Source organism: Lygodium microphyllum, chromosome 8 (genome assembly GCF_053477565.2).
Source record: "Lygodium microphyllum isolate KBCC chromosome 8, Lygodium_microphyllum_v1.1.10, whole genome shotgun sequence".
NCBI classification, from domain to species: domain Eukaryota; kingdom Viridiplantae; phylum Streptophyta; class Polypodiopsida; order Schizaeales; family Lygodiaceae; genus Lygodium; species Lygodium microphyllum.
The window spans coordinates 30,235,167-31,388,599 of NC_141142.1; the positions used below are offsets into that span (position 1 = coordinate 30,235,167).

The 1,153,433-nt window shown below is 40.1% G+C and overlaps 3 protein-coding genes and 4 pseudogenes across 5 annotated transcripts; 2 read left to right on the top strand and 5 right to left on the bottom strand.

Moving 5' to 3' along the window:
* The first annotated feature begins 52,870 nt into the window (after positions 1-52,870).
* On the top strand, positions 52,871-53,961 carry LOC148032106 (tubulin beta-1 chain pseudogene; annotated as a pseudogene).
* Positions 53,962-250,768: 196,807 nt separating this feature from the next.
* On the bottom strand, positions 250,769-258,037 carry LOC148032107 (gibberellic acid methyltransferase 1-like). Of its 2 annotated transcripts, XM_087682736.1 has the most exons (4): positions 257,487-258,026; positions 252,205-252,540; positions 251,634-251,927; positions 250,769-251,244 (listed from the first exon to the last, which is right to left on the bottom strand). In XM_087682736.1, the coding sequence occupies exons 1-4, from the start codon at positions 257,853-257,855 to the stop codon at positions 250,882-250,884; spliced, it is 1,362 nt and encodes a 453-aa protein (XP_087538862.1). In that variant the 5' UTR covers positions 257,856-258,026; the 3' UTR covers positions 250,769-250,881. The 2 variants fall into 2 exon arrangements, with proteins under 2 accessions (XP_087538862.1, XP_087538863.1); XM_087682737.1 differs by lacking the exon at positions 250,769-251,244 and having other exon boundaries at positions 251,806-252,107; positions 257,487-258,037.
* A 97,849-nt stretch (positions 258,038-355,886) lies between these two features.
* LOC148032108 (S-adenosylmethionine synthase-like) lies at positions 355,887-356,417 on the bottom strand (annotated as a pseudogene).
* A 1-nt stretch (position 356,418) lies between these two features.
* Positions 356,419-365,525, bottom strand: LOC148032109 (S-adenosylmethionine synthase-like; annotated as a pseudogene).
* A 154,943-nt stretch (positions 365,526-520,468) lies between these two features.
* LOC148032110 (uncharacterized) lies at positions 520,469-521,239 on the bottom strand (annotated as a pseudogene).
* Positions 521,240-852,537: 331,298 nt separating this feature from the next.
* Positions 852,538-858,724, top strand: LOC148032111 (uncharacterized). Of its 2 annotated transcripts, none has more exons than XR_015691570.1 (2): positions 852,538-853,168; positions 857,913-858,724. XR_015691570.1 is itself a non-coding variant. In XM_087682738.1 (2 exons), exons 1-2 carry the CDS (start codon positions 853,087-853,089, stop codon positions 858,243-858,245), a joined length of 408 nt encoding a protein of 135 aa, XP_087538864.1. In that variant the 5' UTR covers positions 852,538-853,086; the 3' UTR covers positions 858,246-858,724. The 2 variants fall into 2 exon arrangements, 1 of the variants encoding a protein (XP_087538864.1); XM_087682738.1 differs by having other exon boundaries at positions 857,920-858,724.
* Positions 858,725-945,043: 86,319 nt separating this feature from the next.
* On the bottom strand, positions 945,044-945,550 carry LOC148032112 (pentatricopeptide repeat-containing protein At3g29230-like). Its single transcript, XM_087683882.1, has one exon. It carries the CDS (start codon positions 945,548-945,550, stop codon positions 945,044-945,046), a length of 507 nt encoding a protein of 168 aa, XP_087540008.1.
* Positions 945,551-1,153,433: the final 207,883 nt, after the last annotated feature.

The following is a 1,153,433-nucleotide window of genomic DNA, read 5'->3' on the forward strand; positions in this document are numbered from 1 at the left end:
CCAACTATAAAGAAACCTGTGGGCATATCTGTGTGCCGATTTCCTCTTCACCATTGGCCACTTGAACTCTGATGGGCTATTGTAAATCTGTGGGAATACAATTCAGCTTGTCCATGATGGACTTATTCAATTTTAGCTTGCATTGGAGAGTAGAGATTGAGACTACAATGAAGACTCCACTTGGTTTGGGTCGTATGTGTACATTGCCATAGGGAGCTACAAACTCTATGGGTCATATGATCAATTTCATGAACAATGTACTCATGGATTACATTCCAAGTCTAACTATTCCATTCTTACACTCTATCAGAATGAATAGTGGCTTTCCACGTATGCTTCCCTTCATACGGAGTGTATTAGGGCTCTTAGATCGTGTCCAAGCATCCATAGAAATAGAAAAATTAGTGGCAGCAAGTGGCTCATAACAAGTCCCACTTGGATCAAACAGAATACTTCCACCTGGATCATAGAAATACTCTTGCCCAACGTCTTCCTCAAGATCTTGATTTTTAGCATTAAGTGCGATTGCATTAGCTTCATCCATGTCATCTTCAAAATCCTCAAAAACTAACATACTTTGAAGCTTGGGTTTGACATTTTTGTATACACACTTTGAGGCATGATCAGGTGTATACTTTTCCCCATACTTGAAACATAAGCCTTTCTCCGTTGAAATGGATTTAGGCTTACTGTCCCCTTGTTTGAAGTCAACTCTTGGACTGTTTGCTCTCTTGAAATTACTTTGAGGTCTAGAAGCATTGAATGGAGAATAAGTTGGTACCCGTAAGCTCCCATCTGGCACATGATTGCTGCCACAAGTGTTACCAACGTGCTCCTGCTTAAAAATAGTCCTTGGCTATCCAAAACCAGGTTGAAATGAAGATTCTCTTCTATACTTTCTTCCATGCGCTCCACAAGCTCAATAGCCTTAAAGAGGGAAGTAGGATTTTGTGCCATGACATCAGCTAATAAAGATGGCTCTAAACCATACATATACTTGTGTAGCTTAGCCTCATCATTGATGCTTTCCACATACATGGTTAGGTTGAGGAATTGGTTAGTGTACTCTCTTACACTTAGGCCTCTTTGTTCCAAACCATACCATCTCCGTGCCAATTTCTCTTTTTCAAGAGGGGAGACATATACTTCAGCCATAAGTGCCTTGAAAGCTTCCCAATTCTCTACAACTATGTTTTCTTTTTTTATATACCTCCACCAAGTATGGGAAAATCCCTCCAAATGCAAGGAAGAAAAATGAATCTTCATGTCATCAATTTTAGGGAATATGTCAAAGTAGGATTCCATCTTCGAGGTCCACTCCTCTAAATTAGATTGTGAAGATGACTGACCATTAAATTTAGCTAGAACAATCTTGTCCTTTAGCTCTCTTTCATGAAATGGTTGTTGTCCCAAAACAGGATGACCATGAATACCATGTATGAAACCCCCAAATTGAGATGGAAATCTCCCAACAGGTGGCTGAGAACCACTATGTAATTTTCTTGTTGGTAGAGGACCCCTAGGAATTTGAGTATTCAGCCCAAAATCTTGAGAGTAAGCTCCATTCAAACCGCCCAAATAGTCATCATGCCATTGTGAAGCCTCTCCTACTTCATACTGGCTATTTGGGATGCCTCTTCTTCCAATAATCCCATGTCCATGACCATTTTGGTTAGATGGCTGAAGTGGGACTGAAGGCTCACTATTTGAATAAGCTTTCTTCTTAGATTCTTTTGATCCCATTTGCATTTGCATCCATTGGGAGAATTGTGCTATAAGTTGAGAATTAGATTCCACCAAATTATCAATATAATCCTTTGTTTGACTCATTGAATCCACCAACTTCTCAATGGAAGACTTCGATTGATTAGTAGACAAAACCATTTGCTTCATTCTTGATAATATGGCCTCATGTCGTTCCCTATGTCTTTGTTCATGGACGCACAAGGTATTATTGAGTATACTAACTTTCCCTTGTTTTTGAGGCTCTTCAGGGCTCTCTTGAGGTGTATTATCCAACATGGAATCCTTGGTTTATTGAGCATAATCTTCCCGGACCTTATTTTTACCCTTATGTCCTGCCATAATAGTGCAGTCTTGCAGTACCCCCTGTCAGAAACATGGCTATAACTTTTTCTAGGGAACTCCGATTTCAAAATTTTTTAGTTCAAATCGAAGCCAAGAACGCCCTCTTCGAGATGAGCTATAGCACGCTATAATAAATTTAGGATAAAAAATTCTGTAGCTCAATTTCTGAGTTTGAATTGTCCAGGCCGACACCCTGTCTAAACCTGTAAGTGCCCTGTTTTGACCCTATAAGGCAAGATAGTAATCCAAAATGGTTACCAAACCTTGTAGAAGGCTGAATAGGACCTGTGGGTACCCTGTTATACTTGCACCTATACTTTATTAATGAAGGGTGTACTTGTAACCACTTGTAAATGCCCTGTAGTGCCCTATAAATTCCCTGTTTTACCCTGTTTTGAACCTGTAGGTACATGAGCCTTTGGAAAGTCTTTATTCTTCAATTCTCCACTCACTTTACCTATGTGAGGGATAAAACGGCATGATAGGCTCCCTACACAGGCTCCGAATCACCAAGAGGTGGGCAAAGTTCCCCCTGGGTCGGTTGGTTGCACCCCTTCGGGATCTTTGATAGTGAGGGAGGGTCACCTCTCTTTTGTCCCACTATCTCCCCCGGCATCCACCTTTTTCCTTGGTGGGTATATCAACATGGTAGTAGCTTGCTAATCTAATCAATCAATATGAGATGCATTTCTAAAATATTCATTCAGCGTTTCATGAGATGCAATTGAATGGAATCTTGAACGTTTGGATAGGGGAAGGGTCTTACCAATGCAATTTAGTGACTCACTGATTGCTTTAGTACTCACCCTTGTACAATATTTCAGCTTGGGCAAAAGAATTCAACCAAAACAAATCAAGGTTATGCATCAAGATTGACAAATGATATCTATGATGAAGCAATGATTGAATCAAGACTGAAATTCAATGAAATAGGTTGATATCAATGAAAATTAACACTAATCTATGATCTATTGATGAATTCAGTGAATTAATTGATCAATAATCTCCCATCAACAAGTGGAAAAGCAATAGCAAGTGGATTATTGAGAGATTTCAGAGATTGGTAAAAGAAATACCTCAATTAAGCTTGAAGAAAATGGTAGATGTCAGTTCCAATCCCATTGATGGAAGAATTCTTCAAATTCCACCATAAATCCATCATAAAGCTTGAAATCTCCATAGAATTAGTCCATACAAGCTCCAATATGATTAAATCTGTGAAGAATCAATGCCTTGGCCTTGCTTGAACACTTGAATATCAAAGATTCAATCCTCTTCAAGAATAGCCCCAAAATAATCCTTCCATCTGAGCACCAATGTCCTCCACGGGCTGAAATCTCCTCAATGTCTTCAATATTGAAGTCTATCCGACTTGTACATAGCACTGAGAAGCCTTAGAGGTCATAGAAGTCCGAAATTTGAAGAAATTTGAGCTTTAGATCTGTGGCTATGGTTGCCCTGCTATGTTTTAGGGTTTTGAACAAAGAAGTTGATGATTAGAGTTCTCCTCTAGGTGAGAGTTGCTAAAATAGAGGCTGATGAAGTGCTTCAAGGCAAGTGATCAATCAGTGGGAGATCTGGAGCAGATCAGGAAGAGATTGAGAGCAGGAAATTTAGCACAAATTTTAGTGCAATTTTCGGGTTGCATACCGCTCCATTTCCTGCATCACTACTTGACGAGGATACTCCTCTTGAAGCTCAGGTGACAAGGAATCATTGCCCCATGGTTTGGCTATGAGGGATGATCAGTAGAGAGAGATCTTTGAAGATTTCTTGGAAGCCACCATTGAAGCTTCAGCCAAAAGCTTGAAAGAGAGAGAAGAGAAGCTCCCTTTTGAAAAGTAACTGGAGTTTAACCTCTAACTAAGCCTAGTTAAACTTCCTTTACCCTAGTTACTTCCAGTTTTGCATGAAGTTTGATGACGACCTGCCACTTAAGCCATCCTCCTCCATATCTGACCTTGGATATCTCCAGATGTAGTCTCTTACTAACTGTAGATGATCTGTAGCACTCCACTAGTCATTGTCTTGTACAATTTTTATCTGAAATTGATTTTGATGGAGGAAAATAGGACTGAAAATAGAAGAAAAAGAGTGGATCAAAGACCAATGCTCTAATACTACTTGTCAAAGAGTGAACTAGGGAGAGAGAAGACTGCAGAAGAGAGAGAAAGACTGCAGGAAGAGAGAGAAGAAGAGTGACGAGGAGAGAGAAAGGCTAGATTTGGACAGAGAAAGTTAGGAAAGAGGGAGAAACCATAGAAGCTGTAAGCAAGATGGGAGAGAAGGACTGTATTTGTATTAATGTGTCAAAAAGATATGAAAAATTACATGTCCTCTCCTTTTATACCAATTTCAGTGTGACATGGTGTTAGTGTGACATGGTATAATATCAATATTATTTACACTAAATCCTTATTTCCAGCTTCTTACATCAAGCACTTAACTTTCAAGATTGTTTCTATTTCAACAACTTCCTTGAAAGATTTAAAGTGCTCAAATACATCACTATTTTCCTTCATAAAATATACCCATAGCTTCCTTGAACAATCATCATTAAACTTGACAAAGTATTTGTTACCACCAAGAGATACATTCTGTATAGGGCCCCGAATATCTGTACGCACAATATCAAGTATATTTTTGCTCACATCTCTATCATGAAAAAAGGGTTGTCTTGCTTGCTTACTAAATTGGCATGCTTCACACACTTTATGATATTCTGCAACTCTAAAAGTAGGAAACCTTGTAACCAATCCTTTGGACTATATTAATTTCAGCCTTTGCACATTTGCATGTCTAATATGTTTATGCCATATGTTAATATCTGTAGCCACTTCTTTTCCTTTGGCATACATATAACAACATTTATTATAGAAATTCCAACATCTAATTTAATGAACATGCATCCAACTCTACTTCCTTTTGTGACCAACCTACACTTATCATTAAACTCTTCTACATAATAACCTTTTGCATTAAATTGAACTTGCAACCCTTGCTCTACTATTTGGCCAACAGATACTAAACTCTACTTCCTTTGGCCAACAGATGCAAGGGGGGAAAGGGGCTTAAAGAGACTCATGCAAGTTAAATGGTACACGACATATCATGAGTCTCTACCAGCCAAACGGACCGAGGTTTTAAAAAAACCCGAATATCTACATGTGAACCTCCTTCTGCAAAAAAATATTATATTACCCCTTATTTCCCCCCAGCCGAAGGCCACGCTAGAGGAGAGGGAGTGAAGTGCAGATGATTAAGCACTAGTGCTGGAGGTCAAGGGGGGGCATATGGCCATGCAACATGCCGTGTGGGGGAGAGAGGTCTCCTCTCCCTTCACCTATAAAAACCCCCTGTGGGGGGGGGGGGGGGGGAGTAAGGGGAGAGGGTCCTGAGGCTTACTGAGGATACCAGGCATGGAGAAGGAAGAAGCCGTCGTGACACTGCCAGGCCGTTGTCGTGAGAGGAGGGGCTGAGAAGGCACTGTGTGCCATGCTGCCGCCACTTGTAGACTGAGCCGCCGCCAGCACCATCTGGATTCGCCTCGCAGCCTGGCCATGTTGGCCGCCATCATCAAAATCCCATCTCTTTGCCACGTGCAGTAGCTAGAAGCCTTAGAAGCTTCTAAGGGGGGTCTCTTTAAGCCCCTTTCCCCCCTTGCATTCCACAAAGCCATTTAAACCCCCTTCCCGTGGCTTTTCCCCCCCACACAAGTTCTCTAAAGCCATTCAAACCCCCTCTTACCGTGGATTCACACTAGCCGGGTTTTTAAACCCCTTTCTTCCCACTGAATCTCCTTAAGTCCACTTTACCTTCCCCGGTTTTCTTTAAAACCCTTTTCCATTGCAATTCCCACAAGCACACAAGTCCTTTAAAGCCATTTTACCCTTCTCGTGGGTTTCCAACCAAGTCCCTATAAAGGCCAGCTTACCCCGGGGTTTCCCTTAAACCCCCTTCCCATTGCGACTCCCATAAGTCCTCATTAGATCCTCAATTAAGCACTCACGGCTTTGAAGAAGAGGGGTTTTCTCTAAGGCCTATTCCACTTGAATCTCCCCATAAACCCATCCCAAATTTTCCCCACACCCCTTCTCCATAAAGATCCTTGACCCCGGAACTTCCATGAAAGGAAGGAGAAGTTCATAAGTTCCCATTTCCAAAGCCCAAATTCCGCAAGAAGGTGCTTCAGTCAAGGAAGCCGTACCGCAAAGGAAATTTGCACATACAAGAGAGAACGGGCCAAGATCATAAGTCTGCGGCCAAGGCAAGAAGGTCGAATTTACGATGGCCCCTAAAAAGGCACAAGGCGCAACCGCAGGAGGATCATCTCCTAACATTCATGTGGACATTTCACCGAATCCACAAGTCCTGATTTTCTTCCTATTTTTGATTTACGTCGTAATATTGCAATTATGCATGGTTAATTCACGGAAGCAAGATGCGCTTTTACGATTGAAAAACATTGGCTATCTTAAGGCAAATAACTCACAATTGAAGAATCGGTCATTTGTATTTCTCAAAGAAACGAACGAAAGAAGAACATAAGACGTCTATGCATTCTTAGCAAATTATTTTTATGCATTGCAAAGTAACGAATTTAGATCAACTAAAGACCATCATTTCAAAGTCGAAATTATTGTAGTACACTTCGATTATGCATGGAAAGATTAAATCGCATGCCGCATTATTAGACGTCTCTTTTTTCACAATGATTCATTAAAGAAGATTGCTAACAACCGTGGGAATTTGCAAGGCATGGAAATGATTCTAGGGCTGCATGAAGTAGATTAAACTCTAGTCAATTAGATAAATCTCAATCAACTACGTAAGTAGTTATGAAAGGTTGTGTAATGCTCATTCAGTGTATGAATAATTCATTCAGAAATGAAATTAGGAAAAGGCTGCATGGTTTGTTTTAACATAAACCCTAAAAGCTTAGCAGCATGAATCGTAAATGCATCAATGGAAATTATGCCATAACTTAACATACGCTTTGATCTTAACCAGAAAAGTTAAGGTTTGTAAATCTAATCATACATGGGCAATGAGTCATGTGCTTGTGAGAATAGTATTGTAATGCAACTAGCTATTCCCCTCTTTGATCAAGACAATATCTTCATGAATAGACAAGTAAATCGGTTTACCCTAAACACCTAAACCGCAAAGGACTCGCTTAAGAATGGTTAAATCAATGCAACATATCCGAAGTGCTAACTAGGGTTTAGCTCATTGAAGACGTAACCTAGTCACACTATTGCCAAGTTGAAACTCTCATACCCTAAGGACCTGCCAACATTCACGGAATGTAGGGACAATAGGACATACTTGCAAGAAACGATCTAGGGTTTCTACCCTAAGGTTCGCTCGTTAAAAAGATGAAACTCGGATTGAGTTGGAACCTTAGGACCGACAATGTCGGCCTAGTGCAATCAGGAACAGATTGGATATGAAGACACCCTAACCCTGTTCTTATCTAATCATGATTCCATGATTAGAGGACGTCGTTCAATGGGTAAAATAGTCCCATGGATTAGGTGCGACACTTGTGCAACAAGTTGCAGAGTCGCATGATCTTGTGGTTTGATCATACGAGAATGGCCAATTCCTCGGAATGAGATTGGCAGATTCTTGCGCAACTTTATCTTGCAAAGAGGATGAGTAGTCATCCTGATATAGTACCTTTCTTGGGAAAAGTGACCAAGATAAGGGAATTAGATATTTGCTTGGAAGCAAAGGACCAATCAATAGTTTAGAGCAATATACTTACTGCTAATAGAACTTAAGTTATTGGTTAAGTTGGGTTAATAGGGTACGGGCCTAACCCAAGGACATAAGGGTTAACAAACAAACCCTTGGGGATCTTGCCAAGTTGCAATTGATCTCAGATCGAATGCTGGATGCATTCGGAGAGAAGGATTCACTCCTCCTTAGTAGTTCGCCAAATAACGACCACTGGAAATGATTGTGCTTGTAACAGTTTAGAGAGCACTGTTTTTTTGCTTTGTTTGTTCAAAGAATTAAAGGATGAAAAGATATCTAATGCTTTAGGTTGAAGGCCTGAAGGGAGAGGCAGCCTCAGCTACCCCCGACTGTCTGCTTGACCCTAACCAAGGGGGTTGTTAGCCGTGCCGGGAAGGTGGACCGAACCCACCGCTGTCAAAGGATTTGCGAAAGTAGAGTCGTGTCTACAGAAGACCTTGATAAATTTCAAGATGGAAGATCAATCAAGTGAATAATCCAATATTAGAATCATCATCAAACTGGCCTTCAACTCTGAATCATGTAATTTCTAATAGCCATAAGGCAATTTCAGAATACATTCAATAAAGTCTGTCTGAGCAAAAACAGTTATAAATTTTGTTATCTAGTTTATAAGGTTTAAAATGGTAACTAAGCCACTCTTGAAGATATACAAGGCTTTAGCTTGAACAATACACCCTCGGTTGCTACAGTGTGGAGGACAACCAAAGGAAGGCAGTGATCACTGGCTGTTGAAAATGAAGAGACTCACAAGCCATGCTGGGGTATAAGGCAATGATTGAAACAAGCGTCAACCTCAAGATCATCTCTCTAAAAGAAGGGCTTCAAAGTGGCTTCATGCTCTCTCCATTGTGGCCACCAAAACACCTACTGAAGCAGGTTGAAACTACAGCATGCCAGGATTTTGAATCCAAGCAGTGTGACTGCTGTACACTCCCAACCATACCTCATAACAGAGTCAAATTTGTTGTCACCCCAATCTTCATGATGCTCCAGGCTCGTGTTATATAATGGTTGCATTGTAAACGGTCAAGTAGCTTCCATCAATTTGTTGTGAGCTCTAGATTTTGCCACAACTGTTGGTATGAACTAAAGCTTATGCTTAATCTGGCCATAAGACTGTGGTATCTGTATCTCCAGCCTTACTATCAGTGCAAAATTGGTTGCTCTTACAGGAACACCAAGAAGAATATCCTGACCATTGTGATTATAATGATGATTCAGTTCTGATTATTATGATGATAAAGATGATTCAGTTACAGAGATCTTCACCCAGTTGGAGTCTGTGTCCTGTAGGCCTGTAAATGCATCATGAAAATTAAAAGATCGTGCTGCTGTCCAACCATAGCACTGGTAAACATATGCACGACCGCCAAGTCCAAACGGTGCAGTTCGAACGGTAATGCCAAATCTTCCATGACAAGCTGAATCATTAAGTCGGTAAGTTTCAACCTTTCCTGGTCTTGTAAGTAGCACTAGCTTTTCTGAAACCAGTTGTCTTTGTGCTTGGATTGTCTCTAGGCCTGAGACTGGTGCACAAGATCGTATCAGTACTGCTTCTTTCACGGGCTCACAGTAAGCTCATGCTTTCTTGCCTCTTCGTTCCTCCTCTTCTGTAGCATAAATTGGTTATGCATCTTGCTGGTCAAATCTAGGAGTTTAATGCGATCAGTCTCAGAATCAGAGTCTGCTACTATAGAGCCAGAGGAGCCACTAGCCTCATGCTGCTCATTTCCATCTTCTTGCTCCTCTTCGTCATCTTCGTCATCTTCATCCTCATCGTTATCATCCTGTGCAACACCTTGTTCACATCTCTCATTAAACACAAAAGCCTCGACGTCATCGGTGTCGACATCCTCATCACTGGTATCACTGTCATCGGAAAGTGACTGTTGGGCAGCTTTCTTTTCCCCTGTCGAGCTTCCTTGGTGACAAAATTTTCAAATTCATCAAGCAAGCTTCACAGGCGATCACATCTCAGGAGAACACGCTGCTAGCACAGATTCATATGTGATGGGATCACAGTATGACCTCTGATAGATGTTTCTTGTCAAAATTGGCCGCCCATGCGTGCAACACAGGATTTTTGCATCTCCGACCACTCAATTATCCATCAGCAGGAAGAGTTGCTCCTCGAGTGAATTCTACAGTAGGTTGCGGTAAGAAAGATAGCGCGACTCGATGAAAAAGCCTCCCTGATTGAACCAGCAAAGCTGCGTTCCGACTCTTCTCCCCTTGAATCATGCAATATCCACCAAAGCGTGATCCTAGATCAATCCAGTGGCGGTTTTTTTATGTTGTGCCCGTCTTTTCCTTTTCTCCACGCTCACAGGGCGCCATCCTTCCCGTTTTTTTTCTTCCCTCCAAAAAGCCCCCATTTTAAAATAGCCATACATTTCAAAATAGCCTTCCCAACAATAACGTGCATCAAATGAAAAAAAGGTATAGGGGCCCAAACATTCCCCAAAACATAAGCCGCACAAAGTGAAGCAGTCGACAGATCTGATTGTATACCCTGCCTTTGGGTTTCCACCACTTGTAAACATGGGTCTGCCCAAATATAAAACAAGACACTGAAGGAACTCCTGTGTCTCATGCTACACGTATGAAACCAACTCTCTGCTTCAGATAAGCTACCTCATGGTCATGTTCCATAAAGAGCATCTCTCTAACACCTCCAGGAATCAGAACACAGCTACAACCATCTTTTAATAAATCAAAAAGAACCTTTCTTGAAGTAGAAACTAGTCCCAACCAAGTCCATATGTATCAAAAACCGCACTGCTTGCCAGACCCTTAACATTTCAACTGTAGAAACCTCCATTGCAAAATCCAAGGTAGATGGTAATTGATCTTCTAGTGCTTCTGAAACTGATCCAAACTTCCCAAACATTTCCATTACTATGCTTCCAAAATTCTCTCCACTATATTCACATGCAGAAAATAAATGTAAACACAACGACTAAGTATGTACAAAGTAACAAATGTCACACACACAACATTTTGGTGGATTCCACACCTCGAATGCGCATGTCCGTCCTCAAATTCGAAAGTTCGATGGTAAGGATTTCCATCCATGGCAAGTACTTATAAAATACAAAATGATGGAGAGAGGGTATTGGCCTCTTATTCAAGGCAATAGAGTTGTAAACTCTGCAAATATGATTGATATAGAGGATGACCAATGGGCTCAAGCAATCATAATGCTACACTTAGATGAATCCCTGATTCATCATGTTGATCAACTAAGCACTGCTAAAGAAAAATGGGATGAGCTTGAAAAGCTCTATGGAGCCACTGGGAAGAATACTAAAATCTTCCTTAAAATTGAATTCTTCAGCCTGGAATACCGTTCAGGAGAAGATTTGGGAAAATTCATTTCTCATATGAAGGGACTTATGGCACAACTTGCTTCTGTACAAGCTCCAATACTTGAAGAAGATGCTATTGCTATTCTCCTAAAAGCTGTAAAACAGGTGTTCCCTACTCTTGTAACCACTCTCACAAACATTCCAGATCCTACTTTGGCAAGTACCATTCAATCCTGTCTGGATGAAGAAAAGAGGAACCACAAAGAAAGCAGCAACAGTTAGGCAACTTCAAATTCCCGTGAACAAGTATTGGTTCATACAGTTCTCACTAAATGTTCTTTCTGCAAGAAAAAAGGACATCTTGTAAACAACTGCTGGAAGAAGTATCCTGAGAAGATGAAATGTAACAAATGTAAGAAGACAGGGCATATAACAAGTAAATGCCCCAACACTCCTGAAATACCTAAAGAATTGGTGGCCAACTATGTCTCCAATTCATCTGAAGATCGACTGTTTTGACTATTTAAATCATCTACCTAGAACAACCTTGTAAGACTGATTTATAAAGGCATCCAAAAAGGGGGGGATCTTTTACATGTCTTGTAATCCAATGCCACCCTGGCATTGAGGGGGGGTGTTAGAAGATGGGCATAGAAACCCACTGTAAGCAAGGGAGTATAAGGGTAGATGGGTGTGAATAGCCCTAAGGGCAGGGGAAACCCTAACCCTAGCTGGCAAAGGGCTATATAAACAGCCTATGGGTCACTATCACTTGTGAGAGAGTGTACCCAAGTTGTACTCTAAGCAACTTAGTAAGCAAGATTTCATTCTTGTACTTTGAGCTCTTCTCTCCCTCTTGTGCACACATTCTACTGCTGCAAACTCTGATTCTCAACAATACTTACTCCAGCTAGAACTCCAAAAAACCCCATCTTGATCTCATATGTCTTCAAATATGCTGAAACATTATGGCCATCAAATAGCTTCTTCTCATTCTCAACTGCTTCAATCGCCTTAGTCGCGCTGTTTGCATTCTCCTGCTCCGAATATAGTTGCCTTTGCTGAGACAACTGTTGTTGATGCAATTGCTGCTACTGCTGCATATACAATTGTGTCTGCTGATTTTGAAGCTGCATATAAATGGACATATTCTGCAAAATCTGCTTTAGATCATCTGTTGAAGTACTTGACGCATCAGTCATTGATGGAGCTGAAGTAGAGGACGCAGCTGGAATTGTAGAAGAGGCTGAAATAGATGCTGAAGTATCTCGCATCCTGAAATTTTTGCGACGCTTTCATGTCGGGTTCACCAAAGATGTTAAAGGATTTGCGAAAGCAGAGTCGTGTCTACAGAAGAAGACCTTGATAAATTTCAAGATGGAAGATCAATCAAGTGAATAATCCAATATTAGAGTCATCATCAAACTGGCCTTCAACTCTGAATCATGTAATTTCTAATAGCCACAAGGCAATTTCAGAATACATTCAATAAAGTCTGTCTGAGCAAAAACAGTTATAAATTTTGCTATCCAGTTTATAAGGTTTAAAATGGTAACTAAGCCACTCTTGAAGATATACAAGGCTTCAGCTTGAACAATACACCCTCAGTTGCTACAGTGTGGAGGACAACCAGAGGAAGGTAGTGATCACTGGCTGTTGAAAATGAAGAGACTCACAAGCCATGCTGGGGTATAAGGCAATGATTGAAACAAGCGTCAACCTCAAGATCATCTCTCTAAAAGAAGGGCTTCAAAGTGGCTTCATGCTCTCTCCATTGTGGCCACCAAAACAGCTACTGAAGCAGGTTGAAACTACAGCATGCCAGGATTTTGAATCCAAGCAGTGTGACTGCTGTACACTCCCAACCATACCTTAGAACAGAGTCAAATTTGTTGTCACCCCAATCTTCATGATGCTCCAGGCTCGTGTTATATAATGGTTGCATTGTAAACGGTCAAGTAGCTTCCATCAATTTGTTGTGAGCTCTAGATTTTGCCACAACTATTGGTTTGAACTAAATCTTATGCTTAATCTGGCCATAAGACTGTGGTATCTGTATCTCCAGCCTTACTATCAGTGCCAAATTGGTTGCTCTTACAGGAACACCAAGAAGAATATCCTGACCATTGTGATTATAATGATGATTCAATTCTGATCATTATGATGATAAAGATGATTCAGTTACAGAGATCTTCACCCAGTTGGAGTCTGTCCTATAGGCCTATAAATGCATCATGAAAATTAGAAGATCCTGCTACTGTCCAACCATAGCACTGGTAAACATATGCATGACCGCCAGGTCCAAACGGTGCAGTTCGAGCAGTAATGCCAAATCTTCCATGACAAGCTGAATCATTAAGTTGGTAAGTTTCAACCTTTCCTGGTCCTGTAAGTAGCACTAGCTTTTCTAAAACCAGCTGTCTTCGTGCTTGGATTGTCTCTAGGCCTGAGACTGGTGCACAAGATCGTATCAGTACTGCCTCTTTGACGGGCTCACAGTAAGCTCATGCTTGCTTGCCTCTTCGTTCCTCCTCTTGTGTAGCATAAATTGGTTATGCATCTTGCCGGTCAAATCTGGGAGTTTCATGCGATCAGTCTCAGAATCAGAGTCTGCTACAGAGCCAGAGGAGCCACTGGCCTCATGCTGCTCATTTCCATCTTCTTGCTCCTCTTCGTCGTCTTCGTCATCTTCGTCCTCATCGTTATCATCCTGTGCAACACCTTGTTCACGTCTGTCATTAAACACAAAAGCCTCGACGTCATCGGTGTCGACATCCTCATCGCTGGTATCACTGTCACCAGAAAGTGACTGTTGGGCAGTTTTCTGTTCCCCTGTTGAGCTTCCTTGGTGACGAATTTTTCAAATTCATCAAGCAAGCTTCACAGGCGATCACATCTCAGGAGAACACGCTGCCAACACAGATTCATATGCGATGGGATCACAGTATGACCTCTGATAGATGTTTCTCGTCAAAATTGGCCGCCCATGCATGCAACACAGGATTTTTGCATCTGCGACCACTCAATTGTCCATCAGCAGGAAGAGTTGCTCCTCGAGTGAATTCTACAGTAGGTTGCGGCAAGAAAGATAGTGCGACTCGATCAAAAAGCCTCCCTGATTGAACCAGCAAAGCTGCGTTCCGGCTCTTCTCCCCTTGAATCATGCAATATCCACCAAAGCGTGATCCCAGATCAATCCAGTGGCATTTTTTTTATGTTGTGCCCGTCTTTTCCTTTTCTCCACGCTCACAGGTCGCCATCCTTCTCGTTTTTTTTTCTCCCTCCAAAAAGCCCCCATTTTAAAATAGCCATACATTTTAAAATAGCCTTCCCAACAAAAACGTGCATCAAATGACAAAAAGGTATAGGGGCCCAAACATTTCCCAAAACATAAGTGGCACAAAGTGAAGCAGTCGACAGATCTGATTGTATACCCTGCCTTTGGGTTTCCACCACTTGTAAACATGGGTCTGCCCAATTATAAAACAAGGCACTGAAGGAGCTCTTGTGTCTCATGCTACACGTATGAAACCAACTCTCTGCTTCAGATAAGCTACCTCATGGTCATGTTCCATAAAGAGCATCTCTCTAACACCTCCAGGAATCAGAACACAGCTACAACCATCTTTTAATAAATCACAAAGAACCTTTCTTGAAGCAGAAACTAGTCCCAACCAAGTCCATATGTATCAAAAACCGCACTGCTTGCCAGACCCTTAACATTTCAACTGCAAAAACCTCCATTGCAAAATCCAAGGTAGATGGTAATTGATCTTCTAGTGCTTCTGAAACTGATCCAAACTTCCCATTCATTTCCATTACTATGCTTCCAAACTTCTCTCCACTATACTCACATGCAGAAAATAAATGTAAACACAACGACTAAGTATGTACGAAGTAACAAATGTCACACACACAACATTTTGGTGGATTCCACACCTCGAATGCGCAGCAGTACAACACCGCATGAGGTCTCTTCGTTGAGTGCTACTTGGAGCAGGAGGACGCTTGGGTGCCAGGGGGGCTCTGGCTATAAATCCCTCGCCTTCCGGGCCCTGGACAAGAGGCCAACGTGACTCGAGATTGGATCTCGAGGCCCACATACTAGTCTAGGGGCGGAATCTTGGATTAGTAATCCCTGTGGATTGCTGGATAGCCTTCGGGTGGATTATGGATAAGCCTAAAGGCTGGACTTTGTAAATGTATTCCAAAGATAAATATGATAAACTGTTGAAAAGGAACTTGTGTTGACACTGCTTTTCTATGTCAAGTGCTAAGATTATGTGAAGGAATCGGTGCCTAACGGGCTAATTAATAAAGCTGCTTGATGCATATTCAACTAAATGTGGTAGGTAATTAGACAACTAAAACAACTTGAGGATAGTGCGGTGGATGTGGCCATGGGTCCGTCCTACGGATGGGTGGCCCCGGTTGGCCGGGAACTTTTCTCAATCATAATGGATAGCAAGGGACCGTTTCAAAGGAAATGAATAGCAAGGGCACTGACAAAGAGTCTAGGAGATAATAATCCGAGATTTATGCTATTTTAGGGGAACCGAATGGGACTATGCCTTATGGCAGAGAGGTCAAGCCTTGCATCCCTCTCGTTTCCCATTCTCCTTGAACCAAGTGTAGCATGAATCTGCTTCAGCCCTCACGTTTCTGCGTAAAGTAGTTCGCTTGGGGTTTGATGCTAGTTGCCATTTAGGAAATGACCATTAGGGAAAACCCTGATTCAGGTCAGTGCTAAAATTGGGAATGGCCAGAATACTTCCGCTATGTGGCAGACGCGGGAAGTCCTAGATCGCAAACCCCGTAGTAGCATTCCATGGGAGTGCTGGGCAGAGCTTTCTAGATCTCCTTGCCGATGGACTCCTAAGACATGTCCTGAAGGGAATAGGTGATCACGTTACAGTTGGTATCAGAGCAAACCAACGAAGGATTTGTTTTTTTTTTAAAGAAATCTTAGTAAGAAGAAGTAAAGCAAATGTTGCTGTTCAGAACATTTCCTTACTTTCGATGCTGTCTTGCAGAATTATGAAGCATGGAACAGGTTCTTAGTGTTCCGAGTCATGTTTATGACCGTGATGCATTACCCGGATTATCAACAAAGGGTCGATATGATTATCATCCTAGATCATATTTATAATCCATCGCCTTTGTACGTGGAACCAAGATGGACGGGTGACTCAGTAATCTACTACATAGCTGCCCACCGGTTTGCATACCTTCAAACTAACCTAAAGAGGATCAAGTGGTTGGAAGACCTAAAGATCGTGAAGCTGTTCATTTTTGTGGAGGCTCACGTAAACTCAACTTTACATATTCGAGGTCGGAGGGTTGAGCTGAACTCATATGTATATGAGGAAGTGACCCATGTAATCCATGCTGACACGATCAAGGTGTTGGGGCGCTATGAGAAGAATGGGTTCCAAAGGAAAGGATACCCTAATCTTCCGATGACTTACCAATTCCTGAAGATTCATTACTCGAAACCATAGTATTATCAAGTTCCCATAGATAAATGTAATACAACATTATTCTCCCCAAACTAAATGTAATAGTTGCTCTATCATCTCAGGAAATGTTGTACTCCAAAAGGGCTATGCCCATAAAAATGCAATAAGACTTCTTTTTATCAATTCCTGTCTTGTCTATGAGAATTGACAAAAAGTTAAGTGGCTAGGATTCTTGGTTGATAGCTGAATTGTGTATGAAATATAAATCATAACGATTAGCGAGTAATAATATTAAGAAACCTCTATTCAGGCACAACCCCAGGTACAGATTCCCAGTTCGCCTCCTACATCAAGTACTGCCGTGATCTAGCAGAAGAAGTTTCTTCTCAAACATATTAAGCCACCTAAATTTGATGGGAAAGGCAGGTCTGTCCAAGCGGATGCTGAGATTTGGATAGAATCCATTGAGGATTACTTTGAAGCAACCGGTGTACTGCACCTGCCAACCAGGCTATGCTCGCCAAGCTGAAGCTCACCGGCGAAGCCAGTCTTTGGTGGAAGTAATGGTGCAGAGATCAAGGGATCGCAGAAGGATCCATTACCTGGGAAAAACTGAAGAAAGCTGTGCAAGAAAGATACTTACCACCTGCATATTGCACGTAGAAAATGAATGAGTTCTACGAGCTGAAGCAGTTGGGACTCACTCTTGATGCATACTACTCTAAATTCGTCTCACTTCTTAAGTATGCGCCACAGATGGACATGACATACCAAGTGTCAAAATTTTTTGCTGGTTTAAACCCACCAGTAATACCTGTCTCGAATCTATGTGCCCATCAGATCTGCAGGACGCACTCATTCGAGCTACGCCTATAATTCAGGAGGTGCAGGCTAGGCCAAGAGCTAACAAAACTTGGTCTTATAATGACTCGAATAGAGGAGCATATAGGCCTCAAATGAAGAGAGTTCCAGGTCAGAATCAGGGAAAAAGAAAGAAAGAAAGGACTAATATTGCCAATAGCTTTGTCCCTACCCAAAGCAATGGCCGAAATCTCTATTGTTTCCACTGCAACGAGCCCGATCATTTCAGGAGGCAATGTCCCAAGCTTGGAGGAGGACATTGCCAAGCACCTTTCCAAGGAATTGGCCGTGGCTAGGGAGCCGCTACCCGAGGCAGAGGAAGAACCGCCTGTGTTGCCAACAGAGAAATGTGTGAAGAAGAAGATTCGACCATGGAAGCAGAGTTTAAAAGGGCGACAGTCCATGCCGCTCTTCACAAGAAAGGGCTGAATCGCCAGTTCTCGATGATTCAAACACCGTCGGACTATCAAGGTAAAGGTTTCAAGACCTTGATTGATTGTGGCAGTACACATTCCTTTATCTCACTAGCTTGTGCAAGAAGATTAGGAATTGCCACAGTAGAAGCACCTACCTTGCTTGTGGAATTAGCAAATGGTCATGAGGTCACTTATACCAGGCAAACTGCTAAGGTGGAATTCTTTCTGGGAGAAAAGACGACTTTGGTCAAATTCAAAGTCATGAACCTAGGTATCCATGAGTTTCTACTCGGAATGGATTGGCTTAAACCTAATGACGCCCACATTCATTGTGGAAAGGGCCAAGTTTCCTTTCAAAAATCTGAAGGGGAATTGGTCACAACTCAAGGTGAGGCTGGAAAGCCAAAAATTCAATTGGCCAAAGCATCTCAGATTATAAAGGGAGTCAGAAAAGGACTACCCGTCTACTTGATTAAGCTCAATAAGTTAGATCAGAAGCAGGAGTATAGTGAAGGACCTTCATGGCTAAAGGAGTACGCGAACGTATTTCCTGAAGAGTTGACATAACTCCCGCCTCAAAGACAAGTGGATCATGAGATCAAGCTAGTGCGAGGAGTTGCGCCAATTGCAAAGAGACCTTATAGAATGTCCATCCCGGAAGCAATGGAGCTGAAGGAACAACTCAAGCAACTACTAGATCAGGGCTACATCCGTCCTAGCGATTCACCCTGGGGAGCTCTAGTACTGTTCCAGAAAAAGAAAGATGGAACACTTCGACTGTGTATTGCTTACAGAGGGTTGAATCAATCAACTGTCAAGAACAAGTACCCTATTCCTAGAATAGATTAGCTTCTTGATCGTCTTCAGGGTGCAAAGATCTTCTCCAAGATTGATCTCAAGTCTGGTTACTATCAGATAAGGATCAAGGAAGAAGATGTCCCAAAGAAGGCCTTCAACACAAGATATGGACACTTTGAGTTTCTAGTTATGTCATTCGGGCTTACAAATACACCTACCACCTTCAATAGGTTAATGCAGGATATCTTTAGGCTATATCTTGATAACTTCGTACTCGTCTTCTTCGACGACACTTTAGTCTATTCCAAACAGGAAGAAGATCATGAACCACAACTTCGGATTCTCCTTGAGACAATGAGAGCACATAAGCTCTATGCTAAGATGAAGAAGTGTGCATTCTTCAAGCGTCAGATTGAATATCTGGGACTCATCATATCAGCGGAACGAATCTCAATGGATCCGGACAAAGTCAAAGATGTTCTAGAATGGCCAATACCAATAACTGTCAAAGAAATACGCAGTTTTCTTGGATTGACAGGATTGTATAGGGTCTTCACCAAAAACTATGCTTTGATTGCAGCACCTCTGATGGACTTACTGAAGAAGCAAACATCCATTGCATGGTCAACTGCTGAACAAACTAGCTTTGATAGATTGGAGCAAAATTTGGTATCAACACCTATCTTAAAACTTCCTAACCTCAGTAAGGAGTTTGAAGTTGTAACTGATGCTAGCACGCTTGCCTTAGGATGTGTGCTCATGCAGGAAGGTCATCCTGTGGCTTACTCTTCAAGGAAACTGAAGAACCATGAGAAGAATTAAGCTACTCATGATCTAGAAGTATTAGCTGTCATCCATGCTCTAAAGCTTTGGAGACACTACCTGTTGGGTAATAAGTTTACTCTAGTGACTGATCATAAAATTCTCAAGTGGATCTTTACCTAGAACGAGCTCAACATGAGGCAACGTTGGTGGATTAAAGTGCTGGAGGAGTATGATTTTGAAATCAAGTATCGACTGGGAAAGGAGAATGTAGTTGCCGATGCACTCAATCGCAAGGCATTCCTTAATTCTCTAATCTTGCAAAATCCATCAACAGCTAGATCTCTAGCCACAAAGGTGTCCATGCCAAACAACCCAATACTTGAGCTAGCTAGAGAGGAAGCATGCCATGATCCAGACTATCAAAAGATGCTAAGGGAGATCCCTATCAAGGACCAGGACCAAAAGCTACAGGCTAAGTATCATGAATTCTCTATCAATCGTGGACTTATCTACTATAGAACAAGATTATGTATATCCACAAGCCAGTCACTTAAGCAGAAGATATTATGGGAAGCTCATGATTCCCCTTTCTTAGGACATCCTGGCTATGCCAAGACTCTCAATGCAGTTAGGAAGAGCTACTATTGGGAGAGGCTTAAAGGTGACATTCTCAAATATGTCACTGAGTGTTTGTCTTGTCAACGTATCAAAGCTGAACATGTCAAAATGCCAGGACAGTTACAACCACTTGACATTCCCCAAATGAAATGGGAATTCATGAGTATGGACTTTGTTGTTGGCCTACCCCAAGTTCAGGGAGGATAAAAATCCATCATGGTTGTGGTTGACATGCTTACTAAGGTTGCACACTTTATTCCAATAAAGACAAACTATAAGGCCTCAGACATTGCAAGGTTGTTTATCAAGGAGATATTCAAGCTACATGGGTTACCCAGAAGAATCATTAGTGATCGTGATTCTTTCTTCACATCACATTTCTGGAGAGCTATCTTTGAAGCCATTGGGACTCAACTCTATTTTAGTACAGCTTACCATCCCCAAATTGATGGCCAAATGGAGCGAGTCAATCAAGTCATCGAGGATATGATAAGGGCACACTACTGCCGTGAACCAAAAAGGTGGATTCAATACTTGCCTTTGGTTGAATTTGCCTACAATGCTTCTTACCAACAAAGCATTCAGATGACCCCTTTTCAAGCATTGTATGGTCATGACTGTCGAAGTCCCCTAAACTTCTCAGATCCAACCTTGAGGGTTGAAGCTTCAAGGCAGATGCTAGAAGACATGGATGACCAAGTAAAGTCAATAAGACATGACATCCAAGCCGCCAAGGATAGACAGAAGGCATACACGGATTTGAAGCATCTAGATAGAACCTTCGAGGAAGGAGACATGGTCTTCATTCGCGTACGCCCAAAGAAGAGTTCCCTATCCTTAGGAGACTGCAAGAAGCTAAGTCCAAGGTATTGTGGACCATACAAGATCCTCATGTGCCTAGGACCTAATGCTTATAGACTGCAACTCCCTGAGAACCTAAAGGTTCATAATATATTCCATATCAATCTATTGAAGAAGTATGTATCTAATCCTAGCCATGTACTTGATGACCAACAAGTTGTAATGCCTAGCGAAGGAGTCCTTGAGCTACGGCCTAACAAGATCTTAGATGTTAGGGAGAGACAAGTAAGATCTAGAACCTTGAGAGAATGCCTCATCCAGTGGAAAGATTATCCTGAGGAGGATGCCACGTGGATGGATGAAAGCATTATCAACCATCAATATCCCCAGTTTATCTCGAGATGAGGACATCTTGATTCCTCCAAGGGAGAGAGAATGTAATATTTCTGTTGAAAAATATTACAAGCCCACGTGAGTCTCATGCAAGGAAAATTTCGTCATCAAAATTAAGGGCGGTGCAAACTTTAAACGGTACACGACATATCATGAGTCTCCACCGGCCAAACGGACCGAGGTTTTAAAAAAACCCACATATCTACATGTGAACCTCCTCTTGGGAGGAGGTCAAGAGGGTAATTGATAGATTTATTGCTAAAAAATATTATATTACCCCTTCTTTCCCCCCAGCGGAAGGCTGTGTTGAAGGAGAGGGAGTGAAGCACGGATGAGTAAGTGCTAGTGCTGGAGGTCGGGGGGGGGGGGGGGGGTGTAAGGGGAGACGGTCGTGAGGCTGATTGAGGATGACCAGGTGTGAGGAGGAAGAAGCCGTCGTGACGCTGCTAGGCCATTATCGTGAGAGGAGGGGCTGAGAAGGCACCGTGTGCCGTGCTGCTGCCGCCTGTAGCCTGAGCCACCGCCAGCACCGTCTTGAATGGCCGCCGCCTAGCCATGTTGGCCGCCGTCATCAAAATCCTATCTCTCTGCCACGTGTTCCACAAATCCATTTAAACCCCCTTCCCGTGGATTTTCCCCCCCACACAAGTTCTCTAAAGCCATTTAAACCCCCCCTTCCCGTGGATTCACACTAGCCGAGTTTTTAAACCCCTTTGTTCCCACTGGATCTCCTCAAGTCCACTTTACCCTCCCCGGTTTTCTTTAAAACCCTTTTCCATTGCAATTCCCACAAGCACAGAAGTCCTTTAAAGCCATTTTACCCTTCCTGTGGGTTTCCACCCAAGTCCCTATAAAGGCCACCTTACCCCGGGGTTTCCCTTAAACCCCCTTCCCATTGCGACTCCCATAAGTCCCCATTAGATCCTCAATTAAGCACTCACAGCTTTGAAGAAGAGAGGTTTTCTCTAAGGCCTATTCCACTCGAATTCCCCCATAAACCCATGCTAAAATTTCCCCACAACCCTTCTCCACAAAGATCCTTGACCCCGGAACTTCCATGAAAGGAAGGAGAAGTTCATAAGTTCCCATTTCTAAAGCTCAAATTCCACAAGAAGGTTCTTCGGTCAAGGAAGCCGTACTGCAAAGGGAATTCGTGCGTATAAGGGAGAACGGGCCAAGATCATAAGTCTGTAGCCAAGGCAAGAAGTTCAAATTCATGATGGCCCGTAAAAAGGCACAAGGCACAACCACAGGAGGATCATCTTCTAACATTCATGTGGACATTTCACCGAATCCACAAGTCCAGGTTTTCTTCCTATTTTTGATTTACGTTGTAATATTGAAATTATGCATGGGTAATTCACGGAAGCAAGATGCGCTTTTACGATTGAAAAACATTGGCTATCTTAAGGCAAATAACTCACAATTGAAGAATCGGTCATTTGTATTTCTCAAAGAAACGAACAAAAGAAGAACATAAGACGTCTATGCATTCTTAGCAAATTGTTTTTATGCATTGCAAAGTAACAAATTTAGATCAACTAAAGACCATCATTTCAAAGTCGAAATTATTGTAGTACACTTCGATTATGCATGGAAAGATTAAATCGCATGCCGCATTATTAGACGTCTCTTTTTTCGCAATGATTCATTAAAGAAGATTGCTAACAACCGTGGGAATTTGCAAGGCATGGAAATGATTCTAGGGCTGCATGAAGTAGATTAAACTCTAGTCAATTGGCATAAATCTCAATCAACTACGTAAGTAGTTACAAAAGGTTATGTAATGCTCATTCAATGTACGAATAATTCATTTAGAAATGAAATTAGGAAAAGACTGCATGGTTTGTTTTAACATAAACCCTAAAATCTTAACAGGATGAATCGTAAATGCATCAATGGAAATTATGCCATAACTTAACATACACTTTGATCTTAACCATAAAAGTTACAGCTTATAAGCTTAAAAAGAAGCTTATTACTTCAAATTTTCAATCGTGAGGTCTCTGAGGACCTCCGATTTTTCCGCGTGGCGGAAAAAAACGGCCCCCCCCACGAAATTTGACGACGACTGAAGATTAAGCTATTAAGCTTAATCACTTAAGTTAAGCCAAGCTACTCTCAAGTCAAACAAGGCAATTAAGTCCACAAACTTCAGGTCCTGTACCTCTGAAGTTAAGTTCTGCAAGTCGACAGTAATCAAGTTCTGCAAGTTCCCTAAGTTCTGCAAGTCTGCAACTCTGTAAGTCGGCTAAGTCTGCAACTCTGCAAGTCAGACTAGTCAACTGGAGTCAGAACTGACTAGTGCTTAAAACTCCTAGAAGGCTTATTCCTATGCAAAAACTCTGAACTGGAAAGTTGTTCGTGGCAAGGTGTTCTACCTATCTACAGGTCCGCTGAAGTATTTTCAGCAAATGAAGACGGAAATATTGCAGATTTTTTGAAAATTGAGAAACAAATACCCAAAAATACATAGCCTTGTAACCCGAATTTGAGCTACGCTCATCCTGCTAACCTGATTCTGAGTAAGAAAGGTTTATTGAGTTTTACAGGATGACTACCCCATATATGGATGATCCTATGGCTGAAGACGACTTACCTGAGCCTACCATGGAACAAAAGCTGGATCTAATCATGCTACAATTGGAAGAAGAGCGAAGGGCTAGGCAAGCATTGCAAGCGCAATTGACAAAACTGCGAAGAGCGTCCATCGATAAAGAAGAACCTCAAGGTGAAGATTTGATTCGACGTACCATCAACGCCACTCTTGAAGCACAAACCATTCGCAAGGAATCCAAGATAAGTAAACGAAGTTTCAAATTTCGTACTTTCAATGGCATACGAGAAGGAAAGACTGTTTTATCATTCATTAGCCAGTTTGATGACTATTTCCATGAGGAAACTTATCCAGAAAAAGATAAAATCAAGTGTGTTACTAATCATCTAATAGACAGAGCATCACTATGGTGGACTGTAGTACGCAAGAGCATAGAATGTCCTGCTACTTGGGAAGATTTCAAGAAGAAGTTCATGCAGAATTTCGTTCCACCGTAATTTCATGAGAAGGCTATCAAGCAATGGGATTTACTTCAACAACGGGATCGTGAGCCTATTTCACAGTATACAGAGCGTTTTTGGAATGCACTCCTACAGCTACGCATGCTTGAAGACGTACTAGAGACGACACATAAGCAGAAGTATATGTCTGGACTTCTTGGACATTACTATGCTGAAGTGAACATGTTCAAGCCTGCTACCCTTGAAGATGCCATCTCACTAGCTCACGACACTGAAGATAAGTTACGCGGAAGAGACAGACGACCACAGCAATTCCAAGCCAACGGTAGTTATGGATCTAAACAATTCAATTCCAATTTTAAAAGGTTTAATACAGGTCGTTTCTCATCACCATCTTTCCGCAAGAATTGGGCTAAACCACCTGCATTACCATCCACTGTCAATCAAAATCCAAAGCCTATTCCACAAGCAAATCCAAATGTACCCACACTTCCAGCCATTGCAAATAATGTAACCAAAGCCAAGCCAATAGTATGCTATAAGTGTCACCAGCCGGGGCATCTCGCAGCAAATTGTCATTCAAAGAAGCCACCAGCACATATCAACTATCTTGGAGCCATGGATGAAGACGAACATGAGGACATGCCAGATTTCACTGAAGATGAGGATGATCCTACTACTACTTGCGACACTTTACCAGGTATGCCTACTCCACATTCATTGTTGACTATGAAATGTTTGGTGCATGGAAAGGAAAGAACTATCTTGCATGATGACGGTAGTACTCATGACTTTATTTCAGCAAAATTGGTAAAGGAATTGAAATTACATACAGTACCTACGCATTATCGCATAAAAGCTACATTTTTAGGCACTAGGTACAATGGCACACAAGAAGTACAAGATTTAGAAATTAAAATTGGTTCATATATTGAAAGAAGAAATTTCTTAGTTGTTCCATTACAGTCAAGCGACATTATTTTAGGAATGCCTTGGAGACACCAGCATAATCCAAATATAGATTATTCCACACACACAATGAATATTAATTTTCAAGGAAAACCTATTACATTATATGGTATCCATGCATCTAATATTTTTCCACTGCTTTCGCATACTCAAGAAAAACGTGCATTACGCAAGAGTACTAAATCATATCTCATTTGGATGAATGAATTGCACGCAAAGGAAAATCATATGCATCCTAGCCATAAGGAATTTCTTGCATATTTTAAGGACTATTTTGCACAAGACCTACCACCAGGTTTACCACCTTCACGTCCAGAAGACCATAAGATTGATTTAATTCCTGGCACACAACCACCTTGCAAAGCACCATATAGGCACAATCAAATAGAGCCAAAAGAAATCCAAAGTCAAGTTGAAGAATTACTAAATAGAGGCTTAATTCGACCTAGCAGTTCTCCATTTGGTGCACCTGTACTCTTAGTCAAGAAAAAGAATAATACCTATCGTATGTGTATTGACTACCGAGCATTAAATAAGATCACTGTAAAGAATAGGTATCCTATACCTAGAGTTGATGACCTTATGGACAAACTGCAAGGATCTTCTATATTTAGTAAAATTGACCTTAAGTCTGGATATCATCAGGTGAGGCTAGACAGATCCGACATATTTAAGACTGCATTCAGAACACAGTTTGGCCATTACGAATTCTTAGTCATGCCATTCGGATTGACTAATGCACCTGCTACTTTCAGTAGAATGATGAACCGTATCTTTTTGAAATATCAGTATTGTGTGATTGTTTTCTTTGATGATATTCTGGTGTTTAGTCAAAGTGAAAAAGAGCATTATGAGCATTTATCATTAGTTTTTCAATTACTGAAAGAAAATCAATTGTTTGCAAATCCTGAAAAGAGTGAATTCTTTAAGACAGAAATAGAATATTTAGGTCATATTGTATCAAAAGAAGGAATTAAAGTTGATCCTAAGAAAATTGATGCAATATTGCATTGGCCTGTTCCTAAAAATGTGCATGAATTACGCTCATTCCTTGGTCTTGCTAGTTTCTATAGGAAGTTTGTATGTTATTTTTCATTACTTGCTTTACCATTAACAAAACTTCTTAAGAAAGGAATTGTTTATCAATGGACTGAAACTCAGCAGAAATCCTTTGACTTACTGAAGCGTGCATTAACTAATGCCCCTGTTCTACAATTGGCTGACTTTAATAGACCATTCTTTCTAGTTGTGACCGATGCTAGCGGATCAGGAATAGGAGCCGTACTAATGCAAGACAATCATCCAATAGCATATTCTAGTTCTAAGCTGAAACCCTCTGAGCTGAAATATTCCACTTATGACAAAGAACTATTAGCAGTTGTACAAGCATTAAAACAGTGGAAGCACTATTTAATGGGTTCAGAATTCATGATAAAGACCGACCAGCAAAGCATTAGACATCTACTTAGCCAACCCCAAATTTCTGACCGTCATATCAAATGGGCTTCCTTCATTCAAAGTTTTCATCCTATCATTCAATACCAACCTGGGAAAGAAAATGTAGTTGCTGATGCATTGAGTAGAAGACCTGCAATTCATAATATTTCTATCATATCTTTTGATTCTTTGATTGCTATGAAAGATACATATCACCAGGATATTACTTTTCATTCTGATTGGCAAAAATTAGTTCAAAATAATTTCATTCCTGTTGATTCATTGTCATACAATGATGGATTTATGTTTTTTGAAAAGAGACTGTGTGTTACTATTCCATTCCGATCTTTTGTTTTGAATGAAATTCATTGTCCCCCATATCAAGGTCATAGAGGTATCATATCTACATTACGCATGTTAATTGAAGATTTTTATTGGCCGCATATGGATGCAGATGTATCTAATTTTGTTTCTGAATGTTTGATTTGTCAAAGAATAAAGAGACATCATGGTAAACAGTATGGATTATTAATGCCTTTGTCTATTCCATCTAAACCTTGGGAACATATTTCTATGGATTTCATTACTGGTTTACCAAATACTAAATCTAACCATGACATGATTTGGACAATTGTAGATAGATTTAGTAAGCAAGCATATTTCATTGCATGTAAGAAAACTTTAACAGCATCACAAGGAGCACAGTTATTTTTGAAAACTGTTTTTACTAACCATGGATTGCCAAAAGTGATTATTTCAGATCGAGATTCTAGATTTTGTAACAATTTTTGGATTACACTGTTTGCAAATCTAGGCACAAAGATTGATTTCTCATCTGCATTTCATCCAGAAACAAATGGAAAAACAGAAGCCACAAACAGCACAATTTTAGATCTTTTACGTGCATATACTATCTCTAAACCTCACACATGGGACACTCATTTGGATTTATTACAGTTTGCATATAACAATACACCGCACACATCTACAAAGAAAGCACCTTTTGAAGTCATTTATGGATATAGATTATCTACCCCTGTTGCATCTTTGTCTAATAGAATTCAGAGTGCTGATGATATTGCTACTATGCACAACAATATTTTTGATGAGGTTAAGGATATGATTGCTAAAGCCCAACAATCATATACCAAACAAGCCAACAAGAAAAGACAAGCCATGAATTTCAAAGTTGATGATTATGTTTGGCTTAGAATAGAAAAGCGTAGACTGCAAAGTGTAGATAGACATCCAGTTGTCAAATTAGCTCCTAGATTTTATGGACCATTTAGAATCATTCATAAGATTAATGATAATGCATTCAAGTTAGAATTACCATCTCATTGGAAAATTCATAATACATTTCACATTAGTTTATTGAGACCATTTAGAGGCCAATTACCTATCCACCCTGTTTATGAAAACCCACCTTTATTAGAGGAAGAGACTGAAATACTTGAGCCAGAAGCCATCATAGACACTGACTACATGACCACTAGAACTGGCCGAAGGTATTCTAGATATCTAGTAAAATTTAAGAATCATCCTGTAGAGGAAGAACAATGGATGCACGCTAGAGACTTAAATGCTTTCCCCACTCTGTTAGCTCCACATTGAGCTAATAGCAATTGAGGTCAATTGCTATCCACCCCCGGGGGTATGATGCCAGGAGGCATATTCCACGGTGGATTCCGTGAGGTTTTACGGTGGATTCCGTAAACTTAGATGACCGGGGCTCATACACAAAGAGGATTCTTTGTGCGAGAAGTAGATGGGGACGCCTGTCCTTTTCGGGCGTTTCATTAATTTAGTGTGTACATGGGTGATTCCATAGCGGGTGATTCCGTAAAATGCATATTAAATTAATAAACGTTTATGAGTTTAGAGTGCGCACTCGTAATAAATTAAGGTTAGGATTTATTTCTAACCAGTTGATTTATTTATGTAGTTGAAGACTGCTAGGTATTCACTTTTGTCGGTTTAATTGTATTATTTTACTAACGATTGTGAATGCTTCAGTTGATGTGTAGAGATAGCAGCAGTGGCGGAGGAAAGCATTGGAGTTTAGCGGGTATTCGACCTTTGGATTATATTTTGATAGGCGCCACGCCTATAGCCTATATTTTGTTATGTCTATTGAGACATTGATTATTGATTATTATTTTGTATGCGCCTATGCGCACAGATATGTTATTTCTATTTGGACATTGAGATTGGGCGTGCCAGACTCTATGGGCACCGTCCATTAGCTTTATTTTCCTATTTTTGTAGAAAGCAAACTCAAAAGCTAAAAGCTTGTCATATTTTTGTAAATTGGGCTATTATTGAGCATGAAGATGGAAATATACATAAAATACATGCTTTGTGAAGCGCTCACACAAGGCATGGGGGGAGATTGAACCCAATTTGTCTCTTGCTTCTTGTCTTGCATGCTTTTACATGGTTTTTTGTGCAAAAAGGTTGAGTTCATTGTTCTTGGGGACCTTCCGGGATTCACTACGTGAGCATTCTGCGTCCGATCTGCGCACCAGCTATCTCTACACATCAACTGAAGCATTCACAATCGTTAGTAAAATAATACAATTAAACCGACAAAAGTGAATACCTAGCAGTCTTCAGCTACATAAATAAATCAATTGGTTAGAAATAAATCCTAACCTTAATTTATTACGAGTGCGCACTCTAAACTCATAAACGTTTATTAATTTAATATGTATTTTGTGGAATCACCCGCTATGGAATCACCCATGTACACACTAAATTAATGAAACGCCCGAAAAGGAGAGGCGTCCCCATCAACTTCTCGCACAAAGAATCCTCTTTGTGTATGAGCCCCGGTCATCTAAGTTTACGGAATCCACCGTAAAACCTCACGGAATCCACCGTGGCACAGAATCCACCGTGGAATATGCCTCCTGGCATCAAGTCGTGTGCTTGCGAGAATAGTATTGTAATGCAACTAGCTATTCCCCTCTTTGATCAAGACAATATCTTCATGAAGAGACAAGTAAATCAGTTTACCCTAAACACCTAAACCGCAAAGGACTCGCTTAAGAATGGTTAAATCAATGCAACATATCCGAAGTGCTAACTAGGGTTTAGCACGTTGAAGACATAACCTAGTCACACTATTGCCAAGTTGAAACTCTCATACACTAAAGACCTAGGCCTATTCCACTCGAATTCCCCCATAAACCCATCCCAAATTTTCCCCACACCCCTTCTCCACAAAGATCCTTGACCCGGAACTTCCTTGAAAGGAAGGAGAAGTTCATAAGTTTCCATTTCCAAAGCCCAAATTCAGCAAGAAGGTGCTTCGGTCAAGGAAGCCGTACTGCAAAGGGAATTCGCACGTACAAGGGAGAATGGGCCAAGATCATAAGTTTGCGGCCAAGGCAAGAAGGTCAAATTCACGATGGCTCCTAAAAAGGCACAAGGTGCAACTGCTGGAGGATCATCTACTAACATTCATGTGGACATTTCATCGAATCCATAAGTCCCAGGTTTTCTTCCTATTTTTGATTTATGTCGTAATATTGCAATTATGCATGGTTAATTCACGGAAGCAAGATGTGCTTTTACGATTGAAAAACATTGTCTATCTTAAGGCAAATAACTCACAATTGAAGAATGGGTCATTTGTATTTCTCAAAGAAACGAACGAAAGAAGAATATAAGATGTCTATGCATTCTTAGCAAACTGCTTTTATGCATTGCAAAGTAACGAATTTAGATCAACTAAAGACCATCATTTCAAAGTCGAAATTATTGTAGTACACTTCGATTATGCATGGAAAGATTAAATCGCATGCCGCATTATTAGACATCTCTTTCTTCGCAATGATTCATTAAAGAAGATTGCTAACAACCGTAGGAATTCGCAAGGCAAGGAAATGATTCTAGGGCTGCATGAAGAAGATTAAACTCTAGTCAATTGGCATAAATCTCAATCAACTACGTAAGTAGTTACGAAAGGTTGTGTAATGCTCATTCAATGTACGAATAATTCATTTAGAAATGAAATTAGGAAAATACTGCATGGTTTGTTTTAACATAAACCCTAAGAGCTTAGCAGGATGAATCATAAATGCATAAATGGAAATTATGCCATAACTTAACATACGCTTTGATCTTAACCAGAAAAGTTAAGGTTTGTAAATCTAATCATACGTGGGCAATGAGTCCTGTGCTTGCGAGAATAGTATTGTAATGCAACTAGCTTTTCCCCTCTTTGATCAAGACAATATCTTCATGAATAGACAAGTAAATCGGTTTACCCTAAACACCTAAACTGCAAAGACTCGCTTAAGAATGGTTAAATCAATGAAACGTATCCCAAGTGCTAACTAGGGTTTAGCACGTTGAAGACGTAACCTAGTCACACTATTGCCAAGTTGAAAATCTCATACCTTAAGGACCTGCCCACATTCACGGAATGTAGGGACAATAGGACATACTTGCAAGAAAGGATCTAGGGTTTCTACCCTAAGGATCGCTCGTTAAAAAGATGAAACTTGGATTGAGTTGGAACCCTAGGACCGACAATGTCGGCCTGGTGCAATCAAGAACGGATTAGATATGAAGACACCCTAACCCTGTTCTTATCTAATCATTATTTCGTGATTAGAGGACGCCGTTCGATGGGTAAAATAGTCCCATGGATTAGGTGCGACACTTGTGCAATAAGTTGCAGAGTCGCATGATGTTGTGGTTTGATCGTACGAGAATGGCCAATTCCTCGGAATGAGATTGGCAGATTCTTGCACAAGTTTATCTTGCAAGAGGATGAGTAGTCGTCCTGATATAGTACCTTTCTTGGGGAAAGTGACCAAGATAAGGGAATTAGATATTTTCTTCAAAGCAAAGGACCAATCAATAGTTTGGAGCACCATATTTACTGTTAATAGAACTTAAGGTATTGGTTAAGTTGGGTTAATAGGATACGGCCCTAACCCAAGGACATAAGGGTTAACAAACAAACCCTTGGAGATCTTGCCAAGTCGCAATTGATCCCGGATCGAATGATGGATGCATTCGGAGAGAATGATTCACTCCTTAGCAGTTGGCCAAATAACAACCATTGGAAATGATTGTGCTTGTAACAGTTTAGAGAGCACTGTTTTCTTTGTTTGCTCAAAGATTTAAAGGATAAAAATATATCTAATGCTTCAGGTTGAAGGCCTGAAGGGAGAGGCAGCCTCAGTTACCCCCGAATATCGGCCTGACCCTAACCAAGGGGGTTATTAGCCGCATCGGGAAGGTGGACCGAACCTGCCACGTGAGGTCTCTCGGTTGAGCGCTACTTGGAGCAAGAGGACGCTTGGGTGCCAGGGGGCTCTCGCTATAAATCCCTTGCCTTCTGAGCCCTGCACAAGAGGCCAACGTGACTCGAGATTGGATCTCGAGGCCTGCATACCAGTTGACGGGGGCGGAATCTTGGATGAGTAATCCCTGTGGATTATTGGATAGCCTTCGGGTGGATTATGGACAAGCCTACAGGGTGGACTTTATAAATGTATTCCAAAGATAAATATGATAAACTGTTGAAAAGAAACTTGTGTTGACACTACTTTTCTATGTTAAGTGCTAAGATTACGTGAAGGAACCGGTGCCTAACGGGCTAATTAAGGAAGCTGCTTGATGCATGTTCAACTAAATGTGGTAGGTAATTAGACAACTAAAACAACCTGAGGAAAGTGCGGTGGATGTGGCCATGGGTCTTGGTCATGGGTCCATCCTACGGATGGGTGGTCCCGGTTGGCCGCGAACTTTTCTCAATCATAATGGATAGCAAGGGATCGTTTCAAAGGAAATGAATAGCAAGGGAACTGACAAAGAGTCTAGGAGATAATAATCCCAGATTTATGCTGTTTTAGGGGAACGGAATTGGACTATGCCTTATAGCAAAGAGGTCAAGCTTTGCATCCCTCTCGTTTCCCATTCTCCTTGAACCAAGTGCAGCCTGAATCCGCTTCGGCCCTGGCGTTTCTGCGTAAAGTAGTTTCCTTGGGGTTCGACGCTAGTTGTCGTTTAGGAAATGACCATTAGGGGAAACCGTGATTCAGGTCAATCCTAAGTGGGAATGGCCAGAATACTTCCGCTACGTGGCAGATGTGAGAAGTCCTAGATCGCAAACCCCGTAGCATTCCATGGGAGTGTCGGGCAGAGCTTTCTAGATCTCCTTTCCGATGGACTGCTAAGACGTGTCCTGAAGGGAACAGGTGGTCAGGTTACAATCACCGTGCATATTGATCTCTTCGGTAATCATGAGAGAGACCAACTCATCAAAATCTGGAGATAGCTTTGATACATATACAGAAGTGACAAATGATTTCTAATCCTTCTCATTGTTAAGGCCACCCAAAGTAGATAAAACTAAATCATTATCATCAGGCATTGCATTAATCATTGCTAAAACATCTGCAATGCTCCTCATATTCAAAATATACTTATTGATAGACATTTTTCGTTTCTTCAAGATATTCAACTCTTATTTAAGTTGAATCTTTTGTGCCTTTGTATTTATTGAAAATATATTCTTAAAATTTGTCCAAGTTGCATGTGAAGTTTCAACATTTGTAATATGTCCCAAAATAGTATTATCAATGATAGCCAATACATTATCTTCTTGTCTTTTGCATTCCATGCTTTCCACACCTTTAATTTATCTGCAATCGCAGGGATGCTCAACCTTAGCTCCTTTTCTTCACATGAAACGAACTCATAAAGGCCCTTTCTAATGAGGAAGTTCATCACATGGAACTTCCATGAGGGATAGTTGTTCTTGTTCAGCTTCTCAATGATCAGATTCTCAATGTTCTCTCCCATTATCACAAAATTATATAGAACAATAAGAAATTCTTCTGTAACCTTTCACAACAAGTGCACAACAATACACCAAGAAACCTTTTCATTGATTACTCAATAGTACATGTCATCTTTGACATATTTTTAGATAAAAATAATATTTTATTCCTTTCAAATGCCTCAAAAATTATAGATTCAAAATTTACAACATGTGCACCTGCTTTCAATTGATACAACTGAAATCACAGTATACCTTGAAATTGTTGTATGCAACCTTGCAGCTGTACAACAAGGCCTGAAAGAGCCTCAAATGCCCAAAAAATTAGTGAGATGATCTAAAATTGGGCTTAATTATAGAATATGCAATGCTATGCTCACACACCAAATCTCATAGCAATATGAGATTTTCACTCTCCCCTACTTCTAGTGCCTCCACATGCACTATCCAAGAGAAAGAGTGGAAGAATGGGAGAGCTTCTTACTTGTTACTTGCTTTCTCATATCCTTGCTTCTTTTCCTTAACTTAAGAATTTAAAACTACCCTCTCTCAATTGCACTACTCTAATAGCATGTCAAGAATCACATGAGGGGGGGACTTGCTTGAGTTGCCGTACCAAACACACACCATACACATAAGAGGAAGCTCACTCAATGGCATAAGAAGAGAGATGGAAACCAAAAATTTTTCTTGCTATTTTATTCTTCTTCTTTCATACACAATACAATGTAAACAAAGTATAGATAAGATATAACATAAAGAAAAGTGGCCTACTAAGTCAAATAGTGCATAATTGGCTATACTAAAATCGACTAGTGTTATAAGTATGCCAACTCTAGGTAGGTGAAAAAACCTAAATATAAAAAGTAATAAGTCAATGACCATGTGAGAATCATAATGTCCACTGACATGATAAGTGTAGTTGCGTAGATCCATCTAGCCATGTAGTCTATCATCAATGTCCACATGTGTTGAGCTTGCCATCTCAACACATGTAACATATTATCATAGTGTCAAGTGTAATGGATAATTCAAATATCATCATAACCACTTCCACAAGGATATTAGAGGACCAAGCACCACTCCATCCTTCCTTTATAGGATACAAATCCATAGTGGACAACTATTTCAACCAATACATCTGAGAAATAAGACTCTACTTGTCATAAAGATTCTTAATTTGTGTCCAAAATCATATGCAATATGATTTTTAATTGGAATATTATAGTGAACCTACTTAGAGAGTGATAAAATTATTTTGGACTTGCATAGTTCATCTAGTTCATCCCAATCCTTAGTTGCAATGTTTTTGGTTTTAGTACCTCTATTTTTGAGTGGTGTAACGTGTAATTTTGATACTAAAACCTGCCATACCTGAGCTTTTCAATAGTTGTAATTTATCCTATCCATTTTCTTAATATTGAAGATAGTATTGTTACGAGAACCACTACCCATAATGAGATCCATCAAGTACAAAACAAGGCAAGATGGGCTACTATAACATCCTATAAATCATCCCCAAAACCACTACTAAATTGAGTGGGAGACTAGAGATACTGTTAAAGTAATGAGCTATCCACAACATGTAAGCAAAATAATGTGACGTCTAGGTGATTGCTCTCAAATAGAATGCATAGAATTGAAGTGATAGATTACTGTAATAAATTGCAATAATATGCCAGCAATCAATTGTGAGCAACCAAGAAGGAAGAAGCTAGAAACAATTAGCATTGAAGACTATCACAACTGCAATGTATCAGAAACCATACATGCAATAGGTATAGACATCATGCACAAGGTAGGTTTCAAAGGTAAATAAAGAGAATTTCTAGATGCATAATCCACTAAAAGCAAAGTTCAATACGTAACCTAGAAGCACATAAATACCACTAATAGTACCCTGATAGATATAATTACTAGGTCTAAGCCAAGAGATCAAATAACCCAATGATTGGATAACTACATCCAATAAGTATCAAGAGAACATGTATATGTCATGATGAGTGTTAGTATCTCACTGTAATATGCTCAAGCTTAATTGCATAAATCAAATGCTATGTAGTACATCCAAGTGCCAATGTGGCTTAGTAAAAAAGGTCAAGTAGCTCCCACTGAAGCAAAAGTCAAATTCCAAATGAGCAAGAAAATCTCAAAATATATTGTGAATAATATCTTAGTATCCAAGATACATAGAGCATACATTTGGAAGCATTGAACCCAAGTAGTCCACAAGACTCTGATTATAGCATGTAAGTAGCACCCAAGGATAAGAATGACAACGAATGTCAAAGCATCCAAGATCCAGTCTCAGCTTAAGAGCATGCCATAAACTTATCCATAGGTATACATGACCATCAAAGTATCGATACATCCAATATGTAGTATCCCAGTAGCTTCAAAGCATAATGAGCATAATCTTCATCAAACAGCTAACTACTATCCACTATGAACAATAGGGATATGGCAATCAAAACTAAGTAAATGCAATCTCAATCAAATCCCAAAATCATTCTAAGTATGTATCAAGAATCCGTAAGTGTCAAGCGAATATTCAGGTTTCACTACTAAGCCCCAAAATCATCATGACAAGAGGCATATACTTTTTTTAGATAATTAATGATATTCAAGCTTGTTATTACAACAATGAAATATTTGAGAAACCTAAGCCAAATATGTGCTCAAATCAGCCCAAAATTAGCATAACCATACCATCCAACCACCAAAATAGCATACTCGAAGTATCAAACATGCATTATAGAATCTACTATTTGTTGTCCAAACCAGAACTATTATGTTCTTTGTAAAATAGAGAATTAAAAGCTACACAAAAATAACTTTGTGAATACCCAAATTTGTAGATCTTGTCATGCCCTTTGTTTTTAGCTATAGAATGTTTAAATTTGATATCGTATGCAAAAGTCATGGCCAAAATAAGAAAATGCTATCAACCTATCATAGTTGTCTATGACTTCTACAACATGTTCTGCATCCACTCAAAAATGGATAAAATGGCTACTTCTAAGCTCAATAAGCACTCAAAAAGGCTTAGTTGAGCCTTTGAAAGCTTCTCAACAAGCATGAAGCAAGCTAGAATAAGTTGAGGGAAGAAAAGACTCAATGCATATCGAGAGAAAGAAATAATGGCTACCATGAATCCTTGAGTTGAAGCTTTGAATTTGGGCTAAATTAAAGGATGAAGAAGCTCCTTAAATGGTTGGCTCTAATACGAGTTGTTGAAGGGAGTGATCTTGGAGTGGAAACAAGCAAGTGAAAGTAAGAGTTATGGTAAAGAGAGAGAGAGAGAGAGAGAGAGAGAGAGAGAGAGAGAAAGAGAGATGTGGGAACTACAATAATCACAATGTGTGATTGACCTTCCATTTATTCAAATGTCACTAAAAGAATAAAGAATGAAGTGACACTGATGGACACCCACCGCCTCTAGTATATAGGTGTGCGAGTACTATCAACATACTAATACACAAACAACTAGATACAAGTGCCTTTCCCCCAATAATCCCCATCGGTTGGACATATTGTATTTTCATGCTCTTTGTCTTCTAAGAAAATATCGTGTACTTGTGGAGATAATGTGCTATTTGCAATTCTTTCAAAATCCTCCCAAGATATTTGTGGATGAGTCCCTCACCATAGATAGATTTAGAAAATTCCAAGCTTTTACGGGTGATACACTCCATTGATTGAGGAGAGAGAGAGAGAGAGAGAGAGGAAAAGAGAGGTAGAGAGAGAGAGAGAGAGAGGAAAAGAGAGAGAGAGAGAGAGAGAGAGAGAGAAGAAAAAGAGAAGAAGAAGAAGAAGACGAAGAAGAGGGAGGGAGGGAGGAGAGGGAGGAGAGAGAGAGAGAGAGAGAGAGAGAGAGAGAGAGAGAGAGAGACATGAGAAGAAGAAGAGAAGAAGAAGAAGGAAAAGAAGAAGAGGGAGAGAGAGAGGAGAAGAAGAAGAGAAGAAGAAGAAGGAGAGAGAGAGAGAGAGAGAGAGAGAGAGAGAGAGAGAGAGAGAGAGAGAGAGAGAGTCTCTCAAGGATCCCATTCCCCTTCCCCTCCTTAGAGGGTGACCACATGCGATTACCCGTAGCCTCATCTCTGCGAGTTATTTCTGCCCCCTTTTTTGCAATAGAAGAGAGTCCCCCCGACACGCTATTCTCTCCAACGAGGGAGAGGAAGAGAGAAATTTATAGGTTGAAGGCATAGCTCCCAAACAGAGGGAGATGCACATCAATGGCAATCCTGTGTCAAACAATAGAGCCACCGGTCACAGTGTTAACGCTAATGCGAATACAATGTTGGGTACGAATAATTCATCTCTGAATACCCAGCTATTAATTGCCATCTTCTCTATTCGTGAGTCATAGATTATATCGGTTTGTTATGCGCATGAATTCATGTAAGGGAGTAGCTTGAATTTAACCCTATTGTTATGATTTTGCATTTTGATTGTTCCTTTTAATCCAACTTAGTTGCATACTCCTTATCTGATGATAGGGAAACTACGAGGAAGAATTAGTCAAGGGATACAAGTTTCATAATTGCAAAAAAAAGTCATTAAGAATCATGAATATAAAAGTCCTAGTTTAAAGTTTGGATACTTCAAAAGTACTTAGCCTAAGAGCCCAAATAACAAGGAACCCTAGATTCTAATTCAATGCAAGGCCTATTAGAGTCCAACTACCTGAGATTATCTAGCACTTATCTTATCAAGTGTTTACATGTTATGCCTATAACATGTTGATATATGGGAATAATTTCTTGTTGCTTTATGGCTTGACTAGGGGCTAGTACAGGAAATTAATCATAAGGATTGAAACTGAGGTGTCTTAAGACCCATCTACTAACTACGACTTCCGTCAATCCAATTCAGGGTTGGATTATCGATCAATGTAAGTGACCTATAGAATTTATGTCGGGTACAATGTTTGAACCCTTAACCTATGCCTTAGCCGAGGGAAAGAAGCGTTAAGACACATTTTGCATAGTATCTCCCTTTGATCCCAAGGGGGAGAGCAAATGTGCTAAGGAAATGTTATCACATCTACTCTTGCAATGTTTGGAAAGGAATACCATTTCTCCATTGGTTAATCAAACAACACGCTAAATGCTTTTACTATCAATTGATTCTTGGATTGTGGTTTGGATGATTACTCCAGTTACTTGTGTTTGATGGTAAATGCATGGCAAGGGTTAGTAATGACAAGTTTCCATGGGGAATAAATGAATGTTTTCTTGGAAGATGATATTAAGCTAATTTCCCTGATTGTGCTTGATTCATAATTGGATTAATTAAGGAAGGATATTTTGCGTGGGTGAATCATCTCCAAGGTCACACTGCATTTCAACCCGAGAGGGCATTGCTCGATTCACAGGCCGAAGGTCGAGTGGTGAAAAGGTCAATCACAAAAGTTGTGTCTCACTCCTAGGTTGCTTGGGGTTAGTGAAGCTCTGGACACCCCTTGCCTAGTCTAGAAGAGAGTTGTAGAATACGATGAGCCCACAACGTCTAGGGCATTGGAAGATCCTATTCTAGATACTGGACACTGGATGAAAATTATGGTGCCATGTGATTTGGACTGGGTACTTCTGTTGGACAGAAGTGATACCTAACTTCTCTTATATGGGCAAGAGACAAAGATTAACTGGTAACTTGTTTGTCAAAAGGACTGCTTGCACTGTTTTTGTGTCAGTGTCATAAATTGTGCAAATGAACCTTGTTCCTAAAAGGCTTAATTAAGGAAGCTAACTTTGAATGTCACACATAAATGTGATAGGACCTAACTAGAAAACTAAAGCTACCAAGGGAAGCGGGTGGGCGGAACCCTCGACAGGTCCGTCCTACAGCAGGGTGGTCGTAGAGAACTACGAGGCTTCTTACAAGGTCTTAGTGTCATTCAACCTTTAGGTATTGCTAGGGTAGAATCTGATTCATGTTGTTTTAGGGGACCATAATGGGACTATGCCCTACGGGCAAAGAGATTGAGTGGTGCATCCCTCTCATTTCCCATTCTCTTTGAACCAAGTGTGGCATGGGTCTTCTTTGGCTTGGGTATCTCTACGTAAAGTAGGATGACCAGATCTTGATGCTAGAATGTTGACAGAAGACTTTGGCCACTAGGAACCCAGATTTCAAGTCGATCCTAGTGGGTTTGGCAGTGCACATTTAATTGCAAGGCGGACTCAAGAAAACCTAGGCAACAAACCCCGAAACATTCCATGGGAGTGCTGGGCAGTGACTCTTAGATTGGTTTCTCAATGGACCGCTAAAGCGTGCTTGGATAGCCGTTAGGTGGGCACATTATAGATCACTTGAATCTTCAATCCTCCATGTGTGATACCTATGTGAGAAATAGGATGGGCTTGTTGAGGGCTAAATTAACTTTTTTAAAGTTGATTTTTGTTACTTTTGTGAGCTGAATGGTTGATTTTTTAATGGATTGATTGGTCTTTATTGAGTTTAAAAGTGTTTTGGAATGTTTTGGGATGGTTTAAGTAGGTTTGAGAAGGTCATGATGGTTTTTGATTGAGATATAATATTCTGATATATTGTGTGATATGTTTATTTGGTCTTGATAGTGTCTTTTTTGCCACTACTTTGGTATGTTTTTTTTTTGTGAGATTGAGATTCTGAATGAGTCTATTGAGAAAATTTGAGAGTGTGTTGAATGGTTTTTGATGGTTTGAAGTGGTTTTGCTTTGAGTTTTATGGTTTTTATACCTCTTGTAGGCCTTTTGTGTAGTGTTCTATAGAGTGTCTGTTGAGATGGCAAGCTCAACACATGTGGACATGGATGATGGACCGCCTGGTTAGATGGGTCCACACGTCTACACTTAGCACGTCGATGATCATTACGACTCTCACATGGCCACTGACTCATTACTTATTATATTCAGGTCGTTACACCTATTTACAACTAGCATAGTTATAGCGCCAGTCGACTAGTGTAGCCGGTTATGCATTGTTTGACTTAGTAGGCCACTTTCCTTTTATGTTGTATCTTATCTATACTTTGAGTACATTGTAAAGAGTGTGGAAGAAGAAGAAGAAATCAGCAAGAAAACGTTTTGGCCTCCATCTCTCTTCTTGTCTCTTGAGTGAGCTTCTCCTTGTGCATTCTGTGTGTGTTCGGCGCAGCATCTTCAGCAACCCCCTCCACCATGCGATTCTTGGCATGGTATCAGAGCCGCGCCATTGAGAGAGGCTGATTTTGAAGGTTGAAGCAAAGGAGAAGAAGCAAGGTTCGAGCAAGTAAGCATAGTGCCTGTGGAGGTACCGGAAGCAAGGCAGAGCAAAAATCTCAGATTGCAGTGAGATTTGGTGTGCGCGAAAAGTGCTGTGTATTCTGCAGATAACCCCTTTAGGGATTTCCCGCAGTTATTTTGGGCATCTAAGGCCGTTTCAGGGCCTGTTTTAGAGTCGCAAGGTTGCAGACAGCAGTTTCAGGGTACGTTGTGACTCCGACTGTATTGACCTAACGTGGGTGCGCAGGTTACAGATTTCAGATCTGTAAGTTCAAAGGTGTTTACCAGTGAGTAAACACAAGGTTTATCTGCAAACTGGTTGCAGATTGCATGTATTGTTGAGCAGACAGTGAAAAAGGCTGTCTGGTGTATTGCTATGCACTACAGGTCAAGGGTTGCAGAAGATTTGGTTGCTGTTTGGTATTAATTTTGTGATAATGGCAGAGAACAGTGGAAGCCCCATCATTGAGAAGCTCGACAAGAACAACTACCCTTCATGGAAGTTCCATGTCACGAACTTCCTTATTGGAAAAGGCCTCTACGAGTTCGTTTCAGGTGAAGAAAAGGAGCCGGAGATGAGTGATCCTCCAACTGCAGAAGAGACAAAGGCACGGAAAGAATGGAATGCAAAGGATAAAAAGGTCATGTATTGGTTGTCTGCAGTAATTGACAATAATATGCTGGGACACATTAGAAATGCAGAGAACTCATATGCAGCTTGGACCATACTTGAAAGTATGTTTTCTGTAAATACAAAGGCATGAAAGATTCAACTCAAGCAAGAGTTGAATACATTAAAGAAAGGGAAGATGTCTATCAATGAGTTTAGTGATTTTCTGAGGTCTCATGGGATAAAGAGACAGTTCACATGCAGGTATACCCCACAGCAAAATGGGGTTGCAGAAAGGAAAAACAGGCATATTGCAGAAGTTGCACGCGCCTTGATGGCTGAAAAGAATATGCCTAAGCATTTTTGGTCTGAGGCTGTTCATACTGCTGTTTATATTATGAACAGAACTCCCACAGCTGCAGTTCATGGTATGACCCCCGAAGAATGTTTTACAGGTAAGAAGCCTGATGTTTCACACTTGAAAGTATTTGGCTGCATTGCGTATGTTCATGTGCCAGATGAGTTGCGGAAGAAACTAGATCCAAAGGCTGAAAAGTGTGTCTTTATTGGATACTCTTTAGAGCAGAAAGGGTATCGCTGTTACAACCCTGTCACATGTAAGTTCAGAGTGAGCAGGGATGTCATCTTTGATGAAATGAGCAGTTGGTATGCATCTAGTGGTGATGCATTGGATGATGATGATGATCATGACACTCATGTGCAGGCTGAAAAGCAAAAATCACGGACTCTTAGTGGACCAGAGACATCATCTGGTAGTCCTTGGTCTGGGAGACTAAGGAGTATCTCTACATCTTCGAGTGCATCTAGTAGCACTACAGGTAAAGACAAAGGAAAGAATAAGGTGTCAGAAGGCATTGATGCAGTTCTTGATGGAGACTCCAGTGGCTCAGAGAGCTTGGATGATGAGCTTGGCATTCCTTCAGTGAGGACTCCAGGTGTGCAGAGAGCACGCGTTAATGCAAAGACTCCATTGAGTGATCCAGTGGTACGCAGGTCTAGCAGGGTGAGATACCCTGTTAAAAGATTTGGTTTTGAAGGTTATGCAGCTCACCATTATGCTTATATGGTGAAACTAGTTGAGGATGCTGAGCCCACATGTTTTGAGGAGGCTGTTGGTCATGCTCATTGGGATGCAGCAATGGATGAGGAGATGGCTGCATTAGAGGCCAATAAGACTTGGGATCTAGTATCATTGCCGAAGGGAAAGAAAGCTATTGGATGTAAGTGGGTTTATAAGATTAAGCACAATGCAGATGGTTCTATTAGCAGGTACAAAGCTAGGCTGGTTGCAAAAGGCTATGCCCAGATATATGGCATAGATTATGATGAAACCTTCAGTCCAGTTGCTAGGATGGCAACTGTCAGATGTGTGATTGCTTTGGCAGCAGCCAAAGGTTGGAGGTTGCAGCAAATGGATGTAAAGAATGCCTTCTTGCATGGTGATTTGCAAGAAGAAGTGTATATGAATCATCCAGCAGGCTATGAAGATTTAGAGCATCCCACGTATGTGTGCAGGTTGAAGAAGGCACTCTATGGGCTCAAGCAAGCACCTAGAGCATGGTCTGACAAGATTAGAGAGTATCTTGTCAATATTGGCTTTTATGTTTCTGATGCTGATCACTCACTTTATGTGAGAAAGGGAGATGCAGGTTTGGTCATCATAGTCATCTATGTGGATGACTTGATTATTACAGGTGATAGTGATAGTGGAATTGCTGAAGTCAAGGGCTGTTTGAAGATGAAGTTTGAGATGAAGGATTTAGGTGAGCTAAGATAACTTCCTTGGCATTGAGGTGATCAGATGTGATGATGGTATATGGCTGTCCCAAAGACAGTATGGCTTGGATATGTTGTCCAAGTATGGTATGACTGCATGCAAACCACTTTCAGTCCCGTTGGAGCAGAATGTAAAGCTGAGTGCTGACGTTGGGGATGAGATAGAAGACCCTACTATGTTCAGGAGGATAGTGGGGAGTTTGATCTACATGACCATTACAAGGCCAGACTTGAGCTACGCTGTTGGTCTTGTGAGTCAGTTTATGCAAGTACCTAGAAAGCCACATTTGGATGCAGTCAGACGCATATTGAGATATGTGAAGTCCACATTACATTATGGACTTTTCTATGAGGCAGGTACAGATGTACAGGTATTTGGATACACAGATGCAGATTGGGCTGGTAGTATGTTTGATAGAAGATCTACCAGCGGATACATGTTCTCTCTTGGTAGTGCAGCAGTTGCTTGGAGCAGCAAAAAGCAATCTACAGTTGCTTTGTCGAGTACAGAGGCTGAGTATAGAGGTGCTGCTATTGCAGCATGTGAGGTAGTATGGCTGCAAAAGTTACTGGCTGATTTGGATGTGCAGGTGGAAGGTCCAGTTGTCATTTATTGTGACAACATGAGCAGTATACAGTTGGCTAGGAACCCTGTGTTCCATGCCAGGACAAAACATATTGAGGTACACTACCACTTTGTGAGAGAGAAGGTACTAGCAGGTGAGATTGACTTGATGTATGTCAGCACACAGGATTAGATAGCTGACATCTTCACGAAGGCATTGGGTACAGAGAAGCTTCAAAAGTTTCGAAGCTTAGTTGGAGTTGCAGAGATGCAGTTGAGCTTGAGGGGGAGTGTTGAGATGGCAAGCTCAACACATGTGGACATGGATGATGGACCGCCTGGTTAGATGGGTCCACACATCTATACTTAGCACGTCGATGGTCATTATGACTCTCACATGGCCATTGACTCATTACTTATTATATTCAGGTCGTTACACCTATTTACAGCTGGCATAGTTATAGCGCCAGTCGACTAGTGTAGTCGGTTATGCATTGTTTGACTTAGTAGGCCACTTTCCTTTTATGTTGTATCTTATCTATACTTTGAGTACATTGTAAAGAGTGTGGAAGAAGAAGAAGAAACCAGCAAGAAAACGTTTTGGCCTCCATCTCTCTTCTTGTCTCTTGAGTGAGCTTCTCCTTGTGCATTCTGTGTGTGTTCGGCGCAGCATCTTGAGCAACCCCCTCCACCATGCGATTCTTGACAGCGTCTATATTTGGTCTTTGTAAGCCTCTGTTACTTTTCTAAGTGTTTTGATGGATAAATGTTTAGCTTGGGGAATGTTTTACAACATTGAAAGAGGAATAATAGAAGTTTGAAATATCTTGGAGAAGTAGTTGAAGAAGACTTCAATTGAAGACTGAAGTAACATTGATAGTAATGAACTTCTAAGGGATAGTATAGTGGCTCTGGTAACCCTTCATATCAGGCATACCTCTTGGTAGGGGTATCTATGACCAAGAGAGGATTATTGAGAGTTATTGTTGGTTATTCAATGTATTATTGAGAAAGAGCATATGTGAGAGAGATAGAATGAGAGATAGCCAATTTTCTATGAGAAACATTATATCTACATGAGAGAATGACTATGAAGACTATGAAGATGATGAAAGATGAATACTATGTGATGAATTCTATTCAAAGTTGAACTTTTCTTTGTGTCATTTTGGTTCTTTTATAGTTTCTACATTGTATCTACATGAGAGAAAGACTATTAAGATGATGAAAGATTAATACTTTGTGATTAATTCCATTCAAAGTTGATCTTTCCTTTATGTCATTTTGGTTCTTCGATGGTCTCTATGAAGAATATGAAGGATATATTGAAGTTTTGTTGTGATTAATCCATGGGAGATTTGCTATTTGATGTTGCATGAAGATTTGTGAAGTTTGGTTTTCATTTTCTTATTCTGGTTGATTAAAGTATGGAAAACATACTTGTTAGTGTGACAAGATAGATTTTCTTGTTACAGTAGTTTTTCCATTTTCCTGGTGTTTCTCTTAGGGATCCATGTTTTTGGTGTCCAACAAGGGAAGACTTCTATCAAAAATCATCGATAGATGCTAAAAGGGAAGAAATAGAATTGTTGGAGGAAGAAAGCAATGGAAGATTGTAGAATCCTTGCTATAGTTGAAGAATTAGAGATCTTCATTACCAAAGCCACTTTCTATAAGAAGTATATTCCTCAATGGTGAAAACATGTAGCCATCATGATGGCACACTCTCTATGAGAGAGAAAAATCTCATTGTCTTTTGAAGCTATAGAAACTTGTATCACTATAGCCAATTGTTTTCCACAATACTAAAGAGAAAACTAGATAGAATAAGCATCAATGGAAGATTTTGCTTTCATTGAAGAATTTTCAAATATCATCAAGTGGGAGATTGCAAAGAAGCTTCAAGAGTTGTGGTCAGTGGTGGAGGCTCACAAGATTAAGAAGGAAAAGAGTTGGAATTTCTTCATCGATGCTCAATAGTAAGATATGTGGGATGCTTGGTGCATAGATACCTTCTAATTGTCCAACTAGTAACCCATTGGAAGCTAGTAGAAAAAGTGTTCTTCACAACCTATACTATTGAAATCCTCTCAAGTTGTTATTATCAGGACAATGCCACTATGGAAATCCTCAAAAGAATGAGTTTTGATACCTTCAAAACCAAATATATTCCCCTCTGTAGTGGGATAACATCTAAATTCAAAGACATTGAAAAGAAGGATGTAGAAGAAATGTTAGCGAGAGAGTCCTAGAGATTAAAGCCCTTAATAGATGAAGCAACATAAGATTTACTTTAGTAGTGGCTCTTGTTATCCTAATTACCCTTTTTAAGAAAGGAAGATGGTGATGCACCTTGCCAACAAGCACTAGTTCTTCAACCCAAATAGAACTCACATGGTTCCTATTATGTGACATTCCTAGATGCATCCTTAGAAGATGAGTTCTTGATCAAGAGGTAGCTAATTCTCAAAAAAAAAAGAAACAACCATGATACCATTTTAGCATCCCAAAGAGCTAGGTGGGCCACCATTGAAGGAAGAAGGTTCGAGTGGAGCATTAGATGAGGAGACCAGTCCCTTGAAGAAGTCAGATCTATATCCTCAAGCAATCCACATAACCTTCTTCTAGAAACTAGAAGGTGAAAAGCAATTAACTTTTGTGAATGTAGATGGCACTCAATGTCACCTGAAGGTGTGTAGCAATCTCTCAGAGGAGGATTTGTTGGTCCTCTTTGATCTACTAAAGGAGAGCTTGGAATTGTTTGCATGGTCATATAAAGATATAAAGGGGATTGATCCCCCTGTATATCAACATCAAATGACCTTGAGCCCAATGCCAAGCCTGTAAGGAAAAAACAAATGTGCATGAATCCAAATTAATTAGCCCCTAATGAAAGCAGAATTAGTGAAGCTCTTAGAAGCTAAGTTCAAGTATCCAATGGCCAATAGTGAATGGATTTCACCCATTTTGGTAGTACCCAAGAAAAATGGAAAGTTGCGGATATGTGTGGACTTTTGTAGGTTGAATTCCAAGACAAAGAAGGATCATTTTCCTGTCCCTTCCATAGACCAACTATTGGATACAGTGGCCCGACATGAGCTCTATTCCCTATTGGATGGATTTAGTGTATATATTCAAGTCTAGATAGTAGAAGAGAACTAATTTAAGATAGCCTTTACAACAAAATGGAAAAACTATGCTTACCCAGTGATACCATTTGGGCTCTCCCCCGTTATCTTTAAAAGAGTAATGATGGATGTGTTTCAAAATCAACTGCATGATTTCATTGAGGTATATCTAGATGACTTCTATGTTTATAGCCTAATATTGGAGTAGTTTGTTGATCAATGCTGGGAGTATGGGATCTCCCTCAACCCCAAAAAATGCATCTTTGGAGTCTCTTCAAGAGTTTTATTGGGTCATATTGTCTCTACACAAGGAATAGCAATAGAGCTTATAAAGATTGAGAAGATTGTAGCTCTAACCACACCAACTAGCCTCAAAAAGTTGAGGGAATTTCTTGGCCATATGGGCTATTATAGGAGGTTTATCACCCATTTTGCAACAAATTCAATTCCCCTTCATAAGATCCTGAGGAAAGATGCAGAGTTCATTTGGACAGATGATTCTGAAGACATTTTCAACACTCTAAAGCAGTATCTAGTTGAAGCACCCATCCTACAACCTCCTAATTGAACAAACAAGTTTTATCCACATACTAATCTATCTCTAGAGGGCTTGGTCATAGTCCTTTACTAGAAAGACTCCTCAAAGCTCGATTAGCCCATCTATTATGCAAGCCAAAAAGTCACTGACCGAGAAAGAAATTGTACAATGATGAAGTTAGAGTTCCTTTTTGCAATGGTATTTGCCTTGAAGAAGTTTTGACACTACCTATTGTTGACACACTTATAGTTTTATGTGGATCATGAGGCATTTCCCTTTCTTATGAATAAGGTAGATGTGAAAGGAAGAATGATGAGATGGCTCCTCTTGTTCCAAGAGTTTGACTTTGAAGTGGTTGTAAAGCTAGTTGCTTCCATATTTTGGCTGATCATCTATCACAAATCCGTCAAACTGAAGAGGAGGAGCAAGATGATCTAGACCTTCTTGATGCTTCTCTATTTTTGTTCAAAATAGTAAACCCATAGTATGCAAACATTTCCAACCTCTTGGCCATACAACAATATCCCTTGCCCTCTCTAGTAGAGAAGAATAAGCTTCTGTTGGAATCAACCCCCTACACTCTGCTTGTGGCACTCTGTACAAGAGAGGCAAGGATGAAGTATTATGTAGATGTGTTATAGGATATGAGATCGGGATAGTACTAAAATCATTCTATGACGATCCCTACGGTGGACACTCTACATGAAAAGCAATAGCCACAAAGGCTTGCTCTGCTCACAGATTATTGGTGGCCTGCATCGCATAAAGATGCCTATGATTACTACAAATGTTGTGATACTTATCAACGGATGGGAAAGCCCACCAAATCTAATGCCATGCCATTACAACCCATCCTTTCCCTAAAGCTAGTTTTGAAGTGGGGCATCAATTTCATGGGCCCCATTGATCCTCAAACTAGAAGGAAGCAGAACTGATACATCTTGGTATGTATAGATTATGTGACAAAGATGTGTGAAGTCAAAGCTCTCAAGTGGGATAATGGTAATAGTGTGGCTCTATTCTTGTATGAAAATATCATCACCTACTTTGGCACTCAGAGCTGGTAAGTGATAGAGGCATTCATTTTCTAAATAAAATCATAGAAGAGTTGATAAATCTTTACAAGATCTTCCATTGCAAGTCCACACCCTACTACCTTAGAGAAAATGGCCAAGTCAAAGTTACAAACCACATCATGTATTCAATCTTGATAAGAACAATTGCTAGACATTGACATGATTGGGATGATCCACTTTAAGATACCCTTTGGGCATACGAGCCTCCCATAATGCTACTACAGGACAATCATCTTTCCAGCTGGTGTACACATCATAGAAGCCATCTTCCCTATCGAGCTAGAACTACCCCCTTTGCGAGTGGCTATTACAAAGTGCTCGAGAGATTATAAGTCCCTATAGCACCACCTTCTACATTTGAAATGTTTGGAAGAGATTCACAAGATGGCCTTATAGTGTATGGAATCCATATAGACTCAACAAAAGGCTGACCATGATAGCTTCATCAAGCATAAAGAATTCAAGAAAGGTGATCTAGTCCTCACCTATGATTCATACTTTAATAGTTTTTAGAAAAGCTCCAACAATGTTCAATGGACCCATATAAGATCCTTGCTATCAACCCTTAATAATGAATCAGTTCAAGTGCAAGTTGTTGATGCCTCTAATGATCTCTTCTTGATTAATGGTTACTATCTATAATGAAGCTTACCTAACTAGCCTAAACTGGTCTAGCTTCATGTCCAACCATGGATAAAGAAATAGGAAATCAACAAGACAAACTGAAAATGGAAAAAGACTAAACTTCATTAACATGGCAAACTACAATATCTAAAAAATGGAATACAAGAAATAAAGTTTCCTAGAACAAGATTTCTTCCAACGATCAAGTGATATTACTACATTTGTCTAGTTGTCCTTTTATAGATAAGTCCTAGCTAATCCCTAGCTAACCCTAATTAGGGTTTCTTTACACATATATGCCCTAATTCATAAAGGTATTTACAATGGAAAAATAGGGGGGAAATTTTCCTATTGATAAACCATCCCCTCTCGAAGAAGCTTTGTCCTCAAAGCTAAAAGTACATTGAATACAAGGATGGAAACATGTAAGGTAGAGTAGAGGCTGCATAATCCATGATAAACTCCAAAAGTGGATCTTCAATAAATGGTCTTCATAGGATAGGAGTAACTGTCATGAAACAGATAGCAGGACTGAATAAGGTAGCTGAAGTAATATGCCCATAACTTCTGATTGAAGTGTCCAAATTTAGTGTTTGAGGTGTAGATACGAAATACGTAACCCAAAACATCAACCTATATCCTCAAAACCCATATTTTGATTATGTTAGGGCAATCTAACTCATCATAGAATTTCTATACAGCAAGTTGTCTCCTGTTCCAAGACACATGAAATCCTCCCAAAATCAACCTGGATCATAAGGAATCCCTAGAAAATGGTTTTCATCCATCAACACATTGCTAACCTCACCCAAATATAATGAAAAACCATCATCAAAGCTTTCATAAGTGAGGTATTCTGCATAAAAGTTATTATCACCTCTAGGATCAAAAGGATGTGATAAATCCTGTCCATAATCCATAGATGCATTCATGTAAATCCCTCAATCATATGGGAATGAAAGATCATCAACATTATTGTCAACACCTCCATAATGCAAGGTATCATCCTCACAATCATGAAGAAAGCCTGCTGAATCATTATCATAATCAATAGGCTACTAAAAGTCATCATCTACATGAGGTATGAGCTGATGAATATCATCATGTAATGATTCCATATCATCAATGCTTGTTTGGTCAATTGAAGCTTCTTCAACCCTTTCATATTCAGCATTAGATTCATTGTCATATGCATCATCTTGGTTGACTGCATAGTCCTCTTGATCCTCACTGACATATACATGCTCTTGTTCTTCATTTACAGCTACATCTCTTGGTTCTTCATCTTGGTCACTAAAAACATTTTCTTCTTCTTGTTCTTTTATACATGATTGCTCATCAACTACATGTGTTACATGTATGGCATTTAGAGCGATTTGTCCTTGCTACCCATGACTGTCATATCCTTGCCCAACATATACATCTTCCATTGGGTCTTCCAAGCCAAGGGCTGTAGCAAAATGTTTATTCCTACAATAACCCTCATGATGAAGTGACCAATACTCACTAGACTTGTAGCATATGAGCTGCCTTTGCATTTCCATTAGTTGTTGATGAGGAATAAGCTTTCTTCCAATGCCATGAGGAGTATAGAACTCAAGAACAACTGCTACATTAATATGCTTTGCCTTGCATACATTGTCACGCCCAAGAGTGTTATTCTCATTGCATTTATAACATAGGCCCTTGGAAGTTATGCTGTCCAAGATACGACTTGACAAGTAGATGCCATGTACCCCATTGAAAGAAAACTGATAGACATTTTCCCCATCTATCAAATGATAACCATAACCATGAGCTTGTTGTCCATGGTTTACTGCATAAGGATGCACATAAGCATTTCCCATCCTTTGTGGCAGATGATAAAACACTTGTGACTGAGAAGAAGAAGTATCCATAACATAGGCATGATCATATACATATTGTCTATGCATAGGGAACTGAATTTTTGTAGGAGCATTTGATTGCAGCTGCTACCCACTCATTGGATGAAGGCAAGATTGATTTGAATGGAGACTTTCCCCAAATGGTTGATCATAAACATGACTATGATTAACATGCTGTCTCTGCGCAAAAGAATTAGGGTCTGAATTGGCATAATCATCATGATCATAACCATAAAAGAAATGTTGCTTATAAGAGCTATGCCCATACATTCCATCTTGTACTACATATTCATGTCTAATCATGCCACCATAATTGAATCCATAACCATTCATTGGAGTAGCAATTGATCCCAGCATATTTTGTCCATAGACATTACTTTTACTTGCATTAAAGTCTCCACATGCATGATTTTCCATGGAACCATCAAAATTTTCATGTTTGTTACCCTTGTGGTACATGTTGTCCATAGTGATCTACTGGTACAAAATCAACTCTATCTTGAAAAATATGAGTTCAAATAAGGTGTATGATAGCTTGACCTAGAGCTTAGGATGTCTAACATCAAGTAGAAACCATTGTTTGAATTTAGGAGTAGCAATATCTCTCTCTATTTAAGAATTTCCAGAACTGTCCCTATTTGGACTACACCTTGTTTATGCCCTGTTGCAAATGTTTTTGGAACTTCATATCCAATTTGAGCTAATACCCAATACCAAGTCACTTCATGAGTAGGAGGGAGCTGCAGAATGTTGAAACAGGTGGAACAACCCCTGCAATATCCAAGATTGAAGCTATTCTTGCTTATGTGAAAACCAAAGAGATAGGCAATATGAAACCAAGTCAAGATTCACTGCTAATAATACCCATTGTCCATAAAAATGCCAATGAATATTTATAATAACTTTTATTGACAATTGGCCGTCAAAATTCCTGTCAACCCCACTGCATTACACCTTTGACCATTCATTCATGTTCCAAGATACATACATTTGTACTAGTATCCAAAGTCATATACATGGCTTAGCATTCCATAAGCATACAAGTGACCAATATGTTGTTGCCAAGATGATACATTGTCTTCCAACTGCATTGTCAAGTACCCATGTAACATTTGCTTCAAGAAACATGTGCATTACTGATCCAAGTCATCTGAGTCATAAACCAAGTCAATAGATCATATATTCATGATCCCCAATCATATTCGAAGTCATATATGATTCCCATAACCGGCATAGCAATAACTCACAAGCAGAAGTACCCAGAGCAAAACACATTGTTCATGAAATCTATTGCATAAATCCACATTGCAGTTGCCTTAAGTACTTCTTCAAATAGCTTCTATAAAGTGGAATGAATATCCGCTTCTTCTTAGGTGCTTAAGGGTATTCAATTCCTTGATATCTAACTAATGAAAGAAGTCATCAAGAGTATGTAGAATATTTTACTAATGAAAACAGTCTGCCTATTGATCAACAGCCTCTAAACCAAGGATCAATGTGCTGGAATGGTTTGTTTTGAATGTTGTTCTTTGATTATTTTGACATCTCCAAGTTTCAAACAGCTTGCCACAAGCTAACACAAAGACCACTCCCAAATACGCCAAGCTTTTTCTGTATCTTTCAATTTATCAACCATAAGCTACAATTCATTTTGCACAAGACTACACTCATGTTGTGATGCATCAGAAGAGGAAGGTAGATGTAGCATAAATGGATCTTCTCCTACTACTTTGGTGAATCTTGTTCTTTGCAAGTTTTCTTCTCCCAGGTGTGTAACACCAGCAGCTGCTTTCACTTCAAAAATGCCTTTGTCTCTAATGCTATCTCGTTCTCATGTTCGTTGCTCTCCTTCTTCATGCCAAACAAGTTGGCCTTGATGATGGGAGTTCTTCCACAAACAATGGCACTCAGCCGCATGAAGATTGTAGCATACTTGCTTTCCTTGGGAACAATTTTGTTGGAACTTATGCCTGCACAAAGTAGGCCGGCCGCAAAAGCAATGTCTGGTGGAGGAATCCTAAACATCCAAAATACTGTAGAGCAAGCTATCTAGATCTCTCCATCTATTAAACAGCAGCCTGAATTTGCAAAATCTACCACTCCTTGTGGGATTTGCACCTCTCACTTCAAGAGGTTCACAGTAGTATAGAGCTCTTACTATCCCAGAACTTACTCAATAGATGTGGGATGCCAAGAACATGATGTGTGCAGCTCATCCTCGTCATGGGCGTTACTTGACTGCTTCTGCTATGTTTTGAGGTTGTATGAGTAGAAGGAAGTCGATGAGCATATGATTGATGTCCAAAACAAAAACCCCTCTTACTTTGTAGAATGGATACCAAACAATGTGAAGTCCAATGTTTGTGACATTCCACCGAAAGGTTTGAAGATGGCTTCCACATTCATTGGACACGAATTAAATTTCCTATCTAGATACATCAGAAAATAGCACAATCAGGATTCCCCTTCCAGTGCTGCCTAGTTATATAGTGCAAGTGAAGGCTCATAGACAGTAAACTGTACACCAGAGCCAGATGCAAAGTTAAGGGTTCAGCTCTTCTTTGTGAGGTGAGGACTCATCAGGATAAACACTTCACTGAGTGTAAATTTGTCCTATCCAAAAGCAACTTTCATCTTCTCATCGCATAGCACTTCTTTCTTGTCCAATTGATTCTGAAGGTTTTTCTATTTGATGTAAATCCATAGTCCCTTTTACAACATTGTTGCGTAAGGCCTCAGACCCCTTAGAATGCTGGAGAGAGTAGAAGAGACGTTGCAGATAGGGCTCACTATTTTCCTTTTCGGGGCCATGTCACCTGAGGCAACCTTAGAAAGGCTTTCTTGCATTGGTATACGGGTGAAGGAATGGATGAGATGGAGTTCACTGAAGCTGAGAGTGACATGAATGATATGGTATCTAAGTATCAGCAATACCAAGATGCTACTACTGAGGATGAGGTAGATTATGAAGATGAGGAGCTGATGCCATGAGGAGAAGAAGATCTGGAACAATGTTCTTCATTCATCATTGCCAAACTCTGAAGGCAAGAACCTCTTCACAGTACCAACTTCTTTGATGGCAACAATGATCTTCTCTTGCTCGAGGATATCTAGCTCTTCGACAGTCGAGATAACAATATCTGCCTCTTTAATGGTAGCAAACGAGGAAGGCATGGCCATCGAGGGAGCCCTCGATAATCTTGATGCCTAGGGATTTGAGATCGAAAGCCCCATAAAATGAATTATTGAATCTTGAAATTTTCACTATTGCAAATGACTGTCATGTCTAGGGTTTTCAGGAAGAAGATGAGAGCTCAAAATAGCACGCTTTGACTGAGCCTCATCACCAACATACACATCTTTCTGCCCCATCCCAACCATTACACCAGTATGTCGAGGCCGACCAACAATGCTTGGAAATACTACTCAAGGCGCATCATCTCCCCCAAAATGAGCCTTAACCATACCCAATCCATTATCACATACAAGACGTTGCACATTATGAACATCACCCATTTTTCACTGGTACAAGAAACCTTAGGAAAGAGGCGAGCCTTGGCAGAGAGCACGGCCGATATCTGCTCCTACTATCCGAGAAGAAACCCTAGCATAAGGGAGAAGGGATCTTCAGGCACAAACAATGCAAAATCAGCTTGCCTTACAGCTGAAGAAAAATGAGATCAATCATGGTTAAAATGGGGCTCTATGTAAAGAGCTTATAAGCTATAGATTCAAGCACAAGGTACCATGGAAACCATTGGAGCCAAGCAAGGAGCCAAGATAGTGAGATGGAAGAAGATTTCTTGCACAAGAGCTTCAATGCAAGCTTGAAGAGAGAGAAAGAAACATGTCTCTCCAAAAAGTAGTTAATGTTTTACCCTTTTTCCAAATGCCTGTAGCCTTCTTTTTGCCAAAAGACCTCCAAAAAGGCCTCAAAATGGACCATGACCTGACAAAGTTAGCTAGAGTCTGCCATTATCCACTGGATCATGCCAAGAACCTCCATCTTGACCAAGATCATGCCAAGAACCACCTTCTTAACCAAGATTAATGAGAGTTACTTCAATTCCAACCACGGTTTACTGTGCAAGTCACCCCCAATCAACTAGACATAGAAATCCATGGTTCTAACCAAACCAAACTGTACTGTAGTCAAATTGTACATGTTGTAGCCAAATTGTAGATGGACAATGACCTCCCTAGCAAGGTCATAATCATGAAAATGATGGAATCAAAGCCTGCCTTGGATCAAAGCAAGGCTCTAATACCAATGTAATGAAGCTTACCTAACTAGCCTAAACTAGTCTAGCTCCATGTCCAACCATGGATAAAGAAATAGGAAATCAACAAGACAAACTGAAAATGGAAAAAGACTAATCTTCATTAACATGGCAAATTTCCATAGCTAAAAAATGGAATACAAGAAAGAAAGTTTCCCAGAACAAGATGTCTTCCAATGATCAAGTGATATTGCTACATTTGACTGGCTATCCTTTTATAGGTAAGTCCTAGCTAATCCCTAGCTAACCCTAACTAGGGTTTCTTTACACATGTATGCCCTAATTCATAGAGGTATTTAGAAAGGAAAAATAGGGGGGGAAATTTCCTACATGACACTATCTAAAGAAGTATTACCCTTCCTAGTGATCTTAATAATCATAGTCAATAGCGTGTCTCCCTCTTGGGTGTCGCTCCTTACTACTTCTCATACTATTGCTGATATCCATCATTCTCATCTTGATGGAGCAATATCATTCTTTTAGCGCCTTGCCTCCATCTCTTGCCTCTATTCACTTACCCTCCTATTCAATCCAACCTACATGGTGAGGTTTGTTTTGATCTATGGGTTTCTACCATTTACCTACAAAAAGAAAAAAAAAGATCATGAGAAAAAAGAACTTTAGTCCCTATCATGTTGACCTACTCTTTGAGAAAAGATGGAAACACCCTTGGGAGTAGAGTAGAGTAGAGAAAAGAAAAGAAACACGAAAATGATAAATAAAAATAATAAGAACTATTATTGAAGAAACATTAGGAAAAAAACGAACTCACAAATGGGCCTTTTAGCCCCCCCCTCTCCTCCTTAAGAAAAGGAAAAGAGGAGAGAAGAATAGTAAAATAATCCTCCTCTCTCTCCACTTTTGCAATCTCGTTTTTCCTATTTTATATTATCTACAAAGATATACTCAGATTCCTTCTCTTTCCTCATTGAAGAAGTCTTTTTCAACCAAATTTTATATTCAAAAAGGAGTTAGTTATGGGAGTGTGGTGCTTCATTTTCAATGCAAAATGATTAGTAGATACAAGGCAATTCATTTTTTAATCGAGAATAAGGAAAATGAAATTTCGAAAGTTCCCTTTAAGATATTTTGGGGGTTTTTTATATCCTAGCTTTTGGTTAAAAAACAAACCAATTGGTAAAATTTCGTGTTTTTTGGAGATGTTTTTGGAGGCAAAATAGAAATATCTAAAATACGAAAAGTCTTGGACATCCCTACCCTCTAAGCTATTTCCCCCCATATTTATACTCTCTCATGGCTCTATTGTGACCTCTTCTCTGTGTTTATGCAACCTTCATTAACAGAGTGAATTACTTACACCCTCCTTTCCCTTGGCACCTTAATGTGCCTCTCTGTGTATCTCCACTCTACCTCTTGTGACAACCAAGTAGGCTTCCCATTTCTATTAATAGTAAAATGAATACAGGAAAGAAGGAGCTGCATATTGAGGTAGAGATTGAATATGCCCCATTATTCAAAATAACCCAGCGTACCAGTGTCAACCCTCAGGTTTTGTAGAGTTATAGGCAAATGGGATTGAAACATGTGGATTTGTGGGTTGATGGGGGAATCTACCCAATTGACCCCTTAAACAATAGACCTCCAACTTTCTCAGGAATCACAAATTTGCTGAAGTATGTGTGCGAGGGTGAAAATGGGTTACTTGGTTATACTAGACGACTCAATGATTAGGCATTCAAAGTATTTACAACTTGCCAAGCAACCATAAGAAATTGCCATGATGTGATAGCTGCACATCAACTTCATATACAACAGCTCATAGGACAAGTGGTACAACTGAATGACACTGTAATTCAACAAAAAAATCAAATTATTTCAATGCAGGACACTATCCATGACATTGGTATCTCATATGAGGAGACAAAGGCACAATTGGAAGACTTGAGAAAGATCAACAGTAAGCTAACACAGGAGCGCAAATGAAAGAAGAATCCAATCAATGAGTTAATTGTGAATAGTAGCAAGTGGAAGCGATGTATCAAACCATGTAAGGTACCTCAGAAAGAGAACCTAGGTGAGAGTGGGGTTGGATCGTGTATTAGTAGATTGCTAAAGGCAAGTACATTGGAAAACGCTTTGAGGAATCGTAAGTTTAAGGCTATGAATGAAAAGGTGATTGAGTGCACATTAAAAGATGTGTCAAATGAGTTCTCAACTATGGATGCACAATCTATTTGTGATAGGGTAGACATTAGCACAACAACTTACTCAAAGATATTCAAAGGTGTGAAGGCTGGGTTTGGTCGTGTGCTGAAGAGAAATAGAATCGTGCCTCTTCTTCAACCTTCAAAGTTAATAGAGGCCTAACGGCAACTTAATACAAAGGTTTTGGAGTTGATAGGAGATCCCATGCATGTTCAATGTGTGGAAACACTAAAGGTTGGGACCAAAAATGCATATGAGGTGAAGTTCACCGAACTCAATAATTACTATTTAGATTTGAACAAGGTGCAATCGGCAATGGTAATGTACTAGAATATGTCTGTTGAGGAATGTAATGGTAAATTGTAGTTTGTTATAAAATTAGATGAAAGTGAGGTCGTCAAAGGAGTAAAGCTTGAAAGAGTTAGTGTAACTCTGATAAATAGAGCTTTACAATTCGACAAGAACAACCCAGGGAACTTTAGTGTTCAATCTAAGTGCCATGTTTGGTGGCGCGTTGCATTTGAAGTTCCTAAGGAAACATTTGAGGTGTTGCAGCTATTCTTTATGCACACAAGCATTCCAAGTATCATCGATCATTAGGAACATGGTGAGATGCTCTCGGTTGAAGGATATGATCAATACTTGGTTGAATGGCATCTTGCAGGAGACTTGAAAAATATATGTGTGGAATCTCCAATGGTGCAAATACAAAGAATCCATGCCTATATTGCTTGACAGAGAGGGTGGAAGGAAAGGACGGAAAGAAGAACTAGCGAAAGGTGAAAAATGTTGCATCGAAGCGCAATACAGAAGATGCCACTTGGAAGCCCATCTTCAACATTCCCTTGGATCGTATTCACATTTTTTCATTGTATGCTTTTGTCAGAATCATGGAGAAACTTGTATATGAATACATTTTCTTTGCTTATAGGATGCAACCAGAATAAGAAGCCATTGCAACGTGTAGGAATGTGGAGTGAGTGCTATCAGAAATTGGGCTACATAAGCATCAAGTGACGATTGAAAAATATAAGAAGAGATCATGAAAATATGGTAACTTGCCAAAAAAGCCTTGCTATGGAGGAGCAAAGGCTAGGAAGTTTCTCTTAGTACCCATCAATGAGGAAGGGAATGTCATGGTTTGTAGGCCGTAGGACTACGATGGGTGGAAAAAGTTACATTTTGCAGTTCCTGATCGAAGTAATGGAGGAAAAATAAGATTGGACAAAGCTAAGGTTTGGAAAAGTCTTAACAAATTGGCTCCCTTACTTGGCAAGATGGTGTTTAACAATGAAGATAAGCAAGAATTTATCAATGCTGTGCATAACTTCTACGAAAACATGGTGGAAGCATGGGGCAAAAGCTCTATCACACATTACATGGTGCATACTAAGTTAATATTTTAAAATTGTATGAATTGTATAAACTATTGAGCATAGTTTTACTCATGTGTGATATGTGTCTTTGTAGCATATCCTTGAGGCACATGGTCCATACTTTGCAAAAAAGGGAAGCATTGGAATTTTGTCCACACAAGGGACGGAAAATTCACATTGGATAGCACGTGGTGCATACCAAAGAAAAACTGATCATGGTGGAGGGGTGAATGGTAGCAATCCAATGATCCAATTGCTATCTTGGTGGTATAGGATTATAGTAGCAGATGAAGCTAAACTCTCGCAAAAGAGAGCAAGTGAAAGTGCTGATGAATCGGTTGTAGACATGATGGAATCACGTCATGTCACTAAAAGAGTGCGTTATGAAGCCTCAAGTGCCAAAGAAAACCATGCCAAGTGGCTAGAAACAAGGCTTCAACAAGGCAGAAAATGGGTTCGAAAAGAGCTAAGATAGTAAGATGAACAATGTGAGTCAGTGTGAATGCAATTCATAGTTTAAGAGAGAAAGAGAGAGTGTGCATCTTTGTGAATGAGTCTCACAGTTTAGGGTTATATAAAAGAGGGTTTCACTTTCTATCTTATTCATTGAGTTCTCACATCTCTTGTGCAGGAAAGATGGCTAGGTCTAAGGCAGTTGCAAATTAGCTTCTTCTTAGAGCCCCTTATCGTGTTCAGCCCCTTGGAGCATCTACTAGCTCAGATGCACCCCCTTCTCAACCTAATCCACCTTCCTCAAGTCGCCCACACAAGGGTCCTCCTCAGCATCCCCACAAGAAATGGAAGTGGAAGCCATGTACAGTGGCCTTGAGAGAAATTAGAAGGTATCAACACTCTTTTGATCTCATCATTCCGAAAGCAAGCTTCTCGAGACTTGTTTGCAAGATTGTGCAAGACCTCTACCACACAAAAAGCAGGAGGTAGTTTTTGGTACAAGGTCAGGATAGACCTAATCATTTCACAAAAGAATATCTTCATGCTCTACAGTGTGCTGCAGAGGCCTTTTTAGTTGACTTGATGACTGATGCTCAACATTGTGCAATACATGCGAAGTGCATCACTGTAACTCCCAAGAACTTCCAACTTGTAAGAAATCTTCAAGCAGTGAAGGATGCATTCGTTCCAATGGAATGAACACAGTTTGCAATGTTATCTTTTTTGGCATAGTGTTATCCTCATGCATTGGACATATGACTATGTCCTAATGCAAAACTATTGTATGTACCCTTAAAATATGAATTAAAATTTTACACTTGTCCTTCGCTCTCAACTTTGATTGTGCATCTTCGATGTATTTTCAATTCTTACTTACAGTTTTTGTTAGCACTGTCAATTTCAATAGGAATAACATGCAAAAATTTTCCATTTCTTGTTGTAGACTTTACTCCTAATGCCTCTGTATAGTTTATGTGGTGCGAAGTTTCTAAGGGCCAATAGTCGCGATGTTGATTTCTCAATTATCAATCCATCCATAATTTTGGTTTGGGATAATTTTTAAAATACTAAACTGTATTGGAATGCGACGAAACTTCACACGTGCACTCGTTGGGTGGCCAAGAGCCCAAATATTATTTTTTTGAAAAAAAGTGTCTGCAAACCCCTGGTGCGAAGTGTGGCATGTGTTTGGAGCCACTTTCATGGACCAGGGATCTACAGACAGTTTTTTTTCACAAAAAAAAGGGCTCTTGGCCACCCAACGAGTGCACGTGTGAAGGTTCATTGCATTCCGATACAAGGTTATGGATTTACCATCACATGATGGACAGTGCGTATGAAGCTCCATTAACCCAGTTTTGGGGTTTACATGGGTTAAAAGTTCATTCTTCTTCTCATTTTCACATCTTGATTTCTTTGCTTCCTCCATTTTCACATCCCCAACCTCTGTCTCTTCTCCGTCTTGCCCTCCTTGCATGGCACGGACCAAGCAAGCATGTCGCCATTTTGGCCCCGAGAAGACATCATGCCAAGGCCCGCCACCTAGAGCACAAGGTGGAGCCTCCTCAAGTGCAGCAACAGGTGCTCCGCGTAGAGCACAAGGACCACCACAGAAGAAGAGGAGATGGAAACCACGCACTGTCGCTCTTCGAGAGATAATGAGAATCCTATGCGGATACGAGCTTCTCATCCCAAAAAGTTCTTTTCATAAAGTTGTTTGAGAAGTCATGCAAGACTTGGAGCTGAAAGGGATGGGAAGATTTTGGGCATGAGTGCGGGATGGCGCACCAACAAGAAGGTGGACTGCTGTAGCCATGGAGGCCCTACAAACCACTGTAGAGGGGTTTCTCATCGACTTGTTCGATGATACACAGCTTGCAGCAATCCATGCAAAGCATATTACAATCACAGACAAAGACATGAATTTTATCATTCGGCTTCGACACAACAAGGGGACCCCGCCATAGTTTACTAGATTAATGATGCAAGGTTTGTAATGGGTGTTACAGCACCATAACATCTTGGAAGCCCAAAAATTTTTGTACTTTGCCACTTTTAAATATTTATTTATATATACATAATATCTCGTGCGATGTGTACTAAATTCAAATAATTGAGTAAAGTTGTTTTGGTTTGTTTCTTGAAACACATGACTCTTAATTTTTGTTTAACATACGAACGCATCAAAAGTAGTAATATGCGCTGAATTATGTTAATATATGTGGATGCGTCATTCACGTACCACACATTATTGTCACACTTACACAATCTCAAGTGTAGTACTACGCGTTGAATTATGTTAATGTATGCGAATGCGTCATTCACGTACCACACATTATCGTCACACTTATACAAACCACACATTTATTTAATAAATATTTATTTATAGGGACAAAGTAAAGTATCTTATATTCATCAAGAAAAATATGTGCGATGGTTGTTAGTGATGGTAGATACAAAAAGTCGATAGCCAACAAGAACTCTCAATTCTTCCTTGGCTTTTTCTTCGGTGGAGAGGAGGGGCCAGCTTTCGATGAAAATATAAGTTCCTTCTTTGCTTCAAAAATGATGCACTCCCCCTTCAGTTCTTTCTCCAGGAGAAGCTAATCTGACACTTTAGCAAGGTCGCCTAATGTCTCAAGCACACACATAGCTCCACCCCATGTTTGATCAAACAAATAAAGAAGCTTTGACGTCTTGATTTAGCACCACCTTCTTTAAGCTAGATGTCACAGGTATCGCTCGAAAAGCTCCAAACTTGATCAAAGTTTGAATTTTAATAATTATTTCTTGCCCTCCTGGTGAGCACTTCTTATGGAAAACCACCAATTTTGTAACAAGGTTACCGATATACTCCTTAAGAGCTGAATCCTTGTGTCAGTCCACACGTCAAGATCCTCCTTGCCTTGATGCAAAGTCATATATATACAATATGTCCTAAATGATAAAGTCAAATCAAAAAATATATTTAGCGACTAACCTAGAGTTATCAAAAAGTGATGAAACTTGATGGTAGGGTGCGTCGGGTCCGCAGGAGTCCACCGGTGAAATCTTGGAAAAAATGATGCTTCCAGCTGCCCTTTCCGAAGTCTGGCGTATGGGGACTCTGGGGGACCCGATGCACCCTACCATCAAGTTTCATTCCATAAAAATATATGGTAGTTAGAAATCTCACCTTCTCCAGATCATCTTATATCTTCATTTCCTCGTGTGTTAGGGAGGCACCTCTTTGGGCAGAGGGATCTACAAACTCCTTGGTAGGAAGCTGGGGCATTGGTCCAAACAAATCATGATGTAGTGATTCAAATTTAGCATCGGGCACAAGGTAATCTTCTGCAACCAAGGGTATATGCTCCTGTGCTGCTATGATCGCACTCACAGTATCTAAGCTTGTGCCATCATATCTTCCAATCTCTGCCATTGTTGGATGCACATCCGTGTAATCATAATCGATCAGGTCTTCCATTCAATCCCTGACTAGGATAGAAAACAAATCTTCTTCCTTCATTTCCAAGTATTGCAGTACATTTGATAGAAGTAACTATTGTACACCATCTACTTCAATGGGTGTCAAGGAGGTAAGGTTGGGTTTGTCGACTTGTGGCTGTTCTGAAGAAGATGGCACCATGAGAGCCAACCCTTGCTTTGTCACCACTCGATGTTCCTCTTCAACATTTATGAGCTCTTCAATCGGTTCTTCTCCTGTGTATGTGATAGAAACAACCTGTGGAGTTGTATCTTCATCGCTCTCCTCCTCTAGGGGTGTATCCAATGTAAGGAGGTAAATTGGCAATGCGCAATCACACTCCACGAGATCCAAAGGTGATGTACCTGGTGCACTTCCCATGGGAACAATGCATACTCTATGTGAAGGATCCACATGGGCCAAACACCTACTCACCACTTTTTGGTGATTCTTCCGTACCTGAAATACCATGAGCTATTCTAGAGGCACCCAAGTCATGTCGGATCCCTCGATGGAGTATGTGCATGTTGTAGCAATGGTGCGCACAAAGTCTTCCAAAACCTGAAGGGGGGGATCCAGCGATGAGAGCATGCTTTCAAGGTTAAAGTTCTTAGAGAAAACTTGGAATATCTCATCACCCTGGTTGGCAAAGATAGTCCGTGGATCTCTATTGTTCCTCCTATTCCAAGGCTACCTCTTGTCTCAAATTTTCTATTCTTTGGTGCAATCTGAGGGGCTTCTCTTGTATGTATGCTTCCAGTGTTGTAGTAGCATCCCTAAGATTCACCATTTTAGCATGTAGTCCCTTATACAACTCTCCTATATCCACATCATTTTGCTGAATCCTCATGAAGCTCTGCTCTTGCTCGGCCAGCCTTGCCTTCCACCGTTTGTTGTCTCCTTCCTTTGTTTTGAGCATTTCTCTCAACTCATGTATTTCTTTTTGGTGCATGGCCACCTATCTAGTCTTTTCCAGCTAGAAGGCCGCCACGAACTCCTTCTCAGCTTCCAACTCAACCACCGCTATTCTTTTTTCCTCCTTGACTTTCTCCAGTTGGGAGAGTAGCTCTGTGGATCCACTCATCAAAGTGTGCACAAGCATCCATCGTAGCAGGTAGGAGGGATGTGGTGGATATAAAGAGATGAAGAGAGAAAGTGTGAAATGAAACAATGAAACAAGAACTAAACTAGTTCTACCTTAAAAACCTTAAGTTTTAAACCATTAAGGGTTGTTTGCATACGATATTTAGTTATGGCTTTACTTACATTTTTGTAAAGTTTACATGCATATGTAAATGTGTTGATGTGGAAAGTGTATAACAATTGTATGATTTTGCATAAATACCAAAATTTTTAAATATTGCAAGTTTGTAAGGGACAATATTCTATTGGCCAAAAAAATAAAAAAATTTACAAGTGTTGGATATTACAACTTTTGGTGTTGGGATTTTTAGGGAGACTCTACAATTTCTAAAATATGTGGAGCCACACACTTTCTGTTGGTAATAGTATCCTCAGCTCGGCTTTGAATTTTCCTACCATCTAGTTTAAAATAGAAGCTAACAGGTGGATTTTGCATTAACATTGTAATTTCCTGGCGCATTATACTCAAGGGCCAATCATCCTCCATTTGCAACACTTGGGGCTCACGGCCCTCACAAATGATAGTAACATCCACAGCTGCACTTTCACACATGTCTTGATCAAGACACAACCATTTACCCTTGAGCATCCTCCATCTACGATACTTGAACACTAGGCATAAAGTTTGTCATGCGACAAAGTACCTATAATTGGAAAGGAAAGTTAGTCAATTCATCCCAAAGTAAGATAATAGTCAACTAAGAGAGAAATTTTTTACCTGAAAGCCATGTCCCTTGTTGTGACTCGACACTCCATTGTGTCAGGACTGTGAGTTATTTTTTATGTCCAAGTTTTGCCTAGAATCCTTGTTATATAGTCCTCTGATGTATTTTTTATGACATACGTGGTTTTGGTATGTCTCAAACCCTTACATTCCTTGAACATGTGTGCAAAAATTGCAATTGGTATGAACTAGCTTAGATATACATTCTTTGAGGTGGTGCTTGGCTTCATAAAATTCAATATATTTGCGGAATTTTTTGTGCTACACATGTGCAAAATGTCGCTACTACACAAGGGCCATTCTATGCTATTGAGATTCGATATGTGCATATACTCAAGGGTTCCATATTCTCGACTCCCCTTGGGTAATATGTACTTGGAGTCATAGAAAAAAACAAGGCCCTCTGCGAGTTGCTTAGCTGTACGCCCCTCAAAGAGCAATCTACCAATTTCGAGGTGGTAACACTTAAAAGAACCAGTGAAACTCTCAACATTTTGCCACTCACAGCAATCCGAAGGGTATACTTCTGTAAATACAAGACAAGTTGTTACATAGGTATCATGAAATTTCTCATTCTCAATGAGTTGCAAATACTTACTGTTTGCAATGTTTCGTTGAAAGGGCACGCAATGTGTATTTGTTTTTGCATGAATACATGTAGTACAAATGCCTCTGTTACAAGGTGAGAATCAACTTTCCTTTGTCTAAGAGCTAAAATTTTACCCTTCCAGTGCTTTGATACATCTGCAATTGTAGATGCTTTCAACCTGAAAGCTCCCTTCATACTTGGATGCATATGTACCCAAGACGAGCAATGATACGTATCAGTGATCCAATTCCCTTCTTCATCTTTTTTGTTATGTACTTCTATCAAGAAAATGCTTGTTCTTCTCTCAAGCATTATAATCTATGCATTAGATGTAAAGAAGTATGTATCAATCCCTAAATAATAAGCATTTTAAGTCTATCCAGTAATCACCAATATGCCATACAATTCAACATGGCATTAAGAGATGTTTACACTTTTGTAAACAAACACAAACATCGATATCGAAATGCATGTGGATATATACATCAACACAAAGTATAGATTTAATTTCAAGACATCACTTTAATCATACCATTTACATGAAATATAATGAAAAGAATAGCACAAGAATACTCAGAGAATTTCGCCAAAATAAATTTTATTATAACGAAGAGGAGTCTGATTTGACTCAATACATTGTATGAAATGTGGGTATTATAGAGTAGTTGTTACAAGGATAGCAACCACATGGCATGCAAATCTTAATAGGCACATTGGATTGACACTTGAGATATTCTAAGACTCAACACATTGTGTGTTATATGGATGATATGATACAAGAGTTTCATGGATCATTGCCAATTGGTATGGAGATCCAAATGGACACATAGGACCAATGAAGCAGAGGATTTTTGAACCATTGACTTCCAATAGATCCATATCATCCAACATAAAGGAATCACTCACCACATCAAAATAGTTGATGGAGAATTATACGCTTCACCTAAACCTTGTACAATACCTGCATGTAGAAAAAAACACCTACATGAATCCCTTTTAACAAAAATACTTGCATGAATCCCTTTTAGAAAAAAATATCTAGATAACTGCATGAATAGTGCAATACAAAACAGGGCCAATTTACCTATAAGCTAATTTGCTGAAGATAAGATTAAATCATTGCTAATCAAAACCCATTGCAAATGATGGACATAAGAAAACATCAATCCCATCAAATATAAAAGTCACTAATTAAATGAATAAATTTTGGCACCACATAATATGGTAGATTTACCTGTAAATTGAGCTACAGAATCTCTACTCTACCTTGTGTTAAGTGCTGCAACAACAATTGATCCTTAAGTTAGAACTAGCATCAAACCTTATTGTAAAGATAGTAGAAAACGGATAATGTAGAGAGGAAGAAAGAGAGAGTTTTTGTGAGTACACGAGAGAGAGAAAGAAATGACCACCTATCCAATCTTGCCCAAATTGATCTCTGCAAAAGACAATTTTGTAAGAGTTAGTATTTACATGAAGGTATACTGAAAAAACAGTAGAAAAGAGGAAATATACACAGAGAAAGAGAGAGGGAGAGAGAGAAAAGCACTTATGCAATGTCACCCGAAATGGTCTCTGCAACAAAACAACAACAAGGGTTAGAACTAACATTGTGTTATATTGAAAAGATATTAGCAAAAAAAGAAAAACCAAACAGAGAGAGAGATTAACACCTTTGCCTTTTGCTCCAAATAAACTTTGCAAGAAAACAACAATTAGAACCAACATCCAATTCTATTGAAAACACAACATAAAAGAGAAACAAAACATAGAGAGAGGGGGGAAAGAAAGGAGAGAGAGACGAGCACCTCTATCTCCTGCCCCAAACAACCTCTACAATAAAACAACAACAACAGTAAGAAATAACATCAAACCCTATTGAAAAAATAGAAAACAAGAGAAAATGCAAAGAGAGATGGGCACCTATGTTTTGCCCAAAATCTAGAGCTGCGTGGAGAAGAAAATGTAGAGGTAAGCAAAACGCTCAAAACCCTAATTGCTCTCAGCAGGGAGCTTCAATGGAGACAAAAATTCACAAGTATAGAGAAGAAAGGGAAAGTGGTCTGTTGCTCAAATTTTGGGTCAAACTGATTTCGTGAGAGGGAAAAAAACTTAAATTGAAAATTCTCCAAAAAAAGGGAGAAATACGAGGTGAGAGAAACTCAAATTTTGTGTACTATTCATTCTCCCTTTTTTTAATCCCCCACTACCCCTTTTTTTAATGGAAAACCCAAGATTTGGAGAGAGAAGATTCACCCTCCATGGATGTCAACATCTAGCCTTCGTATTGGACAATCCAAAAGGCCCACATCTTAAACTATATTATTTTTAAGGCCCATTTGTGAGTTTATTTTTTTCCTAATGAGGAAGAAATTCTATGTTATAATAAGTCTCGTTCCAAGAAAAGGTAGCAAACACCCTTAGACATGAAGCTAATTGCGAAAAAGGTGGCAGCACCCCATAGTTCAGAATAGTTGACTCCTCAATTGAAATCCTTAGGATGCGGTTCTGAAGATGCCTCCCTTAGTGCACTATGTCCTATGCTCCATCAGTGCATCTAATCCCCATAGCAAACGACCTCTCCTACATTCAATGCAAGTTTCTGATCCATTGGGGCTATCTCTCTTGTATGCCTCTTCATTATTAGCAGATCATATTTGACATCATCCACAAGATGGAACAACTCTTCACTGATAAACCTTGAGTGATGCGAGGTTTCATCCTAATCAGATGGGGATGTGATTATGGGCTTCCCTCCTGTATTGATCAATAGAGCGTAATATTGAGGGGAGGCTAAGTGTGACTAATTTTTGGTGCCCCAAGAGAAACATCAAGAAAAACAGAAAAATTATTGTAAGAAAATATATCTTGGCACACCAACAAGCATGCTGTTCATATTTTAGTCAACCATAAGAAGAAAAACAACACCAATCTTCGCAAATCTTCACGCAACATCATATAACAATTCTCCCACAAATTTATCACAACAAATCTTTAACATATTCTTCATATTCTTCATAAAAACCATTAAAGAACCGCAATGACACAAAAGAAAGGTCAACTTTGAATGGAATTCATCACATAGTATTCATTTTTCATCATATTCATACTCTTCATAGTCTCTCTCATGTAGATACAATGTTTCTCACATAAAATTTGCTCTCTCCTATACTCTCTCCATCACACATGCTCTCTCTCAATAATACATTGGAATTACAATGAATAGTCCTCAATAACCCTCTAACACAATTTTAGTGAAATTGGGAATCTTTCAAGTCATGTTCTTCATTATTTAGAATATTGGAACTCCAAAAAGACATATTGAAGTTTTTCAAAGCTATTATGTGACACATCATTGGAAACCTTATGAAAAATAGAATCTATTGAGCTATTGAACAATACATTTGGAGCAATGGTGTGAGATTTATAGCAAAGAGAAAGTTTTGACCATGAGTCCTAAACTTATGGAAAATCTCCAAATTCACTATTAATGTGTTCTCTCTTGGTCGTGGATGCCTGTCCCAATTGGTATGCCATATATGAAGAGTCACCAGAGCCACTACAATGTCCATTGAGAGTTTACTATTGTCATTGTTACTAAAACCTTCACTTCAAGTATTCTTTAGCTACTTCTTTTGCTTCTTTGAGCTATTTTGAGCTTGTATTATTACTCTTTCAAGATTGAAAACACTCATCAAGATAAGCATCCATCCATCAAAACACATATAGAAGAAAATAGAGGCCTACAAAAAACACAAAAGGATGCTCTATAGAACACTACTACAGAGGGTCGACAGAAGGCATAAAAACCATTCATCTTACATCAAAACTTCTTCAAGTCATCCAAAACCATTCAACACACTCTCAATAATTCCTCAAAATACTTATTCACAATCCCAACCTCACGAACAAAAAGGAAATAGATCAAAACAGAGGCAAAATAGACCCTATCAGATTCAAATAGACACATTACAAAACCTATGACAACATCGTATCTTCAACCAAAAACCATCATGAGCTTCTCAAACATACTAAACCCATTCCAAAACACTATAAAATCATCCAAAATCAGTCAATAAACCGTCATCGTGACCTTGAAATAAGGAAGAATACTAAGCCCAAAAAATAACTCAAAATTACTTTCTTGAACAATGATCAATTAGTATCCACAAACCAACCTCGACCCCAACACTCTTCAAAATAACTTGGATTGATGAAAGGAAAACACCTTAAAGCATAAACTAATTCTTAGTTTTAAAAATAGAACCAAAAAAATTAGTAAAGGATCCATAAATCAACATCTTCAAATATTTTCCATTTTCTCGAATCATAGCTCCAAATAAACACAAATCACACACACACACACACACGTAATACAAAAAATATGAATGACATTCCCATAAGGGAGCATGTAAAAAAGAGATTTCTCATTAAAGCGCAATCCATCAAGTACATCCATAAAGAAATCATCAATGAAGATGTTTCCTTTTAGAGGCATGATGATTTTGAAACCTATCCATAGAAAAAGTTTCATCTACAAACCAGCAAGTGTAGGAACTCATCATTTGAGAGGGGGTGTTGAGAAATGACAAATAATGTATGCTCCAGTAAGAGATGTCCGAATCCCATATGCACAGAGAGGAGAGTGGAATAACCCAACTACTATAAAGCATTTTACTTTCACAATGAGTAATGCAAAATCATGATGCTTTCCTTTTTTAGTTAGTGTCATTGTCATTGTTAGTTCATTACATAAGATTGTGTTTATGAGTCCAAGATTTCATCTTGGAACCTAATTCACTTGTGTAACATTTGGTCTGGTCATTATCCATGTCATTGTGAACTTAGTCTTCATCTTCCAACCTCCATAGTTGCCATGCTCTAGATCCATGTTTTCAACACCTTCCACACAACATTATCTATGGCCTTAGGTATTTTCATGAAAAATGGACAATGCAATGATTTTGATGCCTTAGTGTCACAATTGAACATACACTTTGGAGTCTTGAGATCGCTACCGTAGTACCAATTAACATTGAGTTCTCTGATTCCTTCCACTAAGACCTTCTCCCTACTTGTTTGCTTGGAAATTATATCCGGATATAGAGTGTATTGAAAGATCCAAGAGAGAACATTATGGGTCTCCTTGGGCACTTCAGCTGATAGCCACCAAATTTTCTTTTCGGACTGCACACTAAATAGTTGGACAAGTGTGCTATCTTTTTCATAGGTCATGGTGTAATTCATCAATGTAAGGCCCACCCTCTCTAACTTGCATCTCTTTATGATTTGGCATTCGCTAAGCATGATAACAAACTTCATGGTTGAAACCAGACCTAGCAATCATAGTTGGTATAAACTTAGGAGAAACAACTATACTATATTAAATCCATAATGTTAGATTAGGACAAGTCAATATGTTCTAAGCATTGCACCTTGTAGAAACGAGCCATGGCACATTGCAACTTCACTAGGTTAACAAAAATATTGTTGAAGTTATCATAGTTCTAAGAAAACTTTCTAGCTTTAGCTTCCTCCACTTCCATTTTGTTAATGATAATAAAATACTTTCCTATTGAATTAGCAATGGATATATTTTGTGCTTGTCTTTATAGCTTTAAGTCAAAACGGATGAGGCAAAATCATGTGTTTTATTTTGCTACAAGCCGATGTAGTTGCTATCATACCATATATGGCCTCATAGCCTTGTCAAGTATCACATGCTATTTGAAATTTTTCTATGGATAAACTATTAGGAACATCTATAAAAACCTCATTCAAAGCAACAAGTTGGAGGGCTCGATGTGGAGGATCTCTCAAAATTCTAATAAGATACTTGCATTTTACGAATGCCTTTAGAAGCTCAATTTTTTTACTCTCACCTTGGTCTCTAGTATCATTTAAAATTTTCCTTTTTAAAAATAGATTTTTTAAGGGAATAAAGTAGATTCAAATTGTCCTTCAATAGAAAATGATGAATCTTAATGCTTGCACACATCTTTTTCATGCTCCACCATTCAAGGATTGTGATAGCATTGGAAGTAATCAAATTTTTCTTTTCTTATAACCTATGGGAGTTTGCTTGTATCTTTGCAACTTTGCTTCTACAATGTTCTTATCCTTCTCCATTTTCTCCAAAAGTGATTTTAATGAAGCATTCTTCTACAAGGTTTAATTTATTTGTGTGTCAGTTGCCATGTCTTATTCCTTGTCTTTATAGTACAAGTATTTGATATAAAAAATCAAACAACATCATACTAAATTATAGAATTTGGAAGAAAGTTGTGCCTTCTATGCATTAATTTTTTAAAGATATGTGCAATATAATGAAAGTTCACAAGATGAATTTGTAGATTACGGTCATTTTTACCATGTTATTACTCATCACCAAAATAAGAAATATAAAAGAACTCTTAATTATTTGATTATACTATCAGTTAAGATTTTTAACTAAAATGAGTCCTACTTTTGGTACCCCTTGCTCTCGCCATGGGTTATGGTGAGCATTGCACCCATTTGACACTACACATGCAATGGATAAGTGTTTTCTTTCCCTCTAAACAATATTGGGAAGCAATTGTTGCATCTAGCCCATGCTTGCCTATAAGGAAACTTTGAAAGAGTATACTTGTCATCTATACGAACATGCAAATCCACCTTTCTCTTACAATTGCGTATGTCCCTAAGTGGTTCCATTAGAGCATGAGAGAAATTGGACTACATTAATTTTTCATGGGATAATACTGATTTGGAATGGCTAGAGGGAAAAATGTATAATATGGTTAGGCACCACTAGAGATGGAAAAGACCACGTTTTGAAAACGGAGGAAAGAAGTTACTTTTAGGGGTCAAAATTAGATTGTCCTACTGATGCAACAATTAGGAGGATTAGTGGAGCATAAAGTAGGTGTGTAACTACCTTGGCCAGGTCCCAAGTATCACATGTATGGATATTTAAAAATATGAGCTAATTTTGAAGGTCTTCTATGTAAAAATGTCTACACAAAATAAATATTTCAACTTACAATATGATTGGATATCTTTTGAGAATAAAAAACTTACTCTTTGTGAAATTTTTTAAAAAGTTATTTTTTGGGACAAAAAGAAATCCAAGTTACTTGATGTTGTACTTTTGGAAGAGTGGTGGTTCCTTCTTGAAGGATGAGCTAATATAGAGGTCCTTTAATGCAAAAAAGTATATAGAAAATGAGTATTTCAACTTGCAATATGATGGGTACCTTTTAATAAAAAAATCAAATTTTATAAAAATGTATAAAAAGTCATTTTTAGAACAAAAATAAATCAGAGTTTCTGATGTGGCACTTTTGGAAGAGTGGTGGTCCCAACTTGGATGATGAAAATGACTAGTTACTATGGTGAAAATAAAGGGAGAACTCCCCTTTCTAAGTAGGGTCCACCACAAAAAGTGGATAAAGCTTATGAATATATGGGGGTCAATGGACAAAAAATTAGCATGTAATGATGACTATTGAAGAGAGACTAATCTAAGATTAAAGATTCATAATCAATTTCTTACAAGGCCCTTTTTGAGTCCATATTCCCCCTAAAGAAAGAAAAAAAGAAAGAGGGGGAGAGTGAGAGATAAAGATCCGAAGAAAGAGGGGAAAGAGAGAGAGAGAGAGAGAAATAGAGAGAGAGAGGGGGGGAAAGAGACTAAATTAGGGAGGGGAAGAGAAACACAGAGGAAAAGAGGGAATACTATATTAGATAATTTGAAATTTTTTTATATTTTTTGAAAATCTTGAATATAGTTAATATTTGGCCATATGGTCAAATCTTGTTTCCTTACTTTAATGTGGAGTCTACCTTAGGTAATACATAGATAGCCTTTCCAAGTCCGACTTTCAAATTAGTTAAGATTTGTCACATTGTCAAATCTTTCCCTTTTATTGAAAAATGGAACTTAGGAGATTCCCAAATTCTCTAATATGATGTTAAGAGAGAGGGATAGAGGAACAAAGAGATAGAGGGAAGAGAGAAATCAAGAAGCAAAGGGAGAGAAGTGAGAGAAAAGGAGAGGGGAGGGATGGAGAGGGAGGCTTAGAGAGTGTGATGATTTGAGAGAGAGAAGTGTATCATCTACCATAACATAGAGAAAATGGACAATGGGAACGTTTGTGACATTCAAGATTGAGAGGTATATCTCAATCAGTGTGTCCCTTGTCTGTGCACTCAATACAAACTTGCAATTTGACAAAAATGTCACTTGTCTATAGACCATGTTTCAATTGGAAATCATTGATCAATCAGTCTTAGACTTTGAGTTAACAGTGAGCAAAGTATGTATCACTCATTCTTTGCAATCAAACTCTAGTTGAAATAAACTTTAATAATATTAAATATACCCTACAAATGTCCATGGAGAGGTGTCAATCCATCTCAAACAATGCACATATTATGGCTCGTAAAACAAGAGTTTGTGGTTGTATAGTGGAAGGAGCACCTGAGCCAATAAACCCATTAAGGGCACTCTGCTAACTGCAGCCTCAACACTAGAAGAAATTAGGGACTCTTTGGACCTTCCTCAAATATTGGAGCATGAGATATGGGGTCATCATATCCATTAAGAGAGGAGGCATCCATACCATTATATGATGGGTGCTAGGTATCTCGCTTAAGAACACTCCTTGTGATCCTAAGTATACAAACAAAGTACAGGTGGAGCGATACAAGTGTGACAGAGTTGTTTAGATACATATTATACTCATTTGTCTTGATGTATAAATAAGAATATTTTTTTATTTCTTTAAAGATATTTGGATTTTTTTCAAGCTACTAATATATCACATAGTGCCATTTGAAAGTAGAATGTCTAAGTCTCATGATGATATGCAACAAATGTTGCACAAGTTTAGTATGGATTATAATAGCATTCATACATTTAGCAAGGATTGTATGCTCTTTCAAGAAGAATACAAGTCCACAAAAACATGTCTGAAGTGTGATATAGATATAGATATTATGATAGGTCTGCTCACATCGGGTTATCATGCATATACATTGTATGGATCAAAGTTGAACTCCTAAACATCTTGGACCATAAAGAAGATGGTCTATCAGAGGCATGATATATTCTTGCCAAAGGGCCATGATTTAATAGTGGGATTTCTTGGAGGACCTCCCATATAAATGAATGCCTAAAGCTGGTATGAGGGAAAGTTGGTCCATGAGGAGTCACTTCCAAGTGGAATGCAATGGTTTTTATTTTTGCAGAGTTTCCATATTGGACCCATTTATAGATCAACCATTTGCTAATCATATTCACATTTTCAAGAATGCTAGCAGCTTGCTGCCAAACCATATTTGGAGGAGATGCCATGGTTTATGCCTACAAGATGGTTATATGATGCCTACAAGATGGTTTATGCCTACAAGATGGTTACATGATGCCTTAACCATAGCTTCATAGGGGCAGGAGTCTCTAGAGAGAAGTAGGAGTTCTTGAGGGGATGCAGTTTAAAGACAACCACATGTTGTCTTTGTTGTTGTATTTAACAATTGTATGCAATAGCTAACCTAGGCATTTCAATTTATAATACAAAATTTACAATGCAACGTAGTTACATAGACAACATTTTTGAGTTGAACGCATTGAAAAAATGTGCTCTTGTGGGGTCATGGCAAAATCTGAGCAAGAAAGTCAATGACGGGCCAAGTATTTAAATATTGTACTAGATTATATGTATTATTTTGGTACTACGAAAAGTGTTCTTTTAGTAGGTTATTGTAGCTTCTCCATGATCATATTCAATGTGCAATAGTTTAAAGTGGTATTTGAAGGGGTAGGGGCAAGTTTTGCGAGGACTCTCTGGATTCTTAGAGGTAGACTCTGAGAAAATATGGAATGATTTGCATGACATGTTGGTCTTGTTGGGTCACTTTGAGAACAGGTGCGTGACTTTTTTTGTTAATTTTATCACAACACATAACAATCACTATTGCTTATTTTTTCTTTGCAACAAGGTCTCATTTGATATTATTGAGTAGATAATCTTCTACCCAAACCCATGACAATCTTGTGGGTGGTATGTTATGATATCAACACCTTGGAGCACTCGAGTATATAATGAAAGAGATTTTCCTAGTGTACATGAGGAGAGTACATAGATAGAGGAGTCACTATTGTAGGGGGTGGAGGATGAGAAGGGCTTGCAATGTGCAGATGAGGCAATCATAGGAAATATAGGCAAAGAGTTTAGAGTATCTATACATAGACCTTCTAGTGTATGCCAAGCTATGCCAAGAACTTGCCATGGAGTTGTAGGACCAGTTGTATTTGTGTTCGCTTGTCAAATTCATTGAGTATTTACTTTTATTACTATCTCATCACATGTTTTGAGACTAATATCCTTCTTTGCAAATATATATTATCATGCTTCAATTTCACCCTTATATTGATTGTGCTGTCTCCAAATTAGATAGCATGCTTTAGAGATATGGAAGACCGAGATGAAGGTGGTGTTTATGGTGGATGCCTCAGAGAGACGTAAACTTTCCAGGGTGGTTGTGGAGATACAGATATTGTGACCTCATAATCAATTATTCCTGCTTACTGTCGCACCGATTCTAGAGAGGGTGGGTTAGGTGCATGCTGTGCAGAACTAATGCAGTGTCCCATCTAGTTGGTCGAGTGGATGCTTATCACCTCGAGGATTTGCTACACTTATAGGGATGTCTACTTCCTTGACTCTAGGTTTCTCTGACCCATCCATAGGTGGCACCCCTATGGGTGCTACTTCAAGAGATGCCACCCCTATAGGTACGGATGGATAATGGTCTCATAGTTATACCCAAGAGCGTGGTCTTGCATATGGGAAAGGGCACATCTTAGACACATCCCACAAGGGTATGGATATTTGATGGATGAGAAAAGCAGTGTTGTGATCATGAATGTTGAGGGAAGAAGGGTGATAGCATGCATAAGGTGCTCTAAACCCTAAGTGGTTGGATGCAGGGGAATTGGCAAAGACTTAGAAAGGAGGTTGCAAAATTTTTAGGAGGTTGGGTGGTGACAATAGTGGGAGGAAACAAGGGCATGGTTGGAGGTAAGTGTTGTGAGTCATCTTGGGGGTGGGTGGGCATAGAAATTATTTTGAGGATTTCAAAAATTTTCTTTTGGTTATGTTCACTTTCATATTTGGTATAGTACTTGTACTAATAACCTTATTTCTAACAATGCTACTTTGTTTTTCTTGCACTACTACTCGATCACCAATCGCGATCCTATAGGGTTGGAGATTTGGTATGTAGATGAGCACTTTCTCACTTCTCTTATTGATAGATTGTATGTGCATGGCGGTCTAATAAGTTATGCCTCTTCTTTGTTTTCAGTTTCTAGTTCTTTTGCAATACATTATGTTATGTAAATTAATATTTGGTTATTTTATATTGTAGAGTCCATTTAATGCTCCCTTCTATCAAGATGAGATTTTAAATAGTGAGGAGTTGTAGCAATCCCTTGGATTCGTGGAGCATGCATCCCTTCATTTTTTGGCCCTATAGTCAATGAAGGCTCTTTCTATGGAGACTTTCTTTGATATATTGTTTATATTTTGTATAGACTTGCATTTTGTAATATTTATTGATAGATTTTTCTATTTTGGATTCTTCTCCCTAATAGTCCATATAATTTTATGAGACATCATTTGTTGATATTGTCCTTATTTGGAAATTGAATCAACAAATACTTTTCTTCTAGTATCTCACGATACATGTGTTTTAATAAGATGTATGCTTAACTTATAAATGATTTATGGAACATTTTTCAGTACATTTGGTTGGAGGGGTTGTAGGATTATATGCCCTACCACCCAAAATGTTTTCCCTTTTGTAAGAGTCTCTATTAGCGTCTCAAATAAACGTGTATGCATTGCTATGTGTGACACATATTGTGACGATTTCATAGAGATATGTATACCGACGATTTTAGTGACAATAGGGGTAATTTTTTCAATGGATAATTCCATCACTTTAAATGTTAGTATATGGCTCAAATCTTGTAGTATAATTATTCCCTCCTCTACCCCCCTCCCCCTCCCCCACTTTCCCAACCCGCCCCCCAAAAAAAAGAAACACCAACAATGAGAATAATGTGGGGATTGCATACATAGCCAGTATAGTTAGGGGCCAAGAAGGACCAAAGTGTTGAGTGCTAACCTTTAAAACAATGATTTTCTAAGATAGATCCAATGTAAAACCTTTTGAAGATACTGGTTTCTAAGTTTTAAGTGGAAATTTTGACCTAAGTTTGGATAGTAGGGTCTCCAAACTTAGGTTCAAAAAATAACTTCAACTTTCTCAATGTGGACAAGTTGGTCTAAAAGTTTGGGGGTAACATGAAACTTTCAATATTGAAAAAGTGTGAGAAAATTTTTGGAAAGGCTTAACTTGAAAAATATTCCTCTCTCTCTCTCTCTCTTTGTGGATTATCGGTGAGATTTTTGGCTATCATTTTTGCTAGTTCCTGGAGATTTAACCATAAAGGTTGAAGGAAATGCTTTTGCACTATTATAGAAGTATGATCACTTCCCCTCTACTTGGGAAATAAAAATGATAACTTTGAAGCAATAAAATTATCCCTCTCTACTACTACTTTTCTTCAAGTTTTGAGTAGTGGAGGCAATTGCTTGGCAATTTTCTCATTAAGAAAGTGAGATGTGGATAGTTTTATCACAAAAGAAGGCATTGAGAAATGAATCATGGACAAATTGTTAGTGGAAATACCTTGGAAAATAACTAGATTGTAAGGCAAAGTTAAGAAAAAAAACAGTAGACATTGGATCATTTTTCCCTTTGTAGCTAGCATCAATTTGCTATAAATTATTACCATTTTTAGGGTTTGAAGGCTAACCTAAGATTTTGGTAAGCTTTTTGAGTGCCTCAGACCATACTGAAATTGGGGCATAGATCTTTAACACTCACAAATTACAAGCTTCAAACCAAGACCCTTTGTGCCTGATCTCATTGTACTTCTTAAACAACAAGTATCTATCACATTTCCAAAATACCAAAAAGGGGTCCTAAGATATGGTGCCACTCCTTTGGGGTGCATTCACTCGAGGCGGGTGTTCACGGGTGGGCTTAATCCGGCACAAAACTTTGACACCTGTTGTGTCATATCCATTTGTGGTGCATACTTCAAAAGAGAGACGAACTTTGAGTAGTATGCGTCAAGAGATAAACCAAGCTGTTTCAACTCTTAGAACTCATTCATCTTCTGCGTGCGGTAGGCAGGTGGTAAGTATCTTCCTTACACAGCTCTTTTCAGCTTCTCCCAAGTAACAGACCCTTCCAAGATTCCTTGGTCTCTGCACCATTGCTTCCACCAAAGCCTTGCTTCACCGATAAGCTTTAGCTTGGCAAGCATAGCCTGGTTCGCGGGTGCAGTACCTGCCGCTTCGAAGTAATCCTCCTTGGATTCGATCTAGATATGGGCATCAGTTTGGACGGACCTTCCTTTACCATCAAATTCTGGTGGCTTGATCTGCTTGAGAAGAAACTTCTTCTCCTGAATCACGGCTGTACTTTGTGTAGGGGTCGGACTAGGGATCTACAACTGAGGTTGTGCCTGGGCATTGAGATTCTTAACGTTAACAACTCGCTAAATATTTCTCACGTTACATTTCATGCCCAATTTCAGCTTTCAGCCAAGAGACCTAATCACTTAACTTTTTTATCAATACTCACAGTCAAGACAATCATTGATAAAAAGAGTCTTATTTCATTCATATGGGCATAGCCCTTTCGGAGTACAATTATTCTTCGAAAAATGGAACAAGATGATACATTAGTTTGAGGAGAATAAGATTGTGTTACATTCAGCTACGGGAACTGAGTAATAGTATGGATTGGGGTCATGGATTTTCAGGAATCAATAGGTCATTGGAAGATTAGGGAATCTTTTCCTTTGGTACTCGTTCTTCTCGTAATGTCCCAACACCTTGATTCTGTCGACAGGGATTATTCAGGTCACTTCCTCGTACACATACGTGTTCTGCTTGACCTTTTGGCCTCCAACATGTAGGGTTGCGTTTGCGTGAGACTCAACAACGATGAACAACTTCACAATCTTCAGGTCCTCCAACCACTTGATTCTCTTTAGGTTGGTTTGAAGGTGCGCAAATCAGTGGGGGCAACTATGTAATAGATTCCTAAATCACCCGTCCATCTCCGTTCCATGTACAGGGTTGATGGATTGTAGATGCAATCTAGGATATTCATCATATCGATCCTCCGTCGATAATCTGAAGCACGCATCACGGTCATAAACATAACTTGGAACACCAAGAATCTGTTCCATGCTTCATGACTCTACAAGTCAGCATTGATAAGTAAGTAATGAAATGTTCTTAACAGCAACATTTGCTCTACTTCTCCTTATTAAGTTTCCTTGGAAAAGACAGATCCTTCATTGGTTCGCTCTGATACCAACTGTAACGTGTCCACCTGTTCAGTTGTAGGACACGTCTTTGTAGCCCATCGGGAAGAGATTCTAGAAAGCGCCGCCCGGCACTCTGACGGAATGTCATGGGGTTTGCAATCTAGGTCCTGCTGAGTCTGCCACGAAGGAAGCATTCCAACCATTCCCACTTAGGCAGGGTTCTTCTAGTGGTCAAATTCCTAGAATGACAGCTAGCATCGGAACATCAGGGTCAAAATGGATTTATGCTGCACTTGGTTCAAGGAGAATGGGAAACGAGAGGGACCCAAAGCTTGACCTCTCTGCCCATAAGGCATATTCCCATTCTGTTCCCCTAAAATAGCATAAATCAGGGTTCTAGTAACCTAGACTCTAGGTCAACGTTCCTTGGTGCTCATTTCCTTCGAGAAAAGTTCCTGGCCAACTGGGACCACCCATCTGTAGGACGGACCCATGGCCACATCCACCGCACTTTCCTCAAGGTTTCTTTAGTTGTCTAATTACCTACCACATTTAGTTGGATACGCATAAAATAGCTTCCTTAATTAGCCAATTAGTCATCGGTTCCTTTACGTAATCTTAGCACTGACATAGAAAACAATGTCAAACAAGTTCCTTTACATCAATTAATATTATTTATCTTTGGAATACATCATATAATCCAGCCCGTAGGCTAATCCATAATCCGCCCGAAGGCAATCTAGCAATCCTCAAGGATTACTAATCCAAGTTTCCGTCCATAGACTAGTATGCGGGCCTCGAGATCCAATCCCGAGTTACATCGGCCTCTTGTGCAGGACGCGAAAGGCAAGGGATTTACAGCTAGAGCCGCCCTAGCATCCAAGCGTCCTCCTGCTCCAAGTAGTGCTCAACGAAGAGACCTCTCGCAGCGAGTTCGGTCCACATTCCCGGCGCGGTTAACAACCCCCTTGGTTAGGGTCAGGCAGACAGTGGGGGGTAACTGGCGCCTCTCCCTCCACGCCTTCAACCTGAGCATTAATTATTTTTCCATCTTTTAGTTCCTTGAGCAAAGCAGTACAAACAGTGCTCCTAAACTGTACAAACACAATCAATCCAGTGGTCGTTTATTTGGTCAACTGCTAAGGAGTGAATCCTTTTCTCCGAATGCATCCAACATCAGATCCGGGATCAATTGCGACTTGGCAAGATCCCCAGGGTTTTCATTACTTGTTTGAGTACCCTTGTATCCTTGGATTACGGTTATACCCTGTTAACCCAAATTAATCAACACCTTAGGTTTCTTAAATTAAGACAGGAAATTCTGGGCAATCCTCGTCGCCCTAACTTGATTTGTCAATTGCTCATTACCCTAACTTGGCAACTCAATAGCAGGATTACTCACCCTCTTACAAATTATCTTGTACTTAGATCTTGCCATCCCTTGTTCGAAAGAGTGGCAAATCCATCTTGTGACTTAAACACAAGGCCATGCGACGTTGCAACTTGTTGCACAAGTGTCGCACCTAACTCGTGGGATCATTCTCCCATCAATGACGTTCCTTGGTCAAGAAGTATGTTTAGTCAAGGGGTGTCCTCTTACCCAACCCAATCCCTAACCTTATTAGGTCACAACGCTTAGTCCTAGGGATTCTAAACTCAGTCAGAAGTTTAGTATTGGGTCGACCAATCCTTAAGGTAAAACCCTAGATCATTATTGTATGGGCGTCCAATTAACCCAACATTCCGTGAATGTGGGTAAGACCTTCAAGTTTGAAAGTCTCGACTTGGCGTCCCAAGTGCGATACTAGGCAGAATTTTCAACTTGTTAAACCCCACCTAGCACTTTGAAGTGTTTATCGTACCAACAAGTTATGCTTTTATGAATCCCTTGAGGGTTATAACATTACAAGTGATTTAGCTAAATTGGTCTACTTGTCTTGCGACAAGAAACGATCTTCTCTTAGAGATGCTAAATTTATTCTAAATGTGTAAATAGTTGCAAGACATCACATTACGGGTAAATAGGCGATTCATTATTTCTATGCAACTATAAGGTTTGCAATAACTATTTCTTTTCCTTGCTAAAATCATTATGATTGACAATTTTGGGGAATAACTTGCATAAAACCTACATAGATTTACATGAAGGTGCTACGCCTACAACCTTTTGTTTAATGCAATTGAATTTCAGGCTTTAATATGACGTGCAACCTTTTCTAGGTACAACTTCGATGAATGAAGTTCATGCATGACGAATATGTGACATGCAACCTTTTCTAGATACAACTTTGTTAAATGAAGTTCATGCATGACGAATGTCATAAGACTATGCTGACTTAATCCATTCTATGGCAATTAATCCAACTTTAAATGCATGCATCTTTGCATGTAACGGGCAAGTTCATGGTTTCATTACCATGCAATGCAACTACTTGGACAATAGTGGCAATGATTACATCATATGAATCTACAAGTGGAAAATTACTACCTAAATGCCTTATGCGCATTTCTTTTCCGCGGCCAATCAAAGATGCATTAAAACAATTTCATCTTTTAAACCTAAGCAATATGCGCTTGGGATTTGCAACTTGGAAATGCAAGCAACCCAATTGCACGACATGCACTAACTCTTGTGAATCTTTCAAGGAGATGATTTCCCAAATGTATTTTAACTAGACTACGTGAATTAGAAACATGCGTAAATGCATTCTTCCCATGAAAATTTAACATGCCTAATGCATTGTTTTAATGCGGAATCATTCTTTTAAGAACCTGGGCTTGAGGGCTCGTAGGGATGTCCAAGCGTATGCTCAGATTGGAGACTTTCACGCGTGCGCCTTGCATCTTTTGTTTTGGAGCCATCATTGATGTTGTGGAATTTGGACTCCGCGGTTTGTCCTTGCCTCTATGTGATCTCTACACTTCTCCAAGATTTGGCAAATCAGCCTCAAAATCTGCCTATTTTCCCCTTGCGCAAGAATTCCCTTTACAGATGTGGGTTTTAAGAAACGGGGAAAAGGCCGCGTGCACAAGGCTTATGGGAGCCTTATCTTAAGAAGCTTCTAGCTCTTACAGAATGACGTGGAGGGGGGGTAATGATTGGAGGAGAGAATTATGACGAGGATGGTGGTGGAATGGGCGGCGGCAGCAGGTGGCAGCCTAGCGGTCTTCACGGTGGCGGCGATGGCATGTTGTGTGGTGTTGTAAGGCGGCAACGGCGACTGGAGCATGGCGTCTCACGACTGTCCTCCCCTCCTTTTCAAGATCAAGGGGAGGGTGGTTCATATAGGCTAAAGGGGGGGGAGAGGTAGTCACACACATGGCTTGTGCATGCCTCCCCTCTCATGCTTCCCCACACCACTCATGGACTACTCACCCTCCCTCTCACACTCCTCTCCCCCGCCATGCATCAGCTGAGGGGGGGGAGTAAATAATAAAAATATTTGCCATAATCTTAACCATTATCCATTTGGCCTTCCGGAAAAGGGTGTTTTTGTGCGGCTTGTGGGTTTCAAGCCTCGGCCTCTTTTGCATGACACGGAGCCGAAATTTAACATTGTGCACAGAGGGAACAATTAGCCACCGTCATTATTCGACGCAAGAGATTATTTCGAGCGTAAGATGTGTGGGTTTTAAAGTCGACTTAATATTTCAAGCACAAATATTGCATTCTCTCCCCCTTAGAGAAATCGATATGTCCTCATCTCGAGAAGAACTAGGGGTATTGTTTGTTGAGAGAACTTTCATCCATCCAAGTGGCATCCTCCTTGAGATAATCTTTCCACTGGACGAGGTATTGTCTCAAGGTTCTGGATCTCAAATGTCTCTCCCTAACATCTAAGATCCTGTCAGGCTGTAGCTCAACTCCTTGGCTAGGCATTACAACTTGTTGATCATCAAGCACATGACTAGGGTTAGGTACATACTTCTTCAATAGACTGATATGGAATACATTATGAACTTTTAGATTCTGGGGAGATGAAGTCTGTAAGCATTAGGTCCTAGACACTTGAGGATCTTGTAGGGTCACAATACCTTGGACTTAGCTTCTTGCATTCACCCAAGGATAGGAAACTCTTCTTTGGGTGTATGCGAATGAAGACCATATCTCCTTCTCAGCGAAGGATCTATCTGGATGTTTCAAATCCACGTATTCCTTCTGTCTATCCTTGGCGACTTGGATGTCCTGTCTTATTGACTTCATTTGGTCGTCCATATAAACATCTCCGGATCCATTGAGATTCCTTCCGCTGATACGATGAATCCTAGATATTCAATCTGTCGTTTGAAGAATGCACAGTTCTTCTTTTTGGCATAAAGCGTGTGTGCCCTCATTATCTCAAGGACAATGCGAAGCTGGGGTTCATGATCTTCTTCTTGTTTGGAGTAGACTAAGGTATCTTCAAAGAAGATGAGTACGAAGTCATCAAGATATGGCCTAAAGATATCGTGCATTAACCTGTTGAAGGTGGCAGGAGCATTTGTCAGCCCGAATGACATCACTAGGAACTCAAAGTGTCCATATCTTGTGCTAACTGCCATCTTTGGGATATCTTCTTCCTTGATCCTTATCTGATAATATCCAGACCTGAGATCAATCCTAGAGAAGATCTTCGCACCTTGAAGACGGTTAAGAAGTTCATCTATTCTTGGAATAGGATATTTGCTCTTAATGGTTGATTGATTCAACCCTCTGTAATCAATACATAATCGAAGCGTTCCATCTTTCTCCTTCTGGAATAGCAATGGAGCTCCCCATGGCAAACTGCTAGGATGGATGTAGCCTTGATCTAAGAGTTATTTGAGTTGCTCGTTTAGCTCAATCGCTTCTAGGATGGGCATTCTATATGGCCTCTTTGCAATTGGTGTAGCTCCTGGCACTAGCTTGATTCCATGATCTACTTCCCTTTGAGGCAGAAGTTTTGTCAGCTCTTTAGGAAATACGTCTGCGTACTCTTTTAGCCATGAAGGTTCTTCACTAGACTCCTGATTCTGATCTAGCTTATTAAGCTTAATCAAATAGACAGGTAGCCGCTTTCTAACTCTCTTTATTATCTGAGTCTTGACCAATTCCCCTTCAGAATTTTGAAAGGAAACTTGGCCCTTTCCACAATGAATGTGGGCATCATTAGGTTTAAGCCAATCCATTCCGAGAAAACACTCATGGATACCTAGATTCATAACCCTGAATCTGATATCGAAGTCGACTTTCCTTCCAGTAGAAATTCCACCTTAGCAGTTTGCCTGGTAGAAGTGACCTCATGACCATTCGCTAATTCCACAAGTAAGGTAGGTGCATCTATTGTGGCTATTCCTAATCTTCTTGCACAAGATGGTGAAATAAAGGAATGTGTACTGCCACAATCAATCAAGGTTTTGAAGCCTTTACCTTGATAATCCAATGGTGTCTGAATCACCGAAAACTGGCAATTCGGGCCTTTCTTGTGAAGGGCAGCATGGACTGTTGCCCTCTCAAATTCTGCTTCCATGGTCGAGTCTTCTTTATCGCACATTTCCCTATTGGCAACACAGGCGGTTCTTCCTCTGCCCCAGGTGGCGGCTCCTTGGCCATGGTTGGTTCCTTGAAATGGCCCTTGACATTGTCCTCTGCCAAGTTTGGGACATTGCCTTTTGAAATGACCGGACTCATTGCAATGGAAGCAACGGAGGATGTAGCCATTACCTTGGGTAGCAACAAAATTATTGACATTGTTGGTCATGGCTTTCTTCCTTTGTCCCTGGTTTTGACCTTGAACTCTCTTCGCCTGGGACCTATACACTCCTTTGTTTGGATCCTTGTAAGACCAAGTCTTGTTATTTCTTGGCCTGGTTTGCACTTCTGTATGATGGGTGCAGCTCAAATGAGTGCGTCCTGAAGATCTATTGGGCGCATTGACTCGAGGCGGGTGTTCACGGGTGGGTTTAATCCGGCACAAAACTTTGACACCTGTTGTGTCATACCCATTTGTGGCGCATACTTCAAAAGAGAGACGAACTTTGAGTAGTATGCGTCAAGAGATAAACCAAGCTATTTGCGCTCATAGAACTCATTCATCTTTTGTGTGCAGTAGGCAGGTGGTAAGTATCTTCCTCTTGAGATCCAGATCTTGGCATCAGTTTGGACGGACCTTCCTTTACCATCAAATTCTAGTGGATTGATCTGCTTGAGAAGAAACTTCTTCTCATATCAATACTCACAGTCAAGACAATCATTGATAAAAAGAGTCTTATTTCATTCATATGGGCATAGCCCTTTCGGAGTACAATTATTCTTCGAAAAATGGAACAAGTTGATACATTAATTTGAGGAGAATAAGATTGTGTTACATTCAACTACGGGAACTGAGTAATAGTATAGATTGGGGTCATGGATTTTCAAGAATCGATAGGTCATTGGAAGATTAGGGTATCCTTTCCTTTGGTACCCGTTCTTCTCATAACGTCCCAACACCTTGATTCTATCGGCAGGGATTATTCTAGTCACTTCCTCGTACACATATGTGTTCTGCTTGACCTTTTGGCCTCCAACATGTAGGATTGCGTTTGCGTGAGTCTCAACAAAGATCAACAGCTTCACAATCTTCAGGTCCTCCAACCACTTGATTCTCTTTAGATTGGTTCGAAGGAATGCAAATCGATGGGCAGCTATGTAATAGATTCCTAAATCACCCGTCCATCTCCGTTTCATGTACAGGGTCGATGGATTGTAGATGCAGTCTAGGATATTCATCATATCGATCCTCTGTCGATAATCTGAAGTATGCATCACGGTCATAAACATAACTTAGAACACCAAGAATCAGTTCCATGCTTCATGACTCTACAAGTCAACATTGATAAGTAAGTAAGAAAATGTTCTTAACAGCAACATTTTCTGTACTTCTCCTTATTAAGTTTCCTTGGAAAAGACAGATCCTTCATTGGTTCGCTCTAATACCAACTGTAACGTGTCCACCTATTCACTTGCAGGACACGTCTTAAGAGCCCATCGGGAAGAGAGTCTAGAAAGTGCCGTCCGGCACTCCGACGGAATGTCACGGGGTTTGCAATCTAGGTCCTCCTAAGTCTTCCACAAAGTGGAAGCATTCTGGCCATTCCCACTTAGGATTGACCTGAATCAGGGTTCTTCTAGTGGTCAAATTCCTAGACGGCAGCTAGCCTCGAACCCCAGGTGAACTACTTTACGCAGAAACCTCAGGGTTGAAGCGGATTCATGCTGCACTTGATTCAAGGAGAATGGGAAATGAGAGGGATGAAAAGCTCGACCTCTCTGCCCATAAGGCATAGTCCCATTCCGTTCCCCTAAAATAGCATAAATTGGGGTTCTAGTAACCTAGACTCTAGGTCAATGTTCCTTTGTGCTCATTTCCTTCGAGAAAAGTTCCCGGCCAACCAGGTCCACCCATCCCTAGGACGGACCCATGGCCACATCCACCACACTCTCCTCAAGTTTTCTTTAGTTGTCTAATTACCTATCACATTTAGTTGGACATGCATAAAAAGCTTCCTTTATTAGCAAATTAGTCACCCGTTCCTTCACGTAATCTTAGCATTGACATAGAAAATAATGTCAAACAAGTTCCTTTACATCAGTTGATCTGATTTATCTTTGGAATACATCATATAATCTAGCCCGTAGGATAATCCATAATCCGCCCGAAGTCAATCCATAATCTGCCCGAAGGCAATCCAGCAATCCTCAGGGATTACTAATCCAAGTTTTCACCCATAGACTAGTATGCGGGCCTCGAGCTCCAATCCCGAGTCATGTCAGCCTCTTGTATAGGACCCGGAAGGCAAGGGATTTACGGCTAGAGCCCCTTGGCACCCAAGCATCCTCTTGCTCCAAGTAGCGCCCAACGGAGAGACCTCTCCCAGAGGGTTCGGTCCACATTCCCAACGCGGTTAACAACCCCCTTAGGTAGGGTCACACAGACAATCGGGGGTAATTGATGCTGCCTCTCCCTTGAGGCCTTCAACATGAAGCATTAATAAATTTTCCATCTTTTAGTTCCTTGAGCAAAGCAATACAAACGGTGCTCCTAAACTGTACAAACACAATCAATCTAGTGGTCGTTTATTTGGCCAACTGCTAAGGAGTAAATGCTTTTCTCCGAATGCGTCCATCATCCGATTCGGGATCAATTGCGACTTGGCAAGATCCCCAAGGGTTTCATTGCTTATTTGAGTATCCTTGTATCCTTGGATTAGGGTTATACCATGTTAACCAAAATTACCCAACACCTTAGGTTTCTTAAAGTAAGACAGTAAATCCTGGGCAATCCTCATCGCCCTAACTTGATTTGTCAATTTCTCATTACCCTAACTCGGCAACTCAATAGCAGGATTACTCACCCTCTTGCAAATTATCTTGTACTTCGATCCTACCATACCTTGTTCTAAAGAGTGGCAAATCCATCTTGTGACTTAAACACAAGGCCATGCGACGTTGCAACTTGTTGCACAAGTGTCTCACCTAACTCGTGGGATCATTCTCCCATCAATGACGTTCCTTGGTCAAGAAGTATGTTTAGTCAAGGGGCGTCCTCTTACCCAACCCAATCCCTAACCTTACTAGGTCACAACGCTTGGTCCTAGGGATTCTAAACTCAGTCGGAAGTTTAGTATTGGGTCGACCGATCCTTAAGGTAAAACCCTAGATTGTTATTGTATGGGCGTCCAATTAACCCAACATTCCGTGAATGTGGGTAAGACCTTTAGGTTTGAAAGTCTCGACTTGGCGTCCCAAGTGCAATACTAGGCAGAATTTTCAACTTGCTAAACCCCACCTAGCACTTTGAAGTGTTTGTCATACCAACAAGTTATGCTTTTACGAATCCCTTGAGGGTTATAACATTACAAGTGATTTAGCTAAATTGGTCTACTTGTCTTGCGACAAGAAACGATCTTTTCTTAGAGATTCTAAATTTATTCTAAAGGTGTAAATAGTTGCAAGACATCACATTACAGGTAAATAGGCGATTCATTATTTCTATGCAGCTATAAGGTTTGCAATAACTATTTCTTTTCCTTGCTAAAATCATGATGATTGACAATTTTGGGAAATAACTTGCATAAAACCTACGTAGATTTACATCAAGGTGCTATGCCTACAACCTTTTGTTTAATGCAATTGAATTTCAGGCTTTAATATGACATGCAACCTTTTCTAGGTACAACTTCGATGAATGAAGTTCATGCATGACAAATATGTGACACGCAACCTTTTCTAGATACAACTTCGTTAAATGAAGTTCATGCATGACAAATGTCATAAGACTATGCTGACTTAATCCATTCTACGGCAATTAATCCGACTTAAAATGCACACATCTTCGCATGTAACGGGCAAGTTCATGGTTTCATTACCATGCAATGCAACTACTTGGACAATAGCGGCAATGATTACGTCATATGAATCTACAAGTGGAAAATTACTACCTAAATGCCTTATGCGCATTTCTTTTCCGCGGCCAATAAAAGATGCATTAAAACAATTTCATCTTTTAAACCTAAGCAATGCCCTTGGGATTTGCAACTTGGAAATGCAAGCAACCCAAGTGCATGACATGCACTAACTCTTGTGAATTGTTCAAGGAGATGATTTTCCAAATGTATTTGATCTAGACTACGTTGTCGTATTGCTGCGCATTTGAGGTGTGTAAACCACCCAAAAGTTGTGCATGGGATTTGGTACTTTGTACATACTTAGTTGTTGTGATTACATTTATTTTCTGCGTATGAGTATAGTAGCAAGTATGAAGGGTTGATTTCAGTCTATGTTGAATAAGACATTACAACTATACAAACAGATGCAAGAGGAGGATATTTTCTCAAATCAGTAGACATTTAAGATCACATTTCAAGCATGTGATGCCCTCATTGAGGAGGAAGAGGGCTCTGGTTCTGACGATGGTTATGTTGATGTCATACATATGCATTGCAACATTAAGAAAGGTGAAACAAAACCTGCTGTGGAAATACATGGTAGCTTCATCAGTGGAGCCACAGAGATTATGGTCGAGTCTGTTGTATATGTTAATGAAGATGAGACCGAGAAGTCTGAAAAACCCTTGGCACAATATGAGGGCCTTCTTTTGAGGAGCTTGATGAGAACCTTCAATGGGCATTCCTGGATATCATAAAAGCCAAAGGGCTTACTGTAAAACTTGCAGCAAATATGCTGGATTATCTAAGGTCAAAGGAGCAACGAGAGTACATGCGATGGTTACACAACATGGAAACTTTCTTCAGCTGATGTGTTTGCTATTTGGGCAACCACCAATTTTGGGTGGATTTGGATAATTTGAATGCTATAGAAAACCCCTTGGCAGGTTTTTTTAAACTGCGAAAGGAGAAGCTTTTGAGCTATTTTTAAAAGGAGGCATTTTGGGGGGAAAGCGTAGGCAACTGCGGCAGAAACAGGGGAGGAGAGTGCGGGACGAACAGGGAGAAAAGGGGAGTATTACGTGGAATCGAAAGAAAATAGGGAGAAACAGAGCTTTGGGAGGACAGGGACGGAGAACAAAGGAGGTGAAGGAGAAACCGAAGCTATGCAGCAAGTCGACGTAGACTATGAGAATATGAATTAATGAAGATGAAGGAGGAACAGAGCATTGAGGATCAACGGGAGATGGAGGGAAAAAGACAATTCTCAGAGATTCACAAGGGATGCTGAAGCTCTAACGAGAAGAAAACATACGACGTTTGTTTCATGAGGAGAACTGGAGGTCGTCAAATTCGGAGGATAGAAAGATGGTGGCCTGAACGACGCAGAAAGAGAGGAATCACGATCAAGCAGAGCCGGCCTTCTGCGTTCTCATTTGAAACCTGATTGCCATCACATGAAAAGGACAAGCCCTTGCCATACTTTTGGACTCCAGAAACAGACACTACTTCATCCAGATTTGTTATCATTCGCCAAAGTTACATGCCGCTGGGCCGAATTCCCTAGCAAGAATTTGATTCCCCTTTCAATGGAGAGCCAAAGGAAGGTTCTCGAGGATAGGCCGGAGCCGCCGGCTGCAAAACAGGTCGAAATTTCTGGACTCTGCTGCTCCACTTGGACAAAACAAAAGGAGGAACAGAGCGTTCGACGTGAAGGAGTTTCTGACGATTGATCCATCTCGCAGGCAGAAGCTGGGTGTTCTTGACGCTGCTTTCAAGCTTATCACAAGAAAAAGGAACTCAATTTACATCTCATTTATCTTCATCAGCGTTCTTGTCGGCTAACGATTTGAACCAGACTGGCACCAACCAGTTATGAAACACAAACTGTGGGAAATTTTATGAGGATATTCCTGTATTAGGCCAAGATGCATCATATATAATGTGTCGATGAGTTCATATCTTCTTAACCTGCAAATCAGCGCCAGAAGTTTGCTTTTTAAGCTCCAAATTACATATATAGGCAATTTGACAGCCTGACTTGGTTGTTGCTTACGTTGAAACACTATACGAAGGCATTACGAGGGAGGAGGCTGCAGCAATTGCAGGTTGCAAAAATGATAATTCTTGACTTGTTTTTGTTTAAAAGGTGGAAGAAGAAAGGAGCATTTGCACTATAAAGCCCATTGATCCAAGTCTGCCATGTCAGGTGATAAACCCACTATTAAGACCTTGAAGCTAGATATGATGTTGATACAAAAGGGATGCTGTTAATCGCTCTGAAAATTATAGCAAAGCAGAAAAATTGAGAGATGAGATACGAGCTTTACATGAGGACAATAGATCTAGAGTTCTTGCAGCAAATGAAAATTTTTGTAAGGCGTTTGCTTTTGGAAATATGAAGATGATGCAATAGTACTTACTGCACATGATTACAGTTATTGTTCATATGTTAAAAATACTATCATGAAAGAGAAAAATGTGCTTTACATTGCCACAAATCAGTTTGTCGGCTTATGAAGAATGTAAAAGAATATATGGTTCTTGATCATTCCGTGTCCAACCTTCTTGACCTTGGAAAGGAGCCACCTCTGAAAGGATAATGCTAATTCTTCTGTCTGAAGCTGATAACCAGATTTGTATTAAATGTTTCAATATTGAAGGATGAATTCTATGCTCAGCTGAAAACTTGCTTTTAGTCTTATCATTGCTGTAAAGACGAGGTCTCGTTGAAAGCTTAGTGGACACAAATCCTTACATCTTGCTTATTCATTTGTCTGATCTTTTATCCTGAAATTTATCAAGGTCTTCTGAAGACGCGACTTTGCTTTCATAAATCCTTCGACAATATGAATTAGAAACATGTGTAAATGCATTCTTCCCATGAAAATTTAACGTACCTAATGCATTGCTTTAATGCGGAATCATTCTGTTAAGAACCTGGGCTTGAGGGATGGTAGGGATGTCCATGCGTATGCTCGGGTTGGAGACTTTCGTGCATGCGCCTTGCATCTTTTGTCCTGGAGCCATTGTTGATGTTGTGGAATTTGGACTTTGTGGTTTGTCCTTGCCTCTATGCGATCTCTGCACTTCTCCAAGCTTTGGCAAATAAGCCTCAAAATTTGCCTATTTTCCCCTTGCACAAGAATTCCCTTTACAGATGTGGGTTTTAAGAAACGGGGAAAAGACCATGTGCACAAGGCTTATGGGAGCCTTATCTTAAGATGTTTCTAAAGAAGCTTCTGCTTCTTACAGAATGACGTGGAGGGGGGGTAATGATTGGAGAAGAGAATTATGACGAGGATAGTCGTGGGATGAGCGGCGACAGTAGGCAGCAGCCTGGCAGTCTTCACGGCGGCGACGATGGCAGGCTTCGTGGTGTTGTAAGGCGGCAACAGTGGCTGCAGGGCATCTCACGACTATCCTGCCCTCCTTTTCAAGCTCAAGGGGAGAGTGGTTCATATAGGCTAAAGGGGGGGGGAGAGGTAGCCACACACGTGGCTTCTGCATACCTCCCCCCTCATGCTTCCCCACATCACTCATGGACTACTCACCCTCCCTCTCACACTCCTCTCCCCCGCCATGCATCAGCTGAGGGGGGGGGGAGTAAATAATAAAAAAATTTCCCTTAATCTTAACCATTATCCATTTGGCCTTCTCAAAAAGGGTGTTTTTGTGTGGCTTGCGGGTTTCAAGCCCCGACCTCTTTTGCATGACACGGAGCTAGAATTTAACATTGTGCACGGAGGGAACACTTAGCCACCGTCATTATTCAATGCAAGAGATTATTTTGCACTGGTTTTGCGCAAGATGTGCGGGTTTTAAAGTCGACTGAATATTTCAAGCAGAAATATTACATTCTCTCCCACTTAGAGGAATCGAGATATCCTCATCTCGAGAAGAACTAGGGGTATTGTTGGTTGAGAGCACTTTCATCCATCTAAGTGGCATCCTCCTCAGAATAATATTTTCACTGGACGAGGTATTCTCTCAGGGTTCTGGATCTCAAATGTCTCTCCCTAACATCTAAGTTCATGTTAGGCCGTAGCTCAAGGAATCCTTGGCTAGGCATTACAACTTGTTGATCATCAAGCACATGACTAGGGTTAGGTACATACTTCTTCGATAGACTGATATGGAATACATTATGAGCTTTTAGATTCTTGGGGAGTTGAAGTCTGTAAGCATTAGGTCCTAGGCACTTGAGGATCTTGTAGGGTCCACAATACCTTGGACTAAGCTTCTTGGCAGCTTGGATGTCCTGTCTATCCTTGGCGGCTTGGATGTCCTACCTTTTTGACTTCATTTGGTCGTCCATATCTTCCAGCATCTGCTTTGAAGCTTCAACCCTGAAGGTTGGATCCGAGAAGTTTAAAGGACTTCAATAATCGTGTTTGTACAATGCTTGGAAAGGGGTTATCTGAATGCTTTGTTGGTAGGAAGCATTGTAGGCAAACTCAACTAGTGGCAAGTATTGAATCCACTTTTTGGGTTCGCGACAACAATGTGCTCTTAGCGTATCCTCAATGACTTGGTTGACTCACTCCGTTTGTCCATCGGTTTGGGGATGGTAAGCTGTACTGAAACATAGTTGAGTCCCAATGGCTTCGAAGATAGCTCTCCAGAAGTGTGATGTGAAGAGAGAATCACGATCACTAATGATTCTTTTGGGAAACCCATGCAGTTTGAATATCTCCTTGATGAAAAACCTTGCAATATTTGAGGCTTTATAGTTTGTCTTAACAGGAAGAAGATGTGTAATCTTGGTGAGCATATCAACCGCAACCATAATGGAGTTGTAACCTCCCCTAACCTAAGGTAGTCCAACAACGAAATCCATACTAATGAATTCCCATTTCATTTGGGGAATGTCAAGTGGTTGCAATTTCCCTGGCATTTTGACATGTTCAGCCTTAATGCGTTGGCAAGACAAACACTCAGTGACATATGTGAGAATGTCACCTTTAATCCTTTCCCAATAATAGCTCTTTTTGACTACATTGAGGGTATTGGCATAGCCAGGATGTCTTGAAAAAGGGGAGTCATGAGCTTCCCAAAGTATTTTCTGTTTGAGTGATTGGCTTGCCGGCATACATAATCTCGTTCTATAGTAGACAAGTCCACCATTGCTAGAGAATTCTAGGTACTTAGCTTGTAGCTTCGGGTCTTGATCCTTGATAGGGATTTCCCTTAGCAACTTCTGATAGGTTGGATCATGGCATGCCTCTTCTCTAGCTAGCTCAAGTATTGGGTTTTTTGGCATGGATACCTTTGTGGCTAGAGATCTAGCTGTTGATGGATCTTGCAGGATCAAAGAATCTAGAAATCCCTTGCGACTAAGTGCATCGGCAACTACATTCTCCTTTCCAGGCTGGTATTTGATTTCAAAGTCATATTCCTCTAGCACTTCAACCCACCGATGTTGCCTCACGTTGAGCTCATTCTGGGTAAATATCCACTTAAGACTTTTATGATCCCTCACTAGGGTAAACTTGTTACCCAACAGGTAGTGTCTCCAAAGCTTGAGAGCATAGATGACAACTAATAGCTCAAGATCATGGGTAGCATAGTTCCTCTCATGGCTCTTCAGTTTCCTTGAGGAGTATGCTACAGGATGACCTTCTTACATAAGCACACATCCTAAGGCAAGTGTGCTAGCATGAGTTATTACTTTGAACTCCTTACTAAGGTCTGGAAGTTTGAGGATAGGTGCTGATACCAAACTTTGCTTTAGTCTATTAAAGCTAGATTGTTCAGCAATTGACCATACAATTGATGTTTGCTTCTTCAAATCGGTCAGTGGCGCTGTAATCAAAGCATAGTCTTTGATAAAGACCCTGTACCATCTTGTCAATCCAAGAAAATTGTGTATTTCTTTGACAGTTGTTGGTGTTGGCCACTCTAGAACATCTCTGACCTTAGTCGGATCCACTGAGATTCCTTCTGCTGATATGATGAATCCCAAATATTCAATCTGTCGTTTGAAGAATGGACACTTCTTCTTTTTGGCATAAAGCTTGTGTGCCCTCATTGTCTCAAGGACAATGCAAAGCTAGGGTTCATGATCTTCTTCCTATTTCGAGTAGACTAAGGTATCTTCAAAGAAGATGAGTATGAAGTCATCATGATATGGCATAAAGATATCCTGCATTAACGTGTTGAAGGTGGCAGAGTATTTGTCCGCTCGAATGACATCACTAGGAACTCAAAGTGTCCATATCTTGTGCTGAATGCTGTCTTTGGGATAACTTCTTCCTTGATCCTTATCTGATAATATCCAGACTTGAGATCAATCTTGGAGAAGATCTTCACACCTTGAAGATGGTCAAGAAGTTCATCTATTCTTGGAATAGGATATTTGTTCTTAATGGTTGATTGATTCAACCTTTTGTAATCAATACATAACCAAAGCGTTCCATCTTTCTTCTTCTGGGAGCTCCCCATGGCGAACTGCTAGGATGGATGTAGCCTTGATCTAGCAGTTATTTGAGTTGCTCCTTCAGCTCAATCACTTCTGAGATGGACATTCTATATGGCCTCTTTGCAATTGGTGCAGTTCCTGGCATTATCTTGATTTCATGATCTAGTTCCCTTTGAGGCGGAAGTTTTGTCAGCTCTTTGGGAAATACGTCTACGTACTCCTTTAGCCACTCACTAGACTCCTGATTTTGATCTAGCTTATTAATCTTAATCAAATAGACAGGTAGCCCCTTTCTAACTCCCTTTATTATCTGAGATGCTTTGGCCAATTGAATTTTTGACTTTCCAGCCTCTCCTTGAGTTGTGACCAATTCCCCTTCAGAATTTTGAAAGGAAACTTGGCCCTTTCCACAATGAATGTGTGCATCATTAGGTTTAAGCCAATCCATTCCGAGCAAACACTCATGGATACCTAGATTCATAACCCTGAATATCTGATCGAAGTCAACTTTCCTCCCAGTAGGAATTCCACCTTAGCAGCTTGCTTGGTACAAGTGAACTCATGACCATTTGCTAATTCCACAAGTAAGGTAGGTGCATCTATTGTGGTTATTCCTAATCTTCTTGCACAAGCTGGAAGGATTTACCTTGATAATCCGATGGTGTCTGAATCACCGAAAACTAGCAATTTGGGCCTTTCTTGTGAATGGCGGCATGGACTGTTGCCCTCTCAAAGTCTGCTTCCATGGTCGGGTCTTCTTCATTGCACATTTCCCTGTTGGCAACACAGGCGGTTCTTCCTCTGCCCCGGGTGGCGGCTCCTTGGCCATGGTTGGTTCCTTGAAATGACCCTTGACGTTGTCCCCCACCAAGCTTGGGACATTGCCTTTTGAAATGACCGGGCTCATTGCAATGAAAGAAACGAAGGTTGTAGCCATTACCTTGGGTAAGAACAAAATTATTGACATTGTTGGTCCTGGCTTTCTTCCTTTGTCCTTGGTTTTGACCTTGAACTCTCTTCGCCTGGGACCTATACACTCCTTTGTTTTGATCCTTGTAAGACCAAGTCTTGTTATTTCTTGGCCTGGTTTGCACTTCTTGTATTATGAGGTTCTGGATCTCAGTTGTCTCTCCCTAACATCTAAGATCCTGTCAGGCCTTAGTTCAAGGACTCCTTGACTAGGCATTACAACTTGTTGGTCATCAAGTACATGGTTAGGATTAGGTACATACTTCTTCAATAGGCTTATATGGAATACATTATGAATCTTTAGGTTCTCAAGAAGTTGCAATCTATAAGCATTAGGTCCTAGGCACTTGAGGATCTTGTACGGTCCACAATACCTTGGACTTAGCTTTTGCAATCACCTAAGGACAGGGAACTCTTCTTAGGGTGTACACGAATGAAGACCATGTCTCCTTCTTCGAAGACTCTATCTTGATGCTTCAAATCCGCATAGGCCTTCTGTCTATCCTTGGCAGCTTGGATGTCCTGTCTTATTAACTTTATTTGGTCATCCATCTCTTCCAACATCTGCCTTCAAGCTTCAACCCTCAAGGTTGGATCTGAGAAGTTGAGGGGACTTCGACAGTCATGAGAATACAATGCTTGGAAAGGGGTCATCTGAATGCTTTGTTGGTAAGAATCATTATAGGCAAATTCAACCAAAGACAAGTATTCAATCCACCTTTTTGGCTCACGACAATAGTATTCCCTAAGCATATCCTCGATGATTTGATTGACTCGCTCTGTTTGGCCATCCGTTTGGGGATGGTAAGCTGTGCTAAAACAGAGTTGAGTTCCAATGGCTTCAAAGATGGCTCTCCAAAAGTGTGATGTGAAGAGAGAATCATGATCACTAACGATTCTTCTTGGTAGCCCATGTATCTTGAATATCTCCTTGATAAACAACCTTGCAATGTCCAAGGCTTTATAGTTTGTCTTCACTGGAATAAAGTGTGCAACCTTAGTAAGCATGTCAACCACAACCATGATGGAGTTGTATTCTCCCTGAACTTGGGGTAGGCCAACAACAAAATCCATACTGATGAATTCCCATTTCATTTGGGGAATATCAAGCGGTTGCAACTTCCCTGGCATCTTGACATGTTTGGCTTTGATATGCTGACAAGACAAACACTCGGTGACATGTTTGAGAACATCACCTTTAAGCCTCTCCCAATGGTAGCTCTTCCTAACTGCATTGAGAGTCTTGGCATGGCCAGGATGTCCTGAGAAAGGGGAATCATGAGCTTCCCACAATATCTTCTGCTTAAGTGACTGACTTGCTGGTATACACAGCCTCATTCTATAGTAGACAAGTCCACTATTGATAGAGAATTCATGATACTTAGCCTGCAGCTTTTGGTTCTAATCTTTGATAGAGATCTCCCTTAGCAATGTTTGGTAGGCCGGATCATGGCATGCATCCTCCTTAGCTAACTCAAGTATTGGGTTGTTTGGCATAGATACTTTTGTAGCTAGAGATCTAGATGTTCATGGATTCTGCAAGATTAGGGAATTAAGGAATGCCTTACGACTAAGTGCATCGGCAACTACATTCTCTTTTCCTAGTCGGTACTTGATTTCAAAGTCATACTCCTCCAGTACTTCAATCCACTGACGTTGCCTCATGTTGAGCTCGTTGTGGGTAAAGATCCACTTGAGACTCTTATGGTCAGTTACTAGTGTAAACTTGTTACCCAATACGTAGTGTCTCCAAAGCTTTAGAGCATGGATGACAGCTAGCAATTCCAGATCATGGGTAGCATAATTATTCTCATGACTCTTCAATTTCCTTGAAGAGTATGCTACAGGATGACCTTCCTGCATGAGCACACATCCCAAGGCAAGTGTGCTAGCATCAGTTACTACCTCGAACTCCTTATTGAGGTCTAGAAGTTTTAGGATAGGTGTTGATACCAAACTCTGCTTCAATCTGTCGAAGCTAGTTTGTTTGAGAGTTGACCATGCAATGGATGTTTGCTTCTTTAGTAAGTCCGTCAGAGGTGCTACAATCAAAGCATAGTTTTTTATGAAGACCCTATACCATCCTATCAATCCAAGAAAGCTGCGTATTTCTTTGACAGATGTTAGTATTGGCCATTCTAGCACATCTCTGACATTGGCTAGGTCCATTGAGATTCCTTCTACTGATACTATGAATCCCAGATATTCAGTCTGACGTTTGAAGAATGCACACTTCTTCATCTTAGCATACAGTTTATGTGTCCTCATTGTCTCAAGGACAAATCCGAAGTTGGGGTTCATGATCTTCCTCTTGTTTGGAATAGACTAAAGTTTCGTCAAAGTAAACAAGCATGAAATCATCAAGATATGGACTAAAAATATCCTGCATTAACCTATTGAAGGTGGCAGGGGCATTCATAAGCCCGAATGACATAACTAAAAACTCAAAGTGCCCATATCTTGTGTTGAAGGCCATCTTTGGGATATCTCCTTCCTTGATCTTTATCTGATAATAACCTGACCTAAGGTCAATCTTGGAGAAGATCTTTGCACCCTGAAGACGATCAAGAAGCTCATCTATTCCAGGAATAGGGTACTTGTTCTTGACAGTTGATTGATTCAACCCTCGGTAATCAATACATAGTCAAAGTGTCCCATCTTTCTTTTTCTGGAATAGTACAGGAGCTCCCCATGGTGAACTACTGGGACAAATGTAGCCCTGATCCAGCAGTTGCTTGAGTTGCTCCTTCATCTCAATTGCTTCTGGTATGGACATTTTATAAGGTCTCTTTGCAATTGGCGTAGCTCCTGGTACTAGATTAATCTCATGATCCACTTCTCTTTGAGGCGGGAGTTCTGTCAACTCTTCAGGGAATACGTCCGCGTATTCCTTTAGCTAAGAAGATCCTCCACTAGACTCTTGCTTCTGATCTAACTTGTTGAGCTTAATTAAGTAGACAGGTAATCCTTTCCTGACTCCTTTTATGATCCGAGATGCTTTGGCCAGTTGGATTTTTGGCACTCTAGCCTCACCTTGAGTTGTGACTAATTCCTTTTCAGAGTTTCGAAAGGAAACTTGGCCCTTCCCACAATGAATGTGGGCGTCGTTAGGCTTAAGCCAATCCATTCCAAGTAGACACTCATGGATACCTAAACTCATGACTCTGAATTTGACTGAAGTCTTCTTTCCTCCCAGAAAGAATTCCACCTTAGCAGTTTTCCTGGTACAAGTAACCTCACGATCATTTGCCAATTTCACAAGCAAGGTAGGTGCTTCTACTGTGGCTATTCCTAATCTTTTTGCACAAGCTAGTGTACTGCCACAATCAATCAAGGTCTTGAAACTTTTACCTTGATAGTCTGATGGTGTTTGAATCACCGAGAACTGGCGATTCGGGCCCTTCTTGTGTAGAGCAGCATGGACTGTTGCCCTTTCAAACTCTGCTTCCATGGTCAAATCTTCTTCTTTTTCTTCCTCGCATATTTGCCTATTGGCAACGCAAGCAGTTCTTCCTCTACCTCGGGTAGCGGCTCCTTGACCACGGCCCATTCCTTGGAAAGGTGCTTGGCGATGTCCTCTTCCAAGTTTGGGACATTGCCTCTTGAAGTGACCGGGCTCATTGCAGTGGAAATAACGGAGGCTCATTCCAGTGGAAACAACGGAGGTTTCAGCCATTGCTTTGAGTTGTTGATGTTATTAGTTCTTGTTTTCTTTCTTTGTCCCTGATTGTGACCTTGAACTCTCTTCATCTGAGGTCTGAATGCTCCTCTGTTCAGGACATTATAAGACCAAGTTTTGTTACCCCTTGGTCTAGACTGCACCTCCTGAATTATAGGCGTAGCTCGAATGAGTGCATCTTGAAGATCTGATGGACGCATAGATTCGAGACGGGTATTTACTGGGGGATTTAAACCAGTGCAAAATTTCGACACCTGCTGTGTCATGTCCATTTGTGGCGCATACTTTAAAAGTGAGACACATTTAGAGTACTATGCGTCAAGAGTGAGCCCCAACTGTTTTAGCTCGTAGAATTCATTCATTTTCTGCGTGCGATGTGCAGATGGTAAGTATCTTCCCTGCATGGCTTTCTTCAGTTTCTCCCAGGTAACGGATCCTTCTGCAATCCCTTGATCTCTGCACCATTGCTTCCACCAAAGCCTAGCTTCGCCGGTGAGCTTCAGTTTGGCGAGCATAGCCTGATTGGCGGGTGCAGTATCGGCTGCTTCGAAGTAACCCTCCATGGATTCAATCCAAATTTCAACATCTTCTTGGATGGACCTGCCTCTCCCGTCAAATTCGGGCAGCTTAATCTACTTGAGAAGAAACTTCTTCTCCTGGATTACAGCAGTACTTGATGTAGGAGGCGAACTAGGAACCTATACTGGGGTTGTGCCTGGATAGAGGTTTCTTAACGTTATTATACGATAAACGTTATTGATTTATATTACATCTTCAATTCCGCTATCACCCAAGCAATCTAACCACTTAACTTTTTATCAATTCTCATGCACAATCAGACATTGATAAAAAGAAGTCTTATTTGTATTTATATGGGCATAGCCCTTTCGGAATACAACATTTCTTGCGATGATAAGCTAACTGTTACATTTAGTTTGGGGAGAAAAACATTGTATTACATTTATCTACAGGAACTGTATAATAGTATGGTTTGGGGTCATGGATCTTTAGGAATCGGTAAGTCATTGGAAGTTCAGGGTATCCTTTCCTTTGCAACCCATTCTTCTCATGGTGCCCTAACACTTTAATCCTGTCGGCGGGGATTACACGGGTTACTTCCTCATATACATATAAGTTCATCTCAACCCTTCGACCTCGAATATGTAAAGTTGAGTTTACGTGAGCTTCCACAAAAATGAACAGCTTCACGACTTTCAGGTCTTCCAACCACTTGATCCTCTTTAGGTTGGTTTGTTGATAACCAAACCAGTGGGCGGCTATATAGTAGATTCTTGAGGCACCTGTCCATCTTTGTTCCATGTACAAAGGCGATGGATTATAGATTCGCTCTAGGATGTTCATCATCTCAACCCTTTGTTGATAATCAGGGGAATGCATCGCATTCATAAACATGACTCGGAACACCAAGAACCTGTTCCATGCTTCATAGTTCTGCAAGACAGCATTGGAAGTAAGGAAATGTGTGGACAGCAACATTTGCTTTACTTTATCTTATTAAGATTTTATAGAAACAGATCCTTCATTGGTTGGCTCTGATACCAACTGTAACATGTCCACCTATTATCTTCAGGACACGTCTTAGCAGTCCATCGGAAAGGATGTCTAGAAAGCTTCGCCCAGCACTCCCATGGAATGTACGGGGTTGGCGATCTAGGACTTTTCACATCTGCCTCGTAGCGGAAGTATTCCGGCCGTTCCCACTTAGGACCAACCTGAATTAGGGTTTTTGCTTATTGGTCATTTCTTGATGGCAACTAGTATCGAACCCAAGCGAACTACTTTACACAGAAACGCCAGGTTCAAAGCAGATTCATACTGCACTTGGTTCAAGGAGAATGGGAAATGAGAGGGATGTGAAGCTCAACCTCTCTGCCATAAGGCATAGTCCCATTCCGTTCCCCTAAAACAGCGTAAATCGGGATCAATTATAACTCTAGGTCAATGCTTTTGTTGTTCGTGTTCTTTGACGATCTTCTGGCTGTCCATCGTGATTTGAGAAAAGTTCCCGGCCAACCGGGACCACCCATCCGTAGGACGGACCTATGGCCACATCCTCCACACTTTCCTCGGGTTGTTTTAGTTATTTAATTACCTAACAGATTTAGTTGGACATGTATCAATCAGCTTCTTTAATTAGCCTGTTAGGCACTGGTTCTTTCACGTAATCATATCACTTGATATAGAAAAACAATGTCAAACAAGTTCCTTGTTAACATGCTATCATATTTATCTTTGAAATACATAAAGTCCAGCCCGTAGGCTTATCCACAATCCGCCCGAAGGCTATCCAGCAATCCACAGGGATTACTAATCCAAGTTTCCGCCTGTAGACTAGTATGCGGGCCTCGAGATCCAATCCCGAATCACATTAGCCTCTTGTGCAGGGCCCGGAAGGCGAGGGATTTATGGCCAGAGCCCCCTCTGGCACCCAAGCGTCCTCCTGCTCCAAGTAGCGCTCAACGGAGAGACCTCTCGCGGCGGGTTTGGTCCACTTTCCCGACGCGGTTAACAACCCCCTTGGTTAGGGTCAGGCAGGCAGTCGGGGGTAACTGAACACCTGAAGTATTAGATATCCATTTATCTTTTAATTCATTGATCAAACAAAACCAAACATAGCTCTTAAATCTGTAACAAGCATAAATATTTCCATTGGTTGTTTTTGTTAGCAAATTGCTAAGGAATACATCCTTTCTCTCGAATGCGTTCAGTACTCAATCCAGGATGACTTGTGACTTGGCAAGATCCCCTATATGCTGGGTTAGGGCGTACCCTACTAACCCAACTTGGTCAAACCTTAAGTTCATAGATTATTTCCACTTTATTGGTTTGTCCTTTGCTTCCAAACAATTATCTTTACTCAAGAAAGATACTATATTAGGATGATTATTCATCCTCTTACAAGATAACTTGCGTAAGGATCTGCCAACCTTATTGCAAGAATTGGCCATTTCCTTGTGATCCAAACACAAGATCTTACGACTCTGCACTTGTTGCATAAGTGTCGCATCAGACTATGGGACTATTCTACCCATCAAATGGAGTCACGAAACAATCTATTCTTAATTACATTAGGCTGATGTTGTCAGTCCTAGGGTTCCAAGTTCCATCTTTTTATAGTAAGATTCTTAGGGACAAACCCTAGATCACTTCTCAAGTATATTCAGTTGTCCCTACATGCGGTGAATGTGGGCAAGTATTTAGGGTATAGGAGTTTTGGTTTCAGCAATACGTGCGACTAGGTCACGTATTAAATCCTAGCGGGTTCTTTGGAATTGAATTAACTCTTTCTAAAACGAGTACTCCACGGGGTTTGGTGTTTAGGTTTATGCCGATTTAATCTATCTGTTTTTTGCGATAATTACGCTATCGTTTCCATAACCATATGACTCATTGTCTATGCGTAAGTTGATTTTCAATCCTAACTTATCGATTTAAGATTAAGCATAGGTTAGGTTAATTCCAACTAATCATTCTATAACTTGTGAACAAAATTCATGCTAAACAAGAAACTTTTTACTAATAATTTATGCAGTTGACAAACGATAATTTCCTAGAGTTGTGCATCGTAAGAATCATTTCATGTCTTGCACTTTCCTATGGACTCTTAGCACTTCCCATGATGACTTATTGTGAAGAAGATATGGCCTAATAATGTGACATGCAATTTTATATTTCCATGCCTAAATGGAGTGCACTATATTAATTTCCTTTTTGTAAATATGGACTAAATGCAACTCAATTTTCTAAAGCATTTAAGACGAAGAATGCATCCTATTTCCAACAATTATCCTCGCACGATTATAATAATACCAAATAAAAATTAGGAAGGAAAACCTGGACTTGTTGTGAGATGTCCACGTGGATGCTAGGAGACGATCCTCCTGCAGTTGCGCCTTGGGCTTTCTTAGGAGGCATTGTGAATGCAGCCTTTCCGTCGTGGATGCAGCTTTGCAACTTTTTTTTGAAATTCCACCGTAGCTCCCTTTGCGATAACTTGCACCGTCCGTCAGAAGCGGTTTTAGAAGGCTTCCTCCTTGAAGTAGGGATTTCGAAAAGGGGGTGTTTCAAAATATTTCGCGAATAAGGCCCATTAAAGCCATGGGAAAGGCTTAATGGCCTTTTTAAAGACTCACAAGAATGGGAAATAAAAGGTGCAGAACCCTTACGAGGGCTTTTGTATGGGGAAAGAAGGTGTCACAAAAACCCTTAACACCCTCTTCTCTTTTAGGTGTGGGGGGAAAAAAACAAGGTATGACAAGGCTAAACAGGGTATTTTTGCATGGGGAAAAAAAAAACTAAGGGGGCCCTTAGGGGGATTTGAGATACGGGGGGGGGGGGGGAGAATAAGGGCTTTTAGGGTAAAAGCTTTGGGGGGAAAAGGGCCTAAGACCTCATAAAGGCCCTCCAAGGATATTTTGGGGGGAAAGGGGCTTATAGAGCCCTAAGGGGGAATTTCCAGGGGGGAAAAGGTAGCCTTAAAGGCTATGGGAAAGGGGGCCTAAGGGGGTCCTTATGGGGGGTTTAAAAACACGGGGATAACAAGGACCTTTAAGGTCAAACCTTTTTTTGGGGGGAGGGGGGGGAAAGGGGGCTTATGAAGCCCCCTTAGAAGCTTCTAGAAGCTTCAGTGGGCTTTTACACGTGGGGGGGTTGGAGGCCATTGACAGACGGTGGCGACGATCAGGTAGCTGGGTGACAGACGGAAACCAGCGCCCTCCTGGCGGAAAGTTGCAGCGCCTCCTCTCCACTCCTCCTCTCCCTCCCACGGCAGTGGCAGCGCGTCATTACCGTCCTAAATCTCTCTCTCCCTCCCAATGCTCACAGAGTCTCGGCTCCCTCCCCTTATGGCATTAATGGAGCGCCTCTCTCCTACACAGCAACAGCAGATGGTGCCCCCCCTTCAGCCTGCGCCCCCTCAATATATATAGGGGAGGGGATAACATTCTCCCTCCCCCCCGCGCATCGATGGGCATGTACCGTAGCTCAAGCAAGCTCCAGCAAGGAGCTTGCTTCCACATACTATTCCCCTCCTCTTCCAGCTCGACAGTTGGCTGGAGGAGAGGGGAAATAATTTTAAAAAATTTTCCTTAAAGAAATTATCCTTATGGCTATAAAGAGAGTTCACATGTGTTAACTCAGAATGTTACATCTTAGTAGCCCATCGGGAAGAGAGTCTAGAAAGCACCGCTTGGCATTCCCACGGAATGTCACAGGGTTTGCGATCTAGGTCCTCCTGATTCTGCCACGAAGCGGAAGTATTCCGGCCGTTCCGACGACCTGAATCAAGGTTCTTATAGTGATCAAATTCCTAGAACGGCAGCTATAGCGTCGAACCCCACGCGAACTACTTTACGCAGAAATGTCAGGGTCGAATCAGATTCATGTTGCACTTGGTTCAAGGAGAATGGGAAATGAGAGGGATAAAAAGTTCGACCTCTCTGCCCATAAGGCATAGTCCCATTCCGTTCCCCTAAAATAGAATAAATCGGGGTTCTAGTAACCTAGACTCTAGGTCAACATTCCTTGTTGCTCATTTTCTTCGGGAAAAGTTCTTGGCCAACCGGGACCACCCATCTGTAGGATGGACCCATGGCCACATCCACTGCACTTTCCTCAAGGTTGGTTTAGTTTTCTAATTACCTACCACATTTAGTTGGACATGCATAAAACAACTTCCTTAATTAGCCAATTAGTCATCGGTTCCTTCACGTAATCTTAGCACTGACATAGAAAACAATGTTAAACAAGTTCCTTTACATCAATTGATCTTATTTATCTTTGGAATACATCATATAATCTAGCCCATAGGCTAATCCATAATCCGCCCAAAGGCAATCCAACAATCCTCAGGGATTATTAATCCAAGCTTTTGCCCATAGACTAGTATGCGGGCCTCGAGATCCAATCCTGAGTCACGTCGGCCTCTTGTAAAGGACCCGGAAGGCAAGGGATTTACGGCTAGATCCCCCCTGGAACCCAAGCGTCCTCCTGCTCCAAGTAGCACCTAACGGAGAGACCTCTTGCAACGGGTTCGGTCCACGTTCCTGATGCGGCTAACAACCCCCTTGGTTAGGGTCAGGCAGACAGTCGGGGGTAACTGATGCTGCCTCTCCCTCCAGGCTTTCGACCTGAAGCATTAATTATTTTTCCATCTTTTAGTTCCTTGAGTAAAGCAATACAAACAGTGCTCCTAAACTGTACAAACACAATCAATCCAGTGGTCATTTATTTGGCCAACTACTAAGAAGTGAATCCTTTTCTCCGAATGCATCCAGCATTCGATCCAAGATCAATTGCGACTTGGCAAGATCGTCAAGGGTTTCATTGCTTGTTAGAGTATCCTTGTATCCTTGGATTAGGGTTATACCCTGTTAACCCAAATTAACCAACACCTTAGGTTTCTTAAATTAAGACAGTAAATCCTCGGCAATCCTCGTCGCCGTAACTTGATTTGTCAATTGCTTGTTACCCTAACTTGGCAACTCAATAGCAGGATTACTCACCCTCTTGCAAATTATCTTGTACTTAGATCCTACCATCCCTTGTTCTAAAGAGTGGCAAATCCATCTTGTGACTTAAATACAAGGCCATGCGATGTTGCAACTTGTTGCACAAGTGTCACACCTAACTCGTGCGATCATTCTCCCATCAATGATGTTCCTTGGTGAAGAAGTATGTTTAGTCAAGGGGTGACCTCTTACCCAACCCAATCCCTAACCTTACTAGGTCACAATGCTTGGTCCTAGGGATTCTAAACTCAATCAGAAGTTTAGTATTAGGTCAATTGATCCTTAAGGTAAAACCCTAGATTGTTATTGTATGGGCATCCAATTAACCCAACATTCCGTGAATGTGGGTAGGATCTTTAGGTTTGAAAGTCTCGACTTGGCATCCTAAGTGTGATACTAGGCAGAATTTTCAACGTGCTAAACCCCACCTAGCACTTCAAAGTGCTAAACCCCACCTAGTACTTTGAAGTGTTTATCGTACCAACAAGTTATGATTTTACGAATCCCTTGAGGGTTATAACATTACAAGTGATTTAGCTAAATTGGTCTACTTGTCTTGCGACAAGAAACGATCTTTTCTTAGAGATACTAAACTTATTGTAAAGGTGTAAATAGTTGCAAGACATCACATTACGGGTAAATAGGCGATTCATTACTTCTATGCAACTATAAGGTTTGCAATAACTATTTCTTTTCCTTGCTAAAATCATGATGATTGACAATTTTGGGAAATAACTTGCATAAAACCTACATAGATTTACATCAAGGTGATATGCCTACAACCTTTTGTTTAATGCAATTGAATTTCAGGCTTTCATATGACATGCAACCTTTTCTAGGTACAACTTCGATGAATGAAGTTCATGCATGACGAATATGTGACACACAACCTTTTCTAGATACAACTTTGTTAAATGAAGTTCATGCATGACGAATGTCATAAGACTATGCTGACTTAATCCGTTCTATGGCAATTAATCCGACTTAAAATGCATGCATCTTCGCATGTAATGGGCAAGTTCATGGTTTCATTACCATGCAATGCAACTACTTGGACAATAGCGGCAATGATTACGTCATATGAATCTACAAGTGGAAAATTACTACCTAAATGCCTTATGCGCTTTTCTTTTCCGTGGCCAATCAAAGATGCATTAAAACAATTTCATCTTTTAAACCTAAGCAATATGCGCTTGGGATTTGCAACTTGGAAATGCAAGCAACCCAAGTGCGTGACGTGCACTAACTCTTGTGAATTGTTCAAGGAGATGATTTCCCAAATGTATTTTAACTAGACTACGTGAATTAGAAACATGCGTAAATGCATTCTTCCCATGAAAATTTAACGTGCCTAATGCATTGCTTTAATGTGGAATCATTCTTTTAAGAACCTGGGCTTGAGGACTCGTAGAGATGTCCACACATATGCTCGGGTTGGAGACTTTCGCGTGTGTGCCTTGCATCTTTTGTTTTGGAGCCATCGTTGATGTTGTGGAATTTGGACTCCGCGGTTTGTCCTTGCCTCTATGTGATCTCTGTACTTCTCCAAGATTTGGCAAATCAGCCTCAAAATCTGCCTATTTTCCCCTTGCACAGGAATTCCCTTTACAGATGTGGGTTTTAAGAAATAGGGAGCACAAGGCTTATGGGAGCCTTATCTTAAGAAGCTTCTGCTTCTTACAGAATGACGTGGAGGGGGGGAGTAATGATTGGAGGAGAGAATTATGACGAGGATGGCGGTGGAATGGGCGGTGGTAGCAGGTGGCAGCCTAGCGGTCTTCACGGTGGCGGCGATGGCGTGTTGTGTGGTGTTGTAAGGTGGCAACGACGACTGGAGCACGGCGTCTCACAACTGTCCTCCCCTCCTTTTCAAGCTCAAGGGGAGAGTGGTTCATATAGGCTAAAGGGGGGGAAAGGTAGCCACACACGTGGCTTGTGCATGCCTCCCCCCTCATGCTTCCCCACACCACTCATGGACTACTCACCCTCCCTCTCACACTCCTCTCCCCTGCCATGCATTGGCTGAGGGGGGAGCTAAGTACCTAGAATTCTCTATCAATGGTGGACTTGTCTACTGTAGAACGAGATTATGTATACCGACAAGCCAGTCACTCAAACAGAAAATACTTTGGGAAGTTTTAACCCCAAGTCGAGATGGCGGAAAAAGGAAGGAAAAAGCAAAAGGAAGATGAAACAAGAGCAAAGACACGTAGGGGGCCTCTAAAGATGAACCAGGGCAAAAAGCGCAACTTTAAATGAAAAGGCACCTCAAAAAACTCTTGTAAAAGAGCGCTAGGCTCCCTCCTATGCCAATTGTAAAATACTAGAGGGGTGTAGGCTAGAGGCATAAGGCTAGAAGAGGGAAATGGCAAAAAGGACCTTGCCACAATGGCTGGTCATGTAAAAAAGGGATGGGTGGCCATGGGATTTTAGGGTTTGTATATAAAAAGTTCAAAACTTTGGTGTGTGGGAACAAGAGTCTTCATCTTCTTCTCTCCTTCTCATCTTCTTGCTTGTGTGTGCTCTTGAAAGAGGGAGTGTGAGAGTGTGAGGGAGTGAGTGTGTGAGAGTGAGGGATCAAGAGGGTGAAGCTCTTCACCATTTCCTCTTCTCTTCTTCTCTTCTCTTCTCTCTTCTTGCGCACTCGGCTATGGAGGATGGAGCTTGGAGGTGGATGAGGCTTGAGGATGCTTGAGCTTGCATCTAGGATCGTGGAGCTACTGGCATGTGTGAGAGAGGAGGCAACTCATATCGACACTAAGGTAAGCTCATTACACTCGTAGGATCGACGGCGCGTCGGCTAGGTGAGAGATAGCCATTAGAGCTCGCTTGGAACGCTTGAAACCATAAGCAGTCTGTGGGTCTTGGCGGTTGAGCGAAAGCTCCCACATTTTGGTTCCATTGCGGGGACCAATGGATTCAAGCTTGAGCACTTGCGTGCCTCATATCGAGCATCGAAGTAAGGGATTCATCCCCGAAATGGAGCTTGAGATAGGTAGGAAGTTTGGGTGTTTTAGATCTTCAAAACAAGTATTTTGGGTTATTTTGTTTGTTTGATGATTTGGAAACATGGAGAAATCATTTCAGTGTTTTGCTTTCGATTCTTGTTGCATTTAGAGTAGGCTAGGATTAGGAAATTGCACCGGAGAAGGGTAGGGTTTACTGTTGCAAAACAGGGCAGAAATGTTAGAAATCAAGCTCCACCCGTCAGTTTGTCTTGGTGTGTAACCGACATCTGTGACAACTACTATGTACAGCTGTCTCCATTTGACTACATTGAATAAGTCGGGTTTGTGTTAGTAGGTGATCTGACTACAATTAGTCAGTCTAGTCAACACTAAGACTAGGTTACTTTACATAGTATTGTGTGCTTCTTAGTTAGTGTGGATGAATTAAGAAAAGACTTTGAGAGCCTGAAGGCTCATGGATATGGTGTTTCCCTATCTCTCTCTCTCTCTCATCTTTGAACATGGTATCAGAGCATCCACAAGACTGGGCTCTGTGGAGTAGAGCGTTGCAGAAGAAGACTTTAAGACTAACCTGAAGGGCTGGAAAAAGAAGAGGACTGACTGTCATTTTCACTATTTTGGTCACACAGAGGTATGCATTGTTGAAGGAGAGTAGCCATTGGTCAAGAGGTTGTTGGAGACCCTGCTGGAGCATCTGAAAAGCTCTATTGAGCCTATGCAAGCCTTGTATAGGCTCAGATTAGCCATTGTATATAGCAGCAACTCAGCGTGAACTGCGCCTGTTGAGCTGGATGGACTGCAACCTGTCAAACATCAATGGGGCACTTGGACAAGATTCATAAGGAATGTGTGCTCACTCTTGAAGGTATCTGAAGAGTACAAGAGGTAAATGCTTGTGTGGGAGCTCTGTTATGAGCTGGAGTAACAGACATAGATTTGTAATCAGTTCTGAACTGCTGTGAACATGAATGGACAGCATGCATTCAGTCATTATTGACATACAGGAGCCTTATACTACACTCAGAAGGCATCTTTGAAGCATAAGAATGTATCAAAGCATGTATACATTGGATCAAATGTCTTGGAGCTGAGATTTCTTGCTCAGAACACTCAGATTTGAAAATCATTGACAGGTTGAAAACTATCATACACAGTGAATAGCAAGCATTGTATCTTGCTGAAGCAATACACGTCATCTTGGAGTTTCTATCACCTATATGAACTGACATATGCATGCTGAATGTATGGAGGATTGTGGAAAGCACTGGATGTTGCTGAATACTGAGATCTGGACCTGAAATAATTGCTTTGACAATGCTTGGACTGGTTACGAACAGTCATGTATTTCTTGACAGTGATTAATGAAGACAGGTTGTCTATGCCTACCCAAATGCTCATGTACTGAACCCATCACTTCAAAGTGAATGTATGACATGATTCAGAGATTTTTTGGAGCTACTTAAAGCTTGTTATGCTGATTTTTGGTTGAGTTCAACCTGCAACCAAACTAGTTGACATTTGTACTTGCTGGTTATGCACTGCTTTGTGCTTCTATGCCTATGTATGGCTTGATACATGTACTAGCAGTCATTTGGGAAGTCTTGGGACATGTATGACATGTATGCATGTTGTTTTTGGACTTAAAATTGCTATTGGTTACTCACAATTTATAGTTTTCAGACTGCATGTATTCACCCTGGCAGTGAGGTTGCAGAAGCTTAAGCTGAAGCAAGTACATATCTTATGTATTGACAGTTGTACCTACAGCTGAGACCACTTGTTTGTGGGCTGTTTTGGGTTATCAATGGGCTGAAATACCCTGGTTTTTTACTGTAATTAATTGCAGAAAACTGTCACAAACTATTGTGGACTGAACTTGGTCAGTGATACTTATCGACTTGCAGGGAGTCAGGCACTTGATAGACAGTCTATTGCATCATGGCTAATGCACATGGGACTGACAATATCACTTAGATAGTTGGAGAAAAGTTAGACAACAAGAACTTTGCATTATGGAAATTCAGAATGAAGAACTTTTTAGTTGGCAGGGGTTATTGGGATCTATGTACAGGAGATGAGGCTACTCCTAAATTGCCTGCAATGAATCCAACTAACGAACAGAAAAGAGCTCATGGGCTATGGAATGAGAGAGCATGCAAGGTGCTGCATTGGTTTTCTCTATGTATATTTGATGCTATGGTAATTCAAATAACTGGATGTGAGACTCCGAAGGATGCTTGGGACATACTGATGAAAAATTATGGAACCATGACACATGCACGAAAGATCCAGTTGAAACAGCAGTTCAACAACATGTCTAGGAATGTCAAGAGCATCCAGGTGTATACCACGGAGATTAAGACCATAGCTGATCAACTTGCTACCATTGGCTCAAGTGTATCAGAAGATGATATGATTGTTGTTGCCTTGAATGGATTAGGGAAAGAGTACAAAGCTTTTGACACATCCATTTCTGTTAGAGAAGAGTCCCCTACCTAGGAGGAGCTAGTTGCTTTGTTGCTGCATGAGGAGGTCAAGCTTGATTTGAATACAGGTTCCAGTGCATCTCAGAGTAGAGACACTATGTTATACTCTAGCCAGCGTGGCAGAGGATTTAGAGGTCGTGGTTCATTTCAAGGTCGTGGCGACCCTCGTAATGCTTATGGACAGCAGCAGTAGCAGGGTAATTGGCATGGTGCAAATACACAAGGCCAGCGTGGATCTGGAGGGTTTAGAGGCAGAGGGAGATCACCCCGAGGTAGAGGTGGTGGATCTGGTTCATGGCAGTCATCTGATCAGTCCAACAGGGACAAGGATTGCCATTATTGTGGCAAGTATGGGCACATTGCAAAGGATTGCTACAAGAAGCAAGGAGATATGAAAGCAAAGGGCAAATAGCATGGGAACTATGCATCTTCCAGTGGTGGTCATGATGAGCAAGTTGATAGACTGTTTGCCATGCAGCATGTATCCAAAAATGCATCGAGACATAATAGAGATGATAGATGGTACATTGACTCTGGAGCGTCAAAGCACATGACACCGCATGGAGAGTGGTTTGATGAGATGGTTGCAGGTACACATGGTCATGTATGTACTAGGGATGACACCCAACATGACATAAAGCATAAAGGGATTGTTCATCTCATGATGCCTGATGGTGAGAGCGGAATTTAGGAGACGGGAAGTGCTTAAAAATAGCTAAAAATTATGAAGATCAAGGGAAAAATATTCACTGTCAAAGGCGGCGGCTCGATCTAGGACGATTTTAAGCGCCAAAGTGCTTTAACGGCGCCCGAGCGACACTTGGTGATTTTTCATAATTTTTCAGACAGTCGTAGGGTTGACACAAGCTACTGGCCAATGCGGGATGCTAAGCCAGACGCCCAGGATTTTTCAGAGCTCGATTCCGAGTCCGGACGGGGAAATGGCCAACAAACCGGTCAAGATTTGAAGAGGTGGACAAAATTGGGCCAAAATGGGCAAGTGACCCTTGGGGCCCAAATTTAAATGTCACATGAAAAGTTTGGGAGAGATGGCATGACAAAAAAAACGTGGAGGAAGCGTGGAGAAACTGCGCCCGAAATTTGCGCCATCATGTTGATCTTGCAATCTTCAGCCTGCAAACAACCCCCCTGTTTGACAATGGCCCCTCATTCCCCTCCGTATCCTGACTCTATCGCCGCCCTTCGCCCGTGGAATGGTGGCCTGGTTTGAAATTTCTGATTCTAGTCTTTCTCTCTCCTCCCTCTCTCTCTTCTAAAGGCAAGATCATGTGGGAGGAAGGAGCAATGAAGAAAGAATGATGGAGGCTTGTCCGGCATGGACCGGATTGCTACACGGGCTGAGAATGGTGATTTGTGATGTTGTTGGACATGAAGTGTTGCTGTTTTCCAAATCTACAGCCATGGACACAAAACCCGAAACACGCGTTTAAGCGGTAAACTAAAAAAATTACAAAGAAAATTTAGTGTTTTATGCTTTTGATTGATGGAATGCCGTTCATATGGACTAAGATTTGATTATGTTGCTGATTCTTCTGAGTTCTTACTGTTTATAACCAGAAATTATGAAAAACATGCATTTCATGGCTCGAAATAATGTCAAGAAACCCGAAAACCATGGAAAATGGGGAAAAACAAGGGTTTTGGGCGTATAAATGGGAAAAACCGTCGATACACATCAACTAATATTTCAATTTTGTTGCAAATGAACTAAGGGCCACAGCCCATAAACTGGTTTTCATTTTCAGCAATTTAAAAAATACAAGAAAATGAAGAAAATGGGGGAAAATGATAAAAAAACCATGAAAAATAGGGGAAAAATACATTTGGGGCTACGAAAAATATAGAAAAAATAGGATTTATGTTTGTTGATGTATAGCAAGGCTGGGGCATGAAGTTATGCTTCAGTTCAGCCTTGTTTATATGTTTTAGTGCGTGTTTCCTTCCTTTCTCCATATAAAATGACAAGGAAACCCTAAAAGAAATGAATGTAATGATGCACTATCAGCGGGGGAGGGTAGAGTTGTGGAAAAAATGGTTAAATGCCGCTGAGCATGATGAATAATTTGCTGATTTTATATGCATTGCATCTAGGACGGAATAATAATGATAAAAATTAAAACCTAGTAGCACGAAGATCACTTCGGTGCTAGGTGTTGCAGCGAAGCACAAAGCGGTTAGAAAGAAAAGCATGAAAGAGATGTTTTGCACTTACACGCTGCTGGTTTTTTAAAATGTTTGAGCACTAGGCATCCACCTCTTTGCATGATCATTTAGAGGAAATTAAAAGTATCAGAGTCAGCTCCTGGATATGCATAGCAATTGTTTTCAGTAGGCCTGTGACCCACCGTTGAGAGCGTGAGGTTCCTATGCTGTAGGATAGACGAGGGTTATAGGGGACAGCAAGTGAGGGAAATGGTACATTCCTGGATACGTTTATTTGGTACCTTGAGCGACGTTTGTGCGAAATGTTTAAATGTTGAGCGACGCATCGAGGGGCCAATCCCCAAGGTGTAGGAGAGTTGCAGAGGGTTGACGGCATTCAGCCGTAGGAGGAACCCCATGTGTATGTGATTCGAGCCTTTTGGCTATGTGAAAGGGACTCCCTTTGAGGAGCAATATTGGGTTAGGATCAGTTGGACTACAACGTATTACAAACGCAATGTTTAGGAAGGCAGAGATTTTGATAGACGCTCCTGGCCGCGAGGCCGAGGGGTTGTCTTGCGCATAGTGACGAGGTCCGGCTAGTGCATGAGCCAGTGCCGGCCCGTTTTTAGGTCCATCAGATGGCAAGAAGAAAGGCCTGCATGATGTATTACGTGTACCAACCATAACAAAGAATCTTTTGTCTGTGGGTCAAATGGCAAAACAGAATTTGCAAGTGAGATTTAACAAAGATGGGTGTTTCATTAAGGAGTATGGAAATGGCTGCAAGCTAATTTCCAAGAGCAAAAGGGATGGCAGGATGTTTACTTTGGATGCAACCATTCCGGGACTTAAAGCAGCCATGTTTTCTCATGATGAGAGTGCCATTCGGGATGTGGAGATTCGGCACAAGCGGATTGGACATGTCAATGTACAAAAGCTGAAATCTATGCAGCAGAAGGAAGTAGTACTTGGATTACCTAAATTCAAGTATAATGACTTTGGTCATGTATGCCCTACATGTCAGTTTGGGAAGCAGGCACGGTTTTCATTCATGAGACATGTAAAAAATAGCACTAGGCCTTTATAGTTGGTGCACTCTGATGTCTAGGGTCCTTCACATAATGCTTCATTTGGAGGTGCACGGTATTATGTCTCATTTATCGATGATTTCAGCAGGTACACTTGGCTTTATATTTTGAAGCATAAAGATGATGTGTTTGATGCATTCAAAGATTTCAAGAAGCATGCAGAGAATGAGTTGGGCTGCTATATATCATGTTTGAGATCAGATGGAGGAGGTGAATATGTCTCTAATTACTTTGACAGGTATCTTGCTAAATATGGGATTAGAAGACAACTTACTTGCAGCTATACATCATAGCAAAACAGTGTTGTAGAGAGAAAAACAGGGTCCTGATGGAATCAACTAGAGCTATGCTGAATGAGAAATGTCTGCCAAATGGTTATTGGGCTGAAGCAGTGATGACTGCTGTCTATGTGCTGAATCGAACCCCTACAGTAGGGATTCATGATGTCACTCCACATGAGAGGCTGTATGGTCATAAACCTGATATTTTGCACTTGAAGGTATTTGGTAGCATTGCATATGTGCATATACCAGATGAAAAGAGGAAGAAATTGGATCCTAAGGCAGTGAAGAGTGTGTTTGTGGGATATGCACAGGAACGGAAAGCTTATAAGTGTTATGTACCTTCTACGCATGAGACACTCATAAGCAGAGTTGTGGTATTTGATGAGTTAGCATCCTGGTATGGGAATCCTATTGCAGTGCCTACTGATGGCTCACCCAGTATGAGTCGTGCTGAAAATACTCCTGCAGAGAATACTTCCATGAGTGGTCAAACAGGTGATGTATCATCTACAATGAGTCCTTGGACAGGACGATTGCGTAGTCACACTACTGCATCCACTGACACGGATATGTTAGTGAGGGGGAGAACAGATAAGGGAAAAGAAAAGGTTTTTGAAGATGTAATAGGTCCACTCACTACAAGTTATGAGTCATCTAGTAGCGACAGCTTAGACAGTGAATTGGGAATTCCGTCTGTTATGACGCCAGGTGCTAGACAGAGTCGTTATGTGCCGCCTCATGAGAGGCAAGCTCACAGTGAGCCACAGCTCAGGAGATCAAAGAGGGTCAGACGACCTATTGATAGGTATACTTACACTGGATATTCAGTCTGTCATTATGCTTATATGACAAAAGTAACAGGTTTTAGAGAACCAAGTAAGTTTGATGAGGCAGTTGCAGATGAGGATTGGCGTGCTGCTATGGATGAGGAATATTCAGCTTTGGCTGAAAATGGCACATGGGATTTAGTACAGTTGCATGAGGGCAAAATACCTATTGGCTGCAAGTGGGTGTATAAGGTAAAATGTAAATCAGATGGATCATTGGAAAGATACAAGGCCAGGCTTGTTGCAAAAGGGTATGCGCAGTAGTATGGTCTTGATTATGAAGAGACTTTCAGCCCTGTAGCAAAAGATGGCTACAGTTAGAACTGTGATTTCTTTGGCAGCCAGCTAGAGGTTGGAAACTATGGCAGATGGACGTAAAGAATGCTTTTTTGAATGGAGAGTTACAGGAAGAAGTTTACATGGAACAGCTTGAAGGCTATGTGCATCCAGAATTTCCAGCACATGTATGCCGGCTGAAAAAGGCATTATATAGGCTGAAATAGGCACCCAGAGCATGGAATGCTTGCATCAGCAGTTATTTGCAGCAACATGGTTTCCAATTGGGTGATGCTAATCATAGTTTGTTTGTGAAGAAGACAGATCGTGGCTGTGTATTCCTAGTTGTCTATGTTGATGACTTGATCATTACAGGAGATGATGAAAGCGGGATTGCTGAGGTAAAGACATGTTTATAGGCTGAGTTTAAAGTCAAGGACCTAGGAGAGCTGAAATATTTTTTGGGGATTGAGGTTGTCTCTACACCTCAAGGCATATGGCTGCTACAGAAGCAGTATGCTCAGGATATGTTACAGAAATATGGTATGGCTGATTGCAAGCCTATGGATATGCCTTTAGAGCAGAATGTCAAGCTGCAGATTGATGTTGGGACAGAGATTGAGAATGTTACCATGTACAGACAGATGGTAGGCACCTTGATCTATCTCACGATCACTAGACCTGACTTGAGTTATGCTGTGGGGCTGATCAGTCAGTTCATGCAGAAGCCTCGCAAACCACACTTGGATGAAGTCAAGAGAATTCTGAGATATGTAAAGACTACCACAGATCATGGACTGTTTTATGCATATGGGAAACCCCTTGACTTGATGGGGTATATTGATGCTGACTGGGCTGGTTGCACTTATGACAGGAGGTCAACCAGTGGCTATGCATTTGGATTGGGTAGTAGCATGATCAGTTGCCAGAGTAAAAAACAACCTACAGTTGCACTGTCCAGTACAGAAGCAGAGTATCATGGTGCGGCCTTAGCGGCATGTGAAGCTATGTGGTTACAGAAGTTGATGAATGACTTGGGGATACACTTGGACAACAAAGTAAGGCTGTACTGTGACAATTTAAGCAATGTCATGTTAGCAAGCAATCATGTTTATCATGCAAGATCGAAACACATTGAGGTCCACTACCATTTCATCAGGGAAATGGTTTTAGCAGATCAGATTGACTTGAAGCATGTGAAGACTGAAGACCAGGTAGCAGACATCTTTACCAAATCACTTGGTAAAGATAAGTTCACTCACTTTAGACAGCTACTTGGAGTGATGCAGATGACTTGAGTTTTGTTTTTGAGCTTGAGGGGGAGTGTTAGAAATCAAGCTCCACCCGTCAGTTTGTCTTGGTGTGTAACCGACATCTGTGACAGCTACTGTGTATAGCTATCTCCATGTGACTACATTGAATAAGTCAGGTTTGTGTTAGTAGGTGACCTGACTAGAGTTAGTCAGTCTAGTCAACACTAAGACTAGGTTACTTTACATTGTATTGTGTGCTTCTCAGTTAGTGTGGATGAATTAAGAAAAGACTTTGAGAGCCTGAAGGCTCATGGATATGGTGTTTCCCTATCTCTCTCTCTCTCATTTTTGAACAAGAAATCATGCAAAAAATGGCAAAAAGCTCGCCTGTGATGCCTAAGATCGGCAAGTGAGTGATTGGGGGCACCAACACCATACCCAGGAAGGGGTATAAGAGCCAAGAGGCCAAGGGAGAGCTCATTTGCAACCATTTCAGTATGTGAGAGAGAGAGAGAGAGCTATTGCCTGATTCCATTCGATCACACCAACGACGAGCCCACCACTCTATCTAGGTATATGAATCCCTTTCCTTACCCCCTTAGGTAGGATGTGGAGGTTTGTGCCTGATCCGATTGAGTAAATCACAAGGAACGATCGAAATCAAACTCGCGATGTTGACGTGCGCCGTGCTCGGCCTGTCCGAACGGTCACTTCTGGGCCGAGTCCCAGAATCAGCCCTTGGCCCCTTACCATTCGGCCCACTCGGCCCAAACCCTAATCGGCCTGTCCGAGTCTACCATTCGGACCGTGGGCCAATTCGGCCCTCTGCCACGTGGCAAACTTGGCCCTCAGCCCACTTCCCTCGGCCCGATTGCCTGGGCCTGTCCGAGCCCACCCTGTCCAAGTCCCAGATTCGGCCCTCGGCCCATGTGTCTCGGCCTGTCCGAGTGACCCACTCGGACCTTGCAATTCGGACCAGTTGGGCCAAGTGTAGATGTTTATCAAATTTTGAAAAATTTGACCTGACCCGGCTAGAACTCAGCAGTGCAGACTGTTGAAGTCCTTAGGATGCTCAGAACTTGGTTCTGGCACACGGAATAGGCAAAATCGTAGGGCGAAGCCGCTTAGCAGCTAGAAGTAGGAAGTTGCAAGACCTAGAGACTTAGACGCAAACCGCCGAGTTGTAAAGCCTGATTGGACCAAAAACGAATGAGGCAACATATTAGAGGAACCCTAAACCCTGCCAAGACGGCCAAAAAATTGACCAACAAGCCTATTAGGCCCGAAACAACGCGAGAGTGCGTAAGACGTCTAGAAATTGGTGGCTGCACTCACCCTGAATATCCGCACTTGAAGTACACTTAAGAAAAATGAAAGCCTGATTGAGCATAAGTGCACAGGAAAAGACACACACATCGAGTGGCCATAAATTGAGGATTGTATTCAATAATTGAAGAAACTCACCCAGATAAACCACTCAAGAAACCCACCAGTAGGAGAGGACCCAAGACATAGACAAACCATCGACGCGCAAAGTAGGACCAAGCAAGGGGCACCGATGAAGTGGATTTGACAAGTCTACTGAACCTAATCGATAGCTTAGTGGAGCACGAGAATTCGACAATGGCAGAAGAAAGTTCAGACCGTAGACCTAATGAGGAATTCAACTTAGGAGTCTTTCCAGAGGCTATTCAGCCTGGTCAGCAATTACGATGCTCATGCCCGGTATGAGCACCGCAACAGGACAACAGACGCTATCATCGCAGATCTAGAAGAGGAGAGAAAGCTGACCCACAAAGAATTGCAAAGCATGGCTGAATACAATAGGGATCAGCAGGCTAGAAGCCAAAGGCAAGGCATGGAGTTGCGAGAGGTGCAGCAGGTGCTGAACTTGGCTGGTAGAAATCAAATGGACCACGAGAGAGCGCTAGAAGGAGACTTAACACTGAGTGAGCTTCTCATGAAGTGGCTGCTCGATAACACGGCTGCAGAGCAAAGTGCCATGGCACTAAGACAACACTGCTTGCAGGATTAGAAGCAAACCAGGGCTCAAAGAGCCAGTCAAAAATCCCGATTGTTGCCAAGCAACTTGATAAGTACCAACCCCATGATGATCCATTTAGCTTTGTTGAGCAGTTCGAGTAAGTCTGCAAAGCCAATGGCCTCAATGACCTAACTCAACGTTCTCAAGCATTCGGGCTTTGCTTGGGCGACAAGGGTAGGACATGGTATATGAGCTTAGATGCCGCAGAGCGAGCCAACTTCGATGGCCTCAAGGATCTCTTCATTAAGAGATTTGCCGAGCTCCGATAATCTACTAGTATGCTTGATAAACGTCAAGCAGAAAGAGAAGGATGACATTCGCAATTACGTGACCCATGTGAGGAGTCTCTTTAAGAGAATCCCTATAGGCGCGAGCGACCGATTGAAAGAGCAGTTTCGACTGTATTCGTCAGCGGAATCCAAGATGAGGAGTTGTATAAGGCCTTGGAAAGCAACTCGAGCTTGCAACGAGACGCGCTAGCTAGGTTCTTTGAGGAAGTCATCCGAGTTGACGACAGCTGAAGGAGCAGACCTCCAGAAGCATGAACCTAGAAGAGACCAACTCGGGAAGCCCAGAGAGAGCGTCAGCCTCGAGTGAGCGATCAGTCCCATCATCCCAGGATAAGGGGAAAACCACCGAGACAAACCAAGACTTGGCCGACGTTAAGATGGAACTAGCCAAATTGCAAGACATGTTGAGACGACCAATGCGCCCACACGTGCAATGCGTGTACTGTGGCGGAAAACACTTGCCAGTCGAGTGTCAAGACCCTAGGTCAAGACCTTGCACTAATTGCGGTAGGTTTGGTCATGACATCGCACATTGTAGATTTCCAAGAAGACTTCCATACTCACAAACATACAACCAGCCTTACCTAGGGAATAGGCCGCAGCCATTTTTCGGAAGGGGAGCCCCATTGGCCCTCCCTATGCCTAACGACGTTAACCGGTTGTTCCTAGGATGGAAATAAATCCTACATGCATTCCTAGACCGCTTAGTCCTTACATAACCTATCCACCGAGTGACACTCCTGTCCACTATGTGGAAGAACCAAACGAGGAAGAAGCTTACATATGCCCTTACGTCTCGCATGACAATGAGGGAAATGCTGTCCTCATGGATTATCGCCCCATACCAGTGACGGCGTTAGGAAGAGGACGAGGTAAAGGCCTAGGAGGGCAGACGTAGGATCCAATCACTTGTTGGACTTGTGGTCACCCAGATCATGTCTCATCACATTGCCCTGAAAGGGAGCAGCAAAACAGAGACAAGGCTGACCAAAGATGTGCAGAGTGCGGAATGACTCGTCTCTTCGTTGATTGCCCAAGGCAGAAGCCATCTTCGAGTTTAGCCAACGTGCCATCTGTCCCATTGGGACTGTTTGTTGTCGAGAACCTTGATGGGGAGGCCACGCCTATCCCATTGCGGGTCATGACCCGTGCCCAAACGAAGCACACCGGCATCTCTCTGCCAGGACCTAGCAATCTCAATGCAGCCTCGATAGGGAAGAAGAGCCATAGACGGAGGAGGGAGAGGTCAGAAGCTAAAATCGCACTAAAAACGGAGAGTGCTACAACTCTACCTGCTGGAAAGAAGGTCTCTGACGCAAAGGCAGAGACGTCAGCCTCTAAGACGTCTGAAAAGGGAAGCGCCAAGGTAGGGGAATACCCGTATCCGAAGCGACAGTTAGAGGCCATAGAAAAGGTGAAGGAATGGGTGAAGGAAGCCCAAGAGCATCTAAAAGACGCTGAGCCCATCATAGAGGATGAGATCGATGATCTTTCTAGCATAAGTATGCCAACCTCACCTCCACAACCAAAGTTGGGAGAAGTAACTGCACCACAAGCAGTGCCACTAAGGCCAAGCCTCGATGCTACAGGGCCGCGGTTCAGTCATGGCTACTGGCCAGGATGATCCAGGTTAGGAGAGAGACAAACACCCAACGATCTCCTGACCATGTTGGTGACTACCCCTGTAACACTTAGCCTGGGAGATCTGCTTAGGCAGCACCCCACCCTATGGCAAGATCTTAAGTAGTGGGTTGAAGGGTCACAAGAGCAGGTCACGGCAGACCCTCATGACCATGAAGTAGAGATCCAAATACCGAGTTTGACGCTGCACTCTATGCCTAAATTCTTGCACGTCAATGCCTTCTGGGAAGATTCCAAGATACATGCAGTCTTATCGGTTTTAGCCCTAGGAAATACAACGAGAAAGGGAATCGTGGACACGGGAGCTGGGATTAGTGTGCTTAGCCACGCAGTGCTTCAGACTTGGGGAAACCCACCTGTTGAGACTGCTAGGTTTAATGTCACACTAGCAAACGGTATGAGAGTCAAGCCATTCAGGGTGCTTCAAAATTGACCAGTGCAGATCGTAGGTGTCCAGTTCTCCGTTGACTTTATAGTCATGAAGGAAGTGGACTACGACATCCTATTAGGCCGACCCTGGATGCGCAACGCTAGAGTAATCGAAGATTGGGGTAACGGCTTGATCTTCCTTGGCAACAGGACGGACACCGTGAGAGTAGAGATGGACACCTGGAAGACCTCACTAGTCGACTTAGATGCCATCTCTGCTATGCTCAAGGGTAATGCTCAGGTCAAGAAGTCCTATGGGCCCTTGACCAAGTATATCCCATGTCCAAAGGACGAGCGCGATTGGATGCATGTCCTTGCTTCAATTGACTTGCCGTTCTCTGATCATGAGGCGTATGAGCAAGCCATCAAAACAATCGGCAAGGCTAATGACACACCCTCCGTACTAGTCTGCATGATGGCAGGAAGCCTTCGTGGAAAATGGAAGCTTGTCAACTTCTAGGTCCCAACCAACAAAAGGGAACTCCATGAGATACTGGAATACCTAATGGATAGGCTAACTAGCAATCCAGCTGCAAATTTCAAACCACTCCAGGATCTCTTAGATGAATCCAAGTGGCAATGGACCAGAGTGCATGACTTAAACCTCATGTATAACTGGGCCCTAGTTCCTAACTATCAAAGATGATCATATATGGCTTGCTTAAATGAGCATGCTCCAAAGGTAGAATTGTCTTTGCATAGCACATATGATGTCCTAGTTGGTTTTTTAAAAGTGTATTATCATATTTTATTTGTCTTTTTGATATAAAACTATCTTGCACAACATCAAATTTATGCTTTGTATCATTTTGACTATCAATGTATGAATGTTTGCATATATTTTTTTGTAGTCACTATATTTTATTTCACTAAATAGTTATTTTTCTATCTCAAAGTAAGTCCGTATAGGTGCTACCTTTTGGAATTAGTACTTACAAGATTTATTCCACTTATAATTTAAGTGATTATGTTAGTCCTCATCCTTATCTTTGTAGCAAATTTGAGTTACCTTAGAGAGAGAGAGAGAGAGAGAGAGAGAGAGAGAGAGAGAGAGAGAGAGAGTATGTGATAGGGGATGATAGAATGTGTGTGTGTGCATATCGTAATTGTGTTTGTGAGAGGATGAGAGGGTACGAGTCTTGGTTTGTAAGCAGGTATATATGCAAGAGACGATGACATTGTTGGAGGGGTTTTAGTCGAAAGGTCATATCCATGGGGATTAGAGATAGAAGGAAGTAGAGGATATGAGATGGAAGAGAAGAAAAAGAAAAGAGAATAGATACACGCGATAAAACACAAAGCACAATGAATTAAATCACTATGTATTGATAGAACTTGAAATCTCTTGTCTGGCACTACTAAGAAGAAATCTCCAAGCATTAGATCTCCTAGAGCTCCCTCATAGACTAAAAATGTGCATAAAAAACAATAGCCTCCTCTCTATTACTTGAAACCCAAATCTGATGGTTCCGTTGGCTCTGAAAGGGGGGAAAAACCTCAAGACACCTACTTAGAAATCTCACAGATCACTCCTTCTTCTCCTAGTTCAAAGTGTTGTTTTCGGCCTACCAACTGTAATCGCGATGCCCCTGATTTCACCCATCTTTTCCATTTATGAAAAATCCCAAAACTGGATGAAAAAACCACTTGCTTTTTGTACACCACCCTATTCTGGAAGTTTCCCTAGCTTTTCAAAAAATTTACAAGAAATAATATCCAAAATATCAATAATAAGCTAAAATTATCCAAAAATCTAGTATTTTTGAACCATCCATGCCACGTACACTAGCACCAGTGACACAGATGACATTGACTCTCTAGATCAATAAGAAAGTCAGATGATGATGCACTCTATAGTTTTTCACACTGTGTCCGCATAGTGGCATGACATCCACCCCCCTCTAATTCTGCATTATCCTCCAATATGTGCTAAAATCCTAGTTGTCACCAGCTTTTGAGTCCTCCTCATCCTCTACATCCATATCCTTTACTTCTTCATCTTCCATATCTTCCTGGCCAGCCCCTATCTCATGGCCACTATTTTCTTCCAATTCTGGCAACGCATAGACAGTAGATTCCTGCCTCTTGAATAATTTTATTATTTTCCCTACTACCAAAAGTTTTATGGCTATCCCATCCAGCTCATTTAATGCATAAGTAGCATTATCAAACACATGTCTTACAACATAGGGTCCAAACCATCTTTTGGACAATTTATGCATGGCACTATGCTGATTGTCTAAACTACTATCATAAACCAATACCCAATCCCCATGTTATGTGGCCTCAATCTATGTCTTTTGTCAAATCGTTTCTTGTTCTGTATCCTTACTGTCCTTAACTTTGCAAATGCTGCCTCTATGTCTTCTGACTTTCTTTCCAATTGTCTAATGTGTAAAGCCAACAACTCCTCTCAATTCAACTCCTCTTCCCAAGGTAGCACACTCCATGTGACTATCATATCTTCTATTGGCATGATAGGTGTTTGACCATACATCAATTCTGCAGGCATATATCATGTAACAACACTATGAGTTGTTCTATTAGCCCACAAAGCATAAGGGAGTAATCGTGGCCACTCACTTACCTTCTCTCCATATGCTTTTGCCAATACATTCACAATAGGTGAATGACCTCATTCACTTTTTCCATTTCCTTCAAGGTTATAAGCTGAAGTTAAAGAAAGCTTTATCCCCAACTGTGCAAAGAAATCATGAGCTTCATCTGCATCTAGCTCACCCCTATCTGTTGTAAATTTTCCCACATAGCCATACTGACAAAAGATCTCTTCTAAGAGAAAAGTACACACTACATTTGTTGTGTTAGTACATAGAGCTCTCCCTTCCACTTGATTAGTCAAGTCTTCACGGGCAAGTACAAGATACCTCATTTTCCAAAGACTTGTAGGCATCGTGACTAAATCCACCACCCACTTAAAATGAAGAAACAAGGGATATGTGGGTTACAATCCATCTCAATGTCTCACAACTGAATACATTTGACATGTCATACATGTTTCCACAAAGTGAGCAACATCCTTATACATACTCTGACACCAATATCTTTCTTTGATCTTTGCAAAGTACCCCAAACACCTCTATGGTCAGGCCATAAGCTTTCATGAGATTATTTCATAATATTTACTTGTGAAGCTTTGTCATCCAAAACTTACAATGGCATACCCTATTTCTTTTTAGCATGTTTCCATAAGCATCCATCTTTTAAGAAAAACCCATAGGCTTTCCTCTTGATCTTCTTAAACTACTCATTTTACCATTCATCTCTCTTTGTTAATGTAATGAGGTATTGACCAATTCTCAGCCACTCTCCTGCATATTTGTCTTTCAAAAGCACTTCTACACAAGATACAAAACATCTAAAGTGTCTTCTCCTTGTTGTCCAAGCTTCTATTAATGCTGTAGCAAATCCTTGCATTGCTAAATTCACTCTTACAACATCATTTTCAACTACAAGTCATCTTCTTTCTCCTCATCCATCATTCCATCTTCATTCTCATAGCATGCCCGAGATAACATGTTTGCTACTAGGTTATCTCTTCATGTAATATGCTGAAATTCAGGGCTCAAAGATTTTATGTATGCAATCCATCGAAGCATAGCAATGTTCGGGGTAGCACAACTAGAAATCATACCCAATACTGGCAAACAATCACTCTCAAAGAACCCATAAAATACTCCTTATCACATTTAAGGGCTATCACAAATCCCCATAATTCTCATTTTACCTGTGGATATCTTCTTTGTCGCTCAATCAATACTTGAGCACCAAATCAAATAGCATATCTTTGCCCTTCCTCATCATCTTTCCCAATTGCCCATCCAATCCCGATTGGGCTTGTATCAAGAGTAATAATGATAGTTTTTCCATGTGAATAATCCGCTTTTCTCAATGTAGGAGCAGATTTTAAGAGCTGCTTCAATTTCTTCATTGCTTTCTAATGCTTCCTTTCCCAATGAAATCTTTGACCTTTCCTTAGAAGCTCATATAGAGCATCAGCTACATGTGCGAAGTGAGGAATCCATATCAAATAGAACACACATGCACCCAAGAATCTACACAACTCTGATACATTCATGCATATATCTTGCATTCTATCAATCCCATCTATTTTTGCTGGTGATGGTCTTCGCCCATAGGACCCACACATATGCCCAACAATCAAAACCTCTTCAACTCCTAAGACATAATTTTGTCCAAAAAGAATTAAATGCACCTCTTCTAGATGCATCAAAATCCTTTCACAATCCATAATATGGTCTACAACAAATTGTCTGCACCCATGAGCATCCATCTCTTCATTTTTCTCATCCATTGCACACCCTTTGATTGGAACATCATCCAAGAAGGGCATTGTCAGTTGTGGTATAAAATCCTTGAGAACCCTATTCATAGAATTTGTCATGTGTGCCACTAAGTTTGTTGCACCTTGCGCGAGAGTACACATCCATACTAACCCCAAGCAAGTTTTCATGGTTGCGATATCTCTAATTTCAACTGCAAGCTGAATCTAATCATAGCCCGAGTAAACATCACCCAAAGAATAGATTGTTCTACTTGCAAAAGCCTCTGTAAATTCATTAACCATAGGACTTTCACCCACATTTCTTATGGTCACTTTATTGACCGATTACATGTCTTGAATAAATCTCAAACCCCCATTTTTTTTGGGCATAGTAAACCAACAATTTGAATACGAGGCTGAAGAGGGCTACAAGATCTTCATGTGAATTTTTTCATTTAGCAAATCCATTAGCTTTAGTAAGTAAGCTTTAGGAACTGGAATAGTCCTCAAGTTCCATTATATATGTGGCACAGTAAATATTACCATACGAGAGACAACATTTGGATCCATACAGCCTATTTCAGTTGGCTGAAATGCAAATGCCTTTCCATGCCTAGCCAACATCTGCATAAAATAGTCTCTTTCAGTAGGCAAAAAAAACTATTCTGCACCAACTTTCAATTCTTGTAATGTTTTAGATATAAACTAATGACCTATATCTTTAGGATCCCATAAGCTTGGTTGCCTTGACACTTTTTCATAGAGATCCTCACTTTTTGGTGGAAGCGGAAAAGCAATTGGTTTTACCTTTTTGTCAACTCTTTTATACTTTGTCTCCACAAGTGCTTCAACCCATTGTAATCCTTCTTGTTGAGTAAACAATGTATAACATTATACATGTCCAAAGAACATATTGACAATACTATGTTTTCAACCTCATTTTCTACATGTATAGTTGTTGAAATTTCAGCCATAATGTCATTTATATTCAGTCGGTAAAAGATGTCTGAAATGCCTTCATTTTTAGCTAATAGTCCCAATGCTCTCAGTTCTTTAGTAGCCCATTTCATAAATATGTGTTCAACCTTGCACATAACTTCCATAGGCTTTAAAAACCGTGAACAATTTTCTGTAAATTGAGAATAACCAATAGTAAATACATGCTTCATTCCATCAAGAGGCGAGTATATCCTTTGAACAACACTACTATAGCCTTGCATTACAGTAGTGCTTAATGAAAATCCAAGTCTTTGAATTCCCTTGTATTTGGAGGCAAAGGAGACGCTTGAAGAATATCCCGATTTCTATGATGATTAACACAAAAAGTAAGAAATTGGACTACTTTCCTCCCATCCTTGCTCCTAACTCTTGCATAAGTAGAACCATCATAAAGCATCTTTGTTTCCATATGCACTCCTTTAATATAGGGCTATCCCAAAATCAGTGCATATGAGGAATTATCTTGCACAAAGAAGTGTTGCTCTTCTTGCACATCACAAATGGTCACTTTTACATTAGGGCATGCAACATAGAGCTCCCCTGAAGAAATATTCGTAGCCCTCATTGTTGAGTGTTGAAATGACTTGTTTTTTGGCTGATTTTTGTTGTTTTTGAGAGCTGAATGGTTGATTTTATGAGATGATTGATTGATTTGGAAGTGGTTTGAGAGTGTTTTGGATGATAATGATTGTGTTTTGGAAGTTCATGATGTTTGTTGGTGGTTCTATGATGTTCTGATAGGTTCTGATTGGTTCTGTATACCTTCTGTTTTGCTCTGTTTTGGTCTGTTTTGTTCTGATTGTCTTCTGTAAGGAGGGATGGAGTATTGATTGATGAAGATTGAGATATTGTGAAAGTTTATTGAATGGTTTGTGAGAGTTTGGAATGATTTGAGAATGAGTTATGTGGTTTTGATAATCTTCTGTAACCTTCTGTAGAGCTTCTGGCTCTGTTCTGTTCTGTTCTGTACTGTAGCTGTTCTGGTACTGTTCTGTGACTGTTCTGTATGCTTCTGTATGTGTTCTAATGGATGAGAGTGTAGCTTGGGAAAGTTTTCTAGCCTTGGAAAGAGGTGAATACAAGTGCAAAAGAGCTGAAAGAAGTGGAAGAAGTAGCTGCTGAAGACTCAAGTGAAGACTAGAGTGAAGTGATAGTAGTGAGCTATGAAAGGACACTGTAGTGGCTCTGGTGACCCTTCATATCAGACATACCTCTTGGGAGGGGTATCCACGACCTAAGAAGGATTATTGAGAGTGATTTTGAGAGATTGTAGTGAGGACATAATGTATTATTGATGGAGAGAGAGAGAGAGAGTCAGAGATAGCCAATTCTACTCAAACAGAGTGATTCTATATGAGAGATTGAGAGAGAAGACTATGAAGATATTGAAGATGAATACTATGTGATGTATTTCCATTCAAAGATGGTGTACTCCTTTTCTTTCTTTGTTCTCTTGATGGATTTTGTGAAGATATTGAAGAATATGGTTGATTCTATTAAAAACCGTGGGAGATCTACATGATGCTGTATGAAGATTTGTTGTGCCTGGTGTTCTTTTCTTCATTGTGATCATATGAAACATGATAAACAAGCTTGTTGATGTTACAAGATAGATTTTCTTGCAAGAGAATTCCCTTTTCCTTGGTGTTCCTCTTGGGGCTCCATGTTTTTGGTGCGCAGCCGGGGAACTTTTCCATCAACAAGCACCAGAAGAGGCTGAAAATGAAGGAATTGGCATTGCCAAGAAGAGAAGAATTCAATGGATGTTTGTAAAGTTTCTTCTTCCACTGAGGAGTTGGAATTTCTCATAATGAAAGCCACTTTCCACAAGAAGTTCATCCCACAATGGCGGAAACACATCAGCATCATGATGCATGCTCTATGTGGTGGACAGTTTCCTCTTCCTATTGAAGCAACAGAAACTTGCATCTTGGTGGCAAACTGTTTGGGAACAAACTGAAGACCAGAAATAGAGAGAATGACCATCCATGGAAGATTTGGCATTTATTGAAAAGTTTCCAAACAACATCAAGTGGGAGATTGTGAAGAAGCTTCAGGAGTCTTGGTCTGTAGAGGTTCACAAAGACAAGAAGGAAAAAAGTTGGAATTTGTTCGTGGACGCTCAACAGCAAGATACATGGGATGCTTGGTGTGCTGCTAATCTTCTGTTTGTTCAATTAGCAACCCACTGGAAGTTGGTAGACAGAGTGTTTTTCACAACATACACTGTTGAAACCATCAGAAGCTGGCATTACTATGATGATGGCACCACCACAATGCTCAGACGTATGCATTTTGACACCTTCCGAACCGAATACCTTCCTCTGTGCAGTGGCATGAAAGCAGAATTCAGGGACGTTGAAAGGAAAGAAGTAGAAGAAATGTTGGCAAGAGAGTCCTCCAGAGACTGAAGTCTTCTGTTAACCCTCTGTGGAGCACTAACAACATAGTGGAGCCACACCCCTGATGAATGACGCAATAAAAAGGCAAGCGTTAGAACGAGTCCAGAGGTACATGAGAAGAGAGAAAGCAAAAATCAAGGCTGAGAATGAGCTAGCAGCAGAAGCCGCTTTTGACGCCCTTGCGAAACTCTTTACAGAAATCCCAATGGCACATCAAGCCCTTCCTCCTCCTGCTGGAGGTCCACTTCCAAGCCAGATCCGTCCTGGAAATATTGATGACAGGCCAGCGAATGTAGTCCCATTGCCAGTTTTTAAGGGAGAGTACAATGAAGACCCTGATCTTCATGTAGCAGAGTTTATGGTAGCGTGTGTGGCTAACAATGCCAGAACCCCTGAGCATTGGTTGGCAATATTCCCTGCCACTTTCAAGGGCGCGGCATTTCAGTGGTATGAGAGACAAGCAGCAGGAACTTTTGGCACATGGGACGACCTGAAGTTGGCCTTCCTCACTAAATTCAGGCGTGAAAGTTTTGAAGAGCGGATGCGAGAGGAATTTATGAACCTAAGTCAGTCTTCTGGAGAAAGAGTGGAAGCTTATGTCTCACGAATGGAATCCATCCTGAAGAGATGGACTAACCATAATCTAGATGATGGCATTCAAAAGGGGGTGTTTCTCAGAGGATTACAACCAGAAGTCCGTAAGTTTGTGGAGCTGCAAAGACCAGCCACCCTGCAAGCTGCAACAGAAGGTACAAGACTGTACGATGAAGTGGAAGCTAGATTAGCGATGAATACAGGAAGAGGAGTCCTACCTCCTCTGATGCCAGGAATGATGTATTCACCAAATGCAGTCCCAGGGACTGTTCCCTACCCCTACCAACAGATGTCCCCGGTATCACAGTACAGTGCACCAAATCCACAGTGGCCACAATCCATGCCTCAAATGGTGGTTCACCCACAACAACAATGGTTCCAATCAATTTCCTCAATGTCAAATCAGCAGCAACAGTGGAATCCTACCAACTGGAGCCAACAGCCAACAGTTCAAACAGGAGCACTGAATCAGAACCAGAATAGAGACCCCTCTGTACCAGCCCAACCAGTTTATGCAGTGATTACAGAAACTCCTCAAAACCCTCCTGCCAGTACGTCAGGAGAAGAAAGCTTGAAGGATTATTTATCCAACTCAGTTGCAAACATCAAAAAGGAGTTGATGGATGTGATTACAGAGCAGCTACAGACGTTGAAAGTGAACACAGCGAGCATATCCAACGTTGCAGGAGCAGGAAGAGATGTGATGCGGTCAAATACTTGGTGTGGTAAGTGTCATCAAGCAGGCCATTTAGCCACTGAATGTACACGAAAACCAACCATCCCTGGAGCCTTCTGTTCCTACTGTTTGCGGAAGAACCATATAGAGGACATTTGCTATCTGAAGGAGATGCATGATAGGAGAAGAAAGGAAGAAGACGCAAGATTTAACTTGCTGGAATCCAAAATGACAACACAGGATATTGGACCCAAGCCTAGAGAGTTTGGTCCTAATTTCGGACCCAGAAGATTTCCCTCCCAAAGTTACAGAGGAAGACAGTCTGGCGGTGGTCAGAGATCAGAAGTGGAATGTTACAGATGCGGAGAAAAGGGACACATATCATCAAATTGTCCAAATCCTCGAAGGTCAGTGGATTACAAGCCCTTATGCAGTCGATGCAAAGGAGAAGGCCACACTGCAAAAGACTGTCCAAGCCCAGCCCCAGTGAAAAACAGTGCTACTGATAGTCCGTCCAAGGCCCAAGAGCCTACCTCCAATTTAGTGGAATTGGAAGTTGCTGCCATCACTCGTGCAAAGCAAAAGAAACCACCTGTCTAGAAAGAAAATAACCCTCCTGTCAGAACAGTGAAGTTCAATCTTCCACCAGAAGAACAGAACGGAACAGAGCCTAACAGTGCCGTACAGAGCACTACAGTGCCACAGAGAGTTACAGAGACAGTTACGGAGACAGGACCAGAGGTCCAGGAGATGGAAGAGGAGGAAGTGCCACAAGTGGCAGAAGAAGTCCCTGTAATTTCTCTGTTGGAAGAAAGAGGGAAAATGAAAATGGGTGTTGCCCCATTCCTTAATCGGTTAGAGAAGCCAGTGGATCCTATTAAGGAATACGATCTGGTCAGAGATCTAGATACCTTTAAACCAAACCTTACATTCCGACAATTATTGATGTTGTCTCCCAGTTGCCGGAAAAGGTTCAAAAGTATACTGACAAGAAGACGTGGTTTAAGGATTGCTCCCTCAACAGTAACAAAGCCCAACAAGGCTCCAGAGCCTGTAAAAGAAGTGGATGTGGCTAACGCTTTCCTAGATCCGGGTACTCCAGAGACTGGCGTGTGGATAGAAGGCTGTTTCATTGCAAATGCACTGATTGATGGTGGTTCATCAGTGAACATTATGACGGATGTGACAATGAAGGATCTAGGCTTACAAGGTGTGCAACCAACCCAATGGCTCATCAGACTGGCAGATCAGAGTAGGATCAAGCCTTTGGGCATTCTCCCATATGTGAAGACTACAGTGGCTGGAAAAGATTATTGGCTAACCTATCTGGCGGTGAAGCCAAACTCTTATGGTACATCCTACCCTCTGTTACTGGGCAGACCATGGCTTTTTGAAGCCCGAGCAAGGACGGATTGGTTCAAAGGAACTTTGACCTTGGGTAGAGGACCCAACAAAGTGGTGCTGAAACTGTATGGTTCTCAAAAAGGACATGGATCCACCTCCTTGGAATTATCTTCTGACTCCCCTAATGAGGCTACGGATGGAACATCAGCAGATGAAGATGCTGTTAAACAGATCCTTCCCAAGAAAACAGTGGCACATTCCTTAACAGTGGATACTGTAAGCCGACTTCCAAAAGATGCAAAGCCATTATCAATGGGTGAATACTTCCTGCCTGAACCGGGCATGACTTCTGAAATCACTTCTGACAGTGAGATAGAAGCATGGATGTACTGCTCTCCCTGTTACATGGCCATAGCAGAAACAGAGACAGAGACAGGAGAGGAAACAGAGAATCTATTCTTCTGTTACAGAGCTCCTACAGAGACAGAAGCAGAAGCAGAAGCAGAGATAGAGACAGAAGAGGATGGATATGATATGGACGAAGAAGATTATGAAAGTGAAACGGAAGAGTCTATCCCACCTGAAGAGAATACATTTGAAGAAGAAGTTCCAGAAGCATCAGAAGCAGATGAGCTTATGCTATGGGACAGAATGGTGATGGTACCATTTGGTCTGGTAAATGGATCTTCTCATATACAAAATTGTTATAAGAAATGGATTAAGAAGAACAAGCCGTCTTTCCGCAGTGGCTCATGCCGTCCTAACCCATCCTTGCCAAAGAAAGATGATGATGATGCACCATGCCAACAAGCACCAGTCCCACAAACCCAACAGAAATCAGAGGGTCCCTGTTATGTGATGTTCTTGGATGTGTCATCATCAGAAGATGAGTCTTCAAGCCAAGAGGTAATTAGTTTTGAAACCAAACCCGAAACAGCTCTAATCCCATTTCAACATCTCAAGGAGCAACCTAAGTCTCCACCAAAAGAAGAAGTTGGTTCTAGTGGGACATCAGAAGAGGATACCACTCCCTTGAAGGAGTCGGATCTCTACCCTGAAGCAGTCCGCGGGACCTTCATCCGTGAAGTAGAAGGTGAAAGGCAGTTAACCTTTGTGGATGCAGAAGGCACTGAACGCCACTTGAAGGTGGGTAGCAGTCTCCCAGAAGAGGAGTTGTTAACCTTGTACAACTTGTTGAAAGAAAATTTGGACGTGTTTGCGTGGTCCTACAAAGACCTAAAGGGGATTGATCCCACAATATGTCAATATCATATTGACTTGGAGCCTGATGCTAAGCCAGTACGGCAACGACAGAGGCGAATGAACCCAAATTATTCCACATTGGTGAAAGCGGAGCTGCTGAAGCTTCTGGAAGCCGAGTTCATCTATCCAGTGGCAAATAGTGAATGGGTTTCACCCATCGTGGTTGTACCCAAGAAGAATGGAAAATTGCGAATATGTGTGGATTTCCGAAAGCCTAATTCCAAGACGAAGAAGGATCACTTTCCTATCCCTTTCACATACCAACTGTTGGACACAGTGGCAGGACATGAGCTTTATTCTCTTCTGGATGGATTCAGCGGATACAACCAAGTCCAAATCGCAGAAGAAGACCAATCCAAAACAACCTTCACCACAGAATGGGGGACCTACGCTTACCGAGTGATGCCGTTTGAGCTCTGCAATGCCCCTGCTACTTTCCAGCGAGTCATGATGGCTGCATTTCAGAATCATCTGCACGACTTCATTGAGGTATATTTGGATGACTTTTGTGTCTATAGTTTGATCCGTGAACACTGGGAGCACCTGGAACAATGCTTTGACCGATGCCGGGATTATGGGATTTCCCTCAACCCCGACAAATGCATCTTTGGGGTCTCTTCTGGAGTTTTGTTGGGCCACATTGTCTCTGCACAAGGGATATCAACAGACCCTGCAAAGATTGAAAAGATCGCAGCTCTGACAGCACCCACCAACCTCAAACAGTTGAGGGGATTCCTAGGCCATGTGGGTTACTACAGAAGGTTCATAGCCCATTTTGCGACAGGCAACTTCCTTGCACAAGCTTTTGAGGAAAGATGCAGAGTTTACTTGGACAGAAGAATGTGACAAAGCCTTCCACACTCTGAAGCAGTGTCTGATTGAGGCACCCATTCTGCAACCTCCTGATTGGAAGAAAGAGTTCCATGTGCACACGGATGCATCAATTGAAGGCTTAGGTGCTGTCCTCTGTGAAAAGGGCTCCCCAAAGTTGGATCAACCGATCTATTACGCAAGCCGAAAAGTCACTGATAGGGAACGGAACTACACAATGACAGAGCTGGAGTGCTTGGCAATGGTGTTTGCCCTGGAAAAGTTTTGCCATTACCTCCTATCTACCCACTTTAAATTTTATGTGGATCATGAGGCCCTATCCTTCCTTATGAACAAAGCAGATGTGAAAGGACGAATGATGAGGGCTCCTTCTATTTCAGGAGTTCGACTTTGAGGTGATTACTAAGCCTGGTCGTTCCCATGTTCTGGCTGATCATCTGTCGCGTATCCCACAAACTGCAGACGAGGAGCAAGATGATCCAGACCTCCCTGATGCTTCCCTATTTTTGGTAGAAACTGTAACTCCCTGGTATGCAGACATTGCCAATCTATTAGCAACCCAACAGTATCCTCCTGGCATTTCTAGTCGGGAAAGGAAGAAGCTCATGCTCGAATCAGCCCCCTATACCTTGCTAGGCGGTGTCGAAGGGTTTCAAAAGCAAAGTCGCAACTTCAGAAGTCCTTGTTAAATTTCAGGATAGAAGATCAATCAAGCGTGACATTTACATCCTTAATCAACATCAACAGTTTCAATTTCATAAAGGAATCAAATTCAATCTCTAAATTGGTTGTTCAAAAATTGAAGTCCACAAACGCGTCTAGAAACCCTTTTTGTTGTAGTGATGTAACATATGAGCCAACCGTAATGTCCTAGAGCCAAGCAAGTCTCCTTCAAAGTAAGGTTTCCCTTCTACAAAATCTGTCAAGAAACATGTACTTACTCATGCGTAAGGGTCTTTAGGGAGAAGCGGGTTAGGAAAAGGTGAGGAGACATCAATGTTTTCGATGATGGAGGTGGACTAAATAGATGACAAAATTGACGCTTGTTGAAACATGTTCTGAAGCTTGTCTTTGTTGCAATCATGCAAAGAAGTGAAATCTCTGTGACACATTCTTTTCAGCCATCAACCTTTGAAGTTTTTGTCGTCTTTTGGCTCTTCTACTTCAGCGTTAGTTTTCCTGTTTTCAGTCCTCCTTCTTCAGCCTTTATCTTCATTCTGAGCTCTCCAAAGTTTTTCCTTCTACTCTGTCCCAACAACCTTTTCCCTACTGCTTTGACCAGATAATTCAACAGGATAGATAGAGCTTCTGAAGTCTATGGATGAATTTCTATTTGAGTATAAGTGTTCCCTAAAAGAGCCTTGATTGAATGGTGCATCTCTGTTGTTTGGAACAAACTTGTTCTCCCCAAAATTATCGTGCCCATAGCTCTTTGTTTTCTGGAATCTACTTGATTTTCCATTAGTATCTGAAGAAAGGGATACAAGCAGTCCATGCAGATCTCGCTTTTCCTTATTCAATCTATCATTTTCAATAGTAAGATCTTGTACTTTGATTGTAGCACTCCTAGCTCTTCAAGCAGCAGTTGATGTGCCCATCAAGGACGGTCAAGAAAGGAACATGCAAATTCCGAATACCCTCAAGTTTTGCTTTTCGGTTGCAATGAGGACACATTCTTCTTTCCTGCTTGTTTGAGCCATCGTCTAATACATGATCTACCAAACAGATGACCACATGCAAGACAACATATTCTATGGATGCCATTCCCTATCCAAGGTTCCATACAGATGGGACATGTTGCAAATTTGGCAGGACATCCACGGCGGCAGCACTACCTTCTAATCCTGCAGACCTCTCTCCGCCTTGACTCTCTCTCCCTTCTATGTTGGCCTAGGGCTATTCTCAATTCCCACATCGACGTCAGCATCTATGACCACTGACTCTGTTACTGTTGCACCTGCAATTACATCTACTGCACTTCCAGGTACGGGTAGGGTATTCGGCCGTCGACGGTGGTGGCAAAGGAGAACGCTCTCTCTCACTGTTTTCAAGCTCCAAGTTACCAGACTCCAGCTGTGCAGCTATCTGCTCCGCCCGAGTCAGCTCAAAATTCGTATCACCAGATAGGCAGCAACGTCACTTAATGCACTTTTTGTTTTCTTCTTTCACAGCTCCCTCCTGTTCCGCCATCTTCCCTGTTTCACTTCCAATCCTTTCTCTTCAGCAAGACTTCAGCACTCAGTTTCCCTTTCGAACTTTCTTCCCCTTGCGTGTCGACTCCTTCTCCCCTCGATCAGCTTTGTCGATCTCTGATCCGCTGAGTCACCAATCAGCACGACCTTGAACACGTAATCGATCTTCTGATTTTAATCGCCATACCCAGCCATCCTCCTTTTTACTTGGATTGCGCTACGATGAAGAGGAAAAACACACCCCAGAAAATCACTGGTGATTCCGCCCGACAGCAATGCTGAGAATCTCGCTTAAACGAGCCCATGGAAAACTCGGAGGTGTCAGATCAGGCTCTCCCTGAACTTCTGCTTCCTCTCTCCCTGTCCACTCCTTCTCTTCCCTCATCATCCCCTATCTTCTTCATCCTGAACTCCTCTTCTTCCCTCGTCCAGTGCAGAGTACCGGCCTCCTTTCTTCCCCTGTTTTCATCCCCCAATTCTCTCTCGTGCCAGGCTTTTTCACTCAGTCCGCGCTCCCCTGTTTTCAATCCTTCAATCTTTTCTCTTCCATACGACTCTGCCTCTCCTCAGAATTCTGTTCCTTTTGATTCTCATAATTCTCCCTTTTTTTTCCCCCCAAAAGCCTTCTTTTTCAAAAATAGCCATCCGTGGCAAAGCCTCCTTTTAAAAATAGCCCAAAAGCTTCTCTTTTTCCCCTCAAAGCACGGCTCCTTTTCCCTTTCAGCATCCGAGTATATATTAGACATACAGACATAAGCCACTGGATTCTTCTTATTCAATTACAATGCATGTTCGAAGGCCTGCATTCCGAGTTCCACATTGCCCCACTTCTGACAAGCACCCAAAATAGTAAGCCACAACACAAGGTTAGCTGAATATGGCATCTTCTTTATAACTGCTACTGCCTCGCCTAATAGGCCCAGTTGACCTGTGTGACTGCATGCTTTAAGCACACTACTGAATGTTATCAAGTTTGGTTTTATGCCTTGTGCCCTCATTTTGACGAATATATAAAATACATCTTCAGCCTTTCCAAGTTGTGCATATCCTGTGATTAGGACATTCCATGTGCCTAGATCTCGATAAGGAAGCATATCAAACACTGCTTGTGCCTCTGCCAGCCACATTTAGCATACATATCAACTAATGCAATGCCCACATCCACATTTGTCTTCAATAGCCCTATCCTATCAATCTCAGCATGTATTTCTTGGCCCTTGTTTATAGCTCCAGCCATGCTACAAGCTTTTAAGGTGCAGACAAGTGTGATACTATCCAAAGAGATATCCTCCTCATGCATTTGTTTGAATAATTGTAATGTCTTGTCTCCTTGATCCTATTCAACATAGACTGAAAGCAACCCTTCATACTCCCTACTATACTCATACGCAGAGAATAAATGTAATCACAACAACTAAGTGTGCATAAAGTATTAAATCGCACACACAACTTTCGGGTGGTTTTCACATCTCGAATGCGCAGCAATACGACATCCACCCCCTCTAATCCTGCGCATCCTCCGGATGGGCCAACTACCCATGATCATTATAATCAAGATCCACAAACAAATCAATCTCTTCGTTATGCATTTCCGGTAGATCAACAAGATTTTCAGCCATATCATCTGTCTCTTCCATTGGAGTTTCTTGTCGTTGCTCTTCTCTTGAAAATTCTTCCAATGCATAATCCTCATCATCTCTTTTCTTGAAAATCTTGATTCTTTTTCCAGCAATAGGCACTCTAAGCACTGTCCCATCCAATTCAGTCAGCTCATATGTTGCATTATCAAAAACATGTCTAACTATGTATGGCCCAAACCATCTTTTCACCATCTTCCGAAGTGCAGTATGTTGATTTTCAAGGCTGCTATCAAAGACCAATACCCAATCTCCCTCTTCTATTGCTCTAGGCCGCAAGCGATGCCTGCTATCAAACCTGTCCTTGTTCCTTAGTCTAGCAACTTTCAACCTGTCAATAGCTAGCTGAATATCCTCAGGTCTCCTCTCCAACTGTCGAATCCGAAGAGCTAAGAGCTCCTCTCTCGTCAAATCCTCCTGCCAAGGTAAAACTGACCAAGTCAAAGCACAAGTCTCAATCGGCATAACAGGTTTCTGACCATACATCAACTCTGCAGGCATATATCCTGTGGTAACACTATGAGTCGTATGATCAGCCCATAAAGCAAATGGTAAAAGTCTTGGCCATTCTCCAATCCGTCCTCTGCATGCTTTGGCTAATGCTTTCACTATCGGTGGATGCCCTCTTTCACTCTTCCCATTTCCCTCTGGATTGTATGCTGTGGTTAGAGCCAATTTGATTCCTAGCTGAGAGAAAAACTCCCTAGCTTCATCTGCATCCAATTCACCACGATCCGCAGTGATCTTACCCACACAACCATACCTGCAAAAAATTTCCTCCAATAAGAACTTACACACTGCACTAGTGGTCTTCGTTCTCAAAGATCTGCCCTCAACATGATTAGTAAGATCCTCTCTAGCCAAAACAATGTATCTCATCTGCCATAAACCCATAGGCATGGTAACCAAATTAACTACCCACTTATAATGAATGCATAGTGGATAGGTCGGATGAAGCTCATCTCTATGGCGCACTACTGAATACATCTGGCAGTCTCTGCAAGTCACAACAAAGTGAGAAACATCTCTATACATGCCTTTCCACCAATATTTCTCCCTGATTTTCTCATAAGTAGCCCATACTCCTCTATGACCAGCCCAAGGACTCTCATGAAACTCCCTCATCACCTGTAACTGTGTCTCTCTATCGCAGACAACCCGCAAAGGTAATCCGCCTCTTTTCTTCGGATGCTTCCAAAGAAATCCGTCCTTGAGAAAATAACCATAAGCTTTCCTTCTGATCTTCTTAAACTCTTCATCCATCCATTCATCTCTTTTGTTTAATGTACTAAGGTACCTGCCAATCTGCAACCAATCTCCAACATAGAGTTCTTCTATGAAAGCCACAATATCATAGACATGACAAACATGATCAACCATAGTGGCTGAAATTTCTGCATCATCCTCTTCTGCAAGTAGAGTCTCCTCATCATCATACCTGGCTCTAGACAACATATCAGCCACTGGATTATCCTTCCCTGTTATGTGTTTAAATTCCGGATTTAATGACTTGATGTATGCAATCCATCTCAACATAGCTATATCCGGAGTAGAGCAACTCGTGATCATACCAATCAATGGCAAGCAATCTGTCTCTACCACAACTGAAGCTCCAATAAAGTACTCCTTGTCACATTTGAGAGCCGTGACAATCCCCAATAACTCCCTCTTGATTTGCAGATATCTCCTCTGTCTCTCGTTTAGGACTTTCGCCCCAAACCGAATAGCATACCTATTTCCATCTGCATCATCTTGACCCACAGCCCAACCTATGCCAATTGGACTAGTGTCAACTGTCAATACAATAGGCCTATCACAATTATAATCCGCTTTCCTGAGAGTAGGAGCATTTTGCAATAACTTCTTCAATTTCCGCATGGCTCTAGTGTGGCTCTCATCCCAATAAAATTTCTGCCCCTTTCGAAGCAACTGATACAAACAATCTGCAATGTGTGCAAAATGAGGTATCCAAATCATATAAAACACGCAAGCACCAATGAATCTCCGTACCTCAGAAGTGGTAGAACAATACTCTGCAATCTTGCCTATAGCATTCACCTTATCAGGTGAGGGTTTCCTGCCATAATATCCACACATATGCCCAACAATAACAACCTCATTCACTCCAAAAATAGATTTTTGCCCTGAAAGTGTCAAGTTCACTTCTTCTAACCTGGCCAAAATCTTCTCACATGCTGAAATATGATCAGCCACAAAGTATCTGCATCCCTGCTCATTTAGGCTCTCATTCTTCTCTTCTTCTGCACACCCCTTAATGGGCACATCATCCAAGAAAGGCATAGTAAGCTGAGGTATGTAATCACAAAGGACCTTATGCATGGCATTCATCATATGCGCAACAGAATTAGTGGCACCTTGAGGCAAGGTACACATCCTCACAAGCCCAATAGGAGTTCTCATGGTGGTTATGTCCCTGCTTTCCAAAGCCAGCTGAAACTGATCATAACCTGAATACAAATCACCCAAAGAATAGATGGCACATCCAGCAAATGCCTCTGCAAACTCATCCACAACTGGACCTATACCAACATTCCTGATAGTAACTCTGTTCACTGGCTGCATGTCCTGAATAAATCGAAGAGTACCATTCTTCTTTGGAACTGTAAACCACCTGTTTGAGTATGGTGCAGATGAAGGCTCAAGGATTCCCATCCTGATTTTGTCATTCAATAAATCAATCAGCTTTGGCAAGTGTGCTTTAGGCACTGGAATAGGTCGGAGATTCCATGGAATATGAGGAATAGTAAAAATGACCATAGGAGCAACAACATCAGGATTCACACATCCAATCTCATGTGGCAAAAAAGCAAATCCCCTTCCATGACGCTCAAGCATCTCCTGAAAGCATTGCTTCTCCATGGGTAACAAGAAATCACCATTTCCAATTTTCAATTCAGCAAGTGTCTCTGCTGAAAATTTATGACCAATATGCTCCGGATTCCTCAAAATTTGCTGTTTAGCAGCCCTCTCTATTTGCTGATCACTGTCAGATGGAAGCGGTACAGCAACCGGCTTCACCTTCTTATCCACAGTTTTGTATTTCGTGTCAACCCTGGCTTCATTATGCTCTTCTGCATTACATAAACCTTGCTGTAAATCAGCAATTCTGCACTCCAATGACTGAATATTCTCAGCCCTCTGCTCTATGGACTGCATAGAAACAGCCCCAAACTCTGAATGCTGAAATATTTCAGCAGTAAACTCTGTTGGCTGAAAATTTTCAGCCCTCTGTCTCTCTGAAAGCTGATCATAACCAGCTGGAAACTCTGTTTGCTGAATTTCTTCAGCACTCAATACTCTTTGCTGAGTTACCTCAACCTCTGACTCAATCTGTGACACAAAATCTGCAATCTCATGAAACATGTCCAGGGATTGCACTAATACATTACCATGACAATTCAGCATATCAGTTTTCAGCATATCTTCCATCTCTGTCATCGTATCTGCACAAATCACACTGTCATACATACCATCTATGTGCTCATCATCCTCCAAAATTCCTGCATTTTTCAAATTTTTCTCCTTCCTGCATATATACTGCCTGGCAGCTCTAGACAATCTAGAAGTCTTCTGATAGCTCATCGAACTGTTTGCTGAAATCCCAACATAACCGGAGGAGGAAACACCGCTGCCAGGAGGCGAGAACTCCAATCTCCTCTCCTCTGTACCACCGTCGTCTCGCAAAACGGCGGTACCTAATGAAAACCCGAATCCCTCACAGTGGGTAAGGGTGCATCTCTGAGAGTATCCCTGTTTCTAACATGATTCACACATATAGTCATAAACTGAACTGCTCTCATACCATCTTTACTGCGAATCCGTGCATAAGCAGATCCATCATCCATGACCTTTGTCTCCATGCGCATCTCTGTAATGAATGGCTGACCAAGAATTATGGGATAAGAGCATGAATCCTGCACAAAGAAATGAAAATCCTCCTCTACATCACCAATAGAAACCCTGACACTAGGGCAAGCAGCATATAAATCACCTGCAGTGTTATTGGCGGCTCTCATACGCCACCCATGCTCTACATCCATAGGCCATCTGTTACTCTCATAAACCCCACGTACTATGAGATTAATCTCTGAACCATGATCAACCAATGCAACATAAGGCACCTGTTTTTCTCCAATCTTTACCATCGTCTCTGTAGTTGCCCTAGCCCAATGGCTCCGCGAAAAGTGACTACGCGGTATCAAAACAGGCTCATCAATTTCAGCATAATGCATAGGCTGAACCCTCTTCTCTACCTGCGGCAAAACAGAAGCATTATCAACCATAACCTAATCATCATCCTCATCCAACTCTCCAATCAAAACTCCCTGTGTTTCAGTGGTAGCCAATGCATGTCTTTTCCTCTTCAGGACCTCCTGAAACTGATCCTGAAACTCTCTTTTTGAGATGCCCAAAATCTTAGAAATAGTGAAAGTCACCTCACTGCCAAGTATCTTATCATTAAAGATTTTCTTCATGTCTGTAGATGTCTCAATATCGGACATCAATCTGAATCCTGGCTGCTTTCTCTCTCTAGGCTCTTGCCTCTTTTCCCTCTTTTGAGCATCCTCCATCTGTCGATCTGGCCCTGATCGTGAAGACGGTCCTGCAGTAGGTGGAGTAACAAACTCACCCCCTCTAGTCTTCTTAGCTGCACTTGGATTTTCTTCATCCCTCTTACGTTTCTCCTCAACAAATACATCTGCACCATGAGATTTAGCCAAATAAGCATAAATAGAATACCTGTCAACAGGCGAGTCCCAACCTGTCTCTGATCTGATGCTAGAGCCTGCGCTAGTCAAAACAGTTTGCTGAATTTTCCCCTTGTTTGCAGTCTCCATAGCATAAGTCCATAGTGCGGACTGAGTCTCCGATCCCTTCTCAATCTGTACTCCATATGCAGAAGCATCACCTCTAGCCGTCACATAAGAAGTACGCGCAGCCATGTCCTCCACTAACTTCTTCATTCCACCTTTACCAAAGTTGGTAGCAAGTGAAGCTCCTGTCTCAGTCAACCAAATCTTACCATCTTGCCCCCAATACATCTCCGATCTCTCCTAGGTGCACTAGGAGCACTCCTAGGAGCAGTAGGAGCACTAGAAGAAGTAGCAGGCGCAGTCGAAGCAAACTGCTCCTTCAACTTACCCACCAACTCCGCTTTGACTGACTCAAGTGTCAAATCTGTGATTCCTTTGATTATGTCATCAAGAGAAGTAGGCACCGATGGAGCGGATGGTTTTGGAGCAGAAGGTGTAGGCATCGGTCGTGGAACAGGAGGAATAGGTGGAGTGGAAATAGTAGGCACTGGCATAGGCCAAGAAACTGGCTGAGGAGGAGAAGAAATAACAAGGATAGAAGTAGGCATAAGAGCAGATGATGGTGTAGGTGTCATGGAACCATTCTGTAGGCGAGTCTTCCATATCCTCCTCTTGGTCAATGTCGAGACTGCATCCTGAGCATCCTGCCAATCAGTTTTAAGACCCATAGGCTTCGTGCGATCTTCAAGAAGCTCACCCAATTCTTCTTGAAGAGCAGGATCTGCAGCTTGCAAGAAAAGTTCAACTTTTTCAACATCCAATGCTCTTTGTTCAATGGCATCAAGCTGACTATACCTCTCTTCGAATTCTCGAATCAACTCTGAAGCAGCAAGACCTTTGTTTGGCATGTAGACCCACTCTCGGAATGACCGCCGAGTAGCCATACCAAAGTCCTCAAGGAAGTATTCTTCTTTTAGAGCCTTCTTAAAATCTTGCCAATGTGTATTTTGAATAAATAGATCAGTCACTTTTGTCCTCAAAGCAGGTGTGACAAGACGAAGGAAGTACTTACTCATAAGTCCAGCAGGAACTCCAAAAAACCCCATCTTGATCTCATATGTCTTCAAATATGCTGAAACATTACGCCCGTCAAATAGCTTCTTCTCACTCTCAACTGCTTCAATAGCCTTAGTCGCGCTGTTTGCATTCTCCTGCTCCGAATAGAGTTGTCTTTGCTGAGACAACTGCTGTTGATGCAATTGTTGTTGCTACTGCATATACATTTGCGTTTGCTGATTTTGGAGCTGCATATACATGGACATATTCTGTAAAATCTGTTTTAGATCCTCCGTTGAAGTACTTGACGCAGCAGTCATAGATGGAGCTGAAGTAGAGGCAGCTGGAATTGTAGAAGAAGCTGAAATAGAGGCTGAAGTGTCTCCCATCCTGAAATTTCTGCGACGCTTTCACGTCGGGTTCACCAAAGATGTCGAAGGGTTTCAAAAGCAAAGTCGCAACTTCAGAAGTCCTTGTTAAATTTCAGGATAGAAGATCAATCAAGCGTGACATTTACATCCTTAATCAACATCAACAGTTTCAATTTCATAAAGGAATCAAATTCAATCTCTAAATTGGTTGTTCAAAAATTGAAGTCCACAAACGCGTCTAGAAACCCTTTTTGTTGTAGTGATGTAACATATGAGCCAACCGTAATGTCCTAGAGCCAAGCAAGTCTCCTTCAAAGTAAGGTTTCCCTTCTACAAAATCTGTCAAGAAACATGTACTTACTCATGCGTAAGGGTCTTTAGGGAGAAGCGGGTTAGGAAAAGGTGAGGAGACGTCAATGTTTTCGATGATGGAGGTGGACTAAATAGATGACAAAATTGACGCTTGTTGAAACATGTTCTGAAGCTTGTCTTTGTTGCAATCATGCAAAGAAGTGAAATCTCTGTGACACATTCTTTTCAGCCATCAACCTTTGAAGTTTTTGTCGTCTTTTGGCTCTTCTACTTCAGCGTTAGTTTTCCTGTTTTCAGTCCTCCTTCTTCAGCCTTTATCTTCATTCTGAGCTCTCCAAAGTTTTTCCTTCTACTCTGTCCCAACAACCTTTTCCCTACTGCTTTGACCAGATAATTCAACAGGATAGATAGAGCTTCTGAAGTCTATGGATGAATTTCTATTTGAGTATAAGTGTTCCCTAAAAGAGCCTTGATTGAATGGTGCATCTCTGTTGTTTGGAACAAACTTGTTCTCCCCAAAATTATCGTGCCCATAGCTCTTTGTTTTCTGGAATCTACTTGATTTGCCATTAGTATCTGAAGAAAGGGATACAAGCAGTCCATGCAGATCTCGCTTTTCCTTATTCAATCTGTCATTTTCAATAATAAGATCTTGGTACTTTGATTGTAGCACTCCTAGCTCTTCAAGCAGTAGTTGATGTGCCCATCAAGGACGGTCAAGAAAGGAACATACAAATTCCAAATACCCTCAAGTTTTGCTTTTCGGTTGCAATGAGGACACATTCTTCTTTCCTGCTTGTTTGAGCCATCGTCTAATACATGATCTACCAAACAGATGACCACATGCAAGACAACATATTCTATGGATGCCATTCCCTATCCAAGGTTCCATACAGATGGGACATGTTGCAAATTCGACAGGACATCCACGGCGGCAGCACTACCTTCTAATCCTGCAGACCTCTCTCCGCCTTGACTCTCTCTCCCTTCTGTGTTGGCCCAGGGCTATTCTCAATTCCCACATCGACGTCAGCATCTATGACCACTGACTCTGTTACTGTTGCACCTGCAATTACATCTATTGCACTTCCAGGTATGGGTAGGGTATTCGGCCGTCGACGGTGGTGGCAAAGGAGAACGCTCTCTCTCACTGTTTTCAAGCTCCAAGTTACCAGACTCCAGCTGTGCAGCTATCTGCTCCGCCCGAGTCAGCTCAAAATTCGTATCACCAGATAGGCAGCAACGTCACTTAATGCACTTTTTGTTTTCTTCTTTCACAGCTCCCTCCTGTTCCGCCATCTTCCCTGTTTCACTTCCAATCCTTTCTCTTCAGCAAGACTTCAGCACTCAGTTTCCCTTTCGAACTTTCTTCCCCTTGCGTGTCGACTCCTTCTCCCCTCGATCAGCTTTGTCGATCTCCGATCCGCTGAGTCACCAATCAGCATGACCTTGAACACGTAATCAATCTTCTGATTTTAATCGCCATACCCAGCCATCCTCCTTTTTACTTGGATTGCGCTACGATGAAGAGGAAAAACACACCCCAGAAAATCACTGGTGATTCCGCCCGACAGCAATGCTGAGAATCTCGCTTAAACGAGCCCATGGAAAACTCAGAGGTGTCAGATCAGGCTCTCCCTGAACTTCTACTTCCTCTCTCCCTGTCCACTCCTTCTCTTCCCTCATCATCCCCTATCTTCTTCATCCTGAACTCCTCTTCTTCCCTCGTCCAGTGCAGAGTACCGTCCTCCTTTCTTCCCCTGTTTTCATCCCCCAATTCTCTCTCGTGCCAGGCTTTTTCACTCAGTCCGCGCTCCCCTGTTTTCAATCCTTCAATCTTTTCTCTTCCATACGACTCTGCCTCTCCTCAGAATTCTGTTCCTTTTGATTCTCATAATTCTCCCTTTTTTTTCCCCCCAAAAGCCTTCTTTTTCAAAAATAGCCATCCGTGGCAAAGCCTCCTTTTAAAAATAGCCCAAAAGCTTCTCTTTTTCCCCTCAAAGCACGGCTCCTTTTCCCTTTCAGCATCCGAGTATATATTAGACATACAGACATAAGCCACTGGATTCTTCTTATTCAATTACAATGCATGTTTGAAGGCCTGCATTCCGAGTTCCACATTGCCCCACTTCTGACAAGCACCCAAAACAGTAAGCCACAACACAAGGTTAGCTGAATATGGCATCTTCTTTATAACTGCTACTGCCTCGCCTAATAGGCCCAGTTGACCTGTGTGACTGCATGCTTTAAGCACACTACTGAATGTTATCAAGTTTGGTTTTATGCCTTGTGCCCTCATTTTGACGAATATATAAAATACATCTTTAGCCTTTCCAAGTTGTGCATATCCTGTGATTAGGACATTCCATGTGCCTAGATCTCGATAAGGAAGCATATCAAACACTGCTTGTGCCTCTGCCAGCCACATTTAGCATACATATCAACTAATGCAATGCCCACATCCACATTTGTCTTCAATAGCCCTATCCTATCAATCTCAGCATGTATTTCTTGGCCCTTGTTTATAGCTCCAGCCATGCTACAAGCTTTTAAGGTGCAGACAAGTGTGATACTATCCAAAGAGATATCCTCCTCATGCATTTGTTTGAATAATTGTAATGTCTTGTCTCCTTGATCCTGTTCAACATAGACTGAAAGCAACCCTTCATACTCCCTACTATACTCATACGCAGAGAATAAATGTAATCACAACAACTAAGTGTGCATAAAGTATTAAATCACACACACAACTTTCGGGTGGTTTTCACATCTCGAATGCGCAGCAATACGACAGCGGTGCACTGTACAAGAAAGGCAAAGATGAAGTGCTTAGAAGATGTGTTGCAGGAGATGAGATTGGGATTGTTCTGAAGGCTTGCCATGACGAGCCATGTGGAGGTCACTTTGCAGGAGAAGCTACAGCTAGGAAGGCTCTGCTAGCAGGTTATTGGTGGCCTACCATTCACAAGGATGCCTATGATTACTGTAAAAGATGTGATGCTTGTCAAAGAATGGGGAAACCCACGAAGACAAGTGCCATGCCACTACAACCTATCCTTCCTTTGAAGCCGTTTGAGAAGTGGGGCATCGACTTCGTAGGTCCAATCAATCCTCCCACCAGAAGGAAACAGAACCGATACATCCTCGTATGTACGGATTATGTCACAAAGTGGTGTGAAGCTAAAGCCCTAAAGCGGGACGATGGTAACAGCGTGGCCCTGTTCATGTATGAGAATATCATCACCCGTTTTGGCAGTCCCTTAGAGCTGGTAAGTGACAGAGGCACTCATTTCCTCAACAAAGTCATGGAAGAGTTGACAGAGTTGTATAAGATCCGCCATCGCAAGTCCACTCCTTATTACCCCAGAGCCAACGGCCAAGTCGAAGTCACGAATCGCATCCTCTGCTCGATTTTGACAAGAACGATTGCCGCACATCGTCGTGATTGGGACGATCGACTTACAGAGGCCCTCTGGGCGTATAGAACCTCCCATAAAGCAGCAACAGGATAGACACCCTTCCAGCTGGTGTATGGTACAGAAGCTGTTTTTCTTGTTGAATTGGAACTACCCTCTTTGAGAGTGGCCATCAAAGAGCGTTTGGGGGATGATGATTCACTGCAACGCCGTCTCCTGCACTTGGAATGTTTGGACGAAATTCGTAGGATGGCTCTACAGTGCATGGAAGCCACGCAAGCTTGACGCAAGGCTTACCATGACAGCTTCATCAAGCACAAGGCATTCAAAGAAGGTGATTTGGTCCTAGCCTATGATTCACGCTTTGGCAAGTTTCCTGGCAAGCTCCAACAGCGGTGGATGGGCCCCTATAAGGTACTTGCCATCAACCCTAATGGTTCTGTCCAAGTGCAGACCGTTGATGCCTCTGATGATCCCTTTCTGATCAATGGATATCGCCTGAAGAAGTTCTTCCCTCTTTGGGAATCTTGACAATTACGGACACTTGATCTTTTCCCTCATTGGCACGGCATTGTACTTCTTATGATGCTACTTCTGATAGCCGTTCTTCACTCATTCCTGATGAAGTGGACGCAACCCTCTATCCCCTCAAACCCCCCTTCCAGCCTTGATCTCTTATCCTCTATTTTCCACCAGCGACAGTGGCGAGGTTGGTCTTGACACATGGTTTTTCTACCATTCCCTTGCTCAATTTGAAGAAAAAAAAAAGAAAAAAAAAACATATCGGTCATGGGAGAAAATGACTTCGGTCCCTGTCGTGCTGACCTATTCTTCGAGAAAAGGTGGAAACACCCTCGGGAATAGGGGAAAACAAGAAAAAGAAAAAAGAAAAAGAAGAAAAAAAAAACAAACAAACAAATCTGTTATGAGAGAAAAGGAAGCAATTCCCTGTCATAGCAGGCCTCGTGCCAAGAAAAGATGGTAAACACCCTTGGGCGAGAAGTTGGCTGTGGAAAAGGTGGTAACACCCAGCAGTCCAGAAAGTGGATTCATTAATTGATATCCCTAGGATCCAATTCTGAAGCTGCCTCCCTTGGTACGCTGTGTCCTGGGTCTCTCTGCAGAGCGTCTACCTGTCCTCTAGCAGATGACATGTCTTATTCAATACAACGTTCGATTTGATGGCTACCTCCCTGGGTACGCCTCTTCAACAACTGACGACGCGATCTTCATCGACATCCTAACCGGATGGGGAAGTGAGTATGGGTTGCCCTCCTGTATCTATCAACAGAGCGTGAGACAGAGGGTGGGGCGAGAGACCAGTCTTTTCCCTTCAAATCAAATGAGAGGAGAGAAGTGTGAATGAAGTGTTGCACGCACAAGATGGGCCTCTCAATGCACAAAGCACAATTTGTTTCTGTGCACTGCACTATAAGGCTCCCTGGCCTTCCTTCTCGCACCGTATGCCGGCACAAGGTGGGATGCACAGTTGCACCATCAAATGCACACAATGCATACAATCTTTGCACAAGTGGTTGTGAGGATTACATCAACGGGTTTCAGGCAAAGGCTGCCCTCCTGTATCTATCAACAGAGAGTGAGACAGAGGGTGGGCTGAGTGTGACTGGAGTTTCTTCAATCAATTACTGAGAGGTGAGATTGAGGGACGTTACGACACTTGGAGTCAGGTATGTTCCCGTTTCCCTGTGCACCTACGGGATGGGTCTTTGCCGTCATCACAAGCCACACCACCCTGTTCTGTACACTGCACTGTAAGGCTCCCTTGCCTTCCTTCTTGCACTTATGTCAGCCGGGTTGGACGCACTAATGCACCATCAACTGTGCACCCTGGCATACTCCTTCTGCACCATTCCCCCCTTGTCGATTCCTCAATCGGGTACGAGATATGGGTTTCAATCATTATTCCTCGAGTGATATTAGTCATGGGGCGAGTGACTGTTCTTTCATTCCAATTGAGTGACTGTGAGTTGAGTGTAGTATCCCTCATCATCATCGGCGAATTTCCTGCGATTCCTTCAACCAGCTACCTCCCTGGGTGCTGCCGCGTGGCCCCTGCCATGACGAACGTGTGCCGAGAAGATGCCTTGGTCCCTCCAGCGCCAACAACCACACTGGACGTGCCATCGACACTCAACCTTGATTCTTGACGAAACGGGCCAAGTTTTTCTAACCCTACACCTTCTGTTTCTTTGTGACAGTCATGTTTTAAGTGTGGGGACGTTAGTGGATGATCTGTGGCGTGGTCCTAGGTCCCTGTTGCTCGGTTAACCCTATCCGTTAAGGTCTTAAGTGTGGGGACGCGTCCCTGCGCGTCTACGTTGCATACCCTTCTGCATATGCCTTAACCTGCTCATGCATGAATGCCATGACTTGCTTTTACCCTGCTGGGGATCCCTTTCCATCTACCTAGTTATGTTCCACCCACCCTTGGGGCTGTTCCCTTATAGTTTTCCTTCATTCCTTGATTTTGAGGTCCTACTATGTGAATGCACCCTACGTTCACCGAAGTCCAAATCCAACCTTATAGCCCTGTTCCTTCCATTGAACTGACCATTTTTCCTTTTTAGCTACCCCTATTCCGGTGCACGGTTTTCGAGTTATTAATTTTTGAAGCATTTTGTGTAATTTAGTCGGTTTCCCATGTGAACGTGCTTTGCTTGCTCCGGAAGCATGCTCTGACATCATAGCCCTGACCACCACTTTTCCCCTGACATTTTTCCTTTTTATTCTGTGTCATTCCGATACACGGTTTGTCCATTTTTAATTTTCCGGGTTTTTTACACATTTTTCGTGCGTATTTTTGCCAATTTTTCATGTACACCTGCCCTGTTTGCATCGGAATTCCAATTTGATTTGACTACCGTGACCCCCGTGTCTTCCCCCACCCTTTTCCTTTTTCCTCCTCCCTCTTTCGACTTCCGGATTTTTACTTCTTAATTTTTAAATGAGTTTTTGGGAGTATTTTTTGTGTTTTTTGCATGTGAACCCCTCCTATTTCCACCGGAACTGCGGTTTAACATGATAACCCTGTGCCACCCCTTCCTGCGGACATTTTTCCTTCTTACTGCATGTCATTCCGGTGAACGGTTCGTCCGATATTAATTTCCGATCCCATTTTTGGGTCTATTTTTTGGGTTTTTTCCACATGAACGCATCTTATCTCAGTCGGACCTATGTTTTGATGTGATAGGATTGTCGAGCACGTCTTTTTGCACCATTTTCCTTTTTTCCGCACCTCATTCCGATGCACGGATTTTTTGATATTAATTTTTAATTGCGTTTTTTGATATGTTTTTTGTGTTTTTTTGCACGTGACCGCCCTTTACCCCTCCCGGCATCTCCGTCATATATTTTCCTTGTTTTCGCCCTGTCGTCTCGTCCACTTTTTGTTTTTACGCTATTTCGTTTTGACGTCTGGATTGGGAGTTATTCATTTTTCTTTATTTTTACGTGTATTCGCGCACCCGTTTTGCGCGTGCACGCGCCCTTTTTCGATTTTACGAGTTTCCACGTGCCGAGGTCGTGTCCGCATGACCCGTCCCGTCATCCCAGCGCCATTTCAATCCCGTCACGGCAAATTTTTTTTACCCCGCCCCGCGCTCGTGCGCGGGACGGGGATACGTACCCCCTTTTTTGACCCTGCCCACCCCCCATGGGCACCTACCACCCTATGACCCTACCCAACCCCTGGACACCCTCCCCCCATGGGCACCCATGGGCCCCCTCCTCTATTCCCCCGCCCATTGCCCCTGCCCACCCCTTCCCCCCCAACCACCCGACCCCCAACCACCTCCTTCCCCATCTCCCTTCTCCCTGCGTACCTTCCTCCTCCCCTCCTCCTCCATTTCCTCCCATCCTCCTCCTCTATTCCTTCCCTCTTCTCCTCCTCCCTCCCCTTCTTCCTCCCTGCTTTCTCCTTCTTCCTCCCTCTCCCCTCCTCCTCCTGCATTCCCCTCCCCCTCCTGCATTCCCTCCTCCTCCTCCTTCCTTTCTTCTCCTCTCCTCCTACAGGTCGCCGCCACGCTCCCAGAGGTCGCCGCCGTTCCCTCCTGCAGGTCGCCGTCGTCTCCTGCCCGCTCCACGCTTGCCGCCTGAGAACCGCGCCCCGCCGCCTGCGGAACGCCCGACGCCGCAAGGAGCCGCCGCGTGGGTCAGTGCCGACGCCGCTAGGAGCCGCCGCGTGGATCAGTGTCGACGCCGCCTGGACCGACTCGCCGCCATCGCCGCCGGAAGCGCCAGCTACCGCCTGACCAGAGTCGCCGCCGCACAGGATCGCCGCCCGTGCCGCCGCTCCCCGGCCGTGCCGCCACCCTCCACGCCCACTCCTCTTGCACCTCCTCCTACTCCACCACCTACCTCCCCCTCCCCTACACCCAGGTTAGTTACTAACCTTGGTGTAGTTAACACTAACCTAAGCTTAGTTAATCACTAACCTACGTTAAGTTAAAACTAACCTAGGTTAGGTTAACAATTAACTTAACATTAGTTAACCTCTAACTTAACTCCAGTTAACAACTAACCAACTAACCCTAGTTAGTTGTCACTAACCCTAACCCCACCCCCTAACCAACTAACCCTAGTTAGTTGTCACTAACCCTAACCCTAATCCTAGCTAGGACCCCTAACCAACTAACCCACCTTAGGTTACTTAACCTACCTTAGGTTACTTAACCCCCTTTAGGTTAGTTTCTACTAACTTGACTAATCTGACTTATCCAACCTGACTAACCTAACCTGACTTGACTTCCTGTGACTTACATGACTTACCCAGACTAACCAGACTTAACTGACTTACTTCTAACTGACTTATCTGATTACCATGATTTATGTGATTTAATTAATTTCTAAATTAATTTTTCCATCAAAATAATTCAGAAAAATTTCTAAAATTTCCCTTTGCTTTTTGCCAGTTTTTGGGAGTTTGTCCGCTGGAAATTACCCACCTTACAATTTTTGAAAATTAAATATTTCTTAATTAATCCCCTAAATTGCCAATAAATGTAGAAAATTCATTTAAAAATAGTAAAAAATTCTTAAAAAATTTCTCAAAAATTCCCCTCTCCTCCCTTGCTCATTTTCCATTTATTCAACCATAAATAATCACAACTTAACACCAACAAAATAAATAAAAATAAAAACAAAATAAAAAAATAAAAATAAAAAACCAACACAAACCCAATCCACACATCCGCTAAGGTGTTGTGTTTGTTGTTTCGTCAGTGGTCTTTACTTTTCCTTTACTGGATTCACTTCTTTTGGGGGTCTCTTCCGTGCGCATTTCTGCATTACATACACACCCCTTCCAGGTATTTCTTTTATGTGCTTTCTTTATTTTCATTTCCCCCTTAATCACAAATTAATTGTTAAAATGAACTCTTTATTCACCCACAGTTTCTACGCGTATTCGCGCTATACACACACATTCTTTTTAATTAAAATAAACCCGCCGTTCACTTAGCACGCACTACGTGCACTACAGAGGCACTTTAATTTTTAATTTAAAATGAACCAGCCGTCACATAAGCACGCGCTGGCAAAAAAGCGCTCCACATCACCTTAATTTGTAATCAATGAACTTGCATTTAGAGATCCAGTCGGGTATCGAAGTCCGGGATTCGAATAAAAGCACCGTTTTAACCTAATAATTAGTAATTTAATTTATTAAAAGGAACCGCCGTTTTCTTGCTAAGGTTTATCACCTAAAAATTCACCCCTTCTTAATAATTTATTAAAATAAACCCTTCATTAAATTACTCCTCCCTCACTGCACTTAATTCCCCTTTTTAATGAACCGTTTCGTGGGATGGGTATGCGCAGTCATTAGAGTTGTTTTCCTGGTCCAGTCTTGGTTTATCACCGATGTAGTATTGATATGTGTCGGATATGGTATTGTTTTGGTTTACTGTCTTTGTTACGGTTACGGGTACGGTATGCAGTTTTTTTCTTTTCTTAATGATTCCAAGCCTATTCCAAAGTTGTGCATGAATGTCAATGTGAGCATTGATTCCCAGCAGCTGGATATATTGTATTTTCATGCCCTCTGTTTGCCTAGCAGATACCTGGTCCTGTTGGAAAGGATGTGTTGTCTCCAATTTTTTCAAAATCCTCCCAAAAACTTTGTAGATGAATCGTTATCTATGGATCGTTTCCGACAACATCAATCTTTTAAGAGGGATCATCTTCATTGATACCTTTCCAATGTATGGTGGAAGCTTTCTAATGAAAAACTCTCTTTTTGAAGGAGTCATTCAGATGGTTGTGTTGTGTGTAGTGTTTGTGTTGTGAGTTTATTTATGTAATACGAACGTGGTGGTTTCCTATTGGATTGGATTTCGTGTACGAGCTACGTTTTGGAGAATTGTGGTGATGGGTTCGTGGATGCAGAATTGAAACAGATGCAGATGAAGAAGAAGCAAACTTTTATATCCTTTACAAATTTGTTGTGATTTTTAGTTTGATAAGAGGTATTAATGTATAAAGGATTTTCCTTTCTTTGTATTTTTATATCAGAAACAGGTTATAAGTTGGGGTCGTGGTGGATGGATTCTTTGTGAGGAGATATTGAAGATCAAATTGAGCTTTTTCCTGAACTTGTATTCCCTTTTTCCTGGGTCGCAAGGACGCTTCCTTATTAAGTATGGGGATATGTTGAGTGTTGAAATGACTTGTTTTTTGGCTGATTTTTGTTGTTTTTGAGAGCTGAATGGTTGATTTTATGAGATGATTGATTGATTTGGAAGTGGTTTGAGAGTGTTTTGGATGATAATGATTGTGTTTTGGAAGTTCATGATGTTTGTTGGTGGTTCTATGATGTTCTGATAGGTTCTGATTGGTTCTGTATACCTTCTGTTTTGGTCTGTTTTGTTCTGATTGTCTTCTGTAAGGAGGGATGGAGTATTGATTGATGAAGATTGAGATATTGTGAAAGTTTATTGAATGGTTTGTGAGAGTTTGGAATGATTTGAGAATGAGTTATGTGGTTTTGATGATCTTCTGTAACCTTCTGTAGAGCTTCTGGCTCTGTTCTGTTCTGTTCTGTACTGTAGCTGTTCTGGTACTGTTCTGTGACTGTTCTGTATGCTTCTGTATGTGTTCTGATGGATGAGAGTGTAGCTTGGAAAAGTTTTCTAGCCTTGGAAAGAGGTGAATACAAGTGCAAAAGAGCTGAAAGAAGTGGAAGAAGTAGCTGCTGAAGACTCAAGTGAAGACTAGAGTGAAGTGACAGTAGTGAGCTATGAAAGGACACTGTAGTGGCTCTGGTGACCCTTCATATCAGACATACCTCTTGGGAGGGGTATCCACGACCTAAGAAGGATTATTGAGAGTGATTTTGAGAGATTGTAGTGAGGACATGATGTATTATTGATGGAGAGAGAGAGAGAGAGTCAGAGATAGCCAATTCTACTCAAACAGAGTGATTCTATATGAGAGATTGAGAGAGAAGACTATGAAGATATTGAAGATGAATACTATGTGATGTATTTCCATTCAAAGATGGTGTACTCCTTTGCTTTCTTTGTTCTCTTGATGGATTTTGTGAAGATATTGAAGAATATGGTTGATTCTATTAAAAACCGTGGGAGATCTACATGATGCTGTATGAAGATTTGTTGTGCCTAGTGTTCTTTTCTTCATTGTGATCATATGAAACATGATAAACAAGCTTGTTGATGTTACAAGATAGATTTTCTTGCAAGAGAATTCCCTTTTCCTTGGTGTTCCTCTTGGGGCTCCACTCATACACCAACCATTATCAATGTCCACAAACCATGCACCATTTTCATACAATCCATGCTCAATGACATTAATCTCTGACCCATTGTCAAGCAAAGCAACATAAGGAGTTTTACGCTCCCCTATTTTCATTACCGTTTCAGTGGTAGCCTTGGCCGAGTGATTTCTTGTGCAATAACTTCGAGGAATAATCCTAAAATCTCTTCCCCATATTGTTGCATCTGTATTACTCCACCATGCTTATTGCTACAAGATAATGCATTTTCAGCCACTTTCTTCTCTTTTCCACATGTTTTTCACTAATTAGTAGCATCCTGCATAGATAATCCAGTACTCACTTCATGCTCATATTCAGCCTAAATGCCCAACAAACCAGTTTCCTCTTCAAATTGCAGTAATGCACTAGTGGTATCACCAAGAAATTGATGCTTCCTCTTAATTATGTCAATCATCTCATCATGAAATTCCCACTTGGTGATGCCAAGCACCTCTCCCAATGTGAATTCCACTCGACTATTTAAGATATGTTCTTCAAGAACCTTCTTAAGATTTGTGGCTATCTCAATATCAGATTGCAACTTATATCTTGGCTGCTTGGCCTTCTTTTTTCCCTCTTGTTTGCTATCTTGTTTTTGCTTATGACTAACCTCTTCCATAACATGCTCGGGAGGTGGTTGATTTGTAGCTTTAGGCTGATCCACACTTCTTCTTGTCACTCTTTTAGATGTCCTTGCATTATCTTCATCTCCCTTTCATTTCTCTTTCACAAGCACATCCGTATTTTGTACCTTTGCTAAATATGCATACACTGAATATGCATCTACCGATTATTTCCAACTAGTTATGCCATAAATGTCTTATCCTGCATGAGACATTTCATTATCAGTAACTTTTCTCTTTTCAGTTGTATGCAAAGCATGTGTCCATATTGCAGTCTTTGGACCACAACCATCACTTGGTTGTGCATTCTATCCAAATGAAGACCAAAAGTAGAAGCATGTACAGCCGCATAAGCATTTCGGACAGCCAAGTCTTCCAACAACTTCTGCATACCTCCCTTTCCAAAATGCAAAGAAAGAGGCAATCCCGTCTCTTGTGCAAGGATCTTTCCATCTTTCCAAAAGATGAGCTATCGTGCCAAGGCCTCTTGGTAAGCAGCACAATCTTTTCTCTTATGTTGCAAACTGTCACACCACATACATCTTTTTCCTAGTTTAGGGACTATTGCTCGTCCCCTTTCCTCTTGTCCTTTTTCATCCAATTCTGTGACCTTCAATTGTACATCCCACATACCTTTAACCAATTCATCTAATACATCTTCCCTAATAGTGGGAAAAACAGGTACAACCATAGGTTTAGCTAGAGAAGTGGGTGGCTTACTGGATACATAAACTATTTTACTCGTAATAGTGGGCAAACTAGAGACATCCAATCTTTCTCTTCATCCATGCTTTTTCATAAGTGCAATAACAACTTCTGACATGCCTTCACTCTATTTTAAGACATGTCTCTGTAGTCTGATCCTCTAGCAAATCATTAAGCTTCTCTTGAAGCTCAGGATCTGCTACTTGTAGAAACAATTCAATTTTCGGACTTGCAAGAGCTTGTTGTTATGCAAGATCCAACGATTTAAATCGAATTTAAAATTCTCTCAATAATTCCATAGCCACAAGACCCTTGTTGGGTTGTAAAAACCACTCCTGAAAAGTCTTGCGCATAATCAAACGGGTGTCTTCAATGTAAAATTCTTCCCTAAGTGTCTTCTTGAAAGCTATCCACTCAGCATCCTTTGTACAATTCAGTAATTTATGCTTTCAATTCATGTACAATAGATACATTCTTGCCATTGAACAACTTCATCTCATACTCAACTGCTTGCAAAGCATTCATCACAACAATTTCTGTTTGAGCAGAAGCCTGCATCACTTGTTGTTGTTGTTGTACTTGCATAAGCATATTCATATTCTGCACTAACTACTACAAAACATCACTGGAAATTGTGCTCGAAGGTTCTCCCATCCTGTCTTTCCTTCCGACGACCTTTCACGTCGGGTTCACCAATGTCGGAGGGGTTTTTGTCGAAAGGTTGTATCCACAGAGGATTAGAGATAGAAGGAAGTAGAGGATAGGAGATGGAAGAGAAAAAAAAGAATAGACAAGATATAAACTCGATAAAACGCAAAGCACAATGAATTGAATCATTATGTATTGATAGAACATAAAATCTCTTGTCTGACACTACTCAAAAGAAATCTCCAAGCATTAGATCTCCTGGAGCTCCCTCGTAGACCAAAAACGTGCATTGAAAACAACAACCTCCTCTCCACTGCTCAGAACCCAAATCTGATGGTTCCATTGGCTTCGAAATAGGGTAAAACCTTAGGACACTTGTTTAGAAATCTCACAGATTACTCCTTCTCCTAGTTCAAAGTGTTGTTTTTTGCATGTCAATTGTGATCGCGACGCCCCCAATTTCACCCATCTTTTACTTTTATGAAAAATCCCAAAACTGGTTGAAAAAACCACTTGCTTTTTGCATGCCACCCTATTCTAGAAGTTTCCCTAGCTTTTTAGGATATTTACAAGAACTAATATCTAAAATATCAATAATAGCTAAAATTGTCAAAAAATCTATTATTTTTTAACCATCCATGCCACGGACACTAGCACTAGTGACACAAATGGCATTGACTCTCTAGATTAGTAAGAAAGCCAGATGATGATGCACTCCTGAGTTTTTCACACTGTGTCCGCGTAGTGGCATGACAACGCGCTCATAAAATCTATGGCCTAATGCACTTTTTTCCTTGGCTACAATTGAAGTTGATTAGGGGACCATAAAATTTCTTTCATCATGTAGAAGACACAATAGTCCATGTGACATATTCACCCAACAAACCCTCAAGTTATTATTATCATATTGGTAGAGTAGCGCTACTTCAAACTTTATTATGCCACTATTCTATGCCATGTGTAGAAACACAAACCCTATATAATATGTGTTGAGTTCTCGAATTTGCTTTATGAAGCTAATTGAATCCTTTCAAAGCTAATCCTATCATCTCCAGGGGCTCATTTGGTCACGAATCTCAATGTGTGGTGTTTGTGCTAATCTTAAGGTTTATCATTCATGCTTGTACTTTTGCATTTCATGCTATAACAATTAATGTTCACACCACTACTTTCGATACCTTTTGCTCTTCCATTCGATTTATGGAATTTTTTTCATAGCAAATTTTTTGTTGATCAAATAGTCCATTCATGGCAACATGGCTTACTTGGATATCATTGTAGTCGAAAACTCCTTTAGGCTTTCCAACTTAAGGAGATCACTATAGGAATGAACTTTATAGATCGAGCTAGGTTTGTAAGGATGTTCTCCTTGTGGAATGAAGAGGAAGTAGTGAAGCATAGGAAAAATGCTAGAATCCTACAAATGAAGTGTCAAATATGTATGGTACCACTAGAAAAATGCTAGAGTTACTAGTACCCTAGAAATGAAGTGTCGAATACGTACGGTACCAGAAGAAAAAGATAATATTGACAACTCGTTCGAACATGGCCATGGCTGTAGATAAGCTCATAGTTCGGAGTTAGGTGTTGAGTAAATGGTAGTGATGCTGATGATCCAGCAATCAGTAAATGGTAGTGATGCTGATGATCCAGCAATCAGTCGTTGGAATTTCCCAATCACGTCAGTACTCCATCTCTTGAATGAACGTCCCTCCGTCTCCTCCTCGTGGGTATTGTGTCGTAGGAAAAACCTCGACAGTGTTTCACAAATCTTGAATGAAAAGATTTCCTGCTGTGCTTTCTAACTCGTAGCAATACTTAAATTGCAGATGTTCGGGCCCCAAGCGAACATCAGAGTAATTTGGCTGTCGCGATCGATGGCGCCGGACTGTTAATTGGTAGATTAATGTTACTCCCATCGATAGTTTAGAATTCCTAGTTGAATGATACACCTGAGATTCTTTTTTTAAAAATGCCTGATTGTGATTGTGCCTGCGAGATAAGATCATTGTCTTGCCGACCTTCCTTTTGCTGATTGTTGCTCATCTGCACAACAGCACAGATAGCCGCAATCAGGGCATGCAGTAGTAAGTTAGCTAACACTAATGGCCGCCATATCCTCTCTTCTTCTTCTCCAAATCCAGAAGCGTCTTATCGTATTAGTCCTCTTCCTACTCTTCTTTCTTCTCCCCTTCTGCTTCTTCTCCTCGACTCGACGTCTGGTGGCCAGTATACCTGCGCCGTCCGACGGCAGCAGCCAGTCCATCGCCTGGATCCACGACCCAGAATGGTTCAACGAGGATCCTACGTCTATCGATCCTCCAGCTGCCCGGGATGATGGTCTGAATCTTCTGTCCTTGGTCTCCCTGGGCACACACGCCGTCGCCACTTATCTGCACGACAGGACCGCCATGCCCTTCCATGTTAATTTTCGAAGGTCGATCATCCACACGGCCAGCGAGGAGTTATTAGCCTCAAACAAAGAAGAGTTCGATAATAGTTTTAACAGTGGGCCTACTCATGATGCATCTCACGAGACCTCAGACCAATGGCTCTTACTCAATGACCCCGAAGTCTTCAACAATCAAGATCATCAAAGAACTGTCGCGAGACGCCTTCTAAGGCTCATTAATTTACCTTGAAGGTAGTTATTTTGCCATGTCATGCTTTTTCACTCGCTTGCAAGCTTATAATCTCCTATCACCCGGCCTACAAGCCTTTTCACCAACGAAGGCTTCTTGAACATGTCAACAACTGTGGAACATCAATTAAGTGCATCAATACGTGTTTGTGTTATTGCACTAGTTGAGCTTGATTTATTTGAATATTTTTATGATCTAGCTTTACTTAAATGATGTTCACAACTCTTGTTCTCATGTAAAATTCTCATGCAACTATATGCTCTTGAAATTAGAGCACCAAGTAGACATATGCTTACATGGTTACTATATAGAGAGTCAATGATCATTAAACTTGTCATCAATGTGTTTGTTCTTTTCTCATTTCAAATTAAACTTTTTGAGAAAAAGCCTTTAAGATCATCTAGTTAGCAATCCAGGGGAAAAGGAAAATTGACTAAACTTTTAACTAGAAAAAACCATGCACATCCAAATGGAAGGGATAATTAAACATGTGTAAGGGACTCATAAGAAAATACATAAATTAAGAATGCAACAAGGCACATATGAGAGCCTTAAGGATACATTGTTCATTCAAGGGGAAGTAGATTCAAGTTTGATATGAGTACATAAACTTAGAACATATCTAAGTGTACCATAGAAAAATATAAACACATTATGATTTTTCTAAAAGTTCTTGAAGGAACATAGAGCATGTTGCATGATGTTGTGCTGAAAGGGTAGGACTCTTTCCATGGTTCTCAAATTCTATGTTCCCAAAAATATCTAAGCACTTTGACAAGGCAGGAAGGGTGGTCAGAGCAAAAGTTCAAGAGGATTCGAAGAAAAGCATATGAATATCTCTTAAAGAATTGATCTTTATGGAAACATCAAAAGTAGAGGGATGGTACACCATTGCCAGTAGTATACGACAAAGGCACTTAGTGCCACATTATGGAATAATTTCATGAGAGTTTATGACTGGTGATCAAAGTGTTTGGGCCACTTTAAAAAAGGCAAAATAAAGGTACTGGTGAGAAGGCATGTACAAAAATGTCTTGCAATTTGTTGAGGCTTGTGCTACTTGCTAGATTTACTCTTCTATATGGCATCGTGGTGGTCTACATTTGATGTATCCACTAGCTATGCATTTAAAGTGGATGGTTGACTTAGTCACAATGCCTATAGGTTTATGGAAAATGAGGTGCATTGCGCTTGCAAGAGAAGATCTCACAAACCACATGGAAGGTCGAGCTTTAAGAATGAAGAATATTAGTGTTGTCTACATATTTCATTTAGAAGATGTCATATGTCATTATGGATGTGTTGGGAAAGTGACTACAAATAGAGGATAATTGGATGCGGATCAAGCAAGAGAAATCTTATCAAGAATGTTGATTAAGATTGCTCTCACTATATTTTATAATCTAGAAAAAAATGGAAAGATCGAGGGAGAACACCTACCTACCATTAAGGCTTTGGCTAAAGCATGCATGAGAAAGATTTGGGAGTGGCCTAGACTGCTTCCTTATGCATTATGAGCTGATCATACAATAGATAGTGTGACCACCACGTGTATGCATGGCTAAACTCATGTATAGTCAAAAGTCTATCATGTCTATTGAAGAAATTACTACTATTTGGTATGTATTTCCTTGGGAGGAAAATATGAGTAGGGAAGACATTCTTACTCTAGAAATATGAGAGCTAGAAATAAGACACTACAAGGGATTAGGCCCATAGGCACTCGTGTTGATGTATTTTTTGAACTATGAAGAAAAACTTATGAGTGTGTTTAACACCATGCAAAAAATTGTGTCAAAGGACCCACAAAGCGTGTGTAAAAAAATATTCATGATATTTTAAATGTGAATATTTACATGTTTTTTTTGCAATCTTCACACCTACCATGCATGATATAAATGCACCCTAGTGTAAGGACCCATAAAAAACCTTGGGGGTTGGTGATTGTAGAACTGAGCTTGGAGCCATAATTATATAATCAGCAACTCCTTGGGTTTTCTTTTTCTTGGACCTTCATTTTGTGCTTGTTGAATATTTTTTATACAAATATAATCGATATCATATGAAGATTTTCATTGAATGTTATTATTTGAAATAATAAAATTTTAAAAATACTTTAAGTTAAAAATATGAAATAGAGTAGAAATATTTTTTGCATTACATCTCAAAATATCTTTACATAGAGTTTGGCTTGCATACACAATGAAAGAGCCCAAGCTAGCAAATCTTGGAGATCATTATAAAACACAAGTCAACTCCAACTAAATTTACTTATGAGACATTCCTATCATGCATGTCTTGCTAATAAATGTGCAACTCACATCTTGAGATTGCCAAGTTATGGAGGATTCAAATCACCTTGTGATGATTTACATGTAGTATGTGGTGTGAGAGTAACGGATTTCTCTTAATCATGACGCTTGACCTTATCTTGTAAATAATTATTTAAAATGCAAGCTAGTATTGCACAAATCAATATAGATATAGCCACAATGTAAGCAACTATAATCTCATCCATCTATAAGAAAAAACTTAAAATTAAATCTAGAAAATTGACCAAGTGAGAATCCTTTAAAAAACTTGATTATGTGTTTATTCTAACATGAAAAAATGCATGAGTTTGAAAATTATCTATATGCATATATACACAAGTCCATAAACATGAAATCTATGATCTATTCTAAAATTACAAGGAGAGTGGATGCACACATTAGCTAAAAGTATTTAAAGATGTGTGACATTGAGTATTAAAACTTGCAAATCATACACACAATTTTATGTTTTAGTAAATGTGGAAAGAGAACAAAAGTGAGATATTCACAAAGGGATCAAATCAAAACCTAAATGTAAAATATAAATTTAAAAATCCTTAAAAATGTTATGGAGAGGAAGAATGCTAAGAGTATAACAAAACGAAAGAAGAAAAGGGAAAAAATACATCAAAAGAACTTTCAGGCTATGAAAATTCTCTATTTTCTTCAACCTTGAAGAAAAAGAGATGAAGAAGAGAAAAGATGAAGAGCAAAAGAGGAAGAATAGTAGAATGAACTTATTTTTGTTGGGAGAAGAAGAGTGGGTAAGTGTAAAAATATGCTCCCTCCATGGTGGCTCTTCTCCATGCATATCCCACATGGAAGCTTTGCTCTTGCCTAGTGTCATGTCAATCTCAATCAAAATCCTCAACCCATTTGTTGTAATGAATAGCTCAAAAGAAGATTAAAATTTGACATGAAGTGATGGTGGGTTCAAATATTTGTGCCTATGGTGGTGATACATTTCTGAGTCCATTAGTTTGCAAGTAAAGCAGTGCATCAGATTAAGCATGTGTATATTCGTGAAATAAAAGTTTTTTCTTGCTTGACCTTTTATAGACCCTACACCTTAATCCCTAAATTATATACATCATATATACACATATACATATCATAATATATGTTAAACACATGACCTATCATAATCAATGTAAAATATAGTATATATAGAATATTACATCAATAAAATACCTTTTACACAATATGTAAAGTATATTATATAATAATAATAATTTTTAAGGAACATGTTTTTTTTGTTGGAATATGAATCATATAATATACCACTAAAATTATTACCATTCATCCAATTATATCAATTTTCCTATATTAAAAACAATCAAACCTTATTAAAAAGATTTGGTAAGTAATTTTTTAAAGAAGGGAACATGTTGGATCCTAACAAAGGTGCCACTAGATCTTTTAATTTGTCATCCCTAATCTTGGATGGAAACTTTGAAACTTGGTGAGCAAGATTGATAAGATTCATGCGACATGTTCTAAAAATCTCACTTATTAGCTAGGTTGGTATGTGTCTCTACACCCTATATTATGAACCCTAAATCTCAAATCTGAAGCCCTAGACCGTGAAAACAAACTGCTAGATCATACATTTGAGATTTTAAATTCCAAATCTTGAACCCTAAACCATAATCTCCATGCTACAAACTCTAAATCCTCTAGTCTAGACTCCAAACCGTAAAATCTAATATCCAAATGTGAATCTCTAAATCATCAACTCTAGACTCTAAACCACAATACTTAATTTTAAATCCTAAACCATAAACCTTAGACTTCAAACTCTAAAGTTCTAACCTTGGACCCTAGATCCTGAAAACCAATATCTAGATCACAAAATATAAACCCTAAACCCCAAATCTGAAATCCTAAACCCTAAACCATAAAACATAAAGTACAAACTCTAAACTCTAGACTCCAAACCCTAAACTCTAGGTTCCAAACTATAGTTCCTTAATCTTGGATGCCAATCTCTAAATCACAAATTCTAAACCTTGAATCCCAAATCTAAAATTCTAAACCCTAAAAGCGTGACATACCTTTTGAGCTTTAGTATCCATTATGCTTCAAATCCTCACATGATAATGTTAGCTCCCCATATTAGCACTAATAATACCCAACTTTCAAATCTTCTTTCGACCACATGTCTATAAAGAGCTGTGGCAAATCAAACAGAGCAAATGTTGTGTCCATATATGTATAAATTGTGGACACAAACAGGGTTGTAAGACTTTTTAAAAAGGAAAACGAGGAAAATACATAGAGTTATTGTTTAGAAACATGTGTAAAGTTTTGTTTATGAAGGTATAAGTGAACTGTTTAGCACCATTGTTAACCCTTAAACAACAAGGTGGAAAAGCCCAGAAATCTAAAGCAGAAGACAAGGCCAAGGAAAAAGTGAAACAGAAGAAGACAAAGGAACGCCAAGAAGAATCTGGAAACACAAGAAGTGCAGAAAAGTCCTAAATCAAGGAAAAAGGCACACGAGAAAAAGTGCGAGTCTATACTTTTGTAAAAAAGTGCAAGGTGCACCATGAGTAGTTGCAATTGCAACAACAACGGAGACAAGAAGAAGAACGGATTGATGTTGCTGCCATTAAGGCCTTAGAAGCAGTTGGGCATGAGCTCAAGCAATTTAATGGGCAAAATGTGTCCTCTTTTATCCATCTCTACACTCACAAGATGGTCTTCTTTGGAGTTCCTCAACATGCCTGGAGTCGTTACTTTGCCCGCCCGGCTGTGCATGGCCTCCAGGACCGAATTCATGGTCTTTCCCAAAGATGCTGGATGGACTATGTTCAAAAAGGCTCTTCGAGAAGAATTTTTCCTTGAAGATTCTGGCCTTATGACAAATAAAATCTTCACTGAATGGGTCGAAAGGCCCAATAAGGGTCTAACTGCTACTGCTCTTCATCGAGAGTTTGAAAGCAAATTTGCCCAACTAGATCCCAATGACCAACAAGGTATGGAAAGTCAAAAGATTGAGTTATTTTTAAAAGCTGCAGATTCTTCTCTTTAGGAGAAATTGACTGACCGACTTGAAGACCCTGACTCTAAGTCGGGATTAAAGACTGCTTGGAGTGATGTCACTGAAGCAGTTAATATGATTGCTCGAAGAGAGCAAATGCGCCTAAGATGGGGATCAACCCCTGTAACAACTAATTCTATGAAAGATGCAGTTCCAGCTTCTCGACCTCCTATCTCTATGGCCGAGCAAAAGATGAATTTCATTTATTTGTTTAAGATTTCTGCAGTTATCCAATCATTCTTGGACAACCATTTATTTCCGAGTCTCGTTTAGAGACAAAGGCTCTTGATGATGGTTCATCATATGCTCGGATAAGAAGCAAGGATAATGATAAAGCTGTTCAATTCCTAACTGTCTGTGTTAATCACCATCGAAATAGGGATCGATTAAGAGATCATCCTATTCCTCCTAATGCCCGAGAATTTAAGGGTTTTCAGGTAGCGCTGCTATAAGTGGAGGCTATGGCAGTGCATCATGTCACAAAAAAATGCCTCCACATATAAAGGAGGCAAGGCCAAAAGCTGATTTGCAAGTTTTTTCAGCCACTGGAGTGGGCTGTTATAAACAGTTTTCAGCCATGAATAGGGCTGAAAGAAAGTATTTGAGTCATATGGAGCGAGAGCTGAAGCAAATTGATGTTTTACCTAAAGAAGAAGAAATTTCAGGACTATTTTATGGGCTGAATTATAATGATACAATGGGTGAAATTTATACAGCCGTTCATGCTGAAAATCAAGCTGAAAATCAGTCCATACAGGTATGTACATTGGATATCTATGATATAATTCAAGAATTTGCAGATTATGAAGCCTTTGGACAGTTAAACAAGGATGAAGCAAGAGTAGAAACAAAATATTAAACAGTTGATAAGAAGGTCAAGCCGGTAGCTACTCCTCTACCACCTGAAAGCGAAGGATTGGCAGAAAGGGTATCCAAACAACCAAGCCTTCGTGATCCTAAAGATATTGGTAATCAATTTACAGTTGAAAGTTTACAAAAGCTGAAAATTGGTGAAGATTCTTTCCTCTTGCCGGCTGAAAAACAAATCTTCATGCAGATGTTAAAGAACCATCATAAAGCCTTTTCATTGCAGCCGCATGAAATCGGCTATGTGGATCCAAGCATTGTGGCACCAATGGCAATTTTTATGGTCCCACATGTGCCTTGGAATCTTAAACCAATTCCGGTTCCAAGGGCTCATTTTCCTAAGTTATTGGAACTTTTAAATGAAAAGATAAAAATGCGAATATTGGAGCCATCTTCAGCTCCATATTCCAACCAATGGTTTACCATACCTAAGAAGAATGGATCATTACGATTCATTCAAGATTTGCAACCCGTTAATAAAGTCACTATTAGATCAGGACCACTTGTGGATGAGTTTGCTGAAGCTTTTGCAGGAAGAGCAATCTATTCCATGGGAGACTTATATTCAGGCTACGACCAATTTTAGCTTGCTTTGGAAAGCCGTGACATTACTACAATGAAGACGCCACTTGGCCTAGTCCGCATGTGTACTCTACCTCAAGGGGCTACAAATTCAGTAGCTCACATGATGAATGCCATGCATAAAGTATTGAGGGATTATATTCCTCAATTGACTCTTCCTTTTCTTGATGATGTTCCAATCAAAGGATGTGAAGTTCATGAGAAAAATGAAGAACTCAATGAACTTGGACGTCGAAAGTTTGTTTTTGATCATATTAATGATTGTGTTCAAATCCTGTCTAAATTAAAAGAAGTTCGTCTTACTCTTTCAGGAGCTAAATTTGTTTTTGGAGTTGAAGAAGTCCTTGTGGTTGGTCATATGTGTGGACCATATGGCCAAAGCCTTCTCCATCTAAAATAAATGCAATCAGCAAAATGCAAGAAGAATGTACAAATGTTTCAGAAGTGAGAAGATTTCTTGGTGCATGTGTCTTCTACCTTATTTGGATACCACATTTTGCTCATGTTGTTGAAAGTCTTTATCAGCTAAGAAAGGGCCAAAGGTTTCTATGGACAAAAGAACACACTCAGGCTATTCGAAAACTCAAGAAAATGCTGACTTCAGCTCCCACTTTAAAGAGGGCTAACTACTCTAATGGACAGCCCATTATACTCACAGTGGACACAAGTTCTATTGGAATAGGATGGGCAGTTGGTCAAGACGACCTTGAAGGCAATAGATATGTGATCTGCTTTGGAGCAAAGGTTCTTAATGAACAACAAAGGAGGTATGCTCAAATTAAAAGAGAGCTTTGGGGAGTAGTAACTGCATTAAAATGTGATAGGGAGTACTTCATGGGCGTACATGTTATAGTTGAGACAGATTGCCTTCCACTCTTGGGCATGATAGCCAACTGTTCCACTCCTGACATAGCCATGCTAAGATGGTTAGCCTATATTAAATCCTTAAATCCTGATTTGAAACATATTGCAGGTAAAGATAATCCAGTTGCTGACATGCTTTCACGTGCCAGATATATGGATGAAGAAGAAATGATGGATGAAGAAGAATCAGAGTTTATAAATGAAGCTGTTAATGCAGGTACAACAAAAATTACAGCAAGAACAATAGGCTCAGCTGATAATACAACTTTTACATCAGCAAGGATGGATGAATTAACTAAAGAAGGACAATGGACAGCTAGTAAACAGCATATTCCATGTTTTGTTATGGTTTGTTCACACTTTAAAGAAGAATATTACGCAGATGATTGGCTAAAAATTGGCCAATTTTTGAGCACTATGACAAAGAAGGAAGAATGGACTCATGAAGAGTTCAAGAGAATTAAGAGAAAATCCTATGGTTTTTTCTTAAAGATGGCTACCTTTGGAGGCATGTAAAAATGACAGGAAGAGCACCTATTCCTGTCTTAGGTAACAAAAAGACACAAAGACAAGTCATGCAAGAATTCCATGAAAGCCTATTGGCTGGTCATAGAGGCATATGGGGTACTTTTGCCAAAATAAAAGAAAAATTTTGGTGGCAAAACATGTATAAAGATATTGAGCATTTTGTTGAGTCTTGTCATGCTTGTCAAATGTATTCTATGGAAAAGCATAGAGATGGGCTTCAGCCTACCTATCCTTTATCTATTCACTATAGATGGGTTATGGATTTAGTAACCATGCCTACAGGAATTTGGAACATGAAATATCTAGTACTCGCTAGAGAAGATCTCACAAATCGTGGAAGGAAAGGCCTTGACAACAAAGTCCACTCATGCTGTTTGTAGATTTTTACTTGAAGAAGTATTTTGCAGGTATGGATGTGTTGCTAAAGTAACTACTGATAGAGGAGAATTGGATGCCAATGAAGCTCGCCATTTCTTTGCTCAATTGGGAATTAAGCTATCCCTTACTTCAGCCTACAATCCTGAAGGCAATGGTAAGAGTGAAAGAGGCCATCAACCAATTCTTAAAGCTTTAGCAAAATCATGCAAAGGGAAGTTGAGGGAATGGCCTAAAATGCTACCATTCGCATTATGGGCTGATAGAACAACCCATAGTGTAGTAACAGGATATATGCCAGCTGAACTCATATATGGACAGCCACCTATTATGCCTATTGAGGAATCCATTGTTACATGGAGTATCTTGCCTTGGGAAGAAGGCATGAACAGGGAAGAATTGTTGTCTTTACGCATAAGGCAACTTGAAAGAAGACCAGAAGATGTTAAAATAGCCATTGAAAGGCTAAAAACAACAAGATTAAAGAATAAGAAGAGGTTTGATAAGCACCATCGACTCCGTCCAAGAGCTATTCAAGAAAATGACTGGGTTCTTGTCTATGATAGCAACCTGGACAATCAATATAGTGCTCAAAGGAAGTTAGCCAAGCGATGGTTTGGACCATATGTTGTAAAAGTAGTACATAATAATGCTACTTACTCTTTGGTTGAAATGGATGGGACCATGATTAAGATTCCAATAGCTGGGAAACGAATCAAACTCTTCAAACGAAGAGAATCTTCAAGTTATGAACTTGATGACTTAGATATGAGTCCTCTACTTGAAGACATACAGGAAGAAAAAGACTTAGAGAAAGAAGATTAAGAAGAAGACCCTCCTTGACCTGTAATCTTATGAAATGGCACATGCCGGAGGATGTGCAGGTTAGGAGGGGGTGAATGTCAAAGAGTTTACTGTCCATGATATAAATCATGGGATTCTTATGAACTCAGAAGAGTTTCACTGGAAATTATATAAGATATTTGCATACAAAATTCAGACATTATTATACAATATCCACCTTAGTTATACAAGTTCTTTTGTATTTAGCATATAATTTGCAGTTATACCATGAATATTTATGAAAAATAAGTCTATGGGAACCTATAACTTGGACATCTGGAAGTAATTGACAGTCAGCTGGATAAATCACATTAATTCAGGTACAAAAATATGGATAAAACCGAAAAAATGTTGCCAAAAACTATCAAAAGTCCACTAGGTCCACATGGGACCAAAAATAACTCACTTAGGTGACCAGGAAGTGACCTAGGCTGGTCAAAAAGTGACCAGGGATAGAGCAGAGAGCAGCCCGCAATTTTCGACGCAAAATGTGGGCTGCTCTGTCTGAGGGAAACTGGAAGAAAAGATGGAGCTCAAATGCATGGAATGGAGCATGCAAACTGAAGATTAACAGGCCAACAACTGAAGATGTTAACTTGGTGAGAGCTCCACTTCTCTGCCTCTTTGGTCTGACGAAAATGCATGCTGAAACTGTCTATAAAAGAGGGCAAAACTGAGAGAAAAGTATTCAGCCTGCTCTTATGCACGACTTCTCTCATCTTCTCTACCTTATTCTTGGTCCAATGAAGCCCGACTTGTGTCCAAGTACTTGAGTGACTTTGGGTCAAGCAAAGGGTGAGGATATTGAAGACTTATGGACTGTTATGGGCTGAAATAACCAGTCATAAATAGGGCAGCCCACTATTTTGATCTATTTTAATGAGCAAACATGGGTTTTTTCTGGCTATAATGGAGGAAAATGACCTCTTTTCTTCAGGACATTGTTCATAGATGATCAAGAGTGCTTCCTCTTGAGTTTATGCACTCAATTTGATCTTAATTAAGGGCTGGAATTTTCTGTTTTAAAACAGGGCTGAAGCTAAAATTATTCTTTTTAAATCCATTTCATGCATCTGTGGCCCAAATCTTGGATGTATTTGATTCTAGCATCAATATACTTGACCCAAAGTATTGAAATCCATCTTTGTACATGAAATAAATGCCATTAGAGCTTGCATTTGACATTCATAAATGAATTGGAAATCTGAAAATATCCTTTATGAAATGACATATGTATCGTGAAGCATTTGATGTATTCAAGTTAGTCTTAATCCTTCTGCTCAAGTATGCTAAAAACAAAGTGAATAAGCTTGTATTCCCCTTCCATATCTAAATCATTTCTAAACCCCGAATCTTATTAAAACCCAATCCATTTCTCCTTTCTGAATCTTGAATCCTAAACTCTTCTTCTGCACTAAAAGCCCCGGTGGTAGACCTTCAACTCTTAACGCAACCACAACGCAATGCGCACTATGATTTATTTTAAGAGTGCCGGACTCTCACTCGTGCAATTTGTAAAGGTTGTTGGGCGATAGAAAGGAAGCTAGGAAGATAGAAGAAAAATGGGACAAAGGGCCTAGGCAACGACTAGCCATGTAAAAAAGGGGATAAGGGGATGACCGCCCAAAAAGGATTTAGGGTTTTGTATATAAAGTTGAAAAGTGAATGAGAAGCTCATTCTTGTGTGTGGCAAAAAGCTTCTTCTTCTTCTTCTCTTCTTCGTGCCTTCTTGCTTGTGCTTGCGAGTGGGAGTGAGTGAGTGGGAGTGAGTGAGTGTGAGGGAGTGAGTGTGTGAGAGTGAGGGATCAAGGACATGAAGCTCCCCATCTCCTCTCTTCATCTTCTTCTCTTCTCTATTCTTCTCTTGTCTCGTGCGGCTATGGAGGATGGAGCTTGTTGGAGAGGGATTGAGGTTGCTTGAGCTTGCCTCAAGGATCATGGAGCTATCGGCGTGTAGGGGAGAGGAGGGTACTCGATCGAGCATCAAGGTAAGCTCACTACACCCCATAGGTAGGGAGGGTGCGTCGACTATGTGAGAGGTAGCCATGGCTGCTCGGCTTGAAACGCTTGACCAATAAGCGGTCCATAGGTCTCGGGGGTTGAGCTTGTAGCTCCATCCAGTCATGCATATTTAAGCAATCATAACCACACATAACATTTGAGAAATATAACATACATTAAGTCATATCCTATCGTTATATTAAAATGGAAATGAGTATATGTGTAAAGTTTCCTAAAGTCAAAGTATCTATCCACTTTGGGAGATACTCATTGTGTGTGTATTGTAAGAAGAGACGAATGAAGATAAAGAAGAAAAAGATAGAGTGAGCCTCCATATCTTATATAATGTCCCTTCCCTTGCCTTGCATATCGAAATCTAATATTTTCAATTGGTATCAAAGTGAGAGTGTGGGATTCAAGAATCAGATTGAGGAGCATGACAAATTTTAGTCAATATTCAATTCAAAGCTTGTTGTTCACCATAATATTAGTTACAAATCCTTATCTAATCAACTTAAAACAAGTACACATATTTGATAAAGCTATTGGAGCTCGTTTTGAGGCATTAATGCTTGCTTTGAATGCTTTTGAAAGCCATTTAAGGCTGTCAAGATTACAACAATGGTTTGGTTTGCTATTTGTGTCAAACGGGTTCATGTATTAGATGCCAAAAGTTTCGGGGAGTGCTTAATCTCATAGCTTGCTCGAGCAAGGGATCTACTTGTGTGATATATGATGGTTCTACTTCTCGCCATTTTGCATATTTTGCGAAGGGTATAAAATTACTTGAGTCCACTTGTTTTGTGAAAGCTATTGGGCATGTGCAGTGGATAAAGACACAAATGAAGAAATGGTTGCATTGGATACAAATCGAACTTGCAATTTGGTACCATTGCTTGAGGGAAAGAAAGATATAGCTTGTAAGTGGGTTTACAAAGTAAAACATAATGAGATGGAAGTGTGAGAAGTTGTAAAGAAAGTGAGAGAAACATTGAATGACTCGAGAAGTGTCAAAATAGAGTGGAGGAATACAAATTTTAGGCCGAAGTTTAAAGTCAATGGAAGCAGAACCTGATGACACGACAATTTCAAAGACCAAGAAAGACAAAAATACAAAACTTTGGCCATCCTTGTGGTTGAAGATTTTTAGTAATTTTTTTGATAGTCATATTTAAGAGAGAGATCTTCCCAATCATTCAAGATGTCAACTCGGATATGCAGGATTTTGCGGATTCAGATTCGGGTGTCGGACGGACGAGATAGGGGAAGGTAGACATTGCCAAAGTTGAATGGAAAAAAGATTTAAAACCAATTGGGCATGGCCCTTTACGGGGACCAATTGGCCCCCAAAAAAAAAAAATTCATGATAGGGGGCATTTTTTCAAACAGCGGCAGCATGTAGCAAACACGCCCATCCATGGCGATGTTATTTTTCGAGAGGGGGTGTGGGGGATGTAAACAACCCATACAACAAAGCAAGGCATTGTTCTCTTGAAATTCCTTGCTTCTCTTTGCCACTTGTAGATTGAGGAATGGTTGCCTGATGAAGAAGCTACAAATCGTCTTTCTCTCTCCTCCCCTCCTCTCTCCTCTTGATGGCTGTCCATACACATGATTCTATGGAAGAATGAGAAGGAGTTGGATGCAAGATGCTGATGGAATAATGGTATCAGAGTGGAGAAGATCATAGATCAGAGTTGGAGAGAGCATTAGCGCCCTCCCAACCATTAAATACATGCCTCCAAAATTGAGTTTCTACCCATAAGCACTCATTTCATTCGTTTCATGAAAGATGTTTCATGGAACTGTTTGTAAATGGATGCCTCTCATTGAAAATTCTGAAATTTATCATAAATCTTGAAGAAAATTAAAAAATTTAGTCGTTTAACAATTTACATCAAAACACACAAAACTCGCAATTATGCGATTTTCATGAAAATGATAAATTTTAGGGGTTTTGTTGTGATTTTGGGGTTCATATGGAGTAGAAATGAATATTAAATCGATGTTTAGTAATTGTGATAAGTCCAAATCCATAAATCAAAAGTATCATATTTTTTATCTAAATAAATGAAGAAAAATAGTGAAATTTTGAAAAATTTTAGTTTTTTGTGTTAGAAAATTAAGAAAAAATATGCTTTATGTCCGTGAATGGATGGCATGGTTGTAACATGAGGGATAATCCTCAGTTTAGCTGTGTCTTCATGTGAAAGTCCGTTTTTACTATTTTTTACAAGAAAAACACATGAAAAACCCGCTCTTTACACCTATCAACGATGCATTACCTAAACGGTAGGGGGGAAGAGGGGTTTTGATGCCGGTTAGTTACTGAGAACATATGAAATTCTAATCTATTTGTTTGTGCACACCATATAGGACATTTATAAGTTAAGTTAAAAGGGGTCAAGCAACACGAGGATGCTGGTGTGCTAACCCTTAACACAACAAAGCACAACGTATAGGCTATAATCATGGAAAGAAATGTTCATTGCACTTCACTACACTGATTTATAAATCATAAAATGTTTGAGAATTATGGCATTCATAGTCGCATTACGCATATAATCACATGGTATAATTCCTAGATGCATTGCAATTGGTTTCTTATACATATGACCCACGTTGAGTTGTGAGATACCTAAGCTATAGGTTTAGGTATTCGGGTTCCTTGGGAAACCGTTAAGTGAGAAAATATCTTGTCTCTTGGATTGGTTTAAAATAAGACTAGAATTTGTGATGCCTTTGTTCTTTGTGTTAGCGGTGCATCAACCCGAGGAGTCCACCTTATAGAACATGTAAGATACCACGTGAGTTCAAAAGAAAGGGTATTATATTTAGTAAAATTTACAAGATTATAGTTACAAAAGGGGTCTTTTAATTACAATTTGAAAAAAAAATCGAAATAGAGCTCCCCACTATGCATTTTTCTCTTAATCATTCATTACCAGAGGGGGAAGCATTATAGGAACCATATACTTCTTTGGCACATCTTGATGAGATTCAGTTGCATTCTTTACTACATCAAGAAGTAGGAAAGAGGATAATGAAATCCCTTCATGATCTTTGGGCTAAGAAGTACAAATTTGTTAAAGGTCAGTTAGTGTTGTATTATGATACTCGTCAAGAGCTCTTTCTAGGAAAATTAGAACCCAAATGGGATGGACCATACAAGATTGTACGTTTAGGAAAGAATGGCTCTACGACCCTTCTAGCAGATTTATAGAGGGTAGAGTTTAAGACTAAAGTTAACTTTAATAAGTTGAAGCCGTACTTTGTGTAAGAGCTGATGTTAGGCTCGGTGCCTATGCAAGTCCTTCAAGATTCAACTTTAACACACAATAGGTACTAAAACGAGTGGATGGGAACATCATTCCCTATCTGGAGCATCCATACCTTGAGCAACATTACCACCAAGGTCGAGTGATCTGGTGGAGCAAAGGGTATCAGGTTACTGAGTGGCAAGTCAGATCCTTTACATGGGAAATTAAGGTCTACTGCCACCATTGTCAATGACTTCTGACTAGCATTCCTATTGAGTTCAATGAGGAAGGAGGGATTGTGCCCATTATACATCCTCTCTCTTGGCTTGATTTTTATTATCATAAGTACAAGTGAGTTGATTATTATGGCATGGCCTATCAATGAAACCTAGGTTTATACTTTGTACTTTGACATAGCTTCTAGAGGGCCCACTAAACACATGAGCATTGGTGTGGTCATTAAAGATCCCTGGCATAGGATTGTCATGAAGATGGGAGTCTACTTAGGACCCTCTTTTACTAATAATATGGCAGAAAACAAGGCCTTGATCATAGAGCTTAATGTAACTTGATGTGGTGGTATCCATCGATTATTGGTTAAAGGGGACTTGCATTTAGTAATCAATCAGCTAAATGGGACCTATAGTGTGTGGGATCCCATCTTACAAATGTACCATCATGCAACCTTGGATATGTTTCATATCTTTGAGATGGTGACTTGTCAGTTATTTCCTCAACAATGGATTCGCTTTTTGCAGATTCCTTGGCTAACTATGCTTTCGTGGAAGATATCTTTTTCAATGGTCGTCCAGGGGAGCCCTTACAATTACCTCCTAACATTATCCCTGGACTACTTTGGGGTATTCTTGTTGACATGTCATATTTTGGACGCCGATGGTTAGTTTGAGTATTGAGTTAGGTAGCAAGTGAGCACATTCCTACTCTGTCATGGACGCATAGGATTGTGTATCGTCATATTCGAGGGACACCCCTTGCTATTTATGTAGCGGATTAGCTAATAACCCAATGCACTTAGTGTAGGGCCTAAGAGGCCTTATCGTTGGTTGGTTTTGTGCTTCAGTAGAGAAACGTTAGGACCAAGGAATTGTTTCAATAGTATGTTATGCTGAATGGTAGTAGAATGTTTTATTTCATAAGGCCAAGAGGGTCGTCTCTGCCGAGTTTTAATGTTTTATTTCATAAGGCCAAGAGGGCCATATGCTTGTTTGGTGTAGGTACATTTAATGGTTTTTTGTTTTAGTGATTGCATCACATAGGATGGATGAAGTTCCTGGAGGGAGCCTTTGCTACGTGGAAGCTTCTTGTGGCCATTCTAGATGGTATCGTCACCTTTTCAAGTTTTCCCCTTAAGCTAATAGTGTTATATGTGTATGTGGGGGTTATTTTCTTTTCGATTGTGGGGACTGGCAATCAAGGTATGAAGTCCTAGGATTTGGTTAGGTATATCTGGGGGAGATTTGAGTAGTCGTCTACCTCCTGTTAGGACATTCTCAAGCATTAAAGATCTGTGATAAAGGGTAGTCCTTGTGATCCTATTCTTCCTGCTTGCTAGGTAGTTGTCCTAGTAGTCCTTGCTAGTGTGAGGCCATTAGAGAAGCCTGCAAAAATATCAAAGAAAAGTAGCTTTTGAATATATCTAAAGTAAAAATTATAGGGGTGTGTAAAAGGGGTTCTAACTTCTCAATAAGAAAAGGAAAAGGAAAAAGAAAGAAAATTCATGCAAGCAATTGATTATTGCCTTGCGGATGCCTGGTAGGTTCCTAGGGACGAGTCAAACCCAGGGCTAATGCCTTGTCTTATTAGGGGTAGCAGCTAGCCGAAGAAAAAAATAAGAAAAGTTGGAGCAAAAATAAAAATGAGCGATAGAAAAGGATTAAGTGTCGTCTCATGAGAGCTTGGTAGGTTCTTGGGTACGGACTTAGGACTTAAGGTTGATTCCCACTTCTCCTTGGGTCACTCTATGTTGAGCACCCTCCTTTCTACACACTTGAGTATGGAAACCTTGGGAGAAAACTGTGTTAAGAAAATATAATGACCAAGCTATAGGAGTCCTCACCTGGTAGAAGGTCATGGTCTAGTTGTCCTAAGTTAGGTAGGTAGTTCAGACCACCACTAAGATTGCCTCTTTGATAGGCTTTTTAGCCAGTTGTGTTAGAGTAGTTAGTTAGCGACTCGCTTTGGATTTCTATCAGATTATGCTAGGCCTATCCCTTGTGGATTCTCACGCCTTGATTTTGTCAGGGGGTAGGGCGAGAGCTGTTTTTGTGCTTTGTTGAGTATATTTTTTGTGGCAGCTTGATGCTTTCTTTGGTGGTTGCTTGTGCAAATCAGTTTGTGGGATTCGATGAGCTAAGTCACCCTATTCCGTAGTCACCAATGAGAGGAGAATTTAACAACCCAAGAAGTGTCAAAACATAGTGGATTAATACAAATTTTTGTTAAAATATTGAGGATGCATGCTAAGGAGGATCACTGATGAGAAAATAGACAATCATAATGAGACATAAGCATTGACAAAGAAGAACAATTGATATTATTCAAGCATAATGCAAGTACAACTGATGAGAATGACTGATGGAATGAGTGTAGGGATGAGTGCCTTTTATATGCTTACAGTAGGTGGTATTATTAGGTGAGGAAAAGTGGAAAGTGACTATGGTATTCACCAACTATGGTTTTAATAAACCATGCATACATGACCTAGTCTAAGGCTTAATTTGCAATGTGTTTCTTTTCCTTGTTTGTTCCTTACACAGAGGCTATGGTGGATGTGATTGCACATTTCTCAACACCCCTCCTCAATCACAACCAAGAAAGACACTAAGTATATAGAGGTTGTCATGAATAGAACCTTGCTAAGTGTAGACATGGAAAGAACCAACCATACAAAGCTAGAGGCTGTTACAAGGCCTCACTAAGTGTGTAGAGGTTGTAGTGTGCAGAGGTTACATGAGTATAGGAGCTTATGGTGGAAACACTAGGCAAGTTCACATTTTAAACTTAAAAAAGTCTATCAGAAAATGAGCTACAAAAGAGGGACTTGTGAGTCCTATCCTTTTGATCTTGGGTGTCTTCTTCTTCATTGTTGTCTTCATCTTCTTTGACTGTAGCAAGATATGCTCATTGAGACCTTTTCTTAGCATGGAAAAACTTCTCAATATGCCTAGTTTTCTTAGAAAAATCACAGAGTATCCTCTCCTTCCCTTTCACATAGAGGAGTTGTTGGTCTCCTCTTGGAATTCTTGTTTCTCCCTTGTTCTTGATCTTCTAATTTTCCTCTTCGAGAAGAGAGGCTTTGATATCCACACACTTTGGCTTTGGCATGTTGATTAATGTGGTAGACACAAGATGCAAATGCCTTCATCCATCTTTAAGTTGATCCTTGCAAGTTGTGTCAACAAGCTTTCCATATAATTCAAATGAGTTACAAGTGAGGTATTACTTTTTATGTCAAGTCTAAAAAAGTCAATAAGCCATATTTGAGGATTTTGAATGAGCTCCAAACAAGGTTTCTAATCGATCCCATGTTGCTTGAGAGGTTTCACAATCATCAACATGATGAATATAGATGTCATCAAGTTCAAGCTTAATAAGAGCTTGAGCCTATCATAATTTTTATCCCATATGACTGAAAGTGCAACTTCCCTTGGTTTCTTCTCTTGACCAAGTTGCACAAGCCTTTCTTCATCAAGATAAGTTTTATCCTAGTTTGTCATGTATGGAATCCAACACCATTGAATTGATCTGTCTCAGTGAGTCCTTGCCCATGTTGAGGTTACAAGATTAGCAACAAAGAAGGTCCAAGAATTTCAAATTTTAGTTGAGCACAAGTGCCAAGAAGCACTAGGTGATTAGTATCAAGAGATACTAGGTGATTAGGTGACTAGTATGCCTTTTGAACTTGAGATCTTCAAGGTCTTGCAAGTCCGAGTCTTCCCTTCCTTGATTTGATACTGGAGTAGCACAAAAAACTCAGATTTGATTAGAGGCAAAGCTGATTGTGTTAGATAACATAAGTGCTAAAAGCACTAAATGAGTGTCAATGGACATTGTGATTGTATCTTCTTGGATTGAACTTGAATCTTCCAAAATATCCCCTTCTTGCTAGTTTGATGCCTCAAGTGTTACTGAAAACTGAGTGAGAATTCTAGCCCAAGTGGCCAAAACCCTAATTGAATGAAATGAGTGAGAAGATGAAGTAAAATAGAAGCTTAAAATTTGATGGCTATGGAGTCTACATTCGGGTTTCTAGGGGCAACGTAGTTTTTCAGCTCGTGTTTTGGCAATGTCCAGCCTCCCCTATCTTGTTTGTACCGATGTCCGAATCTGAATCCCTAAAATCATGCATGTCCAACTCGACATCTTAAATGGTCGAGAATCTCTCTCTCTTCAATCAAATCATCAAAAAAATTACTAAAAATTTGCAACCACCGCAATGGTTGAATTTCTGCATTTGCATCTTCCTTGGTCTCTAAAATTATCTGATCTTCATGTTACACTTCCATCGGCTTTAAATTCCCACCTAAAATTGTTGAGAAATGTGCAATCACATCCCCTATAGCCTTTGTGTAAGGAACAAACAAGGCAAAGAAACACGTTGCAAATTAAGTCTTAGAATAGGTCATGTATGCATGGTTTGTTAGAACCACAGTTGGTGAATACCACAGTCACTTTCCACCTTTTCTCACCTACCAATACCACCTACTGTAAGCCTATAAAAGGCACTCATCCCCACACTCATTCCGTCAGTCATTCTCATCAGTTGTACTTGCATTATGCTTGGATAATATCAGTTGTTATTCTTTGTCAATGCTTATGTCTCATTATGATTGTCTATTTGCTCATCACTAATCCTCCTTAGCATGCATCCTCAATATTTTAACATGGAATCAGAGCAGGTTTCAAGGTAATGAGTCATTAGGACACTGATTGGGTCACTTCAGTTTGAAATTTTGGCTCCCTCCACTTTCCCATGAATCTCTCACCTTCCTCCATAGCTACCCACCTTCAGTGGAGGACTTGAATCTCTCTTCCTAGACCATTTCAGCTCATGCTTCCCTCTGGGAAAATCTTCATTACTCTAGGCGCTCCTCCCTGTCACTTCAAAGCTCAACATTATTTATTCTATGCTCTAGCATTGCGTAGTTTCTCAGTCGGCTGCCCAGATCTACGCCTTTTTTTTTTGTACTACTCAATTCACTTGCACACGCTGCAATGCTAAGGATCATCATGGGGCTTTGGTAGCCTATCTACCAAGCTTCATTTCTATAAAAAAGTCTTGAAAATGATCAACTATTTTAAATGGACAAACAATTTAAAACCAATTGGGCATGGCCCTTTAGGGGGGACCAATTAGACCCCCACAATAATTTTTTTTCGTGATATGGGGGGGACATTTTTTCAAACGGTGGTAGCATGCAGCAAACACGCCCCTCCATGGCAATGTTTTTTTTAGAGAAAGGGTGTGGGGGCTATAAAAAACCCATACAACAAAGCAATGTACTTATTTCCTGCACTTCTTTGATTCTCTTTTCCGCTTGCAAATCGAGAAATGGCTACCTGATGAAGAAGCTGCAAATCTACTATTTCTCTCTCCTCCCTCCTCTCTCCTCTTGATGGCTCTCCACGCACATGATTCTATGGAAGAAGGGGAAGGAATTGGATGCGAGAAGCTGATGGAATAATTGTATTGGAGTGGAGGAGATTGTAGTTCAGAGTTGAAGAGAGCATCAGCAGCAATAAATAAGCATTAGCAGCCTCCCAACCATTAAATATATGCCTCCAAAACCAAGTTTCTATGTGTAAGCACTCATTTCATTTGTTTCATGAAAGATGTTTGATGGAATTGTTTGTAAATGGATGCAATCATTTCAACCCTCAACAAGTAGAACTAGTAAACTCTGAGAGAGATGGGGAGAGACAAAAGAGTCAAGACTATCTAGTTTGCTCTAATGGTGAGAGAAAAAGTAATGAACTTGAGCATTTGAGAGATGAAGAGAAAGTTGAGAATGACTTTTTATGATATTTAGAGAACCATGAGGGGGAGGTCTTGGAAATTTGAAGATTTAAAAATGAAGTTGAGTATTTAGATTTGTTACATGATGTGATAGATATGGTTGAGTGTGCAAGTAAAATTTTAGAGGTTGATTGAGAGAGTATAGATGTTATGTATTTTGACTCTCATTTTGATGATGTTGTTGTTTGTGACTCAGTCAAGTCTTATTCAATTTCTTATGAGTTGGTTGATGATGGTTAGAGTAGCCCTAAAGAGGCTATTATTTGTGATGTAATTGATGTTGTTTTGAGTAGACCTAACGTCATACTTCTTCATGTTTTTTCAAATGATTGTATAGTTGATTTGGGCAATAATGAAGAAGAAAAAACTTTGTCTAATAGTCTTCTAATCTCTTAAATTTCTCTTAGAGTTTTTGATGATTTTGTTTGGATTTTGAGAATATAGAGAGTGACACCGATGAGAATGTGAGAGAAAACTTGAGTAACACTGTTGAAAGAACCAAAATATTGAGGGAACAAGGATATAAAACTAGGAAAGAGGAGTTGGAAGGTAATTGTGAAATGGAAGCTATGGATTGGGGAGTTGAGTGTTTGGATAAGGTTTATGACCCGAATTTTTTGCTTTGTGATGATGTTGTTTGTGTTATTTTTGATATGGAAGCTTCTTCAATTTCTTGTGAGGTTTCTCCTAAACTTGGTTGTGAGGATGCTATGAAAGGTGCTTACCATTCTATATGTGTGGTAGATGAGTTGGAGTCATGTGTTGTTGAAGAATTGTGTAGTGAGAATGGGTGTTCTAGAGTGACCCCATGTCTTGATATATTTGGTTCTTGTCGTGCTGAGAGTCAAGAGGTGACTCAATTTGATTGGTGTGATAATGTGATTGGTTGCTTTGTTGTAATAGGATACATTTTCTAACATCTTGTCATGAATTTTTTGGTTGTTTGAATGTGTGGATTAAGTCACATAAACAAAAAACCCCTAGAGTTGTGTCTTGTTGATGGGATTTTTTTGTGCTTGATTGTTTGTGTGACTAGTTATCTTAATGTTTTTTTAGTTGAACTTTTTATGTTTGTCTAGAGTAGGAATAGAGTAGGAATTGATTGTGTCATCATTTTGGATTTGTTGTGCATGAGAACTTGATTGTATTGGTCAAGATTTGTATAGACATATTAAAGTTGGATTTTGATTTAAGTTACTAGACATCCTAATTTAGGTGTACTTTGTTACTGATATCTTTGCACATCATGGGAATTATAGGTTCACAAGCACTTCACATTGCACTTGCTGAATACAATGCAGTCAAGGTTGTGTCCTTAAAATTTTCAATTATTTCCATACCATGGGTTGCATCAATGCACTTATTGAACCATTGTTAAGCACTAGCATGGCATGATGCCTCCTGTAATAGCATCTATATGCAATAGATCTTAGAGGCATGAGCACTTCACAGATCAACTTTTATTGGGCATGCACTATTCTTTGCACACACAAGAGTTGGGATATGCATCACAGAATTAGAAACCTTAGCATGAGTAGGAAAGGTGGTTGGGAGAGTTTGAAGGTCGTGAAGGACGCCTTTAGTTATGAGATGGGTTGTTTACTTTGTCAACATCATGAGGACAATTGTTTCTTGAGTGTTTGTGAGATTTGGGTGGGCGGAGTGGAGTGAAACATTTTGTTTCTTTCACATTGAAGAGCTGAGAGATAAGGTTAAGGATTTAAACAAGTCAAGAAACTAGGTTTGCATTTTGTATGATGCACGGGCACTCGTAGATAGGCTAGGCACTAATCCTTCAGTGCATTCTTCTTTCCATATGTTGCATCAATTGTGAATGTATGGCATAGATTTTGGTTTGTACTTCTTCAAAATCATGTGTGATTGAGTAAAAATTTTATCTTTTAAATCATCTTTTTCCTAGGACATATTGCACTAAAAAAAAAACATGTATATTAGAAAAAATATCACTTATTGAAGACTTAAGGAAGATAGTGGGTTTTCTTAGACAAGTAGTCACCAAACTGCAACCATACAAGAAGCAACAAGAAATCCACTGAATGAGAAACCTAGATTTAATCAAACCCATCCTATTTATCTTGAGATACTAGATTAAAATCATTCATCCTGGATTTTTGAAACATTAGTGGAACATGTGAATAATACACAAAATGCAAATCTAGAAGGCTTGATATTAACATTGAACAAGAGTTCTTTTAAAAGGAACAGGTGTGCACATATGGGACTTGTATGAGTCTTTCTGTGCTCTTCCCAATCACAAGAAGTCAACATTGATAGTGAAGAATTCATTCAACAATTTGTAGAGTGCTTTAAGACTAGCACAATGATGTTGAGGAAGGATGTTGTTGTATTTACACAAAGAAAGGAACACTAGTTGAAACCCATAGCTTGCACAAATCTCTTACAAAAACCAAGGTCTTTAAATATAATCTACTTAGAAAGAAAGAAAGTGAAACATTTTGTAGGATTTAGTCAATCCAAGAGAGAGTGCGGAAACTATGGAATTTTCATTTATCGACATTGACAATTGATTGAGGCACATAAACATGTTGGAGCAATGATTTACACAGCAGATATGGACCATTGTTATCAAGTAGAAAAGTTGCCAGTATTACCTTGTGGGAGTAGAAATTGATGGATCAAGGGCGTATGATAATGAAGGGACTATAGAGATTATATTAGGATCCATTTGTTGTGGCCAGGTCACTAAAAATGTTGATACTAGAGAATCAATTTTTAGGAGGATGGTAAGGTTACATATCCCAAGTAGGTAAAACCACAAATCCTTCTATACAATCTAGGGAAAGTAGCTACCCATCCACCATTAGTATTTTCCACTTACCAGTCTATTTTTCAGGAGGATGGGATTTCAATATTGATTCAACAGTTGGAAGCTTCACCAAGAACAATGAGAGACACGCTTTATCAAATTTGTAAGATCATAATGAGTGCTTGGATATGATCAATGCATCCTATAGTGAGTGAAGTGACAAAATCAAGGATGATGTTGAAAGTTCCTCCTTATCTTGGGCATGGCCATATTTCTTAGTAGGGGATGGTAGTCTTTGGCTATAGAGAGTGTAGAGGTTGCTATTTGCTTTTTTATTTTGAAGGCTCCTAAAGAATAAAGGGTGTTGGCTATGACTAATGTTGAAAAGACTTACTTGCATGCTTCTCAAAAACTATTGTGTTGATACCAAAGTATCTAGTCATGTTTACTAAAAGGAGTAGGCAATGAGATGGGGGGTCGTTCAGACAAACCCATTGCTTGAAGGAAAAACACCCATTGGTTGTAAAAAATTTTACAAAGAAAAATGAAAAGAAGATGGGTCTTTGGAGAGACACAAAGCACTGCATTGGTTGGTAAAGGGTATGCACATCAATATGGTCTTAATTATGAGAAGGCTTTCAATACAACTGCAAAAATGGCAATTGTGAGAGGTGTCATTGCTTTAGTAGCATCTAAGAAATGGAAGCTTTGGCAAATGGATGTCAAAAATGTATTTTAAATGGATATTTGGTTGAAGAAATATCGAGAGCTAATTTTAAGATGGAATTTAAAACAAAAAGTGGCTTGGGAGCTATAAAAGTGGCGGTTTTGGCGAAAAACATGTAGATCATAAATTAAGGAGCTCAAGTTCTTCTAGGTATATTTTGACGTTGGGAACCCAATGAAAGTGTCCATTCATCGATTGACCCCCCATTTAATGACCTCAACATTTGGCATCATAAAGCAACTACTTGATCTAGAAGTCAAAAAGAGAGTGATAGAGACCAAGGTAATAGTTTTCAATGCCAAGAAGCCTCCCACCATCTAGTCGGATTGCAAATCTGACATCATTTTCCCCTCTATTTGGCTTGAAACCACTTACTATTGACAATGAAAACATAAAGGAGATGAACCATATAGTTTGCAAGTTAGTGGTTAATGAGGATTAAGAATCCTCAAAATGCAAAAAACTCAAAGAGATGGGGGCCACATTTTTCATGGGTGAGAATTTGGCAATTTCTACCTAGTGAAATCATAAGGAATAACTGTGGCAATGGCTTCCTACAATCTTTTGCTTCTTTTTTCCGCAACAAGCAACAAAAATGATGTAATGGATGAAAAGTTCAAATTTTAGTCTTTCTCTTGCCATAATTGTTGTTTATATAAGTTGAGAGGATGAGGGGAATGGGTATCAAATCATAGCAAGATTCAAGAAATGGAGCAAGAAAATGTGAAGGCTAACATTAGTAGCACTGTGATGACATCAATAGCTCCATTTTTTTCAAATATGATGTGTCACGTCTACAAGATTCAGTGTAAGTATTGATTTATTACATATTATACTATATTGCTTGGGTTTATGAAGAAAAATAGTTGAAGATACTTGAGTTATGTTTAGCAATGTTTGAAATCATAAAAAACTCAATTAATTTTAGCCGTTTACATTAAAATTAAAAATTGCAAAACCCAAGATGCAAAATTTAATACAAAAATGGAGATTTGGTTGGATTTTGAGAGTTTAATGTTATGCACATGGAACAATAATTGATATGCTTATGGACCACATTCCCATACTATTCAAATAAATCAAAAAATTAGTAATTATGTTTAAATAAATAGAAAATATAGTGAAAAATAATATTTTCAAAGAAAAATTTAGTTTTAATATGCTAAAAATTATAAAAAATTAAGTGTGTGTATGTGTGTATGGATGTATAATGAGATTAGGGCATGAGGATATTCCTCAGCCTATATCTCTTTATGTGTAAAAATTACATATTTATTTTTATTCATACAAAAATGATGACAAATTTCTTTTACATATAATGCATGAGAGCAAAACTTAAGTGATGGGAAGAAAAATGATTGAAAAGAGATAAGATTTCAAAAAGTTCTAAATTCATTGCATATAATGGCATATACGCTTTGATTTATTTAAGTTTGAAGAGGGATAGTGGCAGGGTTAGCCCAGTACTATCCCTTTTCAATACAACATAACGTTAAAATAAATCTTGGAAAGACTATTTTTGTATAATACTTAGTTGATTTATAGTTAAATTTATTTGAGCACAATGAGTCATACATGTTGCAATTGCATTCATGATATCAAAAGAAAAACTCTTGGATATATAGCACATGTATGCCTAGTTGTGATCGTAAATGAGTATGTGAGGCCTCTTTGTTGTAGGGTAGCATGTAGATCTTTAGGGAGATGTTATGTGAGATTGAAATACTACTAGATTGTTATATACATCATGAGAGGACTTTGTCACATTTGTTCTTTGTGTTTGAGATGATGCATCTTTGGGCCAATCCTTGGGGTGTAGAAGAGCCATAGGAGCCATTACAATCAACTTGTATAACAAGGTGTTATTCACCTATATGTATGGGATACTCCCTCTGCTTGGAGTCAAGATAGCCAATATGTTGGAGTATATTTTGAAACTCATATCTACAAATTTATTCATATTATGTAGATGCTCCTAGGTGGGTGCGAGGTGAAGGGGTTGTTTGGTATGTGTAGGAGCTCAACTAGAGTCTTGGAGCTAGTGTCAGGCTCATTTTTTATATTGAGAGGTGGTGCATTTACCAAGAATTCCTTATAAGTAGTGATTTTCAAACCTTAGATGAAAAGGGATATCCTAAAAACTTATAATCTTGACCATTAGGGATGTGCTAAAATATTCACAAAATGGGGTTTTCCTAGGGAACAAAACACTTGGCTTGCCCTATACAAAACTTACTAATGGACCTAATTAATTATGTAGAGCATTAATTCTCTACTAGGGATAATTCATGTCATGCGGAAGGTAACCATTTAATGGCTTTTCCATCCTCTAGTATGATGGCATGGTTGGTTGCCTTGATGCGGTCTCTATCCAAGAGACATTATATGCAACCATCCATCAACCAAAAGGGTATGCAACAAGTATATTGAAGCCCATGACAATCAGAGCATTGACTAACAATCATGCTATGCCAAGAAGATGTGTATTGAATATATCAAACTGACCTATTCTCTGTAGGAAAAGAGGATCACTTCTTTTATAGAGATATAATTTATCTCATTAGGCCAAGAGGGCCATATGTATGTTTAGTGCAGGTGCATTTGATGGTTCTTTGTTTTAGTGCTATGCTAGATAGGTTTGAAGGAGCACTTGGAGGGAGTCAATCGTTGCGTGGAAACTTTTTGCCACAAGTCCAAGTGATATATTTGCTTTCAAAGTTATTTTGCCTTAAAAAGAATGTGTTATGTGTATTTTGGGGATTTGTATTTCTTTTATTAGGGACCAACAATCAAGGCATAAAGTCCATGGATTAGCTTAGGTATGTTTAGGGAGGTTTGAGGAGCAACATCATAGAGCGATTCTCCCATAGATTTATCACAAAAAGTCTTCAATATATTCTTCATAGCAACCATCAAAGAATCATAATGACACAAAATAAAGATCAACTTTAGATGAAATTCATCACATAGTATTCATATTTCATCATCTTCATGTTGGAGCTATATATAGCTCACCCTATCTCGACTAGATGTCACTTATATATATGTAAATTGTGATCAATATGAGGTAGTCTTTGGGAGTGTATATGGTGTGTCTCTTCTCTCCTCTCATATCTCTACATATCTTCTCTCTCTATATCTCAACATGGTATCAAAGCTATCACGATCGACTATAACCAATTCTTTGAAGAAGATAATCGAGAAGTATATCTATATAGTATCTCTTCAATTATTGATTCATCTTCTTTTTATGCTTAAATTTGATATATTGTGTATATTATGAGCATTGTAGATATGCCTTGCTTAGACACTCTAAAAGTTTCTATTTGGAAAACTCTTAAGAAAACGCATTTCTCAAGAAAACCAATTTTCTTCATATACTAGGACTCACAAGCTTTCTTCATATCAAATCAATGCTCAATTTCAAGTTTCTATCAAAAGTTATGTCAGTTTAGGTAAACTAGACCTAAAATAGGAAAACAAATAAGACAAAAGGTTTTCGTGGAAACTTCTACAACACAAGTTTCCTCATGATTACTCACTCTTGCATTTCTATGTTTCTGCCAAAATTAGGCATATCATCATCTATTCTTGGCCAAAAAGTAAAGTGATAACGTTTTGAGCATTGTTCATAATTCTCGTCTATGTTGGACCGAGTTCTTCTCTCACACATTTTGCCTATTTTGGATCGCTTTATACCTTCCCACGTTTTGTCTATCTTGGGTCTCTTTCCTTTGGACTATGATTTTTGAACTAAATGTATTTCCTTATAGCATAGCTTCTCCATACGATTTGTTGTGCTACACTTTCCTCTTGTCATTTTGTAGACGGTGTGCAAATTGTGTGATCTCATATTGTACGTATTCTCTCATCCAGCTATGTTGAATTTGATAATCATCAATGGATTTCCTTCTAGACAACATTCCATTCCTCACTTTCAAGGACAAGGATTCCTTGGGTGGAAAGTAAAGTTGTTGCTAATTCTTGAAGATGATGATCTGCATGATATTGCTCATGGTAATTATGAATATCCACCTCAACCAATTGATCAAGCTCATGATAATACCCTTGTAACCGAAGGACCTATCTTTGAAGAATGGCAAACTATTTATAATGAGTGGTCGGAAAGCAGCCCATTGGTATATTCTTTCTGCTCTTCAAGAATCTCTTATGCTTGATGTATGTAATCTTTCAACCTCACAAGCTATATGGGAGTATTTGATAGCAAATTTTGAGAAGAAATCTATTACAAAAATACTTTATTCTTTGTAGTAAGCTCACTGAGTTATAATACAACATCAGAACTTCTATGACAACGCATATCGAATCATTCAAGAACACTATCAATCAACTAGCTACTGCTGGGGTGATGCTATTCCATAAAAGAAATTGGTCTCCTCAATAGAATGGTATTGCTAAATGTAAAAACATGACTATTCTCAATGCGATGCGATGTATGCTCATTCATTCTGGCTTATCTTGATGTTTCTGGGCTAAAATCATCTTTCTACAATTGCTCCTTTTGGTAAAATACGGATTACTACTTGGATAGGTGAAACTCCTTCTATTTCATATTTTCAAATCTTTGCATGTATTGCTTATATTCATGTATCCAAAGAGATTGACAGAATACTTGATCCTCCCAGTTTGAAAGTTATTTTCATTGGATATTCAACTTTTTCTAAGGGATACAAGTTTTATTATCCATCTTCCAAGAAGGTAATCATAAGTCATGATGCTATTATCAATGAGCAACTTATGGGTATCACACACAAGGGACATGTCACTTGCGTTCAAGGAATTCTAAAAAAACCCCTATTTATGAAGCTTGTAGGACTAATATATCCCCCTATTTAAGCTTATAAGATATATACATGTATGACTTTTTAGGTATCCCCTTTCTTAAATGTAAGTCTTCATAGAACATATACTAAATTTCTTTTTAAAAGTTGGAATTATCCTAAGCAATTAAAAGTATCAAAATGGTCATATCACAAAATGATTTATGTAGTGGCACTTGGATACCATTGAAGTATGTGTTGCAATGTTTTTGAGTGGCCACCCCCCTTACCATATGAGGAGAGAGAGTAGGGTAATCGAACCCCTTTATACTTAAAGTGACTACACCAAGGGGACACCAAGCTCTCTTTGGAAGAAGGGGAGTTGAATCTCTCTAGAAAAACCGTGGGAGAGTGCCAACTCTCCCCCTCCCACACTATGATTAATTCAATAACCCTACTATGTGAGGGTGTAGGGTTTTAACCTTACTTGTCGTATGCCATGGAGAAACCAATCTATGGAGAGAGGTGATCAAATGCATCCCCCCCTTCTTTTTCCCCTCTATCCCCTCCATAAATTTAAGTTCAATAGAGGAAATTAAGAGGGGTCTACCTCTAATGTATACGCTTAAGTGTCCCCTTCCAAACCCCCCCTCCCCTTACACTCACCTGATACCATACAACATCTATAGTGAACCCCTCGGGGCATTACATGGTCTTAGGAGGATACTAGGTGAACATGGTCACTAGAGAACATTGATAATACAAAGTCATTACTCACTTATTTTCCTTTTCTATATGATGATGAACCACCTTCATAGGATAATATTGACTCTTCAAATCTGGATTCACAACCTGCCCCTATTATTTGGTGATGTCAAAACATCAAGATTCAGAGCACAAATTTTTTTGCAATAACTGTAGCATGTTACAGGATACCTCTTGACTCTTAAAACTCTATATTTTAATTGATATTTGTACTTTCTTTGTAATTATATGTAAGATATGTATGAAAATATCCATACAAAACTATAATATATAATTAAGGATGGCAAACCATGGCTTTTGCCATGGGGGAGGTTAGGCCTAATCGTACGTTTTTCTCTTGTATTTCTCAATCTATTGAGTTATTTAAATCCTCTTATGTATTATAATGTTGTTTGTATTTAATAGTTGGGATGTTTGATTTATTAGATTTTTTCACTAAATTCTTTGTTTATGATTGAGATTTGATTTGTTAGATTTGCCACATGTTCCGCTTCGCAGCACCTTAGGAAAGCTATGCTGAGGTTAGATAGTATAGATAAACAATTGAACAATCTAAAATATTGGTATTTAACTTTAAATTGAGTGTAGTAGGATCAAGCAAAGGTATAAATTGAGCTATTGTTTTCCATTTCAATACCAGATAGAAAAAAGGATGAAGAAATTTAGGAGTATGTGTTGAGGGCTGAATTGACTTGTTTTTTGGGCTGATTTCTGTTTTTTTTTAAAGCTAAATGGTTACTTTTGAGGGTTTATTGATTGATTTTTATCCATGTCTACCATGTCCAATGATGTTCTTGAAGCTAGTTGAGTACCCACTAACAATATGAATACATTCAATCAAGTTACCACAAATGAGATTAAACAATCACAATTAGGATATAATGCTTAAGCAACTAAGCATAATAACCATGATAGTTTAAAGTAAATGATTTGATATCACTTCGTATTGAGAAAGAATATTGAAATATATTCAATGGTATCCCAAAATTAAAGTTTCTCTAAGATATTATGGATCTTCTAAGATTTTTTATAAGATTATTTATAATACTTTTTTCTTAGGATTTCCACCTTATTGGAAAATCCATAACTCTTTCATATTACTTTATTGAAATCCTTCTTATTCCAGTGGCTAATGTTCCATCAATACTTGAGACAAAACATGATCTCCTCATATCTAACTTGGCTCAAATCATTCCTTGATGAAGCTCAATAAGAGGAGTATAATTGTGATGAACTTGTGAAGGCCATGGAGTTAAAATGACCAATGTAGAATCTACCACCAATTGCATTAAACTTATTGCTTTCCATTCTTTGCTTCTTTCTTGGTCATCTATCATTCATGCTCCAAATACTCAATGATCGTTGAGTTACAAAACTCTTCAACAAGGTCTATCAACATCTAATCTATATTTCTTCATCCTCTTTTGAATCAAAAACCCCAAACCACAAGAGGGAAGCCATAGTCAATAGCTTGAAGCCCTCATCTTCTTTAGCATTTATAATTTCTTGACCTTCAATACACGTCTACAATGGTTCTACCTCAAGAATGGGGCGAAGATTGCATACATTGAAGAGTATTCAAGCATCAAAGGACATAATGGGCAAACATTTCAGGGACTTCATGCATTAAGCTTAAATTTCATGGCATTGAGCTTTCAAAAGGACTGAAGACTTATCTCTTTTACGATTTTTACACTCTAAAAGCATTGGATTAAACCTATTAATGGACATTGAGGCTATGGAGAAATTTGGGGCTTTAATTCTATCTTAATGTGCAGGTTGAATCTTGATTCTTATTGACTCATCAACCTTCTTCAATATTTGAAAGGGACATTAGGGGAGTTTTGAGGTCTGAAAAACGCCTTTTAGGAGATAGAGAGAGAGTGCTCTAGACCAATAGGAAGCAAAGCCTACGTAACAAAATTTCTATTTTAAAATTTACAAAAAAAATCATTTTACAAAAATATATATATGTAATTATATTATGAAATTGTATTATCAATCTCTATTTTTAGCCTCTTATATTCGTGATTATGATATTATTTGCATTAATGATGATATACAATCCCAATCACTTTTGTTTAATGATATGTTTGGATTAATGATAAATACATGTTTTATCTAAAATCAAATTACTAAAGAGCTTGGCACTTTTTTTTTTCCTCCTTTCTTTTATCATTTTCATGTTTTTCCCTCCTTTGTGGTTGTTAGTCCTCTCTCTCTCTCTCTCTCTCTCTCTCTCTCTCTCTCTCTCTCTCTCTCTCTCTCTCTCTCTCTAATATATATATATATATATATATATATATATATATATGTATATATATATATATATATATATATATATATATGATATGGATACAGAAAGTCAACCTTCAACAAGGCATCCAAGCTCCCAAATCACATCCATATCAATATTTAACCCATTCGATAAAGATGGAAGATGGATTCCTACAATCATTAGCAAAGGCAGTTGGATCACCATGCAACATGCAAAACATTGTCGTAACGCTGTGTGTCCACCACTGTGAACTTGAGGATGGAGTTTCTCGCCAAGAATTTGAACACATTAGTCAACGTCATTAGAAATTTATTTTTTATTGTGTGTGTCTTTTTGTTTGCATTTCGCGTGACGCACGAGCATATGTAGTTAGGCTAGGCACATTTTTTTTCAGTGCATTCATAATTTTTGTGTGGAAGCATTGTTTGATTTATTGCATCACATGAATTTTAGTTTGCATTTTTCAAACCACATGAATCATTGGGCATGAAATTCTCTTCCAAAGTGTATTCTTGATAGGGCACATTGCATAGAAAAATAGGTTCATATGAAGGGAATATCCGTTTTGAAGACAAGGATCAAAGGAAAAGGTCGTAAGTTTTACATCCTCAGTGAGTATTCCTTGAAGAAAAATGTGAATTTTCACAGGTCTCATGAAGAAGGCTTGATAATGCTTACAAAGATGATGAGTTTTTTTTTTCAAGCACGGAGTGGATTGTGATGAAAGAGAATTCAAGTACACTTATTGGGAAGGAACTGCAACTTCTAGTACAATAGCCTATTCAAGCTTCCTATTGAGGCTCTACAAGCCATGGAAGATAAGGTCCTTTTGGTTATGATGAACATAGACAAGATCATGAATATGGCTATATGGGATGTGATGAAAGATGCTCAAAAGTTTGTCATTGTGACAGTAAGTTAAAAGCTTAATGAATGAAAGCATTTTCAAGAACAAATAAGGATATTCAAATATATACGGAATCAAGGAAAATCTCAAAATTTCCACATAGAATGACAAATTTTTGACATGGATTAGGTTGCTATTATTGATCATGAATATAAGCAAGTTGAAGCTGGCCCATGCAACACGATTTTGCCACCGACGAGTTATAAAAGAGGGATAAATGATACACACAAAACTCTTTTGAAAGAGCTAACAATTCCATCATGCTTGAGGCCTAAAGCCTGATGTAATGCGGGAAGTTTAGGCAAAGATGGCCTTATGATTGTGAAGGGAGTTCTTTTGCAAGTACTATACCACTCGTTGCTTTTGATAGTAACCCTCCACTCACAACCATATTTCAAGTCATTCACACAAGAGAGATGCCTCCAACCTACTTCAAAATGAACAAGTTTACTGGGGCTTTCCAGGAGATAGTAGATGCTTATGGAATAGCAAAGTACCAAGAAGTCAATCCAGCCGTGTTCACAATTATTTCGTGCAACACATTGTCAAAGAGTTTACTGTTCATGAAATAAATCATGGGATTCTTATGAACACAGAAGAGTTTCACTGGAAGTTGTATGAGATATTTGCATACAAAATTCAGGCATTGTTATCCAATAACCACCTTAGTTATACAAGTTCTTTTGTATTTAGCATATAATTTTCAAGTTATACCATGTACATTTATGAAAAATAAGTCTATGGGAACCTACAACTTGGACATCTGGAAGTAATTGGCAGTCTGCAGGATAAATCACATTAATTCAGGTAGAAAAATATGGTCAGAACCCAAGAATGATGCCAAAAACTATCAAAAGTCCACTAGGTCCACATGGGACCAGAAGTAACTGACTTAAGTGACCAGCAAGTGACCTAGGCTGGTCAAAAAGTGACCAGGGACTGAGCAGAGAGCAGTCCGCGTTTTTCGACGCAAAATGCGGGCTGCACTGTCTGAGGCAAACTGGAGAGAGCTGGAGCTATGGTGCATGAAATGGAGCATGCAAACTGAAGATTAACAGGCCCAACTACTGAAGATGTAAACATGGTGAGAGCTCCACTTCTCTGCCTCTTTGGTCTGATGAAAATGCATGCTGAAACAGTCTATAAAAGAGGGAAATCTGAGAGAAGAGTATTCAGCCTGCTCTTATGCACGACTTCTCTCATCTTGTTTACCTTATTCTTGGTCCAATGAAGCCCGACTTGTACCCAAGTACTTGAGTGACTTTGGGGCAAGCAAAGGATGAGGATATTGAAGACTTATGGACTGTGATGGGCTGTAATAACCAGTCATAAACAGGGCAACCCACTGTTATGATCCATTTTTATGAGCAAACATGGGTTTTTTATGGTTGTAATGGAGGGAAATGACCTCTTTTCTTCAGGACATTGTTCATAGATGATCAAAAGTGCTTCTTCTTGAGTTTATGCACTCATTTTGAACTTGATTATGGGCTGGAATTTTCTGTTTTAAAGCAGGGCTGAAGCTAAAATTATACTTTTTCAATTCATTTCATGTATCTTTGGCCCAAATCTTGGATGCATTTGAATTTATCAACAATATACTTGTTCCAAAGGGTTGAAATTCATCTATGTACATGAAATAAATGCCATTAGAGCTTGCATTTGACATTCATAAATGAATTGAGAATCTGAAAATATCCTTTATGATATGATGTATGTATCTTGAGGTATTTGATGTAATCAAGTTAGTCTTATTCCTTTTGTTCATGTATGCTAAGTACATAGTGAGAAAGCTTGAACTCTTCTTCCATACCTAAATCATTTCTAAATCCCGGATCTTATTAAACCTCAATCCATTTTTCCTTTCCGAATCTTGAATCCTAAACTCTTCTTCTGCACTAAAAGCCCCGGTGGTAGACCTTCAACTCTTAACGCGACGACAGTAGTGAACCCGACGTGAAGGTCCGCTGCGGAAGAAGAAGTCCAATGGGAGAATCATCAAGTTCGGGAGGAGATGCTTTGCAACAGTTGGTTCGTCTAATACAAGAGAGCCAACAACAACAGCTGCAATTTCAGCAACAGTTGCAATTGCAACAACAACGGAGACAAGAAGAAGAGCGGATTGATGCTGCTACCATTAAGGCCTTAGAAGTAGTTGGGCATGAGCTTGAGCTCAAGCAATTTAATGGGCAAAATGTGTCCTCTTTTATCCGCCTCTACACTAACAAGATGGTCTTCTTTGGAGTTCCTCAACATGCCTGGAGCCGTTACTTTGCCCGCCTAGCTGTGCATGGTCTCCAGGACCGAATTCATGGTCTTTCCCAAAAAGATGCAGGATGGACTGTGTTCAAGAAGGCTCTTCGAGAAGAATTTTTCCTTGAAGATTCTGGCCTTATGACAAAGAAAATCTTCACCAAATGGGTCGAAAGGCCCAATAAGGGTCTAACTGCTACTGCTCTTCATCGACAGTTTGAAAGCAAATTTGCCCAACTAGATCCCGATGACCAACAAGGTATGGAAAGTCAAAAGATTGAATTATTTTTAAAAGCTGCAGATTCTTCTCTTCAGGAGAAATTGACTGACTGACTTGAAGACCCTGACTCTGAGTCGGGATTGAAGACTGCTTGGAGTGATGTCACTGAAGCAGTTAATATGATTGCTCGAAGAGAGCGATTGCGCCTAAGATGGGGATCAACCCCTGTAATAACTGAATCTATGAAGGAGCCTATTCCAATTTCTCGACCTCCTGTCTCTATGGCCGAGCAATCAAGAAATTCTACTCTTCCTTCTCCAAAGAAGGATGTCATGGACGAGTTAATTAAAAGCATGCGGGATCTCCATTTTAATTTAATAGAAATTAATTCTAAAGTAGAAAGGCTTGATGTTAAAGTAGAAGAAAGGGGTCGGTCAACCACCCAAAGACCTGCACGAGAAGGCTTCAAAAGACGTTGCATTTGGTGTGATAGTCTTCAGCATGACAAGAGGGAGTGCGGTGCATTCCGTGAAGCTGAAGCACAAAAATTAGTCTTTTGGAAGGATGGAAAAATTCATGCAATCGAAACCGGGCTTCCTCTTGAGCCAAACTTCGGCAATGGTGGCATGAAGAAAAGATTGGAGGATTTGACAACAAGAACGGCCTATGCAGCTGTTGATGCTGCAACTTATGGGTTGCAAATTGAGCCAACTAATGAAATTGTTAAAACATGTAAAACTAATACAAAATCTAAAGTGTGGACGCAAGCCTTGGAACGCATGGAGTAAGGCAAGGCAACTAAGGATGATTTAGCCACTGCCAGCCAATGTATTCGAGGAAGAACCGGATGGTCCAAGCCCGTGGATTCATTTTCAGCTTTTGCCTGGTTAGCTGAAATTAATAATCAAGAAGCCATGATAGAAGAAAAGAGAAGAAGAGAAGAAGATGTTGCCGGTCCTTCCTCTTCAGGACCGACTAAACGCATAACAAGAAGCAAACCAGACCAACAGAAGGCTGCTGAAATTCCACCACCACCAGAATTTGACATGGGAGAAGCCCCCCAAGTAAAGAAAACAGAAGGAAAAAGAAAAAGCAAACATCCCAGTTACAAGTTGCAGTCTGACATAGAGATCGCAACGGATCTTAAACAGATCCTAGAAGAAAGGATTCTTGGAAGCAGAATTGAATTTACATTAGGTGAAATTCTCGGTATTGCAAAACGAGGATTTCATGATGTAATAATTGATGTAATTAAACAAAAAAGACAATATGTTGGAGAGGAAACTGAAGAATCTGTAGATGCTTTTTTGCAAGTACTTCATGTGTATTTGCAGGATGAAGAGAAGCTGAAAACCCAAGGGATTCGACTGGAGGCAATCAAAGAATTGATTGCAGCCATAGAAGCCAAAGAAGAAGACATTTATGAAGCAGAAGCTGAAGAAGCCGTAATGGTGGAAACTTCTGAATCTAAAGTGCAGCCCATGCATAAGAAAGAGACTCTTCTTCACAACATGCAAGAAGAAAGTGAAACTCACTTTATTCCAAGTAGTCACTATTCCCGTACCCATTGGGCAAGGGCGACTACTGAAACTGTTGTTAAAATCGGTGAGAAAGAAACTCCATGCATTGCCCTTATAGACCATGGTTCAGAAATTAATGTTATGTCAAGAAGTCTCTATGGAATGGTGGATGGCCCATTGATGTGGACCCAGGGTGGCGCATGAAGGCAGCCAATAACTCTTCTGGCGATCTTTATGTAGCATGTCCTTATGTACAAGTTACTATTGGTAATGTAAAAGATGAATTTCATTTCTTTGTTCAAGATTCCTGCACTTATCCAATCATTCTTGGACAACCATTTATTTCCGAGTCTCATTTAGAGACAAAGACTCTAGATGATGGTTCATCATATGCTCGGATAAGAAGCAAGGATAATGATAAAGCTGTTCAATTCCTAACTGTCTGTGTTAATCACCATCGGAATAGGGATCGATTGAGAGATCATCCTGTTCCTCCTAATGCCCGAGAATTTAAGGGTTTTTGGGTAGCGCTGCTATAAGTGGAGGCTATGGCAGTGCATCATGTCACAAAAAACTCTCCTCCTTCTCTACCAACCCCCCTCCACTATGGGGGGTTTTTATAGTCTAGGGGGGAGAGAGGACCTCCCCCCACATGGCCCGTTGCATGGCTCTCTCCCCCCATCTCCTCATGAAGCCCTTACTAGCCCATCCCCTTCCCTCAGCCACGCATCGGCTAGGGAAGATAAGTAAAAAAAATTTGCAATAATTCCACCTTTATCCACTTAACCTCCTTCCAAGAGGGAGTTTTCCCGCGGATGATGCGGTTTTGAACCTCGGTCCCGGTTTACCAATATGGAGTTCTCCATTTCTCGCGTGCGGCTATAGATTAACTGCTGGCACTATTTACGGTGAGAGCAGGAGGTCGAACTAGTAATATTTTTTTACGTGGAAATATTACAACTGGACAGACTTAAAATGCTTATTATTTAGGGGTTAATACATACTTCTTTACATCTAATGCGTAGGTTATAATGCCTGAGAGAAGAACAAGCATTCTCTCGATAGAAGTACATAACAAAAAAGATGAAGAAGGGAATTGGATCACTGATACATATCATTGCTCGTCTTGGGTACATATGCGTCCAAGTATGAAGGGAGCTTTCAAAGTGAAAGCATCTATAATTGCAGATGTATCAAAGCACTGGAAGGGTAAAATTTTAGCTCTCAGATAAAGGAATGCTGATTCTCACCTTATAACAGAGGCATTTGTACAACATGTACTCATGCAAATAAAAATACACATTGTGCCCACTGTGCCCTTCCAACAAAACATTGCAAACAGTAAGTATTTGTAACTCATTGAGAATGAGAACTTTCATGATACCTATGTAACAACTTGTCTTGTATTTATAGAAGTATACCCTTTCGATTATTGTGAGTGGCAAAATGTTGAGAGTTTCACTGGTTCTTTTAAGTGTTACCACCTCGAAATTGGTAAATTGCTCTTTGAGGGGTGTACAACTAAGCAACTTGCAGAGGACCTTGTTTTTTTCTATGACTCCAAGTACATATTACCCAAGGGGAGTCGAGAATATGAAACCCTTGAGTATATGCACATATCGAATCTTAATAGCATAGAATGGCCATTGTGTAGTTGCGCCATTTTGCACATGTATAGCACAAAAATTTCAGTAGACATATTGAATTCTATGAAGCCAAGCACCGGCTCAAAGAATGCACATCTAAGTTGGTTCATACCGATTGCAATTTTTGCATACATGTTCAAGGAATGTAAGGGTTTGAGACGTACCAAAAGCACGTACGTCATAAAAAATACATTAGAGGATTATGTAACAAGGATTCTAGGAAAAACTTGGACATAAAAAATAACTCACATTCCTGACACAGTGAAGTGTCGAGTCACAACAAGGGACATGGCTTTCAGGTAAAAAATTTCTCTCTTAGTTGACTATTATTTTACTTTGGGATGAATCGACTAACTTTCCTTTCCAATTATAGGTACTTTGTCGCATGACAAACTTTATGCCTAGTGTTCAAGTATCGTAGATGGAGGATGCTCAAGGGTAAATGGTTGTGCCTTGATCAAGACATGCGTGAAAGTGCAGCTATGGATGTTACTGTCATTTGTGAGGGCCGCGAGCCCCAAGTGTTGCAAATGGATGATGATTGGCCCTTGAGTATAATGCGCCAGGAAATTACAATGTTAATGCAAAATCCACCTATTAGCTTCTATTTTAAACTAGATGGTAGGAAAATTCGAAGCCGAGCTAAGGATACTGTTACCAGTGGAAAGTGTGTGGCTCCACATATTTTAGAAATTGTAGTCTCCCTAAAAATCCCAACACCACAAGTTGTAATATCCAACACTTGTAAATTTTTTGGCCAATAAAATATTGTCGCTTACAAACTTGCAATATTTAAAAATTATGGTATGTATATAAAATCATACACTTGTTATACACTTTCCACATCAATACATTTACATATGCATGTAAACTTTACAAAGATGTAAGTAAAGCCATAACTAAATATCGTATGCAAACAACCCTTAATGGTTTAAGACTTAAGGTTTTTAAGGTAGAACTAGTTTAGTTCTTGTTTCATTGCTTCATTTCACACTTTCTCTCTTCATCTCTTTATATCCACCACATCCCTCCTACATGCTACAATGGATGCTCGTGCATACTTTGATGAGTGGATCCATGAGACTATCTTTGCCAACCATGGTGATGAGATATTCCAGGTTTTCTCTAAGAACTTCAACCTTGAAAGCGTGCTCTTATCGCTGGATCCCACTCTTCAGGTTTTGGAAGACTTTGTGAGCACCATTGCTACATGCACATATCCATCGAGGGATCCGACATGACTTGGGTGCCTCTGGAACAGCTCATGGTATTTCAGGCAGGGAAGAATCACCAAAAAGTGGTGAGTAGGTGTCTGGCCCATGTGGATCCCTCACCTAGAATATGCACTGTTCCCATGGGAAGTGCACTAGGTACATCACCTTTGGATCTCGTGGAGTGTGATTGCACATTGGCAATTTATCTCCTTGCAGTGGATACACCCCTAGAGGAGGAGAGCGAGGTGTCTCCCTAACACACAAGGAAATGAAGATACAAGATGATCTGGAGAATGTGAGATTTCTAACTACCATATATTTTTATGCAATGAAACTTGATGGTAGGGTGCGTCGGGTCCCCCGGAGTCCACCGGTGAAATCTTGGCCAAAAATGATGCCTACAACTGCCCTGTTCGAAGTCTGGCATCTGGGGCCACTTGCTGGGCCCACCGGTGGACTCCGGGGTGTAAAATATTACAAGGCGCAGCGAACAGAATCTGAGAAAGAGATAGAGAGTACACAACAGATAAGAGGAGAATCAGTAAAATTCTTTAACTCCAAACAACTGATACAAAGATGGCTCTGTCCACCCGTGCGCTTCCACTGTGTGAAGCTTAGATGGCGATCTAGACAGAAGATAGGTGAAGAGCTTAAGGCTAGCTGGAACAACAACTCTGACTGGGTGAAAGATGAGAGTAAGATGGCTGCGAAGGGGTTTAGCTTTTATAGCCCGCGAAGGTCGTTAGGTCGGCCTGCTGACCGACCTACCATATGAGCCTCCACTAGTCGGCCAGGGAATATTCCAGGGAATATTCCCTTTACCATCGGGCCGGGGGCGCTGCCCCCGGACCCCCGCCAGGGGGGCCGCTGGCCCCCCTGGGACCCCCCAGCCAGGGGCCGCTTCCGCGGCCCCCGGACCCCACAATAGGGGCCCCTTTTAACTCCCTTACCACGCAACTCAATGCAATGTGCCTCGAGTTGCTACCAGCTTAACCACTCCGTCTAACTCAAAGATTAGACCCACAACAGTCACCTTTTTGCCATCCGGTCACATAGACCTCATCTGATATATAAGTCAGGACTCAACCAATGTCCGGGCTCACATTTGGCTTCTCCTCATAATGGGGGCCTTACAACTTTGAGCACCATGGATCATTGGTAGCACCTAATGAGGGTGGGGCATTGATCATATCTAACACCCCCCCTCAATGTCCACCCATAGGTGAACTATCTCCTCGGCCCAATGCCGAGTCTCTGAAGATGAACTTGAAGCAGATCCTTCGTAAGTGCTTTGGTGAAGATATCTGCTCCATTCTCCTCTGTTGGACAGTAGACCAATTCCACTATCCCATCCTCCATCAAATCACGCACATAGTGATACTGGATCTCTATATGTTTGGTGCGTGCATGAAACACTGGATTTTTGGCAATGGCGATGCAACTCTGATTGTCACATCTCAGCACAGTTGGTTCTTCATCCTGCACTCCCATATGCCATAGAATCCTTCTCAACCATACGGCCTCACATGCAGCAAAACAAGCTGCCTTGTACTCTGCTTCGGTAGAAGACAATGCCACTGTTGGTTGCTTCTTACTAATCCAAGAGAAAATTCCTGAACCCAAAGAGAAACAATAACCAGAAACTGACTTCCTGGAATCAATGTCTCCTGCCCAATCTGAGTCACAGTTCCCTACAAGATAAGTTCCGAAACTGTATGTGATACCATAGTCAAGAGTTTTCTTCAAGTATCTAAGCACCCGCATCCCAGCCTTCCAATGACTCTCATGAGGTTTGTTTGAGAACCTGCTCAAAACACCAACAGCAAAACTGATATCTGGTCTGGTGTTACACAAGTAGATTAGACTGCCGACCAACCTCCTATACCTCCCAATGTCTGCTAGTGCTGATGTATCCTCAACGGATAACTTTACATTCACCTCCATAGGTGTAGCTATCTCCTTGCACTCGGTCATGCCAAATGCCTTCAAGATCTCCCATGCATACTTCTTCTGAGAGATGAAGATCTTTCCTGGCTCTTGCCAGACTTCAATCCCCAAACAATAGTGCAGCAAGCCCAAGTCTGTCATTTCAAACTCAAAACTCAAAGCCTTTCGAGTTTGGTTGATCATATCTTCATAGTCACCTGTAATAAGAAGGTCGTCCACATATAGGACAATCACTACAGACTTTTTACCATCCCTGTAAACATACAAGTTAGCATCTGAGGCACATCTTTTGAAGTTTAGGTTTAAAAAGAACCTATCTATCCGCTGGTACCATGCTCTGGGGGCTTGTTTCAGCCCATACAATGCCTTCTTCAGTTTACACACTTTGTTCTCAGAATGGGGGGCCTCAAACCCTGGTGGCTGAGCCACGTACACCTCCTCCTTGAGGTCACCATTTAAGAACGCTGACTTAACATCCATTTGGTACACTGGCCACTTCTTGTGGGCAGCCACTGCAAGTACCGTGCGAATAGTGGTCATTCTGGCAGTTGGGGCAAATGACTCTTGAAAATCAAACCCTTCAACTTGTGAAAATCCTTGGGCAACCAGTCTAGCTTTGTACTTTTCTAAGGTACCATCAGCCTTGTACTTTACCTTCCAGATCCACTTGGTGCCAATAATCTTCCGCTTTGCTGGTCGATCCACTAGCTCCCAAGTGTCATTCTTCATTATGCTGTCATACTCCGCCTGCATAGCAGCCTTCCATGATGGATCTGCAAGTGCTTCTTCTAAGTCAGTTGGCTCCTTTACTTCTCTCATAATCTCAACCATCAAGGCCATGTTGACTATGTGAGCAGAAGCCCTCCTTTGCTCCTCTATTCTCTGAGACCTCCTTGGTCCGTCTGCCTTCTCCTCAACAGATGCAGGCATAGGATTATTGTGGTCATAGAGCTGCTTCACCCAGCGCGGCAATGGCTTTTCCGGTGGGGTGATGTCAGGTTGGTGAACTTTTTCCTCATCATCTGAAGATGATGCTTCCTCCTCCTTAAGGATAGGGATAGCTCTCGGGACAGGTTCATAGTGGACTACTTCTTCGCTTGATGATAAAGTGGAAGACCTTGCCTTCTCCTCCTCCACTGTATGCGGCTCCTCCTTGAACACCACATCACGGCTCGCGATGATCTTCTTTGCCTCTTGGTCATATAACTTGTAAGCCTTCTGCTCATCACTATAACCCAAGAAGATACATTTTCTGCTTTTTGGTTGTAACTTGTTTCTCTTCTCATCTGGAACATGTGCATAACATTCACATCCAAAAATTCTGAAATGTGAAACAGATGGTTTCTTACCAGTGTAAGCCTCATGAGGTGTTTTTCCCTTGAGAGCCTTTGTGTAGCTCCGATTTAGAATGTAGACTGCAGTATTAACAGCTTCAGCCCAAAAATGGTTAGGCAATCCCTTGCCCTTTAGCATGCATCTTGCCATCTCCACAATGGTACGATTCCTGCGTTCCACAACACCATTCTGCTGAGGTGTGTGAGGCGTCGTCAATTGACGCTTGATCCCTTTGCTCTTGCAAAAGCCTTCAAACTCCTTTGAGTTGAACTCACCACCACCATCTGTTCTAAATTTCTTCACACTTTTCCCTGTTTCATTCTCAACAAGTATTAGCCATTCTTTAAACTTACCAAAAGCTTGAGCCTTATCACGAAGGAAGTACACCCACATCTTCCTACTGTAGTCATCGACAATCAACATAAAATAAGAAGATCCCCCCAAGGCCTGTGTAGGCATCTTACCACACAAGTCAGCATGCACCAACTCTAGAGGAGCATGTGCTCTATTCTTGCTTTCTTGTGGAAATGCCTTTCTCTGTTGCTTGCCCATCATACAAGCTTCACATGGTTCCTTCAATTCAGTTATTGTAGGTAGGTGAGCAACCATACCTTGCTTTTGCATCTCCTTCAATACTGCAAATCCGATGTGTCCAAACCTTTCATGCCAAAGCTTACTTGTGCCCACTCCAGCGGTGGCTGTAAGAGCACTTAGCTCATACAGGTTGTTCCTTCTTTCTCCTTTGCCAACAATTGTGCCAGCACTATCAATAATTTCTGCACCTGTCTTCTTGAACCTCACTTCATGACCAAGATCAGTTATGGCAGCAACTGATAAGAGATTTCTCCTGATTTCGGGAACATACAACACATTTGAAAGCTTTTTGACTTCACCATTTGCAGCAACAAAAGAAATAGTACCTGTGCCCGCAGCAGGGCATTTAGCATCATTTCCAACCGTCACAGTGATGGATTCTTGTAGAGGCTGCATAGAACTGTATAGACCTTTCTTGTTGGTCATGTGACGGGAGGCCCCACTATCCAACACCCAAGAGTCAGTGGTAGATTCTTCTTGCGCCGAGGAGCACACTTCCTCAATGGTCGCCATGAATAATTCCAACTCTGCTTCAGCCGTATTGGCTGTCTCTTTCCCTTTAGTTTTAAGGGTACCATTCTTTTCATCTGCCTTCTTGACACGACAATCTGCAATCGCATGTCCTTTCTTCTTACAGTAGAAGCACTCTCCTTGAAACTTCTTCTTGCCGCCCTTTTTCTTTTTGTCACCATCATTTTTGGTGGAGGAAACACCTTTGCCTTTTGCATTGGCAGAGAATGCAGCATCTCCATTGTTGCTTCCTTCTCGGGCTTTCAGCCTCAACTCCTCCTCCATTAATAATGCACAAAACTCCTCAAAAGTCAAAGCTTGAGGTCTCACCTGAGTATTAAGGGCAGTTACTAGTCCATCAAACTTTTGTGGACAAATCCGAAGACACCTCCGAGCTAGCTCTTCGCTAGTCTTTTGTATCCCAGCGCCAGCCATCTGGTCGCGCAGATTCTTAATCCGAGTGATGAATGCTTCAACCGTCTCTCCTTCAGCAAACTTCTCCGCTGCTAGTTGATTCTCCAAGTTTTGAATCCTTGTTTGGTTTCGTGTTTCATACTGACTCCTTAGTACATTCCAAGCCTCTGACGCTTTGGTTGTATGCTGAATCAGAGTCAAAACACTGTCAGAACAGCTTGTAACTAAGGCACACAATGCATCTGCATTCCTTCGTTTCCAAGCTCGTAGAAGATCTGCATTCGGAGGAATCATCACACTAGGATTTGATGGGTCGGGGGTAGGCTGTGGTTCTGCGTCAGTCCCCAGCACAGTCTCCAGAAGCTCATAAGAATCAAGGATAGTTGTAATTTTGAACTTCCACAAGGTGTAGTTTGTACCATCTAACTTGCCTTCGCTGAAGGTTGGTGGACGAATCCTCAGTGTTTGAATAGCCGGTACAGCAGCACCACCTCCTGCACCGCTTCCTGATGCGCCAGAACTGCTTCCCGGAGTCGACATCGTTTCTCTTTGCTGTTGAAGCCTTTGCCTCTTGCACGCTCTCCGATCTCTAGAGCCCCCTGGGCTCTGATACCATGTAAAATATTACAAGGCGCAGCGAACAGAATCTGAGAAAGAGATAGAGAGTACACAACAGATAAGAGGAGAATCAGTAAAATTCTTTAACTCCAAACAACTGATACAAAGATGGCTCTGTCCACCCGTGCGCTTCCACTGTGTGAAGCTTAGATGGCGATCTAGACAGAAGATAGGTGAAGAGCTTAAGGCTAGCTGGAACAACAACTCTGACTGGGTGAAAGATGAGAGTAAGATGGCTGCGAAGGGGTTTAGCTTTTATAGCCCGCGAAGGTCGTTAGGTCGGCCTGCTGACCGACCTACCATATGAGCCTCCACTAGTCGGCCAGGGAATATTCCAGGGAATATTCCCTTTACCATCGCCAGGGGCCGCTTCCGCGGCCCCCGGACCCCACAATAGGGGCCCCTTTTAACTCCCTTACCACGCAACTCAATGCAATGTGCCTCGAGTTGCTACCAGCTTAACCACTCCGTCTAACCCAAAGATTAGACCCACAACAGTCACCTTTTTGCCATCCGGTCACATAGACCTCATCTGATATATAAGTCAGGACTCAACCAATGTCCGGGCTCACATTTGGCTTCTCCTCATAATGGGGGCCTTACAACTTTGAGCACCATGGATCATTGGTAGCACCTAATGAGGGTGGGGCATTGATCATATCTAACACGGGGGACCCGACGCACCCTACCATCAAGTTTCATCCCTTTTTTATAACTCTAGATTAGTCGCTAAATATATTGTTTGATTTGACTTTGTCATTCAAGACATACTGTATATAGATGACTTTGCATCAAGGCAAGGAGGAGCTCGACATGCGGACCGACGCAAGGATTTAGCTCTTAAGGAGTATATCGGTAACCTTGTTACAAATTTGGTGGTCTTCCATAAGAAGTGCTCACCAGGAGGGCAAGAAATAATTATGAAAATTAGAGATTTGACCAAGTTTGGACCTTTTCGAGCGAGATCTGTGACATCTAGCTTAGAGAAGGTGGTGCTAATCAAGTGGTCAAAGCTTCTTTATTTGTTTCATCAAACGCAGGGTGGAGCTATGTGTGTGCTTGCGACATTAGGCGACCTCACTAAAGTGTCGGATCTGCTTCTCCTGGAGAAAGAGCTGTAGGGGGAGCGCATCGTTTTTGAAGCAAAGAAGGAACTTATATTTTCATCGGAAGCTAGCCACTCCTCTCCACCAAAGAAAAAGCCAAGGAACAAATGAGAGTTCTTATTCGCTATCGGCTTTTTGTATCTACCATTACTAACAAACATCACACGTATTTTTCTTGATGAATATAAGATACTTTACTTTGTCCCTACAAATAAATATTTATTAAATAAATGTGTGGTTCGTATAAGTGTGATGATAATGTGTGGTACGTGAATGACACATTCGCATATGTTTACATAATTCAACGCATAGTACTGCACTTGCGATTGTGTTAGTGTGACGATAATGTGTGGTACGTGAATGACACATCTGCATATATTAACATAATTCATTGTGTAGTACTATACTTGCGATTGTGCATAAGCAATAACGTAACTTGTATCCATACGTATTACTACTTTTGATGCGTTTGTACGTTAAACAAAAATTAAGAGTCTTGCGTTTCAAGAAACAAAACAAAACAGCTTTACTCAATTATTTGAATTCAGTACACATCGCACGATGTCATATTGCTGCACATCCGAGGTGTGGAATCCACCAAAAAGTTGTGTGTGTAACATTTGTTACTTTGTACATACTTAGTCGTTGTGTTTGCATTTTGTTCTGCGTGGGCAGTATAGTGGAGAGGGGGTTGGAGCAAGAGGAATTTATCTGTAGTGCTCTAGTTGGCATGTATGCCAAGTATGGAAACCTACCAGATGCGCATGTTATTTTTGATACACTACCCAATTGAGATGTTGTGACATGGAGCTCTTTGATTGGAGGATATGCCCAACATATGTTGAAATAGGGTTGGATTAGCATTGCCTATCTAGGTTAATGACATTAATATAGCAAGGACTTTTGCCTCATTTTCAAACCTTTAGTGGAAGAGATCCCATGTTTTGGAGCTCTCATTTACTCTTTGAGGGAGCTTAAATCTTTTGATTTTGATTTGAAGGTCATTGGTCGCCATGTCAGCTCTCTTCCCATTGTGAACCTTGCCCAAGAAGAGAAAGATGATCTTGCAATGTTTTTGAGTGGATCTAGGGTGCATCCAAGGAGTGAAGTTGGGTCTCTATCAAAAAGTCCCTTTGCTTTAATAGACAGGGATGTTCCTTGCACTTCACCTGAGTCTGTTGAAAGTAAGATCGACATAACAGTGCTCTCTTCGATTTCTAAGAAAGCTCTCAACCATCCAATCAAGTGAGATATATCTCACCAGCCGATGTACTTTGAAAATATAGATGGTCAGCGTGCAGGTCGTTTTCATAGACCTAGCAGGATAGCTAATACATTTCTGGAAATAAGTGTTGATCAAACTAAGAAAGCATCTTCTGATCCTGCTCCTGAGCATTCCCACACAGATGACAATGATGGAATTGGAATTTCAACAAAATGAGTAAATGGACATCACTGGAGCGCCAGTGTTGGCAGTGGCTTGAACTTCTGGAAAAGTGGTACTGTCACTAGAAGTAATTAGAGGCATACATTATTTTTAATCGTCTTACGGGTAGAGAATTTGGGGAAGAAAAAGCAACGGAAAAAAAAGGGGAAAGATTTTGACATGTACAGAGGTGATCGTGCCTTCTACTCTCCGGAATGCTGTTATCATCAAATTGTGCTAGATGAGCGCAAGGACAGATGTACGTCTGCAGCCAATTGCTATGCCGAACCCTCCAGCCAGCACAACAGGCTACAGGTTGCCGCAGCCACTGCTGCTGTAGCATAGTTTTTGTACATGTGTACAAATGGACTATGGAATAAAACCTCAGGAATGAGTGACAACAAATTGTCTGGTCCTTCGAGCACTATAGTATGTAGTCATAAGCAGTACACTGCATACTCAGTTTTGGGCAAATACAGAACCGTTTAAATGCACGGATATTTCCTGCGGTCACCTTCCTTCTCTGTAAGATAAGGCATACTCGCAGTATCTACAGAGTCTTTGAGGATGGCTTAGGGGGAGGAGTTGAGCATCTCATATATGGGGATTCTGTGGACTGAATGTTTCTGGAGTCGAAGGATTGAATTAGGAGAGGACATAGATGTTTTTCAGTGGCAGTGAGTGCTATTGGTCTTCTCAAACATCTTCTAAGACTTCAATTACTGGGGAATCGAATGCTGAGGAAAAAGCGCAGTGGATCTGACAAGAGAGAGGGATGAACGTCAACGAGTAAGAACGTAGAGTTCTGATGCTCTAAGTTCCAGGACTACATGGTTGGGATTGCGATGTATGGAGATAAAGCCAAGCCTCAAACTATGGCAGTTCTTTTACTGGGATGTCTCTACAGGCGGTGCCAGACTTGAAGGACAAGATTGTATAAGCTACATGGTCTCAAAGGCAACACAAAGTAATAGTTGAGACCCTCAGATCCATCGCACCCAATGCAACTTACTCGTGCTACATACTATGCCACACATAATTGGACAATACCTCCATCTAATCAAGTTATATCAACTGAGGCAACCAATATCTTACTGCGACAATTTTATTAGCATGCAAAACAGAAACTGGGATCAAAAAGGCCAGCACAGGATACTCTCACATCAAAACATGTAAACAAGCAACTAAACTTGTGAGCGATTTTGGAGGGCCTGCAGAGGATGAACTATCAACAGAGGTGTCTAGTGGAGTCATGCAGAGTTGAACAAGTTGGCTGATTTGATCAGATCAAAGGAAAGAGTCGTTCTCCAATTCAAATGTGACTTTATTATGGCCTGCATGATTGTATTTTCTTCTTTGAGATTGTATCTTCACTATTTATCATTCTTTATAGTGTTCAGTATGTTGTTGAAAATGTATTGCAAGGTGCAAGCATATTGTGCCTGTATGCTTGTATTTTCGATGTAATCCTCTTACAAGGGATAGAACGAAAACAGGGAGTTGAAGGGAAGTTTTTGGGGGAAGTCACAGGCAGTGACAAGGTGATGTGTCACTTTTACCATCGAGAGTTTGTGCGTTGCAAGTAGGTTGGAACTACAAGTGTCAGAATCTAGAGCTGACATACCTGCTTACAGTTTGCTAGAAGCACTTTATGTATTTTGGCATATTCAACAGCAAAATGTCTTCACGTGGATTGCAATTATTTCAACTCATGTGCAGCTTGGACGAGAGAAGCAAGCTATGCGATTGTATTGGTGGCAGATGTATGAGTCTTGTGTAAAAGTAGACAAATATCTGTTTGTGAGTGTCCTTAAAGCATGCTCCAGTATAGCAGTCTTATCCCATGGGATGTTTATTCATAATCATATTCTTGAAAGTAGCTTGGAGTTGGATCTTTTCATTGGAGGTGCTCTTGTTGACATGTATGCTAGATGTGGGAGCCTAGAGAATAGACAGGTTGTTCTACATAGCCTGATCTCGCTTGATTGATCTTCTGTCTTGGAATTTCTCAAGAACCTCTGTGGTCGCGACTTTTCTTTCGAAAACCCTTCGACAACGAGATATTATGTATATATAAATAAATATTCCAATGTGGTAGAGTATAAAATTTTTTGGGCTTCCAAGATGTTATGGTGCTGTAACACTCATTACAAACCTTGCATCATTAATCTAGTAAACTATGGCAGGGTCCCCTTGCCATGTCAAAGATGAATGATAAAATTCATGTCTTTATCTGTGATTGTAATACGCTTTGCATGGATTGCTGCAAGCTGTGTATCATCGAACAAGTCGATGAGAAACCCCTCTGCAACGGTTTGTAGGGCCTCCATGGCTGCAGCAGTCCACCTTTCTGTTGGTGGGCCATCCCGCACTCGTGCCCAAAATCTTCCCATCCCTTTCAGCTCCAAGTTTTGTATGACTTCTTGAACAACTTTATGAAAAGAACTTTTTGGGATGAGAAGCTCGTATCCACGTTGGATTCTCCTTATCTCTCGAAGAGCGACAACACCGGTTTCCATCTCCTCTTCTTCTATGGTGGTCCTTGTGCTCTACAGGGAGCACCTGTTGCTGCATTAGAGGAGGCTCCACCTTGCGCTCCAGGTGTGGCGGGCCTTGGCGTGATGTCTTCTCGAGGCCAAAATGGCAACATGCTTGCTTGGTCCGTGCCATGCAAGGAGGGCAAGACGGAGAAGAGACAGAGGTTGGGGATGTGAAAATGGAGGAAGCAAAGAAATCAAGATGTGAAAATGAGAAGAAGAATGAACTTTTAACCCATTTAAACCCCAAAATCAGGTTAATAGAGCTTCATACGCATTGTCCATCGTGTGATTGTAAATCCATAACCTTATATCGGAATGCAATGAAACTTCACACGCGCACTCGTTGGGTGGCCAAGTGGTTGCTACATCAGTTGCTTCATGTATGTCATGCTCTTGGGAAGCGTATGACACATTGACTTGGTCACTTGTCACTGGTACTTTGTCTTGGGTTGCTTGAGCCCTTAACTCGATTGTACACCTTTTGTGCCAGTGGGAGCATCTTGCATGCTTACTTGACCTTGAGCAGGGATTACATGTTATTGGAGCAGTCTATGTCATTGAGCAGTTATGGATGTATTGAGACTTTGGGATTATACTCCGACAATTGGATGTTGCATTGAGTATATGTCTTGGTTCACAGGATGCTTATGAGCTGAGTCTCAATTTTGGATCCGCTTTCTTTTGAGCAGACACGTATTTGTGTCAGGTTTTGGTAGTTGGTTCTATATTTTACCTAGATTGTCTGGGGTGTGCCTCTTACTGGCAGATGCTATTTGACATCTCTCGGTGTTATGCTCATGTATTTTCACTGTCATTTGGCTTTTCTTTGTCCTCTTTATGCCGGCTTTGGACCTAGCATTGTTTAGTTGACATTAGATCCAGTTTTGGGACAGTTTGCTCTCATTATTGCAATTCTGAAATTTATTATAGCAAGCATTTATTGGTGGACTGAGCAGTATTTTTTATGCTGAAATATCCTAATTTGGTGTACCGCACCTAGTACTAAGTGGGCAGCATCTTTTGGCACACTTTTCTCGCCATTTGGAGCTCATTTCAGTGGATTTTGGACATTTTCTGCAGTAAAACAGCCAGCAGTTTTACATTGTCTGTGCATTTCCAGCCTGCATTATGGCATCCTCTTCGACTGATAATGCCATATTTAACATCACAAAGTTGGATGGTACCAACTACTCTTATTGGAAGAGTCAAATTTGGCAGGTCTTGGTGCAGAAATCTCAGATTAAGCCACTTCGGTTGAGTGGGGAGCAGCCTGAAACTATGGACAATGACGCGGCTGGCTTGAACAGACCGAGGATTCCGATGGTAGTGATGAGTTCATACTTGCAGCTAGTTCTTCTGATGCTTCACACTTGACTGAGACACCTAGTATGTATGCAGAGTGCTGGTTATTGGATTCAGGTGCGTCCTTCCATGTGACACCTTACCGTGAGTGGTTTCACTCTTACCGTACTGTATCTGGATCAGTCAGACTTGGAGATGACAGGTCTCTTGATATTGTGGGCTGTGGAGATATTCAGTTGCAGTTTTCCACTGGCAGTTCTTTTTTGCTCAGGGATGTACGTCATGTACCTGTGCTTACACACAGTCTTATGTCTGCAGGACAGTTGGATGATGCAAGGTTTCATGTCTGTTTTGGGGATTCTGCCTGGAAGATTACCAAAAGCAGACTTGTGCTTGCTAGAGGCACCAAGGCTGGCAGCCTCTATCCTCTTGTTGTATCTGGGTCTTCTGTAGACCATGTTTTGGCAGTGGGCTCTATCCCACATGTATCACTTTGGCATGCCTGTTTGGGGCATATGTCTTTGAAGGAAATGAAAATGTTATCTGGTTTGCAGTATCTTTCGCCTTTGGACTATGCACGTTTTGACTCATGTGATCATTGTCTTTATGGTAAGCAGAATAGGTCTACGCATAAGAAATCGGGTAGGCCATGCATGAGTGAGCCCTTGGCTTTGGTGCATTCATATGTTTGTGGGCCCATGCCGTGTATGTCTATGGGTGGCGCGAAGTACTTTGTTACCTTCATTGATGATTTTTCTAGGAAAGTGTGGGCTTATCCCATAAAGCAAAAGTCCGATGTCTTGGCAGTCTTTCAGCGTTGGCTTGCTCTTGTTGAGAACCAGACTGGGTATAGGCTGAAATGCCTTAGGACTGACAATGGGGGAGAATATGTCTCACATACTTTTGAGCAGTTTTGTGATGACAGGGGTATTAAGCGTCAGTTGACCGCCCCTTACACCCCCGCCCAGAATGGTTTGGCTGAGCGCATGAACAGGACTATTCAGGAGCGTGTCCGCTCTATGCTTAGCCATGCAGGCCTACCATAGATCTTTTGGGCTAAGGCAGTTAGTACGGCAGTGCATGTCATAAACTGATCGCCTTCTAGTGGATTGGATTTCCAAGTTGCAGAGGAAGTTTGGACTGATAAGCCACCCTCTTATACGCATCTCCGTGTCTTTGGATGTGAGGCATTCTGCCATGTGCCCAAGGACAAGAGGAGTAAGTTGGATCCAAAGAGCATTAAATGCATCTTTCTTGGTTACGGTGATTCAGGAGAGATGGGCTATCGCCTATGGGATCTGCACGCGCGGAAAATAGTACGCAGCCATGATGTAGTCTTCCATGAAGACAAGATGCACAGGCAGCTTGAGAAAGTGGTTGAGATCCGCAGAGTGATCTTTTAGGAGGAGCCTAGAGCTCCTGCACAGCCAGTTGGATAGCCTATAGCTGCAGCAGATGCTCATGGTTAGGGTGTTGGACAGGCAGCTGGGCAGGCAGCAGAGCCTGCAGTGAGACGGTCTGCTAGAGACAGACGTCCACCTGATAGATTTCAGCCCTCTATGCATTATATTTTGGTTACAGATGCAGGAGAGCCTTTCACTTATGATGAGGCTATGCGCAGGGGTGACAATCACTCCTGGAAGAGGGCTATGCAGTCTGAGATCGACTCCTTGCATAAGAATGAGACTTGGGATTTGGTTGCCTTGCCTAAGGGCAAGAAGGCTTTGCCATGCAAGTGGGTGTACAAGCTGAAAAGTACCCCTGGACACCCCAAGCCGGCATACAAGGCTAGATTGGTAGCAAAGGGTTTTAAGCAAGAGCATGGTGTAGACTTTGATAAAATCTTTTCTCCTGTGGTTAAGATGACCACCCTGCGCTTGGTCTTGGCTTTGGTTGCTCAGCTTGACTTAGATCTATATCAGATGGATGTCAAGACGGCTTTCTTACATGGGGACTTGCATGATGAGATCTATATGGAGCAACCTAAGGGCTTTGCAGAACCTGGCAGGGAGCACCTAGTGTGCAAGTTGAAGAAAAGTCTTTATGGCTTGAAGCAGGCACCTAGGGAATGGTATCATAAGTTTGATGCCTTTATGCAGTCACAGGGCTACAGCAGGACTGCTATGGATCCGTGTCTTTACACGAAGAAAGCCCGTGATGGTTCATTGCTTATTTTGGTACTCTATGTGGATGATATGTTGATAGCAGGGAAAGCTCATGATGAGCTAGATGCTCTTAAATCTCAGCTGAAGAAGAGCTTTGAGATGAAGGATTTGGGACAGGCCTCTCACATACTTGGTATGCGCATTAGACATGACAGGCATCAGGGACTCCTCTACTTGTCACAGAGGGAGTATATTCATAAAGTCCTTGAGCGCTTCCGCATGCAGGACGTAAAGCCTATTGGCTGTCCATTGCCTTCTTATGTGAAGGTATCACAGGCTGATTGTCCGCAGACAGATGAGCAGAGGACCGAGATGGCCTAGATCCCTTATGCTTCAGCCATGGGCAGTTTGATGTATGCCATGATAGCCACTCATCCAGATATTGCCTTTGCAGTTGGTGTTGTGGCACGCTATATGGCTACACCTGGTAGGAAACATTGGGATGCCATGAAGCGTATCATGAGGTACCTGAAGGGCATAACAGATATGTGTATTTGCTATGGCAGCCAGGATACAGGGATCGTGGGGTACACTGACTCCGATTATGCAGGACATCCAGATAGTAGGAAGTCCACTTCTGGCTATGTATTCACCTATGCTGGAGGTGCTGTCTCTTGGATGTCCAGGGTTCAGAAGTGTACGGCTTTGTCTACCACTGAGGCCGAGTATGTTGCAGCCACCACTGAGGCTTGCAAGGAGGCCATATGGCTAGGCCGTCTAGTTGCTGACCTTGGGATTGATGCTATACCTACACTGCATTCGGATTCTATGAATGCCATTCAGTTGGCTAAGAAGCCGATCTTCCATGCGAAGACAAAACACATTGAGGTGAGGTATCACTTCATACGTGGTGTCGTGGAGGACAAGTCTGTTGACCTTGTCAAGATCTCCACTGACGAGAATCCTGCAGATCTGCTCACAAAAATCCTCACTACTGAGTGCTTTGCCTTCCTCAGGAGATTGATAGGCGTTGGATGAGATGTTGTCTTTCCTCATCCCTTATACCTATGTACAGTTGTACTGTCTTTTTCTTTTCTTTCTCTCTCACTGGAGCAGATTCACCTTTAAGTGAGAGGTTGTTGGGGTAAAGGCGCCTCCGCCGTGCTGCCCCGTGTATTACTACACTGACAGTACCCGCCACTGCACACTGCAGGTGGCGGGTGCCCGTCACGTCACTTTATTCTTTAAATTCATTTTTTAGTGACTAGTAAATAAGGGAAGGCCCGGTCACACATTGTGACTGTTGGAGTTCCCATTTCTTGTCTCTCTCTTTCTTTCTCTTGCTCTCCCTCCATAGCTCGTGTGCAAGCTTCGATCCTTCTCACCTTTCACCACACTTGGAGGGTTTTCGGCCATCCTTCTGGATCTACGCTTCGGGGCCATACTCAAAGACGCGTGTACGAGTGATAGAATTATCGCACTCTCCTATGCAACTATAGGTAATTTTTTGCAGCCTCTCCTTGAGTGGAGAAAAGATAATGAAGGGGAGGGGTGTAATTTCGAAGATATTAGAGGGGGTGTATGACCTCTCTTTAAGGGGGGGAAGAAGAACCCTCTAAAAGCTTCCCTCTCTCTCTCTCTCTCTCTCTCTCTCTCTCTCTCTCTCTCTCTCTCTCTCTCTCTCTCTCTCTCTCTCTCTCTCTGCGATGATGATGATGATGAGGAGGGAGGGGTATGGCGGCGTTTGGCCCTGACGGAGCAGGGGGCATGGCACATGTATCAGGCGGAGGGGGCAGTGTTACTGATCACGGGGGGGGCCTATATCCATGAGGGAGGGGGGAGCGTTTCGTTTTAGCCCCACGGGGGGCATGATGTGTTAGGCAACAAGGGAGGGGGGCCTACTAAAGACGACGAGGGGGGCTGTCTGTCCACGAGAGAGGGCGGGCTCCCCTTTATAATGGGGGAGGGGGGTGGTATATGGGGGGGAGACGACCATTAACAATCGCCACCCCTCCATCTGGGGGGCTGCATGCCCCTCCTCTCCTTCCCTTTACTCCTCTCTTTCTCTCTCTCCCCGACATGCTATCGGCGGGGAGAGAGAGGGAGAGTAAAATTTTTTAAAAAAAATTTGAAAAAAAGAAGGGGTTCTCATGGGGGAGGCACGGGGAGGGCACGAGGGGGAGATATTACATCCTCTCCCCCTTAGAGGAATCGAGATGTCCTCATCTCGAGAAGACCTGGGGGTATTGTTGGTTGAGAGTATTTTCATCCATCCAGGTGACATCCTCTTCGAGATAATCTTTCCACTGGATGAGGTATTCTCTTAAGGTCCTTGATCTCAAATGCCTCTCCCTAACATCTAGGATTCTATCAGGCCGTAGCTCAAGGACTCCTTGGCTAGGCATTACAATTTGTTGATCATCAAGTACATGATTCAGATTAGGTAAATACTTTTTCAATAGGCTAATGTGGAAAACATTATGAATCTTTAGAGTTGCGGGCAGCTGTAGTCTGTAAGCATTAGGCCCTAGGAACTTGGTGATCTTATAAGGTCCACAATACCTCAAACTTAGCTTCTTGTACTCTCCCAAGGACAGTTAACTCTTTTTAGGGCGTACAAGGATGAAGACCATATCACCTTCGACGAAGGATCTGTCTTGCCATTTCAAGTCAGCGTAAGCCTTCTGTCTATCCTTGGCAGCTTGAATATCTTGTCTTATTGATTTGATTTGATCATCCATGTCTTCCAACATCTATCTTGAAGCTTCTACCCTCAAAGTTGGATCTGAGAAGTTCAAAGGGATACGACAATCATGCCCACACAATGCTTGGAAAGGGGTCATCTGAATACTTTGTTGGTAAGAAGCATTGTAGGCAAACTCAACCAGTGGTAAGTATTGAATCCACTTTTTGGGTTCACGACAGTAGTATTCCCTAAGCATATCTTCAATGACTTGATTGACTCGTTCTGTTTGAGAAGTGTGATGTGAAAAGAAAGTCACGATCACTAATGATTCTTCTGGGTAACCCATGAAGTTTGAATATTTCCTTGATGAATAATCTTGCGATGTCTGAGCCTTTATAGTTCGTCTTGATAGGGATGAGATGTGCGACCTTGGTGAGCATATCTACTACAACCATAATAGAGTTATAACTCCCCTGAACTTAGGGTAAGCCAACAATAAAATCCATACTAATGAACTCCCATTTCATTTGTGGAATGTCAAGTGGTTGCAATTTCCCAAGCATTTTAACATGCTCTGCCTTAATGCATTGACAAGATAAACATTCCGTGACATATTTGAGTACATCTCCCTTGAGCCTTTCCCAATAATAGCTCTTTCTGACCGCATTAAGGGTCTTGGCATAACCAGGATGCCCTAAGAAAGGGGAGTCATGGGCTTCCCAAAGTATCTTTTGCTTGAGAGTTTGGCTTGCAGGGATACATAATCTTGTCCTAAAGTAGACAAGCCCACTACTGATGGAGAATTCTTGATACTTCATCTTTAGCTTCGGGTCTTGATCCTTGATGGGGATCTCCCTTAGCATTTTCTGATAGATTGGGTCATGATATGACCCTTCTTTTGCTAGCTCAAGAATCGTGTTGTTTGGCATTAATACCTTTGTGGCTAGAGACCTTGTTGTTGATGGATCTTGCAAAATGAGAGAATTTAGAAATGCCTTGCGAGACTGAGTGCATCGGCAACTACATTCTCTTTTCTAGGCCTATATTTGATTTCAAAATCATATTCTTCCAGTACTTCGATCCATCGACGTTGCCTCATATTGAGCTCGTGCTGGGTGAAAATCCATTTAAGGCTCTTGTGGTCCGTTTACTAAGGAAAATTTGTTACCTAGCAAGTAATGTCTCCAAAGTTTGAGAGCATGGATGACAACCAATAGCTCCAAGTCGTGGGTAGCATAATTCCTTTTATGGCTCTTCAGTTTTCTTGAAGAATATGCTACGGGATGACCTTCTTGCATAAGTACACATCCTAAAGCAAGTGCGCTAGCAACAATCACCACTTCAAACTCCTTACTAAGATCAAGAAGTTTTAGGATGGGTGCTGATACTAAGCTTTACTTTAGTTTGTCAAAGATGGTCTGTTCAGCAGGTGACCATACAATTGCTACTTGCTTCTTTAGTACATCAGTCAGAGGTACTGCAATCAAAGCATAATCTTTGATGAAAATTCTGTACCATCCTGTCAACCCAAGAAAACTACGTATTTCTTTGACAAAAGTTGGTGTTGGCCATTCTAGAACGTCTCTGACCTTAGCTGGATCTATTGAAATTCCTTCTGCTGATACAATGAATCCCAGATATTCAATCTGTCGCTTGAAAAATGCGCACTTTTTCTTCTTGGCATAAAGCTTATGTGCTCTCATTGTTTCAAGAACAATGCGAAGCTGGGGTTAATGATCATTTTCCTATTTTGAGTAGACTAGGGTATTGTCAAAAAAGACGAGTACAAAGTCATCAAGATAGGGCCTAAAGATATCCTACATTAACCTGTTGAAGGTAGCAGGAGCATTCTCAGCCCGAATGATATCACTAGGAATTCGAAGTGTCCATACCTTGTACTGAATGCAGTCTTCGGAATATCTTTTTCCTTGATCCTTATTTGATAATATCTAGATCTTAGATCTATCTTTGAGAAGATCTTCGCTTCTTGAAGACGATCAAGTAATTCATCTATTCTTGGAATGGGGTACTTATTTTTTATGGTTGCTTGATTCAACCCTCTATAGTCAATGCATAGGCGAAGCGTTCTATCTTTCTTCTTTTGGAACAACACTGGAGCTCCCCATGGAGAACTGCTAGGTCGGATGTAGCCTTGATCTAATAGTTGCTTGAGTTTCTCTTTTAGTTCGATAGCTTCCGGAATGGACATCTTATACGGTCTCTTTGCGAGCTGATGCAGCTCCTGGCATAATTTTGATTTCGTGGTCGACTTCCCTTTGGGAAGGAAGTTCCGTCAGATCTTCAGGGAATACGTCTGCGTATTCCTTTAACCATGAAGGTTCTTCTCCAAATTCCTGATTCTAATCTAGCTTATTTAGTTTAATCAGATAGAAAAGTAGACCCTTTTGAATACCTTTTATTATCTGTGTTGCTTTTTCCGACTGTATTTTTGGCTTACCAGCCTCACCTTGAGTTGTGACTAGTTTCCCTTCAGAATTTCAGAAGGAGACTTGTCCCTTCCCATAATGGATGTGGGCATCATTGGGTATTAGCCAATCCATTCCGAGTAAACATTTGTGGACACCTAGGTTCATTACCCTGAATCTCACAGAAGTTGGCTTCCCACCTAGTAGGAATTTCACCTTAGCAGTTTGCCTAGTACAAGTGACCTCACAACCATTTGCTAATTCCATAAGTAAAGTAGGTGCATCTATTGTGACTATCCCTAATCTTTTTGCACAGATTGGTGAAATGAAGGAATGTGTACTGCCACAGTCAATCAAGGTTTTGAAGCTTCTACCTTGATATTCTGATGGAGTTTGAATCACCGAGAATTGGCGATTTGGACCCTTCTTGTGAAGAGTGGCGTGAACCATTTCATTCTCAATGTCAGCATTCATGGATGGATCTTCTTCATTGTCCCACGCCTTGTTGGAAACACTGGAGGTTCTCCCTTTGGCCATAACGATGGTTCCTTGGCCATGAGCAGTTCTATTTTGACCTTGGAATTGCCCTTGGCAATGCCCTTTGCCAAGCTTGGGGCACTCCCTCTTGAAGTGTTTGGGCTCGTTGCAATGGAAGCAACGTGGGTTGCGATCATTGCTTTGCATTGGAACAAAGTTGTTGACAGCATTGACCCTAGCTTTCTTTCTTTGGCCCTGATTCTGACCCTGTGCTCTCTTAGTCTGAGCCTTAGTCATGCCCTTATTTTGATCCTGGTAAGGCCAAATCTTGTTGTCCCTTGGTTTGGTCTGCAACTCCTGTATTATTGGAGCAGCTTGAATGAGTGCATCTTGTAGGTCCGTTGGGCGCATTGATTCCAATTAAGTATTTATGGGTGGATTCAGCCCAACACAGAATTTTGACACCTCTTATGTCATATCAATTGGAGGGGCATACTTTAGGAGTGAAACAAACTTCGAATAATATGCTTCCAGGGATAATCCTAGCTGCTTCAAGTCATAGAATTCATTCATCTTTTGTATGTGGTAGGCAGGTGGCAGATACCTCCCTCGCACAGCTTCCTTAAGCTTATTCCAAGTGACTTTCCCCTCTGAGATTGCTTGGTCTCTGCACCACTATTTCCACCAAAGTCTCGCTTAGCCTGTAAGCTTAAGTTTGGCGAGTATGGCTTGCTTAGCAGGTGTAGTTCCTACTGCCTCAAAGTAGTCCTCCATGGACTCAATCTAGATCTCGGTGTCATCTTGAACAGTCCTTTCCTTGCCATCAAACTCGGGTGGCTTAATTTGTTTGAGAATGAATTTCTTCTCTTGAGCCACAGCTGGACTTAGTGCAGGAGTCGGATTTGGAACCTGTGCTTGGGGTTGCGTCTGAACAATAAGATTCTTTATGTTAACATCTTGTCATACATTCCCATATTATGCTAATATAACTAGCACATCTTTTTAGCTAAGTGATTTAATCACTTAACACCTTAGTTAACATTTAAGATGAAGATAGACAATGGTAAAAGTCTTTTTATTCATGAGGACATAACCCTTTGAGTACATTTAATTGGATAAGTAGGACAGGATGATTGATACATCAGTTTGGGGAAAATAGGATTGTGTTACAATCGGCTACAGGGACGGAATAATAATATGGAGTGGGGTCATGGATTTTCAAGAAATGGTAAGTCATAGGAAGCTTGGGGTATCCCTTCCTTTGATACCTGCTCTTCTCATAGCACCCTAACACTTTGATTCTGTCAGCAAAGATCACCTGGGTCACTTCTTCATAGAGATACTTGTTCTGCTTGACTTGCCGACCGCTGACGTGTAAATTTGTGTTTACACGAGCTTCGACAAAGATAAACAGCTTCACGATCTTTAAATCCTCCATCTAGTTGATTCTCTTCAAGTTGGTTTGAAGGTACGCAAGTCGGTGGCCTGCTATGTAGTATATTCCTGAGTCTCCTGTCCATCTCCATTCTGCATACAAGGGCGAAGGATTATAGATGTGGTCCAAAAAAACCATCATGCCAAGCCTCTGACGATAATTCGAAGCATACATTGTAGTCATGAACATGACTTGGAACACCAAGAACTTGCTCCATGCTGCGTGACTCTACAATCCAGCATCCATAAGTGAGTAAAGAAATGTTTTCAATAGAAAACACTGCTCTATTCTACTCACCATCCCCTGTTTATCCCTTTATTCCCTTTATTTTCCTCCATTAAGTTCCCTTGTAATCCTTAGACCTCGTTGGTTCGCTCTGATACCAACTGTAGCATGTCCGCTCGTCCACTTGTGAAACACGTCTTAGCAGCCCATTGGGAAGAGAGTCTAGAAAGTGCCACCTGACACTCGCAAGGAATGTCACAAGGTTTGCGATCTAGGTCTTTCCGAGTCTGCCCCGAGTGAAAATATCCAATCGTTTCCACTTAGGACCGACTTGAAATCAGGGTTTCTTTCCTATCAGCAAAGTCTCTAGGAAGTAGCTAGCGTCGAGCTCCAGATGATCCACTTTGAGTAGGAACAATAGAGTTGAAGCAAATTTATGCTGCACTTGGTTCATGGAGAATGGGAAACGAGAGGGATGCGAAGCTCAACCTCTCTACCCATAAGGCATAGTCCCATTCCGCTCTCCTAAAACAGCATAAATCGGGATTCTAACTCTACTGACGCTAAGTCTTCTTAGTTTCGTTATCACGTCTTTTGATAAAAGTTCCTAGCTAATCGGGACCACCCTTCCATAGGATGGACCCAAGTCACATCCACCGCACTTTTCTTGGGTTGCTTAGTTATCTAATTACCTACCACATTATGTTTGACATGCAAAAGCAACTTCCTTAATTAATCAATTTAAACACAGGTTCCCTCACATAACTTAGGCACTGACACAAAAATAATGTCAAGCAAGCTCCTTTTACAAATATCTGATCTTTATTTAACATAGTCCTAGAATACATCAAGTATCATGCCTGAAGGCTATCCCAGCAATCAACAGGATTGCTGCTCTAAGTTTCGTCGCCCGTAGACTAGTACATGGGTCTCGAGATCCCATCTTGAGTCAGGTTGGCCTCTTGTGCGGGATCTGAAGGCAAGGAATTTATAGCCAGAGCCTCCCCTGGTACCCAAGCGTCCTCCCGCTCCAAGCAGCATCCTCAGAGAGACCTCTCGCAGCGAGTTCGGTCCATATACCCGGCGCAGCTAACAACCCCCTTCGATAGCGCCAGGCAGGCAGTCAGAGGTAACTGAACTTGCCTCTCCCTCTAAGATTTTAACTTGAAGCATTAAGTGTTTTTTCTTAAATTAGTTCCTTGAGCAAAGAAGTTCAAACAATGTACCTAAGTGTACAATCATGATCATTTCAGAGGTCGTTTGTACGACCAACTGCTAAGGTGTGATTCCTTCTTCCCAAATGCTCCCATCATTCGATTCTGGATTGTTCGTGACTTGGTGAGATTCCAGGGGCTTGGCAAGCTAGGTTGCTTGTTTTCCCTTTTTCTTCGGGTTAGGGTTTGTACCCTACCGACCCTAATTATCCTTACCTTAGGTATCCTTGTAAGATAGATCATGGACAACCCCGTCATCCTCGGTTGGTTAACTTTTTGGTTGTCTCCTAGATCCCTTGTAGTACCTATGTACCTTTATCTTTGATCTTAATTGATCAAGATTGTCTATCCCCTTGACCATGGTTGGTCAAGATGGTTCTGTTTAGAATAATTCCTACTCCGTCTTAAGTATAATCTTCTTAAGCCCTCAATAATTCTCACATGCGCTAAGCTTTTACCTATCCCTCTTGAAGTCACCAAGGACTTTGACATGGGACTCATGGATCTCAGTCCCATTTGATAGATTACAAACAATGTTGAATTTTCCCAACAACTTTAATGCACGCAACGTAATGCCATGCCTTCATTTCAATACTTACAATTTTGATATAATCCATATGATATTTTATGCCACACATGCGAAGATACTTTCTGTGCATGCAATCTTAACATTATCGTTAATTATTTACACGATCTATAACCTTCTTGAATGATCTGATCTTTATAACTTTATGCGATCATTGTATGAGTCTAGCTGCACTTTAATCTTTTCTGGAGTTTATTACATGTACCTTAGAATCCATCTTGCGATATGGAGATGCACTTTGCTTCTTTCGATGTTCTCTGAAATGTATTTTTACAAGAACTTGTGCAAAGAGCAATGCACCTTATGCAAGAACTTGTGCAAAGAGCAATGCACCTTATCCAAGAATTCATGCAAGAATTTTTTGGGTAATTTACGATGCAATTACCTAATCAATTTCACTTATTATGATGTCATCTTACAATGAAATTTATCTTGTTTGTTACAAACATCACAACTAAATTCATACCAAGGCAATTACCCATCAATCGCGTAATCAATGTGATGCATGTGAATATGATTTTCACCATGAAAATTATAATCTATGATTTAATAATAGAGCAACTTGGGTTTGGAGTGATGTCTTGATTTCAATGGTATTCACGCCTGATATACCGTTCGCGGTTGCAGTGCCATCTTGATTCGAACCACCATCCACACTTGCAGGGTTTCCGACCATCCTTATGGATCTATGCTTCGGGGCCATGCTCGAAGACGGGTGCACGAGTGATAGAATTCTCGTACTCTCCTATGCAACTATAGGTAATTTCTTGCAGCCTCTCCTTGAGTGGAGAAAAGATAATGAAGGGTAGGGGTTTAATTTCGCAGATATTAGAGGGGGCGTATGACCTCTCTTTAAGGGGGGAAGAAGAACTCTCTCAAAGCTTCCTCTCTCTCTCTCTCTCTCTCTCTCTCTCTCTCTCTCTCTCTCTCTCTCTCTCTCTCTCTCGCTCTCTGTGCGATGATGATGGGGGGTATGGCGGCGTTTGGCCCTAGCGGAGCAGGGGGGCATGGCACGTGTGTCAAGCGGAGGGGGTGGCGTTACTGATCATGGAGAGGGGGGGAAGGGGACTGTATCCACGAGGGAGGGAGGGGCATTTTGTTTCAGCCCCATGGGTGGGCGTGATATGTCAGGCGACGAGGGACGGGGGCCTGCTGAAGATGACGAGGGGGGGATGTATGTCCACGAGGGAGAGGGGCTCCCCTTTATAATGGGGGAGGGGGGTGGTATATGGGGGGAGAGAGCCGTTAACGGCCGCCACCCCTCCACCTGGGGAGCTGCATGCCCCCCTTCTCCTTCCCTTTACTCCTCTCTCTCTCTCTCTCTCTCACTCACTCTCTCTCTCTCTCCCCGACATGCTATCGACGGGGAGAGAGAGGGAGAGTAAAAAATTTTAAAAAATTTTGAAAAAAAGAGGGGGGTTCTCATGGGGGAGGCACAGGGGGGGCACAAGGGGGGAGATATTACACTGTCTTACCGCATAGGGTCCAAACCATCTTTTGGAGACTTTACGCATGGCACTATATTGGTTGTCTAAACTGCTATCATAAATCAATACCCAATCCCCATCTTGTATGGTTCTTGGTCTCAGTCTATGTCTTTTGTCAAACCGTTTCTTATTCTGTATCCTTGCTCCCTTAACTTTGCAATTGCTATCTCTATGTCTTCTGACTTTCTTTCCAACTGTCTAATGCACAAGGCCAACAACTCCTCTCGATTCAACTCCTCTTCCCAAGGTAGCACACTCCATGTGACTGTCATCTCTTCTATTAGCATGATAGGTTTTTGTCCATACATCAATTCTGCATACATATATCCTATAACAATACTATGAGTTGTTCTGTCAGCCCACAAAGCATAAGGGAGCAATTGTGGCCACTCTTTTACCTTCTCTCCACATGCTTTTGCCAATGCCTTCACAGTAGGTGGATGATCTCTTTCACTTTTGCAATTTCCTTTAGGGTTATAGGCTAAAGTTAAAGCAAGCTTTATCCCCAACCATACAAAGAAATCATGAGCTTCATCTGCATCCAACTCACCCCTATCTGCTGTAATTTTTCCCACACAGCCATACCGACAAAAGATCTCTTCTAAGAGAAAAGTACACACAGCATTTATTGTCTTAGTACGTAAAGCTTTTCCTTCCACTTGATTAGTCAAGTCTTCACGGGCAAGCTCAAGATACCTCATTTGCCAAAGACCTGTAGGCATTGTGACCAAATCCACCACCCACTTAAAATAAAGAGACAATGGATATGTGGGCTGCAATCCATCTCGATGTCTCACAGATGAATACATTTGACATGTCGCACATGTTTCCACAGAGTGAGCAACATCCATATACATACCTTGCCGCCAATATCTTTCTTTGATCTTTGCAAAAGTACCCCAAACACCTCTATGACCAGCCCATAAGCTTTCATGAAATTCTTGCATAACATTTACTTGTGAAGCTCTGTCACCCAAAACTCGCAATGGCATACCCTGTTTCTTTTTAGCATGTTTCCATAAGTATCCATCTTTTAAGAAAAACCTATACGCTTTCCTCTTGATTTTCTTAAACTCCTCATCTGACCATTCGTCTCTCTTTGTTAATATACTGAGGTATTGACCAATTCTCAACCACTCTCCTGCATATTTGTCTTCCAGAAACACTTCTACACAATATGCAAAACATCTAAAGTGTCTTCTCTTTGTTGTCCAAGATTCTGTTAATGTTGTAGCAACACCTTGCATTGCTAAATTTACTCTTGCAACATCATTTTCAGCTACGAGAAAGTTATCTCCTTCCTCCTCATCCATCATCCCATCTTCATTCTCATAACGTGCCTGAGATAACATGTATGCCCACTAGGTTATCTCTTCCTACAATATGCTGAAATTTAGGGTTCAAAGATTTGATGTATGCAATCCACCGGAGCATAGCAATGTCCAAGGTAGCACAACTAGTAATCATACCCAATACCAGCAAACAATCGGTCTCAGTGACTACATGAGCACCCATAAAATACTCTTTATCACATTTAAGGGCTTTCCCCATAATTCTCTTTTTATCTATGGATATATTCTCTGACGTTCAGTTAATACTTTAGCACTAAAGCATATTGCATATCTTTGCCCTTCCTCATCATCTTGCCCAATTTCCCATTGGAACATCATCCAAGAAGGGCATTGTCAATTGAGGTTTAAAATCCCTAAGTACCCTATTCATAGCATTTGTCATGTGTGCCACTGAGTTTGTTGCACCCTGTGGGAGAGTACACATCTGTACTAACCCCAAGGGAGTCTTCATGGTTGTGATATTCCTACTTTCAATTGCAAGTTAAAACTGATTATACCCCAAGTAAAGATCACCCAAAGAATAGATCACTCTGTCTGCAAAATCCTCTACAAATTCATCAACCACAGGACCTGCACCCACATTTCTTATAGTCACTTTATTGACCAGTTGCATGTCTTGAATAAATCTCAAAGCCCCATTCTTTTTGGGTTATACCGACCATGATTAGTATCTACAGGCCATGCACCATTTTCATACAATCCACACTCAATGATTTTTATCTCAGACCTATGGTCAAGTAAAGCAACACAAGAAGTTTCACGTTCCCCTATTTTCACTACCGTTTCAGTGGTAGCCCTAGCCCAATGATTTCTTGTGTAGTGACTTCAAGGAATAAATCCTAGAGTCTCTTCCCCATATTGTTGCATCTGCCTTACTCCACCATGCATATTGCTACAAGACAATACATTTTCAACCACTTTCTTCTCTTTTTCACATGGTGTTCACTTATTAGTAGCACCCTACATAGACAATCATGTACTTACTTCATGCTCATATTCAGCCTGAATACCCAACAAACTAGTTTCCTCTTCAAATTGCAGCAATGCACTAGTGGTATCACCAAGAAACTGATGCTTCCTCTTAATTATGTCAATGATCTCATCATGAAATTCTCACTTGTGATGCCAAGCACCTCTCCCAAGGTGAATTCCACCCGGCTATTTAAGATACATTCTTCAAGAACCTTCTTAAGATCTATGGCTGTCTCAATGTCAAACTACAACTTATATCCTGGCTGCTTGCCCTTCTTTTTGCCCTCTTGTTTGTTATCCTGTTTTTGCTCCTGCTTGACCTCTTCCATAACATGCTCGGGAGGTAGCTAATTTGCAGCTTTAGGTTGATTGACACTTCTTCTTGTCATTCTTTTAGATGTCCCTGCAATATCTTCATCTCTTTTTTGTTTTTCTTCCACAAGTACATCCGTGTTTTGTACCTTTGCTAAATATGCATACACTGAATATGCATCTACCGGTGATTCCCAACCAGTTATGTCATGAATGTCTTACCTTGCATGAGACATTTCACAATGAGTAACCTTTCTCTTTTCAACTGCATGTAAAGCATGTGTCCATATTTCAGCCTTTGGACCAACCATTACTTGGCCATGCATTCTATCCAACTGTAGACCAAAAGTAGAAGCATGTACCACTACATAAGCATTTTGAATTGCCAAGTCCTCCAACAACTTCTGCATGCCTCCCTTTCCGAAATTCAAAGCAAGAGGCAATCCCGTTTCATGTGCATGGATCTTGCCATCTTTCCAAAAGATGAGCTATCATGCCAAGGTCGCTTAATAGGCAACACAATCCTTTCTCTCATGTTGCAAACTGTCACACCACATATATCTTTTTCCTGGCTTAGGGGCTGCTATCCGTCCCCTTTCCTCTTGTCCTTTTTCATCCAATTTTGCAACCTTTAATTGAAGATCGTGCATGTCTTTGATCAATTCATCTAAGACATCTTCCCTAACAGAGGGAACAATAGCAAGTATAGCCATAGGGTTAGTCACAGAAGTAGGTGGCTTACTGGATACATCAACTATCGTGCCCGTAACAGTGGGCAAGCTAGAGACATGCATTCTTTCTCTTCTTTTATGCTTCTTCACAAGTGCAGTAACAACTTCCTTGACATGTCTCCACTATGTTTTCAAACATGTCTCTATAGTCAGATCCTCCAGCAAATCATCAAGCTTCTCTTGAAGCTCAGGATCAGGTGTCTATAGAAACAATTCAATTTTTTGACTTGCAATAGCTTGCTATTCTGCAAGATCCAACTGCTCAAATTGACTTTCGAATTCTCTTAGCAATTCTGTAGCCACAAGACCCTTATTGGATTGTAAAACCCACTCTTAAAAAGTCTTATGCGTAATCAAACTGGTGTACTTAATGTAAAATTCTTCTCTAAGTATCTTCTTGAAGGCTACCCAGTCAGCATCCTACAAGTATAATTCAGTAATCCGTGCTTTCAGCTCATGAACAGTAACACGTAAAAAATACCGGCACCATGCAAATTGAGCCACCCCAAAGAATTCCATCTTCTGAGCATAGGTATGTACATACGCAGATACAGTCTTGCCATTGAATAACTTCACCTCATGCTCAACTACTTGCAAAGCATTCATCACAACACTTTCTGTTCGAGCAAAAGCTTACATCACCTGTTGTTGTTGTTGTACCTGCATAAGCATATTCATATTTTATACCAACTGTTGCAAAACATCACTAGAGATTGTATTCAAAGATTCTTCCATCTTGTCTTTCCTTCTTTTGACGACCTTTCACGTCGGGTTCACCAATGTCGAAGGGGTTTTTATCAAAAGGTCGAATCCACCGAGGATGAGAGGTAGAAGAAAGTAGAGATAGGAGATGGAAGAGAAGAAAGAAAATAGACAAGAGGTAAACACGACAAAGACAAAGCACAATGAATTGAATCAATATGTATTGAAAGAACCTGGAATCTTCGCACTACTCAGAAGCAATCTCCAAGCATTAGATCTCCTGGAGCTTCTTCGTACAACAAAATGTGCATCAAAATTATAGCTCCTTCTCTGCTGCTCAGAACCCAAATCTGATGGCTCCGTTGGCTCCAAAAGGGGGGTAAAACTGCTGATCACGGATCTCCCAGATCACTCCTTCTTCTTTCAATTCAAAATGCAATTTTCAGCCTGTTTACAGCGATCGCGATGCGTGCGATTTCGTCAATGTGTCTTTTTTATGAAAAACCCATAATTGGTTGAAAAAGCAACTTGCTTTTTGCATGCCATCCTAATCTAGAAGCTTTTTTAAAATTTTTGACTTTTTTACAATAAATAATATAAAAAATATACTAAAATTATCCAAAAATCTAGTATTTTTAAATAATCCATGCAACTCACACTAATACTAATGACTCAGATCACATTGACTCTCTTGATTAATAAGAAGTCGGATGATGATGCATTCCATGCTTTTTCACACTGTGTCCGCATAGCATCACGATAGCGGAAGATCTGTTCTTCTCCTTTAGAGCCTCAACAGAAGCAGAGACAGAGCCTCCAGAGGAAGAGGATGAGAATGATGAGGAAGAAAACGAAGCAGGTTATGAAAGTGCAGATGAAGAAGTTTCTCTGATAGCGGATGATCTTGTTGATGTCCCTACAGAGACCTTAGAAGCCGAAGATCTCGAAGTGTTGGATGGAATGACCATGGTTTCATTCGGGTTGACCAATGGATCACAAAGTACGCAGAATCTGCATAAGCAATGGATCAAAGGTATAAAAAATAAGTTCACCAGTGGCTCTTGTCGCCCTGACCATTCATTTTGGAGAAAAGATGATGATGATGCACCTTGTCAAAAGAAGCCAAAGTCATCAGAGTCACGGCTTATAGAAGGTCCGTACTATGTGACATTCATGGATGCATTCTTTGAAGATGAATCTCTAAGTCTAGAAGAAATCACCACTCACACAGAAACAAACAAAGCTCTGATACCCTTCCAGCAATCTCAACAGACAAATGAGTCATCTGTTCAGAAAGGACACTACTTCTAGTGGAACATTAGACGATGACACTACTCCCTTGAAGGAGTCAGGCCAGAAGCAATCCGTGGGATATTCATCCGCGAAGTGGAAGGTGAAAGAAAAGTGACGTTATTGGATACTGACGGTACTGAACGCCACCTGAAAGTGGGTCTCAATCTTCTAGAGTAAGAACTAGTGGTCCTGCAAGACTTACTAAAGGAGAACTTAGATGTGTTTGCTTGGCCGTACAAAGACCTAAAGGGGATTGACCCTACAGTATGCCAACATCATAGTGATCTCGAGCCTGATGCCAAACCGGTGAGACAGAGACAACAACATATGAATCCCAATTATTCTGCTCTCGTAAAGGCTGAATTATTGAAGCTTCTAGAAGCCGAGTTCATTTATCCCATGGCTAACAGTGAATGGGTTTCGCCCATTGTGGTAGTATCCAAGAAGAATGGGAAACTTCGAATATGTGTGGACTTTCGAAAGCTCAACTTGAAGACAAAGAAGGATCATTTCCCTATCCCTTTCACAAACCAACTATTGGACACAATGGCAGGCTATGAGTTCTATTCCCTCTTGTATGGATTTAACAAATATAACCAAGTTCAAATCGCAGAAGAGGACCAATCCAAAACAACCTTCACCAGAGAACAAGGGACCTATGCCTATAAAGTGATGTCGTTTGGACTCTATAATGCTCCTGCCACCTTCCAATGAGTAATGATGGTTGCCTTCTAGAATTATCTATATGATTTCATTGAGGTGTATCTCGATGACTTCTGTGTCTATAGCCTAATCTGTGAGCATTGGGGACACCTAGAGCAATATATTTGACAGATGCCTAGAGTATGGGATTTCTCTAAACCCCGAAAAATGTGTCTTTAGCATCTCATCAGGATTTCTTTTGGGCCATATTGTCTCTACACAAGGGATTGCAACAGACCTGGTGAAGATTGAGAAGATTGCCGCCTTGACAGCACCAACAAACCTCAAGCAACTGAGAGGATTTCTTGGCCACGTGGGCTACTACAGAAGATTTATTACACATTTTGCAACCAAGGCCGCCCTCTACACAAGCTCGTAAGGAAAGATGCGGATTTCCTTTGGACCTGACTATGAAGAAGCCTTTAATACCCTAAAATAGTGCCTTATCCAAGCACCTATCTTGCAGCCTCCTGATTGGACGAAGGAGTTCCATGTGTACACAGATGCATCAGTTGAAGGGCTAGGTGATGTCCTATGTCAAAAGAGCCCTTCTAAATTAGATCAACCAATATATTATGCAAGCCGAAAGGTCACTGATAGCGAACAAAACTACACAATGACAAAGCTTGAGTGCTTGGCAATGGTGTTTGCACCGAAGAAGTTTTGACACTATTTACTGTCAACGCATTTCAAGTTCTACGTGGATCATGAAGCCCTGTCTTTCCTGATGAACAAAGCAGATGTTAAAGGACAATTGATGAGATGGTTGCTCTTGTTCCAAGAGTTTGATTTTTAAGTGATCACTAAGCCTAGCCGTTTCCATGTCCTAGCCATTCATCTGTCACGGATCCCTCAAACTGCAAAAGAGGAACAAGATGATCCAGACCTTCCTGATGCTTCCTTGTTTCTAGTTGAAACAGTTACTCCCTGGTATGCAGACATAGCCAACCTCCTATCCATTCAATATTATCCTCCTGGTATCTCAAGCCATGAGAAGAAAAAGCTTCTGTTAGGATTAGCCCCCTACACCTTGCTAGACGGTGCACTGTATAAGAGAGGCAAAGATGAAGTATTGGGAAGATGTGTTATAGGAGATGAAATCAGCGTAGTATTGAAAGCATGCCATGATGAACCATGTGGTGGACACTTTGCAAGAGAAGCAACAGCCAGAAAGGCTCTGCTTGCAGGTTACTGGTGGTTGGCTGACCCTCCACAAGGATGCATCTGGCTACTACAAGAGATGCGATGCTTGTTAGTGAATGGGAAAACCCACCAAAACAAGTGCCATGCCACTACAACCTATTCTTCCCCTAAATCCGTTCGAGAAGTGGAGAATTGATTTCGTGGGTCCCATTGATCCGCCCACCAAACGGAAGCAGAACAGATACATCTTGGTATGTACAGATTATGTCACAAAGTTATGTGAAGCTAAAGCTCTGAAGCGGGATGATGGTAATAGTGTAGCCCTGTTCATGTACGAGAATATTATCACCCATTTTGGCAGTCCTCTCAAGCTGGTAAGTGATAGAGGTACTCATTTACTTAACAAGATCATGGAAGAGCTGACAGAGCAATATAAGATCTATCATCGCAAGTCCACTCCTTACTATCCCAGAGCCAACGGCCAAGTTGAAGTCACCAACCACATCCTCTGCTTGATCTTGATAAGAACGATTGCCGTACACCGTCGTGATTGGGATGATCGACTTACAGAGGCCCTCTGGGTATACAAAACCTCCCATAAGGCTACTATAGGACAGAGACCCCTTTCCAGCTAGTGTATGGTACAGAAGTTGTCTTCCCTGTTGAATTGGAATTACCCTCTTTGTGAGTGGCAGTTAAAGAATGCTTGGGAGATGATGATTCACTTCAACGCCGCCTCCTATACTTGGAATGTTTAGATGAGATTCAGTGGATAGCCCTGCAGTGCATGGAAACCACTCAAGCGTGAGGTAAGGTCTATCATGATAGTTTCATCAAGCACAAGGAGTTCAAAGAAGGTGATCTTGTCCTGGCCTATGATTCGAGATTTGGCAGGTTTCCTGGCAAGCTTCAACAACGATGGATGGGCCCGTACACAAGGTACTTACTGTCAATCTTAATGGCTCTGTCCAAGTGCAGACCGTTGATGCCTCTGATTATCCCTTCTTGATTAATGGCTATCGCCTGAAGAAGTACTTCTCTCCCCATCATTTTTCCCATTGGCATGGCATTGTAATTCTTCTGATGCTACTTCTGATAGCCGTTCTTCTGCCACTCCTGAAGAGGTGCATGGAACCCTCTGTCCCCTCCAGCCCATCTCCTGCCCCTGATCTCTTATCCTCTATTTTTAATCAACCGCGGTGGAGAGGATGATGTTGACAAATGGTGTTTTTCTACCATTTCCCTTCTAGAAAAAAAAAGAGAGAGAGAAAAAGAAAAACTGTTCTGGGAGAAAAGTAAGAAATTCCCTATCATAGCAGGCCTCATTCCAAGAAAAGGTGGAAACACCCTTGGGTGGGAAGCTGACTGTGGAAAAGGTGGTAACGCCCCGTAGTTCATGATAGCTAATTCATCAGCAGAACCTTTCCGCAAGCAATTTGAAGCCATATCTTTTGGTGCACTGTCTCTGTAATATCAGTCCATCTGTTCTCCTTAACAAATGATCTTTCATATAAATCATTGAAGTACCACGCATGCACCATCAATTGTGCACACTGGTATACTCCCTCCCAATTACTTTCCCCTTGTTCAATTCTACACTGTCCGTGAGTTATGGGATTTCATGCTTATTCATTGAGCGATGTGCGTCATGGGGTGAGCGACTATTCTATCATCCTCTTGAGTGTCCATGAGCTGAGAGTTCTATTATTTGTCATCGACACTTGAATCGACGGACTTTATCGACAAAACTATCTCCCTGGGTATTGTTGCATGGTCCCTGCCGTACTGGACGTATTCTATGGCACGCCCTAGTCCCTTTTGCCGCCCGACGGCGGCTTCAATCTTTCTGTATCAACAATGGCCGTTCCCTTCAACCATCTACGAAATGGGCTAAGTGTTCATAACCCTACTTTTCTATTTGCACGTGTAGGCTATGTCTTAAGTGTGGGGATGCCAGTATCCAGTCGGTTGACAAGTCCGTGGCCGTGTCGATCAATCTACTCTAATCGGTAAGGCCTTAAGTGTGGAGACACGTCCCTATGCGTCTTATGTGCATACCCCTTGCATATGTCATTACCCAATCATGTGTGTCTACCACGCACTCGTTCTATTCTGATGGGGTCCCTTCCTCACCCATCCACCCTCGTACCCCCTGTCATCAAGGCCGTTTCCCTTGTGGTTGCTTTTATTGTGCAATTTTTCTCTTTTCTATGTGAACATATCCTACATTCACCAAACTCCCGATCCAAACCTTATAGCCCAGTTCATCCCTTCGAATGACACACTTTTCCTTTTTACATCTTTCTGTTCTGGTTTACCGTTTTTGAGTTATTCATTTTTAAATTTTTTTCGCACAATTGGATGTATTTCCATGCGAACGCACCATTATCGCTTCGGAATAGTGATCTAACATACCAGCCCTGTCCTATGCTTTCCTCGAGATATGTTTTCTTTTGATCACCTGTCATTTTGACGTACGGTTTATCCGTAATTAATTTTTGTGTGGTTTCGTACCTTTTTCGCGTATGTTTTTAACCTTTTTCCATGTGAACATGCCTTATTCTCCTCCGACTTCAATTCTAACTAGATTGCCTTGTCGAGAACCCTTTCTGCACAATTCTCCTTTTTCCTCCGTCCTGTTTCAACCTCTCGATTTTTTGTTATTAATTTTTATTGATATTTTCGAGCTCCATTTTCTGTTTTTTCCATGTAAACATCTCATAACCCTGTCTGAACTGCACTTTAATGTGACATCCCTAAAGATTCTATATGTCCTAAATTTTTTTTCCGCTCTCCCTTCCGATGCACTCATCATTCGCTATTAATTTCTGAATCCCGTTTCGGATACGATTTTTGGGTTTTTTCTATGCGAACAGGGTTTCTTTTGCACAAAACTATGTTTTGATGTGATAAACTTGTCGGGCACAATTTTTTGCACATTTTTCCTTCTTCCCTCACTTCGTTCCATTCGCTATTAATTCTTGTATGCGTTTTCGAGGTCGATTTCTGCCTTTTTCGCATGCAAACCCCTCCTAATTCCCCCGAAACTGCATGTTGATGTACTAGCCCTGTGAATCCCGTTCCCGCGGATATTTTTCATTTTTACTACCCTTCGTTCCAATGCCCAGATCTTTTTATATTTATTTCAGTATTCCGTTTCGGGGTTGCTTTTTGGGTTTTTTTCATGTGAATGGGTCTTATCTTCGTCGAAACTGTGTTCTGACATGATAGACCTGTCCGATATACCTTTTCTCATAAATTTCATTTTTCCTACGTTTCATTTTGGTGAATGGATTCTTTGATATTAATTATCGTATGGGTTTTCGTGCCTATTTTTTGTCTTTTTCCCATGGGAACACCCTGATTTGATCCCAAACACCCCGTTCTACTTTTTCCTAGTCTCCCCCTCACCTTTTGGCCCAGTTTTTCTTTTTACCGCATTGCGTTCCAATGTACGGTTTGTGCGTTATTAATTTTTCTTTGTTTTGTCGAGTTCTCACGTGCTTTGCCTCGCGTATGTTTTTGAATTTATGCGCTTTGAGACATCCGGTTGTCTTCGCGCTCTTTCATCCCGATGTCCCGACCGTGTTCGATCCCATCATTGCAAATCCCCCCTCCCCCCCTCGTACGTACGCACGGGACGGGGACGCGCTCCCCTTTTTCGAGCTTTTCTTTTCTTTTCTTTTCTTTTCCTTTTAAAAAAAAGAACCCAAAAAACAAAAACAAAACAAAACACAAAACAACAACAACACCAAACCAAAAATAAAATAAATTTTTAAAAAATAAATAAAACCATTAAAACAAAACCAACACAAACAACAAAACCACAAAACAACAAAACAAAACCAAAAACAAATAAACACAAACAAAAACAACACATCCATGAAAAAAAACAAACACTTTACACAACTATTTAAAAGAAAACAAAAAAATAGTACAATAAATTTTTTAATTAAAAAAACAACCCAAAAACACAAAAAAAAACCAACACACACCACACCACCATCCCACCTTCACAACATTAACACTAATCTTTACACATAAAAAACCAAAAAAAAAATCCCAAAAGAAAAAAAAAAGGTTGGCCTTCTTCTTCTTCTTCTTCTTTCCTTGCGTCCGCCTCCCTCCTCGTCGCGTCCTCCTCCTCCCTCCTCATCGCATATGTGTAGGGGTCATGCCGAATTTTTTCTAGGATGTGGATTGTTTGGGGTGGCCAGTCCATTAGTCACGTCTGTGTGTGCTTATTCTGGTCGATTTCTTTTTTATAGATATTCTGTTATTTTGTAGGCATTCACTGTGATTGTATGTATGTATGGTGTGTGTGTATATTCCATCTGAATAGCGCCTCAAGCTCCTCCTCCTATTCATTATGTCCCATTAATCAGTAGGGATTATTCTTTCCTACTGACTTTTGAGCCTATTGCGAAAGCTGGCCTTGCATCTTTTGTGGCTGCTCCACTCTCTCTGATTCCAAACAATCCAGCCCTTTGTGATGAGTTTCTCGCGTCATACAGTAAGAAATCAGGCTTGGTTTGTGGTACTTCTATGGTCTTGACACCTAAAGGGTTATTGTCTCTTCCCTACAAAGGAGAACCCTTTGTCATAGACAAACAGTTATTCTCAAATGAAGAGATCCTCAAGTTGTTTTACAGAAGCAAACTAAAGAGGTCTTTGATGTCAAGAAGGTGATTAACACTTCAAGAGTGTCTTTCTCAATGATCATTGATCCTCTTTAGAAGCTAGTCTGCCAATTTCTCTAGGACAGGTTCATGCCTGCCAAGACACCATCTCATTATTTGTCCAAGGAGCTCTCCACAACCTTCAGGATGGTTTTAAAAGGGGTTGCCATTGACTGGAGTACTTACCTTCTTACGAAGATGGACCAACATTTTGTCAAGGTGACTAGAGGAAATGTTACCAATGTAACCTATGGTTCATATTTATATGCTTTCTTGACATATTCAGGCCTTAAGAAGGGTGTTTTACCTCCTTCATCTGATCCAGTTCCTCCTCCTGCACCTTTAGAAGATTCAGAACCCATTGACATAGAGGATACTGACTCCCCTCCTTCGTTGGTCATTCAGCGGAAGCGCTTGAAGCGTATAGCAGAGACATTTCCACCAGTCATTTCTTTAGTGTCAGTTCCTGCTACCTCTAGAAGTGACCTCATTGCCTACCTCACATGTAACAACTTATTCAAGGCACATCGAGAGGGTTCTTTGGATATATCAGTTCCTTCGTTGAATAACTTAGTGACAGGGGGTGCCATTCCTTTCCTTTGTAACGACATCCAGAGTTCTATTAAACTCTCAGTGATAGCTTGTGTTCAACAATTATGTTCTTCTTTCTATGAAGAATTGATGCAATCCAAAGACTAGATGCATAAGGCAACCACAGAGCTAGCCTCTGCTAAAGACACTCTTTCCGATCTGTTTAAGCAGATGGAGCAGCAGACACAAATGATTGAGACCCAGAGAGAAGAAATATCTTATTTGAAAACTCAGTTAGCCAAAGCTCAGTCAGAGGTCACTAGAGTTTCGGAAGAGAAAGAGAAAATGTCCAAAGAAGCTCAAGAGTTTAAGACTCTTCAGGAAACGAAACTGTTAGCTTTACAGACTGCTCACAATACAGTGGAATCCCAAGCTTCCCAGATTAAACAGTTGAAGGACCAATTGGCGCAGTCACGGTCCATCCCTCCTAGTCCTAGCGTCCCCATGATTCCTTCTATATCTTAGCAAGACTTGGCAATTCTCCAAAGACAGGCCACATTACATCCGTTGTTTCAAGATAAAGTGGAAAGATTGCAGTCCAGGATGGATTTATTATGGTCTACATTTGAGTAATTTCAGGAGTATGTTCCTCCCGACCATTCCTTTTTTGTCCACTATCAGCTCTACAGAAGTTGGCCTTCTATATTAAGCTCTCAACGATGGATCTCCCTCTTCCAGAGGATGGTTGGAGTGGAGCCTGGTCTTCTGATTTGTTGACAGAAGTTGTCTGTATGGTCTTTGAAGATTCTGTGACAACGAATACCATGTTGCTGTCTTATATGTATCTACGAGGTGATTTGTTAATTCTAGATTATGTAGATCTGGCTTGGTATGTAGGGGATGTGGTCTTACAAGTTGCCTTGTATGTCAACCATTTGGAGTTGAGGATAGATGAAATGTTCCAGTGCTATTCTTCTAAAGTGGCTACTTGCCCTGACACTTTATGGCATTCAATGATTGAATCTATAGTCCTGAATCAATGACAGAATACAGCCTCTACTCATGTGCAGAACATTAACCAACTGAGGATGGATCTTTTAGCTTATCTTTCCAAGAACCATCCCTTTGATTCATCATTCTTTGATACCTACCATCGACGATCTGTTTTAGGTCCCTTTGTTCCTAGCTTATTGTATTATCAACAAATGGCCCATCACTATGATGCTTATTTTTCCCTTTATCAATCCAACTCAGTAGCCATCTTACCTCTCCTTTTCTAACCTCAGGGTTTTCCTCAAATTCCAATCTTTACCTATTTTTCTTTCATTGAAGATCGAGTCTTTTCCCCTTTTCCACCTTGTCCTTCCCCATCTATCCATATACCTTCTACTTTTCTTGCTTATCAATTAACACCTTTCTTAACTGATTCGTCTAAATTTTCAGTTAATCCTTCTTTAGCTTATTCCTCATTTTATGATTTTTCTTACCCATCTCTTCATCCTCTTTTACTCATTCCTCTTCCATCTCCTACCACTTCTATTTCTCAACCCCCTCAGTTGGTTAGTGGATATGAAGGATTTGATCAACAGATTCCAAGAATAATAGGATGGAGCTCAACTGATTCTCTCACAAGACCACAGATTAATTGGCCATTAATTCCAGGAGACTGGACAACTGCTAGTCAAGCATACCAAATTTATCTCCATTTTTTCCAACAATATTTACAATCTCTCAATCCTTCAGTGAGATTGACAGCCCATTTTGCTTGGTACCTAGCATATATACATAGGCATTCCCATAGCGATCAAAAGGCCATTCCCAAGCTTTGTATGAATGTCAATGTGAACATTGATTCCCAACAATTGGATGTCCTATATTTTCATACCCTCTGTTTACCTAACAGATACCTTGTTTTGCTAGAACGGATATGTTGCCTTTGTGATGTATTAATTTGTATGTGATGAGTTCGTGCTGGTTGAATAATGGATTTGTTCAAGAGCTCTCTTTTCAACTATTGACACTAATGGTGATGGTGGATGGCAAGCCTACGATGTAATAAGTCGCGAGGATGCTTCCTTTCTAAGTGTGGGGATATGTTGAGAGTGAAAAAATACTGAATTTTTGTTGTTTTTGAGGTCTGAATGGTTGATTTTTGATGGGTTTTGAGTGATGTTTAGTTGTTTTTTGAAGTGTTTGAGAGTGTTTTGGATTATATTGATTATGTTTTGGAAGCTCATGATGATTCTTAGTGGAAATATGAAGCTCTGTGATGTTTTGGTAGATTCTGTTCAGGTTCTGATTGGTTCTGATACCTTCTGTTTAGCTTCTGTTTTGTTATGATTTTCTTCTATATGAAGCATAGATTGAGGATTGATGATGGTTGAGGTCTTTTGAAAGCTTATTGAATAGTTTTTAATAGTTTGGAATGGTTTCAGTATGAGTTATGAGGATCTATTGTTCTCTAATGACCTTCTATAATCCTCTATAGACCTTCTGTAGAGCCTCTATCTCTACTATGTTCCTGTTCTATTTTGTTTTATAGATCTTCTGTAAGTGCTCTGTAGAATGTATGTGTGACTTTTGGGAAAGTTTTCTAACTTTTGTAAAGGATGAATCTAAGTTCAAAAGAGCTAAAACAAATGGAAGAAGGAGTTGCTGAAGACTGAAGAGAAGACTGATGTGATAGTGATAGTAGTGAGCTATGAAGAGACACTGTAGTGGCTCTGGTGCCCTTTCATACCTCCCATACCTTTTTGGAGGTGCATCCACGACCTAAGAAGGATTGGAGGTGCATCCATGACCTAAGAAGGATTATTAAGTATCATTCTTGAGTATTGTAGAGAGAGATGATGTACTATTGAGAGAGAGAGAGAGAGAGAGAGAGAGAGAGAGAGTCAGAGATAGCCAATTCTATTAAAACAATGTATCTTTCTATGAGAGATTGAGATGAGAGAACTATGAAGACAATGAATATGAATACTATGTGATTCATTTCCATTCAAAAGTGGTGTATTCCTTTGTGTTCTTGTTTGTTATGATGGATTCTGTGAAGATGTTAAAGATTATGGTTGATTCTATCAAATCCGTGGGAGCTATCTACTATGTGTTTGGTGTCTCTCTTGGGGCTCCACCAGTGTTGCATCATATACTAATCTTAAGGATCAAGGGAGTAATTCTCAATTGCTGGAGGTTGAGTTAGTATAAAATGACTTACTTTGTTTGGCTAAGAGGGCCATGTATCTGGTTGGTGTAGGTACATTCGATGGTTCTTTATTTTAGTATTATGCTAGACAGGTTTGGAGAAGCATCTAGATAGAGCTAATCGCTGCATGGAAGCTTCTTGTGGCTAGACCAAGTAGTGTCTTTTCTTTTTGAGTTCCCTCTCCTTTAAATAGAAAGTGTATGTGTATTTGATTTTTTTTTTCTTTGTTGGGAACTAACAATCAAGGCATGAGATCCCAAGATTAGATTGGGTATACCTAGGAATATTTAAGTAATTCTCTACCTCTTGTGAAGACATTCTTGGGCGTACGAAGATTTATCTTAGAGGTAGCCCTAATGACCCTCTCCCTCTAACCTGCTAGGAAGCTAGTTCTAGAAATTCTTATTAGTTGTGAGAGGCGACTAAAGAAGTCTGATAAATAAAAGAAAAAAATGACAAATATGTCTAAAATACATACAACAAGGAGACGTGTAAAAATGGATTTTAATCCTTGATATAAGAATATAAATAGAAAAATCAAAAGAGTGGATATTCATCACCTTGCAAAGACTTGGTAGGTTCCTAGGAATGAGTCAGACATGGGGATTAATGCCTTGTCTTCCTCGATGTAGCATCTAGCCAAAAGAAAATAAGGATGGTTGGAGTGGAAATAAAAGTGAGTAAGAAAAAAGAATTTAGTATCGCATCACGAGAGCTTGGTAGGTTCTTGGGTATTGAGATTAGACGTGAGGTTGATGCCCTATTCTCCTTAGGTCATAATACACTCAACTCCCTTCTTTTTACACATTACAGTACCAAATAATAAAAAATAGAGAATGAGAAATGAAAAAATATATGATTTAAAGTGGAGTAGGCTATAGGAGCACTCGCCTAGTAGAAATTCTTAGAACACTTGTCATAGGTTAAGTAAGCAGATCAAACCACTATATAGGATGACCTTTTTTATAGATTCTTTTCAAGCCAATCTATATTGGAGTAGTTGATTAGCAACTAGTCCTTGAACCCTTGCCAAATGATTGGCCTATCGCTTGTGGAATTCATACCTTGATCTTTATTAGGGGGCAGGGTGAGAGCTATGTTCTGTGTTCTATTATATACTTTATTTGAAGTAACTTGATGCTCATTATTTTATTTGTGTGCAATTTAATTCGTCGATTTGATGGCCTGAGTCACCCTATCCCGTAGCCACCAATGAGAGATACGACTAGGCGCCACAATTAAAGCAAAAAAATGAAGCATGTAGAAAGGATGGTGATTTTAGGAAAAGAAATCTATTAGTAGCAAACACAAGTTTTTCCTATTCTTGTTGAGATCATGGTCACCCTAGGAGAAGTGGGTTGAGACCTTGCTCCACTTGCCATGTTAACATGGGTACACAAATCAACTACAACTAATCAAAGATTTAAAACACATTCTTTACATCTTTAAATGAAGATTTTAAAAAGGAAACCAATGGTGATACTCCACAAGCATCTCAACTAGAGAATACATGGCACAATATGCACTGCTCTCCAACATATCTTGCACATAAAAGAAACACTCATTGCTCTCTCTCTCTCTCTCTCTCTCTCTCTCTCTCTCTCTCTCTCTCTCTCTCTCTCAACCTATAGGGCCAACTCCCCCCCTCTCTCTCTCTCTCTCTCTCTCTCACTAAATTGTTGAATGCATTTTTGAGATCTTGCTCTATGTGCATCAAAGAGGCCTTCTAAAGTACCACTTGAAATAGATGAAATTGCAACTAGCACATAGCATGTTTGTGCATTCAATGACTTTTATGCATGGACCACCATAGTTTTATTTATCCTATTGAGATTGAAGTCCCAATCACCTTGCATTGTCATTTGCATAATGTGAAAAAGAAAGATAAACAACCACTCAATATGCTGAGTTTTCACAAGATATACAAGTAAATATAGAAACAAATATATATATGTAGACTACCCTATTACATAGGATAGCATTGTATTGTGCATATTTTATGGCTTATAACGTTTCCTAAGAACAAATACTCTTGCCTCAAATAGCTCTGCATCTCCCTCCTTGCAAGGATACATTTTGCGAGATGACATGGACATATAGTAGATACTAGAATGGATTGCAAAGATTATCTACAATTGAGTGTGCTTTTATATTAGTACTTGGAACACATTGTATTGCAAACACAGCGTGGCCCCTGTAGCATTTAATGCCCTCATTGTACACTAATGCATGGCTAATCTATACCAAATTTTATTGAAGTTTCCACTCACCCTGCATTTTTTCTATGATCTTAACAAATGAAGAATCAAGCACCAAGCTTACATTTTCTCACAATTTAATATTGATTCAAAATAGTATGACACATTTATAGCATACTAATCAAGTGCACGTCCTTCGCAAAGAATGGACTATCCTTTGCTGCATTGCACTACAAGAGAAAGGCCCTATAGACGCGCACTGTACACGCAAAAAAGCGGGCGCGTGTATCAGCGCGTCTATTTACGCTAGTATACAGAGCGCGTCTATATATCCGCGTTTATAAACGCGCCTATAGATGCGAAAATAAACGCATATATTTTTCATTTCTCATAAAGTCCCTAAATATGACCAAACCTCTTACCAGCTAGTATTTGTTTGAATACATTACCAACTTTTCTTCTTTCTGAGTATTACAAATATACATCCAATCATTCAAAGCTAATTATATATGTGTGATTTCATGCCCTATATCCAATCATGCCCTATACAAATGTGATTGGATAGGGCATGATTGGATGTATATACGACATAATTACACCTGGATCATAAGGACATGATATACATGTATAGGATCATAAAGACATGCTATACATGTATATACGGCATGATATACATCTATAGGGCATATATGTATAGGACATGATATACATTACCAACTTTACTTCTTTCTGAGTATTACAAATATACATCCAGTCATTCAAAGCTAATTATATATATGCGATTTCATGCCCTATATACATCCAATCATGCCCTATACAAATGTGATTGGATAGGACATGATGATTGGATGTATATACGGCATAATTATGAGAGAAGTGATTGATACATGCACATGTTGCATCTATTTTGCACTTAACCTAGCCATGGCTAAAACTTATAGATCAAAGGTTGACTTGTGCATGTGCAATATATATATATATATATATATATATATATATATATATATATAGAGAGAGAGAGAGAGAGAGAGAGAGAGCTGATCAATCCACTTGTTGGTGACTAAAATAGATCACTGTAAGGATACTTTGCAATACCAACAAGCCAACTACAAATCTCTTATCTATGAAATGTATAAGTAAATTAACTTGGTTAATTTTATGAGGTCAAGTTTTCCTTCCATGGACAGTGTGGTTGGCTATCTACTTCAAGGTTATGGGAACTTGCAGAAGTCAATGGAGCATCCTAAAAATGACGATACTCTAATTACTATATCAAGTCACTTCATGTACATATATTTGATTGATTGATGGATAATATGCCTTTCTCTATCTCTTTCATATACACCTTCATTGCATTATCTCTCTCTAGCTAAAAACCATTCGTGTTTTATCCACCTATTGATACTTGCATGTAATTGCAAGTGGGATGGTCTAGTAAGTCACCACATATGTGCCAATTGACTTGCCAATGTGTTATCTCTTATCCTCAAGCTTTGTTATATATGTCACCACATAGGTCAATTGATTTGCTAGTGTACCATCTCTTATCTCAAGATTTTCTATATATTTCACTAGTATTCTCAATCAAAAACATCATATCAAGCATATCTTGCATTAATCAAGCAAATTGGCCAACCCAACATAAATGAAATTGTATGAATAGTAATATAGATCAAGATCTTAGCTTAAATCAATGACACCTTTTTGCACAATATAAACTGTTAGAGTTTAACTACAATATATAATGCCTGCAAATAAGAAAGAGGCTTGATTTATTGGACCACTATTGCACATACAATCTATATATGTCATATTCCCTAAATGCATGCATTGATACTTACAACATGGAGGCAAACATTTTGATATTGAAAGACTAGGAAAGTCATGTCATGTTGATCCAAAAACAACCAAAAGCTAGCATCTAATCAGTTTAATTGTTCTTGTGCATCTGTCAGCGCATGTAATAGGTATTATCTGCGCATATACACGCGTAATTACACGCGCTTATAGACGCGCTACGCAAATATTAAAAAAATTTTAAAAAAATTATGGCTTTCTTTTCAAACCTGTGCTTTCCTGCGTTTTTTGTGTGTTTTCTGCAGTTCGAGCTCGACATCACTACTCATGTCTATCTATCACTTCATGAAGACAATGAGGAAAGGAAATAAGAGTAAAAAGAGGACAGGAGGAAAGAAGAGCCAAAGAGTAAAGAACAAGAGCCAAACAGCAAGGAAGAGAAGAAGATTCAAGCAACTTACCAAGGAAAGGGAGAAGGAGGACAAGGAGCTTGCAACCTAGCCGCCACCCATCGGAACAAGCAAAAAAGGTGAGCTCTTCTTCTCTCTCTCAATCTTAATTGCTTTCTCTGTCTGTTTGTCTCTCTCTCTCTCTCTCTTTACATACTATGGACTGTCATCTATGGAGGTTTTTTTGCTCGTTTTTTAACCAAGTTTGAAAAAAATGGTCCGATTGTGCGTGTCTGTCAGCGCGTCTAGATGACAGTGTAGACGCAGGTATAGACGCGGAAATAGACACGCTGACAGACGCACACAGAGACGCAGATATAGACGTAGCATGTAATATGTTTTATCTGTACATGGTAATATGATTTTTCTTGTGTAGATGTGGAATCCTAGATCTTTCAGCACTGATCCTGAGTTGGAACGCATGAACAACACCTTAGCGGAGTTTTCTAAAGGTGTTAGTAGCTTTTTTGGAGGTTTTCCAAACAAGGAGCAATTCATGGGGGAGATGACCAATTATCTTGGTCGCCCTCCCACTGCAAGGGAGGTTTTCAGTGTGATGTCTAGGACACCTATCACATCTTTACCTAGCACTGCCGCACAAATACCAAACCTTGTCACACCTCTACTAACAGGTATTCTACGCACTATGCATACACACAGATCAGCTGATGCACAGGGATCAGCTGAAGTACATGGATCGGCTGAAGCACGTGCATCGAGTGAGGTAGAGGGTAGTGCCCGTCGAGGGAGGAGGGAGAGTCGTGCAGGAGGACGAGGAGGTCGAGGGCTTTGTGGGGGTTGCCTAGGAGGTGGCTCTCGATCACCCTCACCGGGAAATGAGAGAGGTGAGCCTCCACAAATGTACAACTCTGTCACTAATGTTGGTGGTATCTTGCATGACTCTGAGGGGAGGGAAGTGATAGCCTACTTGAGGAGTGTCGTGCATGCCACATACAAAGATTGCATGATTCCCTTCAAACACCAAAAAAATGGTTTGTGGCAAGAGGTGATGCTGGCAGTACATAGAAGGTACCCTAATCCCGAGAATTCACGATTCTCAGATGATTGGGGACGGTCAAAGGTGAGAGACGCACTTCATAACAAGAGGTCTCACCTTATGACGCGCGCCAAGGAGTCACTGCGGAGACAAGAGCAGGGGCAACCTGGATATGGCCAACCACCCAATTGCCACCGCAGGGAGTGGAAAGAGGCCAAGAAGAGAGCAGTAGAGAAAATGACAAGTCGCCAACATGTAGAGGCGCGACGTATCCAGATGGCAACCATGGGATCGTCGCATTATGGATCGAGTGGCAGGGAGTCATGGGAGGCTGAGTTTGTAAGTATTATTTGATTTTTTTTTAAAATTAAATTTTGTAATTTGTTTCACTTCATTATGTAGTGTGTTCTAATACATTGTATGTTCAAATTGCTTTGTAGTATTATATCGTTGGTAGGATGCCTACTCCTAGAGAGGTAGGCTACCATCGAGGTCATAACCGGCAGCATTTCTACGAGGAGGGACTCATCACAGAGGAGCAATATAATCGTGCCATGAGGATTCCACCACCAGAAGAGGTATATTTTATTTTTTACATGAAAAGTATAGGTAACACTAATTTATTGTTTGTAATGGTATTTATATACCTTAATCCTTTGTGTAGGCGAACCCTGATGCAGTTGAGAATAGTGAAGGGGAGACTAGCAGTAGCGGTGGCGGCAACGACAGCAGCACAGGCAGTGGTGGTGGGAGCGATGATGATGCCTCTTCTGAGGAGATGTAGAGGAGCCCCATGCATGCATGCCTCCCCTTGGCTTGTAATTTTCATTTTTGATATGTATTACTTTCACCTAGTGCTTGCGACCATGACCATGCTTGAGGTCACAAGCACTAGAATTCATCATGTAAAAACGTTTCATCTATATATATGAAATTTCGTGTTCTACATACATTGTTTTGTTTTCAGTACAAAAATCTTCGAAATAATATTTCTCTGTTTTTCCTAAGCATACAATTTGATGTTGATGGGGGGAAAAAAACCAGAGTGCAAGTGCAAAGCCACATGCTCTCTGGTTTTTTTTTCATATCTCTGTTTTGCGCGTCTATCAGCGCGTCTAAATTGCAGGATAAATGCGCGTCTATTCTTGTCAAAAACTTGCAGAGTAAACGCTTTTTTAGACACGTAGATACACGCATGTATAGATGCACAATATGAATATATCCACTTTTTTATAAATATGATTATATATTTACGTAGTACTCCAATACGCACGTCTATATGTGTGTCTATATGGGCATGTAACTCTGACTATAAGCGCGCTTTTAGATGTGAATTTGTAGACGTAGGAGTAGACGCGGTAATAAACGCGCCCGACATTTTTTATCACAGTTCAAATATTGCGTCTACAAGCGCGTCTATGGAGCCTTTTTGTTGTAGTATTGGTCTCTGCATCAACAAATTCTAGTAGTTATAGCATCGTTGAAGAAAAATCACTGGGTTGTTCATGCAACATATTGTATCAATAATCTAGTCCAATATTGTCAAAATTCTCATATCATGGGAAACCTTATAGGGGACGTCCTCATGAGTGTTAGTACAATAATGGAAAAATAAGGAAGATATTCTTCGAGAGCAATTCACTAGTCCAATATTGAACTTTCTTTTGGGATATAGTTGCTTCTATTCGACAACATCCAACAATGAACAGGTTCCATGCTAGTACGTAAGACCAAGATATTCAATTCATTAATGGAATCACCTCATGTTCTACACTCAAGAGGATGAAGAGCATTGAAGGAAGTTGTTCAGGCTTCCATATTCCCTTTTCACATCCCTCTACAACCTTCTTTGTGTAGGCTTGTAGTGAGGGAACATTCCTACATCGCTTCATAACATGCTAGGCCACATTTTTAGTGCAAAGAAGAAAGCTTCCATTGTAGTAATCATTCTACTCGCCTAATGGCATACCCATGTGAATGTAGCAAACACTTCTAGATGTGGCTATTCCATAGTGATTGAATTTCTACATGAGTTTGTAGATGCGATTATGTAGTGTGGCCATTAATTTATTCATTGTCATTCTATAGAAAATAAGCTTGCTAAAGTAAAAGGCAACTTCAAATCATTTCATGGCTTGCTCCATTGCTATGATGCAGTTGATTGTATGCACATCAACATGATTCTCTCCCCAAATGAGAATGGTGATCCTTTGTTTGATTGATACTATAACTATAGTATGATCATCCAAGGCATATGCAATCATGAAATTCTTAGATATAAACTTTGGATGGCTAGGCTTCGCAAATGACAGCATGTAATACAAAACTCTAGCTTCTATCGACTTTGTCAAGGGAACCAACATCGCTGAATGACACAGTGGACTATTTGGGACTTGTCATTCTACAATAGATAGTTGGTGACGGAGGCTTTATACTACTCCCATAAATAATACATATCACAAGGATAAACAATAACATATGTGGATTTTATCTAAAAGTATTATGAACACAATTTTTTATTGTATCAAGTAAGTCAATAACATCAAGACAACCCCAAACTAGGTGTGTTCGTTGTAGGATGAGCAACACCTCTAAATTTATAGAAATCCATGTTGGGATATATAAACATCATGCATAGCAAGACACATACCTGGATGAAGAGTGAAGGGAGGCACAACAACTACACATGATATGCTTAGCTATAAATATCTGCATACATGACCAGAAGTTAACTTTATGATGGCAATGCAAACTCGATAATACACAACAAAAGTGCAAATGATTTTTTCTGACAAACAATGGAGACATTTCCCAATATGCATTACAATTGCCCACCAAACATGGCAAATACATCATCATAATCAGCAAAGTTCACCCATTTTGGCAGATTTGACCCCTTTATTTTGGTGCTGTGCAATGAGAAGAGCATCGTGCATTTGAACCCAGGAATGAAGTAATGGTAAGAAGAGAAAAGACAATAGCAACCGAAAGCAGAATTATTATAAATGGGACAAATTTTTTTTCATATAAACCCCAAATCAGCAATAACAAGACTCAAAATGGCAAATACAAAACACATCAAGCGACATCCAGGCCATGCATGATTTCATGGAGCCACAGGACACAACACGGCAACCGATGTTGCTGCATGTCTGTGAGATTCTGCAAACCCAAATGGAAGACTGGACGACGCGAATGCTGAGCAGGTATCATGCATCTTACGATGACATAGTACTAAGGTATAGAGAGGGATGATTCCCAACTTGTACCTGACCAAGAAGCAACCGAAGAGGGCTGCCTTGCAGTCATGCTGTCGTCGTTGCCAATATTGTCAATTACTTTCAGAAATTCCAATGCAGCAGGCGGGGCCATGCAGGAAAAACACCTAAGCCAGATTTTGCTGCATGGAAACTTACTCAACATGCCGAGCAAGCTCATGATTTGGCAACAAATTTTATGGCATTCCAACAAATATCTCATAGGGCAGCCAGTGTGGTTATGAAACATAGCTTGCATGCATGTACAGCATTGCAGGCAACCCTGTACATGTGAAAACCCTGTTTCACCCACGATAACTTGGGTGAAACACATACTTTGCTTTGCATTCCAACACACATACTTGCTTTTCCTCATCTTCCCTTCACCAATTCAGTGCCCCTCATCACTTCCACACAGACACGAGGAGCTTGAACAAGGCTAATTGGCCATAGCTTACAAAGCTAAAGGTTAACTGGCGTAGTTTAATAGCACTATTGAAGCTAACGCTTCAGGACAAAACAAACTCCAAAGCACGTATGAATCCAAGCACTTAGGAGAGAATTAGTTGTTGAAGCACTGCATTAATAGTCTAAGAACTTCATAGTGCATCCACTATCCACTCTAAGATGAGTAAGCTCACAAATTTAATATTCTTTCCTCTTCATCTAGGAATATATAAGGCTTCACATAATGCCATGATTGGACGGTTTCTTCACTAGATACAAATCCACACGGCAACATTAACAACCACATGTAAAATAGCATTCAAAACACTTCAAATTGCATATCCATATTGTAATGTTGTTATAGACATACCCATAATTCCATGCCTAGCTACCACATTGATCCTTTCCTTTTGTTATAGTGGTTTATTAATGCAACTAAATTTTAGTAACTATAGCACACGTAAAAGTGAATTTATATTTGCACATGCTGAGCATATAATACACATGATTTCAGTTGCATGCCATTTGACATGTGAATGGGCACATTGATAAACGTGCCTTTAAGTTCTTTAGTAATTAATAAAAAATGGAAATTTTTGAAAGCCTATTCCCAAGTAATTGAGATTGGATGCATCTACTCCTATAACATTAGCCTCAAGAGCAACACCAAATAGTAGTAGTAGTAGTAGAGGAGCAAAGTTTGATTTCTTTTACTATAGATTTGGTTGCACTCAATCAATAGTAGCAACAAATGCCCATTTTGAACCTAGTACAGATAACTAGGGTTAACCAAAATGTTACAAACTTTTCAAAATAGAATGACCACATTAATACTCAATTTAAGATTGTTGAAAGGGAATATGAACAATCACTAATATAAATAACATGTGGTTAAGTGTGTCATGTCATTCCATTGTTTAAAGTTGTAGATAAGAAACTTAGATATGTACTAAAAAAAGGTAAGAAATTTACAACTATGGTATTTCTAAGATCGTTGACATATTGCAATTAGAAGATCATATGTCAAATTCGTGGCAAGATGAGGTTTTTCAGTTGCCATCCTCTGTAGCCTTTCAAAGAATATCTCTGTTCGTTGTAGGCCAATGTGAGCTTGAACCATGGGCTTTGCTACACTTTGGATAAAGTTTGCCCAAGCCTTTCCAAAGGCTCGTGGATCTTTGAGTAAAGATTCTTTTACTTCTTTAGGTAGGGTTTCTCGATTTTCCAATATTTCTAGCTTCAAAACCTTAAACTCACTAACCTCCTTCAATGCAGCCTCTAGTTCTTTGCGATGGAAACTATAATGTGGTATATTGAAAGTGTCTCTCTCCTCACAGCTTATTAAGCCCTGCATATTTCATAATAAGATCATCTATTTACAAGGATCGAACAATGACAAGGACATTGAGAAAAAACTATTTAAAGAATGTTGACAACAAAGTTAGCATCCATGGCATTAATATCAATTGTTATAAACACGAGCATTTGTTAGAAGTAGGCTAAAAGAGTTGCATTACTTATCATTGATCTTACCATGTCTAGCCTTACATGTTATTAAGGGAACCCTAAACTAGATCTAACATTACTAAATGCATATAATTATGCAGATTAATGCAAGGGAATCTAATTTGACAAGGAACACTCACTAAATCTATCTTATAGATGAAAACTTAATCCTATTGGGTGATTAATAGATTAACAATCAAATCATCAAAAGGTTATAATTGAGGCACCTACCTCATCGACCATCTCATTCCATGTGGACTCGAAATAGCCACACCACATGTAGTTGTGACGTTTACGATAGTCGCCGTGCGGCAACTCTTGCGTACGAGTAAAGGACAAGATGAAGAGGATAGCGTTGGAAGTCATCTCTTCGGCCCGACACTTGAGAAAGCGAACCAGATCCGCCATGGACTGTCTCGCGAAAGCTTGTGAGACCTGTGGGTTCTGGCTATGATCCTCGGACCAGATCCAGACGTGGTCACCATTCCATGAAGAGGATGACTTGTCCAGCACCTCGGGCGGTACCTAGCTACAAATTACTAGCAATCGGATGAGAGGAGAGATTCCATTATCAGCTGCGTATTAACTTAATTACATATCATTTTTAAAGCCACTACATCGGAGGAAAGAGAACCTTGAATTAGCAATTCGATCAGAGGGACACTCGTGATATGAGATCAGTAGAAGGAGAGATTCAGTCATCAGCTGCGTACAGTAATTACATATTGCCTTTGCATACACTCATTAAGCCTAATACGAAATTTGCGGGTGAACTGTATTTGATGATGGAGCGCTTCAGTACCTGAGAAAGCCAGTGCAGAGAGAATGCGGAGATAACGAAGTTGAGGCTTCTGCTCGGGAAGAGGCGGTTGTAGAAGGAGCCCGGCACGCCAGCGGCATAACACAGTCTGGAACAAGGAGCAGTCGCCAGATCAGATTGAAACAGCTGGTTAAAGTCATTGGATGGAAGGTCGGAGAAGAAATACTGGATCTCCAGGGATTGATCGTGAGCATCATCATCATCATCATCATCATCATGAGCAGTAACATGCCCAGCATCATTATTATTATCGTCCCTCTGGTCACCAATATCATCCGGACGTCTGTCGGCATTATTGTCAATATCATCACCATGGTCCTGATCATCAATAAATAAAGCCGTAAATCCGACAGTCAACTGTACTATCATTGTACTCATAATTCACGAGAACATGATACTGCAGGCTGTGGACAGCGATAAAATAAAACAATTTTAAAACTAAAACATAATTCTAATTTAAGCCGAATAGATATGTAAAAGAGGGTCGCACCCCTTGAAGATCGACCCATCCTCTAAAGATGTATTTATAGAATAATACGATTATCATTCCTGAATCCTTACTGCGTACAATCTCTGTATGAAAAGTTACATGAATAAGAGTGATTCAACACCACATGGTATCAGTAGAGGCGTTGTAACAGCCTGCTTTCGGTCTCTTTTGACAGTCTGATTCTCTGACGGACTGCTGAAGTCGTATCATGCAGATTGATCCGAGCCTTCTACAGGATTCATGGCAGCCACCGCGTCAACGAGTACTTCACTGTCAAAATTTTATCATACTGAGAAGCTTACTGGATCAAATTATTTGCCCAGGGCTGGCCTGGAGTTTGCACCTAAAGATAGTCCTTGAAAAAGCCAAAAATTGGGGTGCTGTTGATGGCATTGAAATTAATCCTGCCACTGTTCCACCTGCTACAGGCCAAACACCTCCTACCGCGAATGAAATAGCCGCGTTGAAGAAAAAAGACTTGGAGGCACGCACTGAAATAGTTCTTCATCTTGGTGATAGACAGCTCCAGTTGGTTCGCCAACTTACCACAAACAAATCAATGTGGGATTTCTTACAGTAGTAATACCAACGAACCAATGTCATCTCTTGCATGCTCCTGCACAAACAACTCGATGAAGTTGTCATGAAAAATTATCCAACAACAGAGGCATTTCTTGAAGCTTGGCAACAAGCAAATGATAATGTTTCTTTGGCAGGATTACTCTTACCTCCTGAAATACAAGTGACTACTCTTCTTGCTGCATTGCCAGATACCTGGCAATCTTTTATTAATACTCATTCTACTAATCCCACACTTACAATCAATGAGCTTTTTGCCTTGATTCGTCAAGAAGATCAATTGTGGGGTAAATCCACTACGGTGTCTCCAGGACAAGCGATGCTTGCAGGTGGATCCCGCTTTCCTCCTCAGGGTAGTCGGTCATCTTCATCTCGCCCCTTTACAAATTCAAGGCTTCAAACCAGTTTGGTAAATCACTGGCATAAATCCTCAATGAATGGTCAGCAATCTCAGCCTTATCAAACTTCTGCACATTTTGGAAATGCCACTCATACTTTCCAACAAGCACCCTTTGGTACTTTCTGCAAACGACACGGCCATGTTATGCAGGACTACCGTACTTGGCGTCGTACACAATGCCGTTCTTTTCGACCTTGCAATCAAGCAAATATTGCCACCAATGAAGCATTTCAGCAACACGCTGATGAGGAGGAACAAACCCTTCAGTTGTTCACAACATCGGCTTCTTCCAATCCTGATTCTGCAATGTGGTACCTTGATACAGGTGCCACTCATAATATGACAGGCACTCTTGACTGGTTACTCAACTACCAGCCTTTACAATCTCAGCTTCATGTTCGCCTAGGAGATAATGGTGTCTATCATGCTGAAGGCATTAGCAAGGTCCACTTGAAGCTTGCTACATGCAAAATTACTCCTATTCAGCGTGTCTATTACATTCCTTGCCTTGCAAAAAGATTATTGTCTGTTAGTGACCTCACACAAAATGGATCATCTATCAAGTTCTTCTCTGACCATTGTCTGATTAAAGCACTTACACAACGACAACTAGTTCAAGTTATTTGTTCGCAACATGGACGATTGTATCCTCTTGTTGTTGGTACTCTTCGAGTGCCACTGCAAATGCATGCTTCTATTGCTACTGAAGAAGCAGCTACAACGACATTACGGTGACACTATCACCTTGGTCATCCACATGTTCAAGCCATGCACACTCTTCAACAGTTCAGTATGTCCGAAGGGTTTAATCCCAACATGACAACAATTGATCTCTGTGAGGCTTGTGTTAATGGCAAATTAACAGGAATGAAGTTCCCACGTTCCAAGAGCAAAACGACAGCGCTTTTGCAATTAGTGCATTCAGACCTGTGTGGTCCTATGCTCGTGCACTCTCTTATCAATCATCTTTATTTTCTTACCTTTATAAATGACTATTCCAAGTATACAATTCTCTATTTCCTGAAGAATAAATCAGAGGTGCTTACCCATTTCAAACACTATCTACATCAGGTGCAAAGGAAAACTTCCCAAAAGATCAAATCCATCCGGAACGGATAATGGAGGAGAGTATGTTTCCAACGAATTATCTGCATACTGCCTTGATCTAGGCATCCTTCATCAATTTACAACTCCTTATACTCCGCAACAAAACGGTGTGGCAGAAAGGAAAAACCGCACCCTACCCGTGTAATGCTTCAAGTTGCCGGTGTTTCTCTTGCATACTGGGAGGAAGCTGTTGCTACGGCTAACTATCTCCAAAATTGCCTTCCCAACTGTACTCTGCCAAACATTACTCCCCATGAGCGCTGGTACCACTTGACTTATCTGAGCTACGAATCGTTGGTTCGCCATCCTATGCCCTGATCCCTTAAGAAAAGAGGCATAAGTTATCAGCCAAAGCAGAACAATGTTTATTTGTAGGATATGGTGACCGCTTTGGGTCAAAGCATACAGATTGTACAACCCTCAGACCAAGAATTTTCTTTGCAGCCGTGATGTTATTTTTCATGAAGATCCCCTTTTGAACCTTCCTGCTATGGCGGACAGTGCTTCACACAAATCAGATTCTGCACCCTCAGCACCTGAGCCTTGTCACTTCGAATGGTGGACACATACCTCGGCAACACCATCCCTTGGTCCTTTACCTGCTGCACATATTCCAGTGGCACCAATTTGCCCCTCCAGCCTCTTCTCCCAATGAACAAGATGCCATAGCCATGCTGCACATATTCCAGTGGCACCAAATTTGCACCCTCCAGCCTCTTCTCCCAATGAACAAGATGCCATAGCCACGCCTCAGCTTCTGCCTCGTGTGCCTTCTACCCGCAGAGTTTCTCCACGTGTTTGACGCTCCCTTCAAACCCCTCATCCCTATCATCCCTCTTTTACACGACTCCAGTATACTACCTCTTTGACAAACAGTGGGCGCCCCTCTTCTCGTGACGTTTCTAAGCAAACTGCTTTTACTCCACCTGTTTCACGTGTTGGCAGCTCTCCAACCACGTGTTTGATACCTAGCGAGCCTGTCGCGAGTGACTCCATGTCCCCTACTAGTTCGGTTACTTCTTCTTCAATGCAGCCTGATATTTCTTCCTCTGCTGCCATTGATAGTCCTGCTATCTTCACACGTTCTGCACGCTGGCTAGTGGCTGTTATTCTCATGCTTATCATGCTTCAGTCACCCCTACCAGTTTTGTATCTCCAGATGGTTCAATTTTTGTTGATGAAGCCTTGCCATCCTCCGAGTTTGAATTAGACCCCGACCAAAGGAAATTCCGCACTAGGTGGCGAAGCTGCCCTATGCACGATGAGGAGAAACACCAACACGAGGCGATGTACCAGGCTGTCACTAGGAGGACTTGGTTAACCACCAAGGCTCAACCGGCTAGTGAGAGGCGAGCCGTGCTCCAATAGGTCAATTTCCTCCTAATAGACTCTAGAACAGGAAGAAACTGCTGGGCAGGAGTGATATTAAGTCCCACCTAGAACCCTAGGTATCGGACAGTCTGCCCTCTGCTCACCCATCTAAATCCCAAGTAGACTCCCCACTCCGTGCTGGAGTCCAGGTCTGTTAGGAAGCCAACCGACTTTCGCCATTTGATTTTCGCACCTGCTGCAACACAGAACACCTCAAGAGCCAGCCTCATTCTTTCCAGCATCACCTCGTCGTCCTCTATGTAGAGTCCTATGTCATCTACTACTCTGAGTCTAACAACTCAGTCTCCTCTCTCACTGGAAGTCAGAGGCCGCGTAGTGTACTCACACGTGACCTGAGGATGTGGGACATCGCCTCTGCAAAGAGTAGGAACAGGTATGGGTCCAATGGGCAGCCCTGTCGGAATAAAATGGTTACTTAACTATGTATCTAGTACCAAGAAGGTTGGCACTACCTACGGAGGGAGATCAAATCATACGAGGTTATTGGATGCAAATTGGGCATGGGATCTTGAGACTAGGCTCTCGACAAAAGGATACATTTTTCTTACTGCAGGAGGAGCGGTTTCATGGAGAAGCAAGCATCAACCAACAGTCTCATTATCCAGTTGTGAAGCTGAATATAAACCAGCTTGTGATGCATCAAACGAAGTCATTTGGATCGGAAATCTCTTTAAAAATTTGGGAATTCTTTAAAGGCCTTATACAATTTGGTATGATAGTTCTGCAGCAAAGAAACCGAAGCAATCTGAGAAATTGAAGCATAAATAAAACAGTTTTAAAAATAAATCATTATTCTAATTTAAGCCAAATAGATATGTAAAGGAAAGTCGCACCCCTTCAAGAACGACCCATCCTCTTAAAATATGTATTTATAGAATAATACGATTATCATTCCTTACTGGATACAATCTCTGTATGAAAAGTTACATGAATAAGAGTGATTCAACGCTACACAGGCACGCGCCTATCCCTCAGCTCATGCAGAGTACCATCACGGCGGCATGGTACTGCACGCACGGGCCTATCAAATTAGTATCAGTCACAAAGTGGAGCCATAAATTTAACAATGCCATGAAACCGTAGTCAATTGAAAATTCCATCCTAAGGCCGAAGTACTGGAGGGACGGGCCTATCACCCAAATAAGTCGTAAATTACTATGATACAACAATCTGTATTACATAATCTAGAATCCGCTTACCTGCATGACGCGGTAGTTCTGCAAGCATGCGCCTATCAATCAGCTCATTGTTAGTAGATTTTAATTAAGCTTTACCCGTATGATATAGACTACTTACTGGCCGGCGCCTACTTCGCAAGCCCTTCGTCAAGGCATCGACTATAAAGTTAGCATAGGCGAGGGCATTTTGCCCGTGAGAGCACCCGAAATCCGCCACAGCGACACGACGAATAGCAGCCCGCCTCCTGCAGCTTCTCATTACTCCGTTTGCGGCCCGTGCTTCTTCTTCTTCTCCCTCTCCTTCTTGTTCTTCTTTCTCAGTACTGTGCATGAGAATGAAGCGCTGCAAGGCTTCCTCTAGATATGGCTTTGCATACGCATGAAAACCATAGTTCTGAGTCATAGAATTTGCTGCATAGCTGTCGGCGCCAGCTCCACCCTGCATACAAGGCAGAACACTGCTTCCGCCGTGAGTAGGTCTCTGCATCTCCGTCGTGTGATCCTCACTCAGTGTATGGACAAGATTTTCCTTACAGCAGCTGTGTTCACAGTCCTCAAGTCACACGAAAAGAAAGAAAGGAAGATACAATAATGTCAATTTGCTTGCCAGAAAGGATGAATATTGGCGGGACCCAAATTCCAATAATAACTCCTGTTTTGGGTATGCAGGACATTAGTCACAGAACTTATCGTAGCGCTCGCCTGCTTGCCTTGTAATGAGGGCGGTGTCGCACGAGGTCGCCATCACAAGGTCGTACGCCTTAGCTCAAGGTGGTTCCATAAGATTTTGAACCATTCAAAACCTCAAGGTCGTACGCCTTAGCTCAAGGTGGTTCCATAAGGTTTTGACCCATTCAAAACCTTTACATTCTAAATTGAACCGGTCTAATTCCCTTGATCTCACAAATTGAATTGGTCAAATTCTTTTTAAAATCTTTAATGAAAATATAATGGTTTTTCTTTCCCATTATTTGAAAGGATCTATATCTCAAAATTTTCCTTGGAATTTGTTCAATTACTTCTCTTATACTTTAGAAATGAAAACCCTTATTATCATTGGTAACTTGACTAAATTTTAAATAGATAAAAACAAATGTATACAAGTGGTTTCTATGTCTCTTACTAGGTCTATGGCTTTATAGAAGTATATACATTATAAGCGCAAAGATAAAGAGAATATATAAAATAGAAACTCAAAAGAAAAGAAGTTAAAAGCATAGAGAAACAAAAATTTAAAAAAACAAAACTAGCATAAAAGATAACATAATGAATTATAAGCAAAACAAAAAACAAAAAAGTTTAGAAAAAGACAAACACATTTTATTGAAAGCAACTATGATAAAAAAGAAAAATGAAAACTAACATAAAAAAGAACATAATGAAATACAATCAAAATTATAAACAATTTTTTTTAAAAGTTCAAGTACATTTTATTAAAAGAAAGCACCATCTAAAAAAAATGTGAAATTTTTTTATTCAAAAGATAGAAGCAACCAAGGGAAAAATAAGCTAAACATGGGGAAATGATTAAGAGTCAAAGAATCAAGACAACAAAAAGTGCAAATAATCCATAGTGACGTCAAGATCATCATAGGCCATAAAAAATCAATTGCTCTTATGAATATGCAAATTTATTACAAAATCAATGAGCAAATTCCTTGTGTTGTGTATAAATATCAATTTGTTTTTTCAACCCATAAGTCTGTACTACTCTCAATGAACTCCATATCAGTGAACTTAGAAGGCCCTTTAATAAAGGTTTTCATTAATGCATCTAAACTTTTAATCTCCAAATAATTATGAAGCTTACTCTTTATTATAGTTCGATTACTAAAACCTCTCTCACAAATAGCAATGCTTGAACATTTGACAAGAGCTACTTGACAAAGAGCAAGAATATTCGGATAAGCATTCCTCCATATACTATTGCAAGTAAGTATTGAAGCTATCTCTGGCAATGTGAATCATATCCAATCTCTAGAAGCCTGATGCTTAAAATTTTTAAAATCTTTCTTAAACTCATTCACTTCTATCATAGCAGGGAATTCTTCTATATTTAGCTTTTCAGGAGAACCATAATATGATGTTAATTGATCTATCTCTTCGGTTCCATAGTTCTTTAAGGCCTTGAAATCGAGAATTCAAGTTACTTACCACCACTGAATTGGCAAAAGTAACTTGAAATTCTAAGGCCATGTTAAAGTCTTCTCCATTAATGTTATGTTTTAAATAATGCTTATAAAATTTCTTTCCATGCAAACCACCTCTTAACGTATATATCATTTTTTAGGCCCATAATCTAGAAGGATATCATATCCATATACTCCAACAACTAATGCATTCACATCAGGAGGATGACAATCAATGTAATATTGTATTATGGATACAATTTCATTCTTCACAAGACTATCTATATTTGTGACATCTAGAAAGTCTTTTTGAAACATTTGGCTTTGTGTTATTAAACCTCTCAAAATGTCAGTTAAGAAATGTAAGCAATAAATGCACTCGAACTCAGCCAATTCTTCATAAATATGCAATGCTTCTCTTTTTGTGATCTCAAGTATTGCATCTAAAGACTTTCACACTCTACTAATAGCTCTATATCTACTTAATCATCTCACATCAAAAGTATGCTCAAGTAGAAGAATGGGACATGCCAAATCTTGTTGCATAGCTTGCAACCATTCTAATCTCTTCGTGCTAACATTAAAATGCGAAGCTATAGCATTAATAAGTTTTCATAGCTTTTTGCAATAAGGCATCTCTTTTGCTACACTAGATATTGCAAGGGCACTATGATAGGCAACACAATGAATTGATGTTAAATATGGATTAACGTATTTTTAAATAAGGCTTGGACACCATTCTCCTTTCCTACCATTGTGGAACATCCATCACACCCAAATGTAATGAATCTAGATAAATCTAGCTTACATTTCTTTAGCTCGCTAATAATAGCCTCGAGCAAAGATCTTGGAGTGCCATCACGCACATGTATGATACTATAAAAGCTTGTTTTAGGAACACAATCAGCCTAAAGATGTGATAAATAAATAACCATATGTCCATGTGAGGAGATATTGTTTGACTCATCAATTAAAACACCAAACCATGGACTAGCTGAAACTTCTATTGTACTTTTCATAAGAGACGATGCCATGTAAAAAATTATTTTAGCACATGCTTTATCATCATTATAAAGACTAGGAGTGTGTGGCGCATGGCAATCTTGCAATAAGCTTATCATTTCAGGAAACATAGAAAATGGCAAATTTTACTTTCCAATCAAATATGGATAAGTTCTAAATAATGAAAGTAATGCCTTATCTTTTACTTCTCTTATTTTTTTAACACTCTTTTCAATGAAGTATTTCCCTTCAAGTAAAATAGCTTGAATAGAAAACTTATGATATGATGTGCGAACATGGGATTTTAAGTTGCTAATTTTAAAATTTATAGATTCCCCTTTCGAATATACACTATGTAGATGAGGATATTTCAAACAAAATTTACAATACATTTTTACTTCATCTCTATCATAAACAAGCCATTTAAATTGGTCTAGCCAATTCTCTTGAAAAAGTAAGCATCCTTATTTTTTCCTTTCAAATTCAGCCCTTTCTTCAAGTGGCATGTTATTAAATGATTCATTTAAAGATAACACATTAACTAAAGTTGAGCTCCCAACATTATTTTTATTTTCTTTTATATTTTTAGAGGATGCTTGACTATGTTTTTAATCCCAACCCATGCAAGAAGGTTTCCTTGTCTCTTATCTTTCAATTTAGGTGCCATTTCTCAAAGTTAAAAAGAGTGGTTGTGATCTTACCCTATTTTTTATAACCATTGGAATTTGCTACCTTTTGTTATGCATTCGTTCCCTTTGAAAATTCAAGCTCCTCCAATGGCCAACTTCTATCTTCAAAATACAATGTCTCGCAAACCTTTAACCTATTAACAATCACATGGCAAAAAAAAAAGTACTAATATTTTGCCTTTAAGCTTTCACACACACACACACACTCTCGCTCTCTCTCTCTAAATAAGCCTTCAAAAATTAAAATAGATACATGTCACAAACTAAGACTTGACACTTGAGTCAAAGACTCAAATGACGCAGACAAAGACTCTCTCTCTCTCTCTCTCTCTCTCTCTCTCTCTCTCTCTCTCTCTCTCTCTCTCTCTCTTTGTGTTTGTGCCTATGGTTGACAAAGTAAGTGCTCCTATGAGCTTTGTTAGTCATACTTTCCATCAAGCTTTGGGATGAGGTGCCCTCATGTATCCACCTTAGCCTCGAATCTAGGTGACCAAAGCTCTCACTTGCAAAATGTCAAGTCACAATTTGTGAGTTCTAGCCTTAGGTAACTTACTCATGAATATATGTGTGCATCACGTGGGTCTCGGGGAGGTCACTCATGAATATATGTATATATAATGTGAGTTCAAAATAAAAGATTTTTAAAACACCAATTTTATACATTTTTTACATACAGAAGGGTGTCAGATAAAGGGGTTACTTACATATTGAATAGAAAAGGGTTGTGTTTTATTCAAGAAAATTTCATAGATTAGGATATTTATAAATAGGCCATGAACGCACGTTATATAGAGAATATATATATAGTGAACCCCCCGAGACGTGGGTTCAAAATAAGGTGTTTTTAAAATACTATCTTATACATTTTTTACATACAAAACAGTGTAATATTAAGGGATCATTTACAAATTGAATAGAAAAGGATTATGTTTATTTAGTAAAAATTCACAAATAATGGCATTTATAAATAGGCCTTGAATGCACATGTTGTAGAGGATATACATATAGTAACTTCCCCAAGATTCTAGCTCTACTCATGATGGTTCACATTGGCCTCTTATACCTTTGATGTCATGATTTCCATAACGTTACAACAAATAATTATAACATCACTTGATTTAATATCCCCTTATTTTGAAACGTTATATATAGATATATTCATGAGTGACACCCCCCCCCCCCCCCCCTCGTGAGGCTTAATTGCTTGGTAATGCTTTTTTTATTGGTCTGGTTCGTTTTTGTTTTGGGTTTCCTTTTCTCTATGCTTGCAATTTAGCTTATGGGCATGCCACATCCAATACTTAAGCATTTCTAGGAAAGTCTTTGCCAACAGTGCTATTCTAACTACCATGGGGATTCAATTTATTCTTTGTAGTTAACCTATTTCTTTTGATATGAGTTAAAATAGGATCTAAGGCTAGTCACACATTCTACTACACCGAGATGTAGAGGGTGCTGGTTATAATATCATCTTGTAAGGCACATGTATGTGTCTTTAGCAGACACTCCAACACCCACCGGTGTACACTGTCTTTACTTTAAAGAAACCTCGATGATTGGCTTGCATAATGAGCAAACAGAGCAAAGTTTCTTTTTGATGAGATTCTTAATATAGGTGACAAGGCCACCTTCATGACATTTTGATTTGGTTTCCCAAGGGTCTCACTTGAATCACTTGGCCTTTTCGGACGTAATACTTATACCACAAAAGTTATCTTTATGTGTCATCCATGCTAGGGGACAAACATGCTATCATTGACAATATAAAATATGTTGACTCAATACCAATGGCTTTGTGTCACATTGAAATAATCCAATACGAGGTTTTGCATGTTCTACTACTTCCCGATCCATTTTTGATATTGATCATAGGACACCATGAGTAGCAAGGTGTTAAGGTCTACGATTCAAAGTGAAATTTATTGATTTGTCTACTCAATGCCATATTGATTTCCTTTCAAGATTGAGAGGTATATCTCAATTAGTGTGTCCCTTGTCTATGCACTCAATACAAACTTGCAATTTGACAAAACTGTCACTTGTTTATAGACCATGTGTGATGCTTTGGCCAGTTTCAATTGGAAATCATTAATCAATCAGTCTTGGACTTTGAGTTAATAGTGAGTAAAGTATGTATCACTCATGCTTTGCAATCAAACTCTAGCTGAAATCTTGCGGAGGTCAATAATAAATCTATGTATGTATCACGTGGGTTCAACATAAGGGATTTTGAAAATACTATTTTTACACATTTTTACATACAAAAGGGTCCCATATAAAGGGGTTACTTACATATTGAATAGAAAAGGGTTATATTTTATTAAGGAAAATTTCACAAATAAGGATATTTATAAATAGGCCTCGAATGCACGTGATATAGAGGGTATACATATAGTGAATTCCCCGAGGTTGAAATAAACTTTAATATTATTAAATATACCCTAAAAATGTCCATAGAGAGGTGTCACAATCCATCTCAAGCAATGCACATATTACGACCCGTAAGAAGAGTTTGTGGTTGTATAGTGGAAGAAGCACGTGGGTTGATAAACCCATTAAAGGGCACTCTACTATAACTGCACCCTCAACATTAGAAGACATTAGGGACTATCTGGACCATCCTCAAATATTGGAGCTTGAGATGGGTGCCATGAACACATTACTATCCATATATATGGGATCATCTGATCCATTAAGAGAGGAGACCTACATACATTATACGATGGATACTAGATCAAATTATTTGCCCTGGAGTTTGTGCCTAAAGATAGTCCTTGAAAAATCCAAAAATTGGGGTGTTGTTGATGGCACTGAAATTAATCATGCCACTGTTCCACTTGCTATAGGCCAAACACCTCCTACTGCTGATGAAATAGCTGCGTGGAAGAAAAAAGACTTGGAGACACGCACTTAAATAGTTCTTCATCTCAGTGATAGACATCTCCAGTTGGTTCGCCAACTTACCATAGCCAAATCCATGTGTGATTTCTTACAACAGTAATACCAATGAACCAATGTCGTCTCTCGCATGCTCCTGCACAAACAACTTGATGAAGTTGTCATGAAAAATTATCCAATAACAGAGGCATTTCTTAAAGCTTGGCAACAAGAATGATAATGTTTCTTTGGCAAGATTACTCTTATCTCCTCAAATACTGGTGCACAGATCGGATGCTGTATACTCGCGTAGTGAGCGCCGGAAGGTCCCCAAGAACAAAATAACTCTACTTTTTACACAAAACTCAGGGTAGAAAGCATGCACAACATGAACAAGAGACCAATTGGGTGCAATCTCCCCCTATGCCTTGTGTGAGTGCTCCACGAAGCATGTATTTTATGTATTAATCATCTTCAAGCTCAAATAATAGCCCAAATTACAAAATAGCACGCTTTTGGCTTTTGAGTTTACTTTAGCACAAAATAGAAATAAAGCTAATGGGCGGGCGTCCAAAGAGTCAAGCATACCCAATACAATGTCCAACTACAAATATCATAATTGTGCGTCCATACGCATACAAAATAATAAATAAATATCCAACGCCTTAATAAATAGGTGCGACAAAATATAGGCGCCATGCCTAAGGTATGTGCCCATCAAAATATAAGTGATAACTCGAATACATGCTATCCTCCAATGCTTTTCTCCGCCACTGCTGCTATCTCTACACATCAACTGAAGCATTCACAATCGTTAGTAAAATAATACAATTAAACCGACAAAAGTGAATACCTAGCAGTCTTTAGCTACATAAATAAATCAACTGGTTAGAAATCAATCCTAACCTTAATTTATCATGAGTGCGCACTCTAAACTCATAAACGTTTATTAATTTAATATGTATTTTGTGGAATCACCTGCTATGGAATCACCCATGTACACACTAAATTAATGAAATGCCAGAAAAGGATAGGCGTCCCCATCAACTTCTCGCACAAATAATCCCTTTTGTGTATGAGTCTCGGTCAACAAAGTTTACGGAATCCACCATAAAACCTCACGGAATCCACCGTGGCATGGAATCCACCGTGAAATATGCCTCCTGGCATCAAATACAAGTGACTACTCTTCTTGTTGCATTCCCAGATACTGTTAACCGGTAGACAAACAAGGTGGAAAATCTGGGAAAGCTAAAGCAGAAGACAAAGACCAAGGCAAAGTGAAACGGAAGACAAAGGCGCAAGGAAAATCTAGAAACACAAGAAGCACAGAAAAGTCCTAAATAAGGGAGAAAGGCGCACAAGGAAAAGCACAAGTCAATACTTTTGTAAAAGAGCGCAAGCGCATCATGATTTAATTCAAGAAGCGATGGGATCTCACCCGTGCAATTTGTAAAGGTAGATGGGCAGTAGGAAGGAAGCTAGGAAGATAGGAGGACAATGGGAAAAAGGGCTTAGGCCACGGCCGGCCATGTAAAAAAGGGGATAAGGGGATGACCACCCAAAAGGGATTTAGAGTTTTGTATATAAAGTTGAAAAGTGAATGAGAAGCTCATTCTTGTGTGCGGCCAGAAGTGACTCTCTTCTTCTTCTTCTTCTTCTTCTTGCTTGCTTGCTTGAGCTTGTGCTTAAGAGAGGGAGTGTGAGAGTGTGAGGGAGTGAGTGTGTGAGGGTGAGGGACTGGGGAGAAGAAGCTCTCCATCTTCTCCTCTCTTCTTCTCTTTTATTCTCTTCTCTTCTCTTCTCTTCTCTTGCTCACCGCTATGGAGCTTGGAGCATGGAGCTTGAGGATGGAGCTTTCTTGAAGCTTTGCACTTGGATCGTGGAGCTATCGGAGTGCACGGGAGAGGAGGTAACTCGATCGGCATGGAGGTAAGCTCACTATACCTGTAGATATGGATGGCGCGTCGGCTATGTGAGAGGTAGCCATTAGTGCTCGACTTGGAATGCTTGAAACAATAAGTGGTTCGTAGGTCTTGGCGGTTGAGTGAAAGCTCTCACATTTTGGTTCCATTGCCGGGACCAACGGATTCAAGCCTTAAGCGCTTGCACGTTTCAAATCGAGCATCGAAGTAAGGGTTTTTTTCGAACCAGTGTTTGAGGTAGATAGGTAGGAAGTGAGGGAGTTTGAAGAGGTATTCAATCTCCTTAGCAAGTAGGTTTTTTATTTTTAGAATTTGGGAAATCATGTTGGAGTAGTGTAGGTATTTTTCTTGTGATTTGGATGCATTAGGGTAGGAAAAAACAAAGAAAAAGAAGAAAAACAAGAATTAGGGTTTCTGTTGTCATAATAGGATATGAGGGTTTGATTTGTTTGTCGATTTGCATTTTGGAGTTTATTGGCTATTCCAGGTATATACAACTCTTCCCCACCATCCATAGCTTTGATTTGGAGGTGTGTGTGATAGGCCGTGACCTGAATCATGTGATTCGAGCGATTTATTATTGTGCTGGCCAAAATCGTGCCGCGTTTGGACCGTTCGAGTGACGACGATTCTGGGTTGAGTCCCAGAATTGGCCCTTAGACCACTTGGCCATTCGGCCCTTGGATCGCTCAGCCCTCGACCCACTACCGCTCGGACCACCTGACTCGAACCACTCAACTCGGACACCCACCGCTTAGCACGTCTGAATCGACCATTCAGATCAACTTTGAAATTCGGCCCTCGGCCCTGCCGACTCGGCCCAACCCCACTCAGACAAGTTGACATTCGGCCCGGTCGAATTCACCACTCAGCCCTCGGCCTTATTGGCCCTTAATCCACTCGGACATTCAGCCCTCGGACCGGGCTGAATCAAGCGTTCAGCCCCTGCAATTCGGACCTGTTGGGCTGAATTTGGATTTTTTCAAATTTTAACATGTAGACCTTGAGACTGACCAAGAGACCATATAGGGCCGAAACCATATCATAGATCGATCACTGGGCTGAAACTTAGAGCAAGTCCCCTCGACCCTACAAATCATGGACCCTACTAGGCCAACCAAAGCTCGCACCAACTAATGCAACTCTTAGCCCTTATTACGGTGGACACCCACAAGCACTCATAGGGAAGTGCAAAATCCTTGCGACAATTGAAACTTAAAGCTTGCCCATCCTATTTCATGTTCCTCCAAATAGTGCTAATTACGGGAAGGAAACCCTCCTAGGAAGACCCTTCAAAAGGGTGACCAAGTGTGAGGCTGACTATATAGCATAGACGATACACCTGACACTATCGGGTGTGAGGATAGTCACAACCTTTAGCAAGGGTGACCTCATCGAACCTCGAGGGAAAGGCAAGGAAGGTGCTGACATAACAGTCAAGCCTACTAACAAGAGCAAGGACTTATTGGAAGAGTTAATACAAGCACAGGTCTGACAATGAGAACCAGTGTGTGAGGCCATGCCTGAAACACGAAGGTCAAGAGACAATGCCAAGGAGGATGGGCTTTGGACTTACAAATATCGTAGAAGACCCCAAAAGAAGCCCAAGCCTTACAGACGAAGGCATTGATGGAGGGTTAGCACAACGCCACGATGGATATCCAAAGCATTGCTATGTGCTCAAGGGTATTACGCAGGTAACCGATGGATTTGGGTGCCAAAACCCCTTGCTAAACCTCCTTTGTCGATTGAAGGCCAGATCGTATCAAGAGCAAAGAAGCGTAGGAGGAGATCTAAACGAAAAACCAAGTCTCGAGTCAAAAGCATTGGAGTGACCAAGCTCCTCACAATCGAAATCAAGAAACCAAATGGGACTAATTGGAGGGTAGATTCTCAGCCTAGCGTGCTTGACAAGCAGATATTAGATGTGATCGTTGAGGATACACAAAGGCTGCTAGTGCACAAGGAGCTTTTGACTTCCCAAGAGGATAATGAGCACCAGAGGCACAACACTACTTGTAAGAAGACTGATTGCTCAACAAAGCAAATGGCACAATCGTCTAACAACCTCGAGAAAATCGTTCAGCTAGTGCCAAGTCCACCTAAGATTCCCAGATCTCCTATACCCTCTTTTCCCGAACGGACATAGGAATCACAACAGTAGTCGTCAAGGGCAGCTGCTCAATCCCAATCTCTATCTCCATCTAAGCTTCCAAATGTCCAGGAGGTGGAACATAACACCATCCATAGCTCTCGGCCCAAGGATATGCCTGTGCAACCTAATGTGACTAGATCGACTCATGCTCGATCTACACAAGTGAATGCTCAAAGGGCAACAAAAGACACGACTGCTTCCAATCGCCCTAGGGACTTGACATCGCAACCCACCAAGATTAGCTAGCCCACTGGACTAGCCGCTACCACTTCCAATCACGGATCACAGCAGTCACAGCCCTTGGCCGTGACAACGACCCTTGCGGAACGTGTCCTTAGCAGTTCACCTAAGGAAGAGGTGTCGCAACCAACATCCTTGATAGCTCTAGCACTTCCAAAGCACCTAAAGCCTAGGCTTGAGGAGAAACCTCTCAAAGATGTGGCCAAGGAGATGGCCCATTTGACCAATCAACCTAGCAAGGCTGTCCAGCAGGGTGCAGCTACGTCCCATGAGGACACACCAGAGAAGGGGAAAGCTAAGGCCCAACCAAGCACATCAATGGCTATCCTAGTTCAGGGTCCTGAGTCGTTAAATTAAGCACCTTCACTGACCAAGAAAAAGAGGAGAAAACAACAACAATTTTACAGGTGGTTGTGGACCCCGAGAACATTGTGACCAAGAGTGCTGGAGAGCTGAGGAATAAAGCATCAAGTCCATCCACCAATGAACCCATTGATGTTTCTTCTAATAGCGGTGAAACCTCAGACACATCCGTGTGCTCTGAAAAATCAAAGCAATCGTTATCATCAACGGTTGCTTTGAATACTCAATCCACTGACAACAGAACTCACATTGACCAATCAAGAGTGGATACAACGCTATCACAACAGGGTGACAAATTTATACCAGTCACATCCAAGGAGAACCATGACGCAATAAAAAAGCCTCAGGAGAAACATGGAAATCTCGAGAGCATAAGCAATCCTAGTGTTGACCAATCTTGCTCATCTAGGCCTGAGGCCCCAGCTATGCTAAAGCCTAGGCAAACTGTTTACCGCAGCACAGAGGAGCAGGAAAATGGAGCAGAGGAGTGGAAAAATGAAAAAAGGAGATAACCAAAAGGGAACAGGAAAATGGAAGGAAAAGGTGCCCCCGATGGAAGTTAGACCCTAAAAATTTTGAATGACGACCTCTCTAGAAGGCCTCAATATTGCCTCGAGAAAAGAAAATAGTAAAAGTGTACCATTAATTGTGAAAGCGCTCCCGAATCCTTGTAAAAGAGTGCCAGAGGCTCACTCCTGTGCAAATTGTATGCACTAGTTGGGAATGGGATAAGTTAGAACGGTCGAAATTAGGAAAAGAGGGCCTAGGCTAATGGCCGGCCATGTAAAAAGTAGGGATGATCGCCCAAAAAGTAGAGAATGTATATAAAGTTCAAAAGTGAATGAGAAGATCATTCTTGTGTGTGGCCAAAGCTCTTCTTCTTCTTCTCTTGTTTCTTGCCTTCTTGCTTATGCTTGAGTGAGGGATTGAGGGAGTGTGAGGGAGTGAGTGTGTGAGAGTGAGGGATCATGGAGAAGAAGCTCCCCATCTTCTCTCTTCATCTTCTCTTCTTCTCTTCTCTTCTCTTTTCTCGCATGGCTATGGAGGATGGAGCTTGACGGAGAGGACTTCAGGTTGCTTGAGCTTGTCACAAGGATCTTGGAGCTACCAGAGTGCAAGAGAGAGGAGGGAACTCGATCGAGCATTAAGGTAAGCTCACTACACCCGTAAGTTAGGCATTGCGCATCGGCTATGTGAGAGGTAGCCATGGCTGCTCGGCTTGAAACCCTTGATCAATAAGCGGTCTGTAGGTCTCAGGGTAGAGCTCCGTAGCTCCCCTTTATTTTGGTTACATTACCCAGATCGACGGAATCGAGCCTCAAGCGCCACGCGCATCGAACCGAGCATAGAAGTAGGGTTTGCAGCTCGAACCGATGCTCGAGATAGTTAGGAGATTTAGGAGGTTTTAATCCTTGGAGCAAGTAAGTATTTTGATTTGTTGTTGAATATTAGAGTAGGACCATCCATCTCCATCTCTGTTTTTGGTTTTTGTTGCATTAGGTTAAGATTATGATAGGAAAAAGAAGGAAAACAGAAAGGATTTTGCAGCTGCTGGAAACAGGGAAATAGGGACACAAATTCTGGAGTGCCATTCGATTCGAGCACCACAGTGATTCCAGGTATGTCTGGCATTTTCTTGTAGTGTCTTGCACCTATCTGGAAGGCACTGGATGATTCCATGGAGTAGGCGCTAAGCTTGAGTCATCACGCGCAACCCGCGGGCTGTCGTTTGTGCAGTCGGACCAAGTTATCTGGATCTGATTTCTAGAATCGGACCACCCCATCCAACTGCGAGAATTGGACCACCCCACCTGACTACGAGAATCAGACCACTCCATCCGATCCAATTCCAGTAGTCGGTTCGGACCCAGTGCCAAAATTGGACCATCTTGTCCGAGTCTCACAATTAGACCAGCCTGTCCGATTCTCACAATTAGACCAGTCTGTTCAATTCCCAAAATCGGATGGTCCCATTCTAAGAATCAGAACCACTTCACCAGAACTTAAAATAGAGGGTTTTTGAACGTGCCTGACAGTCGTGGCCACCCTGTTCACCCCCCGGATAACCGAGGATTCATCCCAAATGGCTAGACACTGAGCGGACCGAATTTAGAACTTGACTTGACTTTTGGTAACCAACCAACCAACCCTAAAGTAGAATAGAGAACGTAGAATGGACTTTCAGTAAGACCTTAGATTAGGTAGAACCTGCGCTTAGAGCCATATCAGGCTACGAACGTGAGGGAAAGAGTGGAGTTTGCATTGAGCATTTCGTGCATCTGTACCTCACTTTTGATTTTATCACCAAAGGTGCACTACAAGAAAAGAAAAAGCTTGCTTTCGCGTTGAGTACTAGAAAGCACGAAGCACAACTTGTGAATAAGATTGACAACTGCTTTCAATAACAAGGAACTCATCAGGAGATATAATAACATCAAGGAACCCACTATTAGGAGAAGATCCCAAAACATAGTTGGGTGCTTGAGAGCCCCATCAGTAGGACCTTAAGAGGACACAAAGATCTAGAAGGCGACAACATAGAGGATCAGACACTGCTTTGTGCCGGAGCTACTCAAATTGATCGACGACCTTGTGGAGCTGGAAGTGGGAGTAATGTCAGGATCATGAGGCGGATAAGGAGAAGACCCCGACTGGACTTGGGAGAATTCCCAGTCTTAGTGCAGGAGTTAGTCAATGAGTACGACTTGTTGACTAGGACGGTAGTTCATGGCAGATCAGTAGAGGAAGTGGTAGCAAGCCTAGAAGAGGAAAGAAAGGCGATTAGAAAGGCGCTAGAGAGCATAATTGCCTATAACCATGAGCAGAAGGCTAGGAAACTCCAACAAGATGTAGACATGTACGAGGTCCGACGTGTGCTAGTCTTGGCTGGTGCAGCCAAAGCAGGGCCAAATACAGAGAGAGAACGAGCAACAGAGGCTGACTTATCATTGAGTGAACTCTAGCCAAGTAGCTCATGGACAATACGTCCGCTAAGCAGAGCGCAATAGCCTTAGCCACTGCATTACTCTCAGGATTAGGGATCATGCAAGGGGCAAAGGGGCAATCTAGAATCCCTATTGTAGCAAAGCAGCTAGACAAGTATGAACCTAGCAATGACCCATATAGCTTTGTAGAGCAATTTGAACAAGTTTGCAAAGCAAACGGTCTCACGGACCTTGCACAACGCTCCCAAGCTTTCGGTTTATGCTTAGGTGATAAGGGGAGAATTTGGTACACTAGACTAGATGCAGCTGAGTGCACAAACTTTGCTCATCTTAAGGACCTCTTTATCAAGAGATTCTCTTAGGCAGGGTACTCTGACAATCTCATCATCCAGTTAATGAATGTCAGTCAGAGAGGGAAAAGGAAGACATAAGGGACTATGTCACTCATGTGTGTAGCCTCTTCAAGAGGATCCCTGCAAATGAGCGACCTAATGAGAAGGTTGTGTCTACCGTATTTATAAATGAAATTCAAAGTGAGAAGCTCTACAAGGATTTGGCTAGTAACTCCACTCTACACCGAGATGTGTTAGCTAGAGTCTTTGAAGAGGCAATAAGGGTGGACGATCAGCTTAGGGAGCGAAGCATGAGGAACACCAGTTGGGACAGTACAAGTCAGAGAGCTCCAGAGCGGTCAACAGTTTCAGGAGAGAGAGAGAACTCTAGCATATAGGATAAGGGAAAGAGTGTTGACCAAGGGCAGGAGCTGGCTGAGGTGAGAATGGAGCTTGTACGATTGCAAGACCAAATGAGAAAACATGTGCGGTTGCATGTGCAGTGTATACACTGTGGCGATAACCGCCTCCCAGCCGAGTGCCAAGATCCTAGATCTAGGTTGTGCTCGAACTGTGGTAGGTTCGGTCGTGATGCATTACATTGCAGAATGCCAAGGAGATTCCCATATGCGCAACAATACAACCCTCCATACTTAGGCAACATGCCACCTAACCTCTTTGGTAGGGGAGTCCAATTGGCACTTCCAGCACCAAATGACACAAGATTGGCCATTTCTAGGCTAGAATAAACCCAACAGGCATACCCAGACCACCAGGGCCCTATGTAACCCATCCACCGAGTGACGCTCCTGTTCACTATGTGGAAGAACCTAGTGAAGAGGAGACCTACATGAACCCATACATATCCTATGATGAGGAAGGAAATCTAGTCCTAATGGACTATTGACCAGTACTGGTGATGGTGCTAGGTAGAGAAAGAGGCAAAGGCTTTGGAGGACTAAGCCAAGATCCAATCTCATGCTGGACTTGCGGTCATCCAGGCCATATTTCATCATGCTGCTCGGAAAGGGAACATGCAAACAAGGACAAAGTTGACCTTCGATGCACCGAGTGTGGAATCACATACCTATTTCCTGACTGTCCTAGACGAAATCCATCAACTAGTTCTGCCAACATGCGCTCAATACCCTTGGGGCTGTTCAGTGTGGAGACCTTTGACAGTGAGGATACGCCCATCCCACAACATGTCATGACACGAGCACGGACAAAACAGACAGGCATCTCATTGCCTGGGCCAAGTAACCTGGATGCAGCCTCATTGGAAAAGAAAAGGAGAAAGAGAACATATGCAAAGAGTACCCTTAAGACTGAGGAAGCTACAACGCTAGTGATAGGAAAGAGGGTCACTGATGTAGAGGCAAAGACCTCAGCTCCTAAGACAACAGAACTAGGGAGCGCCAAGGTAGGGGAATACCTCCACCCCAAACGGCAACTCAAGGCCGCAAGGGTCCTAAAGAGCTGGCTAGTGAAGATCGCAAGGGTACAATTTTCCGTGAACTTCATTGTCATGAAGGGAGTGGAGTATGACATACTGCTAGGCCGACCTTGGATGAGGAACGCTCAAGTTATTGAATATTGGGGTAACAATCTCATCTTCTTGGGGAATAGAACAGAAGCGATAAGGGTTGAGATGGATACCTAGAAGACTACCCTAGCCAACCTTGATGCTATCTCAACCATGCTAAAAGGTGATGCACAGGTAAGCAAACCCTATGGGTCATTGACCAAGTACATCCCTTGCCTTGAGGATGAGCGAGATTGGATGCACGTCTTGGTAACCATTGACCTACTGTTCTCAGATGAGGAAGAGCTATATAGGCAAGTTGCTGAATCCCCAAGAATGCCATCAAGGGAGCCCATCATGCCACTCTGCATGATGGCAGGAAGCTCACGTAACCCAGGGAAGTTGATCTCATTCCATATCCCCACCAACAAGCTCAAGCTTTAGGAAATCATAGAGTACCTGACCGATAAATTGAAGGGCAACATGGCTGCCAATCTAAAATCCCTAAGTGATCTTTTGGCTAATCCTGAGTGGAAATGGACCAAAATTCACGATCTAAACCTATTATATAATTGGGCTTTAGTCACTAACAAAAAGGAGATTGGAGAGGAAAGCCTGGGAGATGACGAGTAGTTAGAGGGGCAAGACTCTGATGACGAGGAGTAGGAGGACTGCCGCTCTATTGGAGACGAGAGTGAAGAAGAGTTAGACACGATAGAATATGACACTAAAGGGAGAACAATCGAACAAATCAAGGGAGACTCTAGGCCTAGAAGGGAAAGGGCAGGCTTGAATGAAAGAGGAGTCATGTGGATGGAGTGCGATAGATCCTGGTTGGAGCACATAGGAGCCATGGATTACGAGCAGGCAGGAGTGGCGCAACCATTGGTAGTTCCAGTGCTTAAGATGGATACACCTACTGAATTACGACCCCCTGGCGAAACTCCTTCATCAAGTGAGGGATGTGAGTTTAACTCGGAGTCAGAAGTCAGTACGGAGATTGATCCCGAAATATCCCAACCCTCTAAGGTCAGACGCACGAAAGGGGACTTGCCAGTCCACCTAAGGCGCACTAAGGACTTAGAAGCAAAGAGGCAAAAGAAGTGGCAGGATCTCCCCAAATGCTTCACAAAGTTTAAGAAGGGTGATAGAATGGTAATTCTCCTAGGAGTAAACAGAGAAGGGCAAACCAGTGAGCCAATTTAGGGACCCGCCAAAGTCAAGGAAGTCAACTTGGCAGGGGAAGGTGAGAAGCCTCGACCTGTGTTCATTGCTGACGACTTGACCAAGGATGAGGAGGCTAAACTTGTTGCTCTCCTACGAGAGTATGTCGACGTGTTTGCCAGGTCCTTGGAGGAACTTAAAGGAGTCGATCCTAGGATTGTGACCCATAATATCCCAATGGTTCCAGATGCGGTGCCAACAAAGCAATGACCTTACCCTATGAATCCCAAACACGTCTATGCAATGAAGGAGGAAATCGATAAGCTCATGAAGGTGGGATTTATATATGAGATTGAGCACACGGATTGGGTATCACCTATAGTGATCGTTATGAAAAAGAATGGTAAAATTTGAGTATGTGTGAATTATAAGAAAGTTAATGCCGCTACGAAGAGGGACAACTACCCCTTATCGTATACCGAGCACATGCTGGAGAGGGTAGCAGGCAAAGAAGTCTACAGCTTCCTAGATGGCTTCTCTGGCTATAATCAAGTGCAAGTGCACCCTGACGACAGGCACAAGATTTCCTTTGCCACGGAGTGGGGTGTATTCGCCTACATCGTTATGCCCTTTGGGCTAATGAATGCACCTACGACGTGCACCATCTTCAAGGATATGCTTAGACCAGAGCTAGAGGTGTTTGTAGACGACTTATTTGTACACTCTAGTTCGGCCAAACACTTAGAAAAGTTGAGAGTTGTCTTTGAACGGTGTCGGTTATACAACCTCTCGTTGAACCCCTTAAAGTGCCAGTTCTGGGTGAAGCACGAATGTATCCTAGGGCACGTAGTATCAAGGAACGGCATTGCCAGTGACTTCTCAAAAGTCAGGGTCATTGTCAACCTACCACCACCCATTAACTACAAGGGCGTTCAGTGTTTCTTAGGCCATACGGGATACTATCGATGCTTTATACTAAATTACACACTGATTGCTAGACCATTGTACAAGCTGGCTGCTAATCGTATTTGAGTGGACTGAGGAATGCCATCTTGCATATGAAGAGTTGAAGAAGGCTCTTACCACTGCACCAATCTTACAAGCCCCAGACTGGAACATAACGCTTCATGTACACATAGATGCCTCTAACTTTGCTATTGGAGCTGTTCTATGCGAGCCTGGTGAGCATAACCTAGATTACCCCGTGAGTTTTGCTAGCAGGCAGCTCACTGAAATAGAGATGAACTATTCCACTACAGAAAGGGAAGGGTTAGCCATGGTGTTTGCTGTAAGGAAATTTAGGCACTATCTGTTGGCCATCCCCTTCGCCTTTTTCGTTGACCATCAAGCTTTGCTTTATCTCGTGAACAAGCCATGCGCTATAGGTCGCATAGCTAGATGGTTACTTCTCTTGTTGGAATTTGATTTCTTGGTGGTTGTACGTAAGGGAAAGCAGCACTACATGGTTGATCACATGTCCCGCATACCCATAGGAGAAGCTGCTGGACAAGGCATACCTGACGACCTACCAGATGCTCATCTCTTTGGCTTGTCTAGCGAAAGAGACTTGTTTAGAGCCAATCTGATGCCATATTGGGCCAATGATGTAGTTCAAGTGCTAGCAAATGGTCTACCTAAGAGACCTATTGAGAAAGCTATGCTAAGGAGACTTATCTTAAAGATCCAGCCATACCAACTGATCGCCGGCCAACTCTATAGGCTAGGACAAGATAGTTTGTTGCGTAGATGTGTATGTGAGCACGAGATGCATGATATATTGAGAGAAGCACATGGTGGAATAGCTGGAGGACACTTTAGTGGGGATAGAAGAGCCCGTAAGGTGCTACAATCCCAACTATGGTGGCCCACCCTATTCCCTGATGCTGCTAAATTTATAAAACACTGCGATGAGTGCCAGAGGACTAAGGTGCCTGTGCGCAAGGATAAGATGGAGTTGACCCCCATAATAACGCAACAGCCCTTCGAAAAATGGGACATTGACTTCATTGGACCTATCAGTCCTGTGACACAATACTCCCACGCATGCTACATTGTTGTGGCAATTGATTACCTGATGAAATGGGTAGAGGCAAGAGCCACTAGGAAGAACGATGCTAGAACCACTACGAAGTTCTTGTGGGAGAAGGTTCTTTCACGTTTTGGTTGTCCAATTGAACTAGTAAGTGATCAAGGCACACACTTCATTAATGAAGTGATATCCAACCTGCTCTCGACCTTCCTAATCATTCATAGAAGGTCCTCGCCCTACTACCCTCAAGCAAATGGCCAAGCCGAATCCACAAATAAAATCCTAGTCAACGTGCTTACGAAGGTGGTATCCACATCATGAAGTGACTGGGATAACAAATTAATGGCGGCCTTGTGGGCCGATCGTACAGCTTATAAGACAGCTGTAGGAGAGACGCCCTTTAGGTTGACTTATGAAATGTAGGCCATTCTCCCCTCAGAGTTCTTTGTCCCTAGCTTAAGGATAGTAGCCCAGGAGCATTGGGAGGGAAGAGAGGCTTGGACCAACCACTTAGTGGAGTTAGAGCGTCTCACGGAGACTCGACTCTTAGCCACCCACGCTCTAATTTGTGAGAAGGCACGAAGAAAGATGTGGTTTGACAAGCATGTCAAACAGCGCAATTTTGATCAGGGGGACCTCGTTCTACTATACTCTATGAAGGGTCACAAACAGAAAATGAAATTTCGAGGACTAGGACCTTTCCAAGTACAAACAATTAGTAGAACATGCAATGTTGAATTGGAGATGCTCAAAGGTGAAGGAATAGGCTTTTTCAATGGGAGCTGCATGAAAAAGTACTATCCTCCTTCCCATCCATTGCACAAGCCACCTATGCTTGAAGCCCCTGTCAATGTCTGCGTGGCCACTATTACCGAACTATCTGATCAAACTAAAGAAGTAGTGGCACCTGCCTACCTACGAATCATGGTCACTGTAGAACGGACGTATTCTTTTGATGCCTTGATCAACGAAGGTGCCGACTATAATATCTTGATGCATGACCATTGGACACGCATTGATCAACCTAAATTACAGCCCACAAACGCTAAACTCAACCCATTTGGGGGAAACACTTACTCACTCTTAGGAAAATGCAAAGTGGCTGTCTTTATCGAGTCTGAAGGTATACCAGTCTTCTTTTATGTGTTGCCAAAGGCTAAAGGGGCCGTTAATAAGTCACTACTAGGTCGCACTTTTAAAAAGCAGACGAACTATAATGTGGACTATAACCTAGATCGCATCCATCTTGCTATAGGCAATGTGTGCATAGTGACTACTTTTAGCAAGGGTTATCCTGATCCTTCTACAATCGCAAAGCCACCAATAGAGACCCCTATGACCACGCCTATGACCAAGCCTAGGGAGAAGGGCTATGATATCTCACCCCATGCTCAAACTACTAGAACCAAGCCCACCAAGGCCATTCACAAGGCCAAGGAGTCCACGCTCAAATGGGTGCCAAAATGAGAAGGGCCACCTCCTTGCAAACCGCAAAAACGTGCTTCTAAACGCAAAAACTATCAGTCGCAGTCTAAGAGGCAGCTCAGACGCTATCACGTAGGATCCCCAAAGATCTCTTGCGAGCACAAGGATACCCCATGCTCAAACTACTAGATGCTCAACTCTAAGCAACCTCACTCTAGCTAGAGAGGCTTGCACATACGGAGCCTAGGTTGCAAAGCAAGCTGGACTAGCACCGGTTGTGATTAATGAATCCCAACTCATTTATCGTCCAAAGCTAAATGCCCTAGAATTATCCAAGTTAGAGGAGTTGAGCACAGAATGCAGCACACCTCCTATGCCACTAGAGCCCCCTACAGCATCTCAAAGTGCTTCTGAGTGCAAAGTCCCATCTGTGATGCCATCAATTGAGTCACCACTATCTAGCCCAATTGCATCATCAGCACGAGCAGGTCTTAGGCCTTCGTATGAAAGATGATCTTTCCTTTCAGTAGAGCCAAGGATCTTGCTGAGACCTCAAGAAATGACGTAGTGACATGCATCAAGGTGTTAGATAACACCTTCACCACATTCGCTAGGAGCTATGAGAGGCTTGACCTAGGACTTCTCGATGAACCCCTTGCTTCTGATGTTCGTGCGTTGCCATACACTTGGGAAGACTATGAATTTATGATCGTCGAAATCTCCAAAATTGCCACCGAATTAATCGCTAATGGAGAAGTCTCAAAGGAGCAAGCCATTCTCAGAAGACTAATTACTTGTACCGCAAGCCTGCTCACTCTGCACCTGAACAAGAACTGGAGGAGCTCACGCAACTTACGAGCTCTGATTCTTCGTTCTTAAAACTATGGTATGCTTTGTGACTTCGATGGGAGAAAAAAGACTGTCGCATCATGACCAATGCCGAGCAAAGAAGGGCAATCAAAACAATCGAACACGACCCTACTTATGTGGCACCTCTTTCGTTTAGGGTTTTGGCTATTACATGCAACATACACTTAGATGACCATGTGTTAGCCCACCCTTGCATTGACCAATTCCTTACGGAAGAGGAACTACACGTTGCTAGCTGCCTCAACTCCAAGGGCATCTTTCATGGTGTCTTGACCTATATCACCCAAGCTTCCATACGACCATGTGAACTTGATCGTCATGCCTAGATTGAATATAACCCTAACCTCTATACTTGGCTATTGGCCAAGTAACTCACCCCACAAAGTCCATGTGAGCCCTCCTTCTTCCCTTGCTAATCCTAGGAAGGATTCCTTTAAAACTTAAGGAAGGGGGGGGGGGGGGGAGGGGGAGCAAAGTGAGAGCCAAGTGATGTAGCAAGGTGTAGTGATGGATGAAAATGATCAATTGAATTTAAATAGGAAAGAATGCAATGAGGAAATAGATGTTGCTTTTGAATTATTTCCAAGTTTCATACCTCTGAAGTAGCACGGCAAATTGTCACTCGCATTCTTTCTTGGGTTTTTGTTAGTGATGAGTCAATTCATAACGCTAATATTGGCATGGTGTAATGACAGGCACCTACCATGGCAGGACAAGAAAAGGGGAGTAAACTTCCATTTACTGAAGAGGAGCTGACAAAGTATGGGATCAGTGTTGAGACACGTGGATTTAGCTAGTTTATGTTCAAACATACGCTGAATTTAGACGATGCCATCCTGGAAGAGCCGGCAGTGAAGGAGTTGGTGGATAAATGCAACCTCCGAAAGTATGTGGAAAAGGTCAGCGGAAAGGCTATAGATTATAGCATGTGCGCTAAATTTTTAAAGAGCTTTGATGAAGGTAGGAGCTGTGGCACGGTCACAGTAAGGACTGGTGACCAGGAAAGAAGGGTGCAAGTGCCCCTTAATGTATCTATCGTTGAGAAAGCCCTAGGGCTTGTGTCTAAGAAGGAGAGGCACCCAAGAAGATATGTATATACCATGATGGGAGTAAAAAAAGATGACGTGCACATAGTGGATGGAATCAGTTTGGCTGATATTCCAAACCTCGCAACAAAGATACAAGCTAAAATGGTCCACGCCCTTTTCTCAAGACAGAGATACAACGCTTGAATGAACAGAATCAGGGTGCCATTACTAGAGAGCATCACTGCAGGAGTTCCATAGGAGGTGGATTGGAACGGTTTTGTGTAGAAAACTATCAAGAGTTCAGCCATGCTCCTGGCTCCAGCCATAGCACTAGCTGGTGGGGAGTCTCTTGCTTCTACTGCATGATCCGCAAGGAAAAAGCCTGCCTCGAAAGCCTCCACAATCAGATATGGCGGTGTCCTGACGGCAATCATCCATGAGGCTATCAAGGATGATGGTGTAGATGAAGAGCAAGTTGTGCATCAAAGCTCACCTCACCGCGAGGAAGAAGGCTCGAGTGAAATGACAATAAGCGACAAAGGAGAGCCAAAGGTACCACTTACTCAAGTGGCTAAACCACGGGAGCAAAAGAAGAGTGACAAGAGCCAGAAGGAGAAGAAAGAAAGACTAAGCAAAGAAGATCGATCCGAGATGAAGAGGGCTCAAAGAGAGTCCAGAAGGGTGGAGGAGGAACGAAGGAAAAAAGAAGAGGAAGAACTCGAAAAAATTAGAGAAGAATCAAAGACGGCTGAAGAAGAGAGGCAAAGAAGGGCAGAGGAGGAAGCCAAGAATTAAGAATGAAAGAACTTGCTGAGTTGGTAGAGGCCACTCATAGATCTGTTGAAGAAACCCATGGGGGAAGAGAGATCGATCCTTTGAGTCCCCGCCATGAAGCTGAAGCAAGTGGCAGTGTGAAAACGGCCCCAGTAGTTGTAGGAAAGGGCAAGTCCCTGCTGCACCCCTTGCCTTCCTCCTTTGTGCCAGTACCAACCGACACCACAACCACAACCACCCTGCAACCCACGCCCTCTCTAGACATGGCCTAATTTATGAACATGATGCAGCTACTTGTCAGTAAAGTGGCTGAAATTGTACCAGAAGCCGGAGAAAAAGGCCCACTATCCCAAATGCCGAGTCTAGGTAAGATCTAAAACGATAGAAGCTAGGGGCATCAACCACTATAGCCCCTACTCCCATGCCGTCTGGTGCCAACTATGATGCTTATGTGGCTGAGCTTCTAGCACAATTGGACAAGGCAAAAGAAGAAAAGAAGATAGCCCTGGTGGAGTTAGAGAAAGAAAAGAAAACTTTGGCAGCCTTAAGACTGGAAGTTTCAAAGCAAGGAGCCGACCGAAGAAGGGAAGTGAAAAATCTACAAGATCAGCTGGAAGCAAAGACCAAGGAAGCCCTGGACAATGAGAGCCGCCTAAGACAAATGTTGGATGATGAAATGGTGGCAGAATAGCGAAGCTTGAAGTTACTAGAGCAGCAGTATGCTGACTTGCAATAGAGAACTGTTGAACTGGAAAGGTACAGACAGATAGAAGCTCAGGAGGGCGAGCCAAGTGAGCAACAAGAAGATGCCATAGCTTTCCGACTATGGTATGAACTTGAAGAACAAGAAAATATTGGAGAGGGAAATAGAGTTCCTAGAACAAGAAAGGCCGAGAGTTCTCGCAGTAGAAGCACAAAGGCTGTAGAATGAGGCACAATGACTGCAAGATGCATTGGAGATTAACAAGGAATATATAGAGGCCCTCATGGCCATGGCCTTCATCCAAAGAAGATTGCACTTCGCAGAGATCCAAAGTCACGAGTAGGTTGTGCAAGAAAAGTCAGAGCTATTTACTGAGGCAAAAAAAAGATTCAGCATTGCAAATCAGACAAAAGAAATTGCTAAAGAACTGTTGGCTCGAAAATCTAGGGAAAGGAACTAACTCTAGTTCTTAACGAATGAGCAGCAGCAGGTTGTGACAACCTTGGCAAGTGAGCTGGAGGAGGGAAGAAAGAAGATGGACGATAGAGCCAGTGAGTGGGAAAGAAACAATTTTGAAAGAGTTAAGAATTTAACAGAATGCTTTGCGATGGCTGAGTACGAGAGAGTGCTTGCGGAGTCCAGGGCAGAAGCTACTGATGTATGTGCCAACACACAAAGGCAAGCCTTCCTCAGCACAATACTACACATCACCCATGCGAAGGGCAATGATTGAGTGGAGAAGGTAAGAAGGAAGATAGAATTGACCACCTGAGTACTAAAGTAAAAATAGGAGCTTCCAACAGGCACAGGAATCACAAAAGAGCAACAATTTCACTACCTATGCCATGCTGGCCTCTCCACTATTGAGCTTAAGGAACTTGGGTTTGAAGAGCATGAGCAGCCACCACCACCACCACAAGCGGTTCCATCAGTTGTTGAGTAGAATGTCGAAGAGGGTCCAGACTTTGAGCAGGATGTTGAAGAATAGCAACAAAGAATGCCCAGTCCGCCTCTACTAGACCTCCCGCCTGAAGAGCCCGAAGATGCCCATATGCCCAAGCGCATTGTGACAGCTAGAAGAAGAAGACAAGAACTAGTAGAGGAACCCCAATGCAGAGCACGATCACTGCCAAGACAATTCCCTGAAGAGCGTGTGCCACTACGGGGGGATCCCCATTCTATTGATTGGCCTCAGGAATTGGTCATATGGCGTCAATGGGAGTTCCAAACGAGGCTGTTTGAACTTTCATTTGCTTATTCACGCCACTCTGGACCATGCTTTTCCTCTAGGTATTCTAGCCAAGATCAAGGATCTGGCTAATGATCTTACAAATAGGTGGATAGAGGAAAGAAGCCTCATAATAACCAGATGGAGACAAGAGCCTGAAGACTACTGGCAAGACAAGGTAAACAGGGTTCCCAAAACCGTCCAAGGCTATGAGGCACATACGAAGTGGGAAAAGAGGATTTGGGATACCAATTTTGATGCCCGGACCACCTTCTGTAGCTCGCTCCCTAAAGAATGCAACGACCCCATCTACATGCCCTACCCCTGTAGGCATGGAGTTGACTATGATCGAAATATTCATGGGGGTTTTGACTTTCCTAAGATATATAATGTTAATGCCCAGAGCCTCGAGGAATGCCTAGTCTTTATGTTAGAGGATCTCCTCCCATCTATCAACCGCTTCCTCGCAGATTTTTCTTCTTGCCTAGATCTAGCCTTCTTAACTACCTGTAATTATCTTAGGCTTATCAAGTTCCTACTAATGCAGAGACCCACAGTCGAGGAAGCCCACCTCCCTCCACTCTTTTTTGACATCAACCTAAGGATAGGTAGTTAGAACGGTGGGAAATAGGAAAAGAGGGCCTAGGCTAATGACCGGCCATGTAAAAAGTGGGGATGACCGCCCAAAAAGTAGGGGATGTATATAAAGTTCAAAAGTGAATGACAAGATCCTTCTTCTCAAAGTATTCCCACGTGTCTATGTCCTTGCGGACATGGCTGCATTCCCTAAGGAGCAGCTTGAAGAATACTTGCCATTTCCCCTATCCTGGGAAGAGCAAGAACATCTTGACGAGCACTATGATAGGCTCCTGCATGAAGGCATGCGACTCACCTTTGATGAGGAAGCCGACGAACTATGCTTAACTGTAACATTCAATGATGTGCTCTGCCAACCAAATCTCTTAGAGATAGAGAAACTAAAGCAACAATTAGAGGGTCAAAGTCAATTTGAAAAACGTTGGGTTGAAAATCGTGTTGCAATGGCCAAACTAGGAGCCCAAATTATGACAGTCTCAGAGGATCGATTGGCCAAATGGCGGTCTCAAAGAGACCCAACCTATATGGCACCAGCTTCCTTTCGAGTGCTGACTGCCGTTCGAGGTACGAACTTAGCTGGATCTAGCCAAGAAAACTCTTTGGCTGATAAGGTTCTCACTCAGGAAGAGTTACATGTTGCTAGTAGACTCAGACAAGGTACCATGCTACTCGATGTTGCAAAATATCTATTGTTATTGAGAATGCTGCCATGAGTATTGGATGCATGTGCCACACTCTAGTACAATCTGGAGTTCTACAATTGGTTTTTATCCTCACGAAGTGACTTGGATTCATAAATATGTACATAAATAAACAATGAATTTTGTGACTCTGTATAGATAATATCAACACACATAAGCAATGATAGTCAAGCACAGGGAGAAGAGTTGGGTTTGACAAGCTGAGCTCCTCAGGTCCTCCTCTCACCACACATTTAGAAGTCATGTGACCATTCCCACCTCCAGGTGGAGGTCATGCAACCCTCATTACCGCCATAAGAATCCCTAACCAACATCTCTGATGGTGTAGATGGGGCACCGTCCCTTTCTATGCACATTTTCCCTTTCTAGTCTATCTTTGCGAGGATGAGCCCTGTCCCACTCCATGACAACCAGTCCACGTAACTTAGAATAAGCCAAGATATGCTAATGGCTGGAAGCAAAACGAACATCAACAGGAGGGTTGTCCCTCTACAATAAATGTTGCATGCCTCACCTCTCCCCTCCTCATCATATACACTTGATAACCCAATATACAATCCCTTCCATGCGAATAGTCTTATCCTGCCTCAGGGCCTAATCCTTGGTTTACATTTTGCAGGTCCCCCTATGGTAGCAGCCATGGACCACATAGTGCAGCTGGCATACAAGGAAGCTCTCTGCCATCGGAAAGAGCATAAGGCACTAGCGCCCCCACCAGAATACTACATGCCTACTCTAAAGAGGTATGTGCTAAAAAGAGGCCCTAAACGACACTGCCCAAGACGCAGGCCAAAAACCCCCCAAGCCAAGAGGACAAAGGCTCAAGGAAGTACACAGGGTGTGGCAACACTAGCCATGCAGGCCCCCACCAGACGCTCGGGCACCAAGTGCTCGAAAGAGGAGAGGGCAGCTCGAGACAAGTAGGAATTTGACACATTGTTTAAAAGCATTCTGGAAGCAGTTACGGCTAAGGACTACACCATCCGAATCCCAGCCGACATCTTCCCCACCCAGCTTCACAGGAGCCCCTCACCGGCACAGCCTCAGTTGCCCAACTACCCGGACTCGACCCGCCTCATGCAAATAGAGTAGCCCCTATGATATATAAGCAGCTTAACAAAGGCCATCTTGCCATAACTTTTTGTCTTTAAAGGGTTAAAGGGGCAAGTTCCCCACCTGCATACACTTTCCTTACCTATTGCTAATATATGCCATGACTTCCTCTTTCTGGGTTACACTCTACGCCAAGCACTCATGGCAGTTGTTACCCTAGTTGTACCAATATCGCACATTCCAAAGAGGGTTGCGATATCTCAAGTGTATCTCCCCAGCTCAACAACTGCTTCTCTAACAACGAGGTTAGGACACAATCATCACTGTAATATCCATTTTCTGAGCCTTCGAAGCTTGACATTTCCCAACCCATTGAAAGGCTGATAGCCTCAACATATTGCAATGGTTGTACTTAGGCAAGTCCAAAAAAAAAAGGAGAAAAGAGAAGAGAAAGAAATAAATAAAGAAAGAAAGAAAAAAGCACAGCACCCACGATCACAACACAACACCTAGGGGTCCTCAAATTAGGTACGTCCAGTGACCTTGGTCGGTTGGCACATCAAGGGCAGGACATACCTAGGGAGCTTGTCTCGCCTATGGTTAGACCTATCACCTTAACCCATTTACACGATTCCCTCTTGCACTCTGCCTTAATACCATTGCAATCAATTGTGGTAAGCACTGCACGAATGACCATGAAAAGTACACGGTCCTCATCACGCAAGTCCAATAGCTCCCAGGTACCAAAAGTACAGTGTCATTGTGTTTAATTATGCTACTCGTGCAGTCACAATGCAAAGGATGTCTCATACACCTTCACGTGTACTTCTTCTCAACATGGACAACTTTGTTCCATCCACACATTGTTATGAGAAACCAACACGTGGTCTTCTAACTATGTAATATGTAAGTATGCAACACGAGCACTCATATAATATCTCCACCAAAATATATACACAGTTTGGGTCCTCAAGTACAGGATAATACTCTCAGCTTGCTTAGAGTTCGATCTGTCTCCCAAACTAATTAAACTATGTCTTGTGCACGATAGAGAAGACTAGCACTATCCCTAGGGAGAGACCACCTATGAGAGGTTCTCAATTGCAGGTATTGAAGACTCCAACAAAAGTGTCGTTCACTCTTTATCGACACCCAACTCTGAATTCTTATCCTTTAACATCCTGAAAGCCCACCGAGAATCGTCATGTGCAAAATTTCCAACAAACCAACACTTGTACTGGTCATCAGTGCAATCGCCAACAAAGAATAACCCTGCCACTAACTTCAACAATCCTACCACCAGCCACCTAGGCCACCAACGTGCCCCCAACGACCTTCCTCCACACCACCACCAACACTCCATGGCAACCACCGATGTCCCTTCCACCCACGTCTTCAGAGCAGGCCAAAGCTTGCTATCTACGACGGTGAGTGCCATGGGATTGGCACTCGTCTAGGAGGGAGGTAATGTTAACCAGTAGACGAACAAGGTAGAAAATCTAGAAAAGCTAAAGCAGAAGACAAAGGCCAAGGCAAAGTGAAACGAAAGACAAAGGCGCACAAGGAAAATCTAGAAACACAAGAAGCACAGAAAAGTCCTAAATAAGGGAGAAAGGCGCACAAGGAAAAGCGCAAGTCAATACTTTTGTAAAAGAGCACAAGTGCATCATGATTTAATTTAAGGAGTGCTGGGATCTCACCCGTGCAATTTGTAAAGATAGATGGGCGGTAGAAAGCAAGCTAGGAAGACAGGAGGACAATGGAAAAAAGGGCCTAGGCCACGGCCGGCCATGTAAAAAAGGGGATAAGGGGATGACTGCCCAAAAGGGATTTAGGGTTTTGTATATAAAGTTGAAAAGTAAATGAGAAGCTCATTCTTGTGTGTGGCCAAAAGTGGCTCTCTTATTCTTCTTTTTCTTCTTCTTCTTGCTTGCTTGAGCTTATGCTTGAGAGAGGGAGTGCGAGAGTGTGAGGGAGTGAGTGTGTGAGGGCGAGGGACTGGGGAGGAGAAGCTCTCCATCTTCTCCTCTCTTCTTCTCTTCTTTTCTCTTCTCTTCTCTTGCTCACGGCTATGGAGTTTGGAGCGTGCAGCTTGAGGATGGAGCTTTCTTGAATCTTGCACTTAGATTGTGGAGCTACCGGAGTGCGCGAGAGAGGAGGTAACTCAATTGGCATGGAGGTAAGCTTAAGCTCATTACACTTGTAGATATGGATGGCATGTCGGCTATTTGAGAGGTAGCCATTAGTGCTCGGGTTGGAACGCTTGAAACAATAAGCGGTCCGTGGATCTTGGTGGTTGAGCGAAAGCTCTCACAGATACCTAGCAATCTTTTATTAGTACTCATTCTACTAATCCCACACTTGCAATCAATAAGCTTTTTGCCTTGATTCATCAAGAAGATCAATTGCGGGGTAAATCCAATACGGTGTCTCTAGGATAAGAGATGCTTGCAGGTGGATCCCGCTTTCCTCCTCAGGGTAGCCGGTCATCTTCATCCCACGCCTTTACAAATTCAAGGCTTCAAACAGTTTGGTAAATCACTGGCATAAATCCTCAATGAATGGTCAGCAATCTCAGCCTTATCAAACTTCTGTGCATTTTGGAAATGCCACTCATACTTTCCAACAAGCACCCTTTTGTACTTTCTGCAAAACGACGTGGCCATGTTATGAGGGACTGCCATACTTGGCGTTGTATACAACGTGGTTCTTTTTAACCTCGCAATCAAGCAAATACTGCCACCATTAAAGCATTTTAGCAACATGCTAATGAGGAGGAGGAACAAACCCTTCAGTTGTTCACAACATCTTCTCCCAATCCTGATTCTAGAGTGTGGTACCTTGATACATGTGCCACTCATAATATGACTGGCACTCCTGACTAGTTACTCAACTACTAGCCTTAACAATCTCAGCTCCATGTTCACCTAGGAGATAATGGTGTCTATCATACTGAAGGCATTAGGGAGGTCAACTTGAATCTTGCTACATGCCAAATTACTCCTATTCAGCGTGTCTATTACATTCTTGGCCTTGCAAAAAATTTATTGTGTTAGTGACCTCACACAAAATGGATCATCTATCAAGTTCTTCTCTAACCATTGTGTGATTAAAGCACTTACACAACAACGACAACCAGTTCAAGTTATTTGTTTTTGCAGCATGGATGATTGTATCCTCTTGGTGTTGGTACTCTTTGAGCGGCACTGCAAATGCATTCTTCTATTGTGAAGAAGCAGCTACAACAACATCATGGTAGCACTATTGCCTTGGTCATCCACATGTTCAAGCCATGCACACTCTTCAACAGTTCAGTATGTCCGAAGGGTTTAATCCCAACATGACAACAATTGATCTCTATGAGGCTTGTGTTAATGGCAAATTAACAGGAATGAAGTTCCCATGTTCCAAGAGCAAAAATGACAGAGCTTTTGCAATTAGTGCATTCGGACCTGTGTGGTCCTATGCCCCTGCACTCTCTTACCAATCATCTTTATTTTCTTACCTTTATAGATGACTATTCCAAGTATACAATTCTCTGTTTCTTGAAGAATAAATCAGAGGTGCTTACCCATTTCAAACAGAATCTAAATCTGGTGGAAAGGTAAACTTCCCAAAAGATCAAGTCCATCCGAACGGAGAATGGAGGAGAGTATGCTTTCAATGAATTTTCTGCATACTGTCTTGATCTAGGCATCCTTCATCAGTTTACAACTCCTTATACTCCCCAAAAAAATGGCATGGTGGAAAGCAAAAACCGCACCCTACTCAATGATGCTCTTGTAATGCTTCAAGTCACCGGCGTTTCTCTTGCATACTGGAAGGAAGCTGTTGCTACGGCTAACGATCTCCAAAATTTCCTTCCCAACCGTACTCTGCCAAACATTACTCCCCATGAGTGTTGGTATCGGCTAAAGCTTGACTTATTTGAGCTACGAATCGTTGGTTTGCCACCCTACGCCCTAATCCCTTAAGAAAAGAGGCATAAGTTATCAGCCAAAACAGAATAATGTTTTTTTGCAGGATATGGTGACCACTTTGAGGTCAAAGCATACACATTGTACAACCCTCAGACCAAGAATTTTCATTGCAGCTGTGATGTTACTTTGCATGAAGATCCCCTTTTGAACCTTCCTCTTATGGTGGATCACAGTGCTTTACACAAACCAGATTCTGCACCGTCAGCGCCCAAGCCTTGTCACTTCGAATGGTGGATACATACCTCAGCAACACCATCTCTTGGTCCTTTACCTGCTGCGCGTATTCTAGTGGCACCAAATTTTCCCCCTCTAGCCTCTTCTCCCAATGGACAAGATGCCATAGCCACGCCTCAGTTGCTGCCTCATGTGCCTTCTACCTACAGTGTTTGACACTTCCTTCAGACCCCTCATCCCTATCATCCCTCTTCGACAAACAGTGGCCGCCCCTCTTCTCGTGATGTTTCTAAGCAGCCTCTTCCTCCTAAGCTGTGCCCTATGACCTGCAAATGGGTCCTGCGGAAAAAATACAACTCTGATGGTGACATGGATCGTTTCAAAGCGTATCTAGTGGCTCGTGGATTTTCTCAAGAGTATGGTGTGCAGGATTATACTTCGACTAGTAACTTTTCGCTCCCTTCTTGCCTATGGCCCTTCTGCAAGCATGGAAATTCATCAAATGGATGTTCAAACCGCTTTCCTCAATGGTTTTCTTGATGAAGAGATATGCATGGAGCAACCTTCATACTTTGCACAGAAGACTGCAAACCCTCAAGTAGGCCTACTCAAACGTTCCATATATGGCTTGAAGCAATCACCTCGGTTATGGAATACCTAATTTAATGCCTTCATGTGATGACCTCTGGTTTCATTCGACTTGAGACTGATGTGTCAGTCTATCATCATTCTTCTGAAGGCAAACTGATTATCTTGGCATTGTACTTGATGATATTATTCTTCTGGCTACCTCTCCTTTACATCTTGTTGTTGTTAAGAGGAAGTTAGTGCCACATTCCGTATGACCGATGGGGGGGAACTCAGCTATATTCTCAGCGTGCAAATGCAATGTCATCGACGCACAAAGACACTTCATATTTCACAAAAAAAGTATGCTGAAGATGTTTTAAATAAATATAACATCAGATACTTTAATGAATTAAGTACTCATTTACCATTGACACACAAACATCTTCATAAGACGGGATCCTTAGCACAACAATGGGTAAGAAGTGAAGAGGCTACCCAATATAGGAGGATACTTGGCAATATACGTTACTTGGTCTCGTGCAAGAGACCTAGTTTGGCCTTCTCCTCCAGATCGCTCTCTTAGTATATGCATGACCCTGCTGGTCAACACATGGCAACTATAAAACGATTACTTAACAATGTATCTAGTACCAAGAATGTTGGCATTACCTACGGAGGGAGATCAAGTGCTAAGCTAATCATACGAGGTTATTGGATGCAAATTGGGCATCAGATCTCGAGTCTAGGCTCTCGACAAGAGGATACATTTTTCTTATTGTAAGAGGAGCGGTTTCGTGGAGAAGCAAGCATCAACCAACAGTCTCATTATCTTGTTGTGAAGCTGAATATAAATCAGCTTGTGATGCATCAAAAGAAGTCATTTGGCTCGGAAATCTCTATGAAGAATTTAGAATTCATGTTGAAAGGCCTTATACAATTTGGTGTGATAGTTCTATAGCAATAGATGTAGCAAAGAAACCAAAGCAATCTTAGAAAGTGAAGAATTTTGATATCCAAGATCACTTCATTCGACAACAACTGGAGAATTGTATTATAAAGCTGGAATATGACATTTCAGCCTACAGAAAATCAAATTTCTTACGAAATCTCTCTCAAGAGAGAAACTAAATACATGCAGTGCATTGGTTGGCCTAGAATGGATTTAAACTCATTCACTTCTATCATTGTAGGGAATTCTTCTATATTTATCTTTTCAGGGGAACCATAATATGAAGTTAATTGATCTATCTCTTGGGTTCCATAGTTCTTTAACGCCTTGAAATCAAGAATTCAAGTTACTTACCACCATTGAATTGGCAAAAGCAACTTGAAATTCTAAGGCCCTGTTAAAGTCTTCTCCATTAATTTTATGTTTTAAATCATGCTCATAAAGTTTCTTCCCATGCAAAGCACCTCTTAATGTATATAAATATCATTTTTCAGGTCCATATTCTGGAAGGATATTATATCCATATACTCCAACAGTTAATGCATTCACATTAGGAGGAGGACAATCAATGTAATATTGTGTTATGGATACAATTTCATTCTTCACAAGACTATCTATAGTTGTGATATCTACAAAGTCTTTTTGAAACATTTGACTTTGCAATGTTAAACCTCTCAAAATGTTAGCTAAGAAATGTAAGTAATAAATACACTTGAACTCAGCCAATTCTTCATAAATATGCAATGCTTCTCTTTTTGTGATTTCAAGTATTGCATCTAAAGACTTGCACACTCTACTAGTAGCTCTATATCTACTTAATCATCTCACATCAAAAGTATGCTCAAGTCGAAGAATAGGACATGCCAAATCTTATTGCATAGCTTGCAACCCTTCTAATCTCTTCGTGCTAACATTAACCTACAAAGCTATAGCATTAATAAGTTCTTCTAGCTTTTTGCAATAATCATCTCTTTTGCTACACTAGATATTGCAAGGGCACTATGATGGGCAACACAATCAATTGATGTTACACATGGATTAACGTGTTTTTTAATAAGACCTGGACACCATTTTCTGTTTCTACCATTGTGGAATATCCATTAGACCCAAATGCAACGAATCTAGATAAAACTAGCTTACATTTCTTTAGCTCACTAATAATAGCCTTAAACAAAGATCTTGCAATGGAGTGCCATCATGCACATGTATGATACCATAAAAGCTCATTTTAGGAACACAATCAGCCTCAAAATGTGATAAATAAATAACCATATGTCCATGTGAGGAGATATTGTTTGACTCATCAATTAAAACACCAAACCATGGACTAGCTGAAACTTCCATTGTAGTTTTCATAGGAGACGATGCCATGTAAAAAATCATTTCAGCATATGCTTTATTATCATTATAAAGACTAGTAGTGTATAGTGCATGGCAATCTTGGAATAAGCTTTTCATTTCAAGAAACATAGAAAATGGAAAATTTTGCTTTGCAATCAAATATGCAGTTCTAAATAATTAAAGTAATGCCTTATCTTTTACTTTTCTTAAATTTTTAACACTCTTTTCAATGAAGTCTTTTCCTTTGAGTAAAATAGCTTGCATAGCAAACTTATGATATGATGTGAGAACATGGGATTTTAAGTTGCTAATTTTAAAATTTATAGATTCTCCTTTCGAATATACACTATATAGATGAGGATATTTCAAACAAAATTTACAATACATTTTTACTTCATCTCTATCATAAACAAGGCATTTAAATTGGTCTAGCCAATCCTCTTGAAAAAGTAAGCGTCCTTATTTTTTCCTTTCAAATTCAGCCCTTTTTTCAAGTGACATGTTATTGAATGATTCATTTAAAGATAACACATTACCTAAAGTTGAGTCCCCAACATTATTTGTATTTTCTTTTACATTTTTAGAAGGATGCTTGGCTATGTTTTTAATCCCAACCCATGCAAGAAGGTTTCCTTGTCTCTTATCTTTCAATTTAGGTGTCATTTCTCAAAGTTAAAAAGAGTGGTTGCAATCTTACTATGTTTTTCATAATCATTGGAAATGGCTACCTTTTGTTATGCATTTGTTTCCTTTGAAAATTCAAGCTCCTTCAACGGCCAGCCTCTATCTTCAAAATACAATGTCTCACAAACCTTTAACCTATTAACAATCACATAGAAAAAAAAACTAATATTTTACCTTCAAGCTTTCACACACACACACACACACACACACACACACACACACACACTCTCTCTCTCTCTCTCTCTCTCTCTCTCTCTCTCTCTCTCTCTCTCTCTCTCTCTCTCTCTCTCTCTCTCTCTCTCTCTTTAAATAAGCCTTCAAAAATTAAAATAGACACACATCACAAACTAAGACTTGACTCTTGAGTCAAAGACTCAAACGACAAAAGACAGAGACTCTCTCTCTCTCTCTCTAAGTGTTTGTGCCTATGGTTGACAAACAAAGTGCTCCCATGAGATTTGTTAGCCATACTTTCCATCAAGCTCTAGGGTGAGGTGCCTTTATGTATCCACTTTAGCCTCAAATCTAGGTGATAAAAGCTCTCACTTGCAAAATGCCAGGTCACAATTCATGAATTCTAGCCTAGGGTAAGTTACTCATGAATATATGTGTGCATCACGTGGGTTCAAAAGAAGGTGTTTTTAAAATACTATTTTATATATATTTTACATACAAAGCAGTGTAATATAAAGGGATAATCAACAAATTAAATAGAAAAGGGTTATGTTTTATTTTGGAAAAAATCACAGATAATGATATTTATAAATAAGCTTTAAACCCCGTGATGTAGAGGATATACATATAGTAACTTTCTCGAGATTCTAGCTCTACTCATGATGGTTCACATTGGCCTCTTATACCTTTGATGTCATGATTTCCATAACATTCTAACAAATAAATACATCACTTGTTAATTTAAAAGCCCCTTATTTTGAACTCACGTTATATATACATATATTCATGAGTGCCCCCCTCCCCCCCTCGAAGCTTAACTGCTTGGTCATGCCTTTTCGACTGGTCTGGTTGGTTTTTGTTTTGGGTTTCCTTTTCTCTATGCTTTCAATTCAGCCAATGGGCATGCGACATCTAATACTTAAGCTTTTCTAGCAAAGTCTTTGCCAATAGTGCCATTCTAACTACCATGGGGATTTAGTTTATTCTTTGTAGTTAACCTATTTCTTTTGATATAAGTTAAAATAGGATCCAAGGCTAGTCACACATTCTACTACACTGAGATGTAGAGGGTAGTGGTTATAAGATCATCCTCCGGGGCACATGTGTGTGTCTTTAGCAGACACTCCAACACCCACCGGTATACACTGCCTTTACTTTTAAGAAACCTCGATGATTGACTCGAATAACGAGCAATGAGAGTAAATTTTCTTTTTGATGAGATTCTTAATATAGGTGACAAGGCCACCTTCATGAAGTTTTAATTTGGTTTCCCAAGGGTCTCACTTGAATCACTTGGCCTTTTCAGACTTAATACTTATGCCACAAAAGGTACCTTTATGTGTCATCCGTTGTCAAAGGGGTTTTTGTCGAAAGGTCGAATCCACCAGGGATTAGAGGTAAAAGGAAGTAGAGATAGGAGATTGAAGAGAAGATAGAGAATAGACAAGAGGTAAACAGGACAAAGACAAAGCACAATGAACTGAATCAATATGTATTGAAAGAACCTAGAATCCTTGCACTACTCAGAAGCAATCTCCAGGCATTAGATCTCCTGGAGCTTCTTCGTAGAACAAAACGTGCATCCAAATTCCTTCTCTACTGCTCGGAACCCAAATCTGATGCCTCCGTTGGCTCCGAAAGGGGGGTAAAAGCCCAGGACACCTAATCACGGATCTCCCAGATCACTCCTTCTTCTTCTTTTAGTTCAAAGTGCAGTTTTTAGCCTATTTACAGTGATCGCGACGTGTGGGATTTCATCAATCTGTCTTTTTTATGAAAAACCCACGATTGGCATAAAAAGCAACTAGATTTTTGCATGCCATCCTAATCTAGAAGATTTTCTAACTTTTTTAGACTTTTTTACAATAAATAATATAAAAAATAGACTAAAATTATCCAAAAATCTAGTATTTTTGGATAATCCATGCAATTTACACTAATACTAATGACTCAAATCACATTGACTCTCTTGATCAATAAGAAGTTAGATGATGATGCATTCCAGAGTTTTTCACACCGTATTCGTGTAGTGGCATGACATCCACCCCCTTTGAACTTGCACATCCTTTGGTACGTGCCAAAATCCTAGTTGTCACCGGATTCTGAGTCCTCCTCATCCTCTGTAACCATATCCTTTGCTTCTTCATATTCCATATCTTCTTAGCTATCCCCTCTGTATCGTGGCCACCATTTTCTTCCAATTTTAGCAACTTATAGACAATAGATTCCAGCCTCTTGAACAATTTGATTCTTTTCCCTCTTATTGAAAGTTTTATGGCTGTCCCATCCAGTTCATTTAATGCATAAGTAGCATTATCAAACACCTGTCTTACCACATAGGGTCCAAACCATCTTTTGGAAAATTTACACATGGCACTATATTGGTTGTCTAAACTGCTATTATAAACCAATACCCAATCCCCATCTTGTATGGTTCTTGGTCTTAGTCTATGTCTTTTGTCAAACCATTTCTTGTTATGTATCCTTACTGCCCTTAACTTTGCAATTGCTGCCTCTATGTCTCTGACTTTCTTTCCAACTGTCTAATGCGCAAGGCCAACAACTCCTCTCGATTCAATTCCTCTTCCCAAGGTAGCACACTCCATGTGACTGTCATATTTTCTATCAACATGATAGGTTTTTGACCATACATCAATTCTGCAGGCATGTATCCTATAATAGCACTATGAGTTGTTCTGTCATCCTATAAAGCATAAGGGAGAAATCGTGGCCACTCTTTTACCTTCTCTCCACATGCTTTTGCCAATGACTTCACAATAGGTGGATGACCTCTTTCACTTTTTCCATTTCCTTTAGGGTTATAGGCTAAAGTTAAAGCAAGCTTTATCCCCAACCGTGCAAAGAAATCATGAGCTTCATCTGCTTCCAACTCACCCTTATCTGCTGTAATTTTGTCCACACAATTGTTGTCGACAAAAGATCTCTTTTAAGAGAAAAGTACACACAACATTTGTTGTCTTAGTACGTAAAGCTTTCCTTTCCACTTGATTAGTCAAGTCTTCATGGGCAAGCACAAGATACCTCATTTGCCAAAGACCTGTAGGCATTGTGACCAAATCCACCACCCACTTAAAATGAATAGACAATGGTTAAGTGGGCTACCATCCATCCCGATGTCTCACACATGAATACATTTAATATGTCGTACATGTTAGTGAGCAACATCCTTATACATACCCTCTCACCAATATCTTTCTTTGATCTTTACAAAAGTACCCCAAACACCTCTATGACCAGCCCACAAGCTTTCATGAAATTCTTGCATAACATTTACTTGTGAAGCTCTGTCACCCAAAACTCGCAATGGCATATCCTGTTTTCTTTTTAGCATGTTTCCATAAGTATCCATCTTTTAAGAAAAACCTATATGCTTTTCTCTTGATTTTCTTAAACTCCTCATCTGACCATTCATCTCTCTTTGTTAATGTACTGAGGTATTGACCAATTCTCAGCCACTCTCATGCATATTTGTATTCCAAAAACACTTCTACACAAGATGCAAAACATCTAAAGTGTCTTCTCTTTGTTGTCCAAGATTCTAGTAATGTTGTAGCAACACCTTGCATTGCTAAATTCACTCTTGCAACATCATTTTCAGCCGTGAGAAAGTCATTGCATTATATTGCGGCACTGTTTGCATCTGGGGATAGGGGTAGGGAACTATCCCTGGGTTTGCATTTGGTGGGTATACCATTCCTGGAATGAGAGGAGGTAAAACTCCTCTTCCTGGAGTCATTGACATCCTTGCTTCAACTTCGACATACAATCTTGCACCTTCCACTCTGCTACAGCTTGCAAATTGACTGGTCTTCTCAATTCCACGAACTTGCGAACTTCTGGTTGTAGGCCTTTGAGAAACACTCCTTTCTGAATACCTTCATCCAAATGATGGTTAGTCCATCTCTTCATGATGGATTCCATTCGCGAGACATAAGCTTCTACTCTTTCTCTAGAGGACTGACTTAGATTCATGAACTCCTCTCGCATCCGCTCTTCGAAACCTTCACGCCTGAATTTAGTGAGGAAGGCCAACTTCAGGTTGTCCCATGTGCCAAAAGTTCCTGCTGCTTGTCTCTCATACCACTGAAACGCCGCGTCTTTGAAAGTGGCGGGGAATATTGCTAACCAATGCTCAGGGGTTCTTGCATTGTTAGCCACACATGCTACCATAAATTCTGCTACATGAAGATCAAGGTCTTCATTGTACTCTCCCTTAAAAACTAGCAATGGGACTACATTTGCTAGCCTGTCATTAATATTTCCAGGACAAATTTGACTTGGAAGGGGACCTTGAGTTGCCATGGGGACTTCTGTAAAGAGTCCTTTTAGGGCATCAAAGGAGGCTTCTGTGCGAGCTCATTCTCGGCTTTGATTTTTGCCTTCTCTCTTCTCACGTAACTTTGGACTCATTGTAATGCTTGCCTCTTGATTGGGTCATTCATCAGGGGTTGGCTCCAACCAGTTGGTCTATACTCAATAGGATAGTATCAGAGAGGGCTTCAGTCTCTGGAGGATTCTCTGGCCAACATCTCTTCTACTTCCTTCTTTTCAACATCTCTGAATTCAGCTTTCAAACCACTATAGAGAGGGAAATGTTCCGTTTTGAAAGTATCAAAACTCATTCTTCTTAGGATGGTTGTTGTGTCATTATAATAATGCTAGCTTCTGAGGGTTTCAACAGTGTATGTTGTGAAAAACACTCTGTCTACCAACTTCCAGTAGGTTGCTAATTGGACAAACGTTGTCAGTCCACAAACAAATTTCAACTCTTTTCCTTCTTGTTTTCGTGAACCTCCACTGACCACGACTCCTGAAGCTTCTTTAGAATCTCACACTTGATGATGTCTGGAAACTTCCCAATGAATGCCAAATCTTCCATGGATGGTCATTCTCTCTGTTTCTGCTCTTCAGTTTGTTCCCAAACAGTTTGCCACCAAGATGCAAGTTTCTGCTGCTTCAATAGGAAGAGGAAATAGTCCACCACATAGAGCATGCATCATGATGGTGATATGTTTCCGCCATTGTGGGATTAAATTCTTGTGAAAAGTGGCTTTGATAATGAGAATTTTCAACTCTTCAGTGGGAGAAGGAACTTTGCAAACATCCATTGAATTCTTCTCTTCTTGGCAATGCCATTTCCTTCATTTTCAGTCTCCTCTGATGCTTGTCGATGGCAAGTTTCCTCGGCTGTGCACCAAAAACATGGAGCCCCAAGAGGAACTCCAAGGAAAAGGGGATTCCATTGCAAGAAAATCTATTTTGTAACATCAACAAGTTTTTATTTCATTCTTTTGATGACCAAAACAAAGAAAACAACAATTCTTCAGGCAGCATCATAGTAGATATCTCCCACGGATTTAATAGAATCAACCATAATCTTCAACTTCTTCATAGAATCCTTCAATAGAATAATGAACACAAAAGAATACACCATCTTTAAATGAAAATCAATCACATAGTATTCATCTTCAATGTCTTCATAGTTTTCTCTCTCAATCTCTCATATATAGTTACACTATTTTGATAGAATTGACTATCTCTGACTCTCTCTCTCTCTCCATCAATAGTACATCATCTCCTCACTACAATACTCTCATAATAACTCTCAATAATCCTTCTTATATCGTGGATGCACCTACCAAGAGGTATATCTGATATGAAGAGGCACCAGAGCCACTATAGTGTCTCTTCATAGCTCACTACTCTCATTGTCACTCCAGTCTTCTCTTTAGTCTTCAATAGCTACTTATTCTATTTTTTTTAGCTCTTTTGAACTTAGATTCATCCTTTCCAAAAGTTAGAAAACTTTCCCAAAGTAACACATACATTCTACAGAACACTTACAGAAGGTTTATAGAATAGTACAGTACAATATAGTAGCAGAGCAGCTACAGAACAATTACAGAGCAGATACAAGGCATAGACAGGGGCTCTACAGAAGGTCTATAGAGGGTTACAAAAGGTCATTAGAACCTCATAACTCATACTAAAACCATTCCAAACTATCAAAAACTATTCAATAAGCTTCCAAAAGATCTCAATCTTCATCAATCATCAATCCATGCTTCATACAGAAGAAAATCAAAACAAAACAGAAGCTATATAGAAGGTATACAGAACCAAACAGAACCTCAACAGAACGTATCAGGACATCACAGAGCTTCATATTTCTACTAAAAATCATCATGAAATCCCAAAACATAATCAATATCATCCAAAAAACTCTCAAACACTTTCTTTAACAACCATACATCACTCTAAATCCATAAAAAATCAATCATTCAGACCTCAAAATCAACAAAAATCACTCAAAAATTCAGTCTTTTTCCACTCTCAATAGGATCCCGTAAGCTTGGTTGCCTTGACACTTTTTCATACATACCCTCACTCTCTGGTGGAAGTGGTAAAGCTTGGAATAAAGAATTTCATTAGTAAAATAGCTTCGGTTTTGTAAGTTAATTTGAATGGAGTCTAACCTATGGCTATTTTGTAGGCTGTCTTAAATGCCCACAAAGCTACCATGAGCTTATTGTCCCAATCATTGCATGAGGTAGAGACAACTTTTGTTAGAATATCCACTAAGATCTTATTTGTGAATTCGTCTTGACCATTGGCCTCAGGATAAGATGGAGAGAACTTTCTATGGATTATTAAGAAGGTGGATAACAAGTGACTGATTACTTCATTGATGAAGTATGTGTCTTGGTCACTAACCAACTCTATGGGCAACCAAATCATGAGATTACTTGCTCCCAAAGAAACTTGGCCGTGGTCATAACATCATTCTTGCAAGTTTATGGAGCTTCTATCCGCTTGGTGAGGTAGAAGAGTCTGTGGCCATAATGATGTACTTGGCTTGGGAGTATTGAGTTGTAGGCTTGATTGGACTGATGAAGTCAATTTTCCACATCTCCAATGGTTGGTGAGTGATCACCAAGGTGAACTCCATTTTTTCCTTACAAGTAGGGACTCTGATCTGTTGGCACTCATCAAAATGCTTCACAAACTAAGCTGCTTCATGGAATAGGGTTGGCCACCACGATTGGGACTGGAGCACCTTGTGTACTATAGTGTCTCCATTGAAGTGCCCTCCAATTATTTTGCCATGTGCTTCCTTGAGCACATCATACATTTCATGTTTGTATACACATCTCCTTAAAAGTCCATCATATCCTACCCCAATACATTCGACCTGCAATCAACTGATAAGGTTAGAGCTTCAAGATTAGTCTTTTTAATGTAGCTTTCTCTATGGGTCATTCCAATATTCCATTCTTGAGTATGTGGACTATGTCATTTACCCAATATGGTGTGAGATCTACTCTAAAAAATTCTCATTCACACTGGACATTTAAAAAATGTGTGTATCTAGTAGGTCATCTTAGAGATTCCCTATCTAATGGCTTCTCTTGTGGGCATGCAATACATATGATCTCTACCATATAATGTTATTGGCCCTTGCGTACAACCATAGAGAAATTAATCAAAAGTAGAAGTAGCCATTGAGCAATATGTCCCATTACACACAGTTTATTCACAAGATAAAGCAATGTTGCTTAATGGTCCATAAAGAAAGTGAAGGGTGTTTCTAGAAGATAGTATCTAAACTTCTTTATGGTGAAAACCATGGCTAACCCTTCCCTCTCTGTTATGGAGTAGTTTATTTCTCTCTTAGTGAGTTGTCCGCTAGCAAAACTCACTGGATAGTCGAGGTTATATTCACCAGGTTGGCATAACATTGTCCCCACGAAAAATTTTGATGCATCAACGGGCACGTGAAAGATGATGGACCAATATGGGGCTCTTTAGATAAGAGCTGAAGTTAAAGAATGTTTAAGCCTTTCATAAGCTTGTTGACATTATTTGGTCCATTTGAATACTATTAGTAGCTTATACAAAGGTCTAACAATCAATGCATAGTTCAATACAAACCACTGGTAGTATTTTGTGTGGCCTAAGAAACATTAATCTCCCTTGAATTTGGTCAGAGGGGGAAAGTCTATAATAATCACCTTGACTTTAGAAAAATCTATGGCTATCCCATTCCTCAACACAACATGCTCTAAGATGCAACCATGCTTCATCCAAAACCAGCACTTTAAGAAGGGGTTCAGTGAGAGACCGTATTCCTAACATCGTTCAAGGACTATTCATAGCTTTTCCAAGTGCTAGAGACCGTATTCCTAACATCGTTCAAGGACTATTCATAGCTTTTCCAAGTGCTCTTCCTAGTTATTTGTAATGCATAGACCATCGATGAATACTTCCAATCCCTTTTTGAGCATATCCTAAAAAATGACACACATGAGGTGTTGGAAGGTAGTACGAGCATTAGTTAGTCCAAATAGCATGACTATGTGGGCAAACACCCTCCATTTGATGGCAAATATCATCTTATTCATATCGTTTAGATGGACTTGCACTTAGTTATAGCTTGAGAATCCATCCAAAAAGTTGTAGGCTTACTTTCCTGCCACTCTCTCCAGCATATGCTTCGTATATGGTAGCGGGTAATTACCTCTCTTGGTGGATGCATTGACCTTCTTATAGTTAATACACACTCAAATCTTTTCATTCTTTATCATGACTATGACTATGGGTGATACCCAGTCTATGTGCTCTATCTTGTAAATGAATCTTGCCTTGAATAGCTTATTAATGTCCTCCTTTATGGCATATGCATGCTTGGGATTCATTGCATATAGTTGTTGATTGGTATTTCTTCATGGATCATGGGGATATTGTGAGTCACGATACTCGCATATGTTCCCTTCAGCTCGTATAAAGACCATGCAAACACATTGTCAAATTTCCTTAAGAGATTTATGAGATTATATTTTTTCTCTTCAGTTAGATCATCCACTATGTACATGGGTCAACGCTTGTCCTTTACTCTTGCCAAACTGACCTTCTTAACGTTGCTAGTCCTTCGATGGGTTCACTTGCTTGCCCTTCCTGGTTGGCTCATATTAATACCACTATCACTACAAGGGGATGGGGCAATAGTGACGGCCCTTTGTGATGCAAAAAAGCTGTGTCGCTAAAAGCGTTGCTATTTGCATCGCTAATTCTATTAACGATACTAATAGCGACGCTCATAGAGACGCTAATAGCGATGCAAATAGCGACGCATATAGTGGCACTAATAGCGACACCGGTGTCTAAGAAAAAAGTTTCGAAAACCCGAGCGTGACATTTTCTGAGAAACATTTGTGAGAAAGGATGAAAGAGAGATCGAGAGAGCTAAAAGCTTTGAGAGGGAGAGAGAGAGAGGGGGGGGGAGCTCATCACCATCGTCACTGCCACCGCCACTATACACGAAGAAGAAATAGAATTGTGCAAAGGAGAAGGGGGGAAGGTGCGAAGAGAAGGTGCAAACGGTTTCATCTTCAGGCCTTTGAGGTAGGTATGTTGCCTCTTCTTGCTTTATTTTTGTGTTCTCTTCTTTTCTTTTTTTGTTTTTCTTTGCAAAGAGATACATGGAAAGAGAGGGAGGGAGGAAGGGAGGGAGAAGAAGGAAGGGTGAGGAAGAGAGAAAGGGGGAGAGAAAGGGGAGAAAGAAAATAAATAGAAAGAGGAAGAGAGAAATGAGATATGAAGGGAGGAAGAGATGAGGATGAGTGAGAGAAACAAAGAGAGAGAGAGAGGAGAAACAAAGAGAGAGGAAACAAAGAAAGGGAAATAGAGAGAATCAGAGAGGGGGAGAGAAATAGAGAGGAAGGAAGAGAGGAGGAGGAGGTAGAAAAGAAGGGTGAGGTAAAAAGAGGAAGGAGAGTGAAAAGAAGAGAGAGAGATGGAGAAAGGGAGATAGAAAGAAAAAAATAGAGAGCCAGAGAGAGGGAGAGAGAAATAGGAGAACAATGTGAGAATGTGAGAGAAGGTTAAGAAAGAAAAGTAAAGGGAGAGGGGGGAGAGAGAGATAAAGAGAGGTGGGGTGACATTTCTTTCAATATCTTTGTTTTTTAACCTTTTTATTTTCTATCTTTGATTGTCTTTGCAATGAGATGAGTTGAGTGAGAATGGGGAGGGAAGGAGGGAGAGAAATAGAGAGAAGAAGAGAGGAAAAGGAAGAGAGAGATGGAGAGATAAAAAATGGGAGAAAGAGGAGCTTCATAAAAAAGTGTCAAAACTCGAGCATGGCATTTTACAAGTTTGTAAACAAGCGAGAGAGAGAGAGAGAGAGAGAGAGAGAGAGAGAGAGAGAGAGAGAGAGAGAGAGAGAGAGAGAGAGAGAGAGAGAGAGAGAGAGAGGCCACCACCACCGCTGCCATCCACGAAGAGGGAAGAGATAAGTGTAAGGAGACGGAAGGAACTCGCAAAGGAGAAGAAAAAGGAGAGAAGTACGAAGGAATTCTTCTTCAAGCTTTGAGGTAATAGCATTATCTCTTCTCTCTTTGTTTTTCTCTTTTCTTTACTTCTGTCTTTCTTTTTGTTAATGAAGAGTGTGTAGAGAGAATAAGTGAGAGAGATCAACGTGTGCAAGGAGAGAGAGAGAGAGAGAGAGAGAGAGAGAGAGAGAGAGAGAGAGAGAGAGAGAGAGAGAGAGAGAGAGAGAGAGAGAGAGAGAGAGGCCACTGCCACCACCAATCCACCACAAAAAGAGAGGAAAAAACTGCAAAGAAGAAGGAGGGAACCCTTGAAGGAGAAGAAGAAGAAGGAGAGAAGTGCGAAAGGATTCATATTCAAGCTTTGAGGTAAGTGCATTCTCTCTTCTCTCTTTGTTTTTCTCTTTTCTATACATCTCTCTTTCTTTTTGTTGATGAAGAGATGTATAAAGAGAAGAAGGGAGACAAATCAACACAAGGGAGATTGAGATTTAGATAGATAGATAGATAGATAGAGAGAGAGAGAGAGAGGTTGCCGCTGCCACTGCCATTGCCACCGCATCCACTAAAAGAGAGGGGACAACTACAAAGGAGAAGGAGGGAACCCGTGAAGGAGAAGAAGGAGGAGAGAAGCGCGAAAGGATTCTTCAGATGCCAAACTTCAGACTAGGGATATGCATACCTTTTTTTCCCCAAATTTTTTGTTGGGCTCTTGGCCACCTAACGAGTGTGCGTGTGAAGTTTCATTGCATTCCAATAAAAGGTTATGGATTTACGATCACACACGATGGACAGTGCGTATCAAGCTGCATTAACCTAGTTTTGGGGTTTAAATGGGTTAAAAGTTCATTTTTCTTCTCATTTTCACATCTTTCTTTCTTTGCTTCCTTCATTCTCACACCCCCAACCTCTGTCTCTTCTCCATCTTGGCCTCCTCGAGCTTGCATGGTAGGCACCATGCAAGTATATCACTATTTCTCAGCTATGTTAAGGCCTCACGCCAAGGCTTCCCACTTGGAGCACAAGGTGGAGCCTCCTCTAGTGTAGAGCACATGCTCCCCATAGAGCACAACAAACACCACAGAAGAAGAGGAGATGGAAACCGGGCACTGTCACTCTTCGGGAGATAAGGAGAATCCAAGGCAAATACGAGCTTCTCATCTTGAAAAGATCTTTTCATAAGGTTGTTCGGGAAGTCATGCAAGGCTTGGAGCTGAAAGGGATGGAAAGATTTTGGGCGCGAGTGTGGGATGGCCCACTAGTAGGAAGGTAGACTGCTGCAGCTATGATGGCAAAAAGAAGAGCCTACATGATGTACTATATGTACCTTCTATTACCAAGAATCTATTGTCGGTTGGATAGATGGCAAAACAGAATTTGCAAGAATCTACTGTCAGTTGGATAGATGATTTCAACCGATACACATGGCTGTACATTCTGAAGTACAAGGATGAGGTGCTCGATGTCTTTAAGCAAATGGGTTTTTTAAAGACCCCATCTATCATGCTAGATCCAAACACATAGAAATTCATTACAATTTCAACAGGGAAATGGTACTTACAAGATAGATTAATCTACTTCATGCGAAGACAGAAGACCAGGTAGCAAATATCTTTACTAAATCACTTGGTAAAGAGAAATTCATTTGTTTTAGGGATCTACTTGGAGTACAGCAACTAGTCTGAGCTCAAGAAAGGAAGTTTGACAAGAGAAATTCATTTGTTTTAGGGATCTACTTGGAGTATAACAACTAGTCTGAGCTCAAGAAAGGGAGTTTGACAAGAGGGAGGATGAGCTTGATTCTTTTGATCTTAAAACACCTCCATCCATTGAGATTGAGGGGAAAGACAAGAAAGAAGAGATAGAAGATGACTTAGACGTAGGTCAAAACAAGAAAGAAGAAGTAGAGCTTAGAGACACTACCACTCCCTATATAAGTGTTTCTGGCTCCAACACCATGGTATAACTCTTACAAATGTCCAAATGCTCCCCCAAAAAGACTTGAACAAGTTTGGAATAAGTTGGAGTGAGCAGAAGATCAATGGGACTGATTCATACCTGAGGGTCCTAACTATAATGAAAGCTTGAAGTGAAGCTCTTCTTCTTGGGCCTAACAAGTGATAAAAAAGCTCCTTGAGTAATACTTTTTTGAATTGATTATATCTAGCTTTTGCAATCACAAGCTCTTTTTCTTCTTGGGCCTAAGCAAGTGATCAAAAAGCTCCTTGCGAAATACCTTTTCAAATTGATTATATCTAGCTTTTGCAATCAAAGGATTCAATTTTTTTTAAAAAATCTAATACATAATTTTTAGACATTAGGTGTAGGTGATATTGGCAAATGAATTATGCAAGAATATTTAGGGCATATAGCTAGAAGGGTGGCAGGGCTTCCCTACCACCTAATTTTTTTCCCCTCTGTAACCATCTCTATTTGTGTCAGAAATTTACTCTGAAACCATCGTTATTAGCGTCTCTATTAGCATCACTATTTGCATTGCTATTAGCATCTTTATTAGCATCTTTATTAGCGTCCCTATTTGCATCGCTATTAGCGTCTCTATTAGCGTCACTATTTGAATCGCTATTAGCATCGCTGATTGTTAGCGACGCTAATAATCACGCAAATAGAGACGCTAATAGCGAGAATTGATCACGTCGCTAATAGCGATGATGGGGGTAATTCTTTCCATGAATAATTCCGTCACTTTAAATGTCGCTATTGGGTCTATATGTTGTAGTGTATTCTATTACTCTTTTTGTACTTCGTGAAGTGCTTGGATAGGTCATGGCATTTCTTCTCTCATTTTGATGACTTTGACTGTTTCCTTTTCTCCTCCTTTAGCCTTTTTTGCCTCAGATGGATTGGAAGGTCCCCCTTGGTGCATTAGGTCATCCTAGGTGGTCGAGGTACTTCGAGGTCACTATCTGACCTCCCCTCTAACTCAAAATTGTAATGATTATCCTCACTAGAAGAGACTATCTCCCCTGGTACTTGCAACTTTGAAGCTAACTCTACTCCAAATAGTGATATGATGCAAGGATGAGCTAGTTTCACTTGCTCATAATCTACCACCTTGAGACATTCTAAACAAGCTAGATCACAATCTACCTTGGTAACTCCCTTGCTCACTCAAAATGTGTTGATCTCTCAAGGTTTGGTGTTCGCTCTGATTTGCTCAATTACTCTTCTCTCTGTATCATATTCCATGGTCTCTAGCTCGTCTTTACTCTCCTCAATGATGGAAGAATAGTCTTTTTACTCGTCGTCATAATCCTCATACTGGAAGTACAGGTCACTAGTAGGGTTTCTACTTCTGAGCTCTACCACACTTGTCATGAGAGTCCACTTATATGATAAATTTAGATCATGCACCTTAGTCCATTGCCACTCTCTACTTTCCGTAAGATCCTTGAGAGGCTCTAAACTGGTAGCTGGGTTACCCGCAAACTGACTTGATAAGTGCTTGAGGATTTTGTGAAGTTCTAATTAGTTGGCTGGAACACGATATGTGATTGGTGTTGGTTGACCAATGTAACTCCCAACTATCATGCACAAGGATACCACCAAGTAAGTTAGAAGTGATGGCAAGCTTGGGTTTGCTAGTTGAGTCTACAGATTGCCTGGATCCACCCTTATCCTCCAAGAATGGAAGATCATTGTTGCCAATATGTGCATCCAGTCTTGCTCATCCTTAGGGCAAGGAATATATCTTGTTAGAGGTCCATAATCTCTTCTAGACTTTGAGTCACCCTTTAGGAGAGTAGAGATGGCATCTAAGTCCACTAGTGAGGTTTTCCATGTGTCCATCTCTACTTGGACTACTTTTGATCTATTACCCAAGAATATCATGCCATTACCCTAGTCCTCTATTACTCTAGTGTTCCTCATCCAAGGTCTTCCGAGCATGATATCATAATCCACTCCCTTTATAACTATTTGAAGTTCACTGAGAATTGGATTGGATTAGTTTTGATTTGAGCTATATAAATTTTATGCTTTCTAATGACCTTTTTATAGTATTCTGATGATCTTTTGTATATATTCTATAAGCCTTTGTATGCTTCTATAAGTGTTGCAATGAATGAATGTTTAGATTGGGAATGTTTTCCAGTCTTGGAAAGGGATGAATACAATCTTAAAAACATCTATCTTGAGTAAAGATATAGCTAATAAAGACTTGAAGTAAAGATTGAAGTGACAATGACACATAACCTCTTGGAATATATGCTTCATTGTTTGACTTAGCTAGTAGGTTTTCATGAGGGAGTCTAGAAGTTTATTAGAGAACACCCATTTCACCTTCCAACAATGGATCTTGATTGATATTTAATGTTATGTTCATTTTCTTTACACAAAGTAGTTCACTAACTTGAAAGTGCATTTAGTTTTTTTTTTTGTAGTAAATTCATGCAGTACAATGTGAAATATATCACTATATTAAAACATTTGGTTGTTGAAGTTTGGAGTCTAGAATGAAGAATTTTTAGAAGGAATAATAACTACATGTGATAAGGCAATACAGAGCTATATTTTACAAGGATTGTGATGTAATTGCTTGCAAGTGTCTATTGTAAAAAAATGCATAACTTTAATCCATATGTGAGCCTAATGAAATGAGAAAGAGAGAGAGAAAGAGAAAGGGACAGAGAAATGTGTAAGTACAAGTGAATGTGTTTGTGGTTTTCTTGTGTGCATAATTGAAGTACTAACACATCAATATATAATTACAAAATACATGCAAATAAGGGAGAAAAGGGAGATGTGAATATATATGTAGTGTGGTATCTCATATATATATATATATATATATATATATATATATATATATATATATATATATATATATATATATATATATATATATATATATGATATAATACTATCAAAGATAAGTGCATAAGCTTACTCTATGATGTAAATAAGTTAAGGAGAGAGAACTACTAATGCATTGTTAGAGAGAGAGAGAGAGAGAGAGAGAGAGAGAGAGAGAGAGAGAGAGAGAGAGAGAGAGAGAGAGGTTTTTTAGGGGAGTGACATGCTAATGGTTCGTCCCCAATATGTGTGTGTGTGTGTGTGTGTGTGTGTGTGTGTGTGTGTGTGTGAGAGAGAGAGAGAGAGAGAGAGAGAGAGAGAGAGAGAGAGAGAGAGAGAGAGAGAGAGAGAGAGAGAGAGAGAGAGAGAGAGAGAGAGAGAGAGAGAGAGAGAGAGAGAGAGATGTGTAAGTGTATCCAGTTTTACTCATGTGTGCACAATTGAAGTACTAATACATCATAATGTAATTATAGCATTCATGTAAATAATTGAGAGAGGGGGGATATGAATGTTTACATGAGTGTGATATTGCTTGTGTATGTGTAATTCATCCATTAACATTGTGATAATATTATAGAAATTAATCATATAAGCTTAATGTAGTGATGTAAAGCAATGAAGGAGAGAGAATTACTATGTTATTAGAGAGAGAGAGAGAGAGAGAGAGAGAGAGAGAGAGAGAGAGGGAGATGAGAGAGTTAGGGGTAAAAAAGATAAAGAAAGAGAGGTAGAGAGAGGGTGTTATTCAAGGGGGAGGAGGAGAGGGAGATGCATGTTGTGGGTCAGAGAGAGAGAGAGAGAGAGAGAGAGAGAGAGAGAGAGAGAGAGAGAGAGAGAGAGAGAGAGAGAGAGAGAGAGAGAGAGAGAGAGAGAAGAATTGTTTGTGGTTCTGATGAGAATGGGGAGAGTAAGATGTGGACGTGGTAGTGGTGGTACTAGTAGTGGTAATGTTATTGAGAAGGGTGAGATGTCGATGGTTGGTCCCTAACATATGAGGAGAGAGAGAGAGGATAATTGGTTGTGGTTCTAATGACGAAAGAGAGAGCATAGGATGTGGGGTTGCTAGTGGTGGTGGTGGTGGCAATGGAGGACTAGCAATGGTGCTTGATATATGCCCAAAAGAAAAAGAAGATGAAGTAGACTATGTGGAATAAAATTGGAGGTTGCAAAAAAAAACTTTCTCAAAATCTCGCTCCAAAAACTCTCTTCTCACATGCACTCATCAATGTCCGCCTATGTTGGCTCTCAGTATGATTGCCCTTTACACTATGGCACTAGTTACTCAATGTTCTGTTGGTTATGCATTTCATGGGTAGAATTTACTATTTTTTTCTCTTCATTTGGACCTTGGATTGACAACCCAAAAAGTTCAACATCTCTAGAAAGTAAAATGGCTTCCCATTTTCTATCTTCTTATTATGCTAGAACTTTCTGAATCATTGGTCATGTCTCTTTCAACATGACTTTCATGTCCACCTTGAATGAGAAACTATGTTTTCATATCAAAAATCACTCTATGATGGAGTAGGTTTATCCAAATAAAGTTCCAATTAGCCTATATATCAATCTTATCTAAATCTCATACCAAAAAACCATACTCATCCCAAAATGAGAAGATATGCCTCTAGCTTCACAAGCATAACATGTAAGTCCAAGTATCCCCTCAGGCTTCCAATAATAATCCCCAAGTTTTCAATAACTCTCATGAATTATTACCTTTGAGTTGTTGGCCATTTTGAACTTAAGCATTGACTTCCTTGTCATTTTAAGATGCATTTGCAACATTGTCTCTTTAATTGTTACACAAACTTGTATACCACCATCTACGTAAACTTAATCAACTTTCCCTCTATATCCATGCATCCATAATAGTTATAATGTCCTACACATTGGAGAGGTATGCAATCCCCACACCCTTAGCTCTAGTCCTCCCTTTATTGATACTAAATAGCCCATGTCATTTTTCTCTCAAGGATGAACTCATTGTATTAGTTGTTTATATGTAACATCAGCCTTTTTACTTTTAATATCTTCAAGTAGGTTGTAAGAAACCTGATTGACTCCCAAGTGAAATTCCCTATTTGAAATTTCCTTCTTTCTCTAACCTTCTTCCTAGTCTCTCGCTCATTTGCAACCTATTTTCTTTTCTTAATTCTTGCTCTCCTTTGAGCTTCAATTTTAATATCCCTCTCTTTGGTTCTCTTGGTTAGCTAGAACATCTATATTTTGCCCATCATTAGACATGCTAGTTTCAATTACATTCATACTACATGGGCCTTCATCTAGTCTGCTTTAGAATTATTGTCTAGTAGGTTCAAGTTTTTTATGTTCTTACAGTGCATAGCATCTTGCCTAACATTCTATTGTGGCAATGTATGCATTTCCCCTTCTATTCTTCTTGGATGTGGGAAATTAGAGGCAATATGTCATCTTTCCCTGCAATTGAAACATGCAAAGCTCTCCACCTATTCTAGGACGTCCACTAAATTCGTGTGACTAGTGGAGGTTGCCTAGATTGTAACACATTCATGTTTAAATTCAAATTTGTTAACTATTTCTATAGTTTTTGAATTATATCATCATCAAGTTTTTGATAACCTTGTTGTATACCATCTTCAGGTTGTTCAAATATCTTGAGAAATTTATAGCTTATTGCCTTGTATTTCTTGTAGTAGTATCAACAATGTTGAGTGTTTGAATTGTAGATGCATGAATATTTTTAAACTATTCCAATCTTATTTGCAACTTTCTCTACTTTTTCTTATTTCTTTTAACCATATGCTCAAATAAATTAGGCTTTTTTAATCAAGATCTTTGCTTTGATTTTAGATCCGAGTAGAGAAATAAACTTATACTTTTTCAAGAAACATGTCTAAAGTTTACTCCATACCTTGTGTAACCTCTATTCATCTCTCTTCAAATCTGGTAGCAAATTTAAAAAATCTTTCATTCTCTTCCTAAAACATTCTTTTCAAATATTTCCATAGGCTCTCAGGAGCTTGGCTCACTCTAAACTTGGTAATAAACCTAATTCTAACTTCATTCCAATTTGCCTTTGTTTCCTCATTCAACAAATCCTACCATAGTCTTGTAGAATCTTCAAGCAACATGTTAGTCATTTGAAGCTTATCAGTATCACCATCTTTATGATCTTCTATGCTGGTTTCCAAACCTCCTACTTCTCAAACTGATATAATCAAGGAGATATACTTGATAGGGATACCAATCTATGGTAGGTGAATTCGATGGTCTGACTCAATTGACTCCCAAAAAAACACAACATGACAAAAGCTAAGAATTTCTCTTAACAAAAATACTTGAATCAACACCACAAAAAATAAAACAAGGTCCCTTGTGTCACTTTCTTTCCTTTGATGGCTCAATCTAGCCTTTAGATAGTTCAAATTTATAGATTTATAGATTTTTCTTATTTTTAGGAGCTATAAACCTATTTTGGAGATTGTCGTTGTTGTGGAGTTGTGAGCAACACCGCTACAAAAACAACAGGGTTGCGAGTAACAAATCATATCTTTTAATTCTAGATCTATATTAGAATGTGAAAATTTATATATTTCAACATAATCTTCTCTAATAGAGCAATATACATCTTAAGCTTTTAAGACTCAAGAACTTCAGGATCTACAGAACTTTAGAACATGCAAGTATTACATATAACCATGTGAGAGTCTTTCCATTCCCAAAGAAACTTGTAATTTTATTACTTCCAACTGCTATAAATTATTTGAATTCCCCACAAAATTGAGTCATACATTTAGCCATTGATAAACTACAAAGTCTTTGTAATACACCAGTCTCTCAATCACCAACATTTTTATTTTCCTTCTCACATTGATGAGAAACCTCTTACATGTGACATACACCATCAACAAGACAAAGCAAAATAATTTTCTCATTCTCTCTCTTGTTGACAATAATACCTGAAACACAAGTTTGTACTCACCATGTTTCTTGCACAAGAGAAAGGAAAAGAAAAACTAAAAGTGAACCTTCCCTATCATGGTCAAAGGACACAAAAATTGTAGCAATAGATTTTATTTCAAGACTCCACCTTCACTACATCGCCATTGAGCTCTAAATCAAGGAATGACTCTATCACATGTAGGTATTTTTCTCTCCACCTAGTGTTATCATGCTCCCAACAAACATCTCCCACATTTTTTCTTATTACTAAGATCCTCCTCCCTTGTCAAGTGGTAAATATGCTATTAAACACTTTAACAATCTGCTTGAGGTCACAAATACCATAGTGGGAGCACAAATCTTTCAACAAGATTTCTCTTCCTATACATAGAAATGCATATCAAAAACTAAATGGTAAAAATACATGGCAAACATGCAAGTTACCAATTAAGACTCCCCTCCAACATTAACACAACTCCTGCTGTGGATATGCATTGAAAGATCAAACAAATGACATTTACATTACTTGATTAGTTTTTCTACATGCAATGACATGTCCATGGGTAGGCATTTTTACACACCAATGTATCCTTGCTCATTTGTTCTAAAACTACTTTCAATGTAGCATTCTCCTTATGTATGGATAATTTTCTTTACACTTCCTCCATGGTTAGGCATTTTCACACACCAATGTATCCTTGTTCATTTGTTATAGAACTACTTTCAATGTATCATTCTCCTCCTGCATGGATAAATTTTCTTTACACTTCCTCTGCATTGCTTGCTCCTTGTCTTTATATTGTTTTAGTTCTTCTTTATTTTTTAAGCCTTGGAAGGCTTTTTGAAACATAGTCAAAAGGGCTTGTGATTGCAATAAAGATTAACTAGTGTTATATAATATTGATTGATAATATTAATATATCTGAATATTAATGTATGGTGAAAATGTTGAGATGGCAAGCTCAACATGTGCGGACATTGATGATGGATTGCCTAGCTAGATGGGTCCACATGTCTACACTTAGCATGTTGGTGGTCATTATGATACTCACATGGCCACTAACTTATCATGTATTATATTTAGTTTGTTACACCTACCTACCATGGAAAAGATATAGCACTAGTCGATTAGTGTAGTATGTTATGCACTTTTGCCTTAGTAGGCCACTTTCCTTTACGTTGTATCTTATCTATACTTTGTGTACATTGTATAGTGTGTGGAAGAAGAAGAAGAAAGAAACAAGAAAACATTTTGGTCTCCATCTCTCTTCTTGTGATCTTGAGTGAGCTTCCTCTTATGTATACAGTAGTGTGTGTTTAGCACAGTAGCTCAAGCAAGTCCCCCCACCATGCCATTCTTAACATGGTATTAGAGCCGCGCCACTAGGAGAGGCTAATTTTGAAGGCTAAAGTGAAAGAAAAGAAGCAATGTTCATGCAAGCAAGAAACGGGTAAGAAGCTCTCTCATTATTCCACTCTTTCTCTTGGATAGTGCCTGTGGAGGCACTTAAAGCTGGGTAGAGTGAAAATCTCATATTGATGTGAGTTTTTTTGGGCATCTGAGGCCATTTTAGGCCCCATTTTAGAGCCGCAAGGTTGAGGACATCAGTTTCAAGGTACATTGTGATTTTGACTATGTTGATTTAAAGTGGGTGTACAGATTACAAATTTCAAATCTGTAATTTTTGAGGTGTTTGCCAAGAAGCAAACATAAGGTTTATCTACAAACAGGTTGTTTGCAGATTACATGTACTATTGAGCAATCAATGAAAAAGATTACTTGGTGTATTGCTGTGCATTTGTTGTGAAAGGTTGTAGAAGAATTGCTTTTGCTGTGTTGTATCCCTTTTTGTGATAATGGTAGAGAACAATAGAAATCCCATTATTGGAAAGCTCGACAAGAACAACTACCCTTCATGGAAGTTCTGTGTAACGAACTTTCTCATTGGAAAGAGCCTTTATGAGTTTGTTTCACGTGAAGAAAAGGAGCTAGAGCTGGGTATCCCTTCGACTATAGATAAATTAAAGGCATGGAAAGAATGGAATGCAAAAGATAAAAAAGTGATGTACTGGCTATCTGATATCATTGATGATACTATGCTGGGACATATTAAGAATGCAGAAATTTCACATGCAGCTTGGACAATTTTTGAGAACATGTTTTTAGTAAATACAAAGACACAAAAGATTCAACTCAAGAAAGAGTTGAATACCTTGAAGAAAGGAAAAATGTCTATCAATGAGTATGTTTTGAAGGTGAGGAGCATTTCAGATACTTTAGCAGCATGCAATGCTTGATGATAATGATTTGGTTTCATCCACTTTGAGTGGCCTTAATAATGAGAAGGCATGAAAATCATTTGTTATTTCTGTATACGTACAAAAGCCATTTCTAGAATTTGATGAGCTTGTCTCTCTCACAATTATCAAAGAGATCAATATGCAGGGTGACTCATTTGAAAGAAATGGAGAACAGGTCCAAGCATTTTACTGAAGTTCAGGAAGGGGACATGGTAGATCCTCTTTGAGAAACCACGGTATGGGACATGCTAGTGATAACCAACAAAACATGTTCAATCAGCAATTTGGTAAAATGCAGGTTTCAGAAGGTTGAGGAAACTTTAGAGGCAAGGGGAGCTCTAAAGGAAGAAGTGAAAAGCAAAACAAAGGTTCTTGAAATTCTGCTATTATTTGCCATTATTCTAGCAAAACATGTCATATTGCAGCCCATTGTTATGTTAAGAAGGATGATATTCGCAGTAGTAAATTGCAACAAGGAAACTATGCATTGTCTTTACGACAAAATGAAGAAAAAAATGAGTGTTTGTTTATTATGCACCATATGATGAATATAGTTACAAGAAATGGGACACATGGTGATGTATGGTATGTTGGCATCTAATCATATGAGTAGTCACATTGAATGGTTTGGAGAGATGCAAGATGTACAACATCCAGGTTATGTGTAGATAGATGATGATTCATGCCACCCAATTTCACACATTGAAAAGGTTCCCTTGTCCTTGCATGATGACCAGACAAAGAGTCTGACATATCTATTACACATGTGCCATCGATCACAAAGAACCTAGTGTCTATTGGCTAAATGGTAGAGCAAGGGTTGCAGGTCCGATTCAATGCAAAAGATTGTTTTGTAGTAGACTTTAATAATAAGTGTAGGTTGGTCACAAAAGGAAGTAGAGTTGGCCGCATGTTCACTTTAGATGTTGGAATTCCTACAATGGATGCTGCTATGTATGCTAAAGAAAAAGGAGTGGTTGCAGACATTGAAATATGGCATAAACATATTGGACATACAAATGTGAAAAGGCTGAAATTAATGCAATCTAGAGGATTGGTTACAAGATTGCCTTCTTTTAGAGTTGCAGAATTACATAAAGCTTGTGAAGTATGCCAATTTGGTAAGCAGGCAAGACAACCCTTCTCGCATGACAGAGAAGTGAGCAATAATATACTTGATGTAGTGCATATAGATATTTGGGGGCCTACATAGAATGTATCTCTTGGTGGCAGCAAATACTTTCTCACATTTATTGACGACTATTCAAGGAAGCTATTGGGTATATTTCATGAAGGAAAAGAGTGATGTATTTGAGCACTTCAAATATTCAAGGTAGTTGTTGAAACAGAAGTAGGCTTGAAAGTGAAGTGCTTGAGATCAGATGTGTTAAATGATGTGGATCTAGGATGTAAACCAAGTTCATAATGACATGGACAAGTAGAGACAAACTGTTACACAAGTGAATTAGGTTCCAAGATAGATTAGCTTGGACTCATAAACACAATCTTGTGTAGAATCGACAATGACAGACACTTAACTGAAAGTACAAAGCATCATGATATTGTGTTTATTTCATAGTCAAGTAAAATGCTTTATAGGCTTTGAGTTGTTCCACTCTCCTCACTGTGCATATGGGATTTAGGACAGCTCCTCTTGGAGCATACATCATTTGTCTATTTCTCAACACCCCCCCTCAAATGATGAGTCCCTACACTTGTTGGCTTTTGCCCCCCCTTCATGATAACATGGCCCGGAAGACTAGCTCATAGGCAGCCTAGTCAAGTTAAAGCTTGAGACTTTACATCTTGGCAAGGGTTGTACAAATCAAATTCACTAAGGAAAATAAATATCCACTATGGGAAAAACATATGTAAGAGACAATGAAAGTTCTTCAAAACAATCTGTCAGAGTTGTTGATGGTAATGGAAGCATATTCTTCTTCTTCTCCTTCTTCCATGAATTGGTTCTGGTGATGATCACTTTGCAATTGTTGGGCTCTCTTCTTGTGGAAACATTCACTGGCTACATGGCTAGTCTTACCACAATAGTGACATGTAATCCGATCCTTGTTATTGTTGTTGATGAATCCTCGACCTCTTCCTTTAGGTCCAGCAGCTCCTTTGATGTACAAAAGATTTTCCCTAGATGATGAGACATTGTCTTTTGCATTCTTGGTTTTTACTTTGCCTTCTTCATCGAGTAGTGAGTGCTCAATATCTTTAAGTGCGAGGCTTGGAACATTACTCAAAGTGGACACAAGATTTTCGTATGGATCCTTGTTTACACTTGCAAGCAGTATGGCTATTGCTTCATCTTCCTCAATATTCTTTTTAAGAGATGCAAGTTGAGTTTTTAAGCTCTTAAACTTATTAATGTGTATGGTCATAGAAGCACTGTCTTTGATATCCAGTTTATAAAATTGCATGAGAAGTTTTACCTTTGAATTCTTTGCTTGAGTACCAAACATTTTATCAAGTTCCTCCCAAGCGGTTTTAGCATTTCTAATACCAGATATATGATGTAACACATCATCACTTAATCCCCAAGCAATGATGCCTAGTGCCTTATTATTCATCTTTTTCCATTCTTTGGATTTGAATTGGTCTTCTTCAACGAACCCGTCTTCATCATCTTCCTTCTTGTTATCTGCATCATCTTCAAACAAGTCCCATAAGTCCTTTCGCATCAGGTGGTACATGGTCTTTTCCTTCCAGGCATGGAAGCCTTCTCCATTGAACTTTGCTATTTGCTCAAGTTTTGCCATGTTAAGTAGCTCCAATTAACTGAGAAAAGACCAGCAAGGGGGATTTGTGAAGTGCCACAAGGAGGTTAGTGTCAACTGACACTAGTTGAGTATCAATAGATACTATTCTTGAGCTTAGTATTGAATGTCGGTGCTTGATCTTCTTCTTGCTTGTTGATTTGAAGCATTAATCTTGCTGGGAACTGAGTTCAAACTCAGATAAGAGTGGCAGTGTGTACCCTCAGTTGAAAGAAATGAGAAATTGAAGGAAAAATGAGCTTGCACCTTGATGGCTATGGCTTCCTGGATTAGGGTTTTGACCCAGGCCTGGTTTTTTTCAGATATCTAGAGCTAGAGTTGATCATTTTGGAAACTTTTTTTATGGAAATGTAGCTTGCTCCATGCTCTACAAGAGCCCCATGATAATCGTCAAGATCGGGTACTGTAGTCCGCGCGCAGATCAGCGAACGTAACCAGGCGCAGATATGGTAGCAACGTCGAATTTCAGCAATGCCAGGCTTGTAGGTATCCAATGTCAGGCTTAGATGTGATAGGCAGAAGATCCTTGAGTAGAAGAACAATCCTCTTGAAGAAAGCACACTGAAATATTGCCTGGTTTGAGAGATATGAGAGCTCAAAGTGAGGTATGTCCTGCACGCCACAAACTGGGGCTATGGCAGCAACTGAAAATAGTGACAATGCTGAGGTCCAGATAGACAAATCTCATGGATTGATGTGATATACGGAAGATTTGTGAGGTGAAGAACAACTTTCCATAAGGAAGCTCAGAGAGATTTGGTATGTGGAGTGAGATACAGGAGCTTCAAGATAACAGGGTACTGCTGGCTATGGCTGCCACAAGGTCCAACTGAGATTTGAAGTTGAAACTGAAGATATGAGCTGAATGTGGGCTAGTTAGAGATCACTAGAGATGAAGGGAGACTAGAGATTCAGAGTGTGAGCTGTGCCATGCCCAACTGGGGTCTGATACCATGTTAAATGATGTGGATCTAGGATGTAAACCAAGTTCAGAATGACATGGACAAGTAGAGACAAACTATTACACAAGTGAATTAGGTTCCAAGATAGATTAGCTTGGACTCATAAACACAATCTTGTGTAGAATCGACAATGACAGACACTTAACTGAAAGTACAAAGCATCATGATATTGTGTTTATTTCATAGTCAAGTACAATGCTTTATAGGCTTTGAGTTGTTCCACTCTCCTCACTGTGCATATGGGATTTAGGACAGCTCCTCTTGGAGCATACATCATTTGTCTATTTCTCAACAAGATGGAGGGGGAGAGTACCTCTCTAATGAGTTTAGTGGCTTCTTGAGGGCTCATGGGATAAAGAGGCAATTTACTTGCAAGTATACCCCACAGCAAAATGGGATTGTAGAAAGAAAAAATAGGCACATTGCAGAAGTTGCATGAGCATTAATGACTGAAAAGAATATGCCAAAACTTTTTCTGTTTAAAGCTGTCCATACTACTAACTATATTATGGACAGAACTCCCACAGCTACAGTTCATGGGATGACTCTTGAAGAATGATTTATTGGCAAGAATCCCAATGTATCACACTTGAAGGTATTTGGATGTGTTGTATATGTTCATGTGCCAAATGAGCTACGAAAGAAGCTTGATCCAAAGGCTAAAAAATGTATTTTTATTGGATACTCTTTAGAGTAGAAAGGGTATTATTGTTATAACCCTGTCACAAATGAGTTTAGAGTGAGTAAGGATGTTATTTTTTATAAGATGAGCAATCGGTATGCACCTCGTGGTGATGTATTAGATGATGACAATGATTATGATAGTTATGTGCAGATAGAAAAGCAAGAATCACGGAGTCTTAGTAGACCAAAAACATCATCTGGTACTACACCTATAGTGAGTCCTTGGTCTTGGAGACTAAGGAATAGCACCACATTTTTAGGTGGATCTATAAGTATTGTAGGCAAAGACAAAGGAAAGAAGAATGCGTTAGATAGTAATGATGCATCTACTAGTCATTTGGAATTTAATGGAGACTCTAGTGGTTCACAGAGTTTGGATGATGAGCTTGGTATTCCTTCAATGACGACACTAGGTATAAACAGAGCTCATAGTAATGTAAAGGCTCCATTGAGTGATCCAGTGGTACACAGGTCTAGCAAGGTTAGATACCCTATTAAAAGATTTAGATTTGAAGGTTATGAAGCTCACCATTATGCTTATCTAGTGAAACTAGTTGAGGATGTTAAACCCACTTGTTTTGAGGATGCTCTTGGTCATGCTCATTGGGATGCAGCAATGGATGAGGAGATGGCTGCATTAGAAGCCAATAAGACTCGGATTTAATACCCTTGCCTAAGGGTAAGAAATCTATTGACTGTAAGTGGGTTTACAAAGTCAAGCATAATGCAGATGGTTCCGTTAGTAGGTATAAGGCTAGACTGGTTGCAAAAGGCTATACTCAAATATATGGCACAAATTATGAAGAGACATTCAGTCTAGTTGCTAGGATGGCAACTATTAGATGCGTGATTGCCTTGGTAGTAGCCAAAGGTTAGAGTTTGTAGCAAATGGATGTTAAGAATGCCTTCTTTCATGGTGAATTGTAAGAAGTGTATATGGAGCAACCAGCAAGTTATGAGGATCTAGAGCATCCCACATATGTGTGCAAGTTAAAGAAGGTGCTCTATGGGCTGAAGCAAGCACCTACAGCATGGTCTGATAAGATTGGAGAGTATCTTGTCAATATTGGATTTTTTATTTCTGATGCTGATCACTCACTTTATGTGAGAAGGGGAGATGCAGGTTTGTTCATTTAGTCATTTATGTGGATGACTTGATTATTACAAGTGACAGTGACAATGGGATTGCTGAAGTTAAGGACTTCTTGAAGAAGAAGTTTGAGATGAAGGATTTGGATGATCTGAGATACTTTATTGGTATTGAGGTGATCAGATGTGATGATGGTATATGGCTATCCCAAAGGCAGTATGGCTTGGATATAACACCATATTGGGGAATATGGGAATTTCCCATAAGTTTGGGACACATAGTCAAATCTTTGTATTTGTCATAACTTGAACATTATAACTCTAAATGAAGCACTCTATAGCTCAATAGATTTCATTTTGCAAGTGCTTTCCAATGATAGGTCACATCATATAGTTTTGAGAAACTTATGGGCATGTTATCTGGGTGCCACCTTTTTAGTATTCGAAAAATGGGAATTGGGAGATTCCCAAACTCACTAATATTGTGTTATATGTTATCCAAGTATGGTATGATAGCATGTAAGTCTCTTTCAGTACCATTGGAGAAAAATGTGAAGTTGAGTGTTGACATTGGGGATGAGATAGAAGACCCTACTATGTTCAAGAGGATAGTAGGGAGCTTAATTTACATGACTATCACAAGGCTAGACTTGAGCTATGCTATTAGCCTTGTCAGTCTGTTTATGTAGATGCTTAGAAAGCCTCATTTGGATGCAGTTGAGGTATGTGAAGTCCACTTTACATTATGAAATTTTTTATGAGGCAAGTAAGGATGTACAAGTCTTTGGATACACAGATGTAGATTGGGCTGGTAGCATGTTAGATAGAAGATCTACTAGTGGATTCATGTTTTCCCTTGGTAGTGTAGTAGTTACATGGAGCAGCAAAAAGCAACCTACAGTTGCTTTATCGAGTATAAAGGCTGAGTGTAGATGTGCTGCAATGGCAACATATGAGGTGGTATGGCCACAACAATTATTAGGTGATTTGGATGTGCAGGGAGATGGTCCAGTTGTCATTCATTGTGACAACATGAGTAGCATATAGCTAGCTAGGAATCCAATGTTCCATGTTAAGACAAAACACATTGAGGTGCAGTACCACTTTGTGAGAGAGAAGGTATTTGCAAGAGAGATTGACTTGGTATATGCCAACACACATGATCGGATAGCCAACATTTTTACAAAGGCATTGGGTGTAGAGAAGCTTCGAAAGTTTTGAAGATTTCTTAGAGTTGTAGAGATAGAGTTGAACTTGAGGGGGAGTGTTGAGATGGCAAGCTCAACACGTGCGGACATTGATGATGGACCGCTTGGCTAGATGGGTCCACATGTCTACACTTAGCACGTTGGTGGTCATCATGATACTCACATGGCCACTGACTTATCACTTATTATATGTAATTTGTTACACCTACCTATAGCTGGCAAAGATATAGCACCAGTTGATTAGTGTAGTCTATTATGCTATATTTGACTTAGTAGGCCACTTTCTTTTATATTGTATCTTATCTACACTTTGTGTACATTGTATAGTGTGTGGAAGAAGAAGAAAAAATTAGCCACAAAATGTTTTGGTCTCCATCTCTCTTCTTGTGTTCTTGAGTGAGCTTCCTCTTGTGTATATAGTGTGTGTTTGGCATAGCAGCTCAAGCAAGTCCCCCCACCACTCCATTCTTGACAGAAAAGAAAAGGAGATCCCCTCTTTATAGATGGGATCCACCATAATAAGTAGGGTGGAGCACAAGAATATAGGGGGCAAGGGATGAAAAGGCATGTAATGATTACCATGGAAAAGATACTAATCCAAGTTTAAGGTTTCCTAATCAGTTCCTTACAAGGCCCTTTTAGAGTCCACATTTTTCCTAATTGATATGTAAAGGTCAAGGATCTTACCGAACTAGCCTCCAATATAACATCATATTATGCCTTTTGAAATATATAAATCACTTATTACGTGTTTGTAAAGGTGTGTATGTGAGCCCTAGAAAGTGTCTACACTCTAGCTTTACACTTTTATGATATCTTTTGTCCTATATATATATATATCTCCACGTTATAACCTCTTAGAAAATTTTAAAAGAAACTTCAAAATCTTGAAAATCTATGGCAACTTGATGAACTCTAAGGTAAAGAGTTGAAAATTATACTCTCTTTTTGGGCCCAAGTAATAATCTTTTAGAAATCTCAATTTTATTTCAAAAATCTATTTACTTTTGTAGGTTTGAAAAAACTGTACTCACCACTCCAAGAAGAATTGACTCTTGAAATTTCATGCCATGTCTAAATTTTGAATAACTACCAAAAACTACTAAACTTGTCTTTAATGGCATTGCATAGATCTTACTTCTCTTCAAATCATTTCGAGTGTATGTGAGGTATTGGGTGAGCATAGGTTTTTCTCAATCATGAGAAAAAGGATCCAATTCGAGAAATTGAAACAAATATTATTGGCCTCTTCACTTATTTATCCTTATCTCAATCATGATCATTGAAAGGAGAGATTGTTATTTGGATGCAAGATGGCAAGACAAATGAGAAATGGTAAAGGAGGAAAACCATGTCAATTAGGGGGGATCTAGTGCCAGTAATGCCCCCTCGATTGGTCATTGTGTAGCATTGTGGGTAGCTGGATTATGCAGGAAAAAGAGGGATAACATTGATGCAAAATGGATGCAATCTCTCCCATTAATCCTCCTACTTCAACTCTTTAAGTAACCCTTATTCTCTCTTTTTTTCTTTTTATAAAATTATCAATTTTATTTGAGTACTAACTAGCCAAACTCACCCAACTAATTTTACTAACCTAGGCTAACATGAGTTGGCTTCACTTAACTAGCTTGATTAGTTAGGTAGTTTAACTAACTTACTATCCTATTTACTAACCTTAATGAATTTTACTAACTATTCATGACTAACAAAAATAAGTCATTTTTTCTCTTCAAAATCAATGGGCTCACATGCAATGAAGCAATAAGAGGAAAATGTGTATGTTACATATGAGTTATATACATGTGCATGTGCAATTGGGACAAATATTATAGCCCTCTTCATTTATTTATCCTTGTTGTTTCTCAATCATGAACATTGAATGGAGAGATTGTTATTTGAAGGTAAGATGGCAAGAAAGTTGCAAAATGGTAAAGAAGGAAGCAAACCATGTCAAGCAAGGAGATAATATTTGTCATATTCATTTATTTATCCTTGTTGTTTCTCAATCGTGACCATTGAAAGGAGAGATTGTTATTTGAAGGTAAGATGGCAAGACAAATGCAAAATGTTCAAGAAGGAGGCAAACCATGTCAAGCAAGGGGTTGCATGTGCCATTAATGCCCCCCTCGATTAGTCATTGTGTGTAGCATTAGGAATAGGTGTAGAAATCTTTGTATAGAATTGTTAGTATTATTTGAGTACCAACTAGCCAAAATCATCCAACTAATTTTACGAACCTAGGCTAACATGACCTAGCTTTACTCAACTAGCTTAGATTGCTAGGTAGTTCAACTAACTTACTATCCTAATTCACTAGCCTAAATGAATTTTACTAACTCTTCATAACTAATCCAAATAAGTTATATTTTGGCTCTTCAAAACCAATGACTTCTCATACAATGGATCAATAAAAAAAATTTGGGTATGTTACTAAGGGGAAAAATGCACACTTGTGGCCTTTAAACAAATGGGATCAATCTCCTTATTAAGGAGTGTGAAAGGGACATAACCTAGCCAAATAAGAAGTGAGCTAGGGAAATTTTTACACACATGAATAAATAGATAATGATGATGATGGTATAGAAAGAGAAAGAGAGGACAAGGTATAGCGCAATATGAAGAAAATAAATGAAGACGCTAATATTTAGGATTACAACTAATACATTCCAAACCCTAAATGGAGAGGAAAATAACCACACATAAGTAAAGAGGTAATGATGATGGCAATGTATAAGGAGAAAGAGGAGGAGAGGATGAAGAGAGGGTAATGGTATAAAGGGGTTTGAGAGTAGTGGAATGGGGAGTATGGGAATACTGGAGGTATGGAGAATGTGTTTTCTAAGCAAAAGTGAATGGCTGAAATGTATTGGAAGTGTCCATTTGTCAATCATAGTTCGTTAGATAGCCTATTTATAGATATGCAACTTTGGTGTTACAAAGTCACTCCGGAGGCCAAAAATAGTGTCGAGGAGGCCAAATCAATAGAAAATGATGCCAGAAACACGATTGTACTTTCAAATCTTGAATCCAAGCTTGTTTGCACCTCCGATTTTAGCAAAACCACTTGTCCATAGTGCAAACGCAGAGGACAAAAACTAGTTATTTGCTAACTAAGTGATTAAAGATACCAAACTAATCAAAATTCTTTATGTGAGGGGGAGGTGCACTTCTCAACACATCTTCTCATTTTCCATAAATTTTCCACTCTAGAACTATGAGAGATTGAAGGAATGCTCTTGCCCATGGAATTTTGATTTTCTTCACATCTAACCACTACAAGAAGCATGTAAAACGATGCATTCTACTAAAAGATTAGTTTTTAGTGTCTCTCATTTTTCTCTCTTGCCATAGTGAATGTTCATGCAAACTGAGAGGGAGAGGAGAAATGGATGCTGGAATGTGATATGATATGAGCAATGGAGCAAAGAAGCATGAAGGTGGGTGCTAGTGGCTATGTGGAGCACTACCGAGTTGCCTAAGTGATCCCGATATAATAAAAAATAAAGCGATTTTATGAAATATTTTATGATAAGTCATATTTTATTCAAAAAATGATAACAAATGAATAGTGTATGTGCATATAAAGCATTGCTACTAAGGAAAAACCAGAAAAATATTTTCTACATGCTTGATTGGTGTACTTTTTATAATAATAATAATTTATTTTTAAAATATATTCATATGCATAAACTAAGAAAAATTACAAAAAATGAAATTTTGAGAGAAATTGGATGATTAGATGGATACCAATGTTGTGAAATAGTAAATTTATGTATATGTAATGTTTTTATGGATTCCATAGCATGGAGATTGCTTCAGTGTGGCCTCATATTGTGTGCTAAGATATGTTTCTATGTGGTTTTTCTCATTTCATTACATACCTAAGAATATGACAACGCTTGTAAAATTTGTCAATAGGGGGTGGTGAGAAGGGAAGAATGGGATTAAATGTGTTGTTTTTCTACTCTTTTTCATATGCATACAGGCTAGTTCTTTCGTTGTGTAAGGAAGCTAGTAGCATGGGTTTTCTCAATGCTACCTTCTACATCACAATAATATGTATGATGAAAATCATGAAAATATATGATTATGCACATGAAACATGATGATGTTTTTTTTTGTTTGTGCACTTTAGAGCATTTCACCTTGCACGAAAAGAGTATAAAAGTGTGGTATCGAAATAAACCTCATGGATACATGGCAATTGCTTGGAAAAAAATAATCATTGACTCATGTGGAGTGGAAGAGTATCCCTAGCCAAAGGTTAGCACATTTATTATTAGAAAAAAGATTATGTGGGATTATGAAAAGTCTCCTAGAATGATAAATATCAAGAGAGGAGTATGTTATGATATTCTATATGTTTCAGATAGCACATCCTCAAGTCAATCCTTGGGATGTAGGAGAGCTGTAGGGGCCACAACAATTGGTCGGAAGTACCCTTTATGTCTATGATTTAAGGTGATATAGTCACCTACGTGTGGAAATATCCTTTGGTTGAAGTCGAGAGGAGTAATTAGTTAGACTACAATCCAAAATTATATCTACAAATGTAGTACTTAGAATAATCATTTATAGTATCTAGATGCTCTTGTGACCACGAGAATGTGTGGGGTCATTTGGAATATTTAGGAGCCTCGGCTAAAGTTGTCAGATGTCAGGTATGTTTTAAGTCTTAATAGATCATGCATTTGGCAAGAGTTGCTAATAAGTAGCAATTTCCAAACCTTGATTATAAGAGATGTTTTTCTTTCATTTCTATATGGGAGTTGCCTTAAAGTGGTGGATTTTAAATTTGGGCTATTTAAATTCTTTGTTATTAGCATGACTATTAGTCTACAGAATTTCCATAATATAAAAGATAATCTGCAATCCTAAATGGTTTACTGTGATCTTTGGCTAGTCGTGTGGCTATTTATTTCTTCTTTTAATTTGTAAGTGAGACCATGCTTAAGTTTGGACTACTATGGAAAAGAACCCATGGAGCTATCTACAATATTAATAGCCCATGGAAGTTAGAGAAAAGAGAAAGTAAAAGTATTGTTAAGATGACACGGTCATCTATGATCACTAATGATGATAATTCCATAGAAGAAAAGACTGTGAAGATAGTGTTCAATATGCACACAACAAGATATGATTATCACCCAAGGATATATTCGATATTAGTATGTAACAGGTGTAGGTATCATAGTGAAATTGCTAAGATTCATAAAGCATTGGATGATATCTATGTATGTGAAAAACCATTGTTAGCAACGAAGGTTCTATTGGGACTTATCCTTGGCTCTAGTAAAGTGGTGGCACATGAGAATATACTTTCTAAAGCATCACTAGTAATTGATGGGTTAGATCTCCTTGTTCCATAGTATTGGACTCCCTAAATTGCTTTGTGAGTTGGAGGAAAGGGAAATCCATGGAACAAGTAACTTTCCCACACCATTAGAGGTAAAAATGAAAGAGAGTAGAGTCTCTAAGATGTTAAAACTAGGTCAAGATTAGTATGAAGAACTAGATCCCAAAAGAGAGGACTAAATGTCCTCCTCCTTATAGGGATCCTCCTTACATTTTCAATTATCTTGAAGAAAGATGCCAAGAAATGATATTGGAACCTCCTGGTGCGCAGATCGGACACTGTACGCTTGCGTAGTGAATGTCGGAAGGTCCCCAAGAACAAAAGAACTCTACTCTTTGCACAAAACTCAAGGTAAAAAGCATGCACGACATGAACAAGAGACCAATTGGGTGCAATCTCCCCCCATGCCTTGTGTGAGCGCTCCACAAAGCATGTATTTTATGTATTAATCATCTTCAAGCTCAAATAATAGCCCAAATTACAAAATAGCAAGCTTTTAGCTTTTGAGTTTGCTTTAGCACAAAATAGAAATAAAGCTAATGGGTGGTGTCCAAAGAGTCGGGCGTACCCAATACAATGTCCAAGTACAAATAACATAATCGTGCACCCATGCACATACAAAATAATAAACAAATATCCAACGCCTCAATAAATAGGCGCGACAAAATATAGGCGCCATGCCTAAGGTATGCGCCCATCAAAATATAAGTGATAACTCGAATACTCGTTATCCTCCAATGCTTTCCTCCGGCACTGCTGCTATCTCTACACATCAACTGAAGCATTCACAATCGTTAGTAAAATAATACAATTAAACTGACAAAAGTGAATACCTAGCAGTCTTCAGCTACATAAATAAATCAACTAGTTAGAAATCAATCCTAACCTTAATTTATTACGAGTGCGCACTCTAAACTCATAAACGTTTATTAATTTAATATGCATTTTGCGGAATCACCCGCTATGGAATCACCCATGTACACACTAAATTAATGAAATGTCCGAAAAGGATAGGCGTCCCCATCAACTTCTCGCACAAAGAATCCACTTTGTGTATGAGCCCCGGTCATCAAAGTTTATGGAATCCACCGTAAAACCTCACGGAATCCACCGTGGCACAGAATCGACCGTGAAATATGCCTCCTGGCATCATACCCCCGGGGTGAGATAGCAATTGACCTCAATTGCTATTAGCTCAATGTGGAGCTAACAGAGTGGGGAAAGCATTTAAGTCTCTAGCGTACATCCATTGGGCTTCCTCTACAAGATGGTTCTTAAATTTGACTAGATATCTAGAATAACTTCGGCCAGTTCTAGTGGTCATAAAGTCAGTATCTATGATAGCTTCAGGTTCAAGTATTTCAGTCTCTTCCTCTAACAAAGGTGGGTTTTCATAAACAGGGTGTACAGGTAGTTGGCCTCTAAAGGGTCGTAATAAACTAATGTGAAATGTGTTGTGAATTTTCCAGTGAGGTGGTAATTCTAACTTGAATGCATTGTCATTAATTTTATGAATGATCTTAAATGGTCCATAAAATCTAGGGGCTAATTTCACAACTGGGTGTCTATCTACACTTTGTAATCTACGTTTTTCTATTCTCAACCAAACATAGTCATCAACTTTGAAATTCATTGCTTGTCTTTTCTTATTGGCTTGTTTGGTATATGATTGCTGGGCTTTGGCAATCATGTTTTTAACCTCATCAAAAATAGTAGCGTGCATACTAGCAATATCATCAGCACTCTGAATTCTATTTGATAAAGATGCAACAGGTGTAGACAATCTATAACCATAAATCACTTCAAACGGTGCTTTCTTTGTAGATGTGTGTGGTGTATTATTATATGCAAACTGCAGTAAATGCAAATGTGTATCCCATGTCTGTGGTTTAGAAATAGTGTAAGCACGTAAAAGATCTAGAATAGTACTGTTAGTGGCTTCTGTTTGTCCATTAGTTTCAAGATGAAATGTAGATGAGAAATCAATCTTTGTGCCTAGGTTAGCAAACAAAGTAATCCAAAAGTTGTTACAAAATCTAGAATCATGATCAGAAATAATAACTTTTGGTAATCCATGGTTAGTGAAAACAGTTTTAAAAAACAATTGTGCTGCCTGTGATGCTGTTAAAGTTTTCTTACATGGAATGAAATATGCTTGTTTACTAAACCTGTCTACTACAGTCCAAATCATATCATGGTTAGTTTTAGTATTAGGTAAACCAGTAATAAAATCCATAGAAATCTGTTCCCATGGTCTTGATGGAATAGATAAAGGCATAAGTAATCCATACTGTTTACCATGATGTCTCTTAACTCTTTGACAAATCAAACATTCCGAAACAAAGTTAGATACATTAGTGTCCATATGTGGCCAATAAAAATCTTCAGTTAATGTACGTAAAGTAGATATGATACCTCTATGACCTTGATATGGAGGACAATGAATCTCATTCAAACAAAAGATCTGAATGGAACTGTAACACATAATCTCTTTTCATAAAACATGAATCCATCATTATAAGACAGTGAATCAATAAGAATCCAGTTATTTTGAACTAATTTATTCCAATTAGCATGAAAAGTAATGTTCTAATGATAAGTATCTTTCATAGGAGTTAAAGAATCAAATGATATAACAGAAATATTATGAATGGCAGGTCTTCTACTTAATGCATCAGGCACTACATTTTCTTTACCGGGTTGATATTGAATGATAGGATGAAAACTCTGAATAAAGGCTGCCCATTTGATATGTTGGTCAGATATTTGAGGTTGGCTAAGTAAATGTCTAATACTTTGTTGATCGGTCTTAATCATAAATTCAAAACCCATTAAGTATTGTTTCCACTGTCTTAAGGCTTGTACTACAGCTAATAATTCTTTGTCATATGTGGAATATTTAAGTTCGGAGGGTTTCAGTTTACAACTAGAATAGGCTATAGAATGATTGTCCTGCATAAGTACGGCTCCTATTCCAGATCCGCTAGCATCAGTCACTACTAAAAAGAATGGTCTATTAAAGTTCGGTAATTGTAATACAAGAGCATGGGTTAATGCATGTTTCAATAAGTCAAAGGATTTCTGTTGATTATTGGACCAATGATATACAATACCTTTCTTCAAAAGTTTGGTCAAAGGCAAAGCAAGTAATGAAAAATTACACAAACTTCTTGTAGAAACTAGCAAGACCTAGGAATGATCATAACTCATGTACATTTTTAGGTACAGGGCAGTTCAATATTGCTTCTATTTTCTTAGGGTCAACCTTAATACCATCTGATGATACAATATGACCTAAATATTCAATTTCTGTTTTAAAGAACTCACTCTTTTCCGGATTAGCATATAGTTGATTATCTTTTAATAACTTGAAAACCAAGGATAAATGTTCATAACATTCTTTCTCATTTTGACTAAACACCAAAATGTCATCAAAGAAGACAATAACACAATGATGATATTTCAAAAATATACAGTTCATCATTCTACTAAATGTAGCAGGTGCATTAGTCAATCCGAAAGGCATCACTAAAAATTCATAATGACCAAATTGTGTCCTAAATGCAGTCTTGAATATGCCAGACTTATCTAATCTTACCTGATGATAACTAGATTTAAGGTATATTTTACTAAATATGGTAGAACCTTGCAGTTTATCCATAAGGTCATCGATTCTAGGAATTGGATACCTATTCTTTACAGTGATCTTATTTAAAGCACGATAGTCAATGCACATACAATAGGTATTATTTTTCTTCTTTACAGAACAGGTGCACCAAATGGAGAACTGCTAGGTCTAATCAATCCTCTATTTAGTAATTCCTCAACTTGATTTTGAATTTCTTTTTGCTCTATCTGGTTATGCCTATATGGTGCTTTACAAGGTGGTTGTGTACCAGGAATCAAATCTATTTTATGGTCTTCTGGACATGAAGGAGGTAAACCAGGTGGTAGATCTTCTGCAAAACAGTCTTTAAAATGTGCAAGAAATTCTTTATGCCTAGGGTGCATATGATTTTCTTTAACTTGCAGTTCATTCACCCAAATGAGATAAGATTTACTACTTTTGCGTAATGCACGTTTAGCTTGAGTATGCGAAAGCAGTGGAAAAGCATTAGATGCATGCATACCATACAATGTAATATGTTTTCCTTGAAATTGAATATTAATTGAATGTGTGGAATAATCTATATGAGGGTTATGCTGATGACGCCAAGGTATACCTAAAATAATATCACTGGACTGTAATGGTACAACTAGAAAATTTCCTCTTTCAGTGTATTGACCAATTTGAATTTCTAAATCATGCACTTCCTGTGTTCCATTATACCTAGTGCCTAAGAATGCTGCTTTAATGCGATAATGCGTAGGAACACTCTGTAATTTCAATTCTTTCACTAGCTTTGCAGAAATAAAATCATGAGTACTACCATAATCATGCAAAATAATATTTTTCTTTTCATACACTAAACATTTCATTGTCAATAAAGAATGTGAGTTGGCATACCTGCTAAAGTATCCGAAGGAGTAGTAATGTCGTCTTCATCTTCCGTGAAATCAGGCATTTCTTCATGTTCGTCATCTTCCATTACTCCAAGGTAGTTGATATGGACAGGTGGCTTCTTCGAATGGAAATTGGTTGCTAGATGTCCAGGTTGGTGGCATTTATAACACACTATAGATTTAGCTTTGGTTATATTGCTTGCAATGGCAGGAAGTCTAGGAATATTAGGATTTGGCTGTGGAATAGGCTTGGGGTTTTGGTTGGTATTGGATGGTAAAGCATGTGGTTTTGCCCAAGTTTTACGGAAAGATGATGAAGGAAAACGACCTTGATTAAATCTTCTAAAATTTGAGTTGAATTGCTTAGATCCATAGTTACCATTGACTTGGAATTGCTGTGGACGCTTGTCTCTTCCTCGAAGCTTGTCTTCAATGTCATGAGCTAATGAAATTGCGTCTTCAAGAGTTGCATGCTTGAACATATTAACTTCAGCGTAGTAATGCCCAAGTAATCCAGACATATACTTGTGCTTGTGTGTCGCTTCAAGTACGTCTTCAAGCATGCGTAACTGGAGTAATGCATTCCAAAAGCGTTCGGTGTACTGAGGAATATGCTCACGATCTCGTTGCTGAAGAAGGTCCCATTGCTTTATGGCTTTTTCATGGAATTGTGGAGGAAGGAAATTCTGCATAAATTTCTTCTTGAAATTCTCCCAGGAAGTGGGACAATCTATACTCTTACGAACCACGGTCCACCAAAGAGATGCTCTATCCACTAAATGATTAGTGACACACTTGATTTTATCTTTTTCTACGTATGTTTCCTCATGAAAGTAGTCATCAAATTGACTAATGAATGCAAGAATAGTTTTTCCCTCTCGAGTGCCATTGAAAGTACGGAATTTGAAATTTCTTTTATTTATCTTTGTTTCCTTGCGGATGGATTGAGCTTCGAGAGTCGCATCGATGGTACGTCGAATAAGGTCTTCAGATTGAGGTTCCTCTTTGTCAGTAGTCGATCTTTGTAAATTAGTCAATTGAACTTGCAATGCTTACCTAGCTTGTCGTTCTTCATCCAACTGCATCATAATTAAGTCCAGCTTTTGCTCCATCGTAGGTTCAGGAAGATCACCTTCAGCCATTAAATAATCCATATGTGATTTCGTCATCCTGCAAAACTCAAAAGACCTCACACTCTCAAAATCAAATTAGCGGGATGAGCGTAGCTCAAGATCGGGTGTACAAGGCTTTTTTTTTTTTGTGGCTTTCACAATCTTCGTCTTTGGCTATTGCGGGATTTGTAATATTTGAAAAATTTGCGTTTTAATCTTCTGCGTGTGCTGAAAATGGTTCAGCAAACCTGCGTATACGAACAGTACCTTCCAATGAACAACTTTGCAGTTCGGAGTTTCTGCGCAAGAACATCCCTTCTATGAGTTTTGAACAGAAGTCAGTTTTGACTTCAGATGACTTGTCTGACTTGCAGAGTTGTAGACTTATGTGACTTGTAGAGTACCAAGACTTGCAAAACTTGGTTGATTTAGCAGACTTGCAAAACTTGAACTTTGTAGACTTGCAGAATTGATGAGACTTGTGTGATTGGAGCTTAAGTGATTAAGCTTTAGGCTTGTAGGAAGTAAAACGGCGAATTTTAGGGGGGGGCGTTTTTTCAGCCCTGCGAAAATCTCGCGGCCATATTCTGATACGCTGAGTTGAAATTTAGAAGCTTTTAAGCTTCTCTAAGCTTTGTAATATTTAGTTTTTAAGCTTTTAAGTCTATGAAAATTGAGACTTATCTCTGTAACTCCACGACTTGTATGTGAGGATGTAGGAGTGGTCCTCCATTGTTGCAGACCGGTCCTTTGCGATCAGAGGATGGAAACAGAGGTTCTTGACCACCAGGAATCCACCCGTATCGACCGTTTGCGATGAGATTGACCGTAGAGCTCGATCGTTCCAGGAGCTCCGCCTTCGCACAAGATGGTTAGCAATTGGAAGCTCTTGATCTCAGCTTCGCTCTGATACCACTGGTGCGCAGATCGAATGCTGTACGCTCGCGTAGTGAATGCCAGAAGGTCCCCAAGAACAAAAGAACTCTACTTTTTGCACAAAACTCAAGGTAAAAAGCATGCAGAAAATGAACAAGAGACCAATTGGGTGCAATCTCCCCCCATGCCTTGTGTGAGCGCTCGACAAAGCATGTATTTTATGTATTAATCATCTTCAAGCTCAAATAATAGCCCAAATTACAAAATAGCAAGCTTTTAGCTTTTGAGTTTACTTTAGCACAAAATAGAAATAAAGCTAATGGGCAACGAAAAAGTCAGGCGTACCCAATATAATGTCCAAGTACAAATAACATAATCGTGTGCCCATGCGCATACAAAATATAATAAACAAATATCCAATGCCTCAATAAATAGGCGCGACAAAATATAGGCGCCATGCCTAAGGTATGCGCCCATCAAAATATAAGTGATAACTCGAATACTCGCTATCCTCCAATGCTTTCCTCCAGCACTGCTGCTATCTCTACACATCAACTGAAGCATTCACAATCGTTAGTAAAATAATACAAGTAAACCGAAAAAAGTGAATACCTAGCAGTCTTCAGCTACATAAATAAATCAACTGGTTAGAAATCAATCCTAACCTTAATTTATTACGAGTGCGCACTCTAAACTCATAAACATTTATTAATATGGATTTTGTAGAATCACCCGCTATGGAATCACCCATGTACACACTAAATTAATGAAACGCCCGAAAAGGATAGGTGAATCCACTTTGTGTATGAGCCCCGGTCATCAAAGTTTACGGAATCCACCGTAAAACCTCACGGAATCCAACGTGGCACAAAATCCACCGTGAAATATGCCTCCTGGCATCACCTCCCAAGATAGTCAATTAGAATCTTTAAGGAGCTATGTGACAAATTCCTAGATAGGTATGAGAAGAAGGTTCCCATGACTCGGGTCTTGGGACAGCCTGCATAAATTTGATAAGAGTCATACATCTCAATCGAGGACACAAGAGCCTTTGATGACATTCTAAAGCTTCTAACAATGAAAGTCATTTAATTGCTAGAAGATATGCTTTATGACCTCTTTGTTAGTGGCTTGGAAATAAACACGTAGTTTTAAGTTAGGATGAGAAATCCTAAGTAACTAAAGGAGGCAAAGATTCAAGCAAATGATTATAAGAGCTACATTAAGAGGTGTTGGTAGAACTATTGGAGTTTTTCCCACACCCTTAATATTCATAAGGATTGGTAACATTTGCTGAATGTTAAAAAAAGTGTTGGTGCAAATGAGAGGCATACTAGGGAGAATCCTAGCATTACCTATGAAGGTCCCAAGGTCTAGGAATCCTTGTATCCTAGTGCAACCAATCATATGTTCCAAAGCTATGAGCTAAATGGAAAGCGGTTTAGACCTGATAAGGGAAGTGGAGTGGTCAAGCAATCCCTAAATGGTCCAAATTTGAAGAAAGATTACGACTCCTTGAAGCATAGATGATGCATGCTATCATGTGGATGTTATCTCATTTATTGGAAGCCCGGGTGATAAAAAACCTAGAGTTTATGAAGGTAAAGATCCACCTAGGGCTGCATCTAGTAAAAGGATCTGACTTAGAGAAAGTAATAGATAGCAACAAGTGAGCCAATTTATATCATCATGAAAGAATATAAAAATTGAAGAAGTCATGCCATCCAATCAAGCCATGCAAAGATTAAAAGGAGATGAATTTGAAAGCCCAAATCCTACAATGATGATAATAGTTCACTAGGTAAAGTACTAATGCTAGATAATGAGGGCCTTGGGCCAAATAAGTGAGATAAAGAGATTCATGACCTTGGGAAGATTTATGTCTAGAAATGAGATTCTGGAAGTGGTACTCTTATGGTGTTGAGGGATGGTAATAAAGATAAAGAAGAGATTTTTAGAAATGACATCCTCCTCGATGATGCCAATTCAATTTGTTGTGGCACTATCAAAGAATTAGTGGGGTAGATTAGCACTATGACAACAATAAGGCTAGGTTTAGTTAGTGTCCACAAGGTGGAAGAGATCATATTTGAAAGTACGGTTAGTTAGGGGCCTAAGTGACTTGACTCCTTGATCTAGTTGTTGAGAGTGGAAAAAGACTAAAATTTTGACTGATTTTTGTTGTTTTTTAGGTCTGAATGGTTGATTTTTTATGGGTTTTGAGTGATTTTGATTATTTTTGAAAGTGTTTGAGAGTATTTTGGATTATATTGATTATGTTTTAGAAGCTCATGATGATTCTTAGTGGAAATATGAAGCTCTATGATGTTCTAGTAGCTTCCATTGAGGTTCTGATTGGTTCTGATACCTTTGGTTTAGCTTTTGTTTTGTTCTGATTTTCTTCTGTATGAAGAATGGACTGAGGATTGATGAAGGTTGAGGTCTTTTGAAAGCTTATTGAATAGTTTTTTATAGTTTGGAATGGTTTTAGTATGAGTTATGAGGATCAGTTGTTTTTTGATGACCTTCTATAACCCTCTGTAGACCTTCGTAGAGCCTTTGTCTCTGCTCTGTTCCTATTCTATTATGTTCTGTAGATCTTTTGTAAGTGTTATGTAGAATGTATGTGTGACTTTGGGAAAGTTTTCTAACTTTTGTAAAGGATGAATATAAGTTCAAAAGAGCTAAAACAAATGGAAGAAGCAGTTGTTGAAGACTGAAGAGAAGACTGAAGTGATAATGATAGTAGTGAGCTATGAAGAGACACTGTAGTGGCTCGGTGCCCTTTCATATCAAACATAACTCTTGGGAGGTGCATCCACTACCTAATAAGTATTAATAAGTTCAATTCTTGAGTATTATAGAGAGGAGATTATGTACTCTATATATATATATATATATATATATATAGTCAGAGATAGCCAATTCTATTAAAATAATGTATCTTTCTATGAGAGATTGAGATAAGAGAACTATAAAGACAATGAAAATGAATACTATGTGATTTATTTCCATTCAAAAGTGGTGTATTCCTTTGTGTTCTTGTTTGTTATGATGGATTCTGTGAAGATGCTGAAGATTATGGTTGATTCTATCAAATCCGTGGGAGATATCTACTATATTGATGTGTGAAGATCTATTGTTTTCCTTGTTTTGGTCATCAAAAGAATGAAATAAAAACTTTTTGATGTTACAAGATAGATTTTCTTGCATTAGAGACCCCTTTTCCTTGGTGTCTCTCTTGGGGCTCCATGTTTTTGGTGCGCAGCCAGGGAAACTTGCCATCAACAAGTATCAGAAGAGGCTGAAAATGAAAGAAATGGCATTGTCAAGAAGAGAAGAATTCAATGGATGTTTGCAATGTTCTTTCTTCCACTGAAGAGTTGGATATTCTTATTCCCAAAGCCACTTTCTACAAGAATTTTATCCCACAATGGTGGAAACATATTACCATCATGATGTAAGCTCTATGTGGTGGACTATTTTCTCTTCTTCTTGAAGCAACAGAAACTCGCATCTTGGTGGCAAATTGTTTGGGAATAAAGTGAAGGGTAGAAATAAAGAGAATGACCATCCATTGAAGATTTGGCATTCATTGAGAAGTTTCCAAACATCATCAAGTGGAAGATTGTGAAGAATCTTCAGGAGTCATGGTCAGTGGAGGTTCATGAAAACAAGAAAGAAAAGAGTTGGAATTTGTTCGTGGATGCTCAACAGCAAGATACGTTGGATGCTTGGTTCACTGAGAACCTCTTGTTTGTTCAATTAACAACCCACTGGAAGTTGGTAGACAGAGTATTTTTCACAACATACACTATTGAAACCATCAGAAGCTAGCATTATTATAATGATGGCACAACAATGATCTTAAGAAGAATGAGTTTTGATACTTTCAGAATGGAATATTTCCCCCTCTATGTATGGTTTGAAAGCTGAATTCAAAAATGTTGAAAAGAAAGAAATAGAAGAGATATTGGCCAGAGAATCCTCCACAGATTGAAGTCTCCCTCTTATTCTATTCTGCTGAGTACAGACCAACTGGTTGGAGCCAACCCCTGATGAGAATGATGCAATCAAGAGGCAAGTGCTAGAACGAGTTCAGAGATACGTGAGAAGAGAAAAGGAAAGAATCAAGGCAGAGAACGAGCTTGCAATAGAAGCCTCCTTTGACGCCCTAAAAGCACTCTTTACAAAAGTCCCCATGGCAACTCAAGGTCCCTTTCCCAATCAAATTCATCCTGGAAATATTGATGATGACAGGCCAGTAAATGTAGTCCCATTCCCAATTTTTAAGGGAGAGTACAATGAAGACCCTGATCTTCATGTAGCAGAGTTTATGGTAGCATGTGTGGCTAACAATGAAAGGACCCCTGAGCATTGGTTAGAAATCTTCCCCGTCACTTTCAAAGGCGTGGCGTTTCAATGGTATGAGAGACAAGCAGTAGGAACTTTTGGCACATGGGATGACCTGAAGTTGGCCTTCCTCACTAAATTCAGGCATGAAGGTTTTGAAAAGTGGATGTGAGAGGAGTTCATGAACCTAAGTCAGTCCTCTGGAGAAAGAGTAGAACCTTATGTCTTGCGAATGGAATCCATCTTGAAGAGATGGATCAACCATCATTTGGATGAAGGCATCTAGAAAAGAGTGTTCCTCAGAGGCCTACAACCAGAAGTTTGCAAGTTCGTGGAATTAAGAAGTTTTACCTCCTCCCATGCTAGGAATGGTATCCCCACCAAATGCAGTCCCAGGGACAGTTTCCTATCCCTATTCCAAGATGCAAATAGTGCCATAGTACAATGCATCTAATCCACAGTGGCTGCAAACAACAATGCCTTAAATAATGGTTCAACCACAACATCAATGGCCTCAAACAATTACTTCAATGGTGACTCAATAACAGTGGAACCCTACCAATTGGAATCAACAATCCCAAGTCTCAATAGGAGCTCTGAATCAGAACCAAAATAGAGGACCCTATGGATCAACCCAACTTGTATATACAGTAATTATAGAAGCTTCCCAAAATCCTACTACAAGTACATCAGGAGGTGAAAATCTGAAGGACTACTTGTCTAATTCAGTTGCAAGTATCAAGAAAGAGATAGACTCTGAAGGTGAATACTGCCAATATATCCACTCCTGTGAGAGGTGGGAGAGATATGATGTGTTCTAATACATGGTGCGGAAAGTGCCATCAAGTGGGACATTTAGCCACTGAATGTACTCAAAAACCAACCATTCCTGGAGCCTTCTATTCCTACTATTTGTTATTGAAGAACCATAGAGAGAATATTTGCTCTCTAAAAGAGATGCACAAATGAAGAAAGAAAGTTGAAAACGCAAGATTAAACTTACTAGAATCTGAAATGACAACACAAGACATTGGACCAAAGCCTAGAGAGTTTGGTCCTAATTTTGGTCCAAGGAGGTTTCTCTCTCAAAGTTACAGAGGACGACAGTAGTCAGAGATTAGAGGTGGAATGTTACAAATGTGGAGAAAACGGTCATATCTCCCCGAATTGTCCAAACCCTAGAAGATATGTGGATTACAAGCCTTTATGCAGCCGATGCAAAGGAGAAGGCCACATTACAAAAGGACTGTCCAAGTCTAGCCCCTGTCAAGGCCAATGCCACTAATAGCCAACAGAAGGCACAAGAGCCTGCCTCCAATTTAGTAGAGTTAGAAGTTGCCGCTATCACGCTTGCCAAGAAGAAGGAACCAGCTTTTCAGAAAGAGAACAAATCCCCTACCAAGACTATGAAGTTCAACCTGCCAATAGAGGAACAGAGCAATATAGGACAGAACAGTGCAGTACCAGAGTGTTGCAGTGCCACAAAGAGTCATAAAGATAGTCCTAGGAACAGGACTAGAGGTCTAGGAGATAGATGATACAGAAGTACCTCTAGAAATAGAAGAAGTGCGGATGTTGCCATCGCGAGAAGAAAAAGGAGAGATGAAAATGGATGTAGCCCCATTTCCTAGCAAGTTGGAGAAGCCCTGGCTCCTATCAAAGAATTTGACTTGGTAAAAGACCTAGATACCTTTAAACCAAACCTAAACTTCCGATAGTTGCTGATACTATTTTCCAGTTGCCAAAAGATATTCAAAAGCATCTTGACAAGAAGATGTGGCCTAAGGATTGCTCCCCCAACAACAACAAAGTCTAATAGAGCCTCAGAACCTGTGAAGGAAGTGGATGTGGCTAATGCCTTCCTAGATCCTTGAACTCCAGAGATTAGTGTATGGATAGAAGAATGCTTTATTTCAGATGCATTGATGGAGGCTTATCAGTAAACATAATGATGGATGTGACAATGAAAGATCTAAGTTTGCAAGGAATTCAACCTACATAGCGGCTTATCAGATTGGAAGACCAAAGCAAAATTAAACCGTTGGGCATCCTCCCATACGTAAAAACAACCCTTGTAGGAAGAGACTATTGACTGTTGGGACCTCATACCCTTTGCTATTGGGAAGATCTTGGCTTTTTGAAGCAAGAGCTAGGATGGACTAGTTCAAAGGAACCCTAACCCTACGCAGAGGACCCCAGAAAGTGGTGTTGAAATTGTATGGATCGCAAAAAGGCAATGGATCCACATTCATCGAAGTCATAACAGACTCCTTCAATGAAGTAACAAATGGTACATCAGGAGATGAAGAGGCTGTTAAACAGATCTTTCCCAAGAAAATAGAGGCACAGTCCCTAACAGTGGGCACTATAAGCCAACTACCAAAGGAAGCAAAGTCTTTGTCCGTGGGAGAATACCTCCTGCCTCAATCCGAATTGACTTCTAAAATCACCTCTAACAGTGAGATAGAAGCATGGATGTACTGCTCTCCCTGTTACATGGCAATCGCAGAGACAGAGCCAGAGACAGAAGCAGATGCAGAGGCGATGTCGGAGGGGTTTTTGTGGAAACGTCAAATCCACCGGGGATTAGAGGTAGAAGGAAGTAGAGATAGGAGATGGAAGAGAAGAAAGAGAATAGACAAGAGGTAAACACGACAAAGACAAAGCACAATGAATTGAAACAATATGTATTGAAAGAACCTGGAATCTTTTGCACTACTCAGAAGCAATCTCCAGGGATTAGATCTCCTAGAGCTTTTTCCTAGAAAAAAATGTGCATCAAAATTACAGCTCCTATTCTGCTACTCGAAACACAGATCTGATGGCTCCGTTGGCTCCGAAAGGGGACTAAAACCCTAGGGCACTTGGTCACGGATCTCCTAGATCACTCCTTCTTCTTCTTTCAATTCAAAGTGCAGATTTCAGCCTACAACGATCACGACACACGCGATTTTTTCAATCTGTCTTTTTTATGAAAAACCCATAAAAAAGTAACTTGCTTTTTGCATGCCATCCTAATATAGAAGCTTTTTTAAAATTTTTGGATTTTTTACAATAAATAATATAAAAATAGACTAAAATTATCCAAAAATCTAGTATTTTTTGATAATCCATGCAACTCACACTAATACTAATGACTCAGATCACATTGACTCTCTTGATTAATAAGAAGTTAGATGATGATTCATTCCATGCTTTTTCACACTGTGTCTGCCATAGCATCACGACATCCACCCCCTCTGAACTTGCACATCCTCTAGTATGTGCTAAAATCCTAGTTGTCCGGATTCTGAGTCCTCATCCTCAGGAACCATATCCTTTTCTTCTTCATCTTCAATATCTTCCTAGCTATCCCCTGTATCATGGCCACCATTTTCTTCCAATTCTAGCAACTCGTAGGCAGTAGATTCCCGCCTCTTGAATAATTTGATTCTTTTGCCTACTATCGAAAGTTTTATGGTTGTCCCATCCTGTAATATATCAAATGCTAAAATTCACACATAAACCTCCTATTAAGGTTAATAGGAATTATTTTTTTTGTTGTCCCGTTGGCAACGGTTGTGTTGGAGGGGGAGAGGGGAATAGAAGGGCTAGCAAGCTTCTCGCTGGAGCTTGCTCAGCCTCACGGCCATGCGCATTCGCACGATGGAGAGGGAGGATCCCCCTCCCATCCTATTTAAACCTAGCAATGAGGGGACGAAGGGGGGAGTGAAAGGGCCGCCATTCTAAAACTGTGAGAGAGAGGAGACGGCACTCTGCAGCATCATGAGGGGAGAGAAAGATCAAGTACGGCTTTGCTGCTTCCGAGAATGGGGATGGGCCGCTGATGTCTGCCAAAGGCCAACGTCGCCTCTGCTGTGAAGCCGCGCCCAGCCATCCACCGCCGCCAATTAGGCATTGAAGATTCCCCCCTCTTGCCACGTAAGAAGCCATAGAAGCTTTTGAGGGGAAGCTTCTAAGGGGGCTAGATAAGCCCCCTTTCACCCCCTTCTTGTGCCTTTTAAAACTTTCCCCCCCCCGATTTTAACCCCTATAAGCCCCCTTTCTCTTGGGCCTTGGAATCCACCCCCCCTCCGTGTTTTATAAATCCTTAAGCCCCTTTTTTTTTGTGGATATTGGAATCACCCCCCACCCCCCCTCCCCCCCGCCCATGTTTGATCCATTAAGCCTTTCCCTTAGGCTTAAAAACCCTTTTTCTCCCCGGTTGTAACCCCCTATAAGCCCCTTTTCCTTGGGCTTCAAAACTACTCACCCCCCCGTGTTTAAAGCATTATATGCCACTTCCCATAGTTGGAACCCAACCCCCATGTTTTTTAATTTTCCTTTAGCCCTTCCTCATTGGCCTCAGAATCATTTCCCCCCTCCGTCTGTAAACTCTCATAAGCCCTTTTCTCCTAATTTGCCTAAGGGTTCTTAGACCCTTACTTATAACCTTTACAGTTATTATTTTCGCTTGGAGCTCTCCCACACCTTTTATCTTTTCCACACCTTTCTATTCCCATTTGTGCGAGTTTACAAAGGCCATTAAGCCTTCCCCATGGCTTCAATGGGTCTTAGTCATGAGAAATTTTGAAGCACCCCTACTTCAGGGAGGGAGCCTTCTAAAACTATTTTTGACGAACAGTGCAAGGGAGTGACGATGGAATTCCAAAGAAGAGTTGTAAAGCTGCTTCCACATCCGACAGACTACAACTGCGATGCCTCCTAAGAAAGTCCAAGGTTCAGTCGCGGGAGGGTCATCTCCGGGCATCCACGTGGATATCTCACCCCAAGCCTAGGTTTTCCTTCTTAATTTTTATTTGATATTGTTGTAATTCAAAATTGCAAGGTTAATTATTAGAAATAGGATATATTTTCGTCCTAGTTGTTCACAACGAAGGAACTTAGTCTCATCAATACTTTTTAATGAAACATGCAAATTAAGAAGTATAAATGCATTTCTAGCAAATAGATTATGCATTGAAATGAATTATAAGACTAAATTATTATCCATTAAAATAATATACTTCGATTAAGCCTAGAAGTATAAACTGCATCTCGCACTATTAACCCATATCGCAATGAATCATCATGGAAAGTGCAAAGCATGAAACGACTCTTACGATGCATAAACTCTATGAAATTATCATTGTCAACAAGTGCATAAATTAGCAAGAAAAAGGTTGCTTATTTAGCATGAATTTTGTTCGCAAAGAAAAGGGAAGATTAGTTGAAATTAACCTAACCTATGGCTTGACCTCAAACCGATAAGTTAGGGTTGAAAAAAAATCAATTTACGCATAATCAACGAATCATGTGGAAGTAATCTTGAAATTATCTTCTAGAATTAACCAAATTGGCATAAACCTAAAACACCTAAGCCACGGAGTACTCGTTCGGAATAAGTTAAATTCCAAGAAACGCCTATACCTTAAATACTTGTCCACATTCACTGAATGTAGGGATAGTGAAATGAAATCGTAAAGTGAGCTAGGGTTTGTCCTTGAGAATCTTACAAAGATGAAACTTGGAAACCCTAGGTCTAACGGCGTCAGCCCCTAAAGAACCTGAAACAGATTGTTTCGTAACTCCATTGTCGCATAGTACGATGCGACACTTGCGCAGCAAGTACGGAATCATATGGTCTTGTGATTGGATCACAAGAAAAATGCCAAATTCTCGCAACGAGGATGGCGGATCCTTATGCAAGTTATCTTGCAAGAGGATGAACACTTTAGTATCCTTCTTGAGTAAGGAAGATTAATTGGAAACTAAAGACGAGCCGATAAACTGAAGTACCCAATGAACTTAAGGTTTAACCAAGTTGGGTTAATAGGGTATGCCCTAACCCAGGATATAGGGGATCTTGCCAAGTTGCAAGTCATCCCGGATCGAGTGCTAGATGCATTCGAAAGGAAGGATTCATTCCTTAGCAGTTTGCCAACAACAAAAATGATCAATGGAAATGTTTGTGCTTGCTACAGATTTAGAGCACTTTTTGGCTTTGTTTGATCGATGAATTAAAAGATAAATGGATATCTATACTTCAAGTTGAAGTCTTGAAGGAAGAGGCAGCTTTAGTTACCCCCGACTGCCTGCCTCACCCTAACCAAGGGGGTTGTTAACCGTGCTGGGCAAGTGGACTGAACCCGCCATGAGAGGTCTCTCCGTTGAGCGCTACTTGGAGAAGGAGGACGCTTGGATGCCAGGGGGGTCTCTGGCTATAAATCCCTTGCCTTGCAGGCCTTGCACAAGAGGCTAACGTGACTCGGGATTGGATCTCGAGGCCCGCATACTAGTCTACAGGTGGAAACTTGGATTAGTGATCCCTGTGGATTGCTGGATAGCCTTTTGGCAGATTGTGGATAAGCCTACGGGCTGGACTCTTTGTATTTCAAATATAAATATGATAACCTATTAATAAGGAACTTGTCTGATATTGTTTTTCTATGTCAAGTGATAAGATTACGTGAAAGAACTAGTGCCTAACTAATGCCAGGAGGCATATGCCACGGTGGATTCCGTGAGGTTTTACGGTAGATTCCGTTATTAACCGGGGCTCATACACAAAGCGGATTCTTTGTGCGAGAAGTTGATGGGGACGCCTATCCTTTTTGGGTGTTTCATTAATTTAGTGTGTACATGGGTGATTCCATAGCGGGTGATTCCGCAAAATGCATATTAAATTAATAAACGTTTATGAGTTTAGAGTGTGCACTCGTAATAAATTAAGGTTAGGATTGATTTCTAACCAGTTGATTTATTTATGTAGCTGAAGACTACTAGGTATTCACTTTTGTCGGTTTAATTGTATTATTTTACTAATGATTGTGAATGCTTCAGTTGATGTGTAGAGATAGCTGTAGTGGCGGAGGAAAGCATTGGAGGATAGCGAGTATTCGATTTATCACTTATATTTTGATGGGTGCATACCTTAGGCATGGCGCCTATATTTTGTCGCGCCTATTTATTGAGGTGTTGGTTTATTTACTATTTTGTATGCGCATGGGCGCACGATTATATTATTTGTACTTGGACATTGTATTGGGTACGCCTAACTCTTTGGGCACCACCCATTAGCTTTATTTCTATTTTGTGCTAAAGCAAACTCAAAAGCTAAAAGCTTGTTGTTTTGTAATTTGGGCTATTACTTGAGCTTGAAGATGATTAATACATAAAATACATGCTTTGTGGAGTGCTCACACAAGGCATGGGGGGAGATTGCACCCAATTGGTCTCTTGTTCATGTCGTGCATGCTTTTTACCTTGAATTTTGTGCAAAAAGTAGTGTTCTTTTGTTCTTGGGGACCTTCCGGCATTCACTACGCAAGCATACGGCATCCGATCTACGCAGCACTAACGAGTTAATTAAAGAAGCTGGTTGTTACATGTCCAACTAATGTGTTAGGTAATTAAATAACTAAAACAACCCGAGAAAAGTGTGAAGGATGGGCCATAGGTCCGTCCTACGGATGGGTGGTCCCAGTTGGCTGGGAACTTGTCTCAAATCAAGATGGATAGGTGGAAGATCGTCAAAGAACACAAAAAACAAGAGCGTTGACCTAGAGTTATATTTGAACCTGATTTACGCTGTTTTAGGGGAACGGAATGGGACTATGCCTTATGGCAGAGAGGTTGAGCTTTGGATCCCTCTCGTTTTCCATTCTCCTTGAACCAAGTGCAACGTGAATCAACTTCGGACCTGGTGTTTCTGTGTAAAGTAGTTCGTTTGGGTCTGACGCTAGGTGCTGACCAATTCAGGTTGATCCTAAGTGGGAACGGCTGGAATGCTTGTGCTACGTGGCAGATGCAGAAAGCCCTAGATCGCAAACCCCGTAACATTCCATGGGAGTGTTGGGCGGAGCTTTCTAGACATCCTTTCCGATGGACTGCTAAGACGTGTCCTATAAATACAAGCGGACATGTTACACATCCAGTTCATTTAATGCATAAGTAGCATTATCAAACACTTGTCTTACCACATAGGGTCCAAACCATCTTTTGAAAACTTTACGCATTGCACTATATTAGTTGTCTAAACTGCTATCATAAACCAATACCCAATCCCCATCTTGTATGGTTCTTGGTCTCAATCTATGTATTTTGTCAAACCTTTTCTTGTTTTATATCCTTGTTGCCCTTAACTTTGCAATTGCTGCCTCTATGTCTTTTGACTTACTTTCCAATTGTCTAATGTGCAAGGCCAACAAATCCTCTTGATTCAACTCGTCTTCTCAAGGTAGCACACTCCATGTGACTATCATCTCTTCTATCGGCATGATAGGTTTTTTGCCATACATAATTCTACAGGCATATATCATGTAACATCACTATGAGTTGTTCTGTCAGCCCACAAAGCATAAGGGAGCAATCGTGGCCACTCTTTTATCTTCTTTCCACATGCTTTTGCCAATGCCTTCACAATAGGTGGATGACCTCTTTCACTTTTGCCATTTTGTTCAAGGTTATAGGCTGAAGTTAAAGCAAGCTTGATCCCCAACCATGCAAAGAAATCATGAGCTTCATTTGCATCGAACTCACCCCCATCTGCTGTAATTTTGCCCACACAGCCATATCGACAAAAGATCTCTTCTAAGAGAAAAGTACACACAGCATTTGTTGTCTTAGTACGTAAATCTTTCCCTTCCACTTGATTAGTTAAGTCTTCATGGGCAAGCACACGATACCTCATTTTCCAAAGACCTGTAGGCATTGTGACCAAATCCACCACGTACTTAAAATGAAGAGACAATGGATATATGGGCTGCAATCCATCCTGATGACTCATAGATGAATACATTTGACATGTTGTAGATATTTCCACAAAGTGAGCAACATCCTTATACATACCCTGCCACCAATATCTTTCTTTGATCTTTGCAAAAGTACCTCAAACACCTCTATGACCATCCCATAAGCTTTCATGAAATTCTTGCATAACATTTACTTGTGAAGCTCTGTCACCCAAAACTCGCAATGGCATACCCTGTTTCTTTTTAGCATGTTTCCATAAGTATCCATCTTTTAAGAAAAACCCATATTCTTTCCTCTTAATTTTCTTAAACTCCTCATCTGACCATTCATCTCTCTTTGTTAATGTACTAAGGTATTGACCAATTCACAATCACTCTCTTGCATATTTGTCTTCCAGAAACACTTCTACTACACAAGACGCAAAACCTCTAAAGTGTCTTCTCTTTGTTGTCCAAGCTTCTGTTAATGTTGTAGCAACACCTTGCATCGCTAAATTCACTCTTGCAACATCATTTTCAACCGCACAAAAGTCATCTTCTTCCTCCTCATCCATTATCCCATCTTCATTCTTATAATGTGCTCGAGATAACATGTCTGCCCACTGGGTTATCTCTTCCTGCAATATGTTGAAATTCAGGGTTCAAAGATTTGATGTATGCAATCCACTGGAGCATATCAATGTTCGGGGTAGCACAACAAGTAATCATACCCAATATCAGTAAACAATCAGTCTCAATGACTACATGAGCACCCATAAAATACTCCTTATTACATTCTTACCTATGGATATCTTCTCTGTCATTCAATCAATACTTTAGCACCAAAGCAAATTGCATATCTTTGCCCTTCATCATCATCTTGCCCAATTGCCCATCCAATCTCGATTGGGCTTGTATCAACAGTAATAATGATAGGCTTTCCATGTGAATAGTCAACCTTTCTCAATGTAGGAGCAGATTTTAAGACTTGCTTCAATTTCTTCATTGCTTTCTAATGCTTCCTTTCCCAATGAAATTTCTGACATTTCCTTAGAAGCTGATAAAGAGCATCGGCTACATGTGCAAAGTGAGGAATCCATATCAAATAGAACACACATGCACCTAAGAATCTACGCACCTCTGATACATTCGTGCATACATCTTGCATTCTATTAATCCCATCTACTTTTGCTGGTGATGGTCTTCGCCCATAAGGCCCACACATATGCCCAACAATCAAAACCTCTTCCACTCCAAAGAGAGACTTTTGTCCAGAAAGAGTTAAATGCACCTCTTCTAGATGCGTCAAAATCCTCTCACAATCCACAATATGATCTGCAACAAACTATCTGCATCCATGAGCATCCATCTCTTCATTCTTTTCATCCACTACACACCCTTTGATTGGAACATCATCCAGGAAGGGCATAGTCAATTGTGGTATAAAATCCCTGAGTACCCTATTCATAGCATTTGTCATGTGCGCCACTGAGTTTGTTGGGCCCTATGGAAGAGTACCCGTACTAACCCTAAGGGAGACTTCATGGTTGTGATATCCCTGCTTTCAATTGTAAGCTGAAACTGATCATACCCTGAGCAAAGTTCACCCAAAGAATAGATCGCTCTGCCTGCAAAAGCCTCTGCAAATTCATCAACCACAGGACTTGCACCCACATTTCTTATGGTCACTTTATTGACCGATTGCATGTCTTGAATAAATCTCAAAGCCCCATTCTTTTTGGGCACAATAAACTAATGATTTGAGTATGGGGCTGAAGAGGGCTCTAAGATCTTCATGCAAATCTTTTCATTTAGCAAATCCATCAGCTTTGAAAAGTAAGCTTTAGGCACTGGAATAGGTCTCAAGCTCCATGGTACATGTGGAATAGTAAATATTACCATAGGAGAGACAACATTTGGATCCACACAACATATTTCACTTGGCTGAAATGAAAATGCCTTTCCATGCCTAGCCAATATCCACATAAAATAGTCTCTCTCAGCAGGAAAAAGAAACACTTATACACCAACTTTCAATTCCTGTAATGTTTCAGATGTAAATTGATGACCTATATCTTTAGGATCTTGTAATCTTGACTGCCTTGACACTTTTTCATACAAACCCTTACTCTCTGGTGGAAGTGGCAAAGCAATTGGTTTCACCTTTTTGTCAACTATCTTATACTTTGTCTCCACAAGTGCTTCAGGCCATTGTAATCCAACATGCTGAGAAAACAATGCTATAACATCATACATATCCAAAGAACATAAGGACAACACTATGTTTTCAGTCTCATTTTCTACATGTATAGTTGCTGAAATTTCAGCCATAGTGTCATTAATATTCAGCCCATAAAAGATACATGAAATGCCTTTATTTTCAGCTAACAATCCCAATGCTCTCAGTTCCATAGTAGCCCATTTCATAGATATGCATTCAGCCTTGCACATAGCTTCCATAGGCTTAAACTAACATGAGCTGTTTGCTATAAACTGAGAATAACCAATAGGAAATACATGCTTCATTTCATCAAGAGGCGAGTACACCCTTTGAACAGCACTACTGTAGCCTCGCATTACAGTAGTGCTTGATGAAAATCCAGGTCTTTGAATTCCCTTGCATTTGGAGCCAAAGGAGATTCTCGAAGTGTATCCCGATTTCTAGGATGATTAACACAAATGGTAAGAAACATAATTGCTTTCCTCCCATCCTTGCTTCTGACTCTTGCATAAGCAGAACCATCATCAAGCACCTTTGTTTCCATACGCACTCCTACAATATAGGGCTATCCCAAAATCACTGCATATGAGGAATTATCTTGCACAAAGAATTGTTGCTCTTCTTGTACATCACCAATTGTCACTTTTACATTAGGACATGCAGCATAAAGCTCTCCCAAAGAATTATTTGCAGCCCTCATATGCCAACCATGATCAGTATCTACAGGCCATGCACCGTTTTCATACAATCCACACTCAATGACATTTATCTTAGACGCATGGTCAAGTAAAGCAACACAAGAAGTTTCACGTTTCCCTATTTTCACTATCGTTTCAGTGGTAGCCCTAGCCCAATGATTTCTTGTGTAGTGACTTGGAGGAATAAATCCTAGAGTCTCTTCCCCATATTGTTGCATCTGTCTTACTCCACCATGCATATTGCTACAAGACAATGCATTTTCAGCCACTTTCTTCTCTTTTCCACATGTTGTCCACTTATTAGTAGCATCTTGCATAGATAATCTATTACTTACTCCATTCTCATATTCATCCAGAATACCCAACAAGCCAGTTTCCTCTTCAAATTGTAGCAATGCACTAGCGGTATCGCTAAGAAACTGATGCTTCCTCTTAATTATGTCAATGATCTCATCATGAAATTCTCGCTTGACGATACCAAGCACCTCTCCCAGGGTGAATTTCACCTGACTGTTTAAGATCTGTTTTTCAAGAACCTTATTAAGATCTATGGCTATAGCAATGTCAGATTTCAACTTATATCTTGGCTACTTGCCCTGCTTTTCACCCTCTTGTTTGTTATCCTATTTTTGCTCCTGACTAACCTCTTCCATAACATACTCGAGAGGTGGCTGTTTTGCAGCATTAGGCTGATCCACACTTCTTCTTATCATTCTTTTAGATGTCCCTGCAATATCTTCATCTCTTTTTTGTTTTTCTTGCACAAGTATATCCGTGTTTTGTACCTTTGCTAAATATGCATACACTGAATATACATCTATCGGTGATTCCCAACCAGTTATGTCACGAATGTCTTGCCCTGCATGAGACATTTCACAATCAGTGACCTTTCTCTCTTTAGCTGCATGTAAAGCATGTGTCCATATTTTAGCCTTTGGACCAACCATCACTTGGCCATGCATTCTATCCAATTGTAGAGCAAAAGTAGAAGCATGCACCACCACATAAGCATTTCAGACAGCCAAGTCTTCCAACAACTTCTGCATACCTCCCTTTCCAAAATTCAAAAAAAGAGACAATCTTGTTTCTTGTGTATGGATCTTGACATATTTCCAAAAGATGAGTTGTCATGCCAAGGCCTCCTGATAGGCAGCATAATCCTTTCTCTCATGCTGCAAACTATCACACCACATACATCTTTTTCCTGACTTAGGGACTACTAACCGTCCCCTATCCTCTTGTCCTTTTTCATCCAATTTTTCAACCTTCAATTGAAGATCTTGTATGCCTTTGACCAATTATCTAAGACATCTTCCCTAACAGAGAAAACAATAGCAGGTACAGCCATAGGGTTGGCACTGTGGCAGCCAACCCTTTATAGGGCTTTTCAATACAATCTATAATTGTCTTTTTAGTTACCAATCCTGCATCTTCCAAGAAAAACTCTTCTCTCAAATCTTTCTTAAAAGCCACCCAATCAATATCTCTTCTATGCAACTCATCAATTCGATCATGCAAAGCATGCATGGACAAACAGGAAAAATACCAACTCCATGCATACTATGGTACCCCATGAAACAACATATTTTCTTCATACAGTTGGATGAAACATTTTGACATTTAAACTGCTTCAATTCTTGTCCCACTGCCTGCAATGCATTCACGGCTAAGGAATCAATTCTTTCTGCTTCCTGCTGAGTTTGCATATGTTGTTGTAACAACAATTGTTGTTGTTCTTGCTGCAACAAAGAAGTCATTTGTTGTAAAGCATCACCACCACTTGAAGTTGTAGAATCTCCCATCTTTACATACCTCTGCTCTGCCGACTTTCACATCGGCTTCACCACTGTCAGAGCATTTGCAGTCAAAATTCTACCGCAGGGGTAAGAGACAACAAGGTGAAGGGAGATTCAAGGAGTGGAGTAGACGGAAGATAAGGGGTTGAAAGAAAGAGAAGATATGAAAGAAAACTAGCAGAAAGAAATAGAAGACGTAGAATAATACTCACATAATTGAAGCCTGTTGGTTTATTTTTCCATTATGAGAAGACAAATCTCTTATACACAAAAATGTACACAAAATAATATCTTCCTCTATGTTGCTCAGACTGCCAATTTGATGCTTCCATTGGCTCCAAAAGGGGGGTAAAATACCAACACATCTGGCCAAAATTGTGCTTGATCAGTCCTTCTTCATCTCCCACTTCGGAGTGATGTTCACTGCCTTAAAATAGTGATCGCAACATGCGCAATTTGGTCCATCTCCCTTTTTACATAAAATCCTCACAGATGGCTGAAAGCTACATGCTTTCTTTTGCATGTCATCCTAATCTAGAAGTTGTCTACAGTTTTTGGATTTTTACAAGAGATAATATCTAAAATATCATAAATTGGCTACACTTGTCCAAAAAACTAATATGTTTGAACCATGGACACTAACACTAATGTCTAAAATGGCATTGGCTCTCTAGATCAATAAGAAAGACACACTTTAGAGTATTTCACATGGTGTGCGTGATCAATAAGAAAGCCACACTTTAGAGTTTTTCACATGGTGTGCGCATAGTGGCACGACAACATAGTCAAGGGGCGGTAAGTACTACAAACTAGAAAGCATTTTCATTCCCTTCAAGGACATATGGCCCAAACGGGCATGCCAAAGAGATACATGTTGGATGGAACCCACTAACAAAACATGGTCAACAAAGGACCCATCAACTACAAGAGGATAGAGGCTACCAGCTTTGGTACCTCTAGCAAGCACGTCTACCCAACTGGTGATCTTCCAGGAAAAATCCCCAAATGAAACATGAAAACCAGCATCATCAAGCTGCCCTGTAGACATAAGACTGCATGTATGCCCAAGCACATGACATACATCCTGTAACAAAAAAATACTACCATTAGAGAACTAGAGTCTTACATCCCCAATGCCAACAATCGCAAGTGACATGTCATCACCCAAGCGAACTGAACCAAAGACAGTGCGGTAGAAGTGGAATCACTCATGACATGGTCTAACATGAAATGAAGCACCAGAATCCAAAAGCTAGCACTGCCCATACATAGAGTGAACATCAATCAACAATGTAGCATCACAAGAACTAGCTACAAGTATGTACTCATCGGAGTCATTAGTCCGCATGACATTTATCGCCTCGATTTTTACACTGAATTTCGTCGGCATAATGCTGCGATCAGTGGAATTTTTCTATATTTTATCTTTTCCCTTCTCTTTGTACTTCTCATTGCGCAAATCATGACACTATGGGCGTATATGACCCTTTTTGCCGCAATGATCACATGCCACATTAGCATTTCTCCCATGAGGCTTGCTGCGTGACTTACCACATGACTTAGACCTAGACTTCTACAAGTCTCTGCCACCACAGACATTCCCACAGTCATTCTTGCCATTACCATCTCTGCCTCTAACAATCAAAGCATGTGACACACGAGAGGCATCTAAGTTCTTACGGTTGATCTCTTCCTGCAAAATAGCACTCTCTACATCATGCAAGTTTAGAATAGTAGCAGGAGCACATAAGGCAATGTGGAATACATCCCATGACTCGCTTAGAGTCCCAAGCAAAAACAATGGAGTAACCTCATCATTAAAGGTAATACCTTGCGAAGTCAAGTACTTGAGAATAGCATGGAACTGGATCAAATGAGTAGACATTGTCATATTCTCCTTCATTCGCAGGTCCATAAGCTGCTTCAGCCAATACATCTAACTTGTTGGACTTTTCTTGTCATAGATGTTCTTAATTTTATCCCAAGGCTGCCAAACACTCTATGCTTCCTCAACCACATTGTAATGCACCTATTCAGTGACAGACAAGATGAGGATGGACTTGCATAACTTGTCAAGCTCATCCCATTCGTCATTAATCATAGTTTCAGGTTGCTTGCCATGCATCCTTGGTGGCTTTATCTGTGATTTCTGCATCAATACCTGCCAAACTTGGCTCTTCCAATAGGCATTATTTGTACCATCAAGCTTGGTGATGTTAAATATAGCACTGTTAGTAGAAGAAGAACCCATAATGCAGTCCAAAAAAGTGCAAACAGTTCAAAATTGCTTGTTTTCTACTATAAACAGCCAAAAATACCACCAAAACCAATGAAAAATGACCACGAGAAATGATAGCTAATGATGTTGCCGACCAAGTACCATCAAAAGTACATAAAATCAGGATGATTTAGCATGAAAATTCCACATGAGTCCATATATAGTTGCTTACTGTAATAAATTATAGCCAAGTACAATGAGAGCAAACTGTAGGCAAAATCAATGCAGCAAGTCAACCACTGACTATCAAAGCATAACCAGCATCAAAGCAGGCATAAATCAGCATATGACAGTCATATGGACATCGAGCAAACACTCAAGCATGTCAAACGAATCCGTCAATAAGCCGGCACACCCCTTGTGTAATTGGGCAAAGTGTACACAACACTGGCAAGACCTAACACAAAGAGGTGTATACTCAGGGAGTACGAATCCCAAATCAGCCCAAGTACATGTATGCGGACCACGGCATATCAACCATGCAACATCCAAGTGAAGAAGATCCCAGTCTCAGAAGACTCAAAGCTCAATAGCATAAACCACCTTCTCAATGTTTGTCAAATATCCAATGATGCTCCCACTAGCACAAAAGCCGTATTGATCAAGCCAAGAAGCTCAAGAAGGGCATATGAGAGCACCAATGACGAAAGATCCAAGACTAGACTAAAGCATCCATAGACATCAAGTGTATTCCAAATACAACTCTTGCAAGACAAGAAATATCCCAAGTAAGTTCTTGAAAGCTAGATGCAAGCCAAGACAAGGCACTAGAAGCAATCGACTCCAAACAATGTAAGTAGCATGTAGTAGTGGCATAGGCCAAGCATGTTAAGACTGGTCAGACATAGGTAACATACATGCCATATGTACATCCAGGATGGAGCATCAAATGCATTCCAAAGCCGAGCTCAAGCTCAAATGAAGATTTGGAACCAAAGACAAGCTCGATGTCGTACCCCGAAGGTCAATACTTCATTGCATATCCTAAAGACATAGCCCGAAACCAATAGGCATAACCAAACTAGAGGTAAAATAACCTGTCAAGAAAAGTAGTATAAATCCCAACCAACAAAAAAGTGTCCACATCCAAATCAAGGCTCAATAGCTCTCAAATTGCATATCTAGGCATAAACCATGATGACCAAGCATCAATACATCCAATAGGACACCCAAATGTCAACAAAGAGCATTATGAATAAGCCATCCATGATAAAACCTTGCTGCCCAAACAATGTACAGTAGTAAATCCCTACATAAATCGAGCTATGAAAGCTCAAACCAAGTCCCAAAGCGTCTCAAAACATTGGGCAAACATCCCCAAAGTATCTAGGCACATCAAATACCAAACCTCGTGAGCATCACATAAGCTAAGAGCATGGCATTTTCTTGATGTAAATCAACTTAGATCTATTGCAGAAAATGCTATGATCAGAATTTGGCAGATTTGACATCGCCATCGCGTCTACGGCATGGTGAAACTCCAAGTTAGACTCTTACCTTACCTAAATCAGGTTCCGCATACCCGAGATATGAGAAATAATGGGATTTTTGAAACAGGCGCAAAAAAAAAGTGAGCTGACTGTGGGGCCTATTGGTTATGTTGAGGATGAGGGGGGAAATGGGGCCATAGAGGTGCCCAATGAAGCCAAGGAACACCTACAAAAAGCCTATGAGGGCCGAGGAGGGGCGGGAGATGAAATGTTACCTCGGGGGGAAGAAGGCATGGCTGGCATTGAAGCTCCAAGCTCTAGGTCTTCAATCCGAGCTGAAGTAATGCCAGGCCAAGCTCCATGATCAAGCTCTAATCCAGAGCTTTGATACCAATCGAAAGGTGAGAAGGATTGAAGCTTTCTTGGAAGTGAGCTATGGCGGAGAGCAAGAGCAAGAAGAGAGAGAGACGCAAATGGCAACTCTGACAGTCACAATGTGTGACCAGGCCTTCCTTTATTCAAACTGTCACTAAAAGAATAAAGAATAAATTGAAGGTGATGGGCATCCGCCACCTACAGTGTGTGGTGGTGGGTACTGTCAGTGTAGTAATACATGGGCGGCTAGGCAGAGGCGCCTTTACCCCCAAAATGCGAAAGTTGTAATCAGTACAATTCATCACAACACAACTTAGAAAATTTAAAGTATTTGAAAAAACACCACAAACCACACAAGACAAATCACAATGAAAGTATCAAAATTTTGACAACAAACCAAGTAAACTATATTCTCATACCTTAATAGCCTTGATCCGAAGCTTGACACCACAGAGTCTAACTTCTTCCACTTCGACAATAGCACATCCAGAAGTATTCTCTCGCATGCGACCCTCCTCTCACATCTCTCACAAGATGACAAGAAGATTCAAGGGAAGGGCCCCTAACTCTCTACTCTCCTCTCCTTTTATAGTTTTTTACATCGTCCCTTACGTTGGATATGCTTTTGCTTTCCCAAAAAGCCTTAGGCTTTTTATGCCTTTCAAACTTAAGGCAATTTAATATTTTTAACGTTCATGGTTTTAACGTTTAGGATATTAAAAGCTTAGAAAGCTTTTAAAGCCTTTAAGGCTTTTACTTCATGCGTTAAGTTAACGCTACCCTCTGCTGAACGGACTGCTTTGTTATCCTCCTTGTTCATCTTCTACTGCGTTCCAAAGTTCAGTTACTACTTCTGATGCCATCCGCTTCATTTAGCAATAGCTATGTCCACCATCTTTGTCCGGTCGTCTGTAAGCTCCATCATTTTTTTCTTCTTCATTCCTCTCCGGTCGTCACCTTCGATCTTCTACGTCTTCATAGTGCTCCAGTTTCAGCGTCACCTGTAGCCTTCCTCATCTTCATTGCCCCCTCTCCTTCTTGTTCTCTATCACCCTTCATCCTCTTTTTATGTCATCTGTCCTCGTCTTCGACTTCCGCACTTCTGCTCCTTGCATCGTTTCTGCATCTTCTTCTTTGGTCTTTCACCATCACTATAGGTCTTTTGTTTCGATCCGCTTCTATCTCGTTGTTTGCCCACCGTTTCATCATGTTGTGTGGAAATGAGCACAGTGTGCACCTGCATAGGAACCATGGCACCTCCATCATTCTTGTACTCCACCGTCATCAGCGTCTTCCTGTCAGGAGGAACATGTGCTGTTTTCCTCACCTCCTTAAGCTTGGCTCCCAATTTTGTAGCCAAGACATGGCTCAACGGCATCAGCTCCTCTGTCTCATCAGTAGCGTAACCAAACATGTGGCCTTAGTCACCAGCGCCAATTTCCTTGGACTTCTTGATGAAATAACTGTGGTCACCTTGTGCAGTGTCTAGCTCTGCTGCTCAATGTTCACCAGGACCTTACAGTTGTCGGCATCCAGACCGACAACATCAGACACAATGTCGATTTCTCTGCAAGTGTCTCTCACAATCCTCTCGTAGTCCATAGGTATTAATAATGATCTTCCTCCCTGTTAGCCCTGCATCCTCATGGGGCCCCCGATCACAAATCTCCCCAACGGATTCAAATGGAAGATTGTCTTCTCGTCTAGGTACTTCTCAAGAATCACTAGTTTGATCACATGCTCCTTCAGATCCGCCGCTATCCATCACCCTCAAAGTCAGCAGTGTCGATTTCCTCAGACTTTTACTGGCATGAGACTTTCTCACATGTTGTAGAACATCTAGTTCAGCATGTCCTGCTGATCCACGCTCATTCTGCCTGTCAAGGTCCATTTGTGAAGATGAATTGACTATACAGCTCACTAATGTAGACAAAGGATCCACTAAATCTTCACCTGCACAAACTCCCTCTTTCCCTGCATCCGAAAATGAACATTGAACGTCATCTTTAGAAATGGTACAATCAATAGGATCTGGCAATTCAGCAGATCTTGAGCAAGATTCAACGATAGCCATGCTTGGAAAACAAAGCAAGCCACATGCTGCACATGGAAGAGTGCCCCACTTGAATAGCACCTCTCTAGAAAAAGCTTCATTTTGACAATTAATTGGGTCCTCAGGCTTTTCCAAATCAGCATTCTTGACATTTATTGCAAACAAATTTTGCTCCTCTGATATAGCCACTGACACAGGAGGGATTTCTTTCTGTTCAGGCAACTTTGAGTCTAAAGAAGGTAAATCTACATCATCTCCAAGCAGAATGCAGCACAAAACCCCCATGTTCAACAAAAAGCCTAGGATCCTACAAACATAGTCTTCACCAAATTTTTCCTTGGCATCGTTTTTTTATCCTTAAGGCGTGAGCTGCGCGATTCATGTACCAAGGCCAAGACAAGGCCAACAAGTACAACAATTGTTGATGAGAAAGCATTGGGAGATAATTCATTGCTGCCCTCCTTATGGCAACCTCCTTTACTACTTCAAGCCAAGTAGGACTTGCAAAATTTGTAGCTTCTCCACAATTAAAACCGAGACTAAAACTAAGGTGGTAAGCCCTTGGAAATGTTACAACAAAATCTCTTGCATTTTGGACTAGCCCAAACACACGCACCACCTCTTCTAGAGCTGGAACTGTGTCTCCTGGAACAGTATACCAGGTCTTTGGGGCTCCTGTTGACATTCTTGGAATTTTCAAAATGAATCTGTATTTTCATACAATGTACCGTAGCAGGAATATGATTTGAAAGAGAACTCCATGCATAACCATACATGATTTGAGAAAACATGCAATTGATCCATGATATGCAATCAATCGATCCATGCTACACACAAAATAATGTATGCATTGAAGAATCATGCCTAGCCTATCTAGATGTGATTGTGTGGTATGCAAGATGCAAACAAAATCCTTAATTAATTAAAAATTCCTTATCCTCGGCTCTCAACTCTCATCAAAAGATATGACATACTCCGCTCCACCCATCCAAAATCTCACAATAACTCTAGAAAATTATGGTCCTCAAGATGTTGACCAAATATGAACAACCCTTATCACAATTGATGGCGCCTAGCTTTGTGATGAACATCCCAAATGTGCTCTCTCATGTGCGCGTGTATCTAAGATTTACTGCATATAGTTGGAGCGGACCTCATGCCGTGCTAGTGCTCAATGATGGTGCAAAGCGTGCATAATCCCAACCCATGGCATGGAAATATTTAATAAGAACAGGAGACGACCCTCGAGTGCAATGCCTCAACAAGTACAATGTGAAGTGCTCGTGAACCCATTATCCCTGTGATGTGCAAAAGTCTCGACAAGAAAACATACCTAGCTCCTCAATGTTTAGTAGCTATTGACAAACACAAGCTTCATCCTGTCCAAAAAAAATACCAAGCTCGGCCAAGGCTATCAAGTTTCACACTCAACAAATTAAACAAAATGACAGAAACAAATCCTATGCTAGTCAAACATAAGAAATCCAATTACAAAATAACAAAACAAACTTGTCACGCAAACAACTAAGCTAGCAAAAATCAAACCTAACTACAGTTTGACTAGGGCTTTTCAGTTTTCACAAAAACGCTTGACATATTTAGCCCTTTTCCTAGTCTACAAACATTCATGTGCAGCAATTTCTTTCATAAAACGATGCAACATCTATCATCCATTCAATTTCCTCATTCTTTTGTTGAAATTGTCATTCTAACCACTCCTCTATCTGTATTGTCATTAACCTTGATATGTACTTCTTTAATCTATATCCATTTATCCTTTGCTTATATGCCTTCCCATCCGAATTTTCTAATGCATAAGTTCCATTTTTAAAAACTTCAAAAACCCTGAATGGTCCTTCCCACTTTGTTTGGAATTTCATTTGAAAAGTATGATCCAATTTACTATTGAATCTCAAAACTACATCCCCTTTTTTTATATTTTTGTTTTTAAATTTTTTATTAATCTCTTGTAAAAAAATTTCTTGACTTTTCTCATATTGATCACACACTTCCTGTCTGTTTAATTGTGCTTCTTGTAATTGTATCAACTTTTCTGTGAAACAATTTTTTTCCTCTCCTTCAGTCAACTTTTCAAACATCCTTAAAGCCGATATTTCTACCTCTATAGGTATTAAGGCTTCCTTTCCATAAACTAGTTTAAAGGGAGAATAGCCTGTACTTTCTTTTCTTGCTAATCGATAAGCCCATAAAGCACTTGGCAATTCAATATCCCATGTTTGGGGATGATTCTTTGTCATTTTAGACACCATTCTTATTAACTCCCCGTTGAATCACTCGTTGAGACCATTACATTGAGGATAGTATGGTGAAGCAAATCTTTTTGTTATTTTCATTTTCTCACAAAGATAGTCTATTAATTATCCCTTAAAACCTGGTCCTCTGTCTGACAAAATCTCTAAAGGTGTTCCAAATTTACAGCATATATCTTCATAGACAAATTTTCCCACATATATGGCTCTAATGTTTTTTACAGCCTTAGCTTCTGCCCATCGAGAAAGATAATCAATTGTTGTCAAAATATATATTTTTCCTCGTAAAGTATGTGGTAATGGACCAATTGCATCAATTTCCCATTTTTCAAAAATGTCATATGCAAGAATTGTTTTTCTTGTTTCAGGTTTCAATATTCTCTTACTCATTCTTTCACATTCATGACAGGATTTGTACCAGTGATTAACATCTTTTTGAACACTTGGCCACATATATCCTTCAGTTAAAATCTTTTGTAAAGTTATTTTGAAAGAATAATGTCCCCCACATGCCCCCTCATGATTTGTTTCTAGAATGTGATATATTTCTTCTTTCCAGGGTACTCTTTTTAAAATTAAATCCACTCCTTTAGCATAAAGGACATCGGTCACTATTTTATATCTTCTAGCTCTTCTTAAAAACCCATATTTTTTGTTTTTTTGAATACTAGAAGGTACTTTCCCTGTTAACAAAAATTCTTCTTCCAAGTCAAGAGCTTCTCTTCCCCTATAAAGAGGAAGATTTGCTTTCATTACAAATACTTGACAAATTGCTAATTGGGCTGCATTGTGAGCTTCCTGATTTTCTTCCTTGGAAATATGTTTCAAACTCCAAGCTTCAAACTGTTTTAAATCTCTTCAAATTCTATTACACAACCTCTTCAATTTGGGATTTTTGATCTCCCAAACTCCGAGTATTTTCTTTACTAATAGTAAAGCATCACCTCTAATTCTCAACCTTCGAATTCCCATTCTTTGACAAAGCATAATGGCTACTTGTAAGGTTGCATACTCAGCTTCATTATTACTTGTTGCCTCAAGTTTAACTGTTTCTTTTTTTATTAACTTTCCTTGAGGATCATAAACCACTATTTCTCCTGAAGATGCTTGGTGTGCCTTACGATATGATCCATCAAAATACATCACGAATGAGTTTTCTATTTCGGGTTTTTCTTCTTCTTTTTCTCCAATTTTTCCTCTTAGTAAAAAAGAGCTTCCTCTATAGGTTAAAAGATCTGCTATTGTAGCCCTAGTTGAATCCTCAACCTGGAATTTATATTGAAATTCTTCAAGTTCAACAATCCATTTCACAACTCTTCTTGATAAGTTTAAGTTATTCACCAACTGTGGCAATAGTGTATAGCTTGTTAAAATAGTAAAGGATTTTGGTAGTAGATATCTCCTAAACTTTCTACAAGCAAATATTACACTTAACATTACCAGTTCTATTTCTATATATGTTTTTTCTATTTGCAACTTCACTCAACTTGCGAAATAGATAGGTCTTATATATCTAGAATTCCTTCCTTGTTGCATCAGAATTGCTCCAATAGCATCTTCCCCAATTGAAGGATTCACGAAAAATTCATTTTCCCAATCAGGTGCTTGAACTGATGATGCATGACTCACAGTTTCCTTCACCTGTTGAAATACTTCTTCAGCCTCTTTAGTCCACTCTAAAGGATCCTTCTTAGCTACCATCTGTAACGGATAGAGTAATTGAGATGCCAAAGGAATGAATCTTGATAGATATCTTATATTATAAATGAATGTCATAAGTTCTTTAGTATCTGCAGGTGATACTAAGGTTACTAGGGCTTCTACTTTTTCAGGATCAGGTTCTATTCCATTTTCTAAAACTACATGACCAAGAAGTTTCACTTTTGGTTGGGCTATTTTGCATTTTTTTGGATTTAGCTGACAACCATAACTATCCAATCTTTCATATACTTTTCCAAGTTTTTCACAATGTTCTAATCTTGTACTATGAACACAAATATCATCAATGAAATCTGTAACAAACTTCCCTAGGTAAGGGGCTAACACTCTATTTATCCTCCCGTGATACCAGGCTAGTCCATTACTAAGTCCAAAAGGTAAAACTCTATAGCAAAAACACTCTATTTATCCTCCCTTGATACCAGGCTGGTCCATTGCTAAGTCCGAAAGGTAAAAGTTGTTTTCTTTTGATCTTCAGAAGTAATGGGTAATTGAAAATATCCAGAATATCCATCACAAACACTATAGCTTTCAAAACCTGCAACTGAATCTAAGATTTCTTCTACAAATGGAAGCGGATAATGATCCCTTTTTGTGATGGAATTTAGAGGCTTATAATTAACACAAATTCTCCAACCTCCCATTTTCTTTGATGCTATAACTATTGTGCTTACCCATTCTGAATCTTCTACAAGATAAATAAATCCGGCTTGCAACAATTTATCTACTTCTTCTTTCAAGACTGATATTTGTTCTGAAGTCAGGGGTTTTAACTTTTGACATACTATCTTGGCATCTTCTTTCAGTTCTATTTTTAGCCCTTCCCCTTTCATTCCTCTGATTTCTAAGTATGAAGTTGCAAAAAGGTTGGTATATTTATTTATAAGTGAATGATATTTTTTTCTTTCTCCATCTGTCAAATCTTGACTTAACATTTTTTCTAGAAACTCTCTTTTTTTTGTTGAAACTTGAGGTAGTTCCATTAATTTTTCCAATTCCTCTAGTTTCCCTTCTTCATCATCTTTAAAAAACCCATCTTTTTGATTTCCTTTGGTTTTAGTATTTATAATTTGGACTTTTTGTGAATTTTCTTCTTCTGAAGTTGATTCTTCATCCTTTAACAGGAACAAAAGTCTTTTTTCTTTAGAAGGAAGATTTAAATTAGGACTTTTTTCGCTTTTTGATACCCTTGAAACTATTGATGGTTCTATATGAGTTATTGACCTCACTCTGTTTTCTAGGGATATTTCCTTCTTCTTTTTATTATTTTTTTCAATTATTATAGATGAAATTTCTAGATCTGAATCACTTTCTAAACTTCCCTCCTCAGTTTCATCTTCTTCTTCCATACTATCACTTTCATCTTCTTCTTCCTCGCTAGTATCCTCATTCACTAATTCCTTTCTCGAGGCCATATCAAACTTCTTTGCTACTGCTCTACGGTCATAAATTGTTAGAGTTCCTTTTCCCCAATCTTATATCGCTCCTGCTTTCCTAAGCCAAGGTCTACCTAGGATAAGCAAAAATGCTCCTAATCCTGCTGGCATAACATGACAAGTAATTTTCATAGCAACTCCATAAAACTTGATTTCAAGATTTTGAATTATTCCTATGCATTTCACTTTAGCATGATTTGCAAGCCTAATTCGAAAACTGGATCCTACCACTATTCGAAGTCCAAACTGTTCTACACATGCTTGGGTAATCACACTAACTTGTACTCCTCCATCTATGTATGCCTCTCCTATGTTTTGATTTTTGTACCAAGCATCAACTACAGGACAAATATCTGGTAACTCCTCTACACTCAAAACTCTTACAGTACCTTTTTTTCTTTCTCTCCCTTTTGGATTTACTAATTTCTTCCATTGTCGTCTCATCCTAGGGCACAGCTCCATCAACTGAGCAAAAGATATATATGCTTTCCTACCCATAATATCTTTCTTTAGATTATAGTTACTTTCTTCTTCTCCCAAAGGAATATCAGTAGCATGATAATGTTTTATAGGCACTCTCGTTCTATTTTCTTCTTTTTTCTCTTTCTTCTCTCCTCTCTTTGTTTTTCTCCCTCTTTTCTCACCAACCTTACTAGTTTCAGGTTCATCTCTCTCAGTATCTCTTTTTCTTTTAATTGTAGGCATAACATCAACAGTTTTAATTTCTTTTTTGATTTTCTAAAAGAATACAATTTATGGCACTTTTTCCTTTATCTTCCTCATTTAACTTTGATTCTTGAGAAGTAGAATCATTTTTTATTTCTATCCCAAAATCATTCTGTCTGTTAGGCAAATTTTGAGGTAAAGGATACATATCCCCCCTTGCTCTAGGTGGATATGGATAGTTTGTACTTATATGACCTATCTCTCCACATGAATAACAAGTTACCATTGGTCTATGAAAATATCCTCTATCATTTCCTCCTCTTCCCCCTCTTAAATTTTCTTGATTTGGTTGTCCCATTAGTCCTCCATTGCCTCTTCCTAAGGATCGACCTCTCAACGCTCCTACCCTCATGTTTTGCATTTGTCCAGATAATTGATCTTCAACTTCTGGTGCTAGTTGAGCATTTTGTCTTGCTAAAACTTGATAATTCTGTTCGTTTCTTTGCCAAGTTTGGTCTCTATTGTCTATAGGTATTCTAAATGACTCTCTTTTTTTAATTTTCTCAAATTTTCTCTCTTTTCCTATAGCAATCATTAGAGCTTCATCAAAAGTACTTGGTTCCTTGATTTCCAATTTTGTCCTCACCTCTCCTTGCAAATTTTCAATGAAATTTTTAATTTTTAACATTTCCAGGGCTCTCTCTCCTAGGCCCAAAGATACATTCCAATGATCCCAAAGTCTAGCATACTCTATGGCAAAAAATTCTATGGTCTGGTCTTCTCTCTTTTGGCAAGTTTCTATTTTTCTCGAAAGGTCATGGGAAGTCTCAGTTTCTTTGAAACAGTCAAGGAACGCCCGTTTAGTTGCTTCATATTCCATAGGAACATGAGGATTTCTTAGTCTAAGGGTCTTTTCATAATCTTCAAACCAATTGCGACCTTCATCTAACAATTGAAATTTCAGAATTTGGAGTTTCAGAGTTGAGTCATTTATTCGCTATATAATACATCCAAGCTCCAGTTTTTCGAGGAATCGCTGAGGATCCTCTCTCTTTTTACCATAAAATTCAAGAAAAGAACTAGCCATTAAAAAAAAAAGATTACAAATAAGAAATCAATCCACAAATCACAAACAAAGTCAAAAATTTTGGCACTCCTCAGCAGGGGCACCAAAAAAGAGATGTTACGCGAGCGGTGATCGAGACAAACCTCACTCACAACCCGATAACAAGACGTTAAGGAACGCCGGTTGGGGTAATCTACTTTGTCGAATGCACAACACAACTTGGAAAATTTAAAATATTTGACAAAACACCACAAACCACACAAGACAACTCACAATGAAAGTATCAAAATTTTGACAACAAACTAAGTAAACTATATTCTCATACCTTAATAGCCTTGATCCGAAGCTTGACACCACAAAGTCTAACTTCTTCCACTTCAACAATAGCATGTCCAAAAGTATTCTCTCGCATGCCACCCTCCTCTCACATCTCTCGCAAGATGACCAGAAGATTCAAGGGAAGGGCCCCTAACTCTCTACTCTCCTCTCCTTTTATAGTTTTTTACATCCTCCCTTACGTTGGATATGCTTTTGCTTTCCCAAAAAGCCTTAGGTTTTTTATGCCTTTCAAACTTGAGGCAATTTAATATTTTTAACGTTCACTGTTTTGACGCTCAGGATATTAAAAGTTAGAAAGATTTTAAAGCCTTTATGACTTTTACTTCATGCGTTAAGTTAATGCTACCCTCTGCTGATCGGACTGCTTTGTCATCCTCCCTGTTCATCTTCTGTTGCCTTCCAAAGTTCTTTTATTGCTTCTGATGCCGTCCGCTTCGTTTAGCAATAGCTTCGTCGCGCCGTCTGTAAGCTCCAGCATTTTGTTCTTCTTCATTCCTCTCTAGTCGTCACCTTCGATCTTCTACATCTTCAAAGTGCTCTAGTTTCAGCGTCATGTGCAGCCTTCCTCGTCTTCATTGCCCCCTCTCCTTCTCGTTCTCTATCACCCTTCGTCCTCTTTTTATGTCGTCTATCCTCGTCTTCGACTTCCGCACTTCCGCTCCTTGCGTCGTTCTGCACCTTCTTCTTCAATCTTTCACCATCACTATAGCTCTTTTGTTTCGATCTGCTTCTATCTCGTCGTTTGCTACCGTTTCATCGTGTTGTGTGGAAATGAGCACAGTGTGCACCCGCATAGGAACCATGGCACCTCCATCATTCTTGGACTCCACCGTCATCTACGTCTTCCCATCACGATGAAGCCAGGTGCATGTGCCATTTTCCTCACCTCCTTAAGCTTGGCTCCCAATTTTGTAGCCAAGACATGGCTCAACGGCATCAGCTCCTCTGTCTCATCAGTAGCGTAACCGAACATGTGGCCTTGGTCACCAGCGCCAATTTCCTTAGGCTTCTTGATGAAATGACTGTGGTCACCTTGTGCAGTGTCTAGCTCTGCTGCTCAATGTTCACCAGGACCTTACAGTTGTCGGCATCCAGACCGACAACATCAGACACAATGTCGATTTCTCTGCAAGTGTCTCTCACAATCCTCTCGTAGTCCATAGGTATTAATAATGATCTTCCTCCCTGTTAGCCCTGCATCCTCATGGGGCCCCCGATCACAAATCTTCCCAACGGATTCAAATGGAAGATTGTCTTCTCGTCTAGGTACTTCTCAAGAATCACTAGTTTGATCACATGCTCCTTCAGATCCGCCGCTATCCATCACCCTCAGAGTCAGCAGTGTCGATTTCCTTAGACTTTTACTGGCATGAGACTTTCTCACATGTTGTAGAACATCTAGTTCAGCATGTCCTGCTGATCCACGCTCATTCTGCCTGTCGAGGTCCATTTGTGAAGATGAATTGACTATACAGCTCACTAATGTAGACAAAGGATCCACTAAATCTTCACCTGCACAAACTCCCTCTTTCCCTGCATCCGAAAATGAACATTGAACGTCATCTTTAGAAATGGTACAATCAATAGGATCTGGCAATGCAGCAGATCTTGAGCAAGATTCAACGATAGCCATGCTTGGAAAACAAAGCAAGCCACATGCTGCACATGGAAGAGTGCCCCACTTAAATAGCACCTCTCTAGAAAAAGCTTCATTTTGACAATTAATTGGGTCCTCAGGCTTTTCCAAATCAGCATTCTTGACATTTATTGCAAACAAATTTTGCTCCTCTGATATAGCCACTGACACAGGAGGGATTTCTTTCTGTTCAGAAAACTTTGAGTCTAAAGAAGGTAAATCTACATCATCTCCAAGTAGAATACAGCATGAGACCCCCGTGTCCAACAAAAAGCATAGGCTCCTACAAACATAGTCTTCACCAAATTTTCCCTAGGCATTGTTTTTTTATCCTTAAGGCATGAGTTGCGCGATTCATGTGCCAAGGCCAAAGGAATTCTTGAGGGAAAAGACAAGGCCAACAAGTACAGCAATTGTTGATGAGGAAGCATTGGGAGATAATTCATTACTGCCCTCCTTATGGCAACCTCCTTTGCTACTTCAAGCCAAGCAGGACTTGCAAAATTCGCAACTTCTCCACAATTAAAACCAAGACTGAAACCGAGGTAGTAAGCCCTTGGAAATGTTACAATGAAATCTCCTACATTTTGGACTAGCCCAAACACACACACCACCTCTTCTAGAGCTGGAGCTACGTCTCCTGGAACAGCATACCAAGTCTTTGGGGCTCCTGTTGACATTCTTGGAATTTTCAAAATGAATCTGTATTTTCATGCAATGTGCCCTAGCAGGAATATGATCTGAAAGAGAACTCCGTGCACAACCATACATGATTTGAGAAAACATGCAATTGATCCATGATATGCAATCAATCGATCCATGCTACACACAAAATAATGTATGCATTGAAGAATCATGCCTAGCCTATCTTGAAGTGATTGTGTGGTATGCAAGATGCAAACAAAATCCTTAATTAATTAAAAATTCATTATCCTCAGCTCTCAACTCTCATCAAAAGATATGACATACTCCGCTCCACCCATCCAAAATCTCACAATAACTCTAGAAAATTATGGTCCTCAAGATGTTGACCAAATATGAACAACCCTTCTCACAATTGATGGCATCCTTCACAACCCTCAAACTCTCCCAACCACCTTACACTCTCAACCAAAGGTTCCTAGCTTTGTGATGAACATCCCAAATGGTGTGTGCGAGAATTGTGCGTGCTCAATGACAGGTGCTCTCTCATGTGCGCATGTATCTAAGATTTACTGCATATAGTTGCACTGGACCTCATGCTGTGCTAATGCTCAATGATGGTACAAAGCGTGCATAATCCCAACCCATGGCATGGAAGTATTTGATAAGAACAGGAGACGACCCTCGAGTGCAGTGCATCAATAAGTACAATGTCACTACAACATATAGACCCAATAGCGATGTTTAAAGCGACGAAATTAGTCATGGAAAAAATTATCCCTATCATCGCTATTCGTGTCGCTATTAGCGACACTCGATTCGTCGCTATATGCGTCGCTATTAGTGTCGCTATATGCGTCGCTATTTACGTCGCTATTTGCGTTGCTAACCCAATTAGCGACGCATATAGCGACGGTTGCAGAGTAAATTTGCAACGCAAATAGCGACGGTTACAGAGGAGGAAAAAATAGGTGGCAGGGCATATAGCCCTGCCACCCTTTTAGCTATATGTACTAAATATTCTTGCATAATTCATTTGCCAATGTCAGCTACATCTAATGTCTAAAAATTGTGTATCAGATTATTTAAAAAAATTTTGAATCCTTTGATTGCAAAAGCAAGATATAATTAATTCGAAAAGGTATTTCGCAAGGAGCTTTTTCATCACTTGCTTAGGCCTGAGAAGAAAAAGAGATTGTGATTACAAAAGCTAGATATAATCAATTCAAAAAAGTATTAATCAAGGAGCTTTTTAATCACTCGTTAGGCCTAAGAAAAAGAGCTTCATTTCAAGCTTTCATTATAGTCAGAACCCTGAGGTATGAATAAGTCCCATTGATCTTCCTTGTACTTCCGAATGTACAGCCATGTGTATCAGTTGAAATCATCTATCCAACTGACACTAGATTCTTGCGAATTTCGTTCTGCCATCTATCCAATCGACAATAGATTCTTGGTAATAGAAGGTACACGTAGTACATCATGTAGGCTCTTCTTTCTATCGTCATAGCTGTAGCAGTCTACCTTCCTATTGGTGGGCTGTCTCACACTTGTGCCTACTTGGTTTCCATCTCCTCTTCTTCTCTAGTGGTCATTGTGCTCTATGGGGAGTACCTGTTGCTGCACTAGAGGAGGCTCCACCTTGTACTCCAGGTGGCGGGCTTTGGCATGAGGCCTCTCCATGATCGAGAAACTGGGACATGCTTGCTTGGTGCCTGCCATGCAAGCTCGAGGAGGGCAAGATGGAGAAGAGACAGAGGTTGGCTTCTCCTTTGTAGTTGTCCCCTCTCTTTTAGTGGATGTGCTGGCAATGGTAGTGGCAATGGCAGCTTCTCTCTCTCTCTCCCTCTCTCTCAATCTCCCTTGTGTTGATTTGTCTCCCTTCTTCTCTCTATACATCTCTTCATCAACAAAAATAAAAAGAGAAGTAAATAAAAGAGAAAAACAAAGAGAGAAGATATAATACATTTACCTCAAAGCTTGAAGAAGAATTCTTTCACGCTTCTCTCCTTCTTCTTCTTCTCCTTCACGGGTTCCCTCATTCTTCTTTGCAGTTGTCCCCTCTATTTTTGTGGTGGATTGGCGGTGGCAATGACCTCTCTCTCTCTCTCTCTCTCTCTCTCTCTCTCTCTCTCTCTCTCTCTCTATCTCCCTTGCGCATGTTGATCTCTCTCACTTTTTCTCTCTATACCCTCTTCATCAACAAAAAGAAAGAGAGAAGTAAAGAAAAGAGAAAAACAAAGAGAGAATAGATAATGCACTTACCTCAAAGCTTGAAGAAGAATCCCTTCGCGCTACTCTCCTTCTTCTTCTCCTTCACGGGTTCCCTCCTTCTTCTTTGCAGTTGTCCCCTCTCTTTTTGTGGTGGATTGGTGGTGGCAGCGACCTCTCTCTCTCTCTCTCAATCTCCCTTGCGCATGTTGATCTCTCTCACTTCTTCTCTCTATACACTCTTCATCAACAAAACGAAAGAGAGAAGTAAAGAAAAGAGAAAAACAAAGAGAGAAGAGATAATGCACTTACCTCAAAGCTTGAAGAACAAAGAGAAAAACAAAGAGAGAATAGATAATGCACTTACCTCAAAGCTTGAAGAAGAATCCCTTCGCGCTACTCTCCTTCTTCTTCTTCTCCTTCACGGGTTCCCTCCTTCTTCTTTGCAATTGTCCCCTCTCTTTTTGTGGTGGATTGGTGGTGGCAGCGACCTCTCTCTCTCTCTCTCTCAATCTCCCTTGCGCATGTTGATCTCTCTCACTTCTTCTCTCTATATACTCTTCATCAACAAAAAGAAAGAGAGACGTAAAGAAAAGAGAAAAACAAAGAGAGAAGAGATAATGCACTTACCTCAAAGCTTGAAGAACAAAGAGAAAAACAAAGAGAGAATAGATAATGCACTTATCTCAAAGAGAAAAACAAAGAGAGAATAGATAATGCACTTACCTCAAAGCTTGAAGAAGAATCCCTTCGCGCTTCTCTCCTTCTTCTTCTTCTCCTTCATGGGCTCCCTCCTTCTTCTTTGCAGTTGTCCCCTCTCTTTTTGTGGTGGATTGGCGGTGGCAGCGACCTCTCTCTCTCTCTCTCTCTCTCTCTCTCTCTCAATCTCCCTTGTACATGTTGATCTATCTCACTTCTTCTCTCAATACACTCATCAACAAAAAGAAAGAGAGAACGAAAGAAAAGAGAAAAACAAAGAGAGAATAGATAATGCACTTACCTCAAAGCTTGAAGAAGAATCCCTTCGTACTTCTCTCATTTTTTTCTTATTCGGGAGTTCCTTCCTTCTCCTTTACACTTGTCTCCTCCCTCTTCATGGATGGTGATAGTGGGAACGGCCTCTCTCTCTCTCTCTCTCTCTCTCTCTCTTGCTTGTTTACAAACCTGTAAAATGCCATGCTCGGGTTTTGACAAATTTTTATGAAGCCCCTCTCTCTCCTGTTTTTTATTTCTCTCCATCTCTCTCTTCCTTCCCCTCCCTTCTTCTCTCTATTTCTCTCCCTCCTTCCCTCCCCACTCTCACTCAACTCATCTCATTGCAAAGACAATCAAAGATAGAAAATAAAAAGCTTAAGAAACAAAGATATTGAAAGAAATGTCACCCCACCTCTCTTTATCTCTCTCTCCCCCCTCTCCCTTTACTTTTCTTTATTAACCTTCTCTCTCATTCTCTCATTGTTTTCCTATTTCTCTCTCCCTCTCTCTCGCTCTCTATTTTTTCTCTCTATCTCTCTTTCTCCCTCTCTCTCTCTCTTCTTTTCACTCTCCTTTCTCTCTTTATCTCACCCTTCTTTTCTACGTCCTCCTCCTCTCTTCCTTCCCTCTCCCTCTCTCTATTTCTCTCCCCCTCCCCTCTCCCTCTCTATTTCTCTCCCCCTCCCCTCTCCCTCTCTCTATTTATCTCCCCCTCTCTCTATTTCCCTTTCTTTGTTTCCTCTCTCTTTGTTTTTTCCCCCTCTCTCTCTCGTTGTTTCTCTCACTCATCCTCTATCCCTCCCTTCATCTCTCATTTCTCTCTTCCTCTTTCTCTTTATTTCCTTTCTCTACCTTTTTCTCTCTTTCTCTCCCTTCATTCCTCCCTCGTCTCTTTCCATGTATCTCTTTGCAAAGAAAAACAAAAAAAGAAAACAAGATAACACAAAAATAAAGCAAGAAGAGGCAATGTACCTACCTCAAAGGCTTGAAGATGAAACCCTTTGTACCTTCTCTTTGCACCTTCCCTCCCTTCTCCATTGCACACTTCTCTTTCTTCTTCATATATAGCGGCGGTGGCATGGTGATGAGCTCCCTCTCTCTCTCTCTCTCTCTCCCTCGCAAAGCTTTAAACTCTCTCACTCTCTCTTTCATTCTTTCTCGTAAATATTCTCTCGACGAATGTTATGCTCGAGTTTTCAAAATTTTTTCCCCAGACCGGCGTTGCTATTAGCGTCGCTATTTGCGTCTCTATTTTCGCTGCTATTAGCGTCGCTATATGCGTCGGACGCATATAGCGACGCAAATAGAGACGCAAATAGCGACGTTAATAGCGACGCAAATAGCGATGAAAATAGAGACGCTTTTAGCGACACCGCCTTTTTGCATCGCAAATGGCCGTCGCTATTGCCCCATTTCCTTATAGTGTGTGAAGTGCTCGTGAATCCATTATTCCCGTGATATGCAAAGTCTCGACAAGAAAACATATCTAGCTCCTCAATGTTTAGTCGCTATTGACAAACACAAGCTTCATCCTGTCCAAAAAAATACCAAGCTCGGCTAAGGCTATCAAGTTTCACACTTAACAAATTAAATAAAATGACAGAAAAAAATCCTATGCTAGTCAAACATAAGAAATCCCATTACAAAATAACAAAACAAACTTGTCACGCAAACAACTAAGCTAGCAAAAATCAAACCTAATGGTACACTGATTGGATGCCGTAAGCGCGCGTAGTGAGCGTCAAAAGGTCCCCAAGAACAAAAGAACTCTAGTTTCTGTACACAAATCAATGTAGAAAGCTTGTAGGACATGAATAAGAGACCAATTGGGTGCAATCTCCCCCCATGCCTTGTGTGAGCCCTCCACAAAGCATGTATTTTATATATTAATCATCTTCAAGCTCAAATAATAGCTCAAATTACAAAATAGCACGCTTTAGCTTTTGAGTTTGCTTTTGTGCCAATAGAGAATTAAAGCTAATGGGCGCCCAAGAAGTCAGGCGTACCCAAATACAATGTCCAAATACAAATATCTAAATCGTGCGCCCATGCGCATACAAAAATAATAAATAAATAGCAAGCACCTTGATAAATAAGCGTGACAAAATATAGGCGCCATGCCTAAGGTATGCACCCATCAAAATATTGATAATAATTTGAATACACGCTATCCTCCAATGCTTTCCACTGCCACCGCTGCTATCTCTACACATCAACTAAAGCATTCACAATCGTTAGTAAAATAATACAATTAAATCGACAAAAGTGAATACCTAGCAGTCTTCAGCTACATAAATAAATTGGTTAGAAATCAATCCTAACCTTAATTTATCAGGAGTGCGCACTCTAAACTCATAAATGTTTATTAATTAAATATGTATTTTGCGGAATCACCTGCTATGGAATCACCCATGTACATATAAAATTAACAAAACGCCCAAAAAGGATAAACGTCCCTATCAACTTCTCACACAAAGAATCCACTTTGTGTATGAGCCCCGGTAATAAAATCTTACGGAATCCATCGTAAAACCTCATGGAATCCACCGTGTAATATGCCTCCTGGCATCATACCCCCGGGGTGGGATAGCAATTGACCTCAATTGCTATTAGCTCAATGTGGAGCTAATAGAGTGGGGAAAGCATTTAAGTCTCTAGTGTACATCCATTGGGCCTCTTCAACAGGATGATTTTTAAACTTGACCAAATATCTAGAATATTTACGGCCAGTTCTAGTGGTCATGAAGTCAGTATCTATAATAGTTTCAGGCTCAAGGATTTCAGTCTCATCATCTAGCAAAGGTGGGTTTTCATAGACAAGGTGTAGAGGTAATTGGCCTCTAAAGGGTCGTAATAAACTAATATGAAAGGTATTGTGAATTTTCCAATGTTGTGGTAGTTCCAGTTTAAATGCATTGTCATTGATTTTGTGTATGATCTTGAATGGTCCATAGAATCTAGGTGCTAATTTCACTACCGGGTGTTTATCTACACTTTGTAATCTACGTTTTTCTATTCATAACCAAACATAATCATCAACTTTAAAATTTATAGCTTGTCTTTTCTTATTTGCTTTTTTTGTATATGATTGTTGGGCTTTGGCAATCATATCTTTAACTTCATCAAAAATAGTAGCGTGCATGTTAGCAATATCATCAGCAGTCTAAATTTTGTTTGATAATGATGCAATAGGTGTATGCAATCTATATCCATAAATAACTTCAAATGGTGCTTTCTTTGTAGCTGTATGTGGTGTATTGTTATATGCAAACTGAAGTAAATGTAAATGTGTATCCCATGTGTGTGATTTTGAAATAGTGTAAGTACGCAAAAGATCTAAAATAGTACTGTTAGTAGCTTATGTTTGACCATTAGTTTCAGGATGAAATGCAGATGAAAAATCAATCTTTGTTCCTAAGTTAGCAAACAAAGTAATCCAAAAATTATTATAGAATCTAGAATCGATCAGAAATAATAACTTTTGGTAAACCATGATTAGTAAACACAGTTTTCAAAAACAAATGAGCTGCTTGAGATGCAATTAAAGTTTTCTTGCATGGAATAAAATATGCTTGTTTGCTAAACCTATCTACAACAATCCAAATCATATCATGGTTAGCTTTAGTGTTAGGTAAACCAGTGATAAAATCCATAGAAATTTGTTTCCATGGTCGTGATGGAATAGATAATGGCATCAGTAAACCATATTGTTTACCATGGTGTCTTTTAACTTGTTGACAAACTAAACATTCAGATATAAAGTTAGATACATCAGTGTCCATATGTGGCCAATAAAAATCTTCAGTCCATGTATGCAAAGTAGATATAATACCTCTATGACCTTGATATGGAGGACAATGAATCTCATGCAAAACAAATGATCTAAATGGAAATGTCACACATAATCTTTTTTCATAAAACATGAATCCATTATTGTAAGACAGTGAATTAATAGGAATCCAATTATTTGCAACTAATTTATTCCAATTAGATTGAAAAGTAATATCCTGATGATAAGTATCTTTCATAGGGATAAGGGAATCAAATGATATGACAGAAATATTATGAATTGTCGGTCTTCTACTTAAAGCGTCGGCTACAACATTCTCTTTTCCTGGTTGATATTGTATAAGGGGATGAAAACTTTGAATGAAAGCTACCCATTTAATATGTCGGTCAGATATTTGGGGTTGACTAAGGAGATGTCTAATGCTTTGTTGGTCAGTCTTGATCATAAATTTGGAACCCATTAAGTAATGTTTCCATTGACGTAAGGCTTGTACTACAGCTAGCAATTCTTTATCATATATAGAATATTTAAGTTCAAATGGTTTTAGTTTATAGCTAGAATAGGCTATGGGATGATTATCTTGCATAAGTACGGCTCCTATTCCAAATCCACTAGCATCAGTAACTACTAAAAAGAATGGTCTATCAAAATCAGATAGTTGTAATACAGGAGCGTGTGTTAATGCATGTTTCAATAAATCAAAAGATTTTTGTTGATTGTCAGACCAATTATACACAATACCTTTCTTTTAAAGTTTAGTCAAAGGTGCAAGTAATGAAAATTTTCGCACAAACTTTCTATAAAAACTAGCAAGACCTAGAAAAGAAAGTAATTCATGCACATTTTTGGATATGGGCCAATTCAAAATTGCTTCTATCTTTTTAGGGTCAACTTTAATACCTTCTGATGAAACAATATGTCCTAGATATTCAATTTCTGTTTGAAAGAATTCACTCTTTTCTGGATTAGCATACAATTGATTATCTTTTAACAACTTGAAAACTAAAGACAGATGTTCATAATGCTCATTCTCATTTTTACTGAATACCAATATATCATCAAAGAATACTATGACACAATGCTGATATTTTAGAAATATGCGATTCATTATACAACTAAATGTAGCTGGTGCATTAGTTAGACTGAAATGCATCACTAGAATTTCATAATGTTCAAATTGTGTTCTAAATGCAGTTTTGAATATATCAGATTTATCCAATCTTACTTGATGATAACTAGATTTAAGATCTATCTTACTGAATATGGGAGATCCTTGTAGTTTATCCATAATATCATCTACCCTAGGAATCGGATATCTATTCTTAACAGTAATTTTATTTAGGACACGATAATCAATGCATATGCGATAAGTATTATTCTTTTTCTTTACTAATAAGACAGGTGCGCCAAATGGAGAACTACTAGGTCTAATTAATCCTCTATTAAGAAATTCTTCTATTTGATTTTGAATTTCTTTCTGTTCAATTTGGTTATGTCTATATAGTGCTTTACATGGTGGTTGTGTACCAGGAATTAAATCTATTTTGTGATCTTCAAGTTGTGAAGGTGGTAGTCTAGGTGGTAAATCATCAGCAAAACAATCTTTAAAGTGAGCAAGAAATTATGTATGCCTAGGATGCATTTGGTTTTCTTTAGCTTGAAGTTCATTCACCCAAATTAAATAAGATTTGCTACTTTTATGTAGTATACGTTTAGCTTGAGTATGAGCAAGCGGTGGAAAATTATTAGAAGCGTACATACCATGCAATGTGATTTGTTTTCCTTGAAAATAAATGTTAATTGAATGCGTAGAATAATCTATGTCAGGATTATACTGATGACGCCACGGCATTCCTAAGATAATGTCACTAGACTGCAAAGGTACAACTAGGAAATTTCTTCGTTTAGTATATTCACCAATTTTAATTTCTAAGTTATGCACCTCTTGTGTTCCATTATATATTGTGCCTAGGAATGCTGCTTTAATGCGATAATGTGTAGAAACAGTTTGTAAATTCAATTCTTTTACTAACTTTGCAGAAATAAAATCATGTGTGCTACCATCGTCATGTAAAATAGTCTTTTCTTTACCATGCACAAAACATTTCATTGTTAACAAAGAATGGGGAGTTGGCATACCTGGTAAAGTATCCGAAGTAGTACCAACGTCGTCATCATCTTCCATAAAGTCAGGCATTTCTTCACGTTCTTCTTCTTCTATTGCTCCAAGATAATTGATATGGACAGGTGGCTTTTTGGTTTGGCAATTGGCTGCTAGATGTCCAGGTTGATGGCATTTGTAACAAATTATGGATTTGGCTTTAGATACATTATTGGTAATGGCAGGAAGTTTAGGAATGTTGGGATTTGGCTATGAGGATGGCTTAGGGTTTGGATTGATGTTTGATGGCAAAGCAGCTGGTCGTGTCCAAGACTTACGGAATGAAGATGGAAGAAAACAACTTTGATTGAATCTTCGAAAATTTGAATTGAATTGTTTGGAACCATAGTTACCATTAGTTTGAAATTGTTGTGGTTGCTTGTTTCTTCCGCGAATCTTGTCTTCAGTGTCATGAGCCAAGAAAATTACATCTTCAAGAGTTGTTGGCTTGAATATATTGACTTCAGTATAGTAATGTCCAAGTAGGCCAGACATAAACTTGCGTTTGTGAGTCGCTTCAGGTACATCTTCGACCATGCATAGTTGCAGTAGGGCATTCCAAAAACATTCAGTGTATTGGGAAATAGGTTCGCGATCTCTTTGCTATAGAAGATCCCATTGCTTTATGGATTTTTCATGGAACTAAGGAGGAAGGAAATTCTGCAAAAACTTCTTTTGAAAACTCTCCCAAGTAGTGGGATAATCAATACTCTTGCGAACCACAGTCCACCATAGAGATGCTCGATCGACTAAATGGTTAGTGACACATTTAATTTTGTCTTTCTCAGCATATGTCTCTTCATGAAAGTAATCATCAAATTGACTGATAAATGTAAGTACAGTCTTTCCATCTCCTGATCCATTGAAAGTACAAAATTTGAAGTTTCTTTTACTTATCTTTCTTTCGTTGCGGATGGATTGGGCTTCAAGTGTCGCATCGATGATATGTCATATAAGATCTTTGGGTTGCAGTCCATCTTTGTCGGTGGTAGATCGTTGCAAATTGGCTAATTGAACTTGCAAAGCTTGTCAGGCTTTTTGTTCTTCATCAAGCTGCATCATAATCAAATCCAACTTTTGCTCCATCGTTGGTTCGGGTAAGTCACCTTCAGCCATTAAATCGTCCATATTTTATTCTGTCATCCTGTAAAATCCAAAAGACCTCACACTCTCAAAATCTGATTAGCGGGATGAGCGTAGCTCAAAGTCAGGTATACAAGGCTTATATATTTTTGTTTGGCTTTTGTAATCTTTGTCCTTTGCGATTGCAGTATTCGTTGTCTTCGTAGAAACTGCATATGAACTGCATATGACCTCTGCGTTTGCTGAAACTGGTTTAGCAAGTCTGCAAATAGGAACAGGGTCTACCAGAGAGCAATACTGTGATTCTGTGCTTCTGCGTGTGAACTGTCCCTTTGAGAGTTATTGAGTAAGTCTGTAGTGACTTTTGTGACTTGCAAAACTTGGAGAAGTAAGTAAGCTTGGTGGACTTGGGAGATTAGGGAGCCTTAGTAATTGAAACTAAACCAAATTTTTGAGGACGTCAGTATACTGGCGACAGATTTGACGTCGTTCTGAACCCACTTTTGCTGTGCCGAATTCTTTATTTGAAGCTTTTATAAGCTTCTTATAAAGCTTATTACTAAGCTTAATAAACTTTTATATAAAGCTTTTAATCTTTGTAGCTATGGAAGCTTACTGTCTTTATTTGAAGACGACTTGTAGAAGGAGATGTCTACATGGTCCTCCGCCTCCTCAAGCCGGTCCTTCATGATCAGAGAGTGCAGAAGGGGGTTCTTGACAGCCAGGAAATCACAGGTATCGACCGTTCGCGACGAAACTGACTGTAGAGCTCAATCGTTCCAGGAGCTCCGCCTTCACGCAAGATGGTAAGCGATTGAAAGCTTTCGATCTCAGCTTCGCTCTGATACCACTGATGCACAGATCGGATGCCGTAAGCGCACGTAGTGAGCATCAGAAGGTCCCCAAGAACAAAAGAACTCTACTTTTTGCACACAAATCAATGTAGAAAGCTTGCACGACATGAATAAGAGACCAATTGGGTGCAATCTTCCCCCATGCCTTGTGTGAGCCCTCCACAAAGCATGTATTTCATATATTAATCATCTTCAAGCTCAAATAATAGCCCAAATTACAAAATAGCACGCTTTAGCTTTTGAGTTTGCTTTTATGCCAATAGAGAATTAAAGCTAATGGGTGTGCAAGAAGTCAGACGTACCCAAATACAATGTTGAAATACAAATATCTAAATCATGCACCCATGTGCATACAAAAATAATAAATAAATATCAAGGGCCTTCATAAATAAGCGCGACAAAATATAGGCGCCATGTCTAAGGTATGCGCCCATCAAAATATTGACGATAATTTGAATACACGCTATCCTCCAATGCTTTCCATTGCCACCCTGCTATCTCTACACATCAATTGAAGCATTCACAATCATTAGTAAAATAATACAATTAAATCGACAAAAGTGAATACCTAGCAGTCTTCAACTATATAAATAAATTGGTTAGAAATCAATCCTAACCTTAATTTATCACGAGTGCGCACTCTAAACTCATAAACGTTTATTAATTAAATATGTATTTTGCAGAATCACCCGCTATGGAATCACCCATGTATACATGAAATTAACAAAACGCTCGAAAAGGATAGGCATCCCCATTGACTTCTTGCACAAAGAATCCACTTTGTGTATGAACCCGGTAATAAAATCTTACGGAATCCACCGTAAAACCTCACGGAATCCACCGTGGCATGGAATCCATCGTGTAATATACCTCCTGGCATCACCTAACTACAGTTTGACTAGGGCTTTTTAGTTTTCACAAAAACGCTTGACAACGTGGAAGTGGGGGTGCCCGAGAGGCCAAGGGCCAAAGGCCAATTGCAAATGAGTTTAAGGGGGGGCCAAAGGGTGTGACTTTTGGGGGATCCCTTTTGGGGCCCCTTAATTTTTGATTTCGTGGGGGGGAATTGTTTTTTTCACCACCTGAGAGAAATTGAATGCCATGGATGGAGGAGGCGACGTGTGGGAGAGAGGGGCTATGGGGAGGCTACAAACAATCCCCCCTTCTGATCATATCCCTAATCTACATCTTGTCTTCGCTTCCTATCGCCACCTTTGGCCTCTCAAATGGCTGCCCGAATGAGGAGGTGCAAAACCAATCTCTCTCTCTCCTTCCTCTCTCTCCCCTTAAGCGGCAATTCATGCCCGTGAAGAAGAAGGAAGACTGATTGAAGAATGCTTGCTCGGCATGAATCAAATTGCTCCAAGATCAAGAGGAGGCTGAGAGGAGATGTTCAGCATTGAATATTTAATGTTGCTCGGTCCATTGGCAACCCAAAAAAATTAATTACAAAACCTACAACACATAAATAAGCGGTATGCCTCATTTTTACAAAGGAAATTTGCTTCTTGTTGATGTTTGATGGTCTAAATGAAATTCATATGGAACAAAAATTTGTTTAGATCTTGTTCACACTATGGTTGAGGTGTATTAAAAAAATTGTAGACCCGTAATGATAAATAGTCGTAATAATTAAATTATGGCCCGAAAAGCGCATTTTTAGTGTAAAAATGAAGTTTTTATTGGTTTCGGATGGGAAAAAGAGATGCGCATGGGATAAAATTATGAGACAAAATATCTTTCAGCTTTCATGATTAGTCACCAGTCATAAATAAGAAAATAATCTATTTTTATGCATAAATAAATAGAGAAAAATAGTTAAAAATGAGAAAAATAGGATTTTCGCGTTATAAAAATCTAAAAAATTATGATTTGTGGTCGTGGTTGTATAACAAATCTGAGGCATGAATTTTGACTTCATTTTGGCTATTTTTATGTGTTAGTTGATATTTTTTTTTGTTTTATGTAAAAAATACATACAAACTAATACCCTACACCTATGCAACACAACATAACCTAAACATTGGAGGGAAAGGGTGAGGTTAAGAGATTAAAAGGGATGAGAGGGTTTGAGTTTTTAAAAAATTTGACTATGCATTCCATTTAGAATTGCGATAATTGAGTCTAAGGGGCTAGTAGCATGAGAAATTAGTGCTAGTCTCCATACATCGAAGCATATGTGTAGTAAAAATCATGAAAGGGTTGTTTTGTCCACATCACAAAATGCTAATTTGAAAAATATTTTTTTTGCATGAGGATCATATGCACTATACATGATGCATGACATGGTATGGGTCCTGGATTGCATAGCAATTGTCTTCCTAGGATATGACTTATATGTTGAGTGGAAATGAGTCTTTGCTGTAGGTCAATTGTATGTTTTTCTTGGGACTGTTTGGTGAGGATTTATATATTCCTGGATTGTACAAAAAAAGAAAAGAGTGGAGTTTGTACATTATGTCTTGTATGTTGGAGCGACACGTCTTGGGGCCAATCCCCGAGGTGTAGGAGAGTCGTAGTGGAGCTACGGCAATCAGTCGAGGGGAGCTTCCTGATGTTTGTGTGATGAGGCACTATGCCTATATGTTATGGGATCTCCCTTTGAGGAGAAGGAAAGGTAAATGTTGGACTACATATCAGCTACAAATGCATAATTAAGTCTATCTAGTGTATATCGGTGTATTACAGACGCTCTTGGCCTGAGAGGCTGTGTGGTGGGGTTGTCTGTTTTGTGCATGAGGTCCAGCTAGTGCATAGCCAGTGCCGGCCCATTTTAGGTCCCATCAATACTATGTGAGAGCTTTATGTTGTATGTTCGAGAGTGAGAGTGAGTATAGAAGCTGTACAATATTATTGCCATTTTTTGTGTAGGATTCATGCTCTTATGATGTTATTTTGGAAAAGCCTTTTATCATTGAGGCAGAAATGGAGATGAAAGTCATTGATCATGGTTCTACTTATGTACGAGCTCACAACAAAGATGGGAGAAGAGCTTTGTAGTTTATGACATTTCGTGTTAATCACCCAAGAAACATGGATACCTTGTGGAATTTATATTTTCTTGCAAGAGAGTGGGATTATCATTAGGTACCATTGTCCTTTGGGATGAAAATGGTACAAGGAGAACAAATCTCTCACCTCATGGTAGCAATGATTTTTCTTTATTTGCTTTCATAACGTTGCAAAGTTACCTAGCTACTAGGCAGTATATATGCAAGAAAGAGTGGAAATTAACAAAGTAGATTTGATGTTACATAATGAGTGCATTAATGGATTGTATGATGGATTACCTTGTGTAAATATTATTATAGACATAGATTATGTGCTAAAAACTGATGCGTAGAGTAATTCCAATTTTGTACATGTGCATTCCTTGGACATGTATTATGAGATTACAGCCTTTATGCCAGTAAGAAGAGTTTGGTGTTGAGCATATTCAACAAAAAGTGTTATTGGATGTAGTTTAACATTTGCTCATCACTAAAGTTGAGTGCTATGTATTCGCAACAAGAGTTGGGCTTAGAAGAGGAAAAAAATGAAGTTAATGTGCAAACTAAGTACAAAACTATGGAACACTATATTAGGGAATTTGGGAATTTCCATGCACTTTGGGAACCCCTAGTACCTTTAATATTTGATAACATGGTCAAATCTTGTTGTCTTGCTTAAAGGTGGAGTCTACTCTAAATGCTATATAAGCTACCTTCCCAAATCTCACTTTCAAATATGGATCAAGATTTAGCCATATGGTCAACTATTTATCACTTATTGGAAATTGAAACTTGGGAAATTCCCAAGTTCTCTAATATAGTGTTATGGATAGAAAGTAAATCTAGTTTCCAGGATCATTGCCTTCATATAGTGATGAGTAGATGAAGAGGCCTATAAACAAAAGTAGCCAAAATTAAGGGATCTTGCAAATGTTGATCATAAGTTTTCAATAGAGACATTGGTAGAATTAAAATTAGGAATTCAAAGTTCCTACTCCCTACTAGTAGTGTTTTATGGATATGTTGGAGAGGCATGGTAGGGTGTTTGCATTTTACCCTCATGAGATTGGGTGTGTAGATCCTGAGGTTGTAGCACTAATGCTCATCTTCACTATTCCTCACATTCCTTGGGGTCTTTGACCTATTGCAATGTGTCTAAAGCATATCTTTTAAAATAGATTGAGCTACTAAATGAGAGGATTTAGATAGGGGTACTTGAGCCATCTTTAGTGTCCTATTTCGAATCAATGGTTCACGATTTTGATGAAAATGAATTTCTTAGGTTTGTTAGGGTTTATTTAGGATTTGTAGCCAGTAAACAAGATGACTATCATAAATGTAAGTGCAAATCTAGTTGTGGATGAGTTTACTAAGGCTTTTGCAGGGCGAGCTATCTATTCTCTTTGTGAACTTTATTCAAGATATGATTTGTATTAGCTTGCCTTGGAGAGTAGAGATTTTGTTGAGAAACATGGATCTAGAGCTATGCTAGCTATGGCAAATGGAGGTTATACACATAAAACATGACTGAGATGAAGGATTGTAACTCAAGTGAATTAGGTTCGAATATAGATTAACTTGGATTCATAAACACAATCTTGAGTGTCACAAAATGATAGTACCTTTTTTGAAAATAGAACCAAGTACATGCATATATAGCTTTTGGATGGTTCCACTCTTCCTCCCTGTGCTTATGAGATTTATGACCTCTCTTTCTAGAACATACATCTTTGTCTCTCTCTCATACAAAGCCTCTTATGGGCAGCCTCGTTTAGGCATACATCTAGTCTCTATGGGCATACATGCAAGCATCATTTGCTATTCTCAATACCCCCCCTCAAATGATGAGTCTCTACCATTGCTAGCTTTTGCCCCCCCTTTATGTGAACATGGACCACAAGACTAACACTTTGGCAGCCTAGTCAAGTTAAGGCTTGAAACTTTACATCTTGGTAGGGGTTTTTCTAGATCCACTAAGGGAGATATAAAATCCACTAAGAGAATTAAAGATCCACTAATGGGAAGTTCTTTTTTTGTCCTTGTTATTCTTTGTCTTCATGTTTTTGTTCTTTATTCTCAAGTTTGTGGATGCTTTTTCTTGCGCATCAATCTTCTTGATGTAATCCCTTTGTTCAGTGAGTTTAAGATAAATATAAATGGGTATGTTTCCTTGGCCTGTTGGAATTCATGGCTTGGTAGTACATCTTGAGTATAGTGCAAATAAGTCATCTCCCTTTTAAAGGTACGGGAAGGTCTTACCATTGAGCAAATGCTCAAGGTAGTGTCTAGTCCCTTACACATTAATTTAGCTCAAGAAGAAAGGTATATATGATGAACCTCTCAAGGTGCAAAAGTGAAGTAAAAACTAGTTTTAAAAATACAAGTGTGAAAGGGCTTTATGACGAGCTGGTGCAAGGGGTATAGGTGTAAATGGGGTTGAATCTGAAGATCCAATGTGAATGGCCTTTATGATCAATAGCAATTATGTACACTGTTCTGCGACATTTTGTTGTGCAATTGAGCTCGACTTTGTCTTCAAATTTCCAGGCCCATTTGATGCACCATCAGCATTAAGAAGAATAGCAAAGAAACGAAGAAGCTCCGGATCATCAAAGACATTGCCTGTACCACCAGGCAAAGGCTGGACGTGGTAGCCATAGATATACTCCAGCACATATTCTATGACCCCGTCATACACAAAGATGTGGCCCTGCCATTGCTTGCGATAAGTTTCAAGATCCCACACTAATGATTCTCCTTGCCCTCTGGGTTCTGAATCATCCCCGCAATTAGCTCCACTATCTCTATTGTGTAGCTTGGAGCCTTCCTATGGGGAAAGAGGCTGCTCTTGTCCATTGCCAGAGCCTTGAGAGCAGCTAACTAAAACCATTTGCTTAGGCTCACGCCTATTTCGCAAGAAGTCATTAGGCCACATGCTGTTGCAGGAGTCCAATAAATAGATAGGTGGTCGACTCTTTCTCGCAATAGAGCAGAGGCATCCATTCATCAAAGGGGCTTTGCTGAGATGGAAGGCTAAGCATTATATATGTACAGGAGAAGATGTGTCTATGCAGGCCGGCAGAAGAGGATGCACCGCACTCATACCTACTCCCTGAATAACTCGAGCATTCACTAGTAGAAAAAATATGGAGGTCCACGAGTCGCTGCAGAGGAACCTAATATTTTGGTGAACCACATGGACTTGAGCACCTCCAATAGATCCTGCCATCGCTCTTGCAACATTTTGTTGCTTTATCAAGTGTGCTATTGGGGCTAAGGAGTTCATCTTACTGTGCCTCGAGAGCTTCTACGCCCCGCAAGTAGACACATATGACCATTTTAGATCTAGATTCCTTCATGGCCATGATGGTAGGTGCTCGAGCATGAAAATAAAAATGGACTCATTTGGGTTAATCTGGGTGGGGGAACAACAAAAAATGTAAAGACAATGTCAAGGTACATTGATCTTTGCAAATTTGAGAAGATCTATGTGGTGGACATATGCGGGCCCCTTTGTGAAGACGAAGATGATGATGAGAGAAAAATCCCAATTCCTTCTCCCCTTGCCTCTTCCTAAGAGCATCAAGCTGCAAAACCCTAGCAAGAGAGCTCTAGCCTCTTTCTCTCCCTCCTACACCACCAAGCTGATTCTACTCCTTCCAAGCTCAACCACTATCATTATTGTGAGGACCAAACAACGAGGCAGTAGAAGTAGAAGAGAGAATGAGTGTGGCTAGACATAGCTCATCATGGCTCTGATACCATGTTTAGAAACATGGATCTAGAGGTATGCTAGCTATGGCAGATGGAGGTTATACACATAAAACATGACTGAGATAAAGGATTGTAACTCAAGTGAATTAGGTTCCAAGATAGATTAACTTGGACTCATAAACACAATCTTGATTGTCACAAAGTGATGGTACCTTTTTTGAAAATCGAGCCAAGTACATGCTTCTATAGCTTTTGGATGGTTCCACTCTTCCTCACTGTGCTTGTGGGATTTATGACCTCTCTTTCTAGAGCATACATCTTTGTCTATCTCTCATACAAAGCCTCTTATGGGCAGCCTCTTTTAGGCATACATCTAGCCTCTACGAGTGTACATGCAAGCATCATTTGCTATTCTCAAGAGATTTGACCGCCATGAAAACTCCACTAGGTCTTTTCAAGAAGTGCATTTTACCATAGGGGGATACAAATTTAGTAGCACATATGATGAATGCCATGAACAAGGTTCTATGTGATTATATCCCTCAACTTACAATGCTATTCCTAGATGATACGCCTATTAAGGGCTACAAAGAAGAGGAAAAGGATAAGACATTGGATGTGGATGGGTACATACGCTTTGTTGTAGACCATATGATAAGATTTCATCTAGGTTGGAAGAGGTGAACTTGACCTTATCGAGGTTGAAATTTGTTTTTGGGGGAAAATAAAGTGCATATTGTTGGGCATATGTCTGCTACTAGGCTACTATGGCAAGAAATCTTTGCTTGCTATCAAGATGGATGCTATCAAGAAGATTGTGGAGACTTGTACTCTAGTCTCAAAGGTGAGGACGTTTATTGAAGCATGTTTGTTTTACATTATATGGATTCCACAGTTTGCCCATGTTTCGGACGTGTTGTATCAGTTGCTTCACAAGGTCTATAAGTTCTTTTGGAATGAGAGGCATACTAGTGCTATGAGGAAGTTGAAGAAGTTATGGTAGATTGCTCCAACTCCTCGTCCAACTCTTAAGAAGGTAGATTATACTTGTGGGAGGCCTATTGTGGTCATAGTTGATACTAATCCTATTGGGATTGGTTGGGATGCTGGACAGGATGATGAGAAAGGACACATGTATGCTATTTGATTTGGGAAAAGGTTTTGAATGAGAGGCAAGGAGGACCAGTAACCAAAAGTTCATGATCTATTTCCAGTAATCTATAGTGTTGGACCTCGATGCAACCTTACCCTAAGGGAAGAAATATACCACACAATGGTGCTGACCTTTTTTCTTCAAAATTTCTACTTTATTCCAAATCATTGGTCCCAACATTGAGGATGGGGAATGGCATCCAAATATTTGTCTATCTATACTAATTTGGCATATGGTATTGAGTATGATTGATGGAACTTGTGCCTAGCTTGAGTTTATATGTTCCATAAGAGCCAGATAAACTCCATGGCGTATAGATATAGTGAGACAATGATCCTCAATAATTGGTCTATCGTAAAGTCACCAAAATTATCCAACCAAGTTGAGTTGTTGTAGCTCCTACATGATCTCAATCCAACAACAATGAAGTCCCAACTTACCTAGTGTATATTTAGGGCTTAATACCTTGAGTGAACCTCCTACTTATTTTAGAATCTCTCTACAAGAATTTCATGGTTGAGTGTTATATAGGTAACTTATGTATCACTATCTCCTAGAGGACACATAGACTCCCTTTTGATGCAAATATTAGTTACCCTTGTATAGCCAATATGTGAATATACAAATCTCTTTAAAATAATTTCTAGAATGGAAAATAAATAAAATAATTAACTTGTATGAAGGAGCTCTTGCTCCTAAAAGTGATAATCTTGAGAATAATCAAGTTATTTAAATGCATATTGAGATACTTAGCAGTTGTTTCAATTCTGACACGGACCTATTAGATAAGAAGGAGAGGAAACTTCTATTGAAACGGGTCAAACAACTTGAGTTCGATGGTGAATGATCACGATAGAGATAAGTGTCAAAACATGGATCAACCAAATAGAGGATTACTTTTTCATTGCTAGAACCAATTTAGCAAATCAAGCAATGGTCACACTATTGAGGCTCATAGAAAAGGTATGGCTTTGGTGGAAACAATAGTATTTTGATAAGGTTGTCTCTAAGTTCGTGTGACGTGAAGCCAAATCAAGACAAAAATCCAAAGTTGATATCTATCTCCCTCCTATCAAACTCTCAAAACTAATGAGTTCTTCAGCCTCAAGTTTATCCTTAGAAGAGGCCACCCCAAGTTCCTTTCAAGATGAGAACATCTTGATTTCTCTAAGGGGAAGAGGATGTAAGGGCCCCATCTTATTAATGAATAAAAGTTTTTTCTCTTGCATATTGTTTCTCCCCTAAAAAATTAACCCATGGTTACATCATCAAGATTTCTTCCTAGAGTATGCATTAGTTCTTTTGCCTCCATACATAATTATGAATGTTGAAAGTAAATGCCAAAAGGACCTCATATGAATTCCTGCAAGAACCACACATGAACAAGGAGTTAATATCACGAGGTCTTAAAAGGCTAGAGAAAATATAATAAGAAAGAATTAAGGGAGGGTGAGCAGCTTGCATAACCTATTACAAAAAATTAGAGGTGTTAAAAATGTCCTCTAAGGGAGTTTGACCAAAACATTCCCTAAAAAAATGTAGGCACACTAACATTTTTACAAATGAACTCTAAACTTGTCAAAGATTATATTTTTAGAACTTCCTCTTCAAAATCTTTCTTACAATATATAGCATGATGGGATTTCGAGATTGAATAATACTAGCTTCTTTAAAGATTCCTTTTTGTCTTAAAAGATTCTATTACAATAATATTCCATAGGTAAAAGGGAATCTTTGATGTAACTTTATTGTTTCACTTCCAAACCTTATCAACCCATATATCAATGAAATGCTCTTGAAGAAAAGGTTTTAAAAATGCAATTTCTCACAAGTTTCAAGTTTATTTGCAAAACAGTTGGAGTTAGTTTGAATTTTTTTTACCATGGCTCCATTTCTGGTCAAACAAAAGTTTCAAGAACTTAAAATTTCCCTAATGTACATTATCAATGGCAACAATCAAATAATCCATATACAAGGTAATCACAATAGTGCCCCTATCACTCTAATGGCTATAAAGTGAGTGATCTGCACTTCTAACATTAAAACCAATAGAGATAGGATATTGTGCTATCTTGTCATGCCATGATCTTGGTGCCTATTTCAACCCCTAGAAGGCTTTGCATAGCCTACACACATAATCGGGGTGAACCATGTTTTGATAACTATACTTATTCTTGCAACTCACCATGCAAGAATGTATTCTTTATATCCATTTGATGTAGAGTTGATGCAAAACAAACCTTTTTGCTATAACCACTATAATGATAGCTCTTGTAGTTTCCATCTTTGCCACTAGAGAAAATGTCTCCTCATAATCAATTGCATAAATCTATGCATAAACTTTCACAACCAAAAATTGTAAACCCACTTACAACCTATAGCTTTCTTTCCCTCATGCAACGGTACCAAATTCCAAGTCTGATTTGTATCCAATGCAACCATTTCTTCATCTATGGCTTTCTCCAATGCACATGACCAATAGCTTCCTCAAAACAAGTTGACTCAATTAATTTTATACCCTTCGCAAAATACACAAAATGGTGAGAAACATAACTATCATATATCACACAAGTAGGTCCCTTGCTCGAGCAAGCTATGAGCTTAAGCACTCCCCCAAACTTTTGGCATCTAATGCATGAACCGATTTGAGACCCCAATAGCAAACCAAACCATTGTTGTAATATTTACAGCCTTAAATGGCTTTCCAAATGCATTCAAAGTAGACATTAATGCACCAAAATGAGCTCCAATAGCTTTATCAAATTCGTGTACTTGTTTCTCACTTGTTTTAAGTTGATTAGATAAAGATTTGTACCTAATATAATGGTGACTCAACAAGACTTGTATTGGATATAGACCTAAATTTGTCATGCTCCTCAGTCTAATTCTTGACTCCCACACTCTTGCTCTAATACCAATTTAAAGGATTGGATTTAGATGTGTAAGGCAAGGCAAGGGATATTGTATAAGATATGGAGGCTCAATCTATCTTCTTCTTCTTTATCTTCATTAATCTCTTCTTACAATACACACACAATGAGTATCTCCCAAAGTGAATAGATACTTTGACTTTAGGAAAATTTACACATAGACTCATTTCCACTTTAACATAACCATAGGATATGACTTAATCTATGTTACATTTCTCAAAATGTTATGTGTGGCTATGATTTCTTAAATAGGCATGGCGTTGAACAATTCACTTGTACCTTCATAAACAAAACTTTACACATGCATCCAAACAACAACTCTTTGTATTTTCCTTGCTTTCCTTGTTAAAAAGCCTTACAAACCTATTTGTGTCCACAATTTGTACATATCATGGACACACCATTTGCTTAGATTGATTTGCCATAGCTCCTTATAGACATGTGGTTGAATGAAGATTTGAAAGTCGGGTATTCCTAGTGCGAAATGGGGAGCTAACATTATCATGTCAGGATTTGAATCATAATGGATACTAAAGTTCAAAAGGTATGTCAAACATTTACGGTTTAGGATTTTATATTTGGGATTCAAGGTTTAGAATTTGTGATTTAGAGATTGGTATCCAAGGTTAAGGATCTAGGGTTTGGAATCTAGAGTTTAGGTTTTGGAGCCAAGAGGTTAGAGTTTGTAATTTATGTTTTAGGGTTTAGGGTTTAGGATTTAAGATTTGGGGTTTAGGGTTTACATTTTGTGATTTGGATATTGGTTTTATGATTTAGGGTCCAAGGCTTGAACATTAGAGTTGGTCTAAGGTTTATGGTTTATGGTTTAGGATTTAGGATTTGTATTCTATAGTTTAGAGTTTAGGATTTAAAATTAAGCATTGTGGTTTAGAGTTTACAGTTTATAATTTAGAGATTCACCTTTGGATATTAGAGTCTAGGGTGTTTGGAGTCTAGAATAGAGGATTTAGAGTTTGTAGCATGGAGATTATGGTTTAGGGTTCAAGATTTGGAATTTAAAGTCTCAAATGTATGATCTAGAGGTTTTTTTAAGGGTCTAAGGCTTCAGATTTGAGATTTAAAGGTTTAGAGTCACATACCAAACTAGCTAATAAGTGATATTTTTGGAACATGTCACATGAATCTTATCAATCTTGCCCACCAAGTTTCAAAGTTTCCATCCAAGAGTAATTAATAGATCTAGTGGCACCTTTGTTAAGATCCATGGTGTCCCCTTCTTTAAAAAATTACTTACCAAATCTTTTTAAAACGGTTTGACTATTTTTAATTTAGAAAATTAATATAATTGGATAAATGGTAATAATTTTAGTGGTATATTATATGATGCATGTTCCAACTAAAAAATATATTCTCTAAAAAGTATTATTTTTATATGATATACCTTATGTATTGTGTAAAAGGTATTTTATTGATGTAATATCCTATATATACTATACTTCACATTGATTATGATAGGTCATGTGTTTAACATATATTATGATATGTATATGTGTATATATGATGTATATAATTTAGGGTTTAAGGTGTAGAGTCTATAAAAGGTCAAGCAAGAAAATGTTTTTATTTCGTGAATATACACATGCTCAATTTAACGCACCGCTTTACTCGCAAACTAATGGACTCAGAAATGTTTCACCACATGCACAAATATTTGATGCCACCATCACTTCATTTCAAATTTTAATCTTCTTTTGAGCTATTCATTGCAACGAATGGGCTGAGGATTTTGATTGAGAGATTGACATAACACTAGGCAAGAGCATAAGCTTCCATGTGGGATATGCCATGGAGAAGAGCCACCATGGAGGGAGCATATTTTTACTCTTACCCACTCTTCTTCTCCCCACACAAAAATAAGTTCATTCTATTATTCTTCCTCTTCCGCTTTTCATATTTTCTCCTCTTCCTCTCTTTTTCTTCAAGGTTGAAGAAAATAGAGAATTTTGATAGCCTAGAAGTTCTTCCAATGTATTTTTTCCATTTTCTTCTTTAGTTTTGTTATGCTCTTAACATTCCTAGCTAGCTTCCTCTCCATAACATTTTAAAGAAATTTTAAATTTATATTTTACATTTAGGGTTTGATTTTATCCCTTTGTGGATATCTCACTTTTGTTCTCTTTCCACTTTACTAAAACATAAAATTTTATGTATGATTTGTAGGTTTTAATACTCAATGTCACACATCTTAAAATACTTTCAGCTAATGTGTGCATCCACTGTCCCTACAATTTTAGAATAGATCATAGATTTCATGTTTATGGACTTGTGTATATATGCATATACATAAATTTTCAAACTCATGCATTTTTTCACATGATAATAACACATAATCAAGTTTTCTAAAGGATTCTCACTTGGTCAAATTTTTAGATTTAATTTTAAGTTTTTTCTTATGCTTTTTTGTTACAGATTGATGAGATTATAGTTGCTTACATTGTGGCTATAGGTATTTTGATTTGCGCAGTACTAGCTTGCATTTTCAATAATTATTTACAAGAAATTAAGGTCGAGCATCATAATAAAGAGAAAATCATTGCTCTCACATGGCATAGTACATGTATATCACCACAAGTTGATTCAAATCCTCCATAACTTGACCTTCTCAAGGTGTGAGCTGTGCATTTATTAGTGAGATATGCATGATAGCAATGTCTCATAAGTAAATTTAGTTGGAGCTAACTTATGTTTTATAATGAACTCCAAGATTTGTTAGCTTGGGCTCTTTCATTGTGTATGCAAGCTAAACTCTATGTAAAGATATTTTGAGATGTAATGCAAAAAATATTACTACTCTATTTCATATTTTTAACTTAAAGTATTTTTAAAATATTTTATTGTTTCTAATAATAACATTCGATGTAAATCTTCATAAGTTATCAAGTATATTTGTATAAACAATGTGCAACAAGCACGGAATGAAGGTCCAATAAAAAGAAAACTCAAGGAGTTGTTGATTATATAATTTTGGCTCCAAGCTCAATTCTACAATCACCAACCCCTTGGGTTTTTTATGGGTCTTTACACTAGGGTGCATTTATATCATGTGTAGTAGGTGTGAAGTTTGCAAAAAAAGCATGTAAATATTCACATTTAAAATATCATGAATATTTTTTAATGCATGCTCAATTGTGAGTCCTTTGACACAATATTTTGCATGGTGTTAAACACACTCATAAGTTTTTCTTCATAGTTCAAAAAATACATCAATACGAGTGCCTAGAGGCCTAATCCCTTGTAGTGTCTTATTTCTAACTCTCATATTTCTAGAGTAATAATGTCTTCCCTACTCATATTTTCCTCCTAAGGCAATACATACCAAACAGTAGCAATTTCTTCAATAGGGATGATAGACTTTTGACTATACATCAGTTCAACAGGCATACATCTGGTGGTCACACTATCTATTATATGATCAGCGCATAATGCATAATGAAGTAGTCTAGACCACTCCCAAATCTTTCTCATGCATGCTTTAGCCAATGCCTTAATGATAGGTAGGTATTCGCCCTCAATCTTTCCATTTTCTTCTGGATTATAAGCTATAGTGAGAGCAATCTTGATCAACATTCTTGATAAGATTTCTCTTGCTTGATCCACATCCAATTATCCTCTATTGGTAGTCACTTTTCCAACACATCCATAGAGACATATGACATCTTCTAAATGAAATATGTAGACAACACTAGTATTGTTCATCCTTAAATCTTGACCTTCCACATGCTTTGTGAGATCTTCTCTTGCAAGCACAATGCACCTCATTTTCCAAAAACCTATATGCATTGTCACTAAGTCAACCACCCACTTTAAATGCATAGCTAGTGAATACATCAAATGTAGACCACCATGATGCTATCCCGGGGAGGTCAGTAATAAATCTATGTATGTATCATATGGGTTCAAAATAAGAGATTTTTAAAATACCATTTCTACACATTTTTTACATACAAAAGGGTCCCATATAAATGGGTTACTTATAGATTGAATAGAAAATGGTTATTTTATTAAGGAAAAATTCAGAGATAAGGATATTTATAAATAGGCCTTGAACACACATGATATAGAGGGTATACATATAGTGAATTCCCCGTGGATGCCATATAGAAGAGTACATCTAGCAAGTAGCACAAGCCTCAACAAATTGCAAGACATCTTTGTACATGCCCTCCCACTAGTACCTTTATTTTGCCTTTGTTAAAGTGGCCCAAACACCTTGGTCACCAACCCATAAACTCTCATGAAATTCTTCCATAATATGGAACTGAGTGTCTTTGTCATATACTACTTGCAATGGAGTACCATTCCTCTACTTTTGATGTTTCCATAAAAATCCATTCTTTAAGAGATATCCATATGCTTTTCTTCATATCCTATTGAACTTTTGTTCTGACCAACTTTCTTGCCTTGTCAAAGTGCTTAAATATTTTTTTGAAACACAAAATTTGAGAACCATGGAAAGAGTCCTACCCTTTCACCACAACATCATGCGACATGCTCTATGTTCCTTCAAGAACTTTTAGAAAAATCCTTATATGTTTGTAGTTTTCTATGGTACACTGAGATTTGTTTTAAGTTTATGTACTTGAATCAAACTTGAATCTACTTTCCCTTGAATGAACAACATATCCTTAAGACTCTTGTATGTACCTTGCTACATTCTTAATTTATGTATTTTCTTATGAGTCCCTTACACACGTTTAATTATCCCTTCCGTTTAGATGTGCGTGGTTTTTTCTAGTTAAAAGTTCCATCAATTTTCATTTCCCCTGAATTGCTAACTAGATGATCTTGAAGGCTAATTTTTCACAACAAATTTTAATTTGAAATGAGAAAAGAACAAACACATTGATGACAAGTTTAATGATCATTGACTCTCTGTATAGTAACCATGTAGCATATGTCTACTTGGTGCTCTAATTTCAAGAGCATATAGTTGCATGAGAACTTTACATGAGAGCAAGAGTTGTGATCATCATTTAAGTAAAGCTAGATCATATAAATGCTCAAATAAATCAAGCTCAACTAGTGCAATAACACAAACACGTATTGATGCACTTAATTGATGTTCCACAGTTCAAGAAGCCTTCGTTGGTGAAAAGGCTTGTAGGCCGGGTGATAGGAGATTATAAGCTTGCAAGCTAGTGAATTAAAAAGCATGACATATTGGCAAAATAACTACCTTCAAGGTAAATTAATGAGCCTCTAATTTGTTTAGAAGGCGTCTCGCGACAGTTCTTTGGTGATCTTGATTGTTGAAGACTTCGGGGTCATTGAGTAAGAGCCATTGGCCTGAGGTCTCGTGAGATGCATCATGAGTAGGCCCACTGTTAAAACTATTATCGAACTCTTCTTTGTATGAGGCTAATAACTCCTCTCTGGCCGTGTGGATGATCGACCTTCGAAAATTAACATGGAAGGGCATGGCCGTCCTGTCGTGCAGATAAGTGGCGACGGCGTGTGCGCCCAGGGAGACCAAGGACAGAAGATTCAGACTATCATCCCGGGCAGCTGGAGGATGGATAGACGTAGGATCCTCGTTGAACCATTCTGGGTCGTCGATCCAGGAGATGGGCTGGCTGCTGCCGTCGGACGGCGCAGGGATACTCGCCACCAGACGATCAGTTGAGGAGAAGAAGCAGAAGGGGAGAAGAAAGAAGAGTAGGAAGAGGACTAATACGATAAGACGCTTCTGGATTTGGAGAAGAAGAAGAGAGGATATGGCGGCCATTAATGTAAGCTAACTTACTACTGCATGCCCTGATTGCGGCTATCTCTGTTGCTGTGCAGATGAGCAACAATCAGCAAAAGGAAGGTCGGCAAGACAATGATTTTATCTCGCAGGCACAATCACAATCAGGCATTTTTAAAAAAAGAATCTCGGGTGTATCATTCAACTAGGAATTCTAAACTGTCGATGGGAGTAACACCAATCTACCAATTAACAGACCGCCATCGATCGCGACAGCCAAATTACTCTGATGTTCACTTGGCTCCCGAACATCTGCAATTTAAGTATTGCTACGAATTAGAAAGCCCAACAGTAAATCTTTTCATTCAAGATTTGTGAAACACTGTCGAAGGTTTTCCTACGACACAATACTCACGAGGAGGAGACGGAGGGAGGTTCATTCAAGAGCTGGAGTACTGATGTGATTGGGAAATTCAAACGACTGATTGCTGGATCATCAGCATCACTACCATTTACTCAACACCTAACTCCGAACTATAAACTTATCTCCAGCCATGGTCATGGTCGAACGAGTTGTCGATATTATCTTTTCTTCGTACCCTACGTATTTGACGCTTTAGTTCTAGCGTAGTAGTAGGGTAAAGGGGCCAATAGATTGTCATCTAACAATCCTTCATTATTATTATTTTTCAAGTGAGTTGTATAAATGTTTTTTAATAGTCAAATTATTTATATTATATAGAGCTCAAAGAAAAATATTGGGATATTTTGATATTTTTATCAAGTAGCTTTAGTTACAAACGAAAGGTTCATAAAAGAGGGGCATTGAGGGCCAATAGAGTGACACTTGAGGATGTATTGCTTTAGGGTTTTACAAAATCTAAAATATAAAAAATTTTACTTGGCTCAATTGTTTGACTTAAGTTATAAGCTCATCTGCAATTTTAAAAAAATTCGTATTATATTGTGAAGTGACTAAAATAGCCACATCTTTCTTGTAAAATTGTCACTCAATTGGGGTGGGGTGTGTTTTCCTTTTGGAGGACGCTACTTTATTGGCCCCCATTACCCTAACTCTAGCATTTTTCTAGTGGTACCATACATATTCGACACTTCATTTGTAGGATCCTAGCACTTTTCTTATGCTTTACTTCTTCGGCTTCATTCCACAAGGAGAACATCACTACAAGATATAGGCCTTATACTGACATTAAAAACGACGAAAATGTAAATAACAAAATTTACCCCCGTCGTCGCAAAAAGCGTCGTTAGTGGCGATGCCATATAACACTCGATATTAGCGTCGTTGTCAGCGCCGCTATTTGTGTTGGTATCAAAGTCGCTAATATCGACGCAAATAACGACGCTCTGCAACGCAAATAACGATGCGTCTAGGTAAATTTGTGATGTTAATAGCGATAGTAATATGGGGAAAAAAAATTGTGGCTGCATATATAGCACTGTGTGCTTTATTTGGGCCATACAAAATAGTTGCTGTACTGTGTACAATGCTCGTGTAAACAAAAACAAAGTGTACTTAAATCAAAACACTGATACATGAAATAAATTCATGATCGCATAATGAAAGTGACTGGTACAATCATGACAAGATATCACTATTACATAGAAAATGTCTTCATAGATCAGGCAACCAAAAAAGAAGGGTGTGTGAGCTCTAAGGATCCAAGGGCGAGCTACATATCCTTACCATCTGGCGCAAAGGACCATCGAACGGACTTTGCAAAAAAATAAACAACTACACATCAGTCCACCATACAATAATGCATTCTAATTAAACATGGTAACTACGGACAAGAAATATAAGTGACTTATAGGGCCGCCATGTCTATATAATCGGTCGATCAGTGTAGTGAGACCGTGCCTCTCTGCATATCGAGTCTCAAGGCTGGTCGGATCACGATTTGTAATGGAGTGGTGCAAAGAAAATAAAATACTAACTATTAGAAACATGATTGTTAGTACAAAGGATATTGCAAAAAAATAAGCAAGCAAAACAATAGAAAAACTTACAAAGTCCTCTAGATATGTCCTATGGCTGCCACTTCCAAGATGATGGACCACTCCGACCTCTAGTTGTGCCCTCACGGCCTTGTGCTGCTGACTCCAACCTCTTGGAGAATTTGTAGCCTCCTTCCTTCGTCGGTGCCAGTCGTTTGTGTCTAGCCACTCGGGCTTTGCAGCCCCACTCTTGAGTGTCTTGCGTGCGTCCAATCGTCTGTGTGACATATATGCATGCATGCAGTCCATCATCCATCCCATTGAAAATCTATCTGCTATGACTAGAACCGGAAACTCCTCATGCAAGGATGCTACTATATAGTCCTTGCTCCCCTCTGGTATGTTTTTCCAATGATCTAAGACGTTATGCTGAAAAACTTGTTGGCACAACTTTCTCATGCGAGCCATCACCCTCCTCCCCTCATTATTCATGATGATGGCTCCTGACCTATCATCGACAAGATAGGCATATCGCTCTGGGGTATGCCTAAGATGGGTCCTCTCCCACTTGCATCCATGCTCTTGGGCATATCCAGGAGACCCCTGTACATCCGATGTACCGACCGGGGTAGTATCTATCGGTGTAGCACCCATAGAGGTGCCACCTGTAGACGGCTAAGCAAAAGCCGAAGTAATTGGAGTAGATGTCTCCACAAGTGTGACAAATCCTGGAGCTGACGCAACTCCAACAGAACGACGAGAGAGACACCGTGTTCGTGCCTCCACAGCAACCACCTGAGCCACGTTCCTTGGAACCGCCACAACAGCCAGGAGTCGCACCTGTATCCCGTGCCGACCGCTATAATAAAAAGGCCTCTTAGACGCGCTCTTAGACGTGATTTTTGAATTGAGAGAAAATCTTATGAGCACGTCTATAAGCTTTAGACGTGCATATACATGCTTAAATAAACGCACATATACACCCGAATATAGATGCTCATATAGATGCACTTACAGATGCGCATATACACACACACATAGATGCAATTTCATCTACAACTTAGACACATATATAGATGTGCAAAATAGTGTATGAAAAAAAACCAATCAAATTTTGTGTGTTTGGGAAAAACACAAGAACATTACTCAAGAATATTAGCCATACTTCTCATGCAATAACAAAACATACCTTATCTATGATGAGCCCCTTCTCGTAAAAGTCATTGCAAAGATCGTGTAGTACTAGTGTGAGAGATAAGTAATTTAACAAGGTAGCTAATACAACAAAAAAAAAGCAATTTTATAAGCTAGGATCCGTTGCAAGGATCATGTAGTCCCAATGTAAGCAGGCTGTATAGCTTATGATAGCACGCATGTAGGGATTTCTCAACTATTTTGTTAATACTAGAAATAGAGCACATGCTTATTTCAATGCAAAGACATCTTAAGATTAAGAGTAACATTGTTAGGCTATATAACACAATCAAAATATTGGTTATGGTGATTATCAGCTTGCTATCCACTCCCATGTTTACTCCTTTCCATCTCATGCTATCTGTACTATCCTTCACCTTCTCTTTTCTCTCCAATTTTGAATATATTATGTAGCCTTCCGATGTTACTCTTATACTTAAGGTGCCATTGCATTGTAGTAAGTATTTCTGTCTACATGTCTCTCTATATATTTGTCTGTGTGTCTGTCTGTCTATCTCTCCATCTCACTCTTTTTGCATATTTTGCAAAACAAATTTGTGCATCTATCAGTGCATGTACACTACACACTAGACGCCCTCCTACACGCGCCAGGTCCACAAAACTCAAAAAACCTCAAAGAAGGTGTAGTTGTTTAACACAAGTGCGTTTACAAGCCCATCTACTTTGTGGATCAGACACGCTCTTATACGCGCCATCTCCATAAAACTCAAAAAAACCTAGGAGGTTGCATGGATCTTCAACACTTACGCATCTACGAGCGCATCTACTCTATATATCACACACGCTTGTAGACATGAATTAGCAGTGAAGCACAAAATAAAACTAGGAAAAGCAAGCAACAATTAACATACCCAAAGCTAAGAAGGAACCAAAATACAACTCAAAGTAAACAGAGAGAGAGGGAGAGAGAGAGAGAGAGAGAGAGAAGACAATGACTCACCTTGAATATTTGTTGTGATGGGCAGTGGCACAACTACAAACTCCTTCTTCTGCTCCATCTCCTTGCTCTTTGGCTGTTCTCCTCATCACAAAAAATATACCAAAAGCTAAGAAGGTAGCAAAATACAACTCAAAGCAAAGATAGAGAGAGAAAGAGAGAGAGAGAAGGAGAGAGAGAGAGAGAGAGAGAGAGAGAGAGAGAGAGAGAGAGAGAGAGAGAGAGAGAGAGAGAGAGACAAGAAGGACTTGCCTTGAATCAGTGTTGTGATGGGCGGCGACAGGGCTACAAACTCCTTCTTCTCCTCTCTCTCCTTTCTCTTTGTCTCTTGCTTCCTCCTCTGTTTACCCTTTCTTCTTTGCCTCTTCCTTTCTCCTCTCTTTGTGTCGTGCGTCTGTTAGAAAAAACCCAAAAGAAACGCAAGACGGGACTACTTTGAAAAGAACGACACACCAGTAATATTTTTTATTTTTTTTAAATTTTAGTGCGCATCTGTGCGCGCATCTGAAAGCGTGTCTATAAGCGCGTGTATATAGAGCACGAATTGTGTCTATATACACGCGCTTATAGATGCGCTTATATACGCACAGTTAAATGCGCCCGGCTATGCGCGTGTACCAAGCACGTCTATAACTGTTGCTTGTTGTAGTACGCGGGCTCACTACCTCTGTATCTCTACAGCGTCCCCCTGACCCTGAAGCACTCCCTCCCTCTGGCCTAAGTCTAGAGCATCGACCTCGTGTGCTCGAAGCTCAAGCATCTGATCGTGCCGAAGTAGATCTAATAGAGTGGCCTGACGATGTCTGAGACAGCTCTTGGTCCGCCATATCTCTAAATCTCGCCATTTGATCTGGAGACATGTGCGTGAAGATATCTTGTAACTCCTCATCGCTCATCCCTCGACTCATCCTGAAAAGATCACCTGCACAGACAAAAAATGATGTTAGCATAATCGATTTAAATTATACAAAGCACGGTAATATAAATCCTGAAAAAATGATCTCACTTAAAATGCATATCTTATGTACCCTTATAAGTGATTAGTCAACGAATTGAGTAAGTGGATGCTCCAAGTATGAAGTATCATATGGTCCCATGTCAATCTCCTGACACAACTCTGCATACATTGGAAGGTCGATAAACATGTGACCACAAAAGGATAAGTCCACCTCATTCTCAAAGAAATTATGTTTTTTCTCCCTTTTTCTCTCTCCTCTTCCTCTCTCATTTTTTTCTCTTTCCTCTCTTCTCTCATTTCCTTTTCTCTCTTTCTCTCCCTCTCTCATTTCCTCTCCCTCCCTCACCCTCTTTCTCTCTTTTCCTATTAGGTTTAATGTTTTTTCTCTCTTTTTCTCTCTCCTCTCCCTCTCTCATTTCCTTTTCTCTCTTCCTCTCCCTCTCTCATTTCCTCTCCCTCCCTCACCCTCACCCTCACCCTCTCTTTCTCTCTTTCCCTATTATATTTAATATATTTTCTCTCTCCTCTCATTCTCTCATTTTTTCTCTCTCCTCTCCCTCTCTCATTTCCTTTTGCTCTCTTCCTCTCCCTCTCTCATTTCTTCTCCCTCCCTCACCCTCTCCCTCTCTTTCTCTCTTCCCCTATTATGTTTAATGCTTTTTCTCTCTTTTTCTCTCTCCTCTCCCTCTCTCATTTCCTATTCTCCCTTCCTCTCCCTCTCTCATTTCCTCACCCTCCCTCACCCTCACCCTCACCCTCTCTTTCTCTCTTTTCCTATTATGTTTAACTTCTTTTCTCTCTTTTTCTCTCTCCTCTCCTTCTCTCATTTTTTCCCTCTCCTCTCCCTCTCTCATTTCCTTTTGCTCTCTTCCTCTCCCTCTCTCATTTCTTCTCCCTCCCTCACCCTCACCCTCTCTTTCTCTCTTTCCCTATTATGTTTAATGTTTTTTCTCTCATTTCCTCTCCCTCCCCCTCTCTTTCTCTCTCCCTCCCCCTCCCCCTCCCCCTTCCTCTCCCTCTCTCATTTCCTCTCCCTCCCTCTCCCTCGCCCTCTCTTTCTCTCTCATTTTCTCTCCCTCTCTCAATACTCACAAATTATACCAAAAACAAGTAAAAGAGACAGAAAAAACTCCCCCTCTCTCTCTCTCTCTCTCATTTCCTCTTCCTCTCTCAATACACACGAATTATACCTCATTTCCTCTCCCTCCCTTTCCCTCTCCCTCTCTTTCTCTCTTATTTCCTCTCCTCTTTGAATACGCACAAATTATAACAAAAACAAGTAAAAGAGAGGGAGAAAACTCCCTCTCCCTCTCCCTCTCCCTCTCTTTCTCTCTCCCTCCCTCTCTCATTTCCTTCCTCTCCCTCTCCCTCCCTCTCCCTCTCCCTCTCTTTCTCTCTCATTTCCTCTCCCTCTCTCAATACACACGAGTTATACTAAAAACAAGTAAAAGAGAGAGAGAAAACACAAAAGCAAAGTAAGAATGGACAATACACTCACCGTAAAGGCTCGAAGAAGGGGACGGCAGCTCCTCTTTATCCTCTGTACACCTCGTCCTCTTCTTCGCGAATGGCCACGGCAATGGCGGTGAGAAGCCTTTTTCTCATTCTTTCTCTCTTTCTCTCCCTCTCAGCAAGATGCTCACTCTCCCTTTCACTCTCTCTTTCGTGAATGTGTGAAAAATGATGCGCTCGAGTTTCGGCCCGTGTTTTTTTCCTTTGGGTACCGTCGCTATTTGCATCGCAAACACGACGCTAATAGCAACGCCGCTATTTCTTGTCACTAATGGGCGTCGCTATACCCTCATATCCTTGTAGTGTATCTTTACAAACTTAGCTCGATCTATAAAGTCCATTCCTATGGTGATCTCCTTAAGTTGGCAATCCTAGAGGAGTTTTCTACTTCAATGATATCCAAATAAGCCATGTTGGCATGAATGGACTACTTGATCAATAAAAAATTTGCTATGACTAAAATTCCATAAACCGAATGGAAGAGAAAAAGGTGTTGAAAGCAATGGTCTGAATATTAAATCAAACATTACACATTGAGATTCATGACCAAATGAGCCCTTGGAGGTGATAGAATTAGCTTTGAAAGCATTCAATTAGCTTCATTAAGTGAATTCGAGAACTCAACACAAATTGCATAGGTTTTGTTCTTCTACACGTGACATGGAATAGTGGCATAATAAAGTTTGAAGTAGGAGGAAGTAGACTCTACATCCCCCTTTTTCACAATTGCTATGCTCATCTCAAACATGATCATGGATGGGTCTTAGATGTGCCAATAGTACACCATGATCGAGCAGCACTGCCTTGACTTACCATGTTATTCCCCCTTAGTGAAAAAATACACAAATCTTGAAACACATGCAATTGTCACTTCTACACGCCACTTAGCAACACCTTTAGTGGCATATACCATTGCTAGTTGTGTGATTGCAGTAATGCTGCATGGAAACATGGTTGCCTAGGTGACATAGTTAGATTGGGAATGGTGAGCCGATGTGATAACAATAACTTGAGGGTTTGTTGGGTGAATATGTCACATGGGCTATTGTGTCTTCTAGGTGATGAAAGAAATTTTGTAGGCCATAGATTTTATGAGCATGTCCTCCTATCTTGCATATATACATGCTTATACACACCAAGACTCATACCCTCTCATCCTCTCACAAACACAATTACCACATGCATGCACACACTTTCTATCATCCCCTATCACATATGTACTCTCTCTCTCTCTCTCTCTCTCTCTCTCTCTCTCTCTCTCTCTCTCTCTCATAAAGGTAACTCGATTTTTCTACAAAGATAAGGATGAGGACTAACATAAGCACTTAAATTATAAGTGGAATAAATCTTGTAAGTACTAGTTCCAAAATGTTGCACCTATAGAGCCTTAATTTATATATTTCAAGATAGGAAAAGAACTATTTAGTCAAATAAAATATAGTGATTACAAAAAAATTATGGAGACGTTCATACATTGATAGTCAAAATGATACAGAGCATAAATATGATGTTGTGCAAGATAGTTTTATTTCAAAAATACAAATAAGATATGATAATACACTTTTAAAGACTCAACTAGGCGACCACATATGTACTATGCAAAGAAAATTCTACCTTTGGAGCATGCTCACTTTAGCGAGCCATGTATGATCATCTTTGATAGTTTTGATTCAAATATATAAATAACATATAATAATACATATAAAAGAATAGAACTTGCCAATCATGTGAGCTATGCATGAAGAATCCTATCCATGGAGCATACTCATTCGTGCAAGTCATGTACGATCATATTTGACATGGTGATTACATCATAGCTATGTCGATCATCCTTAGTATGTGGTGCATTGGATGGTGATGCAATCATTGATATCATTACCAAGTTGCACCCCATCCTTTTTACAAAATCTACCCATGCAAAAAACACAAAAATAATAGCTTAATTAGTCAAAATATAAATGGTTACCATTGATTCTCACAAAGTTTCCATACTTGCATAGGTAACCAATCAACCAGTTACCTCAAGTGTTAGTTGAGGCATCTAAGACTAAAGTTACTTGTAGTCCCCATGGAGTGCCCTCATGTCCTTGTCACCAAAAGAAAACTTGAATGAAGATGGAGATCATGTATTACTAGAGCTATGTGAATGTTTCTTACAAAACTCAAGTTATCAATGCAACATATTTTTACTTGCATATATTATTGGAATATATACCACAAGATAAACATTAATTGAACACTCTTATTTTAATCAAAATTATTCCTAAGTGCTAGATCAATATCTATTTGATATTTTGTATCCATGTTTTAAAGCAATTAGAGTTGCATGAGAATCCCAAGTTAAAAGCTTCTCTACATCACCTTCTAGCATTATTACATCCTATCAAGTCTACATGTACATAAGCATTGTAGTCTATGCAAGAGTCTATAAAAGATGAAATCATCTATCTATGCACTTTGGTACTAAGCCATCTTACCATAACGACTTGTATCTTTCCACTCCATTCGAATTTCATATACACAACATAAAATCTACAAACATCATAAATATTTTAGATAATATTAACAAAATAAATAATTTATACTCACAATATTTATTAGATTGCTAAGCATGTATTTTTCAATATGAAAGGGGATCCTTGCATGGACCTCTCATGGTTCTCGAAACTAGACTTTGCAAAGGCTGATGAATCTTAATCTAGAAATAGTAATTTTAGCATTAAGAGTACATTCTACAAATATAGTACTAGCACAAAGCCTTTGAATGCATGTAATATGGATGGTTACTTATATGTGCACCCTAAAGGATTGGCACCATAGCTTAGGACCCCTTTTGGTATTTTAAAAATGTGATAGATACTTGTTGTTGAAGAAATACAATTGAGATCAGGCACTAATGGTCTTGGTTTGAAGCTTGTAGTTTGTGAGTGTTAGAGATCTATGCCCTAGTTTCAATATGGTCTGAGGAGGCACTCAAAAAGCTTATCAAAATCTTAGGTTAGCCTTCAAACCCTAAACAGAGCAATAACTTATAGCAAATTGATGCTAGCTACAAAGGGAAAAATGATCCAATCTCTCCTGATTTTTTTCTTAACTTTGCCTTACAATCCACTTATTTTCTAAGGTATTTCCACTAACAATTTGTCCTCAATTCATTACTTAATGGTTATCTTTAGATTGCATCCCCTCAAGAACTCCTACTTCTCTTTAGATACTTCCAGCCCTTGGTGTGAAGCTATGGTCAAGGCATCATGTAGCCATCTCATAGGCATAAACCACGACATCTCCTCCAAATATGGTTCCACATCAAGCTTTTAACATTCTTGAAAATGTTCATATGATCAGCAAATGGCTGATTTGTAAATGGATCCAATATGGCAACTCTACAAAACTGAAGACTGTTGCATTCCACTTAGAAACGACTCCTCATGAACCATCTTTCACATACGAACTTTAGGCATTCATTTATATGGGAGGTCCTCCAAGAAATCCTCATGTTAAATCATGGCCCTTTAGCAAGAGTATAGTGTGCCCCTAATAGATCATCTTCTTTATGGTCCACGACCTTCACAAGTTCAACTTTGTTCCATACAATGGATATGCATGATAACCCATTGTGAGCAAGCCTATCATAATATCTATATCTAGTCAATACAAATATAAATGATCCATGTGAGATACCAAAAATGAGAATGGAAGTTCATTTGTTTGAGTACTCGCCAAATCATGAAAAGTCATGCATGGTCCACATAAGAATGGCTTGTATGTTAACAGGTAGTCTCTAATATATTTGTTCATGTCTTTCATCGTAATCCCCTCCTCCCACAGAATCTTGAGCTCATCAATTGATGGATGAAGATAGACATCCATATTCTTGACTTTGAAGTGCCCAAAAAGGAGAAAGCTAAGGATCATGTATCCCTTCTTCGTAGAAAGCCATGGTGAGATATTGTAGTTCACACTATAAGAAGTCAAGCAGAGTCTGAATGGATTCACATCATCCATAACAAGATGGAGATGAAGATTTCTTGGCTCTTACACAAAGCTTGGAAAGATGGAGTCAATGTGACCTGATGTGTGCAAGTCTGTTGGTATCCATTGGATTCCATATCCCGACATATTTTGCACATGCCAATTTGTCAAACTCACCATGCCTAATATGGAAACATGTGATGGATACGTGGTATAAGTGGAAAGTGTCTAAGAACCTTCTAAGGGACGGATTGTCTTTGTAGGTCTTGGTGATACCTATGAGGATCACACTTCGGACATGTTTCTATTGACTTGTATTCTCCTTGAAAGAGCATACAATCCTTGACACATGCATGAATGCTATTATAATCCATACCAAGCTTTTGCACCACTTTGTTGCATATCATCATGAGACTTAGACATTGTGCTTTCAGATGAGAATATGTGATATATTAGTAGCTCAAAAAAAATCCAAATACCTTGAAAGAAATAAAAAATTATTATTATTTATACATCAAGACAAAGGAGTATAATATGTATCTAAACAACTTAGCCACAGTTGTATCGCTCCATCTGTACTTTCCTTGTATACTAAGGATCATAAAGAGTGTTCTTAAGCGGGATACCGAGCACCCATCATATAATGGTATGTAGGCCTCCTCTCTTAATGGATCAGATGACCCCATATCTATGGATAGTAATGTATTGATCATAGCCCCCATCTCAGGCTCCAATATTTGAGGATGGTCCAGATAGTTCCTAATGTCTTCTAATGTTAAGGGTGTAGTTATAGTAGAGTTCCCTTTAATGGGTTTATTAGCCCACGTGCTCCTTCCACTATACAACCACAAACTCTTCTTACCGGCTGTAATATGTGCATTGCTTGAGATGGATTGACACCTCGCTATGGACATTTTTAGGGTACATTTAATATTATTAAAGTTTATTTCAACCTCGCGGAATTCGCTATATGTATACCCTCTATATCACGTGCATTCGAGGCCTATTTATAAATATCCTTATCTGTGAATTTTTCCTTAATAAAATATAACCCTTTTTTATTCAATCTTTAAGTAACCCCTTTATATGGGACCCTTTTGTATGTAAAAAATGTGTAAAAATTGTATTTTAAAACTCCCTTATGTTGAACCCACGTGATACATACATAGATTTATTACTGACCTCCCCGTGATTTCAACTAGAGTTTGATTGCAAAGCATGAGTGATACATACATTGCTAACTATTAACTCAAAGTCCAAGATTGATTGATCGATGATTTCCAATTGAAACTGGCCAAAGCATCACACATGGTCTATAGACAAGTGACATTTCTGTCAAATTGCAAGTTTGTATTTAGTGCATAGACAAGGGACACACTAATTGAGATATACTTGTCAATCTTGAAAGGAAATCAATATGGCATTGAGTAGAAAAATCAAGACATTTCACTTTGAATCTTAGACCTTAACACCTTGCTACTCATGGTGTCCTATGATCAATATAAAAAATGGATGGGAAAGTAGTAGAACATGCAAAACCGCATATTGAATTATTTCAATGTGACACAAAGCTATTGGTACTGAGTCAACATATTTTATGTTGCCAATGATAGCATGTTTGTCCCCTAGCACGGCGTCATGCCACTACACGGACATGGTGTGAAAGACTCTGGAATGCATCATCATCCGACTTCTTATTGATCAAGAGAGTCAATGTGATCTGAGTCATTAGTATTAGTGTGAGTTGCGTGGATTATCCAAAAATACTAGATTTTGGATAATTTTAGCCTATTTTTTATATTATTTATTGTAAAAAAATCCGAAAAAGTTAGAAAAGCTTCTACATTAGGATGGCATGCAAAAAGCTAGTTGCTTTTTCAACCAATTGTGGGTTTTTCATAAAAAAGACAGATTGACGAAGTTGCGCCCCCGTTATGATTGCTATAAACAAGTCAAAAACTACACTTTGAACTATAAGAAGGAGTGATCTGGGAGATCCGTGCAGATCAGGTGTCCTAGGGTTTTACCCGCCTTTCAGAGCCAAGGAAGCCATTAGATTTGGGTTCCGAGCAGCAAAGAAGGAGCTGTAATTTGGATGCACGTTTTGTTATAGGAAGAAGCTCCAGGAGATCTAATGCTTGGAGATTGCTTCTGAGTACTATAAGGATTCTAGGTTCTTTCAATACATATTGATTCAGTTCATCGTGTTTTGTCTTTGTCGTGTTTACCTCTTGTCTATTCTCTATCTTCTCTTCCATCTCCTATCTCTACTTCCTTCTACCTCTGATCCTCGATGGATTCGACCTTTTGACAAGAACCCCTCTAACATTGGTGAACCCAACATGAAAGGTTATCAAAAGAAGGAAAGAAAAGATGGGAGAACCTTCAAATACAATCTCTAGTGATGTTTTGCAACAGTTGGTGCAAAGTATGAATATGCTTATGCAGGTACAACAACAACAACAGGTGATGCAAGCTTCTGCTCAAACAGAAAGTTTTGTGATGAATGCTTTGCAAGTAGTTGAGCATGAGGCGAAGTTATTCAATGGCAGGAATGTATGTGCATATGTACATACCTATGCTCAAAAGATGGAATTCTTTGGGGTTGCTCAATCTGCATGGAGCTGGTATTTTGTACATGTTATTGTTCATGAACTGAAAGCATAGATTGTTGAATTATACTTGTAGGATGCTAACTGGGTAGCCTTCAAGAAGATACTGAGGGAAGAAATTTACATTGAGGACAGCAGTTTGATTATGCACAAGACTTTTCAAGAGTGGGTTTTACAACCCAATAAGGGTCTTGTGGCTACAGAATTGCTAAGAGAATTTAAAAGTCGATTTGAGCAGTTGGATCTTGCAAAACAACAAGCTCTTACAAGTCAAAAAATTAAATTGTTTCTACATGCAACTGATCTTGAGCTTCAAGAGAAGCTTGATGATTTACTGGAGGATTAGACTACAAAGGCAGGTTTGAAAATAGAGTGGAGACATGTCAAGGAAGCTGTTACTGCACTTGTGAAGAAGCATAGAAGAAGAGAAAGATTGCATGTCTCTAGCTTGCCCACTGTTACGTGCAAGACAGTTCATGTATCCGGTAAGCCACCTACTTCTGTTGCTCCGTGAATTTGAAAGTCGGTATGCGCAATTGGATGCCGATGAGCAACAATCATTGGAGAGTCAAAAAATTGATTTGTTTCTGAAGGCTGCAAATCTTGTCTTGAAGGAGAAGCTGACTAATTGTTTAGAAGATACCTCTTCTAAAAGAGGGCTGAAATCAGATTGGGCTAATGTAACGGAAGCAGTGCATATGTTGGTAAAGAGAGAGCAGATGAAATTAAGATGGGGTATAGGCACCACAACTGCCAGTGCTCAAAAGGGGGTTGAAATTGCAACCAAGGCAATTGTGGCTATGGCGAAACAACTGGCTATACTTGTTGGTCCAACTCTTAAAGGTGATGCTATGGATGAGTTAATCAAAGGCATGTGTGATTTGAGGCTGAATTTGACAGAGATCTATACAAAGGTTGAAAAGTTGGATGTTAAGGTAGAAGAGAAGGCTTGAACAATAGCCCAAAGATCGTACAAAGAAGGATACAAGAGGAATGCATTTGATGTGATAGTTTACAACATGAAAAGTGAGATTGTACAGCTTACCATGAAGCAGAAGCAAAAAGGTTAATCTTTTGAAAAGATGGAAAAATACATGCAACAAAAACTAGTCTTCCAATAGAGCCAAATTTTGGAAACAGTGGCATGCAAAAGAAGTTGGAAGATATGGCTGTAAGGACAACATTTGCTGCCATAGATGCAGCCACATATGGGTTGAGAATTGAAAGGACTAATGAAGCTTATAAAGGAAGCATGGCTGAAGAAAAATCTCATATTTGGATGCAAGCATTATATTTCATGGGAAAGGGCAAAACAACAAAGTCTAAATTGGCTTATGCAAGTCAGAGTATACGAGGGAGAACAGGATGGAGTCCACCAATGGACTCATTTTTAGCCTATGCTTATTTGGCTAAGGTTCATAATCAAGAAGCTCTTGTGGAAGAAAAGAGAAGAAGCAATGAGGACACTGTTGGTCCTTCCTCTTCAAGCCCATCTAAATGCATAACGCAAAGTAAAATGGAGCAACAAAAATAGACTGAAAAAGCCATACCTGAGCATGTTATGGATGATGCATCTCAAGAGAAGAAACAAGAAGGGAAGAAATGGGGCAAGTAGTCCGGTTTCAGGTTATAATCAAATCTTGAGATTGCCACAAATCATAAAAAAGTCTTGGAAGATCTTGTACTTGGCAGTAGAGTGGAATTCACACTTGGCGAAGTTCTTGGAATCGCAAAGCGTGAATTTCCTAATGCAATCATTGATATGCTGAAACGAAAAAGACAGTTTGATGGTGAAGTTTTGCAAGCATTGATGTAGGTTGACAAAGACATAGAGAAATATCTTTAAAGGGAATATGATAATGTGTGTAATGTTGTTTTGGAACAGGCTGATGCTGAAAATGGGTTAGATGGAAGTATAAACATCAAGCTTGTGGCCGAAAATGGTATTATGGGTAGCACTAAGCATAGAGAAAAGGCTATGTATAATAGGATGTCCATCAAAAAGCACATGAAGAAGAAGATGCTCATTTTATTCCAAGCAGTCATTATTCATGAATGCATTGGGCTCGTGCTACAACAGAGACAATTATTAAAGTGGGAGAAAGAGAGATGCCTTGCATAGCTCTCTGGGATCATGGTTCTGAAATCAATGTTATGGCACACAGTTTGTATGAGAATGGAGGTTGGCCAATTGATGTAGATCCATGATGGTGCATGCGGGCGACAAACAATTCATTAGGGGATCTTTATGCAGCTTGTACGAATGTACCCTTGACTATTGGAGATGTTAGGGATGAATATCATTTTTTGGTGCAAGATTCATGTAGTTATCCAGTGATTTTGGGGTAGCCCTATATTTCAGAATCAAGGTTGGAAACAAAAGCATTGGATGATGGTTCTTCATATACTCAAGTTCGGAGTAAAGATAATACAAAGGCAGTACAGTTTCTCACTGTTTGTGTGAATCATCCTTGCAATCGGGATAAGCTACGAGATAATCCCATGCCACCTATTGCATGAGAGTGTAAGGGTTTTAGATAGCACTACTGTAAGGGGAGACTATGGCAATGTCTCTAGAAAGTTTGTGTCTAGATTGCAGGAATGGATAGCATGTAGTCTTGGCAATTTTAAGAATGTTTCAGACATGTCCAGGGCAAAAAAGAAATATGTAGGATGGGCTGAAAAAGAGCTGAAGACATATGGTTTGATGGCTACAAATGAAGGTATTTTAGGGTTGTTTTCAGGGCTAATTGATGTTGATACAGTGGCTGAAATTTCTGCAGCAATTAATGCTGAAAGCATGGCAAAAAAAGAGGTTATTTATGTTGACACTTTAGAAATGTATGAAGTCGTTCAAGAGTTTGCTGCTAAAGCATGAATGTTATGGGCTGCAAATTAGGGCTAAAGCAAGGGTGGATACAAAGTACAAAATGGTTGCAAAGAAGGTTAAGCCAGTGGCTTTTCCTTTACTACCTGAAAGTGATGGGTTGGCTGAAAAAGTGACTCAAGAACCTAGTTTACGGGATCCACATGGAGTGGGACATAAATTTACAACTGAAACTTTACAAAAGCTGAAAATTGGTGATACAAGCTTTCTTTTACTCTGCAGAAAGAGCTTGTTTCTTGCAAATGTTGAAAAGGCATGGGAAAGCCTTTGCATTTTAGCCAAATGAAATTGGATGTGTTGATCTGACCATAGTTGCACCTATGGTGATCTTTATAGTACCTCATGTGCCATGGAATTTAAAGCCTATTCCAGCACCTTGGGCATATTTGCCTAAGTTGCTGAAGCTTTTGAACGAGAAGATCAGGATGTGGGTTTTGGAGCCCTTTTTAGCTTCGTATTCGAATCAGTGGTTTACTCTTCCAAAGAAGAATGGTTCTTTGAGGTTTATATAGGATTTGCAACCAGTTAATAAAGTCACCAGAAGGAATGTTGGATCAGGCATAGTGGATGAATTTACAGAAGCATTCACAAGCGAGGAAATTTACTCTTTGGGAGATTTATATTCAAGATATGATCAGTTCCAGCTTGCATTAGAAAGTTGGGATATCACTACCATGAAGACACCACTTGGATTGGTTAGGATGTGCATGCTTCCACAGGGGGCAACCAATTCAGTGGCACATATGATGAATGCTATGGATAAAGTTTTGAGGGAGTATATTCCTTAGTTGACCTTACCCTTTCTTGATGATGTACCGATAAAAGGGTGCAATATCCATGAGAAGAATGAAGAGCTGAATGATCAAGAATGTAGAGGATTTGTGGCTGATTATATTGCTGATTGTGACAATATTTTGAGCCGTCTTGAAGAAGTGCATTTGACTTTGTTAGGAGAAAAATTAGTTTTTGGAGTAGAGGAAGTATTGGTTGTTGGACACATGTGTGGACCATATGGAAGAAAGCCCTCACCAGTAAAGATTGATGCCATAAGCAAGATGCAAGAGATATGTTCAACTGTATCTGAGGTAAGAAGATTTTTGGGTGCATGTGTCTTTTACTTGATATGGATTCCGCATTTTGCTCATGTGGCTGAAAGTCTATATTAGCTCTTAAGAAAAGGACAAAAGTTTTGGTGGGAAAAACAACATACGAAGGTAGTTTAGAAGTTAAAGAGCTTATTGATTTCAGCCCCAACACTAAAGAGAGCAAATTATGAGAATGGGCAACCTATTATTCTCACTATGGATACAAGCCCAATTGGCATTAGTTGGGCAATGGGTCAAGATGATGATCATGGGAATAGATATGCCATTTAGTTTGGAGCAAAGTCCTCAATGAATGCCAATGACGGTATTCTTGTTGAGTGTTGAAATGACTTGTTTTTTGGCTGATTTTTGTTGTTTTTGAGAGCTAAATGGTTGATTTTATGAGATGATTGATTGGTTTGGAAGTGGTTTGAGAGTGTTTTGGATGATATTGATTGTGTTTTGGAAGTTCATGATGTTTATTGGTGGTTCTGTGATGTTGTGATAGGTTCTGATTGGTTCTGTATACCTTCTGTTTTGCTCTATTTTGGTCTGTTTTGTTCTGATTTTCTTCTGTAAAGAGGGATGGAGTATTGATTGATGAATATTGAAATCTTGTGAAAGCTTATTGAATGGTTTGTGAGAGTATGGAATGGTTTGAGAATGAGTTATGTGGTTTTGATGACCTTCTGTAACCTTCTGTAGATCTTCTGTAGAGCTTCTGTCTCTATTTTGTTATGTTCTGTACTGTAGCTGTTCTGGTACTGTTTGTGACTGTTCTGTATGCTTCTGTATGTGTTTTGATGGATGAGAGTGTAGCTTGGGAAAGTTTTCTAGCCTTGGAAAGAGGTGAATAAAAGTGCAAAAGAGCTGAAAGAAGTGGAAGAAGTAGCTACTGAAGACTCAAGTGAAGACTAGAGTGAAGTGACAGTAGTGAGCTATGAAAGGACACTGTAGTGGCTTTGGTGACTCTTCATATCAGACATACCTCTTGGGAGGGGTATCCACGACCTAAGAGAGATTATTGAGAGTGATTTTGAGAGATTGTAGAGAGGATATGATGTATTATTGATGGAGAGAGAGAGAGAGAGTCAGAGATAGCCAATTCTACTAAAACAGAGTGATTGTATATGAGAGATTGAGAGAGAAGACTATGAAGATATTGAAGATGAATACTATGTGATGTATTCCATTCCAAGATGGTGTATTCCTTTTCTTTCTTTGTTCTATTGATGGATTTTGTGAAGATATTGAAGAATATGGTTGATTCTATCAAATTCGTGGGAGATCTACATGATACTGCATGAAGATTTGTTGTGCCTAGTGTTCTTTTCTTTATTGTGATCATATGAAACATGATAAACAAGCTTGTTGATGTTACAAGATAGATTTTCTTGCAAGAGAATTCCCTTTTCCTTGGTGTTCCTCTCGGGGCTCTATGTTTTTGGTGCGCAGCCGGGGAAGCTTGCCATCAACAAGCACCAGAAGAGGCTGAAAATGAAGGAAATGGCATTGCCAAGAAGAGAAGAATTCAATGGATGTTTGTAAAATTCATTCTTCCACTGAAGAGTTGGAATTTCTCATAATCAAAGCCACTTTCCACAAGAAGTTCATCCCACAATGGCGGAAACACATCACCATCATGATACATGCTCTATGTGGTGGACAGTTTCCTCTTCCTGTTGAAGCAGCAAAAACTTGCATCTTGGTGGCAAATTGTTTGGGAATAAACTGAAGAGTAGAAATAGAGAGAATGACCATCCATGGAAGATTTGTCATTCATTGAGAAGTTTCCAGACAACATCAAATGGGAGATTGTGAAGAAGCTTCAGGAGTCTTGGTCTGTAGAGGTTCACAGAGACAAGAAGGAAAAGAGTTGGAATTTGTTCGTGGATGCTCAACAGCAAGATACATGGGATGCTTGGTGTACTAATAATCTTATGTTTGTTCAATTAGCAACCCACTGGAAGTTGATAGACAGAGTGTTTTTCACAACATACACTGTTGAAACCATCAGAAGTTGACATTACTATGATGATGGCACCACCATAATGCTCAGACGTATGCATTTTGACACCTTCAGAACCGAATACCTTCCTCTGTGCAGTGGAATGAAAGTAGAATTCAGGGACGTTGAAAAGAAAGAAGTAGAAGAAATGTTGGCAAGAGAGTCCTCCAGAGACTGAAGCCTTCTATTAACCCTCTGTGGAGCACTAACAACATAGTGGAGCCAACCCCCTGATGAATGACGCAATAAAGAGGCAAGCGTTAGAACGAGTCCAGAGGTACGTGAAAAGAGAGAAAGTAAAAATCAAGGCTGAGAACGAGCTTGCACCAGAAGCCGCCTTTGACGCCCTTGCGGAACTCTTTACAGAAGTCCAAATGGCACATCAAGCCCTTCCTCCTCCTGTTGGAGGTCCACTTCCAAGCCAGATCCGTCTTGGAAATATTGATGACAGGCCAGCGAATGTAGTCCCATTGCCAGTTTTTAAGGGAGAGTACAATGAAGACCCCGATCTTCATGTAGTAGAGTTTATGGTAGCATGTGTGGCTAACAATGCCAGAACCCCTAAGCATTGGTTAGCAATATTCCCCGCCACTTTCAAGGGCACGGCGTTTTAGTGGTATGAGAGACAAGCAGGAGGAACTTTTGGCACATGGGACGACCTGAAGTTGGCCTTCCTTACTAAATTCAGGCGTGAAGGTTTTGAAGAGCGGATGAGAGAGGAATTCATGAACCTAAGTTAGTCCTCTAGAGAAAGAGTAGAAGCCTATGTCTCACGAATGGAATCCATCCTAAAGAGATGGACTAACCATAATCTAGATGATGGCATTCAGAAGGGGGTGTTTCTCAGAGGATTACAACCAGAAGTCCGTAAGTTTGTGGAGCTGCAAAGACCAGCCACCCTGCAAGCTGCAACGGAAGGTACAAGACTATATGATGAAGTGGAAGCTAGATTAGCGATGAATACAGGAAGAGGAGTCCTACCTCCTCTGATGCCAGGAATGATGTATCCACCAAATGCAGTTCCAGGGACTGTTCCCTATTTTGGTCTGGTAAATGGATCTTCTCATATGCAAAACCTTTATAAGAAATGGATTAAGAAGAACAAGCCGTCTTTCAATAGTGGCTCATGCCATCCTCACTCATCTCTGCCAAAGAAAGATGATGATGATGCACCATGCCAACGAGCATCAGTCCCACCAACCCAACAGGCATCAGAGGGTCCCTGTTATGTGACGTTCCTGGATGTGTCATCAGAAGATGAGCCTTCAAGCCAAGAGGTAATTAATCTTGAAACTAAACCCGAAATGGCTCTAATCTCATTTCAACGTCTTAAGGAGCAACCTAAGTCTCCACCAAAAGAAGAAGTTGGTTCTAGTGGGACATCAGAAGAGGACACCACTCCCTTCAAGGAGTCAGGGTGGGTAGCAGCCTCCCAGAGGAGGAGTTATCAACCTTGTACAACTTGTTGAAAGAGAATTTGGACGTGTTTGCATGGTCTTACAAAGACGTAAAGGAGATTGATCCCATAATATGTCAACATCATATTGACTTGGAGCCTGATGCCAAGCCAGTACGGCAATGACAGAGGCGAATGAACCCGAATTATTCCACATTGGTGAAAGCGGAGCTGCTGAAGCTTCTGGAAGCGGAGTTCATCTATCCAATGGAAAATAGTGAATGGGTTTCACCCATCGTGGTTGTACCCAAGAAGAATGGAAAATTGTGAATATGTGTGGATTTTCGAAAGCTTAATTCCAAGACAAAGAAGGATCACTTTCCTATCCCTTTCACAGACCAACTGTTGGACACAATGGCATGACATGAGCTTTATTCCCTTCTGGATGGATTCAACGGATACAACCAAGTGCAGATCGTAGAAGAAGACCAGTCCAAAACAACCTTCACCATAGAATGGGGAACCTACGCTTACCGAGTGATGCCGTTTGGGCTCTGCAATGCCCCTGCTACTTTCCAGCAAGTCATGATGGCCGCATTTCAAAATCATCTACACGATTTCATTGAAGTATATTTGGATGACTTCTGTGTCTATAGTTTGATCCATCAACATTGGGAACACTTGGAACAATGCTTTTGACCGATGCCGGGAGTATGGGATTTCCCTCAACCCCGACAAATGCATCTTTGGGGTCTCTTCTAGAGTTCTGTTGGGCCACATTGTCTCTGTACAAGGGATATCAACAGACCCTGCAAAGATCGAAAAGATTGCAGCTCTGGCAGCACCCACTAACCTCAAACAGTTGAGGGGATTCCTAGGCCATGTGGGTTACTACAGAAGGTTCATAGCTCATTTTGCAACAAAGGCAACCTCCTTGCACAAGCTTCTTAGGAAAGATGCAGAGTTTACTTGGATGGAAGAATGTAACAAAGCCTTCCACACTTTGAAGCAATGTCTGATTGAGGCACCCATTCTGCAACCTCTTGATTGGACGAAAGAGTTCCATGTACACACTGATGCATCAATTGAAGGCTTAGGTGCTGTCCTTTGCCAGAAGGGTTCCTCGAAGCTGGATCAACCGATCTAGTATGCAAGCCGAAAAGTCATTGATAGGGAATGGAACTACACAGTGACCGAGCTAGAGTGCTTGGCAATGGTGTTTGCCCTAGAGAAGTTTCGCCACTACCTCCTATCCATCCACTTTAAATTTTATGTGGATCATGAGGCCCTGTCCTTCCTGATGAACAAAGCAGATGTGAAAGGACGAATGGTGAGATGGCTCCTTCTATTCCAGGAGTTTGACTTTGAGGTGATTACTAAGCCTGGTTGTTCCCATGTTCATCTGTCGCGTATCCCACAAACTGCAGACGAGGAGCAGGATGATCCAGACCTCCCTGATGCTTCCCTATTCTTGGTAGAAACTGTAACTCCCTGGTATGCAGACATTGCCAATCTGCTAGCAACCCAACAGTATCCTCTTGGTATTTCTAGTCGGGAAAGGAAGAAGCTCATGTTAGAATTAGCCCCCTACACCCTGCTAGGTGGCGCACTGTACAAGAAAGGCAAAGATGAAGTGCTCAGAAGATGTGTTGCCTGAGATGAGATTGGAATTGTTCTGAAGGCTTGCCATGACGAGCCATGTGGGGGCCACTTTGCAGGAGAAGCTACAGCTAGAAAGGCTCTGCTAGCAGGATATTGGTGGCCTACCATTCATAAGGATGCCTATGATTACTGTAAAAGATGTGATGCTTGTCAAAGAATGGGGAAACCCACTAACACAAGTGCCATGCCATTGCAGCCTATTCTTCCCTTAAAGCTGTTTGAGAAGTGAGGCATCGACTTCCTAGGTCCGATCGATCCTCCTACCAGAAGGAAGCAGAACGGATACATCCTCGTATGTACGGATTATGTTACAAAGTGGTGTGAAGCTAAAGCTCTAAAGCGGGACGATGGTAACAGCGTGGCCCTGTTCATGTATGAGAATATCATCAACGGTTTTGGCAGTCCCTTAGAGCTGGTAAGTGATAGAAGCACTCATTTCCTTAATAAAGTCATGGAAGAATTGACAGAGTTGTATAAGATCCGCCATTGCAAGTCCATTCCTTATTACCCTAGAGCCAACGGCCAAGTCGAAGTCACCAATCGCATCCTCTACTCGATTCTGACAAGAACAATTGCCGCACATTGTCGTGATTGGGATGATCGACTTATAAAGGCCCTCTGGACGTTCAGAACCTCCCATAAAGCAGCAACAGGACATATACCCTTCCAGCTGGTGTATGGTACAGAAGCTGTTTTTCCTGTTGAACTGGAATTACCCTCTTTGAGAGTGGCTATCAAAGAGCGTTTGGGGGACGATGATTCACTGCAACGCCGTCTCCTGCACCTGGAATGTTTGGACGAAATTCGTCAGATGGCTCTATAGTGCATGGAAGCCACACAAGCTCGACGTAAGGCTTACCATGACAGCTTCATTAAGCACAAGGAGTTCCAAGAAGGTGATTTGGTCCTAGCCTATGATTCACGATTTGGCAAGTTTCCTGGCAAGCTCCAATAGCAGTGGATGGGCCCATATAAGGTACTTTCCGTCAACCCTAATGGCTCTGTCCAAGTGCAGACCGTTGATGCCTCTTATGATCCCTTTCTGATCAATGGATATCGCCTGAAGAAGTACTTCCCTCCTTGGGGATCTTGACAATTACGGACACTTGATCTTTTCCCTCATTGGCACAGCACTGTACTTCTTATGATGCTACTTTTGATAACCGTTCTTCAGTCACTCCTGATGAAGTGGATGCAACCCTCTGTCCTCTCAAATCCCCCCTCCCGCCTTGATCTCTTATCCTCTATTTTCCACCAGCGACAGTGGCGAGGTTGGTTTTAACAAATGGTTTTTTTTACCATTCCCTTGCTCAATTCGAAGAGAAAAAGAAGAAGAAGAAAATATACATATCGGTCATGGGAGAAAAGGACTTAGGTCCCTGTCATGCCGACCTATTCTTCGAGAAAAGGTGGAAACACCCTCGAGAATAGGGGAAAACAAGAAAGAAAAGAGAGAGAAAAAAAGAGAAAAACAAAATTGTTATGAGAGAAAAGGAAGTAATTCCCTGTCATAGCAGGCCTCGTTCCAAGAAAAGGTGGTAAACACCCTTGGGCGGGAAGCTGGCTGCGGAAAAGGTGGCAACACCTAGCAATCCAAAAAGTGGATTCATCAATTGATATCTCCAGGATCCAATTCTGAAGCTACCTCCCTTGGTACGCTGTGTCCTGGGTCTCTCTGGAAAGCGTCTAACTGTCCTCTGGCAGACGACATGTTCCTATCTAACACAACGTTCGATTTGAGGGCTACCTCCCTGGGTTAGCCTCTTCAACAACTGATGACGCGATCTTCATCGACAAACAATCAAGTGGCGTGAGCTTTCATCCTAACCGGATAGGGGACGTGAGTATGGTTGCCCTTTGTATCTATCAACAGAGCGTGAGACAGAGGGTGGGGCGAGAGACCAGTCTTTCCCCTTCAAATCAAATGAGAGGTGAGAAGAGTGAATGAAGTGTTGCACGCACGGGATGGGCCTCTCAATGCACAAAGCACAATTTGTTCTGCGCACTGCACTATAAGGCTCCCTGGCCTTTCTTCTCGCACCGTATGCCGGCAGAGGGCGGGATGCATAGTTGCACCATCAAATGCGCACAAGGCATGCAACCTTTGCACAAGTGACCATGAGGATTACCTCAATGGGTTTCAGGAAAAGGCTGCTCTCCTATATCTATCAACAGAGAGTGAGACAGAGGGTGGGTTGAGTGTGGCTGGAGTGTCTTCATTCAATTATAGAGAGGTGAGATTGAGGGACGTTACGACACTTGGAGTCAAGTATGTTCCCGTTTCCCTATGCACCCACGGGATGGGTCTTTGCCGTCAACACAAGACACGTCACCCTGTTCTGTACACTGCACTGTAAGGCTCCCTTGCCTTCCTCCTTGCACTTATGCTAGACGGGTTGGACGCACTAATGCACCATCAACTGTGCACCCTGGCATACTCCTTCTGCACTATTCCCCCCTCGTCGATTCCTCAACCGGGTACGAGATATGGGTTTCCATCCTTATTCCTTGAGTGATATTAGTCATGGGGCGAGTGACTGCTCTTTCATTCCAATTGAGTGACTGTGAGTTGAGTGCAATATCCCTCATCATCGATAAATTTCCTGCGATTCCTTCCGTCAGCTACCTCCCTGGCTTCTACCGCGTGGTCCCTTCCATGACGGACGTGTGCCGAGAAGATGCCTTGGTACCTCCAGACGCCGACAACAACACTGGACGTGCCATCGACACTCAACCTTGCTTCTTGACGAAATGGGCCAAGTTTTTCTAACCCTCCCACTTTGGTTTCTTCCTGACGGTCTTGTTTTAAGTGTGGGGACATTAGTGGATGGTCTGTGGCGTGGTCCTAGGTCCCTGTTGCTCGGTTAACCCTATCCATTGAGGTCTTAAGTGTGGGGACGCGTCCCTGCGTGTCTACATTGCATACCCTTCTGCATATGCCTCCACCTGCTCATGCATGTATGCCATGCCTTGCTGTTACCCTGATGGGGTCCCTTCCCACCACCCGTTCATTTTCCACCCACCCTTGGGGCTGTTCCCTTGCAGTTTTCCTTCATTCCTTGCTTTTGCGGTCCTGCCATGTGAATGCACCCTATGTTTACCGAAGTCCTAATCCGACCCTATAGCCTTGTTCCTCTCTTTGAATTGACCATTTTTCCTTTTTACCTACCCCTGTTCCGGTGCACGATTTTTGAGTTATTAATTTTTGAAGCATTTTGCACACATTAGCCGGTTTTCCATATGAACGCGTTTTTCTTGCTGCGGAACCATGATTTGATGTCATAGCCCTGACAACCACTTTTCCCCTGATATTTTTCCTTTTTCCTCCGAGTCATTCCGATACACGGTTTGTCCATTATTACTTTTCCGGTTTTTTATGACTTTTTCGTGCGTCTTTTTGACCTTTTTCCATGTGAACCTGCCCTATTTGCATCGGAATTCCAATTTGATTTGACAGCTATGTCCCCTGTGCCTTCCCCCACTTTTTTCTTTTTTCCTCCAGCCTCTTTCTCCTTTCGGATTTTTACTTCTAAATTTTTCAGTGAGTTTTCGGGCGTCTTTTTGGAGTTTTTCGCATGTGAACCCCTCCTACTTCCACCGGAACTGCGGTTTAACATGATAACCCTGTGCCACTCCTTCCTGCAGACATTTTTCCTTATTACTACATGACATTCTGGCGAATGGTTCGTCCGATATTAATTTCCGATTCCATTTTCGGGTTTTTCCCATGTGAACGCGTCTTATCTCAGTCGAAACTATTTTTTGATGTGATAGGATTGTCGGGCACCTCTTTTTGCACAGTTTTTCTTTTTTTAGCACCTCATTCCGATGCATGGATTTTTCAATATTAATTTTTAATTGCGTTTTTTGGTTCATTTTTTGTGTTTTTTGCACGCGACTGCCCTTTCCCCCTCTTGGAACCTCCGTCGTATATTTTCCCTGTCTTTCGCCTGCCGTCTTGCCCACTTTTTATTTTTACGCCCTTTCGTTTTGACGTCCGGATTGGGCGTTACTAATTTTTCTTTATTTTTTATGTGTTTTTACGCGCCCCGTCCCGTTCGTGAACGCGCTCGTTTTCACTTTTACACGTCTTAACGTGCCCCCGTCGCATCTGCTTGCCTCGCCCTCGTATCCGGGCGTCCATTCACTCCCGTCACGGCAAATTTTTTTACCCCGCCCCGCGCACGTGCGCGGGACGGGGGTACGCGTCCCTATGGACCCCTACCCACCCCAAACCTACCCCTACCGCAACCCTTCCCCTTGGGCACCCCCCTATGGGCCCCTTCCCACCCCCACCCTACCCCGACCCCTCCCTACCCTAACCGCCTCCCCCCCTTCCTCTCCCTCTCCCTGCGTGTAACCCCTCCCTCCCTCCTTCCTCCCTGCCATCTCCACTTCCCTCCCTACCTCTTTCCCTTCTTCCCCCTCCTCCTCTTCTTCTCCCTCCTCCTCCTCTCCTCCTTCCTCTCTCCTCCCCTTTGCCGCCGCCCGCCCGTCAGCCGCCTCGCCCGCTACCTCAAGAAGGGCCGCTATGCCAAGCACGTGGGCCCCGGAGCCCCCGTCTACCTCGCCGCCGTCCTGGAGTACCTGGCGGCTGAGGTCCTGCAGTTCCCCGTCAGCCGCCCGTCAGAGCCTCGCCATGGCCCGTCGCAGCTATCGCCCCCGGCGCCGTCAGTAACCCGCCCGCCCGTCAGGGCCTCGCTAGGGCCCGTCGTAGCCTCCTGCCTTGCCCGCCGTCATCGTCGCCAACGACGTTGCTGCCCGCTGTTGCTGCGGAATGTCCGCCCAACGCCGCCCGTCGTTGCCGCCGTCCGCCCGTCGTTGCCGCCGTCCGCCCGTCTTCCCCCTCCTCCTCCCTAACTGCCCTCTGAGGTTAGTTTACCTAACCTTAGGTTGGTTTCCCTAACCTTAGATTAGTTTACGTAACCTCACATTAGTTAACTAACATAACCTTAGTTAACTAACCTAACATTACTTAACTAACCTACCATTAGTTAACTAACCTCACCTTAGGTTAACTAACTTAACCTAACCCCCCCTTAATTAACCCTAGTTAGGTTAGTCTTAATTAACCCTAGTTAGGTTAGTCTTAATTAACCCTAGTTAAGTTAGTTCTAACTCCCCCTAGTTAGTACCCTAACCCTAACCCTAACCCTACTTAGGTTAACTAACCCCCTTTAGGTTAGTCTCCATTGACTTAGTCCCCCTAACTGACTTATCTGACTTCACCTAGACTAACCTAATTCCATCTGACTAACCTGACTAGACCAGATTTGACTTACCTGACTTATCTAGATTACATTGACTTAGCTGACTTACTTTCAACTTACTTACCAGACTAAGCTGATTTATCTGATTTATTTAATTTATAAATAAATTTCCACATCCTAAAAATTCAAAAAAATTTCTAAAAATTCCCTTCGCTTTTTGCCAATTTTTGGAAATTTTTCCGCTGGAAACTTCCACCCCCACAATTTTTGAAAATTAAATATTTCCTAATTTATCCCTCAAATTACCAACAAATATAGAAAATTCATTTAAAAATAGTGAAAATTTCTAAAAAAATTCTACAAAATTCCCCTCACCCCCCTTGACCATTTTTCATTTTTTTTCACTTTAAAATATTTTCATACATATAATCCCTATTATAAAAAAAATTAAAAATTAAAGTGACTCTTTAGCGCACGTATGAAAATATTTTAATACATGGAACCCCTATTATTTTCATGTGACTCTTATTTTTTGCCAGCGCGTGCTCATCACTTAATAAAAATTCACCCATTTCTTAATAATTTCTTAAAATCAACCCTTCATTAAATTAATTCCCCCTCACTGCACTTAATTCCCCTTTTTAATGAACCGTTTCGTGGGATGGGTATGCGTAGTCATTGGAGTTATTTCCATAGTCAAACACTAGTTTATCAACGATGTAGTCTTGATATGTGTCGGATGTGGTATTGTTTTGGTTTACTGTCTTTGTTACGGTTAAGGGTACGGTATGCAGTTTTTTTCTTTTCTTGCCTGATACGGGGTTCTGGGTGTTTGTCTGATGCATAGCATGAAGCTTTCGGTCGCATATGTCTCAAGGTCATGTCGAATTTTTTCTAGGCTGTGGTTTGCTTGGGGTTAGTTGGTCGAGTCACGTTTTATTGTTTTGGTTGTTCTCTTATCCTTGGTTTTTTTTGTATGTTGCTTTGCAGGCATTCTTCTTGATTGTCTGTGTTTGTGGTGTGTGTGTAACCATCTGAATGGCGCCTTCTCATGCTCCTCCCCCTATCCAGTACGTCCCATTAGTTAGTAGGGATTACTCTTCCCTACTCACTTTTGAGCCTCTCACGAAGGCGGGACTTGCTGCTTTTGTGGCTACTTCTTTTCCATTGCTTCCCGAGGATCCGTCGTTATGTGATGAGTTTCTGGCCTCTTACAGCAAGAAGACAGGACTAGTCCAGGGAATTTCTATGACTTTGACACCTCGCGGCCTAGGGAAGGCTCTGTCTCTTCCCTCCAAAGGTGAACCTTTTGTTACCACTCGTCAGCTTTTCTCTAATGAAGAGATTTTGAAGCTGTTGCAAAAGCAGACAAGGGAAATGCTGGATGTTAAGAAGGTGATCAACTCTTCAGGAGTTTCCTTTTCTATGATCACTGATCCCGTATGGAAGACGATCTGTCAGTTTCTCCAGGACAGGTTTATGCCTGCCAAAACGCCATCCCAGTACTTGTCCAAAGAGCTTTTTAGAGCTTCCCGGATGGTGTTGAAAGGAGTTGCTATTGATTGGAGCACTTACCTCCTCACTAAAATGGATGAACATTTCGTCAAAGTCACCAGGGGTAATGTTACCAATGTCACGTATGGATCATATTTGTCTGCCTTCTTGACCTATTCAGGTTTACAGAAGACTGTGCCTCCACCTCCTCCATCAGATCCAGTACCTCCTCCTCCACCTTCAGCTGAGTCCGAACCCATTGACATAGAGGATTATGATTCTCCGCCTCCCCTGGTCATCCAGCGCAAACGCTTGAAGCGGGTAGCGAATAAAGCTACTTCTATACTTCCTTCAGTGCCCATTCCTGCTACCTCTGGCAGTGATCTCCCTGGGTTTGTCACTTGTAATAACCTGTTCAGAGCACATTGAGAAGGATCATTGGACATATCAGTTCCCTCCCTAAACAGTCTAGTCTCAGGAGATGCGATTCCTTTCCTCTGTAAAGACATTCAAAGTTCCATTGAATTATCAGTGACTGCCTGTGTTCAATAGCTGTACGCGTCCTTTTATGAAGAACTCATGTAGTCTAAGGACCCGTTGCATAAGGCAACATCCGAGTTAGCTTCTCCTAAGGATACCCCAGCAGATTTATTTAAGCAAATGGAACAACAAACCCAACTGGTTGCCACCCAAAGTGATGAGATCTCTTCTTTGAAGATCTAGTTAGAGGCTCAATCCTAGGTTACTAGCCTTTCAGAGGAGAAGGAGAGGATGTCCATAGAAGCGCAGGAGTTCCAAGCTATCTTAGATGACAAACTTTCAGCTTTATAGATTGCTAATGACATAGTGGCATCCCAAGCCTCCCAAATCCAACAGTTGCAAGATCAACTCGCAAAATCCCGCTCTGTTCCTCCAAGCCCTAATGTTCCCTTGATTCCTTCTCTTTTACAATAGGACTTGGCTGCTCTTTAGAGATAGGCTACCTTGTGTCATCTATTCCAAGATAAAGTGGAAAGATTGCAATCCAGAATGGACTTGTTATGGTCTACATTTGAGCAATTTCAGGAATATGTTCTACCAGACCATTCTTTCTTTGTCCACTACAGAAGTTGGTTTTCTATATGAAGCTTTCCACGATGGATTTACCTCTTCTAGAGGATGGATGGAGTGGGGCTTGGTCTGCTGAGTTGTTGACAGAGGTAGTCAAGATGGTGTTTGAAGATTCTGTCATGCCAGATACCATGTTGATGTCATACATGTATCTACGAGGAGACTTGTTAATTCTAGATGAGGTGGATATGGCATGGTATGTGGGGGATGTGGTCTTACAGGCTGTTTTGTATGTCAACCATTTGGAGTTGCGCATAGCTGACATGTTCCAGAGTTATTCCTCCAAAGTGACTGATTGTCCTGATAATTCTTGGCATCCCATGATTGATTCTATGGTCCTGAATCAACGACAAAACACAGCTCCTACCTTTGCCCAGAGTACTAATCAACTGAGGATGGATCTCTTAGCCTATCTTTCAAAGCATAATCCGTTTGATGCTACCTTCTTTGATGCCTATCATAGACGATCTCTCTTAGGACCTTCTGTTCCTACCCTCCTCTATTACCAACAAATGGCTCACCGATATGCTATATATCTTTCCCTTTGTCAATGTAATCCCACAACTATTTTACCCCTTCTTTTCCAACCTTCATCTTTCCCTCAAATTCCAATTTTTACATACTGTTCCTTTATTGAGGATAGGGTATTTTCCCCTTCTCCACCTTGTCCTTCTCCATCCATTAATGTACCCTCCACATTTCCTATTTATCAGTTAACACCCTTCCTTAGTGATTCCCTCCAAATTTCTGCCCCTCCTTCTTTAACCTTTTCTTCCTTTTATGATTTTTCCTATCCCTCACTTCATCCACTTTTCCTTATTCCACTACCCTCTCCTAACACTTCTATATCTCAACCATCTCAGTTGGTTAGTGACTGTGACGAGTTTGATAATCAGATTTCCATAAGAAGGGGATGGAGTTCGGATGATTGCCTTACAGGACCTCAGATCAATTGGCTAGTAATTCCAGGAGAATGGACAGCTGCCAGTCAAGCTTATCAGAACTATGTTCATTTTGCTCAACAGTATTCACAGTCTGCAGATCCCTCAGTGAGATTAGCTGCTCACTTTGCTTGGTACCTGGCGTATATGCATAGGCACTCTCATAATGATTCCAAGCCTATTCCAAAGTTGTGCATGAATGTCAATGTGAGCATTGATTCCCAGCAGTTGGATATATTGTATTTTCATGCCCTTTGTTTGCCTAGCAGATACCTGGTCCTGTTGGAACGGATGTGCTGTCTTCAGTTTTTTCAAAATCCTCCCAAAAACTTTGTAGATGAATCCTTGTCTATGGATCGTTTCCGACAACATCAATCTTTCAAGAGAGATCATCTTCATTGATACCTTTCCAATGTATGGTGGATGCTTTCTAATGAAAATCTCTCTTTTTGGAGGAGTCATTCAGATGGTTGTGTTGTATTAGTGTTTGTGTTGTGAGTTCATTTATGTAATACAAACGTGGTGGTTTTCTATTGGATTGGATTTCATGTGCGAGCTACATTTTGGAGAATTGTGGTGATGGGGTCGTGGATGGAGAGTTGAAGCTGATGCAGATGAAGAAGAAGCAAACTCTTATATCCTTTACAAATTTGTTGTGATTTTTTTTAGTTTGATAACAAGTGTTACTGTAAAACGGGTTTTCCTTTCTTTGTATTTTTATATCAGAAACAGGTTATAAGTTGGGGTCGTGGTGGATGGATTCTTTTTTAGAAGATAATTGAAGATCAAAGTTGCGCTTTTAAATACACTTGTATTCCCTTTTTCCTGGGTCGTGAGGACGCTTCCTTATTAAGTGTGGGGATATGTTGAGTGTTGAAATGACTTGTTTTTTGGCTGATTTTTGTTGTTTTTGAGAGCTAAATGGTTGATTTTATGAGATGATTGATTGGTTTGGAAGTGGTTTGAGAGTGTTATGGATGATATTGATTGTGTTTTGGAAGTTCATGATGTTTATTGGTGGTTCTGTGATGTTCTGATAGGTTCTGATTGGTTCTGTATACCTTCTGTTTTGCTCTGTTTTAGTCTGTTTTGTTCTGATTGTCTTCTGTAAAGAGGGATGGAGTATTGATTGATGAAGATTGAAATCTTGTGAAAGCTTATTGAATGGTTTGTGAGAGTATGGAATGGTTTTAGAATGAGTTATGTGGTTTTGATGACCTTCTGTAACCTTCTGTAGGTCTTCTGTAGAGCTTCTATCTCTGTTCTGTTCTGTTCTGTACTGTAGCTGTTCTGGTACTGTTCTGTGACTGTTCTGTATGCTTCTGTATGTGTTTTGATGGATGAGAGTGTAGCTTGGGAAAGTTTTATAGCCTTGGAAAGAGGTGAATACAAGTGCAAAAGAGCTGAAAGAAGTGGAAGAAGTAGCTGCTGAAGACTCAAGTGAAGACTAGAGTGAAGTGACAGTAGTGAGCTATGAAAGGACACTGTAGTGGCTCTGGTGACTCTTCATATTAGACATACCTCCTGGGAGGGGTATCCACGACCTAAGAGGGATTATTGAGAGTGATTTTGAGAGATTGTAGAGAGGATATGATGTATTATTGATGGAGAGAGAGAGAGAGAGAGAGAGAGAGTCAGAGATAGCCAATTCTACTAAAACAGAGTGATTGTATATGAGAGATTGAGAGAGAAGACTATGAAGATATTAAAGATGAATACTATGTGATGTATTTCCATTCCAAGATGGTGTATTCCTTTGCTTTATTTGTTCTATTGATGGATTTTGTGAAGATATTGAAGAATATGGTCGATTCTATCAAATTCGTGGGAGATCTACATGATGCTGCATGAAGATTTGTTGTGCCTGGTGTTCTTTTCTTCATTGTGATTATATGAAACATGATAAACAAGCTTGTTGATGTTACAAGATAGATTTTCTTGCAAGAGAATTCCCTTTTCCTTGGTGTTCCTCTCGGGGCTCCAATTCTCAAGTCAAAAGAGAGCTTTGGGATGTAATGACAGGCCTTAAGTGTGACATGGAGTATTTTATGGGAGCTCATGTAGTGGTAGAGACTAATTGTCTACCTCTATTAGGCATGATAGCAAATTGCTCAACTCGTGATATTGCCATGTTACAATGGATTGGATATATAAAGTCACTTAACCCTGATTTTTAGCATATCGCAGGTAGAGAAAACCATATGGCTGACATGCTTTCATGAGTGAGGTTTGAAGATGAAGAGGATCATGTGATAGGTGCTAAAAATGATTTTATGACAATAGGAAATGAGTATACAACTGTTGTTACTACAGGTACAGCTGTTATAAGAGGGATTTCAACAGTAAGAAAATAGCTTATAGCCATGGAGAAGAAATGGACAGTAGAGAGAAAGCATCATCAGTGTATGAGTTGTATGAGGATGATTGTCTGAAAATAGGTCAATATCTTAGCCTCATGACAAAGAAGGCTAAATGATCTAAAGCTGAATTCAAAAGGATTAAAAGAAAAGCTTATGGGTTTTTCTTAAAAGACAGATGTTTATGGAAGCATGCAAAGAAAAGGAGAGGAGCTCCAGTATGTGCTTTGGAAGATAGGGCTTCTCAACAATAGGTGATGCAGGAGTTTCATGAAAGCTTATGGGCTGGACATAGAGGAGTTTGGGGCACATTTGCCAAGATCAAAGAGAAGTATTGGTGGCAAAACATGTATAAATATGTGGAACATTATGTGGAATCATCCAATATCTGTCACATGTATTCCATGGTAAAGCATATAGATGGGTTGCAACTGACCTATCCATGGTCTATGCATTACAAATGGGTAGTTGATTTGGTTACCATGCCTACAAGTTTATGGAATATGAGATATCTTGTGCTTGCACGAGAAGAATTGAAAAATTAAGTGGAAGGTTGAGCTCTTAGTACAAAGACTGCTCAAGCAGTTTGCAGGTTCTTATTAGAAGAAGTCTTTTGCAAGTATGGTTGTGTTGGTAAAGTGGTTGCTGATAGAGGAGAATTGGATGTGGATGAGACTCATGACTTCTTTTCACGATTGGGTATCAAGCTGTCTTTAACTTCAGCTTACAATCCTGAAGCAAATGGCAAAAGTGAAAGAGGACATCAGCCTATCATTAAGGCATTAGCAAAGGCATGCAATGGCAGGATGAAAGAATGGCCAAGAATGTTACCCTTTGCTTTGTGGACCGATAGGACCACTCATAGTGCAATTATAGGGCATATGCCTATTGAATTAATGTATGGACAATAGCCAATCATGCCTACTGAGGAGACTATTGCTACTTGGAGTGTTCTACCATTGGAAGAGGGTTTGAATAGAAAAGAGTTGCTCATTCTATGCATTAGATAGTTAGAAAGAAGGCCTGAAGACATTGGGACAGCCATGAAAAAGGTGAAGACTACAAGGATCAAGAACAAGAAGAGGTTTGACAAGTAACACACACTTTGACCACGAGCTATACAAGAAGGAGATTGGGTGCTAGTTTATGACAATAGCTTAGAAAATTAGCATAGTGCCAGTTGGAAGATGACAAAGCGGTGGTTTGGTCCATGTGCTACCTATGCATTAAATGAGATGGATGGGACAACTCTAAGGATTCCAGTGGCTAGAAAACATATCAAACTCAACGCATATTTTGATTCATGTGAGCATTGTCTTTATGGCAGATAGACTAGGAATTCACATAAGAAGTATGGTAGGACACACATGAGTGAGTCCCTGGCATTGGTACATTTGGATGTCTGTGGGCCCATGCCCTGTCAGTCTATGGGTGGTGCAAAATATTTTGTGATGTTGATTGATGATTTTTCGTGTAAAGTCTAAGCTTAAGTAAGCTAAAGTCCGATGTCTTGGCTGTATTTTAGAGATGGCTTGCATTTGTTGAAAAATAGACTGGGCATAGGCTAAAATGCCTTAGGATTGATAATGGGGGAGAATATGTGTCACATGATTTTGAGAAACTATGTGATGAGAGGGGTATTAAGCGCCAATTGACCGCCCCCTATAACCCACCCCATAATAGTTTGGTTGAGTAGATGAATAGAACCATCCAGGAGCGTGTACGCAGTATGCTTAGCCATGCAGGCTTACCACAAAGCTTATGGGCAGAGGCAGTTAGTACATCTATGCATGTCATCAATACATCACCTTCTAGTGGTTTGGATTTCTAGGTTGCAGAGGAGATATGGACTGGGAAACCTCCATCTTGTGCACATCTACATGTCTTTGGATGTGAGGAATTCTGCAATGTGCCCAAAGACAAGCGTACTAAGTTGGATCCTAAGAGTGTCAAATGCATTTTCCTTGGCTATGGGGATGCATGGGGGAGATGGGTTATCGCCTCTAGGATCCGCAAGCGTGGAAAGTTATCTGCAACCATGATGTAGTCTTCCATGAAGAAAAGATGCATAGGAAGCTTGAGAAGGTGGTATAGATATGCATGGTTATATTCCAAGAGGAGCCACGTGCTCTTACACAGCCAGTTGGACAGCCTACAACAACAGTAGTTGGTACACATGGCTAGGGTGTTGGACCGGCCATAGAGCCTGCCGTGAGATGGTCTACTAGAGATAGAGGTCCACTTGATAGATTTGAGCCCTTGATGCATTATGTCTTGGTTATAGATGCAGGAGAGCCTCTCACCTATGATGAGGCTATGTGCAAGGGTGACAGTCACTCCTGGGAAAGGGTTACGCAGTCTGAGATAGACTCCTTGCACAAGAATATGACTTGGGATTTGGTTGCATTGCCTTAGGGCAAGAAAAATTTGCCATGAAAATGGGTGTACAAGTTGAAAAGTACCCCTGGAAATCCCAAGTCGGCTTATAAGGCAAGACTTGTCGCTAAGGGTTTTAAACAGGAGCATGGAGTTGACTTTGATGAAGTCTTTTCTCCTGTGGTCAAGATGACCACCTTATGCTTGGTTTTGGCCTTAGTCGCACAGCTTGAATAGGACTTGTACTAGATGGATGTCAAGAATACATTCTTGCATGAAGATTTGCATGATGAGATATACATGGAGCAGCCTAAGGGCTTTGCAAAACCTAGCAGGGAGCACCTAGTGTACAAATTGAAGAAAAGTGTTTATGGCTTGAAGCAGGTACCTAGTGAGTGGTATCATAAGTTTGATGCCTTTATGCAGTCACAGGGCTACATCAGAAGTGCTATGGATCCGTGTCTTTACATGAAGAAAGCACGTGATGGCTTATTGCTTATTTTGGTACTTTATGGGGATGATATGCTAATAGCAGGGAAAGCTCTGATGAGTCAGATAGTCTTAAATCTCAGATGAATAAGAGCTTTGAGATGAAGGATTTGGGACAGGCCTCTCACATTCTTGGTATGCGCATTAAGTTCGACAAGCATCAGAGACTACTCTACCTTTCATAGAGGGATTATATTCATAAAGTCCTTGGGCATTTCCGCACATAGACGTAAAGCCTATTGGTTGGCCATTACCTTCTTATGTGAAGTTTTCACGGGCTGATTGTTCATAGATGGATGAGCAGAGGGCCGAGATGGTCAAGATCCCTTATGCATTAGTCGTAGGCAGTTTGATGTATTCCATGATAGCCACTCGTCCTGATATTGCCTTTGCAGTTGGTGTTGTGGCATGCTATATGGCTACACCTGGCAAAAAGCATTGGGATGCCATAAAGGGTGTCATGAGATACCTGAAGGGCACAACAAATATGTGTATTTGCTATGGCAACCAAGATACAGGAGTTGTGGGCTACACAAACTCCAATTATGCGATGTGCAAATAGTAGGAAGTCCACTTCCGGGTATGTCTTTACCTATGTCGGAGGTGTTGTTTCTTGGATGTCCACAGTTCAGAAGTGTACGCCTCTCTCTACCACTCAGGCCAAGCATGTTGCAACCACTAAGGCTTGCAAGGAGGCCATATGGTTGGTCCGTTTGGTTCATGACCTTCGGATTGATACTATACCTACGCTGCATTCGGATTCTATGAGTGCTATTCAACTAGCCAAGAATCTAGTCTTCCAAGTGAAGACGAAGCACACTGAGGTGAGGTATCACTTCATACGTGGGGTCCTGGAGGACAAGTCTATTGACCTTGTCAAGATCTCCACACTAACGAAAATCTTGCAGATCTGCTCACGAAAAGCCTCACTACTGAGCGCTTGAGATTGATGGGCATTGGATGAGATGACATTTTTCCTCATCCTGTTGTACATGTGTACATTGTAAAGTCTTTCCTTTTCCTTTTTACCCCCCTCAATAGGGTAGATTCACCATTAAGTGGGAGGTTGTTGGGGGTAAAGGTGCCTCTGCCTAGCCGCCTGTGTATTACTACATTGACATTACTCGCCACTGCATACTCTAGGTGGTGTGCGCTCATCACCATCACTTTATTCTTTATTCTTTTAGTGATAGTTTGAATAAAGGAAGGCCCGGTCACACATTGTGATTGTTGGAGTTTCCTTTTGTGTCTCTCTCTCTTCTTGCTCTTGCTCTCTGTCATAGCTCACTTCTAAGCAAGCTTCGATCCTTCTCACCTTTCACTTCCTTCGACAAAGTCTTTTTTTCCCTTGAAATTAAAATTTTTTGGCTATTTTTAAGCACTTATCGATGTCAAAAATCATAATGACATTGGCAACCACGGGATAGGACGACTCAATCCGTCAAATCCCACGAACAAATCTACACATACACACAACCTTAAAGAGCATCAAGCTGATACAAAAAATACTCAACAGAATAGATCATAGCTCACACCCTACCCCCTGTCAAAACCAAGGCATGAAATCCACAAGGAGTAGGCCTAGCAGAATCTGACAGAAAGCCTAAAGCTAGTCACTAACCTGCTGCTCCAACACAGCCAAGCTAAAAAGAAATATCAAAGAGGTCATCCTAAGTGGTGGTCTGAACGACCTACCTAACTCATGAAAACTCAACTAGGAGTTCCTTACTAGGTGAGGACTCCTATAGCCTGATCAATAAATGGTGTCTTGTAGCACATTTTCCTTTTAGCTTCTAATTGTCCATACGTGAGCATGTAAAAAGGAGGGAGCTAAGCGTAGTGACCCAAGGAGAATAGGGCATCAGCCTCATGTCCTATCTTGGTACCCAAGAACCTACCAAGCCCTCACAAGGTGACACTTAATCCTTTTCTAATGCTCACTTTTATTTTCACTCCAACCTTCTTATATTTACATTGTTTTTTCAACTAGTTGCCACCCCTAGGAAGACCAGGCATCGGGCCTGGGTCTTGTCTCATCCCCAAGAACCTACGAGGCCTTCACAAGGCGATAAACGACTGCTTAAAGATTTTTATTTTTTGCATTTCCTTCCTTTTCTATATTTATAGGGGTTAGAACCCCTTTTTACACACCTCTATATTTCATAGATTGTCTTTCGGATTCTTTCGGATATTTAGGATTTTTTTTCCTTTTATAACATCATTTTTATTTGGCAAAAATTTCTAACTGCCTCACACTAACAGAGCCTCCTAGTAGGTCAATAGAACAAGGTCACTAGAACTCCCTTCTAATGCATGTCTTTCAGTGCTTATTAACAATGCCTTTACACGAGATAATGACTACTCAGACCTCCCCCTAGACATACAGAACCTAAACCTGGGACCTCATGCCTTAATTGATGGTCCCCAACAAACAGAAAGAAAGCACTCTTATATACACATGTATGATTATTTGTTTAAGGTAAAAAGAATCGGAAAGGGGAAGAAACCACCTGGAATGGCCAGCGACTTCGTCCACTTATATGATTTTTCAATCACTAAAACAACAAACCATTAAACATACCTGCACCAAAGAGACATAGGGCCCCTCTTGACCTAAAGAAATAGCACATTTCACTGCAAACTAATTGGCCCTTGTGGCCTAAAGAAATCAAACATTAAACTACAAAACTAACTAGCCCTCTTGGCTTGATGAAATCAAACATAACAGCACATATAGATCCCTCCTTGGAAGAAGGTAGATATAGATCCCTCCTCGGAAGAAGGCAGATATACAAAAATACGCTCTATTCCAAGGGGAAAAATAGGGCTCTCAGCCCTAGACTAAATGCATCAAGTTGTGACCCATCCCTCCTGCATATATAGTAAGAGGAGTACATATAACATGTTGTCTGATCAAATTATGGGTCTAAGATAGTAGTGGTAGATGGGTTTTAGCTACTCTTCGCATTACCCATATCAACCATTGCCTGCCATATTACGCATGATCTGATAAAACCCCCCACAAGCGACTAGTTCCTATCTTATTATCAATGAGAACATCGGGACTAGGACCACAATTGAAGAAGAGATCCTCCTCATAACAAAAATTTGCTAAGGAGTCCGCAAACTGATTTCAATAATGTGGAACCAGCTGAAGAAACACGCTCTCCAATTCATCAAGTAGGGTTATAGCAGTTCGATGATACATACGAAGGATAGGATTTCGAACCGTGTATGTCCCATTGAGTTGATTTAAGATCAGCTTGGAATCCCCTTTTACTAACAACCACTGAATACCACCTTTCTTGGCAATGATCAGTCCCATAATCATGACTTTATACTCTACCATGTTGTTAGTGAATTCTACCCCGAGATAAATAGCTAGTTTCATTGTAGGCAGAGAACTTTAATCTCCCACACAAAGGTACCGTCTTCTTGCTCGATCACTTTGTACCCTTTGCTCCACGAGATAAGCTTCCCCTGATGATATCTTTGCTCTAGATATGGGTGCTCCAAAAAAGAGACTAACCACCCCATCCACCAGTTTAAGATCTTCTGCAAGTCTCAAATCAACCCTAGCATAGACCTACAATGCATTTAGCACGTTAGCATTTTCAAAAATAATAAGATTTAATCTTATTAATATTAACCTTATTTTTAAATTCCACTCCCTATAGATTAGCTAATAAAGTTGTGGACTTATTTTTACCTATCCTAACTATCTTGTAAGGGCCATTCCATCTAGGTTCCGAATTCCTTGGAAATAGCTCCCCATGTGCATCGTAGTATAGAACTAAGTGTCATTTCTTAAAGGTATATATTTTTTCTTTTAGATCATGCAGTCACTTCATCCGGCACTTAGCCACTTCTTGGTGCAACAAACTCTGTAATTTGAGCTCATCCAATTGGACTATAGTCGTAAATCACTCGAATAGGGCATCTTCATCACCCAAAGAATGTTTGATTGTGAATCTTATAGTCTCAACAACTCAATTTCCAAGGGCAAGACACACTCCTTCCCATAAACTAATTTAAATGGGGTGTGGCTAGTGGCTCATTTCAACATTGTGTTATACGCCCAAACCGCCACATACAATTTTGTATCCCAGTCCCGTTTATTTTCGAAGACTATCTTGGATAGGATACCCACAAGTTGCTTATTGGTACTTTCAACTTTTCCATTGGCTTACGGATTATAGGGATTCCTCTTATTGTGCTTAATTTTCCAAGTTTCAATCAAGCATTTAATCACCTTATTCAAAAAGTGAGTTCCATGGTCTGATACTATTTCCTTTGGTGGACCAAAACGGCAAATGATCTGCTCAAGTAGAAAACCAACAGCCTCTTTTGCATTGTCCTGTCTCGTTACCCTTGCTTATGACCACTTTGTCAAGTAATCAATGGCTACTATAATGTATCTCTTCTAAGTAGTAGACGACGGGGTAATGGGACCCACAAAGTTGATGCCCCACTTCTCAAATGGAAGAATAGCCATAATAGGCATAAGCGGTCACTTCCTGCTCTCTCTATTGTCATGTCTTTGACATGTATCACACCTCTTAACATACTCAAATGAATCTTGGAAGATGGACGGCTACCAATATCTAGCTCTTAAAGCCTTCTGTGCCGTCAATCACCCAGCAAAGTGACCTCCACAAGAAGAGTCATGGGACTCCTCCAAGATAAATGGAACCTCGTCAGGCATCACACATTAGTGATAGATATCATCAACACCTTGTTGATATAGTGTTCCTGTGATCAAAGAAAATTTCAATGCTTGCTGATTAATTTTCCTCTCTGATTTGGATAAAGTAGCTCCAATCTCTCCCGTAGATAAATAGTGCGTTATAGCAGCACACCAGGGGGGAATAGACGCCGTATCAATCTTAAACAATGTTTCCATGTCACTTTCTTCAGCCACGACCTCTTTGGCCTCTCCAAAATTCACAATACATTCTACAATGACCTATAGCCTCCGTGGCTTGCTCTTGATCTTGTAATCAAACTCCTATAAAGTGATTAACCACTTTGTTAAACGATCAAGCGGTTGTAACTTATTCAGCAACAATCGAAGCCCTTCCTCCTTTTTATAGAAAACCACATTTTCATAGAGAATGTAGTGCCTGAACTTTTTGGTTGCAAATACCATCGTAAGGCACAACTTCTCCATATTGGTATAGTTAATCACTGATAAGCCCAACTTCCAGGCAAAAGCTATCGGATGATACCACTTTTCCTCCTAAATTTGGGATAAGCCAGTTGATACTATGCATATTGGCTGCTGAAAATATATAGAACACTTTGCCCCTTTTAGGTGCTTTTAAAATAGATGCTTTGGCAAGCTGCTGCTTCACATCGTCAAAAGATACTTTACAAGCATCACTCCATGCAAACTGACAGTTGAAGGACAATAGGTTCATCAATGGCAACACTCTTTCTGCCAAGGCATTCATAAACCTTCAATAATACCCTACCGATGACAGAAAGCTATGTACTTCCTTTGGAGTACGTGGCAGACTCATGGCGACTATGACCTTGATCTTTTCAGGGTCAGTCACAATGCCTATTAAACTGAACACAACTGCCTTTCTCTTATGGTAGCTGCCCCCAGGTCATCAATGAATACTTTCAACTCCTCTAGAGAGATGCCACCAGAGGTCTTGCCGACTGTTCTTTGCCACAAACCAGGTGCATTACATAAACCAAATGCCATCACATGGTACACAAAGGTACCAAAGATAGTAATAAATATCGTTTTAGTTGTCTTGCTCAACAATTGCCATTTGATTGTGCCCCACAAAGCAATCCATGAACGAATATACTTCCCTACCCATTTGATTGTCAATAAAGGGCAATGGGTATTAGTCCTTGACTGTTTTCTTATTTAGCTCTCTAAAATCTACACAAAGCCAAATTTGATTGTTCTTCTTCTTTCTAATCACAACTGGCGAACACCATTCAGTATGCTAGACTACAAGGAAGATCAAACCCGCTTTCCGCAACTTTTGTAGCTCTTCAAACAACCCGTCCCTTAATTCAAAAGGCATAAGCCTTACTTTCTGACATACAGGGCATGTACCTTCCTTTACAGGAATAGTATGCATAGCTAGGCTGGGGGGAATGCCCCTAAGTTCGTCATAGATCCAAGAAAAGATATCATGGAACTCCTGAATCAAGGACACATAATCCTTCCTCTCTTCTGAACTAGGCATGGAACCTAATTTAATTGGCCACGAATCATTAGGCATACTAAGGTCCAACTCAATAACGTTCACGTCTCTTATTTGATCTTGAGGCTCTATCGGCTCATTCAATGTAATCTGATAAATGTCCTCTATAGTGGACCCTTCTTTAGATCCATCGCTTGATGATGTCTCACTACTAGATGGATCATCTATTGTTTCTAGTTCGGTAGAGGATAAAGGGGCTCTCTCACTCTGAGGAAACTCAAGGTAAGCATCTACTATTACATGATTGAAACCTCTACCTAGAATCACTCGATGAGCGGATATATCAACTTGGCAGTCTGTTCGTAAGATCCATGACCTACCTAGCAAAACTCGATAGCTAGGACATCCTGCAAACCTTATCACCTTAAAGTCGAGATAGCATTCCACGCTCACAACTGTAACATGGACTTTAGTGATGCAACCTTTTGGTTGTCTTAAACTGTCATCTATCATCCTAAGAAGTGTGGAGCTGTCTTTTAGAATTTCAAGACCTAGCTTCTCCATCAAGTCTGAACTCATGATATTTACGGAGGATTGAGTGTCCATGATAGCATGCTCTACTAATATTCCATCCACGTATGCTGGAACCCTAGGGCAATGTTTTTCAGCATGATCAAACCAATCATTTCTCCCACTCTAGCTATGCCCAAAGGTTCTATGATACACCCAATATGCATAATTTTCTTGAGTTCCTTGCATACTCTTGGAGAAAGTTTAATCAACTGCAAGAGGTTCACATATGGTTTAACTTCGCAAAGAGAACTTGCTAGATCAAAGTCGTGGTAGTTAGTCAAAGTTCTCTTCTCACACCAAACCATTCTCTCCTTTAGTCTTTGGACCAGCTTTAGTGCCTCTTTTTTAATTTTTGTCTTCTTTCTTGGCAAACCCTTATCCTTCTCAGGATTAACTTTACTGTCAACAAGCCTTAGAGGTCCACCTTCCATGTCAATATTCAAAACTTACTTTCCCCTAGCATCTTGCTTAGGGTTTCCTTCAATAGGTTTTATAGTTCCTTTGTCACCCTCTTTACTCTTTTGATCTCTTGTTACGACTTGTAGATTAGAAGTTTCAGTATCATTGACACATACATCCTCAATAAGGCTGACTCCATTGCAATGAGGAAACTCCTCTACAATAGCCTTTCCTCGTTGCAGTATTTGTCTTGGTCCCTCATCTTGCTCGAGGTTATTCCCTTGTGCACGATGGTTAACTGGACATGGGAGTTTACTCCCTTGTTGGAGAGAACTAATCTTACTCCAACAGGTGGCAGCTAAGTGGCCAGACTTTTTGCAAATATCACATTTAACATTCGGACAATTCCTAGGGAAATATTGGCCACCACACCACTTACAAATGAATCTTGAGTGGGCACCCTCTTTAGGGCGTCGACTCCCTATCAAATTTTGTTGCTTCTTATGAAAATTGACATCCACAACTATTTGTCAATATTATTCAAAAATCATATCGGTGTCATGCTTCATCATGTCCTTAACTTTGCCAAGGACATTAGAGGCACTCGACTCATAGCCACAATCGTCTGTCTGTCATCCCATAGGCCTAACCACTTGATTAGGAATTGGCCGTGGACCTAGTGGGACAACATTAAGATTCATTATTTGGCCTCCACCATGTAGTGGGCTCGTCTGACTAGCCATAAGCATAGTCATGCTATTGGGAGGAGCTGGTATCATAGGAAAATTTGGCACAATACTCCCTCTACCATTCACATTTGACATGGGGTCCCCTTGACTCCCGTTGGTCAATGTCAAATTATTACCATTCCAATTTATTACCTTTTAAAGTCATATTGAAGAACATCATTAGGTGTCCTTTATCTTGGATTCGGTAGTTGAACATGAGTGTTTGAAACTCCTTGATATAGAGTTCTCCATCTTCTTTTGCTAACCCATTCAAGATGGGAAAATGTGCTCCTAATGTCGGTAAATCCGGTGTACCTACTGGAATTGCGATGGGTTGTGCCATAGCTAAAACCGGATTAACAATAGGAGTTTGTGTAGGTAAAACTACATCCCCACTTGAAGTGGGTTGATTGACTAGAAGAGGGAAAGTACTAAGACTTCCACTTGCACTCAAAGGGCTACTTATGACACTCAGGTTATTAGAACCACTGCCACTTATGCATAGTGGGCTACTTCTTTGAGGGGAATAACACCTTACGATCTCCAACCGTCATCAAGCCCTCTCAACACGTTCTGCTTTTTGTATTTTAGCTTGACAGTTCCTATCAGAAGACATAAACCAACTATTTGGTCCCTAGAAACCCTAGATTCGAAACCACCACTTGTTGGTGGTTCCCGGCAGATGCATCACTGATGGGACCTAAAATGGGCCGGCACTGTCTATGACACTAGTTGGACCTCATGCACTAGACAATCCCACCACACAGTCTTGTGGAAGAGAAGCGTCTGTAATGTACCGATGTACACTAGATAGACTTAAGTATGCGTTTGTAGAGCTGATATGTAGTCCAACGTTTACCTTCCCTTCTCCTTAGAGGGAGATCCCATAACATGTAGGCATAGTGCCTCGTCACACAAACATCAGGAAGCTCCCCTCGGCTGATTGCCACGGCTCCAATGTGACTCTCCTACACCTCGGGGATTGGCCCCAAGATGCTTCACTCCAACGTATAAGACATAACGCACAAACTCCACTCTTTTCTTGTTTTGTACAATCAACGAATATATAAATCCTCACCAAACAGTCCAAAGGAAAGCGATTGACCTACAACAAAGGCTCCTTTCCACTCAATGTATAAGTCATATCCTAGGAAGACAATTGCTATGCAATCTAGGACTGATACCATGTCATGTCTCATGCATAGTGCATATGATCCTCATGCACAAATAATATTTATCGAATCAATATTTTGTAATGTGGACAAAACAACCCTTTCATGATTTTCACTAAACATATGCTTCGATGTATGGAGACTAGCACTGATTTCTCGTGCTGCTAGCCCCTTAGACTCAATTATCGCAATTCTAAATGGAATGCATAGTCAAATGTTTTAAAAACTCAAACCGTCTTAGCCCTTTTAATCTTTTAACCTCACCCTTTCCCTCCAATGTTTAGGTTATGCTGTGTTGCATAGGTATATGGTATTATTTTGTATGTATTTTTTGCATAAAATAGAAGAAACATAAACTATAACACATAAACAAAGCCAAAATGAAGCCAAAATTCATGCCTCAGCTTTGTTATACAGCCATGACCACAAACCATAATTTTCTAGATTTTTATAATGAAAAAATAGCTATTTTTATCTATTTATTTGTGCATAAAAATATATTATTTTATGATTTATGATTAGTGACTAATCATGAAAGCTAAAAGATATTTTGTCTCAAAATTTTATCCCATGCGCATGTCTTTTCCCCACCCGAAACCAATAAAATCTTCATTTTTACACTAAAAATACACTTTTTGGGCCATAATTTAATTATTACAACTTTTTATCATTGTAGGTCTGCAATTTTTTTATGCATAGGCCTCAATCATAGTGCAAAAAAGATCCAAATAAATTTTTGTTCCATATGAATTTCATTTAGACCATCAAACATCAACAAAAAGCAAATTTCCTTTGTAAAAATGAGGCATATTGCTTATTTGTGTGTTGTAGGTTTTGTAATTAATTTTTTCGGGTTGCGAATGGACCACCTAGTAGCAAATCTTCAATGCTGAACATCTCCTCTCAGCCTCCTCTTGATCTTGGAGCAATCCGGTTCATGCTAGGCAAGCATCCTTCAATCGGTCTTCCTTCTTCTTCATGGGCATGAACTGCCCCTTAAGGGGAGAGAGAGGGATATAACGTGCAGCCTATCCGCTGTCCAAGCACGTTTTTAGCAGTCCGTCGCAAGATAAAACTAAACGATGCCGCCTGGCACTCTCATGGAATGTCACGAGGTTTGTCGCCTAGGGTTTCTCCAGTCCGGCTCGCAATGGAATGTTTACAACCAAACCCACTAGGATCGACCTAAACTTGAGTCCCTAGTGGCCAAGGTCTCTTGATAGATTTTTAGCATCGGTTTTGGACATCCTACTTTGCATAGAGATAACCAAGCCGAAGCAGACCCATGCCGCACTTGGTTCAAAGAGAATGGGAAACGAGAGGGATGCGGCACTCCACCTCTCTGCCCTTAGGGCATAGTCCCATTTCGGTCACCTAAAACGGCACGAGTCGGGGTTCTAGCCTAACAATTTCTAAGCTTCGGTCATCAGTAAAACCTTGTGAGAAGCCCCCCAATTCTCTCAGAACACCCTGCCGTAGGACAGACCTGTCAGGGGTTTCGTCCTCCCGCTTCCCTCACTTGGCGTACTTTAGTTGTCTAATTAGCCCTATCACTTTTATGTGTTACATGTAAAAATAGCTTCCTTAATTAAACTTTTTAGAGGACAAGGTTCATTCACGTAATCTTATGGCATTGACATGAAAACAAATTCGAACAGTTTCCCTGGAACTACTTAATATTAGCAAATTATCAGAGTTACAAGTCTTGTTCAAAAGGGGCAATATTCCCAATATGTAAGGATGCACTTTATTTCCACCAAGTTTCCACCTTGCACTAGTAATAAGGGCTCTCGAAAATGTATTCCAAGTTATGCTAATCATTTGACTAGGGCCCGAAGGCAGGGAATTTATAGCCAGAACCCCCCTAGCATCCAAGCGTCCTCCTATGTTCAAACCAATCCGCAGAGAGACCTCTTGTGGCGGGCTCGGTCCATGTTCCCGTCATGGCTATTTAGAACCCCCTTGGCTAGGGTTGGCGGCCAGCTAGGGGTGGTTGGGCGCGCCCTCCAAAGTTCAACCTGATTCACTATACTCATTTATGAGTTTGGGGTTACACAATCTCTTTTTTTTTTGTTTTTTGTTTTTTTAATTTAGAAACAGTGTTCCTTAATTTACAAGCACAAACAAAGGTGCAGGTGAGTGCATGAGACATCTACTAAGGTGGGGTCCCTCTCTTGACCCAAGCATTTGTCCTTCTTGCCTTAGTGGTAATTTCCAATATCCTCGGAAGGGTAGGGATTTCTCTTCGTTCCATCCCCCTATGAAGTAACCATAGGTTGGCTTAGTTTCTTCGAAACCCTAACTAAGTTGAGTTGAGCCCTATCCTTGCATGTATAGGGTTCATTTTTATTGACCGACTCTTGAACAAATTTTTGTATTTCATAAGTGCGGTTGATAGGTATATTCAAGATGAATCCCTAGCAGTGCAACTAAACTGATCATAATGCCACTCAATTTGGAGGCGTATCTTTCCTACAGAATACAATGTTGCAAAGCAAGCCTTTGAATTCATTTTGACGCACTTATGCAAAACACAAATAGAGACTTGTGTGTGTGTGTGTGTACTTTGGGTGGAGGATGTGAAGCTATTAGTCCTAAGGTAAAAGTGAACACTCCCCTCTGAAGGTTTATAGGGGTCTAATACTTGTTTTAGTCTTGCAATGGCCTAGATATACTTAAACGTCATCATAGCAATTTAGGAATTTCATGTACTTGATTCAAAATGTCACTTCTTCCTTTCCACTTTCACAAGTTTTGTGATGCAAAGAAAATGTACAATTTCTGTTTAATCGATGAATATGCATAACTATTTTAACAACCCATTTTTTAAGCATGCTAATGTTAGTGCATAATCTAAAGTATTACGAGCATAATCAATAAGGTCATGGCTTCTTCTTTTTGCATGCATGACTGCAAAATCTCTTGTGCCATGTACTCTTTCAAAAACAAATCAAATTGCAAGTAAGCACAATTTTCAATATGAAAAAAACAAAGATGTAAACTAAATGGTGGTTAGTTATGATAGACTTTTGCCGAATAGCTTTCCCTTTCCAAGGAAGTTGGCCTATGTCCTTAAGACTCCGCATCAGGGTAGGGTGTATGGAACACACCTGATTACCAAGTGACACGGTTCCTTGCTCCATGGCCCCATCGGTTGAGGCGGGATTCGTGTTCGGTTGGACCTTACTTCACTTGCGAGGCATTGTATGATTTGGCTTTTGCTTCGCGGCTACGCATCTAGATTGTGGGAGAGAAAGCTCCTCTCCAAAGGGACTAATCTGCAAGGATCTTCTCCAATAGGGGGGGAAAGGAAAGAGAGACAGCAAGCTCCGAGTTCTTCAACGAGGGAAGAAAAACAATTTTTGCCTCTCTTTATCTCTCTCTCTCTCTCTCTTCTCTCACCATCCCTTTCCTCTCTTTTCTGTCTCTCTCTTGCTCTCTCTCTTCTCCTTCTTCTTCTTCTTTTCTCCTTCTTCTCTGCTCTCTCCCTCTCTTCTTCTTCTTTTCTCCTTCTTCTCCTCTCTCTCACCCTCTCTTCTTCTTCTTCTCTTCTTCTCCTCCTCCTCTTCTTCTCTACTCTCTCTCTCTCCCTCTTCTTCTAATTCTTCTCTTCTTCTTTGCTCTCTCTCCCTCTTCTTCTCTACTCTCTCTCTCCTCTCCTTCTTCTTCTTCTCTACTCTCTCTCCCTCTTCTTCTCTTCTTCTCTGCTCTCTCTCCCTCTTCTTCTCTACTCTCTCTCTCTTCTCTCCTCCTTCTTCTCTTCTCATTCTCCTCTCTCTCCCCCTCTCTTCTTCTTCTTCTCCTCCTTCTCTACTCTCTCTCTCCCTCTTCTTCTTATTCTTCTCTTCTTCTCTACTCTCTCTCTCTTCGCTCCTTCTTCTAACTCGATAAACAATAGGCCACAAACTTCCCAACCCTCCCATTCCTCTTGACGATGGGGGTTTATATAGGTATTTGTGGGGGGGGATTAGTAATGGCAGCCCCCCTGCCACCTTCAAGGCATGCTACAACAACCTTCTTTGCCTTTTCCATATTGTGGCACCCTCCCACCTCCTCTCGTGAGCACGTGGTAGCGCCTCTCCCTTGCGTGGACATTACGATAGTCCCCCCTGCCACGGCACGTGGCAGCCCCCCTCCCTTATCACGACATCCTCCCCCCCCTCCCCCCACCATCCACTAATTGGCCCATGAGTGGGGGTTTATCCTTTTAAAAAAATAAATCATTTTATTTAGGGGGTAATTATGACGGGACTGTTACATTATTCCCCCCTTAAGGGGATCAAGATGTCCTCATCTCGAAAGGAATTGGGGGTATTGTTGGTTGAGAGTACTCTCATCAATCCGTGTGGTATCTTCTTCTGGAAAGACCTTCCACTGGATGAGGTACTCCTTGAGGATTCTACTCCTTAATATTTTTTCTCAAATGTCCAGGATTCTAGATGGCTAGAGCTCAAGGACCCCTTGGCTTGGCATTACAACTTGTTGATCATCGAGTATATGGCTAGGATTTGATACATATTTTTCTAGTAGGCTAACATGAAATACATTGTGAACTTTTACGTTCTCAGGGAGTTGGAATTTGTAGGCATTGGGCCCTACAAATTTGAGGATCATGTAGGGTCCGCAATACCTTGGACTCAGTTTTTAAAATTTTCCCAATGACAGGGAACTCCTCTTGGGCCGTACACGAATAAAAACCATGTCTCCCTCATTGAAGAGTCGCTCTTGTCTATTTAGATATGCATGCCTATCCTTGGCAGCTCGAATGTCTTGTCTGATGGTCTTAACCTACTCATCCATCTCCTTGAGCATTTCCTTTTAAGCTTCTACTCTTAAAGTAGGATCTGAAAAGTTCAATGGGGAATGGCAATCATGCCCATACGATGCTTGAAAAGGTTCCATTTGGATGCTTTGTTGGTAGGAAGCATTATAGGTGAACTCTACTAATGGTAGATATTGAATCCATTTCTTGGGTTTGCGATAGTAATAAGCTCTAAGGATATACTCAATTATTTGATTGACCCTCTCTGTTGGGCCATCAATTTGAGGATGATTGGCTGTGCTGAAACAGAGTTGAGTCCCAATGGCCCCAAATATCCCTCTCCAGAAGTGAGATGTGAAGAGGGAGTCACGGTCACTAACAATCCTTCCAAGCAACCTATGGATCCTGAATATCTCCTTGATGAACAGTATGGAAATATCTGAAATTTTATAATTTGTCTTGACTAGAATGAGGTGTGCAACCTTGGTAAGCATATCTACTATAACCATAATTGAGTTGTAGCTCCCTGCACTGAGGATAACCCAATAACAAAATCCATGCTCATAAATTCCCACTTCATTTGGGGGATGTCAAGTGGTTGTAGCTTCCCACGCATCTTGACATGTTTCACCTTGATGCACTAGCAAGACAAACATCCCATGATATATTTAAGCATGTCTCCCTTAAGCCTTCTCCAATGCTAGCTTTTTTGGACCGTATTGAGGGTTTTCACATATCCGAGATGGCCTGAAAAGGGGGATTCATGTGCTTCCCAAAGTATTCTCTGTTTGAGTTTCCTGCTGGAGGATATGCATAATCTTGTCCGAAAATAGACAAGTCCTCCATTGATGGAGAATTCTTGATATTTGACCTTAAGTTTCGGGTTTTGTTCCTTCCCCAAAATTTCCTTTATCATCATCAAATATTCTGGATCATGACTAGCTTCTTCCTTGGCTAGTTCAAGGATAGGGTTGCTAGGCATTGACACCATAGTTGCCAAAGATTCAGCCATTGAGGGTTCCTCCATGATAAGAGAGTTGAGGAACGCCTTGCGACTTAGAGCAACAACAACCACATTCTCTTTGTCGAGTCGATACCTGATCTCAAAATCATACTCTTGTAGAACTTCTATCCAATGACGCTGCCTCATGTTGAGGTCAGTCTAGGTGAAGATCCATTTAAGGTTCTTATGATTTGTGATCAAAGAAAAATTGCTACCAAGCAAGTAATGTCGCCAAAGTTTGAGGGTGTAGATCACTGCTAGCAGTTTGAGGTCATGGGTGGCATAATTCCTCTCGTGGGTTTTTAGCTTCCGCGAGGAATAAGCTACGGGATGGCCTTCTTGCATTAGTACAAAGCCCAATGCAAGTGTGCTAGCATCCATGACAACTTCGAATTCCTTGCTTAAGTGAGGGAGCTTCAAAATTGGTGCTGTCACCAAGCTATGCTTGAGTTTATCAAAACTTTCTTGTTCAGAGGGTGTCCATATTATGGCAACTTTTTTTTTTAGAAAATTTGTGAGAGGTGCGATGATTAAAGCATAGTCCTTAATGAATATGACGTATCACCCTGTTAAGCCAAGAAATCGATGCATTTCTTTAATAGTAGTTAGTGGAGACCACTCTTGGACACATCCTTAACCTTGGTAGGGTCTACATAGATCCCTTCATTTGATACAATAAATCTGAGATACTCAATTTTCCTTTTTAAGAAGGCACACTTTTTCTTCTTAGCATAGAGCTTATGAGTCCTCATGGTCTCAAGGACGATGAGAACTTGGGACTCATGATCTGCCTCCTTCTTGGAATATACCAAGGTATCATCAAAGAAGATGAGTACGAAATCATCAAGGTGTGGTCTAAAAATTTCCTGCATTAGCCTATTAAAGCTGTCGGGGGCATTAGTCAATCCAAAAGACATTACTGTGAATTTGAAATGACCATATCTGGTATTGAATGTCGTCTTTGGAATATCCTCATCCTTGAAAAGAATCTGATAATACCCTAACCTTAAATCAATCTTGGAGAAGATTTTTGCTCCCTGCAATCGATCGAGTAACTCATCTATCCTTGGAATGGGATATTTATTTTTTATGGTTACTTGGTTCAGGCCTCTATAATCAATGCAGAGACGAAGTGTACCATCCTTCTTCTTTTGGAACAAGACTAGAGCTCCCCAAGGATAATTGCTAGGGTGTATGTACCCTTTGTCTAAGAGTTGTTTGAGTTATTTCTTTAACTCAATGGCCTCAAGTATGAACATCTTGTAGGGCCTTTTCGCAACTAGAGTAGCTCCTGGGAGTAGTTTAATATCATGATCCACTTCCCTCAGCGGTGGTAATTCAGTCAATTCCTCTAGGAACACATCCGCATATTCTTTTAGCCATGATGGTTCTTCATTAGTGTCTTTTTCTTGATCGGGGTTGTTTAGCTTGATTAGATAGATAGGTAACCCCTTTCTTATTCCTTGAACTATTTGCATTGCCTTAGCTAGTTGGATCTTTGGTTTACCTGCTTCACCTTGTGTGGTAACTAGCTCACCCTTAGGATTCCAAAAGGAGACTTGGCCCTTTCCACAATGAATGTGAGCATCATTGGGGATTAGCCAATCCATCCCGATTAGACATTCATGGACACCTAGATTCATTACTCTGAACCTAATAGTTATGGGCTCATTTTCGAGTAGGAATTTCACCTTCGCAGTTTGTCTAGTACAAGTGATTTGTCACCCATTTGCTAGTTCGACAAGCAAAGTGGGTGTAGCTATAGTGGCTATCTCTAACCTTCTTGCACACGTCGGTGAGATGAAAGAATGAGTGCTCCCACAGTCAATCAGGGGTTTGAATTCATTACTCTGGTAGTCCGATGGTGTTTGAATCATCGAGAATTGGCGGTTTGGCACCTTCTTATGGAGGGCAGCATGAACGGTTTCCCTCTCAATCTCGGCTTCCATGCACCAATATTCTTCTTCGTTTAATAATTTAATGGTAATATTGGAAGTTTTTTCCTTTCCATATGATGCACAATCGTGACCATGGGTAGCCCTGATTTGGCCTCCAAATTTCCCTTGACGGCGGTCCTCGCCAAGTTTGGGACATTCCCTTTTGAAATGCTCGAGTTCATTGTAGTGAAAACAATGCAGGCTTTGTTCACTTCTTTGAGTGGGGACAAAGTCATTGATTGCATTTACCCTTAGCTTCTTACGTTGACCTTGACCTTGTCCTTACGCCCTTTTAATTTGAGCTCTTGACATCCCTGGATTTTGGTCTTTGTAAGCCCAAGTTGTGGACTTTGGCTGGACTTCTTGGGCAATAAGTCCTGCTCTTATCAATGCATCTTGCAAGTTCGAATGATGCATTGATTCCAACCAAGTGTTTATTTCCGGATTAAGTCCATCACAAATTTTTGAGACCTATTGGGGGATGCTCATTGTCGAGGCATACTTTAGCAAGGAAACAAATTTCGAGTAGCATGCTTCCAGAGACAGGCCCAACTGCCTCAACTTAAAAAACTCATTCATTTTCTGAGTTCTATACGCAGGTGGCATATAACTCCCCTACACTGCTTCCTTTAGTTTTTCCCAAATTATTGTGTTGTCACTGCTTGGTCTTTACACCATTGCTTCCACCACAACCTAGCTTTGCCAGTGAGCTTGAGCTTAGCAATCATGGCTTGATTCATAGGTGTTGTTCCCGCTGCACTAAAATAGTCTTCCATAGATTCAATCCATATTTTAGCATCAGCTTCAACAATCTTTCCCTTTCCATCAAATTCTGGTGGTTTAATTTGTTTGAGAAGAAACTTCTTTTCTTGTACTTCTGCTAGGCTTAGTGTGGTAACATGGTTTTGGATCGGCACTTGGGGATGTATCTGATTACCATTTAAACTTTCCCAAGTTAGGTTTGCATTTACACACCCTATATAACTTAAGTCAGAGCGCACATATTTTTCCATTGTACCCATTCAAATGAACATAAAATTCTTATTTAACCATAGGAAAATGTAAGCCTCAAGTACAATTATTGATAGGGTTTGGCTAAGATGATTTTTTTATGTTTAGGAGTTACATTAACACCAGGTTAATAATTCTCTATTGGATTCTTAGAAAGTAATAAGTCATAGGAAGTTCAGGAAATCCCTGTTTCTGATAGCCATGACGTTCATGTTGCCCCATTATTTTAATTCTTTCCACTGGTAAAATTTTAACCACCTCTTCGTAGATGTAGCGGTTCTGATCTACTTGCTGGCATCCGATGTGTAGGGTCGAGTTTACACAAGCCTCATGGAAGATGGATAACTTGATAATATTCAAATCTTCTAGTCACTTTAACCTCTTCATATTGTTTTGAAGATAGGCGAGTCGATTGGCATCTATGTAGCAATATCCTACCCTCCAAGTCCAACGCCTTTCCACATACAACGGTGAGGGGTTGTAGAGCTAATCGAGGATCCCCATCATGTCGGATCGTTTGCAATAGCTTGAAGATTTCACAGCTGTCATGAACATGATCTAAAATACTAGGAACCTATTCCATGACTCGTAAGTTTGGAAGCGGGATCAATCCACAAATGAGTATAAAAGAAAAACATTTACTAATGGACACATCACCTCACTCTTCCCGATCTTTCTCCCTAATTGTTTTAGTGGTAGGTCGGCTTTGATACCAATTGTAACGTGCGGCCTATCGGCTGTCCAAGCATGTTTTTAGTGGTCCGTCGAGAGAGAATCTAAACAATGCCACCTGGAACTCTCATAGAATGTCATGGGGTTTGTCGCCTAGGGTTTCTCGAGTCCACCTCACAATGGAATGTTTATGGCCAAACCCACTAGGATCGACTTGAACTTGAGTCCCTAGTGGCCAAGGTCTCTTGATAGTTTTCTAGCGTCAGTTTCAAACATCCTAGTTTGCGCAGAGATAAGCAAGCTGAAGTAGACCCATGCCGCACTTGGCTCAAAGAGAATGGGAAATAAGAGGGATGCGGTGCTCCACCTCTCTGCCCATAGGGCATAGTCCCATTCTAGTCACCTAAAATGGCATGATTCGGGGTTCTAGCCTAACAATTTCTAAGCTTCAATCGTAATAAAAACCTTGTGAGAAGCCTCCCAGTTCTCTCGGACCACCCTAACCTGTCGAGGGTTCCGTCCTCCCGCTTCCCTCACTTGGCATACTTTAGTCGTCTAATTAGCTCTATCACTTTTATGTGTGACATGTAAAAACAGCTTCCTTAATTAACCTTTTTAGAGGATAGGGTTCATTCACCTAATCTTATGGCATTGACATGAAAACAAATTCGAACAGTTTCCCTGGAACTACTTAATATTAGCAAATGATCAAAGTTACAAGTCTTGTTCAAAAGGGGCAATATTCTCAATCCGTAAGGATGCACTTTATTTCCACCAAGTTTCCGCCTTGCACTAGTAACAAGGGCTCTCGAAAATGTATTCGCAGTCATGTTGATCATTTGAGTAGGGCCCAAAGGTAGGGAATTTATAGCTAGAACCCCCTGGCATCCAAGCGTCCTCCTACATTCAAACCAATCCACGGAGAGACCTCTCGTGGCGGGTTCGGTCCATGTTCTCGTCTCACGGCTATTTAGAACCCCCTTGGCTAGGGTTGGCGGCCAGCTAGGGGTGGTGTGGCGTACCCTCCAAAGTTCAACCTGATTCACTATACTCATTTATGAGTTTGGGGTTACACAATCTCTTTTTTTTGTTTTTTGTTTTTTTAATTTAGAAACAGTGTTCCTCAATTTACAAGCACAAACAAAGGTGCAGGTGAGTGCTTGAAACATCTGCTAAGGTGGGGTCCCTCTCTTCACCCAAGCATTTGTCCTTACTGCCTTAGCGGTAATTTCCAATATCCTCCGAAGGGTAGGGATTTTTCCTCATTCCATCCCCCTATGAAGTAACCATAGGTTGGCTTAGTTTCTTCGAAACCCTAAGTAAGTTGAGTTGATCCATATCCTTGTGTGTATAGGATTCATTTTTATTGAATGGTTTTTGAATAAATTTTTGTATTTCGTAAGTGCAATTGATAGGTATCTTCAAGATGAATCCCTAGCAATGCAACTAAACTGATCATGATACCACGCAATTTGGAGGCGTATCTTTCCTAGACAATACAATGCTGCAAAGCACGTCTTTGCTTTTGGGAATTTATTCCGATGTGCTTATGCAAAACAAAAATAAAGACTTGTATATACATATATTCTTTGGGTAGAGGACGTGAAGCTATCAGTCCTAAGGTAAAAGTGAACACTCCCCTCTCTGAAGGTTTATAGGGGTCTAATACCTTTTTTAGTCTTGCAATGGCCTAGATATACCTAAACGTCATCGTAGCAATTCAAGAATTTGATGTACTTGATTCAAAACGTTACTTCTACCTTTCCACTTTCACAAGTTTTCTGATGCAAAGAAAAGGTACGATTTCAGATTAATCGATGAATATGCATAATTGTTTTAACAACCCATTTTTAAGCATGTTAATTTTAGTGTATAATCTAAAGTATTACAAATATAATCAATATGGTCATGGCTTCTTCTTTTTGCGTGCATGAATGCAAAATTTGCTATGCAATTTACTTGTTCAAAAAAACACTAGATTGCAAGTAAGCACAATTTCCAATATGAAAAAGAATGATGTAAACTAAATGGTGGTTAGTTATGATAGACTTTTGCCGAATAGCTTTCCCTTCCCAAGGAGGTTGGCCTATGTCCTTAAGACTCCCCATCAAGGTAGCATGTATGGAACACACCTAATTACCAAGTGATGCGGTTCCTTGCCCCACGATCCCATCAGTTGAGGCTGGATTCGTGTTCAGTTGGACCTTACTTCGTTTGGGAGGCATCTTATGATTTGGCTTTTGCTTCGCGGCTACACACCCAGATTGTGAGAGATGGCTCCTCGTGGAAGGGGCTAGTCTACGAGGATCTTCTCCAAGAGGGGGGAAAGAAAGAGAGATGGCGAGCTCCGAGTTCTTCACGAGGGAAGAAAAAGAATTTCCTTTTCTTCCTTTATCTCTCTCTCTCTCTTCTCTTACCATTCCTTTCCTCTCTTTTCTGTCTCTCTCTTGCTCTCTCTCTTCTCCTTCTTCTTCTTTTCTTCTTCTTCTCCTCTCTCTCCTCCTCTCTTCTTCTTCTTCTCTTCTTCTTCTCCTCCTTCTCTTCTTCTCTTCTCTCTCTCTCCCCCTTCTTCTTATTCTTCTCTTCTTCGTTGCTCTCTCTCCCTCTTCTTCTCTACTCTCTCTCTCTTCTCTCCTTCTTCTTCTTCTTTTCTTCTTCTCCTCCTCCTTTTCTTCTTCTCTACTCTCTCTCTCCCTCTCCCTCTTCTTCTCTACTCTCTCTCTCTTCTCTCCTTCTTCTTCTCTTTTTCTTTCTCTTCCCCTCTCTTCTTATTCTTCTCTTCTTCTTCTCCTCCTTCTCTACTCTCTCTTTCCCTCTTGTTCTTATTCTTCTCTCCTTCTCTACTCTCTCTCCCTTTTCTTCTCTACTCTCTCTCCTCTCCTTCTTCTCACTTGATCAGCAGCAGCAGGTCGCGGCCTTCCCAACCCTCCCATTTCTCTTGGCGATGGGGGTTGATATAGGTATTGGGGGGGGGGGGGGGGGGGGTTGGGGAAATTAGTTATGGCAGCCCCCTTGCCACCTTCAAGGCACACGATAGTAGCCTCCCCTTCCATGACACGTGGCGGCCCCCTCCCTTATCACAACAACCTCCCCCCTCACCGTTCGCCAATTGCTTGCGTGAGTGGGGGGGATTTATCCACTTTTTAAAAAAATCATTTTATTAGGCAGGGGAATTATGACAAGGTTGTTACGAGGGAGGAGAGTGAAAGATTGGTTTTGCACCTCCTCATCTAGGCAGCCATTTGAGAGGCCAAAGGCAGTGATAGGGAGAGAAGACAAGATGTAGATTAGGGATATGATTAGAAGGGGGGTTGTTTGCAGCCTCCCTAGAGCTCCTCTCTCCCACACGTTGCCTCCTCCATCCATGATGTTCAATTTCTCTCAGGCAGCAAAAAAAAAGGTCCCCCCCACGAAATCAAAAATTAAGGGGCCCCTAAAGGGAGCCCCCAAAAGTTACACCCTTTGGGCCCCCCTTAAACTCATTTACACTTGGCCTTTTCCCTTGGCCTCCCGGGCACCCCCACTTCTGCATATGGCATCGGTCTTAGCCTTTGAAAATTTATGTGCATCCGTCTCGAGGTCTTTCACTGCCGAGCATCTCCTGAAGTCTCATCTGACATGCTGAGAAATTATGAAAATTCCCCACCCATCGCTCGGTGGGTCTTTAAAGCACTTTTGGGGCTTTGCCACTTAAAATCATACTGATTGCCGCTGACACCTTTGACAAAGTCTATTTTTCCCCTAAAACTCAGATTTTTTGGCTGTTTTTAAGCACTTCTTGGCATAAAAAATCATCTATCAAGTATTAATGGTGGTTATCATCTCCCACCTAGGCTCAACATCAACAAGCTATTTACCACTCATACAAATTGCAAACAATGACATTTATCTGTGATCCATGATCAAGCAAAGAAATACATGACTTTTCCATCTCATCAATCCTTAACCACTCTTTGTATGGTTGTTACTAATGCCCAATGAATTATGTAGAAATGAATGCATGGAATCATCATAAGTGCATCATATTGTGCATAGTACACTCATTGTACATCCTTCACAATCTTCATGCATTCTAGAGTTTCCTCAACAAAAACATCATCGTCACTCTCATCATCTGGATCCTCAATTTTAATGCCCTACATGTTTGGTTCCTCTCAAGTATGAATAACATGTTTCTTCCTCTTGACAATGTGTATAATCTCCTTGTGATACTCTCTTTTTACAATGCCCACCAAAAGCTCACCTACTCTTAACTCAACCTTGCTATTCAAGATCCTTTCTTTTAGTACCTTTTTTAAGATCAATGGACTCAATGTTTAAAGCAAGCTTATACCCTTAGCTTTGCAACCTCCTTCTTTGACACACCATCTATACTATGAATGGGCCCTAGTCAGGAAGGTGGTGATACAAACTCACCCCCTCTAGTCATTTTGGAACTACTAGGAGCTCCCTCCTTCCTCTTTCTCTTCTTCTCACCAAGCACCTTCATACCTTGAGTTTTTTCTGAATACACATAGACCTGCCAATTATCAACACAAGAATCCCATATATTCTCTGATCTAATGCTCTTACCTACAGAAGACATGTCAGCTTGCTACACATTACACATATTTTCCATTTGCAATGCAAAATACCATAGCTGTGATTTACTTTTGGGATTCTTTTTAATCTATACCCCATAAACATACGCATCACCTGAATCCACATAAGATGTTTGCATTGACATGTCTTTAAAAATCTTTTTCATTCCATCTCTATCGAAATTTAGTGCAAAAGCTTGCCTTCTCTTTGTAAAACAAAATTTTCCATCTTTCTAGCATATCAAAGTCTATCTATGCACCTCTTTCAAAGTATTTCATTCTCTGCACTCATGGTCAGTGCTATCACAAAATATGTACCTATGTACATAGTCTCTTATAGGCTGTGCTTGAGAAGAACCTACCCTTTCAAGCATAGTCGATAGCCCTACAATTCTAATAACATCAAGCTTTTAGATATCTTAATCATATTTATTGTAACATCCATATCATCATTCTTGAGTGGGGGAGCCATAGAAGATTGTGGTGAATCCATAGGCACTAGCACTAGCATAAGCAAAGAGACATATGTAGGCATAGGGATAAGGTTACAAAGAATAAGTGAAGGCATGGAGGCAAGAGCCATAGCTGGAATAGTAGAAGGCATAAAAATAGGAGGAATCCTAGGAGAGACCATACAAATTTGCAGTCTAGATTTCCACATCTATCCCTTCACCAAAGTAATGACTTCATCTTACCAATCAATTTTAAGAGCTATAGGCTATGTTTTGTCTTCTAAGAACTCTCTTAATTGTGCTTTAAGCATTAGGTCTACAACTTGTAAGAAAAATTGCACCTTCTTGGGCTCTAAGGCACTTCCTTATAGCATCGATCTTATCAAACCTTGATTCAAGTTCCCATTGTTGAGGACTAAAATGATTGAAATTCTATTTTCTTTTGTTAATTTCTAGGTGCTAAAAGACCGATTTTGTGATGGAATTGATGGGTTTGAAAGGTGTGTGATGTATTTTGGAGTTTGTGTTGGGATGGATTGAATATGTTTCATTAGCTCATGAGAGTTTTTAAATGATTTATGATATGCTTATGTATTTTAAATTATCATTATTTAGCTATGATAGGTCTATTTTACCTCTATTTTGATAAGTTTTCTTTTTGTTTAAGAGGTTGAGATTGTGAATTGTTGTGTCTTAGTGTAGTCGAGTATGTGTTGAATGTCTTTTGTTGATAGGAATACACTTTCTAGAAAAATACATGAACTTCAAGACTTGATCAATCAAGTTATAGATATCCAACTTTACGATTGACATTTAAACTAACAAAATTAAGGAGTTGTAAGAATAATTAGTCCATTCTCGCTTTGTTCCCCCAAGTTCTATTGCTCCTACAATATCATCTCTTTCTCCAACAAACTTGGCTACCCTTAATCATAGCAAAGTGTTGTGCCCATTATTTCAAGTAAATGTACATAGAATTCAATCCAAGATGGAACTCCTATGGATATCTTTTGATTAGTATGTTGGATACATTCCACTAGATCACTCCTTTTTTGTTCATTATTAGTAGCAAAAATTGGCATTCTATATGATGTTATTTGCAATGGATTTGTTCCCTCCTAAGGATGGGTGGGCTAGTACTTGGACATTAAAACTTCTTATAAATGTTTTCAAAATGGTCTTTGAGGATTTTATGACACCTAACACAATGTTACAATCATATATGTATATTCAATGTGGTCTCTTGATACTTGATGAGGATGATCTTTCTTGGTATGTGGGGGATGTGGTACTTCAAAGCTGCTGAATATATTCATTCTCTAGAGTTAAAGATGAATGAGATCTTCAAGGGATATTCTTCTAAAGTGACTACCTTTTTCATCTTTTTATGATTTTTCCTATCCACCACTTTATCCCTTATCTCTTATTTTTCTTCCTTTGTTCAATTTCTTTGTCCCTAATCCACCTTAGTTGGTTAATGTTTATTCAAGGTTTAATTATCAAATCCCAAGACAGATAGTTGGAGCTAGAATTATTTGTTGACAAGTCCTCAACTTAATTGGCATGTTATTCTAGGAGATTGGATAATTCCATGCCATACTTATCATCACCATTGTCGTGCCGCTATGCGCACACACTATAAAAAAATCTACTAGAGTGTGGCTTTCTTTTAGATTTAGAGAGCCAATACCACATTAGGCATTAGTATTAGTGTCCATGGTTCAAAAATATTAGAATTTTAGACAAGTTTTAGCCAACTTTTGATATTTTAGATATTATCTCTTGTAAAAATCCATAAAACTATAGACAACTTCTAAATTAGGATGACATGTAAAAGAAAGCATGTAGCTTTTAGCCAATTTGAGAGGATTTTATGTAAAAAGAAAGATTGACAAAATCGTGGGACGCGCGATCATTGTTTTCAACCAGTGAATAGCACTCTGAAAAAGGGGGAGATGACAGAGTGATTTGGCAAAATTTTGGCCAAGTGTGCTAGTATTTTAACCCCATTTCAAAGCCAATGGAAGCATCAGATTGGCGATCTGAGTAGCATAGAGGAAGATATTATTTTATATACGTTTTTGTCTATTAGAGTTTTATGTTCTCATAATGTTGAAATAAATTAACAAGCTTCATCTTTGTTAGTATTCTTCTACATTTTTAATTCTTTTTGGGAGTATTCTTCTACGTCTTCAATTTCTTCAAACCCCTTCTCTTTCATCTACTCCTCTCCCTGAATCTACATTCACTCTGCTGTCTCTTACTCCCATAGCCGACTCTCACACTAACACCATGTTAGGGAAAGTTTATGCTATCATCAGAGGTAAATTCAGGAAGATATTTGGGCTCATTTGGGACTGATATATTCAGCCATATTCAGAGAATTAGTTACATCATTGTTCTTTTAATTCATTTCTTACAGAATACATCTTGTCAAAATATACAAGTATTATGTGCCCCTATGACATGGCAATGTTTGTAGATCATTCATAGATGCTTTGAGATAAATTAAGAGGAGATTTTTCTCTTATTTCTTGGCTGTGGTAACTTAGTCTTATCAGGAACCCAATTTGAAGCTCTCTTGAAGCAAACTCTTTGCCCTACAAGCCTTGTGATTGACTCATAAGCTTTTGTCCCTAACAGTCTACATTGAATGTAATCATGCAAAGTTGATTCATGCTATGGCATCATGTATGAATGACGGGATGCATAGTTGTTTATGATACATGATAGCATATTGTACTTGATTTTATAATTTGTGATTGCTCTTATAGTCAAGAAAACAAGCTTGATTTGAGTTTGAACTTATGAGATATTACTCTTGTAATCTTTGCTAAGAACATGCAATTGGAAGCTCTATCAACATCTTCAAGAACTTGTCTTGAAACCTTCAACCCTTCTCTTATCTCTACCCTCTTCGAAGTCTAAGCTCTTGAATCTCCATACATTCTTCTCTCTCAAACCCTCGTGATTGACCGTGAAGTACCTCTTGAACCTTTAAACATTCAATGTAATCTACTTATCTCTTGAAGACACATCTCTATCTATCTTGTCTAGTTTTCTTGCCAAACCCCTGTGGTGACCTTCAACCCTACACGTTGCAACATTGGTGATCCTGATGTGAAGGTCGGTGTAAGAGAACTCCAAGATGGGGGATTCTTCAAGAGATACTCTACAACAATTGTTGTGCATACTGCAACAAACTCTGCAACAAGAAATTCAAATGTTACAACAACAACACATGCATGGAGTCGCTATTTTGCTAGACTAGCCAAGCATGGTCATCAAGAAAGAATCCATGGTCTTTTTCAGCGAGACGCAGATTGGGCTGCATTTAAAAAATCCCTACGCGAAGAATTCTTCTTAGACGACTCTGGCCTAATGATGAAGAAAAGTTTCACTCATTGGGTTGAGAAACCCAACAAAGGTTTCTCAACCCAACAAAGGTTTAGCTGCAACAGCTTTATACCATGAGTTTGAAAGTAAATTTGGGCAACTTGATGCTAAAGACAAACAAAGTATGGAAGGTCAAAAGATTGAATTATTCCTTAAGGCTACAGATCCCATTCTACAAGAGAAGCTCACTGATCGCCTAGAAGATGCTACCTCTGAATCAGGAGTCAAGACTACATGTACACATGTTACTGATGCAATTAACATGATTGCTTGAAGAGAGCAGATGCGACTAAGATTGGGCTCTACATCAACTTCAATAGCTCCATTAATGGAGCTTGTTTCACCTTCAAAATCCCGTATTCCTTTGACTAATCAAACAACTCTTTCTTCTTCTATTCCTTCTGAAAATGATGTCATGGATGAACTCATTAAAAGCATGTATGACCTTCATATGAATCTTACAAAAATTAGTTTCAAGGTAGAGAAGCTGGATGTCAAACTTGAAGAACGAGGACGATCATCAACTCAAAGACCCATGAGAGAAGGCTTTAAGAGGCACTATATTTGGTGTGATAGCCAACATGACAAGAGGGAGTGTTCTGCCTTCCATGAGGCTGAAGCATAGAAGCTTGTCTTTTGGAAATATGAAAAAATTCATGCAGCTAAAATTGGTCTTCCAATAGAGCCAAATTTTGGCAATGGTGGAATGAAGAAAAGACTACAAGATATAGCTATAAAGAATGCCTACGCAACAATTGATGTAGCTACCTGAAGGATACGAATTTAGCCAACTAAATCAAATTTGAAAGCATGTAAAGTTAATGTGCAATCTAAAGTATGAATGCATGCACTAGATCAAATGGAACGATGTAAAGAAGTCAAGGAAGATTTGGCTAACGCCACAGTCAATGGATTCAAGGAATAACTAGTTGGAAAGAACCAGTAGATTCTTTTTCTGCCTTTGCACATTTGGCTTACGTCAATCATAAAGAAGTCTTGATTGAATAAAAGAGAAGAAGAGAAGATGAACCAGGGCCTCTTCCTCTTCTAGCCCTCCGAAAATGGATAACTACAAGAATGCCTAAACAACAAAAGCTTGCTGAAAATATAACCCCAGATCAAGAGATGGAAGATGCGCCAAAAACAAAGAAGACTGAAGGAAAGAAGAAAGGCAAGCAGCCAAGCTACAAATTGCAGTCTAACATAGAATCTGCCCAACCGATCCCAAACGAGTCCTAGAAGAACAAATTCTGGGAAGCAAAATTGAATTCACCTCAGGCAAAATTCTTGGAATTGCCAAATGTGAATTCCATGATGTAATTATTAATGTAATCAAAAGGAAAAGACAATTTGTTGGTGATGAAGCTAAAGAAAGTGTATGCTTTTTTGCAAGTTCTTCGAGTTTTTGTGCAAGGTGAAGAGAAGCTAACTTCACAAGGAATTCATCTTGAAGTAGTTAAAGAATTAATTTTAGCAATTGAAGCTAAAGATAAAGAAAGCACGAATGCAAAAATTAAGAAGTGAAAGTTGAAAATGTAATGGTTGATTGGTCTAGCCCACCTCTCAAAAAGAAGACCGTCCACAGCACATGCATGAGGAGGAAGAGGCTCGGTTCATTCCAAGTAGCCACTACTCTCGTACACATTGGGCAAGAGCAACAACAGAGACAATCGTCAAATTTGGAGAAAAAGAAACACCATGTATTGCACTCTTAGACCATGGTTCCTGAGATAAACGTTATGGCAAGGAGTCTCTATGAAAGCAGCCGATGGCCCATAGATGCTGATCTAGGTTGGCGAATGAGAGTTGCAAACAACTCTTCTGGAGAGTTACATGTTGGATGTCCTAATGTGTAGGTAACTATTGGAGACATAAAAGACAATTTTCACTTTTTTGTTCAAGAATCTTGTAGTTACCCTATGATTCTTGGGCAACCTTACATTTCTAAATCCCGCTTGGAAACAAAAGCTCTTGATGATGGTTCTTCCTTTGCTTGAATCCAAAGCAAGGATAGTGAACGAGCTATCCAATTTCTTACTGTGTGTGTTAACCATCATCGAAACAAAGATCGACTGTGTGATTATCATGTGCCTCCTAATGCTTGAGAATTCAAGGGTTTGTAGGCTGCACTGCTATAAAAGGAGGCTATGGCAGTGCATCAAGTAAAAAGATTAAACCTGCTTATGCTACAAAAACAATGTCTTTAGCAAATCTGTATCTATGTACAACCAATAGTATGGGCTGTTATAAGTTTCTTCCAGCCATGACTAAAGTTGAAAGAAAATATTTACGTCATGTAAAAAGGGAGCTGAAAACTTATGACATGTGGCTGAAAATGAAGATATTTCGGGCTTTTTCTTAAAGATTGATTAGTACTGACACATTATCTGAAATAGGTACAGCTACTCTTACAGAAAATCAAGCTAAAAATCAGTCCATAGAAGTATGTAAATTGGATTTTTATAAAACAATTCAAGAATTTGTTGAGCAAGAAGACATTGGTTTACTCAATAAGGCTAAAGCTCAAGTGGAGAAAAATACAAGATGGTGGATAAGAAAGTCAAGCATGTGGTAGTTCCATTGCCTCCTAAAAGTGAAGCACTAGCTGATAGGGCAGCAAATCAGTCAAGTTTTTGTGATCCTTCCAATATTGGTCACAAGTTCACATCTAAAAGTATAAAAGAGCTCAAAATAGGTGAAAATTCTTTCCTTTCATCGATTGAAAAGCACTCTTTTATGCAAATGCTAATGAAACATGGAAAATCTTTTGCATTTCAGCCAAGTGAAATAGGCTGTGGATCCAAATATTGTGGCTCCTATGGTCATTTTTATGGTCCCACGTGTGCCTTGGAACCTTAAGCCCATTCCCGTTCCTAGGGCGCATTTGCCCAAATTATTGGAACTTCCAAATGAGAAGATCAAAATGAAGATTTTAGAACCTTCTTCAGCACCTTACTCAAATTGATGGTTTACTGTGCCCAAGAAAAATAGATCCTTATGATTCATTCAAGATCTACAGCCTATTAATTGTGTCATAATCCAAAATGTTGGTTCGGGTCCAATTATTGATGAGTTTGCTGAAGCTTTTGCAAGTAGAGCAATGTATTCTATGGGCGACCTATATTCAGGATATGACCAATTTTAGCTTTCATTAGAAAGCCGAGACATTACCACAATGAAGATGCCTCTTGGATTGGTCCACATGTGCACTCACCACAAGGTGCAATATACCTATCAAGGGATGTGAAGTCAATGAAAAGAATGAGGATCTTGAGGAAGATGGCTACGGTACATTTGTAGTTAACCATATTCATGATTGTGACAGGATTTTGACAAGGCTAGAAGAGGTACATCTTACCCTTTTTGAAGCTAAGTAGATTTTTGGAGTAGAAGAAGTCCTAGTGGTCGGACATCTATGTGGCCCCTATGGATGTAAACCTTCACCAATCAAAATAGATGACATCATCATAATGCAAGAACAATGCACAAATATTTTAGAGGCGAGAAGATTTCTCAACGCATCTGTATTCTATCTCATATGGATACCACATTTGTTCATGCAGTTGGAAATCTCTATCAATTATTAAGAAAAGGCCAAAGATTCTCTTGGGGAAAAGATCATACTCTCACTGTATGCAAACTAAAGAAGTTGTTAATTTTAGCCCCCACTCTCAAAATGGATGATTATTCAAATGGTCAACCCATCATCCTTACTATGGATACAAGTCCCATTGGGATAGGATGAGCTGTTGGCCAAGAAGACTTTGAAGGTAACAGGTATGCAATTCGTTTTGGAGCAAAGGTTCTCAATGAACATCAAAGAAGATATACACAAGTAAAAAGGGAATTGTGGGGACTTGTAACAGCATTAAAGTGTGATTGTGAATACTTTATAGGTGCTTCCATAGTGGTAGAAACTAATTGTCTTCCACTCTTGGGTATGATGGCCAACTACTCTACACCTGACATTGCTATGCTAAGATGGATTGCATATATTAAATCTCTCAACCTTGAATTAAAGTATATTGCACGAAAGGCAAATCTAGTTTGCTGACATGCTATCATGTGCAAGATATGACAATGAAGAAGAGATTATGGAAGAAGATAAAGTTGAAGAATCACTTACTGAATTTCATTCCATGGCTACTGAAAGTACATTTTTAGTTGCTACATATACCAACCCAAAGCTGAATCTAGCAGGTGAAGCTGAACTTTTTAATGGTATAGCATTAAGTATAGTAAGAACAAGAAAAGGTACTGTTGTAAATTAGTATACAACAACAAAGATCAAAGATTTAAGTATGGAAGAAGGGTGGTCAACTAGAAGCCAGCATGCTCATTGCATTACTCAAGTTCTAGTTCATTTCCTTGAAGAAGATTATGAAGAAGATTGGCTGAAGATCGGCCAATATTTGAGCACAATGAAGAAGGAGGAGTCTTGGAGTGATGAAGAGTTCAAGCACATTAAGAGGAAAGCTTATGGCTTTTTTCTTAAAGAAGGTCATCTATGGAAGCACGCAAAGAAGAAGAAAGGAGTGCTTGTTCGAGGTTTAGGTAACAAAAGATTGCAACAACAGGTAATGAAGGAATTTCATGAAAGCCTATAGACTGGCCATAGAGGCATACATGGAACCTTTAGTAAAGTCAAAGAAAAATATTGGTGGCAAAACATGTATTGAGACATAGCACATTTTGTTGAAACTTGTTATGTGTGTCAGATGCATTCTATGGTCAAGCATCGAGATGCATTACAACCAACTTATCCTTTGTCTATACATTATAGATGGGTTATTGATCTTATAACTATGCCTATAAGAATATGGAATATGCGATATTTAGTACTTGCAAGAGATGATCTAACCAATCAAGTTGAAGGCAAAACCTTAACGACCAAGACCACTCAAGATGTTTGTCATTTTTTACTTGAAGAAGTGTTTTGCAAATATAGTTGTGTGGGTAAAGTAACTGCAAATAGAGGAGAGTTGGATGCTGATGAGGCACGCAACTTCTTTGCTCAATTGGGTATTAAGTTGGCTTTAACATTAGCCTACAACCCTGAAGACAATGGGAAAAGTGAGAGAGGGCACTAGTCTATTCTCAAAGCCTGTAGCAAAGTCTTGTAGAGGAAAGATCAAAGAATGGCCTAAAATGCTACCTTTTGCATTATGGGTTGACCGGACTACTGACAATACAGTGAATGGCTATATGCCAGCTGAACTTATGCATGGACAACAGCCAATTATGCCAATTGAAGAATCTATTCTCACCTGGATTCTTCTACTTTGGGAGAAAGGCATCAGTAGAGAAGAGTTGCTGACTTTGTGCATATGGCAGCTAGAAAAAAGAAGGCTTGAAGATGTTCAAGCAGCTATTGAGAAGCTAAAGACAGCGAGACTAAAGAACAAAAGAAGATTTGATAAGCGACATCGAATTCGGCCAAGAGCAATTCAAGAAAATGACTAGGTGCTATGACAACAGCCTAGACAATCAATATAGTGCTTCTAGGAAGATGATAAAGCGTTGGTTTGGCCTATATGTGGTAAAGGTTGTTCATGACAATGCCACATATTCATTGGCTGAATTGGATGGAACAAGCATGAAGATACCCATAGCTGGAAAAAGAATCAAGCTCTTCAAACGAAGAGAAAGTTCAACATACATCTTATCCCTAACAATTCATCTTGTACGATTAAATTAAAACCGATATAAATTTAAGAAGGAAAAACCTGGGTTTGGGGTGAGATATCCACATGGATATTGGGAGATGACCCTCCCGCAGCTACTCCTTGGACTTTCTTAGGCGGCATTGCAGTTGTAGTCCTTCGAATGTGAAAGCAACTTTACACTCTTTTTCGGAATTCCACCGTCGCTTCAATACTCTTTTTTGAGGCAAGGAATCGTTAAGAGATTAACCACGAGAAGGGGGTAGTAAGACCTTTAAGGCCTTAATTCATTTGGGAGGGAAAGGCTTACAAGGCCTAAAGAAAAGGGTCTTTAGGGTATATTCACGGTGAAAATGGTGTGTGTGAGTGTGGTTTCAAAAGCATATGAAGGGGGACTTGGGAGATCTTTGGACACGGGAGTGGAAGGATATAGGAAGGGGGATCTTGAAGGGATTTTTGGTCATGGGGGTAAGTTCCAAGCCAAGGGGAAAGGTGAAGGGTGAAAGGGGGTTTCAAAAAGCACAAGAAGGGGGTTTATAGGTTAAACATGGGGTTAGGGTGGATAAGACTTTTCAAGCCTTAGTTCCTTTTGGGGGGTTCCATCCATGGGAAGGGGGCTTAAGGGAGAAAGGGCTTAATGACTTTTAACACGGGGTAAAAGGGTGTGAAAAAAAAAAAGGGCACGAGGGAGGAATATAAGATTTTTGGAGGGTTCCAATGGGAAGGGGCTTTTTGGGGGCTCCACGCGAAAGGGGCTTAGAAGGATTTAAAAAACTAGGGGAAAAGATTTGATGGGGCAACAACAAGGGGAGGAAGGGGGCTCAAGAGAGCCCCCTTGGAAGCTTCTGGGGGAGGAAGTAGACTTTCTCACGTCGCCTCCTATTCTACTCCCTCAATCTTGGCGTCCTTTGGGAGCCCCGACACAGGGAAGAAAAGGAGGGAGGGATGTTTCTGCGGCAACATGCTCTCTCTCTCTCTCTCTCTCTCTCTCTGCATTTCATGTTGATGGAGTGTGTGAGGAATGACTGATGCAGATGCAGAAGGATGGCGCTGGCGATCAGGATGATATGATGCGACAGGATATGGTATTGAATTAGAGGCTGCCAGGTAAGATTGATGTTATGTGGATGCAATAATAAAGATCATGGGCGGGCAAGGAGCAGCAACTACTATCAATGAAGTAGCTGTGCAAACGTAGCCTTCAAAATTCCCTCCCTCGTTCTATCCTGGTGGCGTCACGGCTCATTTCCCTCCTCCCCTAGCTCTCATGGCGTGTCAGTAGAAATGTTGCCAATGCTATAGCGCTTTTTTCTGCAACCATGTGATCTAGCAACTGCTTCATCAGGAACTTTCTCATTGTTAGGTCTCCTTCCAGTGCTCTCTTGCTCTCTGACTAGTTTGTGCCTGTTAGGGCTAGCACTCTCTAGATCTCTTGCATTTCTAAGCTCTTGCATAAGTTCCTAGTTTAATCATCTTGGTTATATGCAACTAGGCCTTGCAAAGTCCTGTGAGCTAGCTTCCTTTCCTCTTCAAAGTCTACTATGATGTCCTCTACCAGTCTATCGTGGAGTTCTAGCCCAGTTTAAGCATTGTATTTGTTCACTAACTGTTGGACATCCTCAGAAAAGTATCTTAGGTTAAGCTCCTCATTGCTTCTACGGTTTGAGCTTCCCTCTTCCATGTCTAAGATCTCCTCTTCTGCCAAGTTGTTGATCAATTTGATAAGACCGAATAGATCCACTTCTACGATAGTGCCTATCCGGCTTTTAGCTGTGTTTTTTGCTTGGGCCTACCTTTGGGAATTCGATGACCCATCTATATTTTTGGGTCTTCTCTTACAGTTGGGTTTGTTCAAGTTCTTAAATCTGGGTGATTTCCTTGTTAATTACAACCAATCCTCAACTTACCCTCACGCTGTGAGTATGCACGCGTGTGTGTTCTTTTTCATGCAGTGTGCAAAATCAGGCTTTTAGCTCTTTTGAAGTGTGCTTTGAGTGATGGAAAGATAGATCAAGTATGATTGTCACAATTAGATAAGCGTATTCAATCAGATGGCTCAAGTTGGACCAATTAGGGTGTGTTCGATTCTCAGAATTGGATGGGGTGCTTGGTTCGATTTGGAGGTAGGTCCGATTGGACAAGCTTTTTGGTTTGATTTTGTGATCGGACGGGTCAAGCGTGTGATTAGATAGAGTGGCTATAATATTTCTACAAAAAAATATTATGACCCTAGATCCCACGCAAAAATAATTTGAAGTAATCTCCCACGACAAAAAAAACTTTGGTCTAAGTGCTCCATCCTCGCATACTAACAATACCAGCCCTCGCGTTGTGCATAGGAAACCGTGGCTCAAAACTGTTACCCACTGCGGGAACTCCCCTTCAAGGTAAAAAAGAATAATCAATAAATTGCAAATTGTTTTTAATATAGCTCCCTCTCCTTCACCCATTGCATGGCGGGGAGAGAGAGAGTGAGTAGTTGTTATGGAGGGGCATGGGGGGGAAAGCATGCAACTGGCACCTATGTGGCCACCCCTCCCTCCCACCTTCACCTCATATAAACCCCCCCTCCCAAGATGGGCATTGTTTGTGTTGCCCGTCGTCGAGCTACTGCTCCCGTCAGACTGCTGCCGCCGCCAGTCTATGCCACGCCGCCAGGCTGCTGCCACCGCCAACGCCATCATCATCCTCATCGTCATCCTCACCATCGTCATCCTCACCATTATCACTCCAATCATCTTCACCATCACATCTTCACATGTCATCCCTGTTCATCTAGAATATTGAGAAGCTTCTATTAAAGCTTCTCTAGACCAGGTTCACCTGCGGCTCTCGGGTTTTTTTTTAGATCGTGTCCTACAAGGCCTATTTTCTGTGTAGGGAAGGAGATCTCAGGCAGTAGTAACTTCGAAAATCGTAAGGGAGCCAAGGGAGAGTTTGCTAAGTCAAAATTTACTTCATCAATGGCTCCTAAGAAAAAGTCAAAAGAGCGCACGTGGGAGCTTCCACCCAAAGTACGAGAGTGGACAACGCCCCGATATTGAATGCCTAGTTTCTGAAAAATATCCCCGCATGGAAAGGATGCATAAAGCATGTTTTAATTCACGTAGGGAAACTTAAATGCATTGGAAAATTTATATACTTGTTCGATTTACAAAGTTCAGTTGCATGACGAGGTACTTGCATTTGCTTGCACTTCCATGGTCAAGGGTAGTCGCATTTTTGAACGTATGATGCATAAGATAAAAGTTGAAATTGTACGAATGCATCCTTGTTGCATCATGCAAAGGATAGGGAATATAACACATAATGCACTTATGTAATAAATTCCTGGTTATGACTCGTGTATAAGATAATTGTAGATGGTCATTAAATGATGTCTAAATAGTTGCAATGAAAGGAAAAGATTTATGAACTTTGACAAAAAACATATATTATGCAATTTGCATACAATGATAGTTACATTTTAGGTTGAGTTAAGTGATAAAGAAAGGATTAAATCAATGATGTATTCATTGGCATCTGGTCATGAAAGAATGATGCATCCATGCATAGAGTTCTTTTATCAAAATTCATAATTGGGAAATGATGCACCTTCATTAAAATATAAAGATTTGAATTTGATGCATAAACGTAGGACTTACAAGAAATAGTTTTGAATGTCCACTAATACTGTTTAGGGCAAGGAAAAGAAAGATCATTGTACATCCTATAGTTTCATGGAGGCAAAAGGTCTATGGTCTTGAAATTACATATTCGCATGGAATGATACATCTCATGCATCTTGCAGTTACTTCCATCTCTCAAGGAAAGTTCTTGAAAACTTTAGAGGAAAATATTTGCATCCCTAAGAGAAGGATCATGTTTATTCGTAAGACAATTAGATCAATTAAGTAAATCACATGTAATTGTGTAACTCACTTGAGATTCATAAAGGCGTGAATAGTTAGCGCACAGACGAACACCTCAATGTGCTAGATTAGATTAAGTTATGTTAAAATTTTGCTTAGTATCACACTTATGATGCCGATTTAATATTTCCAATCTTAAAGGTCGTACCCACATTCACGAAATGTTAGGATTATCTATATACCCATATAAGAATGATCTAGGGTTCTCACCCGAAGGATCAGATGACCAAATGATGGACTTTGGCAAGGAATTAGGGACCCTAGGGACAAATCATTTATCAACCTAGTAGGATTAGGGTTTTGGATTGGGTCAATAGGACTCCCAAACCCTATATCTTGATCAAAGGTATTCTTGATCAAGAAATACTGTATGATGAGAGATATAATCCCGCAAGTTAGGTACTGACACCTATCTCGTGCAACATGCTTGCAAGGTCCTATGCTCTTGCGACTAAGTCACAAGTTAATATCGCTACACCTTAGGCCAAGGGTGGTGATTTCTAATTACAAATTAGTTTCTCTAAATATTGGGTAGTTTCCCTACTACAACACTCCCTCTTGGGAGCTGATTTGTCAAGCTTAGGGCTATGGTGAATTGCCAAGAAGCAATTTGACCAACCAAGTTTAGGACGACGGGGTTGTCTAGGAGCTATTCAACTATAATATAAGGAAACCTAAGGTAATGACAATTTTGGATCAACAGGATATAAACCCTAACCCAAGGAAAAAGGGTAAACAAGCAACCCAGCTTGCTAAACCTTTGGGATCTTGCCAAGTTGTGAATGATACACGATTGAATGCTGGAAGTATTCGGGGAGAAGGAAGCACACCTTAGCAGTTGGCCGTATGAACGACCACTGGAATGCCCGTGATTGTACACTTAGGTGCACTGTTTGTACTTCTTTGCTCAAGGAACTAGTTCAAGAAAAATAACTAATGCTTCAGGTTAAAAGCCTGGAGGGAGAGGCAGTATCAATTACCTCCAACTGTCTGCCTAACCCTATCCAAGGGGGTTGTTAGCCGTGCCGGGTACGTGGATTGAACCCGTCATGAGAGGTCTCTCTGTGGGTGCTACTTGGAGTAGGAGGACGCTTGGGTGCAAGGGGAGGCTTTGGCCATAAATCCCTTATCTCCGGATCCTGCATAAGAGGCCGATGTGACTCTAGATGGGATCTCGAGGCCCGCATACTAGTCAATGGACGGAACTTGGAATAGCGATCCCTGAGGATTGCTGGGATAGCCTTGGAGCAGGATATTTGATGTATTCCAAAAACTATGATTAATAAAGTTCAAATGTTGAAAAAGGAACTTGCTTGACATTGTTTTTCTATGTCATTGCCTAAGTTACGTGAATGAACCAGTTGATGGACCTAAAAATGGGCCGGCACTGGCTCATGCACTAGCCGGGCCTCGTTACTACGCACAAGACAACCCCTCGGCCTCGCAGCCAGGAGCGTCTATCAAAATCTCTGCCTTCCTAAACATTGTGTTTGTAATACGTTGTAGTCCAACTGATCCTAACCCAATATTACTCCTTAGAGGGAGTCCCTTTCACATAGCCAAAGGATCAAATCACATACACATGGGGTTCCTCCTACAGCTGAATGCCGTCAACCCTCTGCGACTCTCCTACACCTTGGGGATTGGCCCCTCGATGCGTCGCTCAACATATAAACATTTCGCACAAAAGTCGCTCAAGGTACCAAATAAGCGTGTCCAGGAATGTACCATTGTCCTTACTTGCTCTCCCCCCTTTAGGACCCGCATCCACCTACAGCATGGGTACCTCACTGCCTCTCAACGTAGGTCATGTTCTAATAAACCAATTGCAATGCATGTCCAGGAGTTGGTCACTGATACTTTTAAATTCTTTTTCATGCTCTATGCATTTGGTGGAGGCCTAGTGCTCAAACATTTAGCAAAACAGTATTGTGCACAAGTGCAAAAAATATTCTTTTAATGGTTTCCAACTACCGTTCGTGCTTCGTTGCATGGGCCCAGCACCGAGGTGATCCTCATGCTACTAAGCTCTTAATTTTAATTATCATCCGTCCTAAATGCTATGCATAAAAATCAGCACCTTTTCCATAATCTCACACGGCATTTAGACATATGTCAACTCTTCTACCCTTCCCCGTTTAAATATTGCATCGTTGCATAGGATTACAGGGTATTTTGACATCATTTTTTGTGTAGAAAACGGAAAAAGACACACTAGAACAAGAAAGTGGGGTTGAACTGAAGCAATTCCTCATGCTTCAGTTCCTACTAACATTCACAAACATTGCTCTTATTTATCCTTATTTTTCGGAATCCAAATTACATTTTCCCCCTAATTTTTAGGGTTTTTCCACAATTTTCTTGTATTTTCCCTTATTTTCCTACATTATGTAATTACTGAAAATTCAAAACAGGTTATGGGCTATGGCCCTTAGTTCCTTCTTGTAGAAAAATGAAAGTTTAGTTGATGTTCCTATTTACTTCCCCCTTTTTATGCCAAAAACCCTCATTTTCCCTTGTTTTTTCATGTTTTACGTGTTTTAGCATATTATTTTGAACCACAAGATGCATATTTTTCTGATTTTTTGATTATGACCAGCAAGAACTCATAGAAAATAGCAACATGAACAAGTTTTATCCCACATGAACAACATTTCATCCATCAAAAGCCATAAAAGCTCAAATTTCCTTTGAAATTTTTAAATTACCGCTTATTTGCGTGTTTTGGGTTTCATGTACATGGCTGTAGATTCAGAAATGAGCAGCACTTCATGTCCAACACAATCACCAATCACCATTTCGAGCCCGTGGAGCAATCCGATCCATGCCGAACAAGCCTCCATCATTCTTTCTTCTTCCTTCTTCTTCCCACATGAATTCCCCCTTAGAAGAGAGAGAGGGAGGAGAGAGAAATACTGATTTTCTCTCTCCCTCTACAGCCCACCATTCCCTGCGCGGATTGAAGCAAAGCGGAGTGTGGATCGATTGTTGAAGCCTGGCATAATGCACTCCATAGCTTGCTTGTCAAGCAGCATCACGATTTGGGGGGGGGCGCGTTTTTTTCGGCGGCTGAAAACAGCCGCCGCCCCCCCCTACATCACGTTTTTTGAAAAGGGGGGGGTGCCAAAGGTCACCCCCCTCTCTTATACCTTTTGGAATTTCAAATTTGGGCCCCCTTTTGGGCACCCCGGCCAGTTTCAGGCCAACTTCCGCATACGAGCTTCGATTGACGTGCTGTAAATTTTTGGGCGTCCGCCTCGGCATCCCAGATAGGCCTGCAGCTCCCACATCCTGTCTTGACTGACAGAAAAATTACTAAAAATCTGGAGGTGTCACTTGGGCGCTCGTCGACTGCTTATGCTTAAAATCGTCCTAGATCGAGCCGCCGCCTTTGACATTGAATATTTTTCCCTTGATATCCATGATTTTTAGCTATTTTTAAGCACTTCCTGTCACCTAAATTCCGCTCTCATTGGCGACCACGGGATAGGGCGACTCAGCCCGTGGAATCCACGAACATATCTGCACATAAACAACCAAAGAAGCATCAAACTGATACAAAACAATTATATAATCAAACTCAGCACAATGCTCCCCCTATCCCTAGACAGAACCAAGGCATGACATCCACAAGGAATAGGCCTAGCATCATCTAAGAGAAGATCCGAAGTGAATCACAAACCAGCTGCTCCAACACAGCCAAACTAAAAAACCTACCAAAGAGATTGCCCTAAATGGTAGTCTGAACTACTTACCAACTAAGGACAACACAACTAGGAGCTCCTACAAGGCGAGGACTCCTATAGCCTGATCAAAGAGTATTTTCTTTCAATACATGTCTGCTTATAGGATTGTTATTGGATGAGCATACTTGGGCATGTAAAAAGGAGGGAGCTGAGCGTAGTGACCCAAGGAGAACAGGGCATCGGCCTCAGGACCTGTCTCAGCACCCAAGAACCTACCAAGCCCTCGCAAGGCGACACTTAATCCTTTTTTAACGCTCACTTTTATTTTCGCTTCAACCTTGTTTTGTCATCATTTTTTTTTTCCCCAGCAAGAAGCCACCCCTAGGAAGACAAGGTATCGGCCCCAAGTCTGACTCGTCCCCAGGAGCCTACCAGGCCTGCGCAAGGCAATGATCAACTGCTTATATATTTTCATTTCTTTTCTTTTCTTTGATAGGGGTTAGAACCCCTTTTTACACACCTTCGTATTTACATTCATCTTTTAGGATATTCAGGATTTCTTGGCATCATTATTATTATCTTCTGGCAGGCTTCTCTAACTGCCTCACTACTAACAAGAACTCCTAGGACGGCTGCCTAGCAGGCTAGCAGGACAGGGCCACTAGGACTTTCCTCTAAAATAGGTCTTTCAATGTCTAACAATGTCTTTATAGGAGGCAATGACTACTCCGACCTCCCTCAAACATACTTAACCTAAACCTGGGACTTCATGCCTTGGTTGCCGGTCCCCAACAAAAATGTATCCCCTCGACAAGTACAAATACACATATAACAGGAAAGAAAGGTACTCGTAAAGGAGAAATATCACCTGGATTGGCTGCAAGAAGCTTCCATCGCAGGAAAGGCTCTTCCAGGCTCCACAAAATTCCATGAACCACGAAACTGTCCAGCACAACACTAAAACAAAAAATCCAATTAAACGTACCTGCACTAGACAGGGAAATGGCCCTCTTGGCCTAATGAAATCAGACAAGACTTTGCTACCAAACTGAATCGGCCCTCTTGGCCTAATGAAATCAGACAAGACTTTGCTACAAAACTGAATCGGCCCTCTTGGCCTAATGAAACAAAACATGACGATGCATAACATCCTCCTAGAAACAACTATGATAGACATCAAAGCATACTATTCCCAGGGGAACAGAGGCTCGTAGCCCTAAACTAGGTGCATTAAATTATGACCCATCCCTCCTGCGTATATCGCAAGAGGTGTTCGCATCACATGTCGTCTAACTAGTCTGTGGGTCCAAGATAATAAAGGCAGATGAGTCTCGCTTACCCTCTGCATCACCCAAATCAACCATCGTCTGCCAAAGAGGGCATGTTCAGAAAGCATACCCCACAAACGACCGGGTCTTGTCTCATCATCAATAGATATATTGAGACAAGGGCCACAATTAAAGAAGAGGTCTTCTTCATACGCAAAATTAGCCAATGAATCGGCAAACTGATTCCAGTTTCGTGGAATCAGCTGAAAAGACACTCTATCGAATTCGTCTAGCAGGGCTATAGCAGTATGATGGTACATACAAAGGATGGGGTTTCGCACCATGTACGTCCCATTGAGTTGATTTAAAACCACACTTCTTTGCAATATTCAAACCCATAATCAGGGCTTTGTATTCTGCCATATTATTGGTAAAACTCGCCCCGAGATAAGCAGCTAACTTCATGACAATGCGGCGTCGAGGGTCTCGGATGACAACTCCTACACTTCCTTTTTTGGATGCACCCCTGGACGCCCCATCAAAGTACAAGGTGTATGTCCATAAAGGGTTTACATATCCCGCCATCCTGGGCTCTACTCGTAATTATGGTAATCGAAATTCAGCATATTCAATGGGTAGACTGTAGGCTCCATCCCTCCATCATCAGTGAATTCAACAGGGATGCTCATTAGAATTTGTAAGCAGTGATGGCAGAAGACCTTGATCTCCCAAATAAATGTCCCGCCGTCTTGCTCAATCACCTTGTATCCTTTGCTCCACCAAATGAGCTTTCCTTGATGATACCTTTGTTCTAAATATGGGTGTTCTAAATAAGGGATCAGACGACCCATCAACCTCTATTACGATTTTCTTGTAGATGTTTGATCAATCTCGCCTAGACCTGCAAGGGAGTCATAGCATTAGTGCAATCAGAAATAATAAGGTTTAATCTTATTAAGATTAACCTTATTTTTAAATTCTATCCCCTCAAGGTCAGCTAACAAGACTGTGGATTTATTCTTTCCTATTCTAACAATCCTATAGGGCCCATCCCATTTAGGCTCTAGCTTGCCTGGAAATAGTTCACGTCGTGCGTCATAATACAGAACAAGTTGTCCTTTCTTGAAGGTGTATTTCTTGGCTTTGATGTCGTGTAACTGCTTCATTCGGTGCTTCGCCACTTCTTGGTGCAATAAGCTCTGCAACTTAAGCTCATCTAAATGTGCCAGTGTCGTCAAGCGCTCAAAAAGTGCGTCTTCATCGCTCAAAGAATGATTGATGGCAAACCAAATAGTCGGTAGCTCAATCTCTAAAGGCAAGACACACTCCTCCCCATATACTAACTTGAACGGGGTATGGCCAGTGGCTCGTTTGAAAGTCGTATTATAAGCCCACACTGCCACGTATAACTTTTTATCCCAATCCCGTTTCTTTTCCGAGACAATTTTGGACAGGATGCCCACAAGCTGCTTGTTGGTGCTTTCAACTTGCCCATTAGCTTGCGGATTATATGGGGTTGTCTTGTTATGCTTGATTTGCCACATCTCTGTCAAACCTTTGATCACCTTATTCAGGAAATGGGTTCCGCGGTCCGACACTAATTCTTTCGGCGGACCAAACCGGCATATTATCTGCTCTAAAAGGAAACTAGCAGTTTCTTTAGCATCATCTTTCCTTGTTGCACGTGCTTCTGACCACTTTGTGAAGTAGTCGGTTGCTACAATGATGTACCTCTTTTGCGTAGTCGACGACGGAGTAATAGGACCCACAAAGTCTATTCCCCACTTCTCGAATGGAAGTATCGCCATAATAGGGGTGAGTGGTCGTTTCCTATTCTCTCGACTATCATGTCGTTGGCAAATATCGCATCGCTTAACATACGCAAACGCATCCTGGAAAATGGCACACCACCAATAACCTGCTCTTAAAGCCTTTTGTGCTGTAAGTCGTCCAGCAAAATGTCCACCGCAAGCACAATCATGGCACTCTTCCAAAATGAATGGCACCTCATCAGGCATCACACACCGGCGATAGATATCATCAACCCCTTGCCGATATAATGTACCTGCGATCACGACAAACTTTAACACTTGCTGCTTAATTTTCCTTCTCTCAGCTTTAGATAATTCGGATCCCGCCTCTCTCGTCGATAAATAATGCGTTATTGCAGCATACCAGGAGGGAATAGATGCCGTATGTATTTTAAATAACATCTCCATGTCATCACCTTCAGCCACAAATTCTTTCGGCTCCCCAAAGTCCACAAGACATTCCACGATGCCTTGCAACCTTGGTGGCTTACTCTTGATTTCATAATCAAATTCTTGCAAAGTGATCAACCACTTTGCTAGACGATCAGGCAGCTGTAGCTTATTCATCAATAGTCGAAGCCCCTCCGCCTTCATATAAAGCACGACTTTCTCATAGAGAATGTAATGCCTAAATTTCTTGGTCCCAAAGACCATCACTAGACACAATTTCTCCATGTAAGTATAATTGATTTCGGATACCCCCAGCTTCCGACTAGCAAAAGCAATCGGGTGGTACCACTTCTCTTCCCAAATTTGGGCTAAACAGCAGCTGATACTATACATGGTGGCTGTTGAGAATATATAAAATACCTCACCTCTTTTAGGTGCTTTTAAAACGGGCACTCTTGCTAGCTCTTGTTTCACATCCTCGAATGCTACCTTACAAGGGTCACCCCATTCAAACAAACACCTAAAGGACAATAAATTTGTAAGCGGCAATGTTCTTTCTGCCAAGGCGTTGATGAATCTACGGTAGTAACCAACTGAAGACAGAAAGCTATGAACTTCTTTCAGAGTGCGTGGTGGACCCATGGCAACTATAACTTTAACCTTCTCGGGGTCTGTCGCAATTCCCACCGAACTGACCACATGACCCAGCAATAGCCCATAAGGTACTCCAAAAACACACTTCCGTGGGTTTAGGGCGATGCAGAATTGTCTACAGTGCTCAAAGCATTTTCTTAGAATGATCAACTGCCTTTCTCTCACGGTGGCAGCCCCTAAGTCATCAATAAACACCTTCAACTCTTCAGGGGATATGTCACTGAATGTCTTATCTGCTGTTCATTGCCACGAACCAGGTGCATTGCATAAACCAAAGGCCATCACATGGTACGCAAAAGTACCAAATACAGTGATAAAAGTTGTTTTCAACTTATCCTCTTCTGCAATTGCCATTTGGTTGTATCCTGCAAAGCAATCCATAATTGAATATATCTCCCTACCCGCTAATTGATCCAGAATCTGGTCAATAAATGGCAGCGGGTAGTAGTCCTTAACTGTCTGCTTATTCAGCTCCCTAAAGTCTACACATAAACGGATTTGATTATTCTTCTTCTTTCTAATCACAACTGGCGAACACCATTCCGTGTGTTGCACAGGAAAAATCAAACCCGCTTTTTGAAGCTTCTGTAACTCTTCAAACAGGCCGTCCCTCAACTCGAAAGGCATACGCCTTACTTTCTGTTGTACAAGACGACTTCCCTCTTTCAACGGAATTGTATGAACAGCAAGACTAGGAGGGATGCCTCTCAACTCATCATAACTCCAGTCAAAGATATCACGGAATTCCTGAATCAAGGCCACATAGTCTTCCCTTTCTGCTGAGCTGAGCATAGAACCTAATTTGATTGGCCGCGAATCATCAGGAGTATCAAGGTCTAGCTCGATAACATCTGCATCTCTTATACGATCTTGGCCCTCTATCGACTCATTCAAAGTGATCTGATAGATGTCCTCCGTGGTGGATCCCTCTTTGGACTCATCACTCGATGATGTCTCACTGGCAGATAAATCTTCTAATGTCTCCAATTCTGTAGAAGATAGAGGAGCTCTCTCACTCTGCGAGGACTCAAGATAAGAATCAATCACCACACGCTGGGCACCTCTGCCGAATATCAGTCGACCAGCGGGTATATCTACTTGGCAGTCCGCTTGCAAGATCCAAGGTCGTCCAAGTAATACTTGGTAACTTGGACGGTCTGCAAAACGAATCACCCTAAAGTCCAACATGAATTCTACATTTGCAACAGTGACATGGACCTTAGTAATGCAGCCTTCTGGCTGTCTCAAACTATCATCTGCCATTCTAAGAATTGTGGAGGTATCTTTCTGGATCGCAAGACCCAACCTTTCCATCAGTTCAGAACTCATAATGTTAACAGATGATCCCATGTCGACAATGGCATAATCTACTAATATCCCATCGACATAGGCTGCAACCCTTGGGCAATGCTTCTTAGCATGCTCAAACCAGTCATCACCAACTCACGCAATACCCAAAGGCTCTACGATATACCCGGTACGTAGGATCTTTCTAAATTCCTTACGTACTCCTGGGGAAAGCTTAATAAGCTGTAAAATATTCACATCCGGCTTGACTTCACAAAGAGAGCTCGCCAAATCCAATTCATGATAGTTCGATAGAGCTCGCTTTTCACGCCAAACCATCCGCTCTTTAGGTCGCTGAACTGGCTTTATTGCCTCTTTCTTAACTTTCACCTTCTTCTTTGGTGGTTCCTTATCGGCTTTACTTTCTATGGGCTTCAAAGGTCCCCCTTCCAGGGCAGGATCCAAAACTTGCGTTCCTTTGTCGCCTTGTTTAGGGTTTCCATTGACAGGCTTATCCTTGTCGGCTTCTCTACCCTTTTGACCTCTTGTAAGGACATCTCGCAGATTAGAGGTTTCAGCATCGTTAACGCGTACAGCCTCAATCAAACTAACCCCACTACCACTTGGTAGCTCCTCTACTGTAGTCTTTGGTCGTTGAAGTATTTGTTTAGGCCCGTCTTCTCGCTGGGAGTCATTTCCTTGGGCATGATGATTAACAGGCCCTGGTTGCCGACTTCCTCGCTGGAGGGAATTGATCTTACTCCAGCAAGTAGCTGCTAAATGGCCGGATTTCCCACAGATGTCGCACTTAACATTTGGGCAATTTCTTGGATAGTGCTACCCACCACACCATTTGCAACTAAACCTCGACGGCACACCCTCCTCTGGGTATCTACTTCCTATCAAATTTTGTTGTTTTTTAAGGAAGTTGATATCAATGGCTATTTGTCGATACTGCTCCGTAATCATGTCGGTATAATGCTTCATCATGTCCTTAACCTCGCCAAGAACATTGAAAGCACTCGACTCATAGCCTTGGTCATTACCATGTCGTTCCATCGGCCTAACAATTCGATTAGGCACAGGTTGTTGAGCCACAGGCATAGCATTAGAATTGACCACCTGGCCTCCACCACTTGGAGCCATTTGACTGCTTGTAGGCATTGATATGCTAGGGGGAGCTGGTAATAAAGGCACATTCTGTATCATGTTCCCTCTCCCATTAGGGTTAGCCATCGCTATCCCTTGACCACTACTGCCATTGGCCATTGTCACATTATTTCCCAATACTAAACCCATATTCGAATTTCCTCGAGAAGCATAGGCTACTTGTAGTCGGGATTCCACCTCTTGTGCTCGTGTAATGGCAGTATCTATATCCCCCAAGGGAACACTACTCAACTGCAATTGGATATTAAAGTCCAAACCATGTAGGAAATATTGCAATTGGGCAGCTGCAGGGATAGGAATAGAGGTGCCCAACTTACGGAAAACCTCTTTTATCTTCTTCGCATAAGCACGAATATCCTCGTGTGGTTCCTGGCGGGTCACGTTGAGTACACGCAACCAATATTGCCCACCCCTTTCAGGGGCAAACTCCCTTCGAAAAGCTCCATAAAATGCATCAATGTTCAATATGGTTCCGGCTTCTAAACCATGATACCATATAGCGGCTCTTCCTTTGAGAGTCATATTGAAGAACATCATTAAATGTCCTTCTTCTTGGATGCGACAGTTAAACATCAACTTTTGAAACTCCCTAATGTTAAGTTCCGCATCTTCCTCAACTAGCCCATTAAAAATGGGTAGCGGGTAACCTAGAGCCGGGAAATCCATCGTTCCTGCTGGAATTGCAATAGGCTGCGCCATGATGCGGATCGGATTTGCACTAGGAATAGGGGACGGTGGGGTTACACCTCTTGTACTTGACGTGGACAGACTTATAGAAGGAAGGGGAGCACTAGAGCTTCCACCTTCTCCTAACTTACTGCTTGTGGTACTAAGACCACTAGATCCACTCCCTCGTAAGGGTTCAGTGCTGCTACGCTTAGGAGAATATCTCCTAAAAATTTCAGCACGTCGCCTAGCTCTTTTGTCTCTTTCTTGCTTTTGGATCTCTGCTAGACGATGCTTATCAATAAATAACGGATCAATCTCAGTCTTCTTTGGCATAAACTACTAGTTGGTCCCTAAACAACCAGAATTCGAGAACCGCCACTTTTAAGCGGCTCCCAGCAGACGCACCACTGATGGACCTAAAAACGGGCCGGCACTGGCTCATGCACTAGCCGGGCCTCGTTACTACGCACAAGACAACCCCTCGGCCTCGCAGCCAGGAGCGTCTATCAAAATCTCTGCCTTCCTAAACATTGTGTTTGTAATACGTTGTAGTCCAACTGATCCTAACCCAATATTACTCCTTAGAGGGAGTCCCTTTCACATAGCCAAAGGATCAAATCACATACACATGGGGTTCCTCCTACAGCTGAATGCCGTCAACCCTCTGCGACTCTCCTACACCTTGGGGATTGGCCCCTCGATGCGTCGCTCAACATATAAACATTTCGCACAAAAGTCGCTCAAGGTACCAAATAAGCGTGTCCAGGAATGTACCATTGTCCTTACTTGCTCTCCCCCCTTTAGGACCCGCATCCACCTACAGCATGGGTACCTCACTACCTCTCAACGTAGGTCGTGTTCTAATAAACCAATTGCAATGCATGTCCAGGAGTTGGTCACTGATACTTTTAAATTCTTTTTCATGCTCTATGCATTTGGTGGAGGCCTAGTGCTCAAACATTTAGCAAAACAGTATCGTACACAAGTGCAAAAAACATTCTTTTAATGGTTTCCAACTACCGTTCGTGCTTCGTTGCATGGGCCTGGCACCGAGGTGATCCTCGTGCTACTAAGCTCTTAATTTTAATTATCATCCGTCCTAAATGCTATGCATAAAAATCAGCACCTTTTCCATCATCTCACATGGCATTTAGACATATGTCAACTCTTCTACCCTTCCCCGTTTAAATATTGCATCGTTGCATAGGTTTACAGGGTATTTTGACATCATTTTTTGTGTAGAAAACGGAAAAAGACACACTAGAACAAGAAAGTGGGGTTGAACTGAAGCAAATACTCATGCTTCAGTCCCCACTAACATTCACAAACATTGCTCTTATTTATCCTTATTTTTCGGAATCAAAACAGCAACATGAACAATTTTATCCTTTGAAAATTTTAAATTACCGCTTATTTGCGTGTTTCGGGTTTCATGTACATGGCTGTAGATTCGGAAATGAGCAGCACTTCATGTCCAACACAATCACCAATCACCATTTCCAGCCCGTGGAGCAATCCGATCCATGCCGAACAAGCCTCCATCATTCTTTCTTCTTCCTTCTTCTTCCCACATGAATTCCCCCTTAGAAGAGAGAGAGGGAGGAGAGAGAAATACTGATTTTCTCTCTCCCTCTACAGGCCACCATTCCCTGCGCGGATTGAAGCGATGCGGAGCGTGGATCAATTGTTGAAGCCTGGCATAATGCACTCCATAGCTTGCTTGTCAAGCAGCATCACGATTTTGGGGGGGGGGGGGGGGGGGGGGGCGCGTTTTTTGAAAAGGGGGGGGGTGCCAAAGGTCACCCCCCTCTCTTACACCTTTTGGGAATTTCAAATTTGGGCCCCCTTTTGGGCACCCCGGCCAGTTTCAGGCCAACTTCCACATACGAGCTCCGATTGACGTGCTGTAAATTTCTGGGCGTCCGCCTCGGCATCCCAGATAGGTCTGCAGCTCCCACATCCTGTCTTGACTGACAGAAAAATTACTAAAAATCCGGAGGTGTCACTTGGGCGCCCGTCGACTGCTTATGCTTAAAATTGTCCTAGATCAAGCCGCCGCCTTTGACATTTAATATTTTTCCCTTGATATCCATGATTTTTAGCTATTTTTAAGCACTTCCTGTCACCTAAATTCCGCTCTCACCAGTGTTTAATTGGTTAATTAAGGAAGCTATTTTTGCTTGTCAAACTAAATGTGGTAGGTAATTAGATAACTAAGCAACCCGAGGAAAGTGCGGTGGACGTGATTCTGGGTCCATCCTATGGAAGGGTGATCCTCGTTAGCCAGGAACTTTTCTCAAAGGAATTGACATCGAAGTAGCATTGACCTAGAATCAATAGAGTTAGAGTCTTGATTTATGTTGTTTTAGGGGAATGGAATGGGAATATGCCTTATGGGCAGAGAGGTTGAGCTTCGCATCTCTCTCGTTTCCCATTCTGCTTGAACCAAGTGAAGTATAAATCCACTTCGACCCTGATGTTTCTGCGCAAAGTGATGCCCGACGCTAGCTACTACCTAGAAACTTGACTATTAGGAGAACCCTGACTCAGGTCCTAAGTGGGAATGGCCAGATGCTTCCACTTCGTGGTAGACCCTTGATCGCAAACCCTTTGACATTCTTTGTGAGTACCGGGCAGCGCTTTCTAGACTCTCTTCCTGATGGACTGCTAAGACATGTCCTACAAGTGGACAGGGGGACACGTTACAGTGGCATCTGATTTCTTCTTGTCCAATTCTTGAAATCAAATAGAAGTTGTGTGTCGTCGGATAATCGTGATCGAACGGCTCGAGTGTCCAATTGGACGGATTGTATCTGATTTGGAGTTGGTCCGATTTTCAAAATTAGATAAGTGTGTCCAATCGGATTGGGTGGTTTGTCCGAGTTTGATTCTGGGAATTGAATAAGTCACTCGGTCTGATTCTGGGAATCAAACACTATGGGGAGTGTCTAATTTTGTCTTGTCGGTCGAAACGTGTGTCGATTACATTTTTTGCCAAAAATCTAAGCTTCGATGTTCACTCTACCCACAACAACAACCAGAAATCAAGAACAAGTGTGGACCAAGGGCATTCTATACCTAAATCTTGCAGAAAGCCCCGATATGCTGCTCCCATTGATCTGATGTAGACCTGGACCTATAAGCTCTTTCTCTCTCTCTCTCTCTCTCTCTCTCTCTCACAAAGCCAGAACTATAAACGAGATTTTCCCTCGCCACTTAGGACCTTAAACCTTTATTGGCGAGCACCTTAGCCTTCTTAATCACTCCACCTAGGACTCTGAGACATCTCAGCCCTATCTGTTTCCCATTTTGCCTTGTTATTGCCTTGTGTAGGACTGTTTTACATCACTGAACTGCAAACTTCCCACTTTGATGTCTCCTTCCTGTCCTACTCTAAATGCAATAAAAATCAAAAGAAATGTACTAAATTTATTTCTCCTACTCAACCAATCATCAAAAACCAAAAATACTTACTTGTGTTACAAGTATATATATCATCTCTCACTTGACTTGGGTCTCACCTATATATACTAACTCTACATCAATATGAATCATTCTTTTGGGAGCATGTCTTATGTATCTCTCTTGTACTCTCTCTCTCTCTCTCTTAAAATGGTATCAGAGCTATGGATGCATAGCAACAACAAGGAAGATAAGTTGTTTCATTGTTTATACTTCATTGAATTCTTTGCACAAGTGATGATTTGATACATGAACTTGTTCAAATTAGAAGTATTAGTTAATTTTGTCTTTAAAAACCGCTTGTCAATCAGAGTTCTGGATCAAAAGTTATGACAGTTCAGGATTCAAGACAACAATTTTGCTCGAATTTGCGATTCTTTATTTAAAACTGAAATTGAGCTCCTGATGAGTATGATCATCATCAGTTGTAGTTTGTTGAACAATATAAGCTCGAGAACGTTCTTCATCATATCTGTGTTTATAACAACGACGAGATGGATGATCTGTATGTGCACAATAATCACAAGGAGGAAAAATTTTGGACGAGCAAGGTTGCTTTGTAGTAACTCCATGCTCCTCATCATATTGACATGCCCAGAAATCAGAAGCCACATGGCCTTTCTTATCACAATAAGAACAATGTTTGTTAGGATAAGCAAGATGAGAATATTTACCACCTTGATTAGGGTGTCCACCCTCCTAAAAACATGAAGCAGGACGCTTGCAAGCAACAAAAGCAGCATCAAAATCCCTTTGTTCACGAGTGACCAAAACAGCATTAGATTTTTCCAAATGATGCTCATGATGTTGAGAATATTCAATAAGAGATATACATGCTTTGTCAAAGTGGATATCATCCTTGTTAAACAAAATAGTGATGATATTGTCATATAAAGGATCTTTGATGGTATGAAGAAGTTGAGTAACAATTTGATTTTTAGCAACAACTTGTAGCATGGATTAAAACTCAAAACCTCCTATCTATCTCAAGCTTTGATTCGGGGATGAAACCCTTACTTCGATGCTCGATTTGAAGTACACAAGTGCTCAAGCTTGAATGTGTTGGTCTCTGCAAACAACGAAACCAAAAAGTAGAGACAACCACCAAGACCCACAAAACGCTTATTGTTTCTAGCATTTCAAGCGAGCACTAATGGCTACCTCTCACATAGCCGACGTGCTATCCCTCTCTACGAGTGTAGTGAGCCTACCTTGATCCGAGGGTTTTTGGGACTAATAAGATCGTACCGAATCTTCATCAAGGATTATTCAATTGTTCTATCATCATATTCATCAACTCTTTCTCGATTCTTGCAACTAAATTGAACAAATAATCCTTCAATTTTTATCCCCCTGGGATACTTACAGTAGGGTCTTGCAAAGTCTCTGCATAGACTAGTTGGGTTGATCTAGAGGGTCCTCTATTCTGATTCTGATTTAGAGCTCATGTTGAGATAGGTTCCAGTTGGTAGGGCTCCACAGTTGTTGTTGAGTTGCCATTGGGGGCATTTTTTGAGGCCACTATTGTTTGAGCGCACTGTATTGTGGCACTATTTGCATCTGAGGAGGATAGGGATAGGGAACAATCCCTAGGATTGCATTTAGTGGGTATACCATTCCTGGAAGGAGAGGAGGTAAGACTCATGTTCCTAATCTATTAAGGAACCAGGTTATTGTGAATAAGTATTTTGAGGAATGATAGAGAATTTACAAAATGTTTTTGGATGGTTTGAAGTGGTTTTAGTTTGAACTATATGGTTTTAATGCCTTTTGTTGACCCTCTATAGTGTTCTATAGAGTCTTTTTCTCTCACCTGTGTAAGCCTCTATTTCCTTGTGTATCTGTTTTGATGGATATGTGTTTTGCAATCTTGGAAGAGGAAGAATACAAGCTCAAAATATCTCTAAGAAGTAGAAGAAGTAGTTGAAGAAGACTTGAAGTGAAGTGTACAGTAACAATGACAGTAGTGAGCTCTCAAGGGACATTGTAGTGGCTCTGGTGGCTCTTCATATCAAACATACCTCTTGGGACAGGTATCCATAACCAAGAGAGAATTATTGAGAGTTACTCATTTTTATTCCAATTTACTATTGAGAGAGAGAATATGTGAGAGATATAAAGTACGAGAGATAGCCAATTTTCTATGAAAAATAATGTTTTGACATGAGAGAGACTATGAAGACTATGAAGATGAATACTATGTGATGAATTTCATCCAAAGTTTATCTTTCTTTTGTGTCCTTTTGGTTCTTTGATGGTTTATATGAAGAATATGTTGAAGAATTTTTGTGATAAAATCAGTAGGAGAATTGCTCTATGATGTTGTGTGAAGATTGGTGTTGTTTTTTTTCTTGTGGTGGTCGATTAAAATATGAAGAACATGCTTGTTGGTGTGATGAGATAACAAATAGAAAGAAATTAGATTTTAAAAAACCCTAATAGAACCAAACACACACATGACAAAACCTATCAAAACATCATATCTCAATCAAAAACCATAATGAGCTTCTCAAGCATATTTAACCCATTCTAACACATTCCAAAACACTTCCAAACTTATCCTTCAAATTTTCTATAAAAATATGTCTCATTCTACCAATGGTCATCCATGTTTACCATATCCAATGACGTTCTTGAAGCTAATTGAGTACCCACTAATAAAATTAATACATTTAATCAAGTTACCAAATAAGATTAAAAAATTACAATTAGGATATAATGCTCAACAACTAAACATAATAAAGCCATGATATTTTAAAGTAAATGATTTGATATCACTTCACATTGAGAAACAAGATTGAAATCTATTCAATGGCATCCCAAATATAAAGTTTAGATATTATGGACCTTTTAGGAGCTTTTAAAAGATTAATAATAATAATAATTTCTTAGGAATCCCACTTGATTGGCCAATTCATAACTTTTTTATATTACTTCACTGAAATCCTTTAAAGGCAATCCACCTATTATTCCTATAGCTAATGTTCCATCAATAATTGAGATAAAATACAATCTCCTTATCTCTGACTTGACTCAAAGAATTCTTGGTTGAAGCTCAATAAGAGGAGTATAATTGTGATGAACTTACGAAGGCCATGGAGTAAAAATGACCAGTGTAGAATCTACCACCAATTGCACTAAAGTGATTGTTTTCCGTTCTCTATTTCTTGCTTGGTCATCTCTCATTTATGCTTCAAATACTCAATGATCATTGAGTTACAAGGCTCTTCAACAAGGTCTATATTTCTTCATCCTCTTCATCAAAAACCCCAAACCACAAGAGGGAATCCATAGTCAATAGTTTGAAGCTCTCATCTTCTTTATCATTTATAATTTCTCGACTTTCAATATCCCTCTATGATGGTTCTACCCCAAGAATGTAGCCAAGATTGCATGCATTGAAGAGGATTCAAGCATCAAAGGGCATCATGGGCCAACGTTTTGGGGGCTTAATGCATTAAGCTCAAATTTCTTGACATTGAGCTTTCAAAAGGGCTGAAGACTCATCTCTTTTATGGCTTTGACACTCTAAAAGCATTGGATTGAACCTATCAATGGATATTGAGGCTATGGAGAATTATGGAGCAACTTGGGGATTTAATTCTATCTTGATGTGTTTGAATCTTGATTCTTATTGACTCATCAACCTTCTTCAATATTTGGAAGGGGTAATATACTCATCTACTCTCTAAAATATCTCCTAATCCAATTATTGAAACTTATCCACTTGAGGGAGATTATGGTATTCATAGCCTTCTAATGCACCATGAATCAAAGAGAGATGTCTCTTTTATATTTATTTAATGGTCTCGATCACTTGTCATTATTAAATCTAATTGAATTGAAATCATATTTCAATCTTTTCATTCTTTCATTGAATAACTTGATTTGTGCTTGGATGTTTATTTGTCTAAAAATATATTATAAAAGGATAAGCTAATGCAACTAGTACGTTATTGAATTGCAATGGTAAGATCCTCATCTCATTTTTTCCATTTCAACTCTCCTTTCCAATTGTTTCACACACTTTATTAAAGGATGAAAGCTTCAAATCTAGAATGGATATTCTGAGATTCTATTATAGAAGGGAACCAAATAGGTGGTGGATTGAATACATTTCATGGGTAGAATATGCCTATAATGCTTTATTCCAACAAAGCATCGTGATGACTCCATTTCAAGAATTTTAAAGGAAAGAGTGCTTATATCATCTCAATTTCTCTGATCCTATCATAAATGTTGAATCTTCCAAAATTTTCCTAGATGACATGCAGGAGCAAGTCAAGGTAATCTATCAAGACATAAGGGTGGCTCAAGATTAGTAGAAGGCCTATACGGACCCAAAGAGGAAAAAATGAATCTTTAAAGAAGGAGATATGGTCTTTCTAATGGTTCACCCCAAGAAAAGTTCATTATCTCTTGGGGAATTCAAGAAGCTCATTCCCAAATTTTGTGGGCCATGCAAAATCATAAAATACCTCAAAATACATGCTTATGAGCTTGCTGTATCTCCTCATCTAAAAATTCATAATGTACTTCATGTAAGTCATTTGAAATCCAGTGTTCCCAACCCTGAGCATGTCCTTGCTGATGAAAAAAAAAACCCAACTTAAGGTCCAACTTGAGAGAGTATTGGGAATCAGAGAAAAGATTTGCAGAAAGAAAATGCGACTATTTGGATAGAGGAATCCATCATCCAAAGGGATCATCCCGAGTTTCATATCATCCCATATTCTTATATTAGCATGATCTCGCCATGATGAATATTTCCACCGAGGGAAAAGGTAGATCCTAGTAGAGAGGGGAACAAAAGAGAGGTAACTCTTCCTCACCACATCAAAGATCTTGAAGGGGTGGAACCAACTAAACTAGGCTTTACCCACCTCTCGATGATTTGGAGCTTTTGTAAAGAATATGTCATACCACTTTATACCTCATATAGGTACCCCAAGTGTAGCATTGAAGACTTGAGCTAAAGAGAAGAAAAATAGGGTATTCACTAATAATCTTGCAAGATTTATAGGTTATTTTGACCTTCAAGAATTGAATGCAAGAGTTTATAGGTAAAACAAGACACCTAAAGGCTAGTTTAGGGATGATTTCCATCCATTTACAGTTGTTGCAATATATTACAAGGAATGTGAAAATTTGAATAGAGGTCATTGTAGGTTTTTATCAACCCCCCCATTTCATTAGAAGTTGTTACCAGGTTTAGGTACCTTATTTTGGACCCATAGGTGGTTAAGACACTAAAATCGAGCATTTAAGAGTTTGTGGATAGTTTTATATAGCCACAAAAGAGATTTTTCAAAATATTATATTCTAATTCTAACAGATTACTTGATGGGTCATATCAAAAAAGTCGTTATTGGCTTTGATTTAAATCTAGTGAATTAGACTCGAATTTAGACCTAGAGAAAGAGAGTAGTAATGAGGAAGAGGGCTTTGAGGATGAGGGATGGTGGAAGCCCGCAAAGTCCAAGAGGAAGGACATGGGCCACGAACCCTTAGAGAACACTAGTAAAATAGTAGTCAAAACTCTTTAGTGCATTGAGTGTAACAATTAAATTCATCTAGCAATCAATTATGATCTCAATCAATGGTAGTGTGGTATCTTCCATATGGCTACTCACATTATAGAGGTCTGTCAGTACAATGCTAAGAGTCACATGGGACACATTGGGGCATGACAAGGCTCAAGTGGAGCATAGCCTACCAACTACGTATGTGTAGGAGGAGTGCAACTTGCAAACTAGAATACCCCCGGGACACCTACAATAGTGACACCGGTAGTTGCTTACACCCAACAAGATTACTCATCTCCTAGCATGATTCACCAAGGATGAGGAAGGAATATAGGAGATCGAGGATAAAATTACTGCCCCTTATAAAAACAATGTTTCCTTTTCATGTTGAAAAGACACTGAAGATCTGAGTGCTTGGAAGCCCAAGCATACAATGCCCAAAAGCGACAAGGTTAGGGTCAAAATCCCTTGCCTTCAAATAATATGGTGGAAATCAAAGAGCTACTTGAGCAAGACATAAATGTGGTTACTTGGTGAGGCAAAAAGCTCAAAGGAGTAAAAGAGAACCCTAATAAAATTTCATTAGTAGAACACAAGAAAGTTCACCACCATGTAGTTGAGTAGATGTCAAAGGAACCGATGGTGATTAGGGATCCACAATTGATTATTGCACTAGACTCAACATCCATGAGAGAGAAAGGGACTGAAGGAGTATCGACCATAATACATAATCCATAGTGAACCCCTGGTCTAGAGTCAATATCCATGGGGGTGAAAGGGACTCATCTATCACAAGAAGCTAAGGCCCAATCCTCTAGTTCCAACTAATTTTAAAACATAGACCGCATGGGGACTAGTCTCTATCACTATTATTTTGGAAAAATTGCTCAATTTTGTACCAACATTCAATGACCATTTCTTACATACGATTCAATCCGATTGGCATATACTACTAGAACTAGAAGTGGCGCCTTTGATTACAGCTGCACTAGAAGAGAAAGCCCTCAAGGTGCAACAAGAGCGTAAATTCTGCCAAGACCATTGTCAAACCTTTGCATTTTGGTGATTTCTCTTTAGTTCAGGGGACTGAGTAATTAATAATATTGAGAGCAAATTTTTAGAGCCTGTTTTGGAGCAGAAAACTGGACCATGAGCCATAAAACGACCAATCTTTCATGCAAAATGAAACGGTTGCAAATCCATGAGCTGGAGTTTTCCTAGATGGAGTTTGATGCCAAGAACTAAAGCAAGTCTCATATCGTCAATTGGAGTCCTTTTTACCCCCGTGTTGAGAAATACGGATCTAGAGCTAGTTAGCTATGGTGGACGCAAATCAAACACACGATACATGATAGATAGAAAAGATTGTAACTCAAGTGAATTAGGTTCCAAGATAGATTAACTTGGACTCATAAACACAATCTTGAGTGACTCAAAGTGAAAGTACCATTCCATTGAAATGAGTGTCATGTACATGCCTTTATAGCTTTTTGGATAGTACCACTTTTCCTCTTTGTGCTTATGGGATTTTAGACATCTCTTCCTAGAGCATGCATCATTGTCTCTCTCTCATACAAATCCACTTATGGGCAAGCCTCTTTTGGGCACACATTCAGCCTCTATGGGCATACATCATTTGCTATTCTCAACACCCCCCCTCAAATGATGAGTCTCTACCCTTTGCTGGCTTTTTGCCCCCCCTACATGTAGACATGGACCAGGAGACTAGCTCTTTGACAGCCTAGTCAAGTTGAGGTTTGAAACTTTACATTCTTGGTAAGGGTTTTAAATCCACTTTGGGAAACAAATCCACTCAGGGAATTCGAGATCTTCTATGGGAATTTTTTGCAAAAACATTATGTTGGTTTGCAGCAGCGGAAAATATTTTCTTCATCCTTTTTTGTTTTGTTGCTTCATTGGCAACCTTTGATCTTCTTTGTCTTTTTTTTGTCTTTAGGCTCTTTTCCTTTGTTGTGCTCTTTATCGCTTTTGTTGATGCATGGTATGTGCGTTTTCTCCATTTTTCTTGACACAATCTTTCTGCTCAATGCGATAGATATAATCCGGTACATTGCTTTGACATGGTATATTCTTTTTGACATACATGACTTGGTGATCCATTACATAGGATAGGTTTTTGGCTTATCATGTGCATTGTAGTGTTTTAGGCATTTAAGATGGGTACATATCTCTTTGAATAGCTCTTGGGCTTGTTGGGATACATGGCTTGATAGCACATCATGGCCTTGGATACATGGAGTTTGGACCTTTGGCTTAATGGGTATATGGCTTGACATTACATTGACGTTGGATCTTCTTTCAAAATCACATATATTCTTAAGGTGATTACATAAATCAGTTTGAGGCAAAGGATAGTGTGAATAGGGCTGCTTGAACCACTTTTGAGAGCAATAGTGTGAACACACATTAAAAGAAGCTTGAGTGTGGAAGGAGAGATTGAGTTAGGTCTTTTTTCCAACCTAAAGCCTTAGAGTTTAGGAAAAAATAGAAAAAAGAACGGAATGGAGAGAATATCAACCTACAGGCGGCGAATATATTCGAGATGGACTTGGTCTTTTGCAATGCATTCTTTGCTCTCTGATTTCAGCAAACCAGTGGCTTGTGATGAATCAGGGGACGATATTGACTGGGAGGCTTTTGCAGCATCTGCGAGTTTTTTCTCAGCTTTCAACACAGGCTCATAGTAATCAAAATCTATATACTACTCCAGCAGACGACGCTACTCTATCTTCTCCTCTCGCAGCTTGACAAAGTGATAAAACAGGGTATTTCTCTCTTAGTGATATATGAGAAGTCGATAGATCCTCTCTTGTTGATAAAGTCTAGTGCTCTGTTTTAGTGAAAACTAGAGTGTTTGCAGAAGCAATGAAATGCTTCCAAACTGCACCTTTCCTAGCAAACCCACTTGCTTATCTCCTCACACATGATCAAAATTCCAGAGCCATTGCAGAGCTCTATTCTAGGCATTTGTTTTTCCTAGACTGAGAGCTCCATTTCCTTGCCAAAGCCAAGAGTATTCTATGAGGCTTTCCCCTTGCGAAGCTGTGATAATATCGTCCATGGGTAGACACCTTGATAGCTTGCACGACGATTGTTGATCTGTACTGATCTGCAGCAGCACTCCTAGCCTCAATCCAAGTAGAGCTCTCTTTGCTCAATCTTCTTTACCTCTTTTATGAGCAGCTTTAGCTATTCAAAAAATAGGACTTGAATGTGTTTCCTCCAGTGCTATCTGGTCCAGTGCACACTCAATCAGCAAGCAATGCAATTTGGGGTTTTAATCTTCCACAATCTCCTTCTTCTTGATTAGCTAGTCGATTCACACATTCAGCTCAACCTGATTTGGTTGTACTCTTCCCCTTTTCAACAAATCTTGAAATCAACCAATCTCTTATTCACTCTCTATTTTTGTCCAAAGGTAGGAAAGTATGGCTTCTTCCCTATTCGTGGCAACAGGCTGTGAAGAACAAAGATGTGAGACTCTCTTCTTCTCTTTCTCTCTGTCCACCAAGACTGAAGCAGAGCCTCAACTTATCTTTGCAAAGAAGCAATGATTATAACTAAGCAGCTCAACCCCTCTTTCTTCTCAGGATATGGTTCAACCTCATGCAGTTGCTGAATATAATCAAAGCTTTGAGCTATGAACCACAATAAGCCCTTAAATGATAGCACACCTCCTTCCTTGAGCTTCTTCACCTCATATGCAATTATGGTTGTTTGGATGACAAGGAGGAGAATGAAAGAGGAACAAATTATGGAGCTTGCAAGGAAGAAGAAATCACACTGATAGCTACCTAACTCAGCCATGGCTCTGATACCATGTTGAGAAATACGGATCTAGAGCTAGTTAGCTATGGTGGACGCAAATCAAACACACAATATATGATAGATAGAAGAGATTGTAACTCAAGTGAATTAGGTTCCAAGATAGATTAACTTGGACTCATAAACACAATCTTGAAAGACTCAAAGTGAAAGAACCATTCCATTGAAATGAGTGTCAAGTACATGCCTTTATAACTTTTTGGATAGTACCACGTTTCCTCTCTGTGCTTATGGGATTTCAGACATCTCTTCCTAGAGCATACATCATCGTCTCTCTCTCATACAAAGCCACTTATGGGCAAGCCTCTTTTGGGCACACATTCAGCCTCTATGGGCATACATCATTTGCTATTCTCAACACCCCCATTTAATACATGCAAGGTTTGGTGTTATAAAGTAGCTATGTGATCCGATAATTGAAAAGTGCATAACGGAGGCTAGGTTTATAGATTTTGATGTTGTGAAGCCATGCGGCGAGTTGGATTTTGAATCCGAGCTTGTTTGTCCCATCAAAAGGCAAAAACCACTTATTCCATGTGTGAACAAGAGAAAATGATCCATTTTTTAAAAAAAAAGCTTAATAAGCCTTGTTTAAGGCTTGAGAAGTGAGAAGCTACTAAACATGAAATGGGGGGTGGGTGGGGTAGGGGAGGAGGGCTGTGTAGCAAGATACTCAATTTCTTCACCATCCATAGCGATAAACTGATCAAGAAATGATGCATTAAATCAAGAGATCTAATTTTAGTGTTTCTCTCTCCTCTCTCCTCTCTCCTCTCTCCTCTTGTTGTATGTTTCTATTGGTTAATGTATGAGAGAAGGGGGAGAGCAAGGAGTGGGTTGAGATGAAAGATTTTGATCATGTGATGATGCACGAGTGCAAAGAAGCATAAATCAGGGTTGGAAGGATCGTCAAGCGCTATTGTGAAGCGTTAATGGGCCTCTAATTACAAGATATGTACATCATAAGGTGCGATTTCATGAGTAAGTCATAGATTTTATTGTTTTATGATAAATTTTGGTTAGAAATGGTTGTATTTGGCTGCCAATCATCTAATTTATCAGCCATGTTCAAGTAATCGAGAAAAATCAATCGTATAATAATTTTATGTTGAACACGCAAAATCTGCAGTACTGTGATTTAAGGAAAATTATGTATTTTTGGGGTTTTGTCATGTGTATAGTATTCTTATGGGTTGAAATATGATAAGAAAATCATTCCCAATAAGATCCATTAATCTAAACTAATAAATCAATAAATTTTAGTAATTATCTAAAAATTCATAGTAAAAAATAAAGAAAAATAAGAAAAAATAAGTTTTTTACATCCGAAAAATAAGAAAAAATAATATTTCTATTTGTGAATGTATGGTAGAGCTGAAGCATGAGGTTTAGCCTTAGTTCCAACCCTATCTCTATGTCAAAGTGGAGTTTCATTGCTTTCGTGAAATAAAAATACATTTTAAAAAATGATTCCTAAACATAACCATCGAATGCATAACTTTAAATGGTAGGGGGGTTGTTGAGTGTTTAATTTATAATGAATTCTAATGTTTTATGATGCAGGGCATGTAGGGTATATTGTTATCTAAAATTAAGAGGGTCTACAGTACGAGAATGCTCGATACTAGCCCTAAGCAATGCATCAATCACGGTTTACAAGACAAGCATGAAAAGAACTGTTTTTGTACTTTCACAATGTTGATTGTTAATGAATACACTTATTTGAGCACGATATCTATAGATAATTGCATTGCATGCACCATATAGTATCATCTTGGAAGCATAGCAATTGTTTTTATGAGCGATACCTACGTTGAGAGTGTGAGGTACCTTATGCTATAGGCTTAGAGGTTCAGTTTCTTGGGGAATATTCGGTGAGGACTATCTATTATCTCCTACATTGAACAATCAAAAGACTAGAGCATGTTTCGAATGTGTTCTATGTGTTCACGATGCATCTTGGGGCCAATCCCTGAGGTGTAGGAGAGCCATAGTGGAGCCACGTCAATTAGCTAGGGGCTCTTCCTTCGTTGTGCTTACGTGGTGTATAATACCAATATGTTAAGGATTATCCATTGGACTACAAATTGTACAAACGCAAAGTTTTGTATTTGAGGTTAGGATAGTGTATCCCTTAGATGCTCGTGGCTATGAGGCCGTGTGGGATGGTTTAAGGTGAGTAGTAGAGGCCTAGTGTCATGTCACTACGCAGACAGAGTGTGAAAAAAACCTTGAGTGCATCATGATCTAGTTTTCTTATTGAGTGCCATATTAGTCATTAGTGTCAATGTCCATAGTATGGATGCTTCAAAAAAACTAGATTTTGACACAAGTTTAGTATATTTTTTATATTTTGGATATTATTTCTTGTATATATCCTAAAAAGATATAGAGAGCTTCTAGAATAGAGTGACATGCAAAAAGAAAGTGGACTTTCAGTCAATTTTGGGAGATCTTATGAAAAAGGACTTTCGAAATTGCGCGGTGCTTGATCGCAGTTTCAAGCAACAAACAACACTCTAATGGAGAGAAAAATGAGTGATCTGGAAGAATTCTGAGTAGGTGTCCTATGATTGTACACCCCTTTCGAAGCCAAAGGAACCATCAAATTTATGGTCTAAGCTGAAGAGAAGAAGCTAATGTTTGGTGCACATTTTTGGTCTATCAAGGAGCTCCAGGAGATCTAATGCTTGGAGATTTCTTTTGAGTAGTCCCGGACAAGGATTTTGCTTATCTTCTTAGGTTTTATAAATACATAGTGCTTTGATTCATTGAGATTTATCTTTGTCTTATGTGCCTCTTGTCTATTCCTTTTCTTCTCTTCTATCTCCTATTCCCTACATCCTCTCTTTGATCCTTGGTGAATATGACCTTTTGACTAAAACCCCTTCGACACACCGACTAGTACCTTAGAGCCAGTGTCTGGCCCATTTTAGGTCCCGACAAGTGGTGCATTTTCCATGAGCTGCTAATAAGTGGTAGTTCTCAAATCTTGGCAGAAAAGGGACATATTTTATAACCTCACCCATTTGGGGTGCACTAAAGTATTTGTAAAATGGGGTTTGTCCAAGGTTTCAAACACTTGGCTTGCCCTATTCAAAAACTCCTAATAGACCTAATCAATTATGTAGAGATTTAATGCTCTATAAGAGGTTATTTATGTAATGTGGATAGTAACTGCCTAGTTGTCAGTCCATCCTCTAGTTTGATGGTATGGGCCGAGGTTTGATCGATTCAGTGCAGTCTCTATTCAAGAACCATTGTATGCAACCATACATTAACCTAGAGGATATGCAATAAGCATGTTGGAACACGTGGCAATCATGGCATCAAGAAACGATCATGCTAAATCCATAACGCCATGGAAAAGTACCGACATACAATGAAATTTAGTTGTGGCTGAAGGAAATGTCGCATGTGGTGGGTCACCATGTTGAATATTAGACCTTACAAGGATGTTTGAAGCCTTAGTTGTTAAGGGAAAGCCGTTGCTCAAAAGACTCGACCCTCAAGCTCTAAATAATATTGATATATCTACTTTGGATGAAGGGCAAAATCTTCTGCACAAATCCATTATGGAATGGCCTTTAAATGGGCAAGGTATGGAAAATATTCTGAGGAAGGATTAGAATGATATGCTAAAGGTCATACGACTCCCTAAACCACTCTCTGAGTTGGCAAAAAGGGAAGTCCATGGAGTAAGTAACCTTCCTACATTGATAAAGGTGGAAATGGAAGAGATTAGGGGCCCTGATATGTTGGAACTAGGTCAAGATGAATATGAAGACCTTGATGGCCCAGTGTTGATCCCAAAGAAGAGGACTAAATGCCCTTCTCCTTGTAGGGATTTCCCCATTTTTTTAATGGGGGCTGCTGGTGGATGAGGATCCAATGCTACACTTGAAAGAATATGGCCTTGCAAGTGGGTTTGACGATCTACATCGGACGCTTGTGTTCTTGAGTACCCTAAAAGAAGAGGCTAGGAAATGGTATTGCAGCCTCCCAAGAGGGTCAATCAAATCATTTGAGGAATTATGTGATAGATTTTTGGATGAATATGAAAAGAAGTTTCCCACTCCTCAGGTCCTGGGACAACTTATACAAATTTGACAAGAGTTATATACCTTTGTCAAAGAGTACACGAGAACCTTTGATGACATTTTGAAGCTTTGGGCAAGGGAAGTCAATCAATTACCAGAAAATGTTCTTAGTGAACTCTTTGTTAGTGGCTTGGAAATAAATATGCAATTCTAAGTTAGGATGAGAAACCCTAAGTCATTGAAGGAGGCAAAGGTTCACATAGGTTTACTAAATGTTAGTCATGCCAGAGGTGCAAATGTCAGGTACACTAGGGAGCTTGGCATTAACTATAATGATCCTAAGACCCATGAACCATGGCATCCTAGTGTAGCCAATCCCACCTTCCAAAGCCATGAGCTAGATGGAAATTGGTGTATACCTAATGGGGGAAGCGGAGTGGTTAAACAACCTATCAATGGTCTAAGTTTGAAACAAAATCATGGCAGTGAGATGACACTCCAAAATATAGCTAATGCATGCTAATGTGTGGAGGCTATCTCAACCATTGAGAGCCAATGTGAAAGGGAACCTCCGGTTTGTCATGGTAAAGATCCACCTAGAGTTGAATCTAGTAAATGGATCCAATTTGGAGAAAGTAATAGGTAGAAAGTGAGTTGAGATAGATTGGTCAACATGAAAGAATATAAAAATAGGAGTGGTGGCAGGCAATTGAGCCATTCAATAATTAAAAGGAGATGGGTTGAGGCCCAAAACCTTTAAAACTATGGCTGGTATGCTAGATGAAAAGCAAGGAGTTCCAAATGGATATACGAGGGTCAATTCCCAAGTGGATGAGACTAGAGGCGGTAATGATACATCTAACAATATACACCACTTTGGGATGCATCGATGTGATGGGCCTATGATTAAAGCCATACCTAGTTTGGGTGGTAACAATGATACATTTAAAAATTCAAGTAGGGAAGGGTCAAATGAGCCAAGATCTGCAGATCTCTGTGGAGGAGAGGCCTTTGGGAAGTTGGAACAACCAATCTATTTGAATGATGAAACACTCAAGCCTAAGGAGGTCATTCATTTAGCTAATAGCACACAAACAAGAATAGCCCATACACTAAGGTTATATCAGTAGGAAGACTTGTACTTGTGGATATACAAAAGGTCTAAGTTTAAAACTCAATGATGGAATCATAGTGAGTTGGCATGCATATGTGGTATGAGGCTATCCCTCACACCTTATGTCACTTTGATTTAGCTTGGTTAGTCTGATGCAATGAACCTTACATGCCAAGTAGACCATATTTGGTTATGACAAAATGATTTATGTTTTGTTAGGCTAAGAGGGCCGGTTTTTATATCGGGACATCATTTATCTCATTAAACCAAGAGAGCCATGTGTTTATGATGCCAGGAGGCATATTCCACGGTGGATTTCATGAGACCACGGTGGATTCCGTGAGGTTTTTCTGTGGATTTCGTAAAACTATATGTTTTTGCCGGGGCTCGTACACAAGGTGGATTCCTTGTGTGAGAAGTTGACAGGGATGCCTGTTCTTTTTGAGTGTCAGATTAATTTAATGTGCACGTGGATGATTCTATAGTAGGGGATTTTGCAAAATACATATTTAAATCAATGGATATTTATGAGTTTAGAGTGCACTTGTAATAAATTAACGTTAGGATAGAGTTCCAACCTATTTATTTATTTTGTAACTAAAGACTACTAGGTATTCACTTATTCACTTTTGTCGGTTTAATTTTATTATTTTCTAACAATTGTAAATGCTTCAACTGATGTGTAGAGCATGTAGCAGTGGCATTGGAAAGCACTGTCGGGTGATGGCATGTATTCATATTACCTAGAAAAATTATCATTTTTTATGGCCATGTGCCTTATCATTAAAGGTGTGGTGCTAATATTTATTTATGTACGTTTATTTATTGAATCACTTAAGAAACATTTATTATTTTGTATGCGCAAAGGCCTTGGTTTAAAAATTTCATTATTGGACATTGTATTTGGGCACAATCCAATTTTTGGGATACCCAACCGCTTTATTCTTTATTTAGATAAAAGCAAACACAAAAGCCAAAAGTATACTAATTGTAAATTGGGCTATTTTCTGACTTGGAGATTAATAAATTTATAAATACATGCCTTGTGGAGCGCTCACACAAGGTATAGAGGGAGATTGCACCCAATTTGTCTTTTTGACTCATGTCGTGTAAAACCTTCTTCTTCCTTTATGATATTTTTTAGAGTTCTTTGTTCTTGGGACCTTCTCGTATTCATTACACATGCATACATCATCTGGTTTGCACATCATTGGTATCAGAGCAAAGCTGAGATCAAGGGCTTCCAATCGCTTACCATCTTGCACAAAGACGAAGCTCTTGGAATGAATGGGCTCTATAGGCAGTCTGAACCGTCAATTCCAACGTGTTAGTGTGGTGTTGAAAAACCCCCTGCTATGCTGTCAGATTGTGAAGGACCACTTCCAAGTGACGAAGGAACACTTTCCAAGCTCCTTTCGAAGACGTTTTTTTTAAAGAGAAAAATAGAGAAGAAAAATTCTTTGAGTTTGAGCTTTTAATTTTTACAAAGCTTAAGAAAAGCTTAATCTTCCCCAATTCAATGATGAATGGCGATAGGATGTACTAGCCTAGCACTGATTCTGACAAGGACAACCTGACAAATTGTTGTAGATCAAACGATTAGTTAAAGTTATTTTCATCTAAAGATTAAGGTTACTAACCTTATTAAAGCTTCAAAATTTCAATCCTAAATCTCCTACATAGCAGCTGTTCCTATTGTCATACTCTCAAACTAGCCTTCAAGTTTCTACAAGCCCCTGTTCACACCTACACCTTGACAAAGTCGATTTCCAACAAGTAGACTATCACACGCATACTATACGGAAGATGTATTCGCTTGGAAGAACACCACCATCATCAATTGATGTACCTGCAAAAGAAGCAAGATCGCAAAAAGTCATATTTAAAAAAAAGAAAGCCTTGTAACCCAAACTAGAGCTATGCTCATCCTTCTAACGAGATTTGGAGTGTATGTGAGGTTGTTTGAGATTTTTGCAGGATATAGGATCAAAAAATGGAAGATTTTATGGCCAAAGGTGATTTACCAGAACCAACCATGGAGCAAAAATTGGACCTAATTATGATGTAACTTCAAGAGGAACGAAGAGCATATCAAAATTTGCAAGCACAATTGGCTACACTTCAATGATCCACTGTTGATCAAGATGGAGCGCAACCCGAAGATGTTATTCGACGTACGATTGACATGACACTCGAAGCATAGTCTCTCAAGAAAGAAGCCAAGATAAGTACAATAAATTTCAAATTCCGTACTTTTAATGGGCAATGTGACGGAAAAGTTGTTCTTGCTTTTATCAATCAATTTGATGATTATTTCGATGAAGAGCAGTATGTTGAAAAAGATAAACTCAAATGCGTCACTAACCATCTAGTAGATAGAGCATCGTTATGGTGGATTGTTGTTTGCAAGAGTATTGATTTTCCTACTACTTGGGAGGTCTTTCAAAAGAAATTTTTGCAAAATTTTCTTTCATCTCAATTCCATGAAAAAGCAATCAAATAGTGGGATCTTCTGCAACAAAGGGATCAATCCATTTCGCAATACACTAAGCAATTCTGGAGTGCCTTACTACAACTTCGAATGCTTGAAGATGTTCTTGAGGTGATCCATAAGTGCAAGTTTATATCCGGTTTGCTTGGTCACTTCTATGCAAAAGTAAACATGTTCAAGCCAAAGACTTTGGAGGATGCGATTTCTCTAGCACATGATGCTGAAGATTAAATTCGTGGACGAGAAAAGCGACTGCAATAATTTCCAACTAACGGTACTTTGGTACAAAGCAATTCAATTCTAACTTTTGAAGATTCAATAAAAATTGCTTTGTCTATTCTTCTTTCCGTAAACCTTGGACTTCGACCCCCTGCTTTACCATCAAACACAAATTCAAATCCTAAGACATCTCTCTAGCCAAATCTGAACATACCCAAACTTCTAGCCATTACCAACAATGTTTCCAAAGCAAAACCTATAGTTTGCTACAAGTGTCAGCAACTTGGACACTTATCATTAAACGATCAATCCAAGAAGCCAACTGTTCAAATCAATTACTTGGGAGTAACTAAAGACGAAAACCATGAAGCTATGCTAGATTTTACTGAAGATGATGAAGTTATCGGTGATGCTTCAAATACTTTACCAGGTATGCCAAATCCTCATTCATTATTAATGATGAAATGTTTTGTTCATGATCAATAAAAGATTTTTTTGCATGATGATGGGAGCATACATAATTTTATTTCTGCAAAGTTGGTAAAAGAATTAAATTTACATATTATTCCGACTCATTATCTCATAAAGGCTACATTATTAGGCACTAGATATAATGGCACACAAGAAGTTCATGATTTAGAAATTAAAATTGGTGATTATGTTGATGTAACGTGTCCACTAGTATCATCGAGGACACGTCTTAGTAGTCCATCGGAAAGGATGTCTAGAAAGCTCCACCCGGCACTCCCATGGAATGTTACGGGATTTGCGATCTAGGGCTTTCCGCGTCTGCCACGTAGCGGAAGTATTCTGCCCGTTCCCACTTAGGATCGACCGGAATTAGGGTTTTCCTGATTGGTCCTTTCCTAATAGCAACTAGCATTGGACCCAAGCGAACTACTTTACGCAAAAATGCCAGGTCCGAAGCTGATTCACGCTATACTTGGTTCAAGGAGAATGGGACATGAGAGGGATGCAAAGCTCAACCTCTCTGCCATAAGGCATAGTCCCATTCCGTTCCCCTAAAACAACGTAAATTGATTAAGACATAACTCTAGGTCAATGCTTTCATTGTTCAAGTCCTTTGACAATCATCCCGCTGTTCTTCGAGATTTGAGAAAAGTTCATGGCTAACCGAGACCACCCAATTGTAGAACGGAGTTATGTAATGTCACAACTCTATAGAAACAGAATTTGTATCCTTTTTCATTAATTTGTCTATATAATGATTTATTAAATTTATTTCCTTTGCACTAATTAGATATAAAGAAAAGTGCATTGGAGCTGGTCACTGATGAGTGGTCACAGGTTATGGTGGACCCACGCGGTGGGATAGAGAAAAGATAGTTCACACGCCACCTATATGGCTCGATTGGGCGCCTGTGAGTAGAACTCACGCATATCAGGTTTAGACTCGCACACAGAAAGGATTGATGCCTTGAAGTGTGGGCTAGATCCACCAGAACAGACAGTTACAATCAACAATATGACATGATCATGAAATGCTTGTATAATGTGCATGTGTGGGCTGAAAGCTTGAAATGCACATTTCTTTGCATAGGAAAGTCATATGAAGATTCGGATACCATTTTTGCGATGTACACGGAAAAAGCTTTCACATGACACCCATATTGGGGGGTTGGTTCCCTAAATTTTAGGAGATTCCTAAATTTTAGGAACCTCGAATTAGCCTAAAAATGCTAGTCCTAAAAAATAGGGATGTCATTCTAAAAATAGTAAGTTTTGTATTCTGACTATGCTTACTAAATTTGGTTATTTCTATTCTTGATAGTATTCAACCCAAAAAGGAAGGCCATAGAGAAGAGACAAGTGTCAAGACACTTGTCACACAAGTTTCCAAGTGTCCCACCACTTGTCACATCTCATGACATGTGGCTGAACACTTGTCTTGTGCTACTCCACTTTCCCCTTTTGTACTAGCTCTTCCCTCTCCTATAAATAAGAGCTCGTTTTTCTTCATTTAACATCATTTTTCTTTGCTATAAACTCATGTACAGCACCCACAGATAGCCAGAAACTGGCCCCATCCACCCCCATCATCATCCCCCACTTCTCCATTATCAAATTCCTCCATATCCCCTCTTCTATCATTGCTGTTTTAGAGGACATCAAGCCTGTAAATTCATTACAGCATCTCCTTTTCAAGCTCTTTCTTCCATTTTAGCAACAAGAAGCAAGCCCTATCCATGTACTACTGTTCAACGATGGAGAAGGCTGATTTTCCCTTTTTCTTCTCTCATACTATAAAGAAATCAGTTCTTATCATTGCATAATAGATAATGCATGTGTGTTTGTACATCTTTGCATGATCTTGTAAGAGTGAGAATTACTTCTTCTCACTCTCAGGTTGATTGTAACTGAGCTCTTCCCTAAGGGACTTGGGTTGAGCAGAAATACATTCCTTCGGGGGGGGTTGCCCATCTTCAACCCTCAATCTTGTCTCCATTACTTTTACATTTTCTTGGCTGTAATTTTGTGAGTAATTTTCATTTTCAGCTTTAAGTGTTCATTCTCTTTTATGTTAAATCTCAAAAACAAGCGAATATCATAATTGTTAAGCATACTACGTTGTTCGGGGCATTTACAGTGGTATAAGAGCTTTGGCTCGATCCTCACCCCAACACTGGTAGTGCTTACAATTATAAGTTTGTTTGTTTTCAGCCCTTGCATTGAGTGCTTGAGAATTTTTTTTTTCTTAAGAGTATCAATGGATTAGTCGAGTGCTATCCTTCAAGCCATTCAAAGTCTTAGAGAGGAGAATCAGCAAATTCGTGACCAACTTCTCAAACTAGAAAAATTTGAGAATCCCAAAGAATTCAAGGAAAGAAGCCCATTTGCTTTAAGGAGACAAAGCCATACAAATGAAAGGAGCCGATCAAGAAGTCCAACTACTTCTAAGAGGCAGTCCCATTCTACTTCAAGACAAAGAAAGAGATCGCATCGAAGCTCATCCTCTTCTTCAAAGTCATCTGGCACCTACTTTGATGGACCCTCTTCTAGTAATGAAGAGTCACACCCTTCTCGTGGAATACCTCATCATCGTCAAAGGCGTCAACATTCTTCACCCTTGTCTCCATCTTCATCTCCATCAAGCACTTCATCATCTTCAACCTCAAGATCCGAGCTTGGACGCGAAGGCATAAGAGGAAGAAGAAGACTAAGTCACTATCTCAACTTGAAAAGAAGATCAAGTTCAGTATGTATGATGGTTCCCGAAATCCTGATCTTCTTTTGAAGTTTATTCGTCAATTTCAAATTTTGTATGGTCGTGACAAGTATAAAGAAAAAGAAAAGATTAAGTTTGTAGCTTTACATTTAACAGACTTAGCCCTAAATGAAGGACAAAAACAGTGGCAAAAGTAGCCATCAAATCAAAAGAAGATGAAGCCCTATGCACCTGCTAATGCTCCTCAATTTTGCTCCAATCTATACCCACAAGCAAAGAAGCTTTCCGAAGAAGAAAAGCAATGCTTCATGAAAGAAGGGAAGTGATTTAAATGTGGACAAATAGGCCACATAGCGAAGCAATGTCCAAACAAGGGACAAAGCAAGGTTTCTGACAACAAGCCTAAGTCGCCAATGAAAATCAATGCTATCAGTGATGTGGTTGCAAACACAACTCACACTCCAGAGATGCGCAAATTATTAAAAGCTTGGGGACAGTTGCAAGGTAAGCAAGCACTATTCTTGATAGATCTTGGGGCGAATGAAAATATCATTTCCTTGCAATTAGCTAAAGAGCTTGGATTAAAGAATGAAGAGATGGACACTCCGCCAAGCTTTAAATACTGATGAAGGTGACACAATGAAGACTGTGATACCCTACATTGGCAACCTCAAGTTTCAAATTCAAGGCTACAGTGACGAAGATACCTTCTGTATCGGAGACCTTGATGGTTGCAATGTGATTCTTGGCATGCCCTAGAATCATAGAGTAGATTCAACCATTCTTCTCTCAGAAAAAGAAGGTAGAACTCACCAACAAAGGCAAGAAGTACGAGATCCAAGCTAGAGTTTCTGGAGACACCATACCTATGGTAAGCCATATGCAAGTCTCTAGAGCAATTAAGGATTGTGTTCAATGTTGTCTGCTTTATGTCACTGATGTAAAAGATAATATGAATGCTGAAAACCAAGAGCGACTTCAGCTCTTGGAAAAGTATAAAGATTTTTTTTCGGAAGGTCTTCCTTATCAGCTTCCCCTAGAAAGGCCAGAAGACCATCATATTGATATTATCCCGGGCAGTTCTCCTCCTAATATAGCACCATACCGTGTGAGCTGTCCTCAACAAGAAGAAATCAGAAAGCAAGTCAAAGACCTACTCAACCATGGGCTAATTAGGCTAAGTAGCTCACCATTTTGTTCACCGGTTCTTCTTGTTCAAAAGAAAGATGGCACATTCAGGATGTGCATTGATTATCGAGCCCTCAACAAAATCACTGTGAAGAATCGGTTTTCTATTCCCAGAATTGACGACATTTTGGATCGTCTAGGAGGCTCAAAGGTTTTCAGCCGTATTGATCTAAAGAGTGGTTATCATCAAATTAGGGTAATACCACAAGATGTACACAAAACTGCTTTCCGCACTTCATATGATCTTTATGAATTCTTGGTGGTTCCTTTCGGATTAACCAATGCACCAGCCACCTTTAATCTAATGATGGAACGCATCTTTAGAGAGCATCGACAATATGTCGGTATTTTCTTTGATGATTTTCTTGTCTTTAGCCAGAATGAAGAGGAGCATCATCGACGCTTGGAAATTGTTCTACAATTACTTCAACAAAATCAACTCTTGGTAAATGGTAAAAAGAGTGAATTTTTCATGCATAAAATCTTGGGCATGTCATCTCTTCTAAAGGGATTCAGATGGATCCTGAAAAGATCAGGATAATCCAAGAATGGCCTCATCTTCATGATGTACATGAGGTGTGATCGTTTCTTGGCTTATATTCTTATTACCGCCACTTCATCAAGCATTTTGCACATATGGCTTCTCCACTTCATGACCTTACAAAGAAGAAGATCTCTTTCCAATGGAAGGAAAAAGAGAAGGCATCCTTCACAAGGCTGAAAACAGCTCTTACTTTTGGACCTATTCTTATCATTCCAGATCTGGTAAAACCATTTGTGGTGGAAGCAGATGCTTGCGGTGATTGTATTGGTGCAGTGCTAAATCAAGAAGGCCATGCCATAGCCTTTGAAAGCTGCCGTCTAAATGATGTGGAGAAAAGCAAGGAGGTTCTCATCTAGATTATTCCATCAAAGACGGTTACCTTCTCATGAACAATCGCCTTTGTGTCACTCTTCCTGTTCGACAAAAGGTGCTTAAAGAAAGTCATGAACCCCCTTATGCAGGGCATAGAGGGAGGGCAGCCACTCTAAGTGCAATTGAGCGCTACTTTTATTGGCCAACATTACGAAGAGATACACATAACTTCATTGAGGCTTGTCTAGTATGCCAAAAATCCAAATATGATAGGCAGAAGATTCCAGGATTGTTGCAACCTCTTCTAGTGCGCCCAAAGATCCATGGGAATCTATCACAATGGATTTCATCTCAGGTATTCCAAGAACACCTCAAGGTCATGATATGATTTGGGTCATAATTGATAGATTTAGCAAACAATCACATTTTATTCCATGTCATAAAACATTGAAATCCGCACAAGCTGCAAGACTTTTCATTCAACATATCTTCAGATTACATGGTATGCCTTCTGAGATCATTTCAGATAGAGACTCCAAATTCACAAGTAACTTTTGGCCTGCTTTATTTGAGAATTTGGAAACCACTTTAAAGTTCTCCTCAGCTTTTCATCCTCAAACTGACGGCCAAACAGAGGTGATGAATCTCACTCTTTTGGGTATGTTGAAAGCTTATGTTAGTGAACATAAGTCACAATGGGAGAAATATCTTCCATTATTGGAGTTTGCTTACAATAATATAGTGCACTCATCCACAGGGAAAGCTCCAAATGAAATAGTACAGGGTAAAGTGATTCCTCCTCCAATTATTCGCACTAAAGATAAGATTTTTGCTACTGATGAGTTTGCTTCAGATTTAAAAACTGCAATGGATCAAGTTCGAGCCACTATCAAAGTTGCCCAAGAGCGACAAAAGAAGCAAGCAAATAAACAAAGAAGACCTTTGGCTTTTGAAAAAGGTCAATATGTCTTGCTAAAGTTTGATAAAAGCAGGCTCAAACAAGGTTCTGGTCAAAATTCATATTTTCCAAAGCTGACTTGAGCTTCCTACTCATTAGAAAATACACAATGCTTTTCATGTAAGTTTGCTAAAACCTTACATAGGACCAGAACCAAAGGAACCCATTACTGAAGATCCCTCAGAAGTTGAAGAAACAGAGCAACTCTTGGAACCTGAAAAGATTTTGTTTCTCAAGGATCGAACCACGAGAAGTGGCCTCGTGACACGAAAATTCTTACTAAAATTCAAGAATCTACCTACAACAGATGCACAGTGGGTAGATGAAAATTTCATGAAGGATTACCCAAAAATTCTTCAGCCATATCAAGAAGCTTTTCAGCTAAGGACAGCTGAATAAAAGCCAGAGGGCTGTCACAACTCTATAGAAACAGAATTTATATCCTTTTTCATTAATTTATCTATATAATGATTTATTAAATTTATTTCCTTTGCACTAATTAGATATAAAGAAAAGTTAGATATAAAGAAAAGTTCATTGGAGCTGGCCACTGATGAGTGGTCACAGGTTATGGTGGACCCACGCGGTGGGTTAGAGAAAAGACAGTTCACACTTCCACCTATATGGCCCGATTGGGCGCGTGTGACTAGAACTCACGCATATCAGGGTTAGACTCACACACTGAAAGGATTTATGCCTTGAAGTGTGGGCTAGATCCACCAGAACAGACAGTTACAATCAACAAGATGGCATAATCATGAAATGCTTGTATAATATGCATGTGTGGGCTGAAAGCTTGAAATGCACATTTCTTTGCATAGGAAAGTCACATGAAGATTCAGATACCATTTTTGCGATGTACACGGAAAAAGCTTTCATATAACACCCATATTGGGGGGTCCCTAAATTTTAGGAGGTCCCTAAATTTTACGAGCCTAGAATTAGCCTAAAAATGCTAGTCCTAAAAAATAGGGATGTCATTCTAAAAATAGTAAGTTCTGTACTCTGACTGTGCTTACTAAATTTGGTTATTTCTATTCTTGATAGTATTCAACCCAAAAAGGAAGGCCATAGAGAAGAGACAAGTGTCAAGACACTCGTCACACAAGTTTCCAAGTGTCCCACCACTTGTCACATCTCATGACATGTGGCTGAACACTTGTCTTGTGCTACTCCACTTTCCCCTTTTGTACTAGCTCTTCCCTCTCCTATAAATAAGAGCTCGTTTTTCTTCATTCAGCATCATTTTTCTTTGCTATAAACTCATGTACAGCACCCACAGATAGCCAGAAACTGGCCCCATCCATCCCCATCATCATCCCCTGCTTCTCCATTATCAAATTCCTCCATATTCCCTCTTCTATCATTGCTGTTTTAGAGGACATCAAGCCTGTAAATTCATTACAGCACCTCCTTTTCGAGCTCTTTCTTCCATTTTAGCAACAAGAAGCAAGCCCTATCCATGTACTACTGTTCAACGATGGAGAAGGCTGATTTTCCCTTTTTCTTCTCTCATACTGTAAAGAAATCAGTTCTTATCATTGCATAATAGATAATGCATGTGTGTTTGTACATCTTTGCATGATCTTGTAAGAGTGAGAATTACTTTTTCTCACTCTTAGGTTGATTGTAACTGAGCTCTTCTCTAAGGGACTTGGGTTGAGCAGAAATACATTCCTTCGAGGGGGGGTTGCCCATCTTCAACCCTTAATCTTGTCTCCATTACTTTTACATTTTCATGGCTGTAATTTTGTGAGTAATTTTCATTTTCAACTTTAAGTGTTCATTCTCTTCTATATTAAATCTCGAAAACAAGCAAATATCATAATTGTTAAGCATACTATGTTGTTTGGGGTGTTTACATGTAGTTATCTAACACATTAATTGGACATGTAACAATCAGCTTCTTTAATTAATCCGTCAAGCACTGATTCCTTCATGTAATCTTATCACGTGACATAAAAAAACAATATCAGACAAGTTCTTTATTAACATATCATCATATTTAGCTTTGAAATACAAGGATTTCTACCCGTAGGCTTGTCCATAAATCGCTCAAAGGCTATCTAGCAATCCACAGGGATCACTATTCCAAGTTTCCACCCGTAGACTAGTATGCAGGCCCCGAGATCCAATCGCGAGTCACGTTAGCCTCTTGTGCAGGGCCTGGAAGGCGAGGGATTTACGGCCAAAGCCCCCTTGGCACCCAAGCGTCCTCTTACTCTCCAAGTAGCGCTCAACGAAGAGATCTCTCACGGCGGGTTCGGTCCACATTCCCGGCGCGGTCACAACCCCCTTGGTTAGGGTCAAGAAGACAGTCGGGGGTAACTAAAGCTGCCTCTCCCTTCAGGCCTTCAACCTGAAGTATAGATATTCATTTAAGTTTTAACTAATAAATCAAACAGTGCTCTAAAATCTCTAGCAAGCACAAACATTTCCATTAATCGATCTTGTTGTTGGCAAACTGCTCAGGAAGGAATCCTTCCTTTTGAATGCATCTAGCACTTGATCTGGGATGCCTTGCAACTTGGCAAGATCCTTTATATTCTGGGTTAGGGCATACCCTATTAACCCAATTTGGTCAACCCTAAAGTTCATTGGATACTTTAGTTTCCGGTTTTTAACCCTCCTTACTTAGAAGGATATCAAAGAATACATCCTTTTGCAAGATAACTTGCATAAGGATCTGCCATCCTTGTTGAGGGTATTTAACCTTTCCTCTTGTGAATCAATCACAAGACCATATGACTTTGTACTTGCCGTGCAAGTCTTGCATCGTACTATGCGGTAATGGAGTTACGGAACAATCCCTTTTCAGTTTCTTTAAGCTGACGTTTGTAGGACCTAGGGTTTCCTAGCTTTATTATTTTCTCAGGGATAAACCCTAGTTCTTATTTTTCGGTTACAATTTACTGGCCCTATATTCAGGGAATGTGGAAAGGTATTTAAGGTATAGATGTTTCTTGGAATTTTACTTCATTCCCAATGAATATTTCGCAGCATTTTTAATTTGGTTAACTCTAGAAGGTAATTTCGAGATTACTTCCGTATGATTTGTTATCTACGTGTAAATTGACTTTTCAATCTTATACTTCATCGATTTGAGGTTAGGTTAAATCCAACTAATCTTCCCTTTTCTTTGCGAACAAACTCGTGCTAAATAAGCAATCTTTCCCTTGCTAAGTTATGTAGTTAGCAATGACAACTTCCTAGAGTTTAAGCATTGCAAGAATCCTTTCATGATTTGCACTTTCCATGCTGATTTGTTGTAAAAAGAAATAGGGGTTAATAGTGCAAGATGTAGTTTATATCTTCCAGACTTAACCGAAGTATACTACTTTAGTGGGTAAATAATCTTGCTCATAATTTGTTTCAATGCATAATACTTTTTGAAGGAAAACCATGTTTATACTTAATTTATTTTGCATGTTTAATTAAACTAAATTTCTTCATCGTAAATAACTAGGACAAAATATATATCTTATCCCTAACAATTCATCTTGCATGATTGAATTAAACCGATAAAATTTTAAGAAGGAAAAACCTGGTTTTGGGGTGAGATATCCACATGGATACCGGGAGATGACCCTCCCACAGCTACTCCTTGGACTTTCTTAGGCGGCATCGTAGCTGTAGTCCTTCAACGTGGAAGCAGATTTAGACTTCTTTTTGGAATTCCACTGTCACTTCAATACCCTTCTTCTCTTTATCGAGGCAAGGAATCGTTAAGGGATTAACCACGAGAAGGGGTAATAAGGCCTTTAAGGTCTTAATTTCTTTGGGAGGGCAAGGTTTACAAAGCCTAAAGAAAAGGCCCTATAGGGATTTATACACGGTGAAAAGGGTGTGTGTGAGTGTGGTTTCAAAAACATATGAAGGGGCCTTGGGAGATCTTTGGGCACAAGAGTGAAGGGTATAGGAAAGGGGATTCTTGGAGAGGTTTTTAGGACATGGGGTGGAAAAGGCTTAGGGGTTTAAAACCAGGGGTGAAAGGGTAAAAGGGGAAAGGTGAAGGATGAAGGGCTTATAGCACAGGGGGAAAAAGGGTATGTAAGAAAAAAAAGGACACGAGGGGGGTTGAAACACGGGGTGTCAAAAAAACACAAGAAGGGACTTATAAATTTAAGCACGGGGAGGGGGGGGGGGGTTAGTGGTTTTTGAGGCCAAGGGGAGTGGGGGCTAAGGTGGCTTAAGCACGGGGTGGGGGTTAGTGGTTTTTGAGGCCAAGGGGAGTGGGGCTAAGGTGGCTTAAGCACGGGGTGGGGTTTAGTGGTTTCTGAGGCCAAGGGGAGTGGGGCTAAGGTGGCTTAAGCACGGGGTGGGGATTAGTGGTTTCTGAGGGCAAGGGGAGTGGGGGCTAAGGTGGCTTAAGCACAGGGTAGGGGGGGGTCCCATCCATGGGAAGAGGGCTTAGGGGGAAAAGGGCCTTAAGGAGCCCGTTAGAAGCTTCCCCTCCCAGGAAGCTTCGTTGCTACGTGTAAGGAGGGGACCAATGGTGGCTCGGGCGGCGATGTGACGGACGGACTACGGGCTGATGGCAGAGATGATGCCGTCCTGGCCTCGACAACAATGAGTGCCTCAACCTCTCCCTCTCACAGCATCGGCTCCCCATGTACTCTTTCCCCCAAGCTTTTACAGCAGGCGGCCAAATTCGGCTCTCCCCCCCTCTCACTCAGCATGTGGCATGGAGGCTATTCTTTTCTTCTTTCTTCCTTTCCCTAGTGGCAGCAGCGCAAGGCTTAAATAGGGGAGGGGAGGGGGATCCTCCCTCTCCTTCATGTCATTATGCATGAATCCTTCTTGTTCCAAGCTCCATCAAGGAGCTTGGTGTCCCATGCTTTCCTCCCTCCCCCCCAGCTCGACTGGAGGAAGGAGGGAGTAATAAATTTTTTTTGCCTTAATCTAATAAAAATGAATTATCCCAAAGCCCTATTCACGCATGATAAAATTTAGATTTGTTACATTCTCTCCCCCTTAGAGGAATCGAGATGTCCTCATCTCGAGATTAACTGGGGATATTGATGGTTGAGAGTACCTTCATCTACCCAAGTGGCATCCTCTTAGGGATAATCTTTCCACTGGACGAGGCGTTCTCTCAAGGTTCTAGATCTTCATTGTCTCTCTCTAATATCTAGGATCCTATCAGGCCTTAGTTCAAAGACTCCTTGACTAGGCATTACAACTTGTTGGTCATCAAGTACATGGTTAGGATTAGGTACATACTTTTTCAATAGGCTGATAATATATTATGAACTTTTAGGTTCTCAAGGAGTTGCAGTTTATAAGCATTAGGTCCTAGACATTTGAGGATTTTGTATGGTCCACAATACCTTGGACTTAGTTTCTTGCAATCTCCTAAGGATAGAGAACTCTTTTTAGGGCGTGTGCGAATGAAGACCATTTCTCCTTCTTCGAAGATTCTATCTTGACGCTTCAAATCCGTGTATGCCTTCGATCTATCCTTGGCAGCTTGGATGTCCTATCTTATTGACTTTATTTGGTCATCCATCTCTTCCAACATTTGCCTTGATGCTTCAACCCTTAGGGTTGGATCAGAAAAGTTTAGGGGACTTCGACAGTCATGACCATACAATGCTTGAAAAGGGGTCATCTGAATGCTCTGCTGGTAAGAAGCATTGTAGGCAAATTCAACCAAAGGCAAGTATTGAATCCACCTCTTCGATTCTCGACAGCAGTATGCCCTAAGCATATCCTCGATGACTTGATTTACTCGCTCTGTTTGGCCATCCATTTGGGGATGGTAGGCGGTGCTAAAACATAGTTGAGTCCCAATAGCTTCAAAGATAGCTCTCCAGAAGTGTGATGTGAAGAGAGAATCTCGGTCACTAATGATTCTTCTGGGTAAACCATGTAGCTTGAATATCTCTTTGATAAACAATCTTGTAATTTCGGAGGCTTTATAGTTTGTTTTTACTGGAATAAGGTGTGCAACCTTGGTAAGCATGTCCACCACAACCATGATGGAGTTGTAGCCTCCCTAGACTTGGGGTAGGCCTACAACAAAATCCATACTGATGAATTCCCATTTCATTTGGGGAATGTCAAGCGGTTGCAGTTTCCCTGGCATCATGACATGTTCGGCTTTGATACGTTGGCAAGACAAACACTCAGTGACATGTTTGAGAACGTCACCTTTGAGCCTCTCCCAATGGTAGCTCTTCCTAACTGCATTAAGAGTCTTAGCATAGCCAGGATGTCCTGCGAAAGGAGAATCATGAGCTTCCCAAAATATCTTCTGCTTAAGTGATTGGCTTGTTGGTATACACAGCCTTGTTCTATAGTAGACAAGTCCATTATCAATGGAAAATTCTTGATACTTAGCCTGCAGCTTTTGGTTCTAATCCTTGATAGAGATCTCCTTTAACATTGATTGGTAGGCCAAATCATGGCATGCTTCCTCTCTAGCTAATTCAAGTATAGGGTTGTTTGGCATAGATATTTTTATAGCTAGAGATCTGGCCGTTGATGGATTCTGCAAGATTAGGGAATTTAGGAATGCCTTGTGACTAAGTGCATCGGCAACTACATTCTCTTTCCCTGGTCGGTACTTGATTTCAAAGTCATATTCCTCCAACAATTCAATCCACCGATGTTGCCTTATGTTGAGCTCATTCTGGGTAAAGATCCATTTGAGACTCTTATGGTTGGTTACTAGAGTAAACTTGTTACCCAATAGGTAGTGTCTCCAGAGCTTTAGAGCATGGATGACAGTTAGTAATTCCAGATTATGGCTAGCATAATTCTTTTCATGACTCTTCAATTTCCTTGAAGAGTATGCTACTGGATGACCTTCTTGCATAAGTACACACCCCAAGGCAAGAATGCTAGCATCAGTTACTACCTCGAACTCCTTATTGAGGTTTGGAAGTTTTAGAATAGGTGCTGATACCAAACTTTGCTTCAATCTGTCGAAGCTATTTTGTTCAGGAGTTGACCATGAATGGAAGTCTGCTTCTTTAGTAAATCCGTCAGAGATGCTGCAATCAAAGCATAGTTTTTTATGAAGACCCTATACTATCCTGTCAATCCAAGAAAGTTGCGTATTTCTTTGACAGATACTGGTGTTGGCCATTCAAGCACATCTCTCACCTTGGCTGGGTCCACTGATATTCCTTCTGATGATACTATGAATCCCAGATATTCAATCTGACGCTTGAAGAATGCACACTTCTTCATTTTTGCATACAACTTATGTGACCTCATTGTCTCAAGGACAATCTAAAGTTGAGGTCATTGTCTCAAGGACAATCCGAAGTTGAGGTTCATGATCTTCTTCCTGTTTAGAATAGACTAAAGTGTCATCGAAGAAGACAAGCACGAAATCATCAAGATATGGCCTAAAGATGTTCTGCATTAACCTATTGAAGGTGGCAGGTGCATTTGTAAGCCCGAATGACATAACTAGGAACTCAAAGTGCCCATATCTTGTATTAAAGGCCGTCTTTGGGATATCTTCTTCCTTGATCCTTATCTGATAGTAACCCGACCTAAGATCAATCTTGGAGAAAATCTTCGCACCCTGAAGATGATCGAGAAGCTCATCTATTCTGGGAATAGGGTACTTGTTCTTGACTGTTGATTGATTCAACCCTTGGTAATCAATACATAGTCGAAATGTCCCATCTTTCTTTTTTTGGAATAGTACTGGAGCTCCCCACGGTGTATTGCTAGGCCGAATGTAGCCCTGATCTAACAGTTGCTTGAGTTGTTCCTTCAGCTCAATTGCTTCTGGTATGGACATTCTATAAGGTCTCTTGGCAATTGGCGCAGCTCTAGGTACTAACCTAATCTCATGATCCACTTCTCTTTGAGGCGGAAGTTCAGTCAACTCTTCAGGGAATACGTCAGTGTATTTCTTTAGCCAAGAAGGTCCTTCCTGGGACTCTTGCTTTTGATGTAATTTGTTGAGTTTGATCAAGTAAAAAGGTAATCCTTTTCTGACTCCTTTTATGATCCGAGATAATTTGGCCAATTTGATTCTCAGCACCCCAGCCTCGCCTTGAGTTGTGACTAATTCCCTTTCAGAGTTTCGAAAGGAAACTTTACCCTTTCCACAGTGAATGTGGGCATCGTTAGGCTTAAGCCAATCCATTTCGAGTAGACACTCATGGATACCTAAATTCATGACTCTGAATTTAACCGAAGTCTTCTTTCCTCCCAGAAAGAATTCCACCTTAGCAGTTTTCCTGGTACAAGTAACCTCACGACCACTTGCCAATTCCACAAGCAGGGTAGGTGCTTCTACTGTGTCTATTCCTAATCTTTTTGCACATGCTGGTGAGATAAAGGAATGTGTACTGCCACAATCAATCAAGGTCTTGAAACCTTTACCTTGATAGTCTGACAGTGTCTGAATCACGGAGAACTGGCGATTCGACCCTTTTTTGTGTAAAGCGGTATGGACTATCGCTCTTTCGAAATCCGCCTCCATGGTCAGATCTTCTTCTTCCCCTTCTTCGCACATTTGCCTATTGGCAATGCAGGCGGTTCTTCCTCTTCCTCGGGTAGCGGCTCCTTGACCATGGCCTAATCCTTGGAAAGGTGCTTGGCGATGTCCTCTGCCGAGCCTGGGACATTGCCTCTTGAAGTGACCGGTTTCATTGCAGTGGAAACAACAGAGGTTTCGGCCATTACTTTGAGTAGGAACAAAGTTGTTGATATTATTCGTCCTTGCTTTCTTTCTTTGTCCCTGATTATGACCTTGAATTCTCTTCATTTGAGGTTTGAATGTTCCTCTTTTTGGGTCATTATAAGACCAAGTTTTGTTACCCCTTGGTCTAGCTTGCACCTCCTGAATTATTAGCGCCGCTCGAATGAGTGCATCCTGAAGATTTGATGGACGCATAGATTCGAGACGAGTATTTACTGGTGGATTTAAACCCGCACAAAATTTGGACACCTGCTATGTCATGTCCATCTATGGTGCATACTTTAAAAGTGAGACAAACTTAGAGTAGTATGTGTCAAGAGTGAGTCCTAGCTATTTTAGCTCGTAGAACTCGTTCATTTTATGCGTGTGATATGCAGGTGGTAAGTATCTTTCCTGCATGGCTTTCTTCATCTTCTCCCAAGTAACGGTTCCCTCTGCAATCCCTTGATCCTTGCACCATTGCTTCCACCAAAGTCTGGCTTCGCCGGTGAGTTTTAACTTGCCGAGCATAGCCTGATTGGCGGGTGCAGTACCGGTTGCTTCGAAGTAATCCTCCATGGATTCCATCCAAATTTCAACATCATCTTGAACCAATCTGCCTCTCCCGTCAAACTCCGGTGGCTTAATCTACTTGAGAAGGAACTTCTTCTTCTGGATCACAGCAGTACTTGATGTAGGAGGTGAATTAGGAACCTGTACCTGGGGTTGTGCCTGAATAAAGGTTTTCTTAACGTTATTATACGATATTTGATGTTAGCTTATATTACATCTTTAATTCAGCTATCTCATAAACAATGTAGCTATTTAACTTTTTATCAACTCTTATACACACCCAGACATTGATAAAAGAAGTCTTTATTTGTATTTATATGGGCATAGCCCTTTCGAATACAATGTTTTATATGATGATAAGCCTATTTTTACATTTAGTTTGGGGAGAACAACGTTGTATTGCATTTATCTACAGGAACTATGTAATAGTAGGGTTTTGGGTCATGGATCTTCAGGAATCGATAAGTCATTGGAAGTTCAGGATATCCTTTCCGTTGGAATCCATACTTCTCATGGTGGCCCAACACTTTAATCTTGTTGGTGGCGGGGATTACATGGGTTACTTCCTCATATATATATGAGTTCATCTCAACTCTCCATCCTCGAATATGTAAAGTTGAGTTTACATGAGCTTCTACAAAAATGAGCAGCTTTACGATTTTCAGGTCTTCCAACCACTTGATCCTCTTTAGGTTGGCTCGTAGATAAGCAAACTGGTGGGCGGCTATATAGTAGATTCCTAAGGCACCCATCCATCTTCGTTCCATGTACAAGGGTGATGGATTATAGATTTGCTCTAGGATGTTCATCATCTCAACCCTTTGTCGATAATGCGGAGAATGCATTGCACCAAGAACTTGTTCCACGCTTCGTAATTCTGCAAGATAGCATTGAAGGTAAGGAAATATTTGGACATCAACATTTACTTTACTTCATCTTATTATGATTTCATAAAAACAATTCCGTTGTTGGTCAGCTCTGATACCAACTGTAACGTGTCCACTAGTATCATCCAGGACACGTCTTAGCAGTCCATCGGAAAGGATGTCTAGAAAGCTCCACCCGGCACTCCCATGGAATGTTACGTGATTTGCGATCTAGGGATTTCCGCATCTGCCACGTAGCAGAAGTATTCTAGCCGTTCCCACTTAGGATCGACCGGAATCAGGGTTTTCCTTATTGGTCCTTTCCTAACAGCAACTAGCATCGGACCCAAGCGAACTACTTTACGCAGAAACGCCAGGTCCGAAGCGGATTCATGCTGCACTTGGTTCAAGGAGAATGGGAAACAAGAGGGATGTAAAGCTCAACCTCTGTGCCATAAGGCATAGTCCCATTCCGTTCCCTTAAAACAACGTAAATCGGTTAAGACATAACTCTAGGTCAATGCTTTCATTGTTTGAGTCCTTTGACAATCATCGCGCTGTTCTTTGAGATTTGAGAAAAGTTCTCGGCCAACCAGGACCACCCAACCGACCCATGGCCCATCCTTTGCACTTTCCTCAGTTTGTTTTAGTTATGTAATTATCTAACACATTAATTGGACATGTATCAATCAGCTTCTTTAATTAATCATTTAAGCACTGATTCCTTCACGTAATCTTATCACGTGACATAAAAAAACAATATCAGACAAGTTCTTTATTAACATATCATCATATTTATCTTTGAAATACAAGGAGTTCTGCTTGTCCATAAACCACCCGAAGGCTATCCAGCAATCCACAGGGATCACTATTCCAAGTTTCTGCCCGTAGACTAGTATGCAGGCCCCAAGATCCAATCCCAAGTCACGTTAGCCTCTTGTGCAGGGCCCCGAAGGTGAGGGATTTACAGCCAGAGCCCCCCCTGGCACCCAACCATCCTCCTGCACCAAGTAGCGCTCAATGGAGAGACTCTCGTGGCGGGTTCAGTCCACGTTCCCGACGTGGTCACAACCCCCTTGGTTAGGGTCAGGTAGACAGTCGGGGGTAACTAAAGCTGCCTCTCCTTCAGGCCTTCAACCTGAAGTATAGATATTCATTTAATTTTTAATTAATAAATCAAACAGTGCTCTAAAATCTCTAGCAAGCACAAACATTTCCATTAATCGATCTTGTTGTTGGCAAACTGCTCAGGAAGGAATCCTTCCTTTTGAATGCATTTAGCACTTGATTTGGGGTGCCTTGCAACCTGGCAAGATCCTTTATATTCTGGGTTTGGGCATACCCTATTAACCCAATTTGGTCAACCCTAAAGTTCATTGGATACTTTAGTTTCCGGTTTTTAACCCTCCTTACTTAGAAGGATATCAAAGAATACATCCTTTTGCAAGATAACTTGCGTAAGGATCCGCCATCCTTGTTGAGGGTATTTAACCTTTCCTCTTGTGAATCAATCACAAGACCATATGACTTCCTACTTGCCGGGCAAGTCGTGCATCGTACTATGCGGTAATGGAGCTATGGAACAATCCCTTTTCAGTTTCTTTAAGCTAACGTTTGTCGGACCTAGGGTTTCCTAGCTTTATTATTTTCTTAGGGATAAACCATAGTTCTTATTTTCTGGTTACAATTTACTGGCCCTATATTCAGAGAATGTGGACAGGTATTTAAGGTATAGATGTTTCTTGGAATTTTACTTCATTCCCAACGAATATTTTGCAGCATTTTTAATTTAGTTAACTCTAGAAGGTTATTTCGAGGTTACTTCCGTATGATTTGTTATCTACGTCTCAATTGACTTTTCAATCTTATACTTCATTCCTTTTTCTTTGCGAACAAACTCATGCTAAATAAGCAATCCTTCCCTTGCTAAGTTATGCAGTTAGCAATGACAACTTCCTAGAGTTTAAGCATCGCAAGAATCCTTTCATGATTTGCACTTTCCATGATGATTTGTTGCAAAAAGAAATAGGCGTTAATAGTGAAAGATGCAATTTATATCTTCCAGACTTAACCGAAGTATACTACTTTAGTGGGTAAATAATCTTGCTCATAATTTGTTTCAATGCATAATACTTTTTGAAGGAAAACCATATTTATACTTTATTTATTTTGCATGTTTAATTAAACTAAATTCCTTCATCGTAACAAAATATATATCTTATCCCTAACAATTCTTCTTGCATGATTGAATTAAAACCGATATAAAATTAAGAAGGAAAAACCTGGTTTTGGGGTGAGATATCCACATGGATACCGGGAGATGACCCTCCCACAGCTACTCCTTGGACTTTTTTAGGCGGCATTGTAGCTGTAGTCCTTCGACGTGGAAGTAGCTTTACACTTCTTTTCGAAATTCCACCGTCACTTCAATGCTCTTCTTCCCTTTATCAAGGCAAGGAATCGTTAAGGGATTAACCACGAGAAGGGGGTAATAAGACCTTTAAGGTCTTAATTTCTTCGAGAGGGCAAGGTTTACAAAGCCTAAAGAAAAGGCCCTATAGGGATTTATACACGGTGAAAAGGGTGTGTGTGAGTGTGGTTTCCAAAACATATGAAGGGGCCTTGGGAGATCTTTGGGCACAGGAGTGAAGGGTATAGGAAGGGGGATTCTTGGAGAGGTTTTGTAGGACACGGTTAGGAAAAGGCTTAGGGGTTTAAAACTGGGGGTGAAAGGGTAAAAGGGGAAAGGTGAAGGGTGAAGGGCTTATAGCACAGGGGGAAAAAGGGTGTGTAAGAAAAAAAAAGGACACGAGGGGGGGTGAAACACGGGGTGTAAAAAAAACACAAGATGGGACTTATAAATTTAAGCACGGGGGGGGGGGGGGGGGGGGGGGGGGGGTTAGTGGTTTTTGAGGCCAAGGGGAGTGGGGGCTAAGGTGGCTTAAGCACGGGGTGGAGGTTAGTGGTTTTTGAGGCCAAGGGGAATGGGGCTAAGGTGGCTTAAGCATGGGGTGGGGGTTAGTGGTTTCTGAGGCCAAGGGGAGTGGGGCCTAAGGTGGCTTAAGCATGGGGTGGGGGGGGGGGGGGGGTCCCATCCATGGGAAGGGGGCTTAGGGGAAAAAGGGCCTTAAGGATCCCCTTAGAAGCTTCCCCTCCCAGGAAGCTTCCTTGCTACGTGTAAGGAGGGGACCAATGGCGGCTCGGGCGGCGATGTGACAAACGGACTGCGGACTGATGGCAGAGATGATGCCGTCATGGCCTCGGCGGCAATGAGTGCCTCAACCTCTCCCTCTCAGAGCGTCGGCTCCCCACGTACTCTTTCCCCCAGGCTTTTATAGAGCAGGTGGCCAAATTCGGCTCTCCCCCCTTGCACTCAGCATGTGGCATGGTGGCTATTCTTTTCTTCTTCCTTCCTTTCCCTAGCGGTAGCAGTGCAAGGCTTAAATAGGGGAGGGGAGGGGGATCCTCCCTCTCCTTTGTGTCATTGTGCATGAATCCTCCTTGTTCCAAGCTCCAGCAAGGAGCTTGGCATCCCATGCTTCCCTCCCTCCCCCCCAGCTCGATAGTCGGCTGGGGGAAGGAGGGAGTAATAATTTTTTTTTGCCTTAATCTAATAAAAATGAATTATCCCAAACCCCTTTTCACGCGTGATAAAATTTAGAATTGTTACAATTGATCGTAGAAATTTCTTGGTAGTGCCTTTGCAAGTTACTGATATCATTTTAGGAATGCCTTGGCGTCACAAATATAATCCTGACATAGATTATTCCACACATTCTATGAAAATTCATTCTAACAGAAAACAACACATTACATGGAACACACACCTTTGATAATTTTCCCTTGCTTAGTCACACACACGCTAAACGTGCATTGAGAAAAGGTAGCAAATCATACTTAGTGTGGGTGAATGAAATTGAAGCTAAGGAAAATCAGATGCATCCTAGGCATCCACAATTTCTTTCACAATTTAAAGATTGTTTTATTGCTAATTTACCCCTTGGTTTACTACTTACACTTCCTAAAGACCATAAAAAAGATTTAATCCCTGGTTCTCAACCACCATGTAAAGCACCTTATAGACACAACTAGATTGAGCAAAAACAAATCCAAGCACAAGTTGAAGAACTATTGATCCGAGGACTCATTAGGCCCAGTAGTTCTCCTTTTGGTACACCTATCTTTTTAGTCAAGAAAAAAAATAATATTTATAGGATGTGCATTGACTATCGTTCCCTAAATAAGATCATTGTTAAGTATAGATATCAAATCCCTAGGGTAGATGATCTCATGGATGTTGGAAACTGCGAGGAAGACAAGAGACGGAAGGAAGAGTCGAGAGAAGAGAGATATGAGACATCGAAAGTGGAACCCTAGAAGTGTGTCAACTGAGCACACATGATAGGAATATATAGAGGGGACCTGGGGTGCTATATATGAACAGACTATATATAGCTAACACCCCCGCTCAAATAAAGTTCCCTTACTATGGATGAAAAAACGCTTGGGGGCTCAAGGGAAAAATCCACAGCTCTATATAGGCCTACCATTATATTAATATTAAAAATATAAAATTACAAAGTTGAACTTATAGGCATCAAAGGAGCTACATCACTTGTGAATTACAACATCAAAACAGAGAAGGAGCTACATCACTCTTGAATTACAATAGTCTATGTAGAGGCATCAAAAGAGCTTTATCACTTCTAAATATACAACATGTAAAATAAGGATAAACAACATCACTGCAAAAGATAAAATCTCCAAGAAATTCCTTCAACTGAACTTGGGATGTAAGCAATATATCTGTCACATCAAAACTTAAAGAAAAACGTTACAGTGACATTAGAACAACACAAGATCTATAGAGACGATTCGCGACGTCGCTCTATAGACAACATAACACATGTGGGGCTCCATGAACAGAATATAAATAAAACAATTTGTCATCAACTGGAATATAGATGCTTATCAGCTGGAAAGAATATAAATGAAATAATGTGTCATTAGCTAGAATATAGACCCTCATCAGCTGGAAATAATTTAAACGAAATAATGTGTCATCAGCTGGAATATAGACCCTCATCAGCTAGAAAGAATATAAACAAAATAATGTGTCATCAGTTGAAATATAGACCCTTATCAATTGGAAAGAATATAAATGAAATAATGTGTCATCAGCTAGAATATAAACGCTCATCAATGGCAGGCAAGAGCCACACCAACATTTTTCCATGTACAAATAAGATAGCTCACAAGCCAAATGAACAGTAGAGCGAGCCACACCAACATTTTTCCATGTACACATAGGATAGCTCACAAGCCAAATGAACAGTAGAGCTTGATTGCAGTAGGACTCTCCTCCTTGGTGACCCTGCCAAGGAGGACCACTGAATGTTCAAGTGAGCAAGAGCCCGAATATGAACACAATGTGAGGACATAGATGCCCAACCAAGTGATACACATAGGGAGACTTAAAACCCAGAATGTCACAATATGAGCCAACTATTGGCCACTAGGCCATCAGCTTCAGGACAAATCAACTAATTACATTGTCAACAGAGCTGAAGAAATGTCTTGAAACTTTGCTCTACTCATCCTTGTTGAGACCGGTCAAAATGATTTACAAGTCTTGTCAAATATTTGCATTTTAAACAATGTATTTTTACCTTGAATTCTTACATACATTGACATGCATCCCCATTCAGAGACAAAACACAGCCATCAACTGAGCTCAGATTACAATAGAGCACTCAGAAATCCATTCAGCTCATTTGAAACAAGATCTAGGTATTCTTCTTGAGGAAGCAGGGCACAGGATATTTTCACATGGAGATACCCTTGGCCCCTTGCAAAGCTTCCATCTCTGCTTTGGATCACTTTGGAGCTTTGTTTGCTGACAAGATCAATGCAGGGACTTTTCCTTCCAGATTTGCAAAAAGAGCAAGAAACTCCTCTCTTGTTTGCACAAGGTCAAGCAATCCTGTCAAGAAAGCAACAGGTGCATAGCGTGCACCTTCACGCTTGGTTAAGGCAAGCCTACTCTCCAATAAAGATGGTGTTACATTGTGTGGATCAACATAAACATAAGAGAGGTACTATGTCTGGATGTTTTTGGGATTGCTAACCGTGAAATTGTACATCATCCAGTCTGGATGTTTTTGGGACTGCTAACCATGAAATTGTACATCATCCAGCCAAGCCCAGGAGATTGCAACGAGCCCCGCAATAACCATACCTGGTTTCCATTTCAGGCCCTCTTCCAAAGACTATAGGCATTGGACCAGCCCATGTTGGTGCAACATCAACAATAGCACGTGCCTTAATCAGACCCTTGGTAACAGCTCGAACAGCTACACGGGGAAGGCCCGTGCAAAGTGTGGGCAGAGATGAGGTGAGAGCAATGCTGTTGTGTGAGGGGAGCGGCGGAAAGAAAAGAAAGCCGCAGTCCTCATACAAAGGAACAAGGCAGTGGGGCGGAGGCTTGCGACATCTTCGATCCGGTCCCATCGAAGTCCCTCCGAACCATGGCTTCTTTCCTCACCTGCAATCCCACAGCCTACTGCATCTGCAGCAGCCGGCATAGCAAGGGAAGCAGAAGCGATCGAGCCAACTACAACAATCAGCTTCTCGCTCCTCTCTGCTCACTTGTCTATGCTAGCAGCTGACAACACTGGCACGCACTTGCAATTGCTCATCCAGGGCCTCCCTTCCAAAAATCAGAGACAATCGAGGGGGGCTAGATCAATGGGGGTCTGTGCACAGGCTGCGGTTGTTGAGACAGAGGTCCCAAAGCCTAAAACAAGAACTTGGATATGGAAGCACAACGGATATGATGTGAAGGTGTTTTTTTTTAAAAAAGGAGTACATAGGTGCAAGCTCTGATACCATGTTGGAAACAGCGAGGAAGACGAGAGACGAAAGGAAGAGAGGAGAGAATAGAGATATGAGACACCAAAAGTGGAACCCCAGAAGTGTGTTAAATGAGCACACATGATAGGAATATATAGAGGGGACTTGGGGCGCTATATATAGACAGAATATATATAGCTAACAATGGATAAACTACCAGGAGCCACTATTTTTAGCAAGATAAATCTTTAATCTGGATATCATCAAGTACGATTGGATACACGACATTTTCAAATCTACATTTAGAACTTAGTTTGGTCATTATGAATTCCTTGTTATGCCTTTTGGTTTAATCAATGCACGAACTACATTTAGTCGTATAATGGATCAAATATTTTTGAAGTTTCAAAATTGTGTAATTGTTTTCTTTGATGATATATTGGTTTTCAATAAGAATGAGAACGAATACTGTGCACATCTATCTTTGGTTTTCAAATTGTTGAAAGAGAATCAATTATATGCTAACCCTGACAAGAGTGAAATTTTCCAAACCCAAATTGAAATCTTAGGTCATATTGTTTCTTCTAATGGTATTCATGTTTGTTGAGAGAGAGAGAGAGAGAGAGAGAGAGAGAGAGAGAGAGAGAGAGAGAGAGTACGAGAGAGATACACAAGACATGCTCCCAAAGAATGATTCATATTGATGTAGAGTTAGTATATATAGGTGAGACCCAAGTCAAGTGAGAGATGATATATATAGTTGTAACATACCCATTCAAACAAAGGTCTCTGATTACGAGTGAAAAAACCCTTGGGGAGAATAAGGGAAAAACCCCAGCCCCTACACATACCTACGATACAAAAATGATTTACTATAAAGTTTTCTTAAATACAATAATACATGCCTCAATCAGTGAGACAGGAACTTGGAACAATACCAAGTGCATGTCTTAATGAACTAAAGCGAGCTTCAGTAAGAGATTTTGTGAAGATGTCTGCAATCATTTGATCACTGGGACAATGCTCCACCATAATGGAACCTTTCTTGACTTCATGTCAAACATAATGATAATGAATAGCAATATGCTTTGATTTACTATGTTGTATATAGTCTTTGGTAAGACTAATAGCACTTTGGTTGTCGCATCAAAGAGATGTACCAGATGATGAAGGATGTCCCAAATCTGCAAGTAGTTGTCGAAGCCAAACTAGCTCGTGAGCTGCTAATGATGCAGCAACATATTCGGCCTCAGTTGTAGAAACTGCAACACATCGTTGTTTCTTGCTGGACCAAGAAACCAAATATCCATTTACAAAGAAACAATTCCCACTTGTAGATTGCATGGATAAATGTGAAATTGCCCAATCAGTATCTGTATATCCAATAAGGTCAAGAGAAGTTGAAGAAAATAAAGAAGAATCCTCTCGACGGCGATAAATAAGACCAAACTCCTTAGTAACCCTTGAGGTACTTAAGAATACGTTTTGCAGCACTCCAATGAATAGTGGATGAGAAAGAGAGATACTGTCCCAAAAAGTTAGCTGCAAATAAAATATATGGTCTTGTGTTTAAACCAATAAATTGAAGACAACCAACAAGATTAGCAAAAGGTTGATGAATGGCTAATTCTTCATTGTGTATTGTAGATGTACCCTTGGTAGAGCTCGAAAGAATGGGAGTGTTGGCAGAGTGCGCATTTGTCAACCCAAACTTCTTAACAATATCATTAATAAACTTTGTCTGGCGAAGAAGAAGAATGCCTTTTTGTTGGTGTCGTTGAACTTGAATACCCAAACAAGAATGTATCTCACTAAGATCCACCATTTCAAATGCAGTCGATAAAAGCTTCTTCATAGCATCCAAGAAAGCAATATTATTTGACACAAGAATAGTATCATCAACATATAGAGCAAGAATAATAAAACATTTGTTCTCCCTTTTGATGTAAAGATTTGGGTCAGCGAAACATGCAACAAAACCTTTAGATGTGAGGAACTAATCAATCTTAATATACCAAGCACAAGAGACTTGCTTCAATTCCTTTCCTGCAATCATAAAACCTTTAGGTTGCTCCATATAGATTTCTTCTTCAAGATCTCCATTGAGAAAAGCCGTTTTAACATCCATTTGGTGAATTTCTAGATCAAATAGTGTTGCAAAAGCCAAAAGTATACGAACATTTGTGGAGCGCACAATGGGAGAAAATGTTTCTTAATAATCTACTCCTGCAATCTGCGAGTAACCTTTTGCAACAAGTCGTGCTTTGAACTTATCAAACGAGCCATCAGCTTTGGTCTTGGTTTTATAAACCCATTTACATTTGATAGGAACACGATTTGGGGGGAGTTCAGTAAGAATCTATGTACCTTTGGAGATTAAAGAATCGTACTCAGCTTGCATATCTTCTTGATCCCTTTGAGACAAATTGATAGCTTCCACATACAATATTGGATCCTCTTGGACAGACATAGCATCATCAAAGACATCATATTCAATAAAATAGAATCCATGCTCTATCTCAATAGGAAGATCAACATATATCTCCAAATTTTCATCAATCTTCTTTGAAGGTGAATGAGGTTTATGATTATCAGAATTAGTAGACTCACAAAGCAAGTAAGGAAATGCACTAAGCAAAGACTGTGTATCATCTAAAACATCTGACGACCATGTGCCACCCATAGTCTTCTCATCAAATATAGCATCACAACTAATGATAACCTTTTGAGTAGAAGGATCATAAAATTTGTAACCTTTGGAATGATCTGAATAACCAAGAAAAATAACCTTCAAACCTGGAGGATCCAAGTGTCCTTGGGCACATGAATATAAGCAATGCAGCCAAATGTGCGAAAGTGAGAGACTGAAGGTGTCTTCCCTGTCTAGATTGTTATAGGAATTTTACCAGCAGGTGCAATTGTTGGAAGATGATTTTGAATAAAAACGGCTATTAGAAGTGCTTCGGTCCATAACTTTCTAGACAAACCATTGTATAAGCATGCAACATATAGCATTGAGAATAGTGTGATTTTTGCGCTCATCAACACCATTTTGCTGAGGAGAATAAGGAACTGTAAAATCATGATGAATACATTGATCCTTACAGAAGTCATCAAATAGATTGGATACATATTCACCGCCATTGTCACTGCAAAGAGTCTTTACAAAGAATCCAATTTGAAGCTCCACACTTATCTTGTATTGTTTAAATATAGATAAAGCCTGAGATTTATGTCGAAGAAGATAGACATGTGTGTACCGTGAGAAATCATCAATGAAAGTTATAAAATATCAATATTGAGACTTTGAGGCAAGAAAAGAACCGCAAATATCAGTATGAACCAAATCCAACAGAGCATAGGAATGTGATGAAGTAGAAGTGTGGAAAGGCAAACGATGGTGTTTTCCAAGTGCACAATACTCACATATTCCCATATGTGGATGAGATTTAAGATCCATACCTTGCACAAGACCATGACGATGAAGATCAAGATTTTTGGCAAAATCGGAGTGTGCAAATCGTTGATGCCATAATTTGCAATCTGCATCTCCAGGGGCAGTAACAACATTTGCAATCGTATTGTTCAATGATAACTCAAATAGATTACCATGTCGAGGAGCCACTGATATAGTATGTCCGTCTTTCTCTATATGACATTGATTATGATCAAAGCCAACAAACAAACCAAGATCAACTAGTCGAGCAACAGAAAGAAGATTTCTTTGCAAATCTGGAACATGAAGAACTCCTCTTAATATTCTAGTGGATGAAACAGTTCCCAAATATAAATCACCCACTCCTTTGACTTGACAAGTCGTATCATCTGCAAGGTAAACAAACTTCTTGACAGGAAGAGAATGATAATTGTGAAGCCACTGCGATTGGTATGCCATGTTTCTAGTGGCACCTGAATCAACGATGAATAGAGAACCATCATGAACATGAAGTACCTTTTCTGGAGAGATACCATGATGGATGAAATTTAGTTCCTAATGAGTATGATCATAATCAATTGTAGTTTGCTGAACAATATATGCTCAAGAACGTTCTTCATCATATCTATGTTTATAACAATGACAAGATGGATGATCTGTATGTGTACAATAATCACAAGGAGGAAAACTTTTGGACGAGCGAGGTTGGTTTGTAGTAACTCCATGCTCCTCATCATATTGACGTGCCTAGCAATCAGAAGCCACATGGCCTTTCTTATCACAATAAGAGCAGTGTTTGTTAGGATAAGCAAGACGAGAAGATTTACCACCTTGATTAGGGCATCCACCCTATTGAAAACGTGAAGCAGGACACTTGCGAGCAACAAAAGTAGCATCAAAATCCCTTTGTTCGTGAGTGACCAAAACAACATCAAATTTTTCCAAATGATGCTCATGACGTTGAGAATATTCAATAAGAGATATACATGCTTTGTCAAAGTGGATATCATCCTTGTTATACAAAATAGTGATGATATTGTCATATAAAGGATCTTTAATGGTATGAAGAAGTCGAGTAAAAATTTAATTTTTAGCAACAAGAGCACCGACAGCACCAAGTTGATTGATAATGTCTTTAAAAGCCTCGATATGAGAGTGCATAGAAGTACCAACCTTATATTGAAGATTCTTCAAACGAGTTTGGAGATATAAAATTTCAGTGACCGATTTTTTCTCAAACGTTGAGATAAGATACTCCCAAACAGCATGAGAGGTTTCCATATGAAATACATCCAACATAAGTGAGTCAGGAAGTGCAAACAATATATAATGATGAGCCACTTTGTCATGACGAATCCAATCAGTATGATCAATTTTCCATTTTTCAAATTACGGGCCATCAGTAAATCAAAGAATTGTCATTCATCACATCAATAGGTTGAACTAGGCAAGACAGGTCACCCAAAACAATATCAAATAATTCGTCACCTTCAAGAATTAGCATAATCTTTACTTTCCACCCAGGAAAGCCTTGTCCTTGGAAGAAGGGAACCGAAGACGGATATTCGTTAACAATTATGCAATTGGCCATGCCTATATCTCGAGAGGAAACAAATAAGATGAGATTGCAGAATCTGCAAACCATGAACAAGACGAGCGTAGTTGAGACACGTGACAATCAAAATAGGAAGATGCACGTAAGAATGATGAAAAGTATTGAGTGACTAAAAAGAAAACCTAAAATAGAGAGACGTAACATGCAAGACAAGATGACGCGTATAAGAAAAGTGTTATTTCGGTAGAACAAAGAACGTGAACAAGAATAAAACATCGCTAAAAATAACAAGATGTTTGCTTGTCGTAATCAACGTCATTAACAAAGACGAGCGATTAACAAACTATAATTGGGGATTAACGAACTGTAATTAGAATTACAGTTTTAAATAAAGAATCATAGATTCGAGCAGAATTGTTGTCATGAATCCTGAACTGTCATAACTTTTGATCCATAACTCCGATTGACAAGTGGTTTTTAAAGACAAAATTAACTAATACTTCTAATTTGAACAAGTTCATGTATCAAAGCATCACTTGTGCAAAGAATTCAATCAAGTATAAACAATGAAACAACTTATCTTCCTTGTTGTTGCTATGCATCCATAGCTCTGATACCATGTTGAGAGAGAGAGAGAGAGAGAGAGAGAGAGAGAGTACAAGAGAGATACACAATACATGCTCCCAAAGAATGATTCATATTGATGTAGAGTTAGTATATATAGGTGAGACACAAGTTAAGTGAGAGATGATATATATAGTTGTAACAATGTTGACCCTAAAAAGATAGAGGCAAATTTGAATTGGCCAATCCCTAAAAATGTGCATGAGTTATGTTCTTTTATAGGTCTTTCCAACTTTTATAGAAATTTTGTGAGAAATTTTTCATTGCCTATATATTGTCTCATCCATAGCGTATTCTAGTTATAAAAGATTCACATCCCATAGCCTATTCTAGTTGCAAACTCAAACCCTCTGAACTGAAGTATTCTACCTATGATAAAGAATTGTTAGCTATAGTTTAAGCCTTACGTCAATGGAAACACTATCTAATGATATCAGAATTTATGATCAAAACTGACCAACAAAGTGTCAAACATCTCCTTAGTCAGTCATAAATTTCTGACCGTCATATTAAGTGAGCTGCCTTCATTCAAAGTTTCCATCCACTTATCCAATATCAATCCAAAAGAGAGAATGTTGTTGCCAATGCATTGAGTAGAAAACCAAGTATTCATAATATTTATGTTCTATCTTTTGATTCTCTTATTTCTATGAAGGATACCTATAACCATGACCCGATTTTTCAAGTTGATTGGAATAAATTAGTTTTGCTAATAACTGGATTCCAATTGATTCTTTGTCTTATTCTGATGGATTTATGATTTATGAGAAAAGATTGTGTGTCACTGTTCCATTTAGATCATTTGTGTTACACAAAATTCATTGTCCTCCATATCAAGGACATATAGGTATTATTTCTACTTTAAAAACATTGGTTGAAGATTTTTCTGGCCACAAATGAAATCTAATGTTTCTAACTTTGTTTTTGAGAGTTTAATACGTCTAGCAGTCCATCGGAAAGGATGTCTAGAAAACTCTGCCCGGCACTCCCATGGAATGTTACGGGTTTTGCGATCTAGGTCTTCCCGTGTCTACCACGTAGCAGAAGTATCTTGGCCATTCCCACTTAGGATCGACCAGAATTAGGGTTTTCCTGATTGGTCATTAGCTAACAACAACTAGCGTCAGACCCGAGCAAACTACTTTACGCAAAAACGCCAAGTTCGAAGCGGATTCACGCTGCACTTGGTTCAAGGAGAATGGGAAACGAGTGGGATGCAAGGCTCAACCTCTCTGCCACATAAGGCATAGTCCCATTCCATTCCCCTAAAACAACGTAAATTGGGTAAGATATAACTCTAGGTCATCGCTTTCCTTATTCGTTTTGATGATGATGATAAAAGTTCCCAGCTAACCGGGACCACCCAACCGACCCATGGTCCATCCTCCACACTTTCCTCGGTTTGTTTTAGTTATGTAATTATCTAACACATTAATTTGATATATAACAATCAGCTTCTTTAATTAATCATATTAAGCACTGGTTCCTTCACGTAATCTTATCATGTGACATAGAAAAACAATATCAAGCAAGTTCTTTTTTTAACATTTCATCATTTTATCTTTGAAATACAAGGAGTTCCGCCCGTAGGCTTGTCCATAATCCACCCAAGGGCTATCCAGTAATCCCCAGGGATCACTATTCCAAGCTTCCGCCCATGAACTAGTATGCGGGCGTTGAGATTCAATCCCGAGTCACGTTAGCCTCTTGTGCAGGACCCGAAAGGTGAGGGATTTACGGCCAGAGCCCCCCTGGCACCCAAGCGTCCTCCTACTCCAAGTAGAGCTCAACAGAGAGACCTCTCACAAGGGTTCGGTCCACATTCCCGGCGCGGTGAACAACCCCCTTGGTTAGGGTTAGGCAAGTAGTCGGGAGTAACTTAAACTACCTCTTCCTTTAGGCCTTTAACCTAAAGTATAGGTACTCATTTAATTTGTAATTCATAATTCAAACAAAGCCCTAAAATCTCTAGCAAGCAAAAACATTTCCATTAATCAACCGTGTTGTTTGGCAAACTACTAAGGAAGTGTTCTTTCCTTTTGAGTGTATCAGCACTCGTTCCCAAGGTGTCTTGTAAATTGGCAAGATCCTTTACATTCTGGTGTAGGGCGTACCTTATTAACCCAACTTGGTCAACCCTAAAGTTCCTTAGATATGCTAGTTTTTGGTTTACAACTTTCCTTATTTAGAAGGATATCCAAAAATACGTCCTTTTGCAAGATAACTTGCGTAGGGATTTGCCATCCTTGTTGAGGGTTTTTACCCTTTCTCCTTGCGAATCAATCACAAGACTAAATGATTTTGTACTTGCTGCGCAAGTCCTGCGATGGAATAATCTGTTTTAGATCCTTTAAGCTGACGTATGTCGGGTCTAGGGTTTCTTTTTAAGGATCTCGGGGACAGCCCTAGTTCTTTATCTTTACGAATTTTTTTGACCCTACAATAAGGAAAGTAGTCAAATTCTTAGGGTATGAATATTTCTATGTTTAGATTGGATTGGATATTATTTGGAAGGTAATATTAATCGTCTTGTCACAGTTTTGCTATCCTTGTGACAATTTACTTTTCAGTCAATACAGTTCAATTTAAACTTCCTTTTTCCTTGCAGATGAACTCATGCCAAATAACAAACATTTCCCTTGCTAAGATGTGCAATTAGCAATGATAACTTCCTAGTAATTTGAGCAACGAAAGAAACCTTTCATGAATTTAATCATTTACAATGATTCGTTGCGGAAGGAATAAGACTAATGGTGCAATATATAATTTCTATACCTTTAGGATTTAACTAAAATATACTACTATAGTAAATGGATAATCTTGCTCGTAATTTATAATGCTTGATGCAATTCGAAGGAAAATAAGTTCTATACATTATCATTCATTCAAATAAGCTAAACTCCTTCATTACAAATAACTCGGACAAATATATCCTATCCCTAACAATTTCTCTCTGCATGATCGACTTAAAACCGAATTAAAGCCAAGAAGAAAAACCTGTTTTTGGGGTGAGATATCCACATGGATACCGAGAGATGACCCTCCCTCGGCTACGCCTTGGACTTTCTTAGGAGGCATCGCAATTGTAGTTTTTCGAACGTGGAAGCAGCTCTACAACTCCTCGTAGGAATCTCACCGTCGCTTCCTTGCACTGCTTGTCGATTGTAGTTTTTGGAAGGCTCCCTCCTTGGAAGTCAGGGAAATTCGAAAGGGTGTTTCAGAGTCATCTACGATTAAGACCCATTGAAGCCATGGGGAAGGCTTAATGGTCTTTTAATGACTCACTCAAACAAGGAACGAAAAGGGATGGAAAAAACACAAGGTGCAGGAGATAACTTCTAAGGGGATATAGTAACCGTAAAGGTTATAAATAAGGTCGAAGGACCCTTAAGTCAAACTTAAAAGGGGGTTTCAATACACCACAAGGGGAGGGGCTAGGGAAGGTTGAAATACGGAGGAAAGAGGGGTGGTTCCAAAGAAAAGGGATAGGGGTTTAAGGGATTAACACGGGGGGTGTGGTATCAGGATGTCCAAGGAAAGGGTTTAAGGGTTAATACACGGGCGGTGTGGTTCCTAGGAAAAGGGGCTTGAGGATTTATGAAAAAGGGACTTAAGGAAAGGGGCTATGTGACTTTTAAAAGCACGGGGGGGGGGGAAGAGGAGTAATAATAGGACCTCTAAGCCCACTCTTTATTGTGGAAAAAGGGGCTTATGATCCTTTAAACACGAGGGGGGGTATAAAACCACAAGAGGAAGGCTTGTGGAAGCCCACAAGAAGGGGGGCTTTAGAAGCTTCCCAAGAAGCTTCTAAAGCTTCTGGGGCCATGGAAAGCTCCACATGGACAAAGAATGGAGGTGGCAGATGGCGGTCTGTTGGTAGCCGAATTCGTTGCAGCTGGCGATGTCTACTTCTGGTGGCAGCTCAGTCTCCTCAAGCCACTTCCTCTCCACCTCACGAACTGACGACTGTAGTGTTTCACTTCCCCTCCCTCAGAATCCTCTCCTTCACCCAATCGCGGCAGCATCCTCCCTCACTCTGCAATGTTATGGGTCTCTCCTCAATGGCAGCAACGCCACAATCTCTCTTTCCCTCCACAATCCTCTAGCACCTCCTCTCCTCATATTTTTTTATGGGGGGGAGAGAATCCCTCCCCCCTTACCTGTCATCATGCATGGAGAGGGCCCTGAGCAAGCTCCAGTGGAGCTTGCTAGCCCCCCCCCCTCGATCACTTAACGACCTGGCGTCACAGATCAGATCGCGCACCGCCATGAAAGGCGAAATATTTATAAAAAAAATCCCTTTTAATATATTACAAGCGACACCATGGTAAGCAATATGGTTGGTTAATGCCTTTACCAATTCTTGAACGTCCATGGGAACATATTTCAATGGATTTTATAATGGGTTTGCCTAACACACAAGCTCATCATGATATGATTCGGACTATCATAGATTGATTTAGCAAACAAGCATATTTCCTACCATGCAAGAAAACTTTAACTGCATCTCAAGCTGCACACTTGTTTTTGAAAACTGTTTTCACTAACCATGGTTTCCCAAAAGTTATTATTTTTATCGTGATTCTAGATTTTGTAACAAATTTTGGACTACTTTGTTTGCTAATTTAGGTACTAAGATTGATTTCTCATATGCATTTCATCTTGAAACCAATGGGCAAACAGAAGCTACTAACAGTACAATTCTAGATCTTTTGCGTACATACACAATTTCAAAACCACACACATGGGATACACACTTCCATTTACTTCAATTTTCATACAATAATACACCACACACAGCTACACATAATGCACCTTTTGAAATCATTTATGGACATAGATTGCCTACACATGTTACATCATTGTCAAACAAAGTTAAAGTTGTTGATGATATTGCCAATACGCATGCTACTATTTTTGCCGAAGTTAAAGATATGATTGCGAAAGCCCAACAATCATACACTAAATAAGCTAATAAGAAAAGAAAAGCCACTATTTTCAATATTGATGATTATGTTTGGTTACGCATTGAAAATAGAAGATTGCAAAGTATTGAGAAACACCTTGTTGTTAAATTAGTACCTAGATTTTATGGACCTTTTAAAATCATTCACAAGATCAATGACAATGCATTTAAATTAGAACTACCCTCACATTAGAAAATTCATAATACTTTTCATATCATGTTGTTATGATCCTTTAGAGGCCAATTACCTATACATCATGTCTATAAAAACCCTCCTTTGTTAGAAGAAGAAGCTGAAATCCTTGAACCTAAAACTATTCTAGATACTGAATTTATGACCACTAGATTTGGCTATAGATATTCTAGATATTTGGTTAAGTTTAAAAATCATCATGTTGAAGAGGCCCAATGGATGCACGCCAATGACCTAAGTGCTTACCCCTCACTGCTCACTTCACATTGAACTAATAGCAATTGAGGACAATTGCTATCCCACCTCGCGGGTATGATGCCATGAGGCATATTCCACGGTGGATTTTGTGAGACCATGGTGGATTCTATGAGGTTTTTCGGTGGATTCCATAAAACTATATGTATTTTCTAGGGCTCGTATTCGAGGTGGATTCCTTGTGTGAGAAGTTGATGGGGACGCATGTCCTTTTCAGGTGTCAAATTAATTTAATGTGCATATGGATGATTCTGCAAAATATATATTTAAATTAATGGATATTTATGGGTTCAGAGTGCACTCGTATTAGATTAAGATTAGGACAGAGTTCCAACCTATTTATTTATTTTGTAGCTGAAGACTGCTAGGTATTCACTTTTGTCAGTTTATATTTATTATTGTCTAACAATTGTGAATGCTTTAGTTGATAAGTACAGTAGGCAACAATGTTGTTGGGAAGCACTGGGCGATGGCATGTATTCAGATTACCTAGAAGAATTATCATTTTTTATGGGCACGCACCTTATCATTAAAGGCGTGGCGCTAATATTTATTTAGAGGTGCTTATTTATTGAAGCACTGGATAAACATTTATTATTTTGTATGCCCATAGGAGCTCAGTTTAAATATTTCATTATTGGACATTGTATTTGGGCACAACCCGATTCTTAGGATGCCCAACGGCTTTATTCTTTATTTGGACAAAAGAAAACACAAAAGCCAAAAGCATACTAATTGTAAATTGGGCTATTTTTGAGCTTGGAGATTAATAATTTTATAAATACATGCCTTGTGGAGCACTCACACAAGGCATGCGGGGAGATTGCACCCAATTTGTCTTTTTGTCTCATGTCGTGCAAAGTCTTTTTCTTGCTTTATGAGCTTTTGTAGAGTTCTTTGTTCTTGGGGACCTTCCGGTGTTCACTATGTGCGCATACAACATCCGATTTACGCACCAATTTATTTGGTGAGGGTGCATTTAATAGTTTTCTATTTTAGTGATTGTATTAGACAAGTTTGATAAAGGACCTAGAGGGAGCCTCTTGCTGCGTGAAAGCTTCTTGTGGCCAAGTCCAGGTGATGTTCTTCCTTTATGAGTACTTTTCTTTCCCGTTACATATGTTTATGTACTCGTGGGAGAATTGTTATTTTGTTGGGGATCGGCAATTAAGGCTTGAAGTTCTAAGGTTAGGTTAGGTATATTTGGGGGAAGGTTTGAGTAGTTGTCTACCTCCTGTAAAGACATTGTCAAGCATTGAAAGACATGTTTTAGAAGGCTGTCCTAGTGACTTGTTCTCCTAGCTCCTAGGTAGTTGTTGTAGGAGTCCTTGCTAGTGTAAGGCAATTAGCAAAGTCTATTGAAAAAAAAGAAAAAAAAAGAGTTCTAAATATATCTGAGAATAAAAATAGAGAGGTACGTAAAAAGGGATTTTAACCCCTAAATAGAAAAAACCATAAAGAAAAATCCTAATAGTAGTTGATTATCACCTTGCAGAGGCTTGGTAGGTTCTTGGGGCCGAGTCAGGACCTGGGCTTTTTATGGTTGTTGTTTGTGTAGATCAGTTTGTGGGATTCGAGGGGCTGAGTCTTCCTATCTCATGATCGCTAATGAGAGCGGATTTTTAGAGCTTGTTATGGAGCGAAAAAGTGGCCCCTAGAAGCCATAAAACATTCAATTTTCCATACAAAATGAAAGGGTTGTAGATCGATGAGCTGGACTTTTCCTAGATGGAGTTCGATGGCAGGAACCCAAGGCATGTCTCGGTTCATCGATCGTAGTCTATTTAACCTCCCATTTAATCCCCACAAGGTTTGGCCTTATAAAGTAGCTATGTGATCTGAGAATCAAAAAGTCCATGAAGGCCAGGTTTATAGATTTTGATGTTGTTAAGCTAGGCGACCAATTGGATTTTAAATCTCGGAGCTCATTTGCCCCACCAAAATGTAAAAAATCACTTATTCCAAGTATGAATAAAAGAGAATGATCTAGTGTTTTTTTAAAAAGTTTAATAAGCCTTGTTTATGGCTTGAGAAGTGAAAAGCCACCGAACATGAAATGTGGAAGGGAGCTTTTTTTTTAATGCCTCCAAAAATGATTTAAAAATGTATTTTTTAAACTGTTGGTATTAGGAGGAATGGAGAAGGTAGCAAGATACTCAATTTCTTTGCCATCCATCACAACAAATTGATAAAAAAATGATGCATTAAATTAAGAGATATGATTTTAGTGTTTCTCTCTCCTCTTGTATGTTTCTATGGGTTAATGTATGAGAGAAGGGAGTGGGATGAGATGAAAGATTTTGATTGTACGATGATGCAAGAGTGTAAAGAAGTATATATTGGTGTAGGAAGGATTGTCAAGGGCTATTGTGAAGCCTCAGTAGGCCTCTAATTACAAAATATGTATGTCATAAGGCATAATTTCATGAGTATGTCGTAGCTTTCATTGTTTGTAATAAATTTTGGTTGGAAATGGTTGGAAATGATTGTATTTGGTTGCCAATGGTCTTATTTATCAGTCATGTTCAATTAATCAAGTATAAATGGTTGTATAACAATTTTATGCTAAATATGCAAAAACCGCAATATTACAATTTAAAGAAATTTATGTGTTTTTGGGATTTTGCTATGTGTATAGTGTTCCTATGGGTTGAAATATGAAAAGGAAATCATTTTCAGTAAGATCCATCAATCTAAACTAGTAAATCAATAAATTTTAGTAATTATCTAGAAATAAATAGTAAAAAATAAAGAAAAATAGTTTTTTTACATTCGAAAAATGAAACACAATATTAGTGAGTTTGGGAATCTCCCAATTCCCTTTTTTTGGATACTAAAAAGGTGGCACCCGGATAACATGCCCATAAGTTTCTCAAAACCATATGATGTGACCTATCATTGGAAAGCACTTGAAAAATGGAATCTATTGAGCTATAGAGCACTCAATTTCGAGTTATGGTGTTCAAGTTATGACAAATCCAGAGATTTGACCACGTGTCTTAAACTTATGGAAAATGCCCATATTCCCCAATATGGTGTTATAAGAGAAAATAAGATTTGTGTTTGTGAATGTATGGTAGATTTGAAGCATGAGGTTTAGCCTCAGCTCATCCTATCTTTATGTTAATGTGGGATTTTATTGCTTTTGTGAAAGAAAAATACATTTAAAATTTTATTCCTAAACCTAGCACCGAATGCATAACTTTAAATGGTAGGGAGAAGGGGATTGTTGAGTGTTTAAAATACATTGAATTCTGATGTTTTATGATACATGGCATGTAGGGTACGTTGTTGTCTAAAATTAAGAGGGTCTAGGAGCATGAGAATGCTTTGTACTAGCCCTAGCCAACGCAACAATTGCGATTTAGAAGAAAAGCATGAAAATTTTTATTTTTGCACTTTTATAATGCTGATTGTTAATGAATAAACTTGTTTGAGCATGGTAGCCATACACAATTGCATTGCATGCACCATATGGTATTATCCTAGATGCATAACAATTGTTTTTATGAGCGATGACCTATGTTGAGAGTGTGAGGTACCCTAAGTTGTAGGGTTAGAGGTTTGGTTTCTTTGGAAATATTCATTAAGGACTACTTATTATCTCCTAGATCAATCGATCAAAAGAGTGGAGCATGTTTTGAATGTGTGCTATGTGTTCACGGCGCATCTTGGGGCCAATCTGGAGGTGTAGGAGAGCCATAATGGAGCTATGACAATCAACCAAGGATCCCTTTGTATGTGCTTACATGTTGCATAACACCAATATGTTTAGGGACTCCGTGTAAGGACTGTGGGGAATTAGGATTATCCGTTGGACTACGAATCATACAAATGCAAAGTTTTGTATCAGAGGTTAGGGTAGTGTACCCCTTAGATGCTCCTGACTGCAAGGCCATGTGGAATGGTTTGATATGAGTAGTAGAGGCCTAGCTAGTGCCTTAGAGCCAATGTTGGGCCCGTTTTAGGTCCCGAAAAATATTTTTCTCAATAGTAGCTCTAGAGTCAACATCTTCATAATGACCACTTGTTAGGATTTTAGGCTGATGAATTGGGAACCAAATCCTTTTTTGATCTACACGCAAAATCAACAAAGAGTGCGGCCTCTTGGAATTATCCATTTAGTCTTAATAGAAGTAGCAAGTGTTCCATTTTTTATGTCTTTGGTGGTGTTGAATATGGAGCATGGAGGTGAGGATTACCACCTCTTGCTTGGATGGCCTTGGTTGTGGTAACAATCATAATTAGAATTGTGATTGGTTGACAATCTGTTGAGATCACAACAAAATTAAGATCCTTTTAAACAATATTCCACCTCTATCTTCAACTTGCGAAGCAATGGTATAACTGAGATATCCAACATGGTGGATGGCTTGGATGATGGTAACGAAGTTGCCTTACCAAAAAATACATATGTCATGCAAATTAGTCAGCAATATTTGGCTCCCCATTGCCTACTTTTTCCTACCATGGAGCTTGTACCAACACAAAATGAGATTTCCAATGGTATGAATTCCAAACTCTAGACCAAAAGTGGCTCAAGCTATAGCTATACTCGATTTGGATCTAGTGGAAGTAATGTGACATAAAAAAGAGTTTGAAGCATAAATACAAAAGGTGATTGGGTTCATGGAGGATGCACTTTCCATAGTATATCTTGGTCTAAAAGATAGTAAGTTAGTAAAGATCAATGCTTGCCTCTAGCCTAAGTTCCAAGAGCAGCTCATTGCTCTCCTAACCAAATTTAAGGATATATTTGCATGGAACTATTAAAAAATGAAAGAATTGGGTCCTAGGTTCTATTGGCACTGAATTTTGCTCAAATTGGATGTTGTTCTTGTCCTCATGCGAAGGTATTGCATGAATCTACATGTGGCCAAATTGGTTAAGGGGGACCTAGATTGACTCCTCCAATTTGGGTTCCTTGCTCCAATAGATCATGCAAAATGAATTTTCCCAATTGTCACTATCTCGAAGACAAACAAGAATTTAGGGATTTGTGTGGAGTACATGAAATTGAATGTTACCACGATCCTAAATCCATTTCACATTCCGTACCTCAATAGCATCATAGATGAGGTAGTTGGTCACGAAATATTTTTTTTTCTACATGGCTTCATGGGATATAATTAGGTCCGGCTTGCTCCTGAAGATCAACCTAAGATTGCCTTCATCATAGCATGGGGAGTATTTGTCTATATTGTGATGTGGTTTGGCTTGAAGAATGTTCAAACCTCTTTCCAGTGGGACCTGCAATAAATCTTTGAGCCCTAGTTAACCGATGTTGTGATGTTGTACATTCACTCTCAAAAAACCTTGGAAGAAGGATGTTTGACACTTGATTAGTAGGAATAAAGCTAGTGTCGCTTCCGCATGTTTTGGTTTGACTAGTGAAGTAGGTTGTACAAATGGTACTGCTTGATTTTGCTATTCTTCATTGAGGTTGAATAAGAAGATGAGCAAGGAGGGCTCAAGCACTTCGAGCTCAGTTTAAGGGATCTGATTTCGACAACTAACATGATGAATGATGCATTGACGAACTTGTTCACAATAGTGGAGCATAATAGAAGCAAGACAAGAAGGAGGAGGCATCCATTTTGTAATCATCATCAAAAGGAAAAATTAAGATTCTTTCTCCCATCAATGTGAATGTAAGGGATATAACTGATAGACAAGAAATTTGGTGCTTTTGTGGTAGGGGAAAAGGGATCAAATCTAAGTCATGGGGAGAAGAGAAGGAGCACATGTGTTATGAAAGACAATGAATAAGAAAAGGAGGAATAGTATGGAGTATGGTCTGAAGAAAATGACTGATTAGTATTGTTGCATGGAATGAGGAATAAACCGGTGATGCCGCTAGGTAGAGGGAGAGGAAGAGGCCTAGGAGGGGAAGCCCAAGAGCCAATCATGTGCTGGACTTGCGGTCACCCAGGGCATATTTCTTCATGATGTCGCGAGAGGGAGCAAGAGAATAGAGATACGACTGACTTGAGATGCACTGAGTGTGGAATCACTCATCTCTTTGTCGATTTTCCTAGACAGAGGCCATCCTCTAGTTTGATGAATGAGCCATCGGCTCCATTGGGGTTGTTCGGTGTCGAGACACTCGATGGAAAGGCCACACCTATGCCATTACATGTCATGATCCGTGCGTAGATGAAGCAGACTGGCATATCATTGCTAGGGTCTAGCAACCTTGACACAACCTCAATTGGAAAGAAGAGTTGGAGAGATGAAGAAAGAAAAGACCAGACGCTAAGGTCACCCTCAAAATTGAAAGTGCCACAACACTACCTGTTGGAAAGAAAGTCAGGGATGTAGAGGAAGAAACGTTGGCTCCACGAACAACTAAAAACTTAGGGAAGTTACTATATATATATCCTCTACATCATGTGCATTCAAGGTCTATTTATAAATATCCTTATCTTTGATTTTATCTTGAATAAAACACAGCCCTTTTCTATTCATCTATAAATAAACCCTTTATATTACACCCTTTTGTATGCAAAAAAGATTAAAAATGGTATTTTAAAAATACCTTATTTTGAACCCACCTAATGCACATATAAAAGGGGAGTGCTAGGGTTGGGAAGTATCCCAATCCAAAGTGCCAACTTAAAGCCATTAAGAGAGTGAAAGAATGGGTGAAGGAGGTCCAAGAGCACCTGAAGGATGCGAAGCCCATACTAGAAGACGAGGTTGATAATCTCTCAAGTATAAGCATGCTGATCTCCCTCCCATGACCAAAATCAAGGGAGGCAATGGCACTGCAAGTAGGGCTACCTAGAAAAAGACCAAATGCTTCGAGCCACTAAAATAAGCAAGACCATTGGCCAAGAGCTGCAAACTTAGGAGAGAGGCAAGTGACTAGCAACCTCCTCAATACACTAGTGGCCACTCCTATAACTATGAGCTTATGCGACCTACTTAGGCAGCATCCAACGCTATGGCTAGAACTGAAGTAGTGGTTTGAAGAACCAAATGAGCCTATTACCATAGACTTGCCAGAGCATGACACAGAAACTCAAATAACAAGTCTTACGCTACACTCCATACCTAAATCCTTGCATGGCAATGCTTTCTGGGAAGGCACGGAAAAGCATGCAGTCTTGTCAGTCCTAGCTCTAAGGGATGTCACAAGAAAGGGAATTGTAGACACAGGGGTAGGAGTGAGTGTGCTAAGCCATGCAGTACTCCAAATTCGGAGTAACCCACGGGTCGAGACTGCTAGGTTCAATGTCACACTGGCTAATGTAATAAAGGTGAAACCATTTGGAATGTTAAAAATTTGGCCAGTGAAGATCGCAGGAACCCAATTCTCTATTGACTTTATAGTCATGAAGGGAGTGGATTATGACATCCTGCTAGGCCGGCCCTAGATGCACAATGGAGAGTCATGGAGGACTAGGGAAATGGTCTTATCTTCTTGGGCACTTGAATGGAGGCCATAAGAGTGGAGATGGAGACATGGAAGATGACCCTTGTCAACCTAGATGCCATCTTCACCATACTGAGGGGTGACGAACAAACTAGGGGATCCTATGGGGCCCTTACCAAGTATATCACATGCCCTGAGGATGAGCAATACTAGATGCTTGTTCTTTCTATCACCGATCTACCGTTCTCAGACACTGAGGAGTACAAACAAGCCATCAAGGCAACTGGTAAGCTCAAGGACACACCGTCAATGCCAGTCTACATGATGACCATGAGCCTACATGGAAGACCCAACCCTATTGCATTCCGAGTCCCAAACAATAGACGAGAGCTTTTGAAGATCCTAGGGTACTTGATTGACCACTTAACTAGAAATCCAACGACAAATCTTAAGCCACTCTGAGGCCTCTTGGACGAGCGTGAATGGCGATGGTCCAAGATACATGATTTCTTGAAGTACAATTGGGCCTTAATACTTGACCAACAAGAAGAGAATCGTCGAACTAGGAAAATAATGAGCAACTGCACAAAGACAGCTCTGACAATGAATATGAGGACTATTGTTCCTTCAGTGACGAGAGAAAAAGGAAAATGGATACCATAGAATACAACATTGGGGGACATATAATCAAACAAATACAAGTAGACTCCAGACCATGCAAACACAATGCCCTTAGGGTAGAGAAAGGAGTTAGATATAAGGACTGCAATCGAGCTTGGTTGGAGCATATGGGTGCAATTGACTACGAGCAAGCATGCCTAGCCCAACCGAGTGTCGCACCACTATTGGAATGGACTCACCTTCCAAGCTACGACCACTAGGAGAGAGCCCCTCTTCTAGCAAAGATAGAGACTTTGATTTTGAATCAGAAGTTAGATCAGATAATGACCCTAAAATACCTTGATCTCCCAAGACTAGACGCACTAAGGGAGACCTATTTGTCCACCTACAATGCTAACAGTTAAGGGAGGAATGACAAATGCTGAGCAAAGAAATGTAGATAGAAGAATAACAAAAACCGCAAGACTTGCCAATACCATTCACAAAGTTCAAAAAGGGAGATAGGATGGTAATCTTGTTTGGAGCCAAACAATAGGGGCAAGCAAGTGAACCAATCAAGGGACTTGACAAGGTCAAGGAGGTTAATTTAGCCAAGGAGGGGGAGACCCAACGACTTGTCTTAATAGCCGATGACTTGGCTGTGCAAGATGAAGCAAGTCTCATTACTCTCTTGCAAGAGTATGTAGACATCTTTGCTTGGTCCCTAGAAGAGCTAGAAGGGGTAGACTCGAGTGTAGTGACTCACAACATACCCATGACACCTGATGCACGGTCAAAGAGAGACCATATTCCATGAATTTAAAGCACACCCATGCTATCAAGGAAGAAATCAACAAGCTAATGAGAGCAAGATTCATCTACAAAATTGAGCACACAGACTGGGTTTCCCCCATAGTCATCGTATTAAAGAAGAATGGAAAGATTCGAGTGTGTGTTAATTACAAGAAGGTAAATGCAACTACAAAGAGAGATAACTACCCACTACCGTAAACCAAGCACATGCTCAAGAGAGTGGCTTGCAAAGAGGTCTAAAGTGTCCTGGACGATTTCTTTGGATATAATCAAGTGAAAGTACATCCTAATGATAGGTATAAAACTACATTCGCCACCACTGAATGGGGAGTCTTTGCCTACATAGTCATGCCTTTTGGATTGACTAATGCGCCAGCCACTTTCCAACGACTGATATGTATAATATTCAAAGACATGCTGAGGAAGGAGTTGGAGGCCTTTGTGGATGATTTGTGTGTCCACTTTACTTGGAAATAACACTTAGACAAACTCGGAGCGGTCTTTGAATGATGTCGATTATGCCATCTCTCATTGAAACCCTTGAAGTGCCAGTTTTGGGTAAAGCATGGATGTATCCTAGGACACATGGTGTCAAATAATGGCATTGCCACAGATTTCTCGAAGATCAAGGTCTTCTTTAATCTTCTACCCCCAATTGATTACAAGGGTGTTTAGTGCTTAGGACATACAGGGTATTATCGATGGTTTATGTTGAACTATGCATTAATTGCTAGACCTCTATACAAGCTGTTGATCATATTCTAATGGACTGAGGAATGCCAATGCACGTATGAGAAGCTAAAAAAAGGCTCCACTGACCACATCACCAATTCTACGAGCCCCAGATTGGACACTCACATTCCACGTACACATCGATGCTTCAAAATTTGTCGTTGGAGTTGTGTTACGCCAACTTGGTGAGCACAACCTGGATTACCCAGGGAGCTTTGCAAGCACACAACTCACTGAGATCGAAATGAATTACTCAACAATGGAGAGAGAGGGCTTGGCCATGGTGTTTGTTATAAAGAAATTTTGGCATAATCTTTTGGCTACACCTTTTACTTTCTTTGTTGACCATCAACCCTTATTGTATCTTGTTAACAAACCATGCGCTACAAGACACATTTCTAGATGGATTCTTCTTTTGGAGTTTGACTTCTCTGTGGTGGTGCATAAAGGGAAGCAACATTACATGGCTAACCATTTGTCTTGCATCCCCATGAGAGAAGTGGCTAGACAAGGCATTATGGATGAACTACCAAATGTGAATATATTTCGCTTATCTAGAGAAGAATATTTGTTTAAAGTTGACTTGACATCATATTGGGCAGACAACATAGTTCAAGTGCTTCAGCACAGAGTGCCGGAATGACCAATAAAAAAAGCTCGATGTAGGTGGCTCATCCTAAAGATCCAACCATATAAATTGATAGCATGCAAACTTTACAAGCTAGGGCAAGATGGGTTACTGCACACATACATGTGTGAGTATGAGATGCATGACATACAAACAGAGGCACATGACGGAATCACAGGAGGACATTTCAATGGAGATGCGATAGCCCGCAAGGTGCTGCAGTCCTAGTTGTGGTGGCCTAGCCTCTTTCGAGATGCGACACAATTTGTGAAGCATTGTGATGAATCCAACAGACTAAAGTTTTGATTCATAAGGATCACATGGAGCTAAACCCAATTATCACATGATAACCCTTCGAGAAATGGAAGATTGACTTGATCGAACCCATTACTTATGCGGGCACAATATTCACAAGCCAAATACATCATTGTAGCTGCCAACTATCTCACAAAATGAGCAGAAGCACGAGCCACGAGAAAGAATGATGCTAGGACTACTACTAAGTTCCTATGGGAGCAAGTGATCTCACGAGTTGGCTACCCCATAAAACTAGTTAGCGACCAAGGCACACACTTCATCAATGAAGTGATAGCTCACCTCCTTTCCTTCTTACTAATCATCCATAAAAAATCATCATCTTATTACTCTTAGGCAAATAGTCAAGCCGAATCCACAAATAAAATCTTAGTAAACCAAATTCATATTTACTTCACATAGTGATTGCAATAACAAGCTAATAGTGGCCTTGTGGGCCTATCGCATGCCTTAGAGGATAGACCCCCTTGTAATTGATATATGGTACAGAGGCAATCCTTCCCTTGGAATTCTTCTTACCAAGCCTCAAGATAGCCCTTCAAGAGAGATGGGATGGGAAAGAGACATGGACAGAACACTTGATTGAACTTGAATGCTTATCGAAAACCTAGCTTCTAGCCACCCATGCATTAATATGTGAGAAGGCAAGATGCAAATGCTGGTTTGAAAAGCATGTCAAGCAGTGCAATTTCAAATAGAGTGACTTAGTACTATTATAGTCAGTCAAAGGATATAAGAAAAAATTGAAGTTTCGGGGGCTAGGACATTTTAAGGGAACCATCAATCGAACTGGCAATGTAGAACTCAAAACCATAGAGGGAGAGGGCATAGGCTTCTTCAATGGCAGTGGCATAAAGAAGTATTTCCCTCCCAGACACCCATTGCATGAGCCCCCAATGCCAGCACCCCCTGTCCACGTATGAGTAGCCACTATCATTGAAATGGAAAGTGAGGATGAGGAAGCAATAGAACCATCTTACCTAAGCATGATGGTTACTACTAAGAACACATGCATCATCCATGCATTGATCGATGAGGGAGTTGATTTTAATGTCTCGACCCATTACCATTGGACCCAAATGGGCAAGTTGCAATTGGAGTCCACTAATGCTAAGCTCAGCCCTTATGGAGGCCAACCCTATGCACTTTTGGGAAAGTGTAAGGTTGCAATTTCTATTGAGTCTAAAAGCATATTGATAATCTTCTATATGTTGCCCAACGCTAAAGATGCAGGCACAAAGTCGATGTTAGGATGAACCTTTAAGAAGCAAGATCGTTGAAATGTCGACTATGAGTCACAGCACATCCACCTAGTTGTGGGTAATGTTTGCATAGTTATAGCTTTCAGCAAGGGCGGTGTGACTCCTTCCAAGTCCACACAGCCACCAGTAGAGAAACCCACCCTCAAGACTGAGGCGGTCATCACAACCCGCCAAGCCTCAATGCCAGCAACCAATTAAACCCAATGTAGAATCCTGTGAACCTTAGTTCAAATGGGTACTTAAGCACCAAGCACCACCACTGAGGAATAGAAACCCACGACCTTGCAAGGCTAATGGCCCACACTCAAAACCTAGGAGGCCTAGAAGAACCTATAAAAAAAGATGCATAGTCAATTCATGATGGGTCCCCAAATATTGTTGCAAGCGCATGGCAACTATGAGGGTAATCCTAGGATTTGGCTACCTAAAGCCAAATCAACCCAAAATCCTGCTCAAATGTTACCCTTGATCTTGGCCACGCTGTCGTAGAGTTCGTGTAAGAGCTGCAGAACACGGGGTTCAAGATACAGCAAGAAAAGAAGCTAACAAGAAGATCTCAATTTTTGATGTCAAAGATCACTATATTGCTTGTCAAGTAAATTACAAGAGATCCATGAGTATTCATTCTGAATATCCAGCTTGTACAGGAATTTGCTTAGGCTAAGCGTCCGTCAGCTACAAAGTTTTGATAAAGCTCTTTTCATAGACCACTGTTGAAGATTTATGGATATGAAGTCAAAATAAATGACAATAAAGCATAAGAGCTTGATGTTCAGGGTACCAAGGAATTCAACCGAATTCAAGACTTAGTTGTATTATCCTCGTTATACATCAGCAAAGAAGGCTCCCAGGTTAGGAAAAATGGTGATGAAAAATTACTAAACACTCCTGTTTTGATTCCTCTTTCTTCATCTGCAAGGGCACCCACAGAAGTCTGAGGTTCTGTTACGCTAATTGTCTCTTATATGGCAGAAACTGCCACAGGTTGACCAGCAGATTCCATGTTCGATTCCATAACTAATTGAGTAGCCAGGTTGATATCTGGTTTCTGTTCTTGGGTCAAAGAAGCACCAGTCCCCTCTACTGCTGCATCATCCTTAATCAAAGCAAAAGCATCTTCCAGGCCTCGTTTCTCTTCATCCTCTTCAGTACTGTTTTCAGACTGTTTAATCTTTCCTTGAAGATCTAATGGTGCACCCTCTTCTTGCTTGTTTGAAGATGAACTCACTTCTTCCTTGCTCTTGTAACGTCCTCTGCTACAGCTGCAGCTGCTCTCATGGCCATCATTATAGCTGGTTTAACTCTTCTACCTTGTCGAATGGCAAGAGGATCTTGTACATGAACAGGTTGAGCCTCCAGCATGCGAATAGGCTGATGTACACTGGCACTCTCTGAGTACTCAATGTTAGTAGATACAATTGACCGTAGGCGGTTCACAGGGTTTGATCTCTTAGAGACACCTGTTACAGCCTCTCGCACAACTGACCGCAACAATCGCCTCGGTGCATTCACTCTTGGAGGTGGTAAATGTTTCTTCTCATGGTAAGTAGCATTTTTTTTCAAGTGTTGAATCAAATCAGGTGAATGTGCCTGCTTTGGTTTACGAGTTGAGTTCAGACCCCTATTCATTGGAGTTCTGTCTCCATAGAATCCGAGGCAGCAGCATCATACTCCTCTGCCGAATCTTCACTGACTCTGCCTCCAGTTTCTGTCCCAGGCACTCAGGATTCCCTGCTTTGCTACATCAATCAAGTTGCGATGAGACAGGATAACACCTTTGTTGGCCCCGGTTGTGCCAGAGGAGTAGAATAACGCAGCATAGTCGGTTTGCTTGATGTTAAATGCGGGGACATGGTATGAGATAGCTGCCCGGATAACATCTGTGAGAAATTTGACTTGCGGTTGAGCATCAACATGGTGTTTCTCCTCATTGATGAGGATGATGGGCCAGCCAAACTCTGTAACCTTGTGAAGGAGCTCTGGGACGGTGACGATGAGCTTGGCCTTCGAGTCAAGGATCTGCTTGAGGATCTCGGCGGGGGTGTTGATGGGGTTAACGGTGGTGGCGATGGTGTCGAGGGCGATGATGGTGAAGAAGACAAAGGCTTCAGCTAGCTCCTCACAACGAGCTTTATTCAGATCGAAGGCAGGATCAGGCATAGCTAGTTATTGTTCACATCATTCTCATGGAATCCGATTAGCTCTTCAATGGAGATGTCCACGAACTCCTTCTGGTTGAAGATTCATGCCCAATTCCACCAGCGATTAGATAATTCTCTCGATTGCTTTTTTTTTAAAAATGCCATTTTCAGGGAAGATCTCCCCGAGTTCCAGCCACGCTGTTCTCCCTTATTAGCTTTTTCCATTGATTCCATGGGAGAGAGACCGATCGTTCCCAAAAAAAAACCAATAAACTAAATATTTCTGGTGTTTGACCTGCTCTGATCGATGATATCAACAATGACAACCAGCGCTTTCTTTTCACTTTTCCCTCCGGAATTCCAGCAGCCAACTCCCATATTTTCCTCTTCCAGTTATTTGAAAGAGCAACTAAGTTTATTAGATTTATCACTTGGGTCTTCGTGTACTCCGGATGAGCACGAATCCAATGAATGTATTCTGTCTAAGGAAGATAAAATGCCTTAATATAAGCCTCAACGACATGCAGATTTGCAGCAAGCCTGTGTGGAGCTAGATGCCTCAATCCATTTATCAAAACCTGAAGGTCTAGTGACATTAGAGCACGACCCTCATTAGTACATTTCTTGACGTGCGAGAAACCTTCAAGTAGAACCTTAGCCAATGTATCCACTCCATACTCCAAAACCATTTCTCGAGCACTCCTGAGGTGAGGGAGTTTCAAAATTCTCCTGCCTCAACCTTCTCCACATTCAGCATGAGCTTCAAACGATGAATAGCTAACCACTTCATCGCAGCACCACAGCGAATTCCCGAGCCTTCCTTTGATTCCACGATATCCTGCACTTTTCTTGGAATTCATCATTGTAATTGACAACATAATATTACTCTTTGGCATCAGTTTTTCATATTTTTCTGACACACATACAACATGCATACAAATTGAAACACACACACACACACAAACACACAAGTGGAGTATGTACATTGGATGCGGGTACTGAAAGGACGGGAAGATAATGCAGCAATCACACACAATGAAACACACACGAAAAGATAACACAGATGCACAACAAAAATTGGAGGTGTTTACGGCCCGGATGCGCAGCAGCACGACAACGCGAATTAGTGAGTCAAGTTGTGATGGGTCACCAAAATATTGTTACAAGCGCATGGCTACTATGAGGGCAATCCTTAGATTTGGCTATGTAAAGCCAAATCAACCCAAAATCCTGTTTAAATGCCACCCTTGATCTTGGCCACGTGAAGCAGTGAGTTAAAGAAACTTGGGAGGAGGGGGAGTCACTCATGAATATATGTATATATAACATGAGTTCAAAATAATTAAAAACCATTTTTATACATTTTTTACATATAGAAGGGTGTCATATAAAGGGGTTACTTACAAATTAAATAGAAAAGGGTTGTGTTTTATTCAAGAAAAAACCACAGATTAGGATCTTTATAAATAGGCCATGAATGCATGTTATATAGAGAATATATATATAGTGAAACCCCTGAGTAAAGATACTTGGGCAACAAAGGACTCGGGCCCCAAATCCATAGAACCACCAAAACCTAGCTCAACAATGCCTAACTCAATCTATCACCCAAAATCACAATCCGCTACAAAACAAACACCCAAATCTAGAGCTAGTGATCCCCCTCCAATCTGTGACACATCTACTAGCATAATACCCACAACTACAACCAAACCCATCGAGCTTGAAGCCCAACTACAACCTAAGGAGCAAACCAAGCTATGATCAATAGCTGTCAAACTCTCTAGTTCTGTCAAACCTCAACCGACAGTCGAGCTTAGACTCTCTTATGAGCGGCGATCAATCCTAACTTTGGTCACGGATTTAGCTAAAAATATTGGGGACAAATTGGTTGCTTGTCTAAGATGCTTGGATGCTACTTTCATGATATTGGCTAAAAGCTACGATCGACTAGACTTAGGTCTCTTGGAAGAACCTATAGCAACAGAAGTACAAACACTCCCTTGCTCTTGGGAGGAATCGAAATTTGTATTCGTTAAGGCTTTTGAAGTAGCTAAGGAATTAATTGTAACTCAGATATCCAAGGAACAAGGAATCAAAAAAGGTCTCATTATGTTGTATAGCAAGAAAATGATCATGGCCACAAACCAAGAAATCGAGAAATTAAAACAGCTTGCTGACAACAACTCCTTTTTTCGGAAATGGTACGCCCTACGACTGCAATGGAAGCTAGGGGGATGCCAAATAATGACAGATGTTGAGCAGCGATGCGCAATCAAGGCAACGGAAAATGGCCCAACCTATGTAGCTCTAACTTCATATAGGATGTTGACTACTCTCCATAATCAACCCCTTGAAGAACACATTTAGGGACATCTGCATACTTGCTAAGGAGGAGTTGCATATTGCTAGCCAAGTGGACATTGGTGACCACTTGCTTGATATCCTCACTTACATTATGCATGCAAGCATCCACCCTTTCGATATGGATAGCTATGCTAAGTTAGATTATAATCCAAACCTCTATGCCTGGCTCATGTGAAAGTAAAACACTAAGATTGTGTGCTTAAGACCCTTCATCCTCTAACCCTTTAATTCAGGGAAGGATTCTTCTCATTTCACAAGGGGAAGGAGGTAAGGTGAATCAAACCAAACACATAAGGAAAAAAATAAAGAAAAAGCACACATTGCAAGGGTAGGATGCAACAACTTGTGATTGAGAAAAATGTCAAAAAATTTGGAAATCAATAGATTACAAGGAGGAAAAAGTCTACTTTTGCAACCAAGCATTTCATTTCAGATAGTCATTCATGTTGCTTGTAACTATTTTGAAAACCACTAATGGGGAATATGGCTTCATGACAGGCACCCATCATGGCAGGCCAAGAAAAGGCTAGCAAATTGCCTTTTTTAGAGGAAGAACAAGAAAAATAAGGACTCTCGGTGGAAACACGAGCCTTCAACTAGTTCAAGTTTTGGACATATCTTCAACCTAGAAGATATAGTCATTGAAGAGCTCGTCGTGCGACAAAACATCAAGCAATGCAATTTGCAGAACTATGTGGAAGCAGTAAGCCAGGGGGTGGACTACTTCCATTGTGAAGAGTTCCTGAGGACTTTGCGTAGGAACTGCGGCACCGTAACTGTGCATGAGGGAGAGGGAACTCATCATGTGCAAATTGAATTGGCCCCGGAGAGTTGGTGGAAAAGGCATTGGGATTGGCAAACAAAGTGGAGAGGAAGCCAAAAAGAGATGTATATGCCTTGCTAACAATGGCATCATCTTGGCAGATATCTTTGACCCCGAAATCCAACTCCAAGCCAAAATGGTGCAGGTGTTATTTTCTAGTCAAAGATACAAGACCATCATGAGCCACATTGACATCCCCTTGCTAGAGAGCATCACAGCAAGGTTGCTGGATGAGGTGAACCTCAATGGTTTTGTGAGGAAGACCATTGAGACCTCAACAAAAGCCTTGGCAATGGGAGGACATACTGCCAAAGGGGAATCTCCCACCACCAAAGCTAAAAGGAAAGCTTTGTCTTCAAAGGCTACAACCATTGGATTTGGTGGTTCCCTCACCGTGATCATCAAGGAAGCCTTGGAACAAGAGTAGGAAGAAGGAGGAGAAGGGGTGGATGAAACACCAACAAGCAGGTCACCACCTCACCGGGAGCAGGAGGTGCAGTCCAATGAAAGGACACTCAGTGTGAGGAAGAAGAAGACAAGGAACAACAAGAGCAAACTAGCTGAGGAAAGGCTAAGAAGACAAAGAAGAAAATTGCACAAGAACACTATGAAGAGGAGAGGAGGAAAGAAGAAAAGGCAAATTTGGAAAAGGCTCGCAGAGAGTCTAAAAAGGTCGAGAGGAAAGAAGGAACACCATATTGGGGAATATGGGAATTTTCCATAAGTTTGGGACACATGGTCAAATCTTTGGATTTGTCATAACTTAAACATTATAACTCCAAATCGAGCGCTTTATAGCTCAATAGATTCCATTTTTCAAGTGTTTTCCAATGATAGGTCACATCATATGGTTTCGAGAAACTTATGGCCATGTTATCCGGGTGCCACCTTTTCAGTATTCAAAAAAAGGGAATTGGGAGATTCCCAAACTCACTAATATTGTGTTAAGGAGAAAACAAGAAGATAAGGAGAAGGAGTTGAGGAAAAAAAAGGACGAAGACATGTACATGGCCCTCGCCACGCGTGGGTCCATTGAGCAGCAGTCTAGGCACGATGAGCTAGATCTCGCTAGCCCAATCAGAAACAAAGATCTGAGCTCAAGCACCTAGGTGCCAGAAGTCGTGCAAGAAGGCAAGGGCAAGGCCCCAATCACCCCCATTCCCACTCTCGTAATGTGCACCACCACCACTGCCATCTCCACTCCTATGACCCTAGTGGACGCCAGCAACCTAGTGGCTTGGGTCCAATACTTTGTGAATAAGGAAACAGGCCAAGAGTAGGAGAAGGAACCCCCTAGTAGGAACCAAAAGGTTGGCTACGGTACACGCTGAGTGGAGGCAAGACCCTAAGAGGAAAAAGGTGGTAGGCTCCATAACCTCCACCCCCGCAATAGAGAGGCTGCCCAAAGACTATGACGAGTACGTCAAGGAGCTCCTCTCTCAACTAGAGAAAGCAAAGAAGGAGAAGAGAATCATGGTACCAGAGCTCGAAACTGAAAAAGAGGCCATGGCTGCACCTCAGTTGGAGAGAACACACCAAATGGCCCTGGCCCAAAGGGAAGTCAATGAACTGAATGCCATTCTACTTAAATGGCTAAGCCAACTTCAGTATCTATAAGATTAAATGGAGAAAATCACTAAATCCATAGAAGAGTTGGAGGATCTAAGAGAGGAAAGAGCTCGTAGGTATGAAAGAGAGGTGCAAAAACTAACACAAGAGGCTGCCACATTGCACAAGAAGAGTAGCACAAGTTAAGGACAGAGATGGAAGACCAAGAACATAGACTAATAGTGCTAGCCCAGAGACAGGGAAAGGATTACAGGTATGAAAGAGAGTTGGAAAAACTAACACAAGAGGCTGCCACATTGCACAAGAAGAGCAACACAAGCTAAGGACAGAGATGGAAGACCAAGAACATAGACTAATAGTGCTAGCCCAGAGACAGGGAGAGAACCTCGAAGATATGAATAGGAGGGCAAAAGAATGGGCTGATCAGAACAAAAAAAGAGTTAAATCATGGCATGCCAACTTGCTCAAGTAGAAAAAGAAAAGATACGTGCTGAAAGTAGAGTAGAGGCCACCCAAGTGAGCTTCCAAAGCCAACAATGCGCCTTCTTGGATACCCTGTTGGATGCCACCCAAACAAAAGATGGAGAGTTCATAGAGGCAGTGAAAAGGAAATTGGGAGTGGCTTGTAGAGTGCTAAAAGAAAGACTACAGATTCTGCCACAACCTAGCGCGATTGGCCCAAGCCTGAAAGAGCAATGCCATTATCTCCTATTGACAGGCCTTACCTCGTAGGAAGTGGATGCACTCGTGTTCATCGAAGGAGAGCAACAAGAACCAAGCTAGGAAAGAGAGGTGGATGTGAACTTTGAAATGGGACCACGCAAAGAAGAGCTTGTCCCACCACATATATCAAGCATTAATATTTGAGAGAGTGAGGAGAGAATCAGTCTTTTAAAAGAGACCATGAATAAGAATGATATTTTGAGGATTCTTAAGTCACCTCTCAGAATGTAGATTTAAGAGGTTCAACTCTCAAATAATTAGTAAATGACGTAAAGGACATAGTAAAACCAAACAGAATTGTAGAGACATGTGATATTGTGGGTATTAGTTGAAAAGGTTATCATGCTATCTCTAGATTATGGTTTAAAAATCTTAAATGTAATAGAATAACTATATTTGGGTTGTCTCGAGGCCTTGCAATATCAATTGCAAGGACTATTATGAATCTTAAGATTTCGCATTTTTTGGGGAAATACATTCATATTGAAGCATTTATGCCATATGAAAAGACAGAAAGGAAATCTAGTTTTGAATACAATGTGTTTAGCAATATATGGGTTGATCTAAGAAGAATGCAGATTGCAATAGTTCACATATATAGACTCACATTAGAGGAATGTCATAGTATTTGGAAGTTTTCCTTGAAGTTAGATGAAGCACCGATTCAAAATGGATAAAAGATGGAAAGAGTCAGCATTTGCATCATGAACAGGGCATTGGACTACATCAATGGTGGGGATCAAGCACCAGTGCATAACTTCAAGTATGAGAAGGAGATTTGGTGGATTGGTGCAACTTAGGTGCTAATTGAGAATCATCAAACACTAAAATGGTTATTCACTCATATATGTATTCCAAACATTATTGAGTCTCAAAGTGAAGGAGAAATGTTAGGAGTTGATGGGGTTGGTAATTTTAATATGGAATGGCACATGAGCATTGACTTTAAAACTATCAAATGTATGCTTGGAATATGTAATGGGACAAGTACAAAATATCATTGGATTTATTTCATGGAAAGTGTTAGGTCTAAAGATTGAAGAAACTTACACCCTGCAAGAAGAGCCCCAACTAAAGACTCTATAGATCTAAGTAAATTTAAAAACAAATAAGATATATGGGATTCCATTCTTTGAATTTCTCTTAGAAATGTTCATATATGTACTTTGCATGCAGAGATAGAATAATTGTCAAAATTCTTAGGTTGTATCTCGATTATTCATACTCGATTAATCCCTTGTCTTTATATCGGATGAACGTATTGAAGAATGCAAGGCATTACTTTCCAAAATGGGTTTTTAGGAAGGTCAAGTTTACTTCAAAAAAGATCCAACACTTTCAAGGAAAACAAGAGATGTCTTGGCTGATGTCTTAATGGGATGGTCAAAAGCCAAATGCTTTTTAGGAAACCATACACGAAAACAAGTGAGCATTACTTAACACAATATTAGAGAGTTTGAGAATCTCCTAGTTCTCATTTTTTGAAAACTAAAAAGGCGGTACCCGAATAACATGCCTATAAGTTTCTCAAAACCATATGATGTGACCTATCATTGGAAAGTGCTTGAAAAATGAAATCTATTGAGCTATAGAACGCTCGATTTGGAGTTATAGTGTTCAAGTTATGAAAAATCCAAATATTTGACCACGTGTCCCAAACTTATGGAAAATTCCCATATTCCCCAATATGGTGTTACTTGGGAGCATTGGAGAGAGCTGTGTGGAATAATAACAAACATTGCAAGCACACCACGACTTGCATTTCTAAGGATGGAGGTTTGGAGACATCTCAATGTCTTTCTAAAGCTCCTCAAGCAACAAAATACAACCTACACATATCAAGAAGAGTTCAAATGTTTGATTACAAATCTTTTCAAGTAATAAAGGAGGCATGGGGAGAAAATGATATCACATTTTATTTGGTGAGAGAGAATATTTAATCCAATTTTTCTTTGATAAAATTTCCAATGATATAAAATGATTGTTACTCTCTTGTCTTTGCAGCATATCCTTCATATCCATGAGCCTTACTTTGTGGAGGAGCAAGGCCCCCTAGCAACTTATAGCATCCAAGGCATGGTAAAATCTCACTATCAAATGTATAAGTTTTTTTTGAAGCGCAAGATATAGAGGAGTGACAAAAAGTAGTGCTCTTAAGGAGCTATTCAATTGGTTTTTTTGATGATAGCTTCGCCCTCAATAGCCTTAACATCCTCCTCCTCCTCGAGGATCTTTCCTCTATAATGTAGAAATTCTCTTCTCTTATAGCCAACTAGTGATTTTATATTGGTTCGATTTACTGCCGAAGCATAAGATTAGAGGGCTGTCAAGATTGTGGGAGAGAAGGAAGGAGTCTCACTTGTAGCTTTTTTGCTTGCACAATGGGGGAATACACACACAGGTGGAGGTTGCAAAACAGTTTCCCTCTTCTTAGTTATATAAGCCAAAAGAACTCTAGTACAAAGAAATAGAAGAACCCTATATATGGGTCTCAAACCAAACTCAACTAACTAAGGTGGCATACTAACTGAGCCACGAACTAGAGTAGATAAGGATAGCTGTCATCTAGCTATTATTCATGGGTGGTGTACCAACCACATCTGCAGCTAACACATTGGTGACATAAATGCACAACGGTCACCCTGGCATATCACGAGTGGAGCTCGATATCTCAACACTCCCCCTCGAGCTCAATCCCAATTCCTGCACACCAAGGAGGTCTCTGAACTTGCGTAGCTTCTCTGCGCCCAATGCCTTTGTAAATATGTCAGCTATCTGATCCTCTGTGCTGACATAAACTAGATCAATAAGACCTAGTAAAACCCTCTCCCGCACATAGTGATAATGCATCTTAATGTGCTTTGTTCCAGCATGATAGACTCAGTTATTTGCCAAGTGTATACTACCCATGTTGTCACAATAAATGACAACTGGCCCATTTGTAGGCTGATGCATATCATAAAGTAGCTTATGCAACCAAGCTACCTCACATGCAGCCATTGCTGCACTCCTGTACTCAGCCTCTGTGCTCGACAAGGCAACTGTAGGCTGTTTCTTGTTGCTCCAAGTGACTGCAGCACTCCCAAAAGAGAACACATATCCATTGGTAGATCGTCTATCAGAAATACTACCAGCCCAATCAGTATCAGTGTATCCATACAATTGTATCTGAACCCCATTCTCATAAAGTAGTCCATACTGCAATGTGGACTTCACATACCTGAGTATGTGTCTAGCCGCATCCAAATGCGGTTTCCTTGGAGCTTGCATAAACTGACTTACCAATCCAACAGCATAGCTCAAATCTGGCCTGGTAATAGTCATATAAATCAAACTTTCTACTATGCGTTTGTATATAGTAGGGTCTTCAAGAAGCTCACCTGTATCTACGCTCAGCTTCACATTCTGCTCCAAAGGAACTGAAATAGGCTTACAGCATGTCATCCCATATTTGGACAGCATGTCCAATCCATATTGCCTCTGTAAGAGCCATATCCCACTTGGTGATCTAATCACCTCAATGCCCAAGAAATAACGCAGCTCTCCCAAATCCTTCATCTCAAACTTCTGCTTCAATAGCATTTTCACATGAAGGGTATCTTCATCACTATCACCTGTGATAATCAAATCATCAACATAAATGACAAGCAGCATAATACCTTTCTCTATTTTTCTCACATAAAGTGAGAAATCTGCCTTGGAAATCTCAAAGTCAATAGTGACAAGATACTGTCCTATCTTGTCAGACTATGCTCTAGGTGCATGCTTCAAGCCATACAAGGCTTTCTTCAACCTGCAAACAAACTCAGGATGGACAGCATGCACATATCCTGGTGGCTGCTCCATATAGACCTCTTCTTGCAAATCACCATGCAAGAAGGCATTCTTTACATCCATCTGATGTAAAGACCATCCCTTTGATGCAGCCATAGCAATGACTACTCTTACGGTTTCCATCCTTGCAACCGGACTGAATGTTTCTTCATAATCAATGCTATATATTTGTGCATACCCCTTGACTACTAATCTTGCCTTGTATCTATTCACAGAATCATCTGCATTGTGTTTCACCTTATAGACCCACTTACAACCAATTGCATTCTTATCTTTAGGCAAAGGTACCAATTTCCATGTAGCATTTGCTTCCAAGGCATCCATTTCTTCATCCATGGCTTTCTCCCATTTTTCTTTTCCCATGGCTTGCTCAAAAGAAGTGGGTTCTGGTCCCTGTATCACTTTGACCATATATGCATAGTGAATGGTTGTAAATCCATCATATTTCAGCCTATCCATAGGATACCTAGCTCTGGTAGACCTGCGCAAAGTAGGTTCACTCCCAGGTGCTCTCAAAACATCCCTGGTCTTCCTTACTCTAGGTGTAACAATAGAAGGAATACCCAACTCATCATCAATGCTCTGTTCTGAGCCACTGGATTCACCATCCACATAAGAGTTACCTGCATTCACATCAAACATGGGCTGATCTACCTTCTCTTTTCCTTTTCGTGATACCTGCATACCACTATCTACATTGCTTTGAGAAGATTCTCCTAATCTCAATCTGGCTGTCCATGGTGAAGAATGTGAACCACTACTAGAGGACACTCCAGGTCCACTAATATCTTGTGACTGCTGCTGTGAATTCTGTGCAGCATTACCATTTTGTGCATCTACATTACCAATCACATTTAGTGGTTTATACGAGCTACTCATCTCATAAAAAACAACAACTCTACTCACTGTAAACTTACGAGTAGAAGGGTTATAACATCTATACCCTTTCTGCCTGCAAAGAGTAACCAATAAAGATGCACTTCTCAGCTTTTGGATCTAACTTGCATCTCAACTCATCTGGCACATGAACATAGGCAATGCAACCAAAAATTTTCAAATGAGAAATATCTGGTTTCCTACCAGTATACCTCTCCTCTGGAGTCATCCCATGTATTGCAGCAGTGGGAGTCCTGTTCATTATGTAGACTGCTGTAGCAATTGCCTAAGCCCAATAAAAATCTGGCAGGTCTTTTTCATTGAGCATGGCACGAGATGCCTCTCCAATATGCTCGTTTTTCATTTCTACAATTCCATTTTGTTGTGGGATATGACTGCATGAATATTGCTGCTTTATGCCATGCTCTTGCAGGAACCTTGCAAACTCATTTGAGAGGTACTCTCCTCCTCCATCTGACCTTAGGCATTTTATTTGCAGGCCTGTTTCTTTTTCAACCATAGCTTTAAGAGTTTTGAAAGGCCCAAAAACTTCACTTTTCTTTTTCATAAAATACACCCAAACTTTTTTGCTATAGTCATCAATAAAAGTGACAAAATAATGACAGCCTCCAAGAGATGCAACTTTAGTAGTCCACACATAAGAGTGGATTAATTCCAATGGCTTCTTACTCTCTTGAACATGTCTAGGAAATGGTTTCCTTGCCTGTTTTCCAAACTGACAGGCTTCACATATCTTATGCATTTCTGCAACCTTGAATTTAGGCAATCCTGCAACAATATTTTGGGCTTGCATTGATTTAAGTCATTGTACATTAACATGAGCAATGCGTTTATGCCAGATATCAATATCTGCAACTACACCGGTCCCATGTGCAAACATTGCTGCACTCAATTCATGCATGTCTGCATCCAACGTAAACATTCTGCCCTTTTTCTTTCCTTTTGCTATCAAGCGACCTTTATTTTTCATATCCTTAACAAAGCATCCATGAGAATTAAATTTGACCTGCAAGCCCTGCTCAACCATTTGACCAACAGAAACTAGGTTCTTGGTGATATTCGGGACATGAAATACATCCGACAGGTATTTCTTTTTCCTATCCTGCATAGACAAAGGAATTTTTCCAATCTGCACAATAGGATGTGCAGTATCATCACCAGTCTCCACAAATCCTAGTTTTTCCATTTTCCTTGCATCCTGCATCCATTCTGCATGACCTGTCATGTGGTTTGATGCACCTGAGTCAACATACCACACATCGTTTCTTTCTTCTGCACTTGTCATAGAATTGGTCATGTGTTGCACCATAAACAAATGCTCATTTCTGTCATCACCTTGTCTACTAGACACCCTGTCTACTAGAAGATGCATAATTCCCTTATTGCAATTTTTCATTCATGATGTCATTCTGCTTTTTATAGCAGTCTTTAGCCATATGACCCATTTTACCACAGTAGTAGCATTCAACATTGCTGTTTGCATTTTTGCCTCTTTGCCATCCACCACGACCTCTTTGGCTCCCCCTGCCTTTAGAGTTACCATGTCCTCCTCCATAGGACTAATTTTCTTGAGTTTGCTACATATTCTGATTTTTACCACGGCCTCCAGATCGGCCTCCTCTACCTCTGCCTCTACCTCTTCCAGCATTTGAGTAGAAGACAGCTTCTTTTGAAGTTCCTCCTGAAGAAGATGCACCACCATTTCTTTGCTCCTCAGAAATTAGAAGAGAAATCAACTCCTCAAAATCAGGAAATCTTTCACGGAAGGAAATGGATATTCGGAACTGTGCATGATCCTTTCCCAGACCATTCAAGGTCACAGAAACTAAGTCATCATCTTCCACTGGCGACCTAATGGAAGCAAGTGCATCTGCAATCTTCTTCACCTTCATATGGTAGTCATTGATGCTCATACTTTCTCTTTGCACATTGTGCAACTCTTGCTTGAGTTGCATTTTTCTGGCTTGCGTATTTGTGCTATACAGTTTTGACAAAGTATCCCATGCATCCTTTGGCGTACTTGCATCTTGAATATGCACAATCATAGAGTCTGAAATGCTGATAGATAGCCAGTATATAACTTTCATGGCTCTCTCATTCCATGCTTTAAATGCGTGCATTTGTTGTTGATTGGGAACGTCAGGAAGAACTAGTTCTTCTTCATTTCCTGCAACGAATTTCCAATATCCTTTTCCCATAAGGAAATTCGTCATTCTAAACTTCCATGCTTGGAAGTCGTTCTTGTCAAGCTTTTCAGTGACAATCTGTGAAAGAGAATCAGACGCCATTACAGAACACAGCAAAAAAATTCTGTCACTGCAAAGAATACAGCTTCAGCCTCACAAGGGCAAGTCTGCAAAACTGACAAAAGTGGTATTTGACCACACAGTCACTTCCTAGTGACGATTTTGCATCAACAAGCAACAAGGGTGATTTTGTAACTCCCAATGTCTCTACGCACAGGCATACGATGCAATTTCTATAGTAACTTTTCATCGACCTGTAGAATAGTTGTCGCATAGCATAAAACACGGCATTTTCCTGAAAGCGTGCAGAAAACTTCCACCTCTAAAACAGGCCCCGAAATGGCCTCAAATTTTTAAAAAAAGAACTTCCACCTCACAGCATATACAACCCTCTTGCTACACCGCGAAGGGCGTCTCAATCTGAGACAATGCACTCTTGCACTTTCCGGCTGTGCTACCTACAGAGACTTGCTTCCAAAAACAGAAAAATGAATGCAACACTGGTCCTCTTACCAGAACACCGCGAACTTGGTTTGCTTTCTTGAGCTCCTTACCACAAACAAGGCTCTCATACCATGTCAAGATTGTGGGAGAGAAGGAAGGAGTCTCACTTGTAGCTTTCTTACTTGCACAATGGGGGAATACACACACAGGTGGAGGCTGCAAAACAATTTCCCTCTTCTTAGTTGTGTAAGCCAAAAGAACTCTAGTACATAGAAATGGAAGAACCCTATATATGGGTCTCAAACCAAACTTAACTAACTAAGGTGGTATACTAACTGAGCCACGAACTAGAGTAGATAAGGATAGTTGTCATCTAGCTATTATTCATGGGCGGTGTACCAACCGCATCTACAGCTAACACGTCGGTGACATAAATGCACAACAGTCACCTTGGCATATCACGAGTGGAGCTCGATATCTCAACAAGGGCCAGAAAGTATATTGCTCTTGAAGGAGAGAAACTAGGACCATAACCCAAAATCCTAATTGTTATTGTCTTCTTCCAAAACATCACCTTGTGTGCATTATATTGTAACCAAGAGAAACCAAGTATCCTTGTAAGTGCCTTGATACATAGTATAGGCTATGTTTCTTCCTTTGAGAAGATGTTATGGAATACCAAGAAAACATGGGGATCAATCCATGCTAAAGTAATGGCCAAGTGCAACATCTTTGAATGCACTAATAGTAGCTCTTGAAGTTATTAAAATCTTAAATCTCCAACTGCAAAAAGCATGAATGTCAAATGAAAGTTGAAATGGAACATATTAATGTATCTTACAAAATTGGAGATAATAGTACCAAATGATTTTCATCATTCTCTAGCTTAGTTGGATTCCATATATTAATTGATGATTGTGCCTCATTGGTATCTTCCAATTCTTTAATATACTCTAACTCCTCTCTTCCAAAATTGGAAATTATGAGTTGGCCTTGAAGGTGGTTGAACTCCTCATCAGTAATTCCCAACTCTTTCTTAGCATCCTTTGCCTTGTTGAAATAAAGAGAAAAGAGCATCCCCTACATCAATAAACTTGTTATCTATAATTTCGGTGTTTAGTTTAAGTAACTTTTCTTTTGATTCATTTTTTACATCAACAATGCCATTTGCAATATCAAAAGCCTTTACAATGATCGCTAAATAATAATCCTCACCCTTGAGATTGAAGAGTCTTTGGATGTCTAATGGTAGTATGTATTCCTTATCCTTAATAGGGAAAGTTGGAAGAGAAGGACAATATAGAAAAAAGAGGAGTCACATACATTATCTACATTTATATGGTTTTCTTTAATTATGATCTCAGTTTTGAATTGTGCAACGTTTAGTTTGTGAGCAATATATACCTCTTGATGGGGTCCAAATATTCCTATGCATCCTTCTCATTTGCCACCTCATCCAAAAGGAAAAAGCTGGAACATTTTGGTTCCTCCAATTGTTGTTCATGAGATTTGACATGATATTTAACAAGAGTATACACAATGAATGTAGCAGCTTTTGACATAAGCCTACATTTCCTAGAATGAGCAAAACAAAACAAATCTAATGCATGAAAACTATGAAGAGAATGAGATGCACACTTCCTTGTGAATAGTACCTTCTTTGAAGGTGAGCTCCCAATATGTATATGAACATATTCATTTGCATCCTTTTCAACCATAGGAAATGCAAGGCTTTCAAACTCAACAAACTTCTCCACAAATTTTTTTTGCACAAATTCAAGACATGGTCAATATCCTAGTCAAGGTTGACAATATTATTTGCAGTTCCATAGTAAGATAACTCCATGCCATTCTAAAGAAGAAAGTCTACGAGCCTTTCTGAGGGAGAAACATCTGTGATATGAGACAATCTAGGAACCCTTAGTGGTGTCTTACCTTTGACTAGAGACTTCCTAGGAATTCTCACACTTGCTACTGAGCAAGAAGAAGTAGTGGAAATTTTAGGAGAAAAGGCAAGATAACTAGAGCCCCTTGACCCTGAAGAGAATCTTCTTCTTTTCCTCTTTGGAGGGACCACATCTTGGGAGCCTACAAAATCTTTTGGTTCAGACATCAAAGGATGCACAATACAACACGAATAGATGAAGCAGAGCACATGGAGAATGCATACTTACTTCATATCATTGAATGCTAATATGGCACAAATAGATGAAGCCGACCACATGGAGAATGTCTTGCTTCATATCATTGAATGCTACTACAACGTCAAGATCACATGGAGAATGCCTACTATCTTCATATTGTTGAATGATAATACATTGTCAATAGACAAAACCAACCACATGGAGAATGCCTACTCTCTTCATATCATTGAATGCTAATACAATGCAAAATCAACTTGATCACCTAATGAACAACAGTTCTCGCTTCATACCATGATTCCCACAACAACTGAAATGAAATTGCACCCAGAACAACACAAGGAACTTGGAAATAGCTTAAGAGGACTAAAGCAATTAGAGTGTAAAATTTGATTAAAAAGCCAAAATATGCCTTGTAACACGTATTTATAGACAGTGAGAGGGATTTTCTGCGTGGACAGTCACGTGGATGCCCATGGAAAACCCTAGCCAATAATTTTGTACCATGTGTCATGTGCCACATAAGTATAAAAAATTGATCCTCACTTAGGTGGCTCATTTTAGACATCCATAATACAATGGAAAAAACAACCTCTCCCAAATTGCCTCTTTTGCGTTTCTCACCATATCTGCTTTGCTTTTGCATGCGCGTGTTTGCTGGTAAATGATATAGAGTGAGGAAACCTCTTGCAGTAGTGATGCTTCTCCACCATCATGCCATCGGCTCCTCAAGATACAAAGTGAGACAACCTCCCACAAGTCTTATAGTGAGTCTTTCCACAATTTCGAGCAAGAGAAACTAATCTGAAGATAAGAACATTGAGGATCCCGTCTTTCTTGCATTTGCTTTTTCATGATACGGTGCAAATAGGTCTTCAACCGTGTCATAGTGCCATTGACTCTTGTGCCGTATCTTTAGTCCATGATATGATGCTAATATGTCCTTTGTAGGATTGTGTTTCCCTCATGTGGCTCCATTTCTATAGTCCACGATATGGCACAAATAGGTCTTTTACAAGATCGAGGTTTCCTCCTCTCACACCATATTTGTAGTTCTTGATTTGCACTTGTGTAGACTATGATACGGTGTGAATAGGTCTTTTGTAGGATCACGGGTCCCTCCTCTCGCACTGTATCTGCACTCCACGATACTACATGAATATATCTTTCGTTCATCTTGTGTTGTATCTTACCCTATGTGGTTTGTATTTTTGATTAGTCTACATATTATTTTCTAGTAGGTGATGGCAAGGACAAAGAAAACAGCATGGAAGGTCTATAAAAATAGCAAGGATAGTGAGGAAGAGATAAGGCCATCAATGGTTCCACAAGCTTTCCCTGACAAAAAATCTTTTGAGATCCTTAACATTCTACCAAGATTTTCCAAGAGACACTACAAGATATAGACCTTATAGCGACGTTTAAAGCGACGAAAATACAAACAACAAAATTTGCCCCCGTCGTCGCAAAAAGCGTCGTTATTGACGACGCCATAGAATCGTCGCTATAATCGTCGCTATATGCGTCGCAAATCGCGACGCATATAGCGACGGTTACAGAGATTTTGCGACGCTGATAGCGACGACAATAGCGACACGTGCAGTAAATTTGCGACGCAAATAGCGACGGTAACAGAGAAAAAAAAAATTTGTGGCAGGGCAGCACTGTGTGCTGTATGAGAGCCATACAAAATAGTTTCTGCACTGCTTCATACAAAGCGTTTGCAAACAAAAAGAATGTATACTGAAATCATAAAACTAATGGATGAAATAAATACATGATATCGCATAAAATGCGATTTGTACAATCATAAAACAATATCACTAATACATAGAAAATGTCTACGTAGATCGGGCAACTAAAAACTAAAGGTATGTGAGCTCTAAGGATCCAAGGGTGAGCTACAAATTGTCATCCCCCGAAAGCTCTTCCCGCTGTAAAGGAGCATCAAATGGATTCTGCAGAAAAAGAAACAACATATCAATCCACCATACAACAATGCATTCAAATATCTCATGGTAACTACGGACAAGAAAGATGAGTGACTTACTGGGCCGCCGCGTCTATACAATCGGTCGATCAATGATCTAAGACCGTGCCTCTCCGCATATCGAGTCTCAAGGCCTTGCGGATCGCGATTTGTAATGGAGTGCTGCAAAGAAAACAAAATGCTAACTGTTAGAAACATGATTGTCAGTACAAAGAATATCTCAAAAAAACAAATAAGCAAAACAAAAGAGAATTTTACAAAGTCCTCCAAATATGTCCTGTGGCCGCCACTCCCAAGATGATGTACCGATCCGGCCTCGATTCGTGCCCTCGCCGCCTCCCGCTGCTGACTCCAACGTCCTGGAGAATTTGTAGCCTCCTCCCTCAGTCGGTACCAGTCGTCTGCATCTAACCACTCGGGCTTTGGAGCCCCACTATTGATTGCCTTGCGTGCGTGGGATCGTCTATGTGACATGTATGCACGCATGCAATCCATCATCCAGCCCGTAGAGAATCTATCCTTTGCGGCTGGCACCGGGAACTCCTCGTGCAAGGATGCTACTATGTACTCCTTGCTCCCCTCCGGTATGTTCCTCTAATGATCCAGGACGTTGTGCCGAAAAACTTGTTGGCACAACTCCCTCATGCGAGCCATCACCCTCCTCCCCTCATCATTCATGATGATGGCTCCTGACCTGCCATCCACTAGTATCCATAATCCCTAGGAGTGTGCCTTGTATGGGCCCTCTTCCATCTCCGTCCACGCTCCTAGGCATATCTAGGAGACCCCTGAACATCCGGTGTACCAACGGGGGTACCCTCTCCCGGAGTGCCACACAAAGGGGTGCCACTAGAGGGTGTGCCACCAAAAGGAGTGCCACCAAAAGGCGTGACATCTGCCGACGGCTGCGCAAAAGCCGGAGTAACTGGAGTGGACGTCCCCACAGGTGTGACAAATCCTGGAGGTGACCGAGCTCCAGCTGAACGACGAGACGGAGACACCGCGTCCGTGTCTCCACAACAGCACCCCCCTGATCCTCCTGCAGTCGCAGTCCCTCCCTCTGGCCCAAGTCGCGAGCATCGAGATCGTCTGCTCGAAGCTGAAGCATCTGATCGCACCGAAGCTGATCTAGCAGAGCGCCCTGACGAAGAACGAGACAGCTCCTGATCTGCTATCTCTCTGAATCTCGCGAGCTGATTTGGAGACATACGTGCCATCATCTCCTGAAACTCCTCATCGCTCATCCCTCGACTCATCCTGAAAATGTCGATACCTGCACAGATGAAAAATAATGTTAGAATAATCAATTTGAACTATACAAAGCACATTAATAAAATCATTTTTGAAAAATCCCTCATAAAATGCATATCTTATCTACCTTTATGGAAGATCTAAACAACGAATTGAGTAATACAATTCTCCAAGAATGAAGTATTCTATAGTCCCATGTTAATCTCCTGACACAACTCTGCATACACTGGAAGGTCGATAGACATGTCACCACAAAATAACGAGTCTGTCTCGTTCTCAAAAAATTCTACGACTTCTGTATTTCCATCATTGTTAGCCGATGCAGGCTCCAAGCTTGCGGTGGCCTCCACCCCTTGTAATTTCGATCCCTCTATTTGCATATTTTCTTCATCTATGCCTGGAACATCGCTTTGATCGTATACTCTCGCACCTCGAGGAGTGGAAGGTATAACATACCACCATCGAGGTTGTCGGGGATTTGGATAGAAGATTACCTGTTCACAAACACTTACAAACCGTCTTCAAACCATTGTGACATAAACCATGTCGTATTACAATTAGCAAGCAAATGCCTAGTTGCACCTATTCACAATGGGCCGGCAACACAAAGGTGTCGCGCAAATCCATCCATTTTTTTTCGGAATCTATTTCAAGAAATCCAAATGGACGTCGTCGAACTGTTGCGCCAGCTCCTCCAAGTACCACTTTGAACCACTGCACGTCGAATATTATCATGGAGAAGCTACGGTAATCCACCGTAATAATACTTTGCAAATTCCCAAAATACTCCATCTCATCCACAACCGTGTTCGGATCCGTTGCTCGTCGCCGGCTCTCTTGCTCAAACCTTACCATGACATCACAGTCCATTGTGGAGCGCATTTTGTCAATACGCTCCACCCGAAAATGCCGTTCACGTGACCACGCTGCACTATATATTTTGTACTGCACATTGAAACACTCAAATTAGATGTAGCAAGCAAATTTAGATACGACACATTCTAAACCCCTCATTACCTTTGGACTACATCCCCTCGAGAACTCCCACTCCTCCATTGAGACCTCTGTCCCTTCGCTGGATGCTGCGGTCAAGGTTCCATGCAACCATCGTGTTGACATAAACCGCGGCATCTCCTCCATGCCTTCGGGATATCGAATCGGTCGGTGATGCGTACCGCGTCGGAATTGAGCTTGCGGTTCCTCTCGATCTTGCCTTGCAATCTGGTACTTGGCGAGCCACGTCTCCATGGAGGCATGGTGCAACATACAAAAGCGATTCACCTTCTCTTCCATTGAGGCATCCATTCTTTTTTCTACCCCATTTCCAACCAGCACATCTCCAGTCAGCCTGTCATCATCCTTCAGCGTCCATAGCATTTCATTGTTTGGTTCCACCGTTGGTAGCCATTGTGAGATATGCACTAACGCCTCTGACACCAACCAACCTTCCGCCATGCTACCTTCCGGACGAGCTCGTTGTCGCACAAAGCCTTTCAGGGTTTTCATGAAGCGCTCCAGGAAGACCATCCATCGCGTATGGACAGGTGCAGCAATCTCCACTTCATCCACAAGATGCACAAGAAGGTGAACTTGTATCGTGAGCATGCTAGTGGGCAGGTATTTCTCAAAGAGACAGACCGTCTCAACTGCTCCCCGCCTTGCGGATTCAATAGAGGACGTCTTAATCTCTTTCTATGAGATCCATTGCACCAAAGTTGACAGCTTGTAAATGGCCCCGCGAATTTCTGGAGTTAGGCATCCCGCCATCGCGATCGGCAGGACAAACTGCCACAAATGAGAAAGCATTAAGAATAATGGTCACTTTTCAAATTTCAAAATGTCCACGCTAATTAAAATCCATTCTGTTCACAAACCTGACATATCTTATGCCAATCATGGGATTTTAGCCCAGAAATCTGGTCATCTTTAGAAAATGCAGACCTGAGAGAACGCATCATACCCGTCGGAGTGCGGATAGACTTGATTACTTGCTTCACAATGCGCTCTTCTTTGGTAGACAAAACCCAGGGAGCGCGAGGAAGCTGCACTCCCCCTTCAGCACTCGACTGCGGCCAAAGCGCCTCCATCTTACCTACCTCCTTTAAATCCATTCGTGACCCTATAGTGTCTCTCTTTCCTGTGATGTGGTCCCATAGCAAGCTGCCCACATTTTTGAAAATATGCATGGGATCCAACAAATGGTTGACTTGTAAGTGGGTCCAATATGGCAACTCGTAGAAAACTGAGAACCGTCGCATTCCATTTGGATGTGAATCCGGGTTTACTATTTTCAGCTCGTACCAGCTTGCAGCGTTCATACGTGCTGGAGGTCGTCCAAGAAAACCTTCCCTAAGTTCATGATCCTCCGGCAAGAAAGCGGCGTGTCCTTGATATACCATCTTCTTCATGGTTCGTGACCTTCGGGAGTCTAACTGTGGCCCACAAAATGGACATGCATGATAACTTGAGGTAACGAGACCTGCAAGGCGATCCACGACCTAGTGAATACTTGATTGAATGAAATAAAATATAGATATTACCGGCGAGAACAAAGGTCTGCTCACCTGAGCACTCTCCCAATCCCGGAAAGTCATGCATCGTCCACATGAGAATGGCTCGAATGTTGGCTGACCGCCGACCATCGCGCCTGCTCATATCTTGCACCATGACCCCCTCCTCCCACAAAATCTTAAGCTCATTGACTAATGAACGAAGATACACGTCCATATTTTTTACTTTGTAGCGGCCCGGGACGAGCAAGCTAAGGATGAGATGTCCTTTCTTCGTAGAAAGCCATGGAGGAATGTTGTAGTTGACAAGCACTATAGGCCACACACTGTAAGAAGTCGAGCGCAGACCGAATGGGTTCACACCATCCATGGCGAGACCGAGCCGAAGATTCCTTGGCTCTCGCGCAAAGCCTGGGAAGGTGGAGTCAATGTGGCTCCATGCGCGCGAATCTGCTGATATTCGTTGCACTCCATCCGTGGACCTATTCTGCACATGCCACGTTGTCAAGCTTTCCATGGCAGACGTGCGAAACATGTGGTTTATGCGGGGGATGAGCGGAAAGTGTCTGAGGACTTTTTGAGGGATGGTCTGCCTTGCAAGTCCTGTCGATACCTGTGAGCACCACACTTTGGGCATGTCTCCATAGTCTCGTATTCATCTCGAAACAATATGCAGTCGTTGATACATGCATGGATGTTATTGTAGTCCATGCCAAGCTTCCGTAAAACATGTCGCGCATCATCACGAGACTCAGGCATGGTGTTTGCAGGTGGCAATATATGATATTTCAATAACCTGAAAAAATCATAAAACACCTTGAAAAATCCATCCATGTTTGCAATAATACTGTTTAAAAAAAAAACAATGAAGTCTGTGTGCAAGATACCTGAATAACTCAGTCACACTCGTATCGCTCCAACTGTATTTTGCTTGCACACTTAAGAGTGCAAGCAATGTCTTCAACCGAGATACTCGGCACCCATCATATAATGGTATGGATGCTTCCTCTCTAAGCGGGTCAGATGTCTCAACATCCATGGGAATCAATGCATCGATCATTGCCTCCATCTCAGGCTCCAAGATTGTAGGCAAGTCGGGAAGGTTGTCTGTCTCCTGTGGCATTGACGGTATAGATGGGCCTTGCGAGTGGTCGATTGGCTCCTGCAATCCATCCATCGCACATCCACGAACTCTTCTAATTGGCCGCAAAGGGTGCACTCCCCCTTGGGTCGAGACATCACCCCCCTGGATACAAAATTTACCAACAAGACCCAATCTTATTGTGTATGGTTTTCAATTAGCTTGAGAGTACAATGTATGAAAAATGCTAACTTCAAATTACCGTTTGCTGAAAGTCTGCAATCGCCTGATCAATGATCTCAGATTGAAACTCGCCAAATCGTCGTACGTGTTCTATAGACAATCGGCGTTTTCGTCTAATTGCCAACTTGCATTGAGAGCAAGGACATGGGACACGCTGATTAAGATACGATTCGCGGTCTTGAACAATAGGACCTTCTTCGTTTGCCATCTTATCTACATTACAGCAAACAAGGCTTAAATGGATAGCTTTATGGAGATGTACGTCAAGTTGCAAGTTGACCATAAACCTTGCATTATATATAGTAGTCGAGAGATTTTTCGATGTTATATCTCGGCCTTGTATCATGCTCAACGATTTGTTTATCCCGGTAGATAATTTTTTGTTATATCTCGGCTTTGAGTATAAGTAATCCATTTTAAAATTAATGCGCGCCATCTATGAAATTTTATAACTATAGTAATAAAATTTATTTCAATCAATTCTACTCATAGTCATAAGACCTGAGAGAAATGATCCTATACTCAATTTAAAGGTTTCTTCTTCTATAACAATAATTTTGGGTTCATTTTGGTGAAGTACGTGGCCGTATGCAAAGCACATTGCATACCATTATCAATACGTATATTATCTTAAATTTCCTTCCCTTCCCTCTCCCTCTCTCTCTCCCTCTCCCTCTCTTTCTCTCCCTCTCCCTCTCTTCCTCTCTTTCTCTCACCCTCTCCCTCTCCCTCGTTCTCTTTCTCTCCCTCTCTCATTTCCTCCCTCCCCCTCCCTCTCCCTCTCCCTCCCTCTTTCTCCCTCTCCCTCTCCCTCGCTCCCTCTCCCTCCCCCTCCCTCTTTCTCTCCCTCTCTCATTTCCTTCCCCTCCCCCTCCCTCTCCCTCTTCCTCTCCCTCTCCCTGTCTTTCTCTTTTTCTCCCTCTCCCTCTCTATCTCTCTTTCTCTCTCATTTCCTAAACAAGCAAAAAAAAAGTGATTTAAACATCCTCCAAGCAAAAGGGAGAGGGAGAGATACAATGCACTCTCCCTCTCTTTCTCTTTCTATCCCTCTCTCATTTCCTTCCCCTTCCTCTCCCTCTCACTCTCTTTCTCTCTCATTTCCTCTCCTAAACAAGCAAAAAATAAAGTGATTCAAACATTAAACAAGCAAAAGGGAGAGGGAGGGAGAGAGAGAATGCAGTCTCCCTCCTTCTCCCTCTCTTTCTCTTTCTCTCCCTCTCCCTCTCCCTCTCCCTCTATTTCTCTTTCTCTTTCTTTCCCTCTCCCTCTCCCTCTCCCTTTCCCTCTCTTTCTCTCTTACTCTCTCGTTTCCTCTCCTAAACAAGCAAAGAAGAAAGTAATTTAAACATTAAACAAGCAAAAGGGAGAGAGAGAGAGAGAATGCACTCTCCCTCTCTTTCTCTCCCTCTCCCTCTCTTTCTCTCCCTCTCTCTCCCTCTCCCTCTCCTTCTCTTTCATTTCCTCTCCTAAACAAACAAAAGAGAACGATTTAAACCTTCAACAAGTAAAAGAAAGAGAGAGGGAGACTCACCAATGAGATATGGCGAGCGTGGGCGGCTTCTCTTTGCAACGAGGGCTCCTCCTCTCCTTTGCAAACAACGACGGTGGCGGCGGCGGCGGCAGCGGCAAGTCTCTTCCTCCTCTTCTCTCACAAAGCCTTGGCTCTCTCCCTCGCTCTCTCCCTCGCTCTCTCCCTCGCTCTCGCTCTCAAAAGGCGAAGAAAACAAAATGAAAATGGCACTCTGGTTTCGGCCGCGCTTTTTTTCCCTACGGCGTCGCTATATGCGTCGCAAATGGGACGCAAATAGCGACGCCAATAACGACGCCTATGGCGATGCCGATATCTGCCATCGCTAATCGGCGTCGCTATTACCCCATTCCCTTGTAGTGAGAGTGAAATGGCCAAAGATCGAGGAGGTGACACATCTATACCGAATGAAGACCCCGTCCCAACAAGAGTTTGTCCAACAAGAAAAACCACAAGGTTATAGAATTTGAGGATGAAGTTTACAAGAGAAAAATTGTTGTGTGCTTGGCCCTATCAATCATAAGAGAATGGGTGAGGTGTGTGGCCAAATGGTTGTCAATGTTTCTTACACTTCTAAGGAAGAGGACTATCTTAGTATATCTCCTGAGGAAAAGTCCCATGCTTGTTAAAAAAGATATTCAATTGTCAGAATTTATAGTCTTTTTTTGCATAAGGTAAAGCATTTTGACTCTAAAAAATTTTAGTATGTAGAATGATGGTGTTGTTCATTGCAAATAACACTCCTTTGTCTTTGCTATTGGTTTTAGGACATTGATTGCTTCTCTCAACCAAGAAATCTCCAAAAGTATATTTATTATTGATCCATTTTATCAATGGAATTGTTTTTGGACATAGAAATATTTTTCAAAACGTTTGATTCAATCACAAACTACCATATTTTTTTTCTTACATCAAAAGGTATGCAATTTTACAAAAAAAAAAATTATGTTATTTGATTCTCTATTTTAGTAACATGTACTAGTAGGCTCGTGGCTACCTTTTTGGACACTACATATGATGATATTGATGATCCTTAAAACCATATAGCTTTCTCCAATATGAAGTACCCTCGCAAAGTGATATACACAGTTATGGATAAAGGGTGATTTCAAATGTTTGCAGGATGATAGCTTTAAATATACTCAATATAGATGGGATGAATGTAAGTATTTTTCATTTTGTTTGTTTTTTTAGGAACCCTTTTTTTAGTTTTCAAACTTGTTACATTTTTTCTCACAGTGCCAAGATTACCCCAATTCATACATGTGGTTGGATAAGGGAGTGATGTATTGATTTGATTTTGCCTAGGGCAATCACACCAATCAATCCTGGCTCCCCTCCACAAAAATCTTTAACTAAGGGTAAGGGCAAGGGCAAATCATTTGGAAAGACTAGTAAGGTGAACTCCAAAAACAAAGGAATGTCAATATTTTCTCATATGGAGTCTCATCCATCTCCTCTTAAGCTTGAAGAGAAAACGACCCTTGTCAAAGTAAAATTCTTCTAGAAAACAAAGAGAAAATCCATTGTAAGGAGACTAGAGATCTTTACAGAAAGCGACGAAGAAGTTACAATGCCAAAAGAAGATAAATAGATTCAAACAAAAACTAGGAGGAATCTCCATTATTATTATACATCCTTGTATATTCTCACTTCAATTTTGTAACTCTTGATTCAATGAAAAGCTTTTTATCATATGTAAATGTAATAATTTTTTTTATATTTATGGCTCAAAACTTACAATTATGGAAGGCAAGCAACTCATGCTGCAAGAGAAAGAGCGTTCAGCTCTTTTCCTAATTGTTTTACCATTGACTTTGAACCTATATATAGGGGATATACTATCTAACAACTCCAAGATATCCCTTATATCCTTAAGACTCCAATTGGTAGTGACATTTACCTTCTTTTCTTCTTCATGTGCTATAACTTGTACCTGAAGTTTGAAAGGCATGCAATCTTTATCAAAATCTAAGGAAATCCAAATGCCTAGTTTGAGTTTGTATCTCCTATAATCGAAGCCCAAAGCAAGAGTTTTTCATGCGATGTTATAACAAAAAGACAAGGATTGGGGGCATACAATATAACACCTCATGGTACCGCCCTTATGGCCATACTCTCTAGATTTCCAAAGTCTTCCTATAATGTTGTGTAGTTACTCTTTTGCAAAATTTCTACTTAGCCAAGATATGCAAGGGTATAAACCATGACAAGCATATTGTTCTTGAGATCCTTCCAGCTGTCACATGGACTTTTAAATATCTTGACATATTTTGAATTTAAAATTGTGCATCATTGCCTTAACAGAAATCTCCCAATTTAGAGATGAAAGACTTGGCAATGGAAAATCCTTGATATGTCCATATATATCTTCTCTAGAGAAAACCACATATTGTACATAATATATAAAAACCCTTCTCTCACTAAAAGAACCCATGGTCTCATCAACATAGATAATGTCTGCAAATGCCCTATGAATTGTATGGAAGGTTTCACTTAAGCTCTCCATAAGTTGCCATTCTGTGTTTGTTGATGAAAATATATCTATGTCCAAGAATTCAATATTAATAATTTCTTAAATGAAAAAAATATCACATATGTTATCAACTCAAGACTTACAGTGTGTCTGCTAGGAAACACGTTCGTTTAGAAACAAGTGCATATCTTTGGCCATGTAAACATGTTACACTTTGACAAACCACTCTTCATGCATAATTTTAAAAGCAATGATACGTCCCTTCCAATGATATCCTCTCATTTTCTTTTCACCTTGTGAGAGCACTTGCAAAAGGGTAGCATGGTAACCTAATTGTTTATGCAAAAGGTTTTTGGCTCCCAATTATCATTACCTCTTCGGCTATAGATAGTGTATAGGAGTTTACTAGACAAGAACAAAGCCTTTTGGATGCCATACTTAGACTAAATTCGCAAAGAAAGAAGCTCACTAAGAAAGGAAAATGAGTAGAGAAAGAAGCTCATCGAGAAGGGCAAATGAACTAAAAAGGAATATTGAGAAGACTAATGAAAATAATTTGGGCACCAAAAAGCTCTTGATTTTCAAAAAAGTCATTATTAACTTCATAGCATCTTTGTCATGTTCTTTATTAAATTTTATAAGTAAATAAGGACTTCAAGACTACCAAAACATGTCAAACTTTGGAGATTTTGGCTAAAAAGGAGGAGAGAATCACAAAGTGGATTCTACTATCTCCAAAAAGCAGGATACAGGAATACCATATTCTTGCACACATGGTAAACTCTCTTTGGTCCCTTTCCTAATCTCATGATTAACAAAAGTGCATTTTTTGAAGTATTTTTGGCCCTAATGAATGAATTCCTTGTTACTAGATCATGAGTAGGTATTAGGCTAAATATCTACTCTACTTTTGCAAGTTATAATTACCATATATGTTCACCAAAAAATTGCTAACATAAACATCAAGTATCAAATCCTTTTTTAGTGGCATTTTTTGAAGTGTTTTTTGCCCTAATGAATGAATTCCTTGTTACTAGATCACGAGTAGGTAGTAGGTTAAATACCTACTCTACTACTGCAAGTTATAATTACCATACATGTTCACCAAAATATTTATAACATAAACATCGGGTATCAAATCCTTTTCTAATGGCTTCAATGTGAAGTATCTTCCCTCCTTCTACATCCCTCAAAGACTTTATCAATATAAGAAAAGTATTATTATTTGGTTGTATGGATTTCCTTAGCATTCTTTGATAGAGTTGAAAGGCCTGCTTTGGTTTCTCATGACCACAGACCATTTGAGCTGAGATAATTACAACAATACTCAACTTGAGAATCTAAGCTATCTACAACATATCGTGCAATCAATGCATTCGATGAAAATTGCATCTTGTACAATAAGCTTCTCAACCACTTCTTGAGATAGCGTATTCCCTCCCTTTAGCTTCGCCTCGTCACCTCCTGCGTTGTCTCTGTCTTCCACTTGGTCGTCGTTGTTTTCCGGCCGAGGATAAATATCAGTATGGGCCCATACTTTTCCATCGGTATGACCGGAAGCGCCGGTTTTAGGCGCGTGTGCCTCTTTTTTCACCATTAAAGGATTTAATAAATTTAAAAACCCATGTCATCAACATTTGTACGCGCGCTCAGAGTGATAGTACTTCTGAGTGCTTGCATGAGGGTGGGGGTTCAAATCCCGGCGTGTGCAGCGGGCGATCAGACCAAACCCCATTTTAGGGGCCTTTTATATTTTAATTGATTTCCACCGAGTGACCGGGTGAACCCTTTCGCGGTGGTGGGGGCCATGCCGAAATTTATCCTCAGCCTTGTTTTCCTCCTCTCGCCACCTTTCACTTGGATTCCTCCTTCTTCTGCCACGTCTTCAGAATTCACCCTCCTCGCGTCACCTTCCGCCTTGTCTTCAACTTCAGTCATCGCATCTCTCCTCTTCTTCTTCGGCTTTGCTACGACCTCGGAGCTCTACTTCAACACGTCCTCACCTTCGTCTTTCTGTCTCCCATCATCAACTTCGTCTTTTTGCCTCCTGTCATCCTTTGGCTTCCTATGCAGAGCTCATCTTCCCCAGTCCTTTGTCCTTCGTTATCTTCTTCGATCTCACTCTTCCCCCCCTTCAGTCTCCATTATGCCGCACCTTGCTTCATGATTTTATAGATAATTTTTGTGGCTCCCTGAAAATTCTAGATTGGAGCTTTTTCCTCACAAAAAGCTATCGATATAGAAGGAGGAGCCACAAAAATACTGAGGGCACTATGAGGAGCATAAAAAAGCTTTAAGCTTTTTCCGTCGTCATCTTTATTGCTAGCTGCCATACGTTCCGCGTATGCCATCGTTTCACCATTCTGTGGTGACATCATCATTGTTGTTATCAGACTCATCATCCTCGTATCAAGTGGAGGTGCCTTTTTCAGAATTTAACCAGCCCCAGGGGCGTGTCACTGGGTCGATACACCTAATTAGAGAAGAAGATTCAGGCTTAAGGAAGGTAAGCTAGACATGGGCAATCCAGGAGTAGCAAGGTAAGTAAACTTGTGTGTTGTCAGTTAAGTCGAGAGTGACGGACTTGAGGTAGAACTCATTGTTTGGTGCAAAAGCTTTTGATCAGGATGACACCTGGCCTATCCAAATTTTCATCCACCTTGAACTCCAACGTCAAGAAGGAGTCCTCCGAATTCAGGTAGGCACACCCACTTTTTCATTCACAAGTTTCGTTTGTGCCTTCACATTTGCCGGTCAGTGTGTTAAAGCTACTTCCTATTTTCCATGATGTCATTAAGTCTCTCCTTAGGTTTGTCAAAATCCGACAAACTGAAATCGATAGCCTTTATCGGTGCAGCTTCATCCTTTCTTGTGAAAACAAAATTCTCTAGCTTCAGCTCCCAATGAACAACACCTTGCAAGTGGCAGAAGGATACATTGTGGTTATCCTCGTAAGCATCATAAACTAGACTAAGTTGTCATGCCCTCATAGTGCCCTCAGTATTTTCACTTTCCTTTTTGCGTCCTCGATGGCAATGGCTGTTGTCATCTTGGCTTTGGCTATCACTTTGAAAGCTATAGCATCTCCTTTCATTTAACCCTACCTAACTCTTGCAAAACAAGTATGGCCAAACTGCCCATGTCCAACCTCATCCCAGTCTCATATTTGCTAGTGAAACTTCATGAATGCCCTAAATTCTTCTCTAGGGGCTTGTCTACTTCGACATCTTCAGATATTGGTCCTTTCTTTGGTTTTGTTGCACCATATCTCTTGAGTAAAGATGCTTGGATGTATAAAGGTAGAGGGACAATGGTCACAACAATACAAGTCTCCTCCTCCACAAAGAATACAAATGTTGGATGTTGCAATACTCCACTTAGATGTCCATGATATGAGTGGATAACTTTTAACTTTCATAGACTGCTAAATGTTGAACCAAGTTTTCTTTTGAAGAGACATATTATCTACATTGGCAACATCCAAATTACAAGTCACATGGGAAAAATCCAAAGCGAAGGATCAACATTACAATCTTTTCCTCAAGTCCTTGAGTCTTCAAAACAGAAACCTTCATGTGAATCTATTTTTCCATGCATTGTGCCCTATCAAGAACGTGCTTTGGAAAAGAACTTTGTGCCCAATCACTCATGCAATTTGCAAATTAGAATCCATGCTATGCAATCAATCGAGTGATGTTTACAAAAAAAAAAAAGAATGCATTGAAAACACATTATTAGTGAGTTTGGGAATCTCTAAATTCCCATTTTTTGAATACTAAAAAGATGACACATGGATAACATACCAATACGTTTCTCAAAACCATATGATTTGACATATCATTGGAAAGCACTTGAAAAATGGAATCTATTGAGCTATAGAGAGCTCAATTTGGAGTTATAATATTCAAGTTATGACAAATCCAAAGATTTGACCACGTGTCCCAAACTTATGGGAAATTCCTATATTTTCCAATATCGTGTTTGAAGAAATTGTGTCTAGCCTAACTACAAGTGCTCATGCCTCACGCAAATACAAACACAAAAGATACACACAATGGAAAACAAAATCCTAATGATGCTGACTAATGTGATCATTTTCTTGGCAGAAAACTCCGCCCTCAGATTCGCAGTGGTGGATGCGTAGCTCACGCGCAGTGTCACGACATCCACCCATCCAAACCTGCACATCCGTCGAATGGGCCACAACTACCCATCTTCATCACTGCCAAGCTCGACGGTCAATGCAATCTCTTCATCTTCTTAAAAGCATCTACAATGTCCACATCTTCATCTTCATCATCTCTTGGTTCAAGTCCATCATAAATTGCATCATCCAACTCCTCGATTGCATAGGTTGTATCATCTGTTCTCTTGAATAGTTTGATTCTCTTTCTTGCAATTAGAATCTGCAAGGCCGAACCATCAAGCTCTACCAAGGAACATGTAGCATTGTCATGGACATGCTGCACTAAATAGGGCCCAAACCATCACCTCAAACCTTGCGGATACCACTATACTAGCTGTCTAGACTAATATCATAGACTAACACCCAATCTCCTTCCTTAATCTCTTTAGGTCCCAATCTGTGTCTGCTATCAAAGTGGTCTTTGTTGTGAATCCTTGTCTCTTTGAGCTTTTGAATTTCTCTCTCAATATATTCAAGTCTTCTCTCCAACTGATGAATATGAAGAGCCAAATGATCTTCTCTAGTCATCTCTTCTTTCTGCAACGGTAAAGCACTCCAAGTATGTGTGTAAGTCTCTGTAGGCATGACTAGCTTCTGCCCATACATCAACTCAGCTGGCATATAACATGTAGTCATACTATGAGTAGTGCGTTCAGCCCATAAGGCATAAGGTAACAACCTAATGACCCATCCACCGCATGCTTTGGCCAAGGCTTTCACAATCCATGGATGGCCTCTTTTGCTCTTCCCACTACCTTCTAAATTATATATTGAAGTCAAAGCAAGTTTAATGCCAAGGCGAGAGAAAAAATCCCTAGCCTCATTAGCATCCAACTCACCTCTATTTCTACTAACTTTCCTAATACATCCATACATGCAAATAACTTCTTCCAATAGAAACTTACAAACCACTGAAGTAGACTTTGTTCTCATAATGCTTTTCCTTCCACTTAGTTTTTGAGATCTTATCGTGCCAAAATAATGTAGCGCATCTGTCATAATCCAACAAGCATAGTAATCAAATCAAGAACCCACTTGTAATGAATACATAGCAGGTAGGAAGAATGAAGCTCATCTCTATGCCTCACCGAAGAGAACAACTGACAATCAGGGTATGTCTCAACCAACTATGAGATATCTTTGTACATGCCTCTCCACCAATAGCGCTCTTTGATCTTATCATAGGTCGCTTAAATAGCACGATGCCCAGTCCAAAGACTTTCATGAAATTCTTTCATGATTCGCACCTGTGAAGCTCTATCACAAACAACACTCAATGGTTGTTCTCCTCACTTTTTTGGATGCTTCCAAAGTAGCTTACTTCGAAAGAAGAACCCATAAGCTTTTCTCTTGATCTTCTTGAAGTCCTCATCAGACCATCCATCCTGTCTAGACATGGTACTCAAATAATGACCAATCTGTAAATACTCTCCTGTATACAAAGACTCATCAAAGATTTCCAAAGCAGACACATGAAAAATATGTTTAGCATGCATGGCTGAATGATCAACCCCATCATCAACATCATCAATGCAAGAAAAATCCATATCATCATACCTTGCTCGTGAAAGCATATCAGCTAATGGGTTGTCTTTACCTGCCATGTGCCTGAACTCAGGGTTCATGGATTTTATGTACCCAATCCACCTAAGCATGGCAATATCTGAAGTAAAATAACTCGTGATCATACCTAGAAGAGGCAAACAATCAGTCTCAACCACCACAGCAACACTAATGAAGTACTCTCTGTCATTCTTGAGAGCTGTGAAAACTCCCAAGAGCTCCCTCTTAATCTATGAATACCTACGTTGCCACTCATTTAGGATTTTCATTCCAAACCAAATATTATGCCTATTCCCATCAGCATCGTCTTGGCCAATAGCCCACCATCCAATGCCAATAGGACTAGTATCAATAGTAAGAACAATAGGTCTCCCACACTCATCATTAGGGCCAAAAATGCTTCAAAAAATGCACTTTTGTTAATCACGGGATTAAGGAAAGGGCAAAAGAGAATTCGCCACGTGTGCAAGAATATGGTATTCTTGTCTCCTCTTGTTTAGAGATAGTGGAGTCCATTTCGTGATTCTCTCTTCTTTTTTAGCCAAACCTCCTAAAGTCTGACATGTTTTGGAGTCCCAAAGACGTTATTTACTTACAAATCTGACAAAATATGTGACAAAGATGTGATGAAATTAATAATGAGTTTTTTGAAAGTTGGGAGATCTTTCAATATTGTTTTTGGCTCCCAATACATACTCATTTGTATTCTTGGCGCTACTTTTGAGTTCATTCACCCCTCTTTGAGCTTCTTTCTCTGCGCTTTCATTCTTTTCATGGCTTCCTCCAGGCGTCCTTCTCGTTTAATACACTCTTGCACAGTCTATAGCCAGGGAGCATATGGAAATTTTGAGCCCAAAACCTTTGCTGTAAACGATTGGGTTACCGTGCTGCCATCTTGCAAGGGCTCTCATAAGGTGAAAAGAAGAAAACGAGATGATATAAAACATCACTGGAAGGGGCATATCATTGCCTTCAAAATTATGCCCGAAGGCTGGTTTGTCAAGGTGCAACATGTTTACATGGCCAAGGATATGCACTTGCCTCCAAACGAATGTGTTCCCCAACAAACACATTGTAAGTTATTAGTTGAATAACGTATATAATTCTTTTCCATTTATGCAAGTTCTAACAAACGGTTCGTCATTGTAGATATCTTTCCGTCAACAAGTATTGAATGGCAACATGTGGAAAGACTAAGTGGGATTTTCCATGCCATTCATAAGGTATTGGCAGACATTATTTATGCCGATCAAACTGTGTCTTTTTTTAGTGAATGCAAGGTTTTTATATATTATGCGCAGTATGTGGTTCCCTCTAAAGCAGATAGGTATGGGAATATCGAAGATTTGCCATTGCCAAGTCTTTCATCTCTAAACTAGGAGATTCCTGACAAGGTAACAGTGCAGAGTTTCAAATTCAAAATATCTCAGGATATTAAAAAGTCCATGACAACTGGAAGGATCTCAAGAAGAATACGTTTATCATGGTTTGTACCCCTTCATATCTTCATGGCTTGCTTCAAAACAGCAAATTTACAAAGAACGAAGGTATCCTGGCTAAGTAGAAACTTTTCGGAAGAGGAGCCTGCCAACACTACGAGAAAAAATGTAACAAGTTGGTAAAAAGGGGTCCTTAAAAAAACCAACAATATGAAAGAGACTTACATTCACTCCATCTATCTTGAGTATCTTTGAATCTATTGTCCTGCAGACATTTGAAAAGCACTCTTTTTCCATAAGTATATGTATGACTTTGTGACTTTGCAATGGTACTTCTTGTTAGAGAGAGTTATATGGTTTTCTAGGATCAACAATATCCTCATATGTGGTGTCCAAGAAGGTAGTCAAGAGCTTGCCAGCACTGCAAATGGAAACATGTAACTAAAATAGATAATCAAATAACATAAATAATTAACCAAAAAGCAAGCACTATTCCATTCAACCCACATTCTTCCTTGGCCATGGATACCACTTAGAGAGTTCATGAGGATAATTTCTCTGGTGAGTGTATCCGATGTAATAAAAAAATTTATGGTAGTTGTGATGGAATCAAAAGCTTTGAAAGACATTGTTATATTTGAACCAAATCTAAAAAAAAATTCCATTGATAACAGTGGATCAACAATACACATAATTTTAGAGATTTATTGGCTAAGAGATGCAATCAATGTCCTAAAGCTAATAGCAAAAATAAAGGAGTATTATTTGCAATCAATAGTAAAACTATTCTATATACTAAAATTTTTTAGAGTCAAAATGCCTTACCTTTGCAATAATAAACTACAGAATCTAACAATTAAATATCATTTTTACAACTAGCATGGACTTGTCCTCATGAGATATGCTAAGATAGTTCTCTTCCTCAGAAGTGCAAGAAACATTAATAACCATTTGCCCATACACCTCACCCATTCTCTTATAATTAACAAGTCCAAGTACATCGATTTTTCTCTTGCAAACATCATCCTCGGTACCTTATTCTGCTAATCATATTAAAATCTTTATTCATTAGGGTGATCTTATGAGCATGAGCAGCAACAATGTGAGGATAATTCATAAATTCATAAAGTCAACCATGTGAGGATAAGTTGATATGACGCGAGAGCAGCAAAGCCAAATTTTCGCAAGGTCATATTCGCACCGTATCGTGAAGCAGTTCATACGGCGCGAGTGTGGCAAAAAGCATAATGTTTGGTACTATACTTTTCGCTGCATATCATGGATGACTTGATATGGTGCAAGAGTGGCACAACAAAATCTCCGTGGGGGTCCTCCTCCCTCAGTATCGTGAAGGAGTAAACATGCGCGTGTAAAGTACACCCCCCTTGTAATGGCTTATTTTTTGTGAGATCTTAAACCTATAAAAAAATCAAAAAAAATTCCATGAGTTCATTAGGCTTTGAAAAAAATTTAGAATTTTTAAAAGATTTTTTTGAGCTCATTTGCTATTTTTAAAAATATTTTTAAGCAAAAAAGGCCTTAAAAAGACCCAAAACCATAAAAAAACCACCCAAAAATAGCATTGCCGATACAACGCGAATATAGGTATCCGAGATGTCTTGGATATCCATATTCGCGTTGTATCGACTGTGATTTTTTGGGTCTTTTTAAGGTCATTTTTTGCTTAAAAATATTTGTAAAAATAGCAAATGAGCTCAAAAAAAACTTTAAAAATTTCTAAATTTTTTTCAAATCCTAATAAACTATTGGATTTTTTTTGAATTTTTCTGAGCTCTTTTGCTATTTTAAAAATATTTTAAAGCAAAAAGGGCCTAAAAAAGACCCAAAAAATCACAAAAAAACCACCCAAAAATAGCATAGCCGATACAGCGCAAAAATAGGTATCTCAGACAGCTCGAATACCCATATTCGCGTTGTATTGGCAATGCTATTTTTGGGTGGTTTTTTTGTGATATTTTTTGTCTCTTTTAGGCCGTTTTTTGCTTTAAAATATTTTTAAAATAGCAAACGAGCTCAAAAAAACTTTAAAAAATTCTAAATTTTTTTCAGAGCCTAATAAGGTTATGTAAATTTTTTTTGTGAAATGCAGATTGATTATTTTGATGGTCTTTTTTTTTGTGAAATTGAGATATATTACATTTGAAAAAAGATATACAAGGATAAAGCATCAATAATGTAGTGATGCTTTCAATTATAAAATCAGTCTACTTTAGAATCAAAGTTCTGAGAGAAAGAAATAGATTCAAGTCCTTTCTATTTCTTCTTACAAATCAAGGGAATAGATCTTAAGAGATTTGCTAGGATATGATATCATGAGTAGTATCATCCCATGACATCAAGCCACCATTTAGGTATTGAAATCTGATAGTGCTAATAAGAATCACAATTGAAGATATTGAAACTTGAAACCCCATAGTGCTAATCATAGTTGAGGGTATGATGAGAAAAATACTCCCAAGAGCTAATATTAAGTAAGAAGTTGTATCCTTCATATTCTTCGAAGCATCCTGCACACATAAAATCATCTTAGTCCTAAAGTTGATATGATACACAATATCACTAATACTTCTATCTATTACTTGTTTAATTTTTTTATATTTTAAGAGACAAAATTGAATAATAAATATTTTTAATCTATTACTAGGTAAATATTTTTATCTCCCAGAAATCAAAGTACTTCCTTTCCTCTAATTATAATATATTATCCTTGTCTTATCAATTAGTCCTTGCTAAAAAGTTGATATTATAATACTGTATAATGAATATATTCTATTTTCAAGTGTCAAGATCAAAGTGAAAATTTTCACTTTCTATTCTATTAGCTTAAGGATTATCCTTAGTATATCTATCCCTACCAATTTGCATCAACACCATGGGACTCTTTTACCCATTTTCTTATGAATCAAATTGAAGAGATTGAAGAAAAAGCTTGGATTCAGTTGAAACAAAATCTTACAGAATGGATATCTTAGGGGTTGAAGTAAAGATGCGGCTTGGATGTCCTAACCTAGTTGGGTCTGCTGAAAACTAACAAGATGATCTCGTCTCAGGTCCATGGAGGACCATATCTCTCTAGCTCAATCGGCAAGTAAGTGGTATTGATCCTCTGTGTAGAGACTCTTTTGATTGTTGATCACCTTCTCAAGATTTTGTGAAAGGAGACGAAGGGAGACGAAGGGAGACCAATGCACGCTGCTGGTAAGAACCAGACGTGATTTTGGTGAGAAATTTTACGACAGAGTAAAATCTAGTTTAAGAACTAAGAAACAAAGTGAAGAGGAGAGAACGATGATTCAAATGAATGTAGGTGAAAAAAGAAGCGTGATTTTGGTGGGAAACATATGAAAGAATAACGGCCGAAAAGTGACCTCTGACATGAGTTAACGTCCTTAGGCATTTAATGGCTAACCTCTTAAATGAATAATAAATTCTCTCATTAATCACGTCTGAATGGCCAAATTTGGAGGGTTCATTATTTTAAAACCTCAACTAATTAGTAACTTAATCATTTTCTTACAAGTGCCATTTTTGAAATGTTTTTGGCCCTAATGTAATCTACATTTCGAAGAGTTGAAGCAACTCTCAATAATTTCTTCAGTTTCTACATAGCTTTAGTATGTTTTATCTCCCAAGAAAAGCGTTGCCTTTTCCTCAAGAGTTGGTAGAGGTCATCTACAATATGAGCAAAATGAGGAATCCAAATAAGATAAAACACACAAGCTCCAAGAAACCTGCGAATCTCCAAAGAAGAAGAGAAAGTCTCCGCTGTCTTCTCTATGGCATCCACACATATGTCCAACAATCAAAACTTCTCTGGCTCCAAAAATAGATTTCAACCTTGACAAGGTCAAATTCACCTCGTGTAGCCTACAAAGAATCTTCTCAACATCTCTAATATGTGAAGCCACAAAGAACCTACATCCATGATCATCTAAATAATTCATCCTTCTCTTTCTCCAAGACACCTTTGATAGGTAAATCATCAATGAAAGGCATAGTAAGCTTAGAAATAAAATCTGAAGAACCTTATTCATCCCATTCATCATATGGGAAATCGAATTAGTAGCTCCTTGTGGAAGCATACACATTCGAACAAGGCCTAAAGGTGTCTTCATTGTAGTCAAATCTCTACTCTAAAGGCAAGCAGGAATTGATCATATCCAGAATAAAGATCACCAAGTAATAGATAGCACGTCCAACAAAATCTTCGGCAAACTCATCCACAATAGGTCCTGCACCAACATTTTGAATAGTAACCTTGTTCAATGGTTGTAAGTCTTATATGAATCTGAGTGTCCCATTCTTCTTAGGAACTGTGAACCACTAGTGGAATATGGATTTGAAGATGGCTCTAGAATCCCCATCCTAATCCGCTCATTCAAAATCTTTACCAATTTGGGTAAGTGAGCCCTCGGCACAGGAATAGGCCGCAGATTCCAAGGGACATGCATGGAACGATAAAAATAACCATAGGCATCACAACCCTAGGATCAATACATCTAATCTCATGTGGGAGAAAAGGAAAATCTTTTTCATGTCTGCATAGCATCTCTTCAAAACATCTTATATATTTAGAAAGTAGAAAATCTTTAGTTCCAATCTTCATCTCTTTCAATGTCTCAGCTGAAAACTTATGTTCACCAATACCTGTAGGATCTCATAAAGGAGGTTGCAAAGCAGCTCTCCTAACCATCTCATCCCTGTCCAAAGGTAGCAGTCCTATAACCTTCTTGTCAACTATCTTATATTTTGTCTAGACTGTGGCTACATTACTACAACTTGCAAATTTCAGCCCTTGTTGAAAATACCCTGGTAAACACAAATTTTGATGTGTATAAATAGCAACGTCCAACTCTTTTTGCTGAAATATGTCAGCAAATAATACTTTTTGCTAAGAATCCTTAGTACCCAAATTCTTTGAAGCATGAAATCAGCAATTCACAATACATTGCCAAAGAATGGACCTCTAAGACATATGACAAGTCTTGATTGTTAGTATCCATCAATACCAAAAGATGTTTCATAGTATCGGAGCATGAAAGGCCATCATACAGACCATCTATCCATTCTTCTTCCTACAAAACACCTGCAAGTATCAATTATTTTTCTTTTCTTTTTATATACTACCTGACAGCTCTAAGCATGTAAAAAATATGCTGAAAATACAAAGTACTTTCAGTGAATACACCATAAACACATGAGGAAAAACTACCGCTATCAGGAGGTGAGAGCTTTCCCTGGCTTGTACCACTATCATCTCACAAGATAGTGGTACCTAACAAAAATCTAGCTCTCCTACTGGAAGAGGAGAATCCCTTAAAGGATCTTTATTCCGCTGATGGTTGATACAAATGGGATCATGAACTGGACAACTCTCTTTCCATCCTTGCTTCGGATCCATGCATAGGCAAACCCATAATCTAGAACCTTAGTCTCCAACCATCCAAGACTTAGTAATAAATGGCTGCCCCAAAATAATAGGATAGGAACAAGAGTTCTACTCAAAGAAATGATAAGACTTACCCACATCTCCAATAGAAATCTTCAAGTTTGGACAAGTAGCATACAAATCTCCTATAGTGTTGTTAGCCACATGCATGTGCCAACCATGATCCAAATCAAGTGGCCATCTACCAGCATCATATAAACCTCACACTATGACATTAATCTCGGAGCCATGATCCAAAAGAGCAACACAATGAGTCTTCATCTCACCAAGCTTAACTACAATCTTTGTAGTCGCACGAGCCTAGTGACTACGAGAAAGCTGGCTAGGATGCACCATACTAGGCGCATCTTTGCTCTCATCATACTGTACGGGCTAAAGTAAAGGATGAAGAGACGTCTTGGATTGCATACATACAGCTCCATCTGTAGAATCCTCAATAGTCTCCTTATCAGAATCAATCTTCTCAATCTGCAATCCATAAAGAATAGCCTCAGCAATAATTAAAGCCTCTCGATGGATCATATCCTGTGCTGGCTCTTCAATAACCTATCGTTTTCTTTTAATGATGTTGATGATAACATCATGAAATTCTTTTTTGGTAATCTCCAAGACCTTTCCAAGAGTAAATTCAATTTCACAATTAAGAATCCGATCCTCAAGTACCTTTTCTATGTTCGTGGTTGTCTCAATGTCAGATAACAGCTTCAATCCAGGTTGCTTTTTTGGCTTTGGATCCTTTGTCTTTGAGGCCTTCTGATCTTCTTGCACTTTTGGCTTCTGTATATTAGCCATACTTTGCTCTAGTCCTGAAGAAGAAGGCTGAAGGACTGGATCACTTCTCCTAGTCTCCCTCTTCAATCCTTCAGGCTGATCATTATCTCTTTTCAGTTTCTCTTCAATGAGCACTTCAAATCCTTGAGATTTCATGATGTAAGCAAAGATAGAAAAGACATCAACGTGATCATTCCATCTAGTCCCTTTTCTGGTTGCATCTCCTATGGCTAAAAGTTCGTATGATGAAGCTTTGCCTTTCTTTTTTGCATGCAGTGCATAGGACCATAAAGGAGACTTGTCCTTCAGCAGCTGCTCCAATTGAAGACCATAGGCAGCAACCTCTCTTGCCACCTCTTGCATCACAGAAGAAGAGTGCAAAAGAGACTCCAATAATTTCTTCATACCTCCTTTACCAAAATTTGGTTTAATCGGTTGCTCCGTATCTTCGAAATATATCATCTTGTCCTTCTAGACTATCAACTTCAGTCTTTTTGCCTCTTCAAAATCTTAACACTCCTTTCACTCATGGTTTGGACTATCACACCACATGCAATGGTGAACATGATCATTTCTAGAAGAATTTGTAGGAGTAGAAGAAGTTGGAACATAAATTGGAGCTGGGTTAAGTGGCTATTGTTCTCTCTTGGTCATCTTAATTTGAAAATCTTTCAAGTTCTTTGCAATTTCCTCCACCATGTCTTCGACAATCGGTTTTGCAGATGGTGTGGCAACCACAGTAGGAATGGGCATAGATATAGGCATAGAAGCAGGCATAGATCACATAGGATGAGAAATAGAAGAAGAAGTGGAAGGAGCAACAAGAGAAGTAGGAGAAGTTGAGGTAGGAGAAGACATCGCTAGAGGTGTTTGCATGCCATTCTACAAGCGAGCCTTCCATCTCCACCTCTTTGTCAATGTGGAAACTGCATCAACAGCATCTTACCAATCCATCTTCAATCCCATAGGTTGTGTACGGTCTTCAAGAAGCTCTCCCAACTCATCGTGAAGTGCAGGATCAACCCCCTACAAGAATAACTGATCCACTTTCTCTGAGTTTAAGGCTCTTTGGTCTAGTGCATCCAACTAGTTGTATCGGTCTACAAACTCTCGCAACAACTCGAAGCAACAAGTCCTTTGTTAGGCTCATAGAGGCACTCTCTGAATGTTTTCCATGTAGCAATACCATAATCCTCTAGAAAATATTCATCTTTGAGTGCTTTCTTGAAAACATTCCAGTTTGAGTCTTACACAAATAAATCTGTCACTTTGACAAGTAGGTGTGACAAGCAATAGGAAATAGTTGCTCCAATTGGATGAAACTCCAAAGAAGTGCATCTGGCTTTCAAAGGCTTTGAGATAGGTTGAAACATTTCGGCCATCAAATAGTTTGCGCTCACTAACCACGGCTTCAATTGGTTTGGTTGCACCATGCGTATGCTCTTGTTCTTGATACAGTATTCGTTGTTGATCCAATTGTTGCTGATGCAATTGATGTTGCTACTACATAGATAGCTACATCTACTAATTCTGCATCATAATTACTGAAGAAAGAGTTTGCAATAAAGTCTTCATCTCATTAGTCAAAAAGGATGAAGTAGTTGATGAAGTGGTTGGAGTATTCAAAGAGTCTCCCATCTCGATAATCAGAAGCGACACTTTCACCTCGGGTTTACTAGGTGTCACACAGAATAATATGCGCGGGGGGGTTTGTGAAAGTCGCTCGCTACAAGGACGCTTTGCGAGATGGGAAGGATGGATGTTTAAGAGTACTCAAGGATAGTTAAGAATAAGCTCAATGTTTCTATTCTTAGGAGATCTTTGAAGTTCACACACAAGAGAGAGTAATTTGTCATGGATATGCATGAAAGAAAGGTAAATTGAAGTGCAACTGGCAATGATGACAATGGGGTTTATGAGGATATGTTAGAAACATAACCAAAAGATATTCTACAAGCTAGCTCAAGGTAAGATATTATATACTTGTTGTATGCGTAGATGAAGAAGATATTTTGATTGTTGTAGATGATGATAGGAGAGTAAAGTGAAGGCAGAGAGATTATACAACACGTTCCCTTCTTACAAGATGCTTTTGTACTGAAGATTTCTCTCACGGCATTTGACTTTAATAGTGGATAATTGAAGGCCAACTTCTTGAAGTATTTTCACTTTGGAGATGACATGCTCTCATATATCAAAGAAATAGAATGTAATTGAAGGCACAAGCTTCGCTGAATACATCGAATATGTTCTTCAAGAGAGTGAAAAGTAGGATCAGGTCATAAACTTATTGAAGGAGCCTTGCCACATGGAAGCCAACAGCCTTGCCCTCTTATTTGTAGGCCATGACTCCATTTTTTTAAGTAAGTCGATCAGTTCTGACTTTTTGCAGTCCGCCACCTTACGTGCTAGAAGGTTTCACGGAGAGGGTGATGGCCAATATAATATGTTGAGTGTTTGTCGAAGAAGGTGGTAGCGTATTCGCCCCTTCAGCTTCTTCTCGTCACCTCCTGCATTGTCTCTTCGTGTTCGACTTCTGCTCAGTCGTCGTTGTTTGTCCTCCTCTTGCCACCTTCTGCCTGGATTCCTCCTTCTACCACGTCTTCAGAATTAACCCTCCTCACATAACCTTCTACCTTGTCTTCGACTTCAATCGTTGCCTCTCTCCTCTTCTTCTTCGGCTTCGTTGCGGCCTCAGAGCCTACTTCAACAAGTCGTCACCTTCGTCTTTCTACCTCCCATCATCAACTTCGTATTTCAGCCTCCCGTCCTTTGTTACCTTCTTCATTCTCACTCTTCCCCCCCTTCAGTCTGCATTATGCCGCGCCCTGCTTCACGCGGCTCCCTGAAAATTCCAGACTGGACATTTTTCCTCACAAAAAACTATCGATATTCCGACGTCAATACTTACGTCAGTCATGCGGCCATCACAAGTTTCAAAAAGCTTTAAGCTTTTTCCATCGGCATCTTTATTGCTAGTTGTCATATGTTCCGCGTATGCCATATGTGTTGACCATTCTGCCATTCTGTGGTTCCATCATCATTGCTATTATTAGACTCATCGTCCTCGTAGCAAACCGAGGTCCCTTTGTCGAAATTTAACCAACCCCCCCAGGGCCGTGTCACCGACTAGATACACCTGATTACAGAAGAAGATTTGGGCTTAAGGGAGGTAAGCTGGACATGGACAAAATCCAGAAGTACCAAGGTATGTAAACTTGTGTGTTGTCAATTAAGTCGAGAGTGACGGTCTTGAGGTAGACCTCATTGGGGCTGCGGAAGCTTTTTATCAGGATGACACCTGGCCTATCCAATTTTTCATCCACCTTGAACTCCAACGTCAAGAAGGAGTCCTCCGAATTCGGGCAGGCACACCCACTTTTTTATTCACAAGTTTCGTTTGTGCCTTCACATTTGCCAGTCCGTGTGTGAAAGCTACTTGGTATTTTCCACAATGTCATAAAGTCTCTTCTTTGGCTTGACAAAATGTGACAAACCGAAATCGATAGCCTTCATTGGTGCAACTTCATCCTTTGTTGTGAAAAGAAAATTCTTTAGCTTTAGATCCCGATGAACAACACCTTGCAAGTGGCAAAAGGATACATTGTGGTTATCCTCGCAAGCATCATAAATTGTACTAAGTTAATTGTCATGCCCTGATAGTGCCCTTGGTATTTTAACTTCCCTTTTTGCATCCATTCAAAAAAGCCCTATGCAAAGAATTCTTTTTAGAAGACTCAAGCCTAATGACGAAGAAAAGTTTCACTGATTGGGTTGAGAAACCCAACAAAGGTTTAGCTGCAACAGCTTTATACCATGAGTTTGAAAGTAAATTTGGATAATTTGATGCTGAAGACCAACAAAGTATGGAAGGTTAGAAGATTGAATTATTCCTTAAAGCTGTAGATCCCATTTTGCAAGAGAAGCTTGGTGATCGCCTAGAAGATGCTACATTCGAATCAGGAGTCAAAACAACATGGACATATGTTACTGATGTAGTTAACATGATTTCTCAAAGAGAGCAGATGCGACTAAGATTGGGCTCTACCTAAACTTCAACAACTCCATTGATGGAGCTTGTTCAACCTTCAAAATCCCCTATTCCTTTGACTAATCAACCAGCTCTTTCTTCTTTTGTTCCTTCTAAAAATGATGTCATGGATGAACTCATTAAAAGCATGCGTGACCTTCATCTGAATCTTACAGAAATTAGTTCCAAGGTGGAGAACTTGATGTCAAAGTTGAAGAATGAGGACGATCATAAACTCAAAGACCCATGAGAGAAGGCTTTAAGAGGCATTGTATTTGGTGTGATAGCCAACAACATGATAAGAGGGAGTGTTCTACTTTCTGTGAGGCTGAAGCACAGAAGCTCGTCTTTTGGAAAGATGGAAAAAATTTCATGCAACTGAAACTAGTCTTCCACTAGAGCCAAATTTTGGCAAATTATGGTCGAATGAAGAAAATATTAGAAGATTTAGCTGTAAAGAATGCCTACGCAACAATTGATGCAACTACCTATGGGCTACAAATTGAACCAACTAAATCAAATTTGAAAGTATGTAAAGATAATGTGCAATTTAAAGTATGTATGCAAGCACTAGATCAAATGGAATGTAGTAAAGTAAACAAAGAAGATTTGGCTAACTCTAGTCATTGCATGTAAGGAATAACTGGTTGGAAAGAACCAGTAGATTCTTTTTTCGTCTTCGCACATTTGGCTAACGTCAATCATAAAGAAGTCTTGATTGAAGAAAAGAGAAGAAGAGAAGATGGAACCAGGGCCTTCCTCTTCTAGCTCTCCGAAATAGGTAACTAGAAGAACACTTGAACAACCAAAGCTTGCTGAAAATATAACCTCACATCAAGATATGGAAGATGCACCACAAACAAAGAAGACCAAAGGAAAGAAGAAAGACAAGCAGCCAAGCTACAAATTGCAGTCTGACATAGAATCTGCAACCTATCTCAAATGAGTCCTAGAAGAACGAATTCTGGGAAGGAAAATTGAATTCACCTTAGGCGAAATTCTTGGAATTTTCGAATGTGAATTCCACGATGTGATTATTCATGTAATCAAAAGGAAAAGACAATATGTTGGTGATGAAGCTGAAGAAACAATGCATGCTTTTTTGCAAGTTCTTTGAGTTTTTATGCAGGATGAAGAGAAGCTGACTTCACAAGGAATTCATCTTGAAGCAGTTAAAGAATTAATTGCAGCAATTGAAGCTCAAGATAACGAAAGCATGAATGCAAAAATTAAAGAAGTGAAAGATGAAAATATAATGGTCGGTTGGTTCAAACTAGTTGGGCAGCCCACCTCTCAAAAAGAAGGCCGTCTACAGCACATGCATGAGGAGGAAGAGACTTGGTTCATTCAAATCAGTCACTACTTCTATATGCTTTGGGCAAGAGCAACAACGGAGACAGTCCTCAAATTTCGAGAAAAAGAAACACCATGTATTGCACTCTTAGACCATGGCTCGAAGATAACGTCATGGGAAGGAGTCTCTATGAAAGTGGCGGATGGCCCATAGATGTTGATCCAAGTTGGCAAATGAGAGCTGCAAACAACTCTTGTGGAGAGTTATATGCTGCATGTCCTAATGTGTACGTAACTATTGGAGATATAAAATACAATTTTTACTTTTTTGTTCAAGACTCTTGTAGTTACCCTATCATTATTGGGCAACCTTACATTTCTGAAGTCCGCTTGGAAATGAAAGCTCTTGACGATGGTTCTTCCTATGCTCGAATTCAAAGCAAGGATAATGAACGAGTTGTCCAATTTCTTATTGTGTGTGTTAACCATCATCGAAACAGAGATCGACTGCATGATTATCTTGTGCCTCCTAATACCTGAGAATTCAAGGGTTTTTGGGTTGCATTTCTATAAAAGGAGGCTATGGTAGTGCGTCATGTAAAAAGATTGAACCTCCTTATGCTATAGAAACTGTGTCTCTAGGAAATATGTATGTATGTACAGCTAATAGTATGGGATGTTATAAGTCTCTTCTAGCCATGACTAAAGCTGAAAGAAAATATTTATGTCATGTAAAAAGGAAGCTGAAAACTTATGACATGATGGCTAAAAATGAAGATATTTCGGGTATTTTTTTAAGACTGATTACTACTGATACATTGTTTGAAATATATCTAGCTGCTCATACAAAAAATGAGGCTCAAAATCAATCCATAGAAGTATGTACATTGGATTTTTATCAAACAATTCAAGAATTTGTTGAGCAAGAAGACATTGGTTTACTCAATAAGGCTAAAGCGCAAGTGGAGACAAAATACAAGATGGCGGATAAGAAAGTCAAGGCCTATGGTAATCCCATTACCTTCCTGAAAGTGAAGGGCTAGTTGATAGGGTAGCAAATCAACCAAGTCTTCGTGATCCTTCCAACATTGGTCACAAGTTCACATCTAAAAGTATAAAAGAGCTCAAAATAGGTGAAAATTCTTTCATTTCGCCGACTAAAAAAACACTCTTTTATGCAAATGCTAATGAAATATGGAAAAAAATTTGCATTTCAACCAAGTGAAATAGGTTGTATGGATCCAAATATTGTAGCTCCTATGGTCATTTTTACGGTCCCACATATGCCTTGGAATCTCAAGCCCCACTACAACAAAAAGGCCTCATAGACGCATATTTAGACGCAATTTTTGAATACAGAGAAAAACTTACGGGCGCCTCTATCCACCCATCTATTTGCATGTGTATCATTTCGCGTCTATAATCGCATGTATCAACGAATTTACACGCATAAATAGACGCGCAATAGACGCACATATACACGTGTATATAGATATGCTGGTAAACGCGCTTTTACAAACACTGATAGACGCGAACGGAAAACAAAAAATGACATTTTTTTAAAAGATATTTATTTTTTAAAAAAATTTGAATTGTGAAGTGCGTGTATAAGCGCGTGTAGTCTGCATTATAGACACACGAATAAACGCGAATTATCTGCAATTTAGACACGCTGATAGATGCGCAAAACAGACAATGTATCTTACGGGCACGAGAATTGAAATTTAAAGTCCATGTATTCATTATATATCAAAGCATTTACAAGGGAAGTTTAAGTGCTTGTGACCTAAAGTGTGGCCGCAAGCAGTAGGCTCAAAGAGATATCATACATATACAAGAAAAGAAGGCCTCATGAGGAGGTATGGTGCTCCTCTACGAATCTGAAGAGGAAACATCCTCGCTAGTAGCACCATGGCTACTAGCGTCGCTATCCCCCTCCTCGCTATGCTCCACATCCGGGTTCGCCTACACACACAAAAGATCAGGGTTGCTTACATAGACAAGGTGAAGAAAAAGTTATAATTAGTTATACTTTTAATATGAAAGTAAGAAAAACATACCTCCGCTGGCTGTCGAATCCTCATGGCCCAGTTGTATTGGTCCTCAGTGATGAGACCCTCCTCATAAAAGTGAAGCCATGTCGCTGCGCGGTTATGGCCACGATGATACCCTACCTCTCTAAGGGTAGGTGTCCTACCAACGATGGTAGTCTACAAAACATTTAGAGATATACAAACAATTAGATGTCACAATATATTAGAATAAAATATCTAAAGAATTGAAAGAAATATAAATTTAAAAAAACTAGAAATCAAAATATACTTACAAACTCTACCTCCCACGACTCTCTGCCACCCGATCCGTAATGCGACAATCCCATGGTTTCCATTTGGATCCGTCGCGCCTCTACGTGCTGGCGACTCTTCACTTTCTCAGCTGCTTTCTTCTTGGCTTTCTTCCACTCTACGCGGTGGCACATAGGTGGTTGGCTGTAGGCTCCACGCCCCTCCTCCAGCCTCCGCAGTGAGTCCCTCGCCCGTGTCATGAGGTGAGATCTTTTGTTGTGAAGCATATCCCTCACTTTTGTACGTCCCCAATCATCCGAGAATCGTTGACCCTCAGGATTTTGGTACCTCCTATGGATTGCCCTCAACACCTCCTGCCACAAGCCACTTTTCTGATTTTTGGAGGCAATGAAACAATCTTTATACATCGCATGCACGACGCTCCTCATGTACACCATTACATCCCTTCCCTCATCATCATGAAACATGCCACCAGCATCTGTAACTCTATAGTAATGGCGTACAACCTCCTCTACATGATCTACTGGTGAGGGTGATCGCTCGCCACCTCCTAAGCAACCCCCACACAACCCTCTTCCTCCCCCTTGACTCTCCCTCCTCCCTCTTTGTCGACTGCCCCTCTGTCTCGCTAGACGCACGAGCTTCTGCAGATGCATGTGCTTCTGCATATGCTTGTGCTTCAGCCGATGCACATGGAGCACGTGGAGTACCTGCAAATGTGTGCTTCAGCCGATGCACGTGGAGCACGTGGAGTACCTGCAAATGGAGTACCTACATATGGAGTACCGGTATGTGGAGTACCTACATGCGGAGTCTGGGAAGTAGTGCTAGGCAAAGACGCCAAAGGCATCCCAGACATGACACTGAACACCTCGTCTACTGTGGAAGAGCAGCCAAGGTGTCTGGTCATCTCTCCTATGAAGTCTTCCTTACTAGGAAAACCTTCAAAAAATGCATCGATCCCCCTGCCAAAGGAGGCCAATGTATCATTCATGCGATCCACATCTAGGTCATTGCTAGATGAACCGGGATACGACATCTACAAAAAAAACACAGGAAAAAGATAAATTTATTTGCATACAAAAAATCATATATTACCTATATTTTCAAAGAGCTTTCTTTAGACATTGAGCATAACACTTAAGTGCTAATGCTTCTCTTAAAGAAGAAAATTGATAAACACAAACATGGGATTGGTCACATTCATCATTGCAAAAATATATTGTTTAATATTAGAACTGAGAGACCTGGCGCGTGTATCCCCGCGTCTATCTGCGCATCTAACATGCAGCACAAACGCGCTGCTACACCTGGAGTAAGGAAGACCAGGGATGTTTTGAGAGCACCTGGGAGTGAACCTACTTTGCGTAGGTCTACGAGAGCTAGGTATCCTGTGGATAGGCTGAAATATGATGGATTTACAGCCATTCACTATGCATATATGGTCAAAGTGATACAGGAACCAGAACCCACTTCTTTTGAGGAAGCCATGGGAAAAGAAAAATGGAAGAAAGCCATGGATGAAGAAATGGATGCCTTGGATGCAAATGCTACATGGGAATTGGTACCTTTGCCTAAAGGTAAGAATGCAATTGGCTGTAAGTGGGTCTATAAGGTGAAGCACAATGCAGATGGTTCTGTGAATAGATACAAGGCAAGATTAGTAGTCAAGGGGTATGCACAAACATATGGCATTGACTATGAAGAAACATTCAGTCCGGTTGCAAGGATGGCAACCGTAAGAGCAGTCATTGCTATGGCTGCATCAAAGGGATGGTCTTTACATCAGATGGATGTAAAGAATGCCTTCTTGCATGGTGATTTGCAAGAAGAGGTCTATATGGAGCAGCCACCAGGTTATGTGCATGCTGTTCATCCTGAGTTTGTTTGCAGGTTGAAGAAAGCCTTGTATGGCTTGAAGCAAGCACCTAGAGCATGGTCTGACAAGATAGGACAGTATCTTGTCACTATTGGCTTTCAGATTTCCAAGGCAGATTTCTCACTTTATGTGAGAAAAAAAGAGAAAAGTATTATACTACTTGTCATTTATGTTGATGATTTGATTATGACAGGTGACAGTGATGAAGATATCCTTCATGTGAAAATGCTATTGAAGCAGAAGTTTGAGATGAAGGATTTGGGAGAGCTGCGTTATTTCTTGGGCATTGAGGTGATTAGATCACCAAGTGGGATACAGCTCTTGCAGAGACAGTATGGATTGGACATGCTGTCCAAATATGGGATGACAGGCTGTAAGCCTATTTCAGTTCCTTTGGAGCAAAATGTGAAGCTGAGCACAGATGCAGGTGAGCTTCTGGAAGCCCCTACTATGTACAAATGCATAGTAGGAAGTTTGATTTATATGACTATTACCAGGCCAGATTTGAGCTATGCTGTTGGATTGGTAAGTCAGTTTATGCAGGCTCCAAGGAAACCGCATTTGGATGCGGCTAGACACATACTCAGGTATGTGAAGTCCACATTGCAGTATGGACTATTTTATGAGACCGGGGTTCAGATACAGTTGCATGGATACACTGATGCTGATTGGGTTGGTAGCATTTCTGATAGACGATCTACCAGTGGATATGTGTTCTCTTTTGGGAGTGCTGCAGTCACTTGGAGCAGCAAGAAACAGCCTACAGTTGCCTTGTCGAGCACAGAGGCTGAGTACAGGGGTGCAGCAATGGCTGCATGTGAGGTAGCTTGGTTGCATAAGCTACTTTATGATATGCATCAGTCTACAGATGGGCCAGTTGTCATTTATTGTGACAACATGAGTAGTATACACTTGGCAAATAACCCAGTCTATCATGCTAGAACAAAGCACATTGAGGTGCATTATCACTATGTGCGGGAGAGGGTTTTACTAGGTCTTATTGATCTAGTTTATGTCAGCACAGAGGATCAGGTAGCTGACATATTTACGAAGGCATTGGGCGCAGAGAAGCTGCGCAAGTTCAGAGACCTGCTTAGTGTGCAGGAATTAGGATTGAGCTCGAGGGGGAGTGTTGAGATATCGAGCTCCACTCGTGATACGCCAGGGTGACCGTTGTGTATTTATGTCACCGACTTGTCAGTTGCAGATGCGGTTGGTACACCGTCCATGAATAATAGCTACATGATAGCTATCCTTATCTACTCTAGTTCGTGGCTCAGTTAGTATGCCACCTTAGTTAGTTGAGTTTGGTTTGAGACCCATATATAGGGTTCTTCTATTTCTTTGTATGAGAGTTCTTTTGGCTTACACAACTAAGTAGAGGAAAATTGTTTTCAGCCTCCACCCTTGTGTGTCTTCCCCCATTGTGCAAGCAAGAAAGCTTCAAGCGAGACTCCTTCCTTCTCTCCCACAATCTTCACAATGGACGTAATCTCTCATTTCCAGATCATCTAAATGCGCTCCCACATCATATTGACATAGATTGGTTACATGAGAAAATGGAGAGAATGGAAAAAGAGGAGGAAATTAATATATCTCAAGAAGAGTGGGAATACACACGAGGTTGCTTATCAAAGGTGAGACATACTATCAATTAATTTGTTTTTATAAGTTTTATTTTATATAAATAATTGACATGTTTGATCTTTTATCTTTTACTACTAGTGCACATTATTCAATGCACTTTGGTGTGAGGGTAAACATCTTCGAGCTCAACGTATAGATGAAAAGAGAAATACCCAAGATTGTGGTGTCCTTGCTCACTTCGAGGCTGCCAATGGCACCATGGAAGGTTATTGTGGCTTGATCCAAGATATTCTGAAGCTTGACTTCAGATGATTCTTTATATATGTACTGGATGGGAAGTGGTTTAAAGAAGTGGTAACAAATGGTGAGCATTGCACAATCAAACGTCATCCAAGTGGTTTTGTAATCATTGACTTTACAAAATTTCACCAAAACAAGAATGACACATTAGTATTACCTCAACAATGCGAGCGGGTATATATGCAAAGGCTAATTTTTTTATATGTATACATGTGATACATATACACAATATAATAAGTACTTAAGTTTTTTGCTTTTGTTTTTCAAATACAGGTTGTGTATCATCCAATGGTAAATAATAACCGATGGTGGTATGTTGTCCCTATATCTAATCGTTCAAAACCAATATATGGTAATATTGCCGACATGGAGATCGCAGATGACAATCCAACAATGAATGATGATGTGCATGATGACACCATAATGGATGATATGCGTGATATAGTACAAGATGAACCTTGCGAGGATGTTCAAGGAAATGCAGAAGAAGACAATAATGTGATTGTCGATGATATTGATGAAGTTATTGAGCAATATAGCAACACATCTGATAGTGGGATAGACTTATTTGTTTCGTTATCTCTTGGTAACATAGACCTAGAAGTAGATAGTTTAGCAAGGGCTGATCTCATTGAATATGAGATGGATCATTCACTGTAACATACTAAATTTGATTAATGATTCAATATGTATTCCTAATTCTATGCTTTTTTATCATACGCACACGTGCATACTCAAGAATCAATAGTCAATTTTAAAGCAAGCATTGAATTTTCCATAATAAAAAGGAAGTATCTTTTATCATCTTCAAGTACATATTAGAGAAATTACGAGATACATATTGCAATGCTTGCTACTAATTGTAAGGTTTCTGTCGCTTGCCGCTAATTACTTATATCAGGCTTGTCAACTGGAGAAACTGTCATTCATTAGAGAGCAATGAAAAAGTAATTATTAACTCTATTTTTTAATTCAATGATTCAATGTGTATTATTAATTCTATGGTTTTTATCATGTGCACATGTGCATGCTCAAGAATCAATTTCAGGTGGCAAAATAATTATTAACTTTGGTTTTTCAATTATGTGAATTGCTACTTTTAGGTGGTTAAATAATTGTGTGTCTGCTAGCGTGTCTATATTAGCGTCTATTTACGCGGATATATAGACGCAAAATTTGCGTCTCTTTACACGCATTTATAGACGTTCTGATACGCACCTGACTTTGCACGTCTAACGTGCGCATCTATGCCTCATTTCTGTTGTAGTGCCCAGTCACGTCCCAAGGGTGCATTTGCCCAAATTATTGGAACTTCTAAATGAGAAGATCACAATGAATATTTTAGACCCTTCTTCAGCATCTTACTCAAATTGATGGTTTACCGTACCCAAGAAAAATGGATCTTTATAATTAATCCAAAATCTACAACCTATTAATCGTGTCACAATTTGAAATGTTGGTTCGGGTTCAATTGTTGACAAGTTTGCTGAAGCTTTTGCAGGTAAAGCAATTTATTCTATGGGCGACCTATATTCAGGATATGACCAATTTTAACTTTCATTAGAAAGCCAAGACATTACCACAATGAAGACACCTCTTGGATTGGTTGGCATGTGCACTCTACCACAAGGTGCAACAAACTCTGTAGCCCATATAATGAATGCCAAGCACAAAGTCTTATGGGACTTTATTCCACAACTTACTCTTCCATTTTTTGATGATGTACCTATCAAGGGATATGAAGCCAATGAAAAGAATGAGGAGCTTGATGAAGATGGCTGCATGACATTTGTAGTTAACCATATTTATGATTGTGACAGATACATCTTACCCTTTCTAGAGCTAAGTCAATTTTTGGAGGAGAAGAAGTCCTAGTGGTTGTGCGGCCCCTACGGACGTAAATCTTCACAAATCAAGATAGATGCCATCAGTAGAATGCAAGAAAAATGCACAAATATTTCAGAGGTGAGAAGATTTCTTGGTGCATGTGTATTCTATCTCATATGGATATCACATTTTGCTCATGTAGCTGAAAATCTTTATCAATTATTAAGAAAAGGCCAAAGATTCTCTTGGGGGGAAGAGCATACTCTCAGTGTACGCAAACTAAAGAAGTTGTTAATCTCAGCCCCCACTCTTAAAAGGGCTGATTATTCAAATGGTCAACCCATCATCCTTACTATGGATACAAGTCCCATTGGGATAGAATGGGCTGTTGGCCAAGAAGACCTTGAAGGTAATATGTATGCAATTTGTTTTGAAGCAAAGGTTCTCAATGAATGTCAAAGAAGGTATGCACAAGTAAAAAGGGAATTGTGGGGAGTTGTAACAACATTAAAGTGTGATTGTTAATACTTTATAGGTGCTTTCATAGCAGTAGAAACTGATTGTCTTCCACTCTTGGGCATGATTTTCAACTGCTCTACACCCGATATTGCTATGCTAAGATGGATTGCATATATTAAATCTCTCAATCCTATCTCTCAATCCCAAATTAAAGCATATTGTAGGAAATGTGAATCCAATTGTTGGCATGCTATCACGTGCAAGATATGACAATGAAGAAGAGCTGATGGAAGAAGATGAAGTTGGAGAATCTTTACTTATTGAATTTCATTCCATGGTTGTCAAAGTACATTTTCAGTTGCTGCATATACAAACCCAAAGCTGAATCTTGCATGTAAAGTTTATCTTTTTAATGGCATAGCATTAAATACAGTAAAAATATGAAAATGTACTATTGTAAATCAGCATACAGCAACAAAGATCAAAGATTTATATATGGAAGAATGGTGGTAAACCAGTAGCCAGCATACTCATTGCATTGCTCAAGTTCTAGTTCATTTCCTTAAAGAAGATTATGAAGAAAATCGGCTGAAAATTGGCCAATATTTGAGCACAATGAAGAAGGAGGAGTCTTGGACTGATGAAGAGTTCAAGCATATTAAGAGGAAAGCTTATGGATTTTTTCTTAAGTAAGGGTGTCTATGGAAGCACGCAAAGAAGAAGAAGAGCATCTGTCTAAGTTTTAGGTAACAAAAGATTGCAACAACAAATAATGAAGGAATTTCATGAAAGCCTGTGGGCTGGCCATAGAGGTATATGGGGAACCTTTAGTAAAGTCAAAGAAAAATATTGGTGGCAAAACATGTATTGGGACACAACACATTTTGTTGAAACCTGTTATGTGTGTCAGATGTATTCTATGGTCAAGCATCGAGATGAGTTACAACGGACTTATCCCTTGTCTGTACACTATAGATGGATTATTGATCATGTAACCATGCCTACAAGGATATGGAATATGCGATATTTAGTGCTTGCAAGAGAGGATCTAACCAATCAAGTTGAAGGAAAAGCCTTAACAACCAAGACCACTCAAGCTATTTGTCATTTTTTGCTTGAAGAATTATTTTTCAGATATGGCTGTGTTGGCAAGGTAATCGCAAATAGAGGAGAATTGGATGCCGATGAGGCACGTAAATTCTTTGGTCGATTGGGTAATAAGTTGGCTTTAACATCAACCTACAACCCTGAAGGCAATGGGAAAAGTGAAAGAGGGTACCAGCCTATTCTCAAAGCTCTAGCAAAGTCTTGTAGAGGAAAGATCAAAGAATGGCCTAAAATGCTACCTTTTGCATTATAGGCTGACCGGACTACTCACAGTGTAGTGAGTGGCTATATGCCAGCTAAACTTATGCATGGATAACCAATTATGCCAATTGAAGAATCTATTCTCACATGGAGTCTTCTACCTTGGGAGGAAGGCATCAGTAGAGAAGAGTTGCTGACTTTGTGCATAATGGTAGCTAGAAAGAAGACCTAAAGATATTCAAGCCGCTATTGAGAAGCTAAAGATAGCAAGACTAAAGAACAAAAGAAGATTTGATAAGCAACATCGACTTTGGCCAAGAGCAATTCAAGAAAATGACTGGGTGCTTATCTATAACAGCAGTCTAGACAATAGTGTCTAGAAAGATGGTAAATCATTGGTTTGACCCGTATGTGGTAAAGGTCGTTCATGACAATGCCACATATTCATTGGCTAAATTGAATGAAACAACCATGAAGATATCCATAGCTGAAAATAGAATCAACCTCTTCAAATGAAGAGAAAGTTCAACATATGAGTTAGAAGACTTGGATATAATTCAAGAGCATGAAGACATAGAGAAAGAAGAAGAGGCAAAAGATGAAGACATTGACATGGCAAAAGATACTTCTTCTAACACTGCACATCCATAAGACTTTGGCACATGCCAGAGGCCGATGTGCAGGTTAGGAGGGGGCGGATATCATGCCACTGCGTGCACACCATGTAAAAAAATCTAGAGTATGTCTTTCTTATTGATTTAGAGAGCCAATGCAATTTTAGACATTAGTGTTAGTGTCCATGGTTCAAAAATATAAAATTTGTGGACAAGTTTTAGCTAATTTTTTATATTTTAGATATTATCTCTTGTAAAAATCTATAAAACTATAGACAACTTCTAGATTACGATGACATGTAAAAGAAAGCATGTAGCTTTCAGCCAATTTGAGAGGATTTTATGTAAAAAGAGAGATTGACAAAATTGTGCGATGCACGATCGCTCTTTTCAGACAGTGGATAGCACTTCAAAGAAGGGAGAGATGAAGAAGAAGTGATCTGGCAAAATTCTAAATATTTGTGATGTTATTTTACCCCCCTTTTGGAGCCAATGGAGGCATCAGATTGGCAATTTGAGTAGCATAGAGAAAGGTATTATTTTATATATGCTTTTGTCTATTAGAGTTTTATCTTCTCATAATGCAGGAATAAACTGACAGGCTTCATCTCTGTTAGTATTCTTCTACATTTTCTAATTCTTTTTGGGAGTATTCTTCTACGTCTTCAATTTTTTCGAACCCCTTCTCTTCTATCTACTCTCCTTGAATCTACCTTCACCCTATTGTCTCCTACCCTCGTGGTGGACTCTCGACACCAAACGCACCGACACTGTATTAGGGGAAGTTTATGCTATCATTAGAGGTGAATTTTGAAAGATATTTGGGCTGATTTGGGGCTGACATCTTCAATCATATTCATAAAATTAGCTATAACAATGTTCTTTTAATTCATTTCTTACTCTACAGAAGATATCTTGTCAAAATATGCAAGTATTATGTGCCCCTATGGTAGGGAAATGTTTAGATGCTTTGAGTTGAATTGCAAGGATCTTTTTCTCTTATTTTGTGGCTATGGTAACTTATCCTTATCAGGAACTCAATTTGAAGCTCTCTTGAAGCAAGTTTCTTTACCCTACAAGCCTTGTAATTGACTCATAATCGTTTGTCCCTAACAGTCTACATTGAATGTAATCATGCAAAGTTGATTCATGCTATGGCATCATGTATGAATGATGGGATGCAAAGTTGTTTATGATACATGATAGCATACTGTAGTTGATTTTGTAATTTGTGATTGCTCTTACAGTCAAGAAAACAAGCTTGATTTGAGATAATACTCTTGTGATCTTTGCTAAGAACATACAGTTGGAAGCTCTACTAACATCTTCAAGAACTTGGCTTGTGACCTTCAATCCTTCTATTATCTCTATCATCTCCGGAGTCTAAGCTCTTGAACCCCCCTTACATTCTATTCTCTCAAACCCTTGTGATTGACCATGAAGTACCTCTTGAGCCTTTAAATATTCACTATAATCTACTTATCTCTTGAAGACACATCTCTATCTATCTTGTCTAGTTTTCTTGCCAAACCCCTGTGGTGACCTTCAACCCTATGCGCTACGACAATGCATGTATATGTCCCCATACTTAAGACATGAACAAATCAAGTTGACTAATCAATAGGAGCCTAACACTTGTCTATGACCCATGCCCATGCGTCCCCACACTTAAAATATGACATACACCCAAATAAACACAAGATATAGGATTATAAACACTTGACCCATTCTGTTGGTTTTAATGTAAATCATCATCGACATGTGCTAGGGAGTCGAAGTCATCCACATGAGATACCAAGGCTTCCCACATCATACTTGTATCATGGAAAGAACCATGTAGTAGCAAAGTCAAGGGAGGTAGCATTATTCATGAAAAATCGATAAGATATCGATGGTGAAGAATACGATACTTAATCTCGATCGTCCCTTATATTGGAATGATAGATCATTCACTCACCCTATAACTCATATCATTCAAGGACACTACAACAGAAACGAGGCATAGATGCGCATGTTAGACACGCAAAGTCGGGCGTGTCTATCATTGCATCTATATGTGCGTGTAAAAGAGCGTGTAAATAGACACGAATTTTGCGTCTATATATCCGCGCAAATAGATGCTAATATAGACGCACCATCTGACGTGCGATTATTTAACCACCTAAAATTGGAATTAATATAATTAAAAAACCAAAGTTAATAATTATTTAACCACCTGAAATTGATTCTTCAGCATGCACGTGTGCGCATGATAAAAACCATAGAATTAAGAATACACATTGAATCATTGAATTAAAAAACAAAGTTAATAATTATTTTTTCATTGCTCTCTAATGAATGGCAGTTCCTCCAGTTGACAAGCGTGATATAAATAATTAGCAGCAAGCGACAAAAACCTTATTATACAATTAGTAGCAAGCATTGCAATATGTATCTCGTAATTTCTCTACTTGAAGATGATAAAAAATAGTTCCTTTTTATTATGAAAAATTCAATTTAGCTTTAAACTTGACTATTGATTCTTGAGTATGCACGTGTGTGCATGATAAAAACCATAGAATTAAGAATACACATTGAATCATTAAGCAAATTAAGTATGTTATAGTGAATGATCCATCTCATCTTCAATGAGATCAGCCCTTGCTAAACTATCTACTTCTAGGTCTATGTTACCAAGAGGTAATGAAACAAATAAGTCTATCCCACTATCAGATGTGTTACTATATTGCTCAATAACTTCATCAATATCATTGACAATCACATTATTGTCTTCTTCTGTGTTTCCTTGAACATCCTCGCGAGGTTCATCTTGTACTATATCATCCATATCATCCATTATGGTGTCATCATGCACATCATCATTAACTGTTGGATTGTCATCTGCTATCTCCATGTCGGTAATATTGCCATATATTAGTTTTAAATGATTAGATATACGGATGACATACCACCATCGGTTATTGTTTACCATTGGATGATACACAACCTGTATTTGAAAAACAAAAGCAAGAAACTTAAATACTTATTATATTGTGTATATGTATCACATGTATACATATTAAAAAATTAGCCTTTTCATATATACCTGCTCGCATTGTTGAGGTAGTACTAATGTGTCATTCTTATTTTAGTGAAATTTTGTAGAGTCAATGATTACAAAACCACTTGGATGACGTCTGATTGTGCAATGCTTGCCATTTGTTACCACTTCTTTAAACCACTTCACATCCAGTACACATATAAAAAATCATCTGAAGTCAAGCTTCAGAATATCTTGGATCAAGCCACAATAACCTTCCATGGTACCATTGGCATCCTCGAAGTGAGCAAGGACACCACAATCTTGGGTATTTCTCTTTTCATCTATATGTTGAGTTCAAAGATGTTTACCCTCACACTAAAGTGCATTGAATAATGTGCACTGGTAGTAAAAGATAAAAGATCAAACATGTCAATTATTTATATAAAATAAAACTTATAGAAAAAAATTAATCAATAGTATGTCTCACCTTTGATAAGCAACCTCGTGCGTATTCCCACTCTTCTTGAGATATATTAATTTCCTCCTCTTTTTCCATTCTCTCCATTTCCTCATGTAACCAATCTATATCAATATGACGTGGGAGCGCATTTAGATGATCTGGAAATGAGACATTACGTCCATATCTAGTGCGAAATTCTTGTCTTTCACTTTTTCTTCTTGCCCTTGCTCATTATATAGTGTCACCCATTTGTTCATTACATCACTATTGAGCACACAAAAACTATTTAACTTACGAAGTTCTTCTTTTGTTAACACTTTACTCATTCCTTTTCCTTGAGGTATTATAGAGGACATCCTCAAGTCTTCATCATCTTTCCATAGTCGTAGTTGAGAGGGATCCACTTCAGCAAGATATTCAAAGATATAAACAAGGGATGATTGAACTAACCAACCCTCAGCCATGCTTCTCTCAGGCCGTGCTTTTTGCCTCACAAAATCTTTCAAGGTTTTCATGAAGCACTCAAGAAAAAACATCCACCTTGCATGAACTGCCCCACAAAGTGCGATCTCATCAATCAAATGTATGAGTAAATTTAATTGAGTAGTCAAAATGGATCGAGGATAAATTTCCTCCACCAAACAAACCACCTCAACAGATAGTACTCGAGCATCTTGCAATGTGTTTGGATCAATTTCCTTTGAGCTCACATATCTATCTGGATGTATTTGAGAATTTTTTATTTTCGTGTAGAAGTTCAAATATATATAATGAAAAAATACAATGTATACACACCTCACAAGCTCTCCCATCTTGTAAATGATATCATGCACATCTTTAGATACACAATGGGATATGCTAGTAGGAAGTACGAACTAAATGTAAACAATATTCATAGATCAAATGATTAGTTGAGGAAAAAGTCATCATACCCCAAAGTTTACACATAGTTACTCCACTAATTACTATATTCATGGTTAGAGATATCCTTACTTGAATCATTTTGTGCCAATCGTGGGACTTCAAATCAGATAGTTGCTCCGCTTTTTCTTTTTCTTTTGTGAGGATGTGGCACCGCATCCTGCTCAACCACAAAAGGGAGTTTCATGTACGTTGATATATATTGAGTAATATAGACTAGCAATCTTAGTGATTTAAAAAAAACAATGAATACCAGTGATTTTTCTCGGTCCCATTCTCCATACAAGCTGAGGTGTGACATTCCAATTTGACGTGCTCAAAAAATACACCCTCGACAACGATCACACATGCATTTAATTTTTTGTCATAGACATGCATCTCAATTATGAAGACGCAATGTTTCATCCTCACTTGAGGATGTGCTCATTGACTCATCAGCATGCACCGCACTAGGTGATCACGACGACATGATTAAACCTAATTCATGACAACATCAAAATATTTGTCATTCATATGTTTACATAAAAACTTAAAGCTAACGTATTAATTATTCTAAGATCTTAATTTTAAATACACAAAAATCATCACAAATACATTAAAACTTATGATAAGAATTCACTATCAAAACTTATCTTAAAAATATAAAATTTTGATAAAGCCTAAATGTGCGTCTATATCCATGTTTACGTACGTGTCTATATTAATGTCTATTTGCGCGTCTATAGTCGCATCTACATGAACAATAGACGCATATATACACACTAAAATAGATGCACATGTCAAAATTTAAACCATACTTAAATCGTTTATTTTCAAACTACGCCTTTTCTTTCCTGCGTTTTTTGCGGTTTTGAAGCTTGAGTTTAGCCGGCATGCAGTCTCTTCATGCCTCACCTCCTGATGACTCACCTCTTCTTTCATTTCAAACACACAAGAAGGGAAAAAGGAAAGCCAAGGAGAGGAAGAAAGAGAGAACAAGAGAGAGGAGAACAAGAAGAAGCAACAAGCAAGCAAGCAAGCATCAAGGGAGGGTAACTTAGCAAGGAGAGGAAGAAGGAGAAGGAAGAAGCGCCACCACCCATCACACCAAACACCCAAGGTGAGTCTCTCCCTCTCTCTCTCTCTCTCTTTCTCTTTCTCTTTCTCTCTGTGCTCTGTCTGTGTATTAGGATTTCTGATTTCATTATGTGTTGCATTTTGTAAATCATCAATGGCGGTCGTCGGGACTAAAATGAGCCAACTGAGCGCGTCTACTAGTGCGTCTATATTTTAGTGTAGACGCAGGTATAGACGCGAGAAAAATGTTTTCTCTCATTGCATATGAGGATGCGTCTTAGAGTGCGTGTGCTCTGGAATCTGCACGCGATGATACATGCGCACGCAGAGCATTGACCTAGAACGCGTCTGAGAGCGTGTCTAACCTGCAGTTTAGACACGGTTATGCACGCGCCAGATCTCCCAGCTCTGATAGAAAACAATATATTTTTGCAATGATGAATGTGACCAATCCCATGTTTATGTTTATCATTTTTCTTGTTTATGAGAAGCATTAGCACTTAAGTTTTATGCTCAATGTCTAAAGAAAGCTCTTTGAAAATGTATGTAATATATGATTTTTGTATGTAAACAAATTTGTCTTTTTCCTGTGTTTTTTTTACAGATGTCGTATCCTGGTTCATCTAGCAATGACCCGAATTTGGATCGCATGAATGATACATTGACCTCGTTTGGCAAGGGGTTCAATGCATTTTTTGGAGGTTTTCCTAGTAGGGAAGACTTCATGGGAGAGATGACCAGACACCTTGGCCGCTCTCCCACAGTGGATGAGGTGTTCAGTGTCATGACTGGAATGCCTCTGATGTCTTTGCCTAGCACTACTTCCCAAACTCCAATTGCAGATATTCCATATGCAGATACTCTATATGCAAGTACTCCATATGCAGGTACTCCACGTGCAGCACCTGTTCATGCATCAGCTAAAGCACAAGCGTTAGCCGACGCACGTGCATCTGCAGAAGCACGTTCACCTAGCGAGGAAGAGGGTAGTCGACATAGAGGGATGAGGGAGAGTCGAGGGGGAGGACGAGGCTTGTGTGGGGGTTGCCTAGGATGTAGCGAGCGATCACCCTCACCACTAGATCACGTAGAGGAGCTTGTACGCTAGTACTATACAGTTACAGATACTGGTGGCATCTTCCATGATGATGAAGGAAGGGATGTAATGGCGTACATGAGGAGCGTTGTGCATGAGACATATAAAGATTTTTTCATACACTTCAAAAATCAAAAAAGTAGCTTGTGGCAGGAGGTGTTGAGGGCAGTCCATAGGAGGTACCCAAATCCTGAGGGTCAGTGATTCTTGGATGATTGGGGACACACAAAAGTAAGGGATTTTCTTCACAACAAAAGATCCCACCTCATGACACGCGTCAGGGACAGGAGGGGCGTGGAGCCTATAGCCAACCACCTATGTGCCACCGTATAGAGTGGAAGAAAGCCAAGAAGAAAGCAGCAGAGAAAGTGAAGAGTCGCCAGCACACAGAGGTGTGACAGATCCAAATGGAAACCATGGGACGTCGCATTACGGATCGGGCGATAGAGAGTCATGGGAGGCAGAGTTTATAAGTATATTTTGATTTCTAGTTTTTCAAAATTTATACTTCTTTCAATTCTTTATATAATTTGTTCTAATACATTGTGTCTCATAATTGTTTGTATATATCATAATTGTTTTGCAGACTACTATCATTGGTAGGATACCTACTCCTAGAGAGGTAGGTTACCATCGAGGCCATAACTGCGCAGCCACATGGCTTCACTTCTATGAGGAGGGTCTCATCACTGAGGACCAATTCAATCGGGCTATGAGGATTCGACAGCCAGAGGAGGTATGTTTTTCTTACTTTCCTATTAAAAGTATAGCTAATTATAACTTTTTCTCCACCATGTCTACGTAAGCAAACTTGATCTTTTGTATGTGTAGACAAACCCGGATGTGGAGCATAGCGATGAGGGGGATAGCGATGCTAGTAGCCATGGTGGTACTAGTGAAGATTTTCTTCTTCATATTCGTAGAGGAGCACCATACCTTCTCTATGGCCTTGTTTTCTTGTATATATACGATCCATCTTTAAGCCTACTGCTTGCGGCCATGCTTTAGGTCGCAAGCACTTAAACTTCCCATGTAAATTCTTTTGATCTATAATGAATACATGGACTTTTATTTTCAATTCTCATGCTTTTAGATCCATTATCTTTTTTCCAAATGCACAATGTGATGTATGGGAGGGGAAAAAAAAAACCAGAGAGCATGTGGTTGCTCGTTTTTTTTTACAGTTCTGTTTTTTGCGCATCTATCTGCGCGTCTAAATTGTAGAAAATGAACATTTATAAGCGCGTCTATAATGCAGAGTACACGCGCTTATACACGCGCTAGCTAATTCAAATTTTAAAAAGAAATTAAATACTTTTTTTAAAAAAGGAGATTTTTTGTTTTCGGTTCGCGTCTACGGGTGCTTGTAAAAGCGCGTCTATAAGCGTGTCTACATGCCTGTCTAATTGCCAAATAGATGCGCTAATAGACGCACAAAATAAATTAAATAAATAGAAATTTTATTTTATTATGTGCTTGTATTTACGTGTGTATATGTGCATCTATTTTTGTGTGTAAATTCGTTCATACATGCGATTATAGATGCGACGCAGTAGACGCGCAAATAGACGGGTAGATAGACGCGCCCGTAAGATTTTCTATATATTCAAAAATCGCGTCTATGAGGCCTTTTTGTTGTAGTGGAAGATTGATTGAAACCCATATCTCATACCCAATTTAGAAATCGACAATAGGGATGGTTCAAAAGGAGTATGCCAATGTGCATAGTTGATGATGTATCAATGCGTTCCAACCCATTTGGCATAGGTGCAAGAAGGAAGGCCAAGGAGCCTTGTAGTAAACTACGCCAAATCGAATGATGTGTGTGTAGTGATGGTGGAGACCCATTCGTGTGTGTATAGTGAAAAGAGAACGTACTTGATGCTAACAATCGTAATGGCCCTCAAATCTCACCTCTCAGTTTGATGAAAGGGAAATCAATCATGCTTAGCCCCTCCTTTGTGTCATGCTCTTTTGATAGATACAAGATAGAAATCGAGTTTCTCACATCCAATGATGTAATCCTCAGTGCCATTTGTATGAAGGCTATATACCATGTGTGCAATTGATGGTGCAACATTGCATCCCGACCAGTGCCAACATACAATGATGTAAGAAGGAAGGCGAGGGAGCCTTATATTTTCATACACAGAAGCAAATCATGCATTGTGCATTTAGAGGCCCAACCCAAGTATACAATGCTCTATTCATACATCTCACCCCTCTTTTGGATTTAAAAGGCAAGGACTAGTCACTCACCCCAGCTTGTGTCTCACACTGGTTTATCAATACAGAGGGCAGCCCATGCTCACATCCCTATCCATTTAGGATGAAAGCTTATATCACTCAAGGGATTGCCGATGAGGATCGACATTGACTTGTTGATGATATCTCCTTGTATCATTTGATGAGGAGACGTACCTAGAGAGGTAGCCAATAGACCTAGAACTTTGATTGCATGTGAGAGATGTCGTTTGCTATTGTGAGAGCGAGATGCACTGATGGAGTTGCAGGATACAACGCACCAAGGGAGGTGGCTTTGGAACTTCATCCTAGTGGGTCAATTGAGGAATCAATTGATCTGTAGTATTGTAGGGTATTGCCACCTTTTCCATAGCCAACTTCCTGTCCAAGGGTGTTTTCCATCTTTTCCTTGGAATGAGGCTTGTTATGACAAGGACTTTTTTCCTTTTCTCCCATAATAGTTTTGATTTGTTTTTCTACTCTCGATGTTATTTTCACCTTTTCTTGAAGAATAGGTCGCCATGATAGGGATTGAAGTCCTTTTCTCCCATGATCAATATATATTTATATTTTATTGATTTTTTAAATAAATTTTTTCCAAGAGGAGAATGGCAAGAATACCATGTATGAGAACCATCCTCACCACCTTTGTTGGATCAGCTATGAGAAGGGAGCAAAGTAAGGGTGGGAGGGGACTATGATGGGCTAGAAGAACAAGGCTACCTTATCAAGATGAGAATGATGGCTATCAATAGTAGCATGAGAAGGATTACAGTGCGATTCCCAAAAGGGACATGGTCGATCGACTGTGATTATTAAGGTCCCTAGGAAGGGAAGTACTTCAACTAGAAAGGGATCATTAGAAGCATCGATGGCCTATATCTGAACATAGCCATTAAGGTTAGCAAGAAGTACCTTGCAGGGGCCCATCCAAGCCTATTGTAGTTTTCCTAGAAACTTGTCAAATCTTGAGTCACAGGCAAGGAAACTAAGTCACCTTCTTCAACTCCTTATGCTTGATGAAGTTGTCATGGTAAGCCTTCCGTTGAGCCTGTGTAGCTTCCATACACTATAAAGCCATTTGGTGAGTCTCGTCTAGACATTCTAAGTGCAGGAGATAGTACTATAGGGACTCATCATCGCTTAGGAATTCTTTGATAGCCACATGTAGAGAAGGTAGCTCTAAGTCGATAGGAAATATCGCTTTTATACCGTACACCAACTAGAAAGGGTTTGTCCTGTAGCAACCTTAAAGAAGGTTATGTAAGCTTAGAGAGCCTCCATAAGTTGATCATATCTATCACAAAAATGTGTAAAAATTGTCCTTGTCAAGATCAAACACATGATGCAATTGGTAACTTTGATTTGGCCATTAGCTTTGGGATATTAAGGTGTGGACTTGCAATGGCATATCTTGTAGAGCTTTATTAGCTCCTCCATACGCTTATTCAGACAAGAATAGGGCTACGCTATTGCCATCATCTCATTTGAGAGCCTTGGTTATATACTGCATTCTACTTCCTTCTGGTTGGCAAATTGATGGGGCCATCAATGAAGTCGATGTCCCACTTTTGAAACAGCTTTAAGAGAAGGATGGTTTGTAGTGGTGTGGTAGTGGTTTTGGTAGGCTTTCCCATCGGCACACTCACAAGCATCACAATGTTTGCAGTAGTCGTGGGCATCTTTCTAGAGGGTTCACCACTAGTATCTTGCAAGTAGAGCCTTCTTGGCTGCCACTTCTCCTACAAAGTTTCTGCCACAAGACTCATCATGAAATGCTATTAGAATTCTCTTGATCTCATTTCCTACAATACATCTTTGCAACACTTCATCCTTTCCTCTCTTGTACAAAGCATCGCCAAACAAGGTGTAGGGGGCTCATTCCAACAAAAGCTTCTTCTTCTTCTTACGGCTGGAGATACTAGAAGGACACTATTCCGTTGCCAAGAGGTTGGCTATATCTGCATACCATGGGATTATAGCTTCAACTAAAAAGAGGGAAGCATTAGGGAGGTTTGGATCATCCTTCTCCTCTTTGTCACTCCTTTGAGGGATTCAACAAATGATCGGTCACTTCAAAATCAAACTCTTGGAACAGAAGGAGCTATCTCATAATTATTCCCTTCACACCTACTTTTTCATCAGGAAGGATAGGGCATCATGATCCACATAAAATTTGAAATGCGTTGACAATAGGTAGTGTTGAAATTTCTCCAAGGCAAATACCATTGCAAGACACTCTAGCTCTCTCACTATGTAGGTACTCTCTCGATTAGTTACTTTTCAGCTTACATATTAAATGGGTTGCTCTAACTTCAAGGAACCATTTTTGATATAAGACCACACCAAACCCTTCTACCAATGCATCAATGTGTACACGAAATTCATTCCTCCAATCAGGAGGTTGCAAGATGGGGGTTGCTTCAACTAGACACTACTTCAGAGTGTTGAACACTTTATCACAATTAGTAGTCCATATAAACTCTACATTTTTCCTAAGGAGCTTATGTAAGGGGAACTACCTTTGTCACAAAGTATGCAATGAACCATCGATAATAGCCCATATAGCCAAGAAATCCCCTCAACTATTTGAGGTTGGTTGGCATTGTTAGAGCTACAATCTTCTCAATCTTGGTAAGATTTGTTGTTGCTATCCCTTGTGCAGAGACAATATGGCCCATAAAAAATCCTAAGAAGTGACTCCAAAGACACATTTATCAGGGTTGAGAGAAATCCCATACTCTCAACATCTATCAAAAAACTACTTGAGGTGTCTCCAATGCCCACGGATTAGGCTATAGACAAAAACTCATCCAGGTATACCTCAATGAAATCATGCAAATAATTTTGGAATGTGGCCATCATCACTCATTGAAAGGTATTATAGGGTTTTACAGATCCCAAATGGCATTACTTTGTAAGCATAGGTCCTCCATTCTATCGTGAAAGTCATTTTGGATTGATCTTCTTCTACAATTTGGACTTGGTTGTACCCATTGAATCCATCCAAAAGGAAATAGAGCTCATGTCCAGCCATTGTGTCTAATAGTTGGTATGTAAAAGAAATAGAGAAATGATCCTTCTCTGTCTTGGAGTTCAGCTTTTGAAAGTCCACACATATTCGTAGCTTTCCATTCTTCTTGGGTACTACCATGATGGGTGAAACCCATTCACTGTTGGCCACTGGATAAATAAACTCAACTTCAAGGATCTTCAACAATTCAGCTTTCACTAGGGCTAAGTAATTTGGATTTGTACATCTCTGTCTAAGCCTCATAGGCTTGGCATCAAATTTCTAGGTTGATGTGATGCTGACATTTAACAACCATGCAAACACATTCTAGTTCTTCTTTAGAAGGTCGTGAATGACCGAAAAATCCTCTTCTGCAAGACCAATTTCCACCTTCAAGTGACATTTAGTACCATCCGTATCCACAAACATTAATTTATTTTCACCTTCCACTTCTTGGATGAAGGTCTCATGAACTACTTAGGGTGTAGATCCGACTCCTTCAAGGGAGAGGTCTCCTCTTTTGATGCTCCACCGAAACCAACTTCCTCTTTCCATGAGAATTGAGCTTGCTCTTTGGGATGTTAAAATGGTATTAAAGATGTTTTAGGTTTGGTTTGGGAATTCATTACCTCTTGGCTTGAGGACCTATCTTCTGAGGATGCCTCCAAGAACATCACACAACAAGAATCTTAAGAGTTCTACTTGGGCTACTATACTAGTGGTTCTTGAAAAGATGCATTGCCATCTTCCTTTCTTGAGAAGGGTAGATAAGAGCGATAAGAGCCACTACTGAAGGAAGGCTTATTTTGATTTATCCATTTCTTATAGAGGTTTTACATGTAGTGCGACTCATTTACTAATCCAAAGGGTACCAAAGTCATTCTGTCCAACAACATGGGATCTTTAGCTTTTATAGCCTTTGGAACTTCCTTCTCATTTGTATCCTCTTTAGGCTAGATAGATTCTTCCAATTCACTTTCATAATCATCTTTTGCACTATCATCATCTTCCTCTTCAGACTCTATCCCTTTGTAGGGGCTTTGTAAGAGAAGAAGAAATTTTTTGTTGTATCCTTTGCCTCTAACTTTAGCTCTACTTTTATCTCTAGCTCTGCTATGGCTATGTCATAGGGATAATAATATATCCATGCCTTTATCTCACTGTCAAAGGTGATTTCAGAAGTCATTCCTAGGTCATGCGTAACAAGTATTCACCCATCAATAAGGACTTTGCTTCTTCCAGGAGTTGGCTTATAGTGCCCATTGTTAGGGTTTGTGCCTCTATTTTCTTGAGAAATATCTATTTTATAGCTTCTTCCTCTTGTTGATGTGCCATTGGTAACTTTGTTGGAGGAGTCTATTAAGACTTTGATAGAACTGGATCCATTACCTTTTCGCAAGCCATACAACTTCAACATTACTTTGTTGGGTCCTTTGCCTAAGGTTAAGGTTCCTTTGAAACAGTTCATCTATGCCCTTGCTTAAAAAAGCCACGGTCGCCAGGGTTGTCATCACATATGGAATAATGCCTAAAGTCTTAATTCTACTTCGGTCTGCTCATCTTATAAGCCACTGTGTAGGTTGCACCTTGCAAGTTGAGATCCTTCATTTTCACATCCCTCATTATGTTCATTGATGAGCCTCCATCAATCAATGCATCTGCTATAAAACATCCTTCAATCCAAATGCCAATATCTGGGATGCCGAGATCTAGGAAGGTGTTAGCTGCATCTACTTCTCTTACAAGCTCTAGGGCTTTATTGGACTTAGGGACAATTGTACGAGAAATCCTTAGGCCTCGTCTTCTTATAAATATGCTTTTGAATTTCTTTTGTCAATTGGGGAACATCATCAGCAATTGTGAGAATGTTAGGTTTGAAGGTATTTAGGTCTTTGACCAAGTCATAGTACTCTTTGAGAGGATCCACAGGCTTCTCCAATTAGCTAGGGAGGAATGGGAAAATGCCCACTTTTATATTTTCTTTTCAATCTAGTAATGGCAACATCTGCACTTCTTCTATCACTAGGGATACTTTTATGTCCTCTATCTCTTGGACCTCTAGTCCTATCTCTGTAATGGTCTTTGTATCCTTCTCTACTATTGAACTACTTCATATTGTACTGTTCTGTTTCTCTTGTGGTAGATTAAACTTGACCCTCTGATAGATGGAACATTCTTTTTTGAAACTACGTTCTTTTTTCTTGGCAGACATTATTGCAGCAACTTCCAATTCCACCAAGTTGGAGGTAGGTTATTGGGTCTTCTGTTGGGTATCTGTGGTCTTTACTTTCGTAAGAGCTAGATTAGGACAATATTTTGTAGTGTGGCCTTCTTCTTTGCATCAACTACATAAGGGTTTGTAGTCTATGGAACTTCTAGGCTTTGGACAATTTGGTGAGATATATCCATTTTCTCCACATTTATAATACTGGACCTTTGATCTTTGGCCATCGTTAGACTATCATCATTTGTAACTTTGAGAAGAGAACCTCCTTAGGCCAAAATTAGGACCTAACTCTCTAGGCTTTGGTTCAATATCCTGGGTTGTCATCTTAGATTCCAACAAGCTAAATCTTGCTTCCTCATCTTTCTTCCTTCTTTCATGCATCTCCTTTAGAGCGTAGATGTCTTTTATATGGTTCTTCCTCAAACAGTATGAACAAAAGGCTCTAGGGATAGTTGGTTTTTGGGTACATTCAATGGCTAAGCATCCTTCTTTATGACATTTCTCACACCATGTATTATATCGCATCACATCTCTTCCATCTTTTGCAAGCCTCTATATGTTGGCGGTATTCACCTTTAGTGTTTGTAGTCATTCTATAATCACATCCATTAACTCCTTCTTGATTATGGAAATTGAATTGGATAGATAGTCCTTCAAATTTTCTCCTCCTAGAGTACTCACATTAGGATTTTGGAAAGCCTCCATAATCAGTGCATAGACTGGTTGGGTTGGTACTATAGAGGTTCCTCGGTTCTGATTCAGATTCAAATCTCTTATTGATGGTTGTTGGTTCTAGTTGGTAGGGTTCCACTATTCTTGTTGAGTCCTCATTGGGAAAATTATTTGAGGCCACTATTGTTGTGGTTCAACAATCATTTGCAGTACTATGGTCTGCGGGCTAGTATGGATTTGATGCACTCTATGATGACATTGCTTGCATTTGAGGGTAGGGCCAGGAAACATTCCCTTGGACTACATTTGATAGGTATACCATTCCTAACATAGGAGGATGTATGATTCCTCTTTTCGAGGTCATTGAAAACCTTGCTTCAACTTTATCATACAGTCTTGCACGTTCCTCTATGTAGCTTGTAGAATGACTGGTCTTCTCAATTCCACAAACTTATAAACTTCTAGTTTTATGCCTCTAAGAAAAAATCCCTTCTAGATGCCTTCATCCAAATGATGGTTGGTCCATCTCTTTAGTATGGATTCCATTCTTGAGACATATGATTCCATCCATTCACCAGAGGAATGACTTAATTTCATGAACTCATCTTGCATCCACTCTTCAAAAACTTCATGCCTGAATTTAGTGAGGAAGGCCAACTTCAAGTTGTCATATGTTCCAAAAGTCTCTACTGCTTCTCTCTCATACCATTCAAATGTCGAGTCTTTGAAAGTGATATGGAACATCACCAACCAATACTTGGTGGCTCTCGCATTGTTGGCTATACATGCTACCATGAACTCGGGTACATGAAGATCAATGTCTTCATTGTACTCTCCCTTAAAGATAGGCAATGGGACTACATTCGCTGACTTATCATCAATATTTCTAGGACAAATCTAACTAGGAAGGGGACCTAAAGTCACCATGCAGACTTCTGTAAAGAGTGTTACAAGGGCATCAAAGGAGGCTTCTGCTTTGCTAGTTTGTTCTCATATACATGTGGACTCATTCTAGTGCTTGCCTCTTGATTGTATCATTCATCAAGGAGTTAGCTCCATCCAGTTTGTCTATACTCAACATAACAAAATCAAGAGGGCTTCATTATTTGGAAGACTCTCTCACTAACATTTCTTATTCTTCCTTCTTTTCAACGTCTCTAAATTCAACTTTCATTCCACTACATGATATTCAGCTCTAAAGCTATCAAAACTCATTCTTTTGAGGATTGCCATAGTGGGTTACTAATTGGACAAATAGAAGGTTGTCAGTGCACCAAGCATCCCATGTATCTTACTATTGAGCATCCACGAACTGATTCCAACTCCTTTAATTCTTATTCTTATGAACTTCAACTGACCAGGACTCCTGAAGCTTCTTCATAATCTCCCACTTGATAATGTATGGAAATTCTTCAATGAAGGCAAAATTTCGCATGGATAGTCATCCTCTTTATTTCTACTTCTCTTTTTAGTTTTGTTGAAAACAATTGACTATTGTGATACAACTTTTAGTAGCTTCAAAAGGCAATTGAATTAGTCTATCACATAGGGCATACATCAAGATAGTGATATGCTTCCGCCAGTAAGGGATGAAGTTCTTGTAGAAAGTGGCTTTGGCAATGAAGATCTCCAATTCTTTAATAGTTTTAGGGATTCTCCAATATTCCATTGCTTTTCTTCCTCTTCAATAGTACCACTTTTTCCATTTTCAGCCTCTGATGGTGCTTATTGATTGCAATTTTCCCCGGCTGTGTACAAAAAACATGGACCACCAAGAGGAACACCAAGAAAAACGGAGAATCTAATGCAAGAAAATCTATCATGTATTATCAACAAGCATGTTCTTTATAATTTAATCAACCACACAAGAAGAAAAAACAACACCAATCTTCTCAAATCTTCACGCAGCATCATATAACAATTTTTCCACAGATTTATCATAACAAATCTTCAATATAATCTTTATAGAATACATCAAAAGAACAAGAAGACACAAAATAATGCTCCATTTTGAATGGAATTCATCACATAGATTTCATCTTCAATCTCTTCATAGTCTTCATAGTCTCTCTCATGTAGATACAATATATAGATACAATGTTTCTCATAGAAAATCAACTATCTCTTATACTCTATCTCTCTTGCATATGCTCTCTCCCAATAGTACATTGGAATAATGAAGAATAACCCCTCCCATAATCCCTCTTTGGTCATGGATACCTCTCCCAAGAGGTAGGTATGATATGAAGGGTCACTAGAGCCACTATAGTGTCTTTAGCAGCTACTTCTTCCGCTTCTTTGAGCTATTTTGAACTTGTATTCATATCTTTTCAAGACTAGAAAAATTTTCCAAACTACACATTCATCTCACAGAACACTTATAGAGGCTTACATCATAAAAATAGAATAGAGACATAGGGTTTTCAGTACCATATAGAAGGTCATCAGAAAGCTTTTAGCTCAACTAAAACCATTCAAAACAATCAGGAATCATTCAATAAGCTTGCAAACACTCTCAAATGCCATAAATCATCATTCCAGCCTCTCATATAGAAAGAAATTAGAACAAAACAAAAGCTAAAGAGAACCAATTCGAATTTATTAAGCACCTAATAGAACCTTTCAACACATCATATCTCTACTGAAAAACCTCATGAGCTTCTCAAATGTATTCAATCTTATCCAAAAATATCTCAAACACTTCCAAACCAATCAATCATCATTAAAATCATACAAAAATCACCAAAAAATCCAATGAAAAACAACCAAAGACACAGTCATCTCAACCCTCAACATAATTGTCAAACTATTCTAGGTCCATCTGTGCCTTCCCTCATTTATTATCTATAAATGGTCCAAAGATTTGATTCTTATTTATCCATACTTCAATCAAATCTCCATGTTATTTTTCCTTTACTTTTCCAATTGCAAAGTTCTCCCTAAATTCTTTTTTTAAACTTATTGCCCATTCATTGTGCATCGTTTTTCTCTCTCCTTGTCCTGGACCACCAACTACCACACTCCTTTCTATTTTTCCAATGTAATTCTTAACTTCTTTCTTATCCTATTTAGCTATACTACTTGAGTCTCCATCTTTGACCCTTTCTTATTTTTATGATTTTTCTTATCCATCACTTCATTCTTTGATGCTCGTTCCTCTTCCTCTATCCACATATTTTATTCCTAATTTCCCTCAATTGGTTAGTAGCCACTCATGTTTTGATTTGCAAATACCTAGGCACAGAGGGTCAAGTCAAACTAATTAATTGACAAGTCCTTAGATTAATTGGCTCGTGATTCCAAGGGATTGGTAGAATCCTATATAATCTTATCAGAATTATTTACAGTTTACCCAGGTTTATCATCAAAATCGATCAATTCTTCAATTACTTTAACTGCTCATTTTTCGTGGTACTTAGTGTATATGCATTGTCATTCTCATAATGATCAAAATCCAGTACTAAAGTTGTGCATTAATATCGATGTTGATATTTATTTCCATCAATTGGATATCTTGTATCTCCATGCTCTTTGTCTTCTAATCATATATCTTGTCCTTGGGGAGAGGATGTGTTGTTTGCACTTCTTTCAAAATCCTCTCAATATATTTGTGGATGATTATCTTTCTATGGATAGGTTTTGAAATCATCATGCCTTTAAAAGAGAAAATCTTCATTAATGGTTTCTTTTTTTATGTAATTAGTGATTGAGATTTAATGGAACTTCTTTTTATTCTCCCTTATTAGGGTGTCATTTAGATTTCTATGCATTATGTGCTTGTGTGGGTGTGTTTGATTTGTGTTCTTCTAGAGATATGGTTCACAAAAATTGAAAAATTCAAAGATGTTGATCTATTAATATAGCTAAAGTTTTGAAGGCTTCTGTAGGAATGGAAGAACCTCTTATAGCCTTTACTAGTTTGTTTGGTTATATTTTGAAAGCTAAGAATCAGTTCATGCTTCTAAGTGTTTTCCTTTCATAAAGTTTTTGAATAGATCCAAGTTATTTTGGAGCTTGATGGGGTTGAGACTAGTTCATGGATACTAATTGATCAATGTTTGAGATAGAAGTACAGAGCTAAGTTTTGGGTTTAGGATTCTTTTTTTTTCCAAGGTCATGAGAGGATGTGGGGATATGTTGAAGGTTTAATTAACTTGTCTTTTGGGCTAATTTTTGTTGTTTTTGTGAGCTAAATGGTGGATTTTTGTAGAATGATTGGTTTTTTTTAAGTTTTGGAGTGTTTTGAATTAGTTGAGTAGATTTGAGAAGCTTATGACGGTTTTTGATTTAGATATGCTATGCTGATAGGTTCCCTGACGTGTCTATTTAGTTCTAATAGGGTACGTTTTGCCTCTAATTTGATTTGTTTTCTTTCTGTTTGTGAGTTTGAGATTGTGAACGAGTGAGTTGAGGAATGATTGAGAGTATGTTGGAAGATTTTTGATGGACTAAGTTAGTTTTAGTTTGAGCTAGATGGTTTTTATGCCTTCTATAGACCTTTTGTAGTGTTTTGTAGAGCTTCTGTATATGGTCTATAAGCCTTTGTTTGCATCTCTATGTGTTTTGATGGATGGATTTTTAGCTTAGGGATGTTTTGCAATCTTGGAAGATGAAAAATATAAGATCTTAATATCTTGAAGAAGCAAAAGAAATAGTTGATGAAGACTTGAACTGAAGACTGAAATGAAAATGATACTAATGAACTTCCCCCAAGGGACAATGTAGTGGCCTTGGTAGAGAGATAGTGTATGAGAGATAGCTATGTGATGACTTATTTTAAAACTAGATCATTCCTTTGTGTTCTTTTGGTTCTTGTATGGTTTCTATGAAGAATATATTGAAGATTTTTCGTGATAAAACTGTGGAGATTTACTATATGATGATGTGTGAAGACTTGTGGTTCTTGCTATTCTTCTTTTTCTTGTGATTCATTAAAGTATGAAGAACATGCTTGGTGGTGTGACAAGATAATATGCTTTTAGTAGTTTCCCGATTTTCTTGGTGTTTTTCTTGGGTCTCCAGAGTTGTTGGGATGAATAAATCCTTGATTAAGCAGGTGGTTTAACTACTTTAATTTGATTTCCTTGGGAATGGAAATTTTGAAGGGATCACTTGCTACTAGTTTGGCTTTGGGGACCAACTTGATCTCATGATCTATATCCCTTTTAGGAGATAACTTTTTTAGCTCCTCGAGAAAAACATCAATGAACTCACTTAACTATGAAGGCTCATCTTCATCCCTAGTATACTCAATCTTGTTGAGTTTAACTAGGTCAACAAGAAGTCATTTCCTTAATCCCTTCACAATTCGTATGGGATTTCTTAACTATGCATACTTTTTGCACGTTCAATGGAAACAAAGGCATGAGTAGCTCCATAATCAACCAATTTTTTGAAAGAAGTACCTTGATGTTCGTTGGAATTTGGATGAGAGAAATTTGCCACTCAATGCCTTGGTTCTTGATTGAATCATGAGTAGACCCTCTTTTAACTTATTTGTTGAGAGACAAATCTAGTTCATCGCTTTCAATAGCATATATATGAGCTCCGACTCCAAACTCTACTCCTAGTGGCATGTTGTTTGTCTAGGAGATCCATGTCTTGCTCCATGTCTGCAACGTCAATTTATTGAAGTTTCCTTCCATAGGAGAACTCTGAGGAGCATTAGCATACGTGTTCATTCTCTTGTTTGAGGATTGAGCATGAAAGTGGCCTAGTTTGTTACATTTAAAGCAATGAAAATCATTATTTCAATCTTTATTTTTGTTGTTGTTACGGTTTGGGAAGTAGTGGTAAGGTTTACAAGTCTCTACTTAAAGTTTCATTAGTGATAGTTCACTCTAGCTCTTTTGGCATAAGTAAACCTATTGAACTTGTTGTATTACCTTGTAAGAGTATCTAGTAGTAATTGTACCCTTATCAAGGCATCTTTTGAGTCAATGGACCTCATACCTTCCAACTGCTACCAATTGAGAGGCCGATTTATGTCTTCATAGAAATATGCCACCTACTACTCATGGACATGTGGGCTGCATACTTTTGTAGTGTAACAAAGTGAAAATAACTCCCTCAAAGAGTTATCCCCTACTACTTGAGACTAAAGAACTCATTAATTTTGATAGTCTCATAGGTAAGAGATAGATATTAGCTTTGGATTTTTTCCTTGATTTGGTTCCATATCACAACACACTCAAAGACAACCTTATTCCAACACCACTGTATTCATGAAAGTTGTGCTTTGACTATAAGCCTTAGTTGTGTGATCATTGCTTGATGTGCCAAGCTGGTACTAACAATGGAGAAGTAATCCTCCATTTGTTTGAAGTAAGTTTTGATACTTATTTTTACCTTCATTCCTTCATCGCTAAACTCAAGTAACTTGACTTGTTTGAGTAGAAATTTCCTCTCTTTCTTATCTAACATGTTAGTGATGACTAGAATAGTTGCTATAATGGTGTTCCGATGGAAGGAACATGAAAGAATATCAATGAATTTTACATTGGTACAAGTTTGATTCTAACCATCATTAGTGACACATTTGAATAATTGAATTGTTTGCAAGATCGTAACACTAGAAATTACTTCATAAGAAAGAGCTGTATCGATTATTTTATTTATTTTATCTTAATATCATACTACAATCATGGTAGAAACTCTTTAAACAAAGAAAAGTTACATAATTGTGGACCATGGCTATATAAGAGCAACTAATATTTGCTTCTGGTGCGTAGATCGGATGCTGTACGCTCGCGTAGCGAATGCCGGAAGGTCCCCAAGAACAAAAGAACTCTACTTTTTGCACAAAACTCAAGGTAAAAAGCATGCACGACATGAACAAGAGACCAATTGGGTGCAATCTCCCCCCGTGCCTTGTGTGAGCGCTCCACAAAGCATGTATTTTATGTATTAATCATCTTCAAGCTCAAATAATAGCCCAAATTATAAAATAGCAAGCTTTTAGCTTTTGAGTTTGCTTTAGCACAAAATAGAAATAAAGCTAATGGGCAGTGCCCAAAGAGTCAGGCATACCCAATACAATGTCCAAGTACAAATAACATAATCGTGCGCCCATGCGCATACAAAATAATGAATAAATATCCAACGCCTCAATAAATAGGCGCGACAAAATATAGGCGTCATGCCTAAGGTATGCGCCCATCAGAATATAAATGATAAATCGAATACTCGCTATCCTCCAATGCTTTCCTCCGCCACTGTTGCTATCTCTACACATCAACTGAAGCATTCACAATCGTTAGTAAAATAATACAATTAAACCGACAAAAGTGAATACCTAGCAGTCTTCAGATACATAAATAAATCAACTGGTTAGAAATCAATCCTAACCTTAATTTATTACGACTGCGCATTCTAAACTCATAAGCGTTTATTAATTTAATATGCATTTTGTGGAATCACCCATATACACACTAAATTAATGAAACGCCCGAAAAGGATAGGCGTCCCCATCAACTTCTCGCACAAAGAATCCACTTTGTGTATGAGCCCCGGTCATCAAAGTTTACGGAATCCACCGTAAAACCTCACGGAATCCACTGTGAAATATGCCTCCTGGCATCATACCCCCGGGGTGGGATAACAATTGACCTCAATTGCTATTAGCTCAATGTGGAGCTAGCAGAGTGGGGAAAGGATTTAAGTCTCTAGCGTGCATCCATTGGGCTTCCTCTACAAGATGGTTTTTAAATTTGACTAGATATCTAGAATATCTTCGGCCAGTTCTAGTGGTCATAAAGTCAGTATCTATGATAGCTTCAGGTTCAAGTATTTCAGTCTCTTCCTCTAACAAAGGTGGGTTTTCATAAACAGGGTGTACAAGTAGTTGACCTCTAAAGGGTCGTAATAAACTAATGTGAAATGTGTTGTGAATTTTCCAGTGAGGTGGTAATTTTAACTTGAATGCATTGTCATTAATTTTGTGAATGATCTTAAATGGTCCATAGAATCTAGGTGTTAATTTCACAACTGGGTGTCTATCTACACTTTGTAATCTATGTTTTTCTATTCTCAACCAAACATAGTCATCAACTTTGAAATTCATTGCTTGTCTTTTCTTATTGGCTTGTTTGGTATATGATTGCTGGGCTTTGGCAATCATGTCTTTAACCTCATCAAAAATAGTAGCGTGCATACTAGCAATATCATCAGCACTCTAAATTCTATTTGATAAAGATGCAATAGGTGTAGACAATCTATAACCATAAATCACTTCAAACGGTGCTTTCTTTGTAGATGTGTGTGGTGTATCGTTATATGCAAACTGTAATAAATGCAAATGTGTGTCCCATGTTTGTGGTTTAGAAATAGTGTAAGCACGTAAAAGATCTAGAATAGTACTGTTAGTGGCTTCTGTTTGCCCATTAGTTTCAGGATGAAATGCAGATGAAAATTTAATTTTTGTGCCTAGGTAGCAAACAAAGTAATCCAAAAGTTGTTACAAAATCTAGAATCACGATTAGAAATAATAACTTTTGGTAATCCATGGTTAGTGAAAACAGTTTTCAAAAACAATTGTGCTGCCTGTGATGCTATTAAAGTTTTCTTACATGGAATGAAATATGTGTGTTTACTAGACCTATCTACTATAGTCCAAATCATGTCATGGTTAGCTTTAGTATTAGGTAAACCAATAATAAAATCCATAGAAATTTCTTCCCATGGTCTCGATGGAATAGATAAAGGCATAAGTAATCCCTATTGTTTACCATGATGTCTCTTAACTCTTTGACAAATCAAACATTCAGAAACAAAGTTAGATACATCAGTGTCCATATGTGGCCAATAAAAATATTTAGTTAATGTACGTAAAGTAGATATGATACCTCTATGACCTTGATATGAAGGACAATGAATCTCATTCAAAACAAAAGATCTGAATGGAACTGTAACACATAATCTCTTTTCATAAAACATGAATCCATTATTATAAGACAGTGAATCAATAGGAATCCAGTTATTTCCAACTAATTTATTCCAATCAGCATGAAAAGTAATGTCTTGATGATAAGTATCTTTCATAGGATTTAAAGAATCAAATGAGATAACAGAAATATTATGAATGGCAGGTCTTCTACTTAATGCATTGGCCACTACATTTTCTTTACCGGGTTGATATTGAATGATATGATGAAAACTCTGAATAAAGGCTGTCCATTTAATATGTCGGTCAGATATTTGGGGTTGGCTAAGTAAATGTCTAATACTTTGTTGATCGCTCTTAATCATAAATTCAGAACCCATTAAGTAGTGTTTCCATTGTCTTAGAGCTTGTACTACAGCTAATAATTCTTTATCATAGGTGGAATATTTAAGTTCAGAGGGTTTCAGTTTACAACGAGAATAGGCTATAGGATGATTGTCCTACATAAGTACGGCTCCTATTCCAGATCCGCTAGCATTAGTCACTACTAAAAAGAATGGTCTATTAAAATCAGGCAATTGGAATACAGGAGCATGGGTTAATGCATGTTTCAATAAGTCAAAGGATTTCTGTTGATTATCAGACCAATGATAAACAATACCTTTTCTTTAAAAGTTTGGTCAAAGGCAAAGCAAGTAATAAAAAATTACGCACAAATTTCCTGTAGAAACTAGCAAGACCTAGGAAAGATCGTAACTCATGCACATTTTTAGGTATAGGCCAATTCAATATTGCTTCTATTTTCTTAGGGTCAACCTTAATACCATCTGATGATACAATATGACCTAAATATTCAATTTTTATTTTAAAGAACTCACTCTTTTCCGGATTGGCATACAGTTGATTATCTTTTAATAACTTGAAAACCAATAACAAATGTTCATAATGTTCTTTCTCATTTTGACTAAACACCAAAATATCATCAAAGAATACAATAACACAATGCTGATATTTCAAAAATATACGGTTCATCATTCTACTAAATGTAGCAGATGCATTAGTCAATCCGAAAGGCATCACTAAAAATTCATAATGACCAAATTGTGTCCCAAATGCAGTCTTGAATATGTCAGACTTATCTAGTCTTACCTGATGATGACCATATCTAAGGTCTATTTTACTAAATATGGTAGAACCTTGCAATTTATCCATAAGGTCATCAACTCTAGGAATTGGATACATATTCTTTACTGTGATCTTATTTAAAGCTCGATAGTCAATGCACATACGATAGGTATTATTCTTCTTCTTTACCAACAGAACAGGTGCACCAAATTGAGAACTACTAGGTGTAATCAATCCTCTATTTAGTAATTCCTCAACTTGATTTTGAATTTCTTTTTGCTCTATCTAGTTCTGCCTATATGGTGCTTTACAAGGTGGTTATGTACCAGGAATCAAATCTATTTTATGGTCTTCTGGACATGAAGGAGGTAAACCAGGTGGTAGATCTTCTGCAAAACAATCTTTAAAGTGTGCAAGAAATTCTTTATGCATAGGGAGCATATGATTTTCTTTAACTTGCAGTTCATTCACCCAAATGAGATAAGATTTACTACTTTTGCGTAATGCACGTTTAGCTTGAGTATGCGAAAGCAGTGGAAAAGCATTAAATGCATGCATACCATACAATGTAATATGTTTTCCTTGAAAATGAATATTAATTGAATGTGTAGAATAATCTATATCAGGGTTATGCTGATGACGCCAAGGCATACCTAAAATAATATTACTGGACTGTAATGGTACAACTAGAAAATTTCTTCTTTCAGTGTATTCACCAATTTGAATTTCTAAGTCATGCACTTCCTGTGTTCCATTATACCTAGTGCCTAAGAATGCTGCTTTAATGCGATAATGCGTAGGTACAGTTTGTAACTTCAATTCTTTCACTAGTTTTGCAGAAATAAAATCATGAGTACTACCATCATCATGCAAAATAATCTTTTCCGTTCCATGCACTAAACATTTCATTGTCAATAAAGAATATGGAGTTGGCATACCTGGTAAAGTATCCGAAGGAGTAGTAATGTCGTCTTTATCTTCCATGAAATCAGGCATTTCTTCATGTTCGTCATCTTCCAGTGCTCCAAGGTAGTTGATATGGAAAGGTGGCTTCTTCAAATGGCAATTGGCTGCTAAATGTCCAGGTTGGTGGTATTTATAACATACTATAGGTTTGGCTTTGGTTACATTGTTTGCAATGGCGGGAAGTCTAGGAATATTAGGATTTGGCTGTGGAATAGGCTTGGGGTTTTGGTTGGTATTGGATGGTAAAGCAGGTGGTTTTGCCCAAGTTTTACGGAAAGATGATGAAGAAAAACGACCTTGATTAAATCTTCTAAAATTTGAGTTGAATTGCTTAGATCGATAGTTACCATTGGCTTGAAATTGCTGTGGATGCTTGTCTCTTCCTCGCAGCTTGTCTTCAGTGTCATGAGCTAATGAAATTGTGTCTTCAAGAGTTGTAGGCTTGAACATATTAACTTCAGCGTAGTAATGCCCAAGTAATCCAGACATATACTTGCGCTTGTGTGTCGCTTCAGGTACGTCTTCAAGCATGCGTAACTGGAGTAATGCATTCCAAAAGCGTTCGGTGTACTGAGGAATAGGCTCACGATCTCGTTGCTAAAGAAGGTCCCATTTCTTTATGGCTTTTTCATGGAATTGTGGAGGAAGGAAATTCTGCATAAACTTCTTCTTGAAATTCTCCCAGGTAGTGGGACAATCTATACTTTTACGAACCACGGTCCACCAAAGAGATGCTCTATCCACTAAATGATTAGTGACACACTTGATTTTATCTTTTTCTACATATGTTTCCTCATGAAAGTAGTCATCAAACTGACTGATAAATGCAAGAACAGTTTTTCCCTCTCGAGTGCCATTGAAAGTACAGAATTTGAAATTTCTTTTACTTAACTTTGTTTCCTTGTGGGTGGATTGAGCTTCTAGAGTCGCGTCAATGGTACGTCGGATAATATCTTCAGATTGAGGTTCCTCTTTGTTGGTAGTCGATCTTTGTAAATTAGCCAATTGAACTAGCAATGCTTGCCTAGCTCATCGTTCTTCATCCAACTGCATCATGATTAAATCCAGCTTTTGCTCCATCGTAGGTTCAGGTAGATCGCCTTCAGCCATTAAATCATCCATATGTGGTTTTGTCATCCTGCAAAACTCAAAAGACCTCACACTCTCAAAATCAAATTAGCGGGATGAGCATAGCTCAAGATCGGGTGTACAAGGCTTATATATTTTTGTGTGTGGCTTTCACAATCTTCGTCTTTGGCTATTGCGCGATTTGTAATCTTTGAAAAATCTGTGTTTTATCCTTCTACGTGAGCTGAAACGGGTTCAGCAAACCTGCATATGCGAAGAGTACCTTCCAATGAACAACTTTGCAGTTCGGAGTTTCTGCGCAGGAACAGCCCTTCTATGAGTTTTGAACAGAAGTCAATTTTGACTTCAGATGACTTGTCTGACTTGCAGAGTTGCAGACTTATGTGACTTGCAGAGTACCAAGACTTGCAGAACTTGGTTGATTTATCAGACTTGCAGGATTTAGACTTTGTAGACTTGTAGTACTAGCAGAGTTTGTGAAGCTGAATATGATTTAGAACTTAAGTAACTAAGCTTTTAAGCTTAGTAAATAAAAATGTCGAATCGTGGGGGGGGGGGGCGTTTTTTCTGATGCCAAAAAATTTCGCGGACATATTCTGATACCAGGCGTTGACGTTTTGGAAGATTTAAGCTTTTTAAGCTTAAACAAAGCTTATTAAGCTTATGAAGATTATGAAATTGTTTGAGACTTATCTCTGTATGACTGTGGAAAAACGTTTTGGAGAAGAGGATGTAGGAGTGGCCGTCTGCTGCTGCAGGCCGGTCCTTCGCAATCTGATGATGGAAACAGAGGTTTTTGATTGCCAGGAATCCACCCATATTGACTAGGAGCTCCGCCTTCGCACAAGATGGGGAGTGATTGGAAGCTCTTGATCTCAGCTTCGCTCTGATACCACTGGTGCACAGATCGGATGCTGTACACTCGTGTAGTGAATGCCGGAAGGTCCCCAAGAACAAAAGAACTCTACTTTTTGTACAAAACTCAAGGTAAAAAGCATGCACGACATGAACAAGAGACCAATTGGGTGCAATCTCCCCCCATGCCTTGTGTGAGCGCTCCACAAAGCATGTATTTTATGTATTAATCATCTTCAAGCTCAAATAATAGCCCAAATTACAAAATAGCAAGCTTTTAGCTTTTGAGTTTACTTTAGCACAAAATAGAAATAAAGCTAATGGGCGGTGCCCAAAGAGTCAGGCATACTCAATACAATGTCCAAGTACAAATAACATAATCGTGCGCCCATGCACATACAAAATAATGAATAAATATCCAACGCCTCAATAAATAGGCGCGACAAAATATAGGCGACATGCCTAAGGTATGCGCCCATCACAATATAAATGATAAATCGAATACTCGCTATCCTCCAATGCTTTCCTCCGCCACCACTGCTGCTATCTCTACACATCAACTGAAGCATTCACAATCGTTAGTAAAATAATACAATTGAACCGACAAAAGTGAATACCTAGCAGTCTTCAGCTACATAAATAAATCAACTGGTTAGAAATCAATCCTAACCTTAATTTATTACGAGTGCACACTCTAAACTCATAAACGTTTATTAATTTAATATGCATTTTGCAAAATCACCCGCTATGGAATCACCCATGTACCTTCTAAATTAATGAAATGCCTGAAAAGGATAGGCGTCCCCATCAACTTCTCGCACAAAGAATCCACTTTGTGTATGAGCCCCGGTCATCAAAGTTTATGGAATCCACCGTAAAACCTTACGGAATCCACCATGGCATGGAATCCACCGTGAAATATGCCTCCTGGCATCAGCTTCAAAGTGGATTTTATATGTCCTCTAGGAAGTGGTGATATATAAGCTAGATATACAATACTTAACCATGAAATTCTTGTATGGAGATATAAAATACGTAGGTGGTTCACTTAGGGTATCAAGCCCTAAATATACACTAGGTACATTTGGAAGATTTTCCATCTTGTAGTCATTGGATTGCGATCTAGGAGTTACAACTCAACTTGGTTGGATAATTTTGGTGACTTTTTGATAGACCCACTAAGTAAGAGTCATTGTCTCATTGTCTCTCTATACATCTTGAAGTTTTTTTGGCTCTTGTAGAGTATATAAAATCAAGCTAGGGAAATTCTTTTTGCCAAATACAACCTCCATAAATTACTACCATATGTCAAATTGATATAGATGGAAAAATATGTGGATAACATTCTCCATCCTCAATATTGAGTCAAAAAATTTGGATTAAATTGAAAGTTTTCAAGGACAAAGTTTGCATCATTATATAACATATTTCTTCTCGTATTAGGGTAAGGTTGCATTGAGATCTAGCTCTACAATAATTTTAAAGTAAGTAGGAGGCTTGTTCATACTATTGAGCACTAAGTATTCCTAAGGTAAATTAGGGAGCTTGTGTGTTTCATAATTGTTCACATTAGACTAGTGTGCTACAAGTGTATGATTGGGCTTCACAATCCTACTAAGGTGGTGATAAGCATTAGGTCAAGGTTATAGATTCACCCTCTCTTTGTACGATAGGATTTTTTTAAAATTATATAGAATACAAGAAATTGAACTAGTTATAGATTCTCAGCCCACCATATCCTTCATAAGTAATATTACTAAATCAATATAGATGGAGTAATATATAGGTGTCAAACTCTAGCCAAAATAGTTGGACCATCATTGGATATGGATTGATTGACATTTTGTAGGAGTGAAAATGTTTTCTATGGTCTAAAATGTTTCCTCTCTTGGAGAGAAACTACACTAAGATCCTAATCAATATACTTCAAAAAACACCTCATGCAATACTTGTAGTTTTTTGTGCACACAATTTTCGTATTGAGCTTCAATAGCTCTTATGAAGTAAGGCTGATAATTGATTTAGTAATTGAGAAGCATTTTCCCTTGAAATATCATAAGTTTATTTTGTCCCTTAATCCACATCCATAAATAAAAATTTGCTCTTCTAACAATGGACATCTCGTGTTCTTTCCAGGATCAAATATAGAGACATGAACCTATTCAAAGTCCAATAGAATTTCAGCAATGCATTTAGTTTCTTAGCTTAAATTTTTAGTTCTTTTCTCTTCTTCTTTTTTGAATTCTTTATCATAACTACAATAATTATCGCTCCAATACCACATATAATGTTCCCACCACTTCATTGCAAAAGGTAATGCTTGGTAGTCCTCTAGGGTCTATCCTAGCTGCTCTGTTGTTGTCCATACTTCAAAGGAATAATCACTGACTTGATATCACTACATCTACCTTGATGCAAAGCGCTTGTTCTCAACCCACGAGGATCAACCTCAAGGTTTCTAAAAGACCTAACACTCTCTAATAGCATTCTAGTACTTAGTCAAAGTGATCACATTATAATCCTTCAAGACTAAGAGGAGGTCAATCACCACACTTGGTTCATAGTAAGTGAGGCATAAGGGAGAGCTACACTCCAACCCTTTTTCCATGTTAGGTAAAACCTCATCTCCATTCCCAAGGGCACATTGTTGAAGGGGTTCTAGTTGAAAGGTCGCATGATCCATCGAGGATCAGAGAGAGAAGGAAGTAGATAATAGGAGATAGAAGAGGGGAAAAAAAGAACAAACAAGAGGTACACAAGATAAAGACAAAATTCAATGAATCAAAGAACTATGTATTAAAATAAAACTTGAGAAGATAAATAAAATCCTTGTCTTGGACTACTCCGAAGCAATCTCCAAGCATTAGATATCCTAGAGCTCCCTGGTAGACCAAAAATGCACATCAAACATTAGTTACTTCTTTTGTGCTGCTCAGACAGAAAATATGATGGTTCCATTGGCTCCAAAAGGGGGGTAAAACCCTTGGGACACCTTTCAGAAAGCTCCCAAATCGCTCTTCTTCTTCTCCGAGTTTAGAGTGTTGTTTGCTGCTTGTAAACTATAATAGTACGCCACATGATTTTGAAAGCCCTTATTTTTGCATGAGATCTCCAAAATTTGTTGAAAAAGTAACTTGTTTTTTGCATATCGCCCTATTCTAAATTTTTCTATAGCTTTTTAGGATATTTGCATTAAATAATACCCAAAATATCAAAAATTGGCTAAACTTGTCCAAAAATCCTATATGTTTGAACCATTCATACTATGGACACTAGCACAAATGACTAAGATGACATTGACTCTCTAGATTCATGAGAAAGCCAAATGACAATGCACTCCAAATTCTTTCACACTGTGTCCATGTAGCAACATGACATCCACCCCCTCTAAACATGCACATCCTCTGGTATGTGCCACCAATGCACCATCCGGGTGAAACACTCGTATCATCAACTTGTCACTCATTATGCACACAAGAAGGCATCCCCCTAGATCATAGATCAAAATGGTTATCATTTGCACAACTCTAACACCATACCAAGCATCCACTCCAAAATTATAAGGCCTTGGATGTGCATCATATACTAGAGACCGTTGAATTCCATATACATGCCATCAATGTACCCATAAACAAATACATAGTAATATGTCTTCTGTTTCAAAGTCCAGCGCATGGAAATCTACTTATATTGATAATTATGTACCACATCAAACATAAAATGAGCTTTATTTGCATCTAAGACATGCTGACAATCACTGAAAATAGTAAAGCAATTGATAACTTAAAGCATCTTTGAATTGCGTATCAAGGCCTCTGATAAAGCATCGAAAACATTCTCCATTTGTGGAGCATCACATCAAACGCCCTCTAAAGGCATATCCTTGAGTTCATGAATTGTCTCAAAAACGATAACTATATCTTACAAATCATGTGCATCCCTATAAATCTCTACATTAAGTAAAACATGAGTTTTGTAAACCTCTTTAGATGCATTGAGAAAATCTACAAATGCAATGGTTAACTCTTCCACTATAGGATCTTCCAAGGCATCCATGGTTGTCTCAATATCAGGCTCTATAGCTTATATCCTAGCCACTTGCTCTTTGCTTTGCCCTCTTGTTTGCTATCTTGTTTTTGTTCTTGACCAACCTCTGCAATAACATGCTTGGGAGGTGGCTGATTTGTAGCTTTAGGCTAATCCACACTTCTTCTTGTCACTCTCTTAGATGTCCCTACATTATCTTCATCTCTCTTTCGTTTCTCTTCCACAAGTGCATTCATGTGTTGCACCTTTACTAGATATGCACAGACTAAATATGCATCTACCAATGATTCCTAGCCAGTTATAACACAAATGTCTCGCCCTACATGAGACATTTCACTATTAGTAAATTTCCTCTTTTTGAATGCATGCAAAGCATGTGTCCATATTATAGCCTTGAGACCAACCATCACTTGGCTAGGCATTCTCTCCAATTGTAGACCAAAAGTAGAACCATGTACAACCGCATAAGCATTTTGGATAGCCAAGTCTTCCAATAACGTTTTCATACCTCCCTTTCCAAAATTCAAAGCAAGAGGAAATCCTATTTCTTGTGCATGGATCTTGCCAAAAGATGAGCTATCGTGCCTAGGTCTTTTGATAAGCAGCACAATCCTTCCTTTCATGCTACAAACTATCACACCACATACATCTTTTTTCCACTTTAGGGATTGTTGCACGTCAATTTCCTCTTGTCATTTCTCATCCAATTTTGCGACCTTCAATTGAATATCCTACATGCCTTTGACCAATTCATCTAATACATCTTCCCTAATAGCGGGAACAACATGTGCAGCCATAGGGTTAGCCACAGAATTGGGTGGCTTACTAGATATATCAACTGCTTTACCTCTAATAGTGGGCAAGCTCGATACATGCAATCTTTCTCTTCTTCTTTGCTTTTTTGCTAGTGCAATAATAGCTTCCTTAACATGCCTCTACTCTATTTTAAGCCCTATCTCTGTAGTTTGATCCTCTAATAAATCATCAAGTTTTTCTTGAAGCTCAAGATCTATCGCTTGTAGAAACAATTCAAATTTTTGACTTGCAAGAGCTTATTGTTCTGCAAGATCTAACTACTCAAATTGACTTTCAATTTCTCTTAATAACTTTGTAGCCATACCCTTATTGGGTTATAGAACCCACTCTTGGAAAGTCTTGCAGATAATCAAACTGGTGTCTTCAATGTAAAATTCTTCCATGAGTGTCTTCTTGAAAGCTATCCAGTTAGCATCTTGTATGTATAATTCAGTAACTTGGGCTTTCAATTCCTGTAGAGTGACCTATACAAAATAATAGCTCCATGCAAGTTGAGCCACCCTGAAGACTTCCATCTTTTGAGCATAGGTATATAAATATGAAGATACATTCCTGCCATTAAACAACTTCATCTCACACTCTACTGCTTTTTGCAGAGCATTCATCACAATAGTTTCTATTTGAGCAGAAGCTTATATCACCTATTGTTGTTGTTGTACCTGCATAAGTATGTTCATATTTTTCCTTTTGAGGATGGGTTTTAGTCAAAAGGTCATATCGATTGGGGATTAAAGAGAGATGGAAATAGAGAATAGGAGACCGAAGAGAAAACATGACATACAAGAGGTACAGAAGATAAATACAAAGCTCAAGGAAGCAAATCATTTTGTATTGATTGAACCTGAGAAGATAAACAAAATCCTTGTCTAGGACTACTCAAAAGCAATCTCCAAACATTAGATATCCTAGAGCTCTCTGGTAGACAAAAAATGTGTACCAAACATTAACTTCTTCTATGCTACTTATACTGCAAATTTGATGGTTCCATTGGCTCCAAAAGGGGGTAAAACCCTCAGGACACCTTTTGGAATTCTCCCAAATTGCTCCTTATTCTCTGATTTTGAAGTGTTGTTTGTTATCATCGTGCACTGCACAGTTTCTGAAGCCCTTCTTTTTCCATGAGATCTCCAAAACTGGTTGAAAAAGCAACTTGCTTTTTACATGTCATCCTATTCTAGAAGTTTTCTATAGATTTTAACGATATTTACAATAAATAATATCCAAAAAATAAAAAATAGGCCAAACTTGTCCAAAAATCTTGTATTTTTGAACCATTCATACTATGGACACTAGCACAAATGACTAAGATGACATTAACTCCCTAGATTCATGAGAAAGCGGGATGACGATGCGCTCCACAGTTTTTCACATGTGTCTATGTAGCGACATGACAATGTGACTAGGATCTAAGATCAAACCTTAAGAAAATTCAATATACAAATTTTATCCTAAATTTCCATATAGAGAAAGCATTTGACTTATATCGGGTCTAGCTATAGCCATGGATTGGGGAAAAAGTGATCGCCTACTTCCCAGTTTAACATGGGTTTTAAAAGTTTTCTAAAGAATATATGTTAGCATTCTTTTTTACATTTAAATTTAGCTTTCTTATTTATTCTTTAACATTGGGTTTTTTTCACATCTTCATTAAGCACAATACAAAAGAAACAGAGATAGTCCTTTACAAAACTAGCATTGCTAGATAATAATCTTTAGTTTAGATTCATGCTCATAGATATCATATTTCAGCCTATCCACATGATACCTAGCTCTCGTAGACCTGCGCAAAGTAGGTTCACTCCCAGGTGCTCTCAAAACATCCCTGGTCTTCCTTACTCCAGGTGTAACAATAGAAGGAATACCCAACTCATCATCAATGCTCTGTTCTGAGCCACTGGATTCACCATCCACATAAGATTGACCTGCATTCACATCAAACATGGGCTGATCAACCTTCTCTTTTCCTTTTCGTGATACCTACATACCACTATCTGCATTGCTTTGAGAAGATTCTCCTGATCTCAATCTGCCTGTCCATGGCGAAGAATGTGAACCACTGCTAGAGGACGCTCCAGGTCCACTAATATTTTGTGACTGCTGCTGTGAATTCTGTGCAGCATTACCATTTTATGCATCTACATCATCAATCACATTTACTGGTTTATACCAGCTACTCATCTCATCAAAAACAACATCTCTGCTCACTGTAAACTTACGAGTAGAAGGGTTATAGCATCTATAACCTTATTGCTGTAGAGAGTAACCAATAAAGATGCACTTCTCAACTTTTGGATCCAACTTGGATCTCAACTCATCTGGCACATGTACATAGGCAATGCAATAAAAAAATTTCAAATGAGAAATATCTGGTTTCCTACCAGTATACCTCTCCTCTGGAGTCATTCCATGTATTGCTGCAGTGGGAGTCCTATTCATTATGTAGACTGCTGTAGCAACTACTTCAGCCCAATAAAAATCTGGCAAGTCTTTTTCATTGAGCATGGCACGAGATACCTCTCCAATATGCCTGTTTTTCCTTTCTGCAATTCCATTTTGTTGTGGGGTATGACTGCATGAATATTGCTGCTTTATGCCATGCTCCTGCAGGAACCTTGCAAACTCATTTGAGAGGTACTGTCCCCCTCCATCTGACCTTAGGCATTTTATCTGCAGGCCTGTTTCTTTTTCAACCATAGCTTTAAGAGTTTTGAAATGCCCAAAAACTTCACTTTTATTTTTCATAAAATACACCCAAACTTTTCTGCTATAGTCATCAATAAAAGTGATAAAATAATGACAGCCTCCAAGAGATGCAGCTTTAGTAGTCCACACATCAGAGTGGATTAATTCCAATGACTTCTCACTCTCTTGAACATGTCTAGGAAATGGTTTCCTTGCCTGTTTTCCAAACTGACAGGCTTCACATACCTTATGCATTTCTGCAACCTTGAATTTGGGCAATCCTGCAACAATATTTTGGGCCTGCATTGATTTAAGTCGCTGTACATTAACATGACCAATGCGTTTATGCCAGATATCAATATCTGCAACTACACCGGTCCCACGTGCAAACATTGCTGCACTCAATTCAGACATGTCTACATCCAATGTAAACATTCTGCCCTTCTTCTTTCCTTTTGCTATCAAGCAACCTTTATTTTTCATATCCTCAACAAAGCATCCATGAGGATTAAATCTGACCTGCAAGCCCTGCTCAACCATTTGACCAACAGAAACCAGATTCTTGGTGATATTCGCGACATGAAATACATCGGAGAGGTATTTCTTTTTCCCATCCTACATAGACAAAGGAATTTTTCCAATCTGCACAATAGAATGTGCAGTATCATCACCAGTCTCCACAAATCCTGGTTTTTCCATTTTCCTTGCATCCTCCATCCATTCTGCATGACCTGTCATGTGGTTTGATGCACCTGAGTCAACATACCATACATCATTGCTTTCTTCTGCACTTGTCACAGAATTGTTCATGTGCTGCACCATAAACAAATGCTCATTTCTGTCATCACCCTGTCTACTAGAAGATGCATAATTCCCTTGTTGCAATTTTCCATTCATGATGTCATTCTGCTTTTTATAGCAGTCTTTAGCCATATGACCCATTTTACCATAGTAGTAGCATTCAACATTACTGTTTGTATTTTGGCCTCTTTGCCATCCACCACGACCTCTTTGGCTCCCCCTGCATCTAGAGTTACCACGTCCTCCTCCATAGGACTGGTTTTCTTGAGTTTGTTGCATATTTTGATTTCTGCCACGGCCTCCAAATTGGCCTCCTCTACCCCTGCCTCTACCTCTTCCAGCATTTGAGTAGAAGACAGTTTCTTTTGAAGTTCCTCCTGAAGAAGATGCACCACCATTTCTCTGCTCCTCAGAAATTAGAAGAGCAATCAACTCCTCAAAATCAGGAAATCTTTCACGAACTGAAATGGATGTCCGAAACTGTGCATAATCCTTTCCTAGACCATTCAAGGTCACGGAAACTAAATCATCATCTTCCACTGGCGACCCAATGGAAGCAAGTGCATCTGCAATCTTATTCACCTTCATGTGGTAGTCATTGATGCTCATATTTTCTCTTTACACATTATGCAACTCTTACTTGACCTGCATTTTCCTGGCTTGCGTATTTGTGCTATACATTTTTGACAAAGTATCCCATGCCTCCTTTGGCGTACTTGCATCCTGAATATGCACAATCATAGAATCTGAAATGCTGATAGACAGCCAATACATAACTTTCCTGGCTCTCTCATGCCATGCTTTAAATGCCTGCATTTGCTGTTGATTGGGAATATCAGGAAGAACTGGTTCTTCTTCATTTCCTGCAACAAATTCCCAATATCCTTTTCCCATAAGGAAATTCGTCATTCTAAACTTCCATGCCTGGAAGTTGTTCTTGTCAAGCTTTTCAGTGACAATCTGTGAAAGAGAATCAGACGCCATTACAGAATCCTGCAAAAAATTCTGTCACTGCAGAGAACACAGCTTCACCCTCACAAGGGCAAATCTGCAAAACTGACGAAAGTGGTATTTGACCACACAGTCACTTCCTAGTGACGATTTTGCATCAACAGGCAACAGGGATGATTCTGTAACTCCCAATGTCTCTGCGCACAAGCATACGATGCAATTTCTACAGTAACTTTTCACCGACCTGTAGAACAGTGGCTGCACAGCATAAAACTGGGCCTTTTCCAGAGTGCGTGCAGAAAACTTCCGCCTCCAAAACAGGCCCCGAAATGGCCTCAAATGAAAAAAACAAGGTCGCCCTCTTGCTTCGCCGTGAAGGGCGTCTCAACCTGAGACAATGCACTCCTGCACTTTCCGGCTGTGCTACTTGCTGAAATCTGCTCCCAAAACAGAAAATGAAAGCAACACTACTCTTCTTACCAGAACACCGCGAGCTTGGCTTGCTTTCTTGAGCTCCTTACCACGAACAAGGCTCTGATACCATGTGAAGATTGTGGGAGAGAAGGAAGGAGTCTCACTTGTAGCTTTCTTGCTTGCACAATGGGGGAATACACACAGAGGTGGAGGCTGAAAACAAATTTCCTCTTCTTAGTTGTGTAAGCCAAAAAGAACTCTAGTACAAAGAAATAGAAGAACCCTATATATGGGTCTCAAACCAAACTCAACTAACTAAGGTGGCATACTAACTGAGCCACGAACTAGAGTAGATAAGGATAGCTATCATGTAGCTATTATTCATGGGCAGTGTACCAACCGCGTCTGCAACAACTGACAAGTCGGTGACATAAATACACAACGGTCACCCTGGCGTATCACGAGTGGAGCTCGATATCTCAACGGAGGTGGGAATCCCACTTATTCATGAGATTTTAAAGGTGTCAACGTGTGGTAAGGGGAGGAGAAAAGATCTAAATGTCTTAATTCCAATTATCCAAGTGTCAATTAGGAGAAGGAGAGTAGAAAATGACTTAGGATATTTTCTTTAAAAGAGAGAAATAAAATATATTTAGAAAGGGGTGGGCATGTGAAGTACAAGCCTATATCTCCTCCTCCTCTTCTTTTTTTATTCTTAAAATATGAAGAATGACGAGGGGATAGGAGGACATAAGAAAACTCTCTCTCTCTCTCTCTCTCTCTCATGTATATATGAAAAGTATTCACAAAAAAGGTCTAAAATAGAGTTAGTCAATCTGGGGAATAAGTTGACAAGTTGTGGGGCAACAGAATGAGAGAGAGAGAGAGAGAGAGAGGCAAAGAGAGAGAGAGGGAGGGAGGGAGGGAGAGAGAAGTGTTTTTAAAAAATTAATATTTAAATTTGAGGGTGTCACTTATGGTGGTGGCCAACGAGGAGAGGAGGGGAGGAAAGTGATGATGGTGGTGGTGGTGGTGGTGAGGGAAGGTGGTGAGATAGATGTAGGGAATTAGGAGGGAGATGGTAGAGATTTGTGGGCAATGGCCTCTCCTTACTCATTCAAAGGAAAGAAAAATTAATTTTTTATATATATGTCTTTTTAAAATATTGAGGGATCGACCAATATGGCCACCTGAATCAAGTTGCCCCTATTTTACTCCTTCCCATTTTTTTCATGTTCTTCTTATTACTAAGGTTTAAATACCTTATTGATTACACCCAAACTATGCACAATTTTTGCGGGTTAGTTTAGATGTAATCTTTTGTGAATATTCTAACATTTTTGCCCTCATATAGTGAGGATAACTATAGTTGTAAAGCCAATGGGAAGGCCAATGTTAGTATAGTGGGAACCTTTACTCCATCAAGCTAAAGCTATGATATTCAAATATATCTCCATTGCAATGAACCAATTTACTATAAAAGATAGTGTTCCAAGATAAAAATTTCTTTTGAACGACGGTGATTTTAAGGCCAAAATATAGATACAACTAGAAAAGGAAGAGAAAGGACTCTTGCATGAAAAGAAGGGTGGTGCATGCCAGTCTTGACAACAAGAAGAGATGACATCACCTATTCTTGGTGATTCAAACACTTGTGAACCATCAAGGTGAACTCTTCCAGATTTTGATAGATTACAAAATCTCTCATTCTTCATTTCTCCTAAGTGTGCACAAAAACTAGGCATAGAGGTTGAACTAGCTTCCAATCTTTTAGTAGAGTTAACAAATGGAAAGAAAGTTATATCATCATAGTAAACCGGGAATGTACAATCTGATCTAGCACTATTGAGCTCGCTAGCATAAGGTTTTATGTCATGAACTTGGATTCCTAGGAGTGCTTGTTGGGAATGGACTATATAATCCCTAATGATGCTCACATCCATTATGGAAGAGGCCAAGTATACCACTTAAGGTAAAACTAGTAAGGCAAAAATCTAGTTAGCCAAAGCTTCACAAATAGTGCAAGGGCGAAGAAAACCTATATACTTAATAGAGCTCAATAAAATTATTCAAGATACAAAATTAAAAGAGAAATCTTCATGGATAAAGGAATATAATTTTATTTTCATGAAGAGTTAATTGAACTTCCAACTCAAAGAGATGTTGATCATAAGAAAGCTAGTACCAATACTTGCAAAAAGGCCATATCAAATGTCCATCCCTTGAGGCTATTTACTTGAAAGAACAACTCAACTAATTATTGGATTAGGGATACATTTGACCTATAAGTTCTCCATGGGGAGCCCTAGTCATATTTTAGGAAAAGAAGGATAGAAACCTTTATCTTCAAATTAGGCTAGGACCATCCTTAAGGCTATTCTGAATGTCCATCATTTAGGCTATTTCTTTGAAAGAACAACTCTGGTAACTATTGAAATTGTAGATACATTTGACCAAGAATTTTTCCATGGTGAGACCTAGTCCTATTTTAGGAAAATAAATATAGAATCCTTCATCTTTACATTGACTACAATGAACTAGGTCACAATAAGAATATATATATGTCCAATCTCTAGGAATGATGAGTTTCTTTTGAAAGACTTCAAGGAGCAAATGTATTTTCAAATATCGACTTGAGATCTCGATACTATTAAAAAATGATAAAAGAAAAATATATTTAAATAAATTCTTGAATAGGTACATTATGAGTTCATTATTATGTCCACAACCTTTAACAAATTGGAAAACTTTTGATCCTATCTCAATGGTCTCATTCTCATGTTCTTTAATGATAATTTGACCTATTCCAAGATAGATGAGGAACATGAGCCACAACTCCACATTTTTCTTGAAACAATGAGGATGCACACGCTTTATGCCAAAAAGAAGAAGTGTGCATTCTTCAAAAGACAAATTAAGTTCCTTAGGCTTATAGTGTTAGAAGAAGGAATTGAGGATATAAAAAAATGGCTATCCCTAACAATGCACAAAAAAGTGTGGAGTTTGTTAGGATTGACCAAATGATACCAAGTCTTTATCAAGTTTTATGCATTGATTATTGCACCCCTTAGTGACTTGCCAAAGAAATAGACTTGCATTGAATGGACACTGAGCACTGAGCAATCTAGTTTAAAAGATGCAGGGAACTTTATTAATTACCCCCATTTTGAATCTTCCCAATCTAAATGAGAGATTTATAGTTGTGATAGTAGATATCACTACAAGGATATAGGGGAATAGTGACAGGGGCAGTTGTGATGCATATCAACGGTGTCGCTATTGCGACACAAATAGTGATGGTACTCAGAGAAAAACAAAGCGGCTAAAACTCGAGTGTGGCATTGTGTTGTGAAGAGTGAAAGAGATCATGTCTTTGGGAGGGAGAGGGAGAGAATAAGAGAATGAGAGAGAATGCAAGCTTCTCCCCACTGCTGCTGTCGCCATTGGTGCTTGCAAAGAAGAGGAGAAAGTGCATGAAGGGAAAAGAGGGACCTTCTGATGCCAGGAGGCATATTTCACGGTGGATTCCATGCCACGGTGGATTCTGTAAACTTTGTTGACCGGGGCTCATACACAAAGTGGATTCTTTGTGCAAGAAGTTGATGGGGATGCCTATCATTTTTGGGCATTTCATTAATTTAGTGTGTACATGGGTGATTCCATAGCGGGTGATTCCGTAAAATACATATTAAATTAATAAATGTTTATGAGTTTGGAGTGCGCACTCGTGATAAATTAAGGTTAGGATTGATTTCTAACCAGTTGATTTATTTATGTAGCTGAAGACTACTAGGTATTCACTTTTGTCGGTTTAATTGTATTATTTTACTAACGATTGTGAATGCTTCAGTTGATGTGTAGAGATAGCAGCAATGGCGGAGGAAAGCATTGGATGATAGCGTGTATTCGAGTTATCACTTATATTTTGATGGGCGCATACCTTAGGCATGGCACCTATATTTTTTCGCACCTATTTATTAAGGCGTTGGATATTTATTTATTATTTTGTATGCGCATGGGCGCACAATTATGATATTTGGATTTGGACATTGTATTGGGTATGCCTGACTCTTTGGGCACCCGCCCATTAGCTTTATTTCTATTTTGTGCTAAAGCAAACTCAAAAACCAAAAGCGTGCTATTTTGTAATTTGGGGCTATTATTTGAGCTTGAAGATGATTAATACATAAAATACATGCTTTGTGGAGTGCTCACACAAGGCATGGGGGGAGATTGCACCCAATTAGTCTCTTGTTCATGTCGTACATGCTATCTATCTTGAGTTTTGTGCAAAAAATAGAGTTATTTTGTTCTTGGGGACCTTCCGGCGCTCACTACGCGAGCATACAGCATCCAAGTTGTGCACCAGTGGTATCAGCGCAAAGTTGAGATCCAGAGCTTCCAATCGCTACCTATCTTGCGTGAAGGCGGAGCTCTTGGATTGATCGATCTCTACAGTCACTTTCATCGTGAACGGTCGATATGGGTGGATTCCTGGTGGTCAAGAATTTTTGTCTACAGCCTCTGATCGCGAAGGACCGGCCTGGATGAGCAGAGGACCATAAGGAAAGTTCCTTCTACAAGTCATTTATTTCTTAACACTCTAACAGTAACTACATAGCCAAAAGCTTAAAAAGCTTTATTGAAAGTTTAAAAAGCTTAATAGTAAGCTTTAATAAAGCTTACTCCATCAAATTTGTCAATCGACGGCGTTAGTATACCTTTACCGTGATTTTCGCGACAAAAAAACGGCCCCCCCTAAAATTCGACGTGGTAGTCAGATTAAGCTTCAAGCTTAATCACTCAAGTCTCAAGTCACAAGAAATCTCCAAAGTTTGACAAGTTCAATAAGTTTTGCAACTCTACAAGTTCTGCAAGTTAGCAGAGGTCAAAACTGACTTATGCCAAAAACTCCCATAAGGACTTTTCCTGCGCAGAAGCACTGAACTGCAAAGTTGTTCCCTAGAAGACTCTCTTCGCATACGTAGATTTGTTGAACCAGTTTTGCACACGCAGAAGGTCATATGCAGATTTTACGAAGATTTCAAATCCCACAATCGTAAAAGTCGAAGACCATGAAAGCCAAATAAAAATCTATAAGCCTTGTACACCCGACTTTGAGCTACGCTCATCCCGCTAATTGGATTTTGAGAGTATGAGGTCTTTTGAATTTTTTTACAGGATGACGGAACAAAATATGGATGATTTAATGGCTGAAGGTGATCTTCCTGAACCTACCATGGAACAAAAATTGAATTTAATTATGATACAGTTGGATGAAGAATGAAGAGCCTGGCAAGCCTTGCAAGTTCAATTGGCCAATTTACAACGATTGACTACCGACAAAGATGGACCACAACCTGAAGATCTTATTTGATGAACCATTGATGAGACTCTCGAAGCTCAATCCATCTACAAAGAAACAAAGATAAGTAAAAGAAATTTCAACTTCCGTACTTTCAATGGAACTTGAGATGGAAAGACTATTATTGCATTCATCAGTTAGTTTGATGATTACTTTCATGAAGAGACATACGCTGAAAAATATAAAATCAAGTGTGTCACTAATCATTTAGTGGATAGAGCATCTCTTTGGAGGACCGTTGTTCGTAAGAGCATAGATTGTCCCACTACTTGGGAGAGTTTCAAAAAGAAGTTTATGCAGAATTTCCTTCCTCCACAATTCCATAAAAATGCCATAAATCAATGGGACCTTCCTCAGCAAAGAGATCATGAGCCTATTTCCCAGTACACCGAACGCTTTTGGAATGCCTTACTCCAACTACGCATGCTTGAAAACGTGCCTGAAGTGACTCATAAGCGTAAGTTTATGTCTGGATTACTTGGGCATTACTACGCTGAAGTCAATATGTTCAAGCCTGCAACTCTTGAAGATGCAAGTTCTTTAGCTCATGACACTGAAGACAAGCTTTGAGGAAGAGACAAGCGTCCACAACAATTTCAAGCAAATGGTAACTATGGTTCAAAGCAATTCAATTCAAATTTTAGAAGATTCAATCAAAGTCGATTTCCTTCATCATCTTTCCGTAAGTCTTGGACAAAACCACCTACTTTGCCATCAAATACCAATCAAAACCCTAAGCCATCCTCACAGCCAAATCCTAATACTTCTAGACTTCCTGCCATTGCAAACAATGTATCTAAAGCCAAACCTATAGTGTGTTACAAATGCCATCAACCTGGACATCTAGCAGCCAATTGCCAATCGAAGAAGCCACCTGTCTATATCAACTATCTTGGAGCAATGGAAGATGAAGAACATGAGGAAATGCCTGACTTTACAGAAGATGAGGACGGCATTACTACTCCTTCGGATACTTTACCAGGTATACCAACTCCACATTCTTTGTTGACAATGAAATGTTTAGTACATGGAAAAGAAAAGATTATTTTGCATGATGATGGTAGTACACATGATTTTATTTCTGCAAAGTTAGTGAAAGAATTGAATTACAAACTGTTCCTACGCATTATCGCATTAAAGCAGCATTCTTAGGCACAAGGTATAATGGAACACAAGAGGTGCATGATTTAGAAATTCAAATTGGTGAATACACTGAAAGAATGAATTTTCTAGTTCTACCATTATAGTCCAGTGATATTATCCTAGATATGCCTTGGCATCATCAGTGTAATCCTGATATAGATTATTCTACACATTCAATTCAAATTCATTTTCAAGGAAAACACATTACATTATATGGTATGCACGCATCCAATAATTTTTTACTACTTACTCATACTCAAGCTAAACATGCATTACGCAAAAGTAGTAAATCTTATCTAATTTGGGTGAATGAACTTCAAGCTAAAGAAAATCATATGCACCCTAGGCATAAGAATTCCTTGCATAATTTAAAGAATGTTTTGCTGAAGATTTACCACCTGGACTACCTCCTTCACATCTTGAAGACCACAAAATAGATTTAATTTATGCTACACAACCACCCTATAAAGCACCATATAAGCATAACTAGATTGAACAGAAAGAAATTCAAAATCAAGTTGAGGAATTATTAAACAGAGGATTAATTAGACCTAGTAGTTCTCCATTTGGCACACCTGTTTTATTGGTAAAGAAGAAGAATAATACTTATCGTATGTGCATTGATTATTGTGCCCTAAATAAGATTACTGTGAAAAATAGATATCCAATTCCTAGGGTAGATGATCTTATGGATAAACTACAAGGTTCTGCCATATTTAGTAAAATAGATCTTAAATCCAGTTATCATCAGGTGAGATTAGATAAATCTGATATATTTAAGACTACATTTAGAACACAATTTGGTCATTATGAATTTTTAGTGATGCCTTTTGGACTAACTAATGCACCTACTACATTTAGTAGAATGATGAATCGAATATTTTTGAAATATCAGCATTGTGTTATAGTATTCTTTGATGATATCTTGGTATTCAGTACCAATGAGAAAGAGCATTATGAACATCTGTCCTTGGTTTTCAAGTTGTTGAAAGATAATCAATTGTGTGCTAATCCGAAAAAGAGTGAGTTCTTTCAAACAGAAATTGAATATCTAGGTCATATTGTATCATCAGAAGGTATTAAGGTTGACCCTAAGAAATAGAAGCAATATTAAACTGGCCTATACCTAAAAATGTGCATGAGTTACATTCTTTTCTAGGTCTTGCTAGTTTCTACAGGAAGTTTGTGTGAAATTTTTCATTACTTGCTTTGCATTCGACTAAACTTTTAAAGAAAGGTATTGTTTATCATTGGTCTGATAATCAACCGAAATCTTTTGATATATTGAAACATGCATTAACCCATGCTCCTGTATTACAACTACCTGATTTCAATAGACCATTCTTTTTAGTAGTTACTGATCCTAGCAGATCTGGAATAGGAGCCGTACTTATGCAAGATAATCATCCCATAGCCTATTCTAGTTGTAAATTGAAACCATCCGAACTTAGATATTCTACATATGCTAAAGAATTGTTAGCTGTTGTACAAGCTTTAAGACAATGGAAATATTATTTAATGGGTTTTGAGTTTATGATTAAGACTGACCAACAAAGTATTAGACATCTCCTTAGTGAACCCCAAATATCTGACCGACATATCAAATGGGTAGCTTTTATTTAGAGTTTTCATCCCCTTATTCAATATCAACCAGGAAAAGAAAATGTAGTAGCTGATGCTTCAAGTAGAAAACCCACCATTCATAATATCTCTATCATATCATTTGATTCTCTAACTCCTATGAAAGATACTTATTATCAGGACATTACTTTTCATGTTGATTGGTGTTACAACTATATATATCATCTCTCACTTGACTTGGGTCTCACCTATATATATTAACTCTACATCAATATGAATCATTATTTGGGAGCATGTCTTGTGTAACTCTCTTGTACTCTCTCTCTCTCTCAACATGGTATCAGAGTTATGGATGCGTAGCAACAACAAGGAAGATAAGTTGTTTCATTGTTTATACTTGATTGAATTCTTTGCACAAGTGATGATTTGATACATGAACTTGTTCAAATTAGAAGTATTAGTTAATTTTGTCTTTAAAAACCGCTTGTCAATCGGAGTTCTGGATCAAAAGTTATGACAGTTCACGATTCAAGATAGAAATTCTGCTTGAATCTGCGATTCTTTATTTAAAACTGTAATTCCAATTACAGTTAGTTAATCCCCAATTACAGTGTCTTTGTTAATGATGTTGATTACGACAAGCAAACATCTTGCTATTTTTAGTGATGTTTTATTATCGTTCACGTTCTTTGCTCGACCGAAATAGTACTTTTCTTATATGTGTCATCTCGTCTTGCACGTTACGTCTCTCTATTTTAGGCTTTCTTTTTAGTCACTCAATACTTTTCATCGTTCTTACGTGCATATCCCTATTTTGATTGTCATGTGTCTCAACTACGCTCGTCTTGATCATGGTTTGCAGATTCTGCGATCTCATCTTATTTGTTTTCTCTCGACATACAGGCATGGCCAATTGCGTAATTGTTAACGGATATCTGTCTGGCCAACATTTGGTTCCCTTCTTCCAAGGACAAGGCTTTCCTGGGTGGAAAGCAAAGATGATGCTAATTCTTGAAGGTGACGAATTATTTGATATTGTTTTGGGCGACCTGTCTTGCCCAGTTCAACCTATTGATGTGATGAATAACAATTCTGTGATTACTGACGGCCCATTATTTGAACAATGGAAAATTGATCATACTAATTGGATTCGTCGTGACAAAGCGGCTCGTTGTTATATATTCTCTGCACTTCCTGACTCACTTATGTTGGATGTCTTTCATCTGGAAACCTCTCATGCTGTTTGGGAGTATCTTATCTCAACGTTTGAGAAGAAATCAGTCTCCAAAATTTTATATCTCCAAACTTGTTTGAAGAATCTTCAATATAAGGTTGGTACTTCTATGCACTCTCATATCGAGGCTTTTAAAGACATTATCAATCGGCTTGGTGCTGCCGGTGCTCCTGTTGCTAAAAATCAAATTGTTACTCAACTTCTTCATACCATCAAAGATCCTTTATATGACAATATCATCACTATTTTGTCTAACAAGGATGATATCCACTTTGACAAAGCATGTATATCTCTTATTGAATATTCTCAACGTCATGAGTATCATTTGGAAAAATCTGATGCTGTTTTGGTCACTCGCGAACAAAGGGATTTTGATGCTGCTTTTGTTGCTCGCAAGCGTCCCGCTTCACGTTTTCAGTAGGGTGGACGCCCTAATCAAGGTAGTAAATCTTCTCATCTTTCTTATCCTAACAAACATTGTTCTTATTGTGATAAGAAAGGCCATGTGGCTTCTGATTGCTAGGCACGTCAATATGATGAGGAGCATGGAGTTACTACAAAGCAACCTCACTCGTCCAAAAGTTTTCCTCCTTGTGATTATTGTGCACATACATATCATCCATCTCGTCGTTGTTATAAACGCAAATATGATGAAGAATAATCTCGAGCTTATATTGTTCAACAAACTACAACCGATGATGATCATACTCATTAGGAGCTCAATTTCGTCCATCATGATATCTCTCCAGAAAAGTACTTCATGTTCATGATGGTTCTCTATTAATCGTTGATTCAGGTGCCACTAGAAACATGACATACCAATCGCAGTGGCTTCACAATTATCATTCTCTTCCTATCAAGAAGTTTGTTTACCTTGCGGATGATACGACTTTTCAAGTCAAAAAAGTGGGTGATTTATATCTGGGGATTGTTTCATCCACTAGAATATTAAGAGGAGTTCTTCATGTTCCAGATTTGCAAAGAAATCTTCTTTCTGTTGCTCGTCTAGTTGATCTTGGTTTGATTGTTGGCTTTGATCATAATCAATGTCGTATAGAGAAAGACGGGTATACTATAGCAATAGCTCCTCGACATGGTAATCTATTTGAGCTATCACTGAACAATACAGTTGCAAATGTTGTTACTGCCCCTGGAGATGCAGATTGCAAATTATGGCATCAACGATTTGCACACTCCAATTTTGCCAAAATTCTTGATCTTCATCGTCATGATCTTGTGCAAGGTATGGATCTTAAATCTCATCCATGTATGGGAATATGTGAGTATTGTGCACTTGGAAAACACCATCCTTCGCCTTTCCACACTTCTACTTCATCACATTCCTGTGCTCTCTTGGATTTGGTTCATACCAATATTTGCGGTCCTTTTCCTGCCTCAAAGTCTCAATATCGATATTTTATAACTTTCATTGATGATTTTTCATGGTACACACATGTCTATCTTCTTCAACATAAGTCTGAGGCTTTATCTATATTTAAATAATACAAGATAAGTGTAGAGCTTCAAACTAGATTTTCTATAAAGACACTTCGCAGTGACAATGGCGATGAATATGTATCCAATCTATTTGATGACTTTTGTAAGGATCAAGGTATTCATCATGAGTTTACAGTTTTTTATTCTCCTCAGCAAAATGGTGTTGCTGAGCGCAAAAATTGCACTATTCTTAATGCTATACGTTGCATGCTTATACACTTTGGTTTGTCTCGAAAGTTTTGGACTGAAGCACTTCTAACAGCCATTTTTATTCAAAATCATCTTCCAACTATTGCACCTGCTGGTAAAATTCCTATAACAATCTGGACAGGGAAGACACCTTCAGTCTCTCACTTTTGCACATTTGGCTGCATTGCTTATATTCATGTGCCCAAGGACACTCAACATAAGTTGGATCCTCCAGGTTTGAAGGTTATTTTTCTTGGTTATTCAGATCATTCCAAAGGTTACAAATTTTATGATCCTTCTACTCAAAAGGTTATCATTAGTTGTGATGCTATATTTGATGAGAAGACTATGGATGGCACATGGTCGTTAGATGTTTTAGATGATACATAGTCTTTGCTTAGTGCATTTCCTTACTTGCTTTGTGATTCTACTAATTCTGATGATCATAAACCTCCTTCACCTCCAAAGAAGATTGATGAAAATTTGGAGATCTATGTCGATCTTCCTATTGAGATAGAGCATGGATTCTATTCTATTGAATATGATGTCTTTGATGATGCTATGTCTGCCCAAGAGGATCCAATATCATATATGGAAGCTATCAATTCGTCTCAAAGGGATCAATGGCAAGAAGCTATGCAAGCTGAGCACGATTCTTTAATCTCCAAAGGTACATGGATTCTTACTGAACTCCCCCCAAATCGTGTTCCTATCAAATGTAAATGGGTTTATAAAACCAAGACCAAAGCTGATGGCTCCTTTGATAAGTTCAAAGCACGACTTGTTGCAAAAGGTTACTCACAGATTGCAAGAGTAGATTATCAAGAAACATTTTCTCCCATTGTGTGCTCCACAACTGTTCGTATGATTTTGGATTTTGCAACACTATTTGATCTAGAAATTCACCAAATGGATGTTAAAACGGCTTTTCTCAATGGAGATCTTGAAGAAGAAATCTATATGGCGCAACCTAAAGGTTTTATGATTGCAGGAAAGGAGCATCTTGTATGCTAGCTTCATTGTGCATTATATGAATTGAAGCAAGCCTCTCGTGCTTGGTATATTAAGATTGATCAGTTCCTCACATCTAAAGGTTTTGTTGCATGTTTTGCTGACCCAAATCTTTACATCAAAAGGGAGGACAAATATTTTATTATTCTTGCTCTATATGTTGATGATACTATTCTTGCGTCAAATAATATTGCTTTCTTGGATGCTATGAAGAAGCTTTTATCGATTGCATTTGAAATGGTGGATGTTGGTGAGATATATTCTTGTTTGGGTATTCAAGTTCAACGACACCGACAACAAGGCATTCTTCTTCATCGCCAGACAAAGTTTATTAATGATACTGCTAAGAAGTTTGGATTGACAAATGCGCACTCTGTCCAACACTCCCATTCTTTCAAGCTCTACCAAGGATACATCTACAACACGCAATGAAGAATCAGTCATTCATTAACCTTTTGCTAATCTTGTTGGTTGTCTTCAATTTATTGGTTTAAACAAAAGACCAGATATTTTATTTGCAGCTAATTTTTTGGGACAGTATCTTTCTTTCCCTTCCACTATTCATTGGAGTGCTACAAAACGTATTCTTAAGTACCTCAAGGGTACTAAGGAATTTAGTCTTATTTATCGTCATCGAGAGGATTCTTCTTTATCTTCTTCAACTTCTCTTGACCTTATTGGATATACATATGTTGATTGGGAAAGTTCACACTTATCCATGCGATCTACAAGTGGGAATTGTTTCTTTGTAAATGGATGTTTGGTTTCTTGGTCCAGCAAGAAACAACGATGTGTTGCGGTTTCTACAACTGAGGCCGAATATGTTGCTGCATCATTAGCAGCTCGTCGCGAGCTAGTTTGGCTTCGACAACTACTTGCAGATTTTGGAAATCCTTCATCATCTAGTACACCTCTTCGATGCGATAACCAAAGTCCTATTAGTCTTACCAAAGACTATATACAACATAGTAAATCAAAGCATATTGCTATTCATTATCATTTTGTTCGACATGAAGTCAAGAAAGGTTCCATTATGGTGGAGCATTGTCCCAGTGATCAAATGGTTGCAGACATCTTCACAAAAGCTCTTAGTGAAGCTCGCTTTAGTTCATTAAGACATGCACTTGTTATTGTTCCAAGTTCTTGTCTCACTGATTGAGGCATGTATCATTGTATTCAAGAAAACTTTATAGTAAATCATATTTGTATTGTAGGTATGTGTAGGGGCTCGGGTTTTTCCCTTGTTCTCCCCAAGGGTTTTTTCACTCGCAGCCAGAGACCTTTGTTTGAGTGGGGATGTTACAACTATATATATCATCTCTCACTTGAATTGGGTCTCACCTATATATACTACCTCTACATCAATATGAATCATTCTTTGGGAGCATGTCTTGTGTATCTCTCTCGTACTCTCTCTCTCTCTCTCAACAATTGGAATAAATTAGTTGGAAATAATTGGATTCCTATGATTCACTGTCTTATAATGATGGATTCATGTTTTATGAAAAGAGATTATGTGTTACAGTTCCATTTAGATCTTTTGTTTTGAATGAGATTCATTGTCCTTCATATCAAGGTCATAGAGGTATTATATCTACTTTACGTACATTGACTGAAGATTTTTATTGGCCACATATGGACACTGATGTATCTAACTTTGTTTCTGAATGTTTGGTTTGTCAAAGAGTTAAGAGACATCATGGTAAATAGTATGGTTTACTTATGCCTTTATCTATTCCATCAAGACCATGGGAACAGATTTCTATGGATTTTATTAGTGGTTTACCTAATACTAAAGCTAACCATGATATGATTTGGACTATTGTAGACAGGTTTAGTAAACAAGCATATTTTATTCCATGTAAGAAAACTTTAACAGCATCTCAGGCAGCACAATTGTTTTTGAAAACTGTTTTCACTAATCATGGATTACCAAAAGTTATTATTTCTGACTGTGATTCTAGATTTTGCAATAACTTTTGGATTACTTTGTTTGCTAACCTAGGAACAAAGATTGATTTCTCATCTGTATTTCATCCTGAAACTAATGGACAAACAGAAGCCACTAACAGTACTATTTTAGATCTTTTACGTGCCTACACTATTTCTAAACCACAGACATGGGACACACATTTGCATTTACTACAATTTGCATATAACAATACACCACACACAGCTACAAAGAAAGCTCCGTTTGAAGTGATTTATGGTTATAGATTGTCTACACGTGTTGCATCTTTATCAAATAGAATTCAGAGTGCTCATGATATTGCTAACATGCACGCTACTATTATTGATGAGGTTAAAGGCATGATTGCCAAAGCCTAGCAATCATATACAAAACAAGCCAATAAGAAAAGATAGGCCATGAATTTCAAAGTTGATGACTATGTTTGGTTAAGAATAGAAAACGGTAGATTACAAAGTGTAGATAAACACCCAAGTGTGAAATTAGCACCTAGATTCTATGGACCATTTAAGATCATTCACAAACTCAATAACAATGCATTCAAGTTAGAACTACAATCACACTGGAAAGTTTTCAACACTTTTCACATTAGTTTACTATGACCCTTTAGAGGAAAATTACCTATACACCCTGTTTATGAAAACCCACCTTTGTTAAATGAAGAGATTGAAATCCTTGAGCCTGAAGCTATCATAGATACTGACTTTATGACCACTAGAACTAGCCGTAGATATTCTAGATATTTGGTCAAGTTTAAAAACCATCGTGTTGAAGAGGCCCAATGGATGCACACTAGAGACTTAAATGCTTTCCCCACTCTGTTAGCTCCACATTGGGCTAATAGTAATTGAGGACAATTGCTATCCCACCCTAGGGATATGATGCCAGGAGGCATATTTCATGGTGGATTCCGTAAACTTTGTTGACCGAGGCTCATACACAAAGTGGATTCTTTGTGCGAGAAGTTGATGGGGACGACTATCCTTTTCGGGCGTTTCATTAATTTAGTGTGTACGTGCGTGATTCCATAGTGGGTGATTCCGCAAAATACATATTAAATTAATAAACGTTTATGAGTTTAGAGTGCGCACTCGTGATAAATTAAGGTTAGGATTGATTTCTAACCAATTGATTTATTTATGTAGCTAAAGACTGCTAGGTATTCACTTTTTTCGGTTTAATTGTATTATTTTACTAACGATTGTGAATGCTTCAGTTGACGTGTAGAGATAGTAGCAATGACGGAGGAAAACATTGGCGGATAGCATGTATTCGAGTTATCACTTATATTTTGATGGGCGCATACCTTAAGCATGACGCCTATATTTTTTCACGCCTATTTATTAAGGCGTTGGATATTTATTTATTATTTTATATGCGCATGGGCGCACGATTATGATATTTGGATTTGGACATTGTGTTGGGTATGCCTGACTCTTTGGGCATCCGCCCATTAGCTTTATTTCTATTTTGTGCTAAAGCAAACTCAAAATCCAAAAGCGTGCTATTTTGTAATTTGGGGCTATTATTTGAGCTTGAAGATGATTAATACATAAAATACATGCTTTGTGGAGTGCTCACACAAGGCATGGGGGGAGATTGCACCCAATTGGTGTCTTGTTCATGTTGTGCATGCTTTCTACCTTGAGTTTTGTGCAAAAAGTAGAGTTCTTTTGTTCTTGGGGACCTTCCGGCACTCACTACGCGAGCATAGAGCATCCAATTTGTGCACCACCTTCACGAAGAGGAGATCAAGAATCCATCCTTGGGCCTTTGCGGTGAGTACATTGCTCCCTCTTGGTTTCTTCTTTTCTTTTGTTTGTTTTTGTTGAGAATGAGGTTCATTGAGGGAGAAAGAGAGGAACTGATAGAGGGAGAAGAAGAAAGGAAAAGAACGAAAGAACGAGATAGAGAGAGGGAGGGAGAGAGGAGAATGAATAAGAAAACACAAGGAGATAGAGAGAAATAAAGAGAGGTTTGTTCTTGTTCTTTTTTTTCTTTTCTTTTTTTGAGAATGATGTGCGTTCAGGGAGAAACAGAGGAAATGAGATAGGAAATAAGAGAGGAAGAAGAAGAAAGGAGTAGGAAGAGAGAGAGAGAGAGAGAGAGAGAGAGAGAGAGAGAGAGGGAGAGAGGAGAATGAGTGAGAAAACACGAGGGGGTGGAAAGAAACAAAGAGAGGGTTTTTCTAGAGAATGAGGTGTATTGATGGAGAAAGATAGGAAATGAGAGAGGGAGAAGAAGAAAGGAAAAGGAAGAGATAACGAGAGAGAGAGAGAGAGAGAGAGAGAGAGAGAGAGAGAGAGAGAGAGAGAGGGAATAAACATGAAAGATAACAAAGAAATGGAAAGAGAGAGAGAGAGAGAGAGAGAGAGAGGGAGGGAGGGAGGGAGAGAGAGAGAGAGGAGAATGAGTGAGAAAACATAAGGGGGTGGAGAGAAACAAAGAGAGGGGCAACAAAGAAAGAGAGAGAGAAAGAAAGATAGGAAATGAGAGAAGGAGAAGAAGAAAAGAAAAGGAAGAGAGAATGAGAGAGAGAGAGAGAGAGAGAGAGAGAATAAACATGAAAGACAACAAAGAAATAGGGAGAGAGTGAGAAGAGAGAGAGAGAGAGGAGAGAGAGAGAGAGAGAGAGAGAGATAGAAAGAGGGAGAGAGAAAGAAAGAGAAAGGGGAGAGAACATAAAAGGAAGAGTGCAAAGAAAGGTGCAAAGAAAGGGGGAGAAAACCAAGACTTTAGTTGACGTTAATTTTGTTGAGTTACAATAGAAGAAATCCCTTCTCAAACAAATTAAGAAAGAAAAAGAAAATGAGAACAAAAATAAATTTTTTGTCGTAATCTAGACAAAATGGAAAATGTTGAAGGTTGTGATGTTCAAGATCGTGAGGTGTATCTTAATCAGTGTGTCCCATGTCCTTGCTCTCAATGCAAGCTGGCAATTAGACAAAAGTGTCACTTGTCTATAGAACACATACAACAGTTTGGCGAGTTTCAATTGGAGATCATTGATGAAGCGATCTCAGACTTTGAGCAAACGGTAAGAAAAGTGTGTATCAATCATGCATTATATTTGCAAACTAATTGAATATCATATACAAAAACATTGGATGTGGCTGTAAAAATTATAGAGAGAGGTGATGTCTGATCCCAAGGAGGAGTGCACCTATTGTGGCTAGTTAGAAGAGTTTATGGACATGCGATGGATGGAGTGCCTGAGCCAATCCACCACTTGGAAGGCACTACCCAGTCTATACCGTCAATACCAGAGGAGACATGCAACCTTTTAGAATTTTCTACAATCTTGGATTTTGAGATGGAGGCGATGATAGATGAATTGATGCCCATGGATGCCGAGAGATCTGATGCACTTAGAGCCAAAATTTCATGTTGCTCTTCTATTATACCACTGAAACGTCACGCCTTTGAAAGTGGTGGGGACTATTGCTAACCAATGCTTAGGGGTTCTAGCATTGTTAGCCACATATGATACCACAAATCTACTACATGAAGATAAGGATCTTCATTATACTCTCCCTTAAAGATGGGCAATGAGACTACATTTGTTGGTCTGTCATCATCAATATTTCTAGGACACATTTGACTAGGAAGGGGACCTTGAGTCACCATGGGGACTTCTGTAAAGAGTGATTTTAGGGCATCAAAGGAGGCTTCTGCTACAAGCTTATTCTTTGCCTTGATTTTTGTATTCTCTCTTCTCATGTACCTCTGGACTTGTTATAGTGCTTGCCTCTTAATTGCGTCATTTGTCAAGGGATTGGCTCCAACCACTTAGTCTATACTCAAAAGAATAGAATCAAAGGAGCTTTAGTCTTTGGAGGACTCTCTGACCAACATCTCTTCTACTTCTTTTCAACGTCTGTGAAATTCATCTTTCAAACCACTATAGAGAGGGAGGTATTCCATTCTAAAGCTATCAAAACTCATTCTTTTGAGGATCTTTGTTATGCCATCATCATAATAATGCTAGATTATGATGGTTTCAATGGTGTATGTTGTGAAGAACACTTTGTCCACCAACTTCCAGTGGGTTGCTAATTGGACAAATAAGAGATTGTTAGTACACCATGCATCCCACATGTCCTATTATTGAGTATCCATGAACAAATTCCAACTCTTTTCTTTCTTGTTTTTGTGAACCTCCACTGACCATGACTCCTAAAGACTCTTCACGATCTCCCACTTGATGATAACTGGAAATTTCTCAATGAATGCCAAATCTTCCATGGATGGTCATTCTCTCCGTTTCTGCACTTCAAAGTTTGTTTCCGAACAATTTGCCACCAAGATGTAAGTTTCTGCTGCTTCAATAGGAAGATAAAATAATCCACCACATAGAGCCTGCATCATGATGGTAATATGTTTTTGCCATTGTGGGATGAAATTCTTGTGGAAGTTGGCTTTGGTAATGAGAATTTATAACTCTTCAGTGAAAGAAGGAACTTTGCAAACATCCATTGAATTCTTCTCTTCTTGGCAATGCCATTTCCCTCATTTTCAGTCTCTTCTATGTTACAATATAGGTATGGGAATTCACCCAAGCAAGGGCCTATGAGGGCAGATGGATGTGAATGGCCTTAAGGGGCAAGGGAAACCCTAACCCTAGCTTTGCAAAGGCTATATAAATAGCCTATGAACACAATATTAGTGAGTTTGGGAATCTCCCAATTCCCATTTTTTGAATACTAAAAAGGTGGCACCCGAATAACATACCCATAATTTTCTCAAAACCATATGATGTGACCTACCATTCGAAAGTGCTTGAAAAATGGAATCTATTTATAGTGTTCAAGTTATGACAAATCCAAAGATTTGACCACGTGTCCCAAACTTATGGGAAATTTTCATATTTTCCAATATGGTATTTATGGGTCAATATCATGTGTGAGATGGAGTGTATCCAAGCAACTTAGTAAGCAAGATTTTGTTCTTGAACTTTGAGCTCTCATCTCCCTCTTGTGCACATTCTTCTTGCTAAAAACTATGATTTTCCACATGGTATCAAAGCCTTCTATGATCCTTTCAACTTCTTCTATCCTCAACTTCACTAAGTGCACATGATTTTCCATCATCTTCATCTTTTCTCTCTCACCTCCATAAACAAACCTTGACCCCCTGACCTTGGAGGACTTGGGAAAGCCAAAGGAGAGCATTTCAGCTCCTGACTTCAACTCAGAACTTCTTCCTCAACACAAGACAACTTGGTGTGGCACATCAGAGGGCAACATTGAGCATCATGGAAGGCAACATTGTGCAAATTATGAAAATAGCATAGATTTGCAGGTGTCATCTCTCAGAGCTCAATGCGGCTTGTAGACGAAGCAATCCTCCTAGCCACCATAGGGCTTTCAAAGCCCCCCTAGTGGGCTATCTCCCTCTAAGAGGGTTTGGAGAAATTCCTCCTGTGGTGGTTGCAATTAGTCAAACCCTCACTATCTGTTTCTTGGCAGCCATAGCCAGAAAGCTTCAAGCTTTTCCATTATTCAAAATTTTCAATTTTTGAGTAGTAACAGTGATTCTAATCACTGATTGATCTTCTCCAAAGTTAGTTGAAGATTTGAAAGCTCTATTTCAAAGTTTCTTACCCTTAGTGGATCTGTTTAGTTCATCAAATAATCCACATGTCACATCTCAAGTGGCATAAAACTTTGAGATGAGTTCTTGTAAGCACTAATGTGGCATTTTACAATCATGTTGCTAGCTGGATGTTGACTCAATCTCGTGTTTTTTAGGAGAAAATTAAATCCATCAAGTGTTTTATATCATTATCCTCTTCTTTCTTTGTTGTAAGGCTATGTGTACAACTATAAACACATAGACCATATCCCAATATCAGTTTGGTACTGGTACATCAGAGGTATGAGTATTATTGTACTCTCCTCTAATTCATCCAAGAGCATAGAGTTGATCGATAAGCTGTGCTCCACCAAGAACTCATCAAATAGACCACATTATTAGGAAGAGCTTGAAGTCCAGTCAAATCTCACCTCATTGAAATATAGGAAAATAATAAAGCCTAAATCAAGGGTTGTTCTAAGAACAAGACCTCCTAAATCCTATCTTGAGATATTGCATATGTATGACTTCCAACCGTTTTCAACTCTACAACTCTAAACCTTGGCTATCAAATCTAGTATTTGGTTGTACTTGGCCATGCAAAGTACTAAACACTACCATTTCTTAAGGAAATTGGTAAGACCTTCCTATAATGGCCATGGCCTATGCAAATGTAAGGCCTCAAATTTACAAGTTCAATGGAAAATATTTTCATCCTTGGCAAGTCTTTGTAAAATAAAAAATGATGGAAAGAGGCTACTGGCCCTTCATAAAAGGGACCAAAGTAATTGACCCATCCAATCCCCTTGATGTAGAAGATGATGAATGGGCTCTGGCCATCATCATGCTTCATTTAGATGAATCTTTAATTCATCATATTGACCCACTCTCCACTGCCAAAGTGGGATGAGCTTGAAAGGCTCTACAGTGCTATAGGTAAGAACTCCAAGATTCTTCCTTCAGGCCTTCAACCTGAAGTGTAGATATTCATTTAATTTGTAATTCCTAAATCAAACAGTGCTCTAAAATCTCTAGCAAGCACAAACATTTCCATTAATCGATCCTGTTGTTGGCAAACTGCTAAGGAATTAATCTTTCCTTTTGAATGCATCTAGTACTCGATCCAGGGTACCTTGCAACTTGGCAAGATCCTTTATATTCTGGGTTGGGCGTACCCTAATAACCCAACTTGGTCAACCCTAAAGTTCATTGGATAATTTAGTTTCCGGTTTTTAATCTTCCTTACTTAGAAGGATATCAAAGAATACATCCTTTTGCAAGATAACTTGCATAAGAATCCGCCATCCTTGTTGAGGGTATTTAACCTTTATTCTTGTGAATCAATCACAAGACCATATGACTTCGTACTTGCTGCGCAAGTCCTGCATCGTAATATGCGATGAAACAAGCCATTTCAGTTTCTTTAAGCTGACGTTTGTCAGACCTAGGGTCTCCTTTTATTATTTTTCTTTAAGAACCCTAGGGACAAACCCTAGTTCTTTTATGTTTATGATTTATTGACCCTACAATCAGGGAAGGTGGGAAAGTATTTAAGGTATAAACATTTCTTGGATTTTAAATCATTCCCAATGCATATTTTGCAGCATAGGTATTTCTAAGTTTATATTAATTCGGTTAACTTTTAGAAGGTAATATCAAGATCACCTCCGCACGATTTGTTATCTATGTGACAATTGATTTTTCAGTCCTATATTGCTTTGAGGTTAGGTGAATTCATTTAATCTTCATTTTTCCTTGCGAACAAAAATCATGCCAAATAAACAATCTTTTCCTTGCTATGATATGCAATTAGCAATGATAACTTCCTAGAGTTTAAGCAACATAAGAAACCTTTCATGAATTTCACCTTCTATGATGATTTGTTGTAAAAAGAATAGGGGTTAATGGTGCAAGATGCAGTTTTTACACCTTCAAGATTTAACCAAAATATACTACTATAGTGGGTATAATGCTATTTGAAGGAAAACTATGTTTTATACATTATCCATTTTGCATGTTCAATTAAACTAAATTCCTTCATCATAAATAACTAGGACAAAATATATCTTGTCCCTAACAATTCATCTTGCATGGTTGAATTAAAACCGATATAAAACCAAGAAGGAAAAACCTGGTTTTGGGGTGAGATATCCACATGGATACCGGGATATGACCCTCCTATAGGTACTCCTTAGACTTTCTTAGGCGGCATCGCAGTTGTAATCCTTCGAACGTGAAGGCATCTTTACACTCCTTTTCGAAATTCCACCGCTGCTTCAGTACTCTTCTTCTCTCTTTCGAGGCAAGGAGCCGTTGAGGGATTGACCACAAGAAGAGGGTAATAAGACCTTTAAGGTCTTAGCTTCTTCGAGAGGGAAAGGTTTACAAAGCCTAAAAAGGCCCTATAGGGGTATATACACTGTAGAAAAAAAGAGTGTGTGAGTGTGGTTTCGCAAACATATGAAGGGCCTTGAAAGGGTATAAAAAGGGGGGATCTTGAAGGGATTTCTGGACATGGAGTAAGTTCCAAACCAAGGGGAAAGGTGAAGGGTGAAAGGGCTTATGGCACGGGGGAAAAAGGTGATAATGGTTCCAAGGGAATGGGAACGGGGTTTAAGAACAGGTATAAAAGGGGCTTTTTAAAGGTCAAACACGGGGGTGAGAGGGGGAAATTTTAACATTAGGGGGTAAAAGGTGTGTAAAAACAAAAGGGCACCGAGGGGGGGGGGGGTGAAACACGGGGGTTCAAAAAAACACAAGAAGGGGTTTATAAATTTAAGCACCGGGGGGGGGGAGGTAATAAGGCTTTTCAAGCCTTAGTTCTTTTCAAGGGGGGGTCCATCCATGGGAAGGGGGCTTAAGGGTTTAAAACCCAGGGTGAAAGGGTAAAAGGGGATAAAACCAGGAGGGGGAAAGAAAATGCTTTAAATAGGCCCACATGAAATGGGGCTTATTAGGGCCTTTGGAAGCTTTCCCAAGAAGCTTCCAAAGCTTCTGAAGACTTCTGTGGAGCCACGTGGAGAGAGCCCAAGGCAATTCAACCAGCGGCAGTGGCAATGTGTTGAATGGTTGGCGGCAGGCGGCTCCTCCTCAATGGCAGCTCAGGGTGGCGCCTTCATGCTCTATGGCAGCACACAACAAATGATGTCGTTCTCTCTCCCTCCCTCACGGCAGATAGACGGCGTTTTGGCGTCAGGCGGCAGCATTCGTCTTCTATCCTTCCTCCTCCTCCTCAGTAGCTTGCGGCCCTCCCTCAATTATATAGGGGAGGGGAGGGAATCCTCCCTCTCAAACGTGTCCCTATGCATGCCCGTGAAGCTGAGTAAGCTCCAGCGAGGAGCTTGTTGGCTCCTCTATTCCCTTCCCCCCTTCCAGCACGACGCGCCGCCGAGAGAGGAAAAAAAAATATTTGATATATATTACATTGCAGGACGCGGTCTAAAAAAACCCGAGAGTTACGGGTGAACTTGGTCTAAAGAAGCTTTAATAGAAGCTTCTCAAGCTTCTCGATGAACAAAGATGACATGTGAAGATGTGATGGTGAAGATGATTGGAGTGATGATGGTGAGGATGACGATGAGGATGATGATGGCATTGGCAGAGGTAGTAGCTTGGCGGCATGGCGTAGACTGGTAGCAGTAGCAGTCCGATGGCAGCAGCAGCTCGAGGGCGGGTAGCACAAACAATGCCCCTCCCAAGCTTGGGAGGGGGGGTTTATATGAGGTGAAGGTGGGGGGAGGGGTGGCCACACAGGTGCCAGTTGCATGCTTCCCCCCATGCTCCTCCATAACAACTACTCACTCTCTCTCTCCCCACCATGCAACGGGTGAAGGAGAGGGAGCTATATAATTTTTTTTTTGCAATTTATTGATTATTCTTTTTTCCCTTGAAGGGGAGTTCCCGCGGTGGGTTATGTTCTTAAGCCACGGTTTTCTATGCCCAACGCGAGGGCTGATATTGTTAGTACGCGAGGATGGAGCACTTAGACTAAAGTTTTTTTTGTTGTGGGAGATTACTTCAAATTATTTTTGCGTGGGATCTAGGGTCATAATATTTTGTTGTAGAAATATTACAGCCACTCTTTCTAATCAAACGTTTGACCTATCCAATCACAAAAATCCGACTGCAGAATCAGACCAAAAAGCTTGTCCAATCGGACATACCTCCAAATCGAACCAAGCACCCCGTCCAATTCTAAGAATCAAACACCCCCTAATTGGTCCAACTTGAGCCATCTGATTGAACATGCTTATCCAATTGTGACAATCATACTTGACCTATCTTTCCATCACTCAAAGCACACTTCAAAAGAGCTAAAAGCCTGATTTTGCACACTGCACGGAAAAGAACACACACGCGCACACACTCACGGAGTGAGGGTAAGTTGAGGATTGGTTGTAATTAACAAGGAACTCACCCAGATTTAAGAACTTGAATGAACCCAATTGTAAGAGAAAACCCAAAAATATAGATGGGTGATCGAATTCCCAAAGATAGGCCCAAGCAAAAAACACAACCAAAAGCCGAACAGGCACTATCGTAGAAGTGGATCTATTCGGTCTTATCAAATTGATCAACAACTTGGCAGAACAGGAGGTCCTAGATATGGAAGAGGGAAGATCAGACCATAGAAGCAATGAGGAGCTTAACCTAAGATAATTTTCTGAGGATGTCCAACAGTTAGTGAACAAATATGATGCTTAAACTGGGCTAGAACTCCACGATAGACTGGTAGAGGACATCATAGCAGACTTTGAAGAGGAAAGGAAGCTAGCTCACAGGACTTTTCAAGGCCTAGCTACATATAACCAAGATCAGTAAACTAGGAACTTATGCAAGAGCTTAGAAATGCAAGAGATCTAGAGAGTGCTAGCCCTAACAGGCACAAACTAGTCAAAGAGCAAGAGAGCACTGGAAGGAGACCTAATGGTGAGAAAGCTCCTGATGAAGCAGCTGCTAGATCACATGGCCATAGAACAAAGCGCTATAGCATTGGCAACATCGCTACTGATAGGGTTTAGAGTCGACCAAGGATCTAAGAGCCAATAAAAAATCCCCATGGTACCAAAGTGGCTGGACCCATACAGATTTGTGGAGATGTTTGAGCAGGTCTACGATGCCAATGGCCTCATGGATCCTACTCAATGCTTCCAAGCCTTTGGACTATGCTTAGGTGACAAGGGTTAGACCTGGTACACAAGTCTAGATGCTGTGGAGGATGCCAATTTTAATGGCTTGAAAAATCTCTTCATTAAGAGGTTTTTCAAACTTGGATACTCCGATAACCTGTTGACTCATGAATGTCAAGTAGAAAGAGAAAGAGGATATTCAAGATTATGTGACCCATGTGAGGAGCCTCTTCAAGAGAATTCCCATGGGCAAGAGACCAAGCGAAAGGGCAGTATCCATAGTATTTATCCATGCAATACAAAGCGAAGAGCTTTACAAAGCCTTGGCCGGCAACTCAAGATTGCAGCGAGACGCACTGGCAAGGATCTTTGAAGAAGCTACTAGAGTGGATGGCCAGCTCAAGGAAAGAGGCTCCAAAGGCTTGAATCAAGAAGAGCCTAGTGCAAGGAGTTCCGAGAGAGCCTCAACGCTGAGTGAAAGAGCGAACCCAAGCATGCAAGACAAAGGAAAGGGCACTGATTCGGGAAAAGAGCTAGTAGAGACTAGGATGGATATATCCAAACTACATGAAATAATGAGATGGCCAACACGCCCACACATTCAATGTGTGCATTGTGGTAGAAACCACTTGCCAACTAAGTGTGAGGACCCTAGGTCACGACCTTGTGCTAATTGTGGTATGTTCAGCCATGACACCATGCATTGTCGATTACCTTGGAGGCTCCTATACCCGTAGCCTTACGGTCAACTCTACTTTGTGAATAGGCCATTGAACTTATTTGTATGGGGAGCCCATTGGCTCTTTTGGAACCTAATGATGCCAAGCCATCCATTCCTAAGATGGAGATAAATCCTACAGGTATCCCTAGACCACCTGGACCCTACGTGACCCATCCACCTAATGATACTCCAGTCCACTATGTGGACGATCCTAGCAATGATGTAAACCCATATGTGCCATACGATGACAAAGGCAACACTATCCTCATGGACTATCAACTAGCACCGGTGATGCCGCTAGGTAGAGGGAGAGGAAGAGGCCTAGGAGGGCAAGCCTAAGAGCCAGACTTGGGATCATTTGTTGGACTTGCGGTCACCCAGGACATATTTCTTCATGATGTCACGAGAGGGAGCCAGAGAATATTGAGTGTGGAATCACTCATCTCTTTGTCGATTGCCCTAGACAGAGGCCATCCTCTAGTTTGATGAATGAGCCATCGGCTCCATTGGGGTTGTTCAGTGTCGAGACACTCAATGGGAAGGCCACACCTATGCCATTACATGTCATGACCCGTGCGTAGACAAAGCAGACCGGCATATCATTGCTAGGGTCTAGCAACCTTGACACAACCTCAATTGGAAAGAAGAGTCGGAGAGACGAAGGAAGTAAAGACCAGATGCTAAGGTCACCCTCAAAATTGAAAGTGCCACAACACTACCTGTTGGAAAGAAAGTCAGGGATGTAGAGGAAGAAACGTCAGCTCCACGAACGACTAAAAACTTACGGAAGTTACTATATATATATCCTCTACAGTATGTGCATTCAATGTCTATTTATAAATATCCTTATCTTTGATTTTATCTTGAATAAAACATAGCCCTTTTCTATTCATTTGTAAATAAACCCTTTATATTACACCCTTTTGTACGCAAAAAAGGTTAAAAATGGTATTTTAAAAATACTTGATTTTGAACCCACCTGATGCACACATAAAAGGGGAGTGCTAGGGTCGTGAAGTATCCCAATCCAAAGTGCCAACTTAAAGCCATTAAGAAGGTGAAAGAATGGGTGAAGGAGGCCCAGGAGCACCTGAAGGATGCGAAGCCCATACTAGAAGACGAGATTGATAATCTCTCAAGTATAAGCATGCCGATCTCCCTCCCATGACCAAAATCAAGGGAGGCAATGGCACCGCAAGCATGGCTACCTAGAAAAAGGCTAAATGCTTCGAGCCACCAAAACAAGCAAGACCATTGGCCAAGAGCCGCAAACTTAGGATAGAGGCAAGTGACTAGCAACCTCCTGAATACACTAGTGACCATTCCTATAACTATGAGCTTAGGCGACCTACTTAGGCAACATCCAATGCTATGGCTAGAACTGAAGTTGTGGTTTGAAGAACCAAACGAGCCTATTACCATAGACTTGTTGGAGCATGATGCAGAAACTCAAATAACAATTCTGACGCTACACTCCATACCTAAATCCTTCCATGGAAATGCTTTCTGGGAAGGCATGGAAAAGTATGTAGTCCTGCCAATCCTAGCTCTAAGGGATGTCACAAGAAAGGGAATTGTAGACACAGGGGCAGGAGTGAGTGTACTAAGCCATGCAGTACTGCAAATTTAGAGTAACCCACTGGTCGAGACTGCTAGGTTCAATGTCACACTAGCTAATGAAATGAAGGTGAAACCATTTGGAATGTTAAAAAATTGGCCAATGAAGATCACAGGAACCCAATTCTCTATTGACTTTATAGTCATGAAGGGAGTGGATTATGACATCCTGCCAGGCCAACCCTAGATGCACAATGGAGAGTCATGGAGGACTAGGGGAATGGTCTTATCTTCTTGGGCACTTGAATGGAGGCCATAAGAGTGGAGATGGAGACATGGAAGATGACCCTTGTCGACCTAGATGCCATCTTCACCATACTTAGGGGTGACAAACAAACTAGGGGATCCTATGGGGCCCTTACCAAGTATATCACATGCCCTGAGGATGAGAAGGACTAGATGCTTGTTCTTTCTATCGAGTCGCTGATCTACCGTTCTCAGACACTGAGGAGTACGAACAAGCCATCAAGGCAACTAGTAAGCTCAAGGACACACCGTCAATGCCTGTCTACATGATGACCATGAGCCTACATGGAAGACCCAACCCTATTGCATTCAAAGTCCCAAACAATAGACAAGAGCTTCTAAAGATCCTAGGGTACTTCATTGACCACTTAACTAGAAATCCAACGACAAATCTTAAGCCACTCGGAGGCCTCTTGGACAAGCCTGAATGGGGATGGTCCAAGATACATGATTTATTGAAGTACAATTGGGCCTTAATCCTTGACCAACAAGAAGAGAATTGTCGAATTAGGAAAATAATGAGCAACCACACAAAGACAACTCTAACAATGAATATGAGGACTATTGTTCCTTCAGTGACAAGAGAAAAAGGGAAATGGATACCATAGAATACGACATTGGGGGACATATAATCAAACAAATACAAGTAGACTCCAGACCATGCAAACACAATGCCATTAGGGTAGAGAAAGGAGTTAGACACAAGGACTGCGAGCGATCGAACTTGGTTGGAGCACACGGGCGCAATTGACTACGAGCAAGCATGCCTAGCCCAACCGAGTGTCACATCACTACTGGAATGGACTCACCTTCCAAGCTACGACCACTAGGAGAGAGCCCCTCTTCTAGCAAAGATGGAGACTTTGATTCGGAATCAGAAGTTAGATCAGATAATAACCCTAAAATACCTCAATCTCCCAAGACTAGATGCACTAAGGGAGACCTATCCGTCCACCTACAATGCTGACAGTTAAGGGAGGAATGACAAATGCTGAGCAAAGAAATGTAGATAGAAGAATAACAAAAAACGCGAGACTTGCCAATATCATTCATGAAGTTCAAAAAGGAAGATAGGATGGTGATCTTTGGTGATCTTGCTTGGAGCCAAACAATAGGGGCAAGCAAGTGAGCTAATCAAGGGACCCGCCAAGGTCAAGGAGGTTAATTTAGCCAAGGAGGGGGAGACCCAACGACCTGTCTTTATAGCCGATGACTTGGCTGTGCAAGATGAAGCAAGTCTCATTACTCTCTTGCAAGAGTATGTAGACATCTTTGCTTGGTCCCTAGAAGAACTGGAAGGGGTAGACCCGAGTGTAGTGACTCACAACATACCCATGACACCTAATGCACGGTCAAACAGAGACCATATTCCATGAATCTAAAGCACAACCCATGCTATCAAGGAAGAAATCAACAAGCTAATGAGAGCAAGATTCATCTACAAAATTGAACACACGAACCGGGTTTCCCCCATAGTCATCGTATTAAAGAAGAATGGAAAGATTCGAGTGTATGTTAATTACAAGAAGGTAAATGCAGCTACAAAGAGAGATAACTACCCACTACCATAAACCAAGCACATGCTCAAGAGAGTGGCTTGCAAAGAGGTCTAAAGTTTCCTAAACGATTTCTTTGGATATAATCAAGTGAAAGTACATCCTAACAATAGGTATAAAACCGCATTCGCCACTGAATGGGGAGTCTTTGCCTACATAGTCATGCCTTTTGGATTGACTAATGCGCCAGCCACTTTCCAACGACTGATATGTACAATATTCAAAGACATGCTAAGGAAGGAGTTGGAGGCCTTTGTGGATGATATGTGTGTTCACTCTACTTGGAAAAAACACTTAGACAAACTCTGAGCGGTCTTTGAATGATGTCAATTATGTCGTCTCTCATTGAAACCCTTGAAGTACCAGTTTTGGGTAAAGCATGGATGTATCCTAGGACACATGGTGTCAAAGAATGGCATTGCCATAGATTTCTCGAAGATCAAGGTTTTTTTTAATCTTCTACCCCCAATTGATTACAAGGGTGTTTAGTGCTTCTTAGGACATACAGGGTATTATGGACGGTTTATGTTGAACTATGCATTAATTGCTAGACCTCTATACAAGCTATTGATCATATTGTAATGGACCGAGGAATGCCAATGCACGTATGAGAAGCTAAAAAAGGCTCCACTGACCACATCATCAATTCTACGAGCCCTAGATTGGACACTCACGTTCCACGTACACATCGATGCTTTAAAATTTTCTGTTGGAGTTGTGTTGCGCCAACTTGGTGAGCATAACTTGGATTACACACACAACTCACTGAGATCGAAATGAATTACTCGACAATGGAGAGAGAGGGCTTGGCCATGGTGTTTATTATAAAGAAAATTTGGCATAATCTTTTGGCTACGCCTTTTACTTTCTTTGTTGACCATCAACCCTTATTGTATCTTGTTAACAAACCATGCGCTACAGGACACATTGCTAGATGGATTCTTCTTTTGGAGTTTGACTTCTCTGTGGTGGTGCGTAAAGGGAAGCAACATTACATGGCTAACCATTTGTCTTGCATCCCCATGGGAGAAGTGGCTAGTCAAGGCATTATGGATGAACTACCAAATGTGCATATATTTCGCTTATGTAGCGAAGAAGATTTGTTTAAAGTTGACTTGACGTCATATTGGGCAAACGACATAGTTCAAGTACTTCAGCACAGAGTGCTAGAACGATCAATAAAAAAAGCTCGACGTAGGTGGCTCATCCTAAAGATCTAACCATATCAATTGATAGCATGCAAACTTTACAGGCTAAGGCAAGATGGGTTACTGCACAGATACATGTGTGAGCATGACATGCATGATATACAAACAGAGGCACATGACGGAATCACAGGAGGACATTTCAATGGAGACGCGATAGCCCGCAAGGTCCTGCAGTCCTAGTTGTGGTGGCCTACCCTCTTTCGAGAGTGACACAATTTGTGAAGCATTTTGATGAGTCCCAAAAGACTAAAGTTTTGATTCATAAGGATCACATGGAGCTAAATCCAATTATCGCACGACAACCCTTCGAGAAATGGGAGATTGACTTCATCGGACCCATTAGTTATGCGGGTACAATATTCACAAGCCAAATACATCATTGTAGCTGTCGACTATCTCACAAAATGAGAAGAAGCACGAGCCACCAAAAAGAATGAAGCTAGGACTACTGCTAAGTTCCTATGGGAGCAAGTGATCTCACGATTTGGCTACCCCATCAAACTAGTTAGTGACCAAGGCACACACTTCATCAATGAAGTGATAGCTCACCTCCTTTCCTCCTTTCTAATCATCCATAAAAAATCATCATCTTATTACTCTTAGGCAAACGGTCAAGCCGAATCCACAAATAAAATCTTAGTAAAACAAATTCATCTTTGCTTCACGTAGTGATTGCAATAACAAGCTAAAAGTGGCCTTGTGGGCCTACCGCACGGCTTAGAGGACAGACCCCCTTGTAATTGATATATGGTACAGAGGCAATCCTTCCCTTGGAATTCTTCATACCAAGCCTCAAGATAGCCCTTCAAGAGAGATGGAATGGGAAGGAGACATGGACAGAACACTTGATTGAACTTGAATGCTTATCGAAAACCTGGCTTCTAGCCACCCATGCGCTAATATGTGAGAAGGCAAGATGCAAATGCTGGTTTGAAAAGCATGTCAAGCTGTGCAATTTCAAATAGGGTGACTTAATACTATTATACTCAGTCAAAGGATATAAGAAAAAATTGAAGTTTCGGGGGCTAGGACATTTTAAGGGAACCATCAATCGAACTGGCAATGTAGAACTCAAAACCATAGAGGGAGAGGGTATAGGATTCTTCAATGGCAGCGGCATAAAGAAGTATTTCCCTCCCAAATACCCATTGCATGAGCCCCCAATGCCAGCACCCCCTGTCCACGTACGAGTAGCCACTATCATTGAAATGGAAAGTGAGGATGAGAAAGTAATAGAACTAACTACTAAGAACACATGCACCATCCATGCATTGATCGATGAGGGAGTTGATTTTAATGTCTTGACCCATTACCATTGGACCCAAATGGGCAAGCTGCAATTGGAGTCCACTAATGCTAAGCTCAGCCCTTATGGAGGCCAACCCTATGCACTTTTGGAAAAGTGCAAGGTTGCAATTTCTATCGAGTCAAAAAGCATACTGATAATCTTCTATATGTTGCCCAATACTAAAGATGTAGGCACAAAATCGATGTTAGGAACCTTTAAGAAGCAAGCTCATTGAAACGTCGACTACGAGTCACAGCACATCCACCTAGCTGTGGGTAGTGTCTGCATAGTTATAGCTTTCAGCAAGGGCGGTGTGACTCCTTCCAATTCCACACAGCCATCAGTAGAGAAACCCACCCTCAAGACTCAGGCGAGTGGTGACTCATCACAACTCGCCAAGTCTCAATGCCAGCAACCAATTAAACCCAATGCAGAACCCCGTGAACCTCAGTTCAAATGGGTACCTAAGCACCAAGCACCACCACTGAGAAACAGAAACCCACGACCTTGCAAGGCTAATGACCCACACTCAAAACCTAGGAGGCCTAGAAGTACCTATAAAAAAATATGCATAGTGAATTCATGATGGGTCCCCAAAATATTGTTGCAAGTGCATGGAAACTATGAGGGTAATCCTTGGATTTGGCTACCTAAAGCCAAATCAACCCAAAATCTTGCTCAAATGTTACCCTTGATCTTGGCCACACGAAGCAGTGAGTCAAGTTGCAATGGGTCCCCAAAATATTGTTACAAGTGCATGGCTACTATGAGGGCAATCCTTGGATTTGGCTACGTAAAGCCAAATCAACCCAAGATCTTGCTTAAACACCACCGTTGATTTGGCCACGTGAAGTAAGGAGTTAAAGAAACCGGGGAGGAGGGGGAGTCACTCATGAATATATGTATATATAACATGAGTTCAAAATAATTAAAAACCATTTTTATATATTTTTTACATACAGAAGGGTGTCATATAAAGGGGTTACTTACAAATTGAATAGAAAAGGGCTATGTTTTATTCAAGAAAAAACCACAGATTAGGATATTTATAAATAGGCCATGAACGCACGTTATATAGAGAATATATATATAGTGAAACCCTGAGTAAAGATACTTGGGCAACAAAGGACTCGGGCCCCAAATCCATAGAACTGCCAAAACCTAGCTCAACAATGCCTAACTCAATCTATCACCCAAAAACACAGTCTGCTACAAAACAAACACCCAAATCTAGAGCTAGTGATCCCCCTCCAATCGCTGACACATCTACTAGCATAATACCCACAACTACAACCAAACCCATTGAGCTTGAAGCCCAACTACAACCTAAGGAGCAAACCAAGCTACGATCAATAGATGTCAATCTCTCTAGTTCTGTCAAACCTCAACCAATAGCCGAGCTTAGACTCTCTTATGAGCGGCGATCAAGCCTAACTTTGGTCACGGATTTAGCTAAAAATATTGGGGACAAATTGATTGCTTGTCGAAGATGCTTGGATGCTACTTTCATGATATTGGCTAAAAGCTATGATCGACTAGACTTAGGTCTCTTGGAAAAACCTATAGCAACAGAAGCACAAACACTCCCTTGCTCTTGGGAGGAATCGAAATTTGTATTCCTTAAGGCTTCCAAAGTTGCTGAGGAATTAATTGTAACTAAGATATCCAAGGAACAAGCAATCAAAAAACGTCTCATTATGTTGTATAGCAAGAACATGATCATGGCCACAAACCAAGAAATCGAGAAATTAAAACAGCTTGCTGACAACAACTCCTTCTTGCGGAAATGGTACGCCCTACGACTGTAATGGAAGCTAGGGGGATGCCAAATAATGACAAACGTTGAGCAGTGATGCGCAATCAAGGCAATGGAAAATGGCCCAACCTACGTAACTCTAACTTCATATAGGATGTTGACTACTCTCCATAATCAACCCCTTGAAGAACACATTAAGGGACATCCACATACTTGCTAAGGAGGAGTTGCATGTTGCTAGCCAAGTGGACTCTGGTGACCTCTTGCTTGATATCCTCACTTACATTATGCATGCAAGCATCCACCCTTTGGATATGGATAGCTATGCTAAGTTAGATTATAATCCAAACCTCTATGCCTAGCTCATGCGAAAGTAAAACACTAAGATTGTGTGCTTAAGACCCTTCATCCTCCAACCCTTTAATCCTGGGAAGGATTCTTCTCATTTCACAAGGGGAAGGAGGTAAGGTGAATCAAACCAAACACATAAGGAAAAAAATAAAGAAAAAGCACACATTGCAAGGTGGATGCAACAACTTGTGATTGAGGAAAATGTCAAAAAATTTGGAAATCAATAGACTACAGGGAGGAAAAAGTCTACTTTTGCAACCAAGCATTTCATTTCAGATAGTCATTCATGTTGCTTGTAACTATTTTGAAAACCACTAATGGTGAATATGGCTTCATGACAGGCACCCATCATGGCAAGCCAAGAAAAGGCTGGCAAATTGCATTTTTCAGAGAAAGAACAAGAAAAATATGGACTCTCGGTGAAAACACGAGCCTTCAACAAGTTCAAGTTTTGGACATATCTTCAACCTAGAAGATATAGTCATTGAAGAGCCCGCCGTGCGACAAATCATCAAGCAATGCAATTTGCAGAACTACGTGGAAGCAGTAAGCCAGGGGGTGGACTACTTCCATTGTGCAGAGTTCCTGAGGACTTTGTGTAGGAACTGCGGCACCGTAACTGTGCTTGAGGGAGAGGGAACTCATCATGTGCAGATTGAATTGGCCCCGGAGAGTTGGTGGTAAAGGCATTGGGCTTGGCAAACAAAGTGGAGAGAAAGCCAAAAAGAGATGTATATGCCTTGCTAACCATGACATCAACTTGGTAGATATCTCTGACCCCGAAATCCAACTCCAAGCCAAAATGGTGCAGGTGTTATTTTCTAGTCAAAGATACAACACCATCATGAGCCGCATTGACATCCCCTTGCTAGAGAGCATCACAGCAAGGTTGCTGGATGAGGTGAACCTCAATGGTTTTGTGAGGAAGACCATTGAGAACTCAACAAAAGCCTTGGCAACCGGAGGACATACTGCCAAAGGAGAATCTCCCACCACCAAAGCTAAAAGGAAAGATTTGTCCTCAAAGGCTGCAACCATTGGATTTGGTGGTTCCCTCACCGTGATCATCAAGGAAGCCTTGGAACAAGAGTAGGAAGAAGGAGGAGAAGGGGTGGATGAAACACCAAGCAGGTCACCACCTCACCGAGAGCAGGAGGTGCAGTCCAGTGAAAGGATACTCAGTGTGAGGAAGAAGAAGACAAGGGACAACAAGAGAAAACTAGTTGAGGAAAGGCTAAGAAGACAAATAAGAAAATTGCACAAGAACACCATGAAGAGGAGAGGAGGAAACAAGAAAAGGCAGATTTGCAAAAGGCCCGCAGAGAGTCCAAAAAGGTCGAGAGGAAAGAAGGAACACCATATTGGGGAATATGGGAATTTTTCATAAGTTTGAGACACATGGTCAAATCTTTGGATTTGTCATAACTTGAACATTATAACTCCAAATCGAGTGCTCTATAACTCAATAGATTCCATTTTTCAAGCACTTTTCAATGATAGGTCACATCATATGGTTTTGAGAAACTTATGGGCATGTTATCCGGATGCCACCTTTTTATTATTCAAAAAAAGAGAATTGGGAGATTCCCAAACTCACTAATATTGTGTTAAGGAGAAAACACGAAGATAAGGAGAAGGAGTTGAGGAAAAAAGAGGACGAAGACATGGCTCTCGCCACGTGCCAGTCCATTGAGCAGCAGTCTAGGCACGATGAGCCGGATCTCACTAGCCCAATCAGAAAAAAGGGCCGAGCTCAAGCACCTAGGTGCCAGAAGTTGTGCCACGTGTAGTGCAAGAAGGCAAGGGCAAGGCCCCAATCACCCCCATTCCCACTCTCCTAATGCACACCACCACCACCACCATCTCCACTCCTATGACCCTAGTGGACGCCAACAACCTAATGGCTTGGGTCCAATACTTTGTGAATAAAGAAATGGGCCAAGAGTAGGAGAAGGAACCCCCTAGTAGGAACCAAAAGGTTGGCTACGGTAGACGCCGAGTCGAGGCAAGACCCTAAGAGGCAAAAGGTGGTAGGCTCCACAATCTCCGACCCCGCAACAGAGAGGCCGCCCAAAGACTATGACGAGTATGTCAAGGAGCTTCTCTCTTAATTAGAGAAAGTAAAGAAGGAGAAGAGAATCATGGTAGCAAAGCTTGAAGCTGAAAAAGAGGCCATGGCTGCACCTGAGTTGGAGAAAACACGCCAAATGGCCCTGGCCCAAAGGGAAGTCAATGAACTGAATGCCATTCCGCTTAAATGGCTAAGCCAACCTCAGTATCTATAAGATTAAATGGACAAAATCACTAAAGCCACAGAAGAGCTGGAGGATCTAAGGGAGGAAAGAGCTCGCAGGTATGAAAGAGAGGTGGAAAAACTAACACAAGAGGCTGCCATATTGCACAAGAAGAGCAACACAAGCTAAGGACAGAGATGGAATACCAAGAACATAGACTAATAGTGCTAGCCCAAAGACAGGGAGAGAATCGCAGGTATGAAAGAGAGGTGGAAAAACTAACACAAGAGGCTGCCACATTTCACAAGAAGAGCACCACAAGCTAAGGACAGAGATGGAAGACCAAGAACATAGACTAATGGTGCTAGCCCAAAGACAAGGAGAGAACCTTGAAGATATGAACAGTAGGGCAAAAGAATGGGCTGATTAGAATGAAAAAAGAGTTAAAGCATGGCATGCCAACTTGCTCAAGTAGAAAAAGAAAAGATACTTGCTGAAAGTAGAGTAGAGGCCACCCAAGTGAGCTTCCAAAGCCAGCAACATGCCTTCTTGGATACCCTGTTGGATGCCACCCAAACAAAAGATGGAGAGTCCATAGAGGCAATGAAAAGGAAATTGGGAGTGGTTTGTAGAGTGCTGAAAGAAAGACTACAGATTCTGCCACAACCTAGCGGGGTTGGCCTAAGCTTGAAAGAGCAATGCCATTATCTCCTATTGACAGGCCTAACCTCGTAGGAAGTGGATGCACTCGGGTTCATCAAAGTAGAGCAACAAGAACCAAGCTAGAAAAGAGAGGTGGATGTGAACTTTGAAATGGGACCATGTGAAGAAGAGCTTGTCCCACCACATATATCAAGCATTAATATTCGAGAGAGTGAGGAGAGAATCAGTCTTTTAAAAGAGACCATGAATAAGAATGATATTTTGAGGATTCTTAAGTCACCTCTCAGAATGTAGATTTAAGAGGTTCAACTCTCAAATAATTAGTAAATGACTTAAGGACACAGTAAAACCAAACAGAATTGTAGAGACATGTGATACTGTGGGTATTAGTTGAAAAGGTTATCATGATATCTCTAGATTATGGTTTAAAAATCTTAAATGCAATAGAATAACTGCATTTGGGTTGCCTCGAGCACTTGCAATATCAATTGCAAGGAACATGAGAGCGGAATTTAGGTGACGGGAAGTGCTTAAAAATAGAAAAAAATTATGAATATCAAGGGAAAAATATTCAATGTCAAAGGCGGCGGCTCGATCTAGGACGATTTTAAGCGTCAAAGTGCTTTAAAGGTGCCCGAGCGACACTTGTTGATTTTTCATAAATTTTCAGACAATCGTGCGGGTTAGCAAGAGCTACTAGCCAATACGGGATGCTAAGCTGGATGCCCAGGATTTTTCAGAGCTCGATTCCGAGTCCGGACGGGGAAATGGCCAAGAAACCGGTCAAGATACGAAGAGGTGGACTTATTTTTGGCCAAAGTGGGCATGACCCTTGGGAGCCCAAGAAATTTTATGCAACATAAAAGATAGCATGAAATCGTGGAGAGAGAGAAGATGAAGAAATGTGGGCAGTATGGCGCCGATTTTTGCGCTTCATGTTGATGGATGCTCCCTCCTGCCTGCAAACAACCCCTGCCAATCATCATTGCCCCTCATTCCCTCCTGGATGCTGACTCTATCGCCGCCTCTCGCCCGTCAAATGATGCTCTCTTTGAAGATCTCTGATTTCAGTCTTTCTCTCTCCTCCCTCTCTCTCTTCTAAAGGCAAGTTCATGTGGGAAGAAGAAGGAAGAAGAAAGAATGGTGGAGGCTTGTCCGGCATGGATCGGATTGCTCCACGGGCTGGAAATGGTGATGGGTGATTGTGCTAGACATGAAGTGCTGCTGATTTCCAAATTTGCAGCCATGGACATGAAACCCGAAACACGCAAATAAGTGGTAATTCAAAATTTTCAAAGGAAATTTGAGATTCTATAGCTTTTGATTAATAAAATGTTGTTCCTGTGGGCTAAAAATTGTTTATGTTGCTGTTTTCCATGAGTTCTTGCTGGTCATAATCAAAAAATTAGAAAAATATGCATCTTGTGGTTCAAAATAATACATTAAAACACGTAAGACATGAAAAATCAAGGGAAAATGATAGTTTTTTGGCATAAAAATGGGAAAGTAAATAGGAACACCAACTAAACTTTCACTTTTCTGCAAGAAGGAACTAAGGGCCACAGCCCATAACCTGTTTTGAATTTTCAGTAATTAAATAATGCTAAAAAATAAGGAAAAATACAAGAAAATGGTGAAAAACCCCTAAAAAATAGGGGAAAAATGCATTTTGGGTTCCGAAAAATAAGGATAAATAAGAGCAATGTTTGTGAATGTTTGTGGGGACTGAATCATGAGGATTTGCCTCAGTTCAACCCCACCTTCTTGTTCTAGTATGTCTTTTTCCGCTTTTTTCACATAAAATGATGGTAAAATGCCTCATAAATCTATCCAACGATGTAATATCTAAACGGGGAAGGGTAGAGGAGTTGAGATATGTCTAAATGCCATGTGAAATGATGGGAAAGCTGCTGATTTCTATGCATAGCATTTAGGATGGATGATAATTAAAATTAAGAGCTTAGTAGCACGAGGATCACCTCGGTGCTAGGCCCATGCAACGAAGCACGAACGGTAGTTGGAAACCATTAAAAGAATGTTTTTGCACTTGTGCACGATACTGTTTTACTAAATGTTTGAGCACTAGGCATCCACCAAATGCATAGAGCATGAAAAAGAATTTAAAAGTATCAGTGACCAACTCCTGGACATGCATTGCAATTGGTTTATTAGGACATGACCTACGATGAGAGGCAGTGAGGTACCCATGCTGTAGGTAGACGCGGGTCCCAAAGGGGAAAGAGAAGTAAGGACAATGGTACATTCCTGGACACGATTATTTGGTACCTTGAGCGACTTTTGTGCGATGTGTCTATTTGTTGAGCGACGCACTGAGGGGCCAATCCCCAAGGTGTAGGAGAGTCATAGAGGGTTGACGGCATTCAACTGTAGGAGGAACCCCATGTGTATGTGATTCGAGCCTTTTGGCTATGTAAAAGGGACTCCCTCTGAGGAGTAATATTGGGTTAGGATCAGTTAGACTACAACGTATTACAAACGCAATGTTTAGGAAGGCAGAGATTTTGATAGACGCTCCTGGCCGCGAGGCCGAGGGGTTGTCTTGTGCGTAGTGATGAGGCCCGGCTAGTGCATGAGCCAGTGCCGGCCCGTTTTTAGGTCCATCAGTGGTGCGTCTACCCGTTTTAAATAATGCTAAAAAATAAGGAAAAATACAAGAAAAGGGTGAAAAACCCCTAAAAAATGGGGGAAAAATGCATTTTGGGTTCCGAAAAATAAGGATAAATAAGAGCAATGTTTGTGAATGTTTGTGGGGACTGAAGCATGAGGATTTGCCTCAGTTCAACCCCACCTTCTTGTTCTAGTATGTCTTTTTCCGCTTTTTTCACATAAAATGATGGTAAAATGCCTCATAAATCTATCCAACGATGCAATATCTAAATGGGGAAGGGTAGAGGAGTTGAGATATGTCTAAATGCCGTGTGAAATGATGGGAAAGCTACTGATTTCTATGCATAGCATTTAGGACGGATGATAATGAAAATTAAGAGCTTAGTAGCACGAGGATCACCTCGGTGCTAGGCCCATGCAACGAAGCACGAACGGTAGTTGAAAACCATTAAAAGAATGTTTTTGCACTTGTGCACGATACTGTTTTACTAAATGTTTGAGTACTAGGCATCCACCAAATGCATAGAGCATGAAAAAGAATTTAAAAGTATCAGTGACCAACTCCTGGACATGCATTGCAATTGGTTTATTAGGACATGACCTACGATGAGAGGCAGTGAGGTACCCATGCTGTAGGTAGACGCGGGTCCCAAAGGGGAAAGAGAAGTAAGGACAATGGTACATTCTTGGACACGCTTATTTGGTACTTTGAGCGACTTTTGTGCAATGTGTCTATTTGTTGAGCGACGCACTGAGGGGCCAATCCCCAAGGTGTAGGAGAGTCACAGAGGGTTGACGGCATTCAGCCGTAGGAGGAACCCCATGTGTATGTGATTCGAGCCTTTTGGCTATGTGAAAGGGACTCCCTCTGAGGAGTAATATTGGGTTAGGATCAATTGGACTACAACGTATTACAAATGCAATGTTTAGGAAGGCAGAGATTTTGATAGACACTCCTGGCCGCGAGGCCGAGGGGTTGTCTTATGCGTAGTGATGAGGCTCGGCTAGTGCATGAGCCAGTGCCGGCCCATTTTTAGGTCCATCAAAACATTATGAATCTTAAGATTCCGCATTTTTTGGGGAAATACATTCATATTGAAGCATTTATGCCATATGAAAAGACAGAAAGAAAATCTAGTTTTGAATACAATGTGTTTAGCAATATATGGGTTGATCTAAGAAGAATGCAGATTGCAATAATTCACATATATAGACTCACATTAGAGGAAGGTCATAGTGTTTTGAAGTTTTCCTTGAAGTTAGATGAAGCATAGATTCAAAATGGACAAAAGATGGAAAGAGTCAGCATTTGCATCATGAACAAGGCATTGGACTACATCAATGGTGGGGATCAAGTATCAGTGCATAACTTCAAGTATGAGAAGGAGATTTGGTGGATTGGTGCAACTTAGGTGCTAATTGAGAATCATCAAACACTAAAATGGTTATTCCCTCATACATGTATTCCAAACATTATTGAGTCTCAAAGTGAAGGAGAAATGTTGGTAGTTGATGGGGTTGGTGATTTTAATATGGAATGGCACATGAGCATTGACTTAAAAACTATCAAGTGTATGCTTGGAATATGTAATGAGAAAAGTACAAAATATCCTTGGATTTATTTCATGAAAAGTGTTAGGTCTAAAGATTGAAGCAACTTACACCCTGCAAGAAAAGCCCCAACTAAAGACTCTATAGATCTAAGTAAATTTAAAAACAAATAAGATATATGGGATTCCATTCTTTGAATTTCTCTTAGAAATGTTCATATATGTACTTTGCATGCAGAGATAGAATAATTGACAAAATTCTTAGGTTGTATCTCGATTAATCCCTTGTCTTTATATTGGATGAGTGTATTGAAAAATGCAAGGCATTACTTTCCAAAATGGGTTTTTATGGAGGTCAAGTTTACTTCAAAAAAGATCCAACACTTTCAAGTAAAACAAGAGATGTCTTGGCTGATGTCTTAATGGGAGGGTCAAAAGCCAAATGCTTTTTAGGAAACCATACATGAAAACAAGTGAGCATTACTTAACACAATATTAGAGAGTTTGAGAATCTCCCAATTCTCATTTTTTGAATACTAAAAAGGCGGTACCCGAATAACATGCCCATAAGTTTCTCAAAACCATATTATGTGACCTATCATTGGAAAGTGCTTGAAAAATGAAATCTATTGAGCTATAGAGTGCTCAATTTAGTGTTATAGTGTTCAAGTTATGACAAATCTAAATATTTGACCACGTGTCCTAAACTTATGGGAAATTCCCATATTCCCCAATATAGAAGGAATATCAGTGGACCCAACCAAGGTCAGAGATGTGCTTGAATGGCCAACACTAGTATCTGTCAAAGAAATACGCAGCTTTCTTGGATTGATAGGATGGTATAGGGTCTTCGTCAAAAACTATGCTTTGATTGCAGCACCTCTGACGGATTTACTAAAGAATCAGACTTCCATTACATGGTCAACTCCCGAACAAAATAGCTTCAATAGATTGAAGCAAAGTTTGGTATCAACACCTATTCTAAAACTTCTAGAACTCAATAAGGAGTTCGAGGTAATAACTGATGTTACCATTCTTGCCTTCGGGTGTGTACTTATGCAGGAAGGTCATGCAGTAGCATACTCTTCAAGGAAATTGAAGAGTCATGAAAAGAATTATGCTATGCATGATCTGGAATTACTAGCTGTCATCCATGCTCTAAAGCTTTGGACACACTACTTGTTCGGTAACAAGTTTACTCTAGTAACCGACCATAAGAGTCTCAAATGGATCTTTACCCAGAACGACATCAACATGAAGCAACGTCGGTGGATTGAAGTGTTGGAGGAGTATGACTTTGAAATCAAGTACCCACCAGGGAAAGAGAATGTAGTTTTTGATGCACTTAGTCGCAAGGTATTCCTAAATTCCCTAATATTGCAGAATCCATCAACGGCCAGATCTCTAGCTACAAAAGTATCTATGCGAAACAACCCTATACTTGAGTTAGCTAGAGAGGAAGCAAGCCATGATTTGAACTACCAAACAATGCTAAAGGAGATCTCTACCAAGGATCAGAATCAAAAGTTGCAAGCTAAGTATCAGGAATTTTCCATTGATAATGGACTTGTCTACTAAAGAATAAGGCTGTGTATACTAGCAAGCCAATCACTTAAGCAGAAGATAATGTGGGAAACTCATGATTTACCTTCCGCAGGACATCCTGGCTATGCTAAGACTCTTAATGCAGTTAGGAAGAGCTACCATTGGGAGAGGCTCAAAGGTGACGTTCTCAAATATGTCACCGAGTGTTTGTCTTTCCAACGTATCAAAGCTGAACATGTCATGATGCCAAGGAAACTGCAACCACTTGACATTCCCCAAATGAAATGGGAATTCATGAGTATGGATTTTGTTGTAGGCTTGCCCCAAGTCCAGGGAGGATACAACTCCATCATGGTTGTGGTTGACATGCTTACCAAGGTTGCACACCTTATTCTAGTAAAGACAAACTATAAAGCCTCCGACATTGCAAGATTGTTTATCAAAGAGATATTCAAACTACATGGTTTACCCAGAAGAATAATTAGTGATCGAGATTCTCTCTTCACATCACACTTCTGGAGAGCTATCTTTGAAGCTATTGGGACTCAACTCTATTTTAGCACTGCCTACCATCCCCAAACCGATGGCCAAACAGAGCGAGTAAATTAAGTCATCGAGGATATGCTTAGGGCATACTACTGTCGAGAGCCAAAGAGGTGGATTCAATACTTGCCTTTGGTAGAATTTGCATACAATGCTTGTTATCAGTAGAGCATTCAGATTACCCCTTTCCAAGCATTGTATGGTCATGACTGTCGAAGTCCCCTAAATTTTTCCGATCCAACCTTAAAGGTTGAAGCTTCAAGACAGATGTTGGAAGACATGGATGATCAAATAAAGTCAATAAGACAGGACATCCAAGCGGCCAGGGATAGACAGAAGGCATACGCAGATTTGAAGCATCAAGAAAGAGTCTTCGAAGAAGGAGACATGTTCTTCATTCGGGTACGCCCTAAAAAGAGTTCTCTATCCCTAGGAGATTGCAAGAAGCTAAGTCCAAGGTATTGTGGGCCGTACAAAATCCTCAAATGACTAGGACCCAATGCGTATAGATTGCAACTCCCTGAGAACCTAAAGGTTCACAATGTATTCCATATCAGCGTATTGAAAAAATATGTACCCAACCCTAACCATGTACTTCATGACCAACAAATCGTAATGCCTAGTCAAGGAGTCCTTGGACTAAGGCCTGATAGGATCTTAGATGTTAGGGAGAGACAGTTAACATCCAAAACCTTAAAAGAATACCTCGTCCCAGTGGAAAGACTATCCCGAAGAGGATGCCACTTGGGTCGATGAAGGCACTCTCAACCATCAAAACCCCCAGTATATCTCGAGATGAGGACATCTCGATTCCTCTAAGGGGGAGAGAATGTAATATATATCAAATATTTCTTTTCCTCTCTCGGTGGCGCAGCGTGCTAGAAGGGGGGAAGGGAATAAAGGAGCCAGCAAGCTCCTCGCCGGAGCTTGCTCGGCTTCACGGCCATGCATAGGGACACATTTGAGAGGGAGGATTCCCTCCCCTCCCCTATATAATTGAGGGAGGGCCACAGGCTACTGAGGAGGAGGAGGAAGGACAGAAGATGAATACTACCGCCTGACGCCAAAACGCCGTCTATCTACCGTGAGGGAGGGAGAGAGAATGACATCATTTGCTGTGTGCTACCATAGAGCATGAAGGCATTGCCTTGAGCTGCTATTGAGGAGGAGCCGCCTGCCGCCAACCATTCAACACGTTGCCACTGCCGCTGGTTGAATTGCCTTGGGCTCTCTCCACGTGGCTCCACAGAAGTCTTAAGAAGCTTTGGAAGCTTCTTGGGAAAGCTTCCAAAGGCCCTAATAAACCCCCTTTCATGTGGGCCTATTTAAAGCCTTTTCTTCCCCCCTCTCGGTTTTATCCCCTTTTACCCTTTCACCTCGGGTTTTATACCCTTAAGCCCCCTTCCCATGGATGGATCCCCCCCTGAAAAGAGCTAAGGCTTGAAAAGCCTTCTTACCTTCCCCCCCGTGCTTAAATTTATAAACCCCTTCTTGTGTTTTTTTGAAACCCCGTGTTCCCCCCCCCCCCCCCCCTGTGCCCTTTTCTTTTTACACATCTTTTACCCCCTGGTGTTAAAATTTCCCCTCTCACCCTCGTGTTTGACCTTTAAAGAGCCCCTTTTATACCCGTGCTTAAATCCCGTTCCCATTCCCTTGGAACCATTATCACCTTTTCCCCCCGTGCCATAAGCCCTTTCACCCTTTACCTTTCCCCTTGGTTTGGAACTTACCCCGTGTCCAGAAATCCCTTCAAGATCCCCCCTCCTTATACCCTTTCAAGGCCCTTCATATGTTTGTGAAACCACACTCACACACTCTTTTTTTCTACCATGTATATACCCCTATAGGGCCTTTTTAGGCTTTGTAAACCTTTCCCTCCCGAAGAAGCTAAGACCTTAAAGGTCTTATTACCCCCTTCTCGTGGTCAATCCCTTAATAGCTCCTTGCCTCAAAAGAGAGAAGAAGAGTATTGAAGCGGCGGTAAAATTCCGAAAAGGAGTGTAAAGCTGCCTTCATGTTCGAAGGATTACAACTGTGATGCCGCCTAAGAAAGTCCAAGGAGTAGCTGTGGGAGGGTCATCTCTCAGTATCCATGTGGATATCTCACCCCAAAACCAGGTTTTTCCTTCTTGGTTTTATATCGCTTTTAATTCAATCATGCAAGATGAATTTTTAGGGACAAGATATATTTTGTCCTAGTTATTTACGATGAAGAAATTTAGTTTAATTGAACATGCAAAATGGATAATGTATAAAACATAGTCTTCCTTCAAATAGCATTATGCCCACTATAGTAGTATATTTCGGTTAAATCTTGAAGGTGTAAAAACTGCATCTTGCACCATTAACCCCTATTCTTTTTACAACGAATCATCATAGAAGGTGAATTTCATGAAAGGTTTCTTACGTTGCTTAAACTCTAGGAAGTTATCATTGCTAACTGCATATCTTAGCAAGGAAAAGATTGTTTATTTGGCATGATTTTTGTTCACAAGGAAAAATGAAGATTAATTGAATTTACCTAACCTCAAAGCAATATAGGACTGAAAAATCAATTGTCGCATAGATAACAAAACGTGCCGAGGTAATCTCAATATTACCTTCTAAAAGTTAACCGAATTAATATAAACTTAGAAATACCTATGCTGCAAAATATGCATTGGGAATGATTTAAAACCCAAGAAACGTTTATACCTTAAATACTTGACCACCTTCCCTGATTGTAGGGTCAATAAATCGTAAACGTAAAAGAACTAGGGTTTGTCCCTGGGGTTCTTAAAGAAAAATAATAAAAGGAGACCCTAGGTCTGACAAACATCAGCTTAAAGAAACTGAAACAGATTGTTTCATCGCATATTACGATGTAGGACTTGCGCAGCAAGTACAAAGTCATATGGTCTTGTGATTGATTCACAAGAAGAAATGTTAAATAGCCTCAACAAGGATGGTGGATCCTTATGCAAGTTATCTTGCAAAAGGATGTATTCTTTGATATCCTTCTAAGTAAGGAAGGTTAAAAACCGGAAACTAAATTATCCAATGAACTTTAGGATTGACCAAGTTGGGTTAATAGGGTATGCCCTAACCCAGAATATAAAGGATCTTGTGAAGTTGCAAGGTACCCCGGATCGAGTACTAGATGCATTCAAAAGGAAAGATTCCTTCCTTAGCAGTTTGCCAACAACAAGATCGATTAATGGAAATGTTTGTGCTTGCTAGAAGTTTTAGAGCACTGTTTGATTTAGGAATTACAAATTAAATGAATATCGATACTTCAGGTTGAAGGCCTGAAGGGAGAGGCAGCTTCAGTTACCCCCGACTGCTTGCTTGACCCTAACCAAGAGGGTTGCTGACCGTGCCGGGAACGTGGACCGAACCCACCACGAGAGGTCTCTCCGTTGAGCACTACTTGGAGCAGAAGGACGCTTGGGTGCCAAGGGGGGCTCTAGCCGTAAATCCCTCGCCTTTTGAACTTTGCACAAGAGGCTAACATGACTCCGAATTGGATTCTGAGGCCCACATACTAGTCTATGGGCGGAAGCTTGAAATAGTGATCCCTGTGGATTACTGGAAAGCCTTCGGGCGGATTATGGACAAGCCTACGGGCGGAAATCCTTGTAATTCAAAGATAAATATGATAATATGTTAATAAAGAACTTGTTTGATATTGTTTTTCTATGTCACGTGATAAGATTACGTGAAGGAACTAATGCTTAACGGTTTAATTAAAGAAGCTAATTATTACATGTCCAACTAACGTGTTAGATAATTACCTAACTAAAATAAACCGAGGAAAGTGTGGAGGATGGGCCATGGGTCCATCCTACAGTTGGGTGGTCTCAGTTGGCCGGGAACTTTTCTCAAATCTCAAAGAATAGCGGGATGATCGTCAAAGGACACGAACAACACGAACTTTTGTGTAAAGTAGTTCACTTGCGTCCAACGCTAGTTGTTGTTAGGAAATGACCAATCAGGAAAACCCAAATTCTGGTCGCGATCCTAAGTGGGAACGGCCAGAATACTTATGCTACATGGTAGACGCAGAAAGCCCTAGATCGCAAACCCCAAAACATTCCCTGGGAGTGCCGGTGAAGGTTCTAGACATCCTTTCCGATGGACTGCTAAGACGTGTCCTGGATGATACTAGTGGACACGTTACAGTTTGTATTAGAGCACCAACAACATAATTTTTTTTAATGAAATCTCAATAAAATGAACTAAAGAAATTGTTGTTGTCCAAACATTTCCTTACCTTCAATACTGTCTTGCAGAATTACAAAGCGTGAAACAAGTTTTTGGTATTTCGAGTCATGTTTATGACTGCAATGCTTCTCCACTTTATAGACAAAGGGTTGAGATGATGAACATCCTAGAGAAGACTTATAATCCATCACCTTTGTACATGGAACGAAGATGGATGGGTGCTTCAAGAATCTACTATATAGCCGCCCACCGGTTTGCTTATCTACAGACCAACCCAAAGAGGATCAAGTGGTTGGAAGACCTGAAAGTTGTGAAGCTGTTCATTTTTGTGGAAGCTCACGTAAATTCAACTTTACATATTCGAGGTCGGAGGGTTGAGATGAACTCATATGTATATGAGGAAGTAACTCGTGTAATCCCCACCGACAGGATTAAAGTGTTGGGCCGCCATGAGAAGTATGGATTCCAACGGAAAGGATATCCTGAACTTCCAATGACTTACCGATTCCTGAAGATCCGTAAACCAAAACCTTACTATTACACAGTTCCTCTAGATTAATGCAATACAATGTTGTTCTCCCCAATAATTGGCTTATCATCACATGAAATGTTGTATTCGAAAGGACTATGCCCATATAAATACAAATAAAGACTTCTTTTTATCAATGTATGGCTGTGCATAAGAGTTGATAAAAAGTTAAGCTACATTGTTTACAAGATAGCTGAATTAAAGATAAGCTAACGTTGATTATCGTATAATAACCTTAAGAAAACCTTTGTTCAGGCACAACCCCAGATACAGGTTCCTAATTCGCCTCCTACATCAAGTACTGTTGTGATCGAGGAGAAGAAGTTCCTTCTCAGGCAGATTAAGCCACCTGAGTTTGACGAGAGAGGCAAATTCGTTCAGGTTGATACTGAAATTTATATTGAAACCATGGAGGATTACTTCGAAGCACCCGGTATTGCACCCGCCAATCAAGCTATGCTCACAAAGTTAAAACTCACCGGCGAAGCTAGACTTTGGTTGAAGCAATGGTGTAGGGATCAAGGGATCGCAGAGGGATCCGTTACCTGGGAGAAGCTGAAGAAAGCCGTGCAAGGTAGATACTTACCACCTACATATCGCACGCAGAAAATGAACCATTTCTTTGAGCTAAAATAGCTAGGACTCACTCTTGATGCATACTACTCTAAATTCGTCTCACTTTTAAAGTATGCACCACAGATGGACATGACTCAGCAGGTGTCCAAATTTTGTGGGGCTTAAATCCACCAGTAAATACCGTCTCGAATCTATGCATCCATCAGATCTTCAAGATGCACTCATTCATGCGGCGCCTATAATTCAGGAGGTGCAAGCTAGACCAAGGGGTAAGAAAACTTGGTCTTATAATGACCCGAATAGAGGAGCATTCAGACCTCAAATGAAGAGAATTCAAGGTCATAATCAGGGACAAAGATAAGGGATGCATGCACCCCGAGGAATGACACCAACTTTGAGGTATAAGAGGAAGACCTCTCTCACTGCATGGGAAGTCTTAGTGCACTCAATCATACCCTCAGTTCACACGAGACTAGATATGCGGAGAGGCATAGGGAAATAATGGAAAGTCAAGCTCAAATGGTGATAGAGATACGCCAAATGACCACTACCATGGAAGCACCTGCAGCCAAGTTCTCAATGTGGATGGAGTCCCAAATGAAAGGCAAGGAAAAAGAGGATAGACCAAGCATGCAACCTGAAAGAGTGACCATCCCATCCGTGAATGCAGCTTATGCAAGTACCCAAGGTATTTTGGGAAGAATGGGCATTCCCAACATCAGCTTTGAACAAGAAGAGCCCTCACAAATTCATGAAGAGCCCACAAACAATGGGATAAGAAGTAATTCTCAGCCACCAACCACGACCATGCCACCTATGTGTGCTCAACCATATTTTGGAAGGAATCACTCAAACAATGGGTCATTTCTTGGCAGCCTAATGGATGAGCCCCACTTTGGATATTTGGGATAGCCCCCCAACCATGAAAGGGAGTCGAGATACAAAATCATTTTCTGAAAGTTCAATGGCCAGTCGTCCTCCCTGGCTGAATTAGAAGAATGGCTCTCGAAGCTTGAAGACTACTTTGACATAATGCCAAGAAATGACGATCAAAAGATACACTTTGCCACGATACACTTTGAGGGCTTTGCCCAGACATGGTGGTGGTACATAAAGAGGAAAAATCAGCTAGTTGTTCACACTTGGGATGCATTCAAAGCCCTTATGATTCAAGTCTTTGTATCTTTGGTTGAGAAGGAGAAGCTTGCAAGGCAATGGTATGGTTTAGAGCAACGTGGGATGACGGTGCGTGACTACACAAACCAATTCCTCAATCTCACAATGTATGTTAGTCCACTAGTGACAATACAAAGCTTCACAAATACATTTATGGTTTGGATCCCCAACTCTTGGCTGATGTGTCAGCCCAAAGCCCATTAGATTTATTCAAAGCTATTGAGTCGGCTGAGATGTACTCTCATAAGTACCATCGAGATGCTTCATTTTAGCATGGGCAGCAAAGAGGGGTGTCTCAGCCACTATTTGGGTAGCAAAGAGGACCTATGCAGTCACATTTTGGGCAGTAAGGAAGTGCTGTAAGACCCAGGCAGTTTGGAGTAGGTTATGGTGGTGGAAATATGCCATTCAGCACCTCGAAGATCCCCACATGCCCCACCTTTAATGCCTCTAGGCAAAATAGTAATTTCAGGACTGCAAACCAAGAAAGAGTGGAAAATAGACAAGGGGACATCAAGGGGAAAAATGTTTCAGCTTTTGGTGGTCAACGTTCTATCCCGATGGACCTCTATAAAGAGAGAAAAGAGAAAGGACTTTGCTTTAAATGCGGAGAAAAGTATACATCCAAGCATGCATCTAAATGTGCTTATAGGAATTCAAAAGCAAGGGTACATAGCATGTTAGTCTTTGATGAATCAGGTGAGGATCGTGAGGATGCTAGTGCCCCTTTGCAATCACGGCTGAAAATGATGAGGTTGAAGAGGAATGTGGGCAATAAGAATTCTTTGACCTGGCTGACACCTTCCCATTTGACCCTAGCGGTCATGTGGATGTAAATATGGGTGATAAGAATGATTCACATGCTGCTGCCACTGTTTGTACTATCTCCATGGATGCTTGGACAGAATCTAAGAGCCCCAACACTCTTCGTCTTCAAGGCAAGATTCATGGGAAATATGTATTTGTCTTGGTAGATAGTGGTAGCACACACAGTTTCATAAATAGAGCAGTCATGGACAAGCTGAAATGTTTTGTCTCTGATTTACAACAACCAATGAGGGTGCAAGTGGCCAATGGGAGTGAGGAAATTAGTACTCATGTATGCCCAACTGTACCTATTAAGCTTGCTGAAAATTATGAGCAGAAAATGGATTTGATTGCACTCAATATGTGGCCGATAGACATTGTGTTGGGGTGCGATTGGCTGAAAACTTTGGGCACCATTTCCATGGATTTTTCATTGCTATACATGCAGTTTTTCAAGGCGGGATAGCTTGTTCACCTGCACGGAATTAAAAACAACAGTGAATTTCAGCTTATTACAGCCAAACAACTCAAGAAAGAGTTCAAGAAACGCTCCCAAATTTTTGTGCTGCAATTAAACAAAAAAAATGCAGATCAATCCTGAAAAATGCATGATAATTCAACCCTTAAGGCTCTAGTTGTAGAGTATGGTGACTTGTCCCTCCCAAGAGAGCGGTTGATCATCCCATTGATTTGGAGCCCCATTCCAAGCTAGTCAATAAACCCCCTTACATGTTGTCCAAATGTGAAAGAGAAGAAGTGGCCAAGCAGATCAAAGATTTAGTAGATATGGGATTCATTGAGCCTAGCTCATCCCCTTTTGCATTACCTGTCTTGCTGGTCAAAAAGAAAGATGGCACTTTCAGATGTGCATTGATTACATAGACCTGAATAAGATCACTATCAAGGATAGATACCCTATTCCTAGGGTGGATGGCATGTTAGATGAGTTGAAGGGAGCTAAGTATTTCACAAAGATTGATATGAGATTCGGCTACCATCAAATACACATGCATGACGGGGATGAGATAAAGACTGCATTCAGGACCGATCGTGGGCTCTATCACTTCTTAGTCATGCCCTTTGGCTTGACTAATGCACCAGCCACGTTTCAGAGCCTCATGAACAAAATACTTCAGCCTTACTTATTCAAATTTGTATTGGTATTTCTCAATGATATCCTCATTTATAGTCGCTCAAAGGAAGCTCACCTTATGAACATGAGGTAGATATTTGATATACCTAGACAGCATAGACTCTGTGCTAAGGAGACCAAGTGTTCATTCATGCAGACTGAGGTTGAGTACTTGGGAGACATTGTGAGTGAAGCAGGCATTAGAGCTGACCCAAAGAAAGTGTAGTGTGTCAGAGATTGGCCCACACCTGCAAATACTACCTCCTTGAGAGGATTCTTGGGTCTCTCCTCATTTTACCGCAGATTCATTCGGCACTATGCCACTATTGCAGCCCCTCTCACTGATAGGCTGAAGAAAGAAGCATTTTTTTGGAATGCATTGGCAGATAGAAGCTTTAGTCTGAAAGACTTGCTTACTTCAGCCCCTATCTTTGTATGCCCTGGTTTTTCTAGGGAATTCACCATTCAGTGCGATGCGAGTGGGAGATGAATTGGTGCAGTCTTGCTGCAAGAACATGGGGTCATAGCATTTGAGAGTCGAAAGCTGGCTGAAAATGAGAGGGTTATGAAGGTCTATAATCAGGAAATGCTGGCTATCCTTCATGCCATCAAGAAATGGCATCACTATTTGTATGGCAGCCGCTTTAGAGTGAAGAGCGACCATAGAGTACTCAAGTACTTCTTGTCACAGTCGAATCTCACTCCGAAGCAGAGGAGATGGGTAGCATCTTAAAGAACTATGACTTTGACATCACCCACACTCATGGGAAGGACAATGTAGTGGGCTGATTCCCTATCTAGGATGTGGGCATGTAAAGTCTCTGCTATCATGGAATTACACAGGGATTGCATACATGAGCTTCAGCAGGCTTACCTACTAGACGTTGATCTCAGCAATGTATTTCAAAAATTACAGCAAGGACAATGTGTGGAAAACTCTTCGTATCAGTTGGAGAATGGGATTTTATGGTATAATGGCCGAATTGCCATCCCTCATACCTCCCCATTCAAGCAGAAAATCATGCAGGAGATGCACTCAGCCCCTATAGCTGGTCATTTGGGTGTCTTTAAGACCTATGACAAAATTGCTAAAAGCTTTTACTGGAAGGGCCTTTGGAAAGATGTGAAAGACTTTGTCTTGGGTTGCATGCCTTGTCAGCAAAACAAGGACAACACCTTAAAACCATTTGGTTTACTTCAGCCATTGCCTATGCCTGAAGGCAAGTGGGCACACATCACTATGGAATTCATTACCGGCCTACCGGTGACTAAGAAAAGTTGGGACATCATCTATGTAGTTGTGGAAAGACTCACAAAGGCAACCCATTTCATTCCCAGGAAGACTCAATATAATGCTTCTCAAGTAGCCAGCCAATTCACGGAATATGTTTTCAAATTACATGGCTTACCACAGGTCATTGTGCATGACCGAGATGCTAAGTTTATGAGTAACTTTTGGCGGGCAGTTTTTAGCTCTATGGGCACTTAGTTAGTCCCTTCCACTGCTTACCATCCACAGACAGATGGTTAGATTGAAAGGGTCAACAAATGGCTAGAAACTAACTTGAGGCATTTTTGTCATGATGTGCAGCATGCTTGGGACTCATGGTTGCACTTGGTTGAGTTTGCCTATAATAACTCTACACATGCTAGCATTGGAGTTTCACCTTTTGAGGCCTTGTATGGCTACAAGGTCCCCCTTCTTGTGGTCATCTTCAATGATAAAATAAATCCACAAAGCAAGGAAGAATTGGAGAGAATGCAGACCATACCTCAGTAGTGTAAAGCTAACTTGAAGAGAGTCCAAGATCAAATGAAGCTTTATGCTGATGACAAAAGATGGGATGTGAAGTTCCAAGAAGGGGATTTGGTGCTCTTGAAAGTGCCTAAGTCACGATATGCCTCCCTTAAAGATGGGTCCAGCAATAAGTTGGCACACAGGTTCTATGGACCATACCGGATCATCAAGAGAGTGGGAGACTTGGCATATCGATTGGCATTACCCCCATCTACAAAGATCCATAATGTCTTCCATGTGAGTCAGTTGAAGCCCTTTATTGGCTCAGCAATGGACTATGTTGAGGAGCTCCCATCAATAGATGAGGAAGGCATCATTCAATACATACCCGAAAAAGTCATAGGACAAAGGAAAAAAAGACTTTGCTCTCGCTCGATCATGGAATACTTGATTGAGTGGCAAGGTTTACCACTTGAGGAAGCTTCTTGATTGAGTGGCAAGGCTTACCAAACAATGCTAAAGGAAATCTCTACCAAGGATCATAATCAAAAGTTGCAAGCTAAGTATCAGGAATTTTCCATTGATAATGGACTTGTCTACTATAGAACAAGGCTTTGGATACCAACAAGCCAATCACTTAAGCAGAAGATAATGTGGGAAGCTCATGATTCCCCTTTCGCAGGACATCCTGGCTATGCTAAGAATCTTAATGCAGTTAGAAAGAGCTACCATTGGGAGAGGGTCAAAGGTGACGTTCTCAAATATGTCACCGAGTGTTTGTCTTTCCAACGTATCAAAGCTGAACATGTCATGATGCCAGGGAAACTGCAATCGCTTGACATTCCCCAAATGAAATGGGAATTCATCAGTATGGATTTTGTTGTAGGCTTACTCCAAGTCTAGGGAGGATACAACTCCATCATGGTTGTGGTTGACATGCTTACCAAGGTTGCACACCTTATTCCAGTAAAGACAAACTATAAAGCCTCCAACATTGCAATATTGTTTATCAAAGAGATATTCAAACTACATGGTTTACCCAGAAGAATAATTAGTGATCGAGATTCTCTCATCACATCACACTTCTGGAGAGCTATCTTTGAAGATATTGGGACTCAACTCTGTTTTAGCACCGCCTACAATCCCCAAACGGATGGCCAAATAGAGCGAGTAAATCAAGTCATCGAGGATATGCTTAGGGCATACTGCTGTCGAGAGCCGAAGAGGTGGATTCAATACTTGCCTTTGGTAGAATTTGCATATAATGCTTGTTATCAGCAGAGCATTCAGATGACCCCTTTCCAAGCATTGTATGGTCATGACTCTGGAAGTCCCCTAAATTTTTCCAATCCAACCTTAAAGGTTGAAGCTTCAAGATAGATGTTGGAAGACATGGATGATCAAATAAACTCAATAGGACAGGACATCCAAGCGGCCAAGGATAGACAGAAGGCATACGCGGATTTGAAGCATTAAGAAAGAGTCTTCGAAGAAGGAGACATGTTCTTCATTCATGTACGCCCTAAAAAGAGTTCTCTATCCCTAGGAGATTTCAAGAAGCTAAGTCCAAGGTATTGTGGGCCGTACAAAATCCTCAAATGACTAGGACCCAATGCTTATAGATTGCAACTCCTTGAGAACCTAAAGGTTCACAATGTATTCCATATCAGCCTATTGAAAAAATATATACCCAACCCTAACCATGTACTTCATGACCAACAAATCGTAATGCCTAGTCAAGGAGTCCTTGAACTAAGGCCTGATAGGATCTTAGATGTTAGGGAGAGACAATTAAGATCCAGAACCTTGAGAGAATGCCTCGTCCCAATGGAAAGACTATCCCAAAGAGGATGCCACTTGGGTCAATGAAGGCACTCTCAACCATCAAAACCCCCAGTTTATCTCGAGATGAGGACATCTCGATTCCTCTAAGGGGGAGAGAATATAATATATATCAAATATTTCTTTTCTTCTCTCGGCGGCACGTCGTGCTGGAAGGGGGGAAGGGAATAGAGGAGCCATCAAGCTCCTCGTTGGAGCTTGCTTGGCTTCATGGCCATACATAGGGACACGTTTGAGAGGGAGGATTCCCTCCCCTCCCCTATATAATTGAGGGAGGGCCACAGGCTACTAAGGAGGAGGAGGAAGGACATACGATGAATGCTGCCGCCTGACGCCAAAACGCCATCTATCTGCTGTGAGGAAGGGGGAGAGAACGACATCATTCGTCCTATGCTGCCATAGAGCATGAAGGCACCGCCTTGAGCTACTGTTGAGGAGGAGCCACCAACCATTCCACACGTTGCCACTGCCACTGGTTGAATTGCCTTGGGCTCTCTCCACGTGGCTCCACAGAAGTCTTGAGAAGCTTTGGAAGCTTCTTGGGAAAGCTTCCAAAGGCCCTAATAAGCCCCCTTTCATGTGGGCCTATTTAAAGCCTTTTCTTCCCCCCTCCCGGTTTTATCCCCTTTTACCCTTTCACCCCGGGTTTTAAACCCTTAAGCCCTCTTCCCATGGATGGACCCCCCCTGAAAAGAACTCAGGCTTGAAAAGCCTTATAACCATGTACTTCATGACCAACAAATCCTAATGCCTAGTTAAGGAGTCCTTGAACTAAGGCCTGATAGGATCTTAGATGTTAGGGAGAGACAGTTAAGATCCTGAACCTTGAGAGAATGCCTCGTCCCAATGGAAAGACTATCCCAAAGAGGATGCCACTTGGGTCAACGAAGGCACTCTCAACCATCAAAACCCCCAGTTTATCTCGAGATGAGGACATCTCGATTCCTCTAAGGGGGAGAGAATATAATATATATCAAATATTTCTTTTCTTCTCTCGGCGGCGCGCCGTGCTGGAAGGGGGGAAGGGAATAGAGGAGCCAGCAAGCTCCTCGCTGGAGCTTGCTTGGCTTCACGGCCATGCATAGGGACACGTTTGAGAGGGAGGATTCCCTCCCCTCCCCTATATAATTGAGGGAGGGCCACAGGCTACTGAGGAGGAGGAGGAAGGACATACGACGAATGCTGCCGCCTGACGCCAAAACGCCGTCTATCTGCTGTGAGGAAGGGGGAGAGAACGACATCATTCGTCCTATGCTGCCATAGAGCATGAAGGCGCCGCCTTGAGCTGCTGTTGAGGAGGAGCCACCAACCATTCAACACGTTGCCACTGCCACTGGTTGAATTGCCTTGGGCTCTCTCCACGTGGCTCCACAGAAGTCTTCAGAAGCTTTGGAAGCTTCTTGGGAAAGCTTCCAAAGGCCCTAATAAGCCCCCTTTCATGTGGGCCTATTTAAAGCCTTTTCTTCCCCCCTCCCGGTTTTATCCCCTTTTACCCTTTCACCCTGGGTTTTAAACCCTTAAGCCCTCTTCCCATGGATGGACCCCCCCTAAAAAGAACTCAGGCTTGAAAAGCCTTATAACCTCCCCCCCTCCCCCCCGTGCCCTTATCTTTTTACACACCTTTTACCCCCCTGGTGTTAAAATTTCCCCCTCTCACCCTTATGTTTGACCTTTAAAAAGCCCCTTTTATACCTGTGATTAAACCACGTTCCCATTACCTTGGAACCATTATCACCTTTTTCCTCCGTGCCATAAGCCCTTTCACCCTTCACCTTTCCCCTTGGTTTGGAACTTACCCCGTGTCTAGAAATCCCTTCAAGATCACCCCTTTTCATACCCTTTCAAAGCCCTTCATATGTTTGCGAAACCACACTCACACACTCTTTTTTTCTACCATGTATATACCCCTATAGGGCATTTTTAGGCTTTGTAAACCTTTCCCTCCCGAAGAAGTTAAGACCTTAAAGGTCTTATTACCCCCTTCTCGTGGTCAATCCCTTAACAGGTCCTTGCCTCGAAAGAGAGAAGAAGAGTATTGAAGCGGCGGTGGAATTTCGAAAAGGAGTGTAAAGCTACCTTCATGTTCGAAGGATTACAACTGCGATGCCGCCTAAGAAAGTCCAAGGAGTAGCTATGGGAGGGTCATCTCCCGGTATCCATGTGGATATCTCACCCCAAAACCATGTTTTTCCTTCTTGGTTTTATATCACTTTTAATTCAATCATGCAAGATGAATTGTTAGGGACAAGATATATTTTGTCCTAGTTATTTACGATGAAGAAATTTAGTTTAATTGAACATGCAAAATGGATAATGTATAAAACATATTCTTCCTTCAAATAGGATTATGCCCACTATAGTAGTATATTTCGGTTAAATCTTGAAGGTGTAAAAACTGCATCTTGTACCATTAACCCCTATTCTTTTTACAACGAATCATCATAGAAGGTGAATTTCATGAAAGGTTTCTTACATTGCTTAAACTCTAGGAAGTTATCATTGCTAACTGCATATCTTAGCAAGGAAAAGATTTTTTATTTGGCATGATTTTTGTTCGCAAGGAAAAATGAAGATTATTTGAATTTACCTAACCTCAAAGCAATATAGGACTGAAAAATCAATTGTCACATAGATAACAAAACGTGCCGAGGTGATCTCGGTATTACCTTCTAAAAGTTAACCGAATTAATATAAACTTAGAAATACCTATGCTGCAAAATATGCATTGGGAATGATTTAAAACCCAAGAAACATTTATACCTTAAATACTTGCCCACCTTCCCTGATTGTAGGGTCAATAAATCGTAAACATAAAAGAACTAGGGTTTGTCCCTGGGGTTCTTAAAGAAAAATAATAAAAGGAGACCCTAGGTCTGACAAACATCAGCTTAAAGAAATTGAAACAAATTGTTTCATCGCATATTACGATGTAGGACTTGCGCAGCAAGTACAAAGTCATATGGTCTTGTGATTGATTCACAAGAAGAAATGTTAAATAGCCTCAACAAGGATGGTGGATCCTTATGCAAGTTATCTTGCAAAAGGATGTATTCTTTGATATCCTTCTAAGTAAGGAAGGTTAAAAACCGGAAACTAAATTATCCAATGAACTTTAGGGTTGACCAAGTTGGGTTAATAGGGTACGCCCTAACCCAAAATATAAAGGATCTTGCCAAGTTGCAAGGTACCCCGGATCGAGTACTAGATGCATTCAAAAGGAAAGATTCCTTCCTTAGTAGTTTGCCAACAACAAGATCAATTAATGGAAATGTTTGTGCTTGCTAGAGATTTTAGAGCACTATTTGATTTAGGAATTACAAATTAAATCAATATCTATACTTTAGGTTGAAGGCCTGAAGGGAGAGGCAGCTTCAGTTACCCCCGACTGCCTGCCTGACCCTAACCAAGGGGGTTGTTGACCACGCTGGGAATGTGGACCGAACCCACCACGAGAGATCTCTCTACTGAGCACTACTTGGAGGAGGAGGACGCTTGGGTGCCAGGGGGGCTGTGGCCTTAGATCCCTCACCTTCCGGGTCCTGCATAAGAGGCTAACGTGTCTCAGGATTGGATCCCGAGGCCCACATACTAGTCTACGGGCGGAAGCTTGGAATAGTCATCCCTGTGGATTACTGGATAGCCTTCGAGCAGATTATGGACAAGCCTACGGGCGGAACTCCTTGTGATTTGTAGATGAATATGATGATATGTTAATAAGGATCTTGTTTGATATTGTTTTTCTATGTCACGTGATAAGATTACGTGAAGGAACCAGTGCTTAACGGTTTAATTAAAGAAGTTGATTGTTACATGTCCAACTAACGTGTTAGATAATTACCTAACTAAAACAAATCGAGGAAAGTGCGGAGGATACACCATGGGTCCATCCTACGGTTGGGTGGTCTCGGTTGGCCGGGAACTTTTCTCAAATCTCGAAGAACAGCGGGATGATCGTCAAAGGACACGAACAACAAAAGCGTTGACCTAGAGTTATGTCTTAACCGATTTACGATGTTTTAGGGGAACGGAATGGGACTATGCCTTATGGCAGAGAGGTTTTGCATCCCTCTCATTTCCCATTCCCTTTGAACCAAGTGCAGCGTGAATCCGCTTCAGACCTGGCATTTCTGCGTAAAGTAGTTCACTTGGGTCCGACGCTAGTTGCTGTTAGGAAATGACCAATCAGGAAAACCCAAATTCCGGTCGATCCTAAGTGGGAACGGCCAGAATACTTCTGTTACATGGCAGACGTGGAAAGCCCTAGATCGCAAACCCCATAACATTCCCTGGGAGTGCCGTCGAAGCTTCTAGACATCCTTTCTGATGGACTGCTAAGATGTGTCTTGCATGATAGTAGTGGACACGTTACAGTTGGTATCAGAGCCGACTAACAACAGAATTTTTTTTAATGAAATCTCAATAAAATGAAGTAAAGAAATTGCTATTGTCCAAACATTTCCTTACCTTCAATATTGTCTTGCAGAATTACGAAGCGTGAAACAAGTTTTTGGTATTTCGAGTCATGTTTATGACTGCAATGCATTCTCCGCTTTATAGACAAAGGGTTGAGATGATGAACATCCTAGAGCAGATTTATAATCCATCACCTTTGTACATGGAACGAAGATGGACGGGTGCTTTAAGAATCTACTATATAGTCACCCACCGGTTTGCTTATCTACAGACCAACCTAAAGAGGATCAAGTGGTTGGAAGACCTAAAAGTCGTGGAGCTGTTTGTTTTTGTGGAAGCTCATGTAAATTCGACTTTACATATTCGAGGTCATAGGGTTGAGATGAACTCATATGTATATGAGAAAGTAACTCATGTAATCCCCGTTGACAGGATTAAAGTGTTGGGCCGCCATGAGAAGTATGGATTCCAACGGAAAGGATATCCTGAACTTCCAATGACTTACCGATTCCTGAAGATCCATGACCCAAAACATTACTATTACACAGTTCTTGTAGATAAATGCAATACAACGTTGTTCTCCCCAATAATTGGCTTATCATCACATGAAATGTTGTATTCGAAAGGGCTATGCCCATATAAATACAAATAAAGACTTCTTTTTATCAATGTATGGCTGTGCATAAGAGTTGATAAAAAGTCAAGTAGTTATTGCTTATGAGATAGCTGAATTAAAGATAAGCTAACGTCGATTATCATATAATAACATTAAGAAAACCTTTATTCAGGCACAACCCCAGGTACAGGTTCCTAATTTGCCTCCTACATCAAGTACTGCTGTGATCCGGGAGAAGAAGTTCCTTCTCAAGCAGATTAAGCCACCCGAGTTTGACAGGAGAGGCAGATTCGTTCAGGCTGATACTGAAATTTGGATTGAATCCATGGAGGATTACTTCGAAGCACCCAGTACTGCACCCGCCAATCAAACTATGCTCACCAAGTTAAAACTCACCGGCGAAGCTAGACTTTGGTGGAAGCAATGGTGTAGGCATCAAGGGATCGCAGAGGGATCTGTTACCTGGGAGAAGTTGAAGAAAGCCGTGCAGGATAGATACTTACCACTTGCATATCGCATGCAGAAAATGAACGAGTTCTACGACCTAAAACAACTAGGACTCACTCTTGATGCATACTACTCTAAATTCGTCTCACTTTTAAAGTATGTGCCACAAATGGACATGACTCAGCAGAGGTGTCCAAATTTTGTGCAGGCTTAAATCCACCAGTAAATACCCCTCTCAAATCTATGCATCCATCAGATCTTCAAGATGCACTCATTCGAGGGGTGCCTATAATTCAGGAGGTGCAAGCTAGACCAAGGGGTAACAAAACTTGGTCTTATAATGACCTGAAAAAGAGGAGCATTCAGTTCTCAAATGAAGAGAATTCAAGGTCATAATCAGGGACAAAGGTAAGGGATGCATGCACCCCGAGGAATGACACCAACTTTGAGGTTGAAGAGGAAGACCTCTCTCACTACATGGGACGTCTTAGTGCACTCAATCATACCCTCAGTTCACACGAGACTAGATATGCGGAGAGGCATAGGGAAATAATGGAAGGTCAAGATCAAATGGTGACAGAGATGTGCCAAATGACCGCTACCATGGAAGCACTTATAGCCAAGTTCTCAATGTGGATGGAGTCCCAAATGAAAGGCAAGGAAAAAGAGGATAGACCAAGCATACAACCTGAAAGAGTGACCATCCCATCCGTGAATGCAGCTTATGCAAGTACCCAAGGTATTTTGGGAAGAATGGGCATTCCCAACATCATCTTTGAACAAGAAGATCCCTCACAAATTCATGAAGAGCCCTCAAACAATGGGACAAGAAGTAATTCTGAGCCACCAACCATGATCATGTCACCTATGTATGCTCAACCATCTTTTGGAAGGAATCACTCAAACAATGGGTCATTTCTTGGCAGCCTAATGGATCAGCCCCACTTTGGATATATGGGACAGCCCCCCAACCATGAAAGGGAGTTGAGATACAAGATCATTTTCTCAAAGTTCAATGGCCAGTCATCCTCCCCGGCTGAATTAGAAGAATGGCTCTCGAAGCTTGAAGACTACTTTTACATAATGCTAAGAAATGACGATCAAAAATACACTTTGCCACGATACACTTTGAGGGCTTTGCCCAGACGTAGTGGTGGTACATAAAGAGGAAAAATCAGCTGGTTGTTCACACTTCGGATGCATTCAAAGCCCTTATGATTCAAATCTTTGTATCTTTGGTTGAGAAGGAGAATCTTGCAAGGCAATGGTATGGTTTAGAGCAACATGGGATGACGGTGCATGACTACACAAACCAATTCCTCAATCTCACAATGTATGTTAAGTCCACTAGTGAGATGTTGCAAAGCTTCACAAATACATTTATGGTTTGGATCCCCAACTCTCGACTAATGTTTCAACCCAAAGCCCATCATATTTATTCAAAGCCATTGAGTTGGCTGAGAGGTACTCTCATAAGTACCACTGAGATGCTTCATTTTAGCATGGGCAGCAAAGAGGGGTGTCTCAGCCACTATTTGGGTAACAAAGAGGACCTATGCCATCACATTTTGAGCAGTAAAGAAGTGATGTAAGACCCAGGCAGTTTTGAGTAGGTTATGGTGGTGGAAATATGCCATTCAGCACCCTGAAGATCCCCACATGCCCCACCTTTAATGCCTCTAGGCAAAACAGTAATTTCAGGACTGCAAACCAAGGAAGAGTGGAAAATAGACAAGAAGACATCAAGGGGAAAAATGTTTCAGCTTTTGGTGGTCAACGCTCTATCCCGATGGACCTCTACAAAGAGAGAAAAGAGAAAGGACTTTGCTTTAAATGCGGAGAAAAGTATACATCCGAGCATTCATCTAAATGTGCTTATAGGAATTCAAAAGCAAGGGTACATAGCATGTTAGTCTTTGATGAATCAGATGAGGATCATGAGGATGCTAGTGCCTTTGCAATCACGGCTGAAAATGATGAGGTTGAAGAGGAATCTAGGCAATAAGAATTCTTTTACCTGGTTGACACCTTCCCATTTGACCCTAGCGGTCATGTGGATGTAAATATGGGTGATAAGAATGATTCACATGCCGCTGCCACTATTTGTACTATCTCCATGGATGCTTGGACAGAATCTAAGAGCTCCAACACTCTTCTTCTTCAAGGCAAGATTTATGGGAAATATGTATTTGTCTTGGTAGATAGTGGTAGCACACACAGTTTCATAAATAGAGCATTCATGGACAAGCTAAAATGTTTTGTCTCTGATTTACAACAACCAATGAGGGCGCAAATGGCCAATGGGAGTGAGGAAATTAGTACTCATGTATGCCCAACTGTACCTATTAAGCTTGCTGAAAAATTATGAGCAGAAAATGGATTTGATTGCACTCAATATGGGTCCGATAGACATTGTGTTGGGGTGCGATTGGCTGAAAACTTTGGGCACCATTTCCATGGATTTTTCATTGCTATACATGTAGTTTTTCAGGGCAGGATAGCTTGTTCACCTACAGGGAATTAAAACAGCAGTGAATTTCAGCTTATTACAGCCAAACAGCTCAAGAAAGAGTTCAAGAAACGCTCCCAAATTTTTGTGCTGCAATTAAAGAAGAAAAATGCAGATCAGTCCTGAAAAATGCATGATAATTCAACCCTTAAGGCTCTACTTGTAGAGTATGGTGACTTGTCCCTCCCAATAGAGCGGTTGATCATCCCATTGATTTGGAGCCCCATTCCAAGCTAGTCAATAAACCCCCTTACATGTTGTCCAAATGTGAAAGAGAAGAAGTGGCCAAGCAAATCGAAGATTTAGTAGATATGGGATTCATTGAGCCTAGCTCATCCCCTTTTGCATCACCTGTCTTGTTGGTAAAAAAACAAAGATGGCACTTTGAGGATGTGCATTGATTACAAAGACATGAATAAGATCACTATCAAGAATAGATACCCTATTCCTAGGTTGGATGACATGTTAGATGAGTTGAAGGGAGCTAAGTATTTCACAAAGATTGATTTGAGATTCGGCTACCATCAAATACACATGCATGACGAGGATGAGATAAAGATTGCATTCAGGACCGATCGTGGACTCTATCACTTCTTAGTCATGCCCTTTGGCTTGACTAATGCACCAGCCACGTTTTAGAGCCTCATGAACAAAAAACTTCAGCCTTATTCAAATTTGTATTGGTATTTTTTGATGATATCCTCATTTATAGTCACTCAAAGGAAGCTCACCTTATGAACATGAGGCAGATATTTGATATACTCAGACATCATAGACCTTTTGCTAAGGAGACAAAGTGTCCATTCATGCAGACTGAGGTTGAGTACTTGGGAGACATTGTGAGTGAAGCAGGCATTAGAGCTGACCCAAAGAAAGTGTAGTGTGTCAGAGATTGGCCCACATCTGCAAATACTACCTCCTTGAGAGGATTCTTGGGTCTCTCCTCATTTTACCGCAGATTCATTCAGCACTATGCCACTATTGGAGCCCCTCTCAATAATAGGCTGAAGAAAGAAGCATTTTTTTGGAATGCATTGGCAGATAAAAGCTTTAGTCTGAAAGACTTGCTTACTTCAGCCCCTATCTTGGTATGCCCTGGTTTTTCTAGGGAATTCACCATTCAATGCGATGCCAGCAGGAGAGGAATTGGTGCAGTCTTGCTGCAAGAACATGGGGTCATAGCGTTTGAGAGTTGAAAGCTGGCTGAAAATGAGAGGGTTATGAAGGTCTATAATCAAGAAACATTGGCTATCCTTCATGCCATCAAGAAATGGCATCACTATTTATATGGCAGCCGATTTAGAGTGAAGAGCGACCATAGAGTACTCAAGTACTTCTTGTCTCAGTCGAATCTCACTCCAAAGCAGAGGAGATGGGTAGTCATCTTGAAGAACTATGACTTTGACATCACCCACACTCATGGGAAGGACAATGTAGTGGGCTGATTCCCTATCTAGGATGTGGGCATGTAAAGTCTTTACTATCATGGAATTGCACAGTGATTGCATACATGAGCTTCAGGAGGCTTATCTACTAGACATTGATTTCAGCAATGCATTTCAAAAATTATAGCAAGGACAATGTGTGGAAAACTCTTTGTATCAGCTGAAAAATGGGCTTTTATGGTATAATGGCCGAATTGCCATCCCTCGTACCTCCCCATTCAAGCAGAAAATCATGTAGGAGATGCATTCAGCCCCTATAGCTGGTCATTTGGGAGTCTTTAAGACCTATGACAAAATCACTAAAAGCTTTTACTGGAGGGCCTTTCGAAAGATGTGAAAGACTTTGTCTTGGGTAGCATACCTTGTCAGCAAAACAATGATAACACCTTAAAACCATCTGGTTTACTTCACCCATTTCCTATGCCTGAAGGCAAGTGGACACACATCACTATGGAATTCATTACCGGCCTACCGATGACCAACAAAAGTTGGGACAACATCTATGTATTTGTGGAAAGACTCACAAAGGCAGCCCATTTCATTCCCACGAAGACTCAGTATAATGCTTCTCAAGTAGCCAGCCAATTCATGGAATATGTTTTCAAATTACATGGCTTACCACAGGTCATTGTGCATGACCGAGATGCTAAGTTTATGAGTAACTTTTGGCAGGCAGTTTTTAGCTCTATGGGTACTCAGTTAGCCCCTTCTACTGCTTACCATCCACAGACAGATGGTTAGATAGAAAGGGTCAACAAATGGTTGGAAACTTACTTGAGGCATTTTTGTCATGATGTGCAGCATGCTTGGGACTCATGGTTGCACTTGGCTGAGTTTGCCTATAATAACTCTACACATGCTAGCATTGGAGTTTCACCTTTTGAGGCCTTGTATGGCAACAAGGTGCCCCTTCTTGTGGTCATCTTCAATGATAAAATAAATCCACAAAGCAAGGAAGAATTGGAGAGAATGCAGACCTTACCTCAGTAGTGTAAAGCTAACTTGAAGAGAGCCCAAGATCAAATGAAGCTTTATGCTGATGACAGAAGATGGGATGTGGAGTTCCAAGAAGGGGATTTGGTGCTCTTGAAAGTGCCTAAGTCACGATATGCCTCCCTTAAAGATGGGTCCAGCAATAAGTTGGCACATAGGTTCTATGGACCATACTGGATCATCAAGAGAGTGGGAGACTTGGCATATCGATTGGCATTACCCCCATCTACAAAGATCCATAATGTCTTCCATGTGAGTCAGTTGAAGCCCTTTATTGGCTCAGCAATGGACTATGTTGAGGAACTCCCACCGATAGATGAAGAAGGCATCATTCAATACATACCTGCAAAAGTCATAGGACAAAGGAAAAAAAGACTTCGCTCTCGCTCAATCATGGAATACTTGATTGAGTGGCAAGGTTTACCACTTGAGGAAGCTTCTTGGAGGCTAGCTTAAATTTTGGAAGAGTTCCCATATCTTTTAGAAGCAGATTTGGCTGAAATGTAGCTACTATGGCCCTATTTTCCCTTAGATAGCACTCTATTTTAAAGCTGATTTTATTCTACACTATGGACAGCAATGCACACCATACATGAACTGAAAGTGCTTCTCGAGAGCTTTATTTTTATGTATAGCATACCCCGTTTGGAGTCTCCCCTAGAAAGTTATGACATATTTACTACAGCAGGGTCCTGTAGTAAACAACATGCTATCCACTATCTGCAGCTCACATTTTTTCCAGATATTTGGGTCAAAAACTCATGTTTATAACTCCCCATTAAGGCCCCATGTATCATACATACCCCATGGCCCATCATACATAATAATACCTCTTCATTCATCAGTATACCCTTGTAATGATGCTACAGAGTAGCACTCTGATCGGCCCCTCCCAGTTACCACAGGTACCCAAATTGTTTTTGAGAGAAAAAACCTTCGGGTGGGGATGGAATGTAAGAGAGGGGGATTTAATAATGGGGAAATTCTAGCTACACTGGCTGGTATATAAGGTGAGAGAGAATTAATTTTTCATTATCAAATAAATATACAAGTCTTCTTTCTTCTTCACCTTGCTCTCCAAGCTTCCATGTCTTCTTTCCCTTTCTTCTAGTCTTTCTCTCTATTTCTAGTCTTTCTCTCTCCTGGTAACTATCTTTCTCTCTCTTCTTCTCTTCTTTTTCTTCTTCTCTGCAGTCTTCTCTCTCCTCTTTCTCTCTCCCAATTCCTCTCTTTGACATGCGGTCGGCAATGGCAATGTACTACAATATGTCTATTGAGGAATATAATGGTAAATTGCAGTTTGTTATAAAATTAGATGAAAGTGAGATCGTAAAAGGAGTAAAGCTTGAAAGAGTTAGTGTAACTATGATGAATAGAGCTTTACAATTCGACAAGAATAACCCAGGGAACTTTAGCATTCAATCAAGCGCCATGTGTGGTAGCTCGCTGTATTTGAAGTTCCTAAGGAAACATTTGAGGTGCTGTAACTATTCTTTATGCACACAAGCATTCCAAGCATCATTGATTGTCAAGAACATGGTGAGATGCTCTGGTTGAAGGCTATGTTCAATACTTGGTTGAATGGCATCTTGCAGGAGACTTGAAAACTTTAAAATGCATGTGTGGAATCTCCAATGGTGCAAATACAAAGAATCCATGCCTATATTGATTGACAAAGAGGGTGGAAGGAAAGGATGGAAAGAAGAATTAGCAAAGGGCGACAAGAGCTGCATCGACGCGCAATAGAGAAGATCCCACTTGGAAGCCCATCTTCAACATTCTATTGGATTGTATTCACATTTGTTCATTGCATGCTTTTGTCTGAATCATGGAGAAACTTGTATATGAATGCATTTGCTTTGCTTATAGAATGCAACATTCCATCCTTGCTTTGGAGTAACTTGCCAAAAAAGCCTTGCTTTGGAGAAGCAAAGACTAGGAAGTTTCTCTCAACACCCATCAATGAGGAAGGGAATGCCATGGTTCGTAGGCCGCAAGACTATGAACCAAGGGAAAAAGTTACATTTTGTAGTTCCTGATCAAAGTAATGGAGGAATAAAAAGATTGGCCAAAGCTAAGGTTTCGATAAGTCTTAACAAATTGGCTCCCTTACTTCGCAAGATGGTGTTTAACAATGAAGATAAGCAAGAATTTATCAATGATGTGCATAGCTTCTACAAAAACATGGTGGAAGCATGGGGTAAAATCTCTATCACACATTACATCGTGCGTACTAAGTTAATATTTTAAAATTGTATAAATTGTATGAACTATTGAGCATAGTTTTACTCATGTGTGATACGTGTCTTTGTAGCATATCCTTGAGGCACATGGGCTATACTTTGCAGAAAAGGGAAGCATCAGAATTTGGTCCACACAAGGGATGGAAAAATCACATGGATAGTGCGTGATGCATACCAAAGAAAAATTGATCATGGTGGAGGGGTGAATGGTAGCAATCCAATGATCCAATTGCTATCTTGGTGGTATAGGATTATAGTAGCACACGAAGCTAAACTCTCACAAAAGAGAGCAAATGAAAGTGCTGATGAGTCGGCTAGAGACACGATGGAATCACATCATGTCCCTAAAAGAGTGCGTTATGAAGCCTCAAGTTCCAAAGAAAACCATGCCAAGTGGCTAGAAACAAGGCTTCAACAAGGCAGCAAATGGGTTCAAAGAGAGCTAAGGTAGTAAGATGAACAATGTGTTCAGTGTGAATGAAATTCATAGTTTAAGAGAGAGAGAGAGTGTGTGCATCTATGTGAATGAGTCTGACAGTTTAGGGTTATATAAAAGAGGGTTTCCCTTTCTATCTTATTCATTGAGTTCTCACATCTCTTGTGTAGGAAAGATGGCTAGGCCTAAGGTAGTTGCAAATAAGCTTCCGCTCAGAGCCCCATATCATGTTCAACCCCTTGGAGCATCTACTAGCTTAGATGCACCCCCTTCTCAACCCAACCCATCTTCCTCAAGCCACCCTCACAAGGGTCCTCCTCAGCATCCCCATAAGAAACACAAGTGGAAACCAGGTATAGTGGCCTTGAAAGAAATTAGGAGGTATCAACACTCTTTTGATCTCATCATTCCAAAAGCAAGCTTCTCGAGACTTGTTCGCAAGATTGTGCAAGATCTCTACCACACCAGAAAGCAGGAGGTGGTTTTTGGCATAAGGTCAGGATAGAGCTGATCACTTCACAAAAGAATATATTCACGCTCTATAGTGTGCTGTAGAGGCCTTTTTACTTGACTTGATGACTGAGGCTCAGCGTTGTGCAATACATACAAATTGCATCACTGTAACTCCCAAGGAATTCTAACTTGTAAGAAATCTTCAAACAATGAAGGATGCATTCATTCCAATGGAATGAGCACACTTTGTAATGTTCTCTTTTTTGGCATAGTGTTATCCTCGTGCATTGGATGTATGACTATATCTTAGTGCAAAACTATTGTATGCGCTCTTAAAATATGAATTAAAATTTTACACTTGTCCTTCGCTCTCAACGTTGACTGTGCATATTCGCTATATTTTCAATTCTTAATTATAGTTTTTCTCAGCATTATCAATTTCAATAGGAAAAACTTGTAAAAATTTACAATTTCTTATTGCAAACTTTACTCTTGATGCCTCTGTATAGTCCATGTGACGGGATTTTCTAAGGGCCAGTAGTCACGATGTTGATTTCTCTATTATCAATCCATCCATAATTTTGGTGTGGGATAATTTTTAAAATACTAAACTATATCAAAATGTGACGAAACTTCACACGTGCACTGATTAGGTGGCCAATAGCCCTTTTTTTTTTGAAAAAAAAAACCTGCAGAACCCTGGTCCAAAGCCAAGAAAGTGGCTCTAGACTTTCCTGGCTCTAGACAGAGGCTCCAAACTTTCCTGGATTCGGACCAGGAAAGTGGCTCCAAACTTTCCTGGCTCTAGGCTTCGGAATAGGGATTTGTAGGTATTTAAAAATATATATATATAATTTGGGCTCTTGGCCACCTAATGAGTGTGCATGTGAAGTTTCGTTGCATTCTGATAAAAGATTATGAATTTATGATCACACGATGGACAATGCGTATCAAGTTTCATTAACTTGGTTTTGGGGTTTAAATGGGTTAAAAGTTCATTCTTCTTCTCATTTTCACATTTTGCTTTCTTTGCTTCCTCCATTCTCACATCCCCAACCTTTGTCTCTTCTCCCTCTTGCCCTCCTCGAGCTTGCACGGCACACACCAAGTAAGCATGTCATTGTTTCGGCCCCAAGAAGACCTCACACCCAGGCCTGCCACCTACAGCACAAGGTGGAGCCTCCTCTAGTGTAGCAATAGGTGCTCCCCATAGAGCATAAGGACCACCACAGAAGAAGAGGAGATGGAAACCAAGCACTGTTGCCCTTTGAGTGAGAAGGAGAATCCAACACGGATACGAGCTTCTCATCCCAAAAAGTTATTTTCATAAGGTTGTTAGGGAAGTCATGTAAGACTTGGAGTTGAAAGGGATAGGAAGATTTTGGGTGCGAGTGCGAGATGGCCCACCAGTAGGAAGGTGGACTGTTGTAGGTATGGAGGCTCTACAAACAGTTTGCAGAGGGGTTTCTCATCGACTTGTTTGATGATACATAGCTTCCCCAGAAGCTTCTTAGAAGCTTCTAAGGGGGCTTCTCTAAGCCCCCCTTCCCATTAGATCCAACACAAGCACTTCCAAGCCCGGATTTAAAGTCCCCTTTCGGCAAGGCCCCCATCAAACACATCCCTTGATTCTAGACTTTGAAGAAGAAGAAGTCTATAAGGGCCCTTTCTACCAAATCTCCCACAAAGCCCCCTAGGCTTGAGATATGAAGAAAAGAAGTGGAAGCTTATAAGGCCCTTTTTGCCCCAATCACCCACAAGCCCATCCCGAGGTTCGGGATTTAAATTCTCCATTCCTGCAAGGTCCTTCTCAGGAATCCTTTCACGAATCCCCCTCTTTTTCTGAAAGAAAGAAGGACCAAGCTCCGAATCCTAAGGCATTCCACAAGCCAAATTCCGCAAGTTGGTACTTTTGTCAAAGATCCGTACTTCAAAGGGAATTTCCGCATACGAGGGAGACGTCCAAAGATCATAAGGCTACGAACCAAGGCAAGTAATTCGAATCTGCGAAGGCAAACCAAAAGTTGAAATCATGATGGCCCCTAAAAAGTCACAAGGCGTACCTGCTGGAGGATCATCTCCTAATATTCACGTGGATATTTCACCGAGCCCACAAGTCCAATTTTTCTTCCCATTTTTTATTAATGTAGAAGTATTGCAATTATGTATGGTTATTTCACGAAATTAGGATGCACTTATGCTTGTCAAATCCACCTAGCTAAATGCGATTGAAATAAATTGGCTAGTTGAAATTTACTTAAAGTAATTCACGATACGAAATTGGTCATTTGTATTTTCAATGGAATGAATGAAAAGGAACATAAGGTGTCTATGCATTTTAGCACCTTATTAGCAAGTTGCCTTTTGTGCATTGCAAAGTGACGAGTCTAGAACAACTAATGAATATCATTAAAAAGTCAAAATTATTTTAGTACACCTTTGATTATGCATGGAAAGATTTAATCGCATGTTGCATTTGTAGACAAATCTTCTTCGTAATGATTCAATAAGGAAGTCGTTATCAACCGTAGGAAATTGCAAAGCATGGAAAAGATTCTAAGGATTGCATGAAATAGGTTAACTCTAGCTTCAATTGGCATGAATCTCATTTAACGACATAGTAGTTAGGAAAGGTTGCATAATGCACATTCATCGTACGAAGAATTTCATTCATCAAGAGATGTAGTTAGCGAAAGGCTGCATGATTCATTTAAGCGTAAAATCTTAGAAACTTAGTGGCATGATTCGTGAATGCAAGTCCTAATAGGATCAATGGAAATTATACTGTAATTTAACATTTGCTTTGGTCTTAACAAGTAAAGTTAGGGATTGTGAATCTACTTATATGTAGAGGCAGTGAATCGCATGCTTACGTGAATTGCGACGTAATGCGACTAGTTTTCCCTTTTACATTAAATTAACGTCCCTAGGATTGGTTCGTTCTTGTTGTAAGACAAGTAAACTGGATTACCCAAAACACCTAAACCGCAAAGTATTCGCTTAGGATGGTTAAATGGATACAATAAAATACTCCAAGTGCTAACTAGGGCTTAGCGTGATAAGGACTTGACCTAGTTTTCCACTTGTTGCTGAGTCAAAACCCTCATACCCAAAGCTCCTACCCACATTCAAGGAATGTAAGGGGCAATTGGACGCATTTGTAAGAAACAATCTAGGGTTTTTACCCTAAGGTTCACTCACTCAAAATATGAAACTTAGACTGAGTTGGAACCCCTAGGACCAAACGTTGTCAGCCTAGTGCAATTGGGAATGGGTTGGATAAGAAGACACCCTAAATCCTATTTCTTATCTAATCGTGATTCCGTGACCAGAAGACACTATTCGCTGGGTGAAATGATCCCATGGAATAGATGCGACGGTTGTGCAACAAGTTGCAACGTCGCATGATCTTGTGGTTTGATCACAAGAGAGTTGCCAATTCCTTGGAATGATATTGGCAGACTCTTGCGCAAGTTTAACTTGCAAGAGGATGAGTAGTCGTCCTGTTATATCACCTTTCTTGGGAAAATTTGCCAAGATAAGGGAATTAGGTATTTTCTTGGAAGCAAACGACCAATCAATAATTTGGAGCGACATGGTCGCCATGATTTTCTTTTAATAAAACCTAAGGTATTGGTTATGTTGGGTTAATAGGGTACGACCTTAACCCAAGGACAAAAGGAAGAACACACAAACCCTTGGGGATCTTGCCAAGTCGAAATTGATCCCAGAGTGAATGCTGAATGCATTCGGAGCGAAGGATTCACTCCTTAGCAGTTGGCCAGATAAAAACCACTGGAAATGATTGTGCTTGTAACAGTGTAGAGAGCACTGTTTGCTTTGTTTGCTCAAGGAAGTAAAGGATGAAAAGACATCTAATGCTTCAAGTTGAACACGTGAAGGGAGTGGCAGCCTTAGTTACCCTCGACTGTCTGCCTAACCCTAACCAAGGGGGTTGATAGACGCACCAGGAAGGTGGACAGAACCTGTTGTGTGAGATCTCTCCGTTGAGCGCTACTTGGAGCAGGAGGACGCTTGGGTGCCAAGGGGGGCTCTGGCTATAAATCCTTCGCCTTCCGGGCCCTGCACAACAAGCCAACCTGACTCGGGATTGGATCTCGAGGCCCGCATACTAGTCTATGGGCGGAATCTTGGATTAGTAATCCCTATGGATTGCTAGATAGCCTTCGGGCGGATTATGGATAAGCCTGTGGGCTGGACTTCATGAATGTATTCCAAATATTAATATGATAACACATTGAAAATAACTTGTTTGAAATTGTTTTTCTATGTCAAGTGCTAAGATTATGTGAAGGAACCGGTGTCTAACGGGCTAATTAAGGAAGTTGCTTGATGCATGTCCAACTAAATGTGGTAGGTAATTAGACAACTAAAGAAACCTTGAGGAAAGTGCGGTGGATGTGGCCATGGGTCCGTCCTACGGATGGGTGGTCCCGGTTGGCCGGAAACTTTTCTCAATCATAATGGACAGCTAGGAGATCTTCTCAAAGGAAATGAATAGCAAGGGCACTGACCTAGAGTCTAGGTTACAAAAATCTCGGTTTATGCTGTTTTAGGGGAATGGAATGGGACTATGCCTTATGGCAGAGAGGTCAAGCTTTGCATCCCTCTCATTTCCCATTCTCCTTGAACCAAGTACAGTGTGAATCCGCTTCGGCCCTGGCGTTTCTGCGTAAAGTAGTTTGCATAGGGTTCGACGCTAGTTGCCGTTTAGGAAATGACCATTAGAAAAAACCGTTACATGTAGTAGACGTGAAAAGTCCTAGATTGCAAACCCCGTAACATTCCATGGGAGTGTCGGACGAAGCTTTCTAAACCTCCTTTCTGATGGACTGCTAAGATGTGTCCTGACGGGAACAGGTGGACACGTTACAGTTGGTATCAGAGCAAACCAACAAAGGATTTGTTTTTTAAGAAATCTTAATAAAGAAGAAGTAAAGCAAATGTTGCTGTTCAGAATATTTTCTTACTTTCGATGTTGTCTTGCAGAATTATGAAGCATGGAACAGGTTCTTAGTGTTCTGAGTCATGTTTATGACTGTAATGTACTCCTCAGATTATCGACAAAGGATCGATATGATGAATATCCTAGACCGTATTTATAATCCATCACCTTTGTACGTAGAACGAAGGTGGATGGGTGACTCAGGAATCTACTATATAGCTACCCATCGGTTTGCGTACCTTCGAACCAACCTAAAGAGGATCAAGTGGTTGGAGGACCTGAAGATCGTAAAGCTATTCATTTTTGTGGAGGCTCACGTAAACTCAGCTTTACATATCGAAGGTCGGAGGGTTGAGCTGAACTCATATGCTTACGAGGAAGTGATCCGCATAATCCCCGCCGATAGGATCAAGGTGTTGGGATGCTACGAGAATAATGGGTACCAAATGAAAGGATACCCTAATCTTCTGATGACTTACCGGTTCCTGAAGATCCATGACCGGAAACCATACTATTATCCAGTTTCTGTAGCTAAGTGTAACAGAACATTATTCTCCCCGAACTAATGTAACTATTTCTCTATCATCCCAATAATTATTGTAATCCAAAAGGGTTATGCCTATATAAATAAAATAAGACTTCTTTTTATCAATGTCTGTCTTGTCTATGAGAATTGATAAAAAGTTATGTGGCTAGGTTTCTTGGTTGATAGCTGAATTGGGTAGGAAATATAAATCATAATGATTAGCGAGCTATAATGTTAAGAATCCTCTATTCAGGCATAACCTTAGTTACAGGTTCCCAGTTTTTCCCCTACATCAAGTACGTCCATGATCCAAGAGAAGAAGTTTTTTCTCAAGTAGATTAAGCCGCTAGAATTTGATGAAAAAGGTAGGACAGTCCAAGCGGATGCTAAGATTTGGATAGAGTCCATCGAAGATTACTTTGAAGCAGCCGGTACTACACCCGCCAACCAGGCTATGCTCACCAAGTTGAAGCTCACCGGCGAATCCAGACTTTATTGGAAGCAATGGTGCAGAGATCAAGGGATCTCGGAAGGATTCGTTACCTAGGAAAAGATGAAGAAAGATGTGCAAGAAAGATACTTACCACCTACATATCGCACGCAGAAAATGAATGAGTTCTACGAGTTGAAACAGCAGGGTCTCACTCTTGATGCATACTACTCAAAATTCATCTCACTTTTGAAGTATGCACCACAGATGGACATGATACAGCAGGTGTCAAAATATCCACCTCGAATCTATGTGCCCAACAGATCTACAGGTTGCACTCATTAGAGCTACGCCCATAATTCAGGAGGTGTAGGATAGGCCAAGAAGTAACAAAACTTGGACATATAATGACCAAAATAGAGGAGCATATAGACCCCAAGCAAAGAGAGTTCAAGGTAAAAACCGAGGATAAAGAAAGAAAGCAAGGACTATTAATGTCAACAACTTTGTCCCTACCCAAAGCAATGGCTGAAATCTCCGTTGTTTCCACTGCAACGAGCCCGATCATTTCAAAAGGCAATGTCCCAAGCTTGGCGGAGGACATCATCAAGCACATTTCCAAGGAATTGACTGTGGCCAGGGAGCCGCCACCCGAGGCAGAGGGAGAACCGCCTATGTTGCCAATAGAGAATTGTGCAAAGAAGAAGACCCGACCATGGAAGCACAGGTTGAAAGGGCAATAGTCCATGTCGTCCTTCACAAGAAAGGCCCAAATCGCCAGTTTTTGGTGATTCAGACACCATCAAACTATCAAGGTAAAGGTTTCAAAACCTTGATTGATTGCAACAGTATACATTCCTTTATCTCACCAACTTGTGCAAGAAGATTAGGAATAGCCACAGTAGAAGCACCTACCGTGCTTGTGGAATTAGCAAATGGTCGTGAGGTCACTTGTACCAGGAAAACTGCTAAGGTGGAATTCTTTCTGGGAGAAAAGACAACTTCGGTCAAATTCAGGGTCATGAACCTAGGTATCCATGAGTGTTTACTCGGAATGGCTTGGCTTAAACCTAAGGATGCCCACATTCATATGGAAAGGGCTAAGTTTCCTTTCGAAACTTTGAAGGGGAATTGGTAACAACTCAAGGTGAGACTGGAAAGTCGAAAATTCAATTGGCCATAGCATCTTAGATTATAAAGGGAGTTAGAAAGGGACTACCTGCCTACTTGATTAAGCTCAATAAGTTAGATCAGAAGTAGGAGTCTAATGAAGAACCTTCATGGCTAAAGGAGTACGCGGATGTATTTCCTGAAGAGCTGATAGAACTCCTGTCTCAAAGAGAAGTGGATCATGAGATCAAGCTAGTGCCAGGAGTTGCACCAATTGCAAAGAGACCTTATAGGATGTCCATCCCGGAAGCAATTGAGTTGAAGGAGCAACTCAAGCAACTGCTAGATCTGGGCTACATCCATCCTAGCAGTTCACCATGGGGAGCTCCAGTGCTGTTCCAAAAAAAAAAGATGGAACGCTTCGATTGTGTATTGGTTACAGAGGGTTGAATCAATCAACTATTAAGAACAAATTCCCTATTCCTAGAATAAATGAGCTTCTTGATCGTCTTTACGGTGCAAAGATCTTCTCCAAGATTGATCTTAGGTCTGGTTACTATCAGATAAGGATCAAGGAAGAAGATATCCCAAAGACGGCCTTCAACACAAGATATGGAAACTTTGAGTTCCTAGTTATGTCATTCAAGCTCACAAATGCACCTGCCACCTTCAATAGGTTAATGCAGGATATCTTTAAGCCATATCTTGAAGACTTCGTACTCATCTTCTTCGATGATACCCTAGTCTATTCCAAACAAGAAGAAGATCATGAACCCCAGCTTTGGATTCTCCTTGAGATAATGAGGGCACACAAGCTCTACGCTAAGATGAAGAAGTGTGCATTCTTCAAACGTCAGATTGAATATTTGGGATTCATCGTATCAGTGGAAGGAATCTCAGTCGATCCGAGACGTTCTAGAATGGCCAATACCAACAACTGTCAAAGAAATATGCAGTTTTCTTGGATTGACAGGATGGTATAGGGTCTTTATCAAAAACTATACTTTGATTACAGCACCTCTGCTGACGGATCTACTGAAGAAGCAAACATCCATTGCATGGTCAACTGCCGAACAAATCATCTTTGATAGATTAAAGAAAAGTTTAGCATCAGCACCTATACTGAAACTTCCAGACCTCAGCAAGGAGTTCGAAGTAGTAACTGATGCTAGCACGCTTGCCTTAGGATGTGTGCTCATGCAAGAAAGTCATCCTGTAGCATACTCTTCAAGAAAACTAAGGAGCCATGAGAAGAATTATGCTACCCATGATCTAGAACTATTAGTTGTCATCCATGCTCTAAAGCTTTGGAGACACTACCTGTTGGGTAACAAGTTTACTCTAGTAACGGATCATAAAAGCCTCAAGTGGATCTTTACCCAGAACGAGCTCAACATGAGGCAATGTCGGTGGATTGAAGTGCTAGAGGAGTATGATTTTGAAATCAAATACCGACCGGGAAATGAGAATGTAGTTGCCGATTCACTTAGTTGCAAGGCATTCCTTAATTCTCTAATCTTGCAAAATCCATCAATAGCTAGATCTCTAGCCACAAAGATATCCATGCCAAACAACCCAACACTTGAGCTAGCTAGAGAAGAAGCATGCCATGATCTAGTCTATCAAAAGATGCTAAGGGAGATCCCTATCAAGGAACAAGACCAAAAGCTACAAGCTAAGTATCGTGAATTCTCTATCAATAGTGGACTTGTCTACTATTGAATGAGATTATGTATACCGGCAAGCTAGTCACTTAAGCAAAAGATACTATGGGAAGCTCATGATTCCCCTTTCTCAAGACATCTTGGCTATGCCAAGACTCTCAATGCAGTTAGGAAGAGCTACTATTTGGAAAGGCTTAAAGGTGACATCCTCAAATATGTCATTGAGTGTTTGTCTTGTCAATGTATTAAGGTCGAACATGTCAAAATGCTAGGAAAGTTGCAACCACTTGGCATTCCCCAAATGAAATGGAAATTCATTAGTATACCCCAAGTTTAGGGAGGATACAACTCCATCATGGTTGTGGTTATATGCTTACTAAGGTTGCACACCTTATTCCTATTAAGGCAAGCTATAAAGCATCAGACATTGCAAGGTTGTTTATCAAGGAGATATTCAAGCTACATGGGTTGCCCAAAAGAATCATTAGTGATCGTGATTCTCTCTTCACATCACACTTCTGGAGAGCTATCTTTGAAGCCATTGGGACTCAACTTTTTTTTAGTACAGCTTACCATCCCCAAAATGATGGCCAAACAGAGCGAGTCAATCAAGTCATCGAGGATATACTAAGGGCACACTGCTGCCGTGAGCCAAAAAGGTGGATTCAATACTTGCCCTTGGTTGAGTTTGTTGTCTACAATGCTTCTTACCAACAAAGCATTCAAATGACCCCTTTTCAAGCATTGTATGGGCATGACTGTCAAAGTCCCCTATACTTCTCAGATCCAACCTTGAGGGTTGAAGCTTCAAGGCAGATGCTGGAAGAGATGGATGACCAAATGAAGTCAATTAGACAGGACATCCAAGTAGCCAAGGATAAACGGAAGGCATACGCGGATTTGAAGCATCAAGATAGAACCTTCGAGGAAGGAGACATGGTCTTTATTCGCATATGCCCAAAGAAGAGTTTCCTATCCTTAGGATATTGCAAGAACCTAAGTCCAAGGTATTGTAGACCATACAAGATACTCAAGTGCCTAGGACCCAATGCTTATAGACTGCAACTCCTTGAGAACCTAAAGGTTCATAATGTATTCCATATTAGCCTATTGAAGAAGTATGTACCTAATCCTAGCCATCTACTTGATGACCAACAAGTTGTAATGTCTAGCCAAGGAGTCCTTGAGCTATGGCTAGACAAGATCTTAGATGTTAGGGAGAGACAACTGAGATCCAGAACCTTGAGAGAATGCCTCGTCCAGTGGAAAGATTATCCCAAGGAGGACGCCACTTGGATTGATGAAAGCACTCTCAACCAACAATATCCCCAGTTCATCTCGAGATGAGGACATCTCGATTTCTCCAAAGGGGAGAGAATGTAATATTTCCACGTAAAAAATTTTACTAGACCGACTTCCCGCACACCCTGTGAAACCCGTGCAAAGATTATCTTTAGTGGTGCTGGCAATTAATCTATAACCACACGTGAGAAATTGAGAACTTCGCATTGGTAAACCAGGACTGAGGTTCAAAACCGCATCATCCGCGGGAAAACTCCCTCTTGGGAGGAGGTTAAGTGGATAAAGGTGGAATTATTGCAAATTTTTTTCTTATTTTCCCTCAGCCGATGCGTGGTTGAGGGAAGGAGATGGCTAAGTGGGGAAAGTGGTGACAAGGGGGAGACATGGGCTACATGTACAGCCCATGTGGGGGAGATCCCCTCTCCCCCCTTGACTATAAAAACCCCCCATAGTTGGGGGGGGGGGGGGGGGGGGCTCGTAGTAAGGGTGGAGGGAGCTGCAAGAAATGCCGTGAGAGGGAAGGAGGTGAAGCACGGTGTGTTGCATGGAGAGTGAGGGAGAAGGTAAACACGGTTGTGATAAGGGAGCCAGCGCCGCCTACTCATTGGACGCCGCCATCCTCACACCGCGGTCTGTTGCTAGATTGCTACCGCCATCCTCACGGCGTCCTTCCTCTTCCACTATTGGACTTCCCCTTTTCCACGTGGCGCTACGCACCCCAGAAGCTTCTTAGAAGCTTCTAAGGGGGCTTCTCTAAGCCCCCCTTCCCACTAGATCCACCACAAGCCCTTCCTAGCCTGGATTTAAAGTCCCCTTCCTGTAAGGCCCCCATCAAACCCATCCCTAGGTTCAGGACTTTGAAGAAGAAGAAGTCTATAAGGGCCCTTCCTACCAAATCTCCCACAAAGCCCCCTAGGCCCTTCCTACCAAATCTCCCCCTAGCCCCCTAGTTTTCTTCCTATTTTTGATTCATGTAGAAGTATTGCAATTATGCATGGTTATTTCACAGAATTAGGATGCACTTATTCTTGTCAAATCCACCTAGCTAAATGCGATTGAAATAAATTGGCTAGTTGAAATTTACTTAAAGTAATTCATGATACGAAATTGGTCATTTGTATTTTCAATGGAATGAACGAAAAGGAACATAAGGTGTCTATGCATTTTAGTAGCTTATTAGCAAGTTACCTTTTGTGCATTGCAAAGTGACGAGTCTAGAACAACTAATGACTATCATTACAAAGTCGAAATTATTTTAGTACACCTTTGATTATGCATGGAAAGATTAAATCGCATGTCACATTTGTAGACAAATCTTCTTCGTAATGATTCAATAAGGAAGTCGTTATCAACCGTAGGAAATTGCAAAGCATGCAAAAGATTCTAAGGATTGCATGAAATGGGTTAACTCTAGCTTCAATTGGCATGAATCTCATTTAACTACATAGTAGTCAGAAACGGTTGCATAATGCACATTCATCGTACGAAGAATTTCATTCATCAAGAGATGTAGTTAGGGAAAGGCTGCATGATTCATTTAAGTGTAAAATCTTAGAAGCTTAGTGGCATGATTCGTGAATGCAAGTCGTGGTAGGATCAATGGAAATTATGTTGTAATTGAACATGTGCTTTGGTTTTAACAAGTAAAGTTAGGGATTGTGAATCTAGTCGTACATAGAGGCAGTGAATCGCGTGCTTACGTGAATTGCAATGTAATGCGACTAGTTTTCCCTTTTAGATCAAATTAACATCCCTAGGATTGGTTCATCCTTGTCATAAGACAAGTAAATTGGATTACCCAAAACACCTAAACCGCAAAGGATTCGCTTAGGATGGTTAAATGGATACAATAAAATACTCCAAGTGCTAACTAGGGTTTAGCACGATAAGGACATGACCTAGTTTCACACTTGTTGCCAAGTCAAAACCCTCATACCGAAAGGTCCTACCCACATTCAAGGAATGTAGGGGCAATTGGATGCGCTTGCAAGAAACAATCTAGGGTTTCTACCCTAAGGTTTGTTAGAATATCAAGCTCATTTTGTGTGTGTTGACCGACATGAGCTGGACACAGCTAGTCTAGCCATAGTAGTTAGATACATTAAATAAGTCGGTGCCTTTGGTGTGAATGGTCTTATGACCTTAGGTTGTATGAGTGTGGTATGAATAATGGAGTGTGAGAGAGGAAGCTTGCTGCTTCACTCTGTCTGACATCTATCTGCCTCTTTGAATTTGAACATGGTATCAGAGTGGCATTGGACTTGCAGGAGCTGAAGTCAGAGAAAAGGTCATTCTTCTTCAAACAGGCTGAAGCCATTGGACAATGAGGGGTCAGCCTGTTTGAAGAAGAATGACCTTTTCTTTGACTTTAGCTCCTGCAAGTCCAATGCCACACTCCCAGGCACCTAGTCTTTGCGATTCATGGCTCTGATACCATGTTCAAATTCAAAGAGGCAGATAGATGTCAGACAGAGTGAAGCAGCAAGCTTCCTCTCTCACACTCCATTATTCATACCACACTCAATAGTGAAAATACAACCTAAGGTCAAAAGACCATTCACACCAAAGGCACTGACTTATTTAATGTATCTAACTACTATGGCTAGACTAGCTGTGTCCAGCTCATGTCGGTCAACACACACAAAATGAGCTTGATATTCTAACACTCCCCCTCAAGCTCAAGATAGCATATGTACTCCAAGTAGCTGTCTAAAACCACAAAAATTATCTTTACCCAGAGACTTGGTAAAGATATCTGCTACCTGCTCATCAGTCCTCACATGCATAAGATCAACCTTTCTTGCAAGGACCATCTCACGAATAAAGTGGTAGTGTACCTCTATGTGTTTTGTCCTGGCATGGTAAACTGGATTCATGGCCAGGAGTACACTACTCAGATTATCACATAACAGTTTCACTAGAGCATCAACCTGAATATCCAAGTCAGCCATAAGCTTGAGCAGCCCAGCAATCTCACATGTTGCCAATACAGCCCCCCTGTACTCTGCCTCAGTACTAGATAAAGCAACCGTAGGCTGTTTCTTGCTGCTCCAATGATCATGCCGCTACCAAAGCCAAAGGCATAGCCACTCGTAGATTGTCTATCAGTTGAGCATCCTGCCCAATCTGCATCTGTGTATCCAATCAGTGTGAAGGGCTTATCTCTGACATAGAACAACCCATAGTCTACAGTGGACTTAACATACCTCATGATGCGTCTAACTGCATCCAAGTGCGGCTTTCTCGGCTTCTGCATAAACTGGCTTATCAGCCCTACTGCATAGCTCAAGTCAGGCCTAGTGATGGTCAAGTAAATCAGACTGCCGACCATCTGCCTGTACATAGTCACATCTTCTACTTCAGCCCCAGTGTTCATGTCTAGCTTTACATTCTGGTCTAGAGGTGTATCCAATGGTTTGCATTCAGCCATGCCATACTTCTTAAGCATTTCCATGGCATAGTGCTTCTGCATCAGCCATAAGCCATTTTCAGCTCTGGTACAACCTCAATATCCAAGAAATACTTCAGATCTCCTAGATCTTTCATGTCAAATTTAGATTTCAACATCTTCATAGCATGCTGAATTCCCATATCATCATCTCCAGTGATTATCAGGTCATCAACATATATGACCAGCACTACCAAGCCACTGTCAGCCTTCTTTGTAAATAGACTGTGATCAGCCCTACCAACAACAAATCCAAGACTCTGCAAGTAACTACTGATCCTAGCATGCCAGGCTCTCGGAGCTTGTTTTAGCCCGTATAATGCATTTTTCAGCCTGCATACATAATGCTGAAAATCAGGGTGCTCATACCCTTCCGACTGAACCATGTATACATCCTCTGCTAAATCACTATTGAGGAATGCATTCTTAATATCCATCTGCTGCAATTTCCAGCCTTTTGCAGCAACCAAGGCAATAACAGTTCGTATGGTTGCCATTTTTGCAACCGGGCTGAATGTTTCATCATAATCCAAGCCATACTGCTCAGCATATCCTTTAGCGACCAACCTTGCTTTGTACCTTTCCACACTGCCATCAGACTTACATTTGATTTTATAAACCCATTTGCAGCCAACAGGCTTTTTCCCTTCAGGCAGTGGTACCAAATCCCAAGTCTGATTTTCAGCCAAGGCTTTCATCTCTTCGTCCATAGCCATGCACCAATTTTCATCCTTTGCTACTTCAGCATAAGTACCTAGTTCTTTGATCTCCATCACTTTTGTCATGTATGCATAATGCTTTGCAGAATAACCAGAGTACGTCAACCTATCAACAGGGTATCTGACCCTCTACGATCATCTAGGCTGTGGTGCACTGCTCGATTCACCTCTCTCATGAGGCGGAATGTACCTGTTCTGCCTTGTACCAGGCATATAGACAGTCGGAATACCAAGTTCGCTGTCTAAAGTATCACTAACTCATAGCCCGAAGTCATTCTGCCAGGTATCATCATACCAGATACATCCTCAATAACATTCTCTTTTCCTTTGCTATCCAAGACATCATTTCTCCCCCTCACTGACATACCCGTGTCAGTGGACGGTGAGCTCCTCAATCTCCCTGTCCATGGGGATACTGTCTCCCTTTTATCCCTTTTAACCCAGCATAACCAATACCTAAGGTTTTAGTAATAGAAAATCATGGCGACCATGTCGCTCTAAATTATTGATTGGTCCTTTGCTTCCAACCTGAGGTTCACTCGCTCAAAAGATGAAACTCGAACTGAGTTGGAACCCCTAGGACTGTCGGCCTAATGAAATTGTGAATGGGTTGGATAAGAAGACACCCTAAATCGTGCTTCTTATCTAATCATGATTCCATGACCAGAAGACGCCGTTCGATGGGTGAAATGATCCCATGGAATAGATGTGACACTTGTGCAACAAGTTGCAATGTCGCATGATCTTATGGTTTGATCACAAGAGAGTTGCCAATTCCTTGAAATGAGATTGACAGACTCTTGCGCAAGTTTAACTTGCAAGAGGATGAGTAGCCATCTTGTTATATCACCTTTCTTGGGAAAATTTGCCAAGATAAGGGAATTAGGTATTTGGTTGGAAGCAAAGGACCAATCAATAATTTGGAGCGACATGGTTGCCATGATTTTCTATTACTAAAACCTTAGGTATTGGTTATGTTGCGTTAATAGGGTACGGCCTTAACCCAAGGATAAAAGGGAGAACAGACAAACCCTTGGGGATCTTGCCAAGTTGAAATCGATCCCGGAGTGAATGTTGAATGCATTCGGAGAGAAGGATTTACTCCTTAGCAGTTGGCGAAATAATGACCACTGGAAATGATTGTGCTTGTAACAGTTTAGAGAGCATTGTTTGCTTTGTTTGCTCAAGGAACTAAAGGATGAAAATATATCTAATGCTTCAAGTTGAAGACTTGAAGGGAGAGGGAGCCTCAGTTACCCCCGATTGTCTGCCTGACCTTAACCAAGGGGGTTGATAGCCGCGCTGGGAAGGTGGACCAAACCCACCGTGTGAGGTCTCTCTATTGCGCACTACTTGGAGCAAGATGATGCTTGCGTGCAAGGGGGGCTCTAGCTGTAAATCCCTCGCCTTCCGAACCCTACACAAGAGGCCAACCAGACTCAAGATTGGATCTTGAGGCCCGCATACTAGTCTACAAGTGGAATCTTGGATTAGTAATCCCTGTGGATTGCTAGATAGCCTTCGAGCGAATTATGGATAAGCCTGCGGGCTGGAATTTATGAATGTATTCCAAAGATAAATATGATAACACATTGAAAAAGAACTTGTTTGACACTATTTTTCTATGTCAAGTGCTAAGATTATGTGAAGGAACCCGGTGTCTAACGGGCTAATTAAGGAAGCTACTTGATGCATGTCTAACTAAATGTGGTAGGTAATTAGACAACTAAAGCAACCTTGAGGAAAGTGCGGTGGATGTGGCTATGGGTGCATCCTATAGATGGGTGGTCCCAGTTGGCCGGAAACTTTTCTCAATCGTAATGGACAGCTAGGAGATCTTCTCAAAGGAAATGAATAGCAAGGGTGCTGACCTAGAGTCTAGGTTACAAAAATCCCGGTTTATGCTGTTTTAGGGGAAGAGAATGGGACTATGCCTTATGGGCAGAGAGGTCGAGCCTTGCATCCATCTCGTTTCCCATTCTCCTTTAACCAAGTATAGCGTGAATCCGCTTCGGCCCTAGTGTTTCTGCGTAAAATAGTTTGCTTAGGGTTCGACGCTAGTTGTCATTTAGGAAATGACCATTAGGGAAAACCCTGATTCAGGTCGGTCCTAAGTGGGAACAGCTAGAATACTTCTGCTACATGGCAAACTCAGAAAGTCCTAGATCGCAAACCCCGTAATATTCCATGGGAGTGCGGGGCAGAGCTTTCTAGACTTCCTTTCTGATGGATTGCTAAGACGTGTCCTGACAGGAACAGGTAGACACGTTACAGTGACACTACGCATTGAATTATGTTAATGTATGCGAATGCGTCATTCAGGTACCACACATTATCGCCACACTTACACAATCGCAAGTGTAGTACTAGGCATTGAATTATGTTAATACATGTGAATGTGTCATTCACGTACCACACACTATAGTTACACTTATACGAACCACACATTTATTCAATAAATATTTATTTATAGGGACAAAGCAAAATATCTTATATTCATCAAGAAAAATACATGCGATGGCTGCTAATAATGGTAGATACAAAAAGCCAATAGCCAACAAGAACTCTCAATTGTTCCTTGGCTTTTTCATTGGTGGAGAGGAGGGGCTAGCTTCCGATGAAGATATAAGTTTCTTCTTTGCTTCAAAAATGATGCACTCCCCCTTCAGCTCTTTCTCCAGGAGAAGTGAATCTAACACTTTAGCAAGGTCACCTAATGTAGCAAGCACACACATTATTACTCCACCACATGTTTGGTCAAACAAGTAAAGAAGCTTTGATCGCTTGATTAGCACTACCTTCTCCAAGCTAGATGTCATAGGTATCGCTTGAAAAGGTCCAAACTTGGTCAAGCTTGAATTTTTATGAATATTTCTTACCCTCTTGGTGAGCACTTCTTATGGAAGACCAGCAAGTCTATAACAAGGTTGCCAATGTATTTCTTCAGAGTTGAATCCTTCTGTCGATCCGCATGTTGAGATCCTCCTTGCCTTAATGCAAACTCATCTATATACACTATGTTTTGAATGACAAAGTCGAATCAAACAATATATTTAGTGACTAACCTATATTTATCAAAAAGTGATGAAACTTGATGCTAGGGAGGCTACATCAGGGTCCCCCAGAGTCCACCAGTGAAATCTTGGCAAAAAATAATACCAAACTTCAGACAGGGTAGCTGTAGACATCATTTTTTGCCAAGATTTCACCGGTGGACTTCAGGGGACCCGACACACCCTATCGTCAAGTTTCATTGCATATAAATATATGTAGTTAGAAATATAACCTTCTCCAGATCATCTTATATCTTCATTTCCTTGTATGTCAGCAAGGAATCTCTTTGGGCAGAGGGATCTATGAACTCCTTGGTAGGAAGCTGGGGCCTTGATCCAAACAAATCATGCTGTAGTGCTTCAAATTCAGCATCCGGCACAAGGTAATCTTCTTCAACAGAGGTAATATGCTCCTATGCTACTATGATGATACTCACTGTATCTAATCGTGTGACATCATATCTTCCAATCTCTGCCATCGTGTAACGTGTCCCCCTATCCACTTGTAGGACACGTCTTAGCAGCCCATTAGGAAGAGAGTCTAGAAAGCACCGCCCAGCACTCCCAAGGAACGTCATGGGTTTTGCGATCTAGGTTTTTCCAAGTCTGCCAACGAAGCAAAAGCCTTCCATCTGTTCCCACTTAGGATTGACCTAAATCAGGGTTTTTCTAATGGTCAAGTTCCTAGATGGTAGCTAGCGTCGAGCCCCAAACGAACTACTTTGTGCAGAAACATTAGGGTCAAAGCGGATTTATACTGTACTTGGTTCAAGGAGAATGGGAAACGAGAGGGATGTGAAGCTCGACCTCTGTGCCCGTAAGGCATAGTCCCATTCCATTCCCCTAAAACAACATAAATCGGGACTCTAGCTCTATAGATTCTAGGTCATTGTTACATCGATGTCAATTCCTTTGAGAAAAGTTCTCGACCAACCGAGACCACCCTTCCATAGGACGGACCCAGAGTCACATCCACCGCACTTTCCTCAGGTTGCTTTAGTTATCTAATTCGCTACCACATTTAGTTTGACAAGAAAAAATAGCTTCCTTAATTAGTCAATTAAACATTGGTTCCTTCACGTAACTTAAGCACTAATAGAGAAAAACTATCTCAAACAAGTTCCATTTTTCAAGATTTGATCTTTATTTATCAGTCTTTGGAATACATCAAATAAACCTGCCCGAAGGCTATTCCAGCAATCCTCAGGGATCGCTATTCCAAGTTTCGCCCATTGACTAGTATGCGGGCCTCGAGATCCCATCTGAGTCACGTTGGCCTCTTGTGCAGGATCTAGAGGCAAGGGATTTATGGCCAAAGCCTCCCCTGGCACCCAAGCGTCCTCTTGCTCCAGGTAGCACCTATGGAGAGATCTCTCGTGGCGGGTTCGGTCCACATACCTGGTGCGGCTAACAACCCCCTTGGATAGGGTTAGGCAGACAGTCAGCTGTAACTCAAACTTCCTCTCCCTCCAGGCTCTCAACCTTAAGCATTAGATATATTTTTCCTGAATTAGTTTTTTGAACAAAGAAGTACAAACACTGCATCTAATTGTACAATCACAAGCATTCCAATGGTCGTTTGTAGGGCCAAGTGCTAAGGTGTAGTTCCTTCTCCCTGAATGCTTTCAGCATTCGATCCTGCATCAATTGCGACTTGGCAAGATCCCAAGGGTTTCGTAAGATGAGTTACTTATTTACACTCTTTCCTTGGGTTAGGGTTTATACCATCTGGACCCAAATTGTCAATACCTTAGATTTTCTTATATTAAGGTCAATAAATCCTGGGCAACCTCGTCGCCCTAACTTGGTTGCTCTCTTGGCAAATTCGTAACTCCCCTAGCTTGGCAATTAAGTCCAAGGAAGAGTGATGTAGCAGGATGACTACTCATCCTCTAGAAAAGTTAGACTTGCACTTAGAACTCGCCAAACTTGGTCTAAGGAGTGGCAATACTATTTTGTGATTTAGACACAAGATCTTGTGCCCGTATCTGACTTGTGGGATTATATCTTTCTTCGTACGGTCTTTCTTGATCAAGAATACCTTTGATCAAGATAAGGGCTTGGGAGTCCTCTTGACCCAACCCAACCTTAACCCTACAAGGCCGATAATGCTTTGGCCCTAGGGTTCCTTAATTCATATGAAAGTCTAGTATTTGGTCAATTGGTCCTTAGGGTGAGAACCCTAGATCATTCTTGCATGGGCGTTTAGCTAACCCTAACATTCTGTGAATGTGGGTAGGACCTTTAAGATCAGAAATATTAGGTTGGCATCCTAAGTGTGATACTAGGTAGAATTTTAACATATCTTAACCCTATCTAGCACATTGAGGTGCTCGTCGTGCTAACTAATTACGCCTTTATGAATCCCATATTACAAGCGATTTACCTAATTGATTTAATTGTCATACGACAAGAGGTGATCTTTCCTTAGAGATACAAATACTTTCCCTAAAAGATGTAAATAACTGCAAGATAGGTGAGATGCATCATTCCATGTGAATATGCAAATTCAAGACCATAGACCTTTTTGCAACTATAGGATCTATAATGATCTCTTCTTTTCCTTGCCTTATGCGACGTTGATTTTCATTCAAAACTATTCTTAGAAACCCTACATTTAATGCAACAAAATCAAAGCTATAATATTTTTAATGAATATGCATTCAAACTTTGATAAAGGAACTCCATGCATGAGCGAATGCCATGAGTCCATTATTGATTTAATTCGTCCTTTATCACTTAGCCCAACCTAGAATGTAACAACCATCACATGCAATTTGCAAGGTTCATAAATCCTTTCCATGCATTGCAACTACTACGACATCATTTAATGGGCATCTACGATTATCTTATACACGAGTCACAACTAAGAATTAATGTTTTATAAGCCCTGTCCTATGCGCGATGCAACAAAGATGCCTTTGCACAATTTTGTCTTTTTACCTGTGCATCATACGTTTAGAATTCCAGCTACCCTTAACCACGGAAGTACAAGCAATTGCAAATATTTGACATGCAACTAAATTTTGTAAATCGTGAGAGCAAATAAATTTCCCAATGTATTTAATCTTGCCTACGAGAATTAAACATGCCTAGTGTATCCTTTTCATGCGGGAATATTATCGCAACCTGGGCATTAAGAATCGGGGCATTATCTACTCACGTACTCGGGGTGGAACACCTTTTTCTTAGGAGCCATTGATGCAATAGATTTCAACCTAGCGAATCTTCCTTGGATCCCTTACGCACTTCAAGGTTACTACTATCCGAGATTCTCCTCTTCCACGCAGGAAGTTCGGTCTTGCAGCACGGTTTTAAGGAGCCCGGGGTGAATAAGGCTTATGGAAGCTTCAATAGAAGCTTCCAATAGAAGCTTCCAAGCTTTTGTCCAAAGGCAGATGATGTGGAGAGAGAGTGATGATTGGGGAGATGACGACAATGGAGGTGAAGATGACGATGAGGACGATAATGATGATGATAATGAGGATGATGATGACGATGAAGGTGGAGGCGCAACCTGACAGCATGGCCAGAATGGCAGCGACCAGCAACAGTCGAACAGTGGGCAGCATGATCCACAGAGCAACGGGCAGAAATAGCACGATTAATCCCCCCCTCAAGCTTGGGGAGGGGGGGTTCATATATAGTGTGAAAGGGGGGCGAGGGTAGCCACATAAGTGGCGGGTGGCATGCTGCCCCTTCCCATGCTCTCCTACTCCACACATACTCATACTCCCTCTCCCCACCATGCAACAGTTGAAGGGGAGGGGGTTTAATAAAAACATTTGCACAAATTCATTATCTCTTTGTCCCATGAAGGGATGTTCCCACGGAGGCCTATTGTGGCTTGCGATTTTCAAGCCATGGCTTCCTACACATGACGTGGGGTTGGTGTTTGTTGATGCACGCAGAGGGAGCACTTAGCCCAAAGTGTTTTTGTTGCAGGAGATCACTCGAAATTGTTGTTGCGCGGGATGTGAAGGGTCTAGGGTCATTAATATTTCGTGTAGAAATATTACATTCTCTCTCCCTTAGTTGAGATGTCCTCATCTCGAGAAGAACTGGGGGTATTGTTGGTTGAGAGTACTTTCATCCATCCAAGTGGCATCCTCTTTGGGGTAATCTTTCCACTGGACGAGGTATTCTCTCAAGGTCCTGGATCTCAAATGTCTCTCCCTAACATCTAAGATCGTGTCAAGCCATAGCTCAAGGACTCCATGGCTTGGCATTACAACTTGTTGATCATCAAGCACATGACTAGGGTTAGGTACATACTTTTTCAATAGACTGATATGGAATACATTACGAACTTTTAGGCTTTCAGGGAGTTGAAGTCTATAAGCATTACGCCCTAGGCACTTGAGAATCTTGTAGGGTCCACAATACCTTGGACTTAGCTTTTTCTATTCACCCAAGGATAGGAAACTCTTCTTTGGACGTACGCAAATCAAGACCATATCACCCTCAACGAAGGATCTATCTTGCCGTTTCAGGTCCGCGTAAGCCTTGTGTCTATCCTTGGTGGCTTGGATGTCTTGTCTTATTGACTTAATTTGGTCATTCATGTCTTCCAGCATCTCCTTTGAAGCTTCAATCCTCAAGGTTGGATCCAAAAAGCTCAAAGGACTACGATAATCGTGCCCATACAATGCTTGAAAAGGGGTCATCTCAATACTTTGTTGGTAAAAAGCATTGTAGCCAAACTCAACCAATGTCAAATATTGAATCCACTTTTTGGGTTCGCGACAGTAATGTGCCCTAATCATATCTTCAATGACTTGGTTGACTCGTTCTGTTTGACTATCAATTTGGGGATGATAAGTTGTACTGAAACAGAGTTGAGTCCCAATGGCCTCGAAGATAGCTCTCTAGAAGTGTGATGTGAAGAGAGAGTCACGATCGCTAATGATTCTTCTGGGTAACCCATGCAGTTTGAATATTTCCTTGATGAATAACCTTGCAATGTCTGAGGCTTTATAGTTTGTCTTAACAGGGATAAGATGTGCAACCTTGGTGAGCATATCTACCACGACCATAATGGAGTTGTATCCTCCCTGAACTTGAGGCATGCCAACAACAAAGTCCATACTAATCAATTCCCATTTCGTTTGGCGAATGTCAAGTGGTTGCAATTTCCCTGGCATTTTGACATGTTCGGCCTTAATGCGTTGACAAGACAAACATTCTGTGACATATTTGAGAACGTCACCTTTGAGCCTATCCCAATGACAGCTCTTTCTGAACACATTAAGGGTCTTGGCATAGCAAGGATGTCCTGAGAAAGGAGAGTCATGGGCTTCCCAAAGTATCTTCTGCTTGAGTGATTGGCTTGCCGGGATACATAATCTCATCCTATAGTAGGCAGGTCCACTATAGATAGAGAATTCTTGATGCTTTGTTTGTAGCTTCGGGTCTTGATCTTTGATGGGGATCTCTCTTAGCAATTTCTGATAGGTTGGGTCATGGCATGCCTCTTCTCTAGCTAGCTTAAGAATTGGGTTGTTTGGCATGGATACCTTTGTGGCTAAAGATCTTACTGTTGATGGATCTTGCAAAATTAGAGAATTCAAAAATGCATTGCGACTGAGTGCATCGGCAACTACATTCTCCTTTCCAGGCCGATATTTGATTTCAAAGTCATATTCTTCTAGTACTTCAATCCATCGACGTTGCCTCATATTGAGCTCATTTTGGGTGAAAATCCATTTAAGACTTTTGTGATCTATCGCTAAGGTAAATTTGTTACCCAGCAAGTAGTGTCTCCAAAGTTTGAGAGCATGGATGACACCCAATAGCTCCAGATCGTGGGTAGCATAGTTTCTTTCATGACTCTTCAGTTTCCTTGAAGAGTATGCTATTGGATGACCTTCTTGCATGAGCACACATCCTAAGGCAAGTGCGCTAGCATTAGTTATCACTTCAAACTTCTTACTAAGATCTAAAAGTTTCAGGATAGGTGCTGATACCAAGCTTTGCTTTAGTTTGTCAAAGCTGGATTGTTTAGCAGGTGACTATACAATTGATACTTGTTTCTTTAGTAGATCAGTCTCAGCAGTGTTGCGATCAAAGCATAGTTTTTGATAAAGACCCTATACCATCCTATCAATCCAAGAAAACTACGTATTTCTTTGATAGAAGTTGGTGTTGGCCACTCCATAACATCTTTGACCTTGGCCGGATCTACTGAAATTCCTTCCGTTGATACAATGAATCCCAAATATTCAATCTGTCGCTTGAAAAATGCACACTTCTTCTTTTTACCATAAAGCTTGTGTGCCCTCATTGTCTAAAGGACGATGCAAAGTTGGGGTTCATGATCTTTTTCCTGCTCAGAGTAGACTAAGGTATCGTCAAAGAAGACGAGTACGAAATCATCAAGATAGGGCCTAAAGATATCCTGCATTAGCTTGTTGAAGGTAGTAGGAGCATTTGTCAGCTCGAATGACATGACTCGGAATTCAAAGTGTCCATACCTTGTGCTGAATGCGGTCTTTGGGATATATTCTTCCTTGATCCTTATTTGATAATATCCAGACCTGAGATCTATCTTGGAGAAGATCTTCGCACCTTGCAGATGGTCAAGAAGATCATCTATTCTTGAAATGGGGTATTTTTTTTAAATGGTCGATTGATTCAACCTTCTGTAGTCAATGCATAGCCGAAGGGTCCCATCTTTCTTCTTCTAGAACAACACTAGAGCTCCCCATGGCAAACTGCTAGGACGGATGTAGCCTTGGTCACTTGAGTTGCTCCTTTTGCTCAATCGCTTCCAGGATGGACATCCTATATGGTCTCTTTGTGATTGGTGCAGGTCCTGGTGCTAGCTTGATTTCATGATCGACTTCCCTTTAAGGAGGAAGTTCAATCAGCTCTTCAGAAAATACGTCCATGTATTCCTTTAACCATGAAGGTTCTTCCCTAGATTCCTGATTCTGATCTAGCTTATTTAGTTTAATCAAATAGATAGGTAGGCCTTTCCTAACTCCTTTTATTATCCGTGTTGCTTTTGCCAGCTGCATTTTTGGCCTACTAGCCTCTCCTTGAGTTGTGACTAGTTTTCCTTCAGAATTTCGAAAGGAGACTTGCCCCTTTCCATAGTGAATGTGGGCATCATTAGGTATTAGAAAATCCATTCCAAGCAAGCATTCATGGATACCTAGGTTCATTACCTTGAATCTGACGAAAGTCGACTTTCCACCTAGTAGGAATTTCACCTTAGCAGTTTGCCTGGTACAAGAGACCTCACGACCATTTGCTAATTCCATATGTAAGGTAGGTCCTTAGACACTTTTCATGATTTGCAACTCACTCATTGAGAATGAGAAATTTCATGATACCTATGTAACAACTTGTCTCGTATTTATAGAAGTATACCCTTCAAATTACTATGAGTGGAAAAATGTTTAGAGTTTCACTGGTTCTTTTAAGTGTTACCACCTCGAAATTGGTAGATTGTTCTTTGAGGGGCGTATAGCTAAGCAGCTTGTAGAGGACCTTGTTTTTTTCTATGACTCCAAGTACATTTTTTCCCAAGGGGGGTCAAGAATATGGAACCCTTGAGTCTATGCACATATCGAATCTCAATAGCATAGAATGGCCATTGTATAGTAGAGACATTTTGCACATGTGTAGCATAAAAATTTGAGCAGACATATTGAATTCTATGAAGCCAAGCACCAGATCAAATAATGTACATCTAAGCTAGTTCATACCGATTGCAATTTTTGCACACATGTTCAAGGAATGTAAGGGTTTGAGACGTATCAAAAGGACATATGTCATAAAAAGTGAATCAAAGGATTATGTAACAAGGGTAGACAAAACTTGGACATTAAAAAAAACTCACAGTCCTGACATAGTGGAGTGTTGAGTCACAACAAGGGACATGGCTTTGAGGTAAAAATTTTCTCTCTTGGTTGACTATTATCTCACTTTGGTATGAATCAGCTACCTTTCCTTTCCAATTACAGGTACTTTGTCACATGACAAACTTTATGCCTAGTGTTCAAGTATCGTAGATGGAGAATACTCAAGGGTAAATGGTTGTGCCTTGATCAAGACATGCAGGAAAGTGCGGCTATGGATGTTAGTGTCATTTGTCAGGGCCACGAGCCCCAAGTGTTGCAAATGGAGGATGATTGGCCCTTGAGTATAGTGCGCTAGGAAATTACAATGTTAATGCAAAATCCACCTATTAGCCTCTATTTTAAACTAGATGGCAGGAAAATTGGAAGTCAAGCTAAGGATACTATTACTAGCGGAAAGTGTGTGGCTCCACATATTTTAGAAATTGTAGAGTCTCCCTAAAAATCCCACCACCGCAAGTTGTAATATCCAACACCCATAATTTTTTGGGTTTTTTTTGCCAATAGAATATTGACGCCTGCAAACTTGCAATATTTAAAATTTATGGAATTTATGCAAAATCCTACACTTGTTATACACTTTCCACATCAATACATTTACATATGTATGTAAACTTTACAAAGATGTAAGTAAATCCATAACTAAGTATCATATGCAAACAACCCTTAATGGTTTAAAACTTAAGGTTTTTAAGGTAGAACTAGTTTAGTTCTTGTTTCATTGTTTCATTTCACACTTTCTCTCTTCATCTCTTTATATCCACCATATCCCTCCTACTTGCTATGATGGATGCTCGTGCACACTTTGATGAGTGGATCCACGAGACTATATTTGCCAACCAAGGTGATGAGATATTCCAGGTTTTCTCTACGAACTTCAATATTGAAAGCATGCTCTTATCATTGGATCCCCCCCTTCAGGTTTTGGAAGACTTTGTGAGCACCATTGCTACCTGCACATACTCCATCGAGAGATCCGACATGACTTGGGTGCCTTTGGAACAACTCATGGTATTTTAGGTAGGGAAGAATCACCAAAAAGTGGTGAATAGGTATCTGGCCCATGTGGATCCTTCGCACAGAGTATGCACTATTTCCATGGGCAATGCACCAAGTACAACACCTTTGGATCTTGTGAAGTGTGATTGCGCATTGGCAATTTACCTCCTTGCATTTGATACATCCCTAGAGGAGGAGAGCGATGAAGATACAACTCCACAGGTTGTTGCTATCACATACATGGGAGAAGAGCCAATTAAAGAGCTCATAAATGTTGAAGAGGAACATCGGGTGGTGGAAGAGCAAGGGTTGACTCTCATGGTGCCATCTTCTTCAGAACAACCACAAGTCGACAAACCCAACCTTGCCTCCTTGATGCCCATTGAAGTAGATGGTGTACAATAATTTCTTATATCAAATGTGTTGCAATACTTGGAAATGAAGGAAGAAGATTTATTTTCCATCCTAGTCAGGGATTCGATGGAAGACCTGATCAATTATGATTACATGGATGTGCATGTGACGATGTGTAATATTTCCACATGAAATATTAATGACCCTAGACCCTACACATCCTGCACAAGAACAATTTCAAGTGATCTCTTTCAACAAAAAAACTTTGGGCTAAGTGCTCCCTCCACGTGCATCAATAAACACCAATCCAGTGTCATGTGTAGGAAGCCGTGGCTTGAAAACCGCAAGCCACCGTACGCCTCCGCGGGAACATCCCTTCATGGGACATAGAGATAATGAATTTGTGCAAAATTTTTTATTAAACCCCCTCCCCTTCAGCCATTGCATGGCGGGGAGAGGGAGTATGAGTATGTGTGGAGTAGGAGAGCATGGGGAGGGGCAGCATGCCACCCGCCACTTATGTGGCTACCACCCCTCCTCTTTCACACTATATATGAACCCCCCCTCCCCAAGCTTGAGGGGGGGATTGATTGTATTGTTGCTGCCTGTCGCCTTGTGGATCGTGCTACCCACCATTCGACTGTTGCTCGCCGACGCTGTTCTGGCCACACCGTCAGGCTGTGCCTCCCCCGTCATCATCATCATTATCATCATCATCGTCGTCCTCATCGTCATCTTCACCTCCATTGTCATCATCTCCCCAGTCATCACTCTCTCTCCACGTCATCTGCCTCTAGACAGAAGCTTGGAAGCTTCTATTGAAGCTTCCATAAGCCTTATTCACCCATGCCTTCTCGGATTCCTTAAAACCGTGACTACAAGACCCAAATTCCTCCACGGAAGAGGAGAATCTTGGACACTAGTACCCTCGAAGTGCATAAGGGAGCCAAGGAAGATTTGATGCGTCGAAATCTATCGCATTAGTGGCTCTTAAGCAAAAGGCAAGAGGAGCACACGCGGGAGCTTCCACCCTGAGCACGTGAGTAGACAACGCCCCGATTCTTAATGCCCAGGTTGCGATAATATTCCTGCATGAAAAGGATGCACTAGGCATGTTTAATTCTTGTAGGCAAGATTAAATACATTGGGAAATTTATTCGCTCGCAGGATTTACAAAATTTAGTTGCATGTCAAATATTTGTAATTTCTTGCACTTCCGTGGTTAAGGGTAGTTGGAATTGTGAACGTATGATGCATAGGTAAAAAGATGAAATTGTGCAAAGGCATCTTTGTTGCATTGCGCATATGACAGGGCTTATAACACATAATGCTTAGTTGTGACTCGTGTATAAGATAATCGTAGTTAGACACCCATTAAATTATGTTCGAGTAGTTGCAATGCATGGAAAGGATTTATGAACCCTACAAATTGCATGCGATGGTTGTTACATTCTAGGTTGGGCTAAGTGATAAAGAACGGATAAAATCAATAATGGAATCATGGCATTCACTCATGCATGGAGTTATTTTATCAAAGTTTGAATGCATCTTCTTTAAAAATATTATAGCTTTGATTTCGTTGCATTAAACGTAGGGTTTCTAAGAATAATTCTGAATGAAAATCAACGTTGCATAAGGCAAGGAAAAGAAGAGATCACTATAGATCCTATAGTTGCAAAAAGGTCTATGGTCTTGAATTTGCATATTTGCATGGAATGATGCATCTCACCTATCTTGTAGTTATTTACATCTTTTAGGGAAAGTATTTGCATATCTAAGGAAAGATCACCTCTTGTCGTAAGACAATTAAATCAATTAGGTAAATCACTTGTAATTGTGTAACTCACATGGGATTCATAAAGGCGTAATTAGTTCATACGACGAACACCTCAATTTGCTAGATAGGGTTAAGCTATATTAAAATTCTACCTAGTATCACACTTAGGATGCCAACCTAATATTTTCGATCTCAAAGGTCCTACCCACATTTACAAAATGTTAGGGTTAGCTAAATGCCCATGCAAGAATGATCTAGGGTTCTCACCCTAAGGACCAATTGACCAAATAATAGACTTGCGTATGAATTTAGGAACCCTAAGGCCAAAGCATTATTGGCCTAGTAGGGTTAAGGTTGGGTTGGGTCAAGAGGACTCCCAAGCCCTTATCTTGATCAAATGTATTCTTGATCAAGAAAGACCGTACGAAGAAAGATATAATCCCACAAGTCAGATATTGACACAAGCTGCACTGTACGATCTTGTGTCTAAATCACAAAATAGTATTGCCACTCCTTAGACCAAGTTTCGCAAGTTCTAAGTACAAGTCTAACTTTTCTAGAGGATGAGTAATCATCCTGCTACATCACTCTTCCTTGGACTTAATTGCCAAGCTAGGGGAGTTACGAATTTGCCAAGAGAGCAGTTAGCCAACCAAGTTAGGGTGACGAGGTTGCCTAGGAGACCTTAATATGAGGAAATCTAGGGTATTGACAATTTGGGTCAATAGGGTATAAACCCTAACCCAAGGAAAGAGGGTAAACAAGCAACTCAGCTTACGAAACCCTTAGGATCTTGCCAAGATCTAGGATCAAATGCTGGAAGCATTCGAGGAGAAGGAACTACACCTTAGCGGCTGGCTGTACAAACAACCACTAGAATGCTCGTGATTGTACAATTAGATGCACTATTTGTACTTATTTATTCAAAGAACTAATTCAAGAAAAATACATCTAATGCTTCAAGTTGAGAGCCTAGAGGGAGAGGCAGTTTCAATTACATCTAACTGTCTGCCTGACCCTATCAAAGGGGTTGTTAGCCTGCCGCACTGGGTACGTGGACCCAACCCACCACATGAGGTCTCTCCGTGGGTGCTACTTGGAGCAAGAGGACACTTGGGTGCCAAGGGAGGCTCTGGCTGTAAATCCCTTGCCTCTGGATCCTGAAGAAGAGGCCGACATGACTCGAGATGGGATCTCAAGGCCTGCATACTAGTCAACGGAAAAAACTTGGAATAACGATCCCTGAGGATTGCTAGAATAGCCTTCGGGAAGGTTTATTTGATATATTCCAAAGACTGATAAATAAAGATCAAATGCTGAAAAAAGAAACTTGTTTGACATTGTTTTTCTGTGTCAATGCTTAAGTTACGTGAAGGAACTAGTGTTTAATTGGATAATTAAGGAAGCTGTTTTTTCTTGTCAAACTAAATGTGGTAGGTAATTAGATAACTAAAGCAACCTGAGGAAAGTGCACTGGACGTGACTCTAGGTCCCCGTCCTATGGAAGGGTGGTCCCGGTTGGCCAGGAACTTTTCTCAAAGGAATGGACAACGAGGTAACAATGACCTAGAATCTATAGAGCTAGAGTGCCAATTTATGTTGTTTTAGGGGAATGGAATGGGACTATGCCTTACGGGCAAAGAGGTCGAGCTTCGCATCCCTCTCGTTTCCCATTCTCTTTGAACCAAGTGCAGTATAGATCGGCTTCAACCCCGATGTTTCTGTGCAAAGTAGTTTGTCTGGGGCTCAACACTAGCTACCTTTTAGGAACTTGACCATTAGAAAAACCCTAATTCGGGTCGATCCTAAGTGGGAACAGCCGGAATGCTTCCGCTTCGTTGCAGACTCGGAAAGACCTAGATTGCAAACCCTGTGACATTCCTTGGGAGTGCCCAGCGGCGCTTTCTAGACTCTCTTCCAGATGGGCTAATAAGACATGCCCTACAAGTGGACAAGGGGACATGTTAGAGTTGGTATCAGAGTAAACCAACGGAATCTAATATTTACAAGAAAACTTAATGAGGGGAAATAGAGCAATGTTGGCATTAGGAACATTTCCTTACTTATGGATGCTGGCATGCAGAGTCGCGAAGCATGGACCAAATTCTTGGTGTTCCAAGTTATGTTTATGACGGCAATGCACGCCGGAGGCTAGGCATGATGAATATTTTAGATCGTATCTACAATCTTGCACCCCTGTACATGGAACGGAGATGGATAGGTGAATTAGAAATATATTACATAGCGGCCCACCGACTTGCATACCTTCGGATCAACTTGAAGAGAATCAAGTGGATGGAGGATTTAAAGATCGTGAAGATGTACATCTTTCTTGAGGCTCGTACAAAAACAACCCTACACGTCGGCGGTCGAAAGGTCAAGGAGAACAAGTATGTGTACAAGGAAGTGACTCGAATAATCCCTGCCGATAGAATCAAGGTGCTGGGATGTTATTAGAAGAACGGGTATCAAAGAAAGGGATACCCCAAGCTTCCTATGTCCTATCGATTCCTGAAAATCCATGACCCCACTCCATATTATTACTCAGTTCCCGTAGCCGAATGTAACACAATCTTATTTTCCCCAAATTGATATATCAGCTTGTTCTACCTTCCCAAATAAATGTACTCGAAAGGGCTATGCCCACATGAATGAATAATATTTTTATCATCGTCTATCATGGTTGTAAGTGTTGGTAAAGGAGTTAAGTGATTAGGTCACTTGGCTAAAAGCTGAACTGGGCATAACATTTAGTAAGTTTCTAACGTAAAGAATCTAATTGCCCCGACGCAACCTCAAGTACAGATTCCTAGTCCTACCCCTGTAGTAAATAGACTATAATTCAAGAGAAGAAGTTCCTTCTCAAACAAATCAAGCCATCTGAATTCAATGGTAAGGGAAGGACCGTCCAAATTGACACCAAGGTCTGGATCGAATCCATGGAGGATTACTTCGAAGCAGCAGGAACTGCACCTGCTAACCAAGTGATGCTCACCAAACTGAAGCTTACTGACAAAGCAAGACTTTGGTGGAAACAATGGTGTAGAGACCAAGGGATCTCAGAAGGGTCAGTTACTTGTGAGAAGCGTAAAAGAGCTGTGCGAGGGAGATATTTGCCACCTGCCTACCGCACACAAAAGATGAACGAATTCTATGAATTAAAGTAGCTTGGACTGTCCTTGGATGCATACTGTTCAAAGTTTGTCTCTCTCTTAAAGTATGTGCCACAAATGGATATGACATAACATATGTCAAAGTTTTGTGCTGGGTTAAATCCACCCATTAACACCAGCTTGGAATCAATGCGTCCCACAAATCTACAAGACGCGCTCATTCGAGCTGCACCCATAATACAGGAGGTATAGACCAAGCCAAGGAATAACAGGACTTAGGTCTCTTGTAGATCCATAAGTAAACTATCCCTCAAAAAGTTCTTAGACGCTTTTCACTTATCCCTCGTATACATCACATGTTTCATACGTCAGGCTTGGCGAGCTTGACAATGTGGCATGTGCAGAATAGATCCATAGATGGAGTCCAACAAATATAAATGGATTCATGTGCATGAAGCCACATTGACTTTACCTTTCTAGGCTTTGCATGAGAGCCAAGGAATCTTCATCTCGGTCTTCCTATGGATGGCGTGAACCAATTCGCTCAACTTCTTACAGTGTGTAGCTTGTAGTCCTTGTTAACTACAATATCCCACCATGGCTTTCTACAAAGAAAGGACACCTAATCCTTAGCTTTATCTTCCTAGCCACTACAAAGTCAAGAATATGGACATCTATCTTTATTTATTAGTCAATGAATTTAAGATTTTGTTGGAGGAGGGGGACTCCATGGAAGATGAGTTGATGGTCCGCCAATATACGAGCCATTCTCATGTGGACCATGCATGATTTCTCAGGATTTGAGGAGTACTTAGGTAGGTAGGCTTTCATTCTCATTGGTCATAGCTATCATAGCTCATTCAAGTTTGTATTCATAGGATAGAGTTGTCGGGAACAGTTCTAGTTACCTCAGGTTATCATGTATGTCCATTGTGTGGGGACCACAGCTAGATTCCCGAAGGTCATGAACCATGAAGAAAATGGTATACCAAGGACATGCCACTTTCTTGCGCTAGAGGGTCATGAACTAAGGGAAGGTTGACCTCCAACACAAATGAATGTCCAAAGCTAGTATGAGTTGGAAATGGTCCACACGGAGTCACATCCAAACAAAATGCGACAATTCTCAATTTTCTACGAGTTTCCTTATTGGACCCACTTACAAATCAACCACTTGTTGGATCCCATGCATATTTTCAAGAATGTGGGAAGCTTACTATGGGACCACATCACAGGAAAGAGAGACATTGAAGGGGCAATGGATTTGAAGGAGGTAGGCAAGATGGAGGCGCTTTGGCCACAATCGAGTAGTGCTGATGGTCGCTTGCAACTACCTCGTGCTCCTTGGATTTTATCTACTAAATAAGAGTGCACTGTGAAGCAATGCAAGGAGCAGTGGAGACAACCTGTCTCTTTGAGAAGTATCTACCCATCAATATGCTCACAATATAAACCCACCTCCTGGTGCATCTTGTAGATGAACTAGAGATTTTTGGACATGTTCATATGTTATGGATGTTTTTCTTGGAGCTCTTCATGAAAACCCTGAAAGTCTTTGTGCAACAACGAAGTCGCCTAGAAGGTAGCATGGCTGAAGGTTGTTTGGTGTCTAAGGCGTTAGTGCATATTTCACGGTGGCTACCACAATGGATTCAAACAACCGTATGCTACGGTCACTAAAGGACGATGATAGACTGACCGCAAATATGGTGGTTGAAAATGGAGTAGAAAAAGGGATGGAGGCTACAATGGAGAAGAAAGTGAATTGTTTTTGTATGTTGCACCATGTCTCCATGGAGACATGGCTTGCTAGGTACAAGCAAGCCAGGAAAGATTTAAAAAAATCATGATTCTAATTTTGGCGTAGTATATCCCATCAACCAATTTGATATTCTAAGGGCATGGAGGAGATGCCACGGTTTATGTCTATATGATGGTTACATGAAGCTTTGATTGTAGACTTTTGTGAAGGGGTAGAGGTCTCTACTGAGGAGTGGGAATTCTCAAGGGGATGTAGTCCAAAGGTGACCACATGTTTTATAAATTGTCATATCTAGATTTTATATGTGACAACTAATTAACCGTTTCAATGTACAATACAAAATATACAATGCGGTGTGATCATGTGGATGATATTTTCCCATGGAGCGTATCAATAAAATGCGCTCCACAATGGATTGTGGTGTCATGGCAAAGTTCGTATTGAGTGCTAAAATGATTTGATTTTTTGGTTGATTTTTTTATTTTATAGGTTGAATGGTTTGCTTTTGAAGGATTTTGAGTAATGATTAGTTGTTTTGAAAGTGTCTGAGAGTATTTTGGGTGATGTTGATTATGTTTTGGAAGCTCATGATGATTTTCAGTAGAGATATGAGGCTTTGTGATATTCTATAATATTATGTTGGGGTTCCAATTGGTTTTGATAGCTTCTGTTCTGTTCTAATTTTCTTTTGTACAAAGCATGGATTAATGGTTGATGGAAGTTAAGAATGTTTAAAAGCTCATTGAATGGTTTTTTGATATTTTGGAATGATTTTAATATGAGTTATGTGGTTATAATGCCTTCTGTTGACCTTTTGTAAACCCTCTGTTGAGCTTTTGTAGAGCCTCTATTCCTGCTCTGTTGTTATTTTGCTTTGTTCTGTATGCCTCTGTAAGTGTTCTCTGGAATGTATGTGTGACTTTGAGGAGATTTTCTAGCCTTGGAAAGAGGTGAATGTAAGTTCAAAAGAGCTCAAGTAAGTGGAAGAAGTAGTTGCTGAAGACTTAAGAGAAGAGTAGAGTGAAGTGATAGAGATGAGCTATGAAGAGTTAATGTAGTGGCTTTGGTGACCTTTCATATTAGACACACCTTTTGGAAGGGGCATCCACAACCAAAGAAGGATTATTATGAGCGATTATTGTGTATTGTAGTAAGGAGATAATGGACTATTGGTTGACAAAGAAAGAGAGAGTCAGAGATAGCCAATTCTATGCCAAACAATGTATCTTTCTATGAAAGATTGTGAAAGAAAACTATGAAGGCAATGAAGATGAATACTATGTGATATCTTTCCATTGAAAGTGGTGTTTCTTTTGTGTTCTCTTTGATTGGTTGATGAATTCTATGAATAATATGAAGAGAATGATCAATTGTGTTGAAATTAAAGCCGTGGGAGAATTGTTTCTATGATGCTACCTGAAGATTTCTTGCTAGTGGTGTTCTTTTCCTTCTGGATCTCTAAAGAATGAAGCAAAAGCTTGTTGATGTTACAAGATAGATTTTCTTGCAGTAGAAACCCCTCTTCCTTGGTGTCTCTCTTGGGGCTCCATGTTTTTGGTGTGTAGCCAGGAGAACTTGCCATCAATAAGCATTAGAATGTAAAAAATCAGAGTTTATAGCAAGAAGAATGTGCACGAGGGAGATGAGAGCTCAAAGTACAAGAACAAAATCTTGCTTACTAAGTTGCTTAGAGCACAACTTGAATACACTCTATCTCACACTTGATAGTGACCCATAGGTTATTTATATAGCCTCTTCCAAGCTAGGGTTAGGGTTTCCATTGCCCCTTAAGGCCATTCATATCCATCTGTCCACATAGACTCTTGCTTAGGGTTAATTCCCATGCCTATATTGTATCAGGCCCCCTCAATCTAGGGTGGCATTGCATCACAAGATATGTTAAAATTTCCCCCTTCAATCAAATGGGATGCCTTTATAAATTAGGCTACAAGGATATTCATAGGTAGAGGATGTTACAAGACTCAAAAGAGTCGGTCATCTGTGGATTGGCAAAGTTGGCCTCCAATTTCTTAGATACTGGTGGAACACTGGGACACTTACTAGGTCTTTTTGCATTTGTTGCGCTTTATTTTGTCAGGGTATTTCTTCCAGCAATTGCTTACAATATGCTCTTTTTTGTGATAGAAGGAGCACTTGGAGCACTTAGTAGAAGCCGTATGGACTAACACTTGTTCATGAGATGTGATTGTTGAAATTCCTTCAGTATGGTTTCTCTTCTCTTCATCCAAGCAAGAATGGATTTTACTTGCAAAGGTTGGGTTCAGAATATTAGTTAGGGTAGTCGGGGTTGAGGGAAATCCCATACTCCCGGCATCGGTCAAAGCATTGTTCCAAATGTCCCCAGTGTTCACGGATCAAACTATAGACACATAAGTCATCCAAATATACCTCAATGAAGTCGTGTAGATGATTTTGGAAGGCGGCCATCATGACCCACTGGAAAGTAGCAGGGGCATTACAGAGTCCAAACGGCATCACTCGGTAAGCGTAGGTCCCCCATTCTGTGGTGAAGGTTGTTTTGGATTGGTCCTCTTCTGCTATCTGCACTTGGTTGTATCTGCTGAATCCATCCAGAAGGGAATAAAGCTCATGTCCTGCCACTGTGTCCAACAGTTGGTCTGTGAAAGGGATAGGAAAGTGATCCTTCTTTGTCTTAGAATTCAATTTGCGGAAGTCAACACATATTCGCAATTTGCCATTCTTCTTGGTAACCCATTAACTATTTGCCACTGGATAGATGAACTCGGCTTCCAGAAGCTTCAGCAGCTCTGCTTTTACCAATGTGGAATAATTTAGGTTCATTCGCCTCTGTCGTTGCCGTACTGGCTTGGCATCAGGCTCCAAGTCAATATGATGTTGACATATTGTGGGATCAATCCCCTTTAGGTCTTTGTAGGACCACCCAAACACGTCCAAATTCTCTTTCAACAAGTTGTACAAGGTTGACAACTCCTCTTCTGGGAGGCTGCTACCCACCTTCAAGTGGAATTCAATGCCTTCTGCATCCACAAAGGTTAACTGCCTTTCACCTTCTACTTCATGGATAAAGGTCCCACGGACTGCTTCTGGGTACAGATCCGACTCCTTCAAGGGAGTGGTGTCCTCTTCTATTGTCCCACTAGAACCAACTTCTTCTTTGGGTGAAGACTTAGGTTGCCTTTGGAGATGTTGAAATGGGATTAGGGCCGTTTTGGGTTTGGTTTCAAAATTAATTACCTCTTGGCTTGAAGACTCATCTTCTGATGACGCATCCAGGAACGTCACATAACAGGGACCTTCTGATTTCTGTTGGGTTTGTGGGACTGGTGCTTGTTGGCACGGTGCATCATCATCATCTTTCTTTGGCAAGGATGGGTGAGGACGGCATGAGCCACTGCTGAAAGACGGCTTGCTCTTCTTAACCCATGTCTTATAAAGATTTTGCATGTGAGAAGATCCATTTACCAGACCAAATGGTACCATCGGCATTCTGTCCCATAGCATGAGCTCGTCTGCTTCTGATGCTTCTGGAACTTCTTCTTCAAATGTATCCTCTACAAGTGGGATAGATTCTTCTGGTTCACTTTCATAACCTTCTTCTTCCATATCATCTCCATCCTCTTTTGTCTCTATCTCTGTCTCTACTTCTATCTCTGTCTCTGCTTCTGTCTCTGCTTCTGCTTCTGTAGGAGCTCTGTAAGAGAACATGTTCTCTATTTCATCTTCTGCCTCTATCTCGGCTTCTGCTATGGCCATGTAACAGGGAGAGCAGTACGTCCATGCTTCTATCTCACTATCAGAAGTAATTTCAGAAGTCATTCCTAGTTCAGGCAGGAAGTATTCACCCATTGATAATGGCTTTGCATCTTTTGGAAGTCGGCTTACAGTATCCACTGTTAAGGAACGTGCCACTGTTTTCTTGGGAAAGATATGTTTGATAGCATCTTCTTCTGCTAATGTTCCATCTGTAGCCTCATTAGGGGAGTCAGAAGATAATTCCAAGGAGGTGGATCCATGTCCTTTTTGAGAACCATACAGTTTCAGCACCACTTTATTGGGTCCTCTACCCAAGGTCAAGGTTCCTTTGAACCAATCCGGGCTTCAAAAAGCCATGGTCTGCCCAGTAACAGAGGGTAGGATGTACCATAAGAGTTTGGCTTCACCACCAGATAGGTTAGCCAATAATCTTTTCCAGCCACTGTAGTCTTCACATATGGGAGAATGCCCAAAGTCTTGATTCTGCTCTGATCCGCCAGTCTGATGAGCCATTGGGTGGGTTGCACACCTTGTAGGCCTAGATCCTTCATTGTCACATCCGTCATAATGTTTACTGATGAGCCTCCATCAATCAGTGCATTTCAATGAAGCAGCCTTCTATCCACGTGCCAGACTCTGGAGTACCCGGATCTAGGAAGTCGTTAGCTACATCCACTTCTTTGACAGGCTCTGGAGCTTTGTTGGACTTTATTGCTGTTGAGGGAGAAATCCTTAATCTACGTCTTCTTGTCAGTATACTTTTGAACCTTTTTCGGCAACTGGGAGACAACATCAATAATTGTCGCAATGTAAGGTTTGGTTTAAAGGTATCTAGATCTCTGACTAGATCGTATTCCTTAATAGGATCCACTGGCTTCTCTAATCGGTTAGGGAATGGGGCAACACCCATTTTCATTTTCCCTCTTTCTTCCAACAGAGGCATCATGGGAACTTCTTCTGTCACTTGTGGCACTTCCTCTTCTTCTATCTCCTGGACCTCTGGTCCTGTCTCTGTAACTCTCTGTGGCACTGTAGGGCTCTGTTCTGTTCTGTTCTTCTGGTGGAAGATTGAACTTCATTGTTCTGGTAGGAGGATTATTTTCTTTCTAGATAGATGGTTCCTTCTGCTTTGCACGTGTGATGGCAGCAACTTCCAATTCCACTAAATTGGAGGTAGGCTCTTAGCTGGACTGTTAGTAGCACTGCTTTTCATTGGGGCTGGGCTTGGACAGTCTTTTGCAGTGTGGCCTTCTCCTTTGCATCGACTGCATAAGGGCTTGTAATCCACTGACCTTCTAGGATTTGGACAATTTGGTGAGATGTGTCCATTTTCTCCGCATCTATAACACTCCACTTCTGATCTTTGACCACCGCCAGACTGTCTTCCTCTGTAACTTTGGGATGGAAACCTTCTTGGACCGAAATTAGGACCAAACTCTCTAGGCTTGGGTCCAATATCCTCTATTGTCATTTTGGATTCCAGCAAGTTGAATCTTGCATCTTCTTCCTTCCTTCTTCTATCATGCATCTCTTTCAGAGAGCAAATGTCCTCTGTATGGTTCTTCCGCAAACAGTAGGAATAGAAGGCTCCAGGGATGGTTGGTTTGCGTGTACATTCGGTGGCTAAATGGCCTGCTTGATGACACTTACCACACCAAGTATTTGACCGCATCACATCTCTTCCTGCTCCTGCAACGTTGAATATGCTAGCGGTATTTACTTTCAGCGTCTGTAGCTACTCTGTAATCACATTCATCAACTCCTTTTTTATGTTTGCAACTGAGTTGGATAAGTAATCCTTCAAGCTTTCTCCTCCTGAGGTGCTGGCAGGAGGGTTTTGAGGAGTCTCTGTAATCACTGCATAAACAGGTTGGGCTGGGAGGAATCTCTGTTCTGGTTCTGATTCAGAGCTCCTGTTTGAACTATTGGCTATTGGCTCCAGTTAGTAGGGTTCCACTATTGCTGCTGATTTGGAATCGGGGAAATTGGTTGGGACCATTGTTGTTGTGGTTGAACCATCATTTGAGGCATGGATTGTGGCCACTGTGGATTTGTTGCACTGTACTGTGATACTGGGGGCATCTGTTGGTGGTAAGGGTAGGGGACAGTCCCTAGAACTGCATTTGGTGGGTACATCATTCCTGGCATCAGAGGAGGTAGGACTCCTCTTCCTGTATTCATCGCCAATCTAGCTTCCACTTCATCGTACAGTCTTGCACCTTCTATTGCAGCTTGCAGTGTGGCTGGTCTTTGCAGCTCCACAAACTTAAGGGACTTCTGGTTGTAATCCTCTGAGAAACACCCCCTTCTGAATACCATCATCTAAATTATGGTTAGTCCATCTCTTCAGGATGGATTCCATTCGTGAGACATAAGCTTCTACTCTTTCTCCAGAAGACTTAGGTTCATAAATTCCTCTCACATCCGCTCTTCAAAACCTTCACGCCTGAATTTAGTGAGGAAGGCCAACTTCAGGTCGTCCCATGTGCCAAAAGTTCCTGCTGCTTGTCTCTCATACCACTGAAACACCACACCCTTGAAAGTGGCGGGAAATATTGCCAACCAATGCTCAGGGGTTCTGGCATTGTTAGCCACACATGCTATCATAAACTCTGCTACATGAAGATCGGGGTCTTCATTGTACTCTCCCTTAAAAATTGGCAATGGAACTACATTCGCTGGCCTATCATCAATATTTCCAGGATGGATCTGGCTTGGAAGTGGACCTCCAGTAGGAGGAGGAAGGGCTTGATGTGTCATTGGGACTTCTGTAAAGAGTTCCACAAGGGCGTCAAAGGTGGCTTCTGCTGCGAGCTCGTTCTCAGCCTTGATTTTAGCTTTCTCTCTTCTCACGTACCTCTGGACTCGTTCTAATGCTTGCCTCTTTATTGCGTCATTCATCAGGGGGTTGGCTCCACTATGTTGTTAGTGCTCCACAGAGGGTTAACAAAAGGCTTCAGTCTCTGCAGGACTCTCTTGCCAACATTTGTTCTAGTTCTTTCTTTTCAATGTCCCTGAATTCTGCTTTCATTCCACTACACAGAGGAAGGTATTCGGTTCTAAAAGTGTCAAAATGCATACGTCTGAGCATTGTGGTGGTACCATCATTATAGTAATGCCAGCTTCTGATGTTTTCAACAGTGTATGTTGTGAAAAACACTCTGTCTACCAACTTCCAGTGGGTTTCCAATTGAACAAACAAAAGATTATCAGTACACCAAGCATCCCATATATCTTGCTATTGAGCATCCACGAACAAATTCCAACTCTTTTCCTTCTTGTCTTTGTGAACCTCTACAGACCAAGACTCCTGAAGCTTCTTCACAATCTCCCACTTGATGTTGTCTGGAAACTTCTCAATGAATGCCAAATCTTCCATGGATGGTCATTCTCTCTGTCTCTGCTCTTCAGTTTATTCCCAAACAGTTTGCCACCAAGATGCAAGTTTCTACTGCTTCAACAGGAAGAGGAAACTGTCCACCACATAGAGCATGCATCATGATGGTGATGTGTTTCCACCATTGTGGGATGAACTTCTTGTGGAAAGTGGCTTTGATTATGAGAAATTCCAACTCTTCAGTGGAAGAAGAAACTTTACAAACATCCATTGAATTCTTCTCTTCTTGGCAATGCCATTTCCTTCATTTTCAGCCTCTTCTGGTGCTTGTTGATGGCAAGTTTCCCCGGCTGCGCACCAAAAACATGGAGCCCCAAGAGGAACACCAAGGAAAAGGGAATTCTCTTGCAAGAAAATCTATCTTGTAACATCAACAAGCTTGTTTATCATGTTTCATATGATCACAATGAAGAAAAAAACACTAGGCACAACAAATCTTCATACAACATCATGTAGATCTCCCACGGATTTGATACAATCAACCATATTCTTCAATATCTTCATAAAATCCATCAATATCACAAAGAAAGAAAAGGAATACACCATCTTTGAATGGAAATACATCACATAGTATTCAACTTCAATATCTTCATAGTCTTCTCTCTCAATCTCTCACATACAATCACTCTGTTTTTGTAGAATTGGCTATCTCTGACTCTCTCTCTCTCTCTCTCTCCATCAATAATACATCATATCCTCACTAAAATCTCTCAAAAATCACCCTCAATAATCCTTCTTAGGTCGTGGATACCCCTCCCGAGAGGTATGTCTGATATGAAGAGTCACCAGAGCCACTACAGTGTCCTTTCATAGCTCACTACTGTCACTTCACTCTAGTCTTCACTTGAGTCTTCAGCAGCTACTTCTTTCAGCTCTTTTACACTTGTATTAACCTCTTTCCAAGTCTAGAAAACTTTCCCAAGCTACACTCTCATCCATCAGAACACATACAGAAGCATACAGAACAGTCTACAGAACAGTACCAGAACAGCTACAGTACAGAACAGAACAAAACAGAAACAGAGGCTCTACAGAAGACCTACAGAAGGTTATAGAAGGTCATCAAAACCACATAACTCATACTCAAACCATTCCAAACTCTCAAAAACTATTCAATAAGCTTTTACAATATCTCAATCTTCATCAATCAATACTCCATCCCTCCTTACAGAAGACAATCAGAACAAAACAGACCAAAACAGAAGCTATACAGAAGGTATACAAAACCTATCAGAACATTACAGAACCACATATCTCCACTGATAAACATCATGAACTTCCAAAACACAATCAATATCATCCAAAACACTCTCAAACCACTTCCAAACCAATCAATCATCTCATAAAATCAACCATTCAGCTCTCAAAAACAACAAAAATCAGCCAAAAAACAAGTCATTTCAACACTCAACATGCTATGATATGATTACGAGTACGGTTTGTAGTTTTCTTTACTGCCTAATATGGGGACTCAGAGTGTTTTTTTGTCTTACATCGCATGAAGCTTTCGATTGCATATGTATAAAGGTCATGCCTTTTTTTTTCTAGGATGTGGATTTCTTGGGATGGTCAGTCAATTAGTTATGACTATGTGTGTCTATTCTGGTCAGTCTCTTATTTATGGTTATCCTCTTGTTTTGTAGGTTTTCATTGTGACAGTCTGTATGAGTGGTGTGTGTGTGTGTGTAAAATCATCTGAATGGCACCTCGTACCCCTTCCTCAATCCAATATGTCCCTCTAGTATCGCATGATTACTCCTTATTATTGGATTCGAACCTTGTTGCTAAAGTGGTCTTATCCAACTTTGTGGGTCTTTCCTTACCACTAGTTTTAGATGATCCTGCCCTTTGTGATCACTTTCTAGTCTCTTATAGTAAGAGGTTTGGTTTTGTCCATGAAACTACTCTTCTTCTGATGCCTAAGAGTATGGGCAAGGCTCTTTGCTTGCCATATCATGGGGAGTTTGTCCCTACCACCTGTCAATTGTTTTCCAATGAGGATATTTTGAAGGTGTTGCAAAAGTAGACTCAAGATGTTCTAGATTCGAAGAAGGTTATTACCACATCAGGAGTCAGTGTCTCCATGATTGCCAATCCCATCTGGAAGTAGACATGGCAATTCCTTTAGGATAGGTTTATGCCTGCCAAAATCCCATCTCATTACCTCTCAAAGGAGTTGTTCATAGCTTCCCGTATGGTTTTGAAAGGTATCACTATTGATTGGAGTACCTACCTCCTATCCAAGATGGATCAATATTTTGTCCGAGTTACTTGAGGAAATGTGACTAATGTCACCTTTGGGTCTTATCTTCATGTCTTCTTGACACATGTTGCTCCTGTTAAGGAAGTCCCTTTCCCTCCAATTGATCCTCCCAAAGTTCCTTCTCCTCCTAATGAAGAGGTTGATGTGATCATTGAGGATGATGATTCTCACCCTTCATTAGTCGTGTAGAGAAAACGCCTTAAGAGGGTGGTTGAATCAACTCCAATTCCTCCTCCTTCTATTCTCATTACCGTTCATGTTCAATCTTGCAGCACATTGCTTGATTTCCTTCAGATGCCAAATCTTTTCAGGGCCCATACAGATGGGATGTTGGACATCAGTATTCCATCTATGCACCACTTGGTCATGAGAGATGTCATTCCTTTTTTGTGCAAGGATATCAAGAGTTCCATTGAACTTTCGGTTACTTCCTTTATACAACAGCTTTATTTTTCATTTTATGAAGAAGTTCAACAAATCGAAGGAGGAGCTGAATAAGGCTAATACTGAGTTAACCTCTACTCAGGAGACATTTTTTTACCTTTGTACGCAAATGGAGCAATAGACTAAGCTCATGGATACCAAAACAAATGCAATCTCTACGCTGAAAACTTAGTTGGCAGAAGCTAGGTCTCAAGTTGTTACTATTACACAAGAGAGGGATAGGTTCTAGAAGGAGGGTCAAGACATGAAGGCGGTAATAGTTGCCCAAGCATAGCAATTTAAATCCATAACAGCTATCTTAGACTAGAGCAATGCTCAGATCTAGCAACTCAAAGACTAGTTGGCACAGTCTTGATTTACTACAAAGAGTCCTACTTTACATCTAGTTTCTTCTTTGTCCCCTATAGACTTGGCAATTCTCCAGTGACAAGCCACATTATGCCCTTTATTCCAAGATAAAGTGGAAAGGATGTAGTCCATGATGGACTTCTTATGGTCTTCATTTGAGCAATTTTTGGAGTATATTTCTCTAGACCATTCCTTTTTTGTTCACTATTAGCTGTAGAAGTTGGACTTCTATATTAAGCTCTCAACGATGGATCTACCTCTTCCAAAGGAGGATGGTTGGAGTGGAGCCTGGTTTTCTGGTTTGCTGACAGAAGTATTCTGTATGGTCTTTGAAGACTCTGTGACTTCGGATACAATGCTGATGTCTTACATGTATTTAAGAGGTGATCTGTTGATTCGAGATGATGAAGACCTAGATTGGTATGTCCAGGATAAGGTCTTACAAGTTGCCTTGTACATCAAACATTTGGAGTTGAGGATTGATGAAATATTCTAGTGCTATTCTTCCAAAGTGGTTGCTTGCCCTGACACTTTATGGCATACAATGATTGATTCTATAGTCCAAAATCAAAGATAGAATAAAGTCTCTACTCATGTGCAGAACACTAACCACCTAAGGGTGGATCTTTTAGCTTATCTTTCCAAGTACCATCCCTTTGATTCATCCTTCTTTGATGCTTACCATTGACGATCTGCTTTAGGTCCATCCATTCCTAGCTTATCCTATTATCAACAAATGGCCCATCAATATAATGCTTATTTTTCCCTTTATCAATCCAACTCAATAGTCATTTTACCTCTCCTTTTCCAACCTTAGGGTGCACCTCAATTTCTAATTTTTCTCCAAAAAAATTTGTAGATGAATCATTATCCATGGATATTTTTTGTAATCACCAAGCCTTCAAGAGGGATCATCTTCACTAAAACCTCTGGATGTATCTTTTATGCTTCTTAATGGTATATCCCTCTTTTGGAGGTGCCATTGAGATTGTTGTTTTGTGTTTGTGATGTGTTAATTTCTATGTGATGAGTTTGTGGTGGTTGAATATTGATTTTGTTTGAGAGCTCTCTTTTCAAATATTTACAGTGATGGTGATGGTGGATGAAAAGCTTAAGATGCAAAGCTAAAGAACCTCTTATATCCTTTACAAATTTGTTATACTTTTCTATTTTTTATAAGATTTGTTAATGGATAAAGATGTTTCCTTTCGTTGCATCCTTTCTTAGATATAGGTGATAAGTTGGGGTCGTGGTTGCGTGGTTTATTGAAGATCCTAAATAAGATTGAGTTGAGCTCTTTAATAGACTTGTATTCCCTTTTTCTTAGGTTGCAAGGACGCTTCCTTATTAAGTGTGGGGATATATTGAAAGTTGAATTGACTAGGTTTTTGGTTTCTCTGTTGGTTTTTTAGGCATGAATTGTTGATTTTTGATAGATTTTGAGTAATGACTGGTTATTTTGGAAGTGTTTGAAAGTGTTTTGCATGATTATGTTTTGGAAGTTCATGATGATTTTCAGTAGAGATATGAGGCTCTGTGATGTTCTAATAGGTTCTGTTGAGGTTCTGATAACTTCTATTGTGTTCTAATTTTCTTCTGTATGAAGTATGGATTAATGATTGATGGAAGTTGAGAATGTTTAAAAGCTCATTGAATGGTTTTTGATAGTTTGGAATGATTTTAGTATGAGTTATGTGGTTCTGATGCCTTCTGTTGACCTGGCAGACACACCTCTAGGTAGTGCACCTTCTTTTCTTTCCAATTACAAACAAGGGCTCCAACCACTAACTCCGGAGACCCCATCATCCACGCAATGTAGTCCCCATCTTATTTGACATGTTACCATGCAAGTATAATAAAGCAAAGAATGGACGCACTAGCCCCAATCAAAAAGTGAATGAAGAAGCTCATTTGGAACATTTGATCCCCCACTTCACGCTTAGGGCACATCAAGGGCACGATACACCTAGGAACATATGCACAAACTAGGTTTTCAAGTGTGGGACACATCGAGGGTTTGCCCAAGGTGGATCCATCTTCCCTAGTCCCACAAGCACCAATACCACACACTTCCCCTCAATGCACTTTTTTCCCCTTTTTAATAAATCCACTTCATGGAATGGGCACCTATAGTCCTTCGACTTGTTTCTATTGTCCAATTTGATTAAAAAGTTTATGATTATGTCCTGAGTGGGTTGTTGTATTATGGGTTGGTTGCTATGACACAATTACGGGTACGATCTATAGTTTTCTTTTTTGCCTGATACGGGGATTCAGGGTGTTTGTTTGTCTTACATCACATGAAGTATTCAATTGCAATCAAAATAAAGAACCCTATGGAGCAACACAACTAGTCAGTGTAGTGATTACTGAGACTTCCCAAAACCCTACTAGAAGTACTCTAGGAGGAGAAAATTTGAAGGACTATTTGTTCAATTTAGTTGCAAGCATCAAGAAAGAGCTGATGGGATGTGATTACACAACAGCTGCAGACAATGAAGGTGAATACCTCTATTATATCCTACTCTACAAGAGGTGGAAGAGATGTAATGCAATTAAACATATGGTGCAAAAAGTAACATCAGATGGAATATTTAACATCTGAATATACCCAAAAACCAATTATCCATGGAGCCTTTTATTTTGTATTGTTTAAGGAACAACCAAACAAAAGACATTTATTCTCTAAAGGAGATGCATAAAAGAAGGAAGAAAGATGAAGAAGCAAGGTCCAATCTACTAGAATTCAAGATGACATCCCATGATATTAGCCCAAAGCCTAGAGAGTTCGGTCCTAATTTCAACTCAAGGAGGTTCCCTGCCCAAAGTTATCAAGGAAGCTAGTCTAGTGGTGGCCAAAGATCAGAGTTGGAGTGCTACAAATGTGGAGAAAAAGAAGATAGTCTAGTGGTGGCCAGAGATCAGAGTTGGAGTGCTAAAAATGTGGAGAAAAGGAATATATTTCACCAAATTATCCAAACCCTAGAAGGCCCATAGACTAGAAGCCCTTATGTAATCAATGAAGGAAAAAGGCCACACTATAAAAGATTATCCCAATCCATCCCTATGAAGGAGAGTGCTGCTAAAAGTCAGACTAAGGTCCAAGAACCTGCCTCCAACTTCGTAGAATTGGATGTTGTTGCAATCACACAAGCTATGAAAAAGGAACCACCCATCCAAAAAGGAAATAATTCTTTTACCAAAATTTTGAATTTCAAACATCCAATAAAGAAACAAAACATTATAGAACAAAATAGTACAATATAGAATAGTCAAATACCATAAAAGGATACAAAGACAATTACAAAAGTAGGACCAAAGGTCCAAGAAACAGAAGAGGTGGATGTACCTCCCATGATAGAAGTGGTGATACAACCACTACTAGAAGAAAAAAGAAATATGAAAGTGGGTTTTTCCCCATTCCCTAGTTAGTTGGAGAAGCCCATGGATCCTATCAAAGAGTATGACTTGGTCAAATACGTAGACACCTTCAAACCAAACCTAACATTCTAATAGTTGTTGATCTTGTCCTCGAGCTAGTGAAAGAAATTTAAAAGCATATTGACAAGAAGACATGGCCTAAGGATTTCTCTCATAAGTGCCACTAAGTCCAATAAGGCCCTAGAGCCAGTAAAAGAAGTGGATATGGCTAACACCTTCCAAGATATCTAGCACCCTAGAGATTAGAATTTGGATTAAATGATGGTTTGTTGAGTATGCATTGATTGATGTAGGCTCATCAATGAACATAATGATGAATGTGATAATGAAGGATCTAGGCTTGCAAGGTATGTAGCCTACACAGTGGCATATCAAACCAGTAGACCACATAGCAGAGTCAACCCTTTGGGCATTCTCCCATACGTGAAGAAAACTCTCGTAGGAAGAGACTATTAACTGATCTACCTTATGGTGAAACGAAATTCCTATAGGACCTCATATTCTCTACTATTGGGAAGACCATGGCTTTTTAAAGCAAGAGCATGCATGGATTAGTTCAAGGGAACCTTGACCCTAGATAGAGAATCCAACAAGGTGGTAGTAAAGTTGTATGGCTCACAAAAAGATAATGGATCCACCTCTATCAAAGTTATAACAAACTTCTCCAATGAACTTATAGATGGTACATCATCAGAGGAAGAAGTTATCAAATAGATCTTTCCCAAGAAAACATAGGCACAATTTGTGACAATGGACACTATAGGCCAACTTCCAAAAGAAACAAAGTCATTTTCAATGGGTAAATGCCTCCTACTTGAACTAGGAATGACTTCTGAAATTACCTCTGTGACAATGAGATAGAGGCACGGATATAGTACTCTCCTTGTTACATGGCCACAAAGCAGAGCCAAAATAGAAGTAGATGATGCAATAGAGAGTATTTTTTCTCTTACAGAGTCCCTAGAGAGGCAGAGCTATATTTTGAAGAGGGTGATGATGAAATTCAAGATAAAGTTTACAAAAGTGAGGTGGAGAAATCTATTCAAGTGGAAGAGGACACAAATGAGATTGAAGTCCCAGAAGCTTGCGAAGCTGAAGATCCCATGCTATTGGATGGGATGACTCTAGTACCCTTTGGACTGGTAAACGAATCATATCATACATAAAATCTCTTTAAGAAATGGACTAAGAAAAATAAGTCTTCTTTCAGCAGTTGCTCTTGTCGCCCTAATTTACCCTTCTCAAGAAAGGACGACGATGATGCACCTTGCCAACAAGCACTGGTTCTGCAACCTGAACAGAACTCAATTGGTTCTTGTTATGTGACATTCTTTGATGCATCCTCGGAAGATGAGTTCTCGAGTCAAGAGGTAACTAACTCTCAAACAAAATCTGAAGTAGCCATGATACCATTTCAACATCCCAAAGATCAAAGCAAGCTATCATTGAAGGAAGAAGCCACTTTCAACAAAGCATCAAGCAAGGAAGCCACTCCCTTGAAGGAGTTGGATCTATACCTAGAAGTAGTTCGTAAAAAATTCATATGCAAAGTGGAAGGTGAAAAGCAATTAACTTTTGTGGATGCAGATGGCATTAAATGTCACCTAAAGGTGGGTATCACTCTCCTATAAGAGAATTTATTGGTCTTATGTGACTTATTAAATGATAATCTAGCTGAGTTTGCATGTTCATATAAAGATCTCAAGGGGATTGATCCCACAATGTGTTAGTGTATCACATCGATCTCAAGCTTGATGCCAGGCCTGTAAGGCAAGGACAAAGGTGTATGAATCCAAAGTACTCAACCTTGGTAAAGGTAGAGCTATTAAAGCTATAAGAAGCTAAGTTCATATATCTAGTGGCCAATAGTGAATGGGTTTCACCCATCATAGTAGTACCCAAGAAGAATGAAAAGCTACGAATATGTGTAGAATTCTACAAGTTGAACTCCAAGACAAAGAAGGGTCATTTTCCTATTCCTTTCATATATTAGCTATTGTATAAAATGGGCGGACATGAGCTCTATTCCCTATCGCATAGATTTAGTGGATATAGTTAAGTCCAAATAGTAGAAGAAGACCAATCTAGGGTAACCTTTACAACATAATGAAAGCCTATGCTTATAGAGTGATGTTGTTTGGGCTTTGTAATGCCCTTTCTATCTTTCAAAGAGTGATGTTGGCCACATTCCAAAATCACCTACATGATTTCATTGAGGTATACCAAGATGACTTCTGTGTTTATAGCCTAATCTGTGAGCACTAGGGACTTTTGGAGTAGTGATTTGATTTATGGTGGGAGTATGTGATTTTTCTCAACCCCGATAAATACAACTTTGGATTCTCTTGAAGAGTTCTATTGGGCTATATTGTCTCTACACAAGAGATAACAACAAACCTTGACAAGATTGAGAAGATTGTACCTCTAACCATACCAACCAACCTAAAACAATTGAGGGGATTTCTTGACCATGTGGACTATTATAGAACTTCACCGCATATTTTGCAACACCGGCATCTCCCTTGCACAAGCTCCTGAGAAAATATACAAAGTTCATTTGGACAGATGATTGTGAAGATGCCTTCAATACTTTGAAGCAGTTTCTAATTGAAGCACCCATCCTACAATCTCGTGATTGGACAAAGGAATTCCATGTGAAATCTGATGCATCTATAGAATGTTTAGATGTAGTCTTATGCCAGAAAGGCTTCTCCAAGTTTGATCAGTCTATATACTACAAAAGTCGTAATGTCATTGATCAAGTGTGAAACTACATAGTGATAGAGTTAGAGTGCCTTGCAATGGTGTTTGTCTTGGAGAAGTTTCAACACTACCTATTGTCGACACATTTCCAGTTTTATATGGATCGTGAGTCATTTTCCTTCTTCATGAATAAATCCAATGTGAAAAGACAGAATGATGAGATGGCACCTCCTATTTTAGGAGTTTGACTTTGAAGTGGTTACAAAACCTGGTCGCTCCCATGTTTTGGCCAATCATCTATTGTGGATCCCTCAGACTAAAGAGGAGGAGCAAGATGATCCAAACCCCCTATTGCTTTACTTTTTTTGGTCAAAACAGTAACCCCATGGTATGCCAAAATTTCCAACCTCTTGGCCACACAACAATGTCCCCTTGGTATCTCTAATAGAGAGAAGAATAAGCTTTTGTTGAAATCAGCCCCTTACACTCTACTAGGTGGAGCTTTGTGCAAGAGAGGCAAAGATGAATTGTTATGGATGTGTTGTGGAAGATGAGATGGGGATCATGGTAAAAGCATGCCATGAAGAGCCGTGTGGTAGATGTTTTGTGGGAGAAGTGATAGCCAAAAAGGTTATGCTTATTATAGGTTACTAGTGGTCAACTCTCCACAAGGATGCCTACGACTACTATTGCAAATGTGTTGATGCCTATCAATAACGGATGGCAAAGCCTGCCCAATCTAGTGCCATGCCACTAGAACCCATATTTTACTAAAGCCATTTGAGAAGTGGGGCATCAATTTCGTGGGCCCAATCTATATTCCAACTAGAAGGAAGTAGAATTGATATATCTTGGTATGTACAAACTATGTAACAAAGTGGTGTAAAGCCAAAGCTCCGAAACCAAATGATGGCAATAGTATAGCCTTGTTTCTATATGATAATATAATTACCCACTTTGACAGTCCCTCATAGCTTATAAATGATAGAGGCACTCACTTTCTAAATAAGATCATGGAAGAGCTAACAGAGCTTTACAAGATCCACCTCCACAAGTCCACACCCTACTACCACAAAGCCAATGGCCAAGTCAAAGTTACCAACTACATCATCTATTCAATCTTCATAAGGATGATTGATGCACATCGTCAGGATTGGGATGATCAACTTACAGAGGCTCTTTGGGCATACAAAACCTCTCATAAGACTACTATAGGACAAACATGTTTGTAGTTGGTGTACGGTGCAAAAGCCATATTCCCTGTCTAGTTAGAACTATTCTCTTTGTAAGTGGTTATCAGAAAGTGCTTAGGAGATGTCAAGTCCCTACGATGCACCCCCTACACTTGGAATGTTTGGACAAGACTCGCAAGTTGGACTTATATGGAAAGTTGGCCTTATATGGAAACCACATAGGCTCAACGAAAGGCTTACCATGATAGCTTCATTAAGCACAAAGAATTCAAGGAATGTGACACAGTCCTCACTTATGATTCATGATCTGGCAAGTTTCTAGGAAAGCTACAACAACGTTGGATGGGCCCCTACAAGATACTTGTTGTTAATCCTAGCGAATTTGTCAAAGTGCAAGCCATTGATGTCTCTAAGGATCCCTTCCTAATCAATGGTTAGCACTTGAAGAAGTATTACTCTCCTTGGGGATCATGACAATCAGAGCTGACAGTCTCTCTCCCTTTTGGGCATTACTTCTTACAACTTCTCATGTTGTTGTTGATATGCTTCTCATCCTGATGGGGTGGCATCATTATTTTAGTCCCTTGTGTCCACCTCTTGTCTTTGTTCAGTTGCCCTCCTATTCAATCCAACCAATGTGGTGAGGTTGGTTCTGATCTATGGTGTTCTACCACTTACCTAAAGAATAAATAACAAAAAGAAAAATTGGTTATGAGAGAATAGGACTTCGGTCCCTGTCATATCGACTTCTCTCCAAGAAAAGGTGAAAACACCCTTGGGAGTAGGAAAAAGAAAAGTAAAAAAAGAGAAAAAAACTAAAAGAATAATAAAAACTATTATGAGAGAAAAGAAAGAAATTTCATATCATAACATGCCTCGTTCCAAGAAAGGATGGTAAACACCCTTAGCGGGAAGCTCGCTAAGGAAAAGGTAGCAACACCCCATAGTAAGAATACTTGACTCCTCAACTGATATCCCCAAGATGCAGTTCTAAAGCCCTCTCCCTTGGTGCACTATGTATTGTGCTTCAACATTTGTATTTGACCCCTATAGTAAATGACCTCTCCTACATGAATGCATGTTCCTAATCTGTTGGCTACCTCCCTAGGTACACCTCTTCATTAGTAGATCCTATTTGACATTATCAACATGACAAAGCCACTCTTCATCAATAATCTCGTGGGTGCTATGCGCTTTCATCCTAACCAAATGGGGATGTATGGGTTGACCTCTTGTATCTCTCAATAGAGTGTGAGACAAAGGGGGGGTTGAGTGTGATTGGTTTCCCCTTCAATCCACTCTAAGAGATCAGGATTGAGGGATGTCACAATATCTAGTGACCAAGTATGTTTTTGTTTTCCTATGCACATAGGATGGGCCTTTGTGATCATAACAAGACACCTCACTTTATTCTATGCACTACATCGCAACGCTCCCTAGCTTGCCTTCTTACACCTATGCCTAATGAGTTGGAATGCATTTATGCACCATCAACTATGCATTCTAGCATACTCTATGTATTCCATTCTCCTTGTCAATTTCTTAATCAACTATGAGAAATGGGTTCTTTTCTTCCCTCTCTGAGTGACGTGAGCCATGGGGCAAGGGACTAATCTATCATTCTCCTATTAGTGCTTGTTGAGTTGAGTGCTATATTCTTCGGCATCAATAACCTAACAACTCTCCATCAATAGCAATGCTACCTCCCTAAGTGTTGTTGCATGGTTTCTACCATGCTCAATGCGTGTTGTGGTGTTGAGTTGTGGTACCTCCTACAAATAAATTTGACCCCCTAGTCCTCCACCTCGACAATCTGAATAGGCCAAGTGTTTCTAATTGTACCTCTCGTGTTTATAGATATATATATGTCATTATTTAAGTGTGAGGATGCAAGGGTTTGGTTCATGGTCAAGTGTTAGGCCCCTACTAAATCAAGTGTCATGATTTAAGTGTGAGGATGTCAAGCGTTTGGTCTGCATACCCTAGTGAACATACCACCATATGATCTTTAAATGATATAATATTTTATCTATCCCTTGTTGGGGTCCCTTCCCCACCTAATCGTCCTATTCTATCCTATCCTTGGGGTTTTTTCTTGCCCATTCAACCATTTTTCTTGTTTTGATGTTCTTCCACGTGACCACATCGTAGATTCATTGAAATTGAAATATGATCTTTTTTGAATATTTTTTTATGAATTACACGTGTTTCCATGTGAATGCCTCTTTCTCACATCGGAACTCCAGTTGGACTTAATAGCTCTGATCTCTCCTTTTTCCTAGATATTTTTTCTTTTTGCAACCCGAATTGGTCATTATTCATTTTTGTGTGTTTGCGCGTATTTTCTTATGTGATTTTTGTTAGTTTTCAAGTAAACATGCTCTCTTCTCGTCGGAACGCATCTAATCAAACATTTTCCTTTTTTCTCTCCTTTGTTTTGGCACAAAGATTTTGTGTTATTAGTTTTTTATTGTGTTTTCATATATTTGTGATATTTTTTCATTCGAACACTCTCTTTTGTCACTCGAGCCATGTTTTGGCCTAACAGCCCTATCCAACACCACTACGTTGATATTTTTCATTTTCATTAGACTCTATTTTGATTGATGAATTTTCTCGAATTAATTTATGTTTCTCCTTTCATGTGAGTTTTTTCCTTTTTATTGTGAACGTCCATGTTTCTCATCGGACCCATGTTTTCATTTGATAGCCCTGTCTATATGCTCCAACTAGACATTTTCCTTTTTTCTTGCACTCCTTTCTGGCTAATGGATTTTCCGTTATTAATTTTTTATCCCCCTTTTTGGGAGTTTTTTTTAAATTTTTCCATGTGAACACCCGTTTCTCTTTCTAGACGTATCATTAGTGTTCCTATTCTTCCTATTATCCTGCCCATCTTTCCTTTTTGTTGCACATCAATCCGAGACCCGAATCTTTTCAAATTAAATTTTTTGGGCATTTTTTGTCTCATTTCCTCTGCGTGTCCATGTGAACACCTAGCTTTTACCTTGAAATGCATGTGGCTAGCTCTGACATCTTGTGATTGACCCACAAGTGCTTCTCCCTTTCCATTTTTTCTCGGTACTATAAATTTTTTTATCTTGCCCCACACTTGTATGCGGGATGGGGAGTAGGATAAGGAGTTTTTCACAAAAACAAAAAACCAAAAATATGATAAATAATTTTATTGTCAGAGAGTGAACTAGGGAGAGAGAAGACTTCAGAAGAGAGAGAAAGACTACAAGAAGAGAGAGAAGAAGAGTGATGAGGAGAGAGAAAGACTAGATTTGGAGAGAGAAAGATAGGAAAGAGAGAAAAGCCATGGAAGCTATGAGCAAGATGGGAGAGGACAATAATTGTATTAATGTGTCAAAATATATGAAAAATTACATGCCCTCTCCTTTTATACCAATGTCAATGTGACATGGCATAATATCAATATTATTTACACTAAGTCCTTATTCCCAGCTTCTTACATTTACAAAAAACCCTCCCACTCGTTCCTTCGTGTCCCTCTCCCCCTCTCTCTCTTCTACCTCTTCTTCTTCTTCTCTCTCCTCCCCCTCTCTCTCTCCCCGACCGTTACTTCCTCTCTTCCTCCTCTCTCCCTCTCCCTACAATCTCCCACCCCCCCACCCTAGCACCCATCACCCCCTCACTCCCCTCTCACCTCCCCTCCCCTCACCTCCCACCTACCACCTACCCCCTCACTCCCCCTTTCCTCCACTTCTGTCCCCTCCCACCCATTGCCTTGTCCCTATCCTCTCACTTTCCTTCCCTCCCACCCACCCCCTTACTTCCCCTCTCCCCTCCCCTCTCACCCGCTACCCTATCCCACCCCCTTACTTCCCTCCCCTCCCACATGTTGCCCTGTCCTCATCTCTTCACTCCCCCTCTCCTACCCCCCCAACCCTTCGTCCTCCTCCCTACCCCACCCTCTCCTCCTCCTCTCACCCCCCAACCCCTAGTCCTCATCCTTATCCTTCTCCTTCTCCTTCTCCATCACCTCCCTACTCCACCCTCTCCCCCCCCTCCCTCCATTATCCCCTTTCGCACCCACCCCCCCCATAAGCACACCTTGCCCCCATAGCCCCACACCCACCCTCCCATCTTCCCCCCCGTAATTCCACATTAAAACATTTTTTCCCACTACTCTTAACCTCCATTCCCCCCATTTCTTTTCCCACAACCCAAAATCACCTCTGACTCCCCTATGAGGCCCCTTATCATGCAGGCCCCTGCATGTTCCTATTCTTTTGTTCATTGAGGCTTGTTCGCACGCGAATTTTCTCAGATTGTGAGTGTGATGTTTAAGTTGTTATTCACGTGCACATGGACATGCATGGGGTCTCTGTTGTGCTGTAGAGCTACTAGTATTCATGTGCAATGTAGCGATTTCGAGTATATGCCTTTTTGTAATTTTAAATTATTAAATAAAATAAGAATCTATAAATTTTTCATGTGCAACTTCTATTAAAAATCTCTAAATTTTCAAATAAATAGCTTAAAAATTATGTAAAATTTTGAAACAAATCTAGAATATTTCCATGGTCCATTCTCAATCTTTTTACTGATGGTTACACAAAAATAAAATCTAAAAATCAATAAAATCAAATAAAAATTTAAAAAAATTTTAAAAATCAAAAATATATTATAAAAAAGTATATGTGATATTTTTTGTATTTTTTCCTCATGATCTAGATTTTCAACTTGGTGGGATTGTATTTTTGCATTGTTTCGTGGCTGTGGTTTTCTCTAAAACTGTTTTTTGTGTGCTCATTCAGATTAGGGTGCAATCACACACCCTACAACTATTAAAAATTTATTTTCTTTTAGGTGCACTACAAGCCACATTGAATTGCTAAAATAAACCAACTAATCACCCTTTGCATGCGCATTCGCGGTCAATACGCATCATTTAAATAAAGTAAAATAAACTAAACCTAGTGTTCACATTACACGTGTTTTATGCTCTAAACACACACATTTTTAGTTTGTAATAAAATGAACCAACTGTTACTCTTGCTTATGCTAGCAAAAAAAGTGCTACATACACAATAATTTATATAAAATGAATATGCATTTAGAGAACTTCAGAGTCGGGTTCAAAGTTCACGATTCGTTTAATGCACCATGAACACATAATATTTTTCCTTAATGGATAGAGTGCACCATGGTTTTCTTTTTAAGGTTGATCATATAATAAAACAATTCACCCATTGTTACTAATTGGTAGAATTCACCTCTCATTAAATCTAATTCTATCTACACTACTACACATCTCTTGTCTAATCAATGAATGTGATACGTAGGTATGAAGATGATGTACTCTATTACTCTCAGTCTCCCTATTATCTGATGCAATTTGGTCTTGGTTCAGTAGTGTTAGTGTAGTGTAGTTTCTAGTATTCCTTCTATTTTGAAAATCATGCCAGTGTACTCTCAACTACAATGTGTATATTTCTTTTTGTTTTCTTGCTTGATATGGAGATTAGGGTCCTTGTATATTTGCATCTCATGAAGCTATCGGTCACATATGTGGATATGTCATGCAAAGTTTTTTCTAGGATGTGGTTTTCTTGGGGTGTCTTTTGTGTTGTGTAGGATTTAATGCTCTCATGAGATCTTATTTGTCTTTTATTTTTCTATTTGGAGGCCTCTTTTGTGTCTGTTTGTGTGGTGTGTGTTTTTTTTTTCTTATCTGAATGGCATCTCAAACTCCTCTCTAATCCAATAGTTCCTTTGGTTAGCCAAGATTATTCTCAATTGTCAAAAGTAGCCTTATTACTAAGGCCGGTCTATCCTATTTTGTGGCTCTCTCATTGTCACTCATTCCTGATGATCCTACCTTGTGTGATGAATTCTTAACCTCTTATAGTAAGTAGTCAGGTTCAATTCATGGTACGAGTGTCTTGATGGCACCTCGAGGATGGGGAAAGGATTTGTCTCTTCTCTACCATGGGGAGACCTTTCCAACAACCCACCAGCTCTTTTCCAATGTGGACATTATAAAGCTCCTACAAAGATAGACCAAGCACGTATGGATGTTAAATGGGTCATCACTACATCTGGCATTTGTGTTTCCATGATCTCTAATCCCTTTTAGAAACAACTCTATCAATTCCTTTAGGATAGGTTTATGCTTACTGTCCCATGACCTCTTTTTACCCTCATGGGGTCCCTTTTCCACCCACCCGTCTAACTTTACCCCACCCTTGGGGCCGTTCCTTCACTATTTCCCTTTATCCCTTGTTTTAATGTTTTGCATGTGAATGCATCCTATGTTCACCAGAATCCAAATCCAACCTTACATCCCTATTTTTCCCTTTGACTTGCCTATTTTTTTCTTTTTAGCAACCCCTATTTTGACATACGATTCTTGAGATATTAATTTTTGACGCATTTCGCGTAAATTAGATGGTTTCCTATGTGAATGCACCTTTATTACTTCGAAACCGTGCTTTAATATGACAGCCCTAACAACCACCTTCCCCTTGACATTTTTTATTTTTACTCTGTGTCATTCCGATGCACAATTGGTACGATATTAATTTTTGCGGGTTTTCGAGACATTTTCATGCGTAATTTCCACATTTTTCCCTTGTGCACATGCCTTGTTTGCACCGAACTTCCAATTTAATTTGATAGCATTGTCCAGCCACCCCCCCCCCCCCCCCCCTTTTTCCTTTTTTCTCCCCCTATTCCGACTATCAAATTTTTAGTTATTCAATTTTCCATGTGTTTTTGGGTGTCTTTTTTGTGTTTTTTTTGCATGTGAACCCCTCCTAATTCCCCCGGAACTATATGTTGATGTGACAGCCATGTGCATCTACTTCTTGCGAACATTTTTTCTTTTTATTGCCCTTCGTTCCGATGACTAGATCTTTTTATATTAATTTCTACATCCCGTTTTCGGATTGTTTTTTTGGGTTTTTTCCATGTGAATGGGTTTTACTTCCATCGGAACTGTGTTGTGACATGATAGCCCTATCCGATATAACTTTTCTCACATTTTTCCTTTTTTCTGTGATTCATTTCGGTGAATGGATTTTTTGCTATTAATTGGCATATGGGTTTTCGAGCCAGTTTTTGGTCTTTTTCCCATGGGAACGCCCTAACTTAATCCCGGACACCCTGTTGTACTTTTCTACAATCTCTTCCTTATCTTCCAAGACCAGTTTCCCTTTTAACCGCATTGCGTTCCGACGAACGATTTGTGAGTTATTAATTTTTCTTTGTTTTACTGTGTTCCCGAGTAACTCGCCTCGCGCGCGTTGTTAAATTTACGTGCCTTGAGACACCCTGTTGCCTTCATGCCCTTTCGTACCGATGTCCAATCGTGTTCCATCCTGTCCATGCACATTCCCCCCCCCCCCCCCCCCCCCCCCCGCATATGCACGGGACGAGGGCACAGTCCCCTTTTTTGGGCTTTTCTTTTATTTCATTCTCCTTTTTTAAAAAATTTAATTTTCCCACCCACAAACCCAAATCATAAAAACAAACAAACCCAAATTCGAAACAAAAAAAAAAACACCCAAAAATATTAAAACCCACAAATTCATTTTTAAAAAAACAACAAAACAGCAAAATATTTAAATTGAAAAAAAAAACAAGAACCACACACAAACCAAATTCAAACCCACAACTTACTTTTTAAAAAAAAAACAAAAACAAACAAAATAATAAAACAAATAACAATAAAACAAAAAACAACAAAAAACATAAACAAAAACAAAAAGACACCCACAAACAAAAATCGAACATTCAAAACCACACATTCCTTTTAACAAAAAAATAAATAAATAAATAAATAAACATACACACACACACACACACAAAAACTAAACCAAAAAAAAAAAAAAACACAAAAGAAAAACCATTTGGAAAAACAAAGAAATAACAAAAACAAACCCAAAAAAAAAAACAAAGGGGGCCTAGGTAGGGGTATAGGAAGGGGGGCTTGGGTACGGGGTGGGGATAGAGGTGGTGGAGGAGGTAGCAGAGGAGAAGGGAGATGGTGGAGGGAGGAGAGGTGGCAGAGGACGGTGGTGGAGGAGGAGGTGGGTCGTGGCGGAGGAGGGGGGTGGTGGAGGAGGAGGTGGGTGGTGGCACAAGACGGTGGGAGAGAAGGAGGCGGACACAACAAGGGCGCACAGGTGGAGGAGGAAGAAGAAGGGGCAAGTGGTAAAGAAGGAGGGAGGCGGCGAGGGAGAAGGAGGCGACTGAGGGGAGGCTCAGGAGGACGAAGGGGGCGGCGAGGCGAGGAGCAAGGAGGGCGGCGGGCAACCACTAGACGGCGACGACAATGCCACAACCAACAGCGACAACTCCACGACGGCAAGCGCAAAAGAAGAAGAAGAAGAAGAAGAGGAGGAGGAGGAGGAGGAGGAGCAATTGGCTGCGAGGGGGAGGGACAACCGTTTTTTTTAAACTAAATAAATTAAGGTTGGGTTTTTTTTTGTTTTTTTGTTTTTTTATTTCTTTGTTTTTTAAAGGCTTTTTTAATTTTGTTTGTGTGTGTGTGTTTTTTTAAATATTATTATTATTTGTTAAAAGAATGTGTGGTTTTAAAAGTTGGGTTTTTGTTTGTGGGTGTGTTTTTGTTTTTGTTTATGTTTTCTTTTTTTTTTAAATTGTTTTGTTTGTTTTGGGTTTTTCTTGTTTGTTTTTGTTTTGTTTTTTTAAAGTAACTTGTGGGTTTGAATTTGGTTTGTGTGTGGTTTTTGTTTTTTTTTTTGTTTTTTTTTGTTTTTTAATTTGTTTTGTTGTTTTGTTGTTTTTTTATAAATGAATTTGTGGGTTTTAATATTTTTGGGTGTTTTTTTTTTTGAATTTGGATTTGTTTGTTTTTATGATTTGGATCTATGGGTGGGAAAAATAAATTTTAAAAAAGAGAAATGAAATAAAAGAAAAGCTCGAAAAAGGGGAGCGTGCTCCCGTCCTGTGCGTATGCACGGGGGGTTAAAAAAATTGCATGGATGTGATGAAACATGATCGAGACGTCGGTACGAAAGGGCGCGAAGGCAACAAGGCATCTCAAGGCTTGTAAATTCAAAAACACGCGCATTCACGTGCGAGACGAGGCACGCGGGAACACGGCAAAACAAAGAAAAATTAATAACTCACAACCCGCACATTTGAACGCAATGTGGTGAAAAGGAAAACTGGGTGGAACGTGAGGAGACTGAGGAAAAGTACAACGGGGTGTCTAGGATCAAGTTAGGGAGTTCCCATGGGAAAAAGACAAAAATAGGCTTGAAAACCCATAGGACAATTAATAGAAAAAAATCCATTCGTCGAAATGAAATGTGAAAAAGGAGAAAGATGTGAGAAAAGTCATACCGGATAGGCCTACTATGTTAGATCACAATTCTGACAGAGATAGACCTGTTCACATGAAAAAAACCCAAAACATTTTCCCGAAACAGGATGTAGAAATTAATATAAAAAGATATGGTCACCGAAACAAAGGGCAATAAAAAGAAAAAATATCCAAAGAACAGGATACATAGGGTTGTTACATCAATACATAGTTCGAGGAGAATTAGGAGGGGTTCATATGCAAAAAAAACACAAAAAAGACACCCGAAAACACATGGAAAAATTAATAATTAAAAATCTGACGGTCAAAATAGGGGGAAGAAAAACAAAAAAAGGGAGAGGAGGTGGTTGGACATTGCTATCAAATTAAGCTTGAAGTCCGGTGCAAACAGGGCATGTGCACATGGAAAAAATATGAAAATTATGCATGAAAATGTCTTGAAAACCCGCAAAAAATAATATCGAACCAACCGTGCATCGGAATGACATAGAGTAAAAACAAAAAATATCAAGGGAAATGTGGTTGTCAGAGCTGTCATGTTAAAGCACTTTTTCGAAGTAATAAAGACGCATTCACATGGAAAACCGTCTCATTTATACGAAATGTGTCAAAAATTAATATCTCAAGAACCATGTGTCGAAACAAGGGTTGCTAGAAAGGAAAAATAGGCAAGTCAAACAAGGATATAAGGTTGAATTTGGATTCTGGTGAACGTAGGATGCGTTCACATGTAAAACGTCAAAACAAGGGATAAAGGGAAATAGTGAAGGAACAGCCCCAAGGGTGGGGTAAAGTTAGACGAGTGGGTGGGAAAGGAACCCCATGAGGATTAAAAGAGGTCATGGCATACATGCATGAGCAACTTAAGGCATATGTAGGGGGCATACATCATAGACTCGCAGGGACGCGTCCCCACACTTAAAACCTTAACAGGCAAAGTAAAATGTATCAAGATAACCTAAGACTCGTCAACCGACTAGAGTCGAATGTCCCCACACTTAAAACATTACATACACTTGAAATCATAAAGATAGGGTTAGAAAAACTTGGCCCGTTTCACCGAGCATTGCAGTTGATGATTAATGTCATGTCCTATGTCACAGTTGGCTCTGCACGAGGTACATATGAGCTCCCCTCTGTATTCATCAACAAAGCATGAGACAGAGGGTGGGGTAAGTAACCATTCTTATTTCCTTTAATTCTAATGAAAGGTGAGATGTGTGAATGGAGTATTGCACACACAGGTTGGGCCTTGAGCTCACAATGCACAAAGCACAATCTATTCATGTGCACTATCCTATAATACTCCCTTGCCTTTCTTCTTGCATTCTATGCCCACACAAGATGGGATGTACGATTGCACCATCAATTACACACAAGGCATACAAACCTTTGCACAAGTGGCAATAAGGATTACATCAATGGGTTTGAGAAATTGGATTGCCCTCCTATATTTATCAACGAAGTGTGAGAGAGGGGGGTAAAGCATAACCAATCCTTCATTTAACACAGAGAGATCGAGATGGAGAGAGGTTACGATACTGGTGATCAAGTACATTCCCATTTCTCTTTGCACACATGGGATGGCCTCTATCACCACATTAGGACACGTCACTCTATTATGTGCACATCTCTCTTTGAGCTCCCCAATTCTTTCAATTTCTTAACAAGGTGTAAGATATGGATTCCCTTCAATTCTTCTCTAAGTGATGTAAGCTATGGGGCAAGTGCATGATATCTCTTTCTCGCATGAGCGATTGTTGAGCTAAGTGTTGTATTCTTCATCCTTGAAATTGGTGGACTTTATCAATAATGTTACCCCTTGGGTACTGCTACTTACATGGTCCCTATCATGATTAAAACATGTTGTGGCGAGCTATGGTACCTCTTACACAGACAACACTGACACCATGCACATCAACAACTATCCACCTTGACCATCTGCTAAATGGGCCAAGTGTTTCTAATTTTACCTCTTCTATTCATATGTGTATGTCATGTATTAAGTGTGGCGATGTTGTTAAGTGTTAGGCCTTTCTTGATTAGAAAACCCAATCTGACAAGTTTTCAATATGGGGACATGTCCCTATACATTTCTTCTGCATACACTCAATGAAAACACCGCTATTTGATTGTTCATTGATGCAATGTCTCTTTTATATCATGTTGGGATCCCTTTTCCACCCACCCGTCCTATTTCACACTATACTTGGGGTCTTCCCTTCCCCATGTAGCCATTTTTATCTTTTTGTCATCTTTCCATGTGAACCCATCCTTGCTTCATCAAAATGTACTTTCATATCTCAACCATGTTTGTCCCTTCAAAATGGACATTTTTTCATTTTATACTTCCCTGTTTCGACTCATAGCTCTTTCATTATTAGTTTTTTAACACTTTTATGCTCTACAAACATATTTCTATATGAAGATAATCTATGTTCACAGAATCTAAAATTTGACCTTACATCCCTATTCTCCCTTCAAATAAGATCTATTTTCCTTTTACTTCCCTCTATTTTGTGCAATGGTTCATAAGTTATTTATTTTTGGAGGATTTTATATAAATCAGACATGTTTCCATGTGAATACACCTTTTGTGCACGAAAATTGCAATTTGACCTTATAGCCTAGATCCTCCCCTTCCCATGCTCATTTTTTCTTTCTATGGTTTGTCCTCTTAACACTTGGATTGGTCATTATTATTTTTTGCATATTTATGTGTATAAACTTTATTTTTAATTTTCTCAATTATTATTATCATAATTACTAAATTTTTTGTGATTTCCAATCATGAAACATAGAAACATAGGCATGCTAACTATCATGCATTATTTTTCTACATATGCACCATTACTTTCAGCATTTTTTCAACTATCATCATGTTTTCTAGTTTTATAGATTTTTAATGATTTGAATAATCAATTTTTGTATTATAATGACCATGAATTTCAAGATTTTGGAATTGTAATACTTAAATGCAATATATATTACTTCCATATTAAATTTCAACCTATATGCACCTCAATTCCATGATGAAAACAAAACTAAAATCAAATTTCCTTTGAAACCGAGACTTACCATGAAGTATTCTATAAAACCACTTATTTGTTATGATTTTGGAGTCACTTAGGTAGCTCGTTGGTTCTTCACACATCCACTAAGAGCCGCCTTTACACTCCTTTGCTCCATAGCTCACATCATATCATGTTCTGATATCCGTTTCTCATCATCCTCTCAACCTGTGAACAACAATTATGGCGAGAGAGAGAGAGAGAGAGAGAGAGAGAGAGAGAGAGAGAGAGAGAGAGAGAGAGAGAGAGAGAGAGAGAGAGAGAGAGAGAGAGAGAGAGAGAGAGAGAGTGTGTGTGTGTGTGTGTGTGTGTGTGTGAAAATTGAACATTTGATGGAATGTATCATTCTCAATAATTTGTGCACTAATTTAAGGCAAATAAAGTCAGCATCTCATGGCCAAGGCTACTTGCATCTTTACCAATTCCAAAATTGCATTTCATGGGGATTGAAGGGGTGCACCAAAAAATGGCCAAGGTTACTTACATCTTTACCACTTCTAAAATTGCATTTTGGATTAGGTAACTTCTTTGTAACATAAAAGTTTAACCTCTTTAAAAGGGTCATCTAATGAACTACACCCCAGGGGGACTAGCCCCAAGATGCGCAATGTGAAACATACAACACATCATAATATGCTTCTCTCCTGATATTTATCATTCCAGGAAATTTTTTATAACCTCACATTATCTTTTCTCTAAGAGTAAACACACTAATCTATAGCTAGGGATCCTCTTTTGTGCCATGTAGGTTAACAAGTTTGCATACAAGTGCTATGCATCTAGGAGAATTATTCTAATACCATGCTTGCATATATATGCAACATGTCGTGCCACATGGTGCTCAAACAATTCCTCAGGGAAGTTACTATATGTATATCATGTACATCACATGCGTTCAATGCCTATTTATAAATATTCTTATCTGTGAGTTTTTCTTGAATAAAACATAAACATTTTCTATTCAATCTCTAAATAACCCCTTTATATTACACCCTTTTTTAGGTAAAAAATTTATAAAAATTGTATTTTAAAAATACCCTATTTTGAATCCACATGATGCACACATATATCCACAAGTAACTTCCCTAAGAACAATTCTAACTAATAAAATAGCCACGGGATGTGTGAAACTATTCTTTTTATGATTTATTCTAGCATAATGCTGCATTGAAGAGATGAAACCAAGCAAACTCGTACTTCCACTCCTTCAAATACAAGATAAAATCCTAAATACCTTACTACAATGCACAAACATTTGGTACTTCATTGAAAAAATGTAAAATTTTAGCATTCATTTCATGTTTATATCTTATATATATAAATTTTTATTTTTTATGTGCCATTCTATATAGACACTACCCTTACTCGACCACTTTAACACAAAAGCGAGTATAGACTTAGGCTAAATCCCATGCCCTACTACTCACTATACATTTGTCAATGTTTTCATAAATTTTTCTATCTTTCTAAACTAAACAACCAATTTTTTCCAATATTTCTTAAGTTTTTATTATTTTCTCAATTATTATTATCATAATTATTTATACTTTGTGAATTTCTAATCATAAAATAGAGAAACACATCTATGGTAACACATCTATGGTACAAAAACATGATATGATAGGAAAAATGGAGCAAATAAAGGTGGCTCTTAGTAGTTGTGTGGAGTGTTAGTGGTAGGCTACCTAAGTGACTCCAAAATCCTACAAGAGAAGAGAGAGAGACTAAAAACTAAACTTTTGATAGAATGCATCATTCTCAGTAATTTTTGCGGTGATTTAAGGCAAAAAAATTCAGCATCTCATGGCCAAGGCTACTCCTTGCATCTCTGCTAGTTCCAAAATGGCATTTCATGGGAATTGAAGGGGTGTGCCAAAAAATGCCCCCCTTCCCCTTCACACAAGTTACAATGGAAATCACCAATGTATCATCTTGGTTTACAATGATGAATAAAAGATTTTGAAGTTTTATGACTACGAGATAGAAAAGGTCATAGAAAACTATGTTATAGTGTTAAATATATAGCCACATATAATGGAGGAAAAAGGAAAGTTCCTCCACGTTATCATCAAGCAAAGAACTAGTCCTCTATGAATGCATCCCAAGGGTTGTTGCTACTCTAAGCCTCCAAAAATGAAAAATAAAATATCTCCAAAACTTGAAAAAAAAAACATTGTCGTGTTGTTTGTGCTTTCTTTCTATTTTTGGTAGGTTTGCATATGCAAATGTTGATTTGAGAAGATCATGTTTTTCTCAAAAAATGTGCCATTCGTGATTGAAAATGCCTATTTTTAGATGCATGAAGTGGTTATCAAGACAAGTGATCAAAACAATTCTTCTCCTTCATCTTCTTCTAGAAATTCAAGATTGTGATTGTGAGTGTGAATGAGAGTGAGATTAGGATCCCTTTCATATACATGACATAAGCTCGGGTGAAATGATTGCTGCTTCTTTGTCTCCATCATATTATAATACAAATTCCTCTTTTTCTCTTTACTTTTAGTAATTCTCTATTAGAAATCATGTTGATTCTTATCAGATTGTGACTAGTTGTGTTTCATTTCATGATCCGTATAATCATAAATGTTAGTATCTAAGGTACATATTTTGAGATTTAAACTTATATAGTTAATGATGCAATGCTCTAGGGGCTTCTTTTATCCCACACTATATTTTTCAACTCATTGACTTTGTTCTAAAAATGGATCCCTCAAATCTTGATGACTAAGCCATAACTACCAAGTGCCATTTTTCATTAACTTATCATACTTAGTTTACATATCTAATTTCCATGCTAGATTTCCAATTTCCTTTGCCAAGTCACTTGGGTCCTCTATTTCTTGCATAAGCTCAACCTTTCTTTGCTATTCTTTGATATTTCCTTAGTCTATCTCCCTTTTCCTCAAAAGATATAGGCATAGGATTATTGAGATCATATGGCTACTCACCCACCATGGTAATGGCTTTCTACTAGTGTCAAGTTGGGTTGAAGGACTTTCTCTTTATTATCCATAAACTATGCTTCCTCTACGTTTCTATAAGAAAAAACTCTTATTTTTTCTCAAATAATCACTTTTTGAATTTTGAAACATATTAAAACATCCTTGAAAATTCTCATAAAAATCCAATATATTTTTCATGTATAATTTTTTTGAAAAAAATATTATATTTAGCAAATATTCACTGATAAGTTTTATAATAATTTTTCTATAGAGATTTAGAGTAATTTTCAAGCATTTTTTTGATTTTTTTAATTTAAAAAAATTAAATCATACGTCAATAAATATTACCAACCATTCAAAGTGGACAATCAAGCTTTGAGCCATTGTGTAAAAATTTAAATTGAGAAATTTTCTATGTTACACCATTTGTTTTTGTTAAATGAAATGAGACACTTACTTGATAATACACAGGTCATAATCACATCTTTGGAAGCACGTCCTTTGCAGTCTAGCGCAAGGTATGTTGGTCTAATCACCTTCCTTCCCCCAAATACCAAAATCTCCACTTTCCCCTTTCATGAGACTTCCCTCTTATTGTCAATTGCTTTGTCGCAATATGAATATCCCTCATGAGTTTAGAGATTAAGCTTAAATGAGAAGCTTAATAAAAGAAATAAACCATAGCTTCTCAGAATGAAGGCATCAATGAATGAAAAAGGAAGACGAATGGGAAATCTTGGCCATCTATGTAGTAAACTGCGCATGAAGTCATGTGATTAGAAGTCGGAAAATTCTTCTCCTGGCTTGCAACTTCAGTTTGTTCAAGTATATTGAAGCTCCATGTTGGTGATCATAGCCAAGACATAGCGATGGAGAAGAAGAAGAAATAATGGCATTGTCTTTTGGCTCTAGCATGCATTCTGTAGCCTGTCTAGGCTATCTTGGCGTGCAACTTCAGTTTGTTCAAGTATATTGAAGCTCCATGTTGGTGACCATAATCAAGACAGAGCGATGGAGGAGAAGAAGAAATAATGGCATTGTCTTTTGGCTCTAGCATGCATTTTGTAGCTTGTCTAGGTTCTTCTAGCTTGCAACTTAAGTTTGTTCAAGTATATTGAAGCTCCATGTTGGTGATCATAGCCAAGACAGAGCGATGGAGGAGAAGAAGAAATAATGGCATTGTCTTTTGGCTCTAGCATGCATTCTGTAGCCTATTTAGGCTCTCCTTGGCCATATCTCTCTCCCTCTCTCAGATTATGGTAGCCCCCAAGAAGGCGCCCTCTCTCTCTCTTTCTCCATATCTATGCAACTAGGATCATGGTGATGGTAGTCAAGAGGATGAGACAATTGACAATGAAAAGCATTGCAATGATCATGAGATCATGGTTCTCTCTTTCTCTTTCTCTTAGGTGGCGTTGATTAGAAAATCCTTTTTTCCTCATTCTCACACCCTCCATTCTCCTCTTGGTCAAGATCATGGTGCCATCTTGCATCATGTTTCTACAACTGCCACCAACATCATTTTTTCCCTTTTTAAAAATAAAATTAAACTCCTTATAAGACTTGACCTTCTTAAGGATTAGTCTCATCAAACTTCCAAATAACCCTCCGACAACTATACCCTTTGAACCATTAAAATCCCTCTCTCTAACATCTAATTTTTATGTGATGTATCCTATGGATGCTTCTATTATAATTTTGTGTGTCATAGACATTTGCCCCTTTTGCAAACTCTATAGAAGATGAAGATAACCATCCTAATCTAGAGTTATGTACCCATGGAAGAGGAAATCCAAGACTACAAGGGAACAATTAGACTTATATAGACTGATGTGCCAGTTTAAAGAATCTTTTCAATTTCATGTATTAGCAATAATATAAAACTCTCTACTTCTCCATCTATGTTGCAAGGCTCAAAATCTAGATTGCAATTACCCCGTACACATCCACCTCCCTATATTCTACAATTTTCCATTGACTTTAAGATTCTCTCAAGCATTACATGCAAGATTCAAACTATTATTGCTCTTATCTACCCTAATTACCTTGAAACATCTTAGGCTTGTAGGATGTACGGAAATCAAAAGTGTAATTGTTGAGAGTGGAAAAAGATTGAATTTTTGACTGATTTTTGTTGTTTTTGAGGTCTAAATGATTGATTTTTTGATGGATTTAGAGTGATGTATGGTTGTTAATGGAAGTGTTTGAGAGTGTTTTGGATGATATTGATTATGTTTTGGAAGCTCATGATGATTTTTAGTGGAGATATGAAGCTCTATGATGTTAAAATAGGTTCTGTTGAGGTTTTGATTGGTTCTGTATACCTTCTGTAAAGCTTCTGTTTTATTCTGATTTTCTTCTGTATGAAGCATGGATTGATGATTGATGAAGGTTGAAATCTTTTGGAAGCTTTTTGAATAGTTTTTGATAGTTTGGAATGGTTTTTAGCATGAATTATGAGGATCTACTGCTCTCTGATGACCTTCTGTAACCCTCTGTAAACCTTCTGTGTAGAGCCTCTCTCTCTCTGCTCTGTATCTGCTTTGGTCCTATAGTACTGTACTGTTCTGTAGATCTTCTATAAGTGTTCTGTAGAATGTATGCGTGACTTTGGGAAAGTTTTCTAACTTTTGGAAATGATGAATTTAAGTTTAAAAGAGCTTTAAAAAAATGGAAGAAGTAGTTGCTGAAGACTGAAGAGAAGACTGAGTGACAGTGATAGTAGTGAGCTATGAAGAGACACCGTAGTGGCTTTGGTGCCTCTTCACATCAAACATACCTCTTGGGAGGTGTATCCACGACCTAAGAAGGATTATTGAGAGTCATTATGAGAGTGTTGTAGTGAGGAGATGATGTACTATTATGACAGAGAGAGAGAGAGAGAGAGCCAGAGATAGCCAATTCTATCAAAACAGTGTAATTGTATATGAGAGATCAAGAGAGAGAACTATGAAGACATTGAAGATGAATACTATGTGATTGATTTCCATTCAAAAATGGTGTATGCTTTTGTTTTCATTGTTATATTGATGGATTCTATGAAGATGTTGAAGATTATGGTTGATTCTATCAAATCTATGGGAGATATCTACTATGATGATGCGTGAAGAATTGTTGTTTTCTTTGTTTTGATGATCAAAAGAATGAAATAAAAGCTTGTTGATGTTACAAGATAGATTTTCTTGCAGTAGAATCCCCTTTTCCTTGGTGTTCCTCTTGGGGCTCCATGTTTTTGGTGCATAGCCGGGGAAACTTGCCATCAACAAGCATCAAAAGAGGCTAAAAATGAAGGAAATGACATTGCCAAGAAGAGGAGAATTCAATGGATGTTTGCAAAGTTCCTTCTTCCACTGAAGAGTTGGAGATTCTCATTATCAAAGACACTTTCCACAAGAAGTTCATCCCACAATGGCGAAAACATATCACCATCATGATGCATGCTCTATGTGGTGGATCGTTTCCTCTTCTTGTTGAAGCAGCAGAAACTTGCATCTTGGTGGTGGCAAATTGTTTGGGAACAAACTGAAGAGCAGAAATAGAGAAAATGACCATCCATGGAAGATTTAGCATTCATTGAGAAGTTTCCAGACATCATCAAGTTGGAGATTGTGAAGAAGCTCCATGAGTCGTGGTCTCTGGAGGTTCACGAAAACAAGAAGGAAAAGAGTTGAAATTTGTTCATGGATGCTCAACAGCAAGATATGTGGGATGCTTGGTGCACTGACAATCTTCTGTTTGTCCAATTAGCAACCCACTGGAAGTTGGTAGATAGAGTGTTTTTCACAACATATACCATTGAAACCCTCAGAAGCTGGCATTATTATAATAGCACAACAACAATCCTAAGAAGAATGAGTTTTGATACTTTCAGAATAGAATATCTCCCCCTCTGTAGTGGTTTGAAAGCCAAATTCAGAGATGTTGAAAGGAAGGAAGTAGAAGAGATGTTGGCCAGAGAATCCCCCAGAGACTGAAGCCCCTCTCTGATTCTATCCTGTTGAGTACAGATCAACTGGTTGGAGCCAACCCCCTGATGAATGACACAATCAAGAGGCAAGTGCTAGAACGAGTCCAGAGGTATGTGAGAAGAGAGAAGGCAAAAATCAAAGCTGAGAACGAGCTTGCAGTAGAAGCCTCCTTTGACGCCCTAAAAGTACTCTTTACAAAAGTCCCCAAGGTCCTCTTCCTAGTCAGATTTGTCTTGGAAATATTGATGACATGCCAGCAATTGTGGTTCCATTGCCAGTTTTTAAGGGAGAGTACAATGAAGACCCTGATCTTCATGTAGCAGAATTCATGGTAGCATGTCTGGCTAACAATGCCAGAATCCCTGAGCATTGGTTTGCAATATTCCCCACCACTTTCAAGGGCGTGATGTTTTAGTGGTATGAGAGACAAGCAGTAGGAACTTTTGGTACTTGGGATCTGAAGTTTGCCTTCCTCACTAAATTCAGTCGTGAAAGTTTTGAACAACGGATGCGAGAGGAGTTCATGAACCTAAGCCAATCCTCTAGAGAAAGAGTAGAAGCTTATGTCTCGCAAATGGAATCCATCCTGAAGAGATGGATTAATCATCATTTGGATGAAGGTATCCAGAAAGGAGTGTTTCTCAAAGGCCTACAACCAGAAGTTCACAAGTTCGTGGAATTGAGGAGACCAGTCAATTTGCAAGCTGTAGTGGAAGGTGCAAGATTGTATATGACGAAGTTAAAGCAAGGCTATCAATGACTCTAGGAAGAGGCGACTTACCTCCTCCTATGCCAGGAATGGTATACCCACCAAATTCAGTCCCAGGGAAAGTTCCCTACCCCTATCCCCAGATGCAAACAGTGCTGCAGTATAATGCACCTAATCCATTGTGGTCGCCACAGACGACAGTGCCTCAAATGATGGTTCAACCACAACAACAATGGCCTCAAACAGTTCCTTCAATGGCGACTCAACAATATTGGAATCCTACCAACTGGAATCAACAACCCCAAGTCTCAACAGGAGCTCTGAATCAGAATCAAAACAGAAGTTGCAAGTATCAAGAAAGAGCTTATGGATGTGATTACAAAGCAGCTACAGACGCTGAAGGTGAATACCGCCAATATATCCACTCCTGTCGGAGCTGGAAGAGATGTGATGTTCTCTAATACATGGTGCAAAAAGTATCATCAAGCAGGACATTTAGCCATTGAATGTACCTGAAAACCAACCATTCCTGGGGCCTTCTGTTCATAATATTTGTAGAAGAACCATACAAAGGATATTTGCTCTTTGAAAGAGATGCACAAACGAAGACAAAAAGATGAAAATGCAAGATTCAACTTGCTAAAATCCAAAATGACAACACAAGATATTGGACCAAATCCTAGGGAATTTGGTCCTAATTTCGGTCCAAGGAGGTTTCGCTCTCAAAGTTACAGAGGACGATAGTCTAGCGGTGGTCAGAGATCAGAGGTGGAATGTTACAAGTGTGGAGAAAAGGGCATATCTCCCCGAATTGTCCAAACCCTAGATGATCTGTGGATTACAAGCCCTTATGCAGCCGATGCAAAGGAGAAGGCCACACTACAAAGGACTGTCCAAGTCCATTCCCTGTAAAGGTCAATGCCACTAATAGCCAATAGAAGACACAAGAGCCTGTCTTCAATTTGGTAGAGTTGGAAGTTGTCACTGTTACACGCGTGCCAAGAAGAAGGGACCAGTTGTCCAAGAAGAGAACAATTCTCCTGCCAAGACTGTGAAGTTCAACCTACCAATAGAGGGACAGAGCAGTATAGGACAGAACAGTGGAGTACATAGCACTGTAGTGCCATAGAGCATTATAGAGACAGTTTAGAGACAGGACCAGAGGTCCAGGAGAAAGAAGATACAGAAGCACCTCTAAAAACAGAAGAAGTGCTGATACTGCAATTACTAGAAGAAAAAGGAAAGATGAAAATGGGTGTAGCCTCATTCCCTAGTAGGTTGGAGAAGCATGTGGATCCTATCAAAGATTATGACTTGGTCAAAGACCTAGACACTTTTAAACCTAACTTAACATTCCGACAGTTGGTGATGTTGTCTCCCAGCTACTACTGAAAGAAATTCAAAAGCATCTTGACAAGAAGACGTGGACTAAGGGTCGCTCCTTCAACAGCGACCAATACCAATAAGGCCCCAAAGCTTGTAAAGAAAGATGTGGCTAATGCCTTTCTAGATCCTAGAACCCTAGAGATTAAATTCAATCTTTTTCCACTCTTAACATATCCCCACACTTAGAAAGGAAGCGCCCTTGCGACCTAAGGAAAAGAAGAATATAAGTTCATTAAAGAGCTCAATTTGGATCTTCTTTAGTATCTTCAATAATCTCTCTTAACTACGACCCCAACTTATAACCTGTATCTCTAGAAAAAATACTTCTAAAGGAAAACTTCGTTATTCATTAACACATCTGATAAACAATTGAAAGTCATAAAAAATTTGTAAAGGATATAAGAGGTTCTTCTTTAGCTTTCCACCATAGGCTTTCCATCCACCATCAATAGTTTGAAAAGAGCTCTCGAAAAAATTATTCAACCAGCATGAACTCATCACATAAGATTAACCCACAACACACACACAAACACAACCATCTGAATGACACCTCAAAAAGAGATATATATATCATTAAGAATCATCCAAAATACATTGCAAAGGCATCAATGAAGGTGATCCCTTTTGAAGGCTTGGTAGTTTCAAAAACGGTCCATGGAGAAGGACTCATCCACAAATGTCTTTGGAGGATTTTGAAAGAACTGAAGGCAGCACATTCTTTCTAGCAAAACAAGGTATCTGCTAGATAGACATAGAGCATGAAAATATAGGACATCCAACTATTGAGAATCAATGTTCACATTGACATTGTCCTTGCAACTCTATGTCACATCCGTCATTATGTTTACTAATGAGCCTCCATCAATCAATGCATCTGAAATAAAGATTTTTGTTGTTTGTGAGGTCTGAATGATTGATTTTTGATAGATTTAGAGTGATGTATGGTTGTTAATGGAAGTGTTTGAGAGTGTTTTGGATTATATTGATTATGTTTTGGAAGCTCATGATGATTTTTAGTGGAGATATGAAGCTCTGTGATGTTCTGATAGGTTCTGTTGAGGTTCTGATTGGTTCTGTATACCTTCTCTAAAGCTTCTGTTTTGTTCTGATTTTCTTTTGTATGAAGCATGGATTGATGATTGATGAAGATTGAAATATTTTGGAAGCTTATTGAATAGTTTTGGATAGTTTGGAATGGTTTTTAGTATGAATTATGAGGATCTACTATTCTCTCATGATCTTCTATAAACCTTTTGTAGAGTCTCTGTCTCTGCTCTATATCTGTTCTGTATCTACTCTGGTCTTGTAGTACTGTACTGTTCTGTAGATCTTCTATAAGTGTTTTGTAGAATGTATGTGTGACTTTGGGAAAATTTTCTAACTTTTGGAAATGATGAATTTAAGTTTAAAAGAGCTAAAACAAATGGAAGAAGCTGCTGCTGACGACTGAAGAGAAGACTGAGTGACAGTGATAGTAGTGAGCTGTGAAGAGACACTGTAGTGGCTCTGGTGCCTCTTCGCATGAGACATACCTATTGGGAGGTGTATCCACGACCTAAGAAGGATTATTGAGAGTCATTATGAGAGTATTTTAGTGAGGAGATGATGTACTATTATGTGTGAGAGAGAGAGAGAGAGAGAGAGAGAGAGAGAGAGAGCCAGAGATAGCCAATTCTATCAAAACAGTGTAACTGTATATGAGAGATCAAGAGAGAGAACTATGAAGACATTGAAGATGAATACTATGTGATTGATTTCCATTCAAAAATGGTGTATTCTTTTGTGTTCATTGTTATATTGATGGATTCTACGAAGATGTTGAAGATTATGGTTGATTCGATCAAATTCGTGGGAGATATCTACTATGATGCTATGTGAAGAATTGTTGTTTTCTTTGTTTTGATGATCAAAAGAATAAAATAAAAGCTTGTCAATGTTACAAGATAGATTTTCTTGCAGTAGAATCCCCTTTTCCTTGGTGTTTCTCTTGGGGCTCTAGTAATTGTCAATCTACCCAATTGTCATTTCTTCAATGTTAGGGTGGTAGATATAAAAGGACTGAGAGGACCAAGACTGTCCCTAATACTCCTAAGATTTGATAATTGAATCTACCTATATCATTAGGTTCATCGTACTATCCTTCTTTCCTTGCCAAAATTTGTGAAGACTATCCTCTAAAGACAAAAACTACGAAAACCACATCTACATTAAATTAATGTAAAAAGATGGTAATAGTATCTCAGATGTATACAGCTTTGGTAAATTTTTTTGGCAATTATTAACATGTTTCTAGGTGTTGTCATTTCTCCCCCACTTAAATACGAAGCATTGCCACCACGAGCACAACCACCACGAACATCACTACGCATCTTCCAAAAAGAAAATATATTCTCCCTCACTTAATTGTGAAGCATCCTCGTGAGCACACAGCTACAAGATCTGCAAAACAACACATAGAAGACTAGTGGACACTAAAAATGTATTAAAATACCTACTTGTGTCTTATTATAAATTAAACAAGACAAAGATTTCAATTAAGGTGTTTAAAAACTTGTGCAAAGTAGCATTCTCCTTACTCACTCTCCCCCACTAGAATGCATAACATAGCTACATCCAATACATGGAGCATACCAACTAGGAAGCATTCTAGAGCCATTAAGCAACAATAATCTCTCAAGGCAATGAAATGCCACACTACTTTCCTACTACAAATGTTACTTTTGAAATAGTATCACTGATAAGGACAATGCCTATCAAAGGACCCATACAAGGCAATCTAATACTACATACCAAATAGAACTTTTATGGTTTAACTCTGCTGACCCTCCATGTTCTACTAGATCAACGAGTCAATTGTCCCTAACTCCCAACTTTTTTTTTTTTTGAATCTTTTCTTTCATAACTTTTGGTCAAAAGAGTATATATATTTATTCTCCTGCCCAAAAGGTCCCACCCCAAAGAGATGCAAGGCATTGGGCCAGGGCACCCATGAAGGAAATCCCTACAACCTACTAGGCGATGGTTATCTTCTTTTGGTCTTTTTTTAAAATTTATTTTTTGGGTTTTTTTAAAGATGAATAAATAGATATAGTCTCCCGACTTAAATTTATTATGATTTTAGTTTTGAGTTTCTTAACTTATAGGAATGACTAGAAGGCTAAGAATTCATCACTAAATTGAACTTTCAAACATTTCAACTCAATAGCTTCACTCAAGGAATTTAATCTAGCACATAATATCAGTCACCTTGCCTAGGCAAATGAAAAGACAAAGTACCCACTAGCTCAGCATCTCTAATCCACACTACCCCCAGTCAAAATTTTATGGAGAGAACCTTGTTACTCAACTACCCTACATCACTAAGAAAGCGTCAAAGTTACAGGAGTAATCTCGATTGGATTCCTAGGTAGTCACCACATACATTAAAATTCACCAATCATGCACACACACACCATCCCCCCTGAAATCAATTCCTCATGCTAATGTCCCATCCCATGTGGGTGGACTCTCATATAGACTGAATTGGTTATGGTGCTAATTTTGGTTTATTTTTTTTAAAAAAGGTTTTGTTTCTTGTTCCATCTGTAATTACTTAGGCTTTTGAATCTCTAAATTATTTCAATCTATGTATTTTTTTAAATTTCAAATGAAAGATTAGGTATGAAACAACCTGTTATGTACATGGATATTGCAACTCCAAGAATTGTTGATAACATTATGCAGTAGTGTTTAAATCAAAATGATAACCAAATATGCACATAAATCATATACTAACCAGTACATCGTTAAAGGGTTAGATAAATAAATAGTGAAACTCTCCTAAATATGAATAATTTTCATATGCTCATGTCGCAATCTCACTCAATTGATCTATCCTAATTCTTCCACTGTCTATTTGTTTATGACATTGCATTTTTCCACTTGATAAGTATTTTCCCATATAGAACTGTCCACTTAGCTAAACTTAAGTATCACTAACTCCTAGCATAGAAAGGAAGATCCTAACCATGTGTGCAACTAACTACCTAACTATGTAAAAACTAAGCTACCTAAGCTACAATGTGTAAGAAACTAAAAATAAAAAAATAAAAAATGAAAAAACATAAACAAATGTTGATGGATTATTTTTCTTCTTTTTGTTGTTTTCTTTTGAGGTAACTTATAATAAACACAAAAGAATCTAAGAAAACAAAATATCTAAACTAAAATTCTCAAGACAAACAATAAATTCAACCCAGAATCATCTACACTATCTGAATAAACTAAAATTCTCAACACAAACAATAAATTCAACCCAGAATCATCTACACTATCTGAATAAACTAAAATTCTCAACACAAACAATAAATTCAACCCAGAATCATCTACACTATCTAAATCAACTAAACTATCAACTATGGGATGCTTATGAATAGCTTCTAGCATAATCACATAAGAGATTGCAGAGTTGCTATCAGGCGCATCACTAAAAACTTCCATCACATCATGGAGCGTAGCTGCAACGGCATCGTTGAAATAGGCCATAGGTGCCACATTGGTAAACATCCTAAAGAGTAGGCCTTGGCTACATCTGTGGGAGCTTTCGCTCAACTGGCAAGACCCACAGACCGCTTATTGTTCAAGCGTTCCAAGCGAGCTCTAATGGCTACCTCTCACATAGCCGCCACGCCATCAATCCTACGAGTGTAGTTAGCTCACCTTGATGCCGATATGAGTTGCCTTCTTTCTCGCGCACTCTGGTAGCTCTGTGATCCTAGATGCTAGCTCAAGCATTCTCAAGCCTTCTCCATCTCCAAGCTCCATCCACCATAGCCATGCATGCAAGAGAAGAGAAGAGAAGAGAAGAGGAGATGGTGAAGAGCTTCACCCTCTTGATCCCTCACTCCCACTCACTCACTCCCTCACACTCTCACACTCCCTCTCTCAAGAGCACACACAAGCAAGAAGAGAAGAAGAGAAGAAGAGAAGAGCTCTTGTTGGGCACACACCAAAGAATGAGCTTCCATTCACTTTTTGAACTTTATATATACAAACCCTAGAACCCCATGGGCACCCATCCCTTTTTACATGATCGGCCATTGTGGCAAGGTCGCTTTTTCTAATTCCCTCTTTTTGCTTCATGCCCTAGACCTATATTCAACTATTCTTTTACAAGTGGCAAGGAGGGAGCCTTGCGCTCTTTCACAAGAGTTTTTGGAGTTTTCAAGGTGCTTTTCATTTAAAACTACACTTTTGGCCTCGGCTTAGCTTTAGAGGCCGCCTGCATGTCTTTGCTCCTTTTTCATCTTCTTTCCACTTTTTCATTCATCCTTCCACCTTCTTGGCTTGGGGTTAACATTATCCCCCTTCGAGACGGGTGCCAGTCCCATGGCACTCTTGTCGACTGTTGGTATTTAAGAGGCAGTTGGCGAAGCAGTCGTGTGAGGGCAGGACAACATGTAAACTCGGGTGCTTGTGGAAGCGTGGTAGTAAGGTTGGTTGGAGAAGTCAATGAGTGGTTGACAAGGGCCTCTGAAGTCGGTGGTTGGTCGCGTTAGTGATGCTTGGAAGGACAAGGTGCGGTGCTCCACCTAAGGAGGGGGGTGTCTATCGTATTGTGTAGTGCATTGTGCTCATGCTGGTGGAATGGGGAGTTGGGTCTAACCACAGGGTAGCCTAGGTGATATCCCACACTTGGGGGCCCCATTCATGCTAGAGGTGCAGTGCGAGTAGCTTAGGGTGACAAGTCTAACCATAGGCCAGTGGACTTCCCTAGGTATATCCTGCCCTTAATAGGCCCTAAGCGTGAAGTGGGGGAGAAAAAACAGCTAGGGGGTTAGGAGCGGAGCCGGTCGACCAAAGTCACCGAGCACGCCTAACTTGAGGACCCCTAGGTGCAGTGATTGTGCTTTATGTGGTGCTAAGTGCTTGTGTAAGTGAGTTGTTTTGGTTATTCCATGTGTAATGTTCCGCTTGCGCTTCCTTGGTTTTTTTTTTTTTGGTATTACACTAGTAGAATGACAGCATGTACCTAATCTTCCTTGTTTGATTAAGGTGGAGAAGGGGGTCGGATGGATTTGCTAAAAAATTGATGGCTTTGCATGTACCCTTTGAGGTTCATGCAGACATGGAGAGAGGTGGTGGAGAGGAAGGGATGGTTGCACCTAGTAAACTAGCTGTCATTCATATCCTCTAGGAGAGCTAGGCAAAGGGAGGAAAGAAGGCTAGCTCTCATCATTAAATGCACCATGGCACAGCTGTCAATCTTGCCCTTGTCTCCTAAGTAGAGCCCGAATGCTTAAGAATGCTGAGTCAGGTCGCTTAGGCCGTTGGCTTTGCAGACTTGCTCAAACTACTCTACAAAGCTATATGGGTCGTCATGGGGTTGGTACTTGTCGAGCTGCTTTGCGACCATTGGGATTTTAGACTAGCTCTTAGAGCCTTTGGTTGCTCCTAATCCTGCCAGCAATGAGGTTGCCAATGTTGCAGCACTTTGCTCTACTGCGGTGTTGTCTAACAATCGATTCATAAGACGTTCGCTCAGTGTCAAGTCTCCTTCTAGGGCTCTCTCGTGATCCATTCAGTTTCTGCATGCTAAGTTCAGCACTCGTTGTACCTCACGCAACTCCATGCTTTGCCTTTGACTTTTGACCTAATGGTCTCTATTGTACGCATGTATGCTTTGCAATGCCTTATGGGCTAGCTTCCTCTCTTCTTCTAAGTCTGCGATGATAGCATCTGTTGTTCGACCGCGGTGCTCATACCGGATTTGCGCATCGTAGCTGTTGACTAGTTTGCTGAATAGCCTCTGGTAAGACACCCAAGTCGAGTTCCTCGTTAGACGTGTGGTTCGAGCTTTCCTCTACCATAGTCGAGTTCTCGTGCTTCACCAAGCTATCGATTAGGTTGAGTGGGTTTGTCAATCCCCTTCGTTTGTGCCGCTTGCTTGGTCCTACTTTGCGTATTGATGGTTTGTCTCTGTCCGTGGGTTCTTTCTTATTCGTGGGCCTTGAGTGGCTTATCCGAGTGAGTTCCTTGACTTATTAAATACAGTCCTCAATTTATCTCCACTCCGTGTGTGTGTTCTTTCTGGTGCACTTGTGTTCAATCAGGCTTTCAATTTTTCTTAAGTGCACTTCAAGTGCGGAAATTCAAGGTGCATGCGACAAATAGCCTCTAAGCGTCTCATGCACCCTCGGGCCTGATAGGCTTTGTAGATCAATTCTCTGGCTATCTAGACAGGATTTAGGGCCTTTCAGTTACGTTGCCTTGCCGTTTTTGGGCTCGATCAGGGTTTTATGGCTCAGTGGGTTGCCTCTAGGTCTCTAGGTTACTAGGTATCGGAACAACCTACTCAAACTGTTAAGCGGCTATGCCTTACGATTTTGTCTACTCAGTGTGCCAAAATCAAGCTCTGAACATTAGGAGGGCTTACGAGAGGTTGTACTACTGAGCTCCAGTTGGGTTAGGTCAAATTTCTGAGATTGAGTTAGATACACATTCAGCCCAACTGGTCTGAATTGCAGGGTCCGAGTGAGTGACTCGGATGGGCCAAATCGCACTTGTCCGAGTGCAAAAAGTTTTTCACAAGCCGAGGTCCGAGTGGAGTAACTCGGACGGGCCAAGTCAAATGTTGGGCCAAGTATACCTGGGGTGAGCGGTAGGCTCTCCGATGACGCGATCAAATCGAATCTTTGCGGGGTCTCTCTCTCTCTCTCTCTCTCTCTCTCTCTCTCTCTCTCTCTCTCTCTCTCTCTCTCTCTCTCTCTCTCTCTCACCGCAATGGTTGCAAATGAGCTCTCCCTTGGTCTCCTGGCTCTTAAACCCCTTCCCGGGTAGGGCTTTGACACTCTCAATCACTCACTTGCCGACATTAAGCATCCCAAGCCAGCTTTTTGCCATTTTTTGCAAGATTTATGCCATGTTTTGCCCTGTTTGCAATAGTAAACCCTACCCTTTCCTGGTTCGATTTCCTAATCCTATCCTATACTAAATGCAATGAGAATCGAAAGCAATAAACTGAAACGATTTTTCCCTGTTTTCCAATCATCAAACAAACAAACTAATCCAAAATACTTACTTGTTTCGAAGATCAAAACACCCAACATTTCTACCTACCTCAAGCTCCGTTTCGAGGGAGAATCCCTTACTTCGATGCTCAATATGGGGCGCGTAAGTGCTCAAGCTTGAATCCGTTGGTCCCAACAACGGAACCAAAATGTGGGAGCTTTTGCTCAACTGCCAAGATCCACGGACTGCTTATTGTCCAAGCATTCCAAGCGAGCTCCAATGGCTACCTCTCACATAGCCGACACGCCATCGATCCTACGATTGTAGTGAGCTCACCTTGATGTCGATATGAGTTGCCTTCTCTCTCACCGCACACTCCGATAGCTTCACGATCCTAGATGCTAGCTCAAGAATCCTCAAGCCTCCTCCATCTCCAAGCTTCATCTACCATAGCTGTGTGCGCAAGAGAAGAAAAGAGAAGAGAAGATAAGAGGAGATGGTGAAGAGCTTCACCCTCTTGATCCCTCACTCCCACTCACTCACTCCCTCACACTCTCACACTCCCTCTCTCAAGAGCACACACAAGCAAGAAGAGAAGAAGATAAGAGCTTTTGTTGGGCACACACCAAAGAATGAGCTTCCATTCACTTTTTGAACTTTATATATATAAACCCTAAAACCCCATGGGCACCCATCCCTTTTTACATGACCAGCCATTGTAGCAAGGCCCCTTTTTCTAATTCCCTCTTTTTGCTTCATGCCCTAGGCCTATATTCGACTATTCTTTTACAAGTGGCACAGGAGGGAGCCTGGCGCTCTTTTACAAGAGTTTTTGGAGTTTTTGAGGCACCTTTCATTTAAAACTATGCTTTCGGCCCCGTCTTAGCTTTAGAGGCTGCCTGCATGTCTTTGCTCCTTTTCCATCTTCTTTCCGCTTTTTCATTCATCCTTCTGCCTTCTCGGCTTGGGGTTAATAGCATCCATATATGAATACATATAATCCCAATAGGGACAACGAATATTTACTTGATCATTGGGATATGATGGAGTAAGACAGTAACAACAACTTGATATTGAGAAAATTCATGCTACTCTCTACCCACTCTATACTAGGCGATGGCATGGTTAGGTGAGAATACAATATCATAATCATGGTGCTGACAAGTGTAACCTATAGCATCCTCCATGACAATGGTACCATAACATCGAAAGTAAGTGCAACACTACCAACACATGAGCTGTGCAGGCACATAAAGATGTTGTTGACATTGTCTAATACGAAATGGTGGATGATACTGCTACAAACAAAAAATTATCACAAAAGAAGAACTGCAACAGGTCTCTCCCCTCTATACATATAAGAACATGTCATGTGTTTGAAAACATGGAATACTATAAGGCCCAACATGAATACTTCTTGGAGAGTGTTTCCATGACCAAATGAGAATTTTAGACATTCATTCTTGTGTATTCCATTCTATGTGAATGATAGAGAGCATATGAGAGAGATAGCCATTTCTATATCAAAAACATTGTATTGGAGAGTGTGATTGTGAGATTGAGATGAAGATTATTATCAAAGAGATAAATAAATTCTATGTAATAGTTTCCATTCAATTATGAGAATTCCTTTGTGTTCATTTCCTTCTTGGCTTGTTGCTATGAAGATGTGATGTGCTGAATTGAAGATAAATCCATGGGAGATATTGCACATGATTTTGGATAAAGATCCTATTGTTGTTCTTGTTGTTTTCTTTCTATGATGCTCTAAAGACATGGATAATGTGTTTATTGCTAAGAAATGATAGATTTTCTTGCAATTATTTCCATGTATTCTTAGTATTCTCTTGGGAGCTCCAAAACATAAGCTTCATTCAAAACCAGCAAAAGAAGGACATTGGATGCCAATTTATGATCCCAGTTGTGACAATCAAAATAGCACTATAAACAAGGTTTCAAAGAGATAATTTGACTCATGCTATGAAGCACATTCATGATAATGCTATACACTCTCTATATGAGCTCGATGGTACAAAGTTGAAGGTTTCTATTTCAAGAAAATAATGAAATTTTTTAAGAGAAGAGATGTTACTGGTTCTTATGGAGAAGAAAATTGAGACATAGAGCATGTACATCAGAGCATGAAAGATGGAGAAGACAATGAATATGAAGAGAGTGAATACATTGAAGAATAAAAGAGATGGCACATGTCATAGGATGTGCAAGTTTGGAGGGGGTGAATGACATGTGGTTGTGAAGGCAAGACATTAAAATACTAATATGACTTGATTGAAGTAATGACATTGACCAACATGCATAGATATGTGAAGAGGTGGGATATAAAATAAGTTAGTGTAAAATTTTTTGCTTGAAGTATAGGATAGGAAGTGAGAATGGGAGAAAAATCATGATCTTTTAATCATCAAGAATTAGTACAAATTGTCATGTGCTACAAGAGCAAGTAGTGAAAAATTCAACACAATTTTTGGGTAGATTTAGAGCATCGACACTAAAAGGGAATGGGAAAATAGCGATGGCAGTTTGTAACGTAAAATAGTGATGTCACTATGTGCATCACAAACAATGTTGCAAAATTTGTTTTGCAAATGCTAGTCTGAGGAAAAAAAGTGCCAGAACCTGAGCATGGTATTCGCTGCAAACATTTTCAAGAGAGAGCAAGAGAGATCATCGCCTTGAGAGGGAGAGGTAGAGGAAGAGAGAAAGAGAGAGAAGGAGAGCTTCTCACCACAGCCTTCGACGTATGCAAAGACGAGGGAGAAGTGCACAAGGAAGAAAGAAGGGAGGGGGTGAAGAATCCATCCTTGGGCCTTTGTGGTACGTACATTGCCTCTTCTTGCTTTGTTCTTGTGCTTTCTTCTTTTCTTTTTTTTTCTTTGTAATGAGATGTATAGAGAGAGAGAGAGAGAGAGAAAGAGAGAGAGAGAGAGAGAGAGAGAGAGAGAGAGAGAGAGAGAGAGAGGAAAGGAGAGAGGGAGAAGAAGGAAGGAAGAGCAAGAGAGAGCAAGAGAGAGAAAAAGAGGAAAGATAACAAAGAAAGACAGGAAAAGAGAAAGAGAGAGAGAAAGGGAGGGAGAGAGGAGAATGAGTAAGAGAAACAATGGGGGGAGAAACAAAGAGAGAGGCAACAAAGAAAGAGAAAGAGAGAAAGAAAGACATGGGAGAAAAAAAGAAATGGAGAGTGAAGGAAAATCATGGATAAAAGTATAAGGTAAAGAGAGAAAGGAGTCTCGAAAAAGAGAGAGAGAGCTAGAAAGATAAGGGAAAAAAAGGGACAAAAACAGGGAGATAGAGAGAACAACAAATAGAGAGCGAGAGAGGAGAGAGAAAAATGGAAACAATGAGAGAAGTAGAGGAACGAAGTGATAGAAAAATGAAGGGAGAGGGAGAAGAGACACAAAGAGGAGCGGGGAGAGAGTTTCTTTCAATGTCTTGTTTTATGAGTTCGTTATTTTATATCTTTGATTTTGATTGTAACGAGATGCATAGTGCGAGTGGAGAGGAAAAGAGAGAAAGACATAGAGAAAAGAAGGGAGGGAAAGGAAAACAAAGAAGAAGTGAGAGCAGCAAGGGAAGATGGGGGAGAGAAAGAAACATTGAGAGAGAGGGGGGGGCAAAGAGAAACAAAGAAGGATGAAGGGAGGCAAATAAAAAAAGAGCGAGAGAGAGAGAGAGAGAGTGAGAGAGAGAGAGAGAGAGAGAGAGAGAGAGAGAGAGAGAGAGAGAGAATTTGAAAGGTGGAAAGAGAAATAAAAAAGGAGAGAGAGAGACAAATTAAAAAATGGAAAAGAGAGAGAGAGAAAGAGGAGCGATGAGAGAAATAAAAATGGTATATATAAAGATAGAGAGACAAGGAGAGAAAAGGAACGGATAAAGAGAGATAGAGGGATGCAAACAAATAAAGGAAAAGGGAGAGAAAGAGGAGTAGAGATTAAAATGAAGGAAGATAATCAATGAGGAAAACAAAAACCTATTGTTTATTGTAACGTAGACCAAATGGAGAACGATAATGGTTGTGATGTCCAAGATCACGAGGCATATCTTAATCAGCGTGTCCCATATCCTTGCTCTCAATGCATGCTGGCAATCAAATGAAAGTGTGACTTGTCCATAGAACACATACAATGCTTCAGCGAGTTTCAATCAGAGATCATTGATTAGGCGATCTTAGAATTTGAGTGAATAGTAAGAAAATTATGTATCTGTCATGCTTTACATTCGCAAAGTAATTGAATATCATATACAAAAATATTAAACGTGCTCGTAAAATTTGTATAGGGAGGTAACACCTCACCCCAAGGAATACACCTATTGCGGCTAGCTAGAAGAGTTCGTGGGTGTGCAATGGATAGAGTTCCTGAGCTGATACACCAATTGGAGGGCATGACTCAGTCTACACCCTCGATACCAAAGGAGACAATCGGCCTTTTAGACCTTTCTCCAATCTTGGAGCTTGATATGGAGGAAATGATCGATGCATTGATGCCCATGGATGTTGAGTCATCTGATCCACTGAGAGAGGAAGCGCCCATACCATTTTATGATGGGTGCCAAGTATCTTGCCTAAAGATGCTTCTTGTACTCTTAAGTGTGCACGAAAAGTATGGGTGGAGCGATGCAAGTGTGACTGAGTTGTTTAGGTACATTCTACGCTTCATTTATTTTTTTGACTCCATTATAAAAAACACTTATTGTGCTTTTTCAAGGTGTCTTTTGATTTTGTTCAGATTACTAATTATTACCACCTAAAAACATGATGCATGTGTTACGAAAGCTTGACATGGACTACAACATCATTCAAGCATGTGTCAACGATTGTGTGTTGTTTCAAGGAGACTACATGACTATGGAGACATGTCCAAAGTGTGGTGCTCACACGTATTGACAAGACTTACAAGGGAAAACCATCCCTCATAAAGTTCTTAGATACTTTTCATTTATACCACATATATGTCACATGTTTCGCATGTCAAACATGGCAAGCTTGACAACGTGGGACATGCACATAATAGATCCACAGATGGAGTGCAACAAATATCAAAAGATTCATGCGCATGAAGCCACATTGACTTCACCTTTCTAGGCTTTGCATAAGAGCCAACAAATCTTTGGCTCGGTCTTGCTATGGATGGCATGAATCCATATGGTCTCTGCTCAACTTCTTGCAATGTCTTGCATGTAGTCCTTGTTGTTAACTACAACATCATGCCATGGCTTTCTACGAAGAAAGGACACCTAATCCTTAGCTTGCTCATTCTTAGGCGCTACTCCCCATTAGTTGATGAGCTCAATATTTTGTGGAAGACATGAGCAAGCACGATGATTGACGGTCCGCCAATATATGAGTCATTCATCTCTTCTATGTAACTCATCAATCCGATCATGCAATGCATGCATGGCCAAACTGACTCCATGCATACTGCGGTATCCCATGAAACAATATATTTTCTTCATATAACTAGATGAATGCTGAAACATTTTGACCCTTAAACTACTTCAATTCTTGTCCCACTGCCTGCAATGCATTCACAGCTAAGGAATCAATTCTTACTACTTCATATTGAGTTTCCATCTACTATTGTAACAACAACTACTGATGTTGTTGTTGCTGCAACAAAGCAATTAGCTGTTGTAAAACATCACCACGACTTGAACACGCAGAATCCCCCATCTTTACACACCTATTGTCAACTTTCACGTCATGTTCACCACTATTGGAGCATTTGGGATCGAAAGTCTACCACAGGGGTAAGAAATAGTAGGATGAAGGGAGATTCAGGGAGAGGAGTAAACAGAAGAGAAGGGGTTTAAAGAAATAGAAGATGCAGAAAAATAATCATAGAGATGAAGACTTGAACTATCCACACTACAGACACTGACACTAATGACTAATATGGTATTGACTCTCTAGATCAAATAGAGAGCCAAATGACGATAAACTCTAGATTTTTTTCACACTGTGTCCACATAGCGGCATGACACCAAAGATGTGGTGATCGGCACAACACTAAAGATGTGGTGATCGAAAATGAAGTAGAAAAAAGAATGGATGCTGCAATGAAGGAGAAAGTGAATCGTTTTTGTATGTTACATCATGCATCCATAGAGAAGTGGCTCGCTAGTTATGAGCATGCCAAAAAATATCGATAAGAAGTGCGATTCAAATTTTGACACAGTTTACTCCATCAAGTGATTCGATATCAGAGGGCATGGAGGAGATGCCGTAGTTTATGTCTATGTGGTGGTTACATGGAGCTTTGGTTTTAGCTTCTCGCAAAGGGGTAGAGGTCTCTACTAAGGAGTGGGAATTCTCGAGGGGATGTTGTCTGAAGGTGATGCCATGTTTAATAAGTTAGCGTATCTAGATTTTATATGCGATAACTAATTTAACCATTTCGTGGTATAGTACAAAATCTATAGTGCAGCGTGGTCGCATAGGTGACATTTCCATGTTGAGCATATCGACAAAGTGCACTCCACAACGGATTGTGGTGTCATGGCAAAGTTTGTGTAAGAGAGCCGATGGCGGACCACGTATCCAAACACCATTGTAGATGAGATTGAGTATTTTGGGAACTTGCAAAGAGTTATCTCGGTGGATTACCGTAGCTTCTCCACCATGACCATATTCGATGTACAGTGGTTCAAAGTGGTATTGGAAGGAGCTGGGGCAACCACTCGGTGAGGTCCATCTAGATTTTTGGAAATAGATTATGAGAAAAGATGGATGGATTTGCACAATATGTTTGTCTTGCTGGCACATTGTAAACAAGTGCATGATGAATTTTGTTTTTTTTAAATTTCATGGTACGAAACAGTCACAAATGTTGATTTACTCTTATATGTGATATTGAATATGTAATCTTCTATCCAAATCCGTGACAACCTCGATGGTGGTATGCTATGCCATTAGCTCCTCGAAGTGCGAGAGTGTATGATGAAAGAAATGTTCCCAACGTAGAGGAGGAGAGTATGCAAGTAGAGGGGTTAATACTGCAGAGGGTGGAGGCTGAAAAGGGCTTAGAGCGTGTAGAGGAGGCAGACATGGGTAACATAGACAAAGAGATAGGAGACCAGGAATTCTTTGAGAATGAAGTGGATTCCTCCTTCTATGGTGACCTATCTATATACCTTCCAGTGTACGTGGAGTTGTGCCAAGAGATTGACATGGGGCCATAGGCTAGGTCGTATTTGCATCCGTCTACTCAATTCATTGAAGATTCACTTTTAAGGATACTTTAGAACATGCATTTTAATTAGCATCATTTTTTTCAAAGTTATATTATCATGCTTTACCTAAATATTTAAATTGATTCTGCTAACATCATTTTGTGTTTGTACAGGTTACCCTTGATGATACATGGAGAGTAGAATGAGTCAAGGGATAAGTAATAAAGAGTTGTAGGAGATATTCACATATATGTCTTCAGATCAAATGGACTAATTTAGAGATATGGCAGACCAGGAGCTGTCGGGAGGTCGTTCTGTGAGATCTACTTCAACACATTCTAATGCATCAATTTCCAGTAGACAAGGCCGATGCTCTAGACTAGGCCAAAACGGAGGAAGTGATTCTAGGGGGTGCTGCAGAGATGTGGATGCTGGGAGCCCACAATCGGTTCTAGATAGGGGTGCTACTCCTCACTCTCATGCAAGTTCCAGAGAGGGTGGCTCATGTGGGTGTTTTGGAAGTACTGATGAAGTATGTCTATCTTGTAAATCTGGTGGATACTTGTCACCTCTAGGATTTGTCACATCTTTACAAACATCTACTCTAGTGACTCTAGATTTTTCTTAATCGTCCACAGTAGGTGGCACCCCTATGGGTGCTACTCCAAGAGATACTATCCCCATGGGTATGCTAGATATAGAGAGGTCTCCTGGTTATGCCCAAGAGTGTAGTCACAGGTGAGCGAGGACATACCTTAGACATACCCCAATAGGGTGTTGATACCTCATAGATGACAGGACATGTGCTGTGATCATGAACAACGAGGGGAGGAGGATGATGTCTCCATGAGAGAGTTGTGCCATCAAGTACTTAGGCACAACATTTTGGACCATTGGAAGAATATGCCAAAGGGGATCAAGGACTATATAATGGCATCTTTGCACGAAATTTTTTTGATACCTACTACGGCAAACAGGTTTTCCACTAGATGGATGATGAAGTGTATGTGCGTATACATGTCACATAGACGATCAAACGCACACAAGGCACTCAATAATGGCGCCCTAAAGCTCGAGTGGATAGACTCAAATGATTGGTGGATACTTAGGGAATGGGGTTATAGATTCTCCAAGATAATGGCGACAAAGAAGAAGGTAGCAAGGGCACGATTGGAGGCGGGGGTCGTGCATCATTTGGGGAGTGACGGTCACAAGACTTATCTAGAGGACTTCGTAAGTTTTTTTTTGTTCTTCTCGCTTTCTTATTTGCAATATCACTTGTACTAACAACCGTGTTTCTAACAATTGTATTTTGTTTTCTTTGCAGCACTCCGTCACAAACCACGATTCCACACGATTGGAGACTCGATATGCAAAGAGACATGGTCTCATTGCACTCATCGATAGATTGTACATGCACGGCGGCCTAATAAGTCAATCATCTTTTTTATTTGTAGTTACTATTTTTTTTTAAATGCATTATGTATGATGGACTGATGTGTAGTTGTTCATTTTGCAAAGTCTATTCGATGCTCCTTTGCATCAAGATGAGCTTTTTTATGGCGAGGATCTATAGCATGCGCTTGGATTCATGGAGCACACACCCTCTTCTTCTTTTGTCCTATGATCTATGCACGCATCTTCCATGTACTATTCCTTAGATGTACTTATCATCTTTTGTATAAAATCTCATCTTGTGATAATTATAGTTAGAATTTCATGTTTTTTTTAACTCCTCTCTCTCCATGGTTCCGTGTAATGTCATGAGTTGTCATCACTAGTCTTGTACTTATTCTATGAATTATCAATTTTGTGGGTTAATTAGTTTTCATGCTCATCTTGATGACCATTGTGTACCCAATATGTAATTGTGGTAGGACAGCTAACTTCTCTGCATGTGTCGCTTTTGCCGTTGCTATGTGCATTGCTATTAGCTTCGCTGATTTCTCTATACACATCACTATTGCCATCACTGTGTGTATGGCAAACCATCGCTATTTTTATCGCAAATGCAACACAAATTGCAACGGAGATAGCAATAGTTTTTGCAACGAATTTATAGAGATGTTTATACTGATGATTCTAGCAACGATGGAGGAAAATTTTTTAATGAACATTTGTGTCACTTTGAATGTTGGTATGAGGCCTATATCATATAATGCAAGCTTTTTTTTTTGCACACTTTAGAGAGATGAAGGAGACTATGATGCATGACAATCAAGGTTGCTTCATGGATGAACGAGTTTGATCTATGAAGGTAAGGGAAGGAAAAAAAGCTTGAAACATGGCAAAATATGGTTGAATTATAACAAGCCACTATTGCCTTGAATCTTATTGGTGTTATGTATAGAGTGCTATTTTGAAACACAAGAGTGTTTGGACTTACTTGATGCCAACTTGGTTCATGGTTGTCCTAGAATAAAAAAGTGATGTACTAGGCTGATCAAGAGGATTATTATTGGTCTAGATAGGGTATTTAATGAATACACCATCTAAATAAGTACGCAACTATTCTGATATATCAATAGGACTATTCTTGTTCCATAAAAGCATTGTCTGCTATCTAAATACTTGTATGGTTTCTTGTTTATAGCAAGGTTGTGCTAAATAAAGGTCTCCAAAAGCAATGTATTTTTTGTATATGTATTGGATGCTTGCTTTGATGGAATATAAGATGTTATAGATATGCTTTAAACCTGTCTATCTAACATATTTCTAATCAATCATCTTTCCTCATCTTCAAACTCTAAAACCCATCTCTTCATAAGCTCAACTCTCTCATATTGAGACTTCAGTATATTCTTGCCATACGCATCAAGTTTCTTGACATAGCTTTTATGGGATAAGGGAAAGCTAGGCAAGGAGACACTGGTGCTATGGAACCTAATCACAAATTTGTCCTGAATGCTTTATTGGCTAACAAGAACAGGGTAGTCATTGCTAAACAAAGTAGACTATCTAATTAGGCTATTTTTGGCATGATAATTAGGGAAGCTTTGAGTCTATTTAGGAGACTTGAAGAAAGTGCATGTCTTTAGAGTCTCGTTAAGTTGCTTAAGCATGTAGCCTTTTAAAAAGCTTTGGGGTTGAAGTTACCATCCCCATGGCATCTATTATGATACATTTGTAAATATCTATCATGATATTAATATCAATATTTATTTCGCATTGAAAAAGAAAATTGAGCCAAACATTGGCTATTACGGATTAAAAGTTCTCTAATTGACTCATAGGCTAATGGGCAAAGAGTTGGTAGGAGCCTTATTTAAGTTCCATCTTGCATCATTCCAGTTTTGAGTACATTGATACTTCCTTTTCATATTGAATAGTTTGAGTACCATAGAGGCAATAAGTAAATGTTTTCAAATTGTACTATGAACTAGCTTGGATCACACGGGGATTATCACAAAAAGTACTAACAGGTTTGGGCCAAGCATTCAATAGGGGAATTGAACGATTGTTAACTATCCCATACACTTGTATGGAAAAAGTTAGTGGGTGACTTGTTTAAGAGTCATATATCTTGCATCATTTAATAGAACTTTCCTGAGTAGCCAATGATCTCAATTTATAGTGACCAAGAAGATCATAGTAAATTTACTCCAAACATCCAAGGTATAGCTAGTAGGTAGATTTGAATCATTGTGTTATACATAGTATGTAGATTGGAATCATTTTGTTTGCTCGAATTCGTTAGTTGTGCATGTCATACTTGATTTAATTCAAGGAGGTCTTGAAACAAAACAAATTCTCTCACCTACCTAAGATTGGCAATATCTAGAAGAAGGCCAAGACCACCTGAATCTTTGAGGATGCAACCCTTACTCAAAGATGGGAGATTGAGTGCAAAATATTTTGGTGTGTTTTTAATACTTTGGAGGAGTTTCACAAAACCAAGTTCTTGAATTTCAAGAGAATTGGCCTCCACTCTACTAGAGTGGAATAGGGAGAGATAATTGGGCTGAAAAAGGATGTCTTTTGTTGTTCTAGTGGCGCTCATTAGCACTAACGTTTAAGAGCACCTAATAGATGCAAAACCTAATCTTACAAGGCCGTAAAATTGTCACCTTGTCATCTAGAAGCAGAAACATATTGCAAGAGCAAGACCGCAGAATATTAGAAATGTTGATTTGAGAGTTGAGATACCCTCGTTTCACCAGCCCTAAACCGTCTGGTAAACAAGAGCCTAAAACCAGCCGCGTTATGAGCAACCCTGGTTTCTTGCCACTCAAAAGGAGGAGAGTGAATTCCAGACTTAAAAGGAGACCCTTGTCTGGTTAGAGTACATGGATCTGCGAACTAGAAGGACGACGAGTCTGGGTGGGGTGGATGTAGTTTATTCGTGGCTCAGATGCTCTCAGTGCTGAAGGCCTGTGAATTCGTGCAGGCAGGATTTTGAAAGGTCCTCCCGCGCTGTACGAAGTTATATTAGCTCAACATGATATCATCAACGTGGACCCGGCCCTCACACGATTATTGCTAGTATAGTGATACGTGTGGAGAATCGGTAGCGTGAGTGAATTTTTGCAGGGACTCAGGGAGAGATTGGCAGGCAGGCATTAAAGAATGAGTACTAGCGAGTAAGTGTACATTAATCATGATGGCAATGGGCGGTCGGGCAGGAGGCACAGAGAAAGAGTTGGTGGTGGTCTGAGTCTAAGAGAGCGACTCACAGAGACTCGGGGGCCGGGGCATGGGGGCGGGGGGGCCGCCGGGGGGAGAGAGAGAGAGAGGGAGGGAGGGAGGGGAATATATCACTGCTGATGTGTGCATACGATATATATTGATAATCTAAGGCTGCGTCAACGTTACTTTCTGATGGCTATGGCCTCCGCTGTGTCTCAAAAAGCTCGCCAGCCCCAATGATATTGTTCCCTGCAGTACACATGCTGCACCAGCCGATTACACCGTGATTATAATAAAAAAACAGTTCTACAAATTTACGATTCAAATCTCAATTAACCTAATTTCTAGATATATGTGGTCTCGACTCTCTCTCTCTCTCTCTCTCTCTCTCTCTCTCTCTCTCTCTCTCTCTCTCTCTCATGTCTGTAAAGTCTGCATCTGTTGCGTTGTCTGAGCCCGTGAGAATTTTATGCACGGACTGCATATGACATCCGAAAGCGTGTGCACACACTTTTGTGCAAACACTAGCTGGTACCGCAGCTTTCCACCTACGGAGGGAATTCCTCTTATTGTTTTCGACTCCAGACATTAAAAGAGCCCCCCGGGCCCCGTCCCGATTCCCCCCTCCTACTAGTAACGACCTCAACTTGAGTGGGTTGAAGGAGACGCAAACAATCCTCGGCCAAAAACTCTTTTGCCATCCAACAATAAAAAGAAAGAGTTTGGCATGTGACCAACTTTTGGGAAAAAAGAAATATAGCATTAGCTGTTTTCTTTTAGAAATCTAGCACAGAAATTTTCACCAAACTTCAAAGGACAGCTTTCTCTAAGCACAAAACTCAAGCCCAAGTTGCCCCATAAATAGCCCTCAATTACCAGCTATTTCTTTTTTCTTTTTTCCAAATGGGGGGGGGGGCATGAGATTATATTAGTGAAGAGCAAAAGGTTTTATACAAAAAGGGGCGGGGGGTGAACCGCCCAGGGACTAATAATGACATCATAAAACCTTTTTTAAAAACCTTAAAAAAAAAATACGATCCAAATATATTAAGGTGATAATAATTACATCCCCCATAAAGCGTAAAAAGCTGCAATAATGTTACATCTGTCATCTAGACTAGCTTCAGAAGAAGCTTACTTACAGGATTTAGTGCCTCATCTTTAATGGACATTTTAGCTAAAAAGGCTTGAGCCACTATAATTAGACTTCTTAACAAGTATGACCCACAAGTCTAGTTGTGGCAAACTTCGTCCTACTATGCACAACCTCATTTCTAAATGACCATACTATATGAATGATCACTCCTTTGAGCACTGGCCAAATTTATAGAGAGACTTCATTCATGTTTCCTCTATTGCCTATAGCGACAATATACTTCTAATTCACTTCACAATTCACAAACCAAAATCGTGTTCACTCAGTAAAGAACCCTATGATAGACACAAAACTATTGAATACCTCATTTTTCAAGGCATTTAGTGGGGTTTTTAGAGTCATAATGCAGGTTTTATATTAATGCAAGTTTTCACATTACTAGCTTTAGCAACGCTAGTGTAGCATGTTGTAAACCTTTGCCCCATAGATGATGTATATATTTCTATTAATACAAATTCACATTAAAATGAAAACATAGGTCTAGGCCTTAACCAAGTTTTTAGATACAACCATAAGTATAAACACATTATTTTAAAATGCTTATCAATAATTAAACAATCTTGTTCTTTATGGTCTCAACAATTGGGTTGCATGGTAACTTACATGACTTTCCTTTATAGATCTTAAAGGACCTAAAACTCCATAGAGACATAGTGTTGATTCCTCAAGAAAAATTCCACAACTTCATAGTCTCTTCATCTAGCCTTTCCTAGATGACGAGAGGAATGTCTTTAAGGCCACATTGCTCTTCAATCTGCCTCCATGCACTTCATCTAGTCTTTCTTAGATGTCAAGAAGGATGTCTTTAAGGAGAGATTGCTCTTCAATCTAGCTTCATGTACTCGATTGTAGGGAATATATTGGTATAGTAGGCTAATATATCTTTAATGGGGATGTAGCAAGTAAGTAGTCTCCATTGCAATTGACTGATTCGATTATAAGGGATAGCTACACATACCTTATCCTCCACCTATTATGTGGGACTAACTTTGTTAGCCCTTCCTTGGTCCTTTAACAAAATGCCACTCTAGTATCAAGTAACATAAATGAATTTTCTATAAATGTGAAAGGGTCTTTTGTTTTTTAAGTGAACCACCACAACATATAGACCCAATACCGACGTTTAAAGTAACAAAATTATTCATGGAAAAAATTGTCCCCCATAATCCCTATTCACATCACTATTAGCAATGTGACACAATCTCACTATTTATGTCGCTATTTGCCTTGCTATTTACAAAGTGATACAAATATTGATGTATATATGGTGATGCATATAGCAACGTAAGTACTAATGATTGCAAAGTAAATTTCCAATGCAAATAGCAAAGGTTAAAGAGGGGGGAAAAAAGTGGCAAGGTTGTATGCCTTGCCACCCTTCTAGATGGATACACTAAATATTCTTGTATAATTCATTTATCAATGTAACATATACCTAATGTTATTGGAGGATTTTAGTCAAAATGTCATATCCACCAGGGATCATAGACAAAAGGAAGTAGAGAATATGAGATAGAATAAAAGAAAAGGAATAGGCAAGATGTACATAAGATAAAGACAAAGTACAATGATTCAAAGCACTATGTATTGATAGAACTTGAGAAAATATACAAAATCCTTGTCTGGGACTACTCGAAAGCAATCTCCAAGCATTAGATCTCTTGAAGCTCCCTGGTAGACTAAAAAGGAGCACCAAACACTAACTTCCTCTCTACTCCCTGGTAGACTCCTAGCGAGTTATGTCACAAATGTCTTACCCAACATGAGATATTTCACTATTAGTAACTTTTCTCTTTTCAAGTGCACAAAAATCATGTGTCCATATTGTAGTCTTCAAACCAACCATTCCTTGGCTAGGCGTTCTATCCAACTATAGACCAAAAGTAGTAGCAATGTATACCCAAGCATTTCCGATAGCCAACTCTTTCAAAAAAAAAATCATACCTCCCTTTCCAAAATTCAAAGCAAGAGACAATCCCATTTCTTGTGCATGGATCTTTTCATCTTTCCAATAGATGATCTGTCATGCCAAGGCTTCTTGATAAGTAGCACAATCCTTCCTTTCATGCTACAAACTATCACACCACATATAGCTTTTTCTTGGTTTAGGAATTGTTGCTCGTCCCTTTTCCTCTTGTCATTTCTCATCCAATTTTGCAACCTTCAACTGAAGATCCCACATGCCTTTAACCAATTCATCTAATACAACTTCCCTAATAGTGGAAACATCATGTGCAACCATAGGGTTAGCCACTGAACTAGATGGCTTAGTTGGTACATCAATTGTTTTGCCCATAACAGTGGGCAAACTAAATAAATACAATCTTTCTATTCTTCTATGCTTTTTTGCGAGTGCAGTAACAACATCCTTAGCATGCCTCCACTCTATTTTAAGCCATGTCTCTATAGTCTGATCCTCTAACAAATCATCAAGCTTCTCTTGAAGCTCAAGATATGTCGCTTGTAGAAACAATTCAATTTTGTGACTTGCAAGAGCATGCTATACTGCAAGATCTAACTACTCAAACCAACTTTCAAATTCTCTTAATAACTCTATAGCCACAAGACCCTTATTGGGTTGTAGAACCCACTCCTCAAAAGTCTTACGGGTGATCAAACTAGTCTTCAATGTAAAATTCTTCTTGAAGTGTCTTCTTGAAAGCTATAAAGTCAGCATCCTACATGTACAATTTAATAACTCAGGCTTGCAATCCATGTACAGTGACCCATACAAAATATTGGCTCCATGCAAGTTGAGCTACCTCAAAGAACTCCATATTTTGAGCATAGGTATGCAAATATGCAAAAACATTCCTACTATTAAACAACTTCATCTCATGCTCTGTTGCCTGCAGAGCATTCATCACAACAATTTCTGTTTGAGCAGAAGTCTATATCACTTATTGTTGTTGTTATACTCACATAAGCATGTTCATATTCTACACTAATGGCTGCAAAACATCACTAGAAACTATGCTTGAAGATTATCCCATCCTACATTTCCTTCAGATGACCTTTTATATCATATGCATGTTCACCAATGTCGAAGGGGTTTTAATCGAAAAGTCATATCCATCGGGATTAAAGAGAGAAGGAAGAAGAGAGTAGGAGATAGAAGAGAAGAAAAAGAATAGATAAGAGGTACACAAGATAAAGAAAAAGATCAATGATTCAAAGCACTATGTACTGATAGAACATGAGAAGATAAACAAAATACTTGTTTAAAACTACTCGAAAGCAATCTCCAAGCATTAGATCTCCTGGAGCTCCCTGGTAAACCAAAAACACACGCCAAACACTAACTTTTTCTTTGCTACACAGATAAAAAATCTAATGGTTTTGTTGGCTCCTAAAGGGGGTAAGATCTCTAGGACACTTGCTCGAGATTCTCCGAATCACTCCTTCTTCCCATCCGAAGTGCTATTTGCTACCTAAAAAGTGCAATCACGTGTCGCAAAAATTTGGAAGCCCTTCTTTTTTGCATCAGATCTCCCAAACTAGCTAAAAAGCAACTTGCTTTTTTGCATATCACGCTATTCTAGAAGTTTACTACACCTTTTAAGGATATTTATAAGAAATAATATCAAAAATATCAAAACACAGACAAAAATTATCTAAACTTTCATATTTTTAAACAGTCCATACTATTGATACTAATAATAATGACTAATATGGAATTGACTATCTAGATCAATAAAAAAACTAGATGATGATGCATTCCATGGTTTTTCACACTGTGTCCGCATAGTGCCACAACAACGTCTAAAAATTTTACCTCATGATTCACCAAAAACAAGGAATCCATTGATTGAAAAAGCTAGATATAATCAATTTGAAAAAGTATTAGTCAAGGAGCTTTTTTATCACCTACTTAAGCCCAAGAAGATGAGCTTCACTTCAAGCTTTCATGGTAGTGATACCTTAAGGTATGCATCAGCCCCATTGATCTTTTGCATACTCCAACTTATTCCAAACTTATTCGAGTCTTTCTAGGGGTGTATTTGGGCATTTGTAAGAGTCCCATTGTGCCTCATTAGACACATCAGTAGAAGCCCCAAGATAGGTAGTGTGATGACCCAATGCTACAATATAGATACACCAACGAAAGGATGAAGAAACAGCCAACCTCCATGCCAATAATGGATACCTAATAAGATCCTTGAGTTGAGAGAATAAATAAATGGCCACCTTTCAAGAGACCACAATACTAATCATTCAGATGAAGAAATCCTTACGTCAAGAGTCTAAAGAAACAGTCACCCGCCATGTTGAAGACAATCGAAGTTGCATAGTAAAAGACTTGCGGTGCCATGAGTATAGAAACATACACCCCCCATTCAAATGAAGGACATCTAGCAATCTCCTTATGCTGAGATAATAAATAAATGACCGATGCAACAAAAAAGAAGGAAGGAGCAAAAGTTAGCTCCAAGAAGAGAAAGAAGATGAAGGCCCAAGCTAACTCATGGGCGAAACCTATGAACATAATACCATTCCTTGAGGCAAAGGTTGAGACTCTCATATCAACTCATCACAAGCCTCAACAATCTAAGTCTACAAATAGGAAAATGAAGGTGATATTTGCTTACCAAGTGACCATCCACTCCTATGAGCATGATGAGGAGTTAACTATATATACTCAAATGGTTGAAAGAGTCCTCATACAACAAAGCTAAGGTGAATGCTAGGGTGCCTCTCATGTGGACCAATCATAGTGAATGGATGTTTGTGAATGGATCTCGATTGGTTGAGTTATGCGATGACACCGGGTCTGTGCTTACTATGAAGGTGAACTTCAAGGCTTGAGAATTCCACTTGTGCATTCAAGCCCATTCTGGTCTCTGGACCAAAAGCTTGTAATCTTCTTAGTAAGATAAGGTAGTTCATTGGCTACATGATCAAGCCAAGTTGTTTCTAAGGAGGTTTCACCTTCTAGGTCTCTCACAATGGATGTAGCTCATCACAGAGTGAGATAGGTTGGAATGAGTTAGGTGTGAAGACTTAGCTCGTCCATGTACCTCAAAGATAGATCCAAACATGACAATGTCCCCAATGAGAGTGGCTTTGACTTGTGCTAGTGCACAATGCTAGCCCACACCCAACCTCATGTGACTTCACATATCATGCAGTCATTGAGGGCCAAGTTAAAGTAGTCATGATGTAGGTAATGGCATGTGCCATGCAAGCTAGGTGATTCGATGCTGTGCATTTAATCAATCTAGAAGCATTCAGTGTGTTAGGGATTGATTTGGTCATCAAGGGCCCTAACATACATGTAGGCACAACATGGAACAATCTGCCTAAGGGTTGCCTACCTAACTTATGCTTGATAATGTTGTATCTAGGTGATAGAGACCCAATGGTCTTGACTATAGAGGAGATGACCCTTGCATTGTAGGCATGGTAATTTGATGCAACCTCTCAAGTCACCATGGTTTGTCCATGTGCTCCAAATCTCTAGTCCAAGCAAGAATACCTTCCATGACCCTCTTCCAAGTGTACTTCAAAGCAAGGAAGGATACTTGATGCGAATGCAATGGACCTCATGCAGTGTGGAAAGAGACATCAACAACATTGTGTGTTCCTTGGTGCATTCCCATTCCATGGCCTCTTGTCCTCAAAGATCCAAGTGAAAGAAAATGGATAGTGCAAAGTGTCGAGATTGTGCCTTTTGTGCAAGGAGACATACCACCTTCAAAAGACGGTGGTGTGCCCCTTTCAAAAAGAATGCTTGCGCCACCAAAGTGCAAATCAAGGCAACTAAGGCTCAATTGTCTTCAAGGGGAGGTCTGTACTCATTCATGATTCACCTCTTGGATTGTGAGGCATGCAACTACCCCACAGTGTTCAAATGCTGCCTCACACAAGTGGAGGGATGTAGCCACTATAGCATGTTCAAATGCTCTCTCCTACCTTGAAGACAAATTGATATATTTGGCCAAATTGTACCTCCTCTTGTAAGGTGCCACCTCCTAGGTCCCTTGCCTTCTTCTGGGCATGCTTTGTCAATATGCTTAGCAAACAAGTGGCCTACTCTTGCAACGATCTCTTCTACCTTCTAGGCCCTTTGACTCCTCTCACAAGGCACCACCTTCTCTCTCCCTCCCTCTCTCCATTTCTCTCTCCCCCTTGCCATCCCTCTCTCTATTTTCTCTCCTTTTTGTTTATCTCTCCCTCCTTAGTCTTTGTCTATTTCTCTCTCACTTTCTCTCTTTATTTCTCTCTCCCCCCACCCACCCTCTCTCTCTCTCTCTATATATATATATATATATATATATCCTCCTTTTCTTTTATCTCTGTCTGTCTCCCTCCCTCCATTTCTCCCTCTCCTTTCCTCCTCTTTATCACTATCCCTCTTTTCTTCCTATTTTTGCTAATTTATCTCTCTCTATTTCTCCATTTTTATCTCTCTCCCTCCCCTCCCTATCTTTATTTCTCTCCCTCGCTCCATCTCTCTCTCTCTCTCTCTCTCTCTCTCTCTCTCTCTCTCTCTCTCTCTCTCTCTCTCTCTCTCTCTCTCTCTCTCTCTCTCTCTCTCTCTCTCTCTCTCTCTCTCTCTCTCTATGCATCTCTTCATAAATAAAAAGAAAGAGCAAAGAAAAGTGTAAAACAAACAAAGAAGAGAGAATGCACTTACCTCAAAGCTTTATGAAGAATCCCTTCACGCTTCGCTTTATCTTCTTCTCCTTCATGGGTTTCCTCCTCCTTTATGCTTATCTTCTCCCCCTTTGTGGATGGTGGCAGTGGTGTTGGCCTCTCTCTCTCTCTCTCTCTCTCTCTCTCTCTCTCTCTCTCTCTCTCTCCCCCCCCCTTGCTTTGAGCTCTCTCCCTCTCTCTTTTGCTCTCTCGTTCTCGCTCGTTTACAACCCTGCCAACTTCCTTGCTTGGGTTTTGATGCTTTTTTCCCCTTTATACACTGTTGTTATTTGCATCGCTATTTGTTAGTGACACATACCACGATGCTAACAATGACACTACCTAATCCCATTGAAAATGGCTGTCACTATGGCAATACCACATGATCACGTTGGAAACTACCATCATTATGCTTCCAATTCCTTGTAGTGAACCTAATTCTCAATGCATTCATGCCGATCTTCTTAAAAGGATCTATCATGTTTTTTAGGGATATACTCCTTGAGGTATTTCTACACAAAACAAAATATTGAGCACCATTTGTCAAAAACTCCCCTTATCTATATCCTTGCACCATTTCACTCTCTTAAAGTAAGCCATACAATTAGAAAAGCATTACAAAAATTAAACATATGGATTCAATTATTATTATTTAAATGTGTGCATGGTACGACTAGGATAGAGTTCCATTATTTAGGATGTAACTCCCTTACTAGTGGTAATTCAAAATATCCAATTTTCAAAATGTTGAAAATGCAAAAGATAGAATGACTAGAGCTCAAACAAGAAACCCTTTGTGGGCATTCTTTATCTCTATGCCAATCAAGATCTTACTTGGAGAGAAAAAGTATGTACATGCATTGTCATGGAAGAAAAGTATTGTCACTCATTTTCAAATTGGATTGAGCACACTTGCCTTTTTGATTTATCTTCTCAAGCATATCAATTTGTTGACATATCTTATTGGCACAAGATTGTTGAGGTTGCTTTTCTTATATTGCACTACAAGGAACTAGCCTTGTTGATGGGTGAGTGTACACATTTTATACACTAACAAAAAGGTTGTAGTTACATTTATAAGTGTGATAAATAGCATGTCTACAACCCAGTGTCTATTATCATGTTAAATTTGCAAGGTTTGAACACATAGATGAATGCACTAATAGATACACTATTTTTTCCTATTAAAAGGGAGTAGGGAACTATTAGTTGAGAATCCAAAGTAGCAATTCTATAACTAGCAACTCATTAGCCTTTTCCCCTTGTGGATACAAACAAATTATAATAATAGATATATTCATAAATACAATATTATTTAATAAGCTGATATGGATTTGAAATAATACTCTTAGCCTTTATGTTGGTAGAGCTTCATTCAATCATTTAAGATGTACATGTTACAAAATGAAGAGATGATGTATTTTGGTATCGTAGCTACGTTATGGCATCATGCACTGATATAGTATGTAATCTAGGATATGTACAAGTGGAATTACTAAAGGGAGAGGCATGATCATTAACATATATGCCTTTTTGGTGCATGTAGGGCTCACTCTCCAATAATTGCATGCTATGGAGGAGCGTCAATATATCCTTTAGGAGCTATGGATTGTGTGTGGTGGAAGGGTAACTTACTCCACATCAACTCCACATCAAAGTTCCTTCCTCATTCACTACCTTCCATTTTTGCTTGCAACAACTTTTTGAACATATATGCAATTTTGATGCAAATGAGAATCATGTCTCATACAATGTAGTCCATCATATGTTGCGCTATTTGTACATGAAAGTAAACAAAACTTGAAACTTGAAAACTAGAGTCAAAACCAAACATTAATCACATAGAAAACTAGACAATATAAAGATAATTCTAAAATTGTACCATAGTAACCCTCTACAATCTACTATAATAGTGGGCAAGCATATTAATATATATTGTTGTTGCACATTTATAAGCGTGTTTAACAACAAAATTACATGGTATTTAGCTACACTAGTCTTAAATAAGCAATAGAGAAGTGGTAAGAATAATAATAATAAAAATAAGGGAATAGAAAGAACGCCATGTTGTCGATGCAAAGAAGAACCTCCTCTCTTTCTTGTCCTTCTTTGTCTTTGAGATGACTTCTCTCTCTTTCCTCCATGGTGATGTGGTTCTCTCTCTCTCTCTCTCTATTTCCTCTCAACAAAATGATTTAACAATGAAAAATAAATCATATGCATGGTTGAATGTCTTATTAATGGTTGTGCTAGTGTTGCATGTTTATGAGCATGTCTAAACTAAATTATGGATGTTATTAAATATAAACATAAATATATGGATAAATGTGCATGTTAAATCACATCTATCAACTCCATCTATGCTTCCATCCGTTATAATGCTAATTTTAGGATCTCAATACACCTTGAACCATTCAGCTATGCATTAACTAGTAATACTATACATAATTCTTTAGATTAACCATTGCAAAGTTTGTGATCTTCCCATGGTGGTGTCATATATAATTTTTCATAAAAGATAAGGAGTTTATAGTTCCTTCAGTCACTCATGCCTTTTAGTTCTCCTATATATTGTTGGAAGTCATTTCATGTATCTATGGTCAAAGGAGCCTTGCAGCATGACTTAACATTTCATATACATGATCAAACACATACTTGGGTCAAACTTATGGAGCACCCAAGTTTATATATGGTCCATGTACCCTTGATCAATTTATTATAATGTCTACATGCATTAGTATCTCTTCATTCTATGGATCTATCCTTATATGTTTGAAAACCATCTTACTTGGATTTATGTAATGTTAGTAATATATAAATTCTCAATAATCTTTTTGATTTAATAATGGAGTTTTTTGAACCTTGACACCATTAAGAGGTTGAAAAATTATTTTTTATGGTGTAGCTAGTAATTTGAGGCACCTAAAATCTCACCTTTGACTCATCATTCAACTCAAAAAGTCTCTTAATCATCTAATATTTTTAGATTAAAAATATAATAAAATCTTATCAATGCTTGAAATGTAAGCATGTATATTGAAGAAGTATGGCTAAGGAAAAGGGACGTAGACCACTATATGTAGAATAGTACAATGGTTAAGAGAAAACTACAATTGATAAGGAGCACCTTGTTGATGAATTGGACACCTTGGTTGCTAATTCTTATGCTATGGTAACTCATTAGTTAACAAAATTCATGTGAGAACTAGGACAAACATAATAGAATTTCTAATCAATAAGGAAGATTATTAGAAAAAGTTAGAGGAAGAGTGGAGGACACATGTTTTTATAGACTAGAGTGAAAAGCTCAACACATGTTGATAAATTCACCATTTCTAATCCAACCATCATTAGACATGTGTATCAAAGAATTTGCATCGAAGGAGCACTAGGTCTACCCTATGAGGAATACTTTAGCTTTTTTTAATGCAACAATTTAGAGCTAATCATGCTTCATGACAAGGCTCCTCACAAGACCTCGAATGCTCTCTCAATTGAGACTAATCCAACCTATCATGAAGGCCTCCTTTATAAAATAAAGAGCTAATTTAACATTGAAACATCAATCAACTCTTAACTATTGATATTCGAGGGCCTCCTTCCATACTATATAAGATACTTAACAATTCCAAGTCCTCTAAATCACCTCCATTCAAGGGCTATTGAAAAGTTTTTATTAATGTCAACTTCTCATGAATAAGATGCATCATTTTTCCATTAAAATATGAAGAGCCTTGAATGCTCACTCTTAACGATACCCTTACATTTGTAAAAAAACAAATAAAGGGATCTTTCATTGAAATAATTTGATATTTACATATTTTTGTGGTACAAATGGAATATAGAGCAATATGGATCATCTAGCAAAATAAAGAAAGGGATCTTTCATTGAACTCATATGATACTCACATATTTTTGGTGGTAGAAATGGAACATATACCAATATGGATCATCTAGCGGCAAAACTCATGAGAAGGAGCAAAACCCAAGACAAAGCAACTAGGTCCCAACCCATGATACCAAGGAGAGACCAATACCATCAAGAATACCTAAGGTTTCTTCGAGCATCCTTCAAACATTCCCAATAAGGCTATTAATTTTTAGCCCACAACATGAACATTCAAATCCCTCATCAAGTTGTGCCAATCGATATTCCCTAGCTACTACATACTTTTGTAGTTGCAATCCACACCGCCTTACTAGCCACCTTAATTTGTAGATTGATAAAAAATAAATAACACCAAATAGGCCATATAGGGTTCTCTTTACTTGATCTTTGTGCAGTAAGTCCTTTTTGAAAATGTTCAAATGGTTGTGAAAGTTTTAGGATACAACTACATAGGAGGTATCCTTTGAGCTGTTTTAAGAAGAATCTGAGATATTATCCTAATGTCACCATGCACATAACTTCTAGTCTAAGTTCAAATTTCACGAACTTCAAAACCATTTCTACCCTTTCTAAGCTCCACAACATCCCTTTCCTTTGGCGAGAAATCTTACATGGACATCAACCCAAGTGGCAACCATATATTTTAATGAAAAGGGACTTGATAAAGGAAATATGGAATCATTTTTATCAAATAATCCTATGGTTTTCAGTTAGCAAAATAAGTTTGTCTTAATAATCTTCCCTAATATCGATTACAAGTCCCTTAAGCATCTTCTATATTATCTTTGTTAAATGTCAATTTATTATTAATGAAACTAGAACTAAAGGCCTAGGCTTCATAGAAATGAGGTTTTCCAAAAAAGTAGGGAAAAAAATCCAAAACCCAAAGAACTACTAAAAATCAAACAAATAGTGAGGCTTAAAGCAAGTTTGCTCCACTCCCCCTAAGCTTGGATAATTTCTCTAACTAATTTCAGTATATGCTAAGAGAAGAGTAAATCCATTGAGCTTCTATAAAAAGCTCTTCTTTTTCTTCATCAAATGTTAATTGTGAACAATATTTAAGATTGAATGATTACTCTTTGCATAGTAACTCTCCTAAGAAGTTGAATAATAAGTACATTGAAAACCAACCAGTGGATTCTAAAGCATGTCTCAAGATCATGAGAATATGAATTCTCAAGTAAAACATCAAAATCCCAAGTAAATTATGTCCCTCAAACAGACTCTTAGGTCACGAGCATAAAAGAAGTTTTTCCAAAGTCAATATACACCTTGACAAGGTACTTGGGTTCTCAAATACTTGCAAGTTAGACTTTTAAAAATTATGATGCAATCAATATGGAACTATGAAAATCGATTAATAGTGACAAGCAAAGTAGCTATATCAAATTCAAGTTTATAAGCAATTGGATCTATAGAGAGCATGAGTCTCGGCTTGATTTATCTTTAACTATGAAAAGTTATTGGTGGGACGTTAAATTGAATTCGGTTTGTAAATGCTTCAACTAGATCAACTCATACCGTTCATCCATAAGTAGTGGTGCTACCATGCATTTCCATAAGAATTTAGCATAAAGATGTAAATAACAAGCGGATCTTCAACTTGGAGAAGAGATGGATATATCCGCTCTTTTTCTTGTTGGTCCATGAAGCAATTAGAAAAAATTTGAGATTCGCTTTCGGTCACTTGATACCCTATAATTTTATTAGGAGACTTTAGGGGAAAAGTGTCCTCTTTCAATGGTAAGGTTCCCCATCATATCATAGATGTAAGCTCTCATTGTGGGAAAAATCACAAGTTGCAATTTATGGAAGGCAAAGTGGATGGAGATTATGTCTCTTCTAGTCTCCACTTTAGTTTCATTGATTTCTTCATTAAATCTTTCATCACAATGGTTAGGTGACTTATATCTCAAGCCCCTCCTTATCATAGATGTAAACTCTCATAGTGGGAAAGACCACAAGTTGCTATTTGTGGAAGGTGAAGTGGATGGAGATTATGCCTCTTCTAGTCTCCACTTTAGTTTCATTGATTTCTTTGTTAAAGTTTTCATCATAATGGATAGTATTTTTATATTTTAAGCCCCTCCTCCATAACTCCCTTAACAAAAATTTGCAAATAAAGAAATGTTGACTTTGGGATGATTCACACATTTTCCATCTGATTCAAGAGTATGTGGAAAAAGTTATAGAATTTATTGTGAGCAATGTATCTTATTTCGATACTTTTCCTAGTATTACTTAGTCTAAGGCTACCAAGGGCTTCCTTGGGATGTCAAGGTCTAGTTAACATCATTAGGGGAGCTTTTAAGAACAACCCTAGCTTATAAAGGGTTTCCTAGTTACACTTTGGAACCTAGAATTTGATTGGGTGATGATAGCCTTAAGAAGAGTTTATCAATGCTAGAGATGGCAAGAGATGAAATTAGCTAATGATAAAGTGCATGATCTTTTATCCCTCACTGGGGAGGCAAAGTAACAAATAAGCATAAGAGATAAGGATACACACAACCTTTTAGGAGTGGGTGGAGGAGCACAGTAGATATATCTACTCTTTAGAATATGCTCAACAAATCTTTTTTTATCTCAAGTGAAAAAGGATAAAAGATATGGTTCCCTTATTTTAAAAACCCAATGAATAATTGGGTAGAGATAACAAGGATAACCTCCAAATATCTATGACTCCTATTCCAAAATCTATGGCTTTAGAAACTTGTGGTCATTGAAAAATTTCTTATTGCATACAAAGCTTCCCCTGAAGCAATTAACATTCTACATATAATTGCTTTCAATGGAATAGAACAAGGGTAGTCCATAATTTCCTTCAAAATAGGGACATTACTAGTCTTAATGGATAGTCGAATAGATTGTACCAAGCCTTCTATTACTTCTCATTCAAACCCTTTGGACTTATCCAGAGCTTGAAGGATGATAATAATAACTAGAGAGTTATAAGTTACCTTACCTTGGTTTACAAAGTGTTCACCAATGTTCTTGCTAGTAGGCTCACTCTTATGTTGACTATTGATTCCAAAATAGTAGAAGGATTCCATAATATACCCATAAAGGAAATGTACAATCTTGATGTGATAGTTCCGTGTGTGAGGGGTGGACCATGCTTATAGGACCAATCAAGACTACCAGCTATTCTTAATAATATTGATTTGACAAAGCTTATGATAGGTTTTCCAATGGAAAATTTTATTTGGTCTTCACAAGATAAAGGGTAGGAGACTCGGGTGGGTGTTTGGGAGGGGGATGGGGTTTACTCAAGAGCATGTATTTGTCATGTGAGTTCAAAAAAATAAAAGTTTTAATTTATCACATTTACAGAAATGTACTTATAGAAGGGGTATTTTCAAGAATTTACAAAATTGACATACAAAACTTCATAAATAGGGTTTAAGAATATGTGATACATAAGGTTTATGCATAGCGAATGCCTATGACTTATGGTCTAGGTAAGAGGTATGTTGAGTCTATCTAGATCTCTTTGGTTATGCTAGAGCTAAAGTCTTCAATTAAATGGACTTCTTATGTCTTTTCACACTTAGATGGTCCATTATCCTCCACTTAATTAGGTCATCATCTTGATCCTATGCTTTTTGCATCTTATTGACTTGATCCATTTGGAAAGTTGTTGGGGCTAAAGGCGCCTCCGCCTAGCCGCCCGTGTATTACTACACTGACAGTACCCGCCATTGCACACTGCAGGTAGCGGGCACCCATCACAGTCACTTATTCTTTATTCTTTTAGTGACAGTTTGAATAAAGGAAGGCCCGGCCACACATTGTGGTTTTTGGAGTTCCCACTTTGAGTTTCACACTCTCTCTTGCTCTTGCTCTCCATCCACCATAGCTCTCACGGCCAAGCTTCTTCCTCCTGGGTTCCACTTCCCTTTCAACAGATATCAAAGCAAAGGCATTGGAGCTTGCTTGGCATTCTCTTCAGCCCAGATTTGAAGAGCTTTAACCCAGCTTTAATGGCAACAATGGCACCTTCATTTGCAGGTATATTTTGATCTCCCGCACCCTTCCCAAGCTTTCAGACTTCCATTGGCACCTTCCAAGGCTGCATCGGAGCCCCCTTGACATTGTCAAGTGCTCCAAAGCACTGTTGAAGACCCCCCAGCCCCTAGGAACAACTAGTGCAAAATGCGATGCATTTCTAGGGGGCTGGGCTGATCTGTTCCTGACATTTTTTGCTTCTTCCCAAGCTTCTCGACACTCGTGGCAACCTTCCTGATCATTGTTGGACTCCTTGAAATTAGTTCTTGGATCCTAGTGATTGATTCGAGTGCTTTCCCCTTCAGCCATTGTTGTATACACAGTCCTAGGATTATCAAAACAGGGCATCACTTGACATTTACTATTTTATGCTTCTTGGCATTGCTCGTTTGATGCCTATTGATGCTCTGTGATGTCTGGATGTTATGGGATGCTATGTCTATGCTTTGGGACTAATTTAGAGTAGATTTGGGCACCATTTGAGCTTCATTTAACATTAAATATGCTGTTGTAATACAGTGGGCTGAAGCTCATTTACTTGGTGTATGCATTGGTTCTTTGATACGGGGTGCTTAATGGAGGTTTGAATGATCATACCGATGTATTTGGAGATTGTCAAATACTTGTTTTTGGTTCTGGAATGCTTTTGAGCTTAGGTTAGGCTCCGACTTGGTTTATGCCTATTGTCATTGCTTGACATTTAGGCTTCTTGCATTTATGCTTTGGTCAGATATGGATGCCACTTGGTTTGCCCATGCTTGAAAGTTACTTGGAGCTTCATCTTCAAATGTATTTGAGCATTTTGGACCTACTGAGCATTACATTTAGTTGTCAATTACATGCTCTTTGAATGCTTTCAGGCTTATGCTTTACGGGTCCGAGATAGCTTGGGATTTATGCTCCGGATGTACCCTACTAGGATTTGGCATGTCTGATTCTATGTACTCTATGTATTAGAGCATTGCTTGCTTTATTTGCATCTGACTTTACTTCTAGTGGGAGCCTCTTGGTATATTCGGATGTACACAAAGTCTTACTTACACTTGAGCTTGTGGGACAGTTACATGCATTTGCTCTCTTGCGAGTTTTATGTCTGCAGTTAGTCTGTAGTGGGCTCATTTGATATGCCTATTGGAATAGGCACCTATCTCTGTCACATGTTTGTCAGTTTTGTTTGCATCTTGGATGCATTGAGCTTCTTGCTCTATCACTTGTGCTTGTGCTTGGTCTCTTCTCTTACCCCAAGTCCCATTACATGCATGACTTCTAGACCTATGAGATGTCTCTTGCCTGAAAGGTTATTGGTTTGACAGCTCTTGGTACCTTCTTGCCCCTTGGCACTCACTATTGGATGTATCTTGCTACCTGGTAGTTACAATGCATATATATCAATAATTGCTTCACTTTGGGACAGTTTTACATACTGCTATCATTTATTCCAGCAAGGTGAAATCTGCAGATTTTGAGCACTTCTATGAGGGTAATGCTTACTATTTAATGTTATCTTGGTCATATTTGGTGGGCATGTGCTTCTCTTGGTGATATCCACTCTTTCAGCCAGTTTTAGCAATGGTTTTAGTGCATTTTTTGCCAATTAAAGCAACCTGAAATTTTGCTTTTTTCCTTTGATTTGGGACAATATGGTTGGTCATCTAAAAGACATAGCTCTCTTTAACATTGCCAATTAGGATGGTACCAACTATGGGTATTGGAAGTCCTAGATATTGTAGGTTTTTGTGTAGAAATTGCAGAGTAAACCCTTGCGTTTCAAGGGTGTTAAACCCAAGGATATGGATGATGATGTTTGGATGGAAGTTGATGAGCTATGCAAGTCTACCATTATCTTGTCACTCGCAAAAGAGGTCCATTATAATGTTCTTGAAGATGTGAATCAGAGTGCATGGAATTTATGGGAGTAGATTCAGGAGCTTTATGTGCAGCAGAGTCCTGCGTCACAAATGTATTGGTTGAAGTAGTTAATGGACCTTCGCATGGAGGGGGCATCCCTATCATCTCATTTCAGTCAGTTTCATGCTATCATGAAGAATCTATTGTCATAGGGTATTGAGTTCAAAGACAACTTGCACCCATTGTTTCTGCTTGGCACCTTGCATGAATTATGGGATGTCTTCCATACTGCCATATGCACGAACAAGCTTGATAGGCCTGACAATCAAAGATGTTGAGAGTGCTTTATTGACCGAGGAAATCAACAAGAGAAACAATGATGCTTCCCACTCTTCACATGCATTGACTATTAGAGGTGGCAGACATGGCATGCATGATAATGATCATAAGGGCAGGGACTCTCAGAAGTCCAAGTCCAAGTCACATGGTCGTAGTAAGTCCCGTGGACGGAAGTCTGATCTTACCCATCATTATTGTGGAAAATCAAGACATATTAGGCCGTAGTGCCATAAGATGCACTATGATAAGCGCAAGGAAAAGGCAAAAGAGAAAGTATAGGAAAAGTCTTCTAAGCGCAGTATTGTACCTGCAAAGTCCAGTGTGAAGATAGAAGAGGTTTATGTCATGCATGCCACTAATTCAGATGAAGATTACATACTTGCACGTTCTTCATGCGATGCCTTACAAGCTTCTGAGATACATTCTATGTATGCGCATTGATGGCTTTTGGATCCAGGTGCGTCATTTCATGTGACATCCTGTAAAGATTGGTTTCATACCTATCGTACCATCTTTGGTTTTGTACATCTTGGTGATGATAGGTCTCTTGACATTGTGGGCATTGGAGATGTTCAACTGCAATTTCTTTATGGCAGTTCTTTTGTTTGCATCATGTATGCCATGTACCTGCATTGAGTTGCAGCCTTATGTTAGCTGGACAGCTTGATGATGCAAGGTATTTTGTGTCTTCTACATGGAAGATTACTCATGGGAGGCTTGTGCTTGCAAGAGGTGCCAAGTCTAGCAGCCTCTATCCCTTACTTGTATCTGGAGCTACCTTGGATCATGTTTTGTCTGTGGGTTCCATCCCCCATGTATCCCTTTGGCATGCTCGTTTGGGGCATATATTCCTTAAAGGAATGAAAATGGTCCGTGCTTTGCAATATCTTCTGCCTTTTGACTCTTCGCATTTTGATTCTTGTGATCATTGTTTATATGGTAGACAGACTAGAAATACGCATAAAAAGTCTGGTAAGAAATACATGGGTGAGCCCTTGGCTCTTGTGCACTTAGATGTATGTGGGCCCATGCCCTGTCAGTCACTTGGTGGGGCAAAGTACTTTGTTACTTTCATAGATGATTACTCACGTAAGGTTTGGACTTATCCCATAAAGAGAAAACCTGATGTCTTAGACACATTTCAGCATTGGCTTGCATTAGCAAAGAACTAGTCTGGAAAAAGGCTAAAATGCCTAAGGTCAGATAATGGGGGTGAGTATGTATCACATTCTTTTGAGCAATTTTGTGATGAGCGGGTATTAAGCATCAGTTGACCGCCCCTTGCACCCCACCCCAGAATGGTATGGCTGAACATATGAATAGGACCATTCAGGAAAGGTTCCGTAGCATGCTTAGCCAGACTGACTTACCACAACAATTTTGGGCTGAGGCAGTTACCACTGCAGTGCATCTCATTAACAAGTCACCTAGCACTGGCATTGACTTTCAAGTTGTAGAGGAGGTATGGGTAGGCAAGTCCCCCCTCTTATGATCATTTGTGTGTCTTTGGATGTGAGGCATTATGCCATGTGCCCAAGGACAAACACAATAAGCCGGATCCTAAAAGTGTAAAATGCATTTTCATTGGTTATGGAGATACAGGAGAGATGGGTTACCATCTACGGGATCCGCAAGCGCGGAAAGTAATCTGCAGTCATGATGCCATCTTTCATGAGGACAAATTGCATATGCAGCCTGAGAAAGTGGTTGAGGTACCCAGAATTATCTTTCAGGAGGATCCACCTACTCCCATTCAGCCCACTCCATGGCCAGCTAGACAACATGCAGCATCACCTAATCTGCATGGCCCAGATGTTAGACATGCTAATATTAGATAGGATATCGGTCAGGCAGCAGAGGCTGGGTTGAGGCATTCTACTAGAGATAGATGACCTCCTGACCGTTTGGCATCCTCTATGGATTATGTACGGGTTATAGATACATGAGAGCCTCTCACTTATGATGAGGCTATGCATAGGGGTGATTGTCACCCTTGGGAGAGGGCTATGCAGTCTGATCTTGACTCATTCCAAAAGAATTAAACTTGGAATTTGGTTTCCTTGCCTCAAGGTAAGAAGGCTTTGCCATGCAAGTAGGTGTACAAGATGAAAAGTACCCCTGGACACCCTAAGCTGACATACAAGACTCAATTGGTTGCCAAGGGTTTTAAGAAGGAGCATGATGTTGATTTGACGAAGTATTTTCTCCTATGGTCAAGATGACCACCCTACGCTTAGTCTTGGCCTTGGTTGCAAAGCTTGACCTGGACTTATACAAGATGGATGTCAAGATGGCTTTTTTACATGGGGACTTATATGATGAGATTTACATGGAGCAGCCTAAGGGCTTTGGAGACCCTGGCAAGGAACAACTAGTGTGCAAGCTAAAAAAGAGTCTATATGGCTTGAATCAGGCACTTAGGAAATGGCACCATAAGTTTGATGCATTCATGCAATCAATCACAGGACTACAGCCGCAGTGCTATGGATCCGTGCTTGTACATGAGAAAGCCCGTGACCGTTCTTTACTGATTTTGGTACTCTATGTGGATGACATTCTTTTAGCAGGGACAGCTCATGAGGAGCTAGACGCTCTTAAGGCTCAGCTCAAGAAGAGCTTTGAGATAAAAGATCTGGGACAAGTCTCTCATATACTTGGTATGCACATTACGCGCAATAGATCTCAAGGACTACTCTATTTGTCACAGAGGGAGTACATTCATAAAGTCCTTGAGTGCTTCCGTATGCAGGATGTTAAGCTTATTGGCTGTCCATTACCTTCTCTATGAAGGTTTCACAGGTTGATTGTCCGGAGACATATGAGCAGAGGGCCGAGATGGCCAAGATTCCTTATGCATCAGCCATGGGCAATCTTATGTATGCCATGATAGCCACCCGTCCAGATATTGCTTTTGTAGTTGGGGTTGTGGCACATTATATGGCTACACTTGGCAAGAAACATTGGGATGCTGTGAAGGGTATCATGAGGTACCTAAAGGACACAACGGATATGTGTCTTTGCTATGGCAGCCAGGATACAGGAGTCGTGGGGTACATTGACTCTGATTATGCAGGACATGCAGATAGTAGGAAGTCCACTTTTGGCTATGTGTTTACTTATGCTGGGGGGGGCTATCTCTTGGATGTCCAGAGCATATAAGTGTACGGCCCTTTCTATAACAAAGGCCGAGTATATTGCAGCCATAGAGGCTTGCAAAGAGGCTATTTAGTTAGGTTGTTTGATTGCAGACCTTGGTATTATAGATGTTATGCCTACAATACATTCAGACTCTATGAGTTCCATTCAGTTGACCAAGAATCTGGTCTTCCATGCAAAGACGAAACATATTGAGGTGAGGTATCACTTCATTCACGAGGTCATTGAGGACAAGTCTGTTGACCTTGTCAAGATTTTGACTGAGCAGAATCCTGCAGACTTGCTCATGAAGAGCCTCACTACAAAGCACTCTGCCTTCCTCAGGAGATTGATGGGAGTTGGATGAGATGACGTCTTTTTCCTCATCTTGTTGTACTATCTTTTCTTTTCTTTTTTGTCTCACTGGGGAAAATTCGCCTTTAAGTGGGAGGTTGTTGGGGGTCAAGGCGCCTCCGCCTAGCTGCCTGTGTATTACTACACTAATAGTACCCACCATTGCACACTGCACGTGGCAGGCACTTATCATAGTCACTTATTTTTTATTCTTTTAGTGACAATTTGAATAAAGGAAGGCCCAGCCACACATTGTGGTTGTTGGAGTTCCCACTTTGATTTTCACTCTCTCTCTTGCTATTGCTCTCCATCCGGCATAGCTCTCACCGCTAAGATTTTTCCTCCTGGGTTCCACTTTCCTTTCAAAAGTCGCATATAAAGAATTTCCCTCCTCGGGAATGGAAAAGATATTATTCTAAAGTTCTTTGCTAAGGAAATTAGCTCTACTGCTAGGATGAAGAGTTCGTTTCTCCTTTCTTGAAGTATCTCCAAACACTTTGTTTGGGCTTTATCTATAACCTTCATCACTACAAATGCAATACCCTCTATCTAGATTTTAAAAAACATTTAAATCATATATTCAAACATGTAGGGCTTATTTGTATAAAAATTGGGATGTGACTCTTAGTCAAAGGTGGTACTAGCTGGGATATGAGATAAAGAGAAAAGGCTAAACCATTTAAGAGGATTCCACATGGTAGGGTAGCTATAGTGCTATGTCAATTTATATTGCCATCCATACCTCAATGCCTTGATTGCTAGTTGAATACCTCTTCCAACTAATCTAAACCTTTTTAAATCTTGCTATAGAGGTGACTTCTCTCCATACAAGCTCCCCACAAATGCCTAGTCAAAAGTCCACACTATGCCTGATTGGGGACAACTCATTTCCCTATAAGTTGCCCATAGATACTTGATTGAAAGTGTAGACTTTGCCTAAGGAATATGGAGGTTGGGCATGGTTTCCTTGAATCAAATAGTTGATAAGCTTCCTAATAAATTCATTATGAGGGGCTTTGAATCTCTCTCTCTCTCTCTCTCTCTCTCTCTCTCTCTCTCTCTCTCTCTCTCTCTCTCTCTCTCTCTAGAGATGGAACATGCTCAAGTTACAATAGAGATTCTCAATTGATTTGCTTTGGATATAGTTGTAAAATCCAATGTACATTAAGTACAACTAAACTATCTGAGATTTCATGTGTTATCAATCCTTCAAATAAACCCAAATAATATTATTAGATGGTGTAACTCTACTCCATTTTTAATAGCCTTACAACTTGCTCACAATCCCTTACAACTAAACTATCATGGAATTCATGTGTTATCAATCCTTCAAATAAACCCCAATAATATTCTTAGATGGTGTAACTCTACTCCATTTTTTATAGCCTTATAACTTGCTCATAATTCCTTACTATGACTCCCATTAGCATGTGAAGCATAGCAAAATAAGATCCTCCCTTCTAGACATTTGAGTCTCTCTCCATATGTTAAGGACAATGATAAGAGAATGAGTGATAGGGATATTGGTGATATTCTATTAGCAACAAGTGAAGTCAAAGAAGTTGAAAGGTAGTATTGAGAATGGTAAAAGGACCTGGTTGTATGACAAATTGGTAACTTCTTTGTAATTGGCCTTGATCCTTAGCTCATAGGGAGTGTTAGAACACTACAAGGATATCAGGCCATAGTGATGCCGATTAGCGGTGACAAATAGCAGCATCGCTATTTGCGTCGAGCGACGCAAATAGGGACGGTACCTAGAGCAAAAAAACACGGGCCAAAACCCGAGCGCATTACATTTCCCACATTCAGGAAAGAGAGCGAGAGGAAGAGAGAGAGAGAGAGAGAGAGAGAGAGAGAGAGAGAGAGAGAGAGAGAGAGCATCTTGCTGAGAGGGAGAGAAAGAGAGAAAGAAGGCTTCTCACTGCCACCTCCGCCATCGCCGTTCACAAAGAGGAGGAGGAGGTGTACGGAGGGCAAAGAGGAGCCGCCAAACCCTTCTTCGAGTCTTTACGGTGAGTGCATTCTCTCTCTCTTTTACTTGTTTTTTTAATATTTTGTGTATATTGAGAGAGGGAGAGGAAATGAGAGAGAAAGAGAGGGAGAGGGAGAGGGAGCGGGAGGAAATGAGAGAGGGAGAGGGAGGGAGAGAGAGAGAAAGAGAGGAAGAGGGAGAGAGAGGAAATGGGAGAGGGAGAGGGAGGGGGAGGAAATGAGAGAGGGAGAGGGAGGGAGAGTGCATTCTCTCTCTCTCTCTTTAACTTGTTTTTTGTATAATTTTTGTATATTGAGAGAGGGAGAAGAAATGAGAGAGAAAGAGAGGGAGAGGGAGAGGGAGAGGGAGAGGGAGGGAGAGGAAATGAGAGAGGGAGGGGGAGGGGGGGAGGGGGAGGGAGAGGGGGAGGAAATGGGAAAGGAAGAGGGAGGGAGAGAGAAAGAGAGGGGGAGAGGAAATGGGAGAGGGAGAGGGAGAGGGGGAGGAAATGGGAAAGGAAGAGAGAGGGAGAGGGAGACATTAAACATAATAAGGAAATGAGAGAGGGAGAGTGAGGGAGAAGAGATGAGAGAGGGAGAGGAAGAGAGAAAAAGGAAATGAGAGAGGGAGAGGAGAAAGAAAAAAATGAGAATGAGAGGAGAGAGAAAAGATGTTAAACATAATAGGGAAAGAGAGAAAGAGAGGGTGAGGGTGAGAGAGGGAGAGGAGAGAGAAAAATCATTAAGAAAAGGAAATGAGAGAGGGAGAGGAGAGAGAAAAAGAGAGAAAAATCATTAAACCTAATAGGGAAGAGAGAAAGAGAGGTTGAGGGTGAGGGAGGGAGAGGAAATAAGAGAGGGAGAGAAAAAGAGAAAATGAAATAAGACCTTACAATAAGCTCATTCTAGGCTCATAGGGGTTAGGCTGATCCTCAACAAACCTAAAGGATATATGGCTACAGAACCCTAGCATACTTGCGCCTCCTAGCATAATGTTCTTCCTACAAAGAGACCTCTCATACATGGGGCTTGTCTTAGCCTCCACCACCACACAAATATACAACAAGGGCAATCAGCCTATCAGTTAGAAAAACATTCATTTTTCATGACGTAAATCCAAAAATAACTTTGGATATTCCATAAAAATCAATCTCTTCTTTAAAAGACAAACACAAAAAACTAAAACGGCATCATTCATATGCTTCACAAAACTAAAACAGCATTACCACAAGATCTCTTAGGAAACTCATCTTCAACTATCAATTTTAATTAAAAAATATAATATAAAATCACTTGCAAGGAATGATACTCTTTTATCATTAACCCTCTTTCTTCCTTAGAATAGTCTTAAGAGCAAATTTCTACTCTAACAAGCATATATTTGAGCATAATAACTATTTTAAGGTTTATTCCATGAGTAGTAGTAGTATATATGCAACGATCAAGCTAGAGATCATGCTTTGGTATCTGTGGAGATCCCAATCTTATGCCCTCATAGAGATTGTAGTGTGCAATAGTGTGGAGAGAAGGTGGGTGAGTTGTAAATGGTAAAGGAAAATTCTATTGATAATGGAGAAAAGATGAGGTGAATCGCCAATTCTATTCTTAGTGAGTGCAACCTACCTATAGTATGGCATCCATGACCAATTGAAATCAGTAAGACTTTGAAATCCTACCTTGAGTATTATAAGTATTGTTTTGTGGCGGATTTTCTTGCCATAATTCAATGTCAATTTGTGCTTGTGTTTTCCACAGTGTGTTGACTATGGGTGTCAAATGCTCTAGTTGGATCTCTCTCTCTTTCTCCTCTCTCTTCTCTCAACCCTTCTCTCTCCCTCAATCTTCCCTCTTTCTCTCTTCCTATACTCTCCCTAAATCCTTCTATCTCCCCCTATCTCTTTTCTCTCTCTATCTCTCTTTCTATTTCTACCTCTCTCACTTCTCTCCTCTTCTTCTCTAACTTTACTCTCTCCCTAACTCTTGTCTCTCTCTTCATCGCTATATAAGTAATCGTAGTCATAGTCGTAGTCATGGTCATTGTCGTGGTCATAGTTGTAGTCGTAGTCGTGGTCGTAGTCATAGTCGTAGTCATTGTCATGGTCGTGGTGGTCGTGGTCATGGTCGTGGTCGTGGTCATGGTCATGGTTGTACTCGTGGTCATGGTCGTCGTAGTCGTGGTCATGGTCATGGTCGTGGTCATGGTCGTCGTAGTCATAGTCGTAGTCGCGGTCGTGGTTGTGGTCATAGTCGTAGTCGTAGTCGTAGTCATGGTCATAGTCGTAGTCATAGTGGTAGTTGTGGTCGTGGTAGTCGTGATGGTCATGGTCGTGGTCGTGGTCATGGTCGTCGTAGTCGTGATCGTGGTCGTGGTCGTGGTCGTGGTCGTGGTCGTGGTCGTGGTCGTGGTTGTGGTCGTGGTCGTAGTTGTAGTCGTGGTTGTGGTCGTGGCGGTCGTGGTCGTGGTCGTGGTCGTGGTCGTAACGTAGAAAAAGAGAGAGAGATGGAAGGAGAGAAGAACAATTTAAGAAAGAAAAAAAAAGAGAGAGATGGAAGGAGAGGAGAACAATTTAAGAAAGAAAAAAAGAATGATAACAAAAAAAAATTGTTTTTTGTAATATAGATAAAATGGAAAATGATGAAGGTCCTGTTGTTCAAGATTGCGAGGCGTATCTTAATCAACATGTCCCATGTCCTTACTCTCAATGTAAGCTGGTAATTAGACGAAACCGTTGATTGTATATAGAACACATATGACGATTAGGCAAGTTTCAATATGAGATCATTGATTAGGCAATTGTGGATTTTTAGCAAATGGTAAGAAAAGTTAATATCAATCATCATTGTACTCGCAAGCTAATTGAATACCATATACAATAAGATTGGGTCTAGTTGGCAAATTTTCTATCCAAGGAGGTGACATCTCGTCCCAAGGAAGAGTGTACCCTTTGCAGCCAATTAGAAGAGTTCGTGGGCATGCGATGGATGGAGTGCATGAGCCAATCCACCACTTGCAAGGCACTGCCCAATCTATACTGTCAATGCCAGAGGAGACATGCAACCTTCCAGACCAACCTACAATCTTGGAGTGTGAGATGGAGGCAATGATCAATGCATTGATTCCCATGCATATCAAGACTTTTGATCCGCTTAGAGAGGAAGCATCCATACCATTATATAATGGGTGCCGAGTATCTCGCCTGAAGACACTGCTTGCACTCTTAAGTGTGTAAGCAAAATACGGGTGGAGCGATGCGAGTGTGACCGAGTTGTTCAGATACCTTGTACATACGCTTCGTTGATTTCTTTTCGGCACTATTATTAAAAACATTTGTGCTTTTTCAAGGTGTTTTATGATTTTTTTCAAGTTATTGAAATATCATATATTACCACTTGCAAATATCATGCCTGAGTCTCATGATGATGCACGACATGTTTTACGAAAGCTTGGCATGGACTACAACAACATCCATGCATGTATCAACAATTGTATACTGTTTCGAGGAGAATACGAGACTATGGAGACATGTCCAAATTGTGGTGCTCATAGGTATCGACAGGACTTGCAAGGGTAAACCATCCCTCAAAAAGTTCTCAGACACTTTTCGCTTATCCCCCGCATAAATCACATGTTTCGTACGTCCGCCATGGTGAGCTTGACAACGTGGCATGTGTAGAATAGGTCCACGGATGGAGTTCAACGAATATCAGTGGATTCACGCGCATGGAGCCACATTGACTCTACCATCCCAGGCTTTGCCCAAGAGCCAAGGAATCTTTGGCTCGGTCTTGCAATGGATGGCATGAACCCAATCGGTCTACGCTCAATTCTTACAGTGTGTGGCCTATAGTCCTTGTCAACTACAATATCCCTCCATGGCTTTCTATGAAGAAATGACATCTCATCCTTAGCTTACTCGTCCCTAGCTGCTACAAAGTCAAAAATATGGACGTGTATCTTTGTCCATCAGTCGATGAGCTTAAGATTTTGTGGGAGGAGGGGGTCACGGTGCAAGATATGAGTAAGCGCAATGGTTGACGGTCCGCCAATATTCAAGCAATTCTCATGTGGATGATGCATGACTTTTCGGGATTCGGAGAGTGCTCAGGTAAATAGACTTCCATTCTCTTTGGTAATATCTATATTTTATCTTGTTCAATCTTATATTCACTGGGTCATGGTGTTGGAACAAGTCTAGTTACCTCAAGTTATCATGCATATCCATTGTGCGGGCCACAGTTAGACTCCTGAAGGTCACAAACCATGAAGAAGATGGTATATCAAGGACACGTCGCTTTCTTGCCAGCGGGTCATGAACTCAGGGAAGGTTTTCTTGGATGACCTCCAACACGTATGAATTCTGCAAGCTAGTATGAGCTAAAAATGGTCCACGCGAAGTCACATCCAAACATAATGCGGCGGTTCTCAGTTTTCTACGAGTTGTCATATTGGACCCACTCATAGGTCAACCACTTGTTGGATCCCATGTATATTTTCAAGAATGTGGGTAGCTTACTACGGGACCACATCACAGGAAAGAGAGATATTATAGAGGCACGAATGGATTTAAAGGAGATAGGCAAGATGGAAGCGCTTTGGCTGCAGTCGTGTGCGGCTACCTCGTGCTCCTTGGGTTTTCTCCACTAAAGAAAAGCACATTGTGAAGTAAGTAGTCAAGTCTATCTGCACTCCGATATGTATGATGCGTTCTCTCAGGTTTGCATTATCTAAAGATGACCAATTATGAGGGCTAAAATCCCATGAGTGGCATAAGATATGTCAAGTTTGTACTATGAATGGATTGTAATTGGCATGCGCATCTTGCTATTTGGAGTGTAGCCATTGTTCATAATTCTTTCTCATTTGTGGTAGTTTGTACTAGCGATCGTGATCGTAAGATGCCTTACTCCAGAAATATGCGGGGCCATTACAGGTTGTCAACTTTGGTGCAATGGATCCCATAGAAGGAGATTAAGACATCCTCCATTGAATCCGCGAGGTGGGGAGCAGTGGAGACGGTCCGTGTCTTTGAGAAATACCTACCTACCAGCATGCTCACGATACAAATCCACCTTCTTGTGCATCTTATAGATGAAGTGGAGATTGTTGGACCTGTCCATACGCGACGGATGTTCTTCTTGGAGCGCTTCATGAAAACCCTGAAAGGCTTTGTGCAACAACGAGCTCGGCCAGAAGGTAGCATGGCTAAAGGTTGGTTGGTGTCTGAGGCGCTGGTGCATATTTCACAATGGCTACCAACTATGGATCCAGACAACAAAATGCGATGGTCACTGAAGGACAATGATAGACTGATCGAAGATGTGGTGGTTGAAAATGGGATAGAAAAAAGAATGGATGCCACAATGGAGGAGAAGGTGAATCGCTTTTGTATGTTGCACCATGCCTCTATGGAGACGTGGCTCGCCAAGTACCAAATCGCTAGGCAAGATCGAGAGGAAGCGCGATTTAAATTTTTACGTAGTACGTGTCATCAACCGATTCGATATCCCGACGGCATGGAGGAGATGTCGCGGTTCATGTCAACGCGATGGTTGCGTGGAGCTTTGACCGCAGTGTCTTGCGAAGGGGTAGAGGTCTCAATGGAGGAGTGAAAATTCTAGAGGGGATGTAGTCGAAAGGTGATGAGGTATTTAGGATTTGTCGTATCTATATTTTATATGCAACAACTAATTTGAGTGTTTCAATGTACGGTACAAAATATATAGTGGAAGTCGCGTGGACGGCATTTTCGCGTGGAGCATATTGACAAAATGCACAATGGACTGTGGGATCATGGCAAGGTTCGAGCAGGAGAGTCGACGATGAGCAATGGATCCAAACACGGCTATAGATGAGATGGAGTATTTTGGGAACTTTCAAAGTATTATTACGGTGGATTACCGTAGCTTCTCCATGATACTATTCAATGTGCAGTGGTTCAAAGTGGTACTTGAAGGAGCTGGAGCAACTGTTCGACGAGGTCCATCTAGATTTCTCGAAATAGATTCCGAAAGAAAATGGATGGATTTGTGCGGCACCTTTGTGTTGCCGGCCCATTGTGAACAGGTAATCTTCTATCCAAACCCCCAACAACCTCGATGGTGGTATGTTATACCTTCAGCTCTCCGAAGTGCGAGAGTATATGACCAAAGCAATGTTCCGAGCATAGATGAGGACAATATGCAAATAGAGGGGTCGATATTGCAAGGGGTGAAGGCCACCGAAAGCTTAGAGCCAACATCGGCTAACAATGATGGAAATACAGGAGTCCAAGAATTTTTTAAGAATGAGGTGGACTCATCCTTTTGTGGTTACATGTCTATCGACCTTTCAGTGTATGTGGAGTTGTGTCAGGAGATTCACATGGGACCATAGGATACTTCATACTTGGAGTATCCACTTACTCAATTCGCTGACTAATCGCTTATAAGGGTACATACGATATGCATTTTAAGTGAGATCTTTATTATTATTATTTATATTATTGTGCTTTGTATGATTTAAATTAATTATGCTAACATCATTTTTTATCTGTGCATGTGACATTTTCAGGATGAGTCGAGGGATGAGCGATGAGGAGTTATACAATATCTTCATGCACATGTCTCCAGATCAGATCATGAGATTTAGAGACATGGAAGACCAGGAGCTGTCTCGGACATCGTCTAGCCGCTCTGCTAGATCTACTTCGACATGATTGGATGCTTAAGCTTTGAGTAGACGAGGTTGACGCTCCAGACTTGGGCCAGAGGGAGGGAGTGCTTCAGGGTCAAGGGATGCTGTAGAGATATGGAGGCAGTGATCCCGTGGTCAACACGGGATACATGTGTGACTCCTCGCTCTCGTGATGGTTCTAGGGAGCGTGGCTCAGGCTCACGTGGATGCTCTGGAGGCACATACGCGGTATATCCATCTCGTCGTTCTATTGGAGTTGCGTCACCTCCAAGATTTGTCACACCTGTGGGGATATCTACTCCAGTTACTCCTTTCGCTCAGTCGTCTGCAAGTGGCACCCCTATGGGTGCCACTCTGACAGATATTACCCCGATCAGTACACCGAATGCACAGGGGTCTTCTAGATATACCAGGGAGCATGGACGCAGGTGGAAGAGGACCCATCTTAGGCATATCCAAGGGGAATATGCCTATCTTGTCGATGATAAGTCAGGAGCTATCATCATGAATGATGAGGGGAGGAGGGTGATGGCTCCCATGAGAGAATTGTGCCAACAAGTTTTTCGGCACAACGTCTTAGATCATTGGAAGAACATACCAAAGGGGAGCAAGGACTACATAGTAGCATCCTTGCATGAGGAGTTTTCGGTTCCAGCCTCAGCAGATAGATTTTCTACGTGCTGGATGATGGACTGCATGCATGCATATATGTCACACAGACGATCGGATGCACGCAAGGCACTCAAGAGTGGGGCTGCAAAGCTCGAGTGGCTAGATGCGGGCGACTAGCACCGACTGAGGGAGGAGGCTACAGATTCTCCAAGACGTTGGAGTCAGCAACGCGAGGCGGCGAGGGCATGACTAGAGGCTAGAGTGGTCCATCATCTTAGGAGTGGTGACCACAGGATATATCTGGAGGACTTTGTAAGTTTTTTCTTTTGTTTTACTTTTTTTTTTTCAATATCCTTTGTACTGACAATCATGTTTCTAACCGTTAGTATTTTGTTTTCTTTGCAACACTCCATTATAAATCGCGATCCGAGCGGCCTTGAGACTCGATATGTAGAGAGTCACGGTCTCACTGCATAGATCAACCGATTGAATAGACACGGCGGCCCTGTAAGTCACTCATATTTCTTGTCCGTAGTTACCATGTTTAATTAGAATGCATTATTATATGGTGGACAGATGTGTTGTTGTTTCTTTTTTTGCAGAGTCCATTTGATGCTCCTTTGCGGTGAGACGAGCTTTCGGATGGCGAGGATATGTAGCTCACCCTTGGATCCCTGGAGCTCACACAACTTTCTTTTTTGGTCGCTTGATCTGTGTAGGCATTTTCTATGTAGTAGTGATATCTTGTCATGATTGTACTAGTCGCTTTCATTATGCGATCATGTATTTATTTCATGTATCAGTATTATGATTTCAGTATACTTTGTTTTTGCTTACACGAGTATTGTACACAGTGTAGAAACTATTTTGTATGGCCCAAATAAAGCACACAACTGCCCTATCACAATTTTTTTTTCTCTGTTATGATCGCTATTAGCGTCACAAATTTACATGCACACGTCATTATTGGTGTCGTTATTAGCGTCGCAGAGCATCGGTATCAGCCTCGTTATTGACGTCAGTATCAGTGTGTCGACGCCAATACGGACACTGATACCGACATAAATATCGATTGTTCTATGGCGTCGCCAATAATGACGCTTTTTGCGACGAGGGGAAAAATTTTTGTTATTTACATTTTCGTCGCTTTTAACGTCGGTATAATGCCTATATCTTGTAGTGGAACTTTGTATAGCATAGTTGTAACTACTTTTTATTTTCCAAATATAACTTGCCTTTGTACTAGTTCCAAAGTGCTACAAACTAGTGTTACAACTAGCTTTTAATTTTTTATACAACTGGTCTTAGTCATTGTAATGTCCCCATTACTTAATTTATTTTAATGTGCGTATAAATTCCAAAGAAATTTGATTTATGTTGCACATTTTTTTAAAAAACTAGCTCTAATTATGAAACTAGCTCTCATTATGAAGATAATTATTATTATTAATGAGGTATTATATCCCAGTTCATGGAAGAAAGACTTGGGAGACCCTCCCAAGACTAGATTATTAAAAATATGTTTGTGGTATAGAACAACAAAAAGAACTAGTCTAGTAGATAGTCACTTGGCAGTTAAGCGCACTTGGGTGACGACACTGTCAGGATGGGCGACCTCCTAGGAAGATTTTTCTACAAGCTAGTGAAAGCTTCTCGCGTGCAGCCAATGGCACCAACAAAACCTTCGTAGCTCGTTGCCAAGTATGCTAAGGTCTATGCCTTGGTCACTGCCTTGGAGTGACGACCACCGAATGACATGCCACGTGGTGCTCACTCATAGATTTTTATATTTGTGCTACAAAAATGGAGCTCCCTCTCTGGTGTCATAAAAAAATACTAAAAAAGAAAGCGTCCTCTCTTTTTATCCCTCCTCTGCAAAATTGTAAATTGAGGGCTTGGGGATGACCAAGAAGGGGGAACAAGAGTAATCTTGACAAGGACGAGACGCTGATTGAGAAGGAGGAGACTCCATTTCGCAAGATGAAGAGACATCATTCCATTCAAGCTACGGAAGGGGATACATAGAATGTCTCTCATCCTCTTCTATTCTAATCCAAGAAGAGAAGACACTGAAAAACTTTATCCTATTCTATCAATCTGGTTAGAAGTCATACCTCTACTCTTGTTCCTATTCTATCTTCTAGAGAGAGAAGTATTACTCTCCACGAGGTAAAAAGAACCATCTGTGAGGCCTACATTATCCATCATCGAGAGAGAGTCTTACACCATTGCCAACCGGTATTATTGCCATGTTCTTCTTCTTTTACGAATCATATTTCCGTCATGGCCTCGAAGAAAAAAAATTCAAAAGTAGAAATCGCGAATGACCCTACTAACGTGGAAGCAACAATTGGAGTTGTGAGCATAAGAGTCATTTAAATGGAATTACAAGCGCGGATAACAATCCTTTACCAATCGCGTTACAAAAGGTTTTTCTAAAAATTTCTATCCGAATTCAATAGAAATAAGATAAGTCTCTTGAGAAATACTGTGATCTTAGAGTATTCACTTGGTAAATTATTAGAACATCTTATAGGCTAGAAGCTGTTTGGGAAACTATGAAAACCTAGAACTCAAGAAAAATCATGGGGAATTTTAATGTTAATCCCATAGAAAAGAGTATTAGTGAATTCAAGAAGAATTTACTAAGAATGAAACCCTGAAGAAACTAGCCAAGGATATAGTTCTAATCTAGTGATAGAAGATTTAAATAAAACCAAAAATAACTCTAAGTTAAAGAAACTTACTTAAGGCCAAGAAACTTGGTTACAAGAATAAACCTTAAACTAATAAGTTAGAGACCCCAAAATCTAGATACCCTTAGTTAAATCCCAAGGGAAAGAGTTCGTTATGTGAAATTCAAGTATTGATTGTTACTAGATTAATCATCACTTGAAGGTTACATGATTGATGGAAGTCATAACTGCTTGAAGCTAGCAATCTTGTTTAATGTGATTTTCTAGATTAGATCCTAATTGAATTAAGTATTGGAATCACATAAAGATTGAGGAGCCCTATACCTTCCCAAGGATAGGTGTTGAATCCCCCATACCAAGAGGAGATGTTTTTACTATCCTAGAAGCATGGACTAGCTCTGATAGTGAGAGGTCTCCTAGGAAGGATCCTATTAAGTAGGAGGTGGATAAGGTGCCAAGGGGGACTCTAGCTAGGAAATCCTTTATGCACCTAGGAACTACTTGGTCCCCTGTATGGCCCAAGTTCTACTTGGGACACCTAAAAATGCTAGCTATAGGTAGATTTGATCTTGGTGATGTGCAAATACATTGGATGAGGCGTGAAATTGTAAATTTTCTCCTGTATGGGCGAGAGAACACACATTATGGAACATAATCAATGTATTTGTTTTATTCTAATTGTATGTTTGTGAGTAAATTATGCAAACAAAAAACTATGTATAAAATGATTCTTTTTAATTAATAAATATATTTTTATATATTTTACGTAATGTGATAGGTAATCAGATAATTAAGAACTTTTATAGATGGAAGTGGGTGGATGAATTCCTGACGAATCCAGTCCTATGGCAGGGTGGTCTTGGTTAGCCAAGAGGCTCCACAAAAAACAAACGCTAGGAAAAAACTCTAGGAAGGACCAATTCGCTGACTTACCTAGGGTTTGGTTTTAGAACCCAAACTATAAATTATCTCAGGGGAAAGATACAGCAGTTGTGTCAGAGCACTACGAGGGATTTCATAAATCCTTAGTCTGCTACTCAAAAAAAGCATTGTACTTCATGAACCAAGGGTAATGGCAGTCACTTCTTCGGACAAGAAGCCTCTCGAAGGAGACCTCTAGATGTGAGCTAATTGTTAGTAGGTGAGTGTTAGGCCAATTAGGAACCTTCAGGTCGGTCCTCCGTGGATAACGGCAGGATGCTTCCCCTGTGCGGTAAACCTAGGGTTATAGAGTCGGGGACAAAATCCGATCATTCTGGTTAGAGTATGGATGGCAATGGTTGGAAGGTAAACTCTGGGCGACTACTAAAGTGTTACTCGTCATGTAATAAAGGCAGGTATGTTACAATCATTAGTTCATATGGAGTTTTAGAAACCATTGTTGTGACTACTTTTTACACTTCGATATAATCCCTTCTCCCAAGTTGTTGCAACTTACTTTTCACTTTTTAATGTACTCCCTTTCAAGTTCTCTGATACAAGGGCATAGAAAGGAACTTGGCTAGGAAGAAATATCCTATATGAAGTGCATTAGTATTGGAGTCTTCTAAGTATGCTAGGCGAACTAATTAAAGAAGATATGCACAAGATGATTAGCCTTTTGTCTTAGCATGTCATCTTTATCTTAAGATGTCTCCTTTGTATACCGAGATATTTATTTCTCATAATACAACCATATCATTTCGCGTCTGAGTCCTCTCATCAGCAAGAGAGAAAAGGCAAAGGTGAGGGGATTCATGTACGGTGTTCTTTAAATCCAGCTTTTCAAGGTTTTACGAGAGGGGCCACGTGGCTAAGAGACGGTGGCTGATCTGTTCCTGCTGTTGGCGTCTTTTGCGTGGGCTTCTCTCTTTTTGGCCGGGAGCATGGAAACAGCCACGCTGGTGCCGTCACCGTCAATCGCCGTCAGAGCCTGCCAACCTCACGTGCTTTGGCAGCTTGACCTTTCTCAGCCACATCCCCGTCCGCCAGCCCCTCCTCCTCCACTCTCGCCTTTCCCTCTCACTCGCCTTCCAAAAGCCTGACGGCGTCCGGTAACTGAAACCAGTTCTCTCTCTCTCTCTCTCTCTCTCAATATACGTATGTATCTACATATATGTATGTATGCGTGTATGAGTGTGTGTGTGTGTTTCATATTAGAAAACTCCCATGCATCCTATGGATACATAAATCAATGCATCAAATGTCCTATTTTGCGCTACTTTTGGAGACGGCTTACATCGTGGTGGTGTCACAACACATTATAGCATTGCCTTAAAGCTGATGTCACCACACCTTAATAGAGGATTCAGGCTTATTGGCTTTGTTAGCAATGCTAACGGAGGATGCCACCACACGTCAATAGAGGGTTCAAGCTTATTGGCTTTGTTAGCAATGCTTGCTCGAGAGTGCTTGTAAGGGTTTAGGGCATGCTTTATTGCTGAGATGGTAGTCTCCCTTTGCTTGTTCAACATGAAATTTTTTTCTCAAGTAGAGTGAGCTAGACATGTGGCAAGATTCATGTTTTACATTTGACTTCATATGCATGAAATAATAGTTTGAAATGCATCTCTCTCTCTCTCTCTCTCTCTCTCTCTCTCTCTCTCTCTCTCAATGGCTATGTTGTAGCACAACAAGCCTCATGTACGCTTGTTTGTGATTGTTTTCTATCACACTAGTATTCAGTCATGTCTAGCAATATGACCTCTTGACATTATTGATCATGTCACACTACTAGTTTCTTGTCATGTCTAGCAACAAGACATTTTCAAGCTATTGGATCCATACATATAATTTGAGTTACAAGTTATTATGTAAACAAGGCAAATGTGCAACTAATCAATGATATAACACATGATTGTCATGAAAGTAGCACACTAATAAGGTTGCCTTTTGTATTTGATAATATAGGCTTCATATTCTTATAGGCCATTATGTACTCACATGGATCATGCATATAAATGTACACACAAGAATCCTTTTCTCTCTTATGCAAGGAGATCACACATGTGGGCAAACATAGACATACGTGCACATGTGAGGAACGATTATAAAGAGGTGTATATATGCATAATTTATAGGAGACAAAACAATGAACCATTGACAGGCATACTTTGAGATGGACATGATTGATATGTATGAGTGTATCGTAGATGGCAATTTGTATAAACTAGTTGAGATTAGCATTACAAGTTTAATTGGTTGAAAATTGATGCTAGCATGAAAAAAAGCCTATCCAAAACAATAAATAGCTAATCACCACACCATTAGACATATGTACAAGATTACTTGTTGGTGGTCTACTATGGAGCCTACATAACACCTCTAAGAGCCGGCCTCGTGCATAAGCTTGTCAATGCTACTCATGATTGATTCATATGCATAGTAAGAAGCATAGCCGTTTGGGAATATTGCATTAATTATCAACCTAGAGCATAGTGAGTTCCTATTCCAAAACTTTAAGCAATAAGATTTAAGCCTAAATATTATGAATCTCTTACCCTTGAAAATAGAGGTTAGGGCCAAGTCTAACGATGTGTATGCATTGGGCACTGGCTAGAACAAAGTTTTACATTTGAAGATGAAAGGTCTTGTAAGCGATGATTGATATGCTTAGCATATAGAAACAAGTAGTGACATACATCACATATATCAACCTCCATTATTGTAGGATCTCACATTCAAATCCATCTTGATATGAACAATGCATGACTTTTTGGGATATGATGAATGTTTAGGTACGAAACTTAAAAATCAAATTCTATATATGTATATTAATGTTCTTTTTTTATGTATAATTAATTTCTATGAGCATTTCATTCAAGTCTCTCTACCTTAGGCTACCATGGGTGTCCCATTTTTGTGGTCCATCATTGGTTTCTTCATGGCCAAGCTAGTCTAAGTAATGTCATTTATGAGAATCATCATATATTTCTCTTTATGATTATCCTAAGTATGAGGCACCTTCAAATGGGATTCCACTACAATTGTGGTCCATTGGAAACTAGAAGAATGTATGGAATTGCGTGGAACATTCACCTTCACAAGGCATGAGTCGTAAAGACATAAAAACATTGATTATAGAGGAATAATTAACTTTTAAGTTTGGTCTATTGAATGCATATTATGCACTTTTGGATTAGGTACTCTATATTCTTTTGACTATCTTATTAGACCCAACTTCTACATTCTATAATTTATTCAAGAACGTTGGTTTGGCGTAGATATCACTTAATTGAGGTCTGAGATTTTAAGCATATAAGAGAGGATCTATGTGGTATTGATAGGCAAAGGGGTGCTTGGCCATAAGAGGCAACAAATGGAAAGGCCATTCTACCACATACACCATGCATATTAAAAAAGAAAGAGATAAAGATTGTAAAACAAGCCATAATTGCATTTCCTACGCCCACAAGTTGCACATGGCATTTAAAGGGGGCATTCATAGCTCCTTCATAAGGACCAAAAGAAGAGGTGTGGAGTAGTAATTTGGCTCAAAGTTACATGATTGGCACAAGATACTACATGTAAGTGAAAATTTTGCAACAACACACACAAAGTTAGGACAATTGTTTCTTATAGAAAGGTAGTCACACCAGGTGGTAACATTTATACTTCCTATAACCATCTCATACTACACTTCAAAGAAAGTAAGAGAGACTAATTACAAGATGGGGGAGCTTTTGAGGTACTACAACTACATACTAGCTACAAATTTTGACAGGTACCAAATGAAGACAATGTTTCACTTGCTCATGCCAATAGGAAATTGATCCCATAGTACTTCAAAATGCTCAAGTCATGGCTATTGAGGTGGTTTTTTTGGTAGAGGAGACTTTCCCATGAACCTTGTTCACAAGCCAACTATATCTCATAATACATTTGGTAGATGAGATGGTTATAGATGGCATAGTTCATGCTCCATGGATTTTCTTTCGTGGGCACTTTATGAACACCTAAAAGGATTTCATGAGGTAAAACACAAGGCATGAAGGTAGCATGGATGAAGTTTGATTAGTGGAGGAGTCACTTATATACATCTCTAAATGTCTTGCCCAAGTGGATTCCTCCCTCCCATGATTATGGAGCTCTTATGGAGTAATGAATTAGATGACTCAAGGATGACATTCATTGTGCCTCAAGGAAGAGGGTGCATCAAGATAATGGATACTAGAGAGTTGCATTGAAAAATGAACACATTTTGCATGCTCAATAATGACGTGATGAGTCAATGGGTGGTAATGTATGAGGATGCAAAGGCAAAAAGAGATAATGAGTAGGGTAAAAAATAAGGGACCCCTTGATTTTTAGTTTGTAGATAGGTGGGTGAATGTTTGGTTGATCAATGGTGAAGAGTCTAGAAAATTGGATGAATGTTGTAGATAGGTGGGTGAATGTTTGGTTGATCAATGGTGACGAGTTTAGAAAATTGGGTGAAGGTTAAGATAGAACCCTATTTTTGAGTTATATTTGGGAAAATTTTATGTCCAAATATGAAAAATTTTGTATTTATGGGAAAACCTTCAAAAAATAGCCTTTGGACAAAAGTTTTCTCCTAATTTTTACCCTAATAGGGAGAGGAGGATCTTTGCACATGCAATGGGCATAGCCATATCCTTGGGATTTAAAAGCATTTCCAAAGGACCTTGATGATATGGAGAAAGAAGAAAGAGAAAATTGTGTGGTGATCACACTAGCCGAATAGGAGTACAATGAAGGACACTTGCTAAATGTATGTCTATATAATGTCTCATTTATATAATAAATTTATTGAGGATATTTGCCAAAGATAAGTATGTAATGTCACATTTATATAATAAATTTTTATCTGGCAATATTATGGTACTTATTTAATATATTATTCTTGTCTTGATAAAGTGTGCCTCAAAGTGGAGAGTTTAGCAAGGGTGGATCTCATTGCAAATGAGATTGAAGCTAGAGCCTAATAAATAATGCATTTTTTAATTTATTCTATAATTTCATGAATTTGACATATCTTATCTCTCTCGTATCAAAATTTTTAAAGAGAATATACATGCATTAACCAATGTTAATAACCAATATGATATTTATTTGTGACTTTACATAACAATGTGCTTGCAATTTTAATTTGAAATTTTAAATTGATTTAAATATTTAAATTTTATTTCATAATCAATTTTTTCTCATATTGAGCAATGCAACAAGACAAAAAAGCTTGAAGGGATTGAGCACCTTTCTTCATGTTCATCCTTGGGGAATCCGGCTTAGAGAACATGTAAGATACCACATGAGTTCAAAAGAAAGGGTATTATATTTAGTAAAATTTATAGGATTAAATTTTAAAAATGGATTTTTAAATTATAATTTTTAAAAAAATCTGTAAGTTCAATAAAGTAAAAGGGATAATTTTAAGGCCTTATAACATATAAAGAAAGGGTATTTATTAATATCCTTTGAATACACCTTATACCTATGATTTCTTATAGGTGGACCCCTCAAGTATTGGATTATTAAAATAAGAATTCATATACACGTACAAGTTTGTGTAAATTATTTATACATATGTTTCCACACTTGGACAAACTAATTTGACGTAAATTTAAACATGCGCATGTTTATCGCATTTATGAGCATATTTCATTGGCATGTAGGAACTCTGAATAGCCTAGATATAAAAATGAAGCATTTCATGGATACATAGAGATGCCCATAAATGCATGTCAAACACCAATGTCTCTATTTTAATTATGTTGTGGTGCCATAGTTATGGTTACCACAAACCAAAGCCAAAGCTCTAGTTTACAAAGTGATATGTAAGAAGCTCAATCAAAGTTGATTTATGGTAATAACCTAATGTATGTGTGTTGAAAGAACTTTGTATGTATGATTTTATTACAAATTTTACCAATATAGAACTCATGGAAGATAATGTTCAAATGTTGGATCCAAAAACATTTGGTTTACTCACGGAAAAATCAAATATGAAAGATTTCTAAATAACTACTTGAATGGATGTTCTAGAGAGGACTTTTATATAATAAACAATGCAAATACTTTCTTAAATCCCAACTTATAACTTAGAGGACAAAAACATCATGTAGGTTTATATGGGGCATGAGGTTCAACTAGGGACTTAGGAGGAGTTCGAGTCTCACACAATCTAGATAGGGTGCCCTCATGATAGTAGCAAGAAATTGAGAATACCAAAAAATCAATCTTCAAGCAATGATGGTTAAGACAACAAAACATGACTAATCATTCATGAAAGTGAGTGGGATCATCTTAGAACATCAAGTTACAAAAACATAATTGTGCATGTCTTACAAGTATAGTGAGGAGAAAAGGTGAACTAATGCAAGCCACAAGCACCATCTTATTCAAAGATTTAAAAACTTGGCCTTTTTCATGAGGAAAACTTTAGGCAAAGATGGCCTTTTCAATGTTTGAATTTGAGTCACATACACAAAGATAGGAGAGTTAGACGACCATGACCAAGTAGATAAGCATACTACAAAGCATCTTGAATACAAAAGCATGAATTGAGAGGAAAATTTATGATATTCATGTGATTGAAGGTGGGAAGGTTAGACAATACCACCAACTAGAAAGAGCATTGAAAAACATCTTGAACTCAAAAGCACAAAAAAAGAGAAGCATTATGATGGTCCACTACGATTGTTCATGTAGTGAAAGGTAGGGTACAAGCTCCTAAAAGAAGTGTTACAAAAGCTAGAAAAATAGAATTGGAGGTAAGCATTTGATTGTGTCAATATTTTTCACAAAGAATGCAAAGTTTTTTGTGCTCAAATGAAAATGCAGCCCTTTCTTGGACTCATTTATGTGACTGTATTATGTGAAAATATGTATAATACAATCAATATAAATGTATAAACCATATAATATCTTGATTTCCAAATATACATCAACCTTTTCTATGAAATGCCATGTTCTATGAGCTATTATTCATACTTATTAACAAAAATACTAACAATAATTTATTATATAAAAGAATACATATATTTCTAGGTTTTAATCTTTCTACATTATATTGTTTATGATTTTACTTATTGTCCTAGATTAGTTACATTAAACTCTACTACTTGATTTGCAAGCCCATCTAATAAATTCAATTTCTCAAACAAAGAAGTGAGATGTGTTACTCCTAAACTTTCCCATGCAAATGTATTCATAAGATAGAGATGCTAATTTGTTAAGTAAACTACTATCAATCATATTAAACCCTAGTCATATTTACTTTATTTCCTTTTAACTTGAATTTTTTACTGAATACCTAAAATCTCTAAAGCTTTTGGCAAATAAACAAGCCACACTTAGGTTTGTGTTGTGGCTCATGTAAGGTGTTACTTGTATAGTATAATTCAATCATACTAAAATTTTTCTTCATACACAAAAATTAATCCTCCCATATGAGAGATTAGTTGAGATTCATTAAATATGGATACCCACATATTTGATGACATATCATGACATTAAACCTCTTATTTTTCAGGGCCTTCATACAATTGTATTTTTTAATTACATAACTGAGATTCTTTAGGGAGCTTTGAGCATGATATATCAAATGACACCAAGCAAGCAACTATATTTCTTTGAAGCAAAGGTCAAGAGTATTTCAACAACATTGGGTGATGTTTTGTGTGCTCCATCTCCCCCTTCTAATCCAAATGGAAACAAAACAAGCATTACTCTCTATAGTTGTAGGATGAAACCCTCATCATGAATTTGGCCACTTTTTAAGTCATCCTTAAGAACGTTCAAAAGATAGGATCGAAGGACAAGAACATAGAGGAGAAAAGGGTGATTGAGCAGTCGAATTGAGGAAGTTCAATTTCATGAGATGCAATTTGATCAAGTTGAAAGTGGTAGAAAGAGTGGAGAGATTTAATAGAATATGGATATGGATGTTAAAGGTAGCAATGATAAGAAGCACCATCATAACAAAGAGATTATATAGAAAAAAGGTTATAAAGACCAGAATTTACAAGCTAATAAGGAGAATGCCAACCTAACTAAAACTTAAGGTATTCAACATAACAAGGATAGTAAGGAGGTGAAAAATCTCTCAAAAGTTGGCAAATCAACTTTTCTATTCAATAGATTTATGGGTCCCTTGAGATCAAATTTTCAATGAATTAGATTTTTTTAAAAAAATCTTGATTAGCTTCTACATATGGGTTTATGTTCTAATGGAAGGCAATAATTGTGCAATACGAGTGCTCTCATTATGACCAAGGAGGGCCTCAAGCTTTAATAGAGGCCAAAATTATTCAAATGTACATGATGAATTCAAAATAATCAGGATATAAGTCCTTGTGAATACATACATGCTAAAGGCCTATCATGATGACTAAGGAGTGCCTCAAGCCTTAATTTATATGTGTAAATGATGAAGGAAGTATAATGGTTGTGTGTTTTAACATCAATGGAGAAGAAGCGGACTTGTACTCTAACTAAGAAGGTTCTAAAGCAACCAATCACATGTATGGTAATTGGAATATGATGGATGATATTTTTGATAGATTCCATGGTATTGCATGCATGATTGAAAAGAAAAGGGTATGATGGTAATCACATGTTACAAGCTTGTTGTAGTGGATGTCCTTTAGATAACAATACAAGACAAGAGAGACTTTCAACTAGCACAATGGACATGCAAATTACACATGGGGTGCTTCTATGCTTGTGACATAAGGGATTGGCTAACCATTGAGCTCAAATACAAGGTACTTGATGATCTATTGATCTAATACCATATTATGATTATGATGATGATGATGATGATGATGATGATGATATATCACATACTATTTTCTATTAAGAAAACATTTAAAGGGCTACCTCCTTCATGTGGAACACTCCTTTCTTAAGAAGTGCACCTTTGTGGTAAGAAAAGCTAGGAAGCATGTTCTCTCTTCAAATTGCCTTGGCTACCATAAGTAATAATGGCATGCACAATAATTGTAGTCATTAAGAGGCATAGGAGCGATAAAGCTACACTACATGGCTTTAACTTTATTGCATACATATCATTCTTTTTATTATCTCCCTCTCAATGATCCTAAAGATACATATTTGGATTACTCCTCTTGTAGTAATTTTAAAAGTCACAATAAAGCTTGTGATGGTAATTAAATTTATGGTCTTAAGCTCCAACCGAGGAAATGGAAAACCTTATATAGGGAATCTTCTCATTAAGTTTTTTCAAATCACTCGAGGACAAGTAGAGAAGGAAAACCATATTGTTGAGAGAACACATGCATGGGAATGTAATAAAGGATGAAGAGGTGATTGCCACAGTTTTGAAGCATAATCTAATACAAAGATGAAGAGGAGATTGTGCAATATTAAAGTATAATCTAATATGGGATATTCACTAATGTAGCTAATGATTGCAAGAACAAGGTCCTTATTTTTGAGTCCTACACAAGCTAGAACTACTAGATAAGTTTCTCTTCCTCTTGATAGGCTATTTGATGAAGAGAAAAGTGTTCTTTGGGCTACACAAGGAGGGAGATTGTGATATATCCAAATGGCTTTCGCATAGAGTTTTTTAATTCTTTTTTATAATTTGGGACAGTTGTTCCAGAAATGTCTTTAGGATTATTAACTTCTCTTGATATTTGTGTATATGTCTCAAAAAGTAAATCAAGACTTCATGAAACTATTGCAAGTATGAAAAAAGTAAATCAAGACTTCATGAAACTATTGCAAGTATGAAGTTAGGAGAAATCTAGTTAAACTTAACATTGTTTAAAAATACTGAAGGTGCCCTACAAGTTAATGGTGAAGGATATGAGTTTTCAAATTAGATTCATCCTTGTGTGGATCTTAAATAATATATGATATGAAATTTCCCCCTCTTGAAAGACACTTAATGAAATTCTCAATTTGTTGAAGGTAATTGATCATGTCATGGATTTAAGAGGAGGATATTTCTACATAAACTTGATTTACACAAAGCATATGATCATATAAGTTGATATTTTATCATTGTTTGTGGATGGAAACTCAAACATTATTGCAATAGAACAATTTCCAATGGTGGAGCTTCTCTCAAGCTTCTAGATGTGCGTGGAGAGTATGCATGATCTTAGGCATTGTTATTAGTAGGTTGAGAAAAGAGATGTAGTTATACTAGATTGGAAAGATGGTGTGAGGCCTTTCAATTTGATGGGGCTACAAGGTTTCTAAAAGAGGTGAGTTATACCTACTAGTCATGTGGGCATGGGGACTACTGGCTATCATTCCTTTGATGGATGGAAAAACTACAAAATGTAATGACATAGAGAGTGCTCTACTAATAGAAGAGGCAAACAAGAAGAACATTGATGTGCCTGCAACTCTCATGCATTGACTACTAGAGGCAAAAATGGTGGCAATGGTAGTAATAGTTGTGGTAGAGACTCAAAGCCTAACATGGGTAAGTCTTAGTCTCATGGGCAATCTCGTAGTAAGTCCTATGGATGTAAGTCCTCTTTAACGTGTCATTATTGTGAGTAGTAGGATTATATTAGACCATAGTGCAATAAAATTCGCAATGATAGGTGCAATGAGAAAGGCAAGGAAAAAGCATAGAACAATGCAAAGTCTGATGATTGTATCATTGTTCCTAGTAAGTCCAGTGTGAAGATTGAAGAAATAAGCATAGTGTAAACTAAGTTTGACGATAACTATATCTTAGCTTCTTTGTCTCTTGATACTACTCAATTGACCAATGCTTCATCTAGGTATTCTCTATAGTGGCTATTTGATTCAGGATATTCTTTGCATGTTACCCTACATCAGGATTGGTTTCATCACTATCATAGTATTACAGGTTCTATGCGGTTGAAAAATGATATTGCATTGGATATCAATGGCATTGGGAATGTTTTCTCTAGGAAATTCTTTTATTTTGCATAGTATATAACTTGTACTAGCTTTGACCAAAATCCTACTCTCCACAAGAAAAGTTGGATGATGTAGGATATCATTTCTTTTAGTGATCCTACATAGAATATTACGTGTCACCTTATTTTTGCATGAGAGGCACTAAGGCTAGTAGCCTCTATGGTTTGTTTGTATCTAGGTTTCTTCACCATGTATTGGCTTTATGATATAATTGCCTTGGGCACATGTTCTTGAATGGAAAGAAAGAAATTTCTCATTTGCAATATCTTCTTCTTTTTAATTACTACCATTTTAACTCATGTGATTATTGTCTTTATGGCTGGCACACACGTAATGCTCATAAAGAATCTAGCTCTATGTGCATGGGTGAGCCTCTAGCTCTTGTGCATTTAGATGTACGTGGTGCCATGCCTTGTCAGTCATTCAATGGTGCAAAGTACTTTGTGACATTTATTGAGGATTATTTCATAAGGTCCAGGCTTATTCTATTAAGCAAAATTTAGATGTTCTAGCGACATTTTAGCACTTTGTTGCTCTTGATGAGAACCAATTTGGGTATAGGTGAAAATACCTAAGGTTAGACAATGGGGGAATATGTCTCTAATGCATTTGAGTAGTTTTGTGACGAATAGGTTACTAAGCATTAGTTGACTTGTCCATACACCCCACCCTAGAATGGTATTATAGAGTGCATGGTTAGGATATTTCAAGAAAGATTCTGGAGTATGCATAGTCACATAGGCTTATTACATTACTTTTGGGATGAGGCACTTACTACTGATGTGCATCTCATTAATAGATCCCCATGCATTGCTCTTGGTTGTCAAGTTGTATAGGAGGTATGGTCTAGGAAACCTCCATCATATTGAGGGTCTTTGGATGTGAGACTTTTTGCTACATTTCTAAGGACAAGTGCAACAAGTTGGATTCGAAGTCTCTCAACTGCATCTTTGTTGGATATGGTAATGTAGGTGAGATGGGCTATCACCTTTGGGATCTACAGGCTCAAAAGACTATTTGTAGCCATGGGATAGCCATGATTTTGTGTTTTATGAAGAGAAGATGCATAAGCAACCTAAGTAGGTAGTCGAGGTATGCAGGGTGGTCTTTTAGGAGGAGCTTCTTTTGTTACTATACAACCAACCTTTGTGACACAGCCTACTATAGTTATTGATGATGGAGTGGCCCATGATCCACCCATTGTGTAGAGGACATGTCATATAAACTCCACATTTAGCTTTGAGATGCTTTGCTAAAGCTTCACGTCCTCTTGATCATCACTATGAGCCTTGTATGGATTATGTCATGTGATAGAATTTTTTGAGCCACTTATCTATGGAGGAGGCTATGCATAGAGGTGATCCTCATTCTTGGGAGATATATATGTAGTCTAAGTTTAATTCATTGTAGACGAACTATACATGGGACTTAGTTTCCTTGCCTGATGGAAAATGTCCATGGCCATGCAAGTTGTGCACAAATTGAAGAGTACTCTTGGTTACCCTAAGCTAGCATATAAGGCTAGATTATTTGCAAAGGGTTTAAGTAGGAGCATGGTATTGACTTTGATGAAGTCTTTTCTCCTATGGTCAAGATGACTTGGTCTAGGCATTGGTTGCTTAGTTGGATCTAGATTTTTATCTAATGGATATTAAGATGGCTTTCTTACATGGGGACTTGCATGATGGGATTAATATGTATCAACCTAGGGGTTTTGTGGAGAAAGACAAGAAAAACCTATAGTGAAAATTGAAGAAGAGTACTTATGGGCTTAAGTAGGTACTTAGAGAATGGTATCATAAGTTTGATGCTTTTATGCATTCGCAAGGCTATTCTCGTAGCCAATGATATGGATCTGTGTTTATACACAAAGAAGGCCCATGATGGTAGCCTTATTATTTTGGTGCTTTATGTTGATGATATGCTTATATAGCTACAGGTCCTCATGCTATGTTGGATGCTTTGAAGACTTCACTCAAGAAGATCTATGAGATGAAGGACATGGGATAGGCTTCACACATATTTGGTATCCCTCTATTAAGGGCCTTCTCTACTTATCCATAGAAACTACATTTATAGAGTTCTTGAGTGATTCCATATGCAAGATGGTAAGCTTATTTATTTTTCTTTACCTTCTCATTTGAAGGTTAGTCATGCTGATTGTTTGCAATTTGATGATGAGGGGGGCCAGATGGCCAAGGTTCCATATGCATGCAAAGTGGATAGTTTCATGTATGTCATGATAGCCGCTTATCCTAACATAGCATTTGCAATGAAAGTTGTGGCACACTATATGCCTACACTTGGTAGGTGACATTGGGATGTTGGGAAGGGTATCATGTGATACTTGAAAGATCCAATAGATATGTACATTTACTATGGTAGCTAGGATACAGGAGTTGTGGTACATTAGAAGTCCACCTCTCAGTATGTATTTACCTATGCTAGAGGTTCTTTCTCTTGGATTTTTGGGGTGTAGAAATGCATGGCCTTGTCTACTATCAAGGCTAAGGACATTGCAATCAAAGGAGACTTGCAAGGAGGCCCTATGGTTAGGTTGTCTAGTTGTAGATATCTTGCTATGCCTATGACTCCTATATTGCATTCAAATTTGATAAGTGTCATTTAGGTGGCTTTTAATCCAATCTTCCATGCAAAGACAAAGCACATTGAGGTACCCTATAACTTCATCAAAGAGATAATGGAAGACAAGTTAATTGAGCTTTTCAAAATACCTATGGATACAAGTCCTATAGATCTGCTCACTAAAAGTATCCTAGTGGCTTTGTCTATTAGAAATGTGTAAAATTAGTATTTGAAAATCTCTTATCTTGAGTTCATGTGATACACATAAATGAGTGATCCCCCCCCTGCAACTGTCCTCCAACTCCCTTTTGTGGGTGGGGGTCCAATCGACGCATATCATAGCTTGGTCAATCATTGAGGTAAATATAAATAAAATAATGGATGTTTAGCAAAAGGGTTGAAGGTGCTCTTGGAAGCTAAAGAGATTTAAAAAAGGGTAAACAATATACGTCCAAGAGGACATAGAAATGTAGACTCAAGGAAGTGTAGCATGCCAGTCCCTTGGCTAAATTGGACATATTCATATGGAAGCTAGACATTAAGGAGCTTCCAACCAAATATATAGTTCCAGATTGAAGAGTGCCACATGAACTTGGTTTTATAGCATAGTAGTTCTACACCTCACCAATGTTTGGAGAGATTGCTAGTGTAGGTTAGGGGTCTCTCATAATTTGGAACCTAATCAAAGATGTAATCCTTAAATAGGTGTGCTCATGGAGTAATATTTCTCTTATGCAAAATCAAAGGTGATAAAAGGAGACTTAAAGTAGATTGATTTTTTGGGACATGTAGGTTGCAAGTTCTAAGCTTGTTAAAGATGTTCAGACATTCAATGCCAATGTTTAAGGTTGTGTTTTGATTTGACACTTCTAATTAGAAGATACTTAAGCATTTAGTTTCATGTTCATCTTTATAGCTACAAAACCTTTGTTATATCATAAATTTGTGTGTAATTGTGTTCTAACTATCTTTGTAGCTACAAAACCTTCAAAGATCAATTGTTCTCTAATTATCTTTATGTCTACAGAACCTTAGTTATATCATAAAATTTAAAATTGAACTTTGAATGAAAAATTGTTTAAATCTTGTAATAATTACAAAGATGTAAGTAGTTTGATGAGAAGTTTCTTCACCAACTCATATGAGTGAGCTTTCTTACTAGAGAATCTAAATAGAGCATACACTCTAGCTATTACATGAGTTATAATAGAACCTAGAAGTCATACACCTATCCACTTTCTGCTAAAAAGGGATCTCATTCTTCCTAGTTTATATTAATCAAAGAACTATTGATACATAGGACTCTTCATTTACACTACACTGGTCACCAAAAAGAGCATGCTTCAAACTTATTACATGATGCATAACTATTTTTTTCCATTTCCCCTCATCAAGAGTTTAACTCGTTCCTCCTCCCTTTAACAAATTGGACATAAATGTGCTACTCTCAAAAACTCCATTTTATGCTTATTTAGAAACGTTTCTGCTACCATCCTCCATAAAAAACAAGTTTAATTCGAGTGAGGACATTAGCATATCATGATTCCTTAAGTCTTCTTTTCCAAGTTGTGCTACTAATAGAACGCACCATTCCAAGACACATTTTGCCTTCTCACTCCATAAGCTATTGAAGAAAGTTTGCCCTTAGTATTCAACAAATTCTTGATTTTATCACATCCAATATTATGTAGATCCATAACCCTTTCCTCTTTCTACTTAGTGAGGACCTCTTGCAGCCATTCCTTTGAATGGAATTCAACCCATATTGACTTGCTAGATGATCAGTGGTCTTCAATTCTAATGCACTTCTATCCCAAGCACCCCTCCATCTAGATGAGCTATCTTCAAATATGGAAGTTGATAGCTTGCAATTACTAGCTACAATGAAAATACCATCTTTGAATTCTTCACTCTATACGAATAAAACTTTATTGAGAGAATTATTAGCTCCATGGAAAACAAGCCTTCTTAAGAGAGATATATCCCAAGGACCAATTATTGACCATTCTTTCCATTGTTGATATGATAGTCTAACTTTCTATATGCCAAAGGATAATCTCATTACTTTCCCACATACAAACCCCAAACCTAGTCCACATCTATCCTAGAAGCTATTAATTTCTCCCAGGATACAACATCCATGCCATGTTTACCTCCAAATGGTTAGTACAAATGCTTCAACAAAGCTTCAAACTTCCCATAATATTCTTTAGAAAATGGATGTCTGACTACATCAAGAATCTCATCATCAATGTTAAGATCAATCCGCTAAATGTTACTCACCATGCTAACTCCAAAAAAATCCATACCTTGTTTTCAATTTTAGCTCCTACTTGCACCCATATACTCTTCTTTTGCTCCATGAATTTATAATCGTTCAAGAATGCTATATTGAAGTAAGAAAGGAGATGAACCATAACTTGTGGTTGAGTGGGCAATCGTTTTGAGGTTAAATTTCACTAGAGAATAATCAATGGAGAAGATATCATGTACAATCCTCGTCTTGGTGTTGAGGAGCTAGTCACCATCAAACATGACTAATGTAAGCCCTATCTACTTGAATACTCTCATTAGGGAAGTGAAGTACATGAGTGAGATCATGTTTCTTTCAAAGGTCCTTACATTTCTACATTTCTTCCAACATCATTGTTTTAGCTGGACCCAATTCGCCACCTTCTTCACATGTCATGTTCCATAAGGAGGGTATCTTGATGAGATAGCTTGATATTGATAAAGTGCCATGTGCAAGCTCTATTAGCCAATGATATGCAACCTAAAACGACCACCAATTCAAAATCTCTAGCTATAATAGACATAGCACTCCCATTATCATCTTTCCTCAAGAATGAAGGGTGCAAAGTGTCCTTGACTATAGGAGCATTGATCTACCTTGCCTATGGTGCATGTGGAGGATAAGCATGCATAGTTAGTAAAGGAAATAGTATAGACGTCTTCTACCAAGAGTTTCTTGTCTTGGAATGCAAGCATGCTGAGCTTCCATTGCTTTGAGAATACCATTGCAAACTACTTTCTCTTATAAGACCATATGCCCCTAATATTACTAAGAAATGATCTAGAAACTTTGTCTATCCATATAGAGATTGACATCTAGCAACTCATCATGTCGTCTCTCAGTGGTGCATAAGGTTTACTCTGCAATCCCACAAAATGCAAGCTTTCTTCTCAAAGAAAAGAACATTATTAGAAGGATCAAGATATACAATACTTTACTGAAATATTCAACCAAAGGCCCAAATTCACTGTCAAACCAGTTAGATAGTGCTCAAAAGACAACCCAAATGGGGAATTCATGGAGCAACCTTTATTCGAGTGTTGAACAACAATATTTCCCTCTAAATTGGTAGCTTTATCAAAAGTGTTGTGTAGAATCATCCTCCAAGGAAGCCTTCCATGAAGTAGAAGAATAGCTTAGCATTTATGGAGTCTCCAATTCTATTCTTACATGAATAAGTTGTAGCAAGAAGGAATCTAGAACTTTGTGTATCCTCACTTTGCTCTTCTTAGTTCATAGCTTCCTTTTCTCATTGAATATCTACAAGTGTCTTCAAAAGTCCTTCTCAATATGCCTTATATCCCTTTATTCTCCTAAGCAAGAAGTCGGGCTCCATAGCTTCACCATTCTTGATGAACTTTCTCACCCCTCCTCTTTCTAGACCTCTAGATCATCTTTAACTTGGCATTTCCCTAAGCATGGAGTGGGGGACTACCACTTTGTGGCCCCCATAGCACATGTCAAGGTCATTAAGTAGAGAGTTCATAATGATAGAGAGCATTAATTGCCTTAAAGGCCAATTCACATAGTCCTTCCATGTTTCCATGTTCTTAGCCTTATTCTTAGCCTCTCACATGGTTACAGTTGTTCTATTAAAGTGGCATCTACCTACTTTCTAAATGGTAGATTCCTATTTTGAGTCCATAAAGTTTTTTGGGGTCTTAACCTCCGATGATATCTCTCATATTTGATGTAAATAGTGTCGTTGTATTAATACATCCCGTATTATAAAGAAGAAGGTGCAAACCTCCTAGATCATTTATCGTGTTAGCTAAATACACATGTGAAGCTCAAGGGTTCTTTTTTGGGGGGTTTGGAGGGGGGGGGGGGGGGGGAGCGAGGGAGGGGGGAGATGCAGGCCACTCTATAAGATATTTGGCTATCATGTGAGTTTAATTAAACAAGTAAATAATTTTTCAGTATATGAGATTTACAAAACAAAATACTTATAGATGGGTGTGAATCTTATAATTTTGAAAACAAGTAATAAACTTGTGAAAAAGAAGGTGCATTTTATAAAAGAAAGGTTCACATACAACAAATTTTATAAATAATTTGTGAACACATGTAATACACAACAAGGTTTATGCATAGTAAACCCCTAAATAGTGATCTTAGAAACTCCAAAACTATTGAGAGTTTTTAATATTTTAAGTTCTCACCAAGGTCAAAGAGGATAGGATAATTAGATTTCATGCTTTTCAACTTTTGGGAGGCCCACATCATTGGCCATCATGTTTGATTTACAACAAGCCCTCCTCTTAATAAATAAGGCCTCTTACACATATTTGGTAAAAAGCTATGGTCACATTCATACCATTTATATTGTATGTTGACAGCCTATCACGTCTAGTTCAGGAAAAATGATCAACTGTGACATGTACTTCTCACAACATATAGAATAAAGTGATCCTTTTGCCTTGAGAAAAGAATGAAACATCCACTTGAAATTTCCCTCACAATGCCCAAACTTGGTAGAGTTTTTGTTTGAACCCTTGTAACAAAACTTTACTTCTATATTAAGATATACATTTAAGGCTAACCATCTTTTCATGCCCTTTTCTAAAGGATATACCTACCTCCTTTTGGGAAAGGTAGTGCAACCTTCAAACACTGTGGTAGTGGGATTGAAGACATTTAAGAGTGAAGCATTTCAATGGTTGCACAATTGAAGTAAAAACTACACGCATATGCACACGCACACATGTACGCATATACACACACATGCATACATGCATACATATGCGTTGAGAGAGAGAGAGAGAGAGAGAGAGTTGTCAATTATGACTTCATATAGATAAAGTGTAACGAAAATCATGCACATGCACACGTATGCATGCACACACACATGCATACATGCATACATATGCGTTGAGAGAGAGAGAGAGAGAGAGAGAGAGAGACTTGTCAATTATGACTTCATATAGATAAAGTGTAACGAAAATCATGCACATGCACACGTATGCATGCACACACACATGCATACATGCATACATGTGCATTGAGAGAGAGAGAGAGAGAGAGAGATCATGACCTGTCAATTATCACTTCATATAGATAAAGTGAAAGGAAAAACTATAGATGGTGTCGCATGCCTACTAACTCCTCTAGTTAGCTTGGGGTAATCTTTTAATAAAGCCTCGAACGAGCAAGGCAAGGTATTAGCTAAGCATAGTAGCTCCTCAAGGTGACTTGGGGTAATCTTTTAAAGCGTCAAACGAGCAATTCTCAAGGCAAGGGCAGTAGCTAAACATTCAGTTCCGGGCGATGCCAAGAATTCGTATTTGACCTCCTGGAGTCGAAGCCTTCATTGTATGTCAACATTAAACATTAAAGACAGATCTCTGCTGAGAGAGAGCGAGCATTGCCACTCGTATTCAATTGTTCGCTTATATATATAAAATCGAGGGGTTTAGCGAAAGAACCAGCTTTAGCGTTGCCCCATTCATTTTTCCTTATAAATACTTAACACAACGCTCTCTCCTCACGCAAGCAGTCCGATCCCCACCAGCACTGCCTTTTAAGATTCTCTCTCGGTCGCGCACATACGCGCGCGCGCGCACACACACACACGCTCTCTCTCTCTCTCTCTCTCTCTCTCTCTCTCTCTCTCTCTCACGCACACACACTTCCTCCTCTCCCTGTGCATTAATCCGTTATCTAGTGTAAAGCAAGCAGGGAACATTTCTATGCCGTTTCGTGCGCTCACGTATACAGTTTTAAGCAAGCATATAAGCTACACTCAAACACACACAGACACACACGAGAGAGAGAGAGAGAGAGAGAGAGAGAGAGAGAGAGAGAGAGAGGTGTATAGCTTATGGAGCTTCACTCTACGAGTATTGGTACCTCTGAACTTCGGTACGTCTCATGCTTTTGTATCTAGTGGACTGATTTGCCGCCGTCGAGCTTCAAGTGCTCGTCGATTACCATATCCGCTCCTGCTGGGCTCCTGCTGCATATCACGGGGCTTGAGCTAAGGTCGTTTTGCCTGGCTCCCTGCATGCCACTTGGGCAGTTATCAACCGCCCGATTCGGATAGCTTGTCCAGATGGCGTGCAGAGGGCCATGCAGATCTCTTTGCTGTGATCTTCGTGCGCCGGTTCGATGCCCTTTCAGCTTCTTTGCCAAAGGTACCCACCCATCTTTAAGCACCCTCCAGTTTCTCATATAATGCTTCTCTGATCTTATGTATGTCATTCGGCATGTAGGTCCTTCTCATTAGGCTTACGTCTAGGCATCTAGGGGGCATTCAGGGCTCAGGTTAGAGTACAAAATCATCTAACATATCTCGTTAGACATGTAGGCGCTATGCATTTCTGATCTTACACTTAGGCATATAGGGGCCATTCAAGGCTGAGGCTAGAATATAACAGCATTCTATCAACTGATGAAGCTAGTAGCCACTTGAAGGATTATACTATACTTTCCAGCCTTGGTCTTCTATTCTCAATCTTATGCTCTCTTCCTTCCCCGCTCAAACGTGCCCAACCTACCAAACAACGAAGTACTTCCTTCATACCTTTGATAAACAACTATGGTATGCGTTTGATGAACAAGGAACCCATGACCTTGATGTAAGCTGTTTCAAGGCTAGAACTGAATGCGATCTTCTCTCTTTGTAATGATAGTGGTTAGTTAGCCATCTCAACAAGTCACTATTACATGTATGTTTTGAAGAAATAGTTGTCAATGTTGAAACCATTGTGTGGATGGGATGTACCAACATACGATTTACATATAGTGAATTCATTTTATTTGATAAAATGGGAAAAATTATCATTCATCATGCAAGGTAATGGGAGGTATTAATGCAAAGTTTTAGTGAAAACTTTATTCTAGTACTTGTACATAATTGTGTTTGTTTTTCTATTGTGGTTCACTGCATGTTTGGATTGAGAAGTTTCAAATGATCATCTTGTTAGTAGCAATGAAGCAACAGCTCTATGTACTTGCCTAGCTAGGACATTAGAATCTTTAAATTGAAGTTTGAGATATCAATGACCTTTTTTCCCCTATTATGCCTAAGGATGTGCTTATTTATGGTAAAAATATGCCTCTTAAAGTTATCTTTCAAGAATTGTGGTTATGACTACAAGACACACCTATAATATTAGCCATGCAATGTCTTGCCATGGATAAAGATCTTAAGACAACTAGGCTTTTATTGTCTATTTGGAGATCATGTGCAAAAGGTAATAAACAATAGTCTTAAAAGTAGATAGGAAGGATGTTGTAATTGTGGAAAGCTTTTCAGACAATGAGTTGATGAAATGGCACTTCTTAAAGGGCTCCAAATGGAGTCTAAAAAAGACCAATTATGGTGAAAGTAATGTGTATGTCAATATCAATCTTTTAAGTTATGCTCTGTGAGCTCAACGATGGGATGTAGGATACCCTCTAATTTTTTTAAGAGGCTTGATCCACAAAATAGAATAACTATATCTCACCTAGCTTCTTACATGATCCACAAGCACAATGATTTGCTTGTAGTGAGCTCGCTAGGCATTTCATCAAGCACAATGGTAGCACATGGCAAACTCTATGATCCAAGTGAGTTCTCTTTACTTTCAACTCTCTATGTTCTTCACATGTATGAGAGAAGCATAGATACAACAACAGAGTGTGGAGAGAAGATGAATAGCTTCACTCACTTAGTCATGTAGCTCCCTCACACTCTCGCTCTCTTCCTCTTAATCGCTTGCTCTCTTTGTCACTCACTCTCTCTCACTCTCACACAGTGGAAGTAAGAAAGCAAGTATACCAAGTTAGTATACACATGAATAGCCTCTTCTATTCTTTTACATTCTTTAAATTAAAAAAAATAGGGTTAGGGCTCCCCAATCTCCCCTTGCACATCCTACCCCTTTTTTGGCATATTCCAATTGATCATGGCATTGTTTACGTGGCATATTCTAGTCGATCATGGCATTTCCAATCAATCATGGCATTGTTTACATGCAAACCTTGCCAAAAGAATAAAGTGGGTAGAGAATGGTAGTTACTAAGTATAATTTGTATGGGAGAGAGTCCGACTCTCATAAAATATCAACATTAAGTGTTGAAAAATAATTGATTCCTTAACAAATTTATAAGGTGTTATTCCTTTGTCTTGATGAATCTTTTGTCTTTCTTCTTGTCCTCTTATTGTCTTTTTGTTTAACATAAGTGGTCATAAAATGACATCATATAGTCTTTATTTAAAAGATGGTATATAACATCCATAAGCTATTGAAGTGAACTATATACATCTTTCTTATGGAAAGTATATCTTGTGGTATTTTCCATGTTTGAATGCATTTCCAATACAATGTTCTCGTGATTATAGCTTTAACTACAACTTAGACCTATAGGATTCTGCAATTTGTAGAACTTTGGTTTCCTAACAAAGCTTGTTTTCATGTTATGGTATTATGTGAATTTGGCTATGTATTCCTTTCCAAAGTTCTTGATTTTCTTTAATTTTTTGCATACTTGAAAAACAATTATCATGTGATACTTACTAGTTGTCTTAATAAAATAATACTTAATTCTCTTCTACAACACCTTTGGTGTAGTACACATGAAGTGAAACTTCTCATCTATGGCTAAAATTCTCTTCCTTGACACAAGGAACATTTGCAATAGTCACAAAGCTTACTATGATAACCTCCTTTGCTGGGATTAGGGTGATGTCATTAGGACCCTTGTTTCAAGTCTCTGCAAATGTCTTCTCATCATATTGTACTTCCATTCTTAGATATAATTCTTTACTTGACACACCCCTAAAACTTTTTTCACCACTAAGCATATTCTTTGATCTCCAACCTTTTGATCCTCAAATCAAGAACCACTTGTGATACCTTCTCTACCATCAGATACTTCATCTCATTACTAACTCTCACTTAAATTTTAAAGACTTGTATTCTTATCAATTTCTTGTTCTTATTGTCTAATGCAAGGTTACATCACCAAGATCTTCACAAGCTTCCTTTTGCACCATTCTATGGATCCATCAAAGGAAAATTTAAAAGCATCATCAATGTTGTGTAGTTTGGTGGAGGTCTCTATACTTTCTTGTCTTTAATAATTCTCATGTTCTCCCTTAAGCATGTATTTCCAAGGTTTCTTTAGAGCTCTCCTCCATAACAAAAGAGAATTGGAACTCTTTGTACTCCACCATTCCCTTAAACAACCTCTTTGATAGCTCAACATTGTTTACCAATTAAGATAATGAGAAGAAAGTTACTAGAATAAAAAATGTTTTGGGATAGGAAAAAGTTAAAGCCTTTGTTTGACAAGAGAGCTCTATACAAATGATGATCTACTTTGCTATAGAAAAGTTCATTCCTCTCGTATTCATCATCGTACTAGCATAGTAAACTACTCAAACTACATATATTTCCATTAAAGGACTCACATAATAGGCTTCCTCCCAATCTAGAGGCTATAATCTTTCCAAGCTCATCAAGAGTTCTTTTATGTTCCAAAACAATTCCTATTGCTTCTTCTCCATGTCAAATGATCCGACCTCATTTCTTGCAAAAGAGAATAAAAGATGAGAACATTAGGAGAAATATGGACTCTCTTTTTTGTCCCTTAAGGGGTTTCTCTCACCTCTCTCTCTCAAAAAAGAGATTTCAAAATAATATTATAAAAAGAGATCTTCTACAATCAAGCGAATCTCGTATTTGTATTTTCAATAGATTTGATTTTTTTTTTCCAAAATGCAGGATAAGGTTACTTTTTCTTAAAATCCTCATAACTAAAAAAATACAATTCAATTTTTTTAAATAACGTAGCTAATCATTGATACATGACTCTTTAATGTCCTCATGACTTTTCAACATTAAAATATATTAGAATCATTCTCATTCTCGCTTCTTAAAAGGGCAGAAGTTAAAAAATATATAAAATGACCTACACATCATATTTTAAGATTATTTTTTACCTAGAGACACCTTTTTGACTTGAGATTTTCCTTGTAAATTTTCATCCTTTTTGGACAAGTATATACCTATTTCTGGGCATTTTTTCATTCCCTCAAAAAGCTCTAGTTTTATCCCAAATTTTGTGTATTCTTCTCTTTCCCTCCAGAATATGGTTTCTTGCATACAAGTTCTTTTGAAGTAGCATTGAGGAGTAGTTTTGATACCATTTGTTGAAATCAAATAATCTCTATCTACAACACACTCTACCCTGCTACAAGCCATCTCCCTCTTCAGAAATATGTAGTAAGAAATCTCCGTCTTCAATAGTCTATACTACAAGCAATCAAGTGATAATGGAGGTATCTTTATTTTTTTAATCTCTCTGATGTTATTATTCTTCACAGTTGTTGTTCAGTCCTTAAGCATCAATTAATAGAGAGAGAGAGAGAGAGAGAGAGAGAGAGAGAGAGAGAGAGAGAGAGAGAGAGAGAGAGAGAGAGAGAGAGAGAGAGAGAGAGAGGAGGGGAGAAGGCGGGACAGAGAGGACTGTGTGAGATGAACAAAGAAAATAAGTGATAGAGTGACAGATAGTAAATTAGGGCAGAAGATAAGATGATGTTATTTTTTTCCACTAGCCAAGCTTCGGTATGAATGTGTTTAGGGTTTTCTTGATGATTTTTAGTAGAGAGAGAGAGAGAGAGAGAGAGAGAGAGAGAGAGAGAGAGAGAGAGAGAGAATATTTTGGATAGAACAGAAGATAAGATTTGATGCTAATTAGAGGTAGATTAAAAGCCAAGATTATAGGTTGATTAGGGGTTGATTAGGGTCTATCAAGACTGAAAGCAAGAGAAAGAGACAAGAACCAACTGGATTTAAAAAAAACATAGATATAGTGCATCAAAGGGGTGTAGTTTTGTGATTTGAATGTTAATCTAAGTTAAAATTTACATACATTTTTTTTTTGTAGAATGCAGGTGCAGGATGTACCAAGAGAAACAGATATATTCACTTTCAATTGGAGGATGAATATGCACCACTGTTCAAAAGAACTATGGAAAGAGATGATGCAATAAGATACACGATGCAACAAGAAAGAAATGTAGGGAAAAAAAATGTGGACCTTTGGGTTGATGGATGCATTTATCCATCCGATCCACTCACTCGAAGGCCACCACAATTTGAAGGGCTTACATCATTTGTAAAGTTTGCTTGTGAAGGCAATGAAGGTTTGTATGGATACTCCGCGAAAAGTGACTACGCGGTATCAAGACAGGCTCATCAATTTCAGCAGAATGCATAGGCTGAACCCTCTTCTCTACCTGCGGAAAAACAGAAGCATTTTCAACCATAACCTCATCCTCATCCTCATCCAACTCCCCAATCAAAACTCCCTGTGTATCAGTGGTAGACAATGCATGTCTTTTCCTCTTTAGGACCTCCTAAAACTGATCCTCAAACTCTCTTTTTGAGATGCCCAAAATTTCAAAAATAGTGAAAGTCACCTCACTGCCAAGTATCTTATCATTAAAGATTTTCTTCATGTCCGTAGATGTCTCAATATCGGACATCAATCTAAACCCTGGCTGCTTTCTCTCTCTAGGCTCTTGCCTCTTTTCTCTCTTTTGAGCATCTTCCATCTGTCGATTTGGCCCTGGTCTTGAAGACGGTCCTGCAGTAGGTGGAGTAACAAACTCACCCCCTCTAGTCTTCTTAGCTGCACTTGGATTTTCTTCATCCCTCTTACGCTTCTCCTCAACAAGTACATCTGCACCCTGAGACTTAGCCAAATAAGCATAAATAGAGTACTTGTCAACAGGCGAGTCCCAACCTGTCTCTGATCTGATGCTAGAGCCTGCACTAGTCAAAACAGTTTGCTGAATTTTCCCCTTGTTTGCAGTCTCCATAGCATAAGTCCATAGCGCTGACTGAGTCTCTGATCCCTTCTCAATCTGGACTCCATATGCAGAAGCATCACCTCTAGCTGTCACATAAGAAGTACGCGCATCCATGTCATCCACTAACTTCTTCATCCCACCTTTACCAAAGTTGGTAGCAAGTGGAGCTCCTGTGTCAGTCAACCAAATCTTACCATCTTGCCCCCAATATACCAAATTCTTCCTCCTTGCATCCTGAAAAGATTCACAATCCTTGCAATGCTGATAGTCCATACTATCGCACGCAGGAGCACTAGAAGAAGTAGTAGGAGCAGTCGAAGCAAACTGCTCTTTCAATTTTCCCACCAACTCCGCTTTAACTGACTCTAGTGTCAAATCTGTTATGCCTTTGATTATGTCATCAAGAGAGGTAGGCATTGACGGAGTGAATGGTTTTGGAGCAGAAGGTGTAGGCATCGGTCGTGGAACAGGAGGAATAGGTGGAGTGGAAATAGCAGGCACTGGCATAGGCCAAGAAACTGGCTGAGGAGGAGAAGAAATAACAGGGATAGAAGCAGGCATAGGAGCTGATGATGGTGTAGGTGTCATGGAACCATTCTGTAGGCGAGTCTTCCATATCCTCCTCTTGGTCAAAGTCGAGACTGCATCCTGAGCATCCTGCCAATCCGTTTTAAGACCCATAGGCTTTGTGCGATCCTCAAGAAGCTCACCCAATTCTTCTTGAAGAGCAGGATCTGCAGCTTGCAAGAAAAGCTCAACTTTTTCAACATCCAATGCTCTTTGTTCAATGGCATCAAGCTGACTATACCTTTCTTCAAATTCTCGAATCAACTCCGAAGCAGCTAGACCTTTGTTTGGCATGTAGACCCACTCTCGGAATGACCACCGAGTAGCCATACCAAAGTCCTCAAGGAAATATTCTTCTTTCAAGGCCTTCTTAAAATCTTGCCAATGTGTATTTTGAATAAAAAGATTAGTCACTTTTGCTCTCAAAGTGGGTGTGACAAGACGAAGGAAATACTTACTCATATGTCCAGCTGGAACTCCGAAAAATCCCATCTTGATCTCATATGTCTTCAAATATGCTGAAACATTACGGCCATCAAATAGCTTCTTCTCATTCTCAACTTCTTCAATAGCCTTAGTCGCGCTGTTTGCATTCTCCTGCTTCGAATAGAGTTGCCTTTGCTGAGACAACTGCTGTTGATGCAATTGTTGCTGCTGCTGCATATACAATTGTGTTTGTTGATTTTGGAGCTGCATATACATGGACATATTCTGCAAAATCTGCTTTAGATCCTCTGTTGAAGTACTTGACGCAGCAGTCATTGATGGAGCTGAAGTAGATGCAACTCGAATTGTAGAAGAGGCTGAAATAGAGGCTGAAGTATCTCCCATCCTGAAATTTCTGCGTGTTCGATTCACGTCGGGTTCAACAAAGATCTCGAAGGATTTCGAAAGCAATGTTGCAACTTTAGAAGTCCTTGATAAATTTCAAGATAGAAGATCCATCATGTGAATAATCCTATTATCCAATTTCCCACATAGCAACATTTCTTGACGACTAAAGAATTATGAATGGTTTTTGCATAATACAACAGTAAGCTTCTGGAAACCCTTTTTTTTCTGTGGTTATCTGAGAAAATTAAAAGGTTCAATTGCAACAACCCCTGTCTTTCTGAGCAGCAGGTCAAACGAACAATAAGTCTTTGCTAATGTTCTCTGATTTTGTTTTTTTTTAAATGTCTTCACAGGTATCAGGTTGCAATGTCACTGAAAACTCTGGTAGATCTGGTATCTTTTATGAAATCTTCTCAAGGCTGCTGTCACTTTGTTTGTGTGCTTTACTGGTTGCATCCTTTGATATCTTCTCAGACAAGTACTTCATGACTTCCCATAGAGGAGGGCCCTTGTTGCTGGAGTGTTTGCACAGAAATCAGCACAGAACTTCTTGCTCTCCATTAAAGAACTCTCAGACAGTTGTAGGCATGCTGCTGCCTTTGCATAGCATACCACACGCAGAAAAGCAGCCCCTTTTTAGCCACTCTTCCTTTTCATAGCATACCACACGCAAAAAAGCGGCCTCCACCTTTTCAACTTCCCGTGCATACCGTAATGCTCGCAAGCCTGAAGCTGCCAAGGCCTCTAGGATACAGAGTGGTTTCATTGCCACAATATTTACTTCCATTGATTCAACATGCTCTGATGTAGCTTTTGCTTCTGCTTCAATATGTTCTACTTGCACACTATCTGTTCTACAGTCCCCTTCTTGTAAATGGCTGGCATTAGATGGAACATCATTGCCTGGGACGAAAAGCCTTCAACGTTCAGTCGCCTTCTTGCAAGCACTAATCTAAAAATAAAGGCTCCTTCCAAAAGCTTTGCTGCTACTGAATTCCCTGTTTTCAGAACATTCATTTCATTATTCCCTTCAATGGGTTGATGGTCCATTGAAGCCTCAGCTTTGAACCTGCAAATCATATATTCTCAAGGTTCTAGGAAATCCTCTTTGGTAGTGAATTCCCTTTCATGTCACCTTTGCTTGGCCAATTTCTAGTAATGTCATCTTCTTTATTACTACTATGCATGCCTGAAGGCTAATGACAAATATTGCCTTGCAAGGAATACAACCTTCTTCTTGCATTTGTTTGTAGCACGATAAACTGCTTTCCACTTGACCTTGCTCAACATAGGCTGAAAGCATCTCATCATGCTCACCACTATGCCTCCAACTCCTCCCCACTATACTCATACACAGAAAATAAATGTAAACACAACAACTAAGTATGTACAAAGTATCAAATCACACACAACTTTTGGGTGGTTTTCACACCTCAAATGCGTAGCAATACGACAGCGTGTGAGTATAACAATTATGAATCGAGCATTGGATCCCAACATCGATGAAAAACATCCTTTATACTTCAGTGTACAATCGGAGAATGAACTATGGTGGCTTGTAGCATTTGAAGTACCAAAGGAGGACCATGAAGTACTTAAAGTTTTTTTTAACCTCACTAATATACCCAGTGTTATTCAACATCAAAATAATGGACCAATTTTACGCATTGAGGGGTTTGGGGACTATCAAGTTGAATGGCATCTTGTAGGTGATTTAAAAACATTGAAGTGTATGTTTGGTTTATCAAATGCAGCAAATGCAAAATTTCCGTGCATATACTGCATGCAAACTAGGAAGAAAGGGAAAGATGGAAAGAAAGAATGGCTTGCCAAGGCAGGATAACAGGGTGCTCCGACACATGATCAGAAAGTCATGAGAAATGGAATGCTAGTTCCAGTGGATCCAAATCTGACGCCCTATTTTAGAAATGCCACTAATAAGGGTTCACTTTTGCACATTGCATTGTTTGGTTAGAATAATTGAGAAGCTAGTATATGAATATATATGCTTTGCATACAAGATGCAACCCGTAGAATCTGATGCTACATGCAAGAAGGTAGAACAAGTCCTCTCTGAAGTTGGATTGCACGGAAGCCAAGTAGAAATAAAAAAGGACGAGAAAAAATTGGGGAAGAGTGGAAATGTTCCTTATAAACCATGCTTTGGCGGACCCAAGGCTAGGGAGTTTTTATCTCCACCTCGAGATGAGGAAGGCAATATACTAGTAAAACAACCAGAGAAGTACGAAGCATGGAAAAAGTTGCACCTTGCTGTTTCAGATTGGAGCAATGGGGGACGAACGAGGATTGTGAAGCCAGAAGTGTGGATACATCTAGATAGATTAGCAGCTCTCTTACAGAAGTTGAGGTATATGGATGGTGATGCCAATGCATTTAAAGAGTCAGCTGCTAAATTTCATAAGTCCATGGTGGAGGCATGGACTACAAATAGCATAACACACTACATGGTCAGTATTATCACCATTATAAAAAAAAATCATCATTTGGAATTACTTTGTGTTTCTAATCTCTTTTCTTATGCAGCATATACTTTAAGCACATGGTCCATACTTTGCAGATCAAGGAAGTTTGGCAATATGGTCAACTCAAGGCATGGATAGATCTCACTGGCAAGCTCGCTGTGCTTTTCAAAAGGCAACTGATCATGGAGGTGGCATCAATGATTCCAATTCTATGAGGCAATTATTCCAATGGTGGTATAGGAGACTAGAGATAGGATACAAGGAAAAAGAAAAGAAGTCCAAAACATCTCAAGCATAATCTATAAGTAGGGCAATATATGAAGTGAAAAAAGCAAGATATAAAAACATCACAGCTAGATAACGGCACGCAGAATGGTTGGCAACCCAAGAGAGAGATGGAAAAAAATGGACACCTAGATAAAGATAATAATTTATGATGCATTTAGAGTCCACAAGAGAGCACAAGTACCAAGGATATGACACATCAATACTCATATCTCTAACATGAGATGTCTTATAAATTTTCTTTAAAATTTCAAAGGTTTGTCACTATGTTTTTCAAAGTCGATTTCAAACTATGTTTTTAAATTATGAAAAGTCGATTTTGAAATCCTAAGACAAAGATATGAAAATTCCAAACCTTGGAACATTCACTGGTCTAGAGAGAGAGAGAGAGGGGGGCATGGGGGGGTGTCAGGAGATAGAGAGAGGTAAAATGGGGTGGAGAAATGAAATGAAATGATAAATTTAAAATTCATTTACACCACAGTAAGTTTGAAAGTTTCATATTTAAGTCGTCTCTCCTTTCATTTTTTCCCATTGCTCTTCACTCTATCCTCCACCTTTCTATCCTTCATCATCACAGCCATGGCACATTCCAAGCTTCCTATCAAAAAGGTGCCTGCGAGAGCAAGAGCTCAACACTCTTCCGAATCTAGTGAGTGTACTGTGAGTGACAAAGATGCCCTGGTGACTGATAACAGTGGCCCTATTGCAGCTAATAATGGTGGCGCTACTGTGGCCAACAATGGTGGCCCTAGTGTGGTCGATAATGATGGTTTGCCATTGTCTAGAAATGGTGGTCCACATGCTCCAACTGCTCCACCTCCGACTACTTGTATAGCTCGTAATACATGCCCTCCAATACATAAGAAGCGAAGATGGAGACCAAGCACAGCTGCACTATGTGAGATAAGGAAATTCGAGAAGAGTGCTGACTTGATTATTCCTAAGGCACCATTCTCCAGGCTGGTGTGAGAAATACTGCAAGATCTACAGTCAGGGCATCATCACAAGTTCTTTTCGAGGAACCAAGCAAGGAATGTGGGGTGATGGTCAAGCCAAGCTTTGCTTGCTCTCTAAGAAGCAGCTGAAAGCTACTTGATTGATCTAATGAGTGATGGTCAAATTTTAGCTATTCATGCCCGACATATCACTATTAAGCCCATAGATTTGGTTTTTGTTCGCAGGATACGCAATAACAAGGATGCATTTAATCTTAATGTCAACAATATGCTTTGAGAAGCTACCTTGTAATTGGATCTATGTTTTTAGCTCAGGTTTGGTTGTAGATTGTAAGGAGCTTAGTTTTGGGTAATCTTTCCAATAGACCTTCAAGTATTTGATAGTAGTGGCCTGCAAAATGGAGCTAAAGTTTCCATGGCTCTAGTTGTACTTGGTGCGATGCATTATCTATGGTGTATTTCATAGTTTCGCAATGCTAAATCTGATATATGATATTCTATTTTGACCATGATTCGCATTGTGTAAATTTTCAAGTTTCCAATTTTGTAAGTAGTTTTGTTGAGGATAGATTCAATGTGCAACCACGTACGCGTCGGTGATCGTTTGTACATGGGCCGATGCACTATATCTTTACTATATTTAGTGGTTTGGAAACACTATATCCAATATGCGATATTCCATTTTACCCATGATTTATTTTTTGTGAATTTTTAAGTTTCTAATGTTTCGCGTTGCGAGGTTGACAATACATTTAATCTGCAGTTGCACACACTCATTGGTGAGTTTTTCTATTATCAGTGCAGTATAATCCAGTTAACGCATTTTCAAAAAAAAAATTGAACCATCAAATTTATAAATTGAAATCTGGTGAAACTTCACCCTCATGTTGGGCATAAAAAAAACTCATTTATATTAAAAATTTGGCCCCATCAGAAGCCTCTGGGTCACCTGTACGGAGGCTCATGTCTAGGGCCATGAATCTGGGGATTCAAGGCTCCAGACGAGAGCCTCCGGACAGGTTACCCAAAGGCTTCTGTTGGGGCCAATTTTTTTTTGGGTGGTTGATGTGTCCTTGAGGAGTCCACAGGTAAAATTTCATGTCAATCGGAGCACTAGTGATATTTTTCCAAAGCATGGATTCATTAATTAAACTTTTAGGGTTTTGGAAAAGTTTGGCTACAAGTTTAAATTTTCACCTCATTTTACACATTTCACTTTTGAGTTCTGAGTTCTCTCTCCTAGAAGACATGGTAACACCAAGCAAGCAGCCTGGAGATACCCCTTGGAAATTCCATATGATAGCCACATTCTCCAGTTCCACCACCACCACCACCACGACACCAGCATCACAAGCGTTGATGGAAGCCAGGCACAGTGGCTCTTCGCGAGATCTGCCACTACCAGAAGACTACTCACCTCCTGATACCGAAGGCTCCGTTCCAAAAGTTGGTGCGGGAGATCATGGAGAGCATACTGATTAGGAACAACAGGACCCGGTTTCCAGATACATCATGCGCGAAACAACCTGATCGCTGGACTGCCCAGGTCCTCCTTGCACTACAAGAAGCTGCTGAAGCCTAACTCATTGACTTGTTTGGAGACTCGGTCTATGCAGCGGTGCATGCAAGGACGGTCATCGTCACCGACAGGGATCTGCGGTTGATAGTCAGGTTCTTTCGGAGATGGAAAGATAGTCCTCGCGGAGGTCAGCAAGGATAGGAGTGTACAACTCTAAAACACATGGAATGTAGCTTCTGAAGACATTTTGTAAAGCCTCGGTTGTAATGGACCCCATGTAAATTGTTATTAATATGAATTCAAATTTTTTGGCGCGCCTTATTTTTGTTTAGTCACTTGTTATTTATTTTATTTACGTCGTTGAGTTATCCTTACATGAGTTCGAATAAATACATGTTGCGCATGAATTTGATAAAGCGTTGCGTATTAAATTTAGGGTACGAATCGTGTTGCGTATAAAATCGACAAATAAACCTAACATTCAAGTAAAAAACAATAGTAAATGACACGTATCACAAACTACATTGCATGCGAATCCAAAAAACATCGGTTTCATTACTTGAAGAGAAGTTTACAAAGTGCATTACATCAGTGATGCAATATCATTAGGCAATAAGTACATCTAATCCCTCCTAGGCTTCTTCGAGCTAGGCTCCCCATGGTCAGAGCTATTCTTGATCATAGGCAACAACACATTTTGCCCCAATAGTTTCTGTCTAATGACAGTGGGGTCTTCAACACCAGCAACCATGCCACGGGCCACCATGGAGAAAAATGGGCCAGACCTAGTACTTGTGAATAAGTAGAGCAGCTTCGAACATCGAAGCAACACTACTTTCTCCAAGATGGAGTTGGTCGGGATGGTCTTGAAGGGCCCAACCTTTGTTAGTGCCCTCAACTTCAAGAAGTTCTCAGCAAAAGCACGGGAGCATGTCTTATGAAATACAATAATGTCCTTGACAAGCTGCCCAACGTACTCCTTCAATGCCGAGTCTTGCACCCTTCCTTGGCTACCAGATCGGCCACCCTGCCTAGATGAAAACTCATCTATATAGACAATCTCCTGCATCACACAAGCTCAGTATCAGACTCACTATGCATGGAGTATGCTGAAGATATATACATCATATTTATATGAAACTTAACCAGTAGGGCCTCTAGGGCATCGGGAGCCAACACAACAGTTTTTTTTGGGATCAGGCCCCTAGATGTGCCCTGGCCGGAGGCTCGCGTCTGGGGGCCTGAATCTACAACTTAACCAATAGGGCCTCTAGGGCATCGGAGGCCAACACAACAGTTTTTGTCAGGATCGGGCCCCTAGATGTGCACTGGTCGGAGGCTTGCGTCTGGGGGACTTGAAGCCAACACAACAGTTTTTGTCGGGATCAGGCCCCTAGATGTGCCCTGGCCAGAGGCTCGTGTCTGGGGGGCCTGACACATCCGGGGGCCCGATCGTAGATTGAGGCCCCCCAGACGCGAGCCTCCGACCAGGGCACATCTGGGGGTCGGATCCCGACAAAAACTGTTGTGTTGGCCCCCAATGCCCTAGAGGCCCTACTGGTTAAGTTTCATAGGAAACCGAGAACATTACCTTCTCTGTATCATCTATTTGCCGCTCTAATGGAGCATCCAGGTCTGCTCCTGCCACTAGGCCACCCTCATCTCTCTCCCATGTAGGCACTACATAGTCGGGTCGAGGACCAAAAAGGCTTTCCTGCAACTGCTCAAACTCCTCATCAGAGATCTGATACTGTGGCATCGCATCCTCAATCTGCTCTCAATGGCAAAGATGCCATCAATGCTTGTGCCATCATAACGAGTCACCTCATCAACATGTGCTGGGGCATCCTGTAAATCAAAATCTATGAAATCACTAGGTGCATCATGCACCATGATACAGTATAGTTCTTCTTCCCTTAGCTCCAACAACTCTAGCACATTCTGCATGAGTAGATATTCCACCCCCTCGATGGTGATAGCATGGACAGAAGCGAGGGGTGGCTCTTCGCTCGTGGGCATCTCATCAGGGCAAGGAGGTGGGTGCACAATGGCCAAGCTCTGTGCTGCCTCAACACTCGGATCGAGAGTGATCTCCTCAGGCTCCCTCTCAAAATACTCTAGTTGTGGCCGAGAGGGTGCGTTGATGTCCTCGTCACTGTCCTCTTGCACCTCAGTGCACATAACATATATGGCAAAGGGGGCATCCCTCTCAATGAGATCCATTGTGACGTGGTCCTGTGACAAGGTGGGCACTGCTCTAGCGTGGAGATGTTGCCCCACATGCACTAGGGCTCGACTTATCACCTTTGCATGGCTGGATCCGACATGCAAACTATACAAAAAATCTATGGGAACCCATGTGAGAGTGGATTCGGGAATAGAGCAAGTGAGAGGGTTCACTGCATCACAAAAGGATGCTAGTATACTAGAGTCAAGGTCTACAACGGAAAGCGAGCTCTCTTGACTCAAGGTCACGCAAAACCTAGGGTATATCTGGTCCCCTATGTGCACGTAGCGTGTGGAGCTGATCCATGCGGCGAAGGTGGGAGCGGTAGCCATGGCACACAAAGAGAGAAGGAAGGAGAGCACAAGTGTAGGGAAGTGGAGAATGAAAGTGAAAATGAGTTTGGAGTTATAGCTTTTATGTGTCTAGGGTTTTAAATAAAGGTTCTTTATAAAGTTATTAACCCTAAAGTTTCAAATTAAAACTCTTACCTTAGTTTCTTTATTTCAGTACTTTAAAGTCACTGTTAAAATTACTCATACAGACAAACGCTTCGTTCTACATTATTATATCCTCGAATATGTTTGGATCGTTGAGTATATTCAAGTCTACTGAGAGAAAATATATAATTTTTTAAAGAAAGTAAATCTAAAAGACCTTCAAAATCCCTTTGGATCCAATTTAATATTAAAATTTAAGAAACAAGCAGCAGAGATGCGCTACAATATATCATTGTGCAAAGACAATATTCTATAGATTATAGACCTCTAGCCTGCAATTTAATTATGATTTTTACCTACACGATTGAGTAATTACAGTATGTATTATCACATGCTTGGATCAAAGTAAACTAAAATTTAAAGTACTCAGAAGTTCAAAAAAGGTATGTATTCGCTCTTTATAAAGTTTTTTTTACAAGGATTCCACTATCTCAAGGATATGTGGAGAAGCACATTGTTTACATGTCATGGATTGCTCACTACGAGTCTTGACTTTTCTATTATCTAACTTGAAATAGAAATTGCAGAGGAGCTCATTGGATATTAATTGGAATACTTGTCTCAGAAAATAAATGGGCCAATGACTCTGCGCTGACTACGAAAGGATTTAAATGACCACTCCACAAGATTACCACATCTATGAGCGTTGTATGTGTCTCATCTTCGGTATCTTGATCCAAGCTGATCCACTCCCCTCGCAAAAGTTGCCATCTTCTATATCAAAAGTGAATGCATAGAGTTTGTCTAGCAATAAAATACCTGTAATAAAAACAAAAATAATGGTAAGTGAATGTGACTAACACAACAATTCATCTAAGCGAGACCTATGTCAATTAAATCAAGGTATGCAAAGTAGTAAAAAAGTTTTACTTGAATGTAAGATCAGATTGGTTTACCCTGCACTCAATTGTCTCATCAAAATGTGTTCTTTTGACTTGCCAAGACTCACCCAATAGCAGACTCATCCATTCCTCGGATGGACACTTGCATTGATAAGTAATCTTTGTTTTCTTCAAAACATCACATGAACCAAACAAATGTGCAAACAATGAGAATGGAATAAACCAACTGAGATGCACATCTTTGGAGCCTATGGTGGGTTTCATAGCACTATTGATGTGAGATTTTATCTTTGACTTGCAAGCTCCTGACAACTCCAAACTACCAATCAACCATTCACCACTAGACAATGGCGGCAATGGGACATGCTGCAATCTTTGGCTTTCTACCACATACAATGAATTATAAAAAAAGATATTTTGAGTGGCAAGTTGACTTGCAGAGTTATTATCATAGATCAAAGAACCTATCTCTTCATGCCAAACATGTATCTTGTCGCTTAAACATTCCACATTCTGCCATTCATGCAAAGTCGATGGATATAGAGCTGTCAATCAAACAGGACTGAATTAGAATACTGCGAAGACTTTTAAAAACAACTCTGATACAAAATAATAATCAATGTAAAATTTAACAACTTACTGTTTTGTTTATAATTTACAATGTTATTCTCATCGTGTACAAAGATTTGTTTGTGCGTATAAACATGTTGAATCAACACTTCTGTTACTGCACTTGTGCCATTAAACACTTTTCTGAACTCTAGAATTCTACCTTTTCAATGTTTGCTAGGGTTTGCAACATCCTTACGCTTGACCTTGAAAATCCCTCGAGTACTTGGGTGCATCAAAATCCAATCCAACTTATAATACTTATCACAAATCCAATTACCACCAATATTATCTTTCCTGTTGAAGACCTCCACTACAAGTATGCTACTGATGTTTTTCCTCCGTGAAGACATCTGTAACAACCAAATACAAAAGCCTATCAACATGTGTATAATTTGCAAATGTTCTCTCCAAAAGAAATTAAATTTAAATGGATCAATTTAAAAAAGAATCATTGTACTTGTAATTTCTTTCACAAAGATCCCCAGATATGTTGAACAAGAAGTTGACTTATAGCAATACCATTGTTCCTTCACTGACAGATTCCTGCAGTACAAAAACAAAAGAAATCTTGGATCAAATCATGCATATAACCTTTATAGGCTTTGTCCAAATGCATTGAAATTTAACCATGGAATAGCAATAAAAAATGGCAATATACCTGTGGCTTTCTCTGCAAAAAAGCCCAAAGATGTTGTAGAAGTTGAGTTCTTAAAAACACATTCATCTTCATCCTCGGAGTACAAAAACAAAGGAAAGGTCAGCATGCATATAACTTGTATATATTTTGTCCAAACGAGATAAAATTTAACAGTGGAGCAACAAGAAAACAAGACAATATACCTGTAACTTTGTTTACAGAGAAACTCTAAGATGTTGAAGAAGAAGTTAAGTGTTCAAAATATCACTGTTCTTGACTGTAAGAGACTCCTAGAGTACCAAAACAAAATAAATTACATGTCAGAGAATGCACATAACTTGCACATGTTTTCTCCAAACGAGATAAAACTTTACCATAGAATATCCATGGAAGAGAAAAATATATTTGTAGAGTTTTGTGAAGAGAATCTTAGGGCTTTGGTAAAACAAGCTCTACTCTCATAAAACACGTGAAACTTTCTCTATGCTTGTGCAGAGCAAATGAAATTTTACAGGGTTACAGATAGGGCAAGCAATAGCGAGGCTGTAAAATTTCATCAGGAAAGAAGAAGCGGGAAAAGAGATATGACAAATTTGAGTTCGCCTAAGAAAGAGGGGGAAACTGAAAAGGGGAGAAAGGAAAAGTCAAACATAAAAAATGAGAAAATGAAAATTCGAGGCACAAACTTCTAGGAAGTGACAGCATTGTAGTCCCCACATTTCCCCTTATTTTATTGCTAAGGGAAGATTTGGGCCAAGATATGGCTAGAAGATTCATGTTACATAAGTCTGGAATCCTAGCTCTCTCATTGGTTAGGCCTATATTTGTTTATTCACTCCTTAAGGGGGAAAAAAGAGAGTCCATATTTCTCCTAATGTGCAATGGAGGGTAAAAGCATGGTTAGGTGGTACCAAAAGTAGTGTCATGGACAACGCTTTTCTAAGAAGATTTATTCATGAAATAGGTTAGTTGATTGAATGCTATAAGTAAACTAAAGTACTTTTCAATGATATCAAGGAATATAAGAAATTTTGATACCATGATTTAGAGCATACACTATCCTATTAATATTCTAAAAAGTGCTTTGATTAAAATTGCTAAAATAGTAGAAAAATAATACCATCTAACTATGCTTTTATTCTGGAATAAATATGGATGTATAATTAACCTCTGTATAAAGTCTTTAAGTGCTTTGAATTCTCAAAATAATTAAGGAGTATCAATGCCTTTGCCCGATCAAGATATGCTTAGATTCCATTCCTAGAGACTATATGACCAAATAGATTCACCACAACTTGAGCCAACTTGCATTCTTTAGGGTTCAATTGTATGTTGAGATGACAAGCTCAACACATGCGGACATTAATGATGGACCGCGTGGTTAGATGGGTCCACATGTCTACATCTAGCACGTCGGTGGTCATTATGACTCCCACATGGCTATTGACTCATTACTTATTATATTCAGGTTGTTACACCTATTTACAACTGGTATAGTTATAGCACCAGTCGACTAGTGTAGTCGGTTATGCATTGTTTGACTTAGTAGGCCACTTTCCTTTATGTTTTATCTTATCTATACTTTGTGTACATTGTAAAGTGTGCGGAAGAAAAAGAAGAAACCAGCAAGAAAACGTTTTGGCCTCCATCTCTCTTCTTGTCTCTTGAGTGATCTTCTCCTTGTGCATTCTATGTGTGTTCGGCGCAGTATCTTGAGCAAGTCCTCCCACCGCGCGATTCTTAACATGGTATCAGAGCCATGCCACTAAGAGAGGCTGATTTCAAAGGCTGAAGTGAAGGAGAAGAAGCAAGGTTTGAGAAAGCAAGCCACGGGTAAGAAGCTCTCCCATTCTTCCACTCTTTCTCTTGGACAGTGCCTGTGGAGGCACCAGAAGCAGGGCAAAGCAAAAATCTCAGATTGCAGTGAGATTTGGTATGCGTGAAGAGTGCTGTGTATTCTCTAGATGCGCTTTAGGGATACTCGTTGCTATTTTGGCCATCCGAGGTCATTTCAGGCCCTGTTTTAGAGCCGCAAGGTTGCAGACAACAGTTCGAGATACCTTGCAATTTTAGCTGTGTCTGCCGTATACAAGTGCACAGGTTACAGATTTTGGATCTGTAAGTTCAAAGGTGTTTACCAGCGAATAAACACAAGGTTTATTTGCAAACTCATTGCAGATTGCATGCGTTATTGAGCAGATAGTGAAAAAGGCTGTTTGGTGTATTGCTGTGCGCTACAGGTCGAGGGCTGCAGAAGATTTGCTTGATGTTTGGTATTAGTTTTGTGATAATGCCAAAAAACAGTGGAAACCCCATCATTGAGAAGCTCGACAAGAACAACTACCCTTCATTGAAGTTCCGTGTCACAAACTTCCTTATCGGAAAAGGCCTCTACGAGTTTGTGTCCGGTGAAGAAAAGGAGCTGGAGGTGAGTGATCCTCCAACTGTAGAAGAGACAAAGGCACGGAAGACATGGAATGAAAAAGACAAAAAGGTCATGTATTGGCTGTCTGCAGTTATTCACAATAATATGCTGGGACATATCAGAAATGCAGAGAATTCATATGTAGCTTTGACCATACTTGAAAGTATGTTTTTTGTAAATACAAAGGCACGAAAGATTCAACTCAAGCAAGAGTTGAATACATTGAAGAAAGGGAAGATGTCTATCAATGAGTATGCACTAAAGGTAAAGAGCATTGCAGATGCCTTGGCAAGGATTGATGCAATGCTCGATGATGATGATTTGGTGTCCTCTACCTTGGGTGGACTTAACAATGAAAAGGCTTGGAAGTCTTTTGTAACTTCCGTATATGTCAGAAAGCCATTTCCAGATTTTGATGAGTTGGTCTCCCTTATGATCACTGAAGAGATCAACATGCAAAGTGAGACATCTGAAAGAAGTGGTGAACAGGTTCAAGGTTTCTACTCCAGTTCAGGAAGGCGACGTGGCAGGTTCTCTTCAAGAGGCCGTGGTACAGGACGTGGTAGTGACAACCAGCAAAATAGATTGAATCAGAGCGATGCAGGTTTCAGGAGGTCGTGGTAGCTTTAGAGGTAGGGGAGCTTTAGAGGAAGAGGTGGATGGCAGAACAAAGGTTCTAACAACTCTGATATTGTGTGTCACTACTGTGGCAAAACAGGTCATATTTTAGCCCAATGTTATGCTAGGAAAGATAATATTCGCAGTGGTAAGTTGCAGCAAGGAAACTATGCATCATCTTCACGATAGAATGAAGACAAAAATGAACGTCTGTTTGTTATGCAACATATGCTGAATGTTGTTACAGGAAAGGGAACACATGATGATGTTTGATATGTTGATTCAGGTGCATCCAATCATATGACCAGCCATGCACAATGGTTTAAAGAGATGCAGGATTTGCAAAATGCAGGTTATGTGCAGACGGGTGATGATTCATGCCACCCAATTTTACACATTAGAAAAGTTCCCTTGTCCTTGCATGATGGTAAGACAAAGAGTTTTCAGATGTATTAGATGTGCCATCTATTACAAAGAACTTGGTGTCAGTCGGGTAGAGCAAGGGCTGCAAGTCAGATTTAATGCAAAGGGCTGCTTTGTAGAAGACTTCAATGACAAGTGCAGGTTAGTTGCAAAGGGAAGTAGAGTTGGACGTATGTTTACTGTGGATGCTGGAATTCCTACTATGAATGCTGCTATGTATGCTAAAGGAAAAGGTGTTGTTGCAGATATTGAAATTTGGCACAAATGCATTGGACATGCAAATGTACAAATGCTGAAATTAATGCAGTCCAAAGGGTTGTTTACAAGTTTGCCTACATTTAGAGTTGCAGAATTTCATAAGGTATGCGAAGCATGTTAGTTTGGTAAGCAGGCAAGACAACCCTTTTCACATGACAGTGATGTAAGTAGAAATATCCTTGATGTTGTGCATACAGACATTTGGGGGCCTATATAAAAGTATCTCTTGGAGGCAGTTCATACTTTGTCACATTCATTGATGATTGTTCTAGAAAGTTGTGGGTATATTTTATGAAGGAAAAGAGTGAAACGTTTGAGCACTTTAGAACTTTCAAGGCTGCAATTGAAAGAGAAACATGCTTGAAAGTAAAGTGCTTGAGGTCAGATGGAGGGGGAGAGTACCTCTCGAATGAGTTCAGTGATTTTCTGAGGTCTCGTAGGATAAAGAGACAGTTCACATCCAGGTATACCCCACATCAAAATGGGGTTGCAGAAAGGAAAAACAGGCATATTGCAAAAGTTGCATGCGCTTTGATGGCTGAAAAGAATATGCCTAAGCATTTTTGGTCTGAGGCTATTCATACTGCTATTTATATTATGAACAGAACTCCCACAACTGCAGTTCATGGGATGACTCCTAAAGAATGCTTTATTGGAAGAAGCCTGATGTATCGCACTTGAAGCTATTTGGTTGTGTTGCATACGTTCATGTGCCAGATGAGCTACGGAAGAAGCTTGATCCAAAGGCAGAAAAATGTGTCTTTATTGGATACTCTTTAGAGCAGAAAGGATATTGCTGTTATAACCCTGTCATGTGTAAGTTCAGAGTGAGCAGGGATGTCATCTTTGATGAAATGAGTAGTTGGAATGCATCTAGTGCTGATGCATTGGATGATGATGATAATCATGACACTCATGTGCAGGCTAAAAAGCAAGAATCACAGACTCTTAGTGGACTAGAGACATCATCTGGTAGTCCTTGGTCTGGGAGACTAAGGAGTAGCTCTACATCTTCAGGTGCATCTACTAGCACTACAAAAAAAGACAAAAGAAAGAATAAAGTGTCAGATGGCATTGGTGCAGTTCTTGATGGAGACTCCAGTGGCTCAGAGAGCTTGGATGATGAGCTTGTCATTCATTCTATCAGGACGCCAGGTGTACAGAGAGCTCATAGTAATATAAAGGCTCCATTGAGTGATCCGGTGGTACACAGATCTAGCAAGGTCAAATACCCTCTTAAAATATTTTGTTTTGAAGGTTATGCAGCTCACCATTATGCTTATATGGTGAAACTAGTTGAGGATGTTGAGCCCACTTGTTTTGAGGATGATGTTGGTCATACTCATTGGGATGCAGCAATGGATGAGGAGATGGCTGCATTAGAGGCCAATAAGACTTGGGATCTAGTATCATTGCCGAAGGGCAAGAAAGCTATTGGATATAAGTGGGTTTATAAGATTAAGCACAATGTAGATGGTTCTATTAGTAGGTACAAAGCTAGGCTGGTTGCAAAAGGCTATGCCCAGACATATGGCATAGATTATGATGAAACCTTCAGTCCAGTTCCTAGGATGGCAACTATCAGATGTGTGATTGCTTTGGCAACAGCCAAAGATTGGAGGTTGCAGCAAATGGATGTGAAGAATGCCTTCTTGCATGGTGCTTTTCAAGAAGAAGTGTATATGGATCAATCAGCAGGTTATGAAGATTTAGAGCATTCCACGTATGTGTGCAAGTTGAAGAAGGCGCTCTATGGGCTCAAGCAAGAACCTAGAGCATGGTCTGACAAGATCAAAGAGTATCTTGTTAATATTGGCTTTTATGTTTCTGATGCTGATCACTCACTTTATGTGAGAAGGAAAGATGCAGGTTTGGTCATCATAGTCATCTATGTGGATGAGTTGATTATTACAGGTGATAGTGATAGTGGGATTGCTGAAGTCAAGGAATTTTTGAAGAAGAAGTTTGAGATGAAGGATTTCGGTGAGCTAAGGTACTTCCTTGGCATTGAGGTGATCAGATGTGATGATGGTATATGGCTGTCGCAAAGATAGTATGTCTTGGATATGCTGTCCAAGTGTGGTATGACAGTATGCAAACCACTTTTAGTCCCGTTGGAGCAGAATGTAAAGTTGAGTGTTGATGTTGGGGATGAGATAGAAGACCCTACTATGTTCAGGAAGATAGTGGGGAGTTTGATCTACATGACTATTACAAGACCAGACTTGAGCTACATTGTTGGTCTTGTGAGTCAGTTTATGCAAGTACCTAGATTGCCACATTTGGATGCAATCAGACGCATATTGAGATATGTGAAGTCCACATTACATTATGGACTTTTCTATGAGGCAGGTACAAATGTACAGGTGTTTGGATACACAGATGCAGATTGGGCTGGTAGTATGTCTGATAGAAGATCTACCAGCAGATACATGTTCTCTCTTGGTAGTGCAACAGTTACTTGGAGTAGAAAAAAGCAATCTACAGTTGCTTTGTTGAGTATAGAGGCTGAATATAGAGGTGCTGTTGTTGCAGCATGTGAGGTAGTATGACTGCAAAAGTTATTGGCTGATTTAGATGTGCAGGTGGAAGGTCCAGTTTTCCTTTATTGTGACAACATAAGCGGTATACAGTTGGCTAGGAACCCTATGTTCCATGCCATGACAAAACATATTGAGATACACTACCACTTTGTGAGAGAGAAGGTACTAGTAGGTGAGATTGACTTGGTATATGTCAGCACATAGGATCAGATAACTGACATCTTCACGAAGGCATTGGGTACAGAGAAGCTTCAAAAGTTTCGAAGCTTACTTGGAGTTGCAGAGATGCAGTTGAGCTTGAGGGGGAGTGTTGAGATGACAAGCTCAACACATGCAGACATTAATGATGGACCACCTGGTTAGATGGGTCCACACCTCTACTTAGCACATCGATGATCATTATGACTCTCACATGGCCACTGATTCATTACTTATTATATTCAGGTTGTCACACCTATTTATAGCTGGTATAGTTATAGCGTCAGTCGACTAGTGTAGTGGGTTATTCATTGTTTGACTTAGTAGGCCACTTTCCTTTATGTTGTATTCTATCTATACTTTGTGTACATTGTAAAGTGTATGGAAGAAGAAGAAGAAAACATTTTGGCCTCCATCTCTCTTCTTGTCTCTTGAGTGAGCTTCTCCTTGTGCATTCTCTATGTGTTTGGCGCAGCATCTTGAGCAAGTCCTCCCACCACGCGATTCTTGACATTGTATACCAAAGTTATCAAATTTTCCAAAAGTGAAATCTAATTTCTCATAAGGAAAAACTTTCAAACTGTAGATACAAAAATCACCAATGGAAATCTTAGGAGCAAACAAGGTGTTCACCCCTTTTTGAAATCGTGTTGGTCCATTGGACAAATCTAATGGCATGACCTTTTAAGCAAAACAACACCATTAATTGATGAAGATTTTCTTCTATTGTTCCTCAACCATAATTGCTGTTATAAGATCCGAGATACATGCTTGACTTTTTTATATACTTAAAAGATCTATGATGAATATTATACTAGTGTAAAGAGAGAACATATATGTGAGAGAGAGAGAGAGAGAGAGAGAGAGAGAGATTGACAATACACTAGGGATTAGAAGATGGGCCAGTCCTCCCCCCCTTGTGGACTTATATTATTGACAAGGAGCAAGCTCCTCTGTTACACATAAACCACTTGTTACTTGTAGATCTTGGGAACAAGATCACGGTTCCTTGCACGATATACAACCAGATAATATTTGCACAACTTGGAAGTTGGCACCTTTGGATCCTTCTTGAGTCTCTCCTTCTCTCCTACACAATATGTGTAGGGATCTCCTCTTGGAGCTTGATTTCAGCAGAGCTTCCTCTGCACTTGCACATTCTCTCCTACACAATATTGTAGGGATCTCCTCTTGAAACTTGATTTTAGCAGAGCTTCTGTAGCACTTGCACCTTCTCTTCTACATTTCTCTCCTACACAATATGTGTAGGGATCTCCTCTTGGAACTTGATTTCAGTAGAGCTTCCACAGCACTTGCACCTTCTCTCCTACACAATATGTAAAGGGGTCCCCTCTTAGAACTTGACTTCAAGAGAGCTTCCGTAGCACTTTGTGAGATTCGAAACACCTTCTCTTGCATGCACACAAAGTGATGGTTCCTTCACCTCTCCCACACCCAAGGAGAGCCTCCTCTTTTATAGGCTTCAAGAGCTTCTCTTCTTGGAGAGAGACTTGAGTGCCAAGATTGGAAAGGTTGATCTTCATGCAAGATGTGGTTGTTCCAGGACCTACTTTGCAACATCAATTTTGAAATATCTCTCTATCCAATAGAAAGTTGTAGATCTCTTCATTTCCGATAACCTAGCAAGCCGTTTTTAGAGATCGGCTTTCTATCGCGAGATATTTTAAAAATGGATTCACCATATCTATTCTAAAAAAAGTAGCTTTTTAAACTCTATTTTTAACTTATGGTCCATGCAACCACCTTGAGTCATAGACAAGGAGAGTTTATTAGATTTCCTTGGGCCTCAACCTTAAGATTGACTTCCATGCAAAAGCGTGTCATTTTAGACCTTAGAAAGGGAAAATCACTTCTCTCCTCACTTCCAAAAGGATCACATTTCTCGTCTTTCTTAGTGAGAGAATTACCGCTCTCATCTTTCTTTATGAAAGAAAAGACCTTAAACCTTGACTTAAAAGGGAGAGGATGACCCCAAATGAATGCAATGCTCATTACACACAAGTAAACGTTCCCAAGCGTCCCCGAATGCACACATAAATATATATACACAATGCTGATGCACTTTCTCTTCTTAAAACTCAATCTATCTTCATTTATGTGTAACTCCTTGATTCTTGTGTACACTCTTACACTTGGTTAACACTTTCTTATCCCTTGATAACTTATACTACCTATACCAGATATCCCCATCACAGTGCTCTGATCACCCCATTAAGTGATGGACTAGGAATACTGGTCTCTAAATGGTCTCATGGCCATGCTAGATCATCATCAACATTTAAAGAAAAGTGAGTCATTAGTTTATTGACATAAATTTACTAAATAGAGAATGTGTAATAAGAAATCAATTTAGTGACATTCCTCTGGCTTCTAAACAATTGACCTCACTTGTAGAGGGGATGCATAGTCCTTAAGAAGATCTAAAAAGTCTTGTAGTTCTCTCTCAGTCATAAATTGAGCATCCAATGGGAGATAATTCTTAAACTTAACCAGATAATTCCGTAATACCTTACCTAACCTTACAGTATTTTCTTGATGGTGTAAAATTCTTTCAGGCACAAGGAACTCTTCTGTTTTTTCAATGTGAGGTAAAATTTTCTTGATTAGTTACATTGGAGGTTCTCTAATATAGGGATGTAGCAAACTTATATGAAAAGCACTATGAATGCTCCAATGACTTGGTAGATCCAAACAAAAAATCACGTAGTTTATCTTATCTATGATCTTGAAAGGGCCATAATAGGGATTAGAAAGCTTAACCACTTTACCCTTTTGGCCTTTCTGCTTCTTCAAGCAAGCCTTCTCAAACTTAAGAAGAATATACTGACCCAACTTGAGATCTAACTTAAGACGATGCTTATAAGCTTTGCATTTATGCTTCTCTTGTGTCCTTTGGATATAGCAACTTTTGCTTGAGTGAAAGTTGTATCAATGTCTCTAATAAACTCATATGCTGCAAAGATCTTATCCTTCGTAAGAAGAACGGGTGGTAAATGAGGCTTACCATAGATGATCTTAAAGGGTGCCTTACTAGTACTAGAGTGCATGGTATCATTGTATGCAAATGCTACTAAAGGCAAATAATTTTCCCATTCTCTTTGATTATCAAAGATAGGATTACAAAAGGTCCAGAATAGTAGAATTAGCACTTTCACTCTGCCCATCCATTTGAGGATGATAAGGGGATGAAAACTTTAACCAAGTCTCGAGGTTCTTAAAGAGAACTTGCCAAAAGAGGCTGGTCATGCGGGGATCTTGATCGCTTCTAATGGACTTAGGCATGGCATGATGCTTGAAAATATGAGCAATTAATGGCTTAGCTTCATGTTTGAGGATGATAAGAGGATGAAAACTTTAACCAAGTCTCGAGGTTCTTGAAGAGAACTTGCCAAAAGAGGCTAGTCATGTGGGGATCTTGATCACTTCTAATGGACTTAGGCATGCCATGATGCTTGAAAATATGAGCAATGAATAGCTTAGCCTCATGTTTGAGGATGATAAGAGGATGAAAACTTTAACCAAGTCTTGAGGTTTTTGAAGAGAACTTGCCAAAAGAGGCTGGTCATGCACGGATCTTGATCACTTCTAATGGACTTAGGCATGCCATGATGCTTGAAAATATGAGCAATGAATAGCTTAGCTTCATGATTGGCTTTGATTGTCTTTCGCACAAGTATAAAGTGAGCTTTCTTATTGAACCTATCAATGATAGTCCAGATTGCATCATTGCCTGCTTGTGCGTGAGGAAGCTTCATGATAAATTCCATGGCTATACTTTCCCAAGGCTCATTGGGAATAGGTGATGGCTTCAGTAGACCAGGTGGTTTATGCCTATCATACATTACTTTTTGTTGGCATATCTTGCACTCACGGACATATTTTTCAATGTTAGATCTAAGAGTAGGCCAAAAGAAATATCTTTCCAATGCTTGCGTAGTGGATAGAATACCCCTATGTCTAGCATATGGAGATGCATGTGCTTCATCCATTACCTTGTGTCACAATGGTAATGCTACACAAATTGCTTGATGATAATACAAATAACCATCTTGAATCAAGTAAGGTGTAATCAACTGACCTGAGTTAAGCTAATCCCATATGGTTGGGAAGTTAGAATCAGTTGCATACATTTTGGGTAAATCCGTGAACTCTTTATGGTAAACAATTGTGATTGCATTCACTCGAGCATCTACTACCACATTCTTAGTTCTAGATGTGTGAAGGATTTGAAAATGAAACATAGATAAGAAATTTTCCCAACGAATCTGTTTCTTTGAGAGATTCTTCTGAGTAAGGAAGTATCTTAGACTTTGGTGATCTGTTTAAATAACAAAATCTGCACCAAGTAAATAGTATTTCCATACTTGAAGAGCATGTACCATCGCCATAAGCTCTTTCTCATATACTGGAGTATGTAGCACATGGTTCTTGAGGCATCGGCTCTCAAATGCTACTGCATGATGCTCTTGGTTAAGCACAGCTCCAATGCAATCTTCAGAAGCATCGCAGTGAACTTCAAAAGGTTTTTGAAGATCTGCAACTATGAGAACTAGTTCTTGAGTCACAAGAAACTTAATTCTTTCAAAGGCTTGTAGTTGCCTTTATCCCCAATGAAAAGGCATTTGCTTCTTAGTAAGGTCATGTAGAGGAGATGCAACATATGCAAAATCTCATATGAACCTCCTCTAGTATGAACATAGGCCCAAGAAACTTCAATTTTATGTATGGAAGTAAGTGTAGGCCATTCAACGATGGCTCGAATCTTCTCAGGATCCATTCTCACCAAATTGTGAGAAACAATATCGCCCAAGTAATGAATTTCTGAAATGAAAAATTCACTCTTGTTAGCATTGACCTGTAGTCAATGCTTGCGAAGCTATTGAAAAACAATAGACATATGTTTTCTGTGCTCTTCTTCAGACCGTGAAAATATTAGAATGTCATCAAAGAAGATACCTGTGAAATTTGAGTGAGGTCTGAAAATTCTCTTCATCATTCAATTTAATGTGGCAGGTGCATTAGTCAAACCAAATAACATGACTAAAAGTTGGTATAGTCTAAACGTTGTACGAAAAGCTGTCTTATGAACATCTTCAGGTGCTATCTGTATCTGGTGATAGCCGCTCTTGAGATCAATGTGACTAAAGATACTAGCCCCTTGCAACTTATCCAAGATATCATCTATCCTTGGGATAGGAAAAAGATTCTTGATTGTGATCTTGTTCAAAGATTTGTAGTCTATGCACATATGGAAATAACCATCTTTCTTTTGAATAAGTAAGATTGGAGAGCAGTATGGAGAAGAGCTAGGTTGAACTAATCCTTTTTCCAATAGTTTCTTTACTTATTCTAGAATCTCCTCTTACTGACTTGCACTTACTCAGTAAGGTGGTTGGTTAGGTGGTGAACTACCTAGGATAAGATCAATTGTGTGATCTTTCGGGGTGTTTAGGAAATAACTCTCCTAGGAGTGAATCACCAAAATAATCTTCATATTGTTTAACAAAATCATGTCTGGGTTGATCAATTAAAAAGAGAGGTTATTTTAAATTCTGAGACTTAGAAGCATTAGTTGGCATTGTGTGTTCATTAAAGGCTATCAAGATTGTGGGAGAGAAGGAAGGAGTCTCACTTGTAGCTTTCTTGCTTGCACAATGGGGGAATACACACAAAGGTGGAGGTTGAAAACAGTTTTCCTCTTCTTAGTTGTGTAAGCCAAAAGAACTCTAGTACATAGAAATAGAAGAACCCTATATATGGGTCTCAAACCAAACTCAACTAACTAAGGTGGCATACTAATTGAGCCACGAACTAGAGTAGATAAGGATAGCTGTCATGTAGCTATTATTCATGGGCGGTGTACCAACCGCATCTGCAACTGACAAGTCAGTGACATAAATGTACAACGGTCACCTTGGCTTATCACGAGTGGAGCTCGATATCTCAACACTCCCCCTCGAGCTCAATCCCAATTCCTACACACCAAGCAGGTCTCTGAACTTGCGTAGCTTCTCTGCGCCCAATGCCTTCGTAAATATGTCAGCTACCTGATCCTTTGCGCTGACATAAACTAGATCAATAAGACCTAGTAAAACCCTCTCCCGCACATAGTGATAATGCACCTCAATGTGCTTTGTTCTAGCATGATAGACTGGGTTATTTGCCAAGTGTATACTGCTCATGTTGTCACAATAAATGACAACTGACCCATCTGTAGGCTGATGCATATCATAAAGTAGCTTATGCAACCAAGCTACCTCACATGCAGCCATTGTTGCACCCCGGTACTCAGCCTCTGTGCTCGACAAGGCAACTGTAGGCTGTTTCTTGCTGCTCCAAGTGACTGCAGCACTCCCAAAAGAGAACACATATCCACTGGTAGATCATCTATCAAAAATACTACCAGCCCAATCAGCATCAGTGTATCCATGCAACTGTATCTGAACCCCAGTCTCATAAAGTAGTCCATACTGCAATGTGGACTTTACATACTTGAGTATGCGTCTAGCCACATCTAAATGTGGTTTCCTTGGAGCCTGCATAAACTGACTTACCAATCCAACAGCATAGCTCAAATCTGGCCTGGTAATAGTCATATAAATCAAACTTCCTACTATGCGTCTGTACATAGTAGGGTCTTCCAAAAGCTCACCTGCATCTGCGCTCAGCTTCACATTCTGCTCCAAAGAAACTGAAATAGGCTTACAGCCTGTCATCCCATATTTGGACAGCATGTCCAATCCATACTGCCTCTGCAAGAGCTGTATCCCACTTGGTGATCTAATCACCTCAATGCCCAAGAAATAACGCAGCTCTCCCAAATCCTTCATCTCAAACTTCTGCTTCAATAGCATTTTCACATGAAGGATATCTTCATCATTGTCATCTGTCATAATCAAATCATCAACATAAATGACAAGTAGCATAATATCTTTCTCTGTTTTTCTCAGATAAAGTGAGAAATCTGCCTTGGAAATCTGAAAGCCAATAGTGACAAGATACTATCCTATCTTGCTAGACCATGCTCTAGGTGCTTGCTTCAAGCCATACAATGCTTTCTTCAACCTGCAAACAAACTCAGGATGAACAACATGCACATAACTTGGTGGCTGCTCCATATATACCTCTTCTTGCAAATCACCATGCAAGAAGGCATTCTTTACATCCATCTGATGTAAAAACCATTCCTTTGATACAGCCATAGCAATGGCTGCTCTTACGGTTGCCATCCGTGCAACCGGACTGAATGTTTCTTCATAATCAATGCCATATGTTTGTGCATACCCCTTGACTACTAATCTTGCCTTGTATCTGTTCACAGAACCATCTGCATTGTGCTTCACCTTATAAACCCACTTACAGCCAATTGCATTCTTACCTTTAGGCAAAGGTACCAATTCCCATGTAGCATTTGCTTCCAAGGCATCCATTTCTTTGTCCATGGCTTTCTCCCATTTTTCTTTTCCCATGGCTTGCTCAAAAGAAGTGGTTTCTGGTTCATGTATCACTTTGACCATATAGGCATAGTGAATGGCTGTAAATCCATCATATTTCAGCCTATCCACAGGATACCTAGCTCTGGTAGACCTGCACAAAGTAGGTTCACTCCCAGGTGCTCTCAAAACATCCCTAATCTTCCTTACTCCAGGTGTAACAATAGAAGGAATACCCAACTCATCATCAATGCTCTGTTCTGAGCCACTGGATTCACCATCCACATAAGAGTGACCTGCATTCACATCAAATATGGGATGATCTACCTTCTCTTTTCCTTTTCGTGATACCTGCATACCACTATCTGCATTGGTTTGAGAAGATTCTCCTGATCTCAATTTGCTTGTCCATGGCGAAGAATGTGAACCACTGCTAGAGGATGCTCCAGATCCACTAATATTTTGTGACTGCTGCTGTGAATTCTGTGCTGCATTACCATTTTATGCATCTACATCATCAATCACATTTATTGGTTTATATCAGCTACTCATCTCATCAAAAACAACATCTTTGCTCACTGTAAACTTACGAGTAGAAGGATTATAGCATCTATACCCTTTTTGCTGCAGAGAGTAACCAATAAAGATGCACTTCTCAGCTTTTGGATCCAACTTGGATCTCAACTCATCTGGCACATGAACATAGGCAATGCAACCAAAAATTTTCAAATGAGAAATATCTGGTTTTCTACTAGTATACCTCTCCTTTGGAGTCATCCCATGTATTGCTGCAGTGGGAGTTCTGTTCATTATGTAGATTGCTATAGCAACTGCCTCAGCCCAATAAAAATCTGGCAGGTCTTTTTCATTGATCATGGCACGAGATACCTCTCCAATATGTCTGTTTTTCCTTTCTGCAATTCCATTTTGTTGTGGGGTATGACTGCATGAATATTGTTGCTTTATGCCATGCTCCTACAAGAACCTTGCAAACTCATTTGAGAGGTACTCTCCCCCTCCATCTGACCTTAGGCATTTTATTTGCAGGCCTGTTTCTTTTTCAACCATAGCTTTAAGAGTTTTGAAATGCCCAAAAACTTCACTTTTCTTTTTCATAAAATACACCCAAACTTTTCTGCTATAGTCATCAATAAAAGTAACAAAATAATGATAGCCTCCAAGAGATGCAGCTTTAGTAATCCACACATCAGAGTGGATTAATTCCAATGGCTTCTTACTCGCTTGAACATGTCTAGGAAATGGTTTTCTTGCCTGTTTTCCAAACTGACAGGCTTTACATACCTTATGCATTTCTGCAACCTTGAATTTAGGCAATCCTGCAATAATATTTTGGGCCTGCATTGATTTAAGTCGCTGTACATTAACATGACCAATGCGTTTATGCCAGATATCAATATCTGCAACTACACCGGTCCCATGTGTAAACATTGCTGCACTCAATTCAGACATGTGTGCATCCAATGTAAACATTCTGCCCTTCTTCTTTCCTTTTGCTATCAAGCAACCTTTTTTTTTCATATCCTCAACAAAGCATCCATGAGGATTAAATCTGACCTGCAAGCCCTGTTCAACCATTTGACCAACAGAAACTAGATTCTTGGTGATATTCGGGACATGAAATACATCGGACAGATATTTCTTTTTCCCATCCTGCATAGACAAAGGGATTTTTCCAATCTGCACAATAGGATGTGCAATATCATCACCAGTCTCCACAAATCCTGGTTTTTCCATTTTCCTTGCATCCTACATCCATTTTGCATGACCTGTCATGTGGTTTGATGCACCTGAGTCAACATACCACACATCGTTATTATTTTCTGCACTTGTCACAGAATTGGTCATGTGATGCATCATAAACAAATGCTCATTTCTGTCATCACCCTGTCTACTAGAAGATGCATAATTCCCTTGTTGCAGTTTTCCATTCATGATGTCATTCTGCGTTTTATAGCAGTCTTTAGCCATATGACCCATTTTACCACAGTAGTAGCATTCAACATTACTGTTTGCATTTTGGCCTCTATGCCATCCACCACGACCTCTTTGGCTCCCCCTGCCTCTAGAGTTACCACGTCCTCCTCCATAGGACTGGTTTTCTTGAGTTTGCTGCATATTCTGATTTCTACCACGGCCTCCTCTACCTCTGTCTCTACCTCTTCCAGCATTTGAGTAGAAGACAGCTTCTTTTGAAGTTCCTCCTGAAGAAGATGCACCACCATTTCTCTGCTCCTCAGAAATTAGAAGAGAAATCAACTCCTCAAAATCAGGAAATCTTTCATAGATGGAAATGGATGTTCGGAACTGTGCATAATCCTTTCCTAGATCATTCAAGGTCACGAAAACTAAATCATCATCTTCCACTGGCGACCCAATGGAAGCAAGTGCATCCGCAATATTCTTCACCTTCATGTTGTAGTCATTGATGCTCATATTTTCTCTTTGCACATTATGCAACTCTTGCTTGAGTTGCATTTTCCTGGCTTGCATATTTGTGCTATACATTTTTGACAAAGTATCCCATGCCTCCTTTGGCATACTTGCATCTTGAATATGCACAATCATAGAGTCTGAAATACTGATAGACAGTCAGTACATAACTTTCCTGGCTCTCTCATACCATGCTTTAAATGCCTGCATTTGCTGTTGATTGGGAACATCAGGAAGAACTGGTTCTTCTTCATTTCCTGCAACAAATTCCCAATATCCTTTTCCCATAAGGAAATTTGTCATTCTAAACTTCCATGCTTGGAAGTTGTTCTTGTCAAGCTTTTCAGTGACAATCTGTGAAAGAGAATCGGACGCCATTACAGAACACTGCAAAAAATTCTGTCACTGCAAAGAATACAACTTCAGCCTCAAAAGGGCTAATCTCCAAAACTGACGAAAGTGGTATTTGACCACATAGTCACTTCCTAGTGACGATTTTGCATCAACAGGCAACAAGGATGATTCTGTAACTCCCAATGTCTCTGCGCATAGGCATACGATGCAATTTATATAGTAACTTTTCAGCAACCTGTAGAACAGTGGTCGCACAGCATAAAACAGGGCCTTTTCCTGAGTGCGTACAGAAAACTTTCGCCTCCAAAATAGGCCCCGAAATGGCCTCAAATAAAAAAAACAGGGACATCAAGGGCTAAAGCCCTATTCCGCAGCATATACTGCCCTCTTGCTTCACCGCAAAGGGCGTCTCAACCTGAGACAATGCACTCTTGCAATTTTCGGCTGTGCTACTTGCAGAGATCTGCTCCCAAAACAGAAAATGAAAGCAACACTACTCCTCTTACAAGAACACCGCGAACTTGGTTTGCTTTCTTGAGCTCCTTACTACGAACAAGGCTCTGATACCATGTCAAGATTGTGGGAGAGAAGGAAGGAGTCTCACTTGTAGCTTTCTTGCTTGCACAATGGGGGAATACACACAAAGGTGGAGGCTGAAAACAGTTTTCCTCTTCTTAGTTGTGTAAGCCAAAAGAAATCTAGTACATAGAAATAGAAGAACCCTATATATGGGTCTCAAACCAAACTCAACCAACTAAGGTGGCATACTAACTGAGCCACGAACTAGAGTAGATAAGGATAGCTGTCATGTAGCTATTATTCATGGGCGGTGTACCAACTGCATCTGCACAACTGACAAGTCGGTGACATAAATGCACAACGGTCACCCTGGTATATCACGAGTGGAGCTTGATATCTCAACAAAGGCATCAAGTGCCCTTGAATCATTAGCTTCTTTTGACTCTCTCACAAAAATCATGGACACATAAATAACTAGCATTAGCAATGAGTACTATGTTTTAACCCTTGAATTGAAATGCAAGGGTCTTCTTAACAAAATTGAGAAGAGGTCTAATCTTGTAATGCCAAGGCATACCTAAGATAACATCATTGCTACCAATGGGTGCAAGTAGAAAACATTATTGGTTACGGTAAAATCCCCAATTCTAAGATTCAACTTCCCCTGGATAGGAGTAGAATTGGTTGTAAGTCCTTCAAATGCTAAATCTGATCCAATTGGTGTTCCCAATCGATCTGGTGGAATTTGTAGCCTTTCAACAGTATCTATTGACACAAAGTTATCTATGGACCCTAGATCAAAGAGTATCAAAAATTGTTGATTGTTGAGTGTCCCCCAACCCTTTAAGAGTTGTCTCTTCTTCTCATTTGAATGAATGTTAGCTTGCACATCTAGAATAGAATTTGAGGATGGCGGAGGAGGATCTTTAACCACATTTGCTTCCTTCCTTTTATGAAGAAAATCATGATTCATATGCCCTAACTCACCATAAAGAAAGCACATTTCTTTCTATTTGTACTTTTTTATCTCAAAGGGTGAGAGATACTTGCGCTTCTTCTTGTCACCCTCTGGCTTTGAATATTGGTCATGGGTAGAGGTAGGTCTTCTTTGATTAGTCTTGTCTCTTGGTTGATCGTAGAGCTACTCTTGTCTAGCTTTATAAGAACTCATCTACAACTTTTGAGATGTACCAGCTGTATGCAAATTCTCAGCTATGATGGCAGACTCCATCATGTGAGATAAGGTTTCATATGGATAAACTTTCATGGTTCTGTGTAAATGAGGGAGTAGGCTAGCTTCAAACTTCCTTTTCTTCTCTTCATTGTTGATCTCCATGAAAGGAGTAACCTTAAAAAGAGTAGACCAAAACTTGTCCACATAAGTAGTGACCTTCTCATGCTCTTTCTGGCCTAGCCAATCCCACTCCTTCTTAACGTTATTCTCAAAATCAGGAGGCAAGAACTGAGCATAAAACTTCTTTTTGAACTTTTCCCAAGTTGTAGGTTTCCTTCCCTCCAAAATGAGAGTCAACCACCAATTGCTAGCGGTGTCTTTCAAATGCATGCTTACATGCATGAGCTTGGACTTTTCTGAGAAATTACCATAAGAAAAAGCAACTTCAAATTTCTTGACAAAGGCTAACGCCCTAGCAAGATCTCTCTTACTGGAGTAAGAGTCAAACTTTATGTCCTTATCCCCAGACTTGAAAGTCTTAGTCTTCTTAAGCTTGCTTCTCTTATGGTCCCTCTTTTTCCATTTGCGGATTGCAAGAGACTTGAAACCAAGAGAGTAGGAACTAGAAGATGATGATGAGGAGGAGGAACTTGAGTAATCAAGGGAGTTGCTGGTTGCTGAGGGAGATGACTCCCTCCTTATCTGCCTCACTCAAGGTGCAATCTTTTTACTCTTCTTGACCCGAAATTACTTCTTCCTTCTAGGAAGCTTCTCAGCAATTGGATGCTTTGCACCTTCACCATCAATTGGTGCAATGGCGTTTCCTCCAATATCACCATGTTTTGGAGGATTCGGTCCTTCATAAGTAGCTTCTTCCCTTGCCCTCAAGCTGTCAATCAATTGATATATTTTGAGAATTTCCAACAAGCTACGATACTCTATCAATTGGACCTGTAATTGCTCACTTGTAGGCACTTCATCAATTGCCAACTTTACCTTCTTCTTGTAAGGATTGCCTTTACTTTGAGAAAAGCAAAGAGACATGCTCTGATACCATTGTTATAAGATCCGAGATACACGCTCGACTTTCTTATATACTTAAAAGATATACGGTGAATATTATGATAGCTTAGAGAGAGAATAGATGAGAGAAAAGAAAGGTGTAGAGAGAGGGAGAGAGAGATAGAGAGATTGACAACACACTAGGGATTGGAAGATGGGCCAGTCCCCCCCCTTGTGGAGTTATATTTTTGACAAGGAGCAAGCTCCTCCGTGACACATAAACCAGTTCTTACTTGTAGATCTTGGGAATAAGATCATAGTTCCTTGCATGGTATACAACTAGCTAACACTTGCACAACCTGGAAGTTGGCACGTTTTGATCCTTCTTGAGTCTCTCCTTCTCTCCTACACAATATGTGTAGGGATCTCTTCTTGGAGCTTGATTTCAGCAGAGCTTCCATAGCACTTGCACCTTCTCTCCTACACAATATGTGTAGGGATATCCTCTCGGAACTTGATTTCAGTAGAGCTTCCGCAGCACTTGCACCTTCTCTCCTACACATATTGTGTAGGGATATCCTCTTGGAACTTGATTTCAGCAGAGCTTCCACAGCAGTCACACATTCTCTTCTACACAATATGTGTAGGGGTCTCCTCTTGGAAATTGACTTTAGCAGAGCTTCCGCAGTACTTTGTGAGATTCGAAGCACCTTCTCTCCTTCTCTTGCATGCACACAAAGTGATGGTTCCTTCACCTCTCCCACACCCAAGGAGAGCCTCCTCTTTTATAGGCTTTAAGAGCTTCTCTTCTTGGAGAGAGATTTGAGTGCCAAGATTGGAAAGGTTGATCTTCATGCAAGATGTGGCTGTTCGAGGATCTACTCTGTGGTACCAATTTCGAAATATCTCTCTATGCATTGCCCAGATGGAAAAACGTCCAACCCAAAAGTTGTAGATCTCGCTGTTTTTGATAATGTTTACCGCAGCACATAGGAGCGGGAAATGGAAAAAAGGAAATATCAAAAGGCGCAGAACAAAAGGAAGAAAAAGGCGCCTTAATCGGTAACCAGACCCTGAAAAAATTAAAAGCATGGGCACGACCCTCAGGAAGTCTTAGAGTCGCCCAAGGAAAGTAAAAGAGTAAAAAACGCACCATTAAGTGTGAAAGCGCCCCCGAATCCTTGTAAAAGAGCGCCAAGCTCACTCCTATGCAAGTTCTATGCATTAGTTGGGAATAGGATAGATTAGAACGGTGGGAAATGAGAAATGGACCTAGGCTAATGGCCGGCCATGTAAAAAGGGGAAAAGGGGATGACCGCCCAAAAGGGATTTAGGGTTTTGTATATAAAGTTGAAAAGTGAATGAGAAGCTCATTCTTGTGTGTGGCCAAAGCTTCTTCTTCTTCTTCTCTTATTTCTTGCCTTCTTACTTGTGATTGAGAGAGGGATTGAGAGAGTGTGAGGGAGTGATTGTGTGAGAGTGAGGGATCTTGGAGAAGAAGCTCTCCATCTTCTCTCTTCATCTTCCCCTCCTCTCTTCTCTTCTCTTGTCTCGCGCATGGCTATGGAGGATGAAGCTCATGGGAGAGGGATTGAGGTTTCTTGAGCTTTCCTCAAGGATCGTGGAGCTACCGGTGTGCAAGAAAGAGGAGGGTACTCGATCGAGCATCAAGGTAAGCTCACTACACCCGTAAGGTAGGCATTGCGCGTCGGCTATGTGAGAGGTAGCTCTGTTCGAAAAACTTGAGCAATAGGTGGTCCGTAGGTCTTGGGGTAGAGCTTGTAGCTCCCCTCCATTTTGGTTCCGTTGCCGGGACCGACGGAATCGAGCCTTGAGCGCCGCGCGCATCAAATCAAGCATAGAAGTAAGGTTTGTAGCCCGAACCGGTGCTCGAGATAGCTAGGAGATTTAGGAGGTTTTAATCCGTGAAACAAGTAAGTGTTTTGGTTTCTTGGAAGCATTAGTTTAGGACTACCATTCTGCATCTTTGTTTTGCATTTTGGCTGCACTAGATTAAGGTTAGATTAGGTTAAGAAAAGAGAAAATAGAAGGTTTTGGCTGTTGCTGGAAACATGGAAACAGGGGACTAGATTCAAATTTCTAGGTAAAACAGGAAAAGGGATATGGCTTTAAGGTTTTGCAGTGCTAGGAAAGGACCTTAAGAGGCTTGGGAGGCCAGGGCAAACCTCATTTCACTGGTTAGCTTTGTGAGAGAGAGAGAGAGAGAGCTTCTGGTTGCCAGGAACAGGGAACGCTATCACGATTCTGGGTGCCATTGATTTGTGCTACTCCAGGTGAGTCTGGTGCTTCTTAGTAGTGCCCTAATCATATCTAGAAAGTTTCTTGTGATTGTGTGTAGTAGGCGTCAAGTGGGATCGAAATGCATCGGAATCGCGCCTGCCGCCAGACGCAGTCGGACCAGGTCTCAGTGGTCTGATTCCCAGAATCAGACCACCTGAGTCCTGGAGTCGGACCGTCCGATTCCAATAATCGGACCGTCCGACTGAGGGAGTCGGACTAGCCCTGTCCGATTCCCAGAATCGGACAGTCCGATCGGACGTGCCACGTGGCACTTGGACCGCCCACCATAATCGGACCACTCTGTCTGCCCATCATAATCATACCCGACCTGTCTGACTACTAGAGTCGGACCAGCCTTGTTCGATTCCCAAAATCGGACAGTCTGATTCAGAATCGGACCCATCCTGCCAGAAGGAAAAATAAGGATCTTTAGTTGACCCTGCCAACCACAGACCTGACCCCCAAGACACAACCCTGAACACCCCCAAGACCCAGTTTGACCATTAGAACCTCATAGACCAATCGAACTTAGAGCAGAATAGAAAACGCAGCACAGACCTTCAAAAAGACCATAGAATAGCTAGGAACCGAGCTTAGAACTCAAATCAGGCTAAGAATGTGGAGAGAAACAGAGTGGAGTTCGCATTAAACACTTTTTGCATCAGCACTTCACTCTTGTGTTCCACTAAGTTTGCACTGCAAGAAAAGAGAAAAGCCTGTTTTCGCACCAAGCACCACGAAAGCACTAAGCATAACGTGTGAATAAGGATTGCAGCTCCTTTCAAATAACAAGGAACACATCAGGATATCTAATAACATTAAGGAACCCACTAGTAGGAGAATACCCCAAGACTTAGACAGGTGCCTGAGTGCCCTAGTAGTAGGACCTGGAGAAGACATGAAAACACGGAAAGCAACAATATAGAGGATTGGACGCTGCTGGAGCTACTTGGATTTATTGACAACCTCGTGGAGCTGGAAGTAGAAACAATGTTGGGATCAAGTGGCGAACGAGGAGAGGACCAATTAGACTTAGGAGAATTTCCAACCTCAGTCCAGGAACTGGTCCACAACTACGATCTACTCACTAGGATCGTGATCTAGGGCAGACCTGTAGAGGAAGTGGTAGCAAACCTAGAAGAAGAGAGAAGAGCAATCAAGAGAGTGCTAGAAGGCATAATTGCCTACAACCATGAGCAAAGGGCTAGAAGGCTACAGCAAGACGTAGATATGTACGAGGCTAGACTAGACCTAGCTGGAGCGGCCAAATTTGGACCGAATGTAGAGAGGGAACGGGCAACATAGGCTGACATGAAATTGAGTGAACGGGTAGCAAAGAGACTCTTGGACAATACGTCCGTTGAACAGAGTGCTACTGCCCTAGCCACCGCGCTACTATCGGGATTGGGAGTCACGCAAGGGGCTAAAGGGCAAGCTAGAATCCCCGTCATAGCAAAACAACTAGCTAGATACGAACCTAGCAGTGACCCGTACAACTTCATGGAGCAGTTCGAGCAATTATGTGAGGCAAATGGACTTACTGACCCTACGCAGCGAGCTCAAGCTTTCGGCCTGTGCTTAGGCGATAAGGGGAGTACCTAGTATTCTAGTCTAGATGACGCAGAACGTACGAAATTTGTTCGCCTTAAGGGCCTCTTCATCAAGAGGTTTACGGAGGCAGGGTATTCAGATAACCTCATCGTTAGGTTGATGAATATCAGTCAAAGGGAGAAGGAAGACGTTAGGGACTACATCACTCAGGTGCGTAGCCTCTACAAGAGAATCCCTGCCAATGAGCGACCTACCGAGAGGGCAGTGTCTACAGTGTTCATGAATGGGATTCAGAGTGAGGAGCTCTACAAGGCTTTGGGCTCCAGGAATGGTTGGTTTTCGTGTACATTCAGTGGCTAAATGGCTTGCTTGATGACACTTACCACACCAAGTATTTGACCGCATCACATCTCTTCTTGCTCCTGCAATGTTGGATATGCTGGCGGTATTCACTTTCAGTGTCTGTAGCTGCTTTGTAATCACATCCATCAACTCCTTTTTGATATTTGCAATTGAGTTGGATAAATAATCCTTCAAGCTTTCTCCTCCTAACGTACTGGCAGTAGGGTTTTGAGGAGTCTCTGTAATCATTGCATAAACAGGTTGGGCTGGTGCAGAGGGGTCCCTGTTCTGATTGTGATTCAAAGCTCCTATTTGAACTGTTGGCTATTGGCTCTAGTTGGTAGGGTTCCATTGTTGCTGCTGCTGATTTGGAATTGGGGAAATTGGTTGGGACCATTGTTGTTGTGGTTTAACCATCATTTGAGGCATTGATTGTGGCCACTATGTATTTGGTGCATTGTACTGTGATACTGGGGGCATCTGTTGGTAGAGGTAAGGGACTGTCCCTGGGACTGCATTTGGTGGGTACATCATTCCTCGCATCAAAGGAGGTAGGACTCCTCTTCCTAGATTCATCGCAAATCTAGCTTCCACTTCATCGTACAGTCTTGCACCTTCTGTTGCTAGAGATCTAGCTGTTGATGGGTTCTGCAAGATTAGGGAATTAAGAAATGCCTTGCGACTGAGTGCATCGGCAACTACATTCTCTTTTCCTGGTTGGTACTTGATTTCAAAGTCATATTCCTCTAACACTTCAATCCACTGACGTTGCCTCATGTTGAGCTCATTCTGGGTAAAGATCCATTTGAGACTCTTATGATCAGTTACTAGAGTAAACTTGTTACCCAACAGGTAGTGTCTCCAAATCTTTAGAGCATGGATGATAGCTAACAATTCCAGTGTTGAGATATCGAGCTCCACTCATGATATGCCAGGGTGACCGTTGTGCATTTATGTCACCAACTTGTCAGCTCTACAGATGCGGTTGGTACACCGCCCATGAATAATAGCTAGATGACAGCTATCCTTATCTACTCTAGTTCGTGGCTCAGTTAGTATGCTAACTTAGTTAGTTGAGTTTGGTTTGAGACCCATATATAGGGATCTTCTATTTCTTTGTACTAGAGTTCCTTTTGGCTTACACAACTAAGAAGAGGAAAACTGTTTTCAGCCTCCATCTTTGTGTGTATTCCCCCATTGTGCAAGTGAGAAAGCTACAAGCAAGACTCCTTCCTTCTCTCCCACAATCTTGACATGGTATCAGAGCCTGGTTCGTGATAAGGAGCTCAAGAAAGCAAACCAAGTTCGCGATGTTCTGGTAAGAGGACCAGTGTTGCTTTCATTTTTTGAGTTTGGGAGCAAGTCTCTGGAGCAGGTAGCACAACCGGAAAGTGCAAGAGTGCATTGTCTCAGATTGAGAGACCCCTCACGGTGTAGCAAGAGGGTAGTATATGCTGCGGGACAGGGCTTTAGCCCTGGATTGCCCTATTTTTTTGATTCGAGGCCATTTCGGTGTCTGTTTTGGAGGCGGAAGTTTTTCGCATGCACTCAAGAAAAGGCCCTGTTTTCTGTTGTGCAACCACTGTTCTATAGGCCGGTGAAAAGTTACTGTAGAAATTGCATCGTATGCTTGTGCGCAGAGACATTGGGAGTTACAGAATCATCCTTGTTGCCTGTTGATGCAAAATCGTCACTTGGAAGTGACTGTGTGGTTGAATACCACTTTCGTCAGTTTTGCAGATTTGCCCTTGTGAGGTTGAAGCTATGTTTTTTGCAGTGACAGAATTTTTTGTAGTGTTCTATAATGGCGTATGATTCTCTTTCACAGATTGTGATTAAAAATCTTGACAAGAACAACTTCTAAGAAGGGAAGTTTAGAATGACGAATTTCCTTATGGGAAAAGGATATTGGGAATTCGTTGCAGGAAATGAAGAAGAACTAGTTCTTCCTGATGTTCCCAATCAACAGCAAATGCAAGCATTTAAAGGATGGAATGAGAGAGCCAGGAAAGTTATGTACTGGCTGTCTATCAGCATTTGAGACTCTATGATTGTGCATATTCAGGATGCAAGTACCCCAAAGGAGGCATGAGATACTTTGTCAAAAATGTATAGCACAAATACGCAAGCCAGGAAAATGTAGCTCAAGCAAGAGTTGCATAATGTGCAAAGAGAAAGTATGAGCATCAATGACTACCACATGAAGGTGAAGAAGATTGCAGATGCACTTACTTTCATTGGGTCGCCATTGGAAGATGATGATTTAGTTTTTGTGACATTGAATGTTCTAGGAAAGTATTATGCACAGTTCCAAACGTCGATTTCCGTCCGTGAAAGATTTCTTGATTTTGAGGAGTTGATTGCTCTCTAATTTCTAAGGAGCAGAGAAATGGTGGTGCATCTTCTTCAAGAGGAACTTCAAAAGAAGTTGTCTTCTACTCAAATGTTGGAAGAGGTAGAGGAGGCTGATCTGGAGGCCGTGGTAGAAATCAGAATATGCAGCAAACTCAAGAAAACCAAACCTATGGAGGAGGACGTGGTAAGTCTAGAGGCAGGGGGAGCCAAAGAGGTCGTGGTGGATGGCAAAGAGGCCAAAATGCAAATAGCAATGTTGAATGCTACTACTGTGGTAAAATGGATCATATGGCTAAAGACTATTATAAAAAGTAGAATGACATCATGAATGGAAAATTGCAACAAGGGAATTATGCATCTTCTAGTAGACAGGGTGATGACAGAAATGAGCATTTGTTTATGGTACAGTACATGACCAATTCTGTGACAAGTGCAGAAGGAAGCAACGATGTGTGGTATGTTGACTTAGGTGCATCAAACCGCATGACAGGTCATGCAGAATGGATGCAGGATGCAAGGAAAATGGAAAAACCAGGATTTATGGAGACTCATGATATGCTAGGGTGACCGTTGTGCATTTATGTCACCAACTTGTCAACTACTACAGATGCGGTTGGTACACCGCCCATGAATAATAGCTAGATGACAGCTATCCTTATCTACTCTAGTTCGTGGCTCAGTTAGTATGCTAACTTAGTTAGTTGAGTTTGGTTTGAGACCCATATATAGGGATCTTCTATTTCTTTGTACTAAAGTTCCTTTTGGCTTACACAACTAAGAAGAGGAAAACTGTTTTCAGCCTCCACCTTTGTGTGTATTCCCCCATTGTGGAAGCGAGAAAGTTACAAGTGAGACTCCTTCCTTCTCTCCCACAATCTTGACATGGTATCAGAGCTTGGTTCGTGATAAGGAGCTCAAGAAACCAAACCAAGTTCGTGGTGTTCTGGTAAGAGGACTAGTGTTGCTTTCATTTTTTGAGTTTGGGAGCAAGTCTCTGCAGGTAGCACAACCGGAAAGTGCAAGAGTGCATTGTCTCAGATTGAGAGACCCCTCGCGGTGTAGCAAGAGGGTAGTATATGCTACGGGACAGGGCTTTACCCCTAGGTTGCCCTATTTTTTTGATTCGAGGCCATTTCGGTGTCTATTTTGGAGGCAGAAGTTTTCCGCATGCACTCAGGAAAAGGCCATGTTTTTTGCTGTGCAACCACTGTTCTATAGGTCGGTGAAAAGTTACTGTAGAAATTGCATCGTATGCTTGTGCGCAGAGACATTGGGAGTTCCAGAATCATCCTTGTTGCCTGTAGATGCAAAATCGTCACTTGGAAGTGACTGTGTGGTCGAATACCACTTTCGTTAGTTTTGTAGATTTGCCCTTGTGAGGCTGAAGCTGTGTTTTTTGCAGTGACAGAATTTTTTGTAGTGTTGTATAATGGCGTCTGATTCTCTTTCACAGATTGTCACTAAAAATCTTGACAAGAACAACTTCTAAGAATGAAAGTTTAGAATGATGAATTTCCTTATGGGAAAATGATATTGGGAATTCGTTGCAGGAAATGAAGAAGAACCAGTTCTTCCTGATGTTCCCAATCAACAGTAAATGCAAGCATTTAAAGGATGGCATGAGAGAGCCAGGAAAGTTATGTACTAGTTGTCTATCAGCATTTGAGACTCTATGATTGTGCATATTCAGGATGCAAGTATGCCAAAGGAGGCATGGGATACTTTATCAAAAATGTATAGCACAAATATGCAAGCCAGGAAAATGTAGCTCAAGCAAGAGTTTCATAATGTGCAAAGAGAAAGTATGAGCATCAATGACTACCACATGAAGGTGAAGAAGATTGCAGATGCACTTACTTCCATTGGGTCGCCAGTGGAAGATCATGATTTAGTTTCTGTGACCTTGAATGTTCTAGGAAAGTATTATGCACAGTTCCAAACGTCGATTTCCGTCCGTGAAAGATTTCTTGATTTTGAGGAGTGGATTGCTCTTCTAATTTCTAAGGAGCAGAGAAATGGTGGTGCATCTTCTTCAAGAGGAACTTCAAAAGAAGTTGTCTTCTACTCAAATGTTGGAAGAGGTAGAGGAGGCTGATCTGGAGGCCGTGGTAGAAATCAGAATATGCAGCAAACTCAAGAAAACCAAACCTATGGAGGAGGACGTGGTAAGTCTAGAGGCAGGGGGAGCCAAAGAGGTCGTGGTGGATGGCAAAGAGGCCAAAATGCAAATAGCAATGTTGAATGCTACTACTGTGGTAAAATGGATCATATGGCTAAAGACTGTTATAAAAAGTAGAATGACATCATGAATGGAAAATTGCAACAAGGGAATTATGCATCTTCTAGTAGACAGGGTGATGACAGAAATGAGCATTTGTTTATGGTGCAGTACATGACCAATTCTGTGACAAGTGCAGAAGGAAGCAACGATGTGTGGTATGTTGACTCAGGTGCATCAAACCGCATGACAGGTCATGCAGAATGGATGCAGGATGCAAGGAAAATGGAAAAACCAGGATTTGTGCAGACTGGTGATGATACTGCACATCTTATTGTGCAGATTGGAAAAATTCTTTGTCTATGCAGGATGGGAAAAAGATGTACATGTCGGATGTATTTCATGTCCTGAACATCACCAAGAACCTGGTTTCTGTTGGTCAAATTGTTGAGCAAGGCTTGCAGGTCAAATTAGATTCTCATAGATGCTTTGTTGAGGATATGAAAAATAAAGGTCGCTTGATAGAAAAAGAAAAGAAGAAGGGCAGAATGTTTACGTTGGATGCAAACATGCCTGAATTGAGTGCAGCAATGTTTGCACATGGGACCGGTGTAGTTGTAGATATTGATATCTGGCATAAATGCATTGGTCATGTTAATATACAACAACTTAAATCAATGCAAGACCAAAATATTGTTGCAGGATTGCCTAAATTCAAGGTTGCAGAAATGCATAAGGTATGTGAAGCCTGCCAATTTGGAAAACAGGCAAGGAAACTATTTCCTAGACATGTTCAAGAGAGTAAGAAGCCATTGGAATTAATCCACTCTGATGTGTGGACTACTAAAGCTGCATCTATTGGAGGCTGTCATTATTTTGTCACTTTTATTGATGATTATAGCAGAAAAGTTCGAGTGTATTTTATGAAAAAAAAAAGTGAAGTTTTTGGGCGTTTCAAAACTCTTAAAGCTATGGTTGAAAAAGAAACAAGTCTGCAAATAAAATGCCTAAGGTCAGATGGAGGGGGAGAGTACCTCTCAAATGAGTTTACAAGGTTCTTGCAGGAGCATGGCATAAAGCAGCAATATTCATGTAGTCATACCCCACAACAAAATGGAATTGCAGAAAGAAAAAATAGGCATATTGGAGAGGTATCTCGTGCCATGCTCAATGAAAAAGACCTACTATATTTTTACTAGGCTAAGGCAGTTGCTACAGCAGTCTACATAATGAACATGACTCCCACTGCAGAAATACATGGCATGACTCGAGAGGAGAGGTATACTGGTAGGAAACCAGATATTTCTCATTTGAAATTTTTTTGTTGCATTGCCTATGTTCATGTGCCAAATGAGTTGAGATCCAAGTTGGATCCAAAAGCTGAGAAGTGCATGTTTATTGGTTACTCTCTGTAGTAAAAAGGGTATAGATGATATAACCCTTCTACTCGTAAGTTTACAGTGAGCAGAGATGTTATTTTTGATGAGATGAGTAGCTGGTATAAACCAGTAAATGTGATTGATAATGTAGATGCACAAAATGGTAATGCTGCATAGAATTCACAGCAGCAATCACAAGATATTAGTGGACTTGGAGTGTCCTCTAGCAGTGGTTCACATTCTTCACCATGGACAAGCAAATTGAGATCAGGAGAATATTCTCAAAGTAATGTAGATAGTGGTATGTAGGTATCATGAAAAGGAAAAGAGAAGATAGATCAGCCCATATTTGATGTGAATGCAGGTCACTCTTATGTGGATGGTGAATCCAGAGGCTCAGAATAGAGCATTGATGATGAGTTGGGTATTCCTTCTATTGTTACACCTGGAGTAAGGAAGACCAGGGATGTTTTGAGAGCACCTGGGAGTGAACCTACTTTGCGCAGGTCTACTAAAGCTAGGTATCCTGTGGATAGGCTGAAATATGATGGATTTACAACCATTCACTATGCCTATATAGTCAAAGTGATACAGGAACCAGAACCCACTTCTTTTGAGCAAGCCATGGGAAAGGAAAAATGGGAGAAAGCCATGGATGCCTTGGAAGCAAATGCTACATGGGAATTGGTACCTTTGCCTAAAGATAAGAATGCAATTGGTTGTAAGTGGGTTTATAAGGTGAAACACAATGTAGATGGTTCTGTGAATAGATACAGGGCAAGATTAGTAGTCAAGGGGTATGCACAAACATATGGCATTGATTATGAAGAAACATTCAGTCCGGTTGCAAGGATGTCAACTGTAAGAGTAGTCATTGCTATGGCTGCATCAAAGGGATGGTCTTTACATCAGATGGATATAAAGAATGCCTTCTTGCATGGTGATTTGCAAGAAGAGGTCTATATGGAGCAGCCTCCTGGTTATTTCCAAGCTGTTCATCCTGAGTTTGTTTGCAGGTTGAAGAAAGCCTTGTATGGCTTGAAGCAAGCACCTAGAGCATGGTCTGACAAGATAGGAGAGTATCTTGTCACTATTGGCTTTTAGATTTCCAAGGCAAATTTCTCACTTTATGTGAGAAAAATAGAGAAAGGTATTATGCTACTTGTCATTTATGTTGATGATTTGATTATGTCAGGTGATAGTAATGAAGATATCCTTCATGTGAAAATGCTATTGAAGCAGAAGTTTGAGATGAAGGATTTGGAAGAGCTCCGTTATTTCTTGGGCATTGAGGTGATTAGATCACCAAGTGGGATATGGCTCTTGTAGAGGCAGTGTGGATTGGACATGCTGTCCAAATATGGGATGATAGGTTGTAAGCCTATTTCAGTTCCTTTGGAGCAAAATGTGAAGCTGAGCGTAGATGCAGGTGAGCTTCTAGAAGACCCTACTATGTACAGACACATAGTAGGAAGTTTAATTTATATGACTATTACCAGGCCAAATTTGAGCTATGTTGTTGGATTGGTAAGTTAGTTTATGCAGGCTCCAAGGAAACTGCATTTGGATGCGGCTAGACGCATACTCAAGTATGTGAAGTCCACATTGCAGTATGGACTATTTTATGAGACTAGGGTTCAGATACAATTGCATGGATATACTGATGCTGATTGGGATGGTAGCATTTCTGATAGATGATCTACCAGTGGATATGTGTTCTCTTTTGGGAGTGCTCCAGTCACTTGGAGTAGCAAGAAATAGCCTCCAGTTGCCTTATCGAGCACAGAGGCTAAGTACAGGGGTGTAGCAATGGCTGCATGTGAGGTAGCTTGGATGCATAAGCTACTTTATGATATGCATCAACCTACAAATGGGCTAGTTGTCATTTATTGTGACAACATGAGCACTATACACTTGGCAAATAACCCAGTCTATCATGCTAGAACAAAGCACATTGAGGTGCATTATCACTATGTGCGGGAGAGGGTTTTACTAGGTCTTATTGATCTAGTTTATGTCAGCACAGAGGATTAGGTAGCTGACATATTCACGAAGGCATTGGGCGCAGAGAAGCTGCGCAAGTTCAGAGACTTGCTTGGTGTATAGGAATTGGGATTGAGCTCGAGGGGGAGTGTTGAGATATCGAGCTCCACTCATGATATTCCAGGGTGACCATTGTGCATTTATGTCACCAACTTGTTAGCTGCAGATGCGGTTGGTACACCACCCATGAATAATAGCTAGATGACAGCTATCCTTATCTACTCTAGTTCCTGGCTCAGTTAGTATGCCACCTTAGTTAGTTGAGTTTGGTTTGAGACCCATACATAGGGCTCTTCTATTTCTTTGTACTAGAGTTCCTTTTGGCTTATACAACTAAGAAGAGGAAAACTGTTTTTAGCCTCCACCTTTGTGTGTATTCCCCCATTGTGCAAGCGAGAAAGTTACAAGCGAGACTCCTTCCTTCTCTCCCACAATCTTGACATCCAGATCATGCGTAGCATAATTCTTTTCATGACTCTTCAATTTCCTTGAAGAGTATGCTACTGGATGACCTTCCTGCATGAGTACACACCCCAAGGCAAGAATGCTAGCATCAGTTACTACCTCGAACTTCTTATTGAGGTCTGGAAGTTTTAGAATAGGTGCTGATACCAAACTTTGCTTCAATCTGTCGAAACTATTTTGTTCGGGAGTTGACCATGCAATGGCTGTTTGCTTTTTTTGTAAGTCCGTTAGAGGTGCTGCAATCAAAGCATAGTTTTTTTATGAAGACCCTATACCATCTTGTCAATCCAAGAAAAGCTGCGTATGTCTTTGACAGATGTTGGTATTGGCCATTCAAGCACATCTTTGACCTTGGCTGGGTCCACTGAGATTCCTTTCGCTGATACTATGAATCCCAGATATTCAATCTGGCGTTTGAAGAATGCACACTTCTTCATCTTAGCATACAGCTTATGCGACCTCATTGTCTCAAGGACAATCCGAAGTTGGGGTTCATGATCTTCTTCATGTTTAGAATAGACTAAAGTGTCATCGAAGAAGACAAACACAAAATCATCAAGATATGGCCTAAAGATATCCTGCATTAACCTGTTGAAGGTGGCAGGTGAATTCGTAAGCCCGAATGACATAAATAGGAACTCAAAGTGCCCATATCTTGTATTGAAGGCCGTCTTGGGAATATCTTCTTCCTTGATCCTTATCTGATAGTAACCTGACCTGAGATCAATCTTGGAAAAGATCTTTGCCCCCTAAAGACGATCAAGAAGCTCATCTATTCTAGGTATAGGGTACTTGTTCTTGATCGTTGATTGACTCAATCCTCAATAATCAATACATAGTCAAAGTGCCTCATCTTTCTTTTTCTGGAATAGTAATGGAGCTCCCCACGGTAAACTGCTAGGCCGGATGTAGCCCTGATCTAGTAGTTGCTTGAGTTGTTCCTTCAGCTCAATTGCTTTTGGTATGGACATTCTATAAGGTCTCTTTGCAATTGGCACAGCTCCTGGTACTAACCTAATTTCATGATCCACTTCTCTTTGAGGCAGGAGCTTTGTTAACTCTTCAGGGAATACATCCGTGTATTCCTTTAGCCAAGAAGGTCCTTCATGAGACTATTGCTTCTGGTCTAACTTGTTGAGTTTGATCAAGTAGATAGGTAATCCTTTTCTGACTCCTTTCATGATTCGAGATACTTTGGCCAATTGGATTCTTGGCAGTCCAGCCTCACCTTGAGTTGTGACTAATTCCCTTTCAGAGTTTCGAAAGGAAACTTGACCCTTTCCATAATGAATGTGGGCGTCATTAGGCTTAAGCCAATCCATTCCGAGTAAACATTCATGGATACCTAAATTCATGACTCTGAATTTGACCGAAGTCTTCTTTCCTCCTAGAAATAATTCCACCTTAGCAGTTTGCCTGGTACAAGTAACCTCACGACCATTTGCCAATTCCACAAGCAGGGTAGATGCTTCTACTGTGGCTATTCCTAATCTTTTTGCACATGCTGGTGAGATAAAGGAATGTGTATTGCCACAATTAATCAAGGTCTTGAAACTTTTATCTTGATAGTCTGACGGTGTCTGAATCACCGAGAACTGGCGATTCGGCCCTTTCTTGTGTAGAGCGGCATGGACTGTCACTCTTTCAAACTCTGCTTCCATGATCATATCTTCTTCTTCTTCTTCTTCGCACATTTGCCTATTGGCGATGCAGGCGGTTCTTCCTCTTCCTTGGGTAGCGGCTCCTTGACCACGGCCTGTTCCTTGGAAAGGTGCTTGGCGATGTCCTCCACCAAGCTTGGGACATTGCCTCTTGAAGTGACCGGGTTCATTGTAGTGGAAACAATGGAGGTTTCGGCCATTGCTTTGAGTAGGAACAAAGTTGTTGACATTGTTAGTCCTTGCTTTCTTTCTTTGCCCCTGATTATGACCTTGAATTCTCTTCATTTGAGGTTCTGAATGCTCCTCTGTTCGGGTCATTATAAGATCAAGTTTTGTTACCCCTTGGTCTAGCCTGCACCTCCTGAATTATAGGTGCCGTTCCAATGAGTGCATCCTGAAGATTTGATGGACGCATAGATTTGAGACGGGTATTGACTAGTGGAATTAAACCCGCACAAAATTTAGACACCCGCTGTGTCATGTCCATCTGCAGTGCATACTTAAGAAGTGAGAAACATTTAGAATAGTATGCATCAAGCGTGAGCCCCAGCTGTTTTAGCTCATAGAACTCATTCATCTGCGTGCGATATGCAGGTGGTAAGTATATTCCCTGCACGGATTTCTTCAGCTTCTCCCAGGTAATGGATCCCTTCGCAATCCCTTGATCCCTGCACCATTGCTTCCACCAAAGCCTGGCTTCTCCGGTGAGCTTTACCTTGGCGAGCATAGCCTGATTGGCGGGTGCAGTACCAGCTGCTTCGAAGTAATCCTCCATGGATTCAATCCAAATTTCAGCATTAGCTTAGGCGAATCTGCCTCTCCCATCAAACTCGGGTGGCTTAATCTGCTTGAGAAGAAACTTCTTCTCCTGGTTTACAACAGTACTTGATGTAGGAGGTGAATTAGCAACCTGTACCTGGGGTTGTGCCTGGATAAAGGTTTCTTAACGTTATTATATGATAATTGTTATTGATTTATATTACATCTTTAATTCAGTTATCACGTAAACAATGTAGCTACTTAACTTTTTATCAACTCTTATGCACAATCAGACATTGATAAAAAGAAGTCTTTATTTGTATTTATATGGCCATAGCCCTTTCGAATACAACATTTCTTGCGATGATAAAACAACTGTTACATTTAGTTTGGGGAGAACAATGTTGTATTACATTTATCTACAGGAACTGTATAATAGTATGGTTTCGGGTCATGGAGCTTCAAGAATCAGTAAGTCATTGGAAGTTTAGGATATACTTTCCGTTGGAATCCATACTTCTCATAGCAGCCCAACACTTTAATCCTGTCGGCGAGGTTTACACGGGTTACTTCCTCATATACATATGAGTTCATCTCAACCCTCCGACCTCGAATATGTAAAGTTGAGTTTACGTGAGCTTCCACAAAAATGAACAGCTTCACGACTTTCAGGTCTTCCAACCACTTGATCCTTTTTAGGTTGGTTTGTAGATAAGCAAACCGGTGGTGGCTATATAGTAGATTCCTGAGGCACCTATCCATCTTCATTCCATGTACAAGGGTGATGGATTATAGATCTGCTCTAGGATGTTCATCATCTCAACCCTTTGTCAATAATGCGGAGAATGCATTGCAGTCATAAACATGATTTGAAATACTAAGAACTTGTTCCACACTTCATAATTCTGCAAGATAGCATTGAAGGTAAGGAAATGTTTGGATAGCAACATTTGCTTTACTTCAACTTATTAAGATTTCATAAAATAATTCCATTGTTGGTTGGATCTGATACCAATTGTAAGGTGTCCACTAGTATCATCCAGGACACGTCTTAGCAGTCCATTGGAAAGGATGTCTAGAAAGCTCCGCTCGACACTCCCATGGAATGTTACGGGGTTTGCGATCTAGGGCTTTCCGCGTCTGCCACGTAGCAGAAGTATTCCAGCCATTCCCACTTAGGATTGACCTGAATTAGGGTTTTCCTGATTGGACATTTCCTAACAGCAACTAGCGTTGAACCCAAGCGAACTACTTTACGCAGAAACGCCAGGTACAAAGTGGATTCACCCTGAACTTGGTTCAAGGAGAATGGGAAACGAGAGGGATCCAAAGCTCAACCTCTTTGCCATAAGGCATAGTCCCATTCCGTTCCCCTAAAACAACGTAAATCGGGTTTAATCATGACTCTAGGTCAACGCTTTTGTTGTTTATGTTCTTTGACGATCCTCCTGCTGTCCATCGTGATTTGAGAAAAGTTCCCGGCCAACCGGGACCACCCATCCATAGGATGGACCTATGGCCCATCCTCCGCACTTTCCTCGGGTTGTTTTAGTTATTTAATTACCTAACACATTAGTTGGACATGTATCAACCAGCTTCTTTAATTAACCCGTTAGGCATTGATTCCTTCACGTAATCTTCTCACTTGACATAGAAAAATAATGTTAGACAAGTTCCTTATTAATAGGTTATCATATTTATCTTTGAAATACAAAGAGTCCAGCCTGTAGGCTTATCCACAATCCGCCTGAAGGCTATCCAGCAATCCATAGGGATCACTAATCCAAGTTTCCACCCGTAGACTAGTATGCGGACCTCGAGATCCAATCTCGAGTCACGTTAGCCTCTTGTGCAGGACCCAAAAGGCGAGGGATTTATGGCCAGAGCCCCCCTAGCACCCAAGCGTCCTCCTGCTCCAAGTAGCGCTCAACGGAGAGACCTCTCCTGGCGGGTTCGGTCCACGTTCCCGGCGAGTCAACAACCCCCTTGGTTAGGGTCAGGCAGGCAGTCGACGGTAGTTGAAGCTGCCTCTCCCTTCAGGCCTTCAACCTGAAGTATAGATGTCCATTTATCTTTGAATTCATTGATCAAACAAAGCCAAACAGTGCTCTAAAATCTGTAGCAAGCACAAACATTTCCATTGATCGTTTTTGCTGTTGGCAAACTGCTAAGGAATGAATCCTTCCTTTCAAATGCATCCAGCACTCGATCCGGGATAACTTGCAACTTGGAAAAATCCCCTATATCCTAGGTTAGGGCGTACCCTATTAACCCGACTTGGTCAAACCCTAAGTTTATCGGTTGGTCTTTAGTTTCCAAACAACCTTCCTTACTCAGGAAGGATACTAAATTAGGATGATTATTCATCCTCTTGCAAGATAACTTGCGTAAGGACATGCCAACTTCATTGTGAGAACTTAGCCATTCCCTTGTGATCCGATCAGAAGATCATATGACTCTGCACATGTTGCGCAAGTGCTGCATCAAACCATGAGACTATGGAGTCACGAAACAATCGGTTTCAAGTTCTTTAAGCTGACGTCGTTAGACGTAGGGTTTTCAAGCTTCATTTTTGTAAGATTCTCAGGGATAAACCCTAGTTCCTTTTACGATTACAATTCATTGTCCCTACATTGAGGGAATGAGGGCAAGTAGTTAAGGTATATGCATTTCTTGGAATTTAACTCATTCACAACAAGTATTTCGCATCATAGGTGTTTTAAGTTTATATCAATTTAGTTAACTCTAGAAGATAATTTCGATATTACTTCCACATGATTCGTTGACTATGCGTAAATTGATTTTTCAACCCTAACTTGTCGGTTTGAGGTCAAGCATAGGCTCAACTAATCTTCCCTTTTCTTTGCGAACAAAATTCATGCTAAATAAGCAACATTTTTCTTGCTAATTTATGCAGTTGACAACGATAATTTCATAAAGTTTATGCATCGTAAAAGTCATTTCATGCTCTGCACTTTCCATGATGATTCATTGCGATATGGGTTAATAGTGTGAGATGCAGTTTATACTTCTAGGCTTAACCGAAGTATACTATTTTAATGGATAATAATCTAGCTTATAATTCATTTCGATGCATAAGCTATTCGCTAGAAATGCGTTTATACTTTCTTAATTTGCATGTTTCATTTAAAAGTATTGATGTCTAAGTTCCTTCGTCGTGAACAACTAGGACGAAAATATATCCTATTTCTAATAATTAATCTTGCATGTTTGAATTACAACAATATCAAATAAAAATTAAGAAGAAAAACCTAGGTTTGGGGTGAGATATCCACATGGATACCGGGAGATGACCCTCCCGCGGCTGCGCCTTGGACTTTCTTAGGAGGCATCGCAATTGTAGTCTTTCGGACGTGGAAGCAGCTTTACACTCCTCTTTGGAATTCCACCGTCGCTCCCTTGCACCGTCCGTCGAAGTAATTTTAGAAGGCTCCCTCGTTGAAGTAGGAAATTAGAAAGGGGTGTTTCAGAATCCTTCACGACTAAGACCCATTGAAGCCATGGGGAAGGCTTAATGGCCTTTGAAAACTCTCACGAACGGGGAATGGAAAAGAACAAGGTGCGAGGGGGGGGGTGGGGGAAGATCCAAGGGGTTATTCTTGCATGGCCAAGGGAAGGGCTAATGTAAAATTCTCTTGGGGAAAATGGGCCCTATAGAATCTTAAGGGAGGATCTCCAAGTGAAAAAGTAGCCTTAAAGGCTATTGAAAAAAAAAGGGGGCCTAAGAAGGCCTTAGGAGAAGATATAAGGGGGTAGTTTCGAAGGTTATAATGAACAAGGGCCCTAAGGAGGAAATAAAAACATGAGGGGGGGTAATAAGACCTTTAAGGTCTTAGTTCTTTTGGGAAGGAAAGGCTTACAAAGCCCAAGGAAAAGGGCCTATAGGGGTTTACACACAGGGGGAAATCACGGGGGGGGGGGGGGGGGAGGGGGGTAATAAGCCCAAAAGAAAGGGATTAAGGGTTAAATACGAGGAAAAAGGGGTTTAAATCACAGGGTTCCAACACCCATGGGAGAGGGGGCTTAAAACACGGGGGGGTTAATAAAAAGGGGCTTCATACAGCACAAGAAGGGGCTGAAAGGCCCTTAAAAGGATTAAAACCGGGGGGTTAATAAAAAGGTATAGGAAGGGGGGTTAAGGAGGCCCCCCCCTCAGAAGCTTTTGAGCTTCCAGACTTTCCACGTGGGGGGGGGGGGGGGTGAGTAAGGCCGTCAGTCAACAGTGGCTTTAATGGAGGCGGCTCCTCCTTCCTTCCCTTCTGCAATAGGACGACGCAATCAGATGGCAGCGGGGCTGTCAGCCAAACGACTTCCCCCCCCCCTTGCCTTCAGGTAGCACGGCATCTTGAATCTCTACTTCCCTCACGACAGCAGCACGACACGACATTATGGCGGCAGTTACTCTCCTTTCGTCCCCATGGCAGTAGCCCCCCCCTTGGTTTAAATAGGGGAGGGGAGGGGGATCCTCCCTCCCTTTGTGTCCTCACGCATGAGCCTATCCCTCTGCGAGCTCCACTGAGGAGCATCCGCCTGGTTTCTATTCCTCCCCCTCCAACATGACTGTTGGCTGGGGGGGGAGTAAGGATTTTTTTTTTGTATTTATCATAAAAAATTTCATAAAATTTTCCTTATCATTATCCCCCTTTCCTATAAGGGGTAGTTCACACGAGGAAGGAGATTTAGAACTTTACATTACATATTTTTCCAACGACCTTAAAAGATGAAGTAGCTAGATGGTATGGTAACCCTAATGCTCAAAATAAAGGGACTTATACTGCCTTATCAAGAGTGTTTTTAGAAAAGTTTCGACGGTGAGGTTTCCAAGATCGGTTTGCTATTCAATTGGACTATTCATACCAAGGGGCGATCGAAAGTGTTGAGCATTACATTGAGTGTATGGAAACAATTATTCGAAAGATGAATCTAGCCCCTAATGAGCCTACATGGAAGTGTAAATTTATCAAGAGGCTTAATCCCGTCCATCAGCATGTTAGTCTACAAAGGCCAACTACACTGGTGGATGCCAAAACACATGCTAGATGGTGGAAAGAAGTGTAACTCAGCCAACAATGGTGGAAGGATTTATTCAAAGAACCTCAAATGGAATACCCTGCCAGTACTTCAAGCGTGGTGCCTAAGAACGTGTCTTATGTGACCGTTCCCTTAAATCTATCTACAAATGCAAGTTCCAATGTGTCAAGTGTACCTTTAAATCTATATACTTCAATCCCAACCTATATCATGTAGATATGCATGCCTTTTATGCCTCATACTTAGTCCACTTTAGATGAGGGTAAAGTAGCACAAATTATTGCAAAGTCTTTGGGAAAATAAAAATAGGAAATAATGGTGTGGTTCAAGCACCATTGAAAGAATTTTATTCAATAACAACACAAGCTGCTAATGCGCAATAGCCTTCAAGTAGCTCGATCTCAAACCCACCTAGATCAAATATCTAGTGCAGTAAGTATCACGGTTATGGCCATGTGGCTACTGAATGCTCGACGCCTTCATGATTAATGCATGATCATACTCCATTCTCTACTTTTTTTCTTAAAATAGGGCATATAGACACGAATTGTTGGCACAAGATTGGCCATCAATGACAACAAGATTGTGTGATGCAAAGAAATTACAATTACATGGATCACAACAACACGACTTACAAGATTGGGCCATCTAATCAACCTTTTAGGCCCCATGGATTGAATACTCAAGATAGACCTCTAGTGCCACATAACAATTACAATAGTGATGGAGACCGACGAAGAAAGTCTCCTTTTAGGAGAAACAATGTTAATTTTCATAATCCTATGGGGGAAGGTGGACAACAGCCTAGAGGACCAGTAATTTGCTATCGATGTCAACAAGAAGGCCATATAGCTACATACTATCCAAATGCCCGTAAAAATCAAGACTATACCCCTCTTTGTAGGAGGTGTAGTGGTGAAGGACATTACAAAGAGAATTGTCCTAAGTGGGAGGAAAACAAAACTAATGACAAAGGTAAACAAGTCTCCAATGAACCTTCAACATCCACTACAAATTTTGTCAAAGTAGAAACGAAAGAGCAAGAGTAATGTTAAGTCAAAATTTTTACCTCGTAGGGTGGCTTTTAAGGTAGACTCCATGATTGGTGTTGTTACTAGAGCACAAAAACAACAAAAAAGGAGCAAGGTTTAGAGGAAGAAAGTCCACAATCAAAAGGAGTTATGAAGGATAAATCTAAGGGTGTAGATCCTAACATAGAGCTATCTGAATCAAATTCTCCTCAGCACTCTTTTGATCATCCGTTGTTGCCCATTCCCCTGGAAAATCCTAAGATCCAAGTAGGGGTAGCTCCTTTTCATGAAAGACTTGTATCTCCAAAAAAAGGGACCAGGGAGCAAGCCGAAGCACTAAATAAGGCTTATGATATTTGGGAAGCATAGGAGGAAATAAACTTAACAAGTAACCTAAGGAAGCTGCTTGAGATAGCCCTTGTATGTCGAAGGTTGCTTTATCATAAGCTAGTTCAATGTAGGAGGAAAAGGATTGAGACTAATGCTTCTAAAGTAATTGCAAATGCATCCAAAAGGAGAACAACTAAGGAAGCAAAAATTGTAGATTTATTTGTGGATCCTTGAGCACTAATTATAGTCACTACTATCAATGGACATTTGTTGAATGAAGTACGATTGGATGATGGTTCAACAAAATCAATTTAATGATAGAACAAACGATGTAAGAATTAGGGTTGAAGAATCTAGAACCTACCCACATAGTTTTACATGTGGCAAATTAAATGAAAGTGACTCCTTTGGGGTTACTTTGCAATGTGAAATCTGTAGTTTCTAGACGAGATGTCATGTGAATCATCTAGTAGTTCACTCATTGTCAAATATTTCTTCATATTCTGTGTTGCTCGGTTGACCTTGGTTATAGCAAGCAAGGTGAATTCAAGATTGGTATAAAGGTTCAACTGTGAAACTGGTCCTTGAAATGATAGGGCCAAGATACAAGTCATCTTCACAAAAGGGTTGTTGAGAGAATCAGGAGATGAAGTAGTTGGTGAGATGGATGAAAAATCCAATAGTGAATTCAATGATTTGGAAGTAGAGAGGCCTAATAACAAAGGGCCTTATGCTTAGTTATTTAAAGCACAATGAACAACAAGAGTAGAAAAAGTAGAGGTGAATATTGTGCATCAGCCTAACAGAGCAGAATAAGTGGGTATTGGTGAACATGCTATTAATTTTTCATTAGATAATGACTCTGATAGCAATATTACTCACTAGTTATCCACCTTAAAAGATACAACCCCAATTTTCTTAATAGTTTTAGCAAAGGAGGATAACTATCCTAAGGATGTAATCCATGAGTTCAATGATTTGAATGATTCATTCTTCGAAGAATGTCCTAGATTTTGTAAAGATGAGGAAGAAGGTTACCTTAGGAACACATTTTTTGCATATAATAGATTGGAAATATTTTCGATTACAATGACTTGGAAGAGGAGGAGGAGGATGAGACGAGGACATTACGCCTAGAGGAAATTTCAATAAGCTCCTCAATAACTATGGAGGAAGTCAATACTATTGAGAATGATTATGAGGAACCTAATGAGAGTTTAGTTACAACATTTCCTTATGAGGTAGATATTCTTCCTTTTCGGTTCGAACAACTTCCAATTGTTGCTAAAACATCTTACTATCGTCAACTAGCAAAGAAAGAAAGAGAGAGAAGAAACACAGATAGTTGCAAACCTTTACAACGACCAATATTACATGATGATAAAGATGGCCCATCTCCAGCTTTAAATAGAGTTGCATAGACTTTTAAAGAATATAATGGTAATCATGATAGGATAGTCAGAGAGTTAAATGAGGCTTTGGAAATAGAACGTGAGGTAGCAACGACAGCTGTGAATGAAGCAATGAAGAAAATTGCCGAGTTACATAAAGAAAAGTTATAATTCCAATATCAGGAGAGGCGATATCTAGAAGAAATTTCACTTCTAGATATGTATTTAGAAGAGCAAGAATCTAAATCAAATAATGATGTACAAAAAATGGAACAAATATCGCCTATTCTTAGGAAATGCTCAATTGAATGTGAGTAAACAAATGGATTTTATAAAAGAAGTAAATCTCTTTCTACTTCTAGAATTAGATTGCAAGAGAAATTCTACTATTGTTCCTTGGCTATATCATTCCCTTAAGCACTCTATGAGAAATAGGAAAAATCTGTATCATTATTCTAAAGGGCAGCAAGGGGGATATCATAGAAGGCAATCAAATTCAAGCAAAGCTTGAGTGCGAAGTATATGTGAGGTAGAATTACCCCATCCCAAAGAAAGAGTAATGGATTTTACTATTTATGGGGATGGAGTTGAACTAGAGCTTAGAGGGTTTGAACCTTAGCACCTAAGAAATTTCTAGAGCTAAAATAGATTATACACTATTCAAGGTGTCTGATTCAAGGTGAGGAAGATGAATATTTACACTCATTAATCCTTGAGCTTAGTAGTACTCAATGATCTTAGAATTTGAATGACCAAGAATGTTTGGAAAAACAAAATCAAAATTTATGTCGTTATCATCAAATATTACATGCTCAATTTCCATGTGATGAAGAGTAGATTTCCCAACTAATAGGCTCTATAAATACCACGCTCATAGTAAAGTATAATAGAAATTTGAAGCCTATTTTGCATGGCTTTAGAAAAAGACAAGGAAGTATACCGGTAAGGTATTATTTGATATATTGGATGTCCATATGATAGAAATGAATGAGGGTACTAATGATAATTTGGCTATTATGACTTATCGGGCTTTACCCTTGGTACACTACTGTGAATGTGAGGGAAGAAGAACCAGAACCTAGTACTAGGCATAGTCTACTTGAAAGTGTATCCATGGAAATATTAGAAGATGTGCCTATGGTGAAGCCACATAAAATAGCCTCTATATTTATTGAAGAACTTGAAGTGGAAGTAGTTAAAATAGAAATGGCAGAAGGAAAATAATTAAACTTAGGGGCTCAATTGGAATCCCAAGATCGAGAGAGATTTGAAGAAGTATTATGAGCACATGTTGGGGGATTTGCTTGGTCTTATACTAACCTTAAGGGTATTAAAGATGAACTTTTTCAGAATTATATTGATCTAGAACCAGGCACAAAACCCATATGTCAACGTCAACAACGAAAAAATGTTGTGTATGCAGAATTGGTGAAAGCTGAGATTACTAAGCTTCTTGATGTGGGACTTATATATCCTGTTGCATATAGTGATGGGTTTCTCCTATTTTGGTAGTATCAAAGAAGAATAGAGAGAAAAATTGCATTTTTGTTGATTATAGAAAGATTAATAGTAAAACATGCAAATATCTTTTTCATTTGTCATTTATAGATCAAGTACTAGATAAGGTTGTAGGCCATGAGCTAAATTCTTTTTTGGATGGGCTTAGCGGCTACAATCAAGTGTTAATTCATCTTGAAGATCAATCTAAAACCACTTTCACTACGGAATGGGATACATTCACTTGTAAGGTGATGCATTTTGGCCTGTGCAATGCACCTGCAAGATTCCAAAGGGTTATGATTGCAACTTACCAAGAATTTCTTTGATAGTGGATAGAAGTTTTTCTAGATGACTTTTGTGTCTATGGGAGAAAAAAAGAAATGCCTGATTGATCTGGTGTAAGTGTTTGAACATAGTGATGAGGTAGGTATATCATTGAATCGTGATAAATGTATTTTTGGAGTTGCAAAATGAACATTGTTGGGGCAATCTAGTTTCTAAGGAAGGAATTGCTATGGATCTAGCTAAAGTTGTCAAGATTTTTGAGCTTCCACCCTTAATAAACCTTAAAAAACTTTGAGGTTTTTTGGGGCATCTAAATTATTATTGGTGGTTTATTTTCCATTTTGCAAAAGAGGTTTCACTCTTAATAAATTTGCTATGAAATCATGCTCCTTTTAATTGGGTTGCTGCCTATCAAGAAGCATTTGAATTTCTTAAGCAAAAATTAATTGAAGGACCACTATTGGCACCCCCAGATTAGACGATGGAATTTGATATCCATGTAGATGCATCTATGTATGTTGTGGGAGCTGTTTTATGTCAAGCAGATGACAATAAGATGGATCATCAGATTTATTACGTAAGTCGTAACCTAAGTGAAGGGGAACAAAACTATACCACCACTAAGAAAGAATGCTTATCAATGGTTTTTACGATGGAGAAATTTTGTTATTATTATTGAAAAAATTTTATTATTTATATTGATCATGAAGTGTTAAAGTACTTACTTAACAAAAGTAGAACTTTCATGACACGTAATTCGTTGGATGTTATTATTTCAAGAATTTGATTTTCAAATAGTTAATTGTCCTAGTAGAGCTCATGTTCTAGTGGATCATCTCTCATGATTATTAACAACCGATAAAGAAGAAGGCGAGGAATATGATTTACCAGATGCGTCACTTTTTACTGTGGAGACACAAGTACCATGGTACACTGATATTGCAAATTTTCTTAGTAGTGTTCGATATCCACATGATGTTGATAAGTGTCAAAAGCAACAAATATTGACAAATATTGATGCAAGCATGCTTTTATGGATTATTAGGGGGATACATTTATACATTTTTTCCAAGAGAATGTATTTATTATTGATGTGTATGAGAAGATGAAGTTTCGGTGGTTCTTAAAGCATTGCATGATGAACCTTGTGGTGGTCATTTTGCTGGTGAATTAAGAACAAGAAAGGTTCTGTTAGCTAGTTATTTGGTGGCCTACTTTATTTATGGATGCTCATTATTATTGCTGAAAATGTGATGTATGTCAAAGGATTGGTCGGCCTTCTAAAAGTTTTGCTACAACTTTGACCCCTATCTTGGCATTAGCACCTTTTGAGAAATGGAGAATTGATTTTGTGGGACCAATTGATTCACCTACATGAAATTGATCAAATCAATATATTTTAGTTTGTACTGATTATATCACCAAGTGGGTGGAAGCAAAAGTCCTTAAGACAAATAAAGCTATTGAGGTGGCTAAGTTTATGTATGAAAATATCATAACACGTTTTAGTTGCCCACTGGAGTTAGTAAGTGATCGAGGTTCCCATTTCTGGAATGGTTTAATTGGAGAATTAACAGAACTATATAAGATTAAGCATCACAAATCAATGGTTTATCACCCCATAGCTAATGGCCAAGTAGAAGTAACTAATTGTATTATTTGTAAATTTTTGACTAAAACAGTTGCTTCTCATAGGCAAGATTGGAATGAGTGTCTGTATGGGGCATTATGGGCCTATAGAACTACCTACAAGGTGATGGTGCAAAATACACCATTCAACTTAGTTTATGATACTAATGCTAAATTTCCTATTGAGCAAGAATTCCCTACTTTATGAGTATTATGGTTAGGGGCAGTTGAATCATTGAAGCAAAGGATTTTCTAATCAGTGAAGTTAGATGAGGAACGATTGTTAGCATTAAAGCTTAGAAGCAATGTAGAAATGTCAAAAAGCTTGGCATGATCAAACTATCAAAGTACAAGAGTTTAAGGAGAATGATTTAGTTTTACTTTATGGTAGTCGTTATTATAAATTTTTAGGAAAGCTTAAAATTCACTGGTTAGGACCTTTTAAGGTTATGAAAGTTTATGATAATGATTCTCTAGATGTACAAGATATTAATGCTGAAAATGAGATATTTAGAGTTAATGGCCTCCGCCTTAAATATTTTGTGACTAAGGGTAGCTAGGTATAGTTAGATAGTGGTTAGAATAACCCTTAACTAATCTACACTTGGATTTTTTTCCTTCTTATCCTACAAAGAGAAACAACCCTCCATTCTCTTTGTGTTCCTCTCATCTTGTGAGGTTTGTTGGAGATGGTTGTCAAGGGCTTCTAGCTTATACTAAGATTCTAGTAGGCCATTCAAACATTTTGAAGCTAGAGAAATAATGATTACACTCATAAATATATATAATGGGAAAACAATTAAAGGAGAGTCAAGGAAAATTAAGGAGTCTCCAAACCCAACAATGTGTAGTCAAATAGAAGGAAATAATACTTGAGTCACATGAAATATATAGGAGTCTAAAGAATATTGAGACACTCAAGCTCGAAGTAGAGGTTACAAGAGAAGAATAATAGCAATACAGTAATAGTTGGTCACTCATCCTAAACTAGTTGTATTGTTCTATTGCATTTCAGGAGCATTAAGTCCATCTCGGAACCCAACTATATATGGTCAAACTAGAGGAAATGATACTCAGGTCACGTTGTCAGAGCATTTGGGGTCGAAAGTCTACCATGAGGATAAGAGACAGTAGGGTAAAGGGATATTCTCACGAAGAGAAATTGATGAAAGAGAAGGGTTTCGAAGCAATAGAAGATGTAGAATAATACTCATAGCCTATCAATTTATTTTTGCATCCTAGGAAGTTAATCCCTTGTAGACAAAAAACATGCATCAAATAGTAGCTTCTTCTCTGCTACTCAAACCACCAATCTACTACCTCCCTTGGCTTTGAAAGGGGGTAAAATACTAGGACACTTGGTCAAAATTCTCCTAGATCACTCCTTATCCTAGTTTGGAGTGTTGTTTGTTGTTTGTAAACTGCGATCGCGCATCACACGATTTTTCCAATCCTTATTTTTGCATAAAATCCCCCAAAAATGGCTGAAAGCCACCTGCCTTTTTTTATACATGTCATCCTATTCTAGAAGTTGTCTATAGCTTTTGGATATTTACAAGAAATAATATCCAAAATATCAAAAATAGGTTAAACTTGTCCAAAAATCTAGTTTTTTTTGAACCATCCATACTACTGACACTGACACTAATGACTAATATGGCATTTAATCTCTAGAATAATAAGAAAGCCGAATGACGATGCACTCTATAGTTTTTCACACTGTCTGCGTAGCAGCACGACATCCATCCCTCTTAACCTGCACATCCTCCGGCATGTGCCAAAGTCTTATGGATCTGCAATGTCAAAAGAAATATCCTCTACCATGTCAATGTCTTCATATTCCACCTTTTCTTCTTCCATATTATCATGTTCATGCTCAATATCCAACTCCTTCAACTCATATGTTGAAGACTCTCAGTTATTGACGAGATGTTTGGTTTTGGTTGGGTTTAAAAAGATACTATGAGTCCTCTGTTCTAAATTTCGGAATCTACGGTTATCTAGTTTGCCAGTGCTACCAAAAACTCCAATGCTCGTTTACATGGTTCGAATCTGTCATTGCCCAAAATCCAAAGACACCTTAGTTTCTATTGATTTCAAATAAAATGATCAATTACCATGCTTAACCTTTTTGGTCAAAAGGGCCAAACCAAAAAGAAGGAAGGAATTAGTCAAGCCCCCATCCCTACTCCAAGTACAATCCATTCGTTATTCGGTAGTATCCTCAATAGGCATGATTGGTGGTTGACCATGCATTAATTCAACAAGCATGTACCTTGTAACTGCACTATGAGTGGTCCTATCAGCCCACAAAGGAAAGGGTGACATTCTTGGCCACTCTTTCATCCAGTCCTTGCATGATTTTGCTAGTGCCTTAATGATAGGTTGATGACCCCTTTCACTTTTTCTATTTTCTTCACGATTATAGGCTGAACTTAAAGCCAGCTTGATACCCAATCATGAAAAGAAGTCACAAGCCTCAACTGCATCTATTTCTCCTCTATCAGCAAAACCACTTTACCAGCACAACCATTCCACAAAAGATGTCTTCCAATAAGAGCTTGCAAACTACTTGAGTAGTCTTTGTACTAAGAGCTTGATGTTCCACTTGATTTTTCAAGTCTTCTTATGCAAGCACAAGATATCTCATATTCCATAAACCTGTAGGTATAGTAACCAAATCAACTACCCATTTGTATTGCATAGACAATGGATAACTCGGTTGCAACCCATCCCTATGCTTTATCGTGAAATACATCTGACATACACTACATGATTCCACATAACACTCAACATCTTCGTACATGTTCTTTCACCAATACTTCTCTTTGATCTTGGCAATGTGCCCCAAAATCCTCTATATCCAACCATAAGCTTTCATGAAACTCTTGCATCACTTATTGTTGAGAAGCCCTATCTCCCAATACATGTACTGGAGCTCCTCTCTTTTTCTTTGCATGCTTCCATAAATATTTGTATTTCAAGAAAAACCCATAACATTTTCTTTTAATCCTTTTGAATTCAACTTGTACATTAATGACAGTTGTACTTGTTGTTTTCATATTTGTACGTGTAGTAACAACAGATGCATACTCATTCCCTGCTATCATAAAGCCATTTTCAACACCTATCACATCGTCCTTTTCATCTTCCATAAGCTCCTCTTCATCTTCAAACCTTGCTCATGAAAGCATGTTAGCCCTATGGTTTTCTCTACCTACAAAATGCTAAAAACTAGGGTTAAGTGACTTTATATATGCAATCCACCATAACAAGGTAATATCAAGAGTTCACAAATTTACTATCATGCCCAATAGAGGTAGATAATCAGTCTCTACCACTATATGAGCTCCCACAAAATACTCCCTATCACACTTAAAGGCTGTCACTATACCCCAAAGCTCTCTTTTGGCTTGAGAATACTACCATTACCGTTCATTAAGGACCTTTGCTCCAAACCGAATGGCATACCTATTCCCATCAGCATTATCCTGACCCACTACCCGACCAATGCCAATTGGGCTTGTATCCACGGTGAGAATAATAGACTGTCCATTCTCATAAATTTCTCTCTTTAGTGTTGGGGCTGAAATCAATAAGCTCTTTAACTTCTAAACTACCTTCATATATTGTCTACCCCACCAAAAATTTTTCTCTTTTCTCAAGAGCTGATATAAAATTTCGACCACATGAGCAAAATGTGAAATCCATATTGACGAAGGAAATTCGGTATGGTAGCCTCTATGCCAAACTCCCTTCTGTCACAAAGTGAATGAGATAAGGGCACCACCTAGTCATGGAAGAGTGGACTAGGACGCTATGCAAGAGGGAGAGGAGATTGTGAGGGAGAAGAGAGGAAAACTAAGAGAGGGAGAGAGTGAGAGAGTGAGAGAGATAACTACAAAAAAATAGATGAATCAATAAACTTAAGAGATGGAGAACCCTCGGGACATAACCAATATACACAATATGGACACTAATAGCATGGGCTTATTACATTGTAGAGCATGCATAAGCTATAGTAGGGGAATGAATTGCATAAGCTCATGACAGAAAATAGGGAAGGCTCAATAGGGATGAAGGAGGTCTCTTGGCTCTCTCTCTTCTTGCAAATTACAAAAGAGAAGGCCTCTTTATATAGGCCTTGAGGGTGTTTAGGGAGGAGGTTAAGATATAATAGGAATTAACACCACCAAAGCTGCATTAAGGCGGTTCCACCAATGTGGAAGCTCCATCTAGATGTTTTGTTGACCAATTTGTACTTAATCAAGCTCCATCATAGGTGAGGTGTCTCCATTCTCCCCTCCATAACTTGAGTCCAAGAACTCTCCTATAAAAAAATATAAAGAATCTTCATAAAATAAGATCATATCTAGCAATAATAGAGAGAGAGTAGTGAGAGTTCATACATTACTACTACAATTAAGGATGATTTGAGGGTGATTTAGGAGGGGAATTCTAATGGTTTATTAGCTTGAGAGAGAGGAGAAGAGAGGGAAAAGGGTTGGGAGTCTAATGAATGATGTTTTATGGAAGTGCTAAGTGTGGGGAAGAAAGTATGGATGTGTATAAAATTGGGAGGTGGTCTCTACCGTAGTTGGAAAAAGTTGGCATCTACCATTTTGGCCATATCTCCTGACTCGTAGCTCCAAAAAATTATAAAAAAATACCAGTCAAAACTTCAGCTTACGCGCTACAACTTTCATGTTGAAAAGTTTTTTGGATCGGAGTGGAAGTATTTTTAAAAAATCTTACAATATCATGTGCCTGATTTTTCTTCCACTAATGCTTCCAAGAAGGGTCCCATTTGGTTGAATTATCATAAGGCTCCAAAGTCATGACATTATGAGCCTCCCATGCCTTTTGGATGGCTCCGAATCTATTTCATATCTTTTCTTTTCACATTAGACATTTTCCCTTCACCTTCCTCCATTGATCTTTACTCTTCAACCCCCCTTGGTAAAGCGGTCCATGAAATATTTTCATCGAGTGATTTCTTGGATTTCCCAAGAGGTTGTTCCCACCCTCTTCTTTATTTCAAAGCTCCAAATGTACAAAAAATAAACAAAGTGTTAGACAAATATTTTTTTGTGGTTTTCTCAAATCATATAGCCCCCTCCCCTCCCCCCCCCAACCTGGCTAGAGGTATTTATGCCTCTAGACACTCTTTGGTATCTTGAGCTGACCCCACCCTGATGTGATAGGGTTTTAAGCGCCATCCATTTACCCTGGTCTTGTGCATTTTTCCCTCAATGTCTTGATGTTTGTAGGAGCCATTGTTGAATTTTTTTGTGACCCAAAACGGTCCCTCCCACCGGTAGAGAAACTTGCCATCCTTTCTTTTATCAAAGCGATTGTCATATCGAAGTACTAAAGATCCCTCGATGTTTTTATATGTTAGCTTCTTGTTGAACTTTTCTCTATGCTTCTCAGCTTCCTAGGAGTAGTGGTTGATGGCTTCTTCACGATCCAATTGTAGCCTCTCTAGGTCTAGTAATCTTTGATGTAACTTCTCATTTTTAGAGCCTACTGTGCCACCTAATACCCGAAGGCTAGCTAATTTCACCTCAATAGGTAAAAGAGCCTCTTGTCCATAAACTAGATGAAAATATGCGAACCCTAACATGGTTTTGAAGGAGGTTCTGTAAGCCCATAGAGCTCCACTAAGGTGCTTGTTGTCCCAATCCCGAGGCCTTGAATGTACCTATTTGCTGATGATTTTGCAAATCATTCCATTTACCTTTTCCACCAATCCATTGCATTGAGGGTAGTAAGGGGTAGAACACAATATTAGTGAGTTTGGGAATCTCCCAATTCCCATTTTTTGAATACTAAAAATGTGGCACCCACATAACATGCCCATAGGTTTATCAAAACCATATAATGTGACCTATCATTGGAAAGCGCTTGAAAAATGGAATCTTCTAAGCTATAGAGTGCTCGATTTGGAGTTATAGTGTTCAAGTTATGACAAATCCAAAGATTTGACCACGTGTCCCAAACTTATGGGAAATTCCCATATTCCCCAATATGGTGTTGTAGAGTATCGTCGTTGAATATTTAGCTTTTGCATGAGTTCACCCACCACATTAGCTCTAAACCCTGGTTCTCTATCTAATAGTATTTCAAGAGGGGTACCAAACCTACAACAAATGTGGTCAAAGATGAATTTACTCACTTCCTTAGCAGTGATTCTTTTAGTTGGCATAGCCTCGGCCCATCTAGTCATGTAATCTACCCCCATGATAATATACTCTTTTCTTGATGGAGTGCGTGGTAGAGGCCCTATGGCATCAATGTCCCACTTCTCAAAGGGTCCATAGACCTTGATTGGGGTTTGGGGTTCTGCTATGAGCCGTCGTGGTCCTAATTTTTGACATTCTTCACATGTTTGACACCAATATTTGACATCTCGGTGTAGACTGGGCCAAGTAAAGCCAGCTTGTAGAACCTTTCTACTTGTGATGTCATGTGCAAAGTGGCCTCCACACACATCATCATGGAAAGCTTTTAAGATTTCTTCAATTTCCCATTTTGAAGGCACTTTCCTAAGCACACCATCCTTACCAAGACAATACAAACTATCATTTACCATGCGATATCTTGTAGCCTTCTGAGCTAGCCACTGTCTTTCTCCCTTAGTCAGGTGTTTGGGAGCTTCTCCTTGCTCTAAGAGATGTAGAATATCTTCTAAGTCTTCCTTACCTTGTCGAAGTGGGGGTTTGATATCCAGTGCTCCCACCATTGACTCATTCAGCTTTGATGATGCTAGATGGTCGGCATCTTTGTTCTGGTCTCTTGGCACATGATGTACTTGTGCTTCCCTAAATCTTCTCATAAGAAATATGGCCTCTCTCATTTTACTAGAGAGGTTTGTATTTTTTCATGCCCATGTACCTTGCATCTGCCTTACCAATAGCATGGAGTTTCCAAAAGCATTCAACCTCTTGATTGAATTACTAAGACACCAACAAAGACCATGAATTAAAGCTTGATATTCTGCCTCATTGTTAGAGTGGACACCTTCCAAGATGATTCCTTCACCATAGATTTTCTCTCGTAAAGGAGAGAAAACAACGATGCTTGCGGCTGCCTTATCCTTAGTTCTCTTGTATGCACCATCAAAGTAGAGGCTATAAGCATCTACAAGAGTTTTTATGGATGGGGGTGGTGGACAGTTCTTTCTTTTCACCCTGAGATTTTTCTCATAGCACCTGTTTATCAAAATATCAGCCAAGCATGCCCGAGTTGTTTTTTCAACCTACACTGTATAATCAAACTCTTGAAGTTGGACCATACACTTTGCTATTTTGTCAGAGATTTCCATATGTTGTAGTGCATAGGGAAACATATCCTCCACAGTGATGATCACAAACCTCTTCGGAAGCAAATATGGCCGAAATTTGGTTACTGCAAACATGAGGGCCAACTAGTTGTTCCATGGAGGTGTAAGTCTTATTTGAGGCTTTCATGAGGCAGCTGGCAAAATACACAAGCCTCATGAAGGATGTTTTTGGATCTTTTTGTAGGAGAGCAACACCAATGGCCTCTTCTCCCACACTAGGGTTTACAAAGAATGTTTCTTCCCAACAAGGCTGGAGGATTATAGGAAGTGACCCCAACATTTTCTTTATCTCCTTAAAATGTCCTTCACTTTGTTCACTCCATACAAGTGTTTCTTGGCGTGTCAGTTGCTGCAGGGGATATATGGCCTGAGAGAGTAAGTGTATAAATCTACCCAAATATCTTAGCTTTTGTAAGAAGGAGACTAATTGTTTGATGGAGGTTGGGGAAGGTGGAGCTAGCAATGTTTCTACCTTATTTGGATCTACCTCAATTCCTTCAATTGACACTACATGCCCTAGTAGTGTAACCTTGCTTTCCCCAATGTGACATTTATCCTTATTTAGTTGTCCACCCAACCTAGATAAGCGAGTAAATTCTTCATCAACCTTGCGTAGATGTATGTTCCTTGAGTTGTAAATACAAAAGTCATCTATGAAAACCCTTATGGACTTACCAAAGTAAGGTTGGAATACCATATTCATGAATCGTTGAAAGGTTGCTGGGGCATTTGTGAGACCAAAGGGCATGACCCAAAAGGCAAAACAGCCCCATGGTGTGATGAAAGTGGTCTTCTTTTGATTCTCCTCTACAATGCGAATCTGAAAGTAGCCAGAGTAGTCATCACATACAGTATACCGCTCATGTCCTGCTACTTCATTCAAGATTTCATCCTGAAATGGGAGAGGGAAGTGGTCCCTCTTTGTTGCAGCATTTAGTGGCTTGTAATCTATGCATACTTGCCACTTACCATTTTTCTTTGGCCTCACTACTACTGGGGAGACCCATTTTGAAGCTTCCACTGGGTATATGACTGCTGCATTCAAGAATCTCTTCACCTCCGTCAACAGTGTATCCTATTGCACAACTCCCAGTCTTCTCAATCTTTGTACTATAGGTTTGCTTTCTTCTTTGAGTTGGATATGATGCTTCACTGCAGTGACACCTGTAATGTGAGTATAATCAGAAATAAACAATGATACATGCTTCTTGAGAACATTTACATAACCCTCACTTTCTTTATCCTTTATATCCTTGGATATCATCTTCTCTAGGCTAGCATCCCACACATTTTCTCCTTGGATTCTTGGGTTGTCTTCTGATGAGGTAGGTTCCTTTAAGGTGACGCCCATAACTTCCAGAGTGCTAATACTCTCTCCACTTGAACTCTCTTTCTCTTCTACCGATGAGGAACATCCACTTGAGCTCCACTCGATGGTAGACGTTTCTAGTTCAAGGTTCTCTTGATGCCCACTCTTCAAGTTGTAAACCACCTTTTGATCGTGGCCACCCACCTTACATGGCCTCAACTCTAGATGTCCTGTTGCCCAATCTTGCCTAGCTCCGATGCCCATAAGCCAAGGTCTCCCTAGGATGAGGGGATATCCTTCTTCCTTTACTGGCATCACATAACCATCCACTGCTGGAGTGATTCCAAAAATAGAAACTCTCAAAGCTTTCACTACACCCACACATGTGACCACATCATTGTTGGCCATCTTTGCCCTGAAGATTGAGGATTCCATTACTTCTAAACCTAATTGATGCATAAGCTTTTCTGTTATGACAGAAACATCTGCTCCACTATCGATGTATGTTTTTTGAATCCGTTGACCTTTGATTTGAGCCTCCACTATAGGCACTATATCTTTGAGTCCATATGCCTTGATTGCACTAACCATTTTACCTTGCCTTGCCCTTGTGCTTACCATTTTTGACCATTGTCGTCGTAGCTTTGGAGAGACATGAAGTAGTTGTAGCCAAGTAATTTTTGGCCCTTGAGAGCTCACATCTGCTACCAGATCATAAGGTTGTGTCAGAGAACCCAAAGGGAAGTCGGAGATATCAATTTTGGACCTAGCTCGAGTCTTTCTCTTCTTCCCTTCATCTTTAGGTGCCTGTGATGTACTTGCCTCATTGATCGCTTCCTTGATTGCCTCAGTTTGGACATGTACCCGCTTGATAGGCATGGTCTCTACTACATCTACCTTCATCTTACCTCTCACTATTTCTTCTTGGAGCCTTCTATCCCTGACCACCTCCTCTATTTTTATGACATTAACATTTGGTTGAGCAGCAGGAGTTTCAGCTTGAACATAAGGTGGTTGTAAAATTGCAGGTCGTGACTACTCTTGCTCTTGAGTCCTAGCACGAGGAGGGCTTACTTGTTGTCGAGGACCTCTGGCAGGGTGATCATATCTTCTAGGGTGAGGACAATTGTACATGCCATGTCCATTTTCTCCATAGTTGTAACACAACATCTCCCTTGCTTGTTGCCACATTTGTGGTCGATTCCCACCATTCCCCTCGATAAGTCTTCTTGCACCTTGCACAAGATTCACTCTCAAACCCTCTAGTTGATTAGTAAGATTGTTCAGTTGTTGGATCATGTCTTCTTGACCTCTAACAAGGCCTGGTGCATTAGATATATTTGGGGGAACTTGAGAGGCCTCCATAGTTGTGATGTTGTTTCCCAAAACTACCTGGCTAGCTTGGGCTTGGTAGAGAATCTTTCGATTCTTTTCCCTCGTGATTCTCAAAGCATCTTCAAAAGTGTTTGGAAATTTCACCTTTACCTTCTCCCTGAGCAAGGGGTACAAACCTGAAATAAATCGATCCTTTTGAAGGCAGTTTGGAGCTCTCTCTCCAGGGTTCAGTGAGTTTGACCACCACTGTCCCCAAAGCTTCAAAAACCCTTCCTCATAAGTTGCATAACCATAAGGATCACTTTGATGGAGGGCCAAAAGCCATTGCCATAACTCTTCAGCTGAGTTAGTTTGTTGAAATCTCTGTAAGAAAGCTGCCTTCAATCCCTCCCATTCAGCTCTTTGGGCCAGATTTAGAGTTTGGAACCACATTCTAGCTTCTTCCTTGAGCACCAAAGGAAAAGCCCTCAACTTTAATGCTTCATCATCCCTCCTAGAGACAAGGAAGGCCATCTCAAGGTTGTCCAAAAATTCCACTGCATTTTCCCCATTGCACCCAAAGAAGCTTGGAAATGCCATGTTGCCTTAGTAGAGTACAAAGATGAACATGTCTAGACTTAAGTTGTATTTTATGAGGGGAAGGATGAATGGGTTCACAGATGCATAGTAAGTGGACGGATGGGTCCATACAACTCGTGGTGATTCATGAGAAACTATTATAATAAGATAAAGACATGTACATTGAAGGATGCATTGTAGTCTAGTATTGGAAAGATTATAGGTTTTAGTGATACAAGAGTCTCCCTTAATCTTTCAACCCCAAAGTACATGACAAGACACTGCTGGAAGAAAATCTTCCTACTGATGCATACATTAACTTGGATGTTTTGTACAGAGTGGAAGGTGTAGAAATTCGGGCCATTATTATTATTCATGAGTGGAGACTACTTAAGGGAGTAGAGAGAATGTACTTTCTTGAATTATGAAGGATTTTCCCTAGAGTGTTTCTTTCTGGAACCCACCAACTTTGCTACATAGAGAATTTACTCACCAGTGATTGTTCTTGCCTTAGTGTGTCCATCCTCGGTGACATATATTTCATAAGGTGTGATGGCCACAACCACCTTTTCAACCACACCCAACCTTCGAGCTAACAACAATTGAAGGTAGTATCCATACTTTGCACCTCTACAAAGCTCTACATTGTTCATGCATTATTGTCCTCCTTTGATGTGGATTAGGCCAGAGAGTGAGAGGGATTTGATGATTTGGAGACGAGGACCTCCTGGAAGGGCCTTTAATTTGTTTGCAAAACACTCATCACAGTTATGAGAACCTAGCAATTGATGGCAACATGATTTTTTCCGTTGTAAGATAATGAAATTTCTAAGGTGAACACCTTTTACCCGCATACGTGTCGTCATCCGATAGGCATACTTCCTTTCTTGGGCTTCCTTGGGAGACCATTGTGGGAGTTGTGGACTTCGACCAGCTTCAAAAAGAGTTGGTGAGGGTGTTGGAGACGAGCCACTTGGAGCACTTATTGTAGAGGATGCACCACCATGTGTGGTATCGTCCCGCATGGATGAGAATGTACTCAGCGGGGGCACCAATTTATGATGAAGGAAATTTGGTATGGCAGCCTCTATACTATGCCAAACTCCCTTCTGCCAAAAAGTGAATGAGATAAGGGAACCACCTAGTCATGGAAGAGCAGACTAGGATGTTATGTAAGAGGGAGAGGAGATTGTGAGGGAGAAGAGAGGAAAACTAAGAGAGAGAGAGAGAGAGAGAGAGAGAGAGAGAGAGAGAAAACTACAAAAAAATAGATGAATCAATAAACTTAAGAGATGGAGAACCCTCGGGACATAACCAATATACACAATATGGACACTAATAGCATGGTCTTATTACATTATAGAGTATGCATAAGATATAGTAGGGGAATGAATTCCATAAGCTCATGATAGAGAATAGGGAAGGCTCAATAGGGCTAAAGGAGGCCTCTTGGCTCTCTCTCTTCTTGCAAATTACAAAGGATAAGGCCTCTTTATATAGGCCTTGAGGGTGTTTAGGGAGGAGGTTAAGATATAATAGGAATTAACATCACCAAAGCTCCATTAAGGCGGTTCCACCAATGTGGAAGCTCCATCTAGATGTTTTGTTGACCAATTTGTACTTAATCAAGCTCCATCATAGGTGAGTTGTCTCCATTATCCCCCTCATAGATTGAGTCCAAGAACTCTCCTATAAAAAAAATATAGAGAATCTTCATAAAATAAGATCATATCTAGTAATAATAGAGAGAGAATAGTGAGAGTTCATACATTACTACTACAGTTAAGGATGATTTGAGGGTGATTTAGGAGGGAAATTCTAATGGTTTATTAGCTTGAGAGAGAGGAGAAGAGAGGGGAAAGGGTTGGGAGTCTAATGAATGATGTTTTATGGAAGTGCTAAGTGTGGGGAAGAAAGTATGGATGTGTATAAAATTGGGAGGTGGTCTCTACCATAGTTGGAAAAAGTTGGCATTCACCATTTTGACCATATCTCCTGACTCGTAGCTCCAAAAAATTATTAAAAAATACCAGTCAAAACATCAGCTCACAGGCTACAACTTTTGTGTTGAAAAGTGTTTTTGGATTGGAGTGGAAGTATTTTTTAAAAATCTTACAAAATCATGTGCCTGATTTTTCTTCCACTAATGCTTCCAAGAAGGGTCCCATTTGGTTGAATTATCATAAGGCTCCAAAGTCATGACATTATGAGACTCCCATACCCTTTGGATGGCTTCAAATCCATTTTATATCTTTTCTTTTCACATTATACATTTTTCCTTCACCTTTCTCCATTGATCTTTAATCTTCACCCCCCCTTGGTAAACCGGTCCATGAAATATTTTCATCGAGTGATTTCTTGGATTTCTCAAGAGGTTGTTTCCACCCTCTTCTTTATTTCAAAGCTCCAAATGTACAAAAAATCAACAAAGTGTTGGACAAATATTTGTTTGTGGTTTTCTTGGATCACATATCAAGTAAAAGACACAAGCACCCAAAAATATTCTTACCTTGGATACATTTGAACCTGTCTCCCGCATCTTGCTTATGGCATCAATCTTTATTGATGAGGGCCTTCTTCCATGTGGTCCATACATGTGCCCAACAACTAATACTTCCTCCACTCCAAAAATTGACTTTTCTCCTGATAGAATCAAATGCACTTCTTCAAGAGGACTCAAAGTCATGTTACAATCAACAATATGATCAACAACAAACCTTCTACATCCCTACTCATTTAGCTCTTCATTCTTCTCATGGATATCATACCCTTTTATCGGCACATCATCAAGAAAGGGTAAGGTCAATTGAGGGATATACTCCCTCAAAACTTTATGCATAGCATTCATCATATGCACCACTGAATTGGTTGCTCCCTGTGGAAGTGTACACATCCTAACCAATCCAAGTGGTGTCTTCATTGTAGTGATATCCCAACTTTCTAATGCAAGCTATAACTGATCATATCCTGAATATAAATCTTCCATAGAGTAAATTACCTTGACTACAAATTCTTCTACAAATTCATCCACTATCGGGCTTGATCCAACATTCCTTATGGTGACCTTATTAATTGGTTTTGTAAATCCTATATAAACCTCAAAGAACCATTCTTCTTTGGAATAGTAAACCACCGATTTGAATATGGAGCTGAAGAGGGCTCCAAAATTTGCATCTTGATCTTCTTGTTCAAAAGCTCTAGTAGCTTAGGCAAATATGCTTGAGATACCAGAATAGGCTTTAAATTCCATGGCACATGAGGTACTGCAAAGATCACCATAGGTGGAACTATGGTCCGATCAACACATCCAATTTTATCTAGCTGAAATACAAAGGCTTTCCCATGCCTTACCAACATCTGCAAAAAACAAGCTCTTTCTGCAGGTAAAAGAAAGCTTGTATCACCAATTTTCAGCTTTTGTAAAGTTTGAGCTATAAATTTATGTCCTACTCCATGTGGGTCCCCCAAACTAGGTTGTTGAGATACTTTTTCAGCCTACCCATCACTTTCAGGTAGTAAAGGCAAAGCCACAGGCTTAAACTTCTTTGCAATTATTTTGTACTTTGCATCCACTCTTTCTTTACCATGTTTTGCATCCTATAACATTCATGCTTAACAAACTCTTGAATGACTTTATATATCTCTAAAGTGTCAATATAAATAACATATTTTTTTGCCATGTTTTTAGCATTAATTACTGTAGAAATTTCAGCCACTATATCAATATCAACCAACCCTGAAATACATATTTCTTATCAGCCCTGCACATTGCTGAAATATTCTTAAAACTGCCAAGTCTACATGATGTCCATTCCTACAATCCAAACACAAACACAATTTCCCCCTTTCTTGGAGGCATAATTATCTTCCTAGAGAGGCAGTGTCATAGCCTCCACTTACAAGAGCGTTGTCTAAAAACCCCTAAACTCTTACGTATTAGGTGGCATGGTATGATCCTGTAGCCTATCCCGATTGTTGGGATGATTCACACAAACAATGAGAAACTATACTATCTTTGTATTATCTTTACTCCAAACCGGAGCATATGAAGAGCTATCATCCAAGAATTTTGTTTCCAACCTTGATTCTGAAATATAGGGCTGCCCCAAAATCACCAAATAACTACATGAATCCTACACAAAAAAATGATATTCATCCCTAACATCTCCAATAGTCATGGGTATATTCAGACAAGCTACATAAAGATCCCCTAATGAATTATTTGCTGCCTACATGCGCCATCCCAAATCTACATCAATCGGCCAACCTCCATTCTCATGCAAGCTGCATGCCATAACATTGATTTCAGATTCATGATCCAAGAGAGCTATGCAAAACATCTCTCTTTCTCCCACTTTAACAATTGTCTTTGTTGTAGCACGAGCCCAATGTGTTTGTGAATAATGACTTATTGGAATAAAACGAGCATCTTCTTCTTCATGTACTTGTTGATGGACATCCCCATTATACATAGCCTTCTCTCTATACTTACTGCTACCCAGTAGACCGATTTCAGCCCCACAAGCTTATTGTCTACACTCCCATTTAACACATTTTCAAAATTAGCCTACTCCAAATTAGCATTACATGCATCATCATATTCCCTCCGAAGTTGTTTCTCTATGTCTTTGTCAACCTGCATCAATGCTTGTAAAACTTCACCATCAAACTATCTTTTTTGTTTCAACATATCAATGATTGCATCATGAAATTCACGCTTCCCGATTCCAGGAACTTTGCCAAGTGTGAATTCCACTCTACTGCCAAGTATGTGATCTTCCAAGACCTTTTTAAGATTTATGACAGTCATAATTCTCCCACATCACTCCTTCTTCTTCTCCTACTTTATTGGAGTACTATTTGCTACTTGTAAACTATGATCGCACATCACATGATTTCGCTAATCCTTCTTTTTGCATAAAATACCCCAAAAATGGTTGAAAGCCACTTGCGTTTTTTACATGTCATTCTATTCTAGAAGTTGTCTACATATTTTGGATATTTACAAGAAATAATATCAAAATAGACTAAACTTGTCCAAAAATCTAGTATTTTTGAACCATCTACACTATGGACACTAATACTAATGACTAATATGGCATTGACTCTCTAGATCAATAAGAAAGTGGAATGACAATGCACTCTAGATTTTTTTTCACTGTGTCCACATAGCGGCATGACAACATGAAAGATATAGGAGTCTAACGAATATTGAGTCACTTAAGTTGGAATTAGAGGTTATAAGAGAAGAATAATAGCAATACAGTAATAGTTAGTCACTCACCCTAAACTAGTTGTATTGTTCTATTGTGTTTCAAGAGCTTTAGATCCAAAGCAAGTGAGCATTCTTTGAATGCATTATGAATCCATGCTTGTATGAATGTCTTCATTGTTATTGTAATCAAAAGGGCTATTCTCCATCCAAAAAAATCAAAGATGAATATGAAGAGACCATCGCAAGCCTACAATAATATTATTCACCCCAAAGTTTTTGGAAAGATATTGGGGGAGAAGAGGTTTAGGAAGGCCAAAGAAACAATGTGTTGTGGCCTCCACCCAAATGGGATCAATCTCCTCACATTAAGGGATGTAAAAAGGACACCATCTAGCCAAATTGGAATTCGATTAGGGCATTTTACAAGCATGAGTAGAGGGATGATTATGTAAAAGAGAAAGAGAGGAGAAGGTATGGTACAATATAAAGGAAATAATTAAAGATGATAATATTTCAGAGTTACAACTAATGTATCCCAACCCAAAATGGTGGGAGGAGACAAGCACACATAAGTAGAGGGATAATGGTAGTGACGATGTAGGAAGAGAAATAAGAGAAGAGGTGGAGAGTATAATATTCCAGAGGGGGTTGGGAAGTGGAATGGGGAGAAAGGAAATAATGAAGACATGGAAAATGAGAGAGGATGAAGGAAAGGGTAGGAGAGGGTGAGGGTATTATGAAGTCGGGGGCAAGGAGGGTGATGCAATTAGAAGATGGATAGAAGGGTGAGAGAGAGGGAGATGGTATGTGTGGTGGAGTGGGGAAGAAGGGCGGTGGAGAGGAGAGTGATGGGGGAGTAATGAAGTGAGAATGATGGTAGAGTGGAGTATGTTTTGATGATTCACCAAGTGATATATAAGGCAGTGTATCAAGTCTCTCTTCATAATGTAATTTGTTGTTCTGTGTGCATAAGTCTTCATAGTCAAGCTTTCCAAAATAATAAGAAAATGGAAGGTAAATTACGAAGGTTGAAAAATATAAGGGAGAGTTATGCATGTGCATTAATAATATGATGTGATGCTTTAGAATATGGGATGGATAGTCTTACAACGTTTTGAGTAAAGATATAGACACTTCTTGCAATACATTCCATCCTCCAAAAGGAGAGAAAGCTTGCTTTGGATAATAATTTAGAAGTGTCTCAAATCGCCATCATTATAGGTGTGGCCTTTGTTACGAATCCTTTCGTGCACCAATGTATTGTTAGATTTTTTTTCTTTTGGTGGCCAAAGCTTTTTACATAAATGCACCATTTATGAAGATCCAAATAATAAAAGGTAAAATATCATAGTTAATAGGCTAGAAAAAGTGAGGTGCATGAAATGAGAAAAATATAAGACTCGAGAAGAAAAAGGGAATAAGATGTATGCACAATATGGGAGAGTTTTTAGAGTATTTCTCACAATACTTAAAGATATGTGTGTCCAAGCTTGGCTCCACCTCCTCCTTTCAATTTTAAAGATCTTGGATTCAAGTAACTAACAATTTGAATTTTTTATAGAAGGTGTTCTTATATTCACTTGTCCTCATGTTGACTTTTCATATGCTTGGCATGATTTCTTTAAAACTCTTATGCACCACTTCAAGGTTTTTAAATGTTATTTGACTCACCTCTTAATCCATCCAAGCCCAATGTTAGAATTATTATAGATAAATATTCTCAAAGAGGATTACTTCTAAAAGAAATTTCCTAAGGAAAAAGTAAATTACTCTTATTTGGTAGAATATTTGGTAGAAATGTGCAAGCCTTTACAAGCATTGGTTTCTATATAAAGCTTAAACTATCCATCCAAAAGCTATGTAGACCTTGCGTGATTCTAAGAGGAGGTTCACATGAAAAAATAAAAGATTGTAAAATGTACCAATCAATCCAAACTATCCACATTAGCAAGCCTTGCTCTTGTAGTGGCACCATCTCTAGACCTAAATTTTCCTCATTATAGATATTGAATTTCTTGTACTCACAAATTAGTGCCCCTTACAACCAATCACCCTTGAGAAAACCTCTCATGATACTCTTCAACAATGTTGGATGGAGTCCATGTATGGTCCACACTCCTCCCATACCATTTGCCTCTTAGAATTAGGCACATATGACTTTGCCACAGAATCTTGGAGCCAAGGATACTAGTCAAATCAAGTCTACTCTTTTGATCAATTAGCTTTTACACTTTTTCCCTTTGTCCTCAGGGTACCCTTGATATCTCATCTCACTACTAGCATTGTTTCTCATTCTACCCTTTCTATTCCTTTTTCAACTACTATCTTATGTTGATCACATATACAAAAAAAAATCCTAATATTTCTCATTGATGAGAAATTGAATTTTTTGTAGAGGGTCCAAACTGCCATAAAAGTGGCTTTTTTGCGATAAGACTAGTCTTAAAGTTTTGTTTAAAAAATGGAGCCTCCAATTATTCTAGACTTTGAACTAATTTCAAAATGGAGCCTCCGACAACTTGTGCCTTTCTAGGATCACTTTGAAGGGGTGTCTTTCCAAATTACACTTGAATAAATATGTTTTTTTGATATATCAAGAAATCCATTCAATAAGATGTCTAAATCTCATGTTTTGATGCAACTTACGGTATGTCCAATTCATATGGCAAGAAAAGATTACGACCATATTTCCAGTTCTCATGCTCAAAAGTTTTTAATTTAGCATGTGATATAGATATGGAAAGTTTAGGATTTGATTGCATGGCCAGACCTCATATTCAAAATGATTACAAATGGCTCTAATAGATCTAAACTTTGGTATTGTATTTTGTATATGATAATGAATTAAAGGGTTTGACCATTTGGCCAAATGCCATGTTGTAAAGGATTCAAATAAGAATGGAATTTTGATTTGTTATGATGAATAGGATTAGACATTGTGAATGAATTAGCTTTCCACATTTGATGTGATAAGAAGAGGATTTGACCTTGTGAATCAATTAGGTATACACTTTTCATTATAAAGGATTCAAATATGTACGCACTTTTGATCTTGTAAGAAGGTGATTTGACCTTTATGAATTATGTTTTAAATTCTTAGAATTGATATGTGCTTTTAATATGGTAAGAAAATGATTTGACAATATGGCCAAATATCATATTCTAATGGATTTAAATTTTTATATGGTTTAATTATGCCAAGAAGAGAATTTGAGCATATGGAGAAATCTCCTATCGTAATGAAATCAAACCAGTATAGATTTTTTGTATATACTAAAAAGAAGAGGATTTGATTAGAAGATCAATTTGCTATTTTATAGTTTTGATATTGTTAAAAGCTCTTTGATTATAAGGCCAAATGTCACATCTAGTATGTACTTTTGATATGACAAGAAGAAAACTTCACCATATGGCTAAATCTCATGTTCTAAACTATTATTGATGACTCTAATATACCTAACTTGGTATGCACTTTGAACATGACAAAAAACTGAAGGATTTGAATGGCCGAATGTACTATTGTACAAAGATTCAAATTGGTATGACCTTTTAATGTGGTAAGACGGGGGTTTGAGTTTATGGCTAAATCCAAAGGTTTGAAGGGCTTAAAATTGGTATGTGCTTTTGATATTCACAAGATATTGATTTAACCATAATATCTCATAGGCTAAAGGGTCTAAATCGGTATTCAGCTTAATTATGCCAAGAAGAGGAGTTGAACATGGGTGAGTCTTTGATTCTAATAGAATTAGATAGTATAATTTTGATTTATAAGAAAAGCATATTTGACCATATGGGAAAACCTACTATTCTACTCATTTAATATGATAAACAAAGATCTTATTCGATGGCCAAATCTCATGTCTCGTATGTGCTTTAAGATATCAATAGGAGGATTGAACCACATGGCCAAACCTCATATTCTACATAATGCATATGGATCAACTTTGTGTGTACTTTTGATATGATAAGAAATGAATCAATTTAATCATTCAATGAAATGTCATATTGTAAGGGATTCAAATTTTGTATGGACTTTTGATGTGATAAGAAGAGGATTTGACCTTATGGCCAAAACGCAGATTCTAAAGCTTTAAATTTGATGAACTAAAATCAATATTTAGTCTATTGATGTCAAGAATACGATCTACCCAAATAGCTGAATCTCATATTTTGATGGAATCAAGATAGTGTGTACTTTTGATGATGTGAAAATAATATTTTACCACATAAGACTGATTTAAAAATGATGCACATTCAAGAAGTAAGTAGAAATGTTCTTCTCAAGTGTATTCTTACGTTAGGGGTTACTTGAAGCTTCATAAAAGAATACTTGCAATTTGTATAGTAATTATGCATATGTATAAGAAAGTGATTTCGTTTTTGAGATTAAGAACCAAGAAATGGAGAAGAAATGTGAACGTGACACTTAAAATATTGACTTCAATGCAAACTTGATAAGTCATTAACTTCCAATGTCTAATTGAATAGAGTTCAAAATTTTAGACAATCTAAAAATGCAAATTTCTTAAGTCTAATTTGAATAAAAATCAAGAATATGATCAATCTACAAGGCACTCCTCCAATATTATTATTCTTACTGGTGGGGAAAGAAACATGGTAGCTGAAGAGGAAGAGTATGCAAAAGGTGAGTTGACTAGGTGTTGGCAAGTGCTCATGTTGAAGGAGGATGAAGAATAGTTGAAGCCTTGGTGGTAGCCACTACTAGTGTTATTACCACTTATAGTGGTGGAGGTGGAGATGGCACGAAAGAGCCTCACAACATTGAGAGTCAAGGCTGAGGACCGTACAATACAACTTCCTTGGCTATGCCATGTGGCTTCATTTCCATCACCCACATATGTGACATTGCAAGATCCGTGATCTCCAAGAGTGTTTGACTTGCTATTTTCATAGCTTTCACAACCTTCATGATCACGGTATTTTGAGAGCAGTGTTTGAAGATAATCCTCTCACAAAACCCAAAAACAAGAAGACAAGGAGTGCTGGTATATTTATTGACTTTGTTTAAAATCTAAATCTTAACAAGAATACATGTTTGAAACACAAGTCAACCAACATCAATTTTGCCTTACGTAGTCATAAAATACAAAACACACAAAGCAATTATAAATACTAATGTCATAAAAACTTACCTGAACTTGTCCATAAACTTCTAAATCCACAATATTTGTCACTTCCATAAAGCTCAAGGACTCAAAAGAAATAAGCAGTACCCAAAAGCTCTTCCTTTTGCAATCTAACTTAATTTCTTTGTGACTCTCTTCTCTTGTGTATGAGAGGTAAAATACATACACATGAGGAATCCCCCTAATTCTTTGTCCTCTCTTCTTATATATAGGTTTCCCTCATCTTTTACATGTTTTTAAATGTATTCTAAAAGCTTTAAGCTTTTTATTATGTTTTTTCTTTTTTTTAAGTTTTAAGGCTTTTAGAAAAAAACGTGTTGCCACCTTGAAACAACATCAGTTGGAAATAGCTTTAGCCCTCCTCACACTCCCTTAGCAACCTCTAATTGGATGAACATGCCCCCCCTATGGATCTATTCTGTGCATGCCACGTTGTCAAGCTCACCATGCCCAACATATAAAACATGTGATATATATGCGGTATAAGTGGAAAGTGTATACGAACTTTTTTAGGGATAGTTTGCCCTTGCAATTACTATCGAGACATGTGTGTACCACACTTTGGACATGTCTCCATAGTCTCGTAGTCTCCTCCAAATAGCACACAATTGTGGACACATGCATTGATGTTGTTGCATCGATGCTATTGTAGTCCATGCCAAGCTTTCGTAACATCAGTCGAGTATCATGAAGGGACTTAATCATCATATTTCTAGGTGATAATATATGATACTTTAGCAACCTGAAAAAAAATCAAAAGACATCTTGAAAAAGCACAATAAGTGTTTTTTATAATAGAGTCAAAAATATCAACGGAATATAGAATGTACTTGAACAACTCGATCACACTCGCATCACTCCACTCATACTTTGCCCACACACTTAGGAGCACAAACAGTGGCTTCAACTGAGATACTTGACACCCATTATATAATGGTATGGATGCTTCCTCTCTCAATGGATTAAATGACTCAGCATCCAAGGGCATCAATGCATCGATCATTGCCTCCATCTCAAGCTCCAAGAATGGAGGAAGTTTGAAAGGTCGATTTCCTCCTTTGGTATCAAGGGTGTAGACTGAGTTGTGGCTTCCAATTGGTATATCAGCTCAGGCACTCCATCCATTGCACACCCACAAACTCTTCTATAATTGGCCACAACAGGTGTATACCTTGGGATAAGGCGTCACCTCCTTGTACAAATTTTATGGGTACGTCTAATATTTTTTAATATGATATTTAATTACTTTGTGAATGTAAAGCATGATGAATACACACTTTTCTTACCATTCGCTCAAAGTCTGAAATCACTTGATCAATGATCCTGCTAGGTGTCATCACACTAGATGTATCATCAATGACTTTTTCTTTTCCTTTTGCGTGCATGTTCTATGGACAAGCGACACTTTTGTCTAATTGCCAACTTACATTAAGAGCAAGGACACAGGACATGCTGATTAAGATATGCCTCGTGATCTTGGACATCATGACCCTCATCATTCCCCATTTGGTCTACATTATGGAAAACAACAAGTTTTTGTTCCCCTCATTAATTATCTTCCTTTGTTTTAATCTCTACTCTTCTTTGTCTCCCTTTCCCTTTATTTTTTTGCCTCCCTTCATCTTTGTTTATCAGTTTATTTTCTCTCTATGTCTCTTCGAATTATTTTATACCCTTTTTATTTCTCTCATGGCCCCTCTTTTTCTCTCTCTTTTGCCTTTTTTTATTTTCCTTCTTTCATCCTTCTTTATTTCTATTTCCACCTTTCAAACTCGCTCTCTCTCTCTCTCTCTCTCTCTTTTTATTTGCCTCCCTTTATCCTTCTTTGTTTCTCTCTCTCTCCCCCTCTCTCTCTTAATGTTTCTTTCTCTCCCCCATCTTCCCTCCCCACTCTCACTTCTTCTCTCTTTTTCTCTCCCTCTCTTCTTTTTGCTATGTCTTTCTCTCCCTTCCTCTCCATTCGCACTCGATGCATCTCGTTAAAATCAAAATCAAAGATTAAAAAAAAAACTCATTAAAAAAGACATTGAAAGACCCTCTCTTCCCACCCCTCTTTGTGTCTCTCTTCCCCCTCTCCCTTTATTTTTCTATCATTCCAATTTCTATAATTCTCTCATTGTTTCCATTTTTCTCTCTCACTCTCTATTTGTTGTTCTCTCTCTCTCTCTTTTTCTTCCTCTTTCCATCCCTTTTCCTCCCCCTCTCTTTCTAGATCTCTCTTTTTTTTCACTCTCCTTCCTCTCTTTACCTCACCCTTTTATCCATCTCTTCCTTTACTCTCCATTTCTTTTTCTCTCCCCATGTCTTTCTTTCTCTATTCCTCTTTCTTTGTTTCCTCTGTTGGGGGTAAAGGTGCCTTTGCCTAGCTGCCCATGCATTACTATACTGATTGACAATACCCATCACTGCATACTGAAGGTGGCAGGCGCCTATCATCGTCACTTTATTCTTTATTCTTTTAGTGAGTTTGAATAAAAAGGAAGGCTCGATCACACATTGTGACTGTTGGAGTTCCCATTTGATCTCTCTCTCTTTCTTACTCTTACTCTCCCGCCATAACTCTTCCAAGCAAGCTTCGATCCTTCTCACCTTTCAACTGGTATCAGAGCATGGTTTCTCGAGCATTCTAACTTTGTTCGTGACTCCTTCAACTTCCCATTGATTGCCTACACTCATTGGGTCTCCTTCTCGGCACCCAGTTGACTCTCCCAAGCTCCCGTCACTCCCTGACTTCTCGAGTGATTTCCCTACCCATTTGGGCACCCTCAAGGCATTCCTTTAGAGGTATTGGAGCTCTCTTTTGTTATTTTACTTCAGTCCATAGGTTTTGTGAAGTAGGGCAGCCATGTCCTCTTGCTTCTTGTGATGTCTACTCTCTATCAGTGACTTTGCCCTTCAAGAGGGAGCTCATGGGGGTCCTTGACTACTCCCCCAACCTTGCCTTGACCTTTCCTAACTCTTCCAAAGGCCCTAGCTCAATTTGAGCTAGCTTTAAGGCCTGAAAAATTTTCGTTTTTTACCTCAGCCCTGCCTTGGCACTCATTAGTAGCTTGAAAACACTTCATTTGGCACTTGGGAACACCCCCTTGATGCTCGACATTGGTGGTTATCATTGGCATTGATTTGTGGACTGATTTACCTCAATCTAGGACTATTTTTCATAGTCCACAGGTAGTCACAAATAATGTTATATCAGCACTTTATGTTTATGCTTGGTTGGCATTGACATTGGTTGCTCCGTTGGTCCCAAATGCGCCCCGAATGCTAGGGGAATGTATGCCTATGATGTGAGATGCTTTTGGGGATGAATTTACTCAGTCATTGAATATTTTACATAGTCCACATGCAGCCCAAAATAGAGTAGCCTCTTGTCATTACACTTTATGCTCATGCTACATAGTCATTTGATGCCTGATTATGCTTGATTGGTTACCTATACATATGGGAAAGTATGCCTATGATTTGTCTATGGTTTTGAGCTTGGATTTAGCCACTGTTTGCTCAGTTTTGGATATTTATTTGCTGCTAGAATATTCAGGGCTGAAGCTCTTTTTCTTATGTTTGGATATGCTTATTGCATTTGGGCTATGTCTTGGATGTATGCATCAATGTAGTGACTCTCAGGGATCAGAGCTTGGATTTTCTCTCAAATAATTGGTTGCTCGCTTCACATAGCAGTTGGATCTTCATCTTTGATGTACTTATGGCGTGCAATTTACTTATGTATGACTGGTCTTGACATGCTTGGCCTATGCCACCACTACATGCTAGTTACCTTGTTTGGAGTTGGATGCTACTGAGCCTTGCTTTGGCTTGATATTTTATTGCTCGGAGCTTACTTTGGAAATTTCTTGGCTTGTCATGGTTATAGTTTGGATGTACTTGATGTTTATGGATGCTATGTATGAATGCTACACATGGCCTATATGCTCATGAGGTCTTATTGATGCTTGATCTTGGATCTTCTGGCACTGGTGCTATCATATGCCCTTTTTGAACTTCTTTGCTTAATATTTACGGCTTCTGTGCTAGTGGGAGCATCTTGATACGCTTGACAGACATTGAACATGTGATTCATGCTACTTGAGCATTTGAATACTTGAGATTGGGATCTTTACTTGGATGTTGTATGGTTGATATGCGGTGGTCCTCACAGATGTACTTGGGCTGATTTGCGCTTTGCACTTCGTGAGCATACACCTCTTTGTGTTAGGTCTTGCCAGTGTTGTGTGAACTTTGTTCAGGGGTGTGCTGGCTTACTTATGGATTCATTTGACATTCTTGGGTGTTTTCTCGATGTCCGTACGATTGTCACATGCTGATTTCTGCCAGCTTGATGCTGGTTATTCTCTGATAGTCAGTGGTTGACTTGATGCATTCATTTTGCCTACAGTTTGCTCTCGTTGTATCTAGCTGTAATTTATTATAGCAAGCAGTTATGCATTGAGTGATGTGAAATTTTCATGCTGAATCATCTTAATTTCATGTACTTTTGATGGTACTTGGTGGGAAACATCATTATCTATCAGTTTGTGGTCATTTTGCCTTGGTTTTGTTGGTATTTTGGCTATTTACAACAGAATATAGCAAGCATTTTTGCATTGTCTACATTGTTCTGGACTATAGTATGGCATCTTCTTCTACTAATAGTGCTATATTCAACATCACTAAGCTTGATGGTACGAATTATACCGATTGCAAGAGCCAAGTTTGGTAGTTATTGGTGCAAAAATTGTAGATAAAGCCACTAAGGATACATGGTGAGCAGCCTAAAACTATGATTGATGATGAATGGGATGAGCTTGATGAGTTATACAAGTCTACCCTCATCTTGTCTCTCACTGAACAGGTGCATTACAATGTGGTTGAGAAAACACAGAGTGCTTGGCATCTTTGGGATAAGATTAAGAACCTCTATGACAAGAAAAATCCAGTACGTCAGATGTATTGGCTGAAGCAGCTTATGGACCTATGCATGAAGGAGAATATGACAATGTCTACTCCTTTGAGTCAGTTCCATGCTATTCTTCATAACTTGACTTCATAGGGCATTACCTTTAATGATGAGGTTACTCCGTTGTTTTTGCTTGGGACTATGAGTGAGTCATGGGATGTATTCCGCAATGCCTTATGTGCTCTTGCTACTATTTTGAACTTGCATGATGTAGAGAGTGCTCTTCTACACAAAGAGATCAACTGTAAGAACTTGGATGCCTCTCATGTGTTGCATGCTTTGACTGTTAGAGGCAGAGATGGTAATGGAAAGAATGATCGTGGGTATGGACATAGCAGAGACTCACAGAAGTCTAAGTCTAAGTCGTGTGATAAGTCACACAGCAAGTCTCATGGAAGAAATGCTAATGTGACACGTCATCATTGCGACAAGAAGGGTCACATATGCCCACAATGTCATGAGTTGCACAATGAGAAGCGCAAAGAGAAGGGGAAAGACAAAGTATATGAAAAGTCCTCTAATCGCAGCATTATGCCTGCAAAATCTAGTATGAAAATCGAGGAGATAAATGTCATGTAGAGTGATGACTCTGATGGGAAATACATACTTGTAGCTAGTTCTTGTGATGCCATGCTGTTGATTGAGATTCACTCTATGTATGCGCAGTGCTGGCTTTTGGATTCTAGTGCTTCATTTCATGTTACACCATGCTATGATTGGTTCCATTCCTACCGCATTATCTCTAGTTCAGTTTGCTTAGCTGATGATAGGTCACTTGCTATTGTTGGCTTTGGGGATGTATGGCTACAGCTCTCTACTGGCAGTACTTTTCTGATATAGGATGTACATCATGTACCTACGCTTACACGCAGTCTTATGTCTACAGGGCAGCTTGATGATGCTAGGTTTCATGTCTCATTTTGGGATTCTACATGGAAGATCACAAATGGCAGACTTGTGCTTGCTAGATGTGCCAAGGCTGGCAGCCTCTATCCTCTTGTAGTTGTGGGTCCTCTATTGACCATGTTTTGTCACTGGGTTCCATCCCACATGTATCTCTTTGGCATGCCCATTTGGGCCATATGTCTTTGAAGGGAATGAAAATGCTTTTTGGTTTGCGGTACTTACTGCCCCTTGACTATGCATGTTTTGATTCATATGAGCATTGTATTTATGGTGATAGATAGACTAGGAATACACATAAGAAGTCTGGTAGGACACGCATGAGTGAGCCCTTGGCATCGGTACATTCAAATGTCTGTAGGCCCATGCCCTATCAGTCTATGGGTGGTGAAAGTATTTTGTGACATTCATTGATGACTTTTCGCGTAAAGTTTGGGCTTATCCCATTAATCTTAAGTCAGATGTCTTGGCTGTGTTTCAAAGATGGATTGCGTTGGTTGAGAACCGGATTGGGCATAGGCTGAAATGCCTTAGGACTGACAATGGGGGAGAATATGTGTCACGCTGTTGAAGGGTTTCAAAAGCAATGTCGCGACTTCAGAAGTCCTTGAGAAATTCCAAGATGGAAGATCAGATCGAGACAGTTACAAGACGAGACTTTGATGACAAGGTTTAAGTGTATTACAATTTTGGTTCAAGTACAAGTGGCAAGACGGATTACAAATATAATGATCAATCAAGAGAGTCAATCCTCTCAAGAAAACCACATCAAGATCTATATCAGAATACAAGAGCTTTAGATATGTCATCCAGTCTTCAACTCCAATAAATGATCAAGGCAAGAAAATCTGCTAATCCGACTGCTAGTATCTTTCAACAAGAGTATCCTCATTGAACTCGCTTTGCAGAGATTTTCCCAAGAGTCTTCAAGGTTTAATACACTACTCCAAACTCAAGAATTTTCCCCTTTGTTCAAAGCTCTAATTTTTATGAGTAATGAAAGATGACAATGGAAATTACTGTTCCAAAAACTCTGCACCTTCTTTCCCTATTATTATGATCCCAAAAAAAAAATCTCTGGATGGTGGTTGATTATTTCTCAAGAATGCAGTTGCTGCTGCAATAGTCAGCCCTGCAAGTATTATGTCCAGGAGGCTTTTCTTTTCCATTCTTCATCCTCAATCCATTCACACAGTACAGAGGACTACAATCTCTACTTTTATGTTCCCAGTCCTCATATGAATCCAATGCGGTATCGGTTTTTTTTCTTCTTTGCTTCTTGGCCAGCGGAACGACTTGTGGGAAAGCATGGTGAAAGATTTAGCTCGAGAAAGATCCTTCGATCTTGTCACTAATCCTATTGGTTAGTCGTTGATTGCTAACAGGCTCCTCCATGGCATGCCAATTGGTGAAATCATTAGCCACCAGGCCTCCTATTTTGCAGTCTTATCTGATTTGTCTCAGCTTTGTTGAACTCCTTTAGAGTCACACTTGGTCTATGTTTCGTAATAGCTCAGCTTTTTCTTCATCACCTCCATGTCCTGCATCGTTGTCATGATTCATTTGTGTCTTTAGCTTCATCGTCGCTTCTCTTCTCCTCAGCTACATCGACTGAGAGAACTTCTTTGCTGCATCGCATCCTCCTTTCAATGTCGAGCCTCCTCCTTTTTCCCCACAATGATGCTAGATCATCATTGCCTATTTGCTTATAGAGAATGCTAATGGCAGTTGTTACCTTCAGAAGTATCTTCCACTGTTCATCCTGTCATGTCCCTAAAAGTAGGTCGAGCCCATCAATCTTAATTGGACTGGTGGCAGCGCCATATCAAATCTTTGTCTAATCTACGAGAGCTATGATCCAACCACGATCCTCCTAGAAAGTGTGATGTCCTCGAGTGGAGCCTCGCTAGGCCAAATCACGAAAGCAGAACTCCTCACGAACTAGGAAGCAGAAAAAAATATGTGTATGTGTATCACGCGTTTCTGTCCGCCGCGCACTCTCGTCCCCAAATTAGTTTTTTTTTTCCCATCAGAAAAGCTTCCCTTTCGATTAATAAAGCGGCTGGCTTTTCTTCCTGCCATTGGGTGATTTATGTCAAAAACTGCTGCTGCAGCTGTATCTGGTACCAATGCTTTTGTAGTTTGAGAGGGACTTGGGTTGCCAGTAGAAACAAATTAGCCAAGCAGACATATATTGCAGCACATTTATCATCCGACTGTAACACATGCTCAAAGACCCATTTCACAAGCTCCACATTTACCTATTTTCGACAAGCACCCAACAAGGCCAAATCAGAGTCTGGAACATTCTCAATGACACTTATTGCTTTGTCAAAGTGACCTGCACGACTGAAAAGATCAACCAGGTAACTATGATATTCTGAACTCGGAATGATGCAGTAGACAGTGCGCATAACACCATAATATATTTGCCCCTCCTCCACTAGACCTGTATGACTGCAAGCAGTAAGCAAAATGCTGAAGGTGACACCATCTGGCTCAATACATTCTCCTCTCATTTTGTTGAATAAGTTGAAAACCCTTTCAGCCTTACCAAGCCGAGCATATCCTACCATGAATGCAGCCCAAGAGACAGTATCATGTAATGGAAGCCCATCAAACGTTTCTTGCACTTTGGCAAGTGCACCACACTTGGCATACATGTCCACCAATGCAGTACCTAGCATAATATCATGATTCTCTAATAAGCGACGTCGAACAAGTTGCAAAACAGTATGAACCTTTGGTGCCCTTCGCTTAATTTCCATTGCAATGATATCGAAAAGAAGTATTTATATGGCTGAGCTAGTGGCATACCAAAAAGATCCACTTATTCCATATGTAAAAGTCTCATTCGCTGACTATAATATAGTTAAAACCCATGTCCAATGGCTGACAACATCTGGACAGACACCCTCTAATTACATGTGATGATAAGAAGCAAGTGCCTTGACAAATGGTCCATGTTTAGCATAACCTTTTTGGTGGATTCCACATCTCGGATGCGCAGCAGTACAACATCCACCCCCTCTAATCCTGCGCATCCTCCGGATGGGCCAACTACCCATGATCGTTATCATCAAGATCCACAAACAGATCAATCTCTTCATTATGCATTTCCGGTATATCAACAACATTATCTGTCATATCATCTGTCTCTTCCATTGGAGTTTCTTCTCGTTGTTCTTCTCTTGCAAGTTCTTCCAATGCATAATCTTCATCATCTCTTTTCTTGAAAATCTTGATTCTTTTTCCAGCAATAGGCACTCTAAGCACTGTCCCATCCAATTCTATCAACTCATATGTTGCATTATCAAATACATGTCTGACTATGTACGGCCCAAACCATCTTTTCACCATCTTCCGAAGTGCAGTCTGCTGATTTTCAAGGCTGCTATCAAAGACTAATACCCAATCTCCCTCTTCTATTGCTCTAGGCCGCAAGCGATGCCTGCTGTCAAACCTGTCCTTATTTCTTAGTCTAGAAACCTTCAACATGTCAATAGCTAGCTGAATATCCTTTGGTCTTCTCTCCAACTGCCGAATCCAAAGATCTAAGAGCTCCTCTCTTGTCAAATCCTCCTACCAAGGTAAAACTGACCAAGTCAAAGCACAAGTCTCAGTCGGCATAACATGTTTCTGACCATACATCAACTCTGCGGGCATATATCCTGTGGTAACACTGTGAGTCGTACGATCAGCCCACAAAGCAAATGGAAGAAGTCTCGGCCATTCTCCAATCCATCCTTTGTATGCTTTGGCTAATGCTTTCACTATCGGCAGATGCCCTCTCTCACTCTTCCCATTTCCCTCTGGATTGTATGCTGTGGTTAGAGCCAACTTGATTCCTAGCTAAGAGAAAAACTCCCTAGCTTCATCTGCATCCAACTCACCGTGATCCACAGTGATCTTACCCACACAACCATACCTGCATAAAATTTCTTCCAATAAGAACTTACACACTGCAGTAGTGGTCTTCCTTCTCAAAGATCTGCCCTCAACATGATTGGTAAGATCCTCTCTAGCCAAAACAATATACCTCATCTGCCATAGACCCATAGGCATAGTAACCAAATCAACTACCCACTTATAATGAATGCATAGCGGATAGGTCGGATGAAGCTCATCTTGATGACACACTACCGAATACATCTGGCAGTCCCTGCAAGTCTCTACAAAGTGAGAAACATCTCTATACATGCCTTTCCACCAATATTTCTCCTTGATTTTCTCATAAGTAGCCCACACTCCTCTATGACCAGCTCAAGGACTCTCATGAAACTCCCTCATCACCTGTAACTGTGTCTCTCTATCGCAGACAACCCGCAAAGGTAATCCGCCTCTTTTCTTTGGATGCTTCCAAAGAAATCCATCCTTGAGAAAATAACCATAGGCTTTCCTTCTGATCTTCTTGAACTCTTCATCTGTCCATTCATCTCTTTTGCTTAGTGTACTAAGGTACCTGCCAATCTGCAACCAATCTCCAACATAGAGTTCTTCTCTGAAAGCCACAATATCATAGACATGGCAAACATGATCAACCATAGTGGCTGAAATTTCTGCATCATCCTCTTCTGCAAATAGCATCTCCTCATCATCATATCTGGCTCTAGACAGCATATCTGCCACACTGGATTATCCTTCCCTGCTATGTGTTTAAATTCCGGATTTAATGACTTGATGTATGCAATCCATCTCGGCATAGCTATATCCGGAGTAGAGCAACTTGTAATCATACCAATCAATGGCAAGCAATCTGTCTCTACCACAACTCAAGCTCCATAAAGTACTCCTTGTCACATTTGAGAGCTGTAACAATCCCCAGTAACTCCCTCTTGATTTGCGGATATCTCCTCTGTCTCTCGTTTAGGACTTTCACCCCAAACCGAATAGCATACCTGTTTCCATCTGTATCATCTTGACCCACAGCCCAACCTATACCAATTGGACTAGTGTCAACTGTCAATACAATAGTCCTTCCGCAATTATAATCCGCTTTCTTGAGAGTAGGAGCATTTTGCAATAACTTCTTCAGTTTCCGCATGGCTCTAGTGTGGCTCTCATCCCAATAGAATTTCTGCCCCTTTCGAAGCAGCTGATATAAACAATCTGCTATGTGTGCAAAATGAGGTATCCAAATCATATAAAACACAGAAGCTCCAATGAATCTCCGTACCTCTGAAGTGGTAGAACAATACTCCACAATCTTGCCTATAGCATCCACCTTATCAGGTGAGGGTTTCCTGCCATAATATCCACACATATGTCCAACAATGACAACCTCATTCACTCCAAAAACAGATTTTTGCCCTGAAAGTGTCAAGTTCACTTCTTCTAACCAGGCCCAAATCTTCTCACAAGCTGAAATATGATCAGCCACAAAGTATCTGCATCCCTGCTCATTTAATCTCTCATTCTTCTCTTCTTCTGCACACCCCTTAATGGGCACATCATCCAAGAAAGGCATAGTAAGCTGAGGTATATAATCACGAAGAACCTTATGCATGGCATTCATCATATGCGCAACAGAATTAGTGGCACCTTGAGGCAAGGTACACATCCTGACAAGCCCAATAGGAGTTCTCGTGGTGGTTATGTCCCTGCTTTCCAAAGCCAGCTGAAACTGATCATATCCCGAATACAAATCACCTAAAGAATAGATGGCACGTCCAGCAAATGCTTCTGCAAACTCATCCACAACTGGACCTATACCAACATTCTTGATAGTAACTCTGTTTACTGGCTGCATGTCCTGTATAAATCGGAGAGTACCATTCTTCTTTGGAACCATAAACCACCTGTTTGAGTATGGTGCAGATGAAGGCTCAAGAATTCCCATCTTGATTTTCTCATTCAATAAATCAATCAGCTTTGGCAGGTGTGCTTTAGGCACTGGAATAGGTCGGAGATTCCATGGAATATGAGGAATAGTAAAAATCACCATAGGAGCAACAATATCAGGATTCACACATCCAATCTCATGCGAGAAAAAAGCAAATCCCCTTCCATGTCGCTCAAGCATCTCCTGAAAGCATTGCTTCTCTGTAGGTAGCAAGAAATCACCATTTCCAATTTTCAGTTCAGCAAGAGTCTCTGCTGAAAATTTATGACCAATATGCTATGGATTCCTCAAAATTGGTTGTTTGGTAGCCCTCTCTATTTGCTGATCACTGTTAGGTGGAAGCGGTACAGCTACCGGCTTCACCTTTTTATCCACAGTTTTGTATTTCGTGTCAACCCTGGCTTCATTATACTCTTCTGCATTACTCAAATCTTGCTGTAAATTAGCAATTCTGCACTCCAATGGCTGAATATCCTCAGCCCTCTGCTCTATGGACTGCATAGAAACAGCCCTAAACTCTGGATGCTGAAATATTTCAGCAGTAAACTCTGTTGGCTGAAAGTTTTCAGCCCTCTGTGTCTCTGTAAGCTGATCATAACCAGCTGGAAACTCTGTTTGCTGAATTTCTTCAGCACTCAACACTTTTTGCTGAGCCACCTCAGCCTCTGACTCAATCTGTGACACAAAATCTGCAATTTCATGAAACATGTCCAGGGATTGCACTAATACATTACTGTGACAACTCTGCATATCAGTTTTCAGCATATCTTTCATCGCTTCCATCGTATCTACACAAATCATACTGTCATACATCCCATCTATGTGCTCATCATCCTCTAAAATCCCTGCATTTTTCAATTTTTTCTCCTTCCTGCATATGTACTACCTGGCAGCTCTAGGCAACCTAGAAATATTCTGATAGCTCATCGAAGTGTTTGCTGAAATCCCAACAAAACCGGAGGAGAAAACACTACTGCCAGGAGGTGAGAACTCCAATCTCCTCTGCTCTGTACCACCGTCGTCTCGCGAAACGGCGGCACCTAATGAAAACCCGAATCCCTGACAGTGGGCAAAGGTGCATCTCTGAGAGTATCCATGTTTCTAACATGGTTCACACACACAGTCATAAACTGAACTACTCTCATACCATCTTTACTGCGAATCCGTGCATAAGCATATCCATCATCCATTACCTTTGTTTCCATGCGCATCTCTGTGATGAATGGCTGTCCAAGAATTATGGGATAAGAACATGAATCCTGCACAAAGAAATGGAAATCCTCCTCTACATCACCAATAGAAACCCTGACACTAGGACAGGCAGCATACAAATCACCTGCAGTGTTATTGGCGGCTCTCATACGCCACCCATGCTCTACATCCATAGGCCATCTGTTACTTTCATAAACTCCACGAACTATGAGATTAATCTCTGAACCATGATCCACCAATGCAACATAAGGCACCTGTTTCTCTCCAATTTTTACCATCGTCTCTGTAGTTGCCCTAGCCCAATGACTCCGCAAAAAGTGACTACGCGGTATCAAGACAGGCTCATCAGTTTGAGCATAATGCATAGGCTGAACCCTCTTCTCTACCTCTGGAAAAACAGAAGCATTCTCAACCATAACCTCATCCTCATCCTTATCCAACTCCCCAATCAAAACTCCCTGTGTATCAGTGGTAGGAAATGCATGTCTTTTCCTCTTCAGGACCTCTTGAAACTGATCCTGAAACTCTCTTTTCGAGATGCCCAACACCTCAGAAATAGTGAAAGTCACCTCACTGCTAAGTATCTTTTCATTAAAGATTATCTTCATGTCTGTAGATGTCTCAATATCGGACATCAATCTCTGGCTGCTTTCTCTCTCTAGGCTCTTGCCTCTTTTCTCTCTTTTGAGCATCTTCCATCTGTCGTTCTGGCCCTGGTCTCAAAGACGGTCCTACAGTAGGTGGAGTAACAAACTCACCCCCTCTAGTCTTTTTAGCTGCACTTGGATTTTCTTCATCCCTCTTACGCTTCTCCTCAACAAGTACATCTGCTCCCTGAGACTTAGCCAAATAAGCATAAATAGAGTACCTGTCAACAGGTGAATCCCAACCTGTCTCTGATCTGATGCTAGAGCCTGCACTAGTCAAAACAGTTTGCTGAATTTTTCCCTTGTTTGCAGTCTCCATAGCATAAGTCCATAGTGCTGACTGATTCTCTGATCCCTTCTCAATCTAGACTCCATAAGCAGAAGCATCTCCTCTAGTTGTCACATAAGAAGTACGCGCAGCCATGTCATCCACTAACTTCTTCGTCATTTCGCCTTTCCCAAAGTTAGTAGCAAGAGGAGCTCCTGTTTCAGTCAACCAAATCTTACCATCTTGTCCCCAAAATACCAAATTCTTCCTTCTTGCATCCTGAAAAGATTCACAATCCCTGCAATGTTGATGGTCCATACTATCGCACCAAATACATCTCCGATCTCTCCTAGGTGCACTAGGAGCACTCCTAGGTGAAGTAGGAGCACTAGAAGAAGTAGTAGGCGCAGTCGAAGCAAACTGCTCTTTCAATTTTCCCACCAACTCCGCTTTAACTGACTCCAGTGTCAAATCTGTTATGCCTTTAATTATGTCATCAAGAGAGGTAGACACCGATGGAACGGATGGTTTTGGAGCAGAAGGTGTAGGCATCGGCCGTGGAACAGGAGGAATAGGTGGAGTGGAAATAGTAGGCACTGGCATAGGCCAAGAAACTGGCTGAGGAGGAGAAGAAATAACAGGGATAGAAGCAGGCATAGGAGCAGATGATGGTGTCGGTGTCATGGAACCATTCTGTAGGCGGGTCTTCCATATCCTCCTGTTGGTCAAAGTCGAGATTGCATCTTGGGCATCCTGCCAATCCATTTTAAGTCCCATAGGCTTCATGCGATCCTGAAGAAGCTCACCCAATTCTTCCTAAAGACCAGGATCTGCAGCTTGCAAGAAAAGCTCAACTTTTTCAACATCCAATGCTCTTTGTTCAATAGCATCAAGCTGACTATACCTCTCTTCAAATTCTCGTATCAACTCTGAAGCAGCTGACCTTTGTTTGGCATGTAGACCCACTCTCAGAATGACCGTCATGTAGCCATACCAAAGTCCTCAAGGAAATACTCTTCTTTCACGGCCTTCTTAAAATCTTGCCAATGTGAATTTTGAATAAAAAGATCAGTCACTTTTTCCCTCAAGGCAGGTGTGACAAGACGAAGGAAATACTTACTCATAAGTCCAGCTGGAACTCCAAAAAACCCCATCTTGATCTCATATGTCTCCAAATATGCTGAAACATTACGACCATCAAATAGCTTCTTTTCATTCTCAACTACTTCAATAGCCTTAGGTGGGCTGATTGCATTCTCCTGCTCCGAATATAGTTGCCTTTGCTGAGACAACTGTTGTTGATGCAATTGTTGTTGCTGCTGCATATACAGTTAAGTCTGTTGATTTTGAAGCTGCATATACATGGACATATTCTGCAAAATCTGCTTTAGATCATCTGTCGAAGTACTTGACGCAGCAGTCTCATTGATGGAGCTAAAGTAGAGGACGCAGCTGGAATTGTAAAAGAGGCTGAAATAGAGGCTGAAGTATCTCCCATCCTGAAATTTCTACGATGCTTTCACATCGGGCTCACCAAAGATGTCGAAGGGTTTCAAAAGCAATGTCGCGACTTCAGAAGTCCTTGAGAAATTCCAAGATGGAAGATCAGATCGAGACAGTTACAAGACGAGACTTTGATGACAATGTTTAAGTGTATTACAATTTTGGTTCAAGTACAAGTGGCAAGATGGATTACAAATATAATGATCAATCAAGAGAGTCAATCCTCTCAAGAAAACCACATCAAGATCTATATCAGAATACAAGAGCTTCAGATATGTCATCGAGTCTTCAACTCCAATAAATGATCAAGGCAAGAAAATCTGCTAATCCGACTGCTAGTATCTTTCAACAAGAGTATCCTCATTGAACTAGCTTTGCAGAGATTTTCCCAAGAGTCTTCAAGGTTTAATACACTGCTCCAAACTCAAGAATTTTCCCCTTTGTTCAAAGCTCTAATTTTTATGAGTAATGAAAGATGACAATGGAAATTACTGTTCCAAAAACTCTGCACCTTCTTTCCCTGTTATTATGATCCCAAAAAAAAAATCTCTGGATGGTGGTTGATTATTTCTCAAGAATGCAGTTGCTACTGCAATAGTGAGCCCTGCAAGTATTATGTCTAGGAGGCTTTTCTTTTCCATTCTTCATCCTCAATCCATTCACATAGTACAGAGGACTGCAATCTCTACTTTTGTGTTCCCAGTCCTCATATGAATCCAATGCAGTATCGGTTTTTTTTCTTCTTTGCTTCTTGGCCAGCGGAACGACTTGTGGGAAAGCATGGTGACAGATTTAGCTCGAGAAAGATCCTTCGATCTTGTCACTAATCCTATTGGTCAGTCGTTGATTGCTAACAGGCTCCTCGATGGCATGCCAATCGGTGAAATCATTAGCGACCAGGCCTCCTATTTTGCAGTCTTCTCTGATTCGTCTCAGCTTTGTTGAACTCCTTTAGAGTCACACTCGGTCTATGTTTCGTAATAGCTCAGCTTTTTCTTCATCACCTCCATGTCCTGCATCGTTGTCACGATTCATTTGTGTCTTTAACTTCATCGTCGCTTCTCTTCTCCTCAGCTACATCGACTGAGAGAACTTCTTTGCTGCATCGCATCCTCCTTTCAATGTCGAGCCTCCTCCTTTTTCCCCACAACGATGCTAGATCATCGTTGCCTGTTTGCACATAGAGCATGCTAATGGCAGTTGTTATCTTCAGAAGTATCTTCCACTGTTCATCCTATCATGTCCCTAAAAGCAGGTCGAGCCCATCAATCTTAATTGGACTGGTTGTAGTGCCATATCAAATCTTTGTCTAATCTACGAGAGCTATGATCCAACCACGATCCTCCTAGAAAGTGTGATGTCCTCGAGTGGAGCCTTGCTGGGCCAAATCACGAAAGCAGAACTCCTCACGAACTAGGAAGCAGAAAAAAATCTATGTATGTGTATCACGTGTTTCTGTCCGCCGCGCACTCTTGTCCCCAAATTAGTTTTTTTTTTCCCCAATCAGAAAGCCTTCCCTTTCCATTAATAAAGCGGCTTTTCTTTCAGCCATTGGGTGATATATGTCAAAAACTGCTGCTGCAACTCTGTCTGGTACCGATGCTTTTGTAGTTTGAGAGGGACTTGGGTTGCCAACAGAAACAAATTAGCCAAGCAGACATATACTGCAGCACATTTATCATCCAACTGTAACACATGCTCAAAGACCCATTTCACAAGCTCCATATTTACCTATTTTCGACAAGCACCCAGCAGGGCCAAATCAGAGTCTGGAACATTCTCAATGACACTTATTGCTTTGTCAAAGTGACCTGCACGACTGAAAAGATCAACCAGGTAACTATGATGTTCTGAACTCGGAATGATGCAGTAGACAGTGCACATAACACCATAATATATTTGCCCCTCCTCCACTAGACCTGCATGACTGTAATATTCCATATGTAAAAGTCTCATTCGCTGACTGTAATATAGTTAAAACCCATATCCAATGGCTAACAACATCTGGACAGACACCCTCTAATTACATGCCTTGACAAATGGTCCATGTTCAGCATAACCTTTTTGGTGGATTCCACATCTCGGATGCGCAACAGTACGACAACGCACCTTTAAGCAACTAAGTGACAAGAGGGGTATTCAGCATTAGTTGACCGCCTCCTATATCCCACCCTAGAATGGTTTGGCTAAGCGGATGAATAGAACCATCCAAGAGCGTGTACCTAGTATGCTTAGCGATGAAAGCCTACCATAGAGCTTTTGGGCTGAGAAAGTCAGTATAGCTATACATGTCATCAATAGATTACCTTCTGGTTATTTGGACTTCCAGGTTGCAGAGGAGGTATGGACTGGGAAACCTTCATCTTATGCACATCTACGTGTCTTTGGATGTGAGGCATTTTGCAATGTGCCCAAGGACAAGCAGACTAAGTTGGATCCTAAGAGTGTCAAATGCTTTTTCCTTGGCTATGGAGATGCATGCAAGATGGATTACCACCTCTTAGATCCGCATGCACAAAAACTCATCTACAGTCATGATGTAGTCTTTCATCAAGACAAGATGCATGGTAGCGTGAGAAGGTGGTAGAGATACACAGGGTTATATTCCAGGAGGAGCCACGTGCTCCTGCACAGCCAGTTGGACACCCTACATCAGCAGTTAGTACACATGGCCAGGATGTTGGACATGATTCTAGACATGCAACAGCATGCAATGAGACGGTCTACTAGAGCTAGACGTCCACCTGATCAATTTGAGCCCTCGATGCATTATGTCTTGGTTACAGATGCAAGAGAGCCTCTCACCTATGATGAGACTATGCACAGGGGTGACAATCACTCCTAGGACATGGCTATGTAGTTTGAGATAGACTCCTTGCATATGAATATGACTTGGGATTTGGTTTCCTTGCTTGCTGGCAAGAAGACTTTGCCATGCAAATGGCTGTACAAGCTGAAAAGCACCCTTGGACACCCCAAGCCGGCTTATAAGGCAAGACTTGTTGCTAAGAGTTTTAAATAGGAGCATGGAGTTGACTTTGATGAAGTCTTTCTCCTGTGGTCAAGATGACTACCCTACTCTTGGTTTTCACTTGAGTCACGCAGCTTGACTTGGACATGTATCAAATGGATGTCAAGACTGCATTCTTGCATGGGGATTTTCATGATTATATTTACATGGAGCAACCTAAGGACTTTCCAGAACCTAGCAGGGAGTATCTAATGTGCAAGTTGAAGAAAAGTATTTATGGCTTGAAGCAGGCACCTAGGGAGTGGTATCATAAGTTTGATGCCTTTATGCAGTCACATGGCTACAACAGAAGTGCTATGGATCTGTGTCTTTACACTAAGACAGCCTGTGATGCCCCATTAATTATTTTGGTACATTATGTGGATGATATGCTAATAGCAGGGAAAGCACATGATGAGTTGGATGCTCTTAAATCTTAGTTGAAGAAGAGCTTTGAGATGAAGGATTTTGGACAGGCCTCTCACATTCTTGGTATGTGCATTAAGTGTGACTGGCATCAAGGACTACTCTACCTCTCACAGAGGGAGTACATTCATAAAATCCTTGAGCATTTCTGCATGTAGGACCTGAAGCCTATTGGCTGTCTAGTACCTTCTTATGTGAAGGTTTCATAGGCGAATTGTCCACACACAATGTCCGCAAACAAATGAGTAGAGGGCCGAGATGGCCAAGATCCCTTATGCATTAGCCATGGGTAGTTTGATGTATGCCATGATAGCCACTCGACTAGATATTGCCTTACAGAGTTGGTGTTGTGGCATGCTATATGGCTATACCTGGCAAGAAACATTGGGATGTCGTGAAGGGTATCATGAGATACCTGAAAGGCACAAAAAATATGTGTATTTGCTATAAACACCATATTGGGGAATATGGGAATTTCCCATAAGTTTGGGACATGTGGTCAAATCTTTGTATTTGTCATAACTTGAATACTATAACTCCAAATGAGTGCTTTATAGCTCAATAAATTCCATTTTTCAAGGGCTTTCCAAAGATAGGTCACATCATATGGTTTTGAGAAACTTATGGGCATGTTATCCGAGTGCCACCTTTTTAGTATTCAAAAAATGGGAATTGGGAGATTCCCAAACTCACTAATATTGTGTTTATAGCAGCCAGGATATAGGAGTTGTGAGGTACACAGACTCCGATTATGTAGGACATGCAAATAGTGGAAAGTCCACTTCTAGCTATGTATTCAACTATGCTGGAGGTGATGTCTCTTGGATGTCCAAGGTTCAAAAGTATACAGCTCTCTTTACCACTGAGGTTGACTATGTTGCATCCATTGAGGCTTACAAGGAGGCCATATGGTTGGGCCGTTTGATTCATGATCTTGCGATTGATTCTATACCTATGTTGCATTTGGATTCTATGAGTGCTATTCAGCTAGCCAAGAATATGGTCTTCCATGTGAAGACAAAACACATTTAGGTGAGGTATCACTTCATATATGGGGTCGTGGAGGACAAGTCTGTTGACCTTGTCAAGATCTCCACTAACAAAAATCCTATCGATCTGCTCACAAAAAGCCTCACTACTGAGCGCTTTGCCTTCCTCATGAGATTGATGGGAGTTGGATGAGATGATATTTTTCCTCATCCTTTTGTACATGTGTACATTGTCTTATCTTTTCTTTTTCTTTTTCACTCTTCACTAGAGCAGATTCTCCTTTAAGTGGGAGGTTGTTGGCGGTAAAGGCACCTCTACCTAGCCACTCATGTATTACTACACTGATAGTACCCACCACTACACACTACTGCAGGTGGCAAGCACCCGTCACCGCCACTTTATTCTTTATTCTTTTAGTGAGAGTTTGAATAAAGGAAGCCCTAGTCACACATTGTGACTGTTGGAGTTCCCATTTGCTCTCTTTTCTTTCTTGCTCTTGCTCTCCCGCCATAGCTCTTCCAAGTAAGCTTCGATCCTTCTCACCTTTCAGCCTCTCTTTTTTTTTCTCTCCCCCCTCTTGTTCTTTCTCTCACTCATTCTCCTCTCTCCCTCCCTTTATCTCTTTCTCTTTCTCTTTTCCTCTCTTTCTTTGTTACCTTTTCTCTTTTTCTCTCTCTCATTCTCTCTTCCTCTTCCTTCTTCTCCCTCTCTCCTGTCCTCTCTTTCTCTCTCAATGCATCTCATTACAAAGAAAAACAAATAAAAGAAAATAAAAAAACACAAGAACAAAGCAAGAAGAGGCAATGTACCTACTACAAAGGCCCAAGGATGGATTCTTCACCTCTTCTTCATGATGTCCCTTCTTTCTCCTTTGCGTACTTCTTCCTCTTCTTTGCGTACAGCAGTAATGGCGGTGGTGGCGGTGAGAAGTTCTCATTCTCTCTATTTCCCTCTTCCTCTCCCTCTCCCTCTCCCTCTCGAGGTGGGGATCTCTCTCATTCTCTCTTTTGCTCTCTCTTGAAAATGTTTGTGACAAATGTTGTGCTCGGATTTTTGGCACTTTTTTTCTCATACCGGTGTCACTATTTGCATCGCAAATCGCATCACAAATTTGTGACATAAATAGCAATGCCGCTATTTTATGTCGCAAACCAGTGTTGCTATTTGCCCATTCCCTTGTAATGCATCTCACATACAACTTCCAAGCCTCCTTTATATTTTCAAAAAATATTGATGCTTTGATGTACCTGTTCTTGATCAAATGTTATGTGTCCTAGCTAAAGACATGCTATAAACAACTGAACTTCATGCTCAACCATAAATGATTTGAAGATGTGCAAAACTAAAAATCCATGCCATGAACTTACAAAATTGATACTACACGTGAAAAGATAGATGCACTGATAAAATTAATGCCTAGATTATCTACAAGTGCACATGCATTATGCAAGATGCAAACACAATTCCTTGAAACACCATATTGGGGAATATGGGAATTTTCCATAAGTTTGGGACACGTGGCCAAATCTTTGGATTTGTCATAACTTGAACATTATAAGTCCAAATCGAGCACTCTATAGCTCAATAGATTCCATTTTTCAAGCGCTTTCCAATGAAAGGCCACATCATATGGTTTTGAGAATTTTATGAGCATGTTATCCGGGTGCCACCCTTTTATTATTCAAAAAATGGAAATTGGGAGATTCCCAAATTCACTAATATTGTGTTTTGATTAATTTACAATCCTTAACCTCATATCTCATCACTCTCAGTAAGAAGAAAATTTGGTACTCCACTCTACCCACCTAAAATCTCACAATCACTCAATAAAAATATAGTCCTCATTATGTTGAATAGGTAAAACAACCCATCTCACAGTTGTAGGCGTCCTTTTCCATTCATCCAGCGGTTTCTACTTTTGTAATGAATATCCCAACTCTTGTGTGTGCAAAGAACTATGCGTGCAAAATGAAAGGTTCTCTCTCAAGTGCACTCGCATCTAAGGTTTATCATATATAACTATAGAGGGCGTCATGTTATGCTAGCGCTCAATGATGGTGCAACAAGTTCATCAACCCAATCCATGGCATAGAAATAATTTATAAAATGAAGAGATAGTCCTCAAGTGCAGTGTATCCGACAAGTGCAACATGAAGTACTCGTAAACCTAAAAATCCCTATGATGTGCAAAGATATTGACAAGACAATATACCTATTTCAGGATGTCTAGTAACAACCATCAAAGTCATGCTTCAATCTGTCTAGAAAAACGTCAATCTCGACCAAAGGCTATCAAGTTTGCAAGCTCAAAAAATCCAAATAAAATGACAAAAACAATTTTTGATCTAAACAAACACAAAAAATCCAATTACAAAACAATAAAACAAATAGTCACACAAACAACTAAACTAAAAAATCCTAACCATCTAATGTTTTTTGAAGGGTTTTATATTTATGTGAAAGTGCTTGATATATTAGCTCTCCCCCTAGTCTACAAGCATTTATGCACAACTATTGCTTTCATAAAGTGATGCTACATCTATCATCCATTTAGTTTCTTCATTCTTTTATTCTAATTATTTTTATCCTGACCATTCTTCCAGTTTAATTATCATCAACCTTGAGATATACTTCTTTAATCCATATCAATTGATTCTTTGTCTATGTGTCTTTCCCTCTAAATCTTGTTATATCTTAAAATAAACTTTCCCTTTTTTTAATATTTAATTTTTATTTTTTGATTGAAATGTTGAAGCCTTCTTTCTTGCCTTCTTTCATAATGATCACATGTCTCTTGCCTATTCAATTGTGCTTCTTGTAATTGCAAAAAATTATCTATAAAATATTTTTTCTCACCCTCCCTCAATTTTTCAAACATCATCAAAGCTTATATTTCCACTTCAATAGGTAACAAGGCTTCTCTTCCATAAACCATCTTAAATGGAGAAAATGCAATCCTCTCTTTCCATGCTAATGGATAAGCCCATAAAGCACTTAGCAACTCAATATCCCATATTTGAGGGTCATATTTTGTCATTTTTGACAATATTTTTATCGACTCACCATTGAATTGCTCATTAAGACTATTAGACTAAGGATAATACAGTGAAGCAAATCATTTTTTAATCTCCATTTTCTCACAAAGATAATCAATCATTTTTTTATCTCCATTTTCTCACAAAGATAATCAATCAATTCTCCTTTGAAACTAGGTCCCCTTGTTGGACAAAATCTTCAAAGGTTTTCCAAACTTGTAGCGTATGTCCTCATATATGAATTTACCCACATCAATAGCTCTGATGTTTTTAACTACTTTAGCTTTTGCCCAATGAGAAAGGTAATCAATTGTAGTTAAAATGTATATATTTCTCTTTATGTATGAGGTAATGGACCAAAAACATCTATTCTCCATTTAATGTCATAAGCAAGAATCATTTTCTTCTTTTTGGTTTTAATATCTTCTTACTCCTTCTCTAACATTCATGACATGATTTACACCAATGATTGACATCTTTATGCACACTTGGCCACATATATCCTTCCATTAAAATTTTTTGAACAGTAATTTTGTAGGAATAACATCTTCCACATACTCCCTCATGATTATTTTCAAGAATATGACATATTTCCTCCTTCCAAGGCACTCTTCTCAAAATCAAATCCACTCCTTTGGTATAAAGAATATCATTCACTAATTTATACCTTCTAGTCCTTCTCAAAAACCCATATCTCTTATCTATAGGAACACTAGAAAATACTTTCCCAATTAAGAGAAATTATTCTTCCAATTCAAGGGTTTCTCTTCATTTATATAAAGAAAAATATGCTTTAATAGCAAATACTTGATAGATTACTTCTTGAGCAGCATTATGAGTTTTTGATTCTCTTCCTTAGGTATGTGTTTCAAGCTCCAAGCCTCAAACTGATTTAATTCTCTTCGACTTTTATTACACATTCTCTTCAGTTTGGGATTCTTGATTTGCTAAACTCCAAGAATTTGATATACAAAAATTGGAGTATCACCTCTAATCCTCAATCTTTGAGTTCCCATCCTTTGAAAAAGTATAATATTGCTTATAAAGTTTCATATTCAACTTCATTGTTACTAATTTTCTCTAGTTTAACCGTTTCTTTTCTTTATCAACTTTTTGTGTGGATCATAGACTACAATCCCTCCTAGTGATGCTTGATGTGCTTTTGATATGATCCATCAAAGTACGTCAAAAATGACTTTTCAATTTCTAGTTTAACTTATTCTTTATCCCCAAATTTTTCTTTTAACAAGAATGACCCTCCTCTATTAGACAAAAGATCTACTATTCTAGCTCGAGTTGAATCATCAACTTGAAATTTATACTAAAACTCCTCAAGTTTAACAATCCATTTTATAATTCTCCTCAAAAGATCTGACTTATTTACTAACTGTGGCAATAGTGTATAGCTTGTCAAAGTTGTAAAGGGTTTTGGTAATAAATACCTCCTAAACTTTCTACAAGCAAATATTACACTAATCATTATCAATCGAATTTCAATATATGTTCTTTCAACTTGCAACTTCACTTGAATTGCAAAAAGATAGGTCTCATATATCGAGTTTTCTTTCCTTGTTGCATAAGAATTTCTCCAATAGCATCTTCTCCCACCACTGATGGATTCACAAAAAAATCCCTTTCCCAATCAAGTGCTTGGACTGATGATGCATGGCCTATAGTTTCCTTAACTTGTTAAAATAGTTCATCAGCTTCTACTGTCCACTCTAAGGGATCCTTCTTAGCTACCATCTACAACGTCTAGAGCATGTAAGATTTCAAATGTATGAATCTTGACAAATATCTTACCTTATGAATGAAAGTGATAGCTCTTTTGTATTTTCAGGTGATACTAAGGTAACGAAAGCTTTAACCTTTTCAGGATCAAGCTCAATTCTTTTTTCAAAAACCACATGACCAAGAAGTTTCACTTCTAACTGAGTTATCTTGCATTTTCTGGATTTAATTGACAATCATAATTGTCCAATCTTTCAAAAACTTTTCACAGTGTTCAAGTCTTACATAGACATAATCAATGAAGTATTTCACAAACTTCCCTAAGGAAAGGAGTCAACACTTTGTTTACCCTCCCTTGATACAATGTTGGTCCATTATTGAGTCCAAATGATAGAACTCTATAGAAAAAAAATCCCCAAGGTGTTATGAAAGTTGTTCTCCTATGATCTTCAAGATCAATGGGTAATTCAAAGTAACTTGAATAGCCATTACAAACACTATGCCTTTCACATCCTGCAATCAAGTCCAAAATCTCATCATTGAAAGGAAGTGGATAAGGGTCTCTTCTTGTGACTGCATTTAGAGGTTTATAGTTTACACAAATTTGCCAACCTCTAGTTTCCTTTGGTGCTATGATAATTGTCCACTTGCCCATTCAGAATGTTCAACATGATAAATAAATCTTGCTTGTAATAAAATTTTGACTTCTTTCAAAACATACATTTGTTCTGAAGTCATGGTGTAATATTTCCGCACACTATGTGCCGCAAATATTAACTTCCTGCTCTCATCGTAAACTCGTGCAAAGATTATCACCAGTGCCAGCAGCCATACGCGGGAAATGGAGACACTCCACCTTGCGAAAATAGGGTCGGGGATTCAAACCGGCATAGCCGCGGGAAAACTCCCTCTTGGGAGGAGGATAAGGGGATAAAGGTGGATTTAGTGCAAATTTTTTTATTCTCCCCAGCCGATGTGTGGCTGGGGGAAAGGGATGGGCTAGGGGAGCATGAGGACGTGGGGGAGAGGCCATGCATAGGGACACGTGGGGAGAACCCCTCTCCCCCTTGGACTATAAGAACCCCCTCTTGGGGGGGGGGGGGGGGAAAGGAAACAGACGGCCGTGGACAGAAGGACATGGCGGGAGAAGGCTGTTGAGAGGCAAAGGCCGGCCGTGTGAGGGAAGGGTCGCCATGAGACCGGACATGGAGGAAGGGGGGGAAGAAGGACAATGGGGGGAGGACAGAAGGTTGGGAGGCCACGGTGATGAAGGGCCGTGAGGGTGCCGGACGCGAAGGTGCTGGACGGAGGGGGCCGAAGGGGCCAGACGACCGTGTGGAAGGGAGGAGGACGGCTGGACGAGCTGAGGGGGAAGTCGCCGTGTGAGGAAGGGCGCCGTGGAAGAGGATGCCGTGCAGAGGGGGAGCCGCCAGTCCGCCATGGCACCGCCATAGGCTTCCACGCCGCCACCATCCCAAGCTAACGTCCACCCTCTCCCATCTGGCTGTTGACGTCGTTTCAGCCCACGTGGTAATACCACGCTGCTGTCCATGATCAGAAGCTGGAAGCTTCTTATTTGGAAGCTTCCAAGGGGCTTCCATAACACCCCTTCCTACCAAATCACCATAAGCCCATCCCGGAATTTGAAGAAAAGGAGGTGACAAAAGTCTTTTCCTCTACATTGCCCATAAGTCTATCCACACCCCTCGGGACTTGAAGAGAAGGAGGCGACGAGTCTTCTCACCAATCACCAATAAGTCCATCTCGAGACTTAAAGAAGAGGGGCTACAAAACCCCTTTTCACCAGTCATTCCTGGGCCGGAATTTTGAAGAAATTAAGCATAAAAGGCCTTGCCACTAATCACCCATAAGGCCCTAAGCTTGGGATTCAGGGTTTCCCTTTTTCCGCAAGGCCCACAAAATCCTTCCTAACCCGGAATTTCAAGGTGGATTAAAGCTCTCAAATCTCCATTGTCAAAGGGACCTCATAAGAACCCTAAGGCCTTCCCAAGGCAACTTCCGCAAGTCGGAACGTCAGTCAAGGAAGCCATATATCAAAGAGAATTGCGCATACAAGGGAGACGGACCAAGGTCATAAGACTGCAAGCCAAGGCCAAAAGTTGAAACCCACAAAGGCTAACTGGAGATCGAATTCGCGATGGCCTCTAAAAAGATCACAAGGTGCGATGCGGAAGGTTCACCCCGAGCATACGTGGACATTTCCCGGAATTCACAAGTTCAGGTTTGATCTATTTGGATTCCACACAAAAGTATTGAATTAATCACGATAACTTCACGGATTAGGAAGCACTCATGCATGCTCGAATTCAACTAGTCAAGTTAAGTGCAATTGGAAAATGAATTGGCTATTTGAACATTTATTAGAGATAGCCTAAGATATGGAATTTGATCATTGGTACGTTCAATGGAGTTAATGAAAAGAGCATAAGGTGTCTATGCATTCGCAGGACCTTATTAGTAAGTTCCTTTTGTGCATTCAAAAGTGACGAGCCAAGGACAACTGTTGCCTCATTATAAGGTTGAAATTATTGAGGTACACCTTTTTAATAGGCATGGAAAGATTAATGGCATGTCCAGTTTTTGAATAAATCTTCCTTGTAATAAGTTAACACCCATAAGATGTTATTCGAAAAGGAATAGAAGGCACGAAAATGATCTATGGACTTGCAAGTGGCATGATTATTTGACATAAATCCTAGTAGGACCTAGGAAAGTTAGTGTCCAGATTATCAGGCATTTTTTACTTTGCCAAGAAAGGATAGGGTTATTGTGAACCATGGGATGCATAGAGGCAATAAATCGCATGTTTACGCGTATTGGTGTAGTTGTAACTATTGTTCGCCATTAGATTTAGTTTATTACCTTGAGGAAAGGATCATCCTTGACGCAAGACAAGTTTATTGAGTTGACTAAGTAACCTAAACCACAAGGGACTCATATGGGCATGATTGAGTCGATATGATAAGTATCCCAAGTGTTAACTAGGGTTAGTGCAATAATAATTCGACCTAGTATTACACTGGTTGCCAAGACAAAACCCGCGAATCTAAAGATCTTACCCACGTTCATGAAATGTCGAATCAATTGGATTTTCATACATGAAATGATCTAAGGTTTTATCCTAAGGATCATTCGTTCAAAGTGATGAAACTCCGACGGAGTTGCTTATCTTTAGTACCATGGGCCAATATAATTAGGAATGGATTGGGTAAGAAGATACCCTAAACCCTGCTACTCGGCTAGAGGTAATTCCGTGGCCGGAGGACGCCATTCAGTGGGTGGAATGATCCCATGGAATGATGCAACGCATGTGCAAAAAGGATGCAACATCGTATAGACTTGAGATTTGTCCACAAGAGAGTTTTTGTCATCTCTCGAATCGAGGTTGGCAAGTTATTGAAAGAATTTAACTTACAAGAGGATGAGTAATCATCCTGTTACTCACTTTTCTTGGGGGATAACTGCCAAGGAAAAGGAAAGGTTAGGTGTTTGCCTTGAAGCAAATGACCAGACAATAAACTAAAGCAACATGGTCGCTGGATCCTGCCACAACAAAACCTAAAGTATTGGTAGGGTATGACCCTACCCCAAGAATGATAGGAATCTTGCCAAGTTGCAATTGATTCCGGATCGAATGCGGGTTGCATTCGGAGAAAAGGAGTCACTCCTTAACAGTTTGCCAGTTAAACGACCATTGAAATTGATTGTGCTTGTAACAGTTTAGAAAGGACTGTTTGCATTGTTTGCTCAATGAACTAAAGGAGGAAAACATATCTAAATACTTCAGGTTGAAGCCTAAAGAGAGAGGCAGCTTCAGTTACCCCCGACTGCCTGCCTAACCCTAACCAAGGGGGTTGTTAACCGCGCCGGGAACGTGGACCGAACCCACCGTGAGAGGTCTCTCCGTTGAGTTCTACTTGGAGCAGGAGGACGCTTGGGTGCCAGAGGGGGCTCTGGCCGTAAATCCCTCGCCTTCCGGGCCCTGCACAAGAGACTAACGTGACTCGGGATTGGATCTCGAGGCCCGCATACTAGTCTACGGGCGGAAACTTGGATTAGTGATCCCTGGTGGATTACTGGATAGCCTTCGGGCGGATTATGAATATGCCTACGGGCGGAACTCCTTGTATTTCAAAGATAAAAGGATAAAATAATAATAAAGAAGTTGTTTGGCATTGTTTTCTTTATGTCCTGTGATAAGATTACGTGAAGGAACCGGTGCATAACAGGGCTAATTCAAAGAAGCTGTTTGTATATGTCAAACTAATGTGGTAGGTAATTACATAACTAAAACAAACCGAGGAAAGTGCGGAGGATGGACCATGGGTCCGTCCTATGGATGGGTGGTCCCGGTTAGCCGAGAACTTTTCTCAAAGTCTTCGACGAACAGAAGGATGATCAATAGCATCAAAGCGAATAACGAAGACGATGACCTAGAGTTACATCCTACCCGATTTACGCTGTTTTAGGGGAACGGAATGGGACTATGCCTTATGGCAGAGAGGTCGAACCTTGCATCCCTCTCGTTTCCCATTCTCCTTGAACCAAGTGCAGCTTGAATCCGCTTCAGATCGGGCGTTTCTACGTAAAGTAGTTCGATCGGGGCTGACGCTAGTTGCTGCTAGCTAATGACCAAACAGGAAAACCCAAATTCAGGTCGATCCTAAGCGGGAACGGCCAGGATACTTCCGCTACGTGGCAGACGCGGGAAGACCTAGATCGCAAGTCCCGTAACATTCCATGGGAGTGCCGGGCGGAGCTTTCTAGACATCCTTCCCGATGGACTGCTAAGACGTGTCCGGAATGATTCTAGCGGACACGTTACAGTTGGTATCAGAGCAAACCAACAAAGGACTTGTTTTTAGGAAATTTTAATAAGAAGAAGTAAAGCAAATGTTGTGTCCCAAACATTTCCTTACTTTGATTGCTGTCTTCCAGAATTATGAAGCATGGAACAAGTTCTTAGTGTTCCAAGTCATGTTTATGACCGCGATGCATTCCACGGATTATCGACAGAGGATTGAGATGATGAACATCCTAGACTGCATTTACAATCCATCACCTGTGTACGTGGAATGGAGATGGATGGGTATTACAGGGATCTATTACATAACTGCCTATCAACTTGCGTACCTTCAAATTAACTTGAAGAGAATCAAGTGGATGGAGGATTTGAAGATCGTGAAGCTGTTCATCTTTGTTGAGGCTCACGCAAACGCAACCCTACAGGTCGGAGGTCGAAGGGTTAACCAGAATAAGTATGTGTACGGAGAAGTGATTCAAAGAATCTCTGCCGACCGAATTAAGGTTTTGGGACGTCATGAGAAGAATGGATATCAAAGGAAAAGATACCCTAATCTTCCGATGATCTATCGATTCCTGAAAATCGATGACCCTAATCCGTACTACTACTCAGTTCCTGTAGTTGAATGCAATAATATCTTATTCTCCTCGAATTAATGTATTAACTTGTTCCATCGCCCCAAGAAATAATTGTACCTTGGAAGGGCTATGTTGATATGAATGGAATAAAACTTTTTAATTAACGATTGTCTTGACTATGAAGTAATTTGGTCACTTGGCTAAAGAAATACGGGGACGTAGTTTCTGAAGGGTTAACAAAACGTCCGCTTCAAAGAGAAGTAGATCATGAGATCAAGCCAGCAATAGGAGCTGTGCCAATTGTGAAGAGAACCTATAGAATGTCTATATCGGAAGCAATTGAGTTGAAGGAACAACTCAAGCAGCTGTTAAACCAAGGCTACAGCGGGCCTAACAATTCACCATGGGGAGCTCCAGTACTATTTCAGAAAAAGAAAGATGGGACACTTCGACTATGTATTGATTACCGTGGGTTGAATCAATCAACAGTCAAGAACAAGTACCCTATTCCTAGAATAGATGAGCTTCTTGATCGCCTTCAAGGTGCAAAGATCTTCTCCAAAATTGATCTCAGGTCAGGCTACTATCAAATCAGGATCAAGGATGAGGACATTCCAAAAACGGCCTTCAACACAAGATATGGATACTTTGAGTTCCTAGTTATGTCATCCGAGCTTATGAATGCACCGGCCACCTTCAATAGATTAATGCAGGATATTTTTAGGCCATATCTTGATGATTTTGTGCTTGTCTTCCTCGACGACATTTTAGTCTATTCTAAACAGGAAGAAGATCATGAACCCCAACTACGGATTGTGTGGGAGACAATGAGGTCTCATAAGCTGTATGCAAAAATGAAGAAGTGTGCATTCTTTAAACGTCAAATTGAATATCTAGGATTCATAGTATCATCAGAAGGAATATCAGTAGATCCAGCCAAAGTCAGAGATGTGCTTGAATGGCCAATACCAGTATCTGTCAAAGAGATACGTAGTTTTCTTGGATCGACAAGATGGTATAGGGTCTTCATCAAAAACTATGCCTTGATTGCAGCACCTTTGACAAAATTATTGAAGAAGCAAACGCCCATTGCATGGTCAACTACCGAACAAACTAGCTTCGATAGGTTGAAGCAAAGTTTGGTATCAGCACTGATCCTAAAACTTCTAGACCACAGTAAGGAGTAGGGGTAGTAACTGATACTAGCATGCTTGCCTTAAAGATATGTGCTCATGTAGGAAAATCATCCAGTAGCATATTCCTCAAGGAAATTGAAGAGTCACGAAAAGAATTATGCCATGCATGATCTGGAGTTATTAGCTGTCATCCATGCTCTAAAGCTTTGGAGACACTACCTTTTGGGTAACAAGTTTACTCTAGTAACAGATCATAAGAGTCTCAAATGGATTTTTACCCAGAACGAGCTCAACATGAGGCAACGTCGACGGATTGAAGTATTAGAGGAATATGATTTTAAGATCAAGTAGCGACCTGGAAAGAAGAATGTAGTTGTTGATGCATTCAATCGCAAGGCATTCCTTAATTCACTAACCTTGCAAAATCTATCAATAGCTAGATCTCTAGCCACAGAGGTGTCCATGACAAACGACCTAATACTTGAGCTAGCTAGAGAAGAAGGATGCCATGATCTAGCCTATCAAAGGATGCTAAGGGAAGTCTCTATCAAGGACCAGGAACAAAAGCTAGAGGCTAAGAATGGTGAATTCTCTGTCAGTAGTGGACTTGTCTACTATAGGACGAGAGTATGTATACGAGCAAGCCAGTTATTTAAATAGAAGATATTGTGCGAAGCTCATGATTTCACTTTCATGGGACATCAAAGCTGCGAAGGATAGACAGAAGGCATACATGGATTTGAAGTGTCAAGATAGAATATTTGAGGAAGGAGACATGGTCTTCATTCACGTATGCCCAAGGAAGAATTCTCTATCCTTAGGAGATTGCAGGAAGCTAAGTCCAAGGTATTGTGGACCATACAAGATCCTCAAGTGCTTAAGACCTAATGTTTATAAACTGCAATTCCCTGAAAACCTAAAGGATCATAATGTATTCCATAACAGTCTATTGAAGAATGAAGTATGCACCTAGCCCTAATCATGTGCTTGATGACCAACATATTGCAATGCCTAGTCAAGGAGTCCTTGAACTAAGGCCGGACAAGATTTTAGATGCTAGGGTGAGACAACTGAGATCCAGAACTTTGAGAGAATGCCTCGTCCAGTGGAAAGATTATCCTAAGGAGGATGCCACCTGGATGGATGAAAGCTCTCTCAATCTTCAATATCCCCAGTTTATCTCGAGATGAGGACATCTCGATTCTTCTAAGGGGGAGAGAATGTAATATTTCCGCACACTGCGTGCCGCAAATATTAACTTCCCGCTCTCATCGTAAACTCGTGCAAAGATTATCACCAGTGCCAGCAGCCATACGCGGGAAATGGAGACACTCCACCTTGCGAAAATAGGGTCGGGGATTCAAACCGGCATAGCCGCGGGAAAACTCCCTCTTGGGAGGAGGATAAGGGGATAAAGGTGGATTTAGTGCAAATTTTCTTATTCTCCCCAGCCGATGTGTGGCTGGGGGAAAGGGATGGGCTAGGGGAGCATGAGGACGTGGGGGAGAGGCCATGCATAGGGACACGTGGGGAGAACCCCTCTCCCCCTTGGACTATAAGAACCCCCTCTTGGGGGGGGAAAAAAAGGAAACAGACGGCCGTGGACAGAAGGACATGGCGGGAGAAGGCTGTTGAGAGGCAGAGGCCGGCCGTGTGAGGGAAGGGTCGCCATGAGACCGGACGTGGAGGAAGAGGGGGAAGAAGGACAATGGGGGGAGGACAGAAGGGTGGGAGGCCACGGTGATGAAGGGCCGTGAGGGTGCCGGACGCGAAGGTGCTGGACGGAGGGGGCCGAAGGGGCCAGACGACCGTGTGGAAGGGAGGAGGACGGCTGGACGAGCTGAGGGGGAAGTCGCCGTGTGAGGAAGGGCGCCGTGGAAGAGGACGCCGTGCAGAGGGGGAGCCGCCAGTCCGCCATGGCACCGCCATAGGCTTCCACGCCGCCACCATCCCAAGCTAACGTCCACCCTCTCCCATCTGGCTGTTGACGTCGTTTCAGCCCACGTGGTAATACCACGCTGCTGTCCATGATCAGAAGCTGGAAGCTTATTATTTGGAAGCTTCCAAGGGGCTTCCATAACACCCCTTCCTACCAAATCACCATAAGCCCATCCCGGAATTTGAAGAAAAGGAGGTGACAAAAGTCTTTTCCTCTACATTGCCCATAAGTCTATCCACACCCCTCGGGACTTGAAGAGAAGGAGGCGACGAGTCTTCTCACCAATCACCAATAAGTCCATCTCGAGACTTAAAGAAGAGGGGCTACAAAACCCCTTTTCACCAGTCATTCCTGGGCCGGAATTTTGAAGAAATTAAGCATAAAAGGCCTTGCCACTAATCACCCATAAGGCCCTAAGCTTGGGATTCAGGGTTTCCCTTTTTCCGCAAGGCCCACAAAATCCTTCCTAACCCGGAATTTCAAGGTGGATTAAAGCTCTCAAATCTCCATTGTCAAAGGGACCTCATAAGAACCCTAAGGCCTTCCCAAGGCAACTTCCGCAAGTCGGAACGTCGGTCAAGGAAGCCATATATCAAAGAGAATTGCGCATACAAGGGAGACGGACCAAGGTCATAAGACTGCAAGCCAAGGCCAAAAGTTGAAACCCACAAAGGCTAACTGGAGATCGAATTCGCGATGGCCTCTAAAAAGATCACAAGGTGCGATGCGGAAGGTTCACCCCGAGCATACGTGGACATTTCCCGGAATTCACAAGTTCAGGTTTGATCTATTTGGATTCCACACAAAAGTATTGAATTAATCACGATAACTTCACGGATTAGGAAGCACTCATGCATGCTCGAATTCAACTAGTCAAGTTAAGTGCAATTGGAAAATGAATTGGCTATTTGAACATTTATTAGAGATAGCCTAAGATATGGAATTTGATCATTGGTACGTTCAATTGAGTTAATGAAAAGAGCATAAGGTGTCTATGCATTCGCAGGACCTTATTAGTAAGTTCCTTTTGTGCATTCAAAAGTGACGAGCCAAGGACAACTGTTGCCTCATTACAAGGTTGAAATTATTGAGGTACACCTTTTTAATAGGCATGGAAAGATTAATGGCATGTCCCGTTTTTGGATAAATCTTCCTTGTAATAAGTTAACACCCATAAGATGTTATTCGAAAAGGAATAGAAGGCACGAAAATGATCTATGGACTTGCAAGTGGCATGATTATTTGACATAAATCCTAGTAGGACCTAGGAAAGTTAGTGTCCAGATTATCAGGCATTTTTTACTTTGCCAAGAAAGGATAGGGTTATTGTGAACCATGGGATGCATAGAGGCAATAAATCGCATGTTTACGCGTATTGGTGTAGTTGTAACTATTGTTCGCCATTAGATTTAGTTTATTACCTTGAGGAAAGGATCATCCTTGACGCAAGACAAGTTTATTGAGTTGACTAAGTAACCTAAACCACAAGGGACTCATATGGGCATGATTGAATCGATATGATAAGTATCCCAAGTGTTAACTAGGGTTAGTGCAATAATAATTCGACCTAGTATTACACTGGTTGCCAAGACAAAACCCGCGAATCTAAAGATCTTACCCACGTTCATGAAATGTCGAATCAATTGGATTTTCATACATGAAATGATCTAAGGTTTTATCCTAAGGATCATTCGTTCAAAGTGATGAAACTCCGACGGAGTTTCTTATCTTTAGTACCATGGGCCAATATAATTAGGAATGGATTGGGTAAGAAGATACCCTAAACCCTGCTACTCGGCTAGAGGTAATTCCGTGGCCGGAGGACGCCATTCAGTGGGTGGAATGATCCCATGGAATGATGCAACGCATGTGCAAAAAGGATGCAACATCGTATAGACTTGAGATTTGTCCACAAGAGAGTTTTTGTCATCTCTCGAATCGAGGTTGGCAAGTTATTGAAAGAATTTAACTTACAAGAGGATGAGTAATCATCCTGTTACTCACTTTTCTTGGGGGATAACTGCCAAGGAAAAGGAAAGGTTAGGTGTTTGCCTTGAAGCAAATGACCAGACAATAAACTAAAGCGACATGGTCGCTGGATCCTGCCACAACAAAACCTAAAGTATTGGTAGGGTATGACCCTAACCCAAGAATGATAGGAATCTTGCCAAGTTGCAATTGATTCCGGATCGAATGCGGGTTGCATTCGGAGAAAAGGAGTCACTCCTTAACAGTTTGCCAGTTAAATGACCATTGAAATTGATTGTGCTTGTAACAGTTTAGAAAGGACTGTTTGCATTGTTTGCTCAATGAACTAAAGGAGGAAAACATATCTAAATACTTCAGGTTGAAGCCTGAAGGGAGAGGCAGCTTCAGTTACCCCCGACTGCCTGCCTAACTCTAACCAAGGGGGTTGTTAACCGCGCCGGGAACGTGGACCGAACCCGCCGTGAGAGGTCTCTCCGTTGAGTTCTACTTGGAGCAGGAGGACGCTTGGGTGCCAGAGGGGGCTCTGGCCGTAAATCCCTCGCCTTCCGGGCCCTACACAAGAGACTAACGTGACTCGGGATTGGATCTCGAGGCCCGCATACTAGTCTACGGGCGGAAACTTGGATTAGTGATCCCTGGTGGATTACTGGATAGCCTTCGGGCGGATTATGAATATGCCTACGGGCGGAACTCCTTGTATTTCAAAGATAAAAGGATAAAATAATAATAAAGAAGTTGTTTGGCATTGTTTTCTTTATGTCCTGTGATAAGATTACGTGAAGGAACCGGTGCATAACAGGGCTAATTCAAAGAAGCTGTTTGTATATGTCAAACTAATGTGGTAGGTAATTACATAACTAAAACAAACCGAGGAAAGTGCGGAGGATGGACCATGGGTCCGTCCTATGGATGGGTGGTCCCGGTTAGCCAGGAACTTTTCTCAAAGTCTTCGACGAACAGAAGGATGATCAACAGTATCAAAGCGAATAACGAAGACGATGACCTAGAGTTACATCCTACCCGATTTACGCTGTTTTAGGGGAACGGAATGGGACTATGCCTTATGGCAGAGAGGTCGAACCTTGCATCCCTCTCGTTTCCCATTCTCCTTGAACCAAGTGCACCTTGAATCCGCTTCAGACCGGGCGTTTCTACGTAAAGTAGTTCGATCGGGGCTGACGCTAGTTGCTGCTAGCTAATGACCAAACAGGAAAACCCAAATTCAGGTCGATCCTAAGTGGGAACGGCTAGGATACTTCCGCTACGTGGCAGACGCGGGAAGACCTAGATCGCAAGTCCCGTAACATTCCATGGGAGTGCCGGGCGGAGCTTTCTAGACATCCTTCCCGATGGACTGCTAAGACGTGTCCGGAATGATTCTAGCGGACACGTTACACATGGGCTTAAGTTTTTTACAAACTAGCTTTGCATCTTCCTTAGGTTCAATTTTTTGCCCTTCTCCTCACATAACTATGATTTCTGTGTAAGAAGTTACAAAAAGATTTGAATATTTATTGATAACTTTTTGGCATTGTTTTTTCTCTCCCTCAGTTAGGTCAAGACTCAATATTTTCTCCAACAACTCTCTTTTTCCTATTGAAACTTGAGGTCATTACATCGATTTTTCTAGTTCCTCTAGTTTCCGTTCTTCATCTTCTCCAATCATTATGCTTTCCTAAACTTTTATTGTTTTTATACTTATAACTTGAACTCTCGTTTTTTCTTTCTCTATATTCTTTGAAAGTTCTTCTTCAAATTATCATTATTTATCCTTTAGTAAAAATAAAAGTCATTTTTCTATAGCTGAAGGAAGTATCCTATATTTTTCAAAATTTCTAGATGCTATGGAAATTATTGATTAATGGATGGATGTGCTCTTGATTTCTCTTTGATGTTTAATGATTTTTTTTCTTTTATTTTTGCTAGTATTATTATTGATGAGACTTCTGGATCTGAGTTCACTTTTTGAACTATCATCCTCACTTTCATCTTCCTCAGAACTATCACTTTGTTCCTCTTCTTCTTCTTACTATCATCGACATTCACTAGTTCCTTTCTTAAAGCCATATCAAACTTCTTTTCTATTTCTCTATGGTTATAAATCATTATGATTCATCTCCCCCAATCATGTATTGCAGGTGCCTTCCTAGGCTAAAGTCTACCTAGGATAAGTGGAAAAACTCCTAAATCAAGTGGCATAACATGACAAGTTATTTTCATAGCTGCTCCATACACCTTGACCTTCAAATTCTGAATTACTCCTATGCATTTCACTCTAGCATGATTTACAAGCCTAATCTGAAATCCAAATCCTACAATTATTCAAAGTCTAAATTGTTCTACACATGCTTGTGTAATTACATTGACTTATGCTCCTCCATCAATATACGCCTCACCCATTGTTTGATTTTTATACCAGGCATCAACCACAGGACATATATAAGGCAACTCCTCTACACTCAAAATTCTTACTATTCATTTGCTTCTTTCTCTCTATTTTGGATTTACTAATTTTGTCCATTGTCCTCTCATCCTAGGACACAACTCTATCAACTGAAAAAATGTTATATTTTCTTTTCCCCCTCCCCCCAATCAAATCCTTTCTTATGTCATAGTCACTTTCCACTTCTCCTAAAGAGATATTAAAAGCGTGATAATGTCTTCTAGGTTTTCTTTTTCTCTCTTCTTCATTCTTTTCTCCTTTTCTTATCTTTCTTCTCTAGTCTTACTACTCTCAAGCCCATCTCTCTCTACATTTCTCCTCCTTTTGGTTGCTGGCATCACATCTATAATTTTGTTTTTCTCATCCTTTTTTTCAACAAGAATACAATTTATGGTAATCTTTGCTTTGTCTTCTTACATTGGCTTTGGTGTTTGAGAAGATTTATGGTTTTAATTTCTATACCATAATTCTTGTGTCTATTGGGAAGATTTTGAGGTAAACGATACATATACCCTTCTACTCTTGGGGTGGATATGGACAATTTGTGCTTATGTTGCCTATCTCCCCACAACAATAACAAATCAATGGTTTTCTAAAATATCCTCTTCCATTTCCTTATTTTCTTCTCTCATATTTTCTTGACTAGTTTGTCCCATCACTCCCCCATTACCTCTTTCTAAAAGCTTGTCTCTCGAAACTCCTAACCTCATGTTTTGCATTTGCCTAGACAATTGATCCTCAATCTCTGAAGCTAATTGTACATTCTCTCTCACTAAAATTTGAAAAATTTATTCATCCCCTTGCTAGCTTTGGTCTCCATTTTTTATAGTTTCTTTCTTGAATGGTGATTTTGTTGAGGAAGTATATATGGAGCAGCTTGAAGGCTATGTCCACCCGAACTTTCCTACACATGTATATATGGACTAGAACAAGAACCTAGAGCATGGAACGCTCAGATCAACAGTTAGTTATAGAAACATGGATTTAGACTGGGTGATGCAAATCACAATCTATTCACGAAGAAGACAGATCATGGATATGTGTTTCTAGTGGTTTATGTAGATTATCTTATCATCACTGGAGATGATGAAGAGGGTGTTGCTAAAATTAAATCATGTTTACAGGCTGAATTCAAAGTCAAAGACATTGGTGAGATAAAGTATTTTCTTGGGATTGAGGTAGTCTCTACGCCTCAAGGTATATGGCTGCTACAAAAGAAGCAATATGCTCATGACATGTTTGTTGAGATTCAGCAATCACACTCACTAACAGCCTCTTTGTATGGAGCTTCAGGGCCAAGGACATGCAGGCTTACCTATCCCATATGCACAGTGGTGCCTACTGCAGTTTTTGACTTTCCTATAAAGCATTGTACTTGCTTCCTTTTCTTAATGCAATGATAGTACTCTTTTCTTTCTAGTAAAGTGTCTGTGTCATTGTTCACATACAAGATTGTGTTTATGAGTTCAAGTCTCAATCTTGAAACCTAATTCACTTGTGTGACAGTTAGTGTCTAAGTCTATGTCTACATGAGTCTTCTTCCCGTCTTGGAACCACCATAGCCATACTCTAGATCCATGTATTCTCACATGGTATCAGAGCTCAGCTGAGCATGGCACTGCCTCTCTAGTCTCATCTCACCTCTGATCATCTCTACTCAGCTCACTGTTAGCTCAGGACTTCATTTTCAACTTTACCCTTACTTGAGCTTCTTGTCTGCCATAGCCAAACCTGCACCCTGCCTCCTTGGAGCTTCTGGATCTCTCAAACCTGAGCATATCTTTGAGTACTTTCTTCTGGAGAACTTCTCCGGGCACTCCTTTGTTGGATTCGGGTTTTCATTAGGTACCGCCGTTTCGCGAGACGACGGTGGTACAGAGGAGAGGAGATTGGAGTTCTCGCCTCCTGGAAGCAGTGTTTTCTCCTCTTGTTTTGTTGGGATTTCAGCAAACAGTTCAATGAGCTATCAGAATACTTCTAAGTTTCCTAGAGCTGCCAGGCAGTACATATGCAGGAAGGAGAAAAATTTGAAAAATGCAGGAATTTTAGAGGATGATGAGCATATAGATGGGATGTATGATAGTATAATTTGTGCAGATACGATGACAGAGATGGAAGATATGCTGAAAGCTGATATGCAGAGTTGTCACAGTAATGTATTAGTGCAATCCTTGGACATGTTTCATGAAATTGCAGATTTTGTGTCACAGATTGAGTCAGAGGCTGAGGTGACTCAGCAAAAAGAATTGAGTGCTGAAGAAATTTAGCAAACAGAGTTTCCGGCTGATTATGATCAGCTTACAGAGACACAGAGGGCTGAAACCTTTCAGCCAACAGAGTTTACTACTAAAATATTTCAGCATCCAAAGTTTAGAGCTGTTCCTATGCAGTCCATAGAGCACAGGGCGGAGGATATTCAGCCACCACTGAAGTGCAGAATTGCTGATTTACAGCAAGATTGGAGTAATGCAGAAGAGCATAATGAAGCCAGGGTTGACACGAAATACAAGACTGTGGATAAAAAGGTGAAGCCGGTAGCTGTACCGCTTCCACCTAACAGTGATCAGCAAATAGAGAGGGCTGCCAAACAGCCAATTTTGAGGAATCCGGAGCATATAGGCCATAAATTTTCAGCAGAGACTCTTGCTGAATTGAAAATTGAAAATGGTGATTTCTTGCTACCCACAGAGAAGCACTGCTTTCAGGATATGCTTGAGTGACATGGAAGGGGGTTTGCTTTTTTCCCGCATGAGATTGGATGTGTGAATCCTGATATTGTTGCTCCTATGGTGATCTTTACTATTCCTCATATTCCATGGAACCTCGCCTAAGGCACACCTGCCAAAGCTGATTGATTTGTTGAATGAGAAAATCAGGATGGGAATTCTTGAGCCTTCATCTGCACCATACTCAAATAGGTGGTTTACAGTTCCAAAGAAGAATGGTACTCTCCGATTTATACAGGACATGCAGCCAGTAAACAGAGTTACTATCAGGAATGTTGCTATAGGTCCAGTTGTGGATGAGTTTGCAGAAGCATTTGCTGGATGTGCCATCTATTCTTTAGGTGATTTGTATTCAGGATATGATCAGTTTCAGTTGGCTTTGGAAAGCAGGGACATAACCACCATGAGAACTCCTATTGGGCTTGTCAGGATGTGTACCTTGCCTCAAGGTGCCACTAATTCTGTTGCGCATATGATGAATGCCATGCATAAGGTTCTTCGTGATTATATACCTCAGCTTACTATGCCTTTCTTGGATGATGTGCCCATTAAGGGGTGTGTAGAAGAAGAGAAGAATGAGAGTCTAAATGAGCAGGGATGCAAATACTTTGTGGCTGATCATATTTCAGCTTGTGAGAAGATTTTGGCCAGGTTAGAAGAAGTGAACTTGACACTATCAGGGCAAAAATGTGTTTTTGGAGTAAATGAGGTTGTTATTGTTGGACATATGTGTGGATATTATGGCAGGAGACCCTTACCTGATAAGGTGGATGCTATAGGCTAGATTGCGAAATATTGTTCTACCACTTCAGAGGTACGGAGATTCATTGGAGCTTGTGTGTTTTATATGATTTGGATACCTCTTTTTGCACACATAGCAGATTGTTTATATCAGCTGCTTCGAAACGGGAAGAAATTCTATTGGGATGAGAGCCACACTAGAGCCATGCAAAAATTGAAGAAGTTATTGCAGATTGCTCCTACTCTCAAGAAAGCAGATTATAATTGTGGAAGACCTATTGTATTGACAGTTGACACTAGTCCAATTGGCATAGGTTGGGCTGTGGGTCAAGATGATGCAGATGGAAACAGGTATGCTATTCGGTTTGGGGTGAAAGTCCTAAACGAGAGACATAGGAGATATCCGCAAATCAAGAGGGAGTTACTGGGGATTGTTACGGCTCTCAAATGTGACAAGGAGTACTTTATTGGAGCTTCAGTTGTGGTAGAGACAAATTGCTTGCCATTGATTGGTATGATTATGAGTTGCTCTACTCCGGATATAGCTATGCTGAGATGGATTGCATACATCAAGTCATTAAATCCGGAATTTAAACACATAGCAGGGAAGGATAATCCAGTGGCAGATATGTTGTCTAGAGCCAGATATGATGATGAGGAAAAACTACTTGCAGAAGAGGATGATGCAGAAATTTCAGCCGCTATGGTTGATCGTGTTTGCCATGTCTATGATATTGTGGCTTTCATAGAAGAACTCTATGTTGGAGATTGGTTGCAGATTGGCAAGTACCTTAGTACACTAAGCAAAAGAGATGAATGGACAGATGAAGAGTTCAAGAAGATCAGAAGGAAAGACTATGGTTATTTTCTCAAGGACGGATTTCTTTGGAAGCATCTGAAGAAAAGAGGCGGATTACCTTTGCGGGTTGTTTGCGATAGAGAGACACAGTTACAGGTGATGAGGGAGTTTCATGAGAGTCCTTGGGCTGGTCATAGAGGAGTGTGGGCTACTTATGAGAAAATCAAGGAGAAATATTGGTGGAAAGGCATGTATAGAGATGTTTCTCACTTTGTAGAGACTTGCAGAGACTGCCAGATGTATTCGGTAGTGCATCATCAAGATGAGCTTCATCCGACTTATCCGCTATGCATTCATTATAAGTGGGTAGTTGACTTGGTTACTATGCCTATGGGTCTATGGCAGATGAGATATATTATTTTGGCTAGAGAGGATCTTGCCAATCATGTTGAGGGGAGATCTTTGAGAACGAAGACCACTAGTGCAATGTGTAAGTTCTTATTAGAAGAAATTTTTTGCAGGTATGGCTGTGTGGGTAAGATCACTGCGGATCGCGGTGAATTGGATGCAGATGAAGCTAGGGAGTTTTTCTCTCAACTAGGAATCAAGTTGGCTCTAACCACAGCATACAATCTAGAAGGAAATGGGAAGAGTGAAAGAGGGCATCCGCTGATAGTGAAAGCATTAGCCAAAGCATGCAGAGGAGGGATTGGAGAATGGCGGAGACTTCTTCCATTTGCTTTGTGGGCTGATCGTATGACTCACAGTGTTACCACTTGATATATGCCTGCAGAGTTGATGTATGGTCAGAAACCGGTTATGCCGACTAAGACTTGTGCTTTGACTTGGTCAGTTTTACCTTGGCAGGAGGATTTGACGAGAGAGGAGCTCTTAGCTCTTCGGATTCAGCAGTTGGAGAGGACCAGAGGATATTCAGCTAGCTATTGACAGGTTGAAGGTTGCTAGACTAAGAAATAAGGACAGGTTTGACAGCAGGCATCGCTGCCGGCCTAGAGCAATAGAAGAGGGAGACTGGGTATTAGTCTTTGATAGCAGCCTTGAAAATTAGCATACTGCACTTCGGAAGATGGTGAAAAGATGGTTTGGGCTGTACATAGTCAGACATGTCTTTGATAATGCAACATATGAGTTGACAGAATTGGATGGGATAGTGCTTAGAGTGCCTACTGCTGGAAAAAGAATCAAGATTTTCAAGAAAAGAGATGATGAAGATGATGCATTGGAAGAATTTGCAAGAGAAGAGCAACAAGAAGAAACTCCAATGGAAGAGACAGATGATATGACAGATAATCTTGTTAATATACCGGAAATGCATAATGAAGAGATTGATCTGTTTGTGGATCTTGATGATAATGATCATGGGTAGTTGGCCCATCCGGAGGATGCGCAGGATTAGAGGGGGTGGATGTCGTACTGCTGTGCATTCGAGGTGTGGAATCCACCCAAAAGTTTTGTGTGGGATTTGATACTTTGTACATATCTAGTTGTTGTGTTTATACTTTGTTCTGCGTGGAAGAGGGTTTGGAGCAAGAGGAACTTATCAATAATGCTCTGGTTGACATGTATGCAAAATCTGGTATGCTTGGAAAAGTCCAAGAAGTATTTGACAATATGTCAGATCAAGATGTCGTATCCTGGATGACACTGATTGTAGGCTATGCTGAACATGGGCCATTTGTCAAGGCACTTGCTTCTTATCATCACATGTAATTAGAGGGTGTCTGTCCAGATGTTGTCACTATTGCTTGTGCCTTGAAATCTTCTATGTGCATGAAATATTTGAGTAAGGGTCAAGTCATTCACATGGATATTGGTTTAAAAGGATTTGAACAAGATCTTCCTATTGCTAATACACTTGTTGGACTATATGTACAATGTGGCTTACTTTTGGATGCCTAAGACATTTTTGACAAGCTCTCAGTCCATAATGTAATTTCATGGACAGCTCTAATTGCAGAATATGTTGAACGTGGATTTAATCAAGAAGCCATTTGGACAAAAATCCAGTGACACTAAGAGAAATGATAAAGTATACAATCAGAGTAACAGTTATGTACAGTAAATGTTAGAATTTACCTCATGCAAAGAATGTTTTTGCCAAGGTACATAAAGGGGATGTGATAACATGGAGCACTATGAATGCAGCATATGCTCAAAATCAACAGGAAATGGAAGCCCTTAATCTTTTCCATCTGATGCAGCTTAGTGGCATCAAGCCTAACTTAATCACCTTTGTCTCTTTATTTGAATTGTGCACTGTCCTGGGAGCCCTAGAAGAAGGTCAAAAAGTGCATTTCGCAGTAATCGACATGGGACTTGATCATGATGTCACAGTTGGGACTGCTTTTGTATTGGCTGGAAGGAAGCTTTTCTAGGGAGGAAAGCTAATTTGGAAGCCGCTTTTCTAGTTCGAAAGGGCGGCAGTTTTTTCTGCAGTTCCTTTGGGGTGCAGACTGTTTTTCGGAGATTACTACGTTGAGCAACTTCTTACGAGTGCATCTGTATGACATCAATCTATATTCCAGTAGCATTAGTGTGCTGAAAGAAGCAAAAACAAAGTTTTTTTCAGATCTCTGTGGGAACCGTAGCTCTTTCTTGGAGCAATGGAGGGGAAAAAACGCATATGTTGAGGGGAATCAACAAGGACGAGAGCTCTAACTACGCGCGAATTCAGTAGGAATGGATGAATCATTACTCAGTATCAAATCGCTACGACCTGGGGAAAAAAAAAGGAATCGTCGTCTGGTCTGGGAGAGGCGAGCTCTATGTTCAGAAGGATGAGGAGAAGAGGATCGGGGCTCTAGGATGCGAATTTAATAGATCCAGGGGATTGGAGATGGGGAGAGAAAACTAAAGCGACAATGTGTGATGAAAGTGGAGTCGCAACGGAAGGTGACGCAATTGAAGAGCAGAATCTCCTATGTAGTCACTATCCTGACAATGATTGATGACATCTCCGTTAGTGCCATGTAGAGACATGCCGTCTATCAGCCTCACGCCACATGTGAGGATCTCTGACTATGCATTCAGCCTCATAACACAACAACACTTCTCCCCGTTTTGATGTCGTGTCACCAGTCATGGGAGCCCTGTTACAACACTTCATGACACTACAACAGTTTTGCTTCATGTTGTGGCGGAAGGCTTGCTCATCAAGAAGTAGAGTTCATGAGCTTAGGAGCGTAGTCTCTGACCTGGTTCAGTGCTTTGGGTTCCTGGGAGATGGTGTCATACATCTATAACTACTTAAAACACCACCTTCATCAACATTTGGAGGAAGAGCAGAATATTCATAATTCAGATGTTAACACAAAACTGAAAACAAATAGTTACCCAGAGCACCCTGGATTACATGAATTCTTGAGGAGGGCAAATGAGTTTGTAGAGCTTGTACTCTTCACTGCTAGCTTGAAAGGCTATACTAATCCTCTTATTGATTGAACCTCCCAATGGCTGTGTGTACTTCCAGAAAGCGACAGATACAGTGAACAAGGAAATATTTTCCTTATAATTGATCAATCAAGCTGGGCTATGCTAGAGAACTGGAGCGGATAGTTTAAGATTACAGACTATAATGATCTTGTCTTGAATGTACATCCATTATACTAGATTGCCAATGTTTCATCCCTATTCAATACAACCAAGGAGTCAGTAACCAACTCTAGCTTGTTTCTCAAAGGAGCTCAGCTGGATACTTGTAGAACTAAGATCTCCTATGTTGTACCTCCATCATAACAGGGCAGTTTAGGAGAAAGCTTGTGCCTTTGTTTTTTTTTTTAACTTCCTCCACAAGAAGCCTTTTATGGTCTTACTAGATAGCCTGAATCCAAGAAGATCACGATAGTGTTGTATCTTTGAATTCAAGATTTTTGCACACAGTGTTTGAGGTCAAGGATCTACAAATGCAGCAGAATTAAATTGGGTGGCCTAAAATCAGTGGACTGATCAGATTTGAAGTCATCTTGACTTTTGCAAACTTCATAGCAGTAATATAATTATTACTTGGTATCATTTTCTCGTGATTGATCTTCTATCCTGAATTTTGTCAAGGTCCTCTCTGGACGTGACTTTGCTTTCGAAAACCCTTGGACAACGTTCATGGTACAAAGTCTTTACTCACTTCTTTTCCTTTTCTATATGATGATGAATCTCCTTCATGGGATAATATTGACTCTTCAAATCAAGATTCACAATGTGCACCTATTATTGCTATTGATCTTTATCTTGATCTTCCAATTGATAATGAGCACGGTACTTGTCATGTTTATGATGTTGATATTCTTGAGAATGATCTCAATATTTGTGAAGATCCTATCTCTTATAGTGACACCACGTCATCCCCACAAAAGGAACAATGGCAGGAGGCCATGAAAGCTAAGTATGAATCTCTTCTCTCTAAAGGCATATGGGTTCTAATTGAGTTTCCCACCTGGACGTATTGCTATTAAATGCAAGTGGATTTATAAGACTAAAACAAAATCAGATGGAACATTTAAAAAATTCAAAGCAAGGCTAGTTGTGCCAAAGGTTTCTCACAAATTGCAAGATTTAATTATTAAGAAACTTTCTCACTTCTTGTTCATATTACTAGTATTTGGGTCTTGTTAGCTTTTGCTATTGAGTTTGATTTGAAGGTCACCAAATGGATGTGAGAACTACTTTTCTTAGTGGTGATTCAAAGGAAAAGATATACATGGAGCAACCAAAGGGATTTGTAGTCAAACATAAGAAAAATCTTGCTTGCAAACTTCATCGGATACTCTATGTGGTCTCAAATAATCTTCACGAGCTTGGTATCAAAAGATTGATCTCTTCCTTACAAAACAAGGTTTTATCTCTTGTTCTTTAGATCCTAATTTATATGTCAAGTGCTACAATGATAGTTTTGTTATTATTTCTTTATATGTGAATGATACCATACTTGTTTCTAACAATCTCAACTTCCTTCAACAAGTAAAGAAGGTTTTATCTTCTACATTTGACATGGTCGATCTTGGAGACATACACTCACATCTGGGTATTCAGATTCAATGCTATTGGGAAAAGGGTGTTTTATTACTACGTCAAACAAAGTTCTTTGAAAATATTATTCAAAAGTTTGAGTTGGGTTCTATACCTCATGTTAGTACTCCTTGTCTTGTGAGCTCTACCAAAAACTCTCACTTTCTATAGAATGATGGACAATTAGCATTATATCAATCTTATGCTAATCTTGTTGGATGTCTTCAATTTGTTGTCTTAAATTCTCGCCTTGAAATTCTTTTTGCTGCAAATTTTATTGGAAAATATCTTAGTTCTAAACATTAAACTACATCTAAATAAGTTTTGAAGTACTTGAAAGGCACTAAAGATTTTGGGTTGGTTTATTGGACCAACCGATTCTCTACATTCACTTCAATATTTGGGTTATATAGATGCAAATTGGGCAAGCTCTTACTTATCTATGCATTCTACAAGTGGAAATTGTTTCTTTATCAATGGTTGTCTTATTTCTTGGACTAGCAAGGAACAACGTTGTATTGTTGTTTCCAGTAGTGCAAAGGTTGAATATGTAGCTACATCTTTAGTGGCTCAAGAGTTAGTATAGCTTCGATATGTTCTATCAGATATTGGCCATCTTCCTCTTTGTAGAACACCACTTCAATGTGATAATCAAAGTACTATTAGTCTCGTTGAAGACTATGTTCAACATAACAAGTCTAAAGATATTATAACGCATTATCATTATGTTTGATATGAAGTAAAGAAAGGCACGATCATGATTGAACATTGTTCAAGTGATCAGATGATTGTAGATATATTTAGCAAATGACTTAATGAAGCACACTTCACTCTGATGCACTCGGAACTTGGAGTTGTCTCAACTTCAATATTCAGGAATTAATCTACTATGACATTGTAGTGCCATTGTACATACTCCTTGTAGGCACCATAACTTTACATATGCAGATACACCTTAGACCTCTTGGCCATCTTTGTACATATATATTCAATTTCACTTCACATGTATGGATTCACTTTACATGTACACGATAATCCTTCTTGATCATGTTTGTGCATTTGTATATAGGAGTTCAGGTTTTTCCCTTGTGCTCCCCAAGGGTTTTTTCATCCGCACCTAGAGACCTTTGTTTGAGTGGGGGTGTTGGAGCTATATATAGCTCACTCTATCTAGACTAGGTGTCACATATATATATGTAGATTGTGATCAATATGAGATAGTCTTTGGGAGGGTACATGGTGTGTCTCTTCTCTCCCTCTTGCGTCTCTACATATCTTCTCTCTCTACATCTCAACAAAACAACCCTCATGATAGAATGGGGGACCTTTGCTTACAAAGTGATGTCATTTGGGCTCTATAATGCCCCTACTACCTTTCAAAGAGTGATGATGGCTGCATTCCAAAATCACTTTCATGATTTCATTGAGGTATACTGGGATGAATTCTATGTTTACAGCCTAATCTGTGAGCATTGGGGAGACCTAGAGTAGTGCTTTGATTGATGTTGGGAGTATGGAATCTCTCTCAACCTTGACAAATGCAGCTTCAGAGATGCTTCCAGGAGTTCTTCTAGGCCACATTGTCTCTACACAGGGGATAACAATAGACCTGAGAAGATTGTAACTCTCACATCACACATTTTTCAACAAAGGCATCCTCCTTGTGTAAGCTCCTAAAACACCATATTAGAGAATCTAAAACTTTTCCAAGTCCCACTTTCAAATAAGAAGTAAATATTTAACCATATGGCTAAATCTAAACCTACATTTACAAGTGGTACGTGAGAAGACAACTTATATAGTAATTGGAGTAGACTCCACATGTAAGTAAGGGAATAATATTTAACCATGTGGTTAAATATTAGCTATATTGTCAATTCCCAAAGTGTATGAAAATTTCTAAATTCCTAATAGAGTGTTTTGAGGAAAGATACAAAGTTTACTTGGGCCACTAATTATGAAGAATCTTTCAATATCCTAAAGCAGTGTCTGATTGAAGCACCCATCTTACAACCTCCTGATTGGACGAAGGAATTTCATGTGCACACAGATGCATTTGCCAAAGTGTAGTGTAGTCTTATATCAAAAAGGTTCCTCGAAGCTAGATTAGTCTATCTATTATGCAAGTCGTAAGGTCACTAATCGATAAAGGAACTACATAGTGACAGAGTTATAATGCCTTGCTATGTATCAAGACCTAAAATGGGCCCAACACTAGCTCTAAGCCATTAGTCGGGCCTCTACTACTCACCTAAAACCACCCCACATGGCCTCGTGGTGGCCAGGAGCATCTAAGAGCTTTGTGTTTGTACAATTTTGTAGTCCAATGAATGATTCTTGTTCCACTGCTCAAAGGGATTCCCTAAACAAGTTGGTATTATACACCATGTAGGCACACACAAAGGGAGCACCCCTTATTTGATCACCACAACTCCACTACAGCTCTCTTACACCTTCGGGATTGGCTCCAAATGCGTCGTGAACATAAAACACATTCGAAATAAAGTCCACTCTTTCAATTAAACAATCCAGGAGATGATAGATATCAAGACCTAAAACGGGCCCAACACTAGCTATAGGTATTAGCCGGGCCTCTATAACACTCACAAGACAACCCCACATGGCCTCGCGGCCAAGAGCATCCAAGGGCACACTACCCTAATCACTACTAAAGATATTGTGTTTGTAATAGAGCCGTAGTCTAATGATTTTCCCTCCTTACTCCTCAAAGGTAGATCCCATACATCTTGGTATAATATACCAACGTAACACAAACATAGGAGGCAACCCCTTCAGCTGAATGCCATGGCCCCACTGCGACTCTACTACATCGAAAGGATTAGCTCCTCGATGCACTGCTCTAACATAAAGAACACACGAATAATATCCACTCTTATATATTTTGAACAATCTAGGAGATTTGATAATGCCTTACCAAGCTTGCCCCAAGAAACCGTTCATCTCCTCTACAACTTGAGTTTCCTTTTACACTCCATGTAGGTCAATATTTGGAAAGCAATTACAGTGCATCCACGTTTGATACCATGTTATGCTCAATGCAAATGTGGATGACCATTGTCCTCAAATATTTTATCATTAAAAACCAGCTAAGTGAAGTGCAAAAACAACCTTTCAATGATTCTCCAACTAATCGTACGTGTGGCGTTGCTAGAGACTAGTATCCAATTTCTTTGTGCTACTAGTCTCCTTAATTCAAACAATAATCCATCCTATATTTTGTGTATTGACAAATAAATTAGAATTTGAATCATTTTTAGTAATTAACCACTTTCACAAACCCTCTTTTCCCCTACCGATTAGGTTTTGCATTCATTGGGTAGGTTTAGGGTTCATTTTTATGTGATTTTTCATATAATATATATATAAAAACACACTATAGCATGGAAACAGGGCTTGAATGAGGCTTGATCCTCATGCTACAACCTCGTTATACACTCACAAACATAAAATGTATTTTTTTTTAATTTTTAAGTGAAAAAACTAAAATTTCTCTTATTTTTCTTTTTTTTTCCATTTATTTCTTCATAAAAATGTGATATTTCAGAAGTATGAGTTCTTACTAATCAAGGACCTTGAACATTATTTTCATATCCATTTTTATCTCATATGACTCTAAAACGCTCAATAAAAACCCCAAATTCCATTATTTTCATAAAAAACGCAACTTGTGGGTTTTGCATGTTTTGTGGAGAATTGTCATATCATTATTTTTTTTATTTTCTTTCATATTTTAGAGAGAATGCAACATGGAAAATCAATAAAAATCAAAATCAAGCACTTTTTCCAATCATTTTTTCATAAAAACAAAAAAACCGCTCACTTATGCATAAAAACCACGATTCCGAGGCTCGTATCTCATACACAGGAGGCCAATGATGCTTCTTCTTTGCTGTTGATGCACTCTCTCAACCTGATCTATGTCCTTCATCGCTTAAGCATCACCATTTGCTTTGGATTTTTCATCACAATCCTCCCCCTTCTCTTTTGAATTGATGCATATGAACAGCTGCTAAGAGGAGAGAGGAGAGAGGAGTGAGAAAGACTAGAATATTCCATTAAAATCAGCAAACTAACAGTCATCTTCTTCCTCTCTCTCTTCTAATCAGGAATATCCCTCTCTCTCCAAATGGGTCAAGATTGAAGCATCATCGGGTGATTGAGGAGGCACAAAAAAATTTGTGTCCCCCCCTCCTGTTCGTCATTTTTTTCATTAAAATGAGGCTTCTTAATAAGCTTAAGGTTTAAATCTTTAAAATAACGGGTTCAACCGTCTATGTTCACGCTGTCCCACAAGTGGATATTTTGATTTTGAGTGGGCAAACAAACTCGGATTCGAGATCCATCTGGATAAGTGGCTTCGCAACATCGAAATCTATAGTACAAGTCTTCGTCATGCACTTTTTGGCTCCTAAATCCAGTAGCTACTTTATAATGCTAAACCTTGTGGGGGATCAAACAAACTCCGATTGACGAACAGAGACTTGCATTGGATTCCTAACATTGAAATGCATCTATGAAAACTCTTGCTGGATCATCTGCCACCATTTGAATTTTCATAAAAATTTGGTCTTTAGCGCTTTCCAAGCACTTCTTGCTCCAAAAACGGCCTCAAATGCTTCAAGCACGGCTTAGAAGTGGCTCCTAAAATCTAGCTCTCATTAGCAACCATTGGATAGGGCAACTCAGCCCATCAAATCCCACAAATAGATCTATACATGCATAACCATAAAGTGCATCAAGCTGATACAAAAAATTATACTCAATAAGCACAAGAGCAGTTCTCACCCTATCCTCGACAAAACCAAGACATGAAAATCCACAAGGGATAGGCCCAACATAATCTAATAGAAATCTAGAGCGAGTCTCTAACCAATTGCTCGAACATAGACTGGCTAAGAAACCTATCTAAGAGGTCATCCTAGTGGTGGTCTAAACTACCTACCTAACTTAGGACAACTTGACCAGAACTTCCTACTAGGCGAGAAATCCTATAGCTAGGTCATCATGGTTTCTTATTATAACACATTTTTTTTTCAGGGTTTCCATACTCGGACATGTAAAAAGGAGGGAGCTTAGTGTAGAGTGACCAAGGAAAACAAGGCATCAATCTCTCAGGTCCTAACTCGGTACCCAAGAACCTACCAAGATCTCACGAGGGGACACTTAATCCTTTTTTAACACTCACTTTTATTTTCCCCCAACCTTCCGCTCTTTTCTTTTCTGCTAACTGCTACCCCTAGGAAGACAAGGCATTGGTTAACTCATCCCCCTACGAACCTACCAGGCCTTCAAAAGGCGATAATCAAGTGCTTGTAGGAATTTCTATTCCTTTTCCTTTTCCTGTTCTTATTGAGGGGTTAGAACCTCTTTTTACACACCTCTGCAATTTTTTTATTTTTCGATAGATTTAGAACTTGCTCGTCTCTTGATATTTAAGTGCAAGCTTCTCTAATTGCCTCACATTAGTAGGGACTCCTAGGACAGCTGCATAGCAAGCAGGTAGGACAAGGTCACAAAGGACTACCCTCCAACACAGGTCTTTATCACCTAACAATGTCCTAACATGAGGTAAACAACTACTCACATCTCCCCTAGATATCCCTAACCAAACCCTAGGACTCCATGCCTTGATTGCCGATCCCCAACAAATGAAAAGAAATTAACCCCTACATACACATATAATATTATCTGCTTAAGGGAGAAAGACTAAAAAAGGAGACAAAACCACCTGGAATGGCCACAAGAAGCTCCTCTGTAGTAAGGGCTCCCTCTAGTGACTTTGTCAACCTATGTGATGCAATCACTAAAATAAAAAACCATTAAACATACATACACCAAACATACATATGACCCTCTTGGCCTAACGAAATATCATAGTTCATACCTAACAAAATTGGCCCTCTTGCCTAAAGAAATAAAGCATTTAAAATCGAAAAAATTGACCCTCTTGGCCTAATGGAAATAAAACAAAATAGCTCATATCTATCCCCCCTTGTAAAGTCTTGTTAATATACAACAAGATGCTCCATCCCAAGGAGGAAATAAGGCTCCTGCCCTAAACTAAATGCATCAGATTGTGACCCATGCCTCCTACATAAATAGCAAGAGGTGTACAAATAACGTGTTGTCTGACCAACCTATGGGTCTAAGATAATAAAGGAAAATGGATCCCAGCCACTCTTTGCATCACCCATACTGACCATCGCCTGCCATATAGGGCATGTTCTAATAAAAGGCCCCATAATCAATCGGGTCCTATCTCATCATTAATAGAGATATTCAAACTAGGACCATAGTTGAAGAAAATGTATTCTTTATAAGTAAAGTTTGTTAACAAGTCCGCAACAACTGATTCCAATAATCTGGAACCAACTAAAGAGACACTCTCTCAAACCCATCGAGCAGGGTCATAGCAGTGCAATAGTACATAGAAAGAATGGGATTTCTACTGTGTAAGTCCCATTTAGTTGGTTCAAGACCAATTGGGAATCCCTCTTTACTAACAACTAATGGATATCCCCCTTCTCGGCAATATTCAAGCCCATGATTAAAGCATTGTATTTTGCCATGTTATTGGTAAATCCAACCCCAAGATAAACAACTAATTTCATCACGACTCTTCGTCACGGATCTCTAATAACTACCCCTATACACCCTTTCTTGTTGGGACCCCTGGACGCTCCGTCAAAGTATAGTGTATACGTCCACAATGGGTTCACATAGCCAGTCATCGTCACCTCTACTCCTAATTATGATAATCAAAATTTAGTATATTCAAAAGATGTAGTGAAGGCTCCATCCCACCTTCTTCATTGAATACAAAAATGATGCTTGTCAGAATTCGTAAAAGCAGTGATAAGAGAAGACTTTGATTTCCCAGACAAATGATATTTCCTCTTTCTCACTCGTTTTATATCCTTTACTAGACCAGATAAGCTTCCCTTGATGATATATTTGCTCCAAGTATGGGTGTTCCAGATAAGGAATCAGTTGCCCCATAAACCTCTTTTGTCTCTTGTAGGTTTATGATCAACCCAGCATTGACCTATAAGGCATTTATTTCGTTAGTGCATTTAAAGATAATAATGTTTAATCTTATTAAGATTAACCTTATTTTTAAATTCTTACGATCTTGTAGGGACCGTCCCATTTGGGCTCAAGTTTTCCTAGAAATAGATCTCTACATGCATCATAATATAGAACTAATTGTCCCTTTGTAAAGGTATATTTCTTCACTTTTAAATCATGCAACTGCTTCTTAGCCACTTCCTAGTGTAACAGACTCTGCAATTTGAGCTCATCCAAATGGGCCAAAGTTGTAAAGTGCTCGAAGAGGGCATTCTTGTCACCAAAGAATGATTGATTGCGAATCTTATAGTCGGCAACTCAATCTCTAAGGGAAAAACACACTCCTCCCCATAGACTAGCTTGAACGGGGTGTGGCTAGTGGATCATTTAAATGTCATGTTATACGCCCACACCGCCACATATAATTTCTTATCCCAGTCTCACTTTTTGTCTAACACTATTTTTAATAAAATACCAATGAGTTACTTGTTAGTACTTTCAACTTGCCCATTTGCCCGTGGTTTATAAGGAGTCATCTTATTATGCTTAATTTTCCACACTTTAGTCAGGCTTTTAATAACCTTGTTTAGGAAATGGGTTCCATGGTCTGATACTAATTCTTTTGGCGGACCAAATCAGCATATAATATGCTCTAATAGAAAACTGGCAGTCTCTTTTGCGTCATCCTTCCTTGTCACTCATGCTTCTGACCACTTTGTAAAATAGTTAGTTGCAACTATGATATATCTCTTATGTGTAGAAGATGATAGGGTAATAGGATCCAGAAATTCGATGCCCCACTTCTTGAATGGAAGTATAGCCATAATCAAAGTAAGTGGTCCTTAATATTCTCCCTATTTTCATGTTGTTGACAAGTGTCGCATCTCTTAACATACTCAAATGCATCTTGGAAAAAGGACGGCCACCAATATCCGGCTCTTCAAGCTTTTTTGGTAGTTAGCTGTCCAGAAAAATGCCCTCCTCAAGCGGAGTCATGGAACTCTTCCAAAATGAAAGGAACCTCATCAGGCATCACACATCAGTGATAGATATCATCAACCCCCTGTCGATATAGTGTTATTGCAATCAAGGAAAAATTCAAAGCCTGCTATCTAATTTTCCTCTTTTTTGATTTTGCTAAACTAGCTCCACCCTCTCCTTTTGATAGGTAATGCGTGATAGCAACATACCAAGATGGAATAGAGAACATGTCAATTTTAAACATTTTCTCGATATCACTTCTTTCAACTAAAGTCTCTTCACCTCCCCAAAAACCACAAGGAATTCCACAATACCCTGTAGCTTCAATGGCTTCTAATCTCATAATCAAATTCTTGCAAAGTGATTAACCACTTTGATAAACAATTAGGCGGCTATAGCTTGTTCATTAGCAATCTAAGCCGCTCCACCTTCATATAGAAAACTACCTTCTCATAGAGGATGCAGTGCTTGAATTTTTTAGTCGCAAACACCACTGCAAGGCACAACTTCTCCATATAAGTGTAGTTGATTTCTGATATGCCCAACTTCTAACTAACAAAAGCAATCAGATGATACCATTTTTCCTCCCAGATTTGGAATAAATAACAACTGATACTATATATGGTGGCTGCTGAAAATATGTAGAATAATTCACCCCTTTTAGATGCTTTTAAAAATAGTCCTTTTACTAGCTCTTGTTTCATATAATCAAAAGCTACCTTATAGGGGTCACTCCATTCAAGTAGATAGCTAAAGGATAATAGATTCATTAGTGGCAATGTTATTTCTGCCATGGCATTTATGAACCTTTGACAATACCCTACAAATGAGAGAAAGTTGTGTACTTCTTTTAGAGTGTGTGGCAAACTCATGGCAACTATGACCTTAATCTTTTCAAGGTCAATCACACAATCCCTATTGAACTAACCACATGGCCTAGTAATAGCCCATAAGGCACTCGAAAGATGCACTTTCGTGGGTTAAGAGCTATGAAAAATTGTCTACAACACTCAAAAAACTCTCTTAAAATAATCAACTACCTTTCTCTTATGGTGGCTACCCCAGGTCATCGATAAATAATTTCAACTCCTCTAGGGAGATGTCACCAAAGGTCTTGTTTGCTATTCATTGCCATGAACCAAGTGCATTGCATAAACCAAAGGCCATCACATGGAATGCAAAGGTAGCAAAGATAGTAATGAAAGATGTTTTTATCTTATCTTCTTATGGAATTTCCATCTAGTTGTATCCCACAAAGAAATTCATTAACGAATATATTTCTCTATCCACTAACTGGTTCAAAATTTGGTCAATAAAGGGCAACGAGTAGTAGTCCTTAATTGTTTGCTTATTCAGCTTCTAAAGTCTACACAAAGCCATATTTGATTATTTTTCTTCTTCCTAATAGCAATAGGTGAACACCATTTAGTGTGCTGAACAGGGAAGATCAAACCAACTTCTTGTGATTTATGTAACTCCTCAAATATCCTATGCCTTAGTTCGAAAGAAATATGCCTTATTTTCTGACACACATGACAACTACCTTCTTTTAAAGGAATGGTATAAATAGTGAGCAGGCTGAGAGGAATACTTCTCAGCTCTGTCATAACTCCAGGGAATGATGTCACAGAACTCCTGGATAAGGGACACATAATCCTCCCTTTCTTCCACACTGAGCATGGATCCTAATTTAATTGGATGCAGATCATTTGGTGTACCAAGATCCAACTCAATCACATCCACATCTCTTATTCAATCTTGAGGCTCTATTGGCTCATTCAGAGTTATTTGATAGATGTACTCTGTAGTGGACTCTTCTTTGGATTCATTGCTTTTTGACGAAGTCTCACTAGTAGATAAATCTTCTAATGTATCTCTAATTTCGTAGAGGATAGAGAAGCTCTCTTACTTTGAGGAGACTCAGGGTAAGCATCGACTACCACAGGATTGGCACCTCTATCAAAAATCAAATGACCAGCAAGTATATCAAATTGACAGACCGATCGCAAGATCCATGGCCTTCCTAACAATACTTGATAACTTGGTCGTCCTGCGAGCCTAATAATCCTAAAGTCCACAATGCAATCCACACTAGCAATGGTCACAAGGACTTTGGTAATACAACCTTTAGGTTACCTTAAACTGCCATTAGCCATTCACTGAATTGTGGAGGCATCTTTTTGGTTTGCTAAACCTAGCCTCTTCATCAATTCTAAACTCATGATGTTAACCGATGATCCTGTGTCTACGATAGCATGATCCACTAGTATTCCTTCGACATAGGTTGCAACACTTGGGCAATGTTTTTCAGCATGCTCCCACCAATCATCTCCTACTCGCCCTATGCCCAAAGGTTCCACGATATACCTAGTACACATGATCTTTTTTAATTCCTTATGCACTCGTGGAGACAGTTTAATCAGCTGTAAGAGATTCATGTCTGGTTTAACTTTACAAAGAGAGCTTGCCAAATCAAATTCATGAAATTCGCTAAAGCTCTCTTCTCTTACCAGACCATTCTCTCTTTTGGACGACGCTGAACTAGCTTTGGTCCTTTCTTCTTAGCTTTTGTATTTTTCCTTGGTAATTCTTTACCCTTCTTGGCGTCACCTTTACCCTACATAGGTTTTAGAGGTCCCCCTTCCATATTGGAGTTAAGGACTTGGGTCCCTTTGTCATCTTTTTTAGGGTTTTCCTCGACGGGTTTCACCTTATCTTTGTCACCTTCTTTGCCCTTTTGACCTCTTTTAATGGCTCGCAGATTAGAAGCTTCAATGCCATTAACCTGTAGAACATCAATGAGGCTAACTCCACTACCACTATGCAACTCCTCTACAATAGCCTTACCTCTTTGAAGTATTTGTTTCAGTCCATCACCTTGCTAAAGGTTGTTCCCTTACGCACGATGGTTAACAGGACATGGCTGTCTACTACCTTGTTGGAGAGAGCTATTCTTACTCCAACAAGTGGCAACCAAATGGATGGACTTCCCACATATGTCGCATTTGATGTTTGGACAATTTCTAGGGTAGTGCTAACCACCACACCATTTGCAACTAAATCTTGAGGGTGAACCCTCTTCAAGGTGTCTACCTATCAGATTATGTTGTTTTTAAGGAAATTGATGTCAATGGCTATTTGTTGGTATTGTTCGAAAATCATGTTAGTGTAGTGCTTCATCATATCCTTAACTTTGCTAAGGATATTCGATGCACTTGACTCATAGCCATGATCGTCTATTGGTCATTTCATTGGTCTAACACTTTGATTGGTCTTGGCTTCCAACATTTGGTGGAGCCAACTGACTAGCCATAGGCATACTCATAGTGGGAGGAACTGGAAATAAAGGTACATTTTTTACCATGCTTCCTCGCACATTTGGGTTAGTCATAGCTATCCCTTGGCTTCCATTGCCATTGGTCAATGCCAAATTATTTCCCAAAGGTGGACCCATATTAAGATTGGTTTGAGAGGCATAGACCAATTGTAGTCTGGATTCTACTTCTTGTGCTCGTCTAATGGCAATGTCTACATCCGGCAAAGTGACACTACTCAACTGCACTTGAATATTGAAATCCTGACCATGCAAAACATATTGCAGTTAGGGATAGGCTAAGAGAGGAGAAAAGGAAATGGTCAAAGTCTTCAGAAGTTGGAAGAGAGAAGAAACCCCAAGACCTGCCCAGTAATTTTACGAAGTACAAAAAGGGTGATAACATAGTTGTGTTAGTAGGGGCCAAACGAAAAAGGAAAGCAAGTGCACCCATCGAAGGCCTGAGGAGATTAACTTGAGCCTCGACCCATGTACATAGCGAATGACCTATCTGAGAAGGAGGAGCATGATCTCATAAATCTCCTAAGGGAGTTTGTTGATGTGCTTGCATGGTCCTTAGATGAGCTGAAGGGATAGATCCAAGTATTGTGACTCACAATATCTCGATGATCCCTGATGTAGCATCTTTCAAAGCCCAAGGTGGTCAGTCATAAATATATGTATGTATCATGGAGGTTCAACATAAGGGATTTTTAAAATATCATTTTTACATATTTTTTACATATAGAAGGGTCCTATATAAAGGGTTTACTTACATATTGAATAGAAAAGGGATATGTTTTATTAAGTAAAAAGTAATAGATATTGATATTTATAAATAGGCCTTGAATGCACATGATATAGGCATATACATATAGTGAACTACTTGCGCAACACGCTAAAGGAGAAGATTGATAAGCTATTGAAAATTGGATTCATTTACGAGATAGAGCATACGGACTAGGTGTCACTCATTGTCATAGTCATGAAAAAGAATGGGAAGGCACAAGTATGCGTGAACTATTAGAAGGTTAATGTGGCTACCAAGCGAGACAATTACCCACTACCATACACAAAGCATATGCTAGAGAGAGTGATATAGAAAGAAGCCTACAGCGTTCTGGATGGCTTCTTAGGCTATAACCAAGTACAAGACTCGGTGCAAGTCCATCTGGATGACAAGTACAAGATGGCATTCACCACTGAATGAGGGGTGTTTACCTTCATAGTCATGCCATTTGGACTAACTAATGCCCCCGCTATCTTGCAGCCTGTCATGTGTACCATTTTCAAGGACATGCTCATGAAATGGTTGGAAGTCTTTGTTGATGACCTATGCATCCACACCAAATAGGAAGAGCACTTGGAAAATGAGTGCATCTTAGGGAACGTTGTGTCAAGGATTGAGATAGCTACACTCAAATTTGGCACAAGTTCAAGCTCAAAGACACAACTGCACCATGTAATACATCATCTTTGGCAAGGACTATATCCACTATTATCCAAAGAAGAAAATAGAGATATTTAAACTCTAGTGCAAAGAAAATATTTTCAAAATGGTTACAAACTAGACAAAGAGATGAAAAAAGATAGGTTTCAAGAAACCCTTAACATCATTTAGTCTGCCTCTGTTGCAAAAGAGTCTTTAGTTTCAAGCAATTCACTAGGTCCTCTAGAGAAATCCTTTGTTTCATACCACTCAATGAGAACTCTACATTTTAGGAACTCTTGTTTCCTATAGCCTAGAAGGAGCTTTAAATTCTTAGCATATCCTACATGGGAGAGTAATAAGAACCAAAAACTCCAAAGCATCTTACTCTAGATCCACTGTATCATTTGGGCATGAAGCCAGAAACTCTTACAGCTTCTTCCTTCTCCACCAAAATTATATTTTCTCAACCTGTATTGAAAACTTGGGATCCAATCACCTTGGAGATAGCTTTCAAAGCCATCATTGGCAAGCTTGGAGAGCTTGACAACCTACTAGGATAAATTGCAATTGGTTGATTTTTTAAGCTTCCAATATAATGAGCAAGGCATTGACTTTTGCCAAGCTTTAATGGCCTTGAGACCTTGGCTCTTCCAAGAAAGTTGTTCACATCTTCAATTTCTATTTGCACAATAAACCACAATAGTATAAGATGTCAATAGATAAATATCCAATAATATTTGTCTATAATGCATACCATACTCTAATATAAACCATAATGGATATCTTAGAATTATCTTTCATACCTTAGGGATTTCATATTTTTCAAGAAGTCTATCATCATAAAGATTTATTGAAATTTTTGGTTTCTCCTCTAATGGATACATTAGTTTCTCTTCATACCCCATGTTATCAATACAAAATCTGTTCTAAATTTGTAAGAACTCTTCCTCTATAGGTATCCCCCTCTTTTCATATTCCATGATCTGATTGATACATGAATGCAACGCTACAGAGTTTTCTAGAAAATTATCTCCCTCAACATCAAGACTTGGTAGCAATTCATGTTCATAATATATAAAATTCTTATCATTTTGACCCCATGTTGCAAGGATTGCCAAGCAATACTCTTCTCTAAGATAAAAAAGGTGTTGAATAGCATTTAGCAATACATATCTCTTTTTGTTGATGAGATAACTGGGAAATGTTGGGACACATTCAAGAGGACCTATTTCAATCTGTGCTTTCAACTCTATCTCCTTTTCTTCCACTTTTGTAATCTTCACACTTTTAAACAAAGCAACATCAAATCCCTACACTAACTGATTCTCAATATCTTCCTAAAATATTTCCTCCTTCTCTTCAATATCTTTATCTTTACTTGCAATATCCTATATATTCTTCTCTTGTATTGTATCTGAAGAATAATTATCCATATATTGAAGATATACAAGAAATCCAACATCCTTCTATGCAAGAAGACATTGATTTTGATTCTGATGAAAAGGGAAATCTGCTTTTCACTTCTTGAATTCCTAATCAATAAGGCTAAAACTTTTTTGCAAAGTTCTTCCAGTAGCATTGGTACCTTCCATTACATCACTATAATGGATAAATCCCTCAATCTCTAGGCCTTCCACATATCTATCATAAAACTCCCTAAAATCATTCAGTTTGTGTTCAAGATTCTTCAAGAGCTTTTGCAAATCAAAAGGAACATTGGGCATATCTCTAATGTAAACAAATCTAGATGAATTTCTAGTTGCATGAAGAAAATCAAAGAGATTTTCATCATAGGTTTCCTCCAGATCCTCTTCCTCTATTCTCTCTAAAGAAAACTTACTTTTAGTCATTCTGATTACTCACAAAACCAAATCTCGAAAACAACAAAGTGAATTTAGGGACACAATATACCAATCCACATTTGCTCACATCCAGACGATGAAAGCAAGATTGCTAGAAAAATTTAGTCAAAACCCTTCATAGAATTTATGACTACTTGATATTATGTCAGGAACTCACTCTTGGCTTTAAAGTTAAGACCCCTTATATATGACATGGTCACTAACAAATTTTGTGAAAGCTCAATGTTATCTTCCTCCTCTTAAACCAACAAACACATAACAATGTTATCATTCTTATCTTAAACCAACAAGCACAAACAAATATGCAACAATGATACAAGTTACTTCATTTATCTTGCATGTCTAAATCCCTAAGATATCACACATGTTAGATTGATCAAAATACAATAACAGTGCCTTGTAAAAAGAGAATTCACCCTTTACGAAGCAGAGGAAGCATGCAATTTTGCATCTCATCGATCAAATTTTCTTTTCATTCAGGACTCATGAAACGTGACAACAATAATCCAAACCGCTTTACGGTTGATAAAATCACATTTCATATGTCAATCAATCCAAAAAACTTGACAAAATCTCCTTTCACACATCCAAAATATTTTTCTAAGATAATGCTTCTAGAACATCAAAACCACATCATTTAACATATGTACAATATTAAACCAAGATTGATAGAAAGATGTAATCAAACCCTTTATAGAATTTCTAACTTCTTGATGTATCTTTCTCCTCTTAAACTAACAAGCACAGCAAAGTGTCCAACAATGTCACCTTATTTCATTCACCTTGTATGTCCAAATCCCTAAGATATCACACATGTTAAATTGATCAAAATACAATAGCAGTGCCTTTTAAAAAGGAGTTGACTATTTGAGAAGCAATGGAGGAGGCATGCAATTTCGCATTTCATCGATTAGTTTTTTAACATTTAGGACTTATGAAACGTGATAACAATATTTCAACACTCTTTTGCAAATAGGAAGATTGCGTTTTATACGTCAGTGAATTGTTTTACATGAAAACTAACAATTTTAATAATCTTTAATGCCTCAAAATTCAGGATTAGAGAGAAAAAGTGACAAGAAAAAGTTTGATACTTGAGAATTGTATTCTTTGCTAAGAATAAATGGGTTTTTTGTAAGAATACACCTGATTTGGCCTTGCGATGCACATGAGATAAATGTTTTGTGGAAGAGAAAATGAAACTCATGGAATAAAATTTAACATAAACCTGACCCTGAGTTGTTGTATATATATGCCAACGGTCACCGCATGTTTATTTGAGAAGTATTATGTACTCATTTGAAAGAGTTGCGTTTAACATGAAAAAGAAGAAACTCAAATTTATCTTTTACCTTTAAAAATTGGAGCCATAAAAGCACTATCATACCAAAAATGTCAGTAACACATGGTACAATTTTCGAGGCAAAAATAGTCTACCTATTCCCCATGCCAAGTTAACTATGCATTACGGTAGCCACGCATGTGAACAAACATTCTTTTAAACCCAATTTCTAAACCATGAAAGATTTTTTTCAAAGACAAAACTCTTTCTATGCTCAATAACACCAAAACAAGGCTAAGTTGGTCACAACTCAAAATTATTCCATAGCACCAGGCGATCGGGAAGATTTCATCGCCTAGCATATATATCAAGGCCTCAAAAATGTAAGTTTTTTGACAAATCTAAGCTATCTCTATATCCGTATAACAAATCTTGCTAAATGTTCCCAAAAAGAGCTTGACATATGAAATGCGATTAGTCATGGCTGTGCCCATAGACAGTAGTCATCTCATGTTTCATACGTCAAGATGAATCCAAGTTTCCTTGTAAAGATTCATGGATCAACAAAGCTTGATCACACAAAATGATAATTTTTCTTCCATGAATGTTGATAATAATTATGAGTGCATGAAATATATTAGTAACGGATTATTCATTTTGAGATTTAGATATTGATGTTAGCATTCAAATTGAAAGTCCCATAAGGTTTGATTTCATTGTGGATAAGATTTAAATATTATAGATATGAACATTCAGATAGGTCTCCTCTCAAGGGTTGAACTCATTCAAAATAAGATTTGAGATTTGCTAGATGACCATTGTTCTATTTTCAAAAATGTAAAACTTCATGACATAAATGATCTTTGATGAAATATGTATTAAAAAAAAGTGACGTGTGAAACGGGAGAAGGTGTAGGTTTCTCTTGTCCAGAAGGCCTAGTTTGTGTTTCATACATCTTGGGATTGCATTGTTTGATTGAAATTTGAGGTAGACTATGTGAGTAGTGTTTGTTTACTCCTGTGTTATTGTAGATGACATTATATCGGATATTTGAAGATCTTCCTAATTTAGAGGTTTTTTTTTTTGGATGTTTCATATGGCTAGAACTAAGGCCACTACAAGGAAGTAGAAAGTTAATCCTAGAGGTCTTACTTCAAAGATTCATGAGTCCTCCAAGCCTTCCAAACTTGCAAGGAAATCAAAGCCAAGGAGGAGGTTTTCATAGCATTTTAGATGCCTAAAGGATATTAGAAGTGCAATGAAGGCTCTGGATAATGCAATTCCAAAACTACCTTTTCATAGGCTTGACAGAGAAAATTGTGACAAGCATAGTCTTGATAGTTTTAGATGGACTAAGGTAGCTCTCAATTGTATTCAGGAAGTTGCATAAAATTTTTTAATTAAGTTTTTCCAAGATTATTATATCTATGTTTCTCATGCACATAGGCTTACACTTATGGTTAAAGACATGATAATTACTTATGTCTGGGTTGAGATACAAGTTTTCAAAATTCCTTGAGCTAGTCCCCCTTTCTTATGTGAAGGCTTTCAATATTTTAAATGTGCCTCCATATAGAAAAAATAAAGTGATCCAAGTCCTAAGGTTTAAGATGTCATCCATGAAAAGGATACAAGAATACATGATAAAGAGGAAAGGGCCACAAAAGAACAGGCATATAAATGGAGGTAGTATAAAAGAAAGAAGAAAGAAAAAAAGAAAGCTATTCCTTCAACACCCAAGGAAACTAAGGCGTCAAAGAAAGATAAAAGGACTCCTAGAAAGGATGTCCCTTATCCTAAGAAAATCTCTCAAAAAAAGAAGTAGCTTTTCCTCATTGCTTGTAAGCCCTTATGTATATAAGTCATGGAGATGGCTAACAAAAATTTACCACAAAATTTGTACATGTATTAAACACTAATAGTAAAGAGATATTTTCTTCAATATCCTTCCATTGTATATTCTTCTCTCTCCTTGTTGATATCTATATTAAAAAAACATGTTACAATTGTTTATTAATTAAGAAGTGAAATCGAATATACACCTAAGTAGATATAATACAATATAAAAACTTACTCAATTGTTATTAAGTTGGAACACAAATGAATATGGTAGTTCAATATCTTCATTCTTTAAATCCATTCTCACTTGATGTAGCATACATGATGATCTAACCTTAAGGATTGCAATAATGTCCTCATTGTACCAAACATCAAGATCCATTATAGGATCTTTGCTAAAATTATCAAGATTTTGGTCTAAAGCAATCAGACTACCTCTAACACAATGCCATCTACTATAATAAAAGCTAAGGATGAAATTTTGAGTAGTAATCATATATTTACAAGCTATAGAGTCTTGATCTATCTTACATTTAATTTTTCCTTCTATCCAAGTGTCCTATCCCTCATCAACAAAATTGTATAACATGATCATATGTTAGTCTCTTCACTAAAAGCATGGCCTTTGATCTTCTTATCTCAGCATTAGAAAAAATATCAACAAATATATTAATAGGCATGAACAAAGTAACTTTGATTTAGCCTACTTGAGATATTAGGTTTTAATGCTCTCTGTATCTCAAAAAATATTTTACATGTATAGCCCTCACTAGTAGCTCGACTTGGCAAAGGCCACTCAAAGCTTGAAAAATTGAGCAAAGGAAAGGGGGATATGGATATCTCTTCTTTCTACCTTTGTACATCTCTTCTCCAATCGAGCCATGCATCACATCAATAACATCAACAATAGAATCAACCACTAGTTGCCATTCCTCAAGATTAGAGGGATAGACATCTACAAGAAAATTAAAAAATTGTTATAACGGAAAACCTTAAGCCAAGTTCAGGAAAAGAAAGACTTTAAGAATCAAATCCTTACAATTTGGTCTATGCATTGGAATATTTGAAGTTACAAGTTCCAAATATAGCTCTCTATGCATAAATACATGTTGCACCAATACCTCTTTCATGATATTCTTATTTACTCTAAGATTAAAATCTCAGATTCTACCCTTCCATGTAGAGATGAATGAGCTCTCATATCTTCACTTTTTCCCATGGTTTGCCTGTTGCATGGTGATCCAACTACCCTTGCTAATTATTGTAGGAATCCATCTCCCATCTTTTTAAAATGAGTTAAACATTGATACAAATGTGATTTGGGAGCTTTGATGCCTTGTTGAAGGACAAATTTTTGTACCCATGGCACACACACACACACACATAGAGAGAGAGAGAGAGAGAGAGAGAGAGAGAGAGAGAGAGAGAGAGAGAGGACTAAGCTACTCCAAAGGAGGGAAAAACATGAGAGGGATAAAATAAAGGAGGGAAAAAAATAAGTGCTAAGCTCATATTGTTGTAGTGCACTCTCTCTTTATATCCTAAAAGGCTTTTTCGAGATCTCAAAACTCTGCTAATGTGATATTCCCAACCCCACCATTTGATTGCATGCTAAAATGTTCCACACACTTTTTTCAAGCTCGAGATACAATGCCCTTATGAATAGAATCATTGTACCTTTGTTGAAAAGCCTTGTAGCCAATGCCCTCGCGACGAGGTGAATTGGAATGCCTACATGTGGAAGACAATACATGCATTGGCAAAGGTACTAGCCACAACACCAAGGGTGGTAGGAGGAGAGTCCTTCGCTACCACAACAGAGTTCAAGAGGAAAAAACCTACCCCCAAGGCTTTGGCTATAGGCTTTGGAGGAGTGTTAACAACCATTATCCAGAAAGCTCTAGAGGAGGCTGAAAGAGTTGTAGAGGAGACCCCTGAGCCATCACCAATCTGTGAGAGGAGTATCACTCTTCCACACCAAGCCCAACCATCTCTCTTTTAGTAGAAGAATAGGGGAAATAAGAAACTCATAAAGAGCAATTAGACAATGAAATGGTTAATGAAAATAATAATGTTCAGTCATCTCAACCATAAGAAGCCTCGAGCAAGAGGACAATCAGTGAGCAGCAAGACTTAGAGTTTTTGGGCCAAGGGAGAAGAAAAAATACCACTCTCCAAATTGCCATACGAAGGACTCACTCCATTGCTGAGGAAAATAGAGAGCTGCAAAGGGTAGAGAAAGAGTCAAAGAGGGTAAAAGAAGAGCACAAATAGAGGCCAGAAGAGGAGAAGAATGATCTTGAGGCAATAAGAGGAAGAGGAGATTGCCTTGGCCAATTTGAGATCCATGGAGCAATCCTCCCAATCTCAAGAATTGGCAATGATGAGACCAAGAAGAGAGGATGTGCCAAGCACGAGAACAACAGCTAAAGAAGTGGGACCAAGACCAAAACAAAAAGGTAAGGGTAAATCCCTACTACAACCAATCCCACAAATCTTGGCCCCACGAACAATCACCCCAAAATAGTGTACTACGCAAGGGGCAGTCAATGAAAGCAATATCATGGCCTGGATGTAGTATGTAATTAGGAGAGTATAGGAAATTATGCTTGCACCAAGCGAAGGAACCCCCCTTGCCTGGGAAAGACGAGAGATGGAATTCTCTCAAGAAGACAGACGAGAAACGTGGTCCTCTAGAATTGAGAAGAGAAGTGATTTTCTCTTTCTAAGGTCTAAAATGACACAAGATTTTGTGTGGAATTCAATATTAAGCCCAATGCAATTTTATGAACTCTCCTTAAGGTGGTTGCATGGACCACAAGTTAAGAGTACAGTTTAAGAAGCTAGTTTTCTTTAAAAAGACATGGTGAATCCATTTTTTAAATATCTCGCAATAGAAAGACGATCTCTAAAACAAGCCTGCATGGGCCATCAGAAACAAGGAGATCTACAACTTTTGTGTTTTTTTCATGCGAGCAACACACAAAGAGATATCTTGAAAGTGGTGCTATCGAGTAGGTCTTAGAATAGCCACATCTTGCATGAAGATAAACTCAAGTCTCTCTCCAAGAAGAGAACCCCTTGAAAGCCTATAGAAGAGGAGTCTCTCCTTGGGTGTGAAAGAGGGCGAAGGAAGCATCACTTTGCAATCAAGTTCCAAGAGGAGAAGAGAAGGTGCAAGTGCTGCAAAAGCTCTGCTGAAATCAAGTTCCAAGAGGAGAAGAGCAGGTGCAAGTGCTGCGGAAGCTCTGCTGAAATCAAGCACCAAGAGGAGAGCCCTACACATATTGTGTAGGAGAGAAGGAGACTCAAGAAAGATCAAAAGATGCCAACTTCCAAGTTGTGCAAGTGTTAGCCAGTTGTATACCATGCAAGGAATTGTGATCTTGTCTCCAAGATCTACAAGTAATAACTGGTTTATGTGTAATAGAGGAGCTTGCTCCTTCTCAATAATATAACTCCACAAGGGGGGTGACTGGCCTATCTTCTAGTCCCTAGTGTGTTATTGATTTCTCTATCTCTCTCTCTCACTCTCTTTCTACATATTTCTTTTCTCTCATCTGTTCTCTCTCTGTGCCAACATAATATTCACCATATATATTTTAAGTATATAAGAAAGTTGAGTGTGTATCTTGGATATTATAACACAAGGCACACCTTGGGAGTAGAGGAGCAATGCTCTCACCTAATCTCAATTAGTTTAACCACATAGGAAATCACCTTACTAGGGCTTGGGGAGCCAAAGTAGAAAAGGCATCAACCTCAATAGGAGCCATTAGATCTGATCAAGGAAGAAGGACCCGATTACAAACTAGACTATCAAGAGGAAGAGCAAGTGCAAGAACCAAACTCCCCTATGCAGCCACAACTGCAACTAGAGGAGCAAGGGGAGGAAGTAAGGCCACGTGAATAGATGGTGGAGATGAGGCACAAGTGCAAAGATTAGGTGGAAGATCCCCATAAGAAGTTTCAAGACAAGACACTACAATTGGCCATCCCTCAAAGCAAGGAGTGAGATCCAGTTAATTGGGACCATGAACTTGTAGTGTGGGAGTAATGGGAGAATTATTGCTATCCCTTTGAGTTCTCCTTCACTTTCCCTCACACATTGGATAGAGTGTTATCTCCTACGGTGGTGGAGGATGTCATCAAGATTTCAACAAGGCTAGGAAAAAGATGGCTAGAGGAATGAATGAGGCACCCCACAAGGTGGTAGCAAGAACCTGCAGACTATTGGGAAGATAAGGCAATGGATGTATCTTGAATGGTAGAGGGATATGAGGCATAGCCTAAGTGGCACACGAACATCTAAAACTCTAGTTTAGAGGCTTGGATTGCTTTTTGAAACACCTTACCCCATGAATGGGATGATCCTATCTACATGCCCTACCTAAGAAGGTTTGGAGTTTATTTTAACTGGAGGTGTATGGTAGATACAACTTCCTCTAATCTACAATGTAAATGCCTCAATCCTTGAAGAAACATTAACTTTCATCAAAAGGGACCTCCACCCATCTATAGCAGGTTTCCTCAAGGACTTCTCCTCATGCTGCGACCCTGCTTTCATCACCACATGTAACTACCTCAACCTACTACAAATATTACTAAAACAAAAACCTACTACACAGAGGAAGAATATTTGCTACCTCTCATTTTTTCTCTCAATGTTGGGATAGATAGCTATGCAATGGTGCACCTCATGATGAGAGCCACTCTCTTACCAACTTTTTGTATGAACCTCTTAGAAGATATGAGTGATAGTAGATTCACTGGGTGTAACCACCCATTTTTATCATCTACTCCACTCAACGTAAGAACCAACTTAAAGAGGTATTTATAGAGCAAGGCATTCCTTAGTAAAGCCCTCAAGCCACTGCCACACAACTTGGCCCCTACTCATCAACAAGATGTCTCTTAGCATACTCCCTTATTAAATGAATTATTTTTAAAAAGAGAGAAAAAGGAAAAGAGAGAAAAAAAAAAGAGAAAATAAAAGATGAGAAAAACGAGAAGGACAAAAAGGAAAGAAGTAGAAAGAAAATAAACACAGCAAGGAAATTAGCCTATATGTACTCTACGAGTATCACAAGTAGTGCACCTAGGGGCCACCCAAGCCCTTCCCCCACTTCACATAATTAGGGCACTTTCAAAGTAGGACACAACTATGGAGCTCTTGCTCACCTATCTCCTTAAGTCACACCCACCATAGCACCTCCCTTTATACATAAACTGAGTCCTCCAGTTTGGGACAACACCATGGGCTTGTACCTAAGGTTTGACCCAACTCCCAATTCCAGTGGCACAAACACCATGCAGTGCACAGTGAGGTAGGCACACCCCTAGGTAGTTCACTTTCTTTTCTTTTCATCAGGTACATTCGACAACCGCAATCAACTATCGATATTGGAGGCCCCCATCATCCACTCAATCCATCCTCACCCTCTTCAACCTCTCATCCATTTTGTGTGTTTCTTCTCCATCACTAACCTCCCCAAAACCCCATAATCGATCCATAAGGAAAACCTTCAACCATCCAAGCCTTTACCAATAAGTGCCATGGGACTGATACTTGGCTAAGAGGGGGGTAATGTTACACATTTGGAAGTCCAAGATGGAATGAAAAAGCCCCTAGAAGTCAAAAATGGAAGACAACCCAAGGCAAGAAAAAATAGAAGAGAAAGGTAAGCTCCAAAAAATGCAAGAAAATCCTCATGTAAAAGGAAGCAGAGAATAATAAGTGCACCAAATATTCTAGCAAGGAAAGCACTAGGTGCATTGAATTTCATTTTGTAAGAAGAGTGCTAGGCTCCCTCCTATGCAATTTGTAAATGTCGATGGGTATGGGTGAAGGAATTGTGACAATAGAAATGAATAAGGAAAGAGGACCTAGGCTAAAATGTCCAGTCATGTAAAAAGGTATGGGCACCCAAAGAGGAGGAGGGCATGTATAAAAATGAAAAATATAAATGAAGAAGTTCATTCTTGTGTCTGGCTAAAACTAGCTTTCTTCTTCTCTTCTTATTCTTATTCTTGATTACTTAAGCTTTCACTTGAGAGAGGGAGTGTGAGGAAATGAGAGAGTGAGGGTTAGGGACTGTGGTGGAGAAGCTATCCATCTTCTCCTCCCTTCTTCTTGTCTTCTCTTATCTCATGAGAGGCAATTGAGCTTGGATCTTTGAGCTTAATGATTGAGCTTGCACCTTGGATCATGGAGCTACCAGAGTTCTTGAAGGAGAAGGCAACTCGATTGAGCATGGAGATAATCTCACTATGTGAGAGGTACCCATTGCACTTGGCTTGAAACACTTAAAACAATAAGAAATCTTATGTGGGACTTGGTGGTTGAGCAAGAGCTCCCACATGTATACTCAAAGATTGATGTAGATCCCTTCTTCATTGTTCTTCAATACATCTCAATGTTAGGATGAAGAAATTGAGCCTCAAGACATAAAAACCCCAAGTCATGGTACCATTGAAGCTTCATGTATTCAAGAATGCTTCCAAGCTTGAATCTTTCCATAATGCTTGAGTAGGACTAATGTAATAGATTTTCTTTATGAAGATTAATTTCTTTTCTTCAATAAACTTCAAGATTTATGAAGATTCTTAAAAGATCCTACTATCAATTAATCCTTGAAAGAGAATATGGCTCCAAAAGAAAGGGAAACTGCTCAATCCTTCCATAGTAGCTTGCCTTGATTGTTGAAGAGTAAGAATTTTTGAAATATTTATTTGACCGTATCCAAGAGTTGTTTCTTCTTTGTATGCAAATGTGATACAAACTAGTCTCTAGAGCATGGAGAGATAAGTATGATGAGTTGGAATGATAAGGATTTGAGGTGAGTATTCAAACTTGGCTATCTTTATCTATTAGCCTCCTTGAAATGTATCTCTTTCACTTGGTATCAAAGCCACCACTATCGTGGTTGTGATGTTACGTATCCATTATCCAAGCAAACCATTGAAGGTAGAAGGCAATAAGTGGAGATCTAAAAGAGATTCAAGAGACCATCATTCTCAAGCATTGATGTATATTTTGAGCATTTAGTTAATCAACTCTTTCAGCTTTCAATCAGTGGCTTTTGCGAATTTCTATTGTTAAGAAAGGGGGTTTCTTTCACAAAGCTCAAGACGACCTACTTGTGGCCAAAATTTTGAGGGCTAAAGTGACTTGTTTTTTGAGTTAATTTTTTTAATTTTTGTGAGATGAATGGTTTATTTTGTGATTTATTGATTCTGTTTTAATAGTTTGAAAGTATTTTGAAGCGTTTTGGGATGTTTTGATTATTATTGAGAAGCTCATGATGGTTTTTAATTGAGATATGATGTGCTAATTGGTTTTGTATTGTGTCTATTTAGTTATGATAGGTCTATTTTCATTTGCTTTTTTTCTATTTGAGAGGTTATGATTGTTGGTTAATTATTTAAGAAATGATTGAGAGTGTGTTAGATAGTTTTTTATGGTTTGATTTGGTTTTGGTATGAGACATATGGGTTTTTTGCATTCTATAGGCCTTCTGAGAAGTGTTTCATTGAGCTTTTGTAAATCTTATGTTTTGTTCTGTATGCTTCTATGAATGTTTTGTCGGATGAATTTTTTACAATGTTGGAAAGATAAGAATTAAATCTCTTTGAAGCTAGAAGAAGCAAAAGAAATAGCTGGTGAAGATTTGAAGTGAAGATTGCAGTGATAGTGATAGTAATATGCTCCCAAAGGTCACTGTAGTGTTTTTGGTGACCCTTAATACAAAACATATCTTTTGGGAGTGGTATGTACAAGAAAGAGAGGATTGTTGAGTGTTATTCTTGGTTATTCTCATGTACTATTGAGAGAGAGCATGTGTGAGAGAAATAGAGTATGAGAGGTAGTAATTTTTTATAAAGAAACATTGTATCTACAAGAGAGAGTTTGAGAGAAAGAATAGAAATACTATGAAGATTTTAAAATATGAAGACTATGTGATGAATTCCATTCAAATTTGATCATCCCTTTGTATTCTTTTGGTTCTTGGATGGTTTCTATGAAGAATATGTTGAAGATTTTTTGTGATAAATCCGTGGGAGATTCACTATATAATGTTGCGTGAAGACTAGTTATTCTTGGTGTTCTTTTTCTTCTTGTGGTTGATTAAAGTATAAAGAATATGCTTGTTGGTATGACAAGGTATATTTACTTGCAATAGTTTTTCCATTTTCTTTGTGTTTCTCTTGGGGCTCCAGAAAAGCTAAGGGCATGCTTATTAGTCAAAGCAAGGGGCTTGCTCTTAAACAGAGATAGAGAAAGAGAAGAGAGAGAAGAGGTGCTTCCTTCTGGAATATTGAAACCAAAATCTAATTGAGCTACTACAAGAGGCCATCCTAGTCAAAATTAGTACCTACAATCCACATAAAAGACCTTTGGCAAACATCAAATCATCTAGAAATAGCCACGTTATTGTTTGTTTATCTTCCCTTGCTTTAACTAAGATAAGGTTTCATAACCTTAGCCTGAAAAAGATTACATTCAAACTATCTTATTGGGAGCCAGTTTCATTTAAAACCCATTCACACTTTAGCCTTAAATCCATTTATCTTTGAGCCCTATTTATATTGAATCTATATGAACTGGTTCATATGCAGTCCATTCACATTGAATTGGATACTTGTGAGTTGGCACCCATTCACACTCTTAAAAGGATAATGTTGGATATTGTAAAAGCACAAATGATGTTTTGTATGTAGGCTTTCTATGATTAATCAAAACTCCTTATAATCTCGAAAAATGCCCTTCTTTGTAAGGAGTTAGACACTGCTAAGCATCATCATAAGCTAGGTAGGATCTCTCCATAAAACCATGGCCTCAAAATCCAATATTTCTTATGGCATCGAAAAGTTTGAGGACAAGTAAAAATATCACACTTGGGCAACTCAAATGCAATTCCTACTTATGCATAAAATTTTATGGATAGTAATCCAAGATAGTGCACCATCACAAATGACTAGAGAATGGTGCCTTAATTGGTTTACATCTTACTCTAGGCATGATCCATCATATTAACATTAAAGGAATGGAAAAAGAAGCATGGGAGAAATTAAATACGATTTTTAGTGCTAAAGCAAAAAACTAAGAGATGTATCTAAAATATGGATTTCTAAAGTTTACATCATGAACATTACAAGGACTGACTTGTTGAGCATGTCTCAAAACTAAGAAGCTTAAGTCATCAACTAGAAGGCATCAAAGTCAAAATTCCCAAAATGGATGCAATAACAATGCTTCTTGTCAATCTCTAAAGAGTATGCATCCCAAAAGGATTCTCTCCTTACACATGAAAAACTTAATCTTGATGACTACATATTGTCAATCCTATTCAAAGAAAAGGAACTTAAAGGGTAGGTTTATATACCAAAAATCAAGGGCACTCTGTTTTTTACAAAGAAAGAACCTAAATAATGCTACCATTGTAGAAGGAGAGGCCACATTAGCATTGAATGCAGATTGAAGCACCTACCCAAATGCAGATTGAATGCAGATTGAAGGAGAGGCCACATCAGCATTGAATGCAAATTGAATGCAGATTGAAGCACCAACCCAAGTGTAGATTGAATGCAGATTGAAGCACCTACCCAAATGCAATCATTGTACGAAGATTGGACACCATGTAGAAGTATGTAGGTTTAAAAGATAGTCAAATTTCATGGAAGAAAACAACCAAGACAAAATTGAAAAAAGACATATTTTGTGAAGACTAAACACCAAAAACAAAGAGACAAAGAGCCTAACCACCCATTAGCAATAGCCATATAATGCACCTAGTGATGATAATCAATATTTGCAAAATGAATCATATAATCACCTCACCACCTTGCAATAATTGAATAAGGTTCCAAACAGGAGGGTGTAGAAATATTTGTTTGATCGTATCCTACAAGACCATGCTTCCTTTGTATGCAAATGTAATATGAACCAATCTCTAGTGTGTGGAGAGATAAGTGTGATGAGTTGAAAGGATAAGGATCTTGAGTGACAATTCAAACTTAACCCATTGCAATGTATTCAATGTACACATGAACCTTTTTAAAGAGGTAACCTCTATGAAACAAGTATGTGGTTTTCTTTACTTCTCAAATTTATGGCTATCTTTATCTATGATCCACCTTCAACTCTATCTCTTTCAATAATAGGAACAAGGTTTGAGAAAATCATTAATAATGAGTGAGCTTGAAGCCAAGATTCATGATTGTCCTACTATGTTGCAAAAATGGGAGGAGAATGTGGCTCCATGGAAGACAATTTGATTCACTCTTGACTCAAGGAGTGATGATTCCCATTTAAATTCCTAATATCTCAACCATGAAACAAGGCTATCTAGCTAGTGCCATATCTAGGGTTTGTAAAGGTCAAAAAGTGGTAGAAGAATGAGAAATAGCCTTCAATGCTTGTCAAGAATGACCTCCATTACAACAACCACACAATATAGCTCATAGATCTTGAAATCATGGAGTGTAAAGGAGTTCCATGATACTGAAAACTACCTTGCAAGTAGCACAAAATGTGCTAGCCTAGCTGCTCATATGGATGCTTAAGCCCATGGCAAGATGGTTATCACTTGGTCCTAAATGATGAGAAGAACTAAGTTAGAGAGGACATAGTGACCATAGATGTCAAGGAAGAGAGACTGAAGAACCAAACCACCATGGAAGTTGCATGGAAGTTAAACAATAGTTACAATAACCATGTCAAAAGTTGAAGTGCTTTTAGTTGATTATATCTCCTAGAGGCTTCTCTTTTGTGCCAAAGTCTTCAAAATGGTTCAAAATTGGATTATGAGCTACCAAATCGGAAAGATCACCATAATTTTCCTCCGAATCATAGCCAGAATGCTTGGAAGCAAACGAAAGCTTAAAAATTGACATGTCTTTTGGGTTAAAGATATTCAAATCCTTTTTTAAAATTATAAAATCCTAATATGTCTTTAGATATCATTTGAATAAAATATTCTCAAAGCTTTTTGTTACATTATAAAATCCTAATATTTCTTTAGAACCAAAATACAAAAAGACAAGGTTTACTTTTCTTAGTCAAGGATTCATACTCATGATCAAGCTCATTTTGAATAGAATGTACATCTCACCTATGCCTCTTTGATATTGATTTGACTAACTCCTCGAATATCTATTCATATCAAGCTTGACATGTAGGTGATACATATCTATCTTTATCTCTTTGACAAGGCCCATCCATCTCCCTCTGTAAAATTGATGCAATCTAACCCATCCTCACAAGCATTTGTTTGTTTTCTAAAGTTTCTTTTAATAAATGAGAATAACTCAAAAGAGAATGTGCCAAAATGTAATATGTCAAAACATGCCTTGAGCCTTGGCGGCATAATATTTTGTCTCGAGTTTTGATGAAAAGGAATTGTGTCATTATTCCAAGTTTATCTAAATATAAGCCATCAAATTGTGAGTACTATGACTAATCCTTCTTGGATGTACCAATCTCTAGAATCTTAATTAAGAATAACTAACAATTGAAAAGTGCATGCTAATGTATGCATTTTGGATGTATTGACCTCTACACTCTTAATATAACAACATCCCTAAGATTTTTTGTAACTTGAAAAGAGATCAAGAAGGAAATACAAGGGAGTCCATTGTACAACTCTCTTAACATGAATGAAAATTTCAATATTAAGAAACATGGAATTACCTTTGAAGTGTATTATTCATGCTTCATCACACTAAAAACATATACTAGTCATGGATATAATTGGCCATAAGGATATGCTTAGTTAAGGGTTGAATCCTTCTTTGGATACCCAACTCGTAGAAATGTGGCCAAGTGATTTACAAGGTGGTATCATCTAACCAAAGCTATTAACTAAGGTTCCTAGTAAGAAACCCACTGGTCAATGCTACTAGGGGGCCAATCCAATCAACATACTAGCTAGAAATTCTTCCTTAAGAAAACCCAATCTAAACAATAGTTTAGCCAAAGGAAGAAAGGGTGAATTAAATTTTTTATTCACCCCAATAAAAATAAAAAGAATAGTGTAGGTTGAAAATTCTTCAACTACAATAAATTGAGACACTTTACATCCCAATGCCCTATGTTGGAGAAGAATGGAGGACACAAGCATTTAGAAACACTACTCTTAATGGAACCACCTATGGATTATGCAAAGGTATGGATTGTAAAGTCTAGTCTAGAGGGGAAAAAGAAGAAGAAAATATTTCTCTTGAGGGAAAAATAGAGAAGGGCTCAATACATTCCACACTAATCTTACTCGTCTAGATGGTAACCCATAAATGTACTCCATTCAAAGTAGTCATTGATTGTGGAATTATGCATCCGTTCATTCCCCTAAGTGTGAAAGAAAATTACAAATTGGAGTCGAACCAATTAGCAGACGCTTGATAGAATTGGCAAATTGGAGAGAAGGCATCTTAGCATATCAAACTAAACCATAGAGATTGAGTTAGGAATAGAGCCAACCAAAGTGAAATTAAAGCTTATGAATTTGGAATCTTGCAAGTGTATATTAGGGAATATGGACTAGCTAGTTCAGAATAATATCAACATCCATTGTGGAAGTGGGTAAGTTACTTTTAAAATTCACATGGAGACTTAGTCTAATCAAAGATAATAAAAATTTCCAAAAATTCAAATTGTTAAGGCTTTCCACATAGCTCAGTGCATAAGAAAAAGAATTTCCATAAGTCTCATTAAGCTTAACAAGGATGATAAGTCTTCCAAGAAAAATGGCCATCTTGGATTAGGAATTCATGGATGTATTCCTTGAGGGGCTAATAAAGTTATTGCCCAAAAGAGAAGTTGATCATGATATCAAGTTAGTTCAAGATGTGAGACCCATCACAAAGACACCCTAGAGGATGTCTATTCTGAAGTCAATAGGACCAAAGGTATGGCTTTTTGGATGAAAGATTTATCCATCCAAGAAACTCTCATTGACACACACTAATACTATTCCACAAAGAGAAGGATGTTTATCTTAAGTTGTGCATCAAGCAGAAGAAACTAAATCAAGTTATCATAAAAAACAAATATCATATTCCACGGATTGGATCCTAGATATGCTATAAGGAGAAAATATATTCTTTGAAATAGACCTTAGATTAATATACTAACAAATTAAAATCAAAGAAGAAGATATTCCAAAGATGAATTCAAATACAAGATATGGAAATTATTATGCATTTGATGTTTTGTCGTTTGGACTAACTAGTGGACTAGCTATCTTCAATACACTAACACGAGAGGTCTTGAAGAGATATTGAGATGAGTTTGTCTTGGATTTATTTGATGACATATTAACTTATTCCAAGGAAGACTACTTGGAATACTTGTGCTCCTAAGAACTGTGAGGGAGAATAAGGCCTATGCCAAGAAGACAAGTGCTCTTCCTTTGGAAGACAAATAGAGCACGTTGGATTGATAGTCTTCAAATAAGAAATTTTTATGGATCTAGCCAAACTATAGGACGTCTAGGATTGGTTTCCTCCATAACCTAGTAAAAAATTAATTGGCTAGTATCCCATTTTTATTAGAAACTATGTCATGAACATAGCATATCTCACATAGAGCTATTAAGGAAGCAAACTCACATATTTTAGATCCCCTATTGAGCATCCCTATTGAGGAAGACTCAAGGGGTTTACTATATTTAAACTCCCCCTACCATGCATTAGGGTCACAAAATGTCTAATTACTATATTAAGAAAATGACTAAAGAAGGTTTGAGATGTGTACAAAAATATGGTATTTTTTCCTCTGTTTTGGGGATAGTTCAATCCATTTTATGATTCTCTTCTCCTTTTCACTTGAAATCTCCAAAGTCTAATACGTTTTGGTAGTCCTCAAGGCTCTATCAACTAATAAGCTCACAAAATATAAGATCAAAATAGGATGAAGTTAGTATTGAGACTATTTAAGAGCATTTTAAATAAAATGGGAAAGTCTCATTCCCAGCATGGCCAACTGTATCATTATTAAGATATTTCTTATAATAATAATCTAATAGCATCCCTAAATTTTATCTTGTTGTAATTATTTTTAGATTTTTCTAAAAACCCTTTTTGTTCACTTGGCTTGGTTTTTGGATCAACATGAAAATATTATTAGCTCTTTGTAACCTTTTTTGTCACTTGGCTTTTGGGTCACTATGGAAATTCTTTTGCTATCTATTATTCTCAATATGTGAAGAGGGCTTGGCCATGTGACCCCAAGTAGATTGGATCAAGTTCAAGATCTTAAAATTTTGGGCCATTTTTTGTTATTGTATTGTAAACTTTAGTTTAGTTTTATTTTTAAAAATTGTAACCCCTTTAAATTTTCAAAAATTTGTGAATCTTTGGAGACCTTGGCTTGGATATGGAAACATCCATCTTGAAATGTATTCAAGTTGAAGAATAGACTTTCAGAATTTCAAGTTCACCCATGAATCTTTAGTAAAGTATAGTTTAAAACTCTATATTTTCAACCTTGTCAAGATAAAGGATCAATTATAATTTTATGGTCAATTAGTGAGCTTAGTGGGACCTAATTTACTTTTTTTTTTCCTTTAAAAAACACAAGACAAAAAATTGAACCTCTTTGTGTAAGCATTTGTACATATAATACACATGTCAATCTCTTCATTATAAAAACATGAGATGATACAAAGTGATTTGTAACTTAACTATTTTTTTGCATATTAATATGTTATGCATATCAATATTGTTACCTATTTTCAACTCTATGAGATGCCCTTTCATATATAAGAAGGAAGGTTGTACCACTTTGATGTCAAAGAAGTTTGATACTATAACTTACTTCAAATTTCCACTTTGATATCATGAAAATTACTTTAACACTATACTTACAATCTTATCAAGTCATGTGGTTAGAACTAGGTGTACTTCAACTTGATTAATGTCAAGTTCCCTTAGAATATGGTACACTTTTATGTGCATTGAGAAATATTGAAGCATGACATCTATAAAATTGCACTCTCTTTCACCATTTTATCAAGCTTAGGATTAAGATTTTCTGTGTTCTAAAGCTAATCTCAATCTCATAGAGTATATCATTGAGCTTGTCCATAAGGCCATGCTCGACCTAAAGAGAGTTTGATTATATTATTGAGCTTTATCTATGTAGCTAAGTATTTGTTACTATATTAGTATTAAAAACCCATCATTTTTATCCAAGTATAGAGGCACGAGCATGATCTTTGCTTTACAAGTCTTTAGTATCAAATCAAAGACTGATGGCCATGAAGGAAGAAATTCATGTCAGTCTCTAGGCACCCATACACATTATCAATGTATACACAAGATCAGAGCTTGAGCCTATGATCAAGACTATAGCAACCTTCGTGATTTGGTATGATTATGAGGTGTCCTTGGGAGGAGGCTTCAAAATGTTCTCAAGCTCATATCAACCCTCCTATTGTCGAAAAGAAGCTTCATAAGATGGTTTCTCCACGTTCCTTTAAGGGCGTGGAAAAATAGTCTCTCCTCTCTTATTCAATAGCTATGAGATAGCATGCTTGAGCACATGCTTAAGCTCGTATCCAAACCCTATCTATTTGATATGAATGTCTTTGAGATGTAGCTTGTGCACATTCATAAGCTTATAAAAACCCTCTCCTGATGGGAAAAGAGCTTGTCAAGTGGTTTTTCCCCTCTCCCTTTGAGGGCATGGAAGAAAGTTTCTCCTCTAACATTGCCATGGTTATTAAACAATGCGCTTTAAGCATCCTCTATTTGATATGAAATTTTGATATATTTTTGGGAACGATCTTCAACATTTGCTCAAGCTTGTATTAACCATATCTTTCTGGGGGAGGACCTTTGTGTCTGAGTGTAGCATAGTATTTTCTCTTATCTCGTTGAGATGTTTATGAGAAAGAGCTTGCGCCATGGGGGGGTCCACCTATAAGAAATAATCTATATAAGATGTGCTCAAAGAATATTAAAAAATACCCTTTCTTTACATGCTATAAGTCCTTAAAATGATCACTTTTACTTTTCTAAACTTACGAATTTTTTAAAATTATAATTTAAAAACTATTTTTGTAAATGTGATTCTATAAATCTTATAAATATAATACCCTTACTTTTGAACTCACGTGGTATCTTAAATCTTATATAAAGTGCCCCCCCTCTGGGCTTGAGCACGTTGTCGGAGGGGTTTTTGTCGAAAGGTCGAATCCACAGGAGATCAGAAGTAGAGGGAATTAGAGATAGGAGATGGAAGAGAAGATAGAGAATACCCAAGTGGTAAACACTACAAAAACAAATCACAATGAATTGAATCAATATGTATTGAAAGAACCTGAAATCTTCACACTACTCAGAAGCAATCTCCAGGCATTAGATCTCCTCGAGCTCCTTCGTAGAACAAAACGTGCATAAAAATTGCAGCTCCTTCTTTGCTGCTCGCAACCCAAATTTGATGGCTTTGTTGGCTCTGAAAGGGGGGTAAAACCCCAAAACACCAGGACACTTGGTCACGGATCTCCCTAATCACTCCTTCTTCTTTCATTTCAATCTACAGTTTTCAGCATGTTTATAGCTATCGTGACGCGCATGATTTCGTCAATTTGTCTTTTTTATGAAAAATCTCCTAACTGGCTAAAAAATCAACTTGCTTTTTGCATGCCATCCTAATCTAGAAGCTTTTCTAACTTTTTCGGATTTTTACAATAAATAATATCAAATATAGGCTAAAATTATCCAAAATTCTAGTATTTTTGGATAATCCATGCAACTCACACCAATACTAATGACTCAAATCACATTGACTCTCTTGATTAATAAGAAGTCAGATGATGATGCATTCCATAATTTTTTACATTGTGTCCTCATAACATCACGACATCCACCCCCTCTGAACCTGCACATCCTCCGGTATGTGCCAAAATCCTAGTTGTCATGAGATTTTGAGTCCTCCTCATCCTCTATAACCATATCCTTTACTTCGTCATCTTCCATATCTTCCTAACTAGCCCTTGTATCAGGAGCACTATTTCCTTCCAATTTTGGCAACTCATAGGTAGTAGATTCCTACCTTTTGAATAATTTGATTCTTTTCCTTGCTACCGGAAGTTTGATGCTGTCCCATCCAACTCATTTAATACATAAGTAGCATTATCAAACACCTGTCTTACCACATAGGGTCCAAACCATCTTTTAGAAACTTTACACATGGCACTATGCTGGTTATCTAAATTGCTATCATAAACCAATACCCAATCCCCATCTTGTATGGTTCTTGGTCTCATTCTATGTCTTTTGTCAAACTGTTTATTATTTTGTATCCTTGCTACCCTTAACTTTGCAGTTGCTGCCTCTATGTCTTCTGAATTTCTTTCCAACTGTCTAATGTATAAGGCCAACAACTCCTCTCAATTCAACTCCTCCTCCCAAGGTAACACACTCCATGTGACTGTCATATCTTATATCGGCATGATAGGTTTTTGACCATACATCAACTTTGTAGGCATATATCTTGTAAATAGCACTATGAGTTGTTCTGTCAGCCCACAAAGCATAAGGGAGCAATCGTGGCCACTCTTTTACCTTCTCTCCACATGCTTTTGCCAATGCCTTCACAATAGGTGGATGACCTCTTTTACTTTTGCCATTTCCTTCAAGGTTATAGGCTGAAGTTAAAGCAAGCTTTATCCCCAACCGTGCAAAGAAATCATGAGCTTCATCTCCATCCAACTCACCCCTATCTGCTGTAATTTTTCCCACACAGCCATATCGACAAAAGATCTCTTCTAAGAGAAAAGTACATATGGCATTTGTCATCTTAGTACATAGAGCTCTCCCTTCCACGATTAGTCAAGTATTCATGAGCAAGCACAAGATACCTCATTTGCCAAAGATCTGTAGGCATTGTGACCAAATCCACCACCCACTTAAAATGAAGAGACAATGGATATGTGGGTTGCAATCCATCCCGATGTCTCACAGTTGAATACATTTGACATGTCATACATGCTTCCACAAAGTGAGCAACATCCTTATACATACCCTGCCACCAATATCTTTCTTTGATCTTTGTAAAAGTTTCCCAAACACCTCTATGACCAGCCCATAAGCTTTCATGAAATTCTTGCATAACTGTTACTTGTGAAGCTCTATCACCCAAAACTCGCAATGGCATACCCTGTTTCTTTTTAGCATGTTTCCATAAGTATCCATCTTTTAAGAAAAATCCATAGGCTTTCCTCTTAATCTTCTTAAACTCCTCATTTGGCCATTCATCTCTCTTTGTTAATGTACTGAGATATTGACCAATTCTAAGCCACTCTCCTGCATTTTTGTCTTCCAGAAACACTTCTACACAAGATGCAAAACATCTAAACTGTCTTCTCTTTGTTGTCCAAGCTTCTGTTAATGCTGTAGCAACACCTTGCATTGCTAAATTCACTCTTGCAACATCATTTTCAGCCATAAGAAAGTCATCTTCTTCCTCCTCATCCATCATCCCATCTTCATTCTCATAGCGTGCTCGAGATAACATGTCTGCCATTGGGTTATCTCTTCCTACAATATACTGAAATTCAGGGTTCAAAGATTTGATGTATGCAATCCAACGGAGCATAGCAATGTTCGGAGTAGCACAACTAGTAATCATACCCAATACTAGCAAACAATCGGTCTCAATGACTACATGAGTACCCATAAAATACTCCTTATCACATTTAAGGGCTGTCACAATTTCCCATAATTCTCTTTTAACTTGTGGATATCTTCTCTGTCGTTCAATCAATACTTTAGCACCAAAGCGAATTGCATATCTTTGTCCTTGCTCATCATCTTGCCCAATTTCCCATCCAATCATGATTGGGCTTGTATCAACAGTAATAATGATAGGATTTTCATGTGAATAGTCAGCCTTTCTCAACGTAGGCGCAGATTTTAAGAGTTGCTTCAATTTCTTCATTGCTTTCTGATGCTTCCTTTCCCAATGAAATTTTTGACATTTCCTTAGAAGCTAATAAAGAGCATTGGCTACATGTGCAAAGTGAGGAATCCATATCAAATAGAACACACATGCACCCAAGAATCTATGCACCTCTGATACATTCATGCATCATCTCGCATTCTATCAATCCCATCTATTTTTGCTAGTGATGGCCTTCGTCCATAAGGCCCACACATATTCCCAAAAATCGAAACCTCTTCAACTCCAAAGACAGAATTTTGTCCAGAAAGAGTTAAATGCACCTCTTCTAGACGTGTCAAAATCCTCTCGCAATCCACAATATGGTCTGCAACAAACTGTCTGTAACCAAGAGCATACATCTCTTCATTCTTTTCATCCATTGCACACCCTTTGATTGGAACATCATCCAAGAAGGGCATAATCAATTGTGGTATAAAATCCCTGAGTACCCTATTCATAGCATTTGTCATGTGTGCCACTGAATTTGTTGCACCCTACGAGAGAGTACACATCCTTACTATCCCCAAAGGAGTCTTCATGGTCGTGATATCCTTGCTTTCAATTGCAAGATGAAACTAATCATAACCCGAGTAAAGATCATCCAAAGAATAGATCGCTTTGCCTACTAAAGCCTCTACAAATTAATCAACCACACGACCTATACCCACATTTCTTATGGTCACTTTATTGACTAGTTGCATGTCTTGAATAAATCTCAAAGCCCCATTCTTTTTGGGCAAAATAAACCAACGATTTGAGTATGAGGATGAAAAAGGCTCCAAAATCTTCATGCAAATCTTTTCATTTAGCAAATCCATCAGCTTTGGCAAGTAAGCTTTAGGCACTGGAATAGGCCTCAAGTTCCATGGTACATGTGGCACAATAAATATGACCATAGGAGAGACAACATTTGGATCCACACAACCTATTTCACTTGATTGAAATGCAAATTTCTTCCCATGTCTAAGCCAACATCCGCATAAAATGGTCTCTCTCAACAAGCAAAAGAAACCCTTCTGCACCAAATTTCAATTCCTGTAATGTTTCAGATGTAAAATGATGGCCTATATCTTTAGGATCTCGTAAGATTGGCTACCTTGACACTTTTTAATACATACCCTCACTCTCTGGTGGAAGTGGCAAAGCAATTGGTTTCACCTTTTTGTCAATTGTCTTGTACTTTGTCTCCACAAGTGCTTCAGCCCATTGTAATCCTTCCTACTGAGCAAACAATGCTATTACATCATACATATCCAAAGAACATACTAACAACACTCTGTTTTTAGCCTCATTTTCTACATGTATAGTTGTTGAAATTTCAGCCATAGTGTCATTAATATTCAGCCCATAAAAGATGCTTGAAATGCCATCATTTTCAGCTAACATCCCCAATGCTCTCAGTTCCTTAATAGCCCATTTCATAGATATGCATTCAGCCCTACACATAGCTTCCATAGGCTTAAACCAACATGAACTGTTTGCTGTAAATTGAGAATTACCAATAGTAAATACATGCTTCATTTCATTAAGAGGCGATTACACCCTCTGACAGCACTACTACAGCCTCGCATTACAATAGTGCTTAATGAAAATCCAGGTCTTTGAATTCCCTTGCATTTGGAACCAAAGGAGACTCTTGAAGCGTATCACGATTTCTAGGATGATTAACACAAACAATAAGAAATTGGACTGCTTTTCCCCCATCCTTGCTTCTAACTCTTGCATAAGTAGAACCATCATCAAGCACCTTTGTTTCCATATACACACCTGTAATATAGGGTTGTCCCAAAATCACTGCATATGAGGAATATCTTGCACAAAGAAGTGTTGCTCTTCCTGTACATCACCAATCGTCACTTTTACATTAGGACATGCAGCATAGAGCTCCCATGAAGAATTATTTGCAGCCCTCATATGCCAACCATGATCAGTGTCCACACGCCATGCACCACTTTCATACAATCCCCGCTCAATGACATTTATCTCAGACCCATGGCCAAGTAAAGCAACACAAAGAGTTTCATGTTCCCCTATTTTCACTACCATTTCAGTGGTAGCTCTAGCCCAATGATTTCTTGTGTAGTGACTTCGAGGAATAAATCCTAGAGTCTCTTCTCCATATTGTTGCATTTGCCTTACTCCACCATGCATATTGCTACAAGACAATGCATTTTCAGTCACTTTCTTCTCTTTTCCACATGGTGTCCATTGATTAGTAGCATCCTGCATAGACAATCCTGTATTTACTTCATGCTCATATTCAGCCCAAATACCCAACAAACTAGTTTTCTCTTCAAATTGCAGCAATGCACTAGTGGTATCACCAAGAAACTGATGCTTCCTTTTAATTATGTCAATGATCTCATTATGAAATGCTCGCTTGGCAATGCCAAGCACCTCTCCCAAGGTAAATTCCACCCGATTGTTTAAGATCCATTCTTCAAGAACCTTCTTAAGATCTATGGCTATCTCAATGTCAGATTGCAACTTATATCCTGGCTGCTTGCCCTCTTGTTTGTTATCCTGTTTTTGCTCTTGACTGACCTTTTCCATAACATGCTCGGGAGGTGGCTAATTTGTAGCTTTAGGCTGATCCACACTTCTTTTTGTCATTCTTTTAGATGTCCCTGCAATATCTTCATCTCTTTTTCGTTTGTCTTCAACAAGTACATCCGTGTTTTGTACCTTTGGTAAATATGCATATACTGAATATGCATCTACCGGTGATTCCCAACCAGTTATGCCACGAATGTCTTGCCCTGCATGAGACATTTCACTATCAGCGACCTTTCTCTTTTTAGCTACATGTAAATCATGTGTCCATATTTCAGCCTTTGGACCATTGGCCATGCATTCTATCCAATTGTAGACCAAAAGTAGAAGCATGTACCGCCGCATAAGCATTTTGAACATCCAAGTCTTCCAAAAACTTCTGCATGCCTCCCTTTCCAAAATTCAAAGCAAGAGGCAATCCCATTTCTTGTGCATGGATCTTGCCGATAAGCTGTGGTGCCAAGGCCTCCTGATAGGCAGCACAATCCTTTCTTTCATGCTGCAAACTTTCACACCACATACATCTTTTTCCAAGTTTAGGGGTTACTGCCCGTCCCCTTTTCTCTTGTACTTTTTCATCCAATTTTGCAACCTTCAATTGAAGATCTCGCATCCCTTTGACCAATTCATCCAAGACATCTTCCCTAACACAGAGGGAACAATAGCAGGTACAGCCATAGGGTTAGCCACAGAAGTAGGTGGCTTATTGGATACATCAATTGTATTGCCCGTAACAGTGGGCAAGCTAGAGACATGTAATCTTTCTCTTCTTCTATGCTTCTTCACAAGTGCGGTAACAACTTCCTTGACATGTCTCCACTCTATTTTCAAACCTGTCTCTATAGTCTGATCCTCCAACAAGTCATCAAGCTTCTCTTGAAGCTCAAGATCAGCTGCCTGTAGAAACAATTCAATTTTCTGACTTGCAAGAGCTTGGTGTTCTGTGAGATCCAACTACTCAAATCGACTTTCAAATTCTCTTAACAATTCTGTGGCCACAAGACCCTTATTAAGTTGTATAACCCACTCTTGAAAAGTCTTGTGTGTAATCAAACTTGTATCCTGAATATAAAATTCTTCCTTGAGTGTCTTCTTGAAGGCTACCCAGTCTGCATCCTGCAAGTATAATTCAGTAATCCGTGCTTTCAATTCATGAACAGTAACACGTACAAAATACCGACTCCATGCAGATTGAGGCAATCCAAAGAATTCCATCTTTTAAGCATAGGTATGTACATATGCAGATACATTCCTACCATTGAATAACTTCACCTCACACTCAACTGCTTACAAAGCATTCATCACAACGCTTTCTGTTTGAGCTGAAGCTTGCATCACCTGTTGTTGTTGTTGTACCTGCATAAGCATGTTCATATTTTGCACCAACTGTTGCAAAACATCACTGGGGAATGTATTTGAAGGTTCTCCCATCTTATCTTCCCTTGACGACCTTTTACGTCAGGTTCACCAATGTCGGAGGGGTTTTTGTCCAAAGGTCAAATCCACAAGGGATCAGAAGTAGAGGGAAGTAGAGATAGGAGATGGAAGAGAAGATAGAGAATACCCAAGTGGTAAACACTACAAAAACAAATCACAATGAATTGAATCAATATGTATTGAAAGAACTTGGAATCTTTGCACTACTCAGAAGCAATCTCCAGGCATTAGATCTCCTGGAGCTCCTTCATAGAATAAATTGTGCATAAAAATTACAGCTCCTTCTTTGCTACTCGGAACCCAAATCTGATGGCTCCGTTGGCTCCGAAAGGGGAGTAAAACCCCAGAACACCTACTCATGGATCTCCTAGATCACTCCTTCTTCTTCTTTCAATTCAATCTATAGTTTTTAGCCTGTTTATAGCGATCGTGACGCGCGCGATTTCGTTGATCTGTCTTTTTTATGAAAAATCTCCTAACTGGCTGAAAAAGCAACTTGTTTTTTACATGCCATCCTAATCTAGAAGCTTTTCTATCTTTTTCGGATTTTTACAATAAATAATATCAAATATAGGCTAAAATTATCCAAAATTCTAGTATTTTTGGATAATCCATGCAACTCACACTAATACTAATGACTCAGATCACATTGACTCTCTTGATTAATAAGAAGTCGAATGATGATGCATTCCATACTTTTTTACACTGTGTCCTCATAACATCATGACAACGTGCTTGTATCAATACTATCTTTCTTATGTGAATTTCTAACATATCTTTGAGACATAGCTTCAACACATGCTCAAAATTGTATCAACTCTTTCTTTCTAGGGGAGGAGCTTCACAAGATAGGTTCCTAGTTTCTCCCATTCCTTTTAGATGTATTAGAGAGAGAGCTTGAGTGTGTGATCAAGCCTATAGCAACCTTATTTGTTTGATATGACCCTAAGGTGTCTTTTAGACACATGGGGACATCATCTTCTTATATCCATGTTCCTTATGACTCACATCCACTTGACTTTTCTAATCCTTGTCACATAAGTAATATCTGTAAGCATTAAATCATGCTTTTCTTATGGTATGTTAAAAGATAAAAGGGGAGTCTTATGATGTAAAAACAAGCATGTTTTTGAAGTAGTTCAATGATTAAGTGGGACTAGGATCTAGGAATTTTAGTTAAAATTTCAAACAAAATGTCAAGTGAAATCAAAAGTATAAGAATAGTTTTGCATGTCTAGGTGATGCCCAAGTTTCTCTAGCACTATACTTAGCATCTTGTTAAGTCATGTGCTTGGAGCTTGGTGTACTTTGACTTGATTCATGTTTAGTCCCCTTAGAATAAGGTACACTTTAGCCTTTTTAATGAAAGTAAATATATAATACAAACAAGTTTATTTAAACCTTATTATAGTGCATCCATAATGAAAACTTGTCAAATACCATTAGAGTAGGGCACACGATGACATCTTGACTCAAATTCACGATTGAGACTATGGATAATCAAATATTATGAAAAATTTACAATTGACAAAATATTTGTTAAATGTGATACATTTAATAATAATGAGATATTTGTAAGAGCCCAAATTCTCAATTATAGTCATATATAATATATAATGTTAGAGTAGGATTTAAAATTTGTTCGTGGCCATGGTGAGCATTTCAAGATTGAAGGCTTGTCTTTTGTAAGGCTTGTACATATCATAGTCTTCATTATGCCATTTAGGGGAATTGTAATTGTTGACTTCCTACTTATGGAATGTTATCTTGTGGCCTTATTCTAAACTATTTTCCAATTGAAGACTCTTCTCTAAGTCCTGCTCAAACCAACATCTTGGAAATCATACTCTTTTTAAAGTCCCATAAGAACATGTCTATATATGTTATCCAAATTGCCACAACACCACGTATATCATCTTCTGGCCTTGTTTTGAAGCACTTTCTAGATGAAGACTCTTCTCCAAGTGTAGCTCAAACTAACGTCTTAGGAATCATGCTCTTCTTATACTCCCTTAAGAACAAGATTGTATATGTTATCTACATAACACCATGTACATTGTTACTACGTCAAGGAAAAATCAATGGAAATTCTTCTTTGACTGTGATTGTAATATGTCTTAGCATACTATATGACTTTGGAGGAATTGTGAAAATCATGTAAGCATTAAGTAGAAGTAACTTAGTATTAGATTTGAATTGCATAGTGCTCTTCAACCACATGAGTAACCATCATTTTGTTAAGAAACCTGTAATACACCAAGTGGATAGTTTAGAGTTCTAGCACCAAATGTTGTCTGCTTTCTAATGTGGATATATATAAAGGTTTGATACATATCTAGATCATTATATACTTGTACATCAAGTAAGACACTTTGTCATTTATATCAAAGGTATTCAGCATTCTTCTCACACAACTGCACTGTGAAGTAAGATAATACTCATGTTTTTCCCCTTTTCTATTTGGCATTTATCTTTGTGAAATCAATAATATATGCAAAAATATGTAAGAAGTTGGAAAAATAATATATTTTTGTGTGAAATTATTAATAATACATTGTCACACTGACATGGGTATAAAAGGGGGTGAAATATGTAAATGTTCACATCTTTGAATGTTAGTACATTTACTGTCTCTTACCTCGCCTTCTTGTTCACAGTTTCTATAGCTTCTCTATCTTCTTTCCTAACTTTCTAGTATTTCTTTCTTCTCATCACCCTTCTCACTCTCCTCTACTCTTCTTTCTCTCATCTCTTAGTTCTCTCCTTGATAAATGGTATCAAAGCATAGGCTTTTGATCCATTTGATTTTCTTGTTTCATACATATTTTCTCCAATTTTGCACCATTAAATCTTGGACAATAGGTACAAGAGCCACATGGAAAGCACTTGCAAGAGTTATACTTGAAGCAATGACTAATCTTAGAGCTCTAACAAATATCTTGGAGAGATTTAGCCAAACGAAGGCTAAAATGGCAGGTCGTGTATCCATTATAGGCTATTTTGAAGGTAACTTGGTAAAATACGGGCTACTTGGACTGAGAAGAGGAACAACCTATTGTTAATTTTCAAAGATAGGGTTCACTTTTCCCTTTCTTGAAGCTTTTCTATAGGTTTCATGGAGTATGCAACCAAGATCTTCTTCTATCTCTCTGTTGAGACTGAAATAAAACTGAATTTTTGATTGATTTTTGTTATTTTTGAGGTCTGAATGGTTGATTTTTCATGGATTTAGAGTGATGTATGCTTGTTAATGGAAGTGTTTAAGAGTGCTTTGGATGATATTTATTATTTTTTGGAAGTTCATGATGATTCTTGGTGGAAATATGAGGCTCTCTGATATTCTGATAGGTTCTGTTGAGGTTCTGATTGGTTCTGATACCTTCTGTATAGCTTCTATTTTGTTCTGATTTTCTTCTGTATGAAGCATGGATTGATGATTTATGAAGGTTGAAATTTTTTGAAAGCTTATTGAATAGTTTTTGATAGTTTGGAATTATTTTAGTATGAGTTATGAGGATATGATGTTCTCTGATGACCTTTTGTAACCCTCTGTAACCCTTCTCTAGAGCTTCTGTCTCTGTTCTGTCTCTACTCTATTTTTGTTCTATTCTGTTTTGTAGATCTTCTGTAAGTGTTCTGTGGAATGTATGTGTGACTTTGGAATTTTTTTTTAAAATTTGGAAAGGATGAATCTAAGTTCAAAAGAGCTAAAAACAAATGGAAGAAGCAGCTGCTGAAGACTGAAGAGAAGATTGGAGTGACAGAGACAGGAGCGAGATATGAAGGGTTACTATAGTAGCTCTGGTGCCTCTTCGACACAGACATACCTTTTGGGAGGTGTATCCATGACCTAAGAAGGATTATTGAGAGTCATTATTGAGTATTGTAGTGAGGAGATGATGTATTCTTGATATATATATATATATAGAGAGAGAGAGAGAGCCAGAGATTTTATCAAAATAGTGTATCTTTCTATGAGAGATTGAGAGAGAAAACTATGAAGACTTTGAAGATGAATACTATGTGATTGATTTCCACTCAAAAATGGTGTATCTTTTTAGATTTTTGTTCTATTGATGGATTCTGTGAAGATGTTGAAGATTATAGTTGACTCTATTAAATCCGTGGGAGATATCTACTATGATGCTGCATGAAGATTTGTTGTTTTCTTTGTTTTGGTCATCGAAAGAATGAAATAAAAGCTTGCTGATGTTACAAGATAGATTTTCTTGTAGTAGAATCCCCTTTTCCTTGGTGTCTCTCTTGGGGCTCCATGTTTTTGGTGCATAGTCGGGGAAACTTGCCATCAACAAACATGAGAAGAGGTTGAAAATGAAAGAAATGGCATTGCCAAGAAGAAAAGAATTCAATGGATGCTTACAAAGTTCCTTCTTCCACTGAAGAGTTGGAGATTCACATTGCCAAATCCACTTTCTACAAGAAGTTCATCCCACAATGGCGGAAACATATTACCATCATGATGCAAGCTCTATGTGGTGGACTATTTCCTCTCCCTGTTGAAGCAGCAAAAACTTGCATCTTGGTGGCAAATTATTTGAGAACAAATTGAAGGGTAGAAACATAGAGAATGACCATCTATGGAAGATTTAGCATTCATTGAGAAGTTTCCAAACATCATCAAGTGGGAGATTGTGAACAAGCTTCAAGAGTCATGGTTAGTGGAGGTTCATGAAAACAAGAAGGAAAAGAGTTGGAATTTGTTTGTGGATGCTCAATAGCAAGATACGTGGAATGCTTGGTGTTCTGCCAATCTTCTATTTGTCCAATTAGCAACCCACTGAAAGTTGGTAGACAAAGTGTTTTTCACAATATACACTATTGAAACCATCAGAAGTTGACATTATTACGATGATGGCACAACAACGATCCTAAGAAGAATGAGTTTTGATACTTTCAGAATGGAATATCTCCCCCTCTATAGTGGTTTGAAAGCCAAATTCAAAGATGCTGAAAAGAAGGAAGTAGAAGAGGTGTTGGCCAGAGAATCCCCCAGAGACTAAAGTCCCTCTCTGATTCTATTATGTTGAGTATTGAACAACTGGTTGGAGCCAAGCCCTTGATGAATGATGCAATCAAGAGGCAAGCGTTAGAACGAGTCCAGAGGTACATGAGAAGAGAGAAGGCAAAAATCAAGGTTTAGAATGAGCTCGCAGCAAGCAGAAGCCTCCTTTGACGCCCTAAAAGCACTCTTTACAGAAGTCCCCATGCCGACTCAAGGTCCCCTTCCTAGTCAGATTCATCCTGGAAATATTGATGATAGGCCAGCAAATGTAGTCCCATTGCCAATTTTTAAGGGAGAGTACAATGAAGACCCTGATCTTCATGTAGCAGAGTTTGTGGTAGCATGTGTGGCTAACAATGCCAGAACCCCTGAGCATTGGTTAGTGATATTCCTTGCCACTTTCAAAGGTGCAGCATTTCAGAGGTATGAGAGACAAGTAGTAGGAACTTTTGGTACATGGGACGCGACCTGAAGTTGGCCTTCCTCACTAAATTCAAGCGTGAAGGTTTTGAAGAGTGGATGCAAGAGAGGAGTTCATGAACCTAAGTCAGTCTCTCTGGAGAAAGAGTAGAAGCTTATGTCTCACGAATGGAATCCATCCTGAAGAGATAGACTAACCATCATTTGGGCGAAGGCATCCAAAAAGGAGTGTTTCTCAGAGGCCTACAACCAAAAGTTCGCAAGTTTGTGGAATTGAGAAGACCAGTAAATCTGCAAGCTGCAGTAGAAGGTGCAAGATTGTATGACGTAGTTGAAGCAAGGCTGTCAATGACTCTAGGGAGAGGAGTCTTACCTCCTCCCATGCTAGGAATGGTATATCCACCAAATGCAATCCCAGGGACAGTTCCCTACCCCTATCCCTAGATGCAAACAGTGCCATAGTCTAATGCACCTAATCCACTATGGTTGCCACAGATGACAGTGCCTCAAATGATGGTTCAATCACGACAACAATGGCCTCAACTAGTTCCTCCAATGGTGACTCAACAACAGTGGAACACTACCAACTGGAATCAACAATCCTAAGTCTCAATAGGAGCTCTGAATTAGAACCAGAACAGAGGACCCTCTGGTTCAACCCAACCAGTGTATGCAGTAATTACAGAAGCTTCCCAAAACCCTACTACAAGTACTTCACAAGGTGAAAATCTGAAGGACTACTTATCCAACTCAGTTTGCAAGTATCAAGAAAGAGCTTATGGATGTGATTACAGAGCAACTACACACGTTGAATGTGAATACCGATAATATATCTACTCCTGCGAGAGTTGGGAGAGATGTGATGCGTTCTAATACATGGTGCAAAAAGTGTCATCAAGCGGGACATTTAGCCATTGAATGTACTCGAAAACCAAACATTCCAGGAGCCTTTTGTTCCTACTATTTGCAGAAGAACCATATAGAGTTTGAAAGAGATGCAGGAACGAAGACAGAAAGATGAAAATGCAAGATTCAACTTGCTAGAATCCAAAATGACAACACAAGGCATTGGACCAAAGCCTAGGGAGTTTGGTCCTAATTTTGGTCCAAGGAGGTTTCCCTCTCAAAGTTACAGAGGACGACAGTCTAGCGGTGGTCAAAGATCCAAGGTGGAATGTTATAGGTGTGGAGAAAAGGGTCATATCTCCCCGAATTGTCCAAACCCTAGAAGATCTGTGGATTACAAGCCCTTATGCAGCCAATGCAAAGGAGAAGGCCACACTGAAAAGGACTATCCAAGTCCAGCTCGTGTCAAGGCCAATGCCACTGATAGCCAACAGAAGGTACAAGAGCCTGCCTCCAATTGGATAGAGTTGAAAGTTGCTGCTATCATGCGCGCCATGAAGAAGGAAACAGTTTTCTAGAAAGAGAACAACTCTCCTGCCAAGACTGTGAAGTTCAACCTGCAAACAAAGAAACAGAGCAGTACATGACATAACAGTGCAGTACAGAGCACTGCAGTGCCAGAGAGAGTCACAGAGACAGTCCAGAAATAGGACCAGAGGTCCAGGAGATAGACGATACAAAAGAACCTCAAGAAATAGAGGAAGTGTCGATGCTGCCATTACTGGAAGAAAAAGGAAATATGAAAATGGGGGTAGTCCCATTCCCGAGCAGGCTGGAGAAGCCCGTGGATCCTATCAAAGATTATGACTTGGTAAAAGACCTAGACACTTTTAAACCAAACTTAACATTTTGACAGTTGTTGATGCTATCTCCTAGCTGCCGAAAGAAATTCAAAAGCATCTTGACTCACAGACATGGATTAAGGATTGCTCCTTCAATAGTGACCAAGACCAATAAGGCCCCGGAGCCTATAAAGGAAGTAGATGTGGCTAACGTCTTCCTAGATCATGGAACCCCAGAGATTAGTGTATGGACAGAAGGATGCTTTATTTTAGATGCATTGATTGATGGAGGCTCATTAGTAAACATAATGACGGATGTGACAATGAAGGACTTAGGGTTGCAAGGAATTCAACCTACACAGTGGCTTATCAAATTGGCAGACCAAAGCAAAATTAAACCGTTGGGTATCCTCCCATACGTAAAAACAACCCTTGTAGGAAGAGACTATTGGCTAACATATTTGGTGGTCAAACCAAATTCTTATGAGACCTCATACCCTCTGCTGTTGGAAAGACCTTGGCCTTTTGAAGCGAGAGCCAGGATGGACTGGTTCAAAGGAACCCTAACCCTAGGCAGAGGACCCAACAAAGTGGTGTTGAAATTGTATGGATCAAAACAAGGCAATGGATCCACATCCATCGAAGTCATAACTGACTCCTCTAATGAAGTAACATATGGTACATCAGGAGATGAAGAGGCTGTTAAACAGATCTTTCCCAAGAAAACAGAGGCATAAACCCTAACAGTGGGCACTATAAGTCAACTACCAAAGGAAGTCAAGTCTTTGTCCATGGGAGAATACCTCCTGTCTCAAGTAGAATTAACTTCTGAAATCACCTCTGACAGCGAGATAGAAGCATGGATGTATTGTTCTCCCTGTTACATGTCACTCGTAGAGGCAGTAACAGAGACAGAAATAGAAGTAGAAGAAAATGTAGAGGCAGAAGATCTATTCTTCTCTTATAGAGCCTCTATAGAAGTAGAGACAAAGCCTCCAGAGGAAGAGGATGAAAATGATGAGGAAGAAAATGAAGCAGGTTATGAAAGTGTAGTTGAAGAACATCCTCTGATAGTGGATGATCTTGTTGATGTCCCTACAGAGACCTCAGAGGCTGAAGATCTCGGGGTGTTGGAGGAAATGACCATGGTTTCATTTGGGTTGGCCAATGGACCACAAAGTATGCAGAATCTGCATAAGCAATGGATCAAAGGCATAAAAATTAAGTTCACCAGTGGCTCCTATCGCCCTGACCATTCAGTCCAGAGAAAAGATGATGATGATGCCCCCTGCCAACAGAAGCGAGAGCTATCAAAGCCATGGCTTCAAGAAGGTCCCTACTATGTGACATTCCTAGACGCATCCTCTGAAGACGAATCCCTAAGTCTAGAAGAAATCACCACTCACATAGAAGCAAACAAAGATCTAATACCCTTCCAGCAATCTCAACAGACAAATGAGTCATCTATTCAGAAGGAGGACACTAGTTCTAGTGGAACATGAGACGATGACACTACTCCCTTGAAAGAGTCAGACCTCTATCCAGAAGCAATCCGTGGGAAATTTATCCACGAAGTGAAAGGTGAAAGGCAAGTGGCATTCCTGGATATTGATGGTACTAAACGTCACCTGAAAGTGGGTCTCAATCTTCCAGAAGAAGAATTAGTGGTCATGGGAGATCTATTAAAGGGGAACTTAGACGTGTTTGCTTGGTCGTACAAAGGTCTAAAGGGGATTGATTCCACAGTATGCCAACATCACATTGACCTAGAGCCTGATGCCAAACCTGTAAGGCAAATACAAAGGCGTATAAATCCTAATTATTCTGCTCTGGTAAAGGCTGAATTATTGAAACTTGGCAACTCAATAGTATCCTCCTTGCATCTCAAGCCGTGAGAATAAGAAGCTTCTATTAGAATCACCCCCCTACCCTTTGCTAGGCGGTGCACTGTACAAGAGAGGCAAAGATGAAGTATTGCGAAGATGTGTTGCAGGACATGAAATCGGCATAGTATTGAAAGCAGGCCATGACAAACCATGTGGTGGACACTTCGCAGGAGAAGTAACAGCTAGGTAGGCTCTATTGGCAGGATACTAGTGGTCGACCCTCCAGAAGGATGCATATGACTACTGCAAGAGATGTGATGCTTGTTAGCGAATGGGGAAACCCACCAAAACAGGTGCAATGCCACAACAACCCATTCTTTCCTTAGAGCCGTTCGAGAAGTGGGGGATTGATTTTGTGGGTCCCATTGATCCACCCACCAGATGGAAGTAGAATAGATACATCTTAGTATGTATGGATTATGTCACAAAGTGGTGTGAAGCTAAAGCCTTGAAGCGGGACGATGGCAACATCGTAGCTTTGTTCATATACGAAAATATTATCACCCGTTTTTTCCTCAAGCTGGTAAGTGACAAAGGTACTCATTTCCTTAACAAAATCATGGAGGAGCTGATGGAGTTCTATAAGATCCGCCATTGCAAGTCCACTCCTTAATACCCCAGAGCCAACAGCCAAGTTGAAGTCACCAATCACATCCTCTGCTCAATCGTGACAAGAACGATTGCCACACATCGTCGTGATTGGGATGATCGACTTACAAAGGCCCTTTCAGTATACAAAACCTCCCATAAGGCAGCTACAAGACAGACCCCTTTCCAGCTAGTGTATGGTACCGAAGACATCTTCCCTGTTGAACTGGAATTGCCCTCTTTGTGAGTGGCAGTTAAAGAATGCTTGTTGGGAGATGATGAATCACTACAACGCTGCCTCCTACACTTGGAATGTTTGGATGAGATTCGGCGGATGGTCTATAGTATATGAAAACCACTCAAGCATGACGCAAGGCATATCATGACAGTTTCATCAAGCACAAGGAATTCAAAGAAGGTGATCTTGTCCTGGCCTATGATTTCAGATTTGGCAAGTTTCCTGGCAAGCCTCAACAACAGTGGATGGGCCCATACAAGATACTTGCTGTTAATCCTAATGGCTCTGTTTAGGTGCAGACTGTTGATGCCTCTAATGATCCTTTTCTGATCAATGGCTATCATCTAAAGAAGTACTTCCCTCCTTGGGGATCTTGACAATCACAGTCGACCTACCCTCTCCCTTTTGGGTGTCTCACTGTCATTCTCTTCGTGCTTCTGATAGCCCTTATGATTCTCCTCATGAGGCGGTCTGGTTCTACTAGCCCCTCACAAATAGCTCTCAACCCTACCTTGTTCTCTTCTCATCTGATCCAACAAAGGCAGCGAGGTTGGTCCTGACACATGGTATTTCTAAAATTCTCTTTATTAATAAAAAAAGAAAAAAAAGAAAAAAAACAAACTGACTGTTATGGGAGAAAAGAAAGAAATTTCCTGTCATAACAAGCCTCATTCCAAGAAAAAGTGGAAACACCCTTGGGCGAGAAGCTGACTGTGGAAAAGGTGGTAACACCCAATAGTTCAGGATAGCTGACTCACCAGCAGCACCTTTTTTGCAAGCAATTTGAAGCCACCTCCCTTGGTGCACTGTCTCTGCAATATATGTCTGTCTATCCTTCTTAACATACGACCTTTCTTACAAATCATTGAAGTACCAGACTTGTTGGCTACCTCCCTGGGTATGCCTCTTCTTCAATATCTTGGTGACAACAACCACCGACGCGATTTTAATCAGCAACCCCTTGAGTGATGTGAGCTTTCATCCTAACAGGATGGGGACGTTTGTATGGGTTGCCCTCTGTATCTATCAGTGAGCGTGAGATAGAGGGTGGGGTGAGTAACTAGTTTTTCCCTTCAAATCAAATGAGAGGCGAGATGTGTGAACAGAGTGTTGCACGCACGGGTTGGGCCTCTCAATGCACAACGCACTATCTGTTCTTGTGCACTGCACTATAAGGCTCCCTGGCCTACCTTCTTGCACTCTATACTGACATAGGGAAGGATGCACAGTTGCACCATTGAATGCGCACAAGGCATACAACCTCTGCACAAGTGACAGTGAGGATTACATCAATGGGTTTCAGGAATGGGCTTCCCTCTGTATCATTCAACAGAGTGTGAGACAGAGGGTGCGTTGGGTGTGATGGATGTTTCTTCAATCAATTATTGAGAAGTGAGGATTGAGGGACATTATGACCATTGGAGTCAGGTACGTTTCTATTTCCCTATGCACCCATGGGATGGGTCTTTGCCATCACCACATGACACGTCACTCTGTTCTGAACACTACACTGCAAGGCTCCCTGGCCTTCCTGCTTGCACCTATACTAGACGGGTTGAACGCACTAATGCACCATCAATTGCACACCCTGGCATACTCCCTCAGCACCACCCCCTTGTCGATTCCTAAATTGGGTGTGAGATCTGGGTTTCCATCATTATTACCTCGAGTGATGTAAGTTATGGGGCGAGTGACTGTTCTTTCATTCCTCTTGAGTGCCTGTGAGTTGGGTGACTATATTTTGCCAACGACACCTCCCCTAACGAGCTTCATCAACCAGCTACCTCCCTGGGTGTTGCTGCATGGTCCCTGCCATGCTGGCTAAACGGTGGAGCGAGCCGTGGTACCTCCTACAGCCGACTCCAACCCTTCTGTAGCAGTGACGGTTCCTTCGACCATACGCGAAGTGGGCCAAGTCTTTCTAACTCTATTCTTATGATTGCAAGTGTACGTTATGTTTTAAGTGTGGAGATGCTAGAGTTTAGTTAGTTGACGAGTCCTAGGTTATGTTGCTGCATCTAATTCTGCCCGGTAAGGTCTTAAGTGTGGGGACGTATCCTTGCACATCTGTTCTGCATATCATCATGGAAATACACCTATCCACATCCAAATGCAGAAATTCATTTTTTATGCTTTGATGGGGTCCCTTCCCCACTCATCTTTTCTATTTCACCTTGTCCACGGGATTGTTCCTTGTATGTTTGCCTTTATCCTTTGTTTTCCCATTTTTCCATGTGAACACACTCTACATTCACTGAGACTCACATCCAGCCTTATAGCCTTGTTTGTTCCTCCGAATTGGCCGTTTTTCCTTTTTATAAACCCTTGTTCCGACTTACAATTCATCCGCTATCCCATTTTGAACAGTTTTATGTTTTTCCATGTGAACGCATCCTACGTTCACTAGACTTGTCATAACCCAGTTCCTCCCTTCAACTGACACACTTTTGCTTTTTACATCCCCTTATTCCGGCTTACTGTTTTTGAGTTATTAATTTTTTAATTTTTTAAGCAAATTCCACTAATTGGATATACTTCCATGTGAACGTGTCCTTCTCGCTTCAAAACAGTACTCTAATGTACCTGCCCTGTCCTACGCCTTCCCTTGGACATATTTCCTGTTTACACCCTATCCTTCTGCTGTACGAGTTGTTCATTATTAATTGTTGCGAGTTTTTGTGTCTTTTTCGTGTGTTGTTTTGCCCTTTTTCTATGTGAACTTGCCCTATTCTGTTCGGAATTCCATTCTGATTGGATACCCTTGTCCGGCCACCCTTCTTGCACAATTTTCATTTTTTCTCTGCCCTATTTCGCCCTCTAGATTTTTTGTTATTAATTTTCATTTGTGTTTTTTAGTGTCATTTTCTTTTTTTCCCATGTGAACGCCTTCTAACCCCATCCCAACTGAGATTTGATATGATTGCCCTGAAGCTAATATTTTTTTGGATATTTTTCGTTTTTATTGTCCTCCATTCCAGTGTACAGATCATTCCATATTAATTTTCGAATCCCTTTTCGGGTACAATTTTTGGGTTGTTTCCATGTGAACGGATCTTATCTTCGTCGGAATTGTGTTCTAACATGATAGACCTGTCCGGCATGCCTTTTTACACATTTTTCCTTTTTCTCGCCTTTCGTTTCAGTGCACGGTTTGGGTTTTATAAAATTTCCAGCTCATTTGCGCTTGTCTCTTGCATTGCTCGTGATCACTTGTTTTTTTAAATTTTTTATCATGACGACACATCCATCGCATCCTCTCGCACCCATGCCGCTATCCCAGCCCCCACCGCTTCCCGCTACTGCAAATTTTTTTACCTTGCCCTGCGCTTCTACGGAGGATGAGGGGGTTTTTATTTTTATATTTATTCTTTTTTTTCATTCTTAAAAAAATAAACAAAAAAGAATCCCCCCAACGGTTTTCCTTCCTCCCTTCTTCCCTTTCTTCTTCCTTCTCTCGTTTTCTCTTTCTCTCTCCCCGTCTTCTTCTCCCTCTTCCTCCTCTCTTGCTCTTCTCTCTCCCTTCCTCTCCCCCTCCTCCCTTCTTCCTTTCTTCCTCCTTCCCTCCTCCTCCTTTTCCCTTCTTCAGCTCCTCCTTTCCTTCTCTTCTCCTCCTCCTTCTCTTCCCCTCCTCCTCTCCCCTTCTTCCTCCTCCTTCTCTTCCCCTCCTCCTCTCTTCCCTTCCTCCTCTGCCCTTCCTTCTCCTCCTTTTCTTCCCTTCCTCCTCTCCTTCCACCCGTCGCCGCCTCTGCTGTCACTACCTCCGCCGTCGCTGCCCGCGCTGTCGCCGCCTTTGCTGTCGCCAACCATGCCGCTGCCTCCCCTTCCTCCTCTTCCACCTTCTTCCTTATCTCCTCTCCTCCTCCTCCCCCCCTCCCCCCCACCCTTCCCACTCGCCCGCTACGCCCCCCCCCCCCCCCCCATTTTTTGACCCGCCCCCCCTAATTTTAACCCCCCCCCCTTTTTTTTTCTCTCTCTCTCTCTCTCCCCCCCCCCCCCCACCCCCCCACCTTTTCTAACCCCCCCCCCCCCCCAAATCCCCCACCTCAAACTTTACCCCCTTCCCTACATCTTTGACCCCCTTCCTCTAAATTTCACCCCCCCTCCCTAAATTTGACTCCTCCCCACATTTACCCCTCCCTTTCTCTTCATTTACCTCCCCCCCCACCTAAGCCCCCTCTTCCACCCTTCGGCCTTTGCCCCTCCCCCTTGTTCGTCCCCCTTCGCGCGCTACGGTCGTCGTTTTGGTGTCGATGGATGTTCGTGTGCATTCATGCACAAGGACGCGTGTCCGCCTTGATCGTGCGATAGGATCTTGCAGAGCCATTCGTACGCAGTCACAGTCATCAGCAGCCGCTCATATGCAGTCACGGGTACTTCAAATCCCGAAATCTCTAAAAACACATTAAAATTTTTAAATATTCATTACAATTCAATTAAAATCCTAAAAAATTACAAAAAAATCATGAAAAATCTCCAATATTTTGGCAAACAATTGAAATATTTTTCGGACTAAAAATCTCAGAAAAAATTTTGCAAAAATTTCAAAAATTGAAAATGATTTTCAAAAACATTAAAAATTTGGCCAAAATTCATTAAAAATTGATAAAAATATCGACATAATTTCAAAAAAAATTCAAAAAATTCTACAAACTTCATTGTCCCTTTTGTCAATCATTTCTCATTCGAAGATGTTTTCCTAACTAGCCAAAGTGTTATTTGAAGACAAAACCTTGATTTTGATGCCCAAATTCATATAAAATTTATTTTAAATCTCAACAATGAGCTGAAAAATGTGAATTAAATCTAATTACCTTTTTGACACTTGATTCTCATGATTGGTTGTTGAAATTTCATGTTCACATCCTTTTTATTTAAAAAACACCAAAACCTATTATTTTTTAAAAAAAAATCATAACCATAAATCCCAATTAATTTAACATCCCAACATATCCATCTTTTTGTTTTGATTATACGTATCATTTATTTCATTATTTTTTTTGTCAATGTGTTAGTTGTTTTTTCGCTTTTTTTGTACGATAGGACGACTAGTTTTAGTCGACCTTTTGTTAATTGTGTGGAATATTTGTGGATTATGCCTTTTCTTTTTTTTAAAAGGACATGGTATCAGACTTTGTAGATAGCCCTACCCATTGCGAGGTTTTTTCTCTTTTTCTCTCTCTCATGTTGCACAATAACACATGTAATTGTAATAAAATCAACCGATCGTTGCACCCACCAAATAAACAGAATGCACTTCATTAATTTTTAATTTGAAAGGAACCCAGTCGTTAATTGTAAAAGAAACACCACTGTTACACGAGCATATGGCACAATAACCCACATAATTTTCTAAAATAAATCCACAGTGCACGTGCACACGCACTACAGACACAATTTATTTGTAATTAAAATGAACCCCCCCCTCCCCCCCCGCCATCAGGCATGCATATACTTTGCACCACAGATCACGTTAGTTGTAACAATGAATTGTAATTTTTAGAGACCCCCAGTCAGTCAAGCCAGTCTAAGTAGGGGTTGGGATTGCGGAATCGACTCATTATGCATTAATGGTTAATTAATAACGAACTACAATCTAATTTGTACATGGTTAAAATGAATTTGATAGTGTTCATCCATCCACGTTCATTGCACCATAGGGTTATGCAATGCATTTATGGGGGTTGGGATTTGTTAAGTCCAAGATGTCGGTCTTATTTGTCCGTCTTTATTTTGTTGGTCCAAGTCTTGGATTCTGTTTGAGACTAGTTATTGTCTAGGGTATGGTGTGTTTGAGTTTTTTATTGATTGCTTGATTCCACGGGGTCTTGGGTGCCTCCTTGTTGCATAGCATGAAGCTTTCGATCGCACGAGTACGTAGGTCATGTCAAAATTTTTCCATAGGATGTGGGTTGTTTCGGGAAGTCTGGTTCAGTCTAGTCTGGTCGTTTGTCCTTTGTTTTGATATTCTTCTCAGTGATGATTTGTCTCGGTTTTGCAGTAAATTTTTTGTCTTTTTCCTTGGTTGTGTGTGTGGGTTTTTTGTTGTAGTCTGAATGACATATACCTCTATTCCTCCTATTGTCATCCAGCATGTGCCATTGCCGGTGCATGACTATGCTCTTCTACTAGAGGCAGATTGCATTCGCCGTGCTGGTCTTCGTCCTTTTGTGGCTTTGAAGTTTCTGCCAATGGACAACACGATTTGCTACTCCTTCCTGGCATCCTACAAGAACCAGTCTGGCTTGGTTTATAACTGACACTTTTGCTTATCCATAGCCAATATCAGTGATGTGTTGTGTTTGCCTCTTTCAGTGTCTTTCGTCCCTAGTGGAAATCAATTATTGATAGTTGAGGAGATCCTTTCTCTCTTGCAGAAAGAAACCTCTACCCCTTTGGTCTCCAGCAAAGTTATCACCAGTTCTCGGGTTTCTGTAGCTCACATTTCCTCCCCAGTATGGAAAAAACTTTGCAAGTTTCTACAAGACATGTTCATGTCAAGGAAGCCTGCTTCCAAATGTAACTCTCTAAGGAGCCATTCACTGCTTCTTAGGATCCTGGAGGGAGCCAAGTTCAAATGGGAAGCATTCATGCTCACAAAGATGGATCATCATTTTCAGAGAGGTCGGAAAGGTCAGGGTAGTAATGTCTCCTACGGTGCCTTTCTTCAGAAGATTATCTCCCTTATACCTCCTCCTGGTGGTGTGCCAGTCCTTGATCCTTCTTCTCTTCCGAAGCAGCCTCCACCTTCTATTCCAACTCCTCCATTATAGCACAATTCTGATTCAAAGGATGAGCCCCCTGCCAGATTCTCTCGCAGTAAAAGATTACGTACTAAAGGGCCCCTTAGTCCTATTTCTACTTCAATTTTTGATTCTCCTGCACAGGACTCCATTCCTCCTGTTTCTACCAGTTCCCTTCCTTCATTCTTGTCATGTCCTAATCTATTTGCAGCACAAAGGGATGGGCAGTTGGATAAATAGATCCCTGCTTCCTTACAAACAATGTTAGCTGGACCTTTGCTTCCTCAGCTAGTTTCTGGTATCCAGGCTACATTGGAGACTTCACTGACGACTTGTCTTCAGTCCATTTACACAGGGGTGTATACTTCCTTACTGTACAAAGTCGATTCCCTGACTAGTCAATTGAGTAAGTCTTTGGAAGATCTAGCATCTAAGAAAGCCACCCTAATGGATATTCACAAACAAATGACTGAAGCTACTACCCTAATGGATTCCCAGAAGGCAACCATTCAGAAGTTAGAAGCTCAAGTAGTTACCCTGGAAGTAGAGAATGCGTCTTTGACTAAAGAGAAGAATTATTCCCTTGAGGAGATGATCGACTTAGCTAGTATGCTGGGTACTTGTGAGGGTCAGCTACAATCTTCTCAGGAAACTGTTGAGTCACAGAAGAAGATGATTACAAAGCTTAATCAGAAGATTGTTACTCTTTCTATTCCTCCACCTCATATGGTTTCTTTTGTAGTATCTTCCAATGAGGAGCTTGACCAATTACAGCAAAAGGCGAAGTTGTGTAATGGTTTTTCTGCTAAGGTAGAATGCCTTCAACAATGAATGAACTGTGTGCAGGATGACTTTACTAGTTATGTTGAGATGGTGTCACCCCCACCGTCTTTCTAGATTAAGTATAATCAACAGCGTTTTGCCTTGTATATCTCTTTGAGCAATGCGGATTTAGAACCTCTGAAGGATGGGTGGCAGAATTTGTGGTCTGCAAATTTGTTGAAGTCTGTGTTTGACAGATTTGTTGATGAGCTGATTTCGCATGAAGTACAGTTGCTATCCTTCATGTATCTTACAGGGCATTTGCAGATTTGTGATGAGGAGGATTTGAATGTTTATGTGGGGGATGTGATCTTGCAAGCAGTGATGTATGTGTACTCAATTGAGCTCTTACTAACAGACAGTTTGAAGCATTATCATGAGCAGACGTCTTGGTGTAGAGGACATGCTTAGCATCTACCTTTGGAAGATGTTGCTTTGGAACCTCGTCGTCTCAGGGGTGTATTCCACAAATTTGATATCCAACCTTTGCATACGCAACTGTTGCGTCATATTGCTGATCATCCATTATTCATTGATTCTTTTTTCCAAGATCTTGCTTATTGTTATTCTTTTTATCCATTAGATCCCACTGATATTTTGCCTTATTCTCTTATGTCCTATCATTTTCCGTTATATATTTCCCTCCTCACTTCCAACCCTAACACTATTCCTCTATTGTCTTTTACTCCTTTTAATTCCCCTCACATTCTTGTTTTTACTTTTTGTCCTTTCATTGCCGATCTGACATTATCGCCTACCCCTTCTGAACCTCCTCATGTAGTTCCTCCTGTTCCTTCTATTTTCTTAGCAGACTCCCTTTATAAGTTTTTGCTGAAGTTTTTATCTCTTCCATCTTCCTTATCTCTTCATTTCCCTTCTTTTTATGATCTATCATATCCTCCTTTACAATGCTCTCCTCTTATTCCATTCCCCTCTTCTTCTGATTACATTAACCTTCCTCCTCAATCAGTGCTAGATACACCAAGGTATGATAGTGACATACTTCGTCGACGACAATGGACACTACATGATTCTGTGACAGGACGGCCTTTCATTCTAGGGTCCCGGGACACCTCTGCAGCATGTTCGAACTCTTACCTTCATTTTGCTTGGCTGCATGCTTATTCTGAGGATACCTTTGTACGTCTTGCAACTCATTTTTTCCAGTACCTTCCTTTTATGCATCAATAGTCTAATATGAACACTTGCAAGTGTATTCCCCGTTTGATCATCAATCCGAATGTGGATGTGACTGCTGCTCAGATGGATATTCTATATTACTTCGCACAAGCTTTCCCTACTAGGTTTCTTATTTTGCTGGAAAGGATGCGTTGTATACAGTTCCAGAATGTGCCTTTGCATTTTGTAGATGAGAGTAAAACTCTGGAGCGTCTCAAGTCTAGCATGCAATTTAAGATTAAGTGTTTGCATCCTGCTTAGCAGTGGAGTTCTTTTTGGATGTATCAATTCTTTTTCTTTAAAGGAAATCTTTTTCTGTTCTCTCCATTTTTTGGGGGCTTGTGCCATTCAGATTACCTGGTGTGGTGTCTGTGTGAGTTGTATATGTGGTATGTATATTGTTTATTTGTGTTGGATGGAGGTGAAGTTGAAGCTGGATTGATGAAGAAAATATTGGACTACAAGCTAGCAGAAGATGATATTGATTCAAAGAAAACTCTTATATCCTTTATGACTTTTTGATTGCTAACAATTTAAAAAAAATGGAGATAATATCCAAACGGGTGTTTTCCTTTCGTTGTAGTATTTTCTAGATATACAGGTGATAAGTTGGGGTCGTGATTTGGAGCGATTATTGAAGATACTAAAGAAGATCAAATTTAGCTCTTTATTGAACTTACATTCTTCTTTTCCTTAGGTTGCGAGGACACTTCCTTTCTAAGTGTGGGGATATGTTGAGAGTGGAAAAAAACTGAATTTTTGATTGATTTGTGTTGTTCTTGAGATGAAGGTTAAAATATTTTGAAAGCTTATTGAATAGTTTTTGATAGTTTGGAATGGTTTTAGTATGATTTATGAGGATATGTTATTGTATAATGACCTTCTGTAACCCTCTGTAAACCTTTTGTAGAGCTTCTGTCTTTGCTCTGTTTCTATTCGGTTCTGTTCTGTAGATCTTCTGTAAGTGTTCTGTGGAATATATGTGTGACTTTGGAAAAGTTTTCTAACTTTTGGAAAGGATGAATCTAAGTTCAAAAGAGCTAAAAACAAATGGAAGAAGTAGCTGTTGAAGACTAAAGAGAAGACTGATTTGTTTTTGTTTTGTTTTGTTCTATAGATCTTCTGTAAGTGTTCTGTGGAATGTATGTGTGAATTTGAAAAAGTTTTCTAACTTTTGGAAAGGATGAATCTAAGTTAAAAAGAGCTAAAAACAAATGGAAGAAATAGCTACTGAAGACTGAAGAGAAGATTGGAGTGACAGAGACAGGAACGAGATATGAAGGGTTACTATAGTGGCTCTGGTGCCTCTTTGACATAGACATACCTCTTGGGAGGTGTATCCACAACCTAAGAAGGATTATTGAGAGTCATTATTGAGTATTTAGTGAGGAGATGATGTATTATTGATATATATAGAGAGAGAGAGAGCCAGAGATAGCCAATTCTATCAAAACAATGTATCTTCCTATGAGAGATTGAGAGAGAAAACTATGAAGACATTGAAGATGAATACTATGTGATTGATTTCCACTCAAAAATGGTGCATTCTTTTAGATTTTTTTTCTATTGATAGATTTTGTGAAGATGTTGAAGATTATAGTTGATTCTATTAAATCAGTGGGAGATATCTACTATGATGCTACATGAAGATTTGTTGTTTTCTTTGTTTTCGTCATCGAAAGAATGAAATAAAAGCTTGTTGATGTTACAAGATAGATTTCTTGTAGTAGAATCCCCTTTTCCTTGGTGTCTCTCTTGGGGCTCCACTCTCAAACCCTTGCTCTTCCTGACAAAGTAACACTTGATTGAGCTTCCTTGCTTCAAAACCTTCTTGATGATTACCCATAAGCTTCAAGAAAGCTCAACAATGGTGCACAAAATATGCCTAAAGAATGTGATGCATTTTTTGGGCTGATTTCAGTCTGCTCCCAACTCTTGATGCTCAACCTCCAAGCCATGGTGCTTCAGTTGGTCATTAGCAAAAGAAATCTCTCAGAATTCATCAAGATTTGTGCTCCATTCTTCATCCTCATACTCTCTTGAAACCCTAACTGTGCAATCCATGGACAACCATAAAAGCTTCAAATCAAGCTTCAATTTCTCTCCAATTTCTTGAAGATTCTTCATCATTTTAGCCCTAGGATTCATTCTAATAAAGATTTCTTGAAGAAATTGCAAGGATTGAGCAAGATTGGCCAAAGATTCAACCTCAAGAGCTTCCATGGAGTCAAGATTTGGAAAAAACAGGACTAATGCTTCAATCTTAAGCTTCTAAGATTTTACGATTGCTTCCAAGCATCCAATGCACAAGGGTTGAAGGTTATTTTAGAAACATTGAGCAATCGGAGGCTTCATGAAGTAGTTGGGAGTCATTCAAGCCTTCATCAAGCTAAGCAAGAGGTATTTTTCTTCAATTCTTAATCTCTCTCATTTATCCAATTGTTGAGCTTCATCCATTTGATTAAGAGATTAAAGAATTGAACATTTTCCATCAAACTTTAACCCATCATTGATTAAATAAGTCAATTCATATAGTGCATTGCTTACTTATATCAAATAGTGAGTTAGAAGCTCTTGCTTGAGTTTTTAGCATTACATTGAATCTCATTGGTTAAAGTCCAACTGATTGATTAACTTTCTTAGTCTAATCCATTGATTTGCTGATGATTACTTGATTCATGGAGCATTATATCATAATCCATTGTAAAGGGTAAGCTAGCAGTGAGTCACTACGTGGTAAGGTCCTCTCCCTACTCATTTTGCCAAATTCAATCCTATTGTATTTCATGGAATGAGTTGAATGGAAATTTTAGTAATGCATATCATGCTAATTGATTAGAGTAGCATATCACTACCATGTTGATATTTCCACTGAGGGAAAAGTTAGATGCCGGGGGACATTGAAAAAATAGAGAGGTGACCCTCTCCCACTATTAAAGATCCCAAAGAGATGCAACCAACCAATCCCATGGAACTTTGCCCACCTCCCAATTATTTGGAGTCCGTGTGAGAGTGGATTTTTGAAGTTGGTTTAAAGTGCAAAAAGACTCCAAGAGATGTAAAAGAGTAAATTTTCATGGAAAATAAAATAGTTGCAGATCAAGGAGCTAGAGTTTTCCTAGATGCATTTGAATGCCAAGGAACCCAACACAAGTGTTCGTTCCTCAACAATCAGAGGTTGTTTGACCCCCCCATTTAATCCCCACAAGATTTCGCATTATGAAGCAACTATCAGATCTAGGAGCCAAAAAGTGTGTGATGAAGGCTAGATTGATAGATTTTGATTCCATGAAGCTAGTCCTCTGGTTGGATCATGACTCCAAGCTCATTCGCCTCTCCGTCTAGGCCGAAACCACTTGCGGGAAGTGTAAACATGGAAAAAATGAAGTGGCTACTTCTCTCTTTCCCATATTTCTCTCTCCTCTTCTGGTCTCCCTTTCTCTTCTTCCTTCTCTTTTTCTCTCTCTTCATTCATTACAAAGGGGTCCGTCGATTTTTGAATTTTGTGATTGTTGGAATGGAGAGGAATACTATGGGGATTGAGATAAATAATTTCTTTGCTCTATTTACCATAGAAGACCGTATGCAAAATGGTGGAATGAATAAAAATATGCAAATTTAGTTTTTCTCTCTCCTCTTTGCACCTTGTTTCCATGGCTCAATCTATGTGAGAGGGGGATGGGATGAAGTGATAGATCTTAGACATGTGATGATGCCAAAGTGCTATGGAGCATAAATCAAAGGTTAGGGATGCACTAACAACCATGGAAGAGCGACATGGCTTTCCAACTTTAAAATGGATGTGGATTTGTATGAAATTGATCACGTAGGGGTGCTCATTTTTTATGTTTATGATGATTCTTTCATGCATATCATAGGAAATGTTTTTGAATGTATGAATATGATTTCTTGTGCTTGAAAAATTAAAACTCTTAGTTGGTTCTTGCTATTTGTATAATTAAAATGACAACCCGCAATGCAAGAATTCATATGGAATCATATGGATTATAATGTTGGTTCTTGGTTCATGCATGTCACTCCAATCACTAGACTCACAAAAAACTTAAAGTTATCAAGGATCCTAGAATCCAAGAAAGCCTTCCAAATCCTAAATACCCCTTTCACCATTGCACTAATCCTAGTCCACCGAAATACTACCAAGCCATTCTTCTTGGGGACTGATGCATCAAACTATGGCTTAGAAACCATCTTGTCCTAGCATGGAGATGATGGTCATATGAATCCAATGGTATTCCACTCGAGGGAATTCTCCCCTCTAGAGACAAACTATGAGATCCATGACAAAGACCTCCTTGCCATTGTAGATGCCTTTGATACTTGACATCATCATCTAGAGAGTGTAGTCCATAAAGTTATCGCCTATAAAAATCCCAAAAATCTAGAATACTTTATGAAAACCTACATCCTCAATCAAAGACAATCCTATTGGAGTAACCTCTTATCTAGGTTTGAGTTTATCATCACCTATTGTGGAATGCTGAAATGACTAGGTTTTTAAGTTGATTTTTGTTGTTTTTTAGGGCTAAATGGTTGATTTTTTATGGATTTTGAGTAATGATTGATTATTTTGGAAGTGTTTGAGATTTTTTTGGATAAGTTTACTTATGTATTGGAAGCTCATGATGATTTCCAATAGAGATATGAGGGTCTGTGATATTCTAATAGGTTCTGTTGAGGTTCCGATATCTTCCGTTTTGTTCTGTTTTTCTTCTATATGAAGCATGGATTAATGATTGATGGAAGTTGAGAATGTTTTAATGAAAATTGAATGGTTTTTTATAGTTTTGAATGGTTTTAGTATGAGTTATGTGGTTCTAATGCTTTCTATTGACCTTCTTTAATCCTCTGTTGAGCTTTTATAGAGCCTCTATTCCTGTTTCGGTTCTGTTATGTATGCTTTTGTAAGTGTTCTGTGGAATGTATGTGTGATTTTGGAAAAGTTTTACAGCCTTGGAAAAAGGTGAATGTAAGCTCAAAAGAGTTCAAAGAAGTGTAATAAGAAGCTGCTAAAGACTCAAGAGAAGACTAGAGTGAAGTGACAGTGATGAGTTGCGAGGAGTCACTGTAGTGGCTCTGGTGACCTTTCATATCATACACATATTTTCGAAGGAGCATCCACGACCAAAGAAATATTATTATGAGTGATTATTGAGTATTGTATTAAGGATATGATGTTCTATATATTGATTGAGAGAGAGAGAGAGAGTCAGAGATAGCCAATTTTATGCGAAACAATGTATCTATGATTGTGAGAGAAAATTATGAAGATAATAAATATGAATACTATGTGATATTATTTCCATTCAAAGTTGTATTTCTTTTTTGTTCTCTTTGTTGATTGATAAATTCTATGAAGAATATGAAGAGAATGATGAATTTTGTTGAAGCTAAAGCCATGGGAGAATTGTTTCAATGATGCTACATGAAGATTTCTTATTCTTGGTATTATTTTCTTTGTTGTGATTATATAAAAGATGAAAGAGATGGCTGTTGATGTTACGATATATATTTTCTTACAGTAGAAACCCTATTTCATTGGTCTTCCTTTTGGAGCTCCATGTTTTTGGTGCGTAGCCAGGAAAAAGTGCCATCAACAAGGATCAAAAGAGGCTGAAAATGAAGGAAATGGCATTACCAAGAAAAGAAGAATTCAATGGATGTTTGCAAAGTTCCTTCTACCACTGAAGAATCGCATATTCTCATTGCCAAAGCCACTTTGCACAAGAAGTTCATCCCACAATGACGGAAACATATTACCATAATCATAGAGGCTCGATGCGGTGGACTATTTCCTCTTTCTGTTGAAGCAACATAGACGTGCATCTTGGTGGCAAATTTTTTGGGAACAAAGTGAAGTGCAAAAAAAGAGGAAGAATGATCATCCATGGGAGATTTGACACTCATTGAGAAGTTTCCAGACATCATAAAGTGGGAGATCGTGAAAAAGCTTCAAGATTCGTGGTTAGTGGAGGTTCACGAAAAGAAGAAAGAAAAGAGTTGGCATTTGTTCGTGGATGTTCAACAGCAGGACATGTGGGATGCATGGTGCATTGACAATCTCATGTTTGTCCAATTGACCCACTGGAAGTTAGTGAATAGAGTATTCTTCAAAACATACACTATTGAAATCATCAGAAGATGGCATTACTATGATGATGGCACAACAACGATCCTCAGAAAAATGAGTTTTGATACCTTCAGAACAAAATATCTTCCCTTTTGTAGTAGTTTGAAAGCTAAATTCAGAGACATAGAAAAGCAAGAAGTAGAAGAGATGTTGACCAAAGAGTCCTCCACAGCTGAAGGCCCCTCTAAGTCTGTTTTGTTGAGCACAGACCCAATTGGTTGGAGCAAACCCCTTGATGAATGACGCAATCAAGAGGCAAGCACTAGAATGAGTCCAGAGGTACGTGAGAAGAGAGAAGGCAAAGATCAAGTTCGAGAATGAGCTTGTAGCAGTAGAAGTGTCCTTTAACACCCTAAAAGCACTCTTTACAGAAGTCCCCATGGCAACTCAAGGTCCCCTTCCTAGTCAAATCCGTTCTGAAATATTGATGACAAGCTAGCAAATGTACTCCCATTTCCCATTTTTAAGGGAGAGTACAATGAAGATCTTGATCTTCATGTAGCAAAGTTTATGGTAGCATGCATGGCTAACAATACCATAACCCTTGAGCATTGGTTAGCAACATTCCCCGCCACTTTCAAAGGCGCAGTATTTCAGTGGTATGAGAGACAAGCAACATGAAATTTTTGCACTTGGGACACCTGAAGTTTACCTTCCTCACTAAATTCAGGCATGAAGGTTTTGAAGAACGGATGCGAGAGGAGTTCATGAACCTAGGTCAGTGGAACCTAAGTTAGTCCTCTGGAAAAAGAGTAGAAGCTTATGTCTCGCAAATGGAATCCATACTGAAGAGATGGACCAACCATCATTTGGATGGAGGCATCCAGAAGGGAGTTTTCCTTAGAGGTCTACAACCAAAAGTTCACAAGTTATTGGAATTGAGAAGACCAGTCAATCTGCAAGCTATGGTGAAAGGTGCAAGACTGTATGACGAAGTTGAAGCAAGGTTGTCAATGACCTCAGGAAGAGGAGTCTTACCTCCTTCCATTCCAGGAATGGTATAGTCACCAAATGCAGTTCCAGGGACAGTTCCCTACCCCTACCCCTAGATGCAAACAATGCCACAGTACATTGCACCTAATCCAATGTGGTGGATGCAAACGACAAAGCCTCAAATGATGGTTCAACCACAACAATAGTGGCCTCAAATAGTTCCTTCAATGGTGACTCAACAACAGTAGAATCCTACCCACTAGAATCAACAACCCCTAGTCTTAGCAGGAGCACTGAATCAAAACCAAAATAGAGGACCCTCTGGATCAACCCAACCAATGTATGCAGTGATAATAGAAGCTTCCCAAAATAGAGGTACACGAAAGAAGAAAGAAAGATGAAGATGCAAGATTCAACTTGCTAGAATCCAAAATGACAACGCAAGACATTGGACCAAAGCCTAGGGAGTTTGGTCCTAATTTTGGTCCAAGGAGGTTTCCCTCTCAGATTTATAGAGGACAACAGTCTGACGATGGCCAAAGATCAAAGGTGGAGTGTTACAAATGTGGAGAAAAGGGAACCCTAGAAGGTCTATGGATTACAAGCCCTTATGCAATTGATACCAAGGAGAAGGCCACACTACAAAAGACTATCCAAGTCTAGCTCTTGTGAAAGATAAACTCCCAATACCCAACAGAAGACCCAATAACCTACTTCCAATTTGGTGGAATTGGAGTGGCCGCAATAACATGTGCAAAGAAAGGAGAAATCATAGTTCCAAAAGAGAGTGTTCCCTCTACCAAGACTGTGAAGTTCAACCTTCCTATGGAGAAACAAAATAGTGCAATACAGAACAATGTAGTATAGAGCACTATAGAGCCACAGAGAGCCACAGAGACAAATGTAGAGATAGGACTAGAGGTTCGGGAGATAGAGGATGCCAAAGCACCTCATCAAGAAGAAGAAGCACAGATGTTGCTGCTCCTAGGAGAAAAAGGGAAGGTAAAAGTGGGAGTGGCCCCATTCCTGAGTCAATTGGAAAAGCCTGTGGATTCTATCAAAGAGTATGATTTGGTCAAAGACCTAGACACTTTTGAACCTAACCTAACATTTTGACAATTGCTAATGTTGTCTCCTAGATGTCAAAAGAAACTCAAAAGCATATTGACAAGAAGAAGAGGCCTAAGAATTTCTCCCTCCATGGCAACCAAGTCCAACAGAACCTCAAAACCCGTGAAGGAAGTAGATGTGGCTAACACCTTTCTAGATCCTAGAACCCTAGAGATTGGCATATGGATTGAAGGATGCTTCATAGCAATCGCATTGATTGATGGAGGCTCATCAGTCAACATAATGACAGATATGAAAATGAAGAATTTAGGCTTCCAAGGAATGCAGGCTACGTAGTGCCTTATTAGATTGGCAAACCAATGCAGAATCAAACCATTGGGCATTCTCCCATTTGTAAAGACAACCCTCATAGGAAGAGACTATTGGCTAGCATATCTGATGGTCAAACCAAATTTCTATGAGACCTCATACCCTCAGTTGTTGGGAAGACCTTGGCTTTCTGAAGCAAGAGCAAGGACAGACTAGTTCAAAGGAACCCTAACCCTAGGCAAAGGACCCAATAAAGTGGTGTTAAAGTTGTATGGATCACAAAAAGGCAATGGATCCACATCCATCAAAGTCGTAACCAACTCCTCCAATGAAGTAACAGATGGTACATCAAGAGAGCTGAAGAGGCTATCAAATAGATCTTTCCCAAGAAAATAGAGGCACAATCCCTAACAGTGGGCATTGTAAGCCAACTATCAAAAGAAGCAAAGTCTTTGACCATGGGAGAATACCTTCTGCCTGAACCTGAATTGACTTCTCAAATCACCTCTGACAGTGAGATAGAAGCATGGATGTACTGTTCTCCCTGTTACATGGCAGTTGCAGAGATAGAGACAGACATAGAGATAGAAGAAAAAGCAAAAGTAGAAGACATAACAGAGAGTTTGTTCTTCTCTTTTTTGGAAGAGAGGGAGAGAGATAGAGTGGAGCAAAAGATGAGCCTCAACTCATTTTATTATTCTTCCATTATTCTTCCATCATACTAACTAAAAGAGACTTACACATATAGGTACGACTAACCAAGACCAACTATGGATAAGTCACTAACTACACCGACTTATTGAATGTCACACACATGTACAGTTGTATCCAGCTAATGTAGGTCACACATAAAGATAGACTGATTGAAGAGTAAGGAGAACTTGATATTATAACACTCCCCCTCAACTCAAAGCCATCTGATAAACTCCAAGTAGCTGTCTGAAATATATGAGCTTTTCTTTACCAAGAGACTTGGTAAATATGTCTGCTACGTGCTCTTCAGTCTTCACATGAATCAAGTCAATCTCCACCCTATAAGAACCATTTCTTTGATGAAATGGTAATAAACCTCAATATGTTTGGACCTAGCATGGTAGACACAATTGCTAGCCAACATAACACTGGTGAGGTTATCACAATGCAATCTCACTTTACTTTCTAGCTGTATTCCCAAGTCTTTCAGTAGTTTCATCAACCAAACTGCTTCGCAAGCTGCTAAGGCAGCTCCCTTGTACTCAGCTTCTGTACTAAACAATGCAACAATAGGCTGTTTCTTACTTTTCCAACTAATCATACTATTGCCCAATCCAAATGCATAACCATTGGTTGACCTCTTCTCATAGGCACAACCAACCCAATCAGCATCAGTAAACCCTGTCAAGTCAAGGGTTTTTCCATATGCATAAAATAATCCATAATCTATAGTACCCTTTACATATCTCATGATCCTCCTGATTGTATCTAAATGTGGTTTGTGAGGCTTCTGCATGAATTGACTAATCAGCCCCACTGCATAACATAAGTTAGGATGGGTAATAGTCAAGTACATCAAGTTGCCCACCATCTGTCGATACATGGTCACATTCTCTATGTCATTTCCAACATCAATCTACAGCTTGACATTCTGATCAAGAGGTGTCTCCATAGGCTTGCATTCAACCCATACTTATGTAACATTGTGAGAATACATGGATCTAGAGTATGGCTATGGTGGTTCAAAGATGGGAAGAAGACTCATGTAGACATAGACTTAGACACTAACTGTCACAGAGTGAATTAGGTTTCAAGATTGAGACTTGAACTCATAAACACAATCTTGTGTGTGGAAAATGGCACAGACACTTTAGTAGAAAGAAAAGAGTACTATCATTGCATTAAGAAAAGGAAGCAAGAACAATGCTTTATAGGAAAGTGGGAAACTGCAGTAGGCACCACTGTGCATATGGGATAGGTAAGCCTGCATGTCCTTGGCCTTGAAGCTCCATACAAAGAGGCTGTTAGTGAGTGTGATTGCTGAATCTCAACACCCCTCCTCAATCACAACTAGAAAGGCACAAAGTGTGTAGAGGCTGTAATGAGAACCACTTGCAAAGTGTGGGCACACCACAAACATGGTAGACACTAGAGCCTGTTGCAGAAAAGGCTAAGTGTGTGCACCAAAACATGATGGACATCCAGAGGCTGTAACAGGGGCCTCACAAAGTGTATAGGGACTGTAGTGCCAAGTTACATGAGGAGTTTACAAAGCTTATGGCAAGAAGCATTAGGGCTAGGAAATACAAGGCTTTTAAAATAGTCTATCAGAGTAATGAGAGTAGAAGGACTAATGAGGTTTGTCCTTCCGATCCTGGTGGTCTTCATCTTCATCTTCATCTTCATCTTCATCTTTAGGTCCATGGTCTTCTTCTTCTTTCACAGCTGCAAGATAGGCCTTTTGGGACCTCTTCCTATCATGACGGAACTTCTCAGTGTGTCCGATCCTTTTGCAGAAGTCACAGAAGAGCGGTTCCTTTTTACCTTTGTATCTGTTGTTTACATATAACATTTGTTCATCCTTTGAAGTGCTAGGCTCTTCTTTGCTTTTAAGTTTCTTTTCTTCCTCTAGCAGAGAGGCTTTAATATCAACAAGTTGAGGATTAGGCATATTGATTAGAGTGGTTGATACATTATCATAGGTAGGAGGCAGACATTTTAACAAGACACCAATACAAACATCTTCATCCATTTTTAGCTTTATCCCTGCAAGATGGGTTAGGAGACTTTCCATGTAATTTAGATGGATGCCAGGGATGTATGAGGCTTCATATCAAGTTGGAAAAATTCAGTCAATAGACCATACTTAAATGAGTTTGACTGTGCACCAAATAAGGTATCCAATTTGTCCCAAGTGTCATGGGACGTGTCACAGGCATCCACATGATGGATGTAGCTGTCATCCAATCCCAACTTAATGATGGCTTGTGCCTTGTCATCATTCTTCTGCCAAGTAATTGCAAGGTCCGCATCTCAAGGTTCCTTTTCTTTGCCATTTGTGATGGCCCAGAGACCCTTCTTCATCAAGATGAGCTTGACGCAGGTTTTCCAGGTGCGAAACCTGACTCCTTTGAATTGAGCATTTGGCTGAACCCTCTTCTCTATCTGTGGAAAAACAGAAGCATTCTCAACCATAACCTCATCCTCATCCTCATCCAACTCCCCAATCAAAACTCCCTGTGTATCACTAGTAGGCAAAGCATGTCTTTTCCTCTTCAGGACCTCCTGAAACTGATCTTGAAACTCTCTTTTCGAGATGCCCAAAACCTCAGAAATAGTGAAAGTCACCTCACTGCCAAGTATCTTGTCATTAAAGTAATTCTTCATGTCCGTAGATGTCTCAATATCGGACATCAATCTAAACCTTGGCTGCTTTCTCTCTCTAGCCTCTTGCCTCTTTTCTCTCTTTTGAGCATCTTCCATCTGTCGATTTGGCCCTGGTCTCAAAGACGGTCCTGCAGTAGGTGGAGTAACAAACTCACCCCCTCTAGTCTTCTTAGCTGCACTTGGATTTTCTTCATCCCTCTTACGCTTCTCCTCAACAAGTACATCTGCTCCCTGAGACTTAGCCAAGTAGGCATAAATAGAGTACCTGTCAACAAGCGAATCCCGACCTGTCTCAGATCAGATGCTAGAGCCTGCACTAGTCAAAACAGTTTGCTGAATTTTTCCCTTGTTTGCAGTCTCCATAGCATAAGTCCATAGTGCTGACTGATTCTCTGATCCCTTCTCAATCTGGACTCCATATGCAGAAGCATCTCCTCTAGCTGTCACATAAGAAGTACGCGCAGCCATGTCATCCACTAACTTCTTCATTCCGCCTTTCCCAAAGTTGGTAGGAAGCGGAGCTCCTATTTCAGTCAACCAAATCTTACCATCTTGTCCCCAAAGTACCAAATTCTTTCTCCTTGCATCCTGAAAAGATTCACAATCCTTGGAATGCTGATGGTCTGTACTATCACACCAAATACATCTTCGATCTCTCCTAGGTGCACTAGGAGCACTCCTAGGTGCAGTAGGAGCACTAGAAGAAATAGTAGGCGCAGTCGAAGCAAACTGCTCTTTCAATTTTCCCACCAACTCCTCTTTAACTGACTCTAGTGTCAAATCTGTTATGCCTTTGATTATGTCATCAAGAGAGGAAGGCACCGATGGAGCGGATGGTTTTGGAGCAGAAGGTGCAGGCATCGGTCGTGGAACAGGAGGAATAGGAGGAGTAGAAACAATAGGCACTGGCATAGGCCAAGAAATTGGCTGAGGAGGAGAAGAAATAACAGGGATAGAAGTAGGCATAGGAGCAGAAGATGGTGTCGGTGTCATAGAACCATTCTGTAGGCGGGTCTTCCATATCCTCCTCTTGGTCAAAGTCGAGACTGCATCCTGGGCATCTTGCCATTCCGTTTTAAGACCCATAGGCTTCGTGCGATCCTTAAGAAGTTCTCCCAATTCTTCCTGAAGAGCAGGATCTGCAGCTTGCAAGAAAAGCTCAACTTTTTCAACATCCAATGCTCTTTGTTCAATGACATCAAGCTAACTATACCTCTCTTCAAATTCTCGAATCAACTCTGAAGCAGCTAGACCTTTGTTTGGCATGTAGACCCACTCTCAGAATGACCGCCATGTAGCCATCCCAAAGTCCTCAAGGAAATACTCTTCTTTCACAGCTTTCTTAAAATCTTGCCAATACGAATTTTGAATAAAAAGATCAGTCACTTTTTCCCTCAAGGCGGGTGTGACAAGAGGAAGGAAATACTTACTCATAAGTCCAGCTGGAACTCCAAAAACCCCCATCTTGATCTCATATGTCTTCAAATATGCTGAAACATGACGACAATCAAATAGCTTCTTCTCATTCTCAACTGCTTCAATCGCCTTAGTTGCGCTGTTTGCATTCTTCTGCTCTGAATATAGTTGCCTTTGCTGAGACAACTGTTGTTGATGCAATTGCTGCTGCTGCTGCATATACAATTGTGTCTGTTGATTTTGAAGCTGCATATACATGGACATATTGTGCAAAATCTGCTTTAGATCATCTGTTGAAGTACTTGACGCAGCAGTCATTGATGGAGCTGAAGTAGAGGACGCAGCTGGAATTGTAGAAGAGGCTGAAATAGATGCTGACGTATCTCCCATCCTAAAATTTCTACAACACTTTCACGTCGGATTCACCAAAGATGTCGAAGGGTTTTCGAAAGCAAAGTAACGTCCATAGTGGACCTTTGACAAATTTCAGGATAGAAGATCAATCACGAGAAAATGATACCAAGTAATAATTATATTACTGCTATGAAGTTTGCAAAAGTCAAGATGACTTCAAATCTGATCAGTCCACTGATTTTAGGCCACCCAATTTAATTCTGCTGCATTTGTAGATCCTTGACCTCAAACACTGTGTGCAGAAATCTTGAATTCAAAGATACAACACTATCGTGATCTTCTTGGATTCAGGCTGTCTAGTAAGACCATAAAAGGCTTCTTGTGGAGGAAGTAAAAAAAAAACAAAGGCACAAGCTTTCTCCTAAACTGCCCTGTTATGATGGAGGTACAACATAGGAGATCTTAGTTCTACAAGTATCCAGCTGAGCTCCTGTGAGAAACAATTTAGAGTTGGTTACTGACTCCTTGGTTGTATTGAATAGGGATGAAACACTGGCAATCTAGTATACTGGATGTACATTCAAGACAAGATCATTACAGTCTGTAATCTTAAACTATCCGCTCCAGTTCTCTGGCATAGCCCAGATTTTGATTGATCAATTATAAGGAAAATATTTCCTTGTTCACTGTATCTGTCGCTTTCTGGAAGTACACACAGCCATTGGGAGGTTCAATCAATAAGAGGATTAGTATAGCCTTTCAAGCTAGCAGTGAAGAGTACAAGCTCTACAAACTCATTTGCCCTCCTCAAGAATTCATGTAATCCAGGGTGCTTTGGGTAACTATTTGTTTTCAGTTTTGTGTTAACATCTGAATTATGAATATTCTGCTCTTCCTCCAAACGTTGATGAAGGTGGTGTTTTCAGTAGTTATAGATGTATGACACCATCTCCCAGGAACCCAAAGCACTGAACCAGGTCAGAGGCTACGCTCCTAAGCTCATGAACTCTACTTCTTGATGAGCAAGCCTTCCGCCACAACATGAAGCAAAACTGTTGTAGTGTCATGAAGTGTTGTAACAGGGCTCCCATGACTGGTGACACGACATCAAAACGGGGAGAAGTGTTGTTGTGTTATGAGGCTGAATGCATAGTCAAAAATCCTCACATGCGGCGTGAGGCTGATAGACGGCATGTCTCTACATGGCACTGACGGAGATGTCATCAATCGTTGTCAGGATGGTGACTACATAGGAGATTCTGCTCTTTCATTGTGTCACCTTCCGTTGCGACTCCACCTTCATCACACATTGTCTCTTTAGTTTCCTCTCCCCATATCCAGTCCCCTGGATCTATTAAATTCGCATCCTAGAGCCCCGATCCTCTTCTCCTCATCCTTCTGAACACAGAGCTCGCCTCTCCCTAGACCAGACGACGATTCCTTTTTTTTCCCCAGGTCATAGCGATTTGATACTGAGTAATGATTCATCCATTCCTACTGAATTCGCGCGTAGTTAGAGCTCTCGTCCCTGTTGATTCCCCTCAATATATGCGTTTTTTCCCCTCCATTGCTCCAAGAAAGAGCTAAGGTTCCCACAGAGATCTGAAAAAAACTCTGTTTTTGCTTCTTTCAGCACACTAATGCTACTGGAATATAGATTGATGTCATACAGATGCACTCATAAGAAGTTGCTCAACGTAGTAATCTCCAAAAAACAGTTTGCACCCCAAAGGAACTGTAGAAAAAACATCCGCCCTTTTGAACCAGAAAAGCGGCTTCCAAATTAGCTTTCCTCCCCAGAAAAGCTTCATTCCAACCAATACAAAAGCAGTCCCAACTGTGATATCATGATCAAGTCCCATGTCGATTACTGCGAAATGCACTTTTTGACCTTCTTCTAAGGCTCCCAAGATAGTGCACAATTCAAATAAGGAGACAAAGGTGATTAAGTTAGGCTTGATGCCACTGAGTTGCATCAGATGGAAAAGATTAAGGGCTTCCATTTCCTGTTGATTTTGAGCATATGCTGCATTCATAGTGCTCCATGTTATCACATCCCCTTTATGTAACTTGGCAAAAACATTCTTTGCATGAGGTAAATTCTGACATTTACTGTACATAACTGTTACTCTGATTGTATACTTTATCATTTTTCTCAGTGTGACTGGATTTTTGTCCAAATGGCTTCTTGATTAAATCCATATTCAACATATTCTGCAATTAGAGCTATCCACGAAATTATATTATGGACTGAGAGCTTGTCAAAAATGTCTTAGGCATCCAAAAGTAAGCCACATTGTACAAATAGTCCAACAAGTGTATTAGCAATAGGAAGATCTTGTTCAAATCCTTTTAAACCAATCTCCATGTGAATGACTTGACCCTTACTCAAATCTTTCATGCACAAGCAATAGTGACAACATCTAGACAGACACCCTCTAATTACATGTGATGATAAGAAGCAAGTGCCTTGACAAATGGTCCATGTTCAGCATAGCCTGCAATCAGTGTCATCCAGAATACGACATCTTGATCTGACATATTGTCAAATACTTCTTGGAATTTTCCAAGCATACCAGATTTTGCATACATGTCAACCAGAGCATTATTGATAAGTTCCTCTTGCTCCAAACCCTCTTCCACGCAGAACAAAAGTATAAACACAACAACTAGATATGTACAAAGTATCAAATCCCACACAAAACTTTTGGGTGGATTCCACACCTCGAATGCGCAGCAGTATGACAACGTTCTCTAGTGACCACATCTACTTAGCATCCTCCTGAGACCATGTGTTGCCCATAAGTTGCTCATTGAAAATAGCATCACAACTTATGATTATCTTCTTGGAAGATGGATCATAAAACTTGTATCCCTTAGAAAAAGTTGAATATCCAATGAAAATAACTTTCAACTAGGAGGATCAAGTTTTTTCTGAGTCCCTTTGGGTACATGAATATAAGCAATATGTCCAAAAGTTCAAAAATATGAAATAGAAGCAGTTTCACCTGTCCAAGTAGTAATTGGTATTTTACCAGAAGGAGCAGCTGTAGGAAGATGATTTTGCACAAATATTGTTGTTAAGACCACTTCAACCTAGAAACATTGAGATAAGCCAGAATGAATGAGCATACATCGCATGGCATTGAGAATAGTCCTTTTTTTGCATTTAGAAATACCATTCTGTTGAGGAGAGTAGGGAACCATATATTCATGATGAATACATTGATTATTACAATAATCATCAAAATCATTTGAAATGTTTTCTCCACCATTTTCATTGCAAAGTTTCTTGATGCAACGATCCGTATGAAGTTATGTAACTTTTTGATATTTCTTAAAGGATAATAAAACTTTTAATTTGTGTCGCAAGAGAAAAACAATGGCATATCTTGGGAAGTCATCAATAAAAGTCATGAAATACAGATATTAAGATTTTGATGGAGGAAAAGGTCCACCAATATCAGTGTGAATAAGATCAAGAAAATCTGTAAAATGAGTTGTGGTGGAAATAGAAAAGTGTGGAAGCTTTCACTCAACCGCCAAGACCCACGGACTGCTTATTGTTTCAAGCGTTCCAAGCGAGCTCTAATGGCTATCTCTCACCTAGCCAATGCATCGTCGATCCTACGAGTGTAGTGAGCCTACCTTGATGCCGATATGAGTTGCCTTCTCTCTGGCACACACCAGTAGCTCAATGATCCTAGATGCTAGCTCAAGCATCCTCAAGCCTCCTCCATCTCCAAGCTCCATCCACCATAGCTGCGCGCGCAAGAGAAGAGAGGAGAAGAGAAGAAGAGAAGAGGAGATGGTGAAGAGCTTCACCTTCTTGATCCCTCACCCTCACACACTCACTGTCTTACACTCCCACACTCCCTCTCTCAAGAGAACACACAAGCAAGGAGAGGAGAAGAAAAGAATAAGGGAGGAACTCTTGTTAGCCACACCCCAAAGAATGAGCTTCCATTCACTTTTTGAACTTTATATACAAAACCCTAAATTCCCATGGGCACCCATCCCTTTCTTTTACATGACCGGCCATCGTGGCAAGGCCCTTTGTCTATTTCCCCCCTCTAGCCTACACCCGTTTAATACTTTACAATTGGCACAAGAGGGAGCCTAGAGCTCTTTTACACAAACTTTTGGAGTGTTTTGAGGCGCCTTTCATTTAAAATTACACTTTTGGCCCCAGCTTAGCTTTAGAGGCTGCATGCGTGTCTTTGCTCTTTTTCCATCTTCTTCCCTCTTTTTCATTCATTCTTTGGCCTTCTTGACTTGGGGTTAACATTACCGCCCTCCAAGATGGGTGCCAGTTCCATGGCACTCTTGGCTGCTGTTGGGGTTTAAGAGGCAGTTGGCGAAGTAGTCGTGTAAGGGTAGGGCCACATGTAAACTCGGGGTGCTCATGGAAGCTTGGTAACAAGGTTGGTTGGAGAAGCCAAATGGATAGCAAGTGGTTGTCAGGGGCCTCTGAAGTCGGTGGTTTGTCGCCTTTGTGATGCTTGGAAGGAAAAGGTGCGCTGCTCTACCTAAGGGAGGGGTGTCAATCTTATTGTATAGTGTAATGTGCTCGTGCACTAGAACAAGCAGCAGTTATAGACGCGCTTGGTACATGCACATAGTCGGACGCATTTAACTGTGCGTATATAAGTGCATTTATAAGCGTGTGTATACAGACGCAATTCGTGCTCTATATACACGTGCTTATAGACGCGCTTTCAGATGCGCGCACAAACGTGCCACTACAATAGAAATGAGGCATAGACGTGCATGTTAGACACGCAAAGTCGGGCGCGTCTATCATTGTGTCTATATGTGTGTGTAAAAGAGCGTGTAAATAAACATGAATTTTGGATCTATATATTGACCTAAATAGACGCCAATATATAGACGTGCCACCAGACGCACAATTATTTAACCACCTAAAATTGGAATTAATATAATTAAAAAACCAAAGTTAATAATTATTTAACCACCTCAAATTGATTCTTGAGCATGCACGTGTGCGCATGATAAAAACCATAGAATTAAGAATACACATTGAATCATTGAATAAAAAAACCAGAGTTAATAATTATTTTTTCATTGCTCTCTAATGAATGGCAGTTCCTCAAATTGGCAAGCTTGATATAAGTAATTAGCAAAAAGCGACAGAAACCTTATTATAGAATTAGTAGCAAGCATTGCAATATGTATCTCGTAATTTCTCTACTTGAAGATGATAAAAAATACTTCCTTTTTATGATGAAAAATTCAATTTAGCTTTAAACTTGACTATTGATTCTTGAGTATGCACGTGTGCACATGATAAAAACCATAGAATTAAGAATACACATTGAATCATTAAGGAAATTAAGTATGTTACAGGGAATGATCAATCTCATCTTCAATGAGATCAGTGCTTGCTAAACTATCTACTTCTAGGTCTATGTTACCAAGAGGTAATGAAACAAATAAGTCTATCCCACTATCAGATGTGTTGCTATATTGCTCAATAACTTCATCAATATCATTGACAATCACATTATTGTCTTCTTCTGCGTTTCCTTGAACATCCTCGCAAGGTTCATCTTGTACTATATCACGCATATCATCCATTATGGTGTCATCATGCACATCATCATTAATTCTTGGATTGTCATCTACTATCTCCATGTCGGTAATATTACCATATATTGTTTTTGAACGATTAGATATAGGGATGACATACCACCATCGGTTATTATTTACCATTGGATGATACACAACTTTATTTGAAAAACAAAGGCAAGAAACTTAAATACTTATTATATTGTGTATATGTATCACATGTATATATATTAAAAAATTAGCTTTTGCATATATACCTACTCGCATTGTTGAGGTAGTATAAATGTGTCATTCTTGTTTTGGTGAAATTTTGTAGAGTCAATGATTACAAAACCACTTGGATGACGTCTGATTGTGCAATGCTCACCATTTGTTACCACTTCTTTAAACCACTTCACATCTAGTATATAGATAACGAATTGTCTGAAGTCAAGCTTCAGCATATCTTGGATCAAGCCACAATAACCTTCCATGGTACCATTGGCATCCTCGAAGTGAGCAAGGACACCACAATCTTGGGTATTTCTCTTTTTATCTATACGTTAAGTTCAAAGATGTTTACCCTCACACCAAATAGCATTGAATAATGTGCACTAGTAGTAAAAGATAAAAGATCAAACATGTCAATTATTTATATAAAATATAACTTATAGAAACAAATTAATTGATAGTATGTCTCACCTTTGATAAGCAACCTCGTGCGTATTCCCACTCTTCTTGAGATATATTAATTTCCTCCTCTTTTTCCACTCTTTCCATTTCCTCATGTAACCAATCTATATCAATATGGCGTGGGAGCGCATTTAGATGATCTGGAAATGAGACATCATATCTGGTGCGAAATGCTTGTCTTTCGCTTTTTCTTCTTGCCCTTGCTTCATTATTGAGCACACAAAAACTATTTAACTTACGAAGTTCTTCTTTTGTTAGCACTTTACTCATTCCTTTTCCTTGAGGTATTATAGAGGTCATCCTTAAGTCTTCATCATCTTTCCATAGTCGTGGTTGAGAGGGATCCACTTTAGCAAGATATTCAGATATATAAACAAGGGATGATTGCACTAACCAACCCTCAGCCATGCTTCCCTCAGGCCGTGCTTTTTGCCTCACAAAATCTTTCAAGGTTTTCATGAAGCGCTCAAGAAAAGACATCCACCTTGCATGAACTGCCCCACAAAGTGCGATCTCATCAATCAAATGTAGGAGTAAATGTAACCGACTCATGCAGAGTGGAGGGTGGCTGTTTGCATTAATCCATCTCTCCTTCCAATCTCGAATGGTTAGAGATTGTGGAGTCATTCCATTAGTAGGGAGAACATATTTGGGATGGTCAATAGGAAGATATCGATGATGATTGTCGTAGATAACCTTCTTTAAATGTGCCGACCTAGAGGAAACTAGAGAGGGACTGCAAATAGGACATGCATGATATCTTGATGTGGTTAAACCTGAACAAACAAGTGAATTAATAAAATACAATTGATTCAAGTCTTGAATTTCAAATATAGAGTTATATACATGTACCTGAACACACTTCGTATCCTGGAGAGTCATGCATGGTCCACAACAACATGGCCTTCAATATGAAATCTCTAGAGGATGCAGATGCACTTGTATCTTGTACCTCAATACCTTCCCATAATATTTCTAACTCTTCAATCAAAGGATCTAAGTAAATGTCCATGTTTTTTACCTTGTGCTTTCCAGGAATCAGAAGGGACAACATTACATGTCCCTTTTTAATTGCCATGGATGGAGGAATATTATAGTTCACCAATACCATTGGCCATACATTGTATGATGTGCTTTTGATGCCAAATGGATTGATTCCATCCATACCTAAACCAAATCTCAAATTTCTTAACTCTTCTTTGAAAATGGGCCACAAATTATCTATATGTTGCCATGCCGGTGTGTCTGCAGGGATCCTCCATTTTCCATCACTTGAACGATGACTAGCATGCCATGACATGAGCTTTCCAATAGACTTACACTTGAACATAAGTTTTATACATGGAACAATCCGAAAATGTCACAAAACCTTACAAGGCACATCCATTGACTTCATCTCCACTTCGTATCTTGATTCGCCACAAACAGGACACTCTCGTGCGAACTCATAAATCCCACGAAATAAGACACAATCATTGACACATGCATGGATCTTGACATAATCGAGCCCTCCCAGAGATGTCAAGTAATGCCTTGCTTGCTCTCTCTTAGTTGGCAATTTGTTTCCTTTTGGAAATATTTGTGATAATAACCTATATATATTTTTAAAAGTGAGTTAAAAAACCACCAACATATATTTCTATCTGATGTTAAAATAGAACAATTAATATTATGATTCATAAGCCAAACTAAATTGATACCTACTTCAATAACATATTCAAACTGAAATTACTCCATCCATAAATTGTTTGCAAGTTAAGTATCTCGAGGGATGCATGAAGAATGGAGTACGTACAACCTTGATACAACGGAGTAGATGATGCTACGTATAGTGGATCATTTGGCTTCGTAGAGTGACCTTCTCCCTAAACCGGTTGCGAAAATAGATGGTGTACCATGTTGTCCAAAATCTCATCCTCTACGACTTGATGGGGCATTTCATGAGGGCTACTATCATGATCGTGAGTCTCTACTCTTCTTGAAGACTCTGCCTCCTCGCGTCGACGTTTTGCAGCCTCTCGACGCCCGGGAGGGAGCATCTGAGGATGTGGCACCGCATCCTGCTCAACCACAAAGGGAGTTTCATGTACATTGATATATATTGAGTAACATAGACTAGCAATCTTAGTGGTAAAAAAAAACAATGAATACCAGTGATTTTTCTCGGTCTCATTCTCCATACAAGCTAAGGTATGACATTGCAATTCGACGTGCTAAAAAAATACACCCTCGACAATGATCACACATGCATTTAATTTTTCATCGTAGCCATGAATCTTGATTATGAAGAGGTAATGTTTCATCCTCACTTGAGGATGTGCTCGTTGACTCATCAGCATGCACCACACTAGGTGATGACGACGACATGATTAAACCTAATTCATGACAACATCAAAATATTTATCATTCATATGTTTACATAAAAACTTCAAGCTAGCGTATTAATTATTCTAAGATCTCAATTTTAAATACAAAAAACTCATCATAAATACATTAAAACTTATGATAAGAATTCACTATCAAAACTTATCTTAAAAACAAAAAATTATGATAAAGCCTAAATGTGCGTCTATATCCGCGTTTATGTACGCATCTATATTAGTGTCTATTTGCACGTCTATGTTCGCGTCTATACTCGCATTTACATGAACCTTAGATGTGCATATACACGCCAAAATAGACGCACACGTCAAAATTCAAACCATACTTAAATCATTTCTTTTCAAACTGCGCCTTTCCTTTCCTGCGTTTTTTGCAGTTCTGAAGCTTGAGTTTAGCTGACATGCAGTCTCTTCATGCCTCACCTAGTCTCTTCATGCCTCGCCTCTTCATGACTCACCTCTTCTTTCATTTCAAACACAAGAAGGGAAAAAGGAAAGCCAAGGAGAGGAAGAAAGAGAGAACAAGAGAGAGGAGAACAAGAGGAAGAAGAAGCAGCCAGCAAGCAAGCAAGCATCAAGGGAGGGTAACTTATAAAGGAGAGGAAGAAGGAGAAGGAAGAAGCCCCACCACCCGCCACACCAAACACCCAAGGTGAGTCTCTCTCTCTCTCTCTCTCTCTCTCTCTCTCTCTGTGTCTCTCTTTCTCTCTCTCCTCTGTCTGTGCATTAGGATTTCTGATTCCATTATGTATTGCATTTTGTAAATCATCAATGGCGATTGTCGTAGCCAACTGAGCGTGTCTGCCAGCGCGTCTATATTTTAGTGTAGACGTAGGTATAGATGCGAAGAAATATTTTCTCTCATTGCGTCTGAGGACGCGTCTCAGAGCGCGTGTGCTGGCACGTGTGCTCTGCAGTCTACACATGATGATACATGTGTGCGCCAGAGCATTGACCTGGAATATGCGTTTGATAGCGCGTCTATACTACATCTCAGATGCAGATATAGACGCATTGAACAGAGGGTTGACTTTAGGAACACGTCTGAGGGCGTGTCTAACCTACAATTTAGACACGGTCATATACGCCCCAGCTCTGCCAGCTCTGATAAAAAATAATATATTTTTGCAATGATGAATGTGACCAATCCCATGTTTGTGTTTATCAGTTTTCTTGTTTATGAGAAGCATTAGCACTTAAGTTTTATGCTCAATTTCTAAAGAAAGCTCTTTGAAAATGTTTAGGTCTGGATGAAGGTAATATATGATTTTTTGTATGCAAACAAATTTGTCTTTTTCCTGTGTTTCTTTTGCAGATGTCGTATCTTGGTTCATCTAGCAATGACCCGGATTTGGATCGCATGTATGATATATTGTCCTCATTCGGCAGGGGGGTCAATGCATTTTTTGGAGGTTTTCCTAATAGGGAAAACTTCATGGGAGAGATGACTAGATACCTTGGCCGCTCTCCCATAGTAGTCGAGGTGTTCAACGTCGCATCCAGCGAGGTAGAGGGTAGTCGACAGAGAGGGAGGAGGGAGAGTCGAGGGGGAGGACAAGGCTTGTGTGGGGGTTGCCTAGGAGGTGGCGAGCGATCACCCTCACTAGTAGATCACGTAGAGGAGCCAGTACGCCAGTACTATAGAGTTAGAGATACTGGTGCCATCTTCCATGATGATGAAGGAAGGGATGTAATGGCGTACATGAGGAGCGTCGTGCATGGGACATATAAAGATTGTTTCATCTACTTCAAAAATCAGAAAAGCGGCTTGTGGCAGGAGGTATTGAGGGCAATCCCTAGGAGGTACCCAAATCCTGAGGGTCAGCGATTCTCAGATGATTGGGGACACACAAAAGTGAGGGATTTGCTTCACAACAAAAGATCCCACCTCATGACATGCACGAGGGACTCACTGCGGAGGCAGAAGGAGGGGAGGGGAGCCTATAGCCAACCACCTATGTGCCACCGCATAGAGTGGAAGAAAGCCAAGAAGAAAGGAGCAGAGAAAGTGAAGAGTCACCAGCATGCAGAGGCGCGACGGATCCAAATCATTATGGATCAGGCGGCAGAGAGTCGTGGGGGCAGAGTTTGTAAGTATATTTTGATTTTTAGTTTTTTAAAATTTATATTTCTTTCAATTCTTTATATAATTTGTTCTAATACATTGTGTCTCATAATTGTTTTGCAGACTACTATCATTGGTAGGATACCTACTCCTAGAGAGGCATGTTACCATCGAGGCCATAACCACGTAGCCACATGGCTTCACTTCTATGAGGAGGGTCTCATCACACTGAGGACCAATACAACCGGCTATGAGGATTCGACAGCCAGAGGAGGTATGTTTTTCTTACTTTCCTATTAAAAGTATAGCTAATTATAACTTTTTCTCCACCATGTCTATATAAGCAACCTTGATCTTTTCTGTGTGTAGGCGAACCCGGATGTGGAGCATAGCGAGGAGGGGGATAGTGACGCTAGTAGCCATGGTGGTACTAGCGAAGATGTTTCTTCTTCAGATTTGTAGAGGAGCACCATACCTCCTCTATAGCCTTGTTTTCTTGTATATGTATTATCCATCTTTGAGCCTACTGCTTGCGGCCACGCTTTAGGTCGCAAGTACTTAAACTTCCCATGTAAATGCTTTTGATCTATAATGAATACATGGACTTTTATTTTCAATTCTCGTGCTTTTAGATCCATTGTCTTTTTCCCAAATGCACAATCTGATGTATGGAAGAGGGGCGCACCGCGTCTAAATTGCAGAAAATGCGTGTTTATAAGTGTGTCTACAATGCAGAGTACATGCGCTTATACATGTGCTAGATAATTCAAATTTTAAAAAAAAATCTTTTTTTAAAAAAAAGAGATTTTTTGTTTTCCGTTCGTATCTATGGGTGCTTATAAAAGCGCGTATACAGGCGTGTCTATATGCCCGTCTAACTGCCAGATATATGTGCTAATAGACGCACATAATAAATTAAATAAATAGCAGTTTTGGTTTATTATGTGCTTGTATTCACGCGTGTATATGTGCCTCTATTGCGCGTCTATTTTTGCATGTAAATTCGTTCATACATGCAATTATAGACGTGACGATGTAGATGCGCAAATAGACGGGCGGATAGACGCGCCCGTAAGATTTTCTCTATATTCAAAAATCGCGTCAAAAAGTGCATCTATGAGGCCTTTTTGTTGTAGTGGTGATGGTGGAATGGGGAGTTGGGTCTAACCACATGCTAGCCTAGGTGATGTCCCACACTTGAGGAGTCCATTCGTACAAGGGAGGTGCGGTGCAAGTAGCTTAGGGTGAGAGGTCTAACCATAGGCAAGTGGTACCCCCCTAGGCATGTCATGTCCTTGATGTGCCCTAAGCGTGAAGTGGGGGTCCAAAAAGGGCGAGGGGGTTAGGAGCAGGGCCAGTGGACCGAAGCCACTGGCATGCCTAACGTGAGGACCCTTAGGTGCAGTGCTATGATTGTGGGTGCTTTGTATCTTTTTGTTCTTTTATTTTCTTTTCTTCTTTTTTCCTTTTCCATTTTCTTTTTCGTTTCTTTTTCTTGTTTTTTTTTTTTCTTTCTTTCTTTCTTTCTTTCTTTTGGACTTGCCTGAGTACAACCATTGCAATATGTTGAGGCTATCAACCTTTCAATGGGTTGGAAAATGTCAAGCTTCGAAGACTCAGGGAAATGGATATTACAGTGATGATTGTGCCCTAGCCTCGTTGTTAGAGAAGTAGTTGTTGAGATGGGGAGATACACTTGAGATATTGCAACCCTCTTTAGAACGTGCGATGTCGATACAATTGAGGTAACAACTACCGTGAGTGCCCGACATAGTGTAACCCAGAAAGAGGAAGTGGTTAAGATCATGCTTTGGGCCATGTGGCATGGGCACTCGCAAGGGTGATTTTCACTTTCGACAACATGGCTTTGTCACGGCTCTTTGTGAGGTTAGTGGTCTTGTGGTGACTTGGGCATTGAACACGTTCACACGAAGACCTGCGTCATCCTGCATCCACCTGTCACTTCATGAGAGTATATGCAAGTCACATGCATCAAGTACAATGAACAGATGCAATCATGTCAAGATATTACTTTATCAAAATCCTATGATGCTGATTGCGATGCATATTTTGGTGCTTATTAAAGACGTGGCATATATTAGCAATAGGGTAGGAAAGTGTAAACAAGTGGGAAGCCTGCCCCTTTAACCATTTAAAGACAAAAAGTTATGCCAGGATGGCCTTTTTTAAACTACTTATATATCATAGGGGCTACTCTATTTGCACAAGGCGGGGCGATTCCAAGTGGTTGCGTGACTGAGACTGTGCCGGTGAGGGGCTCCTATGAGGCTGGGTGGGGAAGATGTCAGCTGGGACCCAGATGGTGTAATCCCTGGCCGCAACTATTTCGAGAATGCTTTTAAACAATGCATTAAATTCCTACTTGTCTCAAGCTATCCTCTCCTCTTTTGAGCACCTAGTGCCTGAGCGTCTGGTGGGAGCCTGCATGGCTGGTGTTGCCACACCCCATGTGCTCCCTTGAGCCCTTGTCCTCTTGGCTTGGGGGGTTTTCGGCTTGCATCTTGGGCAATGTCGTTTGGGGCCTCTTTTCAGTGCATAACTCTTTAGAGTAGGCATGTAGTGTTCTGGTGGGGGCGTTAGTGCCTTATGCTCTTTTTTACGGCGGAGAGCTTCCTTGCATGCCAGCTGCACTATGTGGTCCATGACTGCTACCGTAGGGGGACCTCCAAAATGTGAACCAAGGATTAGGCCCTGAGGTAGGATAAAACTATTCGCATGGAAGGGATTATACAATGGGTTATCAAGTGCATATGACAAGGAGGGGAGAGGTGAGGCATGCAGTGTTTGTTGTAGAGGGATGGCCCCCATGATGATGTTCATTTTGCCTCCAGCCATTAGCAAATCTTGGCTTATGCTAAGTTGCATGGACTGGTTGTCATGGAGTGGGGTAGGGCTCATCCTCAGAAGGGTAGACCGAAAAGGGAGAAAGGTGTATAGAAAGGGATGGTACCTTGTCTATACCATCAGAGATGTTGGTCAAGGCTTCCTATGGCAGTAATGAGGGTTGCATGCCCTCCATCTCGAGGTGAAAATGGTCACATGACTTCTAAACATGTGGTGAGAGGAGGATCTGAGGAGCTCAGCCTATCAAAACCAACTCTTCTCCCTATGCTTGACTATCATTTCGTGTATGTGTTGATGTTATCTATACAAGGTCACAAAATTCATTGTTTATTTATATACATATTTACGAATCCATGTCACTTCACGAGGATAAAAACCAATTGTAGAACTTCGGATTGTACTGGAGTGTAGCATATGCATCCAATACTCATGGCAGCATTCTCAATAACCATAGATATTTTGCAACATCGAGTAGCATGGTACCTTGTCCGAGTCTACTGGAAACATGTAACTCTTCCTCAGTGAGAACCTTATCAGCCAAAGAGTTCTCTTGGCTAATTCCAACTAAGTCCGTACCTTGAGTGGCAGTTAGCACTTGAAAGGAAGTTGGTGCCACATAGGTTGGGTCTCTTTGAGACCGCCATTCGGCCAATCGCTCCTCTAAGACTATCATAATTTGGGCTCTCGACTATTGCAACATGGTTTTCAACCCAACGTTTTTCAAAGTGACTTCGACCCTCTCATTGTCGCTTTAGTTTCTCTATCTGTAAGAGATTTGGTTGGCAGAGCACATCATTGAATGTTACAGTTAAGCGTAGTTCGTCAGCTTCCTCGTCAGAGGTGAGTCACATGTGTTCATGCAGGAGCCTGTCATAGTGCTTGTCAAGATGTTCTTGCTTTTCCTAGGATAGGGAAAATGGCAAGTATTCTTCAAGCTTCTCCTTAGGAAATGCGCCCATGTCTGCAAGGACGTAGACACATGCGAATACTTTGAGTTGAGCATCCAATTCGGTTAAGCATTTTGCGACACTTCTATGTACAATGAGGGCTTGGTCTATTGCTATCTCATGCAAGGTTCTAGGAGTTTCCCTAGGCTTTAACATAGCTAGGGGTTGAGGCCTAGACGAGAAAGATTGGTCAACACTAGGATTGCTTATGTTCTCAAGGTTTGTGCATTTTTCTTGAGGTTCTGCTGCTATTTTGTCATGGTTCTCCTCGGATATGACTGGTATAGATTTGTCATCCTGTCATGATAGTGTTGTATCCACTCTTGATTGGTCACTGTGAGTTCTGTTGTCAGTGGATTGAGTATTGCAAGCAACCGTTGATGGTAACGGCTGCTTTGTTTTTTCAGAATACATGGATGTGTCTGAGGTTTCACCTCAATGGGTTTATTGTTGGATGGACTTGATGCTTTATTCCTCAGCTCTTTGACACTCTTGGTTTCAATATTCTTGGGGTCTACAACCACTTGCAACTGTCACTGTTGTTTTCATTATTTTCTCTTCTTTTTCTTAGGTAATTGAGGTGTATCCCTTGAAGACTCGGTACCTTGAACTAGGTCAGTCGTCGATGTGCTTGGCTGGGCCTTGGCATTCTCTTTCTCTAGTGTCTCCTCATGGGACATAGCCGTGACCTGCTGAATAGCCTCGCTAGGTTGTGAGGATACAACTACCTCTCTTTTTGGAGAGTCTAGCTCTTCAGCCAATTCCCTTCAGTTTAACTCCTCCAGCCTAGGCTTTGGGCACTTTGGAAGTGCTGGAGTGGTCAAGGAAGTTGGTTGTGACACCTCCTCCACAGGTGAACTACTAAGGACACGTGCATTGTCACGGCCAAGGGCTGTGACTGCTGTGACCCCTGATTGGAGGTAGTAGCAGCTAGTTCAATGGACTTGTTACTATTGGTGGATTGCGGTGTTAAGTCCTTAGGTCAATTGGAAGTGGTCGTGTCTTTTGTTGCCCTTAGAGCATTCACTTGTGTAGATCGAGCATCAGTTGAGCTAGCCATGGTGGATTGCACAAGACTATCCTTAGGCTGAGAGCTAAGGGTGGTGTCATGTCCCATCTCTTGGACATTTGGAAGCTCAGATGTAGATAGAGATTGGGATTGAGCAGCTGCCCTTGATGACCACTGATGTGCTTCCTATGTCCGTTTGGGAAAAGAGGGTGTAGGAGATCTAGGACTCTTAGGCGGACTTGGCAATGGCTGAATGATTTGCTCGAGGTTGTTAGATGATTGTGCCATTTGCTTTGTTGAGCAATCAGCCTTCTTATGAGCAGCGTTGTGCCTCTGATGCTCATCATCCTCTTGGGAAGTCAAAAGCTCCTTGAGCACTAATGGTCTTTGTGCACGCTCAATGGTTACATATGACATCTGCTTATTAAGCATGCTAGGCTGAGGCTCTTTCTTTTGAACACTCATGTTTGGTTTCTTGCCCCGTGACCTAGAGTTTCTCTTAAATTTCCTCCTGTGCTTCGTTGCTTTTGATGCAATCTGGCCTTCAGTTGATAGAGGTGGTTTAGCAGGGGGTTTTGGTACCCAAATCCATCGGTTACCTGCATAATACCCTTGAGCACGTAGCAACGCTTTGGATATCCATCTTGCCATTGTATTGGCTCTCCATCGATGCCTTTGTCTATAAGTCTTAGGCTTCTTTTGGGGTCTTCTACGATATTTATAAGTCCAAAGCCCGTCCTTGGCATTGCCTCTTGACCTTCTTGTTTCAGGCATGGCCTCACTCACTAGTTCTCGTTGTTCGACCTATGCTTGTATCAACTCTTCCAACAAGTTCTTGCTCTCGTTAGCAAGCTTGACTATTATGTCAACACCTTCCTTGCCTTTCCCTTGAGGTTTGATGAGGTCACCCTTGCTAAAGATTGTGACTATCCTCACACCCGGTAGTGTCAGGTGCATCCTCTATGATACATAGTCGGCCTCACACACTTGGTCGCCCTTTTGAAGGGTCTTCCTAGGAGGTTTTCCTTCCCGCAATTAGCACTATTTGGAGAAACATGAAATAGGATACACAAGCTTTCAGTTTCAATTGTCGCAAGGATTTTGCACTTCCCTATGAGTGCTTGTGGGTTTCCCCCGTAAGGGCTAAGAGTTGCATTAGTTGGTGTGAGCTCTGGTTGGCCTAGTAGGGTCCATGCTTCATAGGTCAAGATATTAAAATCAGCTCCTTCATCAATCAGAGCATTGATAGTGTGCTCTCTTTTTGCAGTGAGTTTGATCTTAAGATAATCAGGTGGTACTACGTCTTCATTTTTCGGGTCTTGGCTTATAAATTTAAGCCTTCTGACAAATGCCCTTGGGTCCCCAACTGCAAGACCAGATGTGGATTCTCCACTAATGTCTTGGATCGTCTGTGCAGGGCTATTTAAGGTGCATCTATTATCAGGACTGTCATATCTAGTCATCCTCGCAGTTGTAGCTTGATGTTGTTGATTTTCACTTTGACTAGATGCAGTCCGAACGCAACACGTACGTGTTTTTGCAGTGTGGCCTTTCCTTGTTGGCTAGATTGGCCCATTGAGGTTATAGGGTCCTTGTTTGCCTTTGTTCGGGTATGGGCTTTTGATTGCTCTTTTGCAAGTGAGAACCATGCTCGTGTAGAGCCATTACTACACTAGGGTCCAATTTAGAGGACCTGCCATGATGTACATTTTCTCTCCAACCTACTTGGGGGAGGTTTGAAGGGGGCAGAGCCCCCTTTGCAGGGGTCTAGGGGGTAGTCCCCCTCGGCCTGTAGGGCCGTTACGGTAAACACCATGTGCAATTTGGAGGACCGTTTATAGCCAAATTTTAAACTACTTACTCTAAGTTTCAGCCCAGTGATTGATCTATGCTATGGTTTCGACTCTATATGGTCTCTTGGTCAGTTTCAGGGTCTACACGTTAAAATTTGAAAAAATCCGAATTCGTCCCAATAGGTCTGAATTGCAAGGGCCGAATGCCTGATTCGGCCCGTTCGAGAGGCGGAGTAGAAAGGGCCGAATGTAACTGGTCCGAATGCCAAATTCGACTAGTGGTTGTCCGAATGGGCCGAGGGCCGAGTCAAGTGGATCGAGGGTTGAGTGGTGAAATTGGCCGGTCCGAATGTCATCTTGTCCGAGTGGGGTTGTGTGGGCCGAGTCAACAGGGCTGAGGGCCAAATGGCCGTGTGGTCCGAGGGCCGATTCTGGGACTCGGCCCAGAATCGCAGTCACTCGAACGGGCCAAGCACGATGTGTTTTTCCGTTGAACTTCAAAAAATGTGTCACATCGAGCGATGGAGGTTGTCCTACTGGTCAAGTAGCTCCAGATCCAACCTACTCATGCAGTGGAAAGTGTGGAATTACGTGGGCTGGAAAAATAGCTCCCGGATAGCCAGATCAAAACGGATCCACTCAACGAAGCTTTCTTCCTCTCTCTTGCTCTCCTGAAACCCTGCAATGCACAATGTGGCCTTTCTTGCCACTCTTGGCTCCTTATCACCCTGTCGAGGCCTACACTCACCTTAATCTTGCTTCCCTTACTAACATTTAACCAAAATTTTCATTTCTTTCCCTTCTTTTCCCTGTTTCAGCCTGTTATACAGCATCAGAAAACCCTACTGTTTGCTCCAACGTTTTTCTCCTATCCTTTCTAAATGTAAGAAAAAATTATAAGGAAAATACCTCACTACTCCATCATGCTTTCCCAAGTCCAAAACAACAAAAACCTACTTGCTAAGGAGATTGAATACCTCTTCAAAATCCCTCGCTTCCTACCTATCTACCTCAAGCACCGATTCAGGAAAAACCGTACTTCAATGCTCGATTCGAAGTGCGCAAGCACTCAAGGCTTGAATCCGTTGGTCCTGGAAACAGAACCAAAATGTGGAAGCTTACGCTCAACCCCCAAGACCCACGGACCGCTTATTGTTTCAAGCGTTCCAAGCGAGCTCTAATGGCTATCTCTCACCTAGCCGACGCACCGTCAATCCTACGAGTGTAGTGAGCTTACCTTGATGCTGATATGAGTTGTTTTCTCTCTCGCACACACTGGTAGCTCCATGATCCTAGATGCTAGCTCAAGCATCCTCAAGCCTCCTCCATCTCCAAGCTCCATACACCATAGTTGCGCGCGCAAGAGAAGAGAGGAGAAGAGAAGAGGACATGGTGAAGAGCTTCACCCTCTTGATCCCTCACCCTCACATACTCACTCTCTCACACTCCCACACTCCCTCTCTCAAGAGCACACACAAGCAAGGAGAGGAGAAGAAAAGAAGAAGGGAGGAGCTCTTGTTAGCCACACCCCAAAGAATGAGCTTCCATTACTTTTTAAACTTTATATACAAAACCCTAAATTCCCATGGGCACCCATCCCTTTCTTTTACATGACCGGCCATCATGGCAAGGTCCTTTGTCTATTTCCCACTTCTAGCCTTATGCCTCTAGCCTACATCCGTTTAGTACTTTACAATTGGCACAAGAGGGAGCCTAGTGCTCTTTTACACGAACTTTTGGAGTTTTTTGAGGCACCTTTCATTTAAAATTATGCTTTTGGCCCCAACTTAGCTTTAGAGGCCGCTTGCATGTCTTTGCTCTTTTTTCATCTTCTTCTCTCAAGTTTTCATTCATTCTTCTGCCTTCTTGACTTGGGGTTAACAAAAAGGGTTTATGAAAATGCTTTCCAAGTGCACAATACTCACAAATACCCATATGAGGACGAGGTCATCCTAATAAATATTGACAAGCTTAGAAAAATCAGAGTCATTTGCAATAGCTTCATTTAAAGATAAATAAAAAATATTACCATTTCAAGGAGCAACAACTATGGTTTGGCAAATTTTCTCAATGCGACACTTGGAATTCTTGTTGAAGAAAGAGTGCCGAGATATAAATCACCTATACCTTTGACTTGACAGGTTGTGTCATTAGCAACAGAAACCAATTTCTTGACAGGAATAGAATGATCATTATGTAACCATTGGGATTGATATGTCATATTTTCCATAGCACTAGAATCAATAATAAAAAGAAATCCATCACGAACATGAAGTATCCTTTTTGGAGAGATAGAATAGCTCACACAATTTGCTTCTTCAGTAGTGTTGTCATATGTAGCAGCATATGCTCTATTATGATCCAAATCAAAATGCCTCTTGAAACATAGATGGGTTGGATGATCACTCTTTTTGCAAAGGTCACAAGGAGAATAATCTCTACATAAACGTGGTTTATTTGTAATACCATATTCTTCATCATATTTTTTTGCCTACCAATCATCTACAATGTGACCATTTCTATTGCAATAAGAACAATTTCTGTTAGGAAACTTGAGATGAGAGAAGTTACCACCACGACGAATCCTACGTGTAGAGAATGGAAAGGGACACCTTCGAGCAAGTAAAGCTTGGTTGATTTGTCCTGATTGTGTGTCCTTTTGTGACATCATAACTATTTCTTGATTTGTGTGTCATTATTCATATCGTTGAGAATATTCAATCAAAGATATACAAGCTTGATTAAAATTGATCCCATCTTTGTTACCTAGTATGGTAATAATATTATCACAACCGGGATCCTTTACATTGTCAAGAAGTTGTGTTACCAATTTCTTTCATAGAATACCATCACCAATAGTAGCAAGCTGGTTGATAATGTTCTTAAATGATTCGGTATGTGTTGTCATAGAAGTTTCTGTTGGGGGTAAAGGCGCCTCTACCTAGCCACTCGTGTATTACTACACTGACAATACCCACCGCTGCACACTGTAGGTGGCGCGCACCCATCATCACTTTATTCTTTATTCTTTTAGTGATAGTTTGAATAAAGGAAGGCCTAGTCACACATTGTGACTATTGGAGTTCCTATTTGATCTCTCTCTCTTTCTTGCTCTTGCTCTCTGGCGATAGCTCTTCAAAGCAAACTTCGATCCTTTTCACCTTTCAACTAGTATCAGAGCTTTGTTGCTCAAGCATTCCAACTTGGTTGGTGACTCCTTCAGCTTCCTATCGATTACCTACACTCATTGGAACTCCTTTCCGGCAACCATAGCCGACTCTCCCGAGATCCCATCACTCCTTAACTTCTCGAGCACCTACCCGGCCCATTTGGGCACCCTCAGAGAATTCCTTTAGAGGTATTGGAGCTCTCTTTTGTTATTTTTCTTCAGTCCACAGGTTTTGTGAAGCAGGGCAACCATGTCCTCTTGCTTCTTGTGATGCCTACTCTCTACTGGTGACTTTGCCCTTCAAGAGGGAGCTCCTAGGGGTCCTTAACTACTCCCCCAACCTTTCCTTGACCTTGCCCAGCCCTTCCACAGGCCCCAGATCAATTTGGGCTAGCTTGAAGACCTACAAAAAAAATTATTTTTTTAGTTCAACCCTCTTGGCACTCATTAGCAACTTGAAAACACTTCATTTGGCACTTGGAAACACCCCCTTGATGCTCAACATTGGTGGTTATCATTGGCATTGATTTGTGGACTAATTTGCCTCAGCTCAAGATTGTTTTCCACAATCCATAGGTAGCCACAAATAGTGTTACATCAGCACTTTATGTTTATGCTTGGTTGGCATTGACATTGGTTGCTCGATTGGTCCCGAATGCTAGGGGAATGTATGCCTATGATGTGAGATACTTTTGGGGCTGAATGTTCTTAGTCATTGACTATTTTGCATTGTCCACAGGCAGCCCAAAATAGGTCATCCCTATGTCATTACACTTTATGCTCATGCTACATAGCCATTTGATGCCCGATTATGCCCGATTGGTGCCTATACATATGGGAAAGTATGCCTATGGTTTGTATAAGGTTTTGAGCTTGGATTGAGCCACTATTTGCTTAGTTTTGGATGTTTATTTACTGCTGGAATATTCAGGGATGAAGCTCTTTTGCTTATGTTTGGATATGCCTATTGGATTTGGGCTATGTGTTGGATGTATACATTGATGTAGTGACTCTTGGGGATCGACATAGAGTTTGGATTTGCTCTTGAATCATTAGTTGAGCTTGAGCTCACTTCACATAGCATTGGGATCTTCATCTCTGATGTACTTATGGCATGTACTTTGCTTATGTCGACTGGTCTTGACATACTTGGGCTATGCCACTACTACATGCATGTTACATTATTTGGAGTTGGATGCTACTGAACCTTTCTTTGGCTTGACATTTGATTTCTTGGAGATTACTTTAGCTATTTCTTGGCTTTCTAGAATTATAGTTTGGATGTACTTGATGCCTATGGATGCTATGTATGGATGCTACATGGCCTATATGCTCATGAGGTCTTATTGATGCCTAATCTTGGATCTTCTAGCACTGGTGCTATCATATACCCTTGTTGAGCTTCTTTACTTGATATTTATAGATTTTGTGCCAGTGGGAGCATCTTGATATGTTTGGCACACACGGTTTATGCTACTTGAGCATTTGGATACTTGAGACTAGGATCTTCACTTGGATGTTTCATGGTTGATATGCAGTGGTCATCATAGATGCACTTGGGTTGATTTGGGCTTTGCACTCCCTAAGCATACACCTCTTTGTTTCAGGTCTTGCCAATATTATGTACACTTTTCCCTATTACACAGGGGGTGTGTTGGATTACTGACGGATTCTTTTGACATGCTTGGGTGTTTGCTCAATGTCCATATGATTGTCACTTGCCGATTTATGCCCACTTGATGCCGGTTATGCTTTGACAATAAGTGGTTGACTTGGTGCATTCGTTTTACCTATAGTTTCCTCTCATTGTACCTGGCTATAATTTATTACACTAAGTAGATATACATGGATTAATGTGGAAATTTCATGCTGAATCATCCTGATTTTATATACTTGGTGGGTAGCATCATTAGCTATCAGTTGGTGGTCATTTTGCCTTGGTTTTGGTGGTATTTTGGTTGTTTACAGCAAAAAAACAACAAGTAATTTTGAACTGTCTGCACCATCTTGGACTGCATTATGGCATCTTCTTCTATTGATAGTGCTATCTTCAACATCATTAAGCTTGATGGTATGAATTATACCTACTGGAAGAGCCAAGTTTAGCACGTAGTACTGGTGTAGAAATCACAGATAAAGCCACTAAGGATGCATGGTGAGTATCCTGAAACTATGACTGATGATGAATGGGATGAGCTTGATGAGTTATGCAAATTCACCCTCATCTTGTCTCTAACTGAATATGTGTATTACAATTTGGTTAAGGAAGCATAGAGTGCTTGGCAGCTTTGGGATAAAATTAAGAACCTCTATAACAAGAAAAGTCAAGCAAGTAAGATATATTGACTGAAGCGACTTATGGACCTGCGCATAAAGGAGAATATGATAATATCTGCTCATTTGAGCTAGCTCCATGCTATTCTTAAGAACTTGAATTCACACGGCATTACCTTTAATGATGAGGTTACTCCATTGTTTTTACTTGAAATTCTGAGCGAGTCATGGGATGTATTCTGCACTGCCTTATGTGCTCCTACTACTATTTTGAACTTGCATGATGTAGAGAGTGCTCTTCTGCAGGAAGAGATCAACCGTAAGAACTTGGATGCCTCTCCTGTATCGCATGCTTTGACTGTTAGAGGCAGAGATGGTAATGGAAATAATAACCATGAGTATGGATGTGGCACAAACTCACAGAAGTCTAGGTCTAAGTTGTGTGGTAAGTCGCGCAAAGACCATAGTCCTAGTGACCCTGTTTTGCTAGCTTGCTAGGCAACCGTTCTAGGAGTTCTTGTTAGTTGTGAGGTAGTTAGAGAAGCTTGCCGGAAGACCAAAGATGCTGATGATATAAGAGGAAAATTCCCTGAATATCTTAAAGGAAAAATATATATACAAAGGTGTGTAAAAAGAGGTTCTAACCCCCTATCAAAGTAGAAAAGAAATGAAATGAAAATTTATGAGCAATTGATCACCGCCTAGCGAAGGCCTAGTAGGTTCCTGGGGAAAATGAAGAATGGTGAAGGAACGCTTGTCCGGTTGAGATCGGATTGCTTCCAGATCGATGTAGACATGAAGATTTCTGATCTTGAAGATGCTAGACATTGAATGAGGGCTGACCCGCAGTCCCATAGCAAAACCGAGATCCCGAGTCACAAAGCCTAAGCGGTAATTCAATTTTTATGAAGAAAAAATGAGTTTTTACGCTATTTGATTGATGAAATATTGTTCCCATGGGTGCATCATGATGTTGTTTGCTATGAGTTTTATCAGTTTATGCTTAGAAAATTAGAAAATAATGAGTGATATGGCTGAAATTAGTGTTATAAAACCCGTAAAACACTCGTTTAAGGGGTAAAATGGGAGCTTTTTGCAAAATAAAGGGTAAATACGAGACATAATATCAATAAAACCTAAAATTTTACTGCCAAGAAACCTAAGGGCTACAACCCACAATCAATCTTAATTTCTAGTCATTTTTTATTGAAGAAAATAGAGGAAAATACAAAAAATGGTAAAAAATGGGTTTTAAATTGGATAAAATTAGGAAACGATAAAAAGAAAATTCTAGAAAATCACATAAGTGTTTGTGCAATGTATAATGAAGGTAGAGCACGAGTTTGGCCTTGGTTTACCCTCATTTCTATGTTTCTATCCGTGTTTATCGCTTTCTTTATAAAGAAATACACATAAAACAACTCTTACACCTATCAACGATTGCAAAACATTAAACGGTAGGGTGAGAGGGGAGTTTGAGTGTGAAAGTATAATATTAAATCTGATTTATATATTGCATCATGCCTATAGATCATTGTTTTAAAATAAAGGAAAAGGCAGCATGAGCGTAAGGCTCAGTGTCTCTCCTCGTTTCAATACATAAACGTTAGTATAGAAATCATCAAAAGATTGGTTTCGCCCGATGCACAATGCTGATTTTCTGTTGTTTGTGCACTAAACCATTCACATTATGCAGTATGCATGGTTCATGGTATCAAAGGAAAAGCTCCTAGACTGCATAGCAATTGTTTTCTAGGACTTTGACCCACGATTGAGAGTGTGAGGTTATCCCTTGCTGTAGGATAGAGGGTCGGTTTCCTAAGGGACTGTTAAGTGAGGACACATGGTATATCTCCTGAAAATACGAGAAATATAAAAGAGAGGAGTTTGTGTTCATTTGTGTTATATGTTTAACAGCGCATCAAGGGGCCAATCCCTGCAATGTAGGAGAGCTGCAGTGGGGCCGCGGTATTTCTACCGAGAGGTTGCCTCCATATGTGTGTGATCATGGCATTGCCAATGTGTATGGGTTCTCCCTTTGAGGAGTTTAAGGGAAACGTTGGACTATAAACTATAAATGCATGAATTAAGCTTTAGGGCAGTTTGTCCTTTAGCATTAGATTGACGCTCCTGGTCCACGAGGCCATGAGGGTGTGTGTGTGTCATGAGCATGAGGTCCAGGTAGTGCCATAGCCAGTGCCGACCCATTTCAGGTCCTATCAGAGAGCGTAAAAATTAGGAAGATGCTGGCCATGATCTATTCGATGGGTTGTTCTTTAGCCCCCACACCCCTCCTCATCAAATCATCGCCATGAGGATGGCCATTTCTGATCGCGCCATTTTGAAAAAACACCCCCACCCACACACGAAAATAATTAGGAGCTATGGCCCCCCTAAAGGACATGCCCAATTGTTTGTCCACTTTTTTGGTCAAGTTTGACCTTTGCATTGTCTGGCTACTCATAGATTCTCCATTTGGTGACCGATTCCGCATCTAAAAAATCTTGCATGCCCAGTTTTGACATCCCAAATGACTGGGAAGCTATCTTTCTTCAATCTGAGCATCAAAACAATTATGAAAAATCTGCAATCACCGCAATGGTCGAAGTTTTGCATTTTCGTCTTTCTCAGTCTCTTAAATTGTCGAATCCTCATGTTCCTTTTGCATCAATTTTGAATTCTTGCATAAAATTTGCATTCCTCCACTCCTTTTTGGAACTTTACGAGTGCTTAAATTTTTCTCTCATTGGTGACCACGAATAGGATGACTCAATCCGTCGAATGCCCATTTTGATCTGCACAAACAATAACCAAAGAAAGCATCAAGCTCCCACAAAAAATATACTCAACAAAGCATAAGAACAGCTCTCCCCCTACTCCCTGACAAAATCAAGACATGAGAATCCAAAAGGGATAGGCCCAGCATAATTTGACAAAAATCCAAAGCGATTCGCTAACCAACTGCTCTAACACAAACTGGCTAAAAAACCTATCAAAGAGGTCATCCTAGTTGTAGTCTGAACTACCTACCTAAATTAGGATGATTGGCACCAAGGCCTCCTACTAAGTGAGGACTCCTATAACAGTCATCATAATTTTCTTATAACACATTTTCCCCCCAAGGTTTCCATAATCGGGCGTGTAAAAAGGAGGGAGTTGAGATAGAGTGACCGAAGGAGAACATGGCATTGGCCTCAGGTCCTGACTCCGTACCCAAGAACCTACCAAGCTCTCGTGAGGAGAGACTTAATCTTTTTTTTTGTTTCACTCACTTTTGATTTTTCCTCCAACCATCCTTAAATTTTTTATTTTTTTGGCTAGCTACTACCCCTAGGAAGACAAGGTTACTCATCTCCAAGAACCTACCAGACCTCCGCAATATGATAATCAACAGCTTGTAAGAATTTTCTTCTTTTTTTAATTTCTACTCAAGGGGTTAGAACCCCTTTTTACACACCTTTGTAATTTTTATTTCTAGATATATTCAAAACTTACTCTTCTTTGCTATTTTGGCAAGCTTCTCTAACTAACTCACACTAGAGCAGGGACTCCTAGGACAGCTCCCTAGCAAGTAGAAAGGACAAGGTCACAAGGACTACCCTCTATCACAGGTCTATAATGATTGACAATGTCCTAACAATAGGAGAGGTAGACGACTACTCAAATCTCCCCCAGGTATACCTAACCAAACCCTAGGACTTCATGCCTTGATTGCCTATCCCCACAAACAAAAAGAAAATAACCCCCATATACACATATAACACTATTAGCTTAAGAGGAAAACTTGAAAAGGCAACGACACCACCTGGAATAGCCACAAGAAGCTCTAGCACAGCAAAGACTCCCTTGAGGCACTTCGTCCAACCTCTATGATGCAATCACTTAAATAAAAAACCATTAAATATACCTGCACCAAACAAACCTATGGCTCTCTTTTCCTAAAGAGATATCACATTTCAAAGCCAAACCTTCTTGGCCTTATGAAGTAAAACCTTAAAACTTGACAAGGAGGAAGACCCTCTTGGGCTTATGAAATAAAATATTTTACTACCATTCAACACAGCGTACTGCTAAAACAATCCCTTGGTCCTAATATTACTCTAGTAAAGTAGAAAATTGACAAAGGATAAGGCCTCTTAGGCCCTACACTAAGTGCATTAGCTTATTAGCTAACCGCATGCATAAATATCAAGGGGTGTCCAACAAATATGACGATACATAATCCTATGCATCCATGATAGACCAAGAAGGTGCTCACTTGCTACCTGACTCATAATGCAAACTAACCATCGGTGGCCAAAATATGATGTGTTAGGAGACCCCAAAGTATTCTAGGGCTAATGTTAGGAGGTAATTGTAAGGGCTGCCCTAGACCACAATTGAGAAAGATATCTTCCACGAAATCATAGTTAGTTGGACAATCCACAAAAGTGATTCCATTTTTTAGGAACTAATTGACAAGTGACCATTTTAAATATATGCAACATATCCAAGGTTGCACGATAGTACATTTATAAGATGGGATCCCGAACACTATAGGTCCCATTTAGCTTATTGATTACTAATTGTGAGTCACCTTTAACAAATAATTAATGGATACTAGCAAATTGGGCTACATTTAGCCCCATGATCAAGGCCTTGTATACTGCCATATTATTAGTAAAAGAGGATCCTAAATAGACTCCCATCTTCATGATAACCCCACATCGGGGATCTTTAATGATCACACCAATGTTCGCGTGTTTAGTGGGCCTCTAGAAGCTCTGTCAAAATATAGAGTATAAACTCAGTGTAACGTGTCCACTAGTATCATCCATGACACGTCTTAGCAGTCCATCAAAAAGGATGTCTAGAAAGCTCTGCCTAGCACTCCCATGGAATGTTACAGGATTTGTGATCTAGGTCTTCCCGCGTCTGTCACATAGCGGAATTATCCTGGCCGTTCCCACTTAGGATCAATCGGAATTAGGGTTTTCCTGATTGGTCATTACCTAACAGCAACTAGCATCGGACCCAAGTGAACTACTTTACGTAGAAATGCCAGGTCCGAAGCAGATTCATGCTGCACTTGGTTCAAGGAGAATGGGAAATGAGAGGGATGTAAAGCTCAACCTCTCTGCCATAAGGCATAGTCCCATTCCATTCCCCTAGAATAACATAAATCGGTTAAGACATAACTCTAGGTCATCGCTTTCGTTATTCGTTTCCTTTGACGATCATCCCACTATTCTTCGAGATTTTGAGAAAAGTTCCCAGCTAACCGGGACCACCCAACCATAGGAAGGACCCATAGCCCATCCTCTGCACTTTCCTCGGTTTGTTTTAGTTATGTAATTATCTAACACATTAATTTGGACATGTAACAATCAGCTTCTTTAATTAATCCATTAAGCACTGGTTCCTTCACGTAATCTTATCACGTGACATAGAAAAACAATATCAAACAAGTTCTTTATTAACATATTATCATATTTATCTTAGAAATACAAGGAGTTCCACTCGTAGGCTTGTCCATAATCTGCCCGAAGGCTATCTAGCAATCCACAGGGATCACTATTCCAAGCTTCCACACGTAGACTAGTATGCAGGCCTCGAGTTCCAATCCGGAGTCATGTTAGCCTCTTGTGTAGGACCCGGAAGGCGTGGGATTTACGGCCAGAGCCCCCCCTGGCCCCTAAGCATCCTCCTGCTCCAAGTAGAGCTCAACGGAGAGACCTCTCACGGCGGGTTTGGTCCACGTTCCCAGCGCGGTCAACAACCACCTTGGTTAGGGTAAGGCAGGCAGTCGAGGGTAACTGAAGCTACCTCTCCCTTCAGGCCTTCAACCTGAAGCATAGATATTCATTTAATTTGTAATTCATAAATCAAACAATGCTCTAAATTCTCTAGCAAGCACAAACACTTTCATTAACCGATCTTGTTGTTGGCAAACTGCTAAGGAATGATTCTTTCTTTTCGAATGCATCAGCACTCGTTCCAAGGTTTCTTGCAACTTGGCAAGATCCCTTATATTCTGGGTTAGGGCATACCCTATTAACCCAACTTGGTCAAACGCTAAAGTTCATTGGATACTTCAGTTCCAGTTTTTAACCTTCCTTACTTAGAAGGATATCAAAGTATATATCCTCTTGCAAGATAACTTGCGTAAGGATCCGCCATCCTTGTTGTGGGAATTTGGCCTTTCTTCTTGTGAATCAATCATAAGAACATATGACTTCGTACTTGCTGCACAAGTCCTGCATCGTAATATACGATGAAACAAACCGTTTTAGTTTCTTTAAGACGTAGGATCTCTTTTTAAGAACCTCAGGGACAAACCCTAGTTCTTTATTTATTTATGATTTATTGACCGTACAATCAGGGAAGGTAGTTAAGTGTTTAAGGTATAAACGTTTCTTGGTTTTTAAATCATTCCCCAAGACATATTTCGCAGCATAGGTATTTCTAAGTTTACATTAATTTGGTTAACTTTTAGAAGGTAATATTGAGATCACCTCGGCATGATTTGTTATCTTTATGACAATTGATTTTTCAGTCCTAAACTTTATTGCATTTGAGGTTAGGTAACTCAATTAATCTTCCTTTTTCCTTGCAAACAAAACTCAGGCCAAATAACAATCTTTTCCTTGCTAAGATATGCAGTTAGCAATGATAACTTCCTAGAGTTCAAGCAACGTAAGAAACATTTCATGAATTTCATCTTCTATGATGATTCGTTGCAAAAAAAAAAGAATAGGGGTTAATGGTGCAAGATGCAGTTTTTTTATACCTTCAAGATTTAACCGAAATATACTACTATAGTAGGTAGATAATCTTGCTCATAATTCATTTCAAAGCATGATGCTATTTGAAGGAAACTATGTTTGTTATATTAACATTTTTGCATGTTCAATTAAACTAAACTCCTTCATCGTAAATAACGAGGAAAAAATATATCTTATCGCAACAATTCATCTTGCATGATTAAATTAAAACTGATATAAAACCAAGAAGGAAAAACCTGGTTTTGGGGTGAGATATCCACATGGATACCAGGAGATGACCCTCCTGCAGCTACTCCTTGGACTTTCTTAGGCGGCATCACAGTTGTAATCCTTCAAACGTGAAGGCAACTTTTACCCTCCTTTTCGGATTTCCACCCTCTCACTTTCGAGGCAAGGATCCGTTTAAAGGATTGACCACGAGAAAGGGTAACAAGACCTTTAAGGTCTTAGCTTCTTTGGAGAGGGAAAGGTATATAAAGCCTTAAGAAAGCCCTACAGGGTATATACACGGCAAAAGGGTTATGGGTGAGTGTGGCTTCGCAACCATATGAACCTTGGGAAAATTTGGGATTGGGGTAAAAGATATAGGAAGGGGGATTTTTAGAGAGGTTTGTTGGACACGGGGTAGTAAAGGTTTTAGGGATTTTAACTCGGAGTGATAGGGGAAAGGTGAAGGGTGAAGGCTTCTAGCACGGGGGGGGGGGGGGGGGGGAAGAGGGAGAAGGGTGTGTAAGGAAAAGGGGACACGGGGTTAGAAAGGGGCTTAGGGGGTGTGTTAAAAAAAGAATATGAGGGGGGGTGCAACACGGTTTCGATGAAGCACAAGAAGGGACTTTACAAATTTAGGCACGGGGAAGGGATTTGTGGGTTATGAGGCCAAGGGTTGTGGGGGTTTAACGGCCCCTTGGGAAGGGGTTAAGGCCTTAAGACCAAGGCGGGGTGAAAGGATTCCTAAGGGGTAGAACCGAGAGGGGGGGAAAGGGTAAGGGAAGGGTATAGGACCACACCAATGTTGACGTGTTTAGTGGGCCCTCTAGAAGCTCTATAAAAATATAAAGTATAAACTCAGTGTAATGTGTCCACTAGTATCATCCAGAACACGTCTTAACATTCCATCAGAAAGGATGTCTAGAAAGCTCTGCCCGGCACTCCCATGGAATGTCACGGGATTTGCAATCTAGGTCTTCCCGCGTCTGCCATGTAACGGAAGTATCCTGGCCATTCCCACTTAGGATTGACTGGAATTAGGGTTTTCTTGATTGGTCATTACCCAATAGCAACGAGTGTTGGACCCAAGCGAACTACTTTACGTAGAAACGCCAGGTCCGAAGCGGATTCATGCTACACTTGGTTCAAGGAGAATGGGAAACGAGAGGGATGTAAAGCTCAACTTCTCTGCCATAAGGCATAGTCCCATTCCGTTCCCCTAAAACATCGTAAATCGATTAAGACATAACTCTAGGTCATCGCTTTCGTTATTCATTTCCTTTTATGATCATCCCGCTGTTCTTCGAGATTTTAAGAAAAGTTCCTGGCTAACCGGGACCACCCAACCGTAGGACGGACCCATAGCCCATCCTCCGCACTTTCCTCGGTTTGCTTTAGTTATGTAATTATCTAACACATTAATTTGGACATGTAACAATCAGCTTCTTTAATTAATCCGTTAAGCATTGGTTCCTTCATGTAATCTTATCACGTGACATAGAAAAACAATATCAAATAAGTTCTTTATTAACATATTATCATCTTTATCTTAGAAATACAAGGAGTTCCGCCCATAGGCTTGTCCATAATCTGCCCGAAGGCTATCCAGCAATCCACAAGGATCACTATTCCAAGCTTCCGCTTGTAGACTAGTATGCGGGCCTCAAGATCCAATCCCGAGTCACGTTAGCCTCTTGTGCAGGACCCGGAAGGCGTGGGATTTACGACCAGAGCCACCCTGGCACCCAAGCGTCCTCTTGCTCCAAGTAGAGCTCAATAGAGAGACCTCTTGCGGTGTGTTCCGTCCACGTTCCTCGTGCGATCAACAACCCCCTTGGTTAGGGTAAGGCAGGCAATCGGGGGTAACTGAAGCTGCCTCTCCCTTCAGGCCTTCAACGTGAAGCATAGATATTCATTTAATTTGTAATTCATAAATCAAACAGTGCTCTTAATTCTCTAGCAAGCACAAACACTTTCATTAATCAATCTTGTTATTGGCAAACTTCTAAGGAATGATTCTTTCTTTTCGAATGCATCAGCACTCATTCCAGGGTTTCTTGCAACTTGGCAAGATCCCTTATATTCTGGGTTAGGGTGTACCCTATTAACCCAACTTTGTCAAACCGTAAAGTTTATTGGATACTTCAGTTCCAGTTTTTAACCTTCCTTACTTAGAAGGATATCAAAGTATATATCCTCTTGCAAGATAACTTGGGTAAGGATCCACCATCCTTGTTGCGGGAATTTGGCATTTCTTCTTCTGAATCAATCACAAGACCATATGACTTCGTACTTGCTGCGCAAGTCCTGCATCGTAATATACGATGAAACAAACCGTTTTAGTTTCTTTAAGACGTAGGATCTCTTTTTAAGAACCTCAGGGACAAACCCTAGTTCTTTATTTATTTATGATTTATTGACCGTACAATCAGGGAAGGTAGTCAAGTGTTTAAGGTATAAACGTTTCTTGGTTTTTAAATCATTCCCCAAGACATATTTTGCAGCATAGGTATTTCTAAGTTTACATTAATTTGGTTAACTTTTAGAAGGTAATATTGAGATCACCTCGGCATGATTTGTTATCTTTGTGACAATTGATTTTTCAGTCCTAAACTTTATTGCATTTGAGGTCAGGTAACTCAATTAATCTTCATTTTTCCTTGAAAACGAAACTCAGGCCGAATAACAATATTTTCCTTGCTAAGATATGCAGTTAGCAATGATAACTTCCTAGAGTTCAAGCAATGTAAGAAACCTTTCATGAATTTCATCTTCTATGATGATTCGTTGCAAAAAAAAAAGAATAGGGGTTAATGGTGCAAGATGCATTTTTTTAATACCTTCAAGATTTAATTGAAATATACTACTATAGTAGGTAGATAATCTTGCTCGTAATTCATTTCAAAGCATGATGCTATTTGAAGGAAACTATGTTTGTTATATTAATATTTTTGCATGTTCAATTAAACTAAACTCCTTCATTGTAAATAACTAGGACAAAATATATCTTATCGCAACAATTCATCTTGCATGATTAAATTAAAACCGATATAAAACCAAGAAGGAAAAACCTGGTTTTGGGGTGAGATATCCACATGGATATCGGGAGATGACCCTCCCGCAGCTACTCCTTGGACTTTCTTAGGCGGCATCGCAGTTGTAATCCTTCGAACGTGAAGGCATCTTTTACGCTCATTGTCGGATTTCCACCCTCTCACTTTCGAGGCAAGGAGCCGTTTAAAGGATTGACCACGAGAAAGGGTAACAAGACCTTTAAGGTCTTAGCTTCTTCGGAGAGGGAAAGGTTTATGAAGCCTGAAGAAAGCCCTATAGGGTATATACATGGCAAAAGGGTTATGGGTGAGTGTGGCTTCGCAACCATATGAACCTTGGGAGAATTTTGGGGTTGGGGTAAAAGATATAGGAAGGGGGATTTTTAGAGAGGTTTTTTGCACACGAGGTAGTAAAGGTTTTAGGGATTTTAACCCGAAGTGATAGGGGAAAGGTGAAGTGTGAAGGCTTCTAGCACGGGCGGGGGGGGGGGGGGGAGAGGGAAAAGGGTGTGTAAGGAAAAGGGGACACGAGGTTAGAAAGGGGCTTAGGGGGTGTGTTAAAAAAAGAATATGAGGGGGGGTGCAACACGGTTTCGATGAAACATAAGAAGGGACTTTACAAATTTAGGCACGGGGAAGGGATTTGTGGGTTATGAGGCCAAGGGTTTTGGGGGTTTAACGGCCCCTCGGGAAGGGGTTAAAGCCTTAAGACCGGGGTGGGGTGAAAGGATTTCTAAGGGGTAGAACCGGGAGGGGGGAAAAGGGTAAGGGAAGGGTATAGGAAGGGGGACTTAAGGGTTTTAAAAACCCAGAGGGGGGGGGGGATGAAAGAGTAGAAGGGATATGAGGGGGTGAAAGGGGGCTTAATTAGCCCCCCTTAGGAAGCTTCCCTATCCCATGTGGCAGGAGGGGGGAAAATCTGGCGGCGATGGGGGGTGAAAAATTTGCAGGTGGCAAACGATGGCACCGTGGGGAGAGAGGATAGAGGTGACATGCGGCAGTGGCATCTTGGCAGCACGAGGCGACTTCTCCTCGTCTTCGTCCTCCCTCGATAGCAGCACCAGCAGCGCCAAGGCTTCGTCCTCTCCTCCCTTGTAGCCCTCCCCTGTCTCTGCTGCCCACCCTTGACTTTATAGGGGAGGGGAGGGAATCCTCTCCCCTCGACGTGTCCAAGAGCATGCTATATGGAGCTGAGCAAGCTCTAGAGAGGAGCTTGCTGGCTCCTCTATCCACCCTCTACACTTCCATCACGATGCACCGCCGCGTGAGGAGGAGGAATTCCGAATATATATATTTGATATATTATATTCTCTCCCCCTTAGAGGAATCGAGATGTCCTTATCTCGAGATAAACTGGGGATATTGATGGTTGAGAGTGTCTTCTTCTATCCAAGTGGCATCCTCTTCGGGATAATCTTTCCACTGGACGAGGCATTCTCTCAAGGTTCTAGATCTTAACTGTCTCTCCCTAACATCTAAGATCCTATCCGACCTTAGTTCAAGGACTCCTTAACTAGGCATTACAATTTGTTGGTCATCAAGTACATGGTTAGGGTTGGGTATATATTTTTTCAATAGGCTCATATGGAATACATTATGAACCTTTAGGTTCTTAGGGAGTTGCAATGTATAAGCATTGGGTCCTAGGCATTTGAGGATTTTGTATGGCCCGCAATACCTTGGACTTAGCTTCTTGCAATCTCCTAGGGATAGAGAACTCTTTTTAGGGCGTACACGAATGAAGACCATGTCTCCTTCTTCGAAGACTCTTTCTTGACGCTTCAAATCTGCGTATGCCTTTTGTCTATCCTTGGTCGCTTGTATGTATTGTCTTATTGATTTTATTTGTTCATCCATGTCTTTCAACATCTGTTTTGACGCTTCAACCCTTAGGGTTGGGTCAGAAAATTTTAGGGGACTTTGACAATCATGATTATACAATGCTTGGAAAGGAGTCATCTGAATGCTCTGTTGGTAAGAAGCATTGTAGGCAAATTCAACCAATGGCAAGTATTGAATCCACCTCTTCGGCTCTCGACAGCAGTATGCCCTAAGCATATCCTTGATGACTTGATTTACATGCTCTGTTTGGCCATCCGTTTGGGGATGGTAGTTAGTGCTAAAACAGAGTTGAGTCCCAATAGCTTCAAAGATAGCTCTCCAGAAGTGTGATGTGAAGAGAGAATCTCGATCACTAATAATTCTTTTAGGTAACCCATGTAGGTTGAATATCTCTTTGATAAACAACCTTGCAATATCGAAGGCTTTATAGTTTGTCTTTATTGGAATAAGATGTGCAACTTTAGTAAGCATGTCAACTACAACCATGATGGAGTTGTATCCTCCCTGGATTTGGGGTAGGCCTACAACAAAATCCATACTGATGAATTTCCATTTCATTTGGGGGATGTCAAGCTATTGCAGTTTCCCTGGCATCATGACATGTTCGGCTTTGATACGTTGGCAAGACAAACACTCAGTGACATATTTGAGAACGTCACCTTTGAGCCTCTCCCAATGGTAGCTCTTCTTAATTGCATTAAGAGTCTTAGCATAGCCAAGATGTCCTGCAAAAGGGGAATCATGAGCTTCCCACATTATCTTCTGGTTAAGTGACTGGCTTGTTGGTATACATAGCCTTGTTCTATAGTAGACAAGTCCATTATCAATGGAAAATTCCTGATACTTAGCTTGCAACTTTTGATTCTGCTCCTTGGTAGAGATCTCATTTAGCATTGTTTGGTAGGCCAAATCATGTCACGCTTCCTCTCTAGCTAACTCAAGTATAGGGTTGTTTGGCATAGATACTTTTGTAGCAAGAGATCTGGCCGTTGATGGATTGTGTGAGATTAGGGAATTTAGGAATGCCTTGCAACTAAGTGCATCGGCAACTACATTCTCTTTCCCTGGTCGATACTTGATTTCAAAGTCATATTCCTCCAACACATCAATCCACCGATGTTGCCTCATGTTGAGCTCGTTCTGGGTAAAGATCCATTTGAGACTCTTATGGTCAGTTACTAGAGTAAACTTGTTACCCAACAATATTGTCTCCAAAGCTTTAGAGCATGGATGATAGTTAGTAATTCCAGATCATGCGTAGTATAATTCTTTTCATGGCTCTTCAATTTCCTTGAAGAGTATGCTACTGGATGACCTTCCTGCATAAGTAACACCCCAAGGCAAGAATGCTAGCATCAGTTACTACTTCAAACTCCTTATTGAGGTCTGGAAGTTTTAAAATAGGTGTTGATACCAAACTTTGCTTCAATCTGTTGAAGCTATTTTGTTCGGGAGTTGACCATGTAATGGAAGTCTGCTTCTTCAGTAAATCCGTCAGAGGTGCTGCAATCAAAGCATAGTTTTTCATGAAGACCCTATACCATCCTGTCAATCCAAGAAAGCTGCGTATTTCTTTGACAGATACTAGTGTTGGCCATTCAAGCACATCTCTGACCTTGGCTGGGTCTACTGATATTCATTCTAATGATACTATGAATCCCAGATATTCAATTTGACGCTTGAAGAATGAACACTTTTTCATTTTTGCATACAACTTATGTGACCTCATTGTCTCAAGGACAATCCGTAGTTGAGGTTCATGATCTTCTTCCTGTTTAGAATAGACTAAAGTGTCATCAAAGAAGACAAGCACAAAATCATCAAGATATGGCCTAAAGATGTTTTGCATTGATCTATTGAACGTAGCAGGTGCATTCGTAAGCCCGAATGACATAACCAGGAACTCAAAGTGCCCATATCTTGTATTGAAGGCCATCTTTGGGATATCTTCTTCCTTGATCCTTATCTGATAGTAACCTGACCTGAGATCAATCTTGGAGAAGGTCTTCACACCCTGAAGACGATCAAGAAGCTCATCTATTCTAGGAATAGGATACTTGTTCATGACTGTTGATTGATTCAACCCTCGGTAATCAATACATAGTCGAAGTGTCCCATCTTTCTTTTTCTAGAATAGTGCTGGAGCTCCCCACGGTGAATTGCTAGGCCGGATGTAGCCCTGATCTAGCAGTTGCTTGAGTTTTTCCTTCAACTCAATTTCTTCTGGTATGGACATTCTATAAGGTCTCTTGGCGATTGGTGCAACTCTAGGCACTAACCTAATCTCATGATCTACTTCTCTTTGAGGCGAAAGTTCAGTCAATTCTTCAGGGAATATGTCAGCGTATTCCTTTAGCCAAGAAGGTCCTTCATGGGACTCTTGCTTTTCATCTAGCTTGTTGAGTTTGATCAAGTAAACGGGTAATCCTTTTCTGACTCCTTTTATGATCCGAGATTCTTTGGCCAATTGGATTCTTGGCACTCCAGCCTCGCCTTGAGTTGTGACTAATTCCCTTTTAGAGTTTCGAAATGAAACTTGACCCTTTCCACAGTGAATGTGGGTGTCGTTGGGCTTAAGCCAATCCATTCCGAGTAGACACTCATGGATACCTAAATTCATGACTCTGAATTTAACCAAAGTCTTCTTTCCTCCCAGAAAGAATTCCACCTTAGCAGTTTGCCTGGTACAAGTTACCTCACGACCATTTGCCAATTCCACAAGCAGGGTAGGTGCTTCTACTGTGGCTATTCCTAATCTTTTTGCACATGCTGGTGAGATAAAGGAATGTGTATTGCCACAATCAATCAAGGTTTTGAACCCTTTACCTTGATAGTCCGACGGATTCTGAATCACCGAGAACTGGCGATTCGGCCCTTTCTTGTGTAAAGCAGCATGGACTGTCGCTCTTTCGAATTCTGCTTCCATGGTCGTGGATCTTCTTCTTCCCCTCCTTCGCACATTTTCCTATTGGCAATGCAGGCGGTTCTTCCTCTTCCTCGGGTAGTAGCTCCTTGACTACGGCCTGCTCCTTGCAAAGGTGCTTGGTGATGTCCTCCGCTGAGCTTGGGACATTGCATTTTGAAGTGACCGGGTTCGTTGCAGTGGAAATGACGGAGGTTTCGGCCATTACTTTGAGTAGGAACAAAGTTGTTGACGTTATTCGTCATTGCTTTCTTTCTTTGTCCCTGATTATGACCTTGAGCTCTCTTCATTGGAGGTCTGAATGCTCCTCTGTTCGGGTCACTATAAGACCAAGTTTTGTTATCCCTTGGTCTAGCTTGTACTTCATGAATTATAGGCGCTGCTCGAATGAATGCATCCTGAAGATCTAATGGACACATAGATTCGAGACGGGTATTTACTGGTGGATTTAAACCCGCATAAAATTTGGACACCTACTGTGGCATGTCCATCTGTGGCGCATACTTTAAAAGTGAGACGAATTTAGAGTAGTATGTGTCAAGAGTGAGTCCTAGTTGTTTTAGCTCATAGAACTCGTTCATTTTCTACATGTGATATGCAGGTGTTAAGTATCTTCCCTGCACGGCTTTCTTCAGCTTCTCCCAGGTAGCGGATCCCTCTACGATCCCTTGATCCCTGCACCATTTCTTCCACCAAAGTCTGGCTTCGCCGATGAGTTTTAACTTGGCGAGCATAGCCTGATTGGTGGGTGTAGTACCGGCTGCTTCGAAATAATCCTCCATGGATTCAATCCAAATTTCAGCATCAACCTGGACAAATCTGCCTCTCCCGTCAAACTCTGGTGGCTTAATCTGCTTGAGAAGGAACTTCTTCTCCTGGATCACAGCAGTACTTGATGTAGGAGGCGAATTTGGAACCTGTACCTGGGGTTGTGCCTGAATAAAGGTTTTCTTAATGTTATTATACGATAATCGACGTTAGCATATCTTTAATTCAGCTATCTCGTAAACAATGTAGCTACTTAACTTTTTATCAACTCTTATGCACAGCTAGACATTGATAAAAAGAAGCCTTTATTTGTATTTACATGGGCATAGCCCTTTCGAATACAACGTTTCATGTGATGATAAGCCAATTGTTACATTTAGTTTGGGGAGAACAACATTATATTGCATTTATCTACAGGAACTGTGTAATAGTAAGGTTTTGGGTCATAGATCTTCAAGAATCGATAAGTCATTGGAAGTTTAGGATATCCTTTCCGTTGGAATCCATACTTCTCCTGGCGGCCCAACACTTTAATCCTGTCGGTGGGGATTACACGAGTTACTTCCTCATATACATATGAGTTCATTTCAACCATTCGACCTTGAATATGTAAATTCGAATTTACGTGAGCTTCCACAAAAACGAACAGCTTCACGACTTTCAAGTCTTCCAACCACTTGATCCTTTTTAGGTTGGTCTGTAGATAAGCAAACCGGTGGGTGGCTATATAGTACATTCCTGAAGCACCTGTCCATCTTCGTTCTATGTATAAAGGTGATGGATTATAAATCTTCTCCAAGATGTTCATCATCCCAATTCTTTGTCTATAAAGCGGAGAATGCATTGCAGTCATAAATATGACTCGGAATACCAAAAACTTGTTCCACGCTTCGTAATTCTGCAAGACAGTATTGAAGGTAAGAAAATGTTTGGACAGCAACAATTTCTTTACTTCATTTTATTGAGATCTCATAAAAATAATTCCGTTGTTGGTCGGCTCTGATACCAACTGTAACGTGTCCACTAGTATAATCCAGGACACGTCTTAGCAGTCCATCGGAAAGGATGTCTAGAAAGCTCTGCCCAGCACTCCCATGGAATGTTATGGGATTTGCGATCTAGGTCTTCCCACATATGCCACGTAGCGGAAGTATCCTGGCCGTTCCAACTTAGGATCGACCGGAATTAGGGTTTTCCTGATTGGTCATTACCTAACAGCAACTAGCGTCGGATCCAAGCAAACTACTTTACGTAGAAACGCCAAGTCCGAAGCGGATTCACATTGCACTTGGTTCAAGGAGAATGGGAAACGAGAGGGATGTAAAGCTCAACCTCTCTGCCATAAGGCATAGTCCCATTCCGTTCCCCTAAAACAGCATAAATCGGTTAAGACATAACTCTAGGTCATCGCTTTTGTTATTCGTTTCCTTTGACGATCATCCCGCTGTTCTATGAGATTTTGAGAAAAGTTTCCGGCTAACCGGGACCACCCAATCCGCACTTTCCTCGGTTTCTTTTAGTTATGTAATTATCTAACACATTAATTGGGACATGTAACAATCAGCTTCTTTAATTAATCCGTTAAGCACTGGTTCCTTCACGTAATCTTATCACGTGACATAGAAAAAAAATATCAAACAAGTTCTTTATTAACATATTATCATATTTATCTTAGAAATACAAGGACTTCCGCCCGTAGGCTTGTCCATAATCTGCCCGAAGGCTATCTAGCAATCCACAGGGATCACTATTCCAAGCTTCCGGCCATAGACTAGTATGCGGGCCTCGACATCCAATCGCGAGTCACGTTAGCCTCTTGTGTAGGACTCAGAAGGCATGGGATTTACGGCCAGAGCCCCCTGGCACCCAAGGGTCCTCCTGCTCCAAGTAGAGCTCAACGAAGAGACCTCTCACGGCGGGTTCGGTCCATGTTCCCGGTGTGGTCAACAACCCCCTTGGTTAGGGTCAGGCAGGTAGTCGGGGGTAACTGAAGCTGCCTCTCCCTTCAAGCCTTCAACGTGAAGCATAGATATTCATTTGATTTGTAATTCATAAATCAAACTGTGCTCTAAATTTTCTGGCAAGCACAAACACTTTCATTAACCGATGTTGTCGGCAAACTGCTAAGGAATGATTCTTTCTTTTCGAATGCATAAGCACTCGTTCCAAGGTTTCTTGCAACTTAACAAGATCCCTTATATTCTGGGTTAGGGTGTACCCTATTAACCCAACTTGGTCAAACCCTAAAGTTCATTGGATACTTCAGTTCCAGTTTTTAACCTTCCTTACTTAGAAGGATATCAAAGTATATATCCTCTTGCAAGATAACTTGGGTAAGGATCCGCCATCCTTGTTGTGGGAATTTGGCCTTTCTTCTTGTGAATCAATCACAAGAACATATGACTTCGTACTTGCTGCACAAGTCCTGCATCGTAATATACGATGAAACAAACCGTTTTAGTTTCTTTAAGACGTAGGATCTCTTTTTAAGAACCTCAGGGACAAACCCTAGTTCTTTATTTATTTATGATTTATTGACCGTACAATCAGGGAAGGTAGTCAAGTGTTTAAGGTATAAACGTTTCTTGGTTTTTAAATCATTCCCCAAGACATATTTCGCAGCATAGGTATTTCTAAGTTTACATTAATTTGGTTAACTTTTAGAAGGTAATATTGAGATCACCTCGGTATGATTTGTTATCTTTGTGACAATTGATATTTTAGTCCTAAACTTTATTGCATTTGAGGTTAGGTAACTCAATTAATCTTCCTTTTCCCTTGCAAACGAAACTCAGGCCAAATAACAATATTTTCCTTGCTAAGATATGCAGTTAGCAATGATAACTTCCTAGAGTTCAAGAAACGTAAGCAACCTTTCATGAATTTCATCTTCTATGATGATTCGTTGCAAAAAAAAAAGAATAGAGGTTAATGGTGCAAGATGCAGTTTTTTTATACCTTCAAGATTTAACCAAAATATACTACTATAGTAGGTAGATAATCTTGCTCATAATTCGTTTCAAAGCATGATGCTATTTGAAGGAAACTATCTTTGTTATATTAACATTTTTGCATGTTCAATTAAACTAAACTCCTTCATCGTAAATAACTAGGACAAAATATATCTTATCGCAACAATTCATCTTGCATGATTAAATTAAAACCGATATAAAACCAAGAAGGAAAAACCTAGTTTTGGGGTGAGATATCCACATGGATACCGGGAGATGACCCTCCCGCAGCTACTCCTTGGACTTTCTTAGGCGGCATCACAGTTGTAATCCTTCGAATGTGAAGGCAGCTTTTACCCTCCTTTTCGGATTTCCACCCTCTCACTTTCGAGGCAAGGAGCCGTTTAAAGGATTGACCACGAGAAAGAGTAACAAGACCTTTAAGGTCTTAGCTTCTTTGGAGAGGGAAAGGTATATAAAGCCTTAAGAAAGCCCTATAGGGTATATACATGGCCAAAGGGTTATGGGTGAGTGTGGCCTTGCAACCATATGAACCTTGGGAAAATTTTCGGATTGGGTTTAAAGATATAGGAAGGGGGATTTTTAGAGAGGTGTTTTGGACACAGGGTAGTAAAGGCTTTAGGGATTTTAACTCGGAGTGATAGGGGAAACATGAAGGGTGAAGGCTTCTAGCACAGGAGGGGGGGGAGGGCAGGAAGAGGGAAAAGGGTGTGTAAGGAAAAGGGGACACGGGGTTAGAAAGGGGTTAGGGGGTGTGTTAAAAAAAGAATATGAGGGGGGGTGCAACATGGTTTCGATGAAACACAAGAAGGGACTTTACAAATTTAGGCACGGGGAAGGGATTTGTGGTTTATGAGGCCAAGGGTTGTGGGGGTTTAACGGCCCCTCAGGAAGGGGTTAAGGCCTTAAGACTGGGGCAGGGTGAAATGATTTCTAAGGGGTAGAACTCGGAGGGGGGAAAAGGGTAAGGAAAGGGTATAGGAAGGGGGACTTGAGGGTTTTAAAAACCCCGGGGGGGGGGGGGGGGGGGGGGGGGGGGGGGGGGAATGAAAGAGTAGAAGGGATATGAGGGGGTGAAAGGGGGCTTAATTAGCCCCCCTTAGGAAGCTTCTTCAAGGAAGCTTCCCTATCCCATGTGGCAGGAGGGGGGAAAATCTGGCGGCGATGGGGGGTGAAAAATCTACAAGTGGCAGATGATGGCGCCATGGGGAGAGAGGATAGAGGTGACAAGCGGCAGCCGCAGCTCGGCAGCACGAGGCGGCTTCTCCTCATCTTTGTCCTCCCTTGATAGTAGCACCAGCAGTGCCAAGGCTTCGTCCTCTCCTCCCTTGTAGCCCTCCACTGTCTCTGTTGCCCACCCTCAACTTTATAGGGGAGGGGAGGGAATCCTCTCCCCTCAACGTGTCCAAGAGCATGCTATATGGAGCCGAGCAAGCTCTAGCGAGGAGCTTGCTGGCTCCTCTATCCACCCTCTACACTTCCAGCACGATGCGCCACCGTGTGAGAAGGAGAAATTCAGAATATATATATTTGATATATTACACTCAGGTTTCATTGATAGGCCACGCCATAATAATCAGCTCATGTGTACGTATGATAATCAAAATTAAGTTGAAAGAGAGGATATATATGTGAGAAATGTGCAATCACATCCACCACAGCCTCTTTATATGGGACAAACAAGGTAAAGAAACAGACTGCAAATAAAGCTTTAGACTAGGTCATGTATTCACAGTTTATTAAACCACAGTTGTTGAATACCATGGTCCCTTTCCACCTTTCTCCACCTACCAATACCACCTACTATAAACCTATAAAAGGCATTTATCCCCACACTCATTCAATCAGTCATTATCAATCTATTGTACTTGCATTATGCTTGGATAATATTAGTGGTTCTTCCTTGTCAATGCTTCTGCCTCATTATGATTGTCTATTTGCTCATCAGTGATCCTCCATAGCATGCATTCTTAGTATTTTGACATGGTATCAGATCAGGTTTTAAGTTAATGAGTCATCATGCCACTAATTGAGTCATTCTAGTTTGAATTTCTAGCTCCCTCCACTTTTCCTTGGATCTCTCACCTACCTCCATAGCTACCCATCTTCAGTGGAGGACTTGTAGCTTCCAATCCAGGCCATTTTAGCTTGTGTTTTCTTCTAGGAAAACCTTCTCTCACTCAAGGTGCTCCTCCTTGTTACCTCAAACGATGACATTGTTGACTCCATGCTCCAGCATTGTGCCATCATTCAATCGCTACGTTTTCTGCACCCTCTGTTGTTCGTACATTCGATTCCACCTACACTCTTCACAATGCTCACAAGCATCATAGGGCTTTGATAGCCTACTTTCTAAGCTTCATTTCTATCTTTTTTTTTTTGGAAATGATCAAGTATTCAGCTCACAGGAGGTGAAAAACCAAGATGCCCCCTGAAACCCTAATGCAGACTACATAGCTATCAAGCTTCAAGCTCTTGTTTTACTTCCTTCTCTCACTCCTGTCGCTCAAATCAAGTAACAAACTCTCTAATCTGCTCCAGCACTTAGTCTTCGGCAAGCATTCAAGTTATTTAGCAGCAAGGAGAGGAGACATTAACAAGTTTCTTAACAACAAGATTCTCAAGCATTTCAAGAAACAGTGTCCATTGACACTCATCTAGTGCTTTTAGCACTAATGTCAGTTAACACAATCAGATTTGCCTCTAATCAAAACTGATTTTTTTAGCAACTCTAGATTCCAACTTCAAGGGCATCATAGTCACTAAATTGCCTAGTATCTCTTGATACTAATCACCTAGTGATTCTTAGCACTTGTGCTCAACTGAAATTGAAATTGTTTGGAGCTGATTTGCTACTGATCTTGCAACAAGCATGGGATTGATTAGAAACCTTATTTGGAGCTCATTGCAAATCCTCAAAATATGGTTTACTAATTGAAATTCTTAGGCTCAACATTCAAAGTAATACCTCACTTGCAACTCATTTGAATTATATGGAAAGCTTGTTGACACAACTTGCAGGAATCAACTTGAAGATGGATGAAGACCTTTGCATTGGAGTGCTCCTCAAAAGTCTTCCACCTGAGTTTGACAATGTGTCTACCACATTAATCAACATGCCAAAGCCAAAACTTATGGACATCAAATCCTCTCTGTTGGAAGAGGAAAAGAAGATCAAGAACAAAGGAGAAACAAGCATCCCAAGAGGAGAGCAACAACTCCTCTATGTGAAAGGGAAGAAGAGCATAGTTTGTGACTTTTGTAAGAAACCTGGGCATCTTAAGAAATTCTGCTATGCTAAGAAAAAATCTCAAAGAGCATATACAATCAAAGAAGATGAAGATAACATTGAAGAAGAAGGAGAAGAAGAAACCCAAGATCAAAAGGATAAGACTCACCTATCCCTCTTTTGTAGCTCATTTTCTAATGAGAGATTGTTTTAATGTTCAACATGTGGACTTGCCTTATGTTCCCACCATAAGCTCCTAATCTCCTCATGTAGCCTCTGCACACTACAACCTCTACACACTTAGTGAGGCCTTGTAATAGCCTCTAGCTTTGTATGGTTGTTTTTTTCTTCCATGTCTACACTTAGCAAGGTTCTACTCACAACAGTCTCAGTATACTCAGTGTCTTTTCTGATTGTGATTGAGGAGGGGTGTGAGAAATGTGCAATCACATCCACCACAACCTCTTTGTATCGGACAAACAAGGCAAAGAAACAGATTGAAAATAAAGCTTTAGACTAGGTCATGTATGCACAATTTATTAAAACCACATTTGTTGAATACCATGGTCCCTTTCCACCTATCTCCACCTACCAATACCACCTATTGTAAGCCTATAAAAGGCACTCATCCCTGCACTCATTCAATCAGTCATTATCAATCAATTGTACTTGCATAATGCTTGGATAATATTAGTTGTTCTTCCTTGTCAATGATTATGCCTCATCATGATTGTCTATTTGCTCATCAGTGATCCTCCATAGCATGCATTCTTAGTATTTTAACAATACAACATGAACAATCCCTCCTTCTTCTTGAACTTGATAGGAATGCTAGTCAAAAGTCATTGACAATGGTGGCAGTAGACCTTAATTTTTCAAGTAAAGGATCTGTCTTGCCACTCAATAACCAGATACCCTTTGCTCCACCAGATCACTTGACCTTAGTGGTAACGTTGCTCAAAATAGGGAATGATGCTTCTCATATGCTTGTCTTGGTACCTACTGAACGTTAAATCTGAATCTTGAAGGACCTGCATAGGCACCAAGCCCAACATCAATCCTTACACATAGTAAGGCTTCAGCTTATGAAAGTTAACTTTAGTTTGAAACTCTATCCCTTGCAAATCTACTAGAAGAGCGGTAGAGCCATTCTTTCCTAAATATACAATCTTATATGGTCCATTCCATTTGGGTTCTAATTTTCCTGGAAAGAGCTCCCAACGAGCATCATAATACAATACCAACTGACCTTTCGCAAATTCTTACTTCTTAGCCCAAAGATCATGAAGGGCTTTCATTCTCCTCTTCCCTACTTCTTGATGTAGTAAAGCATGCAAGCGAATCTCATCAAGATGTACCAGAGACATATATTATTTCTATAATGCTTCTCCCTCTCCCAATGAATGATTGAGGGAAAAACGCACAGTGGGGAGCTCTATTTCTAATGGAAAAACGTGCTCCTCCCCATACACTAGCTTGAACGGGGTGTGGCTCTTATGGCTCTCTTTAATGTCATGTTGTAAGCCCACATTGCCACATATAATTTCTCATCCCAATCAGGCTTGCTTTCCGATACTATCTTGGATAAGATTCCCACGAGTTGTTCATTTGTACTCTCAACCTGACCATTTACTTGAGGGTTATATGGGGTAGTCTTGTTGTGCTTAATCTTCAAATCTTCAATCAGGGCCACTATAACCTTGTTCAAGAAGTGTGCCCCTTGATCAGACACAATCTCCTTCGGTGGACCGAAGTGGCAAACAATTTGCTCCATAATGAAACTAGCCATCACCTTGCATTGTCCTTCACCATTGCTCAAGCTTTAGACCACTTTGTAAAGTAGTCGGTTGCTACAATAATATACCGCTTCCACATAGTTAATGAAGGGTATATTGGTCCCACAAAATCAATACCCCATTTTTCAAAGGGTAATGTAACCAAAATGGGATTTAGAGGTTGCTACCTGCAATTTTCTCTCGCATCGTATCTTTGACAAACATCACTATGCTTCACATAATTGAAAGCATCTTGGAAAATTTATGGTCCCACCAATATCCAGCATGGAGAGCTTTTTGGGCGGTAATCCAACCAGCAAAATGTCCCCCACATGCTAAATCATGGCACTGCTCAAGAATAAATGGTACCTCATTGGGTACTACACAATGACGATAGATATCATCTACTCCTCTCCGATACAAGACACCCACTATAATCGAAAAGTGTAATGCTTGTTGCTTGATCTTTCTCTTATTAGACTTTGATAAAGCAGCCTAAAAACCACCTATAGATAAATAATGTGTTATAGCTACATACCAAGAAGGGATGGAAGCTGTATTTATTTTAAATAGACTTGTGATATCACTTTCTTTAGCCAAAATTTCCTCTGGCTCCCCCAAATCCACAAGACATTCCACAATACCTTGTAGCTTTGGTGGCTTGCTCCTAATCTCATAATTGAACTCTTGCAAAGAGATTAACCACTTTGCTAAATGGTTACCAGGTGGTTGCAACTTGTTCAACAACAATCAAAGTCCTTCCGCCTTCATAAAGAATACTACCTTCTCATAGAGAATATAATGCCTAAATTTCTTCTTTGTAGACACCATTCCAAGGCACAATTTCTCCATGTATGTATAGTTAACTTCATATATCCCCAGTTTCCTACTAGCAAAGGTAATTGGGTGATACCATTTCTTCTCCCAAATTTGAGCTAAACAACAGCTGATACTATGTATTGTGGTTGCTAAATATATATAAAAAAACTTCACATTTTTTGGGTGCTTTTAGGATTGGCACTTTTGCTAATTCCTCCTTTGAGAGCTCGATTTTAGGGCCCGATTTGGACCCATTCTTGAAGCGCTGGAGCCAGTTTTTTGAGTCGAAAAGTACGCGATAGAAGTCAATGAGCCAATTTTCATGAAAAATCAAATGGTGGTGGATGATTGAGCTGGAGTTGTCCTATACGCATTTCGACGTCATGAATCCAACACAAGTCTTGGTTTGTCGATCGGAGGTCGTTTAACCCCCCATTTAAGCCGCACAAGGGTTGGCGCTATGAAGTAGCTATTAGATCCGAAAGTCGTAAAGTGCATGGGGGAGGCCAGTTGATGGAGCTCAATGGCATGAAGCCGCTTGGCAAGTCGGATTCCAATTTCAAGTTTGTTAGGACCCTCAAAATCAAAATGTCCACTTGCATGTAGTGTGAACATGAAGTCATGAACTAGTTTTTTTGAAGTTTTAAGCTTAAACCTCAATTAGTCAAAGGCTAAAATCCAAGAATGAAATGTCATGAAGGATGGGGGGCACATTTTTTTCACGGGACTAATTATTTTGGAGGAAAACGATGGCATTTTGCAGTCATCTGAGGCATGGGAAATGGAGAGGACACTGAATTGCAAGAATCCTTTGCTCTCCATCGCCAAAATCTGACCAAGTATTGATGAACTATACAAAGAGAATGAAAACCATTCTCTCTCTATGCCCTCTCTCTCTTGCAAGAGGCATGTGGAAAAAGCTCGATAAATGAATGCTCGCTGTGTGTGGTATCAGATTACTTCCAAACCGAGTGGGGCTGATAGATGATTGGAGATGGATTGAGCATCAATATTGGACTGTTTTGTTGTACCAAATCAGATTTTTAAAAACCCACAACATGCAAATAAGTGGTATGCCTCATTTTTACAAAGGAATTTTGCTTCTTTTTTATGTTTGATGGTCTAAATGAAATTAATATGGAACAAAAATTTGTTTGGATCTTGTTTTCATTATGATTGAGAGTTGTGTATAAAAGAAATATAGAACCATAATGATAAATACTCGCAATAATTAAATTACAACTCGAAAAGCACATTTTTAGAGCAAAAATCAAGATTTTGTTGGTTTTGGGTGGCGAAAAGAGATGCGCATGGGATAAAATTTTGATAAAAAGCATTTCTCAACTGTCATAATTAGTCACTAATCATAGATTAAAAATAATCTATTTTTATGCACAAATAAATAGAGAAAAATAGCTTAAAATGGAAAAAAATAGGAATTTTACGTTATAAAATCTAAAAAATTATGATTCATGGTTGTGGCTTTATAATAAAGCTCAGGCATGAAGTGGATGTACACAACAAGAAAAGAGTGGAGTTTGTGCATTATGTCTTATATGTTGAGCAGCGTGTCTTGGGGTCAATCCCCGAGATGTAGGAGAGCTGCAGTGGAGCCGCTGCAGTCAGCCGAATGTGCTTCCCTATGTGTTAACCCCAAGTCAAGATGGCGAAAAATGGAGGAAAAGCAAAGGAAGATGGAAAAAGAGCAAAGACACGCAAGCGGCCTCTAAAGATGAATCGGGGCAAAAAGTGCAACCTTAAAAGAAAAGGCGCCTCAAAAAACTCGGAAAATTCTTGTAAAAGAGCACCAGGCTTCCTCCTGTGCCCATTGTAAAATATTAGAGAGGTGTAGGCTAGAGGCACGAGGCTAAAAGAGGAAAATGGAAAAAGGACCTTGCCACAATGGCCGGTCATGTAAAAAAGGGATGGGTGCCCATGGGATTTTAGGGTTTGTATATATAAAGTTCAAAAAGTGAATAAGAGATCATTCTTTGGTGTGTGGCAAAAGGAGTCTTCTTCTTCTTCTCTCCTTCTCACCTTCTTTCTTGTGTGTGCTCTTGAGAGAGAGTGTGTGAGAGTGTGAGGGAGTGAGTGTGTGTGAGAGTGAGGGATCAAGAGGATGAAGCTTTTCACCATCTCCTCTTCTTCTTCTTCTCTTCCCTTCTCTCTTCTTGCACGTGTGGCTATGGACGATGGAGCTTGGAGGTGGAGGAGGCTTGAGGATGCTTGAGCTAACATTTAGGATCATGGAGCTACCGGTGTGTGGAAGAGAGGAGGCAACTCATATCGTCACTAAGGTAAGCTCACTACACTCATAGGATCGACGGCGCGGCTAGGTGAGAGATAGCCATTAGAGCTTGCTTGGAATGCTTGAAACAATAAGCAATCCGGGGTCTTGGCGGTTGAGCGAAAGCTCCCACACTATGTTTGTGATACAAGGTATTATACCTATATGTTATGTGATCTCCCTCTGAGGAGAAGGGAAGGTAAATGTTGGATTATGTCCTATTACAAACACAAAATCAATATTAGAGCTTAGTATAGTGTGAGTCTTAGATGCAACGCTTTTGACCATGAGGCTGTGTGGGGTGTCTTGTTGTGTCTTCAAGGTTTGGCTAGTGCTAGAGAGCTAGTGTCGGGCCCATTGTAGGTTTCGACAGGTGGTGTGTTTGTCGAGAGCCACCAATAAGTGGTGGTTCTAAATATAGGGTCTCTGGGGACCAAATAGTCAGTTTATGTCCTCTGATAAGAAGCGTCAAGCCAAAATACAAAAGAAGAAACATGTTGAGAGGGCTAGACGACGGGCTGAGATTCTAAGGTGTTATTCTCCTCAAAGGAGTAGCCCGATATGCATAAGTAGTAGTGGTTTGAATAACCCAAGTATCACAATCGGCCCTTTGAGTGCAAGAGGAAGTCCTAATACTTTCCCTCTTCCAATCAATCAATCCACTTCAAGTGGAGGTGTAATTTTACCTACACAAACTTTTGTTGTCAATCCAATTGTAGCCATGGCACAACCCATTGCAATTCTAGCAAGGACATCGGATTTACTGGTATTAGGAGCACCTTTTCCCATCTTCCATCTGTTAGCAAAAGAAGATGGACAACTCCATAATATTAATGAGTTTCAAATACTCATGTTCAACTATTGAATCCAAGAGGAATGACACTTAATGATGTTCTTCAACATGACATTAAAAGGAAGGGTAGCAGTATGGTATCACGGTACAAAGGCCAGAACCATAACTAGCATTGACCAATTCTTCACGGCCTTCCGTAGAGAGTTTTTGCCTGAGAGGGTGGACATTATTGGTTGTGTATCTTGAATGTAACATGCCAAGAGCCAAATGAGAATATCCAAGCCTATGCCAAGAAGCTAAAGCAAGTTCTTCGCAAACTTAATACTTATATCCCCATTCCATCGGTTGCACAGTTGCAATATTTCCTACATGGATTAGATTTCACCATCGAGGTGCAACTGAGTAGTGTCACTTTGGTCAACATTGACACTGCTATTACCCATGAAGAAGGAGTAGAGTTTCCCTTGCAAGTGGCTTATGCAGCAAGGGTAAATTAGCGACCGATTCCCAATCAAGTGATTAGGCCCATAAGATGACACACAGACGATTGCGGCTATGAGTCGACGAGTGCCTTAAACGTCCTTGGTGAAGTCAAGGATATGATGAATCACTACACTGACATGATTACTGAGTAGTATAGACAAATAGTTATGGATGTCAATTTCCTTAAGAAGTAGCAAAATTTGATAGGGAGTCAATGCCCTGAAGAGGGTGCCCCCTCAAGATTCATCTATAAGTGGTGTGGTGGCCAACATTTCCCTAGGAATTGTCCAAATATCAAATGTGATATTTGCGGAAAGTTTGGCCACTTAGCTGCTACTTGTTGGAGTAAGATCAGTTCTCTCCAATAAGGAAGTAAACAACTAGGTCCAGTTAACCATAGCACACAAGGGAATAATCTCCAACAAGATGATGGACCAAGACAAATACTGCAAAGAGGAAAGGCTACTGTAGAGAAGTTGCCTCATGGTAGTGGAGTCAGCCTTATTGAGGCCGTACATATCAATGACGTTGAAAATTCTAATCTACGAGCCGTAATAAGAGGTCAAAAGACTAAAGAGGTGACAAAGGAAATGTAAAACCTGTCAAGGGAAACCCTAAGCAAGATGCTAGGGGAAAGCAAGTCTTGAATCTTGATATGGAATGTGGACCCCTAAGGCTTGTTGACAGTAAAGTTGATCCTGAGAAGGATAAAGAATTGCCAAGAAAGAAGGAAAATTTTAAAAAAGAGGCGCCAAAGCTGGGGTCCAAAGACCAAAGGAGAGAATGGTTTGGAGAGAGAAGAGAACTTTGGCTAACTGCAACTTTGATTTAGCAAGTTCTCTTTGCAAAGTTAAACAAGATGTGAATCTCCTGCAATTGATTAAACTGTCTCTAGGAGTACACAAGGAATTCAAGAAAATCCTGCGTATTGGGTATATTGTTGAACCTTTAAGCATAACACGAGTGGGAGAAGATTAGTTTGATTATGCTAAAAAGCATTGTCCCAGGGTTCTAGCATACGTGGATGGAATATTAGTGGAGCATGCTATCGTGGACACTAGATCCTCCGTCAATATCATGAGTTCAGACTTGATGGAGAGGCTAGGTCTAGAAATCCAAAAAGATGGCTCCACACTTCTTAGGATGGCTGATGACAATCTAAGGCAACCAGGAGATTGCATCACTAAAGTCCATGTTACTGGTGCAAGCGTAGAATTCTATTTGGACTTTAGGGTAATAAGGTTTGCAAGACGTCTTATCTATCGATTTTTGCTAGTAGGCAGGCCATGGATTTTACGAATAGACTTTCAAGTCGATATACCCACTGGTCGAGTGATTCTAGGTAGAGGTGCCAATCATGTAATAGTGGATGCTTACCTTGAGTCTCCTCAAAGTGAGGGAGGTCCTTTATCCTCTACTGAACTAGAAATAAGAAATGATCCATCTGGTAGTGAGACATCATTGAGTGATGGATCTAAAGAAGGATCCACTACAGAGGAAATATATTAGATAGCTTTGAATGATCCGATAGAGCCGCATGATATGATAAGAGATGTAGACATTATTGAATTGGACCTCAATACGCAAAATGATTCGCGGCCAATTAAATTAGGTTCCATGCTCAGTTTGGAAGAAAGAGAGGACTATGTGTGCCTGATTCAAGAGTTTCGCGACATCTTTGCTTGGAGCTATGATGAACTTAGAGGTATTCCTCCTAGCCTCTGGCTATATATACCGGCTATTTAAGAGCTACAAAAGTTGCAAAAAGCGGGTTTGATCTTCCCTATTTAGCATACTAAATGGTATTCACCAGTTGTGATTAGAAAGAAGAATAATAATCAAATCCCACTTTGTGTAGACTTTAGAGGGATGAATAAGCAGATTGTTAAAGATTACTACCCGTTGTGGTTTATTGACCAAATTTTGGATCAACTAGCGAGTAGGGAAATATATTCGTTCATGGATTGCTTTGCGGGGTATAACCAACTAGCGATTGTTGAGCAAGACAACTGTCTTTGGTACCTTTTCATACCATGTGATGGCATTTGGTTTATGTAATGCAACTAGTTCCTGGGGCAAAGAACAACCGATAAAACCTTTGGTGACATTTCCCCAGAGGAGTTGAAAGTATTCATTGATGGGGTAGCCACCATAAGAGAAAGGCAGTTTATTATTTTGCGAAAGTGTTTTGAGAATTCCAGAAAATTTTGTGTAGCTCTCAACCCATGAAAGTACATCTTTGGAGTGCCTTATGGGCTATTGTTAGGCCATGTGACTAGTTCAGTAGGGATCGCGACTAACCCTAAAAATATAAAGGTCATAGTTGATATGAGTCTACCACGTACTCCAAAGGAAGTACATATCTTTCTGTCATCGGTAGGGTATTATTGAAGGTTTATCAATGCCCTAGCAAAAAGAATGTTGCCACTGACAAACCTGTTGTCCTTTAATTGTCTGTTTGCATGGAGTGATGCTTGCAAAGTATCTTTTGATGATAACTCTGTCTATGTTGCATGGAGTGATGCTTGCCACTGACAAACCTGTTGTCCTTTAATTGTCTGTTTGCATGGAGTGATGCTTGCAAAGTATCTTTTGATGATAACTCTGTCTATGTTGCATGGAGTGATGCTTGCCACTGACAAACCTGTTGTCCTTTAATTGTCTGTTTGCATGGAGTGATGCTTGCAAAGTATCTTTTGATGATAACTCTGTCTGTGTTTGGAGCCAAGAAAATCATCCATAATAGCATCTTCATTAAGAAAACCATAATCCTTATGCTTTTCATCCATGACAACATCATCTTCTTGAATATGCAACTGATCTTCTTGATCACTATACTGATCACCAAACCGATCAACTTCCTTGGTGATAACTTTATCACTTCTTTCTTCTTAGGAAAACATATTTGAGATTGATTATAACAGTTGGCAAGACTCCAAATTATGGAAAATACCTTCAAATTGTTGATGTAAAGTGTGTGATGCTCCACTGTCCCATTGGTAAGCTCCTGTGTTGGGTTTGGGGTACTCGAGGATTCTTGGCTGCTTTGGCTTTTGTCCTCTCTCACTCCCTTAGCCTCAATATTTGGCAAATCCATAGGTAAAGGGTAGCAATCATCATCATCACACTTGAACTTGAATCCTGATCTGAATCCAAAACATCATAATACTTTCCCTTGAGCTTCTCAACTATTCTAAGCAATCTCTTAGCCTACTTCAAACTTGAGCAAGACTTAAACTTTTGGCCTTCATGATCATAATGCCATTCATAAGCATCATCAAGTATAGTCTCAAAAGAAGTCAAGTTTTCCCATGCTCTATCCACTCTTGAACTTGAATCTTTCTTCATTTGTTGAAGAGAACTTCTTGCTAATACCATTAAACTACTTATACAGATCATGTGGAAATACTTACAGGACTTTTCTCTTTCACAAGACTCATGAACATATTGATAGTACTTTGAAGTATATCCATGCTCAAAGCATACTTTGCATCTCTTTTCCTTCTTCTTGGATTACCCATAATCAAGCATATCTAAAGTTTGAAAAGAACCTGCTTTTCTTTGACCCAACCTTCTAACTTGTGCAATGATGGAGTAGTAGATCTTCAGCCTATGATATTCAAGTTATTCTTGAAAAAAGCATGAAAACTCCTTTGTTGGCTAGACCTCTTAGTTTTATCAAGTTTCCTCCCATCTTTCCTACAATTCACATTATGCCTATCATTTCCATCTTGCAATTCAAGTAACCAGCTTGAAATTCCTGTAGTTCAGGTAACTGCCTGAAATTCTTGCAGTTCAGATACCTACCTGAAATTCCTGCAATTCAAGCTATGCCTGGAACTTCTTGTAGTTTAGGTTACCATTTCTTTTTGCACCTTGCCTTTCTTTCCTTGTCTAAGTGAACACTAACCTTATCCTTCTTTATCATCTTCAAACGATGGTAGTTCATGAAGATAATGATGATAAAGAGATGATTGTTAGGTCATTTGCATGACATTTGCCTTGCCCACTCAAGTAAGATATTTCTCCATTCTTAAACTAGCAAGTTTGAGTCTGAGGAGCTCTTAAAAACCCCCATAATACAGCATACTACTTGCAGAATTAGAGAATAACCATATATTGCATATAATTTTTAGGAATATCATATAGACTTGTTGTAAACATCATAAGTGACTTAAAAAAACAAACTATCTTGAATATTAGAGCCCCTTTATTTCTTGAATTGAGATCAACCACAAACAACACTTGATTTTCAAGAATGACATATAGATATATAGTACACATCATAATTGTTCACATCAATATGATATCCTAAAAATTACAGATAAGATATTTATTATCTTTGAACTTCATGACCACCTTTATTTATGAATATGCAATCCTAAAATCCTAATATGATGGCTTCATCTTGAAACTCTCAAAATGATTAGAGATATGAAAATTTCAACTTTAATTAGAAGCAAGAACTTCATATTGGAAGATGAAACCTGAATGATTTGCCTTGAATCCACAGCATTGAAATTTTTTCAAAAGATCGAATTCTTCAAGAATAAGAACTTCAAAATGACCTCCTTCGAACAACTTGACAGTAGGCTCTGTCTTATACATAGATGACATGATACCTTCAACTTGTAGAAGTGCGAGAAAATTCCTGAAGATGCAAAAACGCCTTGAATTTTTAAAAAATCTTGCTACATTTTTCATTAAAAAAAGAAACCATATCTCCTACATCTTCTTAGAAAAGATTTGCTTTCTTTGATCAGCAATTACATAACTAGCAGTACTGTCCTCATTCATAGGATGGACCTTCACAATTTCTTGCTTCATTGGCAAACCGTATCTCTTTCTTTCTTCCCAGGCCTAAAGCCTAAATCATAAGAACTTTTCCCATAAAACTGGCAAGATCGCCAAAGTGTTTTGGCCTTAGACCATTGGCCTCAGACCACAACAAAAACATAGGACACACCAGTCTGCCTGAAATAACCCTAATACTACAGGAACTTCTTGAATGAATTCACAATCATTATACGTACATAATATTCAAGAAAGATACTCAGACATGAAACACATATCATATCCATGAATGCAAAATTGTTTTCCAGAAAGATATCACACAATTTACTATCATCACAACCATTCTTGAGATAAACTAACTTGAAGTAGACATCATTAATATTCAGGCTACAGACACAAATAGATAGAATCAGCACAATCAACTACAGGCTCTGCTTGAAGAATCTCTCGTTCTTGATATACAAGATCTCAATGAATACAACTTCCTCATGTTTTTTACTTGCACACTTGCCTTTCAGATGAAACATAATATGAAAGCTAAAATCACTTTACACATGCTAATCCCATAAAATGCAAACAAGTAGTAAGGTATGAAATAATACTAAATCAATGATAGAATCCAAGCCCTAACAACTTCCTTATCCTTTCCTATCTCCCCTCTAACTAAAAGCTAGATTTTGACTCATGGGATTTCATTATTGTCCCTCATCCCTCATCCCTCACCTATTATAGATTCCCATTTAGGTGCTTCCATAGATTTGAATGCTCTTCAAAAAAATCTCAATTTTCATGTTGAATCCTTACAAGATAAGGGTTTAAATATATATATATATATCCTCTATATCACGTGTGTTCAAAGCCTATTTATAAATACCCTTATCTGTGAATTTTTCTTGAATAAAACACAATCCCTTTCTATTCAATCTATAACTATCCCCTTTATATGATACCCTTTTGTATGTAAAAAAATGTATTAAAAAAGTATTTCAAAAATCCCTTATTTTGAGCCTATGTGATACACATGCATATTCATGAGTGAAACCCCTGAGCTTACAAGCTACATTTCTTGAACTATAGTTGTAGGATTGTCTCCAAGGAGAATGTAACTCTAACATGGTGATGGTAGATATGCTAGCAAAGATTGTTAATCTCATTCCCATCAAGATAAAGTACAAGGTTTCAAATATTGCAAGGTTGTGTCTCAAGGAAAGCTTTAAGCTTCGTGGGTTGCCAAAAAGGAGAAATGGTGATCAAGTTTTCCTCTTTACTTCTCGATTTTGGAAGAGCTTATTTGAAGCTATTAGGATATAGTTATGCTTTAATATAGCATATTCCCTATTCCCTAGAAATTTATATTCAAACAAAGCAATCATCCATCAAGTTATAGAAGAAATCATAAGGGCACACTATTGAAATGAACTTAAGCAGTGAACGCAATATCTACATTAATGGAACTATATTGCCATGCCTCTTACCACCAAAGCATCAAAAGAGAACTCCATTCTAGACCTTGCATTTAAGCAAGACTGCCTCATATTGCTAAGCTTGTTTGCTCCAATACTAAAGGTATAAGCTTCCAAGAAGAGATTGATAAACAAGTTAAGGCCATAAGCTAAGATATTGAAGTGGCTAAGAATCATACAGATTCTACACCAAACTTGGAAGAAATCAATGGATCTTCAAAGAAGGAGACATGGTTTTTCTCCATGTCGAGCCGCCAAAGAAGAGCTCATTAACATTGAGTGAATCTAAGAAACTAAGTCCATGTTATTATTGACCTGCCAAGATCCTCAAGTTCCTAGGGACCAATGCATAGAATTTGAAACTTCCTAAAAACTTAAAGATCCACAATATTTTTCATATTGGTTTGTCAAATGCTTATGTATCTAATCTTGATTATATACTACATCATCAACAAATTGTAATGCTAAGCCAAGGAGTCATTAAGCTCTAACCTAAGAGAAAATTGAATGTAAGGAAGATAAGTCTTAGAAGTAGATAGAAGAGAATACTTCATCTAATGGGGAAGGACTATCTTGAAGACGATGCTACTTGAATTGATGAGGAAGCACTATGTAAACAACCTCCCTAGTTTCTTTGGAGATGAGGATATCTCAATTCATAAAAGGGGGATAGAATGTGATAACCTTAAACCTTATATTGATTTTAGAACACAAAATATTTAAAAAGCTTAAAATCCCTTTGTTTGGAAAACCTTCAACCCATCCTTATTATAATTGAGTTCACTACCACTCTCTCATCTATGCCATCATCATCAACATTGAAAGATTTTTCTCCTATCGCCATTGTAAAATCCCTTAACCTACAAAAAGATCCATAATGAAGATTAGTATAATTGATTAATGAGAAAAGAGAGCTTTAAAAACAAAAAAGGGAGAGAGTAATGTTGGTGAGCTAAGGTTATATATATCCTTAGACTTAAGGTTTATAGGCTACTTGTAAATTCTAGAGCACTAGAGAGAGAGATATATAGCGAGAGAGGGAGAGGGAAAGGGAGAGGGAGAGATGGAGAGATAAGCAATATAATTGGAAAGATGGAGGGAGAGAGAGAGAGAAATAGGAAAAGTGATAGTAATATAGAGAGAGATATAGAGATTGAGAGTGAGAATCTGAAAAGACATTCAAAGAGATAGAGAGAGTGAGAGTGAGAGTGAGAAGAGAGAGATACTGAGAGAAATTGAGAGAGTGAGAAATAAGAGAGAGAGTGTGTGTGTATGATGTGGAGAGGGAGAAGGTGTGGGGTGGAGAGTAAAAAAGAAGGTAGAGAGATTGAAGGAGAGGAGGTTCATGTTTGAGACTTAGAGTATTGAGCTACTTTTGATCTGAAGGAAGTATTTTTATGTCACAACAGGAGTATGTTCTTCAATTAGTGGAGGAAGGATCAAACATAGCCTATGGCCATGCCTCTTGATCCCATTGATTCACACTAGGCCATATTTAGCTTACTCAATTACTTTTCTTATTCAGTATTTTAGTTCACCAATGATGTCACATTGGATTACACATCTCCGTGTTTTGTGATATTTTTTGTGTATGTCTTCTTATGGCATGCCTTGTGGTTCTAGATTATGTTTTTAGGGGTGAACAAACTCAAAATGGGTAGGAGATCCTAGCACCCAACCTTCACATGGTGGCTACTTGTTTACCTTGGGCATGACACCCATCTCTTGGGAAAGTGGTAAGCAGGAGATAGTGGTAGCTTTAATGGCCAAGGGTGAGTATTGAGATCTCTTTGATGGTGCCATGGAGGCTATCTACTTGAGAAGCTTACTAGCAATGTGAGAGGGTAATTGTACTAGTTTCTAATCCCATCATTACATGTCAGATGTGACATGTTGGAGTTTATTTCCACCACCAAAGAGCAAGTTGAGCTAGGAACCATCTCCCTAGAGTTTATGCAATCATTATATATATTTTTCAAACATATTGTCCAAGGCAGTTAACTAGTCACTACTTTAGTACTTGCTACTCAGGATTAGGTTGGGTATACCTACGCGGATTAAGTTGGGTATACCTGCTCTTACTTCTTCAAATTGATGGGGAGAGGGTGATTCTCTCCAAATTTCCCTTCTAGTTTGAGAGGGGACAACATTCTTCTTTTGGTAGTGACATGATGTTTTTTACTATCTCTTTTTTAGATACTATGTATATTATACTTTTTTATCCTCATTTGCATCATCAGGATGATATGATTGTAAAAGGGTGCTTGGGTAAGTGAACAATTTTCCTATGAGTGCACTATCTAAGTTGTGCTCTTGCATACCATTTTGCATGAGGAGGATTATATATATATTTCCTCTTGCATAACTCTTGTGCATTGGCATTTTGATCTTCTCATGTTTTTATGCCCCTTAGCTTCCTTGCCCACACCATGTTCATGGAGGAAATCTCAATTAAAGTTTCATGACATTGTCTACACCTATCTATTGCCTATTTTTGGCCCTTTTGATGTAATCTATACTCTCTATCTAGTACAAATAGTCATGCTAACTTTTTCCACTACTACTTTGCTACAATTAGTTGTTGCTCTACTGTCCACGATCATCTAGAGAGGCTGCATTTTCTATAGACTAGCTACTACTAAGCTATCGTCTAGCTCTAGCTAATATGTTTTGCTATCAATGCTACCACTTATAATAGTCATACTTCCCCTTAAGGCTATGTTTGGTAGTTTTCTTACTCTTCTGCTTGTCTAATACTCATCTAGCATCACTACAACTATTGATAACTAGAGCATACCTTGCTACGTGTTTGGATCCCTTAGAAGTACAACACACTCTCTAGTGCATTACATCTACATCGGTCCTTCAGACACAAGAGTTTAGGGTACAATTTTTATTCCGTGCATAGTTTCTTTGTTTAGCATCATATTATATTTATTCATTCATTTATATCTTCATTGTTTCATTCTCTTCGAGTTACCCTAACCCTAACTGTGATTTATTGAGTCTATGCTTTATTGTATGCTTTCATTTATTTTTTTTGTTATGGTATTTCTTTACAAATACTCAGTCTAGGAGACTAATAAGTAGCCCAACATGTTTAGGTGCATCTATTAGCATTGCAAGTAATGAAAAAGAGAATAAGAAAGTGTCTAATGGAAATGATGCATGTACTAGTCATGCAATTCTAGATGGAGACTATAGTGGCTTAGAGAGATTGTAGAAAGCACAAGTGAATGTAGAGGCTTCATTGAGTGATCTAGTGGTATGTATGTCTAGTAGGTTGAGATACCATGTTAAAACATTTGATTTTGATAATTATGCACCTTGATTGACCCTCCCACAGACACTAAGAACGCCAAGAAGACCATAGAAAACTCCCACAAAATATATGTGGGAAGCTTGGCTTTCAATGTCAAGCATCTCTCTCTTTTCTTCCACAACAAGGCACACAAAAGATAAGCACTCTCTTCATCCTCACTCTCTTCATCCTCCATAGATACATAAAGAAACACACAGAGAGAGAAGCAAGAGTTGTTTCCCAAAAAGAGAGGGGAAAAGATATGTGATAATGGGAGTATAAAGAGAGAGAATGTGGTTGCAACTCCCCTAACCAACCATCACACAACTCTTCCCATATTCATATTTATTTATTAAAAAAACATTTGAGTACATAAAAGAATTTGGACTTTAGAACCTTAGCATTTTTGTCCTCCTTGTCCACATATTAGACCATACAACATGGTATATTTTGTATTTGGGAATACATTAAAGGATGGCTTTTGTGACATTTCGATACAAAATTTTCACTTTGCATGACATGTATTTTCCAAATATTTGAGCTCCATCACACCCTCGGGGAAGTTGCTATATGTATGTCATCTATATCACCCATCTACATCACGTGAATTCAAGGCCTATTTATAAATATCCTTATCTGTAGATTTTTCCTAAATAAAACATAATCCTTTTCTATTCAATCTATAAATAACCCCTTTATATTACACCCTTCTATACGTTAAAAATGTATAAAAATGGTATTTTAAAAATACTCATGAGTAACTTACCCGATATCACACCGCACCATTATGCTTATATGGTAAAGGTAGTTAAGGATATTGAGCCCACTTATTAAGTAAAAAATAGGGGCAAATTTGAGCCCAAATGCTATTTTTTGAGAGTTTTCTTGGTCATTAGGCTAATTTTTGTGGCTTGAAAACTTAAAAAATAGCCCATATATACAAAATGTACATAGTTTGACCTAAAATTTACCCTAAAATAGCTTTAAAAAAGGTTTTCTCATATCATTTGCCCAATTTTCTAATATCTTTACCATTGATCATCCAAACATTTTTTCACCTATTTACAAAGTAAAAGTCAAGGGGCTTTCTTATTTCTTACCCTACAACTTGTTTTGAGGAGACTTTTGGTCATGCTCATTGGGATGTAATAATGGATGAGGAAATGGCTACATTAGAGGCCAACATTACTTGGGATCCAGTATCATTTTCCAAGGCAAGAAATCTATTGGTTGTAAGTGGATCTAGAAAATGAAACATAATCCACATGGTCTTATTAGTAGGTATAAGGCGAGACTGGTTACAAAAAGCTATACATAGACATATGGCATAGATTATGAAGAGACATTCAATTGTAATATTTCTGTTGAAATATTACTAGACCAACCTCCCGCACATCGTAAATTTGTGAAAAGGTTATCTCCAATTCCGGTAGCTGATTTATGATCGTACGCGAGAAATGGAGTACTCCGCATTGGTAAATCGGGACCGAAGAATCATGACCTCTCCACTGGCAAAAGGGACCGAGGGTTAAATAACCCGCATAACCATAGGTAAACAGCCTCTTGGGAAGAGGTCAAGAGGATAAGGTAATTGCAAATTTTTTTATTACTTCCCCCAGCCAAGCGTGGCTGAGGGAAGGGGATGGACTGAAATAGGGGAAATAGGAGAGGTGGAGGAAGAGGAGCCATGCAGGCACCACGTGGGGGAGGGAGACCTTACCCCCCTTCCTATAAATACCCCCCTCTAAGGGGTGAGAAGGGGGGGGTGGTGGAAAAAGCTGAGAGGCCGCAGAGGGGCCGTGAGGAGGCTGCCGCTGAAGGGCCGTGAGGAGGCTGCCGAGGAGAAGGCCAAAGGCTGCGAGGAGGAAGGAAGGAGAGGGTCGTGCTGCCTAGAGGGAGAGGGAAGTTGAGGATGCCGTGCATGGGAGTAGAGAGTCTGGAGAGTCTACCATCCAGCAGGAAGCTGCCGCCACGCTGCAAAAGGGGCCAGCGCCAATCGTGTAGAGCCGCCAAGTTGCTGCTTCAATTCCGCCGCCTGTGCTCGAGGGACTGATCGAGAAGCCACTTGCCAGGAGTCGAACGTCGCTGCAGCCCAAATTCGATCGCCTCCCTTTTCCTCCACGTGTGGGAAGGTGGACCACAGAAGCTTCTCAGAAGCTTCTTGAGAAGCTTCTTAAGTCCCCTTAGGAAGCCCCCATTCCTGTGGGGTTCCTTAAGCCTTCTCTTGTGGGTTTTATATACCCCCTGCGGAATTTAAGAACCCCTTCCCATGGGGTTCTCCCAAGTCTATTTTACCCTTCCCGTGAATTCCCCACCCAAGTCCCTATGAAGTTCCCCCTTCTCGTGGATTCCCCACACAAGTCCATATTACCCCCTCGGGTTCCTTTTAAACCCCTTTTCCATTGTAACTCCCACAAGCCTTTTGACCCTCGGTGTTCTTTTAAAGGCCCTACTTGTGGAGACCCTATAAAGTCTGTTATAACCCAAGATTTTTAAAGGCCCTTTCCTTTTGGAACCCCCCGAGAGCCCAAATCTTTTTTCCTCCTTAAGCTTCGAAGTGGAAGCCTATAAGCTCTTCCCAATAGTTCCCTAATACTCCTTTCCGGGGCTTTGAAGGAGAGGGAGCTACAAGCCCTTCCCACCGATCACCCACAAGCCCATCTCTAGCCTCGGGATTTTAAGATAAGGAGAGGAAGAACTCTCAAAGTCTCCATTGCCCCAAGGCCATTCACAAGATCCCTTTTTGCGAACTCCCTCCTCTCCCACAAAAAGGTCCAAGCTCAAACCCTCAAGCCTTCCGTAAGCCAAATCTTGCAAGCCGGTACTTCTTCAAGGATCCGTAATTCAAAGGGGATTTTTGCATAAAAGGGAGACGGGCCAAGATCATAAGACTACAAGCCAAGGTAGAAGTTTGAAATCCATGAAGGCTAACCGAAGATCGAATTCGCGATGGGCTCTAAAAAAAAAGTCACAAGGCGCAACCACAAAAGGTTCTTCTCCTAATGTCCATGTGGATATCTTCCCGAGCCCACAAGTCCAGGTTTTTACTTTAAATTTTGATTCCACGCAAAAGCATTGCATTAATCACGATAACTTCATGAATTAGGAAGCACCTATGCATGCTTAAAATCACCTAGTGAAGTTAAATGCAACTGGAAATAGATCGACTATTCGAATAATGATTAGAATTAGTTCATGACATGAAATTGGGTCATTGGTATTCTCCATATAAAGAAATTGTCTATCCATTTAACGTCCTTAATAGTATATTGCCTTATCGTGCATGTCAAAGTGACGGCCTAGAACACCTATTGCCTAGAATTATAAGGTTGAGATTACTAAAGTGCACCTTTGACTAGGCATGGAAAGATTAATTGCACGTCGCATTTTTTTTGACAAATCTTCATTGAATGATTCATTAGGGAAAGTCCTTAATCCCCGTAGGGAATAGAAGAGCGTGGAAATGATTCTAGGAATTTGTGTGTGGCATGTGATTGTAAATTGGAATAGGTCAACTCTTGTTTTTTTGGCATGAATTTCACTACGTTGTAGTCAGGAAAGGAGTGCATGTTGCACATTTGTCATATGAAAATTTCATTCATCAAGAGTTGTATTTAGGGAAAGGCTGCATGGTTTATTGAAGCATGAAATCTTAAAAGCTTAGAAAAAGAATTGTGGCATGATTCTTGAATGCAAGTCCTAGTAGGATCAATGGAAGTTATGCCGCAATTTAACATGCGTTTTGATCTTAACCAGATAAGATAGGGTTAGTGCGAATTTAGGGGTACGTAGAAGCAATGAATCACGTGTTTAGGCGAATGGTGAAATGTTACAACTAGCTTTCTCCTTTAAGATCAAGTTAACATCTCTAGGGATGGTTCGTCCTTGTCGCAAGACAAGTAGATTGAATTATCTAAATCGCCTAACCCGCAAGGGATTCGCATAGGATGGCTAAATCGATACATAACCCAAGTGCTAACTAGGGTTTAGCACGTTAAGGACTTGACCTAGTTCCAAGCACTTGTTACCAAGACGAACCCTTGAACCAAAGGTCCTACCCACATTCATGGAATGTAGGGACAATTGGATGCTCATGCATAAAACGATCTAAGGTTTCTACCCTAAGGATCACTCGTTCAAATGATGAAACACGAACTGAATTGGAATTTCTAGGACCGAACGTTGTCGGACTAGTGTAATTAGGAATGGATTGGGTAAGAAGATACCCTAAACCCTGCTTCTCGTCTGAAGATAATTCCGTGACCAGAAAACGCCATTCAATAGGTGAAATGATCTCTTGGAATGGAGGCGACACTTGTGCAACAAGTTACAACGTCGCATAGCCTTGTGGTTTGATCACAAGAAAGTTTTGCCAATCCTTGGAATGAGGTTGGCAGGTTCTTGCGCAAGTTTAACTTGCAAGGGGATGGTTAGTCATCCTGTTACATCGCCCTCGTTAGGGGAAATTTGCCAAGTTAAGGAAAGTTAGGTATTTGCTTGGACGCAAATGATTAATCAATAAATTAAGCGACATGGCCGCCGGGATTTACTATTAACAAAACCTAAGGCATTGGTTAAGTTGGGTTAACAGGATATGACCCTAACCCAAGGACAATAGGAATCTTGCCAAGTTGCAATTGATTCCGGATCGAATGCTGGATGCATTCGGAGAGAAGGATTCACTCCTTAACAGTTTGCCAAATAAACAACCACTGGAATTGATTGTGCTTGTAACAGTTTAGAAAGCACTGCTTGCATTGTTTGCTCAAAGAACTAAAGGATGAAAAGATATATAAATGCTTCAGGTTGAAGGCCTGAAGGGAGAGGCAGCTTCAGTTACCCCCGACTGCCTGCGTGACCCTAACCAAGGGGGTTGTTGACCGCGCCGGGAACGTGGACCGAACCCGCCGCGAGAGGTCTTTCCGTTGAGCTCTACTTGGAGCAGGAGGACGCTTGGGTGCCAGGGGGGGCTCTGGCCGTAAATCCCTCGCCTTCCGGGTCCTGCACAAGAGGCTAACGTGACTCGGGATTGGATCTCGAGGCCCGCATACTAGCCTACGGGCAGAAGCTTGGAATAGTGTTCCCTAGCGGATCACTGATAGCCTTCGGGCGGATTATGAACAAGCCTACGGGCGGAACCCTCTGTATTTCAAAGATAAAATGATGATATGATAATAAAGAAGTTGTTTGATATTGTTTTTCTATGTCACGTGATAAGATTACGTGAAGGAACCAGTGCTTAACAGGGCTAATCAAAGAAGCTGTTTGTTATATGTCAAATTAATGTGTTAGGTAATTACATAACTAAAACAAACCGAGGAAAGTGCGGAGGATGGACCATGGGTCCGTCCTATGGATGGGTGGTCCCGGTTAGCCGGGAACTTTTCTCAAAATCACTCGACGAATAGCGGGATGATCATCATCATCAAAGCTAATAATGAGAACGATGACCTAGAGTTACATCCTACCCGATTTACACTGTTTTAGGGGAATGGAATGGGACTATGCTTTATGGCAGAGAGGTTGAGCCTTGCATCCCTCTCGTTTCCCATTCTCCTTGAACCAAGTGCAGCGTGAATCCGCTTCGGACTTGGCGTTCTGCGTAAAGTAATTCGCTTGGGTCTGACGCTAGTTGCTGCTAGCTAATGACCAAACAAGAAAACCCAAATTCAGGTCGATCCTAAGTGGGAACGGCCAGGATACCTCCGCTACGGGGCAGACACGGGAATACCTAGATTGCAAAACCCGTAACATTCCATGGGAGTGCCGGGTGGAGTTTTCTAGACATCCTTTCCGATGGACTGCCAAGACGTGTCATGGATGATCCTAGTGGACACGTTACATCAATCCAATTGTTAGGATGTAAATTGTTAGGATGTGTGATTGCTTTGGAAATAGCCAAATAGTGGAGTTTATAAAAAATGTATGTGAAGAATAATCTCTTGCATGGTGACTTGAGGAGTGGGGGATCGGTTATGAGGATTTAGAGTATTCCACATATACATGCAAGTTAAAGAATGTGCTTTATGGGCTAGAGCAAGCACCTAGAGTATGGTTTGACAAGATCAGAGAGTATCTTATTAACTTTGTTTCTATGTTTAAGATGCATGTCACTCACTTTATGTGACGAAGGGTGATGTAGATTTGTCACAATCACCTATGTGGATGACTTGATTATCATATGTGATGGGATTACTAATGTCAAAGGCCTTCTAAAACAAAGTTTTGAGATTAAGAATATGGGTGAGCAAAGTTACTTTCATGGTATTGAGGTGATTAGATGTGCTGATAGTATATGGCTATTCCAAAGGTAGTATGGCCTATTTATATTATCCAAATATGGTATAATGGCATGCAAACCTCTTTTAGTGCCATTCAAGAGAAATGAAAGTACTGATGTTGAGAAAAATGCAGATGACTAAATCTAAATGTAATGTGTTATTCAGAAAGACAGTAAAGAGTTTGACCTATATGACCTATCACAAGGCAAGACTTAAGCTATCCTATTGGACTTGTAAGCTAGTATACACAAGTATCTAGGAAGCCTCATTTCGATGTAGTCATATGCATATTGAGATATGTGAATTCCACCTTGCACTATTGAGTTTTTTATGAGGCAAGTAAGGATGTACATGTATTTGGATATACATGTGCAAAATTTAGCTAGTAAGTTTAATATAAGATCTACTAGAAAATTCATGTTTTTCCTTGGTAGTGCAGTAGTCACTTGGAGTAGTAGAACTTGAATTATGAGGCAACTAAGGATGTACATGTATTTGGATATACATATGCAAAATTTAGCTAGTAAGTTTAATATAAGATCTACTAGAAAATTCATGTTTTTCCTTGATAGTGCAGTAGTCACTTGGAGTAGTAGAACTTGAAATCAACGGCCCCTTTAATTGAGTAACTAGGCTAAGTATAGAGGTACTGCTATGGCAGCATGTGGGATGGTATAGCTCTAAAAGTTATTGAGTGATTTCAATATACAAGGAGATGTTCTAGTTGCCAGTCACTATGATAATATGAGTAGTTTACAGTTGATTAGGAATCTAGTGTTTTAGACAAGGACAAAACACATTGATGTGTATTACCATTTTGTGAGAGAGGAGGTACTTGTAGGAGATATCGACTTGGTATGTGTCAGCATACATGATTAGATAGGTGACATTCTTACAACAAAGGCATGGGTTGTATAAAAGCCTTAAAGATTTCAAAGCTTACTTGGAGTTTCAAAGATATAGGTAAGATTGAAGGCGAGTCTTGAGATGGCAAGCTCAACACATACAGATATTGATTATGGGCTGCCTAGTTATATGGGTCTACACATCTAAACTTAGCATGTTAGTAGTCATTATGGTCCTCACATAGCCACTGTATAAATGACATATTCATAGAATCATTTGATAAGTATTGGTAGGTATGCATTGTTTAACTTAGTAGGCCACTTTCCTTTATGTTGTATCACATCTATTCATTGTGTACATTGCATTGTGTGATGAAGAAGGAAGAAAAACTAGCGAGAAAGCATTTTGGCCTCCATCGCTCTTCTTGTGTTCTTGATTGAGCTTCCTCTTGTGTGTACAGTGTTTTTTTGACATAGTAGCTCAAGTGAGTCCCCCGACCACATGATTTATGACATATGGATACCCATTCAAGTGCTTCCATAGATTCAATGCCCTCCAAGAAATCTCAATTCTTATGCTCATTCCTTATAAGTTACATTACGTGAACTATAGTGGCTCAGTTCTTGTGAATGTAAGACATATCCACACAACTTTCAAAGTTTGGAGTTGATTATCATCCTTATACTGGACCAAGATGTTTACACATCAAATGACAACAACTATCTATAAGAGATTACCCAACTAGAAAGAACCATATCAATATGATGGAGGATATCAATAGGATGAGTTAGCCAATTTAGGATGACACATTCTTTGTGATTTTTAACTACATTAGAAACTCAAGATCAATTTGTATCGACTCAACATCTAAAGATGTTATTCTATGCTCTATTTGGTTCTTAACACTAGTCCAACTAGTCTCAATCATATAAGTCTCATTGCTATCAAACTCTCCAAACAACACTAGCAAATTGAAGTTATGAGAATCTTTAAACAAGTCCACTGTTTATAACAAGTCTATTTAGCACAATATCTTTGCCTCCATTGATTCACACTATTTTGGTGCATTGTGATAAAATATCCCCCTATCCCTCACACCAAATCATATCCCCTTGCAATTGTTAACCCCCCAAGATGTGCTATTTTTGACAACATTTTTGAGCTTCAATGTAACATTTTGTCTTACATACATATTTTTTTGTTCAAGTAAAATCCAAAATAATGTATCATGCCATGGTTATTAGCCAATCCGCAATTATAAAACCATGGTAAAAAAAAACCTTCTACATGAGATGAGTGTGCGAAGTTCTACTTCTTTTTGTATGAGCTAAAAGACCTAGTTCAAAGGTCTAGCTAATAATGTAAATTGTTTTAATAAATAAATAAATAAAAGATAAGTTAGAAGAGCCGTGTGAAGGAAGGTAGTTGAGGGTGTAACTACCTCTCACCTTTATATTTGCACACGTTCTTTCTTTCTCTCTCTCTCTTGGCTCAAATGTGACCTCTCACCTCCTCCTGTGCTTCAGTTTTTTTTCATGGATTGTGATGAGGATGAGAGTGAAGATGCAGATCATTGGGAGATTTTCTGTGAGTCTGTGTTCTTGTGTGATGGTTGAGAGCACTCTCTTTGGAAAATTTTCATGGACCGGGTATTGTAGATGCCGCTTCGAGGCTTGGTTCTCTGACAGATTTTGGTGCATCCTTGGGCTTCTCATTTTTTGGCGATCTTGCCAGGGGGCCTGCTCGAAGTAGTTCTGAAGATTTCAGGGGAAGTGCTCTAATTGAGTTTTGTAAGTTTGGGATATGCTTCATGTATCTGTGAAAGGTTTAATAGAAAAAATATTGTAAATTCTTCTTCTTTGCGAGACCAGTAATCCCCAGACGAAGAAAAAAAAAAGAATCCAAGGTTCGCATGACGCCCTTGCTTGCTCTGATCTAAGATGATTAGAAAGAATGCAAAGAAACAACTTGGTAGAGGATATGCAGGTGTGAAGCCACAAATCCCTGTGGATGTTTTTCGGGCTTGCTTTCAATTAGAAGCTACTGAGCATCTTAAGCAGTGGGTAGTTGCTCAAGGAGGCCGTGTGGTGCCAAACCCATCAACCTCTTAGAGATATTTGAGACTTTCCACGGTGGTCATATACAACAGGTGTGCCCCAAAACTCTTCAGGATCCATCTACACGCATAGAAGAAAAGGAAGAAGAAGAAGAGGAAGAAGTTGAAGCAGAGGAGGAAGCAAAAGAAGAAGAGCCAGATGTGGAGGAGGAGGAGGAGAGAGCTTCTGTACAAGGTGTCTTCATCCTGCTTTCAGGAATGGAGTTGAAACGGAGAAAGCTCGATAATGAGAGGCCTGAAAATGAAGCAAAGGATGAAAAGGAAGAAGAAGTCACTAATCGGCATCGCTAATTGCCCAATTCCTTGTAGTGTTCATCTGCATCCAACTCGCCTCTATCTGTTGTAATTTTTCCCACACAGCCATACCGACAAAAGATCTCTTCTAATAGAAAAGTACACACAGCATTTGTTGTCTTAATACGTAAAGCTTTCCCTTTCACTTGATTAGTCAAGTCTTCACGAGCAAGCACAAGATATCTCATTTGCCAAAGGCCTGTAGGCATTGTGACCAAATCCACCACCCACTTAAAATGAAGAGACAATAGATATGTTGGTTGCAATCCATCCTGATGTCTCATAGATGAATGCATTTGATATCTCGTATATGTTTCCACAAAGTGAGAAACATCCTTATATATACCTTGCCACCAATATCTTTCTTTAATCTTTGTAAAAGTACCTCAAACACCTCTATGACCAGCCCACAAGCTTTCATGAAATTCTTGCATTACTTTTACTTGTGAAGCTCTATCACCCAAAACTCGCAATGGCATACCCTGTTTCTTTTTAGCATGTTTCCATAAGTATCCATCTTTTAAGAAAAACCCATATGCTTTCCTTTTGATTTTCTTAAACTCCTCATATGGCCATTCATCTCTCTTTGTTAATGTACTGAGGTATTGACCGATTCTCAGCCACTCTCCTGCATATTTGTCTTCCAAAAACACTTCTACACAAGATCCAAAACATCTAAAGTGTCTTCTCTTTGTTATTAATGGTGTAGCAACACCTTGCATTGCTAAATTCACTCTTGCAACATCATTTTTAGCCATAAGAAAGTCATCTTCTTCCTCCTCATCCATCATCCCATCTTCATTCTCATAACGTGCTCGAGATTACATGTCTGCCACTGGGTTATCTCTTCCTACAATATGTTGAAATTCAAGGTTCAAAGATTTGATGTATGCAATCCACCAGAGCATAGCAATATTCAAAGTAGCACAATTAGTAATCATACCCAATACTGGCAAACAATTGGTTTCAATGACTACATGAGCACCCATAAAATACTCATTGTTACATTTAAGGGCTGTCACAATTCCCCATAATTCTCTTTTAACCTGTGGATACCTTCTTTGTCATTCAGTCAATACTTTAGCACCAAAGCAAATTGCATATCTTTGCCCTTCCTCATCATCTTGCCCAATTGCCCATCCAATCCGGATTGGGCTTGTATCAACAGTAATAATGATAGGCTTTCCATGTGAATAGTCAGCCTTTCTCAATGTAGGAGCAAATTTTAAGAGTTGCTTCAATTTCTTCATTGCTTTCTGATGTTTCCTTTCCTAATGAAATTTCTAACCTTTCCTTAGAAGCTGATAAAGAACATTGACTACATGTGCAAAGTGAGGAATCCATATCAAATAGAACACACATGCACCCAAGAATCTACGCACCTCTGATACATTCATGCATACATCTTGCATTCTATCAATCCCATCTATTTTTTCTGGTGATGGTCTTTGCCCATAAGGCCCACACATATACCCAACAATCAAAACCTCTTCAAATTGCAGCAATGCACTAGTCGTATCACCAAGAAATTGATGCTTTCTTTTAATTATGTCAATGATTTCATCATGAAATTCTCGCTTGGCAATGCCAATCACCTCTTCCAAGGTAAATTCCACCCGACTATTTAAGATCCATTCTTTAAGAACCTTCTTAAGATCTGTGGCTATCTCAATGTCAGATTGCAACTTATATCATGGCTGCTTGCCCTTCTTTTTTGTCAAGAATTGCATGATGGGGGATTTGCTTGAGCTGCTATGCCAAATACACACTGTATACACAAGAGGAAGCTTACTCAAGAACACAAGAAGAGAGATGGAGGCCAAAACATTTTCTTGCTGATTTTTCTTCTTCTTCCACACACTATACAATGTACACAAAGTATAGATAAGATACAACATAAAGAAAAGTGGCCTTCTGAGTCAAACAGTGCATAAGCGATTAGACTACTCAACTGGCATTATATCTTTGCCAGCTGTAGGTAGGTGTAACAAACTAAATATAATAAGTGATAAGTTAGTGGCCATGTGAGTATCATAATGACCACCAACGTGCTAAGTGTAGACGTGCGTACTCATCTAGCTAGGTGGTCCATCATCAATGTCCACAGGTGTTGAGCTTGCCATCTCAACACTCCCCCTCAAGCTCAATTCTATCTCTGCAACTCCAAGTAAGCTTCAGAGCTTTCGAAGCTTCTCTGCACCCAATGCCTTTGTGAAAATGTCAGCTATCTGATCCTGTGTGCTGACATATACCAAGTCAATCTCTCCTGCAAGTACCTTCTCTCTCACAAAGTGGTAGTGCACCTCAATGTGTTTTGTCCTAGCATGGAACATTGGATTCCTAGCTAGCTGTATGCTGCTCATGTTGTCACAATGAATGACAACTGGACCATCTCCCTACACATCCAAATCACCTAATAACTTTTGCAACCATACCACCTCACATGCTTCCATAGCAACATCTCTATACTCAGCCTATGCACTCGATAAAGCAACTGTAGGTTGCTCTTTGCTGCTCCATGTAACTACTGCACTACCAAGGAAAAACATGAATCCACTTATAGATCTTATGTCTGACCCTTCTGTTTAACATGTTATTAGCCCAATTTGCATTTGTGTATCCAAATACCTATACGTCCTTACCTGCCTCATAAAAAAGTCCATAATGTAAAGTGGACTTCACATATCTCAATATACTCTAATTGCATCCAAATGAGGCTTTCTAGGCATATGCATAAACTGCCTGACAAGGCCAACAACGTAACTCAAGTCTGGCCTTGTAATAGTCATGTAAATCAAACTCCCTGAACATAGTAGGGTCTTCTATCTGATCCCCAATGTCAGCACTCAACTTCACATTTTTCTCCAATGGTACTGAAAGAGGCTTATATGATGTCATACCATACTTGGATAACATATTTACTGCCTTTGGGATAGCCATATACCATCATCACATCTGATCACCTCAATACCAAGAAAGTATCTTAGCTCACCCAAATCTTTCATCTCAAACTTCTTCTTCAAGAAGTCCTTAACTTCAATAATCCCATTGTCACTGTCACTTGTTATAATCAAGTCATCCATATAGATAACTATGATGACCAAACCTCCATCTCCCTTTTTCACATAAACTGAGTGATCAACATCAGAAACACAAAATCCAATATTGACAAGATACTCTCCAATCTTGTCAAACCATGCTCTAGGTGCTTGCTTCAGCCCATAGAGCGCCTTCTTTAATCTACACACATATGTGGGATGCTCTAAAATCTCATAACAATCTGCTAAGTGCTCCATACACACTTCTTCTTGTAATTCACCATGCAAGAAGGCATTCTTAATATCCATTTGCTGCAAAATCCAACCTTTGGCTTTTGCCAAGGCAATCACACACCTAGCAGTTGCCATCCTAGCAACTGGACTGAATGTCTCTTCACAATCTAGGCCATATGTTTGAGCATAGCCTTTTGCAACCAGCCTAGTCTTACACCTACTAACTGAACCATCTTTGTTATGCTTGACTTTGTAAACCCACTTACAGCCAATAGCTTTCTTACCCTTAGGTAAGGGTACCAAATCCCAAGTCTTATTGGCTTCTAATGCAGCCATCTCCTCATCCATTGTTGCATCCCAATGAGCATGACCAACAGCATCCTCAAAACAAGTGGGCTCAACATCCTCAACTAGTCTCACCATATAAGCATAATGGTGAGCTGCATAACCTTCAAAACCAAATCTTTTAACAGGGTGTCTAACCATACTAGATCTGCGTACCATGAGATCACTCAATGGAGCCTTTACATTACTATGAGCTCTCTGTACACCTGGTGTCCTGACTGAAGAAATACCAAGCTCATCATCCAAACTCTTTGAATCACTGGAATCTCTGTCAAATCCCAAATGACTAGTAGATGCATCATTACCATCGAGCACTTTCTTCTTTCCTTTCTCCTTCCCTGCAACACTTATAGATCCACTTGAAGATGTGGGGCTACTCCTTAGTCTCCTAGACCAAGGGGTCACTGTAGGTATAGTACCAGATGATGTTTCTGGTCCACTAAGACTCCATGATTCTTGTTTTTCTTTCTGCACATAACTGTCATGATCATTATCATCATCTAATACATCACCAGCAAGTGCATATCAGCTGCCCATCTCATTGAAGATAACATCCGTGCTCGCTCTGAACTCACCTGTGACAAGGTTATAACATCGATACCCTTTTTACTCTAAAGAGTATCCAATAAAAATACATTTTTTAGCCTTTGGATCAAGCTTCTTCCATAGCTCATCTGGCACATGAACATATGCAACACATTCAAATACCTTCAAGTGTGATACATCGGGCTTATTACCAGTAAAGCATTCTTCAAGAGTCATCCCATGAACTGCAGTTGTGGGAGTTCTGTTCATAATGTAGACAGCAGTATGGATAGCCTTAGACCAAAAATGTTTGGGCGTATTCTTTTCAGCCACCATTAATGCCCGTGCGACTTCTGTAGTATGCCTATTTTTTCTTTCTGCAACCCCATTTTGATGTGGGGTATACCTACAAGTAAATTGCCTCTTTATCCCATGGGTCCTCAAGAAGCCACTAAACTCATTAAAGAGGTACTCTCCCCCTCCATCTGATCTCAAGCACTTTACTTTTAATCCTATTTCTGTTTCAATAGCTGCCTTAAAAGATTTGAAGTGCTCAAACACATCACTTTTTTTCTTCATGAACTATACCCATAACTTCCTTGAATAGTCATCAATAAATGTGACAAAGTATTTGCTACCACCAAGAGATACATTCTATGTAGGCCCCGAAACATCTGTATGCACTACATCAAGTATTTTTCTACTCACTTCTCTGTCATGCGAGAAGGGTTGTCTTGTCTGCTTACCAAACTGGCATGCTTCACAAACTTTATGCAATTCTGCAACTCTAAAAGAAGGCAACTCTGTAACCAATCCTCTAGACTGCATTAATTTCAGCCTTTGTACATTTACGTGTCCAATACGTTTATGCCATATTTCAATATCTACAACTACTCCTTTTCCTTTAGCATGCATAGCAACATCCATCGTAGAAATTCTAGCATCTAAAGTGAACATTCGGCCAACTCTACTTTCTTTTACAACCAACTTGCACTTATCATTAAAGTCTTCTACAAAACAACCTTTTGCATTGAACCGGATCTGCAACCCCTACTCTACCATTTGGCCAACAGACACTAGATTCTTTGTAATTGATGGCACATGTAATACATATGTCACACCCTTTGTCTAGCCATCATACAAGGACAAGGGAACCTTTCCAATGTGTGAAATTGGGTGGCATGAATTATCACTCATCTGCACATAACCTAGATTTTGTAAGTCCTTCATCTCTCCAAACCATTCAACATGATTGGTCATATGATTAGATGCACCCGAATCGACATACCATACATCATCATGTGTCCCCTTTCCTGTAACTGCATTCATCATATGCTACATAACAAACAGACACTCATTTTTGTCTTCATGTTGTCGTAAGGATGATGCATAGTTTCCTTGCTGCAATTTACCACTGTGAATATCATCCTTCTTTGCATAGCAATGGGCTGCAATATGGCCTGTTTTGCCACAATAATGGCAAAAAATATCAAAATTTCCAAAACCTCTATTCTACCATCCAGCTCTTCCTCTAGAGCTCCCCCTGCCTTGAAAGTTTCCTCGGCCTCTTGAAACCTGCATTTCACCAAATTGTTGATTGAATCTGTTTTGCTAGTTATCGCCAGCACGTCCCATACCATGGCCTCTCGAAGAGGATCTACCACGTCCCCTTCCTGAACTTGAGTAAAATGCTTGAACCTATTCACCATTTTTTTCAAATGAGTCACCCTGCATATTGATCTCTTCAGTAATCAGGAGAGAGATCAACTCATCAAAATTTGGAAATGGCTTCCATACTTATACTGAAGTAACAAATGATTTCCATGCCTTCTCATTGTTAAGGCCATTCAAAGTGGATAAAACCAAATCATCATCATCAGGCATTACATCAATCGCTGCTAAAGCATCTGCAATGCTTCTCACCTTCAATACATACTCATTGATAGACATTTTCCCTTTCTTCAAGGCATTTAACTCTTGCTTGAGTTGAATCTTTCGTGTCTTTGTATTTACTGAAAACATGTTCTCAAAAATTATCCAAGCTGCATGTGAAGTTTCTGCATTCTTGATGTGTCCCAACATCGTATTATCAATGACTCCAAATAACACGTACATCACCTTTTTGTCTTTCACATTCCATTCTTTCCATGCTTTTAATTCATTTGTTGTCAGCAGAGGGATACCCAGCTCTAGCTCCTTTTCTTCACCTGAAACAAACTCATAAAGGCCCTTTCCAATGAGGAAGTTCGTCACATGGAACTTCCATGAAGGGTAGTTGTTCTTGTCGAGCTTCTCAATAATGGGATTTTTACTGTTCTTTGCCATTATCACAAACAAGGATAAAATGCAACAAGTTAGTCTTCTGCAATCTTTCACAACACGTACACAACACTACACCAAGTAACCTTTTTCACTAATTGCTCAATAGTACATGTAATCTGCAACCTGTTTGCAAATAAACTTTATGTTTACTTCTTGCAAATACCTCAAAATTTACAGATTTGCAATCTATAACCTGTACACCCACTTTTAGTCAATATAGTCGAAATCACAATGTACTGTGAAACTGTTGTCTGCAATGTTGTGGCTCTAAAACGGGGCCTGAAACTGCCTCAAACGCCATAATAACTACAGAAAGGTCCTTTAGGACTTATTTACAGAATATACAGTGCTCTGCTCACACACCAAATCTCACACCAATTTGAGATTTTTGCTCAACCCTGCTTCCGATGCCTCCCCATGCACTATCCAAGAGAGAGAGTGGAAGAATGGGAGAGCTTCTTACCCGTTGCTTGATTGCTCAAACCTTGCTTCTTCTCCTTCACTTCAACCTTCAAAATCAGCCTCTCTCAGCGGTGCAGCTTTGATACCATGTCAAGAATCTCATGATGGGGGATTTGCTTGAGCTGCTACACCAAATACACATTGTATACACAAGAGGAAGCTCACTCAAGAACACAAGAAGAGAGATGGAGACCAAAACATTTTCTTGCTGATTTTTCTTCTTCTTCTACACACTAGACAATGTACACAAAGTATAGATAAGATACAACATAAAGGAAAGTGGCCTTCTAAGTCAAACTATGCATAACTGATTAGACTAGTCGACTGGAGTTATATCTTTGTCAGCTGTAGGTAGGTGTAACAAACTAAATATAATAAGTGATAAGTTAGTGGCCATGTGAGTATCATAATGACCACCAACGTGCTAAGTGTAGACGTGCGGACTCATCTAGCCAGGTGGTCCATCATCAATGTTTCCACATGTTGAGCTTGCCATCTCAGCAATTTACCCTCTTATTTGTTATCCTGTTTTTGCTCTTGACTAGCCTCTTCCATAACATGCTCGGGAGGTGGCTCATTTGTAGCTTTAGGCTGATCTAGAATTCTTCTTGTCATTATTTTAGATGTCCGTGTAATATCTTCATCTTTTTTTCATTTTTCTTCCACAAGTACATCCATGTTTTGTACCTTTGCTAAATATGCATACACTGAATATGCATCTACCGGTGATTCCCAACCAGTTATGCCACGAATGTATTGCCCTGCATCAGACATTTCACTATCACTGACCTTTCTCTTTTCAGCTACATGTAAAGCATGTGTCCATATTTCAACCTTTGGACCAACCATCACTTGGCCATGCATTCTATCCAAACTGTAGACCAAAAGTAGAACCATGTACCACCGCATAAGCATTTTGGATAGCCAAGTCTTCCAACAACTTCTGCATACCTTCCTTTTCAAAATTCAAAGCAACAGGCAATCTCGTTTCTTGTGCATGGATCTTGCCATCTTTCCAAAAGATGAGATGTCGTGCCAAGGCATCCTAATAGGCAACACAATCCTTTCTCTCATGCTGCAAATTGTCACACCACATACATCTTTTTCCAGGCTTAGGGGATGCTGGCCTTCGCCTTTCGTTTTGTCCTTTTTGGTCCAATTTTGCAACCTTCAATTGAAGATCCCGCATGCCTTTGACCAATTCATCTAAGAAATCTTCCCTAACCAAGGGAACAATAGCAAGTACAGCTATAAGGTTAGCCACAGAAATAGGTGGCTTACTGGATACATCAACTATCTTGCCCATAACAATGGGCAAGCTAGAGACATGCAATCTTTCTCTTCTATGCTTCTTCATAAGTGCATTAATAGCTTCCTTGACATGTCTCCACTCTGTTTTCAAACATGTCTCTGTAGTTTGATCCTCTAGCAAATCATCAAGCTTCTCTTGAAGCTCAAGATCAGCTGCCTATAGAAACAATTTAATTTTTTGACTTGCAAGAGCTTGTTGTTCTGCAAGATCCAACTACTCAAATTGACATTCAAATTCTCTTAACAATTTTGTAGCCACAAGACCCTTATTGGGTTGTAAAACCCACTTTTGAAGAGTCTTGCATGTAATCAAATTGGTGTCTACTTGCAAAGCATTCATCACAACACTTTCTATTTGAGCTGAAGCTCGCATCACCTATTGTTGTTGTTGTACATGCATAAGCATATTAATATTTTGCATCAATGGTTGCAAAACATCACTGGAGATTGTATTCAAAGATTCTCCCATCTTGTCTTTCCTTCTTCTGATGACCTTTTACGTTAGGTTCACCAATGTCTGAGGGGTTTTTATCGAAAGGTCGAATCCACCAGGGATCACAAGTAGAAGGAAGTAGAGACAAGATATGGAAGAGAAGATAGAGAATACCCAAGTGGTAAAAACTACAAAGACAAAGTACAATGAATTGAATCAATATGTATTGAAAGAACCTGAAATCTTTGCACTACTCAAAAGCAATCTCCACGCATTAGATCTCCTGGAACTTCTTCGTAGAACAAAACGTGCATAAAAATTATAGCTCATTCTCTGATGCGTGAAACCCAAATTTGATGGCTCTGAAAGGGGGGTGAAATCTCAAGACGCGTGGTCACAGATCTCCCATATCACACCTTCTTTTCTTTGAGTTCAATCTGCAGTTTTCACCCTGTTTACAGCGATCGCGACACGTGCGATTTCGTCAATCTGTCCCTCTTGTGAAAATCCCATAATTGGCTGAAAAAGCAACTAGCTTTTTTGCATGCCATCCTAATCTAGAAGCTTTTTTTAACTTTTTCAGTTTTTTATAACAAATAATATAAAAATTAAGCTAAAATTATCTTAAAAACTAGTATTTTTGGATAATCCATGCAACTCACACTAGTACTAATGGCTCAAATCACATTAACTCTCTAGATCAATAAAGAAGTCGGATGATGATGCACTCCATACTTTTTTCACATTGTGTCCTCATAACATCACAACAATAGGATGCAGTCATCACCAGCACAGGCGATGTCTTCTCCTACCACGACTTCTCCTACTTCTCATGTTGCACTATCTACTACTTCTCCTATTTCTTAGCTTGTGTTTATGACTATGCCTATTCCTAATGTGGTTGTCAGACCATTTGCAAAACCGACTGTCAAAGATATGGTGGGGGAGATATCAAAGAACTTAAAAGACCCACAAATCAAGATGACTAGAATGTAGCAGGAGCCACTTAGTCTAGCTCTGGTTTCTACCCCAACTTCTTCTACTCCTGCAAATTCTTCCAAGAGTGATCGTGTCTGTTGTTGCATGTGGTGTGATAGTCCAGACTATGAGTGGAAGGGGTATCAAGATTTTGAAGAGGCAAAAAGGCTGAAGTTGGTAGTCTGGAAATACAAGATTATATGTTTTGGAGATACAGAGTAGCTGAACAAACCAAACTTTGATAAGTGTGGTATGAAGAAATTGTTAGAGGAGTCTCTTTTGCACTCTTCTTATGTGATATGAGAGGTAGGAAGAGAAGCTACTACCTATGGCCTTCAATTAGAGTAGTTTTCGAAGGACAAATCTCCTTTATGGTCATATGCATTGCATGTAGAGAAAAAGGGGAAAGCTTCAACATTCGAACTTTTAGCTATAGGTGATAAGATCAAGAAAGGGATTGGATGGGATGATCGAGTTGATGTATTTTCTATCTATGCTTACATGGTGAAATCTCAGGGATTGGAAGCGCTTTTTGAGGAGAAGCAGAAAAGAGATTATGATTAGCCTAAAGGTTTGAAGAGGGTGACTAGGAGGAGTGATCCAATTTCTCAACCTTCTTCTTTAGGACCAGAGAAGAGTATGAATAATTATCAGATTCTGAAAGTACAGGCAGATCAAAAAGCCCCAAAGACAAAGGATCCAAAGCCAAAAAAGTAACTTGGATTCAAGCTGCTTTTCGACATTGAGACGACTATGGACTTGAACAAGGTGCTTGAAGATCGGATTCTTAACTGTAAAATTGAATCTCAATGAATTTACTCTTGGAGAAGTCTTGGAAATCGCCAAAAGAGAATTTCATGATGTTATCATTAAAAGAAAACAACAGATTATTGAAGAGTCGACACACGCTATGATCCATGGAGAGGCTTTAGCAGTTGCTAAGGCTATTATCTATGGCTTGCAGATTGAGGACATTGATTCTGATGAGGATATTACTGAGGAGTCTATAAATGGAGCTTTATGTATGAAGTTTGAGAAGACTCTTCAACCTTTACTTCAGCTCGTACAATATGCGGAGAGTGATGACATGCCTAGATTGGTGCGTGATAGCCATTTTTCTCACAGTCATTGGGCTCGTGCGACTACAGAGACAGTAGTTAAGCTTGGTGAGATGGAGACCCCTTGTGTTGCTCTTTTGGATCATAGCTCCAAGATTAATGTCATAGTGCGTGGATTGTATGATACTAGTAGATGGCGATCATGGTTGGCACATGTGTGCGGCCAATAACACTACAAGAGATTTATATACTGTTTGTTCGAACTTGAAGATTTATATTCAAGATGTGGATGAGACTTATCAGTTCTCTGTGTAGAACTCTTGTTCCTATCCTATTATTTTGGGGTAGCCATTTATTGCTGAGCCTTGGATGGAGACTAAGGTTCTGGACAATGGGTCTGCCTATGTGCGAATTTGAAGCAAGGTTGGAAAGAGGGATGTCCAGTTCATGACAATTTGTGTCAACCATCAGCAGAATAAGGATTCTTTGAGGGATTCCCCTCTTCTTGCAGGAGAGTAGCAATTTTTCCTCAAGAGTTTATGGTGTGTCTATTAAAAGTAATTTGGACATTCCTAGAGCTACCAACAAGTACTTGAAGAGAAAAGAAAAAGAATTGAATCTTGCAAGTCTTTTACATGATAAAGACAGGGTAGATGGTCTTTATGATGGGCTTTCATGCTTGGATAATATGGAGGATCTTTCAGCATTGTTGAAAAATGAAAATCAAGAGTTGTCATATGTCTTACAAGTCCATTCTCTAGCGATGTATTGCAAAATTGTTGATTTCATGCTGCAAGAAATTTTGGGTGCTGAGAATTCTTGCCAAAAAGTATTCTTTGTTGAAATATTTTGATAAAAATATTTAAAGGGTGTTGTTTATACACAACAAAATTTATTTTTACTAGGGTATTTACAACAAGGGCTAAAATATGCAGGTTGTAGCAAAGAAGCCAGAGTATAGACAAAATATAAGACACTTGACAAGAAGGTCAGACCAGTTACAAGACTGCTACCTTTCAACAATGATGAGATGATTAATAGAGCATCTATGTAGCCTCCTTTACGAGATCCTGTAGGTATTGGACACAAGTTTTCAGTTGAGACACTGAAAGAGATGAAGATTGGGACTGAAGATTTTTTACTTCCAGCAGAGATGAAATGTTTTGAAGAGATGTTGAGCAGACATGGGAGAGCTTTCGTTTTTTTCCCGCATGAGAAAGGATAAGTTGATCCTAGGGTTGTGGCACCTATGGTTATTTTTACCATTCCATATGTCCCTTGGAATCTATGGCCTATTCCTGTGCTTAGGGCTCACTTGCCTAAATTGCTGGAGCTTTTGAATGAGGGGATCAGGTTGGAAATTCTAGAACCCTCTTCAACTCTGTATTCTAATAAATGGTTCACAATTCCCAAGAAGAATGGGACACTCAAATTCATACAAGACTTACAGCGAGTGAACATGGTCACTATATGAAATGTTGGTGCAAGACCTATTGTGGATGAGTTCACAGAGGCTTTTGCTGTGGACGTGTTATCTATTCACTTGGCGATTCGGCTATGACAAGTTCCAGCTTGCCCTTGAGAGTAGAGATTTGACTACGATGAAGTCACCTTTAGGCCTTGTCTAGATGTGTATGCTTCCACAGGGGGAGCTACTAATTCGGTTGCTTATATGATAAATGGGATAATCAAGGTCTTACGCAATTTTATTCAAGAGCTTACCATGCCTTTCATTGACGATCTACCTATCAAGGGTTGTTTAGAGAAAGAGAAGGATGAAACTTTAGATGATAATAGATGCAAGTACTTTGTGACTGCGCATATTAGAGATGTTGAGAGGATTCTTTGCAGGCTAGAGGAAGTGAATTTGACCTTTTCGTACTAAAGTCTATTTTTAGTGTCAAATAGGTTTTGATTCACTACAAGGAAATGCAGGTATAGTGACGGCGGCGAGTAGCGACGCAGGAATAGCGGCGTCACTATTTGCATCACAAATGCGACACAAATAGCGACGCCCCACAAAAAAAAAAAGGGCCGAAACCTGAGCGCGTTTCATTCATGCATTTATGAAACATTTCGAGAGGGAGAGCGAGAGAGAGAGAGCGACCGTTTTGCATAGAGGGTGAGACAGGGAGAGGAAGAAGGCTTGCCGCCGCCAGCGCCATCGCCATCGTCATTCGCATAGGAGAGGAGGAACCACCGTCGTGAGCTACCAAAACCTCCTCCAAATCTTTACGGTGAGTCCATTCTCTCTCTCTTTTACTTGTTTAGGGTTTAATTTTTGTATATTGAGAGAGGGAGAGGAAATGAGAGAGAAAGAGAGGGAGAGGGAGAGGGAGGGAGAGAGAGAAAGAGAGGGGGAGAGAAAGAGAAAGAGAGGGAGAGGGGGAGGAAATGAGAGAGGGAGAGGGAGGGAGAGAAAGAGAAAGAGAAAGAGAGGGAGAGGGAGAGGGAGAGGGAGGGGGAGGAAATGAGAGAGGGAGAGGGAGGGAGAGTGCATTCTCTCTCTCTTTTACTTTTTTTAATATAATTTGTGTATATATATTGAGAGATGGAGAGGAAATGAGAGAGAAAGAGAGGGAGAGGGAGAGGGAGGAAATGGGAGGGGGAGGGGGAGGAAGGGAGGGAGAGAGAGAGAGAGAGAAAGAGGGAGAGGGAGAGGGAGGAAATGAGAGAGGGAGAGGGAGGGAGAGAGAGAAAGAGAGGGAGAGGGAGAGGGAGGAAATGGAAGAGGGAGGGGGATGAATTGAGAGAATGAGAGGGAGGGAGAGTGTATTCTCTCTCTTTTCTATTTATTTTTTGTATAATTTGTGTATATTGAGAGAGGGAGAGGAAATGAGAGAGAGGGAGAGAGATAGAAAGAGAGGGAAATTAAAGAGAGGGAGAGGGAGGAAATGGGAGAGGGAGGGGGAGGAAATGAGAGAGGGAGAAGGAGGGAGAGAGAGAGAAAAAAAGGAAGAGGGAGAGGGGGAGGAAATGGGAAAGGAAGAGGGAGGGAGAGGGAAAGAGAGGGGGAGGGAGAGGGAGAGGGAGGAAATGAGAGAGGGAGAGGGAGGGGGAGAGAAAGAAAGAGAGGGAGAGGAGGAGGGGGAGGGGGAGAGAAAGAGAGGGGGAGGGAGAGGGAGAGGGAGGGACAGGAAATGAGAGAGGGAGAGGGAGACACTAAACATAATAGGGAAATGAGAGGGGGGAGAGAGAGAGAGAGAGAGAGGGAGGGAGACATTAAACATAATAGGAAAATGAGAGAGGGAGAGGGAGAGGGAGAGGGAGAGGGGGGGAGATGAAAACATAATAGGGAAATGAGAGAAGGAGAGGAAGAGAGAAAAAAAATGAGAGAGGGAGAGGAGAGAGAAAAAAGAGAGAATCAGAGGAGAGAGAAAAAGAGAGATGTTAAACATAATAGGAAAAGAGAGAAAGAGAGGGTGTGGGTGAGGGTGAGGGCGAGGGAGGGAGAGGAAATGAGAGAGGGAGAGGAAGAGAGAAAAGAAAATGAGAGAGGGAGAGGAGAGAGAAAAAAAATGAGAGAGAGAGAGGAGAGAGAAAAAGAGATAAAAATCATTAAACCTAATGGGGAAAGAGAGAAAGAGAGGGTCAGGGTGAGGAAGGGAGAGGAAATGAGAGAGGGAGAGAAAGAGAGAAAGGGAAATGAGAGAGGGAGAGGAGAGAGAAAAAAATGAGAGAGAGAGAGAGAGGAGAGAGAAAAAGTCAGAAAAATCATTAAACCTAATGGGGAAAGAGAGAAAGAGAGGGTTAGGGTGAAGGAGGGAGAGGAAATGAAAGAGGGAGAGAAAGAGAGAAAGGGAAATGAGAGAGGGAGAGGAAAGAGAAAAAGAAATGAGAGAGAGAGAGAGAGGAGAGAGTGAGAGAAAGAGAGAAAGGGAAATGAGAGAGGGAGAGGAGAGAGAAAAAATGAGAGAGAGAGAGAGAGGAGAGAGAAAAGGAGAGAAAAATCATTAAACCTAATAGGGAAAGAGAGAAAGAGCGGATGAGGGTGAGGGAGGGAGAGGAAATGAGAGAGAGAGAGAAAGAGAGAAAGGGAAATGAGAGAGGGAGAGGAGAGAGAAAAAGAAATGAGAGAGAGAGAGAGGAGAGAGAAAAAGAGAAAAATCATTAAACCTAATAGGGAAAGAGAGAAAGAGAGGGTCAGGTTGAGGAAGGGAGAGGAAATGAGAGAGGGGGAGAAAGAGAGAAAGGGAAATGAAAGAGGGAGAGGAGAGAGAAAAAATGAGAGAGGGAGAGGAGAGAGAAAAAGAAAAAAAATCATTAAACCTAATAGAGAAAGAGAGAAAGAGAGGGTGAGGGTGAGAGAGGGAGAGGAAATGAGAGAGGGAGAGAAAGAGATAGAGAAAGGAAAATGAGAGATGGAGAGGAGAGAGAGAAAGAAATATGAGAGAGAGGAGAGAGAAAAAGAGAGAAAAATCATTAAACATAATAGGGAAAGAGAAAAAGAGAGGGTCAAGGTGAGGGAGGGAGAGGAAATGAGAGAGGGAGAGAAAGAGAGAAAAGTAAATAGAACCTTACAATAAGCTCATCCTAGGCTCATAGGGGTTAGGCCGATCTTCAACAAACCTAAGGGATATATGGCTAGAGAGCCCTAGCATACTTGTGCCTCCTAGCATAATGTTCTTCTTGCAAAGATACCTCTCATACATGGGGCTTGTCCTAGCCTCCACCACGCAAATATACAACGAAGGCAATCAGCCTATCAGTATGAAAAACATTCATTTTTCATAATGTAATCCCAAAAATAACTTTGGATATTCCATAAAAATCAATCTCTTCTTAAAAAGACAAATACAAAAAACTAAAACAGCATCATTCATATATATGCTTCGCAAAACTAAAACAACATCATTCATATATATGCTTCGCAAAACTAAAACACCATCACCACAAGATCTCTTAGGAAACTCATCTTCAACTATCAATTTTAATTAATAAATATAATATAAAATCACTTGCAAGGAAGGACACTCTTTTATCATTAACCCTCTTTCTTCCTTAGAATAGTCTTAGGAACAAAATTATGCTCTAACAAGCATATATTTGAGCATAATAACTATTTTAAGTTTTATTCCATGAGTAGTAGTAGTATATATGCAACCATCAAGCTAGAGATCATGCTTTGGTATCTGTGGAGATTGCAATCTCATGCCCTCATAGAGATTGTAGTGTGCAATAGTGTGGAGAGAAGATGGGTGAGTTGTAAATGGTAAAGGAGAATTCTATTGATGATGGAGAGAAGATGAGGTGAATCGCCAATCCTATTCTTAGTGAGTGCAACCTACCCATAGTCATGGTCATCATAGTCGTGGTCGTGGTTGTCGTAGTCGTAGTGGTAGTCATGGTCGTGGCATTGGTCGTGATCATGGTCGTAGTCGTAGTCGTATTCGTAGTCGTGGTCATGGTCGTGGTCGTAGTCGTGATCGTGGTCATCGTAGTCGTGGTCGTGGGTCGTGGTTGTGGTCATCGTAGTCGTACTCGTGGTTGTGGTCGTGGCCGTGGTCATAGTTGTAGTCGTAGTCATGGTCATAGTCATCGTCATAGTCGTAGTCGTAGTCGTGGTGGTGGTGGTGGTGGTCGTCGTCATCGTAGTCAAAGTCGTGGTCATGGTCATGGTCCTAGTCGTCGTGGTCATGGTCGTGGTCATGGTCGTGGTCGTGGTCGTGGTCATAGTCGTAGTCGTGGTCGTAGTCGTAGTCGTGGTCGTAGAAAAAGAGAGAGATGGAAGGAGAGGATAACAATTTAACAAAAAAAAGAATGATAAAAAAAACAAATTGTTTGTTGTAACGTAGACAAAATGGAAAACGATGAAGGTCCTGTTGTTCAAGATCGTGAGCCATATCTTAATCAGCGTGTCCCATGTCCTTGCTCTCAATGCAAGATGGCAATTAGACCAAAACGCCGATTGTCTATAGAACACGTACGACGATTTGGCAAGTTTCAATCTGAGATCATTGATCAAGCGATTGCGGATTTTTAAGCAAACGGTAAGAAAAGGTAATATCAATCATGCATTGTACTCGCAAGCTAATTGAATACCATATACAATGAGATTGGGTCTTGCTGGCAAATTTTCTATCTAGGGAGGTGATGTCTCGTCCCAAGGAGGAGTGCACCCTTTGTGGTCAATTAGAAGAATTTGTGGGCGTGCCATGGATGGAGTGCATGAGCCAATCCACCACTTGCAAGGCCAATCTATACCGTCAATGCAGGAGACAGGCAACCTTCCAGACCTACCTACAAACTTGGAGCCTGAGATGGAGGCAATGATAGATGCATTGATTCCTATGGATGTCAAGACTTCTAATCAGCTTAGAGAGGAAGCATCCATACCATTATATGATGGGTGCCGAGTATCTCGCCTGAAGACACTGCTTGCACTCTTAAGTGTGCAAGCAAAATACGGGTGGAGCGATACGAGTGTAACCGAGTTGTTTAGGTATCTTGTACATACGCTTCGTTGAATTTTTTTTCAGCACTATTATTAAAAACATTTGTGCTTTTTCAAGGTGTTTATGATTTTTTTAAGGTTATTGAAATATTATATATTACCACCTGTAAATACCATGCCTAAGTCTTGTGATGATGCACGACATGTTTTACGAAAGCTTGGTATGGACTACAACAACATCCATGCATGTATCAACGATTGCATATTGTTTCGAGGAGAATACAAGACTATGGAGACATGTCCAAAGTGTGGTGCTCACAAGTATCGACAGGACTTGCAAGGACAAACCATCCCTCAAAAAGTTCTCAAACACTTTCCGCTTATCCCCCGCATAAACCACATGTTTTGTATGTCCGGCATGGCAAGCTTGACAATGTGGCATGCACAGAATAGGTCCACGGATGGAGTTCAACGAATATCAGCAGATTCACGTGCATGAAGCCACATTGACTCTACCTTCCCAAGCTTTGTCCAAGAGACAAGGAATCTTCGGCTCGGTCTTGCAATGGATGGCGTGAACCCATTCGCTCTACGCTCAACTTCTTACAATGTGTGGCCTATAGTCTTTATCAACTACAATATCCCTCCATGGCTTTCTACGAAGAAAGGACATCTCATCCTTAGCTTACTCGTCCCCAGCTGCTACAAAGTCAAAAATATGGATGTGTATCTTTATCCATTAGTCGTTGAGCTTAAGATTTTGTGGGAGGAGGGGGTCACCGTGCAAGATATGAGTAGGCACGATGGTCAGCGGTCAGTCAATATTTGACCCATTCTCATGTGGACGATGCATGGCTTTTCGAGATTTGGAGAGTGCTCAGGTGAACAGGCCTCCGTTCTCGTTGGTAATATCTATATTTTATCTCGTTCAAGCTTGTATTCACTGGGTCATGGTGTTGGAATAGGTCTGGTTATCTCAGGTTATCATGCATGTCCATTGTGCGGGCCACAGTTAGACTCTCGAAGGTCACGAACCATGAAGAAGATGGTATATCAAGGACACGCTACTTTCTTGCTAGAGAATCATGAACTTAGGGAAGGTTTTCTTGGATGACCTCCAACACGTTTGAATGCTGCAAGCTAGTACGAGCTGAAAATGGTCCACGCGGAATCACATCCAAACGGAATGCGGTGGTTCTCAATTTTCTATGAGTTGCCATATTGGACCCACTTATAGGTCAACCACTTGTTGAATCCCATGCATATTTTCAAGAATGTGGGCAGCAAGCTATGGGACCACATCGCAAGAAAGAGATACACGATAGGGGCACGAATAGATTTGAAGGAGGTAGGTAAAATGGAGGCGCTTTGGCCACAGTCAAGTGCTGATGGTCGCGTGCAGCTACCTCGCGCTCCTTGGATTTTTTCCACTAAAGAAGAGCGCATTGTGAAGCAAGTAGTCAAGTCTATCCGCACTCCGGCAGGTATGATGCGAAGATATGTCAAGTTTGTACTACGAATGGATTATAATTGGCATGCGCATTTTGTTATTTGGAGTGTAGCCATTATTTATAATGCTTTCTCATTTGTCGTAGTTTGTACTACCGATCGCGATCCCAGGATGTCTTACTCCAAAAATACGTGGGGCCATTTACAGGTTGTCGACTTTGGTGCAATGGATCTCATAGAAGGAGATTAAAACGTCCTCTATTGAATCCGCGAGGCGGGGAGCAGTGGAGACGGTCTGTCTCTTTGAGAAATACATATCCACCAGCATGCTCACGATACAAATCCACCTTCTTGTGCATCTTGTAGATGAAGTGGAGATTGCTAGACCTATCCATACGCGATGGATGTTCTTCTTGGAGTGCTTCATGAAAACCCTGAAAGGCTTTGTGCGACAACGAGCTCGGCCAGAAGGTAGCATGGCTGAAGGTTGGTTGGTGTTTGAGGTGCTAGTGCATATTTCACAATGGCTACCAACGGTGGATCTAGACCACGAAATGCTATGGTCATTGAAGGACGATGATAGACTGACTGGAGATGTGGTGGTTGAAAATGGGGTAGAAAAAATAATGGATACCTCAATGGAGGAGAAGTTGAATTGCTTTTGTATATTGCACCATGCCTCTATGGAGACATGGCTCGCCAAGTACCAGATCATTAGGCAAGATCGAAAGGAAGTGCGAGCTAAATTCTGACATAGTACACGTCATCGACCGATTTGATATCCCGAGGGCATGGAGAAGATGCCGTGGTTCATGTTAACATGATGGTTGCATGGAGCTTTGACCGCAGCGTCTACCGAAGGGACAGAGGTCTCAATGGAGGAGTGGGAATTTTCGAGGGGATGTAGTCCAAAGATGATGAGGTGTTTAGGGTTTGTCGTATCTAAATTTTATATGTGACATCTAACTTGAATGTTTCAATGTACTTTACAAAATATATAGTGCAGCGTGGTCGCGCAGACGGCATTTTCGCGTGGAGTGTATTGACAAAATGCACTACACAATGGACTGTGGCATCATGGCAAGGTTCGAGCAAGAGAGCCCGCGATGAGCAACAGATCCAAACACGGTTGTGGATGAGATGGAGTATTTTGGGAACTTGCAAAGTATTGTTACGGTGGATTATCGTAGCTTATCCATGATACTATTCAATGTGCAGTGGTTCAAAGTGGTACGGAGGAGCTAGAGCAACAGTTCGACGAGGTCCATCTGGATTTCTCGAAATAGATTCTTGGACGGATTTGCACGACATCTTTGTGTTGCTGGCCCATTGTGAACAGGTGCATGGACTCATTTGTTTGTTAATTGTATTACAACATGGTTTATATCACAATGTTTTAAACTCTCTTGTACGTGTTTGTGAACATGTAATCTTCTATCCAAACCTCCAACAACCTCGATGGTGGTATGTTATATCTTCAACTCCCCGAAGTACAAGAGTATATGATCAAAGCGATGTTCCGAGCATAGATGAAGATAATATGCAAATAGAGGGATCGATATTGCAAGGGGTGGAGACCACCAAAAGCTTGAAGCCAGCATCGGCTAACAATGATGAAAATACAGGAGTCCAAGAATTCTTTGAGAATGAGGTGGACTCATCCTTTTGTGGTGACATGTCTATCGGCCTTCTAGTATATGCAGAGTTGTGTCAGGAGATTGACATGGGACCATAGGATACTTCATACTTGGAGCATCCACTTACTCAATTCGTTGACCAATCGCTTATAAGGGTACATAAGATATGCATTTTAAGTGAAATCTTTTTTTAAAGATTTATATTACTGTGCTTTGTATGATTTAAATTGATTATTCTAACATCATTTTTTGTCTGTGCAGGTGACATTTTCAGGATGAGTCGAGGGATGAGTGATGAGGAGTTACATGATATCTTTATACGCATGTCTCCAGACCAGATCGTGATATTCAGAGATATGGCAGACCAAGACTGTCTCAGTCTTCCTCAGGGCACTCTACTAGATCTACTTCAGTGAGATCGGATGCTTGAGCTTCGAGCAGACGAGCTCGACGCTCCAGACTTGGGCCAGAGGGAGGGAGTGCTTTGGGGTCAGGGGGATGCTGCAGAGATACGGATGCAGTGAGCCTACGGTCGACATGGGATACAGGTGCGACTCCTCGCTCTCGTGTCGGTTCCAGGGAGCGTGGCGGCTCAGGTTCAGGTGGATGCTGTGGAGGCACGAACGCGGTGTCTCCGTCTCATCGTTCAACTAGAGTTGCGTCACCTCCAGGATTTGTCACACCTGTGGGGACGTCTACTCCAGTCACTCCGGCTTTTTCTCAGTCATCAGCAGGTGACCCCTATGGGTGCCACTCCAATAGATGTTACCCCAGTCGGTACACCGGATGCACAAGGGTCTCCTGGATATGCCCAAGAGCATGGACGCAAATGGAAGAGGACCCATCTTAGGCAGACCCCAGGGAGATATGAATATCTAGTCGATGACAGGTCAGGAGCCATCATCATGAATGATGAGGGGAGGAGGGTGATGGCTTGCATGAGAGTTGTGCCAACAAGTTTTTCGGCGCAATGTCTTAGATCATTGGAAAAACATATCGGAGGGGAGCAAGGACTACATAGCAGTGTCCTTGCATGAGGAGTTTCTAGTTCCACTCTCAGTAGATAGATTTTCTACGGGCTGGATGATGGATTGCATGCATGCATATATGTCACACAGACGATCCGACGCACATAAGGCAATCAAGAGTAGGGCTACAAATCCCAAGTGGTTAGATACGGACGACTAGCATCGACTGAGGGAGGAGGCTACAAATTCTCCAGGACATTGGAGTCAGCAATGTGTGGCGGCGAGGGCACGACTCGAGGACGGAGTGGTCCATCATCTTGGGAGTGGCGGCCACAGGACATATTTGGAGGACTTTGTAAGTTTTTCTTTTGTTTTGCTTGTTTATTTTTTTACAATATCCTTTGTACTAACAATCATGTTTCTAAAAGTTAGCATTTTGTTTTCTTTGCAGCACTCTATTACAAATCATGATCCGATCGGCCTTGAGACTCGATATGCAAAGAGGCACGGTCTCACTTCATTAATCGACCAATTGTATAGACGCAACGGCCCTGTAAGTCACTCATCTTTCTTGTCTGTAGTTACCATGTTTAATTAGAATGCATTATTTTATGGTGGACTGATGTGTTGTTGTTTCTTTTTTGGAGAGTCCGTTCGATGCTCCTTTGCGACGGGACGAGCTTTCGGAGGGCGAGAATATGTAGCTCGCCCTTGGATCCCTGGAGCTCACACACCTTTATTTTTTGGTCGCCTGATTTATATAGACATTTTCTATGTATTAGTGATATCTTATCATGATTGTACCAATCGCTTAGTTTGCGATAATGTATTTATTTCATGTATTAGTGTTATGATTTCAGTATACTTTGTTTTTGTTTGCAAGCACATTGTACACAGTGCAGAAACTATTTTGTATGGCTCTAATAAAGCACACAGTGCTATATGTGGCAGGGCAGCAAGCTACCCTGCCACAAAAAAAAAATCCATGTTACCGTCGCTATTAGCATCACAAATTTTACTGCTCACGTCGTTATTGGCATCGTTATTTTCATCGCAAACTGTCGCTATCAGTGTCGATATAGGTCTTATACCGATGCCAATACCGAGGCCAATACCGATGCTAATAGCGACCTGATACCAACTATTCTATGGCGTCACCAATAACGACACTTTTTGCGACAATGGGGGCAAATTTTGTTATTTGCATTTTCGTCGCTTTTAATGTCGGTATAAGACCTATATCTTGTAGTGATTGTTGGAATATGTGTGGTTATTATGGCAGGAGGCCTTCCCCTTATGAAGGTTGATGCCATAGAGAAGATTTTGGAGACTTGATCTTCTACTCCAAAGGTTCACAGGTTTCTTGGAGCTTGTGTGTTTTATCTTATTTGGATTCCTCATTTTTCTTATATTGTAGATTATCTCTACTAGCTCTTGAGAAAAGGGCATTGTTTTTCTTGGGACATGAGACACACTAGAGCTATGTAGAAGCTGAAGAGATTGTTGAGAGTTACTCTAACTCTTCGGAAAGCAGATTATGAGTGTGGAAGACCTATTGTACTCACTGTTGATACTAGTCCTATCGGCATTGGATGGGTTGTTGGCCAAGATGATGTAGATGGGAATAGGTATGGCATTCGGTTTGGGGTGAAAGTCCTAAACGAGCGGAAGCATAGGTATCGACAAATTAAGAGGAAGATCTTGGGAGTTGTCATGCCTCTCAAGAATGATAAAGAGTACTTCATTGGTGCTATTGTGGTTGTCAAGACTAATTGCTTGCCTCTTCTAGGTATGATCATGAGTTTTTCTACTACAAACATTGCCATGCTTAGGTGGATTGGGTACATAAAATGCATGAATCCTGAGTTCAGGCACATAGCAGGTAAAGACAACCCAGTAGAAGCTGATATACTTTTACGAGTGAGGTATAATTATATTGATTATTCTTTCACCGATGATGTTGATGATGGGGCTGATCTTATTGATTGTACTTGACATCATGTATCTGCTTTGGAGAGCTTTGATGAGTCTTTGTATACATGAGAGTATCTGCAAATTGGCTATTATTTGAGTACCATGTCTAGACAAGATGGATGGACTGATACAGACTTCAAGAATATTAGGAGAAGAGCTTATGGTTTCTTCTTGTGGAGTGGGATGCTTTGGAAGCATCCACGGAAGCGAGGAGGACAACCATTGAGAGTTATATATGATAGAGCGCCTTCACAGGTGCGAATCATGAGAGAGTTTCATGAAAGTCTTTGAGTAGGATATAGAGCTATTTGGGCAACCTATGAGAAGATTAAAGAGCGCTACTGGTGGAGAGGAATGTATAGAGATATCATAGAGATGAGCTTCATCCTACTTACCTGATCTGTATTCACTACAAGTGGGTTCTTGATTTGATTATTATGCCTGTTGGATTGTGGCAGATGAATTACATTGTTTTGGCATGAGAGAATCTCACAAATGAGGTGGAAGGAAGAGCGTTGAGGACAAAGACTACTTCAGTGGTCTATAAGTTACTGTTGGAGGTTGTAATTTCCAAGTATAGCTGTATTGGGAAAATTACAGCAGATAGAGATGAGTTGGATATGCTGATGAGGCTAATGATTTTTTCTCTCGCCTTGGCATTAAACTTGCTTTGACTTCAACATATAATCCAGAAGGCAACGGAAAGAGCGAAAGAGGCCATTTGCCGCCAATTGTGAAAGCCTTGGCCAAAGCATGCGGTGGACGGAGTGGCCTAGACTGTTGCCTTACACCTTACGGGCTGATCGCACCACCCATAGTTTGACGATAAGTTATATGCCAACTGAGTTGATGTATGGACAAAAAAACTAGTCATACCTATAGAGACTTGCACGCTAGCACTTAGAGTGCTTTACCGTGGCAGTAGGATGAGATGACTAGAGAGGATCTTTTGGCTCTTTGTATTTTTCAGTTGGAGAGGAGATCTAAGGATATTGAGAGAGTTGTTCAGAAGCTCAAAGAGGTCAAAATTCGCAGAAAAGACTGATTTGATAGTAGACACAGATTGAGAATTAGAGAGATTAAGGAGGGAGATGGGTGTTGGTCTATGACAACAAGTCTAGACAACCAATATAGTACTATCCGCATGGTTTTAAGATTATGGTTTGGGCCTTGTTTGATGCAACATGTCCATGACAATGCTAAGTATTTCTTAGCAGAGCTTGATGGTATAGCCTTGCGGATATCGATTGCAAGAAAGAGAATCAAATTGTTCAAGAGGAGAGATGATGCACCTTACGCAGTCGACAAGTTGGATGATTGAGAGTGGAGTTTTGAGCCTGGGATGTGCCTAAAATTTGCCAAAAAATCTGGAATTTAGGGAAAAAATATTCGACATTGAAGGCGGCGGCGGCTGCAGCTAGGATGATTTTAGGCACCAAGTGAAAGACAGCTTTTAAAAGGCGCCCGAGTGACTTTTGTGGATTTTTGATAAATTTTCCGACTGTCGTACGGGATGTCGAGAGTTGCCAGTCAGTGCAGGATGCTGAGACAGATGCACAAGATTTTTCAGAGGCTGAAACTAAGCCCGAACGCGGAACATGCCAAAAATGGGCCAAGATTTGAAAGGATGGACAAAATTTAAGACCAAAGGGGGGTGCCCTTTGGGACTTTAGCCCCCCCTCCCCCCCCCCACCCCCCTCCAAATTTTTTGTGGAGATATGGCGGCACCTTCACGCAAACAACGCGGCACAAATTTCACCCCCCCCTCCCGCCCCCCCAAATCATGAATTCTAGGCTGCAAGTACCCCATGTAACCAACAATACCCGTCAACTTCTCCCTCTTTCCTGATTCTAACACCGGTCCTCACACAAGATATGGCTGTCTGGATGAAGAGATCAGAATCTAGTCTTTCTCTCTCCTCCCTCTCTCTCCTCTCTATGGGTTGTTCATGCGCACTATCTTGAAGGAGGAATCAGGAGGGAGATTGAAGCAAACGGTGATGGAGATTGATGGAGATATTGAAGATTGATGTGCAGCATTGGATTGAGAGCAATGGAGGCTCCGTCTACTAGTTATGCAGTCATTTAATGCATCTTGGGCCATCTCGGGCTTCATAAAAACACAGTATGACCATTTTTATGAAGAAAAATGAAGTTTTTTGATAGTTTATGATAGTAATGATGTTCTTATTGGATGAAAACTTGTTTGAGTGCTGATTGCATCATGATTATTTGCTGCGTATCAAAAATTTTGATTTTGCAATGATTTACATGTGCTATTTAATTCCTGTAAACCCGAAATGTGGTCTTTAAGCAATAAAATGGCAGTTTTGTCGTTTCGGGTGGGTAAAAGGTGTTCCCATGGGGGAAAAAATGAAATATATATTGAATGTTAGTATGTTAAAGTGATTGGGACAAGAAAATAGCATATTTTATTGACAAATAAATCAAGAAAATGGAAAAAATAAGGGGAAAAACAAAAATACGGCTCACAAAAATAATGAAAAATATAATGATTGTTTGTGGATGTATGGTAGTGGTGAAACATGAGGTTTAGCCTCAATTTTTCCTATTTCTTTGTCCAACTTTGTGATTTATCGCTTTTTATACATCAAAACATGACAAAATGAACCTCTACACCTATGCAACAAAAGCAATACCTAAACATAGGGGGTTAAGATGTTTGAATGGTGCGATTTGCGTGCTGATTATTGCTGATTTTCTAATGCATATCATGACATAGAGTTCATGGTATTTTAATTAAGAGGATAGTAGCACAGGTATTGTCCTGGTGCTATTCTTACATCGCTACAACGAGTTAGTGAATGAGCATTGGAAAGCCTAGTTGTGTACAATACGTTTTTGATTTAAAATTATGGTTGAGCACTTTAGGATCATCCACTTTTGCATGTGCATGACAACCATGGTATCAGAATACAAAAGGCTGTATGCACAGCATCTATTTTCGATTATGATGACCCACACTTAAGTGTGAAAAGGCAACCTAAGCCGTAGGATAGACGTTCATTTCTTGGGAAATTATTTGGTAAGGACACATGGTATCTCCTGGAATACATTCAAGACGAAAGAGTGGAGTTTATTCATTTGTTCTATATGTTGAGCAGCGCATCAAGTGGCTAATCCCTGCAATGTAGGAGAGCTGCAGTGGGGCCGGCAGTGATTCCACGGAGAGGTTGCCTCCCATGTATGTGATTATCGTGGCATTTATTGGTAATATGTATGGGTTCTCCCTCTGTAGAGTTTATAGAAAGGAATACGTTGGACTACAAAACTATAAACGCATAGATTAGGCTTTAGGACAGTTCGTCCTTTAGTAGTAGATAGATGCTCCTGGCCCGCGAGGCCGTGAGGGTGTGTTTGTGTGTTATGAGCATGAGGTCCGGCTAGTGCCATAGCCAATGCCGGCCCATTTGAGGTCCCATCAGTGGTGTGTCCGGGAGCTGCCAACAAGTGGTGGTTCTCGAATCTAGGGTTTTTAGGGACCAAAACATTGGTTTATATCCTTTGACAAGGACTGTCAAGCTGAAATACAAAAAGCAGAACGTGCTGAGAGGGCTAGATGGCGATTGGAGATTTTAAGTCGCTATTCTCCTCAAAGGTGTAGCCCGATACGCATAAAAGGCAATGGTCTTAGTAACCCAAGTGTTGCACATAGTCTTTTAGGTGCAGAAGGAAGCACAAGTTCTGCCTCTCTTCCACCAAGTCAACCCACTTCAAGTGGGGGTGTGATTCCATCAGTCCAAACTCCTACTGTTAATCCGATTGTTGTCATGGCACAACCCATTGCAATTCCTGCAAGGACACTGGATCTGCAAGCTTTAGGAGTGTCTTTGCTCATTTTTAATGGGTTAGCCGAAGAAGATGCGGAGTTTCATATTTGTGAATTCCAAAGATTAATGTTTAATTACCGTATCCAAGATGAGGGACATCTTATGATGTTCTTTAACATGACATTA

Coding starts and splice junctions, on each gene's coding strand:
- LOC148032107 (XM_087682736.1), bottom strand. CDS start 257,855: ATGCAGAGACCTACTCACGGCGGAAGCAGTGTTCTGCCTTGTATGCAG. Junction 252,541..257,486: donor TGCGAAGTAGGCGCCGGCCA/GTAAGTAGTCTA, acceptor ATTGATGATCAG/GACCATGGTGATGATATTGA. Junction 251,245..251,633: donor GGAATGAGATGGTCGATGAG/GTAGGTGCCTCA, acceptor TGAAATATGCAG/GGCTTAATAAGCTGTGAGGA.
- LOC148032111 (XM_087682738.1), top strand. CDS start 853,087: ATGGCGTGCAGAGGGCCATGCAGATCTCTTTGCTGTGATCTTCGTGCG. Junction 853,169..857,919: donor TTTCAGCTTCTTTGCCAAAG/GTACCCACCCAT, acceptor TGTAGAATGCAG/GTGCAGGATGTACCAAGAGA.
- LOC148032112 (XM_087683882.1), bottom strand. CDS start 945,550: ATGGAAATTAAGCGAAGGGCACCAAAGGTTCATACTGTTTTGCAACTT.